This window comes from Martes martes (assembly GCF_963455335.1).
Source record: "Martes martes genome assembly, chromosome: 7".
Taxonomy (NCBI): domain Eukaryota; kingdom Metazoa; phylum Chordata; class Mammalia; order Carnivora; family Mustelidae; genus Martes; species Martes martes.
Window position 1 is genome coordinate 28068504 of NC_137894.1, and position 1153433 is coordinate 29221936.

Genomic DNA, 1153433 nt, shown 5'->3' on the forward strand with positions numbered 1-1153433 from the left:
TTTGTTTGGACTTTCTTTAGGAATTAAGATTTAGGATAACCACACAATAAACATTTAAGTATTTTTATCATAGACATATCAGCAAGAGAAAACCTTTTAATGTGAAAACTGAGGAAAGTGATTAAAAAGAGAAAATCAGGAAGGTTAATACTTTTCATTTCACTTTACCTTGCAGGTTTTCTACTGTTCTGTTAGAACCACTGACCACTACAAAAGTGGCATACATTAGACATCTACTGTATTAGGTAAAATAAGTTAATATAAACATCTGTTATAATGAAGAACGGTGGCTGAGGAAAGACTGATGTTAACTTCGATCTTGTAAGACTGTCTGGAGACACGCAATCCAAGCCACGTATGGTAGCACTTAAACTAAATTGTACAGCAACCCAGAACCCTTCTTTCTGTGTGATTTTCTTCCCCAAGTGTTGCCTCTTCTGGAGATTTCAAGATGTCTCACTACCAGATCCACTTCCAAGCAACAAGCTTGAGAAGAGGCAAAAAAAAAAAAAAACCAGTCAATGGCAAGGGACACTGGGAAATATAGTCTTTGTTACGGCAGGCATGTGCCTAGCTGAAAATCAAAGGTTCTATCACTATGTGAAGAAAGGTTACTGGGAAAAATTGGTGTTCTCTGAACATATAGATATTAACGTAGTTAAAAATATAAGCTTACAAATCATTCTGCTGGGAACATGGCAGGATTTACTACCTGACAACTACTATTCTGGGTTTTCATTTCAAAAGTATTGTTTACTTCCATCATTTTCTCACCAAAAGCAATGACATACAAAACACTGTCTGAGTGAATTTCCAAGGTATGTTTTATTGGTATAAAACCAAAATAAGGTGATGTAATGGTCTGGTCTGCCAGTTAGCTATATAGAACTTGGTGAAGAAGAGGATTTTCTCTTACACTTTCTTCATTGAGGGAAAAGGAAAATTTCTTCCTTACAAAGTAACAAAATACTGATTAGTCTTGGCAACTTATTTGACTAAGCAATTTTAGAGTAGTAGAACAAAAATATTACTTAATTTTTATCAAATAAGTAAAAACTCATTAAAAATTTTTACAGCTTCTGAAAAAAAATCAGTAGAATTGTAAAGCAGAGAAAGATTTCTCAAGGTATCAATGTATTTTTTTCCCTCCTTCACTAAGGGAGAAAAAAATGTTTTCATGATTTTGCTAAAAGATCTAACAATGCAGAGGTAGCCATGGAATGTCTTAAATCTCTATCCTACTGATGAATTCTCTTTCAATCTTCTTATGCAGAAGACTATAAAGTCAAATTACAGAGCTTTAGGTACAATACAGCCATAATCAGGGCTGTGCCTCATGGTGCAAAAGCTCTCAATTCTGTTTCTGTTATGTTACATAAAAAGTTGTCCTTCATCTAACTTATTAAAAACTACCCCTAATATAATCTTTAGAGAGTCAAAGTTACAAAACTGATACATATAAAGTTATTACTCTCTCTTTTTTTTTTTTTGAAATACACATATCCCAGTTTCCATTTTCTAGGAAAGGCGGAGCCTGAAAATTATATATTGTGAAAGCTACTTTACAGGAGACTTTATTTAGATGACCCAAGATGAATCAGTGCCATTATTGTTGTATAGCTGTGAAACAAGTCATCATCCTTCACCTCATTACACTTCTTCAATATAAAGTTCCCAGTGACTATGCGATCACATCCAATTTCTCCATTTCCAAAGAAGCCAAATAAAGGAACACTAGGAAAAAACTTCCTGAATGCATCAGCCTCAACATTGCCCTTGGCTCTATAATATTGAAAGCCCCTGCCAACACATGCAAACATGAAGCCAATGGTATTCCGTTCTGGAATGTTGGCAGCTTTAAGGCGCTGCACTGCAGCCTCAACAGTCTTCTCATCGTTGACATCCTCGTTGAGTAGCACAGTGGCACTCTGGATTCGGTGTCCACTAAATGACAGTCCAACCACACCAGTGGCATCAATATCCAGAGGGTGTCTGGAATTAAATTAGAATAGTGTAGTGATACATCATAAAACAAAATATATAATTTAAAGTGTAAAAGAAAACTCCTGATTCACTGGTTAGGAGCTGCTGACTTTAAGACCTATATCTAGTCTGAGGCTCACCTTCCCAGACAAAAGCAATGTAATAGGGATTAAAAATTAAACTATGAATACATTTAAAAGAATGCAGGGAAGCAGATCTGTGAAGAAGGAACTATGTTTTTAGTCACAAATTCAAGGGCCAAATGCATCTCCACAAAGATTTCTGAAAACCATCCTGGTCTTAGATATAAAGTATCCTTAAAACTTTCTCACTTTCTTAAAATGAATCTTAAAAGTTTTATTCATATGCATGACAGTATCAATTAAATAAAGCTTTCTGGTATTATTTACATGTTTTGGTATCTTTCTCCCCCCACCCTCAGTTGTCACATTCTAAAAAAGATATATTAGATATTTAATCATGGATGATAATTTTATTAAGAACATGTAACTCCAGGGGTGCCTGCGTGACTCAGTGTGTTAAGCCTCTGCCTTCGGCTCGGATCGTGATCTCGGGGTCCAGGGGTCAAGCCCCATGTCAGGCTCTCTGCTCAGCAGGGAGCCTGCTTCCCCCTCTCTCTCTGCCTGCTGCTCTGCCTGCTTGTGATCTCTCTCTCTCTCTCTCTCTCTCTGTCAAATAAATAAATAATAAAATCTTAAAAAAAAAAAAGAACATGTAACTCCAGAAGTTTCAGCTTTATATTGTTTGTCCCATAAAGAAATGAGATTCCATTCCTCTGTCTTATTTATTACTTTCAGCATAGAATTCAGCTTAACCTAAAAGTAAAAACATGTTTTGTTTATGTTTGCCTGTTTTTTTAAGGAAATATTTTATCCTCACTAAAGAAAATATAAAGTGTCAAAGTTATAAAGCACAATATAGTGAACACCTACAGGGGAAAAACAAATACCTTGTATTTCTATCATGTTTACCAACACGTTAGTTGATGAAATGGGCAAGATTCACTGGGCTAACAAGAAACTTAACTCAAAAGGCTTAAGTGACTAAGATAGTAAGACTAGCTTAGTAGCAAAACCTGTTTCTGAAGAGAATCCACCTTCTGAAGTCCTCCACTGCTCCTTTATTACATCTCCTCTTTGGCATACCACTGCAACATATACTGTCAACATCCTGCCTTAAAGAATGATTTACCTTTCGTTTTTCTGGCAAGGTGGTATCTGGACACTATTAAAATGGAGCTTTGATTTACGCAATGGCTTCTCTTACCCACTGACAATGGGAGGACCACACTAAAATTAATGTGTCATGTAAAGGGTTAACAATTCTTGAGGGCTATTTCCCACAACAGGTATAAAAAGATGATAAACAGACACCTGACCATGCTAACAGGCTCACATCTCAGACTCTGTATGTCTGGTCTGAGACTGGCATTTCAAAGGTAAACGAAGTTATTAAATCATCACTGCCCCATTTTATACAATTTAGAGGTACAAGCAAAGACACAGAAAATCAGGTAAGAGGAGAGATAATCCACAGGTAATTTCTGAGAATTAGGTGTATTTATGTATGAAATCCAATGTCTGATATTCTAAGCAGAATTCAGAGCACTTGCTTTCCTTGCATCTTCCTCACCAGCAGTCCAGGGACCTCGACTTAGCTACAGGTGACCCTTGAAGAGCATGCGTCCATTTACCTGTGGATTTTTCTTGACAAGTACAGTACTGTAAATAATTTTCTTAATCACATTGTCTTTTCTTAGCTTTCCTTGTAAGAATATATATATGTGTTAACTGACCATGTTATCAGTAAGGCTTCTGGTCAACAGTAGGCTATCAGTAGTTAAGTTTTTGGGGAGTCACAAGTTATACATGGATTTTCAATTGTGCAGGGATCGGCACTCCTATCCCCTGCATTGTTCAAGGGTCATCTGTATTTGCTTTCTCTGATCCCTGACCAGCTGTAGCTGATCCACTGGTAGAGACTTCCAGAAGGGAAATTATAATTGGGATGATTTACACCGCTTTTAAAGACTGATCTCTTAACATCTGTTGCCATTTCACTACTCTAGTATCCAAGTACTAAACACAAATACAGTGAGAAATGAATAGTAGTATTTGCAGGAAGCATCTGGGGATAAGAGGTTTTCATTTTCTTGCTTTTGGATATTCATGTCCACTTAATTAGCTCAAACTCAAAAAATACTACAAACTCTTATTCAAAATGCAAAGGGAGTAATAGCTCCCAAGATAGCTGAAGCAAATATTTTTCATCTTCAAAAGCAAAAGCCTTAGTAACAAAATCAAGAAGTCTTTCAAAAAGATCTAGTATTTCCCAAAATGTGTGCCAGGTCATACCAATAGGTGTCCAAGATGCTCCACAGAACAGATTTGAGAACTATCATTCCCTCTCTAGAAGATTTCCATAGCACTGGGCATATCAGAGGCTCTAAGACGTTTTACCATGAAGATTCACTGTTTAAGCATGTGTTTCCTTTAGAGGAGAAAACAGAACTACAGAGGAAGTGATCACTAAAGAAAATATAAAGTGTCAAAGTTACAAAGCACAATATAGTGTGGTTGTATAGAGTACAGAGCTGTCGGGAAATACCAGTAGACATTGCTGAAAATCAGTTTTGAGAAGAATACGAATCCAATTCAGAGTAAGTTATTAGAAGACAACATGAAAATTTCATTCTTTAACTGTAAGCAGAATTATGTGGAGTATTATAAAACGGAATGAACTGTTAGCTCAGCAATTCTGTAAACATGTATTTGAAAAACCCAAGGTAAGAAAAACCTGAGAACATTTCTGGTCATGCATAGGAGAAATCAGAAGCACATGAGATATACCTGTCAGAGGTCAGTGATGCCAGGTTGTCTACCTGGCCTCCAGCCAAGATGACGTTCATATCGCTGAAAGTGCTGACGACTCGCTGCAGGTAATTACTGGCTCCCACCTTGCAGCAATTATAGCCAAATACCAGGACCACACGAAGCTCAGGGTTATCTAAAAGACCTGCAGAGAAAAGAAGAGCAACAATTAAAGATAGCCTTAAAACAAGTATATCAAATTTTATTACAATCTTATTTTCTACATTTTTACAAAATGCAATGTTTCTGCTAATGACCTGCACTTCTAGTTATGTGCAATATAGTGTTGAAGCTACCCTGTTTCCTTTTTTATTTTCTTTACAAACTTTAACCCTGCTCAAAATGTTTGCTGCCATTAATTTTCCCCATTAAAAAAACCAAAATGGCCACTGAAAATAATACAACCCACACTCAACACAAATAAGGAAGCAGCTGTGGGACTGAGCAGCACCTGTGGTGGAGCACGATATAAGCCATCTCTATACAGGCCACCACCTGGAATAAAAGGGATCAATGGTTTACACAGAACAGAGTTAGCAGTAGTGATAACATAAAGATCTGGAAAAAAAAAGAAAAGGTGCCAACCACCTGTAGTGTGTTTAATGGTGGTCACCCCAAAAATGTATCCACATCAGATCTCTGGAACCGATGAATGTGAACCCATTTGGGAAAAGGTTCTCTGCAGATGTGATTAAGGATCTTGAGATGAGATCATCTGTTATTATCCACACAGGATCCACAAATACTATGATAAATGTCCTTAGAAGAGATATACAAGAGACACAGACATAAGAAGAGGCAATGTGACCACAGAAGCAGAAACTGAAGTGATGCAACCATAAGGAATATCAATACCCACCAGAAGGTGGAAGAGGTAAAGGAGATGCACCCTAAAGCCTCCAGAGGGAGTGCAGCCCTTTCAACACCTTGATTTCATACTCCCAGACTGTGACAGAATCCATTTCTGTGGTTTTAAGATCCCACGTCTGTGGTCATTTGTTTCAGCAGCCCCAGGAAACTGATACATCACGAAAATATATAGGCCCAATGCACCTTTTCTAGGAGAGGGGGTGGGAGTGAAGATGGATTTCAAACTCTTTCCCAAGCAGGAAAATGTTCAATTCTGCAGCATATGGACAAAAAGCAGCTTCCATTAGGGGGCGATATAGCCCAACAGGAGAACTGCTGTACTCCTCCACCCTCCAACAAACTCCCCAGCTTTCACCTGAGCCTCTGGGCACTTTAAGACTATCAATTTGAAAATTTCTGGCATTATCAAACTTATAATTGGACAGGAAAAAAAAAAGCCAATACCTAACCCATACTCCTGTTTCCACTGAGTCAGCCACATGACTTCCATCTTGACAGACCTAAAATGAAGGTCATCAGAAATAAGGCTCACTTAAGGAAACTAAGGTGTGGGGCAGGGGAATGACTAATTACTCACACCAAATAATGACTTATCAAGGGAAACCTCCTCTGGTCCACTTTTAATTCTCTATGTAATAGAGATCTGGAGAATGAAAAGGATATTAATATACAAATCCAGTACTTTCATGATTCCATACACCCTAAACCATTACTAAAAGATCATTTTTGCCTACAAAGACCAGAGCAGCACATTTGGAGAGAATGTTTTTTCTTTTCTAAAATGAATTTTCAGAGTTGGAAGAGGGTTGTGGGATCAACTGTCTAGTCTACTTACAAGTAAGGCTGCTACTCCCAGAAAAGTGACCAGCCCAGGAGAGTAACATGGTAGGCTCTAGATTAAAACGCACACCTCCTCTCAGACTTTTAAGTTTCAGAAACCTAAAGATTCTAAATCTCTGCCTTCCCTACTGTTTTCTAACCTCTAGACCCTCTTTTATAATTGTCTAATAAGCATTCTCATCTGCCACCCTCATTTATTTAACAAACACATAGCCAGTGCTTTCCATATCTTCCTCCAGTGGTATTGCTCTACAACTGAGCCACACACACCCAAACTGAGAAACTACCATCACTTCCCCCTACCCCAACTTTTAGAGAACAAATCCACCTTAGCTCCGGATGGCTGGCTGACAGAGCAGATTGAGTCTGCATTTGCCCAACAGACCATCTGGAGCTTCAGATATGCAACAGAAGGAAGGAACGACTCAAACCCTTTGCCACTCAAAACTGAAATGCCTAAAGAACACTTGCCTGAGAAGACCACCGAGCTCTTTCTGAGGTCAGTTTTGGCACTGCCTTCAGCTTTGTCTCAGTTTCCCTCTGTGGGGGAAATGATGGCCCTCTACCCAGGACAAGCCTCTTAGATCTTTCAACTTCAAGAAGGCACATTAGCCACTTCCCCAGCTCAGCCACTTGTTGGGCAGATGACCATCCAGCCCAATCTCCAGTTCACTGTTACTTGAAATCCAGCTGTGAGATCTAAGTCACAGTAGAGTGAGTGCCTAAAGAACATGTGGGCCATCCATTCCTTTAGTGGGTCTAAACATTCTTAGATAAAGCAGAAAGCTCAATGAGCAGACCTCACTCGTTTGGCCCCTATAACTGCTTTTATGAAGTCTCACTTGGGGTGATGCCACTGGTGCTCAGAGAGTGACATAAGAAACTTCTTGAATCCAGTACAATTCATCTCCGTTCTCGAAAAATGTGAAGGGCTGGGCTTTTTCTGCTCTGGCTCAGCCAAACCTTTGGACCACCTCTAGCAAGTATTGATGGTATAAATTTTGTGAACTGTCCTCAACCCTGGTTTCACTGTGTTCTTCCTACACATGTCCCTCAATTCAGAACTCCTTCACTGATTGTATGTATATATCTGTGTAAGCTGCCTTAAATTCATTTCAAATAAGGCAGAATATAAATTCATTATGGCTATGATCTACTAGAAGGCTAAAGGAAAATTAAAAAATAAAATAAAATAAAATCCAGATACCAAGACCTAAGTCAGATTCAGAGAAATCTGGAAATTCAGGAAAGCCAAAAAAAGAACTATTCTGAAGATAAGCCAGGACTCCTTGGAAATATTTTAGGTCTGCATGTTCAGATTTCTCTTCTTTTTGGAGAAGCCACTTTTTTTTTTTTTTTTTTTAAGATTTTATTTGACAGAGAATGAGAGACAACAAGCAGGGGGAATAGCAGGCAGAGGGAGAGAGAGAAGCAGGCTTCCCGCTGAGCAGGGAGCCCGATGCAGGGCTTGGGATCATGACCTGAGCTGAAGGCAGATGCTTAACGACTGAGCCACCCAGGTACCCCTGGAGAAACCACTTCTGAGACAACTATTTTATGATCTGTTTGAAAGTGATGGAATCTAAATGCGTGTAGGAAACATACTTCAAAGAAAACATCTACTTAAAATGAGGCTAATACCATAAATAATTCATGGACCAAAGCTGGATTCTCTCTTCCCCACAACTTTCTTTCCTGGGATTTTCATGCCTATCTTTTTCACACTAGGGGTGGGCAAGTATTAAGTCAGCACAGTAAGGAAGTAAAGTAAGAGCAGGGTCAGAACTCGGGCTCAACCACTTGCAGCTGTATGACTTTGAGCAAGTTACTGGACTTTACCAAGTTCAGATCCTTCCTCTTAAGATGGGACAGGAGCAAGTCTCAAGGGTTGTTTTGGTGAAGATAAGAAATGTCATAAAGTAGCAACTATTCTGGTGCCTGGTACCCACCATGGGCTCAACACAGCATAGCTAAGAAATTCTAATCTGCTTAAACTGAGGCCTCAACCATAAGTTAGGTTTGTTTCACCCAATAATGAAATGATGAAGTTTAAGGCAACATTTTCCCTTGAATTAAAGGAATCTAAAGTAAACATCAAATTTAGAGGTGGGGGAAAGAAGTCGTGTATCCTATTCACAAAAGCGACTGGGGGTTTCCTGTGTTGTTCTTTTTTTTTTTTTTTTTCAGTATTTATTCTTAGCTGTCCACTTTTATTATTTTTTTTTAATTTTTTATTTATTTTCAGCGTAACAGTATTCATTGTTTTTTCACCACACCCAGTGCTCCATGCAATCTGTGCCCTCCCTAATACCCACCACCTGGTTCCCCCACCCTCCCACCCCGCCCCTTCAAAACCCTCAGGTTGTTTTTCAGAGTCCATAGTCTCTCATGGTTCACCTCCCCTTCCAATTTCCCTCAACTCCCTTCTCCTCTCCATCTACCCTTGTCCTCTATATTATTTGTTATGCTCCACCAATAAGTGAAACCATATGATACTTGACTTTCTCTGTTTGACTTATTTCACTCAGCATAATCTCTTCCAGTCCTGTCCATGTTGTTACAAAAGTTGGGTATTCGTCCTTTCTGATGGAGGCATAATACTCCATAGTGTATATGGACCACATCTTCCTTATCCATTCATCCGTTGAAGGGCATCTTGGTTCTTTCCACAGTTTGGCGACCGTGGCCATTGCTGCTATAAACATTGGGGTACAGATGGCCCTTCTTTTCACTACATCTGTATCTTTGGGGTAAATACCCAGCAGTGCAATTGCAGGGTCATAGGGAAGATCTATTTTTAATTTCCTGAGGAATCTCCACACTGTTCTCCAAAGTGGCTGCACCAGTTTGCATTCCCACCAACAGTGTAAGAGGGTTCCCCTTTCTCCACATCCTCTCCAACACACGTTGTTTCCTGTCTTGCTAATTTTGGCCATTCTAACTGGTGTAAGGTGGTATCTCAATGTGGTTTTGATTTGAATCTCCCTGATGGCTAGTGATGATGAACATTTTTTCATGTGTCTGGTAGCCATTTGTATGTCTTCATTGGAGAAGTGTCTGTTCATATCTTCTGCCCATTTTTTAATATGATTATCTGTTTTGTGTGTGTTGAGTTTGAGGAGTTCTTTATAGATCCTGGATATCAACCTTTTATCTGTACTGTCATTTGCAAATATCTTCTCCCATTCCGTGGGTTGCCTCTTTGTTTTGATGACTGTTTCTTTTGCTGTGCAGAAGCTTTTTATCTTGATGAGGTCCCAGAAGTTCATCTTTGCCTTTGTTTCCTTCGCCTTTGGAGACATATCTTGAAAGAAGTTGCTGTGGCTGATATCAAAGAGGTTACTCCCTATGTTCTCCTCGAGGATTCTGATGGATTCCTGTCTCACGTTGAGGTCTTTTATCCATTTCGAGTTTATCTTTGTGTACGGTGTAAGAGAATGGTCAAGTTTCATTCTTCTACATATAGCTGACCAGTTCTCCCAGCACCATTTATTGAAGAGACTGTCTTTTTTCCACTGGATATTTTTTCCTGTTTTGTCAAAGATTATTTGACCATAGAGTTGAGGGTCCATATCTGGGCTCTCTACTCTGTTCCACTGGTCCATGTGTCTGTTTTTATGCCAGTACCATGCTGTCTTGGTGATCACAGCTTTGTAGTAAAGCTTGAAATCAGGTAACGTGATGCCACCAGTTTTATTTTTGTTTTTCAACATTTCCTTAGCAATTCGGGGTCTCTTCTGATTCCATACAAATTTTAGTATTATTTGCTCCAGCTCTTTGAAAAATACTGGTGGAATTTTGATTGGAATGGCATTAAAAGTATAGATTGCTCTGGGCAGTATAGACATTTTAACGATGTTTATTCTTCCCATCCAAGAGCATGGAATGGTCTTCCATCTTTTTGTGTCTTCTTCAATTTCTTTTAGGAGTGTTCTGTAGTTCCTCGAGTACAGATCTTTAACCTCTTTGGTTAGGTTTATTCCGAGGTATCTTATGGTTTTTGGTGCTATAGTAAATGGAATCGATTCTCTAATTTGCCTTTCTGTATTTTCATTGTTAGTGTATAAGAAAGCCACTGATTTCTGGACATTGACTTTGTATCCTGCTACATTACTGAATTGCTGTATGAGTTCTAGTAGTTTGGAGGTGGAGTCTTTCGGGTTTTCCATATAAAGAATCATGTCATCTGCGAAGAGGGAGAGTTTGACTTCTTCCTTGCCAATTTGGATACCTTTTATTTCTCTTTGTTGTCTGATTGCTGTTGCTAGGACTTCTAATACTATGTTGAACAAGAGTGGTGAGAGTGGGCATCCTTGTCGTGTTCCTGATCTCAATGGGAAGGCTGCAAGCTTTTTCCCATTGAGGATGATATTTGCTGTGGGTTTTTCATAGATAGATTTGATGAAGTTCAGGAATGTTCCCTCTGTCCCTATACTTTGAAGCGTTTTAATCAGGAACGGATGCTGGATTTTGTCAAAAGCTTTTTCTGCATCAATGGAGAGGATCATGTGGTTCTTCTCTCTTCTCTTATTGATTTGTTCTATCACATTGATTGATTTGCGAATGTTGAACCATCCTTGTAACCCAGGGATGAATCCTACCTGGTCACGGTGGATAATCTTTTTAATGTGCTGTTGGATCCTGTTTGCTAGGATCTTGTTGAGAATCTTAGCATCCATATTCATCAGTGATATCGGTCTGAAATTCTCCTTTTTGGTAGGGTCTTTGCCTGGTTTGGGGATCAGGGTAATGCTGGCTTCATAAAAAGAGTCTGGAAGTTTCTCCTGAAGCTGTTTCAAAAAATTGTTCTGACTTTTGAGTAGACATGCTTTTTAAGATGCGCCTTATCTCTGATGTTATGCAATAAGAAACTATGTCACTGTGTATGTGGGAGGAAACTTCCACTCCATGAACATGGAGCCTGTGGCACAGGGGCTGGAGGTGGGAGGCGTGGTGGGCTGAGGACTGTATTCTGCCAATGCTGTAGCCTGGGAGTAAGCCCCCACTGCCCTCTTACAATCTGAATTTTCTGGCCCTCTGCTCCCATTCTAAATGAAGTTTACCACAAGGGCAGGAAAGCATAACAGAACACTGACACCACCTTCCTGTCCCTTAAGATGTATTGTAAGCTGGGCAGCGTCAAAAGTAAGTACCATCAGTTAGGTTTTAGCACCATTTTTCAGTGCTTTGCATCAGATCACTTGCATCACTCCCTCAAGATTCTCTATGAAATCTCCATATAATTTAAAAACTTAGTCCTTTGACAGAGTCTCAGGAATTTCGTCCGGTCCCAGGACTTCAGCTCAATAGCTATCTAACCATTCTGAACACCTATAAACTCAACTGAAGGACGAGGAAAAGAATAACAGCAACTCTATGAACCACTTTCTGCAAGGCAGAAGGTGTGGAGAAGTGAATCTGAGGCGATATTTGGGAAGAAACACTGTGGGGGGAGAAAGCCTCCATCAGCCAGCTCCCAGCAAGTGACAGAGCAACAAAGGACAAAATCAGAACCATTAGAAGTCTGCTCCAGTGGCTAAGCAGGTAGCAGGGGGGGTGGAACCCTTGCTGGGACAGCGTGGTCTCAGGACCCTTGGGGTCACAGAAAGACTGGGGGTACCTGAGTGGGACAGAACTCCCAAATATCAGCGTAGGGAAGCTGGCTGCAAAGAATGAGCCCAGGAGTGGGCTTTCAGTTTGGGGTTGCCATAAACCATGATCCACGGCACAGTCAGGCCACTGCTCTTCGAAGAAGGACTCAACAAATGGCAGATCCAGGGACACTCCCCTTCATCCCCTGGGAGGAGTGGCATGGGAGTGCTGCTGCAGGAATATGCTGGGTGAGCACAGAGTATGGCCGGAGACCAGGGAGACAGGTGAGACAGGCATGATTGACAGCTTTCCTCTGAGGGTGCACAGAGGAGTGAGGACCCGAGCTCTCAGCTCCTCCAGGACCGGAGATTGGGAGGCCGCCATATTCATTCTTGTCTTCTAAAGCTGCGAGGAAAGCTTTCAGGGAACACAAGCCACAGAGAGCAAACCCAAGCAGATGACTCAGCCTGGCCTCTGGCAAGGGCAGTACAATTCCACTTGGGGCAAAGACATTTGAGAATCACTGTAACAGGCTCCTCCCCAGAAGATCAGCAAGAACAACCAGCCAAGACCAGGTTTACCCATCATTGAGAACTTTACTCCAGCTCTAGGGGAATACAGCACATAGAATTATGGCTTTTTTCCCATGATTCTTCAGTCTTTCAACTTTAATTTCTTAAATTTTCTTTTAAAAAAAACTTTTTTTAGAATTATTCTTTTTTCCTTTCCAACCAACTTCTTATCAATTGGTTTTTCAAAAACCTTTTAAAATTTTTATTGTTACAGTCATATTCCAACCTTTCACTGTATTTAACATATATATATATATATATATATATATATATATATATATATATATATATGGAAGTTTTTCTTTCTTTAAAATTTAGGGATTCAGTTTCTTCTATTAGACCAAAATAGACCCAAAATCTAGTGTATGGCTCTGTTCTATTCATCAGCCTGATCATGTTCTTTTTCTTCTTTTTCCACACCCCTCAACCATTGCAGATTTCATCTGATTTGTTCAGTGTATATTTCTCTGGGGTCATTGTTACCCATTTAGCATTTTGTTCTCTTGTTCACGTGTTCTTCTCTTGACAAAATGACAAAACAGAAAAACTCACCTCAAAAAACAGAACAAGAGGCAGTATCGACTGCCAGGGACCTCATCAATATGGACATTAGTAAGATGTCGGAATTAGGGTTCAGAATAACGATTATGAAGAAACTAGCTGGGCTTGGAAAAAAGCAGAGAAGACATTAGAGAATCCCTTTCTGGAGAACGAAAATCTAACCAAGTAGAAATCAAAAAGGTTATTAATAAGGTGGAATTGAAAATGGAGGCTCTAGCTAGGAAAAATGAGGCAGAAGAGAGAATTAGTGGTACAGAACACCAAATGACAGAGAATCAAGAAGCTGAGAAAAAGACAGATAAACAACTACTGGATGACAATGGGAGAATTTGAGAGATAAGAGATACCATAAAGCAAAACAGAATAATCAGAATCCCAGACGATGAAGAAAGAGAGGGGCAGAAGGTATATTGGAGCAGATTATAGTGGTGAACTACCCTACTCTGGGGAAGGGAACAGGCATCAAAATCCAGGAGGCACAGAGAACTCCCCTCAAAATCAATAAAAATAGGTCAACACCCTGACACCTAATAGTAAAACTTACAAATCTCAGAGACAAAGAGAAAATCCTGAAAGCAGCTCAGGACACGAGGTCTGTAAGCTACAATGTTAGAAACATTAGATTGGCAGCAAACCTATCCACAGAGACCTCGCAGCCCAGAAAGGACTGGCATGATATATTCAGGGTACTAAATGAGCAAAACATGCAGCCGAGAATACTTTATCCAGCTAGGCTGTCACTGAAAATAGAAGGAGAGATAAAACGCTTCCAGGACAAACAGAAACTAAAAGAATTTGTGAATCACCAAACCAGCCCTACAAAAAATATTGAAAGGGGTCCTCTAAGCAAAATGAGAGCCCCAAAGTACCACAGACCAGAAAGGAACAGAGACCATATACAGTAAACGGTCACCTTACAGACAATACCATGGCACTAAGTTCATCTCTCTCAATAGTTACCCTGAATGTAAATGGGCTAACTGCCTCAATCAAAAGACACAGGGTATCAGACTGGATAAATAAGCAAGACCCATCAATATGCTGTCTGCAAGAGACTCATTCTAGACTCAAAGACACTTCCAGATTCAAAGTGAGGGGGTAAAAACCATTCACAATTAGCATGATGCTAATGGACATCAAAAGAAAGCTGGGCTGGTGACCCTTATATCAGACAAATTAGATTTTTAACCAAAGACTGTAATAAGAGAAGAGGAAGGACACTCTAGCATACTTAAAGGGTCTATCAACTGTAAATATTCATTGCCCCTAACATGGGAACAGTCAATTATATAAGCCAATTAATAACAAAATCAAAGAAACACACGGACAATAATACAATTTTAGGAGGGAACTTTTTTTTTTTTTTTAAGATTTATTTATTTGACAGAGAGAAACAGCGAGAGCAAGAACATAAGCAGGGGGAGTAGGAGAGGGAAAGCAGGCTTCCCGCTGAGCAGGGAGTCCGATATGGGGCTCCATCCCAGGACCCTGGGATCATGACCTGACCCAAAGGCAGACGCTTAATGACTGAGCCACCCAGGCACCCCATTAGGGGACATTAATACCCCCCCCCCACCGCAATGGACAGATCATCTAAGCAAAAGATCAACAAGGAAATAGGGCTTTAGATGACACACTGGATTAGATGGACTTCACAGACAGATTCAGAACGTTCCTTCCCAAAGCTACAGAACATATATTCTTCTCTAGCACACATGGAACATTCTCCTCACTAGATCACATCCTGGGTCACAAATCAGGTCTCAACCAGTATCAGAAGATGGGGATCATTCCCTGCATATTTTCGGACCACAATGCTTTGAAAGTGGAGCTCAGTCACAAGAGGAACGTGGAGAAATAACTTCAATACATGGAGGCCAAAGAGCATCCTATTAAAGAATGAATGGGTCAACCAGGCAATAAAGGAGAATTTTTAAAATTCATGGAAACAATTGAAAATGAAAACACAACTCTTCAAAAACTTTGGGATGCAGTAAAAGGCTTTGAAGAGTTGTGTTTTCATTTCATTGAGAAAGACTTGTTAGTGCTATATACTTCCCCCTTTGGATATAGCATTAACAAGCCTTTCTGAAGAAACATAAAAGGTCTCAAATACATAACCTAACCATACACTTAACGGAGGTTAAAGAACAGCAAATAAAGTCTAAACCAACTAGGAGAAGAGAAATAATAAAGATCAGAGCAGAAATCAATGAAATAGAAACCAAAAGAACAGTGGAACTGATCAACGAAACTAGGAGCTGGTTCACTGAAGGAATTAATAAGATTGGTAAATCCCTGACCAGACTTATCAAAAAGAAAAGAGAAAGGACCCAAATATATGAAATGGAGAGATCACAACCAACATCAAAGAAATACAGACCATTATAAGAACCTGTTATGAACAACTATACGCCAACAAATTAGGCAATCTGGAAGAAATGGATGCATTCCTAGAGACTGTAAAGTACCAAAACTGAACTAGGAAGAAATCAAAAACCTGAACAGACCCATAACCAGCAAGGAAATTGAAGCAGTAGTCAAAAATCTCAAAACAAACAAACAAACAAAAATCTCAAAACAAACAAGAGCCCAGGGCCAGATGGTTTCCCAGGGGAATTCTAGCCACCATTTAAACCATTTTAACAGTTACATTCTGTAACTGTTCAAAAAAATAGAAACAGAAGGAAAGCCTCCAAACTCTATGAGGCCGGTATTACCCTGATCCCAAAACCAAAGACCCTACCAAAAAGGAGAATTACCAAGCCAATATCCCTGATGAACATGGATGCCAAAATTTTCACCAAGATACTAGCCAACAGGATCCAATAGTACATTAAAAGGATTATTTGCCATGACCAAGTGGGATTTATTCCTGGACTGCAAGGGTGGTTCAACATTCACAAATCAATCAGTGTGATACACCACATTAATAAAAGAAAGAACAAGAACCATATGATCCTCTCAACTGATGCAGAAAAAGCAAATGCAAAACCGATGCTGTTGACAAAGCATAGCGTCCTTTCTTGAGAGAGTATAGCATCCTTTCTTGATTAAAACTCTTCACAGTGTAGAGATAGAGTGTACAAACCTCAATATCGTAAAAGCCATCTACGCAAAACCCACAGCAAATCATTTGCACTGGGGAAAAACTGAGAGCTTTTCCCCTAAGGTCAGGAACATGGTAGGGATGCCCACCATTGTTAGAAGATACAGCTAACAATACCATGATCAAATCTTACATGGGGTACCTAAAATGTAAAAATGAGTGAAAGATCTTTTCTAATGTCAATGTCTACAAATAAAACTGAAACCTAGAAAACCACTGGGCCCCAGAGGCACTCTTACACGTTGAGTTTTGCCCAGGAGAGTGTCAGAAGGAAGTGTTCGTAAAAGAGAAAGAATCACAGGTGTGAGGCAGTGTATGATGTACTAGCTACCCACCTCAAGCATTCTCTAGGAAGGAAAAAAAGCCCTGGCTCTTAAGCTCAAGCTTATGGAAAAGCAATCAGCAGTCCCTAGGCTGCCTTCTCCAGCTCTTCTGTCTGTAGAAGGATGGGGGTCATCGGCTGCCAGGTACTGCTTTCATACTTAGAGCCACTTTTCTGAACAACTTGAAGACTTTAGGAAAGAAATGCAGACCATTTTAAGGAGACTTTAAGGAGTCTCCTCCCTTTATTATAATATGCTCTGCTGGGTTCAAAGGTGCCCAGGGGGAGACAGAGATGTGAAGCAGCCACAGTTATAGACATTCCATCCTCCCTTCAACCCAAGCAGCTCTGCTCTGCTCTATTTGCTTTATTTTTATGTTGATACCCCATTTAAGATTTCATTTGGAAATGAACTGTTTCAAAGAAAAGGAAATGAACTGTTTCAAAGGAAAGTTGCTGAACAACCTTCTCATTGAGAAGTCTAAATAAAGTTTTCAACATAAGCACAAGAGAGGACATCACGGTATTATTAGCTAGGATTCAACAGGAATGGTTAGAGGAAAGCTACCAGCAGGAAGGAGGAGGGAAGGGACAAAAGCAAGGAAAATTTAAAAAAAAAAAAAAAAAAAAAAAAAGAAAGCAAGCAAGATTATGTGTTCTGTTCTGCCATCAGCTCTCACCAAGGAGACACCGGGTCGGGGGTTGACCTTCGGTAAGCCAGTCTGAGCTGAGGCTGAGGACCTATGCAGGAGCCCCCAATTTGTCCTGAAGTTAACTTGAGCTCATTGTAATTTTAAGATCTCCTCCTATGGGCAGAGTTTTCTGCCATTTTTTGAACAATAAGATGTATGCACAGCATGCTGACATGCTAGGCATGGGCAACTGAACCAAAATGACTAAAAGTAACAGAATATGTGTAAGTTCCTCAATGTATATGCAAGCCCCTCCCCCCACTAATACAATGAATAAAAGCCTCCTGTACCAGCCCACAGGGAGCCAGTGCTTTGGGAGCTACTTGTAACAAGTAATTAAAAAGTTCCCTGCTGTCAACACTTCTTTGGGTTGTGTTTAACATAATGCACCCCAACCAGTGAACCTCTCAAGTTCAGTTACAGTGTTTTATCACTCAGTCAACCCTGGACAAGCAATAGAAACTGCAGAGCTTCCCTCCTCCCTCCTCTTGCTCCTCCCATTACTGAGATGGTTCCTATTTGCTTCAGTTACCATTAATTACATAGTGACTCCCAACTTTATATCTTTAGTCCTGACCACTCTCCTGAACTCCAGAACTATACATTCAACTGTCTAATCAGTGTCCCCATCTCAAATCCGACATATCCAGTTCAGTCTGTCTCCCTTCCCTCAGGAGATGCTATTGTGCAACTATGCTGGCCAGAAACCTGGATGACATGGAGGCCATGCCCCTCATTCTCAAAACCCAACATTTTAATCAGTCACCACATCCCCTTGATTAACCTCAAAACTCTGTCCTGAATCCATCTGTGTCTTCACCTCCACCTGCCATCAACTCTTGCCTTAACTACTACAACAGCTTCCTGTTTTTCCTACATCTGCTCTCATAATCCTCCGAATTGATGGCCAGATGGCAGCCAGAGGGGTATTATAAAAAGACCTATCTGATTCTGTCACTCTTTTGTTTAGAATCCTGGCTTCCCACTGCCCTTAAGTATATAAAATCCTTACTATGTTTTATGGGCATGACATGGCCCCTCTTTGCCTCTACAGCTTCACCTCACATCACTACCCTATTCCTTGCTATCCCCACTTCTCCAGACACACTAGATTTCTTTGTTTCACAAATGAGCATATGAATCCACAGCATTTCAGTCCTGAAGGTGCATTACCAGGCCCTTTCTATTTCCTGTCCTTGATCTTAGGCTACATTGCTCTATTTTTGTCAGTAATCTAGAAAGAAGGTAAAGACCACCTATAATACTCCTACCCATCTGAGGGAATCCTCCCTTCTCTAGTTCACTTCTTCTTAGGGCCCTGTGCAAATGTCACTTTCCCAACACTCCACACTAGATTTTTAAGTTCTGTGGTTATATGTTTTCTAGCACCTCTGTGCTTCTACTTGGTATACATTTCACATCTGTGGTACTTTATTCGAAATCGGTCTGTTCTGCCAAACTGGAAGCTCCAGAAGGCAGGAACTTAATGTATTTCTAGAATCCCATACATACAGTGACCAGCATATGGCATGCATGCCAACAGCTCCTAAATGAACTAACAGTGACTTCTTCTGATGCTCTGGTGAGGTGTTTCTGCCCTTCTCAAGAATTAAGTGCTGGCCATATTTTTTTTTCAATCCACAGACTTTTTTTTTTTTTTAATAAAGATTTTATTTATTTGAGACAGAGAGAGAAAGAGAACATGAGTGAAGGGAAAGGGAGAAGCAGATAGTGGGAGCCCCACAAAGGGTGACCCCAGGACCCCGGGATCATGACCTGAGCCAAACGCAGATGCTTAATTGACTGAGCCACCCAGCTGCCCCCACCACCCGAGAAAATTTTTAATACAGTCCTTAGAACACACAGACCTTAGAACAACCTATGCCTCATTTTAAAAATGCGCCACTTTTGGTTAAGTTCAAAAAGAATACAGAACCTGTGTATATGAAATTATATATACTACGATCCTGGGTCAGACTATGACATCCCCTATACACAAGGTCTAGAAGAACTAGAATTCTCAAATGCAAGGTCCCTGTCTTCAGAGGCACTGCCAACTTCATGGGTGAACTGAGCCATTTCATTGCTTACTGTGGGCCTTCACAGATCTTCTAATCACTGTGGCCTAACACTATAAGGCAGAGAAAGACAAACTACAGCCCATGCACCAAATCTGCTCCCCCATTGCATTTTTGTAAACTTTAGTTTTACTGGAATCCAGCCGTTTATTTATGTATTGTCTATAGCTGCCTTTGTATTCCAATGACAGAGCTGACAGATGCAAATAAGACTGTAAGCCTGGCAAAACCTAATTTACTATCTGACCCTTTACAGAAAAGGTCTGCTAACCCCTGTGAGATCCTACCATGAACAGGGTGCTTTCTGATATTACAAAACACAGAAGAGCTGTCCCAAGTATTTGGTGCAGGAATGCAGGTCAGGACTCTGTGGAGAAGGCACATCCCATGTGTAGCCTCCAACCACTGACTCCCTGCCCACCTCAGATTCCTCCATCTTCTTGAGCACATAAAAGATAATGACCCGGGGAGCCTGGGTGGCTCAGTGGGTTTAGGCCTCTGCCTTTGGCTCAGGGCATGATCCCAGGGTCCTGGGATCAAGCCCCACATCGGGCTCTGTGCTCAGCGGGGAGCCTGCTTCCTCCTCTCTCTCTGCCTGCTTCTCTGCCTACTTGTGATCTCTGTCTGTCAAATAAATAAATAAAATCTTAAAAAAAAAAAAAAAAGATAATGACCCAAATTCAGGATACAGGAAATCTGGATGTCCAATAGTATATGAAAGAATAAAGATTATCACTCCAGTCGAAGCAAAGCTTCAATTTCCGGAATACCATCAACAGGATGAAAAGGATGCTTTGGAATAAACCAAAATTGTTGACAGCAAACAGTTCTGGAAAGGATGCCAATAAGAACACTTCACAGTACAGAATAAACATGTGGCTGCTTTTCCCTTCAGTTTTGTGATTCCTATACTTTGCGCTATAATGCAAACAAGGTCTCAGAAATCCGTTAACTATTTTATCACAAAATGGATGGTTTATTTCACTCAAGATTTTGGCTCTTTCTTGTAAAATGACAAAACTAGGCTTCTAGCTTCAAGCAGTGCTTTGATCAGGACCTTCATCACCATGCTCAAGGTAGTGTGGGACAGAGGAGAGAGTATGTGCTCAGGCGGTACCATCCTCACTTCTGAACAAAAAAGACCATTACCTGGCTCTGTGCCTAGGTTTCTGATCATCATTTAGCCTAGCCTGTTACCACTCTTATCTTTCATGTTTCTCATTCTTCAAAGCCTTAAATGCTACTTGCCCCACTAAGCCTCCTCATTCTCCTGCCCGCTGGCAATCCTTACAGCAATCTATCCAGACCTCTTTTGTGGATAGGCCCACCTAACTTTCTCACTTGGGTTATAATTACATATCTATCTGTCACACCCTTCCTGGAATACCATTGAGACAGAATCTGCATCCAATTAATTTTTCTAACCCTATGGACCTTTCAATAAGCTCAGTGAAATTAACATATATTTCTCCATCATGAACCCAATGAACATACCCATCCTCTTGTCAGCATCAAACTGTATCTCTTCTTCCTTCCTAGTTCTAAATTTGCTGCTGGAATATTTCCCAAAATCTGTAATAAGCAGTCTTGGATACTCTTTGCAGCCAGCCTGCCAGGATATATGCAAATGGCTCCCTCAAACCAACTCCTCTAACCTCAACTCCCTCGTGAGTTTCAGACCCACAAATTTCCAGCCACTAATCTAAGAGAGATTTGGTTTGCTGAGCACTGTTAACTTGACCCAGCCTTCCAAAAAGTCTCATTATAGTATGACAAAGTCTCTCTGGTTTGGCTATATAGTCACATTTCCTCCTAAAATTCTTTCTGCCTTTGTAGTTAATGTTAGGTCAGTTTAAAAGGCACAATCTGAAGTTTTCCTTAGAGAATGTTTGGCATACTTGATTTCAAGTCACTTTAACAACACAGGTTAACTCTGTTCTTCTGTTTATGTACCATGCAGCAGTCTAAGAGCCTTTGCTCTCTACTCTTAAGAGTTTATTTTCTTCACCGACAACACCCTGTGACAATTTCTAACTGGCAAAGCCACCATGCGGATTAGAAATAGCATGGAACTCAGGACCCAGCTTATGATGCCTCAGTATTAATTATCATTGTCCCCATCAGCCAAGACATGTGCATGTTCCTCTGAGATGATGCTTCTGAATGGGATGGTAAGAATACCCGAGACCTTTGCTGCCCTTTCACTGAATGTCCTTTTCCTGACCCCGGCCCAGTCTATTCTTCCACATACCACAAGGCCACAATGCAGATGGATCACTGTAACCCACTACAAAGCCTCCCTAAGGTACAGAGGCCTACAGAGCAAGGTATTTTGCTAAGTGTTTAACATAAGTCATTTCATCTAATCCTTACAACTCTGTAAATTAGTTAATTCCACTTTATAGATGGGAAACAGAGGCTGAGGAAAGTTAAGAAACTTGTCTTAAACTAGAAAGTTCGAAAGTAGCAGAACTAGGGTAGCTACAAGACTGCATTCTTACCAGCTAGAGTACCCTACCTTACCCCAGACTAGTGGTTGAAACTTCCCATGCTTTACCTATACCTGTACCTGACAACTCTCTTCCACATTATTGAGGCCTGCTGCTGCCAGCTGCTCATCTTTGTAGCCAGTGACTCCTCCTTCTGTGCTTTTCCTCCCATCCCCACTAACCACTTTAAGTCTTTCTTTTGCCTTGTAAAGGACAGTTATATAAGTCAGTCTCAATGTGTAGACTCCTTTTTTTTCTTATCAGTACACCAATCACAAATTTTCTCTTCGCTGCTACATAATTTCTTACTCCTGCAGGATTCAGTGCCATTTCAAATAATGGAGACTTATCTCTACAGGCTGGCTGACTGATGTATAAACAGGTCACCACTGAATATTTTTTATGCCAACAGACATTTTTTTTATAAAATGAGTTAATGCCAATCAGTTCATTTGTAGATGTAGATAAAAAACCTTAACACTGTTCTGCTTGAGTAACTGCTCTGTTGCTTACTATATTAGATTATGATTTCTTATCAGATCCTGGAAATTAAGGTGACCCTTCACCTCTTCAAAACTGCCTCTCATGACCTGTCTACTCAGGCCAAGCTTCCTCTGACATCTCCTAGTAAACTCTTGTTTGACAGAGTCTGCCTTAACTTACAGCTTTTCAAAAACATCAGGTTCACTATACCTTATCCCATCTTTCTAATTAGTTAACATAGAACTATCTATATTAACTAGTATCTTTTATGTTAACTCTATCTTTTAAAAACTTTTTCACAATAAATGCTTTTCATTACTGTAGAACAATGCTTTGAAAAACTTTTCAGAAAACAAAAGTAGGGCAAATGATTAAATAATCAAAGAGAAAGAAGTGCTTCAAAATTCAGAATTAAATACAAACACATTTATTATCAAGAGTATTTTTGGAAAATTTTTCATCTCTTGTTCTCTCAGGCTTTAACATAAGTAAAATAATTTTAAAAGGAAATTAAAAATTCTTTTTAAAATTAAAAAGTAAAAAAAAATTGTTCAGCCCATCAAAGATAGGTAAATAAATAAATAAGCAAATCAATTTTACCAAGAGTGTACTGCAGCAGCCTCTGCTTATCACTAGTGTGAATTATCCACATCTCTAGTAACCTGTATACTTAATTTAGACTCTCTCAAAGGAACAAACAATCAACAATTTAGGGCAATTAATGGTAAATAACAGTGACTTACCTACTTCAGTGAGTTGATGTCTTTCTAGTGTTAAATTCTTTGGGTCCTTAATAAAATGAAAGGGTTGTATTTTAATTCCTTCAATTTGAGGGAATAATAGGGCAAAACCAGACTCTCCAATTTCTATTTCCTGAGGTCGATTGTTAGCTGATCCCATTGGAGTCACTAGGGAAAATAACAGTTTCATGAACAGATTTATTTATTTATTTATAAAAAGATTTTATTTATTTATTTGACAGAGAGACAGGCAGTGAGGCAGGCAGAGAGAAGGGGGGGAAGGAGGCTCCCTACTGAGCAGGGAGCCCGATGCGGGGCTTGATCCCAGGACCCTGAGATCATGATCTGAGCCAAAAGCAGACACTTAACCAACTAAGTCACCCAGGCACCCCTCAAGAAAAGATTTAATAAAAAGTGAAGTTTCATTTGGTAACACTTCTTTTGATATGTATCTAGCCCCATCTAGAAAACTACAGTGTGGGTAACCAAGATAATCAACAAGTTAAAAGTTGAATATAAGTTTCTCAGCTTTCAAATTTTATGGATAATGTCATGATGTCTGCAATCTACTTTCAAATGGTTCAGAAAGAAATGTTTTTACAAAAAGAAAAAAAGCAACTGTTGCAAAGTTTTTTAAACTGGTGAATCTAGAAAAGGAAAATGGATGTTTACTATTCTATCATTCTTCAATTTTGAAGATTTGTTGAAGTTTTTCTAAATAAGAAGTTGGGAGGTAAAAAAATACATCAGGGCAATTCTACTTTTAAAAAGTTATCCTAAAAATACTGACAATTGTATAAAGTACACACACATATATATATATAACACACATACATACACACACATGTACATATACACACAGATACATATGCACACATACACACAAAGTACTTTTATCACAGAATTTTTAAAAAAAGGAAAAATGGACAGGCTGATTCTAAAATACATGTGGACATGCAAAGAACCTAGATAGCCAAAACAATTTTTAAAAGAACATCAAAACCTACACTAATCAATTTTTATTTTTTTATTTTATTTTTTTTTAAAGATTTTATTTATTTATTTGTCAGAGAGAGAGAGAGCGCGAGCGAGCATAGGCAGACAGAGTGGCAGAGGGAGAAGCAGCCTCCCCGCGGGGCAAGGAGCCCGATGTGGGACTCGATCCCAGGACGCTGGGATCATGACCCGAGCCGAAGGCAGCTGCTCAACCAACTGAGCCACCCAGGTGTCCCCACTAATCAATTTTTAAAAAAGAAGTTCAGGACCTACAGTAATATGGCATTGGCTTAAGGACAGACAAATATATCAACGCAACAGAATTAAATCCACAAACAGACCTACAAACATGCAGTCAATTATTTTTGACAAAGTTGCCAAGGCAATTAGAGGAAAGAAAAATCTTCAACAAAGGTTGATGAAATAATTGGATAAACATATGAAAAACATCAACAACAAAAAACCTTGAACCCTACCTTATGCCATATACAAAGATTAATTCGAGTTAGGTCACAGAACTAAATGTAAGAGCTTAAACTACACAGCTTATAGAGAAAGACATAAAAGAATATCTTTGTCACTCTGAAATAGGCGAAGATTTCTTGGAGAGGACATAAAAACACCAGAAAAGAAAAAACATAAATAAACTGGATTTCACCAAAATAAATGTTCAGTGGTCATGAAAAACACTGTTGAGAGAATGAAAGTGAGCAACAGACTGGTAGAAAATATTTACAACACCTATACTTGTAAAGGTCTTGAATTAGAATATATAAACAACTCAAAAATAAAAACAACCCAATTAAAAAAAACTTACTGAAAGACTTGGATACTCACAGAAACAGATATGCAAATAGCCAAAAACATCTGAAAACGTACTCAACATAATTAAAATCACTGGAGGAATTCAAATTAAAACCACCAAAAGAAACCTCCTCATACCCACTAAAATGGCTACAATGAAAAGACTCATTTGAAGACACTAAGTGTTAGTGAAGATATGTAGCCATGAGCTTCTGAAACCTTCATTCATCGCTGGTGAGTATAAAATGGAACAACTCTGGAAAATAGTTTGGCAGTTTCTTATAAAATCCAGCAATTCCACCTCTTCCAAGAAGAACAAAACCAGGTCCACAAGAAGACTTACATAAGAAATGTTCAAAATATGGGGTCCCTGGGTGGCTCAGTCTGTTAACCAGTTGACTCTTGATTTCAGGGTCCTGGGACCAAGCCCCATGGGCTCTCTGTTCAGCAAGGAGTCTGCTTGTCCCTCTGTCCCTCCCCCTGGCTCGTGCTCACACTCTCTCTCAAATAAAATCTTAAAAAAAAAAAAAATGTTCAGAACAGCATCATTTGTGATAGCCAGGAATGTGAAACAATTCAAATCTCCATCAAAGAGTGGAAAAATAGTCTATTTATGTAACAGAATAATACTCAATAAATTCTTAAAAGAATTACTGATACACAGAGTAACATAATCCCAAAAATATGTTGTTAAAAATATTTATTCCAACTAAAAAAGTCAACACATAAAGAGTATATACTGTATGGTTCCATTTATATGACATTCAACAAAAGGCAAACTTATCTATGGTCGCAGAAATCAGAACTGGGATTTCCTTTGCAGGCAGAGATCAACAGGAAAAGGACATGAACGAAATTCCTGAGGTAATGGAAATATTCTCTATCTTGACTGGGTGTAGTATAGAGTATACATTTGTCAAAATTCATTAAATTGTGCATGTCACTGGAGGTGAAGTTCACCTTAAAAGGATAATGACCTCTGCACCTATAAGAATGAACACTTTTTCTCAGACCTTAAGTATTTTGAACCTAAAGAAGGAAGATGGGCCAGCAGCCAATAGCTGCTTTAGAAACAATCACTAAACTGTGGCCTAAGAAAAAGGAATCCAACCATCTTGATCAAAGTGTTGTTGGGACATGCATGCAACTGGCTCAAAGAAAGCACCTGGCTTCAGGGGAACAAAAACCAGTAAGCGTGTCCAAGAAAACACCAGCGGGAACAGGAATGGCATCTAATCCTGACACCAAGATCATAAGGAAACTTGGAACAGCCAAAGTTAGAACTCCTTCAGGGTAAGGCAAGCACAAAAGGAAGGCTTAAGGTAGACCTCCCACCCTCACAATGGGGTCCTTCCCAAGTCCACCCTCCCTCTCCTGCCTCGAACCCCCAGCTGAAATTTTAGAAAAGAAAAATGTGATTATGCTTTGAAAAAGCAAAAGTGGGTGAGGTGGAGAGGCCTAAGAAAATGATGAAGCTACTTTTCTATATAAGCATTTGCTAACAACTAGTAATGGCAAAACCTAGATCACTCGTTTAAGGAAAATTCAAAAACTAAAAAAACCATGGTTACTGTTACCATTTTTTTAATCCAATGAGAACAAAATGTGTAGTGATAGGCAGATGTAATAGTACGGGGAAGGGGGGAGCTGACAAAGGGAGAGATTAAATAGTCCCTATCAATATGTATATACCCTTATTCATTTGTAAACACTTGAAATCCTTCGTACTTCATCATATAAGATCCTCAAATTCAGATCAAAAGTCTCTCAGTGAAGATTAAAAATACCAAGTATGGAGTACTACTGAGTGGAATAAAGAAAATCCTAATAGCTAACATTTACTCAATGATTTCTGCACATCTCTACTCTACTTCTCATGTGTTAATTCATCTTCATAACTTTCCAAAGATGGATTATCAATCATCACCATTTCATGTATGGGGACACTGAAGTCCTCCGAAATTAGGTGAGTCGCTCAAAGTCATACAGAGAGATACTAAGTACAGCTGGGATTCTAATCCTGGCACCTGAACCACTGTACCATGACTGCCTCAACAGAGTATCTCTCCCCCATGAGCTACAGAAAAGAATCAACAATAATAAAAACCGGTATAAATTCACCAGCAGCATACTTGGGAAGAAGTATAATTTCACGCTATAGACTTCAAACCATGGTCTCCAAGAAGAGAAACCAAAGTTTCCTAGGAAGGTCTACTATAGCTCCTGATCCCAGCCGTAACTCACCATTGCCCACCAGAAATGAGGATGCTAGTTGAACTGACCAAAGTGAGAATGCTCACTAACGCTTTCTAATTTGGAGAAAAGGAGAATGTGAGCTTTCCCCTCTTATGAATGGCTCCCCAGAAAGATATGCATCACATTCGGTTTATTTAGATAGTCCTGAGACTGGGATTACTAACCACAATAACCTGAAGAACACTAATAGAAGTCAAATATAATACCATGGTAAATACAACTAACTTTACGGCATTTTGGATGGCCAAAAATAAAAATGTGTTTTTAAGCTACAAGTAATTCACCAATCTATAGTACTCCACATTAATGCCAGGCAGGAAATCATCAAATTGGTATTTTCTCTCACCTACAATTCCTGGGGTCACAATCCCAAGGACTTGGCACTGTTTTGGGAATAGCTTCTCAAGGGCAAACGCTGCTTCCATAGTAGTTCTTTTCCTTGCTGTAATAATATAGTAGCAAAATTATTAAATGTTATTAATTTTAGGTCAAATCTGATTGTATGGGGGAAAAAAGCAAACACTGAACAAAATTTAAGTCATTTATACCAGAATGCTTTATAAGAAAGTCAGTGGGGCACCTGGGTGGCTCAGTCAGTTACACATCCGACTCCTGATATCAGTTCAGGTCTGGATCTCAGGGTCGTGAGTTCAAGCCCCGTGTGGAGCACACTTAAGAAAAAAAAAAAGCTTAAAAACTTTGATGAAAACAAATATTTTCCCATTTGGGGCCTGCTTTTTAGTTTAAATTCCAAATCTGACCCTTAGCATCACTAATTTGCCTTTCTTGCTTGGTTTATATACTGTTTTTGTCCTCCTGTTATTAAATTTAGCAACAGCAGTAAAATTTTAACTTCTTGTTGTACTCTTTTTAGCTCATATTAGAGCATGACTTTTTCACTGCATAAACAAATCACCTGGATTCAAATTAGACAGTGATAACCCAGGTCTAGCTCTGGGCCTCAGTGTGCCCAGCCTGGTACACTTGGTCTACTTCTTCTCTTAGCAGAGTCAAAAAGAAGGCACAGTATAACTTTGGTGTCCCTAAATGGGTCCCCATCACACAATAAAAGGCTTCAAAAGCCAAAATATACATCCTGTTTTAATAATAAAAAGTGCCTGGAAGATTCAAGATTTCAAAATGAGAAACGTATCTTTCTTTGAAGCAGAAAAGGTCCCTCAAGTTTCAAAGACAATACATTCATGCATGCTATAGGGAAAAGGGCCAGAGCCTCAGAAAGTCAGTAACTCTCAGGACTAGAACAATATTTAACTCCAGAGGTACATAAGGAACAAAAAACTCCCAAACCTTTTCTTTTGATATTCACCTCTCTTGTGGCCACGACACTCTTCCAGACTAATGAAAGTTTCTGAATCAGCCATGTAAAGAACTGTCTGTGGTAAGATGTGAACATTCTGCTAAGAAAAACAAAAACAAAAACGGAATTAGATCACACAAATACATGAGTGCTCTCACGGTCCCTTAAAGTTTAGCCCTGGTCCAAACTCTTGTTGGCATACCCTCCCTCCTTTAGCTCAATATTAGCATTCTGAGCCCAACAACTTCCCATTAATTTTCCCTCATGCTTCTATCTTTTCAGGTCATTCATTTGAGCATCTATTTTTTCTCCTTTAAGTCCAACTCATTCCAGCCTCATTCATTTTCATAACTTAAACTCTTAGACAAAAACATTAAATGCCAGCAAAAGGTGCAAAAACATTAAATGCCAGCAAAACGTGCTACTTGCTTTATTTGAATAGGCATCACAATCACAGAAATACCTCAGCAACAAAGGGAAGGCATACAAACTGTACCATTCCACTTTTCACTGCCTACCAAATGAAACAGCCCAGGCCTTCATTTCCACCTTACCATCTAGTTCCCTCCAGGGACCTTTTTGCTTACTATAACCCAGACACACACTACTGTATAGATTCTCCTACAGCTCTCCCTGTTTCGTACTTAAGATTATTTCCCCCAAGAGACCACTTAAAATGCCACCTCCCCTACAAAAACTTTTCTTAGATTCCTCAGTACCCTGAACCTCATATGTGACATACTTTACATCTGTCATTCGTACTTGTACCTTACTTTCACTTATGAGCTGGGCTCATTCAGACTCCTATTTTCACTAAATGTCACATTTCAGACAAGTGGCAAAGTGGCTGAATTAAACAAAAGGATGAACATATTTTTTTTCCTAAGCTGGTTATTTTCAAAGATTTTTACTGTCAAAATGGAATGAAGTACTCACATATAGCAAAGCCTCAATGTGATTAAATGGGAAAAAAAAGTTAATCCACTGTAATTTGGAGAAATGCCAAGATGTTTCAGAGCAGATTCCATATAGACAAACTCAAAAAAGATACTAAGACAGAATGATGACCCTGTGGTGGCTCCACGCCTGATAATCTATGGATCTAGTTCCCATGGCTCACACAGAATTTTTGAAGAATATAATTTGGTTACCAATTATTTAAAATTCCACATAATATTTACAGAAAATGTGGACTTCCAGATTCTTTTGAAAAACTATAGACATTTTAACACTTCGACTGCATTCCTCTTGATGGGGGCTAAATGCAGGCAAGCACTCCCTGGTATGCCATGGCTTTACTGCTCTGTATGATATTACCCTAAACCAACTTAGTCATCTGCCTAACCTTGGAGTCATTTGAGTTTGTGATATCTGGTATAAGGAGTACCGAGATAGGAAGTCTAATCCTGAGGTTTTATGATTCTGTCTTTTCCAGTACCCAATGAAAAGCAATTACCCAGTCTTCCTAATTCTCATCAGAAGTACTGACAATGACAATCTTCAATAGAAAATGTTCTTAAAGCACAATGTGAGACAACTATAACCTCATTCCACCATTCAAATGGCAAGACATTTTATAAAATTTCTAGTGGACTTTCAAACCTTTCTAATAAAAAACCAACTTTCTTTATGGCTATAATAGTATCATGTCTACTAGGTAATTTGGCAAACACAAAAAAACCAGCATGATTTGGACAAGGTTTCCATGTTTCACACTAGCATTTACTACAATGAATAAACTTCTTTAAGGGTATTACCATATGAATTTTTTTTTAACCATATGAATTTTAATAATAACACTGATAACAGAGAATTATTTCACTTACTGAAAATAATATCTCTGGTACTGCAGGTAATATGTTAGATGCATTGCCTTTCTATTATTTAATCCTTAGAACAACTCTTTAAGGGTATGAGGAAAATTATTATTGTCTTTTCATTTTATGGAGATAGGACATGAAGCTCAGAGGGATTAGGTAACTTTTTCAGAGACTGGCAGCTAATATGCACTAAAGATGAGTTCATATCTAAATCTGTCTGGCTAGGGGCGCCTGGGTGGCTCAGTGGGTTAAAGCCTCTGCCTTCGGCTCAGGTCATGATCCCAGAGCCCTGGGATCGAGCCCCACATCAGGCTCTCTGCTCAGCGGGGAGCCTGTTTCCCTCTCTCTTTCTCTGCCTGCCTCTCTGCCTACTTGTGATCTCTGTCTGTCAAATAAATAAAAATAAAATCTTTAAAAAAAAAAAGCTGTCTGGCTAGAACAGCCATTATATTGTATAAACTTTTATTTTTATGATTATTTATTTATTTATTTGACAGACAGAGATCACAAGTAGGCAGAGAGGCAGGCAGAGAAAGAGGGGGAAGCAGGCTCCCCGCTGAGCAGAGAGCCCGGATCCCAGGACCTTGAGATCATGACCCAAGCTGAAGGCAGAGGCTTTAACCCACTGAGCCACCCAGGCACCCCTATTGTATAAACTTTTAAAACTATATAAAAATAATAGTTGCTGTGGTAAAAATTTAAAGGAAATTTTAAAAAAATTTTTAAACATTAAAAAAAAAAGTCATACAATTCTACCCTGAGAGGAAACTTTTGCTAACATTTTAGCTTCTTTTCTATTCTTTGTTTTCAATAACTGAGATTATATTAAATATAATTTCATAATCTGCCTTCTTCACTTATGACATGAACATTTGTCACTAATGTATCTTGCAGTTCATAATTGACTTTATTTCTAAATAGTAGGTTATTTTCAATTTTCCTTATAATAAATGACACTGCAAAGAACATCTTTATGGAAGTCCATCTGCATTTTGAACTTCTCCAAATGACAACTTCTAGAACTAGACGGGGCAGGATTTGAGCCAAAATGCAAAGGAAGTTTTCTGCGAGACCACCTTTGGATACTGGCCACTCTGGGTCTGAGTCCTAGAGCCCAAAAAGAATAAGGAGAAAATCCACACGAGGAAGGTAGAAGCAGAAGACTGGTCACTTATGGGGGCATTTGCCTAATATCTAAACATATTAAGAATGATGAGAGCCAGGTTTCTCACTGTATAAATACAACCTAAGAGAAAACTGGAAAGAATCCTGTGTTGGACTGGAATTGGATGTACTTGTACAAACTCATGAATTTCCATATATATAAGAATATAGTTGTAAAGGTGTATGTATGTAATGGTGTACACACACACATACATATATTCCTTGGCTCTGTTCCACCGGGCTCTGGAGCAGCAAACCCTTCAACAGTAGCAAACTGTCCAGATCTTGGCTTTTAAATACCGTGAAATACCATTCTCCACTAAAAGGAAGCAGAACTCTTTAAAGAAATGGCTGATTCCAGTATTAAAGCAGACAAAAGATAAAATGAGCTAAGAACATCTTGCACCAGAAAGCAAGGAGGTGCCCAAAAGTGATGGGCTCATCTCTAAAAGACCCTGAAACCAGCTGAAAGGGCTCCTGATAGCCAAACTGGGGACAATTCGGATACCAAAATAAACACTGATAGTTAGAGATTATATTCCATTGAATAAAATAAGAGACTTAAGAACCTATACAGAAATAAATGAAAAGAATTGAAACAGGATAATTATGTAATTTCCAAGTATCTCCTCAGAAAACACTTGCTAATTACAGTGGAAAAGAGTAATTTTACAGGCGTGACATCTGGCACACAGCACCTTAATCAAATTATGAAAGGTACTGACACTAACACCAGTTAATGGGACAGAAATTAAAATTATATGCTACCTGATAGGATGAAACTAGAAGAGCACAGCATCACTTCTGTGATATTCCTGCCAAAAATACATAATCTGAACCCAAGAAACATGTTCTACAAAATAACCAGCCTGTAATTTACATACTTGTCAAAGTTGGGAAAGCCAAGGAAAACTTGAGAAACTGTTCCACAGGAAAAATTAAAGAAATGACAGGGGCGCCTGCACTCAGCGTGAAGTCTGCCTGTCCCTCTCCCCTGGCCTGTTCTCTCAAATAAATAAATAAAATCTTCAAAAAAAAAAAAAACTTAAATGACAAAAACAACAAAAGATTCTAATCTGAATTATTTTGCTATGAGGAACATTACTGGGACAACTGGCAACGTCTGAAAGGATTCTGAGGAATGGATGGCAGAAATATATCAATAAGAATCAATAACTCTGATGACTGCATTGTGAAGATGCAGAATATTCTTGTTTGTATGTAATGCATACTCAAGTATAAGGAAGTGAAAGAACATCAGACTGATCGTTTACTCTCGAACAGCTCTGTCCCACTGGCAAATGAGATACCACAGCCACACAGTCACCTGTGCTCAAGAAAGCTGCTCCTCTGATTCCACAGTTCAAGTTATTACCTCCCCAGGCTTTGCCCATCTTTTGAAATTGGGGGACCAGAGATACAATATCAAAGAGTACAAGACCAGCGGCTGAAATATTTAGGTTTAAGTATTGGTTCTTGGCTTTTTAATGTGACGCTAAGCAAAAAGAAACCCAGCTTGCCTTCCCTGCCAAACAGTGACAATATCTGCTTCAAAGGAAGAAGGTAAAGAGAAGGTCCTCCACAGCGTTATTAGAGTAGTAAAAATCTGCGCAAAATGCCTAAGAACTGAAGAACGGTCAAATAAATCATGGCACATCCTTATGTGTTTATATAAAATCTCTTCATGTCATGAGAAAATGTTCCGTAATTCAGAAAGAACAGGGTCACACACAAAATAGGGATTCAAAAGAAAAAGACTGAGTTCGCAAAGGCGGACCCAACAACCCCGCAACGAACTGTGCACAATTCGGCTTACTTGCCTCAATCTCCTCCGCCACCACGCGGACTAAGCAATGCTCCTCCAGGTGGCCAGCATCCGCCAACCCCGCGGAGATCCAAGTCACACTCCGATGCGTCCGCAACACTCGACGAACACACTCCCTCCATAAGCGGCAGACGCTGGGGGCACAAACGCACAAAGGTTGTGAAGGGACGTTCATTTCCCTCTCCAGCCGCTCACGGACACTCCCGTTAGCCCAGCAGGAGACTCTTGCGGGATCAAAAACCCCAGAGCGGGCGGTGTTGGGGACGCAGATTCGGAGGGACAACCTGGGCCGGAGAAAACCTTACGGCGCACCTCGCCCCTGCAGGAAGAGTCCCCGAGACAGGCACAGGGGTACGGCAGGCGTACCTCGCGGGTGGGGGCATCACTTCGGGGGAAGAAAAGGGAGCCGTGGGACAACCGTGGGTCCCGATGCTGTCTGCCCGCCCAGCCAGCCAAGGCAAGCCCAAAGCTTGTCCCGAACTAAGCTTCCCGCCTCCTCTCTCCTCACCCGGCCACCCGCAGCAACGCCTTGGCGGGCAGGAAGGTGAGGACACGCTCCACCACCTCCGCTAGGTTACCCAACACAAAGGTACTTTGTGGGTCCGCGGAGGAGCCTTGGCGATCACCACCACCATGATCACCACAGCCACCCACCACCTCCATTCCTCACCAACCCGCCAAGCAAACCCTACGGCGACTTGGAAGGCACCGTGAGGCCGGCTCAAGACCTCCCAGCCAGCACGCACTGAGCAGGCGCGCGCGCGCCACTTCCGGCCTGTTGGGGGAGACCGAGAGGTGAGATCCACCCACGTGACTCCAGGCCCCGCGGTTTCCTGCGTCGGTCTTGGGGAGGGCGGGCTGGCGCTCTGACATGGTGGGCTCGCATCCGTTGAGCCTCCCGGTACTTTCCATGCTTCCCGCGGGCATAGATGATCCTCCCGGTACTTTCCACGCTTCCCGCGGGCATAGATCCTCCTTCTGTGCCTCTCATGGTACTTGCAGCGCTGTATTCCTTGTCGGCACAGAGCTTTCTCTGATCCTTGAGTTCTGGGGGAAGACTGGGTAATACTTGTCCGTCTGTACAGTACAAATGTCTGTTAACGTGAGCCCAATTTTTGAACGGGGAGTATCTGCTTTAAGAATAACTGGCTAAGTGTGTGAAGATGACCACCTATATTCAACACCTAGTGAATGTAGCCCTCACGCCTTTCTGTGAGACGACATAAATACCACCTACCACTGCTGTGAAAACTGGCACCAAACTACACCAGTTCCTCATAGTAGCATCAGAGTCACAAGGGAATTATTAAGTTTACGCTTAAAAAAATTTTTTTTTCAAAGAAGTTACCTGACAGCGCGCACAAGCGGGGGGAGGGGCAGAGGGAGAAGCAGACTCCCCGCTGAGCAAGGAGCTGGGCTGGACTCCAGCTCGATCCTGGGACGCTGAGATCAGGACCAAAACTGAAGGCAGCTGGACAAATGACTGAGCCACCCAGACGCTCTTGGCTTAAAAAGGATTGTTGAAATATAATTAACTGTTATATTGGTTTCAGGTTTATGATTCAAGAATTCTGTACGTTACTCAGTGGTCACCAAGATCAGTGTACTCTTTAATCCTCATCACCTATCTCCCTATGACCCACCTCACCTCTGACAACCGCCAGTTCTCTGTATTTGAGTCTTTTTTTTTTTTTTTAACATTTTACTTATTTATTTGACAGAGAGAGAGATCACAAGCAGGCAGAGAGAGGGGGGGAAGCAGGCTCCCCGCCACAGCAGAGAGCCCGATGCGGGGCTCGATCCCAGGACTCCGAGATCATGACCTGAGCCGAAGGCAGAGGCTTTAACCCACTGAGCCACCCAGGCGCCCCTGTATTTGAGTCTTTTTAAAATTTGTTCCTTTTGCTTAAATTCCAACATGAGTAAAATCACATGGCCCTTGTTTTTCTGACTTATTTAGCATTATGGCCTCTAGGTCCATCTATATTGTTGCAAATGGCAAAAGGTTTCTTGTTTTCTGGCTGAATAATATTCTATTGTATATAAATACCACTTCTTTATCCATTCCTCTATCAATGGACACTTGGGTTGCTTCCCTATCCTGGCTATTGTGAATAAAGACTGCAATAAACAGGGGTGCATATCTTTTCAAATCAGTGTTTTCATTTTCTTTGTATAATGTATAATACCCAGTAGTGGAATTACTAGATCAGATGGTAATTCTATTTTTAATTTTTTGAGGAACTTCCATACTGTTTTCCACAGTGGTTGTTACCAATTTACATTCCCACCAACAGTGCACAATTGTTCCATTTTCTGCAACACACTTGTCATTTCTTGTGCTCTTAATTAGAGCCATTCTGACAGGAATAAAGTGATTATCTCACTGTGGTTTTATTTTGCATTTCCCTGATGGTTAGCGTTGAGCATCTTTTGTCTGTTGGGTTTTGGCACATTTATGGTCCTCAACTCCAGGCCTACTGAATCAGATTCTGGGGTCAGGGCCCAACAGTCTGAGTTTAACTTTTCTGTGACTTATGTTTTCTTGTGATTCTGATACAAGCTCAGGTTGAGAACCAGACAGAAGGAATGTAAGCACAGCATACACTGCTGTATCCCTATTTAACATCCATTTCTCCTGCTGCTTCCTTACTAACAAAGCCCAGATTTGATCTCCATCTTTTTCTTTTTTAAAGACTTTCATTTATTTGACAGAGAAAGAGAGTGAGAGCGAGCAAGCAAGGGGAGCAGCAGGCAGAGGGAGAGGGAGAAGCAGGCTCCCCGTTGAGCAAGAAGCCCGATGTGGCACTAGATCCCAGGAGGCAGGGATCATCACCTGAGCTAAAAGCTGTCACTTAACTGACTGGGCCACCCAGGTGCCCAGATCCCCATCTCTTGAAGGTAAACACTTAATTGATCTAAACTAGTGAATCTCAAACATTGTGGCCTCAAGACTCTTACATTAAATAATGACAACCCCAAAGAGCTTGTTTATGTAGGTTATGTCCATGAATATTTGCCATTATTAAAAATTAAAACATTTTATATTAATTCACATAAAATAGTAAATCCAGATTAACAAAGACTGACAAAATAAAATTTTCATGAAAATATAACTATGCCCTTAAAGAAAGCATACAAAATGGCTAATAGACATGAAAAAATGTTCCTCATCATTAGCCATCAGGGAGATTCAAATCAAAACCACAATGAGATACCACCTTCCACCAGTTAGAATGCCAAAATTAAGAAGACAAGAAACAAGTGTTGGAGAGGATGTGGCGAAAAGGGAACCCTTTTACACTGTTGGTGGGAATGCAAGTTGGTGCAGCCGCTTTGGAAAACAGTGTGGAGATTCCTTAAGAAATTAAAAACAGAGCTACCCTAGGACCCTGCAATTGCACTTCTGGGTATTTACCCCAAAGATACAGATGTAGTGAAAAGAAGGGCCATCTGTACTCTAATGTTCATAGCAGCAATGGCCACAATCACCAAACTGTGGGATGAGCCAAGATGCCCTTTAACAGACAAATGGATAAAGAAGATATGGTCCACATATACAATGGAATATTATGCCTCCATCAGAAAGGATGAATACCCAATTTTTGTATCAACATGGACAGGACTGGAGGAGATTATGCTGAGTGAAATAAGTCTAGCAGAGAGTCAATTATCATATGGTTTCACTTATTTGTGGAGCATAAGGAATAACATGGAGGACATTAGGAGAAGGAAAGGAAGAGTGAATTGGGGGAAATCGGAGGGGGAGATGAACCATGAGAGGCTGGACTCTGAGAAACAAACAGGGTTTTGGAGGGGAGGTGGGTGGAGGGTTAGGTGAACCTGGTGGTGGGTATTGTGGAGGGTACATATTGCATGGAGCACTGGGTGTGGTACATAAACAATGAATCTTGGAACACTGGAAAAATAAAATAAAATTTTTAAAAAATTAACTATGCCCCCCGTCATCCAATAGTGAAGAGTTGTGGCATCACTTTACATTTTGCAAACCTCTAATTTCTGGCTTAACAGAAGACAGCTGGATCTGCTTTGGAATTCCATCTGTTGTACCATCACACTGTGTGGCCTCTGGAAAAGTCCACTGTACACTTGTAAGAAAATGAGAGTGAAAATGGCAAATAATGCTTTAGCAAAATAATTTTTACCTTAAAAACCACCCCCCTGGCACTAGGGGTCTCCAGAGTTCCCCAAACATACACTGAGAACCACTTGTCCAAACTAATCATGATTTATTCTTTTCATCAGCCATTAGTTTAGGGGTGGACACAAGCCCCAGTTCTAGCCAAGGAAAAGTGAAGAACAATATGCTTGGGCAGGCAAGGGAGGCTTCTAAAAGACAAGACCATTATCTACCGCTGGACAGAGTAACACGGTTACAACATCCAGACATAACATTAAATACAAAGATGAAGCCAACATGGAAAAATCTCAAAGCAGCAAAGCAGAGGCCAGATGTACCAGGCCTGGAGTTTTCCGACTTCAGGACTTCTTGTGAGATAACTTGGTACTTTTGAGTAGAAGGAGCAGACTATTATAACTGAGGAAAATAAGGACAACTATGGAGAAAGCAGCACTTGGATTTATATTAAGGAATGAGAGTGGGAGAGGGAAAAGGTTGAGGAAAACCTGAGTATACCAAGTCTGTGCACACCATTTCTAGGTTCTCTAGCTTTCTCTTGTTAAATCAATCTGCCTCTGTTCCTCTCAACCCTCTCCTCACCCCATCCCACCATATATAAATCCTGTTTTTAAAAAATTCACTCTTGGCTTCAGGTGTTTGTAAGTTCTATTATCTCTTATGAGGGAAAAGTAACAAAGTTATTTTTTAAATGGTTCTTTATTCATAAACTTGATGCAAGTTTACAAAATTTACTGTACATTGCCAAATAAATCTGCAATGAAAAATAAAACCCCCAAAAAACAAAGCATGCCAAATGTGCAGCTGTCAATCTGTTAACCATCAGGATATTAAAGAATTCAATAATGTATTCAAGATTTAGCCTTAGGTTTAAGGAACTTTAATGCTTTAAAGAACTCTGCCTGGTCACTTATTATCTCAGCAACTGGCAATCAGAATTTTATACAAATGTAACCAAGTAAACAAAAATTCCGGAAAATTTTTCTACTGTCCTCTTAACCAAAATAGAACAAAAAGAAATTAAACACACACAATTATGCAGAAGTGCCAAGTTTCTCTGATGTGGTTTACAAAGTTAAAAATTGAAACTTAGAGCAAATGCATAGGAAACACTTCTGAATTTTGTAACTTGTTTGTGCAGAAAATGTGCTTCTGGATTTCATTTTAAAAGTGCTTAATAACTAGAATTTACTTTTGAATCAAACTTGGGTATACAAAAAAATCTATCATCAACCAAACAGGATTGATTCAGGTAAGGCAATAAAATGGAGGTACACTGATTTGAGTCAGGTTTTATAAAAGAATGAACACATGTAGAGTTCCTATTTGTCTTTCAATGCAAAAGCCATGGTTATGACTATAGCAAAAATTTTAAGAGTCTCCAAATTAGATAACTTTCTGTACGTCACTGTGCAGCTTTTGCTCAAGGATTCTTTGTGCCAATCACTTTACAAGTTTATTAGTTTAAAAATGATTGCAACATCCCGTTAATAAAATGGAAACATAAAATAAAATGATTTAGTATTTTAAATAACTTCAAGCTCTATACTGCAGTTCTTCATAAGAAATACTGAACCAATAAGGAGATTCAGCCCAGCAAGACTCTGATGCCCCAGTGGAAATTACTACTTAATTTACACAGCCTTGCTTTGCTTTGCCTAAAGAGTACAAGTCAATTAAGAGCATATCTTCAGGAAACAATTCATCTCTTCACCTAGCCATAAAAATGTTTAACAATTTAATGAGTAGGCTTCCTGTCATTATTTTGGCAGTATCAAAAAATGGTTTTAACTTGTAAAAGCTACTGTGATTTAGAAGACCTTAAATTTTCTAAACCAATATTAAACATCAATTAAACTTTTATTGACTCTAAATGGAACAGTATATTGCAAGTCCTCATAACATATGAGCTCAATATGGGAGAGTTACCATATGGTCACAACTTCTGTAACCTGATGCTGACTTGTCTGCTTAACAGATTTTTCAAGAAAAGGAGATCATGAGTGGCCAGTATGTGTATTTATCACAAAAAATACAGTAAAGGCCCCACTGCTCAGTCCAAGATACCTAAAATGATCAAAATGAAAAGGCTGTAACTCATACAGGATATCAATTGACAGATTATCCACTAAAATTATCTATTAGCTAATGTCTTCGGTACTGCTGTTAAAGGGGCACTCAAAGCTTGTGTCTGCATGTTGGAAAGATTTTCTTTAAAGCAATATTGGTCCAAACATACGGCAGTCAACATATTTAGCCATCTTCCTTTGGAGGGGTATACCAGCCTGAAACACAATGGGAAAAAAAGTTAAAATACCTTAAGTCAACTAGGAGAAATGCCATTTCATTTAAGGTTATAGCTACTTTCTACTTTCTCTACTCATATTTTTCTTCTTTAAACCTGTTGTAAAAATTAAACTTACACTTGAGTTGGTAATATAGCATTTCGATATGTGCACAATGTAAAAGTTATTTTCTATGAATAATCTGTATTTGAGTTTTCAACATAAAATTTCTATAGTAATCAAATTTCTAGCTAAAGATGATAGCATGGAACAATAGCCTACAAGCTAGGTTTTATCTTCTATTTCAATTGCATAAAAATAAACCTCACTAAAAATAACTATCCCTCAAACAAAATGCTGGCATTTTAAAGTAAGAAGAATCTTGATTGTCAGTAATGCAATGATACCATTTCATCAGTGAGGAAGTCATCTCAGCAAGTGCAGTGACTATGCCTAGGATCAGAGTTAGCAGCAAAAACCAACCTAGAACCCATTTCCTGATTCTGAATCTACTGCTCTTTCCCCAAAGCTAAGCTTATACACACCCACACTTTCTAAAATACATTTCCATAAACATTTTTGAATGCTGACCACAATGTTTGCTTCAACAAAAAATAAATAAAAGAGAAGAAAAAATGTGACTGTTTCCCAGACAAGAAAAATCTAAGCTTTCTATAGAAAGGCTAATGAAGTACTGCTTAGCAATGAAATGGCTATTAGAACAGTATGAATATCAAGAAATGTGGAGCATCCACATGGTTACAAAGTACTATACAGGTACCTGTGGTTCTACTAATTTAGTGTGCTGTGAATTATTATTATGAAAACCCAGTCTTGCCCTCAGGTTTTATCATTTCCTTCTTCAGAGGCCTGAACTAAGTATTATTCTTTCAGAAATAGTCACTGAAAAAGAGTTTGCTCTGTGATTAAAATAAAGTGAGCTGAAAGCAGCACAGATATTAAGTCACAAGCTACCACATTTCTAGTAAAGAACACTTTACCGTAAATACTCTCCTTAAAGAAAACTAGTTCTTATTTATTTACTTTGCACAAAAAAGCATCAGTTTCACTACCATGGCTATAATCAATATCTTGTTGTCAGCACTTAGTTACAAAGCGCCATGCAAATGCACTATTCTTTTTCCTCACAAGTTTGGCAAGACAAATATGCCTTTTTAGAGATGAGGAAACAGAGGCTGAGAGGTAATGGGACTTGCTCAGAGACGCAGAGCTAATGAGTAACACAAATGGCACTTGAAAAATCAGTCTTCTAATTCCAAATCCACCTCACTGTTAGAGACAATAACTCAAAACATGCATTGTGAATACAAGCAAAATTTAAAGCAGAATAAAGTTTATGACAGATATTTTAAGTTTTTAAAACTTACAACTCAAATACTCTTAAGTGTATGTATACATACTGAAATTAGAACTATTTTTACTTGAATAAATAAATGTGTGTAACCATCAAAGAGCATTAAGTAGTCTGAAGATGTTTCAGAAACAGCTGGTTCAGGATCCTGATTACATTTACTCAGTATGAGCAAGAACTCCACCTGTACAATTGCCTTTAACTCAGCTCCTATCCTAATATCATACATTTCAAATGAGTAAAGTGATTCACTCACTAACCTATTGAAAAATCTTGACTCTGACTCAGGTTCTCAGTCCAAGTATTTAGGATACAAAGATTTTTGTGTGCATCCTCAAGTTAAGCTAAACTTTTTCACTGTGGTAAAAGTACTTTAAGAAATTAAAGCAAAAACAAAAATAAACAGGGTAAGTTATCAATAGTATCTTATATAAAACTTCTATAAATGGTAATAAATACTTATTGAGTTAAACGTACCATTTTTCTCATGTATCTGTACAATGGAATTATAGGACTGTTGGGCTCTTGCCAGATTATATTGATTCTGAAAGAGAATTACACATTTTAAATAAAAACTATATATAAGTAGATGAAAATCACTGCAAATAATTTATGGATGCATTACCACTATGCTTAAAAGAACACATGAAACTGAATTATATTTCCATTTCAAAAATAATTTTCACTTAGAACCCTCACTTCTCAATTCCATTATTCTCTACCACTTTAGAGGAACAAAACCAAAGTTATACTACAATAAAAATCTATTTACACTTAATTCATTTTTATAAATCCTCTTACCACTGGACAAGTATAAAGCTTTATAGTTCTAGTACCCCTTTCCACTGATGAATCAAGGTAAAGAATGCTATTTGGACATGAATAAAATGCTCTCTTCCTTGTAACTTCCACCCAAAAAACAACAACAACAAAAAAACAAAACCAAAATCAAAATCTGACCTTTAGGTAAGGTAACCTTAAGCTTTAAGGACTACTACTGTATCAATGACATCTTTTTTTTTTTTTTAAGATTTTATTTATTATTATTTATTTGACAGACAGAGATCACAAGTAGGCAGAGAGAGAGGAAGGGAAGCAGTCTCGCTGCCAAGCAGGGAGTCCGATGCAGGGCTTGATCCCAGGACCCTGGGATCATGACCTGAGCTGAAGGCAGAGGCTTTAACCCACTGAGCCACCCAGGCACCCCATCAATGACATCTTGAGTTAAAAATCTAATATCGTAAGTGGCACTGAGGCATTACTAAAGGAGTCCTCTTGTACTAAAGGAGTTTCTAGTATCTACTTAAGATTATATAAGTCATGTATAGCTTACTGTTACTAGCCACCATACCCTGCTCTTCCTCCCAACAAATGGTAGGTGGCATGCTACAGACACTGTTCTACCCTTTTCTCACTTAACATATCTTGGACCTTGTTCCCCATCAGTGTGCAAAAAGCTTAATCTGTTTTTTTTTAAATCATGAAATATTCCATTGAATGGAGAGTCAAACATTTTATTAATCCCCAAATGGTGGACATTTAGGTTGTTTTCAATATTTTGTTGCTACAATGTTACTGTGAGCAACTCTGCAGAAATATTTCCAAAGCACTGGTAAAAAGTCCTTGCGTTTCAGAACTGCTGGGCCAAAAAACATACATGCCTTTGTAATCTTGAGGTGTTGCTAAGATAGCTCTCTACAAGACTGTATAAATGGGCTTGCCTACCTGCTATGTGTGAGAATGCCTCTACACGGCTTCACCAGAGTGCTCTTATAAACCTTTGTTATTTGTGACAAAATCAGAGGTGGGTTTGATCGCATTTCTATCTCTGAGGGAGGCTGAGTTTATCTCCAAATGTTCAGAGGCCATTTATTTCTATTTCTGCAAATGGATGTTTTGTAACTTTTTCTTTTTCTAGAGTGTAGCCTTTTTCAGTTTCTAAGAGCTCTTTAAAAATAGTAAAACCCTCCCATAATGTATCTGAAAAACATAAAACATGCCATAATGCTATCTCCAAGCTAATAAAAAGTAGTGTTTTTTAGTTGGTCTATATGTTCAAAGGACAAAAATACAATAAAAATAGATTATATATGACAAAATACACATAAACTGAAACTTGCAAATGATCAAGAAGCAGTCATTTCCTAACCCTACTGCCCACCTACAAGAAGAGAAAAATAAGAACATTAGCCTTCCCCACTCTCAGTTGTCAATGGCATGATCTTCAATTACTAGTTTAAAGAGGCCAATGCAGAGGCTTTCCCCTAACAGGGAGTTAGCCCCTTCTGTTTTCTACTTCACTGACCTTATTAACCCCTTCTTTCTACTTTCTTCCAGCTTACTTGACTGTCCTTTCTAACACTGAGCTAGAGGCTTGGTTCATTTTTATTCTTTTTTTTTTTTTAATGGATTTTAGAGCAAGGAGTACTCCCTCTGAGCTCTCATTTAATTTCCAGTATGCAGTGATTTCACTATTGCTGTTTTCTAGCTATTCTGTGTTCATTTCAAAGCCCCATTAAGGGCTATTTCAGTTTCGTAATTCCACAAAAGAAACATTTGTTTTCTGATTTTGTTATTATAGTTTTTAATTTAATTAGGATTGGAGAATGACATCTGTCTTTTTTCTACTTTCAAAATTTGAAGTTTTCCTCATTGACCACGATTAGTTTCATGAATGTTCCAGAGAGAGAGGTGATAGAAAAGTAAAGAGGGACAGAAAGAAAATTTTAGTATTTCCATTATGGTTCAGTTCTAAGTATTTTTAAATTTTCATATGATTTTTTTAAAGATTTTTTTTATTTGACAGAGATAGATAGCCAGAGAGGGAACACAAGCAGGTGGAGTGGGAGAAAGAGAAGTAGACTCCCTGCTGAGCAGGGAGCTGGTGGCAGGCCTTGATCCCAGGACCCTGGGATCATGACCTGAGCTAAAGGCATTCATAGATTTTTTAAACCATGATTTAGAATTGTGTTTAATTTCCAAATTCATGTGGATTTTTATTAACTTTTTATTACTGACTTTTAACCTTAATTTCATTATATTCAAATTCTATGGCTTATTTTTAAATATGAATTTATGATTTTTCCCATATTTCATAAATGCTTGGGAAAGATACAGTGCCTAACTATTGGGCACAGAGTCCTACAACTGTCCATTTGACCTAGCTTAATTTGTTATTCAAATCTTCTACGTTTTTCACATATTTAACTTACCATGAACAAGGTACATTAAAATCTCTCATTATGATGGTGACTTTGTCAATTTCTCCTCTGGTTTCACCACTTTTAAGTATAGTAAACAGATGATTATTACTATATTAGTTTTATTTATTACATTTTTAACCTATATTTTGATGCTATTTTTAATAAGTAAAGTAAGTAATTATTACATCCTCCTTGTGATTGACTTTGATCATTAAGGAGTCTCTAATGCTTCCTGCTCGAAAATTCTACTTAGATACTATATAGCCATGTCATATTTTTTTTTTTTTTTAGTGTATACTGGCATATATATATCTTCTCTCCTTAAAACAACAAAAACTTCTCAATCTTTTTCTAGCCTCACAATTTTTTTTTTTAAAGATTTTATTTATTTGTCAGAGAGAGAGAGTACACACAAGCTGGCAGAGAGGCAGGCAGAGAGAGAGGAGGAAGCAGGCTCCCTGCTGAGCAAGGAGCCCGATGCGGGACTCGATCCCAGGACCCCAGGATCATGACCTGAGCCGAAGGCAGCGGCTTAACCAACTGAGCCACCCAGGCGTCCCTAGCCTCACAATTTAAAAAAAAAAAAAAAAAAAGATTTTATTTATTTGAGAGAGGGAGAAAGCATGTGAAAAAGAGAGAGAACATTAAGTGGGGGAAGAGCAGAGGAAGGGGGAGGAACAGGCTCTTCCCTGAGCAGGGAATGTGATAGGGGGCTTGAGCCCAGGACCCTGGGATCATGACCTGAGCTGAAGGCAGACACCCAAATGACTGAGCCACCCACATGCCCCTCTAGCCTCACAATTTAAACATACTTACTAGAAACTAGATTTTGTTTTATTAACTCAATCTAACTGGTAACTTCATTTACATTTGTGACTTGCCTTTACCACCTTACTTTCTGGTTTCTATTTCTCTTGATTTTTAACATAATTTTATTATCTCTGCCTGGAGTTCCAAAAAGACATTTTAGACCTCAATTTGATCATCACCTCTCAACTTCTACCATAATGTCTATTCCCATGTTCTTTTCTGTACGACATTATGATTTATTTCTTCTAACCAATTAATTCTCCCTTCTGATACCTAACCCATCTATTGTTTCTGATTTCAACTATATTTTCATTTCTATAAATTCTATATTCATTCTTTTTCAGATTTGTCTCATTATTCCTGATGGTCTCATTGTTGGAACAATTTTAGGATTCTTTTTTTCTTTTACTTTACATTATGTTTTTCAAATAACTATTCATTTTCTCTTAACTATAATATCTGAAGTCTCTATTCTGTGTGTCTGATTATTTCAAAACATAAAGTCTTTGGGAATATATATCTCATTTATTGTTTCTACCCATTCTCGTGTACGCTGGCTTGTTTGCTTGTGATCCTTCATGAATTCACATGTGCTTGATCTTAACTTTTAAGAATCCTGTAGGTCTAAATCAGAAAAGCTTTCCTCAGAAAGTATTTATGTCTGCTTCTGATGAGAACTGTGGATACAACCAACTTGAGAGCATTTTAGCCTCCTTGGAGAATTTCAGGATCACGTAAGGGTCTCACATTTGGCTTACCAACCTCACTCATTTATAAATAAAAGACAGTACAGGTAGCACCTCCCGTCTCCCTTAAAGAAAAAACTAAAAACCAGATCTCTCATCTGAATGGGATCACTCACCAGAGAATTCTGTAGGTAAATAACTGGAGGCAATGGGCAACATGGAAGGAAAGGTGACTTTCCTGATTGTAGAAACAGTTTGGGAGTTGTGTGCTCTAAAATTTCACTATTTACCTCAACTATCATGCATGCTGTGTGGTGAATGAACATCTGTAAGGGCACTACCTTGCCCACCCAAACCCTGAATTCTTGCTAATAAGTCATGAGAGCAGAACTCTACTTGAAAAGGCTTTCTCACCACTACAGGCTAGAGTTAATGTTATAGCGTGTAGCCCATGTTAACTGACCAGAAAACCAGCCTGGCCAACATCCTCCTGCCTCGTGGCTTGCTCTCAGCTCCTGCTAGCTAAGCCTAGGGGAGAAAGCTAATGGCAAGACTGTACAATGACTCTTGCATGCACAGATTTGCAGATCCTCAGCAACACCAATTTGACCCTTTCTCCAAATTTCATGTGTGTTGAGAAGCAATTTTTTATTTTCCAGGACTTATGTATATCATTTTAGTAATATTTTCAAGAGACAAACTCATTCATTTCTTCTGAACAGCTGATATATCTTTTAAAATATTTAAGATATTTTTGTAGTAGTTACATGTCAAAAAGAAGTTCAAAGAGCACAAATGATTTAAAGTATCCCTCCTATCTCTAATCCACCCCATCAATATTCGAATCCTCCCTTATCAGCAATAGTTATTAGCACTTTCTTAAATATCTTTATAGATGCTTAAGAAAACACCTATATGATAGATCCTTGTCTGTCTCTCTCTCACACACACAAATGGTAACATATTTTAAACACCATTTACCACGTTATTTGACAGTATTTTTAAAGATAACATTCAGATTATTTCCTGTAGAGTTTAAAATCCTTTAAGGTAAAACTCCTATTATATCATGTAAAGTTTCCATATTTTTTTTTTTAGATTTTATTTATTTATTTGACAGAGATCACAAGTAAGCAGGGAGGCAGGCAGAGAAAGAGGGGGAAGTAGGCTCCCTGCTGAGCAGAGAGCCTGAAGCGGGGCTTGATCCCTGGACCCTGAGATCATAACCCGAGCTGTAGACAGAGGGCTGAACCCACTGAGCCACCCAGGCACCCCAAGTTTCCATATTCTTAATGATATTAATAAGAAGGAAAAAAAGGGGGGGGAGAGTGAAGTTTTACTGTAACAATTTATTTTAAAAATTCACCTTCTAAGACATACTTTATATTAAAGTGCTCAAGTGCTTGAGCAAATGTGCTCAAGCTACCTGACTTAACATTCTATATAAAATGGTTCTATTCTTTACCTGCTAAGAAACCTATAAATCACAGAAATGTAAAGGTTGAAAGCAATTCTACTGACATTGAGTAATTCCAAGGGAACTGTGGCACTGAACAGAGTATTGGTATCATAAAATTTTAATGCTAGAAGAAACTAAAAATAACCAGATCAATTGTATTTTAGGTAGATGCAGACACCCAGAAGAGGTTAAGTTTACACAGTGAATTATTGGTAAGATGTTCAATTACTCAAAACGATCATTGTTGTAAGCCTTTTATATTTTAACAAGAGAAGCATGTTAATTTTTTTTAAAAAAATGATGAAATTTAACATCAACTTCTACATATAAATAAATGCCAGGAAGAAATTTTATTAAAAGGTCAGAATTATACCAAATGTTAATAGTATTTCTAGATAGTCAAATTACAGATGACTTCAGTTTTTTTTAATTCTATGTCAGAAACCATACAGTGAGCATAAATTTTATTATTATAAAAAAATAAAATTTGATGTCTTACTACATAATCACTCTACTGACATGTTTAATACACGTAAAATATATACATTATTAAGAAATTCTAGTTAAATGTAGCTAAGCAATTCACTAGACCTTCTAAAAAATGTTATTTTATTTCAGTGTGAAGAAATAGCTGTTAAAAGAGCTCAAGTAAAACCATTATTATATAGTACTATCCCAAATAAATGATTTTCATAATAGCCTTTTAAATTTTTTGTTTCTTCTGTGAGCTAAGATTGTAGTGAACTCATGTTTTGATGTGCAATACAGTTATAAATACACATTAAATTTAATATTATTTGGATAGGCATCTAGCACAAAATTCACACAGACCTTTAGGAACATCCAAATTTTTTAATAAGTTAAGTCAGGATAATTTCCATCAACAAATATTTTTGCAAAATATACTAACTTTAGAGTCTTATCCTTGGTCCATTTAACTGTTTACAGATAACTACAATTAGACCTGGAAAGAGGTTTCTGACATAGTGAATAAAGAACAGAACTCCATGGGTAAGAGTATATATATAAAAGTAATAACACCAGACTGTCTGGTTCCAATCCTCATTCTGCCAGCTGTCACCTTACACAAGTTATCTAACTTATATGTGCTTCAGTTTTCTCATCTACAAAATGAGGACAATAATAATATCTACTCTTAGGTCAGTAAAAATCTTACTCATACAAGTAAGAAGTTTAGATCAGAGCCCAGCATATAAATGCTCACTGGAAATTAACTATTATAACATGATCTCAATTTTGGGAAACTTCAAAGTAAATATAATTTTTAACTTATTAGTATGTACATACCAATATTAGATTTAAAATTATAGACATGTTTACCTATAGTAAGAATAACAAAGACTAAAAGAAGAAGAAAAAGCCTCATAAGGTAACAGAAAATATGTGATCTTCTTAATAAAAGTACCTTATTTGCTCCAAACTGCACTCTGGCTTTGCCTTTGACTAATGTGGCATTGATCTGCATGATAACTGATTCTATTGAGTAGGCACTGCTCCAGCCCTACAGGAAGAAGAAAACACTTTCGTAATACACAATGGTACTTTTGATTTCCACTTTGGAAAACTTAATAAAATGGCAAATAACAGCTTGACAACAACAAGACCATGTTAGGAACTCTCTATACAAAAGAAAAAAGTAAAGTTGGACTGTTCCTAAAGTCTTGTAAAAAAAAAAAAAATCCCCCTATGTTCTAAGTATCAAACATAAGCAAATTATAACCTTATAGAGAAACTGTTCTTGCACAGATTAAGTGCACACACTTGCATAGATTAAGAACCAAGTACAATGTCATTTTATTGGTTTGCCCTAAGTAGCTTTTCATTACTAAAAGTAGGTGCTCTTCAAAACAATTTTTTTAAGTATTTTTTTAAGCTTTTATTTATTTATTTGACAGACAGAGATCACAAGTAGGCAGAGAGGCAGACAGGGAGAGAGGGGGGAAGCAGGCTCCCTGCTGAGCAGAGAGCCTGATGCGGGGCTCGATTCCAGGACCCTGGGATCATGACCTGAGCTGAAGGCAGAGGCTTTAACCCACTGAGACACCCAGGCGCCCCCAAAACAATTTTTTTAAGTAGGTGATATTACATCAGAGCTTTTCCACTTCAAAATATAATTTACATCATCAAAACACTCCATTCAGACTGAAAAAATATGAGTACCATAAGAAAATAGTCACCTGTTTTGTGAGAAGTTCCATACATAGTGCTCCACCGCCCAACACGTACCTTAAAAGGAGAAAAGGAATCATATTTAATTCTCTAGATCTCAATGTTCCTTCTTAATTTTTAAAGGACCACCACTAAGAAGTATGCATACAAGTAAAGGTTAGAAGATAATATGCAAAAATGAGAACAGTGGTTAGTTATGGTTCTAGGAATAAAAGGGTAGTTAAAAAATTCTAATATCAGCACTTTATTACAGTCTTAATTTTTTTTTTAATAATGGTTCTTAGAAACAGAATACCAAAGACTCTAAGGATATTAGAAACTAGGACTGTAGCCCTAAATATTCCAGAGAATGGGAATGTTATATTCATCTGAAAATTTCTCTACCATCATGTTAGCCAATAGCACCAACTTCACCTTATCTATAATAATGAACAGAATATGGTATTTGATGGTTAAATTGCTTTTATTCACAATTTTGTGAGGATCAAATCATTATGACCATATAGAGCCTCTCTCTAGGACTCCTCAATTTCTCTAATCCTGAGAACTGTTCTCTGAACCAGACAAATTTTGGGAATTTCCCAGATCTCTTTTAGGAAATCCCTATATAGATCAAGATTATTCAACTTTTTAACCCTTTCTCAAACAAAATAATTTCATCTCTCCTTTAATGTTATTTTAAGTTTCAAAATATATGAAATACATGCCTAAAATAAAATCAAGGCAAAGGAAATTATAGAAGAAAGATGATAAATCTTGAAAATACATAAGCTAAGACCACAAGTCTGATTAGATCTAAGTGAACACTGAGTCCATTACAAACTTTTTGTCCTCTGGGACTTTGCCCATGCCTTTCCCTTGCCTAACATTCCTCTGGCTCCCCACTCTTCCAAATGTCATCTTTTCCTCCAATAAAACTTGACAAGACAATTCTAGCCTGTAAGTTTTGCATTCTTGGCTAGCCAAATGCATCCTTGTGTTGACTAAACCAAACCACAGAAAAATAAGGAATCTAAAAACTTCTACTGTAGACCATTATTATTAGTCATAGTGAAATTATTTGATAATGGAAATTATTCAATAATTCCCACATCCTGGAGAATTTAAGCAAGTGTCTCCCTTACCGGACTGCACCAAACTCTGGGAACTTCCACAGTTAATGTTTATAAGATGGAAAGAAAAACACTTCAAAACATTAAATTTAGGTGGAGAATCAGGAGATTTTAAACTTCCTTGTATATTCTTCTAGATCTCTAAAACACAGAAATCTATATCCAGTCATTTGACTTTCCCACTACGCTCAAAGAGTATCTTGTATATAGTGGCTTTAAATAAAGCACTTGCTGCTTTAACAGAATTAGAAGATCCATGTCTTGATCTGGGTTTTGGTTTCTCCACAAACTGCTCAAATTCTAATAATCTGTTAATGAGTTAACACTATTCTTGATCCTTACACTATAGAAATGCTAAATACAGACAGGTACTCAGGGACTCATCTTAAGAAAAGGAGTTATGTGGACCAGCCCAGGTTACGAATTATCCAAGTACCACCTTTCTTTTTTTTTTAAACGTAATTTTATTTTTTCGGTTTCCAAAAATTGTTTATGCACCACACCCAGTGCTCCATGTTATACACGCCCTCCTTAATACTCACCACCAGGCTTACCCAAACCCCCACGCCCCTCCCTTCCAAAACCCTCAGTTTGTTTCTCAGAGTCCACAGTCTCTAAAGCTTCATCTCCCCCTCCGATTTCCCCCAATTTTTAACACTCCACTCTTCATTCTGGAGATGGAGAGTCTTTCAGGTGGGAAGGAGGCAAGTTTTTGTACTCATGAGCCAAAAGAAAGTACATTTTATACAAGGCCATAAGTACACAAATGTTTGTTGGATGTCTAAACAAAAGAAACAGTTCTCGTACCTACATAAAAAGTGAGGTAAGTAAAATTTTCCTTAACATCTATTAGCAGCATGTACACCTAACCTAAAAGGAGTGGTTAATTCTACTTCCACACTGAATCATATTCATTTTATTAATATATGCTCCAAACCCTTATTGCTCTTTGTCTCCAAATAGTTCCTGCTAAATATTAAGACAATTCAAGGATAGTAGAATAAAAAAATTTAAGGATCATTTAAAGATAATATGCCACATACGCAGGCATAGTAATATTTTCAACTTAAAAAAACTTCAGCTGTGAGGTACCTGGCTGGCTCAGTCAGTGAAGTGTGCAACTCTTCATCTTGGGGGCTATGAGTTTGAGCCCAGTTCTGGGTTTAGAGATTACTTAAAAATAACACCTTTAAGAAAAAGAAACCAAAACAAAAAACAAACAAACAAAACAAATAAAAAACCCCAACCAAACAACAAAAAAAAATAGCTTCAGTTTCCAAAGTTGTATAGCAAAACTTTATCCCTAAACCTGAGCCTCTTCACACCATTCATATCTTCATTATACTAGGAAATTCTTGCAAGAATGTTTGCTAGCTAACTGCCCCATCCACAAGCTAGCATGATCATTTAAACTGCACTTATGAGGGGACAAGAGAAACCATTCATCAATAATAAAGTATTTATACAACATGATTAAATGATCCTGAAAATGAGATGGGAAATGTCAAATGTTTATATTATAGCCAAATTCTAGACTATAATCACATTAAAATTTAAAAAAAAAAAAAAAAGGAAGGCTTACCCAAGCCATGTAAAATGGTCATGACCCTCCCCTTTCTTCAGGTAAGGAAATAACTATAGATTGTAAGAACAGAGCCTTTAGATAGGAATAAAAGAAACTGCCAGCACTTAAAACCAGACTATTGAAGACATGTTCTCTTAATACAGACAGAAATAATCCATGGTCATCTAGAAGTAGAAATACTCTCTTCATGGACGACTGGGGCACAAATAATAATTCGTATTGTATCAACCAATAAAGAAAGCATTTTCAGTTGTCTACAAATAGCCACTCAAAATGTATTAATGAGATAAAAAAGAAATAATCTTTATGATTCTCTCTCAAGTTACTACACTCTGATCTGAACTAGGCAAGAAAGAGCAAAGTACTGATAGCTCATTAAAATAGCTCATAAAAATACCAAGCCTTGGTGGGGGGGGGGGTGTACCTGAGTGGCTTAGTCAGTTAAGCATCTGACTTTGGCTCAGGTGGTGATCTCAGGGTCCTGGGGCTGAGCAGGGAGTCTGCTTGTCCCTCTGCCCCACCCTCTACTCATGCACTAGCTCACTCTCAAATACATAAAATCCAAAAATATTATAGAAAAAGTAAACCAAGCATGGGAATTACAGATTACTCTAAATTGTCTATATCTTGCTAACTTACTGTAATTCCCTATCTCATTCATTGACTCACAAATATTTACTACACATATATATACTGCAAACTGAGCCAGAGTATACACTGAAGAAAACTGACAGGACGCTGTGCATTATGATGTGTACCTTCTAGTTAAGATTACAGATGTTAAACGAATAACACAAAGCAGGGAAGGGGGAGCCAAAGTTCTAGGAGAAGGAATAACCAGGGGAGCTTTTTAAAAATGTGGTAGTCAGAAACAGCATCTGTATGAGTAATGCACAAGTTGAGATTTGTAGGAGTTAAAAGGGTGGGTGGGAGTAACATTCTAAGCAGAGGAATGTATGTTTTAAAAAGGTTATGAGGAAAAGAAGAGTTTGCTGGGTACTGGGGGCTGAAAGACATTCAGTAGGGCACCAGCTTTGAGAGCAGTGTGGTACAAGAGGATGAGAAAGAAAGCCAAGGACAAGATCACAGACAGCCTGTAGAATATGGTAAGGGCACAAACTGTAAGAGCAATCAATGGAAAGACATGGAAAAGTTTAAGCAGGAGAGCAATATAATCAAACACACACTTACAAAAGATCACTCTAAAAGCTTACACAAGGGAAGGAACATAAGCAGGAGTCTGGTCAGAAATCCTCTGAAGTGGGCCACGTGAGAACTGATAGTAGCAGCAACAGAAACGGAGACAAGTAACTGGATCTGGGAACTCTCTGAGAAGGAGAATCAGAGGACCGATGTGGGAAAGGAGGGTATAAAGAAGAACTGCTATGTTCAATAACTGAGATGGGGACCAGGAAAGGAGACTGGAAAGAAGAGGACTTCAAGTTTTCGTGCTATAGAGTTGGAGATGCCTATGTACGAGACATTCAAGTAGAGATGTCAAGAAGGCAGGCAGATACTGGGAGCAGAAAAGACACATAAAAACATGATATACGAAACCTGGGAGTCACTGACATAGGAGATATTTTGAAAGCCATGGGAGCTTTTTCAACAAATGCCACTAGACTAAGTGGACCTTTACACAAAACTCTGTGACTTAAATCTCATACCTTCTACAAAAGTTAACTCAAAATGATTCAGACTTACCTATAAAATATAAAACCATAAAACTTTGAGAAAACACAAAACAGGAGAAAATCATCAGGATCTAGGACAAGGCAAAGAGTTCTTAAATTTGACACCAAAAGCATAATCCACAAAAGGAAAAACATCTATAAACTGAATCTCATCAAAGCTAAAATGTTTTTGCAAGACACAAGATATAAAAAAAAATCTGTTGTATTTCCATACACTAGTAATGAAATAGAAGAAAGAGAAATTAAGAGAATGATCCCATTTACAATTGCATCCAAAAGAATAAAATACCTAGGAATAAATTTAACCAAGGAGGTAAAAGACCTGTACTCCAAAATTCTAAGACACTGGTGAAACAAATAGAAGATGACACAAATAAATGGTAAGATATACCATACTCATGAACTGGAAGAATATTGTTTAAATGCCCATATTATCCACAAACAATCCACAGATGCAGTTCAATCCCCATCAAAATACCAACAGTATTTTTCACAAAACTAGAACAAAAATTCTTAAGATTTGTGTGGAACAACAGAAGACCCAGAATAGTCAAAGGAATCTTAAGAAAGAACCACAAAGCTGGAGGTATCACAATTACAGGTTTCAAACTTTGCTATAAAGCTACAATAATGAAATCAGTATGGTACTGGCACAAAAAGAGACACACAGATCAATGGAACAGAATAGAGAGCTCAGAAATAAACCCACACATACATGGTCAATTAATCTATGACAAAGACAAGAATACACAATGGGGAAGAAAGACCATTTCTTCAATAAACAGCTTCAGGAAAACTGGATAGCTAGCTACATGCAAAAGAATGAAACTGGACCATTCTCTTACATCATACACAAAAAAAAACTCAAAACGGATTAAAGACCTAATTGTAAGACCTGAAACCATAAAACTGCTAGAAGAAAACATAGGCAATAAACTCATAAATCATCCTCAGCAATATTTTTCTGGCTATGTCCCCCAAGCAAAGAAAACAAAAGCAAAACTAACAATTGGGACTACATTAAACTAAAAAGCTTTTGCACAGCAAAGGAAACCATCAATAAACAAAAAGGCAACCAGTATACAGGAAAAAATATTCACAAAGGACACATCCAATAAGGGGTTAATATCCAAAATATATAAAGAACTCATGCAACTCAAGGCCAAAAAACCTAATAATCCAATTTAAAAATCGGTGGAGAACCTGAACAGACATTTTTCCAAAGAAGACCTAGAGATGGCCAACAGATATATCAAAAGATGTTCTACACTAATCATCAGGAAAATGCAAATCTAAACCACAGTGATACATCTACTCACACTGGTCAGAATGACTCATATCAGAAAGGCAAGAAACAAAAAGTCTTTGCCAGTATATAGAGAAAGGGAACCCTCATATGCTGTTGATGGGAACGTAAATCGATGACGTAGTCCCTACAGAAAATAGTATGGAGGTTCCTCAAAAAACTAAAAAGAGAAGTACCATATGATCTAGTAATTCTACTTCTGGGTTTTTACCCAAAGAAAATGTGAATACTAATTTGAAAATATGTTTATTGCAGTATTACTTATAATAGCCAAAATACAGAATTAATCAAAGTGTCTATTGATAGATGAATGAATAAAGAAGTGAGGTCTATACGTGCATGTGCACGTGACACACACACACAATGGGCTATTACTCAGCTTTAAAAAGGAATGGGATCCTACCATTTGTTACAGTAAGGACAGACTTGGGGTATTATGCTAAGTGAAGTAAGACAGAGAAAGACGAATACCATATGATTTCACTTATATGCGGAATCCGAAAAATAAAGCAAATAAACAAACAGCAAAAAAATACAGACAACAAATTTTTGGCTGCCAAGCCAGGGGATGGGAGGAAAGTGGCATGGGGTGTGGGGGAGAAAGGTAAAGAGGATGAACAGGTACAAACTTCCAGGTATAAACTAAAACCTCAGGGATGAAAAGTACAGCATAGGGAATATGCTCAACAACATTTTAATAACTTTGGTGACAGATGGTAACTGCAGTTATCACGGTACACATTTTGTAATGTTTAAAACTGGCAAATCACTAGGTTGTACACCTAAAACTAATAATATCATTCATCAACTACACATAATTTTAAATAGATAAACTAAAAACCTTTGCTCTCTAAAAGACTATTAGAAGGATAAAATGAAGGTACATACTGGAAGAAATTAAAAACCACATATACAACAAAGGACTATAATGCAGACCATATTTTAAAATCTTTTCAAAATTCAACAACAGAAAACAATCCAATTAGAAAATTGGCAAGAGACATGGATGGATATTTCATGAAGGAGTATATGAAACTATCAAATAAAAATATGAAAAATATTTAATATTAGGAAATATGCATTAGGGAAATGTGATTAAAACCACAATGAGGTGATTCTAAAGCTGAAGCAGGAGGAGGAGACCTAAATTTCTTCTGGTTCCAGGAATTCAGCTAGATAACTATCAAATCATTCTGAACACCTAATGAATTCAACTGGAGAATGAAGAAAAGAATAGCAGCAACTGGGGCACCTGGGTGGTTCAGTGGGTTGGGCCTCTGCCTTCAGCTCAGGTCATGATCTCAGGGTCCTGGGACTGAGCCCCGCACTGGGCTCTCTACTCAGCAGGGAGCCTGCTTTCCCTTCCCTCTCTGCCTGCCTCTGCCTACTTGTGATCTCTCTGTCAAACAAATAAATAAAATCTTAAAAAAAAAAAAAAAAGAATAGCAGCAACTCTATGAACAGAAAAGCAACCACTTTCTGCAAGGTAGGAGGGTGTGGAGAAGTGAATCCGAGGCAATATATGGGAAGATAGACCAAGGGGAGAGGGAGTCTGCCATCAGCCAGCTCCCAGCAAGTGAAAGAGCGGCAGAGCACAAAATTGGAACTTTAGAAGTCTGCTCCCATGGCTGGCAGAGTGGGGGAGGGGAGACATCCTTGCTGGGATAGTGTGGTCTCAGGACCCTCAGGGTCACAAAGAGACTAAGGGTGCTTGAGTGGAGCAGGGCTCCAAGGTATAAGAAAGGGGGAGCTGGCTGCAAACAGTGAGCCCAGAAGCGGGCTCTCAGTTTGGGGTCACCATAAATCGTGATCCACGTTAACAGCTGGGCCACTGCTCTTCAAGCAGGGACCCAATAAACGGCAAAACCGGGCAGACACCTTCCTCCCCAGGAAAAGCAGCATGGGAGACCACTGCAGGAATCTGCTGGGTTTGGAGTCTCCAAACGGGGTCATGTGCCAGAGACAGAAATGCTTGGTCACAGGCCTGGTGAGCACAGAGCATGGCTGGAGACCAGGGAGACAGGAGTGACTGGCTGCTTTTCTCTGAAGGTGCACTGAGGAGTGGGGCCCTAAGCTCTTGGCTCCTCCAGGGCGGAGATTGGGAGGCCACCATTTTCACTCTCTTCCTCTAAAGCTGTGAGGAAAGCTTTCAGGGAACAAAAGCCACAGAGAGCAAACTAGAGCAGGTTACTTAGCCTGGCCCCTGGCAAAGGTGCTGCAATTCTGCCTGGGGCAAAGACATTTGAGAATTACTGCAACAGGCCCCTCCCCCAGAACATCAGCAAGAATATCCAGCCAAGACCAAGTTTACCCACCATGAAGAACTGCAAACCTCCAGCTCTAGGGGAATTCAGTATATAGAATTATGGCTTTTTTCCTGTGATTCTTTAGTCTTTCAACTTTAATTTCTTAAATTTTCTACTTCCTTATTTTTCTTTTGGAATTGTTCTTCTGTCCTTTTAGAACCAACTTCTTATCAATTCCTTTCTTAAAAATCTTTAATTTTCATTGTTACAGTCATATGCCATGCATTCATTGTATTTAACCTGATTGTTGTATATATGTAGATTTTCTTTAAAATTTTGGGATGCAGATTCTTCTAACAGACCAAAACAGATCCAAAATCTAGTATGGTCTGTTCTATTCACCAGCCTGATCATGTTCTTTTTTCCCCCTCTTTTCTCTTTTTTCTTTTCCACCTGATTGCAAGTCTCTTCTGTTTTATTTAATGCATATTCTCTAAGGTTGTTGTTACCCTTTCAGGATTTTGTTCTCTTGTTCATCTGTTCTTCAACAAAATGACAAAATGGAAAAACTCACCTCAAAAAATAAAACAAAAGGCAGTACCGACTGCCAGGGACCTCATCAATATGGACATTAGTAAGATGTCGGAATTAGGGTTCAGAATAACGATTATGAAGAAACTAGCTGGGCTTGGAAAAAAGCAGAGAAGACATTAGAGAATCCCTTTCTGGAGAACGAAAATCTAACCAAGTAGAAATCAAAAAGGTTATTAATAAGGTGGAATTGAAAATGGAGGCTCTAGCTAGGAAAAATGAGGCAGAAGAGAGAATTAGTGGTACAGAACACCAAATGACAGAGAATCAAGAAGCTGAGAAAAAGACAGATAAACAACTACTGGATGACAATGGGAGAATTTGAGAGATAAGAGATACCATAAAGCAAAACAGAATAATCAGAATCCCAGACGATGAAGAAAGAGAGGGGCAGAAGGTATATTGGAGCAGATTATAGTGGTGAACTACCCTACTCTGGGGAAGGGAACAGGCATCAAAATCCAGGAGGCACAGAGAACTCCCCTCAAAATCAATAAAAATAGGTCAACACCCTGACATCTAATAGTAAAACTTACAAATCTCAGAGACAAAGAGAAAATCCTGAAAGCAGCTCAGGACACGAGGTCTGTAAGCTACAATGTTAGAAACATTAGATTGGCAGCAAACCTATCCACAGAGACCTCGCAGCCCAGAAAGGACTGGCATGATATATTCAGGGTACTAAATGAGCAAAACATGCAGCCGAGAATACTTTATCCAGCTAGGCTGTCACTGAAAATAGAAGGAGAGATAAAACGCTTCCAGGACAAACAGAAACTAAAAGAATTTGTGAATCACCAAACCAGCCCTACAAAAAATATTGAAAGGGGTCCTCTAAGCAAAATGAGAGCCCCAAAGTACCACAGACCAGAAAGGAACAGAGACCATATACAGTAAACGGTCACCTTACAGACAATACCATGGCACTAAGTTCATCTCTCTCAATAGTTACCCTGAATGTAAATGGGCTAACTGCCTCAATCAAAAGACACAGGGTATCAGACTGGATAAATAAGCAAGACCCATCAATATGCTGTCTGCAAGAGACTCATTCTAGACTCAAAGACACTTCCAGATTCAAAGTGAGGGGGTAAAAACCATTCACAATTAGCATGATGCTAATGGACATCAAAAGAAAGCTGGGCTGGTGACCCTTATATCAGACAAATTAGATTTTTAACCAAAGACTGTAATAAGAGAAGAGGAAGGACACTTTAGCATACTTAAAGGGTCTATCAACTGTAAATATTCATTGCCCCTAACATGGGAACAGTCAATTATATAAGCCAATTAATAACAAAATCAAAGAAACACACGGACAATAATACAATTTTAGGAGGGAACTTTTTTTTTTTTTTAAGATTTATTTATTTGACAGAGAGAGAAAGCGAGAGCAGGAACATAAGCAGGGGGAGTAGGAGAGGGAAAGCAGGCTTCCCGCTGAGCAGGGAGTCCGATATGGGGCTCCATCCCAGGACCCTGGGATCATGACCTGACCCAAAGGCAGACGCTTAAAGACTGAGCCACCCAGGCACCCCATTAGGGGACATTAATACCACCCCCCCACCGCAATGGACAGATCATCTAAGCAAAAGATCAACAAGGAAATAGGGCTTTAAATGACACACTGGATTAGATGGACTTCACAGACAGATTCAGAACGTTCCTTCCCAAAGCTACAGAACATATATTCTTCTCTAGCGCACATGGAACATTCTCCTCACTAGATCACATCCTGGGTCACAAATCAGGTCTCAACCACTATCAGAAGATGGGGATCATTCCCTGCATATTTTCGGACCACAATGCTCTGAAAGTGGAGCTCAGTAATAAGAGGAACGTGGAGAAATAACTCCAATACATAGAGGCCAAAGAGCATCCTACTAAAGAATGAATGGGTCAACCAGGCAATTAAAGAAGAATTTTTAAAATTCATGGAAACAAATGAAAATGAAAACACGACTCTTCAAAGCCTTTGGGATGCAGTAAAAGAGGTCCAAAGGTTGAGGAATATAGCACTTCAAGCCTTTCTCAGGAAATAAGAAAGGTCTCAAATACAAACTTAACCCTACACCTAACGGAGTGGAGAAAGAACAGCAAATAAAGCCTAAACCAACTAGAAGAGAAATAATAAAGATCAGAGCAGAAATCAATGAAATAGAAACCAAAAGAACAGCAGAACAGATCAACAAAACTAGGAGCTGGTCCACTGAAGGAATTAATAAGATTGGTAAACCTCTGACCAGACTTATCAAAAAAAAAAGAGAGAGAGAGAGAGAAAGGACCCATATATATAAAATCATGAATGAAAGAGGAGAGATCACAACAAACACCAAGGAAATACAAAGAATTATAAGAGCCTATATGAGCAAGTATATGCCAAGAAATTAGGCAATCCGGAAGAAATGGATGCATTCCTAGAGACATATAAACTATCAAAACCTAACCAAGAAGAAACAGAAAACCTCAACACACCCATAACCAGCAAGGAAATTCAAGCAGTAATCAAAAATTTCACAACAAACAAGAGCCCAAGGCCAGATGGCTTCCCAGGGGAATTCTACCATTTAAAGAAGAATGAATATCTATTCTTCTGAAACTGTTCCAAAAAATAGAAATGGAAGGAAAGCATCCAGACTCTATAAGGCCAGCATTATCTTGATCCTAAAACCAAAGACCCTACCAAAAAGGAGAATTACAAACCAATATCCCTAATGAACATGGATGCCAAAATTCTCACCAAGATACTAGCCAACAGGATCCAACAGTACATTAACAGGATTATTTATCATGACCAAGTGAGATTTATTCCTAGACTGCAAGGGTGGTTCAACATTCACAAATTAATCAATGTGATACACCACATTAATAAAAGAAAGAACAAGAACCATATGATCCTCTCAACTGATACAGAAAAAGCAAATGCAAAACCAATGCTTTTGACAAAGTATAGCATCCTTTCTTGAGACAAAGTATAGCATTCTTTCTTGATTAAAAGTCTTCATAGTGTAGAGATAGAGGGTACATACTTCAGTATCATAAAAGCCATCTATGCAAAACCCACAGTGAATTATTTGCAATGGGGAAAACTGAGAGCTTTTACTCTAAGGTCAGAAACACAGCAGAGATGTCCACTATCACCACTGCTGTTCAACACAGTACTACAAGTCCCAGCCTCAGCAATCAGACAACAAAAAGAAATAAAAGGCATCCAAATTGGCAAAGAACAAGTCAAACTCTCACTCTTTGCAGATGTTATGATACTTTATGTGGAAAACCCAAAAGACTACATACCAAAACTGCTAGAACCCACACAGGAATTCAGCAAAGTGACAGGATATAAAAGCAATGCACGAAAATCAGCTGCATTTCTATACACCAACAATGAGACAGAAGAAAGAGAAATTAAGGAGTTGATTCCATTTACAATTGTGCACCAAAAACTGTAAGATATATAGGAATAAACCTAACTACAGAGGCAAAGGATTTGTACTCAGAAAACTATAGAATACTCATGAAAGAAATTAAGACACAAAGAAATGGAAAAATGTTCCATGCTCATGGATTGGAAGAACACATATTGTGAAAATATCTATGCTACCTAGACAATCTACACAGTCAATGCAATCGCTATCAAAATGCCATCAACTTTTTTCATGGAAACAGAACAAATCATTCTAAAATTTGTATGGAACCAGAAAAGAACCTGAACAGTCAGAGGTATGTTGATAAAACCAAAACTCGTGGCATCAAAATTCCAGACTTCAAGCTGTATTACAAATCATCAAGATGGTACGGTATTGGCACAAGAACAATAAATCAATGGAACAGAACAGAAAACTCAGCTATACAACCTCATCTCTATGGTCAACTAATCTTCAACAAAGCAGGAAAGAAGATCCAATAGAAAAAAGACAGTCTCTTCTACAAATAGTTTTGGGAAAATTGGACAGTCACGTGCAGAAGAATGAAACTCCCCATTTCCTTTCACCATACACAAAAAAAGACTCAAAATGGATGAAAGATCTAAATATGAGCAGGAATCCATCAAAATCCTAGAGGAGAACACAGACAGCAACCTCTTCAAACTCAGTCACAGCAAGTTCTTCCTAGACATATCTCCAAAGTCAAGGGAAGCAAGGGCAAAAATGAACTCCTAGGACTTCATCAAGATCAAAAGCTTTTGCACAGCAAAGGAAACAGTCAACAAAACCAAAAGACAACCAACAGAATGGGAGAAGATATCTGCAAATGACAGATAAAGGGCTAGTATCCAAAATCTATAAAGAACTTGTCAAACTCAACACCCAAGGAATAAATAATCCAATTAAGAAATGGGCAGAGGACATGAACAGACATTTCTGCTTAGAAGATATCCAAATCGCCAAAAGACACATGAAAAATATTCCACATCACTAGCCATCAGGGAAACTTAAATCAAAACCAGAGTGAGATACCACTTCACATCAGTCAGAATGGCTAAAATTAACAAGTCAGGAAACAGTAGATGTAGGCAAGGATGCAGAGAAAGAGGAACCCTCCTACCCAGTTGGTGGGAATGCAAGCTGGTGCAGCCACTCTGGAAAATAGTATGGAGATCCCTCAATGAGTTTAAAATAGAGCTACCCTATGACCCAACAATTGCACTACTGGGTAATTACCCCAAAGATACAAATGTAGTAATCTGAAGGTGCACCTGTACCCCAATGTTATAGCACTAATGTCCACAATAGCCAAACTATGGAAAGAGCCTAGATGCCTGTTGACAGATGAATGGATAAAGATGTGGTGTGTGTGTGTGTGTGTGTGTGTGTGTGTACAGTGTGTGTGTGTGTGTGTGTGTGTGTGTACACAGTGTATATATACACACACACACACACACACACACGCACTCACACATATTGTGTACACACAGGGACCTACACAATGGAATATTATGCAGCCATAAAAAACGAAATCCTGCTGTTTGCAATGATTAGGGTAGAACTAGAGGGCATTATGCTAAGCAAATTAAGTCAGTCAGAGAAAATTATCATATGATCTCACTGATATGTGGAATTTGAGAAACATGGCAGAGGATAATAGGGGAAGAGAGGAAAAAATGAAACAAGAAGAAACTAGAGAGGGAGACAAACCACAAGAGACTCTTAATCTCAGGAAACAAACTGAGGGTTCCTAGAGTGAAGGAGGTTGGTACAAACTTGTACCCCTGAAACAAATAATACATTATAGGTTAATTTAAAAAAAAAGTTGATTCTAGATAGCCTAATAATGCTATTTTTTTTAAAAAGGGAACCACAGAATGGTTAAAATAAAAACAAATGGAAAAACCAAGTGCTAGATGTAGAGAAACTAGATCACTTATACATTCCTTGTTAGAATATAAAATGGTAAGGCACTATGGAAAACAATTTAACAACTTCTTTAATAATTCAATATGCTACAATAACTATAGGACTCAGCCACTGTACTCCTGGACATATAAAAGCAAAACACATAAGAAAGCAAAACACATTCATACAAAAATGTGTATAGAAGCACTCACAGCTTTATTTGCAATAACCAAACACTAGAATCAGGCTGGAAGTCCTCCAAGAAGTGTCTGGTTAAACTGTAGTACGTGGTACACCACGGAACAAAAATGAACAAACTAGCCATATAAGTAGATGAATCTCCAGGGAATCAGGATGAGTTAAAAATACTAATTCCTAGAAGTTAGAATCCCAAAATGTGGGATTCCATTTATGTAGCTATGCTTTTTGAAATGACAAAACATTAAAAATGCAGGAAAGATTAGTGGTTGCCAGGAGTTAGGGGAATTGGGTGTGTAAGAGGAGATGGGCATGGTTTGAGAAGACAAGAAGGAGGATTCCTATGTATTTGGAACTTCAATATCTTCACTGTGGTGGTGGATACACAAACCTACACAGGTGATCAAGTTATGCAGAACTTCATACATACACACAAATGAGTTATAAGAAAAACTGGGAAAATCTAAGTTCTATGGATTTTACCACACTCTCATTGTGATATTACACTACAGTTTTGTGAAACATTACACTGGCGAAGTATATAAGGAATCTTTACTTAATTTCTCACAGCTGCATGTGAACATACAATTTTCTAAAAAATTTCAACTAAAAAAAAAAAAAAGGCACAGGAATGGAAGGAAAAGAGAAAAGAAAAAGGACCTAGTACCAAATTCTGAAGAACTCCAACATGTAGAAGTTAGGTGAACAAGGAGGTGCCAGCTAAAGAGACTGAGAGGATGCGGCCAGTGGCCAAGAGTAAAATGTTTTGATGTTGCTGAGAAATCAGATAATCAAATACAATAAAGCCAGAAAAGGGACACCTGGTTTAACCAACATGGAAATCCCTGTTGGCAACAGTGGTTTGGGAGGAATATTAACTGCTAATGCCAGGTGACAGTGGCTGAAGAGTGAACAGGAAGTGAAAAGTGTGATTACATAAAACATTACTGTAAGAGTATAAATGGTGCAGCCACTTTGGAAAAGAGTCAGGCATTTCATCAAAAAGTTCAACAGTTACCAGAGGACCTACTAATTCCACACAGGTATATATGAAAGAGAAATGAAGATATGCATGCAGATAAAAACATGCATGTGAATGTTCATAGCAGCATTATACATGATAGAGGTAGAAACAATAAATGTCCACAGATAAATAAAAATGTGGTATAGCCATACAATGGAATATTCATCCATAAAATGGAATTAAGTATTAATATATGTTACAATATACATGAACTTTAAAGACATTTTGCTAAGTGAAAGAAGCCAGCCACAGAAGGCTACATTTCATATTGTTCCACTTACATGGAATTATATTAATTTCCACTTCACATGTACATGAAATATACAAAAACAGGAAAATCCTCAGAGATAGAAAGGAAATTAGTGGTTGTCAGTGGGGCGGGGAGTTTGAGGAGGAAGGACGAATGACTGCTAATGGGTATAGGGTTTCTTTTGGAATGAGGAAAATGTTCTGAAACTGGATAGCAGTGATGGTTACAAAACTCTATGAATATATGAAAAAAACCACTGAACTGTACTTTCATAGGGTGAGTTTTGGCGTATGAGAATTGTATCACAATGAAGCTATTATTTTTTAAAAAAGGTATGGCTATGATAAGGAACAGAGGAATAATAGCTAGAAGATGGAGAATATAAAATACATGAGACAAAAACTGCTCAATAATCTGATCAGAGTCACTCAGTTGTTAAGCTCTAGCCTGAGTCTGAGGTTGCAAAACTCTGTTTTATCAGTCCTTCACATTTTTTAGTTCTTCCCAAGCTAGCCAATAAATCCTCCTCATCACTTAACAGTTGACTTTGAAGACCAAGTCACTCTGATTCTGCTTCACATTAACGTTCCCCTTCCATTCATATTTCCATTCCCGCTGTACCAATTTAAATTGTCCTCACTTCACTCTAAGACAGGGCCATCAACTCTCTCTCTCTCTTTTTTTTTTTAAAAGATTGATTTATTTGAGAGAGAGAGAGAAAGAGGGGCAGCCTATGTGAGCAGGGGGAGGGGCAGAGGGAGAGGGAGAGAGAGAGAAAAAGCAAACTCTGCGTTGAGTGCATACAGAGCCAAAGGCAGGGCTTGATCTTACGACCTGAAATCATGACCTGAGCTGAATTCGAGTCCAACACTCAACCCAGTGAGCCATTCTGGTGCCCCAAGACAGGGCCTCACCTATTAACTAGTCTTGCATTCTTCCAGGCTTTGTGAACACAATCTATCTTCTTCCACTGTTACCCATGTTTCCTTCTAAAACATTCTCTTTCCTGTATTTTCCTGTTCCTGAACAAGCTAATCGCTTGCTTACCAGGAAAAAAGAAAATTAAAACAAAACACCAAAAAACCCTGTCAACATAATGATATTTTGTCAGCACAATTTCATACAACTCTTCTATATGAATTCTACCCACTTGCATTGTAGCTCAATGAGCAGGGAGAAGGAGCCCAGGAGATTTTTCTGTGATTATTCCAGGGATCATAGGCTTGTGAGAATCATTCTCAAATCTTTCTCTAAGCCATCAGTCACAATTTATATTTGAAAAACATTTGTTTTTTTATGGTGGAATGTATACAAATGGGGACATTAAAAACTTCTACTGATAAACAACATAACGGTTCTCAAATGATGGTTCCCATATGAGCAATATCAGCTTCACCAGAGACCATCTTAGAATTGTAGAAATGCATATTCTCAGCTTTTCCTACCCAGACTGAGAGAATCAGTAACCCTGGGGTAAAGATGAGCATTCTAGGCCTCCTAGCACTTAACTAATCCTCCAAATGATTCTTACATACACTATCAAAGAAAATAGTTACTTAAACTTACCCTCCTGAGAGAACAGGTAACACCACTCGAACAAACGGAGGATCAAATGGAAAGTTATCCTAAAATGCAAATGGGAAAGTTTAACTAATTTGAAGAAACCCCTTAATACGATATTATTTCAAAGATTTTAAAATAGTCTATAAAGAATGTGTGCATTTATTATCTGATGATGAGGGTCATAAAAGTAAAAATAGTACCAAAAATGAAATGAAGTAAAAACCACGGCAAAAAAAAAAAAAAAATCATGGCCAGTTATAAAAAATATGAAGGGGTGTTCCACTTCCAATAAAACTATATAAAGGGACCATTCCAATAATTATACACTAGGTAACTCAGAGCAATCCTCTGGTTGACAATTAGAAGAGGTGGACAAAATTTAACAATTTTAAAAATTTTTTAAAAATTTAACAATTCCAGAGCTAAGATCAGGAAGAAAAAGGGAATCCCAGAGAGAGCCAGGCCTCTCCCCCAACCCCAAACCTTAGGTTTTCTTTCAATTACAGAAGAGGAAGGTAAGAAGTCAAGAAGCTCAGTAGAACTCAGACTCACACTTGCAGGGCTGGGGAGGTAAAAATTGGAGCTGGGGTCCACCAAGGAGAGGCCTTGACAAGTCTCCCACACTTTAGGTTGGGACCCTGAAGGACAAATGACAAATTGACCTGACAAGGAATGAAGTCCAACTTTACATTACCTAAATCCCTGACTGGATTCACTGATCCTGAACTGCTAGTGCCCAAGCCAGACAAGGACAAATATAAACCCTCTCTGGAGAAGAATACCATTCAAGGCTTCCAAAATTAGCTGATTTTTCACTTAAAATGTCTATTCCTAAAAATAGACAGTTACACAGGACTTAAGACAAACATGTCCAGGAAATGAGAAGCAAATGACACAAAAACCGTAAGAGCTGAAGATTAAATAGAGTTAGCAGACATAGCTTTTAAAATAGCTATGCTGAATATGTACAAGCAAAGAAAAGACGAGATTGAAAACCCTGGCAAAGGACTAAAATTATAAAAATGAACCGTACAGAAATTCTGAAACTTAGAAATGTAATGACTAACTTAACAGATGAATTGAACCACAAGTAGAGACTTAGTGGAAGAGAAATTCAGTGTACAGGAAAATAGGCCAAAAAAACCATCCAGAATGAAGCCAAAAGAGAGAAAAAGGTAGAAAATGGAGAAAATGTCAAGACACAGGGGAATGTATTAGAAAGGCTTATCATATATAGAGTCCTAAAATGATATGAGAGAATGGGGCTGAAGCAATATTTAGAGAGAATGTCTTGAGGATTTTCCAAAATTGAAAGACATCACAAGGTATAAGCACTATGAGTATTTCAACGGAAACAATGGAAGCCCCAATGAGGGAATGGTAAGTTTTTGAGTTGCTGAAAGAAATTTCAAACCTAAAAATCTATACCCAATTCAAATACTTTCCAAAAAATGATTTCACAATAAAGTTGTTTTCTTGTCAGGAGATCCAAGCTAAAGGAAATAAAGAATATTCTTCAGACAGGAGAAATAGGACCCTAAATGGAAATATGAAGAATAAAGACCATGAAAAGAGCAAATATGCAGTTGTGACTGAATATTGATTAATTACTGAACAATGATGTACAGCTTCTAGGTAAGTACAGAAAATGCATAAAAGCACATATTTGACAGGGAATCCACGTTCTAAGTCTTTGCATTGATGAGGAAAAGGTAAAATACAAATTAAATGTATGTTACACTTTGACAAGGATATACACTGTAGCTGCTAGGCAGTAAAGAAGAGTAAGAGAACACCCAAGTACTAAGCTAAAAGAGGTGAGAAACTGGAACAATTAAAAAAAAATCCAAAATATGAGAAAAAGGAAAATGGAATAACAAGAAAAGTAAAAAGCACTTAGGAGATGGGATTGAAATCCAAATGTCAATAATATTAAATGCAAATAGACTATTCTAATTAAAAGACAAAGATCATCAGACTTGATAAAAATATATGAAGAGAAGAGAAAAGAAACCTCAGCTAATTCTCAGGCTACCAAGAACAATTCTCTTTTTCAAATTTTCAGTCCTGGAAGCAGATTTCCTGAAGAACAGAGCTTTTTCTCTTTATGAACTAAATCAACAATGGTAGCCAAGGTGGCCAAGAGCATTAGAGATTTGTCTCTTGGTGGTCAGGAAGCCAAGAAGGCTGCCCCTCATTTCCCTATAGCAGTCGGGTAAGGAAAAAGCACACTGCCTCTAATAAAGGCATGACAGGAAGTCTAAAAGAAATTACCTTCAATTTCTGTGGTCAAATAAAAAGGAAGAACTAATTGTCTCAAACGAATCTGAGGCTAAGGGAGGTAAACAAGTATCTGTCTCATCCACTTATTTCCAATAAACACAAAAATACAGTTTGAACCAGAAGAATAAACAGCATAATTACAGTAACTTACCTTAACTCCCTACTTCCACCCATCCTCAAATAAGATTCTAAGGAACATATAAACTATGAAAATGCAATTCTAACAGGAAAGGCAGATAAAAAGCATACTTCTGGTGGTTAAATCAGATAATCTTAGATTTCTACTGCAAAGGAGAACCTACCCACACAAGATGCCAAGTTAATGACAATTACTAAACCTACTTTCAAATAAACTGTAGATAAAAGGTGAGCTACTTAACAGATATAATGAAGGGTATAGATGCAAAGCTTAGTAAAGTACAACTTCATTTAATCTCCTACTCTTTAGATCTTTAAATACGTGATCCCAAAAGATAAGCCTTTTTAAATTGATTATATGACCGGGAGAACTACTTTCATTTTAAGTAATTCTTCAGAGTAACTCCTCCACATCAAAACCTAGAGACTCTGCTCCATAAACTGCACCATGGAACTCAGTAATTAATATTTTATAGAAATAAGAGTTCCTTAAAGGGTTATAGTGGGGAGGATGAAGATGACTGTTAAAATAGACATTTGAGTTATCTGGGTACACTAACGCAGAGACTGAGAATCTCAAGGTTTACAAGGATATCATGAAATTTTCAATTCAACATCTCGGCCTCTCAAGAAAAGTTTAATAATGAGGAACATTCTATTCTTAAAAAACTCACTGAATGGCTCTACATAGCTATCACTTCCTTATACTGAGCTGAAAATTGCCTCTTTAAGGTCTGACTTACTAGTTTTCATATCATGCTTTGTGTTAATCAAAAACAAAAACGAGGGGCACCTGGGTGGCTCAGTCGGTTAAGCGTCTGCCTTCAGCTCAGGTCATGATTCAACAGTCCTGGGATCAAGCCCCACATCAGGCTCCCTGCTCAGCAGGGACTCTGCTCTCCCTCTCCTGCTGCTGCTCTCCTAGCTTGTGCTTGCTCACTCTCTCTCTCTCAAAAAAAAAAAAAATAATAATAATAATAAATAATATAAAAAAAAAACAAAAACAAAACCATCCACATACACAGCCCTTTAAATAGTTAAGAACAAGCTCTCATGAACCCCTATGTTCTTCTCTCTAAATCTATAATTTAACCAGCTATCAGAGGACATGGAAATCTCTTTCAAATCCTTGCCACTATTTTCTAAATGAACCCAAAGTTGTCTAAATAAACCCTTTCTAAAATACTACCTCAGAATTCAGTTCAGTAATTCAGATACAGCTTGAAAAACCAGACCACCATTTCCTTAAGAGCATAGTATAATATAGTTGCCAGGCTGCTGATGAATCTAATAGGTCCCCATTCCCTCCTGCCCCTATCCCCAACCTTGTGTTATACTGTATCCCGAGTTCCATTTTCTTATTACTCATGACTTTCAAGTTGTCACTATGGACATCTGAGGCCATAAATACTATTCATGCTCCTTCCTGTAAATCACTGTTCTGAGTCATACCTGCTATCCTCCAATTCTGTGAATCCTGATACTTAATAACTTGGTAGTTCAGTTTGCCAAGGTCACTTAGTTCAGAGCAATCACATTCTTCTCAGGCCTCTTAAGAAATATTCCAGCCCTAGCAATGGCCCTTCTTTCTGGTATCAGGAGTCATGGTCCAGAAAGATAAATGCAGCAGAATTTCAGCCATTTACCTCCCAGATCATCCCCTCCCTGAAGTTCTGCCTAGAGTAGGAAAATATCATGAAAACATTAAGTGCAGCCACAAGTCTTTCAGTTTCCTGGTCACGATTTCATATGCCCTTAAAGATACCTCTTGAGAAGAAAGTGAGAGGGAAGGGACACATAGGGGGCTTTCAAAGGTCCTGGTGGGAAAAAAAGAAATAGACCCTAATTTTTTTTAGTATAACTGACACAATTTACATCAGTTTCAGGTGTAAGGTTCTATTTCTTAGGCTTGGTATTGGACAAATGGGTATATGATTTAATAAAACTGTTAAGACTGCTGAGTTAAAACATTCCATATATATATATATTTTTTTAAAGCTACTATCCTGGTTTTTCATCATATGAATCAGTAAAAATGCAGTCACATTAGCAACTTCAGTAAATATATACCAGACTCACTCTCTAGGAAGACAACCCAAATGACAACCACAAAAGTTTCTATAATAACAAAACTGAGGGAAAATACAGACATTTGACATTTTTGTTATTTGAACAAAGTCCAATCATAAATAAGGATATATCAACAAACAAAAATATATATACACAAAAGCTAAGTAAAAAGCTTTCAGAAAATTAGCCTTTTTTAAAGTATATTCTTTCATGTCTTTGCTTTTTTCCTCAAAAACCCCTCATATCTGTCTACTCTCATGTATTCCAGCGCCATCATCCATCATTACTCCTTGCCCAGATTAAAATCAAAGCCCCAACTAGTCTCTCAGAAATCTATCTTATCCAAACTCTATTCTGATGCTGAAGACATAATAATTGTTTTTAAAAAAGATAATCAATCATGCCCCTAAAAACCTCTACTGGTTCTTTACTGTATGAAAATTAAGATCCCAGACTCTTCATCATGGTCTCTGAAGCAGTATAGACTTCATCACAGACTTCTGCCCAAGAAAAACTGTAGACTCTTGAAAAACGGGATTATATTTTAGATCCCTCCATGTCCTCAAGCCTTTCAGAGTCCCTAATGCACTGAAGTCTACCTAACTAAAATAGAAAAAATAAACGTATCTGTAAGGCAATTGCTACATAAATTTTTTCTTCCCAATTTAAAAGAACACAGCAAAAAGAAGTTCCATATAATTCAAATTCATAACTTCTTAGAAACACTTGCTAGTTTTTTTTTTAAACAAGAGTTTTAAAAGGAGTACATTTATCCTCATTCCATATTAAATCATTATATTTTATCAAAATACCATCGTTATTTTTCAACCTTTACTCTTAACATTCAAAAAAAACTATTAAGGGGTCCCTGGTTGGCTCAGTCCTTAAGCGTCTGCTTTCAGCTCAGGTCATGATCGCAGTCCTGGGATCGAGCCCCGTATCCGGGAGACTGCTTCTCCCTCTCCAGCTCCCCTGTGCTTGTGTTTCCTCTCTGGCTATCTCTCTCAGTCATAAATGAATAAATAAAATAAAAATTATTAAATATAACCTATAAATTCAGAAAAGTACATAAAATATAAAGGTATACCATTGTATATTCTAAAATATGCATCCATGTAACCAGCACTCTGGTCAAGAATCAGACTACAGCCAGTTTCCAAGAAATCCCCAGATGTCCCTTTCACAGCTCACAACTCCCTCCCTCTCACCTAGATGTACTCCCTTCTCCTCAACTGTATGGAAACCACACCTTTGCTTTTCTTGAAACTACCCAGGTTTGGTCCATAAATCTGTTTCTCAGCCTTTCCATTTTTGCTCTACTAAGAGAGCTTTTTAGAAATAGTTTAGAAATTCGGGGCGCCTGGGTGGCTCAGTTGGTTGATCGTCTACCTTCAGCTCAGGTCATGATCTCAGGGTCCTGGGATCAAGCCCCACGTCAGGCTCTCTGCTCAGCAGGGAGCCTACTTTCCTTTCTCTCTCTCTGCCTGCTGCTCTGCCTCCTTGTGATCTCTCTCTCTCGGTCAAATAAATAATTAAAATATTTTTAAAAATTTTTTAAAAAAAAGAAATATTTTAGAAATTTTTTTTCATCTATCTCCAACACAGATATACTGCGTTAACTGTTTATGTAATGTGGCCCCTTAAAGGGCCACAGACCATTGTAATATATAAGAATTTTTTCACTCCAAGGACCAGTTTTCACCCGACTAGTGCGGATACAGCCTCCACTGAGATGCACGCCCTAAACAATATAAATTTAGTTTCACCTATTTTTGAGCTCTATATAAAGGAAATTGTAGAAAACATGTTTTGGGGTCTGGTTTCTTTAGCTCAACATTGTGTTAAGATTCACCCACATTTTCCACCTTTTCCTTTTCATATGAACACCACAATTCTCCATTCTAATGGAGAATTCTAATGGACACTTGGGTTATTTTCTGTTTGGTGTTATTATAAATAACACTGCTCTGAACAGTCTTATATAGGTCTCCTGGTGTACCTAAGTACTCATTTCCTGTGGGGTATACACTATGCAGAGAATTCCTGAACCACAGGGAATGAATACCTTCTACTTTACCAAGTAACACCAAATTGTTTTCCAAAGCAATATAAAAATATACATTCTCATTAGAGACATATGGAATCCACTTAACATTTTCTTACCTTAAAAGAGAAGTTAAGCAAAATATATTCTATGCCTTCTTTTTCTTTTAAGATCTGAAGATCACTGTGCAAAGGACTATCAGGATCAACCCTAAGAATTACAAAGCAAAAAACAATTCAAATAAAAAAATCAAGAGATTTTTTCTTACTAACCAGAAAAATGAACCAGTTCAAGAGCTAAAACAGAGTCCCTTGGGTAAGTTTCAAACATAACATTGCTCTATGGCCCCTGGGTAAATAAATCGCAATACCCTACGACTCCTTGGGATTAAATGTCCAAAAAGGTCACAGGATTTTACATCCATTCCCATAAGGGGATTCGAAGTTAGCAGCCATTCTAAAGGAAAGTCACATATACATATATTTTCTCAAGAACTCAAAAAGAAAATGTCTCTAAAACTAATACTAGCCAAGGAATTCAAGGAGAGAAATTTATCACAAACAAGACCAGAAAAAGTGAAATCACTAACAAAATCTAAATCTGTCTGTAACTGTTCTACATATTCAGGCCTACTTAAGTTCCTCATTCCAAATATAAACTGGTTATCATGGTCAATCAGGTTATTAAGCACACTTTTGTTTCTGTAGTTCCCAATTATCTCACTAACTCCATGAACCAGTTTATCCCACAGCTGGTCCTTCTTTTTCTAATTCCTCTTTCTGACTTTACTTATTTAAGCCCAAGAAACAGCTTATTTTAACAATCTGAGAACTATTTCTATAGAAACACAGTCTGAAGTTCTAAGTAAAAACAATAGCATACAAGGTATCAAAGTAGGGAGAAAAAATTTCCATTGTGATAGTCTATCATTACAAAGACTGGGTAAGCATCTAAGAGTCACTTACTTCTGCAGTTTAACGTGCCAGTCATATAAACTGTCATTTATGAGTTCCACTGAATAAATCCCTGTAAAGATATAGAAACGCAGATTACTTTTTTTCCTTTTTTTTTTTTATTGAAAGAGAGGGGTTGGAGGAAGGCAGAGGGAAAGAGAAGAAATTCCAAGCTGGGCATAGAGCCTGATGTGGGACTCAATCTCATTACCTAGAGTTCATTCTGGCTCACCAAAATCAAGTGTCGGACGGTTAACCAACTGAGCCCCCCAGGGGCCTCTAGGTTATTCTTTATTTGATCTTATAACTACTACTTCAATATAAATGAACACAGTAAATAACCATCAACATCTGGAAATTTTGCTATTAAAACAAAAAACTACGCTATATAAAGCCATCGATGAAGACGATTCTTTAATGAGTTGAGAAACTGAGAATGGGAGGGGGAAAAATTATGTAAAATCCTACGTACTTTAACACTTTTCTTTTATGCATATGCAAATATTTCTATAAAAATGGAATCCCTCCACAGAGTTTTATAACCTTCCTTCAACTTTCCAGGGCATCTTTCCAATTTAGTAGATAGGAAGACTATTGTCAATCTTTTTAATAACTCTATGGCAATTTATTTATGGATATACCATAATTTAAACAATTCCACCTATATCTAATTATTAATTTTTTAATTTTTTGCTACTACCAACAATGCTAATAACAAGCAAGTAATTATTTAACATTTAAAAGTAAACCCATATTCAAATATTTAACTGCACTTGATGAGGTTTCTACAGATAAACTTTTAGACTTCTAGTAAGAAAAACAGGATGCCAAAACTTCTAATAACTCAGAATCAAGTTTGGCTTACCTTGCACTCTAAAGCAGAAAGGTTTTTTGCTTTTTATTTTAAGTAGATTCTAATGATTTAGATTTGATCACTCAGAATTACTGAATGGATCACAAAGGTGCCTTTTCAAATATATTAAAATTTGGCTCTTTCCCTTATTTTAGTACAGTTAGAATCTCTGACAGTAAGAGGGAATTTTACTTCAATTAGAGAGGTTTCACAATATTTAAGTCTTATTAGGTAAGAAAGAACACTCAAAGTCAAACTATGAAATGAATTTTTTTAAAAAAAGTATTTTTGAAGTGATTCCATAACAACCTATACAATAAAAGCTGATTTTGTTTTTAAAAAATAAGGAATAATCATAAAAATCAACTCGGCAACAGTTCTTTGTTCATACAAAAATATATGTATCTTATTTACTTTTCAAAGCAGATATGACTCATACTTTTCCCAGAATCTAAAAATCATATGAGTTAATCCCTGTTATCAAGATAAAAAAATCATGAGGTATCCATAAAAACAATTTTCAAAAACCCAAAGAACAAGTAAACTCATCCTATTTTACCTTCCACATCTGTTAATAACTTGATTAAATCTGCATTTCACATCTCTAAAATAAAGCTAATAACCATCTCTGTTTCTATCCAGTTATATTAGAACTAAAGTTTACTATCTGAAATTTTGAAAACAGCATAAGGACAACAGAGTAGAGATCCAGAGGTCCTTACCTGCTTTATAACTCTGTGATCTGTATATGTCCCTGAGCTCTTTCATAAGTCTATCTGAAGCTTGCACAGACCCAGAGACTGCACCCTGCAACATAAAAACTGCTGTTTACCAGAATCTACAAAGTCAAATAACTAAAGATTTGAGGTATATAAACCAGAAAGGAAAGTTTACAATGAGATTATAAAAACAGATCACAACTCAGCATAAAAAAACAAAGAAGTTTAATTAAATTGAAGATTATGAAGTTTCAACAGAAATATAAAATGGGGGACAAGTCTGGCTCATATACCTTTCTTATCATCTGAATAAAAGTGTCTAACCAACATGTCTAGATTACCATGGTTCCTACAATAGCCTAGAACTTATCTCAAACTACACTGATTTTTTATTTTTTATTTTATTTTTTTTTAAGATTTATTTATTTGTTTGACAGGCAGAGATCACAAGTAGGCAGAGACGCAGGCAGACAGAGAGAGAGGAGGAAGCAGACTCCCCATGGAGCAGAGAGCCCAATGTGGGGCTCAATCCCAGGACCCTGGGACCATGACCTGAGCCGAAGGCAGAGGCTTTAACCCACTGAGCCACCCAGGCGCCCCTACACTGATTTTTTAAACTATTAATTTTTTTCTCTTTAGGATTTTATTTTTTAGAGCATTTTTAGATTCACAGAAAAGTTGAGAGAAAGGTACAGAGATTTCCCATATAACTGCTGCCACAACACAGTCTCCCGCATTATCAATATCCCTCACCAGACGGTATGTTTTTTTAAGCTGATAAACCTACACTGACACATCATTACCAGTGAAATCCATAAATTACCTTAAGGTTCACCTTTGGTGCTGTACACTAAATGGGTCTGGAAAATGTGTAACGACACCTATCCATCATTATAGTATCATACAGAGTATTTTCATTGCCCTAAAAATCCTCTGTCCTCCGCATATTTATCCCTCCACCCCACCTCTGGCGGGCACTGAGCTTTTTGATGTCTCCATAGTTTTGCCTTTTCCAGAAACTGATATAGTTGGAAATATACAGCTGTGTAGCTTTTTCATCAGATTGGCTTCTTTCACTTAGTAATACGGATTTAAAGTTCCCCCATGTCTTTTCATGGTTTGATAGCTCACTTCCTTTTTTAGCAGGGAATACATCCCATATTGTTGTGATATACTACAGTTCATCCATTCACCTACTGAAGGATACCCTGGTTCCTTCCAAGTATCGCAATTATGAATAAAGTTGCTCTAAACATCTGTATGCAGGTGATTGTCTAGACATAAGTCTTCAATTCATGTGGATATACCAAAGACTGCAACTGCTGGAGTACATGGTAAAAATCATGTTCAGTTTTCTAAGACTCTGCCAGACTGTCTTCAAAAGTGACTGTACCATTTTGCATTCCCATGAGCAAGGAGTAAGAGTTCCTATTGCTTCACATCCTTGTGACAACACCAAATGTTGTCAGTGTTCCTGATTTTGGCCATTCCTTAATTCTTTCTTAATTTTAGCTATTCTTATTGGGACATAGTATCACCATTAATTTTTTAAAATACTAGAAGGCCCTTGCCATTTTACCCTATCAACTAAAACAGGGTTTCATTCCTCAGATTCTAAGCAAGAATGTTACACTGAAGGTCTACTTTACATATTAAGAAACTGAGAAAGAACAGGTTCACCTGCATGCAACTAGTTTCAGTTCTTTTCCATGTTGGGATTTCTCTAAAAATGAAAATGCACCAATGTCTTATCCTAGGACTGAATATGAATGCCGACTATTTCTCGTAGGACAAAAACATTCAGATTCCTTTATTTAAAAAAGAACTGGTCATGTGAGAATTTTTTTTAAGATTTTATTTATTTATTTGAGAGAGAGAGTGAGAGAGAACATGAGAGGGGGAAGGTCAGAGGGAGAAGCAGATTCCCTGCGGAGCTGGGAGCCCGATGTACTCGATCCTGGGATTCCGGGATCATGACCCGAGCCGAAAGCAGTGGCTTAACCAACTGAGCCCCTCAGGTGCCCCTGGTCATGTGAAATTCAAAATATTAATGGCTACACTACACTTTGGGGGATAGGTGGCAAAGGTTCACGAAGCTATTACTTCCTAGCTTTGTGACCTTGAGTATATTACTTTAACTGGTTTAAACCATAGTTTCACACCTATAAATAGGAAAGATATTTTATAAAGTAGCTTTAAAGGTTAAATGGGAAGGTACATAAAGTTTAAAGTACTTAGGGTCCCTCATGTGAAAACATTCAATAACTTGTATTCATTTTGACTATACTATACAAACTGAAAGCAATCACAAGAGAAAGTACAGAAATCATTAATTTAAATGCACAAACTTTTTCTTTTAAATAATCAAGATAAGGGAAGAGCTAAATTTCTTTGCTCTCTGAAAAAAAAAAAAGCTTTGCCAATTAAATTAATACAGTAAGACTGAAGGGGAGAGAGTAATCTATCTGCTTCCAACACCTGGCATCTCCCTACATAATTATTCATTCCTGGTTTTTGAGAACCTACGCCCAGACAAAGGTCCTCAGATGTCATGCATTTCATAAAGAGCTCTAAAACAAGGCAGGAAGTAAGAAGGAAGTGTTGAAACAAAAATGTCCCCACTTTAGGCATTTTATAAGCATCATTCTCATTTATTCTTCTCAGCAATCATCCAAAAGGTATATATTATCTATATTTTAAAGCTGAGGAAACTGAAGTCACACAGCTATGTTTATTACCAGACTAAATGTTCATTTCACGCCCCATGTCACTTCACATAAAAGTTATGTTAAGTCAAAAGAAAAAAACACTTTTGGTTTGGTTAGAGCACAACAGACCAAATCTCAGTTTGGTGGCGAAGAATTTAAACTTTACATTGTAGAAGACACTAAATTTAAATATACAGATCTCACAGAAGGGTAAGCAGTATAAATACTGGAAAGGAGGTATACACGGTGAACAGCAGGTTAATTCCAGCACATGAAAAGCAGATGAGCATGACAGAAAGCTATGAACAGGTGAGACACTTTAACAACAAAAACAACAACCCACCAGGGAAACAAAACATGGTTGAATCCACAACACAGGCAAGGGTGGAGGGGGGCAGCTTAGACTGTTATCTAAATGAATTGCCCAGTGTTATATTATTACCTATAATTACTCAATCCCAAATGTGCAGGTTCTAGATATTTGCACATACTTACATTGAGATGGTCTTGCCTTTGAGTCTTCCTAATTTTCTCTAGTATTGCCAAGTTTTCTTTTTCAATTCCTTCATCCTCTGACTTTTTTCCACTAATAGGCTCTTCTTCCTTCATTTCATAGTGATCCAAGTCTTCTATATCCTACATGAAAAATAGTAGCTTATTGAAACTTACGCAAAACTTAAATTATTCTTGATTCGACAGGGAAAAGAAAAGAGAATGGGGAAGGGAAAAAAGCATTCACATTCAGTCCAGGTTCCCTCCTTTTATATTCTACATTGTGTTTAAAAGCTAGAAACTGAGTAAAGCATATTTAATAGATTTGTAACATCATTAACTACTATAAAAAAAACTATTAAAAGAATCTTTTGAAATAGTTTAGCATTAGGTATAAAGAACCTTATTTATACTTTGTTCCAGTAACTTGACTTCTAGAAATCTATTGTAAGGAACTAAATTTAATTTAATTTAGGCATAAAGATGCCTATTTAAACTATATAGCCACAATCCCCCCCCCCCCCCGCCGCCACCGCCACACACACAAAACTGCATGTGCAAAAATAGCAGAGCAGGGAGGCGCTTGGGTGGCTCAGTTGTTAAGCATCCGTCTCTTGGGGAAAAAAAAAAAAAAACACCAGTCTCTTGGTCTCAGCTCAGCTCAGGTCATAACCTCAGGGTCATGAGATGGAGCCCAGTGGCAGGCTCTTCCCTCAGTGTGGAGTCTGTTTGAGATTCTCTCCCTTTCCCTCTCCTATCTGCCCCTCTCTCCCACTTGCACTTACACTCGCTTGGGCTCTCTGGCTCTCAAATAAACAAAATCTTAAAAACAAACAGAACAAAAACCCAGAGCAGGTAACTTAATTCCATGGAATATTAGAAGACTGTTAAAATGCCAACATAGCATAATTTTTCTTCTGTATCAAATAATGAAACCAAAGGGTGGTGAGGATGGCAGCAGAGAGTGGACAAGGCTGGCCCCTATGGATGCCAGGTTCCGTGCTCAACTGGGTCTCATGGCTGCTTCTGGCTGCTGCCTAGGGGTGAGGCAGAGCAGCAGCCCCAACCCAAACCTGAGAACCCACCAAGGGTGGACCTCACCACAACTGTGGGGTGAGCTGGGGGACTGGGCGTCCCTGGGCAACCACAGGGCCTATACAAGTTAGAGCTGTGCTATCCACCGGGCAGACCCTTGTTTCTTGCAGCTGCTGAGCACTTGGAATGTGGCTAATTTGAATTCAGATGTGCTGTAAATGTACAGTCCACACCTGATTTGGAAGACTTAGTGAGAAAAAATAGGAAGAGCTCATAATTCTGTTTTATGAGTGAAATGACAATAATTTAAAGGTTACATAAAATGTATTAAATGGGAAAAAACACAATGTAAAACAAAGAATATAAAACTGAATATAAAGAATCTCAATCACGCTAAAATAAGCACAAAAAAGGAGGCTAGAAGGACATATACTGAAATAATAATCTCTAGAGACATTCAGTGCTTTTCCTTCTTTTCCAAGTTTTCTGTCACGAGCACCTACTGATTTTTATAATTAGGAAAAAAGTTAGACTAGGAATTTGAATAATAGCCCTTAACATCTTTAATCCCTGCATCATTCTCCTTCCTTCCTTCTCCGTATCATCTACTCGTATTTAAAGAAATCTATGCAGAACTTTTAAAATCCTAACCTTTTTCTATTAACTTATCTTTACTTCAATCATCAAAATCTCTAAAGGATTACTTGATACTTACTATCTCCATTTTTTAAGGAAACTAATTCACTGCGATTTGTACACCAGTTTAAAAAATCACTTCCATCCAGACCACATGGTCTTTTTCTTTAGAATCTCATCTCTTCAACCCCTACTAAATTCCTTTCTTATTCAGACCCTATCCATGACTCCATGTTTCATGGAGCTCCCTCCCCTGATTTGTAACTTTCAGCCCCAATGTTCCATCCCACACTTCAGAGTTCTCACAAACGTCCTTAGTCTCTCCTGCTCCTCCTCCTCCACCTTCAAACTCAGCCACATTCCTATCCTTAAATCTTCTCTACCTGAGTATCAATGATGAATTCTGTTCTGTGCAGATTATCTTTATAAAATGATACTCAGCACATTATTCTCTGCTTAAGGCCTTTCCTCAATGATTACACCAATATAAACATATTTGTCTCTAATTCAAGACTTTAAGCCATCTGCTTTTCTGGCCAACCTTGCCTTTCCAACACATCAATCTTAATCACCCTAAAAGATAGCCCCAATGCACCTAAACACACCATGCCCAAAGGTTGCTCTGTGCCTTTTTTACCATTATTTTAGTTTACCTAGATTATCTTCCTTTCTCCTATCTTAATCTGACTTCTCTGAAATCCAGGCTCCTTTCTTTCCAGATTTCCCTAAATGTTGCTGTCCCTTCTTTATATCATCTTGCAAAGGAAAACAATGAGAAGTACAGAAACTCTGAATAGAATGTCTGCTTCATTGGACACCAAACCCGTGGAAAAGGCTTAATGTTTTCCTGCAGTTTATTCGACCCAAATTACACTGCATGAAATCTTAAAAACAAACTATCCCCCCAAAGTCATACAAATTAGACAATGCTAAGAATTATCTTGGGGGCGCCTGGGTAGTTCGGTCAGTTAAGCGTCTGCCTTCAGTTCAGGTCATGATTTCAGGGTCCTGGGACGGAGCCCTGTGTCGGGCTCCCTGCTTTGGTGGGGAGTCTGCTTCTCCCTCTCTGTCTACCCCTCCCCCTGCTTATGCTCTCTTTGTGTGTGTGTGTGCATGGTCTGTCAAACAAATAAATAAAATCCTTAAAAAAAAATTATTTTGCTCCCAGACACAAAACAAACCACAACTACTTCTTTAGTTTTAAAGCATTCTAAGGAGTGTATTTAGATTTAAGATTTTGCAGATCAAGAAAATTAGGTAATAACTTCAATTAATTCTAAGATCCTAAACAGTAAGAAGGTTTTAAAATCAAGACTGTGCAACTGAAATACCTTTTACATGACCAGTGAAAAGACACAGAATTTAAAAACAAAGCTTCAGAGCCTGAAAACCCAAAATTATATCAGTGCCTGGAAACTAAACTGGCCTAAGGTCAAGGTCTTGGAATCTGCCCTACCAAATTCTTAGATGGTTTTTCAACATAAAATAGCTTCACTACTTCTAGTGAGTAGTCCCTGAAATGTTCTCAAATTCTTTAATTTAAATTCAGAATTTTTTGCTTTTTTTAACTAAAATCCATACTTTTATTCATTTTTTTCTTAGTTTTTACCTAATATCCTATTCTAGGATCCCCTGTAGTACACCACATAATATTTGTCATGTCTCCTTAGGCTTCTGGCTATGATGGTTTGTTTTTTTTTTTTTTTTTAATTAACATATAATGTATTATTTGCCCCAGGGGTACAGGTCTGTGAATCATCAGGCTTACACACTTCACAGCACTCATCATAGCACATACCCTCCCCAGTGTCCATAACCCAACCACCCTCTCCATGCCCCCCTCCCCCGGCAACCCTCAGTTTGTTTTGTGAGATTAAGAGTCTCTTACAGTTTTTCTCCCTCCCGATCCCATCTTGTGTCATTTTTTCCTTCCCTACCCCCCATACCCTCAAATTTGCCTCTCAAATTTCTCATATAAGGGAGATCATATGATAATGGTCTTCCTCTGATTGACTTATTTCATTCAGCATAATACCCTCTAGTTCCATGCACGTCGTTGCAAATAGCAAGATTTCATTTCTTTTGATGGCTGCATAGTATTCCATTGTATATATACACCACATCTTCTTTATCCATTCATCTGCTGATGGACATCTAGGTTCTTTCCACAGTTTGGCTACTGTGGACATTACTGCTATGAACGTTCGGGTGCATGTGCCCCTTCAGATCACTACCTTGTATCTTTAAAGTAAATACCCAGTAGTGCGATTGCTGGGTCATAGAGTAGCTCTACTTTCAACTTTTTGAGGAAACTCCATGCTGTTTCTCCAGAGTGGCTGCACCAGCTTGCATTCCCACCAACAGTGAGGAGGGTTCCCCTTTCTCCATATGCTCGCCAGCATCTATCATTTCCTGACTTGTCAATTTTAGCCATTCTGACTGGTGTGAGGTGGTATCTCATTGTGGTTTTGATTTGTATTTCCCTGATGTGGAGCATCATTTGTATTTCCCGAATGATGTGGAGCACTTTTTCATATGTCTGTTGGCCATCTGGATGTCTTCTTTGCAGAAATGTCTGTTGATGTCCTCTGCCCATTTCTTGATTGCATTATTTGTTCTTTGGGTGTTGAGTTTGATAAGTTCTTTATAGATTTTAGATACTAGCCCTTTATCTGATATGTCATTTGCAAATATCTTCTCCCATTTTGTCAGTTGTCTTCTAGTTTTGTTGACTGTTTCTTTGCTGTGCAAAAGCTTTTCATCTTGATGAAGTCCCAACAGTTCATTTTTGCCCTTGCTTCCCTTGCCTTTGGTGATGTTTCTAGGAAGAAGTTGCTGCGGCTGAGGTCAAAGAGGCTGCTGCCTATGTTCTCCTCAAGGATTTTGATGGATTCCTTTCTTACATTGAGGTCTTTCACCCATTTTGAGTCTTAAATTCAGAATTTTCTAAGCTTCCTAGTTCCTCTTCTTAAAAATAATCAAATATGGATTAAGTATTGATTACTATTAAATGTAAATATAATCTTAATGCTAAAATGTTAAGAGATTTTCTAGGAAATCAAACATTTTGTTCAAAAATATATCATGAATTTAAAATGAAGAGAGATTTTAGAAATTATATTCAATTTCAAAATAAAGAAGATTAGACAATTACTAAAATATTTAAAAATGAAGATACAGTATTTATAAAATGTGATTCTTACATATATACCTACTTCAGCCATCTCTTCCTCTTCCTCCTCTTCTGAAGTCACTTCTTCTGTGGTCCCATTCTGAAAAAGAAAAAGAATTTGCTATGGCTACAGAGAATAAGCACATATCGAGGAATCAGAAGACTTCAGGGACAAACTATCAGTCATCTGTCACTATAGTTCCACTAACGGAATTTATTAAAGTTGAATATTTACTTTTAAATCCAGGTTTGATGTGACAAATAATATTTATCAGCTTTAAAAAAAAAACTATTTGAACAATTCAACTTGGTAGATGCCTTGAGTATAAACAATGGCAATTAGTCCAATATAAAGCTGAACTGGAAAAAAATTTTAAATATGCTAATTTAAAATAAGAAAACGTTTTACACATATGGCTATGTATATAAAGTCAATGGCTCCTTTCACTTAAAACAAATATCCCAAACCTTTTACTTTAACTTTGACTTTAACTTTGAAAAGCCTAAATCTTTAACTGTAACTTCGAACTTTGGAAAGCCTAATCCTTCCTTAACTTTGAAAAGCCTAATCTTTTACTTTGAAAAGCCTAAATCTTTCCATAAATTCCACTGCCTTACATTTTAAAAGGTAAAATGTGTCATGAAGCAGTAGACATTTCACAAAACTATACAATTATAAAATGATCACCATTTCACTAAAGAGCCATTTCTCTTTTTTAAAACATGTCATTTACCACAGAATACATCCTTACAAATACACAATTGTCCACTCATTCACAAATATCTGACGGGGTTTTAGGAAAGGCCTTCATACCTAATTCTGGCAGAGTTCAAAAAGACAAGTTATCTGAACCAGAACAGAGTTCACAACAGAACACATACAGTAGGATTTTTCTTTTCCTTCTAGATATACTGGCTGTATTTGTTCCAACTACAGCTGGTAAGCATCACTTTCTTATAAAGGAGGCCTAACTTGATGGCCTCTTAGTATAGGTATCAGAACCAGAGAGAAAAGACACATTTTGGAAATACAGGTCAACACAGCAGCAAAATCTAACTCACTCATCTCTTCCTTGAACTCAAACTGGAAAGTCTGCTTGCCAGTACCTCTCCATTCACATGCCATAGCCAGAGCACAGGTGTACAAACCAGGAGTGGGGGTTAGGGGGAAAGGCCACAGCAGAGAAGAGTGACAATTACTGAGGGCACTCACATCAACCATTGACAATGTGATCAATGGTATATCTCATCTGTAAATGTGCAGATAACCAAGTATTACCAGATACTTGAAGAAAACTGGCAATCTGAAAAAAAGGCACCAAGTCAAACAGAGAAAACAAGCAAACTAAAGCATTATTAATGAAGAAAATTTTTTAAAAAATCTAATTGGCATCCTTAGCAGTACTTGAAAAGATACTGTGTCCACACAATATAAAAAAAGATAACCATGCAAAGGAAAAGACAGTTCTGGGAAATGAAAAAGATATCCCCCACCTCACCAAAAAAAAAGATAAAGGGAAAAAAAACCTAGTAGAAGAACCAAAGAGCACAATGGATTTGAATGAACAAAACATTTATGATTAAGAAGATGACCAAACTGTAACATTCCCTTAGAATGTGGAGAAAGGAGACAGGGGGTGGGGAGAGGAAAGGGTACTGATAGAGAAGAGTTATGGGAAATGGGAGACAGGAATACCCAGAACTAATATTCATCTGCTATCTACCCATAAGACTGAGGAAAAGAAATAAGAGACAAAGGTTGTCAAGCTAAAGAAAGACTTCAGAATATTAAGTGGCTCTGAATGACCCAAAGGAATGTTGAAAAGTAAAACCCTATACTTCACAGAGAAAAAACCATACAACTTCCAGAAAGAAAAAAAAAATAGAGGAAAAGAAGAACCAGACATCAGGCTTTTCACTTGTAACAATAAATATTAGAAGATAAAAGTATAAAGAACCTAGAAGAGACTCAATTATGAAGTCTATGTCTAGTTGCACCGGGACAGGTACCATATCCTTTGCCACTGGATCCTCAGCACCTCTATAGAGTACTTTGCACAGAGTCAGATGGATAGTTGTTCAATGAATAATAAAAACAGACACTGAGTATTCAAGGAACACTCTCCACGTAAGTCCCAGAAATCCTTTCTAGAAATAAAAATAGAGACGTCATTGAGGGATACATTTTCAGAGGTAGGAAGCAACCATTCAATATAAGATACAGCAATAAGCAAAGACATAATAACACCAATGGTTAGGTTTAAGCAATTGCTGAAAATTGAGCTGAGAAGTTACAAGCCATATCATAAAGAGTGAAAAACTAAAAATAGCCCAAAATCCACCTGAGAAGATGAAAAACTTTTTCTAAAGAACTCTCAGTTTTAAGAAGAAATTGACCCTCATGTTCCAGTAAACCAACGTCTATGTTATGTGCCCAGAAAAATGCTCACATAGGTATCCCACAAAACTGGACAAGAATGGTCATGGTAGCACACATGTCCTTTTTTTTTTTTTAAGATAGATTTCTTTCTTTCAGCAAGAGAATGAGAGAGATCACAAGCAAAACCGGGAGAAACAGAGGTAAAGGGAGAGAGAGAATGTCAACCCAACTCCATTCTGAGCACAGAGGCCGACATGGGGCTCAACCTCACAACCATGAAATCAAGACCTGAGCCAAAACCAAGACGCTTAACCAAAGGCGCCAATGAGGCGCCCCACACTGTTCCTAATAGCAAACTGCAACCAACTCAAATGGAGGAATCTGTTATGGTAGGTTTAGAGAATGGAATAAATATAGCAATGAAAAAGAACTATAGCCACACATATGAATAAATTTAACACACAACTGTTAAGCAAAAGACAAAGAACACACATATAGTATGACTCTTAATATGAAGCTTAAAAACAGTCAACACTAAATCATATTGTTGAAAAATGCAGATATATATGTTAATAACAAGGGAAAAGGAAAAGTTTAGCATAGAAAGAAATGATCATCTAGAAGTACGTCCAAAAGGTTTCCACGGCTAGCAATATTCTGTTTCTTCACTTGGGTCGGGGCTGAGTGATAATTCCCAGGTATTCACTGTAACTACTTATTACACTAATATTCATATATTTTCAACACCTATACAACTTCTTGTGAAATATAACAAAGTAATATGAACAAAATATGGAATCAAATCACAGGATATACAAACTATTTGGAAAATAAATATACTAAATCTTGAAACCTATACAATGAAGTTAAACAGCACACAGAAGGAAATGTATACCTCTCACATGTTTGTTAAAGCAATTTATCACAGTGGTCCAATAAACTACAAAAGCAAAAGAAAAAAAAGGTTAAGACTCACACAAAAATGAAAAAGAAAATAAGATTTAAAAAAATAAAAGGACTGGTTCTATCAAAAGGCCAATATAAATCAGACAAGCTTCTGACAAGTAATCATGACAAAGAAAACAACTTGAGAAATGAAAAGAGCTTCATAGCCATAGGTTCAGAAGTACAGATGAAGTGATTTTTTTTTTAGAATCTAAAATTACTAAAATTGACTGAGGAATGGGAAAAATGAAAACTAATACTTAGAAAAAGAGAAAAATGGATCAGGCTCAGATTTTATTTAAACCATGGTTTCTCAACCTTGGAAGTACAGATATTTTGGGCTAGATAATTCTTTGTCATGTAGGACTCACTGGACACTTGTAGGACATTTAGTAACATCCCTTCTACCCACAAAACGCCCATAGCATTCCCCTCAGCTAGCTGTGACAACCAAAATTATCTCCAGATATTTCCAGATGTCTCCTGAGAGGCAAAATTGGACCCAGCTGTAATTTTACTTAAACTGTCCTAGACTTTGGGGGCGCTTGGGTGGCTCAGTCGGTTAAGTATCTGCCATTGGCTCAGGTCATGATCCCAGGGTCCCAGAACTGAGTCCTGCAGAGGGCTCCCTGCTCAGCGGGGAGTCTGTTTCTCCCTCTCCCCCTACCCGCTGCTTGTGGTCTCTCTAGCTCTCTCTCAATAAATAAAATCTTTAAAAATAAATAAACTGCCCTAGACTTTAGAAAAAAATACACAATTTTACCAAGTCATTTTAGGAGACTACTAACTCTGATACTGAAATGAAACAAGAGCCTAAAAGGAAATAAGTAAGCAAACCAAACTACATTACAATCTCACTTAAAGTAGAAAAAGCCAAAAATAAAGTATTATGATATCCACTGTGTCCCTCCAGCTACCACCTATGCAGGTGCTCAGTATTTATTATGAATATAAGGATGAATTCACAATTAGCAATTTTTTCATGTAATTCACAAATTATATCTCTACACATGCACAATTATGAAAAGCAAGGTAGATCTACACACACACCATGTCCATGATATATAATAAAGTGAGAAACACAAGTTGCAGACATCCCAGAGTGGGCAAATTGAACATAGTGTATATATATATATACATGCTTCTCCCATCTTCTCTCTTTCCTGAAGCTCCATTAGAATTACAGTGAATAAACACTATAAAAAAGGAAATGAGGCTACAAGCAGAAAAGACAATTCATGCACACTAGTAAATGCCAGTAAATGGAAGAATGGTAATTAATAGAGCAAATAAGTAAAGTAGGTTAGGGGATTATAGGAGGCTAATTTGTCTCCTAGCACCCTGGAGAGCCTCTAGACTCTAAGACAGGAATAATGGATAGAATTGAAAATAGATCAACCAAAAGCCTGTACACAGAACATGTCCAGTCCCCAAAACACAGTGCTCAACATTCATCCTTTCTTTTTTTTTTTTTTTAGATTGTGTTTTATTTGTCAGAAAGAGAGAGAGAGAGGGGAGGGAGAGAAAGAAGGAGCACAAGCAGGGGGATCAGCAAGCCGAGGGAGAAGCAGGCTCCCACTGAGCAAGGAGCCCAATGTGGGACTCGATCCCAGGAACCTAGGATCATGACCCAAGCCGAAGGCAGATGGTTAACTGACTAAGCCACCCAGGTGTCCCTTTCCCCTCTGTCCTTAAGCAGAACCCAGGCTAAGAGATCTACCTCAAGCAGGCGATTATAAAATTTCATGTCCAAAGAAACCAAGTAGTTCCAGCCCCCACTTTTTATTACACCAGAAAATAGAAACTGGGGGGTGGGGGTTTGAAGTCAGCTTAAATTCCTCCTAAAAGCTATCAGTTGGCAAGTCTTGGCCACAAAGAACTCTCAATTATCTTTTCAATACCTTGATCAAATATGAGTAAGAAAGGAAGTAAGAAAGAAAGGAAGAAAAAAAAATATGAATAACACAGAGTTGATATTTGAGGAATAGTTTCAAAAAGAAAAACAAGACCAATATAAACAGGAAAAAAAAAAACTTACTGAAGAGAAAATAGAGGGGTACTCGGGTGGCTTAGTCAGTTATGTGCCTGCCTTCAGCTCAGGTCATGCCTGCTTCTCCCTCTCTCCCTCTGCCCCTCTACCCTACCTGTGCTCTCTCTCACTCTGTCTCAAATAAATAAAATCTTTAAAAAAGAAAGAAAGAAAGAAAGAAAAGAGAAGAGAAGAGATGTTAGAGAGGGAGAGGACAAGGGTATCAAAACAACTCCTTAAGGACACTTATGATTACATCTATAAATCAAAAATAGAATGCTATGAATAAAGAATAATCAGAATAAGAAAGGGTCTCAGAATTTATGGGACATCATTGGAGATGACCTTGACCCACATTCCCCAGCATTCATCCCCTTATATGGTCCCTCCCAAAGTCAATCTGGGCAGGCCCCATGACTTGCTTTAACCAGTAAATGTGGCAGAGAGGACACTGGGCCAGGTACAAATCTAAGTCTTAAGAACCCCTGGCGGCTTCTACTTTTGTGCTCTTGGCAGCCAAAAATTAAGAATCTGGCCTAACTTTTGGAAGAAAGAGAAGCCACAAGAAGAGGTCCATCCAAGAAGAAGATGAGATGCCAGGGGAAAAGTGCAGAGTAAAGAAGCATTTTGCACATTGTGGTGCAGCCACTATCTGAATGTGCAGTGAGCCCAGCAGGAAAAAACAAAACAAAACAAAACAAAACAGTCCAGCTAAGCCTAATCAGCCCACACAATTGTGAGAAATACAATAAATTAAGTTTGGGGTTAGTGGTTAAGCAGCAGTAAATAATCAAAACACAACCAAAAAAGTTATGCTCTCCAATTTTTAAAAATTGAAGGAAAAACTTCCAGAATTTGAAATTTAAAAAGAGAATATGGAGATAATATAAAAGATACAAAAGCTCAAGCAAAGCAGGTCTAAAGGACAACTAGGAGGCATTCTAAAAATGAACAGATAAAGAAAATAGAAAGGAGGGATTTATCACAGGGAAAAAAAAAAAAATACAAGAACATTTACCTGAGGAGAAAGATAAAGGAGCCCACATTTGAAAAGACCCATCCATACTGAGTGTCCAGCAACAATGAAAAACACAAAAATCCACAACTAAAAATACACCATTGTGATATCTGAGAACACCAAGACAAACTCTTTAAAGGGTCCCAAGTCACACACAGATGAGTAAGACTTAGAATGCATCAAGCTTAAACAACACCACTGGCTAAAGGACAGCAGCACAGTCTTTGAAATTCTGAGGGAAAATTATTTTCAACCCAGAATTATATATTCAATCTGTCAATCAAATGCAACAGTGAAATATAATAGCAGTTAACATTTATTGGGCATTTACTATAATCCATGCACTGCTCTAAATGACTTATATGTACTAACTCATTTAATCTTCACAGTTCCTCCCCAAATATAGGTACTACTGTTTCCCCCATTTTACAAACAAGAAATTGATGCACACAGTACTTGGGTAATTATCACAAGGTCATACAACTAATAAGCAGCAGAACCAAGATTCAAACCTATGGTGGTCTGGTCATATTTTTAGATGTTAGAACTGAGAAAATGTACTAGGATTTAAAATTTAAAATTTAAAATCCACGCTAGGATTTTACATGAGAAATGTACTCAGGCAAAATGAGAAAGGGTAAGCAAGAAAGAGGACATGAGATCAGGTAACAACAGATCTACACTAGCAGAGGAGACAAAATCTCAAGGTGACAGCTACACAGCCAGTCCAGAGACAACCTGCCAAGACTGGTGCAAAAAAACCACAGAAAGACTCCAGAAGAGGCAAGAGCTCACAGAAAAGGGACAAAACATCACTTTTTAAACTAAGAATTATTATAATGAGGACATTGCAAAACAAAGAACTCTACAAGAAACAACACGATAGAAAATGCTACACTACCAAGTCCTAATAATAAACAGTGATTATTCATATGACTAAGTATAATGGTGTTTTAAGAAGGGAGACGGGGGAAGGTGGGTGGTATAAGAGCTAAATCCTTATTTATAGCACAAAGTCCATAAATTATGCCCTAAATAGGTAAAGCTGGAAATCACAAAGTTAGAGGTGGTGGTGAGCTAGTGGGCACTTCTGCTGCTAAAGGAAGTAACATTGGGTTAAGCCTTAAGAAATCCAGATAGGCTTAAAAGGAGATGGCATTCCAGGTGAAGGTAAATGAATAAGCAAAGGGAAACAATTTAAGGAACAGTTATGGAAATCAGGAATGTCTACAACAAAAAGGTTGTAGTGGGGAGGGAGGCAGTTGTTTCCCTGTCATAGAAAATACCAGCAGCTCCAAAGAGTAAATATGTTATTTTTAGTATCTAAAATAAAACAAACAATCCAACAAGACTAACTTCTAAATAAGTTACGAAGGAAAATCATCCTAGTTTTTACTTTTGCTTGAGACAATTTATTTTAGCTCTTGAACACTAGAGAATTTTTACTTTACCTGACCCGTGGGTATTGGTTGATCTAGCATCTCAACATCCAGGTGCTTAGGAAGGTTATATAATCTGCAGAGTTCACATATCAACCACTTCAATTGCTGACGAAGCTACAAAACACATTTCAGTAAATAAGCATTATGTTAAAGAGCCCTTAGAAGACATGAATAATGCTATGACTACTGTAACCAATCCAGTAGGAAATGAAAAAAGCTTGTTACTGCTCAATTACAGCCTACAGATAAAATAACAGTCTTTAAGAAATATTTTTAGGGGCTGCTAGTGTAAGAAAGTCACTATGGCTTGAGTACAATCCCTATAACAAATACCTAGCAGAATGACAACAAAAAGGCTGAGGAAGGAGAGCTCCAGACATTTGTCAAATTTTCAGTTGCCAACTCCTTTTCTTAGGAAACTTATGACTTCAGACAAGAATACATTTACATTAATGAGACGACAAAAAAATACAGGCAGTGTTGTTACATATGAGTTATAAAATTATACATTCCAGTCATTCATTTAAAAGTAAGAGGCAAATGTGGGCTAATAGACATACTCCTGGAATCTAAAAGACCTTGGATATGGCATCTAATTCCCTGAGTTTGAGGGCCCCCATCTGTAAACTAAGGAAATTAAAAACTTCTTATAATGATAAAGATAAGATGAAACCTGTGAAAAGAGTTGGCACTTATAGGTTCTTAAGCATCTGCCCAAATTTAAAAAAAAAAAAGGTGAAAAAAGCACTAAGAAAACTGAAAGGAGTAACTCATTAAGTTCCCATTTTTACATCCAAATTGTTTTGTAAGCATATTTACTTTAAGCAAGAATCAAGGTAAGTTATGTTCACGAACATGTTTTTCACTGTTGAAAAAAAAAAAGCTGTTTTCAATGTATGCGTTTAGGAATTATGCTTTCAGAACAATGTTCAATACTTAGTAGACCTTATCCAGAACTAATAAGGTAACCTACTTCACCTGGTCAGGGACAGTTTCCCAGATGTCTCTGATCAGGGAAAGAGATGAAAAACCAGGTTTATGAAGGACTAAGAAAACAGAAACAGAATTAGAATGGGTTAACAAAGAAAAGAATAAGACTTTCCAAAGTAGCCAAAAGGACAAGCAGAAATTAGGAAAGCTGAGCAGTAAATTAGGATTAAAAAAATCCTCAAGCTTAAAAGGCACCATGGATCTACCCCCTCCAATAAGCTCTATTTTGTTTCAAGAACATAATGAAGATGAGAATGGTAACCTGGACACAGACCCAGACACTCCAACCCGTGACAATGGAAGAGCCATGGGAATGCTGCAGCAGAGGCAGCACGTGGCAAAGTCAGACCAAGCGACAAGAAAAATAGGGTTGTATAGCTTTCCAGGAGTTTCAACTCTACGCTCCCTCTCCCCAAAAAGCATTTAAAGGGTGGAAGAAACTAAGATGGTGGGAAAAGATTTAAGAAATATTTAGAAGGTAGATGGATAGGTATTAGAAACTTACTAGGTCTGGAGAAGGGAGGTGACAGGAAATACAGGTATAAAAAAGAACTTTTAGTTCCCTAGTTCAGCCATGGGTGACAAACTTCATTATTTCATCTTGTCCCACTCACAATCACAGGGAGAATTACTGAAGAGAAACTCAGTGGGGCGTGCTGGAGTGCCACAAGGTAGGAAAGGTTAAATTTAGATATAATCATTTTGAACAGCCATGGCACATCCAAGTGAGATTCCCTGGATCTACAGGATACATAGGTAGATGTATGCATTTGAAACTCAGGAGATATATTTTAGCTAAAGAAACAGATTTAGGAATCCCTGGATATAAACCATGATTTAAGTAATAGTAGTAAAAGAGATTTCTCAGAGAAAGCATGGAATGAGAAGAGGCAGACCAAGGGACAAGAGCTCAGGGAAGACCAAGGCAGGGTTAGGAAGAGATAAAAACAGGAGACAGTAATCTGATGGAAGTTCTCCTAAGATTATTAGTTTCCAGAGGACAAGGACAGGACTTGACTTTTGTACCCATCACTTATTACAGAGCCTGGCATAGAAGCCAGTAAATTAGAAAAAAAAAATAAAATAAAATAACAAACTTCTCTCTTTTCTTCTATTAACAGTTTTCTGTACAGACCCAGAAGGAGAATGTATGCATTTAAAAAAAAAAAAAAAAAAAGATACAGATTTTTTTTTTAATTTTTACAACACTGTTTGCAAAAGGGGCCAGATTATAAACAATATTCTATGCCTTGCCTTTTTACTTGCGTATCTTGGAAAGTTGTACACATTCTTAGGAAAAGATTAGTGGCAATCTTTTTAACTACAATGTAATATTCTATCATAAAACTATTCTATACACAGTAGTTTTTATTTAACCTGCTTTCGATTGGAGACCTTAGGTAGTAAATGTTTGTTAAATGGAGGAATGTTTCAACAAGGGAATAATCACCCCTATTAAACTCTTGCAGAGAGGTCAATTTTAGGGTTAAAAAAGGATTCCTTGGATTTGGCAACCAGACATAAAAAATTTTAGTGTGACAATGAAGGCAGGATCCAGATTATAATGAATTAAGTAAAGCAAAGGTGAAGAAATACAACTTATTCTGTCAAGAAACTAGGTGATAGAATAACTGGCAGAGACTATAAGAGTAGAGGGTAATCTGGTTTTCTTCTTTTATATAAATATATTAATTTTTTAAAAATAAAATGAGACCCAATTTTATGTCCTATGCCATTTCATTTTAAGAGCATTTTTTGATGAAAAATGTTAGACACTGAAAAATAACCCAGTCAATTCTATTATTACAAAACTTTTACCTGTAGATCTTTTTAGAATTAACCTCCTAAAAGGAGATAGCAGTAAGAGGGCCATCTTTTTTAAGAGGGCCATCTTTTCCTGTCCTGTCACTCCTCCGCTGGAAATGTGAACTTATATCTGTCTAGCTTTTTATTTTTACCTCCAACCCTCATGGCTCTCCAGACCAGCCACTACTCTTAAAATACTCCTCAAACCGATTTCTTCTGTTGTTAGATTCTAACTTCCCCAGATGGTCAGTTCTCCCAATGATATTTATAGAATAATCCACCCTTTCTTTATAGAGTATTTTAACTTATTCTGAATTCTCAATAGCATGACTTTGTTTTTAAACTTCTATTATCTTTACCTGCCCAGTCCAGTACCAGTACATAATATTTTTATTTAATATCTAATTGGACAAGTCTCTCATTACTTTTTTCAACTTTTTTTTATTATTTACTTTTTAAAACCAACTTTAGTGTCATTTTGTCAAGCTCCAAAAATAAGACTGTTGGGATTAACTGCATTCAATTTATAAACTAACATGATGCTACGAAGGTAACAGACATGTTTGTAATATGGAGTCTGCCATCTAGGAATACAGTAGTCAAATCTTTCATTCTAGCTTAATTTTAAAGAAAGATATGAAACTATATAGAATACAACCTCAACTATTTAAACATATTAGAGTCTATGTATTTTACTAGCAAGGGAAAAAATACTGATAGAAAATAACTACCATGTCAATAGTGATTATATCAGGCGGAAATATTATTTCTCTTTATTTTACTAAGTACTCTCACAGTAGTTGCTTAGTTTTATCATCAAAGAAAAAAGATTTCTAAATTTTTTTTATAAAATGGGAAGTTAGACTTCTTCATATATTTAAAAAAAACAAAAAACAAAAAAAACCCACATTTTCTTTGTATACCTATGGTTAGTTATTACTGCAGTTACAGACTTGTGAGAGAGAAACCCATTCCTTACCACAAGCATTGATGTCATTCTAGCATTATTTCCCCTCACATCCACCTCAGTCTTTTTTTCTTTTTCTATCTTCAACCTTGGCTAGTGTTCCCTACCAAAAATGTCTGGTAGGTTTAAAGTGAGAATTCATTGAAAAGAGACCACCTAACTCCTCATCTAAATTAAGGTTTAGCATATGGGGAATAAAAAAGATAAATTAGGTAGCACAGAATTTGAAGGCAAAAAACAGACAAAACTGGTCTTGAGCGCCTTTAAGATTATCAAATAATAATTAATCAGGCTTTTCTCTATTATATTACCTCTTAACACTTAAGTTCTACATACAATGTTCTTTAGGGGGGAAAAAAATAGTAGGTTGGGTTATTTTCTCACCGAATTGTTGTTCTTAGTATCTTCTAGACGTTCCAGCACTGATGTCAGATTTGGGTCATCAGAGTCCACAAACCATATTGGTGAAGAAGATGGGTAAGATTCCTGTTACAGAGACACCTATGTTAAACATATTTACATATGGACTAATCTGGAAATGCAAGTTAACATACCATCAAATGGCAAGATGACAACGGATTTAAGTAAAATATATCAGGGTGAAGAAAAGCAACCCATTAAAATCTAGGCATGGAGAAAAGTTGTTTTTTTTTTCTGGATTTTTTTTTTTTAAACAGTTGTATGGAGTAATTCTGCCTGCTCCGTGTTACATAATTTATACATTTAAAAATCAAGCAAAAAAAAAAAAAAGTAGTTTACCCAATAAGTAGTAGCATTTAAAATAGAAGAGAAACACTGCAAAAGTTAGGTTTTATCACAAGCTGGGGAAAAAAAAAAAAAGGTACTCAAGTACCAGGAAAGATGGGCTTCCTTCCTTTACAAAGAAGGGTCAATCATGGCCTGGATAAATCTCTCAAAAAGACAAGCGAAAAAATAAAAACAACCACCTCACAACCTTGAAGTATAATTTATAAATTTGAACAATACTACTTTTGCCTTTTAATATAATAAAGCTACATTTCTAAACTTTATCTAGATGAGATCTACCTCAATTTTTAAAGGTGAAGCAAAGGAGTATAATCCAGGCATATATTTTTAAATCCTTACAAATACTAAAATGATTTTTAAAAAATCTTCTTACTCCCTATACTCCCTGTTTTCTAAGTAATTACAGAAGTTACTTTGAGATTTTTCTCCATTAGAAAATTGCCCCCTGCAAAATCAATCCCATTAAATTTTGCCTTTTTCCTAATAATTTCCAACCCTTCTCAGATTGTAGGGAGGGATGTAGTTTCTAAAGGAATAGATTCCTTAAATGAGATTAGGATTATTCCTTCAATATCTCTGGTGTTAGAAGTCAGAACAAACAGCCATATAGTGACCATATGGTATATACAGGTTTCACTTGCCACAGAAGCTGGGCTTTGGAGAGAGGCATCCTCCTTGTACAGCCACTATCTGCATGCTACAGCTCTGGGGTCAATGATGTTCCTGAACACTGTGATGGGCAACCTCTAAAATGGTCCCAAGCATCCTAACCTGGTATTCACAGTCTTGTATAATTCTCTCCTCAGACTCACTTCTAACAGACAATACAGTCAATAATGGGATGTGACTCCTAAGATTAGGTTACAAAAAGATAAGAACTTCTAGGGGCGCATGGGTGGCTCAGTGGTTTTAAAGGCTCTGCCTTCGGCTCAGGTCATGATCCCAGGGTCCTGGGATGGAGCCTAATATTGGGCTCTCTGCTCAGCAGGGAGCCTGCTCCCCACCTCCCCTGCCTCTCTGCCTACTTGTGATCTGTCAAACAAATAAATAAAATCTTTAAAAAAAAAAAAAAAAAGATAACTTCTTTGTTGCTCACCCTCTCTGCTCTTTCATTCACCTTATCCCCACCCCCTCATTGGAGCCATCTCCCTATGGAGAAGCCCACAGCTACGTGGCAAGAGATGGAGAGAGGCCTCTGACCACCTGCCACCCTCAGACAGGAGGCCTGTAATACCAAAACTAAATGAATGAGGATGGAGGAAGATTCTCTCCCAGTTTCACTTTTTGATGACTGTAGCACTAGTCAACATCTTTACTGCCTGGTGAGAGTCACAGAGCCAAGGAACCCTGATAAGCCATGCACAGATTCCTGACCAACAGAAACTGTGAGATAATGTTGCTGTTCTAAGCTACTACATTCGTTATAGAGCAATATACAACTAATTCAAACCCCATAAAATACTAGTGTTTTTTTCCGTCGCAAACTGAGTACTCTCAAGAAATGCTATAGTTACATATTTTTAAAAGTAAAACTACATGTGTTGATTTTTAAAGGTTAACAGAAAAAAGCCTTACATGCTTCACTATTAATAGACATTTACTCTGTACTGTTTTCTATTATAGATTAGGAAAAAGTCATTATTATTAGATACTAGCTGCCAAATAATTAGGTTCTAGTTATGGAAAAACAATTTTGAAGAAACACAGTATTAAAGAAGCAATGCTTTGAGAACTATAATCTCAATTACAATATAGCTGAAGCCAAAGACTGTCTTTGAAGCACTTCACCAAATGTTTTTTAAAGAACAACACCAATTAAAAAAAAAAGAAAACTGTACTGAAGGACATCATTAGGTCTATTCAATAATGGTTTATTTTGTAGTCTCATTCCTCTACTTTTCAGTGTGTCCCAAACCTATTCACAGACTAAAAGAAAAACTATCTTCAAAATCAATCCTGTTCTTAAGGAAAACTATTTATCGAGTATTGCATTTTCTTCTTCAAATTCTTCAGCCTAGTTTGGAAACATATCATCTAGACCCTAGTTCCAAAAAACAAAACAGAACAATGGAACTAGAGGATATTATGCTTAGCGAAATAAGTCAATTGGAGAAAGATAACTATCATATGATCTCCCTGATATGAGGAAGTGGAGATGCAACGTGGGGGGTTTGAGGGGTAGGAAAAGAATAAATGGAACAAGATGGGATTGGGAGGGAGACAAACCATAAGAGACTCTTAATGTCACAAAACAAACTGAGGGGGGCACGGGGGAGGGGGGCTGGGAAAGGGTGGTGGGGTTATAGACATTAGGGAAAACTCAACACCCAAAGAACAAATAATCCAATCAAGAAATGGTCAGAAGACATAAACAGACATTTCTGCAACGAAGACATCCAGAGGGCCAACAGACACATGAAAAAGTGCTCCACATCACTCGGCATCAGGGAAATACATATCAAAACCACAATGAGATACCATCTCACACCAGTCAGAATGGCTAAAATTAACAAGTCAGGAAATGACAGATGCTGGCAAGGATGCGGAGAAAGGAGAACCCTCCTACACTGTTGGTGGGAATGCAAGCTGGTGCAGCCACTCTGGAGAAACAGCATGGAGTTTCCTCAAAAAGTTGAAAATAGAGCTATCCTACGACCCAGCAATTACACTACTGGGTATTTACCCTAAAGATACAAATGTAGTGATCTGAAGGGGCACGTGCACCTAAATGTTTACAGCAGCAATGTCCACAGTAGCCAAGCTATGGAAAGAACCTAGATGTCCATCAACAGATGAATGGATAAAGAAGATGTGGTATATATATACAATAGAATACCATGCAGCCATCAAAAGAAATGAACACTGTTTCTTTTAGAAAGAGAACACAGAACACTGTTACAATGGCTTTGGTAAAGGGGACTCTGCTTCATTACTCTGGCTGTCCAGTAATGCTTTACACTTGGCAATGACTGTTTCAATTCCCAGCCCTCAACTAGCTGACATTTATCTAATACTATCTTTTTCAGGTCTCAGGAAGTTTAAAAAACTATATCAAGTTAATAAAACATACACCATTCATAAAATGGAAACCTAAGTCTCCTCTTCATTTACCTGTTCTTTCAAGGATGGGCATAAAAATGGGGGTAGAGGAGGACAGATAGATAATAACTAGGAATTTTACTCTACATTACAAATTGGTCAGATGAATGAAAACAATGATTCCTCCAGCCTGAAAGGACCACTGAAGTGCTTAATATGACAGCTCTGCTATTTCCAAATGATTCTCCAGGTGTTCAGTTTGGAAAGGTAATCTGTCCCAGGAAGACAGAAAAGGTCTCGGGCTCTTTAACCAAGTTGGTTCATGATTTCCATTGTATAACCTTGGTGGGGCTACTGTTTATTCAATGTCAAGACTAGTAACATGAAAAATTAAGAAATTAACAGCACTGATTTATTTCCCAGGAAAAGCTGTTAGAAAGCATTTCTATTCTATATTCAGCCACAAATGACATCATCAATTTCATATTTGTAGAGAACATTATTACTGTTAAAGAGCTTTCCTTTAAAAGCTTTCATGCAGGACAAAAAGTATTATCGACTTTATAGAAAAACACAGCAGAAAAAGTAATTTGCTTAAAGTCCCAACTACCAAGTATAGTATAAACCATTTTCTCTCACCTAAGCTCAGAGCTCTAACATTTATTATTCTGGCTGTTGGTGGTGAGGTGGGGAGGGGAAAGGGGACTCCGATAATGACCAAGAGAAATTTAATTAGCAAAATAAAAAAATGTGCTACCACAAGTAGCCTGGCAAATAGCCACTCAAGCAAAAAGAGTACTGGTTTATGCTACACAAACAATAAAATTAGTACAAAATTTTATCTGTTTACCAGCTAATTTACATGAGGTGGGTGAGGGGTGATTGTTCACTCTGAAATACGGATTGCCTACCAAGAATTGCCAGATGTCAAGAAGTGCATATAAGGAGAAATGAAGTTGCGAAGTTATGTTAAATATTTCAAAAGGACTAAAAGAATTCCATATACTAGCTCCCAATAAGGCGACACAGGTTACTAAAACAAGCTGCTTTGCTTTTAGGTGTGAGCATAACTGAATATTAGCAGTAATTGGCAATTAGATCTGTTTGCATGACACTCCTTCATATCACGAGTTCACACAAAACAAATAGTAAAAAAGACTCCTTCTTGAGGTTGAAAATAGCATTCTGTCCCTTCATATTTAAGATTCGGATAAATTTATATAACAGAAAAAGATTTAGCTCAATTCCCCTGGCCTAAAGAGTAAATCGTCTGTTCTGGTTTCTCCTTCTTAAAATGGTCTTTCATATAAAGTCAAATTACGTATTTCCTATCCAGTGACTTGTTAAATATTTAAAGTATTTCTTGATGTTTCCTCTGCACTTTTGACAAACTCTTGGCAGTTAACTTACGCAATAGTTAACATTTTCGTTCATACAGAATATAGCTAAAATAGAACAAATATTTACTGAGTATTTACTGAATGGAAGATAAAAAGCATGATTAGAGACTATGCTCTCCTGCCATCATAAAAAAAAGGCTTTAAAAAAAAAGTCTAAAACTACTATAATAGAACATAAGGACAAATAACCAAAGCAGTAAATAGTAAAGATTACAGAAGGGAGGAAGGGGAAATAAATACCAGCAGGAACTGAATAAGACTTCCTAGAAGAGCCTTGAGGGTTGATCAGACATGAAAAGACAGACTGGGGTGGGGTAAGGGGCACATTCCATATGGGAGAAACAGATTCAGAAATCTGAAAGAAAAAGAGGGCACAGTATCTTTAGAAGATTATTCAGAAACTGGCATGCATGAGTGTAAGGAAACAATTCATGAGGTGCCCTTTACTCAAATGTTAAACTGTGTTAAGTATGCTTCTTGGTGAGCCATGGAAAAGACCGGGCCTGGCATGTAGAAGAGCTCAATAAATATCTGGGAATAAGGAAATAAGAGGAAAAATTAGAGAACAGATCAAACTCATTATTTTTTTTTTAATTTTAGAGACTAGCATTTCACAAACACAACAGACAGGAAATCCAACACCGTTTCTTCTTTGCATTTTTCCCACTAAGAAAATGGTATCGACACAAGCAAGCCATGTAGATTTTATCAAAACACCTACCTATGCTTAAAGAGTCCTATCTTCTAGAGATACTCATGGAAATAGTTATAGCGACAGGTCAGGAACCTGCTTGGAAACACTGAGGTGGGGTACAGATGAAATAAGATGGGCCAAAAGTTGATTGTTGTTGAGGCTGACTACATGGAGGTTCTCCACACTATTCACCTTTTGTGTATGTTTGATATTTTCCCATAAAAAATTAATACACACTCATATACACTGAGTACCCACCATGATAATAACCTTCTGATAATACCTATCATAACTTTGAGGAGTTTCTACTGTAATACCATTATACTAGTCTCTACCACATCCTCCTTTCACTGGGTGTCTCTAATTCATTGCTTGCTTCACTTCCTAATCCAGGTCTTCCCACAGTATTCTGTGTGTAGCTGACTCCTATCGGCCTCCTATACAGATCTCAATGGGGGCTCTGATGGCATTTGAAGTGGGTAATTCCTTATTCTGGCAGACTGCCACGACCCTGACATAACCAAAACCAGACATACACACATTTCCTAATAACACACACTGTAGAGAACTAACCCTAGTGCAAGATGGCAAACACATTTTTCCAACTTACCTCAGTAATTTAGTAGCTCCGCACAGCCTACCAGTTCAGTATTCTATTATGCAAACCACCCCTACCTTTTCCTGGCCATACCCCAATTTCTACCAGAACAATCACCATACAGGCCAATCTCCTGCATCCGCACTACCACTTCCTGTTTCCTATTCTTGGAAAATCTTCTCTTTACCAGCCTATATCCTCAAAATTTGTCGACTCCTAAACAAACCACATTTTCTCAAGCAGTGGTGTCTTTTCTGGATAGAGTTTCCTCTGCCTGAAATTTGCTTCCACTCCCAAGATTCTACTCACCTGTGAAAGCCCAATTCCAATGTCAGCCTCCCACCAAAGCCTTCTCTGAAGCACCACCCAACCACCGAACTCAAAATTAACTGCTCTCTTTGGCTTTCATAATGACACCACAGAACTTGGTAACCTTTGGTAATATGAAACTCTTTCCCCAAGATTTAGTTCTGAAGACAGGGATGACTCTGCCCCGTTTTGCAAAACCAGTGCCTAAAACAGAACACTTAGCTGTTCAATAAATGACTTCTCTCCTCAGTACAGTGATAGTATTTTTTTTCCCCTAAAAATACACAACTGCTCCCCCAGATATTCTGGAAATTATTTTAATGTCAATTATTATAACTTCAAGCCCTTTCCAAACTCTCGGGTACCAGATCAGGAACACTTTAGGCACCTGAGTAGCCCACTGACTTAACCAAAAGGAGTCAAAGACACCACACTTGGTTTGGAGGGAAAGTAAAACTACCACCTAGACTCCTCCTGTAAGAAGTTTACTCCGCAGTTTGGAACAATACCCTAAGTCAACTTCACCTCATGAATGGTTTAATCATACACATTTATGAAAAAACTGAACACTTCGATTACCTTACCAAGCCCCGGGTTTCTAACGAGCTTCCAATTCAAAAAGTGAGCTTTTACACTGCCTTCTTGGTTTTGTGACATAAATTAATCTTTCTGGTCTGAAGACCCGGGCAAATATCTCCTTTGGGGCTCACACACAAGAGGGGCTGTGGAAGCAAACACCTCTATCACCACTTGCCCATCCACGTTCAAAGCGCCCTTCGAAACACGTTCGCGTGGAGCCAAGGCCAGCAAGGAGGGGATAATTCAAACAGCACCAGAGGCTGCATTCTAAACTTTTTCAATATCAGTTTTTCCTTAAACACAAATTTAAAAACAACTGGGTGAATAAGCAAGAGGAAGGAAACCTCACTAAAGAATAAGGCGTTAAAACTTGAGGGCCTTCCCCATTCCCAGCCGGGGCTCCAAAGCCAGAGTCGACATGCCTCGCCGCGGCCGGGGACAGGCCGGCTGCGGGCAGCCATGGCGACCTAGCGAGGGCAAGGGCCGCCACGGTCTCCCACACCGAAGCCCGGAGAAGGCGGCTGAGAGGGCCAACAGCCCCAAACCCAGGCCCGCGGGAAGAGCGGAGAAAGGCACCGCCTGCCTCCTCCCACCCAAGCCTCGCGCTTGCAAGGCTGGGCCTGGGCAGGGCCCCATGCCCGGGAAAGGGGCGGATCCGCCCCGCCCGGGGCCCCGGGAGGCAAGGGGCCCCAACCCGACCGATTCCCTTTTGTCCCGGGACTCGGGCGCCCCTTTCCGCCCTCGCCTGGCTTCGAGGGGCTGAGGCCGGGCGCCTCACCGTGATGTTGCAGTGGAGTGTAAGCGGCGGCGACGGCGAGTGCGGGCTGCCGGGCGGTGCCGTAGGCGGCAGCAGGAACTGGCAATGCAGCTCGTCCAGCTTCCAGCTGACGATGCGGAATCGCTCGTGGTTCTTGTCGAAGATGGATGCCAGGAACTTCAGCTCGGCCTTGAGCCCTGATACGGACATCTTCCCCTCATCTCCGGCAGGAGGGGTGCGAAAGGGGAGCCGGGCCCAGAGCCGCCGTCACGGCCGCTACCGCCCCACAGGGCCGGCTTGGGGCCGCACTCTCGCGGCTCCGCCTCTCCCCGCCGCCGAGGCCCGCGTCGTATCGCGGCTGAAAAATGGCTAGGGGCACTGAGGCCTCGGCGGGCGGCTGTGCGGCGGCCTGGGCGGCGGCGGGGGCGACGGCTGCTCTCTTTGTAACCGACTCCGCCAGCAGGAGACCACGGCCCCGCGGCTTAAAAGGGCAACAGCGACACCGCCCCCGCTACAGCCTGGGAAAGGGCTGCCCCCACCCCGCCCCCATCCCCTCCCCGCCCCGGCGCGCCCCGCGCGCCCCGGCTCCGGCGCGTGCACGCGGCCTGCGCGCGGGCCCGCCTGGCCGCCCCCTCCTCGCCTTGACCAGCCCTCTTCCGCCCCGCCCATCTGCTTCTTTCCTCTGGCCCTCGGACCCGAGGCTCCGGGCGCTTGGCGCCGGGAGGCCTGATCACCTGGAGGATCAGGAGACCCCCTGCGCGCCTCCGCCTCCAAGTCTGGGAGCTGGCCACGTGCGCGGCCTATTGCGCCGGCCACGTCGGCTCGCCTGCGGACGCCGGCCAGCCCCTGGGGGCGGCTCCGCTGCTGGGCTCTAAGCGAGCCACCCACTCACCTGACCCAGGCGGCGCCCTAATGGGAGGCGGCAGATGGCTGGCAGCGCTTTGGACGCAAATCGGCTCACTTTCATCTTCGCTACTCTAACGCCGTACCTAGCCACCAGTTCACTAGCCTGGGTCCTCTTCCCTTCCTGCCTTGAGCTTTTGTCCCGTTTCCCAACCTTAAGGAAATACTCTCCACCTCTCATGGAGGCCGGACTATTTTCAGTAAAGTCTTAGCTCAAATGTCTTCACAGAGAGGTCCTTCCGCCCAGACCACCCATTCTAAAGTAGCCAACCAGTCACCCTATATCGCATAATCCTATGTTAAATTTTTCACTCAGCACCTATCACTGTCTGATATTTTTCTTATTTGTTCATTGTCTCTGCCCAAGACGAACGTCTGAATTATTCAGTTGTTTCCCCAACATCTAGAACGAGGCCTTTTGAAGATACCCACTGTTATTGAATGGATGCTCCTATCAGGAAGGCCCAGCTTTTAATACAACCTGTGACACATCGCTTAATAACATTTCAACAAAGGGCTCTGCATTTTCCTTTTGCACTGGTCTTGATTGGAGGTATTGCACTCTCTCTGCCTATATGTCTCCTGCTTCAAGATCTACAAGTGGTTTCTTGATCTACTGGTCCTGAGATGACATAATATAGAACAACAGGGGGAGCTATTAGGTCCACTGAATGAGGAATATTTTTAAAGTTTTTTCATTTACTTCTGAGGTATTGTATCATATTATAGTGCTTCTTAACCTTTAAGGAAGTCACAGACCTTCCTGAGAATTTAATAAAAAGCCATGATCCATTTTCCTGGGAAAACACCTCTGCATATAAAGTGATGTATTTATGGGGATTCATGGTAATGGCACTAGAGATAGCATTATGAATTGGGACTGAGAGGAGAAGGGGTTCCAGGTTCCAGGCCTGAGCTCCAAGTCAGAAATAACTAGGGTAGTATACTGGCATTAATGCTGGTTTAAACAGTGGAGTGGCCTGCTGCTTGCTTTTTCCATCAGCTCCCGGTACTCTTGGGACTCTAACAGGCATGGTAGTCATGGATAAGGATTTCAGACAAAGGGGAACAACCTGTTCAGAACCTATATGACTTTGAGAAGTAAAATGCCCTGAACATGTTATTTAATCTAAGCTTCTTTTGTTTATCTCTAAATTGCTATGAGTAAATAAAGAGCTTTATAAGTTGCAAATGCTTTTACTAGTTTTATCAGAAATAAATATATAAATATCAAATTCACAATCATTTTTTAACCTTCTTTTTTTTAAAGATCTTATTTACTTATTTGACGGAGAGCACACACACAAACAGGGAGCGGCAGGCAGAGGGAGAGAGAGAAACAGTCTCCCTGCTGAACAGAGACCCGGATGTGGGACTCCATCCCAGGACCTTGGGATCATGACCTGAGCCGGAGGCAGACGCGTAACCGACCGAGCCACCAAGTCGCCCCTCAAACTCATTTTTTGAGCATCTGCTGTGTGTCAAGCCATAAGAGAGCTAAGTCAAAAATAGAATCTGAATTCAAGAAGTTTAAGATCTAGCGTTGGAAATAAAACATTGTTCCAGAGAACAGAAGACTGTGACTTAAAATGGCTTGGACAATAAGGAAATGTATTACTTCACATAATAATAAGTTCAGAGTCAGGGCAGGCTCCAGGATTGGTTGATTATATTTTTAATAATATCAATAGTGTAGATTCTCTCCATCTTCTTTGTCAGGCTGAGAGCAAGGTAGCTATAGCTGTTCTTGTGGGTCACATCCAGCTATGTCAATATCCAGAGTCAGAAAAGACTCTCTCTTCAATGTCTCCTAAGACATGGGGACCTTCCCAAGATTCTGCCCAACTGAGTTCCCTTCTGTGTCATTGGCCAGAAATGTATTGCATGCCCATCCCTAAGCCAATCATGGTAAATGGATAGGATCTTTCATCTGTTAATTTTGTGTGTTATCAGGAAGGCATCTGGTCAATCATAGGCTATTAGTAGTTAAGTTTTGGGGAGTAAAATGTTATATACAGATTTTTGACTGTGTGGTGGATCAGGACCTCTAAACCCACATTGTTCAAGGGTCAACTGTTAACTTTTGTTAACTTTTGTTCCTAAGTTGGTATTTGTAATTTTGTGTTCTTTTTCTTGAAGAGGGAGTAACTCAATCAACTGGTGTGGGATGGATTTTGAGACAACCACAATGTTACTACAAATACACAAAGACAACGTCAGGCCATAATTGATTAGTTCAAACTACTGACCTACTACATAGCAAGGAAGAAATTAATTCCATAAATTATTTGCATAAAAGTATGGTCATGTTCAGAGAATATCCAAGAGCCCAGTTGATTATACAGTACAATGAAAAAAAAAGATAAAGTTGAGATATTATCTGATACCTGATTTCAGGGCCCTGAAATACCATGCTAGGGACTACAATTTCATGTGGTGAATCATCACTTGGGGGTGCCTGGGTGGCTCAGTGGGTTAAAGCCTCTGCCTTCAGCTCAGGTCATGATCCCAGGGTTCTGGGATCGAGCCCCGCATCGGGCTCTCTGCTCGGCAGGGAGCCTGCTTCCTCCTCTCTCTCTGCCTGCCTCTCTGCCTACTTGTGATCTCCGTCTGTCAAATCAATAAAATATTTTTAAAAAAGAAGATTAACCTGGCATTAATGTATACAAAATAGATTTCAGTAGGTTTAGGACTGTGAAGTAGCCCCAAGAAGAAGTAGGAAACCCAGATTCCAGATCTGACCTGCCATTAATTCAGTAGGGCAAGTCACATCCAGCTCTGAGTTTCTTCCACTCCAAACATTAGAGCCTTTTGGATTGGTCCAAGTCAATAGGGAGAAACACTGAAGTAGGAAACGTGGCAGTGGAAATAGAAAGGACTACACTGATACTATGGATATTTCCATGATAGAACTGATAGATGTTAGAGTTGATGCAGGAAGAGAGGGAGAGATAGGTGTTTTGTTTAAAGTGATTTTGAGATTTCTTGAGCAGGTGGCTGGGAGGGAGTAATGCTATTGATACAGCCAGAAAAAGATCAAATTGAGATGATGGTGGAAACTCAGGTAGAGAATTTATATTATAGGCCTTGAGTTTATAAGAGAAGTCAGCACAAGTGATACAACTGCGAATCAGCCACACAGAATGATAGTAGAAGCCATAGGTAATGGGTCTGACCATTGAGTCACAGGGGAGGGAAGTCAACTCAGGCCATTGAGTAAGCCTCACCACTATTAATTTAATGATAAAGGAATCACTGGAGAAGTAAGAGGATGACCTGTGTGTCAGGTCATCTGTGGAAAGGACAAGAAAGATCACGACTAAGAAAAATCTTTGGCCCTTAGCGATTAGAAGGTCAATGGTGTTTTAGAGAAAAACCATTGCAGTAGAATGGACATGAAATAGGAGCAGACACTGCATGTAGACGACGACTTGGAGAGGTTTCAGTGTGATGAGAAAAAGAGAAGGTGAGCTTTAGGGTTTTGTTTTGTTTTGTTTATAATGCAGACAGAGGTAGATTTACTGTGAAGCTTAACCTTCAGGGACCCTTACACTTGCACAAGCCTCTTCTAATTAAATTTCACTCTTGAACAACACAGGTTTAAACTGTGCAGGTCCATTCACACGCAGATTTTTTTCTGATAAATACAGTACGGCATTGTAAATGTGTTTTTTTCTTCCTTATGATTTTCTTAGTAACATTTTCTTTTTTCTGTCTTACTTTATTATAACAATACAGTGTATAATACATATGACATAAAATATCTGTTAATTTTTTATGTTATCAGTAAGGCATCTGGTCAATCATAGGCTATTAGTAGTTAAGTTTTGGGGAATAAAATGTTGTACACAGATTTTTGGCTGTGTGGTGGATCAGGACCTCTAGCCCCACATTGTTCAAGGGTCAACTGTTAACTTTTGTTAACTTTTGTTCCTAAGTTGGTATTTGTAATTTTGTGTTCTTTTTCTTGAAGAGGGCTCCAGAGATTGAATAAGCTTCAGGCTCTACAAAACCTGGATCTGCCCCTAAAAAGAGAGTCATTTATAGGCAATGAAAACTGAAGATACAAGTGGTGAGATAAGACCAAGAACTAGGTCCTGGAAGAGGAGGGAAAGGACAGGATAAGGAGTTACTCGTTGGAGAATGAGGGGAAGACCAAGAAATGTCGAGTTGGAATGAAAGATTGTTGAGAGACCTCAAACTGAATGACCTTGATTTCAGCAAGGCAAGGATGGAGATAGGCAAGACAGAAATACAGAAGCCTGAGTACAAGGGAGTGCTGACAAAAATTGTTTGAGTACTCTGACTGAGGAATCCCACTTAGATGTGCACGAAGGATGATGAGGATCAGATGGCGTAAGAGTGAAAGTCTCGGGGCACCTGGGTGGCTCAGTGGGTTAAAGCCTCTGCCTTCATCTCAGGTCATGATCCTAGGGTCCTGGGATCAAGCCCCGCATCAGGATCTCTGCTCAGCAGGGAGCCTGCTTCCTCCTCTCTCTGCCTGCCTCTCTGCCTACTTGTGATCTCTCTCTGTCAAATACATAAAAAATCTTTAAAAAAAAAATTTAAAAAAAGAGAGTGGAAGTCTCCAGAAAGGCAGAGCAGGTTCAGTATGAAAGAAGGAGTGGGAGAAATCACAACTTGTATGGAAGAATTTTTTTTTGGAAGAATTTTTAATTTCAAGGACATCAATGTGGATTAACTCTCAGTGATAGCATATTTCATGCTATTTTGTCCCAACATATACTGCAGGAGTGCTCTCAAATGCCATCTCTTTCATCTACCTTTTCTAGTCCCCAAATTAAATTTAATATCTCTCTTTCTCCAATTTCCCAGTATCTCATCTGTCCCAGCACTTACTTTTTGGTTTCACCTTGACTCTGACTACCTGGTTTCATCTTGGTCTCCTCTACTAGATTATAAACTTGTCTAATCATCTTCATATCCATAACACATAGTGCAGTCCTGGGACATAGAAACTACCCAATAAGTGATCACTGAGCAGACACAGCCTGTGAGAAGTGAAATCCATGAAATGTCTTCAGTTCAAGACACGTAAATGAGAAAAGTGATCTAGTTTCACTGAAATATCAGGGAATCTATGAAGACATCTCCCTGTCTGAATTGTGCACACATCAGCATGTGGTCACATAGGCCCAGACAACCGCAGAGCTCCCCACAAGGCACAGGATATGGAGCCCATCCCTGTTAAAATGAACAAGTGACTCATTATTCTGCTGCAGCCAACTCAGTGAGAAACTGTTCTAAGCTAAAACTTTCACAAGTTTGGACCCTGGCTTATATTAAAACTACCTATGATTTTAACTTCATTCCCAACACCCATTATTTCCCTCTTGCTTGTATAGTAAGGGGCTTTCAGACTAAGTTGCAAATACACTACATATGAATATGATTCTAGGGAGAAGGTCTAAAGCAGCACTGTCTAGTAGAACTTTCTGCAATGTTGGAAAGTTTGATCCTTTTGCTGTCCATTAGAGTAGCCACTAGCCATGTGTGGCCACCGAGCACTTGAAAAAGTGTTTAATGTGACTGAGGAACTGGATTTTAATTTTATTTCATTGTAACTAACTTATATTTAAAGAGCTACATGTGGCTAATGGCTACCATATTGGACATCACACTGCTAGATAACTATAATAACACATATAGCTCAGTATAGCACTTTTAAAAACATGTCATCCCTACACCTTGAGAACAATGATGGTCATTGTTCTCTGTTACTATTATATCTTCAGTGCCTGACACAGACTTAGTGCTTAATAAATGTTTGTTGAATGAATGACTGGAAGGCCAAATTTCATATTTTCTCTAAACTTAGGTTTTACATTTCTAAAATAAAAAAGAGGTACACTTAGATTTCTTCTAGCTCAGAAAAAAAAAAGACTCTTGTAAGGAAATATTCATTCATACGACAAATACCTATTGAGCACTTACTGTGTGCCAAGTAACTTCATCACTGTAGCAATTTTAGGAAACTCTCATTATACTGCCAAAAAAACTGACTTTCAGAGAAGGGAAATAATTTGTCTGAGCTCATGTAGCCAATAACTGACAATGTCAGAATTTGAACTCAGGTCTGTATAGCTGTTTCTATATAAACAGCTTTTCTTTTTTTGCTTCTATATAAATTATAAGTGTAAATATTTTAGATAAATATAAAAATTTTAGATAAATATAAAATTTTAGATAAATATTTATATAAATATAAATATATAAATATAAAAAAATATAAAAAATATTTTAGATAAATATAAAATAACTTAGCACTGAGAGGGCAGGGTGGCACAGAAACTACACTGGATTGAAATACAGACCTTCCTTTTAGGTCCGTATTTCATTCTACAGGTAGATTCTTGATTCCTCAGGATTCCCCTCATTCTACAGGTAGATTCTTGACTCCTGGGTGAGAGATGCCAACTCTTTAAGAACACCTGGGTTATTGAGAAGGAGCAGGTGCTGTTCAGCCCCCCTGACCTCGATGAAACTGACAAAGGGAGGCAGGAAAGAAATCAGCCTGGAATTTACCATAATGAATACCTAGAAGCCTTTGAGTATTATCTTCCCTCTGTCACTAGCATAGGAAAGCTTCAAACAGAAAAATTTCCTCCTCAGGAGATAAACCATAAGAGACTTAATCTCAGGAAACAAACTGAGGGTTGCTGGAGTGGAGGGAAGGTGAAAAGCATGGGGTGCCTGGGTGATGGACATTGGGGAGAGTATGTGCTATGGTGAGCTCTATGAATTGTGAATTGTGAATTATGACTGATGAGTCACAGACCTGTACCTCTGAAGCAACTAATACATTGTATTTTAATAAAAAATAATTTTAAAAAAGAAAAATTTCCTCCTCATGCCTTCTACAGTCACATTCCTACAAAATGTTCTTTTAGAATATTTAAGGTTGATGGGTAAGAACAGTTTTCTAGATGTAGGCATAACATACTTTTGACCCAGTAATTTCAAACCTCAGCATTTATCCTAAAGAACTAATTAAGCATGGGGCGCCTGGATGGCTCGGTGCGTTAAGCCTCTGACTTTGGCTCAGATCGTGATCCCAGGGTCCTGGAATCGAGGCCCACATAGGGCTCTCTGCTCAGCAGGGAGCCTGCTTCCCCCTCTCTCTCTCTGCCTGCCTCTCTGCCTACTCATGATCTCTCCCTCTCTCTGTCAAATAAAAAATAAAATCTTAAAAAAAAAGACAAAATAACCTTATTTTTAAAAAATGAACTAACTAAGCATGTATATCAAGACTTAGTTACCAAAACTGAAGGAATATAACTAAAAACATCATACATTGATAAGACAATCAGAGAAATCTAAACATTAAATATTTGATGATACTATAGAATTATTACTTAATTTTTTGTGTTACAATAACATTATTATTTATTACAATGTTATTAGAATAACATTATTATTTATTTTTTAAATGAGCATCTTTACCCTTTAGAGCTATTTATTGATGAAATAGAGAACAAAGACTTGATTAAAATATTTATTCCACCTCTTTCATAGTAGTAAAAGACAGGAAAGAACCAAGGGTCTTAGAACTGGATATGCTGTGAGGTTGGTATATCCACACAATGGAATAACATGCTGCCATCAAAATGAAGTTGTATACAGATATGGAAGGACACACCAAAATGTTAACAATGGTCATATCTTGGTGGTGACTTTTCAAACAACCTCAATTTTCTTACTGCTTATTTATATTTTCTGAAATATTTTCATTGAACATGTTATTTATGTAATGAAATCATTTTAAATTAATTTACTGATATTTAAGGTAGAGAGAGGTAAATCAGAGAAGGATTTTGCAAAGAAATTTTAAAGGGCCAGTGACTATGTGGCTGCTGTTCTTTTTGATCACAAAAAGACACCTGGCATAGAGGCAGCTCAGAAGGTGAAACAAACAATCAATTTAACTGACACTTTTGTTTTATCCTCCTTTGGATGAATTCCTCCTCCCCAGACCAAGGTGAGTGAAAGCTTTTTATGCCTTAAGTGCTTGCTGTCAGGTCTTCTAGTGAGCCTTTAGTTCTTTCTACAGAGTAACTTCTGGGTGAATTGAGACCTCGCTGCCCACAATCCAGTGCTTCAAGCTGGTGCTATTTCCAGAAGGAATTCACGGAAATACAGATTTGATTCTATGTTTGGGTTTTCTGTAATCAATTATACTAGGACTTGGCATCGCCAAAATGCCTAGAATCTATAGTTGTCTTCTTGGTTACAATTAGGTGCATTTTGCAAGATGAAAAATTAAGTAGCAACAAGCACAGTCTTTCAAGACCTGATGGGCCAAGGAGACAAGGCCCCAGCTCACTCAGGACAGGTATAATTCTAACATTTACAAACATGTTTCTCCTTCTGAAAGCCTTGGGCTCCACCCAGGGATGACGAAAAGGAAACCTGGGAGGAGAATGAGTGTTTCTGATAGAAAACCAGAGGAGTGGTCAGGAGATCTGGAAGCCAGTTCTGGCTTCCCTGGTTACTCTCCATGGAACATTTGGTCAGTCATGTACCCTGTGTCTGGGGTTCTTTGTGTGTTTGACAAGATTCATAGTTTTGTTATCCAAACACTTACTTAGTTTCAACCTTGTGCAAGACAGCTTGCCAGCTCTAGAGGAATAAAGTGTCAAGGAACTTTTACTCCTGAAAGCAGTACAAACAGGAACATGGCAAAAGACCAGACAGTGTGAGAATAGGATGGTAAAAACTGTTTTTTTGGTGGTTGTGGTGGTGGGGGAATGGGAGGGATGAGCCAGACAGAGAGAAATATTTCGTCTTGATTGAGGGACTGATTTGTTTTCTACTTTTTTTTTTTTAAGATTTTACTCATTTATTTGAGAAAGACAGAGACAGCAAGAGAGAGCACGATTGGGAAGCAGGGAGAAGGGAGAAGCAGGCTCCCCGTTGAGCAGGGAGCCTAAGTACATGGGGCTCAATTCCAGGACCCAGGACCCAGGACCCAGGATCCCAAGATCATGACCTGAGCTGAAGGTAGACATTCAACCAACTGAGAGATACAGGCCTCCCTGTTTCATTCTTTCTAAATATAACAGTTACATTATTTAGCTTCCCTCTAGATTTCTAGGAAGTCCAGAGCTGCTCTTGGGTTCTCCCAGAAGTAAAATCTGAGGCAAAGATTCCAGTGCAGGCAATTTGTTTTGAAAGGGATCCCAGGAAGTGCTAATAGAGGATTGGGGCAATAAGACATGGAAGAAAAACAGGTTACCATGTGGGGAACTATAGCACTATCCCCTCCAGGTTAGTCTGGGAACATTACAGAATACGCCTCAAAGTTATCCCATCTAGGGGAGAGGAAGCTGGTGTATCTATTCACCAGCTCCTCATTCATTGTTGGTTATGGGCTGCTTCTGGAGGCGTTCACTCCAGCACATCCAGCTTACATTGTGAGCAGCAGAACACACTCCACGACAGAGGGTTGCAAATGCTTGCAGGTTTCTTATTTTTGGATATTCATGTTCCCTCTGTGGCAGATTATTAGCTGTCTCACCACCCTAACGCCATTAATTCCCCTCTTTCAAAATAAGAGTTTTATTTGGACATATAGTCACCTAACTAGAGACCACTTTTCCAACTTTCCTCCCAGGTAAGTGTGGCCAAATAACCTGGTTATGGACAACGGGGTGTGCTGAGAAGATATATCCTTCCAAGATGCCACTTCCAAGTCTTATTCTTAAAAGGATGGGAGAGGTACTCTACTACTTCCCCGGCCCCACTTCCCATTTCCCTCTAGTGGGGATGCTGAGATCAGGGCATCCAGCTTGGACTCAGTGATAGACTCAGCTATCACTGAGTCCAAGCCAGAAGACACTGAGCCACTCTTCCAGCTCTTGAATGTATCTTCTATTACATAAGACAGAAATTAAATTTCTGGTTTAAACATTGTATTTTGGTGTCTCTTTGCTTTATCAGCTTAGCCTATATCTTAAACAATACACTCCCTCCCTCTTAAGACTTTTTTCATTTTTCCTTTTTAGTCTTATTTTATAACTTTTACTGGATTATGTCATTTCATATGATTCCTTACATGTTTCCCGCAAAGGGGTAAGCAATTAAAAAAATGAAGAACCATCAAACCCTGTTTTCGATATTTGCCCTATTCATTGCTGCAATCATGCCTTAAATCCTCTCTCTATATTTGGGACGTTTATTTCAAATGCAAATACAGCTAGATATTAAACAGATTTTATTAAGTAACTCCTGATAGCAGGGGAAAATACTGAGCTCCACTCCCATTTGTGCAGAGTCAACTGGGCATTTTAAAGGGAGAATGAAGTAACAGGAAGAGGGAGAGAGCAAGGGACTCCTGAAAAATTATAAAGGTTGTTCAGCATAAACGTAATTAGACCGGCTGTGTCTCTTGGCTGGCAATTGTGGAAGTTAGGATTCTCTTCTCCCACATAGGCTGGGAGACAGAGGCTCTATCCTTCCTAGTGATGACTTTTTAAAGGAATGAAAGACACCTCTGAATTGTAGGAGATACACATGCATCTTGAAGGGAAAGAGGAAGGATTTACAATTGCAAGTCTTTTAATAAATCCTCTAGGAAAGGGAGATCAGAGACCCTCATCTGTTGGCTAATATAGACAGTAAATTCCTTTGACAGCCCTAAGCTTTTCCAGACAGGAACTCAAGAGGAGGCTGGGTTGTCCCAGAGATGCAGCCATAGGCTGTTGAAGCCATGTAAAATTTTGGTCAACTCTCTTAGTGCAGGGGATTGAATGAGTGTTTGTGCTGAGTGTTCCCGTAGTTCTCAGTTCTCACAGTATGAATCCCACGTCTCCAGGATAGGAGTGGGAACTCACATCTCTAGAAGTTAGGGTGCAGGCATTTGACCACGGTTTTGCTATACCCTTGAATGGATAGATGGGGAACATGATAAGGAGGCCAGTCTCAGGGAAAATGATCTTTCGGTAAGAATGGTGAGGAAGATATTGGTATTTGGGGTCAGAAGCCTGATGTCTTTGAGGGGATGTGGCAAGACTGCATTTGAGAGTATATACATACTGCAAAAGGAATTGTTTGCTGCTCTTGAGACCAACTGCCACCACCGGGATGGAGGACTGCTGCTGGAGTAGTGCTGACACGAAGAGGAAGGAAAAAACAAGAAAAGAACAAACCCTTCTTCCTTTCTCCAGCCTTTCCTTCTCCATCAAGCAACCCCTACTGCCCTGTAGGCAAAGAGAAATATGGTCCAAAGCACAACACCCCAAGCAGAGTATTGAAGGGTGGATTTGAAGCTAAGAAACAATAGGTTAATAATGAGCACAGTTCTCAAAAATAAAAGTTGTTATATGTTAGCTGTAGGTTATTTCTTGCAATGGAATAAACTCTTGATCAATGAAATAAACTCTCGATCAATGGAATAAACTCAACGATCTCTTCCAAGGTTCCAGTTATTGTCTCTATGAACTTAACCCCAAATTTCTATTTCTAAGGCAGACGGTTTTTTCCTGCACTATAGTCTTGTATATCCAGCTGCCTTCTCTGTATTTTCTCCCCTTTGTCTCTCAGACCCCTAAAACTTAATGTGTCTAAACTCTTTTTTTAAATGATTTGTTTATTTTAGAGAGAGCGAGAGGACAGAGAGAGAGTGTACATGTGTGTGTGGGGAGGGGCCGAGGGCAAGAATCTTGAAGCAGACTCCCTGCTGAGTATGGAGCCTGTCATGGGGCTTAATCCCACAGCTCATGAGATCATGACCTGAGCCAAAACCAAGAATCTGATGCTCAAGCAACTGAGCCACCCAGGCACCCTGTGTCCAAACTTGTAATACTTCACCTCTTCCTCATTTTTCACATCCCTTTAATGCCAAATTCTGTGGGCCTACCTTCTCAATATCTTTGGATGTCTTCACTTTTCTCTACATTCGCTATACCTGCCTTGGTCCAAGCCACCATCTTCTCTTACCTGAGCTGTCACAGTAGTATTCTAAGCAATTCCTTGGATCCACTTTTGGTCTCCACCAGTGCAGTCTTCTCAGTGATCCCTTACAAATATGATCATAACATGTCTATGTTTAAAGCCCTTTGCTGGTTTCCCATTATCCTCAGGTTAAAGTCTAGAATTCTGACCACGGCTTACAAGGCTCTGAAAGGTCAAACTCTGCCTACCATCCCAAACCAATTTACATCCCTCTCTCTCTGACTAAATACACACTAGGCCATGGGTCTAGTTTCAGTCATTTCAAAACTCCTTCTCGGTACTGCCTTAGGACCTTTGTACATATGTCTGCCCGGATTTCCCTTCCTATATCCCGGGCTCTTCACATCACTATCCTCTACTCATTCTTTAAGACTTAGCTTAAATATCACTTCCCCAGGGAAGACGAACCAAGATCTAACCACTATCCCTGTCATCTGTGGTAAGTAAGGTCTGCATTTATGAGCTTTAATAGCATCCTCTAATTCTTCTTGGCATTGATCACCTTATAATAATTATTTGTTAAGGGGCACCTGGATGGCACAGTTGCTTAAGCGTCCAACTCTTGGTTTTGGCTCAGTTAATGATCTCAGGGTTGTGAAATCAAGCCCCAGGTTGGGCTCCAGGCTTATCATGGAGTCTGCTTAAGACCCTCTCTCCCTCTCCCTCTGCTCTTCCCTGCTGTGCTCTCTCAATCTCTCTCCCCCTCAAATAAATAAATTAATCTTTTAAAATGTTAATAATAATTTTCATTATTTTTATTTATTATGTTAAATATTTTATTTATTTTTTGACAGAGAGAGAGAGACAGAAGAAGAGGGAACACAAGCAGGGGGAGTGGGAGAGGAAGAAGCAGCCTTCCTGCCACACAGGGAACCTGATGCAGGGCTCAATCCCAGGACCCTGGGATCATGACCTGAGCTGAAGGCAGATGCTTAATGACTGAACCACCCAGGCACCCCCCAAAAAATGTTAATAATTATTTTAATATGTCTCCTCACTACACTTATGCTCCATTAGTACAATGTCTGCTTTGTTCACAGCATGTGGTCCTAGTGGGTAATCTTTAGCAATAATAAGTTTCTTTGAACCTCGGGGTCCTAATCTTTAAAACGAAGAGAAATCTCTAAGGTTTTTTCAGTTTCTAAATCAGTGAGTCTTACTCTCTAGTGATAATTTTGGTGACCACATACTCTGTATTGACTCCAGCTCTGCAAAGATAGAGCAATACCTTTCCCCAGGCTCCCCAATCACCTTTTCCAGGTCCTCCCAATTCACCACTTTTGGTTTGATCACAGCATAAGTATCACTGTCGTCACCACTAATCAACACCTGACTGCTCTGTTTGGGAAATTGAGAAACAAGAAGAAAGCTTAAGATGTGTCAAGCCTCAAGCCAAGACAGGAAACTGGTTCCCCTTAAACAACTTTCCTTCTCCCACTTGAGAATTATGGAGTAAATTTAATGCAAATTCCTGAACTCTTCCCAAACCCCTAATTCCCACTAACACATTCATGAGGGGGAAGTCCATTCAGGTGGGAACAAGGGATGGTGCTGATGGTAGAAGTGAGTTCAAACCTTAGGCTCTGGGATAGGTTTAGGCTCACTTGTATGTGGGTGTATCAGGCATTCTGGGAATTCATATCAAACAAAATTACTTCTCTACAAGAAGAAGGACTGAAAGTATAAGACACTGATGAATTGTCCAGTTTCCCTACACTGCTCCTTGAATGATTTCTTCCCTGCTTCCCAACCCACCCCAGGGATAAGTGCACCCTCTCTGTAAGTGGTACCCAGTTCTAGCCAGAAAGAGCTCGTTCATAATACCACCCCATCCCACTCCCTGGGGCTACTCTCAGTCATAAACCATGCAGTTTGGGGTTACAAAGTCCTCTCAGGGGCAACACAGTTCTATCCACAAGCATATGCCCTGAGAGATCCTTGACCCAGTTGGACTATAATGCTACCTACTGGAATTAAGCCAGCAAGGGCTCCCCTCTCACATTTAGGAAACTAAGGAGGAAACGTGTGAAAAGGATCACCTGCCAACAAAAATAACACATGCCCACAAAATCTGAGTTGTAATAAGCACTCTCAGAGAACCATGCTTAATAATCACATTTCTAAGATGGAGTGACCTGAGGGCTTGCTCAGCCCAGGGTAGACCAGCTGCATTAATACTTTGTTCTCTGGAAGACAACATGGGCAGTAACATCTCTGACATGGGCCACAGCAACTTTTTTCTAGATATGTCTCCTGAGGCAAGGGAAATAAAAGCAAAACTAAACTATTGGGACTACATAAAAATAAAAAGCTTCTGCACAACAAAGGAAACTCAACAAAACTAAAAGGCAGCCTATGGACTGGAAGAAGATATTTGGAAATGACATATCCAATAAAGGGTTTGGACCCAAAATATATAAAGAACTTATTAAACTTAACACCCCAAAAACAAACAATCCAGTTTAAAAAGTGGGCAGAAGACATGAACAGACATTTCTCCAAAGAAGACATACAGATAGCCAACAGACACATAGAAAGATGCTCGACATCATATCATCAAGGAAACGTAAAATACAGCTGCAGTGAGATATAACCTCACACCTGTAAGAATGGCTAAAATCACAAGGTGAGAAAAAACAGGTATTGGAGAGGATGTGGAGAAGGGGGAACACTCTTTGCACTGCTGGTGGGAATGCAAACTGGTGCAGCCATTCTGGAAGACAGTATGGATGTTCCTCAAAAAGTTAAAAATAGAACTACCCTACAACCCAGAAATTGCACTACTGGGTCTTTACCACAAAAATACAAAATGTTAATTCAAAGGGATCCATGCACCCCAAGTTTATAGAAGCGTTATCTACAATAGAATATTATTCAGCCATAGAAAAATGAAATTTTGCCATTTGCAACAACATGGGTGGAAGCAGAGAGTATACTGCCAAGTGAAATAAGTCAGTCAGAGAAAGACAAATACCATATGATTTCACTCCTATGTGGAATTTAAGAAACAAGCAAAGGGAAAAGAAAAAGAAAGAGACAAACTAAGAAATATATTTTACACCTGAAACTAATGTAACGCCATATGTTAATTAACTGGAATTAAAAACTTCAAAGATTTTGTGTTTCGTTCAAGTGAAGAAAGCATGGTTTGTGGGGAGCTGAAAACCTGCCCACCCTCAATGCTTCAAGCCCTGTGTTTTGGTGGCTGCTTCCTTCCAGACCCTGCACCTTTTCCTAATTCACACAAAGGCCCAGTATGAGCTAGTGATGGCTCTGTCTGAGGCCTCCAGAACCAGAGAGAATACCTCAGGAAAAGACATAGTTCATGTTGTGCCTTTGGCTCTCACCTTTTTGGGACTTCCTGCAAAACACTACCTTATTTCTCCCGAGCAGTATCTGGTCATTTACTTATGACTTGTATCATCCATATTCTCTGTCTTGGGCAGAGTACTATCTTAGGAGGTGTATCAGAAAACATTCCCAAGAAAAATAGATGACATTCTTAGATTAGGATAATTCAAGGAGGAAGTTTATTAATAAAATAATAATTTATAAAGGTGTAGTTGGGGGAAATCACACAGAATAGTGCAGTAACCTAGAGTAGCCATGCTGTTACCACACCTAGATTGAAGAGATGAAGGGAGGAAGTGATTACTGCAAGTTAGAATCAGACAGAATATGCAGTATTACTCAAAATGTGATTTGAAGAACTGTGCAGGCCCGCACACTATTAGTTTATGAGGAGATATGTATGGCAATTAAAAAAAGTAGATGCTTAGAAAATATTATAGCAATTTGACATTGCCATAATATCAAAGTACGTGATTAGTGTCAGAAGATATAATATGAAACTAAACGTTAGGGACGCCTTGATGGCTAAATCGTTAAGTGGCAGCCTTTGGCTCAGGTCATGATCCCAGGCTCCTGGGACCAAGCCCTGAACCAGGCTCTCTGCTTAGAGGGGTGCCTGCTTCTCCCTCTTCCTCTGCCCCTCCTCCAACCTGTGCTCTCTCTTTCACTTACTGTCTCTCAAATAAATAAAATCTTAAAAAAAAAAAAGAAACTTTACTTTTGTGTAGGAATATGTTCTGATGATGCAGCAGAAATGATGAGAAAATATTTTGGGGTATTTATTCAGATTAAAAAGCTTGTGCCAGAATGTAAATCAACATGCTGCTTCCTTCATGGAGAAAATCATGCTCCTCCTCACATAGATAGATTGATTGATAAATAAATATTGTGTGGTTGGTGTAGGCATTTGTCAAAATGCTTTTATTCTATCTAGAGAAAGTTAAACAGCTAATATTTTATTTCTTCTCACATGGAATAGTAATTTGTTTGCTTTCATTTGTTATAATATATTATAATTGTTATATACACAATATATAATAATATAAATTGTTATAATATTAAAAAATTGTTAATTGTTATTTAACCATTTAAATAAAGAAAGTGAAATACATAAATTAGTAAAGTCAGCCAAACTCTAGCTAGGTGACATGGTAAAAAGTGTTAATTCCTTAAAGACTAGCTGATGCTTTCAATTTGAGATTATTTTCCTTACTATATGATAAGCTGATCATGGACAACTGTAATTATATGCTAAAGTATGACAGTTAGCAAAGGGAAAAGTTCTGTCAAGAATATTTGAACTGGGTGCCTGGGTGGCTCAGTTGGTAGAGCGACTGCCTTCAGCTCAGGTCATAATCCCGCAGCCCCAGGATCGAGTTCCCACTCGATGGGATAGTGTCCCCACAACCCCAGGATCCAGTCCCACATCTGGCTCCCTGCTCAGCAGGGAGTCTGCTTCTCTCTCTGACCCTCCCCCTCTCATGCTCTGTCTCTCATTCTCTTCCTCAAATAAATAAAATCTCAAAAAAAAAAAAAAGAATGTTTGAACTACAGGATACCTGAATAACTCAGCCAGTTAAGCATCTGACTCGTGATTTTGGTGCAGGTCACGATTTCAGTGTCCTGAGATTGAGCCCCACATCATGTTCCATGCTGAGTGTGGAGCCTACTTAAGATCCCCTCTCTCTCTCCCTCTGCCCCTCCTCCACTGCTCTCACACACATGTGTGCAATTTCTCTCTCTCTCTCTCTCTCCTTCTCTCTTAAAAAGAATGTTTGATCTACAGAATGAAGTCTTAGCATTTCTGTAAAATAAAGCACCAGTTTAGTTCCAACCTTTGCAGGTTGTGAACTGATCAGCCAAACCTGTTGTTTTTGTTCGTATCCTGAGTATTTTTAGTGATCCTAACAGTTTCACGGAAGGAAGGAATACTACCTTGGAAGAACAGAGTTTCTACAAATTGCGATAGTACATTGTACTAACAATGATCAATGGAGTTGCTAAAATCCTGATATTTCATAAACGTAAAAGGTTAACACCAAACATCTTACAAATTTGATAGAACATTTTCAGTTTTATTTTTCATCAAAAGAAGAGCCCTGCATAAGAAATTAATAGATCCAGAACTATAACTTAATGGGATAAACAGTTCATGGCTATTGATAAAGAATTGGTGACTTTTGAAACATAGCATCACTTGCCTCATTTCATATAGAAATAAATATGAAATAGCCTGAACCTATTGAGATCACCCAGAATCTCTTCTTCTATTCCTGTCAACATACGTTTTTCAGATTGATTTCTCTGCTATAGTGCAATTTAAAAAAACAACATTGAAACAGTTTATATACATATCAGGTCTTGTCAGTTTCAATGATGTCCATCCAACCTAAATTAGATAAATTAACAAGCAAAAAGCTAGATGTTTGTCACATTAAAAACTTGAAATTGGTATACACATTGTTATTTCAAAGTGTGTGTAAACATTTATCAGGGACAGTTACTATATCCTTCCTAATTTTTGGTTTAGATACCATTACAGAATAAATCTATGCATGTTAATTCTCTGTTAATTACCTGAATGCAAACTCCCAATGAACAACATGTCTAAGTTTTGTAATCTTTTTCCCCATGTCTGTTCCAATTATATTTTTAAAATATAATTTTATGCACTTGACTGGAAGCAAAATAAACTGAATCTTCACCCCAGATAGTTTGAGGAGGAAGAAGAGGACTGTGAGCTTCAGTGGTACAGCCAGCCTGAAGCCATCTCTTAAGGAGGAAGCCAGGAACAAACACCAGGACCTCACACCCTGCCCTCCAGTCTCCTGCTGGGGCCTCTCCCATTGGCCCAAACCAACCAGAAGCCAGAGGGCAAGGAGCCCTAGAGTAGTTGTCCTTCCAGGTCAGCCTCCAGGGCAGAAGGCAAAATGGAGGACAGGGGAAGGTACATTTTGGGGGACACTGAGATCAAAGATAAAAGCCACAGTTTGTGTCTCAAAGTGTGGATTGTCTTTGTGGGGGTAATAGGCAAACACACAACCAAAAGGCAGTGTAATCATTGTCAAGATATAAGGAAAACTGGGATCCTCTTGGAACACACATCTAATCTAAGGTCCTTCTAACCCAGCCTAGGTGTTAGTTTGGGGCCAGCAGTAGTCAGGTATGGAGTGGCTTTCTGGGGAATGGGATGTCTGAGCTGAGGAATGAAGAAAGTACAACAGTTAGCCAGGAATCAGGTCTCAGGGAATGAGGGTAAGTGTGCCCAAAGGGAACAGCCCATTCAAAGGTGTAGATGCTGAATGACAGGAACATAGAATGAGGTAGGAGAGGTATGACACTGCAGGTCATGGGGCATCTTACTCTGGGGCAAGGAATTTGACTTTATTGTGGAAAGAAAAAGGTATTAGATTTATGCTACAGAAACAAAGACTGAGAAAGTCTTGAATTGAAAAGCCACAGGGTTTTTTCTAATTTTTTGAGAAAGGCTTGATTGCAACATACTTCCCTCTTAGGACCACCTTTGATGTATCAGGTTTTGAACAGATGTGTTTTCATTTTCATTAGTTTCCATGAATTTCTTAAAATCTTCTTTGATTTCCTGATTGACCCATTCATTCTTTAGTAGGATGCTCTTTAACCTCCAAGTGTTAGAATTCCTTCCAAATTTCCTCTTGTGATTGAGAGTTCAAGTTTCAAAGCACTGTGGTCTAAAAATATGCAGGGAAAATTATCAATCTTTTGGTATCTATCGAGACCTGATTTGTGACCCAGCATGTGATCTGAAATATGCAGGGAATAATCTCAGTCTTTTGGTATCTATTGAGACCTGATTTGTGACCCAGGATATGATCTGTTCTGGAGAAAGTTTAATGTGCATTCCAGAAGAATGAGTATTCTGTTGTTTTAGGATAGAAGGTTCTGTATACCTCTGGAAGTCCATCTGGCAGTGTGTCATTGAAAGCCCTTGTTTCTTTGTTGATCTTCTGCTTAGATGATCTGTCCATTGCTGTGAGTGGGGTGCTTACGTCTCCTACTGTTAATGTATTATTATCAATGTGCTTCTTTACTTTGGTTATTATTTGGTTTATATAATTGGCTGTTCTCATGTTGGGTGCATAAATATTATAATTGTTAGACCCTTTAATTATGAAATAGTGTCCTTCTTGGTCTCTTATTACAGTCTCTGTTAATACCCACCATTTACATTGACATGGATGGAACTGGAGGGTATTATGCTAAGTGATATAAGTCAAGCAGAGAAAGACAATTATCATATGGTTTCACTCATATGTGGAACATAAGGAATAACATGGAGGACCATAAGGGAAGGTGGAGTAAATCGGAGAGAGAGAGACAAACCATGAGACCCTGGACTCCAGGAAACAAACAGAATTTTCAGAGGGTTTTAGAGGGGAGGGATGGAGGAATGAGGTAGCCAGGTGGTGGGTATTAAGGAGGGCATGTGCTGTGATGAGCACTTGGTGTTATACGCAACTAATGAACTAGTCAATCACTGAACACTACATCAAAAACTTAAAATTAAAATAAAATAAAATATCTAGTTTGTCTGCATACAAATTGCCAATAGACACACAAAAAAATGTTCCACAACATTTCTCATCAGGGAAATACAAGTCAAAACCACAATGAGATACCACCTTACACCAGTCAGAATGAGTAAAATTAACAAGACAGGAAACAACAAATGTTGGTGAGGATGTGGGGAAAGGGGAGCCCGCTTACACTGTTGGTGGGAATGCAAGCTGGTACAGCCACTCTGGAAAACACTATAGAGGTTCCTCAAGACATTAAAAATAGAGCTACCCTATGATCCAGCAATTGCACTACTAGGTATTTACCCCAAAGATACAGATCTAGTGAAACAAAGGGGCACCCCCATGTTCATAGCACCCCAACGTTCATAGCAGCAATGCCTACAATAGCTAAACTGTGGAAGGAGCCGAGATGTCCTTCAACAGATGAATGGATAAAGAAGATGTGAAAATGTGGTTCATACAGATAATGGAATATTACTCAGCCATTTGAAAGGATGAATACCTACTATTTACATTGATGTGGATGGAACTGGAGTGTATTATGCTACATCAATCAGAGAAAGACAATTATCATATGGTTTCACTCCTATGTAGAATATAAGAAACAGCACAGAGGATCATAGGGGAATGGAGGGAAAACTAAGAAGAAATCAAAGAGGGATTCCTGTCTCATGTTGAGGTCTTTTATCCATTTTGAGTTTATCTTTGTGTATGGTGTAAGAGAATGGTCGAGTTTCATTCTTCTACATATAGCTGTCCAGTTTTCCCAGCACCATTTATTGAAGAGACTGTCTTTTTTCCACTGGATTTTTTTTTCCTGCTTTGTCAAAGATTATTTGACCATAGAGTTGAGGGTCCATATTATCTGGGCTCTCTACTCTGTTCCACTGGTCTATATGTCTGTTTTTATGCCAGTACCATGCTGTCTTGGTGATCACTGCTTTGTAGTAAAGCTTGAAATCAGGTAACGTGATGCCGCCAGTTTTATTTTTGTTTTTCAACATTTCCTTAGCAATTCGGGGTCTCTTCTGATTCCATACAAATTTTAGGATTATTTGTTCCAGCTCTTTGAAAAATACCGGTGGAATTTTTATCGGAATGGCATTAAAAGTATAGATTGCTCTAGGCAGTATAGACATTTTAACAATGTTTATTCTTCCAATCCAAGAGCATGGAATGGTCTTCCATCTTTTTGTGTCTCCTTCAATTTTTTTTATGAGTGTTCTGTAGTTCCTCGAGTACAGATCTTTAACCTCTTTGGTTAGGTTTATTCTGAGGTATCTTATGGTTCTTGGTGCTATAGTAAATGGAATCGATTCTCTAATTTCCCTTTCTGTATTTTCATTGTTAATGTGTAAGAAAGCCACTGATTTCTGTACATTGACTTTGTATCCTGCCACGTTACTGAATTGCTGTATGAGTTCTAGAAGTTTGGAGGTGGAGTCTTTCATGTTTTCCATATAAAGAATCATGTCATCTGTGAAGAGAGAGAGTTTGACTTCAGAGAACATAGGCAGTAACATCTTTGATATCAGCCACAGCAACTTCTTTCAAGATATGTCTCCAAAGGCAAAGGAAACAAAAGCGAAAATGAACTTTTGGGACTTCATCAAGATCAAAAGCTTCTGCACAGCAAAGGAAACAGTCAACAAAACAAAGAGGCAACCCAAGGAAGGGAAGAAGATATTTGCAAATGACAGTACAGACAAAAGATTGATATCCAGGATCTATAAAGAACTCCTCAAACTCAACACACACAAAACAGACAATCATATTAAAAAATGGGCAGAAGATATGAACAGACATACAAATGAAGACATACAATGAAGACATACAAATGGCTATCAGACACATGAAAAAATGTTCATCATCACTAGCCATCAGGGATATTCAAATTAAAATCACATTGAGATACCACCTTACACCAGTTAGAATGGCCAAAATTAGCAAGACAGGAAACAACATGTGTTGGAGAGGATGTGGAGAAAGGGCAATCCTCTTACACTGGTGGTGGGAATGCAAGTTGGTGCAGCCACTTTGGAGAACAGTGTGGAGATTCCTTAAGAAATTAAAAATAGTGCTACCCTATGACCCTGCAATTGCACTACTGGGTATTTACCCCAAAGATACAGATGTAGTGAAAAGAAGGGCCATCTGTACCCCAATGTTTATAGCAGCAATGGCCATGGTCGCCAAACTGTGGAAAGAACCAAGATGCCCTTCAACAGATGCATGGATAAGGAAGATGTGGTCCATATACACTATGGAGTATTATGCCTCCATCAGAAAGGACGAATACCCAACTTTTGTAGCAACATGGATGGGACTGGAAGAGATTATGCTGAGTGAAATAAGTCAAGCAGAGAGAGTCAAGTATTATATGGTTTTATTTGTGGAGCATAACAAATAACATGGAGGACAAGGGTAGATGGAGAGGAGAAGGGAGTTGAGGGAAACTGGAAGGGGAGGTGAACCATGAGAGACTATGGACTCTGAAAAACAACCTGAGGGTTTTGAAGGGGCTGGGGGTGGGAGGTCGGAGGACCCAGGTGGTGGGTATTAGGGAGGGCACCAATTTCATGGAGCACTGGGTGTGGTAAAAAAAACAATGAATACTGTTATGTTGAAAAGAAATAAAAAATTTAAAAAAAAATCAAAGAGGGAGACAAACCATGAGAGATTCTTGACTCTGGGAAACAAAGTGAGGGTTGCAGATGGGAAGATGAGTAGGGGGATGGGGTAACTGGGTGATGGGCATTAAGAAGAACATGTAATATGATGAGCACTGGGTGTTACATGCAACTGATGAATCACTGAACACTACATCTGAAACTAAAGATATAGATATTGATAACTGAATTTAAATTAAAAAAAAAAAGCTATGGGGAGGATCCAAAATCTATAAAGAATGTATCAAAGTCAACATCCCAAAAACAAATAATGCAGTTAAGAATGGGGAGAAGACCTGAATAGATAGTTTTCTGAAGAAGACATACAAATGGTTAACAAAGACATGAAGATATGCTCAATCAGGGAAATACAAATCAAAACTATGATGAGATGCCACCTCTTACCTGTCAGGGTGGCTAAAATTAACAGCACAGGAAGGAACAGATATTGGGGAGAATGTGGAGAAAGGGGAACGCTCTTGCACTGTTGGTGGGGATGCAAACTGGTGCAGCCTCTCTGGAAAACAATATGGAGAGTCCCCCAAAAGTTAACAATGCAACTATCCTATAATCCAGCAACTGCTCTATTAGGTATTTACCAAAGAATACAAAAATACTGATTCAAAGGGGCACATGCACTCTGATGTTTATAGTAGCATTATCAACAATAGCCAAATTATGGAAAGAACCCAAATGTCCATTGACTGATGAATGGATAAAGAATATGTAGTATATAAACATAATGGAATATTACTTGGCCATAACAAAGAATGAAATCTTGCCATTTGCAGTGATGGAGCTAGAGCTTATTATGCTAAGTGAAATAAGTCAGAGAAAGACAAATATCATATGATTTCATTCATATGTGGAATTTAAGAAACATAACAGATGAACATAGGAGAAGGAAGAAAAAAAGAGACAGAGGCAAACTACAAGAGACTATTAACTATAGAGAAAAAACTGAGGGTTGATGGAAAGAGGTGGTGGGGGATGGGTTAAATGGGTGAAGGGTCTTAAGGAGCACTTGTGATGAGCACTGGGTGTTATATGTAAGTGCTGCATCACTAAATTCTACTCCTGAAACCAATGTTACACTATGATAGCTAGACTTTAAAAGCTTGAAACAAATAAAAAAGAAAGAGAAAAAGAAAAACCAGAGAGAAAAGCAGAAAATAGCTAAGTCTGGATTAAGAGAGGAGCAGAGAGGCATGCTTAGGTGGTTCAGTCATCTAAGCCCCCAACTCTTGATTTCAGTTCAGGTCATGATCTCAGGATCATACCAAGCCCTGTGTCCAGCTCCACACTGAGCATGGAGCCTGCTTAAGATTCTCTCTCCCTCTTTTTCTACCCCTCCTCACCCACCATCCTCACTGTCATGTACTCTCCCTATCTGAAAGAAAGAAAGAAAGAGAGAGAGAGAGAAAGAAAGAAGTAGAGTTAATAGAGTAATAGCTAAACCTCAGGGAGGTTTTACCAGGTGCCACACATTCTTCTAAGTTCTTAATATGTATTAATTCATTTACTACTCCCAGCAGCATGACCAAAGAGATGCTGTTGCTATTCCCACTTTATAGATGAAGAAACTGAAGTATCTGTACTCTCTGGAGTTTGGGGAATAGCTGGAGTTCCTACTGTGAGTGAAAAGGGCTGGCATTTGAATCCAGGCAGTCTGTCTCCAGCGTCTGTGCTCTAACCACTGTTAATAGTAGGGGAGCAAGCCAGAGTAGGGCAAATGGAGATGAGGGCTAGAAGGGACTAAGACTAACATCTGCTTTCCCACTGTTTCCTCTGTGGAGAGCCCAAAAGGTATGAAAACCAAGCTACTTCCATCTTCCAAACTGGCTATTTCTCAATACTTTATTTGTTCTTACCCACACTCCTAAGATGCCCGGACCTCTCATCTGTGTTGGACAAGCTTTTCTCATTGCCATTTTGCTTATGATAAAATGGTAAGAAAATGAGTTGGGAGACTTAGACTCAAGTCCCAGTCTGAAGCAATTTTTCTCATGGAGCAATTTTCCTTCTTACAGTGGTTCCCCTTTGGTCTTTTTGCAAAATCTGACACAAATTTACTGTCTTTGCCACATTCACTCCCATTTTGGACATTTTGATGACTGATAGCTACAGTATTACTATTGGTCTCTGACTACAGACACTTGCTTTTCTAATCTGGGTAGCTTATGTAGTGCTTCATCCTCTATTTGTCCACGGTAGTTCCTGGGTTCCTATTGGTGGCACAAACAAGCAACTTGGTGTGTGTGTGTATGTGTCCCAAGGGAAGAAGGCTGATTATTAGCTCATGGTTTGTCAGCAAAATATGTTCACAAGAAGTGATTTGCTATTATATCTATTGCAGTGATGTTATGTTACTCATGCCTTATGTTTTTCAGAGTTTATTAGTTTTTATGTATCCTCAGTTAATCTCTAGTTCCATGGATTTTGTAAGTAGAATGATCTCCAAACACAAAGTCACCCCTTTAAAATATAATTGAAAGTAAAGGCACATTAATTGTGTGCTGCTAATGCTGGATATTCTAATAGATAAGGGCACAGGATTGTGGAGCTAGACTGCCTGGGTTCAAATCCCAACTTAACCATTAGTTAGCTATAAAAAACATAACAGCTTTAAACCTCAGTTTCTTATTCTGAAAAACAGAAATTATTAAATCAGATAGTCTATGGGAAATCTTCAGCATACTGCCTCATTCAGGGCGAGGCATTATTAGCTGTGATTAATATCATGCCAACTACACTTGCATTAATGAGTCAGGAAAGTACTCAAGCTCAACACCCAAGCATCCCCATTTCCTCAGACCAGGAGAGATGCATGTGTGTGCATGCTGGTATTTTATTTTATTTTTTTTACAATTTTAATTTATTTTTTTAATTTCTTTTCAGTGTTCCAGAATTCACTGTTTATGCACCACACCCAGTGCTCCATGCAATATGTGCCCTCCATAATACCCACCACCAGGCTCACCCAACCTCCCACTCCTCCTCCCCTCCAAAACCCTCAGTTAGTTCTTCAGAGTCCACAGTCTCTCCCTCCAATTTCCCCCAACCCCCTTCTCCTCTCCATCTCCCCATGTCCTCCATGTTATTCCTTATGCTCCACAAATAAGCGAAACCATATGATAATTGACTCTCTCTGCTTGGATTATTTCATTCAGCATAATCTCTTGCAGTTACATCCATGTTGATACAAAAGTTGGGTATTCATCCTTCTGATGGAGGCACAATACTCCGTAGTGTATATGGACCACATCTTCCTTATCCATTCATCTGTTGAAGGGCATCTTGGTTCTTTGCACAGTTTGGCGACCGTAGCCATTGCTGCTATGAACATAGGGGTACAGATGGTCCTTCTTTTCACTACATCTGTATATTTGGGGTAAATACCCAGTAGTGCAATTGCAGGGTCATAGTGAAGCTCTATTTTTAATTTCTTAAGGAATCTCCACACTGTTTTCCAAAGTGGATGTACCAACTTGCATTCCCACCAACAGTGGAAGAGGGTTCCCCTTTCTCCACATCCTCTCCAACACTTGTTGTTTACTGTCTTGTTAATTTTGGCCATTCTGGTGTAAGGTGGTATCTCAATGTAGTTTTGATTTGAATCTCCCTGATGGCTAGTGATGATGAACATTTTTTCATGTATGTATTAGCCATTTGTATGTCTTCATTAGAGAAGTGTCTGTGAAGACATGAACAGACACTTCATGATGGTATTTTAACTCAGAGCCCCTAGTCTAGTGAGGTTCTTGATTCAGATAGTATCAAGTTTACTTTACTGTTGAGCTGATCTCTTTACTTCTGCTGATCAATGAAACTGACATAATGCTTTATTTTTCTTTAATTTTTAATTTTTACTTTTTTAAGCACCAGCCATGCACTTAGAGCTCTCTGTGTCAAGTGGAATAACATGCTTCAGTCAGCTCAAGTGAGCAATCCAGTTTGGAGAATGAGAAATGCTGGTGATAGATAAGGAAAATTAACAGTCCTGGTAGGAATCATTGAAGGTGAGGAAAAGGTAATGAGTTAGGACAAAGCCAGTCATCCTCTGGTCCTGCAGATGGCTCTTTGGAGAAGAGACTAAGCCAGGCCCCAGGTCGCAGGTCCTAAGAGACTGCCAGCAGCTCTAGGCTGTCTATGAAAGAGGAGCAGAGGGGTGAACCTCTGGTTGGAAGGGCGGGGTAGGGTGGGGAGAGCATGATTTGAATCTCTTGTTTCCTGAGATGGAGATTGCAGATTTTGCCCAGATCAGGAGACCTCAAATCAGAAGACTGCCCATCCACACTCCCTTCTCCTCAGGGCATGCTCGACCATACAAAATGAATAAACTCTTTGGAAAGACAGGCAGATTCCTGCGATGGTGCCTACCAGGCCAGGCCTAGCTTCCCTTGACTTGTAACTGAGGCTGATGTCTGGCCCTTAAGCACTCTTAGAGACTCTTTCCATACTTGGACACACTGTGCCTACACAGACAGCTGTGTAGTGTACTTTCGGTTTGGGGAGCTGCCCTACCAGTTACCTTATACATATGTAGAATTGAAATGGGATGCCCTAGAGCTTAGCTAACATTTCTTTTCTCTCTAAAATAAAGAGACTACTAGTTCTGTTTGCCTTATGAAAAGCAGAGCTGTGGCTGAATTGTCAGAACATTTGAAGAAAAAGATTTGTTGGGAGGAAGCTAGTCTGAGCCCTCAAGAGGTTTTTCTCTTTTACTGGAGTACCAGTTTTGTAGTCCCAGCTTTTAATCCTGGCTCAGCCACTCTCCAGCTGTACAGGCTTCATGAAGTTGCTTGACTATGCTGATTCTTGGCTTACTCATCTGTGAACAGAGTGATAATAACAGCTATATGTATGAAACGTCTACCACCAGGCATTCTTATAGGATGACAGTGACAATTATGTGAAATAACACCTATGAAGAGCTTCGTACATAACAGGCACATTGTAGGTATTCTGTGAATGGTAGTCCCAATAAATTCTACAGGGCTGTAGGGGAGGGTGTCTCTTGGACTTAGCCCAAAGGCAAAAGCATTTGAAAAGATTGACTTAAATGATGGCTATTTCTTAAGGTGCAGATCTTCACCTAACCACATCCCCAGAGACCGTTGTTTGTTCCGTGGGGCTCTTCATTCTCTTCGCTCCTGGTTTGGGCTGAAGCAGTTGACCTAGGGCTGACAGGACTGCCCCTATAAGCTTGATTGCTGCAAGAGTCTTCCCTCTTCCCAAGCTAATCACATGTAAGCCACTTGCATCATATGGTTACAGGAACTCAAAGAGAATTAAAAACATTAATACTGAACCACAGTTTATTCATCTTCTCTTCAGTTGATGGGCAGGTTTTGGATATTATGAAGAATTTTTAGAACATTCCTTGTATATATCTTCTATTTTACGTAAGCGAGAATTTCCCTTTGATATAGAATTCAATTGTTGAGTTGTGAGGCATACGAATGTTCAACCTTATGAGATAGAGCCAAATTGTTTTCCAAAGTGGCTGTATCATTTTACACTCTTAGCAAGCAGTGCATAAGAGATCCTGGGATCTTTATCCTTTGGTGTCGTCAAGTGATAGTCAAAAAGAATAAACATCAGATATAAACATTGTTGTTCATGTGAATTTTAGCAATATATTAGAATTATAATTAAATTACAATTTAACTGAAAAAAGCAAATCCCAGAAGGATGCATACAGTATATTTTACATAGCTTGGAAATTATATATATATTAGGATTATATAAGGATAAAATAAAGCTATATCAAAAACAACTCAAGGGGAAGGGATATTTGTAATCCATGTTCATAGCAGCCATTATTCACAACAGCCAAAAGGTGAAAGGAACCTATGTCCATCTATGGATGAAAGGATGAATAAAGTATGGTATATACATACCATGGAATACTGTTTGGATTTAAAAGGAAAAAAATCCTGACACATGCTCCAATATGGATGACCCTTTAGGTCATTATGCTAAGTGAAATAAGCCAGCCACAAATCTTACATGATGACACTTATGAAGTAACTAGAGTAGTCAAAATTCATAGACAGAAAGTAGAAGGGTGGATGTGGGTGGAAATGGGGAGTTGTTTATTGAGTTCAGAGTTTCTGTTTTGCAAGAGGAAAGGAGTTCTAGATCACAATAATGTGAATGTAGTTAACGATACCAAACTGTCCACTTAGAAATGGTTAAGAAAGTAAATTTTCTGTTATGTGAATTTTACCACAATCAAACAAACAAAAAGGAAGTAAAGAGGATCAGGAACATAAGATTCAGGAAAGTGATGACCTGTGTGTGTGTGAAGCAAGGTTAATGATGGGAAGATAGGATATGGGGAAGTACCTGGTAACTCTAAGTTGTTAAGACCCTACCTTTTGTGTGCCCGGATGGCTCAGTTGGTTAAGTGACTGCCTTCGGCTCAGGTCATGATCCTGGAGTCCTGGGATCAAGTCTCAGATCAGGCTCCCTGCTCGGCAGGCAGTCTGCTTCTCCCATTGACCTCTCTCCTCTCATGCTCTCTCTCTCTCTCATTCTCTCTCTCTCCCAAATAAATAAATAAAATCTTAAAAAAAAAAGACCCTTACTTTCATTTTCAGTGGTGAATACCCTTAAAAAACGCTAATTTAATGCAATGCTAATTGCATTAAAAAATAAACAAATATATAAAAGTGCACCAATACGTGTGCCTGGGTGGCTCAGTGGGTTAAAGCCTCTGTCTTCAGTTCAGGTCATGATCCTAGGTTCCTGGGATCCAGCCCCACATCGGGCTCTCTGCTCAGCAGGGAGCCTGCTCCCCCCACCCCAACCCGCCCTTCTCTCTGCCTACTTGTGATCTCTGTCTGTCAAATAAATAAATAAAATCTTTTTTAAAAAAGTGCACCAATATGGGAACCTGGGTGGCTCAGTGGGTTAAAGCCTCTGCTTTCGGCTCAGGTCGTGATCCCGGGGTCCTGGGATCGAGCCCCGCATCGGGCTCTCTGCTCAGCAGGGAGCCTGCTTCCTCCTCTCTCTCTGCCTGTCTCTCTGCCTACTTGTGATCTCTGCCTGTCAAATAAATAAATAAAATCTTTTAAAAAAAAAAAGTGCACCAATAATGAGAGCTTGTCATAAACCAGCGGTTAAATCAGACCAATTCTCTACACCCAAGGTGGAGAAACATTCGTTCTCAAGGTTCTCTATAGAAAATTATAAACTGTTTTAAAATTTGCAATGAAAGTTTAAACTTCATTTGCTAACAACTTCTAGCTGTCATTTTCATGAAGTCTTGATTTGAAGAACTCTTCCAGTTCTATCCATGTTGATGCAAAAGGCGGGTAGTCATCATTTCTGTTGGCTGAGTGATATTCCATTGTATGTATGAATCTATTACAATGTATATATTATCCATTCATCTGTTGAAGGGCATCTCAGCTCCTTCCACAGTTTGGCTATTGTGATGAGTATTAAGGATGGCACATATTACATGGAGCACAGGGTTTTATATGTAAACAATGAATCTTGGACACTACATCAAAAACTAATGACATACTCTATGGTGACTAACATAACATAATAAAAAATAATAAAAATAAAATAAATGGTAATTTGGTGTAGACAGAAAAAGAAAAAAAAAAAAGAAAGAAAGAACTCTTCCAGGTATTACTAAAGACAGAAGCCTGACCAGGCAGACCTCCACCTGGCAATTTCACTCAAAATTCTGGCACCCAGAAGAGGCAAACAAGAAAGGAAGCTTGTCTTTATAGAAAACTATATTTTAAAGCAATTCAACAGAATGCTAATTTATTAATTAACCCAAGTGAGAATTTAGGTGCAAATTGTCCAGTCAGCATTCTAATTTTTCTACAAAATTAACCCATAATAAATTTATAGTTGACTTCTTCTGACCCAAGTTTGTTATAGGATGCTGATTTAACAAGGCTTTCTCCAGGTCTGTTTATGTCATTGGGTATAACAAAATAGACTTTAGAACTGAAATAACTGTAGAGATCATCTTGTCTAGAGATGGCAGACAGCTGGCACATATGCTACTACTCTCCAAACCCTTGCCCATGACAGACATTGCTAATTGACTGTGGCACACTTTGCCACTAAGCCTGATCTACCTCAGAATCCTTTCTAATACAGCATTCTAGGCAGCTGTATGAGATTAAACCTATATGGCCACTTTGGTCTAGTCCAAACACTTTGCTTGTACAGATGGAGAAACATAGTAAAGGTGGTGACTCTCCAAGGTCAAAAACAAATCCAGTGCCATTTCCACTACCCTCGAGTCATCCTTTCCTTTGGAGCTCTGACAGAAACTGGACGTTCTGTTATCACAGGAATCCCAGTCTCTCCTGCTCTAATGAGATGAATCCAGCCCCGATTATGCAGCCCTATCCACAGACCATTTTCTTTCTGGGACTTGCAGGACTTTCTCCTACTCCCCGTCCTTTCAGCTGTTGCTGCTGTTGGAAAAACCTTCCACAGAAAAGAAAGTACCCTTCTTACCTTCTATGAAGTTCCTCAGGCATCTCCCCAAGCCAAGCCTTTATGAACACCACCACCCTTTACCTGCTCTACCCCTAACCCACAAATGGCCAGGAATTATTTCTCTGAGAAACCTACAAATTCCAAATTGTTGGGCAGATAAAATTGAGATGAAATTGTGGAAACAGGTAAGCTGGCCACATCCCATGTGAATTATCTGTGGAAACAGAATTAAAGAATATCTGGTGCCTTCTGAAATTGGCCTTAATTAGGATGCTTTAACAGAGCTGAAGAAAGACACACAGCAGCTAAGGATCTTTACCTCTGAAGTGCCACAAAATGGTGGCAGAAAGGCCTGTTCCTCTAAAAGAGGTACCAGTGGCAGGCAGGGTATCATCTGCTCCCCTTCAAATATGTGAGGACATTTTACAACATTGGCTAAGTTGCCTAGATTAGAAATAAACTTCAAGTAGTTTTGCCAGCCCCTCTTCCAGCTGAAAAGAAATACATTGCCTTAAAGCCACAGAAAAAGCTTTGGAGATAACTGGTCCAAATGTCTCATTTTATTTTAATTAATTAATTAATAGTTTCAGAAGTAGAGTTTAATAATTCATCAGTTGCACATAACACCCAGTGCTCATTCTATCAAGCGCCCCCCTTAATGCCCATCACCCTGTTATCCCATCCTGCCACCCGCCCCCCTCCTGCAATCTTCAGTTTGTTTCCTATAGTTAAGAGTCTCTTATAGTTTATCTCCCTCTCTATTTTTATCCTATTTTATTTTTCCTTCCCTTCTTCTATGTCCATATGTTTGGTTTCTCAAATTCCACATATGAGTGCAATCAACAATATGGTATTTGTCTTTCTCTGTCTGACTTATTTCATTTAGCGTAATACCCTCTACTTCCATCCAGCTCATTGCAAATGGCACAATTTCATTGTTTCTGATGGTTGAGTAATATTCCATTGTGTATGTATACCACCTCTTCTTTATCCATTCATCTTTTGAAGGATATCTGGGCTCTTTCCATATTTTGGCTATCAGGGATATTGCTGCCCTGAGAGAGGAACAAATCAAAGAAAGCAAAGAAACTCACAACTGAAGGCTAGTCTCAATGGGGAACATACTGCTGCTGGTGACTAAATAAAATCAGAGAACTTTGCAACTGGAGAGTGAAGTTGACACAGGCAGGGGACTGGAACTGGCTTGGTGCCCAGCATGGTGCAATCACCTTACAGATGTGTTTCTCTCTTAAGCTTCTCAACAAATCTAGGTGATTTAGACCCTTTTCATGGATAACATGGAGGCTTAGAGATAGTAAGTAACTTGTCTAAGGTGACCTCCTTAGGAGAATTTGGCTGTGCTATTTGAACCCACATCAGCTGAGAGCCTAGGCCTTCCTTCCTGATACTCTCTGGATCACACCCAGGCTACATAGAGTCAAACCACTTCTATGTGGATTTTTATGATCCCAGAGTTAGGTAGAAATATATTTTATTTTGATACTTCCAAGGAAAGTCCTGGGTAAGCAGATAGATTATAGCAAAGTGTTGGTGGGGACTTTCATTTTTTGTGGGGAATATGGAATCCTTTTAAGTGAATAAAATGTTCTCAAGCTACTTGGCAGTAGCTATTTTTATAAATCTATTCTATGATGAGGTATTACTTCTAGATCCCTGGTCTACATCTAGAAAAGAAGACTTTGCATATAATGTTTAAAATAAAGTATTTATTTTTACAGGGCTTTACACCATGTTATATATATTATATACCTTATTATACATAGGGAAATTATACAAATTTGGAAAATGTAGGAAACCGGGGAATGCTATAAGCCCTATACCTTCAAGCTGAGGCTCTTCTGAACATGTTTCATAATGGGAATGTTGCTTAATAATTCAAACCAAGTTTATTTGTGAATATTTTTGTTGTTTTTAGCTTTTAAAATATTATCAACTACATTATAACAAATATTCCTTAGTTAAGTCATAGTTTATATACAGTATTATCTTTTTTAATTAATTTATTTATTTTTATTTTAAAAATTTCTTTTCAGTGTACCAGAATTCATTGTTTATGTACCACACCCAGTGTTCCATGCAATACATGCCCTCCATAATACCCACCACCAGGCTCACCCAACCTCCCACCCCTCACCCCTTCGAAACCCTCAGATCATTTTTCAGAGTCCATAGTCTCTCAGGGTTCATCTCTCCCTCCAATTTCCCCCAACCCCCTTCTCCTCTCCATCTCCCCATGTCCTCTGTGTTGTTTCTTATGCTCCACAAATAAGTGAAACATATGATAATTGACTCTCTCTGCTTGAATTATTTCACTCAGCATAATCTCTTGCAGTCCTGTCCATGTTGATACAAAAGTTGGGTATTCATCCTTTCTGATGGAGGCATAATACTCCATAGTGTATATGGACCACATCTTCCTTATCCATTCGTCCATTGAATGGCATCTTGGTTCTTTGTACAGTTTGGCAACTGTGGCCATTGCTGCTATGAACATAGGGGTACAGATGGTCCTTCTTTTCACTACATCTGTATCTTTGGGGTAAATACCCAGTAGTGCAATTGCAGGGTCATAGGGTAGCACTATTTTTAATTTCTTAAGGAATCTCCACACAGTTTTCCAAAGTGGCTACACCAACTTGCATTCCCACCAACAGTGTAAAAGAGTTCCCCTTTCTCCACATCCTCTCCAACACATGTTATTTACTGTCTTGTTAATTTTGGCCATTCTAACTGGTGGAAGGTGGTATCTCAATGAGGTTTTGATTTGAATCTCGCTGATGGCTTACAGTATTAGCTCTTTAAAATTAACTACTAGAAATTACCAGTCAGATTTAAGGCTTTTGATAGATATTTCGATAGGTATTCCTCCAGATCTCCTATCTTCACATAGAAATTGCCTCCAGAAAAGTTGCTCCAATTTACATTCTCAGCAGTGTAAGAAAGGCCCATTTTCCCAAACCCTATTAACACTAGGTCTGCATTTTTTATTCAGTGATATTGAATATTGTTTTATGTGTTCATTAGCCATTTGTATTTCTTCTTTTCTGAATTATATTTCATTTCCTGGACCCATTTTTCTTATTACCATGCTTGTCTTTTCTCCTTAGTTGACAAGCACTTTTACTAGTGAGAATACCCACACTTTGATATATTTCATTATACAGAATTCAAAACTTCTGTATGTGGTGAGACACCAGAAAAAAACAAATTAAAAGACAAATGGAGAAAAACAAATTTGCAATGGCTATAACGTTTTTCTTATAGTTGCTGAACGGAGTGTCACTCTTAGAACTAGATTGTTCCAAATGAAAAGAACAAGACAAAAGAACTATACAAGAGAACTATATGAAGAGTTCAAAATAATGATTATAAATATATTTACCACACTTGAAAGAATAGTGGATTAACTCAGTAAGAACTTTAAAAAAGTAGATAGAAAATATAGACAAAGAACGAATCAGAGCTGAAGAATTCAATAGCTGAAATGAAAAACACACTACAAGGAATCAATAGTAGACTGGAGGATGCAGAAGAATGGATCAGCAATCTGGAAGACAGGGTAGTTGAAAGCACCCAAGATGAACAGGAATCAATGAATCAACCAGTAATGAGGATAGATTAATGAGCCTCTGGAAGACATCAAGCATACTAATATTCACATTAGAGGTCCCAGCAGGAAAAGAGAGATAGAACAGGGCAGAAAACTTCTTTAAAGATATAATAGCTGACAAATTCCCTAACCTGGGGAAGGAAACAGACTTCCAGGTCCAGGGAACAGAGAAGGAACCAAACAAGATGAATCCAATGAGGTCCACACAAGACACATAATAATTAAAATAGCAAACAAAATTAAATGTAAATAGAGAATATTAAGAACAACAGGAGAAAAGAATTTAGTCACAAGGGAAATTCTACAAGGCTGTCAACTGACTTTTTAGCAGAAACTTAGCAGGTCTGAATAGAGTGGCATAATATATTCGAAGTGCTAAAAGAAAAATAACAAGAATAATTTACATGGCAATATTATCATTCAGAATTGAAGGAGAGATAGATTTTCCCTGACACACAAAAGTTAAAGGAGCTCTTCACTACTAAATCAGCTTTATAATAAATGTTAAATGGGCATCATGAAGCATAAAAGGAAAGGCCAAAAGTAGAAATATGAAAATTATGAAAGAAAAAAAACTCACTGGTAAAAGTGGATCAACCATTTATAATTCTAATATTAAGGTTAAAAAACAAAAGTAATAAAATAAACTACATCTATGATAATTAGTTTAGGGATACACAAAATTAAAAGATGTAAAATATGACATATAATACATGAAACATGAAAGCGTGAGTAAAACTGCTTTTAGAATGTGCTCAAACTCAAGTGAACATAAACTTAAAACATACTGCTCTATACACAGGATGTTTTATATGAAACTCTTGATAACCACAAACCAACAACCTAAAATGGATACCCAAAAAATAAAGAGAAATAAATCCAAACAGATCTCAAATCACAAAGAAAGAGAACAAGAGAAGAACTATAGGAGCAATAAGAAAACAATAAACAAAATGGAAATAACTATCAATATTACTTTAAATGTAAGCAGAGTAAATGCTCCAATCAAAAGACATGGGGTGGCAGAATGGACAAAGAAGATGGATTGCATATAAGAGACTCACTTGAGGCCTAAAAACACAAATAGACTGAAAGTAAAAGAATGGAAAAAGATATTCCATGCAAATGGGAATGAAAAGAAAACTAAGATAGCAATTCTTACATCAGACAAAAATAGACTTTAAAACAAATAGTGTACTAAGAGACACAGAAGGGCATTACATAGATAAAAGGATCAATCTAACAAGAGGATAACAATTGTAAATATTAATGCACCCACCACAGGATCACATAAATATAAATATTAATATTAAAAAACATAAAAGGAAAAATTGAAAGTAATATAATAGTAGTCAAGACTTTAATGCCCCACTGACATCAATGGATAGATCATCAAAAAGTAAACAGGGGCCTTAAATGTCAAATTAGACCAGATGGACTTAGTAGATATATACAAAACATTCTTTTTTTTATTATTAAATTCAATTAGTTATCATATAGTGCATCCAACCAAACCCAGCAAGATACACATTCTTTTCAAGTGCGTACTGATCATTCTCCAGGATAATCACATATTAGGTCATATAAATTTTTCATTAAATTTTAAAAGACTGAAGTCATGTCAAGCATCTTTTCTAACTTCAGCAGTATGACACTAAAAATCAGTTACCAAAAAAAAACACTTGCAAAACACAAATTCATGGAGGCTACTCACCATGTTACTAAATAGCCAATGGATCAATGAAGAAATCAAAGAACAAATAAAAATATACTTTGAAGATGTGATCTATATCTATATACAAAATTATATAGATCTATATCTATATACAAAATTCCATTTTGTGTAGATATATAGTTATCGGTATATAGATATAGATTTTGCCATTTACAATGAGGTGGATGGAACTAGTGTCTTATGTTAAGTGAAATAAGTCAGTCAGAAAGACAAATATGTGATTGATTTCACTCATATGTGGAATTTAAGAAACCAAACAGATGAACATAGAGGAAGGGAAGGAAAAATAAAATAAGATAAAAACATAGAGGGAGATAAACTATCTGAGACTCTTAACTATAGGAAACAAACTGAGGGTTGCAGGAGGGGAGGTGGGTAGCAGGATGAGGTAACAGGGTGATGGGCATTAAGGGGGGAACTTGATGGAATAAGCACTGGGTGTTATACGCAACTGATGAATCACTAAATTCTACCCCTGAATCTAATAATATACTATATGTTAACCAAATTGGATTTAAATAAAAAAATTAAAATAAAAATACTTTGAGACACATGAAAATGGAAATACAATGTTCCAAAATTTGGGGGATGCAGCAAAAGCAGTTCTAAGAGGGAATTTTATAGTGATACAGGCCTACCTTAGAAAATAAGAAACATTCTGGGAATGGTAATCATACATTTTAAAAAATACAGTGTATTTATATAAGTAAAGGTGTTTACCAATTAGTGCAACATTTACTACACTCTATAATGGTGCAAGTATCATCAACCATTTTTGTAGGAATTCCAGTTGAAAATATGATAGTATAATTTCACTGAAAGAATGTATTCCCCACAATACATTGCCCAGAATAGCCATAGCAAGATTTTGGATATAAAATATGTTTCTAAGAGTTATACAATTTCTTTGCATGTGAAAAAAATAATTTTTGTGATAGTATGTTGTCTTAGTCCATTTGAGATACTATAACGGAATATTATAGGCTCAGTTGCTTATTTATAACAATGCTAATTAGTTTCTCATAGTTCTGGAGGCTGGGAAGTCCAAGATCTAGATCCTGAAAATTTTGGTGTGTGGTGAAGCTCTGCTTTTGTCTCACAAATTGTCATCTTGCTGTGTCTTCACATGGTGGAGGGGAAAAAAAGATTCTTTGAAGTTCTTCAAATATGGGCATGAATTCCATTCATTTGGGCTCTACTCTCATCTAACTAGCTCCCAAAAGACTTACCTTATGATGCCATCACATTTGGAATTTAGATTTCAACATGTGAATTTGAGGAGAGGAACAAATATTCACTCTGGAACATTCTGCTCCTGGACCCCCAAATTTATGTCTTTCTCACATGCATGTATATTTTGTCTATCCAAACATCCCCCAAGTCTTTTTTTCTTTTCTTTTCTTTTTTTAAATTTAAATGCAATTAGTCAACATGCATCATTAGTTTTTGATGTGATGTTCAATAATTCATTAGTTGAGTATAACAACCAATGCTTATCACAACACATACCTTCCTTGATGTCCATCACCCTGTTAACCCCTCCCCCTACCCCCTCCCTTCCAGCAACCCTCAGTTTGTTTCCCAAGATTAAGAGTCTCTTATGGCTTGTCTCCCTCTCTGGTTTTGTCTTGTTTCATTTTTTCCTATCTTCCCCATGATCCTCTGCTTTGTTTCTCAAATTCCACATATCAGTGAGAGCATATGATAATTGTCTTTCTCTGATTGACTTATTTCATTTGCATAATATACTCTAGGTCCACCCACATTATTGCAAATGGCAAAATTTCTTTTTTTTTTTGATGGCTGCACAATATTTTAATCTCTCTCTATATATATAGATATAGATGTATATCTATATATATACCCATTCATCTGTCAATGGACATCTGGGCTCTTTCCATAGCTTGGCTATTATAGACATTGTTCCTATAAACATTGGGTGCAGGTGCCCTTTTGGATCACTACATTTGTATCTTTGGGATAAATACTTAGTAGAGCAATTGCTGGGTTGTAGGGTAGGTCTATTTTCAGCTTTTTGAGAAACTCTCATACTGTTTTCCAGAGTGGCTGCACCATGTTTTATTCCCACCAACAGTGTAAGAGGGTTCTTTTTCCTCTGCATCCTCACCAACATCTGTCGTTTCCTGTCTTGTTAACTTTAGCCATTCTGACTGGTGTGAGGTGGTATCTCATTGTGGTTTTGATTTGTTTTTCTTGATGACAAATGATGTGGAGCATTTTTTCATGTGTCTGTTGGCAATTTATATGCAGACAAACTAGATTTTAAACAAAGGCTGTAATAAGAGATGAAGAAGGACACTCTCATAATTAAAGGGTCTATCAAACAAGGAGATCCAACAATTAGAAATATTTATGCCCCCAACTTGGTAGCAGCCAGTTATATAAACCAATTAATAACCTAAGTAAAGAAAACAGATTGATAACAATACACTAACAGTAGGGGACTGACTTCAACACCCCACTCACAGCAATGGACAGATTATCAAAGCAGAAGATCAACAAAAAAACAAGGACTTTCAATTACACAGTGAACCGGATAGAATTCACAGATATATATACAGAACATTCCATCCTAAAACAACAGAATACTCATTGTTTTTGGAGTGCACATGGGAAATTCTCCAGAATAGATCACATATTGCATCACAAATCAAGTCTCAGTAGATACCAAAAGACTGAGATTATTCCCTGCATGTTATCAGACTGCCATGCATTGAAACTGGAATTTAGCCACAAAAGCAAATTCGGAAGGAATGTAAACACTTGGAGGTTAAAAAGCATCCTGTTAAAGAATAAATGGGTCAACCAGGAAATTAAAGAGAAACTTAAATAATTCATGCAAACCGATGAAAATGAAAAGACAGGGGACTAAAACCTATTGGATACTGCAAGGGCGGTCCTTAGAGGGCAGTACATAGCTATCTAAACTTTTCTCAAAAAGTTAGAATAATCCCAAATGTACAAGCTAACCTTACACCTAAGGGAGCTGGAGAAAGAACAGCAAATAAAGCCTAAACCAAGCAGGAGAAAAGAAATAATAAAGATTAGAGCAGAAATCAATGAAATAGAAACTAGAACAGTAGAACAGATTAACCAAACTAGAAGCTTGTTCACTGAAAGAATTATTAAGATTGGTAAGCCTCTGGCCATACATATCCAAAATAAAAGATAAAGGGTCTAAATTAATAAAATCATGAATGAAAGGGGAGAGATCACAATGAATACCAAGAAAATAGGTACAATCTTTAGAACTTACTACCAACAACTATATGCCAACAAATTAGGTAATCTGGAAGAAATGGATGCATTCCTGAACAATTAAAAACTACAAAACCGAACCAGGAGGAAATAGAAAACCAATACAGACCCATTACCAGGAAGAAAATTAAAGCAGTAATCAAAAATCTCCCAAAAAACAAGAATCTGGGGTCAGTAGGCTTCCCAAGGGAATTCTACCAAACATTTAAAGAAGAAATAATACCTACTATTTCTACTGAAACTGAAGCTATTTCAAAAGATAGAAATGGAAAGAAAACTTCCATTACCTGATCTCCAAACCGGAAAAGGATCGCATCAAAAAAGACAATTATAGACCAATATCCCCAATGAACATGGATGCCAAAATACTCAAGAAGATCCTAGCCAATAGAATCCAACAGTACAAAAGGATTATTCACCATGACCACATGGGGTTTATTCCTGGGATGCAAGTGTGGTTCAACATTCACAAATCAATCAACATGATAGAGCACATTAACAAAAGAAGAGACAGGAATCATATGATCCTCTCAATTGATGCTGAAAAAGTATTTGACAAAATGCAGCATCCTTTACTGATTAAAACTCTTCAGAATGTAGGGATAGAGGGAACACTCCTCAACATCATAAAATCCATCTAGAAAAGCCCACAGTGAATATCATTCTCAAAGGGGAAAATCTGAGAGCTTTTCCCGTAAGGTTAGGAACATAACAGGGATGCCCACTCTCACCACTTTTGTTCAACATAGTACTAGAAGTCCTAGCATCAGCAATCAGGCAACAAAAAGAAATAAAAGACATTCAAACTGGCAAAGAATTCAGACAGTTTTTGCAGATGACATGATATTTTATGTGGAAAACCCAAAAGACTCCACATCCAAATTACTAGGACTCATACAGGAATTCAGTAATGTTGCAGGATACAAAATCAATGCACAGAAATCAGTTGAATCTCTATACACTGACAATGTGACTGAAGAAGGAGAAATTAAGGAATTGAATTTGTTTACAATAGCACCAAACACCGTTAGATAACTAGGAATAAACCTAACCATAGACGGAAAGAATTTATAATCCAGAAACTACAGTATACTAATGAATGACATTGAGGAAGACACAAAGAGTTGGAAAAACGTTTCATGCTCATGGATTAGAAGAATAAACATTGTGTAAATGTCTATGCTGCCTAGAGCAATCTACACTTCAACATAATCCCTATCACAATATCATGGACATTTTTCAACTGAGCTGGAAGAAACAATCCTAAAATTGGTATGGAACCAGAAAAGACCCTGAATCACCAGGCAATTATTGAGAAAGAAAAACAAGGCTGGAGGCATCATGTTGCCTGACTTCACGCTATATTACAAAGCTGTGATCACCCAGGCAGCATGTTATTGGCAAGAAAACAAACATATAGATCAATGGAACAGAAGAGAGACTCCAGAAATGGACCCTCAACTCTATGTTCAACTAATCTCTGACAAATCAGGAAACAATATCCAATGGAAAACAGTCACTTCAATAAGCGGTGCTGGGAAAATTGGACAGCTACATACAAAAGAAAAAAACTAGACCATTCTTTTATACCATACACAAAGATAAACTTAAAATGGATGAAAGACCTCTGTGTGAGATAGGAATCCATCAAAATCCTAGAGGAGAACACAGGAATTAACCTCTTTGACATTGGCCACAGCAACTTCTTTCACGACATGTCTCCAAAGGCAGTGGAAACAAAAGCAAAATGAACATTTGGGACATCATCAAGATAAAAATATTCTGCAGATCAAGGAAATCAGTCAACAAAACTAAGAAGTAACCCATGGAATAGGAGAAGATATTTGCACATCACATTACACATAAAGAGCTGATACCCAAGATCTATAAAGAACTCCTCAAACTCAACACACAAAAAAACAAATAACCCACTCAAAAATGGGAAGAAGACATGAACAGACACCTCTCTGAAGAAGACATGCAAATGGCTAACAGACACATGAAAAAATGTTCAACATCACTAGCCATCAGGGAAATATAAATCAAAACCACAATGAGAAACCACCTGACACCAGTTAGAAGGGCAAAAATTAACAAAACAGGCAGCAAGAAATGTTGGCAAGGATGTGAAGAAAGGAGAATCCTCTTACACTGTTGGTGGGAATGCAAGCTGGTACAGCCACTCTGGAAAACATTATGGAGGTTCCTGAAGACATTAAAAATAGAGATGCTTTATGACCCAGCAATTGCACTATTAAGTATTTACACCAAAGATACAGATGTAGGGAAAAGAAGGGGCACCTGCACCCCAATGTTCGTAGCAGCAATGTCCATCATAGCCAAATTGTGGAAGGAGCCAAGATGCCCTTCAACAGATGAATGAATAAAGAAGATGTGGTACATACATAAAATGGAATATTATTCAACTATCAGAAAGGATGAATACCCACCATTTGCATCGATATGGATGGAAGTGGGGGGGATTATGCAAACTGAAGTAAGTGAAGCAGAGAAAGACAAATATCATATGGTTTCACTCATTTGTGGAACATAAGCAATAGCACAGAGGACCATAGGGGTAGAGAGGGAAATATGAAAGGACAGAAATCAGAAATGAAGATGAACCATGAGAGACTATGGGCCCCAAGAAATAAATTGAGAGTTTCAGAGGGGAGAGGGGTGGAGGATGGGGTAACAGGGTGATGGGTATTAGGTAGGACACATGTGGTGAGGAGCACTGAGTGTTCTATGCAACTAATGAATCACTGAACTACATCAAAACACTACATCAAAACAACCTCAAAACACTACATCAAAAACTAATGATACTATGAACACTACATTGAATATACAATGATACATTGAACACTACATCAAAGACAAATGATACAGTGGCTAAATGAACATAATAAAAAAGACAAAAAAAAACCTAAAAATGTTGGGGACTCCTGCAGTGTGGACCCACTCTGATCCTCTCCAGGAGGGTCCTGGTACAGTCTGCTGCCTTTTGCTGGACCAGTCCCAGGAAAGCAGTTGCATGACCATGCAGTGGTTCACAGATTATGGCAACACAGAGGAGAAAGCCAGCACTGAGACTCACTGTTCTCATCACAGCTTCCACACTCCTATGCCCAGGAACAGTGCCAGACTTAGGCACCACCCATTTTTAAGTCTTAGGGGATTGTCAGACCACAGTGTCACACCTGGGATTCTGACCCAGTTCACCAACTGAGCACCTTGGCCAGACACATCCCCCACTGCAGCAGACTTTTAAAGGTTCTGACTTTGTGCTCTGCTGCTTATAAATCTGTGTGGTAGCCTTTTTAAGCAGCTTCCCTCCCTGCTGTCATATCTTCAGCTCTATCACACTGGATTCAAGTCTCTGCACCTCCTACCTTTCAAAAGGTGTCATTTTTCTACTGGTAGACTTGTAGTATTTGTTTTCTCAGATCTCTGACGGATTTCTTGGGTGTTCAGAATGAGTTGATAACTATCTTGTATTCAATGGGTGAAAGGAACTTAGAGTCCCCCCTCATTCTGCCAACTTAACTCCTCTTAACTATCTGGAATTTCATTTAAAAAATTTCTTAAAGGAAATACCAATGCAGACAGCTTAACTAGGGATCCACAAACTAGAACAAAGGACCCAGCCTAGGGGCAAGGGCCAGGGATGCTGTCCAAAATTCCATAGTGCCCACATCCACTCCAACCAGGCATCAAGAGAAACAGATGCAGCATTGGAGAGATGGACAAGGCAGTGTGTCCAGAGGAGGCTACCTGGAAGAGACGGCACTCTAACACTGGGGAACAAGTCCAGGACCAGTCCTACTCATGGTTCCTTCCTGCATTCAGCAGCACTGTGGGATGTTACTGGCAAAGGGGCCCTGCACAGGCAGTGAGTCGAACATCACAGTAAGCAAGAAAGAATGTGTTGTGCACATGAGAACATGTACACATACTATACTCCTGCGAAGGATGACCCCATGATGGAGGCCTCAGGGATGAACTCTGCCAGACCAGAACAGAGGGATGGAGAGTCCCACCCTAAAGGAAAGATCCAGCTTTGAGAGGCCCTGAGTAGTGTAACTGAGGGGAGACAGCAAGTGATAGGGAGGCAAGGAGGTGCAGAGCTTTCACTCTAAGGGGCAGTATGGGTTGGGGGTGGGGATTCAGGGCAGCCAGTCAGGAAGCAGAGGGACCATCAAAGACAATGCTGATATCTCTAGGAAGGGCTGAGGTAATGGGGATGAAGAGAGACCTGGAGGACAGCAAGATCCATTTGGAGAATGACTGGACAAGCAAGCTGGGCAAAAGGATAGGTAACACAGGCCCCTGTGTTTCCCTGAGTAAGGCTGCACAAGCAAAGAGAAGGCTCCAGGGATGGAAGGGAATTCAGAACCAGATCCTGTGCTGTAGCCTCTCCCAGGAAGACTCTTACTAAGAGGCCACTGTCCCATGAGGCCCACACCCACGATTCTCATGGATGTCACTGGTACACAAAGTTGGAACTGTATCTCCAGGAGCCGCAAGGATTAGGAGATTCCTGAGTGCCACTCATCTAAGTTGGAGACAAAAGTGATTCCACACTCAACTCCTAGCAGCCATTGTAATAAATAAGCACACGTTACAAAGACTCCAGTAGCCCTCCACCACATTCTCCAAGGTGAAGGAGAGAGGAAAATCTGCTGCCAGCTCTTTGGCCATTCCTGGAAAGCCATCAAGAGAGCCTGTGCTGCCTGCTGAGAGTTTTAGTTCATGCACATTCCCAGGCCCAGATCTAGAAAGTGTGCAGTTAAGACAATAGAAGGCAGGCAGGAGCCATCCATTACAGGAGTTGGTGGCAGTTCATATGCTGGGAAGGCCTCCAGGGCCAATGACCCCTTGCAGAAGCCACAGGAGCACTGGGGCAGCCCTGATGTCCCCAAACTCCAGCTTGGAGTGTCCATGAATGGCCTGCAAGGCAGAATTTAGAGTCACTGCCCTGTTGATGGTGATGGGGGCAGCGGCAGACAGTGGTTGGCCAGTGGGGGGGGTGGGAGTAGCATGGCCCAGGCTGTTGGGACAGCTAGAACTGGCAGTTGCTGGGGCCAGCAGGAGGATCTAGAGCTGAGGACGAAACCCAGGCCATCAGAAGAGGCAGCTGCAGTTGGAGTATGGGGAGTGCTGGGAGCCTCCGATTATCAGAGGAGCAAGTGTCAAGTGTCTGGAGCTTAGAGTCAACTCTGGGGTGGCAGCCATGGGGCTACTGGGGCTGAGATAATTGAGGAGTGGCAGTGGGAGTAGAAGTGAGGCCCCTCCTCAGGTCGGAAGCTCAGGGGCTATGGCTAGGCTGAACCTGACTCACCCGCCCACCCTTTCCAGTCTCGGGCCCCAGAACAACTTATCACCGCCTTTGGCAGTGGATCTGTAAGGAGCTGTGTGTGTGGTGATTGCGCAGAGCTGGGCACCAACAGGGAGGCAAACCCTCATCTGGGATTGGCAAGGATGTTGGGCACCCCCTTCCCCTTCAAATGACACACCCCAAAATCTCAGGGCAGGGCAGGGTGTTGGGGCATTCCCAGACTTCTGGAAAGGAAGACCTCAGCATAGAAGCTGCACCTCAGTCCCTGACTTCTCTGAGTTGGACCCCCTGTGACTCCTGGAGTCTACTCAAACCCAAGGTGGTTCCCATCTCAGGGAATCCTGGAGTTCCTTTTGTCTATCAACTGAAACTAGACGCCAGAACTGTAGGCAAAACCCCACAAGTTCTGGAGCACTCTACTCCTTATCCATTTTGTGTCTCAGAAGGAATTCTCCCCAGCATTTTCTCTGGCCACAGTAGTGGATTCCATTCCTCACTCGCATCCCAAACATTTAGCTTTAGCGCAGACGAAGGAAAAATCCACATTGTACTTATGTTTAGATTTATCATTCAAGGGCATCCCCATCCTCCCCTCAATTTCTTTTAACTCATTCCCATCTAGCCACAACCCACAACCCTGGTAATCATCCCCTAGGTTTTGCAAACTATCAACAGAGAAGTATGACTAGTCGAGTAAACGGTGTCCTTCACTGGCTGGACTCTGCAGTTTAATAGAGCTTCCTTTAACTGGCACTGTCTACCAAGCTAGTGGGAAAGGCCTTTTTGGCTAGAGTTAAGGATGTTCCTGTGTGTGCATAAAGCCTTTTTTTTTCCTTTCTACACAGTTTAAAAAAAAAAAAAAAAAACTTCCTACACAGTTTAAAAAAAAAAAAATCTAGGGTAACTTGATTCAAATGTAGCTTTTGGGAAGCATAACCATACAGGAAGTAAAATACATAAGTAAAATACAAAATGTAATTATGATTCTAAGGGTAATTGTCCAACTTTTTGAAAGTGCCAAAGATGAAGTATATGGATTTTTTGTTAAGTATGTGGATTTTTTAGATTATTTTAACTGGGAAATTGTATCCTTTGTAAGGTTTTTTTTTTAAGATTTTATTTATTATTTATTTGACAGACAGAGATCACAAGTAGGCAGAGAGGCAGACAGAGAGAGAGGAGGAAGCAGGCTCCCCGCCGAGCAGAGAGCGGGGCTCGATCCCAGGACCCTGAGATCATGACCCGAGCCGAAGGCAGAGGCTTTAACCCACTGAGCCACCCAGGTGCCCCTCCTTTGTAAGCTTTTAAGTAAATAAGCTCTTAACACATGATATTTTGCAGTAAGATGTTGTTGTTTTATTTGAGTTACTTATGGAACTGTTGATTTGTCAGATATCTTGAACCTAAAAATCTGTGAACAAGTCCATTAAGAATCTACTCTCTTGAAAATGCATTTTATAAATGCTTTGTATTAAGAAGGTGTTAACAGTAACCTGTCATTTCTGCCGCATAAAAGACCATAATATGAAACAGTTCCCTCCCTGACAATTGCTCAGATGCCTGAAACTGGTAAGGTCTAGTACTCTGAATGACTATCATTCAAAAAGAAATATAGAGCTACGCACCTACTGCACACATGTAACCTCTATGATGGCATTTAATATAATTGACATCATTTCTGCATCAAATTTTCAGGTACAGAATTAACACTTCAAATCTGGAAAAGCATCTTGTGCAAATTGAAAGATTGGGCATTCTCTTTAATTTTCCATATGTATTGTCTCATCTGCACACTTGAAAAATCCACAATCACAGAAACTCCAAGATATAACTATGGAGTAATATGACCCATCAAGATTTAGGGAAAGTATTGCCACACTTTTTGGAACCAGGCAATTTTTCCACCAGTTCAACAATTAAACTAATAGATTCTCTACTGATAATCTAGAGTAAAGAGCCAAATAAAGTCATGTACATCCTATTGGCAAATGGTACCTGTGGCTGTTAAGTTTTTCTTTTTTTTAATAATTTTTTATTTTTTTAATTTCTTTTCAGCGTTCCAGAATTCATTGCTTATGCACCACACCCAGTGCTCCATGCAATATGTGCCCTCCATAATACCCACCACCAAGCTCGCCCAACCTCCCATTCTCCACCCCTCCAAAACCCTCAGATTGTTTTTCAGAATCCATAGTCTCTCATGGTTCATCTCCCCTTCCAATTTCCCTCAACTCCCTTCTCCTCTCCATCTCCCCATGTCCTCCATGTTATTCCTTATGCTCCACAAATAAGTGAAACCATATGATAATTGACTCTCTCTGCTTGACTTATCTCACTCAGCATAATCTCTTGCAGTCCCGTCCATGTTGATGCAAAAGTTGGGTATTCATCCTTTCTGATGGAGGCATAATACTCCATAGTGTATATGGACCACATCTTCCTTATCCATTCATCTGTTGAAGGGCATCTTGGTTCTTTGCACAGTTTGGCGACTGTGGCCATTGCTGCTATGAACATTGGGGTACAGATGGCCTTTCTTTTCACTACATCTGTATCTTTGGGGTAAATACCCAGTAGTGCAATTGCAGGGTCATAGAGAAGCTCTATTTTTAATTTCTTAAGGAATCTCCACACTGTTTTCCAAAGTGGCTACACCAACTTGCATTCCCACCAACAGTGAAAGAGGGTTGGTTCCTCTTTCTCCACATCCTCTCCAACATATGTTGTTTACTGTCTTGTTAATTGGCCATTCTAACTGGTGGAAGGTGGTAATCTCAATGTGATATTGATTTGAATTTTCCTGATGGCTAGTGATGATGAACATTTTTTCATGTGTGTGTTAGCCATTTGTATGTCTTCATTGGAGAAGTGTCTGCTCATGTCTTCTGCCCATTTTTTGACATGATTATCTGTTTTGTGTGTGTTGAGTTTGAGGAGTTCTTTATAGATCCCAGATATCAGCCCTTTGTCTGTATTGTCATTTGCAAATATGTCCTCCCATTCTGTGGGTTGCCTCTTTGTTTTGTTGACTGTTTTCTTTGCTTGCAGAAGCTTTTGAATTTGATGAAGTCCCAAAAATTCATTTTCACTTTTCTTTCCTTTGCCTTTGGAGATATATCTTGAAAGAAATTGCTGTGTCCGATGTCGAAGAGGTTACTGCCTATGTTTTCCTCTAGGATTCTGATGGATTCCTGACTTGTGTTGAGATCTTTTATCCATTTAGAGTTGATCTTTGTGTATGGTGTAAGAGAATGGTCGAGTTTCATTCTTCTACACATAGCTGTCCAATTTTCTCAGCACCATTTATTGAAGAGACTGTCTTTTTTCCACTGTATATTTTTTCCTGCTTTGTTGATTATTTGACCATAGAGTTGAGGGCCCATATCTGGGCTCTCTACTCTGTTCCACTGGTCTATGTGTCTGTTTTTAGGCAAGTACCATGCGGTCTTGGTGATCACAGTTTTGTAGTAAAGCTTGAAATCAGGCAACATGATGCTCCCAGTTTTGTTTTTCTTTTTCAACATTTCCTTAGTAATTCGGGGTATCTTCTGATTCCATACAAATTTTAGGATTATTTGCTCCAGCTCTATGAAAAATGCCAGTGGAATTTTGATCAGAATGGTATTGAAAGCAGAGATTGCTCTAGGCAGTATAGACATTTTAACAGTTTATTCTTCTGATCCATGAGCATGGAATGGTCTTCCATCTTTTTGTGTCTTCAGTTTCTTTCATGAGTGTTCTGGGTTCCTCAAGTACAGATCCTTTACCTCTTTGGTTAGGTTTATTCCCAGGTATCTTATGGTTCGTGGTGCTAGAGGAAATGGAATCAATTCTCTAATTTCCCTTTCTGTATTTTCATTGTTAGTGTATAAGAAAGCAACTGATTTCTGTACATTGATTTTGTATCCTGCCACATTACTGAATTGCTGAATGAGTTCTAGTAGTTTGGGGGTGGAGTCTTTTGGGTTTTCCATATAAGGTATCATGTCATCTATGAGGGGGGAGATTTTGACTTCTTCATTGCCAATTTGAATACCTTTTATTTCTCTTTGTTGTCTGATTGCTGTTGCTAGGACTTCTAATACTATGTTGAACAAGAGTGGTGAGAGAAGGCATCCTTGTGTTCCTGATCTCAAAGAGAAGGCTGTCAGTTTTTTCCCCATTGAGGATGATATTTGTTGTGGGTTTTTCATAGATAGATTTTATGAAGTTCAGGAATGTTCCCTCTATCCTTATACTTTGAAGAGTTTTAATCAGGAACGAATGCTGGATTTTGGCAAATGCTTTTTCTGCATCAATTGAGAGGGCCATGAAGTTCTTCTCTCTTCTCTTACTAATTTGTTCTTTCACATTGACTGATTATTGAATGTTGAACCACCCTTGCAACACAGGGATAAATCCCACCTGGTCATGGTGGATAATCTTTTTAATGTACTGTTGGATCTTATTAACTAGGATCTTGTTGAGAATCTTAGCATCCACATTCATCAGGAATATTGGTCTGAAATTCTCCTTTTGGGTGGGGTCTTTGCCTGGTTTGGGGATCAGGGTAATGTTGGCTTCATAAGAAGAGTCTGTAAGTTTTCCTTCTGCTTCAGTTGTTTGAAACAGCTTCAGGAGAATAGGTATTATTTCTTCTTTGAAAGTTTGGTAGAATTCCCCAGGGAATCTGTCAGGTCCTGGGCTCTTGTTTTGGGGGAGATTTTTGATCACTGCTTCAATCTTGTTACTAGATATTGGTCTATTTAGGTTGTCCATTTCTTCCTGATTCAGTTTTGGAAGTTTATAGTTTTCCAGGAATGCATCCATTTCATCTAGGTTGCTTAACTTACTGGCATATAACTGTTGATAATAATTTCTGATGATTGTTTCTATTTCCTTGGTGTTAGTTGTGATCTCTCCCTTTTCAATCTTAATTTTTTTAATTTGGACCTTCTCTCTTTTCCTTTGGATTAGTTTGGCCAGTGGTTTATTGATCTTATTGATTCTTTCAAAAAACCAGCTTCTAGTTTCATTAATGCATTCTACTGTATCTCTAGTTTCTATTTCATTGATCTCTGCTCTAATCTTGTTTCCCTTCTTGTGTGTGGATTTGGCTTAATTTGTTGTTGATTCTCCAGTTCTTTATGGTGTAAAGAGAGCTGATGTATTCTAGATTTTTCAATTTTTTTGAGGGAGGCTTGGATGGCTATGTATTTCTCCCTTAGGACCGCCTTTGCTGTATCCCATAGGTTTTAGACCACAGTGTTTTCATTCTCACTGGTTTCCATGAATTGCTTAAGTTCTTCTTTGATTTCCTGGTTGATCCAAGCATTCTTAAGCAAGGTGGGCCTTAGCTTCCAGGTGTTTGAATTCCTTCCAAACTTTTTCTTGTGGTTGAGCTCCAGTTTCAAAGCATTGTGATCTGAGAATATGCAGGGAATAATCTCAATCTTTTGGTATCAGTTGAGCCCTGATTTGTGACCCAGTATGTGGTCTGTTCTGGAGAAGGTTCCATGTGCACTTGAGAAGAATGAGTATTCTGTTGTTTTAGGGTGGAATGTTCTGTATATATCTATGAGGTCCATCTAGTCCAATGTGTCATTCAATGCTCTTGTTTCTTTATTTATTTTCTGCTTGGATAATCTGTCTATTACTGAGAGTGGCATGTTAAGATCTCTTACTATTGGGGAGGCTGGGTGGCTCAGTGGGTTAAATCTTCTGCCTTCAGCTTGGGTCATGATCTTAGGATCCTGGGATCCAGCCCCACATCAGGCTTTCTGCTTGGCAGGGAGCCTGCTTCCTCCTCTCTCTCTGCCTATCTCCTCTGCCTACTTGTGACCTCTGTCTGTCAAATAAATAAATAAAAATCTTAAAAAAAAAATCTCCTACCATTAACGTATTCATATCAATATGACGCTTTATCTTTATTAACAGTTGTCTTGTGTAATTGGCTGCTCCCATATTGGGGGCATAAATATTTAGTATTGTTAGAACTTCTTGGTGCATAGACCCTTTAAGAATGAAGTAGTGTCCTTCTGTATCTCTGACTACAGCCTCTAGTTTAAAATCTATATCTGATATGAGAATTGCTACCCCAGCCTTCTTTTGAGGCCCATTGTCATGAAAGATGCTTCTCCATCCCGTCACTTTCAGTCTGGATGTATCCTTAGGTTCAAATGGGTCTCTTATAGACAACATATGAATGGGTCCTGTCATTTTATCCAATCTGCAACTCTGTGCCATTTTATGGGCGCATTTAGGCCATTCATATTGAGAGTGATTATTGATAGATACGTTTTTATTGACATCGTGTTACCTGTGAAGTCTTTGTTTCTATAGATTGTCTCCACAAATTTCTGTTCAATGATATTCTTGGGTTTTTTCCTCTTTTATAGAACCCCCCTTAATATTTCTTGTAGTGCTGGCTTGGTGGTCACATATTCTTTTAAACCTTACCAGTCTTGGAAGCTCTTTATCTCTCCATCCATTTTGAAGATCAGTCTTGCTGGATAAAGTATTCTTGGCTGCATGTTCTTCTCATTTAGTGCCCTGAATACATCTTGCCAGCCCTTTCTGGCGTACCAGGTTTCTGTGGACAGGTCTGACATTACCTTTTTTTTAAGATTTTATTTATTTATTAGACAGATAAAGATCACAGGTAGGCAGAGAGGCAGGCAGAGAGAGAGGGGGAAGCAGGCTTCCTGCTGAGCAGAGAGCCTGATGTGGGGCTCAATCCCAGGACCCTGAGATCATGACCTGAGCCAAAGGCAGAAGCTTAACCCACTGAGCCATCCAGGCGCCCCAAGTCTGACGTTATTCTGATGGGCTTTCCTCTGTATGTAAGGAATCTCTTCCCTTCCCTCTAGCTGCTTTCAAGAGCTTCTGTCTAAAATTATGATTCATCATTTTCACAATCAAGTGTCTCGAGGTCTTTCTAGATTCTATGATCTTGGGTGCAGACCTTTCTGCTTCTAGGACACGGACATTAATTCCATTCACCAGATTGGGAAAATTTTCATGGAGAATTTGTTCAAGTATATCCTCTAGTCTTCTTTCTTTCTCCTCTCCCTCAGGGATTCCAATAGTTCTGACATTGGAACATTTCATGGCATCATTTATTTCCCTAATTCTGTTTTCATGGATTCTAAGCTGTTTGTTCCAGGCTTCCTCCTGATCCTTTTTCTCTATTAGTTTGTCCTCCAGATCACTAATTCTATCTTCAGTCTCAGTTACCCTAGCTGCTAGAGAATTTAGATTAGATTGGAACTCATTGAGAGCATTGTTAACATCATCCCTGGTGGCTTTCACTTCTGCCCTAATCAATTCCATTTTGTCATTAAGGGTTTCCTGCAAACCATCCATTGCCTGGATAATTGTTAGCCTGAATTCCCTTTCCAACATACTGTTTATGTCCATATCCAATAGCTCTGATGGAGAGGGCACAGTCTGTGAACTTTTCCTCTGTTGGGCATTCCCCCTCCTATTCGTTTTGGTGAGAGATGGCTGAACAGATGTATAGCTGAATGTATCAACCGCGGTGCTGGCAAGGTGCACTCTGGAATGCTTCTGAGCAATCGGGAGTCCCCACCAAAAACAAAGAAAAAAAGAAAAAGGGGGGGATAAAAAAATGAAAGAGAAGACCCAGCCCAAAGGGGCCCCAAAGGTAATCTATTTCATTGACTTTTGCTCTAATCTTCATTAATTTTTGTCTCGTACTTAGTTTAGCCATTATTTGATGTTTTTCTCCAGCTCCATTAGGTATAAGGTTAACCTGTGTATTTGAGGTGTTTCTAATTTTTTTTAAGATTTTATTTATTTATTTGACAGACGGAGATCACAAGTAGGCAGAGCAGCAGGCAGAGAGAGAGGAGGAAGCAGGATCCCTGCTGAGCAGAGAGCCCAATGTGGGGCTTGATCCCAGAACTCTGGGATCATGACCTGAACAGAAGGCAGAGGCTTTAACCCACTGAGCCACCCAGGCGCCCCAAAGTGTTGCTAGTTTTTTGAGAAAGTTTTGTAATGTTCTGTAATTCGCTCTTAAGACCACCTATGCCAGACCTCAAAGGTTTGGAACAGTTGTGTCTTCATTTGCATTTGTTTCCACTAATTTTTAAAATTTGTCTTTAATTTCCTTGTTGATCCATTCATTCTGTAGTAGGATGCTTGTTAACTTCCAAGTATTTGAGTTCTTTCCCAATTTGCTCTTGTTGATTGAGTTCAAGTTTCAAAGCACTGTGATCTGCAAATCTGCAGGGAATAATCCTAATCTTTTTCTACTGGTTGAGACCTGACTTATGAGCCAGGATGTAATCTGTTCTGGAGAATATTCCATTTGCATTCGGGAAGAATGTGTAATCTGTTGCTTTTGGATGGAATGTTCTGAATATATCTGTGTAGGTCCATCTGGTTCTTGTTTCCTTTCTTGATCTTCTGCTCCCATTATCTGTCCATTGCTGTGAGTGGGGCTTTAAAGGCCCCTACAATTATTGTATTATTAGCAGTGTGTTTCCTTAATTTTGTTGTTAATTTGTTTACATAATTGGTGGCTCCCAAGTTAGGTGCAAAACATTTATAATTGTTAGATCTTGTCTGATAGACCCTTGAAGTATGATGTAATGTCCCTATTCATCTCTCATTGCTTTCTTTGGTTTAAAATCTAATTTATGTGATAAGGATTGCTACCCCAACTTTCAGTTGGTATCCATTAACATGATAGATATTCCTCCACCCTCACATTTAGTCTGGAGGCGTCTTTAGGTCTACAATGACTCTATTGTAGACAGCATATGGATGGGTCTGGCTTTTTTATTCAGTCTGATATCCTGTGTGTTTTGGTTGGAGCATACAGCCAATTTACATGCAGAGTACCTATTGAAAGATAAGAATTCAGTGCCATTGTAATACCTAGATGTTATTGCTTTCATATATTGTCTGTGTTCCTTTCCGGTCTATGTTACTTTGGGGGTTTCTCTTTGCTTACAGGATTCCCTTTAATATTTCTTTTAGGACTGCTTTAGTTATCACAAATTCTTCTATTTTCTGTTTGTTCTGAATGCTCTTTATCTCTCCATCTGTTCTGAATGACAGCCTTGGTGGATAAAGTAATCTTGGCTTCATATTTTTCTCATTCAGCACCCTGAATATATCACGTCAGTCTTTTCTGGACTTCCAGGTCTCTGTGGGAAGGTCTGCTGCCAGCCTTATATTTCTAACCCTGTAGGTTAAGAATCTCTTATCTTGATCTGCTTTCAGGATTTTCTCCTTGTCTTTGAAATTTGTAAGCATCATTATTATATGTCAGGGTGTGGAATTGTAGGTGGCTTCTCTGCACCTCCTGGATATGAATACCTATTTTCTTCCTCAGATTAGGTAACTTCTCTGCTATAACTTGCTCAAATATATCTTCTGCCACCCCCCTTTCCTCTTCTTCCAAGACCTCAATTATTCTAATATTGTTTTGCTTTATGGTATTACTGATCTCTTGAATCCTCCCCTTGTGATCCAGTAATGGTTCATCACTCTTTTCCTCAGTGTTTTATTCTCCATAATTTTATCTCTTATGTCACCAATTCTTTCTTCTGCTTCATTTATCCTAGCAGTAAGATCCTCCGTTTTGTATTGCATCTCATTAATAGCCTTTTGATTTCTACCTGACTAGGTCTTAGTTTTTTTATTACCCAGAAAGGATTCTCCAGTGTGTTCTGTGCTTTTTTCAACCCCAGCTAGTATCTTTATAATTGTTATTCTGAATTCTTTCTCTGACATTTTACTAGTATTCATATTTAAGTCTCTGGCAGTAAGTAATGCCTCTTGCTCCTTTTTCTGTGATTTTTTTTCAGTTTTGTCACTTTGTCCAGACATGAAAAGATGAATGCAAGAACAAAATACAAAGGTGTCAACCATGAGCCCAGCAGAACAGACACTAGACAAATCTAATGAGATCAGAAATGAAAAAAAGGAGAAAAAGAGAATATATTCAACCAGGTTGACAGAACAGGGTGGTACACGAGGTCCTAAGTCTATTTTGATCTGTTTGTTTGAGGACAGTAGATCCAAAATTATAAATTGCTGTGACCCTGGTGATCCTGAAACTACACTGGCCCAACTAGGATTCTTCTCTGCTTTGCCACCTGAGTACCTTTCAAGGAGAGACATCCCTCAATGGAGAAGACTTACACATTCTGGTTTTGGCCTTTGCTGCTATTCACTTTCTGATAGCCAGCTTATGGAGACTCTCTCCCTGCACAGTTTATCTTCCAATATATCCCCCCAGATTCACTTCTCCACACCTCCTACCTTGCAAAAAGTGGCTGCTTTTCTATTTGTAGAATTGAAGCAATTCTTTTCTTTTTTCTCAGGTTGAGTTCACAGGTATTCAAAGTGCTTTGACAGCTCTCTAGGCAAATTCCAGGGACCAGACAAAATTAAGACCCCCTACTCTCATGCCATCTTTCCTCCTGTCCCTCATTGTGGTTTTGATTTGTATTTCCCTGATGCTGAGTGATGTTGAGCATTTTCTCACATGTCTGTTGGCCATTTGTATATCTTCTTAACTGGTTTCTATGTCTGTGTTGATGCTAGTACCATACTGTTTTGATTACTAAACTTTATGGTATAGTTTGAAATTAGAAAGTGTGATGTCTTCACTTTTCCTTTCTCAAGACTGTTTTGGTTATTTGTGTTCTTTTGTGATTTCCTATGAATTTTGGGATTTTGATTGGGAAACTCAACCAGTATTGGTCTGCTAAGATTTTATTTTTTCATGAGCTGGTCTAAGTGTTTGTATGTCTCTAGAAGTTTGTCTATTAATTCTATGTATTCCAATTTGTTGGCTTATAGTTATTTATGGTGATCTCTTGGTGATCTGTTATATTCCTGTGGTATCAGTTGTCATGTTTCCTCTTTTATTTCTAATATTATTTCCTTGAATCCTTTCTCTTCATTTATGGGTTAATGTATACAAATGTTTATCAGTTTTGTTTATGTTTTCTAAAAACCAAACTCTCAGTGTCATTGATCTCTCTATTGACATCTTACTCACTATTTTATTTGTTTTTATTTAATATCATTTCTTTGCTTCTGAAAAATAAGATGAGAACATTCCCATTAAAATAACTTAAGAAGTATAAAATACTTAGAATAAATCTAAGCAAAGAAGTGAAAGAACTGTACAATAGAAACTATCAGATATTGATGAAAAAATGGTTGATGATACAAACAAATGGAGACACATCCCAGTGGGTTGGAAGAGTTAATATTGTTAAAATGTTCATAATCCCAAGGCAATCTGCAGATTCAATATCTTCCCTGTTTAAATCCAATGGGATTGTTCAAAGATACAGAACAAATAATCCTCAATTTGGCATGGAACTACAAAAGATTCTAACAACTAAAGCAGACCTGATAAAAAACTAATCTGGAGACATCAGAGTCCTGATTTCAAACTATATTACATAGCTATGGCAATTACAACAGTAGGGTGTGCACCTAAAACACATGTATAGACTAATAGAACAGAATCAAGAACCCATACATTTGCTCACACCTATATCATCTACTAATATTGCATCAGGCAACCAAGAAGACTCTATGGAGAAAGGATAATCTCTTTGATAAATAATGTTGGGAAAACTGGACCATCATATGCAAGAGAAATTGTGTTGGTAACTTACATCACTCCCAAAAATGAACTAAAAATGGATTAAAAACTTAAATGTATGTCTTGAAATAGTAAAACTCTTGAAGGAAATCATAGGACACATGCTCCTTGACAATGGCCTTGGTGATGAATTTTTCATCTGACCTCCAAAAGACAGACAATGAAAGCATAAATAAGCAATATCTTATTGCTTATCTATATCCATTTAAACATTTTCTGCACAGCTCAATAAAATAATTAGCAAACTGCACAGGCAACATATGGAATGGATGAGTATATTAATAAACCATCTTCTGATTAGGAATAATAACCAAAGTATATAAATAACTCATATAATTTAATAGCAACAAAATCAAATAATCTGATTACAACTAGAAAAATTTAATAGATGTTTTTCCAAGGAAGACATACAATGTCCAACAGGTACATAAAAAGAGACTCACTATCACTAGTCATCACGGAAATGCAGATCAAAGACACAATGGGATCTCACTTCAAACATGTTAGAATGGCTAAGCAAGTGTTGGCAAAGATGTGGAGAAGAGGAATTCTTGCTTACTGTTGGTGCAAATGTAAACTATGGAAACAGGTATGGAGATTCTTCCAAAAATTAAAATAGCTACCCAGTTTTCCCAGTACCATTTGTTGGTGATACTGTCCTTTTCCTGGTGTTCTTGTCTCCCTTTTCAAAGATTAGTTGATTTATATACAAGGGTTTAATTCTGGGCTTTCTATTCTGTTCCATCATTACACACGTCTATTTTGTTTATTTTATTTTTAAAATTTTATTTTATTTTTTCAGTGTTGCAAGATTCATTGTTATGCACCACATCTAGTGCACCATACAGTGCATGCCCTCCTTAATACCCACCACCAGGCTCACCCACCCCCATGTCCCCCCCCCCCAAAACCCTCTGTTTGTTTGCTATGTAATGCCAGTATCATACTACTTTAATTACTATAGCTTTGTAATCTAAATTTGAAATTGTTACTGAGCCAAAGTGGATCTGCTTCTTGGTGAGTCATAGATAGAAACTCCACCAGGTGGCGTTGCCTCACAAAGTTATCTTTATTTGTAGACCTAAGAAGACCAAGCAGAATAATTCCCAAAGCCATGACTCCCCTAAAAGAAGAAAGCAATTCCTTTCATTAAAAAAAATCTTTTTGAACCTCCATTATTATAGTCATATTTTATCCTTCATTGTATCTAATTTTATTTTTTGTATGCACATAGGGTTTTTTCTTCTAAAAAAATCTGAGATACAACTTCTTCTAATAGATAAAATATACTCTAAATCCAGCACATGACTTTGTTCTAGACTCCAGCCTAAGCAAATTCCCTCCACTTTCTTTTTCTTTATTCTCCCAACCAACTTATCTTATCAACTCCTTTTTTAGAAATTAAAAAAAAAAACTTTTCATTTTTACAGTCATATTCCATCCCTTCATCGTGTTTACCCTTATTTTGTGTGTATATATGTGTATATATATATTTTTTTTCATTATTTAAAATTTGGGGTGGTAGTTTCTTCTAAGAGACCAAAATACTCTGAAAATTAAGTGGGTGACTCTGTTCTATTCACCAGTCTAATATATATATTTTCTTTTTTTATATTTTTCTTTCTTCTTCCTTTTTTTAATTTTTTTTCTGAACTTCTTTTGACCCCTTTCTTCCCCCCACAATTTGGGGTCTCTTCTGATTTGGTTAAGGCACATTTTCCTGGGGTCTTTGCCACCCTTTTAGTATTTTATTTACTCCTTCATATATTCTTATCTGGATAAAATGACAAGGCAGGAAAACTCATCACCAAAAAAATAAATAAATAAAAAAGAACAAGAGGCAGTACGAAAGGCTAGGGACCTAATCAATATGGACATTGATAATACGTCAGATCTAGAGTTCAGAATGACAATTCTCAATGTGCTAGCTGGGCTCAAAAAGGGCATGGAAGATATTAGAGAAACCTTGTCTGGAGAAATAAAAGCCCCTTCTGGAGAAATAAAAGAACTAAAATCTAACCAAGTTGAAATCAAAAAAGCTATCAATGAGGTACAATCAAAAATGGAGGCTCTTACTGCTAGGATAAATGAGGCAGAAGAAAGAATTAGTGACATAGAAGACCAAATGACAGAGAATAAAGAAGCTGAGCAAAAGAGAGACAAACAAAAACTGGACCACGAGGAGAGAATTCGAGAGATAAGTGACACAAGAAGATGAAACAACATTAGAATAATTGGGATTCCAGAAGAAGGGGGGGAGCAGAAGGTATATTAGAGAATTAGTGCAGAGAATTTCCCTAATATGGCTAAGGGAACAAAAATCAAAATCCAAGGGGTACAAAGAACCCCCCTGAAAATCAATAAGTATAGGTCCACACCCTGTCATCTAATAGTAAAATTTGCAAGTCTTAGTACAAAGAGAAAATCCTGAAAGCAGTCTGGGACAAGAAGTCTGTAAGATACAATGGTAAAAATATTAGATTGGCAGCAGACTTATCCACCAAGACCTAGCAGGCCAGAAAGAACTGGCATGATATATTCAGAGCACTAAATGAGAAAAACATGCAGCCGAAAATACTATATCCAGCTAGACTATCATTGAAAATAGAAGAAGAGATAAAAAGCTTCCAAGACAAACAAAAACTAAAAGAATTTGTAAACACCAAACCAGCTCTACAGGAAATATTGAAAGGGGTCCTCTAAGCAAAGAGAGAGCCTAAAAGTAGCAGACCAGAAAGGAACAGAAACAATATACAGTAAGAGTCACCTTACAGGCAATACAATGGCACTAAATTCAGATCTCTCAATAGTTACCCAGAATGAAATGGGCTAAATGCCCCAATCAAAAGACACAGGGTACCAGAATGGATAAAAAAACAAAACCCATCAATATGCTGTCTACAAGAAATTCATTTTAGACCCAAAGACACCTCCAGATTTAAAGTGAGGGGTTGGAAAACAATTTACCATGCTAATGGACATCAAAAGAAAGCTAGGGTGGTAATCCTTATATCAGATCAATTAGCTCTTAAGCCAAAAACTATAATAAGAGATGAGGAAACACTATATTATACTCAAGGGTCTGTCCATCAAGAAGGTCTAAAATTTTTAAATATCTATGCCCCTAACATGGGAGCAGCCAACTACATAAACCAATTAATAACAAAATCAAAGAAACACATCGACAATTATACAATAATAGTGGGGGACCTTAACACTCCCCTCACTGAAATGGACAGATCATCCAAGCAAAAGATCAACAAGGAAATAAAGGCCTTAAATGACACACTGGAACAGATGAACATCACAGATATATTAAGAACATTTCATCCCAAAGCAACAGAATACACATTCTTCTCTAGTGCACATGGCACATTCTCCAGAATAGATCACATCCTGGGTCATAAATCAGGTCTCAACCAGTATCAAAAGATTGGGATCATTCCATGCACATTTTCAGACCACAATGCTCTGAAGCTAGAACTCAATCACAAGAGGAAATTTGGAAAGAACGCAAATACATGGAGACTAAACAGCATCCTTCTAAAGAATGAATGGGTCAACTAGGAAATTAAAGAAGAATTGAAAAATTTCATGGAAACAAATAATAATGAAACCACAACAGTTCAAAATCTGTGGGACACAGCAAAGACAGTCCTGAGAGGAAAATATATAGTGATACAAGCCTTTCTCAAGAAACAAGAAAGGTCTCAAATACACAACCTAAGCCTACACCTAAAGGAGCTTGAGAGAGAACAACAAAGAAAGCCTAAACCCAGCAGGAGAAGAGAAATAATAAAGATCAGAGCAGAAATCAATGAAATAGAAATTTAAAAAAATAATAGAACAAATGAATGAAACTAGGAGCTCGTTCTTTGAAAGAATTAATAAGATTGATAAATCCCAGCCACACTTATCAAAAAGAAAAGAGAAAGGACCCAAATCAATAAAATCATGAATGAAAGAGGAGAGATCACAACCAACACCAAAGAAATACAAACAATTATAAAAACATATTATGAGCAACTATATGCCAGCAAATTTGACAATCTGGAAGAAATGGTGCATTCCTAAAGACATATAAACTACCGCAACTGAATCAGGAAGAAATAGAAAACCTGAACAGACCCATAACCAGGAAGGAGACTGAAGCAGTCATCAAAAATCTCCAAACAAACAAGAGCCCAGGGCCAGACGGCTTCCCAGGGGAATTCTACCAAACATTTTTTTTTTTTTTTGAGTCTCCATTTTTTTAATTTAAATTCAATTTAGTTTACATATAGTAAAATATAGTGTATTATTAGTTTCAGGAGTAGAATTTAGTGATTCATCAGTTGGCTATAACACCCCGTGCTCATTACATCAAGTTCCCTCTTTAATGTGCACCACAAAATTACCCCATTTCCCCACCCACCTCCCCTCCAACAACCCTGTTTCTTCCCTGTAGTTAAGAGTCTCTTATGGTTTGCCTCCCTGTCTATTTTTATCTTATTTTGTTTGTCCTTCCTTTCCCCTATGTTCATCTGTTTTGTTTCTTAAATTCCACATATGAGTGAAATCATATGGTATTTGTCTTTCTCTGAATTACTTTTTTCACTTAGCATAATACCCTCTAGTTCCATCCATATCATTGCAAATGGCAAGACTTTATTCTTTTTGATGGCTGAGTGATAGTCCACTGAGTGTGTGTGTGTGTGTGTGTGTGTGTGTGTGTTTGTGTGTGTGTGTGCTGCGTATATACTTCTTCCTTATCTAATATATATGTATTGTATATATGTATGTTTCTAATATATATGTATCTGATATATATGTGTGTATATGTATGTGTGTACCACTTCTTTATCCATCTATTTGTGGATAGACATCTGGGCTCTCTCCATATTTTGATTATTATGGACATTGCTGCTATAAGCATTGGGGTGCAAATGCCCCTTTGAATCACTATGTTGTTTTTTTTTTATAATGCTGATTTTTTTTGTATTAAATTTTTTTAATTTTTTATTTCTTTTCAGCGTAACAGTATTCATTGTTTTTTCACCACACCCAGTGCTCCATGCAATCCGTGCCCTTCCTAATACCCACCACCTGGTTCCCCCGACCTCCCACCCCCAGCCCCTTCAGAACCCTCTGGTTGTTTTTCAGAGTCCATAGTCTCTCATCGTTCACCTCCCCTTCCAATTTCCCTCAACTCCCTTCTCCTCTCCATCGACCCTTGTCCTCTATATTATTTGTTATGCTCCACAAATAAGTGAAACCATATGATACTTGACTCTCTCTGTTTGACTTATCTCACTCAGCATAATCTCCTGCAGTCCCGTCCATGTTGCTACAAAAGTTGGGTATTCGTCCTTTCTGATGGAGGCATAATACTCCATAGTGTATATGGACCACATCTTCCTTATCCATTCATCCATTGACCGATATCTAGTAACGAGATTGAAGCAGTGATCAAAAACCTCCCAAAAAACAAGAGCCCAGGACCCGACGGATTCCCTGGGGAATTCTATCAAACTTTCAAAGAAGAAATAACACCTATTCTCCTGAAGCTGTTTCAAAAAATTGAAGCAGAAGGAAAACTTCCAGACTCTTTTTATGAAGCCAGCATTACCCTGATCCCCAAACCAGGCAAAGACCCTACCAAAAAGGAGAATTTCAGACCAATATCACTGATGAATATGGATGCTAAGATTCTCAACAAGATCCTAGCAAACAGGATCCAACAGCACATTAAAAAGATTATCCACCATGACCAGGTAGGATTCATCCCTGGGTTACAAGGATGGTTCAACATTCGCAAATCAATCATTGTGATAGAACAAATCAATAAGAGAAGAGAGAAGAACCACATGATCCTCTCAATTGATGCAGAAAAAGCTTCTGACAAAATCCAGCATCCGTTCCTGGTTAAAACGTTTCAAAGTATAGGGATAGAGGGAACATTCCTGAACTTCATCAAATCTATCTATGAAAGACCCACAGCAAATATCATCCTCAATGGGAAAAAGCTTGCAGCCTTCCTGTTGAGATCAGGAACACGACAAGGATGCCCACTCTCAACACTCTTGTTCAACATAGTATTAGAAGTCCTAGCAACAGCAATCAGACAACAAAGAGAAATAAAAGGTATCCAAATTGGCAAGGAAGATGTCAAACTCTCTCTCTTCGCAGATGACATGATTCTTTATATGGAAAACCCGAAAGACTCCACCCCCAAACTACTAGAACTCATACAGCAATTCAGTAATGTGGCAGGATACAAAGTCAATATCCAGAAATCAGTGGCTTTCTTATACACTAACAATGAAAATACAGAAAGGCAAATTAGAGAATCGATTCCATTTACTATAGCACCAAGAACCATAAGATACCTCGGAATAAACCTAACCAAAGAGGTTAAAGATCTGTACTCGAGGAACTACAGAACACTCCTAAAAGAAATTGAAGAAGACACAAAAAGATGGAAGAACATTCCATGCTCTTGGATCGGAAGAATAAACATCATTAAAATGTCTATACTGCCCAGAGCAATCTATACTTTTAATGCCATTCCGATAAAAATTCCACCAGTATTTTTCAAAGAGCTGGAGCAAATAATTCTACCAAACATTTAAAGAAGAATTAATTCCTATGCCCCTGAAACTGTCCCAAAAATAGAAATGGAAGGAAAACTTCCAAACTCATTTTATGAGGCCAGCATTACCTTGATCCCAAAACCAGACAAGGATCCCATCAAAAAAGAGAATTACAAACCAATATCCTTGATGAACACAGATGTGAAAATTCTCACCAAAATACTAGCCAATGTTGTACATTAAAAGGATTATTCACCACGACCAAATGGGATTTATTCCAGGGCTGCAAGGTTGGTTCAACATTCGCAAATCAATCAATGTGATACAATACCTTAATAAAAGAAAGAACAAGAACTATATAATACTCTCAATAAGATGCTGAAAAAGCATTTGATAAAGTACAGCATCCCTTCCTGATCAAAAACAGGGATGTCCATTATCACCACTGCTATTCAACATAGTACTAGAAGTCCTAGCCTCAGCAATCATACAACAAAAAGAAATTAAAGACATCCAAATCAGCAAAGAAGAAGTCAAACTATCACTCTTTGCGGATGATATGATACTATATGTGGAAAACCCAAAAGACTCCACTCCAAATCTGCTAGAACTTGTACAGGAATTCAGTAAAGTGTCAGGATATAAAATCAATGCACAGAAATCAGTTGCATTTCTATACACCAACAACAAGACAGGAGAAAGAGAAATTAAGGAGTCAATCCCATTTACAATTGCACCCAAAACTATAAGATACCAGGGAATAAACCTAACCAAAGAGGTAAAGAATCCATACTCAGAAAACTATAAAGTACTCGTGAAAGAAATTGAGGAAGACACAAAGAAATGGAAAAATACTCCATGCTCATGGATTGGAAGAACAAATGTTGTGAAAACGTCTGTGCTACCTAAAGCAATCTACACATTTAATGCAATCCCTATCAAAATCCCATTCTTTTTTTTTTTTTCAAAGAAATGGAACAAATAATCCTAACATTTATATGGAACCAGAAAAGACCTCAAATAGCCAGAGGAATGTTGAAAAAGAAAGCCGAGTTTGGTGGCATCACAATTCTAGACTTCAAGCTCTATTACAAAGCTGTCATCATCAAGACAGTATGGTACTGGCACAAAAACAGACACATAGATCAATGGAACAGAATAGAGAGCCCAGAAATAGACCCTCAACTCTATGGCCAACTAATCTTCAACAAAGCAGGAAAGAATGTCCAATGGAAAAAAGACAGTCTCTTCAACAAATGGTGTTGGGAAAATTGGACAGCCACATGCAGAAGAATGAAACTGGACCATTTCCTTACACCACACACGAAAATAGACTCCAAATGGATGAAGGACGTCAATGTGAGAAAGGAATCCATCAAAATGCTTGAGGAGAACACAGGCAGCAACCTCTTTGACCTCAGCCATAGTGAGTTCTTCCTAGGAACATTGCCAAAGGCAAGGGAAGCAAGGGCAAAAATGAACTACTGGGACTTCATCAAGATCAAAAGCTTTTGCACAGCAAAGGAAACAGTTAACAAAACCAAGAGACAACTGACAAAATGGGAGAAGATATTTGCAAATGACATGTCAGATAAAGGGCTAGTATCCAAAATCTATGAAGAACTTATCAAACTCAACACCCAAAGAACAAATAATCCAATCAAGAAATGGTCAGAAGACATAAACAGACATTTCTGCAACGAAGACATCCAGAGGGCCAACAGACACATGAAAAAGTGCTCCACATCACTCGGCATCAGGGAAATACAAATCAAAACCACAATGAGATACCATCTCACACCAGTCAGAATGGCTAAAATTAACAAGTCAGGAAATGACAGATGCTGGTGAGGATATGGAGAAAGGGGAACCCTCTTCAACTGTTGGTGGGAATGCAAGCTGGTGCAACCACTCTGGAAAACAGTGTGGAGTTTCCTCAAAAAGTTGAAAGTAGAGCTACCCTATGACCCAGCAATTGCACTACTGGGTATTGACCCTAAAGATACAAATGTAGTGATCCGAAGGGGCATGTGCACCTGAATGTTTATAGCAGCAATGTCCACAATAGTCAAACGATGAAAAGAACCTAGATGTCCATCAACAGATGTATGGATAAAGAAGAAGTGGTATATATATACAATGGAATACTATGCAGCCATCAAGAGAAATGAAATTTCGCCATTTGCGATGATGTGGATGGAACTAGAGGGTATTATGCTTAGCAAAATAAGTCAATCAGAGAAAGACAATTATCATATGATCTCCCTGATATGAGGAAGTTGAGAGGCAACTTGGGCGGGGGAGGTTGGGGTGTAGGAAAAGAATAAATGAAACAAGATGGGATCAGGAGGGAGACAAACCATAAGAGACTCTTAATCTCACAAAACAAACTGAGGGTTTCTGGGGGGAGGAGGGTAGGGAGAGGGTGGTGGGATTATGGACATTGGGGAAGGTATGTGCTATGAAGTGTGTAAACCTGGCAATTCACAGACCTGTACCCCTGGGGCTAATAATACATTATATGTTAATAAAAAAAATTTTTTATTTAAATCCTTAGTTAACTCAGAATACTCTAACATTGTAATGATGGTAGGTAAGTCACTTACAAGTCTAGTATAAAGGTTAAAGACAAGAGTAATAAAAATAAGTATAACTAGTATAATTTCTTAAGGCTATGCCATTTTAAAAGATATAAATTGTAACATCAAAAACAGAGCAGGAGGAAGGCTGTAAAAATGTACTTTTGTCTGCATTCAAAGTTAAGTTGTTATCAACTAAAATATACTATCATTACTACAAGATGTTTTCTATAAGCTCTCTGTTAACCACAAAACAAAAACCTATACTTGAGATACAAATGAGAAAGAGAAAGGAATCTAATCATAACACTACAGAAAATCATCAAATCACAAAGAAAGAGAGCAAAATAGGAAGAAAGAAACAAAGGAACTACAGAACCTTGAGAAAACAATAAACAAAATGTCAGTAGAAAATCTATACCTATCAATAATTGCTTTAAATTTAAATGAATTAACCTCTCCAAACAAAAGACAGACTGGCTGAATGAATTAAAAAACTAAAACTAACTTGTGCCCTGAAACAAATAATGCATTATATGTTAATTTTAAAAAACCTAAAACCAAGTTTATGTTGCCTACGAGAAAGTCACTTCAGCTTTATGAACACACATAAACTGAAAGTGAAATGATGAAAAAAGAGGTCCATGTAAATAGAAACCAAAAGAAAACAGGGGAGATGTATTTATCAGACAAAAAGAGATTTTAAGCAAAAAAAAAAAAAAAAAGTGAAACAAGACAAAAACAAGGTCACTATGTGATGATAAAGGGGTTAACTCATCAGGAGAATATAACAATTATAAACACATATCCTCCCAAAATCAGAATACCTATGCATATAAAGCAAATATTAAAAGATCTTAAGGGACAGAGAGCAATACAAGGACTGCAGGGAATTTCAATATTCAACTTTCATCAATGGATATATCATTCAGACAGAAAACCAATAAAGAAACACTGAATTTAAACTACAAAATAGATCAGATGGACCAAACAGATATAGGATACAGCAGTAGAATACACATTTTTCTCAATTACACATGGAACTCTCCAGGATATATCATGTTAGGCCAAATAAAAATCTTAATAGATTTGAGAAGATTAAAATCATATCAAGTATCTTTTCTGACCACAATAATAAGCAAGTAGGATTTTGTTACAAGAGGAAAACTGGTAGAGTCATGCATATGTGAAGATTAAACAACATGCTCCTGAACAACTAGCTGGTCAAAAAATAAGTCAAAAAAAGAAATAAAAAAGGATCCCTGGGTGGCTCAGCTGATTAAGCATCTGCCTTTGGCTCAGGTCAGGATCCCAGGGTCCTAGGTTTGAGCTCCATATTGGGCTTTTTGATCTGTGAGGAGCCTGCTTCTTCCTCTCCCTCCCCCTATGCCTGCCACTCCCCTTGCTTGTGCTCACTCACTCTCACTATCTCTCTCTGTGTCAAATGAATGAATAAATCTTTTTTTAAAAAAAGAAAAAATCTTAAATGAAAATGGAAACACAACATACTGAAGCACATAGGATGCAACAAAAGCACTTTTAAGAGCAAACTTTATACCAAGAAACAATATATTTTTTAAAAGAAAGCTCTCAAATAAACAACCTAGCCTTCCATCTCAAGAAACTAGAAAAGAACAAAGGCCAAAGTTAGTAGAAGAAAGGAAATAACAAAGATCAGAGGGAAGATAAATGAAAGAGAGACTAGAATGACAGAGAACAGGGGCGCCTGGGTGGCTCAGTGGGTTAAAGCCTCTGCCTTCGGCTCGGGTCATGATCCCAGGGTCCTGGGATCGAGCCCCGCATCAGGCTCTCTGCTCAGCAGGGAGCCTGCTTCCTCCTCTCTCTCTCTGCCTGCCTCTCTGCCTACTTGTGATCTCTGTCTGTCAAATAAATAAATAAAATTTAGAATGACAGAGAACAGCAATGAAACCAAAAGGTGGTTTTTGAAAAAATAAACAGAGTAAACAAAACATTAAATGAACTAATAAAAAGACACAATACCCAAAATCAGATACAAAAGAGGAGACATTACAACTGAGAACACAGATCAACTAATGACCATAAGAGACTACTGTGAACAATCATATGCCAACAAATTACATAACCTAGAATAGACAAATTCCTAGAAAAAGAAAAGCTACCATGACCAAATCATGAAGAAGCAGTAAAGTTATCCTTTTTTTAAGATTTTATTTATTTTCTTGACACACAGAAAGAGAGAGAGAGAGAGCATGAGAAGGTAGAGAGGCAGCAGAGGGAAAAGAAGCAGGCTCTGTGCTGAGGAGGGAGCCCAACACAGGTCTCAATCCCAGAACAGACCTGGGCCGAAGGCAGATGCTTAACCAACTAAGCTACCCAGGTGCCCCAAGAAGTAGTAAATTTGAACAGATTTCCACTAAGAAGGTTCAACCAGTAAATAAACCTCTCCCAGAAAACAAAAGTCCAGGACCAGATGGCTTCCCTGGTAAATTCTACCAAATATTTGGGAGCATATATTTAAAGAATTAATATCAATATCTCTCAAACTCTTCCACATCAATGAAGAGAAGAGAATACTTCCAAACCCATTTCACAAGGCCAGCTTTACCCTGATACCAACGCCTGAGAAGGACACTACCAAAAAAAAAAAAAAAAAAAAAAAGGCCAAGATACCTGATGAACAATGATGCAAAAATCCTCAACAAAATGCTAGCAAACTGAATTCAAAACCACATTAGAGGATTCATACAACATAATTAGGAGGGCTTTATTCCTGGGATGCAAGGATGGTTCAAAATACACAAATCAATAAATGTGATTCACCACATAAACAAAATGAGAGAAACCCTACAATAATCTCAAAGGATGCAGGAAACGCATTTGACAAAACTCAACATCCTTTTATGAGGAAAAACTCTCAACAAATTAGGTACACAGTTAATGTACCAAAACACAATAAAGACCTTATACGACAAGCCCATATTTAACATCATACTCAATGGTAAAAAGAGAACAGGATTTCCTCTAAGATCAGGAACAAGACAAGGATGTTCACTGCCACCATATATTGTTTAATTTCCTTCAGCACATGTAACAAACAGTGTTATATTAGTTTCTAGTGGACAATATAGTGACTCAACAATTCCAGACATCTCCCAGTACTCATCACAAGTGCCCTCCTTAATCTCCATTACCTATTTCACACATTCACCAACCCACCTTCCCTCTGGGAGCCATCAGTTTGTTCTCTATACCTAAGAGGCTGCTGCTTGGTGTGTCTCCTTCTGTCCATTGCTCCTTTGGGTTGTTTCTTAAATACCACATATGAGTGAGATCTAATGTTATTTGTCTTCCTCAGACTGACTTATGTTATCATTATACTCTCTAGCACCATCCGTTAAAAATGACAAGTCCTCATTCCTTTATATGGCTGAATAATTTTACATTCTCTATATATGACACCTCTTATTTAACCATTCATAATTTTATGGATATCTTGGAGGTTTCCATACCTTGGCTATTGTAAATAATGCTCCGATACACAGAGGGGTGCTTGTGTTCCTTTGAGTTAAGAGTTTTGCATTTTTTGGATACCTATGATTACAATGATTGATGCATCATAAAGTAGTTCTACTATGAAATTTTCTTCTCCTTTTTTAAAAATTAAATTCAATTAGCCAACATACAGTACATCATTAGTTTCAGATATAGAATTCAATAATCCATCAGTTCTATATAACACCCAGTGCTCATCACATCACATGCACCCAATTACCCAATTCCCCCATCCACCTCCCTTCCAGCAACTCTGTTTGTTACCTGTAGTTAAGAGTCTCTCATGGTTTGTCTCCCTCTCTACTTCTCATTCAGTCCCCCGCCCTTACCCTATTATCCTCTGCACCATTTCTTATATTCTATATATGAGTGAAACCATATGATAATTGTCTTTCTCTGATTGGCTTATTTCCCTCAGGATAATACACTTCAATATCATCCATGTCAGTGTAAATGGTAAATATTCATCCTTTCTGATGCCTGAATAAAACTCTATTGTGTGCATATATATCTATATCTATTTCTATATCTACTGCATCTATATCTATATTGGCTCTTTCCATAGTGTGGCTATTATGGACGTTGCTAGTATAAACACTGTGGTGCAGGTGCTCCTTCAAATCACTATGATTTTATACACTTGGATAAATATTTAGTAGGGCAAATGCTGGGCCATAGAGCAGTTCTATTTCTAAGTTTTTGAAGGTACCTCCATACTGTTCAGAATAGTGACACCAGTTTGCATTACGACTAACAGTGTAAGAGGGTTTCCCTTTCTCCACATCCTCACCAACCTCCTTTGTTTCCTGACTTACTCCATTTAGCCATTCTGACTGGTGTGTGGTGGTATCTCCTTGTGGTTATGATCTATATTTCCATGATGCCGAGTGATGTTGAGCATTTTTTCATGAGTCTGTTGGCCATTTGTATGTCTTCTTTGGAAAAATGTCTGTTCATGTCTTCTGCCTGTGTAGTGACCGGATTCTTTCATTTTGGGCTCTTGAATTTGCTAAGTTCCTTATAGATCTTGGATACTAGCCCTTTATCTGATATGTCATTTGCAAATATCTTCTCCCATTCCGTTGGTTGCTTTTGAGATTTCTTGACTGTTTCCTTTACTGTTCAGAACTTTTGAACTTGATGAAATCTGTAGTCCCAATAGTTCATTTTTGCTTTTGTTTCTCTTGTCTTTGAACACATGTCTAGCAAGAAATTGCTGAGTCCATGGTCAAAGATGTTGCTGCCTTTGCTCTCTTTTAGGATTTTGATGGATTACTATCTCATATTTAGGTCTTTCACCCATTTTGAGTTTATTTTTGTGTATAGTGTAAGAAAGTGGTCCAGCTTCATTCTTCTGTGTGTGGCAACCCAATTTTCCCAACACCATTTGTTGAAGAGACTGTTTTCTTTCCATTGGATATTCATTCCTGCTTTGCCAAAAATTAGTTGACCATAGAGTGGAAGGTCCATTTCTGGGTTCTCTATTCTATTCCATTGATCTATGTGTCTGTTCTTGTGCCAGTACCATGCTGTCTTGATGATTACAGCTTTCTAATACAGCTTAAAGCCCAGAATTGTAATGCCACCAGCTTTGGTTTTCTTTTTCAATATTCCTCTATCTATTCAGGGTCTTTTCTTGTTCCATACAAATCTTGGAATTTTTTTGCTCCACTTCTGTGAAAAATGTCAATGGTGGGGCAACTGGTGGGTGGCTCATTTGGTTAGGCATCTGCCTTTGGTTCAGTGCATGATCCCAGGGTCCTGGAATCAAGCCCCACGTTGGGACCCCTGCTCAGCCGACAGCCTGCTTCTCTCTCCCTCTGCTTCTCTCTGTGCTTGTGTGCTTCTGCAATCAATCAATCAATCTCTCTCTCTCTCTCTCTCTCCCTCTTAAATAAATAAATAAATAAATAAATAAATAAATAAAATCTTTAAGAAAAATGTCAATGGTATTTGATAGGGATAGCATTGAATGTGTAGATTGCTTTGGGTAGCAAAAACATTCTAACAATGTTTATTCTTCCAGTCCATGAGCATGGAATGGTTTTCCATTTCTCTGTGTCCCCCTCAATTTCTTTAGTTTTTAGAGTACAGATCCTTTACCTTTTTGGTTAGATTTATTCCTAGATATCTTATGGGTTTTGGTGCAACTGTAAGTGGGATTGATTCCTTAATTTCTCTTTATTCTGTCGCAACTGATTTCTGCACATTGATTTTATATGTTGACACTTCGCTGACTTCCTGTATGAGTTCTAGCAATTTTGGGGTAGAGTATTTTGGGTTTTCCATATAGAGTATCCTGTCATCTATGACGAGTTGTAGTTTGACTTGTCAATTTGGATGCCTTTTATTTCTTTATGATGTCTGATTGCTGAGCCTAGGACGTCTAGTACTATATTGAACAACAGTGGTAAGCATGGACATCTCTGTCGTGTTCCTGACCTTAGGAGGAAAGCTCTTCAGTTTTTCCCCCATTAAGAATGATATTCACTGTGGGCTTTTCATAGATGGCTTTTAGGATATTGAGGTATGTTCCCTCTACCCATATATTTTGAAGACTTTTAATCAAGAAAGGATGCTGTATTTGGTCAAATGCTTTTTTTGCATCAAGAGAATCATATGGTTCTTGCTGTTTCTTTTATTAATGTGGCATACACATTGATTGACTTGCAGATGTTGAACCACCCTTGCAGCCCGGGAATAAATCTCACTTGGTCCTGGTGAATAATCCTTTTCAGGTACTGTTGGATCCTATTGGCTAGTATTTTGGTGACATTTTTGGCATCCATGTTCATCATGGATATTGGTCTGTAATTCTCCTTTGTGGTGGGGTCTTTGTCTGCTTTGGGGATCAAGATAATGCTGGCCTCATAGAATGATTTTGGAAGTTTTCATTCCATTTCTATTTTTTGAAACAGCTTCTGAAGAATAGATATTATTTCTTCTTTAAATGTTTGATAGAATTCCAGCCCATCTGGCTCTGGGCTCTTGTTTGTTGCGAGATTTCCTTGCTGATTATGGGCCTGTTCAGTTTTTCTATTTCTTCCTGGTTGTTTTGGTAGTTTATATGCCTCTAGGAATGCTTCCATTTCCTCCAGATTGCTAAATTTGTTGACATGTAGTTGCTCATAATATGTTCCTTAAATTGTTTGTATTTCTTCAGTGTTCATTGTGGTTTCTCCTATTTCATTCACGATTTTATTTTTTTGGGTCTTTGCTCTTTTCTTTTGGATAAGTCTGGCCAAGGGTTTATCAATCTTATTAATTCTTTCAAACAACAAAGCTCTTAGTTATACCGATCTGTTCCACTGTTCTTTGGTTTCTATTTCATTGATTTCTGCTCTGATCTTTATTCTTTCTTCTCTCTTGCTAGGTTTAGGGGTTTTTTGCTGTTCATTCCCCAGATCCTTTAGGCATAAGGTTAGCTTGTATATTTGAGACCTTTCTTGTTTTGTGAGAAAGGCTTGTATTGCTATGGACTTCCCTCTTAGGACAGCCTTTGCTGTATCCCAAATATTTTAAACAGTTGTGTTTTCATATTCCTTTGTTTCCATGAATTTTTAAAATTCTTCTCTAATTTCCTTGTTGACCCAGTCATTCTTTAGTACAGTGCTCTTTAACCTCCATGTATTTTTGTTCCTTCCAAATTTTCTCTCATGTTTGACTTCATTTTAAAGCATTGTGGTCTGAAAACATGCAGGGAATAATCCCGATCTTTTGGTACTGATTAAGACCTAATTTGTGACCCAGAATGTGATACATTCTGGAGAATGTACCATGTACACTCGAGAAGAATATGTGTTCTGTTACTTTAGGATGTAATGCTCTGAATCTACCTGTGAAGTCCATGTGGTCCAGTGTGCTATTCAAAGCCTTTATTCCCTTGTTAATTTTCTTCAATGATCTGCCCAGTGCAGTTAGTGAAGTATTAAAGTCCCCTACTATTATTGCATTATTATCAATGTATTTCTTCAGTTTGGTTATTAATTGGTTGATATGATTAGCTGCTCTCAAGTAAGGAGCATAAATATTTATAACTGTTTGATCTTCTTGTTGGATAGACCCTTTAAGTATGATACAGTGTCCCTCTTCATCTCTTATTACACTCTTTTTTTATTAATTTTTTTTATTTTAATAAACATATAATGTATTTTTATCCCCAGGGGCACAGGTCTGTGAATCGCCAGGTTTACACATTTCACAGCACTCATCATAGCACATACCCTCCCCAATGTCCATTTCCCCACCACCCTCTCCCGTCCCCCCTCCCTCCAGCAACCCTCAGTCTGTTTCTTGAGATTGAGTATTTTATGATATGTCTCCCTCCCAATCCCATCTTTTCATTTTTTCTTTTCCTACCTCCCCCCAACCCCCCCACATTGCATCTCCACTTCCTCATATCAAAGAGATCATATGATAGTTGTCTTTCTCCGATTGACCTATTTCGCTAAGCATGATACCCTCTAGTTCCATCCACGTTGTCGCAAATGGCAAGATTTCATGTCTTTTGATGGCTGCATAGTATTCCATTGTGTATATATACCACATCTTCTTTATCCATTCATCTGCTGATGGACATCTAGGCTCTTTCCACAGTTTGGCTATTGTGGACATTGCTGCTATAAACATTCGGGTGCACGTGCCCCTTCGGAGCACCACGTTTGTATCTTTAGGATATATACCCAGGAGTGCAATTGCTGGGTCATAGGGTAGCTCTATTTTCAGTTTTTTGAGGAACCTCCACACTCTTTTCCAGAGTGGTTGCACCAGCTTGCATTCCCACCAGCAGTGTAGGAGGGTTCCCCTCTCTCCACATCCTCGCCAGCATCTGTCATTTCTTGACTTGTTAATTTTAGCCATTCTGACCAGTGTGAGGTGGTATCTCATTGTGGTTTTGATTTGTATTTCCCTGATGCCGAGTGATGTGGAGCATTTTTTCATGTGTCTGTTGGCCATCTGGATGTCTTCTTTGCAGAAATGTCTGTTCATGTCCTCTGCCCATTTCTTGATTGGATTATTTGTTCTTTGGGTACTGAGTTTGATAAGCTCTTTATAGATTTTGGATACTAGCCCTTTATCTGATATGTCGTTTGCAAATATCTTCTCCCATTCTGTCAGTTGTCTTTTGGTTTTGTTAACTGTTTCCTTTGCTGTGCAAAAGCTTTTGATCTTGATGAAATCCCAATAGTTCATTTTTGCCCTTGCTTCTGTTGCCTTTGGCGATGTTCCTAGGAAGAAGTTGCTGCGGTTGAGGTCAAAGAGGTTGCTGCCTGCATTCTCTTCAAGGATTTTGAAGGATTCCTTTCTCACATTGAGGTCCTTCATCCATTTGGAGTCTATTTTCGTGTGTGGTGTAAGGAAATAGTCCAATTTCATTTTTCTGCATGTGGCTGTCCAATTTTCCCAACACCATTTGTTGAAGAGGCTGTCTGTTTTCCATTGGATATTCTTTCCTGCTTTGTCGAAGATTAGTTGACCATAGAGTTGAGGGTCTATTTCTGGGCTCTCTATTCTGTTCCATTGGTCTATATGTCTGTTTTTGTGCCAGTACCATACTGTCTTGATGATGACAGCTTTGTAGTAGAGCTTGAAGTCTGGAATTGTGATGCCACCGACTTTGGCTTTCTTTTTCAATATTCCTTTGGCTATTCGAGGTCTTTTCTGGTTCCATATAAATTTTAGGATTATTTGTTCTATTTCTTTAAAAAAATGGATGGGATTTTTATAGGGATTGCATTAAATGTGTAGATTGCTTTAGGTAGAATAGACATTTTCACAATATTTGTTCTTCCAATCCATGAGCATGGAATATTTTTCCATTTCTTTGTGTCTTCCTCAATTTCTTTCATGAGTACTTTATAGTTTTCTGAGTATAGATTCTTTGCCTCTTTGGTTAGATTTATTCCTAGGTATCTTATGGTTTTGGGTGCGATTGTAAATGGGACTGACTCCTCAATTTCTCTTTCTTCTGTCTTGTGGTTAGTGTAAAGAAATGCGACTGATTTCTGTGCATTGACTTTATATCCTGACACTTTACTGAATTCCTGTATAAGTTCTAGCAGTTTTGGAGTGGAGCCTTTTGGGTTTTCCACATATAGTATCATATCATCCGCAAAGAGTGATAGTTTGACTTCTTCTTTGCCGATTTGGATGCCTTTAATTTCTTTTTGTTGTCTGATTGCTGAGGCTAGGACTTCTAGCACTATGTTGAACAGCAGTGGTGATCACGGACATCCCTGCCGTGTTCCTGACCTTAGCGGAAAAGCTTTCAGTTTTTCTCCATTGAGAATGATATTTGCGGTGGGTTTTTCATAGATGGCTTTGATAATATTGAGCTATGTGCCTTCTATCCCTACACTTTGAAGAGTTTTAATCAGGAAGGGATGCTGCACTTTGTCAAACGTTTTTTCAGCATCTATTGAGAGTATCATATGGCTCTTACTCTTTCTTTTATTAATGTATTGTATCACATTGATGGATTTGCGGATGTGGAACCAACCTTGCAGCCCTGGAATAAATCCCACTTGGTCGTGGTGAATAATCCTTTTAATGTACTGTTGGATCCTATTGGCCAGTATTTTGGTGAGAATTTTCACATCTGTGTTCATCAAAGATATTGGTCTGTAATTCTCTTTTTTGGTGGGATCCTTGTCTGGTTTTGGGATCAAGGTGATGCTGCCTCATAGAATGAGTTTGGAAGTTTTCCTTCCATTTCTATTTTTTGGAACAGTTTCAGGAGAATAGGAATTAATTCTTCTTTAAATGTTTGGTAGAATTCCCCTGGGAAGCCGTCTGGTCCTGGACTTTTGTTTGTTTGGAGATTTTTGATGATTGTTTCAATCTCCTTACTGGTTATGGGTCTGTTCAGGTTATCTATTTCTTCCTGGTTCAGTTGTGGTAGTTTATACGTCTCTAGAAATGTATCCATTTCTTCCAGATTGTCAAATTTGTTGGCGTAGAGTTGCTCGTAGTATGTTCTTATAATTGTTTGTATTTCTTTGGTGTTGGTTGTGATCTCTCCTCTTTCATTCATGATTTTATTTATCTGTGTCCTTTCTCTTTTCTTTTTGATAAGTCTGGCCAGGGGCTTATCAATCTTATTAATTCTTTCAAAGAACCAACTCCTAGGTTTGTTGATTTGTTCTATTGTTTTTTTAGTTTCTATTTCATTGATTTCTGCTCTGATCTTTATGATTTCTCTTCTCCTGCTGGGTTTAGGTTTTCTTTGTTGTTCTCTCTCCAACTCCTTTAGGTGTAGGGTTAGGTTGTGTATTTGAGACCTTTCTTGTTTCTTGAGAAAGGCTTGCACCGCTATATATTTTCCTCTCAGGACTGCCTTTGTTGTGTCCCACAAATTTTGAACTGTTGTGTTTTCATTATCATTTGTTTCCATGAATTTTTTCAATTCTTCTTTAATTTCCTGTTTGACCCATTCATTTTTTAGAAGGATGCTGTTTAGTCTCCATGTATTTGCATTCTTTCCAAATTTCCTCTTGTGATTGAGTTCTAGCTTCAGAGCATTGTGGTCTGAAAATGTGCATGGAATGATCTCAATCTTTTGGTACTGATTGAGACCTGATTTATGACCCAGGATGTGGTCTATTCTGGAGAATGTTCCATGTGCACTAGAGAAGAATGTATATTCAGTTGCTTTGGGATGGAATGTTCTGAATATATCCGTGATGTCCATCTGGTCCAGTGTGTCATTTAAGGCCTTTATTTCCTTGTTGATCTTTGGCTTAGATGATCTGTCCATTTCAGTGAGGGGAGTGTTAAAGTCCCCTGCTATTATTGTATGACTGTCGATGTATTTCTTTGATTTTGTTATTAATTGGTTTATATAGTTGGCTGCTCCCATGTTAGGGGCATAGATATTTAAGATTGTTAGGTCTTCTTGTTGGACAGACCCTTTGAGTATGATACAGTGTCCTTCCTCATCTCTTATTATAGTCTTTGGCTTAAAATCTAATTGATCTGATCTAAGGATTGCCACCCAGTTTTCTTCTGATGTCCATTAGCATGGTACATTGTTTTCCACCCCCTCACTTTAAATCTGGAGGTGTCTTCGGGTCTAAAATGAGTTTCTTGTAGGCAGCATATTGATGAGTTTTGTTTTTTTATCCATTCTGGTACCCTGTGTCTTTTGATTGGGGCATTTAGCCCATTAACATTCAGGGTAACTATTGAGAGATATGAATTTATTGCCATTGTATTGCCTGTAAGGGGACTGTTACTGTACATTGTCTCTGTTTCTTTCTGATCTACTACTTTTAGGGTCTCTCTTTGCTTAGAGGACCCCTTTCAATATTTCCTGTAGAGCTGGTTTGGTGTTTGCAAATTCTTTCAGCTTTTGTTTGTCCTGGAAGCTCTTTATCTCTCCTTCTATTTTCAATGATAGCCTAGCCGGATATAGTATTCTTGGCTGCATGTTTTTCTCATTTAGTGCCCTGAATATATCATGCCAGTTCTTTCTGGCCTGCCAGGTCTCTGTGGATAGGTCCGCTGCCAATCTAATGTTTTTACCCTTGTATGTTACAGACTTCTTTTCCCGGGCTGCTTTCAGGATTTTCTCTTTGTCGCTAAGACTTGTAAATTTTACTATCAGGTGACGAGGTGTGGACCTATTTTTATTGATTTTGAGGGGCGTTCTTAGCATCTCTTGGATTTTGATGTTTGTTCCCTTTGCCATATTGGGGAAATTCTCTCCAATAATTGTCTCCAATATACCTTCTGCTCCCCTCTCTCTTTCTTCTTCTTCTGGAATCCCAATTATTCTAATGTTGTGTCGTCTTATGGTGTCGCTTATCTCTCGAATTCTCTCCTCGTGGTCCTGTATTTGTTTGTCTCTCTTTTGCTCAGCTTCTTTATTCTCTGTCATTTGGTCTTCTATGTCACTAATTCTTTCTTCTGCCTCATTTATCCTAGCAGTGAGAGCTTCCATTTTTGATTGCACCTCATTAATAGCTTTTTTGATTTCAACTTGGTTAGATTTTAGTTCTTTCATTTCTCCAGAAAGGGCTTTTATCTCTCCGGAGAGGGTTTCTCTAATATCTTCTATGCCTTTTTCGAGCCCGGCTAGAAGCTTGAGAATTGTCATTCTGAACTCTAGATCTGTCATGTTACCAATGTCCGTATTGATTAGGTCTCCAGCCTTCGGTACGGCCTCTTGTTCTTTTTTTTGAGGTGAGTTTTTCCACCTTGTCATTTTGTCCAGGTAGGATTTGTTTTCTCCTGCTGTGGAATTCCGCTGTTCTTGGTGACTGAAGTTGGTTTTGGATGGGTTTCTTGTTGATCTTCTGGGGGAGGGGCCTGTTGTAGTGATTCTCAAGTGTCTTTGCCGCAGGCGGAATTGCACTGCCCTTGCCAGGGGCCGGGCTAAGTAAACGGCTCGGGTTTGCTTTCGGGAGCTTTTGTTCCCTGAGCGCTTTCCGTAGAGTTCCGGAGGACGGGAATGAAGATGGCAGCCTCCCAATCTCTCGGCCCAGAGGAGCCGAGAGCTTGGGGTTCCGCTCCTCAGTGCACTCTCAGAGCAAAGCGCCCAACCGCCCCGCCTCCCTGGCTTGCGGTCGCGCCTTGAGGAAAGCAGTCAATTGCTGGAGCTGGAGAAAAGCGCCGGGTCGCTTCCATCTCCGAAGCCTCCAGCCGCGCTCCGAGCCCACCCAGCACAAGGTAACCCCGGGCTTAGAGCTCGCTCCTCGGCTTTGTCGCTGTAGCCAGCTTCCCCGCTCTAATACCTGCGAGCTCTGCGGCACTCAGACACCCCCAGTCCTTCTGTGACCCCGCGGGACCTGGGGTTATGCTGGCCCCTCCTGGGTTTCCCCCCAGTTTAGCCTCTGGAGCGTTGTTTCCCAGTGGAGCCGACTTTTAAAAGTCCCGATTTTGTGCTCCGTTGCTCCTCCACTCGCCGAGAGCCGGCCCCTCCCCCCGGGGTCTATCTTCCCGTCGCTTTGGATTCACTTCTCCGCAGGTCCTACCTTTCAGAAAGTGATCGATTTTCTGTTTCTAGAATTGTTGCTCTTCTCTTCGATTTCCCGTTGGATTTGTAGGTGTTCACAATGGTTAGATAAGCTGTCTAGCTGATCTCCTGCTACCCGATGTCCTCTCAGCCTGCTACTTCTCTGCCATCTTGACTCCTTATTACACTCTTTGGCTTGAAATCTAATTTGTCTAATATAAAGGTTTTTACCCCAGCTTTCTCTTGATGTCCATTAGCATGATAAATTGTTCTCCACCTCCTCCATTAATCTGGAGGTGTCTTTGGGTCTAAAATGAGTCTCTTATAGACAGGATATGGTTGGGTCTTGCTTTTTTATACAATCTAATAGCCTGTGTCTTTTGATTGGAGCATTTATCCCATTTACATTCAGAATAACTAATGAAAGATAAGAATTTAGTGCCATTGTATTACCTGTAAAGTCAGGGTTTCCATAGATTGTCTCTATTTTTTTTTTTTTCCGGTCTCTGTTACATTTGGGCTCCCTCTTCATTTAAAGGATCTCCTTTAATATTTGCAACAGGGCTGGCTTAATGATCACATACTCCTTTAGTTTCTTTTTGTCCTGAAAGCTCTTTCTCTCCTTCCATTGTGAATTACAATTTTGTGGGATGAAGAATTCTTGGCTGCCTATTTTTCCCATTCTGTACAATCAGTATGTCATGCCAGACCTTTCTGGTCTGCCAGGTCTCTGTGGACAGGTCTGCTGCCTAATGTTTCTACCCTTGTACATTAAGGACCTCTTCTCTCTCTCTCTCTCTCTCTCTCTCTCTCTTTTTAGATTTTCTTTACTTATTTGACAGACAGATCACAAGTAGGCAGAGAGGCAGGCAGAGAGAGAGGAAGGGAAGCAGACTTCCCACTGAGCAGAGAGCCTGATGCAGGCTCAATCCCAGGACCCTGGGATCACGACCCAAGCTGAAGGCAGAGGCTTTAACCCAGTGAGCCACCCAGGTGCCCCAAGGACCTCTTCTCTTGAAGTGTTTTCAGGATTTTCTCTTTATCTCTGAACTTTGCAAGTTTCACCATGTTGAGGTTTGATCTATTTATATCAATTTTGAGGGGGTTTTCTGTGCCTCCTGGACTTGAATTCCTATTTCCTTCCCCAGACCAGGGGAATTCTCAGCTATAAGTTGCTCAAATATACCTTCTGTCCCTCTCTTTCTTGTTCCTCTGGACCCCAATCATTCTAATATTGTTTCACTTGATGGTATTGCTGATTTCTTGAAGCCTCCCCTCATCATCCATTAGCTGGTTTTCTTTCTCCTAGCTTCCTTACTTTCCATCATTTTGTCTTCTATATCACTGACTCTCTCCTCTGCCTCATTTACCTAGCCATTAGGGCATCCGTTTTAGACTGCATCTCAGTTAAAAGATTTTTAATTTCTGCATGGTTAGGTTTAATTATTTTACTTCTGCACTAAGGGATTCTCTTGTGTCTTTTATGCTTCTTTCAAGCCCAGCTGCTACCTTTATAATTGTAACTCAGAATTTTAGCTGATATTTTACTTATATTACCATATTGATTAAATCTATGGCAGAGAGTATTGCCTCTGGTTCTTTCTTTTGTTTTGAATTTCTCCTTCCAGTCATGTTGTCTAGAGATGAATAGATGAATGAGAGAACAAAATCAAAAATATCAAACATGATCTCAGTTAAATAGACACTAGACAAATCTGAAGAGATCAGAGACCAAAAAAAGAGAAAATGAGGGGAAGTGAAAGAGAGAATATAATCTAACAGACACTGGATCCCAAAATTGTAAAGAAACACACATACACACACACACACACACACACACACACGCAAATAGAATGAAAGGAAGCTAAAAAGGAAGAACATATCTGTAAAATTTAAATATTAAAATTAAAAAAACTTAAACAGATGATTCAATAAACTAATTGAAAGGAAAAGAAAAAGGATGAAAATTTTAAACTGAAGGCATCATGGAAAAAACACTCAAATTGTATATACTATTTTCCCTTAGTGCAGGGTTTTTCAGTTCTGGGTAATCCATAAAATTTGTATTAGCCTGATGCTCCTGCTGGTCTTTTGGGGAAGGGCCTGTTGCATTGATTCTTAGGTGTCTTTGTCTGGGTGTGGCTGCACCACCCCTTGCCAGGAGGCTGGGCTCGGTGAAAGCTGCTTCAGGTTGTTCTGTATGGCTTTTGATCCCTGAAGGCTTTGACTACAAAGAGGATGGACACAAAATTTAACAAGCTGGCACACCAATCTCCATCCCTGGACCTGAAAGATCGTGGGCCCCACTCTTCAGTGAACTCTCAGGGAAAAGCAGTTAACCACTTTTGTGTGCATCAAACTCTGTAGACTACTGTGGTTGCACACGTGCACCAGTCCTCTGGGGAAGGAGGGACACCACAGTTAGATGCTTGCAGGGCCCCTACTCATGGAGCAGTTGCCCAGTTTTGCAGTAGTTCATGGTTAATGGCAAACAGAACTGTGAGCCCACTCTTGGGCCCTGCTCATTGTAGGCAGTCTCCCTGCAACAATGCTTGGGAATGCTGCCAACTCGGACACCCCTTTCTTTCTATGACCCCAGGGACCCTGAGACCACACTGTCCCGCTTCTGCCCCACTTCACCACCTGAGCACCTTTCAGGGAGGAACAATCTTCACAAGAGCAGACTTCTAAAAGTTCTGATTTTGTGCTCCAGGTTTCTATCACTTCCTCCCTCCCCTCACTGTTTATTTTCTAATATGTTCCCCTGAGATTCACTTCTCTGCACCTCAAATCATACAAATAGTGGTGGCTCTTCTATTTGTAGAATTTCAGAAACTCTTTTCTTAGATCTCAGGTTGAATTAACAGGTGTTCAGAATCATTTGGTAGATATCTAGTTGATTTCAAAGGACCAGAAAATAAGAGGTCCCCTACTTTTCTGCCATCTTCCCTCCTCTAGCAGCCATGATTGATATTTACGTATTGATTTTGTATCCTGCAAAAAAAGAGATAGTTAATTCATTGATTAGTTAATTCATTGATTTCCTCTAACCATTTTTCTTGGAGTCTGTCAGTCTTTTATATATAACATAACATCTGGAAATAGAGACCTTTCTTTCTGATTTTAATACCTATTAAATCTTTTTCTTTCCTAATTGTACAGACAGGACTTCCAGTACTATGAATAAAAGTGGTGAGAGTGACCCAATACAAAACCAGATAACGTCACTACAAAAAAGAGAAGTACAGGCCAATATCTCTGATGAACACAGTTGCAAATATCCTCAACAAAATACTAGCAAACCACATCCAACAATACATTAAAAAAAATCTTTCATCACGATCAAGTGGGAGTTATTCCCAAGATGGAAAGTGGTTTATTATTATCAACAACAGGAGAAGTGGCAGGTATTGTCACTTGTGTAGTCACTTGTAGTCACTTGTGTAGAAAGGGGAACTCCTGGGGGGATGAGTTAAGATGGCAGAGTAGTAGGGGACCCTAAGTTTGTCTGGCCCCTGGAATTCAGGTGGATATTTATCAAAACATTCTGGATATCTGCAAAATCAATCAGAGAACTGAGAAAAGTATGCTGCAATTCTACAAATAGAAAAGTGACCAATTTTTTTAAGGTTTGATTGTTTTTTCTGGTGGTGTTATTTTTGTCTTTTCTTTTTTTTTATTTTAATATAACTTTTTTCTTTATTAAATAGTTTCTTTTAATTTTTTTTTAATTTTTTATTTCTTTTCAGCATAACAGTATTCATTGTTTTTTCACCACACCTAGTGCTCCATGCAATCTGTGCCCTCCTTAATACCCACCACCTGGTTCCCCCAACCTCCCACCCCCCGCCCCTTCAAAACCCTCAGGTTGTTTTTCAGAGTCCATAGTCTCTCATGGTTCACCTCCCCTTCCAATTTCCCTCAACTCCCTTCTCTCTTTCTTCTATTCTTTTCTGCTCATAATGATGACATGAGGAAACTCACCCCAAAAGAACAAGAGGTACTACTCACTGCTAGGCTTTTAACCAATATGGATATATGTAAAATATCAGAACCAGAATTCAAAACAATAGTTACAAAGATACTAGCTGGGCTTGAAAAAACATAGAAGACACCAGAGAATCCCTTTCCATAGAAGTAAAAGAACTAAAATTTAATCAGGTCAAAATTTAAAAGATTATTACTGAGATGCAGTAAAAAAAAAAAAAAAAAAACAGAGCCTCTAACAGGTAGGATAAATGAGGCAAAAGAGAGAGTCAGTCATACAGAAGACAAAATGATGTAAAGGAAGGAATCTGGGAAAAGACAGAAAAACTACTAGATCATGAAGGCTGATTTTGAGAAATCAGCAATACCTTTAGGTGAAATCGTATCCAAATAATAGGGCTCCCAGAAGAAGAAGAGAGAGAGGAGCAGGATTATATGAACAAATTATAGCTGAGAACTTCCTTAATCTGGGGAAGGATATAGACATCCAAGTCTAGGAGGTACAGAGAACCACCCCACCACCACCACCAAAAGCAATAAAAACTTGTCAACACCTTGACATGTTATTACATGAAGCTTGCAGATTTCAGAGACAAAGAAAAATTCCTGAAAGCAGCTAGGGATGAGAGATCCTTAACCTACAAGGATAGACACATAAGGGTGGCTTTTCTGGAAAGCCAGAAAGGCCTGGCATAATACATTCAAGTACAAAATGGGAAAAATAAGGAGCCAGGATACTTTATCCAGCAAGGTCATCATTCAAAATGGAAGGAGAGATAATGAGCTTCCAGGACAAACAGAAACTAAAAGAATTAATGATCACTAAACCAGTTCTGCAGGAAATATTAAAGGGGATCCTTTGAGGAAAAAGAGAGCCCCAAAGTAATAAAGAACAGAAAGAACAGAGACAATCTACAGAAACAGCAAATTTATAGGTAATACAATGGTACTAAATTCATATCTTTCAATCATTACTTGAATGTAAATGTCAGACTAAATGCTCCAATCAAAAGACACAGGGTATCAGATTGTATAGAAAGCAAGATCCATCCATATCCTGTTTACAGGAGATTCAAATAGACCCAAAGTCACCTCCAAATTGAAAGTGAGGGAGAGATGGTTTCACAGGTGAATTTTACCAAACATTTAAAGAAGAGTTCATACCTACTGTCCTCAAAATATTCCCAAAATTAGAAGCAAAGCCTCCAGATTCATTCTATGAGGCCAGCATTATCCTAATACCAAAATTCAAAACACTACAAAATTCAAGACACTACAAAAAAAAAAAAAAAAGAGGACCCAGGTTACTATTTCTGTTGAGCAAAGATGCAAAAAGCCTCAATAAATCATTAGGAAACAAAATCCAATGATACATTACATAAACCACTCACCAAGATCAAGTGCAATTTATTCCAAGTGTGGTTCAATATTTGCAAATCTACCAACAAGATACATCACATCATTAAGAAAGGATAAAAATCATATGATCATTTCAACAGATGCAGAAAAAGCATTTCAAAAAGTACAACATCATTCATGATAAAAACTTACAACAAAGAAGGTTTAGAGAGAACATACCTCAACACAATAAAGGTCTTCTATGAAAAACCCACAGCTAACATCATACTCAATGGGAGAAACTGAGAGAATTCCCCTAATATCAGGAAAAAGACAAGAATGTCCAGTCCCACCCTTTTATTCAACATAGGACTGAAAGTCCTCGCCACACTAATCAGACAGAAGAAAGAAATCAAAGGTATCCAAATCAGTAAGGAAGAAGTAAAACTTTCACTGTTTGCAGATAACATGATACTACATATAGAAAACCCAAAAGACTCTACTGAAAAACTACCAGATCTGATAAATTCAGTAAGGTTGCAGAATATAAAATCAGTATACAGAAATCTTTTGCATTTCATTCACTAATAATGAAGTAGGAGAAAGAGAAATTAAGAAAACAGTCCTATTTACAACTGCACCCAAAATAATAAAGTACCTAGGAATAAACTTAACCAAAGAGGTGAAAGATCTGTACTCTGAAAACTGTAAAATATTAATGAAGGAATTTGAAGATGATGCAAATAAATGAAAAGTTATCCCATGTTCTTAGACTGGGAGAACAAGTATTGTTAAAATGTCATACTATCTAAAACAACCTACAGAGTTAATGTAATCCCTATCAAAATACCAACAACATTTTTCACAGATCTAGGATAAATAATCTTAAAATTAGTATGGAACCACAAAAGAATAGTCAAAACAACCTTGGGATAAAAGAACAAAACTGGAATTACAAATCTCAGATTTCAAGTTACACTATAAAGCCATAACAATCAAAACAGGGTGGTACTGGCACAAAAAGAGACACATAGAACAGAACACAGAGCCCAGGAATAAATCCACAATTATATGGTCAATTAATCATTGACGGGTGTTAAATGGAGCAAGAATGAAGCAAGAATATGCAATGGGAAAATGACACTCTCTTCAAATGGTGTTGGGAAAACTGAACACTTATATGCAAGAGAATGGAACTGATTCACTTACACCATACATAAAACAAACTCAAAATAGATTAAAGACCTAAATGTGAGATCTGAAACCATAAGTGATCTGTTCATTAGTGAATATAATTTTGGCTTCCCTTTGCAATCTCATAAGTGTGGGGACTTAGTAAATAGTGAGCTAACTAGAATATCTGTGTAGTTTGAGCAGATACTGGAAGAGGAGGCCCAAGAGAAAGGTAACCACTTAGCCATGCTGTCTCCCACAGTGAAAGAATATGGGCATGTGTGTATCAGATACAATTCAAGAACAGCCAGCAAACAAGATAGTCATAAACAGTAGACAGGAGAATTGCCCAGCAGAAACATCTTAGAGAATAGTCATAAAAGCCACCACTTTAATAACTGGCACATTCTGGCTTTTATTTTAAAGTAATCTCTACACCCAAAATGGGGCTCAAACTTACAAACCTGAGATCAAGAGTCACATGCTCTACAGACAGCCAATCAGGCACCCCAATAACAATACATTCTTAAAAATTAGAGTAATTTAAATTTTAAAAAGCTAAGCTTAATTTTTTTATTTTTTAAAGATTTTATTCATTTATTTGACACAGAGAGTGAGTGAGAGAGAGAGAGAGCACAAGATGGGGAGTAGCAAGCAGAAGGAGAGGGAGAAGCAGGCTCCCTACATAGCAGGGGGAGCCCGATGTGGGACTCAATCCCATGATCCCCGGAATCATGACCTGAGCTGAAGGCAGTCATTTAACTAACTGAGCCACCCAGGTGCCCAACCCCAAGTTTTAAATTTTGCTTTGAATCCTTTCTGTAGAATGTACAAACCTCAGTAGAAATCAGCCTTTTCAGCCAGTTGGTTAAAACCACCTTTATCTACATTTAAGTACCTCCCACTTAGATGTCAGCTTGTTAGTTTTATGATATTTTTTGTCAGGCCTCACTCAGGAAAGGAAAGCAAAATATTATGGAGGAGGCCTGTAACAAAACCACAGTGTAGACTAGTATATCTCAATACCTCAAAATCACTCCATATGTATTTAGCCATGGTAATAACAGAATCTTCAGTGTCAGGACCTTCAGCTTTTGTTTTTACATGTAAAACAATACAAAACAAAACAAAACAAAAAAAACCCTTCAGATGAAATTTTTTTTTTCTCTTCCTAAGAAAGTATTTGGATCACAACTTGCCAATGTGACTAAGAATTAGAAAGCTAGTTTTCTTGAAGCCAAATATAATTTTTCTATAAAATACATCCAAAGAAATAGGTCTGTTCTGCTTAGCTCCTTATTTACCTTTGTTTGGTGTTCAAGCATTTTCCTGGCACACTTGGTTCTTATTTCTAATTAATTTTTAAAAGGGCAAAAATAGAAAAGCACAATCTTGAACCTCATATGGTTGAGTCACAATTGGAATAAAAAAATTTTCTGAAATGAACAAAAACAGTTAAATGGACATTGGCAAAACAAGTATGTACTCTAATGTAAAGCAGTTAAAGTAAAACACCACTCTGGAATAAACATTACTAGTAGTCAATTATGCATAACTAAAAGACTGTTCCATATAAAAGCCAAGACTTTTATATCAAACCATTCCACTGGAGCCAGCAATTTCCTCCTGAAGACTTTTATATGGTGCTAACAATCTTTAGCATTTCTTACTATATAACTCAGCATGAGAAACCAATTTTCAAAGGTGTTTATTCATTATATTAAAAGTGTAATGCTGAAATATGCCAATGTTCTATTCAAAAAAGTAAAAAAAAAAAAAGGCAATCTGGGCCACATATTGAGAAGATGTACATAGTAACACTCTGAAAGTTTAAAAAATCTCTTCTTCTCTTCATATAGCCATTATTTACTTGTAAGATATCAAGACTAAAAAGAACAAAAACTATCCTTGACATTGTAGTACAGAAAAGAGACATTTATACTGTAACTCTAAGAATGCTTAGAGGTATAGGGAACAGAGAACCCAGTCTACAATAGCATATACAAATATGGATCCAATTTTCACACAAAACAAAAAATCCTGAACTCAGTGATTGCTAAGGTTGGGTTAGTAATCAATAACGCTATCAATACCTTTAATATTTTTGCTCTACTGTCCTGAACATATGAGCTTTTCACATTCATATTTGTTGTCTAATAATATCAAGATGATCACTGCAGGTCCAAACATCATCTCTAAGGTCAAAGCAAGAGAAAGGCTTAAGCCCTCCCTGTATGACTTTTATTTTTAAAAATGGGAAGCTTTCCATGAAGTCCCCCAGCAGATTCCAGACTGGAATCTGGAATCTTAGTGCATGGCTACTGTAGCAGTAAGAAAGATTCAAAAATCAAATATTCAACTTTCTAATTTTTATGGTATAGGTAAGGAATGGATATGGGCTGGCCACCAACAATGTCTGCCAGTCCACAAGTCAATATGCACTCACACGCTTCTTATACATATATGTTAAACAGAACAGACTTACCATTTTCTCAAGGAAGACAACCCCACTATTTTTTTTTCTTTTGTCATATTAGTTCCATAAAATACATCATTAGTTTTTGATTTAGTGTTCCAAGATTCATTGTTTATGTACAACACCCTGTGCTCCATGCAATACGTGCCCTCCTCAATACCCAACACCAGGCTCACCCATCCCCCCTCCCCTCTAAAACCCTCAGTTTGTTTCTCAGAGTCCACAGTCTCTTATGGTTCGTCCACTTCTGATTTGCCCCAATTCACTCCTCCTTTTCTTCTCTTAATGCCCTCCATATTACTCCTTACATTCCACAAGTAAGTGAAACCTTATGAAACTGACTTTCTCTGCTTGACTTATTTCACTCAGCATAATCTTCTCCAGTCCCATCCATGTTCATGCAAAAGTTAGGTATTCATCCTTTCTGATGGCTGAGTAATATTCCATTGTATATATGGACCACATCTTCTTTATCCATTCATCTGTTGAAGGGCATCTCAGCTCTTTCCACAGTTTGGTTATTGTGGCCATTGCTGCTATGAACATTGGGGTACAGATGGCCCTTCATTTCACCACATCTGTATCTTTGGGGTAAATACCAGTAGTGCAACTGCTGGGTCATAGGGTAGCACTATTTTTAATTTTTTGAGGAAGATCCACACTGTTTTCCAAAGTGTCTGTACCAGCTTGCATTCCCACCAACAGTGTAAGAAGGTTACCCTTTCTCCACATCTTCTCCAACATTTGTTGTTTCCTGTCTTGTTAATCTTTTTGCCATTCTTTTTTTTTTTAATTTCCTTTCAGTGTAACAGAATTCATATGCTCCATGCAATACGTGCCCTCCATAATACCCACCACCTGGCTCCCCCAACCTCCCACCCCCCGCCCCTTCAAAACTCTCAGGTTGTTTTTCAGAGTCCATAGTCTCTCATGGTTCATCTCCCCTTCCAATTTCCCTCAACTCCCTTCTCCTCTCCATCGACCCTTGTCCTCTATATTATTCGTTATGCTCCACAAATAAGTGAAACCATATGATACTTGACTCTCTCTGCTTGACTTATCTCACTCAGCATAATCTCTTGCAGTCCCAGCCATGTTGATACAAAAGTTGGGTATTAATCCTTTCTGATGGAGGCATAATACTCCATAGTGTATATGGACCACATCTTCCTTACCCATTCGTCCATTGAAGGGCATCTTGGTTCTTTGCACAGTTTGGCGACTGTGGCCATTGCTGCTATGAACATTGGGGTACAGATGGTCCTGGGCTCTTGTTTTTTGGGAGGTTTTTGATCACTGCTTCAATCTTGTTACTAGATATTGGTCTATTCAGGTTGTCAATTTCTTCCTGGTTCAATTTTGGGAGTTTATAGTTTTCCAGGAATGCATCTATTTCATCTAGGTTGCTTAACTTATTGGCATATAACTGTTGATAATAACTTCTGATAATTGTTTCTATTTCCTTGGTGTTAGTTGTGATCTCTCCCTTTTCATTCATAATTTTATTAATTTGAGCTTTCTCTCTTTTCTTTTGGATTAGTGTGCCCAATGGTTTATTGATCTTATTGATTCCTTCAAAAAACCAGCTTCTAGTTTCATTGATACGTTCTGCTGTATCTCTAGTTTCTATCTCATTGATCTCTGCTCTAATCTTATTTCCCTTCTTGTGTGTGGAGTTGGTTTAATTTGTTGTTGATTCTCCAGTTCTTTAAGGTATAGATACAGCTGGTGTATTCTGGATTTTTCAACTTTTTTGAGGGAGGCTTGAATGGCTATGTATTTCCCCCTTAGGACCGCCTTTGCTGTATCCCATAGGTTTTGGGCCAAAGTGTCTTCAGTCTCATTGATTTCCATGAATTGTTTAAGTTATTCTTTGATTTCCTGGTTGATCCAAGCATTCTTAAGGAAGGTGGTCTTTAGCTTCCAGGTCTTTGAGTTCCTTCCAAACTTTTCCTTGTGGTTGAACTCCAGTTTCAAAGCATTGTGATCTAAGAATATGCAGGGAATAATCTCAGTTTTTTGGTATTGGTTGAGCCCTAGATTTGTGACCCAGTATGTAGTCTATTCTGGAGAAGGTTCCATGTGCACTTGAGAAGAATGAGTATTCTGTTGTTTTAGGATGGAATGTTCTGTATATATCTATGAGGTCCATCTGGTCCAATGTGTCATTCAATGCTCTTGTTTCTTTATTGATTCTCTGCTTGGATGATCTATTACTGAGAGAGGTGTGTTAAGATCTCCTACTATTAATGTATTCATATCAACATGACTCTTTATCTTGATTAATAGTTGTCTTGTGTAATTGGCTGCTCCCATATTGGGGGCATAGATATTTACAATTGTTAGATCATCTTGGTGGATAGTCCCTTTAAGAATTATGTAGTGTCCTTCTGTATCTCTGACAACAGTCTTTAGTTTAAAATCTAATTTATCTGATATGAGAATTGCTACCCCAGCCTTTTTTGAGGCCCATTGGCATGAAAGATGCTTCTCTATCCCTTCACTTTAAGTCTGGATATATCTTTAGGTTCAAAATGGGTCTCTTGTAGACAACATATGGATGGGTCCTGTCGTTTTATCCAATCTGCAACCCTGTGTCATTTTATGGGTGCATTTAGGCCATTCATATTGAGAGTGATTATTGATAGATACGTTTTTATTGACATCGTGTTACCTTTGAAGTCTTTCTTTCTGTAGATTGTCTCCATGTTTCTGTTCAATGATATTCTTAGGATTTTTCCTCTTTTATAGAACCCCCCTTAATATTTCCTGCAGTGTTGGCTTGGTGGTCGCATACTCTTTTAAGCCTTGCCGGTCTTGGAAACTCTTTATCTCTCCATCCATTTTGAATGTCAGTCTTGTTGGATAAAGTATTCTTGGCTGCATGTTCTTCTCATTTAGTGCCCTGAATATATCTTGCCAGCCCTTTCTGGCTTGCCAGGTTTCTGTGGACAGGTCTGACGTTACTCTGATGGGCCTTCCTCTGTATGTAGGGAGCTTCTTTGTCCTATCTGCTTTCAAGAGAGTCTGTCTACAATTATGACTTCTCATTCTTACTATTAGGTGTCTCGAGGACTTTTGAGATTCTATAATCTTGGGGGGAGACCGTTCTGCCTCTAGTACATGAACCCTGGTTCCATTTGCGAGATTGGGAATATTTTCAGGGAGAATTTGTTCCACTATATCTTCTAGACTTCTTTCTTTCTCGTCCCCTTCAGGGATTCCAATAATTCTGATGTTGGAACGTTTCATGGCATCATTTATTTCCCTAATTCTGTTTTCATGGGTTCTAAGCTGTTTGTTCCAGGCTTCCTCCTGATCCTTTCTCTCTATCTGTTTGTCCTCCAGATCACTAATTCTATCTTCTGTCTCAGTTACCCTAGCTTTTAGAGAATTTAGATTAGATTGGAACTCATTGAGAACATTGTGAACATCATCCCTGGTGGCTTTCAGTTCTGCCCTAACCAATTCCATTTTGTCATACATGGCTTTCTCCAACTTAGCTATTGCCTGGATAATTGTTAGCCTGAATTCCCTTTCCAACATATTGTCTATGTTGATAGCCACTAGCTCTGTTGCAGAAGGCCCAGTCTCTGAATTTTTCTTCTGTTGGGATTCCTCCTCCTAGTCATTTTGGTGAGAGATGGCTGAATGGATGTAGCTGAATGTATCAACCGTGGTGTAGTCAAGGTGCACCCTGGAACGCTTCTGAGCAATCAAGAGTCCCCACCCAAATGAAAGAAAAAAGAAAGAGAGAAAAAAGAAGAAAAAAGAGAGAGAGACAGGAAAAAAAAGAAAAATAAAATAAAAGAGAAGGCCCAGCCCAAATGGGCCCCAAGGTAAAATTTATGAAGTATACAAACAAAAACAGACAACAAAAAGACTGATAAAAATAGATGACAAGAGAAAAAAAATATATATATAAGCAAAACAAAAAAAGAACCTCATCAAAAAGAACCCCAAGTATAAAATTTATATACTACCAAGACAAACACAAATACACAGAAACACTGGTGGAAGACAAAGATGGGAGAGTGGTTCTAAATTCTCAGTGTGGGTGAGGAAGGTTATTTTGATTCTTCCTGGATGTATCTTGCTATCTTTGTTAAAGGACTCAACTTTTCTAAGATAAAGGGGGATTAAAAATTGGTTTACCTGTTATGCCCGAGTTTTTGTGTCTGAGAGACTACCAAGGAGCCAAGCACCGATGCAATCACAAGAGGGTTTATTTGAGAAGCTTTAAGTCTGGATATATCTTTAGGTTCAAAATGGGTCTCTTGGGCCCAAGTATACCTGACATAGCGGAGTAGGGACTTGGACCCCAAACCAGATTACAGTCAGAGTTTTTAAAGGCAGAGTAGGGGTGGACTTGGTGGTGGGTGAGGACAAAGTGGATTATGGATGATGTAAGTCTCTAAGGGATCAAGGTCTCCAGGACCTTGAGGGGCTAGTTATTGTTGGGAGAAAGGTTATTTATTACCAGTAATAAAAATCTTCTCATGAGACCCTTTAGATGTATATCAGTGGGCCATATGCTTGGGAATGATTGCTGACACTATCTTGGAGGTTTAGAGATAAAGTTTCCTAAAGGAATTATTAAAGTAGACTTACAGGATCCTGGTTGGACCTATCAGGGTAGGGGGTCAGTCAGGCCAGGATTGTCCCTAGCAAAACCTCAAGGTGAGGGCAGTTGAGTCCCCAGGGGAGAGCCACTCTCTCTGTTTCAAGGGTTTGTCAGTAGGTAATTATTCTTCTGCCTCTGTGTCCCACTTCATACCTATAGGGGTAGCATTGATTGGGGAAAGGGGATTACCTTGAAGTTTAACTCTATATGAATATTAAAAAATTAAAATTAAAAAAACTAATCTAAAATTAAATTTAAAAAATGAAAAAAAAGAAAAGAAAAAGAAAAACATGGGTATATGTATCAAGAAGTTCAGATTAAAAGGTTGTTATGGATTTTGATGTACTGGACATCTCACTGTGATGGTAAAGAGGTTAAAAAATTATCTATTAAAAAAAATGAACCAGAATAGTGGGAATGAATTAAAAATAAAAGTTGTATCTATGAAGTAGTGGTGGTGGTTCTCTTGTCTTTCCCCCACCCCCCACCCCCCCACCCCCCGCCCCACCCCAGTTGGCTTTCTGGGAGAGGGGCCTGCCTCGTGGGTTTTCAGGCAGTGTTTCCTGAGTTAAGTCCTCCCACCCCCCTCAAGGGGGTGGGCTCTGAGGAAACCGGTTTCTCAGGCTTTTGTTCTCTGGAGGCTTTTTGTTTGTTTGTTTGTTCATTTGTTTTCTCCACCTTGACAGCTTTTGATGGTTTTTGGAGGTTTAGAGGAAAGCAAATCGTGCCCAGACCTCCCTCTCAGAGAGAAGCCTCAGTCAGTTTCCCTCTGGATGCTCCAGAGCACATAAATTCCCCCTTGGCCACTGGCAGAGCATGTTCCCAGTCGCGGTCCCTGGGTACGCAGGAACTCCTGCTTGTACCCAAAACCACAACAGCAGCGGCTGTCTGGGCAGCTCCAGACTGCCAGAGAGGTCCCAAGCAGCGATCACACACTGAGATTTTCCTGCTGGCCCGGGGTTGGAAGTGCTCAGACTTTCCAGGTCCGAGAGCACCAGGCTGGCGCCTGCAGGCACCTCTCTCAGGGGGAGGTGTGGGGTGCGACTCAGACTCTGATAGCACGGCGCGTGCAGGCGTGGAGAGTGCAAAAGGGCTGTGGTTCTGCCCGCTGGCAAGGCTCCCAGCCCCTCACAGGAGCCACTACCTAGGCACTCTCAGGCACACTCGTGGCTCAGGGATCAAGACCTGGTTTCTTCACCGCACTCTCTCTGGCTCAGCGCCGGGGGTGGCTGTCTCGGTCCGGAGACTTAAGCCCCTGTCCCTAACCACCCCGATTCCCACAATTTTCCCCCACAATCCTTTGCTCTTTAATGCTGGTCCCCAGTCACAGGGCACTCTCGCATTGGGGTATTACTTTCCAATGGGTTGCTTCTGGTGGCTCCCTCCCCCTTTTGTTTATCTTCTGATATCAGTCCGATGTTCCCACTCCGCTTTACCTGCCGACTGGCGTCTTCTGCCCCTGTAGAGATCCAGACGTGTATAATTCTAATCGCAGGCTGATTTCATGGGTGATCAGAGTTCTTTGGTAGGTAATCAGCTCACTTTAGGGTACAGGTTGAAACGGCGCCTCCTCCTAGTTCCCCGCCATCTTCCATAGTTCAATCTTTTTGCCATTCTAACTGGTATAAGGTATCTCAATGTGGTTTTAATTTGAATCTTCCTGATGGCTAGTGATGATGAACATTTTTTTTAAAAGATTTTTATTTATTTATTTGTCAGAGAGAGAGAGAGAGCGAGCACAGGCAGACAGAGTGGCAGAGGGAGAAGCAGGCTCCCTGCGGAGCAAGGAGCCCGATGTGGGACTCCATCCCAGGACGCTGGGATCATGACCTGAGCCAAAGGCAGCCGCTTAACCAACTGAGCCACCCAGGCGTCCCGATGATGAACATTTTTTCATGTGTCTGATAGCCATTTGTATGTCTTCATTGGAGAAATGTCTGTTCATATCTTCAGCCCATTTTTTAATATGATTGTCTGTTTTGTGTGTGTTGAGTTTGAGGAGTTCTTTATAGATCCTGGATATCAACCTTTTGTCTGTACTGTCATTTGCAAATATCTTCTCCCATTTTTTGACATGATTATCTGTTTTTTTGTGTGTTGAGTTTGAGGAGTTCTTTATACATCTTGGATATCAGCCCTATGTCTGTAGCGTCATTTGAAAATATGTTCTCCCATTTCATGGGTCACCTCTTTGTTTTGTTGACTGTTTCCTTTGCTGTGCAGAAGCTTTTGAATTTGATGAAGTCCCAAAAATTCATCTTTGCTTTTGTTTCCTTTGCCTTTGGAGACGGGTCTTGAAAGAAGTTGCTGTGGCTGATGTCAAAGCAGTTATTGCCTATGTTCTCCTCCAGGATTTTGATGAATTCCTGTCTCACATTGAGGTCTTTCATCCATTTTGAGCTTATCTCTCTGTATGGTGTAAGAGAATGGTCGAGTTTCATTCTTCTATAATAGCTGTCCAATTTTCCCAGCACCGTTTATTGAAGAGACTGTCTTTTTTCCACTAGATATTTTTTCCTGCTTTGTTGAAGATTATTTGGCCATAGAGTTGAGGGTCCATATCTGGGATCTCTATTCTTTTCCATTGGTCTATGTGTTTGGTTTTGTGTCATTACCATGCTGTCTTCAACCCCACTATTTCATCCAATTATTGCCTGAAATAAGATCTTTGGGTCATTTTCTGTCTGTTCTAGGTAGTACAAATATGGCAACTTTTATCTGACCATCTGTATGGCTAAAGATAACTTGTCTCTGAACCATTCTCTTCCTATATATAATAATGAAAAAGAAAAGAGTGACACCAATAAAAATTCCATTAAGAAAGGGGATAATAGGAAGCACACAGTGGTCAGTAGTTCACAACCCATATCAAATTTTATTGGTGAGAAATCACAGATTCCTTGGCAGGCAATAAAGTAAACTCCTTGACTAGTCAGTCTGGCAGCTGTTAGGTTAAATCTCTAGAGTATCTGCTTTGTCACTGTCCTGTATAACCATATCTAAGATAGGTTTTCAAGTGGTTGCCCTTCTCAGGGGTTCCACAGTTTTTGTAATCTACTTCATATTGGTTTGACTTAGGGAGGAAGGTATGAGAATTGCCTAGAAGGTAAAAACCATTGGAAGTAATTGCCAGCTTCCCTCAAATGCCCTCAAAAACATATCAAGCCTCTGGGCTGTTTTCTTTAGATCAATTCCTGGGAGTAAACACAGCCGAAGAACATTTCTTGAAATAATTTTTAGGCTTGGAGATCTTCATCTCTTAGCTACTGAACTCTCATAAAATATTTGAACAATTCTAAAAATAGTCTTAGGTGAGGAGGTACTGCCCTTAATCCCTAAAAAATTCCAAAATATGGGACTATTTGTCAATTTAGACTGTGAGCTAAAGCCAGAATACCTCTAAACCTAACCTGTATTTTGTTGCCCTCTCTGCTCTCATGCTGAGGAGCACTAATCTGAGTTCACCCCCTTCTCTAGGATCCTTCTGAAAAGCCACGAAAAGTAATCAATACATGACAATATTCTAAGTTTTTCCTAACACTGCAGCTTCAGAGGCACACAGTCAGCCTTCCAAGAAGCAGCAGGCACAGGTTAATCAAAGCTTTGCTATCATATAACAAAGGTTAGAACCTTCACTTTTTTTTTTTTTTTTTTTTTTTTTAGGGACAACAGGAAGGGGGAGGGCGCTGCCTTGTGCAGAAGTCAGAGGTGGCAGCAGCTGATGAGGAGGAAGGGGGCCCTGTGATACAGCGGCCCGAGCCGGAGGCCACAGTCCGCTGCTGAGACTGGAGACAGCGCCGCGTTGTCTTTGCCCCCGGAATTCAGGAAGACGTCCAAGGCCTCCTGGTCAGATACGTCCATCAGATCCATCTGTTCCAACATGTCAATGTTCACTTCCATGGAGGACATGCTGCCCATGGGCTCTCTCCTCTCCGCGATCTGCAGGTGACCCGCGGACAGGTACTGCTCCATGTCCTGCTGGAAGGCCTCCTCGAAAAACTTCTGCCGCTCCTTCAGCTTCGCCTGCTGGGTGTGCTCCATCTCCAGGACCTTCTGCGCATGCTCCGCATCGAGGTCGGCTTTGAAGGTTTCGAGTTCCTTCCTCTTATTTTTCTTGTAATTTTCCAGTTGTTGGGACTGCATATGTTTGTATCTTTCCAATTCACACTGTCCACATAAATCCTCCAGATTCAGCAGGTGGTTTTCGACTTCCTCAAAGCTAGCCTCTAAATGAGTCAGACTTGCTGTCATGGATTCCAAATCCGCTACTAAGCCGGGAAGCTGCTGGAGCTGCTCCTGTAACTGGACCAGGCTCACCCTCTTCTTCTCCCAGTGCGCTGAGAGCATAACCACCTCGCTGTCCACAAGCTCTCCAGCGCTTGCACATTCCTTGGCTCTTCTGTGAAGTGCAGCCCATGTATCTTCATACCTGCTAAGTAATTCCCCCAAAATAAGCCTGGAGGTAGGCAGTCCAAGATTGGATTTACTGTCCAACAATATTCCAAACTCTCATGATCTGTCTCCTCCATGATCCTCCGTTTGTTTGGAATCACATTTTCCACCTCATAGTTGTCATCTCATGATTACAAGATGGCTCCTACATCTCCCAGCTTCATATCTGCATTCAAGGCACAAAGAAAGTAGAAAGAGGAGAGTACCAACCACTTATGGTCCCTTTATCAGGAAAACAAAAGCCTTCCCTAAAGTCAACAGACTTGTCTTCAGGATCACTGGCAAAATGGAATGGGATTGTCATGACTGGCTTTAACCAAGGTTTTTTGCTTAAAGCTGGTTACACCATGGCCCCTAAGAAAATCACAGTGAGCAACAGGGAATGGGTAGTAGTAAGGTCACTAAGAATAACTGCCACACATAGATATTTATAGATATAAGAGAACATTTGACATATAGAAACCAATCTCTATTTGGTGAAATTTCAGGCAATATAACAGAAGGGGGAAAAACCCCTCAGGCAGTGCTACAAAAGTACATTTTAGGTCAAGAGATCCCTACTCATCCTACCTAGGAGTTCCATCCCTGGAATTAGCACCCTTTAGCAACTCCTGCTTTTCACAGACTTTCTCTTCCTTCATTTCTGAACCCACAGATTCTCTAAATACCCATGTTTATTAACAACTGTTTCTATGGCAGCAGAGTCCCTGGTGGGGGTGGGGGGGACAGGGATGGAGGCTATTTATAAGTTAAGGACTGCCAGTACATGCCAATTACAGCTATCATTGATGATATCCTTGAGGAATTTCTGAAATAGACAAATAGTGTGGGGGAAAAAAAACATGAGATATTTATGTTGCCTGTTGTTCACCAAGAAACCTCTTGATTATAATTTGATTTCCCATCTAGGTCCACAACCTAAAAGAAAACACATTGATCCTCCTGGTATGACTGGTTTATGTGACAGTTTTATCTCATTGCAAATTAATAAACTTGTATTCTGGCTTTACATATTTGGCTGATGAGATTGTTAGATTAATTTAATCCTCTCTGGGACACTTAATGACCAGACCAGGTTTCTAAGACCACAAAACTGAGTCAAATCCTGGTTAATTCACTAACTAAGGTTATACCACTCAATGTAGTCTTTTGCATTACAGCAAATGGCCTAATCAAGGCAAGAGCCCTTCACGTCACTAAGTATATCAACATGAACTTGTCTAAGACATAGAGAAGCAATACGTCAATTTTCAATCTAAGGAGCAGTGCACAAAAGCCACTTTTTTGACTGAAACTGTGCCACCTATCAATATACTCAAGTCACCAACCAATCAAGAATAATAGTTTCCAAGCAACCCAGAACTCACAATTTTTATATAAAAAGGTATACATAGTATGGGGGGTTGGGTAAAAGCATGGGCTCTGGAGCCAGAAAGATGGAATGCAAATCCCTATTCCACACTGGAAAGTTCCACCACAGAATAAGTGTGTGACATTGGATAAAAAATCTTTACATCCAGCTTCCTCACCTATACAAGAGAGCTTGGGACAGAATAATAGTGCCTACTTCAAAGAGTTGTCTGAATAGAAAGTGAATCTATACCCATAAAGCACCTGGCAATAAGAAGCCCTCAACAAATGTTAGCTATTCTTACTCTTAACAGGAAAACCTAACTGGCTTTCCTTTTAAGGTTACATTTTATGCAAATAGGAAATGAATGGATAATAAAGATTCATTTTTATATGTAAAATACAAAATAACACAAATTCCCCAAATTAATAATTCATCAAGAGTCATGGTTTTGAAGCTGGCTGGTGAGTGATTTAAAGAACTCTTTTAAGCTACTGCCACATGGCAATAGCAAACTTTCCATTCTTTACTGCCAAGAATAGTCTTGAATTATGCAGGTCTCCCACAAAATGCTACTGCTCTACACAGAGATGTAAAGAAGTTAAAAATCATTGCTTCCCAAACTTACTGACCTCTTAGTGTTGTCCCTGGCACCCCGGTCTTCCTAGAGGTGTCCTGTGTCCTTGAAGACCAGACACTCTACAATCAACATCCAGATTTAAGGCTCTGAAAACTGTCCTAGGAAAACTTTTCTTGAAATAAAGGGTCAGTCAGCCTGGTGATTTTTTACATATGTGTGCCCTTTCTTAGTCCTGTTTTTCTCCCTCTTTGATGACTTCCCATTCAGTTTTCCCTACATTCACCTATGATCCTCTGTGCTGTTTCTTATATTCCACATGAGTGAAACTATATAATCGTCTTTCTCTGACTGACTTACCTTGCTCAGCATAATGCCCTCCAGTTCTTTTTTTTATTAAATTTTTTTACAGGATTTTATTTATTTAACAGAGAGAAACACAGTGAGAGAGGGAACATAAGCAGGGGCAGTGGGAGAGGAAGAAGCAGGCTTCCCAATGAGCAGGGAGCTTGATGCAGGGCTCAATCCCAGAACCCTGACCTGAGCTGAAGGCAGACGCTTAATGACTGAGCCACTGAGGCACCCCGTGCCCTCCAGTCCTATACATGTTGATGTAAATGGTAAATAGTCATCTTTTCTGATGGCTGAGTAATATTCCTTTGTGTGTGTGTGTCTGTACACAAACCACATCTTTATCCATTTACCTGTCAATGGACATCTTGGCTCTTTCCACAGTTTGGCTATTGTGGACATTGTTACTATAAATGTTTTGGTACAGGTGCCCCTTTGGATCACTACATTGATATCTTTGGGGTAAATACCCAGCACAATTGCTGGGTCATAGGGTAGCTCTATTTTTAACTTCTTGAGGAACCTGTTTTCCTAAGTAGCTGTACCAGTTTGCATTCCCACCAACAGTTTAAGAGAGTTCCCCTTTCTCCCCATCCTCTCCAACATTTGTTGTTTCCTACCTTGTTAAATCTTTGCCATTCTGACTGGTGTAAGGTGGTATCTCATTGTAGTTTTGAAAATCTTTGATTTTTCTAATGTAAAATCATCCTGCTGCATTTCTCCTCTGGATATAGGAAAAGGACAGGCAGCATTCTTAGTATGACAATATCTTACCTACTTGAAAAGCATTATCACCCCTTACCCTTTGCTTTTCCAAGCTCAACAACTTGGACTATTTTCCAGACTCCAACTAGTTTCCAAAACTTTAACCTTCATTAGCCTTATTCATATTGGTTTTAAATCATGAAGACCAAACTTAAATTTAACCAATTTACAGAACTTTGTTATTTTTAATGTTTTTATGGTTCTACTGACTTCTCAAATATTAGAATTAAGACCCAAGCTTCTATAAATTAATACTCACAGAACTTTATATACTGTGGAGTCTACCTTATTGTCTCTTAGTTAAATTAAACCCATGATCTATGGTTATAGCTGACAAATTACAGCTACATGTATCGCACCAAAACATTAGAAAGAATAATTAACACTTACCTGATTTGTTAGTGAGTAAAAGTTTTTTTCTACTAGATTGCAGAGCGGAGAAGAAACTGTCTCTCACTTTATAGCTCATGTCTATTTCCTCTGCTTTGATAGAAATCATGGCAGCCATAAAGAAAAATAAAAATGGAAAATAGTTTATATAACAATTTTAGGAGCACATGAAGAGAAGGAAAGAAGAATGTTTACAAATTTCATATGAGATTTTTCTTTTACTTGGTGATACTCCTGAGGACTTCATAAGCAGCAGAAATCTTACTTGGTTAATATATTTAATTCCCCCCCCCAACTTTTTTTTTCCTCCAGAAAAACTAATTATTGTTAAATACAGGGCTAAAAGTTGGATTAAGAGGGAAATGGAATTTTATTAAAAGAGTACTGTGTTGCCTAGGTGGCTCAGTTGGTTAAGCATCTCACTCTTGAATTCAGCTCCGGTCATCATCTCCGGGTTGTAGAATTGAGCCCTATGAGGGGCTCATGCTCAGCACAGAGTCTGATAATCCCTCTGCCTCCTCCCTCTACTCACATGCTCTCCCTCTCTCTCCCTCCCTGAAAAATGAAAAAAGAGAGAGAGAGACAGTACTGAATGGAGGAGGAGAATGCCCTTTAAAGCAGGGAGTTTGGATGGGTGGCAAGGAATTATATTTCTTTTTTATAAAAGTTATTTTGGGGGGCACCTGAGTGGCTCAGTCAGTTTGCCTTCAGCTCAGGTCATGATCCTGGGGTCCTGGGGTGGAGCCCCCAGTGGGGCACCCGCTCAGCAGGAAGTCTGCTTCTCCCTCTCCCTCTGACTTGCCCCCCTGCTCCCCTGCTCGTGTTCTCACTTGCTGTCTCTCACATGAATAAAAAATCTTTTTTTAAAAAGTTTCTTTGTGGGGCACCTGGGTGACATAGTTGGTTCAACATTGGACTCTTGGTCTTGGCTCAGGATCTCAGAATCCTGAGATAGGGCCCAGCACCTCAGGCTCCAGACCCAGTGGGGAGTCTTTCCCCTCTCCCTCAGCTCCCTCACATATCTCTCTTTCTCTCAAATAAATAACCTTTTTTCTAAAAGGTTACTTTTTATATTATGTATCTACTAAGAAAAAATACTATGGATACAGAGTTAATAAGCATTGTCATTTCAATAAGGTGATAACAGTCATGAGAAAGGAGGAAGAGTGGTATACACTATGACCTATCTTCCCCTTTAATAGTTCATTTCCCCCAAAGAGCTTTACCTTACATGGCACTGAGAAGGTCAAGGCAGTGGCTCACAACACCTAAATTACATAAAAGTAGCATATATGAGTAATAGTTTTCATATCAAGCCAATTTTTGGAATGTACAATCAATCCCAAAGTTGTTTATGGTCTTTCTGTAGTCAAAGAAATAATGAACATAAAAGGTTAAATAGTAGTATAATTTTGCAACTGCAAAACATCAGAAATTTATCTACCTTAAATTCAACGACGCTAGTTCTTTATTTTTCTAGTTCATTTTTAGTCTATTAGATAAATGAAAAATCAAATTTTCTTCTTTACATAAAAAATAATCCTAGAATCATCAAAATTTGTAACTAGAAAGAAATTCAGAGAACTTCTAGATGGAGTAAGTTCAATTCTCTCTAAATAAGTGACATTCACCTAATTGCCTTTTTCAAAGTTACAGAATAAATTAATGATGGAACTCTAAAATCCAACATGCTTTTCTCACTGCAAAATGATTTCTCAAACTCATGGAGGCACAGTTGGTGTATATACGCGAGTCATTGAGACACTGGGGTTGAACCTGTTCTCTCTGAATCAGAGTAAATCCTCATTCCTCCACTTATTAGCTGTGTGATCTTGAACAAGTTACTTAATCCCTTTGTGTCTCAGTTCTTTCTCCATAAAATGAGGTAACACTACCTTCCCATTAGGGTTGTTCATACAAAATTAATACAAAAAAATTAATACATATAAAGCACACAGAATGGTATTTGAGACATAACATTTAATAAATGTCAACAACTACTAGGATTCCATAGACATGTGCTTGCTAATTTTTAAAATAGCCCAATTTTACTAGGATTTGAATATTGGATCATTTTCATGTTTAAAAAAAAGTATGTATGTGTATATAGATATAGATACAGATATAGATATATTCAATGCTATTGCATTTCAGCACATGAATTATGTAGCCAAAAGTACAGTTTCCTCATGAAGGACAAGTAAAATTCTAAATATTAAGCTTACAATAAAGCTACTTAATTTAAAGACCATTAACTTTGTGAACATTTTAGCCCAGTGGTATATTCAGAATATGACACAGAGAGGGGTAGCATTTTTAATGCACCTTCCCCCATGTGACAAAATTTCAAGTAATGATCATGAAATGAAACAAATAATAATAGCCAGGATAGAAAGATTGTGAAAATTCTTTTTTCTCTTTAGATTTTATTTATTTATTTTTTGAGAGCAAGAGTGAATGAGCAAGCTCGAGCGGGAGGAGGGGCGGAGGGAGGGAACATCAGGGGGATTCCACGCTGAATGTGGAGACCAACTCCAGGCTTGATCTCACAACTCTGAGGTCATGACCTAAGCCAAAATCAAGAGTTAGACGCTTAGCCAACTAAGCCACGCAGGCACCCCCAGATTGTGAAAATTCTTTTATTCAACTCCATCTATATGCCAATATAAAATAAATATTATAGTACCAAAAAAAAGAGTAGTGGAATTAACGTTTTTGAAGAAAGGAAAAACTTAAACCTACATATTGGTCTGTTGAAGTGGTAAATAAAAACAATACACCTCCTATTCTCTTGATTTGTTCTTCAGTTTTGTAGCAAATATTTACAAAAAGAATAAATTTCAAAGTTAAAAATATTTGATTCAGTTCTTTAATAGTTTCACAAATGAACTAAAATTTGTACTTACCAACCAGAAAAAATACACCTCAAAGTTTGCACTTTGTCTCACTCTTAAATTTTTCACAGAAATGAAAAGTCTTAAGAGTTTTAAGGTCACATACAATAACAACACTGAAGTAATCAGGTTCTGTTTCTTCATCCTTACAAGCACGATGCTACCACTATTTATTAATAATAAAGAATTATTTAAGTGAGGGAAATGGACCAAAGGAGGACATGAACTATGCCCAAAGCTCTGAATTATCCTGAATTTTTACGAATTTACTTAGGAAAGTAGCCATATTGATGAATCTATGTTTATTGAAGGCCAACTATATAATTGGGAGTTCTCTGAATTAACTTCCATGCAGAATATATTTATTAAATGATAATTAAAATGTGCTAATTTAAGGTTACATATACATTATTAAAACTTAACAATAGCTACAGAAATTGTTTAGAACTTAAAGACAGATTTTTTTTTAATCACCAATGCTGCTTGGAATTTCTGATACAGGGTGGCTCCATTGTTGGACATCTGCCTTCAGCTCAGGACAGGATCCCAGGGTCCTGGGATCGGGCCCCACATCGGGTTCCCTGCTCAGTGGGAAGCCTGCTTCTCTGTCTCCCACTCCCCTGTTTATGTTCCCTCTCTTGCTGTGTCTCTATCAAATAGATAAATAAAATCTTTAAGAAAAAAAAAAAACTACCAGTAATAAAGAGCACAAAGACTTTGAGTGGGTTTATTGCCATTTAAATTTTCTAAGGACAATGAGAATTATTATTGCCTACACTCAATGATGTTCTTATTGTCCCATTCTTGGTATTTCATTGCTCAGAGTGAAATCTGTCATTGAAGTACCGTCTGTAAAGATGGGTTTGTTGCCTTAAGTATATTTAACCTACTTCAAGAAAAACTTTTTAACATGAATATTAACTGAGGACCTACTGAGTACATGGTAGTATGCTTTGTGTTTTACCCACACAGATTGTATGCACATGAACTTGGCTAACTTAAAGTCAATCATATTTATTCATCAAAGCCATTTCAGCAGGATTTTTAAAAAATATTTTATTTATTCATTTTAGAGAGAAAGAGAGAGAGAGCATGAGCTCCAGAGTGGGGAGAAGTAGAGGGAGAGGGACCACCAAACTGCTGAGCCTGACACACGACTTAATCCCACAACCCTGAGATCATGACCTGAGCTGAAATCAAGAGTTGGCCACTCAACCGACTGAGCCATCCAGGTGCCCCTCAACAGGATTTTTTAAAAGCTGTCTTTTGTTAGCACTTATCGTGTGTATATATGTAAATGTTTAAATAAGTATGACACAAAGTCATAAATATTCCATTTTCCAGGATTCTCACTAACTCAGATTGGCCTTCTCCCTATGTGTTCTAAGTAAATAAGGTTCTATTCTAAATCAACGCTTAGAAAAGTTTTTAAAATATTAACAGATACATAAACATTAACAATTTAAGATCTCTTGCTATTAAATTTCACAAATCATGTGGGTGTCAGATTCATATGTTCTATTTTTACAAGCAACAACCTCAAGAGAACAAATTTTAACTCTGATATCAATCTTTTTCAGACATTCACAAGATCCACATAATCTCGAATCTGCCCTCTCATAATCTTGTAGCTACACACATGCACAAATTTTCTGATTATGTGATTCTGGTACTCTTGAAAAGACAGTCTTTTTAACTTAAAGAAAATCTGGGATGCCTGGCTGGCTCAGTTGTTAAGAGCATACAACTCTTGATCTTGGGGTTATGAGTTCAAATCCCACATTGGGTGTAAAGTTCACTTTAAAAAAAAAATCTGACTTACCTCAAAAGATGTTTTGGAATGGGATATGATGCCAAGGACAGCCATGTTAGAAGCAGGTATATCTGGCAAGTGACATAGAAGGCTTAAACCCAGTTAATTTCTTCCACTCCTGCTTTATATTTTTTCTATTGCTGTGGAATAGCAATTTTCCTATTGCATGGAACTCCCTCACCCACAAACTTCTCTCTGGTTAGTCACCTGGTCTTCAGAAACAGTACCTGCTCTTGTTTATAACTCCAGTATTTCCCAACCTCTCCTATTGATAAGAATCCTGGGGCAGTTAAAAATAAAAATCACATGCCACTCTCCTATAGATTCAATATTAATTTGCTTGAGGTAAGGCTCCAGAATCTTATTTTAAACAAGAGTCCCCAAGTGATTCTTACGGGCAAGTTTAAGAACAAGCTAGAGGCTTGCCAGAGCACTTCACAGTTCCTCTAAACTGATCAGCCTCAAGGGCCGGTCCTCCACTGGGTGTCAGGCGTGTTTGAAAACAAGAGCAGGACCCGTTTGGAGAAAGCTGAAGGCCACCCTGTCTATCTACCTCTGTTTTCAATACCCTAAATTTACCTAATTTAAATTTAATTTTGAGTATGTGCTGTGAAGTAGAATACCACCAGGGGGCAGCATAGAGATGACAAATTATACACGTTTGGGGTTTGTTTTTTTTTAACTTCACCACATAAAATGGTCACATGTACATTTTAGGTGAACTCAGACTACCAAAAAAGGGGGTTGGAGCTTTACCCTTAGAAGATACAGGTAAAAGATGTTCCACATAATTTCTACATATTTTTTTCTCTCACTGGCTGTCTTTACAGCAACCATTGTAGACAAAAAAGTTCCCCTGAAGTAGCATTGCTCATGGAACCAAAAACGGTATTGGACTACAAAGACTCCAGGTAAACCATAGTGATCTTCCAGTTCGTCTGTAGTTTCAACTAGCATTGGAACTAGGTGCTTTTCAATAGTGTTATCAACACTTTAGAGTTCCCCAAGTGGGGTAAAAGGCAGTGGATAACAGTGTGATCCAACTTTGCCAAGGCTTTTTGTTTTTGTGTTTGTTTCTACACTTTTTTAAAAAGTAATATTTTATATATTTATTTATTTGACAGAGAGAGAGAGAGAGCTCAAGTAGGAAGAGGAAGAGGGAGAAGCAGGCTCTCCGCAGAGCAGGGAGCCCAATGTGGGACTCAATCCCAAAGGGAGACGCTTAACTGACTGAGCCACCAAGGCACCGCTTTTTTCAAGTATAACTGAAATGCGCCAACACTTGTCAGAAAACTATACTCCCCCCACACACCCATGTCATCCATACTCCCAAATTTTCTTGACCCATCCAATCACTTTTTCCCTTCCAATCCACATTTCTTCCTTCTGGAAATGTTAAAGAAAAATCCTCTGGCAACCCAGGTAGCTTCTACAAAGATCACTTCCAAGGGCTTTTCTCCCTCTGAAATTCCACCATTAGCATAAGGAAGCACTGAAATCTGAGGGATTACCTGAAGAAAGTTAACCTATTCCCAGCTTGTCAAATTAGATACGCACGCCCAACCCAAGATATTTCTCGGTCTCAGAAAAGCATGATCCAGGCTTGGGGCAATTCCATGACTTAGGTTTGGAAGGTTTTCAATTCCACAATTTCCACCTTTTAGCTAGAAAAGCAGAAGGGGAGGAGGAGGCGAGAATGACAAACAGGGGCTCCTGGGTGCCTCAGTCCTTAAGCATCTGCCTTCCAGCTCAAGGCATGACCCCAGGGCCCTGGGATCCAGTCCCCCATCCCTGGCTCTGCGGGGAGCCTGCTTCTCCCTCTCCCTCTGCCTGCTTGCTTTCCCTGCTATGCTCTCACTCTCTGTCAAATAAATAAAATCCTGGGGCACCTGGGTGGCTCAGTCCATTACGCAGCTGCCTTCAGCTCGGGTTATGATCCCAGGGTCCTAGGATAGAGCCTCACATCAGGCTCCTTGCTCAGTGGGGACCCTGCTTCTCCCCAGCCTGCCATTCCCCCTGCTTGTGCCTGGTCTCTCTCTCTCTCTCTCTCTCTCTCTCTCTCTCTCTCTCTGTGTGTGTTAAATAAATAAGTAAAATCTTTTAAAAATTAAGTAAATACAAATAAATAAATAAAATCTTAGAAAAGAATGACAGAAACATTCCTGGGAGGCCAAATGGGCCTAAGCAAAAACAAAATACCTTCAGAAGAGGTAGGAGAACTGGAAATCAAGGTTCTCTGCAGAGCCAGAGGCTACACTGGAGTAAATGTTCTAGAAAGGAGCGTTTCCAAACTTTTCAAATATCTTAACAAAAATGTCAGGACCCCATGGCTGTATTTTCAGCATGAACTGGTGGAGACTGAAAATAAAAGCTATGAGTTCAGAAACTGCCTTAGTGACCGTGTTCCACTATTCACGGCAGTACTTGCAGACATTAGAGTTGTACATATATATGTGTGGACTCTTCTAACCTGCAGAGAATATCTGTGGGTGCGTCCAGAATCCTCACCTACTCCGCTGACCCCACCTGCTACCCCAGAAACATAGTGCTATAACAGACACTCTCAACGAGGTTGGTATCATCGCCAAGGGGAGAAATCTTACTACACGTATAAAGCACAACTGCACATAAGGTCCATAAACAGCTATACAGTTTATCCCTGATATCTGAACCTCGCGGCGGTAGGAGGGGAAGGAGATGAAGCGGCGGCGGTGATTCGTGACCAAAATGTCTGAAAAGCTCTCCTAAGAGGCCGATAACGGAAGGTGGGGGGAAGGTGGAGAAACACCGTCCTCAGAGGTCCTGGGCTGAGACTATCTATCAAATGAAGGTCCTGAGAGGCATTTTCCTGCCAAGACAGCACACGGAGGGTCAGTGGTCTCTGATTCTGTCAAGATCTGGGCCAGAGAGCGGTGTTTCCCCGCCATTCGCTGCCTCAAAGGATGCCCTGTGCCGACCTAAGGAAAAACTGGCAAAGAGCTCTGCAAACTGCAAAGCCCGGCACCAAAGCCGGAGGAGGCTTCTTTGCCGGCAACTGTAGGAAACCCTAGCGGGGCCCGCTGGGCCTCCGCACTTGTTGCTTCCCCGGGGCGCCCGTCCGCCTCCACCTCACACCTTCTCTTTGTGAAACCCTCCTCTCCACAGAGCACATGCGGGCCCCCTGACTGGGCCGCGCGACCCCCTCAGCCACGCCGTGACGCGGGCGCGCTGTGTTGGAGCCCTGCTGGCGGCGCAGCCTCCACCCCCTGCCCGGCTCCCGCCGCCAGTCGGGCCAGCCCAAGCCGCGGTTTCCTAGACAGCCGCGCCGCCGCTGGGTAGCCGCCACAGCAAGCACTCGCGGGTGAACCGCGTTGGGCAAGGGCGCAGGCGCCGACCGGCGAGCCGCTGGAGCGAGGCCGCGCACGCGCGCCCCCGAGCGCGGTGGGCGGAGGAGCCCAGGGAGCGGCTGAGCCGCGAGGGGGCGGGGGGAGGGGGGACCGGACAGGGGAGCCCCGGGAGCGCGAGCTGCAACCGGCGCCAATGCAGAGCCTAGCGAATCCCGAGCTCAGGCAGCAGGTATGTGTCCTCGAAGCCGGCCGTGGCCAGGGCTTCCCCGCCTCTATGCCGGGGTCCTGTGGCCAGGGCGGGGGTGGGGGCCGGTCAGGGTTTGCAGGGTGCGCGTCCGGGAGGGCTGGGATCTTACCACTGACCTTCATCCTGGCTCGCTGAGGGGAGCAAGAGGAGGGTGCGTGGGGAAATCCAGGGCTTCAGCTCCAGCCTGGGGAATCTGCTTCTTGTCACATGCTTCTTATTTATTTTTGCAAACTGCTCTGGTTGGGGTCCAGCTGCAGATGCTTTAGCTCCCATTCTTTGCCTCCGTGTGCCATCTTGCATTTATTAATAAAACATGCAAGCTGGGGTGTGGGGGGGGGAGGTGGATTGCTGCTGGGGGGAATCCCATTGCAGTATGGGTTGAGTGGCGCCTATTTTCGGTGTTCAGGCATGGTACTGAGGTGGAAATTCCACACCCTGGGCATTTGTGGCTTGCTTGGTCGTGAGCACTTACTAGTGGGCTTCCCTCATTTGTCTGGGGGCGCTACAGCGGCAGGATGGGCTGTCAGGAAAGCATGGTGGGCTTTCAGTGTCAGACCAGAATCCCCTTCAGGGGACAGGTGCACACAGTACCCTGCTTGCTAACTTGCCAAGGACGCTTAAACCCAGAACATTGTTTCCCGTGATTGCTGAGAGGAGGCCTTGAACAGAATCCTCCAGACTTGCATACTCAAACTCATTAAGGTTTTGCGTCTGAAGATGACTAAAGCTTGCCACCTGTTGGAAGTCAGACCCCATGAAATCCTCCATAACCTAGCCCACCAATCCCTGTTTCAGTCACTAATACATAGCAATAGGCCCATCCTGGTTCTTCCTATCTTCTTTCATGTTGCTTGTCATTTCTTCTTTTAAAATTTAATCCATGATTCGATGTTCCATATGTTATAAATTACATTATTTGTATAACATCAACAAAATTTGTAGAACATCGTATCCTAAAGAATGAATTTCTTTTCAGTGTCCAGGTTACTGATTTCCTAGCTTTTCATCTTGCTTCAAGCAGCAGTCCAAAAAGTGGAATATCTGTAACTGATTACCTTTCTCTGCCCCATCCCCCCACCATGCCATGGTAAGAAGACTAGTACAAGCTGGAAGCATAAAATGGAAATGCGTATCACAACACATTGGGGTATGGCGGAAGAACTAAGTGCTTGTAAACTATAGTCAGTGTGCCACATCTAATCATGAGGACACATTCTTGAATGCTCATATGTGCCAGGTACGGAGCTAAAGGGTACTTGTGCATGATCTCGTTTAATCTTCACAACAAACCTATTATCTCCATGTTGAAGGTGAGGAAGGTGAGACTAAGAAAGGTCAGCTAACTTGCCCAAGGTCACACAGCCCAGAATCAGAATAAAGATGCAAACTCAAGTGTATCTGATTGCTAGGGGTGGAGGGGCATTGGGAGGAACCTTTACCCCTGGTGCTGCCCCTGCATCTATATTTTAATTAAGATCAAGTTTCTGCATGAGCATACATGCTTGGATCTGATGTTCCATTTCATAGATTCCACATCCCTCTTTGTGGATTTTTAGAAACGGAATCGGCTGTTTTAGAATGGGTCTATATGGAATTTTTTGAGGTGGCGCTGAGCCTATAAAAAATGATGTTCTAGACACGCTCCCATTTAACTTTCTCAAACAAGCAGTTAAGCTCAAAAAAAGTTGTTTCCCTTCAGATTTAAATTCATAAAATGTATGTGCATCAGATAGAATGAATCACTCATGTTTTTCATTCTTGCATCCCACTCCAGTCTTCTTGCCACCCTGCATACTGGCTTCTGGTGTCAGTGCCAGTTATAAGAAAAACATTGTCTATCACACTCCTATGTGAGTGCCTTGATGGGGTGAAGGAATGCAGACCAGTCATGGCCCATAATCCAGTCTCTATGATAGTAGCAATTATTCACTTGAAAATCTTAGAATCCGTGCATTCAACTATGGATGTCTACTTCATCTTGTTCTACAAGTGCATTATCATAATGCAAATATTGGATTTTGCTCCACATTCCAGTAGTTCTCATAAACTTAGAAATTGCTATAGTTGCATCTTCAATGGAAAATCCACTCAATGGAGCTACAGACTTTTGTATTCAGGACACGTATTTATAATGGTAGTGAGAAAGGTAAAGGTGGATGTAAGAGATTACTTGAAATATCCCATGGAAATTAACAGCATCAATTTATAAATTGATGGCTGATATTAGGTAGGAAATATAGGACTCTCTTATAAATTCTGTAAGCTCTATTTTTTTCCTTAGGCAATACGACTGGTTTTAGAACACCATGATCTTACTTTTTTCATTATACTTTGTCGTGTTGACAGTAAAGCAATTTGCATAGCCATTCTGCCTCGTGGAAAACACTGGGTTTTAGAAGAGCATATTCCCCAGTGCTTATAGAAATGCTGAGATGGAGTCTTTCCACCCTGAGGATTTCCAGTCTATGATCAGATAAACTCAAGAGGAGTCCTGATGTTACTGGTGAAGCAGCAGAAAGCAAAGAGAGGTATTGCTTGATTTCTGGACAGGATCTTGGTTGTCCTATGTAGACCATCACTATTTTCTTCAGTCAGAAATCTCTTAGTTAAAAAGCATCCAAGAAGTAGAAGTCTACTCTATTCCATTCAAGCAAAATTGTATTTAATGCAAAGCTGAGTATCCTTTTGGGTCAATATGGTCAATATGAGGCATGTAAAAATGTTTCTGGACTACTTTTTTTTTTTTTTTCTTGAATCATATATCTAAACTGGAAAAAGCCATATGGTCAACTATGGATGCTGAAGCATTATTTTTTCCCCTCACCAAGTGTCTTTTGGGGTTTTTTGGAGGTAAGGAAAACAACTAAAATTTTTCCAGGCTATGGGTAGCATGCATTGCAACAAACGATTGTAATGCACATTTTAATGCATCCTTGAGTAAGACACTGAGAACTGGCTTATGTGTCTCTCTTTGACCGACCTCCTAAGCTACTTAGTTGTGAAATGTGTTTTTGTTATAGTATGCTTAACTTAGTATTCTTTAAAAAGAGATGTGGTTTTTTTCAGTGTCAACAATCTTGAATCATAAAAGGAGTTCAGTCAGCTTACTTGAAGATTCTTTATCTTCATGGGTCTCTTTTTCTTTCCTTAGTGGCAGCCGTTGCAAGAGTTTTAATTTTATTAAGAAAATGGTTCACAATCCATGAGTTAATCCATCCCCTTTCCAAATGGGACCAGAGTTCACAGTTGCTGGCCAGGCACATTCCCATAGGACCTTCATCTGTGAACCCTGTAGCTCCCTTTGGCCTTATTTGCACCCAGTTTCCTCACAAGAAGGTGTAAGGATCCTAAAGTCAGGTCCCATGAGACAGGCTTTGCTTGGGTAAGTGAGGTAGAATAGTGGCTACTTGATACTGATCTAGGAGGATCAGGGAATCACTTCTCCTACAGCAACACTAGCCTATATTGTGATTTCTACTTGTAAAGATAGTGTGTACCCATTGTAAAATGCTTAAGCATTACATAAATATAGAAGGTAGGAGGTCCATGGCTAGAATCTTTAGTCATCTTAATAACAATAGTCAGTAAATAGTTTGCTGTGAAGTCTACATTTTTTTTAAGTTTTCCTATCTTTTTTTTTTTTTAAGATTTTATATATTTATTTGTCAGAGAGAGAGAGAGAGAGCGCACAGGCAGACAGAGTGGCAGGCAGAGGCAGAGGGAGAAGCAGGCTCCCTGCTGAGCAAGGAGCCTGATGTGGGACTCTATCCCAGGACACTGGGATCATGACCCAAGCCTATGGCAGCCACTCAACCAACTGAGCCACCTAGGTGTCCCTGAAGTCTATATTTTTTAATGTGGATACTGAAATGTTACTGTTTGCCAATAATACTATGCATGGATGTATATAGTTTGCAGGGTTTTTTTCTTTTTCTTCCATAGGGTTATTTATCTTGCTCCCTTAGAGGCCCGTGAATGGCATACATTTTATTCAGCCACAGTGGGAACTAGATGAGAGGAGCCCTGTAACCAGGGGAAGAGGCAAGGGACTAATGTGTGGTGGGTAGGAACTGGTCACGATCCATGTCCCGTGATAGGTGTTTTTACGTTCTGTATCTCATCTAACTCTTTGTAATTACCCTTCATGTTTAACTATGTATAGATGAGGAGAGACAGAGTCCAAGGTCCATGAGATTTAAGGCACCACGCTAAGATTCAAGCCCAGATCAGTGTGGCTCAGATTCAGGGCTTTTTCTTGCAGAATGAAGAGCGCACTGCCTCTGCCCTTCCACACTGACCTCCTAGCTGTTCCCCTGCCTCAGAACCTTCACACTAGTTGTTTTCTCTCCTGGAATGCTCATCCCACAGACAACTGCTTTGTATGCTCCCTTGAACCTCCTTTTGGCTTTGCTCAAAGTCTGACTACTCCTTTATAAAACTAAGCACTCTCCCAAAAGCATTCTTTGCCTTCCTCTCTGCTTTGTTTTCACTCATAGTCCCTCTCCTAGTTTACCCTATAAGTTGGTTGTTTTATTTACTGTCCATCTCCCCAGGGAATGAATGCTCCAGAGCACAGGGATTTTGTCTCTTTTGTTCACTTCAGTCCAGAACCTTGATGTTGTAGAAAAGAACTGACAAGTCACTGTGGCAACCTTGAATCTTTTTAGCCTCCCACCCTCCTTGTTTTTGTTAGCCCTTGCACTTCCCCATAGTGAGCGGTGAAACTCTAAAATGCAAAGACTCTATGTGCGTGTTTGGGGGAATAACAGGGAAGTAGAGAGGAATCAGGAGGGATCTTGTCTTAGCTGAGTGTCAGGGAGAGAGAAACCTCCTCCCTGGTAGACAAAGGAAGATGGAAAGAAAGTCACCTGAGGCTGAGGTGTGGCACAAGGCAGCTAAAAGTACATGGTTGTGGGAGTGGGGGGCGAGAATGGCCAGGAGTGAAGAGGAGACCTGTTCAGGTTCCCCTCTATTTGGCGTACATACTTTTGTTGAAGACATCCAAAGAAGAAGACACCAGATTCCACCAACTTTCCTAGTGGCCTGCGTTACTAGAAAGGAAAAAGAATCTATGGACATTCACACAGGTGGGCTAAGCACTGCACTACCAGCATCAAACTGTTGCACTTTTTAAAGACTAAATACCTGTTGGTATCTTTCCTGTTTAAGCCAGAGTGTGAGAGTTCATTGCCAAAGCACTTAGCTCGCGAGTCTGAGCTTTGGCAGGAAGCATGTTCCGACAGCATCACAGCCTGAGATTCTTTTGGCCCAAGCAGTCCCAGACTCCCGGTTGCCTCTCATACATCTTTTGTTTGCAGGAGTTCTTGGGCCCAAGCAAAATGATGGGTATGGGGGGAAGAATTCAGACCTAGGACACTTTAGAGTTGAGTACACTGGGGTGCTGGACGGAGTTCATGGTTATGGGATAATGTCAGTGAAACCGCTCCTCAGCCACAGGAAGCCCTCCTTCTCCTCACCTTCTCCTCAGTGGCTTTAACTGCTGCCCTAGGCAGTGTGAATTACCCGCTTGTAGAGAATTCCCCTTCCAAAAAAATGTAGCCTCCCTAAAACTGCTTTTGATTTGTCATGAAAAGTACTCAGTAGCAAGAACAGGGGCTGATAACGCAGGTTCCCACAGCTCATTAAAGCAAAGAATTTTAATAAGTATTCGGCCCTTTGCAGCCCAGGTTTTGGGAAGTCCAGGCTGCAATCAGGCAGCTGTTCTCGGGATTTCTGTCTAAAACCATAACACACACATTGCTTTTGGCTGCTCTCTCTTGGCTCAGAACAGGTCTGAAAAGAATTCTTTCATCTATGATTCCCTCATGGTCTCCTACCTTTGTTTCCAAACTGCCATCAGGCCCTGCCAATACAGTATATAAGGTCAAGAAGTCAAGTAACTTTCTCCATAACAATGCCCCTTCAGACAGTTAAATCTTTGCATTGTACCTCAATTTGATGCAGTGTTTTTAATAAACAATTTCAGTGACACTTGCTAATTCTCCTTTAACCATGCCTGCTGAAATGTGTTAGTCTTGCCCTTCCAAACAGAGAACAGGGTGAAATATATATAGCCCCTCAAGTAAAGAAAGTGTTCCACTGTTTGGGGGCATGGTCTCAAAAGAAAATGTTGGGAATTTCTCTCCCATCTCTTGCCTGTCCTTTCATTGTCCAGTTTCTTTCCTGGTGCTCTCTCTGCTTTCAGTCCCCCCGTAATGTCCTACAAGGAACCACTGTCCCTACCCCTCTACTGAAACGGAACTCTTAAAGGTCACCCGTGATTGCCTAATCACAGATCCAATGGCTGTTTCTCAGATTTCGTTCCTGATGGCTCAGCAACATCTGAGCCTATCGACTTCTTCTACTCCTTGAAATGCTCTGTTGGCAGCACCCTCCCAAAGGTGTCTGGTCTATTCCTCTGCTTTCATCATTCCTATCCTATTGAGAGGCGGTCTGGGGAAGTGGTTAAGAGTGTGGACTCTGTGGGCTTTATGGGTTTGAATCCTGGCTCTAGTACTTGCTAACTGTGTGACTTGAGTTATTTAACCCCCCTGAGCCTCAGTCTTTTCATCTGTAAAATGGGAGGAAGAGTAGCTAAGTCATAGGGCTGTCGGGAAGAAATTAAATGAATGTGTCTTGTAAAGAGTAAGCACTTAGTAAATGCGGTCTTTCATCACTATAACTTCCTGTTTGGATACCTTCAGAGGCTCCCTTGTTCTCTGCAGGATAAAACCTTAACTTTAACTCTTAACTAGCCTACTTACTGCCCACAGCCTTTCCTAGTGTGTGCCCACCTCCAAGCCCTTATCCATGCAGTCTGCACTTGAGGACCACCTTCACCCCTTCCAGCTCTGCCCCTCCTTCCCTGGCCAGAGGAGGGAGAGCACTGAGGGCTGCGCCCACCTGCTTCAAGGTCCTGAGCACAGGCCATGTGTAATGGAAGCCATCCTCCCTTAGGCACTGAGCCTCTCTCTCTCTCAGGCAAATTATAAATTACTTAAGGACACTAGCTGTGATTTATACTTTTTCAAAATATCCTTCTCAGCACTTAGTGTTATATACATACTAAGAATTTAACTCCTATCTTCTAACTGCCAAAACATGATAGTTTTTCTTGGTCCTTCCAGAACTATTTTTCCTTCTAAACTGAAACTTGTATTGATCAGTCCTAAAGCCTATGTAAGCTTTATATGGGAAAATTGAGTCAACACTACAGGAAGAGTTAACCACATCAGAACCTTTTGGAATGAGGAGGGATATATAGAAATCATTAAAATAATGGGAGCACAGGGAGTAACTTAATTCTTTTTAAAAGGAGTTTGACATTCTCCCAACCTGTGAAGCTGTCAGGATTTTCTACAGTGTTTGGGACTTCTTCCTGTCTTGATGCCATCCCTCCCAAGCAAAATGAGTGCCAGTTGCATTACTACCCTCCACCCCAGCTGTGATCATCAAAAATGCCTCCAAACATTGCCAAATGTCACTTAGGGTACACGAAATCATCCCCATTTGAGAACCACTGTTCTGTAGGACCAATCCAGAAAACTCAGTATGTTCCCATTTCATACAATATCAGAATTTGGACAGTGTGGGTCAAATGAAGATGAAAATTATAAAAGACGTGAGAAATCAATTTGGGTTTGAAATTACTAACATAGAGAAAATTTAGCATCTACTGATCTTTGGTACATAACCCCATTGTACATTGGAAATGTGGTTAAGTGGAAAATGCACTGAATACATCTAGCCTACCCCTGGACATCATTGTTTACTGCAGCCCACTCTAAACATGCTTAAAATACTGACCTTAGCCTATAGTTGGGTAAGATTGTCTGATGCAAAGCCTATTTTATAAGGCAGTGTGGACTATCTCATGTAATTTATTGAATACTATAGGTGAACAAAGTACTGGTTGAATGGGTACCGAATGGTTATAAACGTGTTGGTTGTTTCCTCTGGCGGTCTTGTGGCTGACCGGGAGCTGCCACTCACAACTGCTGCCTAGCAGCAGGAGATATCATCCTGCATATCACTAGCCTGGGAAAAGAGCCAAATTCAAAATCCGAAGTATGGTTTCTACTGAATGCATACTGCTTTTGCACCATCATGAAATCAAAAGATCATGGGCTGAGACATTACAGTTGGGGGACCCTCTGTATAAGCAGTGATAGATTCTATCATGAATAAGGAGAAGTAAACCAATAAAGTAGTTACAGAAATTCAGACCATCTTCCTCCTACAGGACTTGGGTCTAAAGACAACAACTCCAAAGCAGTGCTCCAATCATTCTTAGAATGTTTTTGTTGGGATTGTATTTAAGTGCCCAAACTACTTTTCTACTTTTGACAATAAGTATATTAAATAAAAAAATAATGACTGGAGAACTCTTAGTTGATCACCATTGGAGGGAATTACGTTTGAGCTGAGGGAAGCTGACTCTCCCTAGCAGTGGCTGCTTCTGACCCCAAAGCTGTCCTGAGATAGCACATCAGGTGCTTCAGGGGTGAAGTAGGAATGACTAGGGACTTTGTACTTTGGTGAATGGCCCCGCTTGCTTCGTGCTTGTTAGATAATCGAGCTGTAGACTTCTGATTTAAAGCCCACGTCCAAATGACGTGCACCATTACGCTCCATCTAAATGTAGTAGCGCAGAATACATGGCATCCCCAAAGGCTGGAAGCAACAGTTAAACGTAGTACTTTCTTGGGGAGCGGGGGGAGGAAGAAAACATTAAGGCCCCAACCTTGGGAGAGACCTGCTGTGGCCAGAGACCACCTTTTTTGCCTGTACCTGCCTTTGAAAAGGGAGAGCATACAGACCTTCAAGATGATCCCTGACCAATAGTCTAGAAATAGGCCCTGTGCAGTGTCTTGAATCTGGGAGGCAAAGTAGAATTACTCCTTCTACAGACAATGGTGAACATCTGTGTTCCAGGCTCGTGCCAAGAAACTCTAGTGACCATGATGGCCTGAATTGTGTGCCCCCCTCAAATGCATATGTTGAATCCCTAACCTCTAACATTACTGGAGATAAGGTCTTCAGAAGGTTAAATGAGGTCATAAGGAAGCCTTCTAAGAAGAAGAAGAGAGGGGCGCCTAGCTGGCTCTGTCAGAAGAGCTTGTGACTCTTGATCTCAGGGTCATGAGTTCAAGCTCCATATTGGATGTAGAGATTACAAAAAGTAATAATAATGAATTTTTTAAAAGAGGTAGAAGAAGAGAATGAAAGATTTCCCTTTCATTCTCTTCACCCTTTGAGGACACAGTAAGAAGGTGGCCATCTGCAAGCTGGGAAGAGGGTTCTGACCAGAATCTGACCATGCTGGTGCCCTCACCTTGGATTTCTAGCCTCCAGAAATGTGAGGAAAAAAATCATAGTTGTTTAAGTCATTCTTGTTGTTTAAGTCATTCAGTATGTCTTTGTTTTCACAGCCCCAGCTAACACATTCTGCATCCTTGTTGTACAGATGAGGAAACTGGGCCCAGAGAGGCAAATGACTTGCCCAAGGTCAAGTTACTAGTTAGTGGCAGATCTAGAACACAGACCTAGTTTTCCTGACTAGTCCATTGTACATTCCCCTTTTTGTACCACCTCAGGTCATATAGGCTTCTGTTCATTATCTCTAGAACCTGTGGCTCATTTCTTCTGTGAGTATCAGGGTCCTTATACCTGCCCTGTTTGTTTCAGGATTGTGGTGAGGATGGATTAGATGGTACAAAAAAGACAATGTAAGTTTCTAAACAGAATATTTTACAGATGTAGGTATCACTCAACTCAGATTTTGCCTGACTATCAGGAATCTATCTGCCTTTGAAAATTGTTCTTTTTTTTTTAAACACCTGAAACCTAGTCTTAATTGCTGAAATGAGGTAGTTCTTGAAAGTGTAACCAGAAAGCTCTGCAGTCTAGAGACAAATGTTATAAATAAAGTCATTTCTAGTTGTAACCACATTGAGGCTATTACTTATTATTTTTCTTTTCCAGAGGTAATATTCTAAATTTTGAAAAGAAGCATCAGATTAAGGCATAAGAATTTCTGGAGCCTAGCCCGTATACTATTCTGTATAGTAGAAGTGTAACCCTGGACAAGTCACTTCACTCTTCTGAGTCCTGGTGTCCTTTCCTGTCAAATAATGGGATTAGGCTTTGTGGTTTAGGAATCCCAGGATAATTACTCTGAACCATGCTATGCCTTAAGACAGCAGGACAGAATAATTCACCCAGTGATCTCGCTTTACAAATTATACTTCAGTTATAGTTGTTGGAAGAGTCAAGCATAGATGAATGGCATTTGGCAGGAGTACATCTGAAACCCTTAATTATACACTGTAGGCAGCTCTGAAGCTTGGTCTGTGTCAAAGACACCACATTATCCAGTGACACAGTGCAGAGACATTTGGAGTCATTGCAACAGCTTGTTCATCTGTGGCATGATTGGCCTGCATCAGGTAGCATCCACAGTTTGCGTTTGAAAATCTGAGCCCTCCTATACTGAGATTAAAGACCTCCTGTCCAGTTCCTTTGGAAATGAATCCATTAAAATTGATGACACTCAGTGGGGAGTTGGGGGTTCATAGCTGGTGACACATATGGTTTATTTCCAGATTTTTATGTAGTTAAATACTATACGAGGTATACGTTGGCTCTCACAAAGTGTATTTCTCTGGTTGGAGCAGGCTGACACTTTAATTGCACCCGACACCTTTCTGTTTGGCTTCCTTCTTTTTCTGATCCTTTTCCTTCACACACTTCAGGAAACTATCTCGGCTCTTAGAGCACTATACATATATCAATTCTCTTGGCAAGAATCTTGCCCTTAACTTGTTTGTTGATAACAATGCCAACCACATGCTGAGTAACATTGTAGGCTCTTCCAGTTTTGCCGTGGTAATGTTTGTGGTGTGTTCCTTCTTGAACACTGCCCATCTCCTTGATGTCCACAATATCACCTTTCTTGAAGATTTGCATGTATGTGGCCAAAGGAACAACTCCTTGTTTTCTAAAAGATCTAGAGAATGTGTAGCGGGTACCTCTCCTCTCTTTGTGTTGGTCATTTTGGTGCATTACTGGAAGATGTTGGTTCCCACCAATCTTCTTGCTGGAAAATCACTTCTCGCATTTCCTGACTCTTACCAGTTACCAGTTATGTGAGAGAACGTTCCCTTCTAGCTGAATGTTAAATATCTCATCCTCCAGGAGACAGTCACTTAATTTTCTAACTCCATTGACCCAAAACAAACATCTTTTCTTGGGCTCTCTAAGAAAACCAGTGCTTTTTGGGGTTTTGTTTGTTTGTTTGTTTTTGTTTTGTTTTTCTGGCTCAGTATAGAGAACAGTCTTAGTTTGTTGTGGACTCTAACCTGCACTCTAACAATCAGGAGTTCCCCTTATATTCATCAACCAACAATTATTTAACAAAATGCCAACAATATACTATACTATATTTATTGAGTGTTATTTGGAAAGAAAATCCCACTCAGGAAGAGTTTACTAAGTCCCAGGCAGAAATGATTCCTCTGGCTAGGGCAGGAAGAACTCAAAGGAAGACAGGATCATGAGGTGTGACGGTCAGAAAGTGTCATGGGGGGTTCCCAGGAAGGTAGGTCATGAGCCGGGCCCGAAAGGGTAGAAATGATTTGAGTAGGAAGGACATAGGATAATCATGTAAGATACTTGATATCATAGTCAAGAGATGACACTGATTGTGATTACATTTATACTGACAGATTGGCCTGAAGGGATGGATTCACTGTCAGAAATAATTCGCATTGAATCATGCACACATGAAACCCTATCATGCTGACTGTGCTTGAAAAGCCTTCCATATAAAAGTTCTGGATTACCTTTTAGAGTGATGTTGGTAGTATTTAGTGGTAGTGAGGTGCCTTAGAATTTGGAGGTAAGATTGCTTTACTTTACCTATTCAATCCATTTGTGTGTGACATACTGAAGATAAATCAAGATGGTTCCCAGTCTTAAAATCCACAACTGACATTATGGTAGGCCCTAAAATGCCAAAATGTATCCACCTCACATCCTTGGAACCTGTCAGTGTTGCCTTATTTGGAAAAAGGACCTTTGCAGATGTGGTTAAGTGACGGATTTTTGAAATGAGGAGATGATCATTCTGGGGGATTACCTATCAGTGGTTGGAAAAATACTATCCCAAGTGTCCTCGTAAGAGAGAGGAAGACAGAGATCAGACACAGAGCAGAGGAGGACATGACAGTGTGTCCACAAAGACAGATGAAGTGATGTGGATTCAAGCCAAGGAACACCTGAAGTGACCAGAAACTGGAAGAAGCAAGGAACGGATTCTCCCCCAGAAGGCAGCACATCTCTACTGACACACTGATTTTGGACCTTTGCCCTCCAGAACTGTGAATGTATTTCTGTTCTTTTAAACCACCAGGTTTGTGGTAATTTGTTAGAGCAGCCAGAGGAAATTCATACGGGTGGAATTAGTTATTAGGGGAAAAAAGGAAATTGAAAATGTGAATTTGGAAACACCCAGTACATTACTTAGGGTGACCTGGTTTGTGGACTTAGGGAGGCCAGTTCAGAACATAAGTATAATGTGGCAAGTTTAGACTTAATTATTTAACACCTTATTTAGAGGAAAGCTATGAGGGTAGAAGTGGGGCAGTTGGCCCCAGAACAGACACCAGAGACCTAGAAACTTGTAGCACATGCTGCAGACTTTCAGGCCTGAGTTTTGCGGTGCCAGAGACAAATACATTGCTGCGGTACAGGGAGGGTCACTGGGCTTCTTCATTGCCTGGATGGAGTCCCCTCCTCTTTGCTTGCTGGGTGGTACTCTGCCCACTTGCTTTGATTCCAACAACTTACAGTCACTGATCAGCTTCCAGGTGTGCTTACTCAGCCCCTGGTCGTGAACCTGAGCATTTTGGATATGGCAAGAGAAGCTTTCTCTTTTTCTCGCACATGTGCAGGTGAATACATCTGTAGCTTAATTCTTTATTTCTTGTGTGTTTGATTAGCATGAGTCAGCTTATCATGCTTAGGTTAACTTAACCGTGAGATCAACAGAACTAGAGGCCACATCCTGACACTTAATAAATTCGCCAAGCTAAAGCCATACAAGATCTTTTGATGTCTTTTTTGGGTCTTCCAGATTCTATCTGCTGTTATCATTGAACCCTCCATCCTACCTCAGGAGACATCACTCTTCTCCCTCAATTCAAAATCTGGGAGACATTTTTTCTTGGCCCTTATGCATATTGGGGTACCCTAAGGGGCTGCAAGGAGCTGAAGAGCCCCTCAACATGTCCCTTTAGGAAGAACAACCTCGGGTTCTGGGTTAGTTTCCTAGGGCTGATGTAGCAGAGTACCACAAAGTGGGTGGCTTAAAAGAACAGAAATTTATTTTCTCAGGTTCAGAGGCCAGAAGCCCAGGATCTAGGTGTTGGCAGAGCCACACTTCCCCCAAAGGTTGCAGGGGAGAATCTCTCCTTGCCTCTTCTGGTGCCCCAAAGTGTACCTTGGCTTGTGGCTGTCTCTGCCTTTATCATCACATAGCCTTCTCCTCTATGACTTCTCTTTTGTCTCTTATCAGGACACCTGTCATTAGGCTAAGGGCTTACCCTAATCTAGTACGATCTCATCCTAACTTATTACAAACAACATCTAAATAAAATACCCTGAGGTTCTGAGTAGACATGAATTTGGGGGTGGGGAGCAGACACTATTCAACTCACTGAGCTCCTGAAGTTGGAAAAGATGCCAAGGCTTGGCTGAGTGTTACATTATGCTAAATAAATATGAGTCAAGTACAGCAACAGGCTAAGTGGGCCCCCATTTGTAAGTGCGGACTATAAGATATAAAGAAACTTGATGATGACCAAGAGGCCACCTGATCTGGTGGCAGCAGTGATACACAATCATGTCTCCTGTTAAGATCCCTAAGAGCACCATCCCAAACTGGGTTCTCCTGCTTCCCTCTACTTGATTTCACTCCAGCAGTACTGTTCTCTACAGATGGGGCTGGTATCCCCATCACCTGCTGTTCTCTGCTGGTATGAGACATCCTGGCCCAAGATCTTCACAGCTTTGTAGCTTTCCATGGGACAGGTTTCTCTTTTAGTGCTGCCCCACCCATAATCACTCTACTTACCACCCAAGTTACTCTTATGGTGGCATTTGTGTACTGAGCTCAACAGGTCACAGGAAGACACATCTCCATAATATTCTTCTGCCCTGCCATTGACTATGGAGAAGTCATTGTCCCATCTTTAGTTGGGTTAACCTGTGATGCACTCCAGTATTGATTTCTTTCTGATCCTTCCATCTCAATAAGAGGATAATGTGCTTTATGTCAGAATATTATATTCCAGGTTCCCAAAGTTCCTTGTTATTCCTCATGCATTCATTCAAGACCCTGGGAGTCACATTATGCAAATTAAGCCTATTTTATAGGCAAAAACTGCCTCTGCCACCTTGCACCATGCCTAGGCTCACCAAAGATGATGTTCCAGCCACACTGGAGCAAAATAGCTGAAACCAGTGAGAAGGGAATAGAGTCACCAGGCTTCCAAGTTGCTGTGGCTCTTTGTGGTGGAGTTAAATGGACTTAGATTCCAATTCTAGGTCAGCCACTCACTGATAGTATAGACCCATGCAAGCTTCTTAACCTTTCTGAACATAAGCTCCATAAATATCTGTGAATTGGGTCTAAATCTCTATACTTTGCAGAGTTGTTATGAAAATTTAGTGGGATGGGGAACGTAGGTGAACACGTCTAGCACCTTATCAGTTGTATGGTCACCACTTCATGACTATGGTCATGGGCAGGGTCCACAGCGCTGCTGAGAAATACGGGCTGATGGCATCACATGGAGTCAGGAACAAGTCCCTGGAGCCACGTGACTAAAAGAATGTCTCTCCCAACAGTATTTTTTTTTCTCTATCGTTTTCCCCATTTTCCTGCCCTTTCTTTCACCTCAAAGGAAGAATTGTTCTTCTTTTTCAAAACTACGAATCTGTGTATTCTTGATTGCGTCCCTTCCCAACTCTGTCAGAACTGTATTTACGTACTTCATCTTTTGATCTCTGTTGGCTGTGGTCCCTCAACAAATTTTAAGTTGTGGCTTTTCTTAAAAACACTCTTCCTTTGATGCTGCAGCCCACTCAGGATACATAGTCTGTTTCCTTCAGCTGTCAACTTCTTGAACCCTTCTAAAATTTATTCATAAATGTCTATTACGTACGACCTTGTGCTGGGTACAGTGACAGACAATGGGCAGCCATCAGGACTGTCAGCAGAGAATATACTCCCAGTTCTCCTGCTCCCGTGTCTCAGGCAAGACAGGGACCAAGTCCGCAGCAACTTGTGCTCTGGCCTTGCCCAGCTCCTGTCCTCCTGTGGGACCATCAGTTTGTCTTCTGTCCTTACCCACTTGCTTTCGGGTTTGTTTGTTTTTTTAACAGTCCCAAGTTCTCTCTCACCTCAAGGAGGGAACACATTTCACCTACTTAATTCCTTGTGCCTCCTTTTGATCCCAGTTCAAACATTATTTCCTCAAGGAAACCTTCCTTTCATGCCCCCTCCTCCACCCCATTTAGGACAGATTTGTCTTTTACATTCTTATAGACTCATCATTCCTTTTGTTTAGAACACTCAACTCAGTTTCTAATTTTGCATTTATGAGTATAATTATGTTGACTGTCTTTTCTACTCTACCCTAAGCTGTGTGGGTTCCTAGACCATGACTGTTTTTATTCCTCGTTCTATGCGCAGTTCCTAGCATAGAGTCCGTCTAGAGGTAGTCTGTCATTCAATCATAGAAAAATCAGGAGAGTGTCTTTCAGGAACTGGTCAGGTAGAGAGAAGCAAATAATGTATTCTAATACTTCAAGCAGAGTATTATAATGGAGTTAAACTCTGTACGTCAGGGGAGCAGGGAATAGCAGCAATTAGCTCACAGGGGTGTGGGTGCAGGTGTGAAGTAATCAGCAAACACCTCTGAAAAGATGAGCAGGCATTAGCTATGCAAATGAGGGAGAAAATGGCATTGTGGCAGAGGGAAGGGCTTGTGCAGAACTGTGAAAGAACTTCATGAGTTGAGGGAACTGCTATGAATGGAGAGAAGGGAGCATGTGGAGAAATAGCTAGAGATGGGACTGGACAATTGGGACAGAAAATGGAGGGCCTCGGCTATGTCATATGGAATTTGAACCTGTGTGGAAAAGCCAGAGACAAGTTTAAAGTAGGCAAATAGTATAACAAATTTGCATTTTTTAAAAAAATGTCTTTTGACAACTGGGACTCTCATATGTGACTGGTGGAATTATAAAATTGTATAACCACTCTGGAAAGCTGTTTGGCAGCTTCTTACAAACTTCAGCATACACCTATCCTACAAACTGGCAATTCTACTCCTAGATATTTACCTAACATTAAAAATACATATTCAAAAAAGACTTTTACAAAACTGCTCATGACAACTTTTTCATAAGACCCCAAACTGGAAACAACTCAACTTTTGATCAATAGGTGAATGGAAAAATAAATTGTGGTATATCCATGCAATTGGACACTCCTCGGCAATATAAATGGGCAAACTACTGATAAATGCAATAAGCTAGATGAACCTTACAGACATTATGTTAAACTAAAGAATCCCCACACAAAATAATCTATGCCATGTGATTTCATTTACGTAGAGTTTAAGAACAGGCAGAACCAATCTCTGGTACTAGAAATTAGGATAGTATTTGCCTCTGGGTGTCAGGGGTTCGACTGCAAGGAGTCATCAGGGAACTTTCTGGGACAATGGAAATATTCTGTATGTCAGTTGGGATGAGAGTTCTGTTCAAACCCACCAAGCTGTACACTTTTAATGTGTGTGTTTTATTATGTGTAAATTATGCATCAATTTTTTTACATGAAAGAGAAAAAAGACATCTTTGGAAGCAGAGTGGAGAATGCTGGAAGACAGGTTTGAGACTTGATTTAGGGAGATTTTAATAATGCAGCTGAGAAATTTTAGGCCCAGGATTTAAGCAGTGGTAGTGGGTAGTAGACTCTTTGGTAATAGAGGTATAATCAGTGGAAATTGAGAAGGAGGCGTTGAGGAGAGAGTTTTGGTTGCAGGAGATGAGTTGAGTTTTAGAAATATGAGGTTGTTGTACCTCTGGGGCATCTATACAAACAATGGGCAGAACTAAATATGGCTTAGGTCATGATCCCAGAGTCATGGGATAGAGCCCCACATCAGGCTCTGTACTCAGTCCAAGTCTGCTTGGGGTTCTCTTCCTCTCCCTCCCCCCGCTTCCCCTACCCCTGCTCATGCGCACAGTTTCTCTCTCTCTCTGTCTCTCTCAAATAAATAAAATCTTTTAAAAATAAAAATAAATAAATAAATGAAAGAATCTGGGTCTAAAGCCTGGGGAGACTCCCCGGCTGGAGATAAGTATGTGGGTTTGCCTAGAGGTAGGCATCATTGAACTTGTCATGAATAGGAGAGTTTATCCAGTAAGCAGAGACAAGAGCTAAAAACAGAACCCTTGAATCCTTGACATTTAGAGGGTGATAGAGAACAAGGAGCCCTTGAAGGAATCTGAGGTGATGTTAAAATGTTCCGTCATAGAAGCCAAAAAAGGGGAAAGTGATTAAATAAAGGAGGGGTGGATGTCAAATGCTGTAGTAGTCAGGTTAGGAAAGAACTGTGTTGTCACCATTCCGTCTCTCTTAAGCCCTTCAAATCTCCACTCTTTTCTCATGCTACCAGAATGTTTTTCCTGAAGGTGGCCAGATCCAGAGACCTGTTCCCCAGCCTCATCTTCAACCTCCCTGCAGCATTCAACATTGCTGACCATTTCCTCAACCTTGGAATTCTCTCCCTTAGTCCTTTACTGCACGGCAGGGTTGTTACCCTCACCTGACCCTTACCTAGGCTCCTCTACCTGCTCCTGAACATGATCATTCCCCAAGGTTCTCTCTCCTTTTCTTCCCTCAACATTGAATTGCAACATCTTCTAGTGATTTGACCTGTCCTGGGTGCTGATGATACCAGTGAGTAAAGCATAGGCCTGGTGTCAGAACTGGACAGCAAAGCTATGGAAGGTAGAGATAGATATCAACAATATTGTACATTCAGAAGTTATTAGCAGGGTACTCTGGGAATGTAGAGGGAACAAATGGGCTTGAAGAACTTAGGAACAAACCAGTAAGAAAGCTGTGAAGGGAACCGTGCATGAGAGGGATGGGATCCTCAGGAATTTCTGTGGCTGAAGTGTAGAAAATATGGGGTTGAAGAGTGAGAGGGGATAGAAAATATAAATAAATGTAAAGCAGTAAATTGCAAAGTGTTGTGAGTGACCTTCAGGATTTTAAGCTTTGTTCTATATGCAGTAGAGAGACAGATGGGGTCTTAAATAGGGAAAGGCACAACAAAAAACAACTTTTTTTGGAAGATAACTAGCTGAATGAAGGCTAAAGAGACTGGGGAGAGAGCATGGGCAGAGAGTCCAGTTAGGAGGGTGTTTCAGCAATCCAAGTGAGAAACAGTGAGGATTTGAATTAAAGTAGTAATGAGAACAGAGATGATGATGAAATCCCAGAGACATTTCTGATATAAACTTGGGAAAACTTGGCACCCGGCTGGGAAATGAGAAAGAGGGAAAGGTTGAGGATGACTCCATAGCTCTTAAATAAGGAGATTTGGGTGGATGGTGACTCCATGAACTAAGATTAAAACCACAAGAGCAGAAACAGCCTTTGGACTGAGGTAAGATAATGAATTTAGAATTGGACCTATTAATTTTGAAGTTCTTATGCAACATTTAGTTAGAGCTCTGTTTTAACACACAGATGGTGGCTGAAGCCCTAGTGTTAGATGAGCTATTTCAGAAAACCCGTGCAGAGAAGGACCATCAGTAGGCAGTGATGGGACATCAAAAAATATCAGTTTTGAAGGGTTATGAAGAGGAGGAAAAACATCAAAGGAAATAAAAAGAGGAAGAGGACAAAAAGAATACATACTGTCCTCAAAAGCAAGAGAACAGAGAATTTTAAGAATCAGAGGGTCATCAACCATGTCAAATTCTACAGAAGGGTGTAGGGTTAAAAAGTGTCCCCTGCTTTTGGTAATTAGTTGATCACTGGCTAACAGCAAAACTGCTCTATTGGAGGCCAGAGATGGAAGTCACTGTTGAAGTTGGAGGAGAAAATTTAGAGGAAGTATAATGTAAAATAATGTCACATTCAGACAAGTAAAGACTCAGAGAGTTTCCTTTCCACACAATTTTACTGAGGAAAATTACTTAAGGATGTACTCCTGCAAAGATAAAAGGACTCCAACAAAAAAGAAGATATAAGATGTGAGAGAAAAAAATGTAGCCAAGCCAGGATGACAGTCATGAAGCAGGTCCATAGAGTGATGTGTCCCAAATTGACTGTTTCACAGGATAATTAGGGATCGGGACAATCTCATCATAAAGAAAACATGTATTTCTACTTTCTGTAAGGAAAAGGGCAATGAGAAACTTCAGGAAGATAAGGAAGAACCTGAGGAAGAAGTCTGGATCAAATATGAAGCACATTGAAATGTGGCATGATTTTGAGCAATTTGATGGAGTATTAAAAAAAAAAAACCCCCACATACTTGAACATTTCCATCCAGCAATATAGGTTTAATGAAATAGTATTATATCCCTTTCTGTGATGATTTATTCACACTACCTGATTCTGCAGTGAATATAAGCATAAATATAAATGCTGCTTATTGGTTTTGAAGTTTTAAATTCAATTTATGAGCAATTTGCAAAGCATGCAGAACTTTATATAGCTTCAGAACAGAATCTAAATTATTTAAACTGTCACATGTAAAAAAAAGTATTGGCCTAGCCTTTCAAACTTGGCTTGTTGAGAAGTATATGAGCTAATGTTTCTTGAATCTCTCTCATGTCCCAGTCCCTATCCTAAGCCTTTTGTGGGTTATTGAATTCATACCAATGCTACCAGTTAGGTGTGATTTTACTATCCATTTTCCAAATAAGGAAACTGAAGTATGGAGAAGTCAAGTAAGCTGCCCACAGTCATGCAACTAGAAAATGGAAGCATTGAGATTGGTACCCCCACTGTCTGGCTCCAGGGCCTGCCTCTACATTGCACTGTTCTGTCTCCTCAGGAGAGCAGTCCTGGCACAAATGACCCCACCATACACACGGAAGGGATGGGATATACTAATCCAAGTTGATGCAGCAGTCAAGATGCTGAAGTATATTTTTTAAAGTAACCTGGGGCAGTTGCCTCTGTAGGTTAAGGTTAGGATTGGGAGGCTGAGGGGAAAACCTTTACTTTGTCATTTTATATACTTTAGAACCATGTGAATTGTTTTTACTATGTGCATGGGTTGCTTTCATCATTTAAAAATGCTGCCCCTACTTTAAGGCCATATGAAAGAGTTTCCTCCAAAAGCATCCCAGTTCCTTCAGTAAGAAATGGCCTCTCCATCCTCTGAGCTCCCAAAGGGCTTTGTCTCTGCCTCTTTAGAACCTATCACTGCTGACTTTACTACAGTTGCCTTTGAAAATGTCTTGAGGGCAGCATCTTTGTCAGATTTCTCTGGCTTATCTCCATAGCCTTGGCACCATGCCCTGCCTATGGTATGTGCTCAGTAAATGTTGAATAAACTGGATGAGTGGCTTCTGCTGATGCCAGACTATGTCTGTTCTCTTCATGTCAGGGAACTTGGAAAATGTAGCTTAGGTATGTCCATGTGTCAGGCATCGTTTTCCACTGGGTCATGGGGTGGGAAGAGAGAAGAATGTAGAGTGGACACTCTGTCCCAGCCATCCAGAAAGACAGAATCACAGAATAATAACACCAACATAGACTTTAGATCAAGTTCAACCCCATCATTTTACAGATGAGGAAGCTGAGCCCAGTGAGTTGAAGGGACTTGAAAGCCCACAACTAAATTGTAATAACTATATCAGCTTAGATTCTTCAGGGTTGTTTTTGTTTTATTTATTTTTTTAAAGATTTTATTTATTTATTTTGACAGATAGACATCACAAGTAGGCAGAGGGGCAGGCAGAGAGAGAGAGAGGAGGAAGCAGGCTCTCCATGGAACAGAGAGCCCGATGTGGGGCTCGATCCCAGGACCCTGGGATCATGACCTGAGCCGAAGGCAGAGGCTTTAACCCACTGAGCCACCCAGGCGCCCCATATTTTGTTTTGTTTTTGTTTTTACCAAGGCAATACATGTTCAGTGCATAGCTTGGGGGTTTTTCCCCTATAATCTTTCTATATTTTTATCTGAGCATGGTTTTGAGATTCTGTTTTTCCTTTAGTGGCCACACTCTGGATGTCATACTGCAAGCTGGCACAAATTCTTTTTGGATGTCAGTGAATAATGACTGGGTGGAGAGATGCATGAATTAGTGGCTTTCTCTCAGGATAACATGGCTGGTCATTGCTGAGATTTAGCAAACCATATCACTAGGGATGCCAAGCAGCTGAAGTACCTGGTGCAAAAGCTCTTCAGAGTTGCCATGACAACTACCATTTGTACTCTAATTTCCATCATCTGTGTAAGAATCAGGGTCGGACCCTTAAATACAGCCCCAGAGGTTAAGGCCCCAAAGAGGAAGCTCCTTACCCAGGCTGTGACAGTGCAGCCTCTCCTACACTCAGGAATCTTCATTTTGTTGAAATCACCAGGCCTGGTCTGAAAGAGGGGCCGAGAGAAATGGACCCAAAGGACACTGTTAATCCAAGTAGCACCATGTTGTGAAGAGATGCAGGAGACCGACCCAGATTCCAGTTGTGGCTCAGGTACTAACTCCTTAAGTGACTGTGGGCAGCCCAACACCTGTCTCTGAGTGTCGTTTTCTTACTTAAGAAGTGAGATGGTTCGACTAGTGCCATGATGATGTCCAGCTGCTCTTCCTACACGAAAATGCCCCAACACCACAACTACAAACTGTCTCGTTAGTACCCTGAAAAGGCAGATCCTGCTCCTTTGGGGACTCCAGCCTCAGACTCACATAGAGGAAATACCCCTCTCCTTACCCATTTATTACCCGAAGTCTCCACTCACCTAGAGACAGCCAGAGCAGAGGGAGGCACCCTGAAAGCAGGTAACCTCCCCAACCCTAGCCAGCTGCCCACTCCATTTGGGTGAAGGAGTGGGGGTCAGAAGCAGATCATTGCACTTCACAGAATGCCTTTGGTTGGATGACAAAGTTGGGAACCACTCCAGCTACTCACACAGTAAAAATCCAGCTTCCAGGGTACCCAGGGGGTTCATTTGGAAGAGCATGTGACTCTTGATTATGGGGTTGTGAGTTCAAGTCCCATGTGGGGTGTAGAGACTAAAGGAAGGAAGGAAGGGAGGAAGGGAGGAAATGGGGGAAGAGGAGAAGGGAGGGAGGGAAGAATGGAAGAAGGGAAGGAGGGAGGAAGGAAGACTTAAAAAAAAAAAAAAAGATCTGGCTTCCTCAACTGGAAGCAGGGGTATGCCTTCCTCCTTCTCCCTAAAGACAGAGGCTTGTGGGAGGTTAGCAGTGCTGGGAGGATAAAGAAACCACCTGGACAGAGGCATAGAGAGATTGGGTAACTTGCAGAGACTCTCCACCTGTGTCCAGACCCCCAGCATTGTGTGTCCCTAGTCTCTTCATGAGCCATCTGCCCCTCTAGCTTCTCCATCTTCCCTACTCTTATACCTATAATTCATTTTTTCAGCAAATGTTTCCTGAGCTTAGGAAATGGCACCTATAACAATGGCACCTATAGTTCTGAGTGCTGGGGATAAAAAGCCTCTGCTCAAGGAGCTTACATTCTAATGGAGGAGACACTTTATAAATAAATAATGACTGTATTTACTATGCAGATGGTGGGACATACTCTGAAGAAACATAAAGCAGAGAGAAGAGATAGTAAATGTGGGCAGAGCATCCTATTTGAGTGAGGGTGGTCAGGGAAGACCTTACCAATGAGGTGACAGTTGAGCAAAGACCTGGATGGGAGGGGATGAGCTATGAAACATCTTGAAGAAAGAGCACTTCTGGCATAGAAAAGCTCCAGAAGTGGGAGTGGGCTTGGTGTGTTTTAGAAAAGAAAATCGGTGTGGCTAGAAGGCTGGAAGTCAGAGAGGCTGCAGGAGGCAGTGTAGAACTGCAAAAGCCATCACACACTGGCCAGGATGGGAAAGCACTGGGAGCTAGTGAGCAGGGAAGTGATGTGTCTGCTGTGTGGAGGGCAGGTGAGGCTGGGGGCAGGGAGAGTGGTTAGTTGCCTATTGCAGTAACCCAGCTGAGAGATGACAGGGACTGAGACCAGGGTGGGAGAGGTGATAAGAAGACTGAGCATGTATTTGAAAGGTAGAACTGACAGATTTGCTGACACCTCAGGTGTGGGGCATGGAAGGGGGGGTCTAGGATGACTCCAAGGCTTTTTGGGCTGAGCAACTGGAAGGATGGAGTTGTCAGTAACAGAGCTGGGAAAGGCTGTGGTGGGGCCAGTGAGACATCTTGGCAGAGAGGTCTGGTATGCACTTGGGTCCATGAGGCTGGAATTAAGGGAAATACTTGAGGATAAAGATATATTTGTCAGTCATTGGCAAGTACACCTGCCCTGTCCAACATAGAAGCCACCAGCCAGGAGTCACACTAGTCGTATTTCAAGTGCTCACCAGCCAGATATGGCCAAGGGCGACCATGTGGGACAGCACATAGTATACTTCCATTGTTGCAGGAAGTTCTGTTGAACAGTGCTTATATATCTTGAGATTGGGTGAGATTCCCAGAGGTGTGAGTCCAAAAAAGTGAGCATTTATTAGATGGGGAGATGAGGATGCAAATCCAGAAGGGAGTGATTCCTACATGCCAGTGATGAACATGTGTTGAAGAGGAGGGAGAGATTCACCAGGTCAAATACTGCAGTTAGGCCACGGAGATTGAGGACTGAGAATTGGCCAATAGATGTACTAAGGAGGCTGTTAGTGAACTCAATGAGAGCAGTTTTAAGGAAGTAGAAGCAAAAGCTTGAGTGAAATTGTAGATTTAAAAGAGAATGAAAGGAAAGGAATTGGGGGGTGGGGGGTGGCGCCTGGGTGGCTCAGTGGGTTAGGCCTCTGCCTTCAGCTCAGGTCATGATCTCAGGGTCCTGGGATCAAGCCCCACATCGGGCTCTCTGCTTGTCTGGGAGCCTGCTTCCCTTCCTCTCTCTCTGCCTGCCTCTCTGCCTACTTGTGATCTCTGTCTGTCAAGTAAATAAATAAAATCTTTAAAAAAAAAAAAAAAGAAAGAAAGAAAGGAATTGGAAGCAGCACATGTGCACACATTTTCAAATGAATGTGCTAGGAAGGAACAGAAAAAAAAGGGTACTGCTGGAGAGGGTGGTGATGGTAAGGGATGTTTTCAGGATAGGAGGGGTAATGTAGCATATTCAAAGCACTTGGGATCCATCCAGCAGAGAGGGAGTAATTAGTGCTGCAGGAGTGAAGAGGGACAGGTGAGAGAATTACTCAGCAGATGGGATCTAGTCCTCAGTGGTAGGGTGATCGTTGGCTAGGATTTGAACAGTTCATTGGAAGAGCGGAGGGAAGGCAGAAGCAATGGCCAGGCTGCAGATAAGAGGGAAACTCAGGGTGGGGGGAGCAGGATGGCAGCGTCTGGAGCTTCTCTGGTGATTGTCTGAGTTTCCTCTGGGCCATAAGAAGGAAGTCATCAGCTGAGTGTGAGCAGAGACATTGGAGGTGTGAGGAGAGAGGAGAAGGCATCAAGTAGTCATCTCAGAAGGAGGGAGAGTGATGGGATTAACGATAGGCGTGGGATTGCTGGGCTGCCCCCAAGTATCTGCTTGAAGCTGGTGTTGTTGCCAGATCCAGCTTTTAGAATTGACCCTGTTTGCCTCTTTGTGGTCACATATGCAGTTTTTTCTTCTTGGAGGGTCCCCTCCACTTCCCTACCAGGTTGTCTTCCCAACAAACCCATGGTCCTGCAAGGCATAGCTTGGGAATTGCCTCTGGCACCTCCCTCCCTTTCTTCCCATCCCTCTCTTCAAATTCTGATCAGGTCACAGTCACATTGTTGTTATTTGCTTACATGGTTGTTGCTCGAAGGCTGGGGTCAGCAAATGTTTTCTGTAAAGGACCAGGTAGTAAATATTTCAGGCTTTGTGGGCCATATACTCTCTGTTACTCTATTCGGTCTGCCATTGTAGCACAAAAGCAGCGAGACAATACATAAAAGAATAGACTGGCCTATGTTCCAGTGAAGTTCCATTTACAAAACAGTCCATGGGCTGGATTTGGCCTGCAGACCTTAGTTTGCCAAACCCCGCTCAAGAAGGTGGCAGGGATGGTGTCTCAGTTATCTCTATGGCCCCCATACCTAGTGTGGGATCTGAGTACCAGCAAGGAGCTCAGGAAATATTTGAAAGGATTAGGGATGAATAGAAAAAGTGTTTAGGCCTGCCAAGGTACATACATTAAAGGCAATGCTCCCTTGAACAGACAAGTTCTGGCGTTATTTGTCAGTGACTGGTCTTACTACACTCACACTGAGGCTACAGAAGGAGAGTGCTTGGGAGCATGAGCCCTGGATACTCAGGGAAGATGGGCTCACTGCCTGCTGCATCCATGCTAAGCCTCTACCCTGTGTAGACAACCTCTTGCCCAGTTGTTCCCAGGTGCACATCCCCCAGTTCAGTGGGACCAGCCTCTCTTCACAAACAAGCCCTCTGTATTTCAGCTATATTGGTGTTGTGCCTGTGTTCCCCTTCTGCCCCTCAACCCCTACAAATAGTGAATAGTCATCAGGTACCTACCATATGCAAGGCATGATGGGAGAATTATAGACCCTTCCATACAGAAGCTCATAGCCTGGTGCAGCCCACTGAGAATGCCTTCTGCCTACCCATGCCATACTCACACTTGACCTCATCCTCAAAGCTTTCCATAACCATCCCAACCCATCTGATTACCCCTTCTTTTCCACATCTTTGTAGGCCTGTGGTTCTCCACCCTGGTGGGGATCTCTTGAGTATGGATTCATGTGTGGATATTATTTTTCCTACCACAATGTAAACTAACAAGGACAGCAGAGTGTGCTTTTGTTTCTTTGAGACCAGTGCTGTACAATGTATAAGCCACATATGTAATTTTAAATTTCTAGTAGCACATTAAAAAAAGTAAAAAGAAGCTGGTAAGATTAAATTTAATGTATTTTATTTAACCAATATATCCAGAATATTATTTCAACTGGGAATAAATATAAAAAATCATTTTATTTATAGAAGGTCTCCAGTGTCCAGTGTACCTTTTACTAGCCACATGTGGCTGGTGGCTCGCACATTAGAAGATGTAGCTCATGCAGGGCATGTGGTCAGTGTGTAAGGCATCTCCATCCCCCTGAGTCCTCCTCTTCCTGAAGTGGGTCTAATCCTCATCACAACTTTACGAGAGAGCAACTGTTACCCCCATGTTCTAGATGAGAAAACCAAGAATTAAGAGGTTGCTTGTGCCCAGCTAGTATGTTGCAGAGCTCAAATTTGATCCTAGGTCTGAGTCCAAAGCCTTTCTTTAAAATAGAATATTTGAACTGGAAATTTCTCTGAAAGTGTTTGCAGACTGTTAACTCCATAAATATCACTCGTGTTCCCAGCACCTAGCCCAGGTAAGGCTCATCCTAGGAGCTGAGATATTTGAATGAGCAAATCCGGTCTATTTTCCAGATGTGAACATTGAGGTCCAGAAAGGGAAGGAGACTTGTTCAAATGCCTCAAAATAGATAAGTCTGGGGTGTGGGGGGTGCCTGAGTGGTGCAGTCAGTTAAGTGTCCAACTCTTGGTTTCACCTCAGGTCATGATCTCACGGTCCTGGGATCAAGCCCTGTGTCAGGTTGTCAGGTTCCACACAGCACGGAGTCTGCTTGAGACTCACTCTCTCCCTTTCCCTCTGCCCCTCCTGCTCATGCTGTCCGTCTGTCTGTCTGTCTCTCTCTCTCTCAAAATAAATAAGTAAAATCTTAAAAAAAAAAAAAAAGAGGGAAGTCAGGGCTAGAACCTACATTGCCAGTTCCCACTGCATAATTTGTGTTCCATGTCCTCCTGTTGTACAAGTGATCAGCCCAAATAAAGCAAAGGAATTTGATATCTGAAATGTTCTTTGTATTTACAGGGAGAGATTTTAGCACACACTATCCTTCCCCCACTACTAAGTCTACAGCCTCAGAACTTGCCATAAACGTTCCTTGCAAATTCCCTTCTCTCCCTTCACTCTCTCTACTCAGCAGCCCCAAAGGCGAGCAGAGCAGCCAAGCCTGCTCAGTGATGGGGAGCCAGGTCTCTAAGGGAAGCTGCATAAACGGGCAGAGCTCATGTCATGTGGGCACCACCCCAGCTCCCATCTTGGGTCATGTTCTGTTGTGACGACTTGTGCCATTCCCCTGGCAGGAGGGCAGCACGAATCTCCTGGAGGGTCATGCTGACCAGCAGCCTGGATGCCTGGCACTGGAGCCTGCTTGCTGAAGCACCCTCAGGCTCTCTTCAGGCCCAGCCAGTCAGCATCCTACCAGGGAACTCCCAGCAGCCTCCCTCCTGACAGGGTTAAAAGAAATGACACAGATTGTAGAAGCTCAGAACTGAAAGGGAATTTAAAGATCATGCCTCCCAATACTTCTCAGGCTGTGATGTCCTATAAATCTCCTGGGAATCTTAAGGTACAGATCTCTGATTCATTAGGTCTGGGACAAGATGAGAATCTGCATTTCTAACAAGTTCTCAAGTAATGCCAATGCTGCCTCTGGTCCAGGGACCACACTCTGAATAAAAGAATGGATCTCATCCATCTCTATCAGCCCTTGTTATAGGTGAGGAAACAAGGGGGAGGAATTACAATTAAAACCACAGTACAAGTCTCCTAAATATTAACCACACTAACCAACTGTATTTGCTATCTGCAGAATTCTTTGGCATTTATCACAGATTACTTTATGTTAATATCCTCTTCCAACCTTTGAATCAAAGGGTGACACAACCTTTGTGTCACCCTTTGAATCCCACCTGAGTGGCCACATGAGCTGTGGAAAGCACAGTGACCTGGAGCTGGGCCAGTGGGGAGGGTCTTTGCACCAGGTGCTTCTGGGATCAGAGGCACAGTGGAGTGGACCACAAGCTAGTGCCAGAAGACCTCAGCAGGTACCAGACCTGAAGAGCAAGGTGAGGATGGAAGTGGGAAAGGTGTAGTGTGGGAGTTGGCAGAGAGTCGAGGGGTCATGTTGAATTGTTCTGAGCTCAGTCCATGGATTGAGAGAGAAGGCTGTGGGCTCATCTCATTCAGTGGTGCCCAGGGCATGTGGCAGACAGTGAGGCTGCTTTGCAAGCAAGGAGCCAGGCCCAGCATTGAATCCTGCAAGGGCCCTAACATTTGTGGAATAAATTCACCAGTGAAGGTCAAAAAACATGCAGCAGTAATAATGAAACATCACACTCCACATGCTTAGCAATGATTACACACTTCTGGCACACTTCAGAAGTGGCAATGGCAAGGTTTTCTATTTGACTTAAAAGTCAGTTACTCTTTTGAAGCCAGTGAATTTGAGCACCCACACAGAGCCAATCAAAGCCAATAGACCTGGATGCCAAACAGAGTTGCCCAGTAAATGCTGGAGGTCAAAGATGGCTCAGTCTGTCTGTCTGCTCTGGTGCTTATTTTCCCAAAGATAAAAAACAAATGTAATGAAAAGACAAGCCACAAACTGGAAGAAAAATATTTGAAAAGCACATATCTGGTAAAGGACTTGTGTTCAAATTATACAAAGAACTCTTGAAACTCAATAATAAGAAAATAACCCAGTCAAAAAGTAGGCAAAATATCTGCACAGTTACCTCACCAAAAAGGGTGTACAGATGTCAGATGAGCATACGAATAGATGCTACACATCATATGTCACTAAGGAATTGCGAATTAAAACAACACGATTCCACTACACTCCTATTAGAATGGGAGAATCCCAGAACACTGACACACCAAACCCTGGGGAGGGTGTAGAGCACTAGGGATTCTCACTCTTTGCCCATGGGAATGTAACATAGTATGGTCCGGCTACTTTGGAAAACAGTCGGGTGATTTCACGCAAAACTGAATGTGTTCTCACCATATGATCCAGCAGTTGCCCTCCTAGGTATTACCCCAAAGGAGTTGTCCACACAAAAACCGGCACACAAATGCTTATAGCAGTTTTACTCAAAATCACCCAAAACTGGAAGAAACCAAGATGTCCAATAGTTGAATGGATTAATAAACTGTGGTACATCCAAACAATGGGGTTTAAACAGCAATGAAGAAACACAAACTATCTAGCCACAAAAAGACATGAAACAACTTTAAATGCATATAGGTAAGTATAAGGAGGCTATTTGAAAAGGCAACATGCTGTATGATTCCACCTATATAATGTTCAGAAAAGGCAAAACTAGGATCCCTGAGTGGCTCAGTTGGTTAAGTGTCTGCCTTTGGCTCAGGTCATGATCCCAGGGTCCTGGGATCGAGTCCCACATGGGCTCCCTGCTCACTGGTGAGCCTTCTTCTCCCTCTCCCTCTGCCTGCCACTCCCTGCTTGTGATCTCTCTCTCTGTCAAGTAAAAAATAAAATCTTTGAAAAAAGAAAGAAAAGGCAAAACTATAGACACAGTAGAAAGATCAGTGGCTGTCAGGTATTCAGGGGGATGGAGGGAGGAATGATCGGCTGTAACAGAGGGGGTTGGCGGGCCGTGAAACTGTTGTGTAGGATATGGCTAGGGTGGACACATGACATTATGAATCTGTCAAAACCCATAGAATGTAAAACACAGTGAGCCCTAATGTAAACTGAAGAGTTTATGAAGTAACAATATTGGTTCATCAATTGTAATAAAGGTACCATGCTAACATAACATGTTAATAATGGTGGAAACTATTGAGAGAGGGCTACATGGGAATGCTCTGTATTTTCTGCTCAATTTTCCTGTAAGCCTGACACTGCTCTAAAAAAATAAAGTCTATTAATTTTTTTTTAGTGTGCCCCTGAATTCTGAAGGAAGATGAGTTGCTGGATAACAGCTCAGCTAAGTTTCTCCTTAGACACAAAAATGACCTTGCACGTTCACTGCTAACGACACCTCTACAAGCTGCCTCAGCACAGCATTGACATGCTGAGAGCTGTCCTCGAGTTTGATAGATTATTGAGGAATACTTTTTGAATGTGGGAAGCACACTCATCGGGCCATCCAAGAGCCTTGCATTATCATTTATTTATTTATTTATTTGTCTTTAGAAAAGCCACCAACTAAATCTGGCACATAGCAATGTGCCTGAGAGGTTGTTTTTTTTTTTAATTTGCTGATTATGAACCCTGACCTTTAAGGAGCATCAGTCTAGAGTAGATAGAACATGACCATAAACCACTGTAACAGGGAGTAGAAAAGTAATTCATGCCCTGAGAGAGATACAGTTGAAATGGGCGGGAGAGAAGAAAGAGATGTCCTCAAGTGGAAGCAATGTCACTGGTTTAGAGAAGGTTGGGTTGGAGAACCAGACATGACTGGGGGCTTTTGGAGTAAGGGAATCCATATTCCAAGCAGAGAAAATTCTAGAAGCAGTGGCAGAGTGGTCAGTGTGTGTGTGTCCATGCACTAGGAACATGGCATCTGGATAAGGCGGCTGGAGTGTAGCGCATGGAGAAGGATGAGGAATGCTTTAAATGGTTGAGGCCAGATGGTGGAAGGCTCTGAATCACAGGCCAAGGAATTGAGACTATGTTCGGTAGGAAGTGGGGAACCACTGAGGGTATTTGAATCAAGGAGTGAACAAATCACAGCTATGCTTCAGAAAAGGCATCTGGTGGCAGCTATAAGGTGTGTCTGAGAAAAAAAGTATGGAGGTAAGGACATGTGTGAGGAAGCTACTTTAAGGAAGGTAACAAGAACCCAGCCATGTCTTCTGCCTCCGAATTTCCACAGTCCCTTCTCTGTACCTGTCTTATGCACGTACCAATTTTTAGCCTATATACATATTTTAAACAGTAGATTTAGTTCATTATGAAGGAAAATTAGACAATTTAGAAACATAAACAGTTAACAGTAGTCTCACCACCCAGAAATAATGACTGTTACCATCATGGGATCTGTCCTTTCAAATTGCTTTCTTTATAACTCACACATTGGGTTTCTTATATTGGGCATAATTTTAAAACCTACTTTTTCTAATTTATGGTGAACATATTTCCCTGTCAATAATTATATCTAAATGTTTGTTGTCATTCACTGGTTTTTATTTTCATTTTCCCAGTTTTTAAAATTGTGAAATATACAAAACATGAAATTTACCATTATTGGCATTCAGTACATTCACACTGCTGTACAACAATTTCTGTTTGGTTCTAGAACATTTCATAAGCCAAAAGGAAACCTTGTACCCATCAAGCAGTCACTCCCCATTCTTCTGTCCCTTCAGACCCTGGCAACCACTAATCTGTTTTCTGCCCCTGGAGATTTATCTGTTCTGGATATTTTATATAAATGGAATTGTACAATATGTGGCCTTTTATGGCTGGCTTTCACTTAGCCCAATGTTTTCAAGTCTATCATATCTAGATGTTTTTAATGGAAATATCCTTTAAAAAAAAAAAAGATGCTCATGAATAAAAAGCACTGAGATTTGAGCACTCTCCTCAAGAATACCACTTCCCTGCCTCCCTGTGTGTAACTGCCCTTAGTGATTGGGAATAGAGCTACCCAGACCTTTTAGATGAATGGAAGTTGATAGGAAACAATATGCCTTTATCCACCATATTCTGTTGTCTCCCCTTTTCCATCACTTGATATGAATGTTTGGAGGCACCTTAGATTTTCTAATCACTCTCAAGATTTAGGAAAGGCTTATTTTTTAGAAATTGAAATATTCCATTTAAATGAAAACTTCAGTCTCTCATCCAGTCAGCACAGCCTCACCTGTGGACCAGCTCTTCTGCTGCCCTGACACATCCCACTCCCACTGCACACTCTGCCTCCTCCGATGCTTCTGTAAGTTCCTTCAGAACCCACCTCCTGTGTCTAGCCTACTAACAGCCCTCCCCAGCAGGACCAGAGAGGAGGGCATTGCATGCACCATTGCACTGGACATGCTGCCTGACTTCTTAGGGCTACTCCTAGTTCCTGCTTTGGCACTATGCTGCTGGGACTCTCTAGCCTAAGAGGCAGCCTTCTTAGGTAGCTGGTCAACATGCCCATAGGAAATCTGTAATGACAGAAGGTACTTTCCATATCTGTGACCATCCCGCCCCCTTTAAATGGCCTTTGCAGTTTCAGGGAAATTCCCAGATTGAGTCCACCATCCAAGGAATAGCCTCCCTTGCCTACAGGATGCAGCTGTTTGATCTGTCTCTGCCAATGAGATGGAGCTGTGGTTTCCAGAACTTGGAAGGGAGAAGGAGAAAATGCTTGTGTGGTGCCACAGCATCAGTGATACTTTGGCTGGAGCAGTGCCCGAGTCTGCTTGGTGATCCTGACCATGCAGTTTCTATGCTTGGCTCTCTGGCCTACCCCAGGATTCAGTATCCTTTAAAAATCCGTGCTCTGCTGGGGCACCTGGGTGGCTCAGTTGGTTAAGCATCTGCCTTCAGCTCAGGTCATGATCCCAGGGTCCTAGGACTAAGCCCCGCCCCCCGGGCTCCCTGCTCTGCAGGAAACCTGCTCCTCCCTCTCCCACTCCCCCTGCTTGTGTTTCCTCTCTTGCTGTCTCTCTCTCTGTGTCAAATAAATAAATAAATAAAATCTTTAAAAAAAAAAAAATCCATGCTCTGCTTAAACTATTAATTTTCACTGAGAACTTTGGTGCCATGTCCTTGCTTAGTTGGTGGCTAAGGACAGGCTGCTCCCATCACTGTCCTGTGTCCTCACCTGGCCATCTCCCACTGCCCCAGCCAGCCTGGGAGTCTGTCATGCGTTTTTCTAGCTTTCTCTCCAACGGACTGTGGGGAGTAGTCGTTACTGGACCAGCTTGACCATCTGTTCCAAATAGATGGTCTGGCAGCTTTCTTTAGAAAATGTGGGCGCTTACCATGTTTGTCCTTAACTTTAGGGCATCTACAGGGCTCTAGAACAATAGGAAAGTCTGCTTCCACACTCTGTCATACACATATTTTCTACTTATTTTTCATAAATGGGGATCATCATATATGTTCTTCTATCATCTTTTTTTAGTTAATGTTACCTTGCAGACAACTTTCTGTGTTAATGACAATAGTTTTCATTAGTTTCAGTAGCTCATCCATTTTTTTAAAAAAATCAACCATGTTGCTGAATGTATAATAAACAAACAATAAAAAGCACTCACTTAAATGGACACTGCAACCATCACCAAAACTAAGACTTAGAATGTTTCCATTAGGGGCACCTGGGTGGCTCAGTGGGTTAAAGCCTCTGCCTTCGGCTCAGGTCATGATCTCAGGGTCCTGGGATCGAGCCCTGCGTTGGGCTCTCTGCTCAGCAGGGAGCCTGCTTCCTCCTCTCTCTCTGCCTGCCTCTCTGCCTACTTGTGATCTCTGTCTGTCAAATAAATAAATAAAATGTTTAAAAAAAAAAAAAGAATGTTTCCATTTTTCCAGAGAGTTCCCTCATATCCCTTTGCAGTCAGTCCTTTCCAATGCTCAGCTCTAGGTGACATACATCCTTTTCAGTAGCTGTATAACAATCCCAGAATATATGAATTCCTTATTTATTTAACCAGTCTCCTTTTGATAGACATTTATGTTGCTTTCAATTCATAATTTTATTGATTCTGTATCAACAAATATTTTTGGAGCAGCTGCTACGTGCTAGGCATGGTGCTAGTAAAACAGTGATCCAACAAACTTACATTGTGTGTGTATATTTAATAGCTTATTTCCTTAAAATCTGTCTCCTAAAAGTATAATTGCTGGGTCAAAAAGTGCATGTTAAAATAATTTAGCTAAATATTATCAAATTGCTCTTCAGCAAATTTGCAACAATTTACGGTCCTATCAATAGTGCTTGTGAATGGCCGTTATTCCCACACCATCATCAGTACTAGGTTTTATAAATCTTTCCCACTCCATTAGGAGAAAAAATGGTTTGAATTTATGTGTTTTGTTTATTTACTGATAAGGTGGGCCACCTTAGGGTCTGTGACTTTTGTTTTATGGAAATCACAGCCCCAGGAGCCAGCCTTCCTAGTCTTCACCCCTCAGAGTGAGGCTGTGGCTGGGCTCTCTATCTACTGAGCTGGAAGGATGTGCTATCCTGTTGGAAGCATGATGCAGGTCACCCTTTTATTCCTGAGAACTCCCTACAGGACTCCCCCTTGAACGGCCACTTTGGAGAAGGCCCCTCAAGGCTAGCATTGGCCCTGGTCTCTTCCATGATTGGACCTGCCCCTGCAGGTGCACCTGAGCAGGTCTACCACTTAGAAACTGGTCCATAGGAGCAGATGGTAGAGCAGGTAAGGCCTGCTCTGTCAGCCCATCTCTGCTGCCTGGGGGCACTTGCTGATAATGCAGGAGATTAAAGTTGCCTCCAGTGTGACAGCCACATCTCTCCTCGCTCTCCCAAGAGACTTCCGTCACCCTTCCAGATTTAGGAGTCTCAGGGAGATGGCTCTTTATGACTCCCCGGGTTGCTTCTCTCTTGATGGACGGGATGTTATGGTCTGAATTCCCCTTTTGTACTTTTATATCTGCACTCCCTCTCTCCCTTCCCTTGGCTTTTTGGTCATTTAGTAGCAGAAGGGAGGGTTTGTAAGGAGGATCTAGACTGCTTTCTTCCTCAGCCATCCTTATATTTAATTTATATTTATTTTTATCTTCTTATGTTTTAAATGTTCAATATTAATAATAACCCCACATTCACCATCTTCAGTGCTAACACTGAATTAATGGTTTCCTGGTATTAAAACCTAGGGTCTTACAGTTGATGCACAGATTTAATGTGACAGTATGTAAGTTTTCTTGTAGACAAGCTGTTACTAAATTGTGTACATTATATCGAGGCTTCTTAGAGACAATGGTACGTGGTCGTAACAGTAAAAATTTCTCACATGCCATACTACTTTGTCACCTACCAGGATCAAAGGAAATACTGTGACGGTGCCTGAGGCGGGTCTGTCACCTCATCCCAGTGGCAATAGTGGGCTCTAAGGGATTTTCCCAGTTTCCATACCTCTGTCCCATGAAGCCTGTACTGCTTTAAAAGCCCAGTTTGGGTCTTAGAGTTGTTTTATTGTGTTTTCTGAGCCTCAGTGTAAACCTTGTTGAGAGTATCTGTAGTTTGTTCTGAGTGGAGGGCAGATAAGAAAGGACTGTTGAGGCTGGAGAAATGGACTCAGGGCCCAGAGCTTCTAGAGATGATGGAGCATTTTCCAAGTGTAGACAAGCTGGGAATGGCAGTCGGTTCACAGAGGGTTGGCAGGAGAGGGGACTGGAATGAACTGAGGCCCGGAGATATTTGTGTAATTAAAGAGACCCTAATTGTGGTTCTTGAAGGAGGGACATAAAAGTACAGCCAGTAGGGGGTGGGTAAGTTAGGTAGGCCAGGTTTTCTCAGGTGGTCAGTCACCTGGGCTGCAAGGAAACTCCAGTTCCTGGCTTCCTGGATCAGGATCACTAGAGTGGCCCAGGAATCTGCATTTTGGACAATCTGTACATGTGGTTCTCAGGCCCGATGCAGCTAGATCCTCTGGTGGACACCATTGGTCTTGAGGCTGGAAAGCTGATGTTGTCTTCTTATCCTTGCCACTGACCAGGTGAGTGGTGTGGGGCAAGGCCAGGTCACAACATCCGTGTGAAGCAGCACTGCCTTTTCATTGTGCCACACTGCCCTCCTCCTGCCTTCCTCTTGCCAGACCTTCACTCTGTACTGCTCAGCGCATGTCCCCTTCAATCGTTATTTCACATATTGCTGCTTTGGAACCTTCAATCTGATGAGATTGGAAACTTGAGAGCAGGGTTGGCCTTAGACCATGTTGTATCCCAGTGCTGAGCACCAGGCTTTGAACTTGCTGGGGTCTCTCTAAATGCCTGTTATCTGAGGGGCCCTGCCTGATCGAAAGGCGTGCAGATACCCTGCCTTGCATTTGCTCCAGTCTCTACCCTTTTAAAATAAACAAAGTTGTCTGGAAGGAAGTGAAGTCTTTCCAGCATCCTGGGAGATGTCTGTAGAGCACAGTTGCATAGCAACATCATATAGAGAGATAGCTCCAGCTGGGAAGCTTCCAAAAAGACCTAGGTTATCCAAAGAGAGGTTTTAGTGAGTGGCACTTCTCCCCAAATCATGACCTAAACCAGAGAACCAGCTTTGTGCCAATGAGCACTATGCCATTGGTGTTCAAATGGGACATTGGCCAACATTTTGACCATTGTCATCACAAAGACCTGTGATCCATGAAAGGACACCTGACTCCCCTGGGAGTGAGGACAGGAGAGCATAACAGTGGAGGGGACAACTTCAGGAAATTCTGGTATCACATTCTGACAGTGTCTGGTGATGTTGTGGGCACTGTCTTATATATTGGTACACTGAAGTTGTGAAAAAGAGACTGGCTCTTCCTAAAATTCTTCTCCTTTGATAAGCTATCTAGTTGGTCAGGAACTATATCTAGTTTAAGCTTGCCGTATTTTTACCCATTCTCTTTGCCAGCTTGTCAGTCCTGGCACTAGGCTGGGGGTGGGTTCCCAAGAGAACCCAGAAACTGGTTATTTGATTGGTTTGCTTTGGATGGTTAGGGTTTATGGCATAAGGAAAAAAGTAGGATTCTCAGAGGGTTGACTGTTGCTGAAACAACACTTAGGAATACTTTGACAGGATGGTCCCTAAATCAACTGAATATGTTGTGGCATAACAGTACGTATTATTAGTTTTGCTTTCATCCTTGTCTCCTGTTCTCACTCCAGAGCTCCATGGGGAAGGGGGTGTAACTAAGCAAGTGTTCACAGCCACCCTTAGCAGCTTGTGAATGATTAAGACTCTTCCCTCAAAGAGTTATGCTGGAGTATGAATTATTACGGTCCTTGGGAAAGCAATCTTGTTTTAACTGTTAAAATTTTAAATATATACTCTTCAGTCCACTAATGTCACTCCTGAGAATCTATCCCATACATGGAAAAATAAATACAAATTGAAATGTTTATTTCAAGGATGTTTATCATACCATTTTTCACAGTGGCCTAAAAAAAAAATCAGAAACTGCCCATCAGTGAGCAAATTGTTAACTAAATCATGGCCCATTCACACCATGAATCCTATACAGCCATCAATTAAAGAATGAATTTGAATTTTCTGCTTTACTTGGGAGATATTGTTGAGAGTGGACTTGGAAGATATTGAGTAGGAAAAGCAAAAAGTAGATAAGTATGAATAATGCATATTTTTGAATAAAGCAAACAACTTTGTACAATTATATAAGCACAAAGAACAGTTAGGAAAGACACATATAGGTTTAACATGGTTATGTTGTTGGGGGAGGAGAACAGTAAAGCAAGTAATATGGGGGAAGCAGGCACCACTAAAACCTTGAATTTTATGACAAGCCATTTATGTAGAGTTGTATATGTGCATGTGTGTATATATAAGAATTAAGAAATCAGAAAAAAGTATAGATTTTTGCCTGTTGACCAGAACGGATGTCCATTATATATTGGTAAGTGATAAAAGCAAACTGCAGAGTTGGTTTTATATTGTTAAACACAAACCCACAAAAATTAACCTGTAGATGTGAGTATATGTTTGCATGATTCTGAGCAAGGATTTCTACACCTGGGTGTTTATTAACACAGGGACCTCAGCTAAGATGTGAAAGGTGAAGATGGAGGATACAGGGAAATTTCATGCTTTAAAAATATACATCTTTGTATTTTATGTGTTGCAGTGGACATTTGTCTATAATGTATCAGTGATCTATTGCCACAGTAACACCACATAATATACTACCCCCAAAACTTGGTGGGCTTAAAAAAAAAACCAACCTTTCCTTGACAGATGGCTGAAAGTAGAGAGGGATTGTGCCTGCCAGTGTGAGGAATCATTAGTTGCTTAATATTTATAAAGAGGTTCAGAGCTTTGAAAACACTCTTGTAATGTTTCATAATTCTCACCTTTTTGAATTTTAATTTCCATCTCTGCATCTGTCTATCTGTCCCTCTCTGTCTCTATCACTAGCCCACAAGTTTCTGGAGTACAGTGACCATGTCTCATTTATCATGATAATGTCAATGTTTGGTATTGTTCCTGGAACATGGAAGATGCTAATAAACAACTGAATAATGAATTTAAAAAAAAAACTTTATTTAGCTCATGAATCTGGGTTGGCAGTTTAGGCTCGGCACAGCTGGGTGTTTCTTCTGGTCTTCACTGAGCTCACTCAGGGGAGCAACTGACTGTTGGCAGGCCTTGATTGAGGCGACTGGACATCCTGCAGCAGGCGAGCTCAGGTGTGTATGTTGTCATGGTGATGCGCAAGAAAGAGGGCCAGCCCATTTTTTATTCTGTTTCTCTGTAGTTCCCCAATATATCAGTAAACATGAAGCGTGGTCATGTGATTGGGCTGGTTGATTATGGAACCTGAAAAGTCTAGCCAGGAGAGCCAGTGGTATAAGTTGGAGTCTAAGTCTGAGAGCAAAAGACTGATGATGTCCCAGCTCAAAGACAGTGAGGCAGAGGGAAAGAACTCTTTCTTACTCAACCTTGTAGTCTTCTATTCAGGCCTTCAACAGATTGGACAAGGCCCACTCATATTGGGGAGGGCAACCTGCTCTACTCAGTATACCAAGTTCAAATGTTAATCTCATCCAAAAACACCTTCACAGGGGTGCCCGGGTGGCTCAGTTAGTTAAGCATCCAACTCTTGGTTTCTGCTCAAGTCGTGGTCTTGGGGTTATAGAATTGAGTCCTGCATTGGGTTCCACGTTGGGCATGGAGTCAGCTGGAGATTCTTTCCCTCTCCCTCTCTCTCTGCCCCTCCCTCTGCTCATGCACACACACACACACACACACACACACACATTCTCTCCCTTTCTCTTTAAAATAAATAAAACCTTAAACATACAGACACACCCTCACAGACATACCCAGAAGTAATGTTTAAATATCATTTTATGTGTCAAGTTGACACATAAAATTAACCATCACAACCTCCAATCTACTTGGACAAATCCAGTCACATAGCCAAACCCAGAGACAGGGCAATGAAAAGTGAGACTATCTTGGTTCATTCAGGCTGCTGTAACAGAATACCAGAGACTGGGTGACTTCAACAACAAGCATTTCTTTCTCTCTGTTCTGGAGGCTGGGTAGTCCAAGATAGGTGATGGTAGATCTGGTATCTGGTGAGAGCTCTCTTCCTAGTTTGCAGATAACTGTATTCTTGCTGAATCTTCACATAGCCAAGTATCTCTTCCTATGAGTGTACTAATCTAATTCATGAGGGCTCCACCCCCACGATCTATCCAAAGACCCACACCTTAATACCACCATGCTGGGGTTAGGATTTCAACATAGGACTCATGAGATGGAGAGAAACAGGCTGTAACAAAGGGGGCATTGATATAGGGAGGGTAAAGAATGGGGGCCACTTTTACATCATACCATTTGTAGTATGAAAGTATTGAAGAAAGAGGACTTTTTCCCTCCATTTAACTAAGAATGGTCACTTACCTGGTGTCATGTAGAATTCAGCAGCAAAATTAACTACATCTGGGTTCATAGCATATTTAATATCACATAAAGCAAAATATTGCTTTGGGGATTTGCAAGGTGTGGCATAAATACTTAAGATTTGCCTGATCCAGGTAAGGGGTAATGGGACAACCATTACACCCCCTGCTCATTGTTGGCACTTCCCCAAACCATAGATAATAGAGTTTCCCAGAAGCTCTGCAGAGTTCCAGAGGGAAAATGACAGCAGGTCTGGGCTGAGGAGTGCCTGCTAAGTGGCATTCTTTTCTATCCAGGCCAGTTAGGGGTAAGGAGGCCATGAGGGGATCCTTTGTCCATCAGGGACACGAAATGTTCAATTTAGGGAACGTTTGTTAGGAAAAAATTATTGAGGGAAATGAAAAGGTTATGATAATGGTCCTCTTGATTTTCTTCTTGGACTATCCAAATAATTTGGGATGTGGGATCTAGTTTTGTGTGATCTTGCTTTGTGTTTCCCATACTTGGTGAGACTGATAATAATTGATAGGCTGCATGCCTATCTAAGTGAAGAGGAGCAAACACAATAGAAAGTTAGAGGCATCCACAGGACACTTACTACACCTAGAAAAGAGAGCCACTGTGGGCTACCTGTCCACTCATTTGATAGCTGAGAATTTTGCAGTAGACTGGAGATTACGGTGGGAGAAGACTTGGGTACATGATTGATTGTCTTCATTTTAGTTCCTTGTTAATGGAGCAAGGTATTAATGGGTCAAGGTAACAACAAGGATGACCTTGTGCTGTTATACAGAAACTTTTCTCATTCGGCACAAAAAACACACCTTTCTCCTCCTGCGGGTGTGGAACATAATGTCTGTGAAAGGTGCCCCAGTGCTCGGTGGCTTCTCACTGGGAACAGATTCTACAGCAAGCTTGGTGATGTCAAAATTGAACCTCACACATCCAATGCTTTCTAAAAAGAAGCGCCCTGAGATTTTGTGAGAGTGCATCCTTTATATTTCCTGCCAGTCACTTACCAATATTTGGTCAGTCTTATTTGGAGAGCTAGGAAACTTATGCAGCTGAGCCTCAGAACTGTATCAGAAGTGTCCCAACCTGGCCTGGCAGCCAGTTAGTTACGCCTGCAACAGCTCCTTCCCACTTCTTGCTGAAGAGAATGGAGATTTGTTTATGGAAACAATATGCCCAGCCCCAAGGGATGAACTCTGACTGAACTGGGCTCTCTTATCTGGCCTTACTCCTTTGGCCAGCTATTCATTGTCCCAGGCTTCTTCACAGCCATGTGACCATGTGACCCAGCTCTGCCCAAGGAGATAGCAGGAGATTTTGGCTAGAGGGCTTGGAAAGATAATTCCTGCATAATAAAAGATCAGAACTTTGTGAGGAGAAAGCCTTTGGTTCTTTCTTCCTGTTGGGGAGCTGGCATGCAAGCTGGAGCTGCAGCAGCCATTCTGGCAACCATAGGGCAATAAGTGTGAGTAATACACAGAGGATTGGGGAAGGATGGAAAGGGTTTGAGTCCTTGGTGATATCTCAGAACCACTGCCTTCAGGCTTCTTGCGAGGTAAGATCATTAAAAGTCTTCACTGCCTGAGTCACTGGTAGTCAGATACTCTGTTATTGCAAATGAAAGTATTTCCAACTGATAAACCTGGCCTCCTTGAGCCTGGCCAGGGTAGATTCTGCTGACAGCTCCATCATATAAGCTTTGCAACAAGTCGACTCCATCCGCAAAATAGGGATTTAAAGGCCATCTTTACCTCAAGTAGTTTCTGATTCAGAAGATCAAAATGTGGTCTATGGATCAGCAAACAGTATCCCCTCAGAATTTGTTCAAAATATGAATCTCAGGCTCCCACCCTAAACATACTAAGTTAGAAAGTTTGTGGATGGGGCCAGTAGTTTTCCGGGTGATTCTGGTGCAATGGAAAGTTTGAGAACCATTGATATAATAGAGAGTCAAATGGAGTGGTTGCATGTCAGACACCTGGGGAACTTCAAGATTGTCAAACTCCACCTGCAGAGTTATGATTCAGCAGTCCTGCAGTATAGCCTATGAATTATGCGTCCCAAAAGGCCCCCAGGTGATTCTGAGTAAACCGGGCTTGGAAACCAGTGGGATGCGTATGAAAGCAGGTCACGTTTGCCAAGGGACTGATACACAAGTAAAGGATGAGGAATTGACCAGGGTGCCTCTGGGGCAGGTGAACTGTATTACGGACTTTTCCACCTGACAAGTGAGGGAACTGACCACTTGATCTTAAAAGCCTTTTTCAGCTTTAAAATTCCTAGGATGCCAGCCTGAATTTTGCAGATCTGGCTGGAACAAGCAAATGATATTGGTAATTACAAAGGCTGTTGAGCAACAAGTGGATTTTACTAAAGTCAAAAAAGCAGCCTCACTACCCACCATAGCCAGACCCTGTAAATCCAAAACAGGTTTTCTCTTCTGCTTTTACCAGGTTGATGAGACAGCAGGTTTGCACTTCAAATGTTCATTTATAGAGTGCTAGACTACACCTGCTTCGTGCTAGGCTTGTGCTTTGGGGTTATTTTATTTGGAGAATATTGTTTTTAAATAACATCATCTTCAGGGAGCTTGCTTTCTAAAATGTGCTGCTTGTTAAGGATCAAAACCACTGACTGAAGCAGCCTACTCACTGCCCATCCAAATATGATTTACTCTCTGTCCTGCCTCATCTTTGCCTTGTACTGGAGATGCCAATCATTTCTTACCCACTCCCATATCTGTTTTTTAGGAAACTACCATCCCGCTTACCAGGGATTCTGTTCCTTCACTCTACTCCTGCCAAGTTAGTTAATTCCATGATGCTGTGGAAAATTAAAAAAACAAACAAACAACAACAAGAGAAAAACCCTCATTGACTGAGTTTGGAAGGTAACAAGATACCAATTAATCAAGTTTTGAAAATCAGTCAATAAAAGGAAAAGTTAAGCCTTTATCCTTTTCTATGACTGTATCTTAGGGTAGGTAATCAAATAGTTGATGAGGAAGAGTTTGTCTTCATAGAAGCTGGTAAATGGAAAAGGCATGATAAAATCAATATGCCCCTTTTGCAAATCCTAATGAATTTATGGATGTAGGAAGTGATCACCAGTGGCTGCTACTATCACGAAAAGAAGAACGAGAAGACATGTATCTCCTGAGGAAAGTCATAACCCTGCCTATATAGTCTTGCCAAAAAAAAAAAAAAAAAAGAAAGAAACCTGAATCTGATTAAAGTCCCTGTAGATTAACTAAAATTTGCAGGAAAGGGAGAGGACAGAATCATGGCATGAAAGGGATAGTTACCATAATCCAGACTGGGAAACTTTCCAGGACCAATGACCCAGCTTTTCCAATAAATTGCAGGGGGAAACATGGTATAGAGGGGAAAACCTACATATTCATTGAGAATTAAGGGTCATATTAACCAATCATAATGTTGGCTCCTGATTCAACAAACCTTAAAAACTATAGGATAAATGGAGAAATGTAAACAATGCCTGGATATTTAATAATGTTAAGAAAATACTGCTGACTTAGGAGCAGTGATAGTTTTGTGGTTATGTCTTTTAAAGGGAATCCTTATTCTTTAAGCTACATATTGAAACCTTTACAGATGATTGAAATGACATAATCATGCGGGGTGGGGATGGACAGGGATATGGAGAACACAAGACTATCCATGAGTTGATAACTGTTGAAGTTGGGTGATGAATAACTAGAAATTCATTCTGTAATTCTTTATAATTCTATATATTTGAAGTTTTCCTTCCCAAATAGTCCAAGAATCTTTAAAAGTCATTTTCATTTCTGTTTCTGTTTTATACCAGCCATACTATATTAGTACAGTAGTTCATCTTTATTACTTACAGGACTCCCAGTTTTTACTCATTCTTCATGACTAAGGGCACACAAATTTTTGAGTTTTATGTGTTTCAAACTTGACAGCCCAACCAGAGTGGGAGGTCCATAAACGCAAAGATCTTCCTTTTATATCTTTCACAGGGCTGATAACTTTGTGCAGCCTGTAGAGTGCTCACTAGGGAATACAGCTTGTTAAAACACCACTCTGGAAGAGGTCATTGCTCACATGGTCTCCCATTTGTGCATCCCCTGAGCCTGTCTTCACTGAGGCAGAGAACAGAGAAGATTAAGAACAGAAAAGTTTAAGAACAGAGAAGAGAAAAGATTAAGACCGAATATGTCTCTATTATAGGGTGGACAGCCGTATAAAGCTTACTGTACAATTAATACCCAATTCCAAATACTGTAAAGGAGAGTTTTGATTCTAATGTTTAGAACCTTCTTACTAAGGTATACTAAGGTAAGGGGAAACCCTCAGCAGAGGTTGTTTACAAAACCCCTATCCAAATTCTCCCTGCTCTCATCTCTTGCTTTTTGGGCCCCACGTACAGCTGTTGTGGAAACAGTGGCCTCATATATTAAGGCCCTTCTAATTTTAGAAAGTTCTCTATCTCTCCTCCAGTTGCTCTAAGACATTCCCAAGATTTCCTCAAGTACCTTTAACTTCAGCTGTCATTTCTTAATTATACAGAACTTCAGGGAGCTTCCCCAGTTTGCAGATTTACCATCCATCTTCTGGTCCTGGGAGTGCCTATGCCTTTTACATGATGTCATACTTCTTTTGTCTCCCGGGTTCAAGCGTCTCTGCTTGCTGAGCTTTGGGACTGGGAGAGGGGCTTTCTCTCATGGTGATGTCTTGCCGCAAAGGCAGTTTGCAGCAGAATGCAGTATCCACAAGAATTACCCCTTGGAGCAACCTCCCTTGTAACGTGTACAGAATCACCCAGAACCCAGCTCTGTCTCTTTGTGTACTCTCTGCCAGATTGTTACTGTATCTTAGAAGACGTCCAGGTGGTGCCATGGTGCTGGTTTATAGAGAAGTGTATTCTGTTTACTTAATCCAGATTTTAAGAGGAAATCTTACACCCAGCCATCCACATGCTTCGGAATGTGCTCAGATTCAACAGACCGTGTGCTCAGAATCAACAGACCGTACAACTTAAATTGATAAAATAATACTTGCGATAATAAAAGCCAGCACTACACACCAGGCACTATTCTAAGTGTTTCTCATGCATTAATTCAGTTAGTTAGTTCGATTATCACTCTTACCTTTTAGGTGTAGAAACTAAGGACAAAGGGATTAAGTAATTTACCCAAGGTGACAAGGCTAATAAGTAGGAGCCAGGCTCTGACCCCAGGCAGTCTGACTCCAGGATGTGCTGCCTCTCTCGTTTGTGGGAAAGCACTTGAGAGTTTTGAGATTCCTAAAGCTGGAGTATAAAATTACCCTGGTTTGCTTAGGCATGCTGGAAAAGTGGAAAGAACTATAGATGAAAATCTAGAAAACCCAGGGTCCAGTCTGGTTTCTTCTGTCATCTATGTGTGACACACAAAAGTGATTTTGTCACTCTGGACATATTTATTCATCTCTAAAACGGAGAGTAATTCTGCCTGTTCTTACCCACAAGAACATAATTGTACGAATCTATTCAACATATATTTTGTTCAAACATAACTTTGAAGAAAAGTGCTATATTGAAGAAAGTTCTAAGGACTTCCATTTTTAGATGAGTTTAGGAGGACTTAGGTTTGACATCTGAGTGTAATAAATTCCTACCATTCAATTATTTGTTTTCAAGGTACCATTCTATATGTCTTCTAAGAACTCACCTTTAGCAATGCTGACGGCAGGCTTCAAGACGGCTGACCCCCAGTAGACACCAAGAAAACCCATGGCTCTGGGAGCGTCTTTCAACATGACCAATCCACAGTAAGTAACAGGCGGGATCTCTGCTCTGGGAAGGATGAGTTAGCGCCTCAATCGTGGGTGCAACCAGGAGCTCCTTCCTCAGCCCTGGGAAGATGGAGGAGCTCCAGGCGATTTTGCCCTCGAGCCCGACGTTAAAATGACATGTTAAAAATCAGCTCTTTCTCTGAGTTTCCTGACTGATATCATCTCTTTCTTTGGTTTAAAAAAGCTGAGGAATTCTGTAGCCCAAAACTGTTGCTATAAATCTTCCTTAAGACAAGGATCTTCTGATTCAGACAACCACTATACACACTTCCTTTAGCAGGAGGCCATAAAAACTGGGGGAAAACTTCAAAAGCAAACCTCAGGAAGATTAGGACATGCTTAAGGTAAATTAACAAAATGGGAATTGCAAGGAAGTTTAGAAATCATGAGAGGGTTTCTAAAAGCAGGCTTTAAGGGCAGAACTCTTAAGGCAGAAGTGCTTTCATTTCCCAAACCTGAGATGCCATGTGGACCACCACTTCTTACCAAACACCAGCGAAGTCGTTACTTATTTTGTGTTTTGCAACTCACTGGCAAAAATACCAAGATGGGAACAGCATTCTTTCTGTCACACTGCATGGCCCCAGCCTGCCTAGCTATGGGGCTGACTGCTGTTATCATGAAGCAGGAACCCATTATCTCTTGCCCACAGTAATGCTGTGTAACAATGAACTGTGGTGCCTGTGTAGAATACAGCAGTCAGTATTTATTCCTCCATGTGTGGGGTAGCCAGCTAGATAGCTGCTAATCTGGAATCACTCTTCGGCATGGGGCTTGGCTTGCTGTCAGCTGATCTGCATGAAACTGGGCTCTGCTCAGTGTATCTCTCATCCTCCCTTAGGCTAGGCTGGTCACCTTCCAATGGCCATATCGGAGGTACAGGAGAAATTGAAGCTCCTTTTTATGTTTCTGCCTATGTCATGTCTGCTAACATCCCCTCAACGAAAAAAAATCATAAAACTGAGCCCAGCATCAAGGGTGGAGAATCATAGTCTTCCTTCTGATGGGAGGAGCTCTGCAGGGTCCCATGGTTGAAAGGAGAGGCTGAAGAATTGAGGCCTTTAATACACATTGTCCATCATAGTGTTCTTCATTATCTGAGACCAGAGTCTAGTCTCAACACACAGGCTATGAACTCTGGGACCTTCACTCTCATCAAGGGAGGCCTTGTTTCTTCCTACAGAGATGACCACATGAGCAGAAACGGTGCCGGGCTGCTGTAACCACTGGCGAGGGGGAGACAGAGCAAAAAGTCAGGAAGGCTGGGGCGCCTGGGTGGCTCAGTGGGTTAAAGCCTCTGCCTTCGGCTCAGGTCATGATCCCAGGGTCCGGGGATTGAGCCCCGCGTCGGGCTCTCTGCTCGGCAGGGAGCCTGCTTCCCTTCCTCTCTCTCCGCCTGTCTCTCTGCCTACTTGTGATCTCTGTCTGTCAAATAAATAAATAAAATCTTTAAAAAAAAAAAAAGTCAGGAAGGCTGAAGTAGTCTGTCCCGTGCTGCTCCAAGCCACATCCTGTTAGTCTCAGAAATTCACTCCAGCCCTCTGAACGGCCCATGGATCAGAAAGTTTTCTGTGTCCATTAAGCCACCCGTAGCTTCCACGAGTAGCCCAAAAGAAAATAGAACAAACTCAACTCAGCATCAACTTCTTTGGAAACACCTGGAGGAGCTAGGATTCCCCACCAAACACCCACACTTTTATTTCAATTGTTGAGAAACACAGAAGCCTCACATCCTGTGACTGTTCCTCCTTAAGATCTTGAGGCATTTTGTAAATGTCACACAAAGATGAGTACTACTCTCTGCTTGACAGGTAGCAAAAAGCCAAGGTTTAAATAAGGCCTACCAAAGAGAATTGGGGCGCTGGAAATTACTTGATGAATCCAGGTGGTTTAGGCTGCCAACCTGTGGCATTCAGATAAAAATCCCACTTTTTCCTCAGTTATCTGGATGATTCAAGCAAGAGAACAGCGGGCAGATTCAGCTCTAAACTTCCTCGATAACTGCCACTGTGTATGACTGGTTAGAATTCAGTGATGGTTGGGAAGGAAAAGTCTGGAACTTAGAGGTCCCCACCCACGTGTAGGGACTAGTCCCTGCAGAGCTCCTCCGCTATGCTCCATGTCTCTTCTCCACATCAGACGCTAGGGTGAGAATGAATGGTCCTTAGGAAACCTCTGTTTCACCTCCTTGTGTTTCAGTTGGAGAAACTGAGGCTCCAGAAAAGCCCCAGGGATGTCAGCACCAGATCCCAAGAGCAGCGCCAAGACTGAGTGCCACCCCAGTTTTAAAACTGGCCTCTTGATGCTCCCCCAGATATTTCATCTCTACTCCTCTCCACTCATGCCATTTTTCTTTCTGACCTTCATTGTTTAGCCAGAAGCATAAGACCCAGCCCCTCAGATTCTACAGGTTAAGAGAGGGTCAGGGATGTGTTGGGGGGACCAAAGATGGCACCAGGAAGTTAAACCAAAGTGCTCTTACCCAGCATCTCTCTGCAGGGTCTCTGCTGGTGTTTGGACAGGACACTGCCACGCTGCCGGATATGTAATCCTCCAGTCCCACTGATGTCAGTAGTGGCTCCCTGTGGTCACCGTGCCAGGCAGACTGCCACACATCCTCTGGGAGCAGTGACGTAGGCCCACAGTGACATGGGCACACAGAGACGAGGGCACGCAGTGACAGGGGCCTGCAGTGACGGGGGCATGCAGTGATATAGGCGACCGGCAGCTCCATGGAAGTTTGATCAAGTGGCCAACATTTCCTATTCTCAGCCTTAAGGAGGGGAGATGTAATAGGACCAGTTTGTGTAGGAAGAGAGTGGCAGCCAGGGACAGCTGTCCTCTGCTGTCCTCACTGTCCAAGGCCCACACGGTCTCTCCAGGTCAGTTCCCCAACCACCTGAAGGACATCCAGTCACATACAGAAGCCTCTTTCCTCTATTGTGGTACAGAGAGTAAAACATTTCAGAGAACCTTTACAGAGAAACCCAGGAGACAGTTTAAAAAGAGTTTATTACTTCAGGGCGCCTAGGTGGTTCAATCAGTTAAGCGTTTGACTCTTGGGTTTTGGCTCAGGTCACAATCTCTTGGCCCTGAGGTGGAGCCCCAAATTGGGCTCCCCACTCAGCAGGGAATTGGCTTCCCCTGTTTCTCTTTGCCCATCCCCTTGCTTGTGTTCTCTCTCTCTCTCTCAAATAAATAAATCTTAAAAAAAAAAAAAAAAAAAAAGAAGAATATATTACTCCCATATAAAGTACAGGGACCAAAAAAATCTGAAAAGTCTAACCCCTGGTTTTGCTGGTGGGCAGAATTTTGATCTGGGTCTATAGCCCCCTTGATAAGGATCCTACCTCCATAGCTCCTATTTGCAGATATGAGCAATTCCTCCGAGCCTTCCTCCACCATTCTCTAACTGGTAGAAGAGACAGGGGCTTCAGTCCAGTCCCTTGGGTGGCCAGTGTGGAGGATTGGCGACCTCAAGCTTCCTCCACTCACCCCCAGCACAGCACGGATTCTGATGCATTCTTCTTCCTTCCCTTGGAGAGTAGAAGAATTACTTTGTTCCTGAAGGTTGACTGCCCTGTCGCTCTTCTCCCCAACTCAGGCCTGCCATAGAAGGAGGAATTTCTGAAGTTGAGATCATCTCCCAACAAGTAGACGAAGAAACCAAGAGCATTGCTCCCGTGCAGCTGGTGAACTTTGCCTATCGTGACCTGCCCCTGGCTGCGGTCGACCTCTCCACGGCGGGCTCACAGCTCCTGTCAAATCTGGACGAAGATTACCAAAGAGAAGGGTAGGTGCCAGGAGTTTTGAGTAGCTAAGAAGGCTCTTGCATAATCCCCCGAGTTTCCATGGGTACCTCAATGAGGCAGCACAGAGATTAGAGACCAGAAGTTCACATCAGCCACCCAAGCTCATTTTCTCCTCAGACATTGCTTCCTCAGAAAAATGCTTTGGGCACAGAAATATCTGTTCTGCTAGACAACCTCTTATGTGACATTTGCTTGAAACTCAGAGATTCATAAAATTGTTTTAGGACTGAATTGCTCTTTAATGGCCCATCCAACCTCCTTGCTGTACACTTGGGAATCAGGAGACCCACAGGGATTAGGGACTGGCCCAAGGTCACAGATCCCATACGGGGTGGACTTGGACCGCAATGCCCATTATCAGCTAGCTCCCACCAGGGAAGAGGCTGGGAAGAAAGCACTCTGCACACAGTAACATGCTGAGTGTGTAAGGGAATTTAGCAGCATTTAGCTGGGAACTATGCAGACATTCGCTGCTCTCTTTTCAGCAAGGACATGTAGGATATGCTAGTCCTTGATTCAGAGGAGTAGCCGCTACGGACTCCTACTTAGCTTGTCAAGCAGGTTGGATGCCTTTGTTCCACAGTGAATTTCTCATTAACCTGGTCTGTCTTACAAACCTTCTGAAGGTGAATGGATGTTAGAGCTGAATGAGGCAGGGAGACACATCAGTTCAGTGCTCCCCTTTTATGTAGCGGAACCTGAAAGATGGGAACAGGTCCTAGGGTCTCCCAGCAGGTCAGACTTTTCTCAGCCCCACCCTGTTGCTCTTAGAGAATTTTAAACATTGGCCAGGACCTTTGGAGCTACTTCTGGGCCACTCTTCTTGCTCAGGTGTCTGTACATAGTGTGGAACATGCAGGCTGCTTTGAATATAAAAATGAAGGGTTGCTGGGTTATTTTAGAAGCAAATGAGAGGGCTTAGCTAAAGTTAAATTTGCAGAGCTTGGATTTTCTGTGTTTGTTTCCCATAGGGGCTCTCCCATTTCCCCAGAGAAATTTCCTAACAATTGTGAAACCATACACCTTTTGCAAAAACTGCACCCTAAGGGCTTTCTCTGAAAATATAATTTTCTCTAGGTATTGTGCGTAGTAGAGTCAGGAGGATATTGGGGGAAAAGGACAGGCAAGCAGGTGGAGATAGTGAGGGGATGCCTGGCACCCTGAGCACTGTCAGTACCTGTCTGAGGGCAGGGCTGGCTTCTGGATCTCCAGATCCTTGAGGCCCCAAGTCGGGGCCAGTGTCAAGTCCTGCAGCCTGTGCTGTTGCACAGGCCCTGGTCTGGTTTAATGCTTTGCTGCGGTGGCCTTGAAATTAATCGGTTTTGAAAAAGCCTTGCATTTTCACAACTTACGTTGGGTACTTCCCTGAGCACGCGGTCTCTGTGACACTGCATTCTGGTGGTCGGAAGTGGTAGTGCGGCTGGTAACAAATCCCCATCTTTCCCAAGGACCCGTTTCGCGCTCAGCCTGAGCCAGTGCTAGGCCCTTTTCAGGTCTGTGGTCAGAAGGTGTGGAGAGACACGGGGTGGGGGGAGGGGGGCAGGAAGACCTCTAAGGGTTCTGGCTTGGGGTAGTGTGCCCATGGGCAGCCTCCGGGCTCGAGGTACACGCTGGGCCGCTCCCTCCCTGCCCCTGGGAGGGTGATGGGAGGCCTGCTTTGTCATTCCTGGTGCTCCTGAATTAGACCCCTGCAAGGTTTCTTTTGATTAGGGAGAGTACACATGAAGTGCCCGCCAGCGGAGAGGCTCTTGATTTGATTTGAGGCTCCAGGTGTGCCCGGAAAGCTGCTCCTGTTGGGTCAGTAGGAAGCAGCCGGGGGAGGGGATTTGCAGGCTGCTTGAGCTCTCAGGTGAGGAACTGCGCTGGCCGTCAGAGGGCTTCCTGGAGGAAGGAAGAAGAGCAGGCAGGGGCAGAAGCCAGGAGAAGAGGAAGAGAAACAAAAGCACACTGCGGAGGGTCCAGGCCTGTCTTCACAAGGCTTCTTGGCTCTTGCTGCATTTCCTGGGGTTTCCCAGAAAATCCGAGCTGGCCTTTTCTGAAACACCACAAAACAACACTACCTACAGTTCGGGTCAACCTTCCAAAAGGTGTGACATTAGTCTCTTCAAAATTACCTCTTCTTGCTGTTAACACACAAGATTTGGTTGAGTAAATTTGAAGATCTAACTGGCTTTTATTCAGTGATTCATGAATCAGGTGCCATGCCATCTAGCAGATAGAAAGGAGGTCTGAGGAGCTGAATGACACGAAAGACTTTCCCAGACAGAAGGAGGCAGCGCAGGAGAGTTATTCCAGGGAAGAGTGGTTTGTTCGGGCAAGGCCTCCTTCCATGCGGGATGGCAGGGTCTGTAAGGAAGATGACCTCACTGGTGCTGACCAGGGAATTCCAGGGGGACTGCTTAAAGATTATATTCCCGGGAGAGGCTGAAGCTACAATTACGTTAAGTGTTAAGTCTCAGATTGCTGATGTGGGGCTTAGCATGGGTGACTCCATTCTGGGCTTGTTATGTCTTTTTTAAAACTGCCAGAGGAGGGGCCCCTGGGTGGCTCAGTGGGTTAAAGCCTCTGCCTTTGGCTCGGGTCATGATCCCAGGGTCCTGGGATCGAGCCCCGCATCGGGCTCTCTGCTCGGCGGGGAGCCTGCTTCCTCCTCTCTCTCTGCCTGCCTCTCTGCCTACTTGTGATCTCTGTCTGTCAAATAAATAAATAAAATCTTTAAAAAAAAAAAACTGCCAGAGGAAGTGTGATATAGAGACATGAATGTTGTCTGTAGGAAGAGGAGACCTCAGGGACTCCAGCAAGAAAATGCCTGGGGACCCCACTGCCCTGCCATTGAGTTTTGAACTCAATGATGTCTCAGTGCTTTTACAATACCCAGAATCCGAAAATGTTAGAGCTGGAAAAGACCTATAGAAAACATCTATGCTAAGTATTCTAATATTCCAGAGTCCAGAGAGTGCAAGGAACTTGCCCACGGTCACACAGCAGCAGACTCTGAAACAGAGCCTGATCTCCTGGCTCCTGAGCCAGACTAGTACCACTGGGCTTCTGTTTGTCACCTGGCCCTTTACAACATCACAGCTGTGACTGTGGTTCACGTGGCTTAGCCACGTGACACCGCTGCGGTGTCAGATACCTTTTGCCCATGAAAGCCCTGTGAAGAAGCAGTTGCTGTGATGTGGGTAAGCCCCCAGCCATGGGGAAGAGCCCGTCCCCACCAAGCTCCCTGCCTTTCCTAAGAGCCTGTAGTCCTCCTCATGTGCCTGCTTAGCAGAGCCCAGACCACAGCTCTCCACTCTCTGCTCTCTGCGCTTCCACACCCAGGCTGCGGAGGGCTTGGGGAGGAGAACCAGCCATCTGTGCAGATTGGCACCTTTGTCAGCTCAGGCTGCCACAACAAAAGACTGGTGCCTTAAACTCAGAAATGTTATCTTCTCACAGTTCTGGGAGACAGAAGTCCGTGATAAAGGTGCCAGCAGAGTTGGTGGCTGGCGGGGACGCTTCGGCTTATAGATGGCCGCCTTCTTGCTCTGTCCTCACATGGCCTTTCCACGTTACGTGTGGGTAGAGGGAGAATGGGAGCTCTGGACTCTACCTCTTCTTTTTTTATTGTATTTTATTTCTTTATTACTAACATGTAATGTATTATTTGTTTCGTGGGTACAGGTCTGTGATTCATCAGTCTTACACAACACACAGCACTCCCCACAACATATACCCACCCCAGTGTTTCCACCCTGTCGGCCCCTCCCTGGCCTCATGTAAACCTGATCACCTCCCGGAGGCCCAACCTTCAAATACCATCACACAGGAGGTTAGGGCTTCAATATAACATGGGCGGAGCGGGGCACAGATATTCTACCCACAATAGCACATCCCCAAGACTCAACGTCTCTACTCTCAACTTGCTTCTTGGTTCTGCCTGACCGTGTCCCCCTGTGGTCGTGGCTGGCGGGCACTCCTGGTCCCAGGTGGTCATCTCAGATTGCTTCTATTTTCCCCACCTTGCCTTCAGCAGATGACCTCCTCTGTTCCTTCTTCAGAAAATAGACATTGTTCCAGTGGGCCTGCACCCCACCCCTTACTCCCCCTGTTCCTTTGAGGGCCCCCCTCATCTCAGAGCTCTGATCCCCTTCCCCTCCCACCTTCTAAATGTGGTTCCATCCGTTACATTCTCACCCTGATTTACCACGCACTCTGGTCTCACATTCTCCCTTGACTCCACGTCCCCTTTAGCTGCCACCCTCCCTCTCCAAGTGGCCAAACTTCCTGAAAGCCTCATCTGCACTTGCCACGTCCCTTTTCCTCCCAGTCATTCCTCAGCCTGCTCAGTCCAGCTTGAGCCCCATCTGCGTAGCGGACTGTCCCGTGTTGCTGGGGCCCTTAGGTTATCTTCTGGCCAGGACTGGAAACTAGCAGCCACTTCCTCCCTCTTCAAACCCAGCCTCCCTGGGTCTGCTGCTCTACCACACTCTCCTGCTTTCTTCCCGGCCCTCTGGCCCTTCTAAGCCTTTTAAAAATTGTTCTTTCTCTGCTTGGTCCCTCAGTGTTGGGGCTCTTCACTTTCTGTCTTTGGTCATTTTCTCTCTACTTTCATCCAGTCCCATAACTTAATATTTTTCAGCTTGCACTTTGAAAGCCATGTCTCTAGTGCAGATTTCTCTCTCAATCTACTGGCTCATACCCAACCACTTCCTAGACATCTTCACTGGGATCCCAAACACACCTCAGAATCCTAACAAGTATCCGTGGAATAGTCTGTTCTTCTCCTGAGTTGTCTGCACATTTGACAGGAGAGTTCTTGTCTCCATACACTTCATTGCTAAAAAGAGCCTTTTCAGTAACAGCACCCAAGTCCAGCCTGGGGAGCCACAACCTGCCCCTCCAGAACTTCTGGCCACCTTAAACCCAAATCTGAACCTGAGCTGTCTTTTCCCAAAATGTTTTTTCTGGAGCTCCCATCAGTGGATCTATACCTAGCTGCCTGGCCTCCCGACCCATTCCTGCCAGAATGAGTCACATGTCCATTTTGGCTCATTTCGAATGACTCTGAGCTTCCTTGCCACCTTGACAGGAGCCACCAAAACTCTGTAAAGCTAGTCAGTCAGCTGTGTTCACACTGGAATTTGTGTCCTTCCTCCTCGCCTGTTCTGGCTCCTTCTCATCCATGTCCACAGCCCTTGAACCCACTGCCACCAGCAATGCCCATTGTGGTGATGTTTGTCAGTTCAGGAGCTTCAGAAACCCCAGAACCACAGGTACCCATGCAGTGTGGGCTCCATGCTAGGTGGGGAAGAACAGCCTCCCCCCACCAGCCCCAGCCCACCCTACACTGTCTGTGAACCCAGAATTGGCTTTGCTTACAGCCACAGCTCTGGTCCTGTTTGCTGCTGACCTTCACCCCTCTACCAGCAGCTGTCCGATCTAATCCACAGGGTGGTGCTGGCACACCTCGCCCCTGTGGTCATCCTCCTTTCCCTGCCTCTTCCCCCCACGCCGCCTGCTGGGTGCCTCTTCCTTCAATAGTGACACAGCACAAACCCGCAAGTATGTCCACAGATGAACAGTCAGGAGACAGGAAGGGGGGAACAGAGAAGGTGTCTGAGCATGTCTGAGCCCCACCCAAGCTGGTCGCAATGCCGTACTACACCAGTAGTAACCTGAGAGACCAGGCCAGTTCCTTTGCTCTCACCCCTCATGTTCTGCCATCTCCACGTCCTGTAAATTCCTGTTGTCTTAATGCCTCTTCATTATACCACCCTTTTCACAAAGGATTGGTGACCATCGGCCTGCTACTTTGAACTGCATCCAACAGAAAGCCCATCTCAGACTCAGTCAGACTTTGATTAGCCCTTGTAATATGGAGCACAGAGTCAGGCAGCATCTGGGTTGGTCCAGAGGCTAAACAGCATCAGTAAGGACCAGAGTCCTTCCATCTCTCTGTTCTGCTGCCAACAGTACTGGCTTCATCCTCACACTAAGGGTTCCTTCAGTTTGTGAGAGAGCTGCCTAATTCCTCATTCATGTCTGGTAAGAGAGAATGACTGCCCACTATGCTGTTTTAAGAGGAACAGAGAACTTTCCCAGAAACATTTACCTGCTCTGTCTTCATGTCTCATTGGCTAGAATTGGGTCACAAGGGATATGGGACCCATCACTTGAACGCTATCATTTGCCAAAACACATTGCTGTTACCGATGGGGCAGGAGTGGAATGAATATCGGAGAATCACCCACAATGTGCTACAGCCTTCAAGAGCACCAAGTCTCCATTCATAGCCTTTGATCTAGAATTAAGTCTTTTCTTCAGCTTTTCTTGTCATCGTTTGGGAAAGGTCTAGGACCATTGTCTGCCTTCTCAAGACTGTTTCTTCTGTAACTTTGTCAACTTGATTCTGTGCAGTTTGACTTGTGTTTGTCATCCTGGTTGACAATGCTTTATGTTTCCTTGTAACCAAATCCCTTCTGCCTGGTTCTTGTTCTTTGCCATTGGACATCCCCCCATTCAGTGGTGTGGAAGTGAGGCACAGAGCTCTTCTCAGTGAACCAACTGTCTGCTTTTAGAAGAGGAAAACTAGGTTTGCAGGAGGCTAACTCATGGCACAGACTGGAAGTTCTACCTTCTCCTAGCCAGATACATTGCATTGGAGGCCTGGTTGGATTGCAGAGTCTGGGCTAGACAAGAGACCACAAAAGAGGAAGTTCAGAGAAGCCCAGGATCTCCACCCCAGAGAGATGATGGTGATAGAATGTGTCGAGGAAGGCAGTATAAGGCAAGAGTCATTCACCTCCCCTTTTACAGAGGAGACTCTGTGGCCACAGAAAGAACAGTGCCCCCCATATTTTTGGTGGAAAGAGGATACAGAGAGGGTCATGAGATGTGGTGGGATAGTCTTTGTCAAAAATATAAAAATAAAGGAAGAAATGAAAGATATTCAGCACCTTGTAATCATTTCTATTTTAGGGTTCTAAAAGGTTGAACCTGAGAGTTCAAGGCTAGACCCCCAGAAAACAGAAGCTTGGAGCAGGATGGGTAGACAGAAAGGATGTTATTAAAGATGATGCCAATGTCACATTTCTGTTAGAACTTCACAGTCAGAGGAAGAAGACATAATAGGAGCACAGGAATGGCTTTTTAGATGTCAGGCTGGGAGAAAAAAAAAGATAGGTCCAATATAGCAACATCTTTAAATAAGGACTAAACTAATTTTAGATATACCAGCAAACAAAGGCTGGAGGCAAAGAAGGTGGAAGGGGAGGAACATACTAAACCAAAACCCAAAATACTGTCCTTTCTCCCTACACTATCTAGCTCAAGGGCCATCTCCTCCAAGAAGACTTCTGTGCCCCCACCCCACCCATGGCAGGGCCTCACTTCTGTATACCCCTAGCCCTTTGTCTCCCTTTATCTCAGCAGGCATGACACTGGGCTCTACTGGCCTGCTCACCAGTCTGCTTCCAGTACTGGACCATGTGCTCCCCTCAGGGCAAGGATCAGATCCTTTGAGCCTGAAACAGAGAGGGTGTTGATGGAAAGAAGGAATGATTTGGATGAATAAGTGAGTGAGTGAGTGGATGGATGGATAGGACTGTGTTAAGGATGAAAAGAAGGGGAAGCCAGTTCTGTTTGGGGAAAATTGGGGCTGGTTCCCAGACTTTGGTGGGGTCAAGGATGAGCCACAGGGAGGGAACAGGTTTCTCATGCCCCAGAATGCAAGGATGTGGTCTGTGGCTGGCCCACCTCTGAGCATCCCTGCTAATTCCACATCTCTCCACAAAGTCATCCCAGAAAAAGTAAATCAGATTTACCTCAAAACATACCAACTTCACCTAGAAGAAGGAAAAGCCTGGGACACCAGGGTAGCTCAGTTGGTTTTGCCTTCAGCTCAGGTCATGATCACAGAGTCCTGGGATTGAGTCCCACATCTCCTTCTCCGTTTGTCCTTTCCCCCTACTTGTGCGCTCTCTCTCGCTCTCTCTCTCTCTCAAATAAATAAATAAAATATTTTTTAAAAAGAAGAGGGAGAAAAAGCCTTTTGGGGTTCAGGGTTAAAAGACAGGTGCTTCCCAGCCATGACCTTGCAAGTGCCGCCTAAAAGTTCTGTATCTTCACTTGGCAGGCAACATCTTTTGCATTTTCCCCCCAAGGAGAAAAAAGCTCAGAAGGAGCTTCATTAATCCATCTTCTCGATGTCAGCAAGATTTGTCTATAATAAAATACCGCTCTTTCCTCTGGCATACCGACCGGGCCCCAAGCAGTCCCAGTGACTCTATTTTCAGTAGGCTAAGACTTGCCGGAGGCTTCTTGATGCCCCAAACAGGCAATAAAGGTTTAATTAAGATAAAAGAAATTTCCTGGTAAACACAGGTTATCTTCTTCTCTGTAGTCCAAGAATCTCAAAGATTTTTCTTTGATTAAGAGGACGATAAATTCACGGATTGATTCTTTCTCAGCAAAATAAACCGCCTGTCCACTCTGACGCGCAGGTGCAGGGTGTACGGCCACAGACTACCACTAGGTGGCGGCAGAGACGCTCTGACCGCCCTCGCCGGGGGCGGGAGTGCTGCCTGGAATGGCGGAGGAAAATGTAAGCCCACGGACAAGTGCCCCGTTGCAAGTGGGCTCAATTTATGGTGTTTGGTGGTCCTCGGTCTCCTTTGGAGGCACCTGGAACCCACACTTTGCCCAGTAGAAAGAGTGTGGCTGCCTCAGGATTTGCCAGACCACAACTCAGAACCAGAGAGATGGACAAAGGAGTGGAAAACAGTAGGTTAGGAAGCTGGCCTAATTCGTGAGTCCCTTCTGCAAAACTTGGCAAAGGAGATTTTCAGACTTGTGGCCATTTCTGCAAACTGAGGACTCCTGAGGTGGGAGGGAGCCTTAGAGCCACTGTCCAGCAGCACCCCTCTCCCTAACAAATCAGGTGTGGCCCTTCAGACCTGCATAGACAGTGCCCTGGGTACCCCCCACCCCAAGTAGGAGCAGCCAGTCTGTGGTGCGTGTCTGCCTTTGTGTCCCCAAAGAGGGGTTTTGTGCCTCACCAAGGTGGGTGACAGCTCCTAGCTCCCAGGCCCTAGCTGGTACCGCCGCACCCTGCTGTCTTTCCCAGAGTAGGCATTTCCCAGAATGCAAGAAATCTGAGATTCTGGGACAAGCAAATGTCAGACTTCCTGACCCCCGCTGCACACAGCCCTCCTCCTGCTCTCCCTTCCCCAAAGCAGTGAGGCTGACCTTTAGCTCTGAAGCTGCCAGTATGGAAACCAATTTCTTTAGTTCCCCAAATGGCTGGGAGGGTCATCTCTCACCTCCAACCTGAGAGTTCCTGTTACATGGTGTGGATTCATGTGCTCATCTTTCTGGGTCTGAGGGCACTGCAGTGCTTGCCTCCTGGAATTGGATGCAGGAACAAAGAAGATGCCTGACAGCGCTTTTCCTCTTCTCCCTGGGAGAGAAAGAAGCCCCAGTGACCCTTTCAGATATTTAGCAAAAGGGTGTCCCTGTGGGCATTGGGTTGATGGTTCTCCCGAGTGGATATTAGTCTCTTTGGAGAAGTCTGTGCATGTGAGCTCATTTTCCTCTCCTGCTTTTTTTTCTCCCTCCATTTGTTTTGCTTTTCAGAGTGGCCTAGGGCCAGGGCTCAGTCAGAATTCCTTTACAAGGCTTCAGCCTCCTTGAGGATGATGACCCTGTCCACTGTCTTGTGCTCACCACATAATGCAATGCCTGGCACTTAGGGGGCACATAATAATTCTGCCTGGAATGGAATGAACATTGAGACTTCCCTTGTTTAGATAATTAATCCCTTTTCTAACGCCCACATACCTAAATCATCATCACAGTAGATATGCATAGTAGACATGAAGTAAGCACTATGTTATGTGCTTTACATATGCTATTTTCAATATTTTAGAACAACAGCCCTGCAAAGGTAGATAATACCCCTCTTTTGGAGATGAGGAAATTAAGACTCAAAGATGACACTCAGAGTTCAGTCTGTTGCAGGAGTGTGACTTGGAGACTCCAGTCACCACCCAAACCCAACTAATGGAAAAGTCTGGCTTTCCCCACCATCCATTAACAGAGAAAAAAATTGAAGGAATTGTCTTCTAAAACAACTAGATAAGTTAACATTTGTAAAGTGCCCGGAAAAGTCCTGTTTCATAGTAAATGCTGTATTGTATTGTTAAGTCAATAAAAAATAGAGCCTAGGTCAGTGCCAGAAGTTGGATTAAAGTCCGCCTCATGGCTTTCTCTGACAGTGTTTTAATCACCAGGAACAAGTGCAGTAAAGTCAAGTGGGGCCCTGGGCTGTTGTGTTGACCCTTGACACCGGGGCTGCAGGATCCAAGCCACAGGTGTTAAGCATCACAGAGTTGGAGCCCTTTGGGGCTAGAAGGGGTCTCAGACTGCCTAGTCCTGGAGTTTGAACCTAGAGCTCACATGTCCTTCAACGGTCCCTCAGTGAGATTCAAAAGGTCCATGACCCCTTAGAATGTGATGCCCTGTGTTGTGGTTTTCTGCATTTTTCAGGCACAGGGCCACAGTTTTCATCCCATTAGAGAGCTCTGCGACCCAGCAGGGTTTTGAGGCTCTGGTCTAGCAGTGCCTTCTGAGGTCTGTGTTAGAGGCAGGGAGGGAATCCTAGTCCTTGGGACTTCATTCCAGCCCCTCTACCAGACAGGCTTCTGACTCCCTCCACCCCTCTCCCAGCTCCTTTCCTAGGGCACTTGATGGATGAAAATCACCAAGTAGGACTGGCAGGTCCATCTGGTCTGGCTGCCTGCAGGGAAATGAGGTTTTCTGTCGTCTGCTGCCTCCTCCCGGGATGCCGTGACTCTCCACTGCCTGGGAGCACCTTTTTCCACCACTTGAAGGGACCCCCATTACCCAGACTCTCGCCCCGCCCCCTTCCCCTATCATGCACATTCCCAGCCATGCCAGCATGGCAGGCACAGTGGCCCGACTGCTCAGTGGATTGCGGGGGCAGGAGAGGCCACAGGAGCAAACAGCCTCCTATCCTGGCGCTGCACGCTTCTGCCTCGCCTTCCGTAAAGGGGCTGTGTGAGTTCCAGGGTTGGGAATGCGGCCTGACGGTGCAGTGACCTGGAACTGCCTGCTTCCGAGCCACTCCCGTGGCCTTACCTCACACGGAAGCTCTGTCGGAAATTTGCCAAAGTTCATCCTAACTTTCTAGAAGTTATTCTTTCAAACATTTATCAAAACACCTCAGAATATAAAACAGAAATAAAGGTACCCAGCATCCCCGCTCCCACCCCAGGATTTCTCGGAGGCCTCAGGAACTAGTAGAAGCTCGCAGTAGAACACCTGCCTACCTGCCAGGAGATGCCATCTGGCTGCTGATATTTACAGACTTTGGCAGCCCAAGCCTGCCTCCTGGAGCTGGCCCCTTGCTGTCGCTGGAGTAAGCCCTGAAATTGATAGACGCCTGCCCTCTGGTGGCAATTCCAGGGATAACACCACCCTGAGGCCCAGCTCCAGGGCCCTGATTGGGCTGGATGTGGAAGGAAGTATCTTCTCTAATTAACAAGTCAATGCTGATTTCCCTTCTGGCCCATTAAGCTCCTTGACTCATTATTTAACCACTCGGAGATATTTTGAAACTGGACACATTCTATTTTTCTGTTAAAACACAGTCTCTTAGGAATGTCTGAGTCATTTGAATTTCACAGGAATTTTATCAGCAGTTTGGGATTTCCAAACAGCCCCTCAGCCAGAAAGTGCAGCTTCAGCCCAACCTCTGTCCTAGAGCCTTGGGGTCCAGGGTCCTGCACTTCAAGGAGCTAGAAGCCAAGAGCCTATTTGGATTCTGACTTCAGCCTCATATCTCTGGCTAAGGAGGCCCTCGACACCCCCACAAAGGTACACACTCAGTCTCAGTGTCCCTGAGTTGGGGGGGCCCCCACAGGCTGGGCTGGCACCCACTTGCCTTCACTGGCTTGTAGCTCTTTCTCCCAGACTCCCTTTGCCATACTCCATCGGTCCCCCGAAATACCTGTCACCTCTCCCAAAGCAGCTCCCCCCAAGTCACTCGCCATCGCACTGAAATGCGAACTCTTACTCAGTGAGCACCGAGCAGGCCCATGATTCTGCATTTCCAACCAGGTCCCAGATGATGATGATGATGCTGGTCCACGGAGACCACTCGGCATCAAGGACCTCGGACATTGGTTCTTAATCTCAGCCACACACTGGAATCACCCAAGAAGATCAAAAAATACTGAGGCCTGTGTCCTACCCTAGAGGTTGTGGTAGAAATGGTCTGGTGTGTGGCCTGGGCCCTGGAACTTTTGAAAGCTCTCTGGGTGGTCCTAGGATGCAGCCTGCTTGGAGAACACTAACCGCAGTGCAGACTGCAGGTTTCCAGGCCCAGCTCCTCATCAGTTGCTCTGTCCCTCCACCTGCTTCAGTTCAGTCCACCCCCGTGTGTGTTGCCCTGGGGTCTTGGGGTCCACATCTACAATGATGCAAATAGAACCTCTTGACCTTGTGCAGAATGGGGGCTGCCCGAGGTCCCTCCATGGTGGGCCTGGTTGAGTGCTGGTCGTTGAAAGCAAAGTCGGGGCAGGCATGAGGGACGGTCGGGCTGGCGCAGATGCAAGAGCAGGACCAGCGCAGTGGTCACGGGCTCCATTCTGACGCTGCGTTGGGGTTCTCTGGGAACTGTGCCTGTTGGGCCCTGGGCCATAGGAATGCCTGCAGCGTCTGCCCTTGGTGGGCTTTGGCAAACTGCACTCAACACTGAAGGGGAAAGCCCTGTCTTCTCCCAGCCCAGCTCCTGGCTACTGGTCTTCTCCTGTTTATTCTGTTGGAGGTTCTTCGGGCCTGAGCAGAGTTTTGCCATCAATAGTTGCTTTGTAGTGTACATCCCACCACAACCCAGATGGGCCAGGCCACACTCCCTCCAGCTCTTTCTCAAATGTCAGTTTCTCAGAGCGGCCTGACCTGACTGCCTTATTTAAAAGGTCACCCTCGGTGCCCATCTCCGCCCCCAGTACCTCCCAACTGTAGTGCACACCACATAATCTGCAAATGTGTTGTGTTTACTGTTGGACTCCCTCCTCCACTGAGATGTAAACTTCCCCAGGGTTGCTGCCCGATCACAGCGCCTCCCTAGCACCCAGCAGGTACCTGGCATTCCTTTGACTTCCCTGCCTGCTTTCCGAATCCTGCTGGGTACCTGGTTCCCTGCCTGGCTGCTCCCTGAGGCCGAGGAGCGCTGTGGCATCAGGGCGAGGGTATTGCCCACTGCGGGCGGACTCCAGACACCTGCTCTTTACTGGGCCATGAGTCCCCAGTCTCAGCCATCCCGCTTTGCTCCTGCAGCTTCCCAATAACCAGCCCCTGGTCTGGTTAGGAAGCTTTTCTAACCAAACAAGAAAATAAAAATCAGCATTTCAGCATTTTAAGCACCAACGTAAAATGACTTTTCCCTCCCATGGAAGCAGGTCAATCGAGATTGGAGTCTGCTCTTTGTAGAGAAACAAATGTTTTGTTTCATCCTCTTCTTTCTTTCTTTTTTTTTTTTTAATTTATTTGAGAAAGAGTGAGAGCTAGAGAGAGAGAGAACGCACACAGAAGGAGATGGAGAGAGAGAAGCAGGCTTCCCTCTGAGCAGGGAGCCCGATGCAGGGCTCGATCCCAGGACCCTAGGCTCATGACCTGAGCTGGAAGCAGATACTTAACTGAGCCCCCCCCCCCCAGCACCCACTCATCCTCATCTTTCTTTGGGACTTTGTTGTTGTGGTAGAGGGAGCAGACTCTGAGAGGCACATCCATTCACCTGGGGTGTACAAGGCACAGAAACCAACAAATGCCCTGGGTCCTTGCACTGACCGCACGGACAGTCTTCTGCCAGCTGCTCGGGGTGACATGGCCAGCCAGATGGCCTTCGCAGCTCCCCTTTTTAGTTATAACTATAGGACGTGCTTGCCTCCCATTTCAGGTGACAATGAAACGACATCAGTTTGGGGGGCCACCGATAATTGGACTGGGTTTCCGAGAGGATGTGGAATTAGAGCAGAGTCTCCTTTGGGAGCTGGCAAGCAAGGTGCTTGTGACGATGAGTGATCTGGGAGGAGCTGACAGGAGGGCAGGATGGAAAGTGCTGAGGCAGCTGCAGGCTGGCATGAGAGAGGTGTGAAAGGGGGAAGGATTAAAATAGGGCCCCTGGGCTGTTGGGGCAGGAATATCACACCGTGGGAAAAGGAGAAGGCAGGGTAGGTGAGCGGTGCAGACGGGTGAGGAGCAATCAGCTGAGTAATTAAGGCCAAGGAGATCTTACAATTCAATTCATATCCAAAAGCAGCAGCTGCTGGTAGCAACAGTGGGCGGCAGCCTCTAGGCCTCTCTGAGCCTCTGAGTTGTGAGGTGGAGGCTTCAGCAGCCTCGTCCTCCTTTGGGGGCATTTCCTTCCCTGGCTCTGGCTTCTCACCTGCAACTCCAGGTTCCCATGCGTCCCTCTGACCAAACCACAACCGCCCTCACCAAACCCCCTCTACACCCCTCTGCTCTGAACACAGGACACCCAGTTTCTGTTGAATTTCAGACAAACAATGAATAATTTTTTAGTATAACTATATCCTTTGCGGTGTTTGGGATGTACTTATACTAGAAAATTGTTCCTTGTTTATCTGAGATTTAACTGGATGCTCTGTGTTTTCTCCGGCAACCCTCCTGAGCTCTGTGTGATGTCAGTTTGGGGTCTTTGTACCACCTTCCAACAGCTGGGGGCTCCTCCAAGCTTTCCCCAGATGGATCGTGAGGAAGAAATTCCACCTCAAAGCACTAACAGTATTCCTTTGCAGAGAAGGGAGCATCTCAGAATGCCCTCTTCCAGTGACATCCTTGGGATCCCAGGGTGGGGTGGGGGTGGGATGCGGGTGCTGACCCCAGTCAGCAGTTGCTCCCTCTGGTTGAAGAGGAGGGAGACAGCCAAGTGTTTGGGCCATCAAATAACATCAACATTCTCATTAACCCATTTCAGCAACATGGTACTTCATAGGTCGGATACATTCCCTCATTTAACTTTCAGTAACCCCAGGAGTTAAGGAGTTTTATGAATGGAAGACTGAGGCCCAGAATACAGAGATACCTTCACACATAGTCCTGGATCTCCAAAGGTGGAGCCAAAAGTGAGGGTTTTCCCTGCTGAGTGCTGTCTCTGCTCCTTCAGGATGCCTAATTTTTCCTCACCAAGGCATTGAGGCTTGGCTTCAGCACCCCCACCCCCCTAGAGGTACCCCTCTTTCCCAGGATCTTGTGTTCGGGAAGGGAGTACATCAAATGCCCTGAGGGACCTACCCAGCTCTGAGGCCCCGCCTCTCCTTCCCACCTTCAGTCCTACTCAGGAAAAATTCCACCTTTGGTGGCTTTATCTCCACCTGTTGGGGTTTCCCAAAAGATTGTCCATGAAGCACTAGTCCCACCAGATGCTCGGTGACAAGACATTGCCATGATCAAGCGAGTTTGGAAAGCATGGCTGCTGTGATCCCTTTCGAGCACGGTGATGCATAATAACATATTCAAGGCACTGAAATGTCCCACCTAGAAAAATATCCATTTGAATTTGATCCAAATTTTCCAAAACATGTCCAACCATAGACATTATCAAGTGACAACCATTCACATTCTGTGGAACTGGGATTCCATACAACCCACTTTGAGAAACAGAGATTTAGTTCAGATCTTTGCATAGCTAAAAAGCACTGAAAATTCATTCATTAGTTTATTGAGCATTTATTAGAGGTGAGCTGAGGGCTTCCTAACTTCAGAGCCTATGCTAGATTCCAAGACCAAACAAGTCGTACGATAATAACAGCTCATTTTCATGCAGTTCTTACACCCAGCCAGGCTCTTCTCTGACCTTCATGATCTCCTCCAGTGATTACAAGGAGCCTATGCATGTGGGTTTCACACCCATTGTAGAGTCCGAAGCACGGACGGCTGCTGCTGAGCTGCCCAGGTCAGCCTCGGTACCTAGCTCCGACTCCTCCTGAGTTGGTTTTCCTCTTCATGATTCTACCCAGTGGCCTCTCAAATAAGGTTGCATTTTGCTGGGAGACGCAGAGCCGGGGAGGAATGATGAGGGTGGGCCTGAGAGCAGAGCTATGGCCGGGATCTCACCTTCTGTCCCCGCCTCCTGTCCCGCTTTTGTCCCCACAGGTCTACCTGGCTGAAGCCGTGCTGTGGGAAGAGAGCAGCCGTGTGGCAGGTATTTTTGCTCAGTGCGAGTCTCAACAGTTTCCTGGTAGCCTGTGTAATATTGGTGGTGATTCTCCTGACTCTGGAACTTCTAATAGATATAAAGCTTCTCCAGTGTGAGTAGCAAGAGAGATACATATGCAAATACATATGATGTCAATATTCAATGTGCATCCATCAGGGGTCCCCAACCAGCAGTGCGATTACCCCCCAGCCCAATGCTGCTGCCGTGCCCCTGGCCCCATGGCTCATGGGGATTGCCACCCAGGGAGGAAATCTGGCAGCTCCTTTCCCCATCACCTCCAGTATCTGTTTACCCCTTCTCCCCAATGTGGCCTCTCCAGCTCCCCCTGCCCTTCACGATCAGAAACTGATGAGATCTAAAACGTTGGGGACCCCTGTGTGCACTGTTTTGTGTGTGGTTTTTTTTTTTAATTTTTCCCATTTGGAATTTTCCAGGTTGGATTTTTCTGTAGCTTACAGAGAGTTCTCACATGTGGAGGCGATCGCCTTGTAGTAACTGAAAGGAGCAGCCACCACAGTGCTGATAGGATTGCTTGTATTGTTATCCAGCCGTCAGTGGGCAGAGTTACTTACGGCTGTGAACATCCTGAAAGCACTTCTTCATACATCTGACCCTAGCAGCAACCCTGGGAGGTGGACATGACTGATTTTATCTTATCTTATGGGCAAGGGAATTAACATTTGGAGAAGTTAGAGACTTCCCCTAGGTAAAGGACTTCAGGCCACCAGGCCATTCAATGGCCTGGCCAGTTTCCTTCCCACCATAGGTCTCTTGGTGTTCATCCTACTCTTGTGTTTATGGGAGCCTGATGCACATGGCCATCGACGGCTTGTCTGCTCCCTCTTCTGTCCTTCTGGATGTCCTGTGGTAACGTGGCTGCCAGGGCGGGGACACCTCCTGCCCCTGACCCTTGCAGACCCCTATTTAGTACACCAGTGGGGAGAGCCAGACATCTTCACTCTTGGCTTTGGATGAGTGAGTGGTTTCGGGTAGAGCTCCTGGATCGCCCCCCACATTTCCCCAATTCAGGAAGCAGATTATTCAAGTGCAAATAAAAAAGAGATGAAATTATTGGCCCCCAAGATTCTGCCACTGGCAAAATCTAAGACAATAGATCTAGCCACCCCCAAGCCCATTAAGTTGTCTTCGACTTGTTTTCTCAAATGTCCCCAATTCTTTTACTGGAGCCTCTGTTTTCAGGATCCATCAGAGCTCCTTCCACACCCCATCAGCCTTCCCTACTCCCTAAGAGAGGATGATGGGGAGTACAGAATTGCTTTTGTCTGATAAGCCTCCTTGGGTTTTGTGCAGCTGATGGCCCCTTGGTTCCAATCAAAGTATCTTCCAGCATAAAGTGACCAGCACTGGTTTTACACTCAGCCTGTCTTCAATTAAACCATGTTGTATACTTTCCCTCCCACTCATCCATATGTCTGCTTTTTATGAGGTCTTGGCCATAACAGAGTCTTTCTTTCCCTGTCGTAGGTTATACTTGGGACCCTTGGCTGCTCAGGTTGTGACATGGCATTGAGTAGAACTGAGAACCTGGCCGACACTGGAATTTTGCTTAAAATTAAGTATCCAGGAGATTGATTTTGGTGGGAGATCCAATAGCAGCTCATAAAAGGCATCTTAAATTCCATAAAATGCACAATCAGAGATTTATTGCTCTTCTAAAGCAAACCGTAAAAAAAGGCACAGGAATTCATTTGAGAAATAATGGGGAGAGATTTTATGTTTTCAGAATCATCTGGAGGTCTTTTCAGAGTCACACAGGCCTCAGACTCTCACTTCCCACTAGTCCTCATGTGGCCTGGGATGGAAAGAATCCACAGTATATCCAGGCCTCATCCTCTAAGGGTCACATTGGCCCAATGCCAGGGGACCCCAGGGTCTCCCACCTGGAACCTGGTATTGCAGACTTGCTGTATGTGCTCTGGGGACATGCTCCAGGGCTGGGTTTCTGCCCACCCCCAGGGTTCACTGATCTCAGCACTTTGGGGGAGACTGTGGGTTCTTCTCTTTCAAGCCAGCTTCCCCACTGAGGCCCTGGATATTTTCCTTTAGCCCCTGGGGCTGCACACTAAGCAGGTCTGGCCCAACCCCAGAAGAGAAACGGCATAGGTGCATTTTCCGCAACATTCCTGCACCCTGTTTGGGCCCTGCCCACTGCCCTGCAGTGTCTCTTTGAGGCCTGCCTTCTGGGAAGCATCCCCACCCATCTATTCTCCATCAGAGCCCACCTGACCCTCATCCTGGGCCCCAGCACCCTGCTTTTGACCTCACTACTTGATGAACTACGCCCTTCTTAGGCTTGGAAGCTGGTCTTGGCTCCTGTATTTTAAGAGGGTCTTTCAGAGAGAGCGCCTTCACTCCAAGGATTGTCTGGTGGAAGGTGGGGTGGGAGCTTTCGGGGGCTGACAGCTCTCTCCACTTGCACTCTGGAGTCTAGAGGTCAAATGGAGCCACCTGGAAGGATAGCAGAGCCCCAGTGCTTGTCCTTCCACACTTAGGAGGTGACAGCCCCTGTACTGGGGCTGGCTCCACCCTCATCCCCCAGACACCCTGGCTGACTGGCCTCTCTACACTCAGTTTCCACAGTGAAAAGCCAAAGTAAGCTTGCTTTGAATCCCACTGACAGTGCCCATAGTTTTGGAGGGGAATGGTGGTAGGGGTTTCTGAAAGCTCATCTTGACTTGACCGAAGCTGCCTACCCAGCTCTGAAAGCCACGGAGGTCTTCATCAGCCTGGCTCTGGAGGGCCCTTTCTAGGAGGATGGCTGTAGCTCAAAGCCCACAAGGCTGATGGGACTGAGCTGGAATTCTGGGAGGCGGCCTATGGGGGAGACAGAGGAGGCCTCTCAGAGGAAAGGACAGCACCACCGGCCCGCCGTCTTCCCACCACCTCCACCGCAGACACCATTTTAAGCTGCCCCCGATGCTCTCTGGCATGATTCTGTCCAGATCTCAGTGTTCCCAGGAGCAGGCCCCGGGCTCCCAGAGGTCTGCCTCCATGCTGTGAAGGCCCTCTACCAATGCACCCAACTCCTTCCACCTAAAATTGGCCCGTTGTTGTGTTTGTTGCAGTTTCCAGTGCATTCCAGTTTGCCGGCATAATTCACTGGATCAGCCTGGTCATTCTCTCGGTGTTCTTCTCAGAGGTAGGTAAAGACTTGGGTCCTGTGACCTCTTCAGGACAACTCTTGCCCTGGGGAGACCGAGCTCTGTTCCCTAAATATTTACCAGTGTCCCGCCCTCTGCCGGCCCTCAAGGCTGCACAGAGGGGAAAACAGGGCAGGGGGCTGGACTCTGGGCTATGAGGTGTCAGTGCCACTGCTGATGCCTCCAGGGAGGCCTGGACCCCAGCTCATGACCCCTGTGTGGAATCCCAGAGGATGAATAGGTGTCCTCCGAGTAAGGGGTAGGCAACAACGTGTGTGAAGGTGAGACTGAGGAGGAAGTGGCTGAGGGAGGCAAAGGGCCATGTGCGTGAGCAGCAGGCAGGGGGCTGGGCTGATTCCCCGGGGGGCCTGCGAGTGGTGAGAACTACCCGGGGCTTGGGCACACAGTGGGCAGAGAGAATGGAGTTACCAGCCTGGGCAGTGGACTTGAGCAGGGGATGCAGGACTGTGGGGTCTGCTGGGCCAAGCATGAGCAGAGGGCCACAGGAATGGGGTGGTGGGATCAGGGATCACGGACACCCTTTACCATTGCTCTAGCCAGCCGACTGAAGCCCAAGTCAGGATCTCCCCGGGTGAGGTAAGAGGGAACGAGCTCCTGAGGACTCCTGGGCCACTGGGTTTTAGTGTGAGCTAGTTGCCCAGTATGAGACTGAACCGTGTGGGCAGCCAGGATGCCAGCACCTTGCTCTGCCTGTACCCAGGGGTGAGTGACCCTTCTTTAGAGCAGACCCCAGACCATCACCATGATACCCTGGCCTGCATTTCAGTGCCGTTGACTTCAGACTGCTGTGGGCCAGGTCTCCCAAGGGGCTGGGAAGGTTGGGCTTCATTTTGTGAACAGGGGCAAGTCGTTGAAAGATGGGGGAATTTCCTGTGGAAATCCAGTTCTTCCCAGTGGAGCCAAAGACTAGCCCACGTCAGCTGCTCACCGTCCCTATCCGCCCATTTGCCCCACCTCCACGGCCACAGGCCCACACCAGCTCACGCAGAGGGCCCAGTGGGGCCTTTCAGCAGGGTCACAAAGCATGGAGAGAATGGCAGAAAGAAAAGGCAGAGAGCCTGTTGGAGAGATGCGTGCACATGCACACACACACACACACACACACACACACACACAGCTCATGTCAACATGGATGCTGCTACCCCACAGGCTCAGGGGGCTCTGGGTCCCAGAGCACAGCAGTGCCTCGAAGGGAAGAAGGATGCTGTGCGAGAGGAACCTCGTGAGTGAAGGTATGGAAGTACAGACTATTTGGAGACATGGTCAGGAAACCCAAAGTGTTAAGAGTCCCAAGGTCCTCTTGTGGGCTGACTCTGGCCCCACATAGTAGCCCTCAATATCCTTCAAAGATCAGTCCTGAATCCTGAGTCTGGGTGTGCGGTGTGGTGCGGCTGGGCGGCAGGCAATCCAAGCACAGAACATTCCCTTCCCCTGCCTCGATTCCTGCAGCCCACGGAGTTGGCAGGCAAGCCCTGGCCTGAAGCTCTGGCTATGGGGGCAGATCCCAACACTGACCCTCCCGGGGAGCGTCCCCACCAGCTCACTGAAACCATTGCCCTGGAGGTGACTCAGCAGCCCCTCCACAGTGCCTGCTTCCCAGCCTCCTTCCCTTTGGAGGGTCTTGCCCTCCCCAGCTCCCTTGCCTCCACTCCCCAGGATTCCCTCCCACAAACACACAGGCCATGGCCAGATGTCTCCTTGATGAAAACCTTGGAAAATGTGTCCTGTGCCTGTGACTGCCAACAAAAATGTTTCATCAGTTGCTGCAGTTTTTCCCTCTATCCCTCTGCTTTGGTTTTATTGGCTTTGCAGAATTTATTTCCTAGCATGAATTTGGCATTCCCTTCCTGTCACTGCCGGAGACAAGATGCCTGAGACAGACAAGCCCCTGTGCAGAGCAATCTCAGCCTCAAACCGCCACGCACTCCCAGACACACACTCAGAGTGGGAGGAGCCAGGGCTCCCCACCAGCTTCCCACCAGTCCCGACCCTTGGCCTTGTCAAAGACCAAAGACCAGGTCGGGTGGAGCCATAACCGGGTAGCATCAGAGGAGTAACACGGAGTAACAGAGGGCTAACAGGGGAGTAACAGGGCACCCTGCCCAGCGGGAACTCAGGGCTGCTACACGCTGATCTCGGGATGGGGCAGCCCAAGTCATGCACCTGGGTTTGCACATGTCACGGAGTGCCCCGAAGAACCAAGCATCAGCAAGAGCAAGAAAGCCTCAGAGAGGTCCCACCCCCGCCCACCGACCCCTGTTCCCCAGCGGGTTTGGAGTTGTGGGATAGTGTTTGTGCTCCTCGGTGACTGGGGCACCTCTGGTGAGAAGGGCCAGTGGAGCCAGTGCCCCTTAGCCGTGCATTTTCAGTGCTGAAAATGCTGGTAGTGGCCTTTTTCAAATAGTACAGACAAGGAGAGTGGCCTGGGGTTACCTGGCCAATTCTGGCCAAAACTGGGCCCAGGCCTCTGGGCTTCTAATCTGGGCTGTCACCACTGCATCCCTCTGTGGCCCTAGCGACAAAAGGTTGTGAGGGGACCGAGACTCTGGGGGAAGGGGCCAGGGCCAGGAACCGAGAAAGAAGAGATCCAACCCTGCAAAGCCTCGGACCCCTGACCCAGCGTGCCCAGCACACCTGCCTTGTCTAGTGTGAAATGAACATCACCCCTTGAAGTCTGGCCCCATTTTCCTCAGGAAATAGCTAGAGACGTGGCTGTAGGCCGAGGGTGGGGTCATTCCAAGACTCCAAGCCTGGCAGGACTTAATGAATGGGTGTTAATTCACAAAGGTCAAACAAAGGTTTGACCTATAGGGCTCCTGATGCTGTGGTAGGTGCCTTTTGACCAGTCCTGAGCAGTATTCTAGCTCTTGTCTCAACTAAGCTTTAGGGCAACCCAGAATGTGGGCGTGGCATTTGACAAGTTGGGACAGTGAGGCCTGGAGAGGAGTGGAAAGCTGCCCAGGGTCTGCAGGAATGACAGCTGGGACCAGAAGCAGGCTCCACCCCATCCTTCGCCCATCTGTGCTCTGAGGGCTGCTTCAAGGCAGATGGGTCACCCTGTGCTGTGCGGCCCCAGGAGACACGTCTAGACCCAAAGAAGAGAAGGTTGAGGCTGCTCTGGGCTCAGTTTGAGGATATCTGTTCAAACAGGCTGTGCTACTTGCCTGAGATGCTTCTCATCGTTGTGACAGTGGATATCAGGCAGGCAGGCTGGGTGGGGTCCCTAAAAGGGCCCAAGGTGAAAGCAGGTGTCCCAAGAGTTTCCTGGGCCCTGATAGTCACTGTGCTTCCAGATGGCTCTGTAGCACCCAAGAATGAGCAAAACTTTTGGAGTCCAGATGGAGAATTGTACAAATGCTGTTTTGCAAATCATAGTCAACCCCACCCTTGGCTGACATCAGGACCAGCCTGCCACGTACAGCCGGGGAGCCCAGCTGCTTCTCTTCCTGAAACTGTACGGGGTTGGGGCCTAGCCAGACTGGGCCACCCAGCAGCAGGGTTCTTGCACAGGCCAAGAGGTGTTGGCCCTGTCCCCTAATGCTGGGCGTGGTGGGAGGGGAGGGTAGAGAGGCCCAGCTCTTTTCCTGGAAGAGGAGAAAGCTGACCCGGGTCTGGCCCTCTAGATAGGAGCCTCAAGGCAGCGGTGGAAGCAGCTGCTGCTTCATCCTCCTCTTCCTCTTATTGTTTTATTGAGGTGAACTTTGCACAACATAACTCTTTTAAACTATACCATCCAGTGGCATTTAGAGCATACCCTGTGCTAGGTCACCTCTTTTGAGTGCCAAAACATTTTCCTCCCTCTCAGAGGAGGCCTGAACCCATGATGCAGTCACTCCCCATTCCCCCTTGACCAGCCCCTCCAACCACGGATCCACTTTCTCTGTCCGGGAACTTAACTGGTCAGGGTATTTCACATAAACACGGCCATATGACCCACGATCTTTTCCATCAACGTAGCATTGTCAAGTTTACCCACGTTGTTGTGTGGCTTAGGGAGTCATTCCTTATTGTGTCTGAATAGGATTCCATTGGATGGAGAGGCCACATTTTGTTTTTCCACCTGTCAGTTGGTCAAGGCTTCTTTCTCCATCAGTTGTGGGGGCCACCTCCTCTCCAGTGCAGCCTCTCCATCTTGAGGGAGCCTGGCCTGCTGGCTTACCTGTGCCTTTACCAAGGGAAGGCCATTGCCAGCTAAGCCAAACTGACCCAGGGCTTCCTCTTTCCAAATCAGCAGCCACCCCAAGACCCTGGACTCATGAGGGGGCCCCTCTCCCACCTGCCACTTCCTCCCAGGGGTGAGCCTCAGTCATCCCACAGAAGGCAAGATGCGGTGCTGGGCTTCACGCTCTGAGAAATGATGCATTTGCGTCCCCTCTGTGTCTGACGAGGGTACAACAAGAGGGAGCCAGTTTGGCCACGGGGATGCAGCACGTGGGGCAAGTCACCGGTGCTCTCTGGCCTTGGCTTCCTCATCTTTGACCTGAGGGACTTGGGCCTATCCCAGGGGCAGGGCTGCCTTCTTGACCCCACCGAAGGGGGCGCACTTCGGGAAGGAGTCTGGCTTCCCTGTCTGCCTTTCCACGTTTCCGAGAGGTGGAGGGAAATCGGGGCCCCAAACCTGCCTTTCCCCCAGCTGAGAGAGCCACACATCCTGTCACTTCTGATTGCACTTGTCCCTTCCATAATGTGAGCAGCGGCTGCCCCACCACCTCACAGGAGAAGCCGGATAGGATTATGAAAGTGTCCTAAAAAGACTGAAGAGGAGGAAATGGGTAAGAGCCCAGAGCACTGGACTCCTCGAGGGATCAGGCTTGATTCAGAAGGTGCGCGGCTGCCATCCCCAGCCCGGGCCGTGTGCCCCCTGCCCCCGTGGGACCGGCACTGGAGCACGCCCGCTGTGACTGCTTGCTGCACTTCCCCCGCTGCCAGGACCCCTCGGTCTTCGCACACCCCAGCCAGGCACCTGAGGTGCTGTGCAGAGATAAAGATCTGGTGCCACCGTGCAGGCCCAGCTTCGGGGTGTCTGTAGTTGACTGGGAAGCAGCCAAGCAAATATGAGAGCCCTGGAAACGGGGCTGAAGTTCAAGCTCAAGGTAGTCATGGAAGCAATCTGTCTGCAGAGCTGTGAGCTTGCAGGTGGGTGAGCTGGAAGGACCTCAGGCAGCGGTCGCAGAATGCAGAGGGGACAGAGGCGGGAGCCAGCACCCTGTGTCTGGTTGTCCACTATGGCAGGGGAGGTGGTGAGACATCCAGCGAACCCCGGCAAGACCAGATCACAAAGGGCCCTAATGTCTTGCTCAGGGGTTGGGGTCTTGACCCAAAGCCAGTGGGGAGCCGCCGGAGGCCTCGAAGCAGGAGAGGGGTGTGATGACATTGGCTTTTTAGAGAAGTCACCCTGACATCCAGGCCTGGAGGAAGGGGGAACTGGAATTTGGAGACCATTTAGGAGGCATGGCTCAGCTGTTCGAGGTTAACGGTTTGAACCAGAAAGTGGAAGGGAGATGGAGAAAGGGACAAGAGGGAAAGAGATGAAAGAGCAACCCTGATCACAGATCATCACTGGGGGCAGGGGTTGGAGGGGAGCACAGCAGTGGAGAAGGCCAGCCAAAGAGGCGACAGGAGGGGAGCACAGCAGTGGAGAAGGCCAGCCAAAGAGGCGACAGTGATGGGGTTTGCCAAGCGGAGCTCCTGCCAGGCACATGGACTTAGGGGGCTTCTGGGTATGGGTGGGAATTGCAGCCGAGGTAGCGATCATCCCTGGATGGGGTTAGGGAGTAGAGAAGAAACTGGGGTCCTGGGAAGCACTATCAGTATGGACAGAGGAAGAGAAAGCCCAGATGAACCAGCAGGTGTAGCCAAGGGAAGTGGGAGGAGAACCCAGAGCCGCTGGTATCCTGGAGACAGAAGGGGGGTTCTTGAAGAGGAGGGAAGTGCCCAACACTAGACACCACCACACTGAGATAAATTGCAGGAATTTATCCATGAGAGCCCGCAACAGGGGGTCATCGCTAACAAGGCGGGAGCGTTTCCACTGCTGTGGTGGGGCTCGTGGCAGATTGCAGGGGGTAAAGTGGAGGCGCCACCTCCAAACCTCCACCTGGGAGAAGAGGGACGGCGGTGGCTGAAGGGAGACATGGGATCAGTGAGGGATGTTTTAGAATGAGGAGACTGAGAGGGTTCTTGGGCTGAGAGGAAGTTCTGGAACTCAGCTTTGCACAGCCTGTGTGTTTCACGCTTGCTTCCTTACCCGAGGGCTGGCACAGTGCACACACACAATGTAGAAGGGACTGACAATTGGTCGTGTTGTCTGCCCTACGGGTCTCGTACCCATTCTTTCAAGGGAGTTGAGCACCTCCTGCCAGAATGAAGCCAGCACCAGGGAGAGCGCAGCAGTTTGCCCATGAGCCCTGGTCCGCCGGAGGTATCAGAGGTATTGGCTACTGCGTGTGGTCAGGAGTTCATGTGTAGACCCCTAGGGAAGACACCAACCTCCTGGGGAGGAGGCTTGCTGTGCTTCATGCCCATGGACTTTGAGGGTGTAAGGATGGAGGTGTGAAGGGGAGGCTGGTCCCTCTGCTCCTGTTTTATCAGCACCTAAGCCTAGGAGGCACCGTGGTGCTCCCCCATCACCCCCAATCCTCACCTGCTACCCAGAAGGTCTTTCTTCTGCTCACCAATTCAAGACTGCTTTCAGACCCTACAAGGGTTCCTCACATTTCTTTCTTCTTCCTTGTGGCTGGATCCTGAGTCCCATGTCTTCCCCTTGCCGCTCTCACTTAACCTGGGGATGGGGGGATTAAGAGGAAGGAGCCAGCAGCTATCTTGGCAGAGAAAACTTGCCCAAGAGTTGATGTGCTTCTTGAGGAAGTGAGTGGGGTCAGCCCCCAGCCACCTTGTGCCCACCGCAGGTGTTCCCAAGGCCAGCCTGCACCCCACTCCCCCACCCTGCCCAGCTGCAGTGTTGCCGGGGCACAGGCTCAGACCTAGGTGTTTGCTGCTCCCTTCTCCCCCACTGGTGGGGCCTGGTTTCAGGGATGGCTCTGCAGGGAGCAAGGGTGCCAGTCCCTACTCTGCTCACCAGGCAGTGAGGCAGGGGATCTCCCTCTGTCTGGAAAAGGGGTACCTTTTTAAAGTTTTCATAGAGGCATTTTACCAACTAGCAGGTGCTTCTGCCTGTATCCTCCAAGGTTCCCAAGCCCTAGAAGCTCATCAGACCCCATCCCAGGGAGAGAAGGTGGGGCCTTCTCAGGAGGCGTGGGAGGCCTTACTGCCACCTGACTAAGACAGAGTCTGGAGCAGATGCCAGAGTCTCACTCTTTCCTCTTGCTACCTAAAGCCTAAATCCCTTCTCCAGGGAGAGGGGAGAGGAGTCCTTCCAGAAAGCAGGGCTTCCTGAGGGGAAAAGATGTGGGCATCTGAGGTGGGAACGAAAAGGGTCTGAGGACCAAAGGGTTTACCTGTTTCTCCCTGAGGCTGTTTCTGCACCTGCAAGACGGCAGCGGAGCTGGGCTTGTAGTGAATATGGGATGCTCTCATTGAAGTTTCGCTAAGAGTTTGGCCTATCCCATGTGCCAGAGCATCCTTAGCTCTTGAAGGCAAGGTTGGAATAAAGGGGCTAAAAACCCTCAGTCCTAGGCGGGAAAGAGGCAGCTGGAGCTTCCAAGCTCCAGAAATTCCAAGGATTTGGGCTTCCTTGGACCCTTGCTCAAAGCCCTTTGCAACTCTTGGGGGCAGGATTGCAGGATGAGGGGCCTCAGGTTGGAGTGGGTGATATACAGCCCCTCCTCCCTGCCCTGCTCTTGCCTTCCCCGTGGAGCTTCGTAGCAGCCTGGTGAGGCGGGCAGCATGGGGCGCTGGTCCACCCTCGTTCTAGCAGATGGCACATGCTTAGTAAGGGAGAGAGCCACAAAGAGGATCTGACTTTGGACTGTTACTATAATTCTCCTCCCTGTTGCATCTAGGCATGTGGTCTCCCTGTTTCCAACCCGGGGCATTGTTGCTTGATAAATCCCTGTGCTTCCAGTGGGTACTCTAGGGAAGTCTGTAAAAAAGGCATATTCCTGGGCCCTGCCCCCATAGATTCGGATACCTGGATCTCCATGCGAGTCCAGGAATCTGCATTTGAGACAGATCCCCAGATGCTGACGCAGGGAGTCCTTGCCGCCCTATTGAGAAACACAGCTGTGACTGGACCGGTCAGCCCCTAGCAGGCAGTGTGGCCAGGTCCCTGTCTCCGAGGGCAGGGGAGTTTGGCAAAGGATGCTGCAGACGAAGGCCGCCAGGTGGGCTGTCTCCGAGCTGGGTTCTCATTCTGGCTTTGACTCAGACTTGGAGCAGCTGTCTCCACGCCACCAGTTCCCCCTCTGCGGTGGGAGGCTGGGCCAGGAGGTGTCTCCACAGCTGCCTTTGGCTGTTGTGTTTCCATGGACTGGGTTAGGAAGGAGGAGGGTGACCTGAGTCGGACCTCAGAGGATGGATCCCAGTGGGATGGGCCAGCAAGGAGGGAGGCAGGTAGCCCATACTCCTGCTGCTCCGCTGGTTTCTGTGGCTCAGCTTTAGCCCGGTAGCCATTAAACTCCCATCCCTTACTGGAGCACACAGGCTCCATGTGTCTTGTCTGCTGCCTGCTCCTCCCCTTGTGGGGGTTGCTGGCTGCATCTCGAGCCTGGCCGGCTCCCTTCTTCATCCCCCAGCCCTGCATCCCCTGGACTGCTGCCTTGTTTATCAAGAAGTGAGAGGATTCCTTTTATATGAGCGTCCTAGAGTAGTCAAACTCAGAAACAAAAAGTAGAGCGGTGGTGACGGGCACGGTGGGGGCCGGGGGGGGGGTGGGGACGGGGAGTTGGGTTTTAATGAGTGTGATGGAAAACTTCTGGAGATGAGCGGTTGTGTGACAGTGTGAATGTACTTAATGCCACAGTACACTTTTAGAAATGGTTAAAACGGTGAAATTTGTGTTATGTGTAATTTTACCACAATTTTAATAGAGGAAAAAGGAGAAGTAGCAGCCCCAGGAGAAATCCTGTTCGGACCAGGCCCTCTTCCTCTCTCTCTTGGCCTGGACTTTCTGCTTCTGGGAGCCTCACAACTGGGAATTTGGAGTGGATGTGGCCGGTGTGACATTTCAGAGGAGATAAACACCACATTTCAATGTCAGCACAGTTAGATGGATGGAATAGCAACCAAAGAAACGAGGCCCATCTGTGGTTATGCTGCTGGAGAATACCACGCAGAGTCAAAAACATCCAGGTCCAAATGCCAACTCACCATCCAATGCCTGAGTGACCTGGGAAGCCCACTTCATCTCTGTGAGCGTCAGTTTCCCTCTCTGCAAAATGAGAACCACATGTGAGGTGCTGGCCCAGGGCCTGGCACTTATTGGTATGTAGTAAATGGCAAAGGTTAATTTCATAAAGAATTGGGAGATTCATATCATTTAACCCATCTCCTTGGCAGAGGGGAAACTGAGGCACAGAGAGGAGATTTGACTTATCCAAGGCCACACAACCAGTCCATTACTGAGCTGTGACTTCAAGATGTCTTGGACCTCAACCTAGGTTTCTGGAGTTTGTCCTGCAGTTAAGCATAGGTCCCCTATCAAGAAGCCATGTGAGAATGGACATCGGGCTATCACATGACCCTCTCCGTTGTCAAAGATGCCACCAGGATCCCACCTACTCATTCCTTCATGAAGACAGGATAGGCTTTAACAAGAAGGAGGTGAACTTTATCAGCCAAGCCTTTTCGTGGTGTAAGTGTGGGTGGAGATCCATGGGCGGTCAGCAGCTTTGTTGAGTTCAGATGGCTGGTCTTGTACTGCAGCCCATGCGAGCAGAGACACCAACTGCTGTGAATTACTGGGAGCTAGTCATCTTGCTTTAGGAAAGGCCTCCAGACACATGTACCAGGGTCCTCTGAGACTGGCATGTACATACTCTCTTGGGAGTGAGACGTAGTCCTGGGGAGGAGCCCTCTCCTGAAGGCAGCAGCATTGGAGTAAATTACTAGGGGTCTTAAGAAATTCATCCTTCATGCGTGTGTTTGTTCATGGACTCAAACCACACTTGGATTCCGTGTCTACTCTGTGTGAGAGAAATCAGTGTCTCTTGAGCCTTGCCTGGGGGATCAGGGAAGTAATCACCACCAAGGTACGATGAAGCACCACAGAGAGTGATTGATGTCCCCAAGTTCTGCAGGAACACCAAGGAAAGACGCACTGAGCCCAGGGAGTGTGGGAGACCTTCACGGAGGTGACATCCGAGCAGGGGCTGGAAGGACAGGAAGGCCTTTTCCAGGTAGAGAAGGGAAAGGGCACTGCTGCTTAGCACACTGGCCACACTGCTCTAAAAAGAAAAAGAAAACACAAGGGCTTCAACAAGGCGGGGTCCATTTCTCTCTCACAGAAGGACAAGTGGGTTGAACAGTCCAGGCAAATGTGGTCATGTGGGGCTGCTGGGGACCCAGAAGGCCTCCATCTTGTTGCCCAGCCTTCCCTGCCGAAGGTGGCTCACCCACCATACCTACACAGTCTAGTCTTTGGGCAGAGGGAAAGAGGAGAAGGAGCCTAATGCCTTCCACAGCTGGGAGATGTTGGCTGTAGCTGGGTGACCATGCTAATTATCCAATTCTCTAAGAAAAAGAGAGGAGATTGGGGAGGGGGAGAGGAGCGAACAGGCCGTCTGCCATATGCAAAGACAAGGCAAAAGAGGAAAGAGCTTGCATGTGTGTAGATTTGTGGCATAGACAGGCGTGCAGGAGATGACTCTGGAGAGGGAAGTGGGATCGGGGTATATTCTGTATGTCCTGGGAGCACTGCAGTGTGTTAGGGTGTGGAGGAGGGGGAGGTTTGCATGGATCATGATGCAAAACAGGAGCTGAGGCAGAGTGTGGTGGGGAGGGCATGTAAGCTGAGAAACTCTCGGAAGGTGGTAAAGACATTTTTCATTACTGAACAAGGAGGCAGAGCCCCGATTCTGAGCTCTGGAATCTTCTCCGCTGTGGGGAGGGGCAGGGGCTGGAGAGCAGTAATCATAATCTCTTCTCTCATTTCCTCTCCCCAGACTGTACTTCGGATTGTGGTGCTTGGGATCTGGGATTATATCGAAAACAAAATAGAGGTAAAGGCCACCGTCGATGCGCACCCCCCACGCTGGCCATCCTGGGAGCCGGAAAACGTCCCTCCGGGTGGGACCCTCAAAAAGGCATGATCCTTCCACACTGGGTGCCGAAGTCCCTGTGGCTGTGTTATTGCGGTTGGAGGGCAGGGGACAGGCAGACGGAGAAAGTTCCCGGCAAAGGGACAGCCTGAAAATTCTCCTCAAAATTCTGCAAGATTTGAAAAGGTTTTTTTGAGTCAGTTGGAAAAGCTTTGAAATGTGTCTTAAAACAAATGATTCCACTCTAAAATGGCCCAGTGGTCAGAGAGCTGGGCAAGCTTGTTTCAGTAGAGTATCCCGCCGCTCTGCTTCCTGCAAAAGGGTCTGGTTTGGTGGGTGGGGATGAGAGGCCAAGGAAGCCTGGCTGTCGCTGGGAGTTTTGTGCATGTAGGACCAGGACCATGTCCACTGTCCACTCCTTCCTCACCCACCCCCCACCCCACATCCACGCCGTAGCCTCTTCGGGCCACGTGCTGGGAACAGACATAAAGGCCTGGCCCATGGATGTCCAGACGAACCCAAGCTTGAGCAGGTAAATAGAAGGTCGGGGCCCAAGGCTGAATTGTCCACGCTGGGCCCCCTCTTCTCCTACCCCTTCCTCCTTGTGGTGAGAGACTCAGCATCAGATAGAAATAAGATGTAGGCTCTGGGCTCCTGCTACCCAAGGGGAAGGATCCAGCCTTCAGCCCCCACTGCCAGTGAGGGATTCAGAAAGGCTAGAACAGAAACACTGGGGCATGGAATACAGGCCCACTCCCAGGAGGGGATGAGACACTGGGAAAAGATGCTGGGAGCAACCCCAGGCCATCGGAACAAAGTCTGGGGATGGGCTGAGGTCACTTAAGAGGGAAGAGTGCCATGGGCATGTCTAGGAGTGGAGAGGTCACTGAAGAGATGGAGGAGGGTCAGGGGAGACCTGAGGTGGGGATAGGAAGGCCTGAGGTGGGGACAGACCTCCTGGAGAATTCGGCCATACCAGCTGCTTTGCCTGACCTGCTTCTGGGACCTCCAGGAAGTGGCCCATGGCACTGAAATCCAATTCCTCTCACAGGTGTTTGATGGGGCTGTGATCATCCTGTCCTTGGCCCCGATGGTGGCGTCCACTGTGGCCAATGGGCCCAGGAGCCCCTGGGATGCCATCAGCCTCATTATCATGCTCCGGATCTGGCGGGTGAAGAGGGTCATTGATGGTGAGTGGTCCAAGAAGGGTCAGTGAGGGTGGCAGGGTGGCAGGTGGCCACTACTGAGCCTGGCACTGTTGACTAAGAGCAGAGGGAGGCCACGTGGTACGGGGTGGGTGGGAGGCATGACCCCACCAGCCTCAGGGACTGGAGGCCAGAGCCTGCTGGCACAGAAACACCAAGCCTGTCACCACTCACTCCATGTCACATGTCCAGGAGCTGCACACACTGCCGAGATGTCCCATGCAAGCACTTAAGCATTCGTTCCAACATAACTCTTTATTGTATGTCTGGCTGGCCAGCGCCTCCCATGAGAACTTATAGCAGGGCCTGCCATTCTGGAACACCAGCATTGCACAGCCTGAGGGTTTGGATGCACGCCTGCCGCCCGCCGCCTACAGACTCACCACTGGCTTCGTCCAGCCTCCTGGTCGAGGAGTTGCTCCCTATGGGGCCCATCTCCCCTCTGTGCAGCAAGGGGTGCCCCACCCCAACCTGTTGACCTGCAAACGGCTCGAGATGGTTTCTGGGAGAGGTGCTGGCTTGGTCTGGGTTTTGGCTTGTTTTGGTCAGTGTTAGTGGCACGTGCTCCCATCTGAGCTTCCGTTCCCAGAGAGTGTCTGATACCTCCGCTCTCTCCCTGCCTTTGCTACCGTCAGAGCCAAAGGCCACCCTCCCAAAGGAGCCACCTCTTTTGGAGAGCTGTGCCCTGACCTGGGTCATTCCTCTACTTCCAGGAAATGATGGCAGACCTGAGAGTGTCCCCCCAGAAGAGAGACACCCAAATGAGAGAGTTCTGGAAACCTTGTCCCCGAAGAACAGGGCAGGGTACTAGGATGGGTTGGCCTGGGGATGGGGAAGAGGGAGCAGCCAGCTCCAGGTTCCAGAAGGTGGTCCGTAGACCTCCCAGGACATGGCACAGAGGCCCACCTCACCTCAGCCAGACTCGGCACAGACCAGGCACAGAGCCACCACAGACGGGCCGGCCTGCCCCTCAAGGAGGTGGGCTCCTCCAGGACTTTGGGCAGCCGGAGCCAGGCGCTCGCATGGAGGGGTAGCGCACAACAAGGAGGTTATATAGATGATGATTCCTGAGCTTTTTTTAAGTAGCAAAACCCTGTCTTCTGCAAAATCTTATGCAGCTCTCCAGTGCGAAAGATAGATTAAAAGGGAAGCGTTTTGATGGACTTGAAGGGGGTGGGGGTGGGCAAAGCCCACCTCCTTGCCCTCTCTTCTCCTGGGGGCATCTCTAAGGACCTTCTGAGCAGGTTCAGACCACCGTTAGATAGACTATTAAGACTACAGATTGTATCGTATATAGACTCTTAAGGTCACTCTGGCCCTGCATTTTGGTTGCAAATGTCAGAAATTGTGGCTATGAGGATACCCCAACACCCAACAGCATTTGCAGGGGAGTGGGGGAAGGGTAAGGGGCAGGAAGGACAGCCTCTGGGGTCTCTCCTCCCCTGGCAGGGTTCCCTCTTGCTAGTCCCTGCCCCCACATCCCACCCGGTTAGCACTGTGGGTTGGGATGTCTTTTCAGGGAGCTAGCTCCTAATCCAGAATCTTCATCCAACTGGAATGTAACTTTGTAAAGTCCAAACCGGGAAGGCTCTGAGAGGTCGTCTCGTCCATTCCTGTCATTTGACAGATGGAGAAACTGAGGCCAAGAGGGACCCTTGTCGCAGAGCAAGCGAATTGGAGCTCAGGCCCCCCGGCAAGTACCAGTGTGCTCTTTATCTGTACACTCACTCTCATCTGCTCAGGGTGCGTCCACTCACAAGAACATCATTTCCCTTCGGAGCAGGAACAGCGCCTTCTGGCTCTTCTCAGCCACATGTGAACAGCTGTACACCCTCACACTGATGGGTCTTGACAGCCCATTGCAAACGCTCTTCCCAGCTGCTGCCCCTTTCTCCTGACACAGCAGGCGTGGCTGTACCACTGGAAGCCTCGGGATAGGGATGTGCTGGGTGAAAGTGTGGGTGTTAATTTGCTTCTCTCACCCTGGGTGTGAATTGGCTTCAGCAGAGCTCTGAGGAGGCAGAAGCCACTGGGTCCAGCCTTGGGAGTCTCTTGCAGGACAAGTGGGCTGCCCTCCAGTTGAGAAGCAAACAGGAGAATTCTGCTTTCTCTGCCCCGCATGATTCCTGCAGCAGCCAGAGAACACCCAGAGGGTGGGAGACCATGGGTGGAAAAGGAATCAAAGAGTGGAGATGTGGAGAGTTGTAGAATACAGCGGCAAGAGAGGCATGTGACGAAGTTTCTGACAAGTCAGGAAAAGCTGAATTCTGCGACATGAGAAGAGCATGAAGGCCAGAGGCCCGGGGTCGGGTCAGGAGTTGATACTGAGACTTCACAGAGCCTGGAGAACTGCCCAAGGGAGGGACCCGTTGGGCTACCAACCCGAGGCTAGACTCTCTCCTCTGGGTGAATAGGACTGTCCATGAGTAAAAGAGACCCAGAATGACAGTGACTTAAAACGGAAGCCTTTCTCTCATAGGAAAGTCTGCAGGTCGGGAGTCCCGGGCTGATGTGGCACTCTCTGTAGTTGAGACTCCAAGCTTCTCCTGTTTGTTGCTCTGCCGTACATTGTCTACTTTCCAAAGTCACCCCATGGCCCAAGATGGCTGCTCCAGGGCCAGCCATCACATCCTCATCTCAGCCACTAGGAAGAAGGAAGAGAGGAAGAAGATAGAGGCAAAAGGAAAGCCCGAGCTGCCTTTCCTCTTTAGACATCTTTATTGAGATATAGTTCACACACCATGAAACACCCATTCAAAGTGCACAATTCCATGGCTTTTAGTATATTCCTAGGGTCATGCAAATATCACCAAAACCTAAGCTTAGAGCCTTTTCACCACTTCAAAAAGAAAGCCCGTACCCACTAGCAGTCACATCACATGACCCTCCCAGCCCTAGGCAGCCACTAACCTAATTCCTGTCTGTAGATTTGCCTCTTCTGGACATTTCCTATAAGTAGGATCATAGTCTATGTCTTCTGGTGTGTCTGCTTTCCTTCACTGAGCAAAAGCTTTCAGGTTTCATCCGTGTGTAGCCTGTTTCATTTCTTTTTATTTTTGCATCCTGCTCGTTTGTATGGACAGGCCACATTTTCTCTATCCCCTCATCCGTTGCTGGACATTTAGCTTGTTTCCACATTTGACTGCTGGGAACATCCATGTCCAAGCTTTTGTGTGGAGGTATGTTTTTGTTTCTCTGAAGTGCCTAGGCATGGACTGCCCGGCCCTGTGGTCACTCTGGTTTAGCCATCTGAGGACCTGCCCCACTGTTTTCCAGAGCGGCTGCCCCATGTCACTTTCCCACCAGCAGTGAGTGAGGGTTCCAGGATTTCTGCTTCCTTGTTACCGCCAGCTCCCGGAAGCTGCTGCATGACACCTGCACTTGCCTCCCAATGTCCAGACTGTGGTCTCACAGCTGCCCATAGCTGCACAGGATACTCAAAAGTCCAGCCCTTGCTCTGGGCAGCTGTGCACACAGCCAGAAGGAAGGGTGCTGTCACTAGGACAAAGGAGGAAAACAGTTCTCTTGGTCACCGCAGGTTAGGGTTCTAGCCCTCTTATACTGTCTGGGTACTGTGGGGTGCCTAGACATCCCCTGAGCCCCTGCACCCCCCGGCTCCTCTAGGAACCACTCCCGGACTTGAACCTGCCACTGGCTGGCTGCTGGGACCGGCCCCTCTCCCGCCTGAGCCCCACAACTGCCAAGTTCTTCACGGAGCTGTCTCTGTCTTCCAGCTTACGTCCTGCCGGTGAAGGTGGAGATGGAGATGGTCATCCAGCAGTACGAGAAGGCCAAGGTCATCCAGGACGAGCAGCTGGAGAGACTGACGCAGATCTGTCAGGAGCAAGGGGTAATGCCCTGCCACTCCCGGGTCTGTCCAGAGCCAAGGGCCCCGGTGATGCCTAAAACCGCAGGAGACCAGAACTGCAGGGCCCCCGAGGACACATGGGGAACCTAAGGCCCACAGAGTGGGAAACCAGTCTCTTAAGGTCACTCCTGCTTGGCCTCACCAGGCCTGGGCTCAGCACCAACTCTCAGGCCAGGGTGCTTTCTCTTTGTACCATGGTGACCAGCCTGAGCCAGCCATCACCGACTCAGTTCAGCAGAGTCTTCTGGACACAGTGGTCTCAGAGCAGGGGACAGCTTCTGTCCGCAGAGGTTGCTGGGCACCACTGTGGACCAGTCACCACCCAGGACCCCCAGACACCTCCCCCCGCAAAGAGGTGTTCACAGTTCTCTGTGCCTTCCAGGAGCTGTGGGGAAGACAGAGAGGGGCCCTGTGAGGCCATGCTCCGCAGAGCCAGTGGGGCGGGGCGGGGGGCAGCTGGGTTCTGCAGCAAGACTCCAGAGCTCTGCAGAAACACAGCCTCCAGGGAGGGGGTGTTCTGGTACCTGGTGTGCAAGGTGAGAATGCTGCAAAGGGGACCAGCGAGCGAGGTGGTGGAAAGTGTGGAGGAAGATAGACGAAATGAAATATATGGTCATTCTGGCTTCTCCGTTGGGTTCTGGGAGGAGGACAGGCCACTGCCCCTTACCCTATGAGCCACATAAGCTCTACCCCCCACCCTTAGTCCCCAGGACCAGCCCAGGCATAGAATGCCCCAGCTACTTATCCCGTGTGGGGCTGAGCACTTCTGGCTTGCAGTGCAGTGAGGATGGACACCCCTTGCTCCCCGCCCCTGCCCCTCTGTGGAGCCCAAAGGCACTCTCTGTGGGGGTCTGAGGGCCACATGCATCTGCCTGGCTTTTCACCCTCATACGTCCTTCATCTCGTACATAAACACTCTGACGAAGTCAGACAGAGTCCCCTCCCATTCCGACAAGCCCTGTGCCATCCCATCTCTTCATTTTGGTTGTGATGTACCCCTTGCCTGAGCCCTTGCCCCTTGTCAGCCCTGCCTAACTAATTTGTGTGCAGCCTGCGTGTCCTGGCTTTTCCACTAACCACAGCACTGTCCTCCTGCAGCAGTCACTGCTCCCTTAACCCCTGGCCCTGCTGTGGGCCTCCGCTGAGCACTGGGCACTCGCTGCCGCGGGCTCTGGTTCTCTGCACCCGGGACTGCTGCTCCCATGGAATGGGATGCTCCCGCAGGATAGACCTCATCTGACTTACATTTGCCCGCGGCCCAGCACCCTCTCATGGCGGGTCTCCAGGCCCCCCAACCCCAACCTCTCCTAGCTGGAAGAAGAGCTGGAGGGAGTGGGAGGTCTGTGGAATGTCACCACAAATTGATCCCTAGAATTGTCCACAGGAACAGGCACACAGAGTCTTCAAAATCAGCTCTTTGGAATGTCTGTCAGGGAACCAAATCTTTTTATCTACTTTGGGAACACGATGGCCTTTCATTTCAGCACAAAATGTTTATGAGAGACAAGAGGGGACATCAGGGGACACAGCCCTCAGGAGAACATCCTCCTCGGGATACTGGGCATGGGGCAGTCTTTACAGGGTTGTGGACCTGGGAAGACCAGTGTTCTAGTCCCTAAGTGGTTGGCAGCAGCATCACTCTCACCCGTGCATCTAGTTTGCCAGCACCATCACGGCCTGTGCTGGGCACTGGGGACACTGTGGTGGAGAGGATTTGGCCCCTACCCCCAGGAGGCTCTGGGTGGCTCAAGTCTGGCAGGCCCCCCCAAAAACAGGGGCAGTCTGGTGCATGCCTGGGGCAGGGACATGTCTGGAGTTCTGCATGCTGGGAGGCAGGGGAACGGATGGGTTTCCAGAGGAGCTGGCATTGGGCAGGGCCACTTGGAGAAGGGTGCCTGGCAGAGGGGACAGGTGAGGCAGTAGAGTGGGTGTTGTACCACGGAAGCTCAAGGCCATTCAGGAAGGAGGAGGCTGGCTTGGGAAGGGCCTACATGGCTGATCTGGGAATTTGGGCTCCATCCCGTGGGGAAAGGGGAGGCCTGGGATGTTAGAAGCAGGGGTGGGAAGTCTCAGGTTGGAGTTTTTGATGGATCTCTCGGACTGCTATTGGAGGTGGGATGGGCAAGAGTGAGAAACGGAGAGAAGAAGCCTGGGCTGAGAGGCTTTCTCAGCCACCCGGCGGGGAGAGGCCTGGGTTCAGAGCTGACAGAGGTCTAGAGGAGGAGGGGAGAGGTCAGATCTGGGTGTCAGCCAGGATCTGGCTGGAGCTTGGTCAGGCAGCTTTCAGTCTGCTAATAGGAAAATGAACACCACGTGGCTGCCGTTGGCCACGTGACAGACAGCGACAGAGTACCACATCTGCCCTTCATAAGCTCTCACACAGCCCTCCAGCCCGGCAGAGAGCAAGCTGACCCACTGCAAGCCTCACAGTCACAGCGCATGGGCCACATGGTTGAGAGAAAACCCTACCAGCAGCCCCACCCCCAGTTCTTTCCACCAGGACCCCCCATCCTCAGCCCACAGAGACCCCACATGTGGCCTCCCTCCCAGGGGTCCCAGCCAAGGGGAGACTCCCTTGGATTCTGCACAGGAAAGAGCTAATAAATAAAGACAGATTTCCTCTAGGTAATGACATCTGGAAAAGAGATGAGCAGAAACAAACCATTTTAATTTAAAAAACACCTGAAGCCTGTCATCTTAGTTGAGGCAGCAAAAAGGGCCAGCTGGGCTAGAATCCCAGCGGGTCGCAGGGAAGGCGGGAGGAGCCCGACAAGACCAGAGAAACCAGGGCTGCTGCTGTCCCAAAGCTGAGCACTGCCCTCTCCATGGGGTGGAGCACATGGACACCTCATTCCCAGCTCTCTTCAGGACCAGGTTTGAGATTTGACTGGGTTACAAACAGCCTTAAAGAAATGAGAGTGCTGGCTCACAACACATCCAGGACAGCCGGACACTTTGAGAGAAGAGTGCCCGGAATGGTTGAGAATAGACTTTAGGGGCAGACCTGAGTGCAAAGCCAGCTTGGCCACTGATGGGCCTTGTGGCTTTGGTCACTGATGGGACCTGTGTGGCCCTTGGTTTTCCTAATCGGAAAAAGAGGAATAGTGACAAATTCCATGAAGGATGGTTGTGACATGGTGTAGCCTGAAGCCTGACCCACGATGAATAGTGACTGCCAGCCCACACCTTCCCCCCATGTACACCCATTTATTTTATGGATAAGACGACTGAGGTGTGGGTCACTCACCCGAGAGCTCACAGCTAGTTGAGGGCTGTGGGAGCCAGGAATAGACCCAGCTGTCCTAACGGAACACTGTTCTTTCCCAGCCCACCTTGCTTAGGGTCACGTTCTATGCCATTTTTCTACCCATGTCACTTCTCGGTGCTCAGTGAAGACATTGGCCAGATGATGCCCCAGGATGTCTTTAAACCACAGCCTGAGCACAGCTCTCGGACAGGGACAGATGTAGCGGCACTCAGCCATCTTGGTGGTATTTCCAGACTCTCCCACTGTACCCATCTCCCTGCCACCCCCACACCCCCTCTTTGTCAAAAACTCTTGCGCGCTCTCTCCCTGCTGGAATTCTCAGTTTAATAAAGCAGTTTCCACATCAGATTCATAAGTGCTACCTGAAACACTGAAATTTACCAAAGTTCCCATGAAATGTTTAGGATCTCAGATTAAATGAAACAGTCAATTTGTATTCATCCCACTCTCTTCCTGGGGTGTATCTGTGTAAATATTTCCCAAGACAGTATTCATCTTAGCTCTTTTTAAAATAAACTTTATTTTTTAGAACAGTTTTAGATTTATAGAAGAGTTGTGAAGATGGTACAGAGTTCCCATGTCCCCCACACCGAATTTCCCTGTTAACATAACATCTCCTATTAGTATCATGCATTTGTTACAACTAAGGACTTGATATTGGCGTGTTATTATTAAAGTCCATACATTGTTCCGATTTCTGTAGTTTCTAGCTAATGTCCTTGACCTGTTCCAGGATCCCGTTCAGGACACCACATTACGTGTGGTTATCATATCTCTTTAGGCTCTTCCTGGCTATAAAAGTTCCTCTGACTTCCTTTGTTTTTGATGACTGACCATTCGGAGTACCGTTCAGATATTACGTAAGACCCATGACTGGGATTTGTCTGATGTTTTTCTCATGATTAGACTGGAGTAATGGGTTTTTGGGGAGGAAGATCGTCACATCACATCACATCGAGGGTACCTGCTGTCAACATGACTTCTCACTGTCTGACGTTGTCTGATCTCTGCTCTGTAAAGTTACTCTGTTTTATTCATCTTGGCTTTTTTAGAAGGCTTTAATTACTTGTCGCTGTGACCCTGTAGAGACTCTCAGGTGACATAGTTTGCTGGTTTCTTGCATGAATATCTTGTACATTTGATCTTCTGTGCCATGTGGCAGCTCCCTTCTTACCACAGGCACACCCATTGTGCCCCAGGACCACCTTATGTTATAAATGAAAGTGTCCTTAGAGGGCATCTGACACAATCCTAGATTCGGCACACGGGGGCGCTCTGAAGCACAGAGAAGGGGAGAGGTGTGCCCACCATCACACAGCAATTAGGAGATGAGGATGGAAACAGGGTCTCTTACCCCCTCACTGCAGTGCTCCCCCTGCGTCCAGGACCACACTGGCCTCTGGTCTTCACAGGGAGACAGGACACAGTGTTTCCCTCATTTCCATCATCTCTTCTGCCTGCTAGGCTCACCTCATCCTTAACAGATTCCTCCTGGAAATCTGGGGCCAGCGAGAAGAAGGAGACTCTGTTAGGCAGTCTTACCTTTCCGAAGCCCTGGCTGGCCTTCAGCGGCCTGCTTCCAGATTGCTCCCTTCTGTGACGGGAGCAGACAGCCTCAGACCCTCTGCGGAAAGTTCCTCCCCTTTCCCTTGTATTTTGCTCTCTGTCTGGATCCTGGCCAGATTTTCTTTGGAATTAATCTTGCCAGTACACAGATGGGCTCCAGAGGCGGGATGCTAGTTACTGTCCTTCGGAGAGATGGTGTGAGTTCTTTGTCTCTGTGTACTGGCCGCTTCAGAAATTAAAACTGTTTAAGGTGCAATGGTTAAGTCACTGCCATGATATATTCTTCCAGCTCATCTTAAGAAACCACTTCTGAGGGTTTATGTACAGCTGTGTGCAGGATCTAGCTCTAATTCTGAGACATATTCTGAAGTCCCTGTTGTACCTGCTCTTTGCCCCGTAAGCTTTGCCTTTGGCCTAGAGTTAATAGGATCCAGCCTGGCTCACTGTCAAAATGTATTTCTCTTCTCTGCTGGGTCCTGTGGGAAGGATGGAAGAAAGTTAATTTCTCTTTCCTCAGTACTGTTCACCCTGAGACCATTCGCAAAAACCCAGGTATCAAGGGTGACTTGAGGCCCAGCCTGCAAGGAGGGACATGGAGCTCTGTGAACCCCTTAGGACAGCCTTGGGCCTTGGGCCAGCATCAGTCCCTGAATAAGGAGTCCTCTGTGGGGGCAGCCCGGAGTGGTGGAGGGAGTCTGCTTAGACAAGGGGCCAGCAAGCGAGATTCTGACCTCCGCTCTGCCAGCGGCTAATCTCCCCTTTAATCCCTGGGCCTCAGTTTCCCTGTTGGAAAAAATGGAGGAAACAAGGCTTATGTCATGAGGATGCTGTAAGGATCAGACTAATTCAAGTATCATATATAAAGTCTGGTCTACTGGAGTCTTTCAGTAAATGTAAAAAAAAAAAAATGGAAAGAGTAAAATAATCACTATATAATCATATAATTGTGACCACTTACAAATGCACCCCCATGTATTTTAGCTTCCTTTGATCTTACAGTCAGAGTGCATAGGCTAGGTCTTATTAAACCCTTTGTAAATGGAAAGACAATGCTGAGAGAGGCCGTTGCTTCCCAAGGGTTGCCTTGTGGTGGAGGGCAGGGGATGGAACTCGGCATCAGGTCCATCTGCCTACGCCAGAAACAGGGTGTCTGGACAAGTCACTGGCAGGAGTAACACAAGCTGCTACTTCAGACAAATCCAGACATCACAGTGGCCTAACACAAGAGGAGTTTGTCACTCACATCACAGCCCGGTGCAGTTGCCACGGACAGCTAGTGATGGCTCCCCAGTCCCCAGTCACTCTGGCCTCCAGGAGCTAGTCGTTTTCTAACTGCTGCTTCTAAGTCCTTGGGGCTTTCTCCCTTCAACGGGGGAGAAGTAGAGAGTTGTGCAGTTAGTCAGGCTTCTGCCCCCATTTTGTAAGTGGGACTGAGTCACACAGGCACACTTGAGGCACCAGAGGCTGACCGAAGTGGTCTATGTGCCCAAGAAGAAAACAGTCACCTGAAATGACGCCCATGGGCTCTCGACGTTCTGTCCCTCTCCCTAGTCCCATGGACACAGTCACGTTTAGTAATCCTCCCTGGGTGGTGCAAGTCTCCCTGGCCATTTTTGGGTTTTTTTTTAAGATTTTATTTATTTATTTTACAGACAGAGATCACAAGTAGGCAAAGAGAGGGGGGGAAGCAGGCTCCCTGCAGAGCAGAGACCCCGATGCGGGGCTTGATCCTAGGACTCTGGGATCATGACCTGAGCCGAAGGCAGAGGCCTTAACCCACTGAGCCACCCAGGCGCCCCTCCCTGACCTTTTTCTAGAAGAAACAGGATAATAATCTTGACCTCAAGCAACAGGCATTTCCGGTGGTGGTAGGCAGTGGCAGGAGGGGTGGTGTCCTGCTTCTCCCCCTCCCCCCTCCCCCCTCCACACCTCTCCCTCCATTCACTCTACCCTCATGGCAAGGGGTTATAGTCCACTTGTTAGGTCATGGGAGGTGACCTGGGGGACTTGCTCTGCACCCACAGCTCCCTGGTACTCAGCACCCCTGACAGAAGGCCAATGGCTGCACAAATTCTCACCTTTGAGGCTGGGCAGCCAACTCAGAGCAGGGCCTCTGTGGCCATCAAGAGATTGGAAACCATAAAAAAGGGGTCCCATCCTGGTTCTGGGGGTGGTGCTTGATAGCTCATTCCAGAGAGTCCCCTCTTTTTTCCTGGAGAGGCCACAAGTCCCCAGCTCAGCACAATTGTCTTTGTTACCTGGATTATTCAAGATTCCACTGTGGGAAGGGAAGTGTGTGTGTGTGTGTGTGTGTGTGTGTGTGTGTGTGTGTGTGTTTAAGCATGGGAAGTGATTTGTAAAACAGCAGATAGCTTTAATGACAGGCCTATTTAGCTGATAAAATTAGCCATCAGAGGAATAACTTATGTTATCCTTTTGCCATAATTTAAATTTATGGCCAACTACCAGTCATCTTCACAATGGATGGAAAGGGGCCAAGGTCGAATTCAGCTTCCCCCGCTCCTAAATCATTAGTTTGCAACTGTCTCCTGATTTTTATTGTTACCAACAATGGCAAAACTAATGGAAATAAACATTGGATGCCATCCCAATGGCAGATAGGTTTGAAGGCAGGGCATTCTGTGCAGACAGCACTAATAGGATGGAAGAAAATTATTGCTATTGCATTAGATACCGTCCAGCTTCTGGCCGGAGTGTGCATTGATCAGGCCAAGGCCGTGTCAAGTGTACTCCACAACCCAGACCATTAAAGGCAGAGATGGACTGGGTGTGCCGGCCCTGCCGCCCCAGGGGTCTGGCCCCACCTGGGCAGGCACTAAAAGCCCAGCCCCAATGGAAGGGGTCTGACTCCTCTGTAATGCACACCGAGGGCTTCCCTGTGGATCCTGGCGGATCTGCTCTGGTTATCTGATAGAAATACTTAGCTAATGATGCACATTAAGGGCGGCTGTGACTGCACTTTCATCTTCCTGGGTCTCAGGATGGTCTTTAATTCCCCATGTGTCTTTAGCCCTGGAGGCCCAGGCAAGCCCTAGGAGCCTGGGTGTTCCTTCTTACCTGTTTTCAGCAGTTTCACTGCAGCGTGTCCAGGGGTAGGGTTTTTGTGTTTATCCTGCTTAGGATTCTGTGTTTCTTGATATTTTCTTGGATTTTCTTGATATTTCTTGGATTGATATTTTTCATTAGATTTAGAAAGTTCTTAGCCACGATTTCTTGGCCGATTGCTTCTGCCTCATCCTTCCGTCCTCCCCCTGGAGCTCTGGTTGCATGTTCGGCGCTTGGAGCGTGCCTCCCATCTTACACCCTCTTCTGTTCACTCACTCCCCCTTTTTTTCCTTCTTTTCTGGCCATAAGTTTCAATATTTTTCTATAGACCTATCCTCAAGTTCAACAGTCTTACCTTCTACTATGTCCAGTCTGCTGCTAAACCTACACAGTGGAAAACCCAATCTCAGACATTGCATGTTGAGGTCCTAGGAGCTGCACTGGATTCCTCTTACAGGTTCTGTTTCTCTGAACATCCATCCTGTTCACCTTTCCCCCACTTTAACATATTAATCACAGGTATTTTGAAGTCCTTATCTGCTAACTCAAATAGGCCTAAGTCATCTTCAGTGGAAATTCTAAGCACCCTCTGAACTGCTCTGTTTTTGTTGTTGTTATTATTGTCAGAGAGAGAGAGAGAGAGAGAGCCGTGCGAGCGAGCACACAAGCACGCAGAGTGGCAGGCAGAGGCAGAGTAAGAAGCAGGCTCCATGCTGAGCAAGGAGCCCAATGCGGGACTCGATCCCAGGATCTTGGGATCATGACCTGAGCCGAAGGCAGCGAGCGACTTAACCGACTGAGCCACCCAGGTGTCCCTGAACTGCTCTATGTTTTTATAATCAATTCTTTTTTTGCTTATTTGCATGAATAGTAATTTTTACTCTGTGCTACACATTGTTGATAATGTGCTTTAGGGATTCTGGATTATGTTATCTTTCTGTAAAGAGTCGGCCCTCTGGGAATGGGGCATTTCATCAGGGAGCTGGGGTGGCCCTCAAGACAGGAGCTACCTGTCCCTTGTGCTTTATTCCCTCCCAGCTGGGGTCCCAGAGCCAGCATGGACCTTGTCATAGACTCAGAGTTCAGCTAGTCTGTTTGCCTTAGAACACAGTAAAACCGAGGGCCAAAACGGAAGAGACTCACCACAAGTCAGAGTGAGGGAGGGCAATGGGCTGAGAACTCAGGCTTCTGCCTCCTCCAGCCCTTACTTTCTCCCCACTTGGTAGCCTCCTGCTCTTTCCTAGCCCCTGTAACCATCAAGCCCTCTGTGTACCGCTTGAGCTCAGTCTCTTTCATCTCGTCCCCAAGGCTTCACCTTGATACAAAGTCTGCGAAGCTAGAGGCCAGAGGCTTTGGGTCTGGGCCTGGCTTTGCTTCTGATGCATCCTGTAGTCTTAGCTTTTCCCCTACTCTGTCTCCCAGGACAGAGACTCCTTCCCACCCGGAGCCCCAATTTACCCACTGACTAATTAGGTCCTGATATCCTAGGACCCCTGACAGCATTTTGGTCAGCTGGGGAAGCACACATAGCCTTGTTCAGTATAGGGAAAGCAGCAGCCAGGCTCTGAGGGTCCCAGGGCCCTGCCAGTCCCCTGGAACTGAGCTGGCTGAGCTGAGAGCCACAGAGCTATCTGTAGTTTCCCTGTAAAGCGTCTGTCCTTCCTCCTCAGGCCAAGGGCTGAGAGCATCCAGCCACCACACCCTCTGAAGCTTGTAAAATTACATCCCTCTCCTTTACCCATTCCAGTGCATGCCCATGCTAACACTTTGACCTCCTAAATAATTTCCTCATCTCCTGTCTCCACTGTCTCCAACCCAGTCCAAATTCCGGTCATCAGGCCTGGGCTGCAGAAGTAGCATCTTGACTGTTGGTCCTACTTCCACCCTGGCCCATCTCCGTCCAGTCCTTCTCCACTCTGCTGCCAGCATGGGCCTTCCAAAGTGCTCATCTGAATCAGCACACCACCTCCTCCAGCACTCTGCCTTCTCTTCAAAAGATTTCAGAGGCTTCTTGTCGCTTTTTTTTAAAAAGGCTAACATCCTTATCACATCTTACTGTGGCTAACGGGCTCTGCCTGGATTGGCCCCTGCTGATCTCCCCAGCCTCTCTCACCTCCCAGTCCTCTGTCTTGCAGACACACCAGGCCTCCCCTGCAACAAATGCCACCCAGGGTCAGCCCCTGGGACTGTCATGGGAGATTTACTGCAGTGCAGCAAACATGGCCCTCCTCACTTGGGGCCACTGAGGACTCACTTCCAAGCTGGGAGAGGCATTTCCATTCCAAACCACATAATAGAGTTTTAACATAGCCCTCACCATGCTTTACCTGAATGAGTGAATGAATGAATGCATGCCTGCCTAGGAGAATTCCCATACACTTGGGGTTCATATCTCTAGCCTAAAACTTGTTTTAATGTCTGCACATGTGGGCTTGGGGCTGGGCAAGCCCTGGCCTCTGGCTGTCTGGCCTAAATTCCAGTGGGACACTCATGGGCAGCTCTGGATCAATTACAAGTTATCAATAATGCATCTGTTCAGAGTGGCCTAGGAGGCCATTAGCCTCCTGGCCCTGATGAGCAGCCTTGGAGAAAGTGGGCTATGTATGCCCATGGGAAGTTCAGATCAGCCTGGGTAAGAGGGGCTCCCAGCCCCAGTGGAGCTCAGGAGGGTTGCCTCATCAGCCCTATGGGACCTCTGAGAACTTGCTGCCAGAGGGGTGGTTTGACCTCTCTCCCCATGCACAGAAGGCCACCCCGTAGTAAGCCAGCCTCACTTTCTCAGCCTCTGCAAATAATAGACCCATTCTAGTACTGGGTTCTTGAAGTCTAGAGTCGGAGCCTAGACCAAGAGCAGCGTTAGGGCTCAGCATGGGATCAGGCCTGGGACTCAGTGTGTGAGCAGGTGTAGGGTTCACAGCATAACTATGGTTGGAGCTCAGTTTCTGACCATAGTCAGAGTTTAGTGTGTGAGCAGGGTCAGGGCTCAGACTTTGTCTTATCTTTGGGCTAGGATTGGGGCTCAGTCTGAAACCACAGAATTGAGAAAAGCTAATTAGTTCTAACAATATTTATTGAGTGCCTTCTCTCTACCAGGCAACAAAACAGACAAGATCTCTGCTCTTACAGAGACTGTATTTTATTAAGGGGTGAAGGGCTGCGGTCATGGGCTGGAGCTCTCACTCCTGGGGGCCAGTTAAGTACACTTCTTCCCAGCTCTCCATGACATTGTGTTGGTAGTTTGCAGTTGGTCTTGGAGGAGTATCTACACCACAGAGGTTAGTATGAACTACTCATCAGGCTTTTTTTTTTTTTAACCAGTGTACTATCACTGCAGTAAGAGAGGGTAAACCAATAGACAGTCCTTAAAGAAAATGGTAGAATGACCACACATACTTATCTGATCTTCTTTCCCAAACTCCACTAAAATGAAAATTTAAGAACCATAAACACATAAGAATTAAGAAAGTGTCCCTGTTCATAACAACAAAGAGGATAGAGATTTCGGTGGATTTGAGGAAAATGGACAGAGGATAAGAAAGGGGTAACCAATCTACCAGAGTGGAGAATTTATAACGAAAGAGCCTACGGAGGATAGTGAGGGAAATGGGCTAATTCTCCCCTCAGAGCCCCTGAGAGTTTGGGAGGAAGTGGGGGAACAAACGGGAAGCTGACCAAAGGGAGAGGGGTTGGCTAAATGCCTGTACACACAACATTTGAGCCCCCTAGACTCCCTCCCAATCCTACACAGCCAAGAGACCACATCTCCCCACCATACAGGAATCACAGAGGTTTGTTCTCTGGAGAAACTGAACCAGAGGGCTCTGCAGGTGGACCCTGGGTTAGAAAAGGGCCTGGGGAGAGGCTCAGGGCTGAAACCAAGGATTCAGTGAAAATCCTTCCATGTAATAGTGGGATCCTTTACCCCATTCCCCTGCCCAGCTCCCAGCACAGAGGCAGCCAGAGGTTGATGGGTTTTCTGAAAAACTGAGTGGTCCCGGAGACAAAATATGTGGACACTGACATTGGGAGGTTTCCCCGATGTCAGTCTGCTGCCTGGCGACCCTAATGTTAGTGAGTGGTTTAATTGTGCATTTCACACCAAAAGAAAAATAATAAAATATTAAAATAGATTTTTAAATATCAGAAGGTGATAAGTACAATGCAGAACATTCAAGAGGCTGGTGTGACAAAGTACATGGATGGCTACCTTGGGGGGGGGGGGCGGAGGTCAGGTCTGAGATGGGCAGGGCCAGACGGTGCACCTGCTTTGTAAGTCAAGGGTAAGGAGTTGGGTTTTCTCCCAGCTGAGTTCTGTAGACAAGGTGGGGGTGACATGATCTGACCTAGGTTTGTGAGAATCCCACTGATCCCTATTGGGGATGGTAAAAGGCTGTAGAAGTTGCAGTTGCCCAGGTGGTGGAGGTGGAGGGGGGTAGACAGGCTTGGGGTAGCACTTGGAGGTAGAGCTGGACACAGGGACAGACTGGATGGTGGGGGAGGGAAAGCAAGGAAGCAAGGGAGGTGATGACATTTTTGGCTCCAGCTAAGATGAGATAAAACCACCTGAGGAGCAAGTTCTTGTATATAGTGAAGAGTCCTGTTCTGACCAGGTTGAGTTTGTGATTCGTATCTCCCAATTCCGTGTTGCTGTCAGGTAGGAGTTGGAGGTGTGAAGCTAACTTTACAGGGAGGGGTCAGGGTTGGACGCTGAGTATCCTGAGCAAGTAGGTAATCTAGGTAGGGATCCCAGACACTGGGCCCCCCCTGGGACAACCCTGCCCACCCACGCAAGCTCCCACACACCTGCTTCAGGCCTTCGCGGTTTACCAGCAGGTCGTGCACAGCGATGCAATGTGTGCTTGGGGCACTAGGTGGCAGTGAAAGCTCTCCTGGCCGCTGAGCCCACAGCCAGGCCCTTCAATGTCAGACCCAAGCTGTCTTGGCCCAGATGGCCCAGAAAGGCCCCAGAGTGTAAACAGCCATTTCAGCCACAAACCCAAGAAGCATCTGGGAACCTCTTTGGTTCCCCAACAACAACAACAAAATTAACCAAAATCAAAATGTGTGCAGTGTTTTACACAGCCCTTACTTAGCACTCATGCCCTTGAAGAGGTCCAGGGGGCGAGAACCCCTTATTATACAGACAAGGGAACCGAGGCCACAGGGCCAGAAAGCTGCAGAGCGGGGAATGGAGCCCAGTCCTTCCTGAACACCTCCTAGGAGAGGGGAGTGGGTGTTGCTGGAAGACAAAAGGCCAATGGACAGACAGCCCAGCGAGCACAGGAGGCCAGGGGGGCTCCCAAGGCTGGTGAGGCTGGCGCTGTTTGTTCCGGGCATGCCGTCTTCCATTCAGCATCCGTCTAAGACCCCTGACTATGGCTTTCGCTTTGACAAGCACCATCTGGGTCACGCATTTAGGCAAGGAACCAGAAAAAGGTTCCAACCCAGGTTTTCCGATCCCTCCTTCAGCGCCCTTCCCGCAGACCACGGCCGTTTCCTCTCATGGCCACCTTGTCTTCCCAATGCGACGAGGCTGTACAGTATTGCAGGAATGAGACACAGGAGCACGCTGTAGCACCTGGAGAAGACTCCAGAACCGTCCAAGGCCCCTGCGATCCACACCCGTGTCACTGGAGCCTTGTAGGGGCCGCCCCCCCCCCCCGCGGACGCTCCGCGCACGCCTTCCGCCCCCCAGGCTCGGGCTCCGGCTCCGCCCGCCGCCCCCCGCCCGCGCCCGCGCCCCCGCCCCCACCGCCCCTCTCCTCTTGCAGTTTGAGATCCGGCAGCTGCGGGCGCACCTGGCGCAGCAGGACCTGGACCTGGCGGCTGAGCGCGAGGCGGCGCTGCAGGCCCCTCACGTGCTCAGCCAGCCGCGCAGCCGCTACAAGGTGGTGGAGGCCGGCACGTGGGCCGAGGAGACGGCGGCCGAGAGCGTCGTGGAGGAGCTGCAGCCCTCGCCAGGTGAGCCCGCCCACAGCCCCCGCGGCCGGCCGGCCCCAGAGAGGGCTCTGTGCCGAGCTGCCTGCGCCTCGGGGAGACTGGGGCGGGGCTCTGATGGCGGGGTGGAGGGTGCAGGACGACCTTTCTGAGCCTGGGAGCGAGCGTATAACCAAGATACCTCGACCCAGTCTCCAAAGGATCCTAGTGACTTGTACCCATTTCATGCCTGCGGGCCGCCGGCGTGCATGCGTTATCTCCCCGGTCCTCAGAGCCAATAGGAAGTGTGACTTGACTATTTGTGGATGAAATAAAAGTCGTAAAGGCGCATCCCCAATAAATGGCAGAGCTCGGCTTCAAGCCGGAGACCTGAGACCCTTACTGGACTGCGCAGTCCACAAGGGCCCAGACAGAAAAGTCCAGGCCTAGGGCCACGGCCAGTACGGCCCAGAAACCTGTCTTGGCGCTGGTAGCAAACGGATGGGTGGGTAATGTTAATGGAAATGGGAGCACAGGGCATGACCCAGGGCACTGAATAGAAGGCCAGCGGTGTCACCTCAGACAGGGGACTTAACCCTCTGAGCCTTGGTTTTGCTAGCTAACAAATGCGAACAATGCGGAGCCTTCAGGGTTGTCGGGAGGCTCAGGGAAGCCGGTGCAAACAGCCCCACAAATGCCAGGTATTGTTTTGTGATGGGGTGAAAATACCCGCACCTGGGGACACAGATGTGTCAGGTTTGGGTCTTCGCAGCCTTTCAGGAGGCTGTGTTCTCACAGGCTCAGGCCAGGGATCTACCTCAGCTCAGGGGCATCAGGAGCCAGGCAGGGGGCAGGATCTGTGCCCACCTTAGGGCCCCAAAGGGATCCTGAGAGCTCCCAACACAGACCCCCTGCCCCACCAGGCACATTTCCTGTTCATGTCTGAATCCTCCCTTCCTAGCTTGCACCTGAAAATGTTACCACTAAAATGATGGGTAAGGGGTTATTTCACTTTACTAAGAAATTCTTTTAAATATTGACCTCCCCTAATAATTCAGAATAATTCACCTTTATGGGGTTGTTTGTTTGTTTGTTTATCTAAAGGTAAAGGAACTAAAGTTTATCAAACCCGTCCAGGGAAGTTTTCACAGTGTGAGCTGGTTGAATCCTCACACCTCCTTTGTCTCCTGTGGAGCAGGAAACTCAGACCCAAAGAGGTCAAAAGAATTTCACAGGGTCACACACTGGAAATGATAGTGCTGAGCTTGGAACCCAGGCTGTGGGACCCTAAACCTGAGCTTGGTCAAGGGCCCCTTCACCTTGCCGTGCCGTGTTCCCCTTGCCGGGACAGCCAGGCAGGGCTGGGCAGTTGGGAGGCCAGAGGCTGGAGCCCCAGACTCTGCTACTCCACAGCTCTATGACTTGAGGCTTAGTGTTCCCTTCTGTAAAGTGGACTCACAGCTCCAGCTCTGACTGCCTCTAAGGAAACAGGAGGGAGCTGATGGGTGTGAGGAAGCTCTGGAGTGAGGCACTGGGAATGGCTTTTGTGAAGTGGGGTGATTGCTCTTATGATCTTCTGAGAGACCTTCACACCTCAAAACTGTAGAATTTGAGCACTGGGAGAGACTTCTTGGAGTCCAGCCGATGCACTAATCCCATCTAAAACTCTTACTGGCCTCAGTTTACCTTCCTTTAACAGTAGGTGCTCCAGCCTCCCAGGGAAGCCCACACCAACTCAGCTTCAAGTGGCTCTGCCTATTAGAAAGTAGTTCTTCAGGCGCACCTGGGTGGCTCAGTCCACTAAGCGTCTGCCTTTGGCTTCAGGGTCCTGGAATCAAGCCCCACAGCCAGCAGGCTCCCTGCTCAGCGGGGAGTCTGCTTCTCCCTGTCCCTCTGTCCCTCCCTGCCATTCATGCACACACACTCGCTCGCTCTCATAAATAAAATCTTTAAAAAAAAAAAAAAAAAGTAATTCTCAGGCTGAGCTGAGGTCTTGCCCCCAGGTACCTACCTCTCCCACTTGGCTGCAGTTTTTACTCATTGGTGTGGGCTGAGGCATTCTTTCATTTTATTCTTTTATTGAGGTATATTTGACACACAATGTCACACTAGGGCGTCCTTTTGGAGACTGGCCTCTAAGTGTTTTTTCGTCCAGGGACTGTCACTACATTTTTACACCAGTCCTCAGGGGAGAATCTCCCCAGGTTTTTGCTGTTTTGTCCCTCCTTGAACATTCAACTGTTTTGGCTCCTCTTGGAGTGACATCCAGAACAAAACGCAGTTCTTGGGAGCTGCAAGACCAGGGTGGAGTGCTAAGGGGCCACCCCTGCTTTTCTGTTCTGAACCAAGACCCCTTAGATGTGGCTTCCAGGAGGGAAAAGAAGGAGGCAGAGTAAGACCGGAGAAAACTGGGTCACACTTGAAGCCCACTTAGGGTCAGTTTGACCAGTTCTGTGTCACCAGCCAGGATGTCACTGGTCTGTGCCGACCCTCTTGGGGGTCAGACTGGGGGGTGTCTGAACATGGCACTCGGGCCTCCCAGAGAGATGCCAAACCTGTGCCTCTGGGAGCAGCTGCAGATGCCCCTCCCATCTAGTCCTGGACCCCAACCCTGGCCTCCTTTCTCTCTCCTGTGACACCCCCACCGCCCCCTCTTTAGATGCACACCTGCCCTCCACCAGTCCCAGTCTGTGCCGCCTGCCCCGTACATTCCCCCATGTGCCTCTTGGGCCACCTCCCAGCCAACCTCTAGAGCCATCAGTAGCAAAGCCAACACCTCTGAGGCAGAGGGCAGAAGCGGGGGAGGAGGGCTAGCAAGTGGTGAGGGTGATTCACAGCCTCCCGTGGGCCCGGGAGAGAGGGCATCTCCTGGCTGATTTCTCTTTGACTAGGAGCTGTGTCCAGGGAGGGATTTCCATGACACTAGAAATTATGGCCAGCAAGCTAGGGGTGCTCCGGGCCACTCTGGGGATGGAGAAAGGGCAGCATTTGTTTCTTCCAATGACCATCAGGCCAGTGAGGGCTCTGAAGCCCACCATGTCACAAGCCTGCACAGGCAGTCCAGGGATTAACCTGCAGAACTGAGCAAGAAGTGACAGGAGCTTGGGGAGGGGACCGTGTTTGCTGCAGGAGAGCAGCTCCAAAGGGCAGGCAGGGTGCCGAGGGGTTCCTGAGGTTCAACAGTTGTCAGCAGGTCAGACCCAGACTAACGCCGACCAGCTTCTGTTTAGACTTGGTCTGGCACAAATCATTTTTAAAACCCAGGCTGCAAAGTTCCAGGCTTTGGGGCCTGCCAAGTTCCCGGTGGCCCTGTGTGGTCATTAATACTTCCCTCCCAAATTTATTAGTCTTGAACCTCGCCCATAATTTATGAATTACACCCGCCGGTGAGAGTGCTACAGGGTGCACTGTATATCACGGCAAACCCCAGAGTCCCTCTGTGCTGCCCTGGTGCTCACAGAAACCCTCAGAGGTGCCCCAGGCCAGCCGGTCTGGGCTTCCCCTCTGCTAAGCAGAGCTGGCTCTCATGTGGACCCTAGGAGGGGGAGGCCCGTGTGCTGTGGAGACCAGTTGGGGTTTCTGCCACCACTGGCCTCCTCATGTTCCTCAAAAAATTAAAAATAGAACCTCCATAGAATTCCACTTTGGGGTATTATCCAAAGTAAACAAAAGCACTAACTTTAGAAGAGGTGCCCCACATTCATTACAGCATTCATCATAATAGCCAGTATAGGGCAACAGCGTGAGTGTCCAGTGGTGGACGGATGAAGTAGATGGGGTGTATATACACAGTGGAATATCACTGGGGGACCCTGAGGATCCGGAGGATCTCCAGAGCTGTCGAGCTGGACCAGGAGGTCCTCGCATGAAGTAGTGAGGCAGCTGTCAGGGCAGAGTAGGCTACGGCGATCCTGAGGAAGGGACAAGAGTGGAAGACTCAGGCTGGGTTTGAATCTCAGCTCGGCCTTGAACAAGTGACTTAACCTCTCTGAATAGGACTGGCTTCATGGTTGGGTGACCCTGGGTGTCCCACAGGGCCTTGAACTTGGTTCACTGCTCTGCTGTCACCCTCTTGAAATTCTTAATGCCTTTTTTTTTAAATGTGTAATTGACATATAGCATATTACTTTCAGGTATACCATGTAACGATCCCATACTTATATATATGGCAAAATGATCATAATAAATCTAGTTAATGTGTTACAAAATAGTTACAAAGTGTTTTTCTCTTGAGAACTTTTAAGATTTACTCACTTAGCAGCTTTCAAAAATGCAATACATCACTACTAACTGTAGTCACCATGCAACATCATATCTCCAAGCTTATTTATTTCATAACAAAATTTGAACCTTTTGACTCCCTTCACCCATTTTGCCCAGCCGCCACCTCTAAAACTACCAGTGTGTTCTCTGTGTCTGTGAGCTCCGAGTTTCTTGTTTTTGTTTTGTCTTTAGATTCCACATAGGTGAGCTCATACAGTATTTGTCTTTCTCTGCTTGACTTATTTCACTTAGCGTAATGCCCTCCAGGGCCATCCATGTTGCAAGTGCTGTGATTGCTTTCTTTTTTGTGGCTGAATAATATTCTGTTGTGCGTGTGTGCATGCGTGTGTGTGTGTCCATATATACCACATCTTCATTTGTCCACCACGAGACACTCACGTTGTTGGCTGTTATGATGAATGCTGTAATGAATGTGGGGTGCCTCTTCTCAAGTCAGTGTTTTTGTTTACTTTGGATAAATACCCCAAAGTGGAATTCTATGGAAGTTCTGTTTTTCATATTTTGAGGAACCTCCATACATTTTCCATGTGGTTGCACCAGTTTGCATTCCACCAACAGTGCACGAGTGTTCCTTTTCTCCACATCCTCGCCAGCACTTGTTTCTTAAGGTTTTGATTTTAGCCATTCTGACGAGTGTGAGATGATATCTCGTTGTGGTTTTGATTTGCATTTCCCTGTGATTAGTGATGTGAAGCATTTTTTCATGTGTCTGTTGGCCATCTGGATGTCTTGTTCAGGAAAAATATCCAGATCCATCCACTTTTTAATGGGTTTGGTTCTTTTTGCTGTTGAGCTGTAAGAGTTCTTTATACATTGTGGATATTAACCCCTTATCATATGACTTGCAAATATCTTCTCCCATTCAGTAGGTTGCCTTTTCGTTTTGTTGACGGTTTCCTTTGCTGTGCAGAAGCTTTTTAGTTTGCTGTAGTCCCTCTTGTATATTTTTACTTTTATTGCCTTTGCTTTTGGTGTCAAATCCAAAAAAACCACTGCCAAGACTGATGTCAAGATGCTGACTGCCTATGTTTTCTTTCAGGAGTTTTATGGTTTCAGGTCTCACATTTAGGTCTTTAATCCTTTTTGAGTGAATTTTTGTTACGATGTAACATAGCGGTTCAGTTCCATTCTTTGGCATGTGGCTGTCCAGTTTTCCCAGCACCATTATTGAAGAGACTGTCCTTTCCCAATTATATATCCTTGGCTCCTTTGTCATAAAGTCATAAATTAATTGGCCATATATGCATGGGTTTATTTCTCGACCTTCCTGTTTTTGAACAAGGAACCCTACAATTATGCTGCTGGTCCTGTCTCTGAGCCCCAGTTTTTCCAGAATAAGAACAGTAGCAGAAGCATATCTTCTCTGAGAAGTATTGGGCTTTTGGTCATAGGCACAGCCCTCACGCATGACACACAGCAGGTGCCCTCCTTCTGTGAGGGCTGCTGAGGCATGGGGCAGCAAAGTGGAGTTAGGGAGCAGAAGCCCCAAACCAAGAATCAGGGCTTCCCTCTGAGCATTGGGGGCTGTGTCTGCACAGGATGTGGGGTCCTGGCACTCCACCCCACAGCACAGCTCCTCCCACCACCACCCCCAGGGGCCCCAACTGACTCACACCCTTTCAGCCTCTGCCTTGCCAGGCAGGTTGGGGCTCCGCCCAAGGGGCAAACACAGATAATGAGCGTTGCCATAAGCAGCACTCCAAGGGCTTTGGGCGGATTAGTCAGGATGCATTTGCAGAGTGCTTTCACCCCAGGAAGAAAGGCGCCAGGCAGCCAAGAGCAGCTGCAGCGGCCGCCACAGAAGGCTCAAGACTTTGGGGTCGGTTGGGAACACCGTGGGCTGGGATTCAGAGGGGTGAGGAACAGCCCCGGGCTAGACTTGACATTGGTTATCTCAGTAAACCTCACAGCTCACCAGCATCCAGGTGTTTCATCCGTATTTTACTTGGGAGGTAGCTGAGACTCAGGGTGCCTAGGGATCTGCCCGGGACCGCAAGGCGGCAGGTTTGTCTGGGAGCCTGTGTCCTGAGCTCCATCCTCAGGGTGGGGTGGCTCCTCTGTGGTCCTGGGGTGCCTTGGGGCTGAGTCAAGACAAACCCTGGAGCAGGGGATTATTCTTAGGTGAAAGGTGAGCAGACCCCCTGTGGAGGCTCAGTGGCGGCCTGTTCCTTGCCACAAGCCTCTAGACTTGCTTCCCCTCCTTTCCCCACCAGTCACTAGTGTCCAGGCAGGTACCAGTGACCGGGAGCAAGGCTGTGTGCCGTAGGATGACAGGGCCTCGCAGAGGGTGAGGTGGACGGTGCCGGGAGGCCCTGCAGGCCGCTGACCCAGAGACGGTCATCTGTCCTGTCAGCACTATCGAGTGGAGGCTGCCATGTGCCAAGCCCTGTGCTGAGTGCGAGGGAGGTGCCAAGTAAGATGTGGCCCCCGCCCTTCAGAAGCTCTCAGCCCCTGCCGTGGGTGGGGACACGACCCCAGCCCAGGTGGTCTGTTCTGGAGAAGAGAGCCTGCTTGAGGCAGAGAGCGGGGAAGGCTAGTGCCAGCATTGCTAGAGGAGTCTGGGCAGGCTTTGCTTTCAGATTTCTTTTTTTTTTTTAAGATTTTATTTATTTATTTGTCAGAGAGAGAGAGAACACAAGTAGGCAGAAACAGAGGGAGAAGGAAGCTCCCCTCTGAGCAGGAAGCCTGATGCGGGACTCGATCCCAGGACCCCGGGATCATGACCTGACCCGAAGGCAGATACTCAACCATCTGAGCCACCCAGGTGTCCCTGGGTGTCAGATATGTGTCTTCAAGCTCATGCTGAGGCCCCTGTGTGGGTCCAGGTTTGGAGTAGAGAGAACACATGCAGCCTGGACAAACGTGCAGTGGCCACCTGGGTGAGATCCGGGCTCAGTGTCATACGTATCCACGGAGCTAGCGATCCCATTCATTAAACCCACAGCCATGACAAGAGTCCAAAGGGGAAAGCATGAGGTCTGACCTACAGCTGGACCACCGGACCACAGCAGAGGCATCAGGGGTCCCTGGACTAGTCACAGACTTGGTAGGAGTTGGGTTGTTGGTAAAGAAAGAGAGCACTGCATAATGACCAGGGTCCCAGCCTGGGTGGGCAAGGAAACCATTCACCAGGTGGAGGTGGAGGGAGAAACTGAGCTCTCTTGCAGACATGATGCGTCAGAGGTGCCTGGAGGTCCTGCAGGAGAAGTTGTCTCGTTGGCCAGATCAGCCAAGAGCTCAGGAGAGACATCAGGCCTGGCCTAGCTGGTTTTTTTCAATGGCGTGGACGAAGATGGGGCATCCTTGGTTAGCATGGAGCTAGGAAGAAGCTCTGATCCCTGCACTGAACCAAGATTAAGAGTGCTCCTGAACGTGCCACCCTGCCTGCTGAAACCAGCAAGCTGACACTGGCCTGGGATGGGGATTACAAAGTCCTCCATGGGGGTAACCCAGCCAAGTGCGGTCGGCGCTTGGCCTGCCCTGCCACCGCACCGAAGCCCTGGTGGCTCATGAGTCCTCGGAGTGGGGCGGTCGCTGTACGCACTGGGAAGGCGCTGGGCTGCATGAGGGGGTGATCTCACCAGATCTGGGGAAGGACAGGTCTCCTGAGTCATCCTGGCCTCACAGGGCAGTGGCAAGGATTAAAGAAGCGTTGTGTGTGCCAAAGCCAAGGTGTGGCGCTTGAAAGGCGCGGTGAGTGCTGGCTCCCTCCTTTCCCCTCCTCCACCCATTCTAGTCACCTCTGTACCCACAGGAAGGACTTCAGAGAGGAGGCTAAGGACTGGGGAGGGGTGGGAAATGGACAGTGGTTTCCCAGAAGAGACAGGAGGGCTTTTTAAGTATCAGAATGTCGATCACATAGATGGTGAAGAGCAGGGAGCTTAGCCCTGGGACCCGTGAAGGCAGGACCACGGTCTGCAAGGCTTGATTCAATGAAGATGAGCTGTTTGACCAAGGCGTGACACCCTGGGGAGGCCCTGACTGTGTGCCTCAGAGGCAGGGAGTCCTGGCCTGGCTACCCCGTGCAGGATGGGGCACGCAGAGATCCTACTGAGCACAGACAGAAAAGAAGCTGCCCACAGCTGGTTATCCCAGCTGTTCAACAGAGGTGGGCGCTCCCATCCGGGTACACAGGCCATGGTGGAGAGCCCCCAGCAGGAGGAGTGAGCGATGCCTGTCCAGGCATGCGGGCCACAGCCTGGGGCCTCTGGTCCCCTCCTGCACTGGTCTCGCCCCTCTTGGAGCTGGCGGAAGTGTTGTGAGCCCTCCAGCCAGGCCACATTACGATCTGCTCCTCCAGAGCCTCCCCAAACTGAGGCCCAAGAAGGGGATATGACCTGCTCAAGCTCTCATGGCAGCAGCACACACAGGACAAGAACTAGGATCTGGGGTTTTTTGTTTTTGTTTTTTTTATTAAGATTTGCGGTTTCCCTTTTTATATTTTTTTTTAATTGAAGTACAGTTGACTCACAATGTCACATTAGTTTCAGGTGTACAACAGTGATTTTACAAGTTTGTACATTATGCTGTGCTCACAAGTGTGGCTACCATCTGTCACCATACCACACAGTACCACACACACACACAGTATCATCGACTGGATTCCCCATGCTGTACCCTTCATTCCATAACCAGAAGCCCACAGCTCCCACCCCGCTTCACCTGTTTTCCCATCCCCCAGCTCCTTCCGTCTGGCAGCTACCAGTTCTCTGTATGTATGGGTCTGTTGCTGCTTTTTGTCTGTTTATTCCTTTGTTTTCTGGATTCCACCTGTAAGTGAAGTGATATGACATTTGTCTTTCTCTGACCTAGCATGATACCCTCTGGGTCCATCCATGTTGCCTCAAATGGCATGATCTCATCCTTTTTTATGAGCAATATTCCTGTGTGTGTGTGTGCGTGCGCGTGCGTGTGTTTCTGTGTACCACATCTTTATCCATTCATCTGCAGATGGATACTCGGGTAGCTTCCATATCTTGGCTATTGTAAATAATGCTGCATTAAACATAGGCGTGCATGTATCTTTTCCAATTAATGTTTTCATTTCCTCTGGGATCCAGTGGTGGAATTGTAAGCTAGCTCTATTTTTCACTTTCTGAGGAACCTCCATACTGTCTTCCTCAGTGGCCGCTCCAGTTTGCATTCCCACCAGCAGTGCATGAAGGTTCCTTTTCCTCCACATTCTTGCCAACACCTGTTGTTTCTTGGGTTGTTCATTTTAGCCCTCTGACAGGTGTAAGGGGATATCTCATTATGGTTTTGATTTGCGTTTCCCTGATGATGAATGGCATTGAGCATCATTTCATATGTCTGTTGGCCATCTGGATGTCTTCTTTGGAAAAATATCTGTTCAAGTCCACTGCCCATGTTTTAATGGTGTTTGGGTGTTTTTTGCTTTTGAGGGGTAGGAATTTTTATATATTTTTGATATTAGCCCCTTATCAAAAATAATTTGCAAATATCGCCTCCCATTCAGTAGGTTGCCTTTTCATTCTGTTGATGGTTTCCTTTGCTGTGCAAACACTTTTAGTTTGGTCTAGTCCCAGTAATTTATTTTTTCCTTTGTTTTTCTTGCCTTAGGAGACATTTTGAGAAAAATATTGCTATAGCTGATGTCGGATTTCTGCCTGTGCTCTCTTCTAGGAGTTTATGGTTTCGGGTCTCATATTTAGGTCTTTCATCCATTCTGAGTTTATTTTTGAGTATGGTGTAAGAAGGCGGTCCAGTTTCATTCTTTTGCATGTAGCTTGTCCAGTTTTCTGGGGTCTGGGTTTTTCTTCTTCACCCCAGGCCACCGTCTATGAGTAACTCCCTTGGGATGAGTTCTCATGAATCTATAGATACTTCAGGGGAGTTAATAGTTCTGCCCATGTATACAAGGACCCCTCAGCCAAGGCCGAAGGATAATCCCAAGGGAAGTGACTAGAACCTCCTGTCTGGCCCAGGAGACCTGGTGCCACCCCCTCCTCTCACTGCTTGCCAGGAGCAGCTACACCAGCCTCCACCTACTTTCCAGGGTGACCTGCAGGGACAGAGAGCATTTACCACATGAATTATGAAGAGCCACGGAGAACTGTATGGCTGTGTGATTTGGAGGGAGCATTGCTGGCTGATCCTGGACCCAGGCCTAGGGCCAGCCTCAGGCCCCTCCCTCAACTCAAGCATTAATGCAAAACACACCTCTTACTGCAGGCATTTAAAGATCAAAAGAGGGCAAAAAAGCTTTTAAGAGCCAGGTCTATATTTGCCACTACACAGCCTCCCAGCATCTGTGCTGATTGGCTTCTGCAATGTGTGCAAGGTGTGCCCAGGGAAGGCGGCCACAGAAAGCATCTGGCCCATTCATTCGCAGACCACCACCCCTGGGAGAAGCGCCCAGGGATGTGGGCTCCCTCAGACTTCTGTAGGAGAGGAAGGACTAGACTCCCATGTGTTGAGGACCTTCTGTGGGCCTGACCCCACTCGGGAAGTCTGACATTTGTTAGCCTCTTTATCTTCCTTAACGGGTAAGCGAACAGAGGCTTAGAGAAGACCATTTCGCTAAAATGTGGTGGGGCTGAGGTTTGAAATCAGGTCTGATCCTAGTACCCTTTCAGGACGCTAGGACTCAGGGAAGACAAGTTGCTAAAGAGCAACTCCTGAGCTCAGTCTGACAAGTTCACTCAGTGGAGTCAAGGGCCCTCATCTTGTCACTCTCCAAACCCTGCCAGGTTCCTCCTAATTATCACTTGACCCTGATCCCTCCCTTCTGTCTCATCAGGCATCACCACCAGTCCCCACCTCAGAACCTGTCAGCCTCACCTGGGCATCGTTTCTGGTCTTCCTGCATAAAGTCTGGCACCTTCTGCACTTACTCTCCCCACAACCTTGGGAGTGAGTCACACCTGACCATGTTCAGACTTTCCTGTCATTCTTCACTGCCCTTGGAAAAAGGCCAAGCTCCTTGGGATGGTTTTTGGGGTCTCTGGTCATTTGCTTTTCCTCCCATTCTCAGGCCACTTGGAATTTCTCACATCTTCTTTCTCTCACGCTTTCTTTACTCCTATCAAGATGATGAACCAACATTTCCTTGAGACTCTTGTTCCCATGTTCTCTCTTTGGACGGCTTTACACCTTGTTATGCATTATTCATGCAATAACGAATTACTGGGCACTCACTGCTTGCTAGGAACTGTGTAGGGAGGGGAAGGGAAGCACAGCCCCCAGTCCATCCCCGTACTGTTGTGGGAGACAGGGTCCTCTGACGGATGAGCCAGCGGGCTATCATGAAGAATCAGCCTCTGCAGCTGGCTGTGTGGGGCCACTAACAAGGGTTTGAGACTTTTGTACCAAGGACAGTGTTTCCAGACACCCTGAGAGCCCCGGGTAGACTCAGAGACTTGGGCCATCCAGGCAGGAAAAGCCCTGAGGAACTATTTCCTTATCCCTCATCTCAGAGATGGGGAAACTGAGGACAAAGAAGGAAAAGGCCCCACCTATGTCCTGTGTCAAGCCAGATGCTTCATGAGAGCCTGGGTCGCTGATGCCCAGTGCAGCCCAGCCCTGGGGCAGATCCCCCACTGAGAATTGGGAAGCTGCAGAGAGCTCCAGGAAGACCAAGGCCTCCTTTCGTGGTGATGGGTAGGGGTGGGAGTGTGGAGGGAGGGGCACAAACTGGCCACAGCCTGCTCTCAGACTCTCGGCATGCCGCCACACTGCCCTTTCTCTGTCCTCTGTGAAGGTGCCGCGGTGAGAGATGACATGAACAGCTACGTCAGCCAATACTACAACGGGCCCAGCAGTGGTGAGTCTGTGTCCGGGGCCACTCTACACACACCAGAACCTCTGTGGCCCCACGCAACCCCTCACATTGAGAATGGGGATAGCTTGGCCTGGAGTGCCCATCCCTTGGTGCCTGTGGGCCCATAACTGCAGACAGAGTTCAAGGTTCAAATACCTGTAGCTTTGGCTCCCAGCACAGTCCAGCGCTGGGGCTATGGATGTGGAGGTTGGAGTGCTCTGTGATCACTAATGAGGACAGCATGTGGGACCCTCATGTGGAAAGGGGGCTGGAATCTAGAAATCTAAGAGACCTCAGTGCCTCTCAACCCACGCCCCTCATGGCATGAGGACGATGGGGTGAGGTTAACAGCAGAGTTGGGCTTGAGAAGCAACAATTATGGGGCATGTCCTTGCTCAGTTTGTTTCATTCATGCTCTAGAAAGAAGTCTCAGTGGTTTTCATTTGTGGGCAAGGTTGAGTTTTACAAGAATACCCCATTCTCCTTAGCCAATGTCTTGACTCTCGTAATTTGTCTTTGACAGTCCGTGAACCCTCATATACTCCCTTATGAGGCTAGAGTATTACATTGTGTGTTGTATAATACAGTGGATTGTTTTCTTTCCTACAGTGTCAACCCGAAAGAGCTCTTCTCTCTTTCTCTTTCAAAGCTGCATCCAATCTGCTGATATCAGAGACCACCAGTGCACTCTCCCCACCACTTTGGGGAGAGACCTTGCCCCCACTACACCCACTGTCACGCAGCCCCTTGGTACTTTCTTAAAAACCTTCTGGAGTGTCGTCTGTCCTCACCCTGCAAGGCATCCTACAGGGGTGACGCAACCTGCTGAAGCCACAGCTCTGATCATGTCACTCTCGTGTTGGCCCCATTTAAAACTATGACTCCACCATGAAGCCCAGATTCTAATCCCAGTGCCTCAGGCTTTCTGACTTAGGATAAACTAGGCTATGCTGCAGTGGCAGATAATCCCAACATCTCCGTGGTTTAAATCAACACAGGTCCATGGCGGATGAGCCAGGGACGCTGCTCCCAGGTTGTCATCTCTCCTCCATCGCCTGGGGTTGGGACAGCTACCCTCTGTTCTAAAACACTGCTCACTGCAGGCAGAGCAGGGCTGTTTTGATCGCCGCCGCTGATCAGTCCGCACAGACGATTGGCCGGCGCATGTCACATGTCCGGAGAACATGGCAAGAGGAGGGCAGGGCATAACCCTCCCTGGGGCGGGGCAGCAGACACAGGCAGATGGGACGGCAGAGCCAGACCTCCCTACCTCCCACACACCCCCCTCCCTGTAGAGCTTGCGCACACTCCCTGTCTGCCATTTGGGTCAGAGCCGCCCCCAGCAGGGCCTACAGAGGTGTAGCAGAGGCCCAAGTGTGACCAGCATCCCCTCCTTTGTTGCAGACAGTGGTGTCCCAGAGCCAGCCGTGTGCGTCGTCACCACAGCTGCCATAGACATCCACCAGCCCAATATCTCCTCCGACCTCTTCTCCATCGACGTGCCCCTGAAGCTCAGCAGCAATGGCACCTGTGCCAGTGCCACGTCCGAGAGCGCCTCCCGCTCCGCTCGCAGCTCCGTCACCCGGGCCCCGAGCGACAGCAGCCAGACGCTGGGCTCCTCCACAGACTGCAGCACCGCCCGGGAGGAGCCCTCCTCCGAGCCCAGCCCCTCTCCCCGGCCACTGCCGCCACCACCCCAGCAGCAGACGGCAGAGGCCACGGTCCAGGACCTGCTGTCCTCCCTGTCCGAGGACCCCTGCCCATCCCAGAGGGCCTTGGACCCAGCCCCTCTCACCTGGCCCAGCCCTGCGGGCTCGGCCCAGACCAGCCCTGAGCTGGAGCACAGGGTAAGTCTTTTCAACCAGAAGAATCAGGAGGGCTTCACAGTCTTTCAGATCAAGCCTGTCATCCACTTCCAGCCTGCTGCACCCATGCTGGAGGAGAAGTTCAGATCTTTGGAATCCAAAGAGCCAAAGTTGCACAGGGTCCCTGAAGCCTAGAGCCTCCAGGTGGGCAGGGTGGGAGGAGGGCAGAGAGTGATCAGGATGCTCTCCTAGGGCCCTGGAGGCCGCCAGGGGCCCACCTGGCCTCCCTCAGGGTGCTGCCTGCCTCCGGGGAGGTGTCACCAGGCCAGGGGGCCACATGCCTCAGACCTCAGAGCCCAGAGCTGGCATCTCCTCCGGCCCTGCTCAGGGGAGGGTGGTGCTCCTGGCTGGGGTCTTTTTAAACCATTTTTACAAAAACCAGCCTGTGGCCCAGCTTCAGCAGGGTAGAGCGCAGGGACCAGCCCAGCCTCTTCCGTTGCCTTCGTTCCTGGCGCCCACCCTGGACCCCTGGGAACAGCACTGTGAGCAGGGGCTATTTAGCCCCACCCCCAAGCCGTCTTTTCCCAGAATCCTGGGTGGAGCCGACACAATCACAAAGACCACCATCTGAGCCTATTTTGTCCGTCCTCATTCTTTCATTTGGCATGAGCATTTCGGAGTCTTTTCCAGACGAATCTAGTTTTCACCTTCATAGGACATAAGGGAATGAACCTGGAGGTGGGTGGGAGGGTTACAGTGGGTGGGGGGACAGCCGTTTTCCAATCTTGGCTTTAATAATAAAAACCAACTGCACTGAGACTTCTGGTTGACTGAGGTTTTTCTTTGCAATTGCTGGCCCAGGTAAGAAGCCAGCATGACTCTTCTGGGTTTGGGTTGGCCTGGCCTGATGAAGAGCCAACCAGGGAGGCCCCAGCCCCCTCCCGCCGCTCCCAGGTTTCTCCAAAGAAGGAGCCGTGGACCCCGGGTGGGAAGCTCTCGCACTGCCTGGCCTGGCGACTGCACTGATCTCTCCCCCCACTCTTCACCCCCCTTTATCTCCCCCCCACCCCGCCCCGGGTCCACCTCCCCCACCCCTTCATCTTCCTGAGGAAACAGCTCAGAATTCTGCCTTCCTTGCTGAAACTCCCACACTCAGCATCCTGAGCCAAGACTCCATTTCTTGGAGTCTTCAAATTCCACAGGTCCAAGGCTGAGTGCAATATCTTGCCCAAAGCCTGCTCTGCCTTCCAGGTTCCCAGCTGGGGCACCATCATCCACCCAGCCCTGAAGATGCATGCCGTTGGTGTCCTCGACTCCCTCCTCATCCCTCATAAGCAGTCATGAATCCTGGCCATTCTGACCTGCAGAGCAGGTCTTAGACCTCATCACAGCCTTGCGGAGGCCCAGGTGTAGCCTCTGACTCCACATCCCATGAGTAGTTCCTCCTAAGTTGAACCTAATCAGTGTCTCCCTTGCCAGAGAGCCTCCAAGGGGTTCTGTTTATAATCCCTGTTTTCTTTTACATTTACACCAAAGGGAAGACTTCATTTTAATTTCAAGGGCTCCCACTGTTCCAGCTGAACTCAGAATGGTCACAGCCCCTTAGCTTATTTGTCTCTCCGGCTACCCTCCCAACCTGTTCTTTGTCCCCTCCATCTTCGGGGGCTTCTGTGTCTCATTAGTCTCTCACTATAGGTCAGGGTGTCCTCGGGGCTTCTGTGGCCCCTTGCTCGTTGAGACAGTGCAGTGATCCCATGGCTTGGTCAGCATCTGCTTTCCTGCCTGCCTTCCCTTGGTCCTCAAAAGCAGGGCTCCAGAGCCACTTGGGAAAGATAGCTAACTTGGAAGATACTTCCACGTGCAGGCAAAGAGCCGCACCTTGATTCACGGGGAGATGAGCAGTTTCCACCCGAGCCTTTAGGGGAGGAACTGGAGGCATTACAAGTCTCCAACGGCATCATTACAGCTGCCAGTACCGAGCACTGTACTAAGACCTCTTCTCGGGCTCCTTGAATCCTGCCAGCAATCCTGTGAGCAGGTATTTCTAGCCCCATTTTACAAATGGAAGAACCTGGGGCTAAGAGAGGTTTAAGAGACTTCCCTGAGGTCAGACCCTAACAGGAGAAGCACCAGAACTGGAGCCCACACTCACCTGGTAGTGTGCCAAGCTTTTGGAAGCTTTTGGGTGTGGAGGGCATTACAGGCTTGCTAATCTCTAGGCTTGCTAATCTCTAGGGCGGAAGCCACAGGGGCCTGAATTAGTGATCTGTGTCTGCTGGGCCAGAAACGGCTGCTGCCTTCAGCCAGGCCTAACTTGCCGAGCTCCCATGAGTCTAGCTCTGATGCTCATGCTGGCTATTCCAACGGGCTAGGGAGCCTGCCTTGCACCAGCGCTGAGACCCAGCCACCAGCCGGCACTCACCTCTGCTCTGAACTTCTCCAGAGAAAACCACAGGACAGGAAGAAGGGCAATGGGGTAAGAGGCTAGGTGAGTGGCACCTGCTCTCTGCCTCAGTTTCCCACCTAGAAATGGGGTTTACAGAAGAGCTCTACTTTTGAAAACTGATTTCTGAGGGAATTTACAAACCGCTGTGTTGTGAAATTCTGTCTGAGCACTCGATGTTGGCTTTGTGCCCAAACAGGTAGGACCCATTTAGACTTGCCCCATGAGCCAATTAAAACTGGACAGAGACCAAGAGGTGGTCCCCAGCTCTCAGAGGGCAGAGTCCACAGTTACAGTGTGGGAGGCTGCACCCAGTTAGAGCAAGCCCCTCGCCTGCCCGGGGACAGGCGTGGAGTGGAGCCTCAAGGCCTGGAATGCGGGAGGTGGAGAGCTTTGGCTCTCACTGCTTGCTCCCCAAGGGGCCACAGCCGAGAGTTATGGCTGGTGGGCAGCTGGGAGTCTGTGGAGATGGAGCCTGAGCAATCCCTGGGAAGTTTACAGCTCTGGGAAATGGCTCCCTCTTGTTCGTCTGCCGGCTCACGGACCCCACTCACTCTGGTGCTCTCCCACAAGGCAGGAGAGCTTGGGTAACAGCCCCTGTATCCTGTAAGCCAACAAGGGGGGGGGGTGATAATAATGACTCCCATGTATCCACTTCCTGGTGTCACAGGTGCTCTTTGCAGTCTTCCCTCTTTATCACAGTCTGCAAAGTGGTGCTCTTTTCCCTGCTTGCCAGAGAAAACAGGCACAGAATGATGAAATGATTTGCCAAGGACATAGAGCTAAGTGGTAAACGAGTGGCAGGATTCAAACCCAGGTCTATCTGGGTGACATGCCATGCTGGCTATGTTGAAATGAGCTTCCTGGAATTAAACCAGGTGTCATCAAGGGAGCCAGAGATACAAATCAGGACTCTGGCCCCCAGGCCATCCATCCATCAGTCCACACGGCCCCCTCGGTCTAGAGGGACCAGCCTACTGTGTCTGCAGAGCCTGGTGGCCTCTCTTGCAGAGCCAGACTTCCCACTCAGCCTTGCCCCTGGAACTGAAGAGGAGCCAACCCCATGGCCAGGGTGCCACCCTGACTGCCAAATCTGACAGCAAGGACAAGGCTCAGAGCTAGGAGTGCTATTGGTCACCTCATAGCAGAGCTGGGCTGGAGCCCTGCAGACCTGGTTCAAAGTCTCCCCAGGACTGGGGACCTGTAAGGGCCTCCCTGAATGACATACTGGTTCCCCTCCAACCAGCCCCGGCCAAGGCCCGAAACCCAAACCTTGGCTTTTCAGATCAAGTCCACGACTGTGAGATTTTTCACAGATCCTGCATGATCAGAGGCTAGTGGCCTAGAATTCTCTTTAGCATGGTGGGCCTTCATTCCATCCACAACCACAGCTCAGGCCCTCCTTTCTCACTCTAGGACTGCTCTTGACTGAAGCTCTTGTCCTGGGGCTGCCTCCATGCTCCTCTCTGGGGCAACTTTCTCATCTCTAAAGAGAAACACTAGGAGTGGGACCCCTCCTCTCTGAGCTATGGGGGCCTCAAATGAGATAAGGTCCAAGGAAGCCTTCTTAAAAGGAGAGTATCTTACTAACTAGTCAACAGGGTACTTGTGTAGAGTTGCCTAGCAAGGGCACCCAACAACTCCAGGGACTGGCACGGCTAACCCCAGCTTTTGAATGGACTTCTCAGGGCTGGAGAGAAGCCAGGATCACTCCGCCATCCTTCACCTCAGGCGCTGTTAGGCACCTAGGGTGTCAAAGCCCAGGCACCTGGATCATCAGCCCAGCCCCGTTTCCATTTACGTGGCTCCAAGTGAATCCTCGGGCCTACCCCCATACAGCAAGAATAATAACTCCTGGGCCCCCTGCCCCCATGAGGGTTGCTGGGATAGCTAATGACATAATGGAAGGGAAAGCCCTTTGAGAATGTTTCAAGGGAGACACAGAAACCATCCTTATTAATAATAGATGTCCGGGGTGTTGCACTGCCTGATGTGTTCAGCACTTCTGGGGAAGGCTGTGCAGGAGATGCTTAGTTATTTCATTGGCTGCAGCAGAGTGTGTGGTGTGGGGAGGATGGTAGTGGGTGTACGGGTGCTGGGAGGATGAGGGCCCTGCCCCCAGCCCCATTGGCCAGCCAAGGCACTATCTGTTCCTCCGAGCTCTCCCTGCTGGCAAATCCCCACTGGTTCCTCTGTAAATAATGCCTTGGAGTCAGCCTGAGTTAGGCAAGAGAGCACTGTTCTCCAGACAGGAGGCACCTTACCTGCCTTCCTCTCCCTTCTCCAGTACAAGCTAAAAACCTTTGTTCTTCTGACACAAACTGAGTGAGGTTTTTTTTTTTCTCACTCCAGCACTGAAAAGTTTGGTATCGTGTTCTGGTGAAGAGTTAATTCAATTATCCAAATAAAATGATGGAACATTTGCTGCTAAATTTATTGCAAGCTACCAAAGAGACGGTGCTAGCATAATTTTATGCAGAGCCCTAGGCTACAGCGCAGGGGAGCAGACTGCCTATTCATCCTGAACAAGCAAATGAAATTGACTACCCTGGAGATCAATCAGGACATTAAACACTGTGATGAATGTGGAAGAATTCTTCAGTGTCTGAGATTTACGGGGCACCTTTCACCAAGCGCTCTAGAAGCCTCCTCAGCATCAATTAGGCCTCGTAACTAGGTAGGCTCACCTCTGCCTCCGCCGCATAAAGAAGGGGCGTGGGGTCCTGGGAGCCAGTTTTGCTCCATGTTGCGAAAGGGAGCCAGTGTGCAGACCAGATCCAGATTCTAGTACAAACACCCCTGCCTCCCTGAACAGAGTGGTTCAGAATGGAGGAGTATCAGGCTAGATGGGGACTCGGGCCTGTGGGCCAGGGTCTCTCATGTTCTTGGTGTCTCTGTCCCTTGTCCTTGCTGGGCCTTCCGCCCGAGATGCACTTCTTGACTGGTTGTTTTGGCAGCTTCTTCTGAGCCTGGCTGAGCAGCCTCATCTCGCCTCTCCATTCAGCTTGCCTCAGCCAGACTGCATTCATTAGGTATTCACTGTGATCCCAGAGTGGACAGGACATGTGGCTGAGAGTAGATGTTGGCCTAAGGTCACCATATACTAGCTGTGAATCTGTGGGCATGTGTCCTAAGGTCTGTAGGCTTCTGTGTTCTCATCTGGAGAGTGGGGGCTACTGCTACGCCTCGTGGGGGGAGGCTTGAATGAGGTAATGGATGTAAAGGGCTCAGTCGAGTATTGCGGGCATAAGAAGCTCTCAAAAATAATTTTTGTATCTACCTACCTAAGCTGTTTGAGATCTGCCAACACATTCACAGGTGAAATCTGCTGACAGCTTGAGAGATCACGAAGTTCAGTTTGCCATTTCACAGTCAATGAAAATGAAGCCTGAAGGAAGGAGCATGAACAGGCTGCCCCTGAGGCAGTAACAGAACCAGGGTAAGAGCACAAGTGTCCCTGGCACCAGCCAGGTGTCCCCAGGTCCCAGACCCCAGTGGTCCCCATGCAGCCCCCACACTGGCTGGAGGTGGGTGTACGAAAAGTCAGTAGGAAACCTGCCTTCCCTCCCACAGCCAGCTGTGGGGGACACAGGTGAAACCCAGGTCAGTGAACCCTCACAAGGACCTGGCCACTCACCAATCCAGGCACCATAGAAAGTAATATGCCGCTTCCTTCCCAATAAATTCCCAGTTCCACTTCTGTACCCTGCTTCTAATGACAGGCTGCTGTTCTGAGGTAACACCAGCCCAAGAGTCCTGGAGAAGTTGGGAGATGCTGGGAGGCAGGCTGGTATGGTGGAAAGGCCAAGTTCTCCAGACCTGGCATCCCATTCAGGCCGCACATCCCACTGACTGCGCCTCTCGGGTCAGTTACCTCTCAGCCCGCCTATTCATCCGGAAGGTATGGGTGGTGATACCCATTTAGGGATCATTGTATCAGAGAAGGCTATATAACGCCCCTAGTAGATTCTTAATAAATAATATTTGCCAAAATATTGGTTTGTGTTCTAGTTTTACCATTTGCTTTATGACTTGGGGCACTTCTGAGGGTCTGATTTCTTCACCTTTCCTACCCTTTCCACCTCTGACATGGTAATTTACATGAAAGTGTTCTATAAACCAATAGTTATCAGCAACTTTTCTTCATTTGTGCGCCTCACAAAACATTTTTTAAAACCTAGGGCTATAGGATATTGTGGCCGTATATCACCTGATACGGGCTTTTTACAAGGTTATCAGTCAAGCCCCCTTTAAACCCCCTCAGCAACAGCTAACCAAATCCATCTGTTGTAATCAATAGTGTTCTTAGGGTTTCCCAGCCTTTTAAGCCCACTTTTATGTAGACCAAAACAAAAATCCCTCGTGAGAGACAGCGTGAAATGCAACCAAGCTGATGATCCCTTTCAGAAAGACAGCCGAGAGCACTTACGGTTGGGGTTTCAAGGCCTCCAGTGCCGTGCAGACACGCCCAGGCACTGCCGGCAGTGAGGCTCCCACACCGTCCCGGGAGGAAGGGCCCCTACTCTCTGCCAGCCTCGCCCACAGCGCTGGACCCATTTCCACAGTCTCCAGGGACTCATTCTGTAACCAAAGAGCTTTCAGCCAAACCCATCTGGGGCATAAGGCCAGAAGATTCCTGCAACAGCCTACCAATCCCTTCCGCCCTCTCCTCCCTCTAGCCATCCTGTATGCACCACCAGCTCAAGTTACTCCTCAAGGTTAGGGTATGGGACCCTCCTCAGAAAAAAAAATGTCAATCGCTCCCTGTTGTTAGGAGGCTGCTTATGACTTCTTCAGGTGGCACTTACGGAACATTCCGGATACACAGACATATTTAATTCTAACATGCAAACAAGGAACAATTAGCAACTATCAGAAGGTATTTTTAAGAATTCAACACATGGGGGCGCCTGGGTGGCTCAGTGGGTTAAAGCCTCTGCCTTCGGCTCCGGTCATGATCCCAGGGTTCTGGGATGGAGCCCCACATCAGGCTCTCTGCTCAGTGGGGAGCCGGCTTCCTCCTCTCTCTCTCTCTGCCGACTTGTGATCTCTGTCTGTCAAGTAAATAAAAGAAATCTTAAAAAAAAAAAAAAAATTCCACACATGTCCACTGAACAAAAGCTGCAGGGAGTCAGTGCTGCTTACCTCCTTAGTTAATATCCAGTTTGCTACTTGTTATTTCACTTTGGAATCTGCTTAAATTCTAAGACAAGGGATAGCAGCCACCAAAGTTTGAGGGGAAAAAAGTGTGCAAGACTTAGGATTGGGAAAATTCTTTTAATTTTCCCTGCAAATCAGAAAAGGCTTTTCATAGTATCATTCCTGATCTAGCTCCTGAAATGGCAGTATTCCTTGAGGGCAAAGTTTGAGAACAACTGACCAATGGGGTAAAGGCCAAACTGCTCACCTAAAAGTCGGTGGCCTCCACCCTACCACCCTCAGCCCCTGGTTTCTGCCCCTCAATGCTTCAAGCATTCATGTGAGCTGTTTCCACTTCTGCCCCACATGTAAATATCAAAGCCTCCAGGCCAGAAGGAATGACTGCAGCCTGGCCCGGCCCATTAAGGGAGCTCTCTCTGTATACACTATTCATACAAGTCTCCTTTCTAATCACACCTTAGCTGCAAAATCTTGGGGGCAGGGGCTGAGCCTCCAAAAGCCTGTGTTCTCAGAGCCCAGCAGGATGCTGCTTCAGGGCAATGGCTGGGCCAGACTCCTGCAGGGCAGAGACCCACACAGAAATACCAGTTAGCCAGTGAATCCAGCAGGGAATATTCCCCCCCACAGTACTGCTGAGAACCAGGACCACAGAAAATGCTGGATATTGTGCTTTCTCAACTACTGAGAAGCTCCGACCAGACCCTCACTGGGTCTCAGTCCAGAGTAAGGAGGGCATTTGATTGATCCAGATGGCTGGCCTCAAGGACCAGAATACAGCTCTGCCCTCACAGGGCTGCCTTTCCAAACGTGGCCAGAGTAACCAGGCCACCAAACTCCCAGGGCCTGTATGAGGTTAACCAAAGACTTCAAGAAACTAGGGAAAAAAGCAGGAAAGATACACAAACACGGTAACGAAAGCAACCCCTAACATCTCTCCCCACGTTGCTTCCAGCTGCGGCTCTGGGTCCCCAAGCCCGAGGCAGGGGCAGAGTCATCAGGAGCTGACAGTTTGGTGCCCAATAAAACAGGGATAAAAAGAACACATCAAATTGCACCTTCTGGCATGTATTATGGTTTAATAATTGCCTCCACCTCACACAGCTGCCTTTTTAAGGTGAACTCTATGTGGGCACTTAAGAAGGGCTTTTAGAATTGAATAAAACCCCACTGGAGAGACAAGCCCAGAGCACAGGGTCTCCTCCCCAGCGAGGATCCTGAATGTGTGCCCTGTCCACCGGCACCAAGCACTAGTGCCTTTTACCTGAGGTTACTGCGCAGCGACTCTCCCTGTTCCTTGAGACAAGGTGAGGTAGAAACATATACTGGTAAAACCATGGCTCTGACCCAGACTTCCTGGTTTCAAACCCTGGCTCTCATTACAGGTGATCTGAATATGGGCAAGTTACAGGACTTGCAGTGCCTCAGCTTCCATGTCTGTAAAACAGGGACGGTAATCATAGCATCAATCTTAAGGGCGTTGTGGACAGCCGGGGTTCGGTGTGTGTACAGCGTTACTGTGGCGCCTAGCACACAGTAAGCACCACTCAGAGCTATTGCGATGATGAGCTGTACCCAGTAAAACAGTGGAGTGAACTGCCTGAAGGTGGGACATGGCAGGCATGACAGCAGGAAACCGAGAGAAAGAACCATCAATTCCACTTCGAGGCTAGGAGCCATGCAAAGGTACCACCTGGGACTGGTCCTCCCTGAGCCAGCATACCCTAGACTCAGTGTAGCTCGGCCTTGTCACCTTTGCATTTCTCCTCTCCCCAAGTTAGAGTGTCCAACAGGGTAAATGGAGAAGGCCTTGATAAGCAAGGTTAGTTCCCCTGGGAAGAGCCTCAAACACAACAATACGATATGGGAATTATGTTCACAAGAGTGGTTCAAACCACATGGCCTTGGACAAGTCACTTGGTTGTGCTTCAGTAACCCTTTGTGAACAGGGGGGCTGAACCAAATGGTCATGCTCAGCTCTGACACTCTAGGATGCTGTGGTTCATTTTATTGCTATCTTCTCATCCTATTACGTTCAAGAAGGTTGAAATCCCAGAGACATTTAACTTCCAGACGTGTTTCAAAAGCAAGTGACTGTGACAAAATCAAAGAGTTCAAGTAGCCAAGCCCCAGGATGGCCACAGAGAGGGACAGGCTGACCAGCTCTGCCCCCGTCCCCTCTTGTACCACTGGTCACTTCCCATCTCCTCCCCGCTGTTTTCCTTCGTCTGCTAACTACTGTCCCTTCCGCAGATCTGCTTCAGGTGGCAGCTGTCTTCATGTTACCTGCTGACCCGGGCATTTCCAGGACCTTTCCAGGATCCCCTCCCGCAGAACAGACCAAAGCCTCCCCAGCCCCTGTTCTCGGGCCTGCACGCACACTGGCTTCTAGCCCTTGTGACACTCTCCATCTCAGTCACGCCTCAGGGGAGCAGAGGGAGAGTGCCAAAGCTAAACAAACATATGGTCGTCTCACATGCTTGGCTGTTTTCTACGACAGCTCAAAGGAAGCATCAGGAGGGCCAGAGAAAAGCCAAAGCATTCTCTGAGCGGGATTTAAACATTTATATTAATCACACTATCTGTTACTGTAAGAGGCCATGTTGCATCACCACAGCCCCTCCTTCTCCCCTCTCCTTCAGAGACACAAAGTCCTATAAGCTGACAAAACTTTGAAATGAAATGGAAAATTGAATTTCTTGTAAGCCAACTAAATTCATTCAGCAAGTTCAGGTTTAAGTCAGGTCTGCTTTGGTCCTATTAGTTATGGTTTTCTGAAGACTGGAGTATATTTAAGTTAATATTCATGCTTTGTGGCCGTACTTTTTTAACTCGGAATTTGCCAATCTAGGTCCCTTCTCTCAACAACTAAATTAAATGATTAGTCTGGAGAGAATAATCATGTTCACAATCTTGCCTAAAACACAGAGTCCTCGGGCACCTGGGTGGCTCAGTCATTAAGCACCCGCTTTCAGCTCAGGTCATGATCCCAGGGTCCTGGGATCAAGACCCACGTCGGGACTCCCTGCTCGGCGGAAGCCTGCTTCTCCCTCTCCCACTCCCCCTCCTTGTGCTCCCTCTCTCTCTCTCTGTCAAATAAATAAATAAACAAAAAAACAGAGTCCTCCATGAAAAAGACAGGCAGAGAAAACATAAATTTTCACTCCATTTCTTCAATTTTCTTTCTTTACAAAGCTAGGCATATTTCTGTTAGTAGTTTTGAAGCTGTGGAAATGTTTTATTATATATTTTTTACAGAATTAGAAAATTTTAAAAAATAGTTACTTGGAACCACAAATAATTAAAAGAAATATAGTAATAGGCTCATAAAAAAGCATTCTGGCATCTGTGAGAATTTTTTTCTCAAATTATGATATGTAGCTCTCCATACTTTCCAATGATTACTGTAATAGCCATGAATTTCTATTTCAGTTGAATACTTTGATATATTTTCCTTCTTAAAACACTGTAACTCATTTCTTCTTCAACAACTCAGTCATTTCAGGAACTACCTGCAAATTTAAAAAAAAAAAAGTAATTAAGCAACTTGAGCCTTCAGTGTGATATAGTCACAGCTCCATCGGAAGTACACAGAGGTAGGGGCGCTGAGGCAGTGTGTGTGCCCCTGGTCCTGCTAGCCTTGTGCCAAGGTGGTCTTCCCTTCAAAGGCTGCAGTCTGGGAGCGCCTGGCTGGCTCTGTCAGTTGAGCGTCTGACTCTTGATTTCAGCTCAGGTCATGATCTCACGGTCAAGGGATCAAGCCCTGAGTTGGGCTCCACACAAGTAGGGAGTCTGCTTGAAGATTCTCTCCCTGCTCATGCTCTCTCTTTTGCTCTCACTCTAAATAAATAAATAAAATCTTTTTTAAAAAAGTATACAGAAGCCAAAAGAAGCTATGTGTGTTGCTGCTGAGGCTCAAGGTGTGTCCCCATCCCCAACATGCTCCTCTAGGCTCTCCTCTTATCTGTGAGAATGTGGGGTCTGTGGGATGACTACATTTAAAGATTTATTTACTTTAGGGAGTGAGAGAGAGAGGGGAGAGCATGAGTGGGGGGAGGAGCACAGGTAAACAGAGAATCTCAAGCAGACTCCCCACTGAGCACAGAGCCCCATGGGGGGGGGGGTCTTGACCTCATGACCCTGAGATCATGACCTGAGCTGAAATCAAGAGTCAGACGCTCAACTGACAGAGCCAGCCAGGCGCTCCCAGACTGCAGCCTTTGAAGGGAAGACCACCTGGACAGAAGGCTGGCAGGACCAGGGCCACACTCACTGCCTCAGAACTTTTCTTTTTTTCTTTTTAATAAATAAAGATTTATTTTTCTATTTTTGGGGGGTGGGGGCTGAGGAGAGGGAGAAGCAGACTTCCCACTGAGCAGGGAGCCTGATGAGGGACTCGATCCCAGGACCCTGAGATCATGATCTGAGTGAAGACAGACACTTAACTGAACGAGCCACCCAGGCGCCCAGGGGAGAGTGCATCACGACCAGACTCCACACTGACCATGGAGCCTGACCTCATAACCCTGAGATCACGACCTGAGCCAAAACCAAGAATCAGATGCTTAACCGACCGTGCCACCCAGAAGCCCTGACTAGGAACCTTTCTGACATAATCACAAACCTCAGAAAGGCTCCACAAGAAACAGGAGTCCAGTTTTTCTTCTGTGAGGAGAGTAATGTATATTTGTTACCTCTGTGTTTTCTGGGTATTCTTCCTTCCCTTACTGCTCTCCTGCCTTTCTTTCAAAGTCCACACCAAAGTCTCTTGCTCAGACATGACCCTGTCAACCTGCTCTAGCACTTGTTTTCTCATTGTCCATTTGCTTACACATCTGTCATTCCACAAACACTGCAGTTGCTTCCTCAGCACACGTTCCTATCTTTTGGCACATAAGAATGAGCTGCATGCTGAACATTCAGTTTCATCATTCTCTGTTAAAGGCCTTGTGCTAATGCGGTGTCTGGTCAGCAGACAGAGTAAGAAACCACAGCGAGGGAAAACTGACCAAGTTGGCTCCCATTTTAAAAAGAATGAATTACTAACTCAGTCTCAGCAGTTCAGTGGCTACAACGGGAGCTTTCAGCGCAGAGCTGCTTTGGGGTAGCCTGACAGCACAGGCACGCTGGGCACGGGGACTGCAGGCAGTGTCACATGGAGCCCACCTGAAAACTAGCTGAGCCATCTGTGTAAAATATCAATTACCCAGTCTTCCACGGGGCTGTCGACTGTCCTAGCTCGGAGAGATCCCAGCTGAACTCGCCACTGATGAATACAGCCTCTCAATTATTTAAGAGAGCTACATTTCCATTAGGTGGAAATAATGTGTTCGTACAAAATTTATTAAGGAAATTGTCGACATGTTGTTTCTTCCGAATGTCACTTTGTCTCCAGCCTATTAAAGGCCCATGTTTACCATGGAGCCAGTGGGCAGTAGCTCAGGGGCAGCACTAAGTGCTGGCACCACTTCTCCCAGCTCTGCTCAGTGGAGAGTCCATGAGCTGATGCCAGTCACACAGATGACACGCTAAAGAGGCCTCTTGTGGGACCTATGTGTTTCATGAAAAATAGGCTAGAGCCCAACTTCTTTTAAACAAAACATTATCTTGATTTAGAACATGTAATTTTAAAAAATCTTCCAGAATGTCTCCCTGCCACAACCCCCCAAAAAGGGTTGAAGGCACTTTGTCCACCATCTATATCCTTTTTTATTAGATCAACCTCAGACTTTCTAAGCATATTACACAATGCCTTATCAGTTAAGGAAAAGAAAAATGCCACTCAAGTTCACTGCATGTCTGACAGCCTGAGCACTAACTCAGAGATCCGGATGCTTATTTTTATTTTAGATAGTGCAGACCCAGCTCTCTAGTCAGTAAGACCAGATGAAAGTGAATTTACATTTAAAATAAGACAATCTACTGATAGAAATCACAACACAACTACATTCGAGTCATTTAATTAGTATTTCCCCAGGGTAAGCACCATGGGAAATAAAGTTCAGGCCTAATTCTTGCCCACAAGGAGTTCTACCCCCTAGTTGGGGAGAAAAGACAGAGGTCTATGAACCACACAACCAAAAATGTGCCCATCTTACACTGTAATGTAAGAAGATGAGAAGAAAGGCACTAAATGCTCAAAATCCAGGGCTTCTAAGGAAGAGATTAAGTGTGGGCTCAGAAAAATCAGAACATTAACATGGAGGAGAAAAGGATTCCGGACAAAAACTGAGGAGGCAGACAGAGATAAACCCTGCAAGTTCCAGAGAGAGAGCATAAGGGGTTAGAATGACTCTAATGGACAGCTATGATAGGAAGAAGTAGAAAAAGTTTTAAAAACAGGTGGTATGCAAAGTCCAATCAATGGGAATAAGAGTCTCTCCAACAGAGACAGTGCTGTGACAACATGCAGAAGAAGGAAGATGGAAACTCACCTCATACCAAATGCAAAAATTAATCCCAAATCATCAATGACCTAACTATGGGAGCTAAAATAAAACTCTTAGAAGAAAACTTAGGGCTATAGCTTCAAAACTCTGGATTTGGCAATGGATTCTCAGATATGACACCAAAAAACAACAGCAACAGAAGAAAATATAGATGAACTGGACTTCATCAGAATTAAAAACTTTCGTGCCAAGGTAATTATAAAGAAAGTGAAAGGATAATCTACCTACAAAATGGGAGAAAATATTTGGAAATTATGTATCTGGTAAGGGTTAATATCTAGAATACATAAAGAACTCCTACAACTCCAAAACAAAGACACACATTCAATTAAAAAAGGACAAAGGATTTGGATAAACATTTCTCCAAAGAAGCTATACAAACAGCCAGTAAACACATAAAAAGATGCTCAACATCATTAGTCATTAAGGAATGCAAGTCCAAACCACAATGAGATACCATTTCATACCTACCAGGATGGCTCTGATTTGAAAAATAAAAAGGAACACGTGTGAGCAGAGATGTGGAAAAACCAGAAAGCCTGCACACTGCTGGTGGGGATGTAAAATGGTACAGCCGCTAGAGAAAGCAGTTTGGAAGTTCTTCAAAAAGCGAAACACAGAATTACCATATTACCCAGCAACCCACAGGCATACACACAAGGAAATGAAAGTGAGGACTTGAACAGATACTTGTAGGCCTATAATCACTGTACTGGATTAGGCAGAAGTTTCACATATATGACACCTACTACAGGGCAAACAATAAAAAAAATATAGATAAACTGGACTTCAACAAAATGTAAACTTTTGAGCATCAAAGGACATCAAGAATGTGAAAAGACAGGAGCTCCCCTCTACTTGCTAAATGGGATGCTGTCTGATACATGACTTATTAAAGTCAATAATACAAGAAACAAATAAAGAAGGGAGGGGGAGAGAGGAGGTGAAGAAAAGAAAGAAGAGAAGAGAATGGAGGGGAGGGGAGAGGAGAAAGGAGAGGAAAGGAAAGGACAGGAAAGAAAGAAGAGAAAACAACATTATTATTGGGAATAGTATTACTGGTGGGAATGTAAATAGGGCAGCCACTTTGGAAAACAGGCTGGCAGTTCTTCAAAATGGTAAAAATAAGAGTTATCAAGTGACCCAGAAATTTCATTCCTATATATGTACCCACACAAGATGAAAACATGTATCTACATGAAAACTTAAATGCTCATAGCAGCATTACTTATAATAGCAAAAAAGTAGAAACAACTCAAATGTCCATCAAATGATCAATGGATAAACAAAATGAGGCATATCCACACAATGGATATTATTTAGCAATAAAAGAAAAGAAAGTGTTGATACAGAAGTCAACACAGATGAATCTTGAGAACATTATGCAAAGAAGCCAGCTATAAAAGACCATATATTACATGATTCTGTTTATAAGAAATGTCCACAAATGGCAAATCCATAGAAACACAAAATAGATTAGTTGTTGCCAGGGTCTGGGGAGAGTGGGGAACAGGAAGTGACTGAAAATACGTTTGTGGTTTCTTCTCAGTGTGATGAAAATGTTCTGGAATTAGATAGCTGATGGTTGCATAACTCCTAATATACTAAAAATCACTGAACTATACATTTTAAAAGGGTAAACTCTATGATTTATGAATTAAATCTCAGGAAAGCTATATAAAAAAACAACCACCAGTCATGTAGTGTCCTATACTCTGTCACTCTGACTCTGATTATAATATTTACCATTTATTGAACACGTACTATACCTGTATGAAAGGAAATATAAATAGGGAGCCTAATATTTAACACAGACTATACTAGGTACAGTATAATCTCATTTAACCTTCAATACAACCTTGTAAGGTACGTAGTATATTTATACCACTTTTGAGGAAGCTTACATTCAGAAAAATTAAATAACTTGGCCAAGATAATTTAACTAGTATGTGGCCAAGACAAAATCTGAATTAAAGCTCTTAACTACTATACTGTATTATTTTCCTTATACGAAGAAAGAAAAAAAAAAAAACCCTCATGTCTCTAACTCATGATTGTTGAAGGATGAAGTAAAACAATAAATATTAAAAATTAAAATCCATACACATTTTTACTCCAGACATGGTAAAGTTTGGTGGATACCATATCATTCAGAGCATTATTACTCTATTAGTCTATTATGTGATAGTCTGAAATTTAAAATTTTTACACAGAAATTCAGTCTTAAAAAGTCCTTTTTACACAACTCTTATGTGACTTATGATATTCTTTTTCTTTTTCTTTTTCTTAAGGATTTTCTTTTTGGGGATGCCTGAGTAGCTCAGTCTGTTAAGCATCCAACTCTTATGATCTCAGGGTTGTGAAATTAAGCCCTGCATGGGGCTCTGCACTGGGCGTGGGGCCAGCTTAACATTCTCTCTCTCCCTCTGCACCCCTCCTCCCTCTCTAAAAAAATAAAAATAAAGATTTTATTATAATTTATTTGGGGCTAAAACTTAAAATCCCAAGATCAAGAGCCAGGTGGGTGCCCCTGACTTAAACTATTTTCTTTAAAATCTTAATCTGAAATAGATAATGCTAACTCATTCACAATTTGCATGGCCATATTTTTATGTACGGTTATACCTTTAAATATTTGATTTTTAAAAGACAGAGCATGGCCCTGAGGAGCATATTCACTACACCACCTTGTCCATTCTTCAGTCAGAATTGCTAATATTCATCTGTGCCATATTCATTCTAATTTCAACTGAAAATACAATTTGACAGATACTGTCTAGGTTCCTAGAGTCTGCCAAAGGTGAGGTCTTTACTGCAACTTATCAAGGGTAGAGGAGTCCTAGTGAACCACCAAAGGTGAGGTCCTTACTGCAACTTATCAAGGGTAGAGGAGTCCTAGTGAACCACCTGGCCAGAGTCCCTGATGAGTTAGAAAGGCAGGGTGATGGGTGCCTGGGTGGCTCAGTGGGTTGGGCCTCTGCCTTCGGCTCAGGTCATGATCTCAGGGTCCTGGGATCGAGCCCCGCATCGGGCTCTCTGCTCAGTGGAGAGCCTGCTACCTCCCCTCTCTCTGTCTGCCTCTCTGCGTACTTGTGATCTCTCTCTCTCTGTCAAATAAATAAATAAATAAAATAAAATAAAAAAGAAAAGAAAAGAAAAAGAAAGGCAGGGTGATGAGTAAAAGAACAGAATCAGGAGCCTGGCTTAATTGTGCCAAAAACTTGCTGAGTAATTTCCGCAAATCACATCTCTCTGGGAAAACAGATAACCTAAAAAGAACATATCACTTGTCTTATACATGTAGTAGCAACTGGGAGGCTACAACTCAAGCAGCACTGTTTTGTTTTGTTTTGAAATTTTATTTTTAAGTAATCTCAACAACCAACGTGGGGCTTGAACTTACAACCCTGAGATCCAGAGTCAAATGCTCTATTAACCAAGCTAGCCAGCCGCTCCCAAGCAGATTTTTGATATTTTCATAAGCTAATCCGTTTCCCCCCACAGACTGCTTTTTAAAGGATTAACTTTTCTCCCTTTATATTAATCAAAAGGTATATATACCTGTGTTCAGAACTTCTGAGCATGAGGTAACCACTACCTTAATATAATTCTAGCTATTAACAAATAAATGTTATTAGGTCTTAGTCCAAACACATTATCAAATGTGGGCTTCTTAAAACACCAAAAACAGCTTGAGAATCTCTGGTTAGAAATCTGCTCATTGATTCTTGAGGTCCCTTTCCACTTCTACTGTCTTAGGACTCTCACCAAAATACCTCTCTCAGCACGCACATGTGCACACACCCTCACTTGCTCACATACTCTTTCATGTTCAACCTGGGAGCTGCCCTTAATGCACGAGGCACTATGACACCATTCCATCAATAATTGCTACAAAGATGGTCCTGCTCCAAGGCAAGCATCCACTGTATAAACATCACAAATTTCCAATTGTCTAACACTTCATCCATTTATCAAGTAAGCCCACTCTGTAGGTTGCAATATATAGTACACAAGAAAACAGAAAAATGTATCGTAAAATAAGTAAAATTACTTGTAAACTTATTTAAATATTCACTTGGAGAAAAATATAAGGCAACTACAGTAGATGTCTGTTTCCAAACATGTCAACCCGATACATGGTGAGGGTTCAGAGGTGTTTCATTTTTAAACTAATTTTTTTTTTTAAGATTTTATTTATTTATTTGACAGACAGAGATCACAAGTAGGCAGAGAGGCAGGCAGAAAGAGAGGGGGAAGCAGGCTCCCCACTGAGCAGAGCACCCGATGCGGGGCTCGATCCCAGGACCCTGAGATCATGACCCAAGCCGAAGGCAGAGGCTTTAACCCACTGAGCCACCCCGGTGCCCGGTGTTTCATTTTTAATTAAAAGGTCTTTACTCCTTTAAGCTCCTCACTGTAGCTAAATGCTAGCAACCTGAACAAAGTTATCCTTGTACAGAAATTTTTTAAAAATTTCTCTTTCATACTAACTTTTCCTCCCACTGGTGTTACTGTAGTGGTCAAATGACTATCATTAAATAGTGTTTGTTCTTACACAGCTGGGCCAGGTAACAGGAGCAGCAGAACTACCTAAATCCTAACTTTCAATTACAGGACCCCAGGATCACTGAAGAGGGGCTGTATTCTTCCTAGGGCAAGATATAGGCAATTTGGGAGGCCAGAGGCAGGGAGGGGGTGCTGAGGGGAAGGCTGACCCAGGGCAACAGCCCCATTCTCGTCTTTTCATGAGCAGTTGAAGGGTCCATTTTCACTGAGCATGAACATATATTTGAGCATGAACTTCAAAGTACAGATGGGCTCTCAAAGTACATTCATTAGTTCATCTGGATCATATACAGTGCTGGTGAAGCCATGGTAATGGACCAATTCTCTTGTCAAGGGGACCACCCTGGCTCTCTCCTCAGGCTGCAGCCTCTCTATTAAAGCCCACAGTAACTTGCTGTAATTCTGTGCGAGGGGTTCCTCACTCTAGCAAACCCACCTACTTCTCCCAGTGTTAGGTTCTACTTTCAGAGTCTCAATGGCTGCATGAGTGATTTCTGCACAAGGCAACCAGGAAGTTTATAGGCAAGCACTGAGGGACAGAAATAAACCAGGCCAGGCATGAGCTATGAACCTTTAAATGTGGCCAAATGGTACACATCAGTATCACTAAAGTAATTTTGCTCATGGGGAGGGCAAAGATGGGGGTGGTGGCAGGGTAGAAAGAACACTCAAAAACGTGAGGAGTAGGAGAGTGGGGAATAAGTGTTCTCCCCTACATATATCACATTAGGAAGGCATTTAACTCTCAAACACAGCAAGCAGAGCACACTTGTTGAGTCAGATAAGCTGGACCTGAGTGCCCAGTCTTCCCTTGAAAAGCTGCAGCACGGGGGCACCTGGATGGCTCAGTCGGAAGAGCATCCAACTCTCGATCTCGGGGTCATGAGTCTGAGTGCCGTGGTGGGTGTAGAGATTACTCAAACAAATAAAACTTAAAAGAAAAGCTGCAGCATTTCTGGCAAATCTCTTAGTAAGGGTATTTGATGTGAATTTCTTTAAGGTACCTGCCAAATATGATTCTCGGTCATAATTACTTGAATCACTTCACACTGTGTGCTAACTTAGAACACGAGATGCCAAAAGCCATGTGGATATTTTAAAGACAATATGGACTCCTTAAAGGTAAGGTTATAATACTCTATATAAACTTCACATATTTATTAGGACAACTTCACAGTTAGTTCAAAACTGTGTACAAATATTAATACATACACAGATCCACAGGTACACAAACAAACACACAATGTTTTCCTATAAGGGCCTCCTCTCTGACCAACTCTGAGAGGTTCCTGGATGACAAGCTAGGTAACAGCCATCTCTCCCAAGGCCAGCTTACCTTAAATAAATCAGCAACTATTCCATAATCGGCCACTTGAAAAATTGGAGCTTCTGGGTCTTTGTTAATAGCCACAATTGTCTGTGAAATAAAAACAAAGACTTTGGTCTTAATCAAGAAAACATACCACAGATTGATGTTTCTACTTTAACATTCCCAACAACAAATTTATATTGTTAAAGATGTTTACTAAATAAGATTAATTTGATTCATTTGTGCCAATACTGTAAATTTAGGAATTTCTGGGTTTGCACATAAAATTATCTCCTACACCACCACTAGCTCATCACAGTATTTAAAAAGGTTTTAAGCCATTATTTTTCTAGTTCTTTTCTGACATGAAAAACAATGTTTTAGGAAGAAACAAATGACAGGATTCTGGGAAGATGGCAAAGTAGGAAGCATCAGGAGGAATCTGTCTTCCTACCTACACTGTTAACAACAGCACTGGCAGAATCTGTCTAATGTAACCATTTTGGAAATCTAGAGTCTATTGAAGGCTTGCAACTTCAGGGGAAGGCTGGCATGAGCTGTAGCTCTTAGTGCAGTAACAGGTACTCATTCCCCGCCCCAATGGCAAGCAGCTGTGCACATGTTCTTGCAGCGGCTTGTACACAGCCTGCAGGAGACAGAGTGGGCAAAAAGAACCCTGTCCTCCAGGGACTGGGGGCCTGTGCTTTGATTCCGGATTGCTGCTACTGATCAAAAAGATGTTGCTTATTGCACCTCCCCCACTGTTAGAAGCCCCTCCCCTCCTCTGGCTAAAGTTACCTCTAGGGGATTTAAAATGTCAAAGCACTTCTGCCTCCCTTCAGTGTTCTTTTCTCCTTTTGGAAGCCAGACGTTCAAGACTAGGGCACTTAAAAGCAACTGGATATACAGGGAAAATTACAAACTAACCTCACATACAGGCTCAGAAAAGACACAAAAAGATCTTAAGTTTATACCTCAGGTTAATCTTTGGCACAGATACAACCTACAACAACCAAAAAACAATAATAATAAATAAAAACAACAACAACAAAACAGCAGACCCTGGGGAAGGAGGAGAATCTGATTTCCAGGAATAGATTATTAGATTCAAATATCCAGTTTTCAACAACAACAAAAATCAAAAAAATACTAAGAAACAGGAAAGTATGGGACCACTCAAGGAAACAAAAATCAAGAGAAACTGCTTCTAAGAAAGGTCTGATGGCATCTCTATGAGAAAAAGACTTTAAAACAACCATTTTAAAGATGCTCAAAGAATTATAAAGATGTAGAGAAAGTCAAGAAGACAATGTATGAACAAAATGGAAACAGGAAAAGACAAAACCTAAAGAGAAACAAAAAAAAAAATTCTGGAGATGTAAAGTATGATGACTGAAGTGAAAAATTCACTGGAAAGATTCAAAGGCTGATTTAAGCAATCAGAAGACAGAATCAGCAAACTTGAAAGTAGGACAATGAAAATTATCAAGTCTTTAGAATAGAAAGAAAAAGATTAAAGAAACGTAATCAGAGCACTTAAGGGTCCTGTGGACAAACATCAAGCAAACCAAAATATGCACTGTGGGAGTCCCAGAAGAAAGAAAAAGGCGCAGAAAGAATAAATGAAGAAATGGTGGTTGAAAATTTTCTAAATGTGATGAAAGACATGAATAAAAACATCCAAGACACTAAACAAACTCCAAGAAAGATGAATTCAAAGAGACCCACACCAAGACACATTATAATCAAACTTTCAAAAGCCAAAGATAAAAAGAGAATCTTGAAAATGAGGACATGTGGCTCATCACATACAGGAGATCCTCAATAAGAATATCCACAGATTTCTTGGAAATTTTGGAATCCAGAAGGCAGTGAGGTGATACATTCAAAATGCTAAAAGAAAAAAACTGTTGACCAAAAGTCATATCCACTGAAACTGTCCTTCCAATGACATTTTCTGCAAAAATTAAAAAACCCACCCTAAAAATCATATGGAATCTCAAGGGACCCTGAACAGCTACAACAATCTAGAAAAGGAGAAAAGTTGGAAGACCCACAATTCCTGATTTCAAAACTTACTACAAAGCTACAGGAATTAATACAGTGTGGTACTGGCATAAAGATAGGTATAGAGACTGGGGGGATAAGAATAGAGAACTCAGAAATAAACCCTCACATATATGGTCATATGATTTTTGACTAGAGTGTCAAAATCATTTAATGAGAAAAGGACGGCCTTTTCAAAAAGTAAATTACTATGTCTCCTACACGAACTACCAAAAGATCCTATTATCACCTAAAAAATTTTTTATGTGAAGGATTATAATGACAGATGAGCAAATTAAGGAGAAATAGTCCTAAAAACAGTGCTACATGTACCAATTATTCTTTTATTAGTAACAGATTATATATTACAAATGGTTTGGTATTCTCCATAGATTTTTTTTTTAAAGATTTTATTTATTTATTTGACAGAGAGAGATCACAAGTAGGCAGAGAGGGAGGCATAGAGAGAGGGGGAAGCAGGTTCCCCGCTGAGCAGAGAGCCCGTTACGGGGCTCGATCCCAGGACCCTGGGATCATGACCTGAGCCGAAGGCAGAGGCTTAACCCACTGAGCCAGTCAGGCACCCCTTTTTTAAAAAAGATTTTACTTATTAATTTGAGAGAGAGCACATGCACACATATAGAGGGGAGGGGCAGCAGGAGAGGAAGAGAGAGTCTCAAGCAGACTCTGCGCAGAACACAGAGCCCAAGGTGGGGCTCAACCCTACAACTCTGAGATCACGACCTGGGCCAAAACCAGCCACTGGATGCTTAACTAAGTAAGTGTGCCACCTAGGTACCCCTCCACAGATGCTTCAAACACCACTGCAATTAAAGTAAAATTAAAGTTTTGACTATAATATTTGATTCTTATGTGGTGTTATTTTAATACAGTATGATGATTTATCTCTCTAGAAGTAAAATTAAGTTTCTACCTGCTTGTTACTCTATCACATGAAAATAGCTGACACATATTTTAAGAGAATTTTGATACAGTCTGACTTAACATATAGGCTACAAGACATATGTGTAACTCCCCTAGGTTCTCTCAAAAAGATGAAAATACTCCAGAATATCTGAGATTGAAGCATAGTGTAGTCCAGGTAACTACTATTCCAGTCAAACATGCCATATGTATTAAAAGATGTGTGGTGAGAGACAAGAAATGATGGTTTCCGTATGAGCCTCAAATCCAAAGTCACAAGTACAAACATTTCGAATCACAGGCATTTGATTTGCACCGAGGTGTTTCTCTTCTGGGAATATGTAAGCCTGCTTCACAGGAACTAGCAGAGATTTATTTAATTAATGATGGTTAATGATTTTCCTGGAGGCCACCTAGTCAAACATCTGACATTTTAATCATGTGAAAGCTTTTTCATTCCAACCATATAAAAGTTATTTTTAAAGCAAAAGCACACAACTGTGGACAAGGAACCATTAAAGTATTTAAGAAGAAAGATTTGGGATGGTTACAGTTTTTCAAATTACTAAAAGAATATTCCTGAATTGTCAACTGTAAATGAGTATCATAAAATCTTGCTTGCATCCTAGAGCTCTCTTAATATGTCCTTATAAATTCATGCTCCTCTTCCTTACACAGCTTTTAAAGCACAGATTGTAATCAATGATATTAATATGTATATAGTCCAGAAAGTATTCTCATTACCTTGAATTGTTTCACATAACAACCAAATCTCATATTCTTCAAACTATATGACGATGTTAATTAAAACTATAACTTGTATGCAGTGTGATTATTAGATTCAAGCCAATTACTCTAGTATTCCATTTTAGACCACAACCAAAATTATAACCAGAGATTGTTGCATCTCCTACACAAGTTGGTGATGACAAGAGTTGTTTATTTCATTTAAGCATCTCCCGCATCTAGTTCAGAAGTAAGTGTTTAATAAATATTTGTTGACTGCATAAACAGGCAACATCTTGGCTCAAATTTATTCTTATAAACAGTTCCCAACACTGGCCTCCTTACTTCAATCGTTCCTTTTTGCTTTAATATACTAGCTAGTCCATTACGCCCCTAATCCAGTCCTGTTGCCATGGCATGACAATTTTTACCAGGATCTTCTTGGCAGGCAGAATCTTTTGAGAAGTAGAATTCTAGATATGTCTGAACTTGCCCAGCTAAAAATATTTTTTAAGGTTGCTGGTGTTGGAGTGTTTTTTTTTTTTTTTCCCTTTAATGCAGCAGTAACATTTTCCCCACTGGCACTGCTTGTTTTCATAGCTCAGTAAAGAAATCTGCCATCCAACTGTGAAATCTGACTGGTTTTGAGCCAATTCATTTAGAGGTTACAAGGAGGTAGTGAATGCATTTTTTCAAGTTAGAAGTTAAACCTGTTAAAGTTTTATTACCTTTATATCAAACTTCCATCTGAATGGATAAAAGCTGGAGTGTCAGAAGCATCTCTGTCTTCATGAAAGACCAAGTTCATAATTCAAAGTGTGCATTGGTATGCATGAATTAATGTGTCATATTCTGAAATACATGCTCAAGAATCCTTACACAGGGCTTCCCAATACAGTCCAAAGTAGCAAGTCAGCATCCAGTGTTTCCTTTATACACTATATTGCTAATAATTACTGAGATATGGAGATGTTCCAACCCTAAATGTTTCTGTCACACCTTAGTAACAAACCTGAGAAGAGTTTGCTGCCATATAAGGGTAGGACTTTAAGGGGACCAGGGTGAAGCAGACAATCAGGGATCAGAAACTTCACAAACTAGTTAGATGGTCAGAACCTCATCAAGCTCTGTTCACCCTAAATTTTCTACCCACAGATGGTCAGAGCTGAAAGGGACCTTAAACATCATCACTGAATACGTGTATTAGGCAAAGTACTGAGGTGCAGACAAGACACATCTGTGGTAAACTAGGGGCTGAGTTGGGTCTCAGGGTCACACTTCTTTCCATGACATAGCAATGCCTCTCCTACCAATGGTACAGCTTCAAGCCGTGAACAGCACCTTGTATTTCTTTCTATTCCTAGACAGAATATTAATCTGAATGGTTGAACGTACACACTGTTAACTATATGGAACGAATGAAACCAAAATTTTAAAATAAGAAAATTTCTCTTCTAGGATCATTATTGTGTAGTTACCTTGCTGTCTTTCATCCCAGCTAAATGTTGGATGGCTCCGGATATTCCTACAGCAATATAAAGCTCCTGAAACAAAAGAAACCATATCATTAATATGTACTTATATATACTGTATTGTATCCTCCACAATATTGGTATTAGCAATTCAAGTCTTAGGTTAAAGATATTTTAAATAAAGTAGATGCAGTATGTTTTACTTAAATCATGTTTTCTTCCTTCCCTGATCTAACCCATAGTCTTCTTTTTCCTCTGAATTCCTATACTAGTGGTGATATAATAATAAATATGCAGATAATGAAAATCAATGAGCAGTAAGAATGTGCTAAGCATTTGACATCAACTGTTTCACTTAATCTCATAATTTCCTGTGAGGCAGCACTTTTGTCTGGGCTGCTCATTTAGATACCACATTTTAATTCATCACTCTGTATATATTCACTAAACACACACACACACACACACATATATTCACTAGATACACACACACACGTATCAATACATATCCATATATACCCATTCACAATACATACACAATGTACATATAAACACATACACGTATTAAAATATATTTTGACTTGTTTGCCTCCTCATAAAAGGGTATTTATTAAAATGATAAGATATATTCATTAAACTTTCATATTTAGAACAAAAGTACAAAACAGCCTTAAGAGGTTCTAAACACAGACATACATACATGTTCACATGCATACATAACCTCCCTAAGAAATATAAACTTCTTGAAGGAATAGGCTAAGCCTATTTCAAGGTTTATAAAAGGACCCCCAGACTGTAGTTTCTGAGCAAATGTTGATGACAATATTTGCACTCCCCGCCCCGGCCCTCTGCCCCTCGTAATAACAGAGAATGACTACTGACTACTGTTCTCTGCCCGCTTACCTAAAAAATTTAAAGTGTCCATGTTTGGAAAACCACTAAGTGCTTAATTTAAAAGAGCTTAGCTGCTTCATTCTGTCTACTAGATATAATTAAAGCTTTAACTGAAAAGCTTTTCCCCACACATAAACTGACCAAGTCTGGCCTTGGGTAGGAGGTTCATCTACCACATAACCAAACTGACATTGCGGATTTGCCACAACTGACAGCAGTCTCTCCTCAATATGAGTAAGGTGGAAGGCACTGAAAGTGGCTTTGTCACACTCAGTTTTATTACAGAGCAGATACTTTGAAGTCAATGACATTGTTAGGTGGTCCCACCTTGTTTTCTGCACTGCTTATGATTTAATTTAACAACTGCTTGCTCCCAAATGTGAGAGCATTTCAACCAAGATTTGAGGATAATGTCAGTAAATAATGCTATGATTTTGCATAACACATAACATGTGTGGCTGTATACAAGTCAATTTCCCCCTCTCTCAGTTTCTCAATTGTAAACAGAGGGGGGTATAGCCGCCAAACTAGAGATTCTTTAAAAAGCTTCCCAGGATACTCTAACATGCAGCCAGAGCTAAGAACCACTAGAAAGATGATCGCTCAGCTCTTATGCAGCGTAAAACCTATAACTCTTTCCAACAGGACCAGGCGAGGGGATGCTATATACCCAGGCTTTATCTTTAAAGGCATAAAGTGGGCACATCTGGGTGGCTCAGGTCACGATCCCAGGGTCCTGGGATCGAGTCCCACGTTGACCAGGATGCCTGCTTCTCCCTCTTCTTCTGCCTGCCCCTCCCCCCAGCTAGTGCACTCTCTGTCAAATAAATAAATAAAATCTTAAAAAAATAAATAAAGGCATGAAGTTTCCAATCCCTTCCAAAGCAGCAAGATACCATTATATAGGAGTTCAATCATCTAAAAATGAGGTAGGCTTGTTTTCCAATTCAACTTGCTCTTTGGTTATCACCAAAAGCCTAAATATAAGTAGGTACAACTTGACCTAAAAAGATGTTCTTAGGCTGTAGGAAGTAAAACTTACGGGTAAGGATAAAAAAAAAAACCCAACTCCATGATTCTCTCTCAAACATACGCAGAGAGTCTGTTATGACCACTAACACTTGGACAATGCAATAAGACCCTGTCATACTTCATCAAGCATGGTCACTACCATAAGTGATAAACAAGCTTTTCTTTGAAAAAGCACCACTATTTTTTATTTAAGACTTACGGGTAACTTCAATTGATAATTTCAACATCATTTCAGTTATTCTGAAGGCATTTCTTTCATTTAAAGGACAATCATTAAATTGTTAATCAAAAAAATATACTTATTAAATCTCACATTCAGGAAAACCAGGCCAGCAAGATTTTCAAAGCAAGTTGTTTAGAAAAACAAACCTAAAGGTTTGTCTTCAATGTTCAGAGGACTCAGAAAACTGTCTCACTAACCACTCTTGCAAGTACATTCTCAAAGCAAGCACTGGAAAAAATCAATAGTTCTGTAAATGAGTCCTTCTAACATACGTCTACATTAAAATTCAACAAGTCTTAAAAGCTCCATTTGCATCATAAAATGCTAATAAAAAACGTTGATCATTCTGGCAATAAACATCTACATAAATATAATATAAATGAAATTTATTTTACACCCCCTGAGAAATGAATACCATTGGCTTTAACTATAAATGTCACTAAGGAAATTAAAGATTCTGGACCAAAGCAAACCAAAGGGCCATTCCTGCTTTTCTGACCAGGGTTAAGTAATCCAAATGGGTTCACATGACCAACAGGCCCTCATTTCACTGTCTTACAAACATGATTCTCTGAATAAATATAAAAGCATTAAAACAATAACCAGAAAGAGTCCTGGGATTTGGGCTGCTGTTCTGAGATCTGTTCTGCGATCTGATAGCTCTCTCTGGCAGGAAGAGAGAATTTTTTCTTCTTTTTTAAAAAACATGTACAGGCAATTAGACTATTACCTTAAGATGCTTCCTTATGGCTTAGAAAGCATTTCTGTATCTCAATAATAATAATTAGTATGTATAAAACTCTCTACAGATGCTAATTTATGGAGCACTTTAGACACCACTTCACAACATAACAAGGCAATCCCTGCCTTGAGGCACTTACCTTCTAAAATCAGAAAGTAAGGTAATTTGGATAGAAAAATGAGAGGTGATTTTGGAGGGGGCAGCAATTAAGGGTTCAAAAAAAGGTAGGGTTAAAGAAAGGAGCAGACAGAGAAGTAGGATGGGAAGTTCTGGAGATAAAATCCTAGGAGCCTTAAGGGAAGGAATCTAGAAGTGAGATTAGATCAGCCTACGTGAGTTGGCAGCAGTTCTTTCTGGTTGATCATTCTGCAAATAAAGAATGGGGACTGGTGGGAAGAAGTAAAGCCACCGGGGCAGTAAGAGGACCAGAGGTTATTCTGAAATGTAAAGAAGAGAGAGCACTCTTACTTCAACAGAAACAAGGACCAGCAGAAGAAAGCACAAATCCCTCTTCCCTTGTAACAACCTAAAAAGACTACAGCTATAGACTCATCCGAAGAACTCAGAGGCAGGGCTCTAAAACACTTTACAGTGGGCTGAGATCAAAACAGGAACAGGGATTGGAAACTGCTGCATCCAGTTTGCAAGAGGAATATATTACTGAGATTAAGAGCCTAGGCTCTAGAATCTCATCGCCTATGTTTAAATTCCAACTCAGCCACCTGACAGACACAGGACTGTGGGCCAGCTATCGAACCTCTCCATGCCTCAGCCTACTCATCTGAAAAACTGGGATTATAAGTACCACTACTTCGAAGGGTACAGTGAGGCTTCAGTCCTTAGCATAATAACCAGTTTCCCAAGATACTGATGTGCCTTGAGGTTTGCTCAAATATTGATTCTCTCAGCCCACTGGTTGGCCAACTAGGCTCCTGGGGCGGTCTCAAGGCCACCACATACAGCTGAGCTACTACACTGAACAGCTCCAGAGGGAGGTGTCACTTACATCATATTATCACAGAACACATTTTTATTACAATTTTCCAACAGATGGCAGTAAAGTAACTTGAGAAAGAGGTACGTTTCTCCTAATTCGTACAAAAAAGTTGTATGGACTAGAAGTACAGGGGAGCCAGAATCCTCTGTGGTACAAGAACACTGTAGTTTTCTAAGTATGCCATACCAGGAAAAAGTTGAGAGACACTATGATTTACTGTTGTTGATACTGCTGTTATACCTTAGAGGGACTATATGAAGACACTGTTTCTTTGCCCCATGTCCTCAAGAAGCTCACAGTCTAACAACATAGGTTAAGATAAAATAGTAATAGTCCATAATCCAATCTGGGGGAAAAAGTCTAAGTATGTCAGAGCTCTGGTCTCTTCTGTAAATGCTTTCAGTACCTGCCACTGAGAAGTGGAAAGGTCTCTGGAAGCAGGAAGCAGATCAGGGGATGACATTCCTCTGTAGTCATTTCTACTCTCTGCCAAACAGAAGCCCACTTTTGCAGCTTATCCCATCTGCTATGGCTCCTTAGTTGTTCAGACAAAACAAGCTTTTATTTAATTTTTTCAAGACACGCTTTTAAAAGTAGGTTTTATTGGCCCTAACTAAATGATAAACCTGAATGCCTGATAAACAGAAAGATGACTGGAATGGAACCTTAACTACTTTTATAGAAATTTAACCAACCTGTGGAATCAACACGGCCAGAGTATTCTCGATAGGTGATTTGAGTTTTGGTTACTTTCTTCGGAAAGAAGGAACATCACTCCTGCTTAACCCAAACCTTGTACAGGAAACCTGGAATTCTAAAAGGTATTATCTGAGTCCTACTCTCCAGAGGATTTTAGTGCAGAAGCTAAGGAGAAAAGTGGTCTCTATTTATTTATTTATTTATTTATTTATTTATTATTTCTTTTCAGCGTAACAGTATTCATTGTTTTTGCACCACACCCAGTGCTCCATGCAATATGTGCCCTCCCTAATACCCACCACCTGGTTCCCCTAACCTCCCACCCCCCGCCCCTTCAAAACCCTCAGGTTGTTTTTCAGAGTCCATAGTCTCTCATGGTTCACCTCCCCCTCCAATTTCCCTCAACTCCCTCCTCCTCTCCATCTCCCCATGCCCTCCATGTTATTTGTTATGCTCCACAAATAAGTGAAACCATATGATACTTGACTCTCTCTGCTTGACTTATTTCACTGAGCATAATCTCTTCCAGTCCCGTCCATGTTGCTACAAAAGTTGGGTTTTCATCCTTTCTGATGGAGGCATAATACTCCATAGTGTATATGGACCCCATCTTCCTTATCCATTCGTCCGTTGAAGGGCATCTTGGTTCTTTCCACAGTTTGGCGACCGTGGCCATTGCTGCTATAAACATTGGGGTACAGATGGCCCTTCTTTTCACTACATCTGTATCTTTGGGGTAAATACCCAGTAGTGCAATTGCAGGGTAATAGGGAAGCTCTATTTTTAATTTCTTGAGGAATCTCCACACTGTTCTCCAAAGTGGCTGCACCAACTTGCATTCCCACCAACAGTGTAAGAGGGTTCCCCTTCTCCACATCCTCTCCAACACACGTTGTTTCCTGTCTTGCTAATTTTGGCCATTCTAACTGGTGTAAGGTGGTATCTCAATGTGGTTTTGATTTGAATCTCCCTGATGGCTAGTGATGATGAACATTTTTTCATGTGTCTGATAGCCATTTGTATGTCTTCACTGGAGAAGTGTCTGTTCATATCTTCTGCCCATTTTTTGACATAATTATCTGTTTTGTGTGTGTTGAGTTTGACTTCTTTATAGATCCTGGATATCAAACTGGACAGCTATATGTAGAAGAATGAAACTCGACCATTCTCTTACACCGTACACAAAGATAAACTCGAAATGGATAAAAGACCTCAACATGAGACAGGAATCCATCAGAATCCTATAGGAGAACATAGGCAGTAACCTCTTCAATATCAGTCACAACAACTTCTTTCAAGATATGTCTCCAAAGGCGAAGGAAACAAAAGCGAAAATGAACTTTTGGGACTTCATCAAGATCAAAAGCTTCTGCACAGCAAAGGAAACAGTCAACAAAACAAAGAGGCAACCCACGGAATGGGAGAAGGTATTTGCAAATGACAGTACAGAAAAGTGGTCTCTTACTTGCACATTGTGATTTTTGTCTAACGCTGTTGTTAGATACAAAAAATATATAAAATGTGTGAGCCACATATTTAATTAAAAAAATTTTTTTAATGATTTTATCTATTTGAGGGGTGCCTGGGTGGCTCAGTTGTTAAGCGTCTGCCTTCAGCTCAGGTCCTGATCCCAGAGTCCAGGGATCGAGCCCCACATCAGGGTCCCTGCTCAGCAGGAAGTCTGCTTCTCCATCTCCCACTCCTCCTGGTTTGTGCTCCCTCTCTTGCTGTGTCTCTCTCTGTCAAATAAATAAATAAAATCCCTAAAAAAAATTAATTTAAAAAAAAAGATTTTATCTATTTGAGAGAGACAGTGCGAGAGAGAGTGAGCACAAGTGGAGGGGAGAGGCAGAGGCAGAAGCATCCCTGCTAAGCAGGGGGCCCAACATGGGGCTTGATCCCAGGACTCTGGGATCATGACCAGAGCCAAAGGCAGAAGCTTAACTGAATGAGCCACCCAGAAGCTTAACTGACTAAGCTTAATTAAATAAAGTAAAACAAAACAAAACAAAAAAGTAAAACTAACTTTAATAATGCAATCTCAGTTCAGACTAAGTACATCTCAAGTGCCCAAGAGCCACATGTAGGTTAGTGGTTACCATAGTGGACAGCATAGATCCAGGATAATTTTAGAATAAGCTAAAGAACAGCTTTCTTGTAAACTCTACAAGGATACTATACTACATGGTCTGACAGTGGATCTAAAGATAAAATGATATTAGTCTCATGTGTCTGCTTTGCTTGGATTGGCTCAGAACAAGATCATTTATAGGCTGTTTTAAACTCCGAGAGAGAACCGAAAAGGAAAGTCAGCAGTGTAACAAAGCTGAAGACCAGCATGAGAAACAGCAGGATTAAACAAGAGGGCAGCCAACAGATAAATCACAAATAGATGACAAAAGTCCATCAAATTTTAGGTAGTGTGGACCATTACAGGAAAGCCAAAGGCAGATGAAAACCACTGGCTTAATGTGGTAAATTTATACTCTGAAAAGAAACTATTAAATTTTACCCTCTTGTACGTTATAATTTTTCTTAAAACTCTAGAAGAACCTGAAAAAATCTATCCTTAAAAACACATTTTTTCAAAAAAGTATCTAAACAATGAGTAAAAACAATTTTTTAAAATAGAAATTTAAAAATACTTGGAATGAAACACCAAAAAAGGCAAAGCTTATCAGAATTGTAGGATGCAGCTAAAGTAATACAAAAAAAGATTTATACCTTTAAAATTTTTGTGTTAGGAAACAGGATTATCGAAAATTAATGAGCTAAGATCTCAATTCAAGAAAGTCAAAAATGAGGGGTGCTTAGGTGGCTCAGTTGGTTAAGCATCTGACTTTGGCTCAGGTCACGATCCCAGTGTCCTGGGACTGAGTTCCACATTGAGCTCTGCACATGGCTCTCTGCTCAGTGGGGAGTCTGCTTGTCCCTCTCTCTCTGCCCCTCCCCCTCTGCTCATGCTCCCACTGTCTCTCAAATAAATAAAATCTTTCTTAAAAAGTTGAAAATAAGTATACAAAGCCAGTATATTTATTCAATCACTATTATAACTAAATAAATAAGATCAGAGATGGGTTCAGATCCTGACTGTTCCACATACCCTCTATATTCTCAAGCAAGTTATTTAACCTCTCAGAATCTCAATCTTGTGTGTAAAATGGAGAATAAACTGTAGCTAATAGGACTGTTGTGATCATTAAATAACCCAGTGCATGTGAAGTGTTCAAAATAGGTTAATGTTAATACTTATGCTGTTATTATTACTACTAAATGATCACTAAATCCTTAAACTAGAAGGCAAAAGACAGCCAACTATTATCTACATTCCACTTTGAAGTGGCAACCACCACCTCAAGGAAGTTGTTATTAATTTGATATAATTCTTCTGGGATAATGCACTGGGAAAATTTCTTTTAACTGATACTTACTAGTTTCTCTGCATATAGTACTGGCAATAAAGTTGGAAATTCTGCCCAATTTTCTAGATAGTGCTGGCTGGCTTAGAAAGTTGGGGTAAATTTCTTTCTAAGATTCTAACACAATCTTATATAGAAATATATACCCAAGATTCAGGTACCAAGACATATCATATTGGTTATACAAAACATATATATGAGGCACCTGGGTGACTCCTGGTTTGGGCTCAGATCCTAATCTCTGGATCTTGAGATCAAGCCCTATGTTGGGCTCCACACTTAAGAACCTCTCTCTCCCTCTCCCTCTGCCCTTACCCCTGACTTGCAGGCTCTCTCTCTCTCTCTCAAAACAAAACAAAATCCATCTATATATACATACACATATATATGAAGTTGAAATTACATGAGTTTATGTTGTAAACTCATACATTCACTTTTTTCTGGAATTGGACAGTATTCTGCCTGCAGCAACTTCAGATTTGCTTTACTTTAAACAAAGTAGAAAGATTTAAACATTCACTTTTTTGTTTATATGAAATATGAATGAGTGGAGTAGCTAAATCTGAAGCTTTCAGAGCAGAAAAGCCAAGCCAATATTGCTTTATCTCTTTAAAAATCAGGTTTAAAATTTCTTTTCTACCAGCAGTCTCCCTTTCTAGATAGAGTTGGGGAAGGAACATAAAAACTACATTTCTTCAAAGACAGAAATTTGAAAAGACATCCTGTAAGTAATTCTAGAGCTTGGAGATCCAATAACCAATAACAATAACCTCATGATGGCTTCAGATAGGACAACAGTTTTACAAAATGGCAAATGCTTTCTCAACCTTCTTATTTAGAAGACTACAGAAGCATTACTTTAAACAGCAACTGTTATAGCTAAAACACAACACACATATATAGGACAAATGCCAGGTTAGGAGTTAGATGGAATTTATCATAGCAAATAATGAATGTCTCTGAGAAGCAGATTAACGGAGCTATATTTTCTAATTACTGCAAGTCTCCTGTGCATTAGTATTGCTATATTTCATCCTGCTGCTCATTTAAAAGGCCAAACTATTTCTTCTGTTTGCCAAATTGTGTTAAGTCTCTTCTCTTTTTGGAAGAGGCCCCAAAACACAAAGCACAACTCACTATGGCTCTTTTCTCCAAGAGCTCTATGCCTGTGTTATGAAGTTCTCAGGCAGGATTATGGCTAAACTGAGTTTTACATGAATGGAGGACTTTACACATACTCTTGATTTGAAGCTGAACATATGTCCCAGCCATTAGACAATGCTCCTGTACTAGGACTAGCTCAGGTTTTTATCAGGAGTCAAGATGGCATACGAATCATTACAGTTACACAAATTGTCTATGATATTCTGGTAACTATGCTGTACTTTACAAACTTTATCTCATGTAACTATGACAACTCTATAGGATAGGAATCACTCCCATTTTATGGAAGAGAAAAGCATAGGCTCAGGCAGGCTATGTGTTGTCCAAGGTTATGTACAGTGTACCTAGTAAAAGGCTGGCTTCTTAACCCAATTCCTTTGATTTTAAATTCAGTACTTTTTTCTTCTATACCACAGATAACAATATTATGACAGTACTAGTAATACGCTTTAACTGAAGCCACTAGTCTATAAAACTGCAATAAATATATTTATCTTAGAGAAAAATCACTAACACAAGATGAGATGAACAGCTAACTTAAGTTTATGTACTAAAAAGTACCATCAATTTTACAGGTGCCTGGGTGGCTCAGTTGGTTAAATGTCTTGCCTTCAGCTCAGGTCATGATCCCAGGGTCCTGGGACTGAGTCCCACATCAGACTCCCTGCTCTGCCCCTCTGTCCCTCTGCCCCTCTCCCCACTCATTCAATCTCTCTAATTCTCATGCTCTCTCAACTAAATAAAATATAATCTTTAAATATTTAGCTATTTTACAATTAAATGTGCAGCATTTACCTAATTCACTTCTATGCTAATTCACGGATTTCCCACTGTGGGAAAATACTCCTTATGCATACTTGGGATAACAGAAAACCAAGTTTATTATCATATACTTTGCTAAAATTATTCAGATGATTAAACTGAAATACTTGGGAATATGCCATCAAAACACTTAGATATAGAATCACTCTATTACAAAGCTTTGTATTTTAGCGGGTCAAATAAAAACTTTGATTATCAAATTTTTTGTCACCAAGGTTTTTTAATTGATTGAAATCAGTTAGAACATGCTAAATTATATAGTTCTACATAGAATTTTATAGTAAGGCACCTCTGACATTATCTATGTAATTGTTTTATTTTACCAATGAAAAAATTGAGGCCCCACAAAACAAACATGGCACTAGGACCTGACTTTCAAGCAATATTCTTTTCCCTCAACCAAGCTGCCTCTTTCCTAAAATTACTAAGAGTTAGGTCATTGCTTCTGCATAGCATTCCTTGATCTTTATTCTAAAATTCTTAAGATAACTTCTATGCCAAGGACCTCATGAGAGCTACAAAGTAACCAGAGGAAAGCAATTTGGCAGTTCCTCAAAAAGCTAAACACAGAATTACCATAAAACCCAGCAATCCCACTCTAAGATATAAACCCAAAAGAACCAAAAACAGACTCAAACGTATACTTGTATGTGAATGTTCACAGAAGCATTATTCACAATAGCCAAAAGGTGAAAACAAAACAATGCAAGTATCCACCTGCAGATAAATGGATAAACAAAATGTTCATGGCATATTAATGGAATATTCTTCAGCCATAAAAAAGGAATGAAGTTCTAATCCATGCTACAATATAAATGAAATCTGAAAACACGATAAATAAAATAAGACACTCACAAAAGGACAAATACTGTTATGATTCCACTTTCATGAAGTACCTAGCAGAGGCAAAAATTACAGAGACATAAAGTAGATGAAAGATTAGCAGGGACTAGGATGGGGGGAATGGAGAGTTACTGCTTAATGGATACAGAGTTTCAGTTTGGGGTGATGAAAACTTGTGGACATAGATGGTGATGGTTGCATAACACTGTGAATGTAATTACTGCCACTGAACTGTATACTCAAAAATGGTTAAAATGGCAAATTTTTTAAATTTTACAATAAAATAGTCATTAGAAAGTTATCACCCTTGACAGAAGCCTTCACTTAATTCTCCACTTTCAAAAAACTCGAAGCTCTAGAATCTTGTGGTTTTGACAATTATCAAAAACAAACAGTTCACATAACATTAAAAAAAATAACATCAATAACAGAGGAAACCAAGTACAGGATTTATGGGAATTCTCTGAAGTATCTTTGCAAATTTTCTGTAAAGCCAAAACTGTTCTCAAAAGTAAAGTTTACTAAAAAAAAAAAAAAGGCAACCAGAGTTGTGAAGTTCAGCCCAAGTTACACAAAGACTCCTTTTAGTACTTTCTAAAGTTGTAAGAATTTTTTAAAAGATTTTATTTACTTATTTATTTGACAGAGAGAGAGAGAGCAAGCAGGGGGAAAGCAGAAGGAGAGGGAGAAGCAGGCTCTCCGCTGAGCAGGGAGCCCAATTTGTGGCTTGATCCAAGGACCCCAGGATCATGACTGCGACTGGAGGCAGACGCTTAACAACTGAGCCACCCAGGGACCCCTAAAGTTCTAAGAATTTTAACAGTGCTAATAATGTGGGAAAAGAAAGTGCCTATAAGAAAATAATAAGTTTACTATTCATCCAACCTAACTAGAGACCCTCTATCTAATCTCACTTCAAGAAAATGGAATACATTCTTTTGTCCCAAACACCGTACCATTTCCCAAATTCCTTTTCAAACTAAATTTGGTTACTATCAATATATAACATTATATATTAATTATATATATATAAAATAATTAGATTCAGTTGTTCAAATATTCTTTTGTACAAGACTTCAAATATTCATATCTTTGGCCCTAAAGTAAACAAAAGGTCTGAAGTACATATTCTAAATGATCAATTATCCATTAAATAAACATTTCCTTCTATTACAGTGTCTTATGTTCTCTGACATTCACGTGCATGTTTATCACATCTGAAGCTATACCTGAGAAAATAAGTTAGCATTTACGTGAAAGAGCCAAAAATACAGTTAAGAATAAGAATTTAGAATAGTTTTATTCCTTTCCAGTTACCACACAAGGTTAGCTAAGATAAAGATCTGTTGTCTACTCTTATCGATTTTCATGCCAGCTGTTAAATTAGATTAACTGCCTATATGATATGTCAATTTATCATAACAGTGGCATGCTTTTAAACAGTTATATATGGAAAAAGAGTTCCAGACTCTCCAAAAACTTAAAAATTTCAACCTTATATATAAAATGGTAGTGAATAAAAAAACCTCACTGATATTGGTCCTCTAGAATAAATGTTTAAAGAAATCAGTCTAATTAAAATTAGCTAAGAAATCAAAGCTATAATTTGAATGCAAAGATATAATCAGAATAAATTCTTAGCAAAAAAGTTTTTAACTATTGCACAACTGAACAATTTATATAGCCTAACCCCAGTTTATAAATTCTACAACTTCTCCATTGTCATATTTTAAGTTTCACTGTCAGGATTCTGATCATCCAGGCCACGTAATTACCTTTAAGAAGCATGCTTAGGGTGTTTTCTGGACTGCAGGTCCATACAGCAGTTTTCTCTGCCCTCTTGGGAATAAAACATCAATTGCTTTCAGCTAAATGCACTCACATATGAATATTTTAGTACAATTTAATGCTTCTATACCAACCCCAAAGGAATAGAGCATCAATTTGTGAACACAGTTCTCCTGGAGTTAAAAGCCAAGCTGGATAATGCAGTATGAAAGGGCTTGTCAATCTTTAGCTTTTTAGCAAGTCAGAAAAGCAGTCCATAAAGTCAGTCCCAGCTGTATACAAATAACTCTATCAAGTTTGTTCCTACAGAGACTTTTCAACATTAGTCAATTTTCAAAAGAGAAACCCCAAAACAAAATTTCTTGTACTGGTAAATTCCCCCAAACTGCTTGTCCACCTAGTAACTATTAATCTATTCTCAGAGTTATAAACAGACCACTGATCTGTTAGTAAAACACCAAAACATTGACAAAGTAATCTACTTCCACTAAGAAGTTGTGCTAAGCGTAAAAACACATTTCCTGGGGCACCTGGGTGGCTCAGTGGGTTAAGTCTCTGCCTTCAACTCAGGTCATGATATCGGGGTCCTGGGATCGAGCCCTGCATCGGACTCTCTGTTCAGCAGGGAGCCTGCTTCCCCCTCTATCTCTGCCTGCCTCTCTACCTACTTGTGATCTCTCTCTGCCAAATAAATAAATAAAATCGTTAAAAAAAAAAAAACACACACACACACACATTTCCCTGGCAGTAGGTACCAGATTCTTTAATGATTGCAGTATGCTTATGTTAAGGTTAAGTCACAAAAAGAGCTTCTAAAGGCAACCCAGAGAAAAATGTAAAACAGGAACTACCATTAAATATGCCAAAGCTTACAAAGTCATTTGAGTTAAATTCTAGTCATAACATAAACACGTCACTCCACTAAGCTCAACAAATACTAATTAATGTCCTAATAATCCAATGAGACAATCAAATATGAGTTATAGAAATCAGATTTCAATACCTGTTCATGATTTCAAAACAAAACAAAAAAATCTCTTAGCAAACAAGGATTTATAACTGTAAAAATAGTTAACACATAGTACTTACACTATATGCCCTGGTTGTAAGTGTTTTACATATACTTATTCTATCTTCACAATTTCCCACGAGGGAATGACTATCATCACCATGATATAGTTGAAAAAACTGTGGTACACAGAAGTTAAGTGAAAGTTAAGTTACATAAGCAAGCAACTGTTATATGACACCATTAGAGAAAACTTTAATCTCATAAAGGAGATCTACTAAAAAGAGATGCAAACATCACACCTGATGGTGAAACTTATTAGAAATTACTGGAAAATAAGGGACAGGATGTTTATCATGACCACTTCCATGAACAATGTCCAGAGAGCCACAGCTGACATAATAAGAAAAAAACATTAAATAAAAGGATGAAACAAAATTTCCTTATTCCCAGATTTATGTATGTACAGCACCCAAGAATCTATAAATTAATAAAAGCAATACATAAACATAAATTACATTCCTATTTGTCCATACACATCAAAACTACCTAAATAAATGGAGGAAATAAAATCATGCTTTACAGATTAAATATTGCAAAGATATCAACTCTCCCCAAATTAATCTATGCATCCATAATTTCTTACTTGAAGAATTTCTGCTTCTGAGTATTTGCTAAAACTTGTCCTTTCCAAATCCAGAAGTCGCTAATCAAATAATTAAAAAAAATTATAATGAACTTGCATGAGTGCACATTTAAAGTGCTTATGAATCTCAGAGAGACTGCTGTGTCCACTCAGCAGTTGTGTCTCAGCTATTTAAATGACAGGATTGTATCTCAGGCTCACACTGTATAACTGTAAGTAACAAGAACACAAGGAGGTATCTATTTTGAGATTTTTTTTCATCTTGTTGCTTAACTGAAGTCTTTGGATAATGATTCAGAGTATCTATTTCTGGAGTCTCGGGAGCCGAGAAGAGAAAACTGTCCAACACCTCTCAGCATCTGAATGTGAGCCCCTTTACCAACCCCTTCCCGTGCACCCTAACTCATCACTTAACTCTCCCAACTCCCGCTACTAAATCTCACCCAGGCAAGTCCTCAATCAGTAAATTATAATTTTTAAATGGTCCTGGTTATTAGCTAAGAATTATTTGCCTTTATCATATCTTTAGCATATTTTTTCATTATTTGTTTACATTACAATTCGTACATGTTTGGAGCAGTACAGAAGAAATATCTGACATTGTCCAGTATCACTGCATTCTGTCCAGAAAGATACTAATGAATTTAATAACTGTGAAACAACTAAGTAATTGATTTTAAATATTTTATATTATGTTGAAAATCTTGGTGGACTTTTATTATTTAAGGGTTTTGGGTGCACTAGGAACTAGTTATTAATTTTCTCTTTTAAAAAAATAAAACAGATTTGGATTTTCATCAACTTTGATTTGATTTTCATCAAATATGAATTTTCATCAACTACACAATTTCAAAAATCACACTAAATCTGAGTAAGATAAACCTACATTTCTTTTTCTTTTTTTTTTTTTTTAAGATTTATTTATTTGACAGACAGAGATCACAAGTAGGCAGAGAGAGATAGAGAGAGGAAGAAGCAGGCTCCCTGGTAAGCAGAGAGCCCGATGCGGGGCTCGATCCCAGGACCCTGGGATCATGACGTGAGCCAAAGCCAGAGGCTTTAACCCACTGAGTCACCCAGGCGCCCCTAACCCTACATTTCTAATCAAAACTTCAACTGTGGAGTTTGACAAACTAATTCTAAAACTGCAAGAGAAAGGCAGAGAGCTAAGAACAGCTAAGACAACTGCAGAGAAGAGAGGAGAGGGAAATTGCCCAACTAGGTAATTTTTTTATTACAGCTTTAGGTGTAGTACTGGGTCAAGGACAAACAACTGACAGGACAAAACAGAGAGCCCAAAAATAGGCTTGTGCAGGTATATAAACATGTACAAGGTGACTCTAGAGACCAGTGGAGGAGAAAGAGAATGTATAATCAAAGATTAGTTATATGAGGATAAAACTGAAAACCTACTTCACACCAAACATAAAAACCAAATCAAGTAGATTAAAAGCCAAAATATGAAAAGCAAACCTTACAAGTTTTAGGAAAAAAAGGGAGCCGGGGTGGTTTAGTCAGTAAAGGATCTGCCTTCGACTGAGGTCATAATCCCAGGGTTCTGGGATAGAGTCCTACATCGGGCTCCCTGCTGAGCGGGGAGTCTGCTCCCCCTGTATCCCCCACCCCCCGCCCTGCTCATGCTCACTCTCTCTTTCAAAAATAAATAAATAAAATCTTGAAAAATAAAAGTTTCAGGAAAAAAACACAGGTGAATATTGTTATGACCCTGTCTTAGGAAAGATTCCTTAACACACAGATGGCAGATACTAAAAAGGAAAAAAATAAGTTCAACCACATTAAAATTAAAAGCTGTTTATCAAAAGCCGTAATTTAAAAAAGGGAAAGACGGCTAAAAACTGAAAATTTATGCAACACATGTAACCAACAAAAGACTAGTACCCAAAACACATTAAAAACTTCCAAGAACTGATATGAAAAAAATTCAATAGCAAAATGGGCAAAAAGATATGAACAAAAATTCAGAGGGAAGAAGATATTTGGGATGCCTGGGTGGCTCAGGGTCCTGGGATCAAGACCCACATCAGGCTCCTTGCTCAGCAGAGAGCCTACTTCTCCCTTTCCCTCTGCCTACTTGTGACCTCTGTCAGATAAATAAAATCTTAAAAAAAAAAAAAAAAGGAAAAACAACTGTGGCAAATACACAAAACATAAAATTTACCATTTTAATCACTGTTAGGAGCAGTTCTGTGGCATTGAGTATACTCACCTCGTTATGCAACCATTGCTGCTATCTCCAGAACAGCAAAACTTTAAAAAACCAAAATACCAAAGTTCAAAGAGGATGGGAGTAAAGGTAAGTTTTATTAACTGCTGGTAAATATAAAGAGTTACTGTGGTTGACCCTTCATCAACATCTGGTAAGCTAACACTTCCTATAATTGAGCAGTGTTACACTCAGGCTTACTTCCCTAGGGAAACACTAACATACAAGGAGACATAAGAATCTTCAAAGCAACATTATTTGTAACAGCAGGAATTATAGACTACCTAAATAAGCATCCATTATTGGGAAAATGGGTGAAGTATAACATATTTATTTAATAGGATACCATACATCAATGAAACACAAACGAAGAACTGTTACCTGAATTAAAATGGATGAATCTCACAAACATTAGACTAAAAAACATAAAGAACACATACAGTATGCTGTTGCTGTAAAGTTTTAAAAATGTATACAAAACAATGTAACCTATCAGTGTTTCCCAATTTTTTTATATCATGGAACACAGCATGTGAACGTAGCATGTATGTGGTACCCTGGGCTATGTGAACAAGTCTAGTCACAATAATAATGTTTTATTATGTTCCAAAGACTGAGAGGATCAACATCTTGGCACACCTGTAAATCATGCACGGCACTCAAGTTGAAAAGTTCAGCTATATACTATTTAGGGAACTGTAGATATACAGTAAAAGTATTGAAATCATCATCAAATTTAGGTAATAACTACTTTTCAGGGAAAGGAAGGATATGTATTAAAGTACACAGGGGCTTTAAACTGTATTATAATATCGTTTCTTAAATTTAGTAGTAAAAACAAAGGTGTATTCTGTATTCTTTATATATATATATATATATATATATATATATTTTTTTTTTTTTTTAAGTAAATAGAAAAGAAGATTAGCCTACCAAGAGACATGAAAAGCTAGTAGGGAAAAGAGGCTGCTGGATAGACAAAGAGTTTTCCTTTTTAAGATTATAAAAAAAGGAGCCAGTAGAGAGGGAGAGGTTCTGAACCCAGAACATGGGGTAAAAAATGGAATACGGTCCTGAAGGAGGTAGGAAGTATGAGATCCAAGGATATCGGTAGAGAGATGAGCATTAAATTAGAAAAGGATAGACAAAAGAGTTTTCCTTTTTTTTTTTAGATTTTTAAATTTTATTTATTTGACAGACAGAGATCACAAGTAGGCAGAGAGGCAGGCAGAGAGAGAGGAAGGGAAGCAGTCTCCCTGCCAAGCAGAGAGCCCAACGCGGGGCTCGATCCCAGGACCCTGGGATCATGACCTAAGCCGAAGGCAGAGGCTTTAACCCACTGAGCTACCCAGGTGCCCCAGGAGTTTTCCTTCTTAAGGTTATTTTAAAAAGGAGCCAGTAGAGAGGGAGAGGTTCTGAACCCAGAACATGGGGGTAAAAAAATGGAATACTGTCCTGAAGGAGGTAGCAAGTAATGAGATCTAAGGATACAGGTAGAGAGATGAGCATTAAATTAGAAAAGGCTCACCTCTTTCTTTGATGTATATAAGTTAAATTGTATTGTTTTGCTTTTAGAGAGGACAGTAAGTTGACTTGTGAAGTAGAAGGAAAGATCAGTGCCTGAGAATAAGGGAAACAGTACTAAATAAGGAGTTTTTAAAATTTGTCCAATTTAAGATAATGCTCATATATACTAACAGAGGACAAAACCAAAATTCAGTTCAGGAGATCTATTTGTGGAGAAGTGAGGCTATGCAATCCATCAGTTTTTCCTGGACAAGTGGTTTTTAAAATGTGCTCAGGGCTCTAGTCATTCTGCAGAGGGGCCAATAGAGACTCGTTCAGAAAAACGAGAAAGAAAAGAGCTACGTTAGCAGCACTTGAGGTTACACCACTCCACTGCAACTCCACTTTTCCTATTATCCATAGGGCTTCCTGACAAGAGTTCATCTGAAGAAGGGTTCTACAACTAACTCACTACTATTCTGAAATTTTATCCTAGAAAAGTCAGAGCAGCAAGCCCCAAACCAAATAATTTTGGCTCCTTATGGAAATGCATTTAAATATTGGGCAATTGGCTGACATTGAGGGACATTATATATCTAAAAAACAAACAAACAAACAAAAACAAAAAAACACAGCCTTATGTAACCACTGTCCTATTTATAGTAAGGACATTGTTGAGGATACTAATCAATAGTGTCCTCTATATAAGGGCTCAAGGGATCAATCTCTCTCTCTCTGATCTTAATATCAGGCCAAATTATCCTTCCCATGTGCAGTAAGTTTGTTTTTAACCTTAGGGACACTGTAAATCAGGACACTGATCTTATTTCCCAATATGAACTGGCTTTCAGAAAACCTAGTGCCAGATTTGCAGACTAGATCTGCAAATGAATAGAATGATACAGAACTTATTTTCTTTAAAACCTCTCTCCCAGTTTTAACATATTTCCAACCTTTGCTTATCTGAGTTTTCTCAAGACCAGACTGTCACCCAGTGACTCCCCTGAAGAGACAAAGGCAGTTTGGTTACTACAGGTATGGGGGGTGGGGGAATAGGAGTAGGAACACTAAGAAGGGTACAGAAGGCCTGCCCAAGACTGAGGTTAAATAAGAAGTGAGAGTCAGGGGCACCTGGGTGGCTCAGTGGGTTAAAGCCTCTGCCTTAGGCTTGGGTAATGATCTCAGGGTCCTGGGATCAAGCCCCGTACTGGGCTCTCTGCTCAGCGGGGGACCTGCTTCCCTCTCTCTCTCTCTCTCTGCCTACTTGTGATCTCTATCTGTCAAATAAATCAATAAAATCTTTAAAAAAAGTAAAGACTAATATAGAAGAACTTGTAATAGTAAGCTATAGATTAGTGGTTCCCCATCACTAGGTCTGAATTCTTGCAAGGAACATGAATCCATAAACATACTAGGAACTGTTCTGTCTTCCATATGCATGTATAAACAGCTGTGAATGATACAAATGTATTTAAAAGTATAACTAAACTCATGGCATCTTTTGGGTATTATATATTTTCCTATTTTCTCAGTTGGTAATAAAACTTTTGTGAGGGTAACAAAATTTGCCTTTATGTCCCCTTACTTGAATAGGGAACTTTTACTGTTTCATCAGAGACAACCACAGTGATGCTTCCCATAGCTATTACCAAATGGCAACAAAATAGAACACAGGATCTTCAAAGAATATAAAGTTAAGAGGAATGTGAATAGAAAAAAAATCAAGCTTTAAAAGATTCAAGAGACTTCAATGGTGGAGAACAAAAACCCAAATTTAATAATGACAGTGTTCAGCTTTAAACACAAAGAACAATTCATTATTATTAGACAGGGGAGACATGGTTTAATAGACAATAGAGGTGAAGGAGAAATTTGGAAGTCCACAAGTGTAATACATGCCAACACTGGGATATGCCTGCCAAAAACCTAATGCAATATTAAGTAGCATTAATTAAAATATTATTTAGGAAGACGATAATCTAATTCTGTACTCATCAGAGTACATGTGAAGTAATGCATTTGATTCTGGCCTTAGGACTCCTGCACATGGTCCTGAGGGAACTGCTTGTGTCAGACTAAATAAACCTTCCTGCAGAGAAAAATCACGAAAACTTGTTAAAATACAAACAAGAACTATGTAAATACTTTGGAGATCAACCAAGACAGACAGACAGCACTTAAGAAGGCTGAATTCTGTAGAGGAGGGAAGCACAAGATGAATTTACCTTGTACCACTACTTTCTCCCTTGGGGCATTTGCAGATTTCTCACAGGGGATAAAAGCCAATCAGAAAGCAGTTGCTTCGGACAGAAACCTGCAGTCTTATTAGTCGAGGAAACACACAATTTGTGGCTGCCACATTTGCTGGAAAAGAAGGAAAAAATTCCAGATAGAGAACCACACACTCTACCTATATACTCTGCTTAAAACTCTGGTGACCCCCATATTAGAGATGTGCAAGGTGGCTTCTTAGTTGTCTGGCTAGTACTGAAAGAGAAAACAGTTTGGAGTTTCAGTTTTGTTTTGTGTTTTGTGTTTTAGTTGTATTTGTCCAGAATCAATACCAACTAATTATTGAAGAATTCCTTTATGTGAATGCTTGGCAACAAGAATGGTGCTGAAATAAATACTCAGGATTAAATAACTTTTTTGAATCTCATTATTTATCCTGGAAAAACTGTACTGACCTTTGCACTGATGATGCAAAAAGAACAATAGTGGGTAAAACTACTGTCTGCATTAATCCAGACCACTGCACCAAACTGAACTAGTTGTCACTATATTCTTCAAGGCCACACACTCAATTTAAAAAAAAACTGAAAAATAAAAAGCTAATTTCACTTAAGATTGCTCTTGATGAAGCAGTATAAATTTTTAGTTTTATTAAAACTTTGAGTTTTAACATGTTCTAGAATTCCATATTATAAACTGTGAAGTACACAAGGTACTTTCATTGTATATCAAAGCACAATAACCATCATGAGGAACATCACTTGGGTGATGGTTCAAGTTACAAGCTGAACCAGCCACTTTATAACACTTTAACTTCAAAGAACAAGTGGCAGGTATTTGATGTTTTAGCAGACATTTTATTGAAATGAAATGAGCTTATTAATTCTGAGAAAACAACTTAAAAGTTTTTGTTGCCAATCACAAAATTTGAGCTTCTATTTTTATTCATTTTTTAAGATTTATTTATTTGACAGAGACACAGCAAGAGAGGGAACACAAGCATCAGGGAGTGAGAGAGGGGGAAGCATGCCTCCCAAGGGAATTCCAAGACCCTAGAATCATGACCTGAGCCAAAGGCAGATACCTGCCTAATGACTGAGCCACCCAGGTGCCCCAAAATTTGAGCTTTTAAGTAATAATTAGAATTCTGTTTTTTATTACTATTTTTATCATGTTATGTTAGTCACCATATAGTATGTCATTCGTTTTTTGATGTAGTGTTCCAAGATTCATTGTTTCATTACAGCACCAATTCTAAAAAAACTTATATCCATTAACATGAGCTTTTTTTCTACTGAGATGAGTGGTGATATTAATGAACCTGGCTTTCTGGTATTGATAACACATTTAAACATTTGGGAATCTGCAAAACCCAGTAAACCTTTACAGCATACTTTGGGGATGATGTGGGTTTAGTTCCAGACCACCATAATCAAGAAAATATTAAAGTATGTCAAATTAATTTTTTGGTTTCCCAGTGCATGCTCACCCTGTGCCGTAGTCTATTAAGTTTACAATAACACTATGTCTAACAAAATAATGTACATACCTTTATTTAAAAGTACTTTATTGCTAAAAAGTGCTAACCATCATATGAGTTTTTCACACCTGGGTGGTAGTTACTGAAGGCTGGGTGGTTGTGGCTATTTCTTAAAATAAGACAACAGCAGTTTGTCACATCAGGTGACTCTTCCTTTAATGAACATTCTATAGCTGTTTTCTGATTTTATCCACAGTACCAACTTCTATCAAAATTCATTATCAACTAACTCTATGTCATATTCTAAATCCTCTGTTGTCAACAATCTTCAAAGCATCTTCACCAGGAGCAATTCAGTCCCATCTTCAGGCTCCACTCCTAATTCTAGTTCTCTTGCTATTTCTACCACATCTGCAGTTCGTTCCCCTACTCAAGTCTTGAACCCTGCAAAAGTCCTCCATGAGGGTTGGAATCTACTTCCTCCAAAATCCCATTAATGTCGGTACTAACTCTTCCATGAATCATGAATGTTCTTAATGGCATCTAGAATGGTGAATCCTCTCTGGAAGGCTTTCAATTTACTTTCCCCAGATCCATCAGAAGAATCACTATCTATGGCACTTAGAACCTTACAAAATGTATTTCTTAAATATTAAGACTTGAAAGTCAAAATGACTCCTTGATCCATGGGCTACAGAATGGATGCTTATGTTAGCACACATGAAAACAACATTCCCCTTGCGCATCTCTGTCAAAACCCTTGGGTGACCAGTGCATTGTCAATAAACAGTAATATTTTAAAAGAAATCATTTTTTTCTGAGGTCTCTATGCGAGGCTTAAAATATCCAGTAAACTATATGTAAACAGATGTGCTGTCATCCAGCCCTTCTTGTTCCATTTATAGAGCACAGGAAGAATAGATTCTGCATAATTTTTAAGGGCCCTAGGATATTCAGAATGGTAAATGAGCACGGGCTTCAACTTAAAGTCACTATCTGCGTTAGCCCGTAACAAGAGAGTCAGCCTGCCCTTAGAAGCTTTAAAGCCAGGCATGGATTTTTCCTCTCCAGCAATGGAAGTCCTAGATGCCATCTTCTTTCAATAAAAGACGGTTTTGTCTATTTTGAAAATCTATTTAGTGTAGCCACCTTCATTACTTATCTTAGCTAGATCTAGATAACCTGCTGTAGCTTCTACATCAGTTCTCGCTGCTTCACCTTGTACTTTTATGTTCTGGAGACAGCTTCCTAAACTTCATAAATCAACCTCTGCTGGCTTCAAACTTTTCTTCTGCTGATTCTTCACCTTTCAGGCATCATAGAATTGTAGAGATTTACTCTGAAGAGAATTGCTCTGAGTAAATGGCTTAAAGGAATGTTGTGGCTGGTTTGATCTATTCAGACCATTAAAACTTTCTCCATAAGCAATAAGGCCATTTCAACTTTCTTATTCATCTGTTTACTGAAGTAGCTCTTTTACTTTCCTAGGAACTCCTTTGCATTCAACACTTGGCTAATTGTTGGGCACAAAAGGCCTAGCTTTTGCCCTGTCTCAGCTTTCAACATGTTTTCTTCATGAAGCTTAATCATTTCTAGCTTTTGATTTAAAGAGAGAGATGTGCAATTTTTCCTTTCACTTGAACACTGAAGAGGCCATTGAGGGATTATTAATTGGCCTGATTTCAATATTGTTGTGTCTCAGAAAATAGGGAGACTCGAAGAGAGGCAGATAGATGGGGGAACAGACAGTCAGTGAAACAGTCAGAACAATACAACATTCACTGATTAAATTAATTGCCTTATATGGGTGAGGTTTATGGCGCCCCAAAATAATTACAATAGTAACATCAAAGATCTCTGATCACAGATCACCATAACAAATATAATAATGGAAAACTTGAAACTATTGCAAGAATTACCAAAATGTGACATAGAGACACAAAGTAAGCAAATGCTATTGAAAAATAGCACTAATAGACTTCCTCAATGCAGGATTGCCAAAAGCCATTAATTTATTTAAAAAAAAAAAAAACCATCAGAATATATGTGAAGTGCAATAAAGAGAAGGACAATAAAATAAGATACGTCTTTTTCTAAATGAACAATGTATGATGTATAAGATGATAAAAGATCAATTTGAAGCGCAATATAGATGGATGGATTTTCATATAAAAGTATGAAAAGGTCACTGATACGGTTTCACATTCCACACTGCAAATAACCTTTAAGAAATTACTACTTGTTGGGGCATCTGGGTGGCTCAGTCAGTTACATGCACAACTTTTGATTTTGGCTCAGGTCATGATCTCAGGATCCTGGGATTAAGCCCCCCATCAGGCTCCCTGCTCAGCAGGTAGCCTGTTTATCTCCCTCTCATTTTGCCCCTCGTCCTGCTTGCTCTGCCTCTCTCTCTCAAATAAATCAATCTTGGGGAAAAAAAAAATTATTACTTGTCAAGTTCTGGTATAATGTAAAAGTAAAAGAAAGATATCCACAATTTTCTAAAGAGGCTATTAAAATACTCCTTTCTTCCCAAACATATGTCTATGTGATGGTAGATTTTCTTCATATATTTTTAAAAAACTAATAAATGGGGGTGCCTGGGTGGCTTAGTGGGTTAAGCCTCTGCCTTCGGCTCAGGTCATGATCTCAGGGTCCTGGGATTGAGCCCCGCATCGGGCTCTCTGCTCGGTGGGGAGCCTGCTTCCCCCTCTCTCTCTGCTTTCCTCTCTGTCTACTTGTGATCTCACTCTGTCAAATAAATAAACAAAATCTTAAAAAAAAAAATAGTGGAAGCAGAAATAAGAATCTAGTAATTTTCTATTAAGCTAACTATGAAGCCAAAAATGTAAAGCAATGAAACTATCCCCATTAAAATCAATTTTTGTTTTAAAACAGTTATTTTCATCAAAATGTTATTTATATTAAGAAAAATGGTCTTATTATTTTCAAGTAAATATTTAAAGATATTTAAATTTTTCTCAATTTGAATTTCTAATACAATGACCCACATAAACAAAACTCTTTGAGAGCCTTAGGAATCCTAAGACAAAAAATTTGAGAAGCACTGTACTACACACAGAATAAAACAGGAAAATGTGAAAATACAATCAAAGGAGATAAACCTTGAAATAACCCAGATTTTGGAATTAGCACACAAGGCTTTTAAAGCAATTACTGTAAGTATGATCATGAATGTAAAAGAAAACTGCAATGACTACACAAATAAGAAATCTCAACAGAGAAATTAAAATTATAAAAAGAACCAAATGCAAATCTAGAACTGAAAAAAATCTGAACTCAGAAATCCCCTAGGTGGTTTTAACAGCAAATTTGAAATTGTGGAACAGTCAATGATCCTTGATAGACCAACAGAAATTATTTAAATATGCATTTAAAATATGTGTAACTGGAATTCCAGGGCAAAAGTACAGGTGACACACTGTTCTATAATGTTCAACAGGCCAAATCTGGACTGCTGCCTGTTTCTGTATATAAAGTTTTACGGTATAGAGCCATGGTCATTCATTTACTTATTTGTCTATAGCTGTACATTCTATAGCCCATAGAACAGAAAGTATTTGCTATATTACTCTTTACAGATAAAGTCTGTTGACCCTGGTCTAGATCTTTTATGTTCTTACTGAATTTCTTGGTCTAGTTATTTTATCAATTATTAGGAGAAAGTGTTAAAATCTCCAACTATGATTATGGATTATTTATTTCTAACTTTAGTTCTCTTGGTTTTTGCTTGAAGTATTTTGAAACTATGTTTTTGGGCACTTCCACAATCATGATTGTTCTGTCTTCCTGAAAATTAATCTTTTTATAATATGTAACGTCTCTCTTTATCTTTGGTAGTAGTCATTGTCTTAAAGTCTACTTTCTATGATATTAATAAAGACATTCAGATTTCTTAATTTCTTTTTTTTTTTTATTTGACAGATAGAGATCACAAATAGGCAGAGAGGCAGGCAGAGAGAGAGGAGGAAGCAGGCTCCCCACTGAGCAGAGAGCCCGATGTGGGGCTCGATCCCAGGACCCTGAGATCATGACCTGAGCCGAAGGCAGAGGCTTACTGAGCCACCCAGGCACCCCCAGATTTCTTAATTTCTTATGCTTCCTGCTTGCATGGTGTATTTGTTTCTCTTTATTTCCCCAAAGATTTATTTATTTTTATTTCAATTCAATTAATTAATTTATAACATATTACTGGTTTCCAAAGTAAAGGTCAGTGATAAGATTTACTTATTTATTTATTTACTTGAGAGAGCATGTGCACACAGGGAGGTGCAGACAGAAAGGGAAAGAATCTGAAGCAGACTCCCTGCTGAGCGCACAGAGCCCAGAGCCCAGACACAGGACTTGATCTCACAACCCTGGTATCATGACCTGAGCCAAAATCAAGAGTTGGATGCTTAAGGGACTGAGCCACCCAGGCACCCCTGGTGTTATCTTTTTCTTTCCCTTCCAATATATACTTTTTTATATTTAAAATGTATTTATTATAGGTGGAACATAGATGAGGTTTTACTTTTTACACATTCTGACAGTCTCTGTTTTGCTGGTTTGGTTTTTTTTTTTAATGATTTTATTTCTCTCTCTTTTTTTTAAGATTTTATTTATTTATTTGACAGAGAGAGATCACAAGTAGGCAGAAAGGCAGGCAGAGAGAGAGAAGTGGGGGGAAGCGGGTTCCCTGCTGAGCAGAGAGCCTGATGCGGGACTCAATCCCAGGACCCTGAGATCATGACCTGAGCCGAAGGCAGAGGCTTAACCCACTGAGCCACCCAGGCGCCCCATGATTTTATTTCTTTATTTGACACAGAGAGAGAGAGAGAGAGAGAGAGAGCGTGCACAAGCAGGCAGAGCAGCTGGGAGAGGGAGAAACAGACTCTCCACTGAGGAGGGAGCCCAAGGCAGGGCTCAACCCCAGGACTCCAGAATCATGACCTGGGGCAAAGGTAGCCTCTTAACCAACTAAGCCACGCAGATGCCCCCAGTCTCTGCTTTTTGACTGCAGCATTTAACTCCTATTTTTCTCTGCTTTTAAGAATGTCTTTTTATCATCCTTTAAACACTTTGATTATGACGTGCCTTGTAGTTTCTGTCATGTTTACTGTTCTTGGGGGCTTGCTGAGCTTCTGAGATCTGTATGTTTATAGGTTTCATCAAATTTAAAAATTTTCTGGTCATTATTTCTCCAAAAAGTTTGGCTATTCCAACTATACACATATTAGGCCTGCTAAAATTGTCCCACAGCTCATCAATGCTCTGTCCTTTTTTTTTTCTTTTTTCTTATTTTTTCCCTGTGTGTCATTTTGGAGTTTTACTACCATATCTTCAAGTTCACTCTTTTTTCCTGCACTGTCTAATGGCACAATACATTCTTTTCAAGTTCATCAAGAGAGGGCATTTACCACACCATGACATGAGTCTCAATAAATTTTAAGATTGAAATATTACAGAGATATTCTCCAAAATTAAATTATAAATCAGTAACAGAAAGCCCTCTAGGGAAAAAAAAAACACAAATATTAAACATTTCTAATTTTATAAATTAGAAAGTATTTTTAAATAAATGATAAAAATACAATATATCAAAATTTGTGGAATAAGCTGAAGCAGTGCTTAGACAGAAACTTATACCTTTAGTATTTACATTAAAAAATAAACAATACAGCTTGACCAACTCAGTCAGAAGAGCATGCAACTCTTGATCTCAGGGTCATGAGTTTAAGCCCCATATTGGGTAAAGAGATTACTTAAATAAACTTCAAAATATTTTTTAAAAATAAACAATACAAAATAAATGAAGTTCTACCTTAGGAGCAAGGTAAATCCAAAGTAATTAGAAAGGAGAAAATTAAGAGGAAAAAAAAACACAATGAAAATAATTAACAAAGCTAAAATTTGACTCACTGTTGGTGTAGCTGGGAAACAATTTGGCAGGTCCTCTAAAGGTTAATCAAAGAGTTATCATATGATCCAGCAAATCCACTTCTAGGTATATGTCCAAGAAAAATTAAAATATACGTCCACACAAAAACTTGAAAATGAATATTCATGTCTGCATTATTCAGAATATCCAGTAAGTGAAAACAATCCAAATGTCCATCAAATTACGAATGGATATATAAAATGTGGTATACCCATATAATGGAATACTATAAGCAATAAAAAGTAATACTATGACATGGATAAATCTTGAAAACACTTTGCTAAATTAAAAAAAAACACAAAAGACCACCTGTTATATAATTATTAATATTATGAACTATTAATATGAAATATCCAGAATAGGCAAACCTATATAGACAGAAAGTAGAATGTTAATTGCCTTGGCCTGGGGAGTTGGGGAAAAAAAACAGGTATGTGTCTTCTGGGGGCAACGAAAATGTTCTAACACTAAGTGAGATGATGGTTGTATAACTGTGAATACACTAAAAGCCACTGAATTAAACATTTAATTGGTGAATTGTATGCTACATGAATTGTATCTCAATAAGGCTGTCATTTTTAAAAAGTTGGATCACTGAGATTTTTTAAAAATTTTTATAAACTCTTCACTAGACTGATGAAGAGAAAGTGAACAAAAAAGAGGAGACATTAAATTAACTGCAGAAATTAAAGAGGAACTATCACTCCAGATCTGATAGACAAAGAAAGAAAATAGGGCAGTATTATAAACACCTTTATCCAATACATTTGACAACTTAGAAGAACTGGACCAATTCACTGAAACATATCACTTAGCCGAACACTCTCAAAATAAAATAGAAAATCTGAATAGCCCTAAAACCATTAAAGAACTTGTGTTAACTGTGAAACACTCCACCAAAGAAAACTCCCGGCCAAAATGGCATCACTGGTGAATTCTATCACACTTAAGACAAAACAAAAAACAAAACAAAAATACCAATCCTACACAAACCACTCAGAAAATAGAGCAGTAGGGAACATCTTTCAAAGCCAGAATAATGTTGATACCAAAATTAAACAAATATTTTTTAAAAGAAAGCTATAGATTATTTTGATCAAGACAGACCCCAAAATCCTTAACACAATACCAGCCAATCAAAACCAGCAATATATTAAAAAGATATCATGATCAAGTAGGGTTTATCACAGTAACTCAAAGTGCTTTAATATTCAAAAATCAAACAATGTAATTCATCATATTAACAAAATAAAGGAGAAAAAACAGAAGATCATTTCAGTAAATGTAAAAAAATATTTGACAAAATTCAACAACCATTCATGGTAACAACTCTCAACAAAATGGAACAGAAGGTAAGTTCTCCATACCATTAAAAACCAAATAGGCAAGGCTTAGCTTGCGAGAAGTATGTGCAAAACATATCTGACAAAAAGCTCATATATTATAACTATGTTATTACAGAAGTAATTATATACATATTTTACACACACACACACACACACACACACACACACACACGTGTCACATTTCAGTAACAAAAGGACAAGCAATAAAAAAGGGCCAAAGAATTAAACAGACACTTCGTGAGGAAAACATGTGAATCCCCAAAACACAGCAATGTTCATCATCATTAGATATCAGGCAAATCCAAATTAAAACCACAATAATGTACCACTACATATTCACCACTCAACAGCTAAAACACCAAATGTTGGTAAAAATGAGGAGCAACTGGAACCCAAATACACAGTCGGTGGGAATGTAAAATTGTACTTTGGGAAGAAATTATCCAGACAGGAGTATCAAGAGTCCAAGCAAAGCGGGGAGGGTATCTATATGAAAGGACAGTTCAGTGCAGGGTATCTGAGTGGGGCAAGGAGGGCATCTGTGCAGGGCAAGGTCCAGGTTGTTCAGTAGGAAAAGGGCATTACAAATGGGGAAAGGGAGAGAACTAGAATTGATCCTGCGGTATTGGACCGGAATTGGCAGTATCGGAGTAAACTACGGTTTTCAATAATATATGGAATAGAGACTGATAGAGAAAAACAGATGTAAATGTGTGTGTATGTGCCTACACATACACATAGCTACGCACATTCCCCAACTTTTTTTACTGAGAGGTCCTGGGAATAATAACATCCCAATAGTGACAAAAGCAGCTAACATCCAGCTGTTGGCTGCCAAATACTATTCTTAACTAAAAGGAACCAGGGCTCTTTAGAGGAAAGATGGGTTCCAGGGCTGAGACAAGAAAAGTACAAAATGAGCCTGAACATAGTGTTCTGTTAGAAAGTAAGAAAGCGCTTAGAGAAAAATGGGAGCACGTCAAAAAAGACACAGAAGCCACCTTTGAGAGGTTCTCACTGGCCAAATGTGGGACAATTTGTACAATAATGATGATGATGGATTTTCACCCACTTGGTGGTAAAATGGGAATCAAAAATCCCACTGATATAAGTATATGAATTGAAAGTCTAAGGAAAATTGGAATGTTCACATCATTTCAAAGTATCTCTTCATAAAACACTTACTAATTACAAAGGGAAAAGTGACGTATAGCAGAGAAATTTCACAGATTTCACCTTAATGAAAAGATCAAAGTGAAAATCATTGGTAACAAGACAAAATGAAATTATGTACCACCTGATAGGATGAATACCACTTTTGTGATAATCCTGTCAAAGATATATAAACTAAATTGGATTGTGAGGAAATAAGACAAACCTAATTTGAGGAACATTCTACTCTTCAAAATGGCTATCCTATAATCTTCAGAAGTGCCAAGGTCATAGTCAAGGTAAGACAGGAATTGTTTAAGATGGAAGGATACATGACAACTACAGGCATCATGTGATTCTGAGCTAAAGCCTTTTGCTATAAAGGACATTACTGGACAATAGGCAAAACCTGAATGGGATCTAATAATAAGATGGAATTAATGTATCAACAGTAATGTCTTGATTTTAAAAGCTGTGTGGTGATTATATGGGAGAATGTTCTACATAATATATCTGGAAATGATGGAGTATCATCTCAGCAACTTACTTTCAAACGGCCCACAAAAATAAAGGTTTTTGGTCTGTACTTGAAAGTTTTCTGTACACTTGAGATTGTTTCAAAAAGGTTTTGGGGGGATTTTTCTAGGAGAGAGAAAGAGCACACAAGCACGCATGAGCAGAGAAGGGAAGGGCAGAGGGAGGGGGAGAGAATCTTAAGATGGCCGCATGCTCAGGGCAGAGCACAATGAGGTCCTTGATCTCACTACCCTGAGATTATCCTGCGCCAAAACCAAGAGCCATATATTTAAACTGAGTCAACCAGGCACCCCTAGATTGTTTCAAAAGTTTTAAAGCTTAAACACATGCACGCATACACACACAATTACATATGTATATATGTGACCAGGCCTGACTCAGAGTTAATGAAGCAGAATCTCTGGGGATTATATGATTTATGTTAAAGAAAGTCTTTAAAGTATTCAATATATTTAAATTCCTTATGAAACAACTAAAATAATTCTATATTCATAATGGCAATGTCGAAGAAAGGTGACTGTATGACACTTATTTTCAATACAGATAAAGATGCCACCAGTCATTCCATCATTCAGATATTCTACTTAACAAGTGCTGCCTTTCAGTCAAACTAAATAAAAGTTTGTCCGCCACCTCAGTGCATTCTGAATTTCTTGTAGAAGTATTATTAATTAGGAACGTTGTGGGTCTGATCTTTTGTAAATTCAAGCCTAAAGATGTCTACCCATGTAATGTGTAATGTGAACAATCATTAGATAGGCTTAGCGACTTATTTTATTTATTTATATAATAGAAAGACAGAGAGACAGCAAGAGAGGGAAGAGAGGGATCATGACCTGAGCCAAAGGCAGATGCTTAACAACTGAGCCACCTAGGCGCCCATGACTGAACTTTTTTTTTTTTTTTTAAAGATTTTATTTAGTTATTTGACAGAGGTCACAAGTAGGCAGAGAGACAGAGAGAGAGGAGGAAGCAGGCTCCCCACTGAGCAGAGAGCCCGAGGTGGGGCTCGATCCCAGGACCCTGGGATCATGACCTGAGCCGAAGGCAGAGGCTTTAACCCACTGAGCCACCCAGGCGCCCCTCCATGACTGAACTTTTAAACCAAAGTATTTATTTTCTAAGTTTTGGATAGGTTCAACTGAAAATTATTCTAGTATCATTTATCTATATGGATCATAATTTTCTAAATTTCATGCAGATAGACAAAATAAGAGAGAGAAGGTAGTTGTACAGGATGAGACAACTATTATTCATAGCTCCTGATTTCAAGATTCTGTGTTCATTAATACAGTTTTTATTAACAGTAAATAGGCTTTATGGCAAATAAATGTTAACATGAACTTATAAAATCCATTTACTAATAGAATGTGATTTTCACCAATTTTATATTTAGTGTGCAATCCAAATATTTTTTAAAGATTTTTATGTGAGTGGCGCTGGGGTGGCTCAGTTGTTAAGTGTCTGACTTTGGCTCAGGTCATGATTCCGGGGTCCTGGAATCGAGCTCCACATCTAGCTCCCTGCTCAGTGGGAAGCCTGCTTCACCCTCTCGACCACTCCCTCTGCTTGTGTTCCCTCTCTCACTGTCTCTCTCTCTGTCAAATAAAGAAATAAGATCTTAAAAAAAAGGAAAAAAAAGATTTGATGTGAATCTGACAGTGTTCCACTGCTTTAAAAAAATCCAACAGACACTGGAATTTTTTTTTCTTTTTTTTTTAAAGAGAGGGAGAGATAGGGTGGGGAATGGCAGAGAGAGAGGGAGAGAGAGAATCAAGCAGACTCCAGGCCCAGCACAGATCCTGACATGGGGCTTGAACTCACAACCCTGAGATCATGGCCTGAGCTGAAATCAAGAGTCAGACACTTAACCGACTGAGCCACCCAGGCACCCCAAGATACTGGAATTTAAATAAAAACTTTAAAAAAAAATCTGAGACAATGCCAGATTTAAGAACTTCTAAGCATTTTACTGAGACCAAGAAATCCACAGACCTTGTGAGGACATGTTCCCCACTGTAATGGTTAACTGCTTAGATAACACTGAAAGGTATCTGAGATAGTTATTCAACAAATATATACATATACAGATATACACACAAACTTTTTAATCTCCACAGAATTTTGCATTGCACATTTTATTGCAATACTCACTGGTGCTACTATTTTCCCCGTCTGTCCAACTTGCATGTCATTTGGAACAAAGCCAGCATCAACAGCAGCACGAGAAGCACCAACTAAAGGAGAAACATATTTGTCATTTTTTTAAAGCTCTATTCATCAGCTGGTTGGGATATTCACTAATAACTGTATAAAAAGACACCAAGGGGCACCTGGGTGGCTCAGTGGGTTAAGCCTCTGCCTTTGGCTCAGGTCATGATCTCAGGGTCCTGGGATTGAGCCCCACATTGGGCTCTCTGCTCAGCGGGGAGCCTGCTTCCCCCTCTCTGCCTCCTTCTCTGCCTACTTGTGATCTCTCTGTCAAATAAATTTTAAAAAATCTTAAAAAAAAAGACACCGATAAGTACACTTACAAATTTATTTTATAAAGGCCTTGTTTATAAAAAAATCCCCTTATCAATGATCAAGAATTCTAAAAGGAAGTACTAGCACATTTTATTCACAAAACTTCAAGAAATGCCTTCTATTTATACACAAGGATTTAAAAGTTTAAATTTGGCTTAAGTCCTCTGCTTGCTTTAACAAAAAGGCATCTAGGCATTCATAAAACATACATTATAATCTGCTTGGCATGCCATTATATAATGCCCCTTTATGCAATAACTTCACAACTTTTGATATCATCTGTGATCAGATAAAGACAAGTTATATATAACACAAGATAAGTTTTAACCGATCTAAAAAAAATGAGAAGTTAAGTAGCCTTTCATCCTCCTTCAGCAGATGTCAACAAGGAGCCCTGTACTTGGAGTGAAGTCACCCCTCTCACAGCAGGGGTCGAGAATGAGTCTTAGGTCTTCTTCATCTTCATCTAGAGAGGACAAAAGGAAGCCACAGATAGTACTCACTACCTCCTAACGCACACAGTCTCGACACTACCTCAGTGAGGACTGGTCACATACTGCCCTTTACTAACTTCAGTCACTACAACAAGGTCCAGACTCAAAGGTTATCCTTCATAATCTACAAACTAATCTCCATAAAGCCCTGCATACTCCCTAATCTACACCCATCTTCCCCTTTGTCTAGATGCTCCCTGAAGACAATGATTCCCCTGCAGTCCCCTCCAGCAGATGCTACTCTGTCTGCCACCATCTTCATACCACTGGTCCTGGAGGTGGGACTCCTCACTGACACCTTCAGAAAGTTCTCCCTCCTTCCTCCTTAAAAGTCTTCAGCTTTGAATCTCACATCACCAGATCATGTCACCCATTTATTGCTGTGCTGGCTATTAACTGCAAGTCCATTACCCTTCATTTCTCAATGATGTTTAGCTTCTGGGCCATTGCCACTTTCTCCAATATTAGTCTTAATTCTCAAAGATCTCAACACCTGGCCTCTTGGCTCCTTAAACTCTTCTCCAATCATCTGGGCCCTCAGCCACACCCGTGGTCACATCCCCAACCTTTCCATTATCAATATCCTTTGACCATCTCAATCTCCAATGTCTCTTTGTGACCTACTCTTTCTAGCTGACTCCCTTTGCACCCAGCTCCAATAATCCTCTGACCTCACTGGGATCTACATTTCTATTTGCTGACCCTCTCTCCCACTATGTTGTCTCCTCTTTAACCTAGCTTAAATGATCAATGATTCTAATCACTTCATTGCATATGCCTTCAATCTCCTTGCCTTGGAGATCACACTCAACTGGAAAAAACTCCATCTCCAGTTAACAGATTAACAGATAAACAACTTCTCTACATTTTCCATACCTGTCCCCTTGTAGTTCAGCATAACTGGAGAAAAACACCAACACTAAGCTGTGTGCACTGGGTTTTACTTTAAATAAACAGGCCTGAATTCCCTGCTTCCTAAACTATAACTTTGTATCTTTTCTTCTATCATTAAACGTCCAAAATCTTTACCAACCTCACTCTTAGCCGATGACCTTGTTTCCTATTTCACTTAAGAAACTGATATCATCACAAGCGAACTTCCATATGCTCCAACTAACATATACCCATCAATCTACAGCTGTGTCCATATACTTTTTTGCCTACTTAAGATATCACTCCAGATATCTCCCCTCCCTCTCCTGCATGATTAATTTTTCCCTCTCAACTGGAGCATTCCCATCAGCATAAAAGCATGCTATTATTTGTTCCTTCTTTAAAAGATTCCCCTGCCAAATACTGTTCATTTCTCTGCTTTCCCATATAGCAAAATCTCTCTAAAGATTTGTCTGTATTGATTCCAGTTCCAGGCCTCCCAATCTATTTCTAAAAACTTTATTAAAACATAACACACGTACAGAAACACATGCAAATTACAAATGTACTGCTCTATGGTTTATCATAAAGTCAATGTACTCATGTAAACACCATTTTGGATCATTCTTTAAAATCCATTCCACTCAGGTTTTTGTCCCCACTACTCCACTAAAAATGCTCAGTCACCAATGACCTCCAAATGGCTAAATTAGTCACCCTCAGTCTTCATTTTCCCTGACCTATTACAATACCTGACTAAAACACTTCACTTGGATTCCAAAACATCGCGCTCTCTGTCCTGGTTTTGTTGCCTTACTTACCCTTCCTTTTGGTCTTTCTATCCTTCTCCCCTGCCTTTCAATCTTACAGTGTCTAGGGCTTAGTCCTGGGATCTCTTTTTTATCTACACTCACTCCCTTGCTGATATCATCCAGTTTCATGGCTTTAAATACCATCTAAATGCAACTGATTACCAAATTTATACTCCAGCCCAAACTTCTCCAATGAACTCCACATTCCTATACCAACAGTTTAATTGACATTTCTACTTGTTTCGTCATTGTTAGCTCAAAACTTAATATGCCCAAAATGGAATTCCTGATCTCTCCCTGGAAACTGTGCCACTTGGAGTCTTCACTGTCTCAGCTAATGGTAACTTCATCCTACCAACTGCCAGATAAAAACTCTCTCTCATAATATATATATCCAATCTGTCAAGAAATCCAACTATAAATTCAACTATATATCCTAAAACTATTTCTCCCCACATCTACTGCTACTAACCTGATTGAAACCACCAGTATCTCTCACCTGAATGATTAAAACATCCTCCTAACTGATCTCCCTCTTAATGCACTTATTCCCCTACACATACCTGTGCTCAAAACTGTAGCTAGAGTGTCCGGTCATGTGACTCTTCTACTCAAACCTTTCAATAGTTTCCTATTTCATCAAGAAAAAAGCAATCTCTTTACTAAAGCACATAATATGCCCTATGTGTACTGGTCTATTACTCCCAATCTTATCTCTTACTACTCTCCCTCTTTGCACTTTCCATTCCAGCCACACTGGCCTCCTTGCAATTTGTCACATAAACCAGACATGCTTCTCCCTTAGCTAGACCCTTTGTACTTTACCTATCCCTTTACCTGAAACATTCTCTCTTTCTCAGATCTCCTCATGGCTTGCTCCTTCACTTCTATCAAACCTTTGTTCAGGGATGCCTGGGTGACTCAGTCATTAAGCATCCACCTCTGGTTCAGGTCATGATCCCAGGGTCCTGGGATGGAGCCCTGCATTGGGCTACCTGTTCAGCAGGAAGTCTGCTTCTCCCTCTCCCACTCCCCCTGCTTGTGTTCCCTCTCTCACTCTCTCTCTCTCTGTCAAATAAATAAAATCTTACAAAAATAACAAAAAAAAAAACTTTGTTCAGATGTCTCCTTATTAAGGCCTCCTCTGACCATCTTACTTAAAACTGACATCTTTCCTCTCTAAACTCCTCCTTTTCATAGCATTTATTATCCTCTAACATACTATTATATGCTAATTTGTTATACTTAGTGTCTGTGGTAGGCAGAAAAATGGCCCCTCCAAAAATATATTCACTTTCTAATCCCCTATATTACCAACACAGCAAAAGATATGATACAAAGGATCTTAAGAAAGGGTGCTTATCCTGAATTATCTAGGTGGCCCCTTAAATATCATCACATGTATCCTTATAAAAGGGATACAGAGGGAGGTCTGATAGAGATACACAGAGAAGAAGGTGATGTGAAGACAAAGCCAGAGATTGGAGTGATGCAGCTACATGCCCAGGAATATTGGGGCAGCCTCTAAAAACTGGAAATGAACAGATTTGCTACCAGAGTGTAGTCCTACCAGCACCATGATTTCAACATACTTCTGGCATCTAGAACTGTGAGAATAATTTTCTGTTGTTTTAAGCCACAGAGTTTAATAGCAATTTGTTACAGTAGCCACAGAAAACTAATACTAGTCTCACTCAAATATAAATGTAACTTCTATAAGGAGAGAGACTGCTTATTTTGCTCACTGCTATTTCCCAGCTCCTAAAATAATACCTGACATATGGCAGACACTCAATAAATATTTGTTCAATTAAAGAATAAATGAAGGAAATAAACACCTTCAAAGAAAACCATCTGATTATAGAGTCAACATAATGCCCTTATTCAAACAAAACCATTACTGTTTCTATGCGTACATGTATTAGCTAATATAAAAAAACCTAGAAAGTTATACACAAAACTCTTAAAAAGGGGAAGGAAGAAAAGAATGGAAACTTTTTTTTGAGAGAGAGCAAAAGAGATGGGGAGGGTATGGGAGAGGGAGAAAGAGACTCTTAAGCAGGAAGGGAAGGGAGAGTAGGGGAGCAAGAATCTTAAGCAGGCTCCATGTCCAGCGTGGAGCCCGACACAGGGCTCCATCTGACGATCATGAGATCATGACCTGAGCCAAATCAAAAGTTGGACACTTGACCAAGAGTTACCCAGGCGCCCCACTGTAAAAAGATTATATTCATGCAATAGTTCTATAATTAAAAACTAAAATATTTCCAATTTTCTGATTTCAAAAACCATTCCAGTCTCATCAGTACATTTTTAATATATTCTATCTTTCCTTTAAATGGTTAACTACAATTTTAAAATAACATTAACTTCTATTTTTTTTCAAAGATTTTATTTATTTATTTGACAGACAGAGATCACAAGTAGGCAGAGAGGCAGGCAGAGAGAGAGAGAGGATGAAGCAGGCTCCCCGCTGAGCAGAGAGCCCAATGCGGGGCTCGATCCCAGGACCCCGAGACCACGACCCGAGCCAAAGGCAGAGGCCTTAACCCACTGAGCCACCCAGGTGCCTCTTAACTTCTATTTTTATGAGAGGTTGATATCAGACTACCAATAACGAGAAAAACAAGGGCATTCCTGAATCTAAAGTAGGCACTGAAGCTGACATTTAAAGGTTTTTTTAAATGTAAAAACAGGGGTGCCTGGGTGGCTCAGTCAGTCAAGTGGCTGCCTTCGACTGAGGGAGGTCATGATCCCTGAGTCCCAGGATCAAGTCCCAGGATCAAGCCCCACATCAGGCTACCTGCTCAGTAGGCAGTCTGCTTCTCCCTCTGCTCCTCACCCTGCTCTCATCCTCTCTCTCTCTCAAATAAATAACAAACTCTTTAAATAAATACATAAATAAATTACTAAGTGGAAAAACAACAAAGATTTCACATCTTTAAGAGTTTTACATAAACAATAAAAAAGTACAAGGACCCCCTATATACTGAATGCTATACCACTTACTTGGCAACTAAGAAAAACCATTTCAGAGAGAAAAGTTGAAAACCAGAGAAAGCAAAATAATCTGCAGCCTTCAGTGAGTTATATATAAAATGAAATAATAAAGAAAAAATATTTCCAACAAAAAGGGAGTATTTTTCTACTAAAGAAAATACCTTTACCTGCAGCATGTAGTTGATCTGCCAAATCATACAACAACTTAAAGTTCTCTCCGCTCTTCAAACCCCGACCTCATTGAAGAAGACGAGAAAAAAACAAAAAACAAAAAACAAATTAAGTAAACAAACTCCATTTCTATACAGCTTTAGAGAGGACTTGTACCAAGCTCCCCCTGGTGCCAGTGATATAGATGTGCAACTGAGAGCCCAAATTGTATTATCAAGCTCAGGATTTCATTTTCCTAATTGGTAAAATGGGAATAATACTTGCAACCTACGTATTTCTTACATTTGAAAAAAAAAAAATCTGTACTCTTCTATAATAAATACTAATAAAATCAATTTTAAGTTTATAACATCTTTTAAAATTAATAAATTATAATATTCCACTTACCACCAGATACTACCACTTTGGCACCAGTTAGCTCTGGTCGATCACTTTTGGTTAATTTCTGGTCAAGCCACTCTGCTATCCCCACTGGGGAAGGACTTGATGCTGCAAACATTGATACAGATAACAAAACAATGACCGTGAGTTAAAATTTAATAACAGCATTTTTAAAAGAAACACATAAAGAATTAATTCCATGAAATTCAAGTTTGTTAGTTACTGTGAATTTTTTATGCTTCTAAATTCATTCTCTCTGATTTTTGTTAAGAATTGAAGGTTTAAGATTCCAGCCTTTACCTCATTAACTATATGACCTTTGAGAAGTCATTTAATTCTCTGAGTCTATCTACAAAACTGGAATAACCCTCTATGAAGTTCAAACATAGTACCTATATATATATATTAAAGAGTAACACCCTCTATACATTTACTATTAATCACATTCTTCCATTATACCGAGTCTACCAAGTATTATAATATGAAACAGTGAGAAAAAAGTGAAGCAACACTCCTTTGATCTATCAAAGCAACTATAATAGTACCAAAAATTATACGAAAAGGCACATTATAAATATTTCTTCTTTTTGGAAAGCTTGGAAATGTTATTTAAACTGAGCTCTCAGACACTGTTCAAGAAATTTAACCAGAGGCCATACCTTATTCTAATATAATCAGTGAACTGAAAAACAAGAAACAAAACAAATTTCAAACAAACACTCACCCTTTTCTGAACTGGCACTACCTCCACTTGTTGCTGCAGCTTCAAAAGATGTTCCTCGGACAGAAAATACCTTCACTTTCTCATCACACTTCACTGTACATAAAGCATTCCCTGAAATACACAATTTATTTTTTAAAAAATACCCATGAAAGGCAAGTAATCCTTTGAGGTTCAGAATTTACTTCATGAAAACAAGGAAGAAGTAACTATGAAAACTAGTTGTTTTCTACTAAGTATACGAAAAGGTACCATAGCACTGAAGAAATTCATCAGTAGAGATTTGTATAACCTTGGATTTTTTTTTTAAGACTTTATTTATTTATTTGACAGAGATCACAAGTAGGCAGAGAGGCAGGCAGAGAGAGAGGAGGAAGCAGGCTCCCTGCTGAGCAGAAAGCCCGATGCGGGGCTCGATCCCAGGACCCTGGGATCATGTCCTGAGCCAAAGGACTGAGCCACCCAGGCGCCCCCCTTGGATGTTTTTAAAAGCAGGGCAAGTGCTGACCTGCCTGGAAGCAAGAAATTGGAATACGTTAGGCAGCCACAATAAGAAGGCATACTTCTTCTAAAAGAAATATAAACAAAAGCTTTCGTCTCCAAAAACACAGTCAGTAACTCAAGAACACAGCTACTAGGCTTATTAAGAGAGGAAAATAAATGACAACATGATAGGGCAGAGGCACCTGAGTGACTCGGTCAGTTAAGCATCTGCCTTCCACTCAGGTCGTGATCTCGGCGTCCTGGGATTGAGCCTGGCATACCTGCTCATGGGGAGTTTGCTTCTCCCTCCACCCTTCCCTCTCCCCCTGCTCAGGCATGCACGGGTGCTCTCTCTCTCTCTCAAATAATATCTTTTTTTAAAAAAGAAAGAAAACATAATAGGGCATAAAGAACCAGAGGTGTGATCCTCCAAGATTTTAAAAGAATTATGGATTAGCAATCACGTAAGAGTGACCTAAACTTGACCAATATTTCCCCTCAAACACTACCAAAGATGAAAGATCTAATTTGAGAACTGACCATTAAATTGAAACACACAACTTCAATCAGAAAGAACAAAGAGTCCACTGCCTTCTCTAGCCCCACTAGAGACTAGTGTGCTTAGCAGAAGAGCAATCAACTAAAGAGATACTGAAATGAATTTCTTAATGCAGATGGAAATGGAGTAGAAGCAGTAAAGATTAAGAATACTGTTTTTGTTTTTTGTTTTTTGTTTAAAGATTTTATTTATTTATTTGACAGACAGAGATCACAAGCAGGCAGAGAGGCAGGCAGAGAGAGAGGAAGGCAGAGAGAGAGGAAGGCAAACAGGCTCCCCGCTGAGCAGAGAGCCTGATGCGGGGCTCGATCCCAGGACCCTGGGATCATGACCTGAGCTGAAGGCGGAGGCTTTAACCCACTGAGCTACCCAGGTGCCCCAAGAATACTGTTTTTTTAAATGGAAAAGTTTTGCTTCTCCAGGTGCCACTTACAAAATGTATTGAATAGTGACTCTAATTTTTATTGATGACTTGAAAAATCTCATCACTCTGTAAACTGAATAACCAAGCAGGAAAGAACTGTTCTCTGGATCTATCAAACACAATGTCATGTCATGGTCTAGCAGCAAATCTAGGATTACGACTTTTCTCAGACATGTTTAAGATGGTCCATTTAAAGCATGACTTGTTTAAAATACTATCTTCAAATTAATTTTTGCTTTTAAAATTCACAAAAAGTTAACATGTTGATTATTTTCCTCGATTACTCACCTGCATAAATAGTTCTCACAAATGTGTCAGGAGACTTGATTGCAATGATGTCAGAAATTGGGGCAACATCAAGTTTGGCTGCTATCCTGGGCAAAAGGTTCTAAAAGCAAAAATAGCTTTAAATTACATAATATATACTGACGGATGGCTATCAACTACCAACACTAACATTCTTAAAACGCATACTCTGCAGAAGTTTTAATTCAAATCTTTTATATTTCATATGCATCGTTAGACATACTATAATTTCAAGCACAATTTTTTGGATAGCCTTTGAGATTAAGTAAGAGTCTATCATTCCTATAATGACATTAAGAGTTTTATGAGTTTTACAGTAATAAACTCTCTTAACTCAGTATGTTGAATTACAAGATATGATATTTGCTTTAATCAATATCACTCACAAAGTGTGACCACCATGGATTACTGAATTTAGGTGAAACAGACAAATATTTAGAAGAGCAATAAAAGTCTCAAATACTAAAACAGATTATACATGTATATATTTACTTAATGTATATGAAAGAAAAGATTTCAAAGCAGACATTTTCACCTTTTTAAAAACTCAGTACTGCATTAAAAAAGATCAAAACTAACCTAAATATCCATCAACAGGGGATAGGTCTATTAATTATAGCTCATCCACATACTGGAATCCTACATAACCATAAAGCAAACAAGAATGAGAAAGGTGAGGCACAGCCTGTATAATATGTACAGGAGCAACAAAACTAATGTGAATTTTTTTCTCTGTATGTGCACATAACATCTCTGAAATAGATATGTGCTAACTGCACCCTCACTAGCGGGGATCAATGGGAAAGCCACAATATCCCCAAGTCTCAGTTACTTCACCTCACGAATGACAGAAAGAGAATTCCCAGTTTTAGCTTAAAATTCAAGGACTCTAAGGCTATAAAAAAGAGTTAGTGAAGACAGAATATCCATACTTTCTAGTCTCAAAGGTTTCCTTAGATGATAACATCATCTAAGCATAATAAAAAAAGTGAAGTGTTGCATTTATTTTTTTTAATTTAAAGATTTATTTATTTGAGAGGGAGTGCACATGCACGTGCCAACAAGCAGGGGTGGGGGTACAGAGGAAGAAGGAGAAGCAGACCCAAAGCTGAGCAGGGAGCCCAACGTGGAACTCCATCCCAAGCCTCAGAGTTCACGACCCAAGCTGAAGTCAGATGCTTAACCCACTGAGCCATCCAGGCACCCCGCGTTGCTTTTATCACACAAATAGCCGAATTATACACTGCTATCTACATAGGTCTTATTCCATGGCAGCTCCGGAACTTGGTACATGAAACCAAGTGAGAGCTAACTCTCACTATAACAGTATTCAAGTTCCTCTCCTCAATTCCATCCCCAAATCCTCTTTCTCTAAGAATTCTCCCAAGATTACCTTCTAATTACTCCTTTATTCTGTATCCTCCTGCATGCATGTACAATTACACTATTTAATTGGCACTAACATATAGTTTGTTTTAAAATAACTTTAATATGGGGTGCCTGGGTGGCTCAGTGGGTTAAAGCCTCTGCCTTCGGCTCAGGTCATGATCTCAGGGTCTTGGGATCAAGCCCCGTATCAGGCTCTCTGCTCAGCGGGGAGCCTGCCTCTCTGCTCACTTGTGATCTCTGTCCGTAAATTAAAAAAAAAAAAAAAACTTTAATATACATACTTATAATGACCCTCAACTAAACTTAAGCACCCCTAGGGTAGAGGTTTTGTGTCTTCCATTCCTCTTGTGTCCTCTATCTAAGTGGTTCTAAATATACTGACGCTAACTAAGAAGTGTTGACAGCCTGAGTGAATTTTTCTCATGTTGTATCTACAACAGGAAAGATCTTCTAATTTTCAGTTTATTTTTACCTTATTATACAGCAGTCCTCTTTCAACCACAACAGAAGAACTACTGAAAAGTACCACAGTTTATAAAAACCGCAGTCAGAAAAAAATTAAGATCTCTTAGAAAATAAAGCTTTTGGGAAAACAATTAAAATGCCATCAAACATACTTCTAACTTGGTAAATACAAAGTTTAGAGGATACCTACTTTCAAAATAAATGAAATTTGATAGCATTTAAAGCCTGCTTCACTAAGTAACTCTTTTTTTTTAAAATCACCTTCTTTAACTCTTCAGGAAATACCACTGGAATATTGTTACCTGGCTGAAGAAATTCTCTAACAAACATTATGTCATGCAGATTATGTCTCTTTTTATAGTTTTAAACTTTCTAAATTGCTTGAAACTTAGTATCTTTTGTACTTCCATTATCCTGTCTTTCATTTTAGCATATCTTGAAAAAAACTGACCATGGTGCTTAATATGTATCTCCAGGTATGATCTTTCATTTAAATGTCCTGAGAGGGTAGATGGTGAACAGATCTCTCTCTACACTCTCCAAGCAGGCTTCACCACATGGTTTCAGAAGAGAAGCACAACTGTCTGGGTGTTTGTTCATACATAAAAAGATGACAGATTTTTAAATTCTAGCATACCAGTATAAAAGTGTGCTATCTCAAAACCACAGTTGGTAAAGGACTGTTAAAGAGCAGATTGCTTAGCCTCATCTAATGGATTCTTTCTCATTCCAAACCCATTCAGAGGCTACAGCACCAGCTACTCTTATGTGACCCTTGTTCTCAAAACTTTCATATGCTGGGCGCCTGGGTGGCTTAGTGGATTAAGTGTCTGCCTTTGGCTCAGGTCATGATCCCAGAGTCCTGGGATGGAGCCCCGCATCTGGCTCCCTGCTCAGCAGGGAGTTTGCTTCTCCCTCTCCTCTGCATCTCCCACCGCCCCCCATCCTCCCCTCCACTTACTCTCTCTCTCACTCTCTCTCCCTCACTCGCTCTCTCAAATAAATAAATAAAATCTTTAAAAAAGCAACTTTCATATGTTACAACACAGCAATCAAGATCAGACTATTAAAATCTAGCTACTTAGATGCAACAAACACCCTATCTGGGTTTAATAATCTTTTTGGAGAACTGTCACCACAAACTCAAAACTCATGAAATTTGTTTAACTCATCTAACACAGAATCAAAACTCTCAGAGATAGAATGGTCCACAAAGATCTTTTGGTTCAATGCTCATCTGTAACAGAAGTTGGATGTTAATCCTCTGACTTAATCTTCTCCAGAGTAAGGGAAGACATCCACCCCTTTTTTAAACATCTCTCTTTGGCAGATCTTGGACATCACTTGGTTAAACTGCATCATTTTACATATAAGAAAAACAGACTTCAGTAAGGTAAAATGACTAGCCTAAGGCCATACAGGTCTGTGGAACTACTTTACTTACTAATAATTACTAAATTCTATAAAAAAACTAAAAATTTATGATAGTCTACAATGTGACAACCTAATAATAGAAGGATAATTGTTTATTAAACTCATGTGTTTACATTGTTAACGCCTAGAAATTCTATTAACTTTAAAAGAAAAAATTGAATGAGTTCAAACTGATAATTCTAAAGGTTAAAAACAAACCACAAGCAATTTACATGGGTTATTCTGCAAGTTCTCTAGATGGGTTGCAGTGATTCATGTCTAGAAGCAATATTGCACCACAGATAAATATTCACAAACACTACTCATTTTGCACAAAAAGAGATGAAGGTCTTGGGAGCTCACTGTTATTGTCAGTCAACATAATTAGTTGATCTAAGAGATTATATCTTATTCCTCAAACTTGTATTTTAAAATCAATTACAACAGAATTATGATAGTAAAAGGAAAAAAGTCAAATCGAGACAATTCAAAGAAGAAATAAAAACTAGTAACTGTATGAAAGGGTATTTGATCTCATGATCAAAGAAATGCACAATTTAAAAGGATATAGTTTTTCACCCATCAGACTGGGGAAAAAAATGTTAAAATGTACAATACCAGGTGTTGGCAAGTCACCCTCTCATGCGACTCATGGAATGCAACCTGAGACATCCTTTTAAGACAGCAATTTAGCAATACATATCAAAACTTTAAATGTACACAGTCTTTGACCCAACTATTTTACTTCTAGAACTCTAGTCTAAGTAAATACATGTATACAAGGATGTATGTACAAGCACATTTCCTTACAGCAAGGTTTACAAATGCAAAAAATTAGAAACAATCTAACTGTCCAGCCCTGGCTAAATATGGAATGTTATGCAGCCATTAAAAAAAAAACAAGAGAGACATGTTTTATTTTTCAAGACACACTCTTAAGTAAAAACCACCAGTTACAAAACAATTCATGATATATTATTACATTTTAGGAGTAAAAAAAAAAAAGTGTACAGGTATTATAATTTCAAAATCCATAGCAAGGGGACTAAAAGAATATACAACTTTTAACACCTGTATTTCTGAAACAGGAAGAGGGAGTTGGGAAGAAAGGGGAACTTTGATATCTTGCTCTGCATACTACTGTACTATATGCATCCTTTCTAATAAAAATGTATTTGTGTACAACCCAATTTGTAATCTTTAAAATTAAAAACTGCAACTTATTAAGAATGGGATAGAAGAAAAGGGAATTAGAATACCCATGGCCACAGAGAGAGCAAGAGCAACCCAGTGACAAATTCTCTTGCCCCCCCTCCGCCTTAGTTTACCTCCCTCTTTTTTAAAACTTCATGCAGATAACTAACCATCTGATAGCACATTCTTTCTTCAGACATATCACAACGCACACCATCAGATTACAGCTTTCTTCATCCTAAGGATGTTTCTAACTACCACAAAGCCCTTCCAAATTCTCCAAGGAGACAGAATTTGGCCTTTGTAAATATCCATCAGCCACCCAAATAAACCACTGCTTAGGATGGGTTACTACTACAAATGACATTTACACACAGACAATTCAACATTGTTTTTAAAGAAAAATAATCTTTAAAAAGATCCTAGTTTTCTCCATGACAAAATTTGAAAATCTGGAAGTAGCATTCTAATAATTCTGACAAAATCTTGAAAGAACAGATTTGTCTGTGTGACAAAATTTGAAAACATGGAGTTGGCATTTTTAAAGAAATTGTAACAAAGTCTTAAGAGGAAAAAATTTTAGCAAAACTACCATATTAATTCAGAAAGCCAGGATTAGCTACCTAAACAGAGTCTGTTGTACATTTTCAGCATAATGAAATCCAACCCTTCCAAGTAATGACATCAGATTCCACATTCTCGATCTTCTCACCTTTCCAAAGGCAGATGCTCCCGCACAGATGTGTGTGTAATTGAACTGTTTCTGAGTTGCCAGAATCAATGGTGTCAGCTCCTCTGAGAATTAAACACATTTGATAAATACACTTCATGATATTTTCATATTCTTATATTCAAGCATACTTCAGACACTACACTTTTTCCACTGGAAAAGCTCACCTGGAAGGAAGCCTTTGTATGTATCATGCTGAGCCACCAGAACTTTTGCTACACCTGCTACTTTGCAGAGATCTTGTACCACCTGTAATTAAAAGAGTAATTATCCACCTAACAAAGATACAAACAGAGCCACCACTACAAATATCCACAGAACATAAAATCTTGATGGCCAACTACAGAAATCATTGTTTTTTAGACTATGGAAGTAAATAGTTCTTAACAGAAAAAGAGTGACTTAAGTAAAAACAAAAATTCTTCAACAACAACAAAAAAATCTTAGGCCAATTGATCTTACTACCAATTATCTGAAACAAAAATTCCTGCCTTGAAAAAGAAAAGTATTAATTCATAAGCCAAAATTAGCACAGCTCTCTACTCAAACTTAGTTATAAGTTGTGCTTCTTACCTTTCAATTAATTCAAGTGTAAATTCATCATTTTAGCAATGGTGAAAATGAGGCAATGGTTAGTTCTCTCTCTCAGACACACAAACAATAATAACACAGCCAATGGGTTTGCTAGAGGCAAAGAATAGGACCTAACCACACTGGTTTACAGGCCACTGCACTCTATTTGGCAATAATGATTTCTGCTGACATTAAAATTATTGAAATTAGGCAAGAGAAAAATCTTATATAATGGTCCATTGTCAACTTCTGAGTTCCTGCCCAACTATATATATTTAGCTATGATAAAGCAAAATAATTTTTATTTTAATTCCTCATTTTTGCCTGTGTGGAATCAGAATGAAGTTCTGGGAAAATTTTTTAACTACTTGGAATTCTTATATACAGAAGGCAAGTAGAATCCCTTTTATTCTCTAATTACAGCAAGATTGGCTTTTGCTTTAGCAGAGACATTAACTATCATATCATGGTCTCTGTCTTCTTGTTCACCTCCATGATGATTCGCTGATGAGTAGGCATGAAAAGCTGTGCCTCCTGCCCCCACTCAATGGAAGGTAAGGCTGCAACAATATTCACGGTTTCCAAGGTCGTCAAAGTATCTCTGTCGAACCAAGTATTCACTGGCAGACTATCTGGTACTATCAAAACTGTCTTTTTTACCAGAAAAAACTTCTGACACTATACAGAAAAAATCACTTACTGTTTACAATAAGTAATACAAAAAAAAAAACAGTATAAAACTGAAATTTGTCTAAGCTATTAACAGGATTTCTTTACACAAGTACTATTTTTCTTTCAGATTAGACTGTGACAAAACGAGATCGTAACTAAAGAGAAAACGATTTCTGCTTTGATTTTTCTCAAAATAGTGTGATAAAATAGCATTTCAAGTCCCCACCTGCACACTTGGCAGCTCCTGCATGGTACAGGAGGGAACTGGTAGCTCAACTTAACTGGAGCATGATTTCAACTACACTGCAGCCCAGGAGTACAGATCCTGCAAACCATATTCTAGCACCCTTCTAGAGAGTTAGTTCACAAAGCCATTATCTCATTGCAACAACAACAACAAAACGAAGAACACCTTTTACTAAGAGCTATAGTCTGAAAAGCATAGTACTTAACATTTGAAGTCTTATACCAATTAAAAATTAAAATCCATGATACTCCAGATTTACCACTTTCAGGAATTAAAAGCAATTAGCTAGTATATTCATCAATACAAAAAAGGGATCGGCTATTAACCTCTAAGGAGACTCAAATATTATCATTCTACTTGGTACCTGATGGCACACGATGGTGCCAGTGGAACTAAATCAAGTATTTTACCTCATTTCAAAAGACAAAATGCTTAGTGAGCAAACCTTTTAGTTCCTTTTTCACATGTAGTAATGACTATGACATTGGCCATTTAATGAGGATTAGAGCCCAGTTTGGGTTATAGTCCTCAGCATAATTCTCTGTTGCCATCTTTCCCTGTCTCTTGATGGAGATTATATTTGCTATGGCTGACCTTAAAAATTTCTCACCTTGTCACATTTGGTTCCAGCTACTAAGCAAGACACTTCACCTCCAACACATTTGGCTGCAGTGATGGTATTTAATGTAATGGGTGCTAGGGTATCATTTGCATGCTCAGCTATTACCAGGGTACTTTGAAATCGAAGCAATGAGGCCTAAAAGGAAAAAAAAAAAAAAGGCAAAACAATATTGTAATACAAATAGGTTTTTAAAACCCTAATTGTTAAGCATGTGTGCTTTTAAAAAAAATGTACACAACACTCAGTTCTATAAAAGTATTCATAAAGTACTTGCTCAATGGCAAAAATTAAACTATTTGTGTCTATTATTCTATTACTAATATTCTTGATAAAAAGTGCGAATTTATACTCTATTAGAAAAATTTAATTATTTCAAAACAAATTTCCCATTAATCTGTGTTTCTGAATATTATGTGTTCAATGAGAAATTGCCAACTGCATCTAAATTTAAAATTCTTAAGTCGAGGGGTGCCTCGGTTGCTCAGTTGGTTAAGCATCCAACTCTTGATTTCAGCTCAGGTCATCATCTCAGCGCCGTGAGATGGAGACCCACAGCAGACTCTGCCCTGGGCCTGGAGTCTGCTTAAGATTCTCTCACTTCCTCTCCCTCTGCCCCTCACCCCCACCCTGACTCAGGCACATGTGCTTTCTCTCAAATAAATAAATAAATAAATGTAAAATTCTTTTTTTTTTTTTGACGATTTTATTTATTTATTTGATAGAGATCACAAGTAGGCAGAGAGGCAGGCAGAGAGAGAGAGGAAGGGAAGCAGGCTCCCCGCCAAGCAGAGAGCCCAATGCAGGGCTCGATCCCAGGACCCCAGGATCATGACCTGAGCTGAAGGCAGGGGCTTTAACCCACTGAGCCACCCAGGTGCCCCAATAAATGTAAAATTCTTAAGTAGAACTTATTAACTATCAAACTCAGAATCAAACTATTACTAATTACATCCACTTGCACCACAACTGCTAAAGATACAGCATATCCAGAAATAATGGGTTTGAAACCAATTACTAAAGTTGATTTTATTGCTTTCAGGCAAAATGCATTCAATACCCAAATAACTGATAATGTAAATCTGTCTTTAAAACACAGTATCACACAGTTATTTTGCTGGGCTTCCAACTGTTTAAACAGGCTTCTGAATTCAAAAAAGAAGCTTGCAGACCATATTTTGGAACCAACCAGTATCCACCTATATCTACTGTGGACTATCAAGAGACCATCAATAGGGGCGCCTGGGTGGCTCAGTGGGCTAAAGCCTCTGCCTTCGGCTCGGGTCATGATCCCAGAGTCCTGGGATCGAGCCCCGCATCGGGCTCTCTGCTCAGCGGGGAGCCTGCTTCCTACTCTCTCTCTGCCTGCCTCTTTGCCTACTTGTGATCTGTCAAATTAAAAAAAAAAAAAAAAAAGAGACCATCAATAGCTCACAGTCATCTGGAATAATTTCCAACACCAGCAACACAAAGATGAACAAGAATGGTCATTGTACTCAAAGATTTTAAGGGAAATATGACTTGTTTACATACAATTATGAGAACAGTCTTTCAATCAATGAAGAGTTCCAAAAGGCTGGAGGTTGCAGATCATGAAATATAGAATCAAGAGGAGGAAACGAAGAAATTTAGGTGTTCTTGTCATATGAAAACATGAGGAAGGCTACCACAGATCTGACAAAATAAGAAAACTCTGGAACTATCCTTATGAAAAATCACAATGAGAAATGGGAAATGGAAGCTCTGAGGATCAAATGGCATGGTTGTACGGCTTAATTCAGCAATAATCTTTGATCTGGAGCTGGAGTGAGGAAAGCATGGTACAAAACTAACACCAGAAGTGGAAATTTACAAAGGAGGGAATGAATGAAAGGCAGGCAGGCATGGGACTATAATGCTCATTACACAACTAAATTTACAAAATACATTTACTATACTGTAAATACCAATTGCTATATTTTAATATTCTTTATGTTTTTATTGCTGTTAAGTATATGAGCATACCAGCTTAACCATTTGGGTTAAGTAATCATTTGGGTAATTAGTAATTTTTTATTATTGTTTATAAAGATTTTTTCATGTATTGATTTATTTGAGAGAGTGAAAAGCACAAGCAGGGGGAGCAGCAGAGAGAAAGAGAGTAAGCAGACCCCCTACTGAGCAGGGAGCACAACATGGGGCTGGATCCCAGGACCCTGGGATCATGACCTGAGCCAAAAGCAGATGCTTAACTGACTGAGCTACCCAGGCGCCCCAGTAATTTTATTATCATAAACAATGCAGGGGCATCTGGTTGGCTCAGTTAGTGGAACATCCAACTCTTTATCTCAGGGTTACAGTTCTGAGCCCCACACTGGGTGTAGAGATTACTTTTAAAAAATAATAAAATGCATAAAAATCAAACAATCCAGAGAAAACCATCCTTATAGCTGAATCTCTGTACTCACCCTCAACAAATCAGTTTGTTTTTGTGTAGAAAGACCCTTCTGACTGGAACCTGGCCAGACCTTAGCTGCTCTGCTTCCATAGAAGACTAAGCCAGATACTATGCAACCTTCAACAAGCTATAGGGACCCTCTTCCCCTAAGCTGTCTACCTGTACCAGTTCATCCTCATCCTTCTCCTCAGTCCTCTAAATCACCTCTATCCTTGATGAACCAATCCCAGAGCTGGGGACCAGAAACTCTAGGGATATGACAGAGGAAGGAATCATTGCATTATGTATCATGGATGGCATTTCTTGTCTTTTTCTTCCCTTTCTGTTTACTCAAAGGAAGCAAGGAAAGGGGGGAGACTTATGTTGTTGCCAGATCAAGTACCTGCTTGTATAACTTATTCTTTTTTACAATTAAAAAAACTTGTCTTCTTACAGGAGGTAGTTAAAGTAAGGTTAGAAATCTTTATGTATATCTTATGCTTCTTTTCTTATGACAAATTCCTAGAAGTGTTAGATTAAGAGGAAGGCACACTTTTAAATTTTTTAATACTGACTGACACAAACTGTTCTCCGGAAAATTGTAGCAATTCACAACAGTTCACAATTCTTGGGATGGAATAAAAGTTCTTAGAAGGCAAATACCACGCCTATTCAAAGAACCTAGTACAATTTTTTTTAATCTACACCTGTAGAAATACATAGCATTTTCTCTATTTTAATCAGATAATCACAGTTACCTTGCAAAGAACTCTAATTACGACTCAATGGCATAATTTATTATTTAAATCACATTTCACAAGAATTGCCAGTAACAAACTCCTTATTACCAATATATGTCAGATACCATATTTTGATTATGTTTCACACATCATTTACTATAAAAATTATGAGATTTCCATCATCATTTCAAGAATAAATCCAAGATTTGGTGGCAGAAAGCCCATACTTGCCATAAATTATAGTTCCAGCATAAGATAAATTAGGCAGTTCTCCCAAGGAATCATCAAGCTTTTTAAACTTCTAGGGGGAACACTGTATATTCTTTTTAAAAGACTATTCAAAATTATAAGAGTAAACAACAACAAAAGAACATACAAAAGAATCCACTCAGTTATCTACCTGATCAATATTTACTAATTATTGTTACATCATACAGGCACTCTATATTACTTTATCACTTGACTCCTTATAGTTTTTAATACTAAGTTTTCTTCTAACTCAGTGTTTTCTACCTTCTATTCCTCAGATATGACCTGAAGAGAAGCTACAGCACCTAAACATGGTTATGTGGCTTAATTCAGCAGTAATAGTTATGTGTAGTAGGAGAAACTAGTCTGTAGCCTTTAAAATGTTATGCCTCAATATAGAGCCCAGTTTCTTTAACTGCAAATTGAGGGAGGTTAGCTACCTCTGAGGATTTCAAACTACACTCCATATAAGACTAAGGGTGTCAGGGAGGCATACCTCAGGAATCACTACATAGGATAAAGTAAAAACCAGGCAAGCAGGGTTGCCAGAATGACTCCCCAGCTCTGCTTTAACCAAATTAACTAAACCAAAATATCTACATTAACTTAAACCAAAAATCTACATTAACTTTTGACTCCCCCAAAACTAATACCATACTATTGACCAGAAGCCTTCCCAATAACAACAGTCAATTAGTACATATTTTGTATGTTACATATATTATTATATACCATATTCTTAAAGTAAGCCAGAGAAAAGAAAATACTAAGAAAATCATTAGAAGAGAAAATGTATTTACTGTACTGCACTCTATTTATCAAAAAAAAAAAAAAATTCCCACACAAGTAAACCGATGCAGTTCAAATCCATGTTGTTCAAGAGCCAACTGTAACTCTTACTTAAAGTTCACAACTCTCTGATGTAGGTATTATTTATTACCTTAACTTTACAGATGAGGAAACTGGAGCTTAGTGTCTACATAGCTAGGAAGCAGAGCCTGTTTAAAAGTGTAAGCAGTCGGGGGCACCTGGGTGGCTCAGTTAAGCAGCTGGCTCTTGATTTTAGCTCAGGTCATGATCTCAGGGTCCTGGGATCCAGCCCCACACTTAGCCACTTAGTGGGTAATCTGCTTGTGGATTTCTCTCCCTGCCCTCTCCCTGCTCATGCCCGCTCACGCACGCGCTCTCTCTCTCTCTCTCTCAGATAATCTTTTTTTGAAAAGTATAAGCAGTCAGACTACAGAATTTGCATTTTTAATTACTAGCTCACAACAAAGTACCATCATTTTTAAGCTGTTTTATACTGGTATCCCTAGCTTTTCAAAAATTCATTTTATGCCACTTCACTTTTATGAAGGACCTACCTGTTTCCACTACCCAAAAGAAATCTGAAGAGGATTTTCATTTTTATGAAAAAAGGTGAAAAGCAAAAATAGCATTTGTTTTGCAGCAAGCTGTACCCCCAAAGCATCACATACCCCAAAGCAGCAAGAGGAGCACCATCAAGCTCCTTCCCTGGAACTACACTCAGCATCAAGACACCATAGCTTTGAACTGTGTGAGCATCTGTGATTTGTCTTATTTTGTGCATCCATTAACAAAATGTATCCTACGATATCAGAAAAACCTAAGAGAGGTTATTTTTTGAGTCTGAGAACACTAAAAAATGTTTCCTTGTAAGTTAATGGCAACTGCTTCTTCACTTCACACCATTTTAGCTTAGGAAAGGTTTTATACAAAAGCTCTATTTTGCGTATCAGGGGAAACCTGTAGATGGGTCATTCCTATAAGATTTCACTTAGCAAATATTTTCCTAATTTTTAAAAAATAGCATTAATCAAACAGAAACAAAAAAAAGATGATGTAAAAGTCCTCTTTTCCAGTTCTAAACATTCTATAGCCCTAAAATCCTACTTTAGGTATAAGAGCAATATAGATAACTACTAAAGATTCAAAAAGGTCCATTACTGAAAAGGTTCTTATTTTTTTTTTCTGAAAAGGTTTTTAAACAAAAGTTGTATTTTATATATATATGTGTATATATATATATATATATATATATATATATACACATACATATACACACTTTTTTTTTTTTTTAAGTTTATTTGTCAGAGACAGAGACAGAGAGAGCACAAGCAGGGGGAGCTGCAGAGGGAGAAGCAGACTCCCCGCTGAGCAGGGAGCCCAATGCGGGGACTTGATCGTAGGACCCTGGGACCAAGCCAAAGGCAGACACTTATCTGACGGAGCCAACCAGGTGCCCAACAAAAGTTATACTTCATTATCTTATGATCCATTGCATCTGTATACTTTAAAAGGGCCCTATTTTTTAAAAAAGATTTTATTTATTTATTTATTTGACAGAGTTCACAGGTAGGCAGAGAGGCAGGCAGAGAGTGAGAGGGAAGCAGGCTCCCCGCTGAGCAGAGAGCCCAATGCTAGGCTCCTGGCTCCATCCTAGGACCCTGAGATCATGACCTGAGCCGAAGGCAGAGGCTTTAACCCACTGAGCCACCCAGGCACCCCAGGGCCCTCTATTTTAATGGGGGGGGGGGAAAGAGCCAAATTCTTTTAAACATTCAGAGATAACTATAGAAAGACTTAATAAGGTAACAGCCCAGAAATGAATCTCAACCTCTTCAAAACACTGAAACTACTAATGCAGGAGGCTGTCACCATAAATTCTGGCTCATTTGACCTGGGCCCTCAAAATTGCCTGACAATGTTACTATGTTACGCACATTGGCAAGCTCACTCTCCATAGCAACTATTTCAGATAACCCCTTCTGATGTTTCTCAAATGCTAATAGAGTCGGCTTCCTACTATGAGAAGAGAGCCTCATTTCCTACTTTATTCACAATGAAAACTGAAGCCCTTAGAGGGGGGGACCTGTTTCACCTTCCTGATATCCAACAAAAATTACTGTCCCTGTCCTATCAAAATGGAAGCTACTACAGGTCCTAGATTTGATAGCTTTATCTGAGCTCCAGATTCTGTCTAGAGAGGCAATCTGGTAAGGGGCTAGAGGATCAGGGGAAAGATGAATTAAGATTAGGATCTGCTGCTGGGGCACCTGGGTGGCTCAGTGGGTTAGATGTCTGCCTTCCACTCAGGTCATGATCCTGAGGTCCTGGGATCGAGTCCCACATCGGGCTCCCACCTCCATGGGGAGTCTGCTTCTCCCTCTGACCTTCTCCCCTCTCATGCTCGCTCTCTCTCTCTCTCCCTCAACTAAATAAATAAATAAAATCTTTAAAAAAAATAAAAATAAAAAAAAAGATTAGGATCTGCTGAGTTGGAGAGTGCTTGATGGAGACAGGCAAGTTAATCAGTTGGATATGCAGATATAACTTAATTTTAGGTCCAGTACTTAGGAACAAGATTTAATATCTCTTCCTCGTTCCTCCAATATATATGTGATTCTTATATAGGTGCTAAATTATAAATTAAGCCATGCAAATGAGAAGTGAGTAGTCAATAATTTCAAATATTCCTGAGAGAATAAGTAAGGTAAAGCCTGAAAAGTATCTGTGGGTAATTTTGGGGAGGACATAAGCCAGAGTGCAAGTAGTTGAGGCATGAATGGAAGCTGAGATATTAGAGAATTGGAGTGGAAGGTGGTGCTAGTGGGTTTTTAATTTTGGGCTTCTTTAAAATTGGGAGAGCCTCAAACATGTTTAAATGTTGATCAGAGGGAGCCCTGGAAAATGGGAGAGGTTAGAGATACTACTGAGAGATTATAGAAAGAAGTCTTCAACTAGATTTAAGAGGACAGAATCTAGAGCTCAGATAAAGCTATCAAATCTAGGACCTGTAGTAGCTTCCATTTTGATAGGACAGGGACAGTGGTACTCTCTAACAAGGTGCCCAAACCGTGATCTGAGAGTCATATCTGAGTTTCTTCCTCAACCCTCAAATCCAACAGACTACTAAAGTCATACCAATTCTTCCTTCTAAATACAGCGTCTCCTAAATCCATTCACTTCTCTCCATCATCAACGCTACCACCTAGTGTAGGTCATTATCCTTCTTCTCTGTCACTCCAAACATCTCCCAACCCAGCTTTCTCCCCTCCACTCCATTTCTCTGTGATCTTTCCATGACACAAATCTAGCATATTATTCCCCTGCCTACAAACATCAATTGCTTCCTGCCCACTAGACTTTTTAAGTCGGCTTACCAGGCATTTGTTTTATGGTGTACTCTATCTCTCTATTCATTTCATGGTGTGATATATCTATCCATATATTCCTCTCTTCATTTACATCTTATTTTCAGATACTTGAACTTGCTCTGCTCTCTCTGACCCCCAGCTTTCCCCTACCTAGAGGACCTCTTCCCCTGTTGCCTGATTAGCTTCCAGTCAATTATCCTTAAGTCTTCTGCTTAAATGTCAGACTTTCCAAGAAGCCTTAGTACAGTGCAGTGGCAAACAGTACAGGCTCTGGAGCCACCCTGCGTGGGTCTGAATTCCACCACCACCGCAACTTCTCTGTGTCTCAGTTCCCTGATCATAAAATACAGATGACGATGATGATGATGGCCTCACAGAGTTGTGAGAATTGAATTACTGGAATACTACCTAGAACATAAATGCTCAATAAACATTAGCTACACAGAAAAGCTTTCTTTGGATCTCCTTGGACTAGTTAACTTTGCCAGCACCAACACAGTACACTGAATTGCCTTCATTATAGCACTTACCACACTTGACTATATTCACCCAATTACTCTGCCATCTCCACCTGATTTTTTTTTTTTTTAAAGATTTTGTTTATTTTTTTGACAGAGAGAGAGGAGACTGCGAGAGAGGGAACACAAGCAGGGGGAGTGGGAGAGGGAAAAGCGGGCTTCCTGCCAAGCAGGGAGCCCGATGCAGGGCTCAATCCCAGGACCCTGGGATCATGACCTGGGCCAAAGGCAAAAGCTTCACGACTGAGCCACCCAGGTGCCCTGACATTGATTTTGAGGACAGGGGCCATATCTGATTTTCTTACCACTAACCCCAGTTTCTACTTCAGTGTCTAGTCCAGAGGAGATATCCAGTAAATGAACTGAACACTGATTTTAAAAACCTCTTCATCAAAAGAATGAGATGACAAGCAACAGATTGGGAGAAAACTATTTGCAAAAGACATAAAATAAAAGGCTGTTATCTAAAAGAACACAAAGAACTCTTAAAATTCAACAATAACAAACTCATTTTTAAATATAAGCAAAAGATCTACACAGACACTTCACCAAAGAAGTGCTGGATGGTAAATAAGCACATGTAAAGATGTTCAACATCATGTATTAGGGAACTGCAAATTAAAACAAAATGAGATACTACTGCATACCTATTAGAATAGTGAAAATCCGGGTGCCAGTGGGGCTCAGTGGGTTAGGCCTCTGCCTTCGGCTCAGGTCATGATCTCAGAGTCCTGGGATTGAGCCCTGCAAGAGGCTCTCTGCTCAGCAGAGAGCCTGCTTCCCCCCCTCTCTCTCTGCCTGCCTCTCGGCCTGCTTGTGATCTCTGTCAAATAAATAAATAAAATCTTAAAAAAAAAAAAAAAAGAATAGTGAAAATCCAAAACACTGACAACACCAAATGCTGGTGAGGATGAGGAGCAATAGGAACTCTGGTGGAAATTAAAAATTGTACAGCCACTGTGGAAGACAATGCAGCAGTTTCTCACAAAACTAAATACACTCTTGTCATATAATCCAACAGTCGTACTCCTTGGTATCTACCCAAATGAGTTGAACTTATTTACACACAAAAACCTGAATATGGATATCTACCCCAGCTTTATTCATAATTACCAAAACTTGGTAGCAACCAAGAAGTCCTTTAGTCAGTAAATGGATAAACTGTAATTCATCCAAAAAAACAGAATATTCAGCACTTTAAAAAAGAAAAAAGGGCATATCAGACCATGAAAAGGCTACATAATGTACAGTTCCACTTAGACAGAATGCTGGAAAAGCAAAGCTGTGGAGACAGATCAGCAGTTACCAGGGATTGGGGGCAGAGAGGTGAGAGGGGGGAAAAGCAGAGCACAGATTTTAGGGCAGTGAAACTATTCTGTATAATACCATAACTGTGGATATGTGCCACTGTACATTTGGATACACCCACAGAATGTAGAACACCAAGAGTGAACCTTAACATAAACTATGGACTTTGGATGATAATACGTCAATGTGGTTTCATCAACTGGAACAAAAGTACCACTGTGGTGCAGGTGGGGACCGGCAGGGGGAAATATATGGGAACTCTCTGTAGTTTCTGCTCAATTTTGTGGTGAATCTCAAACTGCTCCCCCAAATGGTGTATTTTTTTTTCACATAGTCTATTTTTTTTAAATCTTCTGTTGCTTTAAAAACATCCTTTGAATAGTTCTACTATATGCACTGAGCTACAGAAAACAATTTTAAGGGAACCTGGGTGGCTCAGTGGGTTAAAGCATTTGCCTTTGCTTCAGGTCATGATCTCAGGGTCCTGGGATGGAGTCCCGCATTGGGCTCTCTGCTCAGCAGGGAGCCTTCTTCCCCCCCACCCCCGCTCTCTGCCTGCCTCTCTGCCTACTTGCGATCTCTGTCAAATTGATACATAAAAACTTTAAAAATATATGTATGTATATATATATAAACAATTTTAAGACTCTAGATCAGCCTTTCTCCAAGGCTGCTCATCTAACTCAGAGAAAATCTAAATGTTCTCTTAATTCTCCCAAGAATGAACATAGCTAGGACCATTCTAGACACATAGGAGAGAAGTTAATTCATTGCATATAGTGGGTGCTTTAAATGTTTGTTGCCACCTTACACTTATTAACTTCCTTTTGTGTGTGTGAGTGTATAAGAAGTTTATTGGGGAGTACTCCTGGAAACAACATCTATGAAGCATCAAGGAGACATGACCATGTAGTGCAAGAAGCTAAACTGCAAGACTGCACTGCAGTCACAAAAAAGATCTCAGCTGATCCCACAAGGAGCCCTGGCCCTTCAGAGTTACACAGAAATGAAACAAGGGTGCTACAGATCTTCCTTTTCACACTGTGTCATTACTCCAGGGCTATTTTTTTTCTTAAGTTCCAGGGCTCCTTCAGCATGTTCTTGGACCTTACCTTGGACAAAATTCACATGCACTTTCAATTTTGTTTTAACAATCAAACTAACATGACTGATGCTTATTTCTGTTTCTAGCTCAACCCTGCAAATAATCCATTTAAAAACCAAAATATCTAATAAGAACACATACAATATGAACAGAATTAAAATAATAAACAAATGATTTAAGATAGCCAAAACTCAAAAATGTTTTTTACCTAAAGAAAATCCTTCACCTTTATTACTTCAGCACTCAACAACAATTAAAAAGCACCTCAGTTTACAAAGTAATTTCAGATATCTTTTTAGTTTCCCCAACCCCCAACTAGATTATCCTCCCTGCCACTATGTGTTTCCTAAATACCCTATACACCTTCCTGTTACAATGATCATACTTAAAATAATGTGTTCAACGTCTGTCTTCCCTTATCTACTCACACCATGTGAGCAGAAATTAGGTGTGTCTGTTCTCCACAGTGAAATCAGTACCTACCTTTGTGCCTGCCACATAGCAGGCACTCAATGAATGTTTAGTGACTAACTGAAGTTTCCCCCAAATGATAAACTAAACTCTTTGTATCTCACTGGTAACTTAATTATCTAAGCACTTACATGTCTACCTACCAAGAACAGTATATAAATTGTTAAATCACTACAAAAGATACCCCATCATGCTTTCAGAAAACTTACCAAAACTGACCAGACTTCGTTTCAATAGTAAAATGTGAAGTTTTCTTTCACATACCAACTGCATACCTCACAGAGCTCACTGGCCCTTCTGAGATGGTATACTTTTTGAGGGCAGGCCTTAAAGGGGTTATCATTCTCTCTCCACCCTTTCAGAGCCAAACTTCTTGAAAATAATGTAATCATCAATTACTGCCTCATCTTTATCTTCTTTACTCACAGCAAACTGGCTTTCACACCCACTATAACACTGAATCCAGTTTCTTCAAAGTCACTAACAACCTTGTTATAGCTAAGTCCAATGGATAAATTTTGGTCCTTCTCTTAACAGTGTTGACACTGCTTTTTATTTTTTCAGTCTTTTAGGTGTAACCACAGAGATTTACTACTCAGAAGTTCCTGCTATGACTTCAAGTCTGTGTTCATGTAGTAAACTACCATAGGTGTTTAAAAAAAAAAAAAAAAAAAAAAAGCTGGATTCTAACTCCCTACTTTACCCTTACAAACCCACTCAAAACCTAAAGTAGTAAGAATAATTTTAACCTACTCCTCTCCCCACCCCACCATCTTTGAAAACTAAGTGAGATATGGGTAAGGAGAAGGACAGTATGAGGGTCTTTTTGCTTCTTAACTCAAAAATAAAAAGGCAAGAGTAAGCTATAAAATCTTTCCAAGTTCTGGGGCACCTGGGTGGCTCAACTGGTTAAGCATCTGCCTTCAGCTCAGGTCATGATCCCACAGTCCTGAGATGGAGCCCCGTGTCCAGCGCCCTGCTCAGTAGGGAGCCTGCTTCTCCCTCTCCCCTCTGCCCACCATCCACCCCGCTTGTGCTCTCCCTCTATCAAATAATAAATAAAATTAAAAAAAAAATCTTTCCCAGTTCTAATGAAAAGGATAAATAATATGTAATTAAAATCACCTTTCCTTATTTCCTTGTTTCCTTATTTACATTTTTGTACTTAAACTAAATAACTTACTTTAACCTCTTTAATAATAAAATATGGTAGCTTTTAATCATGACTAGAAATGTCATATGACATTGGTTATATTAAAAACACACTCAATTTACTTCATTTTAAAAACATACAAGACCCTTAGTAGACATACTAGCAGGCAGCATAATTTTACAGAATTCACCTCATACAATAAATCTTTTAGAACCATCAAAATTGGCTCTCTTTCTTCTTTCAAAAGAAATTAAAATTTGCATGCAAATTACACAGTTCAATCTCATTTGTCAATGATAGGCCATAGACTCTGAAAAATGCCATGTTCCTTCACACCAGTTTCACAGCTTCTGAATCATGATTGTTATGCCTCCCCATGTGGCAATGAATCCAAAAACAGGAACATTCAAATGCCCTTGAAAAGGGTTGCTTCACTCCCCACATAAAGTATATCTTTGGTATCTTAATTAGTCAACAAATCAATTTCAAATGCAAATGAATATAAAATAATACTCATAATTCAGATTGATTTCCCCACAAGAATGTTAACTAATTGCAAATGCCTACCTATTTTCCTCTTAATGTGTTCTCTAGTTCTTTACTGTAGATGTAAAATACCACCTTCATTAAACAGATGACATTTCAGAGCCCCCCAAAGATGAAAGACTTTGCTCAAGGGCACATATCAGGTCAATACTGGAAACAGAACTTGGAAAACAAATGCAAGTCATTTAACTTACATTCTAATAATTTAAGATACCTTTTCTTTAAAGATATAAATTACACTTATAAAATGTATCATCTTAATCATTTTTAAGTGTGTGATTAGCTATGTACACATCATTAACAGTTCAAGATAATCTTTTAATAGATTATAATCTATTATTAAAAATATATTTTATGGAATTGTATCTTCCTAAATAATCCATGGCTAGCTACAGAATAAATTTTCTAAAATTTCAAGAGTAGGGATTTCAGATAAGCTATTTGACTTCATGACATCACTGATGTATAAATGTTGGGGTTCAGAGCTGATGGCCAAGAAAGAGTTTTTGAGATGTCTTCAGTGCAAAAGGGTGATTTTAGTAAAGCACAGAGACAGGACCCATGGCAGAAAGAGCTATACTGGCACTATGACAGATGACTAGCTTCTGAGGCACTAGTCATTGTTAGGGAAAGGTCATTTATTACTACCTAGTAAAACCTTCGTCATGAGACCTTTCAGATGGATATTAGTAGGCCATATTCTTAGAGGATGATTGCAAACATGTATCTTGGTGGTAAAGATAAAGGAAGTTTCCAAAGGAATTTGTATGTGTAAAGAAGACTTACAGGATCCTGGAGGTCAGGATAATGTTAATCATAGAGGCAGCTGAGTTCCTAGAGGAAGGTCACTCTACCTGTTTCAAGGACTTGTCAGTGGGCTGTAGGCAATAAGGAAATTTAATTTTCTTCTTTTGGCTTTGTTTCCCACATCATCACAAGAAAACAGGAGCCAGATGGGACTCCCACTATAGAAATATAAGACAACTTGAGAGCATCAGAAAATGTAAGATCGTGGGTCACCTGTGTGGCTCAGTCAGTTAACCAGCCAGCTTTTGATTTCAGCTCAGGTCATGATCTCAGGGTCCTGGGATTGAGCCCCATGTTGGTCTCTGCACTCAGCAGCAAATCTGCGTGAGGATTCTCTCTCTCCCTCTCCCTGTGCCCCTACCACCCTACCCATACAAGCTCGGGGGCACATGTACTCTCTCTCATAAATAAATAAATATTTTCTAAAAAATATTCACTAATAGTGGATTTTAACATACTAAATAAAGGATCCATAATAAATACATAAATAAGAAATAAGGAAATGTTCTTCCTTAAAATGGAATGCTAATAAATGTAGAAGGAATGATGGAATTAGAAAAATTACCATTTTACACCACAGTAATAATTTCTCTTAACAACAATATATGTTAAGACTAGTGGGTGAACTGCTATTCAACATAGTACTAGAAGTCCTAGCCTCAGCAATCAGACAACAAAAGAAATGAAAGGCATCCGAATCAGCAAAGAAATCAAACTCACTCTTTGCAGATGATATGATACTTTATGCGGAAAACCCCAAAGACTCCACTCCAAAACTGCTAGAACTCATACAGGAATTCAGTAAAGTGTCCTGATATAAAATCAATGCACAGAAATCAGTTGCATTTCTATACACCAACAACAAGACAGAAGAAAGAAAAGTTAAGGAGTCAATTCCATTTACAATTGCACCCAAAACCATAAGATACCTAGGAATAAACCTAACCAAAGAGGCAAAGAATCTGTACTCAGGAAACTATAAAGTACTCATGAGAGAAATCGAGGAAGACAGAAAGAAATGGAAAAACGTTCCATGCTCATGGATTGGAAGAACAAATATTGTGAAAATGTCTATACTATCTAAAGCAATCTACACATTTAATGCAATCCCTATCCAAATACCATCAATTTTTTTCAAAGAAATGGAACAAATAATCCTAAAATTTATATGGAACCAGAAAAGACCCCAAATAGCCAGAGGAATGTTGAAAAAGAAAGCCGAGTCTGGTGGCATCACAATTCTAGACTTCAAGCTCTATTAAAAGCTGTAATCATCAAGACAGTATGGTACTGTCACAAAAACAGACACATAGATCAATGGAACAGAATAGAGAGCCCAGAAATGGACCCTCAACTCTATGGTCAACTAATCTTCGACAAAGCAGGAAAGAATGTCCAATGGAAAAAAGACAGTCTCTTCAACAAATAGTGTTGGGAAAACTGGACAGCCACATACAGAAGAATGAAACTGGACCATATCCTTACACCACACATGAAAATAGACTCAAAATGGATGAAGGACCTCAATGTGAGAAAGGAATCCATCAAAATGCTTGAGGAGAACACAGGCAGCAACCTCTTTGACCTCAGCCCAGCAACTTCTTCCTGGAAACATCACCAAAGACAAGGGAAGCAAGGGCAAAGATGAACTATCGGAACTTCATCAAGATAAAAAGCTTTTGCACAGCAAAGGAAACACTCAACAAAACCAAAAGACAACTGACAGAATGGGAGAAGATATTCCCAAATGACATATCAGATAAAGGGCTAGTATCCAAAATCTATAAAGAGCTTAGCAAACTCAACACCCAAAGAACAAATAATGCAATCAAGAAATGGGCAGAGGACATGAACAGACATTTCTGCAAAGAAGACATCCAGATAGCCAACAGACACATGAAAAAGTGCTCCACATCACTCGGCATCAGGGAAATACAAATCAAAACCACAATGAGATCCCACCTCACACCAGTCAGAATGGCTAAAATTAACAAGTCAGGAAATGACAGATGTTGGCAAGGATGCAGAGAAAGAGGAACCCTCCTACACTGTTGGTGGGAAGGCAAGCTGGTGCAACCACTCTGGAAAACAGTATGGAGGTTCCTCAAAAAGTTGAAAATAGAGATACCTTACAACCCAGCAACTGCACTACTGGGTATTTACCCTAAAGATACAAACATAGTGATCTGAAGGGGCACGTGCACCCAAATGTTTATAGCAGCAATGTCCACAATAACCAAACCATGGAAAGAACATAGATGTCCATCAACAGATGAATGGATAAAGAAGAAGTGGTATATATTACACAATGGAATACTATGCAGCCATCAAAAGTGAAATCTTGCCATTTGCAATGACGTGGATGGACCTAGAGGGTATTATGCTGAGCAAAATAAGTCAATCTGAGAAAGACAATTATCGTATGCTCTCCCTGATATGAGGAATTTGAGAGGCAGAGCGGCGAGGGGGTGGGGTTGGGGGAGTAGGGAAGGAAAAAAATGAAACAAGATGGCATGCGGGGGAGATAAATCACAAAACAAACAGGGTTGCTGGGGGATAGGGGGGTAGGGACAGGGTAGTTGGGTTATGGACAGTGGGAAGGGTATGTGCTATGGTGAGTGCTGTGAAATGTGTAAGCCTGATGACTCACAGACCTGTATCCCTGGGGCAAATAATACATTATATGTTAATTAAAAAAAAAAAAAAAGACTAGTGGGTGAAAGCCTGAGAGAAACAAATGATTTACATAATCTCAATATATCTCCCTACAAATTAGTTTAAAATCACAAAGGTAGAAGTAGTTACTTGTTAGTGGAAAAACCTGGTGAACAACACTTAAGCCAAGTAAAGTTACCACCACCAATAATGGGATAAATCAGTATTATGAGTCTCCTAACATGATAAATCAGTATTATGAGTCTCCTAACATGATATGCTGAGAACATATATCACTTCTGCAAAAACTCCTGCCAAAATAACATGAGGAAACACCAGACAAACCTAAACTGGAAACAGTCAACAAAAAAGGCCTGTACTCTTCAAAAATGTCAATGCCATCAAAGCTAAAGAAAGGCTGAGGGGCTTTTCCAACAAAGACTAAATGAGACATGAAAACTAAATGCAAGGCATGATCCTGCACTACCCTAAACCAAACTGCTAGAAAAATTGCTATAAATGATATTAATGTGACAACTAGCAACATCTGAATGTCTGCAGATTGGATAACAGTATTGTACCATTGTTAAAGTTCCTGACTTTGCCAATTTTACTGCGGAAATTAAAGGTGAACCTCCTTGTTCTCAGAAAATACACACCCGACTTACTTAAGAATAAGGGGCATGTCTGCAACACATTCTCAAATTGTTCAGAAAAATAACAAGGGGCACCTGGGTGGCTCATTTGGTTGAGTGGCCAACTCCTGGTTTCAGCTCAGGTCATGATCTCAGCTCCACAAATCCAGCTTCACACTTAGGCGGGATCCTGCTTGTGGAGTCTCTCCCTCTCCCTTTGCCCCTCCCCCAGCACAAATGTGCACATCCTCTCTCTCCCTCTCTCTCTCTCTCAAGAGCTATCTCTCTCAAATAAATAAATCATTTTTTTAAAAAAAGAGAAAAAGATAAATAATAAGTATATATGAAAAGAGAGAAAGCAAATAAGCCAAACTGTTAATAGCTAGTAAAACTGAAAGGGTTTTGGGAATTATGTACACTATTCTTAGAGCTTTCCTGTAAGTCTGAAGTTATTTCAAAATTTAAAAAGTTAAATATGTATGGGTATTTATAGATCTATTTTAGAAGTGTTCCCACCACTTCCTTATAGTCTTGAAATTCAACTCTGAAACATTCTTATGACTTTAGAGCAACTACTCTACTTAGCCTGACTTCATATTTTCAAAATAAGTCAAGGTCAAACTTCTTGGCAAACCACAATAAAGATTTGGAAATACTGTGAATGTCTATCGGTAAATTGTGTTGACAAGAATTACTTAAGCTAATCATTACATTTTTTCTGTTAGATCTATAAAACATCCGAGTCCTAAATTGCCCTCAACTAAAATTATTTCACTTTTTTTTTTAAAGATTTTATTTATTTTAGAGAGAGAGAACACAGTGGGGGTGGAGGGCAGAGAGAGAAGGAGAAGCAGACTCCCCACTGAGCAGGGAGCCAGACATGAAGCTCAGTCCCTGGACCCTGAGATCATGACCTGAGCCAAAGGTAGATGCTTAACCAACTGAGCCACCTAGGCGCCAAATTATTTCACTTATGCCAGACTCCTAACCTGTCCACAACACTACCTTCTAATTACTGTGTAGCTATTTTTCTGCCAGTCTGACACTAATACGTGGAATTATCCCAAATCCATGACTTTAAGTTGTTTATGTCTATCTTCTGGGGAAAAAAATCTCCTGGGAGAAAGAATGAATACTGCCTTGAAGGATGGAGATTTGAACTTTTCTTACAAGGAAGAGGGACACACGGGATTTTTTTTTTTTTTTTAATGAAACAAGGAATACACAGAAAAAGAGCCTACAGACATCTAGGAATATTGCCAGCTATGGCTCAGAGAGAAAAATCTCTATGGGATGGGAAAATATGCATGCATAAAACCACCTGCAGGAAAAGTACAAAACGTCAGCAAGGTTTCTGACCCAGTTTAACAATCTTGTTTTTCAGTCAGCCTAATTGTAAATTGGAAAACTTACAGGATTCACCATATAAATTGTTATTTGACTTGTAATTGATCAACCTCCAAATACTACTGTCCCGTAGCATAAAGACAAAGATATACTTTCTATCTGTATTTCCCACAAGAGAGAAATGTGGTAAACTCATGATTTGTCACTAAAGAAAGCATCAAAAACTTAACCACTATCAACAGTTCCCTGGCTCTTTAGCCAACAATCTACTACTGCAGTATAAAAAGATGCCTGCCTTTCAAAACTGGCTAAAGCTGTCAAATTGGATGACTGACTTTACACTACAATCACCTATACTCAGCACTGCCCCAAAAGCCAGGGAGCAGAGCAAGTTTCCACAAAACCTCCCCTTCCAGCCTCCGTCCCCCAGATTGTGAGCGGATCCCAGCAGCCACGACGCGCCCAGAGAAAAGGTTTTAGAATTCAAGTTTTAAACTCTTTCCCAAGCTTCCCAGTGGGCATCCCAGCAGCGACATTTTCCTCCCTCTATTAGTGATTCCCGGGGATGTGGCAGCCGGCTCCCAGCCAACGTAGAGAACCTGGCGGCCTGGGAGAGAGCAGAGTAAACCCGGAGCACCGAGTGGAAGTGGGAAACAGAAGCGCAGCCTCTACTCGAGGTCACTCTGTCCTCGGACTTCGCCCCCGCCCCCAACGCAGGCGACCCGGAAGGAGTCCACAGCAGGCCCCAGAACCCCGAGCACGAGCTGCAGACCGGGCTGGGCCTGCCTGCGGTCAGGTCGGTCAGGTCCGTAGGAGACGGTGACCCTCGCCAAGACTCTCACGGGGACGGCACACTGCGGCTGGCCCGTCACCGGGCTCGGCCCACCCCTCCGGGACTCACCGCCCGCCGGAGCTGCCCTGGAGCCGCAGCTCGGAACATGGTCTCCGCTCCCGTCCGCCTCACAGCAACGTCAGTCTTCCAGCAACCCGCGGCCGAGCGCAGCTGGACAGCCTCTGCGAGTCACTACAACGCTCGCGAGACGCGCGAACGAGAGCGGGAACGCCTCAGGCAAAGAGCAGGAGTTCACGGTTTCTGTCTGCCCATTGGGCAGTCGCGCAGCCAATGGGGACGGCGGAAAGTTAGGGACCAGACTTGGAAGTAGGGCAAAGGTGAGACGTTCCTCTGAGAGGCCGCGGGTGAAGTGCGGCGGCGGAATGCCTGGCGGAGCTGGTGAATTGCAGGTTACGGTGGCCCAGAAGGCCTCTCCGCCCCACAGTGGACACCGTGGTTACCGTGAGCTTGCCCCCTGGGATGCTGACGTCACTCTCCTGGCTTCCCAGCCCTCGCACTCCTATATCTTTTGCTCGCTCATTTGTTCACACATATCAGCGCTACACCTGCAACGTGCTGAACACATTTTCCAGGTCAGGGGATTATAATAAAAGGATGCATGGGATGCTGACCTCACCAGACTCTGAAGGAAACAATCGTTCCTTCATGGAAAGAGGGATTTGCCAAACTGTTGCTATTTGAGCTAGGTTCTAGGAAAAAAATAACCGTGTGGGCAAAAACCCATAAGGGGAAGGTTCAAGGACAGGGATATGGCTGTGTGCCGCCTGCAAAAAGAGGCAAAATGGCTGGAACAACAGATTGGGCAAGGCCTTGAAAGTGGGTGACTTGGGGTCCACCCTGGCCCTGTCCTCTCCCCACTCTGTCACTGGGCACCCCACCCACATCCTGGCTTCAGGGCCTTTGGCTGCCAAATCTCTCCTGACCTTTGGATCCATGTATATATGGGCATCTCCTCAGAAGTCCTGCAACATCTCAAACCCATGCAACTGACTGCATTCCCTTCTCGATTTAATTCTCCTGTATTCCCTTTTTTCAGGAATGCTTTCCACCTCCACCCATCTGCTCAAGCCAGAAACCTAGGGGGACCATCCTTGACTCCTTTCTCTCCTTCATTCCCTTATCCTACCAGTCACTAAGTTCTAGCGATTCCAATCCCAAACAGCTCCCAAATCCATCTAAGACTCTCTTCTACCCCACTCTGTGTTTGGATTGCTCTAGTTATCTTCTTTCTGTTCACCCAGCTTCTAGTCTTCACCCTCCAATCCACCTCCCGCTGCAACCAAAGGGCTCTTTCAAAAGAGTAGATTGGTGATGTTACTCCCTTGTTGAACACACTTCAGTGCCCCTACCATGGGCTTTTAAGATAAAATGCAAACCCCTTAACGTGACATATAAGCCCTATGTGAGCTAATCCTTTCCTTTCTCTTGAGCCTTGTCTTCCCTCCACCCTCATCCCCCATGGCCATACACACCTTCCTTCATATCCTCCAATGCCCTACCCACTCTGCCTCCCCACTCTCCTCTTCCTCATTCTACCTTTACTCCTTCAACTGTTTAATAACTATTCATTTTGAAATGTTGGCTTGAACATTCCTCCTCCCACTAACTCTGAATGAAATACCGCTCCCATGTGCCCCTATTTTCACCTGTACTTTCCCTATATTGACAATTGTCATATGGGTTGTAGTGACCCGGTTACTTCTTTGTCTCACCCATCAGACTGTAAGGCCTACAAAGGCAGAGGGTATGTCCTACCTCTTTTTTTTTTTATTGTGTCTTCAACACCTTCCACAGTGCCTGGCTCATAGTAGGCATTTGATCAGTATTTGTTAAATGAATCAACAAACCAAAAAAGGACTTGTTAAAAAAAAGTCTGAACTTTACCATAAAATTTTTAGGCAGGGGAGTGATACGTTCAGAAATGGTCTCAATTCCCAATTTATCAACCACCTATCTTTACACCATTTTTCCATCCTAACTAATAAATCCCACTGGCTTTACCTTCAAAAGATCTCTAGAAATCAATAACTTCTACCAACACCTCTTTATTCCTCTACCACTGTGACCTTCCCTATCTTCTCTCACACAGAGGACTGCAGGAGCCTCCTATCTGTTCTGTGTATCCCCTGGCCTCCTGCATTCTCTTCCCCAAACAGCAAACTGAATATCCCCTCTGCTCAAACCCCTCTTCTGTTACTGTGCCCCAGACACAGGCCTTGCTGCTCTTGAACTCACCGAGTGGCTCGCATCTCAGGGCTTTCCACTTTGGTTGTTTCCTTTGCCTGAAATGCATTTTCCTGGAGATCCACGTGGCTCTTTTTATCACTTCATTCAGATTGCTGCTCAAAAGCCACATTTTCAGAAAGGCCAACCTTGACAACTTGGGCTAAAATAGCACCCTTCCCTCTTATTTGATTTTTCTGCTTGGCATTTGTCACCACCTAATAGGATACACATTTTTGTTCATTTGTTTATTGCTGATCTACTTGCATGGGAATGTAGGTTCTCTGGAGCAAGAACTTTGAGTCAACAAACATTCTTAGGACCCTGTGCTCAGCTTTTGCTTTTTCCTCTTTCCTCTTTCCCATGTCTAGTCCACTTTTAACACTCCACTCAGGGGACATTTCTTCTGTAGGGTCTTCCCTGATCTTCCAGTATAAATGAATCCTTCCCTCTTCAGCCTCCTGGTTCTGTGAACAATGAGATGAGGACTCAGCTTGAACATCTACATGCAACCACGTAGATGATGTCTGTACCCATGAGGAGACTGGAGCTTTTGGACGTGCCCCCCCCCCCTCAGTGAATCATCTGTGGAAGGGACAATTTAGTATTCCACTTATCCCTACATTTGCCTCCCAGTCTGGTCCGCAACTCAACTCATCTAAGTCCTGTGGAAGTGGAAGGAAGAGGGAAGAGTCAGTAAAAAGTGAAAGGGATATTTAACTAAAAACCATGTCAAAAATAGGTACACAAGGGGCGCCTGGGTGGCTCAGTGGGTTAAAGCCTCTGCCTTCGGCTCAGGTCGTGGTCCCGGGGTCCTGGGATCAAGCTGGGCTCTCTGCTCAGCAGGGAGCCTGCTTCCTCCTCTCTCTCTGCCTGCCTCTCAGCCTGCTTGTGATCTGTCTGTCAAATGCATAAATAAAATCTTAAAAAAAAAATAGGTACACAAACAACCGCCTTCCATGCCTCCCCACCCATGACAGAGCAAAACACAAAATCGGGGAGAACATTCCCCAGCCTGACCCCCATGAGACAGCTTCATCACCTCCCAGGCTGCGTGAATCAGCAGGATCTGTGTTCTCTAGGCAAAATACCCATGGAGTAGAGTATTTCCTAGCCAAGCAGAGCCAGAGGAGAGGAGAAGGCTGAAAACTGCCAAAGTCTGTGGTAACAGACAAGACCTGTTTCTGAGCACATAAGAGACGCCCCCTAAGGATTTTGGCGGGGAGGGGGTGCGGAGGAGTTTTATATTTACATGGAGGTCAACTAGTACCAAAATGTGAACACTATATTGGAAGATTTTCTGTATACATATTTGGGTGTCTGCCCTTCCTACTCAGTTATGAGATGCTTTGGTAGTGAGACCCATGGTTTTTACTACTTGGTTCATGTTCGTGGACGTTTAGTGAGCAGAAAAGGAGGAGATGGCTGGGGAAAGGGAGGGTGGATTTGCCAGTCAGCCATGGAAGGCCTACTCCAGTTTATTTTGGAAAACGTGTCACCATCTTTCCTCTCCACAGACCAGCTTCAGGAGCACTCCTCCAGGTTCCTGGTGGGAACTTAGAAGAGGAGGGTTAGTGGGACAAACTACAGACCCAGCTACTGCACCTGTCCGGGGGCCACAACTCATACTCATTGTCTCCCTGCTTGTTTTCAATCCTAAATTCCCTTACCTTCAACTAGCAGCTGCTCTGGCCTTGGTGGCTTACCTGAGGATCTGAGCCCCTGACTGCCACAAATTCTCAGGGGCTTGGGGCTGCTACACTTGTCCATTTATTGTCAAAATTGAGCAAGAGAGTACTGAGAAGCACCCAAGTAGATCACTCTTGACCAAGATGATGACTCTTCTTCTTGCCTGCTGGTCCCCACAGACAAAGTGCTCAAGGAGCAGCTGTAGCTTATAGCTCAATAGGACTCTTGCTGTGTCCTGTTGTGGAAGATTCCCCCTCTGGGGACAAATACCTCTACCCCTGCCAAGCCCAGAGTTGTGAGATTTGGAAGCCCGAATTCTACAAGTGCCCCCTGAGAGTGATGGTAGTCGGTCTCCCCTGCTTCTACCCAGTGGTTACTGGGTCCGTGTATTCTTCTGCTGGGGACACAACACCATATAAAGGTCTTTGATGCAAGATGTACTTGACATCCTAGAAGATGAACCCCATCTTCATAAAGTATTGCCTCCACGTGGACCTTCACGTGGGCCTTCAGGAGGCCATTCTGATGCCCTATCAGGCCAGCACCTTCTGGGTGGTCCAGTCTATGAAGAGATGAGTGAATCCGATGATCATGGACTCCTTCCTGAACCTCCGCTTTGGTGAGTTGGGTCCTTGATCTTACATGATGTTATGTGAGATCTTGTGCTGGTGAATGAAATATTCCAAACGCCCTTGCATAGTGGTACTAGATAGGATCTTGTGGGCAGGAAAGGCAAACAGTGCCCAGAATATATGTCAATTCCTGTCAGGATGAATCACGGCTCCTCCAGGATGGAAGGGGTTCAGTGTAGTCAACTTGCCACTACAAGGCCAACCGGTCTCCCGGAGGACTGTTTTTATACTGGGGACACATTCAGCAGCAACCAGAGCTAACCGTAGTCCTTGTAAGTGGGAGCCCATGCTATTAGGCTACTAGCCTCAATATCTGCCACTGTGGCTACTTCATTCAAGTGTCCTTAGTGCCAGCATTGGGTGGCTGATGAGGGAGATTGGCTAAGGTCACCTGACCAAGTGAATTTTGCCTTTCTTAGTTACTTAATGCCTCTTCTATGGTGGATGCTTTTTGGTGGGTGTTAACATGTAATCTTCACACTCTAGGGCACCTGGCAGGCTCGGTCAGTAGAGCATGTGACTCTTTTTTTTTTTTTTCGTGTACTTTTTTTATTTTAATAAACATATAATGTATTTTTATCCCCAGGGGTACAGGTCTGTGAATCGCCAATTTACACATTTCACAGCACTCATCATAGCACATACCCTCCCCAATGTCCATATCCCCACCACCCTCTCCTGTCCCCTCTCCACCCAGCAACCCTCAGTCTATTTTTTGAGATTGAGTCTTTTATGGTTTGTCTCCTTCCCAATCCCATCTTTTCATTTTTTCTTTTCCTACCTCCCCGCACCCCCACCTTGCATCTCCACTTCCTCATATCAAAGAGATCATATGATAGTTGTCTTTCTCCGATTGACTTATTTCGCTAAGCATAATACCCTCTAGTTCCATCCATGTCGTCGCAAATGGCAAGATTTCATTTCTTTTGATGGCTGCATAGTATTCCATTGTGTATATATACCACCTCTTCTTTATCCATTCATTTGTTGATGGACATATAGGTTCTTTCCATAGTTTGGCTATTGTGGACATTGCTGCTATAAACATTGGGGTGCACGTCCCCCTTCGGAGCACCACGTTTGTATCTTTAGGATATATACCCAGGAGTGCAATTGCTGGGTCATAGGGTAGCTCTATTTTCAGTTTTTTGAGGAACCTCCACACTGTTTTCCAGAGTGGTTCCACCAGCTTGCATTCCCACCAGCAGTGTAGGAGGGTTCCCCTCTCTCCACATCCTTGCCAGCATCTGTCATTTCTTGACTTGTTAATTTTAGCCATTTTGACTGGTGTGAGGTGGTATCTCATTGTGGTTTTGATTTGTATTTCCCTGATGCCGAGTGATGTGGAGCACTTTTTCATGTGTCTGTTGGCCATCTGGATGTCTTCTTTGCAGAAATGTCTGTTCATGTCCTCTGCCCATTTCTTGATTGGATTATTTGTTCTTTGGGTGTTGAGTTTGCTAAGCTCTTTATAGATTTTGGATACTAGCCCTTTATCTGATATGTTGTTTGCAAATATCTTCTCCCATTCTGTCTCCCATAACTGTTACCTTTGCTGTGCAAAAGCTTTTGATCTTGATGAAATCCCAATAGTTCATTTTTGCCCTTGCTTCTGTTGCCTTTGGCGATGTTCCTAGGAAGAAGTTGCTGTGGTTGAGGTCAAAGAGGTTGCTGCCTGCATTCTCCTCAAGGATTTTGATGGATTCCTTTCTCACATTGAGGTCCTTCATCCATCTTGAGTCTATTTTCGTGTGTGGTGTAAGGAAATAGTCCAATTTCATTTTTCTGCATGTGGCTGTCCAATTTTCCCAACACCATTTGTTGAAGAGGCTGTCTGTTTTCCATTGGATATTCTTTCCTGCTTTGTCGAAGATTAGTTGACCATAGAGTTGAGGGTCTATTTCTGGGCTCTCTATTCTGTTCCATTGGTCTATATGTCTGTTTTTGTGCCAGTACCATACTGTCTTGATGATGACAGCTTTGTAGTAGAGCTTGAAGTCTGGAATTGTGATGCCACCGACTTTGGCTTTCTTTTTCAATATTCCTTTGGCTATTCGAGGTCTTTTCTGGTTCCATATAAATTTTAGGATTATTTGTTCTATTTCCTTAAAAAAAATGGGTGGGATTTTGATAGGGATTGCATTAAATGTGTAGATTGCTTTAGGTAGAATAGACATTTTCACAATATTTGTTCTTCCAATTCATGAGCATGGAATATTTTTCCATTTCTTTGTGTCTTCCTCAATTTCTTTCATGAGTACTTTATAGTTTTCTGAGTATAGATTCTTTGCCTCTTTGGTTAGGTTTATTCCTAGGTATCTGATGGTTTTGGGTGTGATTGTAAATGGGACTGACTCCTCAATTTCTCTTTCTTCTGTCTTGTTGTTAGTGTAAAGAAATGTGACTGATTTCTGTGCATTGATTTTATATCCTGACACTTTACTGAATTCCTGTACAAGTTCTATCAGTTTTGGAGTGGAGCCTTTTGGGTTTTCCACATATAGTATCATATCATCTGCAAAGAGTGATAGTTTGACTTCTTCTTTGCCAATTTGGATGCCTTTAATTTCTTTTTGTTGTCTGATTGCTGAGGCTAGGACTTCTAGTACTATGTTGAACAGCAGTGGTGATAACGGACATCCTTGCCGTGTTCCTGACCTTAGCGGAAAAGCTTTCAGTTTTTCTCCATTGAGAATGATATTTGCGGTGGGTTTTTCATAGATGGCTTTGATAATATTGAGCTATGTGCCTTCTATCCCTACACTTTGAAGAGTTTTAATCAGGAAGGGATGCTGCACTTTGTCAAATGCTTTTTCAGCATCTATTGAGAGTATCATATGGTTCTTATTCTTTCTTTTATTAATGTATTGTATCACATTGATGGATTTGCGGATGTGGAACCAACCTTGCAGCCCTGGAATAAATCCCACTCGGTCGTGGTGAATAATCCTTTTAACGTACTGTTGGATCCTATTGGCCAGTATTTTGGTGAGAATTTTCGTATCTGTGTTCATCAAGGATATTGGTCTGTAATTCTCTTTTTTGGTGGGATCCTTGTCTGGTTTTGGGATCAAGGTGATGCTGGCCTCATAAAATGAGTTTGGAAGTTTTCCTTCCATTTCTATTTTTTGGAACAGTTTCAGGAGAATAGGAATTAATTCTTCTTTAAATGTTTGGTAGAATTCCCCTGGGAAGCCGTCTGGTCCTGGACTTTTGTTTGTTTGGAGATTTTTGATGACTGTTTCAATCTCCTTACTGGTTATAGGTCTGTTCAGGTTTTCTATTTCTTCCTGGTTCAGTTGTGGTAGTTTATATGTCTCTAGAAATGTATCCATTTCTTCCAGGTTGTCAAATTTGTTGGCGTAGAGTTGCTCGTAGTATGTTCTTATAATTGTTTGTATTTCTTTGGTGTTGGTTGTGATCTCTCCTCTTTCATTCATGATTTTATTTATTTGCGTCCTTTCTCTTTTCTTTTTGATAAGTCTGGCCGGGGGTTTGTCAATCTTATTAATTCTTTCAAAGAACCAGCTCCTAGTTTCGTTGATTTGTTCTATTGTTTTTTAAGTTTCTATTTCATTGATTTCTGCTCTGATCTTTATGATTTCTCTTCTCCTGCTGGGTTTAGGCTTTCTTTGTTGTTCTCTCTCCAGCTCCTTCAGGTGTAGGGTTAGGTTGTGTATTTGAGACCTTTCTTGTTTCTTGAGAAAGGCTTGTACTGCTATATATTTTCCTCTCAGGACTGCCTTTGTTTTGTCCCACAGATTTTGAACCGTTGTGTTTTCATTATCATTTGTTTCCATGAATTTTTTCAATTCTTCTTTAATTTCCTGGTTGACCCATTCATTTTTTAGAAGGATGCTGTTTAGTCTCCATGTATTTGCGTTCTTTCCAAATTTCCTCTTGTGATTGAGTTCTAGCTTCAGAAATTTGTGGTCTGTAAATATGCAGGGAATGATCTCAATCTTTTGATACCGGTTGAGACCCAATTTATGACCCAGGATGTGGTCTATTCTGGAGAATGTTCCATGTGCACTAGAGAAGAATGTCTATTCTGTTGCTTTGGGATGGAATGTTCTGAATATATCTGTGATGTCCATCTGGTCCAGTGTGTCATTTAAGGCCTTTATTTCCTTCTTGATCTTTTGCTTAGATGATCTGTCCATTTCAGTGAGGGGAGTGTTAAAGTCCCCTGCTATTATTGTATGACTGTCGATGTATTTCTTTGATTTTGTTATTAATTGGTTTATATAGTTGGCTGCTCCCATGTTAGGGGCATAGATTGTTAGGTATATAGTGATATAGTGTATATAGTGATATATTGATATAGTGTCCTTCCTCATCTCTTATTATACTCTTTAGCTTAAAATCTAATTGTTCTGATATAAGGATTGCCACCCCAGCTTTCTTCTGATGTCCATTAGCATGGTACATTGTTTTCCAACCCCTCACTTTAAATCTGGAGGTGTCTTTGGGTCTAAAATGAGTTTCTTGTAGGCAGCATATTGATGGGTTTTGTTTTTTTATCCATTCTGATACCCTGTGTCTTTTGATTGGGGCATTTAGCCCATTAACATTCAGGGTAACTATTGAGAGATATGAATTTAGTGCCATTGTATTGCCTGTAAGGTGACTGTTACTGTATATTGTCACTGTTTCTTTCTGATCTACTACTTTTAGGGTCTCTCTTTGCTTAGAGGACCCCTTTCAATATTTCCTGTAGAGGTGGTTTGGTGTTTGTAAATTCTTTCAGCTTTTGTTTGTCCTGGAAGCTCTTTATCTTTATCTTTATAGTATTTATAGTATTTATAGTATTCTTGGCTGCATGTTTTTCTCGTTTAGTGCTCTGAATATATCATGCCAGTTCTTTCTGGCCTGCCAGGTCTCTGTGGATAGGTCCGCTGCCAATCTAATGTTTTTACCCTTGTATGTTACAGACTTCTTTTCCCGGGCTGCTTTCAGGGTTTTCTCTTTGTCGCTAAGACTTGTAAATTTTACTATCAGGTGACGAGGTGTGGACCTATTTTTATTGATTTCGAGGGGTGTCCTTAGCATCTCCTGGATTTTGATGTTTGTTCCCTTTGCCATATTAGGGAAATTCTCTCCAATAATTGTCTCCAATATACCTTCTGCTCCCCTCTCTCTTTCTTCTTCTTCTGGAATCCCAATTATTCTAATGTTGTGTCATCTTATGGTGTCACTTATCTCTCAAATTCTCTCCTCGTGGTCCAGTATTTGTTTGTCTCTCTTTTGCTCAGCTTCTTTATTCTCTGTCATTTGGTCTTCTATGTCACTAATTCTTTCTTCTGCCTCATTTATCCTAGCAGTGAGAGCTTCCATTTTTGATTGCACCTCATTAATAGCTTTTTTGATTTCAACTTGGTTAGATTTTAGTTCTTTCATTTCTCCAGAAAGGGCTTTTATCTCTCCGGAGAGGGTTTCTTTAATATCTTCTATGCCTTTTTCGAGCCCAGCTAGAACCTTGAGAATCGTCATTCTGAACTCTAGATCTGTCATATTACCAATGTCCATATTGATTAGGTCCCCAGCCTTCGGTACTGCCTCTTTTTCTTTTTTCTGTGGTGAGTTTTTCCGCCTTGTCATTTTGTCCAGATAAAATTTGCTTTCTCCTGCTGTGGAATTCCGCTGTTCTTGGTGAGTGAAGTTGGTCTTGGCTGGGTTTCTTGTTGATCTTCTGGGGCAGGGGCCTGTTGTAGTGATTTTCAAGTGTCTTTGCCGCAGGCGGAATTGTACCGCCCTTGCTAGGGGCCGGGCTAAGTAATCTGCTCGGGTTCGCTTTCGGGAGCTTTTGTTCCCTGAGTGCTTTCCGTAGAGTTCCGGAGGACAGGAATGAAGATGGCGGCCTCCCAATCTCCGTCCAGGAGGAGCCGACAGCTTGGGGTCCCGCTCCTCAGTGCACCCTCAGAGAAAAGCGCCCAACCGCCCCGCCTCCCTGGCCTGCGGTCGCCCCTGGAGGAAAGCAGTCAATTGCTGGCACTTGGAGAAAAGCGCCCAGTTGCTTCCGTCTCCATGGCCTCCGGCCGCACTCCGAGCCCACCCAGCCTGCGACGGGCACAAGGTAATCCCGGGCTGAGAGCTCACTCCTTGGCTTTGTCGCTGTAGCCGGCTTCCCCGCTCTAATACCTGCGAGCTCTGCGGCACTCAGACACCCCTGGTCCTTCTGTGACCCCGCGGGACCTGGGGTTACACTGACCCCGCCTGGGCTTCCCCCCTGGTTTAGCCTCTGGAGCGATGTCCCTCCGTGGAGCAGACTTTTAAAAGTCCTGATGTTGTGTTCCGTTGCTCCGCCGCTTGCCGGGAGCCGGCCCCTCCCCCCACGGTCTGTCTTCCCATTGCTTTGGATTCACTTCTCCGCAGGTCCTACCTTTCAGAAAGTGATCAATTTTCTGTTTCTGGAATTGTTGCTCTTCTTCTCTTCGATTTCCCGTTGGATTTGTAGGTGTTCACAATGGTTAGATAAGCTATCTAGCTGATCTCCTGCTACCCGATGTCATCTCAGCCTGCTACTTCTCTGCCATCTTGACTCCTCCTCGAGCATGTGACTCTTGATCTTGGTCATGAGTTTGAGCTCCACGTTGGATGTGGAGACTATTTAAACAAAGATCTCTATACCTTGTAGCAACTCCCATACATCTTATCCATCCTTGCACCTCTATCCCAAACCACCTGTCCCTAATCTTCCCAAATTTCTTCTTCCAGGCCCTTACCAGCCATACGGCCCTTTCACCATTGCTCCTGAGGTCATATATGTTCTAACCTTGGGACATTTCTCTATCCACAAAGTGGATGCCCAGGTGTACGTCCTGAAGTTCTGCCCACTGACCTCTTCTTTTGCCCTGTTTCTCAAGGTCACCCCTAGGGGGCTGTATCATAACTGCCGTCCATTCTCAGTCTGAGAATGCTGAGGCAACTCTCCACAAGCCAAATACAGGCTTTGACCTCCTCTTGCAGCTGGTGGCAAGGAAGCCTACATAGAGCCATCAGTGTGAGCTGAGGAGGTGCTTGTCTAATGGTGGCGGTGATGACCTGGTGTCTGGGCTGCCTCCTCAGGCCAAACTTGTCATCTGATCCCACTTGTGTTCAGTCCCAGATGCACCCTTTCCATCAGAGGATGGATTGCTGCTCCGGCCTGATGTTATGTCTTGGTGGGTTTGATAGAGCCTGCCTCATGATGGGTAGTTCTGACATGTGGTCACTTGGTGTCTTATGATCAGGCCCAGTGGTGCACAAGCAGTTTTTTTTTTTTCAAAAGGCACATAAATCTCTCTCACAGATGGCACAACCTTGCTCCAGCACCCCAACGTTGTGATTCCCAGCAGAACTTGCCATAAACTAGACACAGCATCTTTTTCTACCACTGAAAACACTGATACCATCTATACCATCCATAGAACCATAAAGGGATGGCTTGCACTACAACCTGAAACTGCTCTATAAGCTTTTTCTGCCTTGAGCTCCACTGAAAGCTGGTGGCCTTTTGTGTCTCCTGGTTTGTGGCCCCGAGCAATATTCCCAGTGTGAAATATACTGTGTCCAGAATCCAACGAGAGCTACCAGGTATTATGCTTCCTTCTTCATGGTAGGAGGCAGTAATTTCTCTTTTTCTTTGGATGGAATATGTGGCATGCCCTTGACACTGGACACTTCATGATATGACAGCCCTGAACTTTATACAATTTATGGCCCACCTTCTGGAGTATGTGTGTCACACCAAGGCCTCTAATGGGTTAGCCACATTTTGCCCATCAGGGTGAATTAGTATGATGTCATCAATGAAATAGATTCAGTATGATGTTCTGGGGGATGTTCAAACGCTCCTGATCTCTGCAGCCCACATTGTGACAGGCTGAAAGTTAACATAGCTTTGGAGGAAGACTGCAAATGTACGTACATATACTGTTGTATCTTTCACACGAATCCATACTGTTTCTGGGCCACTCTTCTCGTAGGGATTAAAAAGAAACCCAAAAAAATCTTAAAAAAAAAAAAAAAAACAACCCATTCATCAAATCAATGTCTGTAAGAAATATACTTGGGGCTGTGTTAATTTCTCCAACAAAGAGGAAGTCTGGTGTGGGAGCTGCATAGGGCTACTCCTTGGGTGAGTGTGTGGTAGTTTACTGCTATCCTCTGGGTTTCATCTGATTTTCACAGGGGCAATACTGGTGAATTCAACAGAAAAAGGATGGGGAGCCGTTAGATCCTTGAAGGTTGCGTTGCTGTAGGAGGCCCTCTACCTTTTATACAACTGCCTGTTTATAACTCCTTGTCTTTATTTTTTTAAGATTTTATTTATTTATTTGACACACACAGAGAGAGATTGAGAACAGTGGAGGGAGAGGGAGAAACAGACTCGCTGCTGAGCAGGGAGCCCAATGCAGGACTCGATCCCAGGACCCTGAGATCATGACCCCAGCTGAAGGCAGATGTTTAATCGATGCAGGCACCTCTGCTCTTTGTCTTTAAAATAATTTCTTCTGTAAGGCCTCAAGGAAGCATAATAATTGCCCCACAATCCCATTGTGCTATTTCCTTACCTCCATGTTTCCCACGTGCCTCGTCCATTCCCTTCTGGATGCATACCATCCCAGCTCACCACCGGGGAAAGTCTTCACACCTGGACCACCACTTTCTGCTAAGAGTTATCTGTGTTCCAGGTGCCTTCAGTGCAGGGGTCCTCAAGTGCGAGGCTAGCAAAGATGGCTCCCAAATCCCACCTCATCCCCTGCTTTCTCAGAGCACTCCTGCACTCCTACACTCTTGCTCCCTTCTCTGGGACAAGCAGGAGGGTGCTGTCAGGATCCACATCTGTGTAAGGTGAGACAGAAGCAGAATTGGGCAGAAGGAGAGCATGGGCTGATATGCCAGCCTTAACAGTAATCCAAGGGAATATGAATTCTTCTGTTATTGAATTAGAGGACAGTTCATTGTTTTTAATATGCAATAACACAATAACATGATAGCCATGCTAAAAAAAAATACAATGTATATTGACTAACTGCCCAACACAACATTCTTGATTCATAATAGAACAACCATCAGAAAAACTAGAAAATTTAAAAGGGAAAATATCATCTACGCGAAATATTTAAAACAGACTATCTCATTACAGCAGAATTTCTTCAAAATGGTGGAGAAGACAAGTGAGCTGCAACCGAAGTTACTGAGTAGTTGGTTTGTTAGCCAAACAAGGAGGGTCATTTACTGATGGGGAATTACTTAAATCGGGCCGGACTGCAGCAGCTGACAAAATATGTCCAGAGAAAATGGACTCCTTTGCTACTGTGAGATTTGAGGGCAGAAGAGAACATGAGGAAGCAAGTCAGTATTCAATCGAGAGCCAAGGCGGATTATTTCCAGTAGCTTTCCTTGGCTTTTGATGAGTTAACATGGAAATTGTTCTCAAATGTTTATAATGGCTTGATTTATCACAGCCCCAAACTGGAAATAATCTAAACATCTATTCACTGGCAAATCATGGAACAAATTGTGATCTGGTATATTCAGTTGTGCCGTGGACTGAGTTCTGTTCCCCAGAACTCATACGTGGAAGATTTAACCCCCAATTTGATATTTGAATATGGGGCCTTTGGTAGTTGTGTGTGAAGGAGGCTCTGAGGCGGAGCTCTCATGATGGGATTAATGTGTCCCTCCTCCCTGCCCCACATGATGACCCACCCAGAGAGAAGTTGGCAGTCTGCAAGCCTGGAAGAAAGCCCTCGAGAGAAGCTGACCATGCTGACACCCTGATCTCAGACTTCTAGAACTCCAAGAAAACATCTCTCTCCCTTGTTTAGGTCACCCAGTCTATGGTATTTTGCTGGGGCTTCCCAAAATGACAAAGTATGGTCTATTGCATTCACTGTGAAGCAGTGAAAAACGTAGGCGGTACTGACACGTGGAACCATGAGGATCCACCTGAAAAGCACTATACTAAGTGAAATAAGCCAGACACAAAAGACATATGATTCTATTTCTATGACAGTCCGTAAAAGGCAAAACTAAAGGAAGAGAAAACAGGCAAGTGGTTTCTAGGCCTGGCAAATGGGCATGAGAGAACATTCTAGGAAGATTAAAAGGTTCTATAACATGACTGCAGTATATGCAATGACTGCATACATTTACTAAAACTTAAAAAAAACCTGTGCATTTGAAATCAGTGAATTTTACTTTTGTAAATTTCACCTCAGTAAAGTTGCTTAAAGCACATGCGCACACGAACATGCACAGCAGGTCACTAGCTTGAAAGCTCTGCTGCTGTAACTTACAACCAGGATGCTGGTAGAAACATAACTGAAACATTTCATTTTAAAATCTGACCCACAGTCCTCCCTTCAATCCACCTGCAAATCCTCTTGGCTTTAGCTTTGTGCTTCCACTCTGGTCCAAGCCATGTTCTCTCTGCCTGGGACTTTTGCAGCAACCTCCCAACCAGTCTCCGAGCCTCTGCTCTTGCCTTCACAGGCTCTCCTCAGAACCAACAGAGATGCTCTTAAAATATAAACCACATTATTACCATCATCTCTGTTCAAAACCCTCCCCCATCACATTGAGGAAGAAAAATCCAAAGATCTCGCTGTGACTTCAAATCTTTCCTTGATCTGGCCCATGCTTGGCTCTGATTTATCTCATTCCCTCCATTTTGGGTACTCTTTCTACTCTGCCTCCAACACAGAAGCACACTCCTGCCTTGAGGCCTTTGTACTTGCTGTTCCGTCTGGAATGCTTTTCTGCCAGAGCTTCTGCAGAATTTGCTCCCACTCTTCATTCAGGTATCAGCTTAAATACTACCTCCCAGAAGAGGCTTTCTGCAGTCACAGCCATGTAGCCCCTTCTCCATTTTCTCCTTTTCCTAACTATGTTTTATTTTTCAGGGCAAGGGCTTTGCTCCATTCATTACCGGATCCCTTGTGCCTGGAATAGTATCTGGCACATGTACATACCCAGTGCCTCTTCTTTTTTGGATGAACAAATGACTAGACAGATAAACAGATGAGCTTTTTGCTATGAAGCCTTCTTAGACCTCCCAGCCTGCACCTTTCTCTTCCTTACCCTCATCCCTCCGGCTTTGGTTGTCTTTGTGTCTTTCTTTGTTGTTGTTTTTTTTTTTTTTAAGATTTTTATTTATTTATTTGACAGACAGAGATCACAAGTAGGCAGAGATGCAGGCAGAGAGAGAAGGGGAAGCAGGCTTCCCGCTGAGCAGAGAGCCCGATGTGGGGCTCAATCCCAGGACCCCGGGATCATGACCCGAGCTGAAGGCAGAGGCTTTAACCCACTGAGTGACCCAGGTGCCCCTGTTTGTTTTTTAACAACAGGTTTATTGAGATATAATTCATGTGCCGCAAAATTTACCCATTTAATTCTTACAGATAAATTATTTTTTGTGAACTCTGAGTTCTACAACCTTCACCACAGTCAATTTTAAAATATTTTGATCACCTCAAAAAGAAACCTCGAGGGGCGCCTGGGTGGCTCAGTGGGTTAAAGCTTCTGCCTTTGGCTCAGGTCATGATCCCAGTGACCTGGGATCAAGCCCCGCATCGGGCTCTCTGCTCAGCAGCGAGCCTGCTTTCTCCTCTCTCGCTGCCTGCCTCTCTGCCTACTTGTGATCTCTGTCAAATACATAAATAAAATCTTAAAAAAAAAAAAAGAAACCTTGAACTCCAGCTGTCACACCCCTATCACCCCATCCCCAAACCCTAAACAGCCACTCATCTACCTTCTGTCTACGGATTTGCCTATTATGAACATTTTTTGTAAATGGAGTCATATAATTTGTGCTCTTTTGTGACAAGCTTCTTTCACTTAGGATAATCTTTTCAAGGTTCATACACATTGTAGCATGTGTCCATATTTTATTCTTTGTAATGACTGAATAATATTCTATTATATGGGTAAACTGCATTTTATTTATCCATTCATCAGTTGGTGGACATTTGGGATTTTTTCCACTTTGGGGCTCTTATGAGTAATGCTGCTATAAACATTTGTGTGCAAGTTTTCATCTGGATATGTTTTCATTTCTCTAGGGTTAGAATTGGCAACTTTATGCCTAACCATTTAAGGAACTGCCAAACTGTTTCCCAGTGTGGCTACACTGTGTTACATTTCCACCAGCAACCTGTGAGTGCTCTGATCCCCACAACTCTTCAATTGTATTCAATGATCTATATGTGGCTTTGCTGTCTTGCCACAATACAAACATTTTGCTGTATTTCTGGGACCAGTTTGAACCTTAGGTTGTTATTGACCTTGTTATTGGTTAATGTTTAATATATGTGACACTCATTACCTCAACTGAACTGTAAACTCTTTGGGGACAGAGTCTATGTTTTGTACATATTCCCTTCATCCCATGGTGAAGTGCCAGACATGCAGCTATTAACTATTTGTTAATTGTATGAAAGAATCACAACAGAAGTTGGCAACAACTAGGAAGGAAGGAAGGAAGGAAGGACTGGAAGGAGGGAGGGAGGGAGGGAAGGAGCAGGAATTCAGAGCCACAGGGGAAATTAAAACATAACCATTTGAATTTTAAATGTTATAACAAAAGGTCAAACATCAAAAATCTCATTCTTCCCCTTCTTTTGAAAAAGCAACTCATTATGAGGTTTTCCACATACAAAAGAATGAAGCTGGACCCCTTCCCTATACCATACACAAGAATTAACTCAAACTATAGACCAAAACATAAGAGCTATAAAATTCTTAGGATAAAACACCAGTAAATCATCTTGACCTTAGTTTAGGGAAATCCATCTTAGATATGCCACCAAAAGCATGAGCAACAAAAGAAAACATTGATAAATTAGACTTTATCGATATGTAAAGCTTCTGTACTTCAAGGGACACCATCAAGAAAGTGAAAAGACACCTCACAGAATGGGAAAAATATTGGTGAATTATATATCTGATAAGGAATTGTATCCAGCATATATAAAGCACTCTTCCAACCCAATAAAGAAAAAGAACCCATTTTCTTTAAATGAGCAAAGAATCTGAATAGACTTCTTCCCCAAAGAATATATATACAAATGTCTTCTTCACGTGCCAATAAGCACACGAAAAGACACTTGACATCTTTAGTCATCAGGGAGATGTAAATCAAAACCACAATGAGATAGCTTCACATGCACTAGAACAACTATTCTCAGACAGACCATCACAGGTGTTGAGGAGGATGTGGAGAAAGTGGAATCCTATGCAGCTGGTTGGCTGAACAATCTAGCAGCTTCCCAAAATGTTAGACATAGAGTTCCCTCGGGGGCCAGCAATTCTGTTCTGAGGTGTATGCCCAAGAGAAATGAAAATGTGTGCTCCCACAAGACTTGTACATAAATGCTCATAGCAGCATTATTCATAATAGCCAAAAAGTGAAAACGCAAATGTCTATCGACTGACGAATGGATAAACAAAATGTGATATGTCCACACAACAGACTCTCGTTCAGTAATAAGGAAGGATGAAGTGCTGATGCATGCGACCACACGGATGAACTTTGAGAAGATCATGCCAAGGAAAAGAAGCCAGTCACAAAACAGCACAGAGTATGTGCTTCTATTCATGAAATGTCCAGAATAGGCAAATCTGAGAGATAGAAAGTAGAAGAGTGGTCGCCTATGGCTGAGGAGGGAATGAGTAATTGGGAGTGACTGCTAATGGGTGTGTACTTTTTTTGGGGGGGGTAATGAAAATGTCAAAATTGTGGTGATGGTCGTGTAACCCTGTGAATATACTAAACCCCAACAAACTGTACACTTTAAGTGTCTAAATTGCATAGGATATAGATATACACACAACATAGATACACACACACATCACGCATGAGGATGAGCAATGTTATGGTAAGTTCTCTCATTTATTTTCTGTTTTAACAAATCCTTTGAAAAAGGCTGTAATTTAATCATTGGTAATTACAAAGGTCTCGTACATATCTCACACACCAACTTAGACCCACCAGTGTTTCAGGACTCCAGGAGTGAACACTGCTGCTTTATACCTTAATTTGGTCTACTTAAAACCCCTCAGTTCTCTCTGTTATCCATCAATATGGCTCAAGTTTGGTGCTTCCCAGAGCCATCCTAGAATTTCTGTACAGGACTATTTTAGGGGCAACAGTCTGGTTGGAAGAAAAAGAAGTCCAAGGATGTGTCTTAAAGCTGTGTTTGCCCAGTAGATCCACTTTTCCCCTTACCATTTGGAGGCTGATGGAGATTGGGTCCCAGAGAACTGCTTCTGGGAGGTTCCCCCCTCTGCTTCAATGAAGGCCACATAGAAATGGGCCTATATTCATATTTTCAAGGTTCTTCCACATTCTCAACAAGCTATTGTTTTGCTATGACATTCACTGACTTTCTAAATATAGCACATGAAAATGACCCTACGTTTTAGCAGTGTCTGCCAACAGGACTTCTTTCTTTGTGCTAAAAATACCTACAGATGATTTTAGCTGTGCCATTTTCAGATTCTCCTTTCAACTCTTCTGTTGTCATTTCTCTATTTGGAAATCATGACTGTGAAACCTCAAACATTTATGGGTTACACAAACAGCTTCCCTTGGTATATTTTTAATAGTCACTGCTCTTATTATTACCAGATGCCAAAATCCCAAATGATAACAGAGAGACAGACTTTACAGGTTAATATTTTTTGGGTAAGAGAAATGTGGTATTTTTGTTCTCTGAGAGATAACAGGTGTCTGACCTGAGTTTGTATCCAAGGTGTCTTAGACAGGTTCCTTGATTTCGCTGACCTCTGTATCTTCACTGGTCAGAAAGTGTTGTTAATGCCTTCCTCATAGGGTTTTGGTGAGAAGTGGGTGGGATTTCATGTTGTACTAGTTATCTACTGCTGTGTAACAAATTACAAATTACCCTCCACTTATAGCATCTTGAAACAACATGTATTATCTAACAGTTTCTGAGGTTTGGAGGATCATAGAATGGCTCAGCTGGGTGGTTCTGGTTCAAACTTCCTCACAAGGCTACATTCAAGCTATTGACCAGGGCTGCAGTTTCTGAAGACTTATATGGAACTGGGGAATCTCTTCCAAGACCACCTGTGTAGCTGTTGGCAGGAGGCTTCAGTTCCTTACCACAGGGACCTATCTATGTGGCTTTTCCCAAAGGCAGAGATCAGAGAGATGGATAAAGACAGAGATACCTGAGTGGGTGGCTCAGTAGGTTAAGTGTCTGCCTTCATTTCAGGTCATCATTTTGGGATCTTGGGATCAAGCCCCATTTGGGCTCTCTGCTTGATGGGCTTCTCCTTCTCCCTCTGCCTGTCATTCTGCCTATTTGTGCTCTCTCTCTCTCTCTCTCTCAAGTAAATAAATATAGTCTTTAAAAAAAAAAAAGAAAAAAGGACAGAGATACAAAGATGTAAGCTCTAGTCTTTTATTACCTACTCTTGGTAGTGACCTATCATCATGACTGCCATATCCCCCCAGTGACACTTACCGACCCTGATAGAGTGTGAGAGAGGACTACACTAGGGTGAAAATAACAGGAGGCAGGGATCATTGGGGGCCATCTTGAAAGCTGTCTACCACCTCCACCTAAGCAGGGACATCGGGACACGACTACTTCAACAACCATTTATTGAGCAGTTATATGCAGGCTCTATTCTGAGCCCAAAGGTATAAAATAGACATAGTCCTCACCCTCAAGGGCTTCCATCCTAGAAGCTCCTCATAAATGCTTAAGAAATAGGTTTTCTCTTAATGAAAAAGAAACAAAAGTACTTTATAAAAAGAGACCTTGCCAATCAGAAGTACAGCCACAATCCACCTAATTCCCACTTGGGAAAGTTGGGAAACCCTCCCCATATGTGACAATTACAAGATGGAAGACTCTGCAGTTTTCAGTTTAGAGGCTGCAAATTTAGAGTAAGAATCCCAGCTGAAGGGAGTCTAAGTGGCTCAGTCAGCTGGGGTCTGACTCTTGATTTCAGCTCAGGTCATGATCTCAGGTGGAGTCTGCTTGGGATTCTCTCTCTCCCTTGCCTCTGCCCCTCCCCCTGCTTGTTCTTCCCCCACCTCAATAAATAAAGAATCCTAGCTTAAGTAATGACATCCATTATAATCATCCGTAAGAAAAAGGTGTAATAAGCAAACTGATTTTATCTACCATCGTGGAAAAGTGATTATTTTCCAAAACTATTCGTTCAGACATTGGCAGCATCTCTAGGCCCACTAATAAACAAGCTTCTAAAGTCATGGCATTCTTAGCTCCATGTGAAAGCAACCACGGTGGGACCTCTGTTTGGCCATGACTCATCTACTATCAATTTTGTTGATGTTTAATATAATGTGTATATACAGACATGTATAGATTATATAAGAAGGTAACTTTGAGTTTAACATCATCTAGAATGCATTCTGACTGCTTCCAGTTTGTCCCGATTAGTGGGTTTTTACTCTCCCGATACTCTACTTGTGCTAAAATATTCAGATTTCAGGCTCTTAGAGGAGACATGTATGATTCATGGGATTAATGGCAAAGGAATTTGCCTACATTATCAAATTAGCCTTGCATTTTGCTTGCTTTCATAATGCTGAAGTGAAGCTTGAGCTTTATACATAAATATTGAAGTCTTATTCTGAGCTTAATAAAACATGCATATCTTTCCAATATACCCATAGATAGAAATGAATACTGAAACGTTTGTTGGTGCAAAGAGCCTGCAGGTGCCCAAGAGATACCACTGGAAGTCACCCTGGATGACTGTCCTTCCCTGTAATGCCCTCAGCTAGACTTTCAGGGCACCTGAAGACTCTGTGGTTCAGAAGCTCCTTGCTGAGCTTGCTGTCCCCACCAGTCCTGTAGAAAATGCATGGGAGGAGACTGATCCCACAGATTCAATGAAAGACACTTGTCCCATAGTCTCCTCCTCTATAGAGAAAGGGTAGGGATTATGTGTGTGTTATTCACAGATGTATTCTCAGTGGTTAGAAAAGGGATTTCAAGTTATTTTCATTAGGATCCCTGAGAATTAAATCATCACTTGGCCCCCAGAACTCTCCATACTCACCTCACACACATGAAACGGTAATGAGAGCCTTGGGGCCAAGCAGAGAGGCCAGATCTTCCACAGTGTCCACGTTGCTGCCTCCCTGCTTTGCTGGTGACCCTTTTCATTCCTAAGGCCCTACCTCAGTTGCCCCCAATATTCAGCCCAAGATGAAGTTTTTAGCATTTTTTTGCCCAAATGAGAAAAATGAAAATGATGCAATGAATTTTTCACAAAACTCAATGAAAAGGAATATTTATTATGAAATGAATCTTTTCTTTTTTCCGTGTTAATATGTTTCCTTTTATATGAAGTGATGATGCTAGATAGTAACTTTTAAAAAAATGTCTCACTTGGCAGGGGTGCCTGGGTGACTGGGTCAGTTGAGCATCTGCCTTCAACTTGGGTCATGATCCCAGGGTCTTGGGATGGAGCCCCGCATCGGGTTCCCTGCTCAATGGAGAGCCTGCTTCTCCCTCTTTCTTTCTGCTCCCCCTGCTTGTGCTCTCTCACTTTATCTGTCAAATAAACAAATGAAATTTTTAAAAATTAAAAAATGTCTCACTTGGCAACACAGAATAGTGGCAGTCCCATGTGTTATCCCTATTGTTTTTTTCTTAGACCTTGAATTCCAAGTCTGAGAACCATTGTCATACAAGACCTGTTCAGTCCCCAGCTCATTTTTCAGGACTTCCTGATTATTCATGGCTTACTTTTCCTTTCTTTATTTTTTTTTAAAGATATTATTTGTTTATTTGACAGACAGAGATCACAAGTAGGCAGAGAGGCAGGCAGAGAGAGAGGGGAACCAGACTCCCCGCTGAGCAGACAGCCCGATGCGGGGCTCTATCCCAGGACCCTGAGATCATGACCTGAGCCGAAGGCAGAGGATTAATCCACTGAGCCACCCAGATGCCCCACTTTTCTTTTCTTTAAAAAAACAAAGTTTGGGTATTTTCCCCCCTAAAGTCCTAAGTATATAGTGTAGAACAGTTGGTAAATTTAAAAACTCACAAAGAAGAAAATAGACATCCTCTATAAACCCACTTCTTAGAGAAAATAAATGTAACAATCTGAAAGGTGACTTTCTGTTCTTTTGCTGAGTTTGTCATTTAACTCCTTCACGAAAATGGAATTATTTTGCATAAGTTGTTTGGTAAGGGCATGATACCCTATCCTCCCCCACCTGCTCCACAATCAAGTGCTGTCTTAGCACAACAGGTACATGAATGAGCATTTGATCCTCCCAACAACGCGATGAGATGGGTACTGTTATTATCCTCTTTGTAACTGAGGCTCAGAGAGGTTATGGTACACACCCATTTTGCAGAGCCGCTAAATGCTAGAGCCCGGATTCTGACAACGGTTGCCTGGCACTGGAGCTCAAACTGTAAAACAGTGTGAATCAGTTCACTTCCATTATGTGGACTTACCACAATTTATTTAACCAGCCTTTTACTTTTGTTCATTTTTATCCCCCTCCTCTTTTTTTTTTTTTCCATTTTTGGTTTTATAAATAAGGCTTCAGTGTACAACTCAAGATTAAATCTTTAGTACATTATCCATAAGTATTTCCATGAATAGCAGAAGTTATGCTGGGCCAAAGATACCACAGAGTTTTAAGTCTTTGACAAGTTTTGCAAAATTGCATTTCGGATTGTTGTACCCCCTCGACACTCCCTCCAACGGGCTAGGGTAGGGCCAGTTTTCTCACACTTTGCCAACACTGGGAATTTTGGGGTTTTTGATTTTTAAATCTTTGCCAGTGTGAGATGCAAAAATGACTATTCATAATGCTTTAATTTGCTTTTCTTTCATTACTAATGTGGTGGGTACATTCTAAGGTTAGAATGATCCCCATGATCCAAACCTGTATAATCCCCTCCCCTTGAATGCCTATGATTTGTTTCTAACAAGTACAGCAAAAGTGAACGGATTTTGCAAATGTAATTGAAGTTCTAATCAGTTGATTTTGGGCTCATGAAAAGTAGGTGGGCCTTACTTAATTAGGTGAACCCTTTAAAAGGGCATCCTCAAGGGACACCTGGGTGGCTCAGTTGTTTAAACATCTGACTTCAGTGCTCACTTCGGCAGCACATATACTAAACATCTGACTTCAGCTCAGGTCATGATCTTAGTTAGGGTCCTGGGATCAAGCCCTGAATCGGGCTCCATGTTCAATGGGGAGTCTGCTTCTCCCTCTCCCTTTCCCTGTGCTTGTGCTCTCTCTCCCTCTCAAATAAATAAATAAATAACTTTTTTAAAAGGCCCCATCAAGTTGGAAACTCAATTCAACAGAATCTCTCTCTTTCTCTCACTCTCTCCCTTGCTGCTGCTGCTGGCTTTGAAGAAGCAGGCGTTCATTTAGATGTTGCAAGTAAATGAATTCCGCCACCAGTTTGGGAGCTTGGAAGCTTATCTTTCCCTAGTCAAGCCTCATATGAGAATGCAGCCCAGCCAACATCTTCATTTCAGCTCTGTAAGATCCTAAGCAGAGAACCCAGTTAAGCCATGCCCAGAATTCTGAGTAACAGAAACTGGGAGACAATATATGGGTGTTATTTTAAGCTATGGAGTTTATGGTGAGACAGTAATTTTTTCATGTGTAATTGATCATGATTTTTTTCTTCCTTCCAGCCCATTTTTCTGTTAGAATTCATCATTTCCTTATTTAAATCATTAATACACTAAATCTTTTTTTTTGTAAGGCTATCAACCCATTTGTCTGTCATAAATAATAAACAGCCATTGCATTTTCTTTTGTAAGGGAAGTAAGCCTGCATTTCCTTGTTTCACAAATAGGGTTAGCTGAATTGGTTGCTTTTGTTGATGAGTCTAAGAGACCAAATCCCATATCCTCACTGGACTCCTCCAACTCTTCCTTTGCTTCCACTTTAGCTGGGGCTGCGGTCACAGAGGCGACAGCCATGGATGCAGATGGATCCGCCATGAAGCCCACGACCTTTTCAGCAAGTGGGAAGGTGTCCTCAGTCTCCTGGGAAGGTGTCCTCAGTCTCTGCAGACAAAGCCGGGATGCACTTGTATCCATTGATGGCAAAATGGGGCACTGATGACCCCAGGTGGGGTCACCTACCTGCTGACAGATCCTGGAAACATCACAGACACCCTCTGGGAAGGTGCAAATGCAGTTTCCTCTGTCATGTCAAGCACTTCAGGGCTGTAAATGCTGCCATTGTCAAACACCTGCTGGATGATCAGCCCAAAGCCCAAAGGAGAAGGGGGAGATGCTCAGCATGCCCAGCAGTGTGTCTTCACTGGTTCCCACTTGGTCTCCAGTCTGAATCAGCTGCACATCACTCAGGATTCCAATGGTGCCCCTGGAGATTTTAGTGGTGATGCCTGAAGCTTGGAAGAAGGAGGTCTTCACAGGCCCTGAACAGTGTCCTGGGCTGGCACAGGAACTTCCCATGGGCTATGGCACCAGTGTGGGAGGCATCTGGCACCTTGCTGGCCAGCAACATGTCCCTGATCTCAGTGAGGTCTTCCTTGGTAACAAGACCCCCCATACAGCCCCCCACACACATATGAGGCAACAGTTTCTCCACAGCTGGGTTGTTCTCCAGATGCCTTTGGATGGCCTTGTGCATCACGATGTTCTTGCCCATCTTGTGTCTTGTGGATCTGCTGTATCTGCTTGGAGTCCATGTTGTCTGCTCTCACAGTGAAGCATTTTGGATAATCATCCAAAAGCTGGATGATCTTAAGGAAGCAGCTGGACTTCCAGGTGACCCTGTCTTCCCTGGGCGTCATGGCAGTGTGTGAGGAAGTGCCATGCAGGGTTTAAGGGCGATGTCACCCTCACAGGGATGCCTGGAAAGAGCAACTCATTGCACTCTTATGCAGTCAAATTCATTGGTCTTTCCTGTCTGGGGTCTACCTTCCTTGTGCCACTTGGAAGACCCATCATCATCCTAAGGTTACAGGAAGAGTCACATATTTTCATCCAGTACCTTTGTGGTTTTTGTCATTACACTTAAATCTTTAATCCGTTTGAAGAAGGTTGTGGTAAATAGTGCAGTGCAGAGAGGTCTGACTTAAATTTTTTTTAAATGTACCAATAATAAATACTGAATAATTGTTCCGTTATTCCTCTTCTATTGAACTCCTATCAAAACAAAAGTTTGATTTTGGGGCTTTTCAATGTTATATTAAATCTACCAAGTTCTGCTTTAGTATCAAACTGTTTTCATTATTAGAACTTTATACTGCATTTGAATATCTGATAGGGAAAAGCACCCTTCATTTCTCTTCTTTTGTAAACTGTCCTCACTAATTCTCACACATTTCTTTCTTCATCTTATTTTTAGAATTATTGTGTCAAATTCCATGGGCAATTTAATTATATTTGTGGTAAACCAAATTACATTTAGAGATTTATACATTTAAAGAGAAATTGGAGGAAAATTGATGCCATATATATAATTCTACACTGGAACATATTTTGGTACTCTATGTGTTTTTTTGTTTTTCAATGCCCTAGTCAAGAAAGTTTTCTTCGTAATGCCTTCTTACATTTCCTGTTGACTTAATGATACAGTTTTAAATGTTTTCATTTAAAATATATTATTTGTGGTATATATTTGATTTTATTTTATTTTTTTATTTTTTAAAGATTTTATTTATTTATTTGACAGAGATCACAAGCAGGCAGAGAGAGAGGAGGAAGCAGGCTTCCCGCAGAGCAGAGAGCCGGATGCGGGGCTCGATCCCAGGACCCTGGGATCATGACCTGAGCCGAAGGCAGAGGCGTTAACCCACTGAGCCACCCAGGCGCCCCTGTGGTATATATTTTAAAGATTTTATTTAGGGGCGCCTGGGTGGCTCAGTCGTTAAGCGCCTGCCTTCAGCTCAGGTCCTGATCCCAGGGTCCTGGGATAGAGGCCCACGTCATGCTCCCTGCTCAGCGGGAGGCCTGCTTCTCCCTCTCCCACTCACCCTGCTTGTTTCCCTCTCTCACTGTGTCTCTCTCTGTCAAATAAATAAATAAAATCTTTAAAAAGATAAAGATTTTATTTATTTATTTGAGAGAGAGAGAGCACAAGCAGGTAGAACGGCAGACAGAAGGAGAGGGAGAAGCAGACTCCCCACTAAGCCGGGAGCCCAACGTGGGACCTGATCCCTGAACCCCGAGATCATGACCAAAGCCAAAGGCGGACACTTAGCCAACTGAGCCATGCAGGTGCCCCTAATTGTAGTATATTTTTATAATTGTTTATTGCTAGATTATAAGAAAGATATTTATTTACTTAATTAGGCAACTGTAAATTAGCAAAAGTCTGGCAAAAATCAGTGAAAGTATTCTATAAGAATCAATTGACTATGTGGAAATTAGAATTGGAATACAATTACGTATTTACAATCACAATTTATAATTCAAATTACAATTTACAATTAGAATACAATTGCATATTTTATTATTTATAGATGCTTTGCTATGCTTCCTTTGTATCAATGAATTTATAATAAACATATATGTGTATATATATGAGTTCTTTCCTAAAGAGCCAGTTCTATAAAGATTTTATTTATTTGTTTGACAGAGAGAGACACAGCAAGAGAGGGAACACAAGCAGGGGGAATGGGAGAAGGAGAAGCAGGCTTCCTGCCAACCAGGGAGCCCGATGCGGGGCTTGATCCCAGGACCCTGGGATCATGACCTGAGCTGAAGGCAGATGCTTAATGACTGAGACACCCAGGTGCCCTAAAGAGCCAGTTCTTAAAACATTTATCAGCACCCCACTAGTAGGGTATGTGCCAATTAGTCTAAACTAACATGGGAATCCCTAACTCCTTTCAGTGACTGGTTCAGGAAGGGGCAGATCTAAGCCAGGGTCAATGAAACAGAAATCAGGTTTTCTAGGAGATTCTTTGGTGAGAGCCCCAGGACACCAGCTTCTCTCACTGGTCACAGGCTAGAGGCATATGGGCCCAAGTATTTTGGCAGCCATTGTGTGACCCTAAGACTCACCCCCAGAATGAAGCTGTGGACAGTACAGCAGAGAAACAGAAAGAACCTGCTAATGGCACCCTCAGACCCCAGGCTCATCTAACTATACGGTCTACCCTACCTCCGGACTTGTTGTTTGAGCCAGCTCATTTCTGTTTATATCGCTCTTCTCTAGGCTTTCTGTTAGCCCAGAGTACCCTGCTGATGCATGAGGATTGAAAGAGATGTATGACCTGCCAGCCACAGGGCATAGCAGCGGCTCAACCAATGGTACAGTACCTTCCCTTCCCTCTGTTCTCCCTAAACCATCCTTCCCTGCACCCAGGGCATAGGTGCAGCCCAGCCTCTGCCCCTGGCACGCTCCCTCCTCACTCATGGGCCATACTGGAAGCTTTCTCTCCTTTTAAGCTCAAATCCCACCACCCTCGTGAAACTTGTCTGGTTCAAAGGGGATTCTCCTTCATGCTCAGCTTGAATGAGCCTCACCACATGCTGCTTTCTCCGGATGCCTGTGCTTTCCTGAGGCTGGGTCCTTCTTCTCAACTAGAGCAAAATCCTTGTGGGCCAAGACCATTCCGTATGCATCCGTTGGCCTTTTCTACTGCCTGGCTCAACCTTTTGCTCCTTGTAATGTTCAGTCAGTACTTTATGAGGAACCTACCGGCCTTTAATCTCTTTGCTTCCTTGCTTTTTATAAGCTGTGGGCACAGGGATTCAGCTGAATGAGAGTCCCACAACAGCAAGAGGAGTGTGATTTTGTTTTGAAGGTCTTTACAAGTATAAGGCATGTCTAAAGTGGCTATAAATAATTTATATTGTCCATAACTCAAGCTGATCAAAATAGACCTCATCACCGTGATGCGGCAAGATCTGGTACAAGCTGCTTTTCTGCTGCTTCCAAACCAATTACACATTTGGAGCAGATGAAAATCTGACTGGATTCCCTTCTGAATCGGATTAATGCCCCATCCACAATCACATTAATCACAATCTGTCTATGATTAGACATTGGACAAGAGGTGACAACCCAGATTCTATTATCTCATTTATTGTCTATTTTTGGAATTTTCTGGTAACAGTAACCTTCAGAAGCTGTTTTCCAGTGAAAGAGGATCGTCTGTGCATTTCTTTTTAAAATTCTGCTTGAAGTACTCTGACTGTAGCCAAATATTTGGTGTCATTTATAATTCCTATTTTATTTTAAGGTGACGAAGAGACAAAATAGGGCAGGAGTGTGTGGTCCTTGTTATGCGGAAAAAACATACATAGTTAGCATCTTAAGAATGTGTGTTGGGAAGAATAAAAGACATCCCTTAAAACCTTTAAGGGACATTGGGTGGCTCCATCGGTTAAGAATCTGACTCTTCATCTCAGCTCAGGTCTTGATCTCAGGGTCATGAGTTTAAGCTCTGCGCTGGGCTCCACACCAGGTGTGGAGCCTACTTAAAAAAAAAACAAAAAATAAAAAACAAAAAAACTTTTAAAAGATTATGACAATAGCTTTATGAAGAGGCATCCTCACATTTGAGAACATACGATAAATCATTATCCATTTGTGTGAGTCTCATGAAGGGCAAGCACCTCTGATTGGTAAGGGGACAGTAACTGGCCCCCAAAGTCTGCAAAACCTGAACCCACACACATCTGTGCAGGACAGCGGAGCTTGTGACAATATTTCATTTTTCTGCAGGGGAAATCCACTGAAAAACAGGCATCACTAATGTCAAGTCAAGCAGATAGCAGACAAGCAGATAGCAGACAGTTCCCCAAATTTTATCTAGAAATACTGCTAACAGGAAACATGGGGACCATGGCAGTCAGGGCAATCCTGATTCCACGCCCGTGTTGCCAGGGCCCAGATCCCTCCCCCACCAACAACCACCAACCGGCAGAACCTGCAGAGAAAACCTGCAGTCTCCTCCCACCCCGGCAAAATAGGATTCACAGTGCAAGACTGGTCCTTCTGATACTGGTGTCGGAATCTTAACCCAGATTTTCAGTATCTTCTTTCAGTATCTTTAACAAGTAAGTTACAAATGAGGTATTCTTTTCCTCTTGCCTCAGGATTTCATATAGAAATTCTTCTCTTTACCCCACATAACTGGATGAGATTAATTGATCACCTTCCACCTCTCCCCCAGACCAGCCTTCCTCCCCGACTGCCTGTTTCTAAGGATAGAGCCGCTGGCCCAAAGTCCACAGTCTTCTTCCCTCACACCCCTCCCCCACACCCTCCTGATTTACGGCCTGGTTACTTCTTGCCTCGCTTGACTCATCCGTGTGTTAATCTTTCCACAGAAAGATATTCACGCTGTGTTCCCATCTGATCTCTTCACGCTACAGTGGGGTCACAGAAGTTCTCCTTTGCCGGGGGAATGCCCTCAGCCTGGCAAGTGAGGCTTCCTACAGTGGAACCCAAACTTCTCCTTCAGTCTCTTGCTCTGCGGTCTCCTCTGGGACAGTCCAGCCACACTCACCTGCTGTGGATGGCGTGGCTGTGGCTTTGCTCGTGCCCCTGAAGAGCAAAGGAAGGAATAGTTCTGAGCAGAAGCGGAGCACTGGATGGGAGGCCCAGTCAGGCTGCGTGCGTGTTGGCAGGAGACAGGAACTCCAGTGCGCCAGGCCAGGGGCTCAAGAAGCGCTCCCAGGTTGTGCCAAATTGGCTAGGCCTCCCCCTTCTGGAGAGAGAGGAAAAATGCAGCTTTCCCCTAAAACCAGGCACAGCTCTTCCGTGTGCACCCCTCCAGTCCCCAAATCTAGGGATGGCGGTTGTCCCTGCAGCTATCTTCAGGGTGTGATTTGGAAAGAAATAAAGGCTGGGGTAGAGGGAGAAGGAGAAGCAGACTCTCCGCCGAGCAGGGAGCCCCATGCGGGCTCGATTCCCAGGACCCTGGGGACATGACCTGAGCCCAAGGCAGACACTTAACTGACTGAGCCACCTAGGTGCCCCAAAGTTAGGTAAGTCTTATATTCATTGTTCAGCAGCTCAGAAATGTAGAAATCAATAACTTCACATGTTAATGCCCAGTAAGAGGTGGGACGGAGACTCAAATCCACACCCTCACTCTTCTATGAGACTACTTAGTAACTTGTGCTACTGAGTCTATCCACATGGGAATGGTCTTGTTTGTTCGTTTGTTTCTTAGTTTACAATGGACATGTGCTGAAGTCATTCTGAATTAAGAAACCCATGGTCAGGGTGCCTGGGTGGCTCAATCGGTTGAATGTCTGCCTTTGGCTCAGGTCATGGTCCCAGGGTCCTGGGATCAAGACCTGCATCACACTGGGCCCCCTGCTCAGTGGGGAGTCTGCTTCCCTCTCCCTCTGCCTGCCCCTTCCCCTGCTTGTGTGTTCATGCATGCGCTTTCTCTCTCTCTCTGTCAAATAAATAAAATATTTTTAAAAAGATTTTATTTATTTATTTGACAGATAGATCACAAATAGAGAGACAGGCAGAGAGAGAGGGGGAAGCAGGTTCCCCGCTGAGCCCCCATGCGGGCTCAATCCCAGGACCCTGGGATCATGACCTGAGCCGAAGGCAGAGGCTTTAACCCACTGAGCCACCCAGGCGCCCCAATAAAATCTTTTTAAAAATGTTGAAGACCTACCTACCTTTGAGGCAGGGCTGGCTTCATGGGCATGCGACTTGTGCATTAAATGAGATAGTCTGCAGTTGATTAGCCCAGGACCCAGCCTGCAGCAGATGCTCAGTGGGCATTATGGGAGAGGGAAAGAGCTCAGAAGGAGAGAGAGGGCACCCACCAGTGCCATACCATGGGGGTGCCTGTGTGCTCTAAGGGACTTGGTGGGAGGCAGGCAAGAGAGGCTGGGGCAAGAACACTGGTTTGATGTCAAGAGGCCTAGAATCTTGTCAAGTTTCTGCCTTTTCTCAGGCCCTAGTTATTTTCTCTAAAGCATGGTGCCAAACTCCTACACCAAAACCCCGCTCTGAGAATTGTATGGTGGGTGAGGCTGTGAATGCTGAGGTCCTCCTTAGCCTATTCTCTATGACATCTCCAACTGCCTTGGGAGAAAAGTAGAGGACTCTGGGCATGGGGCTGGTCCTCAGAGGGGCAATGGCAGAAGCCCATCCCCAGGGATGCCAGCAGGGAGATCCCTGGTTTCCTGTTCCATCTCTGTTACTTACCCGCTGGTTACAAGGTCACTGAGCTTCAGTTTCCTTGCTGATACTCATGGTAAAGATTAATGCTCCTTTCACAAGCATCAGCTTCCATTGTGCCTGTGGCATTCCCTTTGTGAGTGATCAGGAGGCGAGATGGTACAATGACTCCATAAGCAGGATCTGCAGGCAGAGAGGCTGGTTCATAGGCTCCACCAGTTTTGTGACCTGGGACAAATGACTTAACCTCTCCAAGCCTCAGTTTCCTCATCTGTGAAGCAGGGGCAATTTCATCAACAGTAACTTCTTTCCAGAATTGTTGTGAGGATAAGGACCATCATGCATGTGAAGGTGGCCCCAAGCGAGAGGCCTGTATTTTAGCCATCATGGTGATGATACTGAAGGTGTAGGTTATATCCAGTATTCTTCCTCAAATACATGACTCCATGAAAACAAAGATACAAAACATCTTTGTGCCAGTGAAGATCTCACGAGTGGGTAAGAACGGGAAGGAAGTCAGTTAGGAAGGAAGTCCAGTGTGGGCATCCGTGTACGCATGGGTGTGCGTGTATGCAGATGTCCGGGCTGTCTGGGCCCCCCAAGTGGGATCTAGTCTTGGATGGACAGACAGGGAGAGGATGACCACCTTCTCTGGTGGTCAGTTCCTTCTCTGTCAAACACAGGGTCAGAAGAGAAAGTCTCTAGAGGCTCATCCAGCTTTCTGGTTCTAGAGTTGTAGAAGAATGAGGAGGAAGGATGAGAGGACTAAGTAAGCAAAACTGTAAATAATACAAGTTGGCTTGTTTTGTTTTGTTTTAGTGATCTGGCCTGCTTTGCTGACCGTCCCCCACTCCGGCTCTGGGGCCCTCAGGTCTCATTCCCAGGGTGAGAGCCTCTGTCACTGCGGTGTGAATGACCAGCTGTTCTTCACAGTAAGTCGATCTTTCAGTGGAATTGTGAGCAGAGTTTTAGGCAGCAGTGATGGGGTGAGGAGATTTAGGGAGAAGAAATTCAGGGAGACTTCTCTGTGCTTCTGAAATCTTCCCAGGAGGAGGGTCATAGTTGGGGTTAATTTTACGGGATAACACAGAACTATGGAGCTTAAGCTCTATTCCTACTAAGGGAGGAATAGAGCTTAGAGCCCAATAGAGCCCAACAAATAGAGCTCAATAGAGCTTACAGCTCCAGAGCCCAACAAAGGAGGCACCCAGGTCTCCTTCCTGCGGTAGCCTGGGATGTGCAGAGCAGTGTGGCCCCTGCCTCTCCCAGAAGGGCAGCCTGGGAGCAGCCAGGAGGCAGAGAAACTGGGCAGGGCCAGATGAATGGTGCCCTGTGGCTATGCCAGGGGAAGAGGTTTTCCCTCCTCCCACACCAGCACTGATCTCCCAGGGGGTGGAGGGCTGTGACCCAGGAGACGCAGGTCTCACATTGAGGGATCTTAAAACAGGCTGCTGGTTTTACAGCTCCAGAGAGGTGAAGGGGGTGAATGGTGGAACCACACTGGTGTGGGTCTTCAAGGGCACAGTGAAAGAAGCAGACGGAGCCAGGCCAACCTGGCTGTGAATGCCAGCTCTGACTTAGCGTGTGACCAGAGCAGTCATGTCTGCTCAGAAGCCTCAGTTTCCTTGGGGACTGAATGAGTCTGATATTGCCCACCTCACAACATCGCTCTAAAGTCCTGGCTGTAACAGGGGATTTGCACTTGGTAGGGGCTGAGCAAATATTAATTCTTGACTTGGCTTCCTGGCATCCCAGGAGCGGTGACTATGCCTCCCCTCCCCCTAAAATGGTCACAGAAATTCTTCCCATCCTGTGGTGAAGAATTTCTCCTCTTGGCAGGAAAGGGTTAAAGTTGAGGCCTAAAATTCTGCTGGAGCCATCCTCTCCTGGCGGCCTTCCTCCTTGAGTTATTGATTATTCCCTTGCTCCTGGTCAGGTGCTGGGAGTCAGGCCAGGCTTCTGGTGGCCTGAGAGAGAAGCTAATGGTCCAGGCACACAGCCTAGCTCACCAGGATGCTCATCTAATGCCCCCCATTACAGGACTTTGCCCCCAGATACACAGACATAACCTATGTATACAAACTCTACACTCAGGCCACGCTTTTCGATTGTCTGCCCCACAGCAGATCCACACAGAGCAAATACACATGGAGCCATACAAAGAAATGTTCAGGTGATATACAGATAGACGTAGTTAGGCCTCCCCTCCACACCCACACACAGGCGTCCCCACCAGAAACAGGCAGCACACACAAAGGCTCCCAACACGAGGATATAGCCAATAGTAGTGACCATAGTTAACGCCTACTGCACACATACTATATGCCAAGTATTATTCCAAGTCTTTTCCAGAGAATAGTTTAGTTCTTACAATAGCAGAGATAGCTATTATTTTATTCCCTGTTTTTACAGATGAGGAAACTGAAGGACAGAAAAGTAAAATAAGATACCGTAGGTCACAGAGGGGCCTGGCACAGACACAAGCACCGATTGCCTTCCCCCTGCTTCTCAATCTCGTTTATTTACAAAGACACACTCAGCGGAAGCATTGCCAAGCCCGCCCAGACCTGCCCCCGCCCCCACGCCCAAGACCTGCTCCATACACAGTCAGTCAGGGTGGGCGCCCCTTGGGAGCTAGTAGCCAAAGACGCAAGACATGGCTTGTTGGCAGAGTGATTCAGACTGGTGACAGGACCACGTTTCAAAGGATGATCAGAAGCCTTGCGGGACTACGACGACGGGACAGCCAGAGTGAAGCACCGGACACAGCGCGGGCTGCGGATGGGCGTTCGCGGGCTGTGCAGGGGACCATCGTTGCGCAGCTAGTTTAGTGTGCATGGAGGGCCTAGCCCCGGCTCCCCGCAAAGTCTCTCCCTGCGCTCTTGGCTGCACCCATTTTCCGGAGAGTAGTCTAGAGGCTTGAGGCCAAACAGCCTTAGACTTGTATTAGAAGGGCCGCGGCGCTCCACCACGCCGTCAGGCCGACCGGACCTGGGTCGGAGTCTGGGGTTCCAGTGGAGACATTTTACCCCCAGGCGGGCACCGTGTCCCGCCCAGGCGCGCACCAAGTTCCTGGTACACCTTTTAACGGGAAAATAACAGTCTCCATGGTTAGATAGGTGTTATTTATAATTCATGGGCTAGTCTTTGAACCCTTTCAGACAAAACCCACAGCGATTTCTTTGAAAGAAAAAAAAAATGGTTGCACTCTGCTCAGAAGTCTTGGGTTTTCTAAGGACCCACGAGCCGCTGCACAGATAGTAAATTACCCCGAGCACCACATTTGTTTCTGATTATTTGCTTTGCAGTTGGTTTGCGAAATGAAACAAAAGAGTTGACAAAAATCGCTTATTTGGGAAGTAGGACACACATTCGACCCCAGCATTGTTCCTAGAAGGAGCTGTGCTATTCGGTTAGGGGAAAGATGAGGGAGTCCGTGTCAAATTAACCTTCCTTTCCCGGCCCCCATCTCCAAATTCAAGTCAAGGCTCGAATCAGGATCCGACAAACGTCTTCGGATTTTGAGTTCTGGCGCTACCCACCTAATGCTCCAACTTGGAGAAGTCTCCCCAGACGGGGGTGAGGGTGTGGGGATAGGGAGGTCTAAAAAGAGTTTATCCAAACCCCCGCAGTGGTCGTTCCCTAACTTCCCTCTCTAGCTTGGACCCGGAGGACAAAGGCGCAGGAGGAGAGAAAGGTGACCGGCTGGACGGTGATGGTTATGTCCTAACAGACGCCCTTTTCACCCAACTCTCGTTCCAAAACCGTGGATTTTTATTTTTATTTTTTTAATTTGTGAAAGAAAGGAGCATTTAAAGGAGAGGCCTCCCCCTGTCTACACTCTCCAGGTATCCATCACCCTGCTCGGGCACGCCTGGGAGACCGCCCCGCAAGTCCAAGAGGAAGCTCAGAGCTGCGGCGGCGGAGAAGCCAGCTCGGCGGTGACGCAAGGTCCAGCAGGGATAGCCCGACCCCGGGCAAGAGAGAGGATCCTTGTAGATTTCGGACTAGGGGGCTGCGCTCCATTGTTCACTCAGGGCCAATCAGGGTTTGCCCATTTCCTTGCAGCCAATCCCCCGTCACCCTCGCCTTCCACCCAAGCCACCCCGCCCCACAGCCCCCAGGTCCCCATTACCTCCCCCGCATCCCTCGCGGTTCTGGGGAAGCTTCGTGACGCCACAGGTCCCGCCCCCAGCTCCGGCCCCGGGCGAGTGCGTGCTGACGTCATGCTGCGTGCGGGCCGGTGCGGAATCGCTCCTTCAACTCAGCGGGGCAGGAGGAGTTAGTTACCAAAGAGCCGAGGCTGGGCGCGCGACCCTCGTCCTTCTGCCCCTGGCCGCACACTTTGCGCACATCTCTTTTCTGCATGGTGGATATTATTTTTCATTATCCTTTTCTGGGTGCTATGGGGGATCATTCCAAGAGTAAGTCTTTCTCTCTGTGTGTGGGTGTGTATGTGTGTGTGCTTAATATGCAATATTTCTAATGCAGAAGAATGTTTAGCGGATTCTACAAGTGGCTTCTATTTGACAGGACCCTGGGAGAGAACAAACAAAACGAATGCATTTCTCCTGCAGGCCACCTAGCCTTTGGAATCCTGTTGTTTTAATTTACAATTAAACATTCTTTCTCAATGTTAGGCTGCTAGGCTGACCTCAGGCTGTGAAATCTGCTTCTGTTCTGTGCTAGGGTGATTAGGTTTGATCTGGGATGTGGGCTTTTTTGCTTGCGTTGTCTTTTGGCTTTTCGAAAAAGGCAGATTTCTCTAGTTTGATCTGGGATATTTAAGAAATGTCAGAGAGGACGAGAAGAGACTCCACTGAAAGCTGAGGTGTCTGTGTTGGGATTGGAGGGAGTCGCTGTAAGAGGGAGTGTGTGGACAGAAATGCCGGAACATCACCGTTCGGTATTGATGCGGTGGCGTCCGCAGTGCTTAAATGTCTTTTTATTCTTTATTCTCACCTGTGTATTAGCTTTCAGTTACAAGATACATGGATAAAACGACTGTGTCCAAATGAATTTAGTAGCAAAAAAGGGGAGGTGAGGGGGAGACAAAAAGCCTTCTCAAATTCGGAAGATTTTGTTTTTTCGTTTCCAATTGTTTGGACGTTTGGAAAGCCCACTTTTCCCTGTGGTCGCAATTCTTGAAAGGGAGCGAGCGAGCGAGCGGGTTGGGTTGGGGCTGGAGCGGCCGAGGCCCGCCCGGGTCCGCGCAGCCTGGCCTGACGCGGGCCCCGCGCCCTTCCCCGGCAGAGAAGCCCGGGACGGCCATGTGCGTGGGCTGCGGGAGTCAGATCCACGACCAGTTTATCCTGCGGGTGTCGCCCGACCTGGAGTGGCACGCCGCCTGCCTCAAGTGCGCCGAGTGCAGCCAGTACCTGGACGAGACGTGCACGTGCTTCGTGAGAGACGGGAAGACCTACTGCAAGCGGGACTATGTCAGGTGAGGCCGGCGAGGGCCCGGGCTCAGCTACCGCCTCCGGGGGCTGGGGCTGCCCGCGGCGGCTCATCCGCGCTCCCCGGCTGGGGGAGAAGGCCACCCCCAACTCCGCACGTGGGCCGCCGTGCGCATCTGGGCCCGCGAACTCCCCGAGGGCCGGTCCCCGCAAGCTCCCTGTGGGCCACAAAGCGTCCTGGGCGCGCGTGCCCGGAGCCGGTTGCAGCCCCGGAGGCGAGGCGGGCCTCAGGCTCCTCGCTGACACCGACCGCGCCTTGGGCCCGCAGGCTGTTCGGCATCAAGTGCGCCAAGTGCCAGGTGGGCTTCAGCAGCAGCGATCTGGTGATGCGAGCGCGGGACAGCGTCTATCACATCGAGTGCTTCCGCTGCTCCGTGTGCAGCCGCCAGCTGCTGCCCGGCGACGAGTTCTCGCTGCGGGAGCACGAGCTGCTCTGCCGCGCGGACCACGGCCTCCTGCTGGAGCGCGCCGGGGCCGGCAGCCCGCGCAGCCCGGGCCCGCTCCCCGGCGCCCGGGGCCTGCATCTGCCAGGTAAGCGGCGCGCGGGACCCAGTGCCGTTGTGAGTGCGTGCGTGTGTGTACGGGGTGCTTGTGCTCCGACGAAAAGTTGTCACTCGGGTGTGGTCCCGTTTGCCAGGATTTGTGAGTGCAGAACTGTGGCTAGGAACACAGCTAAGTGTGTGTTTGGGTGGGGATCGCTTGGTGGGGTGGGACACAACACCGCGAATCGGGATTGTGTGAATGAGTGTGTGCATATGGGGGCATTGCGGAGAATTGTGTTCTCCATGACCCGGAATACCGGACCATGGGGCCAGGGTGAATAACCACAGAATCTGAAATGGTGTCTGTCTGGGGAGTTTGCATGGGGGATTTCAAGTAGTGTGTGGTATTGCCAGAGAGGAAAGGTGGGTTTGCCCCTGGGGGTATGTGAGTAAGGAATACAGCTCCCATCCTAGAGCTGGGCCTGAGTTCAACCAGCCATACGGCTAGCTAGCTAGCTGCCCCCACAAAGACTGGGTGTCTGTGTTGGTGTTTTGAGACCCAGTTTGATGAACAACTTAGCCAAGTGCTTCTCGGGGAGGAGGGTGTGGCGGCCACAGTGGACTCGGGATCATAGAAAACACTCCAGGGATGCTCTGGGTCTGAATCAGGAGCTGCCCAGAGATGGGATCTGAGTGCACATTAGTGGCCAGAGATCATGCCCCAGGCTGGGCAGCCACAGACTGGAGCACCAGTCTCAGCCTCTGGGTGCTGTGTGGTCTCCTAGTGCTCCTCTCCTCTCTGATCCCTGGTTTGCCTCCCTTATAGAGTGAGGAAATTGGGCTGGATGGGTTATTTATAAATATTTATCCAGACCTAGTTATGCCTGCGGGGGGATAAAAATTCAAACAGTGAGGCATGTTCCCATGGGTGTGTGAACCTGGTTTGGATGGGGGTGTGAAACAGGATGAAGCTGGTGCCGAGTGCACTACATCTCGGGTCTCAGAGGGGCTCCCTTTTGTTTGTTGCGGGTTTGGCTTGCGGGCCGTGGGCATTAGGCTCTATTTACCGGGGGCTAAAAGAACCCAAAGCCAAACGAGAATGCTAGCGGCTGCGCTCGGGCCGGGAGGGTGAGCGGCCGTTGGACCGGGGAATCTAGAGGAGGAGACCTTACAGGAGGAGACCCCGGAGCTGAGGCCCGAGCGCTGGCAGGCGAGCCCCTTCTGTTCCTGGAGGCCCACTGGCGCTCCAGGCCACGTCTTCGCGGCCTTGTCCGAGTGGTCTCTGAAGGAGGAGGAAGGGCTCTTTCAGGCCCCTAGGAGCGGGAGACAAGCCCCCTAATCCCGAAGTGGCGCGGCGGCGGGGCCCTGGTCGGCCTCCTTCCCCCTCCAGAGAGTTCGGGGAGCTCCTCCTTCCTCTTCCTCTGAAACTCCGACTTCTTCCGGAGGGCTTCTTCGTCCCGCAGGGCCCAAGGGGGCCTTCCTAGGGTCGGGTAAGAGGAGGAGGCACCGCCGGGAGCGGCCACTCCCGTCCCGCAGCGGCCTGGCGCAGGACTCCCACGCCCTGCTGGCGCTCCGGGTACAGCGCTCCGGGGCTGCCCGCTCGGGGACTTGGGAAGGGACGAAAACGCCTAGCTCTCGCCCGGTAGGGCGCACAGCTGGAAAGGGAGAGAACAGTAAAACGAAATCACCGGCAACGAAGAGAAACGAAATATGTCCTGGGAGGGCTCAGCCTCCCCAGGGCGGGGCACCGGGCGGGCGGGGGCGGCCCCGCGCTCACCTCTCCGCCTGTCCTCGCAGACCCCGGGTCGGGCCGGCAGCCCTCGCTGCGCCCGCACGTGCACAAACAGACGGAGAAGACAACCCGCGTGCGGACGGTGCTCAACGAGAAGCAGCTTCACACTCTGCGGACCTGCTATGCCGCCAACCCGCGGCCCGACGCGCTCATGAAGGAGCAGCTGGTGGAGATGACGGGCCTGAGCCCGCGGGTCATCCGCGTCTGGTTCCAGAACAAGCGTTGCAAGGACAAGAAGAAATCCATCCTCATGAAGCAGCTGCAGCAGCAGCAGCACAACGACAAGACGGTGAGGGTGAGGGACTGTGCACCGGGAGCAGGTAGGGCGGGGCCCCGAGTTCTCGCCGCCGCATCTGCGGGCCCTTTTCTGGGTGCGCTCTGGGGAGATTCAGGGGCAACTGGATTGTCCAAATAGCGTGTGTCTGCGCATTCAGAGCAAGGTTTGCCCTGGAGATTAGGGCTGCTTAATCATTGTACCGGAGGTCGGATCTTCTTGTCCCAGCGGCAGACCTGAGTTGGAAGCTCCGAGCCTGAGGCGGCTTATGCAGCTCCTGTCCGGGCAGGTTGTGTCCTCTTGGCACGGCTTGGTTTGGACTCTTTTCCTCCCGAAAAACGGGAACCTTGAAGTCCTTTGCTCTGTTGGCCCCCTGTTGGCTCCAGCATTGAGGCTGGACTATGGTGGAGGTTTCTGGGTCCCGAGTATCTTAACAGGGAAGGAGGACTACCTGGTTGTGGTGTTGGGAGTGCCTCCCCCAAAACGGCTTCAGGCCCCCAAACTGCTTCAGGTCCCAAATCTCGAGCCTCAGTATCAAGGACATGGTGGGAGACACAGGACCTAACTTGAGCATCTTTCACCCTGACTTCCGCTTGTCCCTTAGAGCCTCCAGGGATTGACTGGAACGCCCCTGGTGGCCGGCAGTCCCATCCGTCACGAGAGCGCTGTGCAGGGCAGCGCAGTGGAGGTGCAGACGTACCAGCCACCTTGGAAAGCCCTCAGCGAGTTTGCCCTCCAGAGTGACCTGGACCAACCGGCCTTCCAGCAGCTGGTGAGGTCCTGCCCTACCCACCCAGACCTCAGGACTGGGAGGGGTGGGATTTAGCGGGTTGATCAAGGTGTGAAGGATGGACTTCTCAGGGGATGAGGGGCTGGGGACAGCTCTAGGCAATGGGGGGGGGGATAGATAAGGGGACTGCAAATGCACCTTAGCCCATAATTCGCTCTAAACCAGGTCTCCCTGGATTAAAGCGCTCACAGGGGAGATGGAGAGATTAACCAACTCGAGCTCCCTCCCTAATACGCCACCGAGCTCTTGGGGACCTGGCCCACATCTCCGAAGGGCTTGCTCCCAGCCGGTGGCTTGTCCCTAAGGGACCTCCTCAATTCAGAGAATGCGGCCTGGGAGCAGCAGCTCTGGCGCCTCTTCACCTGCCTCTTCCTGGTGTCTGCATATCCCCAGGTCTCCTTCTCTGAGTCTGGCTCGCTAGGCAACTCCTCCGGCAGCGATGTGACCTCCCTGTCCTCGCAGCTCCCGGACACCCCCAACAGCATGGTGCCGAGTCCCGTGGAGACGTGAGAGGACCCCATCCACGCCAGCCCGCGGACCTCGCATGCTCCCTGCATGAGACTCACCCGTGCTCAAGCCATTCCAGCTCCGAAAACTCTCTCGCCTTTGTAATTATTATTATTGTTATTTAACGAGAGAGGACAGAGAAGCGGTCAGGACAGGCCAAAGCTCCAGGATACAACCTGCTTTCACCAGACCGGAGAGCCCTAATTCGAGAACTTTTATTTTTTCAAAACCAGAATTTGGGATTTGCTAGCGTTAGCTCTGCCCTCTCCTCTTCCCTCGCTCCGCGTGGCCAGCGCTGCTCTGTCCGCGCCCCCCACGCGTGGAGAACAGGCGGGGCGCATCCGGCGCGGGGCCACCCCGAGCTTGTTCAGGCGGGTTCCTACCCCAAAGCCGGAGGCTTTGTCCGGGCTCTAAGCGGGGACAATCCAAATGGAACAGACACTGAATCCCCAAAGCGCATGATTGCCGGAAAAAAATAGAAACGAGACTTTCCTTGAAAATGTTTTAAATTATCAGTCGACGGAGGACAGAGTGTGTGAGCCTTTGCCGAACAAAACGTAAGTTATTGTTATTTATTGTGAGAACGGCCAGTTCACAGTGGGATGGATATTTTGATCTTAATAAAAAAAAATAATAACCCAATGCGATGCTGCTGCTGTGTGCTGTGGGCGCAGCGGGAGGGCCGGCCGGGCGCAGGTTGGGGCTGGGAGCTCGAGTCAACGAAAAGGCGGCCCGGCGGAGCCGGCCGCGGGGTCCCGGGGGTGGGCCCAGCGGCTCGTGCCCGCGCCTCGCGCGCCGCTGCTCCGAGGGCTCCCGTGCGGCCGGGGGCGGGCCCAGCGGGGATTGGGCGCCGCGTGGGGGGCGGGGCTGGGTCCGTGCGCCCCCAGGCGGTCCCCGCCCGGGCGGAAAGTGCCGCGGCCCTCCCGGAAGCCCGGGCGCGTTCCCTGCTCCGGGCGGGCCTCGGCGTCGCGCACCCTCCACCACGGTCCCTCGCGCTTCGCGACTGAAGCCCGCGGGGCAGGTGGGGAGACCTCGTTTGAGCGGGAAACCTGCGACGCCTGGTTGGCGGCTGTCCGGCGGACTGCCGCCGGCGGTCGGGCTCGCGAGGGCGCCTTGCTCGCTCGGCTTTGCCTCCGGTGGAGCCTGGCGCCCGCCGCGGGCCGAGTCTGCAGTCCCTCGCTGCCTTTTCGGCCGGTGCGCTCGGGCCTGCCGGTGCTTTTCCCCCCGCAGACCCCTCTGCGCCGGGCGTCTCGCCCGCCTGCCACTCCGGCCAAGTCCCCGAGCAGGGAGCCCGCGGGCCCGGGGCGAACAGGGGGGCTGTGACGGGTCACCCGCGGCGCTGTTCCCAGAGTGGTTGCGCGACGTGATCAATCTCGCTGCATTTATTAATTCCCCCGTCTAGACAGAGGAGAAGGCCGGGCGGCGGCTCCTTATCTGCATTTGGCATCACCTGCAAGCGATACACTGAAGGAGCCACAACAAGCCCCCGCTACGATCGCGGCTGCCCGGGAAAATAAGTCCACCCAGAACCAGTCTGGCGTGTCCTTGGTTTATTTTCTTTCCAGAGCCTAAATGCAGGGGGCGGGGGATGGCCCGGGTGGGAGGGGGCTGGGAATGGCCCCTGGATATGCCGTGCCCAGGTCACTTGGTGTGACATTTCAAACCCCTGCGACTTGTTTTCTTGAAAACGGGCTTTAGTGATCGCAGGAAATAAGCGAGAGATACTGAATCTCCAGCAGGCCCCCGGGCTAGCACAAAAAACAGGAGGCTCAGGTTTTACCCTTAACAAATATTTAACCCTTTGACAGCCTGGGACAGTTCTTTTCCTCAGACCAGGCCTCACTTGGTGGACTCAGGAAGCTGACACCCTACCAGTCAAACCACTACTCTTGAAGAATCTCTGGCATTGGGTTTCTGCTTCCTTGTCCCTCGAGATAAATGACCCTCAAGTATATCCTTCTTTGTCCAGGATTTGTTTTGAAAGAGGGAAATGCCCTGAATAGGAGATGGCTCAGGTAGAGTCTGGTAAGGAAAAATGTGTCCGTGGGGCAGCTGTGGTCGCTGGATAGAGTAGTAGGTGCCTTCTGTTAAGAAGCTATGTGCTGCTTGGATGGTCAGAGGCCACTGTAGGTTTTTCAGCGGTGCTGATGGCAGGATTCCATGACCCCACCCACTCCCCAACCTTGAGCCCCCATTAGAAAAGGAAAGCTGGAGGGCTGGCTTTCAATTATTGAAAGAAAATGGGAGGTGGGAAAATCAAGCCAAATTTATGTTTTACTTCCTCAAAGTCAAGGTGATGCCAGCACAAAATTTGAAGAGAACATTCCCTTTCTTTGGGATTTAGGAAATGGTGGCACAAACTTAGAGATAAGGGAAGAGATCTCTAGAGTTAATGAGGACCAGCTTTACCTCTCGAGTGCTTAGAAACGGTTTCAATAATCAGAGTTAGGTTCTTTGAGGCTTCACTCCCTTAACTGAGACCATTCCCTCCCAAACAGAAATACAGATATTTCCTCTTACCTTCTGGCTGGCCATTGGATAGGAGGCTAAACTTCCAAGAAACCTTAATTTTAAAAAACTTTTGATTAATCCAGCTTATTGGGTTTTGTCATTTTAAAAAAGGAAACAACAAGTTCTTGAGCAAAGAATTTCATTAATGCTTATTGTTCATTAGCTCTGAATTTTTGCTTTTGACAGACTATTTAATGCTATGAATGGAAACATCTGCCTATCTAATTACAGTGAACTCTTATTCTTGGATCAGATATCTAATTCCCCCTTTTGATATTTATGTGAGTGTGCTGATTTTGAATATTGGGAAATTACCCAGATTAGAGTGGTTACTGTGTATCAGGATGCCCGAAACTATCTGTATTACTGTAGAAAACATCATAAGCTCTTCTCCTGCAGTTTGCTGCTAGCCGCCGGAAAGGGCGGACCATTTCCCATGTGGGTTACTGGGGAAAGGCTTTGACTTTGAAACCTTATTACAATGGTCGCTGGTGAGGTGTCAGATCTATGGCTGGTTAGTCACATTAATAAATATCAGTTTTACTGGTTCCCAGGTGTTCTTTAAACATGTTCAGTAATACAGCTGGGATTTCCTTGTAAATTAAATTACCTGTAACAATGACAAATTTTGTATTTTATGCTTACTGAACTTTGAAAGTGAGAAACCCCATTGTGTGGTAAAAAGTCAGTTCAATAAAAAGGGGCCATAGGTGGAAAATGGGAGTTATTTAACTAGATTCACTTTAGAATAATATTTTTTTCCAGAAGTTTTATCTAATAATTTGGGTGGCTCTATATAATTGAGGCAGGAAAGGGATTCCCAGAGATGGAAAACTTTATGGCCATTATACCACAAAATTTAATACATATTGAAAGGCTGCACAATTCTGGGAAATTCAGAGTCCCTGTGGCAGTATTCCCAATGAACTTTAATATTTAATGGGTTGTGGGACAGAAATCAGCCTTTCAATTTTGAATGTGAGATGACTTAAAGCTCAGAGCTGCAAATACTGGGTTTAAATGAGACATTGTCTAAGATTGTTCTCTAGAAAATGTTCAGATTCTGCCGCTGCTGCCTAGGGGAGGACATACATTGCCTTACATTTAGTTAGCTGTGTTTTCCCATAAAAATGGTGACCAAAGAGAGCAAGAGAATTAGCTGAATAGCAGCATGCTGGAGAGGAAACAATGAATGAATAATAAACTATTTGGAGAGAAGTTCCAAGCAGGAAATTCAGAGTTTATTAAACTGATGTAGGGAAGATTAGAGGCTTTTAAATATGGGTCTGATTGATGTAAAGGTAAACTCTCCTTAAGATACTGGGATTCCGTGCAATAATGAGGATTGGGTGACCAATTACAGACTAGCACCTTGTTGATGAAGATAAATGCAGTTGGACTGAGAGTAGTAATGGCAGAGAGAAAGGGCACAAGGATATACTCTTTGGGATCCAGATGTGGATTTGGGGTTGGCTCAATTTATAAAGCAAGTTTGGGGCCCCACAGCAATCAGGAAGAAAGGCAGGAGTGTTAGGTGAGTGGGGCCTTTGTCCAGAAGGTTAGGAGCTGGCGGGAGAGTGAGTCAGGGAGTGAGCAACAGGGGCAGGGGTTCAGGAAGGCTGAGAATCTCCTCACCGGGAAGCAGGATAAGGGGGTGGTTTGAATACAGAAGGCAGGAGAACGCCTGTGCTGGGGTGTGGGAACTGGAGAGAGAAGTGGAAGAATAGGGACGGTGAGGAGTAATCCCTTTCCAGATTATTGAAAACGAAGAATTTAGAAGGCTGGCAAGGAGATCTAGAAGAAAGGACCCAAGTTTCCGAGCTGGGGAAGGACGGAAGGGAGGAAAGGAGGAAGAAAGGAAGGGAGGAAGGGAGGGAGGGAAGAGGGAAGGAAGGGAGGACGAGGGGGCAGGCTGGCCCGGCAGGTGAAGTCCAGACCTGGGCTCAACGGGGGTGGCGTTCAGGGCGTTCAGGGCTGGGGGAGGGGAGGGGTCACAGAGGCCCCGAGTGTCTGGAGCCAGGGAGAGGCTCCGGAACTCCGGGCAGGAAGCTGCAGCCCCGACATCCTGTTGGGCGTCCAGGAAGGGACGGCCAGGCTCCCCGGAAAGCGAGCTGCCGCCGGGAGCAGGAAACTCGGTTGGGCAACCGAGTTGGGCACTCAAATGTCATTGCTGCCGGGCCGCGGGCAGTCTTTCTCCTATTTGGCTTAGATTCTGGGCTCTGATGCCCGAGCGAAATTGTTGCTTTTGCCCCGGCTGTGCCCATTCACACCGTCAGCTTTACAGGCGGGACCCCGCAGAGGCCTTTCGCCTGGGCGCAGCGTGATCCACCTGTGGCTCCGGAGCCTCGGGAGACCCGAGATGCGGCCCCCGCCGCAGGAGAAAGCCAGTGGGTGGCACTCGTCCCCGCAGATTGGAACAAGATGTGCCGGCGCTCACCTGCGCGCCGCGCTCCGCCGTCCCCCGGGGAGGTGGGAAGTCGTCAAACTCGGGGGAGTTGGAGCTTAAATCACTGGCCGCGCCAAACGCGCCTTAAAGGAGGGACCTCGAGAGACGCAGGAGGCCGTGCGGGTCGCGGGGCGCCGCGCAACTCCGGGCCGGCTTCTCGCGAACTCCCTAGCCGGGCGGAGCCGGCCCTCGTCTCCATCAGCCCCCTCCCCTCCCGGACGAGGGGGGCAAAAGACACCATTCAATTAAATGTTTAATTGCGAATTCTGGTATGGTTTCTGGGAGGTTAATCACAGCTGTCTCAATTATTTATGGCTTTCTGGCAAATTTCCGACTAGATAAGAAGTATATTCTATTGTGAAGCGTCTTGCAGGAAATCTTATAAATATTTGATTATTCCTTTCAGCTACAAGGATTCTGCGTTCACGCCCCAAGACGCGCTGCGCGGGCGGTGTTCGGGACCTCCTCTCCTGGCTGGGGCGCCCCGGGCCGGCCGCTGCGGGTCAGGAGAGAGCGGGCGGCGCACACCTGCCTGCTCCCCATCCCCCGTCCCTCCCCCACCCCGGGCAGCAGCGGAGCCCCGGCAGCCTTCCGGGAGGAGGGTCCCGGCGCACAGCCCCGCCCGCCTTGGTTCCGCGCGCGCCGCGGGCGGTGTCCCGGATCCCGCGCCTCCCGCCGAGTCGCCCCCGGAGCCCTGGCGGGAGGGGCTTCCCGGGAGCGAGTCCCACCGGCTCGGGAGCGGGCGGCCCCCGCCCCGCGGCCCCGGCGAGATTTGCGGGGTTGGAGCCGCCGCCAGGCAGTGGCCCGACGCGCGGAAGACGCCCGGTCCCGCGCCGGCCGGATCCCGCAGCGCACCCGGTAGGGGCGAGGGGCGCGGGGCGGGGCACGGGGGACGGGGGACGGTCGCCGTCGATCGATTGATGGATTGTTTGAATTTTGGGGACCTCTTTATTTCTCCCGATTTGCAAAAAAGTAAAAACAGCATACATGTAACTCAGCAGCTTTGTGAGGCTCCAGAAAGAAGTGTCCTGAACATTAGGTAGGTTAAGTTTGCTTTTAAAAAACCGATGAAACTTCCAAATTTTTCTAGTCCCGCCCCTCCGACCTCCCTGTACTCTGGTCTCCGACACATATTCAGGCCACTTTTTTTTTTTTTCCAACCAGATCTTTTTTTCTTGGTAATGTTTGATCCTTATCTGACAGAAATGATTACAGATGTCACTCAATGAACAGCTTAGCACTGACCGTCGGCTTAACGTGGAGAAACGATGGGAAGGACTAGGAAAAGGTCGACGTCTCCCGGGCGTACTTCTCCTGTTCAACTGTGAGCGGTGCACGGGGGTCGGTTACAACTTTTACTCAGAGCCCTTGTGGCCTTCTGTTTTACTTTTACTGCAGCGTTGACTTCACAATTACTGAGAAAATACTTCAAGGTGATTCACTGTGGCTCATCGTTTTGAATGGCTAATGTTTCTTCTGGAGAATAATTTCAGTTCAGCAATGCTATAGGAGGCTCTCAGTACTATCTGCCGGAAGAGCTGGGCAGACCAACGAACACAGGCTCCCAGTCCATTTCAAATGGCCCCCCAAACATATTACGTAATTAGAATACCCAAGCGTTAAAACATCTTTACTCCACACCTTAAAAAGGGAAATTTAGAGGTTAACTTTAAATCTTTAACTAAGACACTCCCAGAGTTGGAGTTAACATTTTTCTTTCCAAATTTTACTGCCTTAATAAGAAAAGTCACCACTGCAAACGGAATAAGTTATTTTATTACAAGAACAAAACAGACTTGCTAATTTAATGTCTAATTTCACCCATGTTACAAATGCAAAGTATATATTATCATAGGATGTAGGTTACTGAACTCCAAAATATTGTGCATAAGTGAAATAAACTCAACTTGCAGAATTAGACCATTAAAGTATCTACAGTCATTATAAATAGTGCAAAGTATATACCATATCTACAGTGCAGGGGAGAGTATAAACATGTGAAAATGAGTTTCTTAAGGAACAGTTAGAACATTTGTTTGAACAATTTAAAATATTAACAAGGGTACTCAAATACAGAACTAACCAAGTCATTTATTTTTTCTCTTTTTTTAAAAAAAACTGTCGAGCTTCTTCCCAGGCCTCCTGAGGAAATCTGTTAGCCAGTTCAAGATAGTCTTGGGAACCAAGGGATTTTCCTGAGAGGGAAAAAAGAAAATAGTTAAATTCTTTGAAGTTTAAGTAACTGAAATTATTTTGATATCTGACTACAAAATGGAGTCATGCACTTCAAATAAACCATGATGTAAGTTTATATAAAGAAGGTAATTGATCTGTTTATCTCTACCTACAGGACTATATGTGTGTGTGTGTGTGTGTGTGTGTGTGTGTGTGTATACAAAATCACAATTGATTTTGTGCTTCTCACATATTCAAACATTAGCCCCCTCTGTAAAACATTATAAAAGATTGTTTTTGGACTCCAGAATAAGAAAACAGGGGAAAGTAAGTATGGTGAACAAAATAAAATGATAGATATTCCATTCTTTTTTTTTTTTTTTGGATAGATATTCCATTCTTAAGATAGACTTGAAAAGGTAAATCTATGTAAACTTGATGTTTATCTTCTAAAATAGTCTAATTTAAAATATTTTAAGCATGACTTTTAAAAAGCTCAAATTCAGTCATCTAACAAAGCAGAGGGGATGAGTAAGAACTTTATTGGTTATTGATGTGGGCAAAGAAAACAATCTTCGTAGCTGGAGAGTGATCAAGCAGCGAGACTGGAACACCAGAATTCTTTAGCGATTAAGAATGTGGTGCTACGAGGAGCTGCTTTACACTTACAATGCGGAGCTTCCCTGGGCGATGAACTCAAAATGCCTTGAAACATTTTATGGGGACTAAATCTAAGCAAAAGGGGAACAGACATCCAAAGTGCAGACTGGCACTTAGTGTGGCATAATCATTTCTTTTAAACCAAGTAAGCATATCAGGAGCTGTCACCAATATAATGATGACTCTTTCTGACAAATGCTGAGAACAAGGCCCCATTTGCTGTATTGTGGGTTAAGCCCATAGCAATTGGGGGAAGCATGGGCGTCAGAGAGGATGGGCCCTGGGAAAAGAAAGTCAGTTGAGACTCCCACAGGCTTCAACCCACCGCGCAGACAGAGGCGGCTCTTAGGACTCTGCCTGCCAGATATGGAGCAAATGGTGACTCATCCTTACAGCCTGGAGAAAGGAGGAAAAAAGAATGTCTATACTTCTTACTGGCGAAAAAAAAAATGCTGTACAATTGAAAATAAATACATTAAAGGATTTTTAAAGATATTTTTATATATTCAAGATTTAAGACATTGCTTTATAAGAAATGGTAACAAATTATACTGATTTCTCCCATGTAGCCTCTAGTAGCTTATAAAAGAGGCTGTGAGTGAGTCAGGGCAGACCTGAACTTGCACACTAATTCTGGCTTAGACAAATGGTACTGACTATGATGTTGACTGGAATTTCTGAAAAGGGGCATAGCTTTCTGTTTACTGCTCTGAATACCTGAATCAATAAAACATGACTTTTTTTTTTCATGATATTTTTACAGCTTTATATTCTTTTCAACACCTGCCCCCATAGACAACTGGTGCATGTGTGTGTGTGTGTGTGTGTGTGTGTGTGTGTCCAACGTGACTCCTCACCCCCCCAAGTAGGAGCTACTTTGTGGGCGCCCTAGAGGGTCCTGCTGGAAGTGGGCCTCTGGCCACTTTAAAGCCTATCACGCTAATGGAAGAATTGGGGAAAATCTGTATTAGGGTCTCATTAATCAGAGATGCTGTCCTGACAGACAAAGAGCAACTTGTACTTCTCAATTACAGTGTGAATAGAATATTTAAAAAAGAAAAAATGCACTTTAAGATTCTACATCTCTCGCTCTGATCATAGGAAACACCTCATCAGGAACACTACAGAAAAAAAAAAAGCTTATAAATCTTTTGGCCTCTGAACTCTTGCTAATCTGATGGCTTTTTCTCCAGGCAAAACAATTTTACACTTTATATTCTCAATAAAAAAATTAGGGGGAAAATATGGGCTATTATCATTAATAATTTTATTCTGAACATAGGGAACCAAACCCATGTGATTTTAGCATTTATGTGAGGAATGTAGGTGAATATTAATGATCTGCTTGTCTCTGTATTATGAAGCGGCTCTTTAGTAATTAGTCACCATTTATTATATCTTGCATGAGGTGAATATAAATTACAGAAAGATGTTTTGTGCTTTTCTTTTACTTCCATAGATTTTTACTTCTATAGATTTCTCTGCATGTTCTGACACATTCATGTTGATGACAAAGTCTGTTTCTTTACTCATTGAAATATACTTGATATCCAGATCTCAAATGTTTTAGGTAATGTAATAAATTGATTCCTGTAACAGTTCCAGAGGGTGGAGTTAGAAACATGTCTGCTCGGCTAACAAACACACGACAATTTCATTTCAATAAAGACGTACCTTTGGGCTGATGAGACTGGTTATCTGCCTGACCTGATGTCTGTTCAAAATCCTGTATGAGACAAGAAAAGTGTTTTTATACCAAAGCTCGACACAGAGAATTCCGCTGAGGGCAGCTTCAGATGTGCTTCTGAATTCTGAGAGAACCATCTTAGCATGAATACTCTGGAGCCCAAATATAAAAGCTTACGAAGTTGATGTTCAGGTTCTCTTAATTTAAATCAACTAGTGATGACTTACATCTTGCTATGGATCAGTAGTGGCTATGCTGCTGTCTGTTGTAGAAACTATAACTTTCTTTCAGCTAACAAACTGAAGGCTTTGGGCCTTCCTAAAATATTGACAGGTTTTTAACACTTTTTAAAAAAGCATGATTCTAAAAGGCCTTATACATTCTACATCTAAATCTTTAAAGTCTAGTAATTTCACATTTAGAGGGAAAGTCAAAAATATCGTACATAATATGTAAATTTTCATAAGTCTATGACAAACCACCAGCTCCTATTTTTAGTATCATTTTCTAGTGACTATTAATACTCTAACACATGGGGACCTCAAAGAACCATTCTATAAACTCAAATCTAATATATATTCATTCTCCTGATAATAATTATAGAAAAGAAGACCTGATTCAATTTCACTAACCTAAGATGCTATCCCAAATAAGAAATTTCTGTACCATTTACAAAATGTGTGTGTCCAAACGTATGTTAAATGTGTTACATTAAATTACGTTTAACTGTGTCTTAGAAATACTTTAAGATGGGGTTCCTGTGTGGGTTAGTCGTTAAGCATCTGCCTTTGGCTCAGGTTATGATCTCAGGGTCCTGGGATTGAGCCCCGCAGCCTGCTTCTCCCTCTCCCACTCCCCCTGCTTGTGTTCCCTCTCTCTTGCTATGTCTCTGTCAAATAAATAAATAAAATCTTAAAAAAAAGAGAGAGAAATACTTTAAGATCGATACGAGATGAAAACAAGTAATATATATGTTCCTTACTTTAGAGTCTGATATCATTCGTACTTTTATAAATTGTTTTCCAGGCAGTTGGAAATGTAAGGGACTAAGCTGGTATAGATGCAAGATTGTCTTTGCTCAAATATCACTGTCTTGGTTGAGGCCTCTCTGCTCATCACCCCCCTGGCAGTCCCTACCCCTCTTTCCAGTGCTTAACACCATCTGGCATGCTATTTGTTTGACTTATTTTTTTGTTGGTTTGTTTGTTTGACTCCCCCAACTTTAATGAAAGATCTATAAAGGCAGGGATTTTTATGGGTTTTTTTGTATTGCTGTATTTTTTGATTGCTTATTTTTGATTGATTATTCCCAGTGCCCAGAACAGTGCCCAGTACCCCGGAAGGGGGGGGCGGTGGGGGGAAAGAATTACCTGTTGAATAAGAGAAAGAATTCTAAGATCAGTCTTAAAAATCCTCTATATCGTATTTTCTATTTAATTTTTAACCATAAGGCTTTAAGAATATATGAGAATTCTTAAATGTTGAATTGATGGTTACGTAAGACCTCATTAAGATTTTAATTTAACCGTAAGATTTTTTTGTTTTGTTTTAAAAATCCATACCCTACCTGTGGATCTGAATATCTTTGAAAATTTTTTCAGAAAATAGAACCCAGATTCAAAGAGAGTAACTAAGCTGAAAGTAGACATTTCTAAACACAATTGATCTAGTTGTATTTATTGATTGATCATCTGATAGAGGATAGTTTAAAAAATGTAAACCCTGGGGTGCCTGGGTGGCTCAGTGGGTTAAGGCCTCTGCCTTCGGCTCGGGTCATGATCCCGGGGTCCTGGGATCGAGCCCCGCGTCGGGCCCTCTGCTCCGTGGAGAGCCTGCCTTCTCCTCTCTCTCTGCCTGCCTCTTTGCCTAGTTGTGATCTCTGACTGTCAAATAAATAAATAAAATCTTAAAAAAAAAAATGTAAACCCCTAACTGCTATCTAAGGTGAAGAAAGCTAGACCCTTTAGCCATCCCAACCAGCCAGGAAGGATTGCATCCTTTCAACAATGATATATGCATATTAGCCAGAATAAGGGACAACACTAATACAGAGCTCTGCTTTCTGTTTCATTATTACAAACAGAAAACATTGTCTGTTAATCACATGTACGTCATGGAACAAAAACACACTGGTTTTTATGGTAGAACATTTCAAAGAAAATGGAAGATTTTCAACAATTAATGATCTACAATGACAGGAAAAAGAATAGCCAACTTGATTTTCTATTGTCAGTTGACTGAGTTAATTTAGCGGCAGAAACGTTGCTATACTTTGCTCCAGCGCTAATTCTGATTCCAGTCCTATAGATTGAGCTGGATCAGAAAAATATAAGGCCATTCTTACAAGCATTAGATCTTTAAAAAAAGCAATATAACAAGATTTTATGACACATACACAGATGTGTATGTGAATCATATTTATTTAAAAACTTACAAATCAATTGAAGTTTTACTTGATCTTTTTTCCATAATCCTTATCTATTCCCTGCAGCGAGGCTAAAAGCTAGATGCATGTCAGTGCTAAAGCCTTAAAGAAGTCTGGCCATCTTTTTAAAAACATTTCCTTAGTGTGGGTTTTACCATTTCATCAACTGGAAAAATATCCTTTTCTTGAAACCCTCCAAGTAGAAGTTACACAACACTCAACCCCAGTTTTACTACCCTCATATTTTAGAAATTAATTTTCAAGCACAGAGATGCGTGCAAAATTCAAAAGATACTGTGGATGGCAAGAATAAACAGCTGGTTCACTTTTACTTTTCCACTGCATTAGCTTACACATAAAGCCAGGGGATCAGGCAGGAGACAGAAGGTACCTGAATGAACGTGGCCAGTAAAACACAGCTCATCTCTTGCTCCAGAATGATCTTGTTCTGACGGTTGTTGTAACAAGCAGCGATAAGTGAAGGGAACAGCACTTTGATCAGCCGTGGGTCACTGAAATACTGGAAGGGCAGCTGGCAGAGCTTCTGCAGGACCGTGGGGTGGCGGCCAGACTGTACGATTACCTGAAACAGGAGGGAACCTAGGTCAACTGCCAGAGAGCCGTGCCTGCTCCTTCCTCCTGCAGCCCCAACAGTGTCTGTAAGAAACATGGAGGACAGGCAGAAAGAGTGGAAGGAGAGAGGGAGAGGAAAAAGAACAAAAAAAAAAAAAAAAGAGAGAGACTCGGAATTCCTAAGTGATACTGGAAAGGAACAGAAAGAAAAGAAATCTCCTTCCCAAAGTTCTGCAGCCATTTACACTCCACAGTAAAGAGCATGGGTGCCAAGGAGAGAGGGTGCCTACAAAAAGGATTCAGGATACACACCACTTTAACAAAGCGCCTGCCCCTTCTCCCCCTTAAAGCAGAGCAGCCCTATTCCTTGAAACCTGCCAAAAGCTCGCTCAGAAGATGCCCTCTCCCACCCCTCTGCCCGCTGCAGTCTTCCCCTAACCTAGCTCCTGGAATAGACAGACCTATTCCGTATGCAGATGAGCCCTTGCAAAGAAAAGGGGACTGTAAGGGGAGTGGGAAGTTTCAGCAAACACAGCCTCCAAAAGATCCTTCCTCTGATCCATACTCCTTATCTGTGTTTCCATCAGTGCCATTGAGTCTAAAAGGAGAATTGTTTAGATAAATGAGACTCTTGTCTTGAAGCAGTCTAGGTTTACAACTGTGTACATTTTAAGAAATGGGGCAATGCAATTAATGGGCTTGCAGGGAAGCCCTCCTAATTTACTTCCTAGGCCTCCATGATAAACTAAGAAATGTCAAAATCAGATCTGTTTCAAGTAACCTTGATTAGTCGGTTCTAAATATGAAAGAGCTTGGTGACCCAAAGCCCACTTCTTGGTATAAGAGGAAGCTCATAGAAAGCTAGGAACACTGTAAAATCTAAGGTCAGGACTGTAAATTGTACTTGGAAAAACATAATTTTACAGGTACACACCCAGACAGGACTGCATTCAAATTAAAACCAGAAAGACAGAGTAAAATAGCAGAGGCAGGAGAAACATAAATTACAGGGATTTACAAGTTTTCAAAGTACTTTTAACAATACTTTAAGAACACACTCTCAGATGATAATGCAGTTCGGTTTAAGAACAAAATCAACAAAGTAATAGTTCACATATTTTAGTTCAATAGCTAAAATGACATCAAAAACCTTTAGAGAATGTTGATAGGGACCTGTTAATACCTTCAAATCCAGCAGGAATTTTAAAGACTCACAGTGTGACAATTCAGCACAGGGCTAGGTTTCTGACCACTGGCTGAGAAAAATATGTCCCATCATCTATTTTATTGATAAAGCATTTACTTAAAGTTTTATTTTAATTATTAGCTACAAATTTTGTAGCACAGCCAAATGACCACCACTTTAGAATTTATAATGATCCCATTATTACAAGTCTCTTTTCCCCTTTGTCCAAAAATGAAGCAGAAGTTTTTTTCTTTGGAACTTCATTGTTAAAATGCTATTATTGGAAGATTCACTAATTGAAAAGATATTAAACCAGCCAGTCTGCCTGGCACAGGCACAATGTTAACTCAAAGACGACAGCTCCTGGTTCCTGGTAAATGAGCACAGAACGTGCAAGCTTAACGAGAACTTCCTCCACCTGGACTCCTGACCCTCATGGGCCAAAGCAAAGCCCCTCGGGGGCCTGGAAATTCCTTCCAGGAATGGAGCTGGCTCTCACTTGCCTGTTGAAGAAGTGAGTTTACAGAGGTCACCAGCAGTCTCATGAGATGACCTACCAGAGGCCACTATTTTTAAGTCCCTATAGTGCAGAAGACACAAACGGAGTTAGGAAATTTGGTCACCTTGGGTAGGGTGTTCTACCCACAGGACCACCCAGGAGAGAACTTAATCAGGTTATAGGTAAGGTGTCTGCCGGGGAAGGGGTGGGGGTAAAGAGCCATACAACCTGGCTTGGCTGTGAGGCAGCGGGACATCTCGCCAGCACTGTCCTTTGAACCACACTTCTGCCACTGTGGGAAGATAGGATTAGGAAGTCCGGGGCGGGGCCAAACTTGGGCACTGAGACCTGGTGGGCAAGACCACTCCTGGGTAATTCCGGTACAGAGGGGTGGCATTTTGCTGTCAGTGAGCACAGGTGAGTAGTCATTAGGCTCATCACTTCCCACAGGGGCAGGGAAGCAAGGCTGGGGCGCAGAGAGCATGATCTTGCTGCGCAGGGCCTTCGGCGCCAGGAGAGAGTTGCCTGAGAGGCTTGGTGCAGATCAGGGGCTGAGGGCAGGGCTCAGGTTTATTTCATCCAGTCACTCGCTCTCAGGCCTTGGCATGGTCAAATGTCACCATGAGCTGCTCCAGCTTTCCAAGGTTTAGAGAGTCATCATGGAATATGAAAGTCTTGGCAAATGAATGAAATGCAAACAGTTAAGAAAAATCTCAGATTTACAAGGATGTTTTCTCTCTCTGCCTTCCTGATGGAGCTGTAATTATCAGTCTGTCACCCTTCTTCAGACCAGTGGCTGCTGATAAGGCCTAAGGTGAGTTCTACCCTGAGCCTGGCCAGGCCCCCTGCCCTTCCTTTCAGGGCACACAGGCCAACATACACCCGAAGGGGCTTCCCACAGAGCTCCTTTCCAGACCACTGCCCTGAGAGAAAGGAGGCGCCCGGCTATAGATTTCTTTGGGGGTCACAGTCATCAGTTAGACAGCATGCAGGGGGCCGGGATGGCTCCATAATAACGAGAAGACCCCCTATTCAATATGATGTCCACTTTCAGATGCACAGCAGGGCTCCAAGGAAATGAGGGGAATTTCCAGCAACATTCAGATCAAAAGAAATTGAAATTGAACTTTCCACTTGCTCTTAGGCGTAGTTTCAAATAGGTACTAACTAAAGAGCTGGGAGGCCTGGGTTCTTGCCTTTACTTCTGGCACCAATTTGTTGTGTAACGCTGGGAAAATGGTCCAGTTTCTCTGGGTTTCAAGGTAGAGAATTTTTTCAAAAGTAAACTTTTCATCAAAGCATAACATACATGCACCTCTTAAGTAAACAGCTCCATTTTTATAAAGTGAACACACCTGTGTCACCAGTGCCCAAATAAAGAAAGAGAACATGACCAAGGGTGCTGGATCTTTAAATATATTCCTTTTCATTCAAAACTAGATTCCTACACTTTGAATTTAAGACAAATCATACGGAAACTATTTGCCTGTACTAGATCACAAGAAAGAGGACTATGAGCGCCATGGGTCCCTCCTCTGGTCTTCTCAGCAGAGGCCAGTGGGCATAATTCCACCATCAATGAAGGGCATCTCTTACCCAAATGTCCTGGTATTCACCACTTTTTTCTTTAGTATGATTGACAGGGGTTTGGGGGAATGATGGCGGGGGGGCGGGGGAGGACCTCCCACTCCCTCTTTGTTTTGGAACTATCAAGAGTTCTGGGAAGAAGGGGCTTTTAAGAAGGCTTTACATGCTGCCAATGTGTACTACAGCCTGCTGGAGGGCCGGGAGGATCTGAATGCTAGTGTTAAGAAGGAATCTAGTAAAAAAAAAAAATTTTTTTTTAAAGGAATCTGCACTAGTTAACTGGATGTGCTGATTCCTTCATCTGCCAACCTCTGGCCACCCACCAGCTCCAGTCGTTGTGCGTTCACAAAGTAGAGAGTATAGGTGAAGTATAACTTGGTGCAGTGAGCGACAGAGCCGGGAGAGAGCTCTAAATTCAGCCGACATTTACTGAGTGCCTCCTGTGCCAAGTGCTATAGGAACACAGAGAGAATCCATGCTTCAGCTCTCGGGGAGCAGAGGTATGTACGCAAATGACAACTAATACAAAGGAGACTGGGTCATCAGAAGGGAAGGACAAAGGATTAGGGGACCCCATGGGAGGGAAGGATTACTTTTAGGTAAATGTGGAAGGCTGCACTGAGAAGGTGGGTTGGACCTCAGGGCAGATGGGTGGGGAGGAATTTTAGGTGGAGAGAAGCTCCCAGATACAAATACCAGCCTGCTTTAGTCTGTTCAGGCTGCCATAACAAAATACCATAGACCGGATGGCTTAAACAACGGAAATTTATTTTCTTATAGTTCTGGAGCCTGAAAGTCTAAGATCAGGGTTGACGAGTGCTCTCTTCTTGGTGTGTAGACCGACACCTCCATGAGTCCTTGCCTCGGTGAGTGTACACAGAAAGAGAGAGCTCTCTTCCTAGTCTTACAAGGCCACCAATCCTATCTCATTAAGACTCCACCTTATGACCTTATTCATCTCCAAGTACAGTCACATTGGGGGTTAAGGGACAAAATATGCATTTGGGGGGACACAACTCAGCCCATAGCACAGCGCTGATTCCTCAACTGCTCCTGGCCAGCACAATATTTCAGTCGTTAAGTATCTGCCTTCAGCTCAGGTCATGATCCCAGGGTCCTTGGATGGAGCCCCCCAATGGGCTCCCTACTCAGCGGGAAGCCTGCTTCTCCCTCTCCCACTCTCCCTGTTTGTGTTCCCTCTCTCGCTGTCTCTCTCTCTTTGTCAAATAAATAAAATTAAAAAAAAAAAAAAAAAGAAAGAAAGACTACCCTCGCTAACCAGGTATATTTCAGAGTTGATGGGGAATCAAATGTCTCTCAGTGGCCATAAGTCACAAATCTACAGGCTCAGGAGGGCTTGCTGTTGGGTAGCCCTGGGCCCTAAGGTTAGCTCTGGTCAGCTAACCAATTTGAGCCTCAGGGTCCTTTCTATAAAATAGGGATAGATATTCTGCACAGCAAAGGTAACAATCAACAAAACTAAAAGACAACCTACAGAATGGGAGCAGAAATATGCACATGACATAAGGGGTTAGTATCCAAAATGGACAATGAGCTTATAGGGGTACCTGGGTGGCTCAATCACTTAAGTGTCTGACTCTTGATTTCAGCTCAGGTCATGATCTCAGGAGTCCTGAGACTGAGTCCTGCTTTGGGATCCTGGCTGGGCATGAAGCCTGCTTAAGATTCTCAATCTCTCTCTCTCTCTCTCTCTCTCTCTCTCTCTCTCCCTTCCTCTGCTGCACCCCCATTCCCACTCCTACACATGTTCTCTCCAAAAAAAACAAAAGAAAACCAAACCAAACAAAAAACCAAACTTAAACAACTCAACACCTAAAACCCAAATAATCCAATTAAAAATGGACAGATGACACGAACAGACATTTCTCCAAAGAAGAGATCTGAATGGCCAACAGACACAGGAAAAGATGCTCCACATCACTCATCATCAGAGAAATGCAAATCAAAACCATAAAGAAATATCACCTCACACCTGTGAGGTGTGAGGTGTCATTCAGAATGACTAAAATCAAAAACACAAGAAATGACAAGTGTGGGCAAGGATGTGGAGAAAGGGGAATCCTCTTGCAGTGTTGGTGGGAATGCAAACTGGTGCAGCCACTGGGGAAAACTCAAAATATTAAATAGAATTCCCATATGATCCAGGAATTCCACTAGTGGGTATTTATCCAGAGAAGACAAAAACACTAATTCAAAAAGACACATGCACCCATATGTTTACTGCAGCATTATTTACAATAGCCAACTTAGGGAAGCAGCCTGCGTGTCCATCAACTGATGAATGGGTAAAGATGATGTGGTGGATATATACAATGGAATATGACTCCGCCATGAAAAAAATGAAATGTTGCCTTTTGCAACAATGTGGATGAATCTAGAGGGGTATAATGCTAAGTGAAAGAAGTCAGTCAGAGGGGCACCTTTCCCCACCCTGCTCGTGTTCTCTCTCTCAAATAAATAAATATATCCTTAAAAAATATTATTAAAGAAGTCAGAGAAAGACAAATAGTCATATGTGGAATTTAAGAAAGAAAACAAATGAGCAAAGAAGAAAAGACAACAGACTCTCAACTATACAGAACAGATAAATTGTTCACAGAGGGGAGGTGGATGGGGGGATGGGTGAACTAGGTGGGGGGATTAAGAGTACCCCTATCATCATGAGCACTGAGGACTGTATAGAACTGTTGAATTGCTATACTGGACACCTGAAACTAATGTAACACTGTCTGTTAACTACACTGGAATTAAAAGAAAAAAAAAAAGAGATAAATGGTAGCCTTCAGGGTTTAGACGAGGAGCAAGTGAGACAGTATCTCTGACTATAATGTGAGTGGTTAGCTCACCAGTTCTGCTGCTCCAAGTCTTCTCCTGCTGGATCTGGCTTCCATATACTTGTAGGACCAGAAGTCCCCTCCCAGTATGAGACCTAATGAGTGCTTTCCATCATTCCACTCTCCTCTCTCCATAAGGGCCACACATTAGAATGGGGGTCTGGCAGCAGCAGGCCCTGCATTCTGGCGGGGACTCGTCGGAAAGCTTCAGGCTACCTGGGAAGCCACTGCCGCGGCCTCTCCCTGGCCTGACCTGCACAGGACAGAGCTCTGCAAACAGAGCTGGGGATGCCAGCCAGGATCTTGCGGTGGTGGGGTAGGAAGTGCATTCTGACAGCTCTGAAAAGAAAATCCCAGCATAAGCACGATCCAAGAAACAGAGATGAGTGGTACAGAGAAAGAGAGGCTTAGCTAACTCTGTGTGTGTGTGTGTGTGTGTGTGTGTGTGTGTGTGTCTTGAGGCTGTTGTGCTAGACTTGTCAATCTGAAAACAGAGCAGGAAGGGCTAAAGCTAATAGGCTTGTGTTGTGGGCTCCTGATTCAGACCCGTGATGAGTTTCCCTTGAAGCACATAAGGAAATCCTTAAGCCCAGGAAGTCTGCCCAGGCAGCACAGCCAGCAACAGTCTTTCGTTTTCAACACAAAAACATGGCAGCAGCAATCACAATGTAAGTGTGTATAGCTTCGTTTCCAGTTCCAAAAGGGCCAGGACTGTGTCTTTCACTCTTGTGTGTTCCATTGCTCTCCTGGAGGGCTAGGCACATGGAGTTACTGGAATGAAGGAACCAAAGTGACGGGGGTTCCTAGTTAACAAATTCATCTGCGCCTGGCCTTGGGGAAGAATCCTACTACATCTCTTCTTAGGCCCAGAGCCCATTTTCTGACTCAGAGGTTTCAATGGGCTTCACGTCATGTTGCCGCAGATCTGCATATGTTGTCCCTTGTTATAGAATGAATGTTTATGTCCCTCCTCCACTCACGTTGAAATCCTAACCCCCAGTGTGATGGCATCAGGAGGTGGGGCCTTTGGGAGGTGACTGAAAATGACAACGAAGGAGCGTTCATGAATGGGGTTAGTGTCCTTATAGAGGAGACCTCAGAGAGCTCTCAGGGCTGCTCTTGCCCTGTGAGAATACAAGAAGCTGGCTGTCTGCAACCTGGAAGAGGGCCCTCCTCAGAACCCAAGCAGGCTGGCACCCTGATTTCAGACGTCCAGTCTCCAGAACTGTGAGAAACACACTACAGCCCGAACTGACTCCTAAGACTTCCCTAAAGAATGAATTTTATGACAAGCTATCTTCTACCCTAGAAGGAAGTTGGGCTTGGGAACCTCAGGGTCCTGAGTACCAATTCAGCTCTCCTTGGCCTGGTCATAGAGAAGGGTCTGGAAAAGATCCAAACCCTCCCCCCACCAAAGCGGGTCATGAGTGACACTGTTCTCTCATTTGGTGTGAAGGAATCCAAAGTCCTCTAGGACACTGCATTGCTAGAAGCTCAGCAACACTCACCACAATGTAAAGCCTGTCATGGGCAGAGCCAGTACTCAAGAGTTTATAAAGCCCCTTACCTACATGGTCTCAGTCTCTGAACACTCTCTGAAGCGGGCAGACAGGGATGACTCTGCTCTTTTATAAGAAGAAATCTAACACTCAGAAAGTTTGAGAGACTTGCCCCAGGCCCCCCAGCCGGTCACTGGTAGAGCTGGGTCTGGAAAACTCCTCTGACTGAGTGGTGGCCTCTCACCTCCCAGGCCTGCCCAGGGCTGTGAGAGTCCTGAGGCCACCCCGTCCTGGGCACAGAGCCTTTCTCTCACTGGGCTGGAGTTCCTTCCCATGTCTGGCTGCCAGCCAGCTTCTTGCACACCTCTGCCAGCCCACGTGAAGATGAGCATGACACATGGCCATCCCACAAAGACTAAACCAACCGACATACACAGATTAAACCAACACAAAAGGCCTTTCTTCAAAAACCTATATTCTGCTTGGCTAGGTATCAAGTAACCAGTTCTTGGCTGTGCTGGGTGGTGCCAAGGGTTTGCCTCAAACCATAAGACTGAAGGATCTGAAAGGAGGGTCGGCGAGAGAGCCAGACGCTCCAGGGCAGGCTGCCGGGCCGTGTTGCTCTGCGGTGAGCGCTGGCTTGTGACTCTTGCCGCCGTCTGTCTTCTGAGTTCTGAGTGCCTGCAAAGCTGGTCTGATACTCTGGAAACAAATGCTATTGAGTATAATATACTGATAATGTGAATCCTTGGTATAACCTGAATAATTTAGATTTAAAAAAGAAAAAAAAAGGCAAGTGGAGGTGGGGTACTGAGTAGTGGTGAGTCTGGTTTAGAAATGGAACAGGCCTGGGAAAGTCTGTAGATTTTACGTCTGTAAAATGACAACTGCTGCACTCTTGCACAGGATCCCAAGGAGAGTGGCTAGGAAGGCTGTGGAGTCTATCCTTTTATGTAAATGGAAAACAGCCGGATTCTCCTTACCCAGAGGGCCCCTTTCCTCCAACTGTGACTACCTGGAATCCAGCCCAGAACCAGGAAGTGAGCAAGCAGGACTCCGAGCAGACAAATTAGTCTATTCATGAAAGGTTTACTGAGCATCTACTCTGGCCAAGTGCGGTATGAGGCACCAGGAAGGGGCTAGTGACAAGTCACAGACATCCCTGCCCTCAGAGTGCCCAGTCTTTCCACAAAATCTATGTCAATTACTCACAGGAAAGTTCTGCAAGCTCCAATTCAGTCTACCAATTCATGTTTCAGAAGCAAGTCTAATAAAAGTGGTTTTTTGGCTTATAATAGACTGGAATCAGCAAATTAGGAGACTGCTAGAGATAAACTGACAACAGAAAGAAGTATCAGTATCAGTCAACACCAATAAATGAAGAGGTGGGAATTAAAATTATTTTGAACAGAAATGAAAATTCAGAAAGTTGTCTGGAACCACTTGGTGGAAGACTAACTATCCCTACCCTTTTCAGTTGGTTTTGAGAACATTACCATATTGTAGTAAAGTATCTTATTAGAACCCATTATCTTTACTTAGTACTCTACACTTTAAAATTTGCTTCCACACACACAGTAATCCTCATGTGCCTAACACTATGGTAGATATTAATTTCTCTTTTTTTAAAAAAGAAGGATTGATTTATTTATTTGAGAGAAAGAGAGAGAGAGAGAGAGAGAGAGAGCGCATGCACGAGCAGGGGGAGTGGCAGAGAGTGAAGGAGCCCACTTGGGTCTCGATCTCACAACCCAGAGATCATGACCTGAGCCCAAATCAAGAGCTCGATGCTTAACTGACTGAGCCACCCAGGTGCCCCTACATATTATTTCTCAAGGCATCAAAAAATATACAATGTATTAAATAGAATTAAAGTTTAAGAAGGCAGGAAACTATAATATTTTTAAAAAATGATCACAAATAGTTAATGTCAAATAAACATCATGTTTTAAAGGTAATCTTGGTAATCTGCAATGACCACTTATGTGGGAACAATTCATTCCCTGACGATACCAAAACCATGGCACTACATAATAGCAATAAGCTAGAGAAAGGTTCCATAGCAGTTTCTTTCTTTTTTTTTTTTTAAAGACTTTATTTATTTATTTGACAGACAGAGATCACAAGTAGGCGGAAAGGCAGGCAGGGAGAGAGAGAGGAGGAAGCAGGCTCCCCGCCAAGCAGAGAGCCCGATGCGGGACTCGATCCCAGGACCCTGAGATCATGACCTGAGCCAAGGCAGAGGCTTAACCCACTGAGCCACCCAGGCGCCCCTCCATAGCAGTTTCTTGCCTACGTACGTAAATATATATATATACGTGTCTACCTGTCAATCATGGATACAATCATGGTGGTCTATAGTAAAATCTTTAGCTTTCTAGAGATCATCCACATTCAAGGAAACAAAATGGAAAATGGTCAAATTCTGTTCTACCTACTTGAACTCTATGAAGCCTGCTGATTTTGCTAGGATCTAAGAGTGATCCTGAATCTCCCCCTTACTTAGGAGTTCCCTCACGGGTTTTAGGAAGCTCTGCATTTTGTTTTATTTCTTTATTTATTAATTATTTATCCTCAGAATGCCTGCCAGCAAGTTTCTAAATAACTTATTTCCTCAGGACCCCAGCCCCACGTCTGCCACGGACCAGAAGATGGAACCATACACATGGCCCTGCTTGGCTCCAGGCACATGGGCACTTGTTCAGGCAAAGAACAGATCTAAAACCCCAGTTTTCAAAAGTCTCAAGGCTGTGAGCTCGGTAGGGACAGGGGCTGTGCTCCTTTTACTCACTGCTCTCTCTCTGCTATCCGGCATGGTGCCTAGCGCAGTGCCTGACAAATGATAGGTGCTCAATGAGTATCAGGGGAATGAATGAATTAGGGCTGAGGTTTGGTTCCCAAACCCAATTCCAAGGGCCGCATTGGGGCCCTGGGCTTAGTTGGGTCAGAGCCGTCAAGGTTGTCAGGTGACACCATCTTTGCATCTGTGAGAAGAGCTGGCCAGGTATTTTGGCCAGCACCCTGCGGAATTCAGCAGCCTCCTGGGACAACAGAACAGTGAGCAGGGGTGGGTGGGGCGGCGGCAGCTGCCTTCTGCAACCCTTGTGAGCCGGTCAAACTGCAGGTCAAGCCGGTTCTGTCGGTCAGGTGGTAAGGTAAGTTGAGCATACACTCACACACACATGTATACAGATAGTTAAATCTTACCAAGCAAATTCTTCATGCCTAAGAATTCTTGTTTTGCTTTTTTCTTTTTCTTGTCAGAGACAAGATGTCCTCAACAGAGGGGCAAATATAGGTGTCTAGACATCTAGATTCATTAAGAGAGACGGCAGAGAGAGTCTGTAAATCATTGGAACAAAGAATATTTTTTCTAGCAAACCAGAAACAAAAGTAGTTGTTACATTCCTCTCCGTAAAACTGGTCCTGCTACAAATGCTGGGGCAAAGAGGCAGCAGTCACAGCGACCAGGCCAAGTCACTCTGTCCACATCGCTATTTACCAGTCTTATTCATACGGGAAGCCCGGGCCCGGGATAGAAACAATGTGACAGGAGGGGCCTTGAGGCCAGTGACCTCTATGAATCATAGAAAGAAAACAGCATGCCCCAAACACACTAACCTGATGCCTTGTGGGTAGAGTAGGGAGGGTATGGAAGTGGCTTTATTTAAGTATCACAGGAGAGAAATTTGAAGAGTCTGTCCACATACATAAGCCAATCAAATTTAGAGCAAAGAAACACGAAAAGTCCGTTGGTTAGCACTGCAAGAAGTTTTTCTCCTCCCAGACTTGCTCCTGCCATAAAATAGATTTCTAGGCTGAGATTAAATGCAGAGATCTTGGCAGACTGTGTGGGAGGTGGGCCCTTTAAGCACTAGCCTTCTTCCTGGTGGTCCCAGGGATTCATTGCCGTCAGGCACCAGCACAGTGTCAAGGAGGAAGGAGAGCGAGGGAAGAAGGGAAGGAGGGAGGAAAGCAGCCAGGGTCAGGAGGAGAGACGAAAGCCCAGAGTTGGGGGTGTGGCCTCTCACAAGCTTCGGAGAGCAGGTGATCCTACGGGAACAAGGGTCTCCTCATGTAGTGAGGGGGCGAGTCTCCTTCTGTATCCCTCCAGGGAAACTGAGAAGGCCCCTGACTTGCTGTTCTCTGCTTCCTCAGGGAGATCAGCTAAGTGCTGGTTACCCCCAGCAGACGGATGCAGAAGAGGCGTCTGGGCAGGCTAGCTCCTCCGACACCACTGGGCTCCCATAGCAGAGAACACCTCAGAACCAGGGGCACCTGCTTCATCCTGGGGCTCCAGTACAAAACTCTTGATGCCTATTTTCCTGTTCTCCACAAACTGGAGTAACTTTGAGACATAGTTTGAACATATCATCTCCTGCTTAGTAACGTTTAGGGGCTTCTCATCCTCTCCCAGAGGTGAAATGCCCAAGTTCTTGATCTAGCACATGGGTCCCTTCTTGACCTGGGCCTGGCCCGCTTCTGCATCCTAGCTCGTGTTCTTTCCCCCACCTCCTGAACTCCAGTCGGAGTGAACAACTTGCAGTTCTCTGAATCTGCCAGGCTATTTTACATGGTGGTGCCTTTGCTTATGGTCTTTTTTATGCCTTGAATGTCTTTCCTTCCTTGCTACCCAGTGAGTATCTTTCAGACATCAGCCAAAGCACCACCTCCACCATGAACTACCCCTAGAGCAACTCCAGCACAGACTTGGTCTGTTTTGTTTCCCACTGCATCCTGGGTGTCCAAAGTGCCCAGGCCACCAAAGGCACTTGTTAAATGTTTGCTGAAGGAAGGACAAGGAGGAACTGAGTGTCTGCACTGAGAGTACTGCTCCTGGGCTATGGGTTCCATGAGACAAGATCTGGCTTGTATTCCTTTCTGCATCTTCCAGAGGCTGGGCATTTGGCAGAAGTGGATATGCGAGAGAAGGAATGAGTGATGAATGCTCACATGGACACTAAGCGCACGGTCCTGGCATCGCCCCAAGAATAAGTCACCTCCAGCATTCTGTTCTGTGTTAGAGCTTCTTTTTCCTTCTTTCATGTTGCCTATTCTGTGAGAAGAGTTACCTTTCAAATGAATCATGTTCTAAATTCCCTTCAAACACATCTTGCAGCACAAGAAGGTTGGGCTAGATTATCTTAAACACTTGGCTAACCCTAAAAGTCATGGATTCTACAATCTGTCAGGGACTATGCTCAGAAGTGCCGTTCCATTTCAATTTATGTTTCAGAAAGAACCTTGTCTAAAGAGCACAGACCTTGGAAATAATACAGACTCATCTTATCATCATACATTTGAGGGACTACTTTATTTTGGATTTTCTGTTTATTTGCATTATCTGTGTTCCATCTACCACAGGGTGGGGGGAGGAGGAGAGAGGGAAGGCTGGTCACAGAAAGCCTTAGATAGTTTGTCAGGAGGCTTGAAGCTGGTGACTTTGAGCAGGTCCTCCTCCTCTTTGGCAATGGGGGGAGTTGGACTAAATGGTCTTTGAAGACCTGTAAACTTGCAGAAATATTAAAATCCTGTGCTATGAGGATTCATACACAGGACCTCCTCATGCTGCCCACACCTGTGCAGATATTACACTTAAATACGATAAAAAAAGAGCGTATTTTTTTTCCTTAAACATGAATGTTAGAGTCACTATGCAAAATATGCTGCCCACAAATTCTCAACTAGTAGCCGTTCTGATTTCTAAAGCAGCTTCTTTAAGAAAGGAGAACTTATAATTACACATGGACACAGACACACATAGTACCGGAAAAATTACGTCCATTACAGACATTACAGGACGTGTGTGAGGGAGGTGGACAGATGACGCTTTTAATAATGCCTTAAAAAAGACATTCCAAGTGGACTTTGGATCATTGCTGTGAGGAGAACTTGGGTCAAATCTTGGGTGGTGTGAGAACAGCAGGACTAACAAATGGAGAGCGTAGGCGATAGATTTTCTGGTCACATCCTAACAGCAGTCAGAGAGCACGGATGCATTCCATGGGGCATTTATGGGCTCACTAGCACTAGTCTATGACAATTTTATTTAAACATAAAAATATAATAGTAGTCAAATCTTTTTGTAGTTTCAGTTTACTGCTTTCTTGAGTGAAATAAATGGTCTCTCAGATTTCTTTTGCTTTCATCTCGCTGCTCTAAGTACAGTAGGATAAGGTTCCAATTAAGACCCATTAAATGTTCACATTGATTCATGCGAGCCATTTTCCAGTTTTCTTTTCCTAACACAATCTCAATGCACCTCTGAGTTATCTCTGTGGTGTGTTTTCAGTTTAGCAGTTGCTCGTACAAAAGAGAATTATTTGGGTGTGAGGTCTCCCTTCCTCTTACTTCTCCAACCCAAAGTGCTGAGCGGAGACTCTCCTTCAGTGTCCTCTAGACATGCATATGTTTATCACCTGTCAGGTATGTCCAGCTGAACAAGGCATGCCCCTTTGGGGAGGGGGTGGCTGGCAGCTGGCCAGAGCCAGACCGGCCCTCCCAACCCCCCTCGGCGGCTATACCAGAGCAGTGCGCTGAGTGCACTGGGCCCAGAGACATCTACAGAGGATCCCCTGGTGCTTTTGCATCTTTCAGGTCCACAGATGGACCCTGGAGGCAGGGGACGCATAGAGCTTTCTCCAGCTTCTCCCTGGGTGGGGACACATACTCAGACAGCAGAGATGGCCCATCTACGGTAGTAGCAAGTGCATACTCCATAGCTTCTCCCACTAGGAGCAGGGAATCTGGAGGCAGACAGTGACCATTTCAATAACATCACCATCAACATCATTCTGGCCCAGGAAATGTGCTCATCACCATTGTGCATGGTCTAATTTACTTTGCACAACGCCATGAAGTGTTCTCGCTGCCATCCCTATTTTATAGATGAGGAAGCGGGCTTGTGCAGGATCACGGAGCTAGTAAGTGGTAGAGCTGGGACAAGAACTTATTAGGTCGCCAGGCTCCAGAGTCCATGTTCCCCTTATCAAGCTAGAAAAACATACTACTGAGGCCTTAAAGCAGAGGCCAGAGCACATGCTGCTGCCACAACAGGGCCTCTCCTATACCAGGTTCTCTCGCGGTGTGCAGCACCTGATGCCCCACTAAGGGCACACGTTCCCAAAGGACCTGCATGTGAATAGATTGAAGAAAAATATTTAAAGATGCCCTTAGGAAATGTGTTATTAAAATGATGAATGATGTGGTGGTTTGGGAGCCTTTAAGTATAGATTTTCCTGCAGTGTGATTTCTTAGAGTGGGACATACCTGTCAAAAAACGTTTTCTTTTTTAAACCCAATCATAAGTCAGAGTAGATTTGCCATGACAATGCCACCAACTTGGTGAGCAAAGACTCCAAAGGCATCCACTGCCATAGCTGAGAGTTAAATCTGAGACCCGAGTAATAAGGATGACAATTTACTCTTCACAACAATCCTAGGAGTTAGGGTTTGTCTCTATGCTATAGTTGGGGAAAGTGACACTCCGGACAGCTGGCCCTTGTTTAATCATCCAAGTGAAGAGAGGGGCTAGGATATGATCCTAAAACCGCCCCCAAAGCTATCTCGCACAGATCACTGTTTTCTCAAGTACAGTATTTGCCAAATCTTCAAACACAGTAGCTTCCTTTGGATCTCAGAACTACTGGTTCCAGCAAAAACGAAACTATGGGGTTTCTTTTAGAATAGATTAGAAGACAAATAACCCGTAGTGCCGAGGAAATGGCTCTTAAATTTTTAGCTCTAAATCAGGTCAGGAAGTGTGGTCAGTAAAACAGAAGTATTGTATGGTTCCAAATCTGGGACCATTTTAACCTTTCCTGCAGTATTATGCCCAAGGAAAGCTGTATCCTCGCAACGCCCAATCATTCATTAAACGCATGCTTATTAGGTAACTGCTAAGTACAGGCACTGCTGTGGCACTGGGGCCAGACTCTGCTCTCAAGGTACCTCCATTCTAGTGGGATGGGGTGGGGATGGGAGTGGGAACGGGGAGACAGACAAAGGAAATATATGGCAGGAACTGTATAAAGGAAAATAAAGTAAGGTAAAGGGGGAAACAGTAACCACGGGGCTTACCTACTGTTTTAGATACTGTGGTCAGATAATACGACATCTGAGAAAAAAAATCTGGAAGTCTCTCCAAACCATGCTGATTTCTGAGGGAAAAGTATTCGAGGTAGAAAGCAGCAAGGACAAAGGCTTAAGGTGTGTTTGTGGAACAGCGCTAAGACCAGCTGTGGCCAGAGTGGAGTATTTGTGAATGCTATACTTAGAAATGAAAATGATTAAATTTATCTACTTACGTTGGTCTAGCCATGTATTCACATTTCGTCTCAGAATTATACATCCATCTTCTATCAGACTAGGAAGGGCTCTTCTGCCAGACAGGAAAGTGAAGCCCAGAGAAGGGCAGAGATGTGCCCAGGACGGCTCAGCTGAGCAGCTGTGAAAGGACTGAGCCGCCCTCACTGCTGCACCAGCATTTGATCCATGGCGATGGGCTTTCCGCGACTCATGAGGTTCTTGATAGAATCTCCTATCTCAGTGGAGGGGTTTTCTTTGTGATGATACTTTAATTCTTTATAATCCGTCTCGGTGATTTATGGAAAAGGTCCTCAGTGACTGAAGACCAAAGCAGGCCCGGAAAAATTAGATCTACCACGGGTCAGGAGTTAAACTCTGACCAGACGCTCCTTCTGGCATCATTCTCTTATACATATCTGATGTCCCAATAGAGGATTTTCCAGGGAGCAAAGGATGACTGGGATTTGCGTGTGCAGCTGTCCTAACAGTGTTCACCCTGCTCAGAGGGTCTGGGTTCAGGTACTTTGGGAAGAGGGCGCTGACGGTTTATTTCTTGGCTTCCCTTGTGTCCTCTACAGCTCTGCTTCGTCTTGGGACGGAACTCGGAAGGGAGTGATTAGCTTCGTGTCACCTTGCAGTTTAATTACACAAGACACTAGCCTTCAGAATGACACTACTCACACTCCTGGTCTCACAGCCATGCTGAAGGGGCTTATTAGGGTCCCAGCTTTTTATGGTCCCACTGAGATGAAGCTATGGCTAGCTTTCAACTTCAAAGCTTTAATGTTAGATTTCAGGACAATTATTTTACTGGAATGTTCTGGATCTAAGTTCCTCAAAAACAAGAAACTGAGGAAACCACTAAAGGAAAGACAGTTTATCCATAGGATCCTGTTTTTTTTTTCTCCTTCAGATCACTATGTCAAAATTATGAATTTAGCCCATTGCTAAAGCAGGTGTATTATTTAGTGCTGTGAGATGGTGTTAACAGGGCAAGGGGGTAGCAACTGCTCTGTCCATGAGCATTCACTATGGGTCAGGCCCTATTAGGCTGTCTCACCTAATTTGCACAAGCTGGGAAGTAGTGGCGACACCTCCATTTTACAGATGAGAAAACTGAGGCTCAGTGGCCAGTAACTTGCCCAAAGTCATCCTGCTAGCGTAGAGCAGAATAGGGATTTCAAAGGCAGCTGACAATGCTCTTATCCTCTATGACATCTGACTTTAGGAACCACTGGAGATGGAGTTCAAGACCTCAGGGCAGACTGATTCATAATATGAATCCATTCAGGTACCACCCTACCAATTGCTGCTCGACCACACGGAGGAGGATCTGGGTGAATTACAAGTGTTACGGATCAGGAAGCAATCCCACACAAAGGGCGAAGAATGTCCTTTCTCAATTACACAGTACAAGCATCCATGGCCAGGGTTGGTGCTGAGTGGTGCAAGTGTCCATCCGCAGCTCAGCGGGGGCTGCCATCGGCTCTAGCTGATCCCCTAGGGAGGCAGCCAGGCATTCCCTACAAGCTCTCAGGGGCTTTACGTGGGGTGAGCATATGGTGCTCCAAACTACCCTTGTGTTGGAAAATCCATCTGAAGAGATGAGGGGAGTAAGAGGTGCCTTTTATTTAGCTTCTGTGAAATTGGTGACTTTCAATATAATCAACCCAAACAGGCAAATTTTGCCATTCTAATACTAATCAGGTCACTCACTAGAAGCGTTACATGTTTGGATAGGCAGAAGTTAATGTATAGTTAGGAAAGTTATTGTTCTTTTTTGGAGGGAAAAAATCCCACATTTTTCTTTGGTACTATAATAGAGTGTAACTTCAAAATGGTTATATTGTTGAAATTGTTAAGCTTTTCTTAGACATACATTTCCATTTTATGTAAGGAACTGTATTTGTCACACAAAGAAAGATACAGAAGGTTGAATGCCTGTGTGACAGCTAAAGAACGAGCTGCCAACACTGGGAGGACAGGAAGGCCTCAAACTCTGGCGTTTCTGCCCTGAGCCCACCACAGTGGACTTCATTCATGGACCTGCGTGGGGCCAGGGGAGTTTACCAAATGGGTGTGACCTGCGACCATCCGCCTTTGAGAAAGACAAAGACTCAAGAATGTTTGAGTAGGAATTAGGCCCCTTCTGTAAGTTCTAAAAGCTGAAATGGGGCTCTGGAAAACTGCCACTCTGAAAATGTCACTCTGCTTCCCTCACCTGCAGATGGTGTACAACGAAGAAAGTGACCAGTTTTTGTTTGCAGGGAAACGTCCAAGGTGAGCACAATAGATACAATTCAGATATGTTTAGTCAATCAACGTTTAGGTTTTCTTACTAAGTCATCAAATTACAAAAGACCTGGGAAATGCATTTCACCCAGCTCCGGCAGAATCTGGTTTCAAAGGCTTCACTGTCCAACTTCCTCGCCTGATCTCCCCAGAAGTGCTGGAGCTTCTGGTATGGTGCCGGGATGTGCGATCTGCAAGGGCTTCCCTCTGGAGAAGCTGGGTGGGGGCGGGGGGGGGCACAGGGATCCCTCCTCTCACCTGCCACAAGAGACTCCGGCTCTGAGAGCTGGGATCTATGGGGTCTTTCCAAATGAAAAAGTCACTAACTAAAATGAATATGCAAAGGTGCTTATTCCCAATACGGTAATATGCAGGCAGTCAAATAATCTGTCATTCGAGTTAATTTAATTATCAGACTGCATTTAATTATTCAATATAAAATGTAAATAAAGTGAAGGGCTGACAGCACTACTAATTATGTTCATTATAATAATTAAATGGGAAGGGATTTCAAAAGAGTCACGAAATTGCCATAAAATACAAGGAAGTTTTTGATTAAAAAAACATTTTAATTAGATACTGCAGCCCGATAGGAAACAGATGATTGGTTCCATCAAGAATGGGTATTATATTTTATTATTCAGGTTTCTCTTCTGAAGTCATCTTTGGTATCAGGGGGGCTCAGTACCTCCAGTTAATAGACTAAATGGTGGCAAATAAAAAGTGCCAATCCTTTATGCAAAGCAGTTGCCTAATAAAACAGCCTTCGACTGTTCAAAATCTCCTGTCTTATAAAGACACAAGCTGTTTCCCCAGGAGGAAATAAAGGACCCACTGCGGACATACAGGCCTGCAAATTAACATGACTTCTGACTAATGATACAGAAGCATTAAATGAATTGAGCATCATAATTTCTCCTCTGAAATTCCTCTGATTTAGAGAACGTGGCATCAGGTTAAATACATTCGCTTCCCAAGAACAGAAGAGAGGTGGAAAGGGCACTGACTGCACGGCCAGTGGTGGGGCGGGGGCGTCCCAGGTCCTGCTCGCAATTCCTTCCCTCCTCCAAGCCTCGGCGACTCCCCCTGCAATCTGAGGCAGCCGGACTGGATATTTCCGAGCCCTTCCAGGCGCAGACTCCATGAATCTGCGACCAGAGCTGGGAAGAGAGCTGAATGCTCTATTTACCACATCCCCTCAGCAAACACTCAGCAAATTACTGGGTTTCGGGGGGATTAGAAAGGGAATTCAATAAAACAGGTTTTTAGAATGAAATAATCAATCAGCTTTTTAATTGCAGAAAACTCCCTGATTCTACTGGGATAGGAGCAGTTATCATCTTAGTAAGCCTGAGGCTCTTTCCCCCAATGCAGCCGGATGGCACGGAGCTCGGAGCTCAGCTGCGAGCCGGTGAGCACAAGCCTCTGATGCAGCTAGAACTGTGGCCAGAGATGGCTCCACAGAGCAAGGCCCGGACATCTCACCTGTTAAGTCCTGGCTCATCAGTGTCTGTCAGTGGAGCTCCTCTACTAATTGGGGGCCGGGGGGCTCCAGGGTATTTTCAGCTTTTAAGGATGAGCGGTCATGGAGGCCGCTAACGAAGCCATCTGGTGCTGACAGAATCTGGAGCAGAGCAAGGAGCGTCTGAAAAACCACAAAATGGCTTGGAGTTCCCATGAGATCAGAAGGCTGCTCTGTCTGTGGTTCTAATCTTAGCCTTTAAAATATCACAGGCTCATGGAACTCACAAGGGAGGTCATCTAGAACAATCCACTTCTTTAAAAAAAAAGTTTTTTTTATTGTGGTAAAATATATATATAACTTAAAACTTACCATTTTAACCATTTTTAAGACTGCAATTCAGTGGCATGAAGTACATTCACAACATCATGCAACCATCAACACCATCATTTCCAGAACCAGTATGCCTCCCGTATTGTCAAAAATGCTCAAATCTCAAGAGGGAATATGATTAATTTAAGATCACACAAGGGGCACCTGGGTGGCTCAGTCAGTCAAGCATCTGCCTTCGGCTCAGGTCATGATTCCAGGGTCCTGGGATTGAGCCCCTCATTGGGCTCCCTGCTCAGTGGGGAGTCTGCTTCTCCTTCTCCCACTCCCCCTGTTTGTATTCTATCTCTCTGTCATAAATAAACAAAATCTTAAAAAACAAACAAACAAACAAACGATCACACAGCTTGTGGCCGAGAGGTAGGTTAGAACCCAGGCCTTCTATTTGCTAGACTGTAGTCGATTCTACGCTCATAAAATGCACTCATTTATAACTTGCCAGGATTTTTACAAGTTTCCTGAGCAAAGCACACAGGTATGTCCCAGCAGCCTTCCAATCGGCCTTCAGAGTTGTGGAACGGCAGCGTCTCAGTGTACTGTCTTGGTAAGTGGGCATTATTTTCTGTACCCCAACCCCTGCCCAGGATACACATTAGAGATCCCCGGTAGATGGGGTCTGTGATACGTGGGATTTTCTTAAGCAACACGAAATGAAAAGTACACTGAGTCGAGTGCAAGTTGCTCTGCAAGACCTGGGTCTAGTCCTGGTCTTCTAGTGATTCTTCATGTCATGTCCGGGACTTGCTTCACCTCTTCAGACCCTGGCTCCTCACTTGTTTGAGAGGCAGAAATATACCCTGTACTTAGTGCCTCACTGAAGAGCTAAAGAGGTCCAAAAGAAAACAGATGGGAAGAACAGTACTGAGAGTTCTACAAATACCAGGCCAGGGGTTATGCTTAGAAACAGCACCTCCATAATGTACAGTGTCTCAGTGTTTGACAATTACTATAATTTCTATCAATTTTTGATTTCTCCTCTACTTTTTATCATAGTCTTTCTTCTTGTCATTTCATCAACTGCCTGAGGCTGAAGTGACTTCTCTGATCTTGTTTCCAGTCAGAAGTGATGTCCAGCTTAGCGCTGTCTTTCCGGGAGGCATGTGTCCAGATGTGGGATCTGGTTTTTCTCCCTTCTCTAACTTCTTCATAACGAGCTCCCCTCTCGACAATTGTCTCCACATCCCTGTTGCATCTTCCTCCTGAGCTGATGAGCCACAGAGCACCTGTCTCCTGCCTGTGCCGTCTGGTACTCTCTCTGCCTGCTTCCTCGTGTCCCAGTGTGCCCAGTCTCTGCTCTGTTCCCTGGTCCCAGTCACTGCTGCCATGCCATCTCCAAAGGCCAGTTCCCTCGACCTCATTTCCCGTTCATTCTGGTGAGCCTGCAGAAACTTCGGAGGTATGCTTGATCTACAGAAAAGGATCAGTCTGTAATCTAGAAGCAGCAGCAAAACTCTTTTAACTCCCACACAATTCTGAGTTCAGTAAATTCATCGCAAAAGAGTTGGCTTCGACAAAAAGTTTCAAACCATCCCCAAATGTGGGAGTGCTGAAGGAGCTGAACTCTTGCGGAGAAACTATAACACAACAAAATCCTACCCTGCCCACGAATGACTCACCTCTTGACAAGCGCAGTAGACAGCATCACCATATATGTTGAACAACTTAAGTTTAAGACAGGAAATCGTTTGGTAAACCATGGTCTGTCTATACAACATAAAGCATGCAGCCAATAAAAATGATACTCACAACAGTGTGTGTCAACTATATGTCAATTAAAAAAATACTCACAAAGTATGATTTTGATACACAGATGGCGCCTGACTTATGATGGTTCAACTTTTGATTTTTCAACTTTGTGAAAGCATACACATTCCGTAGAAACTGTACTTTGAATTTTGATCTTTCCCCAGGCTAGCGATAGGATACTTTCTGGAGACGCGCAGTGTTGGCAGCTCCAGCCAGCAGCCCCCCTCCTCGGCCTCTTCAGCCATGTGATCATGACGGCAAACAACTGACAGACTGAACAACCATTCTGTACTCAGATGCGCTTCTGTTTTTCACTTTCACTACAGTATTCAATGAGCTAGATGAGATATTCAACACGTTACTATAAAATAGGCTTTGTGGGAGATGATTTTACCCAACTGTAAGTGTTCTGAGCATGCTGAAGCTAGGTGAGGTGTATGAAGTGTACTTTCCACTTAAGGTATTTTCAACTTATGATGGGTTTATTGGGACATAACCCCAGTGCAAGGAGAGGAAGACCTATAATGTCACATGTATAAACCAGGACATAAGGGTTTGCACAGTATGATCTCGGCTATGTAAAATATTCATACAGGGGTGGTGGTTTGTGAAACAGGTGAAGGTGGTCAGAAGGCACAAACTTCCAGTTATAGGATAGATAAGTTCTGGGGATTGTAATGTACAACATGGGGACTAGTACTGTATCATACATCTGAAATTTGCTAAGATAGGAGATATTAAAAGTTCCCGCCACAAGAAAAAAACCTGTAACTCTGTGAAGTGATGGATGTTAACTAAACTTACCAGGGTAGTAATTTTGTAAGATATGCATATATTAAATTACCAGTTTGCGCACTAAAATGAATACAGTGTTATATGTCAACTATATGTCAATAAAACTGGAAAAAGTATTCATAGAAAAAGGACTGCAAGGGAACTTGCCAAAATGTTAACAGTGGCTATCTCCGATGGTGTGGTCAGGAATCACAGTGATCCCACCTTCTCTATGCTTGCCTGTCTTTTTCATGATGAGTAATGAACACGTTTATAATGAGAAAAATAAAAACAAACTAAAGGAAAATAAAATACAATTTGGTAGGCTGAATGAATGAATACATGTGAAGAAAAGAAAATCACACAGATTTCCGTCAGCTTTCCTTCCCTGAGCAGCTTGTAAGAGACTCATGAACCCGCTGGGCACTGTCGGAATGCTCCCGGGGCGGGTGAGGGGTGGTGGTGAGAAAGAGCTGTGTCTGAAAATGTATACATTTGTATACATTTGTTCCAGCGAGGGTCCACATTTTCTATATTTTAATCATGAAAATCTTTCTAGAATGGACTGTATATTCCTCACCCCTAAAAGGAAACGCAGGGAACATACATTTTGCTTCCATGCTCATTCAGAGTTAGCTCTGAGGAGATAAAGAATCTTCTTGGAAATAAAGTACAGGGTTCAGGGTGCCTCTGAACCCAGACGGCTGCAATTTCTGAGTTTTGGACCCTGCCTTATTTTTTCTTTTGCTCTTTCTCCTTATTAGGTAGACGGTTTCAGCTCGTAGTCTGCGGCTTCTTACCTTGTACTCGGCTCTGTCAGTGTAACCAGCGCCTGTCCTTCTCCTGCCCTAGTCTAGTTTGCTGTAGGCTAAAAAGACCTAATAAGCATGCTTGTTAGAGATCTGCCAAAGTAAAACTTATTAAGTTTGGAGTGAGAGTTAAGAGTTGTCCAGAGGCCTTTTTCTCAGCTATAATCCATACTGTTAAGGTTGCAGAGGAACTACTATTTGATACGTTAGTTATGCCATTACTCTGGTTTAAAAATAAAGAGAAATAAAGTGCTCATCATAATCATTATTATTATTATTATTTTTACAAAATCAGTAACATAGTCTTCCCAACTTCTTAAAGCAGCAGAACCCTATTTACTAATGAACCCTTGCCTGAAAACCACATTATCCCAACAGTTAAAAGCAAAACTGCTCTGGGTGACTCAAGGGGGAGAAGCCCAAGTCCCGCCTTCTCAGGCCCCCCTCCAACACCACCTAGTAGCCTCTAAGCACCTAGGCAAAAGCCAAGCACCAAAAGCGGCTTCAGAAAGCCCGACTCTAATGCTATCTGCAAAGTGACCCAAGCGGAAAGGTGCAACCGACTTCATCATAACAAAACAAAGACATGGGGCGAACATCAGAACCTACGTGGTAAGGGTTTGATGCTTCTGTGTAGTGAAGATTATATTAAAAATATTTTATTTTTACAGCTCTAAGAGGAGGCCTTGGTGCTAATCTAGTGCTGACCACATCTCTTTGGATAGAATAAGTCAGAGACCTGTCCCTGGAGCCTGGGTAAAGGGCCTCACACAGGACAGATGGGTTCCAGCAGGCCAGCCTGCCTTTTCTCACTCCAATACCGCACACTCTCAGTGTTGGGGGAGCAGTCTAGGAAGTGTCCGGGGCCTCTTACCTGGTTATCTGGGTGGTTGACAGTGAAGTAGCCCACACAGACGATGACCTCATGAAGGAGGCTTTCACAGGAGACTTGGCTGCAGTGGCCCAGGAGGGAGCTGGCGATGTGCCGGAAAGCCAGGGACAAGCCCTCTGCCCCTACAATAGACTGACAAAGACAAGGAGCGGTTAGAACTCCTCAGCTCAGGGACAGGCAGGGCTGCAAATCACAGAGCAAGACTGGACCCTGTGCACTTTCTGCTATGGTGCTGGAAAAGCATAGGAAATTTCTAGAGCACTATGTTTCAGAGTTCAGTTCAGGGATTCCCGCTCTAATAAATGACCACAATAAGTGGAATGTTTAACCTGAGAAGAGACATGGAGAAATACGCTTACTATGTGGATCAAGACACTATCCGCCTAAACCACGGTTATTTATTCCATCTGCAGTATGGAATTTTCTTCTCATGGTACAAATAGTCTCACTGTAGAAAATTTGGAAAAATACAAAATACCAAAATTCTCCTGTGAATCTATCATTTAGCTAACGTCTAATACTTTTTTTTTTTAATCTGAAAGAGAAAACATTTTCTTGAACACAGGGATAAAAACACAATTCCAATTATTTACTGATGTTCAAATAGGGAAGCAATTCGAATAACGGCTGCTTATTATTCAAATAAAAGGCTCTAGAAACCCAGCGTTCCCAAAAGAATGTAAAAAAACCAACAACCCACTTCCCCCCAATAAAAACAAACCACGAAGCCCCCTCAACTGTGAGGCTTCTGGGATCCTTTCTCTAGACAGGCAGAGGGCTGTTGTTGGTGGGCGACGCGGGAGGAGAGCCTGACTCTGTCTGTGCAGCCTGAAGCTTCTATTTAATAAACATGTCAAACAGACAGAGCGACAGGAGGGCAAAGGGGAGAGGCAAAGCCCACAGAATACACTCGCAGCCGACACTGGAATGAAGCACCACTGCTGGCTTGTGGGAAAAGGCCGTGTTTTAAACTCATCTCTTGATTTGAGGTCTTGCTGGGCTTGAACCAGGTCAGATACGTTGCAGCCTGGAAGTTGCCATGAATTCACTTTGCCTAACGGTGGTGAAACCCAGTCCTGTTAGTGAGTATTGCTGAAATAAAATGACCACTAAATTTTAAGAGTGCCTTCTGTCTCAGTTTCATTGCCCTGAGACAAAATGTTTTTTAAGCCCCAAAGAGGCTTCATGAGAGCTTTGTTCCTTTAAATCAAGTAATGACACCTTCTCAGCTCAGCCCTTATTTAATTAGTTGTGTCCAGCATGCTGTGACCCAGTACCCTCTGTTTAACCTTCACTGATAAGAGCAGGGCAAAGGGCATGTAAGTTTGAATATAAAAATTAAACCAATTTTTCAAGGAAACTATATTTCCTTTTTAGCCAGAATTAATTGCCAAGTCAGTACATTGATTTGTTTCTTGAGACCACCTTCGATTGTAAAATCTGTCAAAGTGTATGCAATATACAATATCCAGGATCTCAAGGCCATCTGTGCCTATGAATTCACAGTGAAATCAGACTCTTTGCTGAAGGGGGAAAATATTTTGACAGCCTTATTAGTATACAATGAAATGGAACAAGCTAAGAAAATATTTGAATGGATAACCTTATGTTGCTACTACATGATGGGTTCTCACATGAAACGAGCACAGGGGCTTATGGCTTGGCAGAAGCGTGGAGGGGCACTGGGAATGCTGCACTCAAAAGTCAACTTTCTGAACCAATGTCTGCAAAGGCAGTTTGGGCAAATTCTTCCTCCACATTCCTTGAGGGCCTACTATGTGCTAGCTAGCATGGTGCTTCTACCTAATCTCATTTAGCCCTCATACTTGTGAGGTAGGTGTTTTTCGTTTATTTTACAGATGAGAAACTGAGTTCAAATGACTTGTCTAGGGTCATAAAACTTGGTAGTGTAATGGCCCAAAGTCACATCAGTGACTCCAGATCCAAAGGTTGATGAGGATGCCCATTATAGCTCTGTGTTCTTGTGATGCCTTGGGCCTCAAATGGTCAACACGTCTTACACCATCTAATTCAACTCCTTGGCAGGTCAGACAATTTATCTCATTTTGATTGTGGTCCTCTCAGGCAATTTATAAATTGTCTCCCATATTTTCCCGAGGTCAGACCCATGCGTACCTAAAATCTCTTTTCCTGTCTTTTATAAATGTAGTTCCTAAGATCTCACTTTTGACATGTAAGTTGTCTTGATGAACTAGAACCTGAGTTTCTCTGACCATATTTATCATAAGAGCACTTTTCTCCCACACTTGCCCATTGCTTTGTGATGCATACACTGTTATTTTATACTGTATTTACCTGAGTGTTACATGCTTGATCAGATGTCCATCTACATCAGTGATATCTGGTGGATGTTTTACTTTAGCTTGCTAAACAGAGTGCAGTGGTCCCAAAAAATGCCTATAAATCCTAGACAGTCCTCCCACTGAGAGGTGGGGCCTATGCCTTCTCCTATTGAATCTGGAGAGCTTATGACTGATTGAACAGAGAGTATGGCTGATATGTAGCTATACGACTTGTAAGGCTAGGCCATAAAAAGCCATGCAGTTTCTGTTTCTTTTGGAACATTTGTTTTCTGGAAGCTTCCTCTCAGGACACTCACTCAGAACCCAGAAACCATGATGTTTTAAGCCCAAGTCACACAGAAAAGCCGTGTAGAGTCTTTAGCCAACAGTCCTTGGTGAACCCAGTCTTTCAGTCATCCCAGGCATCAAACAGAAGAGTGAAGGAGCCTCCGGATAATTTTAGCTCCCAGCTATGTGTGTCAACCTGTCCCTCCATTCCCTCACTTGTCTGAGGCTCTCGGCCGAAGCCTTACATAAGTGACAAGTGACAAGTCACCCCTATCTGAATTCTGGGCCCATAGAAACTGTGATCATAATAAAGTGGTTATTGTCTACTAAGATTTTTTCTTTTAAATGTATAAAAGTAACTGGAACAATAAGGTAATCATTGGCAGATGTATTAGAGGTCCCGAGGCTAGAAATTCTGGGCATTTGGGGGCCCACATGTGCTGATGAGGAGGAAGAAAAAACGAGCTGGACCTTGAATTTCGAAAGGATGACAGCCAGGAGGAAGGTTCATGCAGGCTTTCCTGGCCCATGCACTAGTTAAGAGGAAAAGGGTATGTGGGAATAATGTCTGAGGAGAGAATGAGAAATAATTATGGCCAAACTGACTAAGATAAGAGAAAACAGGAGTTAGAACAGAGATAAAAAAAAAAAAAAAGGAGGAGGAAAAAAATAGAAAAGAAAATTAAGAGAACTATGGAGCTCCATGAAGGACAGAGAGACAGACGTAAATGTACCAGAGAACTGTCAGGAACCAGCCAAAAAAGGGCATTCCGCTTGGGAGGCAGGGCATTTGATTCTAAGAATGGGTTGAACACTCTTGAGTCACCCTGGTGTTTTGCCTGCTGTTTTTGACAAAAGCAGCTCAAGTAGGGAATACATTTCAGGCTAGACACGGTGAGGAGGTAGAGAGAAGTCTCGGTTTTTATGTTCGTTTGCCATGAAGGGCTCCAAAAATAAGCTTCTGACTTTTCTAATATTATTTGTCATTGCACCTAAGGGCCACTAGGGGAGCAGGGCTGGTTGGGGTTCAGTGGTGCTCCTTTTGAGTGAGACTGAACAGGCTGTGAGCTCACAGGAATGGTGTGGGGGCGCATGGATCTGGGCTCCCTGACACTCAAGAGTGACTGATGGAACGGCTGACTTAACACAGGTGCTTTTGCTTATCACGTGGAGCACCGTGCAGCAGTTCGAATCCTGGTCAGAAGACCTCTGCCACTAGAAGCTAAGAGACAGTTTTCAGATATTTTGTTTTCATGATCCCTGGTGACAAAGGAAATCACTCTACTTGGACTAGCTGATGGGTGACTGCTAGTCTCCATGTTCTGAGGACAAAAACTTAGTGTCTCCTGATTTCCAAGCTGTTTCGACACTGAACAAATGGGTTTGGTTCTTCACAAAACCCAGATGTTATGTTCAACCCAGAGGCATGAACCACTGGCATTTTCTGGAGCAGACAATGTGAGGTGTGCCTATAAACTCTCAGAACTTCATACAGATTAAGTAGTAACGACCTCAGGCCAGTTCAAGCCCTTTGGAAACTGAAATGCATTAACCCTAAAGAGACTTCTGTTCTTGGGATGGATAAACTAACTCTTCAAAGTGGAAAGATATCGAATCCAATGATACAACTTACTAATTTCCTGTTGCGAATGGAATGACAGGAAGACAAGAATTCCACATTTGTCATCAGCTACAAAACAAACGTTTCTTCTAATTGGGAACGGCCAAAGTCCACCATTTTCATACGTTTGTATCTCTATAACCTTTTTCCCTCTGAGCAAAGCAATTCATCTAAATTATGGGTTCATCATCTGCCAAGTTTGTTCCTTTTTTAATGAAATCGCTTGACAGTTAATAAACCGAAAGAGAAGTCTACTCCTTGGGGCTTGCTCTGTTCCAAAGGTTCAGTGTTTTTGAAAATTAAATTTCCTACATGAAAAAAATCTATTTCTCAGCTGACAGTCTGGTGTTACAACATAAAGCAATTTTTCTTTCTTCAGCTATAAAAACTGAATTTATAGGGGTATGCACATATAACTACACATGCACTTTACACTGGACACAAGTCAGTTAAATCATCCACAGAAAGTCCTATCAATCAAAACAATTTATCTAATTTTGGTTCTGTTTATGTAAGAAACCATGACTTTCTTTAATATTTAAAAGTTGATGGGATAATAATGCCTTTCCATAGAGAAATCAAGACAAGATTTATTCGTAGCAGAGTGGCACAGATTTTGGGGCCAGAAAACCACAGGTACCAGTCCTGGCAAAGCCATGTGTACCCTTGGGCAAATTACTTAACTGTCAGCATTTTCCTCTGTAGAATGGGTATAATATTTTGCAGGACCATCATGAGCATAAATGAGAACACATATGTAGAGCACCTAACATGGTTTGCAGAAGATAGTAGCTTCATAAATAGTATGTATTGTGATTTCCTTTACTGTGGTTTATTCGTTCTGTCCCAAATGCAGAAGAACCTCACACCATTACCTACACTAAAATCTGAGCTCTTGGTTGGTTAACATCAACACTGACCAATGCTTGGTACCTGGAAAGCAGGCAGATCAAGAGCTGCAAAACTGTTGAAGAACTGTAAACTCTGAATGGCCACTTGGACTGTATTCTGAGCGTAACTCTCCTTGGGGCTGGCAGTGCTGGGGTCCGAGATGGTGCCGTGGAAGAGGACACAGTAGAGCGTGTGCAGAACTCCAGCCAGGTCCGTAGCCTGAAGAGCAGCGGTCAGTCCTGTGGGATCCTGGCGATTATCGTCAAATATGCTGTATGACCTGACAAAGAAACATTCAACTCTTTAGAAGAAATCTACTTAAGGATGTGAGCATTTTTATAGGTCAAATGGAATGAGACAAGCAGATCGTTAAAAGCAAACCATCTGAGTCATGGAGTAAGGTAACCAGAAACCTCAGGGAATAGACGCAGCCTGCAGCCTTCCCCTGCCCAGGAGGGCGGGCGGCTGGCCCCGTTCTCCCTGGGGGGAACCCCCCTGTACTTTGTAACCTAGGTGGGTTTGCTTCGTTTAGCTTCTAGGGCAAACTGGACAGAGTCCAGGAGAGCTACTGGAACTCTGAAATAGCATAGTCTCCTTTCTGGATACACAATCTTCTCAGGGGAGGCAGCTACCAGGAAAGTGTGAGGCCTCAAAAACTCAGTCGTGTTGGTATCCTGTGGTAGGGAGACACTTCGCCTGCTTTTAAAAGCACAGTTCCATCACGGAGGAATATTGGCGGGATGGGCCATAGGGGCCGAACTCCCAAGAACAAGCAAGTGCTGGATTAGCCTTACACAAATCACCACGAAGCCAGCTTAGTAGCTGTGGCAGGCAAGGCTATGGGTGAACAAGAAGCAAAGGCTGTGGCAAGTGAGTTCCTCAAATCAATAGGAGAGCCAGCAAGGGTTTACTAAATCCATCACACTCCTGAACTTGGGTTTACACGAAGCAGCTAGTGATCAAGAGCCTGCAGTTTTAGTAAATGTGGCAGCCACGCATTTGTCCACACTTTCTTCCCCCTAGACACTGCACCCAGATTTCTCTCCGAGGAACGACCCCCCCCCCACTCTCTTGTAAAACCTATGTGCTCCAGGGGGCCCCCTTCCACTTCATTCTGACTCCAGGGCCTAAGGTACTAAAAGGCACACTTCATTTCTCTGGCGGCCCAGTATGGCTCAGGGATGGCACCTGTCACAGTTAGAGCTCAAGGAACCAATGGAGATGCCTTTGCTGAGATGCTTGGAAAGAAGCCCTCACTTTTTCTCCCCTGGGCTTGAATCTGAGAAGATGTAAGGTTTGCAGCTGCTCCAGCTGCATGTTCTACGCAGATCCTCAGGTCTCTCCATGCCCTTCCATGTGGGCCGGTCTTTCCTTTCATGGACATACGTTTTTCCCCCCCTCGGGAAGAGAAGTTACAAGTCCCTGCTCAGCGTCTTCCTTTATGATAGATACTCTTCCCTATTTTTAACATGGATACAGGTCCCCCCACCGTGCCCACCCCCCAAGGTTGTTTTGTTGTTGTTCCTTTCAGGTGGAATCTGGAATGTGAGAGGGGCATTAAAGATCTATGCTAATCTCATTAATTTGCCCAGAAACACTAATAAGAATTCAGAAGTGCTGGCTGGCAAGTTTCTGGTCTCTTGTCTAGTTTTCTAATTCGCTACTAGTTTCATCAAAGTAGAGTTTTATTCATAACCATGGTAAACATTTATTTTTTGAATGTGGACTATTTCTGATACTAAGTGAGATAACATTATACATTATACCCCTCATTCTCTTTTCAAGAAAGTAGCTCTCTCAGGAAGCACTGTCATCTCATTGTCATATAACAGGATCTGCTAAGTACATTCACATCATTTACCTCATCGGTTTTTCACAGGTGGTAGGGAAGGTATTGTATTGCTCCCCTTCACTGCACCCACGAAGATTAGTTGAGACACTTTAGGTCTTACACACTTATCAGTGGCAAAGGCAAATCTGAGGACCAAAACATCCAGGATAACCAGGAGGTGACTTTTCTTTCCATCCCTTTTCTTAAGTCAAATCTTGGGGTTAACTGAACACCATTAAAGTATAGGGAGACTATAATGTAATCTTGTATCATCACGGAGAGATACGTTTTGTTTTATGGGACAGGATATGAACACAAAGTCAAGAAATGATATTTATTTGCTTACAGGAACATCTGAAACTTTACACAAACTCTGTTAGCTAATGTCAGTTGGCCCGCCCCTCTTTTCTTTCTGCCATTATAGCCCTAAGAGCTTGGGGTCATACCCTGAATAGAGACATGAGTAGAGATTAATGTGTCTGACATTATTATATAGGCTCCCAAAAGGGGTCTGTGTTTGCTTAACACTGACTGCCTTTTAGAACCAATGGCAAGTCAGAAGGCATTTTTACCTAAAGTTAGTTTCCACTAGGCTTTTGGAAATTTGGGCATGAGTGACATCAGTGCTGGTGACAACAGGGTTTTTGCTCTGTGATTCAGAATGCTGACCTTACCCTTATTGCCTGTGTTGTTTTTAAACTGATTATTAGCATATGCAAATATAGGTACTCAGAAATATAACTTTATCATTTTAAAGCAATTTGTCATACTTAATCTTTCCAAACACTTAAATGACACGAATTCACTGCTATTACTTCTTCAAAAGAATAAATAAAAATTTTTAAAAAAGTGAAGGTCATCAGATTACTTATTCTTCCTCTCTCCATTCCATCCTATTATTTGGGAAAACATTAATCACAAACTATAAACAATACAACCTGGGATTTTTGCAATATTCTCCTGGTGAAATAAAAATGTTGACTCAGAAAAATGAATTAAATGATTATTCAATAACTTAGATGTGGAAATGAAAAATCAGATCTGAAACTTTATATACTACATTCTGAGATCTTAATTTTACTGAATTTTAAAGTGTTTTTATTCTCTAGAACTAGAGATCTTGGTGGTATATTAAGTTCTGTTCATTAAAAGCCAGATTCAATTAGGAAAAACTATAACTGGACCATCAATATTCCTGCACAGCATATGAAAACCCTACTTTGCCTTATTGGACAGTATAGATGTAAAAAAAAAAGCCACGATTTGTGTAGGCATGAATCAAATGCCATCCATTCACCTTTGGTATTTTTTTTTATTTGATGAATTTTATTTTATTTTTAAATTTTATTATGTTATGTTAGTCACCATACAGTACATCATTAGTTTTTAATGTAGTGTTCCATGATTCACTGTTTGCGTATAATACCCAGTGCTCCATGTAATACGTGCCCTCCTTAATACTTATCGCCAGGCTAACCCATCTCCCCACCCTTCTCCCCTCTGAAATCCTCAGTTTGTTTCCTGTTGTCCATAGTCTCTCACGGTTCATTTCCCCCTCTTCATTCTTCCCTTTCTTTTCCTACTGTCCTCCATGCTATTCCTTATGTTCCATATATAAGTGAAACCATATGATAATTGTCTTTCTCTGCTTGACTTATTTCACTTAGCATAATTCCCTCCAGTTCCATCCATGTCGATGCAAATAGTGGGTATTCATCCTTTCTGAAGGCTGAGTAACAGTCCATTATATATACGTACCGTATCTTCTTTATTCATTCATCTGTTAAGGACGTCTAGGCTGCTTCCACATTTTGGCTATTGTGGACACTGCTTCTATGAACATTGGGGTGCATGTGCCCCTTCTTTTCACTACATCTGTATCTTTGGGGTAAATACCCAGTAATGCAATTGCTGGGTCATAGGGTAGCTCTATTCTTAACATCCTGAGGAACCTCCATACTGTTTTCCAGAGTGGCTGTACCAGCTTGCATTCCCACCAACTGTGTAAGAGGGTTCCCCTTTCTCCACATCCTCTCCAACAGTTGTTATTTCTTGCCTTGTCAATTTTTGCTATTCTAACTGGTGTAAGGTGGTATCTCATTGTGGTTTTGATTTTAAATTCCCTGATGGCTAATGATGTTGAACATTTTTTCACATGTCTGTTAGCCATTTGTATGTCTTCTTTGGAGAAATGTCTGTTCATGTCTTGTCCATTTTTTGACTTGATTATTTGTTTTTGGGGTGTTGAGTTTGAGAAGTTCTTTGTAGATCTTGGATACCAGCCTTTTATCTGTAGTGTCATTTACAAATATCTTCTTCCATTCTGTGGATTGCCTCTTTTTTTGGTTGACTGTTTCCTTTGCTGTGCAGAAGCTTTTTATATTGATGAAGTCCCAAAAGTTCTAGCATTTGTATGGAATGAGAAAAGACCCAGAATCACCAAGCAAATGTTGAAAAAGAAAACCAAAGCTGGGGGGCATCACGTTGCCTGATTTCAAGCTTTACTGCAAAGCTGTGATCACCAAGACAGCATGGTTTTGGCACAAAACCAGATACATAGATCAATGGAACAGAATAGAGAGGCCAGATATGGACCCTCAACTCTACGGTCAACTAATCTTAGACAAGCAGGAAAAAATATTCAATAGAAAAAAGGCAGTTTCCTCAATAAATGGTACTTGGAAAATTGGACAGCTATATACAGAAGAATGAAACTCGACCATTCTCTTACACCGTACACAAAGATAAACTCAAAATGGATGAAAGACCTCAATGTGAGGCAGGAATCCATCAAAATCCTAGAGGAGAACATAGGCAGTAACCCCTTTGACGTCGGCCACAGCAACTTCTTTCAAGACACCTCTCCAAAGACAAGGGAAACAAGAGTGAAAATGAACTTTTGGGACTTTATCAAGATAAAAAGCTTCACCTTTAGTTGGCTCCAAAAAGCAAGTGTAACAGGCTGAGATACTACAACCCCCTTTCCTTGTTTGTTCCTGGCTTTTTGTTCCCTTCTGCCTGGTCCCCATTTTTCTGGCTTGGTAACACCAACTGTGATCTTTAGTGCTAGTGATCTTCTAGACTGTTCTACTATCTTCTTGGATTTTGGCTTTGCTCATTTCTTCAGTTCTGGAATTCCCGGGGATCTTGTGAGAACTTCCCATTTTAGTCCCTGAACCTTGAGATTCCACTCAGTCATCTGGATAGTGTTGGGAATGGGTGGGATTAAGTCACTGCCTCTCCCACTGACGGATATAAACTTCACTGTTCAAAAGTGAATTATTTTTTTAGAGGTAGTCCAGTGTGGGCTTTTAAGTACAGGGATATCCTGGGAAAGCTGATCTACATCCAGTGATATCATTCATCAGGATTTGTGGTGAGCACAAGGGGCATGATGATCTGTCAGATACTCTCAATTTGAAAAGCCAAAATGCCTGTGCTCCCAGAACAGTGACCAACTGTGACATGTGCAGCCAAAGAAGATCTGGTCCCTGTCCCAGGGAGGTTACATGAGGCGCAGGCATGTGTATCAGTTCCTATTGCTGATGGAACACATTATCACAAGCTCGTAGCTCAAAACAATACAAATTTATTCTCGTACAGTTTGGGAGGTCAGAATCCAAATTAAGTCTCACTGGGCTAAAAATCAGGTGTTATCAGAGCTGTGTTCCTTCCAGAGGCTCCAGGGGAGAATTCGCTTCCTTGCCTTTCACAGCTTCTAGAGTGCAAACGCATTCCTTGGCTTGTGGCCCCTTCCTCCATCTTCAAAGTAAGCAGCAAAGCACCTTCAAGTCTCTCTAACACTTTCCCAGTTCCCTCTTTCACTTACAAGGACCTTTGTAACTACATTGGGCCGACCTGAATAAACCAGGATACTCTTCCCATCCCAAGATCTTAACTTAATTTCTGCAAATCTCTTTTGTTATGTGAAATAACACATTTACAGTTTTGGAGGATTAGGATATAGATATCTCTGGTAGGGCATTATTCTTTCCCCCCCTTTCCCTCCCCCTTTTTTTAATGTTAAAATACATATAACATAAAATTTACCATCTTATTTTAGGTGTACAGTTCATTGGTATTAAATACATTCATTATGATGTTCAACCTTCACCACCAACCATCCCCATAACTCTTTCATCTATACCTAGTAAACAATAATTCCCAACCTCCTCTTCCCCCCACAACCACCATTCTACTTCCTATCTCTATGACTTTGACTAGTCTAAGTACTTCATATAAGTGAAATCATCACAGAATATTTAGTTTCTTTGTGACTGGTTTATTTCACTTAGCATAATGTCCTCAAGGTTCATCCATGTTATAGAATGTGCCAGAATTTCCCTACTTTTTAAGGCTAAATAATATTCCATTGAATGTATACACCACTTTTTGTGTATCCATTCATCCACTGATGAACACCTGGGTTGCTTCCATGTTTTAGCTATTGTAAGTAATGCTTCTGTGAACACAGGCATACAAATATGTTTTTTTTTTTAATTTTATTTACTTATTTGTCAGAGAGAGAGAGAGAGAGAGAGAGCGAGCACAGGCAGACACAGTGGCAGAGGGAGAAGCAGGCTCCCTGAGGAGCAAGGAGCCCGATGCGGGACTCAATCCCAGGACTCTGGGATCATGACCTGAGCCGAAGGCAGCCGCCCAACCAACTGAGCCACCCAGGCATCCCTACAAATATGTTTTTAAAATCCTCTTTCCCCAATTCTTTCAGATACATGCCCAGAAGTGGAATTGCTTGATCATATGGTAATTCTATTTTTAATTTTTTGAGCAACTGCCATGTTTTCCACAGCAGCTAAATCATTTACACTCACACCAATAATGCACAAGGGTTCAAATTTCTCTGCATCCTCACCAACACTTGCTATTGTCTTTTTTTTTTTTTGATAGTAGACATTCTAATGGGTATGAAGAGGTATCTCACTATAGTTTTGATTTGTATTTTATTATCAGTAATGTTAAACTTCTTTTCATGTGCTTATTGGGCATTTGTATATCTTCTTTGGAGAAATGCCTATTTAAGTCTTTTGCCCATTTTTAAAAAAAGATGTTATTTATTTATTTGAGAGAAAGAGAGAGTGAGAGACAGGATGAGAAGGGAGAGGGTCAGAGGGAGAAGCAGACTCCCTGCTGAGTTGGGAGCCCGATGCCCGTTGGGACTCAATCCTGGCACTCTGGGATGATGACCTGACACCAACCAGGAGCCCTTGCCCATTTTTTAAAAAGTGTTTTTGTTGTTGTTGTTGTGGAGTTTTAGGAATTTTCCATGGTTTCTGTATATTAATTCCTTGTGAGATATATAATTTGCAAATATTTTATCCCATTCTCCAGGTTGCCTTTATACTGTGTTGATACCATCTTTTAATGCATAAATTTAAAAATTTTTCATGAGGTCCAATTTGTCTACTTTTTCTTTGTTCATTGTTAATGTATAAAAATGCAATCGCTTTTTGTTAGTTGACTTTGTATTCTGCTATCTTGCCAAATTCATTTACTATTTTTATCATGTTTTTCTTTTCTTTATTTTTTTCTTTCTTTCTTTCTTTCTTTTTTTTTGGTGTGAAATCTTAAGGGTTTTCTACATATAAGAGCATATCATTTGCAAACAGAGATCATTCTAATAACACTTCACTTCTGATTTGGATGCCTTTTATTTATTTTTTCTTGCCTAATTGTTTTGGACAGAAATTCCAGTACTATGTTGAGTTGAAGTGGAAGAAGTGGGCATCCTTGCCTTGTTCCTGCTCTTAAAGGAAAATCTAGTCTTTCACCATGATTATGATGTTCCCTGTGGGATTTGCATATATGGTTTTTATTATGTGGAGGTACTTTCTTTCTGTTACTAGTTTTTTTGAGTGTTTTAAAAATTTTCTTTAAAATATTTTATTTATTTGAGAGGGAGAGAGAGAACGTGTGCACATGCATGAGCAGGGGAGAGACAAAGGGGGAGGGATAGGGAGATAGCAAAACTCTCAAGCAGACTCCACTCTGAGCAAGAAGCCTGATGCGGGACTTGACCTTAACAATCCTGAGATCATGACCTGAGCTGAAAGCAAGAGTCAGATGCTTAACCAACTGAGTCACCTAGGCACCCCAAGTGTTTTTATAATGAAAGGGTGTTGAATTTGTCAAATGCTTTTTACTGTATCAATCACGCATTTTTGTTTCCATCATTATAAGATATCTGGATATTTGGTTAGAGAAGCAAAAAAGTATAGGGACAATTAAAGAGTAAGATTATCAAATAGGGTGAGGCTGGCTAATATTTGGGAGGATTTCCAAAGTGCCTGATGATAGATTTCAGTTGAACTCCAAGAGGAGTTTCTGGGAAGGAAACCTTCCTGGGAAGAGAAGTCATAGATGATGAAAAGAGACGGACATTCTTGTTGGTTAGAACTGACAACCTGGAAGAGGCTGGAGAAAGAGGAAGACCAGGAGGACACCAAAGGAAACAAGAGGTAGAGGGTGAGGCCACTAAGAAGAAACTGGGGCTCTGACAGAGGTCTGAGTAGAGGCCCAAGAAAGTGAAAGATACAGAGGTGATGGCCTCAAGATAGTCTGGGCCAACTAAAGGTAGAAGGAAGAAGGGTCAGGGAGGAGCCCAGGAGGTGAGAGGGCAAGCAGCTCTGGGTGACTGACAACAGGATCTAGTTCTGGATCTTGGAATTGTGGGTTAGGGCTACTGTCCAAACATGTCTCTCCAATGGGACATTTCTGACCTCCGAACTTCAGCTTTCTCATAGTCACTGTAAGTAGCAAAGGGCCCTGTGCTACTTTTGGCTGGTTTTGCTGATGTTCTGGCTTCTCCTATCTTCAGAATTTGGCAGTTAGGCTGAACGAGCTCTGCCAGAGGCTCTGCTGTGCGGCCAAGTGAAGGCAATTGCTTCTGCTGGGTGAGTAACTGGGAGGAAAAACTGTCATATTGGGGCTGCGTGATGACTGCAGTACCTCCTGCCTAAACTTCCCTGCTTCTCTTCTTGTGCCTCTAATCCATTCCTCACAGAGTAAACAGATGCTCTTTCTACTTTTTAAGTAATCAGATCATGCCACTCTCTGGCTTAAAATCCTCACGTGGCTTCCCATCATACATTGAATAAAACCCAGACTTCTACTCTCTCTGTCCTCATCTCCTGGCCCTTACTTTGACTTCATCAAGCACCTTCTTTCTTGCTCATCACATTCTAGTATTCTGCCTTCTCTGTTTCTGGAACACACCCACCCCAGATATTTGGGAGTCATCAACTTAGCATTCTTCTCAACTACAATATTCTTCCCTTGGATCATTACATGGTTGACTCCTTTAGTTTCAGGGTCATCTCCCCAGAGAGGTTTCCCTAACCACTCCACCTACAAGCCACTGTACTATTACCTGCTTTATTTTCTCATATTGCCACCACTAGTTCATATTATCTAATTTGTTTACTGGTTTATTGTCTTCTTCTCCTGTTAGATTGTAAGTTCCATAAGTGTAGGCATTTTGTCTACTCCTACAGCCTTAATGCCTGGACAAGTGTCTGGCACATATCAACTGCTCAATAACTTGTAATGAATAAGGAGTAAATAAATGAATGAATAAAGAATATAGAGATAAATGAATGGATAAAGAATAAATAAAGGGATGAATAAATAAAGCAATGGAAGGAAGTGAGGAAGAATTAGTCTCATTCCTGCCCAAGGAATGAGGGTCTTGAATATCTTCTTACCTCAGAGGGAGAAGAATATGAGATGTGGGCAGCCTTTTTTCCTATGTGAAGAGCAGGTGCAGGAAATGGGGTCCTGACATAGATTAACGATATACACTGGTGTTTGCTAACTCTGCCAGTCACAAGCTATCTCCTTTTTATTTTGTTTTTGGCTGGTGCTAGGTGCCTCAAGGGGAACTGCTAGGACATTTAGAATCCTTCCTTAGGGAAATCTTCGTTGAAGATATAAAACAAATACATAGGACAAGAGAACTAATGAATTAGCAGTAGGCAAATATTAAGTAAGAGGTATAAATAGTAGGTTCCATCTCATATTTCTGAGGCAAGCACCCCTTTGATTATATCATATAGGACTGAAATGGGTTCTGGGAGATAAGTTAGAGGTAACTAAAGTCACATGACAAGAATGATGAGCAGAATAAGGTGGTGAAGAGCAACAGCCAACTTTGGGTGAAAGCCAATGAGTTTTAGAATCTGACATATTAAATATAACTTCTTGGTAAGAATTCCAAGAGGAAATGTCCATCAGGACTTTATTATGAATATGATCTGTGCCTTAACTTCACTTGCTCCTGCCTTGATTTACTTTTTCCTATTTTCTTTTGTTCTAATATTTTTCATTTAAAAAAAAACCACATATACTGTAATCTCTCTCAAATCAAATCTCAAAAAACACATATACTGTAATCTCTCTCAAATGGAAAAAAGTGGGGAACAATAAATATATATTAAAAACAGTACCTCAGGCAAGAGATAAATGTGTTAGTTCCCATTTGCCCCTGCCTTGTCTAAGCCTGTAAGGGAAGAATTATCAAATTCACTTTTACAATGTGAGGAAACAGGCTTTGAGAAGCCAAATCTGCCACTGCTCCCAGAGCTAGGAGAGCAGGAACAGCACCCACATTTTTCTGACTCCCAATCTGTGCTCTTCAACACAACCCTACACAAAGGTTTTCTTCTTGAGATTCTGCCCAGAACTTTGGAGTTCTCTTTGGAGTTCTTGTCTAACTGCAAGTACATCCTGGATATATTCTGCTGCTCTAAGCCTGGTGAGCCTACACATGTACTGACAGTCGGCCTTTGTCATACCTTATCCCCTCTGGGAGTGGTAAGTGACTGAAGGCTCCCCCTAAACCTTGGTCTTGTGGGGTGTGGTCCAGAAAGCTCCCTTTCTCTGGCACAGTGCCTGGCACATAATGGACATACAAGTTGAATTGTAGCAATGAAGTGGTCATCATTCTGTCTCTATAACTCAACTAAGTCTTTATTATTAGCAGGGATGGATCTTTTAGAGATCTCTAAACTAGCCATTACCCAGTTGTGAATATAGAAATAGCCCAGAAGTTCTGCTCTTGTGTTCTTCTCACTCTCTAGCTCTGAAGCATGCGGTAGTCACTCCTCCTTATCACTCTTAGAGGCTACCGTGTTCCCTTGGTATGAGCAGGATTGCTGGAAGGTAACTCTACAGGGAGCATTTAGCCTGGGACACATAAAAGGTGTTCACCAAATGTTACTTCCTTTACTTTTACTTGCTGAGTCCTATTATATTTATTTCATTCCCTATCTCCCAATCTCAGAAAGTCTTTTGTCTAAGGACAGTAGCTAATGACCACAAAAGGTTTGAAAGTTAACAGAAGTGATGTCAAAAGATAGGGTGACAATACCAGATATGAGACTGCAGAGAGAACAGAAGACAGATGAGAACAGGATACTGGAAACACATTTATCTTCAGGGTAGGCTGGAACGTGGAAGATTGCATCTTTCAAACATAACTATGGCAATATTTCTGGTCCTATATGCTCTTCTAGGACCTTCATATTCCCCATGAAGAGGTGAAGTCTATTTCTATTTCTAAGTCTATTTCTATTTCTCCTCCCTTTGAAGCAGTTGGGGGGATGTTGTGACTGCCTTGATGAACAGAATTCAGTGGAAGTCATTCTGCATAACTTCTGAGGCTAGCTCATAAAAGGTAATATGGTTTCTACTTAGTTCTTTGTCAAGATGCTCCTTCTTGGAATGTGGCACCACATTGGAAATCCAAATTAGCCACTGCAGAGCGACCAGATAGAAAGGTCCTCAGCTAACAGCCATATGAACCACAGATTTGTGTGAATAAGCACTCAGATGATTTCAATTGCTAGCCTTCCAACTTCAAGCCTTCTTCCAACTGAGGCCCAGATATCATGGAACAAAAATAAGCCATTGTCTATGTATCTTGACAAAATTCCTGACACAAAGTCTGTGAGATTAATAGATGGCTTTTTTTTTTTTTTAAAGTACTCTCTATCCCTGATGTGGGGCTTGAACTCATGACCCTGAGATCAAGAGTTGCACGCTCTAATGCTGAGCCAGCCAGGTACCCCAACAGATGGCTGTTTTATGCCACTAAGTTTTGGGGTGATTTGTTATATAGTCATAGTGATTGGAACAAGGAGAAGAAAAGCAAAGGAAAATATGTAGAAGGGTAAGACCAGAGAAGTTCAGGGAGAAAAGCAGGATTAGAATATTCTGTAAGTTGTCAAAGAGCAATCAGGACTAGTTCTAATGGGTACCAGTAGGAAAACAGGTTACAGATGGGTATGAGAGATTTTTTAGGCATTAAAACTTACCAATGACAGAATACATTCCCTTAGTAAGTAATGAGTTCCCTGTCAAAAGAGATATTCAAATATAGACCAGATGAGGCTATTGAAGAGATTCACACATGAATAGAAGACTGGATTAAGGTAACATTAAGGCTCCTTCCAATCAACAAAATGTGACAACAGATTAGATCTGGGGTATAAGGAAAAGAGATGAGACAGAGATGACGATGTCTGGAGTCTGATGAGGTCATATATAAAGAGACTTAGAGAGGATTAAAATAAATTCTTTTTCATTCCTTTTGCTTCTTCCCCGGGTGACTGTTAATGGTTTCTCCCACCTTCTGCCTCCTCTCTAATACGTTCTCCACCAGGTATCCTTGATACTTGATTAATGCTCTCAGAATATGCTTCTTAGCAAGTCACTTCAAAGGTTTTTGATGACACCACTATCACCACATCTCGGCAAGTCATTTTATATAGTTCACACGGTACTCTCACGCTTATTATCTAAGTTGAACCTCCTAACAACCTGGGGGGCACTAAAATCACCACTACAGACATCTCACAATGAAGCTCAAGGAAGTGCTCCGCTGGTTCTTCATGTATCTCTCCCATGAGGTCTTGGCTTTAGCTCTTTTCTATATTTGCCTTTCTCTCAGCTCTAAATGTTCCAACCTTTCCTGTCTTTCAAGGTCTATATTACATTTTAGTCACTCTAGGGAATCGCTAATTCCTACAACTAAGAGTGGTCTTTCCCTCCTTTTAACTCCATCAATGATGATGTAATAACAGTAGCCAATGTTTACTAAGCATGTACTACGTGCCAGGCAGTGTGCTAAGTGCTTCTATGTGTTATCTTCTATCCTCTGTATCACTCTCTGCCTTATACAGTGGGTCTTGGTATACGCATCTTCTATTCTTTACTAGTTGACGAGGTCCTTGAGGACACAAGTGATGTCTGAGTCATTTCTGCTTTCTCCCAAGCTTAGCACAGCGCCTGGCACAGAGCAAGTGCTACATAAATATTTGTTTAATGCATGAGTGAATAATTCAGGCAGGCAGAGTTAAAGTTTACCTTTGCCTGAACAAATGGTTTTCAAGCACCCTTAAACACTTGAGAAGCACTCATTTATATCCACATAGTTAATGAGCTAAATTATAAATCATTCTTATCTTTTTGTGACACCGGTTTCCAGGGGCCTTGGCTAGAACCCATTTTGTTAGTGTAGTTTATGGATATGAAAATAAAACCCACAAATACATATAACAACAAACTCCTTTTTGTGCAAATACATTCTAGAATTCAGAATAGTCTTCTCCAACCAGTCAAAATTAGCTAGGTTTTATAAGCTCATCTCCTTACATGAGGACTGTGAACTCTAACTGTGGATCTACTGCTTCCTAGCCTTCTCCCTGTAGTGCCTAGTACGGTTATGGACTAGGAAGTGACTGCTGACTCAGTGAAAGGGCTGCGTTGGCTGCAATTTATAATCACTCATTACTGTTCAGATCCTTTTATTGCGCTAAGGAGTCAGCATCTTTAAGGGGGCCTCCGCAAGTCTCAGCCAATTAAGTCAGTTGAGATGCTGCCCTGAGATTTGAAAACTATCCTTTTCTCTTTACTACTTAAAGGACAAGAATGGAAAAGTGACAACAGTGAAGGCCAAATAAATGAGCATTTTTGAAAGTCCTATTACAGAGGGCTGAATTCTGCTTAAGTGATTAAGAATTGTAACTTGCAAAAAGTTCTTGGATTCACATTCTGGAGTAATCCTAACATAAAATCAATCCTTTCAGCAGAAGATCACAATTTCAATTTTTACTTAAATGCAAGTTCAAAACCAGGCCTGGTACAAAAATCATCCATCTTTCCCCCATCCCCTCCCACGCCGGTGCTGAAGCAAAGATTACTAACATAACCCCTGACACCCAAATTGTCTTTCACAAAACCTAGGTAAAAATGAGAAGATTAAGGGCACAATAGGAGAGTAGAGCAAAGGCAGCCCTGCTGTAATCGCCGTCACAAAGGCTGGGCCACCGGGAGACTGCAGTGTTTACCCAGAGCCCTGGGCTAATCAGTGTACTTAATTATCTCAGGGCTTGCCAGCTCATAAGAAGCGATTTTTGAAGGCCTCTCTGGCTCCTCTTTGTCTTTCTATCCCTGCTGGTCATAAAAGAGCTTCGACAACAAGGCTTCCTCAACTTTCTGGCTCCGGTTGGTTTGTCCTGATAGCCAAAACAGGCATTATGTGAATGACTCTGATACAACAACAGCCACACTACCTTCTCCCCAGACACAGTGTGACCTTCTAGAGAGAAACTCTGACACATGTAACAAAGTGTTTTCAACAGGCCATTGTAGCTTGTAGTTTAGAAATAAAATTTCCATGAAGAAAGGGGAAGTAGTCTGAAATGGTCTTGTAAATATCAGAGGCAAACTAATCTGAAGAGGTTGGAAAGCCCTGCGTTCTTGTGGCTTGGTGGCGTTCAGGAAATGTTGAGGACTGAAGGATGAGGAGAGCAGCAATTAGGGATCCTTCTCTCACCCCATTCACAGAGGTGACTGATACTGATCCTGCTAAGAATTTCCTAGGTAAATTAAGCCAGGAAACCACCTGGACCTTTTTTCCTAGAATAATCTGCTTTTGTAGCAAGGCCTACTAATAGAAATTGGTTGAGTAACTAAAGATGGAGAAGGAAATTATAAGGGGAAAAGAAAATGGATCAAGGACTCTCAAAAACCACCACATGTTAATCACTGATTTATTTAAAATCCAGTTGCACATGTACATAAAAACAATATACATATCTACAAAGACATTGGTCTACTTGGATAATCCTTAGGCATAGTTCCTCTATGGAAAGCTGCTTATATTCCCTACTCTGGAGATAATACCATCTATCACTCACAAATTTCAAGTCAGAAGCCTGGGAGCCATTATATTCCTCCCCCCTTCCTTCTACTTCCCATGCCACCAAGCTCTATGCCATCTCTCTTACATATATTTCGTCTCCTCTTAATGCATTTGCTCTTATTTCTGCTGTTCCCACAGCCCTCAACAGTTCCCACTTGCCTCATGCAAGAGCCTCTCCATTATTCCTTCCACCTCTAGGTCATGCCATTCCAGTTCTTTCTACACTTTTCACTTAACAGAACTGTGATCCTGTTACTCTCTCCTAAACAACTTCAGTGGCTTTCCACAGCTCTGTGTAGCACATAAGCTCTTGTCTCCCTTTTGGCCCCCTAGGAGCTAACATCCATGGGATTCATTTAATACTTCAACTCCTGTCACTCTTCATGGTTACCCTATTGCACAGCTACATCAAACTGAGCATGAGAAAATATCTTGTCTATCTGTATCTCTTGGTTTGGGTTGCTTCCAAACCAGGCCCTGAAACAAGGGTATGGGTACAAGTAGTTTACTTGTGAGGAAGCCGAGGACAGAAAGAGGGAAGGGAGAGAGCCGATCAGGGATGTGCTGCCACATAGCTTACCGCCAGTGCCCCTCTGACAGACCGTACAGAACACCTTGGAACTGCCTCACTGAGGGTTCGCGGAGCTGCAGGGTAACCCACCTATTTACTGCTGGAGAGTCACTCCTGGAGGTATCAACTCCCTGGCACTTGTAGCAAACAGCTGCTTGTCCAGAGAATATCCCCAGGCAGGCAGAGAAATACAGGAATCTGTTGGCAGGCGACCTCCAGGGGTGCCAAAGACAGCAATAACATCTGCTACATCACACAGTGCACGTATTATGTCCCCTTTCTCTGTTGCATTCTTCCCTCTATTGTCTTTCTGGGTCCTTAAAGATTTAGTCCATTGAAACCTTTCTCGACTTCCTGTGGGGGTGCTTTACATCCGTCTCTGTGAACAGTCTCTTCTGTGGCAGCTGTTACTTTACAGGTCTGACCCCAGACCAGGCTCTGGGCTCCCTGAGGGCAGTATCTTGGGTACCTGTCTTGGTGCCTGGCACAGGGCAGATACTGTGTCTACTGGAAGAGGACATGACTGTGTGTGTTAAAGAGAAAGGGATCCTGTAATCCATATATGTAATTGAGAAAATCTTAAAAGAAATTAAATATAGGCTCCTACCATCTTGAATTATACGAAGTGAAGTGTGTAGGTGAGAGTGCTGAGTAGGAATCTTGTATCCTAATTCAAGTTAGTTTGGCTCAGTTGCTTTCCCTATAAAAGTGGCCTCTAAGCTTCTTTTCAAGCTCCACAGATTTCAGGTGACTAAATCAGTGTGTGTAAGTGACAGCTGAAGCCCACAAACTGTACAACAAACACATAAGGAAAAGCTCGCATGTGTGATATTCATCTGGATTTAAGGAAAGAATATAGGTGACAAAGACTTGGGATGCTGGCAGGTTTACAATGCTGTGTATACAAAAGAACCGCTGTCAGAAGGGGTCTCCTGGGTGAGAGGATACCTCCCAACGAGCAGCCTGGCTACTGCACAGAGCCTAGCCGGGCAGCATGGCCAACCCCAAGTTGGCAGGCGCCAATGCCCTGGATGGAACCCTATTCCTTCTGTGAGCCTCTCTGTGGTGTGGTACCACTTGATCATATTCAGGTTATAGACCCACAAAGAGCCACTTCCTAAGTTATCACCTAATCCCTGGAAGGTAGGCTCTGTCTGCACTTCTAGAAGGGAACGCTGAATATAGGTTATACTTGGCCTCCTGGACTTTCAGGTAGTCTTAATCTTCCTAGAAATGTGACTAGTGGTAGAGGGAGGTTAACATAAAGAAGAATAGATGAGCTTTGGGGTCCTATGAATAACAGACTAAAAAAATATTAAGCTGGTTCATTTCAGAAAGCAAATTCTCTCTTTTAAAATATTCTGAACATAGTCACTGGCATTCTGTGTACATTGACTATGGATGGATATTTCTTAAGCACCTCGACTTTAGAAGTTTCAAATTTTTAATTTTTATTTTAGTTTTAATTTTCTTCTTGACATGTCCTTAAAAAGCCCTATAATTCTTTCTCTAACAAATTGGTAGCATAAAAAATGAGGAAGAGGGGAAAGAGAACTATTATAGAATAAGAGAGACTTCAGAGACATAACAACCAAATGACACCTGAAATTTGGATTCTGGCTCCAAGAAACTTAAGGTAGAAAGATGTCTGAGACAGTGGGGAAAAGTGAACATAGACCAGGTATACTACAAAATTACTGTTTATTATGCTAGGTGTGATAATGGCATCAGAGATGCATGCTTTAGTATCTTCCCTGAAATGAATACCTGAAATTTGTTACAACATGCTCTAGCTATAACTCCCCTCACCTGAAACAAAAACCCAACAAAACAAAACAAAAACCGAGGAGGTGTATGGGGGAATAAAATAAGACTGGAAAAATATTGATAATAGTTGGAGCTAGAAAATGGATACTGTCAGGGCTCATCACTGTACCCTTTCATTTTAGGAATGTTTGCAAAAGTATATAAAATACAAACAAAATGGGCTACAGCAAAAAAAAAATTATATGCAGTGCTGTTTAGAATTTAATTGTAAGAAAATTATTTTACTAAACATTCTTAATATGCCTGAGGGCTATGTCATATTCCTATCAGAAACACTGAATCATTATTGCAAATGATTCTTAATTGGTGAGAAGGGAAAGAAAAGAACATAATGGGGGTTTACTTTGCCTGTCCTAGAGAATTATTGCTTTTGAGGACGGTATACAGGATAAGGGGAGGGGTCTAATGAGCCAACCAGGCCAGCAGCTGTCCCTGGTACACTGGCTATAATCATGTCCATAGCATAGAGGCCGCTTTTGGGCAACCAACTTGTGTAACAGAAACCCGAGTAAGGTAGAGGGCCCACAGTGACCACCCCCCATGCTGAATACGAATAGGTCCATTAGACCACCCACCTCAGAATATCCATAAGCCCCAGCTGACCAATGGGCTACTTACAACCAGGCACAGGTACTAAAAACAGAAAATTCCGTATGTTCCCACACCTCTTCACTACTCCCTCCTTAACTACAGCCCCCCACCACTGCCTCATGGCAGACTGTCTCTCCTCTGCTGTCCCGCCTGCTGCTCCCTGCAGTATATTCAATAAAATTTATCTCCTTTGTTCTGCCTTGGGTGAATTCTTTCACTACCCACGCCACTGGCCTCCACCTAGTCAGGCTGTCTGTCCTACACCTTGGTCATACGTAACTTCAGGGAGCTACTATTTTTGGATGGCTCCCTTCCCTTATACATGAAGGTATCTTGGAGAAAGAGACAAAAGGGGGAAAATAAACAAACCTAGGAGGCTGTAAATAAAGCATGTGAACACAGTCATGGACGCTAGGAGGCTGTGCTGTATTGCACTGAGGGTCTGGCTTGATCTGGTGTAGGCTTTGTTATTGACTCACTAACTCAAGGAAAATCACTTAATTCCCCTGAATTTCAGTGGAAGTAGGACTGGATGCTTTCTAAGATCTCTTCCAGCAAAGACAGTTAAAAGTGTATGATACCAACAAGAAAAACAGACTCTGACAGGAGCATGTAGCCAGGGAAAGACAAGAAATATAAGGCTAGTCTCAATATGGGAGACCAATAAGGACAAAGGCAGGGCAAAGAAGAAAAGAGGACAAGATGACCACTTGTATCCCTATGAAATGACCTCAAGATGGGCAAAATTTAAGAGATCTTTCCAAAGTTGAGTCCGGACTGATATCAAGTAGAAGCCTTACCTTCTGGTGACAGCAAAGCACAGCATGCACATTCCATGTAAGAGTTCTGCAGCATGCTGCAGAAACATGGCCATCTTGGGATTCTCATCCACTGGTCCTTGCACCGAGAGGAAGCAGCCATGAAGCTTGTTGATCAGACCTATGTTCACCACGTAGCTAGATGTAGGAAGAAACATCTGTGTTATCAGTCTGCATGGGCTGGCAATATCTTCAAAGATAAGTTTGAAAAACACAGGCTTAGATCCCTCTAAGAAGCAAACAACACAGGTCTGGGTAAAGCATCTCAATGAATAATTTCCTTAGATTTAGTCCTGAATAATCAGCTATTTCTGTAAGTGATTCTCTTCCCTCTTTTGGTTAGTCTGATCCTATTCAAGAAAGATGAGTGAAAATGATAATGTGATCATTTTTAGTGGTCTAAAGAGTCTGTCAATAGTTGAAATGACTTATAATTACCTCTACACTTTTGAAAAGCAATACTTTTTAAAGTACCAGACAGCCAATTCACTAGAATGTAGGGATTCAGAAAATAAGATGATGCTACCCAGATATACTCTTGTTACAACCCAAATTTCTAATGCCAAATGTAGGTTCTCTATTTTTCAAAACCTCATCACCATTAAAAGTATAACAGTGAGAATCTAACTGCTTTCTGTTATAAAAAGTACCAGTCTTGACAGTTGACAACAACATTTAAGAAGTCACTTTCAGGGGTGCCTGGGTGGCTCAGTGGGTTAAGCCTCTGCCTTCGGCTCAGATCATGATCTCAGGGTCCTGGGATAGAGCCCCACATTGGGCTCTCTGCTCAGCAGGGAGCCTGCTTCCTTCTTTCTCTGCCTGCTTCTCTGCCTACTTGTGATCTCTATCTCTCTCAAATAAATAAAATCTTCAGGAAAAAAAAAGAAGTCACTTTCATCTTTTCAGCCCATCAAACAGCTTTCCAGAGCTCTTTGTTAAACTGGACCAAAAATAGTAGTTCTTTTGTTAGTCTGCAAAGCAGCTATTATTGAAAATAGTATTTTAAGATTATGAATGACCTTGTAGATAAATCAGCCTTAGCTTAGAGATTTTATACTGATTCAGTGCTCTTGTATATGAAAAGAGCAGGACTTTGAATACAGAGAAAATCAACATGTTAACTTCTAGCAATAAATGCAAAGGAACTGATGCTTCTGTTCATACGTGCACTGTAATCCCCATCACTATTCATTTACCAATATACCTTTTTGTAAAAGTAAGGAAAATCTGATGAATAACTCTATCTGGAGCTTCTTCTAAGTTTACTACTTAGAAGGTTCAATATAATGCCCCCTTTCTCCTCTTACATTGGGAAATATATTCACCTAGGCTACTCAACATCTCCTACAGTTTTAAAATTGGGAAGTATGAAATGATGACCACCAGACCTATTCTCTTGTAATAAAGGAAACTGACAGATATATGCACACAATGAGGATGTTATCATATTCTGACTTAATAGAATCAGACTAAAAAATGGACTCTTACATTTGCACAAAACTTTTCAATTTAGAAGATGTTTTATATTAATCATCCCAATGAATTATCCCAACAATCCCATGAGAGAGCAGATAGTGACAGTTTGGTTTTTGTCCACCTAGCATATTCTCCTCTCCTATTCCATGTAGTCCTGGTGGGATTCTTAAATATTGTGCTCTCCTACAAAAGCAGAAGTTAGTATGTACTCCATGACAGTCACAGTATTCATCAGCTAGGTCATAACAAGTTCTAGGATGGTACATGACCTAAAAAGGACCAATCAGGATCTTCCGTGGGATTAACAGAAGACCATAGGATGAATCTCTTTTCTCTGGGGATATCTAACCTGAGAGATATGAACCTGGGGTTTGCTGGTAGCTAACTTACTTGTTACACAAATATATGCTTATAGGATGAAGCCAAGCAGAGACAAGTCGAAGTGAAAAAACAGACAAAACAGACTAAACAGATGGTATAATTGGAGTCTTAGCATCTAGCTCCAAACTTCTACCTTTCCAGTTACAGAAGCCATTTTACTAGCCTTTTTTGCTTCAGTTATTTCAGGTTAAGTTTCCAAAAGAGTTCTAACCACAGAAAGTGAAAAAATTACTTTTTCTGATTATAAAAGTAATATAGGCTCATTATGAAAATGCATATAGCAAAGAAAAGCAGGAAAAAACAGAACAAATTGGCCATAATTTCACCAAAGACAACCACAGTTTGATATGTTTCCTTTTGTTTTTTCTATTTGATTTTTTTCTCTATATGATTGACATTAAACTGAATTTTATTCAACTATTTTAGGCATTTTCTAAGTCATGAAAAGTATCTTTGTAAGCATTATATTTTAAACTTTTAAAAACTATATTATTGAAAAGTTTTAACATAAACCAAAGAAAGACGAACTAGGATAACAAACCCCCATGCATTTATCATTCATTCCTGATCAACAACAACCATGGACAATCCTACCCATCCAGACCACCCACATTTTGCATTATGCATAAGCAAGTCTAAGTCATTACATAATTTCATTCATAAATGTTTTACTTTGTATCTCTAAAAAATAAGAACTTGAAAAAAAAACCCAACCACAATACCATTACGTCTGAAAATAACAATAATTCTTAGCACCATCAAGTAACTAGTATTCAAAATTCCAAAAGTATCACAAATGTCTTAACATTTTTGGTAGTTTTTTTAAAAAATTAGGATCCAAATAAGAATCATACATTATAATTGTTTACTATATCTTTCTAAGTTTCTTCTTACTCTGTATGTTACCCCTCCATCTCTCTCTTCTTCCTTTGCAAATTTATTTGTTGAAAAAACCTGGTTGTTTATTTTATAGTTTCCCGCAATCTAAATCTTGCTGATTATACCCCTGTCATGTCATTTACCATATTTTTTAAACTATGTATGTCCTTTAAAGTGATCTAGATTCTAGAGATCTGATTGCATTCATGAACATCATTTTTTTTTTAATGGGTCAATAATTTCCTACCAGTGGAACATTTCTGGAGCTTCTGGCAGTTTTCAGTACCCATCACTATAAACCATGTTGGGATAAACATTTTGTGGACAAATCCTTGCCACAAATCCTTGCCAGGCTTCAAGTTATTTTCTAGAAGTAGAATTACAGAGCCAAAGAGTATGCAGATTTTCAGAGTTCTTCATATGTACAGCCCCCTTACATTAAAAAAAATCTTGAATCAATTTCTAATCCTACCTGTAGGGTATGGGAAAACCACATTCACTCTGTGGTGGCTGATATTACTATTCCCATCTGATAGACGAGGAAACTGAGGCTCAGGGATTGTGAAGTACTAGCCTAGTCAGGAGAGAGATAATATCCTAAGGTCTTCTGACTCCTGATAAGAGTGTTCTTCCCATAAAATATACTCTTGCCTGGCATTTTGGGGGGTCCTTACTGAGGTATGAGTTATTGTTGTTGTTGTTTTTTGGGGTGGGTGGGGAGGAGCAGAGGGTGAAGGAGAGAGAGAATGTTAAGCAGTGTATGGAGCCTGATGTAGGGTTTGAATCTCACAACCCTGAGATCATGATCTGGACAGAAACCAAGAGTTGGAAGCTTAACAGACCGAGCCACCCAGGCGCCCTGAGGTATGAGTTTTTTAAACAAGAATGGAAAATATTTTCTCAGACAATTCCTGAGACTAATAATGACCACACAAAACTTCAAAACCACCTAGTTTTGAGATGAAAACAGCTTAACTGGATTCCCTGTACTGATCTTGAAATAGCCAGAAAGGAGGAAAGACTTCTAGAAAGAATGAAGCAGCATAGAAAAATCAAACCAAACCATAATGAACACTACTGAGCAGGTGGTCCTTTCTGAACATGGTCTCCTTTGGTTACTGAGGGCCATCAATGGTGCCTACTGAGTCTGACCAATGTTTTTCTAAACTTCCTGGGTCCTGAATCTTTGCTCTGGCAATCTTTAGATGATTGCCTATGAAGACAGTGAAACTAAATGGCTCTGAAGGATCAGTGCAGAAAAATTCATTTTGCCAACTTCACAGTTTTGAGGGAAGAATGTTGAATCTCCCAATGAATGTTGGGATCAGCAGCAACATATCTTTTACACTGTTAGGCTAAAATTGTAATGTTGAGACTGTTACCTATATACAAGATGTAAAACTTTAACATGGACTTCTTAGAATATACACCCTGGAAGAGAGGCTGCTGTGAATGCTCCAGGAAATGGGCCCCTCTATTTATTTTACCATTTGAAATTTAAAATGAGTCCCTCTGCAGCTTTTGCCACTGGAATGTGTAAGCTGTAAGATTATCTATCTCCTCTTCTTTGCCCACCCTTGTTCAGCTACCCACTTTTGCCCCAACTGAAATGCCTGAAGGGGTTCTATTTCTGAACCAGGTTTAGTAAACTCATGATATTCCATGGTTTCAACTATCCTCGATATGTCAATAACTCCTAATTCTCTATCTTTGTGTCTACTTCTTTTCTGAACTTCTTTCCAGAAGTTCATGGATATGTTCAAACAAAAACTCATCAACTCTTCTCCTGAAATCTGCCAAGACTGTCTAATTGAATGTCACCAATTCATTCCATAAATGATGCAAGAGATGTGGGGGATAACTATTTGTAATCATGCATTAATCCACTCAATTATTTCTAATATATATAGATTATTATTAATATTGATAATAAATATTATTATTTCTAATAATATATAATTTCTAAATATGATACTGATGCTAACCCCAAGGACCTCTTAGAGACTGACATCTAATAATTTCTGTAAGAGGGATGTTCAAAGTTTTACTACAGTTTAGCAGGAAGACCAAATTTTGGCTCAATGGGTCAGGTTATTTCGGAGGTCTTCAAGTCTTTAAATGCATTCCCCAGTATTCTGGAGGTTGCGAGATGAATTTGGGTCACATATTTTTGAGGGGCAGAGATCTAGCCAATGTAGTGTGTTCCAGCAGCAGTGAGCTCCTGGACCGAGCAATACGAATGGTTAAACACAATTCATGATAGAGCAGCTCTTGATTTTGACTGAAATAGCAGCTTTTCAGTTTTGCAGTGCTCTTCCAGGAGTCATTCCCAGAGATCTAGTCTAGAACCTGCTCTTTCAGTCCTTGCAACAATTTGGTAAGCACATAACTCCATGTATTAAATTCTTTCTGCTTTAAATAGTTTTGATGGTTTGTTTCCTACAAATGAATTCTGATTATAACAAAGGCCGATAAACAATGTTCACTCTCACTAGTGATAAACACAATGTAAATGAAGATGACACAAAATGCTATTTCACACATCAGACTGGCAATTCATAAGTGTGCTAACATAAAACACTGATAAAGATATGGGGAAATGGAACTGTTATCCTTTGCTGATGAGAAGTGAAATTTGTACACTTATTTTGGAGAACAATTTGGCATTACTTGGTAAAGTTAAACATGCATTTATTATAGCATTCATAAATTCCCATTATAAACATGTAAACTCAAGAAACTCCCATTTAGGTGCAAAAAAAGATTTCTACAAGGATGTTCCCTACATCATTGCTTGAAGTGCTGAAGAAGTAGAAATTACTGTCCTCAGGTGGAAAATGGACAAGGGAACTGTGAATCTATACATTTAAAAGAATCCATAGAGCAGTTAAAATGAATTAATCAGATGTATATGCATTAACATAAATAAATCTCAACAACACGTTGGGTGAAAAAAGAAGCAGACAAAACAGTATGATGGCATTTATGCAAATTTTAAATACATGAAAAAATAGAAGGTAGATAATGTACTTTACGGATACCTATTTGATCTTTAAATACAGATGTAGAAATAGTTTATACATATGTTTACATAAACATACACATTTTTATAGACTGCATATATATATTATAAAAACATGCATGGGAATGATATACTCAAACTAACATAGTGATTTACCTCCTCAGAGGGAGTAAGAGGAAAAGCATGAAGATGGGAAGTTAGCTGCATCTGCGACATTTGGTTTCCTTACCAATAAGAAAAAAGATCTAAGGCAATAAAAAAAAATGTCATCAGTTACTGAAAAATGTTATCAGTTGGTACTCAGGCGTTAGGTGTATGAGACTTTTAATGTGCTCTTGAATTTGGTTTGCTAGTATTTTGTTGAGAATGTTTCCATCTACCTTTGTTAGGGATATCGGGCTGTAGTTCTCTTGTCTTGTAATTTGTTTTCTGGCTTTGGTATCTGGGTAATGCTGGCCTTGTAAAATGAGTTTGGCAGTGTTCCCTTCTCTTCAGCTTGTCTTGGAACAGTCTGAGAAGGATTGGCATTAATTCTTTTAAGTGTTGGTAGAATTCACCAGTGAAACCATCTGGTCCTGAGCTTTTTTCTGTTGTGTTTTCGATTATTGATTCAATCTTCTTACTTGATACTAGTATGTGCAGATTTTCTATTTCTTTATGATATATGGTCTTGGTAGTTGTATGTTTGTAGGCTTTACTCACTTCTATGTTGTCCAAATTGTTGGCATATAATTGTTCATAATAGTCTCCTATGGTCCTTAGTATTTCTATGCTATCAGGTATAATGTCTCCTCTTTCATGTATAATTATATTTATTTGGGTCCACTCTCCTCTTGGCTAGTCTAGCCAAGAAGGTATTAAAGGTTTTGCTAATCTTTTCTATTGTTTTCCTATTCTTTTTTTATCATTTATTTCTGCTTTAATCTTTATTATTTCCTTCCTTCTACTATCTTTGGGCTTCGGTTGTTCTTTTTCTAGTTCCTTGAGGTGTAAAATTAGGTTGTTTATTTGAGATCACTGTTGTTTCTTGAAATACGTGTCTATCAATATAAAATTCCATTTTAGAACTGCTTTTTGCTGTGTAGTGTAAGGTTTGGCTTGTTGTGCTGCCATTTTCATTTATCTTAAAAACATTAAAAAATTTCTTCTTTGATCTACTGATTGTTCAGGACTGTGCTGTTTAATTTTCAGCTTTCCTCCCATTACCATTTTCTAGTTTCATACCATCATGGTAGGAAAAGATACTTGATAAAATTTCAATGTTCTTAAATTTGTTGAGACTTGTTTTGTGACGTAATATATGATCCATCCAAGAAAATGTTCCATGTGCACTTCAGAAGAATATATATTCTGCTGCTGTTGGATAGAATGTTCTATGTATATTAGGTCCTTTGGTCTATAGTGTTTAAATCTGCTCTTTCCTTATTGATTCTCTGTCTGGAACATCTGTCTATTGTTGGGAGTGGGGTATTAAAGTCAATAACTATTATCATATTATTGTTTATTTCTTTTAGTTCTATTAGTATTGTTTTATATATTTAGGTGCTCCAGAGTTGGGTACATAAATATTTATCACTGTTACAACTTTTTAGTAGACTGACCCCTTTATCATTATACAATGACCCTCTGTGTCTCTTTTTAGCTTAAAATCTATTTTGTTTGATATAAATACAGCTACCCCTGCTTTCTCTTAGTTACCATTTCCTTGAAATATCTCTTTCCATCCCTTCACTCTATGTATGTCCTTAACGCTAAAATGAGTCTCTTATAGGAAGCATATTGTTGGATCTTGTTATTTCATCCATTCAGCCACTCCATGTGCTTTGATTAGAGAATTTAATCCAATTACACCACTAGTAATTATTTATTAGTAAGGACTTACTCTTACTATTTTGCTGTTTTTTGATTGTTTTTATACTTTCCTTATTCCTTGCTTTTCTTGCTGTTCTCCTTTGTGATCTGATGACTCTTTGTGGTGGTGTGATTTGACTCTTTATAGTAATCTTTTGTGTATCTACTACAGGTTTTCCTTTGTAGTTACCACGAGGCTTAAATAAAATATATTTATTACATCCTACTTTAAGCAGATTAAGTTTGACAGCATATAGAACCTTTATGCTTTTACTTCTTCCCTGCTCACATTTTAGGTTATTAATGTAATAATTTATATTTTAATATTTAATATTTTATTTATTTTTAAATAATTTATATTTTATAATTTATATTTTATAATTTATATTTTTATAAATATTTATATATTTATATATTTTATAAATAATAATTTATATTTTTATATATATAAAATATACATTTTATATATACTTTTAGGTTATTGATGTAATAATTTATATTTATATATATTTATATATTTTATATATTCTTATAAAATATATATATATTTTAAAATATAAAACATATTTTGTATTTTATAATATATTTTATAGGTTATTGATATACTAATTTATATTTTTAATTTTTATAATATATATTTACATATAAGTACATAAATATATTTATATTTCATAAATATAAAATATATTTATTATATTATATAAAATATAATTTATATTTTTATAATTTATATTTTTATATTTTTATATTTTTATGTTGATGTAATAATTTATATTTTTTATATGTGTGTATCCAATAACAAATTACTGTAGTTATGGTTAATTTTAATATATTGATTTTTAACCTGTAAACTAGGGTTTTAAGTGAATTGCGCACCACCATTACAGTATCAGACATTCAGACTTTGCCTATATGTTTGCTATTTCCAGTGACTATTACATGTCCATGTGTTTTTGTTGTTATCCTCCTTTTGTTTTAGCTTGAAGAATGCGCTTTAGCATTTCTTGTAAGGCAGGTCTAATGGTGGTGAACTTCTTCAGCTTTTGTGTGTTTGGGAAAGTCTTTATTTTTTCTTTATTTCTGAAGGACAGCATCACCAGGTACAGTATTCTTGGTTGAGTTTTTTCTTTCCATATTTTGAAAGGTGGTGCCTTGATGTTGGGCAGGGCTGCAGGCTACACTCTAGGTAGGTTGCTGGCTGTACTCTGATATTGGGCAAGTTTGCCAGCTGGGTTCTCTGGTTGTGAGGGGTTCCCAGCTATATATCATAGTTGGATGGGGCTATAGGCTATGCTTTGAGGTTTCCCAGGGTCACTGTTCAGGCTTCCTGGTTATGTGTGGGCAAGAAACCATGATCAACAGTTGGGTAGAGATGCTGGCTTGGCTACTTGCCTATGCACAGCTGTTGGATGGGCTTTATGGCTTCCTGGGTTCTTTGGCTGGTCAAGATGTCAATTTGCTCCCCTGCCTGGGTGGGACTATAGAACAGGCTCTACAGCCAGTACAACCTGGTGACTAAGGAACCAAATCAGGGAGAATTGCCAACCAAGCTCCTTGCCCAGATGGGACTATTGGTTTATCTCTATGAATGGGCAGAAATCCTATCTGAGATTTCTGCTCAGGAATGCAGTCCACCAGGATTTGAGAGCTGATTGCTGTCAATCCCCACCACCACCCCCCATTGTGTGGTAGCCCTACAGATTCCCCCAGTGATCCTCACGAGGCCAAACCCAAGTGGGCCTCCTAGGGAGTGTCCCAGTGCCCCAGGGGGAGCTGGATGTTCACTCTGGGATCTCTTTTTGCACTGGACAAACTATAGGCTTAGCAGGACCCTCTCAGTGTAGTACTGTGCCAGTCTGCGGGAGGGGTGATGCAGTCAGAGTGTTAGTTCTTCCTTTTACCCTTCTAATGCAGTTCTTCTTGGTCCCTGATGTTCAGGGAGGTTTACTTCAGCCTCACCCACCCTCAATTTCTGATATTTTCACAATGGCATCTTATCCACAGATAGTCATTAGCTGATCTTCTTGTGAGGGGGACTGCAGTTGGCAGGAATCTATGTTGCCATTTGGTCAGGGACACAGTCAGCTCTACAGCAGAGAACTGAGTCTTGTAAACAGGGACCTACCCCAAGGAACTAGTACTGCTCCAAATAAGCAGAAGCATCACCTATGGCCCTGTGCTACCACTTTCATAGCAGGATGGTTGGTAATGTTTTAGTACATTCCATCCACATCTCAGCAAAGTTCTGAAGGTGGGATTGACAGCAATCTGAAGGCTTAAAGTCCAAGATCAAGGGGCTGACAATGTTGAGCTCCTCCGAGGACTCTCTCTGGTTTTTAGATGGCTGCCCTTTTGCTGCCTCTTCACATAGTTGTCCCTCTGTACATGTACATGTAGTATTCTTAAAGTATGAAGGCTCAATTGGGTCCACTCTCTTCTTGGCTAGTCTAGCTAAAGGTTTGTCCATTTGAAGGTTTTGTTAATGTTTTCTATTGTTTTCCTATTCTTTTTTTCATTTATTTCTGCTTTAACATTTATTATTTCCTTCCTTTTACTACCTTTGAGCTTAGGTTGTTCTTTTTCAAGTTCCTTGAGATGTAAAATTAGGTTGTTTATTTGAGATCACTGTTGTTTCTTGATATATGTATCCATCAATTGGCTCAATTGAGTTGCTGTATAAATATTGTGTAAACCTATGATTACTCATAGGTAATCTTTGGGTAGGTCAATTTGGCAATATGGACAAAAAACCTTAATGCATATTCTTTTGACCTAGAAATTCTACTTCTTAGCATTTATTTTAAGAAAACAATCAGTTTGACTTATTTCACTCAGCATAATATCCAGTCCCATCCATGTTGATACAAAAGTTGGGTATTCATCCTTTCTGATGGAGGCATAATACTCCATTGTATATATGGACCACATCTTCTTTATCCATTCATCTGTTGAAGGGCATCTTGGTTCTTTCTACAGTTTGGCGGCTGTGGCTATTGCTGCTATGAACATCGGGGTACAGATGGCCCTTCTTTTCACTACAACTGTATCTTTGGGGTAAATACCCAGTAGTGCAATTGCAGGGTCATAGGGTAGCTCTATTTTTAATTTCTTAAGGAATCTCCACACTGTTTTCCAAAGTGGCTGCACCGACTTGCATTCCCACCACCAGTGTAAGAGGGTTTCATTTACTTATGGAGCATAAGAAATAACACGGAGGACACTGGGAGAAGGAGAGGAGAAGTGAGTTGGGGGAAACTGGAGGGGGAGACACACCATGAGAGACTCTGGACTCTGAGAAACAAACTGAGGGTTTTGGAGGGGGGGAGGGTGGGGGGGTTGGGTGAGCCTGGTGATGGGTATTAAGGAGGGCACATATTGCATGGAGCACTGGGTGTGGTGCATAAACAATGAATCTTGGAACAGTGAAAAAAATAAAATTAAATTTAAAAAATAAAAATTGTGAATAAAACAAGCTCACTAATAAAATGTTAATAAATTCAAATAAAATAAAATAAAATAAAATTCACCTGTACATAATCAACTAAAAAAAAGAAAACAAAACAATCAGTTGTAGGGGAAGATGAGTATACAAAGTTGTTCTTCATAGTGGTATCTGTAGTAAAAAAACTAGAATAAATCTATATGAGTAATAATAGGTTACTTGAAGCAAATCATTGCTATATAATAAAATACTGGGAAAGCCAGTAAAAACTAATTTGCAAGTTCCTATTGATTTAGAAAAATAAATAAAAACATGATAAATAATATATAGAAGTATTACAGTATTTTTTAAATAAAATAACCACATGTCTGTATATCAAAACCAACCCAGTGATTATCTTTGGGTGGAAGGAATTGGGGTAATTTTTGTGTGTTTATAAAAACACCCACTGTCCTCTTCCCTGTTTTCCAAATTGTTTTTCTGATTGAGCACAGATTAGTTTTATAATTAGGAAAAAGAGTTATTTTGAAAAGGAGAAATGAGAGAGAAATAGCCAAGCTATCTGCTATTGCAAGAGAACCTGCACATTTAAAGACACGGCAGTAGAGTGAAGGTGGTAAATCTGAGAAAGAGTGACAAGGAGAATCAATAAGTAGTAAAGACTGACTTGAATGTTGGTTTGGTAAAGGAGTCTCTGTGAAGAGTCTGACAATGCTCAGATTGCTGGCTTAAGTAATTGAATGGGATACTGGTGCCACTGACAAGGACAGAGGACACAGGAAAAGGAGTTCCTCTGGGTGGAAAGATTATGTGTTCAGTTTTGAATTTGTGGAGCCTGATGTGTCTATGCTACCTCCTTGTATGTGGCTAGGGTTCGTTGGCTAGCAAAATGCTAAAGCACAGTTTTATAACTTCTTGAATAGATGCCCTACATTTGATAACTTTTGATTCCAAAAGACTGGTATCAGTGACTTGGACTCATCTATTTGCCTTTTGGTTGTATAATTTGATTTTCCTGTTTTGAGAGATAAATATAAATTTCTAATTGGATATGATGAAAGAATTGTGCTGTAACAGAAGACTTCAAAGAGCAACCCTGTAAAAGAAGAATAAAGATGGAGGCATCACCTCCTGATTTCAAACTATAATACAAAGCTATAGTAACCAAAACAGTATGGTACCAGCACAAAGACAGACACACAGACCAATGGGACAGAAATGAGAACCAGAAATAAACCCATGCATCTACAGTGCACAAATAATTGACAAGGGAGCCAAGAATACTCAATGGGAAAGGATAGTCTTGTCAATAAATGGTGCTGGAAAAACTGGATAATCACTTGCAGAAGAATGAAATTGGACCCCTATCTTACACGACTCACAAAAATAAAATTGAGATGGATTAAAGACTTAAAATAAGACCTGAAACCATTTAGCTCCTAGAAGGAAACACAGGGAAAAAAAACTCCTTGCAGTGGACTTGGTAATTTTTTTTTTTTTTTTTTTTTGGCATATGATACCAAAAGCATAAGCAACAGAAGCAAAAATAAAGACATGGGGCTACAGCAAACTTAAAAGCTTCTGCATAACAAAAGAAACAGTCAACAAAATGAAAAGGCAACCTATTGAATGGAAGGAAATATTTGCAAACTATGTATCAGATAAAGGGTCAATATTCAACATACATAAGGAACTCCTACAAGTCACTAGTAAAAACACATAATCTGATTGAAAAGTGGGCAAAGGACTTGAATAGATAGTTTTCCAAAGAATATAGAGATGGCCAACAAGTACAGGAAAAGATGCTCAACCTCACTGATCATCAGGGAAATGCAAACTAAAACCACAATGAGATACCACATTGTACTTCTAGGAATGGCTATTATCAAAAAGACAAGAGACAATTTTGGCAAGGATGTCGAGGAAAGTGGACCCTTGTACACTTTTAGTGGGAATGTGTATTTGTATGGCCACTGTGGAAAACAGTAAAGAGGTTCCTCAAAAAACTGAGAATAGAACTACTATATGATGCATCAATTCCACTTCTATGTATATATCTGAGAGAAATGAATCACCATCTCAAAGAGATATCTGTATTCTCATGTTCACTGCAGCATTACTGAGAACAGCCAACACACGGAAACAACTCTAAGTGTCTATCAGTGGATGAATGGATAAAGAAAATGTGGTGTGTCAGTGTCTGTGTGTGTGTATAATGGAATATTATCCTCACTTGATCTTAGCCAAAAGGCCGAGAAGTGATAATGGAATATTATCCAAAAAAGGAAGGAAATCCTGCCATTTGCAACAACACTGATGGACCCTGAAGACATGTTAAGTCTATGCTTAGTAAAATAAGTTAGATGGTAAAAGACATATACTGTATGATGTCTCTTATATGTAGAATCTAAAAAAGCTGAACTCCTAAAAATAGAGAATAGAATGGTGGTTACTAAGGCCCAGGCCCTAGGGGAAATGAGATGTTGGTCAAAGGGTACGAGGGTAGAAATTTCCATTTATAAGATGAATAGGTTTTGGAGATGCAATGTACAGCATGGCGACTATAGTTAACAGTACTATATCCTGTACTTGAATGTTGCTAAGAGAGTAGCTTTTAAATGTTTCACCACACATATAAAAGGTAATCATGTGAGGTGATAGAGGTGTTAACTAACCTTATTGTGGTAATTATTTTGCAGTATATTTGTATCAAACCATCACAATGTACATCTTAAACTTATACAATGTTATATATCAATCAAGTTGAAAAACATAGAATTGTGGTGCTTCAGAGTTGGTCCATTTCCTGAACAAATTTCAAATCAGTATTTTTTAAAAGTGCAATCTGTTTCTATCCTACAAACAATACTGCTTTCATAGAACTGTGCTAAACACTGTCTCTGCCAATATTTTCACTTTCTAGAAAGAAGTTCTGATTTTTGACAGCAAACAATATTCTGTTAAAGGTCTTTTTATTTGTTTTTGTATCCCAGGACCTTGTATGGCGTCTGGCACCAAGTGCTACAGGTGACCTTTGCATGAACTGATAAATATTTCTGAGACTCCCTTAAATCTAGACACCTAACTGCACCATGTAAAATAATGACAATAAATCCTGGTATTACCGTCTTTGTTAAAAATCCTCTTGCCTCTTTTCTCCCAGATGAGGAGAAGGAAGAGCCATGTGTCAGGGTGCTGTGCTCTGCTCCAGCTCTACTTCTAGAGCACAGGCCAGAGAATAGCACTAAAGACTGTGCTCGAACTTTCTCCGCCCAGCTTTACAACTCTACAGATATAAACTGAAAAAAATTCCCAAGTTATGGCAGGGAGTGGAGTGAGATTTCTAGGCATTATATCTGAGGTGGTGAGAAAGCAAGCATGGAAAGAATTAGACATGTTCTGTTTGCTTCATTAGGCAGATCTAAACTAGTTTGTGGTTCTACACATAGCCATCATGAAGCCAACTAACAATGCATTATATGTATGAAAAGAACCTTCACCCAAAGTGGTTCAAGTCAGAGATAAGGAGTGGCAGAGTTTTGTTCTAAAGGACTGTGATTGTCCACTATCCATTTTAAGATACATGAGATTTGGTTTGGCAGATTACCAGTTATTTTTTCCCCAATATCTTCTTCTTTCATGAAGGATCTGGTAACCATAATAATATATGTGAAAATGTATGTATTTTCTCCCGGAAAGTCCATTAGAATTACATTGAAGCCTTTGGCTGGTCCTTCTACCTCATCACAGCTGAGGCATAGACAAGAATGCAGCGTTGCTCTATCACACGGCAGCCCAAGGGAGAATGTTGGAACAGAATGGCATGCATTAGCAGAGATGCTATAGGTTCTACAGTGGCCTAAGGAGGTGGGGAAATTGAAGGGGATCAGGGAACTGAGAGAAAGGCCAGGGAGGGTAAAAGTCAAGTGCTGTAAATGGTTGTGAACCCAAAGGGCCTAGTACTCTCTAGCAATAAATATGCTTGGGGAAAGAGGGCAGGCAAATGGAAGGGAAAAGTGAACAAAATAATCAAGGGTAAGAAAAATATTGAATGAAACAACTGTTCTCAAGAAACCATTACAGAAAAACCAGAGGAAATTTATAAATTCTTTTGAGGCAAATGCAGAAGAGGACATTCTCTTTTATTCTATTAACCTACCATAAGCTTCAGAGCAATAAACTGCATGGATTTTGGAAACCAGAGATCTGTGCTGATCACAGAAAAGTTACTGATAGGTGGGGCAAGAAACTGTTTAACACCAAATGGAACCCTACTGGGAAATTAAATGCTCTACCTGATTCAAGATTCTTGAGGGAAAAAGAGTTCAGATGTCAGAATAGGAGGAAATTTCCCTGGAGAAGAGGTGACCTTTAGAAGTGAACAGGATTGACCTTGAACAGGTGTCAGAAATCACTACATTTGTGTAGTGGAAAGCACACAAGTTTTAGGAATCCAGCTAGACCTGAGTTTTGATCTCAAATCTCCTACCTACTTTTAAATTTATTTATTATATAAACTTAGGCAAAGCACTTAAGCTCTCTGGCAATTTCCCCACCTACAAAGTCTGAATTAGAAATCCTACACCTACAGGGCTGCAAAGTTTCTATTATGTTTACATAATGAGTGCTCCATAAATAATAGCTATTATTGTTTTAAGTCTGAACCAAGTTTAAAACCAGAGATAACCTGAAATAGGGGAATTCTCAGAAATTCTTGAGTTGGGAAATAGTTGACAGAAAGAAAGTTATAAAAGCTTAGACACTACATATTCTAATATCAAATATCTAAATATCAAGAATGACAGATGAGTTCTAACTAATACTTTTCATTAATAGGACTTTTCTTCTCTGTGTTACAAAATGTAGTGTATTTTCCACCAAGAATTTATGGATGGTGTTGTGAGAACCAATGCCTTCACATGTGCCCTGAGATTTAAATAATTTTAATATTTTTTTAAAGGAGAAGAAAGTTTGAAGAAATCTAGCAATTTTACCTGATGAGGTCCTGAACTCGACTGTTAAAAGCATCACCTTGTGAGGGTTTGTTTTTCATTTCCTGTGTTGATATTTTTGGTGTAGCTGGCTGGCTGTTTCCATCTGGTCGATTGGCAATCAGGCAGCTAAAAACCACAGCACTGACTTTGAGAAGTCCAGTTGTCAAACCTTCAAAAACTTGCTTATTTGTATTTCTTCCCAAAATAGCATTATTTTCATCTGGAACATAAACCTAGATGGAAAAAAATACAGTAATTATATTTCAGTAAAACCACCAGAAATGGACAGAGATAAATGTGGAATCTTTCTGGAATCACAAGTAATTTTGAAATTGTAGAGGTGGCTAGTTAAATGTTCGGGTGTTGGTTCTGACGTTATGTTGCTGAGTTCAAGTCACAGCTTTATCCTTGCTAGTTGAGTGACCTTGGCCAGGTTACTACTTCCAAGCTTCATTTTCTCATTTATAAAACAGGGACAATGACAGTGCCTATATCTTAGGGTTCTTGTGAGGATTAAGTGAGCTAATCCATATAAAATGCTTAGTTCATACCCATGTATATATTAAGTACTCAATAAATATTACTTATTCAATTGAATAAATTATTTTTAAAATTTGTATGAGCCCAGAAAATGAACCAATGGGTAAACTGACAGCAGCATTGTTTTCCTGTTAAAGTGAATTCTAAAAATATCTAATCTAAATTTCTCTATTAAAGTGAAATTTGTATTTTTTATCACAAAATGGCAAAACAGCTTTTCCTCTAATATATAGGGTCATATTTGGCCATCTTTGTGTATAGTTTACATGAAGTAACATGGTTAAAAGTGGGACTAGGAGTTAGAACCTGGGCTTGGGTTTTGGCTCTGAAGCTATATATGGTCTTAGACAAGTTCCTTAACTTTTCTGTGTCTCAGTTTCTTCAATTGTGAAATGAAGATAACCATAATCATAGCAGTAAATCAACCTGTGTAAATTCTTAGAACAATGTCTGGCACCTAGGTGAGCCCTATAGACATGTTATCTGCTACTACAATTGCTAATCTTACCATGATTGCTCCTATTATCAGGAGTAAATACCACTGTGTATGAACATCAGCTGTCACAAAGAAGGATGACTTAAGAAGTACAATGGCTAGATACATAATTGCCAGGCTAGGAGCTCTGTGCCCTTGTTCTGCAATCCTGGCTACTTAAAGGCTCACTCTTCCCAAGAAGAAGAAGAGCCACCTCCTGAAGGCCTTACTATCAGGAAAGGGGCTAAGACAGTAAGCTAAGGATGGGAAGAAAGGAGGTATAGACTTGGAATCAGATGGTACTGTATTCAAGATTCAGTTTTTCTTCTAGCAGATTACAGGACTTTAATAATTTTACATTTCTGAGACTTGGTTTCTATATCAGCCTACCTGCTAAGACTACTATAAAGTTCAAATAAATGATGAAGGGGAAAACACCTGGCAAATGATTACACTTTACAAATGCACTTACTTAGTAACAATCACCCTCTGCTTATCCTCACTCTATACCTGCACCAGTTCTATCAGAAGACAGAGGAACAAATAATCACTTGGATTAAAAAAAAAAAGGATCTTTATAAACACAAGCAAATGTTTCCTCCATTCCTTTCGTTGTTAATGTAGACATTCCATGAAAATCACTTCACTGAGACTAGCCTGTTTTAAGACTGTTGACTATAAGTTATCTCTGACCACTGAGCCATTCCGAAGCCCAAGTAATTAGAGTAGAATTTTTCTGCAGTGTGTGCTCCAGTTAACTGATGAAAGTTCCCTTTGAAATTCTATAGCAGTTATAAAACAGTCACACAAACCTTTTCAGATTGTGACTAGGGTAACCTGGCCTGTCCCAATTCAGAAGGTGGTATATGATGAATGGAGTTTGAAACTATTATAGGTCAGAATGAGCAGGTTATGCTGCAGTGAAACACTCCTCAAAAATATCAGTGGCTTCAAACATAAAGCTTTATTTTCATTCACATGACATGTCCATGTCAGGCTGCCTGAGACTCTGCATCCCTATTGTCCCTACTTGGAAGCCCAGGTGACAAAGCAACTATCATTTATAGCAACAATGACCAAAGAACTTTCTAAGATGATCAAAGTGTTCAGTCTATACTGTCTGTATCTGCACTAGTCACAAGTGGCTTTTTTGAGCACTGCAAATGTGGTTAATGTGACACAGAGACTGAATTTTTAATTTTAATTTTAAAAATTAATTTTAAATTTTTAAATTAAAATTAAAAATTAATTTAATTTAATTTAATATTAAAACTAAAATTTTTAATTAATTTTAAATTAATTTTAATTTCAATTAAATTTAATTTGAATAGTCTAATAAATTAATTTATCAGGGACAGTACAAGGCACTGCAGGTCACAGTGGCAGAGAAGAAAAAAGATCTCTGCAAGGTCCTGTAACAACATTAAATGCAGTATCTGAAAGTGACACCATTTTTGCTCACACCTTATTGGCTAGAACTAATCACAGAGTCCAACCCAACCATACAAGGAGCCAAGAAATGTCATCCTACTATGTACTTGGAAAGAGAGAAGCAGAACATTTGGTCCGCAGTACTATTGACTGCATGGTATTGTTTCTTCCATTATGACTATACATATATTATTCACAGTTAAGCTATTTATCATATGATGACTATATTTACTTTCTTATACAAGTTTTTTGTTTAGTTGGGTAACTTTTTTTGTATGCTGAATTTCCTATTTACCTGTCATTAATGCATTGTCAACCTTTCTGGCTGAATTGGTATTTCCTCTCAAGTTCAGATGCATCAGGAATTATTGGTTCTTTTTAGCTCCCTCAGTGGAGACATCCTCCTGAACCCTACCGCACCCCCTGCACTAACCTGACCTGCTTGCTCTGTAGGCCTACTGTATGACTCTCGTTTTGAGACTGTCCTTCATCTGCGTCTTAAGAATTCCTCCCACATCTTCCCGGGTTAGATTCCCTTTATTTCTTGGATCTTCTTTTTCTTCTCATTCTCTCATTTTGTTGAGGAATATATTGTAACAACTTCCTAAGAAAGGGTGCAGTGCTGGGTGTTATACACAACTAATGAATCACCAAAAACCAATCATGTACTGTATGCTGGTTAACATAATAATAATAAAAAAAGAAAGGGTGCATGGGAAGAAAAATTTTGAGACCTGTGTGTCTGTAAATATCTTTCTTTCATCCTTATACTTGAATTTTGGCTGAATAGAGAATTCTTGGTTGGAACTAACTTTCCTTCGGAGTTTTGAAAGACACCTCCCTTCTTTCCAACTTCAAGCACTGTTGTTAAGAGGTCCAATCTAATTCCTAATGTTTTTGTACATGGTCTGTTTCATCCCTTCTGGGAACTTTTAGGAACTTCTTATCCCTGATTTCCTGTGTCTTGGTATAGGTCCTTCTTCATTGTGTGTGTGTGTGTGTGTGTATACAAAAACTCAGTTGTCTTTTAAATCTGAAAACTGCATGTTTCACTTATGGGGAAATTTCTTGTATTATTTCTTTGCTAATTTCCTCCCATTCACTTTCTCTCTGTTGGACTTTGATCCTGAACTGAGCCTGTAACTTTCTAGTATTTTGTTTTCTCCTGCTTTTCATCTCTCTGTCCTACTTCTTAGATCACCTAACTTTATTTTCCAGTCCTCCTTCTGAGTTTTTCATCTACTATATTTCTAGTTTTCAGGAGCTATTTTTTTAAAAAAGATTTATTTATTTGAGAGAAAGAGAAAGAGCACCATGTGTGGGAGAGGGTCAGAGGGAGGGGGAGAGAGAGAATCTCAAGCAGACTCTGCACTGAGCATGGAGCCCCACAAGGGGCTCAATCCTACTACCCTGGGAGAGATCATGTCCTGAGCAGAAACCAAGAGTTGGATACTTAACTGACTGAGCCACCCAGATGCCCCTAATTTTAGGAGCTCTTTTTGGTTCCGTATATGTTTTGTTTTTATAGTTTTTTGTTCTATGGATACAATATTTCTCATCTCTGTGAAATTACACTTTTTTAAGATTTTTATTTCATTTCCTACATGGTCTCTATCTCCTCTGAGTTCTTTCTCTGTACTTTAGATTTTAAGCTTTCCTTACATATATATGGTCATGTGGGACATTCTGTTAATACTCAAGACTGATAAATAGACAGATTAGTGTATCACAGTCTTGATCCAGTCACAAGCTGGATACAAATTCTGTGTGAAGGGCTTCAGTTTGTATGACTAAACAGATACCTAGCTTTTCCACTGTGGGAATCCCAAATATTAATATTTATATGTCTGTTCTTCCAGAAGAGTTAGTTTCATAAGAATGAAATCCTGTATCTTCCAAGCCTGGAGTACATAAGATGGGCTGCCCATTTTTGCACAGATTCATAGAATTCTGAAGGAGGCTGAGAGGCTCATTATTTAAGGAATAGATTTTCACTTAATCATTTTTTAAAAAGACTTTATTTATTTATTTGACAGACAGAAATCACAAGTAGGCAGAGAGGCAGGCAGTGAGAGGGAGAAGCAGGCTCCCTGCTGAGGAGAGAGCCTGAAATGGAGTTCGATCTCAGGACCCTGAGATCATGACCTGAGCTGAAGGCAGAGGCTTAACCCACTAGCCACCCAGGCACCCAATCATTTTGTTTTTGTATGACTTTTTGTGGCTGTAGATGGTGTCCCCATGCCTGGAGTAACCTTGGTTCAAACTCTTTTGTCTTCTGCCACAGTTGTGGGGAGAAGGCACTTGGCTGTACACATGGCAGATGAAATCTAGGGCATCTAAACTGTCTCTTATTTAGACTGTCAACTAATTAGACTCTTTATAGCCCCACTTTCAACCTCATTTTCTGAGAATCCCAGTGACTCTAATTCTTGAGCCTTTTGGGGTTCTACGGAACAAATTTTCTTCTGGTATTTTTCTTCCTGCTAATTTAGGTTTTAGCTTTTAGGTAACCATCTTTCAACTATCTCCTTTCCAGATTAAAACATATTTGCTTTCCTTTTCTTCCCATTCTCTCTGTTTTTGAGGATTCAGGCCTGTATCTATCTACTATAATATTAGTGGGGCCCCCTGGCAGAGGAAATATAACTTGTGTGTTCAAATTGGCCACATTTTAAAATTAACTCAATAAATCCACCAAAACCACAACTTTTTCTTTTATACACTACAGAGAGAATATGAAAAATACATTTCTGGGTAATGTCAGGGTTCTTCATCATCACAAATTTTCATAATCCTTTCTTTTCAAGAAACCTGTACTGATTTCCTTCAAGTACTTCAAATAAAACACTGTGCATGCGTATTTGGCAATCTTTCACTTAATTAGAAGTACTTTATCCACCACTGCATCTTTATTTTTTTAATTTTTTTTTTAAGATTTTATTTATTTATTTGACAAGGAAAGAGAGATCACAAGTAGACGGAGAAGCAGGCAGAGAGAGAGAAGGAGGCAGGCTCCCTGCTGAGCAGAGAGCCCAATGCGGGACTCAATCCCAGGACCCTGGGTTTACAACCTGAGCCAAAGCCAGAGGCTTAACCCACTGAGCCACCCAGGCGCTCCGCATCACTGCATCTTTAAAGAATATAGTTGAGAATTAAGGAAAAATGTAAAAAATCTGAAATACCAAAATTAATGCCATTTATTTAATCACTTGCTTATCTGGCATTTGCATATCTACTACATAAATGGTCAAGGGATCACAGTGATGCTCTGTTGACCTTAAGGGTCATTCAGAGCCTACAGACTTTGATTTAACAAAAAACTGTAACAAACTGTGGTTTTATGGTTTATAGAAGAACAGAAAGAACAATATAAAAGAGAAAAGTGGCGACCATTTTAGAAGCAGGTAGTAGCAAAATGTGACACCAGTTCTGGAAACAAAAAAGGACATATATGAGTGCAAAAAGGCACTTTAATGTGAGACTCAGTTATTACTAAGACTTGCTCATCTTTATTTCTTCTGATATTATTACTTACTACATATAAGTGCTTATGCTCAAAATGACAACCTAAAGATAACCCCCCAAAAGGGGGGCTAAATTATGAGTCACACTCATTGGGAGGGGATAAGAGAAGGAAGGATGTAGATTAACATCTAAGAGGTTTTTCTACTAAGCCAAAAATGCTTAAGCATTTTTCTTATATCATCACATTTAATTTTTACAAATAAATAATTCAAGTTCAGAGATATCAAGGACATGCTAGTTAATGGAAGGTCTGGGACTTGAACCTGAATTTATGAGACTTTAAAGCCCATACCCCCTACAGACTTCCTCTCACTGGGTATCTCTTTTACTGAGGAATCTGTAGAAACTCTGTCTTTGGTGGAGAGAAGTGAAAATTGGTCATGGGCTGAACATTGTTTTTCTGATGTCTCTTCCACTAAAAAAAAAAAAGAAGAAGACGAAAAATTCTTTTAGACCTTCATTTTGGCCAAAGGGCAAGAAAATATATTTAAGGGTTGATGGGATAATTCTGGGTTAAATGTACTAATCTCATTATTCAGAAACTGTCAATGTGGTTTGAGCATCAAATGTCACTTCTTCATCGGCCCCAAGAAAATAAGCTCAGTGTAATGTAAATCAGATATATTTTTATGATATTCTTATATTCTTTGTCCACTGCTGACAACTTTTGATTTTCTATTTCATTGGGGCTTTCTACTTAATTTTAGAAACACCACTTGGCAGTTTCTCATAAACACAAATTGAAAAACTTCTCTAACAATCTGGCATTTAGATGAAGAATGCTTGTGGCCTGCAGGAGCCAGGCTTCCCTTATTAGGCTTGCTGCACTGAACCCTGGGATTTCAGACCTAGGTCTAAAGGCCCTCACTGTACTGAATGGTATTTTACTTTCTCCCCATAATTTTCTAGTTTCCAACAGTCTAAGTTAGTCTGACATTCAGTTCAGTCCCTCATCATATTTTTCCATAGAATTCTGTGCATGTATATCTGTGTTTTTTCCATTTAGTATTGATCCCTTCACTGCTGAGAACAGAGTTTTCTTTTGCCTGAAATCTTTAGTCAAGTCTTTTTTGTGTCTTATCAGGACATTTTATTCAAATGGCCACAGAAATTTCCTTATCCTTCTATATAGATTTTTCTTTTGCTGGTTTTAAATAATTTAACAGCAATGCTTTAATAAGAAACCAATGTTTCATCTATGAAAGAACTTTTTTTTTAAAGGATTTTATTTATTTACTCATGAGAGACGGGGGCGGGGGGAAGGAGGCAGAGGCACAGGGAGAAGCAGGCTCCCCGTGGAGCTGGGAGCCCGATGTGGGACTCGATTCCAACACCCTAGGATCACGACCCGAGCCAAAGGCAGATGCTTAACCAACTGAACCACCCAGGCACCCATAAGAAAGAATTTCAGGATGTGAGGGTGATCTGGTTTTGACATCTGCCACCCCACTGATCACCAGGGTTGATTTGGCTGGTCTGCCTGGCTAGGTGGGTGTCCCCTTCCTCCCTCACTGGTCCAGGTGCAACTGTCCCGAAGCTGCGTGCTCGGTGGAAGAGGACCACCTTCCCCCATAGAGGAGGATCATTCTTCTGTCAAGGGTATAGCGCAGCTGCGCTCCCCAGCTAGGACCTCCAAACAAGCTCTCAAGGAAAGAATTTCAAAATTGCCTAAATTAAGGTAAGGAGGGGCTTGTCTTTAGTGAGACAGAAGATTCTTTCTCCTCTTTAAAAATGACATTTGATAAAAAGAAACTTGCAGAAGGTATCTATACTGTAAGGATAATGTATTCAGAGCAATTCTCTATACTGTTGTCTTTTGTCTACCTGGATATCACCATTACTTGCCAGAGGTAAAATAATTCATTAACAGCCTGTCTTTGGGACACTTAGTAGATGAAAGGCACACCTCGAGTTCTCATACATGTTTATAGACCAACACTGGAATCTGAACTTCTTTCCAGCACAGTTGTTTGGCCAAGAGCACACAGCAGGTTGAGGACCCTGCCCTTTAGGAAAGGTGTGCTAGCAAAATCTTCCCCACCCCCTGCTCACTGCCCTGATCTACTGCACACCTGGCTTACCTGAATCTGGAACACATTCCATCCTGGGGTGGGTGGTCTGTGAAGGGCAGGGGAAGGTTACCTTCCCAGCATGCAGCAGTGCTTGTAACTACCACCTGCTGGTATGCACCAGGTCTGGCCTGGGAAAAAACAGAACTATGTAGCTTTTGGCTCTTCTAAATCTGTCACTTCTGAGGCAGAAATCTAAAACCATAACTTTCTCCAATGGATGAAAGGTATTTCCTTTAGTATATTTCTTCAGAATATACTGGTGTGGTCATTATCTTATAATTGCAAATTAAAAACTGATTTCATGTACATATTCTTACTACAAAATGTCCCCTTCCTCTCAAAATATATTTGACCTTTGTAAAATCTGCACATATTTCATATAGTTTTAGACCTAGAAAGAACCTCACAACCATTTTTTTTTCTTTCATTTTATATTTGAGGAAACCATGGTCCAGAGGAGGAGACTTTCCTGAGGATAAAGAAGCCATCAGGGTTGGAATAAGTACTGTGCTGCTTCTCTAAACCTGCTCCAAGGAGAAATTCAATATTTTTAGGACCAAGCCCTGAAGCAAAGAGTTTTAGCAAAATTAAATTAAAAATCATTATCACTTTTAAAAGGCAAATTCACATTCTTTATCCACCACTATCTCATACTACCAAAATTATTTCCAAAACTTTCTACATTCTTTTTCAAAATACAGGAGGATGCTTTTCTTAGTAGCACAAATCCATCCTTCTGTAACGTGATTCCATGAGAGAGAAAATTAACTTGGTAATCCAGTGGTAATTCTATCCAACTGATTTTTAGTATTGTGAAGTTGGGTTTATGTATTTTTAAGTTGTATAGTGTATTTGTTCACAATGGTCGGTATATGAATTAAGTTCACTGAGAACCACTAGGAGATTGTTTAGAAATAAAGGCTTAACTCAAGAACCAAGAAAAATTTCAAATAAACAACCTAACCTTATACTTAAAAAAAAAAAAAGATTTTATTTATTTATTTGACAGAGAGAGAGAGAGAAACAGTGAGAGGGGGAACACAAGCAGGGGGGTGGAGAGGGAGAAGCAGACTTTCCACTGAGCAGGGAGCCTGATGTGGGGCTCAATCCCAGGACCCTGGGACCATGACCTGAGCCAAAGGCATATGCTTAAGGACTGAGCCACCCAGGCGCCGCCCCCCAACCTTACAATTAAAGGAGCTAGGAAAAGAACAACAAATGAAGCCTAAAGCCAGTAGAAGGAAGGAAATAATAAAGATCACAGCAGTAATAAATGAAAGAGAAACTAAAAAAGCAAAAGCAAAAAACAATAGAACGAATCAATGAAACTAGGAGAGGTTCTTTGAAAAATTAATAAAAATGATAAACCTCTAGCCAGACGTATCAAAAAGAAAAGAGAAAGGACCCAAATAAATACAGTCACAATGGAGAAAGGAGAAATAACAACCAACACCACAGAAATACAAACAATTATAAGAGAATATTATGAAGAACTAACTATATGCCAACAAATTTGGACAACCTGAAAGAAATGGATAAAAGCTCCCAGTAAAGAAAAGTCTAGGACCAGATGGCTTCACAGGTGAATTCTACCAAACACTTAAAGAAGAATTCATATCCATTCTTCTCAAACTACTCCAAAAAATAGAAAAGGATGGAAAACTTCCAAATTCATTCTATAAGGCCAGCATTACCCTGATACAAACCAGGTAAAGACTCCACTAAAAAAAAGAACTAAAAGCCAACATCCCTGATGAACATGGATGCAAAAATCCTCACTACAATATTAGCAAACTGAATCCATTAATACAGTAAAAGACTCATTCACCATGATCAAGGGGGACTTATTTTTCAATACTGACCAATCAATCAACATGATACACCACATTAATAAAAGAAAGGATAAGAATCTTATGATCACTTCATGTGATGCAGAAAAAGCATTTGACAAAATACAACATCCACTTATGATAAAAAACCTCAACAAAGTAGGTTTAGAGAGAATACCTCAACATACTTCAACATAATAAAGGCCTTATATGAAAAATCCACAGCTAATATCCTCCTCAATGAGGAAAAACTGAGAGCTTTGCCTCTCTGGTCAGGAACAAGACAGGGATGTCCACCCTCGCCACTGTTATTTAACTAGTACCGGAGGTCCTAGACACAGCAATCAGAAAACGAAATAAAAGGCGTCTAAATTGGCGAGGAAGAAGTAAAACTTTGACTATTTGCAGAGATATGCTACTCTATATAGAAATCCTGAAAGACTCCACCAAAAAAACTTCTGGAATTGATTCACAAATTCAGTAAAGTTGCATGATATGAAATCAATGTACAGAAATCTTGCATTTCTATATACCAACAATGAAGCAGCAGAAAGAGAAATTAAGGAATCAATCCAGTCACAATTGCACCAAAACTAGTAAGATACCTAGAAATAGACCTAGCCAAGGAGGTCAAAGACCTGTACTCTGAAAACTATAAACACTGACAAAAGAAATTAAGATGACACTAAAAAATGGGAAAACATTCCATGCTCATGGATTGGAAGAACAAACATTGTTCTTTGCTACCCAAACAATCCACACATTTAATGCAATCCCTTGGAACAAACAATCCTGAAATCCTAAACGATCCTAGAATAAAAGACCCTGAATAGCCAAAGCAACTGTGGAAAAGCAAAGCAAAGCTGGAGGCATCACAATTCTGGCTTCAAGTTATATTACAAAACCACAGTGATCAAGACAGTAAGGTACTGGCACAAAAATAGACATACAGATCAATGCATTAACATAGAAATCCCAGAAACGAACCCACAACTATATGGTCAATTACTCTTCAACTAAGTAGGAAAGATTATCCAATGGAAAAAGACAGTTTCTTCAGCAAATGATGTTGGGAAAACGAGAACAATGCAAAAGAATGAAACTGGACCACTTTCTTACATCAGACACAAAGATAAACTCAAAATGGCTAATGACCTAAATGTGAGACCTGAAACCATATAATCCTAGAGGACAACATAGGCAGTAACCTCTTTGACATCAGCCACAGCAACTTCTTTCTAGATACGTCTCCTGAGGTTAGGAGGTAAAAAGCAAAAATAAACTATTGTGACTTCATCAAAATAAAAAGCTCTGCACAGGAAAAGGAAGCAATCAACAAAACTAAAAGGCAACTTACAGAATGGGAAAGATATTTGCAAATGACATCTTCAATAAAGGGTTAGTATCCAAAAATATAAAGAACTTACAAAACACCAAAAACCAAAACAATTAAAAAATGGGCAGAAGACATGAACAGACATTTCTCCAAAGAGGACATACAGATGGCCAAAAGACATGGAAAGATGTTCTACATCACTCATGATCAGGGAAATGCAAATTAAAACTATAATGAGCTATCACCTCACACCTGTCAGAATGGCTAATATCAACAACACAAGAAACAATAGGTGTTAGTGAGGACGTGGAAAAAGGAGAACCCTCTTACACTGTTGGTGGGAATGCAAACTGGTACAGCCAGTCTGGAAAACAATATGGAATTTCCTCAAAAAGTTAAAGGAACTACCTTTTGACCTAGCAATTGTACTACGAGGTATTTACCCAAAGAATACAAAATACTAATTCAAAGGGATACATGCACCCTGATGTACAATAGCAAAATTATGGAAACAGCCCAAGTGCCCATCAACTGATGAATGGGTAAAGATGAGGTATATATATAAAATGGAATATTACTCAGCCATAAAAGAATGAAATCTTGCCATTTACAATGATAGGAATTGATCAAGAGGGTATAATGCTAAGTACAATAAGTCAGAGAAATACCACTTGATTTCATTCATAAATGGAATTTAAGGAACAAAACAAATAAGCTAAGGGGAAAAAAGAACAGAGAGGGAGGCAAACCAAGAAATAGACTTGTAAGTATAGAGAACAAACTGGTGGTTACCAGACTGGAGGTGGGTGGGGCTGGGTGAAATCGGTGATGGGGAATAAGGAGGGCACTTGCCGTGATGGGTACCAGGTGTTGTACGGTACTGTTGAGTCACTATATTGTACACCTGAAATTGTTAACACATTGTATATTAACTGCAATTTAAACAAAAACTTAAAAAAAAAGAAGAAAGCCCTCTCAAGACAGTGTCAGAGTAAGGAAAAAAGGGCAAAAAATGTGAAAGGATTCCAACAGCAGAAGAGGTTTCTATACTGTTGGCACTATCTTATTTCCTTTAGTTACTGTCATTAGACATACAACACTTTTTTCCTTATTGATTTTTATAAAACATCTATGCTTATGTTTTTACGCATAAAAACAGAACTAGTGAAAGATATTTACCCTGATGATTTACTTGGCTTCAAAGAATAAAATCAAATAGGAATGGCTAATAATTTTCAACATCTTTTTTTTAATTCCACAAATAATATTATGAATATATTGAAGAGAATGTTAAATTTTATCCCAAATATTATTTCCCTTTCTAACATTTATAACTTCTAGTCTGTTTACATATTTTATGCAAAGTCCTAAATAATATAGTTTTTTTTTTTTAAGATTTTGTTTATTTTGACAGAGATCACAAGTAGGCAGAGAGGCAGGCAGAGAGAGAGAGAGGGGGAAACAGGCTCCCCGCTGAGCAGAAAGCCCCAACGCAGGGCTCCATCCCAGGACCCTGAGACCATGACCTGAACTGAAGGCAGAGGCTTTAACCCACTGAATCACCTAAGCGCCCCCTAAATAATATAGTTTTAACAAACTTTAGAGGACATGCCTTAGTGGTCATGATGCTTGGAAATGTCTTGGTTTTAAGTGTTGAATCATATCATTCTTCTGCTCCAAACATTCCCTGGATTTTTTTTTTTTTTAAGATTTTATTTATTTATTTGTCAGAGAGAGAGAGAGAGAGAGAGAGAACGTGCACAAGCAGGCAGAATGGCAGGCAGAGAGAGAAGCAGGCTCCCCACTGAACAAGGAGCCCCATCTGGGACTCGATCCCAGGACTCTGGGATCATGACCTGAGCCGAAGGCAGAGGCTTAACCAACTGAGCTACCCAGGTGTCCCAACATTCCCTGGATTCTTACCTCTCGTAAACTAAAGCCTAAAACCTCATAATGGCCAACAAGACCTTTCTTGATCTATTGCCTCAGTTACTTCTCTAAATTCATATAGTACACTGTGTCTCTTGTCTCTATTCAAATGCTTACCCTATCCTTAAGCCTTTGTAGACTACCTTTTTAAAGTAACATTCTTTTCCCCCAAACCACTTTCTCTTTACTGTTTACTCAGCTTTTTGTTCCACTGCAATGGTCATCTCCTAAAATGCATTTCCTCTTTCCCCCAACTAGAATATAAGCTCCATAAGGGCAAGACTTTGTTTTGTTCACTTCTCTGTTCTTGGGCCTAAAACAACATTGACTATGTAGTACAGGTTCTCAAAAAATAACTGTTGATTACATGTAGATATCGATATTCAATGAAAAAGACTATGCCATCCAACAACTGTGACTCATTCAGAAGGTCCATGTATCAATAAAACGAGCACTTAAAAAAAAGTATAGTATATTGTCACCTTGGGTAGATTTGTGAGTAAAAGGAACAAAGGAGTCTTTCAGGTTACTTCTTGTCCACACAATATCCTACTTCTTCTTCACCTTTTATTCCTCTTTTAGTTGCTGCCATCTATGTGATACATATTCTGTCTTCCCCACCCACAACGTAAGTTTTATGCCTCAACTGAGCCCCTGGGAATGCTCTGCTTTTATTACACTAACCACATGCATTTTAATGTCTCTTACCTGTCCTTCCTACTAGACTGTGAGCTACTATTTGCTTCTATACTTCTAGTGCCTATGGTCTAGTTTGTACTCCTAAATATTTGTGGAGTGAAAGAATGAGTAGCTTCTAGAGGCATTTACAAAGCAGCTTTGGTAGGCTGAGAGTACTTTGCTGGGATCCAAGAGGCCTGAGTCTCAGACTAGCCTACCCACTAGTACCAGCATGACCTGTGTGCCTCCAGTTCCTCGTCTATAAAATCAGGGAATTCAGCTTTCACTAATATATACTGAGAGTCTACTGGGAGTAAGATGGTGAATGAAGTGTTTTTATATGCATTTGTCTCATTAAATGTTTACAGCAACCCTCTAATATATCTATTATTCTCCCTTTATGCAAATGAGAAAACAGAAGCTCAGAAACATTAAGCAACTTGCAGAAGATTGTGAAGTCAGTAAAAGGTGGAATAGTTTCTCAAATCAGACACCGGAGTCTATGTCTAGTGATTTATCACATTCAACATCATTGTATCTTCCTGGTACGAAGTTAGACTGGTTAATCTCTAAGGCCTCCTTTAATCCCCAGATTCTATGATTCTGTAGGACTTTGCTTATGATCATGAAGTTATCTAAGTAAAGTCATCTATCTGGAATACAAACAAGAACAAGGAAATAACAAAACCAATGGAAAAGGAGATGGAAGCAGGCATACTGATGCCAGTGAGAAAACAGTTAATTAGTGAAAACAGAGGTAAAATAATGATATCACCACTTGAGAAATAATATAATAATAATGCTAGAGGGAGGAACCGGAAGAATAGAGAATTAGAGACTCTCAGTGTTGGACAGCTCCGTATCTGTTCATCTTCTCAAACAATAGAGGGATTTCTTAATATGGGTCTGACATCCCCAGCCAGAGGGTGCTCACTGAGGCAGGGCTTTCCAATTTTAGATAGTTCTAATTATTGTGTTTAAGGCAATGTCTGTCCTTTCCCCTAGCCTCTTAGTTCCTCACCAACCCACTGGTCATTGGTCTCTTCATTCCTCTGTGGCAATAAGGAGTGCTCCCCTTTTCCCAGGAAAACCACTCAGAAATTTCAAAACAGGTCTCCTGAATACTGTGTCCCAGTTTCTTCATTTGTTTCTTACAGGGCATGGTTTATACTTCTTTACCTATCTGGTTACTCTCTGTTTTGAGAGAGACTATCATACTCTTGTTCTAGAACACTATTCAACTACATGCTATCACAGGTTTTTTCAGAAGTCATGCAACATCCCTGACATACTAAGTTCACAGTCATCTAAAACCTATAGGTCTTTCCTCTAACCTTGAGCCTTTTACACTGATGCAACAGAGAAGCTAAGTTATTACCACACCTTATATTCTGGAGCTAATTTTTTTCAAACTGAACACCAGACCATCGGGATCTTTATCAGTCCTAATTCTATTACTCCAAAAATTATCTGTTCCTCCTACTTTTGTATAAAGGTGATATGCCTGCTTTCTACGCCTCTCACACACCAGACTTAAGCCTGAATTCTCTGAATGCACATAGCCAACCAAGGAACACACACTGGGATACATCTTACCATAATAGCTTTCATTCTCTTTCAGAAATTCAAACCATGCCATTTGTAAAACAGAAGCAACTGGGACTAATGGGCAAGTGGTAAGCAGTGTGTGTAGGGGAGGGGTGTGTGTGTGTGTGTACGCGCACATGCCCACACTTTCATAGATTTATAATTGTCAGTTCTAATATTTTCATTTGATTTATCTTTGTATCTTCTATTTCTTTGCTGAGACTTTCTCTTTTGTCATTTTTTAAGCATATTTGTAATTGCATGTTGAAGCATTTTTGTAATAGTTGCTTTAAAATCCTGTGAGATAATCACAGTATTTCTATATGGCTTTCTTTTCTCATTCAGGTATAAATTTTCCTAGCTCTTCGTATGATGACTGATTTTTAATTGTATCTTAGACATTTGAATTATAGGTTATAAGAACACTGGATCTTACCTAAATCTTGCATTTTAGAATACCTCCCCTGATACCACACCGATGAGGGCTAGGGGTGACACCTTGTTACCGTTAGGTAGGGATGAAGTCCAGGTTGCCCCCTTGGCCTTCACTGACACCCTCAGGGGGAGGAGAGGGTGTCCCATTCTAGTTTGGTGACAGTAGGAGTTCAGGCTCCTCACATAGTTTCTCCACTGATACCACACTGGTTTGGAGCAGGTAGAGCTAGTATGTTACTTTTCCCCAAATGGCCTCCAGAGGAGGGTGGTGGGGCATGTTACTATGGGAAGGTGGTTAAGTCCCAGTCTCCTCCTACTCAACCTTCTCTGAAACCACCATAGTGGAAGGGCATTGCACAAGTGCTTCATTGCTTCTTAAGGCCTCCGATTTTTCCAGAGAGTAATACCCACTGTCACTTAACAAGGATTTTTCTTGTAGCAGTAATAGTAGTGGTGGAAGAGGCAGTAGTGCCAGTAACAGCTTACATTAGCAGTGTAAGATCCTGTGCTGACAACTTCACCCAGATCCTTACACTTGACCCACATCATACTCCCACAGAGCAGCACTACGATCCCTATTTTCAGAAAAGAGAATTAGGGTTTAGAGAGGTTAAATTATGGCAGAATCAGGATCTCAATCCAGGTGGTCCCCCTGCTGAGCCAGAGCCTTTAACTACTTGACTATACTGTAGTGAGGGTTAATCAAGAGGACATGTGAAAGTGCTTGGAAATTAGAAAGCACTAAACAAGAGTGGGGGAATTTTTACTACCACTTTCCAGAGTCTTTACATATGACCATGATTAGGTAAATAAAAATGCAAGCTTCATCCAATGCTAATCATTTAAACATTGCTTCCCTTTGTGACAGCTACTCAAAAGATGATGCTTCATATTCAGCAAAAGCTATAAGTACCTCTGAAAGTTTCAAAGGTAGAACTTTAGGAAAATACACATACATATTACTTTCTCATAGGTATTTTTACATTTTGCATACATAGAAATGAGAGTTGAATTTTGCTTTAATCTCTTCAGAAAGGTTTAAGTGGAAACTTGTGAGGAGAGACAGCTTATGGATAATCATTAAGCCATGCTTATCCACGTTACAGAAAGGACATTAACATTGTGGAGGAACTCCTTCAGTTAAAGGAAGCACTTCTATGTAAATCATTTAGTAGATGAATTTACATGAGAAAGGAAATGTATGCCATTCACATTTCACCTATATTTGAAATAACTATATTTCACTGATCCACAAAACACATTAGCTTACAACAATTTCTTTCATTGGCTTACCAAATATTTTTCAAATACTACTAGTATTTGAAAGTATTTTTCAAATACTTTCTAGGCTCTGTGGTGAGCTCAAAGGGTGAAGATCACGAAGACACAGTTCTGCTCTCAAGAGTTCACAGGTAAGGACACCAGAATTAGAATTCCACATGATAAGTGCAACAACCCTAGAAATAAACTCACGGCACTGAGGACTGGTGCAGAACACTGCCCAAAGGAGGCACCTCCTGAGCATCCCCATCAAGGGATGAACTTCACTTGGTGAGGTGGTGGTAGTATGGGGTAGCAGAGTGCACCAAAGTAAACAGCATTAAAGAAGGCATCAGAGTGTGTGGACATTCAGGGAGCTGCAGGTTGCTGGGTATAGCCAGAACAGCGGGAAATCAGACTGTCAGGTCACAGAGGCCTGGTTCACTTCATTAAGGAATTTAGCTCTTAATCTAGAAGGTGATGGGTTAGCCAGCGAAGGATTCATTTCAGAAAGAGGACTTGTCACAATGTGTAGGCTGTTATGGAAGAGGTTAAGACTAAAGGCAGGGAAGGAGGCTACTGTATTGTTACAACTGAGAGATGATGGGGAATGGAGAATAATCTGATTAAATTGCGTATTTGGGTAATGCGGAAGAAGGAGTTATTTACCAGGATAGGGAATAGAGAAGAAGGGAGGAGGACAGTCCCAGTTTCAGACATGCTAAGTTTTGGATACTGGGTATGGAGATGCTAATTTAGGATCACTAGGGTCTGGGTAACAGTTGAAGCCATAAACATAAAACTGTCCATGGAGATTGTACAGCTTGATGGGGAGGAGAAAAAAAACTCAAAAAGGAATCCTAGGAAACATCAACATTTGTAAAATGGCCCGCTGGGAGGACAGTCCAGAGGAGGACTTATATAAACCAAAGGCGGAAAGAGTTTCAACCTGGAAGTCACTGGTGATCTTGGTGAAAGCACTCTGAGTAGACGGTGGGAAGAAAAGCCCAAGTATGGTGGATAGAAAGTGAACGTGTAGTGCTGAAATGAAAAGAGTGAAGGCAGATAGCTCTTTAAGATGCTTGGTTGTGACAGAAAGGGGTCGTAAGTGGGACAGAAGCCCATGAGTGTGACTTGTCTTTATTGGGGAAAGAATAGTGCCTAATGACATGATACAATAAAGCCTGATGATGCTAGTGTCTTATACATGATAGCTTAGTTTTTGGCAGCTTGGACAAAAACACATGCAGGAATTAAACTGTCATAAAAATATGAAAGTGCTAGTCTCAAGATAGGTAATGTGATTCAACAAAGAAGGCGACCTTCCCGTTAATGATAGGCAATAGTAAGTTTTCAAAATCATGCCATTTACTCATTTTTCTAAAAATATCTATCAAAATCTACTAAACTTTACATAAAACATACAATTTTTAAAAAAGTTTTCAGGAAAGGAAAAGTGAATTGGGGTAAATCAGAGGGGGAGACGAAAGGTGAGAGACTAGATTCTGGGAAACAAACTGAGGGCAATGAAGGGGAGAGAGGTGGGGGGATGGGTGAGCCTGGTGGTGGGTATTAAGGAGGGCACATATTGCATGGGTGTGGTGCATAAACAATTAATCTTGGAACATGAACATGAACATGAACAATTAATCTTGGAACATGAAAAAATAAAGATGTTAAAAAATAAAGTGGTGTTAAAAAAATAAATAAATAAAATTAAAAAATGTTTCAGTTTTCCTCTTTGATTTGGGGAACAAGATCCCCATATATTTCTCACTGCATGCACTAAATCTCAAAGGAAGGGAGAATATGTGTGATATGAAAAAAGTCTTCTGGAGAGTCTGCCTGTATTCCCACAGAGCCACTCTAGGAGGCACTTCAGTAAATGCTAAAGTGTCTCAGTGTGGTACAAGGTTTGGAGGGAAAAGCAATGGGTTTTAGTATGGCTTCCCCATTAACTTTGCATGTGGCCTTGCAAGAGTTATTTAAGACTCTGAGTGTGTTCCCTCACCTGAAATTTGAAAGGGTTTTATGACAGAATCTTTAAAGTTCTTTACAGCTCTTGCTATTCTATGATATATTGACAAGTGGGTCTAAGGTTGTTGAATTAGCTTTCCCCCCCTCTACTTGGTGATTTTCAAGAGCACATGGAAAGATTTCCTTCCATGCCTTCTGTTCCAGCCATTTGCCACTCTGTTCCCACCTGCCTAATTCCTATGTAGGTTTGGTTTTCAACACCACTTCCTCAATGAGGCCTTCTCCAGCCTTCCTATTAGGAAGGAATCTCTTTCCTCTGACCTCTCAGAACACTGATTTTTATTTTGCTTCTAGCATTCTTTGCTTTGCCATTCATGTTTTATTTTACTAGACCAGAGGGTGGTGCACATTTTCTATAAAGGGCAAGATAATACATATTTTATACTTTGTATATCACACAGTCTTGCAACTACTCAACTCTACCATCGTAGGGGGTAAGCAGCCAAATGTAATGAATGGGTGTGGCTATATTCCAATAAACCTTATTTACAAACAGCTGATGGTTTTACCTGTGGATCTTAGTTTGCTGACATTTATGCTAGATTATAAGGTTCCTGAGAGCAAATTCCACACTATAGTCTCTCTGTATTCTTTGTGATGTCTAGTATAGCATATTCTTGACACAGAGGACATACAAATAAATTAAATTGTTTTCACTTAAAATATGAGGAAAGAAAAACCCATAGCCATTAACTCAATGTATTTCATATCAAGAAAAAAAGAATGAATATGAATGCATATGAAGATGTGTAATCATTAGCCCCCTGGCTTGTTTCTCCCTTTGATAATCTAGCTGGTGTCTTCATATCATTGTATTTTGGACAGAGTATTTTTTTCCCCTTCTAAATCTAGGGCAAGATAAAATTTCACTCATCATACAATGCCAGAAGTCAAAGGGCCCTTATGCATGTACATAAAAGCACATTTCCCTCAACTTTTTGTTTTGAAAAATGTCAAGCTGTCACAATAGCCGAAGACTAGTATACAATGAACTATACTCTTTACCCAGACTTAGCACTTGATATTTTGCCACATTAGCAAAAGCACATTTTAAAAATAAATTTTATGCTAAACTACACCCACTTTAAGTGTATGCTTCAATAATTTTTTTATTAAGATATAACGTATTATTTGTTTCAGGGGTATACGTCTGTGATTCATCAGTCTTACACAATTCACAGCACTCACCATAGCACTACCCTCCCCAATGTCCATCACACAGCCACCCCATCCCTTCTACCCCTTCCCTTCAGCAACCCTCAGTTTGTTTCCTGAGATTAAGAGTCTCTTATGCTTTGTCTCCCTCTCTGGTTTCATTTTCTCCTCCTTCTCCAATGATCCTCTGTCTTGTTTCTCAAATTCCTCATATTGGAGAGATCATGTGATAATTGTCTTTCTCTGATTGACTTATTTCACTTAGCATAATATCCCCTAGTTCCATACACGTCATTGCAAATGGCAAGATTGCACTTTTTGATGACTGCATAGTATTCCATTGTATATCTATACAGCACATCTTCTTTATCCATTCATCTGTTGATGGACTATCTAGGCTCTTTCCATAGTTGGGCTATTGTGGACATTGCCGCTATAAACATTCGGGTGCAACATACCCCTTTGGATCACTACATTTGTATCTTTAGGGTAAATACCCAGTAGTGCAATTGCTGGGTCTTAGGGTATCTCTATTGTCAACTTTTTGAGGAAACTCCGTACTGTTTTCCAGAATGGCTGCACCAGCTTGCATTCCCACCAACAGTGTAGGAGGGTTCCCCTTTCTCCACATCCTCGCCAACATTTGTTGTTTCCTGACTTGTTAATTTTAGCCATTCTGACTGGTATGAGGTGGTATCTCGTTGTGGTTTTGATTTGTATTTCCCTGAAGCTGAGTGATGCTGAGCACTTTTTCATGTGTCTGTTGGCCATTTCGATGTCTTCTTGGCAGAAATGTCTGTTTATGCCTCTTGCCCATTTCTTGATTGGATTATTTGTTCTCTGGGTATTGAGTTTGATAAGTTCTTTATAGATTATGGATACTAGCCCTTAATCTGATATGTCATTTGCAAATACCTTCTCCCATTCTGTTGGTTGTCTTTTGGTTTTGTTGACTGTTTCCTCTTCTGTGCAAAAGCTTTTTATCTTAATGAAGTCCCAATAGCTCATTTTGGTCCTTGCTTCCCTTGCCTTTGGTGATATTTCTAGGAAGAAGTTGCTGCAGCTGAGATCAAAGAGGTTGTTGCCTGTGTTCTCCTCAAGGACTTTAAAGGATTCCTGTCTCACAAGGTCTTTCAACCATTTTGAGTTTATCTTTGTGTATGGTATAAGAGAATGGTCCAGTTTCATTCTTCTGCATGCGGCTGTCCAATATTCCCAACATCTGTTGTTGAAGAGACTTTTTTTCCACTGGACATTCTTTCCTGCTTTGTCGAAGATTAGTTGACCATAGAATTGAGGGTCAATTTCTGGAGTCTCTGTTATGGCTCTATTGATAGATGTGTCTGTTTTTGTGCCAGTACCATACTGTCTTGATGATTACAGATTTGTAATAGAACTTGAAGTCTGGAATTGTGATGCTGCCAACTTTGGTTTTCTTTTTCAACATTCCTCTGGCTATTTGGGGTCTTTTCTGGTTCCATATAAATTTTAGGATTATTTTTTCCATTTCTTTGAAAAAAATTGATGGTATTTTGATCGGGATGGCATTGAAAGTACAGGTTGCTCTGGACAGCATAACCATTTTCACAATATTTGTTCTCCCAATCTATGAGCATGGAACTTTTTTCCATTCCTTTGTGTCTTCCTCAGTTTCTTTTATTAGTACTTTGTAGTTTTCTGAGTACAGATTCTTTGCCTCCTTGGTTCAATTTATTCCTAGGTATCTTGTGGTTTTGGGTGCAGTTGTAAATGGGATCGACTCCTTGATTTCTCTTTCTTCTGTCTTATTATTGGTGTATAGAAATGCAACTGATTTCTATGCATTGATTTTATATCCTGACACTTAATTCCTGTATGAGTTCTAGCAGTTTTGGAGTGCAGTCTTTCCGGTTTTCCACATAAAGTATCATATAATCTGCAATTATATATAATCAGAGTTTGACCTCTTCTTTGCCAATTCAGATGCCTTTTATTTCCTTTTGTTCTCTGAGTCTTGAGGCTAGGACTTCTAGTACTATGTTGAATAGCAGTGGTGATAGTGGGCAACCCTGCTGTGTTCCTGACCTTAGGGGAAAGGTTCTCAGTCTTTCCCCATTGCAAATGATAGTCACTGTGGTTTTTTCATAGATGGATTTTGTGATATTGAGATATGTACCCTTCATCCCTACACTGTGAAGAGTTTTGATCAAGAAAGGATGCTGTACTTCGTCAAATGTTTTTTCAGTATCTATTGAGAGTATTGTATGGTTCTTATTCTTTTATTAATGTATTATATCGCACTGATTGATTTGCAGATGTTGAGCCATCCTTGCAGCCCAAGAATAAATACCTCTTGGTCATGGTGAATAATCCTTTTAATGTATTGTTGGATCCAATTGGCCATGATCTTGGTGAGAATTTTTTTTAAAAGATTTTATTTATTTGACAGACAGTGATCACAAGTAGGCAAAGAGGCAGGCAGAGAGAGAGAGAGAGAGGAGGAAGTAGACTCCCTGCCAAGCGGACAGCCTGATGTGGGGCTCTATCCCAGGACCTGAACCAAAAGCAGAAGCTTTAACCTACTGAGCCACCCAGGCGCACCCACATTCATCAGGGATATTGGTCTGTAATTCTCCTTTTTGATGGGGTCTTTGTCTAGTTTGGGGATCAAGGTAATGCTGGCCTCCTAAAATGAGTTTGGAAGTTTTCCTTTCATTTCTATTTTTTTGGAACAGTTTCAGGAGAATAGGTATTAATTCTTCTTTAAATGTTTGGGAAGGTATCTGGCCCTGGGCTCTTGTTTGTTGGGAGATTTTTGATGACTGCTTCAATCTCCTGACTCGTTATGGGTCTGTTCAGGTGTTCTATTTCTTCCTGGTTCAGTTTTGGTAGTATATAGGTCTCTAGGAATGCATCCATTTCTTCCAGATTGCCAAATTTGCTGGTGTATAGTTGCTCATAATATGTTCTTATAATTGTTTGTATTTCTTTGGTATTGACTGTGTTCTCTCCTCTTTCATTCATGATTTTATTAATTTGGGTCCTTTCTCTTTTCTTTTTGACAAATCTGGCCAGTATTTATCAATCTTATTCATTCTTTCAAAGAACCAGATCCTAGTTTTGTGATCTGTTCTACTGTTCTGTTGGCTTCTATTTCATTGATTTCTGCTCTGATCTTTATTATTTCCCTTCTCCTGCTGGGTTTAAGTTTTATTTGCTGTTCTTTCTCCAGCTCCTTTAGGTACAGGGTTAGGTTATATATTTGAGACCTTTCTTATTTCTTGAGAAAAGCTTGTATTGCTATTTACTTTCCTCTTGGGACCGCCTTTGCTGCATCCCAATGAATTTGAACAGTTGTGTTTTCAAGAATTTTTTCAATTCTTCTCTAATTTCCTGCTTGACCCATTCATTCTTTAGTAGGATGCTCTTTAGCCTCCATGTATTGGAGTTATTTCTAACTTTCCTCTTGTGGTTGAGTTCTAGCTTCAAAGCATTGTGGTCTGAAAATATGCAGTGAATGATCCCAATCTTTTGGTACCACTTGAGACCTGATTTGTGACCCAAGATGTGATCTCTTCTGGAGAATGTTTCACGTGCACTAGAGAAGAATGTGTATTCTATTGTTTTGGGATGGAATGTTCTGAATGTATCTGTGATGTCCATCTGGTCCAGTGTGTCATTTACAGCCTTTATTTCCTTGCTGCACTTTTGTTTAGATGATCTGTCCATTTCAGTGAGGGGGGTGTTAAAGTCCCCTACTATTATTGTATTATTGTCAATGTGTTTCTTCGATTTTGTTATTAATAAGTTTATGGAATTGGCTGCTCCCATGTTAGGGGCATAGATATTTAAAATTGTTAGAACTCCTTGTTGGACAGACCCTTTAAATATGATACAGTGTCCTTCCTCATCTCTTATTATAGTCTTTGGCTCAAAATCTAATTTGTCTGATATAAGGATTACCATCTCAACTTTCTTTTGATGTGCATTAGCATGGTAAATTGTTTTCCACCCACTCACTTTAAATCTGGAGGTAACTTTGGATCTAAAATGAGTTTCCTGCAGAAACCATGTTTCCTGGTATGTTATTTTTAGGCTCTCTCTTTGCTTAAAGGACCATGTTCACTATTTCCTGTAGGGCTGGTCTGGTGTGTTTGCAGATTCTTTTAGTTTCTGTTTGTCCTAGAAGCTTTTCATTTCTCTCTCTATTTTCAGTGACAGCCTAGCTGGATATAGGATTCTTGGCTGCATATTCTTCTCGGTTAGTGCTCTGAATATATCATGCCAGTCCTTTCTGGCCTGCCAGATCTCTGTGGATAGGTCTGCTACCAGTCTACTATTTCTACCATTGTAGATTATAGACCTCTTGTCTCAAGCTGCTTTCAGGATTTTCTCTTTGTCTGTGAGATTTGTAAGTTTTACTATTAGGTGTCGGGGTATTGACCTATTTTTATTGATTTTGAGGGGGGTTCCCTGTGCCTTCTGGATTTTGATGCCTATTCCCTTCCCTAGAGTAGGGAAGTTCTCTGCTATAATTTGCTCCAATATACCTTCTGACCCTCTCTCTCTTTCTTCTTCTTCTGGGATCCCAATTATTCTAAAATTCTTTCATCTTATGGCATCACTTTTCTCTCAAATTCTCCCCTTGTGATCCAGTAGTTGTTTATATCTCTTTTTCTCAGCTTCTTTATTCCCCATCATTTGATCTTTCTATATCACTAATTCTTTCTTCTGCCTCATTTATACTAGAAGAGCCTCCATTTTTTTTTTTTTGAGATTTTTATTTATTTATTTGACAGACAGAGATCACAAGTTGGCAGAGAGGCAGGCAGAGAGAGAGGGGGAAACAGGCTCCCTGTGGAGGAGAAAGCCCGATGCGGGGCTTGATCCCAGGATCCTGGGATCAAGACTTGAGCCAAAGGCAGAGGCTCTAACCCACTGAGCCACCCAGGTGCCCCAGAGCCTCCATCTTTTATTTTACTTCATTAATAGCTTAATTTCAACTTGGCCAGATTTTAGTTCTGTATTTTTCCAGAAAGGTATTTCATTTATCCAGAAAGGGATTCTCTGGTATCTTCTATGCTTTTTTGAAGCCCAGCTATCATCTTTATAATCACCATTCTGAACTCTAGTTCTGACATCTTACTAATGTTCACACTGATTAGGTCCCTAGCAGTCAGTGCTGCCTCTTGTTCTTTGAGGTGAGTTTTTCTGCCTTGTCATTTTGTCCAGAGAAGAATAGATGAATGAGAGAATAAAATGGTAAAAGGGTAACAACAACTCCAGAAAAATATATACGGAGCAGAAATCTCCAGAGGAACCAGTGCCGGGACAGGAAAATGTGAGACAAAAATGGATGAATTGCAGGAGGCTCTGTGTGGACAAGTGTGAGGGGTAAAAACTCCTCAGAGAGAAACTCCACACTTCTGTGAGTGGTACTTAGGCCCCACCAGTGCTTCATTAAGTTTTGACAAATGTGTATGTCCATGTAAGAACAATCATAATCAAGATACAGAACATATTCAACACCCACAAAAGTTCCCCTGTGCTCTCCATCCCTGAGGCTCTAGGCAATCACTGATATGCAGTGTCATAGATTATTTTTATACTTTCTAAAATTTCAAATAACTAGAATCATATCATAGGTAGACTTTTGAATCTGGCTTTTTTTTTTTCACTCTGAATAATGCTTCCATGAATTCTGAATAACTCATCCATGTTGCTTAATGTAAGAATAGTTCATTCTTTTTTATTGCGAAGTATTACTCCATTGAATAGCTATATCACAATTTGTTTATCAATTCACCTACTGGTGGTGGTGTTTAGGGATTTTAATTATTTATGAATATGGCTGCTATGATCATTCTTGTGCAAATCTTTTTAGTGAAGAAATATTTTCATTTTTCTTGGGTAAATAGGAGTGAAATTGCTCAGAAGTAGGGTAAGTGTATGTTTATAATAAATAGTCAAACTTAAGACACATTTTTTAAAATACAGGGATTTGTTAACTTACTTGTCAAGATTCAAGAGAAAGCAAGTTATCTTTCAAGGAACACAATTACATACTGAAGTGTACAGACTTAATGGATTCTCATTTGCTGCAGTCAGAGGCATTAATGAGACCTAATATTGCTGCTTTTACTTCTCTAACCAGACTGCTTTCACAGGTGAGAATCAACTGAGCAAGAGCAGAGGCCAACCACAAAGAATGCTTTTAGTCCATTTCCTACATCTCATAAAACCCCAAGAGGAATGGGAAAGGGCACAAAAACAGGAACTTAGCTGTGTGTATGACCATTTTAATGTCTGGGGTTACTGTTTTCTTTCATTTACTGAAAAAGCCAAAAGGCCTTCTGCATGAAATATAATAGTATAAATAAGAAGACATGGAGATGTAAGCTTCAAGAGGGCAGGCCGAGAGACTGCATTACTACAGAGTGCTGGGAAAGGCCTAAATAGGATTTCTCTGTACTTGCCTTTCCCATTTCTCTGCATGGCCCACTCGTGACTTTGAGTAGTCTCTTCTCTTCTCCATCCTTTCTCCTTCCTTAGCTCTCCTCTTGTTTCTGTTTTGGTTCTCTTCCTGGGTCTCACTCTTGTCTTCCTTTTAGTCTCAGTCTTCCATTTTCTTTCACCTTTCTGCCTTCTCAGTGTGTGCACACATGTGTATGCATAGGACTCTTACCCTTGCTAGGTTTCTTTATCTCAGGCTTCTGTTCCCAGTCTCTCCTCTTCCCGGACAAAAGCTGCAAATCTGTACCTCCAGAAATGTTAGACATAAACTATATCCTATTAGAACTAAACTATTAGAACTATTCCTAAACTAATAGAACTATTGCTTTGCACTTGTTGATGATGGCCTTCATGCTTTTCAGTTGTAGTTTTCTCCCTGCAACTAGAACATTATACTACAGGCTCCCATCTGAGTACTGGACCTGCATATTTCCTTGAATCTCCATGTTAAAGAGTGACAAGAGTGTGTTCAAATTGGCACAATATTTACATTGAATAGCTGTCCTCCCCATTAAAGAACTTTCATAAACAGCTCTGTTAATAATTCCTCTGCAAGTTATTATAAATGTGTTTCAATTATATAACTATAGATATATAGTCTACCATGACAGCTTCATTTTCCTTTCATAGGAATAATCATTTTTTTCCAAAAAGGAGATCTTTGTTAGTTTAAGGTCATTTTTAAGCCCTAAGAAATAAGCCCTAGTATTTAAATTACCAAGTGTCTCAGTCACTGAGGTCAATGCATGTAGCCGATGGAAACCACATAAGTCTTAAATCATTCCAGGTTTTAGGACTTGACTTTTGCACTTTTTTAAAAGATACTTGTGTGTGTTTGTTTGTATAAAATCTCAAACTTCAGAAAAGTTGCTAGTCCAGAATTAAGTTACATATAGTTGTTGTGTCTCTTTTCTGCCCACCAAAAAAACTTCTCAGTGATTCCTTGAACTTTCATGAATTTGAAACTTCTGAAGTTTATATGCTATTTTGAAGAATGTTCCACAATGTGGGTATGTTTGATGTTTCCTCCTGATTAGATTCAGGTTATATATCTTTGGCAGCCATATTACAGAAGTGATGCTATGTTCTCAGTGCAGCCTATCAGGTGGCAGACAGTTTTGATTTATGCATTATTGACAATGTACACTTTGATAACCTGAGAAGGTAGTGTGAGCCAGGTTTTTCCACTATAAAGTTACCTTCATTTTGTAATGAATAACAATTCTGTAATGTTAACTATACTGGAATTTAAATTAAAAAGTAATTAAAAATAAAAATAAATAAAAATTTAAGAAAGAACACTGATAAAAAGACCCATTAATCACAGTACTGGATATTTACTCCCAAAATACAAAAACACTAATTCAAAGGGATACATGCACCCCTATGTTTATAGCAACATTATTTACAATTGCCAAGATATGTAAGCAGTCCCAGTGTCCACTGGCTGAAAAGTGGATAAACAAAATGTGATATATATATATATATGTTTCAGCCACAAAAAAGAATGAAATCTTGCCATTTTCCATGACATGGATGGAGCTAGAGAATATTATGCTAAGTGAAATAAGTCAGTCAGAGAACAACAAATACCATATGATTTCACTCATATGTGGAATTGAAGAAACAAAACGAATGAGTAAAGGGGAAAAAAGAGAGAAACTAAGAATCAAACTCTTAATTATAGAGAACAAACTGATGTTTAGCAGAGAGAAGGGATACACAGGTGATGGGGATTAAGGACTGCACTTGTGATAAGCACTGGGTGTTGTATGGAATTGCTGAATCAGTAGATTGTACACCTGAAACTAATACTATATTGTATGTTAATTAACTGGAATTTAAATAAAAACTTAAAATATAATTCTGTAGGGATATACTCTGAAACTAGGTAAATATCCTGTTCCTCATTACACTTTCATTATTCTTAGGTAATTGGTCCAGTGTATTTCATAAATGAAATACGTATTTATCTTTCATTGTTAAAAAAATGGCAGAATGATACCTGGAACAGAACTGCAGATATAAGTCTTCCTGCTTAAACTGAGAGATCAATTATCATCTGTATCAATTTAAAATATAAGCCACTGTTTCTCCAAGCATCTGTAAAATAGAAACATTCTTTCAGGGTGCCCAGGTTTTAGGACTTGACTTTTGCAGTTTTTAAAAAGATACTTGTGTGTGTTTGCTTGTATAAAATCTCAAACTTCAGTTTAAGTTGGTTCAGTTGCTTAAATGTCTGACTCCTGATTTTGGCTCAGGTCATGATCTCAGGGTCATAGGATCAAGCCCATGTAGGGCTCTGCATTTGGTGGGGTGTCTGCTTCTCATCCCCTCCCTCCCCCACAATGCTTGCACACTCTGTCTCCAAAATAAATTTTAAAAATCTTAAAAAAAAAATAGGTACATTCTTTCCTCACATTTTCCTTCAAATTTGAAACCTGAGAGACAGCTAAAGCCAGGTCATTTCACTATCAACTCAGTATCTCTCATAACCTGATCTTTGCTTATGTCCAGCCAAAGCTGTTCCCACTAGCACTCGTTCCTCTTTCCCCTGCCTTTACTTAGGCTGGAAGCTTTGCTAAGCCTGAAATTTTCTCTCATTTCCCTACATAAAGATTACATTATTCATCCTTCAGGTCTCAGTTTAGATATCACCTCCTCCAGGAACTTTTCCCTGACTTTTCACATCTCACACCCTGTCTTGACTCATCATAAGCCTTAAAATGTGGTGTATGTGTTAACTTGTTTCAGTTATCTATCTACGACACTGTAAATTCCAAGAAGACTTAGACTATGGTTTTAATTTACTAATTAAAAATTAAATAATTTAACTATAACAATACCATTAGATTTAAACTACTTTTGATCTTTTCTGCTATCCCATTCCCCTGCCTCTGTACCTCAGTAATCATGATCATGACTTCTCTTTATCATTCTCTTGCTTAAAAAGCTTTTTATCACATTTGTATATGTCCCTAAAGAATATAATGTTTAGTTTTCCTTGCTTTCACACTTTATAAAAACAATATATTTTTTATAAAACAAATTGAGGGTTATGGAGGGGAGGGAGGTAGGGGGATGGGTGAGCCTGATGGTGGGTATTAAGGAGGGCACATATTGCATGGAGCACTGGGTGTGATGCATAAACAATGAATCTTGGAACATGGACAAAATAAAGTTAAAAAAAAGATTTAGTAAGAAAATTCTGTGATTACATACAAAGCAATGGTTGGTTCATGGTGGAAACTAAATAAATGTATGTTTTCCTTATGACTATGAAAAAATATTTAAAAAATAAATCAGTGGGAAGATAATAGAGTAGGATAGGCTCACCTTGTACATCTAGATAACACCCACATCACTCTAAATAACCCAGAAAATGGCCTGAAGACTGGCAGAACAGACTCTGCAGAGCTAAATGTATAGAAGAGGTCACACTGGCTAGGGTAGGAATGGTAGAGATGGGGACAGGAACCAAACTGACTGTCTGAAGGAGGGAGGGATGCCCAGGCATGGAGACAGGAGATGAGCAGATTCTACCTCAGGTACCCCAGGCACCCCAGGCACAGGGGAGCTGCACTGGGAAGATGAATCCCCAAAACATTAGGCTTTGAAAACCAGAGGGGGGTTTTAACTTCACCAGTTCTTACAATCAGTGGGGCTTAAACCCTGAAACTAAAAATCACTGAACTTGGCTCTGGGAGAACTGGTGGGGGGTGGGGAGTGGGGGGTAGTGGTGATAGAAAACTTAGTCCCTACCCTTAAAGAGACAGCACAACAAATAGGCCCTCTAAGATACATCACAAAAACAGTAGTTTGAATGAATGATGCCAGGGGTATATGGGAGGGAGATTTGTTTATTAATCTCAGAGTGTATGCTGGAGAGGCAGGGATTGTTGGGAGACTTCTGCAAGAACAAAAGAGCTGGCAGTGCCATTTTTCTCTACCCACCCCTAGCTCAGATACACAGACACATGTGGGAACCAGTGTAGTGCCAACACTCTCCATGTAGATTATTTATATCATGCTCTGTCACTGTGTGCTTCTGCAGAACCATTCCCTTTGACCTGGCCTTGGCAGTTTTCTAAAACAGCTCCAAGTCCCTTCCCATAGTAGAATTGTGCAAACTTTGTTAACACTGTATGCCCAGCCCCCATGTTCCCCTGTGACCTGCCCCCTCCAACCTGCACTCAGCAGGCCCATCTAAGTCAGTGCAACAGAAGTGGCAGTGTGCAAACAGCCCTGAAAGGGGTCAGCACCACTCCAAAGTGACTCCTGCCTGGGGAAATGGGAAGAAAACCACATACACCAGTTTCACTGTGGCCCCAGTAGTGGTCTGGGGGCAGATATTGGGTCTGATTATAGGCCCCACCCACCAATGAAAGCATCGCAGGGGAACAACACTGGGAAAGTGCCCTGCTGTTCAGCATGACTACAGCTCTGACAAATGCATGGTCTGACCCAACTCAACCTGAAGGCAGCCCAGACTAGCCCACTAACAACACAGGGACCAAATACTGCCTGTAACAGGGAAAGAGAGCAACAGCAGACAACTGGACTAAAGGGAAACATGGCTCAGCCACAACAGTAGAGCACATATAATATACATAGGAGACGTCCTGAAGGGCCATGCTCTGGTGAACAGGGGACATTACTCTAAAGGGTGCTATAGGACCTCTTCTTCATAAAGTCACTACTTTCAAGAGCAGGAGACATAGCTGACTTTCTTAACACAGAAACAGGAAACAGAAAAGTTAGACAAAATGAGGAGAAAATGAAATATGTCTCAAGTGAAAGAACAGGACAAAATTATAGCAAGAGAGCTAAACAAAAGAGAGATAAGCAATGTGTCTGATGGAGACTTTAAAGTAATGGTCATAAAGAAATCACTGGATTTGAGAGGAGTGGAAGACCCTAAAAAAAAAAATAAGTAAAAGGATAGAAAGCATAAAAAAGAACAAACAAAATATGAAAAACTCAATAACTGATATTGAAAACACACTAGAGGGAATAAACAGTCCAGAAGAAACTGAAGAGTAGATCAGTGACCTGGAGGAGAGAACAATAGAAGGCAATCAAGTTGAACAGTAGAAAGAAAAAAGACAAATAAAGAATGAAAATAGGTTAAGGGAACTCAGCAACACCATCAAGTGTAATAACATTTGCATTATAGGGATCCTAGAAGGAGAGGAGAAAGAAAAGGGGGCAGAGTTTATTTTAAGAAGTAGTGAAAACTTCTTGAACCCGGGGAAGGAAACAGAAATCCAGTCTAGGAGGCACAGAGATCCCATAACAAAATCAACCCAAGGAGGTCCAAACAAAAATGCACAGTAATTAAAATGGCAAAATGTAGTAATAAAGAAAGAATTTTAGAAGCCCCAAGAGAAAAGACAATATTTACATACAAGGGAAACCCCATAATGCTATCAGCTAACACTTCAGCAGAAACTTTGTAAGCCAGAAGAAAGTGGCATGATATATTCAAAATGCTGAAAGAAAAAACCTGCAACCAAGAATACTCTATCCTGAAAAGCTATCAGAATAGAAGAAGAGGTAAAGAGTTTTCCAAACAGAAGTTAAAGAAATTCATCATCACTAAGCCAGCCTAATAAGAAATGTTAAGGGGGACTCTCTTAGTGGAAAGAAAAGACCATAAGAAGAAATAAGAAAAGTAGGAAGAACAAAAGCAGTAAAATTAAGTATATCTATAAAAATCAGTCAAGGGATGGGGAGCTTTGGTGGCACAGGAAGTTAAGTGTCCGACTCTTGATTTTGGCTCAGGTCATGATCTCAGAGTTGTGGGATTGAGGTCCATGTTGGGCTCCACATTTAGCATGGAGTCTCCTTGGTATTCTCTTTTCCCTGTCCCTCTGCTTTTCCCCCTTGTGTGTTCTCTCTCTCTAAGATAGTAAATAAATCTTTTAAACTAAGATAGTAAATAAATCTTTTAAAAAATCAGTAAAGAGATTCACAAAATATAAAAGTATAAAGTATGACCATATACCTAAAATGCAGTGGGGAGTGGAGGAAAAATTCAGTGCTTGGGTTCAAACTTATTATAGACTGCATTCAAACTTATGATAGACTACTATGATAGACTACTATATGAATAAGCTATTATATATAAATATTATATATAAATATAAACATAAATCATATAGTATATATACTATATGAATAAGCTATTATATATATAAATATATATTATATATAAACCTATTATATATTATATAAGCTATTATATATAATATATATATTATATATATATTATATATATATATATGATACAAATAAAAAACCGGTAATAGACATACAAAAAGTAAAGAGAAAGGAATCTAAGTACATCACTAAAGAAAGTCAGGAACCAGTGAGAGAAGAAAGCAAGAGGAGATGGGATCGGAGAACTACAAAAACAACCATAGAACAAGTAACAAAATCTCAGTAAGTACATATCTATCAATAATTACTGTGAATGTAAACCAGTCCAATCAAAAGACATAGTATGGGGGTGCCTGGGGGGGCTCAGTTTGTTGGGCGACTGCCTTCGGCTCAGGTCTTGATCCCAGAGTTCCGGGATCTGACCTTCCCCCCTCTTGTGTTCTCTGTCACTCTCTCTCTCCCTCAAATAAACAAATAAAATCTTCAAAAAAAAAAAAAAAAGACAAAGGGTGATAGAATGGGTTGAAAAGCAAGACCCATCTATATACTGCCTACAAGAGACTCATTTCATACCTAAGACACTTGTAGACTGAAAGTGAAGGGATGGAAAAGCATTTATCATGCAAATGGAAGTAAATACAAAGCTCAGATAGCAATACTTATACTGGACAAAATAAAACAGACTTTAAAACAAAGACTGTAACAAAAGAGAAAGAAGGATACTACATAATCATAAAGGAAACAATCCAACAAGAAGACATGACAATTATAAATATTTATGCACCCAACATGGAGCACTCAAATACATAAAGCAGCTATTAACAAACATAAAGGAAGTAATCAATATTAATACAATAATAGTAAGGGACTTTACATCTCACTTAATTCAATGCATAGATCACCCAAACAGAATATCAACAAGAAAACAATGGCTCTGAATGACACAATGGGCCAAACAGATCTATCAGATATATTTAATGGTTTTATTTATTTATTTGACAGAGAGATCACAAGTAGGAAGAGAGGCAAGCAGAGAGAGAGGGGGAAGCAGGCTCCCCACTGAGCAGAGAGCCCGATGCTGGGCTCGATCCCAGAACCCTGGGACCAAGACCTGAGCGGAAGGCAGGGACTTTAATCCACTGAGCCACCCAGGCGCCCATGTCTTATTCCTGATCTAAGGGGGAAAGCTCTGTTTTTCACCACTGAGCATGGTGTTAGCAGTGGGTTTTTCATAGATGGCCTTTATTTTGTTGAGGTATGTTCCCCCTTAGCCCTTTGAGAGTTTTTAATCCTGAATGGATGTTCAATTTTGTCAAGTGCGTTTTCTACATCTGTTGAAATGATCATATAGTTTTTATTTATCACTTCACATTGTTTTGTGAATATTGAACCACCCTTGCAACCCAGGGGTAATTTCCAGTTGATCCTGGTGAATGACTTTTCTAACGTATTGTTGGACTTGCTAATATTTTGTTGAGGATTTTTGCATCTGTGTTCATCAGAGATACTGGCCTGTAGTTCTCTTTTTTGTATTTTCTTTATCTTGTTTTAGTATTAAGATAATGTGGGCCTCGTAGAATGAATTTGAAATTATTATTTCAAATATACGATCTCTGTCTGTCAAATAAATAAATAAAATCTTAAAAAAAAAAAAGGAATAAGACAAAGATGTCACTCTCCCCACTTGTATTAACATAGTACCAGAAGTCCTAGCCACAGCAATCAGTCAAGAAAAGGAAATAAAAGACATCCAAATTGGTAAGGAAGAAGTAGAACTTTCACCATTTGCAGATGATATGATACTCTATATAGAAAACCCTAAAGGCTCCACCAAAAAACTATCAGAACTGATAAATGAATTCAGTAAGGTCACAGAATGCAAAATCAATACACAAAAATAATAAAATACCTAGAGGAATAAATTTAACCAATGAGGTGAAAGATCTGTACTCTGAAAACTATAAAACACTAATGAAAGGAATTGAAGACAACACAAACAAATGGAAAGACATTCTGTGCTCATGGACTAGGAGAACAAATATTGTTAAAATGTCCATACTACCCAAAGCAATCTAAAGATTTCATGCAATCCCTATCAAAATACTGACAGCATTTTTTCACAGAACTAGAACAAAGAATCCTAAAATTTGTATGGAATTACAAAAGACCACAAGTAGTCAAAACAATCTTGTAAAAGAACAAAACTGGAGGTATCACAATTCCAGATTTCAAAATATACTGCAGGGCTGTAGAAATCAAAACAGTATGAAATTGGCACAGAAACAGACACACTGATCAGTGTAACAGAATAGAGAGACCAGAAATAAAACCATGGTCAACTGATCTTTGACAAAGGAGGCAAGAATATGCAATGGGTAAGAAAGTCTCTTCAACAAATGGTGCTGGGAAAACTAGACAACTATATGCTAAAGAATGAAAATGGACCACATTCTCTTACACCATACTAAAATATGGTGTAAATCCATACTAAAAAATGGATTAAAGATCTATATGTGAGCCTGAAATGATTAAAATCCTAGAAGAGACCATAGTAATTTCTCTGATATCAGCTGTAGCAACATCATTCTTGATCTAACTCCTAAGGCAAGGGAAACAAGGGTAAAAATAAATTATTGGGACATATAAATTTATAGATTTATTTTAAAACAAAATTAAAAGCAAAATTTAAATTTCTGCATAGGAAAGCAAACAATCAACAAAACTAAAATGGGAGACTGAACAACCTACTGAATGTGATGTGAAGAAAAAGAAATTCTCACGTACTGTTGGTGAGAATGCAAATTGGTACAGACACTTAAAAAAAAAAAGTAGTATGGAGGTTCCTCAAAAACTTAAAAATAGAACTACCATATGATACAGTAATTCCACTACTGGGTATTTACAAAAGCCTAATGGAAAAGATATATGCAACCCTATGTTTAATGCAGCACTACTTTCCATAGCCAAGTTATGGAAACAGCCCAAGTGTCCATCAATAGATGAATGGATAAAGAATGGATAAAGAAGAAGAAACACCAGTTTCATACATGTTTGAAATTTACAACTTCTATAGTTAGGAATCTATTTCTTACAGCTTTTCTATTCTAAATTTTGTCCTGCTCAGTTCGAGATTATATAAGGAATCAATTGATGTAATTGTATGCAACTTGGTTGTAGTAGAAAAATTTTGATTCATAACTATGCAGACGTTAAAAAAATAACTATGCAGACGTTAATTTTCCCGATTTTGGTAAGTATTCCTTAGATTTTTTTTTTTAAACCTGGGTTTGAGAAATCGAGGAATGGAAATTAATTCCTGAGGAATTCTATTAAACATTCAAGGAAGATATAATACCCATTCTACTGAAGCTATTTCAAAAAAATAGAAACAGAAGGAAAAGTTCCAAACTCATTCGATGTGGCCACAATTATGCTGATCCCCAAACCAGGCTAAGACCCCATCAAAAAGGAGAATTTCAGACCAATATCCCTGATGAACATGGGTGCCAAAATACTCAACAAGATCCTAGCTAATAGGATACAATAGCACATTAAAAGGATTATCCATTACAATCAGGTAGGACTTATTCCCAGGATGCAAAGGTGGTTCAAATCAATCAAAGAAGAGACAAAAACCATATGATCCTCTCAATTGATGCAGAAAAAGCATTTGCCAAAATATAGCCATCCTTTCCCGATTAAAACTGTTCAGAGTGTAGGGATAGAGGGAACATTCCTCAATATCATAAAAACCGTCTATGAAAACCCCACAGTGAATATCATTCTCAGTGGGGAAATGCTGAGAGCTTTCCCCTTAAGGTCAGGAACACGACAGGGATGCCCACTCTCACCACTATTATTCACCATAGTACTAGAAGTCCTAGCAACAGCAATCAGACAACAAAAAGAAATAAAAGGCATTCAAATTGCCAAAGAAGACGTCTCTCTTCGTAGATGACATGATACTTTACATAGAAAACCCAAAAGAGTCCACCCCTAAATTATGAGAACTTATGTAGCAATTCAGCAATGCGGCAGCATACAAAATCAATCAGTTGCATTTCTATACACTAACAATGTAACTGTAGAAAGAGAAACTAGGGAATCTATTCCACTTACAAAAGCACCAAAAACCTTAAGATATTTTGGAATAAACCCAACCAAAGAGGTAAAGGATCTGTACTCTAGAACCTACAGAACACTTATGAAAGAAATTGAGGAAGACACAAAAAGATGGAAAAACATTCCATGATCATGGATTGTAAGAATAAACATTGTTTAAATGCCTATGCTTCCTAGAGCAATCTACGCTTTCAATGCCATTCCTATTAACATACCATTGGCATTTTTCAAAGAGCTGGAATAAACAATCCTAAAATTTGTATGGAACCAGAAGAGACCCCGAATTGCCAAGGGAATGGTGAAAAAGAAAACCAAAGCTGGCCGCATCATGTTGCCTGACTTCATGCTATGTTACCAAGCTGTGATCATCAAAACAGCATGGTACTGGCACAAAAACAGACACATAGACCAACGGAACAGAACAGTGAGCCCAGAAATGGACCCTCAACTCTATGGTCAGCTAATCTTTAACAATCAGGAAAAAATATCCAATGGAAAAAGGCAGTCTCTTCAATAAATAGTGCTGGGAAAATTGGGTAGCTACATATCGAAGAATGAAACTCGACCATTCTCTTACACCATAAACAAAGATAAACTTAAAATGGATGAAAGACCTGAATGTGAGGCAGGAATCCATCAAAATCCTAGAGAAGAACATAGGTAGTAACCTCTTCGACATTGGCCACAGCAACTTCTTTCAAGACACATTTCCAAAGACAAGGGAAACAAAAGTGAAAATGAACTTTTGGGACTTCATCAAGATGAAAAGCTTCTGCATGGCAAAGGAAACGGTCAACAAAACAAAGAGGCAACCCACGGAATGGGAGAAGATATTTGCAAATGACATTATAGACAATGGCCTGATATCCAAGATCTATAAAGAACTTCTCAAACCCACACCCAAAAAACAGATAATCATGTCAAAAAATGGGCAGAAGAGATGAACAGATACTTCTCCAAAGAAGACATACAAATGGCTAACAGACTCATGAAAAAATGTTCATCATCACTAGGAATCAGGGAGATTCAAATCAAAACCACACTGAGATAACACCTTACACCACTTGGAGTGGCAAAAATTAACAAGGCAAGAAACATCAAATGTTGGAGAGGATGTGGAGAAAGGGAAACCCTCTTACACTGTTGGTGGGAATGTAAGTTGGTGCAGCAACTTTGGAAAACAGTGTGGAGGTTCCTCAAAAAATTAAAAATAGAGCTACCCTATGACCCAGCAATTGCATTACTGGGTATTTACCCCAAAGATACAGATGTAGTGAAAAGAAGGGCCATCTGTACCCCAATGTTCATAGCAGCAAAGTCCATAATAGCCAAAAGAGCTGAGATGCCCTTAAACAGAAGAATGGATAAAGATGTGGTCCATATATACAATGGAATATTACTCAGCCATCAGAAAGGATGGATATTCAACTTTTGCATCACCATGGATGGGGTTGGAGGAGATTATGCTAAGTGAAATAAGTCAAGCAGAGAAAGATAATTATCATATGGTTTCACTTACTTGTGGAACATAAGGAATAGCATGGAGGACATTAGGAGAAGAAAGGGAGAAATGAAGGTGGGGAATCAGACAGGGAGATGAACCCTGACAGACTGTGGACTCTGAGAAACAAACTGAGAGTTTTAGAGGGGAGAGGGGTGGGGGATGGATTGGCCCAGTGATGAGTATTAAGAAGGGCATGTATTGCATGGAGCACTGGGTGTTAAACATAAACAGTGAATCTTGGAACACCTCATCAAAAACTATGATGTACTGCACAGTGACTAACATAATTCAAAAAATAAACAAATAAAGAGGAAAAAATTTTCATTTCTGTAGTACTCTTCATTCTGTCATAAAGGTGGGAATTTTCATTGGGTATCTTTTTACTTCACCCAAAGGACTTCTTTAACAGTTTTAGTAGTGCAAACCTATTGTCAACAGATTCTCTTGGGCATCTACTTTTTAACATGCAAATTAAAAATTCACCTTCATTGTTAAAGGTTTTGTTTTGGTTTTTGCTAGATACAGAATTCTGGATTGCTGTTTTTTTCTAAGGATGTTCAGGGTCTTCCAGATTTTGTTGATGTATTGGACTCTATTTGAATCATTATATGCCTGTATACAGTGTGGCTATTTTCAAATTTTTCTCTTTACGTTTGATTTTCAGCAGTTTGACTGACTGACTTAGGCATGATTTTCTTTGCTGTTATTCTTTTTGGAGTTTGCTGAGCTGCTTTCACCTGCTTGTGTATGTCTTTCACCAAATCTGGAAAAATTTTAGCTATTATTTTTTCTAAGTATTTTGATGCTTCATTCTCTACTTTCCTTCTAGATATCCAGTGTATACTACATGTGTATTACACTGTTTGATACCGTTCAACAAATGTCCAAGGTTCTGTTCCTTTTCCTTTTCTTCTTTGTTGTCCCCCCACCTTTTCTATTCTTCAGACTGGATAATTCATCTTAATACAACTCAACTTCAACAACTATTCTTTCTGCTACCTCCACTCCTTTTAAAAATTGAATTATAGGAGATGGCATGGACAGTGACGACATGGTGACATGGCAGCTAGTGGTGCTGGCACTGCCAAGCACCAAGGGCAGCCCTGGGGCAGGAAGTAGGCTCTGGACTTCTGCAGATGATATTGGCTCCAAAACATGCTTTGAATTATAGTGCCACTGAGATTGTCAGCCACTGCTGGGTGAAGGGGGGGCAAGGTGCTGAAGTACAGACACACTGCCTGGAGATGTAGTATGAGGTGGACTTGGATGACCACTCCAGTGAGTACTCATGCATCTTCCTCCCAGAGCATTCAGTCAAGACCAGCACTGAAATGAAGGGGCTCCCCAACATCAACGCCAGGAATAAGTCAGAGCATGCCACTGAGGGGGAGATAGTCATGCTGGGCTGCAAGTTGGATTCCTTATCCCTGGTCAGCAACTGGGTGTGGTAAAAATAGTAGCTCCAGGGACCAGGTCATCAGTAACTGCTCCCAGAGTAAGTCCTTCGTCGTGGCCTTGGAGACCAAGATGGAGCTGCATATCTCGAATCTGGATGTCGAGGCAGACCCTGGCAAGTATGCCTGCAATGGCACCAACGTGGAGGGCACCACCAGCCAGCATCATTGTGCCACATGTGCAAAACCACTTTGCCACACTTTTGACCTTCCTGGGTGTAGTAGTTGAGGTGCTGGTGCTGATCACAAGTTATTTTCATTTATGAGAAGCGGCAGAAGCCAGACAATGTCCTGTAATGATGATGGCATGGGCTCTGTTCCTCTGAAGAGCACTGGGCATGTGAACAATAAAGGCAAGAACATTTGCTTGAGGAACTCCAACAATGGCCTCCAGCCTCTGTCCAGTGCAGCCTAGCTGTCTGGTATTCGCAGATTCCATGTTCTTTCCTCTTAAAGGAGACCTGCCCCATGAAAGCAGACCACGCCATGGGTCAGAGAACATTTCTTTCCTTTTTAAAACTAAACTAGGGTTTTCTACATGTAGAATTCTGTTCTTTAGGGGTTTTGTTTGTCCTTTTGAAACATTTTGTAAGCACCTTGGGGGAGCCATAAGCATCCTGTGAGACCCCTCTTGTCCTCTGCCTGTCCCCTTGTGATCCCCGCACCTGTCCCTCCTGTCCTACCACTGTCTCCTGCTGCCCCCCCAACCCACCCCCTCCATGTTCCTTGGCCATTTGCCTCCTAGCCTATCACAGAAGCTATGAAGGGTAGCCTGGTCTTTTTCTGGGGTCTACCTCTTAAAGCTGCTGGGATTCGTTGGGAGCTTTGCAGAGGGGTAAAATGTTGTACGTGGTATGAATATCCTGCCTACCTGAAGACAGTTCTGGTGGGCTGCCTTGGGTCTTTGTTGTGAGTTGAGACAGCTTGGACCATGTGGCTGCTAGCAGGCCCCATCTGCCCCCTCACTGCTCTGGCTGTCCACACACCCAGTTACAGGGGAGTAACAGAGGTGACAGAGGCTGCAGGAATTGCTGTGATAGCAAATGCAGAACACTTATCCCAGTTGTTCCCTGCACCCTAACTTGCCCATTGCCTGCCTATTCACCAATAAAGAAAGGCTGACCAGTAAAATAAATAAATAAATAAATAAATAAACAAATAGAAGTATAATTGACATTCAAGATTATAGCAGTTTCAAGTGTACAAGATAGTGATTTGATATTTTTACATATTATGAAATAATCACAATAGGTCTAATTGCCATTCATTATCATACAAAGGTATTACAATATTATTGACTATATTCCCTATGCTGTACCTTATGTGCCCATGGCTTATATATTTCATATATTATATTGTCTCTCAGTCCTCTTCACCTATTTTGTCTATCCTTCCCCTCTCCCTCCCCTCTGGTAATCACCAGTTTGTTCTCTGTATCTATGAGTCTGTTTCTGTTTTGTTTTGTTTTTCAATACTCCCTATAAGTGAAATCATACTTGTCTTTCTCAATCTCACTTATTTCACTTAGCATAGTACTCTCTAAATCCACCCATGTTGTCACAAATGGCAAAATTTCATTCTTTTTTATGGCTAAATTATATTCCTGTGTAAGTGTGTGTGCTTGCACGCGCATGCATGCATCTCACATCTTCTTTATCCATTCATCTACTGATGGATATTTAGGTTGCTTCCATATCTTAGTTACTGTAATAATGTTGCAATAAACATGGGGATACATATGTCTTTCCAAATTTCCATTTGCTTCAGATAAAAACCCAGAAGTGGAATTACTGAATCATACAGTAATTCTATTTTTATTTTTTGAGGAATCTCCATACAGTTTTCTATATTGGCTGCCCCAATTTACATTCCTACCAATAGTGCCTGAGAATTCCCATTTCCACATCCTCACCAACAGCTGTTATTTTTTGTCTTTCTGATAATAGCCATTCCCCTTTCACCTCCATTCTGCTCTTAAGCCCACTAGTGAATTATTTTTAAAAATTTAGACTTAGTTTTAAATAATTTTACAATTCTCCCAGCTTTCCCTAATGTTAACATGCTACACAATTATGGCACAATTACCAAAACCAGAAAATAGATCTTATTAGAATTTTCCCAGTTTTCTCACTAATGTTCGTTTTGTTTTTGTTTTTGTTTTTGTTTTTTTTTGCCCCAGGATCCCACAAAAAATTTAGTTGTCACATCTCTCTAGTATCCTCTAATCTGTGAGTTTTTCAATCTTTGCATTTTGGTCAGTCACTTCATAGACTACCCTCAATTTGGATCTGTCTGATGTTTTCTCATGACTAAGTGATGGTTATGCATTTTTCATAAGGATACCTCAAAAGTGATGCTATGAACTTCTAAGTGGATAATATCAGAAAGTAAATGATGCTGATATGTTGTTTCTGGTGATACTAGCTTTGATCACATGGTTAAGGTAATATCTACCAAGTTTTTAATTTTAAGGTTTCTATTTTCCCTTTTTGTAATTAAAAGTTTTCTTGTGGGGAGTTACTTTGAGGCTTTGAAAATACTCTGTTTCTTGTCATACTTTTGCTCACTAATTTTTACATCCATTAATGATTCTCTCCTGCAGTATTTATTACTGTGGTATTTGTCTAAAGGTAATTTTTCTAATTATCATCACTCCCTCTCATTTATTATTCAGTGTATTTTTTATTTCAATTACTGTACTTTTTAGTTTGATTTTCTTTTTTAGAGCAGGAGTTTGACTTTGTTAGACTCAAACTGCAAAACTATTCACGGACGGCAGCTGAAATCTCCCTTCAGCTCTTTTGTCTTTAGCTCTGTCTGTCCCATACATTTATGGTACTAGGATAATTCAGACATTTATAAATAATTAGGGGATCCCACTTTCTGGCTCTCTCATTTCTGAACTTAATCCTCACATTCTAGCAGTTGTTTTTGTCTTGAATTGTCTTCTAGTTCTTCAGGCCAGAAAGACTGGATTTTCTATGGTAATTCTAGTAGTTGCATGTGGTACCAACTATGTCCTGCTCTCAGCTAAAAAGGCATAAACCAGGGAACTCACACAATGCTGTTCTCCTCTTCTAAGTGTCTATTCCAATCAGAAAGTGTCAGCTTTTGAATGACCTCTAGTACCTTTAGGTACTTTTTTCATGCTTTACCCAGTTATAGGAGCCTATTCAGTCATGCCTAAAGCAGAACAGGATCCTATGTATAACTGATTCTTTGACATTTATGAAGACTTGCTCAGAGGCCTACTACACAGTCAATTCTTATAAATTTTCCATGTGTTCTTATAAAGCATGTATATTTCTAATATTGGATATAAGGTTCTTTGTGTTAAACCAAGTTTGTTAATTTTTACATATTTAATAATTTCATTTGCTTTACCTACCATTTGAAGGCAGTGTGGTAAAATCTCTGTTACGAAGCTAGATGTGTCAATTTCTTCCTCAAGCAGTCAATTAATGATTTTAGGTTATAGTCACAATGATGGTGATGATATTATTTCATATAACTGCACTGGAAGGACAATTAAAATTATACCATAATGTTCTCATAACATTACATACATCCAATAATTACACAGAATCCTTAATTAACATGGTAAACAATTTGAGTGTTTTATACAAAGAAAATGATGTAGAATCTCTATTATGGGGGTGCCTGGGTGGCTCAGTGGGTTAAGCCTCTTTCTTCAGCTCAGATCATGATCTTGGGGTCCTGGGATTAAGCCCCGCTCTTTGCTCAGCAGGGAGCCTGCTTCCCTCTCTTTCTGCCTGCCTCTCTATCTACTTGGGATCTCTGTCAAATAAATAAATAAAATCTTAAAAAATTTCTATTATGTAAAATTCTAACACTGAAAACAGCATTCTGCAAACATCATACAATAAATGATAATTACATACTTAAAAAAATAAAGTTATAATCTGTTAGCCATTTACATGTCTTCTTTGGAGAAGTGTCTGTTCACGTCTTCTGCCCATTTCTTGACTGGATTCTTTGTTTTTTGGGTGTTGAATTTGAGAAGTTCTTTATAGATCTTGGATACCAGCTCTTTATCTGTAATGTCATGCAAATATCTTCTTCCATTCCATGGGTTGCCTTTTAGTTTTGTTGATTGTTTCCTTTGCTGTGCAGAAGCTTTTCATCTTGATGAAGCCCCAATAGTTTATTTTTTTTAAAAAAGATTTTATTTATTGGAGAGAGAGTGAGCAAGAGAGAGAGAGAGCTCATGTTGGGGGCAGGGGAGGAGCAGAGTGAGAAACAGACTTCCTGCTGAGCAGGGAGCCTGATAAGGGGCTTGATTCCAGGACCCTGGGATCATGACCTGAGCTGAAGGCAGATGGTTAAGCTATTGAGCCATCCAGGCAGTGCCCAATACTTGATTTTTGCTTTTGTTTCCCTTGCCTTTAGAGACGTGTCTTCCAAGAAGTTGTTGTGTTCAAGGTCCAAGAGGTTGCTGTCTGTGTTCTCCTCCAGGATTTTGATGGATTCCTGTCTCACATTTAGGTCTTTCATCCATTTTGAGTTTATCTTTGTGTATAATGTGAGAGAATGTTCCAGTTTCATTCTTCTGCATGCAGCTGCCCAATTTTCCCAACACCAGTTGTTGAAGAGAGTGTCTTTTTCCATTGGATATTCTTCCCTGCTTTGTCGAAGATTAGTTGACCACAGAATTGAGGGTCCATTTCTGGGTTAACTACTCTGTCACATTGATCTATGTGTCTGTTTTTGTGCCAGTACCATATTGTTTTGATGATCACAGCTTTGTAGGATAGCTTAAAGTCAAACGGCTAACAGACACATGAAAAAATGCTTCATATCACTAGCCACCAAGGAAATACAAATCAAAACCACAATGAGATACCACCTTACACCAATGAGGATAGACAAAATGAACAAGACAGGGAACAACAAATGTTAGCAAGGATGTTGAGAAAGGGGAACACTCCTACGCTGTTGGTGGGAATGCAAGTTGGTGCAGCCACTCTGGAAAACAGTATGGAGGTTCCTCAAGAAGTTAAAAATAGAGCTGCCCTATGACCCAGCAATTGCACTACTAGGTATTTACCGCAAAGACACAGATGTTGTGAAAAGAAGGGCCATATGCACCCCAATGTTCATAGCAGCAATGTCCATAATAGCCAAAAGAGCTAAGATGCCCTTCAATAGATGAATGGAAAAAGAAGATATGGTTCATATATACAATGGAATCTAATTCAGCCATCAGAAAGGATGAATACTCAACATTTGCATTGACATGGATGGAACTTGAAGGTATGCTAAGTGAAGTAAGTCAATCAGAGAAAGACAATTATCATACAGTTTCACTCATATGTAGGACATAAGGAATGGGGCAGAGGACAATAGGAGAAGGGAGGGAAAACTGAAGGGGAATAAATCAGAGAGGAAGACAAACCATATATATGAGACTCCTGACTTTTGGAAACAGACTGAGGGTTATGAATGGGAGGTGGGTAGGTGGATGGGGTAACTGGATGATGGGCATTAAGGAGAGCAGGGACGTGATGACTAAGTGCTATATGCAACTAATGAATCACTGAACATTATATCAAAAAATAATGATGTACTATATGTTGGCTAATTGAATTTAAATTAAAAAAGAAAAAAAGTTATAATCTGACCCACATTTTTTTCTTTTTGATAGATCAATTCTGAATGTAGCTTTGAGGGCAAAGCTCTACAACAATAAAAACATCACTTAAATGTTCTTGCCATACCTAAATTAGCAGTGTGTCAAGTAATAGAGTGGAAAGAATACTAGGTTGGGATTTAGGAAACCTGAATTTGAATCACAGTTCTATTGGTAACAGGCTGTGAAACTTCTGGCAAGTACTCCACCCCATACATCTTCCATCCTTTTCCTCTTTTGAGTTCCACTGCTCTCATTTATAAAACAGGACGACTAAACTAGACCAGATACTATGAAGGCCTCCTCTCGGGTTCTGATACTCTCTGTGTCACTAAGGTATTTGGTCCATTAGACACAAACAGACTACACATTACTGATGAAAAAAGTGCAGGTTGTCCTTGACAGCCTGAATAAGTGCCACACAGTGAAACGAGGTACTAATATGCAACTGGCATCAGGAAGAGTACCATTACCTGTGGAGGACTGAAGGATTTCTAATCCCATATAATTAACTATGGAGTCCATGTTCTGGCTCCTTAATACAAAGAAAACAATGTGGTTAACGGCCAGTTCCAGGCTTTCGCTGCTATAATGAAAATCAAACAGGCACCTGCATGGCTTTGCACATGACTCAGCAAAAAACAATCCCCTTGCTGTAGGGTTGCACTTGTATTTCTTTGTTTATATAAGGAACTTTCTTGTCACCTTCTGAAGTGCTCACCAATTGTCTCTTTGGATCCAACAGTATCATATCAAATTACTTAAGGTTTGTACATCACTTTTCTTTTCTTTTCTTTTTTTTTTTTTTAAAGATTTTATTTATTTATTTGTCAGAGAGAGAGAGAGAGAGAGAGAGCGAGCGAGTGTGCACTGGCAGACAGAGGCAGAGGGAGAAGCAGGCTCCCCGCTGAGCAAGGAGCCCGATGTGGGACTCGATCCCAGGACGCTGGGATCATGACCTGAGCCGAAGGCAGCCGCTCAACCAACTGAGCCACCCAGGCGTCCCTGTACATCACTTTTCAATTAACAAACTCCTTGGCTAAGAAAATATATACACATACTATATCAGCATATTCTTTAAATATTCCATGAAGAACAGGTCACTATGAATTAAAACTAAGGATGCTAATAAAATATTTAATGCTTTTTAAAATGCAATGAAACATCAAGAAATTCTAAGTCTTTTAATTAAATGCTTTTTCAGTGAATCCTACTCAGACAATATCAGACATGTATAAAATTAAAGTCACAAATATATTGCTTTGTCTCATTTGTCAATTCAGTAAAGTGAGGACACATTGATTCAGGTTACAGGAAGGGAAACCCTGGATAAGGGCTCAGGAGACTAGGACCCAGGTCATGGTTTCATCACTAGGTACTTGTATGTTCTCTGTCACATTTCAATTTGCTCATCTGTAATATGGACTATTTACAATTTCAAACCGAAGTCTGTTAATCTATTTTCCCGGCACTCAGTAGTACTTTCACTGGTCTTTTAAACAATAATAACATGTAATATAAATTTACCCTCTAACAATTTTTAAGTATATATTACAATCTAATTAACTATAAGCACAATGTTGTAAAACAGATCTCCAGAACTTTTTCATTTCACATGACTGAAACTCAATACTCACTTAAAAGCAGTTTCCCACTCCCCTTCATCCCAGCTCCTGGCAACCACCATTTTACTTTCTTTTTTATGAGTCTGACTACTTCAGATATCTCAAATAAGTGAAATCATGCAGTATATGTCCTTGTGTGACTAGCTTATTTTGTTTAGCACACTGCCCTCAGGTTCATCCATGTTGTAGCATAAGACAGGACCACCTTCTTTTTTATGGCTGAAGAGTATTCCATATATATATGTATATATACACACATATATATGTATATATACATACATACATATATACATATACACATACATTCACACACACATACGTTTTCTGTATCTACTCATCCATCAATGGACATTTAAGTTATTTCCACCTCTTGGTTATTATGAATAATTCTACATTGAACATGAGAGTGCAAATGCAGGCCCACCTCTGTTTACTGTGCTTCACATGGAAGATTTATGGCAACCCTGCACTGAGCAAGTCTACTGGTGCCATTTTTCCAACAGCATTTGCTCACTTCATGTTTCTGTGTCACATATGGAAATTCTTGAAATACTTCAAAATTTTTCATTATTATATTTGTTGTGGTGATTTGTAATTAGTGATCTATGATGTTATCATTTTAGTTGTTTTGGGGTACCATGAACTGAACCTATATAATATGATTAACTTGATAAAGGTGTATGTTATGACTGTTCCACCTACCAGCCATTCCCCCAACTCTCTTTCCTTGGGCCTCCCTATTCCTTGAGGCACAATACTGAAGTTAGGCCAATTAATAACCTTACACTGGCCTCTACGTGTTCAAGTGACAAGGAGATTTCCAGGTTTCCCACTTTAAATCAAGAGCTAGAAATGACTGAACTAAATGAGGAAGGCATGTCAAAAGCTGAGAAAGGCCAAAAGCTTAGTCTCCCGCACCAAACAGTTAGCCAAGCAGTGAATGCAAAGGAAAAGTTCTGAGGAATTTTTTTTTTCCTTGAAGGAAATTGAAAGTGCCACTCCAGTGAACACACAAATGATAAGAAAGTGAAACAGCCTCATGGCTGAGATAGAGAAAGTTTCAGCTGTCTAGACAGAAGATCAAACCAGCCACCACATCCCCTTAAGCCAAAACATAATCCAGAGGAAGGCCCTAGCTCCCTTCAAATCTATGAGGACTGAGAGGTGAGAAAAATGTAGAAGAAAAGTTAACAGAGGTTGGTTCATGAATTTTAAAGAAAGAAGCCACCTCCATAACATAAAAGTGTAGGGTTGAGCAGCAAGTGTCAATGCAGAACCTGCAGCAAGTTATCCAGAAAATCTAGGTCAAGTAATTAACAAAAGTGGCTACACTAAACAGCAGATTCTCTCAATGTAAATGTAACTGCCTCATAATGGAAGAAGATGGCATCTAGGACTTTCATAGCTAGAGAGGAGAAATCCATGACTAGTTTCAAAGCTTCAAAGGGCAGGCCGACTCTCTTGTTAGGGGCTAATGCTGCTGGTAGCTTTATGCTGAAGTCAATGCTTATTTACCATTCTGATAATCCTAGGGCCCTTCAGAATTACACTGAATCTACTCTACCTTTGCTCTATAAATGGAACAAAGCCTGGATGACAGCACATCTGTTTATGAACCTGTTTTACTGAATACTTTAAGTCTACTACAAACACCTACTTGCTTAGGAAAAAAAGACTTCTTTCAAAATACTGCTGCTTATTGACAATGCACCTGGTTACCCAAGAGTTCTGACAAAGATATACAAAGAAATGAATGTCGTTTTCGTGCCTGCTAACACATCCATTCCACTGATCAAGGAGTTACTGTGAATTTCAAGGGTTATTACTTAAGAAATACACCTGTAAGGCTGTAGCTGCCACAGATAGTGATTCTTCTGATGGGTCTACACAAAGTAAATTCAAAACTTCTGTAAAGGATTCACCATAGATGCCATTAAGAATATTTATGATTCATAGGAAGAGGTCAAAATATCAACATTAACAGGAATTTGGAAGAAGCTGGTTCCAACCTTCATGGAGGACTTTGAGGGGTTCTAGACTTCAGTGGAAGAAGTAACTGCAGATGTGATGAAAATAGCAAGAGAATTAAAAGTGGAGCCTGAAGATGGGGCTGAAAGGCTGCAATCTCGTGACAAAACTTTAATGGATGAAGTGTTGCTTTTTAAGGATTAGGAAAGAAAGTCATTCCTTGAGATGGACTCTGATGAAGGCGCTATAGAGATGATTGAAATGACAAAAAAGCATTGAGAATATGACATGAAGTTAGCTGGTAAAGCAGTGGAAAGATTTGAGAGGATGGACTCCAATTTTGACAGAAGTTGTACTGTGGGTAAAATGCTACCAAGCTGCATCACATGTAACAGAAAAATCACTTGTGAAAGGAAGAGTCAACCAAGGCAGCTAACTTCATTTGTTGTCTTATTTTAAGAAGTTGTCAAATAAACTTAATCAAGGACATGAAAGATCTTTAGATTTGAAAAGTATAAAACATGATGAAAGAAACTAAAGATGACACAAACAAATGGAAAGATGTTCATGTGCTTCACATGGAAGATTTATGGCAACAAATATTCTTAAAATGTCTATATTACCTAAAGCAATCTACAGATTTAATGCAATTTCTAGCAAAATATCAATAGCATTTTCCACAGAACTAGAACAAATAATCCTAAAATATGTATGGAATTAAAAAAAAAAACCCAAATAGCCAAAGCAATCTTCAAAAAGAACAAAACCGGAGGTATCATAATCCCAGATTTCAAGATATACAACCAAGCTGTAGTAATTAGAACAGTATGGAACTGGCACAAAAATAGATACACAGATCAATGGAACAGAACGGAAAGCCCAGAAATATATCCACAACTATACAGTCAATTCATCTTCAACAGAAGAGGCAAGAATATGCAATGGGGGAAAAAAAAATCTCTCCAACAAGTGGTTTTGGGAAAACTGGACAGCTACATGCAAAAGAATAAATCAGATGACTTTTTTTATACCATACTAAAAAAAAAAAAGACCCTCAAAATGAGTTAAAGACCTAAATGTGAGACCTGAAACCATAAAAGTCCTAGAGGAGTACACAGGCAGTAACCTCTTTGACATCAGCCACAGCAATTTTTTTCTAGATATGTTCCTGAGGAAAGGGAAGCAAAAGTAAAAATAAATTATTGGGACTACTTCAAATTTAAAAGCTTCTGCACAGAAAAGAAAACACTCAACAAAACTAAAAGACAAACTAGTAAATGGAAGAAGATATTTGCAAAGGACTTACCTGATAAAGAGTTAGTATCTAAAATATATAAAGAACTGATACAACTCAACATATGGGATATGGAATAGAGCAGAGGATCATAGGGACAAGGATAGAAAACCAAATGGGAAGAAATCAGAGAGGGAGACAAACCATGAGAGACTCTTAAATATGGGAAACAGACTGAGGGCTGCAGAAAGGGAGGTGGGTGGGGGGATGGGGTAACTTGGTGATGGGCATTAAGGAGGGCATGTGATGTGATGAGCACTGGATGTTATATGCAACTAATGAATCACTGAACATTGCATCAAAAACTAATGATGTATTATATGTTGGATAAACAAACAAACAAATAAAATAACAACTCAACACCCAAGACAAATAATCCAATTAAAAAATGAGCAGAAGACATGAACAGACAGTTCTCTGAAGAGGACATCTAGATGGCCAATATATGAAAGGAAAAGATGCTCTGCATCACTAATCATCAGGGAAATGCAAATCAAAACCACAATGACATATCACCTTATACCTGTAAGAATGGTTAAAATAAAAAACAAGTAACAACAAGTGTTGGCAAGGATTAGAGAAAAAGGAACCCTAGTGCATTGTTGGTGGTAATGCAAACTGGTACAGCCACTGTGGAAAACAGTATGAAGGTTCCTCAAAAAATTAAAAGAATTACCTTATTATCCAGTAATTCCTCTACTGGGTATTTACTGAAAGAATAGGAAAACACTAATAAAAAGAAATATATGCTCCCCATGTTTACTGCAGCATTATTTGCAATAACCAAATTATAGAAGTAGTCCAAGCGTCCAATGACAGATGAATGGATAAAACTGTGGTATATCTTAGATTTGCTGACTTGTTTGTGAACTAACATGTGATCTCTAGTGAAGAATGTTCCATGTTCACTGAGAAAAATGTGTATTTTGCTGTTGCTGAATGGAATATTTTGTATACATGTGTTAGGTCCATTTGGTCTGCAGTATTGTTTAAGGCATCTGTTTCCCTAATTAGTGTTCTTTCTGGATGTCTATCCATTATTCAAATTTGGGTACTGAAATCCCCTACCTTTATTGCCTTGCTGTCTTTCTTTTTCCTTCAGTTCTTTCAGTGTCTGCTTCTTATCTCTGGGTGTTCTGATAATGCCTCTGTATTTACAATTATTATATATTCATGGAAAATTGAAAATTATCCTTTATCTCTTCTGAGTCACTTTAGGACTATTAGTAATAGTCACTTTAAGACCATTTAGTCTTATAGACGTAGGGCCACTCTACTCTCTTCAGGTTATTATTCACATGGAATATTTTTTTTTCAATTCTTTCACCTTCATCTTCGATGTGTCCTTAAATCTAAAGTGAATCTCTGGAATCTATCTGAGTAGACACTATATAATTGGATCTTGATTTTTGTGTGCCTTTTTATTAGGGAGTTTAACACATTTACATTACAGTAATTATTGGCAGAAAAGAGCTTATTTTGTTTTCTGTCTTATAGTTACCCAGTCCCTCATTCTACTCCTGCTGTAGATTTGTGCTTTTGTTCTGCAGATTGTTTTGTAGTAACATGCTTTGATTCCTTACTTTCTTCTGTATCTTTGATAGGTATTTTCTTTATGTTACTAGTGGGCTTACATATAACATAGTTGTAATGATCCATTTTAATCTAATAATAACTTCAACTGTAAACAAATACGCTATCCTTTTACTTATCTCCCCAACATTTTATTTTATTGATGTCACTATATATATATATTTTTTACACATGGAGCCCACTGTGTGGCTTGAACTCATGACCATGAGATCAAGAGTTGGATGCTTAACTGACTGAATTACCCAGGTGCCCCACAAAATACCTATTTGTATATTAGGTATTCATTAATGTATTTTATAGTTATTACTATACTTTTATATAGAAATATACAAGTTATTACCAGAAAATTTCTATATTATAATTCTATGTCAGAATTAAAATGATTTATAGCCTCCTTGTTACAGTAATACACAATTCTGAATCACCAGCAAGCTTTACACAGTTGACCTTTGAACAACATGGGGATTAGGAGTGCCAACCTCATGTACAGTTGAAAATCCAAATACAACTTTCGATTCCCCTAAAACTTAACTACTAAGAGCCTTCTGTTGATTGGAAGACTTATGATAACATAAACAGTTGATTAACATATATTTCGTATGTTACATGTATTATATACTATATTCCTATAATGAAGTAAGCTAAAGAAAAGACCATGTTATTTAAAAAATCATAAGGAAAAGAAAATACACTTATGGTACCATATGTTTATTTAAAAAATCCACATGTAAGTGTACCCATGCATTTCAATCCCATGTTGTTCAAGGATCAATTGGTCTTTCATATGCTTTCCATATTGCTGTTTGGCATCCATTTGTTCCTACTTGAAGGACTCACTTTAGAATTTCTTTTTAAAAATTTTTGAAGATATTTTTTAAAGTAATCTCTACACTCAATGTGGGGCTCAAACTCACAACCCCAAGATCAAAAGTTGCCATGCTATATGGACTAAGCCAGTCAGGCATCTCTCGCTTTAGAATTTCTTATAAGGCACGTCTAGTGGTGATCATTCCCTTAGGTTTTATTTATCTGGGAAAGCTTTGCTTCTTCATTTCTGAAGGATAGTTTTACTGGGTATAGTTTTCTTGGTTGGCCTTTTTTTCTTTCAGTATTTTTTAATATATCATTCTAACCCTTTTGACCTGTAGGGTTTCTGGTGAGAAATCATTGATTTTATCAGGGTTCCCTTGTACATGACAAGTCATTTTCCTCTTGCTGTTTTCAAAATTCTCTCTATGTCTTTGACTTATGACAAGTTGGTTATGTTTCTTTGTGTGGATTTCTTTGGGTTCATTATAGTTGGGAGTTTGTGGGACTTCTTGAATCTGGATATCCATTTCCTTCCCCAGACTGAGAAATTTTTAGCTATTATTTCTTTAAATAAGCTTTCTGCCCCATTCTCTCACTTTTGGGGAGTACCATAATGTGTATATTGGTCTATCTGATGGTACTGCATGCATCCCTTAGGCTTTCTTCATTCATTTTCATTCTCTTTCCTTTCTGTTCCTGTGATAGCATGATTTCAGATGACTTGTCTTTGAGTTCACTCATTCTTTCTTCTATTTGATCAAGCCTCCTCTTGAACTCCTGTCCTAATTACCTAATTTTTCAGTTCAATTATTGTATTCTTCAGCTTGAAAACTTGTTTTTAAAAAATACTTTCTCTTTATTTTTATTTTTTTCATGCATCGTTTTATTGAGCTCATTGAACACCTTTATGATAACTGTTTTGAATTCTTTGTCAGTTAATTCATATACCTGTTTCTTTAAGATTGGTTTCTGGATATTAATCTTGTTCCTTTGTATGTGCCATGTTTCCCTGTTTCTTTATGTGTCTTATACCTTTGTTTTGGGATCTGCACATTTGAAAAAAAAAAAGGGGGGGTACTTCTTCTAGACTTTACATCCTGACTTTATAAAAAGGAAGACACCAATCACCTTGGCTAGGAAATCTGGGGGCTTCTGAAACCTTTTTGTGGATTATGAGACAATTTCTCAATTAGAGAGTTTTGTTGGTTTATTTTAGTTTCTTTTTCAGGACATCATAATCTCTTGCTCCCTCTGGTGTCTGTCTGCAACACTGTAAGTTCTCTGGTTCTCAGCAGCAAGCTGCCCTGCTCTCTTGTTAACTGGGACGCTAGGCATTCAAAGTATGCCAGCTCTCTGTCAGTGTCTTGAGTCAGGTGAGACAGGTTCAAGACGCTTGGGCAGCCCCCCCAAAAGCCAGAATGCCACTCTATTCCTCTTTCCCCCCTTAAAGGAGAACCCATGAGCTGGGGTATTTTCTGCTAGTGCTGAGCTGTGCTGGTTTGGGAGAAGGGGAGAACACAAGTAAAATGAAACAGTTCTTACTCATTTCAATGTGGCCATTCTTGGCTTTGAGATTGGCTTTGACTGCAACATATTATGGGGTACTGCAACATGTCTTCTGGAATTCTCATAATGGTATTTTGGTTCATATACTGTTAGGTTGGTGTCTCTGTGGGGTAATGAGGGCTGGGACTTCCTGTTCTGCCATCTTGCGCTTTTCGCTGGTGTTTTTATTGCCTTCCAGTGTTCATATCTGGTCTCCTCAAGGAGACGTTTTGAAGCTAGAGACTCATGTTCTGTGCACTGGAAAGATTTAGGCACAGAAAAAAAGATGCTTAACCATGCTTTTAGAACGACAGAAGTAATCTGCTTTAACATATTTAAAAACTCTCATGCTTCTTGGAAAATAATACATGTATGTGAGACTTTATCCTAAATCATGTCTATCTCAATGTACTGTTTTTACAGGGCTCCAGATAAATTCCCCCAAGAACTTATCCCAAAAATCCTACTTTGAATCTCGACTGCAAGGTATACTTTACAGTGCCACCTGTGCTAATTTATCTTTTGTAAAAATCATAACTCAGAATTGTAGAATTTCTACCCTTCCTCTGGGCATATTGAAATCCAATTTCTTCCCAAAACCTTTCTAATGCTCCAAGTTAGAATTCATTCATTAAATATTTAAGGAGCACCTCTTATGTGCCAGGTACTCTTCTAGGTTGCTTAGGCTCTGTAGCTCTCATTATGTGACATAACTTCTTACAGCTATTTATGTGTGCAAGTTCTTCCTCTCTTAACTGTGGGCTTCTGGAGTGAAGGAAATGTGTCCAATTTACCTCTGCTACCCTGGCATCCGTACAGTGCTTTGCACATAATCTATATGAAATACAGGAATGCTAAAACAAAGTCTAAGCAGCTAGGCAAAAAAAAAAAAAAAAAAAAAATCTAAACCATCTCAGTTTGCTAAAGAACCAAACAGGCTGAAGTGTCTCATTATTGGGTATCTTATAAATCCCACCAGATCTCAATTAATTAGCTTCTTTTACGCTTCCTTCTCATCCTTCTGGAAAACGTGTTGATGACTATTTTCTATCCATTACTTACAGGGTACTGCAAATTAATGGTCCATATTTTTGTTACATTAGTATCAAACCAATTATCAAGAAAAATGGAAATGTATTTAAGTGATTTCAAGAAATGTAAAAATCACCATCCCTAGCCATCTCTACCCCCTGTCTCCCCAAATTACGAAACACAACCTCTTCTCCCAAGTGTCACCAACTGAGTCATAGCAGTACTAGAATTGACAGCTACAGATTAAGAAACCTAAAAGGAACTATAAAAACCAGGAAGTGCCATGTATAAGGAAAGGAGGAATAAAATGTGTTTGCCAAACATGTCCCAGGATTACAGCTCTGAACTGAGCAAAATAAACACAGAATGTGCTGAAATCCATTGGTTGGGAGATTAAAAGCTATTCTGAGTGTCAAGAAACCATGAGGTCACAAGCAAGGAAATGCTACTTAAAGGAAACTAGAGCTTTCAAAGTAGAGGGGGAGAATGGAGCTACTTACAAGCCTCTGGTACATGGCAGACATTTAGTAAATGATAGTTATTATGAAGAGCTAAGGTCTAGCTCAAATGTCCCTCCCTTTGTGACGTGCAAGGCTAAAAAAGCCCTCCTCTGTGCTTCCACTGTAGTTTGTATAGGCCACTATCACAGTGTTTACTACATGGAATCTGTGTATCTGTTCCCACTCCTAAAATGGGGTTTGCCGGGTGATGGGAATTATAGTCCATGCTTCTCTGGAAGTGGAAATAGTAAGCACTTAATTATTTTTTAACAGTATTTTTAAAAAAGATTTTATTTATTTGAAGGAGTGTGAGAGCAGGAAAAAGAGAGAGGGAGAGCGTGTGGGCACAGGCACCAGCAGTGGAGGGGGTGGGGTGGGGAGGGCAGAGGGAGCAGACGCCCTGAGGAGCAGGGAACCTGTGGCAGGGCTCAATCCTGGGACTCCAGGATTATGACCTGAGCCAAAGGCAGACACTTAACTGACTGAGCCACCCAAGCACCCCAGTAAGCACTTAATTATTAAGTATGAAAACAATAAACTACCTTTCTATGATATCTCTTAATAAGAATAAGTTTTGAACAGAAAAGACTTAAAAGCTAGAATAGAAGATCCTGTCTGTAAATCTTCTTACTCATCTCTTCACATTTCAAAGGCCGTCTTTTTTGTTACCTGTCCTGTTCAAAGCATATTAATGTCTCTTCTTCCATTATCAATATAGAATAAGTTTCACAGAATAAATTCTTCCAGATGATGCAGCATGGAACATAGTTTTTTTTTTTTAATTTTTCACATCTTATTTTATGTCTTATTTTAAAATAATTTTAAACTAAGAGATATGGTTCAAAAACAGTAGAGTTCTCTTTGCTCAGTACCTCCTACTGTTAACAAATTACAAAACCATACTCTAATTAAAGCAGGAAATTAACTATTCTGTAGACGTAAATGAATTTCCCAGTTTTCCCACTAATGTCCTTTTCCTGGTGTAGGATCCCACATTTCATTTACTTGTCAGTACCTCTTCCAATCTGTGACAGTTCTCCATTCTTTGTCTTCCATGACATTGACACTTTTGAAAAGTAGCAGTTGGTTATTGTATGGAATGTCTCTCAGTTTGGGTTTGAGAGACATAGGTTTGACTCTCAGCTCTGTGACTTTCTTTCTCTGTAGTGTTGGGCAAGCCAATTTCTCTGGGACTCAAGTTTCCTTGTTGGTAAAAGGGATAATAATACTGACTCTGTGTTTAAGAAAATTAAATGAGGCAATATATATTAAAGTGTCTGGAATATAAGGCCATACAACAAATGCTACATCTTTTCTCCTTGTTCCTGCCTTTCAACTATTTTCAGTAGAATTTTGTGCCAAAATGCCTTATCCGTATTTCAATGCTTTCTTTTACAGATAGAACCAAATAAAATTTAGCCCTCAAGTGATGACACAGTATCTCCATGATAAATAGCCATTGTTGTACTGTGTAAAACAGTTCTAGGTTTGTGACTTTGTTCTCTCTCACTGGCGACCCCTCTCCTCTTAGTACGCCTGCCTGGAAGGGCCTCCTCATTCCCTTTCTGATTCTCAGGTTGGGATGCATGGGGATCCACTTCTCTCAAAAAGTCATCAATGATATACTAAATCTACCAAGTGTCAGGCACAGTGTTAGGATCCTGGAGAGGATGATAAGTTATCATCTATCCTTGTTGATTTTATGGTTAATGGGGAGACAGACAATTAAACAGTTAATTCAATGTGATGAATTCTATGAACAATTTAATGCCTAGGAGCACATAAAAAAATTCCTAACCTGGACCTGGGGAGAGTCAGGTTAGGGAATGTTTCATGACGAAGGTGCCATTATGTTTCAGTTAAGGTCTGTAGAATGTACAGAAATTAACCAGAAGGGAGAAAGAAAGATAGCAAAAGGCAAGTAGTTTAGAAAGAGGTATTAGAAGTATGTGCTGAGTAAAAGTTAAATCGGTTCTGAAAAATAAATCTCTTGTGTTGTAAACTTGTAGCTTAAGAGAGATTTTGTGCCAATACCTCAGGGGCTCAGAAACTTCACCAGGAAACTTCTGGCCCCAGGGCTGTGTTCTGGAGGCTGCAGTTGACAGACCTAAACCTTTGGATATTTATACCGAGCTTACCTCTTTCAACATCTGTGAACTGAAGTAAAATTTAAGGCCATAACTGGTTGCTTGTTCCCATTTCAAAAGTATAACAGGTTAGCCCCTTTTTGCCAGAGGAGTTTCTTGCTTCAAAAAAACAGATATCAAGGGCCATCAAAAAGTCCTTTATAAACCACCCTTTTAACTGAGTTGGCAAGAGAAGTTTTGAGGCTTTCCTAAGCTTTCTTCCCTCCTACAGCACTCATTCCTGTGGGCTCAGAGGTTTGGCTTGGAGTCCAGCTGAATCTGAAGCCCCAGTCTAACCATGTAAATCTGTGAACTTGGCAAATGTTACAAGTATATTATCTGTTAAATATTGAAACTTAGGAGAATCCAATATGAGATTTCCAAACTAAGAGGTTTCTTTGCCAGTCCATAATTTACTCTCCCCATCATCTTCACTTTTTTTCATCTGGAGAGTAAATAAGCTAAATTCTTTGAGTTTTCTCCACAGGGAATATTTCTCAAACCTTAACTGCTTCTAACTTAAACCAGTAATATTACATACCGTCAACTGGTGTATCAGGAGGTCCATTAAGAAGGTAATCTTGTTACTAAACAGAACATCCGTGCAATTTTCTGAGCAGTTATTGCAGGTGAGGTTGTAAACGTTGATTGCATTGCAGAGAGACCTAATAGAAGGAGAGAAACACCATTTGTAAAACTTGAGCAGCTCTTCTATACACAGTTTAAAATACATAAAACGAATGGTACAAAAGCAACAGGCACAAGATGGAAATTATTCTGAAAAAAAAAAAGTCAAATATTAGGTACAAGGCTCATCAGTTAGATATAAAGACTTATAATTTTTTATCCAAGGCCAGGTGTTTGTTAGTTTGTTAGTTGCCTCTTACTAATTTCTTAGTTACATAGCAGATAATGGAAATGTATTTAATAGTCTATCTGATAATGTCTTTTTTAATTTAAAATTTACTTAGTTAACATATAGGGTGGTACAGGTTTCTGGAGTAGAATTCAGTGATTCATCACTTATATACAACACCCGGGGCTCATCGCAACAAGTGCCCTCCTTTTTAAGAAAGCTTTTTTTAAAAAGATATTCATTTACTTGAGAGAGACAGTGATAGTGAGAGAGAGCACGAATGGGGAGGAGAGGGAGAAGCAGGCTGCCCACTGAGCAAGGAGCCCGATGAGGGGGTCGATCCCAGGACCCTGAGATTATGACCTGAGCCGAAGTCAGACGCTTAACTGACTGAGCCACCCAGGTACTCCCCCTATGTTTTTTTAAAGATTTATGTATTGAGAGAGAGAGACAGAGCACATGTGTGCACAGGGTGGGGGGGGTGGGGGGAGAATGAAAGGAGGAGAGAGAATTTCCAGTATACTCCCTGATGAGGGAGGAGCCTGACATGGCACTTAATCCCATGACCCTAAGATCATGACCCAAGTTGAAATCAAGAGTCGGGTGTTCAAACAACTGAGCCACCCAAGCGCTCCACAAGTGCCCTCTTTATCACACATTGCCCATCTAGCCCATGCCCACCTCCCTCCCTCCATCAACCCTCAGTTTGTTCTCTAATGTTAAGAGTCTCTTATGGTTTGTTTCTCTCTCTCCTTTTCCCCCCTTCCCATATGTTCATCTGTTTTCTTTCTTAAATTCCACATACGAGTGAGATCATATGGTATTTGTCTTCCTCTGACTCATTTCACTTAACATAATATACTCTGGCTCTATCCATGTTGTTGCAAATGGTAATAAGAGCTCATTCTTTTTGATCGCTGTGTGATATTCCAGTGTGTGTGTGTGTGTGTGTGTGTGATATTCCACACACACACATCTTCTTTATCCATTCATCAGTTGATAATGTCTTAATAATCTAAGGATTAGATACCTATCACCCAGGACCTCTGGACCTAGAACTTTGAATAATACATGAAACAAAGGTCTGTCAAAGCTCCTCTTCTCAGATCTCCTGGTCCCAGATCAAGGCAGATGATGGAAGAAGGGAGAACACATGAGGAGAAACTAGAGGCTTTCTGTCTAAGAACTGCAGAGTTCTGGGGAGTGAGTATCCCGCCTGCTTAGAGACTGTATGGATATGGATTCAGAGCACCTCAACACGAGAAAACCTAGAGAGTACACCAGTCTAAGGTCAAACTGTTCAAATTAATGTTTTCCTCTTAGGGGATAAAACCAATTTACATATGCCATCATTCAAAGAAACTTTTGGAGCCACAAACTCAATGGGCATTCTTCTGGGTACTTCGAAAACTGTGTTTAAAACTACCATTACCTGAGTCATCAATGTGGATTCTGGCCTGTCTAAGTAAATCTCCTGCTTAAGTCCCATGTACAAATGTTTTAACGTAGTCTATTAGAACAAATCCTATAGGACAATGATCCTACAGGATCAGAAGCATCAATATCACCTGGGAATTTCTTAGAAATGCAAATTCTCAGGCCTCACCCCAGACCTGCTAAATAGAAACTCTGAGGGTAGAGTCCAGCACTGTGTGCTTGAACAAATTCTGCAGGTAATTCAGATTCACCTTCTAGTCAGAGATCCCCGGCTCTAGAATAGAGGCTCTATAGTTTGAGCACTGGAATCTTCAAAAATACATTCTTGCCTGAGTTCCTCCCCTGAAGATGCCAGCTGGGTGACTTTCAGACATCTGCATGTTTTAAAAACTCTATGGGAACAATTCTGATGTGCGTACAAAGTTAAGAATTGAAGAACCACCATGTGAGTATTCATTTACCCAGCAAATATCTAAGTGCCTATGATTTTCCAGGCATTGTTAGGTGAACAAAACAGCCAACCTCTCTGTCCTCATTTGGACGAGAGAGAGTGAGAGAGCTCCTGTTGTACTTCTAATCATCTGTTTGTCTGATTTGGTTGGACCTTGCTTCATATAATTGATAGGTTCCTGAACTCAAGGCATAAGAGTGTAATTGTTAAGAGCAGCAACCCTAGAGTAAGATACATCTAGGTCAGAATCCCAGTTCTGCCATTTGAGATTTTAGGAAGCTACATCTTAGCACTGGTAAATCAGTAAATTAACATCTTAGTATAAGTAAATTAGTAAGTTAACATCTTAGTATCCATTTTCTCACATATAAAACCAGGATAATAATACATAGACTTCACATAGGCATCATGAATAGTAAATGAGACAATACATGTAAAGTACTTAGGAAAGTGCCTGGCACATGGTTAAAAATAAGTGATAGGCTTTATTTGGGTTACTAATCTTATTATTTTTGTTATGAATAAGGCACAAATGGAGTGTTAATAAACTGAGTCAAATTAAAGCATGATATAAAAGCTATTATTTCCAGGATCATGAAGCACATTGTTTCCCAAATGTTTTCCTGGTACACTGGCATGAATGAGAAAAGGACTCAAGGCTGCACGGCAGCAGGAGGAGACTCAACTTTGTCCGGCTTCACTCAATGCCTGAGGCCTGTACAGAAAAACCTTGGCCCGTACTAAACTCATTTATGATATATTGTTTGGAGGCTCTACTTGGTAAGTACTTCACAAATGTAAATCAGCACCATTTCACTTATCAGATAATATATCTAGATGTTGCTAAAGAGTGCTTTTCTGGGCGCCTGGGTGGCTCAGTGGGTTATACCTCTGCCTTTGGCTCAGGTCATGATCTCAGGGTCCTGGGATCAAGTCCCACATCGGGCTCTCTGCTCAGCAGGGAGCCTGCTTCTCTCCCTCCCCTGCCCCGCCCCCGCCTGCCTCTCTGCCTGCTTGCAATCTCTCTCTCTCTATCAAATAAGTAAATAAAATCTTAAAAAAAAAAAAAGGAAGAAGTAATTTGGTATTTGTACTTCTGGTCTTTGCTCCCCTTACTCACATAAATGTACATTTATTTAACAAATACATAATGAATATTTCTTCAAGACATTTAATATTCTGTAATAATGGTCTTCAGGTTTGTTTATTTGTTTTTTAAAGCAGCAGAATGCTTTTCTACTCAGAAGATTAAAACTTACAAAATTGGGGGGTGCCTGGCTGGCTCAGTCAGAGGACCATGAGACTCTTGATCTCAGGGTCATGAATTCAAGCCCCACTAGGTGTAGAGATTACTTAAATAAAAATAAACTAAAAAAAAAAAAAACCCCAAAAAACAAAACTTACAAAATCCTAGATGCTTAAACCAGAGAACTGATAAAACCAGAGTTGCTCTGACTGAAGCAGAAGTGTGGAAGCCAGGGTCCTACTCTGTTTTCTCCTCTCAAAAAGCCTTGAAAGTTTCTTCAGAGACCTGAGGGTATGTTCCCATGAAGTGCGGTAAAAACTACTGAGCTCTGATGTAATATAATTTAGCTTTGTAACTTTCTGACTAGGAATGACAACCATAGTACAATATGCACAAGAAAGGGTATATGGTGAAAACCATCTCCCTCTTTCATATGTCCTTCAGCCACCCAATTTCCCACTTTAGAAATTACCATGGTTACTAGCTTACATATTCCTCCAGGCATAATCTATGCATACTGAAGATTATTACTCTAAATACACACAGTGGGACTGTGCTACTTTATTTGATTTCCTAATCTCTGACCTGTGCTGGTTCTGTGGTTTCCTGGGTGTGAGACACAGCTGTGTAATGTTATTACATTATTTCCTTTCCAACTTGTGTTGGCCTCAGAGGAGCAGTGCCCCCAGTGGATATGTTTGGTATTGTTCTGGAGTCAACCCAGAGGCCTACAATGGCTTCCAACAATTTTGTAAGCATCTAGATTTTAAATTCCTTTTCTGAGAAATACTGCACAACTTCAAAAGGATGAACAGTGTTATACTAAGGATATAACATTTTTTTCCACAATTAATCCCTTACTATTTCTGTTTTCAACTTTCAATGTTACAAATAATGCTGTTTTAATAGTCTTTTAGTTACAAGTCACAGGAAGAAAGCTCTGGTTGACTTAAACAGAAAGGAAATTAACGGATAGGCCATTCGGTATATTGTAAGATTTAGAAAACACACAGGCACTAAAGTTACATGGCCGGGACCAATACCCAATTCATACACTACTATATAGATCTGATGAAAAAACCTGTGGGCACCATATGCCACAGCTTGAACTTACACTGTGAGTTTGGACGCCAGATGCAGCTGTCTCTAATTGTCAAAAAGAAGAGAGGTTGGGATCTCCTTACTTCTCTACCCTTAATTTTTTTTTTTTAATACATTTATTTATTTATTTATTTATTTATTTATTTATTTATTTTACCCTTACTTTCTACTCCTTACTTACCAGCTTCAGAGTGGAAGCCTGGAATAAGTATACTGGGTTGTGAAGCTTGGGTCTCATGACTATATCTTAGACACAATGAAAACTGGGAAGCAATTCTCAGGTACTACAGGGGGAGGGCCACCTTATATGCTTGGGAACTCAGGAGACATAGGATATGCTCAATGGCACAACTTGTGCTCATTATAGCTATACCAAAAATATCATTCTAGTTCCTTGGGATAAATTTCCAGTAATAATAATTTGGGTAAAAAGATAAGAACACTTTAAAGATTTTTGACTGACAACTGACAAAATTGCTCATCAGAAAAAAAAATATTTTAAACTGATTTATCCTCCCAGGAAAAGTTTCTCCATGATTTAACCAAAACTGGATAATTCATTAAAAAATCTTTACCACTTTGACAGCTAAAAATAATATTCTTAAAGACTGTATTTCTTTTATTATTAGTGTGATTAAAGACCTTTACATGTGCTTATTGGCTGTGTGTATTTATATTTTCTTGAATTATCACTGTGTACCTTTTACCCATTTTTCTATTGGGGGAGGTTTGTGTTTTTCTTACTGACTTATAAAGCTCTTTACCAATAATAAAGATGTTAACCTTTGATCACTGTATGTTGAAAATAAATATTCCAATTTGCTGTTTATCTGAACTTAGTTTTGTCATAAAGAATGTTTTCATTTTTATTGGATGAAATCTATCAAACTTTCCTTTAGTGTATCCGAGTTTTTTGTCAGACTTAGAAGGATTTTCCACTTCACGATTTTAAAAGTATTCTTTTAAATTTACTTTTGGTACTCCCATAGATTTCACATTTAAACTCACGATATAAAATTGATTGTGGGATAAGGTATAAGGGAGGGATTTATTAGATTTTTTTCAAAACGAAGTTGCCATCCATACTCATCTTTTTGTTAATTATTCTTATCCTCTAAACATTTTTTATTGGAGGTTTTTATCTTTTTCTTAATGATTTAGAAGAGTTCTCTCATAAATATAGCAAAGGGTTAATTCATGTTGTTAGTATTTTTTCCAGTTTATCCACTGCCTTTCATTTTGCGTTATTTTTTTTTAATGTACTGAAGTGAAATCATTTTATGTAGTCTAATGATTTTTTTCTTTGTGGTTTTATTTTTTCTTCCCTTCCCTTGATTGTTTAATAAGTTCTTCCTCACCATGAGATGGGGTAGCTATACATTTGTATCCAGCCCTTTGTATTTATTTTTTCCTGAATTATCACTGTGTGTAGTAATTTTAGGGTTTTGTAATTCACTAGCAAATCATTTGGAATTTATTTTGGCATATGGTGAGAGCCAGAAGCTAAATCTACCATCCCCCCTCCTTTAATAGGTTATTGAAAAATTCACCTTTTCTCTACTGGCTTGAAATGGTATCTTTATCATAACTAAATACAGGACATATTCCCTGGTTTCCTACTCTAATTGATAATTTTGTCAAGCATTGTGCCATATTACATGGTTTTGAGTACTGTAGCTTTATAGTAGGATTAATATATAAAATTATAGATCCCTAAAGACTTAAACAAATGAGTGTATTACATTTAGAATGACATATGGAATCTTACAGCTTTATAATTGTATCTTATCTTTTGCTTTGATCTATAAATTTTATAACCTTGATTTTTAATTTATTTTTTTCCTGTTTTATTCAAGAAACACAACTTGTCTACAGTTATTTGTAGACTATCATAAAGCATACCCATACATATCATAAAACATGCCCATAAAAAACACAAGGTATAAAATTTTGTCCTAATGCTTTCTGTACTTTAAAGAAAATGCATTTCCTGGTAAAGTGTGGAATGTGCACTTATATAATCTTTTGCTCACAAAACTCCCCCAAGAAACTTCTACAAAGAAACTACTTTTTGATGAGAAAAAAAGGGGGGGGACCAAAAATCTCAAGGTCAGGAAAAACTTGTCCACTCAGTAAAACTTGTTTGAAAGACAACCTCTATTTGAAAAGCACCTGTCTTGGAAAGATCACTTCTTTGAACCCAGCCTGGGTGGTCTGCTCAAGGAGCTTTCCCTGTAATTTAAAACTCAAATGACTAGAAGCACTTTTAAACATCAAACAGAAAGCCTCAGATTTTAAAAGTATCTTCTGAGAAGACATTAAAATCTTACTGTCCATTCTGTCAAAAGTACACTGTGGCTAGGCTGAGATAAGGGCTTTGTGTCCCAAAGGATCACGACTACATGAATGAATCTTACGTCAGTAAGTCTTCTCACTGAAAACCTTGCCTCTGAAAAACAGAGGACAGAAAACGAATCACAAAACTGGGTATTTTGGCAATAAGTACAGTAACATATTTAGATACAAAAAGGACAGTGGTAGAAAACAAGTTTAGTACAACTCGGACATTAAGATTAGTACTTATATATGATGAAATAGTTAAACAGAAAAGCCCCAGGTAGTTGTAGCCTAAGAGGATTTGATAATATAACTTAGGAAGTACATAGTTTACTTTATATCCTTAAGCAGTTTGCAGTGGTTAAGACTTTCGGAAAATACTGTTCACCAAAATCCACCGTCTTACACCTGTGTCAAGACAGCAGACATTTAAAAACAACTGCCATGGGCATTTTAAAACCGGAGCCCCAGCACATATTGTAACTTACCAAATTCCTTTGGTTTGTACTAAGCATTTAATAAATGATATGTAATTACACACTCAGGGGAGAGTGAATGACTACGTTCCTGCAGAGCAAAATTCTGTGCCAAGTAGGCACAGCAAGTCCCAGAGTCCCATCAAGAGAGCTGCAAAGAGCAACTTGGAATTTTTGTCAATTACTCTTTTACCCTGATGTAGATAAGTGTGGAAAAGTGACAGATCCTCAGAAAACACAGAGGATGGCTAGCAAATGACAGAGAATTAGCCTGACGCAGGGCCTGATCTCACGACCCTTAGATCATGACCTAAGCCGAACCAAAGAGTCGGACGTTTAACTGACTGAGCCACCCAGGTGCCCCTAAAGTAATTTATTTCGATAGTATTAAAAAGAGCTATCTGAAAGTAGGGAGATCCAACTGCAGGTAGAATTCTAATGCCCTGGGGCGCATGGGTGGCTCACTGGGTTAAGTCTCTGCCTTCCGCTCAGGTCCTGGGATCGAGCCCCACATTGGGCTCTCTGCTCAGCGGGGAGCCTGCCTCCCCCTCTCTCTACCTGCCTCTCTGCCTACTTGTGATCTCTGTCAAATAAATAAATAAATACAATTTAAAAAAAAAAAAGAATTCTAATGCCTTAACTGGACTCACCAAGTGAGTGGCTGCCCACAGAATGAAGCCTGTGACCTAGGTCTGGCCTTGCACAGAATGGCCCACCTGAGAACCGCACATGCCAATTCTTGAGGCAGAAAATGGAGACTCCTGTCAAACCACTGAGAACTCTATTCCATTACACGATTACTCTAAGTTACTTTTGGATGAGGTCTTTTTTTTTTTTTTTAAGATATTTATTTATTTATTTACTTGAGAGAGAGAGAGAGAGCAAGAGAGAGCACAAGTGGTGGGGAGAAGGAGAAGCAGGCTCCTTGTGGAGCAGGGAGCCCGATGTAGGGCTTGATCCCAGGACCTCAAGATCATGGCCCAAGCCAAAGGCATATGCTTCACCAACTGAGCCACCCCAGCACCCCTCTTCTGGATAAGGTCCTTGCCTGATTCCTCCTCTTTGGAGCCATCACAGTGTATGGTACCGAGCTGGCTGAGCACAGAGATGCCTAATGAAGGGACAACTGTCTTCCTTGTTTCAAGCAGAATATATAAGAATATACAACTATGGAATATATTAACACATTAGTTACCTACACTCTCCACTATTCTATTTTTAAAACAGTCACTAGAATGAGTAGAAGTAGGAATCATGCACCTACTTAAAGATAAAATATCTTATGAATGGATAGTGATATTTCAAATTCAAAATCAGGATTAAGGGATTTTTTTCCCCCTTTAATCTCCTATATAATAGCTCTCTATCTTTTCTTTGGCACTGAAAATCTTGGCCCTCATAGGCATCAAGGATGACAGAAATAGAATATCCATTAGGTACTCACTTGTACTATGCTAAAACACAAAAGAGTTTCAGAAACACAAAATTAATAGTACCACCACTAATTATAATTACTAAAAACAGTTAAAACATATTTTAGCATATGCTGTATGTATTCCTCACCTCCAATGAGGTTATATTAGCTACACTATCAGATTATCAGCTATACTATGGTCATTTCCTAACATACTCTCCCTCTTAATTTGTTTTCTTTCAGTAGTATTTATTGCCATGACCCACTCTGCCTGACCCAGTGATGGGCATAACGGAAATGGTAAAAGTCAGTCTCTACCCTGGAGGGAGCGCCTAGTCTCCTGGGGAAGCCACAAAAGGCACAGAAGTTTCCTGCTGAGGGACAGTCCTGCAGATGGCCACAAGATGGAGGTCAGGGAAAGCTTCCTGAAGATGGCGGCCTTGGGTCTAACCAGACCCTGGGAGCCCTGAAAGTTCATGTGTGTCTGGGTCCACTTGCAGGACAGAGACTGATGGGAGGTCCTATGTGAAGCAATACCACGTAATCAGTAAGAACCATGAGGCGGCGCCCCCCAACTTTTTTCAAGGTGTTGATTCTGGAGGAGGCAGCAGGCAGGCAAAGTGAACTCCATTCCCCGTGTGAGGACCGATGTATGTATGGATTATTCAATTTTGACATTCTTGTGACCACAGAAAAGATGAGCTTGTGACAGAATTTGGGAAGGCTTTTTTTGCAGTGGATAAGGGGACATGTGGATCAGCGTGAGCCATGGATGAAGAGGAAATGTGGCGCTGTGAAGACTAGTCTAAACTCATACTGCCTTTCTTGCTCTTGCTCCATCTGTCTGATGCCACAACATGTGGGATGGGCGGGGCTAGTGAGGGAGCCGACATGCAGGAACAACAAATCTCAGCTCAAGATGGGGGTTCTTCAAGGGATGTTAATAATGCTGTTGACCAAATGATCTTCACTGTGGAGATATATATTATATATGCTCTACACTTCAGTTTGCATTAAAACTCAATGTAATCATCACAAAGGATTACTGCACTGCTTATCACAGTCTACCACATATTTTGATAAAACCAAAATTAACTTTTTAAAAGATTTTATTTATTTATTTGACAGACAGAGACCACAAGTAGGCAGAGAGGCAGGCAGAGGGAGAGGAAGGGAAGCAGGCTCCCGCTGACTGAGCAGAGAGCCAGATGCGGGGCTCGATCCCAGGACCCTGGGATCATGACCTGAGCTGAAGGCAGAGGCTTTAACCCACTGAGCCACCCAGGTGCCCCCCCCAAAATTAATTTTTAAATTAAACTATTTTCCTTATTAAAATGATGCCCAGAGCAAGGAGTAAGAAACCTTCAACTAGATGTGTCATTGCAAGGGTTTCTTTTTTTAATTGGTCAATTTGGTACAATAAGAATTGGCAATTTAATTATTCCACAGAGATATATTCTAATTTTAGATGGGAAAATCATATATATCTTAAGTACCCACCTAATTAAACTTTCTTCATTTCCTAAAATTAACCTCCCACTGAGAAGGTATTATGTTTCAAAGATTAGAATAATACATTTAAAAATGTAGGGTAGGCATCAAATTAAAACATTAATTCTAAAGTCTAGGGCTAACTCTGTCTTGTCTAGTAACAAGACAGTTACCATTAGCCAGTCTTCAGATATGTTCGTAAGAAGGATCTGGTTATGTAATTTTAAATTCACAATTAAACATGTGGGCCCTGGAGAAGACCCCAGGTGGTTTGCAGTGTTAAACAGCAGATTAAAGTCTACAAAACTAATTTCTTTACTTTAATCTTATTAGTGGTACAACAGCTGTCAACTGTAACCATCTCTGTGCAGCCTTTGAGACACAAACAAAATGCCTCAATATGTCAAATGGAGAAGAGTATTTATCAATCACTATGACTAATTTGCAAAACAATTTTTTACCTTTATTGTCTTAGGGAAAGTTATTTACTTTTAGTAAACCTTGATCTAAAAATAGATATTTAGAATTATACTAAAAGAATCCTGCTTAGAAATAAGGAGTTGTTTATTAACAATGGGCTGTCTTCCAGATTTCACTCACAGTGGCAAATACCATCTTTTTTTTTTTTTTAAAGATTTTATTTATTTATTTGACAGACAGAGATCGCAAGTAGGGAGAGAGGCAGGCAGAGAGAGAGAGAGAGAGGGAAGCAGGCTCCCTGCTGAGCAGACAGCCCGATGTGGGGCTCGATCCCAAGACCCTGAGATCATGACCTGAGCCGAAAGCAACGGCTTAACCCACTGAGCCACTCAGGTGCCCGCAAATACCATCTTATTAACACTTCTGAGGGCTATCATGTAGTGGACACATGAGGTAGCGTGTGGTTTCCAACTTCGGAATATCTCTATCAGTTACTGACGGCAAGTAAACACTATGAGAAATTTACTCCATGTGTGCCACCTGATTTAAGTTCTGAAAAGGGTGTTTAAGGAAACAATGAAACATTAGGTTTCTTTTTTCTACTTCATTGCTAGATCTTTCCTGAGCATTTACTCTTATACACACACATCGCTTTAAGTGGTTTTGGTTTCTGTTTCCCAATTTCTGTTAGATCAGTTCCTCTTGTCCCTCTTTGACTCCTAGGTGGGGAAGATGATTCCGCAAGCATTTCCTATACCTACACCAACAAACCACCACCAAAAATCCTAAATTAAAAATCCCGAACCTATCAAACAACATCTCCCCCACCAAAAGTCAAAAGCTAAACAACAAGTAACAATAACAACAAAAAAACCTCCAGCAACTCACAGGAATAATGACAGTAATTTTTTCTAAGATATCAATGAAATGGTGCTTTATTTTTATTAAAATAGTGAAAGCTAAGTGTTCACATAGCAGAAACAATAAGGCAATAAGGTATAGAAAAATGGACACCAGACGAGGATGCTCAGTTCTTGCTGCCATTTGATGATTGATGATAAATCATTTAGTCTTTTTAAGCCTCAGTTTCTTCATGTATACAAGTGATAATATTGGTGAAGATATGCCAAAGACTGTTAAATAAGTCTAATATATTTATAAAGCAGCTTTACTGCTCTTGTATTTCTGAAAATGAAAAGTGTTTTGTAGGGGTTCAGAGCGCTCCTTTCCAAAAGTTCTCCCTCTCTCGTTCACCTTCTAGCCATGTGAATAAACCAAGTGCCAAGTACCTGGCAACAGTGTGTGTTAAATGACTGAATTCCTCTTTGTGTTTGGTAAGATAGTAGCAGCAATTAATAGATGAGGGAATAAAACTGATTATGACTTTTTTCTCCCCCACAAGTGAAAGAAAGAAGGGATAAATACATTTTACTCTTCACAGAATTGCCATTTGCCCAATTTGCTCATACCTAGATACTTCTGATATTGTTCTAATGACATTAGGACATTTGTGGTCCAATAATACCAAATGTTTACAGCTCCCTAAACATATCCTCTTATTTCAGGCCTCCATGATCTTGCACATGCTATGCTCTCGGCTCACTTAGGGGGATTTGTTAATTTGGTAAACTCTGAATCTTTTTAAAAACTGAATTCACATGTTATGACCTTCGGGTAAGACTCTGTGTCCTCCTCTGGCAGTTAATTACTCCATCCTTTGTGCTATTTCTGTACTTAGTGCATACTTCTATAGTTTTACTTAGCACACTGTACTGAATTACATCTTACCCTGTTCAGCTCACCCCCTAGCTGGAGCCTCCCGAGGATATGGACAATGTCTTATTTATTTCCACAACTCTATTGCCCAGCACATAGTTCACAATTGGGATTTCTCTAGGTGAAACGTAGAAATGTGTAACGACACATTCGGTTTTGAAAACAACTGGGAACACAGGTATCTGATGGGTGTTTAACGTCATTTAATGACCCAAAGGATGTCACATACCTTGCAGTGGGCAGGACAATCCTGCATTCTGCCCCAAATACCACCGGTGTCCTGTGCTAAAGCATGGTAATTCACAAAGCCCCTTTATACATATTAGCATTTCATCTTCACAGTGACCCTGTGAGATAGGCATCTTTCCCCCATTTCCCAGATGAAAAATACTAGAGCTAGTAAAGTTTTAAGAGACAGGTCTCACACCAAGTACTGGCAAAGCTGGTATCTGAGCCCTAATGCTCTTACACCAAGTCCCAGTTGACTTTAATCTGTTAGTGCATTATATTCCCTCTTTTCTAATTTGACATACAGGTATTTCTGGCTTGAGTTCCAAAACAAACCAAGTGGGAAGGTGACTACGTTTACAGAAATAAATTCTCGCCTAAGATACATTACATGTTAGACTGTGGTAGTATTTGTAAAATATGATATAATCTTCATCCTGTGTAGGTGTTTTTCAAGAATTCAAGCTCCAGAAGGTGACAAGAGAGTTACAAAGTTAGGAAAGTGCTACATAATTTATCATTCTGAAAGTGCTGAAGCCTGTTTTCAACAAGACTGCTGTGTTACACTGTCTAGAACACCAAAGGACTTGACTACAACTCCCCACTGATTGTTTAATGCCTTGACACTTTGCCCATAGAAATTCATTGTTGACTTGAAGAAAATTAATAAGAAAATTGGATTCACTTAATAGAAATTAACTTTACAACCATCTTTGCTAGAATACATCAATTTGAAAGGTGAGAGATTTGTATTTACTTTAACTCAAATGCCAGTGCAGAGAACTATCCATATGCATCTTGATTTTCAATAAAGCAATTGACCTGAATCAATAGCTAGACTTGGTGAATATAATTCAGGAGAAGGTAATAGTGTAAAGAAAACAGAGCCTCAGGTAAGTTGTGAGTACTGTCCCAGGAGTGATTTAACAATGATAGTCTAGTTAAAGATTTTCTTGAGTAGATAGGTAACCAAAAATGTTTGACAAAACATTACTTGAGAGCTTTCTTTTTTTTTTTTATTTTATTTATTTTCAGCGTAACAGTATTCATTGTTTTTTCACCACACCCAGTGCTCCATGCAATCTGTGCCCTCCCTAATACCCACCACCTGGTTCCCCCACCCTCCCACCCCGCCCCTTCAAAACCCTCAGGTTGTTTTTCAGAGTCCATAGTCTCTCATGGTTCACCTCCCCTTCCAATTTCCCTCAACTCCCTTCTCCTCTCCATCTACCCTTGTCCTCTATATTATTTGTCATGCTCCACCAATAAGTGAAACCATATGATACTTGACTTTCTCTGCTTGACTTATTTCACTCAACATAATCTCTTCCAGTCCTGTCCATGTTGCTACAAAAGTTGGGTATTCGTCCTTTCTGATGGAGGCATAATACTCCATAGTGTATATGGACCACATCTTCCTTATCCATTCATCCGTTGAAGGGCATCTTGGTTCTTTCCACAGTTTGGCGACCGTGGCCATTGCTGCTATAAACATTGGGGTACAGATGGCCCTTCTTTTCACTACATCTGTATCTTTGGGGTAAATACCCAGCAGTGCAATTGCAGGGTCATAGGGAAGATCTATTTTTAATTTCCTGAGGAATCTCCACACTGTTCTCCAAAGTGGCTGCACCAGTTTGCATTCCCACCAACAGTGTAAGAGGGTTCCCCTTTCTCCACATCCTCTCCAACACACGTTGTTTCCTGTCTTGCTAATTTTGGCCATTCTAACTGGTGTAAGGTGGTATCTCAATGTGGTTTTGATTTGAATCTCCCTGATGGCTAGTGATGATGAACATTTTTTCATGTGTCTGGTAGCCATTTGTATGTCTTCATTGGAGAAGTGTCTGTTCATATCTTCTGCCCATTTTTTGATATGATTATCTGTTTTGTGTGTGTTGAGTTTGAGGAGTTCTTTATAGATCCTGGATATCAACCTTTTATCTGTACTGTCATTTGCAAATATCTTCTCCCATTCCGTGGGTTGCCTCTTTGTTTTGATGACTGTTTCTTTTGCTGCGCAGAAGCTTTTTATCTTGATGAAGTCCCAGAAGTTCATCTTTGCCTTTATTTCCTTCGCCTTTGGAGACATATCTTGAAAGAAGTTGCTATGGCTGATATCAAAGAGGTTACTCCCTATGTTCTCCTCGAGGATTCTGATGGATTCCTGTCTCACGTTGAGGTCTTTTATCCATTTCGAGTTTATCTTTGTGTACGGTGTAAGAGAATGGTCAAGTTTCATTCTTCTACATATACATATATATGTAGAAGAATGAAACTTGAGAGCTTTCTACCTAGGAAGCAAAAGCCTTAATGTAGACTGGACTATGAAAAAAAATTTCGAAACTGCTAATTTTGTTAGAAAATGTGAATCCAGCATCTACAGATGAAATTTTGGTAAAATCACCATCCCCTCCAGAATGAAGTCTTACATTTCTTACTGGATGAGAGAGAGAGAGAGAGAGAGAGAAATAAGAGATGATGCAATGCTCCGAAGCTTGCATCACATGCTTGAGTATGCCATGCTCTGGGGTAGATGTCGAATAATATGGAGATAACTGCTTGGTTTCCCGAGAGAAACAAAACTGCAATCCCAAAAAAGGTTGCCCTGAAAAGATACAAGCCAGTGCTTTTATTCCTTCCGTTACAAACTATAAAATGACTTAACTAATGGAGAACAAATTGTCTTTTACAAATGGTCTCTCTCCTAGCAATTGAAACTGTGCCCTTAAAGGCATATTATTCTGTTCTTAAAAGTGTAATGAAGCTTCATCTTGGAGCACAGGATTAACATTCTGAGCTGCATCACACTGCCAGGACTTGAGCGGGGGAGGGATAGCTGCTCTTGCAATCTTCTCACCTTCTGAACACTGCAGCCTCACCATCTCAACTGGCAACTGGTTTCCAATTTCAGAAAATAACTGGTGAAATGATTGAGTTTCTCAAGAACAAAGTTATTTTTATTAAAAAGTTGGAATATGGCCCATTATGATCCAGTTTGAGAGAGCAGGGTCTAAAGAAATAGATATTTCAGTTGTTAATAAATATAAGACAATGTTATTGGGAGTCAAACTAAGTCCTAATTATCAAGTTAATGCTGAGGTAACCAATCAGGGACCCAAGGGTCACCAAGAAAGTTAACACTTAAGAGCTATAAAAAAATATGAGCAGTACTGTTATTTGTTCTTAAAGAGCAATATATAATACATTCTCTTATCTTTGATTCTGAAGATAAGCTCCATACTCTAGAGTATATTACTTAAGTGTGTTTGCCTTAGAAACCAGGGATAATAGCAAGTTTAATCTACATTATTTTCTACACGGATTCTCCAAATTAGGGTTAGTAGCGAAAAGGGAAGTTCAGCCTGTAGAAACATTTAATGTTCACAACGAACTATACCCTAGAGAACCTGCAGAGCGTGTTTTCTCTCTATTTCTACTTTATACTGTGGCCATTCACTCATTCTTGATACGAAAGCATTTAGAAAAACAAATGAGGTCACAAGGAAGGTTCTATAACATAGTCAAGTATTTTCAAGCCAATCAAGAGTTTAAGAAATCTTTAATATTGCGGCGACTGGGTGGCTCAGTCGGTTAAGCATCTGACTCTTGATTTCGGCTCAGGTCATGATCTCAGGGTCCTGGGATCCAGCCCTGCGTCAGGCTCCTCACTCAGCTAGGAGTCTGCTGGAGGGTTCTCTCTCTCACTCTCCCGCTGCCCCTCCCCCCAAGCTTGGGTGCGAGCACACTCTCTCCCTCCCAAATGAATAAATAAATCTTGAAAAAACCTTTATCATTTTTATTTAAAAGTATTAGGCTCTTTCTGTTTGAAGGGACAGAAATTCACTAAGAATATTTCAAGTAAAAAGAGGCATTTGCTATAAGGTTACTGGGAACTTCCCACGAATCCAGGAGAATATGAACTCCTAGACCTCAGGAGGGCAGGAACAATGCCAGCTCTGTAGACTGGACCCGCTCTCATTTCCATCTCCCTTCTCTCTCCTGAAGCAGTTCTGTTCTCCCTTTTTCCCCAATAGCCTTTTGTTGGCCCTGCTAAACTGAGAGCCCTGTAATGGCCATCCCAGAAGTTACTCTACATGATTTTTCAAATTCAAATACACTAGAAAAAAATGAGTTGGAGCTGTACAACTTTCCAACTGCAAATTCCTGAGAGAAGCCTGACTGGCTCAGTTTAACTTTCTGGGCTGAGTTTTAAGTCTGACATTGTTGGCTGGTCTATAGACTGGCTGCTGAAGTCAAATGTCCACTTTTGGTTTAATCAGGTATGGCCACTGAGGGAGGCATCGCATGGCATAAGATGAGCTGCTAAGAAGAGGCCTGGGTGCAATGTTTAGAACAGGTGGTATTCGCAACACCCAGAAAAACAAAGGAGACAACAAATATGAAGTGAATGTGACAAACCAGCAAGAGAGATGGAAGGATAATAAGGAGGGAAACTCATGGTGAAAACTGGATGAACAGGGTCTGGACTGTCTTGCAAATTGGAGAGAAAGGCAAAGATGTAACAAATTTAACAAAACAAAACAACTCCCCACCCCCACCAAAATGTAAAGTAAATAAGCCCCCAAAAGAACAGACAAGTGAGTCAAGAGACCAGAATAAGAAGTAAGCTATAGTGCACACGAGGGGAGGCATCTCAGGAAACTACCTTTACAGATACTGGATATTTAGCAAAACAGTCCTTTTATGACGAGTTTGTGTATACCACCAGGGTGCCTGCTGCGCAAAGGTACACAGCAGGCTACTACTAACGATATTTAAAGTTTAATCCATCTCACTTTCTATGACCCTAAGTTCCCTGTGGACAGGGTCTATTTTGAATGGCTCCTAGATGTGGCAATTCCGTTCCCATGTCCATACATGCATACAACTGCTCCTAAGGGGACTGCCAAGAAAATAGTTTTTCTCCTGGTTATTAGGATTGGAAGCCCTAGATCATCCACCTGCTTCTGGAACGCAAAGGGATATCTCTTTTCCATTTTAAGATGAACTCCACCAGTCTCTATGCTGTATCATAAGACCAAGAAAGGGAACAGAAGCCTTTAGGGACAAAACCTCAGTAATCAAGGGAAAGCAATTCTGAACGCTCTCTTTGCCATTTGGAATGAATAAACATGCTTTCAAAAGGGATATCATGGCTCTCTCAGGTTGCAGTCATGCTCCAAATATGATTGTTGCCAACCCTCATTCTGGTAGTGGGCCATAGGTATGGCTGCTAGTGACTGTGAGGAGTGAACAAGGTAATACAGGCGAAGAGTGTCTGGCACGGAGGACACACTCGGTAATGTTAATTAAGGTCTGTCTCCTCACCAACACAAAGGATCCGGTAAATGCAATACTGCCAAGTGGGTTTCATTTTATTTTACACTTAGGAGAATAAATTCATGATATCTTATAAATGATCTTCCTAGGAAGCAAAACTCCGTATCTTTCTAAGTTCATTCCCTTTTATTATTATATTCAGTGACTACTGTTTTACCTGAGAAAGACTGGTTTATTAAAGGAAAAGTCTATACTATGAAGAAGCAAAAAAGCAACTTAATTTGTTTGATCTGAATAAATAGGTAAACTTCATAAAGCAGTCAGAAGGATCTGTTTTTCAACAGAGTTTAAAATGGGGACAATCTTATATATACTGAAGTGCCCTGGTTCTAAAACTGTGATAAGGATGACCAAGAATTCAGTTCTAGCATTCCCATTCGGCTTTTTGAATAAGTAGCAGTACAGATACTTGACATAATTACAAGTACACAGAAATTTAAAGATAGAATTAAGAAAACTTCCTAAAGTCTAGCTAACAGAGTGGTCAAAATCAAGAGGACCCTATTTGGCTAAGTCCACAGAGTCAAGTATTTAATGCAGTGAGTTCTTTTACTGCTTTATTTCCATGTATGGGGAAAAGAATTTATTCACATATCCAAATGATATTTATTAAGATGCCATGATGATTTACAATAAATAATAATAATGTTTTTATAATAATAAAAAATAATACATTTACTATGGTTTCCAGTCCCAAGAAATTACAGTCTGTCTGTACAGATATGGGGAGATGACAGTACAACAGATGGAATACTTGGCAAGATAGCACATTAATAAGATGCTAAACGGAACTACTTCCTAATGTTTGGGGCATCAGTGATTTAGACGAAGATGCAGGTGTTCTACAGATCAACTTTAGGTCTGGCACAAAGTTTAAGAAAAAGACACTAAATTAGAGGTCAAGTCAGAATCCAAAAAGGATCTTGACAGGTGAGGCTAAAATTGACCAGGACGAAGATTGGGCTTAAGACAAAAAAACAAATGCCCAAGTAAAATGAGTAGATTACAGCTCTTTAGAAGCCAAAGTGACATAGAGTGAGGGACTCAAAGCTCAGTAATTAAGTAGGGTCATGCAAAGTCCACCTCATAAACAACTAAAACAAAACCCACCAATACGAGTTAAGCGCTTTTGTGGTACACGTACTCTGAATTCTCACAACAGCCAACAAGTCCTACACGACACGGTAGTGTTAGTGCTTAACCGAGGCTCCATGAGAACACACAACTTGGCCTAAGGTCATGTAACTAATAAGTGAAAAGCAGAGAATCTAAGCTCAGATGTGACTCCAGAGCCTGTATATTTTCTTCTATGCTGTCTGCATTGGTTCGTATTGATGAGACTACTTTTATATTAAAAATAATTGGGTCCAGAGGGACAACGAAGGAAGATAAACAAGGCTGACAGAGAAGAAATGGTGGCCTGGTGCATACTCCAGTTGAAAACCTAGAGTGGCTTGGTGAGTTAACCATTTGGCCCCTTCATTGTCTATGAGTATCAAAAACTAAGGATACCAAGTAAGTAAAAGGCAACCTGGGAAGACTTAGCCCAGTGATTGCTTTTCACGGCCCAAAAGGTCTGCAGGTTTCCTTGTGAAATATGACCATCTATTGCTGCCTGAAAGGTTTTGGAGATGTGGAGTGCCATCGAGTTCCAACTCTCCCTTTTAGTATCATTGCCGCTCTGTAAATATATGATAAAAACACAACACAAAGCTTTGGCCACAGCTTCTGGTCACAGCAGATCTATCTTCTTATTTATATCACCCGGGGCATTCTCTATGCCCAAAGAAAATGACAGACCAACATTTATTTTCAAATATTAAAAGCTATGTTAAACAACTGTTATTAGCCTAAACCAAAGAAAAGGCTAGAATATTCATGCATTCTTTTGTACTTGCCTTCTGCAATTTAAGTTAGCAGTACATTAATAGGAGGCTTCCCCAAAGTATATACCACATGAAATGAAAATCACCTTGTTTCAGGCTGATCTTTGTTGGCACCAAAAACAATTTTATTGGAGCACATTTGTTAAGAAGGTTGATTTTGGAATACCACATCTTAATAAAGTCCTCTCAAGGATTCAAGGATTCAAGCAGTTATATGGACTTTTCTGGTTCTAACAAAGGCAAAACAACCCACCAACAATTTCAGAAAGGTTTCACAAATTTCAATTTTCAGAAGTGGGTATAATTCTCAATTTTGCATCTAAAAAAAAATCTGCTGGAAGCAAATATTCACTCCCAGTAAGTTACCCAGCAAGAATTATAGGGAAACTGCTGAGGTACTACATAGAACGACAAGGGAACGAGGCAGGGTGGTGAGAAAGGAGAAGCAGGGAGCTGGTCTCTCCACTGCCAGAGCTCAGGGCTGCAGGGGCAGTGAAATGCTAGGTCTCTAGTCACAGGTGAGCCATATGGTAACTGTCTAGATGATCCACACGGTAAATATTCCCCGATACTGACTGACACTTCTCAAAACCTCTGCTGTTTACTACTAAGAAAAATTAATGCAGGATAGTAAACAAACAAACAAATCAAAAAACAACAACAAACCCAGCCTCTCTGGGTAAGAGCCATGAAATGCCACAGGAAGCAGAGAATAAAATGAGCTAATGTGACAGGAGCTTTGTAGAGTTGAGGGATGGGAGCTCATCAGGGCCGGAAGGGGAGGGCTTGGGCAGGCTGAGAGCAAAGGAAGTCCGCAGGGACTGTGGAAGGCTGAGGAGCAGGGCCGGTCGGGGGGCTGTGCACAACGGTAGCTGGAAGGAATATAAGAAAGAACACTTCGTGTTAAGCCACCAACTCATGCCTACCAGAGTGCTCTGAGTCTATACTAATTCTCACAGAGCTGGGGCATGTCTCCTGCCCCTTTCTGAGTAAGCAGCATAATACTCTCATAGTCTTAATCCGTTAGCTCCGAGAAGTGAGGCTAATTTAGAAAGTAGAGTCATGATCTTGATCTGTGCTCAGGAGAAGAGAATCTTAGAGCTGCTGCTTGATGCCCACTGACCCGAGTGGAGCCCCACTCCGCAAGCAGTGCCTGGCTGAACACACAAATCTATTGGCCTAAGGTGAGATGAAGAAACAAACTCTCAATCCTGGCACTGTGGTCAGCTGGAGGCCATCAGAGGCGCACTGGCCTGGACTCCCCGGATTCCAGGGCTCCTTGCCAACGTTGGTGTGTTAATTCTTGCTTAGGTCTTCTTAGGAACTATGGAAACCTCTTCTGTTCCCTAAATGATGGTACAGGTAAATACCAGAGAATGCTTTTTGCCACAATGACAAAAGTAGCTTTTGTGAAACAGGCATGCAGTTTGGCTTACCAGCCAGGGAACTCAGTGTCACGCATGTGGAAACCTACCGGAAAACAAACAAAAAAAGCAGAACAAGACAAAACAAGAAGCTGCAGGTGCTTTTAAGATGAACAGTATGAATGATTAACAGTTATCAAAGCACTGTCCCAAAGAGTCAAAAGCCGCTTCCTTTCTTACCTCAAAGTTACTGTATTTCATTCTTTTCCTTCCCCTCTCTCTCCCTGTCAATTAACAAACACCGAGTGATGACAACATGCCAAACAGCATACTGTCAATAAAGTCCATTTTGAAGAGGAACACCAACTCTCCCGGGTTAGAACCTGACTCAAGGCTACCTATACCTTCTTTTATTAATCGCCACTTTGTCAGCAGAGCAAAGGAACCCAAAGTAACTTTGGCATCAAACAGTTTGTACTTAGAAATGTCTCATTTCAAAGAGACAACACTGTCTTAAGGCAGAGGCAAGACTATCACTTAGAAACTGTCAGCTCAGATTTATATAAAAAGAACTCTCACATGTATTTCACTTGATCCCCACAGCAGAGGTGAATATGATGACCCCCGTTTAGAGGAAACTGATACAAGAAGAATAAGGCACTTGCCCAAATTCTCCCAACTAGGAACCAACAGAGGTAAAACAGAATCCAGGTTCTTCCGACTCCAAAGCCAGTGCTATCTTTATTTTGCCAAAATGTCTCTCAAGAGGAAGATAACATATTCTTGGAATTTCTTTTCTGTAGTATCCAATGGACAAATAAAGTACTCACTTATGTTGGGCTAACTAAATATTTAGGTTTTCTCAGTGATATAAGTGAACTTTTATCAAAACTCATTTAAACTCTAAATAAGAGTCTCCACAAAATATCCAGGAATTGTGTATGCTACCTCTCCGGAATGTAATACTTCTGAAATAAAGCTGTCTGCTACTATACCCCAGGTGGCCAGGGCTCACTGAGTGACTGAGAGAAGGGGAAAGCAGGTCTTGGGTGGAAAGCCTGCGCAGGATCCTTATGAAAAAGAGTGGTTTGCAGTTAAAGACCAAACTGCAGTTCAGTCCCCAGCTATTTGGCTGGGACTCTCGACTACGGCAGTCTTGGCTTCAGACTGCTCTTCCGTTAGTTAGGGATTTCTTCAAATTTCACAGCTCGGGCTTTTGTTAATGTACTTACCTCTTCTAGTACCCAACGCAGAAAGTAACCCTTCTGTTACTACTATTCAGCTCCGTGCAATTTATGTAAGCAGTACAGCTGCCCAGGAGTTCATCCGGTCTCCTTGTTTCAGGATTCGAGGTGGTCACAAACCAAAGAGGTTTCCTTCCTAAGGCTTTTTCGGCTCAATTTGAGTTTTGTAAGTGAAGTCGAGGACCTCTGTTTTTCTCCCTAATGGGGGGTGTAAGCTTTTGCTATTCAAGCCTGAATACATATACAATTTTCTTATGGTCCTCCATATGGAAACCATAGGGCAGAAATGACTCACAAATGAAACGTGAAAGACAGATTAAAAAACTATACTTACTTAGGAGGAATTCGTGAAGCTGTGTTCACATTTGTGGTTGGGACTACTACTTGAAGAATGTGTTCAAGGGCTGTTAATCCACCAGCAACTTGAAATGCAATCTGATCTGCTACATTCTAGACAGAAACACAAACAGAAATCAGCCCAATTTCCCAGGCATAAAATTATCACCAAATAAAATATTTAGTGGTAGTGTCAAACATTATGTTGGTTCCATTATTCTACAAATATTTATTGAATGTTTACGCAGTGCTAGGAACAGCAGGTCAAAACTGGTGAACACATAAGACAGAATTGCTGTCCTCCACGAAGCTTAAAATTTAGTGGATGAGAGCAACACCAGTCAAAAACCATAAATAAAATAATTTCAATTATGATAAGTACCTAAAAGAAAAAAGAAAGGTGCTTTATAAGAATAATGGGGAACCGACTACATATTGGAGAAAGGGTCAGCACAGGCTTTTCTGGGAAAGTTGAGGCTTTGAAGCAGGCCAAAGAAAAGGGAAAGGGATTGAGCACTCCAGGCAGAGGACAAAATCTTTTCACACAGAATTTTTAGCAGTACTTTAAAGGAACACATCATTTTGTCATGTTAATTTCCACCTAACAAGACAAATAGACTGCCATAAAACCTTCCTGTCCTATTCCTTTTCAGTAGCAGAAGATAATCTAATATCTAACTATCCACATGTTTTGATTCACCACGTCAGCTATTTTAGGGAGGATATTAAGTTACCGTTTTAGAACTCAACCTATGATTCTTTCTTTCTGTAAACAATTTCTGGATTGTTTACAAATCTCATGAAGGGACTATCTCTAGGTTCTTTGCATTCCTGTGGCATGGGGAAAGGCCAGGGCCATTCTATGGTCCACTGTACTGTTGTTTTTGTTTTTATTTTTTTTTAAGATTTTATTTATTTATTTGACAGAGAGAGATCACAAGTAGGCAGAGAGGCAGGCAGAGAGAGAGAGGAAGAAGCAGGCTCCCTGCCAAGCAGAGAGCCCGATGCGGCACTTGATCCCAGGACTCTGAGATTATGACCCAAGCCGAAGGCAGAGGCTTAACCCACTGAGCCACCTACGTACCCCACTCTACTGGTTTTTAACGCACACACAGAATCACTGCATCATATTCTGAAAAAAGTAGTTTAGCAACCTGCAATGGGCTACATTGTGGCTCTCTCCCTGCCCCCAAATTCTTAGGTTTAAGTCCAACCCCTAGTACCTCAGCATGTGACTGTTTTGAGGAGGTCTTTAAAGAAGTGATTTAATTAAAATGAGGCTGTTAGGGTAGGGCCCTAATCTGAATGACTGGTTTCCTTGTAAGAGGAAGAAAAGACACCAGAGATCCAAGTGCATAGAGAGAAGGCTGTGTGAAGCAGAGAGAAACCTGCTATTTATAAACCAAGGAGAGACTGACCTCAGGAAAAACCAAACCTGCTAACATCTTGATCTTGGAATTCCAGCCTCCAGAATTGTAAGAAAATACATTTCTATTGTTTAAGTTGCCCAGTCTGTGATACTTTGTTACGGCAGCCCCAGCACACAAATGCACAATCCCCCTATTATGTCATCACCTTATGTTTCTTCTAATAGTATTTTACAATTCATGAAGCCTTGAAATATCTTTAACATACTTAAGTATTTTTTGGCTGGGGGTGGATATGGAGGGGAGGGATATGAATTATACACAGGCTCTGTCAAACATGTCTGCCTGATTCTTCTGATGTTCTAAGCACAATACTCTGCTTGATGTGGACTACTGATTACTGACCGGCTCTAGTATAGGTCTAGACTCTGGTAGTATAGACTCTTGGCCATTCAATTATGTACTACATGCACAATAAAATACAGTTTGAGACTATAATAGGTTTATTGTGAATCCTAGACAAGAACTCATACTTTGAGGACAGATAATTTTCTTTGCAATAAAACTAACAATTGAAAAATTGAAAAACCCAGGTGTATTCAGTAATTTGAAACCATAATGCTGTTACCATTCTTTCTTCTTATGCTAGGATGTCAGTATGATTAGAAAATGATAATAAATTTTGAAGATTTTATTTATTTATTTGAGAGAGAGTGTGAGCATGAGCAGGTGGAGAAGAGGTGTGGGGGAGGGAGAGGGATAAGTAGACTCCGTGCTAAGCATGGAGCCCAACATGGGGCTCAATCTCAGGACCCTGAGATCATGAACCCAGCTAAAACCAGGAGTCAGATATCTGAACTCTTGGTTTTGGCTCAGGTCATGATCTCACGTCTTGAAATCAAGCCCAGCCTGGGGTTCCAAGCCCAATGAGGAGTCTGCTAGAGTTTCTTTCTCTCTCTCCCTCAGGCCCCTCCCAGCACTCACTCCCTCTCTCAAATAATAAATATTAAAAAAAATTTTGTATTACTACATAACACAAAGAAAACTGCACTAATCATAACTGTGTAGCTAGATGAGTATGACAAACTGAACATACTCTGTAACAACTCCAAAATAAAAAATAAATCTTTACAATATCCCATAATATCCCTGATACCCATCACATGAAGTCTCTCTCCTTCTTCCCCAAATGTAAAGAATTACAGATTCCCTTTGTCTTTTCAGTTCTATGAAAATGGAATCATACTTTACATATTCCATAGAATCTAGCTTTTCTTGCTCATTTTTTCCCCTAAGTTATCCTTACTGCTGCCTATACCACTATTTCATTCATTTTCCTTGTTGGAATATAGTATTCCTCTGTCTGATTATATACCTCAACTTATTTGTTTTTTTAATCAGAAGAATTTACTTTATTCTAGTGTCTTTTTTCCCTCCTCCCACATTAATTTCACTTTTAACATTACAGGCTGAAGATGACTACTATCTTATTATCTTACTCAGCTTACTTAAATGTTTCACTGCTAACTGACATTTGGATTGTTTCCACTTTCAGACTCTGGATGATGGCGCTTTAAACATTTTGGTACAAGTATTTGTGCAAATGTGACATGCAGTTGTGCTGCACTTATGTTGAAGAGTGGAATTCCCGGGCCACACAGTATATATATGTTCAATTTTACTAGCTATGGCCAAATAGCTTTCTAAGGCATTTGGAACAATTTGTGTACACAATACAGTGCAGTGATAATTCAGTTATTCTACATTCACACCAAAATTGATTTTATCAGTTTTTTAAAACTTCAGTCATGCTAATGGTGTGTGATGGCATTTCACTGAGGTTTTTATTTGCCTTTCCCTGATAATTAGTGGGATCGAACACCTTATGTTTACTGAGTAGTTTTTTAAATTGAGGCACACTTTACAATTGGATGAAAGGCTCAGATCTCAAGCACACCATTCAAATAAATTTGAGAGATGCTTATCAAGACCCAAACACTTCCATCACCTTAGAAAGTTCTCTCATGCCACTTTTACAGTCGCTCCCCTCTTCTTGAAGCAACTACAGATTTGATTTATAGTACCATAGATTACACACCAAAAGCAAAAGCAAAAAAGCAAAAATAAATAAGTGGGACTACATTACACTAAAAAGCTTCTGTGCAGCAAACGAAACCATCGACAAAATGAAAAGGCTATCTACTGAATGGGAGAAAATATTTGCAAGTCACATTTCTGGTAAAATATATAAAGAACTCATGCAACTCAACAGAAAAAACCACAAACAATCTGATTAAAAAATGGGCAGAGATAAATATACATTTTTTAAAAGACATACAGATGACCGAGAGGGACTTGAAAAGATGTTCAATTAACATCATGAATCATCAGGGAAATGAAAATCAAAATCACAATGAGATACATCTCACACCTGTTAGAATGGTATTATGAAAGAAAGAAAGAAAGAAAGAAAGAAAGAGGAAGGGAGGGTAGGAAGGAAGGAGGGAGGGAAGGAGGGAAAATGGAAGGAAGGAAGGAGGATAGGAGGAAGGTAAGGGGGAAGGAGGGAGGGAGGACAGACGAACTAGTGCTGGTGAGGATGTGGAGAAAAGGGAAACCTTGTGCACTTCTGGTGGGAATATAAATTGGTACAGCCACTATGAAAAACTGTATATAGGTTCCTCAAAAAATTAAAAATACAGGTACCATGCGATCCAGAAATTCCACTTCTGAGTATTTATCTGAAGCAAATCAAAACACTAATTTGAAAAGCTATATATACACCCCTGTGTTCACTGCAGCATTGTTTATAATAACCAAGATGTGGGGGCAAACTAAGTGTCCAATGATAAGTAAAACCTCTATAGATGTGGTATATAAATACACAGAATATTACTTAGTCACAAAAAGAATAAAATTTTGCCTTTTGTGACAAATGGGTAAACCTTGAGAGCATTATGCTAAGCGAAATAAGTCAGGCAGAGAAAAACATGTGGAATCTTGGGGCCCCTGAGTGGTTCAGTGGGTTAAAGCCTCTGCCTTCGGCTCGGGTCATGATCCCAGAGTCCTGGGATCGAGCCCCGCATCAAGCCCCGAACCGGGCTCTCTGCTCAGCACGGAGCCTCCTTCCCCAACCCCCCTGCCTGCCTCTCTGCCTGCTTGTGATCTCTGCCTGTCAAATAAATAAATGGCTATTTCAAAAAAAAAAAAAAAAACATGTGGAATCTTAACAAACAACAACAATTTACTAACAGATACAGAGAATAGATTAGTGTTTGCAGAGGATGGGGTGTGGGGGAAGTGGGATGGGTGAAGAGGATCAAAAGGTAAAAAGAAAGAAACAAAATACAGGTTAGTTTTGTCTATTGTAGAATTTCATATAAATGAGATCATATAGTACGCATGAATATTTTCTGGATTTAATTTGGTAGTGAATGGTCATCCTGCCAGCAATGTTTCTATTGCATCTGGTACCATGGAAACACCTAAAGCATAAGGAGTACAGCAGAGGACCACCGAGTCAAGATAGGGAAGTAAACACATACAAACACCTCCTTTTTCCTTATACTCAAAAGGAGTAGGATATGTATTGCATGGAGCACTGGGTGTGGTGCATAAACAATGAATCTTGGAACACTGAAAAAATAAAATAAAATTTAAAAGTGAAGAAAAGAAGTAGGAATTATAGATAAAATATTTAATAATGTTAAAAATGCACAACCACCTTAAAAAATAAATGCAACATCTCTGTGAAGCAGGTATGGAAGAGCTCAAAGTACAGCATAGGGCAAGAGTCCAAAAAGAATATTTGCCCTTCTAGACTTTTCCCTCTTTCTCAGCTTCCACACTGATTCAGCCTCTAAGTTCTGATTATTCCATTTCTGTTGGAGCTCTCAACTCTTGCCTACTCCTGTCATGTCAGTTCAGGCTTTCAAGGTCTCCTGCTTGAGGTACTGCAGCAATTACCTAACTAGTATCTTTGGATCTGGGCTCAGCCCAAACCAGCCTATTCTCTGGAGTAGTGTTTCCCAAGTATCCTAAGATAAAAGTTTTATACCTTTCCCTTCCTTCCTTTGATTTTTACTCCACTGTAGACCAATACTTTTGTGAGATACAATACAAAAGTCATACTGAACAAATGAGGGAAAAAATGTACAAAATAAGAAACCACATTTTAAAGTATTAGAGATAACAGACATAAATTATTCTGCCAATTTGCTAAAACTTACTCTTGATTTGCGTATTTATCTCACCCTGTTGTAGTGACAGTGGCCCAGCAATGGACTGGGGATTCCCTTTCGAGTTGTCCTGCTCTGGATGCCTATATGTGCAATGAGGATAATATTCTCCAGAGTAAATGTAATCATGCTACTTTTTGCTTAAAACACTTGAATAAATTCTTCTTCACTATCTGCAGGAGGCTCAAATTCCTTAGCACAAATCTTCAGAATCTGATGCCCCATTAATAGCCTTCTTCCCATGCTCCTGCCTCTCCCTTAACCAAATTCCCCACTGGGCCCATTTTCTCTTTCATGCCTCTGTGCTTCTGCATCTACTGTTCCACCTTCCCAGGTGGATGGTCCTCCAGCATTTTATCTTTGTATCGCCCACTAAACTCAGAGCTTCCTGAGGTCAGGGACCTTGTCTGCTTCACCACAGCTTCGACACCGAGCAGAGGGGATTGCACTCAGTGAGTGCTCAATGGTTGTGAGTGACAGTTTTTAAGAAAGAAGGTTGATAAGGGTACTTGGACATGATTTGACAGTGAAAATACAGACAGTCAATAACTTCTCTGCAGGATAAAATCCTGTACTCGTTATTGTGTATGCCTTGTAGAATAGTTTTTCATTGTAAGTGAGCTTCATGACCAGAGAATAAAATTCAGTTTTTCAAGACTGAGCCTCCTTAATAGCGATCAGGGAAGGTACAGCCATTTCAATGTAAAGCCTTCATATACTGATATCTCTTAGTTCAGAAACACAGTATGTTAAACCTCAAGCCAAGCAGATGTACCAACTGATGCAATCTGTCCACAGGGAAATAAAGCAGCACCACGGCTGTTCTTGTAGACTTTTCCACAATGGGAGAGAACTGGGTCAACATTGCACAAGTGGAGGGGAAAAGGAATGAGTAAAAGCAGACCATTTTAATGTATACATCTACGTTTTAAAAACAAAACAAAACTCAAAGCCTTTTATGCAGTGCCAACAACATGGACGTGACCTCTTGAGAAACGTAAGATATAGGCTCTAACAGACATGAAGCAGGAAGAAGTATGCCAATGGCAGGAAGATAAAGGCCATTCAAAGCCAAATTTTTACTAATGTATTATCGAAAACTGAAGTTTTAATTTATCACTTGCAGCTATTCAAGGAAATAAACCAAAAAGCAAAACCAACTGTGAAATAAGAAAAACCTCACACATCTCCTTCTGGAGTCATGGTGGTTTCTGGTTATGTGGACTTCGGCGCTGCACAGGCAACAAGCCACTTCTGGATTCTCTTCCATAGAACTCAGCCTGATGGCAACCCTGTTTAGGATCTTCCTAACTTCTCCTTCATCTCCAGTATCAACTTGTCTTCATCCCGTCATCTCTGCCCTACCTCAGGGCCCCCTTCTGTCTGTAAGCTCCGTAAGTGTGACAGCCGGCTCACCTCCTCGGCCCCAGTTCTGGCTTAGAACAGGCGCGGTGATACCTGTGGGATGAGCGACTGAACGAAAGGATGAACAAAGGAAAAGACTTCTCTCAGAGGGCAAAAAATGCCTTGTGAGCTCTTAGAGGCAAATACAACACCCAGGCCCATGAGAAAGGAGGAAATTCCTTCACGTAGTGCAAATGAATAGCTTTTCCTCCTCTCCACACATAACAGTGGATGAAACGATCCTATGATAGCCTATGATATTTTCACCTCAGGCAGACAGAAAGGGAAAATCAATCTGGCTCAATGATGAGCTGCCCAAATGCTAAAATTGAGCAAGAAACCCACCTTCTTAAGCACATGGCATTGAAAGCTCTATAAGCAAAGACAAAATGGAAACCACATCCACACAACAATCCACAACCTCAAAGGATGCAGAGAGTCTCCCCTTTCCTCTTCCTCTCTGAGCCCACCACACTGACTCCTAGTGCTGCTCACTGCTCTCTGTACTCCCGGACATCTAATGCTGCAATGGGAATGGATGCTCCTCAAACACTTTGTCTGGGAAAGACCCAGATCCAGTGTTTTTCACGAAGCCTTTCTGACAGCTTCAACTAAAGTGAAAGGTCTCTGCATTTAACTGCACTTCTTTTGGGGCCCTAATCACTTTCTCCTTTATCCCACACTTCCCTGCGTTCATGTGCCAGGCTGTAAAGCCTGAACTCTCCTACCTCTGCGTTCTCAGTCAGGGTCAGGCACAGGATGCACACTGCAGGCACCGAGCAAAGTTTGTTTAATGACAGAAAATATCTCATCTAGAAAGGTACCTTTCCTTTTTCCCCTTATCCCTTATCCAAATACTCTGTATTCAGACATGTGAAAATGGAGTTCTGATTTGAGTGAGGAAAAACTACCCCTAAAGAGGAAATGTGTGGCTTTACTTAACGTACCTGGCATAACACCTTAATAGCTCTGCCTTCCTCTGCTCTTGCTGACTCTGAGAATGACAAGTGACTAATAGGATTAGTGGCTCCATTCTAATAACCCCGCTTAGCTGAAGGCCAGCAAAAAATGACAGCTTCAATCTGAATTACATGGCCTGGGAATCCATTCAATTATTAACTAGAGTAACTGTTATTGCCTCTCCCAATCAAAGAGGAGGCAGCTGTTAATCTTTGGTGGCCTACAAAGGCTGGTGGCCTTTGTACTTGACTTCTCTACAGACGCTAATTATGTTCTTTGTGATCATGGAGGAAGGCCCTCCTAGCCTTTTAGACAGAGGTGGCAGATGGGGAAAACTGTTTGCCTGTTCATTAGCAGGATAGGCTAGATTTGTCCTGAGCATCTGGTGGTACCTTGGGCCCTGTTTAGAGATAACACAAGCAGGTTTCAGGCAAGTCCATACATTGAGAACTTAGTAGCCCAATTTATAGAGATGAGGAGATCCTGGAGTACATTTTTTTATGGTTATTTTTCCCACATGGAAAATTTTCCTAACACCGAAAGGACATCTTCATTCCTCTACTCTCTTCACCTGTTAGTGTTAGCTTAAAAGAAGCTAGCATGATGAGCTGATAGTCCTTGTTCCATGATTTTTCCCTTCTGAGCCTTTTAATGTTGGTTTCTTCAAATTCCCATAATCTACATAAATGTCTAGGCTCAGCTTTTCAGCTGTACGCTCACACTTGACTCAGGTGTTGGGGTCAAGAATATCACAAGGAGATCAGAAACTTAAGGAAATGTGGTGCCAGAAAGAGTAAAATCATAACATACCACTTGAAGGCTTGTGTAATAAGGTAAGTGGGGCTGAGAGAGGCTGGAAAAGCTATCTCAAGATGAGAGAAACAATTCCTTTGTAATGCTAATCAGAACTTGGACCCTTTGGAAGGCTCTCCCTAAGGGAACTGAATTGTGCCGTTTTTGACCTGTTTGGACTAAGTGAGATGAGGGCAGGGTGAGTGAGAGGGGGTGGTGCAGAAACTAAAGGATAAAAGCAGGACACAAGACCTCCTGGTCTTCCCTTTAAGCTGTTATGAGATAGATGACCAAAGATTAGTGTACAGAGTTCACTACTGCAATCCAACAAAACTCACCATTAAAGTTATTCTGATCTCCCTCATCCTCACATGCTGCCATGCTGCCTCATGGCAGGCACTGGCCAGGCCCAGGACTCACAGTCCTAGTGACAAATGCAGTGCAGCGAGTGCCATAGCCCAGGGATGTACACAGAACCGTATGCCCACAAGGAAATGGTTCCTGTGGCTAGTTCTTCAGGACACAGGGGTCACCCATATGAACAGTTTTCAGAGTAAGTACACTTATCACATAAAAAGACAAAAACCCAGAGTCAAGGACCTACATATAAGGCTCCTTGAACAACTGCTTTATTTTCCCCACCTTTCCCAAATTCCAGGCTACCTGCTGGTTTACAGCAGAACTTGAGGAGTCTTACTGCAGAAGTTCCTTTTCCCCCTGTTTCTGCATCTCAGGGGTCCTGGATATTCTAACACTTAGAGGCAAAAGGAACTTGGGACTGTGAGACCAAGGAGAATCTCTTTTGGCCAAGAATGTGATATGGACAAAAGTGGATAACATGGACAAACTCCTTTAGGTCTAGCAGTAACCAGAGGGCAGGACCTGAGAGGCTCAGAGGCTCTTCTCCACTTCGATGGCAAGGAAAGGGAGAGTGTTACTACACCACTCTGTTCTCTCTCCATCATTACATTTATAGTTCTTGACTCATTTTTTAAATTATTTAATTATAGACTAGATCATACTGATTATCTATTTATTTAATCACAAAGCAGACTAGGAGCTCCTGGACAGCTGGAATTATGTTTATATAGAATCTAGGGGAAAAAGTAGGTTTCAGATTACTCAATCATTAAAAAAGAATGAGATCTTTCCATTTGCAAAAAGAATGGACCTAGAGGGGATAATGCTAAGTGAAGTAAGTCAGAGACAAAGACCATATTACTTCACTCATATGTGGAATTAAAAAATCAGAACAAATGAACAAAGAAAAAAGTGACAAACAAAAAAACATACTCTTAGATACAGAGAATAAATTGGTGGTTGCCAGAGGAGAGGTAGGTTGGGGGACGGATGGAATAGATAAAGGGGATTAAGAGTACACTTAACCCGATGAGCACTGAGCAATGTATAGAATAGTGAATCACTCTATTGTACACCTTAAACTAATGTAACACTATATGCTAACTATACTTCAATTAAAAAAAAACATTTAAAAAAGAGTAGGCATTCAGCAATGGCTGCTCAATCAAAAAAATAAAGGTACAGTCTAGTTGTAAGGATTTTAACATCAGAAACTGTCTTAAGAGAGAAAAAAAATCCATCAAGCCTACAATGAGAAAGAAAAGGTGTAGAAATACCAATGTGCCTAGGAAAGTCAAGATAAGGGTACAAGTAAGCTAGAAAATGTGGAAGAGGTTAGTACTTCTCACCTGTGTTGGCAAGGCAAGGCAAGGCAAGCCCAGCCAAGCCCAGCCAAGCCCAGCCTAGCCCAGCACAGCCCTGGTTTGAAGGAGACAAGCCCAGAGAGGTAAAGGCCAACAGCATCTTTGCTTATATACTGCCCTACTCGTGTTGGCACCATTTTTTTACCCTATTCTCAAGTAGACCCAGACTCTTTTATGTCTTTAAGGAGGGACACAGAAGAAAGAGGGAGGGGGAAGCCAGTTTTAAAAAGTGAAAACAAACTTAAGGAAGGAACAGGAACTTTACTTTTCTCAAAGTGCCAACCTGGAGGGCTAAAAGTGACATTTCAAGGGGTTATCATGTGGCAGGCCCTGGGCTATTCTCATATAAGCTCTCACAATAACCCTATGAGATAGGAATGATCATCCATTATACAGATAAGAAAAACAGCCTTAGAGGAGTCACTTAAGTTCTTCCTGCTAGTAAGTGGCAGAGCTGGGCACTGAGTCTAGGTTTATCTGACTTCATATGATGGATCTACTCAAAGAATGTTGTAGGAAAATCTGGCATGTTATTATAGAAATTTGCTTGGCTCCTGGCATACTTATCACTAAACATCCCAATTTTATAAAATCTTAGCCTTTCTAAAAATGAAAATTAAGTTTTTTTTTTTAAGATTTTATTTATTTATTTCACAGAGAGAGAGAGAGATCACAAGCAGGCGGGGGGAGGGAGAGTAGGCTCCCACTAAGCAGAGAGCCTGATTCGGGGCTCGATCCGAGGACTCTGAAATCATGACCTGAGCCGAAGGCAGAGGCTTAACCCACTAAGCCACCCAGGTGCCCCAAAAATTAAGTTTAAAAAATTTTAAAGAAAATTTTATTTTGAAATTATTTAGATCTTTTATTATTTTAGATTATGTATTTTAGAAAAGTTTCAAGGATACTAGAGCATTCCTGTACACCTTAATTTAGCTTTCTCTCATGTTAAAATTTTACATAACCACTGTACATTTATCAAAACTAAGAAATCACATTAAAATTATACTGCTAACTAAACTCTAGACATTATTTGGCTTTCCCCTAGTTTTCTCACTGATGCTTTTTTTCTGTTCACCATCAAGTCTAGAATACCACATTGCATTTAGCGGAACACTATTTTGAAGAGAAGGTGAAGTTACTTTTAGCATTAGAGGAAGTATCCTTAGCTCTCTTATATTAGAATTCACTAGCAACTTAAAAAAAATTCTTGAAATAATCCAGACTCAGAGAATGTAAAGGAATGCCAAGTTTGACCATCACAAGTAAATAAGAAAGGAAATGAGAGCAAACTAGATTCTAAGGGACTGAAATACGAGTAGTTCTTTTAACTGGTGGTGCAGTTCTTGAGACTGTCAGGAAATGGGAAGTAATGTGCACACAGCAGGAGGGAAGCAGACCTTGAGTGAGGAGGGAGGGAATGTGGGACCAGGGTTAGAAAAGACTCCAGGTGGCCCAAGATGCGCTCCCTCCGCAGCTCCAGTCCCAAAAGACCATCAGTACACTTTTAGCTGGGGCAGACTTTCAAAACCCTTTCCTTCCCGAACGTCAGTGAAGTCTCTGTGGGCTTGGCTTCTAACTTCAGCTCAGACATTGCTTCAGTCTTTTGAGTATGCCTTTTCCACTTGCGCCCGCGGTAGGATATTTATCACAAGGTTTTGTTGTTGTTTCCCCCAGAAGCAACTAGGTTAAAAGCCTTGTGACTGGGTACTAGGAAAGTTAAGAACTGATTTTAGAAATGAATCTGCTAGGGTCTGCTTTATTTAGTCCAGAGGAAATAAAAGGAGGGAAATGGCTAGTGACAGACAATGCTTTTTAAGAGCGATTATCTGGAGCCAGCACTCTGGTTGAGGCCTTCTTCTCTAGCATCTAAAAGGTATAGAGAGAAAACAGGAGACAAAGGCAGGGCAAAATCTGTTACTTAGGAAACTGATATAAAATGTGGCAAGGAAGGAGGGAAAAATAAGGAGTCCTTCAGATTTGGGACCTGAAGATGATCACATTAACTTATATTTTGGTTATGGATGAAAACTGCTTAATAACACAGAACTTCTGTTCTCCATTACAATGTTGCAAACAGTACCCTCTTCTGTTGAGAACAGTGTGAAGGCTTTTTTCAGAATATTTGGTCTTTCTTCTTAATTTTAAAATCGTATGTTTACTGAAGAGTTAATGTTGCCCCCCTGAATTCTAACATTAGAGCTGCTCTGTGCTACTGCTTTTAGCTAGTGAGCATAGGTAAGACCTCTAGTAAAGATGAACCAAAATGTTTAAAAGTCTGCTTATTGAAGGCAAATAAAACCCAAGAAGAGTCTTTAAGTCTGGAGAACACCAGGCCATTACAGAATCTTTCTGCTTTATGAAAAAGAAAATATAAATTCCTTTTTCTTTACAAGGATTACTCATGATTTCCCTTCATTTGAAGGGAAATTTGATGATCAATTTTTATTTACACAAAGCCTTTAGTCTGAAGCCTGCAACCAGTTTTGCTTTTAAATCAGCATGCCAGTCCATATCCTTCCGAAATGATAAGTAAACTTATCATCTGGTAAAGATCCTAAAAAGAATCTGTCCCTCTGAAGGCATTCGTGTGTGAACGTGAAATGGCACACAGTGCTAGACCTTTTTAGCAGAGAGTGGGAGAGGGAGGGATCCGAGAAAGATGTGCAGAAATAATGTACTTACTGCATGGGGGAATCAGATAAAAAGACCATTTAGGTTGCTAACTTCTTGATATAAAAGACTGCAAAATAATTCTTGCCCTGGCAGCTGTCGCCCAGAACAATGATTGTCCTCTAGACTGAGCTCCCTGTGGGCACAAACTGTGTCTTAGTCACTGTTCGGGAACTGTCAGCATGGCCTCTGGAATAATTCTGCGAAGGTTTGAATCCCAACCTTTTCACACTAGCTATATAACATCAGGCAAGTCACCTATCCCCTTTATGCCTCAGTGTTCCTACTCCTAAGTTAGGACACATAATTCCACCCTAAGTGGTCGCTTAGAGGATTAAATCAGCTGTGCTGCACAAATGCTAGTGATCATCACCTTCTTTACATGCCCTCCCTCCTCTTGCTACCCACCATACTGTCATCAAATAAATACCAGCTCCTACCCCTATCTTTGTGACATCTCAAAATTGTACTAAAGCATGATTTCTCACACAAATATCTCTGTTTTAGCTATGAGTCTACCTTTTTGCCTTATCAGTCTCAACTTTCATGTTATTTCCTCCCACTGGCCTTCTCTGACCTCTAGGTTGTAGTCAGTCTTCCTGCTACATCCATGAGCACCTCTGCATTTCTTCAATCCTTTCCTCAAACACTCATTGCTCTTAATTGTAACTGCTTGTTGAATTGTCTAGAAGGGCAGGGTCTCTATCTGTCTTAATTACCGCTATTTCCTATGTGCTTGGTACGTTAAAAAAAAATCTCCAACGTTTGTTGAGCACATGTGTCCACGCCCCAGGTATTCCAAGTACTGCTTTGCAGGCCGTGTCTTATATAATATTCACGACAGTGTGAGGTTGACACAGTTGGGGAAATTAAAGCTCCAAGAAGGTAAGTAACTTGTTTAAGATTACTTCACCAGTAAGAGCTGATCTAGGAATCAAATCCAGATATGTCTGACTTTAGAATCTCAGCTTTAATCATCACTCTGTATTGCCTCTCTGAGCAGCAGACACTGAAAAATAAAATTGTTTCACTGAACTAAAATGTCTGCAAAGTGGGGGCAATGAATGATAGAGTTAGTGTTGAGAAGTTTCCCTAGACAGGATGATAGCGTTACAAACAAAATAAACCATACACTTCTAGATTTAGGCGGGCTCTATATTGTTCTTGAGAGAGACTCCTGAAGCTTTGGAAAAGGGCCATTATTCAAGTAGTTAAAAATAAATGGCAAGAGACAGGAAAGAATTACAAAATAAAAAAATTTTAGATGGAACTCAAAAATGATCTAACTTCCTTATGAAAGTTAAACATATTAGATGAGGCCAAGATTTGCCAAAATATAGTAAGGTAGCCTTTTTGGGTAGTTTGGCAAATATTATGTGCTCTGTAATTTCACTAGATTTTTTTTTTGCATTTTTAAAAAATTTCTTTTCAGCATAACAGTATTCATTGTTTTTGCACCACACCCAGTGCTCCATGCAATATATGCCCTCCCTGATACCCACCACCTGGTTCCCCCAACCTCCCACCCCCCACCCCTTCAAAACCCTCAGGTTGTTTTTCAGAGTCCATAGTCCTCCCCCTCCAATTTCCCTCAGCTCCCTTCTCCTCTCCATCTCCCCATGTCATCCATGTTATTTGTTATGCTCCACAAATAAACTAAACCATATGATAATTGACTCTCTCTGCTTGACTTATTTCACTCAGCATAATCTCCTCCAGTCCCGTGCATGTTGCTACAAAAGTTGGGTATTTGTCCTTTCTGATGGAGGCACAATACTCCATAGTTATGTGGACCACATTTTCCTTATCCATTCGTCCGTTGAAGGGCATCTTGGTTCTTTCCACAGTTTGGCGACCGTGGCCATTGCTGCTATAAACATTGGGGTACAGATGGCCCTTCTTTTCACTACATCTATATCTTTGGGGTAAATACCCAGTAGTGCAATTACAGGGTCATAGGGAAGCTCTATTTTTAATTTCTTGAGGAATCTCCACACTGTTCTCCAAAGTGGCTGCACCAACTTGCATTCCTACCAACAGTGTAAGAGGGTTCCCCTTTCTCCACATCCTCTCCAACACACGCTGTGTCCTGTCTTGCTAATTTTGGCCATTCTAACTGGTGTAAGGTGGTATCTCAATGTGGTTTTAATTTGAATCTCCCTGATGGCTTCACTAGATTTCTAATGGCATATTTTACAACTTATTGGCTTGGGTTTATATATGAACAAGCCTGTCATATCAATTCCCCAAACAAACTATCTAGTACCTAGAATATATAAGGAACCATAGTTGGTGCTGTAGAAGCCCGAACCTAAAAAATTGATTTTGAATACTTTGGATTTTGAAGGGAACAATATAAATTATAAGGTTTTTTAAGATAAAAATTTATTTTCTAGTCTCCTCTGGTCCTTGACATAAATACAATAAACTTAGGATATGTTAAAGAAAGCAAACACAACAAAATGATGAGTCACGGCTAGTATTGCAACACTCTAATACCAGTTTTCCCTCTGAATAGACTGTAATGTAGTCCCAGAACTACGTGTTTCCTGGTATCACCAAATCTACCAAGTTGGCCATTGCCATTTCTGAAAAGGATGCTATTTGGCCTAGGCAAGCATCTATCTTGAGTATTTAGGCATTTGCTTGACTTAAGGCAAGGGATGGACTAAAGACAAAACAAAACAACAACAACAACAACAAAACCCCACTAAATTTACTTGAACAAACATTTATTGTCTGTCAGCTATGAACCTGGTGCTTGCTAAGTGGTAGAAATACAGAAGCACAGAGGATCAGCATCCGCCCTCAAAGACCTCACATTCTATGGAGAAAGCTCTGAAAACAAGTTAGTGTACATAGCATGGTAAGTCCTATGTATGTCATAGGTATAGGATACACCTTGAGCTTACCTAGTAGGTACCTAACATGGTTGGATGGAGATCAGGAGAATGACAGGGAATACTTTCTGGAGGAGGGGACACCAGAGCGGAGTCTCAAAAGACACGAAGCCATCCAGGTTAAGTATTTGTTTATGTGATAAGGGTGGAAATGTGTGTGTTGGTATGGGGTCAGCGTGAGGGTTGGGGGAAGCAAAAAAGTTGAGTGGGAGAGAGGTAGGGGGTGAGATGTATGGAGATAAGAGGGTGCAAGGGCCCATTCAAGGGATCACAACCCATTTAAAATGGTTACAGTGTAACATGGGAGGGGAGAAGTGTTGAGACATGATGACAGAGGGGTAGGAAGAAAATATATTTTACAGGGGATCCTGTATACAAAAATATTATAAAGTGTGACTCTTATTCTAAAGCAACAGAAAGACACAAAACAGTTTAAAGGAGACAGTGACACACCCAGATTTTCACTTATGGAAGCTATAAGGACGATGAAGTGGAGAGAGTTAAAACAAAGAACTCAAATAGGAGATCATCATATTCTGATTTAGAAATGAGCAGGAATTGCTTCTCGGTTCTTTGGCTAAGATCAAGTGTAGAAATGAGCAGGAACCCAGCACCATCAGTGACAATTCAAATAGAGAAGATAGATGGCTGGCTAGAAGCTATACATATACACAAGTAAAAGCTATAGGTTTGGCTATGGATTGCACGTGAGGAGAAAGGGGAGAAAGAAGAGCCAATTTACCAATCATTTTGTATACATAAGGCATAAGGGATATGAACTGGTTTGGTACAGAATCATAATCTCCTCCATGAAGCAGCTTAGAATCTAACTGGGTAAAGTAGGCATAAAAAAAAAATCCAATGATTTTCCAAGATAATGTCTAAGTACCAAATGAGGATGTGGCAGTCACAGGACCCAGGCTCATGCAGGGCAGGGCAGAAAGAGCTCTCATGACTCCTTTTCATAATGCCAAATGAAAAACACTTAAAAAAACCATTTTGACTTTTTAATATATAGCCTTGGTGACTGTAAACAGTAGCTCAAATTGGGTATTTGTATATAGGATTGAAAATTGGACATTTTACTGTATTTGTCATTAATTGGCCATTACTGTTCAATATTAATTCCATGCAAAAGATAAAGAAGCAAAATATGGAGGAGGGGGAAGAAACAGAACATATGGTGCTTCTTCTAGGAAAGGCAATTTTTATTCCAATGGCTGTCATATATTGGTTGCCATATACTCTGAACAACAACAAAAAAAGCTTACTTTCCCTTCTCCTTAATTTGAATTTACAAGGATTGCATGTTCTCTGAAGGTTTTGTAGATACTGGTTTGACATCTCTTCTCTGAACACAGCATCAGGGTCTACATCACAGGCCACTAAAATCTATACCAAAATTTAGAGAGTGGACCTGTTTGAACACAAAACAGTTCAAAGAGGAGGCTAGACTCAGAGTGATTTTTGTGTGCCCTTGTGCTCATTTCCCAAGCCCTAGCCAGAGTCTACAAGCCCTAGCCAGTAGCCCTAGCCTAGAGGCAGTGCCTACTGAAGCTCTGAAAGCTATTAGCTATTCACAGACACCATTTTGTCTTCTCAGAATGTGCATTTTATTTTTTTTAAAAGATCTTATTTATTTATTTGTCAGAGAGAGAGAGAGAGAGAGAGCACAGGCAGGCACAGTGGCAAGCAGAGGCAGAGGGAGAACCTCCCCGCAGAGCAAGGAGCCTGATGTTGGGACTCAATCCCCAGATGCTTGGAATCATGACTGGAGCTGAAGGCAGGTGCTTAACTGGCTGAGCCACCCAGGCATCCCATAGAATATGCATTTTGTTAAGTAAACCTATTTCTGACAAGTCACCTCTTCTCTCATCTACCAAGAATTAGAGTTACTGTATTTCAGATGGCCAATGAATGGCACTGCCGAACAGTCAGGAGACTGCAGCAGATATGCAGTTATGTTACTTTTTTTTTTTTTTAAGAACAATACAATTTGATAGTAAGAACTATGGCTATTTCAAAGTAACCTGGCAAGTCAAAACCCTGAAAAATTTCTATACAAGCTTAACACTTTAAATACACAGTGTGAATATATTTACATGAAGATGTGAGCCTAAATCAGGTAAATTAGCTTGCATATTAAAAGCTGTACTTTAGGGGCGCCTGGGTGGCTCAGTGGGTTAAAGCCTCTGCCTTTGGCTCAGGTCATGATCCCAGAGTGCTGGGATTGAGCCCCACATCAGGCTCTCTGCTCAGCGGGGAGCCTGCTTCCCTTCCTCTCTCTCTGCCTGCCTCTCTGCCTGCCTGTGATTTCTGTCAAATAAATAAATAAAATCTTAAAAAAAAAAGCTGTACTTTATAATATACTATCTGCCACTTTAAAAATTAATTTTTATAATCCTAGTATCTAACATAGTGCCTGGCACCAAGTAGGTACTAGTGATTTTTGTACTGATAAATCAGCCCCCAGCATACAGAAGGAATAAATCACAAGACAGCAGTCCCTAAATATATGAAATACCAAAATACACAAGCTGCAAAGGAGAACCATATTCTATATGGAGTACTCTGCCCAATACACATTATTGGTACCAGAATTTAACGTACTGTATGTACCTACAATGTATACATTGTAACTATTCAAAACTATTCTTTTTAAAAGGCAGAGGTCGAGCTCTGGCATTGCCAGCAGTCACTGCGTACCATTTCCACATCTCCTCCTCCAGCCCTGAGTGGTGGGGTGGTAGAACACACGTAGAGAACAGCTCCCTGTGGCTATCAGTCTTCAGGTAGAACTGTTCTCCTCTTTTCGCTCTTCTAGCATATCTCATAATTTTTGTAATGAAATCCTTGGTTTAAATACCCCTCTTTTTGAAATACTGACAGTAGTTACTATTTTCTTGACTGGATACCATCCAAACCATTAATCCGTGTACCAGTGCTTAAGATCATGAAGTACCATGATGAATGCTTTTATCAGAAAGGACCTCTCAAATTGAGTTTATTGCTTTAAGTTAACCAAAATATACAAAGTAATTTTTATTAGTTAATAAATCAAAATGATAAGAAGATCCCACCCTTAGTAATTCATTCCTGTCCCTGATGTTACAGTCAGGCATCAAAAGAACACATAAATGATACAACTTATACAGAGGGTATACAAAGGATACACAAAGCAGATGCAAAGACCTCAGGAAAGCTGTACAGGCTCATCAGATTTACCAAAACCCTCCTTCAAATTAGATAAGAAACTTATTGAATTTGTTTCTATGGCACTTGATACAAAGATAGTAGACAAATCCAAAAAGTCCTCTATCAAATGGACTCAGCAATCTAATGTGTCCCCAGATGCTAGGCTACCAATTCGTTTATCACTGATCTTGACTATAAGGCTGTTAATGTATTATTCATAAGTACATTATGCATTTTACTGCTTGTCTATAGAGATTTTAATTCAGAAAATGCTCTGTGCCAGCAAGAATTTAGTGTAAATGACACAGATAAAAAAATCATTTCATGTGTTTGACAAGTGATTTACATAACATTTCTATTAATCAAAATAGACTATTAATGTATAGCAAAGCTTGTCATTCACATACATGGGCTTTTTTATTCTGAAAAATTCAAAATGCTTTGTGACTAATCTTCTAATAGTTGTCTAAATCTATGAAGAACAACAATTTAGGTCAAGAAGTATAAACTGAACACACAAAATCCAAATTATGAGAGACAGAAAGAGAGAGAGAGATTAACCCCATATGTTATCTTCTAATATGAATTTGGTGGAGAGATACCTCTTTAATCACTGTACAATCACTGATCATTGATGGTAAGTCAGTTAAAAGATTGCTGATTTTAATTCTGTCAAAGCAATATTTGGTCTTCAAACAATATAATAATTTTTAAGTTTTATTCTTCGTAGGAAAAAGAATAAAGTGATAATATACAAATTACTACATCAGGAGCTCATTTAAACATACACCTTGTAACAAGATGTGTAAATCTGGACTGTACAGAGAAACAGATTATCTAAAACACACACAGAGTGAACGTCTGATTTTTTATACTAATACAAGGCAGGGAATAAGTATTTCAATCATGAGTGTAAATGTTAACAAAATGCTAGGGGGGATGGGAGGATTAGGGAGTGATGACTAAGGGGTGTGGAGTTTCCTTATGGGGTAATGAAAATGTTCTAACAATGATTATAGTGATGGTTGCACAATTCTGTGAATATACTAAAAAACAGTAAATTGTATACTTTAAATAGGTGGGTTTTATGTTATGTGAATTGTATCTTAATAAAGTGATTAAAAATGCTAACAAAATGGTCTAATTAAAAAACACAACTTCTTGAAATACTGGTTTCCAAAACATTTATAACAATCTTGAAATAGACTGAATAATTTAGCTATCATGCAGTATTTACTCTAATAAAAGTGGCACAACGCTCTAAGTAAACATGATAAATAAAATTCAAATTAGGACACTATTTTATAAAAATATTTTCTACTTTCCTAAAGATTCAGCCTCAGTTGACAGGACCGGAGTTATAAAGTCTTAAATATTAGATCAGAAATACATATTTGCACAAAATGAGGAAAACGTGGGAATCAGACAAAAGTCTCTGATGTTAGTTTCTTGTGTAGACTGACATGCTTCTCTCTCTCACAGAACATTTTAGTACATTTCCAAGACTGAGGCCATAGAAGTGCTCAGTTACTGGTTTCCAGGATAGTCACTTTATGGGAATCTCATAGAACCAACCCATAATCGACAAAGAGACTTAGAATGATGTACTTCAGAAAATGTGATAATGTAAACAGCCTTAAGGATCCAAATTCCAAAGGCAATTAAACTACATTCAGGGACTCATTTGATAAATGTTTTTGGGGGGCATCCATCCAATGCCAGTACTGAGGTGGGTCTGTATTAAGAAGACAGACAACACCCCATAATTCTATGGTAGATGCTCTAACAGAAGTATGATCGGAGGGCTCTGAGAGCAGAGAAGAGGAGAAACTGCTATTTATTGTTTCTTTTTTAAGAAAATACATGCTTTATATATGAAAAACAACTACAGCATGTTATCAGCCATGCTAGAGAAGATGATATATTTTCCACTTCACTGTCTTAGTCAGTTTAAAAAAAAAGGTGCATAAATCAACTATCAAAAATCCCCACGGTTGTATGTGATCAGGGTGAATTCACTTAACCTCTCCCACCTCAGTTACTTCACATATGCCATCAATTCCTAACTCTGTTAGGACTGAAATGACAGTCGGGACTTAAATAAGACTCTTTTATGTTAAATCATTGTTTGAAGTTCTTTCAAAACATCAACACAATTGTCAGTACACAAATCTTTTTTTTTTGTATCAAGTTTTTATTTAAATTCTAGTTAGTTAACACACAGCGTAGTATTAGTTTTGGGTGTACAATATAGTGATTTAACACTTCCATACAACACCTAGTGCTCATGGCCACAAATGCCCTCCTTAATCCCCATCGCCCACCTAGCCCATCCCCACCCACTTCACTCCAGCAACCCTCAGTTTGTTCTCTATAGTTAAGTCTCTTATAGTTTGCCTCCCTCTTCTTTTTTCCCTTTTCCTATGTTCATCTGTTTTCTTTTTTAATGTAATGGTCCAATTATTAAAATAGAAACTTTATCAGCAAATCTATAAAATTTTCATAGCTTTGAAAGACAAAGCTTTTTTTACATACTGTAAAAAAGAGTTTGTTTATAGTGAAAAACAAACAAACAAACAAAACTCTGATATGTGAACTGCCGCTCACACAACAGTTGCCTGTTTTGCATGTGGACTGTGCTGGTGCGCCCTGTGAAGGATAAAGAGCCATGGTATGAGACCTCAAGAAGACCAGTGTCTACAAGGGGAGATAAAAGTCAGGACAAGCAGCTCTAAACTAAGGCAAAACATGGCACTTGTCCTAAGAAAGATACAAAGTATTTAGGGTTCCAAGAAGACAGGGGCATGTGGGTGGCTCATCCGGTTAATCATCCAACCCTTGATTTAGGCTCAAGTCATGACCTCAGGGCGGTGGGACCCAGGCCCTGTGCAGGGCTCCACGCTCAGCAGAGTGTACTTGAGCTTCTCTCCCTCTTTCTCTGTTCCTTCCCCAGCTCCTGCACACACTCCCTCTCTCTCTCAAATAAATAAATCTTCAAAAGAAGAAAAGAGAAGAAAGAAAAGAAAAGGCAGAGAGATCGATCATTACTTCTGGGAAAATATTTTCATTTTGGCTACTAGGCTTTTATGGATGCTTTCATTAGAAATAAGACCAACATATATATAAGTGAATGTTTTAAAATACATTATTTTTAATACCTTACTGTATAGTTATTTTTGCCTCTCCATTATCTTTGATAATCAGAAATAGGAAATGAGAATACTCCGATATTCTACTTAGAAATGTTCATTCTGTACTTTTTGGGATATTCTTTAACAGTTTCTGATGTCTTTCATCATTCATGTAGAGACTTGTCAATACATGAAGAGTATGTTCTTGAAATGAAACAAGCATTGGAGCCTAATTTTGAAAGATCTCAGGAATAAATATAAATGCCTCCGCTAGCTATAAGTTTATATGGAGGAAAGATTTTCTAAGAGACCTGGACCATTCAAACAAGACATCACAGGCCTCTTAAATGATGAAAAATGAAACACTATTATTGGTCATAATAATATTGACTAAGCCTGTATATGACTATAAGGTAGTTTTATTTTTTGGAAAATTTTCTATATGTAGAAAATATAGGCATCCCTTATCTAGGTGCCTATTTTTTGGTTGAAATTTCTATCTGTACTTAATATACACTAATATTTTCTAGTTGAATTTTCTATTATGTACTTAGAAAATATAGACATCCCTTATCAAGGTGGCTTTTTAAATTAATCACTATTAGAATTTTACCCTGGTAATGATCTTCAAGGTCAGATCAAATAATTTTATCTTTGTCTTATGATATCATTGGCCTCCTATGGTTTGTCTAATTTTTTAAATTTCTTTTTATTTTTTGAGAGAGAGAGAGAGTGTGTGAGGGAGGACGGGGCAGAGGGAGAGAGAGAATCTTAAGCAGGCCTCATGCCCAGCGCAGAGCCCAATGCAGAGCTTGATCTCACAACCCTGAGATTAGGACCTGAGCCTAAATCAAGAGTCGGACGTTTAATGGACTGAGCCACCCAGGTGCCCCTGATTTATCTAATTTTGAATCCTTAATCTAACATTAATCCTGTGTAGTAATTTTGATTCACAGGAATAGTAATCTACTTAAAATCTTCACCTACTTCAACTCTTATTTTACCATTTCCAGCATGAGGCCCTTAGGATACCTTCACTTCCAGTTATATACCCTTCTCCTTTCTTGTTATCAGGAACTAAAGGGTTATATTTTTTCTTTTCTGGTAAATTTTTAAAAAGTGTTTTAACACTATCAATGGTTAATGAAACAATAGATGCATTTTCACGGCATCTAGGCCCACCATTTTTACATAACCCATTCCTTCAGTATGAACTTACTTCCTCTGGCTGAAATAGATCTTCTAATTGATTTACTGAGGGTCTACAGTAGTTCTAATTTCCTTTTTTTTTTTTTGAATGTCTGAAAACGTCTTCATTTTGCCTTCATTCTTGAATCAGGTTTCAGTGGCATAAAATTCTCTGTTGATATACATTCTGAAGATACTGCTCTGTTGTCCCTTGGCAACTCCTATTGCTGACTAGAAGTTTGCTATCAGTTTAACTACTTTTTAGGTAATCTGTCTTTTTACTCTGGTAGTCTTAAATTTCTTCTCCTTCTTCTTCTTGCTCTACATGTGTGAATTCATGCCCTTCTTTAATTCTTGAAAATTCTTAGATGTTAAGTGTAAAATACTAACTTCACTTTTCTCTCCATTCTCTCCTTCTGAACTCCCAGAAGAATGCTATGGAACCTCAGTCTACATTCTATATGACTTTTTAAAAAAATATATTTTTATTTTACTTTTTTCAGTGTTCCAAGATTCACTGTTTATGCACCACACCCAGTGCTCCATGTAATATGTGCCCTCCTTAATACCCAACACCAGGCTCACACAACCCCTCACCCCCCTCCCCTCCAAAACCCTTGGTTTGGTTCTCAGTGCTCACAGTCTCTCATGGTTTTAAGCATTCTTTCACCCTTTTTATCTGTTTTTCTGCTGCATTTTGGTTATACTTTTTAATACTATTTATCAAGCTACTGATTAATCCTCTACTTCCAGTTTAGATTTTATCTTGTTGTTTATTTTTAATTTCAAATACTGTATTATTTCCTAGATTGTCAGTCCTTTTTCATATTACCTATTATTTCATTTCTGCTTATCTTTTTCATCTCTCCTATTGATTTAAAGTGGGTGCTTTCATTATCTCCTTGAGCATATTACATACGTTCAAAAATCTTTTTCAGACAGTTCTATAAAACTAATGTCATCTTTTATAAATCATGATTCCATTTAAAAAGGTTGTTTCACAGCTGTATTTCCTAAAATTTGATTTATTCATGTCTGTAATTTTGGTTTACAGGCACATTTGAGAGACAGGTTTTACTCTATTCTTTTCTTCCCTTATTTAGCAGCTTCACAGGTGCACCCAGGACTTCAGGTCCCATAAATGGCAATTCAGAGGTTAGAGCTGCAGCAATAACACTGAGAATACTACAGATTCAGTCACTGAGCAGGCAGGTGTCTTGGTTTAATTCTTGGTCATGAGGCACTGTGTTCTCCTCTCTACTAGGCCTGAAGCTTCCTGCAAGCTGATGCACTAGGCAGTGGTCAACAGCAGTTTTTATTCAGCTTCCTATCATTAGTGGAAAAGTCCCTACCCCAAGCTCTGACCTTAGGTCGTGAACATGGCTTTCTACGGGGCATCTACCTGCATTTAGTCTGCAGGAACCCAATCCTTGTCATCAATGAGCCTCTGGACCAGCAGTACCACGGTATGGCTTCTGCTATTTTTGCTTTGTGTTTCTAGTCATTCCATTTCTTTTTTTTTTAATTAATTTATTTTAATAAACATATAATGTATTTTCATCCCCAGGGGTACAGGTCTGTGAATCGCCAGGTTTACACATTTCACAGCACTCATCATAGCACATACCCTCCCCAATGTCCATATCCCCCCCACCCTCTCCCGTCCCCCCTCCCCCCAGCAACCCTCAGTCTGTTTTTTGAGATTGAGTCTTTTATGGTTTGTCTCCCTCCCAATCCCATCTTCTTTCATTTTTTTCTTTTCCTACCCCCCCAACCCCCCCACATTGCATCTCCACTTCCTCATATCAGGGAGATCATATGATAGTTGTCTTTCTCCGATTGACTTATTTTGCTAAGCATAATGCCCTCTAGTTCCATCCACATTGTCACAAATGGCAAGATTTCATTTCTTTTGATGGCTGCATAGTATTCCATTGTGTATATATACCACCTCTTCTTTATCCATTCATCTGTTGACAGACATCTAGGTTCTTTCCGTAGTTTGGCTATTGTGGACATTGCTGCTATAAGCATTTGGGTGCACATGCCCCTTTGGAGCACCACGTTTGTATCTTTAGGATATATACCCAGTAGTGCAATTGCTGGGTCATAGGGTAGCTCTATTTTCAGTTTTTTGAGGAATCTCCACACTGTTTTCCAGAGTGGTTGCACCAGCTTGCATTCCCACCAGCAGTGTAGGAGGGTTCCCCTCTCTCTGCATCCTCGCCAGCATCTGTCATTTCTTGACTTGTTAATTTTAGCCATTCTGACTGGTGTGAGGTGGTATCTCATTGTGGTTTTGATTTGTATTTCCCTGATGCCGAGTGATGTGGAGCATTTTTTCATGTGTCTGTCAGCCATCTGGATGTCTTCTTTGCAGAAATGTCTGTTCATGTCCTCTGCCCATTTCTTCATTGGATTATTTGTTCTCTGGGTGTTGAGTTTGATAGGCTCTTTATACAGTTTGGATACTAGCCCTTTATCTGATGTCATTTGTAAATATCGTCTCCCATTCTGTCAGTTGTCTTTTGGTTTTGTTAACTGTTTCCTTTGCTGTGCAGAAGCTTTTGATCTTGATGAAATCCCAATAGTTCATTTTTGCCCTTGCTTCTGTTGCCTTTGGCGATGTTCCTAGGAAGAAGTTGCTGCGGTTGAGGTCAAAGAGGTTGCTGCCTGCGTTCTCCTCAAGGATTTTGATGGCTTCCTTTCTCACATTGAGGTCCTTCATCCATTTTGAGTCTATTTTCGTGTGTGGTGTAAGGAAATGGTCCAGTTTCATTTTTCTGCATGTGGCTGTCCAATTTTCCCAGCACCATTTGTTGAAGAGGCTGTCTTTTTCCCATTGGACATTCCTTCCTGCTTTGTCGAAGATTAGTTGACCATAGAGTTGAGGGTCTATTTCTGGGCTCTCTATTCTGTTCCATTGATCTATATGTCTGTTTTTGTGCCAGTACCATACTGTCTTGATGATGACAGCTTTGTAATAGAGCTTGAAGTCTGGAATTGTGATGCCACCTACTTTGGCTTTCTTTTTCAATATTCCTTTGGCTATTCGAGGTCTTTTCTGGTTCCATATAAATTTTAGGATTATTTGTTCTATTTCTTTGAAAAAAATGGATGGGATTTTGATAGGGATTGCCTTAAATGTGTAGATTGCTTTAGGTAGAATAGACATTTTCACAATATTTGTTCTTCCAATCCATGAGCGTGGAATATTTTTCCATTTCTTTGTGTCTTCCTCAATTTCTTTCATGAGTACTTTATAGTTTTATGAGTATAGATTCTTTGCCTCTTTGGTTAGGTTTATTCCTAGGTATCTTATGGTCTTGGATGCGATTGTAAATGGGACTGACTCCTCAATTTCTCTTTCTTCTGTCTTGTTGTTAGTGTAAAGAAATGCAACTGATTTCTGTGCATTGATTTTATATCCTGACATTTTACTGAATTCCTGTACAACTTCTAGCAGTTTTGGAGTGGAGCTTTTTGGATTTTCCACATATAGTGTCATATCATCTGCAAAGAGTGATAGTTTGACTTCTTCTTTGCCAATTTGGATGCCTTTAATTTCTTTTTGTTGTCTGATTGCTGAGGCTAGGATTTCTAGTACTATGTTGAACAGCAGTGGTGATCACGGACATCCTTGCCGTGTTCCTAACCTTAGCGGAAAAGCTTTCAATTTTTCTCCATTGAGAATGATATTTGCAGTGGGGTTTTCATAGATGGCTCTGATAATATTGAGCTATGTGCCTTCTATCCCTACACTTTGAAGAGTTTTAATCAGGAAGGGATGCTGCACTTTGTCAAATGCTTTTTCAGCATCTATTGAGAGTATCATATGGTTCTTATTCTTTCTTTTATTAATGTATTGTATCACACTGATGGATTTGCCGATGTTGAACCAACCTTGCAGCCCTGGAATAAATCCCACTTGGTCGTGGTGAATAATCCTTTTAATGTACTGTTGGATCCTATTGGCCAGTATTTTGGTGAGAATTTTCACATCCGTGTTCATCAAGGATATTGGTCTGTAATTCTCTTTTTTGGTGGGATCCTTGTCTGGTTTTGGGATCAAGGTGATGCTGGCCTCATAAAATGATTTTGGAAGTTTTCCTTCCATTTCTATTTTTTGGAACAGTTTCAGGAGAATAGGAATTAATTCCTCTTTAAATGTTTGGTAGAATTCCCCTGGGAAGCCATCTGGTCCTGGACTTTTGTTTGTTTGGAGATTTTTGATGACTGTTTCAATCTCCTTACTGGTTATGGGTCTGTTCAGGTTTTCTGTTTCTTCCTGGTTTAGTTGTGGTAGTTTATATGTCTCTAGAAATGTATCCATTTCTTCCAGATTGTTAAATTTGTTGGCGTAGAGTTGCTCGTAGTATGTTCTTTTAATTGTTTGTATTTCTTTGGTGTTGGTTGTGATCTCTCCTCTTTCATTCATGATTTTACTGATTTGCGTCCTTTCTCTTTTCTTTTTGATAAGTCTGGCCAGGGGTTTGTCAATCTTATTAATTCTTTCAAAGAACCAGCTCCTAGTTTCGTTGATTTGTTCTATTGTTTTTTTAGTTTCTATTTCATTGATTTCTGCTCTGATCTTTATGATTTCTCTTCTCCTGCTGGGTTTAGGCTTTCTTTGTTGTTCTTTCTCCAGCTCCTTTAGGTGTAGGGTTAGGTTGTGTATTTGAGACCTTTCTTGTTTCTTGAGAAAGGCTTGTACTGCTATATATTTTCCTCTCAGGACTGCTTTTGTTGTGTCTCACAGATTTTGAACCGTTGTGTTTTCATTATCATTTGTTTCCATGATTTTTTTCAATTCTTCTTTAATTTCCTGATTGATCCATTCATTTTTTAGAAGGATGCTGTTTAGTCTCCATGTGTTTGTGTTCTTTCCAAATTTCCTCTTGTGATTGAGTTCTAGCTTCAGAGCATTGTGGTCTGAAAATATGCAGGGAATGATCTCAATCTTTTGATACCGGTTGAGACCTGATTTATGACCCAGGATGTGGTCTATTCTGGAGAATGTTCCATGTGCACTAGAGAAGAATGTAGATACTGTTGCTTTGGGATGGTATGTTCTGAATATATCTGTGATCTCCATCTGGTCCAGTGTGTCATTTAAGGCCTTTATTTCCTTGTTATCTTTTGCTTAGATGATCTGTCCAATTCAGTGAGGGGAGTGTTAAAGTCCCCTGCTATTATTGTATTACTGTCGATGTATTTCTTTGATTTTGTTATTAATTGGTTTATATAGTTGGCTGGCCCCATGTTAGGGGAATAGATATTTAAGATTGTTAGGTCCTCTTGTTGGACAGACCCTTTGAATATGATATAGTGTCCTTCGTCATCTCTTATTATAGTCTTTGGCTTAAAATCTAATTGATCTGATACAAGGATTGCCACCCCAGCTTTCTTCTGATGTCCATTAGCATGGTACATTGTTTTCCACCCCCTCACTTTAAATCTGGAGGTGTCTTCGGGTCTAAAATGAGTTTCTTGTAGGCAGCATATTGATGGGTTTTGTTTTTTTATCCATTCTGATACCCTGTGTCTTTTGATTGGGGCATTTAGCCCATTAACATGCAGAGTAACTATTGAGAGATATGAATTTAGTGCCATCGTATTGCCTGTAAGGTGACTGTTACTATACATTGTCTCTGTTTCTTTCTGATCTACTACTTTTAGGGTCTCTCTTTGCTTAGAGGACCCCTTTCAATATTTCCTGTAGAGGTGGTTTGGTGTTTGCAAATTCTTTCAGCTTTTGTTTGTCCTGGAAGCTCTTTATCTCTCCTTCTATTTTCAATGATAGCCTAGCCGGATATAGTATTCTTAGCTGCATGTTTTTCTTGTTTAGTGCTCGAATATATCATGCCAGTTCTTTCTGGCCTGCCAGGTCTCTGTGGATAGGTCCACTACCAATCTAATGTTTTTACCCTTGTATGTTACAGACTTCTTTTCCCGGGCTGCTTTCAGGATTTTCTCTTTGTCGCTAAGACTTGTAAAGTTTACTATCAGGTGACGAGGTGTGGACCTATTTTTATTGATTTTGAGGGGCGTTCTTAGCATCTCCTGTATTTTGATGTTTGTTCCCTTTGCCATATTAGGGAAATTCTCTCCAATAATTGTCTCCAATATACCTTCTGCTCCCCTCTCTCTTTCTTCTTCTTCTGGAATCCCAATTATTCTAATGTTGTGTCGTCTTATGGTGTCACTTATCTCTCGAATTCTCTCCTCGTGGTCCAGTATTTGTCTCTCTTTTGCTCAGCTTCTTTATTCTCTGTCATTTGGTCTTCTATGTCACTAATTCTTTCTTCTGCCTCATTTATCCTAGCAGTGAGAGCTTCCATTTTTGATTGCATCTCATTAATAGCTTTTTTTATTTCAACTTGGTTAGATTTTAGTTCTTTTATTTCTCCAGAAAGGGCTTTTATCTCTCCGGAGAGGGTTTCTCTAATATCTTCTATGCCTTTTTCGAGCCTGGCTAGAACCTTGAGAGTCGTCATTCTGAACTCTAGATCTGTCATATTACCAATGTCTGTATTGATTAGGTCCCCAGCCTTCGGTACTGCCTCTTGTTCTTTTTCTGTGGTGAGTTTTTCCGCCTTGTCATTTTGTCCAGATAAGATTTGCTTTCTCCTCCTCTAGAATTCCGCTGTTCTTGGTGAGTGAAGCTGGTCTTGGCTGGGTTTCTTGTTGATCTTCTGGGGGAGGGGCCTGTTGTAGTGATTCTCAAGTGTCTTTGCCGCAGGCAGAATTGCACCGCCCTTGCCTGGGACCGGGCTAAGTAATCCGCTCGGGTTTGCTTTCGGGAACTTTTGTTCCCTGAGCGCTGTCCCTCCGTGGAGCAGACTTTTAAAAGTCCTGATTTTGTGCTCCGTCGCTCCGCTGCTTGCCGGGAGCCGGCCCCTACCCCCATGGTCTGTCTTCCCATTGCTTTGGATTCACTTCTCCGCAGGTCCTACCTTTCAGAAAGTGATTGATTTTCTGTTTCTAGAATTGTTGCTCTTCTTCTCTTTGATTTCCAGTTGATTTATAGGTGTTCACGATGGTTAGATAAGCTATCTAGCTGATCTCCTGCTACCCAATGTCGTCTCAGCCTGCTACTTCTCTGCCATCTTGACTCCTCCCTCTAGTCATTCCATTTCTGGTCCACTAAAATCCCAACTTTGATTTTGACCTGGCTATGTCCTCTTAGTTTTCTTTTTAAATATTTTTTTCTTATTTTTATATATTTGAAGCAGAAGAGATATGCCAACATGCCTAAAGTTTCCCTATCTGAGAACCCTTGTTTCTCCCCTTGGTAAACACAGCACTTCATTCTGTTTTTTTCCCCCATCATTCTCATCAACATTTATCTTTGTCTTTCAAAGCTTGTCTTCTTTTGCTGAAATCAGTAAGCTTTTCCTTGAAGGACCAGATAGTAAATATTTTAACTTTTGTAGGCCAAGATGCAAAATTAAGGGCATTATGTAAAATGTAATCATTAGTAAACATAAAGGCCATTCTTAGTTTGTGGGCCATTTAAAAACTGGCAATAAGCCAGCTTTGGTTCATGGGCTGTAGCCTGCCAGTCTCAGTCTGTGGAGTAAATAATATTATTCCTCACCCCTCTACTCTAGAGATTATTACCCATTTCCATTGTTTTCTTCACTATATCAAGCTGATCCCAAAGCTCTATCACTAGTCTAGATGCCTCTAGTTTTAATTGCAGTATATGTTAACAAATAGTGTTATATTAGTTTCAGGTGTACAATAAATACAGTGATTCAACAGTTCTACACATTACTCAGTGTCCATCATGATAAGTATACTTTTAAATAAATTTTTAAAAAGATTTTATTTGTCAGAAAGAAAGAGAGAGAGCGCATGCACAAAGAGCAGGAACGGCAGGCAGAGCAAGAAGCAGGTTCCCCACTGAGCAAGAAGCCCTATGAGGGGCTCAATTCCAGGACCCTGAGATCATGACCTGAGCCAAAGGCAGATGCTTAACTGACTGAGCCACCCAGGTGTCTTAACAATTACTTTTTAATCCCCTTCACCTGTTTTACTCACCTCCCCCACCTGCCGCCTCCTGTAATCATCAATTTGTTCTCTGTAGTTGAGTCTGTTTCTTGGTTTGTCACTTATTTCCCCTTTGTTCTTTGTTTCTTAAATTCCACATATGAGTGAAAACGTATGGTATCTGTCTCTCTCTGACCTATTTCACTTAGCATAATACTCTCTAGATCCATCCATGTTGCTGTGAATGGCAAGATTTTTCTTTTTTATGGCAGAGACAATATTCCATTGTATGTGTATGTGTATGTGTATGTATGTATATATACTAATATCATACACTACATCTTCTTTATCTATTCATCTATTGAAGGACACTTGGGGTGCTTCCATAGTTTGGCTATTGTCAATAATGTTGCAACAGACACAGGGATGCATAGATCTTTTTGAATTAGTATTTTTGTGTTCTTTGGGTAAATACCCAGTGCAATTACTAGATCACATGGTAATTCTATTTTTAATTTTGTGAGGAATCTCCATACTGTCTTCCACAGTGGCTGGCACCAGGCTGCACATTCCCACCAACAGTTCATGAGAGTTCCTTTTTACAAAGATCCTCACCAACACCTGTTGTTTTTTTGTTTTTTACTTTAGCCATTGTGACAAGTGTGAAATGATATCTCATTGTGGATTTTGATTTCCCTGATGATTAGTGATGTTGAGCATCTTTTTGTGTGCCTTTTAAGATTAGTGATGTTGAGCATCTTTTTGTGTGCCTTTTAAGTCCTGTGTGTGTGTGTTGGGGGGGGGTGTGTGTACCATGTTTTTATGGTTTTCAACTAGGGATCTCAGTACCATTTGGATGTCATATAAGAATATCATGTCCAAAATGAAATTTGTTACTTTTCTCTCTTATAGACCTGACCTTGAAAGCCACCATTATCTACTCTATTCTCAGCTTCTTTTTCCTTACTTCTCACAGACAATATTGATTCTGTCTCTTATATACTTTGAAATGCATCTATTTCTCATCCCTACCACTATCAGCTTACTTTAGTCTGCCACCATCTCATTTCAATACCCAAAATAAATAAGCAAGGGGACAAAATAAGAGAGAAAGAGGAGAAACCATGAAGAAAGTCTCTTAACTATATGGAACAAACCAAAGGGGAGGTGAATGAGGAGATGGGGAAATAGGTGATGGGGATTAAGGAGCGCACTTGTGATAAGCACGGGGGGTTGCAGGGAAGTATGGAATCACTATATTGTACACTGTATGTTAACTTGGATTAAAATAAAAACTCAAGAAAAAATAGCCTCCTAAAATGCTTTCCTGCTACAGGTTTGGCTTCCTCTAATCTATTCACTACACTGCAGCTTGAAGGATCTTTTCAAAGGAAGTAGCAAACCTAATCACTCCTTGTTTGAAATCCTTCAGTGGCTCCTCAAGTTTTTATCTGCCCCTTCATTATCTGGTCCCTGATTATCTCTCCAGTCTCACTGCTTACCACTCTCCATCATTGCAGTGTTCCAGTTATGATGAATGGCTAGAGCACCACACATTCCTTTGTGCTTCTCTGGGTCTTTGCAAGTGCTGTTCTCTCTGCCTGAAACACTGTTAAAAACTTCCTGTTCATCTGTGAAATCATGGCTGTAACTTAAAAGTCTTCTCTGATATCCATTACAGGATTATGAGAGTACATAAATATTGATTAAGCACAGACAAAAATCTGTACTTTTATGAAAGTTATATTGCAGTTAGTGCAGAAAGTCATTGACAATATAAACAAATATGTTACATGGTGATTACGGAAAATAAAGTGGAGAAAAGTGGCTGGGGTCTGTGGAAGGAGAAGGGGTTGCAGTTTTAAATGGGGTGGTGAGAGAGGACCTCCTGAGAAGATGACATTTGAGTGTAGACCCAAAGGTGGCGAGGAATAAGCCTGCAGCTTTTCAGGAGAGAAAAGAGTAGATTTAAGGGCCTATGGCAGAAGAGTGTTTAAATACAGGAGGTCCTTGAGTCAAAAGCAGAGTGAGGGGGAAAAGTTTCAGAGATAAAGTCAGAAATGTAATTGTGGGGTAAATTTATTGCTTTCTAGTCCACTGTAAGTACTTTAGCTCTCGCTCCAAGTATTCTGGGATGCCACTGGAATGGACTGAGTGGGGAAGTGATGTGATGTGACTTATGGATCACTCTGGATGCCGTGTAGAGAGCAGACTGAAAGTAGCAAGGATGAAAGCAAGAAGACCTGTTATCATGGCTTATTCTATCTTATTCTAACTGCCTCTTTACTTCTCTGTAGTCAGCTATTAGACTTAAGCAACTTGTGGGCGGGATCTGGTACACCATTTAGGCATTTATATTTGTTGGAAGAATGATCTACTTCCTAAGGATCTGCTCACATAGTTTTCAGGAATGCAGGAACATGCACTCATAAGAACATATTGCATAACAAACACTGGTATGACTTTCAGTGGAAAGATGAAATATCCTTCCGAAGTACAAGACAGGACACACACAAAATGAAGTCTACATCCATCAGCCAAGTTATCTACCATGCTGTAACTTAGCTTTATGTTTTAATGCTCATGCGACTCATTGGCTTTCAAAGACCAAGGGAATCCTACTCTCAGGTACCCTGTTTACTTTTTGGTCATTGTACTCTTTTGAAAGAGAAATGGGCATTATCAACTTGTAACTCATGTACTGAGCATTTTAAACACATTTAGATAATCTTAATGTAGTCTGAGAATGAGAATTTTTTAAAGGTATCATGAACTGGGTTCCACTGTCCAGAAAGATCTGTTCTAGAGACACCATGGCAAATTTATCAACCCCTTCATTGACATACTTACTTATGAGGATCCTGTTCTTCTTACATTCTTTCCCCCAAAACTGAAGGTGGTGAGAGTGTGTACCTGCACATGGTTTCTGAGTGTGCACCAAGGGAACTAGAGAGCATCTGTTTCCTGTGTATAGGCTATGTATCTGGAAATCATCACCATCATATGTTAATCATGTACCATGGTTCACAGAACAACTTTACAGTGCTGAGAGGAAGAAAAAGAAAAGGGAGAAAGGAAGGGAGAGACAGAGAGAGATGTGTAACAATGGAAGAAAATATCCAGAAACATATTTCTTGTAATCAAAGAATTTTAAAGTTATATGTGATATATAAATGCATGTATATATATATATAAAATAAATATATAAATATATGCTATATTTAACCCAAACCAGAAAGCTGACCCTTGAACAACATGGGTTTGAGTTGCATGGATCCAATTATATAAGGATTTTTAAAATATATATGGTACAGTACTGTAAATGTATTTTTCTTTCTTATGATTTTCTCAATAGTACTGTCTTTTCTCTAGTTTAATTTATTGTAAGAATATAATATATGACACATACACAAGATCTGTGTTCATTGACTATTTATGTTATCAGTAAGGCTTCCAGTCAATAGCAGGCTATTAATAGTTAAGGTTTTGTGGACTCAAACATTATACATGGGTTTTCAACTGCACAGGAGGTTAGCACCCCTAACTGCCACATTGTTCAAGATCAACTGTAATTAAAAATCAGTTTTGGACTATAGAGATAAAAGCAATTACTCAACTCAATATAACAAAAATTGAGGGTAGAAGTTTGCAAATCTCAGAATTAAAAAGTTGATTATGTTAGCCTTTAAGAATACTGGTTATTTCTCATGAATATTTTAGGAAAAGTTGAGGGCATAGAGATCCTAAATTAAAACGTGCTAGAAGAATCTACTTAAGTTGGTAGAGGAAATCGGAAGATCAAGCCACTTGGGATGAGATATCTGTTTTCCTTACTGGGCTGGAAAAACACTCCCTTTAAAAGATCTTTGTGATACTGAAACTATGACTCTTAGAGCTGTAGCTTATGAGAATGTGTGAAGACAGATCCAAAATTCTTGCTGGGGACACTAAAGTCACATTCAGATGCACACTCAAGCAAACAAGAAGCAAGATAAATATCAACCTGCTTTAGTCAGTACATCATAGTGATTAATAGCATGGACTCTGACAGGAAGCTATCTGTGTTCAACTCCTGGTTCTCCACTTACTTGCTGTGGGAACTTGGACTACAGCCTCAGTTTCTTCCCTTGTAATATGGGGATAATAAAAGCAAGAGGGTTGCTATGAGGGTTAACTTGTTAATATAGTTTAAAAATTTAGAATGGGGGGGCCCCCTGGGTGGCTCAGTGGGTTAAAGCCTCTGCCTTCGGCTCAGGTCATGATCCCAGGGTCCTGGGATCAAGCCCTGCATTGGGCTCTCTGCTCAGCAGGGAACCTGCTTCCTCCTTTCTCTCTGCCTGCTTCTCTGCCTACTTGTGATCTCTGTCAAATAAATAAATAAAATCTTTTTAAAAAGTTCAGAATGGTACCTGGCACAAAATAAGTGTTAATTATGATTATTAGTCCGCACCTACTTAATTATGTTGCTTAGAGATGTTTCCTATACTCTAGTATCTTCTGGCTCTGAGTAAAGACAGCCTTCAGCATCCCACAGAGAGCCAGTGGTCTATCTACCAATCTTCAGTAAAGTCAACGAATTAGATGACTAGGTTGTGTTTATGTTCTTTTACTCAGCAGATTCCCTGTCCCTTTGGTATCTGTGTTTGTTAAGCATGGATCATCAAAATCATCCCCCAACAACCACACACATCATCTCTGGGATGGAGAAGTTAGAACACAGGCTCTCTCCCACCTGCCACTCCCCAGCGGGTACTCTTTACTTCCTTCGTCCTCATTCCAACTCCTATGGGCCCATCAGCTTTGGTCTAACTTTTGTAAGAGGATCTGCTCACATGAGGAATGGAGTGAAAAAGATCTTTTGGAAACCAAGGCGCAGTCTACAAATATAAGCATTATTAATACCCTGGAGTTAGAGAAATGGTGTATCTATTCTGAGATTTCATCAACTTCTGATGCTGCTTGCTGAAAGCTTTCTAATTCATATTCTACTCTTCTGTAATTGTGCTTTGAGTCAATCAAAGGGGGAAAAGTACATTTAAATTCTTTTTAAAGGATACAGCCATTGTCTTGAACTCCTATAATGCTTGTCCTCTGTAGTCAAATAATAACCTAAAACCTAAAACTCCCCCTCTGCCATGACTACACAACTCTTTCAGCAGGGAGAGCTTCTGTCTCTTCCAGAGACACATATTAATTAAGTTCAAATCAGTCTTCCAAATAGTTCCACTCAGAAAAGAGTTTTGCCATTCTTACTTATCTGCAAGAATCCTAGACTGGAGAGCTAAAAGAACTCTCAAAACAACTGCTACAGACATCAGGAAATTCAAGTTAAAGGTTTTGTCATTCCCCAGGGCACACATCCAGGTTTAATGGGATATCTGGGGCAAGAAACTAGGCTTATACTTTCAGGTACTACTCTTCCTTGTCATAGACATGACTACACTGACAGTATATTAAACTCCATTAAGATAATTTTCTCATCACTTATTTTCCTCTTTGTTTACTCTATTTTACCTTGTAAGTCTTCAGGCTAATGTTGACTTTTCACCCATCTACTTATGATTCATTTTTTTACTGATTATTATTTTTATTGATATATAATTGACACATAGCATTATATGACATTGTATATTACACATACAGTTTCAGCTACACAACAAAATAATTTGATATTTGTATATATTACAAAATGGTCCCCACATTAAGCTAACATCCATCACCATACACAGTTATAAATTTTTTCCTGTGATGAGAACTTTTAAGATCTATTCTCTTGGTAACTTTCAAATATACAATACAGTATTATTAATTATGGTCTCATACATTTTTTTCAGTAAGTATCCTGAGGACCTATATCACTCACCACAGTCTCTAAATCAATCAAGGGATTGAGAAAACATGGGTTTTCCAAAGGAAATGCATCTTGAATGTGGTCTTGGAGAAAACAGGACACATAGATAAGGAGAGGAAATGGGGGCCTATAACAGAAACAATATCACAGAGCATCTGGGTGGCTTAGTTGGTTAAGCACCAGCTCTTGATTTCGACTCAGGTCATGATCTCAGGGTGGTGAGATCAAGCCCTGCACTGGGCTCTGAGCTGGGCATGGAACCTGCTTCAGATTCTCTCTCTCTCTCCCTCTGCCCCTCCCTGCCCATCCCCTACCCAAAGAGAGAGGGTGAGAGAGAGGGAGAGAGTAAAGCAAAGAGTGTCATAAGGAAATGCAGTAAAAAGGATGGTGTAGCCACAATATAGAGGATGCTGTTCTGATCAACAAGTAATAATGCCTTTGGAGAGACAAGGAATGAAAAACAAGTGAGGGAGGCCATGAATGCTAGTATTCTAGATTAGCAATAAGGTGTCCTAAATTAAATAAGTCAGCATTTATTTAGCACCTACTATAAGCCACACACTTTTCTTTACATTAATGACACATGGTTAAATAAAAGAGTCCCTACCTTTTAGGAGATTATATCTTAGTAGGGGGAGATAAACAAGAAAATCAGTATTGTATTATGTAGTAGAAGTGACAAATTATAGTATGCAGCTATAACAAAGAGGGGTAGGGATGATAATAAAGTCAAACAGTAGACTAGGTAAGGCTTCTGAAGGTGGATACTGAGATTAGTTTTGAAGAATGAGCAGAGGGTGGATTCAGGGAACGGGTGTTCCAGAAGAAATGGCATGTAGGCAGTCAGGAAGGAAGTGCACTGTTAAAAATTCAGTATGTCAATATTTATATACATATACATGATCTATGGACACAGCTTAAGCAATACTAAAATTATTTATATACTTCCCCTCACCCCTGTTCAATAAGTGATTGAGTAAATGCTTGAAATTGAGAAACAGGCTTTAAATGGCTGTAATAGTTGACATGAGCATAGTGCAAGCAAGGAGCCATCCCTCCTTTCTACGAGCTCCTCCTCTGCCTACCTGTCTGCACTTTTTTTTTCCTGACCTCACTTGGAGAAGACAGGCAAGAATATCATCAACAGGAAACACATTCTACATATGAGTTTCCATATTTCACTTTTGGAAGAGGGTCATTAACCAAAATAGTAGTATCATTTCCAAAGCTGGAATGGCTTCTCCTCACCCTTCAGCCATCATCACTGTAAAACACTCTTTACAAAGACTAATTCAGAGCAATGTAGGGCAACTAGTATAAAAATTCTGTGCTATTCATCTTCTCAGGCTGCAATTGGTCACTATAGTGAGCAGGCCTGACAGTTTGCAGATTAAAATGTAAACACCAAGATCGACTCAGTTATGTTGAGGCCAACCATTTCTGACAGTCTCTACAACATGATAAACACCGTCTGTCCACAGTTCCCCTGTATTTGAAAGTTACGACAAACATTTTGCTGAAATGTAAACAACTGACATCATGACTGGTGAAGCAGTGGGCTGCAAATTTATCTAAAATCGAGAAAACAAAGATCTTGTTTGACACTAGATAAACCATTAGTGGTCACCAAGGGAGCAGCTTTGGGAGGTCATAAGTGTTGTCATCAGTCTTCAAAAAATATGCACCAAAGATATTGTCGCAATTTAGTTGAGGCAAGAGTAAGTAATATGAGAGACAAAAGAATTACAAACCAGTAGAAAAAGGGTAAATTTTTCTCTTTACTCTTAAGGACAATTTTTTATTAGAATAGAATTTAAAATCTTATTAGCTTTAATTTTTGGTTTTTAAATGATTTTAGGTAGAAGAGTATGGAATAAAATGTATAATTCTGATTTTCTATAAAACTTAATGAATCTCATTCTTTCAATTCCTCAATTATATAAGAAAATTTGTTATTACTTCTTCGTAGTGTTTTCCTGAAAAGTTATGCAAATCCAGTGAATAAAAGTTACACAAGTCCAGTCCAGTTCTTATGAAGACATCAAGTTAGCTTATAAGATGGCACTGCAAGCCAAAGTCTATTATTTTACAATTATAAATAAGGTTAAGTTACCTTTATATTTATAAATTACAGGTACCTCTGCTTTCTGAAAGTTCACATTACGCCACTTCACATTTATGAAAGCCCTACACTGGTACAGGTTTCTCCTGCTACCTGAAAGCAGAGCATTATTTCTCCTATGAAGCCTTTTGTAAGCTGAAATGGCATAAAGCAAAGAAGCAATTACCATTCCCTAAAAGTGAAAATCCTCTTCGGATCTCTTTCAGTTAGCAAAAACAGATACGATGTAGATCTTTTCATAAAAGTGAAGTGGGGTAATATGAACCTTTTGGAAGGTAGGAAATACTCTTCACTTTATGCCATTTTGGCTTAGGAAAGTTTGCATGAGAATGTTCTACTTTTGGACAGCATGGGAAACCTGGATAAGTTAGAATATTGCTGACGTTTTATGTCAGTCCATAAATGTTTCTAACTCCCACATCTGCATTCCTGGGCTACATTCACTTACAGCTTAATGATGACTTCTAAACATGAAAGACAAATATATGAGAATTTCTAATTTATACGTATGTTTAAAAAGGGTTAAAGAAATGGAATGGAGGTCTCTTCAAGACATAGTATCCAATCTACTAAATGAGTCTAAAACCAAGGACTTGGTTTCTTATAGTCCACAATTAAATTATTTCACATATTTAATATAAGGTATTCATATTATACTCTATGGCAAATTAAAATCTTAATTTTTTCTAATAGATTTATGGTTAATCTTCCATCATTCTACCAATAATCTGAATATGTAAAACACACTGCAAAGACCTCTTTAAAAAAAAAAAAAGATTGGAGAAGGGAGAAAGTCTTACTATACAACTGAAAACAGAGGAATCTATATATTTTACCCTGATCACATCAGCTAAAATAACTGACAGAGCTTTATTCTTATGATACCATTATTATTTTAAATCCAAACTGCCAGACTCACTTTGTAAAACATGCGATTATAAAATCAAAGACAAAAGCATGAATTTTTTACCTGGTCTAGTTCTTGCCACTGGTTGGCTCAGTCTTGTTTCTCATTGAATATGAGTTCTAGGTTCAGCCCTCTATAGTTTCTTTTAAGCTACCATGCCTGTCTCTGAAAAGACCCAATACCAGGAAAAGAAGTCGCTCAACAATACTCTCCAGTCACAGCCTAGGGCTAACTTACTTTTTTATCCAATCTACTTGGCAATTTCCATATGCTCTGTTTCTCCCAGGTACAGTCATGTTGCTTTTTCTTCTGTTTGTACCCTTCCTTTGCCTTTTATATCAGTCAAGATGCTCAGCCCCATTTTTATACCTAAGACCCTGACTACATCAGAACAGCCTTAGGTAAGTACTTTATAGTCTTGGTTTGGTTCACCCTAGGACCATATTATTCTAACTTTTTCCTCCAACATTGTCCTGGACCTAAAGTCTAGAACTACAGAGCATGCAGGCTTGGGCTTAAATTCTCAGTGTATAGGAAAAAATCTCTAGCTACCAGTTTATGGAAAGAAATCCATACCCTTCAAAAATTATCTATTTATTGATAGAGTTTAGAAATCTTTATAGGCATGAAAGTCTTCCTAATGCACAGTCTACAATTTTGGTCTATTTTTCATTCAATCCTCAAAGAAATTGTAATTGTGCATCTTATACCTTTTACAAAAACCTTTTATATGTACACAGTTCATAAGTTTACTCATTACCATTTTCCCAGTTAACTGAACAATATAAATCACTCATTAATTTTGTGGTTTCTTCAGTAAGTCTTTGTTGAGTTTCTGCTAATAGGTCAGACACAGGACTGGGTTCTAGGGACACGAGACAAGAGGCTCCCCAAAGACTACAATCCTGTAGGAAGACAAACAAGCTAGGTGCCAGCTTGCTTAGTTGGTTGAGCAACCAACTCTTGGGTTTGGGTCAGGTCATGATCTCTGGGTCGTGGGATCAAGCCCCACATTGGGCTCCGTGCTCAGCGGGGAGCCTGCTTGGGATTCTCTCCCTCTCTCCTTCGGGTCCTCTCCCCCCAACTCACTCTCAAGCTCTCTCTCTGTAGAAATACATAAATTAATTAAAAAAAAAAAGAAGACAATCTGATGAAATATTGTGGTAAAGTACTGGCTGTATCTCAAAATTTTCAGTGGAGGCTTTTATTTAGTGAGTCTGTGGTAGGCCCAAAGAATCTTTTAAAAAATTTTTGTGATAAAAAAATTTCAAACACAGTAGTCATCTGTATTTAGTTTAACAAAATTCCCAGGGCACCTGGGTGGCTCAGTCAATTGAGCATCTGGCTCTTGATTTCAGTTTGGGTCATGATCTCAAGGTCCAGAGATTGAGCCCCATACTGGGCTCTGTGCTCAGCGGGGAGTCTGCTTGAGGATTCTCTCTCTCCTTCTCCCTCCACTTGTGCGTGCTCTCTTTCTAAAATAAATAAGTAAAAATCTTTAAAAAAGAAAAAATAGAAAATTCCTAAGTAATTCTGAGACACAGAGTTGAGACACTACAATGCACTAATAAGGAGGACTATGAGAGAGATAAACATGAATGGATGGGATTATAAAAGAAGAGCAGCTCATTCTGTGTGATGACAGATAGGGTGTATGAGTATATGGATACAGAAGCGGCGGCCTGCTTGGGAAGGTTTCCAGAGGATATGACACATAAGTTGGTCTTTTAATAATGAGATTTTCAATCAGAAAAATGGAGAATCTACCATGGGCATTTCAAGCTTACTGTTATCACTGCTACAGCCCCTTTTCCTGAAGCTCTTTTCTTGGCTCAGCTAGAATTCCCAGTGGAGAAGAAACTACACCTCTCTCCATCATTGCTCAGTTGAATAGCACTTTGTATGCTTTAGGAGTTTACCCTAATATGGGAATCTTGAAAGACAAGGAATGAAGAAAAGATTCTCATAAAAGCCTGGATGTAACAGTGCATTTTGTAATTTTACTTCTAGAAATGTGTCCTATAGAAATACTCATACAAGTATTCGGCAAGGTATATAGATCATAATTTTATTCAACCAACTTTGCATTTTACTAATATTTTTTGTTCTAGAAAAAAATTTAAGAGCATAAGGTAAAAATCAAGAATAGCTTTTCTTCTTTTGGAATTCTAGTGACAAAAATATCACTTAAGGATGGAGTATGTGAGAATTCAAGGTAACCAATTAAAAGGGTTATCAAACAAAACATTTTTAGAAACTGTGGCCAACAAGATGGTGTGTGTGTCTGTCTCTCTCATTTACAACTGGATATTTCCCATAATAATAGGTAAAACTTAATGTAAAGAAGAACACATGTCTTTACCTTCACGATGGAAACATGCTCAAGCAGACACACTATAGAAATGAATTTAAAATCTATGATTCTAGACCGAATGGTTTATCATGCCCATCATGACCATGCAGTCCTCTTCTGCTAAGAGGATAGGAAATTATATTTTAATTTATGTTGTTAAGGCCTTTTCAGATTTGAAGCATCAGCACAGTGCATCCCCAACATCCTACAAATAAGGGAATGGGAGAGTCAGCTAAATAGCTACTAAGGTTACTTAACTTCTAACATTCTGTAACATCCAATAATTTCTAAAAATAGGAAAGTACCTTGTAGGCTCAATCTATACTTGTCAAATGTTATCAACCATTCTGTAAGTTTATATCATGAAAGGAAAATACATTCCCTATGCTATGGAGACTACTTCTATATTTTTTTCAGAAGGTTTTAACTTCTTTTGTGAATATGACATTGAAAAGCTGAATATCTCATTCATGCAGTATACTTAGTTGTCAAGTAAAAATGTCTTAAAAATATTTTTGAATCTTAGCTCAACTACTTACTACGTGACCTTGGCCAAATAAGTTAATCTCTCTGTGTTACAATGTCTTTTTTATTTTAATTATTTATTTATTGTTTGTTTTTTCCATCTTTATTTTTAAAATGGGAAAACCATTATAGAGTTACTCGAATGAGTTTACAAAACAACATTAGAAAGTGTTACATTAAATTCTAGGGTTTTGTTGTTGTTCACTGACATTTTCCAATCTTAAAATGCTTTATGTATTAATAATGCCTAGTTTTGTCAAGGATGAGCATAAATGGGCTCTTGCAATCCATGGACAGGCATAAGAATCAGTATAGTATGAAACTCTTTAATTGATCTCCATACAGCCAAAATGATGGAATAACAGACATTCTTCATTTCCTCAGTAAAACTTGTAGATTGGTGCCTATATCCCAGGGAGCATTCTTGCCTCTGAGTGTTATCATGAGTAAGTTGTATCTGTTACCAGGCAAGTTTATGTCAACTGACTATTTACTATATTATGTAATTTAATTAAATGTCAAGTAAACTAATGAAAAATTAGAAAAAAGGTTTCTATAAAAACTAAGTTGAATGCTTTAGAAAGATTCAACAATAGTAGTTACTATACAAAACTGTGAGCAAATTAGGTATAAATTAGACAAGTTTAATGGTGGGGGAAAAATGTAAAAATCTAGAGGACTGATTATGAACTTGAATTATTTTATACTTAAAAGAGCCCTGAAAGTGAATTTTTAGCTATTATAGGTATTACTTGTTTAAGAATAACTACTGGAATTCCAAAGAAGACAACTATTCACAAAGAAAAGCCTTGCCCCTACATCAGAAGATTGGCAAATGAATATACATTTAAAAGTTTTATGTTAAAACAAGTATCAAAAGTATTTAGGTGATTTTTCATGAATTTCTTGGTTTGATTTTTGGGCAACTGACCAAACTACTAATACCAATTATACTGGCTAAGAATGTTACTATTTTTTAAAATTTTATTAACATATAATGTATTATTTGCTTCAGGGGTACAGGTCTGTGAATCATCAGTCTTACACAATTCATAGCACTCACAATAGCACACACCCTCCCCAATGTTCATAACCCAGCCACTCTTTCCCTCCCCTTCGACCCCCCAGCAACCCTCAGTTTGTTTCCTGAGATTAAGAGTCTCTTATGGTTTGTCTCCCTCCTTGGTCCCATCTTGTTTCATTTTTTTCCCTCCCTTCCCCCCACGACTTCCACCCTGCCTCTCAAATTCCTCATATCAGAGAGATCATATGATAATTGTCTTTCTTTGATTGACTTATTTCCCTTAGCATAATACCCTCTAGTTCCAACCACGTCATTGCAAATGGCAAGTTTTTTGATGGCTGCATAGTATTCCATTGTGTGTGTGTGTGTGTGTGTGTGTGTGTGTGTGTGTGTGACATCTCCTTTATCCATTCATCTGTTGATGGACATCTAGGTTCTTTCCATAGTTTGGCTATTGTAGACATTGCTGCTATAAACAATTGAGTGCACCTGCTTCTTTGGATCACTACATTTGTATCCTTAGGGTAAATACCCAGTAATGCGATTGCTGGGTTGTAAGGTAGCTCTACTTTGAACTTTTTGAGGAACCTCCATGCTGTTTTCCAGAGTTTCCTACATTCCCACCAACAGTGTAGGAGGGCTCTCCTTTCTCCACATCCTCACCAATATCTGCCATTGCCTGACTTGCCATTCTGACTGGTGTGAGGTGGTATCTCACTGTGGTTTTGATTTGTATTTCCCTGATTCTGAGGTTACTATTTTTTTTTAACAAGTCTGAAGGATTATCTGGGCTTTTCTTAAAAAAAAAAAAATCAAAATTTCAGTTTCACATCTAGGAAATCTATCCTGGAAAATAAGCCCAAGTCCACAATGACATATGTACAGGGATGGCCACTGAAGCATTTTTGAAAAAGCTAAATCCCCCAAACAATCCAAAGCATTTCTGAAAAAGCTAAATCCCCCAAACAATCCAAACAAATGCCTATCAATAGGAAAATGGTTGTAGGAATAAAGGAAATAGGAAAATACTGGTACAACTATTCCATGGAATACTATGCAGTTTTGAAAAAAACTGCCAACATTAAGTAAAAGAGGAATTTCCTTTTCATTATAATCCCTTTCGGAAGACAGTTTAATTTTTTAAGCCACTTCTTTTAAATTAAAAAAATAAACCTGGTTAATTAAAAAGGAGAGAATTAGGTAGATCTTAATGCCGATATGGAAAGCTTTATAGTTTGATTTTTTTAAAAAGATTTTATTTCTTTACTTGACAGACAGAGATCACAAGTAGGCAGAGAGGCAGGTAGAGAGAGAGGGGGAGGCAGGCTCCCTGCTGAGCAGAGAGCCCGATTCAGGGCTCAATCCCAGTACCCTGAGATCATGACCTGAGCCGAAGGCAGAGGCTTTAACTCACTGAGCCACCCAGGTGCTCGCCCCTAGTTTGATATTTTTAATAAGAAAAAAGGTATGTTTATTAATAAAGGAAAATATACAGACAAAACAGAGGGAAAGATACTTTCCAAACTGTTAATAGCTGGTATGTCTGAGGAGAAGGACTAGAAGGGAAAGTGGGGTTGATTTCACTTTTCGTATTTATGTATTTCTATATTGCTTTATTTTTTATAATGAAAGTATATTAAAGATCATTTTTCCTTTAAGAAAGGCTTTGTGAATCTAATGGTCCCCTAAATAGAGGATTAGCTAAATAAATTATACTATTCCCATATTACAGAATATTGTGTGGTCCTTAAAATCATATTCATCAGAAATAATGAGAGAATGTTTAAGTGTTACATATTTTCTACAACACACATTAGTTTAAAAAATAAAGCTAAAATATTTTATTTTAAAATTACATATACTTTAATATATATGCTTTGTTTGAAACATTGTTGGTTGCCACTCTTAGGACTTCTGAAAGTCATAAGTAGAAAGGAGCTGCTATAATCAACTTTATATTTTCTGACAACAATTCTGTATCCATCCCAGGCCATTAGCAGAGGAAAATCAATGCAATCAACTCATACCTACCGGAGATTTGTATAGATTTGCTCCTCTCCCCTTCTCCCTACATGATGGTTTATTTTTGTTCTTTTTAGGGAAATTCAATTAACAATATTAGTCTCCTCCTCTGTCAATGATGAACACCATTGAGATTTTCCCTCACCACCTAAAGACATGTATGATGGGCTTACTGATTCCCTGACTTGCTAGTTAACAGGAGAATTACTGCCCACTCCTATAAATGACTCTATATGCTTCTTGTCATAAACACAGTGACAGCTCCTGAAATCAATCTTTCATGACCTTATTGATTAGGACACTTAGAAATAATGAGACTTCACCGGTGGCAGAGTAATGCTTGGAAAAAGAAAAAAATACCCCAATGAGGGCTTGCCTATTAACACTGTCAAATTTATCTTCCCATTGCCCTTTTCCTATTATAGACATTCACCTAGAAATATATATGATAAAAGTTAATAATCAATTTTGTGGTTCATGTGTTTTTTCCTTAATACTGCTTATAACATATTTTAAATGAACAAAATAGACATAAAAACAATTTTTGATCACTGTCTTCCAATGCTGATAAAGATCAGTATATAATTTCTAAATAAGGGGAACACCTGGATTTCTCTGAGAATGGTTACAAGATAAAAGCCATTGAGGAAAAATCTGAGCATTTTATAAGGCAGATGTTTTAAAAACTGTTTTGCTGATCTGAATATTTTCTGCTTATATGATGTGCTTAAAGAAAAACATAAATAATTTGAACTGGACAGAACCATAAAGATATCCTAATTCAAACTACTTCTCTTATTATAAACAAAGTATAGCCTAGGGAAGGGAAGTCACTTGCCTATGGTTATATGTAAACAAAGCTAGCTTTAGAATCCAGAACTCATCTGATGAGATGTTTTATAATTTTACATAAAGTAAGACAAGTAGGTAGAGCTGATTATCTAGTTCATGAAAAAGGAAGAATCTGATGTCCTTTGCCTGCTGTATAAGTTTCAGGGTATCCAGGATGGCATTAGGAACCACAAACATGCTTACAGACAAGAATTGTACTCCTTGTACAGTACAGATGCTCAGTAAAACAAGCATACCTCTGAAGAATGTTTCTATGGATAACATTTTCCTGGAATGCCTCTTAGTTTTTAATACTCAAAATTCATAAAACACTTATTTCTAAATATAAAGTTTTTTAGTAGATATGTATACAGAAAAATACATAAAACACTTATTTCTAAATATAAAGTTTTTTAGTAGATATGTATACAGAAAAATTTATATGTACCCCAAACCAGTACATTTTAAATATAGAAGAACACAACCTGAATTACACTCCAAATAGAACTTGCAGAATGTCAGGATTACATGTGGACATTTTAAAAAAATGCACTGTCAACAAAGGGGATGTGTAATATGCTATTATGTGCAAAGCAACCCATTAACCATATTGTTATGACATTTAAAATAATTTATATCATAATGTGTCTATTATTTATATGGCCATTTTACTATATTTTAGTATAGTTTGGGAAACTGGCTCAGGTTTAAGATAGAAATAAACACATTTTTTTTCTTATTTAAAGTAATGTGAAGTAGGCTTCCAGTTAGCATCCTGATGCAGTAATCCATGGACTACTAATGGCAAGAGGAAGATTTTCAGTGTGGACACTGCTTGCAACTACTGGGCATAGCACTGTAGTTTGCACTGCACAGAAGGAACTATATGCTACCTCTAACACCTCACAATGTTGAAATCTGAAAACTGCATGTATCTGTTGCTACCCTTACTGGAATGGATTCTTTTTTATGGTTTTTTTTTTCTTACCTCTTTAAACTCTGATACAAAATATGACATGGGTGTTTCTAAATGGGAGAACTTAGATCATATGTGCTATGAGGGAAGCTGGAAAAATAGTTTTCTTGTTTCCATTTTGGGAAAGCTTGTACTCATAAGGTACGGGGTTCCCTAATGCCATGAAAACTAAGACCTCAATCTCATAACCTTGGATTGAGAACCTAAATCACAAGCAACAAAAGACATAACATACAAATTAAACATCAAATTTAAAACTTTTTTATTTTAAAGATTTTATTTATTTATTTGCGAGAGAGACATCAAGAGAGAGCACGAGCAACGGGAAAAGGGAGAAGTAGGCTCCCTGTTCAGCATGGACATGGAGCTCAATCCCAGGACTCTGGGATCATGACCTGAGCCAAAGGCAGATGCTTAACTGCATAAGCCACCCAGGCACCCCAAATTTAAAACTTTTATCCTTCAAAGGACACCATCAAGGAAATGAAAAGATAACACAAAAAATGAGAGAAAATATTTTCTGCAAATCATACTACTGATAAAGGATTTATATCCACAACATATAAAAGATATAATGACAAATAACCTAGTTTTAAAATGAGCAAAGGATTTGAATACATATTTTTTCAAAGAAGATGTACAATTAGCCACATGCAGATACTCAGTATCATTAGTTATCAGGGAAATGCAAATCAAAATCTCCATGAGATACCACTCTACACCAACTAGAATGTCTATATTTAAAAAGAGAGAAGTTAGTAAGAATGAAAATAAATTGGAATCTTTACATACTGCTAGTGGGAATGTAAAATGGTGCACTGCTTTGGAGGAGTTTGCCAGTTTCTTGAAAAGTTAAATAAAGAAATTACTATACAACTAAACAACTTCACTTTTAGACACATACACCAAAGAATTGAAAATATACAGCCACACAAAGAGTTGCACATGAATGTTTATGAATTATTTATAGTACCCAAAAAGCAAAAACAACTGAGACTTCTAGGGAAGATGATGGAGAAGGAGGATCTAGGCTCATGTCTTCCCATAGAAACATGTAGTTACACAGCAGTGTAAATAACCCATAAAATAATGAAAAAAACTGGCAGGACAAACCTTTCACAGCTAAATGTAGAGAAAAGACCAAATTCAAAAGGATGGAAAGGGCGGAGAGGTGGTCAGGAGCCAAACTGGCCCATGGGATGGTCACAGGAGAGAGGGACACTACGGGCTTGGAGAGGGAACAGGAGCGGAACCTACCCCAGAAACCACAGGAATGATGGACCTGCAGTGGCAAGATGAACTGCATAACATTTGGCTTCGAAAACCAGAGGGGAGGACCTCACTGAGACCCTCAATAAAGAGATAGAAAACTTAAAAAAGAACCAGTCAGAAATGAAGAATTCAATAACTGAAATTAAAAATACACCAGAGGGAATAAATGGTAGACCAGACAGAGCAAAAGAACAGATCAGCAACCTGGAGGAAAGAGTAATAGAAAGTAATCAAGCTGAACAGGAGAGAGAAAAAATAATAATAAATAAAAATAGACTAAGGGAACTCAGGTACACTATCAAGCATAATAACATTCACATTATAGGGATCACAGAGGGACAAGGAAGAAAAAAGGAGGCAGAAAATTTATTTGAAGAAATAATAGCTGAAAACATCCCGAATCTGGGGAAGGAAACCGAAATCCAGATCCAGGAGGCATAGAGAACCCCCAACAAAATCAACCCAAGGAGGTCCACACCAAGAAACATAATTGTCAAAATGGCAATAAGCAGTGATCAAGAATGTTAAAAACAGCAAGAGAAAAGAAAACAGTTACATACAAGGGAAACCCCATAAGGCTATCAATTGATTGTTCAGCAGAAATTATGCAAGGCCAGAAACCAGTGGTAGGATAAATTCAAAGTGCTGAAAGAAAAAAACAACAACAACAACAACAAACCACCATTAACCAAGAAGACTCTATCCAGCAAGGCTATTGTTCAGGATAGAAAGAGAGATGAATAGTTTCCCAGACAAACAAAAGGTAAAGGAATTCATCACCACTGAACCAGATTTACAAGAAATGTTAAAGGGTACTCTGAATGGAATAGGAAGAATATAAGCAGGAGTAAGAAAAACAGGAAGCACAAAAGTAGTAAAAGTAAGTATATCTACAAAAATGAATCAAGAAATTCACAAAACAATGAGATTTAAAGTATGATACCATATGCCTAATAGGTGAGGAGGAGTAAAAATTTAGTGCCTTTAAAATGGGTTCAAGCTTATGCAACCATCAACTTAATACAGACTGCTATATGCCTCCTGCATGTTGTATGTTTGTTATTATATATGACAACAAATCAGAAGTTGGTAAGGGATATGTAAAAAATAAATGGAAAAATATCCAAGTAAAAATCACTAAAGAAAGTCAGCAAAATGTGAGGGAACAGAACAAGAGAAGCAAGGAACAAAGAACTACACCATAAAACAAGTAACAAAATGGCAATAAATACATACCTATCAATAATTACTTTGAATGTAAACAAACTAAACACTCCAATCAAAAGACATGCAATGACAAAATAAATAAATATCAAGACCTACCTCTATGCTGTCTACAAGACCTAAAGACATGAAGATTTAATAGTAAAAGGAAGGAGAAGGATTTATCATGCAAATGGAAGGAAGTAAAAAGAAAACCAGGATAGCAATACTTACCTTGGACAAAATACCTTTAAAACAAAAACTGTAACAAGGGACAAAAAAAGGATACTATATAATCATGAAGAAAACAATCCAACAAGATGATATAATAATCGTAAATATTTATGCACCCAACATGGAAGCACCCAAATACATAAAGCAGCTATTAACAAACATAAAGGAAATGACTGATAGTAATATGATAAGAGTAGGAAATTTTAACACTCCACTCACATAACTGGACAAATCATCCAAATAGAAAATCAATAAGGAAACAGTAGCTATGAATGACACATTAAACCAGATGGATCTCAGGATATATTTAGAACATTCCATTCTAAAACAGCAGAATACACATTCTTTTCAAGTGCACAAAGAACATCCTCCAGAATAGATCACATTAGGCCACAAAATAATGTCAACAAATTCAAAAAGCTTGAAGTTGTACCATGCATTTTTTTCTGACACTATGAAACTAGAAATCAACCACAAGAAAAAAATCTGAAAAGAACTCCAATATATAGAGGTTAAATGACGTGCTACTGAACAATGAATGGTCAAACAAGAATTAAAAAAGAAATTAAAAAATGGAGACAAAAATAAAAACACAATGGTGTAAAACCTTTGGGATGTAGCAGAAGTGGTTCTTAGAGGGAAGATTATAGCAACACAGGCCTGCCTCAAGAAGTAGGGAAAATCTCAAAGAACCTAACCTTACACCTAAAGGACCTAGAAAAAGAGAACAAACTAAAAAACAAACCAGTAGAAGGGAGGAAATAATAAAGATTAGATCAGAAACAAACAAAATAGAAACTAAAACAAAACAAAACAAAACAACACACACACACACACACACACACACACACAAAACAAATCAATGACACCAGAAGCTGGTTCTTTGAAAAGATCAACAAAATTAATAAGCCTCTAGCCAGACTCATCAAAGAGAAAAAAAAAAAAAAAAGAAAAAGAAATGAGAAAAGACTCAAACAAAGAAAATCAAAAGTGAAAAAGAAGAAATGATAACCAATACCACAGAAATACAAAGGATTATAAGAGAATATTATGAATAATTGTTTGCCAACAAATTAGACAATGAAGAAGAAATGGATAAAATTCTAGCAACATGGAAATTCTAGCACCTGGCTGGCTCAGTGGGGTAAGCCGCTGCCTTCAGCTCAGGTCATGATCTCAGGGTCCTGGGATCAAGTCCCGCATCGGGTTCTCTGCTCAGCAGGGAGCCTGCTTCCCTCTCTCTCTCTCTTTGTCTGCCTATCTGCCTACTTGTGATCTCTCTCTCTCTCTGTCAAATAAATAAATAAATAAATCTTTAAAAAAAAATATTCTAGCAACATATAACCTACAAAAACAAAATCAAGAATAGAAAATTTGAACAGACTGATTTCCAGTGATGAATGTAATAAAAAAATTCCTAGTAAACAAAAGTCCAACCCAGAAGGCTTCACAGGTGAATTCTATCAAACACTTAAAGAGTTAATTTCTTCTCCAACTATTCAAAATAGGGGAGGAAGGAAAGTTTCCAAATTCATTCTCCAAGGTCAGCACTACCTTGACACCAAAACCAGGTAAAGACACTACCAATAAAGAGAACTACAGGCCTATTGCTAATGAACATAGATGTAAAAATCATCAGTAAAATATTAGCAAACTGAATCCAGCAATGCATTAAAAAAGTCATTCACCATGATCAAGTGGGATTTATTATTGGGATGCAAAAGTGGTTCAAAATTCACAAATCAATCAAGGTGATACATCACATATCAACAAGAGAAAGGATAAAAACCATATGATCATTTCAACACATGCAGAGAAAGCATTTGATAAGGTACAGTAACCATTCATCACCGCAACCTATACACAGTAGGCTTGGAAGGATAACATAATATTATATATCAACATAATAAAAGCCATCCACGAAAAACCCACAGCAAATATTATACCCAGCTGTGAAAAACTAAGAGCTTTTCCCCTAAGATCAGGAATAAGACAAGGATGTCCACTGTCTCCACTTTTATTTAGCACAGTCCTGGAAATTCTAGCCATAGCAGTTAGACCAAAAAAAAACCTCCAAAAAACAAAACAAAAAAAAAACACAAAAAAAAACAAAAAAAAAGAAAGAAAGAAAAGAAAAGAAAGAAAAGGCATCCAAATTGGTAAGGAAGAAGTAGTACTCCAATATTTGCAAATGACATGATACTCTATATAGAAAACCATAAAGATTCCAACACAAAGCTACTAGAACTGATTAATGAATTCAGGAAGGTCACAGGACATAAAATCAATAAACAGAAATCAGCTGCATTTCTATACACTAACAATGAAGTAGCAGAAAGAAAAATTAAGAAAACATTCCCAATTACATCCAAAATAATAAAATATTGGGGAATAAACATAACCAAGGTGGTGAAAAACCTGTACTCTTGAAACTATAAAACACTGATGAAAGAAACTGAAGATGACAGAGATATTTATTCCATGCTCACAGATTGGGCTAATAAATATTGTTAAGATATCCATACTACCCAAAGCAATCTACAGACTTCATGTAATCCCTATCAAAATACTGACAGAATTTTCCACAGAACTAGAACAAACAATCCTAAAATATATATGGAACCACAGAAAATCCTTAAAGACCCAAAGCAAGCATGAAAAAGAACAAAACCGGAGGTATTAAAATCCCAGATTTCAAAATATACTACAAAGCTGTAGAAATGAAAACAGCATGGTACTGGCCCAAAAGTAGACACACAGGTCAATGGAACAGGAGAGAGAGCCCAGAAGTAAGCCCATAACTATATGGTCAATTAATCTTCAACAAAGGAGGCAAGAATATGTAAAGGGTTAGTGTCTTTTCAACAAACGGTGGTAGGAAAACTGGACAGCTACATTCTAAAGAATGAAACTGGACCACTTTCTTATACCATACACAAAAATAAACTCAAAAGACCTAAATGTGAGATTTAAAACCTGAAAAGTCCTAGAAGAGAGCATAGGTAGCAATTTCTCTGACACTGGCTATATTAATATTTTTCTAGACATATGTCCTGAGGCAAGGGAAACAAAAGCAAAAATGAAGTATTGGGACTGTCATATCAAGAAAGCTTCCGCACAGCAAAAGGAACAGTCAACAAAACTAAAAGACAATCTACTGAATGACAGAAGATAAATATATATATGTAAATGACATATCTGAGTAAGGATACACCTAGCAACAGCACGAAATAAGGTTTCATGGAAAATATTTTTTGCATGTTTTTCATGATATCTTCAATGTTTATGTTAAGCAGAAAATAATTTTTGTACTACATGCCAAGGAGAAGGAAGAGCGTTCTACCTGCCTTACTTAGTATGTAAGATACGTGAAATGGAGTCTACTAATGAAAAGAACTGAGCTGAATTGAAGATAGCTAGCATCAAAGTCCTTATATGGGCAATTTCTCATTTTTTACTGTCACTATTTCCGAGAACCTAGATTTATATAAATGTGGTTAAAAACTGTAAGTGTTTACTCACTGCATCAGGCAATCAATCACTAAGGTAAGCCCAAGAACAGAATATTGCCAGAGAGGTAGCATGATGGAATACTGTCAGGTTGCTATGGGTAGAAACTTCAATAATCACAGCTCCTTACTGAGAGGTGAAATCACTCATGGCATATGCTGGGTTGAAGAGGCTCTCTTATTAAGTGTTTATTTTAATTCTAGTTAGTATACAGCATCATATCAGTTTCAGGTGTGCAATTTAGTGATTCAATGACACCATACATTGCCCAGTGCTCATCAAAAAGTGCACTCCTTAATCTCCATCACTTATTGAACCAAACTCCCACACCCTGCCCCTCTGGTAACCAGCAGTCGGTTCTCTATAACTAAGAGTGTTTCTTCATTTGTTTCTCTCTTCTCCCCCTTTGCTCATTTGTTTCATTTCATAAATTCCATATATTTAAATATGTATATAAATATATTCCATATATTTATATATTAATGAAATCATATGATATTTATCTTTAACTTATTTCACTTAGCATTATAGTTTCTAGTTCCAACCATGCTATTGTAAAATTACATTCTTTTTTTTTAAATTTTTTATTTATTTTCAGCGTAACAGTATTCATTGTTTTTTCACCACACCCAGTGCTCCATGCAATCCGTGCCCTCCCTAATACCCACCACCTGGTTCCCCCAACCTCCCACCCCCCGCCCCTTCAAAACCCTCAGGTTGTTTTTCAGAGTCCATAGTCTCTCATGGTTCACCTCCCCTTCCAATTTCCCTCAGCTCCCTTCTCCTCTCCATCTACCCTTGTCCTCTATATTATTTGTTATGCTCCACAAATAAGTGAAACCATATGATACTTGACTCTCTCTGGGTATTTACCCCAAAGATACAGATGTAGTGAAAAGAAGGGCCATCTGTACCCCAATGTTTATAGCAGCAATGGCCACGGTCGCCAAACTGTGGAAAGAACCAAGATGCCCTTCAACGGATGAATGGATAAGGAAGATGTGGTCCATATACACTATGGAGTATTATGCCTCCATCAGAAAGGACGAATACCCAACTTTTGTAGCAACATGGACAGGACAGGAAGAGATTATGCTGAGTAAAATTACATTCTTTTATGGCTGAATAATATTCCATTATCTACCTATCTCACACCTCCTTTATCTTCATATCCATCAATTGATGAATATTTGGGCTGCTTCCATATCTTGCCTGTTGTAAATAGTGCTGCTATAAACCCAGGGGTGAATGTATCCCTCTGAAGCAGTGTTCTTGTATTCTTTGGGTAAATATTCCAGTAGTGAAATTGCTGGATACTAGGGTAGTACTATTTTTAACTTTCTGAGGGACCTCCATACTGTTTTCCATAGCGACTGCATTCCCACCAACAGTGCATGAGTGTTTTTCTACACATCCCCACTAGTACCTGTTGTTCCTTGGATTGTTGATGTTAGCCATTCTAACAGGTGTGAGGCAATATTTCATTGTGTATTTGATTCACATTTCCCTGACGAGGAGTGATGATAAACATCTTTTCATGTGTCTGTTGGCCATCTGGATATCTTCCTTGGAGAACTGTCTGTCCATGTCTTCTGCTCATTTTTTAATTGGATTATTTGTTTTGGGGACTGTTGAGTTGTATCGGTTATTTTATTTCCTTTTTTAAAAAATTTAAATTCAATATAGCCAAGGTATAGTACATCATTAGATTTTTAAATAATATTCATGATTCATTAGTTGAATATAACACCCAGGGCTCATAATAGCACGTGCCCTCTTTAATTCCCATCACCCAATTTCCCCACCCCCACAACCCTGTTTGTTTCCTGGAGTCAAGAGTCTCATATGTTTGTTTCCCTCTCTGATTTCTCCCCCTTCAGTTTTCCTCCCTTCCCCTACTGTCCTTTGCACTATTCTTTACGTCCCATATACGAGTGAAACCATATGATAATTGTCTTGCTCTGCTTGACTTATTTCACTTAGCATAATACCTTCCAGTTCCATTCACATTGATGTAAGTGGTAGATATTCATCCTTTCTGATGGCTGAGTAGTTTCCCATTGTATATATGAACTACATCATCTTTATCCATTCATCTGTTGAGTGACATCTCAGCCCCTTCCATAGTTTGGCTATTATGGACATTGCTGCTATGAACATCGGGGTGCAGGTGTCCCTTCTTTTCACTACATCTGTATCTTTGGGGTAATTACCCAGTAGTGCAATTGCTGGGTCACAGAGTAGGTTTTTAATTTTTTATTCAACTTATTTTTGTGATGGTATAAGAAAGCGGTCCAGTTTTATTCTTTTGCATGTTGCTCTCCGGATTTCCCAACACCATTTGTTGCAGACACTCTTTTTTACATTAGATTTTCTTTCCTGCTTTGTTGAACATGAATTGACCAGCCATATAACTGTGGTTTTATTTCTGTGTTTTCTATTCTGTTCCATTGACTTGGGTGTCTATTTTTGTGTGAACAGGTGCTCTTTTACACTATTATCTATTATTTATTCATTTTTTATTATAACAGAGACATACTCAACAAGTAACTTTATTTGTGAAAAATTTTAACAATGTTTTTAATTTTATCAATAGATTATAATTTTAGCAAATACATTAAGATTATATAATCATGGTCCTACTTCCAGCTCTCAAATATCATGTTTACAGCACTTCTTGCTTAATGTATCTTGTTGAAAACTTCTTTATCAACTACTTTACCACAAACTATTTTATAAATTAACTTTCTTCAAAAGATAATATTAAAAATAGTCTTCCATATAGGTATGGATAAAAACAAAAGAGTATAAAATTTTTAATCATTTTTTTGCCTCTAATGTTTGAATAAAATTGACACAGTAGGGAAATATACTTTTTCTTAAATTAAATGGCTTTGAGTATCTTTCTTTAGTAATATTCTAAGGAAAAGTGTTTAATCACAGTAGATAAGCATTCACTTAGCCAGATGAATAGTGTTTGGTCATCAAGCTTACCTCTCATGAGGCATACCATTTTCTCCTTACCTCTAAGAGGAAAAAACCAATAACCACCAAAAAAAGGTGAGTTAGCTGAGATTTAGTTATAAAGTCAGCTCCCGTCTAATATTCTGCAGTTCTAGTCAAGACCAGAATAATAATTCTCTGAATGAGGACCTGCACTATGCTCAGTCAGCAAATACAGACCTCAATCTTTTTAAAAACTTAATCCTCCAAAGGTGATACTTTTAGACAACACCCATGTCTTTCCCAAGATTAGCAACATGGCTTGATATGAAAAAGGTTGATCCACACTAGATAACTGGAACAGCCTTTTCCCCAAATCCTGATGTTACAGACATTATTATTACTTTTTATTTTTAAAGATTTTATTTATTTATTTTTAGAGAGTGGGTGCAAATATGTAAATGCAGGAAGGGGCAGAATGAGAGAAGCAGACTCTTCACTGAGCAGGGAGCCTAATGAAGGGCTCCATCTCACTTGAGACCATGACCTGAGCCGAAATCAAGAACTCAACACTTAACTGACTGAACCATCCAGATGCCCCATTACAGACATTATTTTAATATCTTTCCATCTTCTTATATATTTTACTTTGATAAGGTGGTTTAAAATGATACTAGAAGGACTACTTCATTAAAAAATGGCAAGTAAGGCAATGAAGACAAGTCCTCCCGCTGAAACCAAAAAAGGTAACATTTAAAAATATCCTTGGGGGGCGCCTGGGTGGCTCAGTGGGTTAAGCCTCTGCCTTCAGCTCAGGTCATGATCTCAGGGTTCTGGGATCGAGCCCCGCATCGGGCTCTCTGCTCGGTGGGAGGCCTGCTTCTCCCTCTCTCTCTGCCTGCCTCCCTGCCTACTTGTGATCTCTGTCTGTCAAATAAATAAATAAAATCTTAAATTAAAAAAAAAAAAAGATGGTTCCAGAAACACTGGTACCCTTATCACCTAACACAAGTAAATGAGAGTATTTCCAGAGGAAGATACCATTATATTAGGTCTCAAATTATTCTTAAAAATTGTTCAAACACAATATGCCCAAAACAATTGTAAATAATTTTAAAAGACTGAAATTATAGAATTTGTCTTCTCTTACCACAAAGGACTGAAATTAGAAATCAGTAACAGAAGGAACTCTAGAAAATTCAAATACACGTGGAAATTAAACAGTATATTCTTGTACAACCAATGCGTGAAATAAGAAATCCCAAGGGCACCTCAGACCTGTCAGAATGGCTAAAATAAAAAAGACAAGAAACAAGTGCTGGTGGGGATGTGGAGAAAACAACCCTAGCACACTGTTGGTTGGAATACAAACTAATGCAGTTACTGTGGAAAACCATATGGAGATTCTTCAAAAAGTTAAAAGCAGAAATACTATAAGATCTAGTCATTGCACTACTGGTATTTGCACAAAGAATATGAAAACACTAATTCAAAAAGATCTATGCACCTCTGTGTTTATTACAGCATTACTTACAATATCCAAATTATGGAAAAACTCCAAATATCCATTAATAGATGAATGGATAAAGAAGATGTTGTTAAATACATAAATGCAATATTACTCAGCCATAAAAAAGAATAAAATCTTGCAATTTGCAACAACATGAATGGATAAGAAGGTGTAATGCTAAGCAAAGTAAGTAAAAGAAAGAAAATACCATATGGTTTTACCCATATGCGGAATTTAAGAAACAAGTGAACAAAGAAAAGTAGAAACAAACAAACAAAAAACAGACTCTGAAGTTAGTGAATAACCTGAGGGTTTAAAGAAGAGAGGTGAGTGCATGATGGGTGAAACAGATGAAGGGGATTAAGAGTACATTATATTGTACACTGCAAACTAAAGTAACATTGTAAGTTACACTGGAATTAAAATTGAAGAAATAATGATAGCAAAAAAAAAAAAAAAGAAATACAAGAGAAATTATAAAATACTTAAAAGGAGGAACAAGATGGAGGAGGAGGAGGAGACCTAAATTTAATCAGATCCCAGCAATTCAGCTAGATAGTTATCAAACCATTCTGAACACCTACAAACTCAACAGGAGATCAAAGCGAAAAATAACAATTTTATCAAGAGAAAAGAGACCACTTTCTGGAAGACAGAATGTGCAGAGAAGAGAATCCAAGGTGATATACAGGAAGATAGACCTTGGGGGGAAGGGCTGGCTGCCAGCAAGCGGTAGAGCAGAAAAGCACAAAATCATAACTTTTAGATGTCTGCTCCACTGAGGGACCCCACTCCAGGAGGCAGGGGGTGGAGCCCTTGCTGGGACAGTATCATCTCAGGACGTTCTGGGTCACAGAAAGACCAGGGGTGCCTGAGTGTGGCAGAGCTCCAGGTATTGGAGCAGGGAAGCCAGCTGCAGACATGAATATGAGGAGTGGACTCTCAGACCGCATTGCCTTAAACCGTGATCCCCTGCACGGTTGGGCTACTGCTCTTTAAGTAGGGACCCCACAAGTGGCAGATCTGGGGAGATTCTCCCTTCCTCCACTGGGAGGAGTGGTGCAGGAGTATGCTGCAGGAATCTGCTGGGTTTGCAGATTCCAAAGGGGCTGTGCGCCTGAGATAGAAACGCTCTGTCACACGCTGGGTGAGCTCGGAGTGTAGCTAGAGACCAGGGAGACAGAAGTGATGGATTGATTTTCTCTAAGGGCTCACTGAGGAGTGGGACCCTGAGCTGTCGGTTCCTCTGGGGCCAGAAATTGGGAGGCCGCCATTTTCATGCCCATTGTCCAAAGCTGTGGGGAAAGCATTCAGGGAACAAAAGCTGCCACAGAAAACCCAAGCAGATTACTTAGCCTGGCCCCTAGCAAGGGCGGTGCAATTCCACCTCAGGCAAAAACATTTGAGAATCACTGCACAAGGACCCTCCCCCAGAAGATCAGCAAGAACATCCACCCAAAACCAAGTTTACCGATCAATGAGAACTGCAAAGCACCAGTGCTAGAGGAATACGGCACATAGAATTCATGGATTTTTCTCCATGATTCTTTAGTCTTTCAAAGTTAAATTTTTAAAAATTTCATTATTTTTTCCTTTTTCTCTTTTTAAAATTTCTTCCTCTTTCTTATTTTAACCTATTTTATCTTATCAATACCTTTTTAAAAATCTTTTTTAATTTTCACCTTTACAGTCATATTCTATTCATCCCTTCATTATATTTAACCTTATTTTTTATACATATAGTTCTTTCCTTAAAATCGTAAGATAGAGTTCCTTCTAACAGACAAAAATATACCTTATATTTGGCATATGGCTTTGTTCTAGTCGCCAGCCTGATCACATTCTCTCCTTTTTTTCTTTATTCAACGAACTTCTTATCAATTCCTTTTTTAAAATCTTTTTTACTTGTCATCCTTCACAGTTATATTCCACCCCTTCATCATGTTTACCTTTATTTTTCAATATATATAAGTTTTTGATTCTTTAAAATTTTGGGAAGCAGTTTCATCTAACAAACCAAAACACATCCAAAATCAAGTGGGTGGCTCTGTTCTTTTCACCAGCCCAATCATATAGATATATGTTTTTTTCACCCTTTCTTCTCCCCCTGCTTTTGGGTCTCTTCTGATTTCATTAGTGTTTATTTTTCTGGGGTTGTTGTTACCCTTTTACCATTTTGTTCTCTCATTCATCTATTCTTCTCTGGACAAAATGACAAGGCAGAAAAACACCTCCAAAAAAAGAAAGAGAGGCAGTATGGACTGCCAGCGATCATATTTTTCTCCCCCTCTTTTCTCTTTTTTCTTCCTCCCCCGGTTGCAAGTCTCTTCTGATTTATTTAGTGTATATTTCTATGGGGTTGTTGTTACCCTTTTAGCATTTTGTTCTCTTGTTCATCTGTGCTTCGACAAAATGATAAGATGGAAAAACTCACCTCAAAAAAATAGAATAAGAGGCAGTACCAACTGCTAGGGACCTAATCAATATGGACATTAGGAAGATGTCAGAACAAGAGTCAGAATGATAACTATAAAGATGCTAGCTGTGCTTGAAAAAAGCATAGAAGATAACAGATAATCCATTTCTGGAGAAATAAAATCCCTTTCTGGAGAAATAAAAGAACTAAAATCTAGCTAATTTGAAATAAAAAAAAGGCCATATAATGAGGTACTATCAAAAATGGAGGCTCCTACTGCTAGGATAAATGAGGCAGAAGAGAGAATTAGTGATATAGAAGGCAAATTGATGGAGAATAAAGAGGCTGAGAAAAAGAGATAAACAACTACTGGATCACAAGGTGAGAATTCGAGAGATAAGTGATGCCATAAGATGCTACAATATTAAAATAAATGGGATCCCAGAAGAAGAAAGAGAGAGAGGGGCAGAAGGCATATTGAAGCAAATTACAGCAGAAAACTTCCCTACTTTGGGGAAGGAAATAAGCATCAAACTTGAGGAGGCACAGAGAACCCTCCTCAAAATCAATAAGAATAGGCGGACACTCCTCATCTAATGGTAAAACATACAAGTCTCAGAGATAAAGAGAAAATCCTGAAAGCAGCTCAGGACAAGGGATCTGTAACCTACAATGGTAGAAATATTAAACTGGTAGAAGACCTATCCACAAAGACCTGGCAGGCCAGAAAGGACTGGCATGATATATACAGAGCACTAAATGAGAAAACATGCAGCCAAGAATACTATATCCAGCTAGGCTGTCATTGAAAATAGAAGGAGAAATAAAAAGCTTCCAGGACAAATAAAAACTATAAGAATGTGCAAACACCAAACCAACCCTATAGGAAATACTGAATGAAAGGGGCCCTCTAACAAAGAGAGAGTCAAAAGGTAACAGAACAGAAAGGAAAAGAGACAATATACAGTAACAGTCACCTTACAGGCAATACAATGGCACTAAATTCATATCTTTCAATAGTTACCCTGAATGTGAATGGACCAAATGCCCCAATCAAAAGACACAGGGTATCAGAATGGATAAATAAACAAGACCCGCTAATATGCTGTCTACAAGAAACTCATTTTAGACCCGAAGACACCTCCAGATTTAAAGTGAAGGGGTGGAAAACAATTTACCATGCTAATGCACATCAAAAGAAAGCTGGGATGGCAATCTTTGTATCAAATTAGATTTTAAGCTAAAGACTATAATGAGAGATGAGGAAGGACACTATATCATACTTAAAGAGTCTGTCCAACAAGAAGATTTGACAATTTTAAATATCTATGCCCCTAGAATGGGAGCAACCAATTATATAAACCAATAAATATCAAAATCAAAGAAACACATTGACAATAATACAATAACAGTAGGGGACTTTAACACCCCCTCACTGAAATGGACAGATCATCTAAACAAAAGTGCAGCAAGGAAATAAAGGCTGTAAATGACACACTGGACCAGATGGACATCACAGATACATTCAGAACATTCCATCCCAAAGCAATAGAATACACATTCTTCTCTAGTGCACATGGAACATTCTCCAGAATCGATTACATTCTGGGTCACAAATCTGGTCTCAACTGGTACCAGAAGATTGGGATCATTCCCTGCATATTTTCAGACCACAATGCTTTGAAACTAGAACTCAACCACAAGAGTAAAGTTGGAACTAACTCCAATACATGGAGGCTAAAGAACATCCTATTGAAGAATGAATGGGTCAAGCAGGAAATTAAAAGAAGAATTGACAACATTCACGGAAACAAATGAAAATGAAAACACAACCGTTCAAAATCTTTGAGATACAGCAAAGGTGGTCCTGAAGGTATATAGCAATACAAGATTTTCTCAAGAGATAAGAAAGATCTCAAACACACAACCTAACCCTACACCTAATGGAACTGGAGAAAGAACAGAAAATAAAGCCTAAACCCAGCAGGAGAAGAGAAATAATAAAGATCAGAGCAGAAATCAATGAAATAGAAAAAACAACAGTAGTACAGATCAACAAAACTACGAGCCTGTTCTTTGAAAGAATTAATAAGATTCTCTTGTGTCTTCCATATTAAGTATCATGTCATCTGGGAAAAGAGAAAGAGTGACTACTTCTTTGCCAATCTGAATACATTTTATTTCTTTTTGCCTGATAGCTGTTGCTAGGACTTCTAGTACTATGTTGAACAACAGTGGTAAGAGTGGGCATCCTTGTCATGTTTCTGATCTCAATGGGAAGGCTATCAGCTTTTCCTCATTGAGAATGATATTCCCTGTGGGTTTTTCATAGATAGACTTTATGAAGTTGAGGAACGTTCCCTCTATTCCGATACTTTGAAGAGTTATAATTGGGAACAGATGCTTTATTTAGGCAAATGTTTTTTCTACATCAATTGAGAGGACCATGTGGTGCTTCTCTCTTATCTTATTGATTTGTTCTATCACACTGATTTGCGAATGTTGAACCACCCTTGCATCCCAGGGATATATCCCACCTGGTCATGGTGGATAATCTTTTTGATGTACTGTTGGATCCTATTAGCTAGGATCTTGTTGAGAAGCTTGGCATCCATATTCATCAGGAATATTGGTCTGAAATTATCCTTTTTGATGGGGTCTTTCCTGGTTTGGCAGTGAAGGTAATGCTGGCTTCATAGAAAGAGTATGGAAGTTTTCCTTCTGCTTCAATTTTCTGAAACAGCTTCAGGAGAACAGGTATTAACTCTTCTTTAAATCATTGGTAGAATTCCCCAGGGAATCCATCAGGTCCTGGACTCTTGTTTTTTGGGAGGTTTTAAATCAGTGCTTCAATCTCATTACTAGATTGGTCTACTCAGATTGTCACTTTCTTCCAGTTTCAGTTTCAGAAGTTTATAGGTTCCCAGGGATGCAACCATTTATTCATGGTTGCTTAATGTATTGGTATATAAGTGTTGATAATAATTTCTGATGATTGTTTCTATTTCCTTGGTGTTAGTCGTGATCTCTCCACTTTCATTCATAATTCTATTAATTTGGGTCCTCCCTCTTTTCTTCTGGATTAGTTTGGCCAATGGTTTACCAATCTTATTAATTCTTTCAAAGACCAAGCTTCTAGTTTCATTGAAGTTTTCTACTATATCTCTAGTTTCTAACTCATTGATCTCTGCTCTAATCTTAATTATTCCCTTCTTGTGTGGGGGATTGGCTTATTTTGTTGCTGATTTTCCAGTTCTTCAAGGTGTAAAGAGAGTTGGTGTACATGGGATTTTTTTCAATTCTTTTTGGAAAAAAAAAAAAAAAAGGTTATATATTTTCCCCTTGGGACTGCCTTTACTGTATCCCATAGGTTTTGGACCAATGTGTCTTCATTCTCATTGGCTTCCACGAATTAAGTTCTTCTTTGATTTCCTGGTTGACCCAAACATTCTTGAACAGGATGGACTTTAGCTTCCAAGACTCCACCACCAAATTACTAGAACTCATACAGCAATTCAGTCATGTGGCAGGATACAAAATCAATCCACAGAAATCAGTTGCTTTCTTAAACACTAACAATGAAACTACAGAAAGGGAATTAAATAATCAATTCCATTTACTATATTACCAAGAATCATAAGAAACCTTGGAAAAAACCTAACAAAAGAGGTAAAGGATCTGTACTCGAGGAACTACAGAACACTCATGAAAGAAATCAAAGAAGAGATAAAAAGATGGAAAAACATTTCCTGCTTACAGATCGGAAGAATAAACGTTGTTAAAATGTCTATAATTTCCCAGAGCAATCTATACTTTCAGTGCCATCCTGATCAATTAACACTGGCATTTTTCAAAGAACTGGAACAAACAATCCTAAAATTTGTATGGAATCATAAAAGACCCAGATTTGCTAAGGAAATGTTGAAAAAGAAAAACAAAGCTGGGGCATAACGCTGCCCGATTTCAAGCTTTTTAACAAAGCTGTGATCACCAAGACAGCATTGTACTGGCACAAAAACAGACACAGAGACCAATGGCACAGAGTAGAGAGCGCAGATATGGACCTTCAACTCTATGGTCAAATAATCTTTGAGAAAGCAGGAAAAAATATCCAGTGGAAAAAAGACAGTCTCTTCAATAAATGGTGGTGGGAAAATTGGACAGCTATGTATAGAAGAATGAAACTCGACCATTCTCTTACACCATACACAAAGATAAACACAAAATGGATGAAAGGCCTCGATGTGAGACAGGAATCCATCAAAATCCTAGAGGAGAACATAGGCAAAAACCTCTACAACTTGGCCACAGCAACTTCTTTCAAGACATACCTCCAAAGGTAAGGGAAACAAAACTGAAAATGTACTTTTGGGACATCATCAAGATAAAAAGCTTCCACACAGCAAAGAAAACAGTCAACAAAACAAAGTGGAAACCGGAGAATGGAAGAAGATCTCCACAAATGACACTACAGACAGATGGCTGATATCCAAGATATATAAAGACCTCTCAAACTCAAAACCCAAAAGACAGATAATTATGTCAAAAAATTGTCAGAAGACATGAACAGACACTTCTCCAAAGAAGATACACAAAATGGCTAGCAGACACATGAAAAAATGTTCATCATGATTAGCCATCAGGGAAATTCAAATCAAAACCACACTGAGATACCAACTTACAACAGTTAGAATGGGAAAAATTAATAAGACAGAAAACAACAGATGTTGGAGAGGGCGTGGAGAAAGGGGAAGCCTCTTACAGTGTTGGTGGGAATGCAAGTTGGTGTAAACACTTCTGACAACAGTGTGGAGATTTCTCAAAAAATTTAAAATAGAGTTCCCTTTGACCCTGCAATTGAACCACTGGGTATTTACCCCCGAGATAGAGATGTAGTGAAAAGAAGGGCCATATGAATCCCAACGTTCATAGCAGCAATGTCCACAATTGCCAAACTGTGGAAAGAGCCAACATGCCCTTCAACAGACGAATGGTTAAAGAAGATGCTGTCCATATATACAATGGAATACTTCTCAGCCATCAGAAAGGATGACTACCCAACTTTTGTATCAACATGGACAGGACGGGAGGAGATTATGCTGAGTGAAATAAGTCAAGCAGAGAGAGTCAATTATCATATAGTTTCACTTACTTGTGGAACATAAGGAATAATATGGAGGACATTAGGAGAAGAAAAGGAAAAGTGAGTTGGGGGAAATCAATGGAGACGAACCATGAGAGAATGTGGACTCGGAGAAACAAACAGGGTTTCAGATAGGAGGGGGATGGGGGGATGGGTGAGCCTAGTGGTGGTTATTAAGGAGAGCACCTATTGCTTGGAGCACTGGGTATGGTACATAAACAACGAATCTTGGAACACTGAAAAAATAAAATTAAAAAATAAAACATATAATATATATTCCAATACTATGTTGGGAAAATAAAAAAGAAAGAAGTAATAAGATTGATAAATCCCTGGCCAGACTTTCAAAAAGAAAAGAGAAAGGACCCAAATCAATAAAATCATGAATGAAAGAGGAGAGATCACAACCAACACCAAAGAAATACAAGCAATTATAAAAACATATTATGAGCAACTATACATGAGAAATTTGACAATCTGGAAGAAATGGGTGTATTCCTAGAGACATACAACTACAAAAACTGAACCAGGAAGAAATAGAAAACCTGAACAGACCCATAACCAGTAAGGAGACTGAAGCAGTAATCAAAATCTCCCAACAAACAAGAGCCCAGGGCCAGATGGCTTCCCAGAGTAATTCCACCAAACATTTAAAGGAGAATTAAAACCTACTCTCCTGAAACTATTCCAAAAAATAGAAATGGAAGGAAAACCTCCAAACTCACTTTATGAGGCCAGTATTACCTCAATCCCAAAACCAATGTCCCCTTCAAAAAGAATTACAGACCAATATCCCTGATCAACACAGATGCAAAAACCTCACCAAAATACTAGCCAATAGGATCCAAAAGGACATTAAAAGGATTATTCACCACGACCAAGTGGGATTTTTCCAGGGCAGCAAGGTTGGTTCAACATCCACAAATCAATCAATTTGATACAATACATTAATAAAAGAAAGAACAAGAACCATATGATACTCTTAATAGATGCTGAAAAAGCATTTGACAAAGTATAGCATTCTTTCTTGATCAAAACTCTAAACAGTGTAGGGATAGAGGGTACATACCCCAATATCATAAAAGCCATCTATCAAAAACCCACAGTGAATATCATTCTCAATGAAGAAAGACTGAGAGCTTTTCCCCTGAGGTCAGGAACACAGCAGGGATGTCCACTATCACCACCTCGCCTCAGCAATCAGACAACAAAAAGAAATTAAAGGCAACCAAATCGGCGAAGAAGAAGTCAAATTATCACTCTTTGCAGATAATATGCTACTTTATGTGGAAAACCCAAAAGACTCCACTCCAAAACTGCTAACTCATACAGGAATTCAGTAAAGTGTCAGGATATAAAAACAATGCACAGAAATCAGTTGCATTTCTTTCCACCAACAGCAAGACAGAAGAAAGAGAAATTAAGGAGTCAATCCCATTTACAATTGAACCCAAAACCATAAGATACCTAGAAATAAATCTAACCAAAGAGGCAAAGAATCTGTATTCAGGAAACTATAAAGTACTCATGAAAGAAATTGAGGAAGACACAAAGAAATGGAAAGACGTCCCATGCTCACAGAAAGCAAGAACAAATATGAAAATGTCTATGCCACCTAGTGGAAACTACATGTTTAATGCAATCCCTATCAAAATACCATCCACTTTTTTCAAAGAAGCAGAACAAATAATCTTAAAATTTATATGGAACCAGAAAAGACCCTGAATAGCCAGAGGAATGTTGAAAAACAAAGCTAAATTTGGCAGCATCACAATTTCAGACTTCAAGCTCTAGTACAAAGCTGTAGTCATCAAGACAGTATGGTACCGGCATATAAACAGACACAGGGATCAATGGAACATAACAGCCCAAAAATGGACCCTCAGCTCTATGGTCAACTAATCCTTGACAAAGCAGGAAAGAATGTCCAATGGAAAAAGTCTCTTCAACAAATGGTGTTGGGAAAATTGGACAGCCGCATGAAGAAAAATGAAACTGGACCAAAACCATACACAAAAATAGACTGAAAATGGATGGACAACCTCAATATGAGACAGGAATCCATCAAAATCCTTGAGAAGAACACAGGCAGCAACCTCTTTGACCTGTGCTGTAGCAACTTCTTCCTAGAAACATCACCAAAGGCAAGGGAAGCAAGTGCAAAAATGAACTATAGGGATTTCATCAAGATAAAAAGCTTTTGTACAGTAAAGGAAATAGTCAACAAGACCAAAAGACAACTGACAGAATGGGAGAAGATATTTGCAAATGACATATCAGATAAAGGGCTAGTATCCAAAATCTATAAAGAGCTTATCAAACTCAACACCCAGAGAACAAATAATCCAATCAAGAAATGGGAAGAAGACATGAACAGACATTTCTGCAAAGAAGACATCCAGGTGGCCAACAGACACATGAAAAAGTGCTCAGTATCACTCGGCCTCAAGGAATACAAATCAAAACCACAGTGAGATACCACCTCACACCATTTAGAATGACTAAAATTAACTAGTCAGGAAATAAAAGGTGTTGTCGAGGATGCAGAGAAAGGGGAACCCTCCTACACTCTTGGTGGGCATGCAAGCTGGTGCAGCCACTCTGGAAAACAACATGGAGGCTCCTCAAATAGCTGAAAACAGAGCTACCCTACGACCCAGCAATCACATTACTGGGTAGTTACCCTAAGGATACAAATGTAGTGATCCGAAGGGGCACATGTACCTAAATGTTTATAGCAGCAATGTCCACAGTAGCCAAACTGTGGAAAGAACCTAGATGTCTATCAACAGATGAATGGATAAAGAAGATGTGGTATATATAATGGAATACCATGCAGCCGTCAAAACCCCCCAAAATCCTGCCACTTGCAATGACGTGGATGGAAGCAAAGGGTATTACGCTAAGAAAAATAAGTCAGTCAGAGAAAGACAATTTTTATAGGATCTCTCTGATATGATGAATTTGAGAGGCAGGGCAGGGAGTTGTGGGGGGAAGGAAGGGAAAAGTGAAACAAGATGGGACCCAGGAGGAGATAAACCATAAGAGACTCTTAATCTCAGAAAACAAACTGAGGGTTGTTGGGGCAGGGCTGTGGGGAGCGACAGGGTGGCTGAGTGATGGACACTGGGGAGGAGATGTGCTATGGTGAGTGCTGTGAATTGTGTAAGACTGATGATTCACAGACCTGTACCCCCTGAAACAATTAATATATTATATCTTAATAAAAGAAGGAAATAAATTAATGGACAATTTTAAGAGTTTATTGGAGACAACTGGAGAGAGAATAAAGTACAAGAACAGAGAAACTAGGAAAAACAACTGTATTTATAAAGTGACTTATGATGGAGGAGCCACCAAAGAATAGTAGGGAAAACTGGTCTTTTCAATAAATTAAGAAATTAAGCATCCAGCTGGGAAAAAGAAATGAAATTAAACCTGTGCCTCACAATAAACAGAAAAATTAGTTACGTGGAGATAAACTAAAATTAAGGAAAAATCTATAAAACTTAAAGATGAATATGTAGGAAAAGATCCTGACTCTGGAGTAGGAAAATAGTTTATGAAGAAGAGCAAAAACATTGATCATAAAATACTGATAAACTTGTCCATATGAAAATTAAGAACTTCTGTTCATCAAAGGAGCCAAAAGAGAGTAAAAAGAGCTGAATAACAGGAGTAGATACCTTTAATACACTTGAACAAACTAGACCTGGTGTAGAAAATTGGTAGAAAACTTGGCAAAAGATTTAACCATGTAAGTCATAAGAGAAGAAATTCAAATGGCCAATAAATATGAACAGGTGCCTAAATCTATCTGAAAACAGAGATTCACATTAAAACTATACCACTTGGGGCGCCTGGGTGGCTCAGTGGGTTAAAGCCTCTGCCTTCGGCTCAGGTCATGATCCCAGGGTCCTGGGATCGAGCCCCGCATCGGGCTCTCTGCTTGGCAGGGAGCCTGCTTCCTCCTCTCTCTCTCTGCCTTCCTCTCTGCCTACTTGTGATGTCTGTCAAATAAATAAATAAAATCTTAAAAAAAAAAAACAACCTATACCACTTAATTACCCACATTAGCAAACATTAAAAAAGTCTGGTAATGCCATGTGTTAGAAAAGCAAGGAGCAACAGGACTTTGATACTCTCTTGGTAATGTGAACTGGAAAATGAGTTAGGATTATCAAGAAAATTTAAAGACATATACACCTCATGACCCAAGGAATTCCACTCCCTAGAGAAATTCTTGCACATGAGTATCAGGATACATGGTTAGAAGCACACTTTTTCACATAAACAGCCCCAAGTGCCCATCAATGGCAGAATGGAGAAGTTATCATTGTAGTAAGTGGTAAAACAACACACTATAGAGCAATGAAAAAAACATCTACAACATAAATTCTTAAATACATAATCTTGATAGAGGCAAGACATCAAACTACAGAGAGTAGCATTCCATTCCATAAAGTTCAAAATCAGACATATTTAAACTAACATATTATTAATGGACATACTCACAGGGGATAAAACTATAAAGAAACATAAAAGAAAGTCGAAGTAATAGTTTATCCAAATATTAAGCAAAAGGTATGAATGGCAAAATAAATATGGGTGGCTAGAGGGTTCTGGGATGCTAGCACTGCTCTAATTCTCAACTAATCACTGCGATTTTTGCTGTTATAATTATTCATTATTCTGTACAAGTGTTAATTTGTATAATCATAATAGAAAATATCACAAATAGTGTAGAAAATGTTCCTATAAACTAGCACTGTCAATATTCATCAAATTTTTATAACAAATTTATTTCCTTTTATGAGAGTCCTTTTCAGGGGCGCCTGGGTGGCTCAGTTGGTTGAGTATCTGCCTCTTGGTTTTGGCTCAGGTCATGATCTCAGGGTCCTGGGATCAAGCCCCATGTCGGGTTCCATGCTCAGCAGGGAGCCTGCTTGGGATTTTTTCTCCCTCTCCTTCTGCATCTCTTCCTGCTCACTCTCTCTCTCAAATAAATAAATAAATCTTTAACAAATAAAGTAAAAAAAAAAATAAGGGTCCTTTTCACAAAGATGCCATAATTAGTGATTTCAGATTAGATGACTAAAACAGTATGTTTTTATGAAGGCAAGCCTCACCATCTGAAAACTAATACAAGCTATTTTGAAATCATTATCTAATTGTTTTACTGAGATATAGTTAACATATAATAAAATGCACATATTTAGGCGTCCAGTTTGATGAATTTTGGCAACTGCATACATCTATGTAACCACCATCTATAACAAAATACATGAACACCCCTTCCTTCATGTTCCTTGTTTCCTTGTTTAAAATACATACGATGTATAGATTAAACCTTTGCCAGAGTCTTAAAGTAACAATTCCATTTTCCTTATACTCATCTTCTAATACATACTAGCTGAAGAAAGTATAAGAAACATTTTCATTTTACTTAGGACTACAGGTTATATTTGTCACCTTATGCTAAAATATGGGTGTCCTAAAAGCTATATACATTTATTTATCAGCTGCCATGAAGAAAGAAATACATAACTTAAGAACATAATAATGTGAGAGGATTGAAATCAGAGGTTTCTATGACAGAATTTTTCAACTCAGAATTCCAGCTGAAAATAAGAGAAGCAAAACCAAATGAAACCATGAAATTTGGAAGACAGGCAGTGTCTAGTTAGACCTGAACACAATTTTCTGAATACAACTAGACTGAAAAAGCTCTCAGGGATGACTGGTTTATCTCCTCTGAGTCTAGGCGTGTGTAAAACAGCCACAAACCTCAGTTGGCAAAAAAGCAGGAAAAAAAAGGGCAGGGTCAGGAAAAGCTTGTATGTTTCTAACTTCCACAGTTACTTGTTGGTGAAATTTTGCAAGACAAATTTCAAAAACACTGAAACATGGCAGGGTTTACTAAAGGTATCAAAAAGTTATTTGACATCTATCTCTCAATTCAGTTCAAATTATGATTGCTGTCAGCTATGTGGTTTGCTTATTCAGCTTCAAGAGAATCGCAGCTGAATCTCTATTTAAATTTGGCAGGATTAAAAAAAAAGTCAGGAAAGGGAATTGGAAAAACTCCATATCCAATCCATCTGCTTAAACTGTTTACTTACAGTAACAGCATACAAATGTCTCATGTTACTGATAAACCACAGAAAGCTTCTGGGATGCTGTTACTATCCAAATTCAAATGCAATGTTCATCATCACAGAGTAATGAGAAAAGTCAATGAAAATACAAATAATGCTCACTTGGACCAAATTTCATAAAATGGCACAAACAAGGAAAATTCCTCTGCATTTATAAGAAAGTTTTAGAAACTCTTATTTGAAATAATTAAATATTTCTGCAACAAAAGGGTTCTTGGAGCATTTATTTTAATTTGAATTTTAAATGGAATTTCATTGTGAAACATAACAGACATACAGAAAAGTGAGAAAAACGAGAAAACATATAAGTACAATTTGAAGAATAACTGTAATTTGAACATTGTATATCATTGCCATCTGGTCAAGAAAAAGAAGACTAGACACACTCAAGAAGCCACCTACATGAATCTTCCTGATCACATCTCCCTCCCAACTCTCTGAATAATCATTATCCTGATTTTTATGAGAAATATTTCCTGTGTCTTCCTTATAGTTTTCTCTTCTATGTGTATATTGCAAAGCAATATAGGTACTTTTGGCTATTCTTAGACTTTACATAACTGGAAATGTAACAGTGTATGTATGTATGTTCATACATGTGTATATATATACACATGTACATATATTCATACATATATTTTTTTTGGTGACTTGTTTTGCCCACGAAACATTCTGAGATACATCCATGTTGTTACCAATAGCTGTATTCATTTTTATTGTTGAATAATATTCTATTACACAAATGTACCATAATTTATATATTTAACTGTTAATGGATACTTGGGCTTTTTTCCATATTTGGTAATTATAAAAATGCCACTGAACATTTGTATATGTGTCTCCTGGTACATATATGCATTGCTGTCTTAGGGTATAGACCTAGAAGGAAAATATGATGCATATGCCTGAGCTTTAGTCAATAATAACAAACCGCTTTCTAAAGTGGTAGTACCAACTTATATAATCACAGTGTATGAGAATTCCATTACTCTAGATCTTTGGCAATAGTTGGTATTTTCAGTCTTTAATTTTTGCCATTCTGACAAGTGAATAGCATCACTTAGCATCACATAGCATCACACTACATTTTTCATTTGGAATTTTCTGATTACCAAAGAGATTGACTATCTTTGCATTTACTTACTGGCTACTTAGATGTCTTTTGGAATGCCTATTACCATTTTCCTACTGGCTGTTTATTTCTTTTCCTTTTTAACTTTAAGAATTCCTTATATAGGACACCTGGGTGGCTCAGTTGGTTAAGCCACTGCCTTTGGCTCAGGTCATGATCCCAGGGTCCTAGGATTGAGTCCTGCATCAGGCTCCTTGCTCAGCAGGGAGCCTGCTTCTCTCTCTGCCTCTGCCTGCCACTCCGCCTGCTTGTGCATGCTCTCTGACAAATAAATAAATAAAATCTTAAAAAAAAAAAAAGAATTCCTTATATACTCTGGATTCCACTTCTTCATGAGTTATAAAGATTTTCTTCCATCATATTGTCTTTTAACTGTTTTTCTGGTATCTTTTGATACCAGATTTTTAACTAAAATTTCACTTCCGTATATAGCTAATTTCTCGTATCCTTTTTTTGTTCTAGCAAAACCCTAAAGTTAAAATATTCTTTGTTATCGCCTAAAAGGTTGTTTTCACTTTTCACATTTAGGTCCATCTGAACTTAATTTTTTGATTATGATGTAAGGTGGGGTCAAGTTTTATTTTTAAAAGAGTAAGGATATTCAATCATTATAGCAACATTTACAAAAGGGACCATATTTTCCCCTAATGTTTTACCATGTTTCCTTTTTCTATATATACATAAAAAACTGCCTCACATTGTTCATTAAGCATACTATATATGAATTTAATTAAATATGTTCCATTCTTCTTTTCTGCCATCTTTGCTCCAACAACACATTATTTTAACTACTGCAACTTTATAGTAAGTTTTGATACCTGGTAGAACAAATCCTCCCATATTATTATTTTCCAACAGTGTCTTGGCCATTATTAGTTCTTTGAAATTATGTATTTTAATTTTAGAATCTGCATTTCAATTTCCAGAAAATAAAGTTTCAATTGCACAATATAAAGAATTTTCATTCCGAATGCACTAAATCTACAAATCAATTTGTGGTGAAAAGGTATATTACTATAGTGAGGGTTCCAATCCATGAACATGATTTATTTACTCCTAGATACTTAATATTTTGTTGATGATATAAATGAGATTGATTTTTTTTTGCAAGATTGATTTTTATATACTGATGTATCCTAGTAGACTTTTTAAACTTACTAGTTTATGAAATCAGCTACATTTTTATTTTAGATACAATCTGTGAGTTAGGGAAATTGTTTTCTATTCCTTGTTTACAATGATGAATTGATTTGATGCTGAACTTATCAAATGCTTCTGCTGGGTCTTTTGAGATGCTCACATCTTTTTCTCTTTTTGTCTATTAATATGATAAACTCTGACTTTCCAGTGTTAAATCAACTTGAATACCTTGAAAAATTCCAATTTTGTTGTGATATACTATTCTTTGTATACACTGCAAGATTTTGTTTGCCAAAAATTTGTTAAGGAATTTTGAATTTAAGTTCATGAATGAGATTAGCTTATAATTTGATTTCCTCCAGTTTCATAATGATGTGTTTAGGTGTAGATTTCTTTTTTTTTTTTTTTCTTTTCAGTGTAACAGAATTCATTGTTTTTGCACCACACCCAGTGCTCCATGCAATACGTGCCCTCCTTAATACCCACCACCTAGCTCCCCCAACCTCCCACCCCCCGCCCCTTCAAAACCCTCAGGTTGTTTTTCAGAGTCCATAGTCTCTCATGGTTCACCTCCCCTTCCAATTTCCCTCAACTCCCTTCTCCTTTCCATCTCCCTATGTCCTCCATGTTATTTGTTATGCTCCACAAATAAGTGAAACCATATGATAATTGACTCTCTCTGCTTGACCTATTTCACTCAGCATAATCTCTTCCAGTCCCGTCCATGTTGCTACAAAAGTTGGGTATTCCTCCTTTCTGATGGAGGCATAATACTCCATAGTGTATATGGACCACATCTTCCTTATCCATTTGTCCGTTGAAGGACATCTTGGTTCTTTCCACAGTTTGGCGACCGTGGCCAATGTTGCTATAAACATAGGTGTAGATTTCTTTTTTATTTTCACTATTTGGGCTTCACTGGGTTTCTTGAATCTCTGGGTTGATTTGTAAAGTTTTAGAAAGTTCTAAATGAGAATCACTTCAGGTACTGTTTCTGCCCTTTTCTCTCCTCTCTTCCTGAATAATTATACATAAATTAAAAACCTCACTATATTTGATATGTTTCTTCTATTCTTTTCTGTATTTTTCATATATTCTCTCCATGTTTTAGTCTTAGGACTTAGAATATACTTATTTTCTCTTCCGTGGGTTTATTTTGCTGTTACATGATGTATAGTTTTCTTAATTTTGATTACCAAAACGTTCAGTTCTTGAATTTCTATTTTCTTTCAAATGTGCTATACCTTTTAAAAAATGGTTAATACTTACATCCTTGAACATAGCAAGCATAGCCCCCATTGGTCTGTTTCCACTGATTTTTACCCATGTTATCTTGCCCCTTTATATGGTTAACTACCTTTCTCTGTCAGACACGGTATTTGAAACTTATTTTGTCGAAATAATTGAGACTTAGGTTGATATTATCTTTCTTCACAGTAGATTTCCCATTTGCTTCTGTTAGGCACCTGGAGGTATTAGCAATCCAAGTTCACTTTTTTTTTTCCCCAACAACTGTTTTTCTTTCTTTCTTTCTTTTCTTTTTTTTCCAGCCACCCAGATGATCTGAAGTTAAGCTGTGGTCTGTGCAATGACTGGCATACTTCCAATCTACCCTTGACAGTCCTAGACTACAACACTTCTAATCCACCAATTTTGCAATAATGTAAAAAATATTACTCGGCTTCTTATCCACTTCTTTTGGATCACCAATTGTACCCAGCCCCAAAATGCCTTGTTTCCAGATCTCAGCCCAGTAATTCTTTACTACTTTGTTAGCAATTCAGTTCCAGTTTATATTTTGTCTAGCTTTATTAATTGGCATTAGTAGAACTATTTCTGATTTACATATTATGTCCATATGTGTAGATATGTTCAATCCTTTTATTTCCTTAGAAGATAAAAATCATAGTTTTATAATCTGTAACTGGTATTTACAAAGACTTGCAATTCTAGTTTCTGCTTGTTAAAACTCATAATGATTTATTTACTTTTGCACACCCTTTTTTTGGGCTGTGGCTATCTGTTCTTGTAAAATTATTTGACAGAAATGATCTAAGGCCCAGGATTAAAGGTGTCTTCTTTAAGTGAGGACTTGCATTACCTTCTGCCAAGTATCTAGGGATACCACTAATCAATCTGGGACTACTTTAAATTCAATTCACCATTTGAAATGATATCGGTGATGTGAGTTTGGGCTGAAAGTCTACTCCAGGGCTGGATTATAGTTATAACTTCTGCACTATGCCATAGCACTTTCTTTGCAGTATCTAAAAATGAGGTAAGTGGGTTCATGATTATATCACAGAATAGGTTATGGTGGTCTTATCTCTGGAAACAGAAAACCTATTAGATGTCATACCTTAGGCAGCCCTTAAGCTTTTACTTTTCTTCCCTATCCCATGAGGCTTGCAAATCATAACTCTTGGCGGATTCAGTTATAACTGAATACAACTTCCTAAATTCTTTTTTTTTGGGGGGGGGCCGGTAATTCTTCAATTTTTTCTTAGCAATTTGATGTTTTTAAGAAAGTTACTTTAAATTTTTCCCAGTATTTTTTAATCATTTAATAGGTTATAATGTTAAACAAGTATTTAACACAATTTGCCAACCATTCATGATACAAATACAAACTCAAGCCAATTTGTCAATGTGATAAACAGCATCTAAGGAAGACCTATAGCTGATAAGATGCCTAAATTTGAAATACTCAACACTATCTCCCTAAGACCAGATTAACACAATGATGTGTGTTCTTACCACTTCTACCCAACACTGTAATGGAGGTGTTGGCCATTGCAGTTAGTCAAGAGAAACAAATAAAGAGGCATAAAAATGGGACAGAAAAACCAGTATTTTTAGATGTTTTTGTTGGTAGAATGGGTGCAAGTACCCTAGACCATCATATTTCTTGCAGAATTGGATGGAGTGTGTTAAAAACTGTAACATATGCAACACAGCTTACAGGCTTTTTAAATTCTAAACAGAATCAGAGAACCTGAAAAGTAAGAAGGGACCTGACACAAATGGTAAGTACTAATAGGCAATTTTCCTCAGTTCCCTGATCTTTCATTACAAGAGTGTTTTTGTGCATCACAAAGTTTAACCTGCTATCTCTAAAGTAGTTCTCAGAATTCCAGAAGAAGTATCTAGGGAAAACTGTATCAAAGCATTAACAAAAAGCATCAGTGTGTTGAGATCTCAATTAAGAAGGTAAAGACCTCAAGATTCATCTCACACCATTCCTCAGGGAGTGCTTGCCCAAGTTCTACCAGGCCCACCCTTGTCACTTCTAGGCTGTCTTCAACTCCTTCACTGGGTACTTGGCTTTGGCTCTAATGATTTTCTTACTCCAGGCAGTTTTCCAAACAAAAACGAATGGTCATTTACAATTCCTAAACTGAAATCATAAATATCAGCTGAATTACACTGAAATGTCAGTATAACTCTATGAACAGAATTCCACATAAAGTGAGTCTGTCTTGGCTAGGTAAAAGGGATTTTAGTTATAAAAATAGCAAAAGGATCTTACTGTAGGTAAGTTTAGACTCTCAGGTGGTCCTGCAGTGTATACTCTGAGGACAGCTTTACAGCAAGGCTTCTGACACAGACCATTTAGACCAGGAGCCAGACTACATTTTTCTCCCCAAAATTATAAGGAATCAGTGGTATTCCAGTAAATTGCCCCTTTGTGAATGAAATAACTTTACTTAGATTTTCATACTGAATACGCTTCTTATACAGATCATTTTACTTTTTCCTCAAAAATTCTCTGATTATTTCAATCTAAAACAATATTCATGAAATAACGTGCACATAGTGATATCTTCAAGTAATCCCTTTTAGTTCAAAGTATAAGTACCCTTTATAAAAATAATCGGTGCTAATTTTTAAAACAGAAATTTTTTCCAAGGTATATCAAATCTCCAAACACTCCCATCTAGCACATGCCTGACAATTACCAGTTTCCGAACTCTGACACTCTGAAAGGGATGTGTTCCACAGAACTGACTCTTTGTGGCTCTGCCACAATGCCTCAGTGAATATGCTGCTCTCAGTTCCTACAGAGGACTGTACAGTCCGATGCCAAAACGCAGCTGAACACCATCTTGTGAATATGCCTGAGAATCCAGTAATTCCACCCCTGAGGTGTATGCCCTAGACAAAAGCAATAATTCTCAAAATATGATGCTTGGATCAGCAGCATCAGTGTCACCTGTGAATTACAAATTCCTAGGACCCACTGCAGAACTAAAGAATCAGAAACCCAAGGTGGGCTATGTTTTATCAAGTCCTAATGATTCTGATGTAGACTAAAGTCTGAGACTCCCCACTTTTGAGAAATTTGTTCATTTGCTCTGATACAAGAATGCTGGAGCAGCACTGTCTCTAACTGCTCAGTTTCTTTTCTCTCTCACACACACAAACCAATACACATTCAACTCTGACTGAATTCAATCCTGGAAAACAATGTCCATGTCAGGAAAATGGATTTAAAAACTGTATTATTAACACAATGAAGTACTCACTCACAATAGAGAAAATAAATGAAAAACAGCTACATTTATAAGGCTAAATAAAACTTAGAATCATAATTTTGATTGAAAAATCATAGAAGTCTCCAGTACGATATTTTATAAAGGTCAAATATAAACAAAATGAAATAATATATTACTTAATACATTTATAAATGTGATAAAGAAAAAGGCTATTAAAAAACAAAGAAAAGATACCCCTATAATACTGTATAGTATTTCTTTCAAAGGGAGCAGCGATGGGAATGGGGTGGAAGAATCACACTAGGAACCACAGGTGTACTGGGAACAGTCTAGTTTTTAAGTTGGGTGGTGAATTCACAGCTGTTCATTATATTTAGGTTATTTTTATCACTACATTCTTTTGTGTATCTCAAATACTATAAATTTAAACCCAGAAAACAAAAAACAAAAAAAATTGCAGGTAATAAACAAAGATGGCCATTACACCACATGGAAAAATTAGAAACCAACTAAGTGATATAAATTGCATAAATTGTGATATGTTCATTTGGCTACAAGGAATTTTTAAAGACATGAGAAAAAATTTATGATAAAATCATCCAGATAAAATTATGTGAGAAATGTACAATAAAAAGTAAGAAGAAAATACAATAAAATGTCAACAGTGGGTACTATAGGGAGCTGACTTCTTTGTGCATTGAAAATTTTCTATATTGAATAATAAATACTTTAGAAATCATTAAGAATTTTTTAACTATCACAAGAACATTTACTGTCTCTAAGTCACTAAAGAAAACTGCCAAATTTTCTGTTGGCAACTGTAAGGAAATTGGTGCTTTGTAGAAATCTGGTTGTGATTCATGAGTTCTATAATTCAAAGTTTTATGTTTTCTGCCATAAAATTATATACTTTCATTACTGTGATTCCATTTAAAATAATTTTGTTTTTGTTTGTATGGGGAAAAATATGATTGACCCAATGATCATATTTTTGCTATTGAGGAATTCAATTAAAATGACTGAAAAAAACATCAGTTTAATTAATGAAAGGAAAAAAAACATTGATCAGTGGTTGACCAGGTTTTGGAAACACAGACGAAATGCACAAATGAGAGTCAGCCTTATAGTCCTATGTATGCCTTGTCATAGTGAGAAAGAACCACAAATATTAAGGCCAAGCAAGGCAAAAGATTAGTTACATACCTTTTTTTCCAAAATTCTAGTGATCTCGCCTAGGGTCCGATCTAAAGCAGAAACTTTATTGTTTGCCCATGAGCCACTGTCTTGTACTTGTAGTTGTTTTAGAAGATCTTTAGCTAATCGCTGAAGCCTTCAAAATAAAATGAAAGGGAAGAATGACTTTAATGAATTAGACTATAATATTTCATTTTCCTCAATGTTTTGAAACAAAAGTTACTTTCATTATTGTATTAGAAACTGCTTCACAGAGCAGCTCTGAGGAGGAACAAACAAACCACTCCTCAAGCTGATATTACTTAAATTCATGAATATCGACCTAGTCCTCATGGCACAAAATAAAACTAGAGGACAGTAGATTAGCTAGAACAATAGCTACCATCAGTTTCTGTGTGACACTTAAACTAGAACAGAACTGCAGATGGGGAGAAGGTGAGACTATGCGGGCAGAGAAAATGAGTTTAAGAAACTCTGGGTTTTCATATTTTGATTTAAATCTTCAAGGTAGACTTGGATATCATGTTGTAAGCATTATAAACTCTCAAAATGTCAAACTCCCCATGTTTCAGTTTACAAGCCATTTGGGGATTGCCTGCCACTGATGATGTCATTTACTTAGGCAACGGAGCAATTATTTGCTTTTCACCAGGAAATAACACACATTACTTAGACTGTGGGATTCTTTCATGAGTGAAGTATGTGTAATATTTCTTTGTAGCCCTTCCTTCTTCTGTTTCATATACCTCATTCTGAGCAATCCTCTCCTTTCCACTTATTTGCTTAAGTAGCCCACCAACAGATATTCACCAGACACACTCCCAGACCTCTCCACTTCTCCCCTATACATCACCCTCCTGTTGTCTCACTTCCATTTTTACCTATGATAGATTCTGTAGGCCATCATTATAGTCACTTTCTGGCAAGCATGCTACATTCCCTCTCTGCTGTTCTGTTTGTTACTCCTACTAGCCAAACCCCAGCAGTGGTAATAGTCACTAATGTTTAACTCTTTCTGTAGGCACCATTCTCAGTGTCTTGATGTATTAATTTAGTTGGCTGGATAATGAACATCTGCCAGCCTTTCCATCTCTGATCTTGGTATGACCACACACACATTCAGGGTCTTAGTGAATCCATTTAGCATCCTCACTCTCCCATTCTCCACAAAGACTTGCTTCACACGTTATCCATTCTCTTCAAAACTCCATCATTTCCTTTCCCCTCTTGCTTTCAAAAAAAGATCTTACACTTCAGAATGAAAATGGAACTACTGGAACAGGAAAATCCTCACTTTCTGCCACAAAATCTACAAACCTATCTGCATCTCAGCCATACCTTCCTTTGCTTCTCCTATTACAATCAAGGAAGACTAATTCCTCCTATGTAGGGCTAATCCTGCCACACAGAATCTGTGTACATGGAGTCCTTCTATCAAAATCACCCTCTTCTTCCCCTTCAGTGTCTTTGCAAACACTCTTCTTTCATTCCTTCTGAAATGCTTTCCTCAACTCCACATTATCTAGAAAATTTCTACTTATCCCTGAGTTTTCAGCTCAGACATTGCTTTTTCTGATTTGACTAGTCCTTTAAATCACTCATCACAAGTCTTTCCCATGGAGAGGTTTGCAACAGAACTTTTAGCAATAATGGGAATGTCCTGTATCTGTACTGCCCACTATGGTGGCTGCTAGGCAAATGTGGCCATTATGCACCTGAAGTATAGTTAGTATCACTGAGGAGCTAAATTTTAAGTTTTATTTATTTATTTATTTATTTATGTTTATGAGAGGCTGTGCAAGCGGGGTTTGGGGGTGGTGAAGGGCAGAGAGAGAATCTTCCCCCCCCCCCCCCAGAGAGAGAATCTTAAGCAGGCTTCATGCTCAGCACAGAGCCCTTTGCAGGGCTTGATCTCACAACCCTGAGATCATTATCTAGGCCTAAATCACGAGTCAGATGTTTAACCAAATGAATCACCCAGGTGCCCCTTATGTTGTATTTAATCTTAATGATTTAAATGCCCACTTGTGGCTAGAAGCTATTTTATTGGACAGTGCAGAAGCACAGTCTTAACTGCATGAAAGAGGGCTCCTGTCTACCTGTTCACTGCCTATCCACAGCACCTAATATGTTAACATAAATGCACTCAAAAGATGCTTAATGATTAGTGTACTAAGAAAAAATTTCTTCTCTAATCTTAATAATATCCATAACTTCATAGGTTACAAAATACATTAATGTACATGATTTTATGTAATCCTATGAAAACAATGTCCATTAGTATTTTTCCCATTTGAAAAATGAAGAAACTAAGGCTCAGACAAATTCAACGATTTTCCCAAGGTCTCACAACTGGTTAAAAGTTATTACTAGGACTAGCCCTTTGGTCCTCAAATCTCATGCTTTTGTATCCAAACCATATTAATCAATTCAATAAGGACATTTTATTCACAAATAAACAATACCATAGAATAATACATATTTATATTACATGTAAATATATACATGTATATTTTTTCCCCTTTCAGAGCTTTTGAAGATTGAAAGCAATTAATGTAATGTACCTAACACCTTTTAAAGATTGAAAGTAATTAATGTAATGTACCTAACATCATTCAGGAGTAAAGTAGACATTCAATAAATGACCAACTATTATTACTATTCATTGACAGAAGGTCTCAATCCAACAAAAGGAAAAAGGGAATATAAAAAACACAGAAATAGAATAAGAACAACATACTTCTTTTCCCTTTCAATCGAATATGGGCTGAAGTCCCATCCGATTAAAGTTACTGACCTTATCATGTTGAGGAATATTGGCAGCGAACTTTATCGTGTGATAGATAAGTAGCCACTTCAGCTTTTGGCTGAATAAAGCCTGCACACCATGTAACTAAATATCCAGCCATCGCCATGGATGCATATGAATCTAGCAGTATTCTTACCAAGAATGGTCACATTCCACTGAAAACCAGGGGTACTTAGGGAGGCAAAAGGACCATTTTAATTCACAGAATACAAGAGGCTTGTATTTCACCCTGAGGTAAATCAAATCTGGGATTCATATGAACCTACCCTTCAAGGAAGAATGCCAAATCAAGGGGATGCTTTGGTAACATGAGATAAAACTCTGTTTCATTCCCTGCCTCCACAGAAGTACCACAAATAATATAGCCCCTCTCAAGGAGAAAACCATCAGATTTTGATTCATACTATGAATAATTACAGACTGTCAGGAAAATTATATTTTCCCTATAGGGGAAGAAAAGAAGCTGTTTAGAGGGTGCAGTTTTTAGTACAGAAATTGTTATCTGAGTTACTTCTGGCAGAAAAATTTTCTAGCATGAAAAGAAAAAGTAGAGGCTTTGTAACTCCTAGCCTAGAACATGAATATTATCTGTCAGATAAATAGCTTTGTGGAGAATATTGTAAGGTCAAATACTTTCTTCTCAAAACTTAAACATTAATTCCCACAACAACTCCAACTTCAACTGTGTCATTGGTAAATGTGAAATGTAAATAAATTTCTGTAAGAAGCCCTAATCTGTATCACAATCAAGTTTTGGTCGGTTCATTAGGATCACCAGGATGAACTGAAAAATGTAAGGAGATTGGGCCCACTTTAGGAAATGTTGCTCTTTAGTACGATGGACAGGAAGACATGAACACATTAACAATTTTTTCTTTCACTTTCTCGATTTGAAAGGTACATAGTCTATATGCAGGGCAATTGGTTCCCCTTCTATTTTTAAGTAATATGTTGAAGGCTTTATTTCGAAATATAAGAGCCTAAGAAATCTCTACATAAGATGAAAAAAATCCGTGAACATACACTGCCTCCTACATTGCACACCTTTCATTTTTACCTGCCAGCATCCCTTCTTGTAGAAAAAGAACCCATCTATCCCTTTTAAGGAACCACCTTGCCTTCACTTACATGGGTGTACTTGATGTGTTCACTGCCATCAGGATGTTGCTATTGCCAGGCCCTCGCTCTCAGTGGAAAGAGCTAGGAAACGTGTATATTATTTTATAAATAAATATTTAAAATATATATCATATATATCCCTACACATTTACATCTATATTTCTATATAGATCTATATTTCTATTTCTATATATTGGAAAATACAATTAAAACCAATACCTATAATTCCAATTTGCTACAGGATCTTTCTATTGTCCCTGGATATTTTTAACTCTTCTCCAACAGTGAGCAATCTGCCTTTCATCATTCTTAACTTTATCTAATATATTTGACCAATTCCCCACATGTAATTTATCACCCATCCACCCACCCTTCCTTCCTTTCTTCCTTTTTCTTCCTTCCTTTCTTTCTCTCTCTCTTTCTTTCTTTCAAGATTTTATGATTTATTTGAGAGAGAGAGGGAAAAAAAATGAGCAGGGTAAGGGTCGAGGGAGAAGCAGACTTCCTGCTAAGAAGGGAGCCTGACATGGGACTAGATCCCAGGACTCCAAGATCATGACCTGAGTCTAAGGCTGGTGCTTAACTGAATGAGGCACCCAGGTGCCTCCCATCTTTGTTTCTATACTCATGCTATTATGTCCCCTTGGGCTCTGACTTCCCAGTCTGGGTGGTAATGCTTTCTCACCCTGCTTGGGTTTCAATGGCCTTTGTCAGACTTCCCTCTTTATTTGGGCTCTGACAGATTGTGCCCAGATACCCATCCACAGAGGGGCTGTCCTCATTCTGCTCTGACTCACCACACCAGGCTTGGTGCCCATCTCACATAGAAGCCCCCTTAGGGCTCTGGCTGTGCTCTGAGCCTCCACATCTGGCCACCCCTCTTACTCCTGCTTGACTGTCCACCTCAGTCAACTCAGGGTCTGCCATCCCTCACTGTGCCACTGCTACCTCCAGCCATCTCCCTGGTGCAGATGGCTGCTTCAGTTCTCTCATCTAATGACTTCAGGATTAAATTTTTCTGGAAAGGGGAGGGGTAACTGGAGGAGGAGAAAAAGAATAATTTTCATTTATTAGTTACAATAATTTAATAAAGAAACAGTTCATCTACTATCAGGTTACCAAGTTCAATTAGTTATAATAATTTTACTTTTGGAAGCTCAAACTGTCCTATCTTTGTCCAGTAGAAAACTTTTAAGTTGGCTACTGATTCCTTTTAAAAAACACTGGCAGTCTTTGAGTCTTTTTTTTTTTAAATTTTTATTAACATATAATGTATTATTTGTTTCAGGGGTACAGGTCTGTGATTCATCAGTCTTACACAATTCACAGCATTCACCACAGCACATACCCTCCCCAATATCCATCACCCAGCCACCCTATTCCTCCCCCCGCCCCACCCCACCTCCAGCAACCCTCAGTTTGTTTCCTGAGATTAAGAGTCTCTTATGGTATGGCCCCCTCCCTGGTCCCATCTTCTTTAACTTTTTCCCTCCTTTCCCCCAACAACCCCTCGCCCTGCCTCTTAAATTCCTCACATAAGAGAGATCCTATGATAATTGTCTTTCTCTGACTGACTTATTTCACTTAGTCTAATACCTTCTAGTTCCACCCATGTCATTGCAAATGGAAGGATTTCAGGGGTTTTGATGGCTGCACAGTATTTCATTTTATATATACATATATCTATATATAGATATATAGATACCTCACATCTTTATCCATTCATCTGTTGATGGACATCTAGGTTCTTTGTGGACATTGTTGCTATAAACATTCAGGTACATGTGCCTCTTTGGATCACTACATTTGTATCCTTAGGGTAAATACCCAGTATGCGATTCCTGGGTCATAGGGTAGCTCTATTTTTAACTATCTGAGGAATCTTTCTTCCAGAGTGGCTGCATTAGTTTGCATCCCCACTAACACTGTAGGAGGGATCCCCTTTCTCTGCATCCTCACCAACACCTGTTGTTTCCTGACAGGTTAATATTAGCCATTCTGACTGGTGTGAGGTGGTATCTCACTGTGGTTTTGATTTGTATTTTCCTGAGGCCGAGTGATGTTGAGTACTTCTTCATGTGTCTGTTGGCCATGTGGATGTCTTCTTTGCAGAAACTGGACCACATCTTCTTTATCTATTCATCTGTTGAAGGGCATCTTGGCTCCTTCCACAGTTTGGGTATTATGGACGTTGCTGCTATGAACACTGGGGTGCAAGTGCCCCTTCTTTTCACTATATCTGTATCTTTGGTGTAAATACCTAGTAGTGCAATTGCCAGGCCATAGGGTAGCTCTATTTTCAACTTTCTGAGGAACCTCCATGCTGTTTTCCAGAGTGGCTGTACCAGCTTGCATTCCCACCAACAGTGGAAGAGGGTTCCCCTTTCTCCACATCCTCACCAACATTTGTTGTTCCCTGTCTTGTTAATTTTGCTGTTCTAACTGGTGTAAGGTGGTGTCTCATTGTGGTTTTCATTTGTAATTCCCTGACGGCCAGTGATGTGGAGCATTTTTACATGTGTCTGTTAGCCATTTGTGTGTCTTCTTTGGAGAAGTGTCTGTTCATGTCTTCTGCCCATTTTTTGACTTTTTTTTTTTTTTTTTTTTTTGAGTGTTGAGTTTGATAAGTTCTTTATAGATCTTGGATACCAGCCCTTTATCTGTAATGTCATTTGCAAATATCATCTCCAATTTTGTGGGTTGCCTCTTAGTTTTGTTGACTGTTTCCTTTGCTGTGCAGAACATTTTATCTTGATGAAATCCTAAAAGTTCATTTTTGCTTTTGTTTCCCTTGTCTTTGAAGATGTGTCTTGAAAGAAGTTACTGTGGTTGATATCAAATAGTTACTGCCTACGTTCTCTAGAATTTTGATAGGTTTCTGTCTCACATTGAGGTCTTTCAACCATTTTGCGTTTTTATCTTTGTTTATGGTGTAAGGAATAAGGAGGGCATGTGTTGTTATGTGCACTGTGTGTTATATGTAACTAAGGATCACTGGACACTACATCAAAAACATGTTCAGTGGCTAACTGAACATAATAAAATATGAAAATGTGATTCACGTGCTTTTGTCAAATTGGTTCCCTATACTTTGCAGTGAAAACATTAGTTATTTGGGAGTTCTTTTCCTTTCTTTACAAATGTTATCTCAGTTGTTTCTTTTTGTTTTCTTTCACACTGATGTAAATGCCACGCAAGTCTTGTGGCTGTTTGGATTTACTTGTTTTTTGGATTTCTTGGAGCTATCTGGTAATGCGGGTTTTTTGTAAATGCTGCCATGGGTTTTTAGTTTTAACTATTTATCTTGTTTCTATGTGAGGATTTGGAGACACTGAAAAATTATGCTTCTATAGCTACTGACATTTTTTTCTAGGTTTATAATTTAAAGGAACATCCTGGTTGCCCAGTGACCTACAGACTGTAGTAAGGAAAAGCAGAACCAGTTTAAGACTAATTAGGAGGCTACTACAATAACCCAGATGAGAGATGATCATAGGTTAGACTACAGTAGTTACTATGAAGGTAATGAATAGTGGTCAGATCCTGAATATATTTTAAAGATAGAGCCAACAGAATTTGTTGATGGAGCAAAAATGAAATGAAAAGAAAGACAGGATGACTTTCAAGATTTTAATCTCAAAGGATGGACTTACCATTTCCTAAAGATGAGCAAAAAATATGAGGGGTAAGCTTTGGGAGAAAATTTCAGGAGGGGTCTACCTGAACCCCTGTGGGTGGGTTATCCATGCGGAAATACTAAGCAGGAAGCTGGATATATGAGTCTGGAGCTCTGAGGAGAGGACTGGGGTAGCGTCATATATTTAAAACCCATCAGTGACTAAATGTTTAAAGTTATAAAACTGAGTAAGATTGCCAAGGGAATAATTCTGCATTTCAATTCTCAAGACAAAGGCATGCAGATGTTGGAGGTCAAGGAGACAAGAAAGAACCAAGCAAAAGATACTGAAAAAGAGTAGCCAGTTAGGTGAATCCAGAGAAAGTTCTGTAATAGACTGTTAAGTAAAGGCTCCCCTTGAATTGTCTTGATATCCAAGACTTGTACAGTCTCCTACAGTGACTCTGGACTTGGTGAAATGACTTGCTTTGGTCAATGGGACATAAGCAAAGTAACACAAGCAGAGGCTTAATAAGACTTGATATCCCACATGAACATTAATTAAAAAATCCTCAACAGAACAAACAAAATGAATTCAACAACATATTAAAAGGATTATCACCATGATTAAGTGATGCTTTATGCTCAAGAGGGCTGACCCAAGCTTCCTTACAGGGCAATCACAGCAGAGCAAGAAAGTGAGGTTGAAAGCAGAAGGCTCAAGACCTCTATGGCCAAGTCTTGTTATCACCTATCACTTCCATAGTAGTCAGAACAAGTCAAAAGGCCAGAACAAATTCAAGAGGAAAGGAAAGAGAGTTCACCTCTTGATGGAATAGTGGCAAAGTTATATTATATTGCATAGGGGCATGCCTCCAGGAACGGCTCAACTTCTTCTGGCTATCTTTGTAAACACTATCCCAACATCATATATTAAATTTACTCAAATATTTGAATCTATTTCTAGATTGTTTTTAAAAACTGCTTCCATCAATTTACATTTTTATTCATGTGCTGATGCAAAATTATTTTAACTACAAGGGGACCATCAAAATATTATTAAATATCTGTTAGCACAGACCTACCTCATTCTTCTTTTAAATTTTTTCCTAGAAATTCTTTTATTTTTCCATACATTCTTTAAAATGATTCTATTTTTTAAAAGGTAGTTCTTTTAATCAGGTTACGTTTCATTTGTAGGAGAATTTAGAGAATTTACTATACCATGTTTCTATCCAAGAGTATAATTTGTCTTTCCATTATTTAAGTCTTTTTTAATACCCTTTGTTAGGATTTTAAGGGTTTTAGTTTTTATGGAGACTTCGCATTTCTTAAGTTTATTTTTAGTTTATTTTTTTATTGCTATTGTAAATGATGTTTATGTTTCCTAACTGATTATAAGAAAAGAAAATACTACTTCTGTAGACTACATACAGCATAACCTCAAGGCAAGTTACTCACCCTCTGTAAGGCTCAGCTTCCCTAATGAAATTTATTGAGTTATTGTTAGAAATAAAAGAGTCAGTCAGCACAGGTAAGGAGCCTGGAATGAGGCAAAGGTTTATTAAAAATTACCTATTATTAATATTATCACACTAATTTGGTGACCAGCCATCTTACTGAATTGATTCTCTAATTTCTACTAGTTTTTCATTTTATTCTCTTGGGTTTTTCAGATATGCAGTATCATCATAATCTTGATAATTTTGTTAAATTCTTTACTATTTTACAAATTTTTTTTCTTTTAGAATGGCAATGACTAATAGTTTCAAAACAATAATTAATAAAAGTAATTTTCTGATCGGTTATCTCATTTCTCACAGGCAACAATATTTCTGTTTTAAATGTAAATAACTGCAGCGTCAAAATGCTATAGCATACCTACACTAACCACTGGTTACAGATATCCTTCAATTTATGGCAGTTAAGTTCTTTCTTGAATTTTTCACTATGAGGAGTAATATTAAAATAGTCATCTTTGTACATAAATGTTCAGGTACACTTTGCATTAGTTCCCTCAGCAGCCTAAAGTAGATGTTCTAAGTTCTTGATTCACATTGCCTTTCAATAAGACTACAATAACCTGCAGTCCCATCAGCAGTGTTTTTAAGTACCTTCCTCACTGCACCTCTACTGGTAATATCTTTGAGAGAAGCAAAATGATGGTGGTTTTGTTTAGCTATTGTGTAGTTAAACTAACACTCAGTGGTGGAGTCTAAATCGTCATCTATCAAGTGGCATTGGCAACAGTCCTGAACAAGAGCTCCTCAGAGCAAGAACCAGCGCAGCGCTGCCAGAACCTATTCTGTAAGAGCAGGACTTTTCTACCTGGGCACTACTGACATTTTGGATGAGATAATTCTTTGCTTCAGTCTTGCCCAATGAGGAGTGTTTAAGAGCATCCTCGGGTCTCTATGCACTTGACAGGAGTAGTGCCATTTCTCCCAGCTGTGATAATCAAAATGTGATCACATATCCCCAAGCATAGCCAAATGTCCCCTGCCACAACTGTTCCCTGCTGGACACCACTGTGTTAGAAGAATGAAGTTCTAGGCTTCAGATATAAAATTTAGGGTCATAGGAATACAAGTTCAGATAAACTTCTATAAAGGCAGACATCAGTAAAATAGAAGTAAAATGCAGAGTAATATACTCACTTTGCTTTATAAGGTGAGTCAGATCCAGAATTTTTTGTTTCCATTAAACTCTCATATTCCTTGGCCCTGAAGAGAAAAAAAAATTTATCACTGTTAGTTATTTTGCTGCCAATTTTTAAAACAAACTAAATCCCTATGTTTTTCCTGTCCCAGTATTAAAAACATTAGTGTAACACTTTGATTTCTGAGAATACGTCTTTAAAATACTATAAATGCTATCAAAAAAGACTAAAAAATAAGTTATTTCCTCATAGGACAAAGGGGGAGCTTCATAAAAACATTTCTCAGTTTACAGACCTAGTACAGAATGGGGCTTATTTTTTAGAAATGTTAAAATCATGATAATGAAATTTGAAATCATATAAGTTTCTACAAGATAGCTGAAATAGCTAAATAGCCATATGCCTTAAGAGGTGTACAATGCAAAACTGAATACAAGAAAGAGTTATTTACCATGAGAAATAATTAAAAGGCAGTGGAAATGACTACACACTCAAAGATTTGTCTTCTCCTGTTTTTGTAATTTATATTTGCTAAATACCTAAAGTCTGGAAAAATCTGAGATAACTTTCCTCTGCCACTAACCAGGATCCAGCTTACTTGAACCAATAGGGAGAGCCATCAATAGTTAATCAATCTAACATAGGTGTAAATATAGCAATCCATTATTATTGACTTAATTTTAAATTTCTCCTTTTGAAATTTTGAAAAAGAGGAAAATACTAATTTAAATTTTATCTGCTCACCCAAAGGGTCCTAGTCTCAAAGAATTAGTCTAGTGACCTATGAGAGAATTACTCACAATGTGTATACCAATCCAGACTGCAATGATAAAATAAGTAATACTTCAAAAAAAATAATAAAAGATGCAAATTGTAACAGCTTTTGAAAAATATTTTATTTATTTGACAGAGAGAGAGAGATCACAAGTCGTCAGAGAGACAGGCAGAGAGAAGGGGGAAGCAGGCTCCCTGCCAAGAAGAGAGCCCGATGTGGGGCTCGATCCCAGGACACTGGGATCATGACCTGAGCCGAAGGCAGAGGCTTAACACACTGAGCCGCCCAGGTGCCCCTATAACCTTTAATAAGGAAAAAGCAAACTAACACAGGTTAAACATGGGAGCAAAAGAATACATTAGAGTTAAACATTAAATTATATATTGTTTTCCCACCAACAGTGTAGGAGGGTTCCCCTTTCTCTGCATCCTCGCCAGCACCTGTCATTTCCTGACTTGTGCAACCACTCTGGAAAACAGCATGGAGGTTCCTCAAAAAGTTAAAAAAGAGCTACCCTACGACCCAGCAATCGCACTACTGGGTATTTACCCTAAAGATACAAATGTAGTGATCCAAAGAAGCATGTACACCTGAATGTTTATAGCAGCAATGTGCACAATAGCCAAACTATGGAAAGAACCTAGATGTCCATCAACAGATGAATGAATAAAGATGTGATACACGCGTGCGCGCGCGCACAGACACACACACACACACACACACACACACACACACACACACACACAATGGAATACTATGCAGCCATCAAAAGAAAATGAAATCTTGCCATTTGCAATGATGTGGATGGAACTAGAGGGTATTATGCTTAGTGAAATAAGTTAATCAGAGAAAGATAATTATCATATGATCTCCCTGATATGAGGAAGTTGAGAGGCAATGTGGGGGTTTGGGGAATAGAAAAGAAATAAATGAAACAAGATGGGATCGGGAGGGAGACAAACCATAAGAGGCTCTTAATCTCACAAAACAAACTGAGGGTTGCCGGGGAGAGGGGGTAGGGAGAGGGGTCGTTGGGTTATGGACATTGGGGAAGGTATGTGCTATGGTGAGTGCTGTGAAGTGTGTAAACCAGGCAATTCACAGACCTGTACCCCTGGGGCTAATAATACATTATATGTTAATAAAAAATTTAAAAATTACTTTAAAAAAATGAAAAAAATATATATTGTTGTAACCTACATATGCTCATCGCTATTAGCCAAAATATTAAGGCATATGAAAATGGGGAAATAACCACTGTAGTAGCAAATAATTGTGAACTTGAATGAAAGGGAGAAAGAGCAACAATTATGGAAGGTTAAATATATTCCAAGTATTCTTCCAGGAGCTGAACATCCATTGTCTCATACACAGTCCTAAAAACTCGATATGACATGATCCCCATTTTACAAAGAAGAAACTGAGGCTTAAGAGGACATCTATTATATAAAAAAATACATTTATCTAAGACTTAAAGTGGGATGGATCAAATCCATTCTCTCATTCATGTACATACAACTAAAAAATTATCCAGAAAATTCTAACTTTACCCAAAATGTGGATAATCACTTTTTCCTAACTTGACTCTTGTCTTGATTCACTTTTCAGCAATCAAATATTTATTTCCAGAGTTCCTGCTCTGTATAAACTAAGAGGTACAAACATAGCAAGGATGAGGCATAAATGTAGTAGGAATATTCAAGGAATTTATTCTCCACAAGGAAGAAGAAGACATAACACTATGAAAAGATACCCAAGTCTATGAAGCAGAGTAAATGAGAGTTTATAATGTTGTGTAACCCTTATTTCCTTGTTGATCTTCAGTGTACTTGTCCTATCAACTATTTAAAGTGGGGTACTGAAGTCACCAACTACTACTGTTGAATTATCTATGTCTCCCCTCAATTCTGTCAGTTTTTCCTTCATATATTTTGGGGCTCTGTTAGGTGTATAAATGTTTGTAATTATCTTTTTGATGGATTCACCCTTTCATGATTATATAATGTCCTTCTTTTCTATTGCACAATTTTTGTCTTAAAGTCTATGTTGTATGACAATAACATAGTTACTTCAGCTATATTATTTTGTAGAGGTACTCTGCATAAAATATCTTGCAATCCTTTTCACATTAAACCACTTGGGTCCTTATATTTGAAGTGAGTCAATTGTTAAAAAAAAAAAAACATATAGTTGAATCATTTCTAAAAATCCACTCTGCCAAACCAGAGTATTTAATGTATTTACATTTATATTTAATGTAATAACTGGTGAGGACTGGCTTTTGCCATTTTGCTATTTCCTATACATCTTTTGTCTTTCAATTTCTCCTTATTACTGCTTTGTTTTGTGTCAGGTATTTTCCAGAGTACCATTTTCATTCTCTTCTCATTTCTTCAAGCATAACTATATGTATATGTATATGTGTATGTGTATGTATATATATATATAATATTTAAAAATCCTTCAGAGTTTCTTAAAGTGAAGGTGTCACAGCAACAAATTATCCCAGGTTTTATAATGGAATATATTGATTCCTCTTTCATTTCTGAAGTATTGCCAGACATAGAATTTTTTGGTGGCAATTTGTTTTTGTTTTTGTAACCAGGAAACTGAATATGTCACCCTACTGCCTTCTAGCCTTTATAGGTTCTGATGAGAAATAAGCTGTTAATTATATTAAGAATGTTTTCTATATGAAGAGCTGCTTCTCTTTTGCTGCTTTCTTTTTTTAAAGATTTTATTTATTTGAGAGCGAGAGAGAGAGCACAGGCAGGGGGAGGGGGCAGATGGAGAGGGAGAAGCAGACTGAGCAGGGAGCCTGACACAGGACTCAATCCCAGGACCCTGGGATCATGACCTGACCTAAAGGCAGACACTTAACCGACTGAGCCACCAGGTGCCACTACTTTGTTCTTGTCTTAACAACAGTTTGATTATAATATGTCATAGTGTGGATCTCTGAGTTTCTCTTAAGGTTTGTTAAGCTTCTTGGATATGCAGATTAATGTCTGGCATTAAATTTGGAAAATTTCCACCTATAATTTCCTCGAATATTTATTCTGCCCTTTTTTCTCTCTACTGTCCTTCTGGGACTTCCTTTCTGTATATGTTGTTCCCATGCGTCTTTCAAACTCTGTTCATTTTTTTTCATTCATTTCCCCTTCTGTTCTGTGGAGATAATCTAACTGTCCTAACTTCAAGTTCACTGATTCTTACTTCTACTTACCCAAATTAGCTGCTCAATTCTCCAAGTGAATTTTTCACTTCAGTCACTGTATTTTTCAACAACAAAGTTTCTATTCACTCCTTTTTATAATTGTTAATTGTATGTATTAAAATATAAATATAAATTTAATATAATATCACCATTCCCCAGTTGGTTAGATATTGTTCACACGGGTCCTTTAGTTCTCTGGGCATATTTTAACATTTTAATTTAAAGTCTTTGTCCAGTAAGGCCAATGTCTGGGTTTCCTCTGGGACACTTTCTATTAATTTTTTTCCTGTGTACAGGCTAACTTTCTTTCTGTTTAAACACCTTCTAACTTTTTGCCAAAAACTAGACATCTTAAATACTATAATATAGCAATGATGAAAATCAAATTTTCCTCCTTTGACAGGGTGTGTTTTTGCTGCTTGATGTAGCTTCATATATTTGTTTAGTAACCTCTCTGAACTAATTTCCTAAAGTTTGTATTCTTTGTCATTATGGCCACTGAAGTCTCTGTTCAATTAGTTTAGGGATCAACTAGTGATAAGAGTGATTTCCTTAAATACCTGGAATGACAAAAAAAAAAAAAAAAGGTCTTAATCTAATATTTGTAAATGAGCTGTGTATGTGGTTGAGGCAAAATGACAAAACTCTGGCCATTTACAACTCTTCCTTAGCCTTCACTTCCTACTGCACAGAAGCCTGATGGTCAGCCAGAGATAAGACTTCAGGAACTTCTCAGGTCTTTTCCAAACACATATTCAGCCCTCAGTATGCCCTTCTAGATTTTTCAGAGTATGTGGGAACTCTTCAAAGCCCTTATTACTCAAAGCATTTCCATTCTCAGCCTCCTCAAACTCCTACAAGGTTTTTGATTAGTCTATTTTTTGCTCTGTTTTTCCTTGCTCTGGACTATATTGACTAATACACTTGCCTTTAAATTGTTTTTGACAATTGCCCCCAGGTAGCATCCCCAGTTCTGGGAGAATTCTGAGTTAGATGAAAGAAAGGCAACATCTTTCTGAGAACCAAAAAAACAGGTCAAAACAACTATACATCTTTGAATGTAAGGTCAGATTTGCTCCCTCCAGAACTAGGTTGTATCAGGGATGCAGGTGGTTATCTTCAAAGATGCTCCTGAGCTGGGGAGTGGAAGGAGGAATCAGGGTAAATTAAAGTGCCATTAAGCACTCTTAATGACATTCAGCTGAATGCTGAAAGGGAAAAATCTGCAGCCAAGAATACGCTACCCAGCAAGACTATCATTCAGAATAGAAGGAGAGATAGTTTCTTAAATAAAAACAAACAAACAAACAAAACTAAAAGAGTTCACAGAACCAGGCCAGAAGAAATGTTAAAGGGTATACTTTAAGTGGAAAGAAAAGACCATAGGTAAAAGTATGAAAAGTGGGAAACACAAAAGCAGTAAAAATAAGTATTATTTGTAAATATCAAAGGATTCACAAAATGCAAATATGTAAAATATGATACCATATACCTAAAACATGGGTTCAAGCTTAAGGGCCCATCAGCTGAAAAGAGACTGCAATATACAGTCTGTGCTATACACACACACACACACAAAATGTAACCACAAATAAAAAACCAAAATCAATATGCACAGAATTGAGAAAGAAATCCAAGCATATCAGTTTATAAAAAAGCCAGCAAGACTCATAGTTCTTTTATCCATTTTTAAAAAGCCGGAGAAATCCTAATGATATGAACACTAGTCCCACAGCCCAATCTCATCTAATTCTTTTTAACAAGTGTTTGTTGAAAACATACTGGGTGCCAGCAACAGAGACAAAAATCTTCATAAAGTTTATATTCTAATGGGAGAAAAACAATTATGTAAATAATAACCAAATAAAGAGGACTTTAGATGATGGTAAGGGCTACAGCAAAAAGAGCTGCGAAATGCCAATGATGCTGTCTGACAATTTTGTTTTCAGTCACTATAGACTAACTAGTATCATACTGGCCCTTCTGTTATGAACAACAATAAAAATTCCTAAAGCATATGGAATTAGTGATTTTTATGTATAGACAACTAGTAGCCTAGGACAGTAATCCCTGAGCAAAAGGAAACAAATTAACTAGGCTCCATAATTCCTTCATCTTTGGCCTGAAGGCACTTTCCAAGTAGCTATCTATGAGGGAAAAAGCAAAACAGGATGCATGAGCCAAGGAGACCGTTGGAATTTATGCACAGAGAAAGAGAAGGGATGTGTGCAAGAAAGGTCCAGAAATCTCCAAAGGTCCTCTTTAAGTCTTTGGCCATATTAATCTATGAATGAGCATGGCAAGAATTCCCAGGGCAGAGGAATGACCAACTACCAAGGAACTGTAAGTTCAACGATTACCAGAGTCTGCATAAAGCTGAGAGATGTTTGAGTTTCAAATGCTATATTACAAAATTTATTGAACACTCTAGTTATTCAGTGGAGACTTTACTAAGGCCAAACATTTAGGAGCAGGGCCAATTTGCTCTAGAATTAAAGGTTACTCAAAACCCACCTCACATAACTTAAAATCAAGGCATGTAACCTGTATGACAGAAGAAAATTCCACATTCTATTAAGAAAAACAATAAAATCCAGACATACAATAACACAGAGTTCATACTGTCTAATGAAAGGATAAAAATAAAAATAATAGCAACAAAATTAATGGGGAGAAAAACCAATCAGTAAACCATCTCAGATGGAGAAATTACAAGTATTATGGATTCAAATAAATTCATAACTGTGTTAAGGAAGTAAATGAAACCATAAACATATAAAAAGAACAAATCAGAAATTAGAAATCAGTAAACTGAAAGTATAAGGAAGAACTAAAAGGGACTCTGAAAGATGTAAAATGGAACATATGAAATGAAAAATTCAGCAGACAATTTTAATAGCAGATGACAAAGAGCAGAAAAAAACATTATATAAGGCAACAGAGCTATCCAGATTGATGCAGAGGGGAAAAAATGACTTGTAGAACGACATCAAACAATCTATTTTAAGTGCAATTGAAATCCCAGAAAAGAAAAAGAAATGGTCTGGCACATAAAAAGTTTTTTGACGAATAAACAAATAAAATCTCTAAAAAAATTTTTTTGAAGAAACAGTGGCCAAAATTTTTCTAAATTTGAGGGAAAATATAAACTCACAGATTCAAGAAACTTAATGAACAGCAAGTAGGAAAAAAACAAAGAAAACCATATCAAGGTATACAATAATGGAATTGCTTAAAACCATCATATGAAAAATATACTAAGCAGCCAAATGAAAACAAGAAATACTGTATATAGTAAAAAAAGATTAGAATGTGTGCTGCCTTTTTTTAAGGTTTTATTTAAATTCAAGTTATTTAACACATGGTGAATTATTAGTTTCAGGCATTGTGTGCTGCTTTTTAATCAGGGACAACCCAAGCATAAGATAATAGAACAAAACTGTCAAGTGCTGAAAGAAAAAAAAAAACATTATCACATAATTCAACATCAATCAGAAATGAAAGTCAAATAAACACTTTCAGGCAAACAAATGATAAGAAAATCTATTGCCAGTAGACCTATAATATAAAAACTGTTAAGGGAAGTAATTCTTGTGAAGAAAAAAGGTAAGAGATAGGACCTGAGAACTACATGAAAAAATGAAAAGGACAGGGAATGGTTTTGTAAATTATGTAAAAGATACCTGAATAATTAGAAGAAAAAATTATAATGGGATGTGGAATATACATACAGAAGTAAAATATAAGGCAATAATACACAAACAAAAGAGAATATAGATACTACTGTAAGATTCTAAACTTATAATTAAAGTGGTTTAATATTATAGAGATAGTTTAAGGTTACATATTTTAAATGAAGCAAACACTAAAAATAAAGTAGTAGAGATACTAAATCAATAAAGGAAAAAAAATGGAATACTAAAAAAATAACCCAAAAGGAGGGAGAAAAGAAAAAAAAGGAACGAACAACAGATGAACAAATGATAGTGAAATAGTACACTTAAAACAACTATAGCAATAATTTCACTAAATGTAAACTGATGAAAAACTGCGAAGAGACTGTCAGAAAAGACAGAAAAGACGCACATATGATGATTATAAGAGGTGCACAAAAATATACAGAGATGAAGTTACAAGAATAAAACTAAAAGAACGGGAAAAGATTTATCATGAAAATACTGAGTGGAAATAATACTAATATTAGATCAAGTAGATTTCACCATAAGAAATATTACCCAAGGGGCACCTGGGTGGCTCAGTGGGTTAAAGCCTCTGCCTTCTGCTCAGGTCATGATCCCAGAGTCCTGGGATCAAGCCCCACATTGGGCTCTCTGCCCAGTAGGGAATCTGCTTCCTCCTCTCTCTCTGCTGCCTCTCTGCCTACTTGTGATCTCTATCTGTCAAATAAATAAATAAAATATTAAAAAAAAAGAAATATTACCCAAAACAAAGAAGGACACTTTGTAATGGTAATGGGATCAATTTTTCAAGGAGATAAAATAATACTAAATTTGTATCTATTTATCAACAAAGCTTCAAAATTTGAAGCAAAACTGGAAAATATTGAAGTGTGAGATAGAAGTGTGAAATAGGGGCGCCTGGGTGGCTCAGCGGGTTAAAGCCTCCGCCTTCGGCTCAGGTCATGATCCCAGGGTCCTGGGATCGAGCCCCACATCAGGCTCTCTGCTTGGCAAGGAGCCTGCTTCCTCCTCTCTCGCTCTGCCTGCCTCTCTGCCTACTTGTGATCTCTGTCTGTCAAATAAATAAATAAAATCTTTAAAAAAAAAAAGAAGTGTGAAATAATCAGAAAGGTGAATATTCTTTATGTAACTGATACAATATGAAACAGACAATATTAGAGATACAATGTGAAAGACTTTAACAGCACTATGACCCAACTAGACCTGACTGACATTATAGAAACTACACCTACCACAAGCAATATACACATGTTCATCAAGTAAACATGCAACACTGACCAAGAAAAACCAGATGCTGGGCATAAAACAAGCCTCAATAAATTAATTTTTTTTAATTTTTTTTTTAAAGATTTTATTTATTTATTTGACAGACAGATCAGAAGTAGGCAGAGAGGCAGGCAGAGAGAGAAGGGAGGAAGCAGGCTCCCTGGTGAGCAGAGAGCCCGATGCGGGGCTCGATCCCAGGACGCTGGGATCATGACCTGAGCCAAAGGCAGCGGCTTTAACCCGCTGAGCCACCCAGGCGCCCCATAGCCTCAATAAATTAAAAGGAACTGAAATTATGCACAGTATCTTCTCTCACCACAGGAAATATCAAGACAAAAAGATATCTGTAAAGTTCCCAATTATTTGAAAATTTAGCACTTACATTTTTAAGTAACCAACGGGTCAATGAATTTGAAGTGAAACTGGAAAATATATTTTTTTTATTTGAGAGACAGAGAGAGAATGAGATAGAGAGAGCATGAGCAGGGGAAGGGGCAGAGGGAGAAGCAGACCCCCCGCTGAGCAGGGAGTCCGATATGGGACTCAATCCCAGGACTGCAGGATCATGACCCTAGCTGAAGGCAGCCGCTCAACCAACTAAGCCACCCAGGAGCCTGAAACTGGAAAATATTTTGAACTGAATGAAAAATAAAACACAACATATAAAATATGTGGGACATAGCTTAGAGTGAAATTTATAGCTATAATTGCATATATTAGAAAAGGAGTCAGGTTTCAAATCAGTAATCTTGAGTTTTTACCTTAGGAATCTAGGGGGAAAAAATAAATACCAAGTAAGCATGGGAAAAATAATTAAAAAATAAGTGAAAAAGAAAAGTCAATGACAGCAAAAGTTCATTCTTGAAGATTAATAAAGCTGATAAATTCCTGGCCAGAATAATCAAAGAATAATTATAATTCTCAAGAATGAAAAAGGGGGTGTTAGTATAGATTCTTACAGGTTTAAAAAATGATAAAAAATTTGAAAGACTTCATTTTTTATAGAGATTTCAGGTTCACAGAAAAAATTAAGAGAAAGATTCAGAGAGATTTACCCATATACCTGCCATCCCAAACATGCTTAGCCCCGATATCAACATCTCTCAACAGAGTGGTACATTCGTTACAAGTAATGAACCTACACTGACACATTATTACCACCCCAAATATATAGTTTACATTACAATTCACTCTATAGTGTTCTATATTCTATGGGTTTGGACAAATATATAATTACATGTATCCACCATTATAAGTATCATATAGAGTCCTTTCACTAACCTAAAAATCCTCTTTGTTCTGCCTATTCATCTCTCCCTCTCCCCAACCTCTGGCAACTACACATCTTTTTTGCTGTTTTTATAGGTTTGCCTTTTCCAGAATGTCATATACAAATGCAAATTGCCATTTCCAACAACATGGACAGACTTTGAGGGCATTATGCTTAGCAAAATAAGTCAGACAAAGACAAATATTGTATGACCTCATTTTGGTAACCAAAAACGAAACAAAAAAAACCCAGCCAAGCTCACAGATGAAGAACAGACTGATGGTTGCCACATGAGGGTAAGCAAAATGGTAGAAGAGAGTCAAAAAGTAAAAACTTCCAGTTATAAAATAAATGTCATGGGTTGTAATGTACAGCACAGCAACTATAGTTGATAATACTGTACCGTATATTTGAAAGTTGCTGAGATTGAATCTTAAAAAATAAAGAAATTCTATAACTATATATGGTGACAGATGTTATTGACTGTGGTGATCATTTCACAATATATAAAAACATCAAATCATTATATTGTATATCTGGAACTAATACAATGTTGTATGTCAATTATACTTCAATAATCAATATAGAATTATGCAGTTTTTATATGTGAATTGTATAGGATGTGAATATATCTCAATAAAACTATTATAAAAATCAATATAATGAACTTTGTTGATAAAATTAAAAGGCACATTTCAATAGATGCAGAAAAGGCTTTTGAAAACATCGGATATCTATGAAAAAAGCTCTCAGGAAAATAAGAATTAAAAAAGCTGCTCCAACCTGATAAAGGGCATCTACATAAAATGACAGCTAACATAATACCTTAACATGAAAAACTAATTGCTTTCTCCCTAAGAACAGGACAAAATCTTCTGTTCAAAATTTTGCCAAAGATGCAATACAGTGCAAGAGACAATGAAAAGCAGTAGACAGTATATAATTGAAAAAACAAAACTGTTTTTATTTTCAGATATGTTTATGTACCTAAAGAAATCTTATAAACTTACAGAACTATTAGATCTCATAAGTCAATATGGCAAGGTCCCAGTATATAAAGTTAATACAAAAATCAATTGTTTCTATATACTGACAACAACAAAAAAAGAAGTAAAACTATTTTCAATAGCATCAAAAAACTAAAAGTGCTAGGGATAAATTTAGTAAGATATTTGTAAAACTTCTACACTGAAAATTACAAGATATTACTAGAAATTAAAGAAACTAAACACCCTAATCATGGGTGGAGGACCCAATACTATCAGATAGATGTCAGTTCTTCCTAAGCTAATCTGTAGATACAATGTAACACCAAACAAAATCCCAACTGGTCTTTTTATTTTAGAAACTAAAAATTGATCCTAATATTTATGGAAAAACAAAAGACTCTGGAAAAAGAAAACAATCTCAAAAAAGAAAACAAAGTTGGAAGACTTCTAATTTATTTCAAGACTTAATATAAATCCATGGTAATCAAGACAGTTTGAAGACAGATGAATATATCAGTGGAACAGAACTGACCAGAGAGTCCAGAAATGGATCTACACTTCAAAGGCTGATTTTTATTTTTTATCAAGGTTTTAAAATAGAAGAATGAAAACAGTCTAGAAACAGATTCATACACAAAGGGAAGGTTCCTTCCTCCCTTCCTCCCTCTCTCTCTCCCTCTTTCTTTCTCCTTCCTTTCTTCCTTTCCTTTCTTTCTTTTTTCTTTTCTTTCTTTTTCCCCAAAATGCTAACAGTATAATGGAAAAAGAAACCTTTTCAGCTAATAATGTTAGAACAACTGGTTGCCTATATGGAAAAATAAACTTGGACCAATGCTTCATATCATAACCATTAATTTATTTGAGATTAATCATAAGCCTAAATAAAAAATAAAACTTACAAAGCTTCTAGAAAAAAAATACAGAAGGATTTTTAACCTTTGTTCAGAGACCTCTTAGAACCCCAAAACCCAAAACAAGACATCATCACAAGTAAAAACCTCTGCTTATCAAAGGCTATCTTCAAGAAAATGTAATAGGCTATTTCCAGACTGTAAGAACAAATTAGCAATACACATATCTGACAAGGAACTTCGTAGTCAGAACATATAAACAACTCAAAAGTAAGGTGACAACTCAACTTTTAAAATGAGCAAAAACCTTCAGCAGACACTTCATAAAGAAAGACACTGAATGGTTAAAATGCACATGAAAAGATGCTCAATATATACTATTAGTCACTAGGAAAATGCAAATTAGAAATACACTGAGATACTTTGACACTCCCACTGAAATAGGTTAAAATTCTGAAAAAACTAACAATATCAAGTGTGTACTGGGAAGACTGTGGAGCAACTGGAACTCCCACATACTGCTGGCAGGCATGTAAAAGAGTACAACCACTACGGAAAAGGGTGTGGTATTCCACTTCTAGGTATTTACCCAGGAGAAACGAAAACATATATACTCAAAGACTTGAGGGGAGCTTAATTTACAAATGCCCAAAACTGGAAACCCAAAAGTCCATCAACAGATGAATAAATAAAAATTGTAGGATAGGCACACAACGAATATGTACAATAATAAAAAGACTCAAACTATCTACATGCAACAACACTGATATATCTCAAAACAGTACACTTAGTAAAAGAAGCCAGCCACAAGGGAGTTTGATTTCATTGGTATGCCTTTCCTAAACAGGAAAAAGTAATCTATAATCATAGAAAGCAGGTCAGTGATTACCACAGGCCAGGAGTGGTAAGAAACCCACCCAAAAGAGGCACAAAGACAATTTTGATAGGAGTATGGATTACATGAGTATCTAGATTTGTCAGAAGTCAACAAACTATACTGAATCACTCTACATTTCATTTAAACAAATCATACTGCAATGAAGAATAAAGTCTACAGATAGAAGTAGATATGTATAGAAAATATTAGCAACAGAATTGTAGAGACTTTTCCTATAATTTTATAATTTTGTTTAATAAATTACCACTACTTATGTTTCAAAAGACAAATAAAACAAAAGTCAAGCTCTTGAGGACAGCCCCACCAAAAAGGGAACATCTGAGCAAAGACCAGAAGGAGATAAGGGATGTAGGTGTATGGATATATGTGGGAAGAGGAAACCTGAGGTTCTGAGAAGTGACATGATCTAACTTACATTTTAATACTCTGGCTAGAGGATTTGGAATAGACTGCAAGGAGGCAAGGGCAGAAACAATGATAACAGTCACAGAGCTCATGCATTAATTCAGGCAAGAGATGACGACGGATTGGTTCAGGGGAAGCAACGAAGTTAGACGTAGTCGAATTCTGAACGTATGTATATATTTTAAATCAAGGCTAACATAATTTGCAGTTGGACTGGATGTGAGGTGTGGGAGAAAGAAAGTCAAGGATGACTTCAAGAATTTTGGCATACAAAGCTAGAATAGAGTATCCATTTACTGAGACAGAGAAGACCATGGGACAAAGGGGTTTTGGAGAGTGGAGTGAGGGAGAGAACAGGAGCCTGTGTTGGAGTAAATTGAAGATATTAAATTGGTGGTCATCACTAAGTAGATGATATTCAGAAACAGGACTGGGGGAGCTTAGCAAGGGAATGTGTACACAGAGGGAAAAAAAGAATTCATAAAAATAGCATTTCCGTGTCAGGGCAGCAAACTTCTTAGCATAAACTAGAAATGAAGGTCAGTAATACCTTCAAGTATACTGTGAAAGTATTTTTAGGAAGTTAGAGGAATCTCAAAAAATACAAACAAAAAAGCCTTTTCTATTCTTCGCTTGAATGAGTACTTTTCAAGTTTTCATTGATTCTGGAAGATGAAATGGACACCTTTAATTACAATCTGAAATTGGAAACTATAGAGTGATAACCACCATTCACCTTCTAGAACTATATTTCAATAATCCCACAGGTCAAGCTTCTTCAACTTTGAAAACATTTGGTAATAAAAGTAAAACAACATATTTAGATTACCTTCTCCCAAAGAGCAAAAATTATCTACTACACAGGAACTACATTTGTGTCCTAAGACTCATCAGTCATCAGGTGATACTCAAAGCATGTGAGGTAATGATGTACTACACAGCTGTCTGATCCTCGGATGTTACTTTGGAGGCTGATGATAAACTACAGGTCTGACAACTCACTTTCCATTTCAAGATATTTCTTGAACTTTTACTTGTTGTGACAGGCAACCAAATTGATTAAACCTAGTCATGGGATTTGACACTACAGCCAGCAGACTTCTATTTGTTGATTGCTATTGATTTTCTTTGATACCTCATTTAAAAATCAATAGTTGGAAAGAAAAATAGGATTAGTTTACACATACTTAAACATACTACTGTATGCTGGAGGAGGCACAAGTTTGGCAGGGCTTTGGCATCCAATTATAAGAAGAGCTCTTAACAGGTGAAAGCAAGGGCTTTAGATCGATATGCAGTTTTCTTTCTCAATCAAAGAAAGTGGCTATAAATTAGGCTCATCAGTATTATTTTCAAGGCTTTCTTAAAGCAAACAAGTTTAAACTTTAAAGGATATATCACTAACAGTTTCTGTTTTGTTTTGATTTGAAGGATATTTATGGTACCTGGAGTTCATCCGGGCTTTTATCTTTTTGGCTTTTCTTTTATTTTTCTGCCGCTCTTCTCCATCTTTCAAAGGTTCTGGTAGAGCTGCACTTTCAACCACAATGTCAATAATATACTTCTTTAAAGAAAGATGCTCCTGCAAGATAAAAAACGATGATGATGATGTTGGTTAAAAAATGACATAGCATTGCTACGGACTACAGTGAGTATAAAAGAGCATATAGATGAAAGTAAAAGCAATCTTTAAGAAATTCTGGTTTTCACAATTGCTTTGGAAAACACTGAAGAAACTGTTTTACTTAAGATTTCATTGACTTAAGGAGGGCACGTGATGTGATGGGCACTGGGTGTTATATGAAACTGATAAATTATTGAACGCTACATCTGAAACTAATGATGTACTGTAAGTTGGCTAACTGAATTTAAATTTAAAAAAGGATTTCATTGACTTATCAAACATTTGCTGCACATCAACTGTGATAAATGCTAAGGCTACAAGGACATATGCTTGTCCCAGTGTAGAGAGGTTTAAAATACACACACACACACACACACACACACACACACACACACACACACACATACCCCTACAATATCAACCAACAAGTGCCAATTAGAAAGTTAGAGCGCTACCAGGAGTTCAAAAGGGAAACAAAAGCACCGTTCACTGGGGGTAAGGAGGAAAGGTTTCAAGAAGGAAGTACCAGGTCTGCTATCTCTTGAAGGATGGACTGAATTTGAAGATATGGATATTGGATATATGTGTGTGTGTTTGGGCTGGGAGTTGGGAAGGTGGCAGAAAGGAAAAATAAAAAGGGCAACTCAAAAAACACAAGTAGAGATGAAAATAAAATGTGGTTATTGGCAACAGAGATCTGGTTTAGCTGGAGCACGCAGAGTCTGGTCCCACGTCCCTCCTTACCAATGTTTGATTTTATAACCCTCACTAAAATCACTTCCTTGTGTGTACACAGCATGTACATTCGCTTCCCCTCTCTTCTTTATTCATACTTGCATGGCAAAATCCAAACTCTAAATCCAACTTTCAGCCTGCTCTGTACACATACCTGGGCAGATTAAAGTAGTTATAATTATGAATTGTGTTGACTACTCTCACATTAAATTTATGACATTACACCTCAAATGGCCTCTAGTATTGCCAGGCAATCAAGGAAACAAACTATTTTTTCCACATACTCTAGAAATTATTTTAGACTTTCCCCTCAAATTTCTAACACCCTGTAGATCACTTCCTTTTTCCTGACATTTTTTTTTCCACTAGGTTTCCAGATGTTACACTATCTTCCTAACCTACAAGCCACACCTTCTAAGTCTTCTTTGCTGGACCCTTTTGCTCTGCTTAACCAGTATATGTTGGAGCATCCTCCAGCTAGTCTTCTCTATCCAAACTCACTCATCAAGTACAGTGACTTGAAATATTATTTACACAAAGGCAATTCCCAAATTTTTTTTTTTTTTTTTTAAGATTTTATTTATTTATTTGACAGACAGAGATTACAAGTAGACAGAAAGCAGGCAGAGAGAGAGGGAAGCAGGCTCCCTGCTGAGCAGAGAGCCCGATGCGGGACTCGATCCCAGGACCCTGAGATCATGACCTGAGCCGAAGGCAGCGGCTTAACCCACTGAGCCACCCAGGCGCCCCCCAAATTTTTATCTCTAGCCTTGACTTCTCCTCTGAACTCTACTCCTATATAAAACTGTCTAAAAATCTCCATATATTTCCATCACAAGAATTACCAAATAACAATCCATAACAAAACACTTATGCTCCCCATATACATACTCTTCCCGGAGTGTTTCCCATTTCAGTAAATGGTACTATCATTCACACAATTGCTCACAAATACATCAGCAAATCCTAGGAGCTTACTTCCAAATATATCCCAAAATTCATCCCAAACCCAATCACTTCTCCCCACCACCATCATCAGCTCTTGTCTGTACTACCACAACTTCCTCTTAACTGGTCTCCCAGCTTCTAATCAGACCCTCAAGTCTTTTTGTGACAAAAGCAGTCAGTGATATTTTAAAAATATTAATCAGAACACATCATTCTTCTTATTAAAATTTTGCCTTCTCACCACATTTCAGTAAAATCCAAAGTCCTCACAATGGCCTACCAAGCTTCTATCATTGACCTCTCTGACCTCATCTTATACTACTTTTTTTTTTTTTATTTTTTAAATTTAAAAAAAATTTTTAAATAAACATATAATGTATTATTAGCCCCAGGGGTACAGGTCTGTGAATTGCCAGGTTTACACACTTCACAGCACTCACCATACCACATACCTTCCCCAATGTCCATAACCCTACCCCTCCTCCCTACCCGCCTCCCCCCTACCCCCCACCCCCCTCAGTTTGTTTTGTGACATTAAGAGTCTCTTATGGTTTGTCTCCCTCCTGATCCCATCTTGTTCCATTTATTCTTTTCCTATCCCCCAAACCCCCCACGTTGCATCTCCACTTCCTCATATCAGGGAGATCATATGATAGTTGTCTTTCTCCGATTGACTTATTTCACTCAGCATAATACCGTCTAGTTCCATCCACGTCATCGCAAATGGCAAGAATACTACTCTTTTCTTTATTCACTTTGCTCCATCCACAGTAGAGTAGATGTTGTTTTTCTTCATATTCATCAGGACTGTTACTGCCTCAGAAATCTATTTATGTTGTTCCCTTAGCCAAGAATAGTCTTCTTCCAGATATTTGCATGGTCTAAGCTAAAATGAATACACAATCTCAAGTAACACTCTTTACTATCTGCCCTCTCTTTCTGTTTATTTTTCTTCTTAGGACTTGCCTAACATCAAATATTCATTTGCAATCTTCTGCACTAGAATACAAGTTTCATGAGGGTAATGATTTTGTTTTGTTCACTGATGTTTCTGTATCTGGGTATTATGGCCTTGAATATGGTAGGCAATCAATAAATATGTGTTAAATAAATGACTAAATGAGAAGAGTAATGTAGTAAGAACTAATAACAGTATTTATGGTCAAATGAGTGAAGATGCTCAAAAGGTGCAAACTTCCAGTTACATAAGATAAATAAATCCTGGGGATATAATGTACAGCATGGTCACTATAGTTAACAATACTGTATTATAACTTTGAAAGTTTCTAAGAGATTAGATCATAAAAAATTGAAAAGAAAAAAGAAAGAAGACTTTCTTGACTTTCTAACTTTGGGCAAGTAATTTGACTTCATCATCACAAGAAAAAAATTATAACTATATGTGGTAATGGATGTTAATTAAATTAGTTGTGATAATTATTTCACTACATATATATGTATATATATACACACACAGATATACACACACATTCCAAACATTATGTTGTACACCTAAAACTAATACAATGTTATATGTCAATTATCTCAATTAAAAAACCAAAAATATTTATGAAGGCTTATTACTAAGCTATACTTTACATAAAATCGCTCATTTAGTCCTTTTAGCTATACTTAGAACATACATAGAAGATATGTATTTTTATTATTCCCATTTAAACTATAAGAACAAACACAAAAAGTCAAATTACTTGCCCAAAGTTAGAAAGTCAAAATCAAAACTGAGTAACTTTTGCAGAGGGTACAGTGATAAAGCCTAAATTTAAATCAGACAGTATGATTAGGGTTTCTATACTCTTGGCTTCTATACTCTATACTTCTATACTTGTATACTCTATACCTTGAAGATATGACTGGAAAATACGTTTGGGCCACAGAATTGTACTCATTATGAAAGTTTCAAATCATAAAGAACCAAAAATTAAAAATAAACCAAAAACTCTATAGCCAAAGGGAGAAAATATTCTCTCAAAAGCAGAAGCAATTACTTTCTTTGATAATCTAGGCCCCTGTATTTCAAATCCAACTAGAAAAATTAATGCAGGTCTCAAATCAAATGAAAGCAATAATATAAATAAAGATAAATAAAATTAAATTAAAGAAAAGATAATCCTCTTACCATATCTCCTAAGGATACATGGTACAAAGCAAGTATATCACCATCCATGTTATCATTTTTTTTAATTAAGTTTTTAATTTATTTTCAGCGTAACAGTATTCATTGTTTTTTCACCACACCCAGTGCTCCATGCAATCTGTGCCCTCCCTAATACCCACCACCTGGTTCCCCCAACCTCCCACCCCCGCCCCTTCAAAACCCTCAGGTTGTTTTTCAGAGTCCATAGTCTCTCATGTTATCATTTTTTTAATACTTACTATGTGATCAGCAAAGGGCTAAATGGCATACATTATTTTCTATAATCTCAAACCCATAGAATAGGTGGCAATATGTTTACATTTTACAAGATGCTTAACAATGGCTCAAAGAGGTTGTTGTTATGTCCACAGTCACAAAGCTCAAGGTCAAAACCACAATTGGCTGACTTCACAAGACCAAGCTTTTCTAGTACTCTACATTCCCTCCACTGTTTAACATGACTCACACAGACTAAGTCTCTCATGTAAATTTCTATTTCTACATCAAGGAAAAGTAATATTCTAAACGACATCTTTAATTTTATAAAAGTTCCAATTATACTATTTTCAGCTATATATAAATGTCATCTAGGTATCTCATAGAATCCACTTAGGATCCTTATAAATAAATGCAGACAGTACATAAGAAAACTTGGGGCTCTATCCAGAACTATCAAAAATTACATCTTTTTAAAGAACAATTCATTTACATATGCAAACATACATGCATTATGTACTCATGTTAACATCTTTTTTTTTTTTTTTTTTTTTTTTTTTTTTTAATAAACAACAGAATGTATTTCTTACAATTCTGGAGGCTGGAAGGTTGATGATCAAGCATTGACAGGTTCGGTGTCTGATGGGAGCCTGCCACCTGGACAGCCTCCCTTCCATGGCAACTTCACAGGGCAGAGAGGATGAGAGATCTCTCTGGGGTCTCTTTTATAAGGACTCACCCTCATGACCCTCTCATCTCCCACAGGCCCCTCCTCCTTATGCCATAGGGATAAGGGGGGGGCCATAAATATTCAGTCTGTTGCATTTTACCCCCGGCCCCCCAAATTCCTGTTCTTTTTTTTTTTTTTCTATTCTCAAATAATTTTTAAACTTTTTTTTTTTAATTTTTTATTTATTTTCAGCGTAACAGTATTCATTGTTTTTTCACCACACCCAGTGCTCCATGCAATCTGTGCCCTCCCTAATACCCACCACCTGGTTCCCCCACCCTCCCACCCCGCCCCTTCAAAACCCTCAGGTTGTTTTTCAGAGTCCATAGTCTCTCATGGTTCACCTCCCCTTCCAATTTCCCTCAACTCCCTTCTCCTCTCCATCTACCCTTGTCCTCTATATTATTTGTCATGCTCCACCAATAAGTGAAACCATATGATACTTGACTTTCTCTGCTTGACTTATTTCACTCAACATAATCTCTTCCAGTCCTGTCCATGTTGCTACAAAAGTTGGGTATTCGTCCTTTCTGATGGAGGCATAATACTCCATAGTGTATATGGACCACATCTTCCTTATCCATTCATCCGTTGAAGGGCATCTTGGTTCTTTCCACAGTTTGGCGACCGTGGCCATTGCTGCTATAAACATTGGGGTACAGATGGCCCTTCTTTTCACTACATCTGTATCTTTGGGGTAAATACCCAGCAGTGCAATTGCAGGGTCATAGGGAAGATCTATTTTTAATTTCCTGAGGAATCTCCACACTGTTCTCCAAAGTGGCTGCACCAGTTTGCATTCCCACCAACAGTGTAAGAGGGTTCCCCTTTCTCCACATCCTCTCCAACACACGTTGTTTCCTGTCTTGCTAATTTTGGCCATTCTAACTGGTGTAAGGTGGTATCTCAATGTGGTTTTGATTTGAATCTCCCTGATGGCTAGTGATGATGAACATTTTTTCATGTGTCTGGTAGCCATTTGTATGTCTTCATTGGAGAAGTGTCTGTTCATATCTTCTGCCCATTTTTTGATATGATTATCTGTTTTGTGTGTGTTGAGTTTGAGGAGTTCTTTATAGATCCTGGATATCAACCTTTTATCTGTACTGTCATTTGCAAATATCTTCTCCGATCACTCATGTTAACATCTTAAAAAACCTCACAACTAGGGGCGCCTGGGTGGCTCAGTGAAAGCCTGTGCCTTCGGCTCAGGTCATGATCTCAAGGTCCTGGGATCGAGCCCCGCATCAGGCTCTCTGCTCAGCAGGGAGCCTGCCTGCTCCTCTCTCTCTGCCTGCCTCTCTTCCTACTTGTGATCTCTGTCTGTCAAATAAAATAAATCTTTAAAAAAAAGAAATCTCACAACTATAAACAAATGAGAACATATTCGATTTTTATGACTATTTTAATAGTAAGTTCTTTTTTTTTTTAAAGATTTTATTTATTTATTTGACAGATACAGATCACAAGTAGGCAGAGAGGCAGGCAGAGAGAGAGAGAGAGAGAGTGGAGGAAGCAGGCTCCCCACCGAGCAGAGAGCCCCACGCGGGGCTCAATCCCAGAACCCCGAGATCACGATCTGAGCTGAAGGCAGAGGCTTTAACCCACTGAGCCACCCAGGCGCCCCAGTAAGTTCTTTCTTAATATAAAATCAGTAAGTGTTAATTATAGAATATATAAATAAAATTAAGAAATAAAAATCTCAAAAAATACAAAAAACAAAAACAAAAAAGAAAAAAAATCTATAACACTAACACCTAAAAATAATAATTTGAATATATCCTTCCAGACATCTTTCTTTGTAAATATATTTTTGTAAAAGTGGGATACACCATTTATGATATTTTATAAACTGTTTTTTTCATTTAACTTTGCAAATATAGGGGTGGCCTCAGTGGCTTAGTCAACTAAACATCTGCCTTCAGCTTGGGTCATGATCCCAGGATCCTGGGATCCAGCCCTGTCAGGCTCCCCGCTCAACTGGGAGCTGTGCAGAAAGCAGAGCAGCCCTCTGGCTCACATCAGCTAAGGGACCCTGAGCGATTCGTGGGGACTCTCTGAGCCTCTGCGGAAAAACACAGCATCCCTGGTCCCCTTGGGGCCCATTGGGAGCCCAGAATGAGCAGCACGGTGGCCTCCCCACACATACTGATTCTCCCTCTCCTACTCCACTGCCCCCCCACGACCACTTGTGCTCACTCTCTCCCTCAAATAAATAATAAAATTTTAAAAAACTGCACATATATTTATACCATTACATAATATTCAACAACATAATCTAGTGGCTGTAAGGTATTCCATTCCATGAATATGCATAATTTTACTAAATGCTTTATTTTTAGATATTTGGATAATTTTTTATTTTCAATATTATAAATATCATTGCAACAAATATTCCTATAGTTAAAATTTTAAACACATACTCTACTTTTCCCTTATGATCAAATCATGGAACTGAAATTCCTGCATCGCAGATTACACATATTTTTAAGGATTTTCATTAAGTGTTCCCAAACTGAACCAAAATGGGAATTAAATTTTATCTCCACAAGGGATCTGCCGGTACCTAGTATTTCTATTTTGTTTGTAAATCTATCAATCTCTTGGCTGAAATACTGGTGTTAGTATTTTAGACCATTTGTATTTTGTCCTCTGTGACTTAAAATGTGTCTTTTGTCTAGTTTTCCATAAACACATTTCAAGTTTTTATATATTTCCTTCTAGTGGTTTGCATTCTATTTTACTTTCTGTAAGAAACAGATTGGTTCTGGGTAATAAAAGAAACACATTGTTGGATATGATGGAGAATAATAGTCATTTTCCCATTAAAACTATAAAGACTTTATACAGGACATATCTGAGATGGATTCTGAAGATGGAAAGCATGCATAAACGTTCTTCAACATTAAGGAATCAGAGGGGAAGACAAACCATGGGAGACTGTGGACTCTAAGAAACAAAATGAGAGTTTTGGAGGGGAGGGGAGTGGGGGATTGGGTAAGCCTGGTGGTGGGTATTAAGGAGGGCATGTATTGCATGGAACACTGGGTGAGGTGTACAAACGATGAATTTTGGAAAACTGAAAATAAAATAAAATTAAATTAAAAAAAAAGGAGTGGTTGAGAAAATTATGGTATATTTCCATGAGGAAGTATTAGTAATTAAAATGCTTATAACAGAAGATTGTGATGAAAGAAGGCAGTGGTAGCAAAATTTTAGATTCTTTCTAAATTATCATATAGAACAGAAAGAGCAACTAGGTTTCAAAAGCAAAAACTATAGAAAATATTTACAATGAAACAAGGTGACAATGTATCCTCCTAACCCCAAGAAAAAGTAGGTGAGGTCATATTACCAGGACATCAGTAGGGTTTCAGTGTCTTTGAAGGAGAAATCAAAGGGAAACAATGGGCACAGCCATTCTTGCTCTGATCCTATGAGAGGACCAGAAAGCCTCCAGGGAACAAAAGCCACAGAGAGGACCAGTTTCCACTGAGCCCAACCCCCTGAAGGGGGTAGGACTACTCTGCCTTGGAAGGGACATCTCAGAAGCATCACGGTGGGCCCCACCCCCAGAAGACAGACTGAAAGAACAGGTGGACAACAAACTTATGGATCCCACAAGACTCCAACACAAGGGGAAAACAGTATGTTGAGCTCCAGGTGTTGCTTCATGACTCATTTATTTTTCAGATAAAATTCTCCTTTCCTTTTTTCTTTTTCTTGTGTTTTTTTCTCTTTTTTTCTCCTTTTTACTTTTTTCCCATTTCAGCTAGATTCTTAATATATCAACTTATGTTTCAGTTTTTAACTTGCATTTCTTCAAATCTACATTTTATAGATATACGCTTCATTTTAGTCCTTTTTTCACTCTATTACACACACGCACGCACACACACACACGTATATGTATACGTGTGTGTGTGTATTTTTTTTTTTAACTTTTTCACAATTTTGGGATGTGGTGTCTTCTAACACAGAGACCAAAATTCACCCAGGAACAAAAGGATCACACTGCTTTGTCCACCCTGCAAGATTATACTCTTTCTTCCCCTCCCTATTTAAAAAAAGTTTTAAAAATTTTTATTTTATTCTTGTGTTTCATTTTGGCTTTGTTTGCTTTCCTGTGGTGGCTTCCAACCACTTTGGATTCTTCTCGGGTGGATTTTGCTTGGGTCATGGTTGATATTTTGGACTCTGTTCATTTGCCCACCCACTGTTCTCTGGGGAGAATGACTAGAAAGGGGAACTATCTCTCTCTCTCTCTCTCTCTCTCTCACACACACACATACACACACAAGAACCTTGTTCTTTGCCACAGAGCTAATCAATATGGATATAAGTAAGATGTCAGCAATAGAATTCAGGATAGCAATCAGAAAGTTAATACCTAGGCTTGAAAAAAGCATAAGTGACAATACAGAATCTCTAAAGGTGGAGATGAGATCTAGTCAGGTTGAATTTAAAAAATGCTATGAATGAGATGTAGTCTAAACTGGATGCTCTAACAGTTAGGATCAATGAGGCAGAAGGGAATAAGTGATGTAGAGGATAGGCAGATAGAAAGGAAGGAAGTAGAGAAAAAAAGGGAAAGACTATTAAAAGCCTATGAAAAAGTTTGAAGAGATTAATGATCCCATGAAATGTTCAAATGTCAGAATTATTGGGATTCTGCAAAGGGGTGGAGAAAGAGCAAGGGCCTAGAAGGTATATTTGAGCAAACCATAGCTGAGAACTTCCCTACTCCGGGGAAGGAAACAAGCATCCATGTCCAAGAGGCAGAGATGACCCCTCCCAAAATCAATAAAAATAGATCAACACCCCATTATATATAATAGTGAAACTTGGAAATTGGAGAGCCAAAAAAGCACCTAGGGAGATGAAGTTCCATATATATGGAGAGAGGAACATCAGAATAACATCAGACCTAGCCACAGAAACCTGGCAAGTCAGAAAAGTTTGGCAAGATGTATTCAGGTTAATAAATGAAAAGTACATGCAGCCAAGAAGGCTTTATCCAGCAAGGCTGTCATTTAGAACAGATGGAGAGATAAAGAGCTTCTAGGACAGGCAGAAACTGAAAGGACAAGCAACCACCAAGCCAGGCCTGTAAGAAATATTAAAGGGGATTCTGTAGGTGAAGAGAGACAACAAAAGTAATATAGACCAGAAAGTAACAGAGACAATCTACAGAAACAGGGACTTCTTTGGCAATACAACAGCACTAAGTTCATGTATTTCAATAGTTACTCTGAATGAAAATGGGCAGAATGCTCCAATCAAAAGACACTGGTATCAGATTAGATAAAAAAGCAGGACCCATCCATATGCTGTCTACAAGAGTCTTATTTTGAGCCAAAAGACACTTTCAGATTGAAAGTGAGGGCATGGGGAATCATTTACCATGCTAATGGACCTCAAAAGAAAGCTGGGGTAGCAATCCTCATAACAGACAAATTAGACTTTAAACCAAAGACTATAGAGGGACACTATATCATACTTAAGGGTCTACTCAATAAGAAGATCTAACAACTGTAAATATCTATGCTCTGAATACAGGAGCAAAATAAAAAACTTTAAAAAAATAAAAATAAAAAAACATATTGATAATAATACATTTAATAGTAGGAAACTTCAACACCCCACTCACAGCAATGGACAGAACATCTAAGCAGAAGATCAACGAAGAAAAAGAACTTTGAATTACACATTGGACCAGAGGGACTTCGTAGATATAAACAGAACATTTCATCCTAAAACAACCGAATACCCATTCTTCCCGAGCGCACATGTAACTTTCTCCAGAACAGATCACATACTGGGTCACAAATCAGATCTCAACTGATGTCAAAGGACTGAGATTATTCCCTGCAGATTTTCAGACCTGAATGCTTTGAAACTCAATCACAAGAGGAAATTTGGAAGGAACTCAAACACTTGGAGGTTTAAAAGCATCCTGCTAAAGAATGAATGGGTCAACCAGGAAATTGAAAAAGAACTTAAACAATTCATGGAAACCAATGAAATGAAAACATATCAGTTCAAAACGTATGGGATACTGCAAAGGCAGTCCTAAGAGGGCAGTACACAGCCATCCAAGCCTCACTCAAAAAAAATTTAGAAAAATCCCAAATGCACAAGCTAACCTTACACCTAAAGGATCTGAAGAAAAAAATCACAAATAAAGTCTATACAAATATATATACAGAGAGAAGACAAATAATAAAGATTAGAACAGAAATCAATGACATAGAAAGTAGAAGAACAATAGAAGAAATCAACAAAACTAGAAGCTGGTTCTTTGAAAGAATTGGTAAGATTGATAAACCGCTGGCCAGACTTTTCCAAAAGAGAAAGGACCCAAATTACTAAAATCAAGCATGAGGGGCACTTGGGTGACTCAGTCGTTAAGCGTCTGCCTTCGGCTCAGGTCATGGTCCCAGGGTCCTGGGATCGAGCCCCATATTGGGCTCCCTGCTCGGCGGGAAGCCTGCTTCTCCCTCTCCCACTTCCTCTGCTTGTGTTCCCTCTCGCTGTGTCTCTCTCTATCAGATAAATAAATAAAATCTTAAAAAAATAAAACAAAATCAAGAATGAAAGGGGAGAAATCACAACCAATATCAAGGAAATAGAGGCAAAATTATTAGAACTTATTATCAGCAGCTATATGCCAACAAATTAGGCAATCTGGAAGAAATGGATGCATTCCTAGAAACTACTAAGACTGAAACAGGAAGAAACAGACAATCTGAAAAGACCAATAACCAGCAAGGAAATTGAAGCAGGAATCAAAAACCTCACAAAAAGAAGAGCCCATGGCCAGATGGCTTCCCAGGGGAATTCTACCAAACATTTAAAGATGAAACAATACCTATTCTACTGAAGCTGTTTCAAAAACTAGAAACAGAAGGAAAACTTCCAAACTCGTTCTACGAGGACATCATTATCTTGATCCCAAAACCAAAGACCCCATCAAAAATAATTACAGACCAATATCCCTGATGAACATGGATGCCAAATTAATCAGCAAGATTCTAGCCAATAGGATCCAACAGTACATTAAAAGGATTACTCACCACAACCAGGAGAGATTTATTCCTGGGATATAAGGGTGGTTCAAAATTCGCAAATCAATAAATGTGATAGAGCCCATTAATAAAAGAAAAGACAAGAACAATATGATACTCTCAATAGGTCCAGAAAAAGCATTTGACAAAGTACAGCATCCTTTCTTGATTAAAACTCTTCAGAGTGTAGGGATGGAGGGAACATACTCAATATCATAAAAGCCATCTATGAAAAGCCCACAGAGAATATCATTCTCAATGGGGAAAAACTGAGACTGTTTCCCTTAAGATCAGAAATACAACAGGGATGCCCACTCTTGCCACTATTGTTCAACACAGTACTAGAAGTCCTAGCATCAGCAGACAATAAAAAGAAATAAAAGGCATTCGAATTGGCAAAGAAGTCAAACTCTTCCTCTTCACAGATAACATGATACTTTATGTGGAAAGCCCAAAAGACTCCACCCCCAAATTATTAGAACTCATACAGCAATTCAGCAACATGGCAGGATATAAAATCAATGCATAGAAATCAGCTACATTTCTATACACTAAAAATGTGACTGAAGAAAGAGAAATCAAGAAATCGATTCCATTTACAATACCCCAAAACTCATAAGATACTTAGGAAGAAATCTAATCAAAGAGCTAAAGGATATATACTCTATAAACTATAGAAAACTTATGAAAGAAATTGAGAAAGACACAAAGAGATGGAAAAACATTCCATGCTCATGAATTTGAAGAATAAGCATAGTGAAAATGTCTGTGTCGCCCAGAGCAATCTACACATTCAAAGCAATCCCTATCAAAAGACCATCGACAATTTTCACAGAGCTGGAACAAACAATCCTAAAATTTCTATGGAACAGAAATGACCCCAAATTGCCAGGGGAATGCTGAAAAGAAAAGGACCCAATCAGAGATGGAAAACTTAGTTACATTAAAAATACACTAGTGTGAATAAATAGTAGACTTAAGGAAGCAAAAGAACAGATGAGGGAACTAGAGTACAAAGTAATAGAAAGCAATCAAGCTGAACAGAAGAAAAAGGACGAATAGAAGAGGAGAATAATAAAAGAAACACAGGGGCACCATTAAGCAGAGTAACATCTGCATTATAGGGATCCTAGAAGGAGAAGAGAAAGGAACGGGGGCAGAAAATTTATTTGCAGAAATAACAGCTGAAAACTTCCTGAATCTGGGGAAAGAAACAGAAATCCAGATTCAGCAGGCATGGAGATCCCGCAACAAAATCAACCCAAAGAGGCCCAGAAAAAAGCAATCAATAATTAAAATGGCAAAAAGTAGTGAGAGAGAGAGGACCTTTAAAGTAGGAAGAGAAAACAATTACATACTAGGGAAACTCCATAAGGCTATCAGCTGATTTTTCTACCAGAAACTTTAGAGGCAGGAAGGGAGGGTCATGATATATTCAAAGTGCTGAAAACAAAAAACAAAAAAAAAAAAACAAAAAGAGTCTGCAACTAAGAATACTCTATCCAGCAAGGACATGATTCAGAATAGAAGGAGAGATAAAGAGTTTCCCAAACAAAAGTTAACAGAATTCATCACCACTAAACCAGCCTCACCACTAAACCAGTCCCTTAAATGGGACTATCTGTGTGGGAAGGAAAAATCATAAGGAGGAATAAGAAAAGTAGGAAGCACAAAAGCAGTAAAATTAAGCATATCTATAACAATCAATCAAGGTATTCACAAAATAAAAGGATATAGAGCATGACACCACATACTTAAAACATGGGGAAGAGAGAAGAAAAAATTTAGTGCTTTTAGAATAGGTTCAAGCTTATGTGACATTAACTTAATATAGATTACTATATGCAGAAGATATTATATATAACATTAGAGGTAACCACAAATCAAAAACTATAATAGTTAAGCAAACAGTAAAGAGAAAGGAATCCAAATATATCACTAAGGCAAGCAACAAACCATGAGAGAGCAAGATAAGAAAGGAACAGAGAAGAACTACCAAAAAACCCCATAAAATAAGTACCAAAATGGCAATAAGTATATAGTAACAATAATTACTTTGAATGTAAATGGAACAATCAAAAGACATAGGGTGATGGAATGGATTTAAAAAAAAAAAAAAAGAAGACCCAACCATATGCTGCCTACAAGAGACCTATTTCAGACCTAAAGACACATGAAGATAAAAGTGAAGGGATGGAAAAGCATTTATCATTCAAATAGCAGTGAAAAGAAAGCCAGGTAGTGATACTTACATTGGGCAAAACAGACTTTAAAACAAAGACTGTTAATAAGTGACAAAAATGATCTATATAATCATAAAGGGAACATTCAACAAGAGGAATAACAACTGTAAATATGTATATGCCCAATATAGGAGCACTGAAACACATAAAGCAACTTATTAATGAACATGAAGAAGTAACTGAATAATTCAGTAATAGCAGGGGACTTTAAAACACCACTTAAATCAATAATTGACAAGAAAACAATGGGTTTGAATGACACATTGGGCCAGATGGATCTGACAGATATATTCAGAACAATCCATCCTAAAACAGAATACACATTCAAGTGTACATGGAATAATCTACATAGTAGATCATACTATACCACAAAATAAGTCTCAACAAATTGAAAAGAGGAAGTCATACCATGCATCTTTTCCAACCACAACACTATGAAACTAGAAACCAACCAGAAGAAAAATTCTGGAAAGAACACAAATACATAGAGGATAAATAACATGCTATTAAATAATGAATTGGTTAATCAAGAACTCATAGGAAATAAAAAAACATGGAGACAAATGAAAATGAAAGCACAGTAGTAAAAAATCCTTGGGATGCAGCAAAAGCGGTGCTAAAAGGAAGTTTCTAGTAATAAGTTTACAGTAATACAGGCCTGTCTTGAGAAGAAAAATCTCAAATAAACAACCTAATTTTATACTAAAAAGAGGCAAAGAAAGAAAGAACAAAACCCTAAACCAGTAGAAGGAAGGAAATAATAAAGATTAGAACAGAAATAAACGAAACAGAATCTTTAAAAAAGAACAGATCAATGAAATAAGGAGCTAGTTCTTTGGGGAAAAAAAATCAACAAACTGGTAAACCTCCACCCAGATTCATCAAAACAAATATAGAGGACTCCAACAAAATCAGGAATGAAAGAGAAATAACAACACAACAGAGATACAAATAATTACAGAGACTATTGTGAAAATTATATGCCAACAAATTGGACAATATAGAAGAAATGGATAAATTACTAAAAACACATAACCTGCCAAAACTGAATTGGGAACAAATAGAAAATTTGAATAGACTGATTACCAGCAATGAAAATGAATCACTAAATCAAAAAAACTCTCATCAGACATGGCATTACAGTAATTCTACCAAACATTAAAAGAAGAGTTAATACCTATTCTTTTCAAACTATTTAAAACAAGAGAAGAGTAAGAAAAGTTTCCAATTTCATTGTATGAGGCCAGCATTATCCTGATACCAAAACACTAAGAGAGAGAGAGAGAGAGAACGATATGGCAATATCACAATATCTCTGGTGAACACACATGCAAATATCCTCAACAAAATATTACACCATATCCAACAACACATTAAAAAAAAAATCAGTAACTATGATCAAGTGGGATTTACTCCTGGGATGCAAGGGTGGTTCAATATTCACAAATCAATCAATGTGATACACCAGATCAATAAGAGAAAGGGGGAAAATCATATGATCATTTCAACAGATGCAAAAAAAGCATATGATAAACTATGACATCCACTTATGATAAAAGTTCTCAACACAGCAGGTTTACAGGGAATTCTACCTCAACATAATAAAGGCCATCTATGAAGAACCCACAGCTAACATCATGCTCAATGGTGAAAAGCTGACAGCTTTTCCCCTAAGATCAGGAACAAGTCTAGGATGTACACTCTCACCACTTTTATTCAACATAGTCCTGAAATCCTAGCCACAGCAATCAGATAAGAAAAAGAAAAGGCATTCAGATTGGTAAGGAAGAAGTAAAATATTCACTACTTGTAGATGACATGATACTATATATAGAAAACACTAAAGACTCTACAAAAAAAAAAAAACTACTAGAAATGGTAATTTATTAAGGTTGTAGAATACAAAATCAATACACAGAAATCCACTGCATTTCCATACACTAACAATGATGTACCATAACAAGAAATTAAGAAAACAATCCCATTTACAATTGCACCATAAACAACAAAATATCTAGTCATAAACTTAACCAAGGAGGCAAAGAACTGTACTCTGAAAACTATTAAACATTGACAGAAGAAACTGAAGATGACAAATCAAATGGAAAAGCATTCCATGCTAATGAATTGGAGAACAATTACTGTTGAAATGGCCATACAACCAAGCAATCTAAAGATTAAATGCAATCCCTATCAAAATACCACATTTTTCACAGAACTAGAATGAATAATCCTAAAATGTGTATGGAACCACGGAAGACCCCAAATAGCCAAAGAAATCTTGAAAAAGAACAAAATTTGGAGGTATCCCAATCTCAGATTTCAAGATAAACCACTAAGCTATAGAAATTAAAAGTGTATGGTATGGCACAAAAATAGACACCATAGATCAATGGAACAGAGAGCCCAGAAATAAAACCACACTATATGGTCAATTATATTCTACAAGCAAGAAAATGCAATTAGGAAAAAGGGAGTCTCTTCAATAAACAGTGGTGGGAAAACTGGATAACTACATGCTAAAGAGTGAAAAGGGACCATTTACTTGCACTTTAAACAAAAATAAACTCAAAATGGATTGAAGACCTAAATGTAATACCTGAAACCATAAAAATGCTAGAAAGCATAGGGAGCAATTTCCTTGACATCAGCTATAGCAACATTTTTCTAGATATGTCTCCTGAGGCGAGTGAACAAAAGCAAAAATAAACTATTGGGATTTCATCAAAATAAAAAGCTGTGCTCAGCAAGCGAAACAATCAACAAAATTAAAGCAACCTACAGAATGGGAGAAGATATTTGCAAATGACATACCCAATTAAGGGTCAGTATCCAAAATACATAACGAACTTGTACAACTAAATACCCAAAGAAACAAACAATCCAATTAAAAAATGGGCAGAATACATGCACAGATATTTCTCCAAAGGAGACATACAGATGGTCAACAGACACATGAAAAGATGCTAAATATTACTAATTGGCAGGGAAATGCAAATCAAAACTGCAAATCAAAACCACAATGAGATATCACCTTACACCTGTCAGAATAGCTAAAATCAAAAACACAAGAAACAACAAGTGTCAGGGAGGATGTGGAGAAAAAGGAACCTTCTTGCACTGCTGGTGGGAATGCAAACTGGTTCAGCCACTGTAGAAAAGAGTACAGAGGTTCCTCAAAAAATTAAAAATAGAATTACCTTTGATCCAGTAATTCTGTTACTAGGTATTTACCCAAAGAATACAACAACACTAATTGGAAAAGATAAATACACCCTTATGTTTATTGCAGCATTATTTACAAATACCCAAATTATGGAAGCACCCCAAGTGTCCATCAGTAGAACTGATAAAAGAAGATGTGATATATATCCATCCCATGTGAAAGATTGAAATCTTGCCATTTGCAAGATGGCTGGATCTAATGTTAAATAAGTCAGTCAGATAAAGAAAAATATGGTATCATTCATGTGTGGAATTTAAGAACCAAAACAAAGGAACAAAGGAATAAAGAGAGAAAGAAAAAACCAAACTCTTAAATATAGAGAACTGCTGGTTACCAGAGGGGAAGGGAGTGGTATGATGAGTGAAACAGAGGGCACCTAAAGGTATTCTTATCATGATGAGCACTTAGTAATGTATAGACTCCTGAATCAATATATTCATTAACTGTATTGGAATTAAAATTTTTAAATAAGAAAATAAATGAAAAAATTTCAAAAATTTAACAAAATTTTAAAAAATGAATCATGGAACACTACATCAAAAACGAATGATGTACTGAACAGTGACTAACATAATAAAAAATTAACTACAAAAAATAAATTTAAGCAAAAATTTTTTAAAAAAGAACAAGCCTTAGAAAACCAAAATAACTAGGAAGACATAGACATAAGGATTAGTATTAACCATTACAAACTTAGAGAGCTAAGACTAAACTGATGGTTAAAGGCTGAAGAAAATAGTATATAACAGCTGTACCTCAGACTTTTCTTAGTATTACTATTTTAAAAAAATGGAAAGAATGGGAAAACTTACATCTCAGTAAGTACATTGGCAGTGGAAGTAGAGGTAATGTTGTTCTTAGACTGTTGTGTGTGTAATATGGGATGAAGTAAAAGATATTATGGATATTATAATTTTATCATTCCCTGCCTTTAATTTCCTGAATGTCTGGCATGGAAGAAAAGAGATATAGATACAATACACAGGAGGTTAAATAAAAGACCAGTCATCTTAAATTTGAATTTTAAGAATTCATGAATCCATCATCTTTAAGTAAAAAATAAATGTATATGTATACATGCAGATGTGTATGAGTGTTAATACATACACAATTCATATATGTATCACTATATTTTATTTATTTCCTAATTCTGTTCACAGTGACCAACCCAGTAGCAATAAGTATCCTAATAATGCTCTTGGAATACCATTTCTAAGCAAAAGTAACAAGGGCTTCTTAGTGAAATAACTGATCATAAGGCTAAATATCTTGCTCTACCAAGTAGAAGGATAAGTATCACATTCAACTAATAAGCTCATGTCAAAAGAACATGAGTGCAAACTTTTTAAGAGGCTCCCACTGACCAAAATATGGTATAATTTGAGCTCCAAAAAGGAGAATTTCAAATGACTGAAACCCCTAAGAAGTGTTCAAATCCAGGAGTTTAATAACACAAATTTTTTTAAAAAAAACTAGTTGGAACCTTTGCAGACTATTAGGGAACTAATTCATTACTTTGAAAACAGGCAAACAAAAATTTACCCTGCCTTTCAGTAACCAAATATTTATTTATTTGACAGACACAGATCACAAGTAGGCAGAGAAGCAGGCAGAGAGAGAGGAGGAAGCAGGCTCCCTGCTGAGCAGAGAGCCCGATGCGGGGCTCGATCCCAGGACCCTGGGATCATGACCTGAGCCAAAGGCAGAGGCTTTAACCCACTGAGCCACCCAGGAGCCCCCCAGTAACCAAATAGATGAGGGAAAGCATCTCTTCATAAACATATATCAAATAACAAATGAAACTGAAATGCAAAATTAGAATACACCTATTAATTAATGGATCTAGGTACCCATTAATCAATAGCTAACACATTAACATGAGAAAAAGAAAGATAATCAGACATTATGTTCATGTTGGTGAAAGAACTCAGTACCAATTACAGATTTCCCAGTTACTGAACTCAATACTAATTATGGGTTTGGGTTGAACCTTACGCTTGATCAGGCCTCTAGATTCACCTGCCCCTGGGCATGTAATAGAAAAGCCAGAAAAACCTTGAACTGAAGCACACTGTACAGTGATAGAGCCTTAAGAAGTCACATTATTCCTTGGCTAGGAACTGAATTTCCTAGTCCTGTAAGTCCCTCTTATAGCTAGAGGTAGCCAGGTGCCTGAATTCTAATCGACAGAATATGAATGCATGCTGTGTTTGATAGCCCATTCACTTTCTTCCTCCTCAGCAAACTAGAACAAAAATGAGCCTCTAACAAGCTCTGAGTCTCAAGGGGAGGGCGTATACTATAGGATATTAGAGAAAGAAGAAGATGGGTCCCTGAAAAATCATAAAGTGGAATCTAAGAAAATAAAGAATAAACAAAAAGCAGGATCAGACCTATAAATACAAACTAATGGTTGCCAGAGGGAAGAGGGGCAGGGAAGAGGGGGGGTTGGGCAAAATGGTTAAAAGGGAGTGGCAGATACAGGCTTCCAGTTATGAAATAAGTCAAAGGAATAAAAAGCACAGCATATGTAATTGAGTAAATGATATTTTAGCAATGTAACAGGACAGACAGTAGTTACACTTGTGGTGAACATAGTATATACTAGTGCACAAACTTGTCAAACCATTAAGTTGTACATCTGAAACTAATGTAACATAGTGTATCAACTGTATTCAAAAAGAAAAAAAGAAAGAGAGAAGGAAGGAAGGGAGGGAGGGAAGAAGAAAGGGCAGACCACATGGCATAAATCTACCCTGAGAACTTACACTGCTAACCTCAGGGCTGTATTGTAAGAAATAAACTTGTATGTTCTTTAAAATCTTTGTATTTTTGTTTCTTTTATTACGATAGATTAGTTTTTTTCCCTAACTAATGCAATTATGCAAAAAAAAACTGTATGTATAACTATAAATATCTTTGTATACTTCTATGTGTATATATAAAATGACTATAAGAAAATAAGGAAGAATACTAAAATTTTCACAGATGAATAGGACAGACTTTTAATTTTCTCTTTTATAATAAGTATATATAATTAGCAGAAAGAAGATCTTTTTAAAAATAGCTATCATGGAGTACTATCTGGAATTGACTTCAAAATAGTATTTGGGAGGGATTCACCATGAATTTATCATTATTATGGCTTACTATTCTGTCCGCGATTATGTTTTAAATTCTCCATAATAACCAGTTCAGAAGAGTCACTTTGTAAGGAAAAGTAATTTGTACACATGAATCTTAAAACTCTGGCTTCCCAAAAGGAGTAAATGAAATCATATATTCATATCTCTCAAGCATCTAAGAGCTGAACCTAAAATGTAATTAACATAGGTGCAGACTATTGAAGTACTAAAGTGCATACTGCAAGTTTGAAATCTGTTATAAGGATGGGAGACAATGTCCTGCAAAAAAGTAGAGATAATAAGAAAGTGCTTCACTGAAAGAAGTAGTTATATATATTTTATTGATGCATTATGGGACAGGGCAAAAGTTAACCAGCAATTACAAAATGATGAACAACCTGAGCCTCCTAAGAAACAGTGCTGACCAAAAAGAGCCATGCTCTGCTTACTGAGTCAGAGATGAAGGTCCCGAAGCTCTTCACCTAATTCCATAGCCCAATCTGTTGTGAAAGGAAGTACACTAGCAGGATCCATCCACTAGTTAATTAATTTCATCCACTGAAATTAATATTGCACAAGGCCAGCATCCAGTGTATCTGAGTGATCCTTGCACATCTGTGTACACAGGCAGGTAGCACTTCTCACTCTATCCTCAGCAGTAATCCGTTCCATAAAATCTGGTTCCTTTTTTTTCCCCTCTCCCTCCTCATTGTTCTAGATTCCTCCTACGATCTGAGTGCTGCCCTGAGCCCTAGAACCTAACCTTTGGGGCTGTAATCCTTGATGACATCCTTTCTTGAAAGGAATGGCTGAGATCAGAAAAATACAGCAATCTCATTTCCTTTTATTTGAAATGTTATATGCTTCAAGTTGCCTATAGCTCTGGCCATTTATAAAGGGAGCTTTTCAGATATTGGTATCTCTGTCTCCATTCTATATAAACAACCCTGTCTATTTAATGTTCAATAAAACACTCCATTAAAAAAATAATAAAGGTAGCTTAAATAACTTTACTTCTACAAAACTGCCATAAGGAGACAGAGAGGTACAAAAATATCTCTCTACAAATATATTCACTGCAGTGAAATTTACAACAAAATAGCAGTAGGGAATTGATTACATAAATTCTGGCACATACATTAAGATGATACTACACAGACTTGATTAATTTTAAACAGTAATGATATTAAAAACATACACTGTATAATGTTAAAAAATCAGGATTCAAATCTATGCAATATAGTTTATATATAAATAAGCATGTAAGACATATATTTATATAGAGAGACCAGAAGATAAGTCAAAATGTTAACAGTAGGCATTATTTTTATCCAGTTTTCTACAATTAATATTAATATTTTAATTATCACAAAATTAATCCTAATACGGAAATGCAAAGGAAAGCAAGCTTTCTAAAGAAAACTGTTGATTTATACAAGGTTAGAGCTGCTGTAAGCTTATTAATGCTGCAGAAGAATGAGTATAACTGTGCAAAAATATACTCACCTTCCATATCTACTCACGGTTCTATTATGCCACAGACATGAGGAAAAGCAAAATGCACTCCTTAAGACACACTATCTATGATTTACTCAGTCATTTTCAAAATATGAAGCACTCAGGACCAAAAAATCACCCCAAAAGCTTCCAGATCTCCTCCCTTCCTAACTAAAAAAGTATACCTCTTAGCCTCATGGAATCCTGTTCAATGCAACTCCTACTCTCTTATTAACAAGCAGGAAATTGGCCATTTTGACTATTTGATACTATTAATTCCAAGTAAGTATGAATAGGAAACACTGTTTTTCCTATAGGCATTGAAAATCAGGTTGGTGCAGTAGAAATAGCACTGAACTGGGGTCAAAACACCTACACCAAGATAAATTCTGAAACTCATGATGGAGTGACTTATCTGGGCCTCAGTTTCCTCCCTAGTAAAATAAAGGGATTAGACAATAAATTCTAAAGTCCTCCCTTTTCTAACATTCTAAAAATCAATGTAACAAGCCCAAAAGCTAATCAGTGATGGCTGATTACACACACACACACACACACAAATTGTTAAGTCCATTGCTATAGTATGAAACACGAATAACGTATGTAAGAAACTAACACCTATACAGACATGATCTCATCAAAGTTTATACCCTTCTTACTCTTTTAATTACCTTTTATGTTTTTTTCTACTATAATTTACCATATTTAATGAAATAATTCATACTGAAGTTTATGACCTTGATATTCTTTCAGATTCCTCCTAAAGATTCTTATAGTTCCTTGCTTTTTAAAAGAGACATGAAAAAAATTAAGCTACAGATAGATGCATGATCTTGGGGAAAGAATATAAAAAGCTCTAAAAATAGAATATGCAAGAAAACATAAATGACACAATATAGAATTTTATTAAATTGCCATTTTTAGAACTGAAGTTACACCTCGGAATAAACAGAGTTCATAAAATGTGGTACATCAAAAGAAATAATCTGCTCCCCATTACTTAAAAATATTATAACACAGACATGAGAATTTTGAATCCTGGTTCAAAAGGGTTTAAATATGTCTCTGGGGGGAAAAAAAAAGGACTAAAGCTTCATTATAATGACACAATTTTTTTTTTTTTAAATCAAGTTTCCTTTATAGAAATCCAATCTCACACTCAAGAGGCTTACTTATTGGGACGCCTGGGTGGCTCAGTTGGTTAAGCGGCTGCCTTCGGCTCAGGTCATGATCCTGGCGTCCTGGGATCGAGTCCCACATCGGGCTCCTTGCTCCGCAGGGAACCTGCTTCTCCCTCTGCCACTCTGTCTGCCTGTGCTCACTCTCTCTCTCTCTCTCTCTGACAAATAAATAAATAAAATCTTTAAAAAAAAAAAAAGAGGCTTACTTATGTCTCTGCAACTCAAAGTTTGTTTTCAAGAGTAGGATGGATGCCAAGTTACTAAAATCTAAATAGAGAAGAAATTAATGTAAGGGTTTTCACATATTCTTTGGAAAAACAGGATTTTTCTCTAAACCTCATCCAGTACTTCAACTTTGAATCTAAAATCCAGTGACAATGACATCAGTCTATTCCAGAGTCACATAAAGTTTTTCTTTAAATTCCTAAAAATATCACAAGGCATTCCACTCTTTTAAGCCTGCCTGGCAGAACAACAAATAAGATAAATAGGAGGCATTTTACAACTTTCCCTATTGTCTTCTACAAAAACTGGGGAAACATGGTGGCTGGAGGGCTCCAGCATGTTTTTGTTTCTCTGGATGATGATGAAGGTAAGAAAAGTGAGGGATGAGGAGGGAGTGGAGGAATGGAGAGATGAAGGCATTGGGGAAGAAAAGAAGAAAAATTGGGAGAAAAAGAGAAGCCAGATATCGGAAGGGAAGAAAAAAAATACTCAACTAAAAACAACACGGTATTTTTAGATAGCACTCTTCCATGTATTTTGAATATCACTCTCCACAGATATGGTATACTGAAAACAATAAACTGTAGTGTAGCTCATTAACATTTAGTTTACTAACATTTAATTCAATACTTTACTGTTTGCCAAGGGCTTATGCTAACTGCTTAAGTTAAAGGGTATGATTCTCTGGATGTCTGTTTCACCCAGAATAACACCAAAACAATCTGTAGTAAACTATTATTTTGACTGATATCACTCCTGCATAAAACTATTCCAGCAGATTATCCTCCAAAATGACTTCAGAGGAAAGTTGATTTGTAATTACTGATTTGTGGGATGGAATTAGTCGTATCGAATAAAGTATGTACAAGCTGTCCCTGAATTTACAGCTGAGAGAACACAGTAGCCCAGAAGCCAGGACCTAAAGAGATTCCTGTATAAAAAGTAACCAGATTAAAAAAAAAAAAGTGACCAGGTGTTGAAGGGCTCCATGCTATTGCTATGTCAGATCAAGACAGAGTCCCTGTATTAAGTGGCCAATGATAATGCTCTAGAGCATTAGAGCTTAGAGACCTGGTTTCTTATCTACGTTTGCCCTTACAACAGACCAAGGGAGCAAATTTGGGCTTCTAAAAAATGAGAGTATCATCTGTTACTGTAACACCTACAAAAGTGGTTCAATTCAATCATTTACCTTTGGCGGTAAGTTTCATAGCCAGCAGCAATGCCAATACAGGACTCACTGTCAGCCTAGAAAGGGAACTTGCTCTGTTATTTGAAGAACTGAGACAAATTGTGGGAGTTTCTTAATCTGGCAGTGGCTTTGATGTACACCTTTTTTCACTGTAACAGACACCATATCAATCTGGCAATCTTTAGACCACAACAATACTTGTATCCATGTACTCAAGAAAGGGCCCCTTTTCACACCTGACACTAAAAAGTCTACAGATACAATTTATGGACAGATTGTTATCTTTTCTTGTGCAGCGTCTTTTCTTAATTTAGTGAGATCTAGGGACACCACAGAAATGGTTCAGTACATCACATGGAATGAGTCCAGTTGCAAATATACATGTGATTCTATTCTGTGGGTCAGAATCAAAATGGTACTTTGATCCACTTGAGCCACTAAGTATTATATAATTATGCCCAGTATTATATAATATTATATAATATATATAATATATGTATTATATATATATATTACATATATTATATATATATATTCTGCAGGCCCAGGCCTGCAGAATGATGCAGACTGTTTTTATTGTGAATAACAATGAGGACATAGTTTTCTTTACATTGTTTTATTTCTTTGCATTGAGTGTGAGGAAGATAAAGTGGCTTAGTAAAACTAAAATCAGTACAATCACTAACTTTTCTATGTATATATTATTTTGCAATACAAATGAGTATCACTAATTGACTTGATTCTTCTCAGAGGGTGCTGCTCTTTAATGAAATGAAAATGATAACAAATGTCTTTTTTTCTCTGTTCTGCTTTCTATAACCAATCAGTAGTTTTATGTTTGTGTGTTCTTTTTAAAATTTAGAGGAAATTTATTATTGAATACTGTTTCCAATATTGGTATGTCTGTAAAGATGGCAGTACAGCCATTTTTTTTCATACATGAATATAAATAAAACAGTATTTTTTAAAGTATAGTTTTGGCTACTAAAAATAAGTAAAATTAATTAAACTATGTACAGATGTTACTGAAACACTATCTAAAAATGAAAGCACCATATAAAGAACTAGCTCACTTTTTAAAATGAGTGTGTTTAGAGATTCATGAAACTCAGACTGATAGCATACAACGAAGAGTTAAGCACCCCTGCCATTATTTACTTGTGCTTTCCTGGTGGCTGGACTAAGGCAGAGTGCACAAGCAGGTGCTAAAAAAATGCTTTAAAAAGATAAAAAGTTTGAGAACTCCATCTTTTAAAGATTGATTTTATTTATTTATTTATTTATTTATTTATTTATTTATTCGAGAGCGCGAGCAAGCATGAGCGGAGGCAAGGGGTGGGAGAAAGGGGTAGAGGAAGAGGGACAAACAGACTCCTTGCTGAGCAGGGAGCCCCACATGGGGCTCAGTCCTAGGGCTCTGGGATCATGACCTGAGCCAAAGGCAGACGCTTAACTGACTGAGCGACCCAGACACACCTAGAATTCCATTATATTTAAATAAAATTTTGTCAAACAGTAAATTTAAGAAAATCTGAAATATAATGTATCAAAACAATGTCTTTTATGATAGCATCCATTTTTGAAAAATTAAATATAAGACAATGACAACTTTTAAAACCCAATAGATTATTTTAATTATACAAAAGATTCAAGATTCAAGTCTGCCAAGTCTGCCAAGGTCCCTTTCTACAGGTGTAGGATATATTTTTATTTTTTATCTACTACAGTCTATATAGTATATTGTTTAAAGTGACAGAGAAGAAAATATAGCTAATGAAATACTGTGAATCAGACACCATGCCAAAGAGAAAAGGCCATCTTCTGATAGGATGATAGCTGGCCATCTGTCCCCCTGCCACTCAGTGACAATTACAAACACTCCATCAGTTTTCTGGTAGGTGGAGATGATAAATGAGGTAAAGACTTCTGCAGATTCTGATGTTCCTTTCTGATCTGATCTGAGGTTTAACAGATGACTCAAAGAAAAGCACAGAGTTCAACAAGCTTATTAATTTATCATGCTGTGAAGATGGAGAAAGGTCTGAGCTCAATAGTGAAACAGGGAATGGTTCAGTTATATTGAACCAAGCCTTGTAATGAAAGCTGTTTTCTGAGAATTCTCAGATTTCAAACACAGCACGTTAGACTGCAATTAGGCTTCATCCTTAGAACAACCTGAGGGTTTTGAAGGGGCGGGGTGGGAGGGTGAGGGAACCAGGTGGTGGGTATTAGGGAGGGCACAGATTGCATGGAGCACTGGGTGTGGTGAAAAAACAATGAATACTGTTACGCTGAAAATAAATAAAAAATTAAAAAAAAAAAAATAAAGATGACATTTAGCAAAAAAAAAAAAAAAAAGAAGTCATTTCAATAATATCCCAGTAATGATATGACACAAATAACAGCACCCTTTCAAAAAAAAAAAAAAAAAGATCAAAGTAAAAGGAATGCTCAGAGATGAGGCCGGAACTCTTCAGCTCTGAGTGGCTTTCACAGCCCTAGGTGACAAGAGCTTGACAGAGACAGCGGCTTCACATCAAACTCAACAGCACCAGAACAAAGATTTTCCTTAAGTCTATTTAACTTTAAAGTGTTTAAGAAAAAGATACATGCAAAAAAGATAAATATGTTAGAAGAAAAAGATACACTACTGCAATACTAGACTAAAGAAAGCTGAAATGGCTAATTAATATTTAGACAAGGTAACAAAAATATTATTAGGAATAGAGAAGGTCATTTCATAATAAAGGGATCAATACTCAAGGGGACATAACAACCATTACCATTTATGCTCCTAATACAACTTGAAACTACATAAGGCAAAACAATTAAACTGCCAAGAGAAAGAGAAAAATTCACCATTAAAATAAAAGATTTCAATATCCCTTTCTCAAAAATTGATAGAACAAAAGTTGGCAAAAAATCAGCAAGGATATAGTAGATAAGGAAACTTTCTGAGGTGGCAGATATGTTCACTGTCTTCAACATGATGATAGTTTCATGGGTATGAATATGCCAAAAGTTATTAAATTGTAAACTTAAAAATAAGTGTAGTTTAATGTATGATAGGCCTCAAAGATGTTGAGAAACAGCAACAAATTTCCAATCGATATGAATCTAGGCACTATAATATTCAGTAGAAAAGAGTTAAGTCCAAAAGATTATATATAGCATGGTACATATAATATATCTTATAATACACCTAACAGAAAAGGAAACAATTAAAATAAAATTATACTTTTTAGGAATAGACCTACATGCAAAAATAAAACTATGATGGGGACAAGAGCAAAAGGGAGAAGAAGGGAGAGGAAGGATAATAAAGGGACATATCAGGCAGCACCATGCAAAGTAGGTTTGCCAAATTAATACCATATAAAAATAATATTCAAGGAAGAGGCATGAAATAGGAAAGAGATGTTTCATATTCTTAAAAAGTAAAATTCACCAGATAAAAATTATGTAAATAGTTATAATCATGATGATAAAATATTGATATATATATGAAGAATTTGAAAACACAAGGAGACATGCATAAATAATAATAATAGCATATTGACAGTCTTTCCATTTTTGACAAAACGATACTAGCGAGGACAAAAAAAATCAGTTAAAAAAGTGAGAATATTTGCATTACAACAAGCAAATCTGATCAAATATATATACCCAAAGAGAGAGAAGACTTCTTGTTAAAATTTTACAATGTATTAAGCGATAAAGAAAAATCAATAAACTATCCAAAGTAGAACCTGGATAAACCATAATCTCTGATCATAATGCAATAGAAGTTGAAACTGAAAACACAGAATAGCACTCATTTTAATATCACATATATATTTTTTAAAGATTTTATTTGACAGAGAGAGAGAGAGAGAGACAGAAAGAGAGGGAACACAAGCAAGGAGAGTGGGAGAGGGAGAAGCAGGCTTCCTGCTGAGCAAGGAGCCCGATTCGGGGCTCGATCCCAGGACCCAGGGATCATGACCTGAGATGAAGGCAGACACTCAACGACAAAGCCACCCAGGCACCCCTCACATATTTTTTTTTTTTTAAAGATTTTATTTATTTATTTGACAGAAAGAGATCACAAGTAGGCAGAGAGGCAGGCAGAGAGAGAGAGGAGGAAGCAGGCTCTCCGCCGAGCAGAAAGCCCGATGCGGGACTTGATCCCAGGACCCTGAGATCATGACCTGAGCCGAAGGCAGAGGCTCAACCCACTGAGCCACCCAGGTGCCCCCCCTCACATATTTTAAAATTAAAGCAAGTCCAAAAGATGAGTCTGGTTCCTATATACAATAGCAGTCGAATCCATGAATCACTTCACACTTTTAAACACACACATACACTTACCCTCATAAAACAAAACGTACTGCGACCCCTCTTAATCTATAACCTTGAAAATATCTCTGTATAAAAGGAAATAAAAACTGAGCCTAGATGGCTCAGTTGGTTAAATGTCAACTCCTGATTACAGCTCAGTCATGAGTTCAGCCCTGCATTGGGCTCTGTGCTCAGCAGTGAGTCTGCTTGAGATTCTCTCTCCCTCTCCCTCTGCCCCTCCCCCTGCCTGTGCGCTCTTTGTCTCTAAAATAAAACTAAAAACAAAACAAAACAAAACAACCTTCTTTTAAAAACCCTGAAATTTGGGGGCACCTGGGTGGCTCAGGCATTAAGCGTCTGCCTTCGGCTCAGGTCATGATCTCAGGGTCCTGGGATCGAGCCCCACATCGGGCTCCCTGCTCGGCGGGGAGCCTGCTTCTCCCACTCCTACTCCCCCTGCTTGTGTTCCCTCTCTCTCTCTCTCTCTCTGTCAAATAAATAAATAAAATCTTAAAAAAAAAAAAAACCTGAAATTTGGAGGAGGGGCAAGATGGTGGAGAAGTAGGAGACCCCGTTTCAACAGATCCCCTAAAATGAGCTAAATATCTACCAGAACACTCTGAACACCCATGAAATCAGCCTGAGATGTAGGATTATACACTTCTGGATCTCTACAGGGGCAGAAGGCACCAGTGGAGAGGTAAAGCAGGGTGGGAACACTTGGACTGATATCTGAGGATAAGAATAAGGGGGAGGGAGCCACCAGAAGCAACCCATTGGAAAGTAATGCCCCAATATGAAAGTGCCCTGTGGGGGCACCTGGGTGGCTCAGTGGGTTAAGCCTCTGCCTTCAGCTCGGGTCGTGGTCTCAGGGTCCTGGGATTGTGCCCCGCGTCGGGCTCTCTGCTCAGCAGGGTGCCTGCTTCCCCTTCTCTGCCTACTTGTGATCTCTCTCTGTCAAATAAATAAAATCTTTAAAAAAAAACTTGGAGTCTGGTTAAAAGCACTCAAAAAGAGCAAAAGATCTTAAGGGGAAGCTGGTAGAATTGGGCAGTCATGGGCACAGGCCAAAACCCACAGACCCAGGTCTGCCACCGCCGGTGACCACCTGTGCCAGACAGACTGTGGCAGAGCCTCCAGTTCCTCGTCCCTGCGCCCCAGGCTATGCGCTGCTTGCACCACCGCTGGGTGGGGTGGTCGCACATGAGGGAGTCTGGTGGGTGCTCTCTAGAACTACAGCCTTCTTCACTCTGCATGCACTGTGCAACTGGGGTCTGACCCTACTCCCTCCTGTGACTGAGAGAGCTCAGCGTGTTCACTAGCCGGCGGTCTCTAGGACTGGAAGAGGGTCTGGATGCTCCAGCCCACCCTGAAAGATCTCGGCCTGATCTCTGGCTGGGATTCCTCAGCAGCAGAAGCCTCATGACTGAGCACACCTGGAGGCATGGGCCTGGTCCCCAGACAGCAATCCCAGCAAAAGCAGCCACCAGAAGTGGGCTCCCTGGACCAATATCACTCACGGTTTTAGTGGCACAGGGGTACAGAGACAAATGGGCGCTTTAGACAACCCCTGAGACAGTGGCTGGGGACATAAACTGCCTATGGGAGGTTGCGGTGTTCAGCTGAGTCTGCAGAGGGGGAAGTTCTGGACTGCCCACAGGGGAGTCTGGACAGCTCAGAGTCTGTGTGTTCTGGACTGCCCAGAGGGGAGGGGAGCAGACTGAGGCTTCTCTCTGAGGCAGAGGTCTGGGTGCAGTTTGCTTTACACTAAACCTCCGAAAAGCCACAAAAAGCTGCCAAAAAAACAAAACAAAAACAAAAACAAAAAAACCCTCGGGAGAACAAAAGCCAGAAAAACTGGTTTCCACAGAGCCCAGCCCCTTAACGGGGGCAGGACAACTCAACCCAAGTAAGACTGACTGAAAAACAATATGGCAGGCTCCTACCCCAGAAGGCAAATCAAAAGAACGAGAGGACCACCACCACAGGGTCCTCATAAAACCGTAAAACCCCAACATGAAGAGAAAACAATATATTAAGCTACCGGTATTGCCCTAAAACCTGTATATTTCATAGATACAGCTTTTTTTTTTTAAATTCACTCTCACAATTCTTGTTCTTTTAATTTCATTAAGCTACCTACCACTATAACTAGAGGTTTAATACAACACACTCCATAATAGCTTTTTAACTTGAATTTTTTTCATACATATGCCTGTTTTTTTTCTTTTTTCTTTTTTTTTAAATACATACAGATATCAGCTTTAAGGTAATCCTTTCTCCCTATTCAATACTACCCCTATATATAAGCCAGTTTTAATCTCCCTTCATCTTTGGAAAGTTGAGTCCTTTAACAAAGATGACAAGATACACCCAGGAAGAAGCAAAATAACCTTCCTTGCCCACATCAAGGATTTATAACCACCCTCCCATCTTTTTCTTCTGTCAGTGTTTCTGTGTATTTGTTTTTGTTCTGATATTATATAAATCTTATTCTTGGGATTCATTTTGACTGGGTTCTTTTTTTTTTTTTTTCTTTCTTGTCATTTACTTTTGTCGGTCTTTTTGTTTGTCCGTTTTTGTTTATATACCTTACAAATCTTACTTTCGGGGCTCATCTGCCTGGGTTTTCTTTTTCCTTTTTTCTTTTTTCCTTTCTAGCTCTCTCTTTCTCTCTTTTTTTCTATTTTCTTTCTTTTTGGTGGTGACTTCTCATTGCTCTGAAGCGTTCCAGGGTGCACCTAGTCTGGATCGTGGTTGATATATTCAGCTATAAATCCCCTCAACCACCTTTCACCAAAATGACTAGGAGGAGAAACACACAACAGAGGAAAAACTCAGAGACTGTGCCCTCTCCATCAGAACTACTGGATATAGACATAAATATAGATATAGACATAAATAGTTATCCAGGTTAGAGAAAACCATTAGTGACAACATAGAATCTCTAAGGGCAGAAGAGAGAGCCACCACGGCAGAAGTTAAAAATGCTATCAATGAGATCCAATCTAATCTAATACTCTAACAGCTAGGGTAACAGAGGCAGAAGAAAGAATTAGTGACCTAGAGGACAAAATGATAGAGAAAAAGGATCAGGAGGAGGCCTGGAACGAAGCTTAGAAGCCATGAAAACAGAATTAGAGAAATAAATGATGCCATGAAACATTCCAACGTCAGACTTATTAGGATCCCTGAGGGCATGGAAAAAGACAAAACACTAGAAGATATAGTTGAACAAATTCTGGATGAAAATTGTCCCAGTCTGGGGAATGGAACAAGCGTTCAGTCCTAGAGGAAGAAAGAACACCCCCCAAGATCAAGGAACCTAGAAAGACCTCAAGGCACTTAACTGTGAAACTGACAAATCATAATTTTAGACAAGAGCTTCTGAGGGCAGCTGGGGGAAGAGTTTCCTTATATACAGAGGAAGGTCCATCAGAATAACGTCAGACCTGTCCACAGAAGCCTGGAAAGCCAGAAAGGGCTGGCAAGATGTATTCAGGGCATGAGAAGAACATAGAGCCAAGAATACTTTATTCAGAAAGGTTGACATTCAAAATGGAGAGATAAACAGCTTCCAAGCCTGGCAAGGTTTAAAAGAGTATGTGACCACACAAGAAATATTAAGGGGGGTTCTATAAAAGAAGAAAGAACCCAAGAGTGACATAGAACAGAAATTTACATAGACAATCTATGAAACAAGGACTTCACAGGCAAAATAATGTCAGTAAAGATGTATCTTTCAATAATCACTCTCAAAGTGGATGGCCTAAACACTACCATAAAACAGCACAGGGTTGCAGATTGGATAAAACAACAGGACCCATCCATATGCTGTCTACAAGAAAACCATTTGGAACCTAAAGATACATCAAGACTGAAAGCGAAGGGATGGAGAAGCATCTTTCATGTCAACGGGCCTCAAAAGAAAGCTGAGATAGTGATTCTCATCCCAGATAAATTAGATTTTAAACTAAAGACTGTAGTCAGAGATACAGAATGACACTACATCATTCTCGAAGGGTCTGTCCACCAAGAAGATCTAACAATTGTAAATATTCATGCCTCCAACATGGGAGCAGCCGACTACATAAGCCAACTGTTAATCAATATAAAGAGTCATATTAATATGAATACATTAATAGCAGGGGATCTTAACATGCCACTCTCAGGAATAGATCATCCAAGCAGAAAATCAATAAAGAAACAAGAGCTTTAAATGACACACTGGACCAGATGGACCTCATAGATATATACAGAACATTCCATCAGAAAACAACAGAATACTCATTCTTCTCGAGTGCACATGGAACTTTCTCCAGAAGAGACCACATACTGGGTCACAAATCAGGGCTCAACCAATACCAAAAGACTGAGATTATTCCCTGCATATTCTCAGGCCACAATGCTTTGAAACTGGAACTCAACCACAAGAAAAAGTTGGAAGGAATTCAAACACTTGAAAGCTAAAGACCACCCTGCTTAAGAATGTTTGGACCAACCAGGAAATCAAAGAAGAACTTAAACAATTCATGAAAACCAATGAGAATGAAGATACATTGGTCTAAAACCTATGGGAGACTGGCAAAGGCAGTCCTAAGGGGGAAATACATAGCCATCTAAGCCTCACTCAAAAAAAACTGAGAAGTTCAGAATACACCAGCTCTCTTTACACCTTAAAGAACTGGAGAACAGGGGGAGACAAGATGGCGGGGAAGTAGGAGGAGGCGCCTTTTCAACCTGCACCCTAAAGTGAGCTGATTACCTACCAAAGAACTCCGATCACCCATGAAATCAGCCTGAGATCAGAATTATACACGTCTGGATCTCTACGGGGGCCAGAAGACGCCAGTGGGCAGGTAAAGTGGAGTGGGAACGTCGGACTGATATCAGAAGATAAACAAAAGGGGGAGGGAGCCACCAGAGGCGACCGACTGGAAAATAATACCCCAATACGAGAGTGCCCGGCATCTGGGGACCAGCATTAACTTGGAGTCTTGTTGAAAGCACTCAAAAGAGCAAAGACTCGAGCGGGGAAATTGTGGGAATCGGGGCGGATAGGGATAGGGGCTTAAGTCCCCAGACCCAGGGCACTCTCCCCTGGCGCTGAGCCAGAGAGTGCGGCGGAGAAACCTGGTCTTTGTCCCGGAGCCGCCAGTGCGCCCGAGAACGGGTGGAGTCCGGCTCCCGTGAGGGGCTGGGAGCCACACCAGACGGCAGAACGCGCACCTTACTGGAGATGCTCGCGTGCCTCAACCTCCCCTGAGAGAGGTGCACGAACGCCCAGCCTGGTGTTCTGGGACCCACGCGGCGATAGACCCACGCGGCGATAGAGCCGATAGAGCTGGAGGCGCCGCGCCCCAAACCATCCCCTAGGAGAGGTGCGCGCAAGCCCTGAGCTCTTAGCCCCAGCCAGCGGGAAAATCTCAGTGTGCGATTGCTGCTTGGAACCTCTCTGGCGGTCTGGAGCTGCCCAGACAGCCACAGCTGCCTTGGTTTTGCGTACAAGCAGGAGATCCTGCGTCCCCAGGGACCGTGACTCAGAACCTGCTCTGCCAGCGGCCCAGCGGCTGCAGCACCTGCAGGGGAGCAGACTGAGGCTTCTCTCTGAGAGGGAGGTTGGGGTGCAGTTTTCTTTCCTCTAAACCTCCAAAAACCATCAAAAGCTGTCAAGGCGAGAGAAAAGAAGTGAACAAACATAAAAACCTCCAGAGAACAAAAACCTGAAAAAAAACGTTTTTCTCAGAGCCCACCCCCTTGAGGGGGTCGGGAGGACTTAACTCAGGGAACATCATTGACTGAAAACCCACGTGGCAGCCCCCTCCCCCAGAAAACAAATCAGGAAAAAAAAAAAAAAAAAAGACTACAAGAGAACAACCACCACTACTTCATAGATACAACTTTTATTTTTAATTCTTTCCCACTATTCTGGTTCATTTTTTTTCTTTCTTTATATAGATAATTTTTTTAACCTATTTACCATCACAGTGAGAGGTCCAGTACATCAAATTCCATGATAAACTTCTAACCTGAATTTTTTGATACATACACATGTGTTTTTCTTTTGCTTTTCTATTTTCTTAATTTTTAAAAAAAATTTTTAATTTAGTTTAGTCCAGTTTATTCCTTTTTTATTTTTATTTTCTAATATTCATATAGAGTTAAACTTCAAGGTAACCCCCTTTCTCCAAGCAATGCTACCCCTATAGGTGAACCAATTTTTAATCCCCCTTTTTCTTAGGAAAGTTGAGTCCTTTAACAAAGATATCAAGATACATCCAGGAAGAATCAAAATAACCTTCCTCGCCCACACCGAGAATCTATAACCATGCTCCCATCTTTTTCTTCTGCCAGTGTCTCTGTGTATTTATGTTTGTCCGGATAGTATATAAATCTTATACTTGGGGTTCTTCTTGACGAGGCTCCTCCTTTTTTTTGCTTATATATATATATATATTTTCTCTCATCATATACTTTTATCAGTCTTTTTGTTTGTCTGTTTTTGTTTGTATACGTCATAAACCTTACCCTGGGGCCCATTTGGGCTGAACCTTCACTTTTATCTTCCCTTTTTTTCCTGTCTCTCTCTCTCCCTCTTTTTTCTTTTTCTTTTCTTTTTTCTCCCATTTGGGTGGGGAATCCTGAGTGCTCAGAAGCGTTCCAGGGTGCACCTTGACTGCACCACGGTCAATACAACCAGCTACATCTGTCCAGTCATCTCTCACCAAAATGACTAGGAGGAGGAATCCCCAACAGAAGAAAAATACAGAGGATGGGCCTTCTGCAACAGAGCTAACGGCTATCAACATAGACAATATGTCAGAAAGAGAATTCAGGCTAACAATTATCCAGGCAATAGCTAGGTTGGAGAAAGCCATGGATGACCAAACAGAATTGATTAGGGCAGAATTGAAAGCGACCAGAGAGGAGGTTCATAATGTTAGGGCAGAGCTGAAGGCCACCAGGGATGAGGTTCACAACGCTCTCAATGAGTTCCAATCTAATCTAAATTCTCTAAAAGCTAGGGTAACTGAGACAGAAGATAGAATTAGTGATCTGGAGGACAAACAAATAGAGAGAAAGGATCAGGAGGAAGCCTGGAACAAACAGCTTAGAAGCCACGAAAACAGAATCAGGGAAATAAATGATGCCATGAAACGTTCCAACGTCAGAATTATTGGAATCCCTGAAGGGGAGGAGAAAGAAAGAAGTCTAGAAGATATAGTGGAACAAGTTTTTCATGAAAATTTTCCCAATCTTGCGAATGGAACAAGTGTTCATGTACTAGAAGTAGAAAGGTCCCCCCCCAAGATTATAAATTCAAAAAAAACATCCAGGCACCTCATAGTAAAATTGAGGAATCATAATTGTAGATACAATCTCTTGAAAGCCGCTAGGACAAAGAAGCTCCTTACATACAGAGGAAAGCCCATCAGAATAACGTCAGACCTGTCCACAGAGACCTGGCAAGCCAGAAAGGGCTGGCAAGATATATTCAGGGCACTAAATGAGAAGAACATGCAGGCAAGAATACTTTATCCAGCAAGACTGACATTCAAAATGGATGGAGAGATAAAGAGTTTCCAAGACCGGCAAGGCTTGAAAGACTATGCAACCACCAAACCGACACTGCAGGAAATATTAAGGGGGGTTCTATAAAAGAGGAAAAATCCTAAGAATAGCATTGAACAGAAATATAGAGACAATCGACAGAAAGAAAGACTTCAAAGATAACACAATGTCAATAAAAACGTATCTCTCAATAATCACTCTCAATGTGAATGGCCTAAATGCACCCATAAAACGACACAGGGTTGCAGATTGGATAAAACGACAGGACCCATCCATATGTTGTCTACAAGAGACCCATTTTGAACCTAAAGATACACCCAGACTGAAAGTGAAGGGATGGAGAAGCATCTTTCACGCCAATGGGCCTCAAAAGAAGGCCGGGGTAGCGATTCTCATCTCAGATAAATTAGATTTTAAACTAAAGACAGTAGTCAGGGATACAGAAGGACACTACATCATTCTTAAAGGGACTACCCACCAAGATGATCTAACAATTGTAAATATCTATGCCCCCAATATGGGAGCAGCCAATTACATAAGAAAACTATTAATCAAGATAAAGAGTCATATTGATATGAATACATTAATAGTAGGAGATCTTAACACGCCTCTCTCAGAAATAGACAGATCATCGAAGCAGAAAATCAATAAAGAAATAAGAGCATTGAATGATACATTGGACCAGATGGACCTCATAGATATATACAGAACATTCCACCCTAAAACAACAGAATACTCATTCTTCTCAAGTGCACATGGAACCTTCTCCAGAATAGACCACATACTGGGTCACAAATCAGGGCTCAACCGATACCAAAAGACTGAGATTATTCCCTGCATATTCTCAGATCACAATGCTTTGAAACTGGAGCTCAATCACAAGGAAAAGTTCAGAAGGAACTCAAATACCTGGAAGCTAAAGACCACCTTGCTTAAGAATGCTTGGATCAACCAGGAGATCAAAGAAGAACTTAAACAATTTATGGAAACCAATGAGAACGAAGACACTTCACTCCAAAACCTATGGGATACAGCAAAGGCGGTCCTAAGGGGGAAATTCATAGCCATCCAAGCCTCCCTCAAAAAAATTGAAAAATCCAGAATACACCAGCTGTCTCTACACCTTAAAGAACTGGAGAATCAACAACAAATCAAACCAACTCCACACGTAAGAAGGGAAATAATCAAGATTAGAGCAGAGATCAACGAGGTAGAAACCAGAGATACAGTAGAACGTATCAACGAAACTAGAAGCTGGTTTTTTGAAAGAATCAATAAGATCGATAAACCATTGGCCACACTAATCCAAAAGAAAAGAGAGAAAGCCCAAATTAATAAAATTATGAATGAAAAGGGAGAGATCACAACTAACACCAAGGAAGTAGAAACAATCATCAGAAGCTATTATCAACAGTTATATGCCAATAAGCTAAGGAACCTAGATGAAATGGATGCATTCCTGGAAAACTATAAACTCCCAAAATTGAACCAGGAAGAAATTGACAACCTGAATAGACCGATATCTAGTAACGAGATTGAAGCAGTGATCAAAAACCTCCCAAAAAACAAGAGCCCAGGACCTGACGGATTCCCTGGGGAATTCTATCAAACTTTCAAAGAAGAAATAATACCTATTCTCCTGAAGCTGTTTCAAAAAATTGAAGCAGAAGGAAAACTTCCAGACTCTTTTTATGAAGCCAGCATTACCCTGATCCCCAAACCAGGCAAAGACCCTACCAAAAAGGAGAATTTCAGACCGATATCACTGATGAATATGGATGCTAAGATTCTCAACAAGATCCTAGCAAACAGGATCCAACAGCACATTAAAAAGATTATCCACCATGACCAGGTAGGATTCATCCCTGGGTTACAAGGATGGTTCAACATTCGCAAATCAATCAATGTGATAGAACAAACCAATAAGAGAAGAGAGAAGAACCACATGATCCTCTCCATTGATGCAGAAAAAGCTTTTGACAAAATCCAGCATCCGTTCCTGATTAAAACGCTTCAAAGTATAGGGATAGAGGGAACATTCCTGAACTCCATCAAATCTATCTATGAAAAACCCACAGCAAATATCATCCTCAATGGGAAAAAGCTTGCAGCCTTCCCATTGAGATCAGGAACACGACAAGGATGCCCACTCTCACCACTCTTGTTCAACATAGTATTAGAAGTCCTAGCAACAGCAATCAGACAACAAAGAGAAATAAAAGGTATCCAAATTGGCAAGGAAGAAGTCAAACTCTCTCTCTTCGCAGATGACATGATTCTTTATATGGAAAACCCGAAAGACTCCACCTCCAAACTACTAGAACTCATACAGCAATTCAGTAATGTAGCAGGATACAAAGTCAATGTCCAGAAATCAGTGGCTTTCTTATACACTAACAATGAAAATACAGAAAGACAAATTAGAGAACCGATTCCATTTACTATAGCACCAAAAACCATAAGATACCTCGGAATAAACCTAACCAAAGAGGTTAAAGATCTGTACTCGAGGAACTACAGAACACTCCTAAAAGAAATTGAAGAAGACACAAAAAGATGGAAGACCATTCCATGCTCTTGGATGGGAAGAATAAACATCGTTAAAATGTCTATACAAGGGGCGCCTGGGTGGCTCAGCGGGTTAAAGCCTCTGCCTTCAGCTCAGGTCATGATCTCAGGGTCCTGGGATCGAGCCCCGCATCGGGATCTCTGCTTGGCGGGGAGCCTGCTTCCTCCTCTCTTTCTCTGCCTGCCTCTCTGCCTACTTGTGATTTCTGTCTGTCAAATAAAAAAAAAAAAAAAAAAAAAAAAATCTTTGAAAAAAAAAAATAAAATGTCTATACTTCCCAGAGCAATCTATACTTTTAATGCCATTCCAATCAAAATTCCACCAGTATTTTTCAAAGAGCTAGAGCAAATAATACTAAAATTTGTATGGAATCAGAAGAGACCCCGAATTGCTAAGGAAATGTTGAAAAACAAAAATAAAACTGGTGGCATCACGTTACCTGATTTCAAGCTTTACTACAAAGCTGTGATCACCAAGACAGCATGGTACTGGCATAAAAACAGACACATGGACCAGTGGAACAGAGTAGAGAGCCCAGATATGGACCCTCAACTCTATGGTCAAATAATCTTTGACAAAACAGGAAAAAATATCCAGTGGAAAAAAGACAGTCTCTTCAATAAATGGTGCTGGGAAAACTGGACAGCTATATGTAGAAGAATGAAACTTGACCATTCTCTTACACCGTACACAAAGATAAACTCGAAATGGATAAAAGACCTCAACGTGAGACAGGAATCCATCAGAATCCTCGAGGAGAACATAGGGAGTAACCTCTTTGATATCAGCCACAGCAACTTCTTTCAAGATATGTCTCCAAAGGCGAAGGAAACAAAGGCAAAGATGAACTTCTGGGATTTCATCAAGATAAAAAGCTTCTGCACAGCAAAAGAAACAGTCATCAAAACAAAGAGGCAACCCACGGAATGGGAGAAGATATTTGCAAATGACAGTACAGATAAAAGGTTGATATCCAGGATCTATAAAGAACTCCTCAAACTCAACACACACAAAACAGATAATCATATCAAAAAATGGGCAGAAGATATGAACAGACACTTCTCCAATGAAGACATACAAATGGCTACCAGACACATGAAAAAATGTTCATCATCACTAGCCATCAGGGAGATTCAAATCAAAACCACATTGAGATACCACCTTACACCAGTTAGAATGGCCAAAATTAGCAAGACAGGAAACAACGTGTGTTGGAGAGGATGTGGAGAAAGGGGAACCCTCTTACACTGTTGGTGGGAATGCAAACTGGTGCAGCCACTTTGGAGAACAGTGTGGAGATTCCTCAGGAAATTAAAAATAGATCTTCCCTATGACCCTGCAATTGCACTGCTGGGTATTTACCCCAAAGATACAGATGTAGTGAAAAGAAGGGCCATCTGTACCCCAATGTTTATAGCAGCAATGGCCACGGTCGCCAAACTGTGGAAAGAACCAAGATGCCCTTCAACGGATGAATGGATAAGGAAGATGTGGTCCATATACACTATGGAGTATTATGCCTCCATCAGAAAGGACGAATACCCAACTTTTGTAGCAACATGGACAGGACTGGAAGAGATTATGCTGAGTGAAATAAGTCAAACAGAGAAAGTCAAGTATCATATGGTTTCACTTATTGGTGGAGCATAACAAATAATATAGAGGACAAGGGTAGATGGAGAGGAGAAGGGAGTTGAGGGAAATTGGAAGGGGAGGTGAACCATGAGAGACTATGGACTCTGAAAAACAACCTGAGGGTTTTGAAGGGGCGGGGTGGGAGGGTGGGGGAACCAGGTGGTGGGTACTAGGGAGGGCACAGATTGCACGGAGCACTGGGTGTGGTGAAAAAACTATGAATACTGTTACGCTGAAAATAAATAAAAAATTGGAAAAAAAAAAAAAAAGAACTGGAGAACAACAAATTAAGCCAAACCCACCCACAAGAAGGGAAATAATCAAGATTTGAGCAGAGATCAATGAGACAGAAACTAGAGATACAGTAGAACACATCAACGAAACCAGAAGCTGGTTTTTTGAAAGAATCAATAAGATTGATCTGGCCAGTGGTTACTGGCCAGATATGAACCCACAACTCTATGGTCAACTAATCTTTGACAAAGCAAGAAAAAATATACAGTGGAAAAAAGACAGTCTCCTCAATAAATGGTGCTGGGAAAATTGGACAGCTATGTATAGGAGAATGAAACCTGACCATTCTCTTACACCAAGAAAACGAGGAATGGATAAAAGACCTCAATCTGAGGAAGGAATCTATCAAAATCCTAGAGGAGAACATAGGCAGTAACCTCTTCGACATCGGCCACAGCAACTTCTTTCAAGACATGTCTCCAAAGGCAAAGGAAGCAAATGCAAAAATGAACTTTTGCTTCATCAAGATCAAAAGTTTCTGCGCAGCAAAGGAAACAGTCAACAAAACAAAGAGGCAACCCACCAAAAGGGAGAAGACATTCACAAATGACACTACAGACAAAGGGCTGATATTTAAGATCTATAAAGAACTCCTCAAACTCAACACACACAAAACAGATAATCACGTCAAAAAATGGGCAGAAGACATGAACAGACACTTCTCCAAAGAAGATATACAAATGGCTAACAGACACATGAAAAAATGTTCATCATCATTAGCCATCAGGGAGATTCAAATCAAAAACACATTGAGATACCACCTTACACCAGTTGGAGTGGCCAGAATTAACAAGACAGTAAACAAGTGTTGGAGAGGATGTGGAGAAAGGGGAACCCTCTTACAGTGTTGGTGGGAATGCAAGTTGGTGCAGCCACTTTGGGAAACAGTGTGGAGATTCCTTAAGAAATTAAAAATAGAGCTTCCCTATGACCCTGCAATTGCACCACTGGGTATTTACCCCAAAGATATAGGTGTAGTGAAAAGTAGGGTCTTCTGTACCCAATGTTCATAGTAGCAATGGCCGCAGTCACCAAACTGTGGAAAGAGCCATGATGCCCTTCAACAGACGAATCGATAAAGAAGATATGGTCTATAAATACAATGGAATATTATGCCTCTGTCAGAAAGGATGACTACCCAACTTTTGTATCAACATGGATGGAACTGGAAGAGATTATGCTGAGTGAAATAAGTCAAGCAGAGAGCCAATTATCGTATGGTTTCACTTACATGTGGAACATAAGGAATAACATGGAGGACATTGGGAGTTGGAGAAGAGAAGTTATTTGGGGGAAATTAGAGGGGGAGACGAACCACGAGAGACTGTGGACTCTGAGAAACAAACTGAGGGTCTTGGACGAGAGGAGGGTGGGGGGTTGGGTGAGCCTGGTGGTGAGTATTAAGGAGGCCATGTATTGCATGGAGCACTGGGTGTGGTGCATAAACAATGAATCTTGGAACTCTAAAAAACAAAAAACAAAACAAAAAAACCACCTGAAATTCAAAATGCTTTTAAAACCCATTAATTTAGAAACAAAATAAGCTTACTATGAAATGTTTAAGACTTAAATGAAGAAAATGAATGCTTAACTTAAGAACACATAAACAAATGCAAGATATAAGTAGGCAAACATGTTGTTGGATGTAAAGAAAAAATATTTAAAAGATGTCTACTCTTGCCAATTTAATCTTGCTATAATTTCACTGCAATCTCAAAATTTAAAAAAAAAGAATTTTCTTAGTTTAACAGGTTAATTGGAAACGTTATTTATAAAGTGAAAAAGCAGAGGAATAGCCAAGGTAATTTTGAAAAATAATAAAGAAGGATACATCTACCCTATTAGGAACAGAACCAGAAAACAGCAAATAACATCTACTCAATTTTTAGAGAAAATAATTATTAAGCTAGAAATCTATACCCAGCGAAAATATCTTTCACAAACAAAAGTACTATGAACAAACAAAAACATATTTTCATACCAGGAGATTCTCATTAATGTGAGTAGTGGGCACACAGATAGTTGTTTTATTATTATTCTACCGATAACAGCAAAAAAAGGGAAAACCCAGTATTTGCTTTTTATAATATACATGTATTTCTCTTTTTTAAAAGACTTTATTTATCTATTTGAGAGAGAGGGCACAAGTGGTGAAGCGGGAGAAGCAGGCTGTCCATGAAGTGGGGAGCCTGATGCAGGGCTTGATTCCAGGACCCTGGGATCATGACCAAAGCTGAAGGCAACCACTTAACCAACTGAGCCACCCAGTCGACCCAGAAAATCCAGTATTTGGATTAATGGCATCAAAGGATACTGCAATAAATGTAAGAGAATAAAGAATTAAGGAGGTAACTGGCCAAAATATTCAAGTTCCCAAAGCCTTCTAAGGTTGCAGATGTGTTATCTAATTTAACCATGAACAAAAAACAATGGACAGAACACAGAAGATTCCTGAGCAACATGGGCGTATACATAATTACCACTGTTATATTTCTTTTATTTTTTAAAAATGTTTTTGCTTTTGTCAAAGTTACCAGCAAATATACTTTACATAGTCAATGGTTCAAAGAAAGTAGTTTCCCACTGCTCTCCCCACTCCTTTCCCAATCCAGGTGCAATGGTTTTTAGGAGATTGTTTTATCTTTCTTCTCTATATTCCTGAATCTATATTGTATTGCTACTTCTTCATTTTTCAGTTTTAAGATTATCTATGGACTTCTCACCATGGATTTACCTCTATTTCCTAAACCTGGCTCCACCACTCACACTTGAAAGACGTTGTATCCCTTCCATCTTTCCATGTATGGAGGGACCAGAAAAGAAGTGTTATCATTTAACTACTAGGTGGCAGGAACGTGGGGTTTACTACACTCCTTTCTGATGCTGAAATATTTTGTAATCTACAAAAAAAATTTGAGAGAGGACCAAATTTGGGGATTGTGAACATTTTGTTTTACAGCTTTATGATTTCCTGATACAACAGATGTGCCTACTCTAACAATTGCAAGAGAAGTCAATTGACAAAATAATTTTTACTAAAACTCAGTTAACTCTCATCAAAGACATGATCTTCTATAAATATTTACTTTGGAACTAATATACTGGCCATTGAATTTCAGATAAAGAACCTAATAAGGTCTGAATTAAAACGAAAACATTTATTTTTTAAAAGATTTATTTATTTGACAGAGAGAGAACAAGCAAGGGTAACAGCAAGCAGAGGGAGAGGGAGAAGCAGAGATTCAGGGCTTGATCCCAGGACCCTAGGATCATGACCTGAGCTGAATGCAGACACTTAACCAAGTGAGCCACCCAGGTGCCCCAAAACAAAAGCATTTATAATCAATTATTTGGTAAGGAAAATAAGAGTTATATAAATTAGGCAGGAAAAATACTAAACTTGTCAGCTATCCTTGTCAGAGAAAGAGTGTTCCTGCTTATAATCTCCCATTTTTTAAAAGACTACTTATTTATTTATTTATTTGAACGAGAAAGAGAGAGAGAACATGAACGAGCTAGTGGGAAGAGGGCAGAGGGGGAGGGAGAGGGATAAGCAGACTCCACGCTGAACACAGAGCCGTACATGAAGCTCAATCTCACAACCCTGAGATTACATACAACCTGAGCCAAAATGAAGAGTCAGGCCCTCAAATAACCAACCCACCCAGGCACCCTTGTTCCTGCTTATAAACTTCTTTTAATAAATCCTTCATTTTCTTTATTCTTCCAACATGAAATTGTCATACTATGGATTTCAAGATTGGGTATGCATAAAATTTCCATATAAAGAAGTACATATCACAAAACTTTGAGAGAACATTTAAGTAGAAGCAGCTTGAGTTGTATAAATTTGCCTCCCTGCAACCTTTCTGATCCTCTATCATCCAACTGAAAGAGAGCAGCTGCAAAAGTCATCATCACAACTGCTTTGGTCTTTTAATGTTGCCCATGGCCGCAATTCTGCAACTTCTCACAGTTGACACACAAGAGCCAGATGAGAATGCACTGGTCTGTAATCTGTAGATGTATAAAAGTGTCACTATTGTAATGATTCCCAGCTACCATGATCTTGAATAAGAGTTTAAGGAGTTTAAGGATTTATGTCTTTTAAAAAGAACAGTGTTTAGATATTTAATTAATTGTGTAAAGGCAATGGGTATCAGCTACAAAAAGACAGCCAAAATATATTATAACTTTAACACTTAAACTATCAGCTTATCCATTCTAATTCCCAAATAAACAGATGTAAAGAGGTAAAATAGTCTTAATTACTTTAAGCAAACTGTAAAGTTAGATAGCCACTGTAATGCAAACAAAAAAGCAGCATGTGTTACAGTAATATGGTCCAAGGACACATGCAGAGAAATATGGTCGAAATGGCTTTTCACACTTCTATAGTTTAATTGTATTATGAGAACTGTCTAAAAGTCACAAAATAGTTTTATCAAACACTAACGAGCTTAAGTTTCTAAACTGCAGAGATATTTTACCTATTAGAAATTTCATTTTAAAATAAAGCAACTGTCTCGGGGCGCTTGGGTGGCTCAGTGGGTTAAAGCCTCTGCCTTTGGCTCAGGTCATGATCTCAGGGTCTTGGGATCGAGCCCCATGTAGGGCTCTCTGCTCAGCGGGGAGCCTGCTTCCCCCTTTCTCTCTGCCTGCCTCTCTGCCTACTTGTGATCTCTGTCTGTCAAATGAATAAATAAAATCTTTAAAAAAATAAAGCAACTGTCTGAAAGAAAAGATTCATGAAGAGAACATTATATAGTTATAATTTACCAAACCAGTGACAGAATCTGAAAAATCTCTAAGAAGACTACAGTTTTTTAGGCTTCTTGTTCTGAATCACTGATTAATGATCAATATCTCCAAAACTGAACGCTTATTAAAAGAAAACCAGTACAGAAAAGACACTGTGATTATTACCAGTAAAAGTGCAAGGGTCATATTACAATAGAAAAAGTATGAAAAACAGGTATCAATGGAGTAACATTTCAAAATTATGAGTAATTATCTCTTTTACTCTTCTTAGCATATGGCACTTGTCCAATACAACTCGGCTATAAAGGTGATCAGAATTTGTTCTAAAATAAATACAAGAAAAATGCACTCTATAGTAATCAATTTTAGATATGGAAAACAGATATATGCAGTAAGACAAAAGTTTATAAACCAAGCTAAGAGCCTGAGATTTAATAAATTTATCTATCTCATCCTTTAGCATGTCAATAATGAGGCCTGGAGGATTCAAACTATAGCTTTACTCTATAATATGAAGAATTCCTTTTTCTAACCTTAAGGCTTGCTTGGTTGTAATTAGGAGGAGAAGTGGTTAAAGTAAATTTTATTTCTTGCCAGCCAAAAAATTGGAGATAAAAGGAGAAATAAACTTTTAAAATATGTATCCTAAGGGGGACAGTGTATTAGCTAAGTGAGAATAATGCCAAAAGTGTAATTTTGATTCTGAAAAGAAATGATCTCAGGGCACCTGGGTGGCTCAGTCATAGGGCACTTGCCTTTGGCTCAAGTTGGCATCCGGGGTCCTGGGATTGAGCCCAGGGTCCGGCTCCCTGCTGAACAGGAAGCCTGCTTCTTCCTCTCCCACATCCCCTGCTTGTGTTCCCTCTCTCGTTGCCTCTCTCTCTGTCAAATAAATAAAATCTTTAAAAAAAAAAATGATCTCTGCACCTGTCCCTGCCACCAAATAGGTTCATTAATATGGCCATGCTATGCAATCAGTAAGAGATCTCGTGTTTAAGCTTTCCCAAAATGTTCTTAATTCTTATGTGATGTGAACCCTGTGGTAGAAACCAGTAGGCCTGCCAGGGCCAGAATGAAGGTTATGGCAAAAACTCAGAGACATGTAGGCAGAGAGGACTGAGGGGTGACCTGCTCAGGAAGAAGAAAACAAATGTCTGATACTCCACTGGAACACTAAATGGAAAGAACAGATCAAGGGTTCACCAGCCACTCTTCAGGACTGGTGACCCAGAGAAGACTAAGTGAATAGGTAGAGAAAGGCCTCACACCGTAAATCAGAAAAGACAGAAGACATTATGTAGAAAGATCTCAACTTTTCCTCGTAATATGGGGTCCTGTAAACCATACTCCTCCTTTAATTCACATAGGGGTTATCTCAAGGAGATAAGCAAGCGTATGGGGAATGAGGACTGTTACTCAAAAGAAGGTAGGTACAAACCAGAGAAACTGTTTAAATTATTGGTTCAAACTAAGGTTTAAAACAAATTGGTTACCTAGTTAAAAATCTTCCTTAAATCAATGAAGAGCATGAACTCAGCTATGGATAAATAGCCAAATATTCTCCACATGTTCCTAGTTACAATTTGAGTGAATTTACCACCATAAGAATTCCAAAAGTTAGAAGAAATATAGAAGTTAACTATCAACTATATATGTGTGTGTTAAACACTGAATACATACGCATGTTCTTTCTCACACAAATCTCACAGGTGCTTGCACTCTCTCTGTCTCTCTCTCTCTCTCACACACACACTCCATAAAATTTCTCCCATCCTATTAGAGAGAAAATTTAGGCAATGGAAGTTATATCCTATAAGAAAGGGTAAAACATTTTTAGCTCATTTCCCAGTCTAACTTAAAATGTGCCCAATTGAAGTACTGGGGGGAAAAAAAAAAACCAAAGATTTATTCTAAATGAGTTCCAATTTGTTCATTTGACTTGATTTTCTGTAGAAAAGTAGACAAAATGTTTTCCTAAAATGATTATAAAAAAAGAACAAACACTTCTGCTTCTACAAAGGTAAGCAAGGTGAGGAAATGAATCAAGTAGGAATTATCTGTTATTTCCTGGATTGTCCTCAATTCTGGAGGACATCTAGGAGACTTCTTTTACCTCAACACCAGCACCCTTTCACAAAAGAAATCAGCTTACATTTCATTAAATACAGTAATGTATTTATGTTTCTCCTAATTTAAAATATCATTTTTTTCTTTCAGTCACCTAATGTGCATAATTTTTCCACATTGAAATACTAATTTGAGATTTATAAAATCACATTTGGTTGTAAACACCCAATAAATTATAGTTAACAACCTTCACGAAAGTCCTTTTTATATATCTATGCATCAAATGAAAATAAACTTCATATAAGTACACCCATTAACAAACAGAGCTCGTATATTTTACATGTTTTTAAAGCCAAGGAGTCTTACAAAGAGAAATATATGGATTTTTAAAAAAAACTTTTAATTTCATTCTCTATGTATGACTGAATGTACTTCATTCATGTCCACAAAAATCACTTTAGCTTCTTTAGATATTAGTGTTAAAACAGGATGACACAGAAATCAGAGTTTTAGTTAAAACTTATACTTTATTATTTCTTTAGCAATGTATAAAAATTAAATTTGGGGAAGTATTTAAACTAGCACCCATTTGTTGGGACCTTCAAAAATTAGCTACTTTTATCATGTGGATTCTAAGACAAAGAAAGAGGAAAAAAAACACAAAATAGCTCTTTTTGTAAAGTTTTAAGAAACAAGAAAGATTTCCTGGTAAAATTACAATAAAAACACAAAACAATATAACTTTCTTACTGGGCAGCTACCTATTATGTTTAACAGGCTTAAAACAAAATGTGTCAAAGATCAAGAGTAAGTTATCTGATATGTCAAGTGCATAAGGTCAAAGGTACAATTTTATTAGGTCAGAGGTGGTATAAATAAAATCCTACATGTCAAAGAAGAAGGGTCACAGACAAGGTGTATATAACATAAAGACATCACAGATGACAAGTAATAACTTTAAGTAGAACAAGTATGTTTACTATAGATACCTTCACTGATTAAAAATGAGACTTCCATATGAGTAAATATAAAATTGCTTTACTATATCACATAACTCATATGCAATATTGCATGCTTGTTTTCAGGAAGAAAGGACTATTACCAAGAATAACTACATGAATTAAGTGAGAACTTAAAGAAAATTTAATTCTCTTGAGCTGAAATCGTACACAAAATGAACACATCAACCAAATCTCAAATCAAAACAGCTAAACAGCAGGCTATGTTGTAATAGCTACAAAAGTTGGATAATACTGCACATTTTTCTTCCAAATTGCAAAAACTAAATACTCTTTCCTTCTCAACTTTTCTCATTGAAGTAAAACACATAAAATTTAGATTTCAATTTACATAATAGCAATACTCCAGAAAATGTTTAAACCATTTGTTATAAATTAAATAATGCAGTTTTTTAATTAAAAGAACTTAATTACAAATAATTTTTTATAAATTGAAGAATTTCATTTGTAATAGAATAATTAAATTCTAACTAATGAAAGCAATTTAAGATTTTTTCAAAGTGGCATACACATACACATGACTCTAGTTCTAAATAGCAAACTTAAATAGTGAATGGGGATAATTATATGAATGATTCAAGTAAAAAAAAAAATCCTTACTATTCACTCTTAAAATATCCATACAATTTGAGTAAAGAACAAAAAATTATTTGAGGTAAACTAAATAGATGATTAGTTATATGTTTTATTAATAATACCTAAAGCCATTCTGTATAACCTTTCAGTTCAACTCAGCTCAATGAGCCTTTATTAAATACCTTACTATATGTCAAGCATTTTGTCAAACAATGGATATATAGGAATTAAACATTAGGAGACTTCCAACACCAGCTACAGTGAACTGGCTTATATTGGGCTATCTTCCAACTCAAAACGTTGCACAAAATATATAAATAATAATAATATATAATAATATTTTATATATAAAATATATTATATATATAATATATATAAAATATCAATTTGAAGGCATTAAAGAACAGCCAACTGAGCCAGGACTTGAGGGACCATGATCCCTAAAAGAAAGGAAGCACATGAAATGAGCTCCATATCCACTCTGGATTTTTCCTTAAGGGCTTATGCCTATTTTTGATATGGGAGAACAGTGCAAGCTGAAAGTAGCAGCCTTACTGAGCTAAAGAGACAGAACTTGGTGTTGAGCTGCCGAAGTGACTGGAAATTGAGGGGGTAATCCTCAAAAGGAGAAAGTCACAGAGAAGTAAGCCCAAGTAACTGTGTGCAATTTCCCTTCAAGCATTAGTCATGTCCAGAAACTTGAAAGAAAAGAGTGGTTCAGTGCTCCTACCTCACTAAGATTTATTGATTTATTAAGAAGCAGCCACAAAATGCCCTGTGTTTCCTGACAGTATTCAATCCAGACCAAAGCCCCAAGTCCTTGAACTCTCCCCTCCCGGATGAAATCACCTAGCACAAGCCCAAATCCTGTAAGTCCTTTCTAACACCTTATTGAGAAGCTCCATAACTCTCCACAGTGTGCCTTTTCCATTCTTTTAATAAATTAATAAAACCCAATTTTATTCAACTACAGATGTGTTCCTGATGGTCTTTGCCTAGAAAGCACTGAAAAAAGCTAAGAAAAAGAATGAACTATAGCTTCATACAAACATTAAACATCAGTCTCACAGAGTTAGGGATGGGTGAAAGTAACCAGACACAAAAAGTTCATGCTGACTGATACTGTGTAAGTAAAGCTCCAGAACAGACAAAAGTAACTGATGGCGGTAGAGTCAGAGACTAGTTACCTTTTGGGGACACTTCTGGCACAGAGCATGAGAGAGCCCTCTGTGGTATAAGAAACAATCTGTATCTACATATGATTGAAACATATGTAAAAATTAATCAAGCTATGTATTTGAAATTTGTGTACTCTTAATATTTATGTTACACTGGAGGGGGGAGGAGTTAAACACACACATGTATGTATCACAGGTACTGCCCTCATAGAACCACAATAACCTTTCCTGGGCATCTTAACAGATGCTCGACAAACATGAATGTCTCATCTTTGGGTAGCTTTAGAAATGTGCTATTACAAATAGAACCAACATCATAGATTAGCAATGTCAACCACGTCTACATAACAGCTGATTGTAAAATATTTATAAAAATATTTGTATAAATCTAAATTCCATTATAAACAATTATAGGTAGGTAAATAATGCATTTCTGAAAACTTCTAAATACTGTACTTATACAAAAGCTATCAATTTATGACATTTATATTGTTAACTATTTTATAAGAAATGTAGAGCATCACTAAACAATTCTTTCCTTTACTATTTTTTAAATTTAAATTCAATTAGCCAAAACATAGTACATCATTAGTTTCAGATGTAGTGTTCTACAATTCATCAGTTGCGTGCAACACCCAGTGCTTATCACATCACGCGCCCTCCTTAATGCCCCTCACCCAAGGTACCCCATCCCCCCACCCACCTCTTCTTAACCAACCCTCAGTTTGCTTCCCTCAGTTACAAGTCTCTCAGGGCTTGTCTTCCTCTCCGACTTCTTCCCATCTAGTTTTCCCTCCCTTCCCTTATGATCCTCTGCACTGTTTCTTATATTCCACATTTGAGTTTAAAATGATAACTACCTTTCTCCAATTGGCTTATTTCACTTAGCATAATACCCTCCAGTTCCTTTGATATTAAAATTTCAAAATACAATAGCATTTTTTGTACTGAAATTATATAAATAACAGTATTACGTTCTTATTCCTATGTTTGTTAAAATGTACACTAAAGTGACACATTTATATACTATATGTTAGTCATTATTAAATGTTATAGTTTTAAATAATCACATATGAGCATGCAATTCTTCATAATAAAAGAAAGCATATTAGATATTCAATAAATATGTGTAAATGAATAAAAGTAAAGCTTACCACTTCTTCATCTGAAAGTTCACGCCCTTGGATGCTGCTATTCTCTCTCACAGCTTGCTGGTGTTTTTTTCCTTTAATGTGGCTAAAAAGATACACCTCTGAAGAGATCTAAAAGCATAAAATCAAAGCAGCTGTAATCAACATATAATTATATCTAATTGTAAATATTCATATTGAAGCCAGTATATTATATGCAAGTTGAGATCACTCTAACCTTTACATACTAGGCTTAAAAATATTTTCTTTAAAACACACTTCCGAGAATCCTCTAGAGGATACAAAGTCAAAAAAACATGTCTTTGTAGCCAATCTTAACAGGATATCATTTCTTCTAAGTATTAAAGTTCAAGTTTCAGCACTAAAAATGCTCTTTTCCTTTTTGTTTCCAGTACCCAGAAATACTGCTTGGGCTAACAATTAAGGAGGTATACAGCCATTTCAGCAGCAACTGCTTGCATTGGCATTTTGCACTGCTACTCCTAAATGCCAATACTCTTTTTCTAGTACTTACTTTGCATAAAAATCATGACAGAAATCCATGGTACTCATCAGATGCCTTAGTATGAATTTTTAAAGACTGGGAGACTATATTTCCATAGTTTAATAAACTTTAGTAATAAATTCTATCATCACAATATTAATAATGACAACCTACCAGGACATTGCAGAGGGAACATTGCTTCTTTCTTTCATAAGGGGTCAGTTTGGGGGCATAATCAGTATTTGCATGCCTCCCACTGCTTAACTCAGCAGCTTTTTCTTTTCTTTGTTCAATCTGTTCCATGTGCCTTCGAATGCTTTCATCATGCTGTGAATGAAGTCAAAGTGTGAAAATAGAAAAAATTATCCAAATTATACTGAGAACTTGAAAAAACAGTATTTCCATTGAATTTTCTAGAACAAAAGAAGAATGTCTCAATTCACTGTTAACTTGAACACCAAGAACAAGAATTTACATAAAGCCCTTCAAGATCTCCTGCATGCACAATAGTGTCTCCTAAAGTGTGCTTCATAGAACTGTATCATGGGAGATAACTAAGCATTTTGTGGAAACAAAACAAAAATGTATTTTCAAATACATTTCAAAAATGCTAAATTAGGGTGCCTGGGTGGCTCAGCTGCTTAAGCAACAGGCGTTGGCTCAGGCCATGATCCTGGAGTCCTGGGATCAAGTCCCGCATCAGGCTCCCTGCTCAGCAGGAAGTCTGCTTCTCCCTCTGACCCTCTCCCCTCTCCTGCTCTCTCTCTTAACTCTTTCTCTCTCAAATACATAAATAAAATCTTAAAAAAAAAAAAAAAAGAAAAACACTAAATTAAAGCTAAACAGGTTTTTAAAATAGAACTATTCTGAGCCTCTAGTATGTTTCTGTGCTCTATGACTCAATTAAACCTAGCTTATACTAAGCAACATATTACACACATATGTGACTACAATACACTTTTGAGAAGCACTTTGGGAAACACATTGGGAAATGCTGACCCATATGGGAAGACTAAGCTTATCCTCATAGCAGACAAACCCCATCATGATGCAGGCCTCTATCCACATTAACTCTACACTATACCATTTCTGGCTGTTCTACACTTGCAGTGACTTCCCCCAAAAACAAACAAAAGAAAAACCAAGCTTAAAAAAAAACCTACAATTCCAGACTTCTGAATTCATGCTCATGGTTTTTCATATGACTGGAAATATCATCCAACCAACCTACCTATTCTCCTATTAATTAAACTCCTCTCTCTTTCAACTCAGGAGTTATTCTCTAAAATGTTTCCCCTGACTTCTGAAACCCTTCATGTTAGACTAAGTGTCCTCATCTGTACTTCCACAGCATGCCAAGTACACCTCTATCCATATGGAAATTATCAGCATCTGAATTTTACACTAGATTAAGAGTTTCTTGAAACTTAGGATCATGCCTTACTCATCTCTGTACCCCATAACTACCACAATGCTCAATAAATTTTTGCTGCATTAAATTGAAATGAATGATAAAAGTTCTAGGACTACATAAATAATACAATATGGTCCTCTACTTTATGGAATTTTCTATCTCCGTGTGAAGCCAATGTGTAAATAATTGTTAAACAGTGTGAAATATACTGCTAGAAACTATATTCCTAATGCTAAGCATATTCCAGAAAATAGCAGTTTATCATAATTTCCCAAGTTACAACTGCACAATTCACAAGCACTGAAGAGCAAGTGAAACTATTTACACTAATCACCTTCTAGTATATTTGTAAATAACTGAAAAATAACTGAAAGTATATCAGAAGCCAAATAGTAATGCCTTCATGTCACTGACAAACTGGTTAGTAAAAAACAAGAAATGTTAGAATTCCCTTAATTATTCTCTACATTGTTTGTTCTTTTTTTAAAGATTTTATTTATTTATTTGACAGACAGAGATCACAAGTAGGCAGAGAGGCAAGCAGAGAAAGAGTGGGGGGGCGGGGAGCAGGCTCCCTGCCGAGTAGAAAGCCCAATGTGGGGCTCGATCCCAGAACCCTGGGATCACGACCTGAGCCGAAGGCAGATGCTTTAACCCGCTGAGCCACCCGGACGCCCCTCTCTACATTGTTTTTTCTTATTAAAATAAATTTAGTTTTTAGATAGTTGAGTTAGAACTGATCATAACCAAATCATGTCTCATTATCCAAATATTAAAAATACAAACTAATTAAAAATTTTTCACAATTCCATAAATAAAAGATTAAATCTTATGCTCCATTTAAAGCTCTAGAATTTCAAATTAAAATTATCATATAATTACCTTGAGCTGAATTTTTTTCTGTAGCTCTTCCATTGCTTCTTGTTGAGCAGCTGTGAGTGCAGCCAATCGTTCTTCCCTATCTCTGTAGAAAAATAGTAAAAATTATAAGTTCAACTACTTGGAGTAACAAATTTCATGAGATTAAAAAAATACAACTGGGATACATAGGCTTATATATTCTAAAGGGTTATTATTTTTAAATTATTCTTTTATGAGTGCCTAAGCCCCAAATACACTGCTCAATAAATGTTTAAGAAGCAACACAAATTCTTAGTTATAAAAATAGGTTTCTGGACCCACACTAGGTATGGGTTCAAACACTACCTCTGGAGCTCTCACTTAAATATGGTAGGTTGAAAACATATTTTTCTCTGAAAAAAACAAACAAACAAACACTAAAACCACAAGAAATGAACAGAAAAGGCATAGCATAGACTCACAAAGACAAAAGTAATAGCAAAGGAAACAATCACAAATTATGAGACATACAAAGAAGTATGACCAGGCTTTAAAAAAAGCAGTCAATTGAAACTGTCTCTGAATGAGGCCATATGGTATATTTAGTAGACAAAGACTACAAAACAGCTGTTACAAATATGTTCAAAGAATTAAAAGCAAGTATGCCAAACTAAAGAAAAATATTATGACAATGATTAAACAAATAGGGAAACTCAACAGAGAAATAAAAAGGTTAAAAAAAAAAAAAGAAACTTTCCAATAAAAGGAATCAAGAATCCTTAAACAAATAGCTGATTCTACGGGTGGAGTAGAGAAAACACAAGATGAGTATGGACGATCCTGCAGTGCCAGAAGGGCAAGAAAGTGCTCAAAAAAAATAAAATGATGAAGTATGTTGAAGGGACACAGGGGCTGAAAGAAAGAGCTCCCAACGTCCAAACCTGGAACACTCTGAGCAACAAAATAAATAATACTGGTTTATAGCACAATGTATAAAATAAATATCAGTAAGTCCACACTGACATTTAAAAAAGCATTTAATAACTAAGTAGGAGAGAACAGATAAATGTCCTGTTACAGAAGAACTGCAAATAATTTATGTAGGAATACTCCTCCCAAGGAGGTAAAATTCCCTACCTTTTCAGTATTGGTTAGGCTTAGTGGCTTGCTTCCAGGGAAGATAGCACAGGAAAAATTTAAGAGTAACTATACAGTGGAGAAATCTGACAAACACTATCTTAGCCAAGAGATCAAGGTTAATAAAATTAGTGATAAGTCAAATTGACAGCATGAACCTTTGACATGTTACAAATGGTAATTCATAGTTATTTCTGTGTTCTTCCTTCCAAAAAGTTGTAACATCAATCTAACCAGGAGACGAACATCAGACAAGTCCTACCTGAGGGACATGCTACAATATACCCAACCACTATTCAAAACTGTCAAGGTCATCAAAACCATGTGCAGCTTGAGAAAATGTGACAAATCAGAGATGCCTGAAGAAAAATGACAAATATCTGAACAAGTAACAGCCAAACACTTCCCAAACTTGATTATATACAGAACTGAATAATCATGAACCAACCTAGACAAATCATAGTCTGATTACAGACAAACAGAAAATTTGGAGAGCAGGAAGGAAAAGCAATTCCCCCATACAGAGGAAAATCAATATAATTAATGGCTAACTTTTGTATCAGAAAAAAACAGAAGTTAAAAGATTCAAAATAGTGAAAACAAAAAAGAACAAAACCGGAAACTCTGTACCCAACAAGACTATCATTTAAAATGAAGGAAAATGTCAAATATACTACAGTAACAAAAATTTTTAAAACCAAAACCAAAATGAAGGCAAAATATTCCCAGATAAGCAAATGCAAGATAATTGAATGACAGCAAAACTTGCTTACAAGAAATACTGAAAGAAACCCATGTAGCTAAAAAGGAGTTATGCCAAAAAGTAACCTGAATCCACAAAATAAATGAAGTACACCAGAAATGGTAACTATGTTAATAAGTATAAAGGAACATATAAATACATTTTCTCTCTTATTCTAATTTCTTTGAAAAATGTGGCACTACATAAATAGATAATATAACACTGCATTGTTGAATTTATTACATATGTAGATATACTTTATGTGATGATAATAACATGAGGAAAGGCTACAGAACAATAATGAAACAAAGTTGCTCTATTTTACAAAAATTAAGTTAGTTTTAATCAAAAGTAGATTGTTGTAAGTCAAAATATTGTAATAAAGAGAGGAACCACTAAGCAAAACTAAAATAAGAGTTTAAAAATCAAAAGAAAGAGATGCCTGGTGGGTGGGTCAGGCGGTTAAACATCTTGATCTTGGCTCTTAATCTTGGCTCAGGTCATGACCTCAGGCTGGTGGGATCAAGCCTCATGTCAGGCTCCCTACTCAGTGGGGAGTCTGTAACTCTCCCTCTCTCTCTGCCCCTTCCCCTGCTTGTGTTCTTTCTCATATAAATAAATAAATAAATAAATCTTTGAAAAAATGAAGAGAAAAATTTAAATGATGCACTAAAAAGTATTAACAAAAAAGGCAGTAGTAAGAGAACAAAAAAACCCTTCAGATACATAGAAAATAAGTATCAAAGTAGAAGATATAAATGCAATCATATCAATAATTACATTCAATGAGAATGGACTAAACACTTTAATCAAAAGGCAGAAATTAGGATAGATGGAAAAGGAAACCTCAACTATATTTATTCTATAAGAGACACAGTTGAGGTAAAAAGACACAAAAGGATGAAAGTAGAAGGACAGAAAAAGATGTATCATATAAATAATGACAATGGATATATTTAAAAGAGGAGAAAAAGTTGACTTTAAGGTAAGAAATATTTTTTAAAAGTCAAAGAGGAACATTTCATAACGATTCAAGAGTCAATACCTCAGGAAGATATTATATGCTTATAACACTAAGGCACCAAAATACATAAAGCAAAAACGGTCAAAACTAAAATATAAATAGACAATTCAAAATATTTGGAAATTTCAACAACCATCTATCAAAAATTAATAAAACAAAACAGAAAACCAGTAAGCATATAGAAGTCTAGACAAAACAATCAACTAACTTAACTGACATTTAAAGAACACTCCATCCAACAACAGAATACAAATACTTTTACAAGAGCATACAGGACCTTTCTCTAGGATAATCTAAACCCAAGGCTATAAAATAAGTCTCAATGAATTTAAAGGGACTTTAAAATTTACACAAATTTAAATTTACACAAAGTATATTCTTCGACTACAAAAGATTAGAAAATGACAGAAAATTGGGGATATCCCCAAGTACTTGGAAACTAAACAACATGATTCTAAATAACTCATGGATCAAAAACTCATAAAAAATATTTTAAAATATCTTTAATTGGGAAGAGGGAGGAAAGATGGCAGAAACGTGAGAGATCCATATTTCCTATGGCCCCTTGAATTCAGCTAGATGTCTACCAAATCATTCTGAACACCTGAATTTAACCTCAGATCTAAGAAAAGAATTGCTGCAATTCTACAAATAGAAAAGTGACCACTTTTTGCAAAGTAAGAGGTGCAGACACATGAATCTAAGGGAATATATCAGAAGATAAACCACGGGGAGGGGGGAGAGCCTTTGTAAGCCGGCCACTGGAAAGTGATAGAGCAGTGGAGTACAAAATTGGAAGCTTTAGAGGTCTGCTCCTGTAAAGAATGCCCCTGCCTGAAAGGTGCTTAGGTGATGAAGTGGTACAGACTGTAGGTGGGAGAGTGTGGTCTCAGATCCCCAGGGTCACAGAAAGAACGAGGGTGCCTGAGTGTGGCAGAGTTCCCAAGCACTGCAGCAAGGAAGCTGGCTACAATTAGCAAGCCCCAGAGAGGCCTCTCAGTGAGGTGTTGTCATAAACCATGAACCATGGCACAACCAGGTGACCGCTCTCCGAGCAGGGGCCCAGCAAGCAACAACTGCTGGGAGATCTGGCTCCTTCCCCCCAGAGTAGCGGCACAGGTGTGCATAGGACAAGGCAAACACTCCCTGAGCAGGAGCCCAGCCAGTGGTGGGGCATAATGAGATACCCCTCCCCACCCTCAGGACTGGTGTGTCTGTGCCTGCAAGAGTCTCTGGAGTTGGTGCACAGGAAAGGAATGCCCACCTTTCCCTGAGGGTGCACTAAAGAGTGGGGGCCACAATCATTCAGCTCCAAACCTGGAGACTGAGGCGCTGCCATTTTTTAATTTCCATTCTCTAAAGCAATACGAAAAGCCTTCAGGGAACAAAAACCACATAGAGAAACTGAAGCAGCTTACACTGAGCCCTGCCCTCGGGCAAGGGGTAATACAACTCTGCTAGGCAAAAACAGCTGCGAATCAGTGGAAGAGGCCCCACCCCCAGAAGACCTGCAGGATCCTCAGGCAAATACCAAGTTTACAGATCACTCATAAATGAAAAACTCCCATGCTAGGGGAAAACAGTATATAAAATCAGAGGTCTTTTGGCATAAGTCTTTATTTTTTCAGTTTAAAATTTTCTTTTTTTTCCTTGTTCAACTAGTTTTTTTGTATCAACTCTTTTTTTAAGTCTTTTTTTAATTTTCATTTTTACATTTATATTTTATAGATACAACTTCATTTTTGGTTTCCTTTCACTGTATTCTACTATGTATACGTGTTTGCATTCTTTACAATTTTTGGATTTAGTGTGTTATAACAAACCAAAATATATTCAGGACCAAGTGAATCACCCTGTTTTTGTCCACCCTGTTTATATACTCCCTTCCCTTTTTTTCTTTTCCTTTTCTTTTTTGGCTTGTGACCTCTTTGATTTGTCTAATGTGTATTTTGCTTGGGTTGTAGTTAATATTTTTGATTTTGTTCTCTCATCCATTCATTCTTCTCTGGGCAAAATGACTAGAAAGAGGAATTCACAACAAAAGAAAGAACCAGAGGTAATACTCTCTTGCTTCAGATCTAATTGGTAGAGATATAAGTAAAATGTCAGAGCTGGTATTCAGGATAACGATTATAAAGTTACTAGCTGGGCTTGAAAAAAGTATAAAAGACACTGGGGAATCTCTTAGTGCAGAATAAAATCTAATCAGGCCAAAATTAAAAATGTTTTAATTGAGATGCAGTCTAAAATGGATCCTCTAACAGCTAGGGTAAATGAGGCAGAAGAGTGAGTTAACGACATAGAAGACAAGATGATGGAAAGGAAGGAAACTGAAGAAAAGAGAGAAAAACAACTACTGGATCATGAGGGAAAACTTTGAGAAATGAGCAAAACCATAAAATGAAACAGTGTCAGAATTATTGGGGTCCAAAAGAAGGAAGAGAGAAGTACAGAAGGTATCTCTGAGCAAATCATAGCTAAGAACTTCCCTAACCGGGGGAGGGAAACAGGCATTCAAGTCCAAGAGGCACAGAGAACTCCCCTCAAAATCAACAAAAATAGGTCAACACCATGACATATCATATTGAAACCTGCAAAAAACAAAAACAGAGACAGAATTCTGAAAGCAGCTCAGGAAAGAAGATCATTAACATACAAGGGTTGACACTTAGGCTAGGAGCAGACCTGTCCACAGAGACCTGGCAGGCTGGAAAGCCATGGCATGATATATTCAACACAGTAAATGGGAAAAACATGTAGCCAAGAAAACTGTGTCCAGAAAGGCTGTTATTCAGATTAGAAAGAGATAAAGAGCTTCCAAAATAAACAAAAACTAAAGGAGTTCATGAACTCTAAACTAGCTCCACAAGAAATATTAAAGGGGACCCTGTGAGTGGGCAAGAGAGACTAAAAGTAAAGACTAGAAAGGAAGAGATAATCTATAGGAACAGTGACTTTACAAGTAATACAATGGCACTAAATTCATATCTTTCAATAAGTATTCTGAATGTAAATGAACTAAATGCTCCTATCAAAAGACACAGGATACCCGAATGGATTAAAAAAAAAAAAAAAAAAAGACCCATTGATACGCTGCTTACAAGAGAGTCATTTGACACCCAAAGATGACTCCAAATTGAAAGTGAGGGGATGGAGAACAATTTATCATGCTAATGGACATCAAAAGAAAGCTAGAGAAGCTATCTTTATATGTCATCCTTATTTCAGACAAACTAGATTTTATTTACTTTTTTTTAAGATTTTATTTATTTATTTGACAGACACAGGTCACAAGTAGGCAGAGAGGCAGGCAGAGAGAGAGAGGGAAGCAGGCTCCCCACGGAGCAGAGAGGCCAACGTGGGACTTGATCCCAGGACCCTGAGATTACAACCTGAGCCGAGGCAGAGGCTTAACCCACTGAGCCACCCAGGCGCCCCACAAACTAGATTTTAAACTAAAGACTGTGATATAAGACGAAAAAGGACTCTACATCTTAATAAAGGGGTCTATCCAAGAAGAAGATCTAACAATTTTGAGTATTTATGCTCCAAATTTGGGAGCAGCCAAATATATAAATCAATTCACAACAAACTTAAAGAAACTCATTGATAATAATACAATAATAGTAGGGGATATTAACACCTCACTCACAGCAAAGGACACATCCTTTAAGCAGAAGATCAACAAAGAAACAAAGGCTTTAAATGACTCACTGGACCAGATGGACATAACATATATTCAGAGCATTCCTAGGAGAGAAGTATATAGAAATACAGGCCTTCCTCAAGAAACAAGAAAGTCTCAAATACACAATCTAACATTACACCTAAAGTAGCTAGAAAAAGAACAGCAAATAAAGCCTAAATCCAGCAGGAGAAGAGAAATAATAAAGATTAGACATTATAAGAGAATATTATGAGCACTCATATGGTAACAACTTAGGCAATCCAGACTAGGAAATGGGAAAATTCCTAAAAACATAAAAACTACCAGCACTGAAACAGGAAGAAATAGAAAGTCTGAACAGACCCATAACCAACAAAGAACTTAAATCAATAATCAAAAATCTCCCAACAAATAAGAATCCAGGGCCAGACTTGGGTGCCTAGGTGGCTCAGGCTGTTAAGTGTCTGCCTTCGGTTCAGGTCATGATCCCAGGGTCCTGGGATAGAGCTCTGCATCAGGTTACCTGCTCAGCAGAGAGTCTCCTTCTCCCTCTCCTTCTGCCTGTTGTTCCCCTTGCTTGTGCTCTGTCAAATAAATAAAATCTTTAAAAACAAAACAAAACGAAACACAACAACAACAACAAAAAGAATCCAGGGCCAGATGGCTTCCCAGGGAAAGACTACCAAACATTTAAAGAAGAATTAATAAATATTCTTCTGAAATTGTTCCAAAAAAACAGGAATGGAAAGAAAACTTCCAAACTCATTGTATGAGGCCAACATTACCTTGATCCCAAAACCAGACAAAGACCAACAAAAAGGAGAATTACAGACCAATATTCCTGATGAAAAAGGACGCAAAAATTCTCACAAAGATCCTAGTCAATAGGATCCAACAGTACATTAGAAGTATTATTCACCACGATCTGGTGGGATTTATTCCTGGGTTGCAGGGGTGGTTCAACATCCCCAAATCAATCAACATGATAAACTACATTAATAAAAGGAGAAATAAGAACCTCATAATCCTCCCAATAGATGCAGAAAAAGCACTTGACAAAATACAGCATCTGTTCTTGAAAAAAACCCTCACAAAGTAGGGACAGAGAGAATATACATCAACATCATAAAGGCCATATATGAAAGACCCACAGGTAATACCATCCTCAATGGAGAAAAACTGAGCGCTTTTCCCCTAAGGTCAGTAACATGACAGGAATAACTATTCTTACCACTATTGTTCAATATACTACATACATACATACTACTATATACATATTGTTCAACATACTTCTACATACAACATACTACTGGAATGCAGCAAATTGCCAGCCTCAGCAATCAGACAACAAAAAGAAATAAAAGGCATCCAGATTGGCAAGGAAGAAGTCCAATTTTCACTCTCCCCAGAGGACATGATAATCTATGTAGAAAACCTGAAAGAATAAAAAAATTGGTAGAACTGATACACAAATTTAGCAAAGTCAGAGGATATAAAATGAACACAGGGAAGTCTGTTACATTTCTATACACCAATAATGAACTAGCAGAAAGAGAAATGAAGGAATCAAACCCATTTACAATTGCAACAAAAATTATAAGATACCTAGGAATTACCTCAGCCAAAGAGGTAAAAGACCTGTACTCTGATGAAAGAAATTGAGGAAGACAAGAAGAAATGGAAAAACATTTCATGCTCATATACTGGAACAAATATTATTTAAATGTCTATATTACCCAAAGCAATCTATACATTCAATGCATTCCCTATCAAAACAATACCAGCATTTTTCACAGAGCTGGAACAAACAATTCTGATATTTGCATGAAACGAGAAAAGCCCCTGAAGAGCCAAAGCAATCTTGAAAAAGAAAAGCAAATCTGGGGGCACCACAATTCTGGACTTCAAGTTCTATTACAAAGTTGCAGTGATCAAGACAGTATGGTACTGGCACAAAAACTGGCACACAGATCCATGGAACAAAACAGAAATCCCAGAAATGAACCCAAAAATGTATGGTCAATTAATCTTCAACAAAGCAGGGAAGAATATCCAAAAAAAAACCAAAAACAAAAACAAAACACAATTCAGGGGCACCTGGTCATTAAGCGCCTGACTTTGGCTTAGGTCATGATCCCAGGGTCCTGGGATCGAGCCCCACATTGTGCTCCCTGCTCAGCAGGAAGCCTGCTTCTCCCACTCCTGGTGCTTGTGTTCCCTCTCTTGCTGTGTCTCTCTCTGTCAAATAAATAAATAAAATCTTAAAAGAAAGAAAGGAAGAAAGAAAAAACCAATTTCTCCAACAAAGGATACTGGAAAACTGGACAGCAACATGCAAAAGAATGAAACTGGACCACTCTGTTACACCATATATGAACACAAATTCAAAGTGGATTAAAGACCTTTAAGTGAGACCTGAAATCATCAAAATCCTAGAGGACAGCACAGGCAGTAACCTCTCTGACATCGGCCACAGCAACTTACTGATGTCTCCTAAGGCAAAGGAAACAAAAGCAAAAACTATTGGGACTTCATCAAAATAAAAAGCTTCTGCAAGGTGAAGTAAACAATCAAGAAAACTAAAAAGCAACCAGCAGAATGAGAGAAAATATTTGCAAAGGACATAGCTGATAAAGGGTTAGTATCCAGTATCCATGAAGAACTCAAAAATTCAACACACAAAAACCAAATAATCCAGTTAAAAATGGTGTATCTGTGACATGACATGAATAGACATTTTTCCAAAGAAGACATCCAGATGGCCAACATACGTTAAGAAAAGATGCTCAACATCACTCATCATCAGGGAAAATAGAAATCAAAACTACAATGAGGTATTACTTCACACCTGTCAGAATGGCTAAAATGAACAACACAGGAAACAATAAGTGTTGTCAAGAATATGGAAAAGTGAAACCCTCTTAAATTGTTGGTGTGAATGCAAACTGGTGCAGCCACTACAGAAGACAGTATGGAGGTTCCTCCAAAAGTTAAAAATAGAACTACACTACAATCTAGCAATTGCACTAACAGGTATTTACCCAAAGGAAACAAAAAAAGTAATTTGAAGGGATACATGCACCCTGATGTTTACAGCATCATCATCAATAATAGCGAAAGTATGGAAAGAGCCCAGATGTTGATCAATGGACAAATGAATAAAGAAGATGTGGTGTATATATATACAATGGATTATTCAACCATAAAAAAAGAATGAAATCTTGTCATTTGCAACAAAGTGGATGGAGCTAGAGAGTATTATGGTAAGTGAAATAAGTCAGTCAAAGACAAATACCATATGATTTCACTTGCATGTGGAATTAAGAAACAAAACAAACAATCATGGGCGAAAAGAGAAGAAAATCAAGAAACAGATTCTTAAATATAGAGAACAAACTGATGGTTATGGGGGAGGAGATGGGGGGAGCAAATGGATTAAATAGGTGATGGGGATTAAGGAGGGCAGTTGTGATGAGCACCTGGTGTCGTTTTAAGTGTTGAATCAGTAAATTCTATACCTGAAAGTAAAAAAAGACAAAAACAAAAAAAATCACAAAATTTTTACAATTTCCTTTTTTTAACATAGAATTGAGCAAGCTGAATCTAATAGTGGAAATGCAAAAGGGCCAAGACAGTCCTAATAATAAAAAATAAAGTAAGGGATACTAATAGATACCAAGAATTATGGTAAAGCTTTGAGAATTAAGGTAGGAGATAGAAAAAGTGACCACTGGACCAGAAGATAGACCCTATAAACAGAATCATGCATACATGGAAGCTTCATTTATATTAGAAATTTTATAGATTAGTAGGAAAAAAATTGATGCCTAAATAAAGGGTGTTAGAATGGGGTATCCGCATGGAGAAAAAAATGAAATTGGATTCCTACCTCAACCCATACAATTAAATAAATTTTAAGTAGATAATGCCTTTACTATTAAAAAAAAAATCAAAACAAAACATTTGGTTTTTTTAATCTCCATTCTTCCTTTATTTAGCCAGCATATAGTACTTTGTAAGTTTTTGATGTAGTGTTCAACGATTCATTAGCTGCATGTAACACCCAGTGCTCAACACAACACGTGTCCTACTTAACTAAACTACAACATTTTGAAGAGTATCTAATGACTCCAGAGAGGAAAGGATTTCATAAACAAGATAAAAAAAAAACCACAAATCACAAAGTTTGTTCAGTTTTACTGCACTGCAATCAAGAATTATATTAATCAGGTGGGGGAGTGATTAAGCAGGTGATGAGCACCAAGTATTGTAGGGAAGTGCTGAGTCACTAGATTATACACCTGAAACTAATATTACATTGTATATTAACTAACTGGAATTTAAACAAAAACTAAGAAAAGGAATTATATTAATTAAAAGCCATCATAAAGAGTAAAAAGACAACCAATAACCCATAAAAATATTTGCAACAAATGTATCTGACAAAGAATTGGTATCTAGTATAGATAATTCCCAAATATCAAGAAGAAAATATTCCAATAGAGAAAGGAACAAAAAATTTAAAAACACTTCACATAAAAAAACAACAACTTGTGTAGTTGGCAAGTATGAGCAAAGTTGCTCAGCCTTATTAATCTTGGCCAACTAGAAAAGCATATTAAAACCATAAAGAGCTATCTTCACATCCACTAAATCTGCCACAATTAAGAGGTCACAAAATATATTATTAGGTGTAGCGCAACCAAAACGACTTGGACGTAACCAATTAAATGTCTTTTCCTGGATCTTTGAATCTTTTTTTTTTTTTAAGATTTATTTATTTATTTATTTATTTGACAGACAGAGATCACAAGAAGGCAGAGAGTCAGGCAGAGAGAGAGGAGGGGAAGCAGGCTCCCCGCTGAGCAGAGAGCTCGATGTGGGACTCGATCCCAGGATCCTGAGATCATGACCTGAGCTGAAGGCAGAGGCTTTAACCACACTGAGCCACCCAAGCGCCCCTGGATCTTTGAATCTTAAATGATTTCAAAATGTAGGGGTGGCTGAAGGTCATTTATCATAATCAGAGTGGCAATATGCTGACTAGACTGCTTTCATCAAAAGACCACCACTGTCCTCTTGTGACCTAGCCTTTGACACCTGACCATTTCCAAGCTTGTTCCTCTAACTTCCTATCACTTATATTCCCAATATTTTCCAAAAACTGTCTTTGCTTAAGCTAGCCAGTATCAAATTCTGTTTTCTGCAATCAAAAAATCTTGAAATATCAAGTTTCTCATTCAGTAGGAAGATTCAAAAGGTTTCTATTTTAAGTACAATCACATAATTCCTGGAAACTGAAATTCAGTACATTTCTGTATTTGTGACTATTTCTTTAAAAATCTACATGACAAGAAATGGCTTTACTTTTAGACATGATTTGAATATCCACTCATGACAGCAAGTTCATCAGGATCAAAATCATAATAGCAAATGAGGTACCTAGCTCTTTCTCGGGCAGCATCCTCACGGGCTTTTTCTTTTTCTTGCCTCTGTTGTTCAATTCGGGCTTCTTGTTCTTTCCTTCTCATCAACAATTCTTCTACACGGGCCTGCCGTTCTGCCTCTAGAGCTCTCTTGCGTTCCTACAATCAGAAAGAAAAGTTTTAAAATATTAGAATTAAGTGTAAAGTGAAAATAATTAAAAGTGGCACCATTTTGACATAAATTTATATACCAAGCCAAGTAGATTCTTGGCTTGCTACTAGGTACGCTTCTCAGAATTAAAAAAAATAATAAGTATCAGTGATATGTGGTTTTCATATGTCATTTACTGGTGTTATACATAATTATAAGAATAAATGCTCCTTGAAGCAGACACTATGTTATTCATACTCTGTGAGAACCTAACATGTATTTTGTGGTTAATCACTTCTAAACCCTCATATTTACAGACGATTTCAGAAATGCCAGAACATGATGAAGAAAGTGTAGTTAACAAATTTCTGAACTAAGTACTCACGAAGGAGTTAAGGGGCGGGGGCAGGGGGGAAGGACTTGTGGCAAGGATAAAGAGCTATCATAATACAGCACAGTGGGTAAAAGAGTGGGCACGGGGTCAGATTCCCTGATTTTGTTTCATGACCCTATTATTTACTGGCTCAGGGACACTGGTCTAGGTATATTATAAATGTGCCTTCGTTTTCTGGAAGACAAATAACAATACTACTAATGTCTTCAGATATTCTGAAGAACAGATGAGATAATGCATTAAAAAGTACTTACCAGAGGGCCTGGCATATAGAAAATTTTCAGTAATTATTTTTCATCATCAAGGCAGAAGAAAATCAAAATACAATGTCCTATGTATATTTTTGCCTACTAGGAGTACACTGCTGACTAACACCATATTACTAGCTGTACTGATATATTTTATTTTATGTGCATATAGTTTTATTTTTTCTGTTTGGCATTTTATATACACTTGTTATATGAGGACACTTTTTGTTATATAATTAAGAAAAAATTTCTACCATGTTTTTAGAGGTTTTGTTTCCATCATGGCTCCTAATATTTTTGTTCTGTTTTGTTAAAATCACATGTTGACATTTTTATCTTATCTCCAACGTCCTTCAGCATTCTTTTAAACATATTAACCTCCATATTTACTAATACAGCATTATGGGTAAATTTCAAGACTATCTTGAAATTATTATTCTTTCTTCATGGAAAGTGTATATATTATTACATCTTCATTTTCTCTTAATGATATAATTTTTCATTTCTATTATCCTTTTTTATTTGTATTTTAATCACCCGGTGCTCCACACAAGTAGACTCCTTAATCCCTACCACCTGTATTTCACCCATCCCCCCCACCTCCCCTCTGGTATCCATCAGTTTGTTATCTATTGTTAAGTCTGTTTCTTGGTTTGTCTCTCTTCCTTTCCTCTGCACCTTTATTTCTTAAATTCCACATGACTGAAATCATATGGTGTCTTTCTCCGACTTATTTCACTTAGCATTATATTGTCTAGTTCTAACCATGTCATTGCAAACGGCAAGATTTCATTCTTTGTTATGGCTGAATATTCCATTTTAGGTACATATATCACATCTTTTTCCACTCATCAGTCGATGGACACTTGGGCTGCTTCCATATCTTGGCTATTGTAAAGAATGGTGCTATAAACATAGGGACTTTTTTTTTTTTTTTTTTTTTAGAGAAAGCATGAAAGTGAGTGGGGAAAGAGGGGGAAAGGGAGAGAGAACCTTAAGCAGGCTCCACACTAGGGCTCGATCTCACGATCCTGAGATCATGAAATCAAGAGTCAGATGCTTAACAGACTAAGCCACCGAGGTGCCCCCATTTTTAATTTTTGGAGGCATCTCCATACTATTTTCCAGAACGGCTTCACCAGTCTGCATTGCCACCAACAGTGCATGAAGATTCCTTTTTCTCCACATCCTCACCAACATCTGTTGTTTCTTGTGTTGTTGATTTTAGTCATTCTGACAGGTGTGAAGTGATATGTTACTGTAGTTTTATAGTTCCCTGACACTGAGTGATGATGAACATATTTTCATGTTCTGCTGATATACTAATTATTTGTTTTGTGGGTATTGAGTTTTATAAGATATAAGATACATATATAGGATTTTAACCCTTTGTGGATATGGCATTTGCAAGTATCTTCTCCCATTCCACAGGTTGTCAATACAGACTTTTTTTTTATTTCTTTTCAGTGTAACAGAATTCATTGTTTATGCACCACACCCAGTGCTCCATGCAATACGTGCCCTCTATAATACCCACCACCTGGCTCCCCCGACCTCCCACCCCCCACCCCTTCAAAACCCTCAGATTGTTTTTCAGAGTCCATAGTCTCTCATGGTTCACCTCCCCTTCCAATTTCCCTCAACTCCCTTCACCTCTCCATCTCCCCTTGTCCTCCATGTTATTAGTTATGCTCCACTAATAAGTGAAACCATATGATACTTGACTCTCTCTGCTTGACCTATTTCACTCAGCATAATCTCTTCCAGTCCCGTCCATGTTGCTACAAAAGTTGGGTTTTCATCCTTTCTGATGGAGGCATAATACTCCATAGTGTATATGGACCACATCTTCCTTATCCATTCGTCCGTTGAAGGGCATCTTGGTTCTTTCCACAGTTTGGCGACCGTGGCCATTGCTGCTATAAACATTGGGGTACAGATGGCCCTTCTTTTCACTACATCTGTGTCTTTGGGGTAAATACCCAGTAGTGCAATTGCAGGGTCATAGGGAAGCTCTATTTTTAATTTCTTAAGGAATCTCCACACTGTTCTCCAAAGTGGCTGCACCAACTTGCATTCCCACCAACAGCGTAAGAGGGTTCCCCTTTCTCCACATCCTCTCCAACACACGTTGTTTCCTGTCTTGCTAATTTTAGCCATTCTAACTGGTGTAAGGTGGTATCTCAATGTGGTTTTAATTTGAATTTCCCCAATGGCTAGTGATGATGAACATTTTTTCATGTGTCTGATAGCCATTTGCATGTCTTCATTGGAGAAGTGTCTGTTCATGTCTTCTGCCCATTTTTTGACATGATTATCTGTTTTGTGTGTGCTGAGTTTAAGAAGTTCTTTGTAGATCCTGGATATCAACCTTTTGTCTGCACTGTCATTTGTGAATATCTTCTCCCATTCTGTGGGTTGCCTCTTTGTTTTGTTGACTGTTTCCTTTGCTGTGCAGAAGCTTTTGATCTTGAGGAAGTCCCAAAAGTTCATTTTTGCTTTTGTTTCCTTTGCCTTTGGAGACATATCTTGAAAGAAGTTGCTGTGGGTGATATCGAAGAGGTTACTACCTATGTTTTCCTCTAGGATTCTGATGGATTCCTGTCTCACGTTGAGGTCTTTTAACCATTTCGAGTTTATCTTTGTGTATGGTGTAAGAGAATGGTTGAGTTTCATTCTTCTACATATAGCTGTCCAATTTTCCCAGCACCATTTATTGAAGAGACTGTCTTTTTTCCACTGGATATTTTTTCCTGCTTTGTCGAAGATTATTTGACCACAGAGTTGAGGGTCCATATCTGGGCTCTCTACTCTGTTCCACTGGTCTATGTGTCTGTTTTTATACCAGTACCATGCTGTCTTGGTAATCACAGCTTTGTAGTAAAGCTTGAAATCAAGTAACGTGATGTTTTTTCTTTTTCAACATTTCCTTAGCAATTCGGGGTCTCTTCTGATTCCATACAAATTTCAGGATTATTTGCTCCAGCTCTTTGAAAAATACTGGTGGAATTTTGATCGGAATAGCATTAAAAGTGTAGATTCTCTAGGCAGTACAGACATTTTAACAATGTTTATTCTTCCAATCCAAGAGCATGGAATGGTCTTCCATCTTTTTGTGTCTTCTTCAGTTTTTTTCATGAGTGTTCAATACAGACTTTTTTTTAACAACAAAGAAATCTGAATTTAAGAGAAAACTCTTTTGTTTAGATTTTCTTCATTGGAGATAATTTTCTGTGCCAGATTTAATTGTTTTTAGTCTTAAAGAGTTTTTGAGATCTTAGAGAGCAACACAAGTTTTCACATATTATGCTTACCTAGTGCTGTAAAATAACTATAACCAGTTTGTGTATAGTATACCCGACATAAAGAATATATTTAAAAATCTAACTGCATGCCTCCAGAAGTCTGTAATCTGCCACACATGCCTTCCTGAAATCAGTGCATTCTCTCTAATTCCCAGTCCCTTCCTGTCCTGGACCCCACCCACCCACCAAAAAAAAAAAAAAAAAAACCCGAAACAAAAATAAGTAGGGACTTTCTGGCTTACGAGTTTAAAACGATTTTCTTCCACTGGGATAGATAGGGTTTGTTGTAGGTATGAAGTTACTGTCATCAGTGTAATTACGTATTAGAGAAGTATTCATGTCTTCTCAGTGTTCTCTAAACAGGAACCGCTTTAATATTTTTTCCTGTCATTTATTGGGCACTTACTATGCTAAACACTTAGCTAAGTCCTTACTCATATAAGCAGTTTTGACATCACGACAAACTGGGGCTCTCTAAGGCAAAATGACTTGCACAAGGCTATATAAGTAGTAGTTAGAAGAACCTAGATCAGTGTGGCCAGGGAGAGATTGTGTGAGCTACCTGGGGAATGGGGATGAATACAATCAAAAACATAGGAAACAACAGGTGTCAGCGAGGATGTGGAGAAAAAGGAAGCCTCCCTCTTGCACTGTTGGTGGGAATGCAAACTGGTACAGCAATTCTGGAAAACAGTATGAAGATTCCTAAAAAGTTAAAAATAGAATTACTCTCATGGGGCACCTGGGTGGCTCAGGGGGTTAAGCTTCTGCCTTCAGCTCAAGTCATGATCTCAGGGTCCTGGGATCGAGCCCTGCATCGGGCTCTCTGCTCAGCCAGGAGCCTGCTTCTCCCTCTCTCTCCTCTCTGCCTACTTGTGATCTCTGTCTGTCAAATAAATAAATAAAATCTTTAAAAAAAAAAAAAAAGAATTACCCTCTGATCCAGCAACATAACTATTGGGTATTTACCCCCAAAACAGAAAAACACTACTTCAAATGAATACAAGCACCCCTATGTTTATAGCAGCATTCTTTACTATAGCCAAGATATGGAAGCAGCCCAAGTGTACATTGACTGATGAGTGGATAAAGAAGATGTGGTATATACACACACACACACACACACACACACACACACACACACCCCAGAATATTATTCTGTCATGAAAAGGAATAAAACTCTGCCATTTACAACAACATGGATAGAGCTAGAAATTATACGCTAAGTAAAATAAGGCAGAGAAAGACAAATACCATATGATTTCACTCTTATGTGGGATTTAAGAAACAAATGTGCAAAGGAAAAAGAAAGAGACAAACCAAGAAACAGACTGTTAACTACAGAGAACCAATTGATAGTTACCAGGGGGGAGGGGTGGGGTACCAGTGGGGGGGATGGGTGAAATAGGTGGTGGGGATTAAGGAGGGCACTTAGGAACTTATGATGAGCACTGGGTGATGTATGAAATTGTTGAATCACTATATTGTACAACTGAAACTAATATAACACTGTATGTTAACTGAAATTTAAAGAAAAGCTTAAAAAAAATCTATATTATGTCTGAAAACACGTTTCACAATAAAATCCAAAAGGCTTAGGCATTAAATATAAAAAAAACTAAACCAGAACTTTTCACTTTATATTTTGTAAAACCAAAAGCTTTAAAAATATACTTTCAAAAATTATAAAATGGTCTTATAAATAATATAATACGTGTATATATACTTTATGTGTATGTGCAATGTAGCCAAGTTGACTCTGTAAATATAACATCAACTTGCTGATTTTATTCATGTATATAAGATATACTCCAACAATGTATAAGTAGAAATAACTAGACTTCAAACAGTATTCAGTCTTTCAATTTTTGTTTTTAATTAATGGAAGAAGATAATTGGTAACTATAGCTAATGAATAAAATCAATAAATTCAGCTACTATTTTCCTTTCTAAAATTTAAGGTTTTTAAATAAAAGAAACTTGGTACCCCACATAAGCATTTCGTACAGGACAGGAATTCCATAACTATCTGTTAAATGAAGCATAACTTTATATAATAATATGCATTATAAATCTAATCACATACAAATAATGAATTAGAAAGATATCTAATTCTTAGCCTTCTGAAACCTCTGAAACACCCATATACTTTGCTTTATAGTCAGGGATTTGTTTATGGCAGCCTAAGAATGGATAATACAAATCCCTACCATTTTAGGCCTATAATTCAAATGATTAGGGCAAAAGGAAAGGCAGAATATCTAAAGAAACTGGACTTCAAACTAGCCAATAATTTACATAAGAAAAATGACAAATTGAGAATATATGATGACAGAATTTACTTAGTATTTTACCTACAAAAAGAAGGATCACAATTGCCTGTAACCATTTATGGCAATGCTAAAATGTTAAAGTAGTGAAAGTAAAGCAGACAGAGGACCTTAATATTATTTTATCTAGAGAATATGTGGCATTAGTGCCTTGCACATCTAGTAATGACTACACATTAAAAAAATTTTAGTTATATATATGCTATATATTATCAGTGGACTTTTCCAACATCATATAGGTTAATTAAACATGATAGGCTTTAAATTTTACACTGAAAATTAAATCCATAGGAAATGTCCACAGTTTTAATAAGAAAATAATTCTGAACAGTCAAAACAATTTTTAAAGTATTAGTGAGTATAGAAAATCCCTAATTATTTTCAAGACAGAACTGCTTTCTTTTCAGCTTTAATAAATGTTCCAATTCATCAAACAAGAGTCGTCATTTTTAAATGGACTACAACTACTAATTTCAAATCTTCAGATCTACAAAATGAATCCCAAAAAAGGAACTGAACACTTCTATTCAAAATATACACTATTAATCATATATCTCCCCCCAAAACCCAGCTAAAGTTACCTCTTCCAGGGAACTTTACTTGACAGTCCCCTCCTACCAACAGAGTTAATTATTCCCTCTGCTGTGATACCTCTGTAGCTTATACATAGTTCTACAACACTTTCACATTGTGTTGTGTTGTTTGCCATAAAGGATCATGTCTTAATTATCTCTGAATTACTAATGCCTAATGGTCCCTCAAAAGTAACACATAATTTAAAAAATGAATGATTTTTATAAAATGGTCCCAAACAGAGTAACAGCACTAATGCTGAAGAGACAGCTCATGTTAAAATTTCAAATATCCTATTTTATTTACTCATTTAAGAGTATTAGTTAATAGAAAAATAATAAAAATAAAAATTTTTGCTGCTTCTTAGAGAAGAAAAGCTGAAGTTTTTCAAATAAAATCATCCTGTATTTTTAACATAAGTTACCTTAGCACTCAGATTAAAATAAGATACTGAACTCAAATCAAATAGAGATCAGGGATGAATATGGAAATGCCTGCCAATACCTACAAACAGCAAAGAATAATGAATGAACTTTAAAAATGTATTGATATTTTAACTTCCTAAAACCACCATTAATATAAAGAAGCATGAAATATTAATACCATCTCCAATTTTTAACATAACAAAGCTCTGCAGGACCTGTTCCCTAACCCTGCAGGGTAGTACTCTCCCATATCTCTTGCACAGAATGCCTACTTCTCATCATTTGCATCTGTCTCATTATATGCGAACCTTAGCTGAGCTATCACCTCTTCTATTTCCGTGACTTTTTCAAGTCCTTGCCACTCTCAATTTGAATACAGTGTTTTTCTTTGTGCTTCCAAGAATACCTTTCCTGATATAATGATTCTAATGGATTATGATTTGTTTACACATCTCTCCATTGAGAACAGCAAAGTATCCTTTTCATGTCCTTGAGCCTAGCGCAGAATACAGCTTATAGTAGTAATGCAATAAATGATCAATGAATGAGTGAGCGAATAAATATTGGTCATAACAAAGTATATCTGCATTTATATTCAAATACTGCAAAATTTGTTCTCTACATCAAAAATGTCAAGTCCTATTGGGGAGGGTATGTGCTACAGTAAGTGCTGTGAAGTGTGTAAACCTGGCGATTCACAGACCTGTACCCCTGGGGATAAAAACACATTATATGTTTATAAAAAAATTTAAAAATTTTTTTAAAAATGTCAAGTCCTTTTTCCTAGCCTGTGCAAAAGAGGTTTTCTCCTCCTCTTCCCAGGGAAATGTGCCTTGTCTGTGAAGACACTCCTAACAGCGTGGAGGTGGCCCTTGCAGCTGGCATGCAGGTGGTCAAGATTCCAGATGGAAACGCGCACCAACACTTGACATCAAAGGCCACTCTGGTACTGGATTCCCTGCTGGACTTCCAGCCCAAGCTTTCGGTTTGCCGCCCTACAAGTGAACAGCCTACCACACTTCTCTGGGCGTCATGGTCACTGCACCCACTCTGATGACCCATGCCACCCAGAAAAATCACCATGTAAGTAGTACTTCTAGCCCATGAGGTTGGCCTTCTCATCCCATGTGGGCTTGGCCTACTCTGGCTGTTCCTGACAAATTACGACACAAGTGAGAAACAGCAAAGCAGAAACAGTCCAGAACAGAGATCAAAACACTCATTTGCATAATCATAAACAATATGTGAATGATTATACAATGTCATTATATTTGAATAATCATGTAAGAGTCATATACAGCAAATATATATACATACATATACATGGCTGTATATGAGTACTTGTACATGTACATATATATATGTGTATTTATACATGCACTTATATATGTAAAATATATCCTTTTCCAAGACAAAGTGAAATTAAATTTGTGTTCATTTCTTTTCTTTTTTAGTTTTTCTAAACCTGGCTGTAAAAGATAAAATGTGTGTAGGTGTGGGTGTGTGTTTGTGTGTATGCTTATATATATGTATATGCTTATATGTGTATGAATATATATGTCATAATCATATTTCCTACACTACTTCACTTGCTTAAGTGTTGGTCTTAATGTGCCATAGCAACTGATAAAAGAGATGGTAACTGTATTTGGTTTGCAATCTGAGTAGAAAAGCCAAGTCATGGATATAGCCCTGAGAAATCATCTTCTTTCTAAGTAAAATTGAGTATTTCTGTGGCCTCAAAATCTCTCTGTGGACCTCTACTCAAAAGCAAATTTGGAGCCATACCATCTTTTCAGTGTGAAGAAAATGTAGCTTGAATCTTACATCTAGGTGAATGTCCACATTTGAGGATGTTTTCTACCTCAAAAAAACAAAAACAAAAACAAAAAAAAACCTCCTCCTCTAAAAACATTTATTTTTCTAATACAGTCTTTGACACAAATATAATTTGAATTCAGAATGCACACTTGCCATAAAGTCTTATGGGCAAAACTATCTATTGCCATAAAGTCTTCTGGTCAAAATCTAAAACAGTTTATAAATATCAGTACAATTTATGTGTTAACCTTACTTCCTATCCTGAAATGGTAGCTAAATTAGGGTTTAACCACAGAGGACAAAAGCTAAGCAATTAAAATTATCTGATGATACTGCCCAATAAAGGACAGGTATTCCTTGTCATGAGCATAAAGATTGCCCAGTTCTATAAGGCTACATGTACTGGCTCAAAACACAATCCTTTAGTGTGGAATGGTAGGAGCATATTCTTATGAAACCCAATTAGCAAAAAATAAATAATCTGTCCAAAGCAATTTAGTCTTTCACCTGGTTGAGACTAGAGATTCAAACTCTATGACTGCTCTGTATTGATGAAAACACTGATTATCTTATCTGAAGGAATACACATTGTCTTTTGGCAATCAGACTTCATGTTTCCAGAATGCTATAGCAAACCATGCACCCTTGGGTCAAGACTAGGTTTTAATCCCTTTTGGATCCTCAGCACATAGCTCAGAGCTAAGATATGGCAGGTGTTCAATAACTGCTTGCCAAATAAAATTCTACCTGAACAGCTTCATCACGTGCTTGTTTTTCCTCCTGTCTTCGCTGACGTTCTTCCTGTAACTCATTAAGCCTCTGCTCATATTCCTTCAATTTTGATAAGACATCATGGCGCTTATTCTGGGCTTCAAGGGTATTTATGAAGGCAATTTCATTTACCTTCAATTAAAAACAAAAAAAGTGAGTATCAAATCAAGTTAATTCTAAGACACACCACAAAAATAAGAAACCTAACAGCAGTCTTTGATAAACTGCTAATAAGGCATAAAACAAAACGCCTTTTTTCTTTTAATATTTGCCTCAAAAATGGATAGTAATCCAGTGTATGTAAGAAACCCAAAGGCATAAGAATTGATTTAGAATAAATATTTTAGTGGCAGATCTTAAGTTAAGAAACAAATCAAGATTCTTAAAAAAACATAAAGTTCTACTTAATTAATTACAATTTGCAATTATATAAATTATATTAAGATTTAAATAGGTACATACATGTTATTCTAATGAACTTGGGAAAACAAACTTAAAATAAGCAATAAATCATTTTTCTTCATATAGCAAATAAGTGACAATTAGGAACAAGGTAGTAAAATATCTATGACATCCTCAACTTCACATATGTTGATACTTACCAGCCAAGTTTTGCTAGAAAGCATAGTTTTTATGAGTAAATTTAGCTAAAGATAAAGCTGGAAAAAGTCAGTTGGGATCAAATTTCTCATTTTTGAAAGCCAGAGTGAAGGCATACTATAGTGAAAATGGTAGACTGACTCTGACAGAAGTATAGACTCCAGGAATCCATGCTGGTGGAATAAAACCTATCATGAGGTATGTTAAAAATCTCAGACAAGACAGTTTGAATATAAGTCTAATAAAGATTTCCCAATCACCTTGCCATATGGCCACTTTTTAAAGTCGGATAATAACAAAACCATCCTTCAAACTGTACTGAAAGTATAAGACAAACAGCTGTACTCAAGGAAAAGGAATCATACTACATCAGGGCTCACATGTTAAGCATAATCAAGATCAAAGAAAAAGGAATGGGACTTAATGCTATAGACAAAATAAATAAGTAAACTAAAGTTAGAGGGAAGAGTGTGCAAAAGTTGGGTAAAAATTTCAAACCGTGATGTTGTTTGCATGATGTTTCAATCATGCAAGATGAGTAAGTTTTAGAGATGTACAGCATGGTGATGACACTTAAAAATACTTGAAATTTGCTAAGAAGATCGATCTTCAATTTTCTCAGCACATACACAAACACATAAATGGTAATTAAGTAGAGGTGACAGATACCTTAATTAGCTGGGCTGTGATCATTCCACAATGTATATGTATACTAAAACATCATGCTGTAAACCTTAATATATACAATTTCAATATGTCAATGATATCTCAATAAAGCTATAAATAAATAAACAGAACAGAAGTTTACAGAAAAATAAAAAACCCAGTCTAGAAGAAAACATAACCCAAGGAAAACCAGAAAACTCCCTCGGCAAACTTTTTGATATAAAAGAAGTTAAAAAAAAACCCTGAATTTAAAGGTGCAAAAAAATGGTAAGAGAACAAAACAAAAAAGATTAGAAAGCTAAGGAAACAAAGTTAGGACAAAATTAACTCTATCACTGAATTAGAAAAAGCATGGAGCAAATAAAAATGACAAAAAATGAAATCACTAATAGAGGCAAGTCTTAATGTTAATATTAACATTAACATTATGTAATGTTAACATAGCATTAACATTGTTAAAGCAGAACTTATATGAAAATTTATGTATAAGTAATAAGCTCTGAAAATAATGAACAGGTCAAGATGGCCAAATACAAGGATGAATAATATCTATAGTTAAGAAAGACAAGGGGCACCTGGCTGGTTCAGTCAGTTAAGCACTGGACTCTTGGTTTAGAGCTCAGGTCATGATCTCAGGGTCCTGGGATTAAGCCCTGCCTCCAGTTTCAGGTTCTGCACACAACATGGAGCCTGCTTGTCCCTCTCCACATCCCCCTGCTCTTCCCTCCACTCGTGTGCACTCTCTCATAAATAAATAAGTAAAATCTTTGAAAACAAAAAAGACAAAAGAAAATATTCCAACATATAATATGGAAAACTTTCTATGGGGGGAAAAAAGAAAGCAAACTGAAAATTGAAAGAGCACATGTTATTTCATGAAAAAATGTTCAGAAGATCAATACCAAGAATATCCTTATTAAATCTTATTAAATTACAAAATGCTAAGGAAGAAGAATAAATTTAAGCTTCCAAGCAGTAAATGCTAATCACCTACAAGAAGGAGAGGAGGAAAACTTAGTATGGCCCCAGGATTTCCCCAAAAGTAGTTAATGATAGAAGAAAATAAAGTCTACAAAATTTTGAAAGAAAAACATTAAGAACCATGAACCTGATCTCTAGCAAGAATGTATTCAGACAGAAATCCCACAGCCTTAGATATGGAAGAACTCAAGGAATAGAGCATATATAAGTTCTTCCTGAAAAAATCACTTGTTAATAAAATCCACCCAACCAGAGACAAGTCAAAACAAACAACTCATAAATGGAGAATGAGTGAAGCCGTAAGCCCATTTATATACAGAAGGAAAACTATACTAAGGAATTTATAATTTCAGAACAAAGTAGAAATGTTATCTATCTTAACAATGTAAAAATAATAAAACTATGAAAAATTGTTGGGAGGAGATTAGGACAATAGAAAGAAATGGTAGTGCTAGTTTCCTTAAAACTTTATACAATGAAATAGAGTGTCGTAAATATAAGCATTCCAAACTCTGAATTCTTCATAACTTTCATAACCTTAAAAGAAATTATTAAAAACAATGCCTTTTGTGAGAAAGAAACATTTATTACAAATCAAAAATTCCCTCAATTTTACTGCCATTTTACTTCCATCTCTTAAAATGGAAATAAAATCAAGTTTAATACTTCTTATTCATAAGTATCATTTATAGTATAATTCTATTTTTTTAAAGTTACGTATTCATGCCATCTGAACATTATTCTAGAGAGATGTCTGGACAGTATTTGCATTAGGTATATGTCTTTGGTGGCTATTTCTGATGTGGAATTTTGAGTTGCTCTTGCTATATTGCTTTAGTTCCTTAAAATGAAAACAAATTATTTCTATAATAATGATGGCTACTACTCTTAATATAAAATAATATTAAAGAAAGCTACCGAAATGCATTTATACTAAGACTAGAAGATAAACGAAAGTCTCTGAACGTTTTTGAGCTAAGAGGTAATACAATAATATCTTGCAGAAAGATTAATTTAAAGGGAAAAGGGAAAAAAAGGCAAGCATACCAACTACAAATATTTAGGAGGGAGATTAAAAAAAAAAACCTGGTGGTAGTTATCATAAAAACACATGAGAGACTAAAGAACTGCAGAATCTGCAGCTGAGTATATACATGGGAAATGGGGGAAGAAGTCAAAAAGATCAGCTTATCTTTTTGCTATATACACAAGAATTACTCAAAACAACAACAACAACAGTGAATCAAAGTAAATGATCAGAACTTTCCCAAGTCTAAGTTAATGGGAAATTAGTGATACCATTATCTGAAATACATATTTCAGGAGAAGCAGATAGTCCAGGAGACAGAAACAGTGAGCTGATGAGTTCCACTGAACACAATCATCAAGAAATAGATAAGTGAATCCAAACTTCAGCTGTGGCCACAAAACAAGTCTTAACAAATTCCAAAAGACTGAAGTCATTCCATGCATCTTTTCCAACCACAACACCATGAAACTAGAAATCAAACACAAGAAAAAATTCTGGAAAGAACAGAAAAATATGGAAGTTAAATAACATGCTACTAAACAATGAATGGGTCAACCAAGAAATCAAAGAGAAAATTTAAAAATACCTGGAGATAAGTGAAAACATAACAGTCCAAAATCTTTGTGATGCAGCAAATGCTCTTCTAAGAGGGAAGTTTACAACAATATAGGCCTACCTCAACTAGCAAGAAAAAGCTCAAATAAACAACCTGAACTTATACCTAAAAGAGCTAGAAAAAGAACAACAAACAAAATAAAAAGAACAGTACAAGGAAAGAAACAATAAGGATTACAAGCAGAAATAAATTAAATAGAAACTAAGAAAACCATAGAAGAGATCAGGGAAACCAGGAGCTGGTTGTTTGAAAAGATCATCAAAATTGATAAACCTTTAGCCAGACACATTAAAAAAATTTTTTTTTTCAAACAAAATCAGAAACTAAAGAGAAGGAACGGACACAAAAGAAATACAAAGGATTTTAAGAATATGCCATGAAAAATTATATGCAAACAAATTGGACAACATAGAAAAAATGGATAAATTCCTAGAAACCTATAATCTACTAAAACAGAATCAGGAAGAAATAGAAATTTTGAACAGACTGATTACCATCAATGAAAGTTAAACATTTAAAGAAGGGTTAATACCTAACCTTCTCAAGCTATTTTAAAAAAAAAAAAAAAAGAAGAGTAAGAAAAGCTTCCAAATCCATTCTATGAAGTCATTATCCTGATACCAAAACTGGATAAAGACACTACAAAAAAAAAAAGAGACCTACAAGACAGTATCTCAGATAACACACAAGCAAAAATCCTCAACAAAATATCAGTGAATCCAACAATACACTAAAAAAATCACTCTCCGTGGGGCACCTGGGTGGCTCAGTGGGTTAAAGCCTCTGCCTTCGGCTCAGGTCATGGTCCCGGGATCCTGGGATCGAGCCCCGCATCGGGCTCTCTGCTGAGCAGAGAGCCTGCTTCCTCCTCTCTCTCTGCCTGCCTCTCTGCTACTTGTGATCTCTGTCTGTCAAATAAATTTAAAAAAATAAAATCTTTAAAAAAAAAAATCACTCTCCATGATCAAGTGGGATTTATTCCTGGGATGCAAGGGTAATTCAATATTCACAAATCAATCAACTTCATACAGCCCTTAACAAGAAAAAGGATGAAAATCATATGATCATTTCAACAGATGAAAAAAAGCATTTGATAAAGTACAACATCCACTTATCGTAAAAACTCTAAACACAGTAGTAGGTTTATAGGGAATATACCTCAACATAATAAAGGTTATCTATGAAAAATCCACAGCTAACACCACACTCAATGGTGAAAAGCTGAGAGTTTTTCCCCTTAGATTGGGAACAAGACAAGGATGTCCATTCTCACCGCTTTCATTCTGGAAGTCCTAGCCACAGCAATCAGACAAGAAAAAGAAATTGGTAAGGAAGAAGTAAAACATCCCCTACTTGTAGATAATATAATACTATATATAGAAAGCCCTAAATGCTTCACAAAAAAAACCTACTAGAACTGATAAATGAATTCTGTAAGGTCACAAGATACAAAAACAATACACAGAAATCTGTTGCTTTCTATACACTAATAATAAAGTAGCAGAAGGAGAAATTAAGAAAATAATCCCATTTATAACTGCACCAAAAATAATAAAATATCTGGGAACAGACTTAGCCAAAAAGGTCAAAGACCTTCTGAAAACTATACAACATTGATAAAGAAACTGAAGATGACACAAACAAATGGAAAGATACTCATGCTTATGGATTGGGAGAAGAAATATTGTTAAAATATCCATACTACCCATTAACGTAATCCCTATCAAATCACCAACAGCGTTTTTCACACAATTAGAATAAATAATCCTAAATTTTGTGTGGAACCATGTAAGACCACAAATAGCCAAAGGCAATTTTGAAAAAGAACAACCAGAGGTATCGCAAACTCGGATTTCAAGATATAATACTAAACTGTAGAAATCATAACAGTATGGTACAGACACAAAAACAGACATACAGATCAAGGGCACACAAGAGAAGAGCCCAGAAATAAACCCATGATTATACAATCAATTAATTTTTGACAAAGGAGGCAAGAATATACATTGGAAAAAGTCTCTTCAACAAACGGTGCTAGGAAAACTGGACAGCTACATGCTAAAGAATGAAACTGGACCACTTTCTTACATCATACACAAAAATAAACTCAGTAGATTAAAGATCTAAATATGAGACATGAAATCATAAAAATCTTAAAGGAGGAAAATAAAGCAGCATTTTCTCAAACATCAGCTGAAGTAACATTTTTCTAGGTATGTCTTCTGAGGCAAGGGAAACAAAAGCAAAAATAAATTACTGGGACTACATCAAATTTAAAAGATTCTCAAAGCACCCTGAAACTAATACACTATATGTTAACTACAGTGAATTTAAATTTAAAAAATTTTAAAAATAAAAACAAAGCTTCTCAAAGCAATCCACACATTTAATGCAACCCCTATCATACTAGCACTATCATTATTCACAGAGCTAGAACAATCCTAAAATTTGTATGGAACCACAAAAGACCCCAAATAGCCAAAGCAATCTTGAAAAAGAAATGCAAAACTGGAAACATCACAATTCCAGACTTCAAGCTATATTACAAAGCTGTAGTGATCAAGGCAGTATGATACTGGCACAAAAACAGACACATAGATCAAAGAATGTAAAATCCAGAAATGAACAAATATGTGGTCAATTAATCTGGACAAAGTAGGAAAGAATATCCAGTGGAAAAAAGAGACAGCCTCTTCAACACATGGTGTTGGGAAAACTGGACAGCAATACGCAAAAAAATGAAACTGGAACACACTCTTACACCATACACAAACACAAATTCAAAATGGATTTAAGACCTAAATGTGAGACCATAAAAATCTTAGTGATGATTACATGCAGTAACTTCTTTGACATGGGCCATAGAACCTTCTTACTAGCTATGCCTCCTCAGGTAAGGGAAACAAAAGCAAAAATAAACTATAAGGACTTCATCAAAATAGAAAGTTTCTGCACAATGAAGGAAATATTCGGCAAAACTAAAAGGCAACCTATGGAATGGGAGAAGATATTTGCAAACAACATATCTGATAAAGGATTAGTATCCAAAATATATAAGGAACTTATAAAACACAACACCCAAAAATCAGTGATTCAATTTAAAAATGGGCAGAAGACATGAACAGATATTTTTCCAAAGAAGACATCCAGATGGCCAACAGACACATGACAATATCTCAACATCACGCATCATCAGGGGAAATACAAATCAAAACTACAATGAGATGTCACCTCACACCAGTCAGAATGGCTAAAATCAACAAGAAACAACAGGTGCTGGCAATGATGCAAAGAAGGGGGAACCCTCTTACACCGCTGGTGAGAATGCAAACTGGTGCAGCCACTGTGGAAGACAGTATGGAGGTTCCTCAAAATATTAAGAATAGAACTACCCTACAATCCTGCAGTTGTGCTACTAGGTATTACCCAACAAATACAAAAATACTAATTCAAAGGGATATATGCACGCTGATGTTTACAACAACATTATCTACAAAAGTAGCCCAGACGACCAGACTGATGAAAGGAAAAGGAGATGTAGTGTGTGTGTGTATCTATATATATAGATATAGATATAGATATAGATATATATCTATATCTATATCTATATATATAGATACACACACACATAGAGAGACAGTGGAATATTACTTAGCTATAAATAAGAATGGAATCTTACCATTTGCAATGACATGGATAGAACTAGAGAGTACTGTGCTAGGTGAAATAAGACAGAAAGATAAATGCCATATGATCTCACTCATGTGTGTAATTTTTTTAAAAAATGAGCAAAGGTGGGGGGGATAAAAGAGTGAAGCAAACCAAGAAACAGACTATTATCTACATAGAACAGACTGATGGTTACCAGAGAGGAGGTTGGTTGAGGGGATGGGTTAAATAGATGATGGGATTAAGTAGTGCATGTGTTATGATGGGCACTGGGTATTGTATAGAAGTATTGAATCACTACATCATATAGCTGAAACTAACATTACACTCTATGTTAACTGGAATTTAATTAAAAATAAATAAATAAAAGCTTCTGCAAAGCAAAGGAAACAATAAACTAAAAGATGACCTGCTGAATGGGGAAGGTATTTGCAAATGACATACACAGTAAAGGGTTAATACTCAATATATATAAAGAACTTATATAACTCAACAACCACAAAACAAATAAGCTAACTAAAAAGTGGGCAGAAGACATGAACAGACATTTTCTCCAAAGAAGACATACAGATGGCCAACAAACATATAGAAAGATGGTCAACAAATCAAAACCACAATTAGATATCACTTCACACCTGTCAAAAACACAAGAAGCAACAAGTGTTGGAGAGGATATGGAAAAAAAGGAACACTTCTGCACTGTTCATGGGAATGCAAATTGTTACAGCCACTGTAGAAAACAGTATGGAGGTTCCTTAAAAAACAAAAAATAGAACTACCATATGATCCAGTAATTCCAGTACTGGGTATTTACCCAAAGATATGAAAACACTGATTCAAAAAGATACATGTACCCCTATGTTTACTGCAGCATTATTTATAATATCCAAATTATGGACGCAACTCAAATGTCAACTGATAGATGAAAGGGTAAAGAATATGTGGTGTAGGGGCGCCTGGGTGGCTCAGTGGGTTAAAGCCGCTGCCTTCGGCTCAGGTCATGATCCCAGGGTCCTGGGATCGAGCCCCGTATCGGGCTCTCTGCTCAGCAGGGAGCCTGCTTCCTCCCTTCTCTCTCTGCCTGCCTCTCTGCCTACTTGTGATCTGTCTGTTAAATAAATAAAAAATCTTTAAAAAAAAAAAAAAAAAAAAAAAAAAAAAAGAATATGTGGTGTATATACACAATGGAATATTACTCAGCCATAAAAAGGGAATGAAATCTCACCATCCATCCATTTGGATGGATCAAGAGGGTATTATGCTAAGTGAAAGTAGTCAGAGAAAGACAAATACCATATGATTTCACTTATATGTGGAATTTTTAAAAAATGAACAAAGAAAAAAGAGAGAAACAAAAAAAACAGACTATTAAATAGAACAATCCAGTGGTTGCCAGAGGGCAGTTGGGAAGGAGGATGAGTGAAACAGGTGATGAGAACTGAGCAATGTATAGAATCACTACATTGTACACCTGAAATTAATATAACACTGTATGTTAATTAAACTGGAATTACAAAAGAAATTTAAAATATAAAAATTAGTTGAGGGGATGGGGCTAAAGATGCAAATCTAGGAGTCACTAGAGAGATAACAGTTGAAGCAATGATAATGATTGTGATACTGAAGGAAAAGAACAAGTGAAGTGGGGGAAGTCAGTAAAACATAGGCAGCAAAAGGAAAAGGGAAGATAGGAAAGGATTAGTTAGAAAAGCAGAAGGAAAATCAAGATAGTGCAGCATACTCTAGAAAAAGGTACCTCACAGTGTGCATAATGGAAAAAATCAGAATAGCCTTTTAAACTTATTAATAACATTCCGAAAAGCAAATGCAGTATAGCACAGAGGAAAATGGTATTACAAAGAATTCAAGAAAATATGGATGACAAGGTGATAGAAAATGGCTCAGCCTGCTCTTTCCAAGGAATCTGAAGATTTACAGAAGAACAGAATAGACAATTTGCACAATTGGGAGTACACAAGTAGGCAATCTAGAAGAAGAAAGCAGAGGAGAAGACATAAGAAATGATGAGGCAAATTCCAAGAGCAGGCAAGAGGACGGAGCAGAAGGGAAAAGGGTTACCACCATAAATCAGGAAAATGATATCTTCTTCATGAGAAAATTAAAATCAACTGTAATTATGAGTGGATGTTATAACTGAAAATGAATCAGTGACACCATTAAGAAACTGAAAATAAAAGCCAATTTTAATATATTGAATAACACCAAGATCTAAGATAAAATCAGGTTCTGAATAAATCAGGATACAGTAATGGTTGCTATCAACTAAACAATGACTTATTTTCAACCATCTGTGTACACAAAAAAAGGAAGGAATTTGAAATGACAATTTACTCCATGAATTCACAATAAGTATATATGAGAAAAAAATTATATCTTGATTAAATAACAGGACTGAAATGAATGTATTTGGTATATGTCTCAAGGGAATTGAATTTCTAGTAGAACTTAAGTATATTTTTTAAAGCCAGTAAAAAAATGACTGAATTATTAGCACTCTTGGATTAGTAATAATACAACAAAAATGAATTGAGGAAAAATTAAGAAGTAGAACATAAATGGGATATGGTGTTCTATAATTCTAACATTTTATCAAGTATTTACAGTACACCAGAGATGGTGTACTTTGAAACTTGTGCTTTGAAACAAGCATATACTAATTTAATCCTTTCCTCAAAATTTCTGAGATGTAGGTAAGGTCATTCCTAATTTGAAAATTAACAAATAGGGTAAAAGGTAAAATAACCTAAGGTCGTTCAGTTAGTAATTGGTAGAGTCAGGACCTGAATTCAATTCTATCCAACTCCAGAGACTTCAGTCTTCAACATGACAAAAATTTACTTTTGAAGAAGGAACAATTCTTTGATGAATGTTGAGCCAAAGTTCCTGATTCTAAGAATCACCTGGAGGACTTATAAAAAATAAAGTTCTCCAGACCCCACTCCAGCTTACTGAAGGACCCTGCAAGGACAAACCTTAGAAATCATATGACTGTTACGATCAGGCAACCTTGGAAAATACTGGCATGTGACAAAACCAAAGGCAGGAAGAGATTCTGTCTCATAAATTATTATGTCTGGGTATGAAAGTATGTGATATATTTCATGAAAAGTTTTTAGATATTTATGCAATTACCCTAAGAGCAATTCAATCATAATATTTTTTTAAAAGATTTTATTTATTTACTTGAGAGAAAGAGTGAACATGAGAGAGAGCATGCGAGAGAGAGAGAGAGAGAGAGAGAGAGAACACATGTGGGGGTAGGGCAGAGGGAGAGGGGCAATCAGACTTCCCACTTAGCAGGGAGCCTGATGTGGGGCTTGATCCGAGAACCCTGGGAACATGATCTGAGCTGAAGGCAGAAGCTTAACTGACTGAGCCACCCAGGTGCCCTGACATACTACATTCCAAAATGGAGTTTCACAGATTTTTTAAGAGAAGCAATAAAAATTAAGAGAATGGATAGGGTAGCAATTGGTAGCATAGTTTTAAAGCTCTGTTTCATATTTCCATAATTTTAGTACAGACTCTTGATTCAGTTTACCTTGATTATTAAGAATTTTTAAAATTACAAAAAACAGTTCAAATCCTCAGGTAAAGACAGCCAGCAGCTGACCATTCACCTTGATGGAGAGTTTTTAAACTGTAGTTTGGGTTAATATGCTTATGAAGGCACTATGGCTTAATAAAACTATAATTTTATAAAGTAAACATATTAAGCAATTTGACAAATCAAAATTCATTTAACTCATATGAAAAGAAGACCAAAAAATGAGAATACTAAACCAGAACCACAGTTGTAAAAGCAGAGGCTTTGGAACCATGAAGACCTGGATTTTTTTTTTTTTTTTAAGATTTTATTTATTTATTTGACAGAGAGACAGATCACAAGTAGGCAGAGAAGCAGGCAGAGAGAGAGAGGGAAGCAGGCTCCCCGCTGAGCAGAGAGCCCGATGCGGGACTCGATCCCAGGACTCTGGGATCATGACCTGAGCCGAAGGCAGAGGCTTTAACCCACTGAGCCACCCAGGCACCCCGAAGACCTGGCTTTTAATTCTGGCTGTGTGACCATCAACAATCGACCTTCAGATTGCCCCTCTAGAAGATAAAGATAATAATAATAATGCATAGTTCAAAACTTCCACTTCCAGCCCTGAGTGACAGGTTCCAGATATACCCTCCCACCTTAAATAACTAAAAAATCAGGTAAATATATAAAACATGATATTCAATTGATGTAATATAGCGAATATCAAGAGAACAAAAAACAAAAGTACATTATTTTGCAACAGATGCAGAAAAGCAATTTGACAAAATCCAATATCCCTTTGTGATAAAAACACACAACAAAATAGGAATGAAAATGAACTTCCTCAATCTGATGAAAGGCATCTATAAAAACACACACCTAACATCATACTTTATGATGAAAGACTAAATACCTCCCCTAAAGAATGGGGAAAAGACAAAGATATCATGTCCACGTTTATCACTTCTGTTCAACACTGAATTTCAGGTTCTACCTAAAGCAAAAAGGAAGAAAAACTAATCAAAGACAACCAGGTGGAAAAGAAATAAACCTATATCTATTTGCAGATAAGATGATCTTGTATATAGAGAATCCTAAAGAATCTACTAAAAAGCTATTAGAAGTAGAGTTCAAGCAAGGCTGCAAGAGACAAGACTAACATATAAAATTCAACTGTATTTTTGTGCACTAATAATAAACGGTCTGAAAGTAAAATTAAGAAAACAATTCCAATTTACAAGCATGTCTACAAGAATACATATTTAGGAATAAATTTAAATAAGGTGACTTTCACACTGAAAACCTCAAAGCACTAAATAGACATATACATCAAAGGGACACAATATTATAATGGTAATCAAGATAAAGTGGTATTGGCATAAAAATAGTCACAGAGACAAATGAAACAGAATAGACAGTCAGAAACAGACCCATACATATGTATGGCAAATAGCTTTTCAACAACAGTACTAAAGCAATTCAATATAAAAAAGATAATCTTTTCAACAATTGGTACTTGAATATTGGATATCCCTACATAAAAAATGAATCTCAACCCTACCTCACACCATGTACAAAATTTAACTCAAAAGGGAACACAGACCTCATTGTAAAATGTAAAACTCCTACAAAAAAATTAAGAGAAAATCTTAGTGACCATAAATTTAGGTGAAGATTTTTTATTTATTTATTTTTTAAAGATTTTTATTTATTCATTTGACAGACAGAGATCACAAGTAGGCAGAGAGGCAGGCAGAGAGAGGGGAAGGGAAGCAGGCTCCCTGCTGAGCAGAGAGCCCGACGCAGGGCTCGATCCCAGGACCCTGAGATCATGACCTGAGCTCAAGGCAGAGGCTTTAACCCACTGAGCCACCCAGGCGCCCCAAAGATTTTTTATATAGGACACAAAAAAACACAAAGCATAGAAGAAAAAAGTTAATACATTGGACTTTGGCAATTTTTAAAACTTCAAAACACACTTTAAAGAAAAGGAAAAGGCAGGATGCCTGGATGGCTCAGTCCATTAAGCATCTGCCTTCAGCTCAGGTTATGATCCCAGCGTCCTGGGATCAAGTCCCACATCAGGCTCACTGCTCAGTCTGCTTCTCCCTCTGCCTTTGCTTGCCACTCCCCCTGCTCATGCTCTCCCTCTCTCTCTCTGACAAATAAATAAATCTTTAAAGAAAGAGAGAGAGAAAGAGAAAGAAGAAAAGGAAAAGGCAATCCAAGGACTATAAGAAATTATTTATAAAATATAGATCTTAATATCTAAAATACATGGAAGTCCTTTAAGAAATCTTTTCATTTTTGACAACATGGATGAAACTGGAGGGCAAGATGCTAAATTAAATAAGCCAGACAAAGAAAGACAAATGCTATATGGTATCATTTATATTTGGAATCTAAAAAAAGTTGAACTCATAAAAACAAAGAGTAGAAAACTGGTTGCCAGGGGCCGAGGATGGAAAAAGAAATAGGGAGAGGATGGTAAAAGTGTATAAAGAGGATGGTAAAAGTGTAAGATGAATAACTTCTGAGGATCTAATGTGCAACACGGTGACTACAGTTGATAACACTGTAGTGTATAAATGAAATATGCTAAGAGAATAGAATTTAAACATTCTCTCTCTCTCTCTCTCTCACACACACACACACATAGATAAATATATGAGGTGATGGATGTCTTATTCAACCTGATGAGGGGAATGCTTTTACAATGTATATGTATATCAAATCATCATGCTGTATACTTTATATGCCTTACTATTTGTCAATTACATCTCATTAAAGCTAAAAAAAAGAATATAATAATAAAACAATCTAACTTTAATAAATAAGATGTTTGAACACACATTTCACCAAACAAGAGATAAAGATATGAAATAAACACTGAAAAGATGTTCAAAAATGAAAATTAAAACCAAATGAGATATCATAGACACATAATAAAGTGGAGTGGCTAAAATTACAATGTGTAACCATGTCAAATGTTGGTGAGAATGTGCTTAATTAGAACTCTCATCCACTGCTGGTAAGAATGTCTAATACCACAACTATGCCCTGCTTTCCGAAAGTTCTCATTATACCACTTTGCTTTTATAAGAGACCTACACTAGCACTTGTTTTTGCTAACCAAAAGAAATCCAAAGAGGATGTCTGCTTTATGAAAAAAAGCAAAAAAACAAAAATCATGTTCAGTGTCTGTTTTTACAGTGAGCCATTATAGAGTCAGCACACCCCAAACAGTATGAGTGGCGCTGCCCTGCTCCTTCCCTGGAAACTACACTCAGCATCTCAGCATCAGGCCCCACAGTTTTGAACTGTCTTTGTGAATATCTGAGCTTTGTCTCAATTTATTTTGTGCATCCATTAGCAAGATGTGTCCTAACGTATCAGAAAAGCCTAAAAGATATTATTTTTCCATATAAATTAATTGCATCTTTATGCCATTTTAGATTATAAAAAGTTTCATAGGAACACTCTACTTTAAGATAGTGGGAGGAAACCTATATAATAACCACTTTGGAAAACCGTATAAGTTAAATATGAACTTATTATGAGGCTCTGCTATTTCATTCTTAGATATTTACCAGAGAAAATAAAGGCACACATCTGCACAAAGACTTGTACATGACAGTTCACAGCAGCTAGATCTATAATGACCAAAAAACAAAGTAAACAAATAGCTACCAACAGGTGACCGGATTAACAAATCATGGTATTTAGTGCTCGCTTCGGCAGCACATATAATAACAAATATGGTATTTCTACAACACAATGGTATACTTCTCAGCAATGAAAAGGAAGTGATACACACAATAGTACGGATGACGTCCAAAGTAACTATGTTGAGTGAAAGATGCCAGAGGAAAAGAATATATACTGTATGATTCCATTCATATAAAATTCTAGTGAATGTTAATGTCCATAGTGACAAAAAGCAGATCAGCAACTGCACAGTAACAGAGTTGGAAGAAGGAATGAATACAAGAAGCATGAGCAAACTTCTGAGGGCCCTGTAACTGCTTCTTATCTCCATTGTGCTGAGGATTCAGAAAACCATACATGTCAAAACTCATCAAACTGATGCTTTACGTATGTGCTATTTGTTGTCTGTCAACTGCACCTCAAAAAAGCTACAAAACATTAATATACATCTCAAAGGATTATTGTAAGTATATGATTTTGCACCTAATATGTTTTAAGCGAGCCTAATACTCTGGCACAGAATAATTACTTCACAAATATCAGCTTCTTATATTAACAACTGAAAAGAGAACTTAGGGAATTAATTCAATGTTCAAAGCACCTAAGATATACCTTAGCTTCTTCCTCTTGTGCTTTTTTAACAATTGCTTGTAATTGCACCTCTCGTTTAAATTCAGCATGAAGTAATTTCTCTTCCATCATCCTGCGTCGTTGATCTAATAATTCTTCCTTCCACTTCCGGACATCTTTCTCCTATACAGAGTGAGATAATCACACATAGTAATTTAACAGATAAACAGCTTAGGAATTACAAAGTCTGGAACCTAGAAAGCCCTAAAGGAGCATGACTTGTGATTTAGAACCCAGACTAGGAAGCCAGACTGCTTGAGTTCACAAACTACCTTGGTCCCTTGCTAGCAAAAATCAAAAGTTGGCTCAACATGAGTGGGAGTAAAACTAACATTTCAGTTGAATTTCAGCTATATAATTATGTGCTTAACCACCTAAAAAAGTATAATGTGGAAACAGCTATGGATTAGGAGCTAGAAGACAGATCTTTAAAGCTCTTTGGTCAGCCAATTATTAGTCATATGCCACTGGAAACAGTACTTTACCTCTCCTAGACTCATTTTTCACATCTGTAAAATGGGATTCAGTAACTGTCCAACTCTGTGAGCTACAAAGAAGTCTGGTGATGAGACCACATATGTAAAACAGTGCTGAAACAATAACCTATTATACAAACAGAAAGTGGATTTATCATTAAAATCAAAGAGAAACTTACATAAATGGAAAAATTAAACCAAAGAACCTCTAACATCTTGTACAATTTCAAGAACTTATTATTCTGTTTGCATGAATACTGGCAGATTATGTTACATAAGAAAATAAACTATATAATTTTATTTGTCTTAAAGACACAGTAAGAAGTGCCCGGGTGGTCCAGTCAGTGAAGCATCTGCCTTCAGCTCAGGTCATGATCTCAGGGCCCTGGGATTAAGCCCCACATTGGGCTCCCTGCTCAGCGGGGAGTCTGCCTATCCCTCTTCTTTTCCTTCTGTCCCTCTCTGCCCCACTCATGCTCACCTGTCCTCTCCCAAATAAATAAATAAAATAAACTTAAAAAAAGACACAGTAAGAGGGGAAGTTGTAGTTATGTTACAACATTTCTCTAAAACTAAAAATTAAATAATATATTAACTCTTACAGAACCCCATAACATGGAGTCTGTTTTTCATTTTGATTTACTCATTCTAAATGATTAAAATAAAAATAATGACAAATTCTTGAGATTCAGGTAAAGATAAAAGTCACAGATTTCCTCTTTTTCTGGTCAACTTTTCTATTGTACAAAACAATCTTATACTACACCTCATTTTTAAAAATATTTGGATTATTTGGTCCAATTATCTCTCAAAATTTAAAATATACATAATAAGTAAGGCAAACTATATTTTTTTGAGATTTTATTTTTAAATAATCTCTATACCCAACACGGGGCTCGAACTAACAACCCTGAGATCAAGAGTCTTTCACATGCTCTACCAACTGAGCCAGCCAGATGAAAACTGAGCCAGACAGAGATGAAAAATATTTGCCCCAAAGCAAATATTTTTCATCTCTGTATATTAGTACTCCTTTCTAGTACTAGAAGATAACAAAGGAGCTCACCTATAACAGTCACATATCTTTTGTCATGTTGTGATAGGTACTTAAAGTACGCAGGCTCCAAGATGGCTCCCAGCAATCCCAGTCACCTGGTATTCAGATCCTTCTGTAATTCCCACCCACACTGTATCAGGATTCTGACCAATGGAATATAGCAAAAGTGATAGCCTATCACATCCACGATCAGGTTATAAAAGGCAATGCGGCTTCAATTTTGGCAGTTCATTTGTTCTTTCCCTCTCTCCATCTCTATCTCCATCCCCAACCCCTTCGCCTTTCATCCCTTTCTCCTGGACTGTTTTCTGTAGGGAAGCCAGTGACCATGTCAAGGACACTTGGGCTGTGGAAAGGCACACATGACAAATAACTGAAGACTGTGGTCAACTGCTAAGCAGCACCTTAAGTCTACCTATAACCACATGAGTGAGTCCAAAAGTGGATCCTTCAGTTCCAAATGACTGATCCCAGCCAATAGCATGACTGCAAACTCATGAGAGACTCCAAATAAAAATCATTAGGCAAGACACTCCCAGGTTCCTTGCCCACATATACTGTGAGCTAATAAACATCTGTTGTTTAAAGTGGCTCAGTTTTAAGGTCATTATTATATAGCACACTTAACTAATATAGTACTTGCTTATATCTGGCATGTTGAAGTAATAATAAGAATGATCATACAATGAGCAACCGTCATCCTAACACTATGCATATACATATACATATACTAATACATAATTGCCACAGTTAATCATCATGTCAAGTTAATAATTATAATTGTCATTTTACAAATAAAGAAACTGATATGCAATATTGACAAGTAACTTGCCCAGGGCAATATTTTATCATGTGGAAAAACCAGAATTTGATCCCTGGTTGGCTATCTCCAGACCCCATGTTCTTCCCACTCTATCACACTGATCAGCTTAGAACCTTTTCTATAAATTCAGTCAGTACTCCACTTATTCAAACCTGATGATCTGAGGCTCAAAACTAACCTACCAACTCATCCTACACTGTCTACAAGACTCCCCAAAGAAAAGCCCCCATAAAAATGGCAAAAGACAAAGCACAGCTTAATAACCCATGCCAACTCTGCAAACATCAAAATTACTAGCAGATTTAGAAATGTCAACTTTTTCTTTTTTGCAGGCAACCTTCTGTAATTCAACAGGTAGAAATGTTTTTGTTTCCTAGAAAATTTAATTATTTTTATAGTTCTGCTAGCTTCTCTTAGACAAAAAAAATAGTCAAGTTAAAAATCAGCCCATCAATTTAAGGCTATCAGAATTTTCTAAATATTAAAAACTCACCCTTTCTAATAATTTCTGCAGCTTTAATGTTTTCTCTTCACGTAACTTTTCCCTTAGCTGCTGTGCTTTCATTTGTTTTTCTTCATGTTTCTTCTTAGATTCTGCAATTGTTCTATTAACACAAACAAATGGAAAGAAGACACAAATGTTTACATGATAAAGCCAAAAATATTTTCTTTAGTCTTCAACATTCCTAAAGTAAATATAAAAAGTATACAAAAGTAATTCTGGTCTTACATTTCAGGAAAATGTTGTCACTTTTCAATGAATCTGTAACTATCCTGAGTAATGTGCCTCATAATGTTGTTTAGCAACTCTATTTAATAATCAAGAGTAGCTATTTTCCCTTCTGTGAAACATTTCAAATTAATTTACAAAGCCCAACCTTTTACGAGATGGTGAGGAAAGTTTTTCATGCATGTGAATTCCGTGGCCTGGAGGTCTAGCAGGTTCCTCCTCTACCATATCCCCCCATGATGTATTTTGGCGCCAAGTTTCACGAGCTGACCAAAGAAAAGAAAACCACTGTAACTATTTAACCACATAGTTCTGTAAAACCAACATTTGAGAACAGAATTTTAAAAGGCATCAGCATTCCCACTCCAAATTATTTATTTTATACATAAACTCCCATTTAGTAAGATAATCTACTTTAAATCCCTCGAGCTACACACACAATGTGCATGCATGCACACACACACACACACACACCCCCACACACAGAATACCTTCATAATCTGCAAGGACATCATTCCAGTCCATTGACAAACCACAGAAAGATACACTCCCACTGCCCATGCTGGCCTAAAATATAACAAGGAAAAGTGAAAAAGAAATACTTGAACATAATTATAACCTTAAAAAATGAACTGCAAATGTAATTTTTCTAATATATTTAACAAACAGTTCAAAACCAGAAAAAAGTTATATACCTCTTTTAGTTATAATAATCACCAGGTTAAAATATTATAGGCTATACGTTTTAAGAGGAAGATAAACCTACTTTTCTTTAACAGCAGAAACAAATCAAGTAAATTGAAAAGAAACATATTGGCCTCATATTACCACGTAACTCTGCCATATTCATAATACACATGAGAAGAGCTCAAGATTATTCTCTGGGTATTAAAATTTAATAAAAAAATTTTGAAACATTTATAGTTATGTCCATTCTGTAAAAAGTCCCTCTTAGCAACATATATATCCTGAGGGCTTAGTGACAGCAAGGCATTATTATTTGCCTTTTATTAGTGGAAAAGAAAAAAAGTAAAATACCTTAGATTCTATTTCAATCTCTGCAATTAAAATCTGATTAATGTTCTTACTTTTTTGAAGATTCAATTTATCGATCGGTATAACAAGAACAACAACTTCCAACTTTTCAATGAAATTATATATAAAAACACTTTATAACGGCAAAAGTGCTAAAGAAGGATTTCCTATTGTTTTTGTAACAACTGTAAGTCCTTCTGGCCCTATGAATTTTATTTCTAAACGTAATTTTTTGAACAATTATGTTAAAAATTCTAAAAGGTCACAGAAAGAACCCAAGGTGGCAGTGAAGTAGGAGGACCCCAGGCTCATTTTGTCCCGGGAACACAACAAGGTAACTATCAACTCATCCCCCAGATATCATCCTGAAGACTGACAGGACAAACTCTACCACTAAAGGGAGAGAAGAGGTCACAATGAAGAAGATTGGAAGTACAGAGACATGGCTTAGGGGAGAAATGGATCAGATTGCTGATACTGCAAAGGGGAGGGAGCACTGGTCGCAGGGAAGGGCGAGAGAGAGAGACACAAGCACACAGGAGAATGCACAAAGAGAACGTTTCCCCAAAGCCTTTCGTTTGGAAAATGAGAGGGGCTGAATTTTGTGAGTTCTTGCAACCAGCACGGCTTAAAGATTTGGAGTTTTAAAAGCCAGCAGGCTTGGCTAGGATGGAGCCCAGAGGGCACAGCCCTGCTCCTGGAGAGAAGACAGGCAAAAAACCAGGGGCAGACAGTGTGGAAATAGTGATCTGAAGAACACCTGGGGCACACAGTGGGAGACTATTCACTATTCTAAGAGCATTTCCTTGAGGTGCAGCACAGCATTCACAGAGATGCCTCTCTGGGAACAAAAGAGCTAGAAAGAGCCATTTCTCTTCCCCACCCCTCAGCAGAAACACAGAGCCATCTGAAGGAAGAAGTTCAGCACCAACGCTGCCTGCCTAATTTGCTTACGTCATACCCTACACCCCTGCACTCTGGCAGAACTGCACTTCTTGGTCAAGCTTGCCTCAGTCCCAGAATGGTTGGTCCCTCCCCGCAGAAGATCAGCATAAACTCCTGCCCATATCACAAACCCTGAACAGAGTTCTGCAAGGCCTCAGTTCAGAGAGTTGGTGTCAGATCTCAATTCACAAACACACCAGAGCACATCTGGTTAAAACTCACCACATTCAGCCCAGGGATTAAACAGCAGGCATGGAGAGCCTCTACAGACAACTGGCCTGAAGGATAAAGCAGCCAAAACACAACAGCATACCAAAACAAACATAACAAAGACATTCCATGAAGGGCCAGACCTGAGGTACGACATGACCTCTTCTTCAGAAAGCCATTACTTTCAGGAGACATAACTGGCTTTTTTTAACACAGGCAGAAGGCAGAAACTTAGACAAAGTGCCAAGACAAAGAAATGTATCCCAAATGAAAGAACAAGATAAGGCCATGGCCAGAGATCTAAGCAAAACAGATATAAGTAACATGCCTGATGGAGAATTTAAAGCAACAATCATAAGGATATTCACTGGCCTTAAGAAAAGAATAGAAGACACCAGTGAGACTCTTATGACAGAGATAAAAGAGTTTTTAAAAGACAATAAGAGATGAAGAATTAATAAATGAGATTGGAAACAGGCTTGATGCAATGAACAGCAGGCAAGAAGAAGCAGAGAAACAAATTAGTGACCTCAAAGATAAAATAATGGACAATAATGAAGCCAAACAAAAGAGAAAAAAGAATTATGCAACACAAGAATAGATTTAGGAACTCAGTGACTCCATTAAATGTAAAAACCTGTTTTATAGGAGTCCCAGAAGAGGAAGAGAGGGGAAAAAGGAGCAGAAAATTATTTCAAGAAATAATGGCAGAAAAGTGCCCTAATCTGGGGAAGGAAACGGATATCCAAATACAGGAGGCGCGGAGAACTCCAATCAAAATCAACAAAAGCAGGCCAACACCAAGACATACTGTAATTCAATTTGCAAAATATAGTGATAAAGAAAAAAATCTTAAAAGCAGCAAGACAAAAAAAGTCCTTAACTTACAAGGGAAAACCCATAAGGCTAGCTGGAGATTTCTCAACAGAAACCTAGCAAGCCAGAAGTCAGTGGCATGCTACAGTCAATGTACTAAATGGAAAAAATCTGCAGCCAAGAATACTCTACCCAACAAGGCTATAATTTAGAAGCAGAGATAGAGTTTCTCAGACAAATGAAAACTAAATGAGTTCATGACCTCTAAACCAGCCCTGCAAGAATTATTAAAGGGGACTCTTCCAGGGCAAAGGAGAGATCAAAAGTGATAAAGACAAGAAAGGATCAGAGAAAATATCCAGAAACAACTGTAAAATGGCAATAAATATGTATCTATCAATAATTATTCTAAATGTAAATGGACCAAACACTCCAGTCAAAATAAACAGGGTGTCAGAATGGGTTGAAAAAACAAGAGCCATCTCTATGCTGCCTACAAGAGACTCATTTTAGACCTAAAGACACTGGCAGATTCAAAGTGAGGGGATGGAAAAACATTTATCACACAATACTTATATCAGACAAACCAGACCTTTTTCTTGTATCATTTTTATCTTTTTTCAGTATCAGGGTAGTATTGGCCTCATGGGATGATTCTAAATGTGTTCCTTCTATTCCATTATTTATAAGATATTGACAAAGATTGTTATTAATTTTTTTTTTTTAATGTTTGGTAGAATTCACCAATGACACCATGTGGTCTTGAGCTTTTCTCTGCTCAGAGATTTCGGATTCCCAATTCAACTTTCATTCTTGTTATTGGTGTACGAAGACTTCCTACTTTCTGGATTCAAGATTCATGATTCAATCTTAATAACTTGTATGTTTTTGAGAATTATCTATTTGTTTTTTTCCTAAGTTATCTGATTTGTTAGTATTTAATTGTTTATTGTAATCTCTTATCATCTCATCTGTTGTATTATTTTCTCTTCCATTTCTCATTTTGGTTTTTGACTCAAAAATTTTTTTTTCTTAGTTACATAGTTAAAGCACTGCCAATTTTGTTTCTTTTGGTGGGGTCATGACTTTCAATGTTATGTTATTATTTATTCTGGTCTCTATTTTATTTATTTCTGATTCTTCTTTACTTCCCTCCTCTACTAAATTTCAGCTAAGTTTCTTCTTTTTCTGCTTCCCTGAGGTGTAATGTTAAGTTGTTTACTTCAACTATTTTTCTTAATACAAGTATTTAAAGCATAAATTTCACTCTAATGTCTGCTTTTGCTACATCCCATAGGTTTGACACATAGTGTTTTCTTTTTCTTTTGTTTTGAGACTTATTTTGATTTGCTATTTCATTTCTTATTTGGCCCATTACTTGTGTAGTAGTGTGTTAATATTTACATTGTGGATTTTCCCACTTTGTCTTATTGTTGGTCTTTAGTTTTGTACCACTGTGGATAGAAAATATACTGGGTATGATCTCAGTCTCCTTAAATTTGTAGTATTTGTTATGTCTCTTTTTATATTATTTAGCCAGGGGATTCTTCAGTGTGTACTTAAAGAAAAATGTGTATTGAATTTTTCTTGGATGGAATCTTTTATATATATCCTTTAGAACATGTGTTCTGCTGTATGCTTCAAGCAAAAAATGTTCTTGTTAGGAAAAAAAAATACCTTTAACTGAGGATACACATTAAAAATAAAGTATATCAAAGGTGGAGAGGGATGAAATACGTGATGGGGACTAAGAGTATACTTACTATGATGAGCAATGAGTAATGTTGAGAATTGCTGAATCACTATACTGTATACCTCACACTAATATAATACTGTATGTTAACTACAGTGGAATTTAAAAAAAATTTTAAAATAAAATTAAAAAAATAAAAGCTCACAGAAAAATCACTGTCGTTGTCAGTTTCAATATTAATATCATTGTTTTCTTCTGCTTCAATTTCTCTGGTTAATTGTTCCTCTTCAGCAATAGCACTAGCAATGGCTTCTTCATTGGCCTTTTCTAGACGATCTGCTAGCTCTTCCTTTTTAGCAAGAACTTCTGCCATAGACTGTAAAGTTAAAAATAAACAAAAGAATCAGTTGAGTAGAAAGTTAAGTAATCATCCTTTCTTTATGTTCTAATGACACATTCAACAGTATGCAAAAAAGTAGCATTGATCTGGAATTATAAAACGTGGGGTTCAATATACGTTCAACCACTTGCTACCTGTGTGACTTGGAAGCTTCTTAACACCAAAAGCATATTTTGTATTCCACAAAATGGTACAATAATCCATGACTTACCTTCTTTATCAGACCGCTATGTATGAGAAACTGTGAAGTTATACAAATGACAGGTATTATTAATTTCAAAGTATGAATTTAGTTTGAATGCCAAAATTCAAAACAGTTGTAGATCAAATATCTTTAAAACAAAAGAAAAATATATAAAGGGAACACAGAAAGATTTTATTCTGTAATGGTGATGTTACTTTCTGAAAATGTATATGTAACTTAAAAATACACATTAGAAAAAAGTATAAATAACATGCATCTAAATCATTAATTAATAAATTCATATGATAAGCTAAAAATGTGTACTAGAAACTGAAGTAAACAATGAAATAATAAACAGTTATGACTAATAAGCCAACAAAGGAGATAAAAATGGAATTATCAAACATAATTAATCCGAAAGAAGAGAGGAAAGAGAAGAAAAAGGGGGTGAAAAAGAGGTGAGTCAGAGAGAAAACAAATCATACGATAGTATATTTAAAGGAACCATATCAATAATCAATAGAGTGGAATAGTCTAAACACCTTAATTAATAGAGATTGTCAAATGGGATAAAAAGCAAGATCCAAACATATGCTGCCCAAAAGAAACTTAACTGAAATATCAGAATATAAACAGATTACCAGTGAAAGTGCTATAATGCTAACACTAATCAAAAGAAAACTGAAGTATTAATACAGATTTCAGAGCAAAAATATCAGGAGGGATAAATAAGGTCATTTCATAACCATAAAAGGTTTAATTCATCAAAAAGACAAAACAAACATAACCACTTATGGACTTAATAACAGAGATTCAAAATACATGAAGCAGAAGTGGACTGAACCACAAAAGTAAATAAAATTAATGCGAATCTAAACTGTGGAAAAAGCCAAGATGTCCTTCTACAGACAAATGGATAGAGAAGATATGGTCCATATATACAATGGAATATTACTCAGCCAACAGAAAGGATGAATACCCAACTTTTGTATCAATATGGACAGGACTGGAGGAGATTATGCTGAGTGACATAAGTCAAGCAGAAAGAGTCAATTATCATACAGTTTCACTTAACTTGTGGAGCATAAGGAATAACATGGAGGACATTAGGAGAGGGAAAGGAAAAGTGAATTGGGGAAAATGCGGAGCGGGAGACGAAGCATGAGAGACTATGGAGTCTAAGAAAAACAAACTGAGGGTTTTGGGGGGGGGGGTGGAGGGATAGGTGAGCCTGGTAGTGGGTATTAAGGAGGGTACATATTGGGGCACCTGGGTGGCTCAGTGGGTTAAAGCCTCTGCCTTCGGCTCAGGTCATGATCCCAGGGTCCTGGGATCAAGCCCCGCATCGGGCTCTCTGCTCAGCGGGGAGTCTGCTTTCCTTCCTCTCTCTCTGCCTGCCTCTCTGCCTGCTTGTGATCTCTGTCAAATAAATAAATAAAATCTTAAAAAAAAAAAAAGGAGGGTACATATTGCATGGAGCACTGGGTGTGGTGCATAAACAATGAATCTTGGAACACTGAAAAAATTAAATTAAAAAAAAACTTAATGGGAATATAAAAAGGTGCTACTGGTTTGGAAAACAGTTTGATAATTCCTCAAAAAGGTGAAACATAAAAAGTTACCATATGAGCCAACAATTCCTAGATATTTACCCTAGAAAAATGAAACCATATACCCACACAAAAATGTATATACAAATATTTAAAGCAGCATAATTTATAACAGCCAAAAAAACAGAGACAGCCCAAATGTCCTCCCAGTAATGAATGGATAACATGTGGTGTATCCATACAATGGAATATTATTTGGCCACAAAAAAGGAATGAAGGCTAAAACATCAATGAACCTTGAAAACATCATGCCCAGTGAAAGAGGCCAGTCACAAAAGACCACACATTATATTCCACTTCCATGAAATGTTCAGAACAGACAAATCTATACAGATAGAAAGCAGTCTGTGGTTATCTAGGGTTGGAAGGATGGAGTGAAAGGGAGTGACCGCTAATGGGTATTGGGTTTCTTTCTGCAGTGATGAAAGTGTCCTAAAACTGATCACGGTAATTGTTGCACAACTCTGTGAATATGCTGAAAAATATCGAATTGTAAAATTTAACTGGGTAAACTGTATGCTATGTACATTTTACCTCAATAAAGTTGTATTTAAAAAAAGAAACAGTTTCACAGTTATATTCAGAGATTTTAATATCTCTTTCTCAACTGATAGAACATGTATTGAAAACTGGCATGGATCTAAGAGACCTGAACAATACTCTCAACAAAACTGACCTCTAGGTATCTTTGTAGGAGAAATGAAAGCATATGTTCAAAACAAAGACAAACGTTCATGATGCCATTTTTCATAACAGAGAAACTGGACTCAAACATCTGTCCACAAGTGAATGGATGGATGAACATTCTGTGTGGATGAATATACTGTGTTACAAGCATACAGTAGAATACTTCTAAAGACAGTAAAAAGAATGAACTATTAGTACACACAACCACATGGATGAACCTTAAAATAATTATGCTGAGTCAAAGAAGCCAAACAAAGGATTATATTACTCTATTCACGTAAAGTTTTGAAAATACCAATCACTATATAATGACAGTAGGACAGTGATGACCCCAGGAAGGAAATACTGGGAAGGACAGAAAGGAGGGATTACTAAAGGGAAATCTGAAAACTTTCAGAGGAAATCAGTATGTTCATTTTCTTGGTTGTAGTGATGTTTTTATAGGTATAAACACGTTAAAATTTAAATAATTTGTATATTTTAGATACCCGAAGTTTACTGAAAATCAATGATACTTCAATAGAGGTATTAAAATATGCAAATGCTTGAGCCCCAACTTATAACTGAATTGGTTAAGAGTGGAGAAGGGCACTGGTATCTTTATTAATGCTTTCTCCTCCTTCCCCCACTTCTATCTACTCTCTTGATAATCTGTCCCACCAAAACACAAAAGATTGCTTCTGGGGAATAAAACGGGGGGAAGGGAGTTTAGATGAGAGACCAATTCTTTGCATTATAAGCTTTTTCTCTATAAACCCTAGATTATTATACAAACTGACTGTTGTTAATGTGCAACAAAGACCTTACAACTTAAGAACAATTTAAAAATACAAATATTAAAGTTGAATATATATAACTTTGCAGAAAGTTCTCACATGAGCCTATTTGCTCTCCCAATTTTATTTTCCCCCATGTACATTTCTACTTAGTCTCTGAAGACCTGAAAAGATTTTAATGTAGAAGTAGAGCTTATGGATGAAATAATGATTCAATTATTCATATACAACTTTTAGTATTTTCATACTGTGATATTCAAATAAATATCTACATGTATCACTTTTTTAATTTCCAAATTTTCATTAAAATTTCAAATTTTAGTAAATCTAAAAACACAGATCCATTGTTAGCTAGGTTTTATATTACCACAGTTTTACAATAGTGGCAACAGTTGACCTTAAAGTAGAAAGGTTCTAAGTCATTTTTTACCAAAATTTCTGTTAAATGAGACAACTGCAGAGTTTTACATTTAACCAGCTACATGATGATACTTATTAAGAAAGAAAACAGTTCTCTCATCACTGCAGCAATTCTCTATAATCCCCCACTGAGAACCTAAAGAGGTACATCTAGAGCAAACCAAAGACTTATCTCTGCCAAGACAAATTAAAGAACAAAATTTTTTAAAATCTTAGTTTAATTAAAATTCCTCTAACAACTCTAAAAATAGATGAAGAGTCATATATAAAGCAGAGTACATAAAATATATAAATCTGATTCTTAAAATAACCAAGAGTTTTTAATATTCTACCACAAGCTTATTTACATATGTGATCAAAATAAAAGGGATGAAAGAAGAATTTTTAAATACTTTTTTAATTCTTATTTAAGTATGGGATCTTCTCCTCTTGAAATATGATTCTCACAAAATAAATAACAATATGATATCTAGCTGTGAATATAAAAAATATAAAAGTGATCAACTTCTATCCCATACATTGTCTAGTATTTATATGATCATAATTATATACAACCTTTAAAAACAGTCACACTAAAAAAGTCAAGTTAAAATACAATTTGCTCTTATTCCTTATTTTAAAATCTTAAATGTTTTTCTTATTACTATAACCCTTATTTTTCTCTTAACCCTCATCAAGTTTCATCTATATCTAATGTTATTATGTCAAAAAAAATGTATAATTTGGTCTAATACCATATGCTGATAGCATCTTTCAGCATGATGAGGCCTTAAGTTTTGAAGAAACAATTGGAAAAAAAAGTTGGAAACAGAAAGACATGAAGATAAATAAGTAGTCATCCAAAAACATAAACTTCTAACTCCAAATCAACACATTTTAAAATTTCCACAACAGAAATGGTAAGTAAATTTCATCTTAAAGACCAACTCCAAGCAAATGATAGGAGCTAGAGAATTTTTAAAAGTACAGTAGGCAGCATTTCCCATCCATCAGAGTGCTAGATGTTGCATGGAAGACTTTATTGTTACTGGTTTCATTTGTTAATGCCAGACTAAGGAACACTTGATCAGATCACAAACTGAATGATTTTAGCAATAGTTATTTAACTTGGACAGTCTCATTTTCCTCCTCTACAAAACAAGAAGAATCTTAACTATATTAAAAGCTTGCGATAAGAATAAAATGTTAAACTGATATAACATATATAAAATGCTTTATAAACTGTAAAATAACACACAATTTATTATTATTACTAGGGTTTATTCCCTTTCAATATATTTACTCATAATTCTGATAAGTTGTTCTTACCAAGTTAGCAGCACTCACATTTGAAATATCTGAAGGATCCATTTCACTTTCTATCCCTGCTTTTTCTGCTGAAAACATGTCATTTGCTTGCAAAGGAGGTGTGTCAGCTTGCTGAGTAATTGAAACACACTCTGTATCAATATGAACAGCAGGTATTTCAGAAGTTCGCACAGAACTGTCTTGTAAAGTACTACCGCCAGAGTTCTTGACATCATCCAATGTACTCACTGTGAACTAACAAAACACATTTGCAGAATGACTCAGAGATAATAAAAAATACTCACAAACTACTCCATTCTAGAAAAACTGATTATACTAAACCTATCAACTAAAGCAGCAGTTGACTAGCCGACAGATGACCCATTCGTCTTTTTTGTATGTTTCAAGTTTAAAAAAGAAAAAAAAATTAAGCAACCACAAATTTTATTTGCACACCTACTATGTATATAGGGCACTGTCTGAAATGCTTTATGAAATTAAGCTATATTATAATTATATTTTTTTTAGTAATGATTCTTGATGAGTATTTTATATAGCTCACAAAGGAAATTCTGGTTGGAAGTATAATACTTTGTCTTATATTCAAATAACTAAAGATATTTATGTGGTTTTTCCAAAAGTTGTCTGCCGAATACCAAATGAAGGCACTTTTCACCAAAATATGCACTTTGAGGGAATTTTATTCAAAACATGACACTTGCTCTCTTTAAATAACATTAACAAACCTTAAAGTATCTTTCATGTAAAACCACAATGGTACACAATACCAATTCTCAGATTTAAAAGAGAAATATACCATAAAAAGTATAGTATATTATAGCACGAAGTCTCACTACTTATGTAATTCCTATCTAGATTTCCATATCCTCCTCATTACCCTTTAGGAATATTTAACACATTAACTAACAGAAACAGGAAAACCATTTAAGTCAAATAAAATACTGTCTTAGGCCAAATACATATCCATTTTTTTAACTTTCCAATTTAGTAAAAAGAAACAAGTTTTTATTTTCACATTGTAACAGAGTATAGAAAGAACGCTGCTGTTTTCCAATTATATTCAGAGTAATGAGCTCCAGGTAGAACTAAAATCTAAAATTGTGAATTTAAAATCCACTAACATCACTATTTAAATAAACATTAGATAAATACTGCAGTGGCTATAAAACTCCAGTTTGATTAATTATTTATATAAATATTAAACTTTGTCAAGTCTTATAAACTACTTTAAAAATTCTATTGGTCAAAACTTAGTGTGTCTCACAGTGTTGATTTTAATGTAAGTATTATTTAAGTTGTATCACATTGTTTATATTACTATCGACATTATCTATACATTAGTCACCATAGTTTATAATCTTCTTGGCAATATTTACATTAGCATTACTGATGCTTACAATATAGTCAACCCTGCATATTAAAAAATCAGTATCATTTATACAACAAAATCAAAGCTAAACTATAAAGTAATGTTGAAAAATATATAAATAAGCTAATTCCATGTTTAGAACAACAGTGGAAAAATGTTATCAATTAGCTTGGATACCAATAGCAATGACTTTTTATATTGAAATATTTTAGCAATCCTTTAATTACTCAAAAGCTATATGTAAGGATTATTCCTAAAATCCCAAATCATGTAAGCTTATTCATTACACAAAACCAATGTAATTATTGTATTGTTAAATTTTATAACTAAAATAAATGTTAGCAAAAATGCTAGGTGTTAATGTTAAGTGATTTTTTTTTCTGTTGTCTTTGTTCTTACTGGTTTTCCTCATTCTCCTTTCTGTACTGGACAAAATGACAAGATGGAAAAATTCACATGAAAAGAAAGAATAGGAGGCAGTACTCACTGCCAGGGATTTAATCAATAAGGATATAAGTATGATGTCTGAACTGAATTTAAAACGACTATAAAGATACTAGCTGGGCTTGAAAAAAGCGTAGAAGACACTAGAGAATCTCTTACTGTAGAGATAAAAGAACTAAAATCTACTCAGGATGAGATTAAAAATGCTACTACCAAGATGTAGTCCCAAGCAGAGGTCATAAAAATAAGGATGAACAAAGCTGAACTATATGTTAAGTGATTTAAAAAGATTTCTTGGGGCGCCTGGATGGCTCAGAGGGTTAAGTGACTCTTGATCTTGCTTTGGTCATGATCTCAGGATCATGAAATCAAGCCCTATGGAGGGCTCTGTGCTCAGCGGGGAGTCTGCCTGAGAGTCTCTCTCCTTCTCTTTCTGCCCCTCCCCCGCCTTGCACAGCTGCGCCGCACCCTAATAAATAAATAAATCTTAAAAAAAAAAAAAAAGACAAAGAAAACCAAATTTGAAAAAGAGAGTCTTCATCAAGTTTAACATTAAAAGGTTTCTTAAAGATAACCCCCAAAAAAGTACTGATTATTTTCTATGTGTTTAGGACTCTGCTCCATAATGTGGGAAATTAAAAGGCAACATAAGATACTGCTCACAAGGAGCTTCCAATCTCACATGGGCATATATACATTAAGGAGTTACAGAACATCAGGAACAATGTACAATTAAGAGCAATTATCATCATTAAGAAGAAAAACATGGAAGTTGAGTAGAGTTTCCAGTAACAATAAATATATTAGAGGTAAAGAAAGAAAACATTAAAAATCAGACACTATTCTAAACTGAGAAATATTATGACTATTTTACAACTCTTCTACTTAGCCCCTGTGTCATCCATAAAGTACAATTTAAAATAAATTTAAATAAATAAAGTACATATTAAAATACAGTATCTCTCGTATTTCATTTTACATAAAATTATACTAATTGAACATGAATCTTTATATAAACAAATACCTGACAAATTCATTCCTTCATCAAATAAGTAAAATAAATTTCAAATGGACTAATAGCAGAAATACTGAGAACATCAGCTCTAAAGAACTGTATTAAATATCAGCAAATTATTCTACACTTGGATTGCAGGACATAAAAGGAGAGCAAGTCCAAAAAGATCCTTACTTTCATCATTACTTTTAATAACACTTCAAATGAAGCAGTAGGATGACACTTAAAACAAAAAAATCAACAAACTTGGGCAAATTAATATCATATGCCTTTAGATACCCTCTCAGAGCAATCACTTTATTTCTGTCAAAAATGCATAAGCTCACTTGGATAATGAACTAACTGAAAGACATTCTACAAAAAAAGAAATGCAATGTGTTCTTCAAAAACATTAACAGTGAAAGACAAAAATAAAAACTGCCCCAGGTGAAAGATGTTTAAAAAACAACAACAAAGCTAAATACAATGCGTGATTTAGACATTGGATCGTGGCTAAGGGAAAAAATTCTATAAGGAAATTACTGGGACATGAATATGAATTATAAATTAAATGAAAACACTATACAGATGCCAAATTCCCTGAATTTTACAATTAAAATGGTTAAGAGTTTCTTTATTCCTTGGAGATACATGCTATATTTAAAGGTGAATAATTATGATGTTTGCATTTTATTCTCAACTGTTTAACATACAATATGTGTTTGTGATGCATTGATACAGAGAGAAAAGAAAAAAATGAGGTAAATGTTAATCTGTGAATCTAGGTAAAGGAGGGTTCATTGTTCATTCATGCAACTTTCCTGGAGATCTGAAATATTTCACAATAAGAAGTTAAGTAGGAAAATAAGACATTCCAGCATAGACATATCCTTTATAAAAAGGCAGTAAAAGGATTTGCAGAATGTACTACCTGGGTTCTTTCAGCAAGAGGATGGTCACAAGAGTGTAAGGAGTCTTTGGACCGAAATTCTATAGTATTAGAAAGTCCATCTCCAGCAAATTCACCTTTCTGTATACTTTCGTCAGGTAAAAGATGTATATTTTCTTTATCACTGTCATCCTTTGACCTTAATGTTTCTGTTGCTACTGAAACTTTTGTCGTCACTGCTGTTGATCGTGAACGAACAGGCCTTCCTCTTTGAACAGTCTCCCATCCTTCAGCATCTTTCCGTTCTATGCAATTGAGGGAAGGAAATAAATCAAGATTTATTTAGATGATATTTTCAAAAATCTATAAAATAAAAACATTTCCAATCTAATTCCCACTAAATGTAACTAATATACGAACAGGACACTAATTTCATGCAAGGCATAATGTGTGTGTGTATGTGCATGTGTAGCGTCTAATACAACTACACTGTGGGGTAGGTATAATTTTCTCTATTTTACAAATGACAAAACTGAGATTCAGATTAAGACTGCCATAAGGCCACAGAATCAGAAAGTAGTAATAAGGGGCGCCTGGGTGGCTCAGTGGGTTAAAGCCTCTGCCTTCAGCTCGGGTCATGATCTCGGGGTCCTGGGATCGAGCCCCGCACCGGGCTCTCTGCTCAGCGGGGAGCCTGCTTCCTCCTCTCTCTCTGCCTGCTTCTCTGTGATCTCTGTCTGTCAAATAAATAAATAAAATCTTTAAAAAAAAAAAAAGAAAGAAAGAAAGAAAGTAGTAATAAGCATTTATATAGTGTGTACTATGAGACTGACGCACTGTGCTAACGAGGTACCTTATACAGTGCATACTATATGCTAATACTGTTCCAAGTGTTTTAAACAGAGTAACTACTAATCTTCACAACAACCCTGTAATACTAGTACTATCATCCCAAATTTTTTAAATTATTTCTAAAGATTTTATTTACTTATTTGTCACAGAGAGTAGAGAGGGGAAACAAGCAGGGAAAGCTCTAGGCAGAGGGAGAAGCAGACTCCCTGCTGAGCAAGGAGCCCGATATGGGACTCAATGCCAAAGCATGACCTGAGCTGAAGGCAGACGTTCAACCCACTGAGCCACCCAGGCGTCCCGTATCATCCCAAGTTTATCATTGATAAAATCTATTATTGTCATTTCATTTATCCCATTTATCATTCAGAAAAATGATACAAAGAGAGATTAAGTAATTTCCCAAGGTCACACGCCCAGGAAAGGTAAAGCCAAGATGCAGCAGGAACTGGAGTTGCTTATCACTTGACCCTTTCCCCCACCCCTACGCTCAGTGTGGCCCAGTAGGAAGATGAACCTCCATATCCACTGAGCAGCAATGAGACTGAATGAAGCAGTACAAGTCAGAACTGGTAAACAGTGGTCCTCCCTAACCCCAGGGTCAGCGGGGCCCAATGGCAGCACAGCCTCCACTTCCATTCAGCATCAAAGGCAGAGTGGGAAATAGGGACTAGTCAACATTCTGTTCTCCTCCTTCACCAGTATCAGCAGATCCCTGTAGAAAGCTGAGCTCCCACTCGACCAACATTAATGTAACAAAATGAAGTGCTGGAGAGCAGGTTTACTTGGCACATGGATCTCCCTTCCCCTTGCCAAGGAGGGACCTAAGAATCTACCTCATCATACAGCAACAAGATGGCATGAGTTGTCCTCCCTTCAATCACAAACACATATTGTATGCTAAACACTTCCTCCCTTCCTGGTTCAGTGGGCCCCAAAGAAGGGATGAGCTTTTACAACCAGGAGGAGCCAACGAGATGGTAAAATGTGGTGTAGAAGTTTTGCTGGGAAAGTGTCACTGAGAACAAGAACAGAGTCTCAGGGACCTGTGGGCCAATTATAAAAGAGGTAACACGTGTCATCGGAGTCCCAGAAAGAGAGGAACGAGAGTGTAGAAGAAGTATCTGAAGAAAGGCTGAAAACTAGCCAAACTTAGTGAAAGATACAAACTACAGATTCAAGAAACTGGGAAATGTATCCCCCCCAAATCCAGGCTAAGACACATTATAATTAAACAACTGGAAAAAAAAAAGAAAGAAAGAAAGAAAAAATTATTGAAAGCAGCCACAGGGAAAAATATATTATCCATAGAGCGACATAAATTCTAATGGCAGCAGATTTCTCCTCTGAAATATTGCTCGCTAGGAGGAAGTGACATGTTTTTCAGGGACTGAAAGTGCTATCAATTGCAAATTCTATATCCAGTGAAAATATCCCTCAGGAATGAAGAATAAATAAAGGCATTTTTAGATGAAGGAAAAACTGAAAGAACATATCAATAGTAAACCTCCCATTTAAGAATGGCTAAAGGAAGCTCCCTAAAGAAAAATAATAGGACAAGAAGGTTTAAAAAAAATCAAACAGGAACAAATACTGCAATGAGTGAAGGTAAATAAACTATTCTTCTCACTCTCTTGAATCACATTTGAACGTAAAACAAAAAATTAAAATACCATTTAATATAGGAAACAATATAATTAAGGCAATTACACATAGAAGTTGAGAGAATAAAGGGAAACAATTAGGTTTCTACATTTCATTCATGGTGGTAAACATCAAAGCCAGTAGAGTATGATAATTTACATATGTACAATGTAATACCTAAGGAAACAACTATTAAAAAAACTGAACAAATCAATATACTCCAAAACACTATAAATAAGTCAATATGGAATCATAAAAAAAGTTACCAATAAGAAAGTCAAAAAAGGGAAACAATGGAAAGAGAAACAGAGACAACAGAAAAACAGTAAAATGACAGGCCTATATCCTACCCTAACATACCAATAATTACCTTAATTATAAAATGTCTAAATATTCCAAATGATAAAGACCGGCATAGTATATTAACAAGACAGTAAACAACATGTGTTGGAGAGGATGTGGAGAAAGGGGAACCCTCTTATACTGTTGGTGGGAATGGAAGTTGGTACAGCCAACAGTGTGGAGAGTCCTTTAATTTCTTAATTAAAAATAGAGCTTCTTTATGACCCTGTAATTGCACTACTGGGTATTCACCCCAAAGATACTGATGTAGTGAAAAGAAGGGCCATCCGTAACCCAATGTTCACAGCAGCAATGGCCACAGTCACCAACTGTGGAAAGAACCAAGATGCCCTTCAATAGACGAATGAATAAAGAAGATATGGTCCATATATACAATGGAGTATTATGCCTCCATCAGAAAGGATGACTACTCAACTTTGGTATCAACATAGATGGGACCGGAAGAGATCATGCTGAGTGAAATAAGTCAAGCAGAGAGAGTCAATTATCATATGGTTTCACTTACTTGTGGAGCATAAGGAATAACACGGAGGACATTGGGAGATGGAGAGGTGAGTTGGGGGAAATTGGAGGGGGAGACAAACCATGAGAGACTGGACTCTGAGAAACAAACTGAGGGTTTTGGAGGGGAGAGGGGTGGGGGGGTTGGGTGAGTCTGGTGGTGGGTATTATGGAGGGCACGTATTGCATGGAGCACTGGGTGTGCTGCATAAACAATGAATTCTGGAATACTGAAAAGAAATGAAATAAAATAAAAATAAAATGAAAAAAATTTAAAAATAAAAATACAATTGAATTTTATGTTATCTATAAGAAATTCACTTAAACATAAGGTCTTAGGTAAATTCAAACTGAAAGTATAGAAAAAGTATTCAAATATTAATTAGGAAAGCAGGAATTGTTATATTAATATGAGATATAGTAGACTTCAGAGCAAAGAAAACCACTAAAGAAATAAAGACATTATATAATGATAAAAGCATTCCACAATGAAGATATACATCCCTAAATACATACACCAAACAGAAACTCAAGATACACAGGAGAATGAAATGATAAGGCTGAAAGGAAAAAGAGAAGAATCCACAATTATACCTGGGGACTTTTAACTCACTCTGAGGAACTGACAGAACTAGATACAACCAACTTGAAATAATAGCATATACAGAACAGTCTACTCAACAACATTAAAAACAAACAAAAAAACAAAAACCTTGCTCAAATATATACAGAACATTCAGTATGATAGACCATATTCATTCTATAAAATAAACTGGAAAGACCAATTCTACAGTAAATACAAAATACCAAAACTCAACCAAGATGAAAGAGACTATCTGAATAGTCTCATAATTATTATACAAACTGAACTTGTACTTTAAAATCTCCCTCAAAATATTTTTTTTAATATTTTATTTATTTGACAGACAGAGATCACAAGTAGGCAGAGAGGCAGGCAGAGAGAGAGGGGGAAGCAGGCTCCCGCAGAGCAGAGAGCCCGATGCGGGGCTCGATCCCAGGGCCCTGGGATCATGACCCGAGCCGAAGGCAGAGGCCTTAACCCACTGAGCCACCCAGGCGCCCCTCAAAATATTTCTATCCCCTGAAAGTTTCTCTGACAAATTCTAAACAATACTTTTTTTAAAAGATTTTATTTATTTATTTGACAGAGGTCACAAGTAGGCAGAGAGGCAGGCAGAGAGAGGGGAAGGGAAGCAGGCTCCCCGCCGAGCAGAGAGCCCAATGTGGGGCTCAATCCCAGGACCCTGGGATCATGACCCGAGCTGAAGGCAGAGGCTTTAACCCACTGAGCCACCCAAGCACCCCTACACACTTTTAAAAGGATTAACACTAATTTTAGACAAAACACTAATTTTTATTCCAGAAAATAGGAGAGGAAAGAACACTCCCCAAGTTATAAGGTCAGTTTTGCCTCGATAGAAAAACACATAAAGACAGTACATTAAAAAAAACAACAACAACAATATTTCTCATGAACTTAAATATAAAAATCATCAACAAAATAACAGCATATCAAAACTAGCAATGTATACAAAGAATTACAAACCATGACCAAGTGGAATTAATTTCAGGAATGCAAATCTGGTTCAACATTAAAAAAAATCAATGCAATCCACTACTAGTCAGCAGACTAAACAAGGAAAATCGTATGATCTTATCAACAGGTACAGAAAAAGTATTTCACAAAATCTAATACCCACTCAAGAGAAAAACTCATTAAACTATAATATAGGGGAACTTACTCAACTTGATAAAAAATATCCACAAAAAACCTACAGCTAGGGGCACCTGGGTGGCTCTACCAGATAAGCATCTGCCTTCCTTCAGCTCAGGTCATGACCTCAGGGTCCTGGTATTGAGTCTTGCATCAGCCTCCCTGCTCAGCAGGAGTCTACTTCTCTCTCTCCTTCTGCCCCTATCCACCGCTCATGCTTTCTCTCTCAAATGAATAAATAAAATCTTAAAAAAAAAAAAAAAAAAAAAAAGGAGCACCTGGGTGGCTCAGTCATTAAGCATCTGCCTTCAGCTCGGGTCATGATCCCAGAGTCCTGGGATTGAGTCCCGCAGCAGGCTCCCTGCTCGGCAGGAAGCCTGCTTTCCCTCTCCCACTCCCCCTGCTTGTGTTCCTGCTCTTGCTGTCTCTCTCTCTCACTGCCAAATAAATAAATAAAATCTTAAAATAAGTAAGTAAATAAAGCAAAAGAAGAAATAAAACTGTCCTTAATTTCAGATGGTATGATTGTCTACATAGAAAATCCCAAGGAATACACATAAAAATTCCAGAATTATTACATAAATTCAGTAGACTTGTAGGAAATAGGTCAACACACAAATCCAACACGTTTGCATATACTAACAGTGAACATGTGAAAATTAAAATTAAAAACAATTTACAACAGCATTGGGGTGCCTGGCTGGCTCACTAAGTTAAGCATCTCCTTCAGCTCAGGTCATGATCCCAAAGTCCTGGGATCCAGCCCTACATCTGGCTCACTGCTCATTGGGCAGTACCCTTTTCCCTCTCCTTCTACCCCTCTCTCCCAATTTTGCTCTCTCTCTCAAATAAATAAAATCTAAAAAAAAAAAAAAAAAAAAAACCTTACAATTACACTGAAGAAAATAAAATAGTAATACATTTAACAAAAAAGGTACAGTATGTGTTACAAAATTACAAGACTGATAAAAAAAAAAGACCTAATAAATGGAAAGGCATATCACATGTATTAGAAAATAAATGTTGATTAGAAAATTCAGCTTAGTAAAAATGTTGGTTCCTCTAAAATGATCAACAGCTATAATGCAATTTCTATCAAAATCCCAGTAACATTTTTTAGATACTAGAGAAGCTTATTCTAAAATTTATATAGAAAGACACAAACTAAAATACCTAAAAACAATTTTTAAAGAGAAGAATAAAGTAAAATCAATCACTCTACTCAATATTAAAGCTACCACAGAGCAAGAGTAATGAAGACAATACAGTATGGGTGGAATAACAGAACAAAGATCAATGAAATAAATACAAAACCCAGAAATACATCCACAAAAATATGCCCAACTGATTTTTGACAAAATTTAAAAAAATATTTAACAAATGGTGATGGAGCAGTAAGACATCCATAGTCAATATCTAAAACTAAAACTCACATTTCACCCAAAAATTAACTCAAAATGTGTCACCAATTTAAGATGTAAAACTATGAAATCTTTAGGAAAAGCAAAACAAAAAAAACCTTTTGAATGTAAGGCTACACAGTGAGTTCTTACACTTGACACTAAAAGCATGATCCATAAACAAGGCCTAATGGAGCTCATCAAAACTGAAAATACTCCCCCTGCAACAAACTCTGAAGAGAATGAAAAGATAAACAATAGTCCAACAAAGGACTAACGTCTAGAATATACAAATAACACTCAAAATTCAACAGTAATATTACAAACAATACAAGAAGAATATGCGCAAAAGACGTGAACAAACATCACACTGAAGGTACATGCAAATGACAAAGCACACAAAAGATGTTCAACATCATTAGCCATTAGAGAAGTGCAAATTAAAAACCACAAGGAGATACCACAATATAGCTATCAGAATGGCTAAATAAAATATAGTGAAAATACTGACGGGAATCTAGGATTAGAAGACAGGTAAGTAAACGGTATGAGATTTTTTTCTTTCCAGTTCTCCTGAGATATAATTGACATATAACATCATATTAGTTTAAGGTGCAACATATTGTTTGATATATGTATATATCAAGAAATGATTACCAAAATAAGTTTAATATCCAGCACCTCATCTAGTTACAAATATTTTTTCTTGAGATAAGAACTTCTAAGTTTACTCTCTTAGCAACTTTCAAATATATATACACCACATGTTCTTTATCCAAACGTACTTTATCTCATGGATCAATGGGCACTTAAACCGCTTCTATGTTTTGACTACTATAAGTAATCTTGCTATTAACAATATTGCTATGAACAAGTACAGGTATCTTTCCAAGATAGTGTTTTTATTTCATTTGGATATATACCCAGAGGTGGCATTGCTGGATCATATGGCAGTTCTATTTTAATTTTTTAAGTATGTATTTTTAAGTATTTTTAAATTTTTTAAGTTTAAACTCCATACTGTTTTCCATAGTGGCTGTAACAATTTACATTCCCACCAACAATGTCCAAAGGTTAAATGTTCTCTTTTCTCCACATTCTCTCCATTTGTTATCTCTTATCTATTTGATAATCATTCCGACAGATGTGAAGTGATATCTCATTGTGGTTTTGATTTGCTTTTCCCTAATGACTCATGATGTTGAAAACCTTCTCAGGTACCTGAGGCCAGCTGGATACCATTTTTGGAAAAATGTCTATTCAAATCCTCAGCCCCTTTTTTTAATTACATTGCTTGTTTTTTGATACAGAGTTGTATGAGTTCTTTATATATTTTGGATATTAACCCCAATCAAATATATGATTTGCAAATATTTCCTTCCATTCTATAGGTTACCTCTTTATTTTGTTGGTTTCCTTTGCTATACAGAGCCCTTTAATTTGATGTAGTCATGCTTACTTTTTGCTTTTGCTTTTGGTGTCAAATACAAAAATTCAATGCCAAGAGGTATCTTTTCAAAGTGATGAAAATGCTCTGTAATTGACTGTGTTATGGTACTACATATGTGTGAATATACTAAAATATAGATGAATTGTACATTTTAAATGGATGAATTGTATGGCATATGAATTGTATCTTAACAAAGGTGGTATAAAAATTAACAGGAAAAATATTAATAGGAAAAAGTAGGCTGATTTCTGAGACTTATTTCTGAAAAACTATATCTCAGTTGAAAACTACATTTTTTATGGGTATCAAGACCATACCACCAAATGAATCACTAAAGAGAAGGAATTTTATTTAAAGGGGGAAAAATACTTACAATTGCTTGTAACTGGGAATGAATACAGCATCCGTTCCTCATTAAAACTCTTCAAAGCATAGGGATAGAGGAAACATTCCTCAATTTCATAAAATCGACTATGAAAAACCCACAGTGAATATCATTCTCAATAGGGAAAAGCTGACAGCCTTCCCTTTGAGATCAGGAACATGACAAGGATGCCCACTCTTGCCACTGTTATTCAACATAGTACTAGAAGTCCTAGCAACAGCAATCAGACAACAAAAAGAAATAAAAGGCATTCGAATTGGCAAAGAAGCAGCCAAACACTCTTCGCAGATGACATGATGCTTTATGCAGAAAACCCAAAAGAGTCCACCCCCAAATTACAAGAACTCATGCAGCAATTCAGCAATGTGGGAGGATACAAAATCAATGCATCCATCCATATGCTGTCTACAAGAGACTCATTTTGCACCTAAAAATACTTTGGGATTGAAAGTGAGGGGATGGAGAACCATTTATCATGCCAACAATCCTCAAAAGAAATCTGGGGTAGCAATTCTCATATCAGACAAATTTGATTTTAAACTAAAGATTGTAGTAAGAGATGCAGAGGGACACAATATCATAATTAAAGGGCTATCCAATAAGAAGATCTAACAATTGTAAATATCTATGTTCCCAACAAGGGAGCAGCCAACTATATAAGACAACTGTTAACCAAAATAAAGAACCATAAAGATAATAATACATTAATAGTAGGAGATTTTAACATTCCACTCTCAGCACTGGACAGATCATCAAAGAAACAAGAGCTTTGAGTGACACATTGGATCAGAGGGACTTCATAGATATACACAGAATATTCCACCCTAAAACAACAGAATACTCATTTTTCTTGAATGCACATGGAACATTCTCCAAAATAGACCACATACTGGGTAACAAATCAGGTCTCAACCGATACCAAAAGACTGAGATTATTCCCTGCAAATTTTCATACCACAATGCTTTTTTTTTTTTTTAAGATTTTATTTATTTATTTGACAGAGATCACAAGTAGGCAGAGAAGCAGGCAGAGAGAGAGGAGGGAGCAGGCTCCCCACTGAGCAGAGAGCCCGATGCGGGGCTCGATCCCAGGACGCTGAGACCATGACCCGAGCCGAAGGCAGAGGCTTTAACCCACTGAGCCACCCAGGTGCCACTCATACCACAATGCTTTGAAACTGGAACTCAATCACAAGAAAAAATCTGGAAGGAATTAAAATACTTGGAAGGCAAAGAGCATCCTAAAGAAGTTAGGGTCAACTAGGAAATTAAAGAAGAACTTAAACAATTCATGGAAACCAATGAGAATGAAAACACATTGGTCCAAAATCTATGGCATACTGCAAAGGAGATCCTAAGGAGGAAATACATGGCCATCCAAACCTCACCCAAAGAAGTAGAAAAATCCCAAATGCACAAGCTAACCTTATACCTAAAGGAGCCAGAGAAAAAACAGCATATAAAACCTAAATAAAGCAGGAGATGAGAAATAATAAAAATGAGAGCAAAGATCAATGAAATAGAAACCAGAAAAAGAGTAGAACAGATCAATGAAACTAGAAGCTTGTTCTTTGAAATAATTAATTAAGATGGATAAACCTCTGGCCAGACTTATCCAAAATAAAAGAGAAGGGATCCAAATTAACAAAATCATGAATGAAAGGGGAGAAATCACAACTAACACGAAGGAAATAGAAACAATTATTAGAAATTATTATCAGCAACTATGTGCCAACAAATTAAGCAACCTGGAAGAAATGGATGCATTTCTAGAAACTTATAAACTACCAAGACTGAAATAGGAAGAAAGAAACAATATGAATAGGCCAATAACCAGTAACAAAATTGAAGCAGTAATCAAAAACCACCCAAAAAAACAAGAGTCCAGGGCCAGGAGGCTTTCCAGGGGAATTCTACCAAACACTAAAAGAAGAAGAAATAATGCCTATTCTTCTGAAGCTGTTTCAAAAAACAGAAACAGAAGGAAAACTTCCAAGCTTGTTCTATGAGGCCGGCATTACCCTCAAAACCAGGCAAAGATCCCATCAAAAACGACAATTACAGACCAATATCCCTGATGAGCATGAGGCCAAAATACTTAACAAGATCCTAGCCAACAGGATCCAACAGTATGCTAAAAGGATTATCCACACACCCGGTGGGATTTATTCCTGGGTACAAGGGTGGCTCAACATTTGCAAACAAATCAACGTGAGAAAGCACATTAATAAAAGAAGAGACAAAAACCATATGATCCTCTCAACTGATGCAGAAAAAGCATTTGACAAAATACAGCATCCTTTGCTGATTAAAACTCTTCAGAGTGTAGGGATAGAGGCAACATACCTCAATAACATAAAAGCTGTTTATGAAAAGCCCAAAGCAAATATCATTCTCAATGGGGAAAAACTGAGACCGTTTCCCTTAAGACCAGGAACACAACAGGGATGCCCGCTCTCACCACTATTGTTCAACACAGAACTAGAAGTCCTAGCATCAGCAGACAACAAAAAGAAATAAAAGGCATTCAAATTGGAAAAGAAGAAGTCAAACTTTCGCAGATGACATGATAATTTATGTGGAAAACCCAAAACACTCTACCCCCAAATTATTAGAACTCATACAGAAATTCAGCAATGTGGCAGGATACAAAAATCAATGCACAGTAATCATTGCTGTGCATTCATCTATATTGATCTATAATCAATATAGAATGCTTTCCCATATGCTAACAATGTAACTGTAGAAAGAGAAATTAAGGAATCAATTCCATTCACAATAGCAACAAAAACCATAAGATACCTAGGAATAAACCTAACTAAAGAGGTAAAGGATCTATACTCAAGAAACTACAGAACACCTATGGAAGAAATTGAGAAAGACACAAAAGATGGAAAAACATGCCATGCTCATGGATTGGAAGAATAAACATCATTAAAATGTCCATCCTGCCCAGAGCAATGTACACTTTCAATGCCATCCCTATTAAAATACAATTGGGATTTTTCAAAAAGCTGGAACAAACAATCCTAAAGTTTGTATGGAACCAGAAGAGACCCTGAATTGCCAAGGAAATGATGAAAAAGAGAAACAAAGCTGGGGGCATCACATTGCCTGACTTCAAGCTATATTACAAAGCTGTTATCACCAAGACAGCATGGTATTGGCGCAAAAACAGACACATAGACCAATGGAACAGAATAGAGACTCGAGAAATGGACCTTCAATTCTACAGTCAACTGATCTTAGATAGTCTCGTCAATAAGTGGTGCTGGGAAACTTGGACAGCTACAGTATAGAAGAATGATACTGGAGCATTCCCTAACACAACACACAAAGATAAACTCAAAATGGATGAAAGGCCTCAATGTGAAACAGGAATCTATCAAAATCCAGTACCTCTTCAACATCAGCCAGAGTAACTTCTTTCAAGACACGTCTCCAAAGGCAAGGGAAACAAAACCAAAAATAAACTTGTGGGACTTCATCAAGAAAACAAGCTTCTGCACAGCAAACAGTTGACAAAACTAAGAGGCAGCCCACGAAATGGTAGAAGATATCTGCAAACAACATTACAGATAAAGGGCTGATATCCAAGATCTATAAAGAAGTTCTCAAACTCAACACTCAAAAAACTAATAACCCAGCCAAAAAAATGGACAGAAGACATGAACACACTTCCCCAAAGAAGATATACAAATGGCTAACAGACATATGAAATAATGTTCAACATCACTAGCCATTAGGGAAATACAAATCAAAAACCATAATGAGACACCACCTTTCACCAGTTAGAATGGCAAAAATTAACAAAACAGGAAACAACAAGTGTTGGCGAGGATGTGGAAAAAGGGGAACACTCTAACACTGTTGGTGGGAATGCAAGCTGGTATAGCCACTCTGGAAAAGAGTATCAAGGTTCCTCAAGATGTTAAGAATAGAGCTACCCGACGATCCAGTCCTCGCCCTACTGGCTATTTACCCCAAAGATACAGATGAAGTGAAAAGAAGGGTCACATGCATACCAATGTTCATAGCAACTATGTCCACAACAGCCAAACTGTGGAAGGAGACAAAATGCCCTTCAACAGATGAATGGATAAAAGAGATGTGTTCCATATATAAAATGGAATACTACTCAGCCATCAGAAAGGATGAATACCCACCACTGGCATCGACATGGATGGAACTGGAGGGGATAATGTTAAGTGAAATAAGTCAAGCAGAGAAAGTAGATTATCATATGGTTTTACTCATATGTGGAACATAAGCAATAGCACGCAGGACCACAGGGAAGGGAGGGAAATCCAAAGGGGGAGAAATCAGAGAGGGAGATGAACCATGGGAGACTATGGACCCCAGGAAACAATCTGAGGGTTTCAGAGGGGAGGAGGGTGGAGGGAGAGGGTAACAGGGTGATGGGTATCAAGGAGAGCATGTGCTGTGATGAGCACTGGGTGTTATATTTAACTAATGAATCACTGAACACTACATCTAAAACTAATTATGGGGGCGCCTGGGTGGCTCAGTGGGTTAAAGCCTCTGCCTTTGGCTCAGGTCATGATCCCAGGGTCCTGGGATCAAGCCCCACATCAGGCTCTCTGCTCAGCAGGGAGCCTGCTTCCTCCTCTTTCTCTGCCTGCTTCTCTGCCTACTTGTGATCTCTGTCAAATAAATAAATAAAATCTTAAAAAAAAAACAACTATGTGCTATAGAGTAGTTAACTGAACATTTAAAAATCAGTATAATAGTCTATTAATTTATATTTAATATTTAATTAATTTTATAATGTATATTTAAAAATATAAAATCAACCTTTTAAAAATCATATGTACCAAAAGAAAAAAAGCAGCAACTAAATTATGAAATTAAGTTTAACGAAAGATTTCAGTTTCCATTTAATTTAACTGGCTCACCCTTAGGAACAGTATGATTAATAACTTTACATTTTAAAGGAAAGAAAAACACCCTCTTTCAAAGCTTTCTTATAGAAAGAAATACTGCTTAAAACTTGAACCTAGTCCATAACCAATATGATGGCCAACACAAACACTACCAGGTAATAAAAAGAAAAAGTGAAATAACTGAAGCAAGTCAGAGGAATGTATCAAAACAGAAACTATAACACAGGTCTCTTAGACACTAAGAAATTAGCTCTGAACAAATTACATTTTTAAGAAGCCTTCAGTAAAAACTATATTGAAAAATTATTCCCATAATGAAGAATGCTTGTTGAGAATAGCAAATCATACAATTAACCTGTCAGAGAACTTCTAAATGCTTAGAATAATTTTGTAAGTACACAAAACTCAAAATTTTATTTCATATCATAGTTTTTATACTCCAGAACTTATACAATTTTTAATATTTTATAGATGACATTAATAAAGTAACATTAAATTCAAATTAATACAACCAATAAATGAAAAGCAACAGAATAATCCCAACATGACTGATATATTACTATTTTCACTTATCACTATATCTAATGTAGTAATATTCTGTTTATAATTTATCATTGTTCAAGAGAAAATGTTCTATTTTATAATATCCTTTATTAGGTTATACTAGCATCAGAAACAAGATCCACTTTTTTATTCTCAGTAAGAGTTTCTATATAATTAATGTTAGTTCTACCTTAAAAGTTTGAAAGAATTCACAGTGAAGCCATCCTGACCAGGAATTTTCTTTGTGAAAAAAATGTTAATTATACACTCAGATTTCTAAAAAAAATACTTATTAAATTCCTTCACGTTTTTCTAATTCCTGCTATAAAAGTTGATTACACACTGTTTTTCAAGAAATTTGTCATTTTCTTCTCTTTCTAAGTTTAGCATATAATATTGTTCATAATATCCTATTATCTTCTCAATATCTATGGGATCTCTACTCATGTCCTTATCTCATACATGGTATTATGTCTTGTCTCCTCTTTTTCCATAATCAGTATTAGAAGTCTATTAATTTTATTAGCCTATTCAAAGAATTACCTTTTGGCTCTGCTGATTTTCTCATTTCTCACCTCTATCTTCTCCTTCTTTCTTATGTTCCTTGGGTTTAATTTGTTCCTTTCTAATTTCCAGAGATAGGTTTTCTTCTTTTCTAATATATGAAATTGAGGCTAGAAATTTTCCTCAAAGCACAGCATTACCTTACACCCACAAGACTTTAAATGTTACTTTTCACTGAATTCCCATTTTATACTTTTCATTATGATTTCTTCTCTGACTCATGGATTATTCAGAAATATATTCCAAAATTCCAAAAATTTGAGAATTATATGGCTATCTTTTTAAACGGATTCCTAACTTAATTCTACAGTGTTCAAGAAGAAAAATGAGTTCAATCATCTAAAATTTTGTGAAATTTGTTTAATGGCTTGGCATGTGTCAATTCTGGTAAATATTCCATGTATACTTGAATATATATTTGGACTTACATGACAAAGTAGCCTATATCAAAATTAATCCTCTTCATGCCAAACACAACTATAAAAGCTAGACAAACTACATAACTGAACTGTCTAAAGGCATTGGAAAGCAATCACGATAGGCAAGTTTTGAGGAACTACCATTCCCGAGAAAAGGGAAGGACAACATGAGATCCACCTTGACCCTAGAATTTTTTCCTGAAGACATTTCAAATTCAGGGGGAAGTGAGTCCTAGCCAAAACCAGCAGTCACGTTTGGCTGAAACAAATACTGGAGTTCAATGAGTCTAAAATAACTGAGACTTTGGGAGCAAAAGTCTTGGAGAGGCAGGAACTGTATTTAACCTTCCCTTAGGAGTACGACAACTACTAAGCTTTGCACATACAAACCAAGACTCCATAATACCCAGAAAAAAGAAGCAGCAGCTGGAATGCTAACGAACTAAGCAGATACTATATCAACTGTAGAGTGGTAAAGAATTCAGGAATGTAGTAGTCTTGGCAAACACCCCAGATTTTCAGTTAAGACTCAAAAGGAATAAGGACAAAACTGAAACACATCAACTTTAATAAAACCTCAAACCAAACCTTCAAGGATTAAGGTAAACTCCTTAAGCTCTATCTTCTTGCCAGAAGAAAAACAATATTTTTGAAAGCAGCCCCTATAATTTTAAATATACCATGTTAAACATTCAATTAAATATTATGAGGCATGTTTAAAAAATAAGGTTCAAATACCTGAGAACTCCCCAAAAATGTTTTTAAAGTAACAAACCCACAGGTAGTTCAGATATTTGAATTTTTAATTTTCAGACACAGACTTTTCAAAATAGCTATTATTAATATATTTAAGATAATACGGATTAGACATACAGAATAGAGGGCCAGTGGACTAGAAGACATGTCAGTAAAAAGTTTCCAGGTTGAAGGATCAAAAGAAAAAGGAAAAGAATAGCATATTTGTAAAAAAAAAAAAAAAAAAAAGCTTATTTGTTAGAATATCAATTATATCAGGTTCATTAATCACATTGTTTAGATACCTGGTTTTTTTTGTTTACTTGTACTGTCAGTGTTGAGACAGTTATGTTAAAATCTCATAGAGTGAGTACACATTTTTCCATTTTTCCTTTCAATTATGTTAGTTTTTGCTTTATATGTTTTAAAGATGTGTTACATTAAGAATTAAGAATTATTTTCCAATTCTGTTAAAATACTCCTTTAAAAAGTAAAAAAAATTCTCTTTAAAATGTTTCTTGGCTACTATATCTATTTTGTCTGGTAATAAAGCAATACCACCTTTGATTTGAATAAGACATGTATGGACTATCTCTTCCCAACTTCATTTGACTTTTCTGTTTTCTATATATCACTTTAAGCTTAACACACTTGGGCATTATTTTTAATGCAATTATAATTTTAAAAATTTAATATTTAGACCATTTGCCTTTAGTGGACTTCAAAAGAAAGCTGGGAAAGGGATCTTTATATCAAACAAACTAGATTTTATACCAAAGACTGCAGTAAGACAGGAAAAAAGACACTAATATCATAATAAAAGGGTTTCTCCAACAAGAAGATCTAACAATTGTAAATATTCATGCCCCTATATTGGGAGCAGCCAATTATATACACGAGTTAATAACAAAATTAAAGAAACACATGGATAATAAGACAGTAATAGTAGGGGACGTTAACACTCCATTCACAGCAAAGGACAGACTATCTATGCAAACCAACAAGGAAACAAGGGCAATGATGACCCACTGGACCAGATGGACTTCACAGATGTATTCAGAGCATTCCATCCTAAAGCAACAAAATACACATTCTTCTCGAGTGCACATAAAACATTCTCTAGAACAGATCACATACTGGGTCACAAGTCAGGTCTCAACCAGTAAAATTGGGATTACTCCCTGCATACTTTCAGACCACAATGCTTTAAAACTTGAACACAATTATAAGAGAAAATTTGGAAGGAACACAAATACATGGAGGTTAAGAAGCATCCTATGAATGGATCAACCAGGAAATTAAAGAATTAAAAAAATTTATGGACAAATGAAAATCAAAACACAACTGTTCAGAATCTTGGGGATGTAGTGAAGGCAGTCCTAAGAGGCAAGTATAGAGCAATACAAGCCTTTCTCAAGAAACAAGAAAAGACTAAAATACACAAGCTAACCTTATACCCAAAGGAGGTGGAAAAACAACAGCAAATAACACCCACACCCAGAAGAATAAGAGAAATAATACAGATTAGAGTAGAAAACAATGAAATAGAAATTAAAAAAACAAATGGTGGGACAGATAAACAAAACTAGGAGCTGGTTCTATGAAAGAATAAACAAGATTGATAAATCCCTAGGCTGACTTACCAAAAAGAAAAGTGAAAGGACCCAAATAAATCATGAATGAAAGAAGGGAGGTCACAACCAACACTGCAAAAATACAAACAATTATAAGAACATATTATGAGCCACTATATACCAACAAATTAGGCAATCTGGAAGAAATGGATGCATATCTAGAAACTTATAAACTACCAAAACTGAAAGAAATAGAAAACCTGAACAGACCCATAACCAGCAAAGTAATGAAAGCAGTAATCAAAAATCTACCAACAAACAAGAGTCTAGGACCAGATGGCCTTCCAGCTGAATTCTACCAAACATTTAAAGAAGAATTAATCTATTCTGAAGCTGTTTCAAAAAGTAGAAATGGAAGGGAAACTCCCAAACACATTCTATGAAGTCCGCATTACCTTGATCCCAAAACCAAAGACCTGATCAAAAAGGAGAATTACAGACCAATATCCCTGATGAACATGAATGCAAAAATTCTCACCAGGATCCTAGCCAATATGACCCAACATTACATTTAAACAACATTACATTATTCATCATGACCAAGTGGGGTTTATTCCTGGACTGCAAGGGTAGTTCAACATCTCCATGGAATGGAAGAACAAATATTATTAAAATGTCTTTGCTACCTAGAGCAATCTACACATTCATTGCAATCCCTATCAAAATACCATCAACATTTTTCACAGAGCTGGAATAAATAACCCTAAAATCTATATGGAACCAGAAAGACCCCGAACAGACAAAAGAATGTTAAAAAGGAAAACCAAAGCTGGTGACATCACAATTCCAGACTTCAAGCTATATTACAAAGCTGGAATCATCAAGACAATATAGTACTGGCACAAAAACAGAAGCACAGGTCAATGGAACAGAATAGAGACCCCAGAAATGGACCCTCAACTTATGGCCAACTAATCTTCAACAAATCAAGAAAGAATATCCACTGGATAAAACATAGTCTCTTCAACAAATGGTTTTGGGAAAACTGGACAGCCACATGCAGAAGAATGAAACTGCACCATTTCTTTACACCATACACAAAAACAGATTCAAAATGAAGGATGAAAGACCTAAATATGAGACAGGAATCCATCAAAATCCTAGAGAAGAACACAGGTAGCAACCTCTTTGACCTCAGCCACAGCAACTTTTTGCTAGACATGCCCCCCAAACAAAAATTAACTATTAGGACTTTATCAAGATAAAGAGCTTTTGCATAGCAAAGTAAATAGTCGACAAAACCAAAGACAACCAACAAAATGGGAGAAGATATTTGCAAATGATGTATCAGATAAAGGGCTAGTATCTAAAATCTACAAAGAACTTATCAACTCAACACCCAAAGAACCAATAATCCAGTCAAGAAATGGGCAGGAGACATGAACAGATGTTTCTCCAAAGAAGACATGCAAATGGCCAACAGACACACAAAAAAAATGCTCCATACCTACTCAGCATCAGGGAAATACAAATCAAAATCACAATGAGATACCATCTCACACCAATCTGAATGGCTAAAACTAACAAGTCAGCTAACAACAGATGTTGGAAAGGATGCAGAAAAAGGAGAACCCTCTTACAATCTTGGTGAGAATTCAAGTTGATACAGCCAATCTGAAAAATAGTATGGAGGTTCCTCAAAAAGATAAAAATAGACGTACCCTCTGACCCAACAATTGCACTATTAGGTATTTACCCAAAAGATACAAACATAGTGATTTGAAGGGGCACCTGTACTCCTTTTATAGCAGCAATGTCTACAACAGCCAAACTATGATAAAGAAGGTTATATATATAATATACACACACACACACACACACACACATATATACATACACATATACATACAGTGGAACACCACTCAGCCATCAAAACAAAGAAATCTTAACTATTTGCAATGACACAGATGGAACTAGAGGTTATCACACTACGTGAAATAAGTCAATCAGAGAAAGACAATTATCATACGAGTTCAGTCATATATGGAATTTAAGAAACAAAACAGAAGATCATAGGAGAAGGGAGGGAAAAATAAAACAATCTGAAATCAATGAAGGAGACAAACCATAACAAACTAAGGGTTGCTGGAGGGAGGTGTGGAATGGGGTAGCTGGGTGATGGGAATTAAGGAGGGCACTTGATGGAATGAGCACAGAGTGTTATATGCAACTGATGAATCACTAAATTCTACCTCTGAAACTAATAATATACTATATGTTAATTAACTGAATTTAAATAAAATTAAATTAAAATAAAAAGACCATTTACCTTTAACTGATGTTTTTGCATTTTGCATTTTATAATTTGGTTTTGAGTTGTCTCATCTGTTTTATGTTTCTTTTTTTTTTTTCCTTTCTTGGCTTCTTTTGCATTAATCAGTTAGTTGAACATTCTTTTACTCTCCTTTGTGATTTTCTTGAATTTACAAAATATATCCTTAACTTATAATATCTAGTACAAGTCAGAATTTTTGTAACCTCAAAAAAATGCAAGGATCCTAAATATAATATCCATTTATTCTTCTCCTGTCTTTTGGAATATTGTCAGAAATTCTCATTTTCTACGTATTTCAAGCACAGTCAATACTAAACATTTAATGTGCTCCATGTGTTTACTCCTCCTGGTGTTCTTCATTCCTTTATGCATTCCTGGGTTTCAATATGGGATCTTCTTCCATTAACCCGAAAAATTCTTGTGGTACTTCTTTTAGTGTAATTCTACTGATTTCAAGTTCTCTCAATTTTTATTTATCTGTAATTCACTTTCTTGCTTGATATAGAATACTATTTGTCAATTATTTTCTTTCAGCATCTAAAAGATGTCGTCATCTGTCTTCCATCAGCTATCAACTTACTCTTACTCCTTTGAAAGTATAGTTAACCTTTGGACAACATGAGCTTAAACTGTGTAGGTCTGCTTATATATGGATTTCTTTTGATACAGTACTTTAAGTGTATCTGTTCTTAGGATTTTCTTAATAAACATTTTTTCTCTAGCTTCCTTTACTATAAGAATATGGTATATAATACATAAAGCATACAAAATATGTGTTGATTGTTTATGTTGTCAGTAAGGCTTATATTCAACAACAGGCTATTAGTAGTTAAGTTTTGGGGGAGACAAAGGTTATACAGGGATTTTCAAGTATTGTTCAGGGTCATCTGAAACTTTTATTTATTTATTTTTTTACTCTACTTGTAAAGATTTTTTTCTCTGATTTGTGGTATTTTTATTATATTACATCTAAATAAGATATGTTTTCTATTTTTCCTGCTTGGAGTTCACAGTGCTTCTAAAATATGAGACTGATATTTTAACGGTTTGGGGAAATATTTAGGGATTATCTCTTCAAACATTACTTTTATACCATTCACTCAACCCCTTCACAGACTCAACTTACAGGTATGCTTCTTCTGTGCTTCTCCGCATTTTCCTATTTCTTCTCTCTCCATTTAAATAGTCTCAATATTTGCTACTGCACTTAGAATTAATCCAATCCCAACGCTCCTAAATTTTAAAATTCTTTTTGATGTGTGCAAATACATCAGATGTTTTAAAAATTTCATTTATTCCTCTCTTCCAGAGCCCTGTAACCATCAAAAATCTGGACTGGTTGCTCCCTAGACCTGTAACAGTTATCATACTGGGATCACCACCATACAGTATGACCTTTGCCTCTCTTCTGGGATGGCATCCTCCAATAGCGAATAGGTCCATGGAGGCAAAAAAAAACTTTTGAGACCTTGCATGAATGAAAATATCTTCAGCCAGCTTTCACATTTAATGGATAATTTGGCTGAGCATAGAATTTTACATTAGAAATAATTTTCCTTCAGAATTCTGAAAACTTTGCTCAATTTTCTTGTGGCTTCTAGAGACAATTTAGCAGAAGCAGATGCCATTCTGATTCCTGGTCATCTGTATATAAAATGACTATGTTATCTAATTTTAAGCCTCTCATCATCTGTAGTATTCATAAATTTCCTAACATGTTTTGGTGTCATTCTGTTTTCATCCACTGAAGTGGGCACTTAATGGGCCCTTTTGGTCTAGAAATTTATATCCTCTGTTAAAGGAAATTTCCTTTAATTATCTAATTTCATGATTTCCTCCTTCTGCTTTCTAAAATTCATGTTACCCAAATGGTGGATAATTCCATTATCTATTTTTATATAGCAAGCCCCAAACTGAGCATCTTTTATTTTTTTTTAATTAACATATAATGTATTATTTGTTTCAGGGGCAAATCATGGTCTGTGATTCATCAGTCTTACACAATTCACAGCACTCATCATATCACATAACCTCCCCAATGTCCATCTCCCAGCCACTCCATTCCTGCCACCCCCCTCCCCTCCAGCAACCCTGTTTGTTTCCTGAGATTAAAAGTCTCCCTCTCTGGTTTCATCTTGTTTCGTTCTTCCCTCCCTTCCCCTATGACCCTCTGTTTTGTTTCTCAAATTCCTCATATCAGTGAGATCACAAGATAATTGTCTTTCTCTGATCGACTTATTTCGCTTAGCAAAATACCCTCTAGTTCCATCCATGTCGTTGCAAATGGCAAGATTTCAGTGGGGGTTGATGGCTGCATAGTATTCCATTGTATCTTCTTTATCCATTCATCTGTTGATGGACATCTAGGCTCTTTCCATAGTTTGGCTATTCTGGACACTGCTGCTATAAACATTTGGGTGCATGTGCCCCTTCAGAAACACTAACTGTGTTATTTCCATGCAATTCTTTGAGTAAGAAATCTGAGGAGTGCTCAGTGGAGGGAGGTTTCATCCACACATGCTATCAGCTAGAGTGGCTCACCTAAGGCCAGACTGTTCATGATGCCTTCACTACATGCCTAAAGTCTTGGCACCATTGTTGGCTGAGATAGCTAGGTTCTCCTACTCGTGGCCTCTTTCTCCTCACATAGTCCCTTATTATTCAATGGCCTATGCTGGACTTTCTTTACATGGTAGCTGACTTCCAACATGGAAAAAATGGAAGCTGCAAGGCCTCATACAGGCTAGACTGGGAATGTACCAATCACTCTTGTCATGTTCTACTGATCATATCAAGTCACAGGGCAAACCAAAGATTCAAGGGGAAGAAAAAAAGACTCTACCACTTGACAATCAAAGTGGCATGCATGCACAAGAATGGAAGAAATTGTTGACACCCATCTTTGCATACAATCTACCATAGTTCACAGCGTGACTTCAGATTGCCCAAGTCTCCTAAGAAGAGCAGACAGTCATCCAATTACAGTATCATATTCATAATATCACAAATCCAGTATCTCATGATCTGTACTGGATCTCGATTTGTTCCACAGGTGTGAATTCTCTTGGTCTGCAAACCTGGCAGCTCCACGGGAGAAGAGGGCTTGAAGTAGAAACAAGGATGAGGCACCTCAACATTATCTTTACAGTCTTCCACTTAACCTACTTATTATCAATCATTACTCCCAACTTTCCAATGTGCCTGGTATCCTTCAGGTAAGACACCATCTCTTTTACCATCCGTATAGAATAAACCTCCAATATTCTGCTGGGGTGAGGGAAATACTGTCATCCTACTATTCAGAGTTGAGGGCAAGCAGGGAGAAATTTGGGATGACTACATATAATCCCTACCTTTATCCTCACTTCCAGAGACAACTGCTCCCAATTTTTTAACCTCTGGGGAGTTCTGTGGAACAAACTGGATTGCTTTATAGTTTTGCCCACTCTCTGAGTTTAGGACTCAGCTAACTCACTCTAATGTCTGGTCTACTTTCCAGCTTCCAAAAATTTATCTATAACTCTTATCTCTTTTTCCTTAAGTCCTATTTTTCAATCCTTTTATATCATTTTAGTTGAGTTTAGGAAAGAAAGTAAATGTATGTGCTCCAACTGTCACCTTTAACAAAAATCATTTTTATAGGCTATCATTACAAACTTCAATACTAGAGCTAGTGCTATTATAAATTACTGAAGATATAAACCATAATTCACATTCATAAAAGTACATCAAAACCCCAAAACTGGAGATCAAAATAGTCAAGAACAAAATTTCCTGATATATGCACATGGATACTTTTAAGCCTAGTTATAATCAAGACCTATCATTTCATCTCAACCAAATGAGTCACACTCATAAATAATCTGAGAGTAATGCTTTAAACAAAACCATGATATACTTTAATACCATGATTCCTTTAAGGTATTTTTTTGCAATTAGATTTAACACATTTTTCTCAGACTCTTTCACAATACAAAAACTAAACTTGGTTCCGCATTCTCTTACCTTCTCCTAGGAGAAAAAACTCACAACTACTCTCAATTTTCTACCACTACTAGTCTATATAGAGAAACCACGGGCAATATACTGGGTTAGACTAAGGAGTATTATTTAAAATAAGCAAACACGACTTACTGAGGCCAAAATGGAAAAAAGAATATCTGTAATGTAAAGATGGCAATGCATTTATTACGTCCAATAAAACATTTCTTTTTCAACCAAGAAGCTCTAAAGGGATCTTTCATCAAAGAAAAAGAAAGCAGTACTCTCAGTGTGCTCCTTAATTCATAACATAAATTCATTGTAATAATTCTAAAATCCAAGGCTCAATAGAAGTATAAGAAATTCACTTGGGGGGGATGGAGGCAGCCCCCAGTGCTAAAGTGTGGCCCCTGGGGTCCAACAGCCTCCCAACCACTGTAGTGACAGATGGAGTGGGAGGGCCTGGCAGAGTCCTCAGGGCCAGCCTCCAGGGCATGGACACAGCAAACCTACCTTACCAAGGGGCCCAGCTCAAGGTGTCCACTGCTCTGGTCCTCTGACCCACGGGCCTGAAGCAAAAACATGCCTGGAGACTGCCCACTGGCTCTTCTCTCTCTCCTCCCCTCAGCCTCTCTGCACTACCCCAGGCTAAAGGCAGGCGAACCAAGGCTCCAAGAGCAATGGTTTGATCTCCCACTCCAAGTGAAGAATTCATCTTAGTTTTGGAATAGGCTTTCCTTATGGTTTGTACTTCAAGACTAAGGACACTTAAAAGAGAGAAATCGCATAGCTCACCTACTGCCAGCTTGGCAGCATAATTTTTAGGAGTCAAGAATGAACACTGGGTTATTTCCTAAGATTGAGCCTTTAAAGTCCAATTGGATGCTGCATAGCCATGTGCACACTTGAACATGAAAATGATCTCCCATCAAGATCTCCCTCTTCAACTAAATCAACTGAAGTGGTTGGAAGAATGGACCCCCTATCTGACCAAACTCAGCCAGACAAATTAAATCAGTCTTTTAGAGCAAGAAGTAGAGCTGTTACAAGGGTGGCCTAGTCAATTTCTGCTTGTACCACCACTGAGCAGCCCCCTCCAGGATTGCCACCTATATGTAGGTGGTGCCTAAAAGGGTACCTGGCTAAGACTGTGAATGAAAGCTGAAATCCTGCCAGGCTCCACTCACCAAGGCAAGTTAATTGGTGTAAGGCTGTGTCTACTCAGATGACATGGCTCCTTTTTCTAAACTGTACCAAGGCACCTTGTATGGGCTAAATGCAGTTCTGACCATCCTACTACCATATCCCTCTCCTACCCAGGATTATATTCCTTACCTCAGATGGACTAAAGATGCTCATGAACAGATTAGGCTTATAGTAAAAGATGAAATATTTGACACAAAATGAAATTAATTCCAGAGGTAAACTCAAAATATTACCACAGATATGAATTATGTTTGTATTTTTATACACATAAACATACAGTTACGTGGATACACATTTCTATATATCAGAAGTTATTTAAACTTAGCAAATATGTAAAATTTAAAAAATTCACTCTGGATTTCTATATAAAAATACTTTATGAAAGAAAAGAATTTTTTTTTTTACATTAGATAATCAGTTTTGGCTTTTTATATTCTAAGTTCAGACAAATTTGAGCTAAGAGAGAAAAGATAATGTCTATGTTCCAAAAGAGATTCTGGTTAGATTTGGTATGTTCTCATTTTCATTACTTCTCTTTTTGATTAATAAGAATCCCACTCCCTAGTGAGACTGCTCACTAGGGTACCCATCAAGGTTAGTTGCTTCCTCCTGGTACCCATCCTCCCCATTGTAGCAACAAATTTATCTTCCCAAATCAAGGCTGATACTATTTAATGTCTGCTTAAAATTCCTTCCTATGACCTCTGCTTCTCCACTGTGTACTCCAGGTTTTACCATTGTTGTCAAAGTCCATGAAGGAAATTCTTATGGAATAAACAGGCCCTCAGAATAATAGCCCTATTTATTTGTGCTCCCTAATTATTTTCACGGTATAGAAAACAAATGTGTAAGCAAGATAAACTGAGTATGATTTGAGTGCCAAAATAATATTCAAATATAAATGAAATGGTGACATGCTACTTAAAAGTGTACACTGCCTAGAAAATGAATTAGTAGTCAATTTTTTTCTATTTTAAGTAAAAAAGAGTTATAAAGATTTCATAAATGGATTGACAAAAGAATGATTCTCTTAAAGTTTACACAGGGCAACCCTGAGATTAGAATGATCTGCATAAGCTTTCATACAGTTTTTAAGATTACTTTATTAAATTATTTTAAGGCAAATTAATATCACATGAATGATGCAAAAAGATAAATATGTAATGTTATTAGCATCAGTTTCAGGTAAAATATATAAAACTCCATATACTGGGGCACCTGGGTGGCTCAGTGGTTTAAGCCTCTGCCTTCGGCTCAGGTCATGATCTCAGGGTCCTGGGATCGAGCCCCGCATCGGGCTCTCTGCTCAGTGGGGAGCCTGCTTCCCCCTCTCTCTCTGCCTGCCTCTCTGCCTACTTGTGATCTCTGTCAGATGAATAAATAAAATCTTTTTAAAAAAAATAAAATAAATAAAATAAAATAAAACTCCATATACTTCTACCTGTCTACTATATAAAAAGATTGATTCAAAGTCATTTGCCATTTTGGGAGCACTCAGTCAGTTAAGTATCTGACTCTTCATTTCAGCTCAGGTCATGATTGCAGGGTTATAAGGTCAAGCCTGCTTCAGGATCCATGCTGGGCATGGAGCCTGCTTAAGAAATTCTCTCTCTTCATGAAAAAAACAAAAACAAAAAACAAAGTCACTTGCCATTTTTGCGAGAAGTCTTCTGCACAGTCATTGGTGGGCATGATTGAGCAGGAACTACATCTGAAGCAGCAGGAGAGCCAGTATGATGAGCCTTTACTTTGTCAGCCCAACTAACACCTGTAGGAGCCAGACGGGGAGCAGCCACTGTGCCAGGTGAACCCCTATGGAGAAAATTCTGCATTAATAAATCAAATATAAAAGCTAAAATTTTTAAAATTTAAATATATACTTAATATTATTTTGGGTCTCTTTTTCTGATTTTTCTTTGTTATTTCCTTCCTCTACTAAATTTCAGCTAAGGATCTTTTTTTTCTAGTTCCTTGTGGTATAATTTATTTGTTTTAATTATTTTTTTAATGCAAGCATTTATAGAATAAATTTCACTCTAACATCTGCTTTTGCCACATCCCATAGGTTTTTAGAATACTGTGTTTTCTTTTTCTTTGAGACATATTTTGATTTGCCACTTGATTTATTTGGTACACTGCTTGTGCAGCAGTGTGTTGTTTAATGTTTACATATTGAATAGTTAATATTTACATTGTAAAAAATTTAAAAATTTGAAAAACATTTAAAAGTGAAAAAATACCATGAAATATTATGCAGCCAGTAAGAACAAATGCAATATGCATGAAAAAAAAAAAAAAAGAACTTGGGCTATTTCCAAATAAAAAAGCAGTGTAACATATTATTCCCCACTCATTTGGTTGTATGTCACGTTTCTATCACTGTTATTTACGTCATGTTTATTTAAATGAAAGTTAGCACAGTTCAAAATTATTTCAACTTCCCCCCAAAAAAGTTGAAATCTTAAATATATACTTAATCTATTTAAATTCTAAATAAATTGGGTGTGTATATCCACATATATGGAGTACCATACAACCAGAGCAACTGAAGTCAAATACAGTCATAAATTTATGTTGGTCTAATACTTCATTAATCCAATATAGTACAACATATTGTACAGGAACAGGGATAATATAAAAGCTCTCATTAATTCAGTTTAAAAGAAAATTTCAGTTAAATGGGGGAACCTTATAAGATACATATTTTATTGCAATTTAGACATTTATTTTATTTCAATTTAAAAACTCCTATCTTTAGATAATATAAATGTGCATTAACTTGTCAACCTATTGACAGAGATACTATCAAAACAGGCTTTCTCTTTATGTACATTTCTTACATGAACCATGACCATAAGTATAATGCCTCATTGGCAATATCCAATTTCGGTCTCTTTAAAATGAAGTGAGAATTTAGTGACACCTATTAAACATTCTATGTGAATAATGCTCCTCAACCTGAACAATATTTTCCCCAATCTTTTGACAGCAAAACTTTAACAGTTCACCTTTATCAAAGCTTTCTAAGAACTTTAAGTTTTTACAGAAACAATGACTCTTTCTGTATCATATTTAACCATTTTATTTAATATTTAAATTATGAGTTAAAATAACGAAGACAACTTAAATAAGCAACGTTAGTTTACTATATATTCTGAGTAAACATTTAACTCAACCAGTAGGAGAAAAGTGAGTAGATAATTTAAAAGTAGCCTATGAACCACAATTTTTCAGCACACTGAAAAAAACAGGTTTTACATTGATAATAAAGAGTGCCATTTAATCCAACAATATCATTATATGGAAATCAGTACAAGAACTTTTACCATGCATGCATTAAAGACTTCCAATGTTAAAAGAAAACATGCATTATACAACATTCTGAGCTACAGACCAATGGAATACATAATATAAGTACATCCCTTAAAATGGTGCTTGAATATACAATTATTTGGTTTTGTTTGCTTATATGCCTTTCTCCTATTCCATTAAAGTACAATTACTCTAAGTTTCCAAAATCCATTAAGCTTCACCTGAGGCAATACTATTCAATTAATCTCAGCTGAAAGCAAAAATTTGGTTCTACCTAGTAACATTAATGAGCTTTTACTAAATGCCAGGTACAATCTTAGGTGCTTGGGATACAGAAGATATGACAAGACTTTGTGTTAAAGATCCTAGTATGAGTACAAAAAAGAAACATTAAAAAGGTTGTACTACATGGCAAATGTAATAATAACACAAGTAGATGCGAGGTTCAGCAGTAACAAGAGATGAAGATGACAGTGACATGGTCGGGGTGAGGATAAAAAGCAATCAAGAAAGGTTAGGTTTTAACAGAGGAAAGAGAACTGACCAAGCAAACTATTTACCACCACTCTATTACACACCCAGTATTAAGAGTCACTCTAAAGAATTAAGAGTCCAAACAAAACTGTGTCTTAAAAAACAGATTTCCCCAGGGACATTTAAGGAAAACAATAGCGAGGACTGTTTAACATTAGAGCTGCCAAAAGTTGCAGTAACACTTGGGGCAAACAAGGGCCTAACCAAAAAAACTTTAAAGGAAAATCTGGAGAATGGAATGGCCACAGGGGGCTTTGAAAAGCTCCTACATGCTCCTGAAAATCAAGACAGCCACACATAAGTCAGGGTTCTGTGCATGCCCCAGAAAGATCTGAGAAGGCCCCAACACCTCACTTCTAACTAATCTTGAGGCTGTGAGGAGGCAGGAAGTGAATGCTAGAGCTCTGAAGGTATGTACAACATATACACAGAACTAGGAAACTTCTGTCAAATCAAGCAGAAACTTTAGTGACTACACATGACAAAGCAAACAGACTGCAGAAAACTAGTTCAATAGAGTTTTTGAACAGTAACAATATCACCACCACAGAGCAGCCACCACAACAAATCCTGAAGAGGTAGCAATCTGATCTCCAAAGCTGCCAAATTACTTAAAATATTCAGTTTCAACAACAACAAAAAGTCACATGACATGCAAATAAACAGGAAGGTATGGCGCATTCATACACACAATAAAAGAACAATAACTGAAACTGTCCTCAAGGAAACCCAGACATTAGGCTTACTAGACAAACTTTAAATCAGGTACTATCAATATCTTCAAAGGATACTAAAGAACAAAAGAAAATTGTGTCTAAAAACTAAAGTATGCAAACAATGTTTCACCAACTATAGTATCAATAAAGAGAAAATAAATATAAAAAAGTACTACACAGATATTCTGGAGTTGAAAAATATTAGTAACTGCAATGAAAAATTCACCAGAGGGGCTCAACAGCAGATTTGAGCTAGCAAAATAAACAATCAGCAAACTTGAAGAGAGGACAATTGAGATTATCTGAGAAACAGAATGAAAAAAGAATGCAGAAAAAAAGAACCTCCAAGACCTGTGGAACACCATCACAAATCCCAAATCGGTATAGAGGGATTCCCAGGAAAGAATATTTGCAGGATATTTGCAGAAATGGACAAAAACTTTCCAAATTTGATGAAAAACATTCATCTATTCATCCAAAAGGTTAAATGAACTCTATAGGATAAACTCAGAGACCTATATCACAATCAAACTACTCAAAGACAAAGATAAAATCATGAAAACAGCAAGAGAAAAGTGAGGCATCTCAAAATGGATCCCTAATAAGAATAACAGTTGCTTTCTCATCAGAAACCATGGGAGTCAGAAGAAAGTGAGAGGGGGGTGCCTGGGTGGCACAGTCAGTTAAGCATCCAACTCAGTTCCAGCTCAGGTCATGATCTCAGGGTTGTGAGACTGAGCCCCAAGTCAGGATCCACACTCAGCCTGGAGTCTGCTTGAGATTCTCTCTTCCTCTGCCCCTCCTGCTCATTCTCTCTCTCACTCTCTCAAATAAATAAATAAATCTTAAAAAAAAAAAAAAGAAATTTTAAAAAATTAAGAAGGAAATAATAAGACATGTTCAAAGTCCTAAAAGAAAAAGACTTTCAACCAAGAATTCTATGTACTACGAAACTATCCTTCCAAAACCGAAGGACAAATTAAGATATTCTCAGAAAAACAAAACCAAAAAAAACTGTCAGTAGCAGACCCACCCAACAAGACATACTGAAGGGAGTCCTTCAGGCCGAAATGAGAGGACACTAGACAATAACTTGAATCTACATGAAGATATAAAGAACACTAGTAAAAGTAACTACATAGGTAAATACAAAAAATATATAAATGTATTTTTTGTTTATAACTTTTTTCTATCTGATTTAAAATATAACCACATAAAACAATAATTATAAAACTGCATTGATGGGATTACAATGCATAAAGATACAATTTTCATGACAGTAACACAGCTTCTGATATATATTTAGATCTTTTGTTGTAAAAGAAATTGCTAATTCATGTTATGAATCATTTAGCATGACATATGTTTATGGGTTTTAATTTCTGGATCCTAACTATATTTGAATATATTACATTTCCTAAAAGCTAAATTTTATTCTCTTGGATTTTTTTTATTCGAAAAAATTCAAACACATAACAAACATATACATGGATTTTTTATAGTGGAATATCAGTTTATAATACTGTATTATCCACAGAAAATAATTAATTGTAATCCAAGTCAGTTTTTCTGAGTTCATCTCACCCAAAATTTAAGCTTCTTCGAGCATTTGATGTTACACTTATTCTATCTGTCGATGGACTTGGAATCACATGACGTCCCGGAGACATCTTCTTTACTTCCCAAGCCAAAGAAGTTGGTCTGTCAATTCAAAACATAGAAGACATTAAATTAACAGAGAATAAAAGAAAAACCTAGTATTTTCTCTTCGTTGTTAGTGGGTGAAAACATAACCAGGTCACAAATCTTCCCTAGAGTCACCAGAAAGTTTACCATATTACCCAATAAACCACACATATGATGCATGGTCCAGGATTTTCTACCCACTGCAGCACAGCAACGTATTTCTCTAAAAAAGCCATGGGTTTAAAAAGACATGAGATATACTATTTACGTTTTAAAAGCTTCCATATACCCAGCTAAAAACATATTAAAAAGACAATTGTACTAAATCAGGCTACTTATGAAAATCAACTTGTGTCTGCTGTCCTGGAAAACTGAGTGTGCAGAACAGGACAGAAAAACAGTTTCGAGGGTTAAATGAAGAATACACAAGAAAATATGAAGTCTCCTTTCCTCTACATGAGAGTGGGAGCGTAAATATTTCCTTGCTCTTCGCTGGAAAAGCTAACTTCTTCACTGGCCCCAGAACTTTTGACAGGATGCACAATCATTACTAAACTGTTTTCCAGGGATACCTGAGTGGCTCAGTCGGTTTAAGCATCTGCCTTCCACTCAAGTCATGATCCCAGGGTCCTGGGATTGAGTCCCACATCAGGTTCCTTGCTTAGCGGAGAGCCTGCTTCTCCCTCTGCCTGCTGCTCTCCCTGCTTGTGCTCTTTCTCTCACTCTTTCTCTCTTTCTGACAAATAAATAAAATCTTTTTAAAAATAAATAAATAAATAAATAAATAAACTGTTTTTCTCTAGTCGTGTTTCCTGTATTTCTAATGGCCTCAGCACAAACCTCCATAACTCCCCAGAATCTCCTTCCCTCTTACCTTCCATTCAATCTAGTGGTTGTGATTTTTTTCTCACATTAAAAAGTAGTACCTGCTGGGGCACCTGCATGGCTCAGTCGGTTTATCTGACTCATGATTTCAGCTCAGGTCATGATTTCAGAGTTGTGAGATCAAGCCCTACATAGGCTCCACGCTGGGCATTGAGCCTACTTGAGATTCTCTCTTCCCCTCTCTCTCTGCTCCTCCCCAACCTCTATCTTTCTCTACCTCTCTTAAAAAAAGAAAAAAAAAAGTGGTATTTGTCGTTAGAAAACAAGAAAATTAAGATAAAAGATTATCCAAATAAAGTCTAAATTAATTGTCAAATCACCTTTCAGAAAGCTTCTAACAAATTATACCTCTACTAGATGAAAAGTGCCCATTTCCCTTGAACCTTGCCAACAGTTAGGATCTTGTTTTAGAAATTTCAGTGGCTTATGAAAGAGATGGCATTGCTTGCAAAGTAAAAAAATTACTACCTGACACTTTTTAGGAAGAGTTCGCTGACTCCTATGCTAGAGTTTTGGTCTTGTGAGGAGTTTTTTCTTTTTTTTTAATATATTTTTATTGATTTATCTAGTTATTTGGCAGGGGAGAGCATGAGTGGTGGGACGGGCAGAGGGAAAGGGAGAGAGAGAATCTCTAAAGTCACAAGGTCTTTTTCTTACAAAAATTTCAATAATGGTATGTTTTTTTAAAAATTCATTAGCAAAATTTTTTTTGTTTTTAAAAAATCATTTATTTTTATTATCATTACTAGTGAGGCTGAGCTTTTTTTCACTAGCCATTTAAATTTCTTCTTTGGGAGGGTGCCTGGGTGACTCAGTCAGTTAAGTGTCTGACTCCTGATTTTGGCTCAGGTCATAATCTTGGGGTTCTGAGATCAAGCTTTCTGATGGCTCCACGCTCAGTGGGGAGTCTGCTTCTCTCAATTTCCTTCTGCCCTGACCCTGCTTGTGCTCAACCTCTCTCTCAAATAAATAAATCTTAAAAAATACATAAAATAAAAAATAAATTTCTTCTTCGGGATTAGCATGTTGGTAACTTTTGTCATTTTTTCCACTGGGATTTTCATCATTTTCTAATTTACTACTATTACTACTACTACTACTACTATTATGGTTACATATCCTTTGGCAGAGATAACATAACTACTTAAATTTTAATCTTTTATGCAGAAAGGCATATTTTATTCCTATTAAATCAAGCCTATTAATTAATTAATCAATCAAGACTTTCCGTTGTGGTTTCTGCCTTTGTCTTATAAAGTCCTTACCCACAATAAAAATATATAAATATTTATCTGTTTGCTTCTCTATGTAAAACTGCAGTTTTTACATTTGAATCTCAAATGAATTTTGATGCATGATTTGAGGAAAGTAAGATGGATAATGCCATCTATAGGGAATTTAAGGTTGTTTTCTATAACCAGGAGCTGCCTCAAGAAGCAAAGAGCAGATATGCTGATAACCAGTTAAGATAAAAAGAGAAATTTCAGGTATACTTCTGAACCATGGTACCAGGACAGAGTTCACCTTGGACTTGGCCTCGGAATCTTTCTTTATACTATCCTCAACACAGCCACCGCTACCTAATTGTAGTTTATAAGCAGGCAAAAAAAAAAAAAAAATTTAGTTCACTTCTTATGCAATTGGTGGTGATATTTGTAGACCCTTTTGGATACAAGAAACAGAAACTCAAGTTGAATTTAAAAAGTAAAAGAGGGGCACCTGGGTGGCTCAGTGACTTAGGCCTCTGCCTTTGGTTCGGCTCATGGTCCTGGGGTACTGGGATCGAGCCCCGCACTGGGCTCTCTACTCGGTGGGGAGCCTGCTTCCCCCCTCTCTGCCTGTCGTTCTGCCTACTTGTGATCTCTCTCTCTGTCAAATAAATAAATAAAATCTTAAAAAAAAAAAAAAGAAAGAAAGAAAAAGAAAAACAAATTAAGCATTACTCTAAGGATATAAACTATATAAAAGGTCAAGGACACCCAAGGTGGGGAAAAACTATAATAAAGAATCATGAGGATTAGACCAAGAGGAAAGAAGCATAAAAGCAACAATCTTAAACTCTCAAAGACCACATGATTTCCTTCATCCCTGATTCCCCTTGTGTATCTATTCCATTTTCTTTGAACTTGCTTTCTTCTTCTTATCTTCACAAGAACAATAGAGCCTCCAATCTCTGATCAGCATGATGATCCCTTAACTTGGTTCAACCCAATGAAGGAATGTACCACCCCTAAATTTAATCACTTCTCAGAGATTAAGGGTGAAACTGCTTGGTACAAATATGGACTAGGCCTGATCTACCCAGGGACTGTGGGTAAAGCAAGTACCAAAAAAACCGTATCAAAACTTGCTATTATGAGAGGAGAGATAAGTCAGTCAGAGAAAGACAAACATCATATGATTTCATTCATATGTGGAATTTAAGAAACAAAACAGACGAACATAGGGGAAGGGAAGGAAAAATAAAGTAAGATGAAAACTGAGAGGAAGGCAAACCGTAAGAGATGCCAAACTCTAGGAAACAAACTGAGGGTTGCTGGAGGGGACGCAGATAGGGGGGAAAGGGTAATTGGGTGATGGGCATTAGGGAGGGCACTTGATATAATGAGCACTGGGTGTTGTATGCAACTGATGAATCACTAAATTCTACATTTGAACCTAAAAAAAAAGAAAAGAAAAAAGGGGGAAAAAAAGAAACAAAACAAAGGTTGGGGGAGACAAACCAAAAAACCAATTCTTAACTATAGAGAACAAACAGATGGCTAGAGCCAGGGCAGAGGAGGAGGGGCAGTGAATGCGTGAAACAGGTGAAGGGGATTAAGAGTACACTTATTGTGATGAGCATGGAGTAATGCATGTAATTGTTGAACCACTATTCTGTACACCTGAAACTGATATAACACTGTATGTTACTACACTGGGATTTAAAAACATTTTTTTTCATTATGAGAAACAAAAATGTTACAAGGACCAACACAACATGGTTTCCCTGGATTTGGTTTCCTGAGGATCAAGACTTTCTGGATTTATTGCATGTGATTCCTTCACTCCCCTGGTTTCCCCATGGAGCTGACAGGACAAAAAACATGTTCTTTACTGCATGATTCCACTTACAGAAATTGAACCACGGTTAAACCCAACGGAAAGAGGCAGCCTAGGCCTGTCTTCTCTGGGAGAAAATGTATGATAGTAGCTTCATGTGACTTGGCCTAGTCCACAAGGGATCGGGTCTCATTTATAAGGATAAGTGAATATCTGCCTTTGCACATAACCAAAATAATACTAAGTCTGTCTAGCTGATCATCAATCTTTGGAATATATCTCAACTCTCCCCGTTGCTACTACTCCAGTCTGAGTAGCCATAATCTATAAACTATCCTGCTGTACCTCAACCTTCCCACACTACAGCCAGAAAGATCTTTTAAAATCACAAATCTGAGGTCAATTCCTTACTTAAAAATATTTTATGGCTCAAAATAAAGTCTAAAGTTTTTATGATGCCCACAGAACCCTACATGATCTGGCCCCAGCCTACTTCTCTAGGCTCAACTCATGCTACTCTTCCCCTTGTTCTCTCCGTTTCAGTCCTGCTACACTCAAAATTCCCTGACTTACTATGCTCTCTTCTACTTCCAGGTTATCACATATACCATTCCCTCTACGTGGGGTTACTCTTTTACTCTTTCTTTGTCATGCTGACTCCTACATGATATTTCTGTCTCATTTAAATACGACCTCCTTGGGTAAGTCTTCCTGGATTCAGCAAACTGGTTGATGGTGCTTTTCCTTAGATCCCCAAAGTACACTGTATTTTCATGACACTTTGTACACTATTAAGTATTTAACATCAATTTTTCCTGCGAATGCACTATATACTTCACGAGGACAGGGACTGCGTTTGTTTCCTTCTTCACAACAGTCCCAGAGCCTGGTGCATAAGACTCAGATGTTGTGTGGGGATTCCAAATGAAAGTTTCTCAAAACAGATGAACCTTGGCAGGGGGGAGGCAAACCATAAAACAAACTTTTAACTATAAAGAACAAACTGAGGGTTGCTAGAGAGAAGGTGGGCAGGGGGATGAGTTAATGGGTGATGGGTATTGAGGAAGGCAACTATGATGAGCACTGGGGGTTATATGGAAGTGATATATCACTAAATTCTACTCCTGAAACTAATATGACACTATATGTAGTGTAATATTACATTTTTAAAATGTACATTATTTTTAAATATTGAAAAGAAAAAAGTGAATGTTTCTAAAGTAACTTTGATCTCTCATGACTACTCTAATCAAAAATCATCAATTTTCCTTACTGCCTTTCTCACATATGTATTTCTTCTTAAGGTAGTATACGTTTCCCTACATTAGGAAGAAATATAAATATTTCCCTACATTACTTTCACTTCACACATGCTCTGCACTTCAACAGCTGTCTGAACTTGCTCTCTTCATCTAAAAGGCCAACCACTTGTTAAAATCCACCACATCTTTGCAACACTTCTTCCTATCCTCCATGAAATCTTTCCTGATCTATCCTCTACAAGACAGATGACCCCATCTTGCCCTGAACACCTGCAATAGTTTTTTTGTGGTACTAAGTTCTATTTTTATCCCACCCTTAGACTACAAATTCATGGGAGTAGTAAATGCATCATATTCAGCAATTAAATCTCTGTACTGGATAAAAGTACCTTGCACTAGTAAGTACCCAATAATATTTGTTACTGAACTGAAGGAGAAATACAGCTCCCAACTTTCAGATTGTTTACAGGTTTCAAGTTAAACTTAGGTCAAGGTCATTGTCAGTTTCAATTACTGCTTTTGAAACTGCTAGCTGCTATAAAGACAAGAGTTCATTACCTGCTTTGAGCATCTGTCTTCTCTAGCTTTTCCTGAAGTTGAATCCAGTCAATCAATGCTTTAAAATCTCTTACGTAGTTATCCAGCATCATTAGCACCTCCTAATTAAAACAAACAATAATAATTAAATTCCTTCCTGAGACTGAAAAGTTTTAAGAACTGATGGACTTGGGAATTAATAATTTTTATATTATACTCCTCATTGAGAAAGCAGCAAAACCTACTGATTAAGTTTTTTAGGTCTTATTTTTATTCTCACTATACAGGACGAAGTTAGTAAAGCTGATAATCTAAGGATCAATAGATGGTACTGATATTCCTTCTCAAGCCCCCCCCACCAAAGACCATTCTTTTAATAAACCTTTTTTATTATTAAGTTTAATAAACAGCAAAATGCATAAAATATACAGATTATTTCAAAGCAAAGACCCATGCATCCATCCACCCAGACCAATGCTGGTCTCCAAAAGTTACCTGGTGTCCCCTCCTAATCATTCTATCCTTGCTCCAAGGCAACCACTGCTTTGACTTCTAATAGTTTGATTTTATCTGATTATGAAATTCATATAAATGGAATCATATTTATTATTTTTTCACTCCTTTTGTATTTTTTTTAACTAGGTTCATTGATAATACAGAATGAACCTGCAATTCATTTACTGTCACTCTCCAAGGTCACTGCGGAAGAGTATTTTATTGTATGTGTATTTATTTATCCAATCTACAGTTTAAGAACATTGGGGTGATTTCCAAATTATATGCTCTTATTTATATGTATGTCCTCTGCACATACGTATGCGTTTCTTTTGAGAATAAGCCCAAGAGAGGAAATACTGCGTCACAAGATGAGCATATGTTCTACTCTAGTGTATAACACCAAACTGTTTGCCACTCCCCACCAGCAGTGTATATGAGTTCTTACTCCACACCTTCGACTACACTTGGTATTGTCCATTTGGGGTTTTCTTTATTTTTAACCTGAGCCATTCTGGTTGATGGCTGTGTAATGGTTTTGCTTTTGTTTTAATATGATGATTATTAATGATTTTCAGCCCTTTTTCATATGCTATTAGCCATTCTCATTTTGTGAAGTACCTATTCAAGACTCTAGCCCAAGCACCTATTAAACACTCCTGCCTTTTTCTTTTTGATAGGAGGGAGTTCCTTACATCTTTTGGATATGGGCCCTTTTTTGGTTATATGTATTAACCACATATATTTGCCTTTCCACTCTCATAATGGAATAAAATCTTTTGATGAACATAAATTCTTAATATTGAGGTAGTCTAACTTCTGACTCTTCTAAGACTGATACTATTTGTGTCATTTTTTTAAGATTTTATTTCTTTATTTGACACACAGAGATTACAAGTAAGCAGAGAGGCAGGCAGAGAGAGAAGAGGAAGGAGGCTCCCTGCTGAGCAGAGAGCCTGACGCGGGACTCGAACTCATGACCTGAGCTGAAGGCAGAGGCTTAACCCACTTAGCCACTCAAGCACCCTATTTGTGTCATTTTTAAGAAATTATTTCCCAACATAGGTCAGGAAGATATTCTCCAACACTGCCTTTCAGATTATGGGTCTTTTTCTGGAGTCTCTCCTCTGTTATACTGGTCTGTTTATTCTTGTAACAATACCAAACTAAGTTACCCTACTGTAGTTCTAAAATAAAACTCAAGGGGTGCCTGGGTGGCTCAGTCAGTTAATCGTTTCACTCTTAATTTCAGCTCAGGTCATGATCTCAGGGTTGTAAGACCAAGCCCCAGGACAGGCATGGCGCTGGATGTGGAGCCTGCTTAAGATTCTCTCTCCCAGAGGAGTTAGTATGGCAGATATGTAAAGGACCCTAATTTCCTCTGGTCCCTGGAATTTGGCTAGGCAATTATCAAATCATTCTCAACACCTGTGAAATCAACCAGAGATGTGAGAAAAGAATTGCTGCAGTTCTACAACAGAACAGCGACCATCTTTCACAAGGCAGAAGGTGCAAAGAAGTGAATGGGAGGTGATATATCAGAAGACAAACCACGGTGGGGAGGGAGCCTCCACAAGCCAGGTACTAGAAAGTGTTACAAGCAGGAGAGCTCAAAATCAGAACTTTTAGAAGTCTGCCTGAAAGGTGCTCAGGTGGTGAAGCAGGGCAGAATCCTAGGTGGGACAGCATGGCCTCAAGATCCCCAGGGTCACAAAAAGAAAGGGGGCAGATTTCCCAAGCATTGGAGTGCGGAAGCCAGCTAAAAACAGTGAGTCTGAGCACCAGATTTCTGCTCAGTGTTGCCACAAACCATGAACTACTGTGACGTCGGGCAAGTGCTGTCCAAGCAGGGGTCCATTAAGAGGCAGACCCACAGGAAGAATCCCCGACCTCTCCTGGGAAGAATGGTGCAGGTGCACGCCCGAGGAGTCCATAAAGTTTGGAGACTCCAAAAAGGTTTGGGGTCACATGCCTGAGATAAAAATGTTCAGTCATAAGCTGGGTGAACACGGAGTGTGGATGGAAACCAGGGAGACAAGAGTGATTGACTGCTTTTCTGTGAGGAATCACTGAGGAGTAGCGGGGGTGCTCAAACTTTCAGCTTTGGGGTTAGAGATCAGTGTGCCACCATTTTCATTCCCCCCATTGCTGCTGAAAGGCTTCAGGCAGCAAAAAAGCCACATAGGACAACCACAGGCCACTTATACTGAGCCCAGACCTCTGGTAAAGGGGGATACAATTCTGCCAGGGCAATGATACCTGAGAATCAGCGCAATAGGCCCCTCCCCCAGAAGACCAGCAGAAACATCCAGCTAATCCCATGTTTACTGATCATAGAGAGCTGCAAAACTCCAGCTCTGGGGGAAAACAGTATATAGCATTCGTATTATTCTATAGTCTTTCAGTTTTATATTTTTTTCCTTTTCAGCTATTTTCTTATTTTATCAATTCTTTTTTTAAGTCTTTTTTAATTTTCATTTTTACATTTACATATTATATATATTCCATGTTCATGGATTGGAAGAACAAATATTGCTGATATGTCTATGCTACCCAGAGAGATCTACACGTTCAATGCAAACCCAGTCAAAATACCACCAGCATTTTTCACAGAGCTAGAATAAACAATCCTAAGATTTGCATGGAACAAAAACAACCCTGAATAGCCAAAGCTATTCTGAAAAAGAAAAGTAAAGCAGACTTCAAGCTATATTACAAAGCTGGAATCAAGACAGTATAGTACTGGCACAAACAAAGACCCATAGATCAGTGGAACAGAATAGAAAACCCAGAAATGGACCCTCAACTCTATGATCAAGTAATTTTCGACAAAGCGGGAAAGAATGTCCAATGGAGAAAAGAAAGTCTCTTCAACAAATGGTGCTGGAAACACCGGACAGTCACATGCAATAGAATGAAATTAGACCGCTGCCTTAAACCATACACAAAAATAAACTCAAAAAAGGGGTGCCTGGGTAACTCAGCTGGTTAAGTGACTGCTTTTGGCTTAGGTCATGATCTCAGGGGTCCTAGGACAGAGTCCCAGTCAGGCTCTCTGCTCGACGGGGAGCCTGCTTCTCCCTCTTCCACTGTCCCATCTTGTGCTTCTCTGTCAAATAAATAAATAAATAAATAAAATCTTAAAAAAAAAAACCACCCTATGTGTAATAAATAAACAAACAAGCAAACAAACTCAAAATGGACGAAAGACCTAAATGTGAGACAGAAATTCATCAAAATCCTAGAGAACACAGGCAGCAACCTCTTTGTCCTCAGGCGCAGCAACTTCTTGCCAGACAAGTCTCCAAAGACAAGAGGGAAAAAAGGCAAAAATGAACTATTGAGACTTCATCAAGATAAAAAGTTCTTGCAGAGCAAAGGAAACAGTTGACAAAACGAAAAGACGACCAACAGAATGGGAGGAGATATTTGCAAATGACATATCAGATAAAGGGCTAGTATCGAAAAATGTACGAGAACTTATCAAACTTAAATAAACAAATAAATAAAATAAGATAATAAAATAAAACTCAAAACCCAGCAGAGTAAATCCTCCAACTATATCTTTGACTGCAGGGTAGCCTAGGTTAATGCCAGCCCTTTGCATTTCCATAAAAATCCACAGTTTCTCAATTTCCCAGGGGAAAAAGGTGGAATTTTATTTGTAATTGCATTGATTCTATAGATCAACTAAGAAGAAAACTGACATTTTTATAATTCTGTCTTTTTTATTGTATGAACAAATTCATATATACCTATATATATATATTTGCATTTTATTCAATGTCTCTCAAAATCTATCAGTTTTCTGTGTAAAGGTTTTGCAAATCTTTTATTAGTTTTAGCCCTAGGAATAAGTGGTAGTTGCTTTAAGTTTTTTTTCATTTTCTGTTACTGTTGATTACTATATTTTGAACTTGTATCTAGCAACTTTAAATAACTCAATACATCTGATAATTTCTCTTTAGATTCTTCTAGATTTTCTAAATATGTAAATGTAAATATGTCAACTGTGAATAATAACATATTTATTTCTTTCTCTCCAAGCCTTATATATTTTATATATTATTCTTATCTTCCTGTGTTGGCTAGATTCTTTTTTTTTCCTCTTTTTTAAATTATTTTCATTTTTATTATATTATGTTAGTCAATGTTGACTAGAAATAAAGAAAGCTGACTCCGCCTCATTTCCAATTTCAGAAGGAAAGTTCTCAACATTTCACCAGTAAGTATGATGTTTACATAGGTTTTTTGGAAGTTTCCTTCAGTAAGGATGTTCTCTTTTATTCTTAGTTTGCTATTTTTATCACGAATAGGTGCTGAATTTTGTCAAATATTTTTCCTAGATCTATTCGGACAATCATATGATTTTTCATCTTTACCATCTAATTTGGCAATATTAATTTCATACTGAAAGATTAAAACCAACATTGCAGTACCAGAATGAACCTAATTTGACTGTAATGTGTTGTTAGATATTTGAATCACCAGATTTAATATATCAATATTTGTTTTAGTATTTGTGCATCTGTACTGCTAAGTGGTCTGTACTTTCCTTTCTCATAAAAGCTTTGGTTATCGGGATGCCTGGGTGGCTCAGTGGGTTAAAGCCTCTGCCTTCGGCTCAAGTCATGATCCCAGAGTTCTGGGATCCAGCCCCGCATCGGGCTCCCTGCTCAGCGGGGAGCCTGCTTCCCCCTCTCTCTGTCTGCCTGCCTCTATGTCTACTTGTGATCTCTCTCTGTCAAAATAAATAAATTAAAAAATCTTAAAAAAAAAAAAGCTTTGGTTATCAAGGTTATGCTGAAAAGAGTTCTCTTTTTCTATATTCTAGAAAAGTTCGTGTAATACTGGCATTTTTTTTGCTCAAGATATAACATTTTTTAAGATATAATTCATACACCATAAAATTTACCATTTAAAATTATACAATCTGGTCATTTTTAGTATATGCACAGAGTTGTATAACTAACTCCAGAATACTGTCATCATCCCAAAAAGAGATCCAGTACCGATTAATAGTCACTCCCCATATTCCTCTCCCTCCAACCCTTGGAAACCACCAATCTACTTTCTGCCTCTATGGATTGGCCAATTCCAGACATTTCAAATAAACAGAATCATATAGAATATGGCCTCTTGTGGCTGGATTTTTTTACTTAAGGTTTTCAAGGTTCATCTACCTGATAGCACGTATCTGTACTTCAGTACCTTTTAGACTAAATAATAGCATAAATAAACACATTTTGTTTATTTACTTATCAGTTGATGGAAATCTGGCTTGTTCCCACTTTGTGCCCATTATGAAAAATGCTGCTATGAACATTTTTGTACAAATTATTCTATTAACGTGTTTCTAATTCTCATGGGTGTATTACCTAGCAGTGGATTTACTAAATCATATGTAACTCTAAATTTAACATGAACTACCAAAACTTTTTCAACAACACTGCACCACTTTACATTCTGATCAGCAATATACAGGCACATCTCATTTTATTATGCTTTGTCTTATGGAAGTTAGGAGATACCATGTTTTTTTACAAATTAAAGGTTTGTAGCAACCCTGCACTGAACAAGTCTACCTATGCCATTTCTTTTTTAACAGTGCTTATTTCATGTCTCTGTGTTACATTTTGGTAATTCTTACAATATTTCATACTTTTTCATTGCTGTTACATTTGTTATGGTGATCTATAATCAGTGATAACAACTCATTAAAACCTCAGATGACTGTTAGCAATTTTTAGCAATAAAATATTTTTATTTAAGGCAAATACATTGTTTCCTTAGATATGATGCTACTGCACTTAGACCACCGTATAAACGTAACACATATATGAACTGGGAAACCAAAGAATTCATTTGACTCACTTTACTGTGGTATTTACTTTATCGCAGTGGTTTGGAACTGAACCTGCAGGATGTCCAAGGTAAGTCTGTATGAGGGTCTCAATTATTCACATCCCTGAGCACTTGCTATTTTCTGACTTATTGAGTCTAGTCATCCTAATGAGTGTAAAGTGGTACTACTGTGCTTTTAATCTGCATTTCCCTGAGGACTAAAACTGTTGAGCATATTTTCATGTGCTTTCTGGACACAGCATACCTTGTCTGAAGAAACATCTATTCAAATCATTTGCCCCCCCCTCTTTTTTTTAGAGAGTGGGATGGGGAGGGACAGAGGGAGAGGAAGAGAGAGCCTCTTAAGCAGGTTCCCAAACCAGAGCAGAGCCCAATGCAGGGCTTGATCTCACAACCATGAGATTGTGACCTAAGCTGAAATTAAGAGTCAGACATTTAACCAACTGAGCCACCCAGATTCCCTGACCATTTTTAACCTAGGTTATTTGTCCTCTATATTTTTGAACTGCAAGAGTTCTTTATATATTCTGGGTATCAGACGCTTGTAAGATACATGGCTTGAAAAGATTTTCTCTCATTTTGTGGTGTCTCCTATCACTTGAGAGAGTCCTATAACACACACAAGTTTTTAATATTAATTATCTATTTTTTTCCTTTGGTTACTTGCATTTGGGTAGCATATCTAAGAAACTACTGCCAAGTCAAAAGGTAACAAAAATTACACCTGTTTTTTTCAAAGAATTGCATAGTTTCAGCTTTTATATTTAGGTCTTTAATCTATTTTCAGTTATTTTTTTATATTTGGAATGAGGAAGGTATTCAAATTCATTCCTTGTGTGTGGATATCTAGTTGGTCCCAGCACCATTTTCTCAAGACTATTCTTTCTCCATTAAATGGTCTTGCCACCCTTGTCAAAAATCAATGATCACAGAGCCACCTGGGTGGCTCAATCAGTTAAGCCTCCCTCTCTCTCTGCCCCTCACCTCACTCATGTACTCGTTCTCTCTTTAAAATAAATAAATAAAATCTTTTTAAAAATTTCAACATTCACAGATGTGTGGACTTACTTCCAGGCTCTCAGTTCTTTCTCACTGATCTATGTCTATCCTTATTCCAGCACCATGCTATTTTGATTACTGTAGCTTTGTAGTGAGTTTTGAATTTAGGGAATACGGGCCCTCCAACTTTGTTCTTTTTCCAGACTGTTTTGGCTATTTTGTGTCCCTTGCATTTCCATGCAAATTTTAGGATCAGCTTGTCCACTTCTGCAAAAAAGGAGGCTAGAATTTTGGTAGGGGTTACACTGAATCTGCATATCACTATAAGGAGCACTGCCATTTTATTTTTTTAATTTAAATTCAATTAATGAACATACAATGTATTATTGGCTTCAGAGGTAGAGATCAGTGATTTATCAGCCTTATATAAAACGAGTACTCATTACATCACATACCCTCCTTAATGTCTATCACCCAGTAACCTCATCCCCCTGGGACCCTCCCCTCTAGCAACCCTGTTTGTTTCCTCTGATTAAGAGTCTCTTATGGGGGCGCCTGGGTGGCTCGGTGGGTTGAGCCGCTGCCTTCGGCTCAGGTCGTGATCTCAGGGTCCTGGGATCAAGTCTCGCATCTGGCTCTCTGCTCAGCGGGGAGCCTGCTTCCCTCCTCTCTCTCTTTGCCTGCCTCTCTGCCTACTTGTGATCTCTCTCTCTCTCTCTGTCAAATAAATAAATAAATAAATAAATAAATAAATAAATCGTTTTTTTTTTTTTAAGTCTCTTATGGTTTTTCTCCCTCTCTGGTTTCATCTTATTTTATTTTTAGCTCTCTTCCCATACGATCCTCTGTTTTGTTTCTTAAATTCCACATATGACTGAGATCACAGGATAATTGTCTTTCTCTGATTGACTTATTTCATGTAGCATAATACCTTCTAGTTGCATCCATGTTGTTGCAAATGTCATGACTTCATTTTGTTGATGGCTGAGTAGTATTCCATTGTATATATATACATCTTCTTTATCCATTCATCTGTCCACCGACATCTGGGCTCTTTCCATAGTTTGGCCATTGTGGACATTGCTGCTATAAACATTGGTACCCAGGTGCCCCTTCGGATCACTACATTTGCATCTTTAGGGTAAGTACCCAGTAGTGCAGTCGCTGGGCCATAGGGCAGCTCTATTTTCAACTTTTTGAGGAACCTCCACACTGTTTCCCAGAGTAGCTGTACCAACTTGCAAGGGTTTGCATCCTCACCAACATTTGATATTCCCGACTTGTTAATTTTAGCCATTCTGACTGGTGTGAGGTGGTATCTCATTGTGGTTTTGATTTGTATTTTCCTGATGCCGAGTGATAGTGAGGATTTTTTCATGCGTCTATTGGCCATTTGTATGTCTTCCTTGGAGAAAAGAAGACATACAAGGAAGACATTTCTTGATTGGATTATTTGTTTTTTGGGTGTTGAGTTTGGTAAGTTCTTTATAAATTTTGGATACTAGCCCTTTATCTGATAGGTCATTTGCAAATATCTTCTCCCATTCTGTTGGTTATCTTTTGGTTTTGTCGACTGTTTCCTTTGCTGTGCAAAAGTTTTCTATCTTGATGAAGTCCCAATAGTTCATTTTTGCCTTTTTTTCCCTTGCCTTTGGACATTTAATCTAACAAGAAGTTGCTGTGGCCAAGGTCAAAGAGGTTGCTGCCTGCGTTCTCCTCTAGGATTTTGATGGATTCCTGTCTCACATTGAGGTCTTTCATCCATTTTGAGTCTATTTTTGTGTATGGTGTAAGGAAATGGTCAGGGACTGTCTTTTATCCACTGGATATTCTTTCTGTTTGTTAAAAGACTGTCTTTTATCCATTGGCTTTCTGGCTTTGTCAAAAATTAGTTGATCATAAGAGTTGAGGGTCCATTTCTGGGTTCTCTATTCTGTTCCATTGATCTATGCATCTGTTTTTACACCAGTACCATACCGTCTTGATGTTTACAGCTTTGTAATACAACTTAAGTCTGGAATTGTGATGCCACCAGTTTTTGTTTTTGTTTTTCAACATTCCTTTGGCTACTTGGGGTCTTTTCTGGTTCCATACAAATTTTAGGATTATTCTTTCCAGCTCTGTGAAAAAAGTTGATAGTATTTTGATAGGGATTGCATTCAAAGTGTAAACTGCTCCAGGTAGCACAGACAGTTTAACAATATTTGTTCTTCCAATCCATGAGCATGGAACATTTTTCCACTTCTTTGTGTCTTCCTCAATTTCTTTCATGAGTGTTCTGTAATTTCCTGAGTACAGATCCTTCAGCTCTCTGATTAGGTTTATTCCTATGTATGTTATGGTTTTGGGTGCAATTATAAACAGGATCGACTCCTTGATTTCTCTTTCTTCTGTCTCATTGTTAGTATATAGAAATTTCTCTGCATTGATTTTATATCCTGCCACTTAGCTGAATTCCTGTATGAGTTCTAGAAATTTGGGGGTTAAGTCTTTTGAGTTTTCCACAGAGTATCATGTCATCTACAACAAGTGAGAGAGTTTGACTTCTTCTTTGCCAATTTGGATGTCTTTTATTTGTTTTGTTGTCTGATTGCTGAGGCTAGGACTTCTAGTACTATGTTAAACAGCAGTGGTGATAGTGAACATCCTGTCATGTTCCTGACCTTAGAAGAAATGCTCAGTTTCTCCTCATTAAGAATGATATTTGCTATGGGTTTTTTGTATATGGCTTTTAGAATATTGCCATCTTCACTCTTCCAATCCGTAAGTTCAGAAGTCTTCCTCTTTATTTGGGTCTTCTTTAATGTCTTCTAATGATGTTTTGTAGTTTTTAGTGTATAAGTCTTGAACTTCTTTTGTTAAATTTACTCCTTAATGTTTTTTTTCTTTCCGATGCAACTATAATTGGACTGCTTTCTTAACTTCATTTTTTGATTGTCCATTACTGACATATGGAAACACAACTGATTTTTGTCTATTGATTTTGTATTTTGCAACCTTGCTGAGTTTATTAGTTGTAATAGTTTATATATGTTCGTAGATTCCTTAGGGTTTTCTAGATGTAGACCCATGTCATCTGCAAATATAGTTTTACTTCTTCTTTCCCATCTGGATGCTTTCTATTTCTTTATCTTGTCTAATTTCCCTGGTTATAACCTCAAGTACAATATTGAACATAAGCAGCAAGAGCAAACGTCAGTGACTGTTACAGCGGGGAAATCTAATTTTCTTCTTTAGATAATCCAAGTTACATTACTGTGACACTACTTTTTACACATCTGGCAAAGATGTTTTTTTCTGGGCACTAGTCTTGCATATCAATGGCAATGATAATTTATATAAGAAAAGACTGTAAAAGCATAGACCACTGAGATCTATTTCATTGCTCAGAAAGAACTTATCTCAAATGTAAATATGTGTGCAGATAGTGGTTAACTGGCTATAGCTGTCATTTAAATGTATAAGACAAAGAACTTTAAAGTGTATTTACTTTATCAATTTCATACCATTCTCACCTTACTATAGAGACATGCGGTCTCATTTTACTATAAAAGACAACTTTCCATACTCCCAAGATAATCATCAAAAAATACCAACCAACTATAAAAATGATTATTTGGTTAATAAATACATAATTTTTCCATAACTAAGTCTTACACACCTTCTAGTTTCAGGAGAACTCACAATCTCAAAAACACTTCTCACTTATAAATGTTTTTTAAATTATAGATGTACTTCAGAAATCAGACCCAAAACTAATAATAAATGTATGCCAAATTAGTCACAAATGAAATATAGCACCAACTTCACTTTAGTCATAAAAGTTACATTTTAACTTAAAGTACTCTTCTGAACAAAGAAGTATTGTTTATTTCCTTTCAAAGGTAATCCTTCATGCCAAATCACTAGTAATAAAAAGTCTTCTACAATCAGGAAAAGGAAAAATTAAAAAATTTACGTGGCTTCCTCTTCTCAATTCTACAAATATAATACAAATTCAATTAAATTCAACTTAAATCACCTACATTAGGCACAGGAAGATATTATTCGGAATAATTTATTTCAGAATTTTTTTGCTTTCCCTTTTTGCTAAAAAAAAAAAAAGGAAAGGACAAAGAAAAAGAGAAGGAAGAAAAACCCTCTAATGATCAAAAATAGAAGCAGCTATACTTCTGATACTAGTTGGCACAGAGAAAGTACATTTGGTGGCTTAAACAACCTATTTTAAGGAATGTTGAGCACAATGTTATCAGAAATGATCAGAGTGGTACCATGCAACTGTAATCCGAGTCATGTTTTATGAACAAGGGAATACAAACAAGACAAGCAGCTGGAGCAGCCTCTTAGTCACTGATGCACATCTTTCTCCCTACAGCTATGAAGGCCATTTTGTCAAGCAGGATGAAACAGAACAAAAGTGGCTCTGAAAGTAATGTTATAGGCATTCAGATAACTACATATAGATATACAGCTAAAATTACCAATTAGTTTACCAATTGGCTGCAACGGATTCGATTGGTTTGTAATTAATTCTAGTTACTGGCACACAGAGCAGGATGGTTGGCGCCATCCCTTTGTCCTCCTGACACACAATACTAGTGCACAGGCCCTTAGGCTCAGGGCACCAACACAGCCCTCCGATTGAGCTACAGGAATGAGCACAGTGGTATACCCCTGTAGGGATGGAGGGATGGAAACATGCATCACATGTGAAGTCAGTGATAAAGGGAACCTTCTATGAAAAAGCTTTACCAAAAGTGAAAAGTTTTAAAAGGCACTATTTTTTAAGAAAAACTTAATTTTTTAAATGCTACTAATAGAATAAATAGTTCAAAAAGGACACCAGCTGAAAGGAAAATGGCAAGTAAACCACTTTCAGAACTAATAGTATCATTCATAGTCATCTTCAACTTTCAATCATTCATCTCTTTCAAATACCTACCCTTAATTTTCAGTATAAGCAGCTTGGTTAAACAGAAATACAAAACATATTCAATAAATAAGAACCTATATATAAAAATCTGCTAATAGAACCATTCTCCTATAATTCAATCTTTACCAGGACCTTTGTGGATAAATAAAATTTGCAGTTGTCTGGATAATGATACAAATATCTTACTGCAGTAGCTAATTTTTTTTAAAAGATTTTATTTATTTATTTGACAGACAGAAATCACAAGTAGGCAGAGAGGCAGGCAGAGATAGAGGGGAGGAAGCAGGCTCCCCGCTGAGCAGGGAGCCCGATGTGGGGCTCGATCCCAGGATGCTGGGATCATGACCTGAGTTGAAGGCAGAGGCTTTAACCCACTGAGCCACCTAGGCGCCCCTGCAGTAGCTAATTTTTATCTCAACTTATTTGCAAGTTGGCTTGACAAGACACTTTTCTCTTAAGGTATTTCCCACTGAGAAAACTCAAAGACCTACTTCAGCTAAGAATAAATAAACAAAGATGCTAAAAAATATTTTGTTACAAAGCTCAAAGTAACATATTCAATCAAATTCCCCCACTGAAGCCTGCATGGTTACCTAAACATCTACTTAAGGCATTTCTTTTACCAGAATATTTTCCCAATGCCAAACTAAAAGCTTATACTCAGGCTAAAGGTCCTCAGCCTTCATGTAGACCAAACTCATCATTTACAAATACAAAGGTTGAATAAGGTTTGGTGAATTTTCTAAAGTCATACAACTAGCTTAGCGGAAACACAGAAATAACTACTATCCTATGAGATCTACTACTTTCCCTGCAAACGGCAGTACAAATACCACATGCAAAAACTGTTCCACAATCCTACAGCCCAAAGTCACCTCTCCTGCTATAAATATTACCAAGTATAATAACTAATGGGCAAAAATCCAAAGTGCTATTCCTGAACCTGAAAGAGAGAAAACACTTTTCTCCCTATGCCATTTATTTGTCATAATGCATCTCACTTCCTAAGAGAAAAATACCATGAGGTTTTTCTAAAGTTTTAACCTCTATTGAGTGACCATATATGGAAGAGCAAAATTTATTTCAAAGACATAAACAGGGGGGCCTGGGTGGCTCAGTCAGTAAGTGTCTGCCTTCGGCTCAGGTCATAATCGTGGGGACCTGGGGTTGAGCCCCACATCAGGCTCCCAGATCAGTGGGGAGCCTGCTTCTCCCTCTGCCTGTCATAAATACCCCTGCTTGTGCTCGCTCTTTCTCTCTGTCAAATAAATTCATTAATTTAAATATTTAAAATGCCCTCCCCATTAAAAAAAAAAAAAAGACATAAACAGACTCTCCTCAGCAAACAAATCTCAAATTCTTTTCATAATCCAGAGGAATAATATAACAGAATGATAACCTTTGCTGCACATTTTTTGATCTGGGCTCCAAGAAGATCTATGTTCTGGGTTGCACTTATTATCTGGTAAATTTCTATCATTTCAAAATAACAGTAGAAAATAATAGAAAAAAATTTAAAAAACAGAACCCCTCAATGAAAAGTATAAATAACCCAATACACTACCCACAGCAGGAGTAGCACAGATAATTCCTTCTAAAAGACTTTAAAAAAATTTTTTTAAACTTTGACTTTTTTAAAAATTTAATATAATTTTATCAGTGATCTGTAATAAAACTTTGATTTTTAAATCAATCTGGTGTGTTTGACCTGAAACAGCTTTTCAGGCCCATGAATAGCACCCAAAACAGTACATGCTATAATAAATAACCAGTGAACAATTGTTGCCTGAAAGAAAAGTCCATTTGAGTTCTAGCTTATAGCTCTGCTGTTAATTCCTTACATAATGTCAGATATGTCACTTAGTTTTACAGTTTCCTATTGGTAAAATAGAGGGCTGGATTATATAATTTCTCAAATCATATTCAGATATCATGATTTATGATACTATTTCACATTCTGCTATTTTTGTTTCTAATACAAATCATATGTACATTTTTAATTCTTTTTTCTGAAAAACTAAATTAAAATTTATGTCTATTTCTTGATTTTTTAAATGTGATATTTTACAAGAAGAAAACACTCTCTAATTATAAATAGGAAACAAAAACTATCTTTTACGGAAACTGCTCTATCTCCCAGAATCCTAATAAATTCATCCTTTGATACTTCTAAAACTCAACTCTCTTAAGAAATATCATGCTCTATTGTGAATACAGTTGAATTACAAGGTCAGTATTAGTGTAGCTATTAAATTAAGTATACATTTAAAAAAAAATTTACCCTATATCAGAAAATTATTTCTGAGGCAACTAACTTAATTTTAAAACAAAAATACTCTGAGAAAGATCACTGCAGTTTAGGTTTAATGAGAAAGATGATATCTTAAAAATAAACTAATTGCCAAGGAAAGATTATAGAAATACTATCATATTTTGGAGGCCCTGTAAATTTCTACTAGAGTACCACAAACTAGATTTAAGACCAATTTATTATATTTTTACTGAAAATACCCAGAAGTGTGGTGGAAACAAAAAAGCACATGACAAGGTCTTCATTAAAGATGCTTCCAATATTATTAAAAACACAAACCACCAAACACTTCTGCATAAAAAACAGATCATGACCAAATTTCAATGTGAACGCTCATTAACAAAGAAAACCATAGAAGACACCTGAATCTTTACACAAATACAAATACATCACCACGAAATCTGTCTTACTTGTCCATCACTAGGAACAATTACACCTGTAAACTCCCCAAATTGTTCTATTTCATTTATTCATTATTTTGTTGGAGGATAATTGTTATAAATAAATTATGCTACTTAGTTCATATTTTCACTAGCACCTAATGAAACGAATAGCAAACTGGTATAAAGACCTCAATCCCATAATCATTAAGTATATCATTCCAACTAAACTGAAATAGCTGAAGAGAAGGTTCACCTGAGACATTAGTGCATAAAAAAATTAAGAGAGGGGCACATGCGTGGCTCAGTCCATTAAGCAGCCATCTCTTGGTTTAGGCTCACATCGTGATCCCAGGGTGGTGATACTGAGTCCCATGCTGGGCTCTTGACTCAGCAGGGAGTCTGCTTGATATTCTCTCTCTCCCTCCCACTTTCCATCTCCTCTTATTTGCACTCAAGCATGTATGCACAGTCTTGCACTCCCTCTCTCAAATAAATAAAATCTAAAAAAAAAATAAATAAAACTAAGAGGACTGCAGAGATAAGCCATATGAGAGCCAATTATTGTTAGTTCCGATATTGTTATAACCATGCATGTTGTCATTTTGAGCTCAGTGGCAGCACTTCATTTACATGACTTTGCCTCTATTAAATATTTTAAAATAGTGAGGAAAAGAGGTATGGTATAGGGCAACTGCATGATAGTGTACCTAGATCCCACTCAAATGATTGTCTCATCCTCTCCTGAAAAGGAAATAAGAAGCTTCCTGCCTAAGAACACTGGATAGGATTTTCCTTGGATGCAGCCCTTTTAGAAAATCAATTTCCTAAAGATTGCTCTGTTTCTCAAGAACATCAGCTCAAACTCTGATTTGTCCAAGGGTACCAGTAAATTCCTTCTAAATAGTTTTCACCAAAGAAACAAAACTGGCTTATTATTCAGTAAACATTACGAATTCAATGTTTACCTTTTCAGTGTTCTTGCCTTGTTTTATTCTATTATCTTACTTTATAACTGCAATATATTCAAATTTTTAGGAATCATGAAAAGATAAGGAGGTATCTGCCTAACATAATTGTGGTAAGAGTCATTCCAACAAGAAGCCTGAGTCTGATATGCACCAGAGCAAATCGACAGAACAGCTGAAACTTGCTATTGGGAAGACATGGTTGGAATACTAGGAAATAGGGATTGAGCAAAACCTTGACAGGATTCACGTACAGGACTATAGCAAGTGAACAGGATTCAAGATGAGGCAGTCTATACACAGGCTTGAAGCCATAAGGTACCTAGAATAGTTAAAATAACAGAGACAATAGTAGAATGGAGACTGCTAGGAGCTGAGAGGAAGAAATGGGGAGTTATTGTTTAACTGGAATAAAGTTTTAGTTTTACAAGAATAATGTGGTCCCCTTTTAGGGCTGAATAATATTCCATTATATGTATATATCCCATTCTGCTTTGCCATAAGCATGGTTAGAAAGACACTTAGGATCTAGAAGTCTAACATGTTGCCACAACCAAAAACTGACCAAATTACTGGCACCATGGAATGAGGCCTGGTTAAAACAATAGAGAAGACAAAAGCAGAAGCATTTTTTTTAAATTTATTCATTTATTTTAGAGAGTAAAAGTGGAGGGTAGGGGAGTGAGAGGGAGAGCGAGTCTTAAGCAGACTCCACACTAAGTGCAGAGTCCGATGCAGGGCTCAATCCCACAACCCCAAGATTATGACCTGAGATCAGGGAATACTGCAGAAGAGGTGGGCTCCTGAAATTATAAGAATCAGATCTGAGGGATAGAGTGTGCAAACCAGACTAAGATCTTGGACAAATCTGCCATGATGACCACTCTGTGACCTGAAGCCTTCTTAAGCATGCCCCCACCCACACTTTCTTTTGTTTAACCACACCCTCAAGTACACCCTTGGGGCACAACATTCATGGTCTGCTCTTGAGATAGGACTGTACTCAGACTCTAGAGGTACAAAAGCAGGTCTTATAGGAGGTAGGGTTAGAGATTAGAGACCTACTAATCTTGCAGTTGTCCAAGATATGCTCCTGTTTGTAAATTCTGTTAATAAACCCTTTCTTGTTTAAAATAAAGAATGGAGATTGCTAGGAACTACTGTTCTCCCAGTCACCTGAGCCCAAGGCAGACGCTTAACAACTGAGCCACCGAGGTGCCCCAAAATTCATGTCTAAAAATGAAATGGATAGAAAGGCATACCCAGAAAGCCCCCCAAAATACAATTATGCACCTAATGAATTCAAACAAAATTATATAAAGTAGAGATGAATTTCACCCTCCAGACACTATTTTTGGGCCAAACCAACTTGAACAAACATGCACTTTCAAAGATCCTACCCAGTTTCCTCTCTTTAAAAGCAATAGGTGGCTGCTCTTGAGATCAAATTCAACAAAGTCACAGAGAACAGCTTATTTCACCATATTGTATTATCCAAGTTTTCAAATGAGAGACACTAAATCCATTTTCAGTAAACAGTTCCCAGTTGAAATCCCAAAGCCTCCCACATTCTAAGGAAATGCTAAAATTTGGGTTTGGACCCTGAGGATTCAGCTCTCCTAAACTATGAACTCTTTATGATACAGTATACAGGCAGGTTAGCACTGATTATAACAAGCCTGGAAGAGTCAACTAAGACCATATAGTAGATTTTAAAAGCCAACACAATGAGTCTATTCTGGACTCAGAAGGCTATGGAGATAGAACCAATAAAAATTTTACAGCAAGGGAATAATAGGATCAGAACTATTTTCTACAAAGATTAATGTCATTGGTAAGAAGAACTATAAAGGGGGGGGGGAACTAGAGGGGAACATACCTAAAAGGATAAGACAAGAACTCACCACAGAGTCATAAGGGTTTTAAAATGTAACATACTGGCACTAGGAAAGAAGAAGTCTGTGATTAGAAAAGAAAAAAATGCCTAAGATGAATGGACAGGAACTTTGTAGCTGACCAAGAAGAGGAAATATGGGTGACTGGGAGAACAGTAGTTTCATTAGCAGAAATAAAGAAATCAGTAAGAAATACTTTAAAAGTAAAAGTATGGATAGGGAGCTCGGGAACATGGCAGAGCAGGAGGACTCTGAGCTCATTCCATCCCACATTTACTACTAGGTATCATCTACATCCAAGTGAGAACTATCCAAAGACTGGAAGAACAAACTCCACCGCTAAATATAGAAAAAGAAGCTGCATCTGGAAGGTTAGGAAGATCAGAAAGGCAAATGGAAACTGCCCAAGAGAGGGAGGGAGCTGCACACACAGAGCAAAGAAATGGACCTTTGCACCATAGAGCTCACATGGGTAAGACTTATTTCCATAACCTATAGCTTTAAAAACCAAAGGGGCTCCGGGTCCTGGGATTGAGCCCAGCTTCTTGCTCAGCGGGGAGTCTGCTTCTCCCTCTCCCTTTGCCTCTCCCCTTCCTTGTGCTTTCTTGCTTTCCCTCTCAAATGAATGAATTTAAAAACAAAACAAAACAAAAGAAACCAAAGGGGCTGAATTCCATGAGTTTATAAAATCAGTCGGATTTCAAGTCTGGGGCTTGAAAGTCAGTTGATTCAGCACTAGGTAAGCCTGGAGGGTGAGAAAGCTGGGTTGCCACCTTTAAACAGCAACCTGTATGGCTGCAACATAAAAATGGCAGTTTATATAACACCAGGGCCAATGGGAGATTGATCTGTTAATACCAATTTCAGACTGTGTTAGGGGACTTCTTTGAAAACAAGGTACGTGGCAGGTGCCATTTTTCTCCCCCACCTTCCAGCATAAAGACAGAGCTACCTATAGGAGGTGAGGCTGCACAGACACTTGTAGCCTCAGCCCAGGGCTCAGGGCAAATTTTGTTAAACCTGCCTTGTTCACCAGAACCTGGCACTTCAGGAGAGTATCCTGTATATGTTGCTTACATCCTGCTCTTGTGTCTGAGCCACTTTTCCTTTCAGTGTAGTTGTCTACACTGACTTTCTACCTGTTGTGAACTATGCCTGCTCTCCGTGTTATTAGTGGGGCCCAGACAGGCCAGCTAGGGAAGCATGTCCCCAGGGGAATTCGGGAGGATTGCAGTGTTAGCAAAATTTGTGTTACACCACTAGTCCTACGCTGGATCCCCAGAAACACTGTGGCAGCTGGAGACTGTGGCCAGAGGAGCCAGGAGTGTGTGGCATGCACGAAAATGGCTGGGCTGACTGGGCAGGGTGCGAGATGGGAGCTGTGAACCTGATGTATGGGCTTGGCAAGTGACAGTGGCTGGGGGGGTGTGTGGGTGTTGCTGCTGGATGGGTCGTGACGTGACAGCTTTGTACCTACATGGCTGCATGCTACATGCATGCAGGTTTAACAAGAGGACAAGGCCACAGTCAGATATCTAAGCAAAACAGATGTAATAATGTGTCTAATAGAAAATTTAAAGCAATGATCATAAGGATATTCACTGGACTGGAGAAAAGAATGGAAAACACAGAGATAAGGAATAACATAACAGATACAAAGGCTCAATAAGTGAAACGAGAAACAAGCTTTATGGAATGAATAGAAGGGTGAAAGAAGCAGAGGAACAAATTAGTTACCTAGAAGACAGAGTGATGGAAAATAATCAGGCTGAACAAAAGAAAGAAAAAAGAATTACATAAAACGAATAGACTTAGGGAATTCAGTGACTCCATGAAAGATAATTAAATTATTATTATTATAGGAGACCCAGAAGAAGGAGAGAGAGAAAAGGGGGCAGAAAATGTATTTGACGAAATAACAGCTGAAAATTTCCCTAATCTGGGGAAGGAAATGGATATCCAAATCCCAGAAGCACAAGGAACTCCTATCAAAATCAACAAAAGCAGATCCACACCAAGACATATTGTAATTAAACTTATAAAATACAGTGATAGAGAAAAAAATCTTAAAAGCAGCTTGGCAAAAGAAGTCATTAACTTACAAGGGAAAATCCCTAAGGCTAGCAGGAGATTTTGCAATAGAAACTTTGCACAACAGAAGAAAGTGGCATGATATACTCAAAGTGCTGAATGGGAAAAGTCCACAGCCAAGAATATCCAGAGCAAGGTTATCATTCAGAATAGAAGGAGAGATGGAGTTTCCCAAACAAACAAAAACTAAAGGAGTTCATGACCACTAAAACCAGCCCTGCAAGAAATATTAAAGGGGATATTCTGAATGGAAAGGAGAAATGAAAAATGAGAATATAAGCTTAGGAAACAAAAAAGCATTGAAGGGGTGTCTGGGGGGCTCAGTCGGTTAAGCATCTGCCTTCCACATACATCATGATCACAGGTTCCTGGGATCCAGCCCTGCGTCGGGCTTCCTGCTTGGCAGGCAGTCTGCTTTTCCCTCTCCCTCTGCTTTCTGGTCCCCCTGCTTGTGCACTCACACTTTCTATCACTCTCTGTGTCAAATGAATGAATAAAATCTTTTTTAATAAATAAATACTGTAATTTTTTTAAAGCAGTGAAAATGACTATTTCTATAAAAAAATCAGCCAAGAATCTCGGAAAAGAAAAGGATATAAAATCCAATAACATACCTAAAACATGGGGAGGAGAGGAGAAAAGAATGGGTTCAAACTTAAATGACCATCAACTTAATATAAACTATAAACCATAGTACAAACCTAATGGTAATCATATGTCAAAAACCACTAATAAATATGCAAAGAACAAAGAGAAGAAATCCTAATATATCACTAAAGAAAATCAACAAAACATAAAAGAGAGAAAGACAAGACTGGATCAGAGAAACTCTGCAGAAACAGCCATAAAAACAAGTCATAAAGTAAAAATATATATCAACACTTAGTTTGAATGAAAGTGGACTAAATGCTCCAATCAAAAGACAAAGGGTGGCAGAATGCATAGAAAAACAAGACCCACTTATATGCTGCCTACAGGAGATTTATTTCAGACCTAAAGACACCTACAGATTAAAAGTGAAGGGAGAGAGAAACATCTATGATACAACTGGTTGTCAAAAGAAAGCCACGGTAGCAATACTTATTTTGGAAAAAACAGACTTTAAAACATAGACTATAAGAAGAGATGATATAATAAAGGGCACAATCCAACAAGAAGATATAATAACTGTAAATATTTACGCATCCAACATAGGAGCACCCAAATACATAAAACAGTTCATAACAAACATAAAGGAACTAATAGATAACAATACAATAATAATAGGGGATTTAACACTCAACTTACATCAATGGACAGATCACCTAAACAGAAAATCAACAATGAAACATAGCTCTGAATGACAAAGTGGACCAGATGGATTTAACAGATATATTCAGAACAGTCCATCCTAAAACAGCAGAATATATATTGTTTTCAAGTGCACATGGAACCTTCTCTAGAATAGATTAGAGCTCACAAAACTAGCTTCAACAAATTCAAGAATATCGAAGTCAGGACATGTACCTTTTCTGACCGCAACACTAAGAAATTAGAAGTCAACCACAAGAAAAAAATCTGGAAAGAACACAAATACATGAAGGATAAATAACATGTTACTAAACAATGAATGGGCCAACCAGCAAATAAAAGAAGAAATAAAAGACTACATGGAAACAAGTGAAAATGAAAACACAACAGTGCAAAACCTCTGGGAGGCAGCAAAAACAGTCCTAAAGGGCATGTTTATAGCAATACAGGCCTATCTCAAGAAGAAAAATTTTTCAAAAAAATCTAAACTTACACCTAAAGAAGCTAGAAAAAGAACCAACAAAATCCAAAACCAGTACAAGGAAGGAAATAATAAAGATTAGAGTAGAAATAAGTGACAGAGAAATTAAGAAAAAAAAAATTGAACAGATCTGTGAAACCAGGAGCTGGTTCTTTGAAAAGATCAATAAAGTTAATAAACTTCTAACCAGGCTTACTGAGAAAAAACAAGAAAGGACTAAAATAAATAAAATCACCAATGCAAAAGGAGAAATAACAACCAACACCATAGAAATACAAACAATTTTAAGACAGTATTATGAGAAACTATATGCCAACAAATGGGACAACCTATAAGAAATGGAAAAATTCCTAGAAACATATAAACTACCAAAACTGAAACAGGAATAAACAGAAAATGTGAACAGATGGGTAACCTGCAAAGAAATTATATCAGTAAGAAAAACAAACAAAAAACTTCCCACAAACAGAAGTCCAAGACCATGGGGCACCTGGGTGGCTCAGTCGGTTAAAGCCTCTGCCTTCAGCTCAGGTCATGATCCCAGGGTCCTGGGATCGAGCCCCGCATCGGGCTCTCTGCTCAGCAGGGAGCCTGCTTCCCCCCCACCCTGCCTGCCTCTCTGCCTACTTATGATCTCTGTCTGTGAAATAAATAAATAAAATCTTAAAAAAAAAAAAAAAAGTCCAAGACCAGATGGCTATATAGGTGAATCCTACCAAACATTTAAAGAAGAGCTAAAACCTATTCTTCTCAAACCATTCCAAAAAAAAGAAAGGGAAATAAAGTTTCCAAGTTTATTGTGTAAGACCAGCATTACCCTGATACCAAAACCGGATAAAACACCACTAAAAAAAAGGACTATAGGCCAATATTCCTGATGAACATAGATGCAAAAGTCCTCAATAAAATACTAGCAAACCAAATTCAAAAATATATTAAAAACATAATTCACCACGATCGAGTGGGATTTATTCCTGGGTTGTAAGGGTGGTTCAATATTTGCAAATCAAACAATGTGACACATCACATCAGTAAGAGAAAGGATAAGAACCATATGTACATTTCAATAAAACTAAGCACTTTTCCCCTAAGGTGAGGAACAAGACAAGGATGCCTACTCTCACCATATTTATTCAACATAATCCTGGAAAAGTCCTAGCCACCACAGTCAGACAACAGAAAAAATAAAAGGCATCTGCTTTGGTAAGAAGAGGTCAAACTTTCACTATTTGCTCATGACATAACACTATATAAACAAAACCTGAAAGACTCCACCAAAAAACTATCTGAACTGATAAATGAATTCAGTAAAGCTGAAGGATACAAAATCAATGTACAGAAATCTGTTGTATTTCTATACACCAATAATGAAGCAGCAGAAAGAGAAATTAAGAAAACAATCCCATTTACAATTGTATCAAAAATAGCAAAATACCTAGGAATAAACCTAACAAAAGAGGAGAAAGACCTGTACTCTGAAAACTATAAAACAATAACAAAAGAAACTAAAGATTCTATGCTCATGGACTGGAAGAACAAATACCGTTAAAACATCTCTACTAGCCAAAGAAATCTACACATTTAATGCAATCCCTATTAAAATACCAACAGCATTTTTCATAGAACTAGAACAATTCTAAGTATTTGTACAGAACCACAAAAGACACCGAATAGCCAAAGCAATCCTGAAAAAGAAAAGCAAAGAGGTGCCTGGGTGGTTCAGTGGGTTGGTTAAGCATCCGACTTCTGATTTCAGTTCAAGTCATGATCTCAAGGCTGTAAAATCAAGCCCGGCATCAAGTTCCATGCTGGGTGCGGAGCCTGCTTGGGATTCTCTTTCTCCCAATCTGCCCCACCCCCTCCCCACCACACATGCACTCTCTTGCTCTCAAAACAAAACAAACAAAAAACAAAACAAAACAAAAAAAGCAAAGCTGGAGGTATCACAATTCTGGACATCAGGTTATGTTACAAAGTTGTAGTAATCAAAACAGTATGGTCCTGGCACAAAAACAGACACATTGATAAATGGAATAGAACAGAAAACCCAGAAATGAACCCACAACTATATGGTCAATTGATCTTCGAAAAAGAGGTTAAGAATGTCCAAAGGGAAAAGGACAGTCTCTTCAAACAAATGTTAGGAAAACTGGACCACTCTCTTATACCATAAACAAAAGTAAATTAAAAAATGAATTAAAGTGGGGTGCCTGGGTGGCTTAGTGAGTTAAAGCCTCTGCCTTCGGCTCGGGTCGTGGTCTCAGGGTCCTGGGATCAAGCCCCGCATCAGGCTCTCCGCTCTGCAGGAAGCCTGCTTCCTCTCTCTTTCTCTCTGCCTGTGTCTCTGCCTACTTGTGATCTCTGTCTGTCAAATAAATAAAATCTTTAAAAAAAAATGAATTAAAGTCCTAAACGTGAGACCTGAAAACATAAAAATGTTAGAAGAGAGTACAGGCAGTAACCTCTTTGATAAAAGCCATAGCAATTTTTTTCTAGATAGATCTCCTGAAGCAAAGGAAACAAAAGCAAAAATAAACTACTGAGACTACATCAAAGTATAAAGCTTCTGCAGAGCAAAGGAAACAATCAACAAAACTAAAAGGCAACCTGTGGAATGGGAGAAGATATTGGTGAATGACAAAACCAATAAAGGGTTAATTTCCAAAATACATAAAGAACCTCTACTACTCAACACCCAGAAAACAAAAAATCCAGAAGACACGAACAGACATTTCTCCAAAGAAGACATACAGATGGCCAGCACACACATGAAAAGATGTTCACCATCACCTACCACCAGGGAAATGGAAATCAAAACTACAATGAAATATCACCTCACACCTGTCAGAACGGCTAAAATCAACAACACAGGAAACAACAGGTGTTGGCAAGGATGTGGGAAAAAAGGAACCCTCTTACTCTGTTGGTAGGAATGAAACTGGTGCAGCCATTGTGGAAAACACTATGGAGGTTCCTCAAAAAGTTAAAAATAGAACTACCCTACCATCCAGCAATCAAACATTGGGTCTTTACCCAAAGAATAAAAAAACACTATTTCAATGGGACACAGGCAATACTATGTTTATAGCAGCATTATTTACAATAGCCAAGATGTGGAAGCCCCCCAAGCATCCCATCAGTTGATGAATGGATAAAGAAGATGTGGTATCATTGAGATACCACCTTACACCAGTTAGAATGGCCAAAATTAGCAAGACAGGAAACAACGTGTGTTGGAGAGGATGTGGAGAAAGGGGAACCCTCTTACGCTGTTGGTGGGAATGCAAGTTGGTGCAGCCACTTTGGAGAACAGTGTGGAGATTCCTTAAGATATTAAAAATAGAGCTTCCCTATGACCCTGCAATTGCACTACTGGGTATTTACCCCAAGGATATAGATGTAGTGAAAAGAAGGGCCATCTGTACCCCAATGTTTATAGCAGCAATGGCCACGGTCGCCAAACTGTGGAAAGAACCAAGATGCCTTTCAACGGATGAATGGATAAGGAAGATGTGGTCCATATACACTATGGAGTACTATGCCTCCATCAGAAAGGACGAATACCCAACTTTTGTAGCAACATGGACAGGACTGGAAGAGATTATGCTGAGTGAAATAAGTCAAGCAGAGAGAGTCAAGTACCATATGGTTTCACTTATTTGTGGAGCATAACAAATAACATGGAGGACAAGGGTAGATGGAGAGGAGAAGGGAGTTGAGGGAAATTGGAAGGGGAGGTGAACCATGAGAGCCTATGGACTCTGAAAAACAACCTGAGGGTTTCGAAGGGGTGGGGGGTGGGAGGTTGGGGGAACCAGGTGGTGGGTACTGGGAAGGGCACGGATTGCATGGAGCACTAGGTGTGGTGAAGAAACAATGAATACTGTTACGCTGAAAAGAAATAAAACATTAAAAAAAAGAAGAAGAAGATGTGGTATATACATACAAAGGAATACTACTCAGCTATAAAAAGGATGAAATCTTGCCATTTGCAATGACATAGATGGACCTAGAGAATATAATGCTAAGTGAAATAAGTCAGAGAAAGACAAATGCCCTATGATTTCACTCATATGTGGAATTTAAGAAATAAAACAGAAGAGTAATGGCGAAAAAACGAGAAACCAAGAAACAGATTCTTAATTATAGAGAACAAACTGATGGTTACCAGAGGGGAGGAAATGGGGGGTTGGGTTATATAGGTGATAAGGATTAAGGAGTGTACTTGTCATGATGAGCACCAGGTGATGTAAGGAACTGTTGAATCACTCTATTGTGCACCTGAAATTAATATGACATTTTTAAAAACACGCTTACAAATTAATTAGTTAATAAAGTAGGGTATAAAATGGTATGATGCTTACTCCTAAGAACTAGGCTCATAACTCAAGTAAGTCAGGTTTAACTAACCCCAGTAATAGTTATGACATGGTAATTGTGCGATCCAGTTAAGTTCTCCCAAATAACCAAAAGAAAAATAATCTATGCTCTACTGATTATATGAGAGCTAGGTATAAGAAACAAAGATTTGTCAACCAGGAAATCATCAATTAAGTGTCATGTTAAATAGACTAAAATGAAACTCATCTATCACTACAACTTTAATACTGAATCACAAAATATTTTGTAAACTTATAAACATAAGAGAAATTAATTATTTAATCAATCAGACAGCAAAATTTTATTGTAAGCCTAAAATGACTGAAACACAAAAAAGAAGAAATATCTAGAATAAGACTCAGAAGAACAGATACAGATAAAGGAAAGGACAATTATTAATGGGTTGGGAGTGGGCACAATGGGTTAGAGTGGCCAAAAGTACAAACTTCCCAGGGCACCTCCTTCCCAGGGCTCAATGGGTTAAATGCCCGACTCTTGGTTTTGGCTTCCGTCATGATCTCAGGGTCATGAGACTGAGCCCCTCATTCAGCACAGAGTCTGCTTGAGGTTCTTTCCTCCTCCCCCAACTCCTTCCCCTGCCATTCCTCCCTCACTCACGCACATGAGCGCTCCCTAATAAATGAGTTAGTGAATGAATGAATGAATGAATAAATAAATAAAATCTTCTTTAAAAAGGAGCAAACTTCCTGTTACAAAAAAATTAAGTCCTTGGATTAATGTACAGCATAATGACTATAGTTAATAATACTATATTACATATTTAAAAGTTCCCAAGACAGTAGCTCTTAAAAGCTCTCATCATAAAAACAAAACAAAAAAAAAAAATTTGACTATGTGTGGTGATGGATGTTAGACAACGGTGAGGTAAAAAAAAAGCCTACTCCTATTAAAGAACAGGTGAACTCTTAACCTGCTATCCCTGTGGAGAATCTCATGTTCTCTGTTCTCTGTGGCAAATTTCAATACCTGAGCTAAAGGGTAACAGGCAAATTGAGCAAACAACAACAAAAAAAGATCATAATATTAATATCACACAAAGCAGAATTCACAGAGAAAAATATTAAGCTGGGCAATGGGATCATTTTTATACTGAGAAAATGTTAAACTTATAATGAAAGTTAACCTCATATAATCCTTTACACAAGTAATAATAAGACAGCAAAATGTGTAACAAAAATTCTCAGAAATTAAAAGAGATGTTGAAGAAATTGCAATAGTAGTGAAAGACTTCAAAATATCTGAGTATCTGACAGATGATGGAGGCAAAATGCATGCTAAGTATTTGAAGTATCTAAATAATAACCTTTCAGTTTAAGTGTCATTTCCTCAGGGTTTCAGACTAGATCAGATTCCCCACAGTATACTCTCACAATATTCTTCTCCTTTGAAATACTTATTACAATAGAAATTAAAAACTGGGCACCTGGGTGGCTTGGTGGGTTAAAGCCTCTGCCTTCAGCTCAGGTCATGATCCCAGGGTCCTGGGATCAAGCCTCACGTCAGGCTCTCTGCTCAGCATGGAGCCTGCTTCCCCTCTCCCCTCTCTCTCTGCCTGCCTCTCTGCCTACTTGTGATCTCTGTCAAATAAATAAATAAAATCTTAAAACAAATTAAAAACTGTATTTTTAGTTTTATATCTGTCTCTGTTATCAGACACTGAGCTCTCTGTCTAGTTAAAGCTCCACTGTTTTGTTTCCTTCTGTCATCAATTCTTGGTACTCAAACTGGAGCATATTAAATGCTCAGTGAATAGATGTTAAATGACTGTGTGAAACAATGAGAGTATATATATATATATGTTTGTTGTGACACAGTCTTCACAGTTATGTGATATCCCTCTCTTTTATTGCATGTCATACCTTTCTTTTTTTTAATGAGATTTTTGTCCATTTAAATTCAATTAATTAACATATAACATATTAATAGTTTCAGAGATACAGGTCAGTGATTCATCAGTCTTATTTTTTTTAAAGATTTATTTATTTGACAGACAGAGATCACAAGTAGGCAGAGAGGCAGGCAGAGAGAGAGGAAGGGAAGCAGGCTCCCTGCTGAGCAGAGAGCCCGATGCAGGGCTCGATCCCAGGATTCTGGGATCATGACCTGAGCCAAAAGCAGAGGCTTTAACCCACTGAGCCACCCAAGCGCCCCAATTCAACAGTCTTATATAATACCCATTGCTCATTCCATCATGTGTCCATCACCCAGTTACTCCACCCCCCACCCCTCTCCCCTCCAGCAAGCCTCAGTTTGTTTCCAAAGATTAAGAGTCTCCTACGGTTTGTCTCCCTCCCTGATATTGCCTTATTTATTTTTTCCTTTCTTCTTCATTTTCTTCATTTTTTCCTTTCTTCTTCATTTTCTGTTTCATTTCCTAAATTCCACATAGGACTGAGATCATATAAGTGTCTTTCTCTGACTTATTTCACTTAGCATAATATCCTCTAGTTCCATGCACATTGTTACAAATGGCATGATTTTTTTTTTAGATTTTATTTATTTATTTCAGAGAGAGAGAAAGCACAAGCAAGGGGAACAGCAGGCAGAGAGGCAAAAGGAGACTCCCTGCTGATGCGGGGCTCAATCCCAGGACCCTGGGACCATGACCCAAGCCAAAGGCAGATGTTCAACTGACTAAGCCACCCAGGTGCCCCATGATTTCATTTTTTTGATGACTGAGTAGTATTCCATTGTGTGTGTGTGTGTATCTGTATATGTGTGTACACATATACAGTATATATATACATATACATATATATGTATACACATACAGAAACATACACACACAAACACACACACACACAACAATCTTCTTTATCCATTCATCTGTCAATGGACATCCAGGCTCTTTCCATTGTTTGGTTACTGTGGATATTCCTGCTATAAACATTGCTGTTCAGGTGCCCCTTCGAATCACTACATTTATATCTTTGGGGTAAATACCCAGTAGTGCAATTAAGGTAGCTCTATTTTCAACTTCTTGAGAAACCTCCATACTGTTTTCCAGGATGCCTGCACCAGCTTGCATTCCCACCAACACTATAAGAGGGTTCCCCTTTCTCTCCATCCTCACCAACATTTGTTATTTCCTGACCTGTTAACTTTAGCCATTCTGACTGGTATGAGGTGGTATCTCACTGTGGTTTTGATTTGTATTTTCCTGATGCCGAGTGGTAGAGAGCATTTTTCATGTGTCTGTTGGTCATTCATGTCTTCCTTGGAGAAACATCTGTTCATGCCTTCTGCCCATTTCTTGATTGGATTATTTGTTTTGGGGGGTGTTGAGTTCAGTAACTTCTTTACAGATTTTGGATATGAGCCCTTTATCTGATAGGTCATTTGCAAATATCTTCTCCTGTTCTGTTGGTTATCTTTTGATTTTGTCAACTGCTTCCTTTGCTGTGCAAAAGCTTTTTATCTTGATGAAGTCCCAATAGTTCATGGCCTTTTTCCCTTGCCTTTGGACACTTGTCTAACAAGAAGTTGCTGTGGCCAAGGTCAAAGAGGTTGCTGCATGTTTTCTCTAGGATTCTGATGGGTTCCTGTCTCACATTTAGGTCTTTCATCCTCCAATTTTGAGTCTATTTTTGTGTACGGCGTAAGGAAATGGTCCAGTTTCATTCTTTTGCATGTGGCTGTCCAATTTTCCCAACACCATTTGTTGAAGAGACTGTCTTTTCTCCACTGGATATTCTTTCTTGATTTGTCCAAGATTAGCTGATCATAGAGTTGAGGGTCCATTTCTGGGTTCTCTATTCTGTTCCATTGATCTATGCATCTGTGTTTGTGTCAGTACCATACTATTCTGATTATTACAGCTTTGTAATACAGCTTGAAGTCTGGAATTGTGATGCCACCAGCTTTGGTTTTCTTTTTCAGGATTGCTTTGGCTACTTGGGGTCTTTTAGGATTATTTGTTCCAGCTCTGTGGGGAAAAAAAAGTTGATAGTATTTTGATAGGGATTGAATACATATACTGCTCTAGGTAGCACAGACATTTTCACAATATTTGTTCTTCTGTCTATGAGCATGGCACGTTTTTCCTTTTTTTGTGTCTTCCTCAATTTCTTTCATGAGTGTTCCATAGTTTCCTGAGTACAGATCCTTTGCCTCTCTGGTTAGGCTTATTCCTAGGCATGTTATGGTTTTGGGTGAAATTGTAAATGGGATCATTTAACTTAACTTCTCTTTCTTCTCATCGTTAGTGTAAAGGAATGCAACCGATTTCTGTGCATTTATTTTATATCCTGCCATGTTGCTGAATTCCTGTATGAGTTCTAGCAATTTGGGGAGTGAGTCTTTCAGGTTTTCCACAGATTATCATGTCATCTGCAAAGAGTAAGAGTTTGACTTCTTCTTTGCTGATTTGGATGTGTTTTATTTCTTTTTGTTGTCTGATTGCTGGGGCTAGGACTTCTAGTACTATGTTGAACAACAGTGGTCATAGTGGAAATCCCTGCTGGGTTCTTGACCTCAGGGGAAAAGCTCTTAGTTTTTCCCCTTTGAGTATGATACTTGCTGTGGGCTTTTAATATATGGCCTTCGCAATGTTGAGGTATATTCCCTCTGTCCCTACATTGTGAAGAGTTTTAATCAAGAAAGGATGCTGTACTTTGTCAAATTCTTTTTCTGTATCTATTGAGAGGATCATATGGTTCTCGTCCTTTTATTATTTAGTGTATCACACTGATTGATTTGCAGATGTTGAACCACCCTTGCACCCCAGGAATAAATCCCAGTTGGTCATGGTGAATACTCCTTTTAATGTACTGTTGGATCCTATTGGCTAGAATCCTGGTGAGAATTTTTGCATCCATGTTCATCAGGGATATTGGTTTATAACTCTTTTTGGTCAGGTCTTTCTCTGGCTTTGGGATCAAGGTAATGCGGGCCACACAGAACGAGTCTGGAAGTTTTCCTTCCATCTCTAGCTTTTGAAACAGCTTCAGAATAGGTATTAATTCTTCGTTTAATGTTTGGTAGAATTTTCCTGGGAAGCCATCCAGCTCTGGTCTCTTTATTGGGAGATTTTTGACTACTGCTTCAATTTCCTTGGTGGTTATGGGTCTGTTCAAGTGTTGTATTTCTTCCTGGTTCATTTTTGGTAGTTTATAAATTTCTAGGAATGCATCCATTTCTTCCAGATTGCCTAATTTTTTGGCATACAGTTGTTCACAATATTTTTTTAAGATTTTATTCATTTATTTGACAGAGATCACAAGTAGGCAGAGAGGCAGGCAGAGACGCAGAGGGGAAAGCAGGCTCCCCGCCAAGCAGAGAGACCAATGCGGGGCTCGATCCCAGGACCCTGGGATCATGACCTGAGCTGAAGGCAGAGGCTTAACCCACTGAGCCACCCAGACGCCCCTCATAATATGTTCTTGTAATTGTTTGTATTTCTACAGTATTTGCTGCAATCTCTCCTCTTTCATTCATGATTGTATTTATTTGGGTCCTTTCTCTTTTCTTTTTGGTAAGTCTGGCTAGGGGTTTATCAATCTTGTTTATTCTTTCAAAGAACAAGTTCCCAGTTTTGTTAATCTGTTCTACTATTCTTTTAGTTTCTATTTCATTATTTTCTGCTCTAATCTTTATTATTTCTCTTCTCATGCTGGGTTTAGGCTTTATTTGCTGTTCATTCTCCATTTAAGGATTAGGTTATCTTGTGTATTTGAGACCTTCTTTGTTTCTTGTATTGCAATATACTTTCCTCTTAGGACCACCTTTGCTGCATCCCAAAGGTTTGGAACAGTTGTGTTTTCATTTTCATTTGTTTCCATGAACTTTTTAAATTCTTCTTTAATTTCCTGCTTGATCCATTCATTCTTTAGTAGGATGCGCTTTAACCTCCATATATTTGAGTTATTTCCAAAATTCCTCTTGTGACTGAGTTCCAGTTTCAAAGCTTTGTGGTCTGAAAATATGTGGGGAATGATCCCAATCTTTTGGTGCCAGTTGAGACCTGATTTGCGATGTAGTATGTGATCTATTCGGGTCAATTTTCCATGTGCACTCAAGAGGAATGTGTATTCTGTTGCTTTAGGATGGAATGCTCTGAATATATCTGTGAAGTCCATCTGGTCCAGTGTGTCATTCAAAACCCTTGTTTCCTTGGTGATCATCTGTTTAGATGATCTGTCTACTGCACTTAAGTGGTATGTTAAAGTCCCCTACTATAATTGTATCATTATCGATGTGCTTAATTATGTTATTAATTGGTTTACATAATTCATTGCTCCTATGTTAGGGGCATAAATATTTACAACTGTTAGATCTTCTTGTTGGATAGACCCTTTAATTATAAAATAGTGTCCTTCCTCATCTCCTATTGGTCTTTGGTTTAAAATCTAATTTGTCTGATATATGGATTGCCCCCCCAGCTTTCAATATTACTTGTGACAACCAAACTAAATTTGGAGGATTTCAATTACTGTTCATTCTGAAACCTGCATCTGATGAACCATATTTTTAGGCTATTCTAAGCTGTTTCCAATTTTAGAGGAAACACAGCTGCTGTTTCAACATGTAACTTTTCTTTGACCCTTCATATATTTCATAGGTTAAATAATGAATGTCAGGGTTTTCAATCCTGTTCACTGTAGAAACACAAGCTAACTGTGTAATATGTCTATGACGATAAATCACTCTAGTTTTTATCAAAATAATTTTGTTCAGCATAAAGTAATATAGTATATAGTTTCTATTTTCTAAAAGACTGGGCTTTTTAGTGAATTTTCACAGACAGATGCACTATGTATCTAATATCCTATTACAAACACAAAGTTATATGAAATTAGAAAATACACCTTACAATGACATCCCAATCCCACCCAGGATTGTTTATGGTTAGACATCAATCTCACTTTTCCCTAACCAGAGTGAATTAGAAGAGTGATAAGTATCTCAGCAGAAAGGAAGCAATGCCCAATTAAAGACATTAAACATGAAACCAAAGAATGTGAAAATCTCACTAGTGCCACCTACAGTACTGGACAATGCAGATAAGAGAGATCTTTAAAACAATTTTGTGTGTCATGGTTGTGTGTGTGCATATCCATCTTTTATGATTTCTTGCCCAGGACTAGGTACCAAATCTTGCTTTCTACCAAATCTTACACAGAACATTACATAATTAGATAACACAAAACACAAGAGTACTCAAAAAATCAAAACCAAAAAAACCTGAAGCACTCATAGAAGGAGGGTAGAACAGTGGTTCCAAGGAATGAGGAAAATAGATGTTAGTCAAAGGGTACAAACTTTCAGCTGTAAGATGAGTAAGTTGTAGGGATCTAATGCCCAGCATTGTGACTACACTGAATAATACAGTATTACATATTGAGTTAAATGATATGGTCAGGTTAATAAAATTTGAGAATTTAGCTTTAAATGGATAATAAAGTCTCAAAGCAAACCTTACCTTACATTCTACCACACTCTGATCTGATTCACAAGTTTCATAGATTTCATCTACTGCTCGACGAAGATTGTCAAAAAGAAACGCCCAGTATCTAGCTCTTAGGTCAATTTTCCGAGGATGCCTTGTTTTAGTGGGACTTTTATCAAAGTGTTTATCTCCAGTTGTAGATGATGTTATTTTACAGTCTACCGCAGCATTCTGGTGAAATAAAACAAAACATAAAAAAATATTTCTTAAAAGCCTCCAGGGATTGGATCTTTGTATAAAACACATTTTTCAAAATAAATACTTAAAAATGAGACATTCTTCTTTTTATCTTATATCACACTAATTTATCAAAACAAAGCTTCTCATCTTAAAAGCAGGTTTGTAAGGTCATTTTTTTAGTTCAGACATGTCTTACTGAAGATTAGCATGGCTTCAACAGTGAACAGACCCTTAGTCAAAAAAGAAGCACTAAAGGACCCATTCTTTCCTCAGTTGCACAGGCAAACTTTGAAAATAAAGATTACATTCTATAGTTTTACAGACTGTACCACAGAATCATTTCATCAAAAAGCATGTAGTTTACATAAAGACTAAAATTCAAAATGCAAACCTGAAGCTTCTGACTAGAAGTCCAAAAGAGTTGCTTATCTCTCTTTGGCTACTTAAGCTGAAAAATAAATAAATACTAACCCTCTACTACAGTTAGAGCAACAAACAATCCCAGGTTTCTTCGGGTTGTTTTGTATGTGTGTGTATCATTCCTGTTTGCTTGTTTTTCTTTTTCATAGGAGAGCCCCAGAGTGGAGAGTATCTGAAATATAGGCTAATGCCCTCCTGCTTTGTTTTAGGCTTTGGCCTTCAATATAAGTGATTCCTAAACTTCATCAATCTTTTATAGCCAATCATTGATTTATACAGAATGTATACCACCAAAAAGGAAGCACACATAACACATGTATGCACACAGATACATACAAGCTAGAGAGACTAAAATGGAGTTACTTGTCCTCCCTCCACAGTCCCCCATCCAGACAGGGTTGCCAGATTTCACAAATGAAAATTAGCAAATATTTTATGGGATAGCCATGGTCCAGGCACAAATTCTCAATACTCAAGCAATAAAATTTAAAGTAATGTCAACAATCCATAAAACCATTGCCTCAATTGCTCTCCAAGTTCTTTACAGCCCTAGTATAAATAATTTTATTATAATGGCAAATATCCCCTCCTTGCATTAAACCAAATTCAAAATCCCATTCAGCCAGCATCTGTCCTGAAGTAAAGCTTAATTCTGTCCACTCTCCTGATAACTGTGACAACTGACCATTTATACAGGATTATAGATCATAAATCAACTTCACATAATTTCTAACCTCCTTCACACAATCTTTAAAGTAGGTATTATTAGCTCCACTTTACAGTTTAGAAAACAGGCTCCAAGGCTAATAACTCATTTGTCAAAGATCATCTAGCCACAGAAGACCATCTTCCCATTAGAGCTCTACAGTAACACTGGCGGCTTACCAGTATACCGCCTCAGGCCTGTGCTGCCAGTGCTTGGCCAGATACTCCAGACTACCTCATTTCTCTTCCTGTACACCATCCAAAGTTAAAATTAACTTTAGAAGTTTCCCAATTTTACCTCCTTCATGATCAGCAAAGGGCTAGTAACTTCCTGTGAATTTAGACTCTAATCTTATGGAATTCTCAAAAGTACTCTCACTAAGTTTCACCCATCTACGTATTTACCTTATCATGCATCAAATATTTTACCAACCTTTGTTACAATGTAAAATAGGCACCATTGTGTCCAAGTTAAAATGTTTCTATTCTTTGTGATTGCTCTAGGTGAAGCTTTTACAAAGAAAGATGCCAGTAAGACAAAAACTACAGTTACATAATTCCATCTGAAAGACAATGTGCTACACAAATTTGATACTTAACTTTGCCAAAATGATAATACTTTATACTTGCATGCTTATTCGTATTTATGAAGGAATTCTGAACACATTATCTCATTTAATCATTACAACAAACTGAAGACAGGACAAATACTATTATTCCCATTTGTAAATAACAAAACTGAGGCTCAGAAAGATTGAATTTCTTTGCAAGTCAAAAGGTTGAGTGGTGGAACTGGGACCAGAACCTAGTCTTTCAGCTTTTCCCATGTTCATAAAGCATTTTACATAGCACCAAGCACACAATTAGTACCCAAATAATGTTAGGTATGATTATAGTGGGAAAGATAAAGAGAAGAAATAGGCTTATAGAAAAAAAATGTGAATAAACTAATGGCAAAATTGTCAAATCTGTGAAAGAGTAGACTGGCAAATCAAATTGTAGAGGTTAAGTCAGTATAGAGTTCCAAAGTATAGGGCTCTTACCACTGATAAAAACAATAGCAGTGATAATAGTAATTGCAGCAGCATCTCACATGCATGGCACACTTGCCAGGTGCCAGGCATTGTGCTAAGTGCTTTCCATACAGTTGTACTTGATTTAAACTTTGAAGCAATTTTGTATCATAGGTAACATTATCAGCTCCTTTTTACAGGAGAGAAAACTGAGGCTTAGCTAAATTAAGTAATGAGCCCCGGGTCTCACACTAAGTGATAAAGCCAAAAACCAGGTAACTATCCTATTACTACAGCTTACTACTACTTCCAGGATACTCAAGAAGACAAAGCAATCTAAATTTGTGGGAAAAGTTAGACACAACTGAATTCCATGATGTTATATTGTTTTAATCAACGACTTTTGAGAGAAAGAGAAAAAGTAAAGGGAAAGAGGAAGGAAGAAATTGAGATTTCTGACTCGTCTCTGTCAGAAGGGCTCACTGACTCCTCTGAGAATCTAAAAATGTTTATGGACCTATTGCAGAAAAATGCATGGGCACATAAAGTCAAACATGCATTTTCTTGATGTTCCAACACTGGCACATCATAATCTTCAAAGTTCAGAGTTTACCTCACAGTTTACTCTTGGTGTTGTTCATTTTATGGGTTTGGACAAATGTGTAATGACACGTATCCATCATTACAGTATCATACATAGTATTGTCATTGTACTAAGAATCTTCTGTGCTCTGCCTATTTCCCTCTCCCTACCCCTACCTCCGACCCTCTGGCACCACTGACCTTTTTACTGTCTCCATAGTTTTGCCTTTCCAGAATGCTGTATATTTGGAAACAGTACATAGCCTTTTGAGGTTGGCTTTTTTCACTTAGTATAATGCATTTAAGGTTCCTCTATGTCTTTTCATAGCTTGATAGCTCATTTCTTTTTAGCAATGAAGAACAGTCCATTGTCTGGATGTACTACAGTTTATGTATCCATTCACCTACTGAAGGACATCTTGGTTGCTTCCAAGTTTTGACAATTGTGAATAAAGCAGCTATAAATATCCATGTGCAGGTTTTTGTGAGGATATAAGTTTTCAACTCCTTTGTGTAAATACCAAGGAGCATGACTGCTGGATTATATGGTAAGCATATGTTTAGTTTTATAAGACTCTATAAACTGGCAATTTATAAACTGCCAAGTGGCTGTACCATTGTGCATTCTCACCAGCAATGAATTAGAGTTCCCGTGGTTTCACCTCCTTACCAGCATTTGGTGTTACCAGTATTCCTACTTTTGGCCATTCTAATGAATATGTAGTAATATCTCATTGTTACTTTAATTTAATTTCTGATGCCATGTGATATGGAGCATCTTTTCATATGCTTATTTGCTATCTATCTATCCTCTCTGGTGAGGCATCGGTTAAGGACTTTGGCCTGTTTTTTTTTTTTGCTTGTTTTTTTATTATTATTTTAATTCTAGTACAGTTAACATACAGTATTGAATCACTATATAGTATACCTAAAACTAACATAACACTGTATCTTATTGTTGAATTTTAAGAGTTCTTTGTATATTTTGGATAACAATCCCTCATGAGGTATGTCTTTTGCAAGTATTTTCTCCCAGTCTGTGGCCTGTCTTCTCATTCTTTCGATACTATCTAAAAAGTCATCACCATACCCCAGGTCATTTAGGTTTTCTATGTTATCATCAGAAATGTCAGAGTTTTCACTTTCACATTTAGGTCTACGATCCACTTTTGAGTTTAATTTTGGGAATGGTGTATGGTATCTGTCTAAATTCATTTTTTGGTATATGGATGTCCAGTTGCTCCAACACAATTTGTTGAAAAAATTACCTTTGCTCCATTGTATTGCCTTTGCTCCTCTGTCAGAGTAGTTGATTATTTATGTGCATCTATTTCTAGACTTTCTATTCTCTATTTATCTATTGTTCTGCCAATACCACACTGCCATCATTACTATAGCTTTACAGTAAGTCTAAAAGTTTGGCTAGCATCAGTCCTTTGTTCTTCAATATTTCATTGGCTATTCTGGGTCTTCTGCCTCTCCATATAGTTTAGAATCAGTCAATAGCTATACAATAACTTGTCAGAATTGTAGTGAATCTACACATCAAGCTGGGAAGAAAGGACATCTTGACAATATTCAGTTTTCCTACATGAACATGGAACGCCCTTACATTTATTTAGTTCTTTGATTTCTTTTGTCAGAGTTTTATAGTTTTTCTCATATAGATCTTTGCACATACATTGTTAGATTTATACCTGTTAGATTTATACACTGACTTCTGTGTATTAATCTTGTACCCTGCAACCTGCTATAACAGATTATTATTTCCAGCAGTTTTTTGTTGATTCTTTCAGATTTCTTATATAATCATATTTGCGAACAAAGACAGTTTTATTTCTTCCTTTCTGATCTATATACCTTTTCCTTCCTTTTCTTGTCTTTGCATTAGCTAGAACTTCCATTACAATGTTGAAAAACAGTGGTGATAGGGGCATCCTTGCCTTATAACTGATCTTAGGGGGAAAGCTTCTAGCTTTCTCACCATTAAGTACCACATTAGCTGTAGGGTTTTTTGTAGATTTTTTTAATCAAGTTGAGGAAGATTCCCCCTACTTGTAGTTTATTGATAGTTTTCATCATAAATGGGTGTCAAGTTTTGTCAAATGCTTTTACTGAACCTATTGAAGTGATAATGTGATTTTTCTTTTAGTCTGTTGATGGACTAAAGACCAAATATGAAAACAAAAATTTAAAACTATCTAGAAGGACATTTTTATAATCTTAAAATAAGAGAGGCTTTCATAGATAAAACAAAAAGCACAACTCATGGATAAATTATGTAAAATTAAATTTATATATTTGGTCATGGTGTATCATTCTTTTCAAATATTGTGAGGTACAACTTGCTAATATTCCTCTATTTGGAAATCATGGCTGCTTTTAGTTGATAGCCTTAAATTTTTATCATACACACTTATATTCATATTTTCCTAAAAAAAACTTCTTCCTAAATAAGACAAGAATTTTATTACTCTAACCCCCTTCCAAAATCCCTACAATCCAGTCTTCATGTTAATATTGTCTAAAACTATAGTTCCACTTTTCTAAATCTAATCGTGTGAGGGTTGTTTTTTTTTTTCAAACCATCAACAGGTAATGAGTTTACAAACACATTTTACAGATATCTATTTTAATTTAAATTCAATTAGCCAACATACAGTATATTATTAGTTTCAGATAGAGTGTTCAATAATTTACCAGTTGCATATAACACCCAGTGCTCATCATATCACATGCTACAGATACCTTTTTAACAAGTTCCTTCCCCCAGGTTACCTTTTCTTCCTGCTGAAGTTCATCTTTAGTAGTTCCTTCATTAAGGGTCACTGGGTGGCAAACACTTAGTTTTTGTCTAAAATAACTAAAAATAGTTATATTTCATTCTTGCACTTGGCTGGGCACAGAATTATGAGTTAAAAGTAATTTTGTCAGGGCGCCTGGGTGGCTCAGTCGGTTATGCAGCTGACTTCAGCTCAAGCCATGATCTCAGGGCCCTGGAATTGAGCCCCACATCGGGCTCCCTGCTCAGCAGGGAGTCTGCTTCTCCCTCTCCCTCTGTGTTCTCTCACTCTTAAATAAATAAAATTTAAAAAGCATTTTTTTAAAGTAATTTTGTCTTATAACTTCGAATATATTGCTTCATTATCCTTTTGTTTATAACAAGGGTATTAATATATCATTCCTCTGTGGTTTTGTTTACTTCTTGGTATTTTTTGAAGATTTTTTTCCGTAATCTTAACATTCTTCAGACTCTTTAGAATGTAGCTAGGTATATAAATCTATTTTTACTTACCCTGCTCAGCTCCACAGTCATGCTCTGAAGCTCTTCAGAACTCAAGTGAGAAAATTTTTCATTATTTCTTCAAATATTCAATGCCCAGTATTATTTACCCTCTACTTTTAAAAGTCCTATATGGCCTATATAAGAATTTCTCAATCTTAAATTCTCTTTCTTATTTTCCATCTTGTTAGTTCTCTGCAATATGTTTTAAATTCTCCTCAGTAGTGTCTTCCAATTCACAAATTTTCTCTTTGTCCAATACAACATTTATTCCATTAATTATGGGTTTTTTAAATTTCATTGACAATACTTTCATTCATAAGATTTCTAACTGGCTCACTTTTATCTATAAATGTTCAAAATTAATATCCATCTGTTTTACTTCAGAATTTCTCCTTCTTGTTTATAGTTATTCTTTCCTTTGAGGAACTTAAGCTCATTCTTTTGGAAGTCTTCCTTAGGAAAATGGCCTTTTTTCATTACCTCAAGAGTAAATTCTCTCATAGAATGTGGTATCTATATTTTATAACATTATTTTCCTCACGTGCTTTGATATTTTACTTTGAATTTGAATTTCTTATATTTTAGTTCTTCACTTTGCTCACCCTCATTCCATGTATCCTACTGTTACAGTGACCATCCTCCAGCCCACTGTGGTCCCACTTCCACAGGTCTTTTACTGGGTACTTAACACTCTCACCTGTCAAGAATACTAGCAGAACCAGTCATAAACCATGGGCCACTTCCTTTTACTGCTTCCGACATCAATTCACAGGGCACAACCCAGGCAGACTATAGCTTTTTTTGCTCCTAGAGCAAACCCTGCATAAGCCCAAAACTTTATACCATGAGCCTGGATTTGTTTCCCCACCATAATCAGGGAATTTTAGCCTTCTTTAATCCCTTAAGACTTGTCCATTAAGTTTGTGTCCCTAATTCCACTTACCTGTCAGTATGTTTATTTCTTTTATCTTTTTAATGTAAAAAAATTTTTTATCATTGATAACATTGTAGGTGAGGAGTTGGGGATTATTTTATGAATTCACAATGACACGTTGATTAGAAATTCATGTTTTCCTTATGTGAAGTTTCGGGTCCGCATAATCATATTGATATATTTAATAACATCAAAACAAAATAATACATATGGAAAGTTCAGAGAAAGTACTATGAATCAAAAAGCCAATATTAATGTGCTAAAGAACACCTTTAAAATAGGTTTGTGGTCTCCAAAATTTTAATAAAGCAATTTGAAAATTTTTAGAGACAATACTTTTACTATTCTACAACCTAAAGACATCACTATACCAAGAAAGAAAATCATAAAAGAATTCATAAATATGGGATGTGTAGCAGAAGGCTTAAGAGCATAAACTAGAAATTAACGACCTGGATTCAAATCTTCGCTGTGCCACTCACTAGCAAGTTATATAACCTCTTCCTACCTGTGTTTCCTCATTTTTAGATAATCATTTAGATAATAATAATGCCTATGCTGAAGGGACTGTTACAAGAAACAAATAAATTAATATTTGTAAAGGATTTAGTACTAGCTAGGCACACGGTACTGTATACACATTTGTTAAGTGAAGAATGTTACACTGGAATTTTATATGAAAACAAAATATACAATACTCAAATCCTGAAAAATTACATTTTCTCATTCAAATTAAAAGTCAGTAAGTAGAAAGTTGCATATGCTGTACCTGTTTAGTATTTTTATGAGTTCCTTGAATTGTCCTCTTTGATTTTCCACCAGTTTGACATTTGGATTTCCCTTCAAGGCAAAAATAGACAAATATAAAGGTCAAAAAATGGGTAGTACAGGGGTACCTGGGTGGCTCAGTTGGTTAAGCAAATGCCTTCAGCTCAGGTCATGATCCCAGGGTCCCAGGATCAAGCCCCACATCAGGCTCCTTGCTCAGCAGGAAGCCTGCTTCTCCCTCCCGCTCTGCTGTTCCCCCTGTTTGTGTTCTCTCTCTTCCCCTCTTTCTATCTCCCTCTCTGTTAAATAAATAATTTTTTTAAAATGGGGAGTACGAAATTGAACTATATAAGTCATTTGGGCATACTAATACATAATCTCCTTCCAGAGATCACGAAACAGTACAATCTATACGTGATCAATATGAACTACCGATAAAATAAAAAACAAAATTCCATTTTCCCAGGGACTGATTTTACTGAATGGCTTTCTCAGAATAGGAAAAAAATCAACCTCTTAAATAAGTCAGATATTCTGACAATTTAAAAACAAGGCCAAGTTACTTGATACTTCTCAACTCATAAACAGTTCTGAAAAATACTCTTTGAATTCAAATTTTATTTTAACAATAAAATCGAGAATACATTTTTTACCATTTAAAAACTCAGTATTTTGTTTTGACAAACTTATCTGATTTATGAAATTCACAGTTTAATTTGAAAAGAGAAGTTTTCAGTTCTTTGTATTTTTGCCATCAGATATATCTTTCTCACCTGCTCTTTTTTATAAGAAAGATACTAACTACTATTTCATAATCATTCTGTTTTTGAGAGCAATTCAAAATAGAAATAAAATTCTATCTATAATGTACAACAGAATAATTTTCCTTTCAGCAAAATAATTTTGGGCCAGGACCTGTGAAGCAGTACAAATGAAGTGAGCCATAACACCTACTAACAATTTACCCACACATAAGTGGGCCTCCCTCAACTGTTCTACCATGGATGAAAGCAGAACTCGACACTCAACTACACAGCCTTTATCCATCCTTTGATTATAGAGAACAATGGACAAGCAGGACTTTTAGAATATCCAGTAGAATAACCAGCTTAAAACAAGTATCAGAGAAAACAAAAATAAAACAACAGAAGAAAACTTAAGAAAATTGAAAGATCATTCTCAGAAATATCTGAGTATGTATTATAGCTATAATAAGAACGAGTTGCTTTTTTAAAAAAAAGCAAAATAAAGATTTCTCTATTATTGGCAAAGTTTTAACAATATAAAATAATCCTTATCAGAAATTATGAAATTGACATTCTTATTTTGTCATCATTTAGATATTCAGAAAGTTCTAATTCTATGGGTTCACAGTTCTATTCTTTTGCAACAAGCATAAATGAAGCTTTATAATTGTATTGGCCAGTTTTTTATGTACTTACATGCAAAATCAGGTTATATACAGATATGTGATTCATTATTGAATTTTCTTTCCTTCCTTGAATAGAAGCAATTTTAATAAAATCTCAGATTATTTTGTGTTCTGATTAATCCATGGAAAGTGAAAAATAAAATTTCATAAAATAATATGAATCATACATAGCAACCATAAGAAATTTTTAGGTTTTATGTTATTATTTTTATAGTAAATAATGTTGATATATGTTTTTACCAAAGAAATGAAAGTAACAGTAAGCTTGAAAACTTACTTCAGCTAGTAGAGAGGTAATTTTAAGAAGATAAATTTAATTTCCCCCTCTAATTGGTAGTTTTTGATTCAAAGTAACTGCTCCTTAAAAATACCTAGGAAGGGGTGCCTGGGTGGCTCAGTTGGTTAAGCATCTGCCTTAGCTCAGGACCATGATCTTAGAGCCCTGCCTTCCTGCACTGGGCTCCTTGCTCAGCAGGGAGTCTACTTCTCCCTCTCCCCTGCTTGTGCTCTCTCTTGGTATCTCTCTCTTTCTCAAGTAAATAAATAAAATCTTAAAAAAAAAAAAATTAGGAAGACTGACAAAGAAAAGCTACCAAGGGAGGACTGGTCTAAGCAGATATTTTAATATACTATAATGCCTCTATAATTAAAACAGTGTGGCTTTCACACATGAATTATATGAAGAGCTCGGTGAAATAGAATGTAAGTACATAAGGAAATTCAATTTATGATACAGTGACATCTCAAAAAAATGGGGCAAAGATAGACTTTACAGTAAGTGATGGTGGAGCAACTTGTAATCCCTACGGAAAAAGATAAAATTAGATCCATACCTCACACTATATATAAGAATAAACTACAAATGGATCATTGATACAAGTATAGAAAAATAAAGATAGAATAAAAATAAGTTTTTAAATAATAAGTATAAAAAATAAAATGTAGAAAATATGTAAAAGTAAAATAAATTTAAAAGAATAAAACATGGATGAACTCCTATATAGCTTGAAACATCTCCCTGAGTAAGGGTGTTCTCAAAGAATATGTCAAAAGGAAACAGGAGTCAGCTTAACAGGTCTCCCACTCATCTAGACAAACCTAGAACTAAAGACTAGGTTTGAACAAAACTAAACTAAAACTAAAACTAAGACAAACCTAGAACTAAGCATCAAAATAGATAAATCAAAACTCATTAAATAAGAACCATGACTCCATATAAACTTAAATAAATGCAAAGTTACACATATACTACAAAAGGGAAAAGGGAAAGCTCTCTCTTACATTAGAATGTCAGCTAATAAAAACACTGGGGTCAGCAAATCACCATTTTGCAACCATCAGGGTAGTAACTTAATTAGCTAAGAATTATCAACAGAAGCTAAAAGTAGTGAGTAGACTACTTCAAGAGAAACAGGACATTTACATAGTCTCAAACTATCTTACCACAAATTACCTACTAATTACAAAGTTAATAGTTACTTTCCAGTGCAGAAACTCAGGAGATACCACCTTAGCCAAGTGATTAATGTTGACATCACTAGTAACGAAACAAAACCACTATCATGTGCCTCCTATGACCCACTGGAAAGGAAACAACATAATTTCTATAGAATCCCTCCAAAAATATATAACTGAATCTAAGCATGAAAAGATACCACACAAACCCAATATGAGGAATAGTCTACAAATCCTCAGAAAATTTCAAAGTGAGATCCTCTTTGGTATACCCCAACCTCCTGTTTTCTGTCTCCCCATCCAATCTTCTAGTCCCCAGGATTTAGGCAGTGCTCACAATGATCCTACCCATGAAAGTAAAAGGACTAAAAAGGCATTTTTTCTAGTTCAAATAATAACAACTAAAGAAATACACTCTTTTTTTTTCTAAAACATTAACCTGTAACTAACTGTGGTGAATATAGTAAATTTCTTAAAACCTGTTTATTTTTATTAGAATTTAATAAAATAAAAAATCTCAATCTCCTATAAGTTAAAAAAGAAAACTAATTCGCCAATCATAACAAACCTACCTTTGTTCCTATGTGAAACAGCAAAACTAACACTTTCATGAAACCATTTGTATATTAGCTAAGAAAAAAAGGAAACAAGGGGGTGCCCGAGTGGCTCAGTCAGTTGATTGTCCAACTCTTGATTTCAGTTCAAGTCATTATCTCAGGGTCATGAGATCAAGACCCATATGGGACTTTCTTACTCAGCACAGGGTCTACTTGAGATTCTCACTCTCCTTCTCCCTCTTTCCCTCCCCCATTCATGCATGCTTCCTCTCTCTAATAAATAAATGAATAAAATCTTTTTTTTAAAAAGCAATAAAAAAGTTATTTCTTATTTCATGTGTGCTAATTTGCCCAACAGTTCAAATCATATAGTTTTAGATCTATCTATTGTTTAAGACTAAATATACCCTCCTAAATTTACAACAAAAATGAAACAGTTTAAAAATACATACCATCATCATCTTTGCTTTCTAGAGGAACACTCCAAGCTATCAGGTTTCTTGCTGTACGACCCTCCTCTGCAACTATTCTCCTAACTTTGTCATGACTATTGGAGCGCTGGAATGATGCCTATATACAGAAAATATATATTAGATTATTAGATTAGTCAACATATAAAATATATTTGGCTGACAAATTCATTGTTTCTCACATTTTCTCACAAAGGCAACACTTAAAACTAATTTAGGATTGAAAAGGTAGTTAAACAGAGAAAAGAAAGTTAAGTCACAGATCTTTTTATTTCTGAAAAGACTAGTTTTACCACTTTAAGAATAAACAAATTGTTTCAAGAATAAATACAATCTAAGGTTTGAACATGTGCCCTAAGAATCACAATACTGCTTTGTACACATTTCAGCACCACCACTTACACAGCAACAGGTCTGATCCCTCGGATTTCAGTCCTACACACAGCTTCATTTTAGCCTTTCCCTTATTTGTAATTCCTTTCTCTGCCAGTCAGAAACCCGTCTCTCATTACCTAAAATATATTTACTTATCTGTTCAGTTCTAATACATACATAGTTTCAGAATTGCTAACCCACAGCATTTATTAACAAGATCACAACATTTCTATACAGTTCTTATCGTTAGCATTACAGTATCCAAAGTACTGGATTTTTCCCCCAAAATGACTTAAATTGGTTCTTCTCAGCCTCACCCCTTTCAATGTGATTACATTATTCCCTTGTAAGATGTTACTCCTTCTGTTCCGTTTTTGGTTCTCCTCACTTACTGGTTGATTTTAAGTGCTTGTTTATTGGGGAATATGTGAAAGAAAGCAACACATTATTCTCAAAGTAACTTACTGACAAGGAGTATGACTTGAAGAAAAGAAAAAAGGCACTACACTCTAGAGCATGGGTCAGCAAACTTCTACAAAGGGCCAGATAACAACTTTTTATTTTAGGCTTTGCAGGCCATACAGCTTCTCTGACAACTGGTCAATCATGACTTTTTTGTGTGAAAGTAGCCAGAACTTAACTTTTACATCTTTAAAATAAATACCTGTCCCCACATTCCTTCATTCCTCTGACCTTATCCTGGATAGCCACATGGCATCTTCTTACCTAACTCATAAGTTTATGCTGAAACTCATTAATCTGTGACCACTATTCCAGCTCCACCCTGTGCAAAATTCTTGAATCATATCTATTCCCATATTTTTCAATCAAGTTAACACTATAAAATCTCCTTTTTTTGGATTAAACACATCTCCCAGTGATTATTAGCTCTAACTTAGGTTGGCATCTATCATTTAAGTTACCAAAGCATTGTTTTAAGCAAGAAGTATCACTATTCCTTACAGGCCAGATGAACAAGTTTAAATAGGTGGTCTACTTTTCAGCTCTTTTTCAGATAATTTCAGATAATTATGCAATCACATAAAATCTATAAAATTCATTATTCTATACATTATTCTCTAACTCAAGAGTCCTCATAAAGTGATGATTTTCTAGGAACTAAAGTGATCACAAGATAGCAATGTTATAATAATGCTAGAACAGAAAACTTGAAATCTAATATTCTTCTCTTCTATAAACGTTTCAATTCTACCATAAATTTTGCAAAGTCAGTTTTTTTTAAAGATTTTTATTTGAGAGATAGAGAGCATGAGCATGCATGTGCACAAGCCAGGGGGTGGGGTACAGAGAGAGAGAAGCAGAGGGAGAAGCAGAGTCCCTGCTAGGCAGGGAGCCCAACATGGGGCTCCATCCCAGGACCCTAAGATCATGACCTGAGCTGAAAGGCAAACATCTAACCCACTGAGCCATCCAGGCACCCAAAAGTTAGTTCTTTTACATTCAATACACATACACAAATTCAAAGAAAAAGCTATCACCAACTCAAGACTTTAATTCTTAATTCTAATACTTCACATGCAAAAATGTTGTAACATTCACCTTACTACAATATCTGACTGAAAACCATTTTTCCATAAAATCACAGGTGCATTCTGTAATATATTCTAACTGAACTCTTTTCAATGAACTGACAAATACTAGTCATTTTTAATAACCCTGTTGTTACAAAGATGTCAGTAGTAACTTAAATATAATAGTTTAAGCATTTTAATCTAAGCATCAGAGTTTGCTATTCAATAAATGACTCTGAGATACTTCATAACATTACAGATATCTATTTCAAACAGAATTTTCATCTAGGTTCTTCCAAAAGACTTAAAATACATTATTTGCATCCCAAAGTCACAGTGTGCCACCTAGTGCCATAAGGAGATTTTGCAGAGGCTTGTTCAAATACTAAACGTTTCAATAAAAAGCATAACCATCAGTCTTAAGTTAAAGTTTTTATGTTTAATACTTAAAGAATTTGTGATTTAAGTGCATAATTTCTGAGACTTGCTCCTAGATTCGTAAAAAAAATTTTTTTTGACCTATCTGCTAAGGCTAAGAAAATCTAAGTAATTTCTACTTTAAGCAACTTTGTTCATAATCCCAAAATGGTTTCAAGCACTATTTATTAAATTTTTATGTTTGTACCCCCATTAAAATTACTACTTCTAATAGTTCTTCAAAATACACCTATAATACTACTTGCTCATAAAACTAATTTCCCTTCTTTTTTAAAATGGTTTTTCAACTTTCTAAATAACTAAGCAAAAACTTTCTTCTAAATTCCCACTAATAAAGCTCTTCAGATTTTTAAGTAGTTCAAAGACAAGATTACCAGTCACTAAACACCAGGAGTACGTTAAAATTCTAAGAGTGGGAGCACGTATACATACTTTTAAAAAACCACAAACTTACCTAAGAAACTGAGTAACTGGGACAATTTCCCTAACATAGAATGTGGACTGGAATTCTGTACAGTAACCTACAATAACTTTGTCAGATCTTACTGATGTTTCACATCTTTCTAAAGGTAAAGTCACGTCCTAGATGAACTAAGGCTGTCCAGACTATCACAGAGGACAAAAATAAACTTCAACCTTGTATGAGCAACTCTGTTTTGAGATCTCTGTTAAAACAGATACCGAATCTTACTAATTCTATGTCCTAAATATATTTTGAAACTGTAAATCCACTAATACCCTAATCTGAGCCATCATCATGTCAAACATATATTATAACAGCTTCTGTGACAGAGACAATAATATGTTCACCAAAACCACTCCATTTTTGTCCTGCTACAAAGCTAGATAATACTTACTGGGCTCTTGCAGCTAGATGGCCATATGACTAAATTCTGCACACTAAAATATAGGCAAAAATAAGATAAGCCATTTCCAGGCCTGGCTTATAAAGAAAATGTCATGCATCATCATTTATAGTCTCTCTCTCTCTTTTCTCCCACTTACTAGCCAGATGCAGAGGATCCAAACACAGAACTCTCTAGAAAACGAGTTAAAAAAAAAAAAGTTGGTTCCTGAATTACAATATGAAAGGCTGAATACTGAATACCTGCACTGAACTATTATGTGAATAATAAACTTCCCTTCTGCTTATAAAGGGCTAGGTAATTCAGACCAACCACGCACTTGAGAAAAACTGTAAGAGCTAAAGAAAATATGTTTTAAAAATCTGTTTAACGCACCAGAAAAAAGTGAAGGAAGCAAGCAATTATAGGGCAAGATCAGGGAACATAAGAAACTTAAAGAGGTGAGTCCAGCAATCAGGGCTGCTTTTGCCCCAGAGGCACCTGGCAATTCCAACGGATACAGCCAAGACAGAAAAATTGAGCAGAGTTTGATAGACTTGCAAAAGTAAAGAAACTAAATCTGTCCAGGGCCACCCAGGCAGTAGGTTGAAACCTGGAAGTTTCATCCCAAGAATAAGGGTAAACTAGAAATAGATAAGCCCTCACAAAAAACCAGGGCCAATTTTGAATCATTTCAATATCTGGCAAGATTAAACTATGACTGCCAGTGTTCCTAGCCATTGTCACCCCCGACTCATGCTCTCTCCCTCTCAAGTAAATTAAAAAATAAAATCCTTTTTTAAAAAAAGAAGTCAGGTAGAGAAAGACAAATACCATATGATTTCATCATATTTGGAATTTAAGAAATGAAACAAATGGACAAAAACAAAAGAAACAAACTGAGTAATATATGGAATTGCTGAATCACTATATTATACACCTGGAACTAATATAATGCTATATAATAACTATGTTGGAATTAAACTAAATTTAAAAAAAAGAATGGTAGCTTTATTAATATTGAACAAAGCAGACTTTAAGGCAAGGATTACTGCTAGAGATAGAATGATATTTCATAAGTGTAAAAGGTTCATCAACCAGTGAATTATAATAATTCTAAATGTGCATCTAATAACATCTAAGGAAAAACTGAAATGGGAAAAAAGCATCATGGAAGATTTTAACATACCTCTTTAAGAAGCTGGCAGAATAAGTAGACAAAAACAGTTAAGTAACAATACAGAAGACCTGAACAACATAATTAAAAAACTTGACATATTTGACATATCCAGAACCCAACATTCAACACTGGTAGAATATACATTCTTTTCAAGTGTATGCTATTTTCCAGACTGTCGATACCGTGGGTCATAAAGCAGGCCTCACTAAATTTCAAAGAACAGAAAGTACCAAAGAGAGATAACCAGAAAAATCCTTGTATGTTTGAAAATTAAGCATTACATTTCTAAATAACTTACAGATCAAAGAAGTCACATCGGAAATTCTAAAATATTTTCAATTGAATCATAATAAAAAATATGACACATCAGTACTTATACAGCAGCCAAAGCCATCCTTAAAGGAAAATGTATAGCCATAAAAATGACATAATGACAAAAAGCTAAAAATCAATGATCAGAGTCTCTATTTCAAAAAGCTAGAAAGAACAGCATATTAATTCCAAAAAAGAAGGAAGTAATAAGCAGCAAAAACCAATAAAATACAAGACAAACATATGATAGTGAAAAACTAATAACAAAACCTAAAATGGGTTATTTGAAAACACTAACAAAAGAATAACCAATAAGAGGAATAAAAAAGGAACACCACTACAGATTCTAAAACCTCCAGGCTTTACAAAGATAAAAGGATATTATAACTAACATATCAACTTAGAATATTTGATATTGAAATACTGATACTGAAATACTGTTGACTTAAAAAATATAATCTACCAAATCTTGACATAAAAAGAATCTAAACATTTATTAAAGAAACTGAATCCCACAAAAAGAAAATTCAGAACCAGATGGGTTTCACGGATGCATTCTCCAAATCACAGTAGCAAAAAATTACACTAAATTCTTCTAGAAAATAAAATAAAAGGAACACAACTAATTTTATGAGACCTACATAACCCTAATATCAGAACCTAAGAGGATAAAACAAGCAAAGTTAACCATCAGTTCAAACTACTTCAGGAGTAAAGATGTGAAAATAACAAACAAACACACATTTGTAAATAGAATCCAGGTAAGATATCACAAGTTGAGTTTATTTCAAGTGCAAGGCTGGTTTAACATTTTTAAATCAGTTGGTGTAATTTACCAAATAAGCAGAATAAAGGAATAAAGCCTTATGCTCATCTCAACAGATGAAAAAAAGCATGTGATAAAAATTTCACAAACTACAACAAATACCATATTTAATGATATAATGTTGAAAGAGACAAGGATGCCCACCATCACCACTTTCATTTAACACTGTACTGAAGGCCCTAGCCTGCACAATTAGGTGAGAAAAACAAGGAAACAGTGAAAGCACAAAATGAACCTGACTCAGTTTGTTACACTAGAAAGTATAGAAATGCTCAAAGAAATAATAGGGACATACCAAAAGAGCCAGATTGAAGGAGCTTCCACCGGCTAAATCTGGGACAATTTGAGCATCAAAATAATAACAATAACAGATTACAACACCAAATAAAATTTAAAAATCCAAGAATCTAGATACACAGAGAGTTGGGGAGAATGTAAATGTTTTTCTCACAGAACTTTAATAAATGTTACCATCAATGAGTGCTAAAACTTGCAGGTGAATGTTTGATGAGGTACCGTGTACATACATAGCCTCAAAGTCTCTCTCAACAAACTACTTATTAATTTCAAAAGAGAAAACACAAACTTTAAACAGAAAAACCAATCCTCTATATTAACCAAGTGATCAAAGATAACATGACCCAAACAGAACAAACCGACCATCATCAATCATGTGATACTCTGCCAAAAAATACAAAATCCAACTCCCCAGGCACCTGGGTGGCTCAGTTATCCAACTCTTGATCTCAGCTCAGGGCTTGATCTCAGGGTCATGGGTTCAAACCCCATGTTGGGCTCCTCACTGGGTATGGAGCCTACTTAAAAAAAAAATCTGACTCTAACCAAATAGGGATCACAAAGAGAAACTTAACATAATGGCAACAAAACAGATGGCTGAAACAAGGGAAGAAAAGCAATCAAATCCTTGGTGACACTGTTGACCACATGCTACTGAAAGCACACTAACATGGTGTTCCTTCTAGCCCAACTAAAACCTACTGGTCTTCCAAGTCTCAACTTAAAAAGTAACTCTCTTAGAATGAAGTCTTTTAAACCCCAGACTTAGCCAGGACCACTTTTATATGCTCAAACCAATCTGTACTCTTTTGCAGTACATCTCACAATTACATTTTAAATCCTTCAAGTACGTATTTACCATCTATCTTCCCCCATGAACAATGAATAATTGGCATGATAAAGAAATCACGAATGACTAAAGTAAGTATATCATGAATAAATGAACAACGTCATTGGGAAATGAGGTATTCAACATAAATCCATAACTAAAGTTTGCCCTGCTAAGCACAAATTTTTTCCATTTTGGATAAAAATCTCTGAATCATACTTCCCTGACTTTTAAACGGAAGCTACTAAAGAAACTTCCTCTTTTCTTGGTACTTTTAGGTTATCACTATGAACAACTTTTGTATGATATTATAATATGCCCTCAGGAGCTGCAGAAGTACAGAGGATGGTACCTGTAAGATAAATGGGCCCAGACCAAAGTGCTTTTTAGACCTTTTAAGTTCTTTACTTCCTGATGATTGGGCAGAACACAAAAGCTTAATTTTCAATTATTTTCTCTTCTGATCCAGGTATCAGCTTTCAATTCTTACTTGTTAGAATTATGGGAATGTTACTACTATGGTTCTGAATAAGAAATTCAAGAATTCTACAAGCACAGTGAATATACTTTCACTGTATGAATTATCTGTTATGGATGATCACAGGCATTTTTAAATTACTCTTGGGTTTTGGCCACCTTCCTTAAAGTCACGGTTGGCAGACTAGCAGTGCTTTACTACACTTTGCCCATTAGAGTTGTTTAAAAACAAGACAAATCAATAGGAAATACTATGAAACAGTAAAAGAAAATGAAGATCTCTGATGCTATAGGATATGCTGCAAAGATACTAAATGAAAAAGAGATGTAAGGAAAGGAGGACAAAAAAACTAAGGTTAGTGTTTAAGGTAGCTTGATCACTTACCATCATTCTTTAATTCCCTTGTATGCCAAGAAGTTCATTTAGCACATAAACCCCTGGGGTGTGACTCCTACAATAAAATATATATATATATATACTCTTAGTCATAACATTGTCAAAAATGTTTATATGTAAAAAGATCAAGTCTCATCACCACAAGTTTGTCATCATATTAAACAACAACAAAAAAAATTGCTCCTTTATACTGCCTATTTGGATATAATACAGCAAATTTTAAATATTCTATACTGAATAATACCTTAATGCTCTCTCTCCCAAATTTTTTAAGTTAAATAGAAGAAAAACACTGTTAATTACATGAATAGTCTGTGAGATCTCAATGCAGACTTTTTTTTTTTACCACTATCTATATAGTGCACACAACACACATACAGTATATCCTTCACAAATATGTGCTTAATTGAAACAAGTTTCATAAAGTAATGTTTATCCCTATTGTGTGAGATACATTCTGATATATCTTTCTCTTTTTCAAATGCTTCTTTCATTAAATTGATTTAAGACCCACTAATGAATGACTACTAGTATACAAAACATTGTAACCTCTTTTTAGGAACTTTCGAAAACTGAGATTTTATCAGAATATTTTAATTACTATTACAAAAGCCTCCACATAGAAAAGATCTTACTTTTCAGGATATCAACATAAAGTAGCCAAACCTTTACTCAAAGAAACCCAAAGCAGAAACCTAGATAGAACACAAAGGGCCAGAGATATTGCTATAAAGAATGGCCTGACCCTATAATGAATGCAGAAAAGCAGCAGTTAGAACCTAGGTGCTTCTAGGATGAGAGCCTAGTGAATTTCCATTGCTAAATGAATTTAATCCTTTTAAAATGCAGCACCTCAAATGAAAATACATGTCTACATAAAAATGTATTCCCAAGTATTAATAGCAGCATTATACATAATGGCCAAAAGTGGAAACAACCCAAATGTCCACCAAATGATGGATAATTAAAATCTGGTATATCCACACAATGGCTTATTATTGGGCTCTAAGAAGGAAAAACTTATACATGATACAACACGGAGGCACCTTAAAAACATTATGCTAAAAAAAAACACAAAAAACGATTATGCTAAGTCAGTCACAAAAGACAGTATATTGTATAATTTATAGGTAATGCCCAGAATAGGCAAATCCATAGAGTCAGAAAATAGATTATTGACTATCTAGGGTTAGGGAGTTGGAGAAAAATGGGAATGACTGCTAACGAGGATAGAGATTCTTTTGGGGATGACAAAATGTTCTAAAATTCATTATGGTGATGGTTGCACAACTCTGTAAATATGCTAAAAACCTTTTCTTAAATGCCTGAATTGCAGGCACCTGGGTGGCTCGGCCAGCTAAGTGTCTGCCTTGGGCACAAGTCATGATCCTAGGGTCCTCGGATTGAGCCCCATGTTAGGCTCCCCGCTCAGTGGGGAGCCTGCTTCTCCCTCTCCCTCTCCAGCTCCCCCTACGTGTGCTCATCTGCTCTCTCTCTCTCCCCCTACCTCTCTCTCTGTCAAATGAATAAATAAATAAATAAATCTAAAAAAATTTTTAATGGCGAAATTGTATGGTGTATGAACTATATCTCAATTAACTGTTCTGTTTTTACATGCAGTGCCTCTGTTCACAACTCTCCAATTCCTCTCCATCTCGGAGTAAAAGCCAAATCCTCACAGTAGCCTACCATACTCATACCTCTCTAACCACACCTCAACTCCTCTCCTCTTTGGTGTTCATTCTACTCCAGCCACACTAGCTTCTTTATGTTCCCCAAAATGCCAGACACACACCTGCCTCAGGGCTTTATGCTTACTGGATACTTATTCGCAACACTCAAGATTTACTCCCTTGGCTCACATGTCACTTCCTCAGTGAGACCTTCTCAAACACTCTATTATTGCAACCCGCTCAAGGGTGCCTGGCTGGCTCAGTCAGCAGAGCATGCATCTCTTGATCTCAGGGTTGTTGAGTTTGAACCCCACGTTGGGTGTAAAGATTACTTTAAAAAGGTAAAATGGGGGGAGGAGTCAAGATGGCAGAGTAGCAGCAAGCGGAGATGACATCAGGTAGCAGGAGTTCAGCTAGATAGTTATCCAACTGTTCTGAACACCTACAAATCCAATAGGAGATCAAAGAGAAGGAGAACAGCAATTCTAGAAACAGAAAATCGACCACTTTCTGAAAGGTAGGACCTGCGGAGAAGTGAATCCGAAGCGTCAGGAAGACAGACTGCAGGGGGAGGGGTCAGCTCCAGCCAAGCAGCGGAGCAATGGACCACAAAAATCAGAACTTTTAGGAGTCTGCTCCTCTGAGGGACATCACTCCAGAGGGTAAGCGGGGGTGGAGCCCTCGCAGGGACAGTGTGGTATCAGGTCCCGCAGGGTCACAGAAGGATCAGGGGTTTCTGAGGGTAGCAGAGCTCACAGGTATTAGAGCAGGGAAGCCAGCTACAGAGACGGAGCCAAGGAGTGAGCTCTCAGCTCAGGGTTACCTTAAACTGTGATCTGCAGCACAATCAGGCCATTGCTCTTTGAGCAGGGATCCCACAAGTGGCAGACCCGGGGAGAGCCACCGGAGGAGCAGAGCGACAGGAATCTGCTGGGTTTGGAGACTCCAAACTGGGCTGTGTGCCAGAGACAGAAACGCTCGGTCACAGGCCGACTGAGCTGGGAGCACGGCCGGAGACCAGGGAGACGGGAGTGATTGAGCGCTTTTCTCCGAGGGTGCACTGAGGAGTGGGGCCCTGGCTCTCGGCTCCTCTGGGCCAGAGATTGAGAGGCCGCCATTTTCCTTCCCATCCTCCAGAGCTCTACAGAAAGCGTTCAAGGGAACAAAAGCTCCCAAGAGCGAACCGAGCAGATTACTTATGCCAGCCCCTGGCAAGGGCAGTGCAATTCCACCTCAGGCAAAAACACTTGAGAATCACTACAACAGGCCCCTCCCCAGAAGATCAGCAAGAAATCCAGCCAAGACCAAGCTCACTGATCAAGGAGAACAGCAGAATTCCAGAGGAGGGGAAAGCAAAGCATGTATTCATGGCTTTCTCCCCATGATTCTTTAGTCTTGCAAAGTTAATTAAATTTTTTTAATTTTACTTTTTTCTTATTCTAATTTTTTTTAGCTTTTACTCTTTCCTCTTTTAACATTTTTTAACTAGCTTATCTTAACAATACCTTTCTTTAAAAAAAATATTTTTGAACCTTTATTTTTATAGTCATATTTTATCATTCATTGAATCTAACTTTATCTTTTGTATACACATAGGGTTTTTTCTTCTAAAAATTTTTGGGACACAGCTTCTTCTAATAGATCAAAATATACCCTGAATCTAGCACAAGGTTTGTTCTAGTCTCCAGCCGGAGCAAATTTTCTCCACTTTCTTTTTCTTTCTCGGCCCAACCAACTTATCTTATCAACTCCTTTTTAGAAATTTTTAAAAATTTTCATCTTTACAGTCATACTCCATCCCTTCATCGTGTTTACCCTTATGTGTGTGTGTGTGTGTTTTTCTTTAAAATTTTGGGAGGTAGTTTCTTCTAAAAGACCAAAATACTCCCAAAATCAAGTGGGTGGCTCTGTTCTATTCACCGGTCTAATATATACATATACCTTTTTTATTTTTTTTTTAACTTCTTTTTACCCCCTTTCTTCTCCCCACAATTTGGGGTCTCTTCTGATTTGGTTAATGCACATTTTTCTGGGGCCTTTGCCAACCTTTTAGTATTTTATTCTCTTGTTCATATATTCTTATCTGGATAAAATGACAAGGCGGAAAAACTCAACACAAAAAGAAGAACAAGAAGCAGTACCGAAGGCTAGGGACCGAATTAATACGGACATTGGTAATATGTCAGATCTAGAGTTCAGAATGATGATTTTCAAGGCACTAGCTGGGCTCAAAAAAGGCATGGAAGATATTAGAGAAAACCTGTCCAGAGAAATAAAAGCCCTTTCTGGAGAAATAAAAGAACTAAAATCTAGCCAAGCTGAAATTTAAAAAGCTATTAATGAGGTGCAATCAAAAATGGAGGCTCTTACTGCTAGGATTTATGAGGCAGAAGAGAGAATTAAAGATATAGAAGACCAAATGATGGAGAATAAAGAAGCTGAGCAAAAGAGAGGCAAACAACTACTGGACCACAAGGGGAGAATTAGAGAGATAAGTGATACCATAAGATGAAACGATATTAGAATAATTGGGATTCTAGAAGAAGAAAGAGAGAGGGGGGCAGATGGTACATTGGAGCGAATTATTGTAGAGAATTTCCCTAATATGGCAAAGGGAACAAGCATCAAAATCCAGGAGGTACAGAGAATCCCCCTCAAAATCAATAAGAATAGGTCCACACCCTGTCTTCTAATAGTAAAACTTACAAGTCTTAGTGACAAAGAGGAAATCCTGAAAGCAGCCTGGGACAAGAAGTCTGTAACATACAATGGTAAATATATTAGATTGGCAGCAGATTTATCCACAGAGACCTGGCAGGTCAGAAAGAACTGGCATGATATATTCAGAGCACTAAATGAGAAACATGCAGCCGAGATACTATATCCAGCTAGGTTAACACTGAAAATAGGAGAGATAAAAAGCTTCCAGGACAAACAAAAACTAAAAGAGTTTTTAAACACCAAACCAGCTCTATAGGAAATATTGAAAGAGGTCCTCTAAGCAAAGAGAGAGCCTAAAAGTAGTAGACCAGAAAGGAACAGAGACAATATACAGTAACAGTCACCTTACAGGCAATACAATGGCACTAAATTTATACCTTTCAGTAGTTATCCTGAATGTAAATGGACTAAACACCCCAGTCAAAAGACACAGGGTATCAGAATGGATACAAAAACAAGACCCATCAACCTGTTGTCTCCAAGAAACTCATTTTAGACCCGAACACACCTCCAGATTTAAAGTGAGGGGGTGGAAAGCAATTTACCATGCTAATGGACATCAAAAGAAAGCTTGAGGTGGGGGAGGGGGCAATCCTTATATCGGATCAATTAGATTTTAAGCCAAAGACTATAATAAGAGATGAGGAAGGACACTATATCATACTCAAAGGGTCTGTCAACAAGAAGATCTAACAATTTTAAATATCTATGCCCCTAACACGGGAACAGCCAACTACATAAACCAATTAATAACAAAATCAATGAAACACATCGACAATTATACAATAATAGCAGGGGACTTTAACACCCCCCTCACTGAAATGGACAGATCATCCCAGCAAAAGATCAACAAGGAAATAAAGACCTTAAATGACACACTGGACCAGATGGACATCACAGATATATTCAGAACATTCCATCCCAAAGCAACAGAATAGACATTCTTCTCTAGTGCACATGGAACATTCTCCAGAACAGAACACATCCTGGGTCACAAATCAGGTCTCAACCAGTACCAAAAGACTGGGATCATTCCCTGCATATTTTCAGACCACAATGCTCTGAAGCTAGAACTCAATCACAACAGGAAATTTGTAAAGAACCCAAATACATGGAGGCTAAAGAGCATCCTACTAAAGAATGAATGAGTCAACTAGGAAATTAAAGAAGAATTTAAAAAATTCATGGAAACGAATGATAACAAAAACACAACTGTTCAAAATCTGTGGGACCCAGCAAAAGCAGTCCTGAGAGGAAAATATATAGCGGTACAAGCCTTTCTCAAGAAACAAGAAGGTCTCAAATATACAACCTAACCCTACACCTTAAGGAGAACAGCAAAGAAAGCCTAAACCCAGCAGGAGAAGAGAAATCATAAAGATCAGAGCAGAAATCAATGAAATAGAAACCAAAAAAACAACAGAACAAATCAACGAAACTAGGAGCTGGTTCTTTGAAAGAATTAATAAGACTGATAAACCCCTGGCCAGGCTTATCAAAAAGAAAAGAGAAAGGACCCAAATAAAATCATGAATGGAAGAGGAAAGATCACAACCAACACCAAAGAAATACAAACAATTATAAGAACATATTATGAGCAACTCTATGCCAGCAAATTTGACAATCTGGAAGAAATGGATGCATTCCTAGAGACATATAAACTACCACAACTGAACCAGGAAGAAATAGAAAACCTGAACAGACCCATAATCAGTAAGGAGATTGAAGCAGTCATCAAAAATCTCCCAACAAACAAGATCCCAGGGCCAGATGGCTTCCCAGGGGAATTCTACCAAGCATTCAAAGAGTTAATTCCTATTCTCCTGAAACTGTTCCAAAAATAGAAATGGGAGGAAAACTTCCAAACTCATGTTATGAGGCCAGAATTATCTTGACCCCAAAACCAGACAAAGACCCCATCAAGAAAGAGAATTACAGACCAACATCCTTGACGATCACAGATGCGAAAATTCTCACCAAAATACTAACCAATAGGATCCAACAGTACATTAAAAGGATTATTCACCACGACCAAGTGGGATTTATTCCAGGGCTGCAAGGTTGGTTCAACATCTGCAAATCAATCAATGTGATACAATACATTAATAAAAGAAAGAACAAGAACCATATGATACTCTCAGTAGATGCTGAAAAAGCATTTGACAAAGTACAGCAACCTTTCTTGATCAAAACTCTTCAAAGTGTAGGGACAGAGGGTACATACCTCAATATCATCAAAGCCATCTATGAAAAACCCACAGTGAATATCATTCTCAAAGGAGAAAAACTGAAAGCTTTTCCGCTAAGGTCAGGAACACGGCAGGGAAGTCCATTATCACCACTGCTATTCAACATAGTACTAGAAGTCCTAGCCTCAGCAATCAGACAACAAAAAGAAATAAAATGCATCCAAATTGGCAAAGAAGAAGTCAAACTATCACTCTTTGCAGATGATATGATACTTTATGCGGAAAACCCAAAAGACTCCACTCCTAATCTGCTAGAACTCATACAGGAATTCAGTAAAGTGTCAGGATATAAAATCAATGTACAGAAATCAGTTACATTTCTATATATCAACAAGACAGAAGAAAGAGAAATTAAGAAATCAATCCCATTTACTTCATCAAGATCAAAAGCTTCTGCACAGCAAAGGAAACAGTCAACAAAACAGAGAGGCAACCCACGGAATGGGAGAAGATATTTGCAAATGACAGTACAGACAAAAGGTTGATATCCAGGATCTATAAAGAACTCCTCAAACTCAACACACACAAAACAGACAATCATATTAAAAAATGGGCAGAAGATATGAACAGACACTTCTCCAATGAAGACATACAAATGGCTATCAGACACATGAAAAAATGTTCATCACCACTAGCCATCAGGGAGATTCAAATTAAAACCACATTGAGATACCACCTTATACCAGTTAGAATGGCCAAAATTAGCAAGACAGGAAACAACATGTGTTGGAGAGAATGTGGAGAAAGGGGAACCCTCTTTCACTGTTGGTGGGAATGCAAGTTGGTGCAGCCACTTTGGAGAACAGCGTGGAGATTCCTCAAGAAATTAAAAATAGAGGGGCACCCGGGTGGCTCAGTGGGTTAAAGCCTCTGCCTTCGGCTCAGGTCATGATCCCAGGGTCCTGGGATCGAGCCCCGCATCGGGCTCTCTGCTCCGTGGAAAGCCTGCTTTCTCCTCTCTCTCTGCCTGCCTCTCTGCCTACTTGTGATCTCTGTCTGTCAAATAAATAAAGAAAATCTTTAAAAAAAAAAAAAAAAGAAATTAAAAATAGAGCTTCCCTATGACCCTGCAATTGCACTACTGGGTATTTACCCCAAAGATACACATGTAGTGAAAAGAAGGGCCATCTGTACCCCAATGTTTATAGCAGCAATGGCCACAGTCGCCAAACTGTGGAAAGAACCAAGATGCCCTTCAACGGATGAATGGATAAGGAAGATGTGGTCCATATACACTATGAAGTATTATGCCTCCATCGGAAAGGACGAATACCCAACTTTTGTAGCAACATGGACAGGACTGGAAGAGATTATGCTGAGTGAAATAAGTCAAGCAGAGAGAGTCAAATATCATATGGTTTCACTTATTAGTGGAGCATAACTAATAACATGGAGGATAAGGGGAGATGGAGAGGAGAAGGGAGTTGAGGGAAATTGGAAGGGGAAGTGAACCATGAGAGCCTATGGACTCTGAAAAACAACCTGAGGGTTTTGAAGGGGCGGGGGGGGGGGGGGGGTGGGAGGTCAGAGGAACCAGGTGGTGGGTATTAGGGAGGAGACGGATTGCATGGAGCACTGGGTGTGGTGAAAAAACAATGAATACTGTTATGCTGAAAAGAAATAAAAAATTAAAATAAAAAAAAAAGAAAGAAATCAATCCCATTTATTTACAACTGCACCCAAAACCATAAGATACCTAGGAATAAACCTAACCAAAGAGGCAAAGAATTTATACTCAGAAAACTATAAAGTACTCAAGAAAGAAATTGAGGAATACACAAAGAAATGCAAAAAAGTTCCATGCTCATGGATTGGAAGAACAAATATTGTGAAAATGTTTATGCTACCTAGAGCAATCTATACATTTAATGCAATCCCTATCAAAATACCATCCATTTTTTTCAAAGAAATGGAACCAATAATCCTAAAATTCATATGGAACCAGAAAAGACCTTGAATAGCCAGAGGAATGTTGTAAAAGAAAGCCAAAGTTTGTGGCATCACAATTCCAGACTCCAAGCTCTATTACAAAGCTGTCATCAAGATAGTATGGTACTGGCACAAAAACAGACACGTAGATCAATGAAACAGAATACAGAGTCCAGAAACAGACCCTCAACTCTATGGTCAACTAATCTTTGACAAAGCAAGAAAGAATGTCCAATGGAAAAAAGACAGTCTCTTCAACAAATGGTGTTGGGAAAATTGGACAGCCACATGCAGAAAAATGAAACTGGACCATTTCCTTACACCACACACAAAAATAGCCTCCAAACGGATGGAAGACCTCAATGTGAGAAAGGAAGCCATCAAAATCCTTGAGGAGAACAAAGGCAGCAACCTCTTCAACCTCAGCCGCAGCAACTTCTTCATGGAAACATCACCAAAGGCAAGGGAAGCAAGGGCAAAAGTGAACTACTGGGACTTCATTAAGATCAAAAGTTTTTGCACAGCAAAAGAAACAGTCAACAAAACCAAAAGACAACTGACAGAATGGGAGAAGATATTTGCAAACAACATATCAGATAAAGGGCTAGTATCCAAAATCTATAAAGAACTTATCAAACTCAACACCCAAAGAACAAATAATCCAATCAAGAAATGGGCAGTGGATGTGAACACATATTTCTGCAAAGAAGACATCCAGATGGCCAACAGACACATGAAAAAGTGCTCCATATCACTTGGTATCAGGGAAATACAAATCAAAACCACAATGAGATACCACCTCACACCAGTCAGAATGACTAAAATTAACAAGTCAGAAAACAACAGATGCTGGCGAGGATGCGGAGAAAGGAGAACCCTCCTACACTGTTGGTGGGAATGCAAGCTGGTGCAGCCACTCTGGAAAACGGTATGGAGGTTCCTCAAAAAGTTGAAAATAGAGCTACCCTACGACCCAGCAACTGCACTACTGGGTATTTACCCTAGAGATACAAATGTAGGGACCCGAAGGGGAAGGTGCACCCGAATATTTATAGCAGCAATGTCCACAATAGCCAAACTATGAAAGGAACCTAGATGTCCATCAACAGATGAATGAATAAAGAAGATGTGGTATACATATACAGTGGAATACTAAGCAGCCATCAAAAGAAATGAAATCTTGCCTTTTGTGATGATGTGGATGGAACTAGAGGGTATTATGCTGAGCAAAATAAGTCAATCAGAGAAAGACAAGTATCATATGATCTCCGTGATATGAGGAAGTTGAGAGGCAAAGTGGGGAGTCTGGGGGGTAAGGAAGGAAAAAATGAAACAAGATGGGATCGGGAGGAGACAAACCATAAGAGACTCTTAATCTCACAAAACAAACTCAGGGTTGCCAGGGGGAGGGGGTAGGGAGAAGGTGGTTGGGTTATGGACATTGGGGAGGGTTTGTGCTATGGTGAGTGCTATGAAGTGTGTAAACCTGGCGATTCACAGACCTGTATCCCCAGGCCTAATAATACATCATATGTTAATTAAAAATTTTTTTTAAAAAAGAGAAATTGTTTTCTGAAGCGATGGTAATAACAGCCATCTTGCCATCATGAGACGAACTGTAAGAGGCTCAAAACTAGTATGCTAAGAATGATAAAGAGAAAAGACTTAAAAAGACAGAAAGAGGCTTGGTCTCCAATAGTATTATTAAAAAGCAGAATGTCTGACAGAAAGTACTCCTTCTGGACTTCTTGTTATTTGGGAAAAATAAAGCTTTATTTGTAAAATGTAAAAAAAAAAAAAAGTAAAATAAAATCTTTAAATAAAATAAAATAGCAACGCATTTATCCTGATTCCCACCCCTGACACTCCCTATCCCACTTCTCTAGAGCATTTATCACATTATTTACTTAATTGGTATACTGTCCACCTCCCCTTACAAGAACATAAGCTTCATGGTATTTGTTGGTTTTGTTACTGCTATAGCTTCAAGACCTAGAACAGTGCCTGGCACTAAGCATTAAATACTTATTTACTAATAAATAAAGCTCATTATAAAGAATATTTGCTTACCAAATTGCTTTACTCTCACCCTTCTACATATCCAAAGCCTTCCAATTGTTTCAGATCAACTCAAAAGTCATCTTCAAAAAGCCTATTCTGACATCCCCAGCTGACAGAGATCTTCTACATCTGAATTTCCAGACCATTTCAGCTGTATTCTTTACTTAAAGCATGAAATAGAACAGAGAGTATATAAGACATTGGAATCAACCAAATCATTGGCTATGTGACTTTCAGAAATCATTTAATCTCTTTGAGTATCAGTATTCTCATCTACAAAGATGAAGAGGTTAAAAAGGCTATGTCCTCATTTTTCCAAAATAGATATACAAATAGCTAGTAAGAACACGCGAAGATGTTGAACATCATTAGTCATTACAGATATACAAAGCACAACCACAGTAAGATACCACTTCACACCCATAAAGATAGCTATAATCCAAAAGACAAACAATAACAAGTATTGGAGAGAATGTGGAAAAACTAGAGGCAAGATACACAGCTTTTGGGGAATGTAATATGCTATAGCTGGTTTTGTAAATAGCCTGGCAGTTCCTCAAAAAGTTAAACAGTTTCCATATGACCCAGCAATTCCACTCCTAAGTATATACCCAAGAGAAATGAAAACATGTCCACAGAAAAACTTACAAATGTTTATAGCAGCATTATTCATAATATTCAAAAAGTGAAACAATCCAAATGTCCATCAACTAATGGATAAACAGAATATGGTATATCCACACAATAAAATATTATTCAGCCATAAAAGACACGAATTTCTGAAAAAGTCAAAACTATGGAGACAGGGAAAAGATCAAGTGTTTTAGAGGTTACGAAGAAGGAGGGATAAACAGAACACAAAGAATTTTCAGGGCAGTGAAAGTATTCTTTATGATACTATAATGGTGGACACAATAAATGTCATTACACATTTGTCCAAACCCATAAACATAACACCAAGAGTAAATACAAATGTAAACTACAGACTTTGGTGTGATAGGGGCTTGTCAATGTAAGTTAAATCAATTGTAACAAATGTACCACTCTGGTGGGGGATGTTGATAAAAGGGGAAGCTATGGGGGCACCTGAGTGCCTCAGCGGGTTAAGCCTCTGACTTCGGCTCAGGTCATGATCTCAGGGTCCTGGGATCAGGCCCCGTATTGGGCTCTCTCCTTGGCGGGGAGCCTGCTTCCCCCTGTCTCTCTCTCTGCCTGCCTTTCTGCCTACTTGTGATCTCTGTCAAATAAGTAAATAAATAAACTCTTTAAAAAAGGGCGGGGGAGCTATGCATAAGGGGAGGCAGGGAGGATACGTACTTTCCTTTCCATTTCTCTGTGACCCTAAAACTGCCCTAAAAAATTAAAAGTATTAAAAGAAAAGGTAGTGCTGATACATGCTACAACTTGAATATGGAAAACACTATGCTAAATGAAGAAGCCAGGCACCAAAGACCACGTATTATATGATTCTATTAATATGAAATGCCAGAATAGGCAAATCCACAGAGAAAAAAAAGTAGATGAGTGGTTGCCTAGGGCTGGTGAAGGAAATAGGATGGAGAAGCAAGGGAGGTCAGGAACGGGGAATGGCTGTTACGAGGTTTTATATTGGGGTTTTGAAAATGTTCTAAAGTTAATTGTGGTGATGGTTACACAAATCTGTGAATACACTAAAAACCAAAACCACTGAAGTATACACTTTAGTGGCTGAATTTTATGGTATGTGAAATATATCTCAATACCTAATCCAGAACTTCCAAAATTTTAAGCATTCAGTTATTACTTTCATATTTGCCATAACTACCACCTATACTATTATTTATATAATGTTTTTCTCTAAATAAAACTTCTACTTACATTTTAAAAGAAAATTTATAATGCTACCATAAACAGTTAGTGTAAAAGATGGATATGGCAAATATTGGCAGTGCTATTCAAATAAATTAATTTTAAGAAGAAACTCTAGGCTACAGCAAAACAATGGGCAAACAGAAAATAGAGCACATAACAACAACAAAACAAGTCAGTAAACAGGGAACAGACACTAGGATTGACTGGGCCAGAGATTTCGGAACAATCTGGGGCCAGTGATAAACTGAAGTCTCACTTGTCCTAGCCTGCCCTACAGTCCCATAAAGTCTGTGGAGACACCTGAGAGTGCTACAATTGGCAATGGGCAGATTGGTTCCAATGCCAGAAAAGGCCTGCCTCTCTTCTTTACCTGAGTTTAGGTACACAGGTCCTGAAAAGGCAAAAAGTAAATGGCAGGCCCCAAATAGTAGAAACTTGCTAGTAACTCTACTCTAAAAAATACAGGCCCATCTAACAGAAGCCAGGACAGTACATCTATGAATTGTTCTCATGTCTGCCAGTAAATTCTAGAAAAACTGGATTTGGCAATATCCAATGTTCACAAAATCTATCACTCAATGTTCTGGCATTTACTGAAATTGAAGAAAATCTGAATATTTCCCTGAGTCTGGTACTTAAACAATTGTTAAAAACTATCTCAAAAACTATCAGTAATTGTTCACATCTTTGCTGAGTGGAAAATAAATGTATTATGGTAAAAATGAAGAACACCACAGACATTTTATAATTCCAAACTGTTCAATGAATTTTTCAATTTTCACACTCCTATATATACTACCATGAACAAATCAACCAGGAGGCATTTATCTTCTCCCATGAAACTGGCATGCCTCTTTGAAAATACCAAACTACTTTTCTTTTGCAGTACTGTATTAAACAAGCCTAACACAAACTGAAATCTTTACAAATCAAATATTCTGAGATTTGCTTCAAAACAATGAAGGGGTGTTAGCTTTTATAAGATAACACTGTCCATGTGTACATAATTACTGAAATAGACTGATACATAGCAATTAATTCTACTATTCTAATCCATGTTTTCAAAATATATAATGAACTTATCGATGTGGGGGAAAAAAGGCAAAAGAAAAATTAAATTTCCTTATTACCTATAGCCCACTGACAAGTCCTTAAAACAGGCGGAGTAACATTCCTCTAGGGACTCAGCTGCCTTCATGTTACTACTGTGCTAAGGCAAAAGGCAATCTTAACCCGACCCTCCAGGTTCCTGTAAGTCTACTTTAATATATAAAAATTTCTTTGGAAACTTCATCTCAACTCAAGATACACGCTGGCAATCATCTCCCAAGCATATGACCCACCAATATACATCTGAAGGGTCTCATGACTAGGGTTTTACTAAACAGTAATAAAGGACTTTTTCCCAACAAAAGCTAGCCCCCTCAAGGTCCTGGAAAACTTCCTTCCAAAATTCCTTAGAGACTTGCACTATCCCTAACCCCGACCCCCAGCTTTAAAGTATATAATGGGCCACTCCTCATGACCCCAGTGCAGCTCTTTCTGCCCATGGGTCCTGTCCCACACTTTACTAAAACCAAATTTTTGTCCCCAAAGACATCTAAAGAATTCTTTCTTGGCTGTTGGCTTTGAACCCTAATGTCTTTCCTACATCACTTACTACTTTAAGAAATTATTTAAAAGTAGTCATTAGGGCACCTGGGTGGCTAGTCTGTTAGGCGACTGCCTTCAGCTCAGGTCATGATCCCAGAGTCCTGGGATCGAGTCCCACTTCAGGCTCTCTGCTCAGCCGGGAGTCTGCTTCTCCCTCTGACTCTCCCCTTCTCATGCTCTCTCTCCCTCTTTCATTCTCTCTCTCTCAAATAAATAAATAAAAATCTTTTAAATAAATTAATTAAAATAAAATAAAAAGTAGTCATTATTTTAGCAAAACTTCATGAAATCTTTAGTGTTTCATGTCCAGAGTAAATAAAGTCTTTCTATATATCATTTCCTCTTAGTAATTTTTTAAGGTGGCTCCACCGGTGAACTGCAGGTCTTTTTGCTGTTTATACCCCATAAGATGTACTGTCAAAGTCAAACATTATTTGTGAAAAAGGTTATCATCCAAGCACAAAACTATAAACAGATATCTATTAATTACTGAGTTATTCAAGCCATTTACAGTTATCACTTCTATAATTTCAGAAATGCCAATTTCACAATGGATATCAGATTGCACCATTAGAGAGAATTCTGTTTAACTTCCCACTAAATCCCACCACAACTTTCTAAACGTTTAAAGAATGTTCACGTGATTCCCAAATAATTTTTTTTCTCCTTTAAGAAAGAATCTCAAGCCCCTTCCATCTTATCTTTAAAACATTCCTGAAAGTGGTTAAGTGAAGGTATTAATAACATTAATATCAAATCAAACTTTTAATGATTATTAAGTATCTATGAAGCCCTAAGGACATTTTTAAAGCCTATGTTTAAAACACTAATCCTTTGAACCCTAGTCACCAAAATAATTTATAAATCCATTTATATAGTAACATTGATTATGCTTCCACCCATAATTCACCAGGCAGACTGACGAAAAGTGGTTAACTATAGAGAATAAAAAAGTACAGCACAAGGGAGAGGGGAGAAAGAAAAAGCAAGCATTTGAGAGCAGACTATGGGGGAGGAGCAGTTCTTAATCCTTCACAGACACCTCATTTACTTGCTATCAACAAACATATGAGGTGAACGATATTATCTCTGTTTTACAGATGAGGTAATCAAGACTCAGAAAAATTTAGTAATCTTCCAAAGGACAAGTAGTGAGGCTTGGATTCAAACTCTCAATTTGCCTTCAATACCATCATTACCACACTTCCTCCCACAAAGAAACTTTCCAAATAATATTAAAAATGGACTCTGAGTAATTAAAATATTAATTCCTTAAAAATGAAATCTTGCCATTTGCAACGACATGGATGGAACTGAAGTGTATTACAATAAGCAAAATAAATCAGTCCAAGAAAGACAAATACCGTATGATTTCAGTCATATGTGGGATTTAAGAAGCAAAACAGATGAACACAGGGGAAGGGAAGGAAAAACAAAATAAGATACAGAGGAAGGCAAACCATAAAAGACTCTTTAATATAAGGAAGAAACTGAGGGTTACTGGAGGGTGGGTGGGTGGAGGGATGGGGAAACTGGGCGATGGGCACTAGGAGGACACTTGATGTAATGAGCACTGGGCGTTATATGAAACTGAGGAATTACTAAATTCTACCCCTGAAACTAATACTACACTATATGCGAACTTGAATTTAAAGAAAATCTCGAACTAAAAATAAAATAAAATGTTAATTCCTTAGTGGATATTATTGATCATTTCCATATGTGGCATAAATCAATCTGCATCCAACATATTTTGAGGAAAAGTCATAGTTAGAAAAAAATACAAGGGCCGGAACACCAATATAAATCAGAGTGGGATAACGGTCGGATTACCAACCCTAGGTCTGAAAGCATCATCCCAGATCAACCATTTACCAGCGGGTGACCCTGGGGCAAGTCATGATGTCTCTGAACCTCAGTTTCCCCATTCTTAAGAGAATGAAATAGTTAATGTTGGTGAAATCAATGTGTAAACTGCAACGAATTATAACACATACAAAGAATTGCTATCTGTTCGTCAAGATGACTATAATGAATAGCTATGTTCATGGAAAATATCCTGGCACAAACAGAATGAGGGATGCAGTCCACCAGCAACAGGAAGCTGCTCTCAGGCAGGCAGCCCCATCTCAGGGAGAGCCACTTGACAGCAGCAGGTGCTCAGAGAATCAGTTTTCTGTCTGCTTTCTAAAAATCCCGTCACTCACTGGCGGGGGGAGGCGCGAATGAAGTGGTGGGAAAGGAGCACTAACAGAGGCAGAAGGCTGGGTCCTATTACTCCCAGGTGCGAGGCACTGGTTCAACCCTTCACCCCTCCAGGCCCCAGTTCATACATTTGGAAGACGGAGAGCCCATTCCCGCCCTGCCTCCCTGGCAGAACTAAGACCCAAATCATCGAGCAAAGAAAGCGTGGTAAACCCTGCGGAGAACGAGATGATGATGGCGATCACCTGTCAGATGAAGGGCCTGTGGGAGTCTCCTCCGGGAGCCCCTTGCAGTTTGGACATTCCAGAAGCCTCGACAAGCGCGCGGACGCGCACCCCGTGAAGGGGTGAGCAGTCCCCTGCCCACCCCCCCCCCGGCCCGTGGGGTGCACAGGGTCCCACGTCCCTCACAGCCCAGCTGAACCCACTAGGCAGGCCGAGAGCCTGCCCACCGTCGCCCCCCAGGCCTACTGAGGGGAACCCCTGGACCTCCGGGGCAGCCGCGGCTCCCCTCCCCCAGCACCAATCGCTGCCACTCTCCGCCCGCACTCCCAGGTAAGGGAAAAGGGTGTAGGGGTGTACCCGCCGCCATTTTGTCCCTTGGACCCCGCAACGCATTCCGCCGACCAGCGCCCCAGCCCAGGCCCTCCCCGGTCTGCGCTTCGCGCGCCCCTCGCGGACACTCACCCCCGGCCGCCCTGCGCAGTTCGGGGCGGCTCCGAGCGTCCCGCCGGGAAAGGGGCGGGGCGGGGCGGGGCGGGGCGGGGCGGGGCTGCTGCCCCGGTGTACCACGTGACTCCCAGCCGCGGCCGCCCGCGCGCAGGCGCAGCCGGGTTCGCGCCGTCCGGCCGAGAGGCGGGAGACTGGGCGTGGGTTAGATTTCCTTGTCCTGGCGCCGCTGTTTCCCGGGATCTCTTCCCCTCGGTGAGCTGTACTCGCATCGCAGCTTTTAGCCACAATCTTGGATTCAGTCCCTTTCCTCCGCCCGTCTCACCGCCAGTTAGTCCCAGAGATTGACGACCTAGAGGGCCGCCTCACAAAAATCTGTACTTGTGAAAAGGCTTTGAGCACAGCTCACCCTCCGCCGTGAAGCTTTATTCGTCCCTTCTTGTATGCCAGCCTCGAAAGGCTCAGAGTACTAAGACCCAACAAATGCGTTTTCTCTACTTCAAAGACAAAGTAAACACACGAACGGTGTTTAAATCACAGTTCTGAACAAACAGAAAAGAGACTCAAGGCAGACCATAATTGTCAAATGAATATTCCACATCACTTTTCATCCACGCGGGAAGCTCAGACTCAACCTTTCCCTCTCCCCTGCTACCCACACTATCCGGAAGTCGTGGAATCCAGTTGAATCTACCTCACAATTAAGACTCTAAGCTTACGGAGGGTAAGGAAGATGGATCAGGGAACATAATGCAATTTCATAAAAAATGGTTGGGGCTTTATTCCTCTTTTCAACTATTCCTTTTCTCCTCTCCTTTAATTCCCATAGTATTTAAATAACCTCTCTGATCTTGAAATCTCCTACCCAACCCACCAAACCCCACTTCAACCTGTTTTTTTCCTCCTCTTTGCAGATCTGCCTGTTCCCGCTAGACTTCTCCAGTCATCCAAACAATGTCTCTACTTCTTCAACTACAACTCATGTACAGTAACTCGTGTTACTGCCCTACCGCCATGTGGAAACCATTCTTTCCAAAGTCGCTAGGGATCTCCTAACTGCAGGTGCTATGAACGTATTCATCATGACCTAACTTAATTTCTTTCCATTAGTTGACTCTCCTTACTTCTGGAAACACTCTTTCCTTGCCTTTTGTCTTTACTCTCTTTATCTCACTTTTCCATCTCTAATCACCCCTTCTTCATCTCTTTTGAAGTCTCCTTTCTTCCATCTCTTAAGTGTTGGTATCCCTCAGGGATAGGTGCGAGCCCTCTCTTTTCCCACTGGACACACTCTTTCTGGGTGATTGCTTTTCCCATAATCTCAGTTAGCATTTTTGTGCTTTATATTTCCCAGTATATACCTCCAGGCCTGATTTCTGCTCCTGAGCTCCAGATCCACATGGTTAAGTACCTGGTTGCCTCCACTTGACCCTCTCAAAACCAACAAGACAAAAATAAAAACCACCCATTATCTTCCTTATATAAGATGTAAAACAGCCTTGTGAAATATAATTTACATACAATACAATGCACACACTTAAAGTGTTCAGTGATTTTTAATACATTTGCAGAATCATGCAACCATCGCTATAATCAATTTTAGAATATTTTCATCATCCCAAAAAGAAACCTCATACTCCTTAGTAGTGGCCCATTTTCCTTCAATTCCTTATTCTGGACATTTCATGTAAAGGGAATCGTGCAATATTTTGTGACTGACCCCTTTCATTCAGCATAATGTTTTCAAGGTACAACTGCACAGTAGCATATATCAGTACTCCAATCCTTTTTGTGGTCAAATAATATTTCAATTTATGGACATACTACATTGGATTTACACATTCATCACCTGAAGGACATTTAGATTATCTCCACTTTTTCCTTGTTATGAATAATGTTGCTATGAACATCTGTGTATGAGTTTTTGAGTGGATATATGGTTTCATTTCTCTTGGGTATATACCTAGTAATGGAATTGCAGGGTCACAGGGTAGCTGCGATTAACTTTTTGAAAAACTGCCAGACTACTTACAAAACCAGCTGTACCATTTTACATTCTTGCTAGAAGTTAATAATGGTTCTAATTTCTCCACATCTTTTCCAGCCTTTGTATTGTCTTTAGGATTACAGCCATCCTAGTGGGTATCAAGTATGGTTGTGATTTATATTTTTCCTAATAACTAATGATGTTCAACAGCTATTCGTGTGCTTATTGACCATTTGTGTATGTCTCTGGAGAAACATCTCTTCACATACTTTGTCCATTCTTTAATTGGGTTACCACTCATTAACTTTTGCCACAAAATCTGTTTCTATTATTGTTCTGCCAAGTATTCTGGTGCTCTTCCATAAAATGTCACTTCCTCAGGCCCAGTGATGGCAGACTTGACCATGTGACTTGGTATGGCCAATAAAATATGAGCAGAAGGTTCAATTCCAAGCAGAAATTTAAAGAGCCAGCTTGTGGGTTTACCATATCTCTTTTCTGTCTGGCAGCAATTTATTTCAGAGAAAAGTTGTTCCATCAACTTGGGTTCCAAAGTGAAGGTGACATGGAACAAAACCAGATTATGTAATTGCATGATTCCCCAATAGACATATAGCATTTTTTTTCATAAGCCACTCAGATGCTTGGAACATTTGTTATTGCACCATAGCCTAGCCTGTACTACTTGTCCCATGTGCTGCATGACTTGCTCTACTGTCTCTCCAGGCTTCTTGACATGGCCCACAAGGCCCAAATCAAGCCTGATAACTTCTTCAGCCTCATTTCCAGATCATTTCCTCAACCACTCTATGTTCCAGACAAAATAAAATACATTGAGACCTTGAAATTCACTTCTTCCTCTCTCTTTCCCTCCCTACCTGAGCCTTTGTTCAAATTATTCCTTATTACTGGAATAATAATAGCTATCTCTGCCTAAGCATTTCCTATGTGCAAACTATATATAGAGAGAATCTCTTTTCATCTGAAAACAACCCTGAGAATTAGGTAATTTCTACCATTTTACAAATCAACAAAGGCCCTAGATTTACTTTTCCTGAGGCAGACAGCTAGAAGTGGGTAGAGCTAGGATTTGAAGATCTATTTTATTTTTTTATTTGAGAGAGAGTGAGAGAGAACATGTACATGAGTTGGGGGAGAGACAGAGGGAGAGAGTATCAAACACACTTCACGCTGAGCAAGGAGCCTGTTGTAGAGTTCATTGCAGGGCTCATCACCAGGCTCAATGCAGGTCTTGATATCATGATCCTGGATCATGACCTGAGCTGAAATCAAGAGTCGGTCCCTTAGCCAACTGAGCCAACCAGGTGCTCCAAGCAGAGCTAGAATTTGAACCCAGGTCTGTTTGACTCCAAAGCCCCTCTTTGAATCATTATGCTGTAATAATATACTAGTGATACTTAGCTCTTATTGAGCTCATACTATGTAGCAGGTATTATGCTAAAGTACTTCACATAGACTATATTTAATCCATGTAAAGAAATTACATGAAATAAAAATATAAAATAGTGGTATCCCACCACAGATCTATCTCCCATCTTAAGAAACTGACTTTCTCTTGTTTAAAGATCCTGTAAGCAACAGTTGCCCTGCAAAGAAAGGGATGTCTTTTCTCTCCAAATTCTATGCATCACCCCTCATTAACTCCAAACCCACTTCCATAATCAAATCCAGGAACGCAGGACAGAATCATAAGGTTTATTCTAGGGACAAAATAAAAAAACGTCTACACTCAAAGAATTGCAATACCATGTGTATTTACATCACCAGTAATCTAGAAAACTCTATAGGAGTAGATTCTAGGAATGCTACATCGGAAAAGATAGAATATATTGATGAGCCAGGCTAAATTGGAATACAGGTGTCATTACCTGAGGTCCTGATTTTGATGTACTAAGTTGAGCACCTGGAAGCAGCTTTAATGGTTTACTTGGTTGATTGACTTCAATGAAGCTGAGATGCCAGAACTTCAATCACACAACGTGGAGAAATGAATGTAAAAGGTCTTATTCAATGGGATCAAGCCACAGGATAAAATATGTGCAAGCATCAAGGTGATGGGAATGTTGGACTGGATCTATTATGTGTAACTGGCTCACCCTTTTCCTGACTATGTTTCCCAGAAGGGACGAGAGGGCATTTAAGGGACTGAGAAAACATTAGTGAGAGAAACATAGGTATCCTTGAAAACTCTGCAATGACTGTCCACTCTAGACCAAGGATGCCTGAAGAGACCCGATGACAGGGTCTGTAGGAATGAAATAGATGGGCAGTCTACTAAAGTATTACTTGATATATACAACTGGGAAAACTATAGATCTAGTGCATGGAAACCTGACTTGAGTGGTCACAAAAGGAAGTCATAGCCTCTCATTTAGTTCCCAGATCTCAGTTATGTCACATATCCAGGAACCAGTGATTGAAGAGAAACTGAGTCCCCTTAAGAAGGACACTGTAATGTTGTCGCAACTATATACTACAAATATTTCTCCAAGCCTTTCCCAAAAGAACCTGTGATGATTAACACAACGAGAGTGCACTGAGGAAAGGGACATAGCCAGATTTTTGAAAGATTATTAGATATGACTCTGAGTTTATGCATATCTTTGGGGACCTTCTGTACTCTGCCGTGTATTAGTAGTGATAATCACGAGGACTGTAGAATAAGTTGACAACATCGCAAGCATTAGGCAGCTTAGATTAAGCGGAATAGATTGAGGGCTTTGGGTGATCAGATATTAAATTAAATTTATATCCAAGTCCATCACACAGAGGGCTCAATGGCTTCTGTAGACACATGCTGAGGCAATTTCTTGGTCCTAAATGCATATTTTGACTAGACATACTTGGTAACCAGCAGATTCTCTGCACTGGTTCCCTAACTCATAATGAGAGGGCTACTGTGGTAGGTAGAGCCAAATAGAAGCCCCTGGAACTTTCCTTCTCTAACAAAATAGTATACTGAATGTAATACCACATCCCTGTTTCCCACAGGAAATTAGTAGGAATTAGTGCCACCATCAAAGATTTGATAGATGCAGGACTGATGGTGCTCATTACCCCTCTGTTTAATTCCTACATTTGACAGTTACAAAACTACCTGGTGACTTCACTTGCAGCTTCTGAGCCAGATATGGCATCTTTGCTAGAATAGATCAACACAGTCCTGCCATCTAGTATGCAGCTATTATCTGACAGATCATTTTCCCCTCATATCAATTAACAAAGATCGTGAGAAACAGCGAAGTTTCACCTGTCAGCAATATACCTTTACAATCTTACTTCAGGGTCATGTCAACTCTCAAAGTGTTGTCACAGTATAGCCCACAGGGATCTTGATTATCTGGACATCCCATAGAACATCACTCTGATCTACTACATTGATAACACCATGCTATTAGCTTGGTGAACAGGAAGCAGCAACTATTTTCAATATGACATATGAATGTCAGAGACACAAAAATTCAGTGAAATGATTGTTGCAACAGCTCTCTATAGCAGTGGTTCTCAACCAGAGGCAATTCTATTCCCAAGGGGACATTAAGCAGGCAATACCTAGAGAGGTTTTGGGTTGTCCCAATTGGGGGTAAAAGAGTTAGTGGCTATGGGCATCTAGTGGGTAGAAGCCAAAGATGCTGCTAAATATCCTGCAATGCACAGGACAGCTCCCCACAACCGAGACTTATCAAGCCCAAATGTCAAGATTAGGTTGAGAATCCTGGCCTTAAAGTGAAAGACAAATTTCTGTACCTTGCACATCCTAATACTAAGAAAGAGGCACAATCTTGGTAGACCCCTTTGGATTTTGGAGGCAACATATACCAGATTTGGGTATATTTCTCTGACCCATTTACTGCAAATCCTGTGTTCCCAGGAAACAAAAAGCTCTGCAGCAGGTCCAGCTGCTGTTCAAGCTACATTGCTTCTCAAGCCTAATAATTCAGAAGATCCAAAGTGTCTGTGGCAAGTAAGGATACAGTATGGACCCTCTGGCAAATGCCAGCAAGAGATCCAAAGCACAGAATCCCAGGGTTTTGACACAATGCCATGTTCTCTTCTGCTGAAAGAGCACTGGATACTGCTAGAGACTGGGTCCTGATGATATCAAGATTGATGTGATCTCGGCTGCCATTCTTGAACTGCCATTAAGACTGGACACACACAGCAATAAACCACCCTCAATTAAAAATGGTATAGAAAAGATTACGCTTGAACAGGTCAGGACATAAGGAAGTTGCATGGGCAGGTGGCTCAGACTCCAAGGCCTCATGAAGAGTTCTTTATAACCAGCTGTCAGGGGGAAAAACTTGGACCTAGTTTAAAGATGGGTCTGCGCAATATGTTATCATCAGGTGGTAGTGGACTGTGGCACTGTCACCATCACATTCAGGAGTCACCCTTAAGGAAAATGGTGAAAGTCAGCTCTCCCATTGGGGAGAACATGGGGCAGCACATCTGGATGTCCATTTTGCCTGAAGAAGACATGGCCCAAAGTACAAACCTCTTCTGGCTCATGGGTAGTAGCTAAATATTATGCCTGTTACTCAGAGACTTGGCAAGAACGATACCAGAATATTGGCAACAAGGAAATCTATGGAAGAGGTACAGTTGGATCTCTCAAAACTGGTCAATAGTATGAGGATTTTTGCTTCTCACGTGAACGCTCATCAACAGGAATTTCCTGAAGAGAAGGCTCTCAGTATAGTCAGGTGGATGAACCGTGTTATTTGATATTAATCAGCTCCTTCATGAAGCCACCTCAGTCCTGGTACAGTGCGCCTGTGTACCAGTAGCCACAGCAGCGGGGATAAGGGTATGTCCGGCCTCAACAACATGAACTTCCTCCCCAAGGCAGAAAGCCCAGCCTTCCAAAAGCAGAGGCCAGTGTTGAGCCCTGTAAAGATTCTTTGGGGGCAGTGCCGCCATGTTGATTATTGTGGACCTCTATCATCATAGGGAGGCAGAGATTTGTCTTCACTAAAATAGATTCTTTTTTTCTCTTTCCCTATCCAAAATGGTCTGCCAGCAATACCATCTGTGGACTTATGGAATGTCCCGATTCCATGTTTCATTGTCGTGATATCCTAAAGCAAGTTGCTTCTCACCAAGGGTCTCATTTAAAAGCAAGAGAAATGGGCTCACATTATTGGATTCCACCAACCTTATCACATACCCCATCATCTGGGAACAACTGACCTAGAAGATTGGTGGAATGGCCTCCTGAACTCATAATCACAGCACCACCTGTAGGCTAACACCTTTGTGAGACCAGAGTGCTGTCCTACAGAACCGGAATATATGCTTTGAGCCAGTGACCAACAGATGGTGCTATTTCTCTTACAGGCAAAATACCCAAGGTTCCAAAAACCTAACGACCCACTGACAAAATTTACTTTTCCTTCTCCACAACCTTATACTCTTCTAGTTTAGAGGTCTTGGTTCCTGACTTAGTCTGGGTTCTTGTCCTAAGACAGATCTTGAGTGCAGATAGTTTGCCTGGGCAATGATCCCAGGAAGGACAAGTGAGGAAGGAAGGAAAGTGAGTCAGAGAAGGGAGAAAAGCCAATAAATGTGTGACAATGAGTAGGTGAGCGCTGTAGGCAACTGAAGCTCAATCTCACCAAGAATCCTCTGAAAAACAGTGTGGAACAAGCTTCAGAATTGTCCTTTTGGAGGAAAGCAGGGTATATCAACACCAACTCATAGGACATTAACTCTTTCACATTTCTGGGCTCTACTTCGGTTGGCAGGGTGCCAGAGAAAGCCCACCAGAAGAGAAAAGAGAGAGGGGAAAAGCTGTCATTGTGCAGGAAACTCTCCATTGCAGCTGCAGATGAACTCAGGTCGATGGATGGGATATGGAAAAAGGCATCTACCTCATCTGCTACAGTCCCAAGGGAGGTAAACTGTCATGAGTACCCAATAATAACCCAAGTAAATGAGAAACAGAAACTGCCGTCTGACTATTTGGGGCCCTCATGCCATTGAACCGATAGCCAGAGGAGAGGTTATAATACTGGATGGAGTGGTAAGTCCAATTAACAATGAAGGCAGAGAGGACCCTATCTGGTATCCAGGGGGAAAGCCCTGGGGTGCCTCTCTTTTTCCATCCCCAACAGAGAAGTTTAAAGGAAGAACCCAAAAAAAGGCAAAAACCAATAAAGGCAAGAGCAGTAGGACTCAGAGCCTTCAGGAATGAAGGTTTCAGTCACTACTCAGGTAAAAAATCACAACCAGTCAAAGCACTGACAGAGGACAACAGAAGCACGGAATGAGTAGTGAAAGAAGAAAATAATAGATATCAAGTCCACCCTTCCTTTTTTTTATTTTTTATTTTTTATTTATTTGACAGAGAGAGAGATCACACATAGGCAGAGAGGCAGGCAGAGAGAGAGGAGGAAGCAGGCTCCCTGCTGAGCACAGAGCCCGATGTGGGACTCGATCCCAGGACCCTGAAATCATGACCCGAGCCGAACGCAGAGGCTTTTACCCACTGAGCCACCCAGATGCCCCTCAAGTCTGCCCTTCTGACCAGCTATTGAAGTAATTAACAGCTATGCATATTTTTCTTATGTACATATTAATATTAACCATTTTTCTTTTTTCTTTTTTCTTTTTTCTCCTTCTTCCTGTACTATTTTGCACAAAGAAGGTCAATGGTATTTAACTTTGCCAATTAGTTCATATGTCACCAGACCATAAGAAACAGGGTTTATTGGGAAAAACTGAATTCCCTAGAGATCTTGGACTTTAAAATGGCAATGATAACTTATCTCACCCACGTTGAGCAGATGATGAGGACATCTTTATGTGTGTGAAGCATAGTTACATCCTGTTAGAAAGAAGTATGATACTGTGATAAAGGAGGTAAATATTTTGAATACCAAACAATGTGGATTGTGACACTTACTTGCCTATTTGCTCTCGGTCCATTCCCTGATCTTCCCTTGCTCTGCTCTGACTCTAGGGCAACTACATCTTCTGGCATCCCTTGGCAAGTGGCTTCCAGACAGATTTGGCCAGTGACAGGCCCTGACAGAATTGGAGGGTAGGAGGAGGGAACAATCAGGGTATTATGCTCTCTCACTCCTTCTCAGGCAACATGGCCATTAATGGCTATGTCTCCAGCTCTCTCCAAACAATCTAGAAGGTGGGAAAGGACTTCTGGAGGGAGCCCTGCCAACACCTGCATTTCAGCCCAAACTGAATTGAGACTTCTGACCTCCAAAACTGTAAGAGAGTAAATATATGGTGTTTTAGGCCATTGAGATGATCACAATTTATCACAGTAGCCATAGGAAACTAATAAAGGAAACTGCATTCTTTTGTGTACTTTTATATACCTGCACTTTACCTGTGTTATCTAATTTAGTCCTCAGAACAACTGTAAGAGATAGGTAATTTAAATATGAGGAAATCGAGAGAGAGGGAAACTAAGGAACTTATTCCAGGTGTGACACTTAGTAAGAGACAAATCCAGTCAGGGCCACCTGACTATAAAGTCCAAGCTCCTTCCATAATGTCACACAGATCTCATCTCTCTGGGCTTTGGTTTCTCCACTTTCCTTCCACTGCACTGACCTCAGAGGTCACGGGGTATCTGGGAAAGGAGACAGTATGTTACTGCCACCTCCCGAGAGAGGAAGGTCCAAGTTGGTCATTTGATTGCCATTTTCTTGGGCAGAAAACTGCTCAGAGGTTCAGTGATTCTGGAGCAGTCAACCAAGGTGTATTTTGTCCCATTCTCTGCAAATACTAAACTGAATCCTCTAAATTTAATCTCACGGAGAAGAGGCACTACCACCTCCATCCAAGGAGAGTATCTTGGCATCAGAAAGGAGTTGAGTTTTGCACACTGGTGTCTAGCTTCAGCAACTTCATGAATGGGGATGCCATTGTGGTTCATTCTGGGATTGACTCGGGCTCCATGGGGTATCTTCCTGCATTGCAAAGCCAGGAGAGCTGAAAACTGCCTTTTCCAGGCTCCTTTGCAACTAGGTTTCTGAATGTGAATTAGTTTCTGATATTGAGATAAATTTGTGAAATATGACAGGTAGAAATGAGATAAAGTTTAAAGCCACTTTGCTAGCCTCTATACTATCAAGAAAACTTGTGAAAATGTGAATTCCTTCCACAGCTGGATTCCAGTGGCCATTTTCCAGCTTTCTGAGTACCAAGAGGCAGTGATACCATCTATGGTGGCAATGAGGACAGCTTCTGGATTACAGTTTCCAGATTCCTGGGTCGAGGCTATGGAGGTATGTCTTAAATAATTCCAGTGATGACCTTGGTGTTAGGTCCATTATTAAACGAAATGAGACTGAGGCAAGTGAAAGTTATTTAAAGCTTTATTTTATGATAAGTATTAGAAGTTAGACTAATTGGTCAGGGGAATGAGACTGAGACAAGGTGAAAGTTATGCAAAGCTCTATTCTATGCCAAGTATTAGAAGTCAGACTGACCAGCCAGGGCCGTCTACGAAGAGAGCGACCACCTCCAGCTTACAGGCTCAAGAATTGACTGACTGACTGGTCAGGGCCGCCTCTGAAGAGGGCGACCCCTCCCCATCTTACAGGCTACCTTTTATAGAGCAAAAGTCTGGCCACACATAGGTGGCCAATGAGGTTGTAGTCATGTTAGGCCACACGCAGGTGGCCAATTGAATTACAAATTACCCTATAGTAGCTGTTTGAACTAACCTATTACTCTGGTCAGAATTGGTGCTCAAGGTTGGCGCCCAAACGGCGGGGTTTACATTCTTTGGTGGTTAGGGGAAAAGTATGTGTGTTTTTACTGATTGGATGTCTCCACCTGGCCCGACTCGTCCTTGTATCCTGGGCTCTGTTATCAAGAACTGGCCGACCTGGCTTTGTATTCTGGGCTCTGTTATTAGGAACTAGCTGACCAAATTTTACTGGTTTCCCAGACTTGCTTCTAAATAAGTTTCTCTGGGGCGAGGGGGCAGGATCAGTTTTACTGCACAAACAACAAAATGGCTTTTAACCAAGATGGAGTCGCTCTGGCTAAATAGGTCCTTACACTTGGAATGTTGCTGATGGTCCAGTTTTGTTTTTTTCTGGGAATAATTTCTAGTGGTCCAGCCTAGCTCTTGCTCTCCTAGGCCTTACAGGCATCCGTTTCTTATAATAAGTTTCTTCCTGTAAAAAATAGCTGGAATGGGGGCGCCTGGGTGGCTCAGTGGGTTAAAGCCGCTGCCTTCGGCTCAGGTCATGATCCCAGCGTCCTGGGATCGAGCCCCGCATCGGGCTCTCTGCTCAGCAGGGAGCCTGCTTCCTCCCTTCTCTCTCTGCCTGCCTATCTGCCTACTTGTGATCTGTCAGGTGAATAAATAAAATCTTTAAAAAAAAAAAATACCTGGAATGGTTTCTACTTTCTGCACTGAAACTTGAAAGGTAGAACTTTCAACTGAAAAAGCGAATATGACAAATTCAACTTAGAACATATTTAATTTGATTTTCCACTAAAGTGTAGAGGTGCAGTTATTCAAAAAATATTCACGGGCATCTACTGTGTTAGAAACTGTGCTAGTCAGTGAAGAAAGACCAGTGAAAAAGAGGCCTAGCTACCCTTTTAAGTGGCTTAATTCAGGTTGGAGAGGCAGACACATAATCAGGAATAGAGCGTTATAAATACTCTGGTAGATAGAGCACCCTGTATCATGAGGGTACATATAAGAGAGTCACCTAACCCAAAGTTAGGGCCCAGGAACATTTCCTGGAGGAAGTGGTATCTGCAACTTTGAATTAATCAGAGTTCACAGAACCTAACACTGAATCAGCCAAGCAGAAAATAAATTTGTTTAAATGATAAAGGAATTTGAATTTGGACTATAAATTAGATAATGGTATTCTATTGATGATACATTTTCTGATTCAGATGATTGTATGGTGGTTATATAAGAGAACACCCATGTTCTTAGGAAATACATACTTAAGTATTTAGGGATATGGAACAATGTTTACAACTTATTTTCAGATGAATCAGAAAAAAAAATATGTGCATATATATGTGTGTGTTGCTAAAATAGTTAGGGTGGCTTAGTCAGTTAAGTGTCTGACTCTTGATCTCAGCTCAGGTCTTGATCTCAGCATTGTGAGTTCAGGCCCTGCATTCAAGCCCTGAAAAAAAAAAAAGTTAAGGAACTCCCATACTCCTTTCATTTAATTTTACCAATTGCTCACATTTTGCTTCATTTGTTTTACCATTCTTCCCCATGCTTGCTCTCTTTCTGCTCCCCCCCGCCTCACCACAAGGGCATATGATTTCTTAATTCTTCTTGGCAATTTGGCTGATAAGTATTAAATTTTATAAAAATCAAACTTTGCAAACAAAAAACATGATATAGAAGCTGTTTCCAGAGTTGCCAGGAGGGTGGAAGAACATGTTTCAGGCTCATTGCTACCCAGCCAGAAACATATCCAAGATTCATACCCTGGAATTTGTCATTGAAGGCACCACTGTGGCCCAAAGAACTGGATCATTCTGTAATGTTGCTGTTACCTAGCAGTTCCCCCACAGTCCTCTTGTGGGTTACCCCTGCTATAGAGTATTGGCAGATTGTGTCTGGTTAGATCATGTACCCATACCCTAACTGTAAGGAAGGTAAGAAAGTGAGAATTTGCCAGTTTCAGCTTCTAGAGTGAGAGGCAGACTTTAAGGTGGGGAATTCTCCAGCCATCAAGAGGAAGACAGATGCTAGATGAAAAAAGGTGACAATATTCACTAGAGTTCACTTTTTTGCTGCCCCTGTCCAATAGTAACATGAAGTCTTCTTCCCATATTTAATCCTACAGAAGAAAAGATTAAAATGTGCTCATTCCCTCCCTAAAACGATGATAACCTCAAATCCCATTGATAGCTGAATTCAGCTTGAATCTCTATATTGTATTCAGTCCTCTTCTGGTCCCATCATGATCCCGTCTCAGAATTCTGTAACCCATGAGTAAAACTGCAACTAACCACCACCAGCATGCCAGGAAGAAAGGGATGAGAAAGAATATAAAACTAGTTTAAAATATATGCATAGCAAAACAAGTGAGAAAATTAGGCAGATTCTATGACCTTTATTTCTGCAAATAGTCACAGAGCTGTAATTGATATCTCTTACCTCCATCCTCCACCACCCATTTCACATTGTGTTGCCCAGAGCAAAAACTCCAGCTGGTCAGGCATCCTTACCTGTTTGAATGATCCAAATTTTCATTCCCAAGGGATTCAAGCCCTTGATAGTCTTGCACACATAGCACTGGTGGAGTCTTCCATTAACATTACCACTGGATATGGCATTACTAAGAGTGACCCCAAGAAGATCTGTAAGTCCCAGCCATAGTCCTTTAAGTCTCTCCTGTTTATCAGTGACATTATCTCCTCTTAATCAATCATCCCAGCAAAGACCATTTTTGACCTGTCTACTCAGTGACATGAAGATCTTCAGGCACCCATGTGGCAGTCTTAATTTCCAATTCAGGAGAACTGGTATGTCCCCTGACAGAAGCATTTCTCTCACGCACACCAAGACCTCTAAATCAGCCAATCAAGAATCATAGGGATGGAAAACAAAAAATTTTTCTAGTTTGCATTATGTGTAAAACATACACTCCCCACTTCCATCTTGGAACCTGTACTTTTCTGTGGAAAAAATAAGACTATATCTTGGTTGCTGACTTAGAGCACACCTTGTAAAGTAGCACCTTAACCTTGGAAAATCTTCCTGCTAGCATTATTACTGAGTTTTCAATAGACATTATATCTCCCTATAAGACCACTTGCTTCTCAGTGATGGAATAAATAAATGATAAGACCAATGAATCCCACAGACATCAGTTCATTGCCTTAACTCTTTCATCATGAAGTGAGTTTGCCAGAAGCAATATTACATGGGATAACATGATGGTGTGTAAGATATTCAAGGGTTATGGATGGTGGTATGGTCTGAGGCATGGTGTGCAGGGATATTGAATGGTACCATCAGACAGCAATTATCCAAAGACTACCATATATCCCACTTCAATTCTAGGCATCCTACTTCCCAATAAATGCCTTAATTTTCACATAAGAGAAAGGCTGTGTCAATAAGTGTCTAAATTCAACAATTGAAATTTAAACCTGGTTTTCAGTCATTTATAGGTATAGGAAGCCAGCTGATGGTTTTCAGTTCATAGCTCCAGTCATAGTCATTGCCCAAAACAATTCACTGAAGGGTCGTATAGGCTAGTGTGTTCATTATATTTTTGATCATAGCTATTACCATAAAGATGAGATTTGGTTGAAGAAAAATGTGTACAAAACAAATGATGGATTCAGTACTAGGTATCAGAAAGCAAATTTTTTTTAAAGTAAATGATTTGAAATAATAATTTCTCAGTTTAATTTTTCTCCAACCAAGGGAGTGTTCAAAATACCATATTTAAGTTCCTGAATACAGATCATAACTGTAGATCACCTGCATCAACTAGCTACCAATCCAATGCTTCTGATGTTTTCACCAGGTGATCATCCAGCTTGTGTTTGAAAATCTAAGAGCACAGGAAATTCAACCTAACTGGAGACTACCCTAATAGCTAAAAAGTTCTCTCTGTGGTAAATGGAATTTCTTGTCACTGTAATTTACACCCTTGAAACTAATTTCACATCTTGAAGTCTTTCATATTTCATTATTAATGAAGTTTCTACAAACATACATAGTCTTCCATATAGAAAGTGAGTCAAATTCTATTAAAATGCCTTAGGAATAGGGGCACCTGGGTGGCTCAGTGGGTTAAAGCCTCTGCCTTCGGCTCAGGTCATGATCTCAGGGTCCTGGGATCAAGCCCCGCGTTGGGCTCTCTGCTCAGCGGGGAGCCTGCTTCCCTTCCTCTCTCCCTCTGCCTGCCTCTCTGCCTACTTGTGATCTCTGTCAAATAAATAAAATCTTTTTAGAAAATGCCTTAGGAATATATAGTCATGTATGCCAAGATATGCTCTGATCCAATTTTAATGAGAATGATTTTTTTAATTGAAGTTGAGGAGCTGCTTCCTACAATAACTTAGGGTTATGTGGTCTTCCCAGATATCAAAAATCCACTGGATGAATGACGGCTTTCTTACTCTGGAGAAAGAATTGGGTACCTGTAGTTTATTCGACAGAAATTTCAAGTAAGATTCCCTAGAAACAACCTGAGATGGGTATTTGTTTGTGATTTATTGGAACACAATCAGAAGAGACAGGGAGGGGAGAGAGGAAAGTAGGAGAGGCAAGAAATTATGCAAGAATGGGCTTTCAGGTGAAATCTAGTTTCAGCTTCATCCTACAAGAAGCTGGGGAGTACAAAGAACACTGCAGGGCCTATCTTGCCTTGAAGCAAGGGTGTAGAATTTTTGTACCTTTGCCCCAATCATTTGTTGGCCACAGTTCATGAAATGGGAGGTTGGTAGAACTCCCAGAAATCTCTAGCCCTAGAAGCTTCAAGCATACAAGAGAAATCTTCCAGAGAAAGTTCTAGGTATGGCCCATTACTCCAAATATCTATGGCAGCTGGTCAATGGACACAACAACCAAAGTGGAAGAAGGGAACTCAGAAGATCTAGGCAGAGCATCAAAAATGTCTGCCAAGGTCTACCTCTTGTACTGTTCTGACCCATGTGCTTTACATATTGGGTCCACTCTATCCTGTCACGACTTCTCCAGGATTCTGGTCAATTACAATTTCTGGCAAAATGTAAGAAAGGAGAGTTTGTGAGATGAGCTACAGCCTCTGCTGCTGTGGCTGGACCCAAGGCCATCAGTGATATTCACCATCTCTCTCCTCTACCATCCAATCTAGATTCTCCTCACCCTCAGGTAGTGCTTCTGCTGGTGTAGGTGGTTTGTCTGGTGGGATGACTCAATCCACATCTTGGAGGAGCCTGAGCTCCTGATTACTATGCCCTTATCAGCTATAGTTCCATTTATAGTTAAAACTGCCATGAGAGTACCAAGAGATTCCTTAGTGGATCATCCAAGTGCTGAACATTTCTTTTAAAAAAGTGGGGAGGGGTGTATTTATTTATTTATTTATTTGAGAGAGGGTGCACAAGTGTGGGGAGGGGCAGAGGGCAAGAGAGAAAGAGAATCTCAAGCAGATTCCCCACTGAGCACAGAGCCTGATGCAGGACTCAAATCTCACGACCCTGAGAGCATGACCTGAGGTGAAATCAAGAGTGAGATGCTTAACCAGCTGAGCCACCCATGCACCCTGCAAGTACTAAACATTTCTGCCTCTCCCCACTGTGCAGCAGCAGACCTGTTTCCTCCTGACTATCCAAGTCAATTTCCTTCACAAGATGGTAACTCCTTTCTACTGGCACAAAGAACCCAAAGAACCCGAAGTAGCAAGGTGGCAGTCATAGTGTTAAGTTCAATAGGACTCTTTGCTCCCTGGTAGAAGTATCCTCTTTCTGGAAGGCAGGATATATAGAACCATTGGACCTGAAGTTAGTGGGGGAAAAAAACCAAATTCTTCCAACGGGTTTTAGAGATTGCTGATGACTGGGGCTGCTCCTACTTTCACTCTTTGGTTTTCAAACCAATGCATTATACTTCCTGAGAACATAGCACTATACAATGATTGCTGATTTGAGGGAAAAAGTAAGATGGAGACCCATTCTCACAAAGTCATCACAGCCAAATGTTCATTCTTTACCAAGACACAGTAGCATACCTAGAGATGCTTTTCAAATGGTTAAAATAGAGTTTAGGGAGGAATCAAGATGGTGGAGAAGTAGCAGGCTGAGACGACATCGGGTAGCAGGAGATCAGCTAGATAGCTTATCTAACCATTGTGAACACCTACAAATCCAACGGGAAATCGAAGAGAAGAAGAGCAACAATTCTAGAAACAGAAAATTGATCACTTTCTGAAAGGTAGAACCTGCAGAGAAGTGAATCCAAAGCGACGGGAAGATAGACCCCGGGGGGAGGGGCCTGCTCCCAGCAAGCGGCAGAGCAACGGAGCACAAAATCGGGACTTTTAAAAGTCGGCTCCACTGGGAGACATCGCTCCAGAGGCTAAACTGGGGGGAAACCTAGGCGGGGTCAGCGTAACCCCAGGTCCCGCAGGGTCACAGAAGGACCAGGGGCGTCTGAGTGCCGCAGAGCTTGCAGGTATTAGAGCGGGGAAGCCGGCTACAGCAACAAAGCTGAGGAGTGAGCTCTCAGCCCGGGGTTACCTTGTGCCGGTCGCAGGCTGGGTGGGCTCGGAGCGCGGCCAGAGGCCACGGAGACGCAAGCGACCGGGCGCTTTTCTCCAGGTTCCAGCAATTGACTGCTTTCCTACTGGTGCGACCGCAGGCCAGGGAGGCGGGGCGGTTGGGCGCTTTTCTCTGAGGGCGCACTGAGGAGCGGAACCCCAAGCTCTTGGCTCCTCCGGGCCAAGAGATTGGGAAGCCGCCATCTTCATTCCCGTCCTCCGTAACTCTACAGAAAGCGCTCCGGGAACAAAAGCTCCTGAAAGCAAACCCGAGCAGATTACTTAGCCCGGCCCCTGGCAAGGGTGGTGCAGTTCCGCCTGCGGCAAAGACACTTGAGAATCACTACAACAGGCCCCTCCCCCAGAAGATCAACAAGAAACCCATCCAAAACCAACTTCACTCACCAAGAACAGCGGATTTCCACCGCAGGAGAAAGCAAATCTTATCTGGACAAAATGACAAGGTGGAAAAACTCACCTCAAAAAAAAGAACAAGAGGCCGTACCGAAGGCTGGAGACCTAATCAATACGGACATTGGTAACATGACAGATCTAGAGTTCAGAATGACAATTCTCAAGGTTCTAGCCAGGCTCGAAAAAGGCATAGAAGATATTAGAGAAACCCTCTCCGGAGAGATAAAAGCCCTTTCTGGAGAAATAAAAGAACTAAAATCTAACCAAGTTGAAATCAAAAAAGCTATTAATGAGGTGCAATCAAAAATGGAAGCTCTCACTGCTAGGATAAATGAGGCAGAAGAAAGAATTAGTGACATAGAAGACCAAATGACAGAGAATAAAGAAGCTGAGCAAAAGAGAGACAAACAAATACAGGACCACGAGGAGAGAATTCGAGAGATAAGCGACACCATAAGACGACACAACATTAGAATAATTGGGATTCCAGAAGAAGAAGAAAGAGAGAGGGGAGCAGAAGGTATATTGGAGACAATTACTGGAGAGAATTTCCCTAATATGGCAAAGGGAACAAACATCAAAATCCAGGAGATGTTAAGAACGCCCCTCAAAATCAATAAAAATAGGTCCACACCTCGTCACCTGATAGTAAAATTTACAAGTCTTAGCGACAAAGAGAAAATCCTGAGAGCAGCCCGGGAAAAGAAGTCTGTAACATACAAGGGTAAAAATATTAGATTGGCAGCGGACCTATCCACAGAGACCTGGCAGGCCAGAAAGAATTGGCATGATATATTCAGAACACTAAACGAGAAAAACATGAAGCCAAGAATACTATATCCAGCTAGGCTATCATTGAAAATACAAGGAGAGATAGCTTCCAGGACAAACAAAAGCTGAAAGAATTTGCAAACACCAAACCACCTCTACAGGAAATATTGAAAGGGGTCCTCTAAGCAAAGAGAGACCCTAAAAGTAGTAGATCAGAAAGAAACAGAGACAATATACAGTAACAGTCACCTTACAGGCAATACAGTGGCAATAAATTCATATCTCTCAATAGTTACCCTGAATGTTAATGGGCTAAATGCCCCATTCAAAAGACACAGGGTATCAGAATGGATAAAAAAACAAAACTCATCAATATGCTGCCTACAAGAAACTCATTTTAGACCCGAAGACACCTCCAGATTTAAAGTGAGGGGGTGGAAAACAATGTACCATGCTAATGGACATCAGAAGAAAGCTGGGGTGGCAATCCTTATATCAGATCAATTAGATATTAAGCCAAAGACTATAATAAGAGATGAGGAAGGACACTATATCATACTCAAAGGGTCTGTCCAACAGGAAGACCTAACAATCTTAAATATCTATGCCCCTAACATGGGAGCAGCCAACTATATAAACCAATTAATAACAAAATCAAAGAAATACATCGACAGTCATACAATAATAGCAGGGGACTTTAACACTCCCCTCACTGAAATGGACAGATCATTTAAGCAAAAGATCAACAAGGAAATAAAGGCCTTAAATGACACACTGGATCAGATGGACATCACAGATATATTCAGAACATTCCATCCCAAAGCAACAGAATAGACATTCTTCTCTAGTGCACATGGAACATTCTCCAGAATAGACCACATCCTGGGTCATAAATCGGGTCTCAATCAGTACCAAAAGATTGAGATCATTCCCTGCATATTTTCAGACCACAATGCTCTGAAGCTAGAACTCAATCACAAGAGGAAATTTGGAAAGATCGCAAATACATGGAGACTAAACAGCACCCTTCTAAAAAATGAATGGGTCAACCAGGAAATTAAAGAAGAATTGAAAAAATTCATGGAAACAAATGATAATGAAAACACAATGGTTCAAAATCTGTGGGACACAACAAAGGCAGTCCTGAGAGGAAAATATATAGTGGTACAAGCCTTTCTCAAGAAACAAGAAAGGTCTCAAATACACAACCTAACCCTACACGTAAAGGAGCTGGAGAAAGAACAACAAAGAAAGCCTAAACCCAGCAGGAAAAGAGAAATCATAAAGATCAGAGCAGAAATCAATGAAATAGAAACTAAAAAAAACAATAGAACAAATCAACACAACTAGGAGCTGGTTCTTTGAAAGAATTAATAAGATTGACAAACCCCTGGCCAGACTTATCAAAAAGAAAAGAGAAAGGACCCAAATAAATAAAATCATGAATGAAAGAGGAGAGATCACAACCAACACCAAAGAAATACAAACAATTATAAGAACATATTATGAGCAACTCTACACAACAAATTTGACAATCTGGAAGAAATGGATACATTACTAGAGACATATAAACTACCACAACTGAACCAGGAAGAAATAGAAAACCTGAACAGACCCATAACCAGTAAGGAGATTGAAACTGTCATCAAAAATCTCCAAACAAACAAAAGTCCAGGACCAGACAGCTTCCCAGGGGAATTCTACCAAACATTTAAAGAAGAATTAATTCCTATTCTCCTGAAACTGTTCCAAAAAATAGAAATGGAAGGAAAACTTCCAAACTCATTCTATGAGGCCAGCATCACTTTGATCCCAAAACCAGACAAGGATCCCACCAAAAAAGAGAATTACAGACCAATATCCTTGATGAACACAGATGCGAAAATTCTCACCAAAATACTGGCCAATAGGGTCCAACAGTACATTAAAAGGGTTATTCACCACGACCAAGTGGGATTTATTCCAAGGCTGCAAGGTTGGTTCCACATCCGCAAATCCATCAATGTGATACAATACATTAATAAAAGAAAGAGTAAGAACCATATGATACTCTCAATAGATGCTGAAAAAGCATTTGACAAAGTGCAGCATCCCTTCCTGATTAAAACTCTTCAAAGTGTAGGGATAGAAGGCACATACCTCAATATTATCAAAGCCATCTATGAAAAACCCACCGCAAATATCATTCTCAATGGAGAAAAACTGAAAGCTTTTCCGCTAAGGTCAGGAACACGGCAGGGATGTCCGTGATCACCACTGCTGTTCAACATAGTACTAGAAGTCCTAGCCTCAGCAATCAGACAACAAAAAGAAATTAAAGGCATCCAAATTGGCAAAGAAGAAGTCAAACTATCACTCTTTGCAGATGATATGATACTATATGTGGAAAACCCAAAGACTCCACTCCAAAACTGCTAGAACTTATACAGGAATTCAGTAAAGTGTCAGGATATAAAGTCAATGCACAGAAATCAGTCGCATTTCTTTACACTAACAACAAGACAGAAGAAAGAGAAATTGAGGAGTCAGTCCCATTTACAATCACACCCAAAACCATAAGATACCTAGGAATAAATCTAACCAAAGAGGCAAAGAATCTATACTCAGAAAACTATAAAGTACTCATGAAAGAAATTGAGGAAGACACAAAGAATTGGAAAAATATATTCCATGCTCATGGATTGGAAGAACAAATATTGTGAAAATGTCTATTCTACCTAAAGCAATCTACACATTTAATGCAATCCCTATCAAAATCCCATCCACTTTTTTTCAAGAAATAGAACAAGGGGCGCCTGGGTGGCTCAGTGGGTTAAAGCCTCTGCCTTCGGCTCAGGTCGTGATCCCAGGGTCCTGGGATCGAGCCCCGCATCGGGCTCTCTGCTCGGCGGGGAGCCTGCTTCCTCCCCTCTCTCTCTGCCTGCCTCTCTGCCTACTTGTGATCTATGTCTGTCAAATAAAGAAATAAAATCTTTAAAAAAAAAAAAAAAAGAAATAGAACAAATAATCCTAAAATTTATATGGAACCAGAAAAGACCTTGAATAGCCAAAGGAATATTGAAAAAGAAAGCCAAAGTTGGTGGCATCACAATTCCAGACTTCAAGCTCTATTACAAAACTGTCATCATCAAGACAGTATGGTACTGACACAAAAACAGACACATAGATCAATGGAACAGAATAGAGAGCCCAGAAATAGACTCTCAACTCTATGGTCAACTAATCTTCGACAAAGCAGGAAAGAATATCCAATGGAAAAAAGACAGCCTCTTCAACAAATGGTGCTGGGAAAATTGGACAGCCACATGCAGAAAAATGAAACTGGACCATTTCCTTACACCACACACGAAAATAGACTCAAAATGGATGAAGGACCTCAATGTGAGAAAGGAAGCCATCAAAATCCTTGAGGAGAACGCAGGCAGCAACCTCTTTGACCTCAACCGCAGCAACTTCTTCCTAGGAACATCGCCAAAGGCAACAGAAGCAAGGGCAAAAATGAACTATTGGGATTTCATCAAGATCAAAAGTTTTTGCACAGCAAAGGAAACAGTTAACAAAACCAAAAGACAACTGACAGAATGGGAGAAGATATTTGCAAACGACATATCAGATAAAGGGCTAGTATCCAAAATCTATAAAGAGCTTAGCAAACTCAATACCCAAAGAACAAATAATCCAGTCAAGAAATGGGCAGCGGACATGAACAGACATTTCTGCAAAGAAGACATCCAGATGGCCTACAGACACATGAAAAAATGCTCCACATCACTCGGCATCAGGGAAATACAAATCAAAACCACAATGAGATACCACCTCACACCAGTCAGAATGGCTAAAATTAACAAGTCAAGAAATGACAGATGCTGGCAAGGATGTGGAGAGAGGGGAACCCTCCTACATTCCTGGTGGGAATGCAAGCTGGTACAACCACTCTGGAAAACAGTGTGGAGGTTCCTCAAAAAACTGAAAATAGAGCTACCCTATGACCCAGCAATTGCACTACTGGGTATATATCCTAAAGATACAAACGTGGTGCTCTGAAGGGGCACGTGCACCCGAATGTTTATAGCAGCAATGTCCACAATAGCCAAACTGTGGAAAGAGCCTAGATGTCCATCAACAGATGAATGGATAAAGAAGATGTGGTATATATACACAATAGAATACTATGCAACCATCAAAAGACATGAAATCTTACCATTTGCGATGACGTGGATGGAACTAGAGGGTATCATGCTTAGCGAAATAAGTTAATTGGAGAAAGACAACTATCATATGATCTCTTTGATATGAGGAAGTGGAGATGCAATGCGGGCGGGTTGGGGGGAGGTAGGAAAAGAAAAAATGAAAAGATGGGATTGAGAAGGAGACAAACCATAAAAGACTCAATCTCAAAAAACAGACTGAGGGTTGCTGGGGGGAGGGGGGATGGGAGAGGGTGGTGGGGAAATGGACATTGGGGAGGGTATATGCTATGATGAATGCTCTGAAATGTGTAAACCTGGCAATTCACAGACCTGTACCCCTAGGGATAAAAATACATTATATGTTTATTAAAATAAAAAAAAATAATAAAATAGAGTTTAACTCCATTTTCAAAGAAAATTCTCAGCTGCCATGGATGTCATGGCTTTACTGTAGAACCCAAGTAGACCGTGACTCTCCTTCTGGAACTTGTTACAGTAAATATGTGGGTAACAAATAAATATTGATTTGTGGAATAATAATAACATCTTACAGAACCTAACACCTAGAAAGAATTATAATACATGGCACCAATAGCAGTAAGACATGTGGTGGGTAGTAAATGTAATTAAAGGATTCGAAGATCATTGCATTGTACAGAAGAAATAAAAATTCTAATTTGTATTGGAGAAATTTTTATAAATCAAAGGTGTATGTTAAAATCTCTTCGATAACATTAAAGGAATAATAAATCAGTGTATAACTAGCAAGATAATGAGAGAAAAAAATAGTAAAAAGAAAATTATTTTTAAAAAGGTGAGAAAAGGGAGAAAAAAGAATATAGAACGTATCAGACTGCTAGAAAAGAAATAGTAAGATGTTGGCTTTAAACCCAATCTGTCAGTCACTAGATCAAAAAAAGAATAAGTAAGTTAGAAATGAAAAATTTTAAGAACTGAATGTAAATCTTCAACTATATGCCACTTTCAAGAAATATGCCTTAAATATAAAGACACAGCAAAGCTAAAAGTAAATGAATAGGAAAATTACACCTGTAAACAGTAATGAAAAGAACTCTGATGTAGTTACACTAACATCAGACAAGATAGTCTTTATGACAAAAGGTTTTACTGAAGGTAAAGATAATATTTCATAATGTCAAAATGTCAGTCTGCCAGAAAGATAAAAATCAGTAGTTTGTATGTCCTTAACAACATAGCCTCAAATATATATAACAAAAATTGACAAAACTTAAAGAAGTAGAGAAATAACCAGAGTAGGAGATTATGAAATGTATCTCTCAGTAACTGATAAAACAAGCAAACTATCAGTATAGATAAAAAAGATTCATACTATGCAATAAACAAATGTTACCTAAGTGATATACATAGAAAACTGCGATCAACAACCTCAGAATATAAATTTTTTTCCCCCAGTGCACACTGTGTGGAAATCTTTAGGAAAAGACAATGGAAGTAGGAGTCCAAGATCTGGCCTCTGTAATAGAATAAATAACAGATATAATCATGTCTGTCCTTCCCTCTTGTGTTCCAATTCCACTTGCTTATTGAGTGCTGGGGGAAGGGGACTGTTTAGCTAGAGCATGAAAGTTACCTTTAATTTTGGGTATTATGAGTAAAATGTAAGAGTAGAGCCAGGAGCCATATTTTGGAGGAGACTCAAAGGTCTGGTTTGTTATACTCGATTCCAAAATAGATTACACGTTCCTAGAGGTGAGATGGCTCTAGATGAGGCAGCATTTGTGGTGGGAGGGGAAAACGTGCAATTAGAAAGGGGAAAGATGAGGAAAAGCCTACCAGGCAAAAGTTCAATACACAGAATTGACACTGAGAAATTTCTGAGACAGAATGTTTTTAGCTTGTCCCCAGAACTTAAATGACATTCTAGGCTATGTTCTTCTGTTTTCTTAAGCTATTTCATTGAAAGTAGTAACTTCCTTTTTATCTTATTTTTGCATAAGGCATATCCGCTTCAAAAGTGTATATAACACATACAGAAAAACTCTGGAAAGTTAAACTCCAATGTTAATGACAGTTATCTAGAAGAATGGGATTTGTGATTTTTTTTTCTTTTTGCTTATTTGTATATACTGACTTTCCTAAAATATGCAAGTAAGTATGGATTATATTTGTAATTCCTTTGTTTCTGCACTACATCACAGTACAAACCTTTTTTTTTTTTTTAACAGAAACCAACTTCAAAAGCCCACAGACCTTAGCTTGATTTTGAATCCAAAAAACTGAAACCCCAATCACACACAAGTCCCAGAACACCATCTTGTGATGGAATTACAATCATAGCAACCGAGTTTTCTCTGTTAGTTGGCATCTGAGAACACGTAAGGCTTGAAAGCATGGTATGACTATAAAGCAATCCTGAGTTTTCATTGTACTAACACCCAAAACTTATGCATTCAGGAAGTTTTGTCTTTCAAAGAAGCCACTCTGCTCATATCAGCTTTGGAGTTTCTCTGACAAAATAGTCTTCAGAGCTGGTTGAGTAATGCCAAAAGAAAATCAATTTCATTATAATTCATAAGAACTCCTACTTAGTCCACAGTCTTACTCTTCTTTTTGCTCCTTGTCTCACTTCCTTCTTTAGCTAAGTTTTATCCCTCCCTTCTTTGTACTCTTTATTTTTACTGCTACTGTGTTTGACTAAGACTTCAAGGACCTATTGTTGAAAACCTGGGGAAAAGAGTGTGGGAAAGGGTTCTGAGGCTTAATAAAGACTGGGACTTGGGGAGGGGGACTGGGAGGTGGCTGAACAGTTTGATTGTGAGGCCGAAAGGTAAGGTGACATTATAATTTATCACCCCATTCTGGAATACTTTTGAGAGTGAAAGGGGATGTGATTAACAATTATGCCAGGTCAACCAAGATATGCAGTTGCCCTGTGGATTTAGAGAGCAAGTCAGGGGAGGCATCTGACTAATATCTGTCCACTTGGGGCGCCTTTAGGGCAGAAATGGGTGTAACTGGCCTGGGGCCATAAATGTGAATTGCCGGATGTAGAGGATGACTCCTATTTGAGGATAGAGCTGTCATTACATTTGATCATTGATTCATGTTTAATTTAAGGAACCCTCATTCGGTAAGAAACAGTTACATTGAATTTCTTGGAATTACTTCTTGTAGGTTGTTAAGATTTTATGACCACTTACACACTTATGGATACTCCTTGGAAATAAAAATATTTTCTAGGTATTGTAACAGTCCCACCCACCTGCCTATTTTCTGTCACCATCTAGGACTCCATTATAACCCTGGGATTTTCACATCTCCTCTCCTCAAAAGATGAATGAAAGATTAAGCAATCAACAAAATCCCTCTAATTGTGTGATCATTCAGTCTAAGTTGTTCCTTTAGTCACTGCCCTAGAGTCTGTTCCTTTGTTTTGTGTTTCCCAACTTTGGAAAAGCTACAAATTCATTGAGTTTGTTGGCTTTTCCACTACAGTTGTTTATTGTGCCAAATCTCCCTCATTCCCATGGGAATTGGCCTATAACAGAAGTGCCCATACCATATGTGTTAAGTATTGCTTTGTTCTTTAAGCTGCTGTTCATCATAACACACATTTTACCCAACTCAAGCAGAAATCTGTAAATTCCTTCTTTTAATACTTTCCAAGCTAACTCTCCTATCTATGGTACATACTAAAAGAATGTCAGTACAGCAGAATTCATTCCACAAAAATTTACTGAGCTCCTCTTACTAGCAGGGGCACTAGTGAAATACAGGCACAATCACACGTTTCCTGACCTCAAGGCTCCCACCTTCTTGTAGTGGGTGTCAACAAACAGTCACAGTAGATTGTGCTAAATGCTGGAGCAGAGGAACATATGCACAGTGCTGGAACAATGATGAAACAGAGAGACCTAAGAGATCAAAAATTTTGGTTGCCAGGGAGTTAGGAAAGGCCTCCTTTAGGAAACGCTTGTGTTGGGTCTGGAAGGTTGAATAAGAATTTTCCGGGGGGAAAGAAAGAAAAATAAAAAAATTTGAGCCCTTTCTCTGGTTCAGATATATAGATTATTTAATATTCTCCACATGTAAAGCTTATCAGATGGTTTTTTAATTATTCCAGTTTTTCCAGAGTCAAAAAAAAAAAAAAAGACAAAGCCACTTGTTCAAGGTTACATAGTGAGTGAGCTATGGAGACTGAAGATTCAAACTCTGTATGTCTGATTCCAAGATTACCTGTGTTCTTTCCATGGCACCATACTGCTTTCCAGCAGGGCAGAAGGGCATATGATTAGTAATTTTCAATGATGTCTGATGCCATCTATAGAAAGTTCAAGGATAAGCAAAACTTACCTAGGAGGAGAGAGGTCAGAATACTGACTACGTGTGGCAGAGATGATATCTAGGGAGCAGGAGGAGGATTTTGGGGGTGCTGGGCAGGTTTTACAGGTGTATATACATCTAAAAATTCATTGAGCTGTACACATAAGATTTGTGCACTTTATTGTCTGCTAATTATACCTCAAAATGTAAGTAATAACAAATTTGTTCTGTGCTTTTATAGGGCAAGAAAGCTGATCTCTGCATTCTCACAATGCCTTTTTTTGGTTAATAGTCTGCTTATTTTAGATACTTATTTTTCCCGAGTGAAATGTATTAGTTACAGGTAATGACAGACAGTGCATTAGTCTTGCCTCTCTTGAGCATAGGTCTTTATTATAATCTGCTTCCTAACAATCCTGACTGTCAAGATCATAAAACTGTGGATTTTAAGAGACGAAGAGTTGCTTGGTGCCTGGGTGACTCAGTTGATTAAGCAACTGCCTTCAGCTCAAGTCATGAGCCCAGGGTCCTGGGATTGAGCCCTGCGTCGGGCTCCGTGCTCAATGGGGAGTCTGTTTCTCTCTGTCCCGCTCCCCTCGATTGTGTGCTCTCTCTCTCTTTCTGTCAGGTAAATGAATAAAATCTTTTTAAGAAAAGAGAGAGAGAGATGAAGAGCTGCTTAGAGGCTTCTATGGGGGCTGCCACAATGGATCTTTTTGAGACTCTGATGAAAGCAAAACTATAGACCTCCTCTCCAGAAATGTACACATGCACAACATTTTGCATGAGATTCAGAGATTATCACACCATTTAGGACCCACTTAGCAGCCCTAGGATCTCAAATTCAGACCATCTGAGCTAACCCAATTCTTTTCTTATGGAGTAACAAAATAGGCCCAAGGAAGGAAAGCAGCCTTTATAGGGACTGAGGGAAGACAGAACCCATGGCTTCTGGTGCTCAGATATTTATGCTGTTCACCTCACTGCCTCTTCAGATATCATTAGAGTTCCTTTGCCCCTGGGGCACCTGGGTGGCTCAGTGGGTTAAACCTCTGCCTTCGGTTCAGGTCATGATCTCAGGGTCCTGGGATTGAGCTCTGCATCAGGCTCTCTGCTCAGCTGGGAGCCTGCTTCCTCCCCTTTCTCTTTGCCTGCCTCTCTGCCTACTTGTGATCTCTGTCTGTCAAATAAATAAATAAAATCTTTAAAAATAAATAAATAAATAAAATCTTTAAAAAAAGAAGAAGAAAAAGATTTCCTTTGCCCCCAATCTTCCATGTGTGGAGCCTTTGAGATGGGAAGAACTTCCATAATACCTTGTATCCTACCCTTACCCTTTGTAACTGGAATCACAACAGAAGCTAGTCAAGGTTCACCTTGTACTTACTGGAGAACAGTAGGTACACAGCTGGGTTGGGGACATTTATCTCTTTTTTTTCACAGACCTCCTCAAAACGCAGAACTGAAGTTAAAATGGCTCGGTGATAAAAGTTTTTTCCTTTCTTTTCTTTTTTTGTTTTAGAGAAATCAACTCTAAGGCATAGTCTATATTTAGACTCTGAAACTTAAAACTTTGTTCTGCATTGCTCTTTATAACACTTAAAAGATCCCATTTGAAATTACTCTGCTCTGTAAACCTTTCAGTGGTCTCTGACCAAAAACAATAAATTTCCACCCTGACCCAGGAAATTTGTCTGATCTGTGCCCACTCAGCTTTTCATTTTGGAACAGGATTCTTACTCCCAATCCAAATAGAAACTGTGAGAAGAGAAAGAGGACCCAGAAAGCCTTTTCTTCTGTGTGAAAAGGCTTGATCCTAAGTGGAGCAATCAGTGAAAGAAAAGGGCTCAAGCTGCAGCCTACAAATTTCTTCGGGTTTAGCATGCTCAGTATGAGGTACAGAAATGACATAGACCTGCAGATAGACATGGCATAGAGCCCACCAGTATATGATTTCTACCCATAAAGGCTTTCCTAGGTACTTGGTAAGCCATTCCTTCTGTACAATCGTCTGCTTTTCTACCTGCGTGGATGGACGCTCACATTTATTCAACACTTAACCATCTGTCCGAGCTACTGTTCTGAAAGCATATTATTTAATGTAATCTTTACAACTCTTTAAGCTCATCTTATTACCGTGCCCATTTTATAAATAAGCAAATAGGTTTTTCAAGGGCCAAGTAACTTGGCCAAGGTCAATGAACTTGTAAGTCACGAAATTGAGCATCAGATAAAAATACTTGGCTTCAGTAGCTGGGTTTGTTCGTTCTGCTCTGGTGAAATAAGTAAGTAGGCATACACTGAAGACTGGGGAATGCATACTGTAGGTTGGTTCCTCAAGGCAAACATTTTTCTGGGTACCGTATTTTTTGTCCACACAAATCTGCAGCCTTTCTCACTGATGGAAGCCGCATGGACACATGGACCGGACGGGGACAGTAACAAGGCTGACGGGAAGAGTCTGGGCGGGAATAAGGTGGGGGCGTGTTTTCTCAGGGGCCGAGGTAGGCGCCCGCGGGGGTCTCCCCTCCCGGCAGCCACCGCTGGCGCGGCGAAGCTGCTTTGCCCAGGGCAGACCGCCACATCGGCGCGGCCCGCCCCCAGCGCCGTGCGGCCCAATCAGTGGCGCGGCCTGGCGCCCCGCCCCCCCGCCCGGGCCATATAGGCCTCGGCCTCGCCAGGCCCAGCCCCGCAGTTGTCGCTCGGGCTTCCAGCTGCGAGACCGAGAGGAACGGCGGCCACCGCCCCCTGCGCGTCGCGTTCTCTCCTCCCCACGTACGCCGCGCTGCCCGTCCGCAGCCGCCCGCGGAGCGCAGCCGCGGGCCTGAGCCCCCGCCGGTCTCCTTCCTCGCCTCTCTGTGTCCGCGGCGGGCCGGAGCGATGCGGCTGGGCCCGAGGCCCGCGGCGCTGGGGCTGCTGCTGCTGTGCGCCGCGGCAGCCAGCGCCGGGGACGCCGAGGAACTGCACTACCCGCAGGGCGAGCACCGCAGCGACTACGACCGTGAGGCGCTGCTGGGCGGCCAGGTGAGGTGGCCAGGCCCGGGGCTGGGAAGGCCGGGCCTCGCACCGCGGCTGCCCGGGCTTTGTCCCGGGACAAAGAGGGGCGGCCAGGCCAAGCCTGGCCCGGGCGGCCTGACAATGGGGTCCGGGCGGGGCGTCGCTCACTGTCTGGGGGACCCCGAGGCCTCTACCTCTGAGGAAATAGCGCGGCCCGGGAGCCGGATCTCTTCCACCCTCCCTATACGGGCATGATCACTGAGGGTGTGTAGGAGGCGGGGGCCTTGGAGAGCAGGTGTGGGTCACCCCCAAATCCCTGGACAGAGGCGGCTTCTGGTAGCCTTTTTTTTTTTGCCACCATTTTGCCCCACTGATAGTAATGCTTTACCCCTCTGTGTATCGCTTACCCCCCAAAGGAAGAAGTCGATGAATATGTGAAACTCTCCCCCGACGAGCAGCACAAAAGACTGAAGTCCATCATAAAGAAAATTGACGTGGACTCAGATGGCTTTCTCACGGAAAGTAAGGACGTCCTACACAATTAACAATGGAGAAGACCCTTTGTAGGAGATAGAAGCACAAACATCTAAGCAGGGCTGTTTGTTTCGTGTAGATTGCTCCTGTTGCTACAAATGTGAGGTGTACGGTGAGAAGGGGGAAGAAGGACATGTTGAGTAGGTTTTATATCTGGAAATCTTTAGATATGTCCCAAGTGTAAATCAGGACTTTCTCCAGTAATACGTAAACATCGTTGACTCAATCGATATGTGCGAGTCCTACGCTGAACAAACACCGTATTCCTTATAGGACTTTTATCAATATCAAGAATATGTCAGAAACCGTCTTATGGCATTACGTGATTTATTGCTGTTTTGATATATGTTCCATTAGGAATTTAAGAATTCCCATTCTTTTTTTAAGTAGAAAAAGACCTGTTGCCTATGAATTTATGATAATCACAAATTATGACAGCTGGTAGGGGTCTTAGAATTATCTTATCCACCTCTCTTTGTAGAGCTGACGATACTGAAGCCCAGAGGGGTAAGTGCCTTTCTAAAATGAGTGGCAAAGCCAGGACTAGAATCCAGATTTCTTGCTCTTAATTCAGTTTTTAATATCCTTCACTTAAAAAAGAAAAAAAACATGTCTGAGGGGCACCTGGCTGGCTCAGTTGGTGGAGCATGCGATTCTTGATCTCTGGGTCATGAGTACAAGCCCCAGGTTGGGTGTAGAGCTTACTTAAAAAAAAAAAAAAAAACTAAATGCTCTTAGGTTCTCCAGTCAGAAATGAAATGCACAGAATATTAAAAGAATATTCAGTTGCTTTGCAACTGTCTTTCCTCATTGCTTAATTCAAGTGGTGAATTCTATCAACTTTCCAAGTTGATTTTCCAAAAGAATTCAGGAGATATTTTGCTATAACTCTTATTTAAATGTTGCTCACATCCAAGGATTGAAGTTGCTGAAGAGAGAATTGCAAACTAATTGGTAAATTTAAGATGTGTTGTCAGTAAATTTGGTGTCCTCAGGAATATTAAGGTTTTGATTTCTCTAAATAAAAACAAGAGCTTTAGACTCTAGTTGTGCACTAAGAATAGGTCTATCTTTGGTTACACTAGCAAGCACACAGAAAAAATTGATTTGGAAGACTGTGGTTCCTGCCTGTAAAGGCCTGTATATATTCAAATATTTAATAGTAAACTTTAAAAAATTTTAAAGTTAAAAGGAACTTAGTTCAAATCTTCATTTTACATATAAGGAAACAAAAACTTGAGAGGGCAAACTTGCCCCTTATGACAGAATTGAAGTGTGAATCCATGTTTCTGGCCCCTTTTGCATTCTGTATTCTATTGTGTGACGATGATCTCTTTAAATAAACCAGAAGAAACCCTCATTGTACTTGAAGGACCCTTCAGAGAAGTTTGCTAATTTGTACTTTAAAGTCCAGCATTGGACTCAGGTTCTTGAGAGAGAACAAAATTCAGTGAAAGGAGTTTGGGCTTTGGAGCCAAATACAGGTTTGAATTTGGAGTCTGCTACTTACTGGTTTTGAGTCCTCAGTTCCAAATGGCAATTTCTTGAACTGTAAAGTAGACTAGAAAATGGGAAGTGATAAAATTGTCTGTTTTGAAGATCAGAGACAACATATGTGGAGGATCTGATATATAATAATTGTTCAGTACATGGTTACTGTAGTAATTATAATTATGCCTTAATTTAGAGTTTCCGGAGAAACAATGTCTTTACTTTTCTATTCATCTGACCTCCCCTAGACCAATAAAGGGGTACCACTCTTTAAACCAAATGGTGTATTACCTTTAAACCAAATGCTATACTCTTGCCATCCTTGCAAATATTCATGTTCTTCTCCCTACCATCTTTTTTCTATAATGCAGTGTAGTAAATATCTCTGAATAGATTTTTTTTAAGTTGATCTGAATGTGGACATTAGAGGTTTAGAAACTTTCCCCCATGTCTTCAGGTACCAAGACAGAGAGCTAATTGCAAGAAGGGCTTAAGTCATAATTGCTACCCATAACTTTTGTTAAAATTTCCTCCAGAAGTTTTAAGATGGTTGAAGGACATATACTGTAACAATGTTTCTCAAACTTCAGTCACTTGAATACATTTTCACAATTTAGGCCCTAGGTACTTACCATCTATTGTTTCCTTAATATGGTTTTGATTCAACTCAACATAAAATTTATTTTAAAGAGAAACTTTATATTACTTTCATAAATGGAAAACACTTTTTTCTATTACATATTAGAATAAATAGGCCACTATTAATATATTTGTACTTCCTGAGAGATCTGTGATAGCTAGCAAACGTTATCTGCAATTTTGTGGATGATAACTTTTAAAAGTCAAGTACTGTTTTGGCCAGTTGGCAATTCATTTAGCAAATAAGTGACGGAGCCAGGTACTTTTTAGGTCTTTAGAGTACCTCAATGAACAAAACATACCCGAACTCTGTATTCAAGGAGCTTGCATTCTATTTGGATCACATATTGTTATATTCTTGGGCTCCAAACCACTCTCACGCCTTCTATTCCTATTTCTATGGATACAACTGGGCTAACTCTCACTCAGTATTTGAAAACACTCAAGTTTTTTTTTTTTTTTCCTTTTAGAGAAAGTTTAGAAACCTTCGCTTCTGTAAATATCAAAATTACTTGTCAACATTCATTTGTGTCTGGGAAATTCTCACAGGCGAACTCAGTTCGTGGATTCAGATGTCTTTTAAACATTATGCTATGCAAGAAGCAAAACAACAGTTTGTTGAATATGACAAAAACAGTGATAATAGTGTGTCGTGGGATGAATACAACATTCAGATGTATGATCGTGTGATCGACTTTGATGAGAATGCTGCTTTGGATGATGCCGAAGAGGAGTCTTTTAGGCAGGTGAGTAGCTGTGCACAAGCTGTTCCTTTTGATCATATTAGTTCACTTTTCCTTCCTGCATGAATGAGCACAAGAGGGTCTGAGGTCATAGACTGGGATTGCCTTGTTCTCTGGGCAATCACTTGTTCCACTTCAGTGGTCGTTTTGATGATTTCCTTTCTAGCCGGATTTTGGCCTCTTACTCTGCACTACCTAAATTATCCTTGCATCTGTTTTTCTCAGTGGCGTCATTTGTCCTCATTTCGAGTTGCTTTTTGGTGTATTTTAAATATGTTTTTCGCTATTTTTTGTTATTGAACAGTTTTATATCATAGTTACAAAGACCATAGAGACCCATTCGCATCTTTTAAACAAATAGTTTTATATAAAATAATGATTACAAATTTTTAATAGTAATAAAATGCACATAAAATTTAACCATTTCTAAGTGTGCAGTTCAGTAGCGTTAAGTACATTCACATTGTTATACAACCAATCTCCAGAACTCTTTTCATCTTGCAGAACTGAAATTCTAAACCCATTAAACAACAATTCCCCATTCCTTCTCCCCTAGGCCTCTCTGGCAACCACCATTCTACTTTCTGTCTCTGAATTTGACTATTCTTGGTACCTCATATAAGTGGATCTAACATTTTTTGTCTTTTTGTGAGTAGCTTACTTAAGATACTGTTCTCATAATGTTGTAGTGTGTGTGAGAATTTCCTTTTTAAGATTGAGTAATATTCTATTGTGCGTACATACCACATTTTGTTTATCCACCTACTGATGAATACTTGGGTTGCTTCAACTTTTTGGCTATTATGAATAATGCTGCTCTGAACATGGGTGTACAAATATCTCTTTGAGACCTTGCTTTTAATTCTTTTGGGTATACATCCCAAAATGGAACATCTGGATCATATAGTAATTCTATTTTTAATTTTTTAAGGAACTGTCATACGGTCTTCCACAGAGGCTGCACCATTTAATAATAACTCATTTTTGAAGGTTTAGTATCACTATAGGTTTTGTTGCTTCTCATGGTTTAATTTGCCAAAATTAAAAGATGCCCCTGAGAGCAGAGCCTGACGCAGGGCTCGACTGCAGGGCCCTGAGATCATGACCTGAGCTGAAATCAAGATTAGATGCTTAGCTGACTGAGCTACCCAGGCACCCCATTATAATAAGGACTTTCTGAAAAGATACATTTTTATATGTGGAAAAAACAAAACCAGACACCTTGTTGCAAACTGTCATTCCCAAAATATTAGTCAAGCTTAGAAAACATTGAGCTTCTTCCATTCCTTAACTTACCCATTGTAGTATCTACCTTTTAGTTTTTGCTGTGGCCATATTTATCATTATACAGGCTGTTTATTTTAGAATCCTTTTGGCCACTTGAACTCTATAGGCCATCACTAACAAAGCGGATTGCTTTTTCTGCTAATGATCATGCATCTGCCCCCACTGTAGAGCTTAAGGGCTTCAGCCTTGGAGCCAGTCTACACAGCTTCACATCCAGCTGTATAACTTAAGAGTTGTGTAGCTGTGGGTAAGTTATTAAACTTCCTTATGTCTCAGTTTCCTCATATCAAAAAATGAGGATAACAATAGAATAGAGGAATAATAATATATTTATTATACTATACTATGAAATATCCTGTTGTAGCGATTGGGCTGGTAAACAGTTGTGTGTTGATTGAAGAGCATATTGTTGAAGAAAGCACGTGCGATCCACCTAAGTTTACATTTAATATTTAATATATGATTAGCTTTTTAAAGTTTTTGTAGCATTGGTTAACTATATCAGCTTTAGGTTAGTTAAGATTCCTTTTCACTTTCTTTCCTCCTTATTTGGATTTTCATCTTACAACGGACTGAAGAGAGTAGAAATCAGTCTTTTTACTACTTGGTGCTAAAAAAGAAACAAATGATAATGAGATTTGGGATTTGTCTGTCTAGAGATATCCTGTAGGAATTAATCTTAAAAGCAGTATTCAAGTTCTGAGACTTTTCTAAAACCAAACCATGGTATGGTATTATAACTTCCCTGCTAGGTAACAAGAGAGACATTAAGTACAGTATTTTAAAATCTTTCTAGAATCAGATTATAATTGTGTCCTTTTTTTCTTTTGGCACTCCAAAGATTTAATGACTATCCCATCAAAACATGAGAAATGTGTGTGTGTGGTTTCTTGAGTTTCTTTATTCTTGGGAGGGTGTGATTAGTAACAGATGGTGGTGTTGAGAAGAAAATCTTCACTTTGAAGAGATACAGGACTCATTAATATAAATGCCTTATGAACAGTTTTTGTTTTAAAAAAAATGTCTGGTTCTAATACTGTGTTCACCACCCAGGTACTCAGTACATGTTGATTATAAGACTGTACGTTTTAAGAATGAATTAGTTAGGGCGCCTGGGTGGCTCAGTGGGTTAAAGCCTCTGCCTTCGGCTCAGGTCATGGTCCTGGGGTCCTGGGATCGAGCCCTGCATCGGGCTCTCTGCTCAGCAGGGAGCCTGCTTCCCTTTCTCTCTGCCTGCCTCTCTGCCTACTTGTGATCTCTCTGTCAAATAAATAAAATCTTAAAAAAAAAAAAAAAGAATGAATTAGTTAGATCTTAATAGTGCTAGGAAATTGATGGATCCCTAAAATGAACACTTCTCCGTGGTAGTCCTATTGGTAATTCTCTGACAACCCATCTCTACATGCTTAAGATTCTCTCTCTCCCTCTCCTTCTGCTCCCCCCTCCTCATACTCTCTCTCAAATAAATAAATATTAAATAAACAAATAATAAATATTAAAACAAACAACTTGATGCTTGAATTCTCTTATTTTTAATAAGCTTCCATGTAGAGAATAGAGAATAAAGTTTCCATGTAGAGAACCTGTAGTAGAGATCCTCTTGTGCAATGAAGTTCCTGAAAAAGCATTTCTTTATGTAATGATGAACAATTATAGTCAGCACTTTTAAGCAGGATAATTAAAGTTTGGGGACCTACCTGGCAAAAGTTCAGTTGTTCTAACTCCCAAAGCCAGATGCTGAATGTGCATGTACAAGCAATATTTATTTATGTAAGGTACAGCCTAGCATGTGGCTAATCAGAATTTTTAAGACCTAGACTTTGTTGTGGCATCATCTGTTTCCTCATGTAAAACCATTAGTCTACCAAAAGATGGCAGTTTTGTGCTTCTCAAGTTTCTGTTGATATATAAAAATAAATGATTATGGTTGTTTCTTCCTTTTTACTACTGTATGTAGCACTTTCTACTCTCCACTAGAACATGGTATTTTTACACAGAAGGAAAAAAAGTGTGCCAAGGTTTTGTGGAACTGACAGCCTTTTTTGTTGTTATCTTTGCCATTTTGGAAAAACAGTCTTTCTGTGTATTAGCTTCTTTAATTTGAGCTGCTCTTTAATTGTTTTCTTCAAATGACCATGAATAAAACTGCTTCTTAAAATCTCATTATTTAATTTTATTTTAAAAATTTGAGAAATGTGAACCAGAAAACTACTTTCCTTAATTTTTTTAAGCAACAATCTGAGCTTGCTGAAAGAGATCCTTTCTTTCCATAGGCAAATTTGGCCAAATTCAGCTCCTGCTGCTGAAACATGGACCTTTTTGCTTCAAACTGAAGGGTTCTTTCATAAGGAAATCTAAGCACTTAGTATTTTGAATAGTGGTTTATTCAAAAAGAATTTGATTGACTCAATAAAGTATCTCAAATTCTTGTTTGTATGCTTCTCCCCTTGTTAAACCCCTGAACATCAAGTATAAATTATTTGATCTAGTTATTTGAAATTAAGAAACGTTAAGTTAAAAGCAGCTATTTGGAAACAAGTTTGTTGTTTTTCTGTCATGATTTGGTAAGTATAACTGGCTAATGGAAACTGGATGGTTTAAAAGATGAATTCTGTGGGGGAACATGTGAGCCTCTCTGCCGTAAATCGGTCATTGTAAAAGTAGTGTTCAGTAAATGACCGCCACCCAACCTCTATTCTAGAAAACTGAAAAGAGTATTTCTTTTCAACAGTGAGACACATAAATTAAAAGCTCCTAAAATATTTGAAACTGTGTGTTTTTTTAAATGTGCTATTTAGTACATATAGTTTATAGAAAGGATAGTTTTTTCCCAGAAATGCTCAAAATGGAATTTATTCAGGATTAGCAATATAGCACTATTGGCTTCCAAGGCTCTTGATTACAGAATTACCTTTGAGAAATGCATTAAAAGCAGCCTTGTCCCTAATAGCTGCTACTTGATTTACTACTTAAGCATACTTTACAAAAAGAGAAAAAGGAAGATGGGTGTGAGAAAATAGAAGAGTCTGTTTACTTAACCTCAAAATAGGTCCACTGCAGTTTTTGATGTTTATGCCTGAACATACATAATTATTAGCACTATAAAGTGACTACCAAGAATAGACTTCCAAATACAACATACATATATCAAAAGTATTCTCATAGGAGGACTGTTTTTCTGAAACCTACTAACATTTTTGCAAAGTCATTCCAAGGACCAGAAACAATTTGAAAATGGCATATCAAGAATTAACACATAGTCTGAATTTATTGTTTTTTGGGCATTCAAAACAGCTGAGATTGTTAAAGAAGAGAGTGTACAATACTGTAGAAGAACAGGGAGAATCATAGTCCAACTTATTTTGCTGTATTTCTGACATACCTGTCAAATTATTTAATTTCCATTTTCTGTCATGTAACATGTAATACGTGACGTATTACATTTTTTAAATGATCAGGTTTACTAATTTGATAAGGGCCCTCATCCCAGTTACTTTATAGAGATTTTTACCCCGATTTTATAGTTGAGGAAACCAGAGAGGTTAAGCAGTTTGCCCTAAGTTAGGCAAAATGCCCTTACCACAGCTGGTAAGTGGCATTGCTGGAATTCAGATCTGTGTCTCTGACTCTGCAGTCTATGTATGTTGCTTCTCATAAATATGTGTGATTTTTCTAACCTACCTTCAAGGGGATAATGTGAAGATAAGATAATGTATGAGAGTGTACTTTAGATTTCACATAGTATGTAATTTTCAAAGTTTGTATAATGATGTTTCCATGTGGATGAGACCTTAATCATGTTCAATATTTAATTTTCAAAGCTTCATTTAAAGGACAAGAAGCGATTTGAGAAAGCAAACCAAGATTCAAGTCCTGGTTTGAATCTTGAAGAATTTATTGCTTTTGAGCATCCTGAAGAAGTTGATTATATGACGGTAAGAAAGAAACATTTTGAGAGAATTCGTGGGGCGCTTGGGTGGCTCAGTGGGTTAAGCCTCTGCCTTCGGCTCAGGTCATGATCTCAGGGTCCTGGGATTGAGCCCCGCATTGGGCTCTCTGCTCATTGGGGAGCCTGCTTCCCCCTCTCTCTGTCTTTCTGACTACTTGTGATTTCTGTCTGTCAAATAAATAAATAAATAAATTTTTTTAAAAAGAGAGAGAATTCTTGGGTGATCAAAACTTTAAAACCTGCTTTTTTTCTAAGTCATTAAGATGAATTATATGGGGCAACCGGAATTTTAAGAGACAGCAAGATCCAAAGTTCTCCTCACTTCAGATAGGGGTGGGAAAGGGTTACTGGTGGTGGGAAGAGGGGTGCTGATGAGGAGGGAAGGTAAATCTTCCTGGCTGTTTCCTCCCACACAGCCACATTACCTTTATTGCCTGCCTTTTTGTAGCTTTTAGAATTTTCTCTGTTTTCCAATATCAGTAACATCAGTACTTCCTATTTAGTTTATATCACCTCCAAAAACTTTGGTTCTGGGAAGGCTTATCACCTTTGGATCCCCTTTCATGGGGTTTTGGGGGGTGGGGCAGCTCCTACTGACTAATGTGTTTACAGCAAGAGGCCTAGTGAGTCCTCTCATCCCTTTAGTACTTGAAAGAAGTACCAGTTCTTCGGAATTTTTGTTGAACTCTAGTTTTAACTCCACAAACATTGATTGAGTCCCTACTATAACTTGGCAAGCTTCTTGAGAGGAGAAACTGTCATGTTGGAGAGTAAAGACGTATAACAAATAGCTTTGTAGGAAATAGACTAAACATTTATATTAAGGCTTATTGTCTAGCCTCAGCCTCTATAGCTGTGTGGCTTGGTTCTTTGGATATTTCAGGGAGGGAAGATGTAGCTTTATGTTAAATGGGTCATGGTTAGAAGCTGCCACCTTGAATAACAAGGCTGTAGAGAACATTTTTCTCCATACCTCAGTGGCAAGAAAAGACTGTTGCCACCACTTGTGCCATTGAGGCTTCTGATTTCTCCCTTGGAACAAAATATACAACCTAAATTTAGAACAATGCTGGGCACAATTTGTTTAACTGCCAAAGTTAAGTTGAGACAAGCTAATTGAACTCTACCTAGCATGGCAGGCAGAGCATGCTGGATATTGATTCTCAGGGGAATTAAGGAATGATTGAAGACTGGGGAGGGGAATGACCGGTGAAAGCATTGAAATAATTTGGGCATAATGTGCTGCGGCCGCAGAGTACGATGTGGCAATGGAATGAAATGGACATGAACAACCTTTTGAAGAAAAGCGCTGGCAGGAATGTTGACTGACTAAATAAGTATGAAAAGAGAAAGGAAGAGTCAAGATGACTCTGAGGTTTTGAGATTGTGTAAAGTGATGAAAATGGTAGTACCTTTGACAGAATGGGGTGTGTCAGGGTGGGAAAGGGTGTTCTTTGATTGTGCTTAGTTGGAGTTGATTGCAGCACATAAGAGGTGTGACCATGAAGTGTCTAGTTCAGAGCACCTTCGTTAATTCTTATTTACCTTAATTTGTTCTGCGGTATCACTTTTTCCATTTAAGGATATATTTGATGAAGGGAAAGGCAGGGTGCAAGATCAATGAGGTGATTTTGATTTGGATTAAAAGTTAGAATTTAGAGATACTTTCATTCATGTAGTTTATTTTAATTTATGTAATTTATTTTATAAATTACATATAAATATAAGTATATACAAATATATAAATACATAAATTTATTTAATTTATGTAATTATGTCATGTAATTTATTTTAACCATGGCAACATTATTGAAATAAGTCTATTGTTTCCCAAGAGGATTACTTGAATGGAGGAACAGTCATTGTAATCAGTGATTCTTAACTTATCTTGGATCACAGACTTCTTTAAAAATAAGGAGCAATCGGGGTGCCTGAGTGGCTCAGTAGGTTAAGCATCTGACTCCTGAGTTCGGCTCAGGTCATTATCTTAGGGTTGTGAGATAGAGGACAGCACCCAGCCTGCTTAAGATTCTCCCTCTCTACCTCTCCCCTACACCTCTCCCTCCTCGAAGTTCGTTCACATGTGTGTGCGCACACTCGTTCTCTCTCTCTCTCACACAAAAATAATAAAAATAAGCAATCTCTGGACTCTGTCCCAGAAAAATCACATATGCTCATATACACAAAATATGGGATTATAATTTCAGAAGAATCTCAGATTCTCTAAAAGTGATCTTTGGATCTCTGGTTAAGATTCCCTGATTTCTATATATAAAATCTGTAACATTTGATTTCTTAAAAACTAACAATTTGTATTTAAGTGTTATTTCATACAGATAAAAAGGAAGCCCTTGGGTTTGGCTAGAATTGGAGACTTTTGAGAGTGTATTTCATTACAGTTGTGATGCTAGAATTCAGGTTTGAAAGGTATTTGGGTGACAACAGGTAGTGAGGAAATGAGAATAGTAAGTGCAACCTATAAGAGACCTGGCATGGAAGAAAAGAAACCAGGATGGTAATTAAGGAGTGCAGGGGACTTGAATGTGTTTAAAGGCATAGAAGGGGAAAGATAACTTTAACTCCTGAGGTTGAAGAGAAGGATGAGAGGAATAAGCATAAAAATAGAGGTAATTAAAGGGGAGAATGCAATGCTGGTAAACAGGTATTTCAGAAGCCTTATACCTTGTTTGGGAAAATGGGTACATCTTTGCCAAGAGAGGTATTTGGAGAGTGTTTTGGTAAGACTCAAAGTGGAGTTTCCAAAAAAACAGCTTTAGAGTACGTGTTAGGGAAACTGAGGCAGAGACAGACTTCCAAACTGCAGTGAGAGCCCGCTGAAATGGGAAAAAATTAATTTTAAGGGTTAGGTATATATTTCTCTTTCTCTTTCTTTTAGACTTTATGATTCTGGAATAAAGGAGAACGTGATGTGGGTCTGCTGTGCAGGGTGGAGACTGGCAAAGTAAGAAAAGGTAGAAGATATAGGAAGGTAATAAGGAAAGAACTGAAACAGCTGGCCATTAAACAGGTCATCTTGGGTCCAGTGTAACTAGAAATCATAAATCTTTGGGTTAGAGAGGATTGGTTGATAAGCCATGATAGAATGAGGAACAAATTTGGGGCAGTTTGGGGTAGATGGGGTAGATTTGGTTGAAGAGGAAGCAAGGAGGTGTAGGTTTATGGGGGACTGGAACCTTTGATTTAGATCTGGAGGCAGAATAGTTCTGTGCAGAGGGATCTGAGATAAGGGTTCTTTCAGGGATGTTAATGGAGTGGAGGGAAAGTGAAGTTAAGGAAGACCAGGGTAGTAAGAGGTGTCCTTCTGCAGAAGGGAGGGGAACATGCAGAAATTTAGAGTTTGAGATTAGTGCCCAGGTTGTTTAGGAGGGCAAAGTGGAGCTCGTGATAGGAGAAGCTTAAAGATGTTGAATTCAAAGCTACTCAGTACTTCCAGTTTTATTCCTGCCTCTAAATTCCACTGTTTAGAAAGGTTGTCTTGCAAGAATGGACAACAAAAATGAGTATTCCTAAGGAAGTTCTATACTGGAATAGATGGTGGTGGGAAAATTTTGTGACTTAATTGTTTTATTTTGGTTTTTTATGAACATGGAATAGGAATTTGTCATTCAAGAGGCTTTGGAAGAACATGACAAAAATGGTGATGGGTTTGTTAGTTTGGAAGAATTTCTTGGTGACTACAGGCGGGATCCAAGTAAGTACCCTGGGTGTATGAAAGGAGGGGGGAAAAGCCTGGAATTAAAGAAGAAATGATTTGAGAGACAGTGTTGCTCACTGAGAGCTGTGTTTGACAGGAAAATGGAACAAGAAGGGGTATGCATGATTTCTGCTTGCTCTGCCAAGTTAAATTTAATACAAGCGAAACAGAAGGACTCCCAGCTTACGTGAGAATGCTGTCTCGCTCAGTTAGTGCCATGTCAGGATTCAAAGATTTTTCTTCCTTTTCGAACAAGTATAATGTAATTCTCAATTCAAATGGGTGAGGAAGTAAAGGTTGATATTTTTAAACAAAATCCTGTACCTTTGCATGTAGATCTTAAAAGAAACAAAATACTACAAATACTGGTGTAGAAGGTGTCTCACGGAGTGTTTAAAATCTGAGGAGTTTGCATATGCAGCTTTTTCTGTTCACAGCTGTCTTTTCAGAATTGTTGCTTAAAAGCATCACTTACTATGATTTTCACTTTAAAATTAAACATGGTATTACTTTATAAGCACACGTAGGAAACTTTATATAGTCACACGATATACATAAAAACATTACCCAGCTCAACTGGGGGAAAAAAAAAAACTAGATACCAGAACAAGTAGCAGCAGTTAACAGACTTACTGGTTTGTGATAATACACATTGATTTAGAAACTCTGAGCTGTTTAGACTTAAGTGTCACTTTTGAAAAGTATATAGTGTGTACTTATGTCAGGACTTTTTAGATAAGTAGATCTGTTTTGTCAGGCTTCCTTTAGAGTGAGGTTTAAGTTCATTTTCTTTATTCTAGGGATGTACTTCTCATTGGCTACATGTTACATTCTTGTATATGTATAGTGTGTTTTATTTTTGCCATTAAGCAGCAAATGAAGATCCAGAGTGGATACTGGTTGAGAAAGATAGATTCCTGAATGATTATGACAAAGATGCTGACGGCAGGCTTGATCCCCAAGAGCTGTTGTCTTGGGTAGTACCCAATAACCAGGGCATTGCTCAAGAGGAGGTGAGTGTTAAAAAAGGACTGTATATCTCCTTCTTTCTCCCTCAAGTTAGGTGCTGCTGGTAGGAAAGAAAGTGCAAAGACTGAAGCCGAAGAAAGAAGGAACAGAGTTGTTTATTTGTTTATTTGGCTTAACCTTGAGATATCCTAAATAAGATTTGAGTGGGGAGGAGGCAGAGCCTAGCAGAAATTAAGAAAGAGGATAATGAGAAAAGCTATAGACAGCCCTGGTTATAAAATGTAGTATTTTGAGATACTTAGTAATGAGTACTCGGCATACCTGAATGATTGTTGACAAATCAGATCACATTGAAATGTGAACATCTTGCTGAAAATACTTATTATACTTGATTTGTTTTGTTTTAAAGGCTCTTCACCTAATTGATGAAATGGATTTGAATAGTGACAGAAAGCTCTCGGAAGCGGAGATTCTGGAGAACCAGGACTTGTTTCTTACCAGTGAAGCTACAGATTATGGCAGACAGCTTCATGATGAATATTTCTATCATGATGAGCTTTAATCCCTGGGTAGATCTGAATAGAATACTGTCTTCTTTTATAATTTGTTACCAGCTTTACTTTTGTGATAAAATATTGATATTATATTTTACACTCAAGTCTTACCACAGTCAAAATTATCTTAAATGTAGATTGTAATTTTGGCCTTTTAGAAGAAAAATGAAACAAAACCTGGTATTTATTTCAAAATGTATTGAAGAAATAAAACAATATTGTGCCATATGACAACAAAGTCTTTCCTAAATATTCCATCTGTTTAGTACTGTATTGTGGGATATTTGAGTTCTATATCCATACTTGAAAAAATGGAGGATTTTAGAGATGCCTGAACAATATTATTTAAATAGTATGTGACTGAGCTATCAGTTTTTCTTTTCTTTTAAGTAGATTTAACTTGGGAACTGACAAAAAGGACATTGTTTTTAGATTTAGCATTTTGTTTTAAAACCTTTAAAGGAACCTTTAGAAGGACTTATACCTCACATTTTAATGTTGAGAAGTTCTGCTTACTTTTAAAATGGTTTCTATAAAGGGTTTTATTGTATGAAATAGAACTTTATATTTTTGCATATGTATAGATAGTAATTATATTTAATGTGTAACGATAGCATTATGGTGTGTGGAATTTGACATTGTCCAGAACTCTTCATTTTTGACTGATTAAAAATGAAATGTCCTATCTTTCTATATGTTTGTTTGTTTTTCTTTGATCTCCCAGATAAACCTAGAATTTAGAGTAGGTTTTGTTGAATTATACATTATCTTACCTTATCCGTTCCTATATTTGTGTAGTGAGTGCTCTCCAACCTTGAATTATTCTTGATGCATATTGTTATTTTGTTTGTTTTCCTTTTTGATAAGAGAATCATGTTACAATTGCATGTATACCTGACATATTTCAGTTGCCGTGTAACAAATATGGTCTTGCTGTTTGATGCTAGAAATAATCATAAGAATTACACAGGTCAGGGCAGCTGGGTGGCTTAGTCAGTTGAGCGTCTGCCTTTGGCTCAGGTCATGATAGCAGGGTCCTGGGTTCAAGCCCCAGGTCAGGCTCACCACTCCACAGGAGTCTGATTCTCCATCTCCTTCTCTCCCTCCCCACCCCTGCTCATCATCTCTCTCCTCTCTCAAATAAATAAATAAAATCTTAAAAAAAAAAAGAATTACACAAGTTGAAATCAGTAGAGCTGGTTAGTTATCACCAGTAGAGCTCAGTATCTGTTATACTAAAAGTAAAATCATACTTGGTAAGTAATTGTCTATACCTAAATGGTCAGTTTTAACCTTATTGTGGAGATCAATTTATTTACCTTTGCAAGGAATAAGAAAAATGAGAAGGTGAGGAATTTGTGTTTTCTAGCCCTTACCCGCAGATAGTTTTTCTTTCTTTTTTTTTTATTTTTAAAATATTTTAAAGATATTTTATTTATTTGACAGAGAGATGGAGAGAGAGAGAGAGAGAGAGAGAGACAGCCAGAGAGGAATACAAGCAGGGGGAGTGCGAGAGGGAGAAGCAGGTTTCCTGCTGAGTAGGGAGCCTGAAGCGAGGCTTGATCCCAGGACCCTGTGATCATGACCTGAGCCGGAGGCAGACGCTTAATGCCCGAACCACCCAGGTGCCCCAGTTTTTCTTTCTTTTTAAAAAAATTACTTTTATTTGTGGGGCGAAGATGGCAGTTATGTATTCTGTTAATCTTTTCCTAGGCTAAAGTTGTAACCTCTATGGCACACATAGCATCCTGGAGGCTTCATGAGTCCTTAATGAATATTTGGGAAAACCTGAAGCTCTTTTCTGATAGAACTGACAGCATCTGCCTACCTCTCTCCCATCCCCATCTTTGCTGATGTGAAGTATGAATGCAAGTTGTAAACTTTCATACCATACTGATAGCTCGCTCCCCTTGGTATCTAAAGTACAAGGTTTTCATTTTAACCTACAACACCTATCTGGTCTCAACAGTTTAAAAATTAAACGTAGACCATTATCACTCACTTGTTACTTTTCAGCCTTACTGAAATTGGGATATTTGGAATAACTAATTTGATTAGCACAATAATTGTTTTTATTACTAGATTCTTCAAAATCTATACCAGAATTGTTAAATCATTAGATACAGATTTTAATTTCATCCTAATGAGTTAAGAATTAGCATTCTATATTCAGCCTTGATATTTACCAGATAAAGAATTTTGGTGACATTGTTAGTGTTCACTAATATCTGTGCTTTCATTCCCGTCAAGAGAAAATTATACTTCCTAGCCCCCTTACAGGTAGACAATAGCTATTTCTGGTCAGTTAAAAGTGAGTGACAGTAGTGTGTGTCACTCCAAGACTGGACCAGGGACAAACCCACTTCCTTTACATGGCATTGTAGAGAAGGCCTCAGTTGACATGGGTCCACAGGATCCAAGAGGCCTTGATTTCTGAGTGACCACATGGAGACCAGCTGGACCCTCAGTGGACTTCACATGATCAGGAAATAAACTTTAACTATGTTAAGCCGCTGAGATTTTGTGTATGTGTTAAGCCCCTGAGATTTGGGGGAAGGGAGGGTGTATATGTTTAACCACAGCAGTCTAGCTTATCCTGAGTGAAGATTTAGTATTAAACAATTGGCCCTTATAAGCATACAGAAAAAAAGAATTGCTTGAAAAGAGTTTCTGTATCTTCTGCTAAGTCAAACTAGAAAAACTTATTGTTAAGGCTTTTCTTGGATTTTAATAAACTCTAAAAATAAAGTTTTTTATTTTGATAGAATTAGGAGAATTTGAATTTATCCTTACAGCATAAGAGTAAAAAGAGAATGTGACTTTCTGAATTGTTGGCTGATCCTGGCTAAAGGGTGTAATCACTTCCACTGTTTGACTGCAGGTACTACTTCACAATGGAAAAGTGGACAGGATTTGTACAAATCAATGCATATGTGGTTCTGATTGGACAAATTTGCAGGATAGGAAATGAGTGTCTAGTTTGTGACACAAATTTAAAGGAAACCAGGACACTCAGAGCAAAAGCCATGATGCCATATTTGCCTTACTTCTTTCCATTGTAGGTGTTTTGTTGTTGTTGTTGTTGTTTTTGTTGTTGTTGTTTTTTAGGTAGGTTTTATTTTTTAGAGCATGTACAGGTCCATAGCAAAATTGAGCAAAAGGTATAGTGAATTTCCATATACTTTCTGCTCCCCACATTTGCAGCCTTCCTGCTTCCAGAATCCTGCACCAGAGTTGGTATTTGTTACAATCAATGAACATACATTGACACAATATTATTACCCCAAGACCAAAGACCATAGTTTACATTAGGGTTTACTCTTGGTGTTGCACATTCTGTGGGTTTGGACAAATATATAATGACATGTATCCACAATTACAGTATCATACAGAGTAGTTTCATTGCCCTAAAAATCATCTATGCTCTGCCTATTAACCTTCCCCATCCCAAACCCTAGCAACCACCAAATTGACTGTCTCTAGTTTTGCCTTTCCCAGAATGTCATATAGTTGGAATCATACAGTATGTAGCCTTTTCAGCTTCCTTTACTGGTTTAAATGTAAGAATAAATTTGTGCTGTTTTTTCCTTAAGGTTTTTGTGTAACAATATTCCTAAGTGAGAAATTTCTATTTAAGGTATGAAATCTTCTCCACTTCAGAAAATGATTTAGAAAAGCCAATTGGAGTCGAATTTTTGTTTTGAGAGAGAAAGAGAGTGGAGGTGAGGGAGAGAGAGAATCCCAAGTAGGCTCTACGCCCGGAGCAGAGCCCAACTTGGGGCTCCATCTCACAATCCTGAGATCATGATCTGAGCTGAAATCAAGAGTTGGATGTTCAACTGACTGAGCCACCCAGGAGCTCCTGGAATCCAATTTTTGATAGAAGTATAACAACTAATTTGCTTCATTTCAACATTGAGTTTTATGGAATAAATATTTGGCTAGATTTCCTGGCTGCTATAAATTTTTTTACGACTGGTATCGGTTGAGAGTATCTCAGCTACCCAAAGGCCTCCAGAGAAGCTACCAAAATATAAAATATCTCAATTTTATTTGGAAAAAAAGACTCAATCCAAGCACAAAGAAAAACAGTTACCTAAAGTTCACCATATCTTCATTTCAAATTAACCAGACAGTTCATGAGGTATAGAAAAGAAACCATTTGAGTTTATAAAACTATTTAAAAATGGTTGAAGGGATTTTTAGAAATGACAGTCTTTAATCTTGGTTTTACATATCTTAAAAAATAAAGCCCTACCTAGTTCTCTGTTCTACAAAGGTATTTTTCCTCTCTTCTGAGACCAAGTTCCAGTGAAAAGAGGACATCACTGTTCTGCTCTGTTGTACCATTAGTAGTATTTGGTAATGGAGGTAAATTGGCCATCCCATTACAAGGACACACTGAAATCATGAACAAAGGTCTTTTTTGTGCCCTCTAAGGGACTGTCGGAATTGATGTTTTGTTGTTCCACCTGCGACAGTGACATCATACAAGTGATTGATTTTCTAAGAGTATGCTAATGAAAAACTTGGTCACATTTAATTGTGGACTACCTTAATGGCGGTCGGGAAAGGGAAGCTGGGCTAAGCTGAGACTGAGCTGTGATGAAGCTATTGTTACACAACAATGTAGTCTTCAGTCTTCCACATTATAGACCGCAACACCTTGGCAAAATCCCCCTAACCCCCAAACAACCCACCAAAGCAAACAACAATTAATACATGCTTACAGAAGGAAAGAGATGAGGATGGTTTGTATTAATGCTACTATCCTGCTAGATTTAAAGACCTGCTAAGTATTTATAAAATTTATGTGTGACAAAAAGAAAAAGCATAACAGTTTATTTAGAAATCAATGTGTTATCTTACATTTTTTAAAAATGGAATGTAGGCTTCTTGAGGGCTGTAGCTATATCTTGACCATCGTGTATCCAGTATGTGATCAGCACACAGCAGATACCTACTGAATGAATTCACTAACGGTACACGGTGGGAGAGCAGACATAATATCAGTCGGTTTCAATGGCTGTGTGAGTGGTTTTTTTCTTTATGTCTCTTAGCCTGTTCTTGCCTTGGGGTCTCTCTGTTCTTTATCTCTTTGGATATTTAAGTATATTTATGTTCAAGTATCTTTGAAATGATTCTGTTTTTTTCTAGTTATATTCCTATTTGTTAGTCCACTGACTCTCCCTCATAACAGTTTGGAAATCTGGGTTGAATTCACATTTAGTGAGAGTTGTTTTCATGTTCTCATATGTTTTCATGTTCTCATATGTCCAATATTGTGGAAGTGTCCTTTGTTAAACCCTGTGGTTTTATCTGTTCTAGGCTGGTTTCTGTGTTAAATGTCTCAGTCTGAAGTGTCTATACTTCACAATTGAGTGAATTTGTACCTCCCATATATCCACACAGGTATAGTTTTGGATCCCAATTTCTTTCTTTTTTTTTTTTTTTAAGATTTTATTTATTTACTTGATGGAGATCACAAGCAGGCAGAGAGGCAGGCAGAGACAGAGAGAGGGGGAAGCAGGCTCCCCGCTGAGCAGAGAGCCCGATGTGGGGCTGGATCCCAGGACCCTGGGACCATGACCTGAGCCGAAGGCAGAGGCTTTAACCCACTGAGCCACCCAGGCGCCCCAGGATCCCAATTTCTTATATACTACACTTACTCGCTCCATTTTAGATCAGTGAGTGGTATTTTTCTAGTTCCATTTCAAAGAGGTCTTCCTTTCTTCATGGTCCTGGCCAGATTCCTCCTTTGTTTTTATTCCTTCTTTGTTTCTAGCACTGGAAATTTCTCTTTCTTGCTTTTGTACTCTGGTCTATATTCTTAAATGTCTTAGATTATATTTTATCCAGGATTTCCATGTGTTTGGAGCAGGATTTCAGTCAGCCATGATTACCAGAAGCCTTAGTGTTAATTTACATCGAAAAAGAGCTGGAGATGTTATGTGGCCACAAGCTAGTAGCATCTAATAATGCAAAAATAATCAAAGTATATCATGCAGTTTTATATGCTTTTAAAATAAAGTTGCCATGTGCAGATTGTGAGAAAATTCCCATTTCTAGTTAGATCTCATTTGCATTTTGTTCTTGAGACTTAACCATGAGGTCAGTTGGGCCAACTAAATGACTAAACTAGAATTCTTGAAATTTCCCAAAAGAAGAATAATGGGGACATGTCAAAAGGACACTGGTGTCAGCTTGTAGGGTTTCCCCCTGGCCAAATATAAACAGTTTACACATCAAAATGAATCATGGTCATAGATTATAACCTTGTGAATGAAGTAAGAATCTATGAGTCTGTGCGCATATAAAGTAATGTGTTAAAAAATAAGTGAGAGGAAGAGGGAACCTGCCTCCATATAGCAGAATGCCCACTGATAAATGTAGAACAAATGAAGGAGTTAGGAAATCATCAATGGGGGCACCTGGGTGGCTCAGTCAGTTAAGTGTTTGACTTTTGGTTTCAGGTCAGGTCATGATCTCACGGTCCTGAGATTGAGCACAGAGTCTGGCTCCCCAAGAAGTCTGCTTAAGACCATCTCTCCCTCTCCCTCTGCCCCTTCCCCTGCTCACATGCACTTTCTCTCTCTCACTCATTCTAAAATACATAGATTTAAAAAAAAAAAATCAATGGATGCTACAACTAGTGGGTGAAAGTTTGATAAAGAACATTATATTTACGGTTTCAAATATGTCACCACAAATTACTTTTTCATTACAAAGAGAAAAATGGTAACTTTATAGCTGAGAAACCTGGTGGACACCCCCTTAACCAAGTAATTAAAATTAACATCACAAAAACTGGGACAAACTAGCATTGTTTGTCTTTTGATATAGTCATTGAGAAGGACACACCATCATTTCTATGGTATTCCTGGCAAAAACAGTCTGAATCTGACTGCCTTGGACAGACACAAAGAGAGGGATGTTCTACAAAATACTTGCTCTATGGTCTTCAAACATGACATGCCAAGGAAGATAAAAAGGGTCAAGGAACCCTTCTAGTTTCAAAGAGATTAAAGTATGACAGCGAGATATAACATGTATCCTGGACTGGATCCTGAAGAAGGAAAAATAGGTATAAAGGACAATAATGAACAATACTGGCATTTGGAAATGTACTGTAATTAGTTAATACTACTGTATGATGAGTCTTACTTTTGACAATTTAACTGCGGTTTTAATGAGAATGTCCTTGTTTTAAGGAAATACACGCTAAAGCATTTAGAAGAGAAAGGAACATGATGTCTGCAACTTACTTTCAAACAGTTCAGAAGAAAAATAAACTGTGTGTTAATGCATGGAGAGGGAGGTAGATCCCTCTACCTCTAGAGGTCCATCTAGATACTCTAGATGGAGAGGAAGAGAAAGAGATAATGAGCAAATGGGGCAGAATGTAAACAGTTGATGAATCTGAGTCAAAGTTATACTCTTGAGACTCTTCTAAGGTGTGAAATTATATCAAAATGTAAGAATTGCTCCTCAGAGTACCTCCTGATGATAGAATCGACCTTAGACCATGGATCAAGGTCCATTCTGCAGATGGATATAACCAGGAGGTAAAGGCAGGAAACCAGGTGGGTCATTTCAGAGTTTATTGGAAAACACCACTAACTGTATGGGTTTGTCAGATTGACTTGGAGAAGATCATTTTGGTTGTAGGAATTAATGATCTGGAACAGGCATGTGTAACTAAAATGCGGAGCCACCAGAGTTGGTCTCCACCTCTCTAAGCCCCATTCCCCAATCCCATCCTCTTCTAGAAACTCAGTACTTCTGATGACCTCTGAAGCCCTCAACTCTTTCCTTCCCACTGACTTTCCTTGTAATTCTCATACCCTCTGCATTACCCCGTTTTTCACTTCTGTTGCTACCCTCTTGAGATCTTTGAGAACAGAAAAATATTTCCTCTCTCATTTCTATTTGTATCATATTAAGTTTTTATTATAACTGCAAAGGTCAGCAAAAGAGAAAGGGACTCTAAATACTTTAGTGTATGTTGACCTTATTCAAAACCCCATGAGAGAAGAGAGCTCACTAATGACACTGACAGGATAATATCCCAGACAAACAGGCTCACAGAGGAGGACAAAATGAGTTTTGATGGCAGAAGCCTACCAGGGAAGCTGGGTCCCTTCGCTTGCTTGCTTATCTGGCTTGGCATACCATGGACATGCAATCAAAACAGAAGCTCTAGGGCCCCCGGGTGTCTCAGTCGGTTAACCATCTGCTTTTGGCTCGGGTCATGATCCTGGGGTTCTGAGATCAAGCCTTGCATGGGACCCTCTGCTAGGTGGGAAGTCTGCTTCTCCCTCTCCCTCTGTCTGCTGCTCTGCCTGCTTGTGCTCGCTCGCTCTCTCTCTCTCTCTCTCTCTCTCTCTGACTAACAAATAAATAAAATCTGAAAAAAAAAAAAAAAAGAAAGAAAGAAAGAAACAGAAGCTCGGGGGCCATCAGCAGGACAGCTGTCCCAGTAGTTCGCTGTGTTCCTGGCCCCCACACTGGGAGCCCCGCCTCACTGGCTTTATCTTCGTTTCGAAAACCGTCTAGTTCAGGGTTTCTCTTTCTTAGCACAACTGGCAACTGGGGCTGATTCTTGGTTGGGAGGCTGTCCTGTATGTAGTAGAGTGTTGAGCAGTGTCCTTGGCCTCTATTGGTGAGATGCCAGTAGCATTCCCTTCCCCACCAAGTTGTGACAGATAATGTCTCCAGATGTTGCCAAATGTCCCCCAGGGGGTAAAATCACCCCGTTTGGAACCACTGGTCTAGTTGCTCTGGGTAGTGCTTTCAGAGCTTGGTTTTGAAAAGCCTCTAATTTTGTGTTCTGTGCCTGCTCTGGCAGGAAGCAGCAGCACTGAGTCTGGGAAAGGCACTAGCTGGTGTCAGAGCAGACCGGGACCTCAGCCACTCCAGGGAGCCTGGCGCCTGGCGTTGCAATCCTGGCCGCACTCTCTCCTTCCCTGGGTCTGGGTCCTCATCAGAGGGCTAGGGAAGAGATAGCACACAAAGTGGATCTTTACATTTCCTTCCAGCTCTCTTTGTCTTTGCCTGCTTTACCTAGCAACCAGTTGGAAATGGAGTGTGTTTTAATACTTGATACTTTAATACTTGATACATTTATTGAAGAGAATTTTATATTTCCCACTTAATTAAGAAAAATTTCATTAAATTGCTTTATGGTTATGACTTTATTGATTCCCCACTCCATCTCAATAGGTTTCCTGCACCAACCTCCCAGGGGACAAACTAAAAGTAAGGCATGACATTGTTTTCATTCCTAAGTTACATAACCAATTTCAGTGTGGAGTATGATTTAAACAGACAGGAAGAAACACTGCCTTTTTATGAGAGGAATTTAAAAGGGGAGAGGATGGATTTAACAATTTAAGTCTCAAAGACAAAAAAAATCCGCAGGAATTTTAAAATGTAGATGTTATCTTTTTAACATAGTTTTTTTTTTTTTTAAATACAATGCTAATATTAAGGGAACTTCAGTGAATTATTTCCAGCTTGGCGTGTGTGATTTCAAACAAATCTGCTAATTCATAGACACTCCGTTCCTTCTCTCCCCTCTCCTCCTTTTTTTTTTTTTTCTCTGACAATCATTGATTGAGCCCCCCTAATGAAACATGGCAGGGCAGCCACAGCGCCCAGAGATCACAATGTGAATGGAGAGCCCTGCAGTGGGGAAAACGGGCAGCCCCTCTGGACCCTGAGGATGCAAAATCCAGCTAAGACTGATGCCTGGCCCTTTAAGAGCCAACAGCAGAATCTGAGGAAACTGTAAAGGAGGCAGTGGGGGGGGGGGGGGTGAAAGACAAAGCACTTGGGCTTCTAAGTGAGGCTTGGGAAGACTTGGAGTCCTTGACTCCTCTCTCTCTCTCTCATTCCATTTCCAGCCTAGCCACTTCTCACCCCTGGCTGTTCCTGCTGGGCATATCTCTTCTGCTCATGTTGTTGCTTTTTATTTCTTGCCTCCATCTTGACTCCCTTTCCCCACCCTCCATCTCCTTCTCCAAAATCTCTTCTCTAGAGGGCACCAGAGAAAAGATTTGCTCCCCACCACTTCACCTTTCACTCCATGAAAACCGAAGTCCTTATGAGAGCTATACCTAATATTATGGGGATCAAATGAGTTCTTGAAGGGGGACAGTGCCTGGCCCCTTGGAAAGTCCTACAGAATCTGGCTTCGCCCTCCTCCTCTTGTCTCTCGGACCTCATCTCCCGCTCTTTCCCCTTCTCCACTCCACTCCCTCCACACAGGATACCATTCTAATTCCTCAAACACACCAGGCACTCGGCATATTCCTGCCTCGGGATTTCTGCACTAGCTGCTCCTTCTTCCGAGCATGCTAGTCCCCCAGACAGCCAGAGGGTAACTCCTTAACTTCCCTCAGGTCTTGGTAAAAGATCCCCTGCTTAATTCAGCTGTCTTGACCACCTGCAGCATATGACTGCAGCCTGTCACATACTGTCTCCCCTTTCCCTAGCCCTTCTTTTGATTCCATAGTACTCACCACCTTCAAACACACTGTATACTTTACTAATAACGTCTGTTCTCTTTTGTCCATTTCTTGTCACAAGAATGTAAGTTCCATGAAAGCAAGGTTCTTTGTTTTCTTCTCTCCTGTTTTCCAAGCACCTAGAACAATGCCTGGAATGTGATAGATGCACCAAAACCACTAACATGATTGAATGAATGAATGAAGCCTCCTCTGTCTCCCACTATACTTTCGCACCTCTACTGAAGCACTTAATCATTAGATATCAATCTCTTCTACAGCTGTGAAGCCTGACCTTGGGCAAGCCACTTAGCATCTCTCTGTGTCTGTTTCATACTGTTAACTTGGATTGATGAGTACTATATATATTTACCTAATATTATGGGGATCAAATGAGTTCTTGAAGGGGGACAGTGCCTGGCCCCTTGGAAAGTCCTCAGCAAGTGTTAGATGTTGTTATTGTTATTAAAACTGTGGCTCAGGGCGAAAGTCAGGGCACAATGGGTGCCCAGTGAATGAATGAGCTCCAGGCTGCCCAACGCACTTGCAAGGGCTGTGGGAGCAGGAGCTGGGAACTAGGAGACTGAGCAAGGGGAAGCTGGAAAGGCAGGTTGGTGGTGGGCTCTGTGGTGCCCTCCTGAGGAGGATCCACGGCCCTAGGAGAGATCTGAGTTTGGGGAAGTATGTAGAAAATGGATTATTAACAAAATGAGAAGGAAAAGACAGCAGGGGTGGTGAGATGGGAGGTGGGGGCTGAGGAAGATGTTGACTCATCCAGAAGGGAATAATGAGCCGTTAGGGTAAGACAACTGCCCTCACAACAGACAGTGGAGACATTTTGGAGAGAATCAACTCCTTCAAAGCAAGCTCAGGAAGGCAATGTGCTTTTTATGCTCTATCAGGTAGCAAAAATAAGATTAACATGAATTATGTTCACTCTTACCTACCATTAATTTCTAAATAGACTTTACTTTTTATTAACAGCCTCTTTGGCCTATTATTCCGAAGCAGACTGTTTTTCTCATGGGGAATGTTTAGACTAGGAAAAAAAAAAAAAAGGAAATTCTTTCCTTGCTAGGTAATAATAAAAAGATGAAGCAAGCACGGCCAAAATACAATGTGAAGGAAAGCTCTGGAACCTGCTGTCATAAAACAGTCTTGTCAAACCTCGGTGGGTACCGTAGCAGTTCCTCCTGAAGGTTAAAACTGAAAACACACACATTCTGATTAAAGCTCATCTAAGTTCTGATAGCCGCTGACAATGGTTTGAAAACTCTGGCATTTCACGATCTCAATAAAGTGACTTTCTAAGCAACAAAAGGGCAAAGCTTTGATAAGGAGGCAAGGGAAGATGAATCCCACAGCCGGGAGTTAAGATGCCAGAGAGGAAACCCCCTTTTCCAAGGACCTTGGCTACCCATTGACAGCTCCTGTCCCTTAAACTTAATTGCCCTTTCTCTTGGACCAGGAAGTTTCACAGTCTGTTGTCAGTCTTTGATGCTCAGATGGTGGTAAAAATTGAAAAACCCGACAAGCTCCCTCGCGCCTCCCCGAATTCTCACACCTCTTTGCCCGCGACAGCCCAGCCTCCTGCTCTGGTTTCCTGCTCAGCTCCTCTTCCTGAGCAGCAGCGTCTGGGATTGCAAAATCAGGTCGCCGCTATGGTTCAAGTATTTCTCATCTCTTAGGAGCCACGTTTCTTGGGAACCATATTTCTCAGGATTTTGAAACGTGCCCTGTTGAGGTCTCTCGGACACGTCTGCAGGGCCCTTTGACGTACACGGGTGACGCTTGAATGCTGGTTGAGGGCACACCGGGGCTCAGCAGGCTGTTCGGTTCTCTGATTGTCGCCACCGCCAAGATGAAATGGCTGTTTTCTTACCAACTCCTTTTGAACGGCCAAAATTGGGTCCAGAGGAGCAGTTCCCTTTGGTCTCGGAGATGAAACGGTCGGCAAAGCAAGGCTTGTGTGTCCGACGCTCTGCTTCCAGGCCCGTGAGGGTCCGCTTGGGGGCTGACGCTGCAGGCATTTGGGGGTGGGGGGCGCGCTCGGGCTCAAGCTACCTGCAGAATGTGTAGAACCGGCCACAAGCTTCCCTCCTGGGCACTTAGGAACACGTCCGTTCTTTGGAGCCTTGGTTTCTTTGTGAATGCTTCTCACGGTCATTTCACCCAGTGGCTCTCGACGTGTAGTTCCACGACCACTAGCAGAGGCATCAGGCATCGCCCGGGACCAGTAGGAAATGCAAGTTCTCGGGCCGCACCCCTTGCCTCCTGATAATGGGAAACTCGGTGCTGGGCCCGGGAATGTGTTTAAACAAGCCCTCCAGATGATTCTGGCGCAGGCGGTCAGGTGGGAAACCACCAGCTGAAAGACTGTTTCTGTTGGTGTGGGTCATCGGACCTCTTCACCTGTAGTTCAGGAAGCCTTTCCTGTGTAATTGTGCGCCTCCCACCTGCGGATAAGGCTGCTGGTCCCCCGACAGCCACAAGCCACAGACTCGGTGAGGGGAAGGGACGAAGGACAGTGCTGGGAAACGCCTGGGGAGGCGACCTCAGACCTGCTGGGACCTGCCTTCCATCTTCACACCTTTAAACAGGGAGAGAACTCACAACTAGGAGGGGGGAAAAAAGGAAAAAAAAAAAAAACCATTAAAGAGAGAAGCAACTGCTGTTTTGAATCAGTAGCACAACAGATTGAAGTGATAGCCTTAAACCATTTTCACTTCTGACAAGAGAATCCCTTTAGGGCAGGTAATGGTCTGTTAAATATCAAAGGAGCTGAGGATGTTTAATAAGGAGTAGAGGTGAGGCAGGGAGGAGAGGGGAAGGAGGTGAGCTCTGCCTTCAGCGGGCTGGAGCCCAAAGAGAGGAAGACAGGAATAGGACCAATGCAGAGAAGCCTGGAGGCTTTGGGGGCTCCTTATCATGAGAGCTGCCCAGCAGTGGAATGGCATCTTTGGGGCAATAAGGAGCCTCCTGGCTCTGGGAGCATGTAAGTCTGGATGGCCATGTGACAGAGATGCCGTAGGAAAGGGAATTCTTGTATCAGGCACGAAACAGCCTTAGGGTGAGTGTTTTGCAGACTTACTACTTTTTTTTTTTTTTTAAACATCAGAACTCTTTCTTCAAGCTAGATAGTACACCATGGTACATAAATTTATACAACAGATTGAAGAGGCGCCTCTTTGGTGATCCCTGGGGCATCCCTTGGGTCTCTTCCAACTTGAGTTGCTCTGATTCTGTGGTGTTTTGATAACTTTTCAAACCAGAACTTCTCCTTCCAGGCTTCTCCTGAGCTGCCCACGAGCTTCCTTGGATGTGGCATCAGCAAGATAACGTTGTTTGAGGGCGAGGGAAGGGAGGATGTGTGTGTGACAAATCCAGGAGTGGGCTGGCTGCAGCCACAGGGCTCCCCTGCTGTTCCCAGAGAAGCACCCCAGTGCGTGTGCATGCAAGCCGAGGCTGAGGATCCCAGTGGCAGGGAGGGGGCTGAGGCTGTCACTGGAGCTCACCCAAGTGTGACCTGCCAGTCTTTAGCCACTTTCCGTGCAGACATGACAAGGCAGGCAGACCCCAAAGCCTGAGCCAACAGGTAGGCATGAATGGAACGGTTGCCATGCTGTGGGAAGCCCATCTTGAAGGAAGCCCAGAAGGCTGTCTGGACCTGCCTTGGTGGGAGTCCCAAGGGTGAACAGGGGGGTATATCTTCAACTCTGAAGGGGCCAAACATGAGGTGGCCCAAGGACCTGCTGTGGAGGGCTGGCCTCGGGGTTCCTCCCTTCTCTGCCCAACTCTTGCTGGCTCCGAGTCTGTTTTTTCTCACAGAACCAGAGCTGTCATAAAATTCTCGGACTCCTTGAGTTTCTAAATTATGATATATTTTTTTTCCCATAGTGATGATAACTTGAATCACTCTTATAAACATCTAACAGGCAGGAAAATCTTTCCCTTCAGAAGGATAACAGAAAGAATAACACCAAGGAGATTTCATTATGGTGCAGCTACCTTTCTGGTTGGCGAGAGGCATGGCTGTGACCTGGAGCTGATTTTGTTGATTTAAAAGGAAAGGCAATGTTCATCCAATGAACATTTACTGAGCATGTAGAGCTGCTGGGCTTCTGCTGGGCCTGGAAGCTATGAAGTCAGCCCCTTTTGTAGGAGCCAGGAGGTGAGGGGGTGGGCGTAGGAAAATCACGGTCCATGCACCCATGCATTGTCAGCGTTTGGTTTACACAGGCTGCTCCTTGGCTAGCCAGATGAAGGAAAGAAGGACAAAAAGCCTTCAAAGCAGAAAGTAGAGCGTGTGTAAGCAGCACGGCGTCAGGGAAGAATGCACCTATTCTCCTAGGTGGAGAAGGCATGAGAGGTGCTGGGGAGAGAGGGACAGCAGATGGCCTGCTGAGCTGGGCAGGTCTGGTGGGGTGCTGTCTGCTGAGCTAGGGAGTTTGGACTTAATCCCACAAGTGAGGAGGAGACATTCTGGAGTTTTAAGGAAGGGAGAGTCATGACCACATCTATACTACTCTATGAACTGATTTGATGTCTAGGATTTGTATCCAAATAAACTCAGGGCACAATACAAAAAGCAATGAATTTTAGGACTGTTTGTAATGGGAAACAGCCCACATGTCTATCAACAGGCTTGTTGAAAACACTTTGGTCTGCCCATGCAAAGAAGTACTAGGCAGCTGTAAAAAGGAATGAAGAATATCTCCACCTAAGCCATAGTATTGAGTAAAAGACATGTGGTGTATCATATTTATCTGAGAAAGGTAGGGATACAACACATAAATATATAAACTTACCTGCTTATATTTAAAACAGACAAGTACTGGAAAAATAAACCAATGAAAGATGGTTACTAACACAGAGAGGGAGGGTAGAGACTGGAGGGGATGGGGAGAGAAGCTGAACTTACTGGAATATATTTGTATATTGACTTTATTTCATGTAAGTAAAAGCCAAAATTAAATTTAAAAAGGAATCCGTGAAAATAAAAAATAAAATGAAACAAATAAAGAGAAGTATGCTTATGGTTGGTGGGGCAAGCACACACGGGAACTGTTCCAAACCCAGTGATTTGATTGTATATCTACAGAAAGATATAACCTAAGAAAAACAAAAAGAACAGTAAACTATTTTCAGCAATCATTTGGCTGATGGGAGAATTGGTATAGGTATTCAGAGACTGTTGTGTGTGCAATGGGAGGTGAAACAAATGAGAAACTATACAATATTCTAATTCTATAATTCTCAGTGTCTGAGAAGTGTGATTCCTCACATGGAAGAAAGGGGACTCAGGTGGAAGAAGTAAGAGGCTGTGCAAAAACCCTGTAGCCTTGAATCTGAATTGACAGTATCATTATGAAATTCCGTGTTTCAGCTTTAAAATTAACAAAAGACATATTCCCTTGTTGTGATCTCTGAAAGGATCTAGGACCAATAACCAACTAATCTAGTAGCTGTGAGCAGCCCAGTGCCCAGATTGTGGTCTTGAAATCCCACTTTCCGATTAAACAGTGGGTTCCATGGAAAAAAATGGCTGATTTCAAGTCTGGGACAGGAAATGGACGAGGGAAGCCTGGAACATCCTTCGAACCAGATGACAAGGAAGTCACCAAAGAGCACTAGGACAGTGTTAAAAGAATTCAGGAGTCAACTTGAAGAGATTCCCTTTGGCCAAAGGTGAACAATTTTAGCATCAATACAGGTAAAACTGCCATGGAGTGAAGCACATCAAATATGTTTAACTCCCTGAGTTTATTGGGACACCTGGGTGGCTCAGTGGGTTAAAGCCTCTGCCTTCGGCTCAGGTCATGATCCCGGGGTCCTGGGATCGAGCCCCACATCAGACTCTCTCCTTGGCAGGGAGCCTGCTTCCTCCTCTCTCTCTCTGCCTGCCTCTCTGCCTACTTGTGATCTCTCTCTGTCAAATAAATAAATAAAATCTTTAAAAAAACAAAACAAAAACTCCCTGAGTTCATTAATGATACTAAAGCAAATCTGACTGGTCACCCCTGGAGTGTGCTCATGAACAAATTCATTATTTTGAAAACTGATGAAGACAAGTAATCAAACATTTATCTATCTTTCCTATACAACGTGTACTACCAGGTAACCAAATAGTGATGAGAGTAAGTTTCTCTTTATAGAAATAATTCAGTTCATAAATGAAGAAGGAATGATAGAATTGGAATATCACCATTTGGCAACTCTCAATCCATTAATGGATAGCAGCACTGATTAGCAGCATCTACTACTATCACAAGTGGAGACAACCAGACATCACAGGCCTTCTATGAAATATTCTTGCCGAAACATTCAGCCTAAATCTACATTCAGGTGGCAATTTACAGGACAAAAGGAAGCATTAAAGACACCACAAGCATGCAATCAGTAAAATCTCAGTTGTGGGAAACTATAGGATAAAAGATCTTGTTTCTTAAACAAATTGTGAGAAAAGAAAGAGAGATAGATATAAAACTGATATTAAAAGGAACTTAAAAGACACATCACCAATCACAACTTATTTAGTTCAAGATTCAAACAAATTGAAAAAGTAATATAAGACTTCTGTGGCATTTAAAAGATTATTAGAAATTTGGGGCACTTGGCTGGCTCATGGGTGGAGCATGCAACTCTTGATCTCAGGGTTGTGAGTTCGAGCCCCATGTTGAGTGCAGAGATTACTTGAAAATAAAATCTTACAAAAATAATAAAATAATAAAGACAATTAAAACTTTGAACACTGGCTGGATATTTGATGACACTAAAATTATTGTTAATCGTTTTTAAGTGTGATGTAATTATGTTTTTTTTCAAGAGTCCTTATGTTTTAGAAATACATGAAAAAATCTACATATGACATGATATAATGTCTGGGATTTGCTTTAAAATAATGGAGGAGGGGGAGAATGTGAATGGGGGTAGAGATGAAATGAGTTTGGCTCTAAATTCGTAATTGCTAAAAGTGAATGTTGGGACCTGGGAGTTCATTCTTCTGTGCCACCTTCTATTCTACTTTTGGATATGTTTGAGATTTTCCACAATAAAATGTTTAAAAATAGAAATACAGGGAAGCCTCGGTGGCTCAGTGGATTAACTGTCTGCCTTTGGCTCAGGTCATGGTCCCAGGATCCTGGGATCTAGTTCTGCATAGGGCTCCCTGCTCAGAAGGGAGTCTGTTTCTCCCTCTCCCTCTGCCCCTCATGCCACTCATGCTTACTCTCTCTCTCTCTGAAATAAATAAACAAAATCTTTACTAAAATAAAATACTTAGACTGCGCTGAAACGTGGACTCTTAAAAAGGGCTCCCTCTTCCTCCCTGCCCCCCCCGCCCCCGCTTTGTCCTACATTGCAACGAAACGTGTGCACATGCACGTAGAAATCCAAGCTCACATGTCCAACCTCTGTCCACACTGCCTGCCAAAGCTCCCCTTGGCCAACCTCTGGGTCTATGTCTCACATGCCAACAGTTTAGTTTATCCTCAGGAGGACATAGTTGTGAAGAAGAGGCCCTTGCAGGCTTGGAAGCAGTTTGGGAAGGCTATTCCAGATGTTCAGGAGCCGGAAATTTGTTCCAGAAAGGGGGCACAGCTTTGCATGGGTGTATCTCTTTGATCCTGTTGACTCCTTATGACTCTCCTTATGGAGAGGAATGTGGTTGGAGGAAGGCTGTGATGGGGCCCAGAGTCCATGGGTCCCCAGGGTAATACCAGTGATGGCTGGTGCGAGGACAGGAATTTCAAAATCCACAATTAAATACATGACTTTCATCTAAAGAATGCTGGAAAAAGGATCATTTTCTTAGTCCTCAACCCTATTGCCACAGCAAGATGACAAGCCATAGCAAAATCAAGGCACACAGATGGAGAGGGTATTCAGGAAGCCATCTTAAATCAGAAGACGGATTTATTCTTTGGGGGTTTAAAATAATTATATAAATAATATAGTGTGAAAACAATTATATTATTATCTATTTTATAATACATAATATAATATATATTAATAACATAATAATATATTGTATTAGTATCAAATAATTATATTATGTATAATGTTACTCCAAATAGTCAAATAATTATATTATTTATAATATTACTCTAAATAGATTTTATTTTATTTTTTTAAAGATTTTATTTATTTATTTGACAGACAGAGATCACAAGTAGACAGAGAGACAGGCAGAGAGAGAGGAGGAAGCAGGCTCGCTGCTGAGCAGAGAGCCCGATGCGGGACTTGATCCCACGACCCTGGGATCATGACCTGAGCCGAAGGCAGAGGCTTTAACCCACTGAGCCACCCAGGTGGCCCTCTAAATAGATTTTTAACCCTGGAAGGATGAATCCATCTTCTGATTATATTATGAAAATAATTATATTATTTATAATGGGGGAAATAAGTATCAATTCAATTAGACACAATGTACCTTCTAAAAAGTCATAGCACTCACTAAAATTGAATTCATTTTGTGCTTCCAAGATGAAACTGGCATGCTTCCAAGACCAAACAGGGAATAATGCCTCCAAGAGTTATTGGGATGGTTGGCCAGGTGGCAGTCTCTTGGCTTAATTTGGAAACTGCTTCTCAGCTGCTTGAAGTCCCACCATCAGCACTTCATTCGTTAGCATCAGCAGCAATTACACATACATCAGGCTCTTAGAGCAACTTGCAACTTCTCCGAGGAGGGGAAACCTTTTAGACCCTCACACCTTAGTGAGAACGAGTTGATTAGCTTTTCTCACGGGCAGGGCTGGGGGAGTAGAGGCTCAGGCATCCTGGCCCCTGAATGGAGGGCTGAAGAATGAACAGAGGACTTCAGATGGGGTAGAGACGCCCACCTAGCTTTGCCTTCTTCAAGGGCTCCTGTACTGCAGGAGGTGGGGATACAGAATGTAGCACAGACATAAAATGCCTGACCTTTTTCCGAGCTCTCTAAGCCAGGCTTAGAATCTGTGAATCTGAGACTTGTGTCTCTTTGGAATTTCTTTTCAGAGCTGGATGTAGAGGACCAAAGGAATAGCAGCCTTCAGGTTGACCAGTGCTCTGCCAGCGACCTGCCCATCCAGTTCCTGTCCTTGCAGCCATGGTGGCCTCATTCTCTTGGAAGTTTCTGTTCAACTCAAATAGACCAGAAACAGAGTCCTGTGACCACAGGCCACCTTTCTGGTCTCTAGGGGGTGCGTCTCTCTGTCTTCAAGGTCATGGGGTGAAACTTGAACCTTGACCATCCTCCCTACAAGCTTCTAGAAATTTTCTGTAATGCAAGATCTCTCAGTGGGTGAAAAGCCGCAGGCTTTTGATTCAAACTCTTGGATGAGGTTGGGCCCCAGAGCTGGAGAGGATGGTCTTGGCTTTGGCCTAGAGACAGGGGTTTTGCAAGTTTCTTTGGTTTTTTTGCCCTTAGGTGTCAGGAGGAAGGTTGAGTTACTCAGTGTTCTTGGCTCATTATCACCCTTCAGTGAGACTCCCTCGATTTTGAATTGATGAATTCCCTTTTATGTTCTAGTTTCCTTCTTTCCCCTTCTCCACTATAGATAAACATTCTGATGTGCTTAATACCTATGTTTTTATTTGCATGAAATCTTGTATGTGTTCTGTGTGAGTATATATTTTTAATTTATTTTTAACCTGGAAAATTATGTATTTTTCTTAAATATAAGTGGAAAATTATAAGCATTAATACATTATGAGAACTTTATCCAAATGTAGAATAAGTATGTTGTTTCAAACCCAGGGCCAGGCAATGTGAAGATGAAAAATAATTTGAGGAGAAAATACATTGTGATTAACTCGTATACTTACATTTTCACTGATGTACCTTATTCCTGTAAATTTATAAAATTTTCAAATTTTATTATTAAAATAGTGCTAAATTACTGAATGGTACTGAATTACCGTAGTTACCGAAATAGCTTTCAACTATGCGAAAGATGCAAAAGTGGCAAATTAAAAAAAAATTCCACACAGGTGAGATGTTGTATAATCATGCCAGTCTATGAAGTTAGTGTTCAAATTTTGGATGAGAAAACATTCCCCCAGTGTCCAAAATAAGCGAAGTCCTGAAATATTTTACACTGGTACAAGATAGTATTCATTTTATGAACAGCAAAGGCAATAGTACAATGCTAAAATCAGCATGCACCCATGCCTGTATTATTAATGTACAGAAATGGTATCGTGTTATAGAATCTCATCTGATTTCCCATTTATTTATTATTCCATTTTAGGATGTGTTCATGTTGCTGAGTGTGCCTGCAGGGCATCGCCCACGTTTCACTAATCCACTACCCTGCGGCTGCACTCAACCTGCTCCCTCCTCCAACACGGGCCGTGGAAAGAACTTCTGGGTCATTGGACTGAGATGAAGGCTTCAGCCTGGAAACCTGCCTAGTGCAGCAGATGCCAAAATGCTTTCCCTGTGCCTGGAAGAGACGCTCTGGAGTCTGAAGAGCCACACTGCCTTTCCCTAGTGCTAGGTTTTAACGCTCCCAACTATTGATTTGGGGTACGAAAGTCGGAGTCGAGGAACAGCCAGTCTCTGCTCTGAGAAAAGTCATCCTGGGATCCAGTTGAGGGGCCCCACATCTCTGAAGAATTTGCTCGAATGTTGCTCACAAAGTCCTGAATACTGAGCACAGCTCAGGGTAGGGAAAGAGAGCCACCTCTCACCCAGGACTAAGGACACTCAGGCAGGGCAGGCAGAAGACTTGAGCAGGTATACCTGGGATCTGATGGGATCAGATGGTGCCTTTGCACCTGTCCCTGAACCTGGGGAAGGCCGGTGGGGAGCATCTTCACTAACCGTTGGACTGAAGCCACCTTAGGAAGCTCAGGCTTCTTGCACTAAATACAACACAGAAGTGCCCAGGCTGGTTCTGGCATGAGGCTCTTCAAGCCCAAAGAGGGGACCTCTTGCTGATTTCCACTGTCTCACCCTTCTGGCCTTTAGGGGGTGCTGTTCCTCCACATCTGAAGGTCTGAGACAAAACCAAGGGCAGCTCCCAAGGGAAAGCTTGGTGGGCCTCCTGGGGATGGTAAAGACCACTCAGATAATGACTTGTGGAGAATGCAGGGAAATTGGCCCAGGCAGAACCCAAACCTGGACCAGTCCTTTGGGGTATAGCTCCGTTCTCTTCCACCTTGCTCCGACAGCACCACCCTTCACCATTGTTCCAGGAGCTCCTCCCATTTATCCAGACCCTTCCAAAAGTGACTGAGACAGGCTGAGCCCTCCTCCCAGCACTGGCTAGTCCTGCAGTCCTGCCCCCTCTCCTCCCTAGCAGGACAGCAGTGGCCTTCCCTGCTAGGCCCCCTGGGTGGCTTATCTCAGGAAGACACAAGCCCAACCTCTGTGTATAACAGACACCACCACACAGTAAACAGCAGGGGGTGGAGGGGATCCTTGTCTTTGCCCTCTAGACCCTTGTCTTATGGGCATGAGTGCAGGTTAAGGACACCCACTCTGGCACAAGACCAGTGAGATTGGGGGAAGTCAGAGTGGAGAGGTGAGTAGGAGGCATGGGGTGCCAGTGCGCTCTGGGGCGGCCCAGGGTGTGTTGGGTGGCAGACCTTCTAAGTACGGCTGCTGCATAGAGAAAGGGCACTCACTGGGAGGGGAGCATTTCTTCCTTGCCTCCACAACCGTTCTGTAAGCCTCTCTTATGTGTCAGGCACTGTGTTAGTTGCAGGATACAACTGTGTACAAGAGACGAGTCCTTCCTGCTGCCGTGGGGCTGACACTGGAGGGCAGAAGAGACAGGCAGCCAGAAAATACATAGTTACAAAATGCAAGAAGAACAATGAAGGAAACCGGGAGGCTGCTGAGATCGAGAATAATGGAGGAGGGGAGAAGGAGCCACTTCCGATGGGGCAATCAGGAAAGGAGACATCGGGCTTTCCTGTGGCTGAAGCTGTGAACTCTGCGATGTTTCCCCTGCCCAGCGCCCCTTTCCTTCCTCTCACACAGCAGCATTCTCAGTTCCCTCTGCTACTCTGGGTCCACGTGGGCGCCTGGAGGGGACATGTGACACAGATCTGGCCAATCAGGAAACTCCACCCCATCCTGGCCGCAGTGATTGGTTCAGAGGTGGGCACCCGACCCCAAAGCGGCAAAGGAGAGTTGAGCCGGGGAAACCCTGACTGGAGCCTTGGAGGGGAAGGGTGCCCCTTTTCATCTATGGATGCTAAATGAGGATGTCAGCCTTGAACAGCCAGGGGCAGCCATGTGGAAAGAGCCTGACGGAGGTAGAGCCCACCCCAAAGAGAGCAGAGCTGAGAAAAGGAGGGGGCGGGGAGAGACCTTTTGATCAAGCTCTAACACCATGTTTGATTCTCTGAATCTGCAGGAGGGGAAAGGAGGAGATACATCAGCATTCCCCAAAACTCCCTCTGGGCTCATCCTCCTGCACCGGTCCCCCCTCTGTCCCTAACTCTACCTAAAGCTGGAGGCAGATGCCGCACAATAGTGCAGGACCTATCTGGAGCCTCCGTGTCAGCCAAAACACTGAGATGACAGGAAAGACCCATTTAACATCCTGTCCCAGGAGTATCCTTGTGGGTCCTTTTCTACAAATGACGCCCAGAGAAGTTAAGCAACTTGCCAAGGACAGGAAGTTAAGCAACTTGCCAAGGACAGGCATCTGGGCAGGGACAGAGCTGAATTCACAGCCAGGTTTATCTGATATCCAGTCACCTTCCCTGTTTCTACTGCCACAGCCTCGGGGTAGTGTGGTCCAGCAGGGAGGGCTGACAATGGCCAGACAGATGCAAATATGGAGCCAGGAGGCTCCTAGCATCAGGGACACAAGCAGCTTGGCCTGGGGTTCCTGGCCCTAACTCCAGCTCTGTCATCTGGGGCAGGACAGTCCTCCATCCAGAGGAAGTGGCATTTACGGGGTCTGGAAGGCTCAGCTCAGGGTCTAGGGTTAGGCCCGGGGGCTGAGTGCCCACTGTGTGTCAGGTACCAAGCCAGGCACCTCACTGTGTTGCTGTGTTTCATCCAGATGGGAAACTGACTAGCAGCCAGAGCTGATGAGACCTGCTGCTGGATGGCTTCTTAGTCTTCTTGCTTGGGTCAGGCCTGCCCCCTTGGGATGGGGTGGGGCTGAGGCTGACCAGCAGGGTGCCCCCGATGTCAGAACAGTATCAGAAGCCAAGCCCATACACTTGTCACCCACGTCCCTCCTTCCCTATCCCTCTGTGCCAGCCTGACCCTGTCCCAACATCCTCAGGCCTTTCTAGAAACCTCCCCTGCCTCTCTGCCTCTGGCTCTACCCCTCACACCTATCTACCAGAGCTGCCATTGTTTTCCTGATTATTCACTATTTTGCTGCCAAATTCATGGTCTGAAAACATGTATTATAATGGTGACCTTTATCCACAAAGGATCTCTGAAGCTTCCTGGCCTGGCATTTAAAGGAGTTAAAAAAAAAAAAAAAGTGACCCTACCGAACTTTTCAGCTTTATTTCTCCTTCCTTTCAGAGGTGTCTCCTGTCCATGTGTCACACAGCGTGTGCTCATTCCTGCCGCCACACCACAGCCTGCCTCTGTCCATCCTGCTCTCCTCTCTCTATCTGGTTAATATAACAACTCACTCCTTCAGCTTACCTTTCATTTGGCAGGTGTTACAGGCGTCTCACTGTATGCCCACCACTCTGACACCTCACCCCTTGTATTGTGATCTCGGCAACTCATCTATTAACCTCCCGCGTGAGACCCCATCCTTCCTCCTCTGCTCCGCTCAGCTGCAAACCCTTCCGCAGCAGAAGCTGTGTCTTGCCCATTTCACAGACCTATAGTGTCCTGCCTGTGGCAGGGGTTAATGAACAATAAATGTGTGTCACGTAAATAGGACAAACGCAGGCTCTGATTGGCGAGTACTAAAAACTGGCTTGAGAGTCTAGAGCTTAGTCCCAGCTCTGCCACTGACTAGCTGTGTGGCCTGTGAAGAGCTAGTGGCTTTCTCTGGGCCCTTAGCTCTCCACCTGCAAAACAGGACTACCCATCCTTGTCCTGGCTACCTTACTGGATTAAGGTGAGTGGGAGATTTGGTGCAGATGTGGGCTGTGATTACAATGGTTTGCCTGCAATCAGGATGTATGGGGACTGGAGGCAGATGACTGTTTCTTGGAGCTCCTTGGCCATAAGAGCTGAGCTGAGCAAAGCCAGCATAAGGCCCCTCCCATGCCCCTCAGAGGCCAGCCCAGGGAGAGTAAGGCAGGGGGAAATGGCCAGCAATGTGCCACTCACGTCTCGATCTGTGGTGTGAGTGAGGTGCTCCTATGCTCCTGGGCTTTCTGCCAGTGTCCAGGAAGGGGCAGGAGCTCTTCCCCAGACCAAGGCTTCTTGCAAGGGGTCAGTGGATATGACCTCACTTGGATGGTTGCCGCCCTGTAGTCTCCAAGTCTCCAGGCAGCTCCCAGGGAATCAGGGTGGGGTTGGGGTCGGATCAGAGTATTTTCTCATCATGGGTTATCTGTGATGATGGGGAGGAACAGCTGAACCCTCTGAGTCAGCACTTTGCTGTCCAGAGTGGAACCTTGCTGTCCAGAGGGGAAGCCAGGGCTCGTACAGGAGAAGGGACCAGGCCAAGGTCACCTTTACAGTTCTGGTGTGGGTTTTGCAGATAGAGAAGTTTGAATTTCTGCTCTGCAACTTACTAGCCCAGGTTGCAAAGTTGTAACCTGAGTCTTAGTTTCTGTAAATATTAACAGGGGTTTGCAATTGTAACATTTTAGAGCTGTGAGCACTGGCAGGAATGATTGTATTAAGGTGCCCATTCCTGAGTGGCAGCTTAGGCATCTGGCTCCATTCCCCGCCCCTGCCCCAGGGTGATGGGGATGCTTTCTCTTCCCCATCCTGGACCACTCAGGGGAAACACTGTCCCATTTCTCAGGTTACAAAGCTGCCAAAGGCTTTTGGAGAGACTTGGGTTGGCTGTGGGCTCAGAGCAGGAGGTGGCAAATCTAAGATCCTGACACTCAGAAGACTGATTCCAAAGAGGTGAGTGGCCTGGGAGTGGGGCCAACCTTCCATCTCCTTCTGTTCCTTCATTTGCTCACTCATTCCACAATGGGGGCGCATCCACTCGGAAACAGATTCTATCTTGGCTGCTGCTCAGTCAGACAGGACTGAGATCCAGGTGCCCGCTGTCTGAGAGGCTTGCGGCCCAGGAGGGATTCAGACAAAGCAGGAGTGCATCCCGCTGTTGGAGCTGTGTCCCCACCAGGCAGGGGACACCGGAGAAATGGGGTTGCTCAAGACTCGAACTTCCTTCTTTTTTTGTTTTAGTTGCAGAGTATGTTGTCATAGTTGAGATCAAGCTGTATGCATAATTTAAAACCTATTTTTATTTGGCATTATGTCATAAACACATTCCCCCTGTTATTATTAAACTGTCTGTGAATATTTTCAGTGGCTACAGTGTATTTCCAGTAGAGCAATGCCATAATTTAATTAGGCTTGGACATTTAGGTTGTTTTCAGGGTTTTATTTTCCCCCTATCATAAAGAATGCTGTTACGAACATCTTTGTGTATAAATTGTTTCCTTGGTTTCTTGTCATTTCCTCAGAGTAGATTTCTTGTCACGGAATTCCCGACAGTATGTCAACATGTTAAAAACCCCTCCGCAGTCCCTTGATATTTACTGCCAAAGGACTTTCTGAAATGGTTTTCCTAGCATGCCCTATGCTAGTTGTGCACTGTCAGTGTTTAGGTCTGTCTGGAGGTACAAGGTTGTAGTAGAAAGACAGGGTTGGGGTGGGTGTTGAATCAAACAGACCTGGGGGTCTCATGGCCTTGGCCACATTCATTCTCCCTCCTGAGGGCAGTAAGACAGAGTGATAATCCTTGAGCAGCTTTGTGAGGCGTAGACATGGTGACTATAAAGCATTTAACTCCACGCCAGGCACACACTGATTGTTTACTGCCCCAGTGTGACACTTCGTGATGGGGACTGGTGTGAATTCATGCCCTTCTGTAAACTGGTGCTGCCCGGTGAGACCTTAGCTCTAAAGTGTCTCCACCACCCCCGGCACGCATGTCATTACACTGACCAAGCCAGGGCTCCCCAGAGCCCTGCAGACAGCGGGGCGGAAGACGAAGACCAGGGCCAGGGAAGGTGAACAAAGTGTTTCTGAGGGCAGAACTGAGGGAAGAAGTGATCTCCTGGCTGACTCAGAAGGGTATCTGGGAAGGAGAAGGGAGAGGGCTGGAGGGGCCCACAGGAAAATAAAGACCAGGGGGCTGAGAGCAAAAGGAAGAGTTTTTGGGTTTTTTTTTTTAATTTTTAAAGATTTTATTCATTTATTTGACTGAGAGAGACAGCCAAAGAGGGAACACAAGCAGGGGGAGTGGGAGAGGGAAAAGTAGGCTCCTTGCTCAGGGAGCCTGATGCAGGGCTCAGTCCCAGGATCCTGGGATCATAAGCTGAGCTGAAGGCAGAGGCTTAATGACTGAGTCACCCAGGTGCCCCAGGAAGGGCTGCTTTAATACCAGGACATAAAGTGAATCCAGGTACCAGGTGATCAGAAATGGGCAGGAATGAGCACCAAGGGGCTCTGACAGGCTGCCCAGCACCCCTCTGACCAGCTTGCTATGGGACCTGACACAAGAATTCGCCCTTGCCAGGTGCTGGGTTCACTCTGCAGCCAAGACAGGCTCGAAGGGAACTGACACCGGAGACTGTCTGCCGATTACTCTCCCCACAGCTGGGCAGCAGGTCCTTCTATGAAGGGGGATCTGGGTAGGGCATCTTCACATTTGTCCCAACTTGGGCAATGAACAACCTGCTCAACTATACAAGGCAGTCCCATGGAAGAGAAATTTTGGAGGACACAAACCTGTGACTTGTCCAGATGCTTAAAAAAATGTGGATAAGTAGAGGAGAATCAAATAAGAAATCATTGCATGAGCACACTGATTCCTGATTTTCCATCCTGGCAGTTTTGAAAAGTCTGGCTTGTTACGTCTTGCCACTTCCCTCCCCACCCCCTTGTGCTAGTTCCTGGGGCTGGTAATAAACTTTCTGCTGGGAGAGGGCATCAGATTATTCTTCAGTTAAACATTATCTCTCTCCTTTTCCCATTTCTGTGTGATCTGCCCTGAGTCCTCGATGTCAGGGAGAGAGGCATCCTAGAGGAGGCATGACCTGAGCCTTGAATCTTCAAGAGAAAGGGGAAATGGGACCTGCTGCCTTCAAGGCCTTCAAGAGCCATTTAGTGTCCTTAGTGCGAAGTCCCAACCCTTAGCCTGGCATGTAATAGCTTTATGATCTGGTCCTGTCTCTTCCCAGGCTGGCACAGAGTGGGGACTCAGTGAGCGTCAGTGAATGGATGGAAATGTTTATTGTTATTAATAGCAATAATAATAATAAAAGAACTCATGCTTTTCTAGGCTCCATCAAAGAATAGGCACTCTTACAGGTTCAGTTTAAGCAATGACCTAAAACCTCTTGGCTTACCTGCTCATACAAACCCTGGACCCTCTCCTCAAAGTCTACTCCATCCATTTCTGGGAGACAAGAGAAAAAGAGCAACTAGTTAAGAGCAAAAGCTTTGGGCTCACCATAGAAAGGAACAAAGGATCCTTGGAGAAAGGTTGATTGCAGAGCTGGGGGGAGGTAACCTACAAGATAAGCCTTTGCATCTTATGCAAGAAATTGAGGAAGTGCTCGAAAAGCAGTAGGGCTGCATCAGAAGGAAACAGAAAACACCCTGGAAGGGCTCGTGCTCGCCAAATCTGGGACCGTTTGAGCATCAAAATGAGTAATAGTAACAGATTATAACCCTGAATCCACATTAATATAAGCAAATGGATACACACACAAATGAGGGAAAGGGAACTCTCTCCTTTTCAGTAGGATGCCAACTACAAACACATCTGGAAGGACGGAGTTAGAAAATTGTCCATGGAGGCCAAAACTAGTGGGTGAAGTTGCAATGAGGAACAGGATACACATATTTACATAGTCTCAAAAATTTTTCCTATGAGATACTTAGGAATCACAAACGGGAAAACAGTAACTTTGTGGTGAAGAAAACTGGTGGACGCCATCTCAGTCAAGCGGCTGAAGTCAACACCCCCGCCATGGGACCAGCTTACGTCACATGCCTCCCAATACAATGCACTGAGAGGGACACAGAATCACTTCTGGGGACTTTCTGCCAAAAATGCATGATTGGAATCTCATCATGAGGAAAGGATTAGACCCAAACCCAAATGGAGAGACATGCTACAAAGTGACTGGCCTACAGTTTTCCAAAGCGTCAATGTCATGAAAGTCAAGGCAAGACAGAAGAACCATCACAGATTGAAGGAGAGCAGGAGAGACGAAAATAGACTGAAGGTACATTACGATTGCTGGAATCTGATTTGAATGAGGAGTGCAGCCTTGACAATAGCGTTGTATCAGTGTAAATCTTCATTGTAAAAATTGTACTGTGGCTATGTAAGAGAATGTTTTTATTTTTAGGAAACATACATTTAAGAAATTAGGGGTAAAGGGATGCCATGTCAACATAATATAAGAAATTAATATGCATGTATAAAAATAGAGAAACAATAATAAAGCACTTGGGGTAAAAGTTAAACAATCTGGTAAATCTGGGTAAAGGAGACAAGAGTTCTTGGTACATTTTTCTCTAAATTTAAAATCATATCCAAATAAAAATGTACACTTTTTTATTTTTTTTTTTAAAGATTTTATTTATTTATTTGACAGAGATCACATGTAGGCAGAGAGGCAGGCAGGGTGGGGGGGAAGCAGGCTCCCCACTGAGCAGAGAGCCCGATGCGGGGCTCGATTCCAGGATCCTGGGATCATGACCTGAGCTGAAGGCAGAGGCTTAACCCTCTGAGCCACCCAAGCGCCCCAAAATGTACATTTTTTTAAAAAATGAGAAAACATGCTTTTTTCCCCAATACTATTTTTTTAATTTAAATTCAATTAATTAACATATAATGTATTATTTGTTTAAGGAGTACAGGTCTATGATTCATCGGTCTTATATAAATACCAGGTGCTCATTCCAATACATACCCTCCAGAATGTCTGTCACCCAGTGACTCCAACCTTCCAACTCCCTTCCCCCAAGCAACCCTCAGTTTGTGTCCTAAGATTAAGTCAGTTATGGTTTGTCTCCCTCTCTAATTTCTTCTTGTTTCATTTTTTTCCTCTCTTCCCCTATGATCCTCTGCCTTGTTTCTTAAATTCCACATATTAGTGAGATCGTATGATAATTGTCTTTCTCTGATCGACTTATTTTGCTCAGCATAATACCCTCTAGTTCCATCCACATAGCAGCAAATGGTATGATTTCATTTTTTGATGGCTGTGCAATATTCCACCGTGTATATATTCCATCTTAATCCATTCATCTGTGGATGGACATCTGCGCTCTTTGCCCAGTTTGGCTGGCCCTAGTTTGGCTGTTGTGGACATTGTTGCTATAAACATTGGGCTGCAGGTGCCCCTTGGATCAGTACATGTGTCTCTTTGGGGTAAATACCCAGTAGGGCAATTGCTCAGTCATAAGGTAGCTCTGTTTTCAACTTTTTGAGGAACCTTCATATTGGAAAACGTGCTTCTTACAGATAACCCCGAGGAGGGTGCTGGGGAGGGCCAGGCTTGGAAGGGAACTAGGGAGCTGGACAACAGCCCCCCGAGAAGAGGGGGTCTCGCGGTCTAAGGCGAGGTGGCCGTCAAGCTCTCCACGCTGCGCAGGCCACCGGTCCCTGCTCAGCCTGGTTCTGCTATGAGAAGTGAGGCTGCGAGTGAGGCTTTCCCCGCCGCGCCTGGGAGCAGGCGGCCTCTCAGGGTGCGTCACCGCCGCGGGGCGGAAGCCTGCTGCGCGTGCGGGCTGGGCGCCTTTTCATGTTCTCAACCTCTGGGCTGGGCACATTAGAAGCCCCTGAGTTAAGCTCTAATTTAGAGCAACCCTGTTAAACACAACAGGCTCATTATCCCCGTTTTTTCAGTTAAGGAAACCGAGTCTTGGCGAGGTGAGGCCGGGACAGGGTTCAAACCCCGCTGTTGCTACTCCAAGTCCAGGGCTGGAAGCCGCCTCTCCGCACGGGCCGCAACTCTCCTGCCTCCGGGGATTGCCGCGCGCCCTTCTCCTGGCCTACCTCCGGGGTCCCCTCCTGTCTCCACGTCCTGAATTTCCCGCCCTCCGCCAAGGGAAGTCGAGGTCTCCTACCCCTGAATCCCAAGTTCTCAGTGAAAAGTAAACATCATTAGGCCAGAATCAAGCGTGGCCTTACTGTGAACAAGTAATTTTCTGACGAAATTAAACCCAACCCAACTGGGGAGAGGATGCGCAGAAACCCCTGAAGCTCTCCCGCGAGATGGCGGCGCCAGAGGAAACGCAAACAGGCCGGGCGGTGTGGGGGCGGGGCCGGGGCTGTGGGGGCGGGGCCACGGGCGGGGCCACGGGCGGGGCGGGGCCAGGGGCTGGGGTGGGTGGGACGTGGTTACATCCTGCCTTTCCCGCTCGAGTCAGGTGAGTTCTCTCCAGCTGGGCCTCAGTTTCTCCGTCCCCAGATGAAGCAGTAGGATGATAGCAGGAGTTCTGACCCGAGGGTGTATGTCTGCCTCACTTGTGAAACCTACACACTGTGCAGGCTCCCTGGCCCCCTCCCAGTCAGGAGGTCTAAGTTGGAAGCTCACCTTGTACTTTTTTACAAAACATCTCAGGGCTTCTGGGAGGCTTCTCTCTTGTCGTTCGAGAACCTCCAGATGGTCTCTGTGGGCCGTTCCACCAGGCAGGCCTCTGTCCTCTGACCAGTGAGCTGGTGGTAGTGATTCTTGGCCCTCACTGAAGGAGCCCCCGCCCCATAGCTGCTGGTTCTCATAGCTGCCCACTGGCCACTTTGCACCTCTTTGATGTCTCTCAACGATCCTGAGCAGCACCCCATCTTCTGAAGACCCACAGTACTCGGAAACTCAGAGTCACACTCTTGTGGCTGCAAATTAGTAAATCTGAAAGCTTGTTGTCAACTCAGAAGAGCTGTCTGAGTGGAAAGAAGCCTTACTGGATGCAACTGCTTTCCCGGTGCAAATTGAAAAACAATCTCTATCGGGGCTGAGACTCACACCCTCAGGAAGCATCAGGGGTCTGGGAGAAGAAGGCTATCTCCTAGTGTCAGACAAATGACCTGGGAGCCCAAGCCCCTGCCATCTGGGCCCCTGGTGTCTGCACTTCCTCCTCAACTGAGGACTTCCCTTCTTTCCCCTCCCATCACGCTTTTGCCCTAGACCCTGACCCAGCCTCTCACCTCCAGCCCCACACTCTAGGAAGGAAAGATTCCACTTAGAATGGGACTCTGACAATTAAACGAATTCTCTGAGCCTCAGTTTGTTTATCTGCTGGATTAAGTGAGACCCACGGTACATGAAGAGCTTAGCACAGGGCCGGGTACGGTGAGACCCCAACAGGCTATGGCAGTTTTTCTGGAATTCCCTTCCCACCTGGTCTCACTAGTGAGTTCCTTCTCATTTACCAGGCCCTAGATCCCCTCCTGTGGGAGGACTTCCCAGCAGACCCTGCCTCTTTCTGCTGTCCTGACACTCAGCACATCTGCCCACCTGGGCTGCCTCTCCCACCAGACTAGCAGGAGCCATGCCTTGTTTTCATGTCTCCAGAAGGAAGGCTTAGCAGAGGCTCATGGTGCACTGTAGTGGGATTTTTCCCATTCCAAGGCAAGGTAGGTGGGTTTGAGAGAGTGAGCCCCAATCCAGGGGACATGTGCCTCTGGAGGGACCCTGCAGGCATCCCCCAGGATCAACAGACCACAGTGGTCAGGTACAGGAACATTCCAGTTCAGCCACTGGGCACCTGACAGTCACAGCCAATGTCATGGGAGTGCATTCTGCTCCTGCAGGAGGGAAGGAGATGCATGTGTTGCCTGGCCTGCCTGGATAATGACGGATGTTATTATGACAGCATGTTAGCAATGAAAGGAACAAAACAAATGCCCCTTGCAGCACAGGCAATGCCATTTCCAAGTGAAATTTATGGTAAAGGCCTTCTGGCTTCCTGGTGTTACCAAAAAGCTTTGAGAGACTCCTTTAGAGCCTGTTCCCCTTTCCAGGATGCTCCAAGGTCTTGCTTCAGATTCTTCCTGTATAAGAAGAGGTTGAAAGGTAGGCTGGGGCCAGATCACACAGGGTCTGTAAACTGTGTAAGAACAACAACCATCAGGGCCGCCTGGGTGGGTCCATCCGTCAAGTGGCCGGCTCTTCATTTCAGCTCCGGTCATGATCTCAGGGTCCTGGGATCAAGCCCTGCATGGGGCTCTGTGCTCAGCAGGGCATCTGCTTGAGGCTTCTCTCTCTCTCTTTCCCCCTCTGCTCAGGTCCCCCCACCAAAATAAATAAATAAATCTTTAAAAAAAGAACAATGACCATTGTCCTAAGAATGATGGGAAGTCATAGCAAGATGACAATGGGAAGGTACAAGATCAAATTTGGGTCTGAAAACGTGACACTGTTGTGTGGGGAACAGACAGTAGCGAAGAGATTGGGCTTCAAAGATGAGCAGCTCGCAGAGGGTCCTGTAGCTCAGAAGAACCCCGCACGTGGGTCTTAATGCTCTCCAGTCGCCATCTTGAAAGTCTTTCTTTTTTTAAAAGGTTTATTTATTTGAGAGAGATAGAGAGTGAGCGTGAGTGGTTGGGGAAGGGCAAAGGGAGAGGGAGAGACAGAGTCTCAGGCAGACTTGGCATTGAGTGTGGAGCCCGACGTGGGGCTCAATCTCAGGACCCTTGAGATCATGACCTGAGCGGACACCAAGAGTCGGACGCTCAACCGACTGCACCGTTGGGGAGCCCCTTGAAATTCTTAATAATATAATCTTCGAATTTTTGTTTTGTAAGTGCAGTGTCATGAGACAGTGAAGGGCTTGGAGCCTTGGCTCCTGTGTGGTCCCGGCTCCTACTACCTGCCCTGCGTTGGTTCTCAGCTTCCTAGCTTGCCTAGTAACCACGGCCACTCTCTGTCCCCTGCAGGGACCTGGGTGCAGGTGTAGGGAGTCTCAGGGTTGCCTGGGAGCACCTCAGGATGGGGCATGTCAGTGGCTTTCACTGCCCTAGGCTGACAGCACCATGGTACACTCAGCAGGGACTTGGTGGGGGTGGGAGGCTGGGTGAGTCTTTCTCCCATTCCTGATACAGGTGAAAAGTGCATCTTTGGGGCACCTGGGTGGTTCCCTCGGTTAAGCATTTCAGCTCAGGCCATGATCCCAGAGTCCTGGGGTTGAGCCCCACATCGGGCCCTCTGCTCAGTGGGGAGCCTACTTCTCAGTCTCCCTCTGCCTGCTGCTCCACTTGCTTGTTCTCTCTCTCTGCCAAGCAAATAAATAAAATCAGAAAGAAAAAAAGAAAGAAAGAGCAAGCGAGCATATCTTGGCTCGAGTGTGCAAAACCCCAGGGGTTTCCTATTCGCTGGGGAAGGGGAGAGGACTGGCTCACTTCCCTGTGCCTGGCCAGGGAACTCAGTCCAGCAGTGGGCCGGAGGAGAACCCCAGCAGCTGATGGGGTTTGGGCAGAAGCACATTCCATAGGAAGTAAAGCACCACGACAGAGTGAGAGAACGTGGCAAAGCGGATAACTTTACACTTTAGCGCCTTTAACGGCAATTTTTGTCCTTTCCGTTTTAGTAAGAGCTCTTCGTTTTCTGTTTGTCTTAACCCCACAAATGAAATAGCTTGTCCTAGTAGAAAGCAGTCAGTGAGCTAAAGCACGCAAACGGTATGCAGGTCCCGCCGATACTGAGACGCCCTCTATGGTGGCTAGTAGTGTTGATTTTGTTGTTTGTTGGGCTCCGAGGGTTAAATGAAGCGGCTTTTGGAGCGGAGCCCTGCCCAGGGTCTGGAGGGGCTGATCCACTCGACAACTGATTTTGCATTGTATTCTCAATCCTTGGACCTACTATATCTTGAATCCTTCAGGCGGATGTGTTCAAATACCAGGCAAAACAGGTTGGGGGCTCTGCCTGTGCGAGGGGGACTCTCCCTTAAAAGAGGGGCCAGGGCCTGACCTGAGGCCTAGCCACCCACGCCTCAAGGCAAACCGAGTTTCGAAGCAACTGGAACGGTCATGAACAAGCTGTGATTTTCTGGACTGGATTCACCTCTCTGGGGGGCTGGTGACCGAGGGAGGCCTGAAAAGAGTTCCCTTTTCTGAGGGGCACTCAGATGTCTGTCCCACTTCTCTACCTCCTCCGTGACTCACGCCCATCTCCCCATCCTGGGTGCCCCACCTAGGCCTCATCTCACTTTCTCTTTCTGTCTCAGGAATATAACAACACCCTCTTCTGACTTCACCCCTTAACTTCTACCCTAAGGTACTTCTCATCGGGAGCGATCTTTCTAGAACCTGTCTGTGGGTCCCTCCAGGCAGAAACCAGGGCTACCTGCACTCTGGGCCCGAATTCTAGCAAGGTCTGGCGGGAGTCAGTTCCCAGCCGTGTTTGTGGACTTGGCTGAGACACAGCTGTGGTAGTCACGGTGGTTGGCCCCCAACATCCATGACACCCCAGGGGATCTCCTTCCCAGTGGTGAGGTATGAACATGTGGCTCGCTTCTGGTCACGAGACCCTGGGGGAGGTCTCCTGGGAGGATGAGTGGGGAGGACTTCGAAGAAAATGAGATGCGAGGAGAGGTGGCCTTTTTCTTCTTGTATTTGTGGCTTTGTCTGGAGTCATAGAGCAGAGCTGCTGCCGTCCGACGGGGAGATAGAAATAGAGGAGAACCACAGAGACGCTGCGCTGAAGCCCCGAGGTACCCCATCTGGGGACCACACTGCCTCCGGCCCTGTATGTGGAGACAACACACTTCCTCCACACCAGACACTTTGGTTTTGTTTCTTGTAGCCGAGGCATCAAGTGGATGCAAGTAACACAGTGAACGTGGACGACTGTGTGCCAGCGCTGGACTGTCCCCCAGTAGTACCACCGGCCCCAACAACCTCCCGAGGCTCAGTTTCTCCAGCTCTGGATTGGGGTGAAAGGTTCGGGAGGCAGAAGTGGAGAAAGGAAGGCTGAAACCTATTATTAAGAAAGGGCTGTTGGTAAAAGACACCCATGGAGGTCAAGAGCATGGGCTTTGGCATCAGACAGAGCAGGGTCTGAAGCCCAGCTCTCTGTTCATGGGCTGTGAGGCCTTGGGTGAGTCCCATAAACTCTAATCCCTAGATTGCTCTCCTGGGAAGTGGAGGCAATGGTAGGGTGCCCCCACAGGCTGGGGTGAGGGCTAAGAGGGGTGGGCCATGTGAAAAGCTTCCTGGTCCCCTTGGCCCTCTGCAAGGGCTCCAAAGCCAAGCTGGCTATTCTGGCCACCCAGCCTTGGGAGCTGCAGAAGGTGGGGTGGTGTGAGGGGAGGAGGAAGACCTCTGTGCCCGAGAACTCGGGAGCCTCTTTGGATGCCTGCCAGTACTTCCTTCTGCAATCGCTCTGACCTGTGACCAGCAAGGTAATCTTTCTGGGGTGTCCTGCCTAGACCAGGGCAATTGGGAAAGGAAGGCCTCCTGTATGGGATCCTTGAGGTAGGCCCTGGGGGGACTTGGCCAGGTAAGGAAGGTCAAGGAATGCATGCCAGGAGGGAGGCTGCAGAGCAGATGGGGAAAAGTGTGGCAGTGAGAAAGGTACATTTGGGGAAAGGGAAAAGGCCTGTTTGGAGCAGAAATTTGTTGGGGGGTGATGGGAGGAACCCCTGGAGAGACCGGGGATGGAGCCTGGCTGTGAAGTTGTCTGCCTATGAGAGGGTAGAAGCCTTCTATAACCAGAGGGTTTCCAGTCTCCCCCTAGCACTAGAGGCATCACCTCATTTGATAGATGAAAAAACTGAGGCCCGGGAGGCTGAGTCAGTACTGTTGGAGGTGGTGCTATCAGAGGCCGGTAGGATAAGGTGCAGCCTCAGCATCTGGCCTTCAGAGTTCAAGGTGATGTGTACACCATCAGCTACAAAATCAGCTGCAAGCAACAGAATGCTTGGGTGCCTTCAGTGCTGAAGACGTTTATTGGCTCAAACCTAAGGGCTCTGGAGGTCGGGGTCTAGCAGGGGCAACTCCACTGCTCTGCAGTTCTCCCTAAAGTATTCTGTCTTGGGCCGCTATTTCAGAAGGATGGGTGTGCCTCATCTCTAACCTGGGGAACACATAACCGGCCCCTGGGGGCCTAGCTCTCTTCCGCACCAGCTTTCATCTGTCTTACCATCCCTCGTCAGTGGTAAAGCAGGCATCGGTAAGGGTGGTGATTTGTGGACAAGGCTGACTCATCCCTTCTTCCCTACCTAGCCTGGGCGCAGGCCCCCCTGAAGGCATATTCTGCTGAGTAGTCAGGCCCTGGCTCCTTGGGGCTGTGTTTGGGGCGGCAGCCCAAGGCTCTTTCCAAGGTGGTACCAGACCTGTACCCTGCACCTGCAACCAAACCGGAAATCCCGGTAACATTCTCAGCATCGTCTCCTTTATAAAGGGGGGGGGGGTGGGGGTGGCCAATAGGCAAACTAAAACTAAGAGACTTGGAGGCTACATTAAGGTCCCTCAACCCCTCAAGGGCAGGACCAGACAAAACAAAAACAGAGACCTCAACCTGCGTTTTTAGGCTCACTCCCACATTGCCTTTATAATCCTGTCTCTCAGTTCAACCACAGTCTTTCAGTCTGAAGACGCCGGGGGAGGGGCAGGGGTCTTCCTGCCCCAGAGAATGTGTGATCCGGAGACTTAAGGTGCACTGCCTATGAGAGACCTCAGGCTCTTCTCCCTTGTCTAGGCTTCAGGCTCCCAAAGCTTCTGGCCTCTGAGCCTGGCCCCGCTGGGGCTCTGGAAGGGGGCAAGAGGGGGCAGGCACAGTGTGGCAGGTGACAGGCGGGGCTGCACCAGGGAGCCCTGCGGCTCCACTTCCTGTGGGCGAGGGCCCGGGTGCCTGCCCCGGGGGGAGCTTGCACAAACCTTCCTGCGCGGGCCCCAGGCTGCCTTCCCGCCTGGCCAGTGCACCAGCCTGCCTCCCCCACTGGCTACTGCCTCCCACCCGGGGCTGGCATCCGTGCTCTCAGTCCTGCAGCCTGGACTGTGTCTCCATCACCAAAGGGCTGGCGGGGGGCCGGCCGGACACCAGGGCCCGCCCTCCCATCGCTGGACGGCCACTGCTCCTTCCTCATTTTGCTGCCGATTCTAGCCCCAAACAAAACAGGTTGAGCCCTTTTCCTCCCTCCGGCAGCTCCTCTCTGGCTTGCGGCTGCCTTCTGAGGCGCTGCAGACGGCGCCGCTGGCCGGGGAGGGGGGGCCTGGGCCAGCCCTGTCGGGACTGGGACGGTGCTCCTGGCTCCTGGCCCTCGTTCAGCCCTGTCTGTGGCAGGAGAGCGAGCTGTGCCGCGGCAGTCCCCTGACGATGATGCCCCAGCTCCAGTTCAGAGATGCCTTTTGGGTGAGTGAAGACCGGCTGGGACCCTGAGCAAGTGGAAAGGGCCCCGGGAGGCCGGCTGGGCTGGGATTGCCCTGTGGCCCTCATGGGGGTGCGACTCCAGGGGGGAGGTTTTCTCATGAAAACAGCAGTTGATTTGGGGTCTTAATTATGATGGGGCATAACCTGAGCTTCTGTCCCTTCTGAGTTGGAAGGGGAAGTGGTCCTTGGTCTGGGGTACCGATTGCTCTGGGAACCTCACCACAGTGGGTGAGGGATGTCATCTGTACTCCCAGGCCTGAACTTCTCAGAGAGACCCTGCCCCCAACGGCAGGATCTTAGTAGGAGAATCTCATATATGGGTGGGAACTTGAGAAGGCCATGTGAGGTGAAGGAGGGAGGGGGTCAAGGGTTTGGGGACCGGAGAGACTTGAATTTGGGTCTTGGCTCTGCTACTTAGCGACTGGGCGAGCTGTTTGACCTCTCCGAGCCTCGCTTTCCCCAGCTATACAGTCCAGATCAGTATTAATAAGCATCTCAACGGAATGGGAGAATTTAGAGGGGCGAGCTCATGCAATCAAGTTCCCAGCACCTTGCTGACACGCCAAATGATCACTCTTTTGCTCCTCACACAATCTCTCTTCCTCAGACTCTCGGGGTCCTCTGAGGAGTCTTCAGGCCCCAGGCAATTCCTTGCTTACTTTCTTCAGTTCAGTGCAGGTGTCCTTCAAGTCCTTTTCCCCCGGGAAATGACAACCCCCACCCCCCCAACAGGCTCTGGAGGTGAAATGGCTTGGTGTGGGCCACACACAGCCTGCAAGCCCACTCTGGACCCCAGATCCCCTCAGCTTTTTTTGCAGCTGTGTCTCTACCTTTCCTCTGCTTCTCAAGCTCTGGCCATTCCCAGTGGCTTGTGGCAAACAGCTGAGACCCCTCCGGTTAGAGCCGGGGAATGAGGCCGTACTGAGGGCACCCTCCTCCACCCTGCAGAGGACTCCCTGGCCCTTCACTCAGCCGGCTCAGACTCAGCCAACAGCCTGGCCCTCCCTGGGCCCTTTCCTGGGGCCTGCGGCCAGGAGGATGAGAGCTAACGAGCCAAGCCTTCCTTCCCTTCCGGGCCGTGCTCTGCTTGGGGCCTGTGGCCAGCGTGCGAATGGCCTGCTTCCCGCCTGCCCTGACCACACAGTGGGCTGAGGGCCATCTGGGGAGGGTTCCCCATTCCTCTCTGGGCCTCCATTTCCCCAACTCTATAAACAAGAGGTGGGCTCAGGTCGGAGATGCCAATGGAGACAGACCTGGCTCAGCCCGAGCCAAGTACCAGGCTGGCAGCTGGGCCCACACAAAGGGGCGGTGGTGGCAGTAGGGGGTGGGGCAGTGAGTCATCACCTCTGCTCTGCCTAAGAGTACAAAGTGGGGGAAAGAGGTAGGGCCTAGACATCCAGAGTGCTCTGTAGCCCAGAGCAGACCAGGAGACCCTGACCATTTTACCTCTAGGACATCTGTCCCAGCCCAGGGCTCCTGGCCCCACCTTCCCAAGGCAGAGCTCCGGCAAGGAGCAGTCCCCATGGCAGGATCTGGGCAGTGGGGGATGATGTGGGGAGCGGGAAGGGGCAGGGTGCGACAGGGACAGCAACAGCAGGAAGAAAGGAGCCCACCTGTGGCTGAGGGACAGGCAGCCATGCTCTGGGCTTGCCCCACTTCTGAGCCACCCCAGGCTTGCTGAGCTCCAGGCTCCTCCTCCTCTCCCCTGCTGCCTCCTTGGGCTCCAGTGAGGATCTAGCCCAGGGAAGGCCAGAGGCAGCTGGGGAGAGAAGTGGCCCAGGGGAGCTTCTCACCCCAAGCCTGGGGAAATGCCCCAGAAGGTCACTGTCAGCATCACTGCACCCAGGGCTCTGAATTTAAAACCCATCTCTCTGGGGCTCAGCCCAGCCCAGCCTACAAGGACTGCTAACACTGAGTACTAAAGATGAGTCAGGTGCTGTTCAAAGGACTGTTTATCCATTCATTCATTTAAACTGGTGAGGTAGATGATCTCATCCCTATTATTCACAAGAGGTAGTTGGGGCACAGAGAACTTAAGTAACTTGCCCAAGGTCGCACAGCAGGGATTAAGCCCTGACGGGCTAGCTCCAGTGTCTGGGCTCTCATCCAGGTTGCTTTAACACCCTCTCTCAACCCAGCAGATCACTGGATCCTTGGGCCACATCAACAAAACAGAGGGGAAATTCCTGTCCTTCTGCCACCCAGAGAAGTAGGAAGGTCAGATGAGGCTGATGGAAGTAACTGGAAGTTCAATTTGCAGACAGATCTATAACACGAAAGACACAGTGATCTAACCGCTGTGGGGGTACTAGAGACAGAACCCAGCCTGCCCCCACCCCAAGCCCAAGGCATTAAACCCCACAGCCTCGCAGTTCGAAAATGAGTAGTCTTGCGTAGTGGAAGGAAGCCCGTGAACTAGAAGGATCCTGTCTCATACCACAGCACCGCAGTTAACATCCCGAACCCTCAACCCTCAGCCATCCTGGACCCAGGTGAGAGCTAGCCCTGTTCCCGGCCCTCGTTCCTTGTAAGAGCAGGAAACAAAAGTGCTTTCCGAGGAGCTAAGAGCTTATATTAAAGCTCATATACTTTACTCACATGAGATGCCCCATCATTTTTTAATTAGGGCCTATGAATTCTAATCTTACCCGTGATTTTAACAAGCTTAGTCATGTGGTCTTTATAGATAACAGCAGTTAGGAGAGGTCTACATGGAACTTGACATTCAGTTGGTGACAGATAAATATTGCTGGGCCTGAATGGTTAGAGACAGTTTCACAGGGAGCAGGTGGCCTGAGAACAAGGGAGGAGACCAAAATATTCTAAAAAGCAGACATGGGACGCCTGGGTGGCTCAGTTGGTTAAGCGGCTGCCTTCGGCTCAGGTCATGATCCCAGCGTCCTGGGATCGAGTCCCACATCGGGCTCCTTGCTCGGCAGGGAGCCTGCTTCTCCCTCTGCCTCTGCCTACCACTCTGTCTGCCTGTGCTCGCTCTCTCTCTCTCTCTAACAAATAAATAAATTAAAAAAAAAAGAAAAAAAAAATAAAAAGCAGACATAATGGCTCAGAGGTGGTGGGAACATCCAGCGTGAGAGCAGGCCAGTTCTGTCCCTCAGTACGCCTGTATTTGTCATTTTATCAATGTGGCCACCGGTATTTATTTATAGCCTACTTTTTCCTGTGGCAAAACACGGGGATGCAGGCCACTTGTGGAGTGAGGCAGGGGTGAACTAGACACAGGGCGAAGGGATAATTTGATTTCTGTTATATAGATGATAAGGAGCATCGCACCTTTGCAGGAAGTTGGTGGCTGGGCCTCAGAGCGGGGCCTGTCAGTGACACAAAGCTGAGGGTGAGAATACCAGGTACTTGAGCTGAGACGGCTTTTGATCTTGTAAACCTTGCCTCAGCCATAAATCCGAGGGGCACAGAAGCCCAGAGAAGGCGGGGTCCCGTCCCCCACTTCCCAGTCTCTCCTTGCCAGTGGCTCTTCTCCAGGCAGGCAGCCAAACTCTATTGCAGAAAACATCTGTCTATGTCTTCAACAGCCTTATCAAACACGGTAGTGTTCAGTTTTTGTACAATAAATGTAAGAACAATGAATGTCTCCATGGTCCCACCGCCTTCCTGAACCATTTTCTCCTTCGTTTCACTTTAGTTCTATTCTACAAATGGCTGTCAAGTGGGATCCTCTGGGAGGTGGTCTAAGCTGGACCCCTAGCCTTATCCCCACATCCAATCAGGTGAATGAGACTGTCTGGCCCTCAAGGAAGTCACTGTCCAGCACTGGAGACAAAGGTTCCCTAATGACTGGGCGAGGCACAGGGAGGGGCTGGGCTCTGAGCTGGGCCTTCTCACCCCACCCTCCCGCTTCCTCCCAGACCTGTGCAAAGGAGCCATCGGATATTGTTTTAAGAGGGAAAATCTAGTTCTGGATCAGGTTTTATTGAGATCCACATCCTACCCCTTTTGAGGTTGTTAAAGGCAAAGTAAGGGCTTGAGGAGGCTGGGCCACATACTACAGTGACATCTCCCCTCGCTTTGGGCCAGAATTACCAAGGGCGTGGAGGGAGTAAGCCCGAAATTTCCCCTCTGACTTGTAGCCACATCGCTTCCCTTTGAGGTGAGGCTCCAGCCTCCTCTAGAAACCAGCCAAACTGGGAGAGGCTGAGCTCCCCAACACGCAGAGGACTGAGGCAGACACCATTTTCCGGGGTGGGGGGATGACTCACTAGGGACACACAGGGGGCTACAGATGGGCTCATCTCTCCCACACATGCCGGCTCAAGAGGCTCTTGCCTCTTCCTCTTCCCAGCTCTGAGACTCTGAGTTTCCCCATTTAGGAGAGAGGCCCCATTTTGGCCTGTCTGTCCCGCCCCCCAGACCTGCCAATCATGGCCCTGGGGCCTCACAGAGAAGCAGGAGAGGCTCACGTTCTCTGGGCACCCATTCTGTTCTCAGCATTTGAAGCTATGTATATACCTCCTAAAGCAACAAAATCAATCAGTGTAAGATCCTAAGAGGAAAATAGAGAAAACCAGGTAAAAAAGCACCTTTAGTCTCACCACACGAAGACAACCGGTAATATTTTGCTGTGCTTCCCTAAGAGTATCTCACGCAGGTGCAAGTGTATTGTGTACACAGTGTTGTATTCTCCCTGGCTTGGTTTTTCTTGCATTTTAAAATTGGTCTATAATTGTGGTAAAGTATACCCAACATGAATTTCACCATCTTAACGTTTAAGTGTACAGTTCAGTAGGGTTACTGCGTACTCACATTGTTGTGGACACCCCTCCCCTCCGCTTTTCAACATAATTCCATTTTGAACATGTGTGGGTGTGGGTGTGATTTCCTCGTTTCAAAACACCATTGTTAATGGCTACTCAGTCCAGCTTGTGGGTTTGGTAGACACATGCATGATTCATTTATCCAATCCCCTATTGCTGGACATTCAGCATTTATGCAATCCCCTATTGCTGGACGTTCAGCATTTATCCAATCCCCTATTGCTGGACATTCAGCATTTATCCAATCCCCTATTGTTGGACTGCCAGGTTGCTGCTGCCAGTTATTCATTATTCTGGACAGAGATGCAATGGGTAGATCGTTGTGTATCAAAAATTTTCACTTGTGGATTATTTCCTTGAGTGGATTCCTGGAAGAGGAGACATTCCTGGGTGAGAGAATGGGACGGCGTTTCTAGACAGGCAGGAGCCTTTTGATCCAGGAAGAAAGGGCCAGAGTGGCCCAGTTGGGGCTGGGGGGGCGGAGGCTGGACGGACTCTGCTGGGAATCAAAGCTGCTCAGACTTTGGGGGAGCACTTGCCGCAAGGCCTTGGCCTCGAAGGTCAAGGAGGCCAGCGGTTGAAGAATGGGTCCTCCTCAGCAGCAGGATGTCACAGACCATGAGGCGATGGGAGAGGGAGGGCCTAGCTGTCCTGCCCTTGCTGCTACCCACTGCCTTCTTGGTGCCTCCCTGGCTGCGTCTGTCTGAAGGAACGGGGACAGACTCTTTCTGTCAGTGTCCTCCTATCTCCTGAATGGAGACGTGGGCGGGCTTCCTTCAGGGTCACCTGTCCGGGGCAGAGCGGGGACTCCCACCCAAGTCTGTGGGCCGCCATCTTACTCTGCCACTGAAGCCAGAGAGATAGGTGAGTTTATTCTTGTTTGAGTTCTAAATCGTGTAGGACAAATGGGGGTGGGGGTCCCCTGCATGTTAGCGTTGATTTCTGTGGCTTTGGAAATAGGGTTATTTTTTTCTATCTGCCCCTTAATTTTTCATAAGTGAACACAGATTATGTATGTTATTTCTTTTTAATTTTTTGAGAGAGAAAGCGCTGGCGAGTGCATGCATAGGTGTGTGAGGGGATGGGGGAGGGTCAGAGAAAGAGAGAAGAGAGAGAGAGAGAGAGAGACTCTCAGGCAGGCTCCCCACCCAGTGTGAAGCCTATGTGGGGCTCACAGACAGGGTCTCAAGGTCCCAACCCTGAGATCATGACCTGAGCCGAAATCCAGAGTCAGACACTTAACCAAAGGAACCACCCAGGCCCCCCCCGCCATTTAAGTCATTGAAGAGGAAAATATTTAAAAACAAAACTAAGCAGTTCTTGTTTTCAAGCCTAAGATGGTGTTTTTAGGCGAAATTTGGGGCCTGATAGTCTTAGCTCTTCCACACGCTCTGTGCACACCGGTGGTACAGGGTGGCTCGGGGGCTGGAGAGCTGGTTGACCTGTGCCCCTTCCACAGGATGCAGCCCGCTGGGTGGTGCTGAGAGAAGATCGCAGAGGTCGGTGGTTCTGCCCGCTCTGCCTTTGCGATGCCTACAGCTGGGGGTCTGGGAGGTTTACTGGGTGGAGCAGTCTCGGGCTAGAGAGTCACCCACACCTTCCCTTTCATTCTAAGTGGGAAAGGAGATCTGCTTCTCAATGGCCCTGTTTGTACTCCAATTCCCGGGGACTTGTGTACCCTTCCCGGCTGTTCCCCAGGAACCCCAGGAATGGAGACAGGGGGCCCTGCTTGGGCTTCACAGGGGGGGCAGGGGTTTGGGGGGTGGCAGGCGGGCGGATAGCGCTCCAGCGGGAGGAACTGCAAGGGCAAAGGTGCGCAGGTGGGAAGTGGGCACAACAGTTTTGGAGGCAGCGTTCTGCCCCAAAGCAGGGTGCAGGGAGCCCGGTAGGGAGGGAAGGCCCCAGCCGGATTGTGAAAGGTCCTGACCAGCCTGAGGTCGTGGCAGAAACACTTTCTTCTGCCCCGCTGCAGGCTTTCCAGTGGTGGGTGTTCCTCTCATGCAAAGGAGGCTGGAGGCTGCAGGCCGTGGGCGGGATGCCCTTCTTCCTCACCCAGAGTCTAGCTGATGCCTCAAACCACACAATGAAGGGAAACGTGGTGTGGAAACTGAAACTGCCTGGGCTTCCAGCAAGAGACAGTGGCCCCCTGTTCCCCGGGGGCTGCCCACACCGGGGCCCCGCCCTGGACCAACTCCAGCGGGGTCTCCCTCCAGACTCAGGAGTCAAATGCTTCTCTGAAGCCTCACCCAGGCCTCCACCTTCCCTTGCTGGGCTCTGGAAAAGGATTGCCCCTCTCCGAACTTCGGTGTCCTCTCCGGCAAGACATCAGAGTGATGGTCACCTCAGACAAAGGCTTTGAAGAGGGGAGGCGAAGGGCAGCGCTAAGGGCCAGGGGAGTTAGCAGAACGGAACCAGGGTATCAAGGTCCCAGAATTACGACGGTGTGCGCACCTCCAGGCTGGGCCGCATGTGTGCGCCCCCTGACTCCCAGGATGCCTCTCCAACTCTGTTCACCATTACATATTAAACCCCGCCCTCTGAGAGTCATTCCCATGGCTTCAAGGGACAGGACACATTTGATTCCAACAACAGCCCTGCAAACGTGGTATTCTTATTTCCGTTTTGCAGAGAAAACTCATAGAGGAGGTGTGGGCCTGGGGATGCCACCGAGGTGGACTTTGTGGTTACTGGGCTAGGCCTGGCTGCTCCCTTCTGAGGCCTGGCTCAGAGTGCCTTTAGGGGTTAGCGGGAGGCGTGTGGTTTGCGGAGATCTGGCGCCCTGAACATTGGGCGAGAAGGTGAGCAAATGGCAGCCCTTCCCGCTGGTGTTTGCAGCATCCGCTATTGGGCAATAGAAGTGCCAGCTGACGCTCCAGAAATTACAGCCGGCACAGCGATGGGGTGGCAAGATGGGGCTCAGGGCTTCCCCGCAGCAGAAAAGGGGGAAACGGAAGCTGAGCCCTCCTGGGGAGGGACGATGGGGTGAGGGCTACCCGAAGTGTTCAAGGGACAAGGAGGCCCGTGTGGCTGGGACCAAGGGACCATGATGGGGAGTACTTGGAGTTAAGATCGGAAATGTAACAGGGAGCCAAATCTCGTAGGACCGTAGTTCTCCAAGGTCCCAGTGCCCTGGCCACACCCAAGGCCAGTTAGGTCTGAATCTCAGGGTGGGAGGCTGGGCATCAGTATGTTCTGGAGTTCTTGAGTGTTTCCCCCATGCAGCCAGGGTTGAGAAGCATCGGCGCCCACCATCTTGGTGAAGCTTTGTGCAGTGTCACTGTGGACACGGAGCACACACCTGGCTCGTACCACTGATGTGACCTCGTTTGACTCACTTGTGAATGAGTCGAGGCTAGAGCTTGGTTTTTGTTTTTTTAGCCTTATAATCTTCTACCATTACTTTTTTAAAATTGTGGTCAATAAACGTAATATAAAACTTACCACTTTAACCATTTTTAAACTTGCAATTCAGTGACTTTCATTACATTCACACTGTTGCACAACGATCACTACTATTTCCAGAACTTTTCATCATCCAAAGCAGAAACTGTACCCATGAAACAATAACTCCTCACCTTCCTTCCCTCGTCTCCTACTTCTGTTCTGCTTGCCAGGAATCTGCCTATGCCAGGAACCTCGCAGAAGTGGCATCATACAGTATTCGTCCTTTTGTGTCTGGCTTCTTTCACTCAGCATGTCTTTAAGGTTCATCCATGTTTTGGGGTGCTTGGGTGGTTCAATCTGTTAACCTGTTAACTGGCTGCCTTCAGCTCAGGTCATGATCCCAGAGCCCTGGGATCGAGTCCCACATTGGGGTCCCTGCTCAGTGGGAAGTCCGCTTCTCCCTTACGCTCTGCACCTCCCCCCAACTTGTTCTCTCTCTCAAATAAATAAATAACATCTTTAAAAAGAACAGGTTCACCCAGGTTTCAACAGACATCAGATTTCATTCTTTTTGTGGCTAGACAAGTTTCCATTCTCCATATAGACCCCATTTTGTTTACCCATTCATCTGTGGATGGGTTCTGGGGCTGTTTCCTCCTTTTAAACATTGTGAATAATGCTGCTGTGAACATGAGTGTACAAATATCTGTTTGAACCCCTACTTTTAGGTCTTTGGGGCATTAGCCTCAAGTGGAATTGCTGTCATACAGTAATCCTATGTTTAACCCATTCAGTAATTCCAGCCTGTGTTCCCCAGCTGTGTTCTATTTCCATTCCCATCAACAAGGCATGAGAGTTCTGATTTCTCCACATCTTCACCAATACCTGTACGTGTGTGTGTGTGTGTGTGTGTGTGCACGAGCTCTGTGTGGGTTTTTTTTTTTTTTTTAAGATTTTATTTATTTGTTTGACAGAGATCACAAGTAGACAGAGAAGCAGGCAGAGAGAGGGAGAAGCAGGCTCCCTGCCGAGTAGAGAGCCCGATGCGGGGCTTGAGCCCAGGACCCTGAGATCATGACCTGAGCCGAAGGCAGGGGCTTAACCCTGAGCCACCCAGGCGCCCCAACCCCCGTGTGTTTTATTTACAGCAGACTCTGGGCATTAAGTGATGTCTCACTGTGGTTTTGATTCATATTGCCCTAATGACTAATGATGTTGGGCATCTTTTCATGTACTTATTAGCCATCTATCTTCTTTAGAGAAACATCTATTCAGGTCCTTTGTCTACTTTTGAATTATTTGTGCTTGTTGTGTTTCTTTACATATTCTGGATATGAATCCCTTATCATATATATGGTTTGCAAATATTTTCTCTCAATCTGTGGGCTGTCTTGTTATTCTCTTGATAGTATCTTTTGATGCATAACAGTTTTTCATTTTGACAAAATCTAATTTTATTAACTATGCTTTTTGGTGTCAAATCCAAGAAATCATTACTAAAGTCAATGTCTTGAGGCTTTTCCCCTATGTTCTCTTTTCAGAGTTTTACGCTTAAAAGAGCTAAAGCTCTTACATTTAGATCATTAATCCACTTTGAGTTAATTTTTGCATATAGTATGAGGAATGGATCCACCTTCATTCCTTTACATGTGGATATACAGTCTCCCAGCACTGTTTGTCAAAAAGACTGTCCTTTCCCCATTGAATGATCTTGACATCTTTGTTGAAAGTCCTATATGTGTTTATTTCTGGGCTCTCTATTCTCTTCCATTGGTTTCTCTTTATGACAGTAACATACTATTTAAAGTACTGTAACTTTGTAGTAAGTTTTGAAATCAGGAAGTGTGAATCTTCCAACTTTGTTCTTTTTCAACATCATTGGCTATTCGAGGTCTTGAATGGAAGTGTTTTGTGTGTGTGTGTGTGTTTTTTAATGTTTTATTTATTTATTTGACAGAGGTCACAAGTAGGCAGAGAGGCAGGCAGAGAGAGAGGAGGAAGCAGGCTCCCTGCTGAGCAGAGAGCGTGATGTGGGGCTCGATCCCAGGACCCAGGACCCGGGTGGCCAGTGAGCCACCCAGGCACCCCTGTGGAAGTGCTTTTATTGTTCCCATTTTATATGTGAGGAAGCTGAGGTTTGAGCCTTCCTGCTGGCCACCAGTATCTGACAACCCTTCCATAACTCTCCCAGCCTGGGCACAGTGGAGAAATCCCCTCCTTAGAGAGTCTGATTTTCCTGGTTTGGGCATCGACCACATTTGTTCCTTTGATTCCAGGGTCAGTTTCCACCCTCTTCCATGTCGGAGTGATAGTCCTTACAGACACCAGCACCAGATGGCGGGGTCTTCTCTGTAGTTGCCATACCATCTGGCTTCCTGGGCTTCCTTGAGGTCTCACGGGCTCTCACTCTTAAGGAACACTGGCCGGGTCGCCAAGTTCCCTGGTGGATCGTGGGAAGGTCCCGCCGGGAAGTGATGTCTGCCCTCGCCTTGGTCTTGGCCTGCCTGGACCTGAGGGGCCTTTGAAAATTGAGACTTCAGGCCCCGGACTTCCCAGTGGCCTAGAGGGAAAGTTAAACCGTGCATGGTCTCAGCTTGCCCAGGGGTCCCTCAGGTAGGCCAGCACTTCAGGGTCTGGGCAGGGGCGGGGGGGGGGGGGCATATTGCTCTATTTAGAGATGTATTTTCCTGTAGCATGGCTCTACGCCAGAGGCGCACTGGCTGTGTTGGGCACCGTAAAGCAATTTCCCAGTCTCCAACACAGAACCCTTCCTTGGAGGTCGCCATCTTTGTCTCTCACGCTGCCTTTAGAACCCAATGCCCTGCTTTGAGTCTACTGAATTCACAGAGTGGCCCTGATGAGTCCCTCTTCTCTTTGAACCTCTGGCCTCTTGTCTGTATTAAACTGAGGTTTGTGGTTAGAAGATAGAGACGTGGCAACATGTCCACTAAAGGCCTCATAGGGGCAAGGAGCCTCATGTGCAGACCCCGTTCAGGAGCAGAGGCCCAGCTTGTACACAGGCTTAGAGAGCTTTGCAGCCGGAGCCCAGGGTCATCTCTGAGACCCAGAACCTGCCAAGGCCGGCAGAGGCCAAAGGCTTTCTGCAGAGGCTGCAGGGGTGTGTCCCTGCCTTTGGGAAAGGGTGTGGTCGTGGCCATGGAGCATCTCTGCCCCTCCAGGCCTCCATCTCTGTCTCCTGAGCAAGTCTCAAGCCCAAGGGAGGAGCATCCACAGCCACAAAGACATCCCTTGTCAACCCTGTGAGGGCCCGTGGGCCAATTATTCTTCCCGTTTTACAAATTAAAAAAAAACTGAGTCCGAGAAATTGGAAGCCACCAGTCCAAACAAGTGTTCCAGCCCAGATTCAAACCTAGCTCCCCTTATTTTTTTCCTTTCTTTGACCTAATATGTCCTCATCACTGTGGGCACCATTTTCCAGGAACTCATCCAGTGTTAGGGCCGCTGTCGGGCTCTTCCACGTACTCCAGCCCAGAGGTGGGCCATAGGTTCACGTTCATTTTACGGGAGGTTAAGTGACTTGCCCAAGATCACACTGACTGTGTGCACGAAACTGGCCAGGACTAGAACCCAATGCCTGAACTCTTGCCGCATCCCGCTGCCTGGACTTCCTCCTGGGGTGGGGCTCCATGGGGCCTCCCCTGGGAGGGGTAGGCAGTGTGGGAGGGGTGACACTTGGAGAACAGGTTGTGCAGGGACAGTACATGGGCCTTCAGGGCCAGCCTCCGGTTTCTGGCTGCTCACCACAAGCTGAAGCCCGTGTGTCAAGGAGCCCCGTGTGGCTGGCCACAGGCGGGCGGGGGCTGGACAGTGCCTGTCCTTGCTGAAGGGGTTGTCCCCTCCGGGGCTCAGGGTCTGGGATGGCTCAGCTTCCTCCTTTCCTCTGTCAGCCATCCTCTGCATCCCACTGCCTCCCTGACCCACCCTTGCCCACTTAGATCTGCTTCCTACTCCACCTAGTGCTTGATCAAGGGAGCTCTGCTGCCAAGTCAGTGTGGCCAGCATAGAGGAACCCTGTGACCTGAGCACGTCATTCACCTTGCTGAGCCTCAGTGCTCCTCCATCAGGTGGGGTGATAATTTTCGCACCGTCCTGACATTCCAGGGGTTTCTGAGGATTCGATGTGACAACATATTTAGAGCACTGGCCTCTAAGACCTACATCCCACCCAACTCCCTTCCTCTGAACTTGGAGCCTGAAAGGGAACCCTGGATCCCCTTCCCTCATGGGAAGGCCCCACACCTGCTCCTGAGTCTCTCCTCCAGCTGGCCTCAGGCTCCCTCTTCAGACAGCTGCTCAGGTCTCACTAGGACCAGTCAGAGCTCTGTGAGTCTGACCTCCCATCTCCTGAACCCCAGCGGCTCATTCGCATCTGCGGGCCTCTGCCTGGACTGGTGTTCACTCCCTGTCCCTCCCTTGTTCTACTTTTTCTACACGTTTTGGTTTCATAAAGCAGGAAGAAAAAGTTGGGGGGGTGTTGAGCTGGGCCTTTAAGACTTGAGAGAGGGAAGGGGAAGTGGGCAGGGCCTCACCGACTTAGGGGGAGGGGAGCGCAGAGCCGGAGACCTTTCCTTCCTGCTAATCCGAGGAGGTTTATTTAAAAGCACAAAATTTTCAAACCAGGCTGATTCTGGTTGAAAGTCAGGCCTGCCCACACTAATGCTGATTGGGCCTGGACAAGTTGCATAACCCCTCTCATCCTAGTTTTCCTCCAGCACCCATCGTCAGTAGCACTGAGATAAGCGCCCCTACCCCTTACCGCCCCCCACAGAGTAGGCCCTCTTCTGGTGCTCTGTTGCCCCCCACACCTGGTGAGGTGGGATTCCCGGGAGGATCTGAAAGTTCGCAGGGCCTTGACAGGCCCCTGGAAGGCACGGGGTGACCCCTGGCCATGCGCGGAGGGGCCCCAGCCAGCAGGGCTGCTCTGTTGTTTGGCTGCTTGGGTCAGGGGCCCTGAAGGCCCCAGGAAGGCTGGGGCTCAGTGGAGAGCTGGAATCCTCTGGAAACTCATTTCTAATCTCCAGCTCCTGTCAGCCCAGCTGAACCCAGGGTTACTCATCGAACTGCATTCAGTGTGCTTTTTTTTCTTTAAAAATAAAAGTCCGTCTTTGCCTTCATGGCTATCCCTCTGGCACCTACCCTGGGCCATCTTAGAAAAGCTGTAAATCACCCCACAGGTATCGGTTTATGCACGGACCCCTCCGATCCTTGGGTCAAGGACACTTTGACCCAGCTCACCCTCCCCATGGAATCCTTAACCTGTGAGGGGGTGCTCTCCACCTGCTCACGCAACTGGCCCTGTGCAACCGTATCTGGGCTGGGCTGGGCTCTTGGGAAGCCCTTCCTTGTGCTGATCTGGAGTTGGCCTCCCTCCCTCTACTCCCGAGAGTCCCGGCAGGGACACCAGCCACAGACACTCCCTATGCTCCTGATGGCCCCACAAAGGCCTACAGGTCTCAGTGATTTCTTGAGTGCCTGGGTTTGGGACCCTCTCTTCATCTAGCCTGCCCTGGATACTCTAGGGAGGCAACTAGCTTGCTTACTGAAGCCTCTGGTCATCCATCTCTCCGCCCAACCATCCAAGCCATACCTGGGTTTTCGGTCCTTTGCCTTCCTCAATTTGCCAACTACGAATGGTGGAGATGAGCCCCACTGTGAGGTGCAGCCATAGGGCAGTGGAAAGGGCCCTGCTGTTACTCATGGACTGACCCAGCCTGAGCCTCAGTGTCCTTGTCTGTACAATGGAGAGAATAATACTGCTTTAAAAAGTAGAGGGGATGAGTCTGTCTGGCTTATGTAAAGGTGTTGGGTGATGAGTCATTGCAATGCAAGCCAATGATCTGGTCCCCCCCATAGGACTTCTCCTGAGCCAGTAGTCATAAAGCCACATCCTCTCGAGGGCCTCCCTCAGACATTTATTTGGCGCTCGTCCAATGTGTTTGCGCTGCAGATGCTGGGCTCTGGAAACCAGCAGAGAAACAGACCCACTTCCCGCCTTCAGGGAGCTGCCTCCTGGAGAGCTCAGGGCTCACTACCTCCAGTTGTCTTCTCAGTCCACAGAAGACAAGCAACAGTAAAGAGTTGCCAGTAAGCAAGCTCAGGAGGCACGCTGGCCGCAGAGGTCCCTTCTGTGACACTGGGACTGTGCCGCCCCAAATGCCTGCTTGGACGGCTGTCCCAGGCTTCTGGGGCATCTGGGGTGAGAAGAGTGAGTCTAGTCTCCTGTCTCCTCTCCCACGGATAAAAGGTGATTTTTTTTTCTTTTAAAGGCTAAAAAAAGAATGGGGGAACCTAAGTGGCTCAGTCTTTAAGCGACCGCCTTCAGCTCAGCTCATGATCCCAGGGCCTGGGATCAAGCCCCGCATCGTGCTCCCTGCTTGGCGGGAAGCCTGCTTCTTCCTCTCCCACTGCCCCTGCCTGTGTTCCCTCTCTCGCTCGCTCTCTCTCTCTGTCAAATAAACACATAATATCTTTCTTAAAAAATTAAAAAATTTTAAAAATTAAAAAAGAATGAAGAGCCCATCAACCCAATAGCATGTCAGACATTAGAAAGGTTTTCAACAAGAAATGGTTAACATTTTATAAAATGGTTTTTGAGCCTGGTAGGGGACAAGCCAGCAACTTAATTTTTCTCTCTTCCACCTTCTAAAGCTGCTGTTGGTTCTCCCTTCCCCATGCCTGGGCATGTGTTAGAGCTTTTCTATTCCTTTTCTAGTCTCTGTATAACTCACTCCAGTTCAACCTTATGTCAGAGTTTCACTCTCTTGTTCAGTTGAACGCTCCCAGTCTCCAGACTCCAACATGGGAAGCCTACAATGGGGACAATGGGGACAGGACGGGGCCCGTTTCTTCACTTGCTGTGTTCTCCCCATAACCACTGCTTACGGTGTCTCCTCAGACAGGGTGGGCTGTGGGGTCCGTGACTCTAAAGGGTTGAAAGGTCTTATTTCCCTGGAGCTCTGGGAGCTGGTGGTGGTGCAGCAGGTGGCACAGGCCCCCGGGGTAGCTCTTTCTCTCCTGGTTCTATGGTGAGCCTGTCCCCCCAAGGATGACCTACTCTGCTCCCTGCAGCTGTCCACTTCTGACCCTTCGCAGTGCACCCAGCAGTTGGCTCCACGCGGCCCCTTGTGGCCGCTCCTCCCACCCTGTCAGGTAGTTCTCATGAGCAGAAAGTCCCAAAGCTGCTATTCCCATCTCCCTTCCACAGCCCTTCACTTGGGCCCCAGGAAGAATATCGGCCAGTTCCTGGACGCGCTGACCCCTTTCACGCCTCTGCCTGGTGGGGGTGGTGACAGGCAGGCAGGGACAGGGCAGGGTCTGGAGAATACCACTTGCCTAGCAGCCACTGAGCTTGGGGAGTTGCAGAGAGGCGTGAGACTGGGAGGCGAAGAGCTGAGATCGTGGCCTGGGAGAGCTGGATTCAAATCCCGCCTGTCCCCTAGGCACATTAGGTGACCTCCCTGCTTTCCATCTTCCTCACCTGTAACATGGGGGTAATAATCCTCAGCCTTGTACCCGACATGCTGTGATCTCTGTTCACCGTTCTGAGCTGTGCACATCATTTCATGACTTCTCAGAACACCTCAGGCGCTGGGAACTGCTGGGCGCCTTTTCCTGCCCGAGGGAGAATGACCTGAGATGTGACCCCACAGCTAGTCTGCCGGAGTCTGGACTGTTTCTCAGACACGGCCTGGGCACCTCCCTGACTCAGCAGCCTCGGTCCGCCCTGAGGGGCCTGTTCCTTAGAGGAGCAGGTTGTCAGGGAAGGGGGGAGAGGTTGACCTCTGTCCCCACTTCCTAAATGAGGAAACCGAATCCCACCAAGTCCCTCAGGCCCTGGTCTCTGTGGTCTAGCCCCCGCAGCCACCAAAGGGTGATATGGGTAAGGAAAGGGGGAAGTCGTGGTGGGTGCGAAGACTGTCTTTCTACCCACCCAGTGGGGCCATGGCAGGACCAGGGCGATGGCTGACGGGTAGACCTGCCTGGAGAAGGAAGCCGCTGGGCTTCCCTGGGCAGCAAGGGGCACCTGGGCCTTCCCCACACTGCCTGAAGGTTGAGGTAGGAAGAGGCTTCCACCTGCTCAGGTCTCCCCTGGGCATTTCCTTCTAGAGCCTCGGGAGACTTCCTGCTGTTCTGATTTGGCCTCACTGGGGGAAGGGAGCCCCAGCACGGCCACACAGTGTGATGGCCAGGGCTCCCAGGTCCCCTCCCCCTAAAGGAGGGGACCGTGGCTTCTCAACACCTGGCACCCTCCCCGGGGTGAACTGCCCCGGGGTGCCACCAGGCCAGGCCCGGATTCTGGCTGCTCACTGCTTCCCGGTGTGCACATCTGTGGAGCCAGCATGGCCCCTCTCCAGCGAAGAGCTCCTCTGACCCCGCCTGGGCTCAGACCCCGTCTCTGGGAATCCATGGGAACGGAAGGATAGCCCAAAATACAGCTTTGATTTAAGCTGGAAAGAATTTGAGTCATCATTTTCAAAAGTGATCTTTCAAAATGACTTTTTGACATTTCAAAATGAAAAACAGTGCTGGTTATCTTGTGAATGACGGATGTAGGTATGTGGCCTGGGGGAGAGGCGGACCTGGGTTCACAGCCCAGATTCCGACCTTTACCCCTTGAGAGATCTTGGGCTGTCACTTCCCCTCTGTAGGTCTCCTTGTCACTGTCCTTACCTCCGTGAGTGAGAGGCATTTTCAATGAGCAAATCACTGTGATGGGGCGCCTGGGTGGCTCAGTCGGTTAAGCATCTGCCTTCAGCTCAGGTCATGATCTCAGGGTCCTGGGATCGAGCTCTGCGTTGGGCTCCCCAGATAGCAGGGAGTTGGCTTTTCCCTCTCCCTCTGCCCCACCCCCTGGTTGTGCTCGTTCTCCCTCTCTCTGACAAATAAATAAATAAAATCTTAAAAAAAGAAAAAAGAAAACCACTGTGATGTTCCTAGTGTGTGGCTCTTAGACCCCGTAATTTCACTAAGATCAAGGCCATGGGTGGGTTTCAGGCAACAGAGGCTGTGGGTAGACGGAGGAGGAGCGAGGCCCTGCCTGGTAGCTTCTGCACTGTGGACCTGTGAGCCAGTGAAGGAGACGGACTTGCAGCGAGCCCTTGGCACTTAGAGGGTGGAACTGGGTGGGTGCTGGGAAGGAAGGCTAGGGGGCCCCGGCAGGGGTGATGTGCGGTGGGCCTGGACTATGAACTTACAGAACTGATTGATTATTTAATTGAATGATTGGTTCATTTATTTCCTCAACAGCAGCCTGAGCAGCCTCATTCCCTGGAGGAGGTGGTGGGGTAGGGGTGAGGAGGAGGGTGCAGGCTGGGGGAGGGGTGCAGTGCTGGGAGGGAGCAGCCCCCACGGAGCGAGGCACTTCCTCAGAACAGTCTCATCGCTTGTGACCATGGCTCACTTGGCCACAGCGGCTGCTGACGCCACTGTGGCTCTGAGCAAAGGCTGAACACCCTTTTGGAGTCTGCGGCACTTGGGGGACCTGAGCTCCTGGGGACCCAGCCTGCAGGGCCCCTTGCTGCCTTCTGCCTCCTACGGAATGGCTAACGTAGGTTTGGTTTTGCTTGTCTTTTCACTCTGGGCAGCTCCATAAAGATGGAGGGCTCCCCTGTGGAGCTGGGGCCAGGGTCCTTGGGAGGGTAGAGCAGAGCGTCCTGCTGCAGGGTGGGGGACAGGGGAGGAAGAGGGGGCGGGCGGCTGCTTCTGGCTCTCCCAGGCTTCGTGGAGCGGCAACAGGTCCCCTGCAAGTCCACACGCGTTTCCTGCCTCTGCCTGGGCTTCCCGAAGTCGGTCCTTCCCTTCTCCCGGCCTCAGCCTCTCTGAAGACTGAGGGGCACTGGACAAGATGCTTCCTAGTTTGGTGGTCTGTGGAACTGGGCCCTGAAAGCACCAGCTCAGGGTGCCTCCCTGCTGGGGAGAGGACAGGAGGCTGAGGCTCCAGATTCCTCTCCTTCCCCAGCTGTCACGACCTTCTGCCAGCTGGCTTTGGAGGGAGGGCAGGGGCCGAGAGGCAGAAAGCCCTGGTCTGCTGGCTGGTTAGTGGGCAAATGGCCGCTCAGAAAAGCCAGAGAAATGAAAGCCTGGCCCAACCACACCAGCCCAGATGTGAGGGCTGACGCCTGACCCAGGACAGTCCAGCAGGGGTCCTGGGGACGATTTCCTTCTGCTGGGGCCCTGAATAGCCAGCAGGGCCCATGAGCACTGCTTGATACCCAGTGGGCAGCTGAACCCGGGCCTCAGGACTTTCCAGGAATGCTTATGGAGGAGGGCATAAGCTTGGAGTCCTAGGTATCCTACAGGTCTGGAAATTTCACTATTTTGAATTTGCTGAGGGAGAGCTGGCAATTTGTGCAATCTCTGAACTTCCTACCGTGTCTGATTCTACTTACACCTCAAAGAACAACACCTTCTCTCCTAGAAACTGTCTCAAATGCCTCTTCCTGTGGGAAGTTCTCCTGGATTTAGACTTCTCTCCTGCCTCTCCCTACATACCCACACATAGCATTTGAGGAGAGGCACAGGGCAGGGAAAGATGCACCATCAGCTCTTGACTCTAAGGTGGGCTAGACTTGCCTCCCCCGGGTTGTGGCCCCACTGATTCACTGGGGTCTGAGATGGGGTTATGATATGTATGCTCAGGAAAGCAGACTGTTTCTCTAGTCTCCGAGGCTCTGGGTGCGGTGGTCCATGCGGATGGAAAAGCAGACTAGGAGCCGAATCTCAGGGCTTGTCTCAATTTACAGTTGCTTGGCCTAGTAGCATCCTAGGGGGTTAGGGGTGGAGGAAGGGGTCCTTCCTCAAGCATGGATGCTGGAGCCAGGCTCAGGTCACAGATGCACGAAGACCCAGCTCTCAGCTTAATGTTTCACCACGTTCTCTATCTCCCTCTTCCGCCAGTCAGCCTTGTGTGCAGCCTGGCCCTAAGACCCACCCCTCAGACCTGGGGGGATGTCCTAGGAGACCCTGGAAGTACGACCTCCCTTCCCCAGCTTCCAGAAGCAGCAGCTCAAAATCCATTCCAGGGCTGAGAAAGGAGAATCCGATTGGTCAGGAGCACCAGGATGGTCTGCGCAAGCGCCTGGTCGGAGGACCAGCCGTGGCCAGGAGAATTCTTCAAGATGCCCCTTTCCCCACTGTCTTGCTTAAGGGCTGGCCCTAGGGTGCTAGCATGTGCCAGGGATTCTAGGCGTGTGTTAGGGTGTGCGCGCCTTCCGGCGGCGAAGGTCACTCTCGATGCCCACCTCACCCTGCGGGTACGAGAGGATTCCCTGAGTCCGCACACAGAGTCTGGCGTAGCAAATGGCACACAGTTGACCATCAGGAAACATCTGGTGCTGATGCTGCAGAAGCCATGTGGTGTTGAGGTGGAGAGCGTGGATTCGAGCCGGACAGCCTGAGTTCAAGGCAGCGACGTCCCTCTCGGCAGCCTCTCCCACCTGTGCCTCGGTTTGCTCCCTCGGACCGGGGAGATGATAGGGTTATGGGGAATGTGACAGCAGCAAGCCGTGCGGGGCACCCTGTGAGGCTGTCATCCCCGGGCCCTGGAGAGGGCCCTTCCACGGCCATCTCGTGTTGGACTGGCTGCAGTCCTGGGTTGGGAGCTCTAATCGCGGGTGGGCTCAACACCCCGCGCACCCGCGGACGGGCCCTGCTGTGCGCCTGCGCGAAGCCGAGCCCGGGTCCTAGTGTGGGGGTGTGGGGGAGGCGGCTGGCAGGTCAGGGCCCCGCGGCTGCAGGGGAGACTTTCCCTGGAGGCGGCAGTGGGGTCCTCGCCCTGCCCACCCTCAGGCGCCCCTCTGGTCCGTGTTCCAGTGCAGGGACTTCACGGCCCACACAGGCTACGAGGTGCTGCTGCAGAGGCTGCTGGATGGCAGGAAGATGTGCAAGGACGTGGAGGAGCTGCTGAGGCAGAGGTGAGCCAGACACCAGGTGGGGGCCTGCAGGGGGCGGGGCGGGGGCGGGAACAGCAGCCTCCCCTCCCAGCCAAGCTTCTGTCCGGACACCATCCCCGCCCCAATCCCCGGGAGTGGGACTCTCCTACTTTTCCCAGCCTGGGCCTCCCCTCGGTGAGCCAAGAATCTGGCGTCCCCTCAAACGTGCAGGTATTTGGCTAACATTTATTTCAAAGAAGGGTTGGGGCTTAACGTTCTCAAGGAGGAGCCTGCAGGGCCCGCAGAGGCCGAGTGGGTGGACCCTCAGTTTCCAGCACAGACGTTCAGGGGTCGCTGTGGCCAGAAGCAAGGGGGACACGGAGCCTGCGCTTTGTTCCTGCAGGGCCCAAGCCGAGGAGCGCTATGGCAAGGAGCTGGTGCAGATCGCCCGGAAGGCAGGCGGCCAGACAGAGATCAAGTAAGAGGTCCCGTGCCCTGGGCTCCCTGGCATGGGGGTGGAGTGGGGCGGACCAGGAAGGGTCTGGATGGCTCCAGGGCAGAGATGCCTAGAGAACAACTCCCTTGGGGGCAGGGGATTCTGGGTGAGGTCAGGTTCTGTGTGGGGCAAACCCAGCTGTCTGAATGCCAAGAAGGCTGTGGGCAGCGGACAGAGGCCATCTGTCCTCTGGTGTTTGTGGCACAGCCCCCAAGCATCTGGGTAGCCTCCACCCAAGTCCTGAGAGCCAGGTGACAGGCCCTCCCCTGGTCGCCCGTGCCCCATGCAGCCTTGGCTTAGGCCCAGCATCAAGGAGAGAGGTGTGAGCAGGGACAGCAGCAGGACATGTCCTTCCCCGTCAGCTGTGTGATCATCGGCTGGGTCAGGCTGCTCCCTGACACTCTCCCTGCTTCCATTTCCTTGACAGAGAGCAGAAGGATAATGTAACCTTCCTCAAAGGACTAATGAGGTCCAGAGGCTCAGCTCAGGCCTGGCTTGGAGGGGAGGCAACGGGGGTCGTTGATGCTGCGAAGCAAGGGTCTTCTCCAGCCCCGAGGCCTGGGTCCCTGTGTGCAGACTGGGGGGGTGGGGCAGCAGACAGGGAGAGCATGAGGATTTGAGGGCAGCTGAAGAACTTTCTTCCCAAGGCAGCCCTTGGGAAGGTGTGAACTCTCCCCCTGGGTCAGGACCTTCTGTCCAGGAGCCCCCACCTGCAGAGCCTACTGCTGCTCCCCCAGAGGTCAAGCTTGTCAGCATCTGGCTCTGCACAAGGAAAGTGGTTCCAAAACCTGGCACCAAGTTCCCTCATTTGAGCGCCCTGAATATACAACACTCTCCAGGTCTTCTAAAGACACAGGGGACCCTGGCTGGTTCTTGCTTCCAAACAGGAGCCAGAGAAGTCATGGGAAGAGCTAGAGGAAGTTTTAGAAGTGGTGTGGGCCGGGGAAGATTAACGCGTAATGCCCAAAGGTCTGTGCATGGTCCCAGAAAGCATGAACACGGCCCCAGAAGTAAGAATGCATGAGCGCCTGTCCCCACTTGGCCTTTGCGAACTGTGTGACTGGGGGCAGGTTGAGTTGGGTTCTCCTCTGCCCACTTTGTGCAGAGAAACAGGGCAGGGCTGGGGCTGGATGCAGACTGGGTTCAAGGAGGGCTCGCGACCTGGTAAGGAATGAATGGAAGTCTGATAAAACCTTCTTCGTCTTTCCTGGGGAAGAGGGATTGAGAGAGTATGACCCAGGAGGCATCCCTGCCCACCTCCTCGCCACCCAAGCCAGATGGAAAAGGAGAACCTTCCCAGAAAGAGAGGAGACCCACTGGGGGGTGGGGGGACAGGGTGGAGGAGGTAAGCCGTGTGAGGCACACTCACACTCAGAAGCCTGTGAGTCACTGGGCACTTAAATAGGGAAGGAGAAGCCACCGACAGAGAGAACAAAATGGAAGGGGATCCTGGTGGGTGGCGGGAAAGGGAGGGAAGGACACAGCATCTTGCCCCACTGCAGGACTAGGAAGTGGGGCCAACACTCTGGGCAGTCACGATCCCCTGCATGGCTATAAGAGGCCAAGTGGGGTGGGGCAAGGTCTACTTCCCTCCTGTGTGGTGTGACCATGGGGTGGTCACTACCCCTCTGAGTCCTGGGCTGGGCTGTGAAAGCAGAGTTGCCCTTGGGAGGTGTCCTGGAATCACTGTGTCAAACAGAGAGAACCAGGTCAGGGCAATGCTCAATCAACAGTGGGCTTCTTGCCAGTCTTATAGGCACCTGTGTATGTCAGACAAACTGGGCTCGCCCTACTTGGTTTAGCGCTGAGTAGCCTGACTGGGCAACCTAGCCATTTCCTTTAAGGCCCAGCCCCTCCCTGGCCTAGAAAGCCGGAGGCCAGCATCACTGGAAGGGCAGCCTTCGTCCAAGTGGGAGCATCAGTGGTAGAGCCCCAGACCAGAGCAAGAAGTAGAGATGGGGCCTGCCTTCTGCTTACCAAGGAGGAGCTGGAGCCCAGGTTGGGAGTACCAGGTCCCATGGCACAGCTGACCCAGCACACGGGCCCCACGGCCCAGCACGCAGGTTTCCATAACAGATGGAATGGTGGGTGAGAACCAGCATGGCCCCGAGTCTGCCATCAGGCTGCGGTGGTCTGAGGAGGGTGGCCTGGGGAGGGCACCTCCTGGGAGAGACGGAGAGGGAGGGGAGACACCTTCCTGCTGGAACTTGCTGGAGGTGGGCAAAGTCGGGAAACATTCAAAGCCAGTGGGCAAGAGGGGCAGGGGTTGAACCCTTCCCACCCGGTTCACCTGCTGCCTGCTTTAGGGTCATGCCCTATGCAGCTCACAAGGGGGCTGACTGCACACACTAGGTGCTCAGGAAGTGTTGCTGTTGAGCCACGTGGCATGTACTAAGACTAGTGAGACCATGCAGTCCTTCCTTTCTTTAGGGGTGGGCCAAGCATCCAGCATCCATTCATTTAGTCAGCAAGCATTTATGGAGCACCTAAATGATGTGCCTGCCATGCCCTGCTGAGTTAGAGGATTCAAAAATCTAAAAATAACATAAAATAAATGGCCCCACTATCCCGAAGCTAGACTCTCTCCAGCACACTGTGGGGAACCTCCCCGATCCTTTGCCTCAGAACCCCTGCCTCTAGGGCCTTCTGCCCCACCACCTCCAGGAAGTCCTCCCAAACACTCAGCCTTGTGTGACTGTTCGAGTCTTGGATTGAGCCAGATCACCCTGTCCCAGAACCAACCCGGAGGGCTCCCTGTGGGATGAGTGAAGGATAGCCATGACAACACGGGTCACTTCCTCATTGTCCTGGAGACTGGGAGGTGTGTTGGGGTTGGCCCCTGGGAATGGCCTGGCTGTTCAGCCCATTAGGGCCCATCACCTGGTGGGGTGCAGCTCCCAGCCTTGCCATGGCCACCCACCCCTTCTAGGTCCCGTGGGATGCTTTCCCTTAGCTCCTTGGGGGTCAAGTAAAGGGCTGGGGGTGCACAGGCTGGGTAGGAGCAAATGGGGAGACACAAGCTGAGGAGTTAGTGACCTCAGGAGAAGCCCAGTGAGAGCAGAGAGGGCAGAGAGGGCCAGCCTCTCTGGCCTCTTCTGCTGCCTGAAGGGGCAACATTTCTTCATGGTCCTCTGACCTCAGGCCGGAAAGCTCGCTGGGGCCTGGAGGCGCAGCCCTGTATGCGGACAGGAGGTCACGCCCCACTTCACACCATTTCTGACACTGCCTCCTCCTCCTCCGCCTGCTGCCTTAGCTAACGCCCGCTGGGCTATGGAACAGAGAATGCCCCGAGAAGACCTGCACTGAGGGAGCCTCGCAAGCTCTTTCAGCGCACTTTGAAGACCTCATTACGCGCGGGTGACGGGCTTATCCATACAATGTAAGCTGCACAGCCGGCTCAGAAAATTCACCTTGACCCTCCCTTACAGCCTCCGGGCCTTTGCTCTGGCGGCTGCTCTCATTTCTACCCTGCCCAGTCCTACCCGTCCTGTCTTGCTCCCCTTGCCCCAGGTAGGGTCCTGGGGTGCCACAGGGCAGGGGTTCTGGAAATGAGAGGAAATCATGGCTGGCAGGCCTGGGGCCAACGTCCTGTGAGCCCCTGGGTGGTTGCCACAAGTCAGGACACCTCCTCCAGGCATGTGGGTTTGAATCTCCGCCTCACCTGCCCTTGTCACAGCCTAAAATGCTGTGGTTTTCCTGTCAAAAGGGATTTTTTTTTTTTTCATGATCTCTCTTTTGAACTCAGAGAATGAAGACATGCGGAGGGCGTTAGGGGGAGGGAGGCAGGCCTTCTTCCCACCAGGCGTCCTCTGACACCAGCGCAGCCAGGCCCAGCCTCTGGCACAGAGGCAAGAAGAGCCTGCTGCTGGCAGCTGGGAGGCCAGAGCCTCTGGCCAGCAGGAGGGCAGGGGCAGTGAGGCCCCAGCAGGGGCATGAGATGGCGGGGAGAACGTGGAAGGAGGTGTTCACACTCGGAATTTCTCGACTGTGTTTGAGCCGAGCGTTTCAGGCCGTGCTTCCTGAGGGCCAAGTCAGAAAGGGCAGTGGCATGAGTCACACATAAGGACGCTGGTGGCAGATAACAGAGGGTAGAGGCCTGCATGAGGCCCCATCCTTGCCATGTGACAGAGACACAATAGAAGAGAAGCTTGAGCAGGTCCTGGCAGCAAGAGGGAGGACCTGGGAGGGAGAAAAGCTACGAGACGCCATCTTGTCTGGGTCGGATGGAGCAGAGAAAGACTACAAATGCTCCACAAATCCTCCACAAGACCAGGGTTTAAGGCCATTCTCCAGGGCTGAGTCTCGGCTAATCCACAGTGGGCTGCCTCTGGTTCCAGGAAAAGTAAAGACCGCCCTCCCCCCGCAGAACCAAGGCCTTCTTGAAAGTCTGGGGCCAAGAAAGAGAGTTGGTGTCCCGGGCCCTGTTGTGTGAATGGAGCTCTGGTGGCCTGAAGGTCCCCGGCACTGGGTACAGGGGGGCTGGGCAAGGAGGACTGCAGCCCAGAGGTGAGCAAGGGGCGGGGTGGGGGGGACATCCAGAGTAGTCACAGCCTGCAGTCCTGCCCCCCACCCTGGTCCCAGGCAGAATGAGCACCGTCACCCCCGCAGCCCCAGTGGGTAGCAAGCCAGGGGACAAATGGGAGCCGAAGGTGAGCATGGACTTTGTCACCATCAGGACTGACCAGGTGGGAACGGAGATTGCATGTCACATGGCAGTGCTGTGGACTCAGGCAGGGGCTCCCAGCATCCAGGGGTGGGGTAGGAAGAAGGACCAGCTGTCCCAGGAGACTGTGGTTCCTTACAGACACCCTGGGCCTGGGAGGGAGGGCCTGGGTCCACAGGCCAAGGAGGGTGAGGCAGGGTAGGCTTGGGATTGAGAAAAGCCTTGGTATTTATCAAGTGTTGAATTTGTTCCCCCCTAGGGATAAGGGGGAGGAGAACCAGGTGGAACCAGGAAGAGAACCTTGCTCAGCGGGCTCACAGTTCAGTGGGGGGACACTCAAGTCATCAGCCCAAGGTGACAAGAGGAACAAATGCTCAGAGGGACAGAAGGGGAAGCCTTGCAAAGATGTTGCACAGAGGGAGTTAGTATGTGCAAATGCCCTGAGGCAAGAGAGAACTTGACAGAGAGAAGGAACTGGTGGGTGGTCAGGTGACTAGGTAGCCCAGAAAATGGGGCTACCAGGTGGGAAGTGACTCTAGGGGACCGGAGCTGACGGGGCAAGGGCTGGGGTGGTGGTAATGAGAGGCGGGCAGAGAGGAGATTGAGGAGGTGAAAAAGAAGGCAGTGCAGGGGGAGGGGGAGGGCTGAGGAAAGGGTGACTCTGGGTTCCTGGTGCACACAGCCAGGTGCAGGCTGATGCCTTCACTGAGAGGGGAGTGGGCTGAGAAGCAAGCTTTGTGGGGGAGCTGAGTCCAGTTTTGGACACTTTGCATTTGAGGTGTTGGTGAGCTGCGAGATCTAAAAAGAGGTGAAGACCAGGCCGTGCGTGTGCTGTCCTGAGCTTTGGGGAGGGATGGGGTCCTGAGGGATTTGGGGCCTGAGGGGAGTGGGAGCACGCACTGAGCCTGGAGGGGCTCTCACCATGAATGGAGAGACTGAGGCAGAACGTGGGTGTGTGGGTAAGTGGAGGGATCGGAGGGAGAGCCCCTGGCACGGTGTCAATTCTGTCAGAACAGGGTCCTACCCCTCAACCCCAGGGCAGCTGGGGTCACCCTGGCAGTCCCCCTCTCCTTCCTTTGGCGAGAAGCCAGGGGCTGGCCTTGCCGTCTCACCCGCTGTGTGGCCACGGGTCAGTTTCCTCACCTCGCTGGTGCTTGTTTTTCTCATCTGTGAAATAGGGACCGTCTCTGGCAGAGAATGGCCAGCCATTCTCTCATTCGAACAGACAGCAGCAGCTCCCGGAGGCCTGTTAAAACCCAGGGAGCTGGGCCCCGCCCCGGAGTTTCAGCTTCAGGATCTGCCTTTCCGACAGGCCCCCAGGGGACGGTCGGCTGCTCGTCCTGGGACCACACATGGAGCTCTACTTAGTTTAGGGCTGGGGTCCACCCCAGGCCAGACCCCCGCAGTTCTCTTCTAGGCCTGGATCCCTGGGGGTCCTATCAGGTTGCTGAAGCCTCCGTTTCCCTAACTGTCCAGTGCGAAGAGGGAGGCCCCTGGAAAGCCTGCCTTGACGCCGCGGAAGGGCAGGAGCTCAGAGCTGTCCCGGGCGGGCGTCATGAGGACGTACGGCCACCAGGGGGCGGGCGCGCTGCTCCGCGGAGAGGCAGGCAGGGAGCAAGAGCGGCGGAGCGCAGAGCCTGAGGCCCTCGGCGGCGGGGGCAGAAGGAGCGGGGGTGGGGCGAGGAGGGTTGGGGTGGGGCTAGTGGGGGGGGGGCGAGGCGAGTGGGGTTGGGGGCGGGGGTCGGGGGTCTGGGGTTTTGGGGGGCTGGGGGGTGGGAGAGGTGCCTGCCCGCTGCTTCTGTATGATCCGGCGAGGCTGGCCACTCTCTGGACTCAGTTTCTCTTTCTGCCTTGATTGAATGCGCCTCCTCAGGCATCCTAGTGCAGAGGGTGCCCCAGCTTATTTTGCCTCCTTGGTTAAGGGTCTGCCAACGCAGGCAGAGAATTTCACTCCAAATACCACCTTAGGGCCAGTCTGCAACCTCTGCCCTCTGTCTCTGGGTGCACTCAGAGACTTGGCACCCATGGGCCCACACTGGGGCACGACAGGCCCAGGCATCCCTCACACAGCTGCTGGTGGACACAAGTCCGTCTGTTGCGAATGCCCGCATGGGCGGCGGGGTGGGGGTGGGGGGCCAAGGTGGGGGAAGGGAGCCTGATCTATGGAGCCCCAGAGAGAACCTCAAGGGAACCCCTAGCTGAAAGCAAGACCTGGGGGGGTTCTGATTACTGGGGGCACCCAGTAAACTCTTAGGCGGGGCAGTATATAGCTCAGGTCAGGTTCAGGGACCTGGGGGACACCCCCCCCCCGAGGACGGGGATGTGCAGGTGTGGACTCGGGGGAGGGTGGCACAACAGCAGCCAGGTCCTGACAGAGGTACTTTAGACCTATTAATTAATTTATTCCTCACCACCGTCCTGTTTGTGCTATTATCCCCATTTTACAGAGGGGGAAACCAAGGCACAGAGAGTAAGTCCCTTGCCCAAGGTCACACAGCGAGTGCGCAGCAGAGCCTTGCCTGGACCCAGGCTACCCAGCTCCCGGGTCTGCTTCTGATGCATGTGGGAGTGCGGAGCGGAGCGGGAGCCCCTGCCCAGGGCCTGCTGCCTTCCCAGGCTGGGATTGCCAGTCACTCTCCTGCTCCACCGGGCGGGGAGCTCATCCCACAGAGTGGTCCCTGTCCCTGAACCCCAGTGACCTGGAGAGAGCCGTTTGCCTCTGTTTGGTTGTGTTTCCGACCCAAGGAGATGTTTGCCTCATGGTACCCCGTTACCCCTCAGGAGACAGGACTGGGTCCTGGGTGGGCTCTGACACCTTAGCTCATTTGTGGTTCTGGGGGTCAGTCCCCACAGTAGGGCCGGGCCGCTGTATAGAATATAGGAGTCCCAGTTACATGCGAACTTCAGATAAACAACAATTACTTTTTAGATGTAAGTATGATCCATATATTACATTATATTAAAACACTATTTGTTGTTTGTCTGAAATTCTCATGTACCTGGGTGCCCTGTATTTTCCTCTGCTGTCCAGCAGCCCAACCCCTGGGCGTTCTCCCCCAGGGCCAGCCTCTTCCCTTCTTGCTCTCCACGCGCCCACATCTCTACTCCAGAACAGCTGTGCTGCTGCCTCCTGACTCCTCCTGAGAGGCTCTCTCAGGCACCCCGACTCAGTGCACCCTATTGTATACTCCTCCTGGCTCACGTACTTCTCCTGGGTCTGCTCTTGGAAATGTCACCACTGTGTGCCCAGCCACCCCAGCCAGGAACAGGGACAGTTTCTCGCTGTCCTCCCCCATGTCTCGTTCTTCCTGCCCTACATCTCTCCCCTCTGGTACCCCTGCCTGGCTTGCCTCTCCCTTCCAGCTTCTTCCAAACACCCTCCAGGCCACTTGCCTAAAGCCAGGTCTGTACCCTGTGCTGTCCCGCTTCAGCTCATCCTGATGGGAGAGGCCTGGGTGCCCTTAGGGAGGGAGAGCCCTGAAAACACGAAACCAGGAGCATTGCGCCACAGGGGGGAGGTGTGATAGCTTTACCATTTCCGAAGAGGAACTCTGCCTTCCAGAAATCCCAGCTTGGTTCTGAGTGGTGGTCACTGTCTGGGTCTGGATCAGTGTGTGTGACCTAGAGCCTTCCCACCAAAGGAAAATCGCTGGGTGGGGGGGGCGCTTCCGTCCTGTCATGCCCTCCTCCCGTTGACCCTGGCCTTTCTGTTTTGCAGCTCCTTGAGGGCCTCCTTTGACTCCCTGAAGCAGCGTAAGTCCCGACTGTCCCCAACCCCAGGCTGCAGAGTGACAGGACCTTCTGGGAACAGCCATGTCCCCATAGGTGGAGGTAGATAGGTTCTAGTTGGGGGGTGAGAGTGGGGGGGGGCGGTGGGGAGGGCGGTGCTCAGGCTGCACACAGGGCCCTAAGGCTAGTGGAGGATCTGGGGGGTGTGGGGCTGGTCTGGGCAGAGGTAAGTGTGTGCGTGGTTGAGGCTCCTCACCCCTGTGCTCTGCCCCCAGAGATGGAGAATGTGGGCAGCTCCCACATCCAGCTGGCCCTGGCCCTGCGCGAGGAGCTTCGGAGCCTCGAGGAGTTCCGTGAGAGGCAGAAGGAGCAGAGGAAGAAGGTGAGGCGGGTGCTTGGGGGTGGGGCATCCTCACTGAGAAGGTTGTGGGGGATGGTCCCTCCAGACAGAGCCCAGGGAGGGTGAGAGACTGCACTCCAGGCTTGGGGATGAGAGTGACTTGATGGTAAGGGGATGGCTGCGCGCTGAGACGGGGCCCTGGAATTAGGGCCCAGCGTGCAGGCCTGAGAGCCCCGCTGGGGGTCTTCCCCTGAGCTGTCTCATGCCAGGAAGAGGGAAAGGCATGGGTCTTCTTGATGATCCTCCTACAAGAGACTGGAGGATCACTGACAGTTTGGGGGTATCCAAAGGCGGCAGCCTGATTTGGGGAGTCACCAGAAACTGGTCCTCAGCCCAAGGGTCAGTGCTGTTTGAGCAGGAGAAAGGCAGACTTGGTGGCTGGCCTTCGCGGCTGCTCTGCCACGCTGCCCAGGCTGAGAGGGGCAGGCAGAGCCTGTGGGGGGCTGCCAGGCCGTCCCTGGCATCCACAGGTACTTCTCACCTGTGGATGGGGCGTGGGTGTCCCTAGGCGGAGGGACTACATGGGAAGGAAGTAAGGTCCCCATCATGGGAGGTATGCAAGCAGAGTCTGGAGGTTGTTTGTCAGGGAAGCTCCAGGGGTAGGGTGGGAGCGGGCTTAGTGACCTCAGTGTCCCAGGGCCCTCTCCCAGGCCCAAGACTCTCTGAGTGGCTGAGCACATGGCTGCTGGGAAGGCAGCTGGGTCCACGTGCGCACTCTCTCAAGGCTTTAGTGATGAGGGGGACGCCCCGGACAGGATGGAAGAGGCCAGCACACAGAAGCACTTCTTGCTTGGAGGTGAAGGATCATTGCAGACTCTCCAGAGATCGGAGAAATGGAGAAGTCCACACAACGGAGCTGTGAGGGGAAAGGCTTGCGGGCTCATGGCTGGAGCCAGGCTGGGCCTGGGTGTCCTGGGCAAGCTCTTCTCCTTTTGTGCCTCAAGTTTCCCTCCCGCAGGCTTTGGGGACCCAGCCCTGGTCCAGCCCGCCTCGGTCCTCTCAGATAGGCTCCGGCTCTGATGAGTGCCTCTGACTACAGAAATCTAGTGTGGCTGCCCTCCCTGCCCACCCAGCCAGCCACCTCGGGGGCTCGGGCTTTCAGGATTCTAAATTTGGGTCTCTGAGCAGACAGCTGGTCTCCGAAGCCAGCCCCAGAGTCCAGCTCCACCTCGAGGTGCTGGAGCAGGTGGCCTCTCTGAAGCTGGGACTTGCCTGCAGGGTGCAGAGCACCCGCTGAGACAGCGAGGCCCCAAACTGGCTATTTTAAGTTCTCCTGTGGCCAGAGGGGGTGTTTCAGAGAGACGCCTTCCCCAGAGCGGCCAGGGCCCCCCCAAGTGAAGAACTGTGGGGTAGTCTGCAGGAACACAGCCCGGGCTCATGTGTATGCACCTGTGTGCATATGAACACGTGTGTGTGTGAGGGGGAGGGGGGAGCAGGGGGGGCCTGGCACACGTGTGTGCCTGCTGTGAGCAGGTGCGTGTGTCTCGTGTGTGTGTGTGCCTGTACCTCTGTGACCCGCTGGCTTGCCGGAGGGCTCCACGTCAGCACGGGCCCGCTGAGACCCGAGGCAAAGCCAGCCTCTGTCCTCCTCACACCCTGATCTCTGTCACAGCTGCCTTTCAGTCTCTGCCTGAGCAAGAAGCCTGCGAGGTGAGGTCAGGGTGCACTGGTCCTGTGTGCCCACAGGTGGCAAAAGTTTGGTGGCAGGGGTGTGTGTTCCCCTGTGTGAACAGGCCCATGGCTGTGCACAGGGACGTGCAAGAGTATGCTTGTGTGTACTTGTGTGTGGTGTGTGGACGTCCTGTGAAGCGCACATGAAGGCCTGCATGTGCAAGTGTGAGCAGTGGGGACACTGGGGACCTCTTAGTGTGTACTTCTGTGTGTGTGTCATGTGGAGCTTGGCATAAGTGTGCCAGAGTGTGTACACAGTGAGTGACAGGTGTGAGAATGTACAGAAGCCACGAGGGGGTCTCTGTGAGTGTGTGTGTCTGTGTGCATGCGTGCGTGCGTGCGTGCGTGCGCGCCTATGTGCAGGGTGGGTATTCCAGGGACAGAGACCAAGTCTTGGCTGGAGTCTGAAGCAAAAAGTCATGATGGACACATCCTGTCCTGGGCTCTAGTTTTCTGTCCCTGAGCAGAGACTGAGAAAGAGCGGGGCGTGGGAGAGAGGACGTCTTGTCACTGTCCCCTTCAGAGCCAGGAGGGGAGGCTGTGCCTCATCCCGGGGCCACCCCATCCTCTTGGCCTAGAGGAGCATCCGGGGGCCACAGCGCCCCTGCTCAGAGCCCCATGTCCCTTACAGTACGAGGCTGTCATGGACCGGGTCCAGAAGAGCAAGCTGTCGCTCTACAAGAAGGCCATGGATGTGAGTGTGAGGGTGTTGGGCTGGAGGCGTGGGGGACTCATGGTGCAGACCCCAGGAACCCTGAGCTGGGCTCCTGGGACGGGGCTGGCCTCTGACCACCTGTCCGACAACACACACCATGGCCTGTTGGGTGCTTGGGGATGCACGGGGAACTCAGGGCCCATGTGGCTAGGCCCAGGCCCTGCCCTTGGGGGGCTCCTGACTGAGGAGCAGGCAGTCAGTCCCAGACAGTGGCCCACAGGATGATCTATGCTGTCAGTTGGGGACTCAGGGTGGAGGGATAAGAGACTGCTGAGCTGTGTCCCCTGGGACTCCAGCTGAGAGGGAGAAAAGGGGTTCTGCAAGAGGGGACAATACAGGCAGAGGCCAGCATCATGAGGATGCATGGCATGTGGGGGGACTTGTTGGTGGTTTGATGGGACCATGTCTCTAAACAGGATGCAGCCATGGGCAGGGCCAGAGTCCCCAGCGGCGGTAGGGCCTGGGAATAAAACTCCCTTCTCCATCTCCCTTCTGGACCCCCAGACCCCTGTCCCTGGTGAGGAGGCCCCCACTCCACCCACAGGCCCCCGACAGGGAGAAGGGAGGCTGGGTTCAGGGACCCTCACTGTGGGCGCCCCCGCAGTCACACTTCTCCACCCCTCCCACCCAGTCCAAGAAGTCATATGAGCAGAAGTGCCGGGACGCTGATGATGCCGAGCAGGCCTTCGAACGCATTAGCACCAACGGCCCCCAGAAGCAGGTGGAGAAGGTACGTGGGGCCACTGAGGCCGTATGGTGTCACCCAGGGCTGGAACAGGGCAGGGAGGGAAGGAGGTGCCATAGACACCCCAAGAAAGGTCTGCAGCTGGGATATCTGCTCACTCCTCTCTGAACCTCCATCTCCTCATCTGCGAAAGGGGTTTCCTAGAGTCTCAGGGGATGGACAGGCACGGCCAGCTTAACTCTCATGGAGATAAGATAATAACCCATGGAGAGGGGCTCAGGAGACCCATGTCACAGAAGGGAAATGGGCCCAGAGACGGTGAATGGCTTGTCCGAGGTCTCAGAGCCAAGAAGCAGTGGAGAAAGGATGCACACCCAGGCCATCAAGCGCCCAAGATCTTGAGTGCTCTGGCCTCTGGGCCAGGGTGGGCTGCCGGAGATACCAGGGCCCAAGAGCACATTTCGCCCATTGCACAGACAGGAAAGCCGAGGCCCAGAAAGAGCAGGGGCCTGAGGGTGAGTTAGGGGCAGCAAGTTGAGGGCAGAGCCCAAGCGCCAGCCAGCGGGGCCAGCAGTGGCCAGGTAGAACGGCGGGACCTGCCCATCCACATTTCTCCCTCAGGTCTTCATGTCCAGTTGTCGCATGTGCAGGCACGAGCTACGTGCTTCTGTTTTTATTTTTTTGTACCGGACCTTTTTTGATTGTGGTCCTCTGTGGGGTGAGGCTGGAGTTATTGGTGGGACGTGCCCACAGTTGGCTGCTGAGTGTCCTCTTGGGTGGCTCAGGAAGGCTGGGACAGAAGCCCTTCAGAGCCCCCCCGGGGAGGCAGGGCCCCCGAGGGCTGGGGCCAGCTCAGCTCTGCTTTCCCTCTCTCTCCTCAGAGCCAGAACAAGGCCAAGCAGTGCAAGGACTCAGCCATGGAGGCAGGTACGCGGCCCTGCTCGCTTCCTCTGACCTGGGAGGGTGGCCAGACAGGCCTGCCCCCTGCCCCCCGGCACTCTCTCCTCGCCCTGGGGACACACACGGACACATGACTCCACAGAGGCACATGCTCACCACTCTCACATAATCATGCGAGTAAAATAAAGATATCCGTGTTCTTGGGGCTTTGTGTGTATCACCTACTCTGCTTAACAGCCTGTGAGGTGGCTGCTATTGCTCTCTCCCTTTTAAGTTTTTAATTGAAGCATAGTTGACGTATGATGTTAGATTAATTTCAGGTGTACGACATAGTGAATCGACAATCCTAAGCATTAGGCAGAGCTCACCACGATCTATGTGGTTACCACCTGTCACCGTGCAGGGTAATTACAACGTTATTGACTCTGTTCCCTAGGCTATACTTTTTTCATCCCTGTGATTCATGTATTTTATTAATGGAAGTTTATAGCTCTTCATCCTCTTCCAACTCTTTTGTGCCTCCTCCTAGCCCCTTGCCTTCCGGCGACCACCAGTTCTCTATTCTTATGATTCTGTTTCTGGTTTTTGTTGTTTCATGTTTTAGATTTCACACATAAAGTAAAATCATACGGCAGTTCTCTTTCTCTGATTTATTTCCCTTGACATCATGCCCTCTAGGTTCATCCATGTTGTCACGAATGGCAAGATTTCGTTCCTTTTTATGGCTGAATAGTATTCTGTTGTGTATATACACCACTTCTTTATCCATTCATCAGTTGACCGGACACTCAGGCTGCTTCTGCATCTTGGCTATTGTAAATAATGCTGGAATTAACATAGGGGTGTATGTATCTTTTCCAATTAGTGTTTTCATTTTCTTCAAGTAAATAGCCAGAAGTAGAATTACTGGATTGTATGATAGTTCTGTTTTTAATTTTTTGAGGAAGCCCCATATTATTTCCCATAGTAGCTGTACCAGCTTGCATTGCCACCAATAGTCCAAGAGGGTTTCCTTTTCTCCACGTCTTCACCAGCACTGGTTGTTTCTTGTCTTTTTGATCCTAGCCATTTTGACTGATATAAGGTGATATCTCACTGGTTTTGATTTGCATTTCCCTGATGATGAGTGATATTGTGCATCTTTTCACGTGTCTATTTGTCATCTGTATGTCATTTTTTTTAAAGTCAGGTCTTCTGCCCACTTTTTAAATCAGATTGGGTCCCCCCCCTCCACCACCAAGATTTATTTATTTACTTTAGAGAGGGAAAGAGAATGCATGGTGGGGGACATCAGGAGATGGAGAGAGAAACTCAAGCAGACTCTATGCTAAGCACAGAGCCCAACGTGGGGCTTGATCCCATGACCCTGAGGTCATGACCCAAGCTGAAAACAATAGTCAGACACTAAACCGATTGTGCCACTCAGGGGTCCCCGGTTTTTTTTTTTTTCTCTTAATGTAGAGTTGTATGAGTTCTTTATATATTTTTAATATTGTCCTTTGCCCATTCAGCTGGTTGTCTTTTCATTTTGTGGATGGTTTCCTTTGCTGTGCAAAAGCTTTTTAGTTTGATGTAGTTCCAATTGTTTATTTTTGCTTTTGCTTCCCGTCACTGAAGAAACAGATGCAGAAAAATATTGCTAAGGCTGACATCCAAGAGTTTACTGCCCAGGTTTTCTTTTAGGACTTTTATGGTTTTGGTCTCACATTTAGGTCTTTAATCCATTTTAGCTTATTTTTGTATATGGTATAAAGAAGTCGTCTGGTTTTATTCTTTTGCATGCAGCTCTCCAGTTTTCCCAGTGTCATTCATTGAAGAGCCTGTCTTTTCCCCATTGTATATTCTTGCCTCCTTGCCATAGATTAATTGACCATACAAGCAGGGGTTTATTTCTGGGCTCTCTATTCTGTTCCATTGACCTATGGATCTGTTTATGTGCCAGTACATGTTTTGATTAGTATAGCTTTGTAGTATAGTTTGAAATCTATGATTGTGGTACCTCCAGCTTTGCTCTTCTTTCTCAAGATTGTTTTGGCTGTTCAGGGTCTTTTGTGGTTCCATACAAATTTTAGAATTTGTTCTAGTTCTGTGAAAAATGTTGGTGTTTTGATAGGGATTGTACTGAATCTGTAAATTTCTTTGTGTAATGTGGACATTGTAACAATATTAGATTTTCTAACCCATGAACATGGTATATCTTTCCATTTATTTGTGTTGTCTTCAATTTCTTTCATCAAGGCCTTCATTTTCAGAGTATAGGTCTCTCATTTCCTTGATTAAGTTTATTCCTAGGTATTTTATTCTTTTTGGTGCAATTATAAATGGGATTGTTTTCTTAATTTCTCTTTCCACTAGTTCATTACTGGCGTACAGAATCACAACAGATTTCTATATATTGATTTCGTATCCTGCAACTTTACTGAGTTCATTTATTCTAATAGTTTTTTGGTGGAAGCTTTAGGGTTAGTCTCTGTGAACAGTGACAGTTTTACTTCTTTCATACCAATTTGGACATTTCTTTTCCTTCTCTGATTGCTGAATAAATATGATGAGAATGGACATCCTTGTTTTACTCCTGATCATAGAGGAAAAGCTTTCAACTTTTCACTGTTAGCCGTGGATCAGGTCATATGATGGCCTTCATTATGTTGAAGTATGTTCCCTCTAAACCCATTTGTTGAGAGTTTTTATCAGGAATGGATATTGAAGTTTTGTCAAATGGTTTTTCTGCATGTATTTTTTTTTCTAGTAGTCTCTTATAATTCTTTGTTTTTGTGGTATCAGTTGTAACTTTTCTTTCATTTCTGATTTTATTTGAGTCCTTTCTTTCTTGATGAATCTGACTAAAGGTTTATAAATCTTGTTTCTTTTCAAAGAAGCAGCTCTTAGTTTTATTGATCTATTGATCTGATTTTTTTTTTTTTTTGGTCTCTATTTCATTTATTTCCACTCTAATCTTTATTATGTCCTTCTTTGGGAAGGAAATAATTTGGGCTTTGTTCTTTTTTTAGTTCTTTTAGACGTAAGATAAGATTGTTCATTTGAGGTTTTTCTTGTTTTGTGAGGTAGGCCTGTATTGGTATAAACTTCCCCCTTATAATTACTTTGGCCACCTCTCAGAGATTCTGTTAATGTTGCGTTTCCATGTTCATTCATCTCCAAGTATTTTTTGGTTTCCTTTTTGAATTCTTCATTGACCCATTGGCTGTTTAGTAGCATGTTGTTTAGCTTCCATGCATTTGTGGGTTTTTTTTTCAGTTTTCCCCTTGTAATTGATTTCTAGTTTCATACTGTGATCAGAAAAGATGCTTGATAGTATTTTAATATTCTTAAATTTACTGAGCCTGGTTTTGTGGCCTAACATGTCACCCACCTGGGGAATATTCCATGTGCACTTGAAAAGAATATGTATTCTGTTTGGGGATGGAATCTTCTGTACGTATCTTAAGTTCATGTGGTCTAAAGTGTCATTCAAAGACATCATTTCCTTACTGATTTTCTGTCTGGATTATCTATCCATTGATGTAAGTGGAGATAGTCTTCTAATATTGTTGTTATTTCTGTCAGTTTCTCCCTTTGTGTTTGTCACTATTTGCTTTGTATATTTAGGTGTCCCTATGTTGGGTGTGTGGATATTTACAATTGTTATATCCTCTTGTTGGACTGATACCTTTATCTGTGTAATGCCCATCTTTGTCTCATTACAGTCTTTTTGAAAAGTCTGTTTTGTCTGATGTAAGTATTCCTACCCCAGTTTTGTTGTTGTTGATGCTTCCATTTGCATGGAATATCTTTTTCTATTCCTTCACTTTCAATTTGTATGTGTCTCTGGGTCTGAAGTGAGTCTCTTGTAGGCAGTATTTGGATGGGTCTTATTTTTTTAAAAAAGATTTTATTTGAGAGAGAGCAAGACCAGGGGAGAAACAGAGGGAGAGGGACAAGTAGACTCCAGGATGAGTATGGAGCCTGATACAGGACTTGATCCCATGAGCCTGAGATCATGACCTGAGCTAAAATCAAGAATCAAATGTTCAACCAAGTGAGGCACCAGGCACCCCTAGATAGGTGTTATTTTTTATCCATTCAGTCACCCTATGTCTTTTAATTCAAGCATTTTGTACATTTATATCTAAAGTTACTATTGATAGGTATGTTTTTATTGGCATTTTGTTAACTGTCTTCTGGTTGTTTTTATAGTTCTTCTCTTGCTCTCTTCCCTTGTGACTTGATAACTTTAGTGTTACACCTGGTTTCCTTTCTCTTTTTTGTGTATCTACTGTAGGTTTTGGGTTTGTGGTTATTATGAGATTTATATATGACATTCTATGTATATAGCAGTTTATTTTATCTTGATGGTCACTTAAGTTCCAACACGTTCTAAAAGCACTGCAATTTTTACTTCTCCCTCTACATTTTATGTATGTCATAGTTTACATCTTTTTATTTTCCATATTCCTTGATTACTTTTTGTAGATATAATTGATTTTACTACTTGTTTCTTTAAACCTTCATACTAGCTTGATAAGTGATTGATTTACTATTTTTACAATACGTTTGCTTTTACTAGTGACATTTCTTCCCTTTCACTTTCTTGGTTCTATTTACGGCCTTTTCTTTTACATTTAAGGAAATCCCTTCAACATTTCTTGTAAGGTCAGTTTAATGATGATGAACTCCTTTAACTTTTCTTTGCATGATAATGTTGCTAAGTAGAATGTTCTTTTTTTTTTTTTTTTAAGATTTTATTTATTTATTTGACAGACAGAGATCACAAGTAGGCAGAGGGGCAGGCAGAGAGAGAGGAAGGGAAGCAGGCTCCCTGCTGAGCACAGAGCCTGATGTGGGGCTTGATCCTGGGACTCTAGGATCATGACCTGAGCCGAAGGCAGAGGCTTTAACCCACTGAGCCACCCAGGCGCCCCTAAGTAGAATATTCTTGATTTTAGGGTTTTTAATTTATTTTTTAAGTACTCTCTACATCTGGGATGCCTGGGTGACTCAGTAGTTAAGCATCTGCCTTTGGCTCGGGTCATGATCCCAGGGTCCTGCGATGGAGCCCCGTGCCGGGCTCCCTGCTCCTCGGGAAGCCTGCTTCTCCCTCTCCCGCTCCCCCTGCTTGTATTTCCTCTCTTGCTGTGTCTCTGTCTGTCAAATAAATAAATAAAATCTTAAAAAAAAAAAAAGTAATCTCTACATCCAATGTGGAGCTCAGACTCACAACCCCAAGATCAAGTCACACACTCCCACCAACTGAGCCAGCTAGACATCCCTTAAGTTGTTTTTTTTCTTTTCTGTCAGCATTTTATTAATATCACACCACTGTCTTCTGGCCTGCAAAGTTTCTGCTGAAAAATCAGCTAGTAGCTTTATGGTGTCTTTTATATATAACTAGTTGCTTCTCTCTTGCTGCTTTTAAGATTTCTTAGCTTTAATTTTTGACCTCATAATGATTATTTGTTTTGGTGTGGCCCTCTTTGGATTTGTCTTGTCTTGTTCGGGGCTTTCTGAGATTACTGGACCTTGGATGTCTGGACTCAGATGTCCGTTTCCTTCCCCAAGTTTGGGATGTTTTCAGCTATTATTTCTTCAAGTAAGTTTTCTCCCCCCTTCTCTCTTTACCTTCTAGGACCCCTAAAATGCAAATTTTAGTACACCTGATGTCCCTTAACCTATCCTCATTTTTAAAATTCTTTTTTCTTCTTGCTATTTATCTTGGATATTTTCTACTACCCTATCTTCCTGATCACTGATCTGTTCTTCTACATCCTCTAATCAGCTATGGATTTCCTAGTGTATTTTTTTTTAAAGATTTTATTTATTTATTTGACATAGAAAGAGAGAGAGAGATCACAAGTAGGCAGAGAGGCAGGCAGAGAGAGAGGGGGAAGCAGGCTCCCCGCTGAGCAGAGAGCCCAATGCGGGGCTCGATCCCAGGACCCTGAGATCATGACCCGAGCCGAAGGCACAGGTTTAACCCTCTGAGCCACCCAGGTGCTAAAAATACACTAGAGTGTATTTTTCATTTCAGTTATTAAATTCTTCAGCTCTGCTTGGTTCTTTTTTTATATTTTCTGTATCTTTGTTGAAGTTCTGAGTTCATCTACTCTTCTCTCAAGTCTGGTGAGCATTTTTATAACTGTTACTTTGAACTCTTTACCAGGTAGATTGTTTATGTTTTGTTTTCTTTTTTTGAGGTTTTGTTTTATTCTTTCATTTGGAACATATTCTTCTTCTCCCCATTTTTTCTGTGTTTGTTTCTATGTATTAGGTAGGTCAGTTATGAATCCTGCACTTGAAAGTAGTGGTCTTATGTAGCGGCTGTCCTGTGCGGCCCAATAGCACAATCCTTCCTGTTCACTAGAACCAGGACTCCAGAGGTATCACCTGTGTGGGCTACATATACCCTCCTGTTGTGACTTGGCCTTGACTGCTGCAGGTTTGCTGGTAGGGAGGGCTGGTCACCGACCAGCATGGCTAGCTGACAGGTTTGGCTGCAGCTGCTGCAGGTGTGCTAGTGGGTGAAGTTAGTCCCTAGTGGCTTGGCCACACTCTTGCATCCCCCTTTTTAACAAATGAGGAAATTGACACACAGAGAGGTTAAGTAATTTACCTAAGGTCACACAGCCAAGAAGTGGTGGTGACTGCATTTCAGCCCAGGCTCTCTGGCTCCAGAGCCCAGGACTTTCACAGCCCTGCCATCACGGGAGACAGACATACTCACCTCTCTCATACACACACAGTCTCCTCTAGATCTCTTTCCATTTTTCACCTGATGCCAGAACCCCTCTCCCCAACACCCTTTGTCTCTGTTGGCACACCTCCTAGTCCAGAGAGCTCACCCCCACTCTTCCTGGAAATGCTCTCCCTTCTGCTCTGCCTCTCCCAGGACCCAGCTTCCCCCTTGGCTGGCAGATCAGTGTCCCTCAGATTTCTGGGAATGGAGGTCATGGCCAAACCTGCTGGGTTCCATCCCCACAGCTCCCATGCTCCTACCTCCTTCAGTGCTGCCTTCTCCAGGCCTCACTTTCCTATCTACAAAGGGTGAGGGGGTGAGGGACCCAGGGATGGCAAGAGGCCTGAACTCTGATCTTGAGGGATGGGCTCGACTGCAGCACTGGGCGGCCCAGAGCACAGTGGGAAGTTAAGAGTCACCTTCAAAAGACCAGTACCAGAACAGGCGGCCATAACAGGCATTCAGATGAGGCACCACAAGCCAGGGCCGGTCTGCGGGAGGAGGGGGCACTCCAAGGATCTGGAAGGCACTCTGTACATACAGGGGCACTGTAGGAGCAAAGGGGTAGGGGTCGGGGAGGGTGCCTGGGCCTTGGCCTCCTTGAGGACCACCTGTGCTTCCAGAGCGAGTGTACAAGCAGAACATTGAGCAGTTGGAGAAGGTGCGGGGCGAGTGGGAGCAGGAGCACCGGACCACCTGTGAGGTGAGTGACCTCAGGCATGGAGCCTGTTTCCCCAGCTGCAAAATGGGAAAGATGTTCATTCCTCCAGCTGCTTCATGGGGGCAAGCAAAGGTGGTGGGAGGAAGGCCTCATTCCCTCATTCACCTGTCTACTCTCTTCCCAGGCCCCGTGCTGGTCCCTGTCTCTGGGAGCTCACCATGTTGCTTTGTGCACTGGGCCCCTTTGTTATAGGCAGGCATCCCTCCCCCTTTTTTGCTGAAGGCAAAACTGAGGCTCAGACAAAACTCATAGCTTCTCTGGGTCCTGCTGGTCGACAAGGCCTGGGACACAGGCTTCAGGGCTCCGGGTCTAGTGCTCCTCTTACAACACTCCCCAGGACTTTTTCCAGTGTGTGGTGGAGCCTGGAGGGAGGGTGAGGGCAGGAACCAGAAGCCTCAGGCACTGGCACAGAGGTGGGGATGGGGATCCCCCAAGAAGGGTGTTTCCTCTGGACTTGGCTTTCAGCAGAGCAGGGTGTAAGCTAGTGAGCACCAGCTGGGTCAAGCAGGGCCCAGTCTGGCCTGGCCCTGAAGCCCTTCCTCACTTCTCACTTCCATCCCGCCTCCACCTCCCAGGCCTTCCAGCTGCAAGAGTCTGACCGACTGACCATCCTTCGCAACGCCATGTGGGTGCACTGCAACCAGCTGTCCTTGCAGTGTGTCAAGGACGATGAGGTGGGGGGGGGCATGGACAGGGAGGGGCAGGGAGTAAGCTGGGGGGAGGGTGTGAGGGGAGGGCAGCCTGCAGACAGCAGCATGCCTGGGTCCATCTGAGTCCATCAACAAGCACTCAGGGTCCCAAGGACAGGGGCTCGGCGCAGAGCCCTGGCCTCCCTGCCTGGAAGGCTGCTTCAGGGGTTGCCCTGGCATCTGCCTCCTTGCTTACCCTGCTCCACGGTCCTTGGCTCTGCTCTCAGGGCTGCAGAGCGCCTTCCCCCCCCCCCCCCCCGTTGGGGTCAGGGAGGCCAGTAGACACTGCCTTTCAGAGCTTTGCAGAGAGGCTGGAAGACCCTGGGCAGCTTACTCCACACCTGGTGCTTGCTGGAGTCCCTCCTCTGCCCCCAGTCCCTGTGGGGTGTCCTGGTTCCCCTTACTGCACTCTATGTGCCAGGAGTGTCAGGGAGGTTCCCCCAGGAAAGAGGGGCTGCCACTTCCACACCAGGGGCTCTGACGTCTGTTAATGCAGCCTGAGAGCCATGAGCTCTCTTCTGAGGTAGTTGGACTCCTGATGCCCACTGCTGTTCCTTGCCTGATCCTTTCTGCCCATGGACTGTGGGGTTTGGAGTTTTCCCCCCTGAAAATGACTTGAGCCCACCTGGTGGCCTCCTTCTGGCAGAAGAAGGAGTGTGGGCTTTGGATCCTGTCAAATGAAATCCAGTCTGGCTGCACTGAATTCTTGCTCTGGGACCTTGGGCAAGATACTTGCCCTGTTTCCTTGTCTGTGAAGTGGGGAAAGCGGTGTCTACTCCCGAGGGCAGGAGTGAGTACACCCCTCGCACAGGACCTTGTGCACAGCTAGTGTTTAGGAACCAGGAGAAGCTGGCAGCCAGGGCTCTGACCCCTCATGCCATGGCGCCCAAACGCAGGCACTGAGCTGTGCACACAAGGCCCGAGAGGAGGCTGGTGGGATGGGGGTCCCTGGCCAGAGTTCAGGCCCACCGAGGAGCAGGACTTGGACGAGGGTGGGCATCAAGGACCCTCAGCCTCTGCTCTTCCCCAACCCCAGCTCTACGAGGAGGTGCGGGTGACACTAGAAGGCTGCAGCGTGGAAGCCGACATCGATGGCTTCATCCAAGCCAAGAGCACAGGCACTGAGCCCCCAGGTGAGGCCCGGCCTACAGGCAGCACAGCCGCCGGGGCCAGCCCCCTCTGTCCCGAGGATGCCTGGCCCCAGCTGAGCCTCCACTGCTGGGACAAGGCAGGGCAGCTCACAGCTCCCTTCTGGGTGAAGAAGTCTTAGCAGACCCAGAGGAGGGTTCGGGGACGATGCAGGCCCCTGGCTGGGTTCCTTGCCTGCCGCAACACTCAGAAGGGGGAGTAGGGATGGGAACCCCTCTTAGAACCTCTTTGGTTCCATGTCTCATAGAAGTGATAGAGGCCCCCTTCCCCTGCCCAGAGGCAGCCTTGGGCCAGAATGGGAAAGTGGGGCCTCAGTCTGGGTCTCTGGATGGGGACAAGTTGCAGTATCAGGTGGCACAGGTCCTGCCTGCCCTGTCCTCGGCCACCCTGGGCCTCACCGGCTTGCTGCCCACAGCTCCTGTGCCCTACCAGAACTACTATGATCGGGAGGTCACCTCGTCGTCTGGCAGCCCTGGCGTCCAGCCATCCTGCGGCATGATAAAGAGGTGAGGAGCCTGATGGGGCTGGGAAGGCACCAGGAAGAGGGTCTAGCCCTCCCACCTGCAAGTGGCTCTTCCACATGTATTTACTGAGCTCCTGCTGTGGACCTGGTGCTGTGTTAGGTCTTGGGCACTCTGGGGACAAGACGGACTTAATGTGGCTCATGATACCTGCAGCCCAAGGGGTCCCAGACATTAAGCAAATAATCACAGCCCACTACTCACCGGTGACTGTGCTTGGAGCTCCAGGGAGGCCCCAGGCTGGCTTCCATGTCCCTCGGGCCCGGCTGCTACCCTGGGTTGGTGCCCTGGACAGTCATGCTGCAGTGGTGACACTCTCTGGCTGGGGCAGGACCAGGGCACAGGAGCAGGGCCGAGATTCTTGGGAGATTTCCCTGGGCTTCTCAGGGCCTCTTCTCTGGCTTGGCTGCAGAGGACCCTTGTACCATGCGTCACTGTGTCACCTGCACAAGTCACTTGCTTTCTCGAGATCCGGAGCCCATGAGTTGTTTGCGTCAGACTCAGAACCCAAGGGCTCTCTTGGTTCAGGCCTGGCGGGCACAACGGTGACAGCCCACTGAGAGCACTACAGCCTTCTCAGGGAGCCCTCCAGCAGCCAGGCTCCTGAGGGGGCCGTGTGCCCTGTCGCTGGGGATCTGAGAGCATCTGTGGGTTTCACATGTGCCTGCGCCCCACTCCCACTCTGAGGCCCCTGTGATGCCCTCTCTCCGTCCGGCCTCATGCGGAGAAGGCCCAGCCTGCAGGTGGTGGGGAAGGACGAGGACGGGCTGATGGGTCCCCCAGCCCTAGGAGGACAGCTTTCTCCTGAGGCCTCAGGAACCCCGGAGCCTCCCCTGGAGGACGCCTCTGGAGGCAGAGGTCAACCACCCGTGCTCAACAGGAAGCCCAGCGTGCCCCTCCAGGAACTGTGAGGAGCCAATGACCCCAGGAGGAGGGCAGCCCCCCCCCCACCATCTTACCTGGTGGAATTGTGGGGGACTCGGGCCTCCCTGCAGCCCTGGGGAGAACCTGGAGCTCAACACAGATGGTCATTTAAATGACTGGATGGAAGAGCTCATCTGGGGCGGTGTCAAGAAAGGGGTGCCTTCCTGAGGATGAGAGAGAGGGACGTCCGACCAGGTGGAGGGGGCCTGGCCCCTGGCAGGATGGGCAGGGGCCACTACAGGGCCCAGCTAGAAGCCAGGCTCAGCGGGGGAGGGGTGAGCAGCAGCTGGGAAGTGCCTAAAGGAACTGGTGTCACAGGCTTAGATAATTCTAGAGAAACGGGTAGTTGGGGGGCCCACGACCTCTGCTCCTCTCAGTCACAGGCCTGCTGGCTTTTACCCTGACTCAGTGGCCCAAGGGGCAGGACTGTGCCACTGCTGTTGCAGCTGCCTGGCCTGAGGTCCACACGTGCCTGTCCCTGTGTCTCCATCCTGGGCATGTGAGTCCACTTCCAGGCCCGGGGCTCATTTGTGGGGGTAGGATCACTGAGTGTCTCCACCTGTGGGAAAGGCCCTTTGTGCCACAGGTAGCACTCCAGGACAGTCTCCCACAGGCCCGAGCCACACTCAGGGGCCCTTGGGGTCTGGCCTGGTCCCTATTCTAGTCTTGTCTCCCACACCCCCAGACAGGCCCACTCCGCAAACTCCTCCACCCATGAGGAGCTCCCCCTGCACTGCTGCCGCTCACTGGCCAAGACTTGTGCCATCTCCCTGGTAAAGCTCTTTCAGGACTTGGTTCGACCCCACCCGGAAGTCTTTCCTGAAGCTGGGAATAGCGTCAGCCTCAACTTATGTAGCCCTCAGCACTGCCTGCTTCATGGGGTACCCACATCTGCCTCCCCACCGGTGCATGGAGTGTCTGCTTCTTGCTTGTTCCGTTCTTTTATTCAACAAAACTTCATGCCTCCTGCTCAGCCCAGGCCTGAGCCAGGCACAGGGGAAGGGGTGAATTACCCTGGCACTGCCTCATGTGGACACTGGAGTCCCTACATTGCACGGTCAGGGAGCGGCTGGGCTGGCCGGGTCATGGTGGAGCGCAGGGAGATAGGATTGGCTGGGTCCAGGCAGGAGAAGGTTCCAGTGGGGCACAAGTGGGCTGAACTCTGAGGGGACCATCCTTGGGGGAGCCCTCTGGCCCGAGGGGCACTTCATATTGCTCTGTGCCTGGGGGCCAGATGGCCCTAGCCCTGAAGCTTTGCGGGCCCCCTGCCTCATCCCCCTCCCTCCAGGGCCTACCCGCTTTCCTTCTTGTCCCCAGGTTCTCTGGGCTGCTGCATGGAAGTCCCAAGACTATATCACTGGCAGCTTCTGCAGGTGACCGGGGGTGACATGGGGGCTGCTGAACAACTAACCCCAGGGAAAAGGAGAAGACTCCTTATGGCACGGATGGGTTGTCCAAATGCTTTTGTGGGGTGGCTGAGCCAAGCCTGGGGAAGCTCCATGCCAGGGGTGTCTCCGGGGATCACTGCCTCTGACAGGGGTGGGCTCCAGGCCTCTCATGCTGCTTTCCGCCTCCACAGAGACCCTGACCCCAATGCCCGAACACAATGAGGTTGTCTACTCTGCCATTGCGGTGAAGGAGGCGCCGGGCCCCCCAACCCTGCCAGCCCAGGGATACAGGGTGCTCTATGACTACACGGCCCAGGTGAGGCCCTCACCCTCCCTTCCTCAGGAGGGCCAGGTATGCCTGAGCGTGGTCACACAGAGGCATGTGCCCTGGAAGTGTGCTGGGGTATGTGCCCTCAGACTCAGAACAGCAGCTGCCACTTAGGAGCGGCCTCTGTGTACCTGTGCTGAGCAAACAATGAAGGGTACGAGGGCCTCTGTCTGCCTAGGTGTGCGTGCAGGGGCAGGCATGCTGATGGAGGCTGGGGCTACCTGCAGGAAAGGGTCTGTGGGTCAGCCTCTGTGCCCTCGGGTTGGGGCCATGGGTGCCAAGAATAGGCTACAGCTAGAATGAGCCCCTCAGCTGGGTTCGGGTTGGTTTTCCAAGGTCTGTGGGGAGAGAGGATGGTCAGGGGCCACCGGGCAGCTGTGCCAAGATCCTCGGGAGTCCAGTCTGCTCCCTGCTTTGAGGTGAGGGTTGCAGAGCCCCCTTAGTCCACCCAGATCGAAGGAAAGCATCCCTCGGGGCTACGTGGGCTGCGCAGACTCCCAAAGTCTGGTCCTTGGCTGGCAGGGGTACAGGCCAAGAGAATGAGAGTGTGCTTGCATGACAGGGGCTGGCTCACCAGCAGCGGGGAGGCTGCATGTGGTGGGCCTGGAAATGTGTGAAGCACGGTGAGCACACCTGACCCTGTGTCTAGAGCAGAGCTAGGGGACGGGGGCAGCAGGGGGCAAGTGGGGAGAAGAAGCCCCAGGGTGAGGGAGGCCTACAATGACAAACCAGGGAGGGCAGGAGGCTGAGTCCCACAGATACCCCACACCCTACCTGTCTCCAGAGGCCACCCCAGCCCAGCGAGCAGCTTTGTCCTGTGGCTCCAGGAGGCCACGTGCAGCTCTGAGGACTCTGTCCACCCAGGAGACAAGCTTGCATTTACTGCCTGGGGTGGGGTGCCAACCAGAGCCCACCCCCAGCCCCCCAAAGTGGCCCTTCCAGCCCAACGCACTTTTGTTCTCTTGCCCAGAATTCTGACGAGTTGGATATCTCCGCGGGAGACATCCTGGAAGTCATCTTGGAGGGGGAGGATGGCTGGTGGACAGTGGAACGGAATGGGCAGCGTGGCTTCGTCCCTGGTTCCTACCTGGAAAAGCTCTGAGGAAGGGGCAGCAGCCCCCACCTGGACCTGCCCTGCCTATGGGGCCAGTGGTACCCCTAATCATTGCCCTGGTCTTGCTGGGGCCCCGAGATGGAGCCTGTCCCCCAGGATGGATGCTGGCAGCTCCCTGAGCTGTCTCTCCTGCAGGGAATAAAGGAGTGCATTTTTATTCCTTGGTCTGCAGGGGTCCCTTTTGGTCTTTTGCCCCCGTGTCCAAATACCCGGAACAAGATGAGGCAAAGGAGTGAGGGAAGAAATCTGGGGGATGGGGGGGGGGCAGAGCTTAGTTACTTTTAGTGTCCTCATGGAGGCCCAGTCCAGTCTGTCCTGTCTGCTGCGGGGGAGAAGAGCCCAGCCCCAGTTTGGGAACTCCCAGACTGTGAGGGAGACACACTCACATGCGGGCAAATGGGAGAAGGCCTCAGGGGTTGGGAGAACAGGGTGGGGCGATGAGAAAGGGCTCAGGAGACCTGCAATGGGGCACTAGGCTTCTTTGGGGCAGAGGGACTTAAAAGGGGCCTTGGAAGGGCAGCAACAGACAGGGCACAAAGAAGAGAAGAGCATCAGGGTGGGGTAAATATTGGCACACAGGGAGAAGGAAACGCCTAGAACATTCTGGGGATGAGCCAAGCTCAGTCTGGGAAGGAAACAGGCAATGGGTCCCCTGGAGGTGAAGGGGCCACGTGCAGAGTCCAGGAAGACAGGCTTAGCACCTCGTGGGTACAAGTGATCCTGTCTCCCCCACCCCCAGCTGAGGCACAGGGAAGCCACTGCAGCCTGTGCCACTCCTTGTCGGACACGGCAAATCCCACCCAGGCAGGGGCTCCAGAGCCCATGCAGGCCGGCTAGGGCCCTGCGGGGATGACTCCTCTTCTGTTCTACATGCTCTCAGGCCTTTCTCTTTTTTGGACCCAGGCCCCCCAAAACACAACTTCCACGGCTGGCCAAAGCCTGCCAAAGCCCTGCTCTGGCCACAGAAGGCTCCACCCTTGCCAAAGGCACTAGGAGTGGGTGTCAGGGAGAGAGCAGTGCGGACTGATGGCTTCTCAGTCCTGGGCCTCCCCCTCACTCACCTGTGGGAGCCCAACACTGTCAGCACAAGGGGCCAGACTGCAGGGGCAGAAGGGGGACATGCCATACTCCTCCGCTGTGCACACCTTGAGAGATCCTGCTAAAGGGGGTTACTGTCCCCTGGAGACCACCCTTCTCTAGGACTGTTCCTTTGCTTGCTCATTCGTAAGCCGCTGTGGTCTGCCCCATGGGAGAGCAAGAGGAGTAAAGCCTCAGTCCCTTGCTTTATTCCAGGAGCTCTTGACTCAGTCAAGAGACCAAGCAGCCCAGAAAGTTAACGACAGTACAGGAAATGTCCTGAGGTTGAGAGCAGTCATGAGACTTCTGAGAATAGGTGACCCAAGAAATGCCAAGGAAACAGGGAGGCTATTCTGAGAGAGGAAAGGGGGCTCCTTTCTGCTCCTGCCCACCTACAGTAGCCCGCCATGAGCTGAGAGAGGGTTCATGTGTGATGGAGAAGGAAGTGAGGGTCAGCACTGGAATCTCCAGGATCCAGAACCAGAAGAGCCTCTGGGAGAATCTAATCTGACCTCCTGCACGATGCCTGCCTGCCCCGCCCCGGACGGGCACTGGGTACCAGCTACCGCCGTCAGCATCAATATTTCTGGTGACAGGCAGCTTGTGGCGCCCACGAAAGCCTGCATGCCCAAAATGAGGCCTCTGACCAAGGTCTGTACCAGGCAGAGGGCAAAGAGGGCCCCTTAAAGGGGGCTGCTCCCGTGGCCCCTGCAGACTTCCAGCAGTGCCTCAACTTCCTCAGCTGAGCAAACAAGTGTGTGTGACTAAGCAAACATGGCACCTGGTGACAGAGGGGACAGGCTTTGTTCTTCTGGGAGGGAAAGTGCCTTTGGAGTGTAGCCTCTCCGCTGTCTCGGGCGTGGGCACCTCACGAGTCTATCAAGCAGTGAAAGGGTTGTTTCCGCCCAAGTACTACTCTTGCTGGGGCAGGCAGGGGTGGAACGGCCCAAGGCGACCCGGGGCAGGGTAGGCCCCTGGAAGCAGGACTCCAGCTGGCCCTCCGCTGGGTGTCACCCACCAGTGATTCGACCACAGGATGTGCGGCAGATGGGGTGGGGAAAGGCTTTGGGCTTCTGAGAAAAATCAGACTGAGGCTTAAATCCTCCTGAAAATGTCCTTTTCCCTTGTAAGGCATATCCTACAAGAGAAGTGACCGAATGCCCTGACCCATCTGATGTTTATAAATAGGGATGTTCGGAAAGAAAAATGTAATCTTATGCTTGGTCTTATACTCTGCGAAGGACAGAGTAGTCAGTGTATAAAGGCCTATGAAAATTCTTGCCTGGGACGGCCACGTACGAGACCTGACTGACCCTGTATTTGATAATGGGGGGCAAAGGGTGCCAAGATAAAGGGGTGCCTTCAAAGAGCTCACTCATTCCAGAGAAGGATACACAGATGCCATAATCCCTCGGACACAAGGCAGACAGCAAGCATGGTGAGATGGGAGCAGGAGGCCAGGCCCAGGCTACCCAACACAGAGGTGATGGTGGCTTGTCTGGAAGTGACAATGGGGCTGCAGAACAATTCTGGAAGGACAAGGGAAGCAGATCAACAGGACTTGGTAACTTACAGGCTGTAAGACAGGAGCAGGAAGAGAGGAAAGGAAGGAGGTGAGGAGCGACTTCTGAGCCGAACCAGGCCTTGAGGACGGACAGGTCCTCCCCAGGCAGAGCAGGAGGCAGAAAAGGGGTTAGCAAGCAGGGACAAAGCCTGAGCAAGGGCCCAGAAGACGCAGGGCAGCCGAGAAGACTGACCGCCAGGGTCAGGTGATGTATAGGCAGCCAAGAGGGAAGAAAAAGAGAAAGTTAGGTATCAGTGCTTTATTTATTCTCTGAAAATACCTTGTCATCTTGATTGAGCATTCCATTCGACTGCATAGATTTTTAAAAAAACCTTTGGCCTAGATATTTATCATCATCTCTCTGACAGGTGCTGCAGTGTCTACGGGCCCCAGAGGGCACTTGGGTAATGAGTGTTAGATAACAGAGCCTGCGCTCCAGTCACTCAGGGAGTGAGAGAATGGAACTGAAAGTAACTTGGGGGTCACAATTCACCCCAGGGAAAAAAAACCCACAAATGAATCTAAGTCAGATTCATTGCCTCTGCAGCGTTCTCCACTCTGTGTACCAGGCCGGTCAGAGCTTCAGCGGCTGTGAACCAGTCAATGGACCGACAGCCCTCCCAGCAGAAGAGATGGTTCCAGACAAAGAGGGGGCTGACATGTGTGTAATTGGGGGTACAAATAACCACAGCTCTCTTCCCGACAGAGGGCTGCTCAGACAGATGGAGCGGGGAGGGTAGAGAATGGCCCCTGAAGTCAGAACATCAGGGTGGAGCCAGGCCCAGGCTTCCCTGTGTGCTCTTAGGCAAGTTGCCATTTCTCTGGACCACATTTTCATCATCAGTAATACAGGTGCAATAAGCCCTTTGTGTAAGTTGCTAACCCCATAAAGTTCAAATTAGATAAAACCGCTACCTAAAAGCCATTTTTAACAAAAAGGCCCACCACTTCTGAATCTTGGCTATAATCAACAGCAACTCTGGGCTTGGCATAACCATCCTCACACAGGATGCCCTCTGGAGAGCTGTGGTTATACCAGGAAGTCCCTTCCAAAGGTGACAAGGAGTAAAGGAGAAGCAATCCATTATTTGGCCAAAAAAGATGCACGGAGGCCCAACACCTAATTCCCACCACGTTCCCATAGCTATTCCCAGGCCCTGCGACCTCAGCACAGGGGAGCCAGCTCCTCTGGCTGAACCAGGACATCTGCCTCGTTCCCATCCTGGCGTGTGAGGCAGCAGCACAAGCCCCGAACAAAACTGCCACCAGCAGGTGGGGACACCAGCCTCCACACACTCAAAGGGATGACTTGGCTTTCAAACTGTGCCCAGCAAACCCTGCTGGGGGCCAACGGGAAGAGCGAGGGAGCCCCGCTCCACCTCAAGCTCTACTCGTAGAGTTTACGTGGCAGACAAGCAGTGGAGACACTCACAAGTCTTTTTAAAATGCTCATGTTTTGGCCCCACCTTGGACAGACTGAAAACAATTCTCTGCCAGCTAAGTTCGAGCATAAATATTTTAAACATTCTCCTGGTGAGTCTAATATGCAGCCAGGGATAAGAACTTTTCTGGCTAATGGGCTCTTCAGCTTAAAAAAAAAGAAAAACGAACATCATATTCTTATGGCACCACAGTGTCTTATTTCAGACATTCAGGGCCTACTATGTGCCAGGTACTGGGGATGCAAAGATAAATAATTTCTCTTCTATCCAATTATTATAATTTCCATACCTACTTTCCTTTCAGCAAAAAAAAACTCAGGAGAGAAGGACCTGTGTGTGAGTCCATTTCCCCACCACCAGCGACGCACTCAGTACTGTCCAGAAAGGTGTTCAGTAGGTAAACCTTAGGGTGTTTCTACAAGGTCCCAAACACCCTCGGGAGACCTCAGAGACACTACAATAAAGAGTCACCCAGAAGATACAAACTGTTTTCAAGAACCACTGGATGCTGGACACAAGATCAATGTATCCAAAGTGCAGGTGTTCCTACACACCAACAATAACCAGTCAGGAAACAGATCAGGAAGGTTAGCTCACACACCCACAGCAGCAACAGGCACTGAATTTCACAGAAAAGTTTCCTAAGTAAACAGCCCTGTAAGGGAAAAATCCCCACCGCTAACAACCTATCAAACTAGGCAGATGACAGAAACTGGAAATCCAATAGACACAAATGACTGAGGCATCTTTGAAAACATCCTGGGCCTAGCTACTAGTCAAAAAATACATATTCTTATCTATCAGACTGGAAGAAAAATAAAAGGCTGATAACACCCAAAGTGTCAACGAGGATAAAGGGAAATGCATTTTCATTTGCTAGTGGGAATATAAACTGGAATAACCTTTTTGGAGGACGAGTGGATGTAGCTATGAAAAACCTTCACTGTGGATTTTGGTCCAGAGTAAACCCGCTACTAAGACTCTATCCTTGAGTCCATATAAAAATGCACAACATGGGTGATGCAAACACTTTGGAACCAGAGAGAGGAGGTGGCTGCACAACACTGTGAGTGTGCTAAATGCCACTGAACTGGGCACTTTAAAGTGTTTAAGTGAACACTATGTGAATTTCACCTCAATAAAGAGTTTTTAAAAATTAAAAAAAAAATTGAAATGACTCACAGTAGGTGTATGGAAGTGTTCACTGCAGCAAGGCTGGATTCCATCTGAATGTCTGCCACTGTACGCTAGTTAAGCATGATACTAATATATCCATGCAGCTAACAAAAATGTCAGAAGTCTACATTCTGATACAGAGTACGTACTATGTGGTAAAGAAGGAAAAAAGACCTTGTAGGACAGAATTCATATATTAGTCAAAAGCAAAACTAAACCCACCACCAAATCTGGTTTTATATATGTAAATAGACTGGAAGGATACACACCATTGCTATACTTGTCTACCCATGGGTACGTTTTTCTTTACAGATGTCTGTTACGGTTTACATTTTTTAAAACACTGTTACTTTTGTTTAAAAAAAGGGGGGGGGAACAATTTTAAGAGTAAGACAAGCTCCGATAGGTTGAGAGGCAAAGATACCCCAGTAGTAATGAGCAAAGGTTGTGCCAGGGACCAAGGCTCCTCAGAAACTGATTCTAGGACTGGGCACCAGGGGTACAAGAAGAGCCTAGAACATCTTATTAAGTCAGAAATTACAAAAATGTTCAACAAAAATGTCAGGACACAGAAAGCAACCTGAAGAGGTTCCCAGTGGCCAAATGTGGAACTATTTGAGAACCAAAAACAAAACACAAAAGGAAAATAAGGAATTCTAGACCACTGGAAAAAATGGGAATCCATCAGTCCATAACAAATATAAACAGATATATAAAATAACTGGGGGAGAAGGGAGGGAGGACAGACTGGTAAATAAGGAAGGAGTGCCAGAATGGAACAGTGTTTTACAACCATCACAGGAAAGATGAAATCTAAAAAATCTAAAACAACAATCATTAGAAGAAAGCCTGAATCAGGTCAGACTGCAATCTTTGCTAAACCATGAAGGAAGTTTGATGAGGAGCAGGATAGTTAAACCTTTAGTCTTACAGTAGTATGTCTCCAGAAATTGCCTGGGTTGTAACTCTACCCTTCAGAGTAGAAACCACCTTAACCAAGACCTTGCCCTGCGTCTCCCTTCCTTGCCACGCTGGGACATTCCTCTTCCGCCAGCTAGCCAAGAGGGGCCTGTGAAGAGGATGGCCCGGCTAAAGGAGACTGCATTTCGGTCTGGCATGGGTGCCAGCACTCTGCCCTCCTGGCTCGGTGCCAGGCACCTCCGGGCACTCTACCCTGCAGCACAGGGCAGGTGGCATGCTCCTGTCAGAGGCTGGACCCTCAGACTTGCAGGGCCCTGCTCTGAGCTTCCTAGTTCCTTGCCCTCTCTCTTTTGACCCTCTGGGTTGCAGCTGTTTCCTACTAAGCTGCTTTAGGGCCTTTTTTTTTTTCCTTTAACCCTTTTTCATAGTTAACCGATCATTACCACAGTTAGCAATTGTTTCTATCATTTCCTGTTTACACTTTTCCCTCACTGGGCCCTGAATGCTACACCAGGTGATCAAAATGAACATCACCATCGTGGGTCAGATGACATTGTGTGCTCCTGTTGTTACACCCTGAGAGGATGCATGACACGGATAGTGCTCCAGCCACCTGGAATGCAAAACCTAATCTAACCAAGAGGGAACATCTGATAAACCCCAAATGAGCAGCAGCATTTAAAAGAAGGGACTATATTCTTCCAAAATGTCAATGTCATAAGATTAAAAGTATGGCAATGTTCCAGATTAAAGGAGACCAAAGAGATAGGACAGCTAACTATAACACCTGGTCCTTGACTGGATCCAGAACTGGAGGGGAAATGGTATAAAGGATGTTGTGAGGTCAAATGAAACACAAATGGAAGGTTTAAGTATTTTATCAGTGTTCAATGTGCTCAATTAGAATATACTTATCCTTAGGACATACCCACTGAAGTACTAAAGGCCATGATACTGGTGCAGAGAGAGACAGCACACACAAGAACACGAATGACAGGGTAAGCAGGGCAAAATGTGAATACGTGAATCTAAATGAAGGGTTTTGAGGCCTTGGGTGCATCATTCTTATTCTTCTAATTTTTCTGTAACTTTGAGATTATTTCCAAATAAAATTAATTTTTTTAAAAAAGCCAACAAGGGAGCGCCGGGGTGGCTCAGTGGGTTAAGCCTCTACCTTCGGCCCAGGTCATGATCTAAGGGTCCTGGGATGGAGCCCCACATCAGGCTCTCTGCTCAGCAGGGTGCCTGCTTCCCCCTCTCCCTCTGCCTGCTGCTCTGCCTACTTGTGATCTCGCTCCCTCTGTCAAATAAATAAATAAAATCTTCAAAAAAACTAAACCCAACAGGATATGGTAGCAGTTCTTAGCTTTACTGCTCTTTGGAAGCTCCCAAGGATCTGGGATCCAGGCATCTGTAGTTCCCAAAGTTCTCTAGGTGATTCCAATGTGCAGACAATGGTGGGGAAAGTGGCACAGCCTGAGGGCTCATCCATTAAATTCAGACCAAAAAAGTGGCTCTTTTGCCCTCTGAAGAAATAAGCACTGGGGAAAAGAACCTCAGGGTAATACAAACTCCTAGTCCACTATTAAAGGGAGGAAGCTGGTCTTTTGCCAGGCAAGCAGAGAATGAGTAAAGGGGTGTGTGGGCATCCTGGGCAAGTTCAAAGAGTAGACGAGCAATGGCACATCTTCCCAAAGCAATTTCTTACTTTGGAGGCTCAGTTCTGTGGAGGGCAGAAACTGCTGAGGGCAACCAACATCAGTCCAGAGGATCGCTCACTCCAGCTCCAACCTGTGACGGGGAAGCCACAGAATGGTACACACAGAAAACCAGAAGGGGGAGGAAAAGAAACAGGGCTGGCGGGGAGAAGGTTGTGAGGACAAGCAAAACATCCCTGCCTGCTGTGCAACCTGTAGGTGGGGGGAGGGTCAGGGGACATATCAAACCACCTGTAGTTCTCAAAAACCATGACTGTTTTAGTTAATTTCCACTTTGTGAACAGGAGTTAGTTTTTACTCCTCTCTCAACACCCCCATTTTCAGGCAGGACAGACTTGCATAATTTCCCCCAAATTGACAGATCGAAAACAGAATGTGAACCCATACCCCTAGATGTGGTCCTTACTTACTCCCTAGCTCTGTTCCTAATTCTGTTTCTTCAGCTGACTGAGCCAGAAACCTGGGCCTCATGCTAGACTCCTTCCATCCTCTCCCTTCTCACTGTCCCACATGCAACCAGTGATGGAATTCCACCACCCTCCTCCCCACTGCCACCAACAGTGCCCTACTCCAGGCACTCCCACTCTCTCCCAAACCACGACACCCACACCTCACTGAAGCCCAGTCACATTCTCTCCAATCATCCCCCCTGCTGAAGCCACGGGGACATCCACAACATATCCACTGGCACCACACACGGCTGCCTCCACTTGGACCTCCACAGAATGTCATGGGACACCCTAGAGGACTTGCACTTTGCCACTTCAACTTTTTTTCCCAGCCCTGTATTTTAAGCTCCAGGAACAATAAGCTACTTACAGCTCCCTGCACACTCCAACCCATCTCACACTCCTGTGTATCCTCTCCCACAAAGCCTATCCAAACTCTGAGTTCAGGCCTCTTCTCCAAGAAGTTGCCTCTGACCCCTCTGGGTACCTCCTCTGCATTCTTTTGTTACTACAATCATTGCCCTGTATGGAAATTATCTGCTTCTGTCTATGCCTCCTATAACAGAACTCCACATTACCCTTAAAGGCAAGGATAGCACCATCACTGTATGCCGGTGTATCACATCACTGTACGCACATGCTTAGGTGTTCCATATCTGTAGGATATACTGGCTGAAAAGCATCCGTGGTTTCTGGATCCCAAGGCGTTTAGAATTTGGCAGCGGATATAATTAAAACACATGCAAATCATGATGAACTGCAGACAGCACCAACATTTAAAACATTACACTGCTGCTTGGGAACTGAAGTATCCCCAAATAATTAAAAAGCACATGTTGAGGGGTGATACAGAGTTTATTGAATTAGATTCTTCTATTTACAACTGAGATCACATCTACATACTATTTTGCTAGTCTACATGGGTACATTAAATCCTAACAAGTTTAGACTTACAATGAATGGGCTCAATCATACAAAAACACACACACACTCACACTAATTGTTTTAAAACAGTAGTGCATACATTATACTCCTCCTATAAAGCCAGCTTTGATTAAAAACTGCTAGTTTCAAAGATCAGTCTGATTTTGAAGATGAACCAAGAGACACACTGTATGATTCTAAAATCTATTTTAGCAATTTTATACATTTGCTATCTTATTGGACTACAGTATATGCTTTTTAAAAGGACACTGACGAGGGGCACCATCTGGTGTTAACTTTAACCGCAGCTGGTTTCCTCCCCCCTCCCCCCAAAAACTTTTGGCCCGAGTTCTCCATCATGAAGACTGAAAGGGCCCAGTGATACTCTGGCAGCAGCCCCATTACTGCAGGGAGGTAACAGAAGCAGGCCTAGGCCCTCCTTTGATTCTCCCACACTATGCAACCTGCAAATGGTTCTGAAATTAGAACATACACCGCCAGACTTAAAAACTTAGGGACATGGAGAGTCAGCTAGACTAGAGGAAAAGAAAATCGTAGGTGGGTAGGGAAGTAGGTGGGCACATGAAGAGCCAAGCTGCTTTGTCCAACACCTGTGTGCTTTAACTAAATGAACTCAGGCCGCCAATGCAGTCAACCTGCTCAATTCACCTTCCAAATCAGAATAACAAGACTAAAAAGCTCAGGCTTGCATGTTCTACTATGCATAGGTTCCGCCGGTGATGAGGAGCTCATAAGCAGGATCTCTACTCCTTCTGCACAACACGATGCACGCGCACAACATGCCCAGCAGCTGTGGGAAGAAAACAACAGGAGAAAAAAGGCGGCTGAAGACCCTCTCATAGCAAGTGTGTATTTCTTGGTTGGCAATGGAGCTGTTTCAAGGTTCCTCAGTAACAACAGGAACAGAAACAATTTCTAAGGAAAACATTATCTTTTTAGGAACCAACTTTTAGTTCCCCCGTCTCACACCTAAGAACAATACGTGAGGAGCAGAAACACAAGACTCTCCTCCTGCCACTCCACTCTCAATCAACAACGGTGCTCTAAAAAAGAACTTTCTGCAATGATGAAAACATTCTATATCTGAGCTGTCCAACATGGCAGCCACAAACCACATGGGGCTACTGAGCACCTGAAATGTCCCTAGTGCAACTGCAGAAATATGTTTTTTATTTTATTTAGATTAATCTGAACTTGGGACACATGCAACTGGCTAGTAGGGACCAAGACTATGTGTATTAAGGAAACTTACTGGTGGTCTTTTTAGGCACCTGGATTTGGGGACGCAGGCTTTATTAACAATCCACAAAATTCAGTACATGAATAGCCCAAAAGCCCTATGGTGGAAAACTAATCTTGATGCCAAAAAATTGGTTTGAAGGTTTTTGTCTCTTTCATAATTATTTACTATTTTCGAAATCCCGATTTGGCTCTGTGGTACTACACACACATTACTTTTAAAGGTCACTCTTCCTTCATCATTTTATTTTAATAAGTCCTAATCCTTCTGTGGCAGCAAACTGGAATTGTAATAAAGTCATGCCACATTATTTTGAATAAGCAAGAGGATTAAAATAGATTAAAGAGAAAACGATTCCAGAATTTTGACCTGGCTTCTTACAAAATATAAATCGTAACCAAAGAGCTAAGTAAGAGTAAGTTAATTTGCTGTTCTAACTTTTCATTGGCAGTGAAATGTCTCAGTTATTGGATTTTAAAAGGCAAGGCTTTCTGTACAAATGGTGTTAATCAATTTCAACAAAATGTACTGGATCCATAAACACGTTCTCAAAGTTTGAAGTGGAAGATTACTAATGAGACACAATACACAGAGAATAAGGATGTCCTCAGTCTGAATTCTCCATGGTATAAAAGTCACACACTCCAATTTCCGCCCTCAATTAGCCCACATTCTTTCTAACCAATCAGGATATATATTTGCTGCTTAAATCCATCAGTTTCATTATATCAATATTTGCTAAGTGCAATAACAGCACAAAGCACCTTGAAGACATTCTAAAAGTGGATATTATTAAAATTCAATAAATATCTTTAGCCAGTTCTGGACATGTTTTGTATCTAATTCTTAAAGAAATACATTTCCATTCACTATACATCATCAAAATATTCTCAGAACAGCTATAAAATCAAACACAATTATGCTCCCAGGGAATGTTAAACTGAGCAATAAAAATGCTAAGCTCAGAAATTACTGATTTTCTGGAAAAAAAATCTCTCTTCCCATCCCACTCCCCTCAGATTCCTTTCAGTTGGTTAACTTCTACTGAAGGAGTCAGCATTCTCAAATGGGGTCTGAAATAAGCATCATTTCTTTTCCTGACTTTTATTTCAATTAAGTCAACTTGTACTGATTTTAAAATACTAAAAAAGCTTGATAAAACCTACTCATGCTTGGGAATGAGTCTGTTTACGAACATTAAGCTCTACACATTAACTTCTTACAGTCCAAACCTCATCACTAAGTACTACAGGCTCACTTCCAAAGCTCTGCTATACAGAAATTTCACTGATTATTAAAATTTCCCAACAACAGACTTTGAAATATTTTAACTCCAGAGTTATTTCTTGCAATAAAAATTTCCCCTGCAATATTCAAGTCATGAGAGCTAATCTGCACTTAGTCTAAATATAACACCAAGCAACTGCAAAAAATGATTGCTAAAGAGAGAGGCAAGTGGTGATTAAAAAAAAGACTGCCAAGGATTAAATGTTCTAGAATATACTGTGTAGGGGGCATTATGGGAAAATAGGTATTGTTATACAAGGTTTTGGAACTGCACACTGGAAACAACCTTTTCTAAGAAAAATGTGGAAATACCTATCAAAAAGCCACGGACTCCTCAACTTCATAGCTACAAGGTTTTGCTACAGACTTTGTACATGCATACAGAGGTTATCCACTACTTGCATTTCTGTAATAGCAAGACTTATATAAATGCCCATTAATGTAGATTAAATTATAAAGTATGTCCCCAAAATGGAATACTATGCAGCCACAGTGAGACACAAGAAGGAACCACAGGTTACATACCATATGGTTCCATTTATATATTGAAATGACAAAATTTTAGAAATGGAGAACAGATCAGTGGTTGCCAGGGTATGGGGGGAGGAGGCATAGGATGGAGGCAGGTGCAGTTAGTTACAAAAGGGTACTAGGTGGAATCACTGTGGTGGTAGAACTGTTGAGTATCTTGATTGTGGTAGTGGATACGGGAACCAGGTCATAAAACTACACAGAACCGAATATACACAAATAGAAATGAAAAATCTGTATAAAATTGGTGGATTATATCAGTGCCAATACCCTGGTTGTGATACAGTATAGTTTTGCAAGGTACCACTGAGGGAAACTGGACAAAGCACACAAGGACTGAGGGAGGCTTACATTTTTCTAAATTTATATCATCTGAAAAGAATTCTATCAAATGGGTAAACTTAACACTTTTAAAAAAGTTAACAATTAAGATTTAATTTCCTCTAAAATAAAAACAAAACAAAACCTAGTCATTTAAGAATTAGCTTCCCAAGCCTCGGTTTAAATTTTCTAAAGAAGAATTACTTCAAATATTTCTTTAAAAGTGCGTCAGAATCAAGCCAGGTCCTGGGATCAAGCCCTACATCATGCTCCCTTGCTTGAAGCACAAGAGATCACTGATCTTTGAGTTGTTTTTGCCTTTGATCAGGTTTTCCACACTGAGGGCACCAATCTAAATCAGATTCTGAAAAAGTTGAGAACACTTACAGGTATTCTTTTAAAAAAGAAAACATATTAAGGAAAATTCATTATTTCAACTATGTTTTTTTCCCTTAAAACCAAAGTTTTTAAATTTTCAAAACCACTAGGTTTTGAGTCTGTGAAAGTTCTGAATCCTTGACTGAGTTTTGCTGAACTGAACACATCAAATCTTTATCAGCCGTTACCTAAAATCAGGGTGATTTAAATATAAAATGCATATGAGAAGGCATACATAAGTTAAGAGACTAGTTAAAATATTTATTAGCCTTCACTGAAAAATATTTAATGAAGCAATATCTGCCTGGTTAATAAGCATAACTAATGAGGGAATAGATAAAGTAACGATTTTCATCGGTCTTCTTTATACATGCTGTATATTTCATGATCACAAGCACCTTACAGTTTCAAAGCTTTTTTGCTGCATGGTAGTATGTGCTGATTTAGTAACACAAATAAAATCATTAAGAACGCACAGACCAGGATTTCCCTTGGGAAAAAAGACCTCCCTTATGTTTCATTATTTTTAGCTAAATGAATGTGTTTGCTCAGACAATCAAGACATGAAATAACAAGCCTGCTGATCAACATATTACTATCCTGAGCCACAAAATAAATGCTTAGAAGGGCAGAGACCATAGCAAATAAAGAGCTAGGCTTTTTAATGAATCATTTCTGAGCTGTTTGAATACCAACAAAATAAACAATCACCTTTTTGCCATTGTAAAAGGCATTTACCATCAAATACACTAGCTTTTGTTCAAATATACAGAGAGCAGGAAATCCAAGCAACTTAAACTAGCAATTACATTGGTTTTATCTAACAATTAAAAGATACCTACACTTTCTTAAGATAGATTCTCTAGGCTTGAAGCATATTTCAAGAACTACCAAAAGAACACTCTGAGAACTAGATCTGACACAAAGGACTCTCAATCATTTCAAACAATTGGCTGTTCCTCAGTTTAAGATTCCTCTAACATAATCCCTAAGATATACTGTATACACCTGAGAAACTAGTAATGTAGTTGTAACAAGCAGAAAAATAGCTGTCTTTCTTCTTTGTTTTCAGGTAAAGGATAAAGATGTGGGGGGGTTGGTGGGGGAGGAAGGAAGGAGTAGATAAAGTGAGAATTAAACATTCACCAGCTACTTTGAGCATGCCATTATCAGGTGGAAAAAAGACTGTAGGAGTTGGTAAAATAAGCCCCTTCAGCTGCCCATTTGCAGAGGTGCCAAGTGATGATGTGGACTCCTTGATGGCTGTCAGTCTGAAAAAACTAAGTCCACAAATACAGAAGAGGTTAGAGCCTCAGTTTTCACTTGGTCTTTTCTTCTGTAAAGCAAGGAAAGTGTTTCTACTAGTTTAAGAGACTAGTGCTGTAGTCATTTCTTGTTTTACATACATGGACATACAAAACCCCTGAGGACAGAAAAGCAAGCAGAAAAGCAAGCAGAAGAAATAGTACAAAAAGACAGAAAGAAAGCTTTCTATTTTCAAAGTGAAATAAAGCAGTAAAATTTTTTAAACTTCCATTAAGTTCTATTTAAGTTCTAAATACCTTCCAAGAATACACTGGGACTGGGAACAGTATGTATTTTGAACAGGCCACTCACTAATCAAGTGAAGAAAATAAAGCAAAGTCCCCTCAGACACAGTCCCCACATCCAGATCTCTGGTTTCTTAGAACCATTTTGGATCTAGGTTTAGAGATAGGAAATGGAAGATGTTGGAAACTGGTGGCCTATTCCTCAATCACTTCCAAGTTACCTATATACACCAAGTTTTAACAGCATTTAATGGTTAAAACCATTCACGGCTGACTTCAGAGAATCAGCACACTCTGATAACAACTCCTTGGCTAGCTGCACTTACCTGAATAGCTGCAAATGCCAGCGCTGCCCAGATAACATGCATCATGATTTCTTGTAGCTTCTTCACAACTAGAGCTTCGCATCCCTGAAACACACAGTCATCCTCATTAGAAGTCTTTTTTAAAAGTGAAAGCTGCAAGGTCGAATATTACTACTTAGTGGTGGAAATGGAAATAACAGAAACCCAAAGAGGGAGAGACAATGCATTTAAAAAGAATTTACAATAACATAAAACAACATTACAGACAAGCAAAAGAGCACAGAAAAGATGTTCTAGGTAAAGACAATTCATAGAGAAAAACAGGCTACCAAGCTAGATTCAAGTCTTGGCCAAGAAACCAAATTTACCTCGGCATAGAGGTCAGAGGGGTGGGCCAGACTGCCATTACAGCTGCTGGCGGTCTCTCTGCAGCAGCTCAGTGGGACACTCTGGTTTTTGGTTTCTTTGAACCAGTCTGTGTTTTCCCAGTCTGAATAGTTGTGAATTCCACAACAGTGCAGCTAGTGGGGAAGAGAACAGAAATATCAGTCCTCACAAGACACACATATCTGTGTTGAACTTTGTAATTCTGCACACTGCAGAGCTTTAATCTACTCTAGACCAAGGAGGTCCAATAAAACTTGCTGTAATGATTGAAATGTTCTGTGTCTACATGTTCAACATGTTAGCCACAAGCCACCTGAGGCTACTGAGCACTTAAAATGTGGCTATGATGACTAAGGAACTGGATTTTAAATTTTAATTTAAATAGCCACATATGACCAGTAATTTTAGAACCTCCACATGAAAAGCACATTACCCACAAGAGGTAATTTATAGCGAAGAAAACTCTTCATATCTTACATGTTAAAAATCTGGTTCTGAATTAAATATTATTTCCAATGACAACGTGCTTCAAATATTTTCCCTGAAATGTCTGGGATTTGCTTTAAGATAATCTAGCCAAGCCATGTGGAGTAAAGATGAAATAAGACTGACAAAAACTAACAATTTGGGGGTAGGTTTATGGGTACTATACTATTCTACCTTCATGTATTTCAAATTGTCCTTCCACACCGCCCCCCCACCCTGCCCCCGCCCCACGCTCTCTTTCCTGGTCTTGCTTTCTAAATGTATATGAAAAACCTCTTACCACCTCTGAAGACCCTCAAGGCACCCACCTTTCCTACTGACCATACCCTTCTTCAATTATCACCTTCCTGGCTATTATTATTTTTTTTTGTTAAAAAGTCAAATTTTTCTTACCTGGTTTTGATTAGGTGATAGTGGAAAAAACTTTTCAAGGGTGAAAGTAAAAATATTAGACACATCATGAAGCTAACCATGGCTATGAAAATACATGTCTAATTTACATAGTAATAGAGTTTAAGGTTGACCCGACAATAACTGGCCTTCAAAAAGAAATTCACCTCAAGAGAGCTCACCTGTCTTTGTACATAATCAATAGCCCGGCTAGCAGCATCAGGGTTGGTTCCATTGTAGGTTTTATACACTTTCTGAATGCTGCGATCAACCTCATTTTCCACCTGAATCAAAACAAAGAATTCAGTCCCTTAATAATACTGGTAAAATTAACATTTGTCAAGGCTCCAGCTAAAGTACCTAACTAACATGTATGGCAAGTTGCCAGATAGCTCTGTGACTTTCTCATTAGAAAAAAAATTTTCTCCCTTCCTGTCTCCACAGAAATTCAGATGAAAATTCAGACATATTACATCACAGATTAAAACCATCCAAAGAGAAGATTGTGTGCAAGATGGCAGATTAACAATCTATTCAAGAGGGAGAAAGCAGCTGAACCCTGAGACAGATATTGTAAATTATAAATGAACTGCCTTCCATTTCAAATAAACTTTTAGTGGGCTGGACTTGCTCATTTTCCTTTCCAAAGGGAGGTAAAAATAAAAGAACTTTAAGCCCCCCCTCCCCTTTGGAACAAATACCAAGAAGCTTTCCATTTTATTTATTCAATGTTTAGATTTGGCTAAATATGCAAAAGTAATCAGCAAGTTAAAAAAAAAAATCAGTCCTTAAAAGTGGCCATTTATGGGGGCGCCTGGGTGGCTCAGTGGGTTAAAGCCTCTGCCTTCGGCTCAGGTCATGATCTCAGGGTCCTGGGATCAAGCCCCGCATCGGGCTCTCTGCTCAGCCGGGAGCCTGCTTCCTCCTCTCTCTCTGCCTGCCTCTCTGCCTACTTGTGATCTCTGTCTGTCAAATAAATAAATAAAATCTTAAAAAAAAAAAAAGTGGCCTTTTATGAAAAAAGTGCAGTTCAATGTGTGAATGAGGAGACAGGAAATAAACTTCTTAACTTATTGCTGTCAATCACTAAAGTGGCAAGAAAATGTCATTTAAAATTTTGCTTGTACCAGATTCTCCTTACCCTTCTAAGATGATTAGACCTACTTAGTAATTATACCAGTTATGTGATACAACTATAAAGTTGATAACCAATAGGGGCATAATCTGATGCATTCCTTTTTGGGGCACAGCTGCCCTGGTACCTTATGTATCCATGGTCTGAATATTAAACTGGCATATTACGCCTTTGATTTAAAACTGTAAATTACATTAGGAATACTTCTACTACGTCTTTACCATAGCTTTAAAGTTATACTCCAATTAATTAATTTAAGGCAGATTGTTTAGCCTTAAATGGTACTGTAGGTAGAGAGCAAAAACAGGCAAAATAGAAACAAAGGTGAAAGAAAAGAGGAAGTGACTAAGAAAGAGGAAAGGGACAAAGAAGGGAGTGGCTGGCAACGGCTCCCTTGGTGTTCAAGTTGGAGGGACCCCTTGCTCCTCCGGACGGGCATAGATGGTAGGATCTCAACTAACAATTATCTTTTTCTAAGTCCAGAACCAAGGCATTTTTTTTAAAGAGGCAAAGGAAAATGAAGTCCTCATTAGTTCTTCGAAAGTCCTTTAGTTCTTCTAAAACAGAAAGCAGAAAACTTATGTCGTCCTCTCATACACGGCATTTATGGGCTGAGGAAATCTGAACAAACTTCTCAGCTGACCAACTATTCATCTGCAGCTCATTCTGAGGTAAAGAAAGTTAAATACTTACAAATTTTAACAGCAGAACACTTTGTTATATTAAATAAGACTAGATGTCTTGACAACTTTTTTTACCCAATTCCTAACACCTTGCCACTGCTGGACAATCAAAGATGACTGCCTCACCCTAAAGGAATTCAGAGTCCCCAGACTAGATCTTTTGAAGATATACTGTAGCAGAATCCAACAAGGGGAAAAGAGAGAAAACTATCTTGTTCAGAAATCACTTACTTATTGGTTTAATGCTTCTATTATCCTGCCTCAAATGAGGAAAGTGAATTATGATCAGATATTACAACAGCCTCTAATTTAAGCTTCAGAAGGATTTTACAAAGGGCTGTAAGATCTCCCCCATATGGAACAGTCACTAGGGTGTGCCTATAAAGTTTAGTTAACGGTTAGCTGGAAATTCTTCATGAACAAATCAACCACATGAAATAGCCTGAGGTTAAAAGTGGGCCTGGAAGAATCAAATTTTAAAATGAATCCTTCCTTCAGCAGACAGCTGAAATGTAATGTAGCTGATAGCTGAAAATTCTCTAGCATGTCTTGGGTTGAGAATATATGGGACAGTAGGAAAACCCTTTGGCTGATCTCTATCCTTCGAGTTCCAGAGATTTATGTCATATTATTAATTCATACATACAAAACCCCTGTGTTGTTCAAAGGTCAACTGGGTGAGTGGGTATATATATGGGTACCCACATGTTTGTCAAATATAGTTTGAAATCCAAGCAGCCCATCTATGATTTTGACAAAGTTCTAAAACCGTTCCTAACAAATATTTGTGGAATAAAGGACCTAATCATGACCTAAATTGACTTTCACATATTCTCTCAATCCAAAGAATAACTTGTGCTTTTCATTATTACCTCACATGTAAAAATCAGTGGCAAATGGAGTTATACTGTATTCAACAAATGGAGAAGCCTCCCAGGGTAAGGAGTAGTTGGTTGGTAAACTGAGAAAGTCCATAAAAATCACAGGCTTTTAAAAAAGTAAACATTTTCATTTAGCTTAAAGCACAGAAATGTATACTTCACACTGATCTTAAGATGCAAGCCTGTCTTGTCTTTGCATAAGATTCACTGATTAGAACACTTTATCATTTGTTCTGCACAAATCACATCCTTAATACATTGACAGTAACTTCTAGTCTTTAAACTGTTGAAACATTGCAATAAAATCAAAGTGTAGAATATACTAAATATTAATAAATTTCCCCTAAAGCTATACAGTGATCATACCCATATCTGATTTGATAAAAAATGTTTTAGTGACCACTTATTTTTACCAAGTCTCTTCAAACTGTTCAATTTTCTTTTTTTGTGTACTCATTTTTTTCATAAACTTAGTCAGTATCTAATTAACTACATAATTACACTAACAAGTAGTCGGGAGTACACTTGCATCAGGCCTGATAGCTCTCAGCCAGTCCTGGTCCCTTCCCCCATGTTCTCTCACAGAACCTTCCTCTAACAGAATCCATGTACACTGAATTCCATTTCTGCATGTGCTTCTCACAAGACCCTAAATGACACAGCACACAATACATTATAGAAAAAAATTACTGTGGTAGAAAAATACATAAAAACTGAAATAAGCAAGCTTTCAGGAGACTTCTTGAGATCAGAAACCACATTTAAACACAATCTTAGATGCCTACATAGGTATCTTCAGTGGAAAGAAGTGTTCAGAAAGAGCCTGAAATGTTGCAGTATTCTTTTTTGAAAAGATTTCCTTTTACTTACTTATTTGAGAAAGAGCAGAGAGAGAGAGCACACAAGCAGGGGGAGGGGCAGAGGGAGAGAGAAGCAGGCTCCCCGCTGAACAGAGAGCCTGATGTGGGACTCAATCCCAGGATCCTGGGATAATGACCTGAGCCAAAGGCAGACACTTAATCACTGGGCCACCCAAGTGCCCCTGCTGCAGTATTCTTAAACATAAAACAAAAGCTCAGTTCTCTGGTATGTATTCTTTATTAAGCCAGGAAACTGGACTTGTGTTTACTAAATGCATTTTGTTTTCTTAAACACACATACACACAAAATGAAGGCAAAACTGACATCTAACATTATATTAGTTTCAGCACGGTTTAAACTTTTTATATGGCAAAATGATCACCATAATAAGTCTAGTTAATTCTTTCACCATCTATAAATTTCTTTATTGTGATAAGAGAACTTTTAAGATCTACTCCCTTAGGGGTGCCTTGGTGGCTCAGTGGGTTAAAGCCTCCGCCTTCGGCTCAGGTCATGATTTCAGGGTCCTGGGATCGAGCCCTGCGTCAGGCTCTCAGCTCGCTGGGGAGCCTGCTTCCCTTCCTCTCTCTCTGCCTGCCTCTCTGCCTACTTGTGATCTCTGTCTGTCAAATAAATAAATAAAATCTTAAAAAAAAAAAAAAGATCTACTCCCTTAGCAACGTTCAGACATGCATTACAGTATTACTGACTTTAGTTGCCATGCTGTACATTATATTCCCATGACTGACTTACCTTTATAACTGGAAGTTTGTACCTTTTGTCCCTTCACCCATTTTACCCAACCTCCCACAAATGGCAATCACCAATCTGTTCTCTGTGCAATTTCTAATGAACTTTAGATATTTAAAGCAGTGACTAAACTGAAGTAAGGCAAAAGAACATATTTATTCTGATAAAATGAATTTGTTCTATTTCACTTGAAACACTTAAGCTGCCTTTTAAAACATACGAATTACAGTAGACAACATACCTTTGCTCTGTAAACGTATCCCAAAACCACTACAACAACTTCTGTGACAAAAACCAAGAGTAGGATGATGACAAACTGTAAGGAAGAAAACAGTGTCAAAGTTAAATACAAACTGCTCTAAATAGTCTTGATATAAAAAGTTACCTGAGATAACTGCTAGAAGACAAGTGCTAATTCTGTTTCAATCGTAAGAGCCAAAGAGTCTATGGAGTTTCATGCTCGATTCAAGCCAGTAATACAAACAAAATATTCCCACATACCATGATGACACACACAGTCAGTAAAGTGCTAACTTACCGTGGCAAGTCCACAGCGGCTTTCTCGGATTGTGGCGCAGCAGCCAATTAGGCCAATAATGAAAAGCAGGGCTCCTACAGCTATGATCACTACTGCAGGGATGAGAGTATACACATCTTCAAAGAAGTGGTCATAGTCATCATAAGTGATGAAGACATAGGCTCCCACATAGCATAAAATTCCAGCTGCCCCCTGTAGAAAACAAGATCAAAGCACTGGTAAAAATCTTTAAGCTCTGTTAGTAAAGTGTTCCTACTATTTCTTAGTAGGTTATCATTTAATGAGATTTGCCATCACTTTAAAAAAATTTTTTATTAACATATAATGTATTATTTGCCCCAGGGGTACTGGTCTATGAATCGCCAGGCTTACACATTTCACAGCACTCACCATAGCACATACCCTCCCCAATGTCCATAACCCAGCCACCCTGTCCCTACCTCCCCAACCCTCAGCAACCCTCAGTTTGTTTCCTGAGATTGAGTCTCTTATGGTGTGTTTCCTTCCCGATCCCATCTTGTTTTGTTTTTTCCTTCCCTACCCCCCACCATCACTTTTAAATCTACTCATACACATTTTTTTTACAGTAAAGCTGAAAAATCTATTATTCATTAGTAAGAACACTTCTTGACTGAGGCTGAAAAGTTTCCCAAACGCTGCCTTCTTTTCAATAACTGATGGTTCAGTTAAAATCAAGAAACCATGAATCCAATAAATATTGTCAAAAACAAACTCTCCTGTCCCCAAACACACAAAAAAGGCTTATATGCAATTCAATTACAGGTCTACCACAGATCAGTGGGGTGGTGGGGTATGCCTTTGCTCATTGTAGTTGCCCTCAATGAATGAAAAAAATTATGTACGAGTTATGTACAAGTGGCAGAGCCAGGATTTGAATCCAGGCAATCTAACTCCAAAATCTGCACTTCTAACCTTTACCCACCCACTTGGAAAAAGAAAATACAATAATAGTTAGTAACCTGAATATCCATTTGCAAAAAACTTACTGTCCTAAGACTGCAATAATAAAGCCAGAAGGCTCAGTTAACTAAAGAACTTTGCAAACCCTTCAATTTATCTTCAGAATGGTACTTCTCAAACTCTAAAGTTAACAGGAATCACGTGAGGGCCTTATTAAACTGCAGACTCTGATTCAGTAGGTCTGGGGTTGGGGCCTGAGACTCGGCACTTCCAAATTCCCAGACGACGCTGATGCTGCTGGTTCTTGCACTACACTTTGGAAAACAAGGTTTCCTACAGGGAAAGTGAATGCAGAAAGTCACAGAATAGAGATCTATCTACCTTATTTCGGCTCTGCTCCAGACACCATTCTCCAACTGCAGTTTTATATGCATTCTCCTCTCCTCTATCATTGTCATTTTGTTATCATTTTGTACCTGTTCAACGCTGACAGCTTAATGCCACTTGTTTATATGTGAATGATCAAATGCAGTGTGAGGCTAAGTGTTAAAACACTTAGTGTAATGAGTTATCATTTGTAGAACACTTTGAGACTTTCACAGGAAAAGAATGGTTTCACTGTCCTTTAAAACACATAAAAATTAACACATAAATAAATTTAACTAGAAAACAACCTCCACAATAATATTAGAAATATCATTAACTCTTTCAACCTAAACACGCAGTTTTCTTCTCCAGTCTATGGGACACATTTAGTTTGGGCAAACCAGATCAAGACATGAGCTCGGTTAAACTCAGAATGAGGCAAAATAAGGCCGCTGATGAACAAAGCTGCTGCTCCCTGCTCCTCACCTCAGATTCCATTAGCCTACATACACCCTAAGAGGAAACTGCTACACCCAAATGTACACGTATTCTCTCGTTTCTTTACCTCTCTGCTGTACTCTTTAGAATGCCCTATCCACACCTGCCTGAGGACTCCTTGTTGTCTATTAAGATACAGGTTCTTGGCCATTTCAGGCTGGATTAGGTGCCCTTTATGCACTCCCACATCACCTGGCTCTAACAAAGTATTTATTACAACTGTTGCAACTTAAATACGTCTCAGTGCACACACGCAGACACACACACAACTGCAGTAACCATACATGTCTCAGCACACCTTTAGGGCACAAATTTTGCCCATCTGTCTATCACCACCCAGCATCTAGAACGGTGTCTGGCGCAATCAAAATTTATTGAGTATAATTCATCTCACCCTTTCCCTTGAAATCGCACACGTCCCTTTTCTATCATAAGCTTTAGTTTTTGTTTTTTTCTCTTCGGTCTAATTTTATAGTTTTTAGTTCACTATTCAAACATGATTTGGCAACTTAATCTGGTTTACTAAATTCCTGATGGCCATCACATCCGGAATAGATTTTTAGTTTATAAATGCTGAACTTATAGCAACCATGCCTGTTCAAAAGTTCTCAGAATTCACTGACATACTTACTTAGGGGGTATATTATTATGGGATGAAGGCAGGCCTAGGAAAGGGAAAAGAAGAAAAAAAGCTTAATAGTTTGGGTGCATTAATTACAGAAGTACATGGGCTACTTAACATTCTTACAAAAAAAAATTCTTTCTTTTCTTTTTTAGATTTATTAATTAATTGAGAGGGACAGAGCGCATGCACATGCACTTACGAGCAGTGGGAAGCACAGAGTGAGAGAATCTCAAGCAGACTCCCTGCCGAGCAGGGGCTCAGGGCTCAATCTCACCCCCAAGATCATGAGCGGAGATGAAATCAAGAGTAGGATGCTCAAATGACTGAGCCACCCAGGCACCCCAATACTACTATTTTTTTTTACTATATATGTGTGATAAACACACACATGTATGTACACATACATATTTTGCTAAAGTAAATATCTTCAGTCCTCAACTGAATTAGAAGAAGTCCTAAATATGAATCAACCAAATTTTGTCCAGTTTGTTTTCATTAATCATCTTTCTATCCTTTGGATTCTTAGCTTTTCTTACTCTAAAAGGTAATTTTTATTTTTTAGAAAGCTTAATTAAAATAAATTTGAGCTTCTAATAAATGAAATTTTAGCCTACAGAAATCTGAATGAAAACAAGATAAAACTGGAAGAGATATGTATTCAATTAATCTGAAGCATAGATACTAAAGTACCTGCATTTTAAATACAAAATGATGAGCCTTTTGCCTAAAGAGACTCACAATTGGTGTTCCCTGGGAATGGGCCAAGGGAAATACTTCCAGTGCGGCCACCCTTCACCCAGACTGAAGCACTCAACTGAAAGTGAGACTCTGAGGAAGCAGAAAAACCAACCAACAGCAGATATGACCAAACATGTAACAAATGCAATGGAAGGCTAGCAGGACATGCCATCTGTAAGGCTGCCTATTTTTTTCAAATTAACTTGAGAGCAGTATCTTTTCCAAGGCTGCAAACCGGTCAACAGCCAATTCACACAGCAGAGTTGAGAACATAATAGAACTCTGTTTTGAACACATAGTGGGAAACAACTTAGTAGTTGCACACACAAAGCAGAAACTACACTGATTGCTGGTGAGTATATAAATCAGATGACTCGTAAGCAGCCTTGTTTCCTAAATTGAAGACAACTTCAAAATTTTCTTTTGATATCTGTATACAGTGTTTATATTTTAGGTTGCTTATGAAATGACATCAGTTTCTTTGAAAATATGGAGTAGGTATCCGAACAATAGCTGAAGGTCTAAAAACAATATGCAACTTCTTCAATGACTCTAACCACCAGTATGAAAAATATAGGTAGAGCTGTGTGGTATACAGAGAAGAAGTTATAAGTAATTACTAACTAGTATGTAGAGTTGTCACACAGATGTTTAATATAAGAATTACAGCTATACGAAAGGCTAAAAGGTAAGCTGGGTTAAATCCTGCTTTTGAAGGGTCATGATGGGATTGGGATCTATCAAAGGATCTGGACTTTGCCAACAAAGCAGCTGCAGAGGGGGAGGAGGTGCCACAGAAGAGGAGATGAAATGCAGAACTTGGAAGAAACTGCACTGCACTGCTTTAGTCACTGCTGAAAAAAATCTGAGCCTCGAAGGAAGATTTGTGCCAGGACAGTATACTAAAAATATTCATCCTTTTTCCAAAGACATGAAGGGAAATTTAAAGGAAAGGCTGAGGGCTGAAACTATCAAAAGAATAATTTTTTAAAAACTATTCTTCCTTATCTTTTAAAAAACTCATGCCCTAAATTAAGCCACAGAATTTTAAAATTATAGGAGAGAGAGTGCTTTTCCATACCAAGCTGTTCTCTAAAAACTAAAGCTATCTTGCTATCAAATTTTGGAAGCAGAATTCCAGAAGTATGATATTCATTTTATCCTTTTACCCTTGTACTACATACACACAAATGTAAAGTCTCTTTTAAAGTAAAACATTTCATTCTCACTTAAGATTGCTTTTTCTATAGTTTAGAAACTATAAGCTATATAAAACTATAGTAGGGGTTTTTTGTTTTGTTCTGTTTCTATTTTTCAAAACTTCTGTGAAAGAAATAGCTGATAAAATGCTGAAATCCACAAAACTACTAAATTCTTTCATTTCCTAAGGAAGAAGGAATATGAAACAAAAGGGAGCACATCATGCACAGTGCAACTTGGCAAGGGAATGTGGCACTATCAGCCTTGTTAAAAGCTAGGGAATAAAACAGCTCTGTTGTGAAAAGTGTACCTATATGGAAGTTTAGAAATGTGATGGTGAAAGCATCCCATAGAACATTTCGGTGAAGATAAAACCAAGAATAGAAGTGATTTTCTTACACTGGCATAGTCATTGATTCATGTCCAGAACTGGCAAGAATCTCAAGACAGTGTACAGATGAGGGACCATGTGAGGTCATTCAGCTAAAATCACAATGTTTGACAAGTTCTTATCCACCTGTGTGAACTGCTCCTTCAGACTAATTTTTGCCTCAAAGAATCAATTGGTAAAATAAAAGTGACTGGAATATTGGGAGAAAAAGCAATCAAGAAAAGGCAAGGTGAAAAACACTGTGTACTCTAGACTTTGTAAGAAAGCAGATTTCAAAAGGAAAGCAGAGGGTAAAAATACAAGTAGAAATCCATCTTATGTACATCCTTTAACATTTAATTCAGTTTCCTGTACACTGAAAGAAAGAGAGAGGAAAGAAGAACGAACAAACGAACGAACGAGCAGGGCAAGCTATATTCAAAGATGTGTGAGGGTACAGAGAAATGAACCCTCAGGCTGGAGTAGAGATTAATACAGAATAATCTTTTTGGAAAGCAATCTGGCAACACATACTGGCCTCAGTATTTATGATTTCACACCTATTAATTCCACTTCTAGGAATCTATCCTTACGAAAATAAGTCAAATGGAAACAAAGAATTTGTATGGAAGGTATGTTCATCAAAATGTTATAATATTGTTAACAAAATTATAGCAAAACAAAAGAAAAAACCCTGGCATCCAGAGGTATACTTGGCATTAAAGCTTTTAAATATTTTGTTAAAGCATAATTAATAATAATAAATAATAATGTAATGTGCTAAGGGGAAAACAGACAGACATTAAAAAACAGTAAATTTTGTCTCTGCATGTGGAATTATGGTGATATTAGTTTGTTTTCTTAAAATTCTTTTTAGTATCTTCTTTAAAAAGCAAATATATTATTTCCATAATCAGAAAAGTAAAATATTTATGTATTTTTTAAAGATTTTATTTATTTATCTGTCAGAGACAGAGCAGAAGCAGGGAAAGCAGCAGGCAGAGGGAGGAGCAGCCTCCCTGCTGAACAAGGAGCCTGATGTGGGACTTGATCCCAGGACCCTGAGATCATGGCCTGAGCTGAAGACAGACGCTTAACCGACTGAGCCACCCAGGCATCCCAAAATATTTAAAATTATATCTGAAATTCAGACTTTGTTGTTCTCTCACAAATGAATTCCTGTATCTGTCCTTAACCACCAACATAAAATAGGCATCTCTTCCACCCCAAATACTTTAGGCACCTCTGCTAATCTCCTCTGCTTATCACTTTTCTCTGGTCTACCTGCCTTTGACTCATCTTCAGATGTTTTCTGATTATCTAACACAATTTCGATTCTTTCAGTACACATTATCCTTCCACCCCACCCCCATCACCACATAAACATCACCTTTCAAGGAGACAAAGTAAAAAAAAAAAAAAAAAAAAAAATTCTTACTTAGGATTGCCAGGTTTTGACAATAAACCACTTCTGCCATCATTATCTATATCACTGCATTACTGTCATCATTCTTAAAGAAGAAACATCTTAATCCTTTTGCACCGCTATTATTTTGATGATATGCCAGAGGTCATGTTCCTCAATTCTGCCCTATTTTCATTTTCTGTATTCTATTTTTTTATGCCATTGTTTATCTAGTTTAACAAAGTTGTTCACCTAATCCAATTTATAGCTACCAGCTGAAAGACCCAAAAGTTTGGGTGGTAATGAAACTGGAGATGAAATAATTACCGGAGCCAGATTATTTTAACAGCATGGAAACTGGCTATTTTCAGACTGTAAGGCTCCAAGGTTCATCTGAGAAGCATGGAATTTAAACATGCAATTTTCTTCCTGAGACCTTCTGTCCCCACAATCTACTCTGACTATAAAAAGAATCAGTGAATACTATAGGAGCCTGAGATGCATAAACTTTATAGTTTGTCCATATTAGGTATTATATATTTAATCAGTAGAAGCAACAATGTAAGATACAATATCTTGGCATTTACTATATATACCCCCCTTTAGTAAATAAAAACCAATTTATAAACACAAGTAATTTTTCTCATCACCTGATTCTACCAAACTATTAAGGTAGGGGAAGGAGAAGACATAAAGGAAGACTTGAGACTACCCATAAGATTTATTTGACGGGGAGAGAAGGAGGAATGTACACCTAGAAATTAAATTCGATAAAGTATTAGAAGAGTTTGCCTATCTGCTCCCTCACGCCATGGGCTGTTAAAAAACAGGGACTGTCTTTTTGTTTTTCATACTTCTTAGAAACAAGTAAAGCACAGATATTCAACAAGCATTTATGAGTGAATGATTCTTAGGGTATATCTGTCTGGTGCAAGTATAAATTTTATGGAATATGTTTTCTGCAAAAATCCTAGAATGAACTGGATCTAATGGAACAAAATCCATGAAAATATTTTAATGCATGATAAATATTTTAAAAAGCTAAGAAACAACCTATTCCTCAAATTCCAACTAAAGAGAACACGCCTGCATTTGGTCATCTGACTGATTCCAAGTTCCCAATGCTGAATTCCTTCAGTCAATAATTACTCAGAGCCACAAGGCACTTGATCAGTGGACAGATGACTCTAAATGAATTAAGACTGGAAACATTCAATTTCTTAACTGCCAAACACAAGGTAAGAAATAGGTCTCCTATTATGTACCATGACTAGCTTACTGTCAAAGTTAGCTTTTCTTTTGGTGAATTAAAAAAACAATAATGGGGGGAAAAATCTGTTAGCTGAAGGTGTGTTCTGGTGACACAGTCTTTGTCAGAGCAGTCATTCATGATGATAGAATATGGGAAACAGAGAAGCGAATTCCAGGATGTCTGATGAAAGTTCCAGTTTAAAAGTATCACATCCCCGGGACGCCTGGGTGGCTCAGTTGGTTAAGCAGCTGCCTTCGGCTCGGGTCATGATCCCAGCGTCTTGGGATCGAGTCCCACATCGGGCTCCTTGCTTGGCGGGGAAGCCTGCTTCTCCCTCTGCCTCTGCCTGCCATTCCACCTGCCTGTGCTCACTCCTTCGCTCTCTCTCACAAATAAATAAATAAAATCTTTTAAAAAAATAAATTAATTAAAAAAATAAAAAATTTTAAAAAAAGTATCACATCCCCAACCCAAATGCATAAGAAGTGCTGGAAAACACAAAATATGTATAAGAAGATTTCTGACAAGAAGCTTTCCTTGAAATATTTCATTATAAATTTTTTTTAAAACAAAAGCACGAATGTATAGTTAAATCTTCTTTTGGTAATTTACCAAAAGAAAATATACCAAGTATATTTTTACCATTAGGCCTACAGGCTGTTCCCTGCTTTAAATGCCTTCATCACCCCCAAATCAGCTCCTCCTTATACTCCAGATTACATTTCACCTCTTCAGGGAAGCCTTCTTTGCCAACCTAAAGCAGCCATTCACTCACTCACTCTGTGATATCACCATGTTTTAATTGTCTGCATAATCACATCAGTATCTGATATTTTTCTTGCTTATTTTTGCTTGCTCCCCTAAAAAGAAAGTTCCGTAAGAATAAGATCTTCACTGTCTTTTCCACCATTTTATCAATAACATAAGCACAAACTAAATGCCCAAGTATCTGTGCTATATTTAACAAAGGAACTTTCCGTAATTATATATATTCAGCTGGAAGTATGATGTGAAGCTTTTTTTAAAAAGATAAATCCTAAAGGTTACATATGGCTTTCAAATATGATTTGTATGTATAGGGGACTACATATAAGTGAATGTAGATTTGTGAAGGTGCCACATTCTGAAGTTACTTATAAAGGCACTTAAAAAGTGTCTGACCTTCGTGTCATAATTCCTACTCCATTGATGTTTTAGCGTTACTATTGCCTCTCACACAAATGAAAAACAAAAAGTCCAAACAGATATGACACATTATATATTCTACAAGCATGGACAAAGTTTTGTCTTGCAGTCCCTATAATGCCCAAGACACGTATCAGCAAAATAAATACAAGCCAACTGGCTTTTTCTTACAGGATAGAAAAAGTAAAGGCAATTTGTGTAATATGGAACTTGACTGAATACTCAACCAATTTCCCAGAATAAAACCTGAAAATTAAAAAGTACTGATTTAAACTTATTTTAGATGAGCCCTCCTCTGGGTCAGATCAAATGACCCACTGAATTAAGAATCCTTTCTGACCTTGGTACAAAGGTGCAGTTTACAGAAGAGGCATTAGTTCTCCTTGAAATATTTCATTATAAATTGAAGACTATTCCATTAGTCTTCAGCATTTAGTCATGTACCTCAAACACTCCAGTTCTCCATAAATTACCATGGCCTAGCACTAATACGCTTATACGTAAAAAATAGAAATTCAAGTGGTACACCTGAATTCACTTGTCCAAAATTATCTTTCAAGTTACAGGCCCTAACATTCTGGAATTTTGTAAGGAACTCTCTAGTTCCATGAGGACAGCCTTCAGGATTTTAGTAACGATTGTTCCCCCTTTTAGTTTGTGCCTTTCCACGGTTAATCTTAGACTGCACACTCCAAAAGGATACAGACCAAGTCAATATTAACAATTTCAACTGTCAGATCATTTAGCGCCAAGCCTAGGTATTTCAGGAACATATCTAGTTCCACAGCTCATTGAACAAACTGTCAACTAAAACAGGATTATCAAGATATTAAAAGGTATAGTTTTTTTTTTGTAAGATTTTATTTATTTATTTGACAGAGAGAGAGAGATCATAAGTAGGCAGAGAGGCGGGGGGGGTTCGGGGGAGAGGGGAAGCGGGCCCCTACTGAGGAGAGAGCCCGATGCAGGCTTTGATCCCAGAACCCATGACCTGATCATGACCTAAGGCAGAGGCTTAACCCACTCAGCCACCCAGGCACCCTTAAAAGTTTAAAGATCTTGCCAAAGCAATTAATCCACAGTCACAACAGCCATTACCATCTGATAGTGAATAGGCGGTGCTATAGAACTATAAAGTCTTTAAAAAGTTGCCAAGGGAACCTAGGTAAACTTTTGATATACTCTATGCAGGGAATGTTTATTCTTGTGCGTGCACGGGTGTGTTTGTGTGTGTGTGTGTGTGTTAAGGCATCAAAAGGAGGGAGGGGCCGCTATTTAAGAATACACTTAGGGGCGCCTGGGTGGCTCAGTGGGTCAAAGCCTCTGCCTTCGGCTCAGGTCATGATCCCAGGGTCCTGGGATCGACCCCCACATCGGGCTCTCTGCTCGGCAGGGAGCCTGCTTTTCCCTCTCTCTCTCTCTCTCTGCCTGCCTCTGCCTACTTGTGATCTCTGTCGGTCAAATAAATAAATTTTTAAAAACCTCTTAAAAAAAAAAAAAAAGAATACACTTAGGGGCGTCTGCATGGCTCAGTTGTTAAGCATAAGCCTTTGGCCCAGGTCACCATCCCAAGGTCCTGGGATCGAGCCCCGCATCAGGCTCCCTGCTCATTGGGAAGCCTGCTTCTCCCTCTCCCACTCCCCCTGCTTATGTTCCCTCTCTTGCTGTGTCTTCCTGTCAAAATGAATAAATAAAATCTTAAAAAAAAAAAGGATACACTTATTAGAACTGAAGAATGCACTACAAATTCTCAGAACCAGTTAAGATCTGTTGTATGTACTTCCTCGTAATGACCTAATTTTTTAAACTGACAAGTCAGTGTACTTTAAATGATGGTACAGGCTCTAACCAAGGTTAAAATTAGTATGGTTTAGAGAAAGTGACTCTAACCTGGCTAGTGGGTTCCTTCTCCCTTACAAATCTTTTAAAAGATTTGCTCTAATATCACGGGCTCCAGAGTATAAGACAACGTGGGTTTGAACATAGACTCTGCCACACCTTGGGTGTGCAACTTCATCTCAGTAAACCTTAATGCCCTCATCTGTAAAATATGCGTAGGAATATTTACTGCCAGATGGGGTTACTGTGAGAACAGCACTGTAAATTGCTCAGCACAATGCCTGGGTGTAATAAGTACTCAAATGTTAGTTATTACCGGCATCATCAGATTCCAACGATCTGTCCTTAAACCAATCCTTTAGTGGGAGACACATCTAATACTGTTTCCTCATTAGTTATGTTCCACTAATCCTGCTTTAAGCCACAATCTCCCCCTTGCATGTCTGCTTAACTTATCACAGCTCACAAAAGCTTTACTATCCTACTAACCTAGAAAAACGATATTTTTACTACACAGTATGACTTTAGTCTTGGCAATAACCCACTATGAAAAGCACAGCTGAAATTCAATCTAACCTTTCTTTACAGAAGTACCAGTAGTACATATACTTACACCATTCTAAAGATTGATGAGCAATCACTTAGAATTAACTGATATTTCAGAGTAAATGAAAATTTAATTATCTTTTAATTGTTTTTAAAGATTTATTTGTTTGAGAGAGAAAATGCCCAGAACTGGGAGGGAGAGAGGGAGAGAATCCCAAGCAGACTCCCCACGAGTGAGAGCTGGGCTAGGGCTCAGGGCTCAGGGCTCAATCTTGGGACCCTGAGATCATGACCTGAGCCAAATCAAGAGTCGGATGCTTAACCAAATGAGCCACCCAACTGCCCCCCAAAATTTAAAGAAAATGGTTCCTGTATTTTAAATATTGTGTTACATTAACAATTCCAGTCCATGAGACTGAATAGTCTAGAATTCACTTGATAGTTTGTTTTTCAGAATCAAATAGCTATGCTCATAAAAATCCCAAGAAACTGTAAAGGGTACAAAGCCAAGTCTCTGCCTAAGTACCTTATTATCTAATAGAGTGTCTCTCACTTGAAGATCCCTGAAAAATTCTTTTACCTTTTAAAAAGGTTTGTAACTCAAACTAAAGTATGAGAAACACTGCTCTAATTGGAAGAGGTCATAGAAACCCCTGGGTGATTTTGAAAAGGTACTAGCAGGACCCTTTCCATCACACCATAAATAACCTAAAAGACTCCATGGCAATATTTGTGCATAGTGCCTTATTATATATAATTATCCTTTTATGCTATAGCAGTCAGAACATGAAAAGTTTCATCCTCTGTTGAGGTGGGGGCGTGTAAGAAGGCAAGGATTCTTTCCAAATGAGGTGTGTGTGTGAGAAGTTGTATGGGGACATACAAAAGTATGGGAAGTGGGAATGTTCAAGAAGTGTCTGGGGACTGGACAGCAAGTGTTTAAGAACATGACCAGTCATGAAGAAGGAAAGGTGACTTAAGACTTCTGCTGCAATACCAAGAGGAGGTTGAACCTTATTGTAGTGCTGAAGATTTTTTCGGGGGAGGGAGGTTGTTTTTTTTTTTAAATAAAATGATGTGAGGGAAGAAATGTTTAATTTATCAGGGTGCAAGGTCCAGATGTACTAGAGGGTGGAGAGCGATAGGAACAACACCGGTTACTACAAAAGTTCCTGGCGAGATAAGAACCTGAATTGCCATGAAGTGGTTATAAACACCCCTTTCTTTGGGGGCGTGTCCAAAAAACCCCCACAAGCCACCTCTGGCTGAAAGTGAACTCACTGCTTTCAAAATCTTTTGACATCCGAATCCTATGTAACCAGGGCTTATGATCTCAGGTTACTCACGCCCAGTGACCAAAACAAATATCCCGATTTTCTTGGGCAAAGAATGATCTGGCTTATCAGGTAGAAACCTTTCCGTTTTCTGGGCGGGTAACCAGCTAAGCAGTTCTCTACACACAAAGAGCAGTAAGTCAAAATCCCTCAGCCCCGAGTTGCGAGCGTCCCCGCGGAGCCGCACGTTTGCTCACACGCCTCGGGGCTGCCACTGGAGCTACGGGGGCTCCGGGCCCTGACAAAGAAGCAGAGCCTGACCCTTTGGGGAGTATCCTATTTCGAGCCTTGAGGTCCTGAAAGAATCTGCAGTGAGAGCCCGCCGTGGAGCAGTCTGGTCCAGGGGGAGGGCCGCAGCCTCACAGCCCGGAGCCCCTGGCGTGGAGCCAGCGGGCCGGGGACCCAAGCCCCGGCGCGGAGGCCGCCGGAAGCCCCTGAGGGCTTCCCTTCCCCGCCCTCCGTCCCAGCCCGAGAGGAAGCCTCCGCCGCCGGGCCCCGTCGCCCGCAAGCTCGTCACCGCTGCCCCCGCAGCGCCGGGCCGGTCGAGCGCCTCAGTAGAGGCCTCCCCTGGGCCGCGCTGCCGGCCCCTCGCCCTTCCCTGCCCGTCGGCCCCGCTCACCCAGAAGATGAGGTTGAGAAACACCAGCACGGTCTTGGAGGAGGTGATGCCGCACTGGCCCATGGTGCCGGCGGCCCGCGGGGGCCCTGCTCGGCGAGCGGGATGCGCTCACCGAGCGCGGCGGCAATGGCGGCGCCTCTCCACTGGGAAGTGCCCGGCCTGCGCGGCGCTCACCGCAGCCCCCGGTGCCGTCGCGCAGCTCCGGCCCCAGCAAGCACCTCGCTACTTCGCGCAGCCGCCGCAGATCCCCGGGCTCCCCGCGCCGCTCCCTAGCAACCGAGTCCCGCCCCCGCCAGCGTCAGCCAATCACTCCCGCGTTAGCTGCAGCGAGGCCACGCCTCCTAAAGGAGTCGAAGATTCAGCGCCTGTTGTTGGCTTCCGGCCGCCCTTGGAAGCACAAGTCTCGTTGACGAGTTCCAGAGGAACAAACCCACTCCCCTCCTATTGAGCTGGGTTTGCTATGCCAGGCTTCTAGATGATTGAGGGCTCGCAGAAGGCTCTTTCTGCCTAGCCCGTTCTCCCCTAAAGAGGTCGGAGCGTGAATCTCTCCCACTTCACGTCGTTTTCCTGACAAGGTAGCACCAAAGCAGCACTGTTTGGGAGAAGTGCAGTGAACACCAGCAAATTTTTATCGATAACTTCTTGGGCCAGGCGCTAGGTCAGCTCTCAGAAGCGTCATCAGAAAGGAGAAAGGGCTGCTAATGGCGTTGGCAAGGCGGAGACACGTTTGCGTGGTGGAGTGTCAAAGTAACAAGTCAGTCTCAGGTTAGGACATTTTTGGATCAAGACTCGATGGTTTACAGAAATGTCTTTTTTCTTTCTTTCTTTCTTTTTTTTTTTTTTAAACATTGCAACATTTCACTCTCTTCCCACAATCTTGGATTGATCATAATAATTAGCATTTAGTGAGAGCTTACTGCCTATCACACTCTTTCTGGCTACTAGCTCATTTAACCCCCATTGCAACCCTAGGTGGAGGGACTATGGTTATCAGCCTCATTTCACTGTTGCGAGAATTGAGGCTTAGAAAGATTAACAAACTTGCCCAGACCAACACAGAGTGGGTGGTTTGAGGCTTAGGAAGATTAACAAACTTGCCCAGACCAACACAGAGTGGGTGGTCTAATGCAGAAACCGCAGTCTTTCCTGCAGTTACCACCCTGTGCTTCCTCCTCAGTCAGGCCCTTAAGATGCCTGTTTACTTGTCCTTACTCACCCTGTTGTTCCTCAGCCTCCCTAGCTCATCACCTTCCCCAGGCACACTCAGCAATACCTTTTCATCTCAGCAACCCATTCACTCGTACTAGGTTGCAGCTGCCACTTATTCACTCCAAACTTTTTACAGGTGCACCTGTATGCCTCACTGGTCTAGGCAGTGGGTTTTCCACAGCGAGCAAGACAATGGAGCTTGCATTCGGGTAGGGAAAGCAGACCTAAACAAATAGGCAAGTAGCTTTATGGACTGATGTTGGGCAGTAATGGAAAATAATGCAGAGGACGGGGATAGAGAGTGATGACCCTCATCACTTCATTGAGGAGAGTACACTGGAGGAGATCTAACTGAAGGTAAGGAAGCAGGCCATGTGAATGTCTGGAGGAAGAACAGCCCATAGGTGGGGATAGCAAGTGTAAAGGCCCTGAGGCAGGAATGTGATGAGTAGGAAAAGGAACACTGAAGAGCCTGGTGTGCTGGAGGTCAGTGGAGGGACAAGAATAAAGTCACCAAGTGCCTAGTAAGCTATGCGTGATGGAAAGATACTGCAAGACTCAGCAGGCCAGTAACCCATCTGACTTTAAGTACCATTCTTGCCACCATGCATGTCTTAATTAGCATTTAAGAAAGCGATCAGTTGGGTGCCTGAGTGGCTCAGTCAGTTGGGCAACTGCCTTCAGCTCAGGTCATGAGCCTGGAATCCTAGGATCGAGTCCTGCATCGGGCTCCCTGCTTGGCGGGGAGTCTGCTTCTCCCTCTGACCTTCCCCCTCTCATTTTCTCTCTCTAAAATAAATAAATAAAATCTTAAAAAAAAAAAAAAAAAGGAGAGAAAGCAATCAATCATGGGTCTCAGGCACGATTCCCTTTGAGTATCTATTGCCTTGCTGGTCCCTTACCTCTAAAAATTCCTCTCTCTGCTTTATTGTTAATGCTTTTCCTCCTTCTCCAAAACATCTCCTTTGCATTTCTTCATCCTCATCCCATCCCTTCCTGTTTCCCTGAAGAGGCCTTCATCCCTTTTTCATTCCCCGGTGCTTGCACCTCCATCCTGTCCTTCCTTATGTGTGCCTTCCCCCCGGGTAGCTCTCCACCCCATCCTATATGCCACACAGCTTTCCCAAGGGTAGACCTTAGGAAACTGGTCATTTTAACAGCATCCCAGGTGCTTTTTTTTTTCTTAAAGATTTTTTTTTAAGATTTTATTTATTTTGGGGCACCTGGGTGGCTCAGTGGGTTAAAGCCTCTGCCTTCCGCTCAGGTCATGATCCCAGGGTCCTGGGATCAAGCCCCGCATCAGGCTCTCTGCTCAGCAGGGAGCCTGCTTCCTCCTCTCTCTCTGCCTGCTTCTCTGCCTACTTGTGATCTCCGTCTGTCAAATAAACAAATAAAATCTTTTTAAAAAAAGATTTTATTTATTTATTTGTCACAGAAAGAGCACAAGCAGGCAGAGTGGCAGGCAGAGGCAGAGAGAGAAGCAGGCTCCCCACTGGACAAGGAGCACGATGTGGGACTCGATCCTAGGACCCCGGGATCATGACCTGAGCCGAAGGCAGCGGCCTAACCGACTGAGCCATCCACCCATCCATCCATCCCAGGTGTCCCATCCCAGGTGCTTCTAATGTGCTGCAGGAGTTCCAGACCATTGGTCTCAGTTTAAAAATATGCTCAAGGTTCTCCAACCTAAAAAAAGAGAAAAAACAACCTTTCACTTAATGCTGTGTTTTTCTTTCTCACTCCTCAACCAAAGTTCCTGAGATCATCTAGTCCAATGCTTCTCAGACTTCATTGTGCACACGAATCACCTTGCTAAACTGCAGAGTCTGATTCAGAACATAGGGCTGGGGCTCAAGGTTCTGCATGTCTAAAGGGCTCCCAGGTGGTGTCAGTGCAGCTGGACCACCCTTTGTAAGGAAAAGCTGTATTTCTGGTCTTAACTCTCTTGCTTCCGACTCACTGTTTGCTCATTGCCAAGTGGCTTCACCCCACAGCACGGCCGACGTTTGTTCTCCCGACGTTACCCATGAGCCACCTGTTACCTCTGATCTGAGGCAGCGTATATAATGGTGAAGAGTGCAGACTTGGGAACCAGATCACTTGGGTTCAAAATACAGCCCTCCCACACTTACTGGCTGGTGGCTTCTCTGTGCCCCAGCATCTTCTTCGCAGGGAGGGAGTGAGGATGGTAACACCTGCTGCACGTGGTGGTCTCCAGAATTCAGTGATTTAGTACACTGAGAGCTGTTAGAAGCTGAGAGTGGCCCACCAGTCCTTCAAAAGCATTGGTGTTTTTCATTTTTCATTTTCAAGACCTCCCTGCGGCATTTGACTCCACTGACTCCTCCATGCCTAAAACTCTCTTCTCCCTGACCTTCTGAACACAACCCTCCCTTTGTTCTCTGCCTACGTTTGCCTACCTTGCCTTCCTGGGATGATGATGTTCCCTGGGGTTCTGGCTCAGGCTCTTTGATTTTCTCAACCCAGCTGAGCTCAGTGGGTAACCCATCTTAGCCAGTGCCTTGGATTCAGTTACTGTCTAAGTGTGGAATTCTCCTGAATCTAGAGCTTCATCCCAGGTCTCTCGGTTTCCTATCCATATATCTGCCTGCTGCAGGGCTCCATGTAGATTCATTAATTCATTCAACACGTTTGTTTTCCTTACTTATTCTGTGCCTGATCCTATGCCAGGTGCTGGGACTATAGCAGTGAAATGGTCAGACCTAGGCCAAGACCTCCGGGAGCTCACAATCTGGAATGGAGATTCAAAACGAATTCTGCGATTATTGATTAAAGTGTAATTGGGATAAGCAATACAAAGGAGAGTTGCAGGCTGTTCTGGGGGTGTGTAATGGGAACCTTAACATTGTCTGGGGGTGACTCATATGTTCTCCAGACTCAGCATGTCCTAAACCAAACTCATCACTTCTCCCAAACATACCCCTCTTCTGCCTGTGTTGTTTTGCTCAATGAACAGCACACCCAGCTTCTTATCCAGTGTGTCATGACCCACAGTATCCCTCTCTGACCCCTTCTACCCACTGGGAGACTCCTCCTTTCTAGAAAATTACCCTTCTCAGGTAACTCCTGGCCCTCTATAAATTCCTACTGCCTCGTGCTCAAGCAGTCTTATTTTACTGGTAAAGTTGTACCCAGAAAAAAAGGAAATGAGGTGTGAGGGTCATCCTCAGAAACACAGACCCACTGTGTGCCCTGTGGCTCCTGACTGTGACACTCCTGTCTGGGGGACAAGGAGAAAATAGAATACTTGTGCTTTTTCTCACTGATTCTTGGCTTATAATTTCCCCCAATAAACCCTGTTCTTTAATCCATACTATGGAAAGTAAAATGCACTCTGATCCACATTGTGTAATACAAGTCTCTATGTTTTAGCAAGAAAGAAAAAAGTATTATTTCCACTATAAAAGCAATGCCTACTTATGGTAATTAATGTCTTTATTAGACCAGCTCTGCTCTCTGATTTGGGACATTGCAAATAATAATTGTAATAATAATATTTGAATGTAGTTGACGTTCATCCTTTTTCGAGCTATCTCACATTTGAACACCCTATCTCTTTGGAAGAATCTCTACCGTATGAACCTTGTAGGAAGCCCAGGCAAGAGCCAGACAGTCCTTCCTGCGCTCAGGCAGCTAGAACATGGGCACATGATTATTGTTAGTGAATCAGATGATTCCGCCCAGAAGTCTGGACCATGAGAGAGTGACACGAAGACACAGGCACAGTTAGAAAGAATATCTGTTACAGCAGTGCAGGCATCGGGAGTCCAGCAGCAGTGACGACTAGGCGTGTCTGGTGGCAGTCCCAGCAACAATGTCCTAACCAAACCATTGACCTTGGTTTGACCTTGGCTGAGTTCTCTCCTACTAAGCCTTCCTTAGCTTCCAAAAGATGCTGAGAAGCACCTAATGTTCTTACAATAAATCCTTTACTGCTTAAGGTGACTGGAGTCAACTTCTGTTGTTTATAATCTAAAATCTTTTTTTTTAAGTATGTATATATGTATGTATTTTATTGAGAGAGAGCGTGTGAACAGGGGGGAAAGGGCAAAGAGAGAGGCAGAGAATCTCAAGCAGATTCCATGCTGAGTGTGGAGCCCTGTGTGGGACCCTGATCCCACAACTCTGAGATCATGACCTAAGTCAAAACCAAGAGACAGATGCTTAACCAACTGACCCACCCAGGTGCCCCTATAATCTAGAATCTTGACTGATACAATGATTGCTACAGAAAAATTGTTAAGTTCTAAAAAGGAAAGGAAAGGAAAAAACTCATTGCTCTACAAACAGAAAAAAATTACTATTGACTTCTTCCAGTCTTTTACTATATACATATATTTGACATAATTACAAGTACATGATTATATAAAACTTTATATACTCTAAGCTGATTTTACAGTTGTATGATTTAGGGCTCCTGGGTGGCTCAGGAGGTTAAGCTTCTGACTCTTGATTTTGGCTCAGATCATGATCTTGGGGTTGTAAGGTCAAGCCCTGTTTTGGCTCCTTGCTGGGCAAGGAGCTTGCTTAAGAGCCTCTGTGTCCCTCTGCCTCTCCCCCCGGTCTCTAAAAAAAAAAAAAAAGAAGAATCATATGATTTAACAGGTGACATATATTTGTTGTAGAAAATTTGAGGATACCAAGAAATAAAAAAATAAAAACCAATGCAAAAAGCTACAACCCAAGGTAACTACTGTTCATAATTTGGTGTATTTCCTAAAAAACTTTTTCTGCATTTTTACATAGCTGAGAATACACTGATTATTCCACACATTTATGCATAGTTAACTGAGCGATTTTAACAGTTCTAGATAAAAGGTAGTGTGAAGAGGAGCTCAGGGATGGCTATGGATAGTCTCTGCCATGCATGTGGTGTATTACTCAATACCAATTAAAAAGCCTTAATGGATTCAGGGCTTTAAAGATGCAGAAAATCATTATGCAAGTTTCTTGGCAGTGAACATGCATATTATGCTGCCCGTCACAACTCTGCTTCTAGTGACAAAAATACAGAAGACATTTTGTTCGGCAATTTTCCTGACACTGTTTCAAGCTCTTAAAAAGTTTGTCCATTACTGGCAAGTCCTGAAACACCATAGGAATCACTATTGTTCTTAGTGTCATCACACATGGCAAAGACACCCCACGAATTGTGGAATGAATTATAGAGTTTGAGAAACACTGTTCCAGGGATGGGGGAAGGAGTGGAGCAGAAGAGAAACAGCTGACAAGCTGACTCTGTGGGGTGGCATGGGGTGTGAGTTCTGGACCCCAGCTGCTGAGGTATGACTCTTGGACCTTACTGCTTAGTTGTTTTGTGACTCTGGGGAAGTTCCTTTAAACTCTCTTGGCCTGTTTTCTCACCTGTAAAATGACATTTGTTGATTTTTTTTTCTCCTCAGATTTTTGTGACTATCTTCAAAATGAGGGTGGGTGGGTGGTTGATAAGCATATCTATTTCATGGGACACTATTTAATCAGAGAGGGCTAAGTAAGTGAGTACAAAGTGCTCAGCTCTCTTGCTGGGCCGCAGTATCCACACATGACACAGAATTCATCTATATCATGGAATCTGAGAAGCCTTGTAAGTCCTTTATACCACAATTTCCCATTTCCTAATTTATTCTTTTTTTATTAAAATTTTTACTGAATTAAGACATATTCAGAAAGGTGCACAAACCATAAATGCAAAAATCTGGTTGTACCAAAGTAAACACACTTGGGAAGCTACCACCCAGGTCAAGAACTAGATGACCAATGTCTGAAATCTCTCCTAGGCCCTGTTGGTCATTATCTCCCACTATCCAGACTTCTGACACCATAGACGAGTTTTGTCTGTTTTTGAACTTTTAAAAAAATATTTATTTATTTATTTATTTATTTGAGAGAGAGCATGTGCATGAGCAGGGAGAGGAGCAAAGGGAGAGAATCTCAAGCTGACTCTGCATTGAGAACAGTCCCATAACCTGGAGACTGCAACTGAGGCAAAACAAAGAGTTTTATGCTCAACTGACTGAACCCCCCAGGTGCCCATGTTTCTGAATTTTTGATCAGTAAAATCACACAGTGCATATCCTTCCACATTATGTTTATGGAATTCATCAGGGTTGTTGCATGTAGCAGATGTTTACTCATTCTCGTTCTTGAATACATTCAACTGTATGATTATATCATGATGAATTTGTGCATTGTATTGTTCAGGAGCATTTGGGTTGTTTCCAGTTTAGGCTATTTAGAATAGTGTCAGTATGAATATTCTTTGTCCTTCAATCTATGAACATGGTATATCCCTTCCTCCCTTGATTTAGATTTTCTTTAACTTGTCTCAGTAGTATGTGGTCTTGTACACCTTTCACTAGATATGTTCTGAGATATTCCTTGCTTTTTGTTTTGTTTTTGTTTTTTTCTTCTTCTTAGAGAGGGTGAGAGATCACAAGTAGGCAGAGAGGCAGGCAGAGAGAGAGAGGGAAGCAGGTTCCCTGCTGAGCAGAGAGCCCAATGTGGGACTCGTTCCCATGACTCTGAGATCACGACCTGAGCTGAAAGCAGAGGCTTAACCCACTGAGCCACCCAGGCGCCCTTCGTTGCTTTTTTGATGTTACTGTAAATGGCACTGTTTTTGATCTTCATTAATTGTAGGTGGTTAGTGGAAGTACTATGGAGTTTTGTTTATAGAGTAGATCCAGCTGCATTGCTAAATTTAATTAATGAATTAATTGTCTTCCTATTTGACTCATTTCTGTTATTATGTCTTTCTTCTACTTTACTTGGGCTTAGTTTTCTTTTTATTTTTCTAACTTCTTCCTCCACAAGTGGGGGACATCTTCTGTTCCTGTTGTCTGGTCCCTCTGCCATTCTGGATCAGTGGAGTTAATGAAAAACTGTGCATCAGCATGCATCATTAACAGCTCTCCCTTCCTTCTCTCCTCCTATCTCAAGGCTTTATGTTGAGATTCTTCACCTTTCAGAATGATAAGTGCTAGCCCTAGTAGGCTCCCCTATTTTCTCTCCTTTGGGGATTGCAACCTCATTTAGTGCAAGAAGGTAGATGCAAGGACAGGAATTTGATGGGATGCCTGGTTGGCTCAGTTAGTGGAGCATGTGACTCTTGATCTTGGGGTTGTGAGTTTGAGCTCCACATTGAGTGTAGTGATTACTTAAAATTAAAATCTTTACCAAAAAAAAAAAAAAAAAAAAAGACAGGGTACCTGGGTGGTGCAGTCGGTTAAGCAACTGACTCTTGGTTTCAACTCAGGACCTGATCTCAGGGTTGTGAAATTGAGCCCCACATTGGGCTCCATGCTTGGCATGGACTCTGCTTGGGATTCTCTCTCTCTCTCCTTCTACCCCTATCACTCAGCTCTCTCTCAAGTAAAAAAAATAAAAATAAATCTTTTAAAAAAAGGGACAGCAATATGAGAATACTGCACTGGCTACCTCAAAAAAGCAGCCCATTTACAGCAAAAAGGCAGTTGTGCAATTTTCTAATTGTTAAATATTTGGGGTCTCTAAATGGCAAACAGAATTAAGTGTATGTCTATCTTTATTTACGTGAGTGCATTGCTCTGTTTCCGAGTCCAAGCATGGACAAGCAATTATTTTGTCTTTCAGATTCTCATAATTGATTGTCTGCCAGTTTTGATTTTCAGAATTGTTATGCATTTTTGTGTTTTGTGGGTGCATACGTGCGAGAAGTGCAGAAGGCTGCAACAGGAACTGCTCTCCAGGCACCATTGAGAATAGGACATCGCCTGGAATGATCTTTCTAAAATGCAGCTCTGACCATCCCTTACCCTCACTCAAATGATTTCAATCATTCTCTTTATCTACCGAATAGGGACCAAACTCCCAGTTTGGCTAAATGACCTTTTGTAACAAAGCACCTGAAGGAGGTTCTGGCTGTACCCAACTATTTACTGTTCTCCAAAACTGCCCTGCCCCTCCCCCCGCCCCAGGCCTTTGGGCATGCCATGCACAAGTGCTGGGATGCCCTCTCTCACCTGCCTTGACCTTGAAGGACAGCTCATCCTTTAAGATTCAGCTCAGTCATTGCCTCCAAGAAGGATTCCTGATCCACCCCTCCAGCTGAGTGACGTCCTCTTCCCTGAGCTCTGGCAGCCCCCAACCCCAGGCATTCTACCGTCAAGTCACTTGCCACATTGGTTTTCGAGGGACTGTGCTAACCTACAAGCTCTTAAGAGAAAGGACCGTTTCTTAAGCATCTCTTTATCCCATGCCCCGTGTAGGGAAGACAGTCATGCATTGTTGATTGAACAGTGTAGTTCCTTTTGGGCTGGGAAGGCCTATCAGATGTGATACTCGTGGTACTAAGGCTTCCACACAAACAAAGACGCTGGCGCATGAAAGGCAAGGACAGCCTCATTTACTCCCATACCATCTACTGTCCCCGCAGGCTGTGTCCTTGCACATGTGCAGGCAAACAGACAAGCATTGCTTCCCACCCCCATCCTGTGCAGGCCAACTGCCCTTTTCTGTCCTCTGGGCCCAACTCTCTCCCACATCCCCCGCCTGTCGCGCTCGGGGTAGAAAAGAGACAAAGCAACGAACCAGTGTGAAATCTGCTCCTTTTTGCTCTCAGAGCGGAGAGGGGGCTGCTCCAGCCAGTGGAAGGAACATAGCCTTGGGGTGAAACTATCCTGGAATCAAATTCTGATGCTGCACCTCCACTGTCACCTTGTGTGAGCAACTCAACCTCTCTGGGCCTCAGTTTTCTCATCTGTAAGGTAAGGTTAACAATGCCCAACTTGCAAGTGGTTGTCAAATGAAACGAGGCCACGTAAGTGCCTGGCACAGAACAGGCGCCCTCAAAATGCTTCACAATCACTAAAGGGGAAAAAGTTTCAGCACAAATACAACCTGTAGCTCCCGATTATCCTAGCGCATGTCTTGTCCTCCACAACACACTGGGGCACCTGTGAGGGCAGTGAGAATGTCCATTATTTTTTTTTTTAAGATTTTGTTTGTTTATTTGACAGAGAGGCAGAAAGTGAACACAAACAGGGAGAGCAGGAGAGGGAGAAGCAGGCTCCCCACTGAGCAGGAAGCCCAATATGGGGCTTGATCTCTGGATGCTGGGACCACAACCCAAGCCAATGGCAGACGCCCAATCGACTGAGCTATCCAAGTGTCCTGAGGATGTCCTGTTCTTATGTGTGTCCCTGGCTGCCCAGCCCAGAGCCCACAGACTGGAGGCTGCAGGGAGCATTTGCTGATGGAAGGAGTGACTGCAGTAGGGACTCCCATGCCTGGCCGCCGTCTACAGCACATGTGCACACAGATAAAATAATCCCTCTCTTCAGGTGGAGACATGCATTTGACGCCAACTCCGTGGAATGGCCCCACCAGAATCAGAAACAAAAATTCCTCCATGGAAAAGACGTCCTGACCTTAGTTAATGTTTCCATAACCTAAACAATACATTGGAGGGGGGGTAGGGGAAGGAGAGAGAAGAAAGAGAGGCAAACCCTTTGGAGGTCCTTACAAGTTGTGACCAGCAGTAAATTGTCGGGTGTTGGAGCAGGCTGTAAAGTCAGGAAAAGGCATTTCTTTCAGCAGGAATAGAATTACAAAAGCAATTTACAGAAGAATAGAATAAAGAATTGTGGGAGAAAGAAAGAGTAAGGTGTAAGATTCCAAGGGACAGATCCAGGGGAGCCCCAGTGCCCAAGGTAGGGTGCTGGGCAGAGGACAGAAATAACAGGTGTGGGAGGGCGCCTTTGGGGCCTGGGCCCCCTGGGGAAGCCTGTGGAAAGGAGGCAGAGGGTAAAGATCTCCAGAGCTCAGGCAGGGGAGCCCAACACAGCACCCTCTCCTGCCCCCCCCCCCCCCAGTATCCCAACCTCCCTCCCCAGGGGCAGAGGGCAGGGAAGCTGCCTGTTCTGGGCCCACACAGCTCTTGCTGCCACGGGGGAAGGAGGCCCCTCAGGGAGTGGAGACAAACTGGAAGGACGGAAGGGCCTGGGAGGCCTGGGCAGCTTTCTCCTTTCTGCAGCCGCCTGCTCGGGTGGGGCCGTTGTGGTTCGAGAGAGGACGAGGCAGCGGGATGAAGTCATCGAGGAACCTGTTTCTGAACTTCACAGGGAGGGGCCGAGGTCAGCAAGCCAAGCCATGGCCTTTCCTCCCCCACACAGCCAAACCCTCTAGGTCCGGCCTCGGCCTCCTGCAGACACGGACTAAAGCCTCAGTCTCTCGGTTCTCCCACCAGCGAAGAGACCAGACGTATCTCCTGATCCTGCCTCTCCTTTGTTTTTGATGAAGTGACAGGCCTCCGGGGCCCATCTCGCCACTTGATGGGGTCGGTTGAATCCAGACATAAACCATGGACTTTGGTTGTAAAAGCAATGCATCATTTTATGGCCTGGAATGATTTCCAGGACAGTTTAGTGAAAAAAGCAAGATGCAGAGCAATATATATAGTGTGCTACTTTTTTAAAATGTCTTTTTTTTAAGTTTTTATTTAAATTCCAGTTAATTAACATAGAGTGTAATATAAGTTTCAGATGCATTATATAGTGATCCAACACTTGTGTACATCACCCGTCATCATCATACATCACAAGTGCCCTCATTCCTGCCATCCCCATCACCTAGGTCACCGACGCCCCACAACTGCCTCCCCTCTGGTGACTGTCCATTTGTTCTCTGTAGTTAAGAGTCTGTTTCTTGGTGTGTCTCTTTCTCTCTCTCTCTTTTTCCCTTTGCTCATTTGTTTTGTTTCTTAAATTCCACATATGAGTTATACCACATGACTGTATCAGCCATTAAACTTGTTAAAAAAATAAAAATAATTCTATTAGTTCTAAGTTGTATGGTATCAAAACCCACTCACGTGATTCAATGTGGGGAAGGTGCTAATGCTTCGCACAGAAAAATACCTGGGCCCAGGTACTGCTGGGAATCATGGGATTGGTACACTCACAGAGCAGAGGCTCTGTCTGGCGTCCCCTAGCCTCTTTTCTGTGCTTCTGCTTTTCTACTGCGGGGCTCCTTTTCCACCGCTCAGACCCACCTGCTCTGGCGCAGAAGTCGAACCTTGCTCAGTCTGGATTGGCCTCCCTCACTGGTGTCATCCAGTCGGCTGTGGCCATGGGGACGGGGCTACTCGGCTTCTCAAGGCTGCTGAAGACTCTCCTCCCTCTTCAGTGGGACTTGTGGCTGGAGACCAATTACAAGAAGAGGGAAGACAGTGATAGACTGACTGGGTACAAGCTGTTGCAGGAGGGTCACTCAGAGGTCAGGGCAAAATCCAAGGCACTGGGGCCCCCTAGACATGGGGAGGCAGATGAAACCTCCTGCAGAAGTGAGGCGGAGAAACAAATTGGACCGTTGGGTTAAGAGTCCTTTCCCCTCTCTGGGCTTCTCCTGTGTGGCAGGAGGGGATGGGACTAGATGACGCTCTGGGGTCCCTTTGATCTCTAAAGGGGAAGAGAGCAGAGTGCAGTGAAAAGAGCATTGAACCAGGAGTGGGGAGTCCTGGTTTGGAGTGCCTCTTTGGAGTGACTTGCTGCTGGACCTTAATCAGCCCATATGACCTCCAGGGAGTCTGTCTCCTCTACCAGATAACATTCCTTGCAGGTTGCTGTGAGAGTTAAATAAAACTCACGGGCTGACAAATGCCTTGTCGACTGTCCTGTGGGTGCAGGTATGACGGATGATTATAAAACCTACTGCTTCTGTAAAATGGGAGCATAACCCCTTCCTCGTCACTCTGTCACAATGAGCATGGGAGTAAATGAGACCACGCAGGCCTTGTGTTAGGCACTGACCTGGACGGAACACAAGAGCTGGGCTGAACTGCTTGTTGACTGTGTGACCCTGGCCAAGAGTCCTTCTGTTTCTAGGATTCCACTTTTCATCTGTGGCCTGGGGAGGATAATACCTACTTCACAGGTTGTAGTGGGAATAGATGAGAGGGCGAGCATGAAGGGTGTTGTGTGGACTGTTTTGAGATTTTCAGTAAGAGGAATGATTAAAGGGACTATTCTCTGTTTCCCTAGCTCCTGCCCTGACAGCCAAAGCCAACGTGGGTATACAGTGATGTTAGATAAACTCACGGAGGACTTCTGCAAAGCCCTGGGAGGGATCCGAGCAATGCATTCACACGGTTATAATGTTTCTGTAAAACAGACAGAAGTAGAATGTTTCCGTTAAGACCATTGTGTCTTTCACTGTAACTTCCCTGTCATAGTTCCACTGTGTCGAAAGGTGTTGGATGGCTGTGGACATCTCTGGGGTCTGGCTAAGGGGAAGTTGAATCGAAGATACATTTATTTGGCTTAGTGGGGGTATAGTTATGTAGTTTATACTCACTCCTTGTATACCTAAATTATTGTTAGCCATTCTGGCAATAATACTCCTACCCACCAATACCCACCATGCCAGCTCACCAATTACCATGACACGAAGGTTCAGGCCAGAGGTCATATTGAAATATGAATGTGTCAGCCCCCAGTACTGGCAAGTTGTGGAGGAGAAATGAGGTTTGAAGTGAAAAGCGCCAGAGTGGGCCGGTGAAAAATTCTTCCACCATCAGAACATAGGACTCATTTCTCATGGATGCCCAGTCAAACTGGAAATTCTCTCCCCTCAAAAATATACTCCTGGGGCGCCTGGGTGGCTCAGTGGGTTAAACTCTGCCTTCAGCTCAGGTCATGATCTCAGGGTCCTGGGATCAAGCCCCGCATCGGGCTCTCTGCTCACCAGGGAGCCTGCTTCTCCCTCTCTCTTTGCCTGCCTCTCTACCTACTTGTGATCTCTCTCTGTCAAATAAATAAATAAGTAATCTTTAAAAAAATATACTCCCATTGAAGAATATACTCTGTAACACTACATATACAATTATAAGTGCATTGCACATTTTGTTTCTTTTTCATGGGATTCATGCAGAATCAAATGTATCAGGATTCCATTGTTTGCAGGGCTTGAGTCCTGCGCAAGTTCCACAAGCACCCTGTACTTCCCCGTCAAGTTGCATGTTTTATGAGTCTCATTATATGGAATCACATCTCAGTGTGACCGATGTGTCTTGTCCTGATGAGGTCTGGTAGTTCCAGAAGAAATGGCATGTGAAATTTTCACCAACAGAGCAAGATAGCCTGGAGGAACAAGGGTTCCCGTCACAAAGCTTCTGTACATATTCATCAATAACTACAGTGTACATAGCGCAAGAGTCATTTTATTACACAATTACGCTGCTAAAAGCAATGTAGCAGCAATTTAAGAATGCATCTGAATTGCTCTGGTTAACGAGCCGTCAATTCCAAATATTTAAGATTGGCCCTCACCCTGCAATCTTACAGCTCACTTGTAAAAGATACTGGATAGAGGTTGCCGCCAATTGGGTGACAATCCTGAACATTTCCAACTTTATCAACAGATCGTAAAGCTGAACTCTCCTAAACTATTAGTAACAAAATAACAGATTGGCTAACCACACCAGGAATTACCTTTCTATTCCCTTTTAGGTAATGCCAAATTATTCTCTTTATAGGAAACATCATGTACTGTACTTTACAGCATCATTATATGAAGAAGCCGCCAAAAGGTATGTAGCCAAAAATGAAGGGGAAAAAAAAGTATTACAAAGATGTGTGCAGCATTTAAAACTATTAGGGTATTTGGGGAGATTATGTGATATTTGGACTATGTCGACTTTTCTTATTTGTTGGTGGTTTTGATTTCTTTTCTCATTCCAAGTAATTATTCATGTTTGTACCTTATTTTATATTTATAATTTTTATTATTTTCCTTACAGAAGTCCTCCAATGTATACAAGCCAAAGACCGGCAAAATGTAGGTCTGCTGTCCCCTGAGGAGCTGCACTGACTCACACCCCAGAGACCGCACCACAACTCCTGTCCCTCCCGCCCCCTCGGCCCCACCAGTACACACTGGAGTGGTCACAGCTCTCAAGCTGACAGCCCCCACCCCTGGGCCCGGTGGACGGCAGCCAGAGGCACCTGCCAGGACAGGGGGCAGGGGCATGACATCTCCCCGCCACCACCCTGCCCCTAAACTCCTGCGTTCAGCTTGCTTCTCGACGCTCTGACACCTTCTCTGGCTCCTCCCCACCATCAAGACAGAATGGTCTGGCATTTAGGGCCCTTCAGGGTCTGGTTTTATTTTACATTGAAAATGGGATTTTGAACATTAAATTTTCTTGCAGAATAAAGTGGATAAACAGGAAAGCAATTTATATCTGGTTACCACAGTTAATTGTTTGCTGTTTCCTAGTGTTTTCTCTCTTGATTTTCCAGGAACTTCTAGGAAGACAAGCGTGTCATCCACAAACAACTATGTCAATTCCTCGCCAACATTTATACTTCTGTACCCACCAGAAATTCTCTTTGCAAACAACAGAAACCAGCTCTACTTCAACTAACACAGGAAGGCTACTGGCAGAATCAAACTCTTGGCGACCAGTAAGTTCTTACTACAGTTCTGCCTGATTTCCATCCTTAGAGCACCCTCCCCACCCTCAAAGCTGTAACCTAACAAACTGAAAATATCTTCATTCTTTTTTTTTTTTTTAAAGATTTCATTTATTTTTTGACAGACAGAGATCACAAGTAGGCAGAGAGGCAGGCAGAGAGAGAGGAAGGGAAGCAGGCTCCCCAGCGAGCTGAGAGCCTGATGCAGGGCTCGATCCCAGGACCCTGGGATCATGACCTGAGCTGAAGGCAGAGGCTTTAACCCACTGAGCCACACAGGCGCCCCAATATCTTCATTCTTTTATTAGTTACTCTATACAACTCCAAGTCCAAGATTTCTGGGACAAGGTCCATTCCCTCTCTGATTCTGTCCCAATCCTATCTCAATAATCTGCACACAATATATGTAATTAAAGGGAAATCTAAGAGAAATTCATTTAAATATGTGAATATACAAGTGGCTGAGCAAGGAAGAAACTATGAGGAGGCTCTATGCCTTGGCGAAGGTGTATGACCTCCCTCCTCTACCATTTATTCCACGTTGACTTTGCCTTCAGCCAACACCTCAGTTGGTAGGGATTCTTTACATTGTGAGGTGGACTGGATCATTATTCTTAAGGTGTCTGAGCCCTGATGGTCCTGCCTAAATATGTTTATTGTAGTCTTCCTTCCATATTGACCCCCACTCATACCGGTGCCAGTAGGTAGAGCAGCGGGGTCCCACAGAGGTAACCTCATTTCTTCGTGCCCCGCAGAATGACCTCCCTATTACTCTTTGGTTGTTGAAATCAGCACCATCTAATGCAACTTTCTGCAGTGATGAAACATTCTACATCTGCTCTGCCTACTTCTGTAAACAATAGCCATATGTTACCACCTGATATGGTAGCCAATAGCCATATGCAGATATTGACCACCTGACATGTGGCTAGTGGGACTGAAGAATTGAATTTCTAATTTTGCTTAATTTAAATTAATTTATAATAGCCACAGGTGGCTATAGAATTGGACAGCACAAATCCCAATCATTCCAACCAACACTATGACCTCCCTTTGGGCCTGTTTATCCAGTGGCACAGAGATCCCATAATGACGGCTTGGCACTATTAACTTCCTATTCAGTGCACCCATTATATGTTCCCAGACTGAAGTTTTCCTCCCTTGGATATCAAAACCTCTAAATTAGCAGATGTAGAGCAGACACAGGAATGAGAAGCATATTTTTTGAAAGTGGGTTATTTGGTTCGATAGTGACAAATACCAAAATTGACCACTATCCATTGGTTGCTAGTTGAATTTACATACCATGTCTTGGAGGACAGTGTCCCAAACTCACAAGATGTTGTCAATCAGTGCTGTAACTGGTCCTTCAGTGGCCCATTTTATTCTTCTATCCGTTAAACTCTCCTGGTATATGATAAAGCCCTGTGAATCCCATGACCATTGACCCATTGCTTCACCTTTTTTTTTTAAACTGAGTTTCTTGGGCAGAAACAGTATGGAATATGGGTTGTTCCAGTGGTATTTATTAAGTCCGCTCAAGGTGGTCCTGGTAGAAGCAGGGAGAGAAAACGTATATCGAGCTCCAATATAAATATTTATCCCAATGAGGACAAATCACTGACCCTCCATGATGGAAGAAGACCAGTGTAACCACTTGCTGTCAAATGCTGATAGGTCATCTCTACTGCAATAAACCAGTATTGGTTGGTCTCCACTGCTGGAATTTAGAGCCTTGTCTGTGGCACTGGCTGCTTCAGCTTTGGAGAGGCTGTCAAGTCCTTACTTGGATAGGTGTTCTCTGTTCCTGCCTTCAAAAGCACTTCATTTCTGAGTGGGCTCAGGGGTAACTGAGGAAAGAAGCTGATATACACTTGTCCACTGGGTGGGCATCTTGTCCACCTGATCATTGAGAACTTCCTTCACCGTGGGGAAAATTTTGGAGAGGAGTATATTTTGGAGAGGAGTCTCTGCCTCTGGGACAGTTCTGAGAGATCCATTCACATTCTCCTCCCCAGACGACCTTGTCCCCAGTCTCTAATCTTGTTCTGTCTGAGCTTCCAATTGTCCAGCTAGACCACTAGCCATTGTCCATGAACCAATGGAAATCTGTAGCTTAGGCCATCTTGCCTTTGGGGAAAGTGGTCAAGAAGATGTATTGTTCTACATTCTGTCCTTGAGAGGATTTCTCTTCCCCACCATCTTTTGGGGCCACCCCCCAAATGGGACAGTAGCACCATAGCAGTCCACTTTCAGGGGATCAGCTGAGTGTAAGGAGTATCCCATAAAGCCATAGATGTGGACTGTGGTGGGGCATGAAGGGAGGGCAGGGACACAGATTGGGATGTCCCCAGAGCCATGTTTGGGTGACAGGCCATTCACGGACCCAAGCGAACACACACAGTAGCTCCCACTGCGACAGCTCTACCTCAGGGCAGTTTGTGCTCCAGCCTTCCTGCTCTCCCTGCCTCTGTTCTTGTCATTGTGATTCCGGTGTTCACGTTCTATCTCAGATTTTGATATTCCAGCCTTGCAAAAGTCTCTTTCCATCTTTATGTTCTACATAGTTTAAATAAGATTATCTTTGCCTCAATAGTCTGTCAAGTTTTACTTTGAACTTGTATAGGTATTTATGTGTTTTGGTGAGCAGATCCTGAACAATCTTTTCAAATTCTCTGTAGTTATTGGACCATGCTAATTTTCCACCACGTGAGTTGATGTCGGTAATGCACATACTGCTAGTAATTTATTCATCTTGTTCACAGTAGCCATCTGTTTTTATCTAAGTTTTTACACTTCTTGACATTGTATGATACACATTATTTGCTTATAAGCTTTACAATCTTCTCTGTATCTGCAGCCATATCATCCCCTTTGTCCTTTCTAAGGATACGTATTTGTGATTTCTCTCTTTTTTCTTAGACATGGCAGAGTCTGATCAAATCTTAATTTTCAAGTTTTAATTTTAAGTTTTTAATTTTAATTCCCATACAGTTAACATACAGTGTTGTATTAGCTTCTGGTGTATAGCGCAGTGATTCACCAGTTCTGTACATAGTGCTCGAGACGAGTGTGCTCTTAATCCCATCGCCGATGTCACCCATACCCACCCACCTTCCCTCTGGTAACCATCTGTTTGTTCTCTAGAGTTCAGAGTCTGTTTTCTGGTTTGTTTTTTTCCCCTTTGTTCATTTGTTTTGTTTCTTAAATTCCACATATGAGGGAAACCATATGGTATCGTCTTTCTCTGACTAGCTTGTTTTGCTTAGCATTATACTCTCAATCCATTCATGTTATTGCAAATGGCAAGATATCATTATTTTTTATGGCTGAATAATAGTCTGCTATATATACATGTTATATATATTATATTGTTATATATATATTTATATATGTGTGTGTGTGTGTATATATGTGTGTGTGTGTGTGTGTGTATATATATATATATATATATATATATATATATATATAACATATTCTTTATCCATTCATCTATTGATAGACCACTTGGGCAGCTTCCATAATTTGACTATTGCAAATAATGATGTAATAAACATGGGGGTGCATATACACTCCCGAATTAGTGTTTTCGTATTCTTTGGGTAAATACCCAGTAGTGCGATTATTGCGTAGCTCTATTTTTAATTTTTTGAGGAACCTCCATACTGTTTTCCACAGAGGCTGCACCAGTTTGCATTCCACCAACAGTGCAAGAGGGAAGATTCCTTTTTCTCTACCTCCTTGGCAACTCTTCTTGTTTCTTGTGTTTCTTATTTTAGCTATTCAGATATTTTTTTTTAAAGATTCTATTTATTTAATTGACAGACAGAGATCACAAGTAGGCAGAGAGGCAGGCAGAGAGAGAGGAGGAAGCAGGCTCCCTGCTGAGCAGGGAGCCCGATGCGGGGCTCGATCCCTGGACCCTGGGATCATGACATGAGCTGAAGGCAGAGGCTTTAATCCACTGAGTCACCCAGGTGCCCTAGACTTTCAGATCTTAATTTTATCGATTGTTTTATTTTTGTTTCTAAGTCATCCATTTTTATAGTTACTTTACTCTTCTTCCTTACTTTTCTGAGGGCATATTATTGTACCTTTCCAGGTTCTTGAATTGAACATTCAGGATGTTTTTTTCAATAATTCTTACAGTTATCCACTTGAACATAACCTCCACCAAGAGGAACATTCTCTCTTTTGATCATTGCTCTGTCCCTACCACTTGAAGCAGTGCTGGCCTACAGTAGGCACTCAGAAAACTTTTGTGGAATGGATGAGTCAGTCCCTGACTTTACCCAAAGGAGTTTAAGGTTCTGACCACTGCTATGAGGAACTCTTCAGTCAGATTATCTAGGTTTTGATATGAAATATTCTTGTGGTTAATAATTTCAGACAGGTTGTAATGCTAATCTGATTTTTCATTTTAACCTGAGGTATTTAGAGGAATGTTTGGGAATTTCCACGTGGTTAGGCTTGAGGTGAAGGCATTATCTTTTTGTTGTTTATTTTCTAGATTGATTACATTGTGATCAGGGAACATGGACCACATAATTTCTACTTTTTTATTACTGAGTTCTTTGTGGCATGGTGTGTGATCAATTGTTGTTATCATTCCATGAGAATTTGAAAAGAAAGCGGATAGTTTGCTTTTGGGCTACACGTGAAGCTTGTTCAGTTTGATATTCAAACCTTCTCTTTCCTTCACTGAATTTGGTTCTGGGTTATGATAAATTCTCCCACTACGATTATGGTTTGGTTAAAGTCCCTTTTTATTTCACAACTTCTTAGTAGACTGTGTTTTTTTACTGGAAAAAATGCATCTTGCCTTGAATTTTACCTTGTCTGATATGAGTACACCATACCTTGCTTTCTTCTGGCTGGCATCTGCCTCGAAACCTTTGTTGGACCGTTGATGTTAATCTTTGTCATTATGTTTTAAGTGAGTATCCTGTAACTGGTGTATCATCAGATTTATGTGTGTGAGTGTATACAACGATATGTGTGTATGTGCCCAGTATTAAGGCCTTTATCTTTAATAAAGAAATTTAACTAATTCACAGTCATAACATAACAATGAAATGTTTGGCCTTCCTGCCATTTTATTTCTTTTTTTTTTTAAGTCTTTTTTTTTTTAAAGATTTTATTTATTTATTTGACAGACAGAGATCACAAGTAGGCAGAGAGGCAGGCAGAGAGAGGAAGGGAAGCAGGCTCCCTGCTGAGCAAAGAGCCCGATGCGGGGCTCGATCCCAGGGCCCTGAGATCATGACCTGAGCCGAAGGCAGAGGCTTTAACCCACTGAGCCACCCAGGCGCCCCCCCTGCCATTTTATTTCATGTTTTCTGTTCATTATTCTTTCTCAATATTTTCTTTTTCTGAATTTCGTAGGGTTGACAAAGTATTTTATTGTTTTTCTTTGTTCCTCTTGTGGTGTTCAGGTTCCATATCCCATATCCATATTATTAGTGCCTATCTTTAAATTATTAGCTAATGTATTTGAGCATATAATTTCCTATTTACATTAAGAATTAAATAGAAAATAATTCATCTATTGAATAAGACAAGTCTGTCATAAGAAGAGCCAGAGGTCCAATTCAAATTTAGACATCAATTTTTTAGAGAGCTGTCTAGAACACTAACTGTTGGCACCTGGTGGCCTGGTGAAAAATTGAGCTTTGACTGCTGAGGTAAGGGGTGCCCTCTGATTACATACAACTTACTACCAGGCCAGCCCGAGTTTCCATAGTGGTTTGTTGGATAATTTCACTTTGTCTCTTCACGCCCTTGTTTTTTCTATTTTCTCGAATAATTGAATGACCATTGAGAATGTCTTATTTCTTCAGCTTTATAGAGTTCCCCCCTGAAATTTTTTTTTAGGGATTGGCTCTTGAACAACTTTCTCTATTTCTTTCATTAAGACTTATTTGTTTAAGCTTTCTTTCTCTTCTGGGGTCAGTTTTGATAAATAATCTAGTCCTAGAAAATCACCATTTCAACTAGATTTTTCAAATTTATTTACATAGAATTATGGAGAGAAACCTCTTGCCAGTTTTAAAATCCCTCAGTTTCAAAGGTTATTCCCACTTGTCTTTCCTATTTTGGATATGTGTGCTTTCTCATGCGTGATCCTCTTTCTCATTCTCTAACTCACAGATGCATGTCAATGCTCAGGGATACCTTCGGGACCACTTGTTGAAGACAACAGAGCTTCTTCGGCCCTGGGTCTCTGGAAGACTAAGCAGCAAGATCTCCAGCTTGCTCCTTTCCCTCCAATCAGGCTCCACATGAGCAAAAAATAAACTCTTGTGCTAAGCTGCTATTTTTGGAATTTATCTAGTATAGCCCCTTACCTGATATACATGTTTTATTTTATTGTTTTTATAATTTCATTTTTACAACTAAAATCCATCTGGAATTTATTTTAGAACAAGAAATAACAAGGAAAACCATCTTTTTTTTCTAGACACATGGTCAGTTGTACCAAAACCCTTTAGTAAATGATAGTTTTTCCCTCTGATTTAAAATACCACCTTTGGGTCGCCTGTATGGCTCCGTTGTTAATCATCTGCCTTTGGCTCAGGTCATGATCCCAGGGTCCTGTGTTGGGGCTCCCTTGCTCAGTGGGAAGCCTGCTTCTCCCTGTCCCACTCCCTTTGCTTGTGTTCCCTTTCTTGCTCTGTCAAATAAATAAATAAAATCTTTAAAAATAATAAAATAAAATAAAATACCACCTTTATCCTAAATTAGATTCTCTTATTATTTTTGTGTATTTCTGAGGCCTTAATTTTGTCCCTTTAATTAGTCCATTTACATATCAGGACCAAACGCTATTGATCTTGTTCTTTGTCAACCTTTCCCTGACATGTAGTGTGCTTTTTCAATCTGTGAATTCAAGCCTCCCCTTGCTCTGGGGATATTTTCCTCTAACTTCTTGAGCTCTTGGTTCTCTTTCCACGTCCCTCTGCATTTTCAGCATTTTCCTTTTAGACACTTCTAACGTGACCATCACGTTGGCAGTCATGTTTGTGATTTCCGAATTCTTTTTCTCTTTCACAGTAGCCTATTCTAGTTTTATCTGTGTGACATCCTCTTGAATCTCAGAATTTTTACCAAGTTACTTATTAAACTCACCCCTTTTCCCTGGAGGCCTTTTCTTCTGACTGCTTGCCTCAAGCTCCTCTTTTGACCTTCTCTTGCTCCCATATTCTGGTGATTTGTTGTTGCTAATGTTTTGACTTCTATTTATAAGTGAAGGTTCAGGTCCTCACTATGCACAGTGACTTCTGCAGGACACTAGTTCCATGGGGTATTAGAAAGATTTATAGGAAAAAATGCTCAGTGATTTAATAAGTGTGGGAAGTGAGGAGCTAAACCAAAAAATTTTAAATAGTTACTGCAGAAACAACACCAAGTAATGGTGAGGGTATGGACTAACAGAAAGTCTCACACGTTTCTGGTGAGAGTGCAAATTGATACTTTGGAGAACAGCCTGGCAGTTTGCATTCACCTGCAAATTCCATGCCTAAGTATAACCGCCCAAGAAAAATACAAAATGTGCATTCATGATGTCTCGTGGAGAAGTGTTTGTAGCAGCTTTGTTCAAGCAGAAATTGGAAAAGCCTACATATTTACCAGAATAATGGTAGATAAGCAAACTGTAATAGATAAGTTTTTATAGTCGAGAGCTGCAAACGATCAATAAGCAAAAGAAACGAACTACTGACACATGGAGCAACATGGATGAATCTTGCAATTATTATGCCGAGGGAAAAAAGTCAGACACGAAAGATCACGGGCTGTATAAGAATCTATTTATAGGAAGCTTTAGGACAGGCAAAATTACTCTATTGTTATGGAAGTCATAAAGTGGTTGCCTCTAGGGTAGGGATGGGGATGATGGGAAAGGGGCATGAGGGAACTTTCTGGTGCAATGAAAATGCTTTAAATCTTGCTGCAACTCTAGGTTATATGAGTGTGCTCTTGTCAAAGTTCATTGAACTGCACACTTTAGATCTGCAACTGCACTGAATGTAATTTATACAGTAAAGTTACTGCAGGACTTTTCAGAGCCTTTATTAAGGTAAGACATATTATGAATGTCAAGAGGAGCACAGGATTTCCTGACCTGATCTGAACCTTGTTGGTGGGGCTGTGGACAGGAAATGCTCTCCCAAGAGCATGAGCTGAGAGCAAATGGCCATGTAGGGACAGGAGTGACAGGATTCCTTGTGTCTCATGTCCTAGGTCTCATTGGGAGTTCTCGCCACTGAGAGGCTGGGACCGGGGAGGAGCAGAGTCCAGGCCATGCCACCTGTTCCCACCCACCCACTCCTATACCTCCTACTAATGGGACCTCGGGGTCTCCTAAGGCTGTAATAGCCAGTAGCTGTAGAGAAGTTTCCAGTATCATAGGAGCTACCACTGCTGGACCGAGTCCCTCTCCTTGTTCCCCTGGCTGGGATTGTATGTTCCTACCCCTTCTGCTGTGCAGGCCTCCTGGACCCCCCACTGACTCAGCGTGCAGTCCTAATCCAGTAAATCCTGAGGACAAAGTGTAGGCTGGATGTCGCTGCTCCGGAGGCCTCCTGCAACCCTTCCACCCAGCCCTGCTGCCCAGAGTTGGTGGGGGCGCCCTGGGTTCTGGTGGGGAAACCAGTCCCTAGAGTTTGCCTGGTGGGTCACAGACTCCGACATCAATGGGTTTCTCCTTTCGTTCTCGTTTGCCTCTCAGCTTCTAGAAATCTCTCAGAATGTTTACTCCATCGACGGTATTCCTTGCTGCTTCCCAGTGTTGCTGAAGAGCCATCCTTAGTTTTCTCTTTCTTCCATTTATGCAAATGGAGCAGAGCAGACAACTCATGAATGAACCGGTGTGTGTATGTGTGCGCGGGCGTGCCTATCCTTGTGAATGTCCATGCCCCCCAAGCTCGTGCGAGGGGAAGGGACCACTGGAGGGGTGGGAGGAGGCGGGCAGCAGGGCAGGCAGCTGACAGTCCGCCCCATGGAAGGTCCTTGCTGCACACAGGAGTGACATTGCTGTGTGGCGGGGCTGACAGATGCTCCGCGGGAGATTAGGAAATAAGTCTGCATCTCCCTTGGGCCCTGATACCATCAGCGGTTAAGAGGCCTGTCTGATTTCATTACAAATCTTTCATTCGCAGGGCTTAAAGCTCAGCCTCCAGACTCACAGGTGTGGGAGGACAGTCGGCCACAGCAAGGGCATTTTGCTTTTAATCGTGGCCATTAATCTGGCACCAACAGCTGGTCTATCCTGCAGGGGGTCGGGGCGGGGGCTGACAGGAAACCCATCATTTGGGAACCAGTTGGCCGGCTGCTTTGCTCTCTAGCAAGTGGGGAGAGAGAAGGAAAACCTTCTTAACCTTGCTTTTTTCATGGTCCACTTTCCTGGCCTCAGTGGGAAGGATCTAGGTTTGCTTATTCCCTGGATTTTGTGGGAGTTTCCTGTCGCTGGTAGATGACCAGCTCCCAAGCCACGTTCCTCTCATTTTCCCAGGGACAGGACTGCTGCCGTGTGTAGTGGCGCCTTGCCTCGGGCCAGCCCCCGACCCACAGTCAGGTTCTGCCCTAGAGAGAAGGGTGGCGTGGGAAGGCTTGCCAAGGGCCCAGTGAAGGGAAGGGTGGAGAGCAGAGCCAGCCTGGGCAGAGCTAGAGGGAAGGCTAGCATTGCACAAAATGGCAGGTGGGCCAGATAGTGTGTGTGTTTGCACGCATGTGTGTGGGCACGCCTCTGCGTGTGCATGTGAGGTGGGGGGAGCAGATAGAATACCATCCTGGTAAATTCCATCCCACCCCCATCTACCCACAACCCTCAGCTGGAGCTCCCCCAAGAATGGCTCTGGCAGGGTCAGAGGCAGAGACCTGGCCTGGGAGCTCACTGGCATTAGACAATGCCCTGTGGCAGACAGGGCAGAGGCAGGCAGAGAGCAGTCAGGGAGATGCTCCAAGGGGTTGGAAAGGAAGTGGGCAGACCGAAGCCTTGAAGGGTGAGCAGAATCCTGACAGGCAGAGTTGGGGTTGGCTTATGGATGGGGAAGGGTTTGCTTCTGGGGCCCCCAGCAAAGAAACCACCCAAGAGTTCTCTGAGGGTGAGGATCTGCTGAAGAAAGAGTCTGCACTGACATTGAGCTTGATTCCTGGGTGGCAGGCCTGGGACCCAGTTTCTGGGGTTAGGGGCTGCCCTTGTGAGGATCCTTTCCTGAGGGTGGCCCTGTGTCCTCTGGCCACCTCAGCCCGGAAAGAATCGGGAGCAAGGCTGGGACAGCCATAATCACAGCGACCACCAAGTCCTGTGTGCCTGGGCCTTGGGGACACCATGTAGCCCTGGGAGAGGCCATCATGGACATGGTTGGTTGCTGAGGCTCGGAGAGGAGAAGGGCTGGCCCAGGGGCACATAGGGAGTAAGTGCGATTGAGTCCAAGCCCTCCTTGCTGTACTGTGGGACCTTGGAGAAGAAGTCCAACCTGCACTCCTCCCTCCCCTCCCACCAGACAGGAGGGGTCTGGCATGGTTGAGGGAGGGAATAAGATGCCGCAGTCTGGGCCTAGGGAAGGCAGTGTGGTGCTAAGAAGGCCTTCCGATTTCTCAAAGGGAAACTTAGACTCCTGTTGCCTTGTTAGAATGGACCATTTTGGGTAAAGAGCATATTAAGCCTTATGTGGCTTGGGAGCACACGTTTGTCTGGGGCAGGTTAGAGGCGCCCTGGCTCGGCAAGGGAGCGGCAGCTCTCCCACTTCCTAAGCTCACTGACCTCCGGCGGGTCATTGACCCTCTTCGTGCCCAGGTTTTCTCACCGGTGAAATGCGCTAAGAACAGAACCCATGTCACAGGGCTGTCCTGAGGATTCCACGTGCTGTGCAGGTAAAGCACAGGTAAAGGCACCCGGCTAAAGGGAGCTGCGCCCCGGGAGCTGTTGTTGTTACCGTAAAAGCTCATTGCCACAAAGCACGTTCAGAGGAAGAGAAAACCACACCGTTGCAGGGGAGCCAGTCCAAAAGGGAGGGTCTCAATTCTTCCTTCTTCCTCATCTGCTTCCTCCAGGGACCTCCTCGCAAGACCTGACCTACTCTTGACTCTACCTCCTGAATATTTCTAGAATCTGGCCCTGCTCTTCCAACCTTGGGGCAGTGAGCCGAGTTGGGGAGCTCCTAGCCTCCCTCGCCTGGCTGCCCCGCTCCTTGATTCCCCATCCGGACCCTTCTCCTCTGGAGCTGCCCGAAGGATCTTTCCTACGGTGCACATCTGAATACGTCCTGCCTCTGAGAGCATCCTTGGCGCTTATGTTCACCAGAATGAACTTGGCTTTGCACATGCTGTTACCTCTGTCTAGAAGGCCCTTCTCTACACTTTGTCCACCTGGAGAACTCCTGTTTATCCTTCAAAACCCAGTGCAGGCACACCTCCTCTTGAAGGCTCTCCAGACTATGCGAGGTGATGTGCCGACCCCTCGGGTTGCCTTCCATGTTGTGTGGACCCCTCTGTTGTCCCTGGTTTACACAACTATCATAGTCACTGTTGTATAGCCTCTCTGGGGGCCTTGAATCTATCTTTGCCTTCACATCTAATGAAGGACTTGAATCATGTCAGTCTTGGTAGAACCAAACTTGGTTCAAACTCCTTGGTCAACCAAGGAGTTCAAACTCCTTGGGCTATAGATGTCAGTGTCCCAGAAGCATACTGTGTAGCCTTGGGCATGCTCCTTCCTTCTCTGAACTCCAGACTCCACATCTCTATAATGAAGAAGCTTCCAGGGTCTCTTTCTGTCACTACTTGGGGCCTGCCTGCCTCCACCAGGTATGAACAAAAAGCTTGGGGGGTTCAGCTCCCCGGCTGACCCCCTGCCTCTCTGGTCGGCTGTGCCCATGGGAATCAGCAACGTCGACCCCTGGAACCAAGTGACTCGTATTCTTGGGAAACAAAGGGATGTTTGCAGAACTTAAAACTTCTTTCTTTTCCCAAGAGAAATGGAGAAACCTCATTAAGCCCAGACGAGAGAACAGGGTCACGGCCCGGTGACGCCAAGCAGGGGCTTGCCACTTGGCTCAGTGAGTGAAGCGGGCTATTAAATTTCAGATAGAAGACATAATCGGCTCCCTGCACTCCCTGATCACTTTATTAGCACAACAGATAAATTCAAACCACAGATTCATGGCAAAAAGAAAGAAGTCCACAGTCTCCTCCTAATTAAACCGCAAGAAGCCAGCTAGATCCAAGGACACCCAGCCCACTCAATTAATTAACATTTATTACAATCAGAAAACAATCTAACTCAATTAAAATGTTTCCACAAAAGTAATTTAATGACTTTCCCAAAAAGAAAGTACATCTGACTAGAGCATTTAGGATGCCAAGGCATGGTGTGTGTGGGGGGGAGCAGACATAGTAGCCCAAATGTGGGCAGTGGACTCCTGAGGAAGCCCAGGGCCTATCCTGAGGATTGTCCGGGGAGGGGGGCCACACTTCTGGGCACAGTGACTCCATAATGAGCCAGCAGGCACGGAACCGAGGGACTGCCAACAGCTGCCTTCAACCTCATCCCCCTGCCTCCTGCAGTCCCTCTGCCCTCTCGGTGACTTGGCCCTGCGCATTAAAGGATCAAGACTGGGAGGAAGTATGGGATCAAGACAGGCTTGGACTCAGGGGCCTGGGACCATGTCTGCCTCTGACATGCTGTGTCACCTTGACCAGGTAGGAGGTGTTCAGAGAAAGGACTGTTAGCAGGGATTTCTGAAATTTAGCCAAGAGACAATTTGGGAAGCTGGGGAAACTGCCCTTTAAAAGCTGCCAACAGTTTTCTGATTCTCAACGAGGTAGAGATTTGAATTCATAGTGCTTTTGTTCAGCAAAAGTCCCTTGATGAGTCCTTTGTTATAAAAACAGAAAGCAAATACTCATTTGGAGTTTGTCCTTTGGAGCTAACAATATTGGAGCGTGTAATGGTGTGGCAGTGGGCTAGACCCATTTGCTGGACTCTCCTTTCACCCTCATGATGATCCCGAGAGGTGGGAGTCTCCACTGAAACCAGGGCTCAGGGAGTGCCTGGGTCCCCGCGGCTAGCTAGGGATAGACCCTGGACCTCAACCTGTGCAGCCAGACTCGGGGCAGATAGGCTGCTAGCAAGCTCAGAATAATTGAGGGACCTGGGAGAAGGGTCCTCTGAATCACTGGACTTGGGTGGGGCCCCCGAGTCCGTCCTGTTAAAAAACTCCCTGCAGACTATGGTGCTATGACCTCAGCAATTGAAATCCCTACACCCACCCTGCCTCCTGGGGTAACCCCTTGCCTGACACCAGGGCTCAGCTGTGGCCTCAGACAAAGAACAGGATGATTTAAGCCCCTTTCCAATTCAGTTGCACCATCACTGTCGCAACCCCATATACCGTGACCGGCACTGAGTATGAGCTTTAAAAAAAGATCTTCATTAATTTGATAGGCAGAAAATTTGATGCCAACAATACAACGCTAACTAAATAAGAAAAAGGCCGAGGAGACACCACGAGCAGGACAGAAGGCAGAAGTTAGTGGTGGTCATTTCTGGGTGGTGACCAAGCGGGTCAGTGTTATTTGCCAGATTGCCTACCATAAACATGCATTACTTTTATAATCAGAAAAATCTATTAAAATGGTGTTTAGATATGACATCTTAGGGTTTCATTTCTCTTCTTTTTAGAACATTTCAACATCTGGATTCTTCTTTGACTTGTCTGTTCTCATCCATCTATTGGCATTTTCTGTTCCTAATGATTTGTATTAAGTTCTTCATAACTAATAACCCTATGTCTGTTACACTTACTGAGATAGTTTTCCTGGCTGGTTATCTACTTCTCCATCTTGTTTCTCCTGCTCTGCACAGAGTCTGCCTGCTGACGCCCCTGCTTCAGACCCCTTCTTTACATTGCTTTTTAACTCAGGAAGTCCTTTATCAAAAAGAGATAAAACAGATAGGGACTGAGCATTCTTTCTAGTTCTTAGGCTTTCTTTTCTTTCTTCTTTCCTTTGTGGCGCGTAGTTGTTTGTGTGATCTGTTTTGATTTATTTTGGCTTACAAAGTACAGATTAATTATTTTTATTTTCCAAATAGCTAGCCAATTGCACCAGAACACTTTATTGGATAAGACCTTCTTTCCTTTCTATGCAGCGATGTCTTACTTATCCTTTGTTACATTTCTTGTTTTAAAGGTTTATTTATTTATTTATTTATCTGACAGAGACACACAAGGGAGAGGCAACACAAGCAGGAGGAGTGGGAGAGGGAGAAGCAGGCTTCCCCCTGAGCAAGGAGCCCAATGCGGGCTTGATCCCAGAATTCTGGGATCATGGCCTGAGCCAAAGTCAGACATCTAACAACTGAGCCACCGAGGCGCTCCCCTTTGTCACATTTTTACACATACTACATTTCTTTCTTTTTTTAAAAAAAGATTTTATTTATTTATTTGACAGAGATCACAAGTAGGCAGAGACAGAGAGTGGGGGGAAGCAGGCTCCCTGCTGAGCAGAGAGCCTGATGCGGGGCTTGATCCCAGGACTCTGGGATCATGACCCGAGCTGAAGGCAGAGGCTTTAACCCACTGAGCCACCCAGGCGCCCCATTACGTTTCTTTCTTAGGTACTTGTTTTGTGACGTGGACCTATATATTTTTTTATGCCCGTATCACACTTCTGTCGATCACGGCTTTCTCCTATGCTTAAATAGCCCCTTGATTTTAAGTTTCTGGATTTCTTCCGCCCGTTCATTCTTCCAACTGATTCTGAGAAATATTATAAAGGTTAAAAAAAACAACCACCACAAAACACTGAGATTTTTCATTTAAATGTTACTGAAGTATTTTGGGAGATGACATGGCCTTTCTCGTCAAGCCCATGGCTCATTTCTCTGTCATCTCCCTCTATAGTTCTCGGAGGAGTTTTGTAGTTTCTCGTATTTCATTGTTCAGCCATCCTTACAGGGATGACTGGATGCCCAGAGAAGCCGAAGTAATAGGAATAATACATTTGCATACACGTATGTTATATAATACTCTCATCTTTAGTGGGAAAAGCTCCCTTTTAAGAAAGTGCTATGACCATCATGACTATTGGAGTCAGCCCTCAAGTTAAACGAGAAAAGCAAACCGACAGAGTGTGGTGCATGTCGTGGGGGTAAATGTGTGCACGTGTTGTAACTGCACGAGCACGGGGTGGGGGGCTGAGCATTTTACAATCCCGATGACCGCAGCAGGGTAATCCTGTCCACGTCAGGAAGCCTTCTCTGGCTGCCCCAGTCTGGGCAGGTTGGACTGCGTGTCTGCACCCCAGGCCGTACCCCTGGCATAAGAACAGGCTCGTGAAGTGGTGGGGAGATGACTGGCTTCCCGGTCAGCCAGGCTAGGCTTGAGGAGGCCCTGAGGCTCACCGGCTGTGCAGCCTTGGGCACGCTCCTTACCCACTCTGAGTTTCAGTGGCTTCCTCTGTTGCTTGGGGGTCATAGGGCTGTCGTGAGGATTAAATGTGGGGAAGCCCGGCCCAGGGCCTGTCCTGTGTGCAGGAAAAGCCAGCAGAAACCAGGAGCAGCTCTGTCCTCCCCTCCCCCTAGTGTGAGTCAGAATCCAAGGAGCCCCTGAAGTCAAGGCCTCCCGAGGTGCTCACAGGAAGAGAGGAGCCCAACACGAGGAGCAAGTTGCAGTTTTCAGATGGGTGAGCGCATGTGTCCGACTGGAGTCACCCCAAAAACCACTTGGCCGGATGGCCCCCTGCAGAACAGGGAGAAGGACAGGAACAATGGGGGCATGGAAAAATCCAGGACCATGTCTGACAGGGCAGCAAGGGGGCCAGCCCGGTGGGGTGGAAGTTGTTGCAGGGGTCTGGACAGCAGGGAGAGCTGCTGGGTGGTGGGATCTAGGATCTGTGGTTGGGCACCAGGGTGGCAGCAGGAGGGGGAGGGAGGAAGACCATGGGCTCCAGGGAGCTGGGAGGGAGGCACACTGCCTGAGGACAATCCCAGTCCCTCACAGGGATGGAGGGATCGGGGCAAACAAAACCTCTTGTTTTCTCATTGGTAAAATGGGAATAATTCTAGAACCTACCTCACAGGATTGTTGTGGATATAAAATTAAGCTAACTCCTGGGAAGCACCCTGGGCTGGCTTTCTGGAGAAGCCAGCTTCCTTCACCCTGGAAGGCACCACCATAGTTTTCTCGTGTATTCGACCTTGCCCCCCAGCTCCTTCACACTTCATTTAGACAGATCCCGGATGAGCCTGTCCCACGGGGACACAGGCATTCTGAAGAGGGGACCCCTGCCAGGCGCTCAGGCTGGGGCCCTCACCCATTCTGCGGGTTGGGATGGATTGACCCGAAGTTGGCTGGAGGTCAAGAGATTGGGTAGAATCAGGGGTGCAGATGCTTGGAGATGGGGCCAGCAGGGTCTCGTCCCTCAAACAGCCTCCCTCCTCCAAGGCCCTTCTCAGGCAATGGTCCATTTTGTCTGAACCCTCAAAACACTCTTCTCCCTTCCCCAGCTTCCTTCTGAAGGCTTCGTCTCCGCCCCGCTTTCTAACAAGTCAGGCTAAAACACTGGCACAGATGTTACCTCACCCGTCCATCGTCCCAGCTACCTGCTTTGGAGGGGATGGCCGACAGGGCCCCAGTCTGTACCTGAGCAGAGTTCAGAGGTTAAGGAATGTGCTCGAGATCCCTTCAAGGCAGGCTTCTGGTTCCCTGGAGGCAGGAAGTGACTGTGGCTGGGCCCGGGCAGTGCTGAGAGGACCTTGGTGGCCGGCCTGGCTGGGACAGCACCTGTAAGGCTGTATTGGCATCCCTGGGACCCAAAGTGGGCCTCCAGAGGTCCTTGCGTTGTGTGTAGGTAAATATCTGGCCCAGCAGACAGGCCTCTGGTTTCCAAGGAAGACAATTCATTGCAGACCCTGGTCTCATTCCTCCAAACTATTCTCCAGGCACACAGTAAGGCAGCGCTGTGCCCCTTGCTCCCCCTCCAGCTGGTGGCCTGTCTGTCCTGTCAGGGTTGGGGCAGAGCTCCTGCCGGCATGTGGCACTTAATGAGAGGAGGAAGGCTCTCCACCCACCCCCAGGCAGCTCTGCCCCGAGCGCTGCGGTCCCCCCGGCATCCTGGCTACACTCAGGTGGCCGGAAGGGGATAAGGAAAGAGCACCCGGCTGTTAAGGGTGCACCGATTCTGGTTTGAGATCCTGGCCTTGAGGAGTTGAGGGGAAAATGGGCAGGATGGAGTCATCTTGAGGGGTGGAGTGAGGATGATGTGGGACAGCAGAACGGCTGAACCACTGTCGCTGTTCATACTCACGCAGCCGGAGCCCCGGGGCCTCTCTGGAGCAGGGCCCAGGCCAGGTATACGCTGAGCAGCTTGGGAAAGGCCAGCTGCCCTGCCCTGCTGGGGCAGGCCTGGGGGCAGGAGGCTAAGGACAGAGAATAGTTGAGGGCGGAAGCTGAGCAGCTCAGAGCCCAGGTGCTGAGGGAGGGAGGCCCGCCAAGGCTGATGCTCCAGGTGGGGTTCTCTTCCCAGCATGGGGACGGAGAGGGGGCAGCGGTGGGGCCCGGGCTGGGAAGGTTGGGGCAGTGGGGCTGGGGTGGTTTCAGACGTGCACCGGAACCTCCGGTAGGGCATGGTGCAGGGAGGCAAGGGGCTTGGGGTGAGGGAAAGTGGAAAATGAGCTGCGGGTGTGGAGGTTTTCACTCGGTCTTGCCTTCTGATTCCTTGTTTTGGGGACTCTGGCTCCAGCATGGGCTGGCGAGCAGAGGGTGGTGGTGACAGGGACATACAGAGCTGTGAGCTCTGCCCCCGCCTCAGACACGCAGGGCTTCCTCTGCTCAGAGCCCCTGGTCCCCCTGGGCGGGTTCCCCAGCAACCTGGCATTCTTCCTAAGCCCTGCTCTGATTCTCCAGCAGAGACTGGTGACCAGCACCAACCACTCTGCCTTCTGATTGCTTCCAGGTACCATAAGACCTTCCTGCGATCTCCAGGAAGTCAGGAATTGTGCTCAAGGCAGCCTGTTTCCATTCAGAGGTCTGCAAATTTGGGAGAACCAGATCTTGGCATCCAGCTCTCTCCTGCCCCCACCGTGTAGAATCCAATTTTTAAGTTTCAGCTATAATTGCCTAGAGCCGCTCTTAACAGCAACGTGTGATCTACCAAATGCAGTTCTTGGCTCCTAAGGCACCAATGAAGTTCCCTCCCCAACAGAGCACAGGCTCACTTTAAAGGAAGCATAATTTGCTGGGCCCTGGAGAGCAGGCAAAGAGCTCCCGGAGCGGAGGGCGCACACTCACAGCCCCAGGAGTCCAGAGACTAACTTGTACTGGTTAATCCCAGGTGGGAAAGATCCAGATTGTCTGGATCTGAGTTGAAAGCAGTCTGCAGGCATATGGAAACCAAAGGCTCTATCCTAATGTCTGCACAACCCAGAATCAAAGAGAAGACTGGTCTTGCCGAGGACCCACTGGTAGAATTTCCAGGACTGGATCCCACACTGGGTAGACCCCACTGAAAGAACAGAGCTTCCAGTTTCTTGAGCCTCGATCTGCCTCTCCTTGCCGAGTCTGTCTGCAGCAACCCTGAACTGATCCCGCCACCTAAGCCAAACCCTTTGAGACCCAGGTCAACAGAGCTCTAGCCGGCAGCCTGGCTGGTATACGCTGCTCTGTGACCGCTCCGCCCCAGCTGTCCCCCTCTTCACTCCACCCCCCCCCCCAGAAGCCGGTGTGCTGTGCTCACAGCTAGAAAGGGCAGTTCCCTGGACCCTCCCCAGCATGCAGGCTGAGAGCTGTGGCAGGAAGCACTATGTCCCTGCAGGCTGACTCCTGGCTTTTGTTGTAACCCTTGCTCCCGGGTCCAGATGGTGCAGGGGGAACTCTGAGGGCCACACCAGCGTGGGTTTGCCTCTTCGACAACACAAAACTCAAGTCTGGCAACCACCAGACTGCAATATGCCTTAAATATTATCTGCAAATTCCAGATTGATCTCTAGCGGAGAGGAGTAGGAACACCAGTGTGGGGACAGTGTCCACCGTACAGGGTTTAGAGCTGTAAAACCTGGCCTAAATTTAGAATCTACACGTTTGCATTTCCATCCATTCTACTCATAATAACGAGGCAGCTGTGGCTACCCCTGCCAACTGCTGACTCTTCCCGCCTAAGCCAGGAGGCCTCTCGGCTACTTAAGGGTCAGCATTATTTGCCTGTCGGCCGTCGTTGAGAACCCTGTGAGTGTGTACTTTAAGGAATAGGCACAGTTATGCGAATTCTGTAGCAGATGAAGCTCGATGCTGCACGAGGCCTAGCCTCTGCTCATACTGTCTGCGCGGCTGGGAGCCCTTCACGGAGGGTGACCAGACCCCGGTGTAACCAAGCCCCTCAAATGCCGCACGAGCCCGGGAAGGCTGTACGGAGACTGGCCACCAGGGGGCAGTCGCACACAGCGGACCGGCAGCCCTCAGGCAGCGCCGGGCGAAGCGGAAGGCCGCCCTTGTCTTCTGGGGCCAGTTTTCTCAGGTCCGGGAGGGAATGAACCGGAAACACCGTCCCGGTCAGCGGGGAGCAAAGACCCAAGAGGGCACGAACGCGTGGGGGCAAAACCAGCCCCGTCTGCAAGCAAACCCTCCCCCGTGTGTCCACATGGGAGGGTCCCTGAGAAAACAAACGCCCGTCTCGTTTTTAGTGTATATTAAAACAATTTTATTTACACAGTAACATGATGCCACAGAGAACACAGCAAAGTACCACAGCAAACCAAGGGGCGGCACCACCTGGTGACAGAGGGGACCTTACATGGGTAGATTTATACAACTCTAAAATATGTGGAGGGTTGAAGCTCCAGGAAAGAGCAAGAGAAGTAAGATTTTCCACTACAGGGAGCGGCAGAGCCATGGGGAACTAAGGAGAGACTGCAGTGAGGACTGCCATGATTCAAATACTGACAAGGATGACATCTTGCTGCTGCCCTGATCTCATGCCAAAATGCCCTGCGTATCAACAGAAAATCCCAACCCAGTGTGTTCACACATAACTCTTTAAAAAACTGGCAAGGGAAGGGATAACCGAGTAGCACTTGGAGCAAGTTTCCTGAAGCAGTGTGGTTTCTCCTTCAAAAATGCTACCCTGAAGCCATATAGGGCTGTTCAACATTCAAATTATCGTGAGTGCAAACACACACACACTTTCCACACACCAGACGGGCAAAGTGGATTTTCCATAATACAATAATAGTCGTAGCAAAATATATGACTCTATACTTCTGCTAGGTTAAAAAATTTCCGACCTCTTTTGATTCCCTGAAACTTTCTTAATTAAAAAAAAAATAAAATAAAAGCATGGGGGTGAGTGGGATGGGTTAAAGGTGAGAAGCTGGATTAAGCCCAGAGGCTCTCTGGAATGGGAAGCATGTGATGGGATGGTGGGAATGCAGGCCCCTGCAGCCCACTTAGGTGGGGAAGCTTCTAGCAGTGGCTGATGCAAAGCCTACTCTAATTTTAAACAGCTACGGGGAAGGGATGTTAACAGCTGTGTAGCACCTTGTACATTCGGGGCACTTGGAGATCTTAAATGATGGTGACGAGTGGTAACCACCTCTGTAGGAAGCTTTATAAAAACGACTCGGATTTGTTAAGAAACTTCCCAGGAGTTCTTTAAACAAACCTACTGAAACTACCACAGTCTCCTAGAAAAAATATTGCCCAGCTCTCAGAATCACATGGATGCAATGTTCCCAAGATGAAGTCAGGGCGACAGCCATGGTCATGTCCCGGGGAGAGGGACTAGTTCCTTCTCCTCAGATACTGGGGACCACGGCTTTCATCATCACCATCATCTTTTTTCCTAATAGACAAAATGGATTTATTTTTAAAAAGTAGGCGCTTTTTTTGGAGGATGGATTATTTTATCAGCCAAATCCCTTGACATGGAATGTATGTGAGCTCTCCTTCTATGGCATCTGTTGTAACTCAACCTCCTCCCCTTCAAAGCATCAGGACAAAAAGGCTGGATTTCTTTGGTATCATCACTATCTGGGATCTTGCATTGTAGCTCCCCGGCTTCCCTTACGGCATCTTTTTTGGTCCACAGACTCCCAACTTTCGGCACTGCCATGAACACGGACAGCTGGCCTTCGGGGCTGGCCGCACTTGGCTTTGTTTCGGCGCAGCACTTTGGGCCTTTGAGAGTATGAGCTTCAATGAGGTAAAACTAATAACCCAGTCTCGTGGGCGGCCATCCCATTCACTCGTTAGGCTGGACCAGAATTTGCAATCCTTCTCAACTAGTGAGGGAAGTAAAAAGCATGTCAGAGTTGGCCTGGGGTGCCAAGTCCCTCTCTCCCTCATCTTCAAGTATGTCTACACTTCAAACACCTAGAATCATTTGGAATTACAGTGCAGTATCCTGAGTACATCCTGATTTCTGGGACTAGTCTGTATTTTTTTCAGATCACTGCCAGGATAATCTAGGGGAAAATATTATATTTGCAGGTTACCAGCAAAACCAAGTCAGGTTACTTCCCTAATGGAAGTGTTTTTAATTCAGATTTGGGAAGCTAAGTGCAATCTTTCCATGCCTTATTATTTAGTAGGCCCCAAAGTTCTTTCATTTGTAATACTAGAAACCTTAAAATACAGTTTTCCTCCCAGAAATATCATTACTATTTCTAGAGGTTTAGATGTCTTGGCTTATGAGTTTTCCATGTTAACAACCTTCTTCTGAGTCTGGAAGCAATATTGGCCCCCACTTGACCTGATGGTGAAAGGCTACCCAGACTCTTAAAATCCTCACAGGCACCTTCTACTTTGACCCCCCAATGTCAGTGGTGCAGGTGCTTGTGCTCTCTCTACACCTCACCCAGTTCATCTCCAGAGGGCAAACCTTGAAACCCACTGCTGTCCTCTTGGCCTCCAATTCTTACTTCTTCTGGGGGTTGGTAGGTCTCATTCATGATTCACTCACGTGGACTCCATAGGTTCAACTGCCCTTTCTCCCATCCTGCGGTCATTCTTCATGAGTTAGTTTCTTAGCATCACATCAGTGTACATTCACCTAAGGGGCTCTCCCTCAGGCTGGCATCGCAGTCCGAGTCCTCACTGTGGGACGTGGGATTCTCTTCCTTCCAAGACTAGCTTGTCACCAGAACAAGGCACTCTGCTATATATACATTCAGGCTTTGTCTTGGTTACTCCACCCACTTCCCTGTTTCTCTAGCACCAAAATGTGTCAGAGAGATTGTTCCTGCTCACGCGGCTTAAGGTAAAGTTCCAAAGGTGGCTTAATTGTTCAAACTCTCGATAAATGGAAGAGTCTGTAGTACGGACTTCAACAGAAAAGAAAAAATTTCCAAATAATATTGAAGACAGTAACTTGACATTACTTGAGAAAACTTAAAGTGCTATCCTAGTCATAATGCAAAACTCTAACACATATATATCCGTCTGTGTCCGAAGGTAGGGCTTCTTTCCAGTTGATGAATGAATTCAAAGTTCCTACTGTAATTACAATGGGAGTGTAAAAAAAATTTGTGACATTAACTGACTGAATTTCACTATTCTGGAAAAATACTCCAAGGACCATCTGATGTAGTACTTCTTATCTAGAGAGAGTTATTTTGTCTGTTCTGCTCTAACCTGTAACACCCTTTTCCCTCTCTACCTCATATTCCACAGAGAAAAATTAATCGAGCCACCTGTCTCTGGGAAGCCTGAGGCCCTTCTCTGACTAGGTGGCATTCATCTTTTGCCCTTAACAAGTCTGAATATAAAAACAGTACTGAACAAATCTGGTGCGAGGGAGGGGCTCGGTTTACCAGTGCTCTAGGGTAACGGTAGTGGAGGGTGTCCATGCCTAGAATACTGTAGAGTTAACAAGAAGAAGGCTGGATCCAAGTCAAACAGAAGGAAAAAAAAAAAAAAAAAGGAAAAGAAAAAGGATACCTGGAGAACAAACAGAGGGCCCAGGGAACATTCTTCATTAAATATGAAACCTCATTAAATAGTCAACATTCGAATTTACATGGGCAAGGCACCACGAGCATGACATTGAGTAAGTGTATCAATCTGCGGACCATCTGGGGGAGGGCAGGGAGAACGGCGAAGGGAATGTGCTGGCTGACATGGTCAGTGGTCTGGGTGCTGCTACTTCAGTGTATAATTAGGCAAGGACTTATGTGCACGTGGGCTCTGCTAAGGTGAACGAAACAGCAGGCCACGAGGCGAGGCGCAGCCATGCCCCAGGACCCGCGGACGGAGCGGACTGCTGGCCTGCAGCGGCAGGCCCGCTTGGCAGCTGTTCCTAGGGGCCGAGCCCCGCACTCTGGCTAGAGGAGGCCAGGCTGTTTGTGGGCCAGTGAGTTCTCTTCCTTGGGAGTCCTGTACGGCTGGCCAGGAGGACAGGGACATCCTCCATGGGGAGCCTCACATGGCCCATTTTCTTAAAAACAACAACAACAACAACAACAACAAAACACACAAAGAAGATCACAATAAAATACATTCTTCTCCTTTCTTGATCCTCTTTGATTTAGGTGAATCATATGAAAAAGGCTGTTAAAAATGTTAAAAGTTTAGAAATTTCCAAAAGGCCACTAATGTGCTCTCTAAGTAATACTGCACAACCAGTCTTGGCTTTCAGAAGCTCTGTGCTGGTAGGGGAGGGGTCCCGGGGATCCCTCGCCGACGAGACGCAGAGGACACATCTCTCAACCCTGCCACAGGTCGTTCCCCTCAGAGGCCCGGCCTCTGCTCCCAGCATGCACGTGCACACCCACGTGTGTGCACACCCACGTGTACGCACACTCACACAGCTGAGTGACTCTTGGGATTTCAAGGTTGAAGTAAACAAGATACTCACAGTTTTGAATAAAACAAGCACACCCGCGTCCCCTCCCACCCCAAGCCCCCCCGGAAGGAACTCTCATTTCTTAGCGCAAATGTGTATGTGCCAAGGGAGGAAGGGGAGGATTTCTGTAGAACTTGCTTCAGGTAAAATTGCAACACAAACACTGTAATATACAGCTAAAAAAAATACATACAAAAATTGCACATATATTCCTAGGAGAGGAGCATGGACCCCTTGTGTGGCACGGCTCGCAGGCACCCACCTCAGCACTCAACATTCTTGCGAGCCATCCTCTGGGGCCACTGCAGAGAGTTCTAAGGAGCAATGCTCCCGGGGCCACTGGTAGGCAGACTCTTCTGTCAAGATCAGCGTTGTGAGGAGACCGGCAGTCTCATCGGTAGCCGTCTCCCCTCCCTGGCCTCTGGCCGCCCTCACCGCCCGTGCGCTGTGCCCTCCGAGCAGATCTCAGAGCTCAGCTGACAGCCATTTCCCTCATAGCTGATGTCTACAGCATTTGGGAGACTAGTTAACACTGGCTACTGAGAGGAGGAAGCTGGCCAATTACCGCTCAGGGGAACATGGGGATCTGGGCTCCACCAGCCATGGCTGTCCACACTGCCAGCTCTGACAGTAATCAAAGTTAGCACAACGACCCCTGGGGGGGCCCCCTAGGGAACTGCATGTGTGGAAAATCATCTCCGGGTGTCCTGCCAGCTCTTTATCAGAGCCAAACTGTACGTACCCTGTGGAGGCATTGGTGACACCCCCTTGGGTTGGCTCTGGAAGGGGACACAAGTGGCTGATAAACCCGAACTTCACTGGCAAGTAGGGACAGAGTTCAGGTGAAGGAGAGTCAGGCAGTGGCAGGAGAGGAGAGACTGGCTGGGCTGTCCTCCGTGCGGCTCACCTACTTACCGAGGACAAGGGAAAATGCGTCCATGACCCAAGGGACGAAATCTCTCCTTGTCTTTTGACTATCTGCTGGAACAAAGGATAGAGTCCCCAGGCACAAAACTGGCCTGATGCTAGGGACAGCAGTTCTGCCTGGTAAGAGAGTCAGTGATTGATCCTTTAAAGACAAAAAAAAAGTCTGTTGTGAGAGCTTAGTGGATGATGGTAAGGACCAGTCAAATTTGTCTATTGCTAGTGAGAATAAATACTTGGTGTTAAAAAGATAGGTGATACTCAGAATCATGGAGGAGTTGGACACAGATCACTGAGTTCATACCAAAAGAGCTGTCCCTTCTGGGATGGATATGTTCATTTTCTTCCTGCATTTGGGGACAATTAGGGTGAAAGGTGTTCCGATGGAAGGGAACTGCACAACCGTACAGTGCAGACCGAGTTTTGCACTCGGTGTGGAGCCATGAATGAGCCTTTGGAGGGCACTCGTTTTTTTTCTGGACAGGGATGGAAGGTTGGTCTCTCTTCTTTCTTTGAATTCCATGGGAGCACTGGGAATGGGGAGCACACAGGTGACTGGAAGATGGGAATGAAAGAAAAGTAGCAACCAGGACAGACTAGCGGTGTTGCAGGGTCTTCACAATACAGCCGAGGGAATCTGGAGTGGCAAAAGCCAGATACTGAGCACAGAGCCAGTCCTCCAGGCTGACCCCACCCTCCCTGTCCAGGGACTTCTCAGCAAACTTGATCATGAGCAGTGTTCGCTTGATGTCTAGCCAGTTCTGGAGCAGGGCGCTCCTCTGCGCTGGGCTGGGAGAGACGGTGAGAGTCTGGAAGAGATCTTCCCGGGGGCCCCACAGCAGACACTGGAGGATGCCTTTGGCGTCTGAAATGAGGATCCGCTCAGAAGGGTTGGGGTTGAGAAGGCAGCTAGCCAGCTGCTGCAGGCCCCGGGAATAGGGGGAGCGGAGAGGGATGCGAGGCAGGTCTGCCCGAGTGTATTCTTTCTCCTTTAGCTCTGGGTTTTCATCGAACGGGTTGGGCAGGTGCAGCATCTCATAGATGAGGATGCCCGTCTGGAACTCATCGCACTTTTTATACTGGGTGGCTGTTATGATCTCCGGAGCGAGGCGGGACTGGTCGCGGAGGATCTCGGGGTCCACCAGATGGCTCTTCTGCTTGGCTTGAGAGAAGTTGCTAACTATGAGCCTGGTGGAACAAGACGAGGTGGGGCTGGCCTCTGCGGGCCCCAGGCCCTGGCTGGTCCCTCCTGGCTGGTAGTGGACGAGCAGCAGGTTCTCCAGACGAAGATCGCAGTGAGTGACGTGGTAGGGCTTGAGGTGCTCCAGGCCAGAGCACAGCTGTAAGAGCAGCAGACACACTTGCCTCTCATACAGGTCCGGGCTCTTCCCGTGCTGGCCCAGAGAGTCCCGCACAAAATCAGCCACTGTGAGATAGGGAACCTCTCTGGTGATGACCACCACGTGGCTTCTCTGCTTCCTGCTGATGAGCCCCTGGCTTGCTTTCTGGGATGACTCTGTTTCAGAGCAGGGCTCCGGGCTTTTCCCATCAGTTTCTCCTTTCACCTCTTCTTCAGCTTCTTCCATTTCATCCTCTTCCTCTTCAGGGGCATCGGGATCGTCCCAGGGAAGCAGACGATTAGGGACTTCCGCAAGGAAATGACCACAGTCCTGCTGGATGTTGAAATGGACAGCCAGACTCTGCCGGACAGCCAAGCTGTGATAGTACTGCTGCGACTCCTTCGCTTTGCTCTTACAGATCTGAAAGAAGAACGCAAATGACACAATGTAAAACACACCCTTTCATAACTGGGCTTTGAGGTGTGAAGGAAGAGTAACAGGGAGGTGACTGGTTAGGAACAGGCTGTGTTACGGTGAAGTCTTCAGGAAGGGTCCTGGTAGTCCTGTGCCTAGTAACAGTAATTATGGCAGGAAATATTTCTTACGGCTGTCGACACGCAGAGCACTTCATGTATATTATCTCTAGTCCTTACACTGACCCTTTGAAGTAGGCTGAAGATTTAAGAATTAAAAAAAAAAAAAAGAAAGAAAGAAAGAAAGAAAAAGAAAAAAGCCCAGGGCTACCAGCTTGCAAACCCAAGCCTGTCTAACAGCAAAGCTTGCTTTTTCTACTACACCTTGTATGTCATCTAGAAAACAGAACAACCAAGAATAATTTTTTACCTACTTTCTGTAGAGGCTTACAACCCAGACTTATACAACAGCTCTATAAATTGATCCAGGATACCTTATTTTATCACTGGTCAGGAGGGTAACACAAGGTTGGCCAGGTGAAGTGTGGGTTTTCCTAATTGTAAATGAATGTCATTGTCACAACAGGAATGCATGGTTGACCGGCAAGGCAGAGGTAAAGCTTGGAGAGCATCACTGGTCTGAGCACAATGAACATTTCCATGGCAGGACTCTGACTTTCATGCTTTCTCTTAACAGGTCTCTTTTAAAGGCCAATATTTAGGCATGAAGGCCTTTCCAAAAGAATTTTATTAAGTGGTTATGGATCATGCAAGATTTTTTTGATCACAAACATTAGCCAAGAGTTCAATATACTGAAACAACTACTATTATTTCTAGTCGTCCAGGGCTAGACAAGCAAAAAGTAAATCAAATCACCCCTAAATGGATTACAATGACAGGATGCGGAGAAGCGGCCAGTGGAAGACTCAGTGTCTAACACTCATTCACAGACCAGAACAGCCCAGTCAGGACAGCTGCTCCACGGGCCGGGACCTGAGGAGCCCGTTTCCTATCCTCAGCGGGGAGATGCTGCTGGATTTTACAGGGATCCAAGCCTCCTGGCAACACGCCGCTGGAAGTGTTCATGTTGCCTATTTGCTGCAGTTATACAGAAAAGAAACATATTTTATTTTATTTTTTTTTTTTATTTATTTATTTGACAGAGAGACAGATCACAAGTAGGCAGAGAGGCAGGCAGAGAGAGGAGGGGGAAGCAGGCTCCCTGCCGAGCAGAGAGCCCGATGCGGGACTCGATCCCAGGACCCTGGGATCATGACCTGAGCCGAAGGCAGAGGCTTTAACCCACTGAGCCACCCAGGCGCCCCAAAGAAACATATTTTAAAAAGGATTTTCTAGCTTTTATTTTAAAAACATTTTCTTGGGAGGGTGCTGATGAGTCTCCAGGTCTGAAAAAGAGCATGCTCTGATTTCCATTCAAAGAGATACTAAGAAAAATATGAACTAGATGATGGGGACTCAAGAGTACACTTCTTATAACAGGAAAAAGAAAAAAAAAAAAAGAAAGAAAAAACCAAAAAGAACCCCCCCCCCAAACCAGACCAAAGGTAAAGGCATATCTGGGGGAAAGGAACATCTTCTCTCATTTACTGTATTTATATGTATTTATTACACTTAGAGTCTTGACACCAGTGATCAACACCACAGAAATCTCTCTCTCTTCAAATCTTATACCGCCTACTTCATCAATTTGAGGACACATTAAGCATTTTTTCTTTAACTAAACTTCTGGTCTTGAAAGAGAGATAACCCCAGGCTGAGTTCAAGTTCAAACATATATCTTTCAGAAAATATTATCTTTGGAAAGCTCTCCAAGTCTCTGTACATGCAGAATAATATACACTCCTATATGCTCATCAATCACATCATGAATTCTTTCTATACTGTACTGTTGGCAATATTTCATATTTATGTGTTAGCAGGTATTTAAAAAATCCTATACCAGTCATCTTTTAGTTGTATAGGAGTTGGATCTAGGACACGGCACCATTAAACCCATTCTCAATTTTAATAATTTGCTCCATATCACATCGCTGGCTGGAATGAAAGTTCAAAGGTCCCAACTCCTCCATCTTTGAAAAGTCAATCAAATACCACCGAGTTGAGTTGAATGAGACTGTAGTTAAACTCTAGCAATCACTTTCCAGAAAGGACCCTCACCCAGGACTTGGCAGGTTTGGGATTTAGTCCTGACACGAACTGTGTAAACTTGGGCATCTCAGCCAATTTCTCTGGGGCTCAGTCTCCCTAAAAAGGGAGACAATATACAAAAAATTCTGAAACCTACTACCTCATAGGGCACTTGTGAGGATTAAATGAGATCAACTCTGTAGAGTCGACCTATAAATCTCAAAGCTACACAAACGTAACACTGCATATGACTAAGACTATAACCTGTAAACATTAAACATGATGTCACACTATAGATCTTCATGTTTTTTCAAACAGAGAAAAGCAAAACAGAAAAATGCTTCTTTCTTTGAGTTTGAGAGCCACCTGCCCCAGCAACGAGGCTCTCTGACCATGGGTTGGGTGGAGGCAGCTAGAGAGGAAGAGGTAAAGCCCAACCCCGCCCACCTCCCTCTCCCCGCTCAGGCAACAAGTCAGACTGGCAGTAAGTTCTGTCTTCAGACTGGCAGTAAGTTCTGGTCTAAGACAGACTGAGTCCAAGGCTGAGAGAGAGAGAGGGAGAAGTGTCTGACCACTCTGTAGTTTCTACTATGCTAAGCTGCACTGAAAAAAAACTTGCCACTCTGTGGTTTGGCACTGGAAGCAGAGAGGGTATTCTAATTGTGACTGGTCCTTACATCATGTTATTCGGGTGGTATCTGCCTGCACACAGAGACACACAAGGTTTTGTAAGACTCCTCAGAGCTGGGTGAGCAGACAAGAACATGGACACTACAACAAGAATTTATGTTTAGTTTCACAGATCAACTTGAGATAAAGGATCAAAGTGATTTACAAAGGAGAAATGATAAATTGTTCAACCATTCTGGATGCTCTGAAGGAAAATGGCCTGCCTGGATAGCTGGCCTGAGGTGGCACTCCCTTATCTCTCCATCTTACAATATAGAGACAGGCTGAAGAATAATGGGTCACTTTAGTTTAAAAGGTAAAGGGAAATGGGAAAAGTCTGAAAAGAGGGAAACACGCATACCAGGGTTTCTAATTGGTTCACAACCATGAAAATAGTTATAATCAAAATACAGACCTATGGAGATTTCCAAGATAGGATTTCTTTTATGATGACTATCTCATAACTCTTTATTATGAGCTTCTGATGATGTTAGTTTAGGTAGGAATATTATAGGGTTCTATGTACCACACAGTAGCAATTTTTCAAATATTAGTAACTTGACTCCTTTAGTTTAAAAAAGGAAACTCGAAATGACCTGACTTCAGATGATAAATTTCTAGTCCAAAAGTTATTTCAGAAAACAAGCCGCTCTTTCCAGAACAAATGGACAGGGTTTCTCCTGCCAGTTGTTGTTTTGACCTCCTTCCCTTACGCGGTATTTTCTCTACCAGGGAGCAAAGTGATTTCTTCTGGGCCTCCCTTTTTCATTTATCTTTCTTGAAAGGAATTTACATTCCTTCCCTAAAAGGGTAGCAGGCTTGAACTGCAGGAATTTCCAAAGAGATTCCACTCCCTAAGAAGAATGATTTCCACAGGACTTCTAAGATTCCCCAAATTTTGAAACAGGAACAAAAGAGGAGCTAGAATGGTTCCATATCTTCATGTAAGATTCTCCTTTTTAATAGGAAAAAAATCATCTAAGAGTTGTTTTGACTACGTATGGAAAAACCTATTTAACCTGCCGCCAATTTTGACAGATCTGTCCTGTCTGCACTTTCTGGGAGGGAAGAAAAGCTCCGCGAGAGCCTGAGCCACAGCGACACTAGAGGGAGCTGTGGTATCACCATCCGGGAGTCATGTCCTCAGAAGCTGCAGCAAGAGAACAAAACCAGGCTGGGGAGGGTTGACTCTCCTACAATATGCCACAGGCTGTCTTTGTGGACCAGTTACTGGTTCTGTGAGGGTGACAATGCCAAATTCAGGCAACAGGAGAGCTTTCTGCAAACAGGAAGAGATGCACGTGCTGGGCACAGTGACCCTGGCCTGCCTGCCCTCCCAGACAGCACCGCTTCCCGAGCTACTTCTCCAGAGGAAGCCGGAAGCCCAGCACAAGGGACAGCCAGCCAGGGGTAGTTACACATCCACCACCACGGATAAAACATGGCCACAAACATTGTGGGGAAACGGAGTCGTCTGAGTTAATGAGGGTGAGGGAGGAGAGAGAAGGAAAAGGAAAACTATTCATTCACAGCAACTGAGCATTCAAACTAGTACCTGATGGCACCTTAGCACTTTCCATCTGTTAAAAATCCTGAAGTGATCTAGCCAGAGCCCCAAATATAGTGGGTTGGAGAGCCCTTTAGCCACCGATGCAAAAAAATGCGGAAAAAAAAAAAGTGCTTCCAGAGCCAGAGCCCTGTCCTGAGGCCTTCTCAGACCCAGGTCAAAGCACACAAAGCTTACAGGACCTGATCTTCATGGGGGAAACAGCCTGATAATTGTTCCTCACACACAAACTGAAAAGTTTAATTCCAAACATTCCCTTCAATACAGGGCTCATTTTCTGTGTTGCTCATGGCAACTGCTCTGCGTACCTTTGAGTCAAATCTGCCATTATAAAGCATTTATGTTTGTAATAATAACCATCTCAACCTAGACAGCGAACTTTTAAAAAGCAGAGTGTGGGGAGCTTTGACTGTAAATCCCCACTGAAAGCAGCTGGGAAGAAGACCAAGTCTATGTGCCCGATACTTGTTGACCCTCTCAGAATGCCCACAACGCCTGGAACCGGTAAAGAGAACATCCATACATCTTGCCGTCCTTTCAGCATTGGGGAGCGGAACAGATATTCAGTTTAAGGCCACACAGTGGGGAGGTAGGGGGAGAAGGTGGACATCTGGCACCACAGTAGGGAAGTGGCTGTGGAATAAATCAGTTGTCGAATGGAGTGGTATTATCCTTTCTCCTTTATTTGACTCTTTCTCCCAAAGGCTCCTTGACACGCTAGTTTGTTGGCAGAGGGGGTGGGGGGGGTCTGCCCTCTGTCCTCTTTACTCATGGACACACTCTCTTCAGCAAGCTCATGGCTTTGATCATCTTGATATATTATTGACTCCCACCTTGGTAACCCAGACTCGCCTCAGAGCTTTACACTCATCTCTACAATGGCCTACTTGACCCTCCCCCCTACCCCATATGTCCATCCCATAGACCCTTAAACTCAACATAACCAAACCCAAACTCTTCTTCCCACCAAAACCCCTGTTCTTCAGTACTCCCTCTTCTTGGTGAATGGCGCCATTATCTGTCCCAAAAGCTGGCTAAGAAATCAAATTCACTCTGGATTTCTCCTCTATCTTCACTCCCCACATTAATCAATCACCAATTTTAATCGATTCTGTTCCCAAATAACTTTCAAATTATCCTCTCGTCTCCATCCTCTATTGCTATCTTTATCACTGGCATGGAGTACTACAGAAGATGTCCAACTGGTCTCCCTGCCTCTCATGTGACTCCCCTCAAACACCAGATCCATCTTTCAAAAAAATTGGATCCCACTTGCCTAATATTTAAACTTTCCAGTGGCTCCCACTACCTTCACAGGAGAAAGGCCTGGCCTGGCCTCCCTTTCCAGTCTTAATTTCTCACGTCTCTTTCACTTTTGCCATCTTGAACTACCAGCAGCCAACTCCTGCCTCCAGCTTCCACCCGCCAGGTGTTCTCTCTTCACCCTCATCTGCCTGAGGGATTCCTACCTACTCTTTCAAAGCCATTATCACGTGTCAGTTCTGTCAAAGAGAGAAAGCACTGAACACCCTAAACCTCCCTTCTGTGTTTCTCGCATACGTCTCTATTATTACAGACAGCATACTTGCCGGGTCTGTCTTAAGAGCAGATATTTGTATCGGTAGGACCTACCACGGGGCAAGGCACGTTGTGCGTGCTCTCAATATGTGTGTACAAAATACTGAGGGAGGCTACATCTGATCTGGGGTAGCCACAGGGTTATTCACTCAGAGCAGCTAGAACATATGAACGGCTTTTACGAAACAGATGGAAGTTGGCAAGGTGATGGGGAGGGGACAACGGCAGACTAGTCTGAGTAATGAATGCTCATGACCTGACGACACAAATGAGTAAAACCTGAACAACGAGGGCTGTCCACTGAGTCCGGGCTGCCCTAAAGGCTTGGGGGGTTTGCACTGCACAAACCTACATAAAATGACAGTGTTCCGCAACATTCCATTCAATTTCCTCTCCTTTCCCCCAAAGAAAACAATAATTACAAAACACAGAACTCTTCAAAAATATTCCACATTTGCTCTTAATTTTCCACTGACGGGCCCAGTCAACCTAGTACGCCTTCAGCCTACTTCCACTTTATCAGCAGGAAATCTCATTTTCACCTTACACTACACATTTTACAGTGCCGCAGTGAGCCTTAAGTGAGATGGATATTGTAGGGAATGAATTGTAGAGGGGCAAAAATGAGAAACACTGAAGATCACACACACTGTACCATCTGCACCATTTTGTCACATTACACAAAGCTATCTGCAAACAGGAGGGCGCACAGAATGAAAACCTGCAAATGTGAAACAGATAGCCAGTGTTTGGTACAGCCTCGCTCTGGCAACACAGGCTGATCACTTCTGACCTCAATTCCTTGATCAACCTAGGAGTATTGCTTTGCTTGCTGCTACAGAGCCAAGACGCACACACATTCAATGCTATTACCAATATATTAAAAATGGATTAAGTATTTAATACATAAATGCCATCTGGGCCCCAGGTACTCAGAACTCCATGCTCTAGGAATTGGCCATGAGCTCTGTCAGGTAGGCCAGGTAATTTATAGCTTGAACTGCTGCAAAAATGTTCATATGCCCAAGAAACCCATTTTGGAGTCTAGAGAGAAATTAAAAAAGGCAACTGTAGGTAGGAGGAGTCAAGATGGCGGAGAAGTAGCAGGCTGAGACGACATCAGGTAGCAGGAGATCAGCTAGATAGCTTATCTAACCATTGTGAACACCTATAAATCCAACGGGAAATCGAAGAGAAGAAGAGCAACAATCCCAGAAACAGAAAATCGATCACTTTCTGAAAGGTAGGACCTGCGGAGAAGTGAATCCAAAGCGACGGGAAGATAGACCCCGGGGGGAGGGGCCGGCACCAGGCAAGCGGCGGAGCGACGGAGCAAAAAACCGGGACTTTTAAAAGTCGGCTCCACTGGGAGACATCGCTCCAGAGGCTAAACTGGGGGGAAACCCAGGCGGGGTCAGCATAACCCCAGGACCCGCGGGGTCACAGAAGGACTGGGGGTGTCTGAGTGCCGCAGAGCTCGCAGGTATTAGAGCGGGGAAGCCGGCTATAGCGACAAAGCCGAGGAGTGAGCTCTAAGCCCGGGGTTACCTTGTGCCGGTCGCAGGCTGGGTGGGCTCGGAGCGCGGCCGCAGGCCGCGGAGACAAAAGCGACCCAGCGCTTTTCTCCAGCTCCAACAATTGACTGCTTTCCTCGAGGCGCGACCGCAAGCCAGGGAGGCGGGGCTATTGGGCGCTTTGCTCTGAGAGCGCACTGAGGAGCGGAACCCCAAGCTCTCGGCTCCTCCGGGCCGAGAGATTGGGAGGCCGCCATCTTCATTCCCGTCCTCCGGAACTCTACGGAAAGCGCTCAGGGAACAAAAGCTCCCGAAAGCGAACCCGAGCGGATTACTTAGCCCGGCCCCTGGCAAGGGCGGTGCAATTCCGCCTGCGGCAAAGACACTTGAGAATCACTACAACAGGCCCCTCCCCCAGAAGATCAACAAGAAACCATCCAAAACCAACTTCAGTCACCAAGAACAGCGGAATTCCACAGCAGGAGAAAGCAAATCCTACCTGGACAAAATGACAAGGCGGAAAAACTCACCTCAAAAAAAAGAACAAGAGGCCGTACCGAAGGCTGGAGACCTAATCAATACAGACATAGGTAGCATGACAGATCTAGAGTTCAGAATGACAATTCTCAAGGTTCTAGCCGGGCTCGAAAAAGGCATAGAAGATATTAGAGAAACCCTCTCCGGAGAGATAAAAGTCCTTTCTGGAGAAATAAAAGAACTAAAATCTAACCAAGTTGAAATCAAAAAAGCTATTCATGAGGTGCAATCAAAAATGGAAGCTCTCACTGCCAGGATAAATGAGGCAGAAGAAAGAATTAGTGACATAGAAGACCAAATGACAGAGAATAAAGAAGCTGAGCAAAAGAGAGACAAACAACTACTGGAACACGAGGAGAGGATTCGAGAGATAAGTGACACCATAAGACGACACAACATTAGAATAATTGGGATTCCAGAAGAAGAAGAAAGAGAGAGGGGAGCAGAAGGTATATTGGAGACAATTATTGGAGAGAATTTCCCTAATATGGCAAAGGGAACAAACATCAAAATCCAGGAGATGCTAAGAACGCCCCTCAAAATCAATAAAAATAGGTCCACACCTCGTCACCTGATAGTAAAATTTACAAGTCTTAGCGACAAAGAGAAAATCCTGAAAGCAGCCCGGGAAAAGAAGTCTGTAACATACAAGGGTAAAAACATTAGATTGGCAGCGGACCTATCCACAGAGACCTGGCAGGCCAGAAAGAACTGGCATGATATATTCAGAGCACTAAACGAGAAAAACATGCAGCCAAGAATACTATATCCGGCTAGGCTATCATTGAAAATAGAAGGAGAGATAAAGAGCTTCCAGGACAAACAAAAGCTGAAAGAATTTGCAAACACCAAACCAGCTCTACAGGAAATATTGAAAGGGGTCCTCTAAGCAAAGAGAGACCCTAAAAGTAGTAGATCAGAAAGAAACAGAAACAATATACAGTAACAATCATCTTACAGGCAATACAATGGCACTCAATTCATATCTCTCAATAGTTACCCTGAATGTTAATGGGCTAAATGCCCCAATCAAAAGACACAGGGTATCAGAATGGATAAAAAAACAAAACCCATCCATATGCTGCCTACAAGAAACTCATTTTAGACCCGAAGACACCTCCAGATTTAAAGTGAGGGGGTGGAAAACAATGTACCATGCTAATGGACATCAGAAGAAAGCTGGGGTGGCAATCCTTATATCAGATCAATTAGATTTTAAGCCAAAGACTATAATAAGAGATGAGGAAGGACACTATATCATACTCAAAGGGTCTGTCCAACAAGAAGATCTAACAATCTTAAATATCTATGCCCCTAACATGGGAGCAGCCAACTATATAAACCAATTAATAACAAAATCAAAGAAATACATCGACAGTAATACAATAATAGCAGGGGACTTTAACACTCCCCTCACTGAAATGGACAGATCATCTAAGCAAAAGATCAACAAGGAAATAAAGGCCTTAAATGACACACTGGACCAAATGGACATCACAGATATATTCAGAACATTCCATCCCAAAGCAACAGAATATACATTCTTCTCTAGTGCACATGGAACATTCTCCAGAATAGACCACATCCTGGGTCATAAATCAGGTCTCAATCAGTACCAAAAGATCGAGATCATTCCCTGCATATTTTCAGACCACAATGCTCTGAAGCTCGAACTCAATCACAAGAGGAAATTTGGAAAGAACGCAAA

The 1153433-nt window shown here is 41.0% G+C and overlaps 11 protein-coding genes and 1 pseudogene across 21 annotated transcripts in view; 4 read left to right on the plus strand and 8 right to left on the minus strand.

The window, feature by feature from the left end:
- Window positions 1-806: 806 nt before the first annotated feature.
- Window positions 807-34153, minus strand: FBXO22 (F-box protein 22). 6 transcript variants are annotated; one of them, XM_080807666.1, is made up of 7 exons: window positions 33914-34153; window positions 33401-33539; window positions 28606-28696; window positions 27625-27720; window positions 23226-23390; window positions 4854-5019; window positions 807-1992 (listed from the first exon to the last, which is right to left on the minus strand). In XM_080807666.1, exons 1-7 carry the CDS (start codon window positions 34066-34068, stop codon window positions 1575-1577), a joined length of 1230 nt encoding a protein of 409 aa, XP_080663792.1. In that variant the 5' UTR covers window positions 34069-34153; the 3' UTR covers window positions 807-1574. The 6 variants fall into 6 exon arrangements, with proteins under 6 accessions (XP_080663792.1, XP_080663793.1, XP_080663795.1 ...); XM_080807667.1 differs by having other exon boundaries at window positions 28606-28693; window positions 33914-34152; XM_080807669.1 differs by lacking the exon at window positions 33914-34153 and adding an exon at window positions 33772-33909 and having other exon boundaries at window positions 28606-28693.
- A 3486-nt stretch (window positions 34154-37639) lies between these two features.
- UBE2Q2 (ubiquitin conjugating enzyme E2 Q2) lies at window positions 37640-103847 on the minus strand. Of its 3 annotated transcripts, XM_080807807.1 has the most exons (13): window positions 103317-103847; window positions 95536-95637; window positions 91398-91502; window positions 83618-83674; window positions 78735-78875; window positions 75535-75619; window positions 73972-74032; window positions 73126-73216; window positions 66475-66533; window positions 49578-49626; window positions 48806-48901; window positions 41699-41765; window positions 37640-39849 (listed from the first exon to the last, which is right to left on the minus strand). In XM_080807807.1, the coding sequence occupies exons 1-13, from the start codon at window positions 103503-103505 to the stop codon at window positions 39818-39820; spliced, it is 1134 nt and encodes a 377-aa protein (XP_080663933.1). In that variant the 5' UTR covers window positions 103506-103847; the 3' UTR covers window positions 37640-39817. The 3 variants fall into 3 exon arrangements, with proteins under 3 accessions (XP_080663933.1, XP_080663934.1, XP_080663935.1); XM_080807808.1 differs by lacking the exon at window positions 48806-48901 and having other exon boundaries at window positions 37641-39849; XM_080807809.1 differs by lacking the exon at window positions 91398-91502 and having other exon boundaries at window positions 37641-39849; window positions 103317-103753.
- A 96106-nt stretch (window positions 103848-199953) lies between these two features.
- LOC308345933 (dysbindin-like) lies at window positions 199954-205075 on the minus strand. The gene is made up of 3 exons (XM_080808502.1): window positions 204983-205075; window positions 204448-204551; window positions 199954-201714 (listed from the first exon to the last, which is right to left on the minus strand). Exon 3 carries the CDS (start codon window positions 201441-201443, stop codon window positions 200799-200801), a length of 645 nt encoding a protein of 214 aa, XP_080664628.1. The 5' UTR covers window positions 201444-201714; window positions 204448-204551; window positions 204983-205075; the 3' UTR covers window positions 199954-200798.
- Window positions 205076-213136: 8061 nt separating this feature from the next.
- Window positions 213137-326738, plus strand: TMEM266 (transmembrane protein 266). 2 transcript variants are annotated; one of them, XM_080808503.1, is made up of 12 exons: window positions 213137-213244; window positions 258612-258742; window positions 262371-262559; window positions 278761-278915; window positions 281911-281984; window positions 293067-293123; window positions 294214-294352; window positions 298102-298217; window positions 311605-311775; window positions 311907-312096; window positions 324056-324118; window positions 325520-326738. In XM_080808503.1, exons 2-12 carry the CDS (start codon window positions 258705-258707, stop codon window positions 326113-326115), a joined length of 1788 nt encoding a protein of 595 aa, XP_080664629.1. In that variant the 5' UTR covers window positions 213137-213244; window positions 258612-258704; the 3' UTR covers window positions 326116-326738. The 2 variants fall into 2 exon arrangements, with proteins under 2 accessions (XP_080664629.1, XP_080664630.1); XM_080808504.1 differs by lacking the exon at window positions 311605-311775.
- A 9935-nt stretch (window positions 326739-336673) lies between these two features.
- ETFA (electron transfer flavoprotein subunit alpha) lies at window positions 336674-418947 on the minus strand. Its single transcript, XM_080808510.1, has 12 exons — window positions 418793-418947; window positions 399755-399901; window positions 397820-397901; window positions 397635-397717; window positions 392444-392543; window positions 390693-390803; window positions 389975-390076; window positions 389584-389652; window positions 383866-383948; window positions 351022-351087; window positions 345875-345955; window positions 336674-337032 (listed from the first exon to the last, which is right to left on the minus strand). Exons 1-12 carry the CDS (start codon window positions 418829-418831, stop codon window positions 336994-336996), a joined length of 1002 nt encoding a protein of 333 aa, XP_080664636.1. The 5' UTR covers window positions 418832-418947; the 3' UTR covers window positions 336674-336993.
- A 24100-nt stretch (window positions 418948-443047) lies between these two features.
- On the minus strand, window positions 443048-444389 carry LOC308346594 (large ribosomal subunit protein uL10-like; annotated as a pseudogene). Its single transcript has one exon. The product of its transcript is annotated as a large ribosomal subunit protein uL10-like (transcript).
- A 10949-nt stretch (window positions 444390-455338) lies between these two features.
- Window positions 455339-460327, plus strand: ISL2 (ISL LIM homeobox 2). The gene is made up of 5 exons (XM_080809371.1): window positions 455339-455850; window positions 456132-456394; window positions 458143-458426; window positions 459016-459183; window positions 459595-460327. The coding sequence occupies exons 1-5, from the start codon at window positions 455678-455680 to the stop codon at window positions 459709-459711; spliced, it is 1005 nt and encodes a 334-aa protein (XP_080665497.1). The 5' UTR covers window positions 455339-455677; the 3' UTR covers window positions 459712-460327.
- A 5269-nt stretch (window positions 460328-465596) lies between these two features.
- Window positions 465597-939047, minus strand: SCAPER (S-phase cyclin A associated protein in the ER). Its single transcript, XM_080809794.1, has 32 exons — window positions 938992-939047; window positions 921952-922018; window positions 914438-914555; window positions 910543-910613; window positions 902627-902824; window positions 869119-869219; window positions 863270-863386; window positions 858775-858935; window positions 832578-832840; window positions 828840-829073; window positions 823660-823830; window positions 819247-819322; window positions 818904-819021; window positions 818519-818630; window positions 815652-815792; window positions 800199-800354; window positions 790221-790363; window positions 778251-778332; window positions 776129-776281; window positions 775474-775581; window positions 723610-723746; window positions 708791-708856; window positions 698599-698725; window positions 618062-618177; window positions 595199-595322; window positions 536492-536724; window positions 520429-520584; window positions 501629-501866; window positions 496466-496615; window positions 472004-472195; window positions 469175-469226; window positions 465597-466860 (listed from the first exon to the last, which is right to left on the minus strand). The coding sequence occupies exons 2-32, from the start codon at window positions 921955-921957 to the stop codon at window positions 466757-466759; spliced, it is 4224 nt and encodes a 1407-aa protein (XP_080665920.1). The 5' UTR covers window positions 921958-922018; window positions 938992-939047; the 3' UTR covers window positions 465597-466756.
- Window positions 939048-968577: 29530 nt separating this feature from the next.
- RCN2 (reticulocalbin 2) lies at window positions 968578-983538 on the plus strand. Of its 2 annotated transcripts, none has more exons than XM_080808939.1 (7): window positions 968578-968909; window positions 969299-969404; window positions 972096-972292; window positions 977398-977511; window positions 981141-981237; window positions 982114-982253; window positions 982619-983538. In XM_080808939.1, exons 1-7 carry the CDS (start codon window positions 968766-968768, stop codon window positions 982769-982771), a joined length of 951 nt encoding a protein of 316 aa, XP_080665065.1. In that variant the 5' UTR covers window positions 968578-968765; the 3' UTR covers window positions 982772-983538. The 2 variants fall into 2 exon arrangements, with proteins under 2 accessions (XP_080665065.1, XP_080665064.1); XM_080808938.1 differs by having other exon boundaries at window positions 982111-982253; window positions 982619-983456.
- A 36640-nt stretch (window positions 983539-1020178) lies between these two features.
- Window positions 1020179-1067768, plus strand: PSTPIP1 (proline-serine-threonine phosphatase interacting protein 1). The gene is made up of 15 exons (XM_080808998.1): window positions 1020179-1020697; window positions 1040719-1040819; window positions 1041181-1041255; window positions 1049655-1049689; window positions 1049941-1050047; window positions 1052368-1052430; window positions 1053083-1053181; window positions 1054018-1054063; window positions 1061393-1061472; window positions 1062066-1062164; window positions 1063216-1063312; window positions 1063744-1063834; window positions 1066091-1066146; window positions 1066353-1066477; window positions 1067460-1067768. Exons 1-15 carry the CDS (start codon window positions 1020662-1020664, stop codon window positions 1067589-1067591), a joined length of 1242 nt encoding a protein of 413 aa, XP_080665124.1. The 5' UTR covers window positions 1020179-1020661; the 3' UTR covers window positions 1067592-1067768.
- A 9110-nt stretch (window positions 1067769-1076878) lies between these two features.
- On the minus strand, window positions 1076879-1101800 carry TSPAN3 (tetraspanin 3). The gene is made up of 7 exons (XM_080808682.1): window positions 1101517-1101800; window positions 1088619-1088810; window positions 1088322-1088396; window positions 1083953-1084054; window positions 1082876-1083028; window positions 1082529-1082612; window positions 1076879-1077685 (listed from the first exon to the last, which is right to left on the minus strand). Exons 1-7 carry the CDS (start codon window positions 1101577-1101579, stop codon window positions 1077593-1077595), a joined length of 762 nt encoding a protein of 253 aa, XP_080664808.1. The 5' UTR covers window positions 1101580-1101800; the 3' UTR covers window positions 1076879-1077592.
- Window positions 1101801-1142434: 40634 nt separating this feature from the next.
- PEAK1 (pseudopodium enriched atypical kinase 1) overlaps window positions 1142435-1153433 on the minus strand; it is a 294195-nt gene continuing 283196 nt past the window's right edge. Inside the window, exon 9 of the mRNA XM_080808166.1 lies at window positions 1142435-1143718. Coding sequence (XP_080664292.1) covers window positions 1142555-1143718 — 1164 coding nt within the window. The 3' untranslated portion in view covers window positions 1142435-1142554. The remainder of the gene's footprint in view (window positions 1143719-1153433) is intronic.

Excerpts from the sequence above, each read along its gene's own strand:
- FBXO22 (XM_080807666.1), bottom strand. The coding sequence starts at position 34,068 with ATGGAGGTGGTGGGTGGCTGTGGTGATCATGGTGGTGGTGATCGCCAA. Across the intron at positions 23,391-27,624 it reads TGTGACCCCAGGAATTGTAG|TGACTCCAATGGGATCAGCT; the intron begins GTGAGAGAAAAT and ends TATTTTCCCTAG. Across the intron at positions 1,993-4,853 it reads GCATCACTGACCTCTGACAG|ACACCCTCTGGATATTGATG; the intron begins GTATATCTCATG and ends ATTTAATTCCAG.
- UBE2Q2 (XM_080807807.1), bottom strand. The coding sequence starts at position 103,505 with ATGTCCGTATCAGGGCTCAAGGCCGAGCTGAAGTTCCTGGCATCCATC. Across the intron at positions 91,503-95,535 it reads ATACTAAGAACAACAATTCG|CTTCGTCAGCAATTGAAGTG; the intron begins GTGAGAAAATAA and ends TGTGTTTTGTAG. Across the intron at positions 39,850-41,698 it reads ACAGATACATGAGAAAAATG|GCTGGTATACCCCTCCAAAG; the intron begins GTACGTTTAACT and ends ATTGTGTTTCAG.
- LOC308345933 (XM_080808502.1), bottom strand. The coding sequence starts at position 201,443 with ATGCTCTCAGCGCACTGGGAGAAGAAGAGGGTGAGCCTGGTCCAGTTA.
- TMEM266 (XM_080808503.1), top strand. The coding sequence starts at position 258,705 with ATGGCTCTGGGAGCGTCTTTCAACATGACCAATCCACA. Across the intron at positions 258,743-262,370 it reads TTCAACATGACCAATCCACA|GCCTGCCATAGAAGGAGGAA; the intron begins GTAAGTAACAGG and ends TCCCCAACTCAG. Across the intron at positions 298,218-311,604 it reads AGATCTGTCAGGAGCAAGGG|CGCCCTTCCCGCAGACCACG; the intron begins GTAATGCCCTGC and ends TCCCTCCTTCAG.
- ETFA (XM_080808510.1), bottom strand. The coding sequence starts at position 418,831 with ATGTTCCGAGCTGCGGCTCCAGGGCAGCTCCGGCGGGCG. Across the intron at positions 397,902-399,754 it reads CTGGAACCAAATGTGACAAG|GTGGTACAAGATCTCTGCAA; the intron begins GTGAGAAATTTT and ends TTTTAATTACAG. Across the intron at positions 383,949-389,583 it reads AGATCAACTACATGCTGCAG|TTGGTGCTTCTCGTGCTGCT; the intron begins GTAAAGGTATTT and ends TTTCTCCTTTAG.
- ISL2 (XM_080809371.1), top strand. The coding sequence starts at position 455,678 with ATGTGCGTGGGCTGCGGGAGTCAGATCCACGACCAGTTTATCCTGCGG. Across the intron at positions 455,851-456,131 it reads TGCAAGCGGGACTATGTCAG|GCTGTTCGGCATCAAGTGCG; the intron begins GTGAGGCCGGCG and ends TTGGGCCCGCAG. Across the intron at positions 458,427-459,015 it reads AGCAGCACAACGACAAGACG|AGCCTCCAGGGATTGACTGG; the intron begins GTGAGGGTGAGG and ends CTTGTCCCTTAG.
- SCAPER (XM_080809794.1), bottom strand. Across the intron at positions 832,841-858,774 it reads GAAGACTTCTCGCAAAAATG|AACGGAAAGATGCTGAAGGA; the intron begins GCAAGTGACTTT and ends TCAATTGCATAG. Across the intron at positions 698,726-708,790 it reads GACTCACCTTATAAAGCAAA|GCTTCAGCGATTAGCTAAAG; the intron begins GTGAGTATATTA and ends TTTATTTTGAAG.
- RCN2 (XM_080808938.1), top strand. The coding sequence starts at position 968,766 with ATGCGGCTGGGCCCGAGGCCCGCGGCGCTGGGGCTGCTGCTGCTGTGC. Across the intron at positions 972,293-977,397 it reads AAGAGGAGTCTTTTAGGCAG|CTTCATTTAAAGGACAAGAA; the intron begins GTGAGTAGCTGT and ends TAATTTTCAAAG. Across the intron at positions 981,238-982,110 it reads TGACTACAGGCGGGATCCAA|CAGCAAATGAAGATCCAGAG; the intron begins GTAAGTACCCTG and ends TTTGCCATTAAG.
- PSTPIP1 (XM_080808998.1), top strand. The coding sequence starts at position 1,020,662 with ATGATGCCCCAGCTCCAGTTCAGAGATGCCTTTTGG. Across the intron at positions 1,049,690-1,049,940 it reads CTTTGACTCCCTGAAGCAGC|AGATGGAGAATGTGGGCAGC; the intron begins GTAAGTCCCGAC and ends CTCTGCCCCCAG. Across the intron at positions 1,063,313-1,063,743 it reads CACAGGCACTGAGCCCCCAG|CTCCTGTGCCCTACCAGAAC; the intron begins GTGAGGCCCGGC and ends TGCTGCCCACAG.
- TSPAN3 (XM_080808682.1), bottom strand. The coding sequence starts at position 1,101,579 with ATGGGCCAGTGCGGCATCACCTCCTCCAAGACCGTGCTGGTGTTTCTC. Across the intron at positions 1,088,397-1,088,618 it reads GCCGCTGTGGACTTGCCACG|TTTGTCATCATCCTACTCTT; the intron begins GTAAGTTAGCAC and ends TCTTCCTTACAG. Across the intron at positions 1,077,686-1,082,528 it reads TGGCATTTGCAGCTATTCAG|CTGCTGGGCATGTTGTGCGC; the intron begins GTAAGTGCAGCT and ends TTCTTCCCACAG.